Source organism: Cataglyphis hispanica, chromosome 16 (assembly GCF_021464435.1).
Source record: "Cataglyphis hispanica isolate Lineage 1 chromosome 16, ULB_Chis1_1.0, whole genome shotgun sequence".
Classification (NCBI taxonomy): domain Eukaryota; kingdom Metazoa; phylum Arthropoda; class Insecta; order Hymenoptera; family Formicidae; genus Cataglyphis; species Cataglyphis hispanica.
This window is the reverse complement of record NC_065969.1, coordinates 2750539-3826861: the sequence shown is the minus strand read 5'-3', so window position 1 is coordinate 3826861 and position 1076323 is coordinate 2750539. Positions and strand designations below refer to the sequence as shown.

The window sequence follows — 1076323 nt, the reverse complement described above, 5'->3', positions numbered from 1 at the left end:
TATTTATGACGATGTACGCAAAGTAGAGAAACGACGTTATTGGTCATTGTCTTTTGTATGAGAGAGCGTTGCATTATGTTAGCTTCGTACAAAGCATTCTTTAGTTACACTTGAGTAACTAACATATGGATAATGGAAATTGTGGAAACGTAGAATAGAAGCAAACGGCTTAATTCAACAAAGAGCTTCCCTGTAACGCAGGAAAATAGGAACGGACTAGATTCTATGTAAATTTAGAAAGAATGTACGAACGCAATTAGACCGTATTTGTGTCAGATTTACAAAGGATTATCCGATCTTTAAAAAGCGATGCATTTTATATCAAACGCAAAATTTCTTTCCATGCTTAATGTAATACTTAATGTGATTAATGGAAAATCTATTTTCGCGAAATGAGAACGTTTCCAATTTTGACAAGTGCTTAAATCTGACATTTCAAATTCATCAAATTACAAGAATGACATTTTTTAACGCAACGATAAAGAATAATGACGTGCAAATAAATTGCTTATTGTTTGTATGAGTATAGTAGCGTTTTAAATTGAGGTGAAAAAATCCGTTCAAAGAACATTTTTTTGTCGATGAAATAGGTCGAGAGGTCGCCCCCCGATCGTGCATTTCATCCGCGCCGCGGCCATTTGTAATCCTGGCACAGCCAATATTCTCGTTCGCAATTATTCTTCGATAAAGCGAATTTAATCGACGATCACGAAGTGCTCGTGTCGAAGAGCAAACGATGCATTCGATTCGTATTTTGACCCGCACTCGTCGTCGCTGCGGTGATATAAAAACGGACCGTGTGTGGAATCACGTGCGAAGGATGAAAAGCCTTCACTTGAGTCGGTTTCAGCAGATCGACTAATTTCGTAAAACTCTTTCGAATCTTTAGAGTACGTTGGAAAGCGCGCTCGCCTTATGAAAATTCATATTTTCAGTTCCAAGAATTATCTCATAATTAGTATTACACGGTTAAAAACATGAATTTTCTTGAGAACTTGGTAATCACAAATCCGGTCGGCATACCTGATTTACCGCTTTTAAAAGTCATCAACCATAATTCTTTGTCGAGGAATATTTATGGTGCGGCCGTGTTAAAGCGTTGAAAGTGGCTACATCGTCGGCTAAGCGCGTGCTGCTGTTTAAAGCAAAGTTATAATTGCGAGATAAAGTTGGCAATGGGCGGTGGAGTTACGCCAGTCTTTGCTAGGCACGGAATTCTACCGAGAAACGGCACGAGTACTTCCAAGTCTCTGACCGTTCCGATTTTCTATGAATTTAACGAGAGTATATATATATATGTGTGTGTGTGTGTGTGTGGGGGTGTTAGAGCACACGATATCAAGTCGGGTCGTTAGTCACGCCATTTCGGATTTAGCCGGTCGTTACGCCAACTGCATACCGTCTTTCGGGGGCTTCGAGAAGATTAGGGTTTACGTTCGCGCGGCCACCTTCTCTCGCGGCATTTACATTTAGGTGCGAGCTCTCGCACGTACGGGAAACCGATACTTCGGACTAGAAAGGGTTGAGCGGGGGTGGGTTCTCCCTTTTATCACGATGACCTCGATAGTCCCGTATTCGGTTAGGAAGTGCATAATCGGCGGCTTGTTATGTTAATCGCTCCTTTATCGAGCGGCCTCGCGCGAGTTCCGCTTCGTCCGCGTGCGCGAAACGGAGCTATCTGCTATATGTAACAAACGTCTCCCTTAAATTATTGCGTCGAAAGAAATAAAAGAGGAAGAGAAACGTGCAAGTTTTACGCGGTGGTCGCTCTTAATTTCCGCGTTCTCGCCAATTCTCGAATCGTATCGATCCTGACACGCCGCCGCTCTCGCAAACGTTCATTCGGCTTTTTGTGTTCGAGTGACGCGCCCGACGTCGCGTTGGAATGTAAAGAAGAGTTCTACACTTTGCGGCAAACCGCTTGTTTCATTCTACTCTTCCGCGCGTATCCAAATTGAAACGAAATAAAGGAGGAAATAGCAATCAAATTTTTCGCTCTTCGCGTACAGTGAAATAAATGCTATTCGGAGATTGAAATGTCGTTATGTGAATAACCAGATAACATTGTTTTAAACGTAAGTTTCCACGTACCACTTTTTATAAAAATAAAATATGTATTCCTCTCTCTCTCTCTCTCTTTTTGAAGACGATTATATTTCCAAAAATAAAATTTTTCTGTAAATGTATAATTATTAATAATAAACAAAGGAAGGCTTAATAAATAGACGTCGTAAAAAAGTTTGTTGCAAAAATGTAGCCTTCGGATAAGACATAACAACCTGCCAGTTATAGAAACATAAATTACGGAATTTAAAATACCATAATACCTTGAATATCACTCAGGCACGTTCGATATCTCGCCGGTTGCTAAATGATTCTTTTCCCTCTCTCGGGATGAGATGGTTTTGGATGGTTTGTGCCAGTTTTGGCATACATTTCGGACCGCGGACGTGATCGCGAAAAAGGATTTCGCGAGGAGGCGACGTGCTGCTACCATCAGACGTCGAGTATCGAATTGTTTTTTCTTTTTTTTTTCTTTCTTTTTTTTTTAAAGAGGCTACGATGGCTAAGACGAACAGCATACGTGCAGCGTACGAATGGCAGCAGCTGCACGTGCGTTGAATATTTAACCGGTTTAAGCCCCATACACAATACATGCTGAATCGCGTTGAATGAAGAAGCTGCTGCCAGGAGCAGTAGCCCCTCTAAAATGAATCGAGGTGACCGGGGGTCCATATTTAATCATACTCGGCCCCTCTCTCTCTCTCTACACGATCATTTCTCTGACTGCCAAAGTACTATTTGAATTCAACGCAAATTTGCAGGAAACTCTATCAGATTTTTTATTTTTTCTTGATATTATTAAATTTTTTACCATGTATTATTGATTATTTCATTAAAAGCATAGCGAGATTTCAATCTATAATGTTGCAGTTTTCTAGAATAAAATCAATGCTCTAATTTCAACGTCACGTGCACAGACTAAGGTGGTTAAAGATCTCTGCATGTCAGTTATCTTTGTTATGATATTAATGAACAATAATAATCTTCAATTCAAAGTATTATTTGACATTACAATTTAAAATCGAAAACCGCTTATTAAAGATCCCATAGATTTTAAAACTGTCTAATACTTTAAACCGACGAACTAACGAAACAAATTGAATATCTCGTATATATGTAAATTTGTGCAAATTTAGAATTTTAATATTGAATTCAATAAATCGTGGGCGAATATAATTTCGCGTAATTACAAGTGGCAGTCGACGACAATGGTTTCGTAAGAGAGGAGAGGGTTATATAAAGTAAAATTGCAGAATCAAGACGTACCGAATCAAATAAACGCAAGGTGCACTCAAGTGTGCATAATTGTCGATATTTTCTCGGCAATATGAGACGACTAACGAAATCGATAAAACTTTCATTAACACGAAATAGGTCCTCCAATCACGATAGCAATTCCGTTGATGTAGCGTGGTCCAATTAGAGGTCAACGTAAGACCCGCAAATTGCTGATGGCTATCTCGTTAGATAGACAGTCAATTCCTCATTAAGGGAACAAAAATGCGGGGGAGAAGGAAGTCCGAAGGGAGCAACGGGAATATTTATCGAAATTGCTAAATACGCGGTCAGCGACGGCGTTGGCGATAGTGGAAAATCCATTAATAATCTCGCGAGAGTAATTTGCACCCGGTCCGCGGAATCGATCGAGTAGAAGAAGAAGGGAAAGATTTCGCCATGAAAAATCGAAAAATCCAAGGTGTTCGTGTAACTCGGCTCGTTAGCTTAAGGACTTTCGACGTAGTCGCGTGGAACGAAATACTCCCTGCATTAATTACAATACGTCACCGTTGCATTGCATAATTAACTACTGCGTCGAGTATTTATATATCGATTCTCTTTGGATTTAAACGCGATGGTAATCAGAAACCTTCACAACCGGGAAAGTAAAATATATTATTAATGAATTCAATGATATAATATACAATCACTGCTTACTCATAAATAGTCGACGGTAATAATAACTGTTCAATTAATTGGACTTCGATAATTGTGTATGCGTTATTATATATTAACGCGCGTGAAATGAGATATATAAAATCGCATAAAAATAATGCGGAACTTATGTGCGCGATTAATATTTATAAAACTATTTATATATATTATTATCAAGCTTTATCATTCTTTTAGTATTTTTTTTTTTTTTCGTTTTACATACAAGACGCAGACCAAAGTAGTTTTATCTTGCTATTTCAATCTCTTAACTACATGCAATTACAACAAGTTACTAGAAAGCGTGCCGGATTTTCTCGTAGTCGAACACTTATTCAATGGAAGCATAACTGAGCTAAAAGCAAAGTTTGAGAACCACATTGCGAAGGAGTTAGACTAATGCGTCTCGCTCGGTGGACAAACGAACGACAAGAACCTCTCGAAAGTTGCTTATAAATTACGTTACGATACAGATAACATCGACAATTCATTAGAGACATTTAATCGTTCAGACGTTTTGATTACGCTCAAACTAAACAGTCATAATGGCTTACTAATGAATCAATGATTGTATCAGAAGAATTGTAGATATACGCAAAACATGTCATTTCAAAGCTAAATCAAATAATATAAAAAATATTTGATGGATAATATTGATGAAAAAAACAAATTCTCTAAAAAGTTTTAAAAATTGTGATAATAAAAAATTTTTGCTTTCAACCATAAATTTTTTAATTTTATATTCATTAAATTTTATATACAAGAAGTATTGTGCAAGCATAATACAGTGCATAAAAAATAACTGCAGTGCATAATGCAGTAAAAAAGACAAAGATTAATATTTATGACGTTTCGTACATTGTTGTGGATATATTTATACTCGATATTTTTTTTATATTATATGCTGAAATTGAAATATCACTTGTTCATGCGTTAAATATCGTACGAATATGTGTGTGTGTGTGTGTGTGTGTGTGTGTGTGTGTGTGTGTGTGTGTGTGTGTAGTTCTAGTATCAAATATCTATTAAATTTCGAAAGTTTATTTTGCATGCTTTTGTAATGTTTGAAATGTTTTCCTCAAATTGCATGAATCGATATGCTAAATAGCGCCAAAACACATCGTTTATTATATCGTAATACGAATACGATGCCGTTACAACGCAAAGGCAATTTCTCGACCGTGTAAACAGTGTAAAGTGTTTAGCTTCGCCAGACAAATGTGTCGCGTTCATCATGTTATCGCCAAGCAAATCAAGCTACGCCCGAATAAACATATCCATTGCATCGTTGTCGGCGGACATAAGCGTGATCGAAATCCCATGGCGAGGAATGAAGATATTATTTTAGGCAAATCCATCCAGTATCCGCTCTGCTGGACCGCTCGGAACCGATCGATCGAGAGCGCTTCGCGATAACGTAACGTGTAGATTACGTTTATACAGCGAAGTAAGAAATTCATTATTCTTGTAACGAAGCATAATCTAACTGTATGTAGTGTGTAGTTAAAATGCAACAATATTTATCCAGCGTTATCGCATAACTGATAAACGAAATGTGTGATATATATTTGAGCGATGTTTCAAACAAAACTAAAATTATACTAATTTCATTTAAAATTATACAAAATTTTACTGGAATAAAAATTAGCAACTATCAGGCAACAGTTAGATTTATAACGTAATAATTATAACGTAAAATAAAATTCTGAAACACACGCTACGATAAAAGCATTCTCATCAACGAGCAACTCAGACGCAAAAGCCGCATTTCGGTAGAAACGCGTGATTTGCGAACGCGTGTATTACATATATATTGTAATGTTCGTTAAAGTCTGGCGGCCTCGGGAGAAGCTATCCCGACGTGGGAAATGTATGCGTTACACGGCGAAGCATGCGGAGTAGTTTATTAGACACTGCTATTGTTTGCAGCAGCAGCGGACGCCCGCTGCGTACCGTAAGTAAATGTTCGCCATTGATCATCCGAGCATTTACATTTCGCATTATGACAATGCAGAGTCCATTATGAATGCCGACGATGCATTTTCCAATAACAGAGTTTTCATAATTATCAGACGATTTCAATGCGCGCGACTCTCCCCCCTCGTCTTACCTCTCGTCCCAACCTTGTTACAACGTAATGTCAGATCCTTAGCATCTCGATCAGTATGATGTATCGGAGACTCGATTATTCTAGTAAAGATACCGTTGAATCGACAAGATGTTTTGCGATGAGGTAATGCGTTGTACATGCATTCATATAGCTCACTATATTCTCACCAACATATAAATAGCAATATTTCGATATCGGAAAATAATTCTCTAAATACGATATATTTATAAATATATTTCAAAGTTTCAGCTCAATATAAGCGAATATAAAAATAGAAAAAATCAATGTAAGGAAATATTTAGCTTTCAAAAAAAAAAGAAAAACACAATTTTCCATTAAGTTGTAGAAAATTGGATTATGATTGACACAACGATCTAAATCGGCTTAACACGTGTTCCTGTCGCGCATGATTAAATACGTTCTACGAACATTTCTATGCAGAAATAATTGCGTGAAATGACAGTTAAGCGACGGCAAATTGCAACCACTCGTTATCATTATCATTATGCATATCGCTGATGCATGTTATGAGTATTATACAAGAGTATCTATGATTATGAGTGTATATATATATGAATAAGATAGGTTTAAAATTAGAATGGCAAGAGTTTCTTTTTCACGGCGGCTGCGTCTTTTTGCCTTGAATTATGATAATTAATCGGCGCATACGCACCTTCTCTTCGACGAAATAAATTGCAAAAATAAAAAAAAAAAAACACGAAGAAATAAAACAAAATGTGTGCCGATCGATTGGACCTTTCTCACCGAAGCGGAATCGTATTCGACAAAGTACGGGGCTACCGAATATGTACAATTCGTACATGTGCGTCATGAAAGATTCATCTCGTTTACATGACTCACAAATATTAATTCTCAGAGGAACAGGATATGGATTACAAGGTAAACGATCAGGAAATTTTGTTTCGTTTTCCGGTTTTCGAACAGTCATGGTGCGTTTAGAGTAAACCGCGATTTTAATTTCCCTTAAATAAATACGCAAACATCGATATCGCGGATATCGAAGAAAAACGCTTGTTCGGAGATTGCATCGATTAAATAAAAAAAAAACACACGCCCTTTTTCTATTTATCGTACTGACTCGTTTTATATTTGATAATGTTGATATTGTACAAGATACGATAAATAATTCTGATTAATCATGCTTATAACGATCAAATCAAAATCTAATTAAGAAAAAATAATTATATCCATATCTGATACTATATATATATAGCGTCGATTCCTCACCAAGTTCAAATTTTCGTTGCGTCTTCTATCTCGTCCGCGAGATTACATAAGAATGAGTACGTCCGCTTCGTCTAACCAAGCAGAACATTTCCGGAACATTTCGATAGAGTATGTCCCCCCGAGAAAGCTATAAAATGTACTGCGGATCACGGGACTCTAGAGAATATAGGAGGATCTAGAAACATGTCGACTCGGACGTCTGTCGCACATAAAGCGAAAGAGTAAGAATCTGCGAACGTAAGAGAAGCCCTGAAAAAATTCTAAAAACCTTAATATCCGACGAGTTAAAAAATCCAGGAGACAATAATCGCGTGTTTGCAAACGGATCGAGAATGATGCGCGAGGATCGATCGTATCGCTGAATGAAGAACTCGATGCGAAATGGAGAATAAAATCGGGCGGGTTTGCGGGGAGATATATTTCAATTTTTGGCATAGAAAAAAAGGGGAAGGCGCGGCGGGCGCAACGCGATAAATCGACCCGCTGTGTAAATATCCCGACATGCCACAACCGGTACGGATATATGTGTGTGGATGTGTGAGTATATATATATATATATATATATATATATATATATATATATATATATATACACGCATCCGAACGCGCGAGTGCGTTATTTATCGGCAGAATACGTCGAATAATGCGAAACCGTCCCGATTGCGCGCGGTTTTTTACGCAAGCTGAACATGCTCGTCGAGTCGACACCTCGAATTAGTTCCCGCGTGTGATAGAGTGCGGTCACCGCACACTCGGGGTCTCGCTCGACTAAGCCCGGCTATTGCAACTGCACTGTCGTAACTGCAACTTTGAGAGCAACTCATGCGCTAAGATACGTCTGCAAACGCCATGATGCCGGATAATTTATGTTGTTCGCCGTTGCGATTAATTAATCGAGAAACTTCTCGCGCCCGCGGCGCACGCCAGAGTTGCAATGCTGAACCTTAACCCCGAGAGAAAGAGAGAGAGAGAGAGAGAGAGAGAGAGAGAGAGAGAGAAAGAGAGTCAATGATGTAATACACTCACATTGCGTTTTTTAACGCATTCACAGTTTGTATTTGAAAATGTAAAAATCTTTCGCGTATTTTTAGAGAGGTGAAAAACGATGGAACCAGAATTTTTTTAACTTATTAAATTTTACGCTGCAATTGAGATGATGCATTGTTCCAATTTGATCGACATTCGAGAGCTACATACACATTCAGACAAATTAATATAAATATTATTATAAATATTCCGGTAATGTTATCTCGTCAAGCACGGTCCACACATTTTATTATATTATATTTTAGATATTCGAAAATTGCGAAAAATATTCATGTAAAAAAACGTCTGTAATAATTCGAGCCGTGAAAAAAAAAGTGAAAAAAACGTTTGCAGCACCACACACGGCACGTTTCCAATTATCTGAATTTTTTTTTGCACTGCGAATCGCTTTATCGAAAAGTTCAACGGGAGTCAGAGAGAAAGTCCGGACACTCGGAAACGCAGCGAGATCTAGCCACTCTTTCGAGGCACAGCAAGATTGTCGGTCTTTTTCCGTCGATCGTTTTCGGTTTTCGCAATATTCCCCGGAACAATATATCCATTTAAAAAATATTAATCGTTTTTCTACCAATTCAATATACCGTCATACAATGTAAAATCTTAAAAAATATCGACAAAAGCATCGATAAAAGTATCAATATTCTACAGTTTTGCATCAAAGACAAAATATTATCGTACACGTCACTTTTGAGCTCTGTAATAATATTATCTGTTGTACAAATTTTATTCTATTAGTTAATTATTTAATTAATCATCAATTATCTTAAAAAATTTTAATATATTATTTTATTATATAACAACGAAAATAATTTCTCAATATTCCGCATCAATGCATCGAATCATTCCATGCCTCTATTTTGTCTCTATATATCGTGTAAAGCGCCAGAATTTCCGAATCCCACGGTGGATAACGGAGGATATCTCGAACATGATTGCGCACGCAAATCCTTTTGTCTGTCGGACCGATCGGCAAAGTGATCCGTGGAAGGTGGTCGGACACTGGCAAAATTTCGTAACCGGCTTAACCGCCGAAGTAGAAGAGGGGAGATAGCGATAATCGGGATGCTGGGAAAGGAGCGGAAAGCGATTGCAGAAAGATCGGGGGGAAGGAGAAAAATACGAGTCACACGAATCGGAGCAACTCTGAAGACGGTCGTAGAGCCTCGTTAGTATTCCTCAGTCTCTATCGGAATGTCAACCGACGGCGATTTGGCATTCAAGCCGGCGCTCCGCTGCCGTAATCTCGTCGAACGCGAAATAGATTCCGTTTCATCTTGCGCAATCAATCTTGATTGGGACTTTTAACGTTGGAAAGCGACGCGCCGCGTCGTTCGTTGACATTCGAGGGACGCGAAATTCCGAATCGTAGACGAAAGATACGATGCGATATAATGCGGTAGCAGCTGCGCGAAATAGGCGGATGCCGCGTGGTTCTTTTATATCAGATTTAATCGTCCTTACGCATTTTAATATCGAATCACGTAGCGACGCGGGGAAAAGAACGGAGGCGTTACTGAAACGTGAGAGAAATCGCGGTTTATGGAAATATTTTCCCAATATAAGATTCGACATTTAAATGAGCAGACCAACAGATCGTTCTTCGATGCCTCGCTCTTATTCCGAATATTTTTATTTCGATACGTGAAGAGAGATTTAGGTCGGAGATTATTTCTTACGTTTTATCGCGAGAGATTTTGCTCGAGAGAGATAAAATTTTTCAGTCGCGTAGACTTTGTCGGATTTAGAAACTGCAAAGGAAAGCTCCCGACTTTTTCGCAGCCATCACGTCACATCTTTGATTGATTCAAAAGCGAGTGGATTCGCGCAAAGTCGGCAGCAGATTAAACGGTCCGATAATATTTCCTCCCGGTAATCTTGTTCGCGGGATAAAAAAAGGATTCTCAGAGCTAGGATGAAAGAATCGAAGTAGACTCTTATATCATCTGACTAATCCACGTCAGCATCACGCTGGCAATTCATAAAGAAAAAATCACGTAGACGTAACATTTAACCTTAGAACTTTGGTGGAAGCGAAAAACATTCGAGTACGTATCGTTTGGAAGAGAAACAAGATTGCATCGGTCAGATATCAAAGATATTACTTCGCCGAGAATCATTTTCGCATCCCTTTACATAGTCGGACAAGATGAGCAGTTGCGCAATCCTTGAAATCGATACCTCGCAACGAAATGTCAATTGATCGCTCCTCTCGAAGGGAAGCGCCCTACAGATATAAATACCAACCTAGCTTCGACATACCTGCGGGTCTTTTATTCTCTTCACGAGCATAGTGCACCGTCTCATGAGTTATTGCGCCACTATAGACCGCGGATAATAGAACCGAGAGGCTCAGACTTGTATACGTCTCGAGTGATGGAAACGATCGAGGAGATAGAGAAGATAGACGGATAGATAATTAGGTGGAAACTCCGCATGGGATTGCCGAGAGAAAAGGAATACCATGGCCGTAAGAAACGAGGCGAGGTCCGCTCAATTGGACAAGAATAATGTCATCGTGCTAATAAAAATGAAATGTACGCCGCGTGAACGTTTTCACGTTCCATTGTTAAAACGCTCGCGCGTTTTCACGTGCCGCATATTATCCTCGGAATCATACGCCGGTTCGCATCACGCGCTCGGTTCCTATCTTCCGTAGAATCGAAATCATCCCTCTGACCTTTCGCGGAAAGTACAGGAGGAAACGACGACGACGACGACGACGATGGTAGTACGGACCCGCTGCGTTATCCGGGGTAATCGCGACCACGTTTTCGGCTGTCATAAATCTCATTATCACGACGGTTCCGTGTGCCAAGCGCGCGCCGCCGGGTTATAGTTTTTCTTTCCGTTCTTTTTGCCCCGTTTCGTTCAGCGCGCCCGGAATCTCGACCGGACGTAGGACACATACATACATACATACATACCGATTTCTCTTTCTCTGTTTCGCGAAGCGACGCGGTTACTGCGAAAAGAAATTGCGTCGCACCCCGGCGAGGATTCGTCTTCCTCGTCGCATTATCTCCCTTGTCGTTCGAAACTCGAGCCCTTTCTCGGCGACACAAAGCGCATTCTCGCGTTCCGCCGCTGGTAATTACCAACCGAGACTAAGACGAGATTTTTGTCCACGCCGCGAAGAAGAGGCCTCGCCGACAGACGCGATACATGCCGCGAGAAGAGAGATTTCTGACGTGCAGAAAAAAGTTAATTCTCTTTGAGCTTCAACCGCTTAATTACGGGTTGCCTCGCTTATTATCGTCGAAAATCAGCTGATGACGTTCAACGATGTATCTAGTAACAAGATTTAATATTTTTATGATTGATGCGATTTCTCGCGAGATGGCAAAATACATCGATTTGACGTTCGTGAATTTAACAGACGTTTTCCCGAGAAATTCAAGAATACTTTGCAAAAGCTACGATGCATAGAAGTATGATGCTAGAAAGGTGTGAATAGTGCTTTCATCGATGATTCCATCATAAAATCTTCAGTCTCGTGAAAAATGTACTTTCTGTTTCGGCGCTTTGTATGTTCCCGTCCGATTGTAGATGATGGAAGGAACATGCGTCAGAAATTCGTAGAAATTTCTCACCGTTATTCAATAGGAATACAGTTTTATTGAGCAACGGAACACGAATCGTGCTTTTATCGGAAGAAAGGACTTTAAGCTGGCGCTTGAAATATATTTATTTCCATTGGCGTAAATCGCAGCGGCTTATCAACAGTCTGCGCGCAAAACTCTTTCTCTATGCGTGTATGTATGAGAATTGATGAATATTTACATTTTCGAGCAGAAAAAGAAACGAGGTCGAGTTATCGCAAAATAATACAGCAATCAAGTATACAACAATATTCTCCTTCCTAATACAAAAGCAAAAATGAAAACAAAAATACAGCGACATATAATTCGATAAAACGTCGACAAGCTAATAAACTTGTTTAATAATTTAATGTTATGCATGACGCGATACTATGCAATCAAAAAATCTACTTTTTTTTATTGTACTATAATTATATCTTACAATATAATTATCTGCCCTCATACGTCATATAAAATATATTATATCTCACGTTATTATATAAACAACGGTTTATTTAAATGAATAATAATTTTGCTTCGCACCTCGCACCTCTACGTTTTTCCAGGCTTCGCGTCCAGCAAACTTTTAACCTCGCATTCACAGCTCCGTGATACATACGTACTTGAAAACTGATACTTCCGCGTAGTCGGATACACAACCTGGCTTCTATGCATTGTACTCATTGGCACTACTCTGCGAATCCGAGCGCCTTTTCAACGGGGCCCCCCCTCTGCTCTCGCATCGCTCCTTCACGTAGTCCGACGAGGTTAATCACTATTTGACCCAATTTTATTCTCGCGCCTTAATGCGCCTCGGAGAATAATGGAGACTTTAACGTCATTTCAGGCCGACTGCCTTTCGGTAATTCCCCTCACCCCCTTCCTTCTTCTTCCTCTGCGGGAGCCCCCTAATGCCAGCCCCGTTTGATTCAGGGATTTCGAGATAACGAGCGCGCGAATGACGATTAGGGGATAGTCTTCGGTCTCCACCTTCTAGTTGTTCTCCTCCTACCATTTCCAAGAAGAGCTTTAATTGCAATTAGTCAACCATAAGTCGTTCCGGTTCGGCCCGGCGACTCGAATCACAAAGCTTCACGGAAAACTACGCTCTTCCCTATTCATTTTGAATACGAATGTACCAACATCCTCTTTCTTTCTCGATGCACGAGAGATTATCCATATACATTTGCGAAACAAACTCTTGCGAAATCTCGAAGCGCAAGCGAGCACAATAGTCCGATGATATCAACGAATGATTTTCCTATGAGGTAACTTGGCTTATAACAGCTGATTCATGTACATATCACTATTCGTTCTCTAAACGCTTCGCATATAATATGTATAAAATATTTTTACATTCTCCTGTTATAGCCAAATAAATTTAATATTAAAGAATATAGTATTAAATATTAAAATTAATTACAATAAAGATTATTGATCGCGGAAATTTCTTCTGGTAATTCTCGCCTATCAGATTTGCTGATTTGTCCTATATGCTTTTCGAAGAGGGTGCACATGCTCGCTTTCGAGGCCCGCCAATTAATTTCTCAGTGTGGCTTATCAAGATGCTTCGTCGATGACCACAAGCGAAAGAGTACGCGTCGAGGTTGGTTTATTCCTGGCGGCGTAAGAAGAGGAAGAAATAGAAGAAGAAAAACAAAACGAAGAAGACAGCGACAGACAACGCAGGACGAGGAAAGGATAAGGGGTAAGGGCCCGCTCGGCCGCAGAACACGAAGAGAGTCGTAGAGACGAAAGGTCAACGTTCTTCGGAGGTGCATTGCCTCGAGGACGAGGAGAAAGGGAGTAAAGGGGGACCCGAACAGCAGGCAGTGACCAAGGACGAGCGGGAAGGGAAGATAGTTGAAGTGAAGAAGGCAGACTCTCGAGAGAAAGAGAGAATACACGAGAGGAGAGCAAGTGTATCGGAGAAGGAACGAGGCAAAAGAGAGAAGAGAAGGAGGAGGAGGAGGAGGAAGAAGAATGGCAATGCGGTTGGGAGAGAACCAGCAAGGCTATAGCACGGCAGGTGCAGCGCGCGAGGATGTAACATTACGAGGATGCGAATTCCCATAATTACACCTGGATCGCCGAGTTACGACCAGATTTCGATATGTTTCGTGCATGAGAGGAAACGCACTTCCTCGCGATAGGAATTCCTTGCACCGTTGTTACGAACTTTTCCGTGAGTTACGCCGATATAAAGAGAAAGAGAGAGAGGGAGGAAGATAAAAAATACATAATATATGTATGTGTAGCTATATGGAAATCAATATCCAAAAATCGTAACAAAAATAAAATATGAAAAAATTTTCTCTACTCGAATCATGTAATGCATCTACAAATGCGATGGCTTCCTCAATTCAATAATTTTACAATCACTACAAGAATATAATTTCTGATTGAATTTACATTTATTATTTTGCAAACTGCGGTTCTAAAAGTCATACAAAAGTTGTACACGCTCGGAAATCCATCTTGATTTCCGCAAACTAAATCTAGCCTTTCGAGGGAGTCGCACCTTTTTTTTTTTACGTCAGCTCTTTCGACGACGTAAATAAAATTTCATTTACCATTGTACTCTACAACAGCGCTTCGCAATTAACGAGCTTCGCGTTTTTACAGGACGCGCAGATAATTCAAACGTGTACGCGATTCCACGGACAATTTTATCGCGGCGGCGATCTCGATTCTCGTTTACGACCGTTCGTATATTGCTTTCGCGATTCGGCGTATTAATTCCGGGGCGACGATGGCCAGACACAATGCAACGCGCAATGCAACGACGAGTGCGCAGCGCGGCCGATGAAAAAGGAGGATCGCGCGCCGCGGATATAGGCATAAATCAGCATTACATAAATTAACGGCGCACCACTTTCTCTCCGCATAGCGATGACACCCACACGCGTGTGTGAGTGCGCGCGACACCGAACGCTACGCTATCGTAGATCTCCGTCGATCTTGTCGCGCAAATGGCACCGGCCACTGTAGTGGTCATCGACCGCCTGCAATCACGTTGTATTACGATGGTACGTAGTTATTATCCAATGGAATATGCCTTTCGAGAGATATAACGGGGACACATTTCTGGACAAATCCCAAAACGATATCTCATTTATATATCTCTTCTTTTCGAAAACGTTTCGTAATTTAATAGATTTCTTGAAATGTGTAATCAAAAATTTATGACTGTGTATTCGCAATTGATGAATATTATAAGCAAACATCGCCGTAATTAACGTATTGTTAATTAGTTAGAAATATCGTAGATTAATTATCTTAATAGTATGCATTTTTTAAAATTTTGGATCGTAATGATTCATTGAATTAAGCGGAAAAAGAAAATAAATCATAAGTTATAGATAAAAATTAATAAGAAAAGTGAAATAAATATAATAAACGCGAAATAAATCGCATAAAAATTATTTTTTCGTAAAAATAAATATTTATCTAATTTTAGAAGATTTAAATTAAAAGTTGAAGAAAAAATTAAAATTAAATAAAAAGTTTGGACGTGCAATGTCCAGCATATCGAGTTTGCTCGTTATCTGCGATTATTTTCCAAAGCGATTTAGAACGCAGGTATAATTCTCGCAACAAACATCGGTAGATAGAAATCCATCTTGTTTCTTATTTCACATAAGCTGTCACTTGATATCTGTACATATATATCTTTCGCTTTACAGTTTCGTATCTCAAAAAACATTTGATGTCTTGGTTTGGCGCGGAGAGAGATATCTCGAATGTAGCAATGTAAGAAACTCTATATATTTGTCACTACATTAGACTAGTACTTGCATTCATACATTATATCGGTTTTCTGTCAACCAAAGTGTAAATCTTTATGCAAGATCTGATATAAATGCTTCATACACAATTAGAAATACACAATTGAATATACGCTTGAAGCAACTTTGCATGAAACGCGGGCGAGCACGAAAATTGAATCCCAAATATACTTGTCTTGTACGTAAGTTTATAGTTGTTTATGACACACGGAATAAAGGGTATTTCGCGTATATGCGGTTGCGCATATAGAAGCAAAACGTAATAGAAGCTCTCGACATAATCGCTCTACAGGATCGAAGTAGGATTCCCCTCGAGACATCAACGTTCCATAAACCTACTTCCTGCTAAAATAATACCGTCCTCTCTTGCGACAGGGATGCGCGACGACACCAAAAGGAGGAATTGGAGCGTCTCTAGTGACAGTAATTTGAAGCGACAGGGTTCCAATTAAAGCTCTTTAGAGGTAGGGGGGTTGGGACGAGAGGAGTGACGGGAAGTGAGCTCCAACCCATCGTCGCTGGTGAACAATGTCAAATTCAGCGCTTGCTGCAACTACGCTCCGCTCCGGATTTACATGCCGCCTTATTATAGACGTACCTCGATTGAACGTAACGACTGATTCAATGTTGCCTAACGTCCTCGCACCGAGAGCGCGCGCATCTATTGCAACTTCTTCCGAATATTATCCAACTTTGACAAACGAACCTTTTACACGCGACACTTGATAATTCTCTTTCGAGTTTTCCCCAAGAATAGTTTAAGCTTAATTAATTATTCATACAGAATATTTCTTAAAAATATATTTATCAAACTTAAGGCTTTCTCTTGCAGAAAATTCTTCAAGAAATCAGCGGCAAGCTTATCACGCAAGAGATTCTCGAGATGGAAAGAAATAATAAAAGAAATTGAGACGTCACTCGCGCGATTACAAATAGTTATAAGCGACATGTTTTATCAATTTCTGTTTACATGACAGTTAGTGCGCATAACGTTATTATACGATTATATTGATTATCAACGAAGCGTGACGAGAGAGATTATCACTAAATTATGATAGTTACTTCACGGGTATCAGCGACGCGAGATACACGTAGGCGCAATAAGTCTCCTTCAGTTGACTGACGTCAATTTTCTGGGACAAAGAGCAGTTGCAAATGAAAAGCTCTTATGAACTCAGTCTATTCAAATATTGAATCTTACATAAATTGTCCAGATTCACAATGGCTTTCTTCTGCAAAAGTTCTTAGCCTTCTCGAATGTTGACGATACAGCAAATTCGCATACATCCATGGACGTTATTATAGAGTTTTGTTTTTTCGCTTCAAATTTTTTTTGCTCAATATAAAAATTAATATTCTTTCTGTATTTTGTCATAATGTAAAAAATTCTATTTTAAATTAAATACCATAAAATATGCAAATAAAAGAAATGAAAAGAATTCAAAATATTGAAACAAAGAAAAGTCTGGTATACATTGTGGATTGATCAGTGCTTTTGATGTTTGCTGACATATTACGTATTCCGCAAGCAGTCGCTTTCTCAACACTTCGCCTGAACCGATTCTAATTATTCTCGACCGATACAGGCTAAGCCTGAGATATATACGAGTGTCAGTTAATGTAGGAGCACCTACGCGCATCTTTCATCGTGATTGGTCAATGAACTGAGAAACTGGTGAATGAACAGCGGGATTTATCGCGCCTGGAATCTGCGGGCACACTGACAAATTTCCCCCGTCAAGTCGTGAGGCGGGAGATAAACGTGGTCTACGAGTCGTAGGAATGCTCGACGGAATAACAACAAAGAGCTTATTAGCGGGAATACTTACGAAATGCCAGCGGAGCCTGGCCGAGCTCGTTAAGACGAATTAGCGGCAAAATGGTCGGACCTCGAGCTAATAGGCAGCGACTGCCGATGTCAAAACGTCAACCGCAAGGACTCGCGAGATCGTCGGTGATTTGTCCCCCCCTACGTAAAATGTAAATCCGGTCTATTCTCGTCTGTCAAACCGACAGCAATCATACGGCAACTGTTTCTCACAATAAAAGTATATTACGTCGATATGCTATAGCATATGTAAGATAAATAAATCTCTAATAATTAAAGAATATCATTCTGACATATTTTCTCACAAATTATAATTTTAAACAACTATTTCATTAAGTATAACAAAGAGAAATTAACTAATTAATAATTGTTACAAGAGAAAATATTTCAACAATAACATTTAAAAGAAAAGTGCTTGTAATTGAAAATTGTAGAAGGATTCGCGTGGCAACCGCGAGATAATTAAGATAAGACAACAGAAGCAAAAAAAAAACAACGACGATGGACAAGCGAGCGACTGGGTGAACATTTTGTTTCGCTGCATTTCTTCGGTTATCTGGAAGATTTGCGGCAAAAGGACGGCAAATACCATAGAGTCTATTGGCTGCTCGCACTATTGCAGCAATCTGCCGTATAAGAACGCGGAAAATGGATGAAACACTTCTGGGCGAGCAAATAAGAAAGTAAAGGATCGTAACGAGCTCGAGTTCTCTGTTAATAAGATTCGTCTGGCCTCGTGATAACCGCGTATTCAGAAAATCCGTAAATAACTTGCTCATGGAAACTCATGAAGCAACTATGTAATTATTTACTATAAAAACTGAAGGCAAACGGGGTTTTAAAATTTCTGCTGTGCCTGTACATGGTAGAAAAAAAGAAAAAAATTATCTTTCGCTGCGCCGATAATTGCAATTTGCGCGCGAAATATAATTTCGCTCTACTTATCGGTCTTCGCGTTTTCCGATAGACGACAATACGATCACGCGCGTCCAAGAGTCTCCGACGTGAAAGATGAAGCGATTAACCCCGCGGGAAATCCCTCCGAGGCAGAGCTTGCTCTGCTCTGCTCTGCCTTCTCGCATATCGCCAAGTTACGCACAACAGGCGGTGCAGTCGTTATATAAAGCTTCTGAATGCGTGTAGAGCGAAATTTCCGCGAGAAGTTCAGATTTTAATTAGAAAGTTACGCGATTCTGAGGATCAAATAGGGAAACTTTCGCAAACTTACGCTAGCCGACATTCTTGCCAGGGAGGTTCCTTGCTGTTTACAAGCTCCCGTGCCCCCCTTGAGGCTAAATTTATCACCCAACAACCTGGTCGCGCTGTATTCGTTACTAGACTCGTATTTTAAACAGTAGTCAACAGTAGTATATTATGACAAAATTTTCGAATTTATCACGCACCGCGCGGGCAACGATTTAACACTGGTTAAAAATTCTACTTTCATTGAATTTAACAATCAAATAAAAAAAAATCTCTCGCTAACGAAGCCGGCGAGTTAATTCAATTATAAATTAAAGCAGATATCCTTATCAAGGAAAGCTGCTAAAGAAGCGTCGTAAAAAAATACACGTACCAAAAAGTTAAGTTGGAAATTATTGCGATGAAAAAGGCTCAAGTCGAACAAGATGACGTAAGACTTTTATGTCTTGTGCCAAAACTTTGTTTCCTTTAGCTTTTATTTCCGGGTTGTTCTACTTTCTAAAAAAGTATTACAAACTGCACATATCGCGTGATCTTTAAATCTCTACTAGAAAAAAGTGTCATTTCTACCATCAGATATATATTATTTTTTTTAATCAACCGTGTGCGTATCAGAGAATATCTTATCGTGGCACCCACGTTTTTCGATCTTGATTATTATTCGGCAATAGCCGTCGTTTAAAAAGTCGCGAAACCGGTTCGGATCGGTTCGATCATTGACAATGAGTCATCGCATAGGGATTCTCGAATCGCAGTGCCTTCAGTCTCCCGCTCTTCCATGAGATGAATAAAAATCAAGAAAAAAAAAAAAAAAAAATTGGAAAGAAATCTTATACATATATAAAAGAAAACTATTCTCATTTATCGTACTCGGTCATGTGTGCATTATTATTATCCGAATAAATAAGCAGCGAATGAATAGCTTCGATAGAGTTCGGTTCGTTAATTTATCAAGCAAATCGCATTTCGATCGTTTTCAATCGTCACGCGTATCATTGTTCGTTTACTCTCCGTTTACTCTCTTATCGCTATACACCGATGGCTCATGTCGGGCGGATCGTTTGCATGAGCAAGCGTGAGCCTATATCCCCCTACGCTTTACCCTGTACACACACATCATCGTTGTACGCGTGTATATTTAAACATATACGCACGCGTGCCGATATGCGGTGTATGGTAATTGATAACCCTTCATCTCGCGCTTTGGCGAACGAGTCGGCCTGCATACTCGAGTTTACCTTCCGGTGTGCTCTATTGAGTTGCCCGCAATTTCGGTTCTACATCCGTGGATCATTAATTACGGCGTTGTGCGCTGTTACTAAGCATTACAGAGAGAGACGATCGGTTGATATTGTGCACAGGAACTATTGTTCCTGCACGCTCGTTGATCGGCGATAGACGCATTTCTGATTAATCTAATAAAATTTGCATTCATATATGTAGATAAAACAAGTATATTTTCAAAATTACGAGACATCTTTATAGATATATTAATTTCAATTGTATTTATAACTTTATTTTATATATTAAATTATAATAAATTCCGAAATATATACTAATTATAGATGTGTTATTTTATTTATAAATGTCAAATAATTTAATCTAAACAATTCTTTAAAAAGCTTTTACTAAAAGCTATATGCTACAGCCTAAAGCAACATTCGATATGATCCATCGTATCGTACAGCCTTCATTATTCATTTAAAATTGAGGAAGTTAAATTCAGTTGCCTCGGGCTATACGTACATCGCATGATCAATGGGGAGATCAAGCTCTTTGTATAACGTACAAAAAAGATAATCGTTATACGGCGTTCCGTCACTTTTGTAAATTCTCCGTGTTCGATCTTAAACGCTCGGGAAGATGATTTTGCGTTTCGTCGATCAAACGAAGCGAGCAGCTGCAGTAAAGACACGAAAAGAACAATAACGCGGGTATATCGCATACAAGCTGATCTCTTCGAAATTGCTTTCGAAGAAATCAGCGGCTACAAAGTTGACATAAAAAAGTTTTTCGTGGATGATAGAAATAAAGAGCGAGGGTTTATAAAAAAAAAGCGTATGCCGAAAGAAAGCGGCGCCTTCTCTCGACGAACGAGAGACAGTAGACGAGCACAAAACGACGCAATTTTTACGTAATTTCTTTTCTTTTGTAAAGAGATGGCGAAATTCAATGTTATGGAGCGTGCACGCGGTTGTGATCTCGAGAACGCGACGATATTGCAAGGTGGGCGCCTCGGTTGAGAGGCGTGCGTATCTCGCGACCCTACCTGCCTCCGCCATTCGGATCCCGAAGGAAGTAGTAGCCGACAAAACTGGTTTGACGGGTATCGAGACCACGTCTCCGGTTACTTCGTAGGACGTCTCGTGTTTGGTCGAGTCTCGCTGTGCAACCACGGGCATCAACAGCGCGTTTCGTTTCCAGCATCATCACTACTACTACTACCACTTAACCAGTGTCATCCGCCGCCGATTTTAACACGAACATTTTCGCCGTTCACATCGACGCGGGTCATCATTGTTACAAATGCTGCTCATCCCGTCGTCATTCACGATGCAGTTTCGCCGATCGTGGGCACCGTCATTGCCGAGAAACGCATTCGTCCCTCGCAAACAGGTTTTTTTTAAAGACCCGCTCGCGCGCGGGTCCTGATGAAATTGATCTGTGTGATATAGTCGCGGCGACACACCAGACACACAACGCCAAGCCGAGGAAGTCTTTATCTACTGATACGATGATAAAAACGCGAAAGCCCGTACGATTGAATCGAAATTGCAGATCTCACGCCTAGTCGACGCGCCTATTCAGACACAGACAAATTTCATCAGACAATTCATTTATAAATTTAATTCGTATATTCTTTTAATAAAAAAAAATTATAATTAACATCAAGACGACGATAGACTTTGTTTTAATCACTAGACGTAATGAACACACAATTCAAGAGACTCAATTACGAGCTTTTCAAACTTTAATCGCAGGCGCAACTTTCGCGAGAGCGATTCACGACGCGATGTGTTTCTCAATTTCCTTTGCTTTGTGCGGATTCGATGAAGCGGCAATATCGACAATCTCTACGAGCTATCTGTGGGGCCACGAAGAATGCGGCTCGATAATTAGACGCTAGTGTATCTATACTTAATCAAATCGCACTTTTATCTTCGGCGATGCTTCTCTTCGTCATCGCGGGATCTCGGTTTTCAGGACGGGTATCCGGCGCATCCGAGGCCGCAAAAGTAAATAATAAACCCCGAATGGGAACAACGATTAAATGGCGTCATGGCGAAAGTTAATGACGCCTATTAGTCGTGAGTTAATCGGTCGTGCTGATTAATCTCTCTCGCACAAGTTTTGCGGTTCAAGACAAAATGACAGCCGGTGTCCTCTTGCGTGAGGTCGGTTGATACGCGCGATTGATTTACGGCTCCTGCTTCGGCGATCATCTCTAATAACGAAGCGGCGCGAAATAATTTCGAGCCACAATTTGTCGAGACCGTTTCCACTGCTCTTTCCAGAGACTTATTGCGAGACAGACCCGTGAATAATTGCGAGACCCATGTTCATCCGCCGCGTCATTACGCGTTTCTTTGCGGTTAAGCTAAATCGGCTCATTTATTACCTCATTTGCACACCCACGGCAATGCGTGTACGCTAATCTATAACGCGCAGCGTAATACATCGCGCTGTGATTTATGACATACGATACGATCGATCCGCACTGTCATCCGCAAGCGCGCTTTCGTCAAATTGTTCCGAACGCCGAACTGTAATTACGATCTTTATAAAGGACATCGTCTCCGATGGTGTTTTTAACAAGAGTTGCATTGCTAAATTTATTTCTCATAAATTTAGATTTCCGCGTGAGAAACGCATCACAACGTTTTGTTTATATAAAAAAAAAAAAAGAAAAAAAAAAATGCACGGCATATATGTAAACCGGACGAATTGACAGACGATGCGCGCGGGTATTTCATCCGTCAAGAGGGAATGTCAGATGCATCTCACAGTATTTAATTCGCTTATAAAGGAGAAAGTATAGCGGTGGTGATCACACACCGCGATGCCGGCGGATTAACGGTGCAGGAAGCCGAAAGGTCAGGAGATAGTTCGCCACACTGAGGTTTCCATGAGTTTTGCAACTACAAAGGCATCATTGTCTGGGAACTCGAAATTCAACCCCGTACATATTATATGATTTCTCCGCCTCTTTGACTATACCAGCGTTTTATGTCCATCATAGATACAGACATTTAATTATAATTTAACAAGCTACGAGCACCATAATAAAATATATCAACGCAGCGCATTCAATCGAAGGACAGTCCACGCGCAACAATTTACCCCAAGCATATTAATAATAATGTTGTCGCATATAGCGGTTAATTTAATTAATATTGAATGCTATTTATTATTACTGCGAGACAACTATCGCTAAACGTGATTTGATCGGGCCGGTAGAAAGATAAATTTAACATCGAGTGTATTTACGATTATGATCGTGTATTTCGCGAAGGGACCGCACCTTCATCACCGGTAGTGCCCTCGTGCTCGGTGAGTTTCCTCTTTTATCCCTCTCCCCGGGGACTATTACATCGCCGTCGAAGCCACTACATTCTATTAAGCTTAAGCGTGTATTTTGGCGGGCTCCACCAACGTGTAGTCGAGATAATGCAATTCCGTTTTTCTCTCGCACTCATAAATAAACGTCGCGCGCGCAGGAGATAAATATCGTAGTCACGCTCCATCGGTGAGAAAGAGAGACCGGCTACGCCAGTCAGACAGAGGTGAGTATTGCGACATACACGCCTCGTCTAATCACCGCGAGGGGAAAAAGAAGATTCGAGGACTCACGATGCGATTCCCACAGTTTCCTTCGTCCGTCGAGAAAGAAAACCGACACGTACACACAGACACACACACGTATATGCGCATCTACGCGTGCGTAGTCGCGGTTTTAGCCGGCGTATTCAGACTAAAGTGCACTTCACCGAGGTACGCACTCGTACAACATCGCCCTCTTCCATTTCCCTACCTCTCGCTTTTTCTCATCCCTCCCCGGAATCACGGGTACACATTAGTTGCGGTCGGCGCTTCACGTTCAAGACGGTGCAAATTTGCTACGTGTCGGCGCGGTATCATTGCTTGCTTGGCCGCCGTCAGACACATTGAGAAAAGCTAAAGATCGAGAATGCGAAGAAAGGAGAGAAGAAGAGAAGAGAGAGAGAGAGAGAGAGAGTTGGGAGCGACCAAGAGAGCGATTCGGTCGGTTGTTCAGCGACGATGTCTTCGCTTATCGTCCCGTCTACATCTAATCAGCGACAAAGATGCATTGTTACGGTCCGCTTGACGAATCGCGCAACGAGACTCTCTCTCTATCCACTTGTCCATCCTTCTCTCTCTTCCTGTCTATCAGATTCTCTCCATCTGCAACGCTAGTTCTTATCTCGACTCGCGTGATTCGTACAACTGATCGATTTCGGGCGAGACACGCGGTTTGTATCACAGCGACAAGACATTGTATACGGTAGGTAGATATGTATAATGATTCCTTGTACGGTATAAACGCTATATCAATGTTATCGGATAGATGAAAATTGTGGGAAAGTGTATGTCTGATGTATAAACTTTTTCTAAAAATCTCTTAATAATTTTTAACTTTAAAATAAATTAATTATAAGTTTGCATAGATTTGCAGCTGTCGAATCATGAGTTTTTAAAATCTGAAAATTATTCCTTATCGACTTACTGTCTAATAAAATCATATTCGATAGTCGAAAAATATTTCGATTAAATTTTGAAAGTTTCCGACAAGAATATATAATAGGCGGATACATATTGTAAAACTGCTATTGAAATGCGATAACTCGATAACTACAACGCTGTTAACGAACATTGGAGATCGAAGGAATATTAACTATAAAAGGGTACGAATTACGCAGGCGAATCTACGTGAAAGTTTGTGAGCGAGTACTTTCCATTTCAATCTCGGCTGTATGCAGCAAAGTTCTACTTTGAAGAGTTTTATATCGAACCTTAAAAGTAAGCACCGCGCTGCGAGAAGCTGAGAGCTCTCTTTGTAGAAAGTAACATGGAGTGAAAACTAGCCGCGAGCTAGGTCAACTATGTGACCCATCTGTTACAAAATTTTGAAAACCAGAACAAAACAGAGTCCAAAAAAAAGTCTCGATCTCGATATAAATCAACAAAAGATTTATACGTTTTCTTATCTTATTCGAAATTACGTTAAGCATCTTTTCAATTCTTTTTACATCTCTCATTTATGAAGGAATAATTTACTTGGCTGCGCTGAATGAAGTTTACATAATTACACGGATATAATTTCTTCTTCAGCAATTTGATTATAAGATTTCCTTATTAATCCTAGTTCATTATTCAAATATATCAGTAAGATGATAAATTTTTATGCAAAGTACACTGTAAGATTAACAGAATAAAATGTTCGTTAAGCGAAATTAATTCTTCAATCATAGAATATCTACTTTATTGAGTTTTTAACGTAATAATCAAGCATTGATGGATTTAGTGATGTGTGATCTACGTTAAAAAAAAATGTGCTAATTGTAAAAAAGCAAAGCTAAGAAATCGATGGAAAAAGAACAATTATAGACAAAGCTAATAAAATCAATATGCAATTTGCATCTCTTGTCTGTCTGCCTTCCTTTTTAAGTAAGAAGAGTTAAGGGTATCCGACTCCAATTTTCTTGTACATTCTCCTCTTGACTGACACAAGATTATCTAATTGCAAAAGTTTTTAGCCTTAGAATACGTACTATCGTACTAATTGTGTCGAAAAGTAGAAAAATATTTCCCACTTGTAATTTAATGTCGAATTTATCAACCAATATTTTGGAAATTTATAACATAAAATATTTCCATAAATTTTTAGATAAAATATTTTAATAGTATCTTTTCTAATTCTATTACAAATTTAGAAAAATATTCACAATATATCGATATATCTCTGTTTATGTTATTAATATTATTTTATGGAAAAAAAAAAGAAAAGAAAGAATATATGCGCAAGTTAATAAAATTGATTTTTCACGCAAAAACATTACCGTATGTGGTTCCGATACGTTTTTGTATTATGATAAAAATAAATGTTTAATTTGCCAGGTGCAACATCACGATTCGCGGAGCGGCCCTAGAGAGAAGCGGTACAAATTGTTGCAAACGTGACTGGAAATACAGAGTAACCGTACGCTCGTGATGTCATATTAAAAGAGAGAGCCGCGCGAAAATATTTATTCTATTCTACACGATGTAACACAATGAAGAGATAAAGAAGAAAAAATCCCGATATTTTTCCAAATGCCGTTTAGCGAAGATTCACTTAAGGAATTTGCACATTAAAGCACTTTCCGAACTTGCGGATCCGCAGAGCCGCACGTCGACTGGAAGACGTACGGCACGGTTATCACGCTGTGTTTGCACGATATTATCCGGCTATTAATCAGGATTGTGCGAGGGTCTCATGGTGGAGGGAAAACACGTGCCTCCTTCATTTTAATTCGTATTACCTGGTTCACTGACGCGGACGAGCCGTAACGCGAGTCGTTCCATTCATCACGGGGAAATCGCGAGTTTGTGACTTATCCCATAAGAAGATATTGTATAAGTGAAATGCGGAAAATCGTTATCCACGATCCGACTAAGCAGGGAATTTTTGACGCATAGAGACGCGAGGTATTAACGCGAATGACAACGTTACAAGACGGTAGTGAATTTTTTTAGTCAGTTCTCATTTTGTGTTCATGAATTAATAAAAAACCTCATAAAATATTTAGCGTTTCACTTTAAGTTTTTCAACTATGTTCGCGAAAACTTATTCTTTCAAGAAAAAAAAAGAAAAAAAACACGAAACATTTATTTTATCTTATGGAACACTATCGCAACAATTAAATGCGGCAAGAAAAATATCATGACGTTTATAGTAAAATACTCGATAAAATACAAAAAAAAACAAAAATATTTAAAAAAAGCATGTAACCGAGATAAAATGCACTCTTTCCTTATAAACCTGTACGTGATTTTTTTACCATGAATATTCGTGTGCATCTGGACATGAGTAAATTTTCAACGTTTATAAACGACAACATAAACTACAAAAAATATATATATAAATATATATATATATGTAGCTCTTGCATTACATACCCGGCAGGCTCTCATCTTACAAAAGCGGTGCTGTTCTCTGTGCTATATGAAGAGCACGCTTCTTTTTTTTGCAACAGTGACTCACCTGAAACATAAACAAAGAAGCGGGTTCGTTAGTCCACCGAGTTTTTTCTGATACGACATGAGAGAGATTGATTTTATGTCGTACATCGGCTCTATTATCGCGTTTACGTATCGCGTGTCAAAAAACTGTGCCGTATATAAAATATATTACACGTGGTAAGCAAATCAGTTATTCTACCTAGATCGGCTCTCGTTAGTAGCACATCTAAAGATCTGTTACAGGCAGAGTTATCAGGATCGGTGTTCTCCAAATCGAAAAATGTCACAGAGAAAGAGAGATCACCCATGCTGTTGTAGCCATACCATTGCATCATAGATACGAGCGCGCTCTGTTCGGTGCCACTTTGTGGTATCAAATCAATAAATTAATGTCACCGATGAAATATCTCTCAATAATAGTTTGATCTATCTCCGAATTCGTATAACAAGGTGTGATGGTCGATAAGCTAGTTAAATTCTCCTCGCATGTATATATAAATTAAAATATTCGCAACTTGAAGCAATGAACTTTTTCTTTATGTTCGCATTTACAAAATAATATATTTATATATTTTTAAATTACTAACGTATGATTTTGTGTCATAAAACAAAAGAGATCGAATTAATAATTGCGTCTAAAAATTGATGCCATAGTACGGACACTTTGCAGCGACTTTTAGCGATTTCTCATCGGGATTTATAAAGCGAAATGCGCAAAGAAACCTTCACGATGTTACCTCAACATCGTACACTACATCCATTACAATGTTCCTCCGTGGTCGCGGGAGACGCGAATATATGTGCACGCACACGTGCTCTCGTTCGTACGTCGCACACGGTTTAGCACACGCGTTCACCATACTGGAAGTATGTCGAGGGTCGTATATTTGAATAATATTACGTGTGTCCACACCAAGCCAAATATCTCGTGTACGAGAGCGATATTTATAATTTAATTCCGTAACATTACCGCGACCGTGCATTTCACTTTCTGATTGTAGAAGAATATTTATTATTTATGTTCATAAGAATCATCAAACATACAAAACACTAATTAAATAAAAGCCACACGAAACGGCTAATAAGTCTGTGAAACTTTATTATGAAAAAGATTGTAAAATATATATATATATATATTTTTTTTATTATACGAAAACAGCAGATTTCTGCTCGTCGTTGACCCTTCGGATTTCTCGTTACATCACGATGCAGCGAGTTTATTCGCTTGTGTGGGTTACCGCGTCCGCGTTCTCGGGAGATAAGAGGATCAAGGTATCAAGCTTTAATCGAATTTCAGGCAGAATTAGAGGAATAATCCGTCAAGTTATATGACTTATCCGTATTTTTACTATGCCTAACCGAGCTATTCGGGGGAGGATTCCGGCTTAAGACTTTAACGAAACCAAGCTCGAAGCTGTCTGGATCGAGCTTGTGTACAGATAAGCGCATCTTGATACTATGAAAATTAAACGTATTCGATTTAACGGACGTCGCGGGCAGGATGGAGCAGCAAGTTTAAGTGTGATTACTCGCGGCGCGTGCAACTCTTGGATTAATTCTCGTACTTTTCGCACGCGCGTTATACGATCGACACGCAAAGATTCGTGTGGCTCGTAATTAATTCCATACTCGAGATATGAGGGGGAGGGGGCGATTACGATCAACTCGCACCGAACTTGCTCCCATGCCCCGAGATAATCTCATATCTATATAATCTATCATGTTTACACGCGTAATCCGTTATAATCGCATCGTTTCGAATCTTGGTGCAAATCACGATAGCGAACGTTTGCTAGTGTGACGTAACACGATCGATCAGATCGTTTCGCTTTCATTTAAATCATCATTCATGCGCTATTCTTGCGTGACTTTTTTTTGTTTCAATTATCACTCGTGCTCATACATGAAATCGCGAAATCGACACGCGACCATGTACATCATAATTAATTATACTTAAGATACATTGAGGGTTTATTGTCGATCGAAACGATGAGATTACGTCGACAATTTAAGCTCGGAAACGATCGATAATTTATCGTTTACTTTATCTCGTGTATTAATAGATTTCAATGGACTTAATGATCCACCGCAAAATTTGTACTCTTATAGTAATACCGAATATTCATATTTCAGATGTTACTGGGAAAATTTCTGACAGCATTCGGTGATCGCGACGTGAACAGAATTTAATCGGCCAACTTTAAATCTCACCGAGAATTTTACTGGATTCGATCATACACGTGCATGCCAAATCACACTGTAATTGCAATCACTCGTTCCAATTGCTCCAAATTCGCGTACTCGAGCGAGATTATCAAATCGCATTTCCATCAACACGTGATGATAGCCGTTGTACGTGGCGATTAATTTTAACTGCAATCATCGAGTGTGCTCGATGGTAGGTACTTTGATGACGTCGGCACTAAAATGATCTAGATCGATGATTCGATGGACATCACCGGAAGTGTCCGCGCGCATAATCTATGGATGATCAATGTATGGCGTGTATCCCTTTTCCCTTTAGCGTTCAAATATCTCGGCGAAATAACTGCTGTTCGCTTAATCATCGAGCCGCACACCAAGATAATGCATCAAACGATTAAATTGCTTTAAACTCCCGCATTAGATTGGGAAAATCTGCATCTAGATTTTCTGCCCTGTATGTGTCACGGAAGATAATTTATCGTTCGTGATTTATACCGACATGTATTGCCCTCAGGTCATGCGCAACAGTTCCAAGTCATTTATCCTGCAATTTTGCTCGCCGACAAGCGATGCTGATGCAAACTTTTAACGTCAAATTAGCGCTCTATTATCGCACGTTAATTACAAAGTCGCCGACGTCGTTGTACTCTCACCGAGCGATACGTCACACCGTCTTGCGAGAGATGTACAGTTCGATAGAACCTAAAGGAATATGCGCGCCGGAGATATTATAAATCGTTTTACTTAACGGTTGATTTGATTCATGGATCTCTCGTCTTTCCCGCAAGTCATTTGCGCGATGGGCCAGCGCGAAAGGAATGTCGATCGGCTCTCGCAGAATCGTTATCGCCGTCGATGCGTTTCCCTATCCCGTGTCCATTCAGGAAACATCATAAACTTTTAACGATCGCATAATGAAACCGCACGCTGCCTAGCCTTTCCTTAGCGATCGTTAAAACCACGCCAGTAGAGCCACATCCTGTGCCCTCGTGCAATTTACTGACCAAAAACTCGCAGAAACAAGCGGCATCAAGGTTTAAAAAAACAAGAAGTCTCTTCTATAACTTTGAGCTGCAGTTTTAAATGTGCATGTCATGAAATGGATTTTTTATTAACATCAGTTAACAATTTTGATTTAAAAAAAAAAAAATTTAATAAATGCTATGTTACCCTAAAATAATAATTCACGAGAAAAATATCACCAATACAAAATGGTTAGAAAAGTTTTATAAAATAAAAAGCATGCAATTCCTTCTTCGTCGTCCGTTTCGCCAGCGATAAGGGCGCGGTATCGCACGAGGCGAGGATTTAACTTTTTGGTGTTTACGAAGGCACCCGATTTACGCTGTTGCCGTAAACTAGGACATCCCGAGCCGTACAACTTGGACAGATATGCGATAAAGTCTACTCGAGACCCGGGCTTCGCTCACCCCGAGGTTATCAACACCCTCGCCCCAGGCCGGCTAACGGCCGGACGTTCAATTATTTATTTTGTCTATCTTATCGCGAGAGGCGATGCGCGCACGAACCCGCCGTGAGCTCGTCGTGAGTTCCGTTCTTTCCGACGAAGAGAAAACAGGCAGGGGCGAATCGAACGTGTGCTCGTGTGACACAAAGGGACATAATTTTGATCGATAAGAAATCGTTTTTTATCGTTTCGATATCGATAAGTTTATGGAACCTTATTTCATCTGCTGCCAGTCATACGTCATAAATAAATCATATGTATTTCATCTATCTGTCATGTGTTGACGAAAATGAAAATTCATGATTTGTTGCAACAGGTTATTTTATAAAAAAAATATGAAAAATTTCCATTGATGAAGAGGACAGGTACGACCGAGAGCGCGATAGCGTGTCTCGCGCCGTGCACGAAGAAGAGCATCGCTAACGACGTGGTTCGGCCTGCACGTCCGGTAGTTCGCCGCTCGTCCTCGAAACTCGTTCCCGTCTCGCGAGCGAGCTGGTGGTGATCGCTCGCCGGGGGGTCGGCCTTAACGATCTCTAGAGCGTGGCGGCTAACGTCATGCCCGTTTACACCCATAACTGTCGTTAGGCGCGAAAGCGTGGGTGATCCACGTATGTGCCGATCGTCGTCGGTCCTCGTCCTCGCACCGATCGTCATCTCGTATCTCGTTCCGCAAAACGATTCGCACTCACACACACGCGTAAGTACATGCGATACATGGAACGCGCAGCATCTATAAGATGAGGAGTTAATCTCGCGTGAGACTTGAGCTCTCGAGTTCGTCGAAGGCCAGTATCGGGAATGGTTGTGGAAAGGTCGGGGATCGCTCTCTCGCGACTCTCGTGTGTCACGCTCCGAGATGAAATTTCAATAAAGCCGACTCCTTAACTTGAACTTCGCCCGTGAAAATTGTGTCACTTGCCGAGATAAGGCGTGTGCCTGTGTTATAGTGTATGTCCTAAGTATGTATCAGAGCATCGACACTAAGTTCTCTCTCGTCAAAGATACTCGATGCTAAAATTGCGACTAATGAGTTTCACTTTCTAATCGCAACATCCGGCCAAGAAATGTTTAGAGAACAGATGATGATTTTGCGACGAGCGTGTTTGCCTAAACGTTTACATAATTCGAGAGGTTTCAAATATGTGAGAACGAGAAGGAAATTGCGCAACAACATGAAACTGTTCGTCTTAAAATTGAATACTCCAAAAACTTTTCGAATACCGAGAAAAGTCACGATGCCAGAAATCGAGAACAGTGAGGAAAAAAAGAACGAAAGTAATAGAAAGACTTTCAAAGCCTTTCAAGCAAGAAACTTCCTCAAATAAAGCGAGCTCAATTTCAAACAAACAAGGGGCGCGCGTTGATGTACGTCTGAAACGTTTATTATTGTTAGAAATAAATGTTGTAAATTTGTAACCAACAAAAAATGATACGGTATAACACATAAAAAAAGACGCGTCAAACTTGGGGAGGAAACTTATATAAAGACGGATAAAAAAAGAGTGCTATGTGCGGTGATACGTAACAAAGTATGACCGGATCAAAAGTTTTCAAATTTGGAGAATTTTTAATGCCACTCTAAATCCCGCATAAGTTAAAGCAAATTTCTTTTACAAGAGGGAAGAGATTACTAAATGCTGAAAAAAATCTAAAAAAAAAAAAAAAAAATGCCACACGTAACTTCGTCGCAGATCTTACTTGGTAAAATGTCGGTGAATGCTGAGTAGACCGCGTCGATCGTTCATAAATTTTACGACGCATACGTGGGGCGTGCGGCACTAAATAAAGCAGACTTCTCCACGTTGTCGTTGAACTTGCATCGAACGCGTTGCAATTTTAAAATTTTATGGATAACGATGAGGATCGCCTTTCAGAGTTTACGGGTAACACCGCGAGCAGCTGTGATAGTAAAATATCTATACACCTGATGAAACGTCGAACAAAGAAAATGCGACTGCACGCACGTAAACTCTAAGTGAAATAAAATTCGTACTAAAAGCGTATTTTAAAATTTGCATTCAGTTTCATCTAATATCATCATCTAATCGAATACGCGGAAAAAATGTGCCTCCAAACAAAAATAATACTCTTGAGATATATATAAGATAAACAAGATGTTACGTCAAAATCCATCCTATTATATCCGTGTAACTTGTACAATAGTTATTATCCGTTACATTTATTTTTCATTCATGTATTCTAAAGCATCGTTGTTATTTTTTCACAATTATACGACGGTAACAGATTCTAAAATTTCCAAAAACTTATTTAAGCTACGCGTGAAAATATAACATTCGGACGAGAGTGGTGTAAGGCAGCAAGATTGTAAAAGCAAAGTTGCGAAATTTTATGAAGAAAGAAAACCAGGAAATTTATGCATCTTGTTTATGTTTCCGGTGGGGGACTTGAAACTCCCTTATGCATCGTCATTCGGACTCGTTAAGGCTAGAACGCTGCCGTTCCTCTCGAGTTTCAGGGTTTATTGTCTCTGGATTTTTTCGAGCTCCACATTATTGAGGTGTCTGACTTTAAAAACTAACGCACACAAATTCGCAAAAATGTCGAAAGAACGAATTTCATTAACATCTCCAACAGTTTCAAATTCTTTATAAATTACTGTGCCCAGAAAGAGAGAGAGAGAGAGAGAGAGTTACGACGTAGCTCGTCATTCGCCGTAAAACGTAAGAAATAGTATAGCTTTTGTATTCCTGAGTACCTCCTTACGACGATTAAATATAAAACAACTTCACCGCAAGCGAATTATGACTCTGAACTATTGTGTGTCGAGCGCTTTGCACATAAAAGCGAGATTACTAAGTGAACTTCAACGCATTCGTCGTTTGCAAATATTATTAAGCAAAAGCAACTTGCTGTCGAGTATGTTATATATATATATCTCAAATTATTATTAATATTTCAGCTCTCGACGCATATGTCAACATTATAATTGTAAGTATGCTGTGTTTATTTAATTTAGAGATTTCATAAAAGTTTCATTAAAAAAATTCAAATCCTCTTCGCCTCCGCCACGACCGTGTCTCGTTATCGTTTGCGGCATTTCACACAGCTGTCACAGGATATACGAGTAGCGGCAACTTTTTTCGTTTCGCCGCTGCTTTTAGAGTTCGTCGTAAGAATTTACAGGCACAGAATGCGCAGCTAGAACGTTAAGGACGAGTGCATTCGCCGTTCGCTTTATTGCTCTCTTCGTCAGACGATAATGAACAGATCAATCCAATTATTAAATATTGTCTATTTTGCATTTTTGTGATTCATGTATTTCTAGGCATAAATAAATATACCGATATTGCATTACCGATATTAGCGAAGATTTATGTATAAAATATTTTTCTTGTAATTAACAATCTTTGATAAAAAAGATTATTCTTGTTAAATTAAGAGAAATATTCTTATACAAGCACAAACAAGATTTTTTAGTAGAACCACCTAATAATAATTTTGATAAGTGCAAGATTCTTTCAAGACATTTCATTATAATAATTAATAATTATGTTTACTGTACGAGCAGCGTTTCAAGGAGCAGGTTTACGGTGATACTCGAGAGGTCAAGAGCTTGTTAGAACAAGCCGAGTCATGATATTACCCGTTAAGCCTCCTGTTTGCATATTACACGGGCGAACGCATTTATAGTCGTACATCAAATGCGAGACGAGGGACGTCACGAGCGGAAGTCCCCGGACTTGCTGTCCCGAGAGGATGGATGGTCTCAATGTTCGCGGGGAGGAGGTGGGGGTGGGGAGGGGGAGATAGCGTACTGTATAGCACTTGTATAAGCAATCGTATTTATGGCAGCATTTCTCGCGGGCGCGCGCTCGTCAAGATGAACGGGTACATATCGTCGGAATAGACGTGTTTGCGTTCGGTCGCGATATTATCCACGACAAGCATCGCGTAATGTTTCAAGGAAAAATGCATCCTTAAATGGCGTATTCTTCGATGCACTCGTCGTCGTATGGGATCGCAGATTAAGGAATAAGGGCCACCGAGACAGACTAATTACCATTGTATCCGTTAAGAAACGAGATGTAACGCCGCTGTGTTTACGTTGATGACACACCAACTTTGTAACAGTAAAATCCTTGCGAGCCTGTCTGCATGCATCGCGGGTCGTAGACCGAATGTATGCATCAGCAATGTTGGACAAAGGCAACGGCGCGCACAGTTTGTGAACAACGTTACAACGAGCGATGAATATCACCGCCGTAATACGTGCGAAGGAACGGTCGCGGATGGATAATTTGACTGGAGTTATACGACTTTGTAAGTGCCGTGACGAAAGTAATGGCTAAAAAATTTTACCGCTATTTCACCTCTCGTGTTTTTGTTTTTACGTGCCCGTATAACAGTGTCTCTACTGTTTGTAATCCGATCGACAACGCACAACACACCATGGACATTAATTGGAACAAATATTTAACGGAAATATATTTGTTGTAAATTTCGTCCGCGCCAACGAATAATGCATTACTAATGCATGACGTGCCGGTAAAAGCGGTTTGCACGAGAGACGCCGCCCCCGGTTGACGGATATATCGCGATGCCGTTATACCTAGGATCACGCACGGATATACACGGTTAGCTGTTGGCTGTCATAATACTGTCAGTGAACGACAAACTGGAAACAGCGTAATATAGCCACTAATATAACCCTCTCCCAACTATCCCTCGGTACGAACCCGTCGGGGCTTTCATAACTTCCGCTTATCGTTTCCCTTAGCGTCGCATCGATGGGGTGACTCTGTGCAGGAAATTCATTACAGCGAATATACTCAATGCTAAATAAACATATCGTTAAACAATTGTTATTGTATAACAACAGTATTAATAATTATATAATCTGATAGATGTATCTGATAAGGCAAATATCGTTTCGAAAAAGCTTCGCTACGCGTGTCATTTTTTTCGTAATGATTGTCAAACAAGATGAAATAGTAATATAATCCATTATAGACCAACAATAAACTTTGATTTGACTAAGAAGGCTAAAGAAAACGTGAGAGCGTGAACCACAATTCCCGGCGCTTTCACCTATTTCCAAGATTTAATCGCGCCACGAGGAGAGTCACAAGAGGCGTCACGTCATCATCATCGTTTCTATCTGCCATTAATGTCCGCATTGATAATTATCGCGATTGATATTCATGCTTGCAATCGGCTTTTAGTTCAGCGCTGTCAGTTAGCCAGTAAATACATTTCTTGCGCGTCAAGTGTTCGATAATCATATTATTACAACATGGCTAGCAATTTCACCTATCAGAACGGACATAATGGCAATCGCTGGGATCACCCTTATTATTCGCGGATTGATTAACATACTATCCAATGGGAGTGCGAATCTGCACAGAATCACGCGAATGCGCCTCCAGAGAGGACATCAAAATGATATCGTTTCGTGCATACCTGCACCTATTTGGAATGCGATAATAGCGCAGGATTATTGTAACATAACACTATGTGAGTGCTGCAATAATATCCGATCAACTTGCAATCAATCGTATTCAGATACGTGAATAAAAAAAAAAAAGCCAGAGAGAAAGATGCACGTCTAAAATTAACGAGATTAGCAAATATATTGAAATAAATACAAACACAGTAGAGTAAACAGAAAAATAGATTAAAATATCAGCTGCGCTTATTCGCGCATTTCCGACAGAACAATAGTTGTTCTAAGCTGATCGCGGTTTGAATTGTTAGAGCTCAACATCAACATTGAAATCGACGTCAATATGAAACGTAGAATTTCACCGAGACGTACATTTTTTTGTTTATTTGTTCATTGATTTTAAACTTAATTTTAATTGCAAAAGAGCGCGTCTGATACTTAATACACTTATTTGCATTTTATTTTCTTAGCTATAAAACATTTTATACAAACATTCACAATTCAATAAAATTTATATAAAACGCTCGTTTATCAGCTTAAAGATTTTAATCAATGAACAATCCAATTTATTTATAAAGAATAAAATTAATTTAATAAATAAATAGAAATTGACAAAATCAAGGAACAAAAGAGAAAAGAGAATATTTGCGAAATTCAACAATCCGGATATACGCATAGCAAAATATATACGAAGTGTGCACAATCATCATATGTTGAATTTAAATTAAATTACAATCCTCTATATACGCTGCATATAAATTCGCCATGAATAATGTAGATAACAATCACAATTTAACTAAGCAAATCCAATTCTACGTATCGGAGGAATGATCGATAAGCCTAGTTTTCACGTATGCAAATTGCTACTCGTCAGGATAACTATAAATGTAAATCTCATTATGAAATAGCAAGAAGCTATCAACGTGAAAAGCCCGAATATTCCGTTGCCGATTTTTGTAGCAGCGCTGCAGCAATATAAGTATATATTCATGGGTATAATAAAATACCGCTGACGCGCAACGTGGATGAAAACATGTGACCATTGAAAAGTGTTTGATCGATACAGCAAATATGCGTGTATTTGAAAACGCAATGAATTCTGCGCGCACGAATTTTTTCAGTTAATAGATTGACGGAACAAGAATGTCTGTCCCGCTTTCTCTCTTTTATTTATCTCTTTTTCGATGCAATGCCAATATTTTAGTGACTGTGCATATGGCTTGAATAACCGCGATTCAGTTCAATAAACTGGTTAATGGTTGAACGCCCTTTTTCTCTATGTTTACATCGTGAAAACGTGTGTGTTGCAAACAGAAATGAAAAAGCATACATCATACAAGATAAAATTGCATAACCGATCAGAAAATCAATAACAATTGCATATTTCTATATCATAAATATTTTGTGCCAAAAACATAGATCAATACTACATTTGAACTAATAATTTTCAATATTATAAAAACTCAAAGTTTCATTTTTTGTAAAAGAGAAGTTCATAGTTTAAATGCCTCTTATATCTAATAAAAATCTGGTATAAAAAAAATTTCTTTTTTACTTTGACTATCTCGCGATACATTTTTCTCTCCGGCATTATAATACTGTTACAAAGCACTGAAAAGAAAAAGCGATAGATTATTTTCCTTCCTAATTCATCCTCTAGTTATCGTCTATACGTAAAATGAAACAATGTACTCCCCCGTTATGCTAAGTCGGCTCGACTAAATGTCGATGCCTTTAGGTATCTTCGGTGAACCAGGAAACGTCGAGAGGTGCGGTTGCAAAAGTCGAACATTGCCACGGCGACTATTCAGGACGCGCAGATGCACGAATGGATTTCAATGAAACACAGCGCGCTTCGTGCTTTTCGAGCTCCCCGGCGGGTCGGTTCTCTTTACAGCCTCTGATAACTCGGTACATTCGCAATATGCCGGCGCCGGCTGCCTATACGCTGTATATTGTAAAAAAGTTAAACTCATCATTGCTTCCTACGTGCTGCAATATGCGTAGTATCAATCCGCGTTCGCGAAAAAATATGCCAAGGAAATTGCGCATCGAGTTTATCGACGATTTAAAAGTGATAAATTGTCGATATTTTTGCACTTTTGGCTATACTTCTCAAGCCATGCAATTAATGCTCGTAAAGTAATAATAAAGTAATTACGTCCTTTGTTTCACATGAAACAAACATTTTAAACTTTGAATAATAATAAGAAAAATAATTTCGCTTATGTATCTTTAATTTTATACTCGCAATATTATTAAAAAAAAAAAAATTCTGATTAAAAAATATAAATTGAGACATAATTACAATGATAAAAATCTATTAATAACCGTATGATATTGAAAAATGTTTATTTCATTGAAGAATTTTTTTCATTTCTGTTTTCGTGAAATAGCCAGTAATTCCATTTTATCATCGGGTTGTACTACGTTTCTCGTAACCCATTCTCAAGTGCTAATGCACAGAAGACTTTCTCCGCGCCTATCTAACTATTCTCTTTTTCTTTCCGTTCTAGTCGATGACCCGTAGGCGCCCGATATCTCGCCTCGTGTACGTTTTACGTTTCGGCATAACGATAGGGCGATAATAACGATCGGCCCAATCGCTTCTCATTGAATGGGCAAGCCTCCTGTCAACTTTTCCTTCTCACGATCTTATGTTCGCGTTAATGTAATTTTTTTTTTATATCAATTTAAGAGTTTCCTAATATAATATCGAAACTTTTTCTCTTGCGGAAACAGATGAGATGTGAGTTATCCGACGCTTACTTCGAAAAAGTAATTTGCCGCAGTAAACTTTTGAAAAGCTGCTTTCTCTAGATTATTCGAAAACTTAGTACAGGCTTCTTTATCCTATTAAAAGAAAAATATTTCCAGGCAATGTTGTTGACGGACATGTAAGTGAATATATTAAGATACATTATCACGAGTAAAAGTAACTAAAAACTATTGTTGTGAATGACATAAAATGCTAAATCCAGTTGTATTTTAGTCTCATACGTTTTACATGATCACGTGTGTGGTTTGCGTAAAAATTCTGAAATTTCTGGCGCCATGTGTACGTGTTCCTAAAAGTCTCATTCGTATGGAAATGATCCACAAAGGCACAAAGGCGCACCTGCGACGGCGCTCTCGTAAGAAAGCATCATCGTTGTCAAGACGAACCGTTGTCGAGTAAGTAGCGCGCGAGAGGAAGCACGGATAGATCTCTTCGTTAAGCGTATACACTGGCACTGTTATCTCGAGACCGCATTTCCCAGCCGTAAGCAAACGTCGCATATATCGGCTTTACGTGACGGAGCTCTATAGCATCATCGATCGTGTTATTTCAGCCTCCCGATAACAGATATTCTTCTCTCGAATGCGTTTCGGGTTACATAGATCACTTGTACAGCTATTATTGTACCATCATACATCGTGTTTCCCGACTATAGCGAACTATTCGGAATCAGCCTCTCCGAATTAGGAGAAGAAAATTCGCAATATTGTACGAACGTATGGAGGTGTACCTAATCGACCGTGAATTTTCTATAATGTTAAGATCTATCGGAAAAAGAGAACTTGATTACATAGATCGTTTAATTGATCTCAATTGATAAATTTCTAATGGCAACTAGTCATTTACTTTCTGTTTCGCAGAGGTTCTCAAGTTCCTCCAAAAAACTTGTCCTATTAATACTTGAACTTTTTTAAGAGATACGTTGTATTTTTTACATAATAAAAATTTTTCTCTGACTCCCATACAATGAATAATACTTTGATGTATAAAGTTTAATCTGTTCTCTCTCTCTCTCTCTCTCTCTCTCTCTCTCTAAAAAAAAAGAGAGAATACTTTTATTTCGATACTGACGTTTGACGCCAATAAACCTATGCTAAAGTTTATAAACCATCGTTCTTAGAATGCTGGATTAGACTGCCCTAATTTGAGAAATACTGAATGTATAGCGCATTTACGAGAAAACCACAACGTGAATATATAAACGTGTTATCACTAATAAACTTCGTTACGAACGACTATGTCAAGAATTTCAATCTACAACCTCGCGTCGGTCTATAATCGTCGACGTCGCTACCGCAAAAAAAAAAGAGAAATAATTGAGAGAGGAAGGGGAGAGGAAATCAATTGCACCCGCTCGTCGGTGAAGTCGTAAACAAAAATCGGGCCCGGACAAAACGAAACGATTTCTCGCAAGCGATAATGATACCGCCAGTCACACCGAACCCCGCCGTAATTGCCGTGCAATTACACGCCGCGAACTGAACGCGGGTGTGTCGTGTACGCTTTCGCCGAGACGTTTAACGGTAGAACCGGGACCGATTTCTCGGGAAAATTTCGCTCGGAAGATTGCGACATATCGAAGAATCTGATTGATCAATTGCATCAGTGCGGTCGACTAATTGTACCTGACTTATACTTCTTCGTGGATTCGCGTTTAGTATACAGAGTGTACCAGAAAAATGGCACGTTTTTCATTATCTGTATATTTCTTCGATGAAAAATTTTTAATTAATTAATTCTAAATAAAATCAAAAAAAATTTGAAAGTTTAAATAGGAATTAATTATTTTAAGACAATGTGCATATTGCTTGACGAATAAAATTTCGCTTTCTTATTCGTTTTAATTTTCCAATATGTATCTCTCACGTTTCCAAATTAAATAATCGATCAATAATTCCGTTAAACCAAAAAAAATTGTCACAATGTAATAAAGCTATTTGTCGAACCTCTTTTTGCTAAGAATCGATGAACGAGTCGTCTCTTTCGTAACTGATTTTCGAATAAGATTTCTGCTACACCCTATATGTGACTGAGAGAACGCGAGGGAGAGGACATGGGGGGATTATTGCCGATACCGCGCCTCTGTACTATGCGACGGTGCATACGTGCACTCGGCACCGCTGCTATCGGTGTTACGCTACATACACCGCGACACTGCAATTCTCTGCACCGACCGACATGCTCGCCGGACACCCGACTGTCTAATCGACTCCCTCAATACACTGCGCGCACCTGTTCCTCGAATACAGACGCGGACGCGACCGCATTTTGCATCCCGCATTTCCTCTCTCTACATGTCGGATTTGGCGGTTATACTACATTACTGAAGATGAGATGAAATCGTCGTCTTGTCAAAGAAAGGGATTATCGATTTAGGATCGTTATTGAAATCCCGAGGGTCGACCCTGCAACGAACGCAAAACCGCACGTAATCTAAAGAAGGAATCAGTAGGGAACTTAGTTGGAATCGCAATCGATAGAGAGTGTATATATGTGTGTGTGTGTGTATGTGTGTAAAAACTTGGATATCAATACATGTTCCAGTTGTCAGCGATTCGTATTATCTGTCAATGAGTGTAATAGGTGAGTTTCACATCTACAGTTGACACTGTCTAGGTCACAATCTATACTTGAAACGATTAGAATACATTACGTTCTACCCTTTAATGATTACGAAGGTAGACGTGAAGGATAAACCTCTCTGTCACCTGCCTGTGGCTTTAGTCATCCTCGACGGTATACATTTAATCGCGCTATGAATAGCTAACGTACGATTCAATGCGGCGCATCTCGATTGTAAGCGTTCGCACGGATCGAAATGCCAAAGAAACGCGTTGCGAAACACGGAACGCAACTCCTCTACGTGTTTCGATCGAGTCGTATGTTAATTAAACGTACGTGAGTATCGAGACAGCGATTTTTATCTCCGCCGAGCCGAAATGTTCCCTCCCTCTCCCTCTCTCTCTCTCTCTCTACGTGCACGGCATAATTTACAGTTCGTGTCCCGACCGGAGCAGCGTGTCTCCTTCGCGGAGAGAAACGGCCGGCTAAACTCGGCTAATCCAATGCTAATTCAATGCAACGGCCAACTGCTCCCGTCCACAATGGACTTTATGCGCATGTAACGCGGCCGAGAGATTCGCGAGGCTCTAATCGCAACTGCACGAGAGTCGTATCGCCTTTTTGCGCGAGCGAGGAGGAAATATAAACGCGGTAAACGCGGTAGAAAGGCAAAAGAGAGAGAGAGTTGCCAATATCGTTTTGCAATGCTGCTTAACTTTAATCTGACCAGCTGTTCGAAAACGCAACATGCAACAATGGTATTTTCGCGCCGTTAAATAATCACTTCGTTTGTTGTCGAATTGGCCTATTAAAGTGATGAAAATTCTAACGTTTCACTCTCATTTCATTCATGCTGTGAATTATACATAAATATATCGCTGTATATTGTTAACATGAAAAATGTGGAAAATGCAATAGACGATACATGGGAAGTGAGGCAGATTTAAAAAATTGCAACTTTTTATCTAAGTAAAAAAATTTAAGTATTAATTTAATTTTATTATTACAACTCTTATAGATAACCAAATCAGTCATCTTTCCGGTCCGTATAAAGTGTAGTTAAGGAATCGAGAGATTTTGACCTTAAACATATTAAGTATTAAGGGGTTAACGTTTATCGTATAAACATGCGCTTTCTCCTCTCAATGAATGATGCACCTGTTCAAAAGTCCAAACAAATATAGATTTCGAAAGATATGCAGGTTTCTCTCAGTCAATGAAATTACGCCTAATAAATCTACCTAAAAATTAAGATTTATACGCACATAATTGACTAATAAATTTCTCGGTAAATTTTTAGTCGTGAGATGCTATTAAGGAAAGAATAAAGCATCGGCATACAAATTTTACTGGGAAAATTATGTGCGCGTTTTATACGCGACGTACTCTATGCTTTTGAGAGATAAACTCGTAAAAATGCCCGAGAACTCCATCTGAGCGAACAACAAATTTTATATATATATATAATAAAATTTTATTTTGAATTTAGAATATTAGACTTATTTTTTTTTTAATTAAAGTTACGTGATCAATCTTTAATAATGAACAAGCCAGCATCCATAATATATGAACAAAGGATGCAGCGTTTTAATATATGAATTTTTATTAATTTATTATGTTTAATGAATGCATCAAAAATATATTCATTAAAAAGGGTATATAAAATTTTAATGCATTTTCATAATACAGTTTCTCCAATGATGCAAGAAATATGTACATACATTTGCATACATACATCTAAAAAATTGATATATATATATACGTAATTAAACATTGCTGCTAACATTGAAACAATGCATTATAATATAAAAGTTTTTCATCAAATTTCAAAATCGGAATATTAATTATCGTTATGCGAACTGCATAGAAAAATTGAGTTATTGCAAACTGACGTTGCAAACTGCATAGAAAAATTGAGTTATTGCGAACTGACGTTGTACAATTGTAAATATATAAGCATGTTTTTACACACGGATAAAAGTGTCATAAAAATGCATGCGATATTACGAGCGTTCGCGTTAAATCATTCTGATGAGATCGGAGCACGCAAACTCGTTACACAAGCTTCAATCTTTTGTCAATTAACCGAGAAAGCAAACACGTATTGCGATCAATGGCTATTGACTATTTCTTTAATTAGCTACAGCATGCAGAACTCCGCTTAAATTAACGTGGCTCCGAGTAAACTTAGAGAATTATTGCGTCAGAAAAACAAATTATTAAACATCTTCTTTTGCATATGACTTATGTCTGTCTCTAGCGTGACCTTTAAGTCCATTTCCAGTTATAAAAAGTTAATCGAAACTATCGACACGATATACCGAAATAAACGTTCTATTTTCTCGAGTTATAAGAAAAAAGCAAGTTCAAAGAGTAGCCTTCAGATATAAGTGTGAATACATTGTATCTATTTATGCACATTACCTAGTTTACTTGTACCATGCATATCCGCACAATGTGATTTATAGTTATAAATATGGATGCAACTCGAACAACAGAATGGTTTAGCGCAAACTGATTAAGGCCAACCAGAGATATATTCCTGCGTTTTCATTGCTATTAAAATACCTTGCACTAATAAAGACATAAACATAAAACATTACTGAATTTAAATGCGTAACAAGCCGTTTGGAAAAAAAAAAACTTTTTCAATATCTCTTAAAACATGTCGTAGTTTAGAATCGGCGCACGATTTGATACCGAAACTGAATGATGCCTTTCATTAAAAGTTTTGTCACAAACCCGATGTTTTAGCTCCTATCTGGAGAGATATGATAATAAACATACTAATAAAGAAGGATAATTAGAAACTTTTGGCATGTAATTTTCCGCAATCAGCTGTCTCATATTTCACATCGTTATGAAAAAAATACGATTCGTAAACTTGCATAAAAAATTAAGAGTATATATCTTTCCCATTTCATATTATTACTATTAATATGCATCAAAAGAATTTTATATTAAACAAATTAAAATATTAATTGTTTACGATATATTAGAGATATCCGAATTTCATGCAAAACGAAATCTATATCCTCACATTGCGCGAATACATACGTGTGCAACGCGGAGAGATGATAGTGATATTGCTGCTGATCGATAGATCCGATGTTGCTGCGCTACGTGATACCTTGTCAGCCAAAAAAAATCATGCATCGACATCCATATAATTAATAAAAAAAACAGTAGAACGTACGGATCTGTAAAGTTGATATCAAATGTGATAAAAAACGAGGCGCGTTAATTGCACCGTTCGCTTGGCCTCTTTTTAACACGAATAAAATGTTTTACATGTATATTTTTTAAATTACAGCTTGCAAAATCGACCATACGAAAGAACGATAAAAATAAAAGTCTTCTCAAACTCATTTTCTCTCAGTTGAGCTCTTGTCGCGCGAGTTAACGACTGATATGATGGTCCATCAGCTTAAATCAATTAATAATTATATCGCCCGTATGGCATTGTATATGCTTCTCTCATTCCCTTTCTTTCGTATAAATTTTAATTACTCCTATAAATCCTGAATAAATGAATTAATAACATCGACCTCGCCTACGAAAGCAGCATGCATTCGCGACATCTGCAATGTATCGTTGCGGTGAGACAAATGGTCTAATATATATATATTATATTAAGTCGCAATTATATTAAATCATTGCTCAAGTTTTGTGCGTCGGTGAAAATACGAGACAAAAATTCAATGTTTAAGAATTTTTTAAAAACGTCTCAAACTTTAACGTAAAGACATAGATCCAATGTTGACTTTAAATATTATAATCCGGAAGAGAAATGAACTGAGAGTAGCAGTATATATGTATGTACGTGTTGCTCGCAACACAAGAGAAAACGATATAAAGAAATGATTAGAGAAAGTAATAAATCAGGAAAATATTACCTGCCGTGTGCCTAACGATAAGATGTGTAATTTTGATATTTCTTACGTTAGAGAATTAACAGTTTTCCATTCGCGAAAATTAACTTCTTATTACATTTTATACATTAATGCGACTCTCTCGCTATATTGACTCATTCGCGTACTTCGTTACGTTTGATAAATGTCAACGGAACCGTCGTAACTACAAATTACGATTATTCAAGAACGATTATTCAGTAAAACAACTTATGAGATACAAACATATCGAGTCGAGAGAAGAAAGGTGGTTAATTACCTTCACTTTGCGTCTTTTGTTTATAAACACGCGATGTATATGATGTTTTCCACTGAACAGACTGTGCAGTCAATAATATTAGAGAAACATGATAATCTAATCTCGAAAAGCGCACATGTTACGACGATGTTGTTGAAACATTATTACATATGTTTAGGCTAAGAATATTTATACGATATCCTCCGTTAAAGCGCCGACACGTACACGACATTCCTGGAATAGTAGTTATCTCGATACCGCTGTTCGTAAGTTCATAAATTAAAAAACTAACGTAATTGGCGAAAGCGCGATAGAGTAACTTATTAACTTGTAAAATAAATAATTCGACGGAGAATATATTTTACCGTCGTTATACCTGCAATCCATTATTTTGCAGTCTTTAATCCGGCATCCGACGTACACGCGTACCCACATAAAAAAAATTCGCAAAATTACAATCCGCGATAATCGAAAGCGGAGACGCTTCTTGTATAACGCGTTGCCAAGGTCTTGGGTTAACGAGTGTATTTAAATATACACTCGTACAATGTGACTAATAATCTAGTTAAAATTATAGTAAATTATACATGTCTCTGGTAGAGAATCTTACCTTATGTTACTGGCTTCAAGAATAAAATCTCATTCTGTTCACGTACGCGTCAATCTTACGACGTATAAGAACTAGTGGTACCAGTCTATGCCACGCAGCCTTAATCCATTCCAGAACGTCGGATATCCGGTAAATTCGACGTTTTCTTCGAATACTTAGTCACTGGCGCATCGAAGAGCAAAAAGTTGCCGCGCGCGGAATCGCAAATGAGAGTAAGAAAAGTCGGATTGTAAGAAGCGTGACTGATTTTCGTGGTCTATCAAATCGCGAGATTGTGTCGGCGCCATCGTTTTTTTTTTTTTACCGCTTTTTGCAAACAGCAGCTCGAAGGTCGGTCGCGTCGAGCCAGTCGTACGACCTTCAAGAAACACGTGCCATTATTATGCACGTTGAAAGATCTCGTATACTAATCTCGAACTTGATTATATAGATAAAGAAGTTGTGCCATGTTTATTAACTTTTCGATTCATTGAGTATAAAATTTCATCGCGTCTTTGCGAAAAGAGCGATAACATAGATGAACTGGAAGCGGCAAAATTAAACCAAAGGCTGCGCATATCTCATGAATTACAATCACAAATCGCGCTCTCGCATAAAATGTAGATTAGAGCGCATTAACATATTTTGCCGTTAAGGAGAGTATGCCGTGGCCTACGATCGCAGAATACGTTTAACTTCAAAATTACACGAGTTTTGCTTTGCCTTGACGGAACGCGTCAAAGTCGTAGCAATAATGATGCCTCCTCCCTTCTCCTTCCATCCTCGTCCTCCTCTGTAAGGATGCGTTACAAGCGCCGTTTGTAAAAAAAAGTTTCGGGAGTTGGACATTATAATTAATGTCTCTGTAATCTCAGTAGTCTTGATTACAAATCTTTAATATGCAAAATTAGCGAAGCAGTAATTCACTATCATGAAAATCTCTCTACCATCTTTACAAGTTTATATCTTAATTACAACAATGTTATATAGCTTGTAATATTCTGTTATCGCAAAATAAATTATGTAAGATATTGATTGCAAAATTACCTGCGCATTATTCCTCCTCCACGATAACACGATACATGATACAATCGATCGATTAATATCAATGAACCTTTTGCGTTAGTCTCACCTGTAACAGATGAGAAAAATACGTCGATTATTACACACATGGCGCCAAATAAACGCGTGATCGCACCAACGTATGCTACACACGCGAGCACCGTCACGAATGCCTCATTACACTTTCCGGTCTGTCGATTGCATAACATCGGTCAAAGTAGAATCTTATTCGTCGTTTGCGGTAAGTTTCCGGTAAGTCAAGCAAGACGTACGAGGTGAGGACGAAACATGATATGCTATATTTATCTTGTCACGCTAATAAAAGAGAAGATTGATGGCAAAAGAATCTCCAAGAAATAAAAAAAGAAAACTTAGCGAAAAGCATGCTACAAATATTAATATAATTTTTTTAAAAAATGCTAATTTCATTGAGTCTTTGCCATAAAAAAGCATAAACTGTTTTAAAGTTTTACGTAGCATTAGTCAAACTTAATATTGCGTTTCTCGCAATATCATTAATCGTTTAGATGCAAAATAAGAAAACATATTTAGCAACGCTTTATAAACACTTATCTCGTGTTAGATTAAAAGAAAGTATTAAATGACGATATATATATATATATATACATGTGTGTTTAATATGCTGTTAGAAAATGTTTCCGATAAAGCTCAGCTTAATAATCCGCTTAGAAAAGATAACGCAAGCTTAAATTAATGTGCAAAGTAAGCATAATTATCCATGAGTCATCACCCCGTATTAATTTACCGGATGACGATAAAGATGATGCAACGCTGTGACAACTAAACGGCTTGGCGATAACTCAAACCAGAAGTTAAACGAGCATGAAAACGTGGCATCTTCTCCTAACCTGACATGATTTACATATTAGAACACAGAAAATTTCGCCAATTTTCTACTTATGGGAAGTCATAAGTATCGGGAAAGAGCAAAGCGGTTTATCTCATAATACATACAAAAACCAGATGCAATAGAACGAGAGAGAAAGGTAATACCAAGAGATTAAGAAGATGGAATTAATGTAATAAAATTCATTAGTTTCCCAAGAAGAATTGAAATAAAATATTCTAAGCAGAATTATTTAATATGTATTTTTCAAATTGTTATACACAGAAACAAACAATTTTCTTCGATGGTTTTGAAAAGCAAGGTCGACGATCGATATCTGTTGTTATTCTCGAAATTGTCTCCTAACAAAGCGTGTTTGCTTTTTCATGTAATTATTTCATCATGACAGGTACCATGTGCTCTCATCCACTTTTAAATCAATCTCATCTCAAATCTCACAAAGCCTCTCTCACTCAACATCGCATTTGCTGATTTCTTTTCTACTTCTCTTGTTCTCATTGCGATGAGAACGAAACGATGATCGCACAAATCGTTGGAAAATTGATCGACGCAAGGTGGAAGAGAGAACGATATTGAGAATTCTGATACGGCCTACACACGGAGCAATGCCTGCCAGATTAATAACCGACTCGCGATTACGACCGGCCCACCGCTCATGACCATATTAGAGTCTCCCTTTCTTGAGAGAGATTGAGATTAAAGCTTATTACGTTGCGCGTGCAAAATTGATTTCGCGCGGTTCCTTGTTCTACGACGGATCGAAGGTGACGTTTGTGGTTTGCGGTTAAACGTCACGTTGCATTTGCATGGCTTTCGCATTATATTATGTAAGGAAATATTTCATTAAAAACTTCACTAATCGATTGTTACGAGTATTAGAAGGTTATGCAAAAACATTGAACGAAAGGATAGTCATGCCACGCACAAATCGCAATAAGAGGCAGAGATACATGAGACGAATAAGTGATGCACGTATACGTTTCACATGCGATTACGTTACATCACACGCTTTAAACGACCGTCACGTAGTGAAAATCAGCGATGACGTCAATTTTCATCTAGTGGGAGCGCCGGCATATCATGTTAAAAGTCAGTAGGTCAATTTATTGACGGCAATAACCGACGATGATTTGTTCATGCATAATTCGACCGATTAAAAATTGACGTACAATCAACCTGCGAGAAGAAATGACCACGCGAAATGATTTGTGTAATTTATCTCTCGTCTGTCAAACATCAATCTAGATTAACATTCGCATAAATTTATTTTTTTCTCGTTATTATTTTACATAAGAATCGATAACAATAAGATAACATAATTTGGTGACAGAGAGATAATTTAGCAAAAATTCTTTTTCCTACTTTTTTTCATCGTCTCTTTCTGATTGCTTCTCATACAATCTTGCTGTTGTCGGAGAAAAGAAAAAGTAGAAAAAGAGTTCGATCATGTATCATTGTATCATCAAAATTATGTCACCCTTCATCTTATTTCTTCCGTGGAAATAGAAAACTCATCTTCGAGCGATTGTTTCGTTTTTTTGCAGACTAATACTGACATAGCGAGTCTATTTCTCTCAATGTAATCGACAAAATCGTACCGACTGCGTCTGACGGCCAAAGCCAAGCTGCGTCTGACAGTCCTCGTGACAGCAGGTTTCGCGTTTCATCCTCTTCTATCTATTTACACTATAAATGTCGATTGCCCACGGCGTACGCAACCTATATAGGACGACTTGCTCCGTTGAAAATAAAGATATAGGTATATCGAATTGGTATACGTGTCTGCATCGACTGCCTCTGTTAGTGACACATATATTAGGTTCCTCCGTACTTCTTTAAATAACGATTAAATAAATTGATCAATATTGCGCGCGATATTAATTCAACGATAATATGATGATATTTTCTAGGTCTTTCGATTCGCTTATAAGTTCAAGTATGCGTATCTAATTTACAAAAAAAAAAAAAAAAATAGATCGAATAGAAAATCCCATTCCAATTCCATTCAATCGTTTCTCGATTGAATGGAAAAGGCAAATGTTGAAATATTCACACTCGGCGAAGAAATAATCATGTGCTCGCCGCGATTATTCTTGTTCTTTCATTCCACGATTATATACCCTTTCTAAGGCAAAAGTTTACGGCCGGCTTCGACTCTTGAGAAACTTTTAGATGAGAGAAATAGGAATGGTCTGACTCTCTGGTAATGTAGGAGCGTCATTTTATGCGAGGTAAATGATACTACCTATAACGGTAATGCGCAATTATTTCCTTCTGTGTAAGTCGCTTTCCAACGACCGCGATTGAAGGAAAGATGATCTCACGGCAAGTCGCTTTTCCTCGAAACTCTCACGTGCTTCTATCCTAAATCTCCAATACTAAAATCCAACGAAAATATAATACCCTTGCAGAGTATTTTCTATGTTATCTAATGTAATAATCCATATAATATATACTAATAGTCAATATTTCTTATCTTCTTGAAATTAAATAGAAAAAATGCACAAGAATTATCTTTTATAAGATTTCCTTCATTTAATCTATTTTCTTTTTCCAAAATTGAGAAGCAGCTATGAAAAGTGAAGCCGAGAACACCGTCCCGAGAAGCACTAAACTAGCGTGAATGAATGGCGTACCAGCAGGCGCCGAACATAAATAGGATGGCCAGTCCCGCATCCAGCATGATGAATCGGGCAACGAACTGAACACCTAAGATCGCAAGCATAATACGTAGTGTGTCACATGCGCGCGTGAATGAAACAGCCGGCAGCGAGCGGACACGAGCGAAAAGCACACGGTGAACTATAGTTGGACGCGCGCAATGTCAAGGGAAATCGACATAGTATAGTCGACCATACGTTGCGGCGTCGCCGTACGCATCGTTTCATCGCACTGGCCAGCCGGCGGACCACCGGTCGGCCAGACTGCACTTCGCTGTAAATGGCGTGTAAAGCGCTCGAACGCGCATGACAATAATGTCACACGCGACTAGAGACAAGTATGATTAGATTCTGCTGGTAACATGCGAAATCGGCTGCGAGATTCAGTTCTCTATCTCTCGGGTCACACACTGTACATGCTATCTCGAGATTCCACATCACGCTCACACACACACACATACACATACACACACACACACACACACACACACACACATATAACTGTGTATTATCTTTTGAGAAATTATGATTAATATTAATAAAAGAATAAAAGTTAGAATGAATAACGGGAAATGTATGAATAAATTTCAGTAAAATTGTATTGTTTAAAATAACATAAGAAATTATTAAATATTTATTATAAATTTTATATTATTATAAATAAAATAACAAACTGCTTTCGTATATTTTGCCAATTTTTTAGATTTTGACTGCGTGTAAAATATATCGTTATTTCGATAACTATCATTTCTACAAATAATACCAAGTCTTTCCCACAGTATCTACTGCAAATTATTGTGTAAACTATTTGCTGCTTTGTTAATTGTTCAAATTTACACAATGACAGAGACGTAGATTATTCGATTAGTGTAGCCCGCACAACCACTGTACTGTTTACGAAAAACAAAGTTACCTAGTATCTAGTTCGCTTCAAAAGCAAGCTCCTACGACCTGACCAGGCTAAAGTTCGTTGCCATCTTTCTCCTCCCGCCCTTTCCTTTTCTTCTTCAACAATTTCTTCTTCTTACCACCGGTCAATTGACGGTGATCGATCGGTCATACGATTAACTCGGCCAAGCGATTACCTCGATCCTAGCTCTTAGAGGCTAGGTAATGGTTATACGCGTTACATAATTAATGTGTGTGCGAGAGACGGTCAGAGAGATATACGAATACCTATACTCATCGGGAATGTCGTCATCTTATTGGCGGAAATTTAAACCGCAAAAATTTATCAAATCTATAGTTATCTATAGCATTTCTTTCCTTCTATGTTTGAAACGCATAGAGAAAAGTCATGTATGTATACTAGACTTATTATAATTTAATCATAAAATTATGCAAAAATTGATTATGTATAAATAAAAATAAAAATATAATAATTATTCTTGTTGGTTATGAATATGATTAATAACGATTATAAGTAGTGCGTCTGTGTTGTTTAAAATGTGCTTCTGAATCTATTTTATATAAAATTATTCAGTATATGTGTATGTGAAAATAGAAAATATCTTAATAATTGATGACGCTTCGAATTGTATTGATTTTTAACATCAACCGATTTAATCAATTATCGTGTTAAAAGTTTTTTCTAAACTTTCCATAAAGAAAAATGAGTAAAATAAAATAATACTTCGATAATAAGAAAAAGAAATCAAACTGCTTTATTGAAACAATCAATTAATTGTGAGTTCCTTTCTCTCGTCACTTGTCTCTTACAACTGTTTCAATGATTGAAGAATCATTACAAGAGGAACGCGGTGTAATTTAACCTCTAATTATTTCTGTCATAACTTTGAGAATCGGTTTAATTGGCGTTGCCATAATGTGGGTCAATATCGCGTATATATCTGAATTATCGCATCAGCTCTTGCCTCGTCGCTCATGTAAAATAAATCCGATTGCCATGTCAGCGCGTTATTCATTCCAGTCGCAATTTCATAACTTGACACGATCGATTATCACGTATGAGACTCGCAATATTAATTATCGCGGCCATTATAATTTCGCGATTAATCACGCCCAATTGCGCGGCATCATTAATTTTGCATCGTACCATGTGCGTTCGTCGTGTGTCTCGCTCTTTCGCGCAAGCGGGGGAGAAACTGCACGCTCGGCTGCGAAACCGTCGTTCTTCCCGAAACGTCCGCCGAGTCGCATTAACCCTCATAAAGCTCGTTAACCCAAGCGCGATACGCTCGTGCTCGCGCGACAAAGGGACGCGGCGCATGGGAAGCCGCGCACAGAATCCATCGTGTAATAAGGTTTTATGATTTCAGAATATGGCGAAGCGAGTGCACAGCCTCTGCTGTTGCTGCACTCGCCAAACAAGTCCGCGGAAGACGAATGCGAGCGAATGAGTACGTGCACTTCCCAGCGTGTATTAAGCGCTTTATCTTTTCTCTACTATTAACGCTCTATGCGCGCGACTTTACGGCAGTTTTATCTAAACAATTAAAATTCTCCGAATGAATCGATCGCGCGCGTCAGTGTCGCGCGCTCGACGATAAATAAATCAATGGGGCGCGTGCATTTCTTCGCTCCATCGAGCGTGACGGCCTAATCCCGCACGATCGGGGAGAGTGAAGCTATGCCGATCGACGGAGCGAACACGATCACAAAGAGATTATATAATTTTACAAATTTTTAAAATCTCCATATCACGCATGATAAAAAAACAATTATTTTTTTTTTTTTTAACATCAATGCCTCCATTCTCTCATTTTTCACGGTGCTTGTTTTGAATTTTTTCAGAGCTTTTAATCATATAAAATGAGTCGTATTCGTAACAAACTCGGTTTGAATCTATTTACAAGTTCTTAGTCTCTCAAGACTTGTGATTTCAGTGCGTTCGTGAACTCGCGGAAAGATTGTAAAGAGAGCCGCAGGATAAAAAAAAACATAATACATCGAGGACTATATCGATTTCCAATATATTGTACACATTGCCCACTCGTGAAATAGGGGCGTCGATGTGATTACAAGTTCCGGGATTTCTATTTCAATTCTACCCTTTCGCGGCCGGGGATATCGTTGGAATGCCGTATTAGTCTAACCCTCGTAATACTGCATCGCGAATGCGAAGATACGGCACGATATCGTCAGAATTACCACCGGCAACAACAACGGCGCGCCGCGTATAGGCAGGCTATATATCGTCTACACGCGCGCATTCGTACACATATATCTAGTGTGAGCCGCGTTATAAGGAACTGAAGAGCAACCCGACCCCGTGCGCCATTCCACGCGGCCTGTAAAGCGCCTTTGTTCGCGCAATTGCGAGCGCAATATTAAAAGGACGCTTTAGAAAACGTACCATTGCTCGGGATAATAATAAATATATGACACTCGCGCGACAATACTCGATAAAGGCGCAATTGTCTAATAATAATCAAAAGGTATGCCTTCGTTTCGCAATTACGAGTTCTCTCTGCGTCAATGATTGCAGCGTGTACACAAACGTTTTACTGCGACCATTGTCCGTTTCTTTTAATCTCCGGATATGTAATCAATCGAATGGTTTTCCTTCTGCACGAATATAGCGAACCGTGATTCACATTGTTAAGATCTCGTATGTTAGATGGAGGGGGCAAGGTGGTGGTGGAAGTAGGCACAATGGTGACACGAGAGGGCTAAGGTGACATATGGGGCAACCGATCCGTGACGAGATAGAATTACAATCTCAAGGGTAAGCCCAAGGTTCATGCCTAGTTAAAGCGGCACCACTCGTGTTAGTTCGAGAGTCCGCGCATTACATGTGACTTGATTAAACGCGAGTCTCTGCCGTCGAAGGGGCTCTGTGTAGCAAAGGCCACGCCGTATAATCGTGCAGTTTGATTTAGAGACGCGCGAGTCGAGACGGTGGTAGATCGTAAATATCGGGAACAATAGCCGGCATTCTGATTGAATCTAGTACAAAAAGTTGTTGTTCGACACCTGGTTTCTCATGTTGGTTTAAACGAGTAAGATTCAAAAGGCGAGCGACAATTAGATAGCCACGAGAGAGAGAATATAATTATTCAATTTATTATATTAATAAACGATTCCGTCCGCGAGCCGACATTCGAGAGTGTATAATTGTCACAACAACGGTAGGTAGGATCGATGGTCGCACATAGTCCGATGAAAATCGTCGGCGATAAATTGTTCGCGTATTCATGCAGAGGAAACATATTTGCATATTATCTGCCAGAATGCTTCTTCCTGATTTAACATGTAATTTCGAATTCCGCCCGAGAGTCGCTTCCTGCTGCAACGACAATGAATAATTTGTGTTTGGACAAAGTTGCCGCGATAGCGGCGCGATGTAAATGTGCGGTGATCGTCGGACTGTAATTGCGATGCACGGACGAGACGCGGAGAGAACGGACGCGGTCGTCGTTGCCACACCTTTTTGCACAACGTTAACGAACATGCCAAGTGTAACCTAGGATGAAAAACGAAACAACCGGTTTTGTTCAACAAAATCGTGCGCAGGCCGCGCGACGGCGTCGCCGTAATCCTCTCAGACACCGGAGATCGAGAGTACGAGAAGAAAAAACGATGCAACCTAGCCAGGCTAGTGTGTGTACGGTCTGAACCGAATAACGCGGTTGATGCCGAGAGCATCACGTGGCCCCACGAAGGGGAAGGTCAGAGAACCCCTGGAGATCCGTTCACGTCGAACTCTATTATATCGCTGGCATTCCCTCTCTCCCCATCTGCCCCTCCCTTCCCCTCGCCGCCAAACGTGCATGCACGCATTACACGGGGGTTGAGCACGAAGAAGCTGGATACCAGAATGCTGCATCCACTGACACCACATACGTAATACACGACTCTCCGGGTCACGCCGTGTCGTACTTAGCTAGCCAGCTATCTACCTACCGAACAGATACCGAGAGGAGAGAGTCGAAGAGATGGTAGTACGGCGGCGGCGCGGGCGAGAGCGCACGTTCCACCTGCTCGCATAAACCACGGAGTATCCACTTTGCTCAGGCGCAGGCACGGTTAGATACGTTCGCATAATGGGCGCGTATACGTGTATAAGCTCGGACTCTCTCTCTCTCTCTCTCTCTCTCTCTCTCTCTCTCGGTACCTGACGCCGTCGCGGATGCAGAACGGATCGCATGCCGGCCACGTAATGGCGATTTACGTTTCCTCTTTAAGTCGGACTCGCGCGCCGATTCCCGGATGCGCGGTTTCGTGTTACAGCAACAGCAGCAACAGCAACACAACTGTTTCACGTCGTTGCATATCGAACGAATCGCGATAATCGATCGAAGCGTAACCGAGCGACTTAAGGATTCGTCGCGGTTTCACTCTCTTTGTGTTTTGCAAACTCGCATACGCTAAGAGAAAAAGAAAGTAAGAAAGCAAAGAATAAAAAATTTCTTTGAAATCATAGCTGCATAGCGTTGTCGCGACACGAAAAATTCACGTCATTGGTCCCAGCTGACCGAGGCAATGTATGGGTTAAACCGCTCCGATCACATCCCGTGTAAATTTTGAGTAACACGATGCATTACTGACAAACAAGCAGCTATCAATCTGCCCGTCGTCTATTCAGCCGCTACGGACCCCGCGCGTCCATATACGAAACACACACACAGTTTGCAGCAAACCAATGTATGTACGTAGGGGCCACCGAGCATTGTTAATGCCGACCGATCGACGCCACCAGCGGCGAGGTTTCCATGGGAATTCGCGGCGAATTCACGTGATCTTCTCTTGTTTAATTAACACCACTATCAAAGCGTAACAATTCTGTATCTTTCACGCCGCCGAACACGCAGAATTAGAAATCGGTCGCGTAATTGCTGCGATAATTAGTCGTCATTTTATGCGCCCTGAGAATTATATGTCGATAATGAAAATTCTAATAAAGATGTCATGACCTATAAGCATTTGTATTATAAATCATTATATTATCTGCAAATGTGTGTATGCGATAGCTTCATTTACATACATCTATCCTAAGATTATCTTAAAAACAGAGAAGTGTTGTCCTTTAAAAAAAAAAATAAATTAATAAAATATCAATTATAGTTATTTTATTTATTTCGTAAAAATTATTTTAAATATTTAAAAAAGTTTATTATAGAATTAAACATATATTTATTATTATATTATATTAAACTAATGTAATAATTATATTAATGTAATAATAGAAATATTAAGATCGCAAGTTTTATATAAGCAATTTCGAAGTCTTATATTGTAATAAGAATATAGCAAGCGAAAGAGAAAAAACAACAAGATGGATAACAAAATTAGTACGATTGGATATCAAAGGTAATAGAATCTTGTGTCATCGATGATGCAGATACTCCATAATTAGACATTACATGATTAATTACCGTAAGTCGAGATGTATTTGCACCTGCGGTGATTCGATAATTCCTTGGATCGATAAACGCAGGATTACTGGTAACCTCTAATCAACCGTAGTGATATTTGATGACTATACTGGCTTTAATGGACGATTGTGAATATGGCATTTATTGTTGTTCTTACATGTTTTTACAAAAAAATTATCCATCCCATTACGAGAATTGCATTTCAGAAAGATGGAAAATATCTGCTTATTATTGAACAATTAAACTTCTCTTTCTCTTACTCCACAATCCTCGTATAATATTTAAAACAAAAAATCGATCAACGTGTTTTCTCATTTTTATACAGTCTCAAGATAAATATTTCAAAGAACTGTTATGCTCTATGTTCTTTCTTTGAACTCTGGCAAAGTAATGCATGTAGCTTTCACAATATAAGATAACCCGAGCTTTCTTGAATTTCTGCGGAGATGAAACAAGCAACTCGCCCGAATGAAAGTCTGTCTATTATGGCATGAGCTTTGTATAACATATTCCGTAAAAAGTAAAAACAACTAGGCAGAGATAATCAATTAGAAATTGCTTTTTTACGTTTGCCATAGTTCAACATATTTCTCCATTATATACTTCTTTATTAATTTATAAGCATTATCAAAATTTATTTAAAAAATAGGCAAGAAATTTTCTATTGAAAAGTTATAAAAACTGTTTAAATATTAAAATATTTATTTAAAAAGTTTATAATAAATAATGTCTTCATTTTAATCCTTTTTTGTTTTATGTCAACATTGACATATTCAATATGATAATCCTTCATTTAATTCTTTAAACAATAGCAGTATATGATTCTAATTGGCAAATTATATATTTGCAATCTGTATGAAATTCATCAAAGATATATGATCGTTCGATTAGAGACTAATAATCTAATAATATTAAAATCAGGACAAAGTTGCTTCATATGAGTTTATTATTTGTGAAATTTAGATTCGAAGCACAAAAGATTTTTTAAGTATTAATAACCGGATTAAAAGCCATATAAAGATGAAACTGCGACGGAGGGAAAGCAGACGAGCGGCGTTGGAGAGGAAGGAAAGAAAGCGACGAGGCAGCTGTTACGGTCCCATTGTAAGCCCGTCCGGTCGCTCCGCAATTATTTACCGGCACGTAGAGAGACGGCGAGAAACATCACGCGAAAACACAGAAACGCCCGACACGACTTATGGCGCTTCGAGACAGTCACTGATCGTGCCTCGCACGAATACGCGTCGCTTTTGCAATGCAAATCCTATGTCTAGCGCGTAATACGGCTCATTCGTCACGGCAAGCAATGCGGCGCCGTTCGCCGCGACGTTACTAAATCTCCGCCACGTAAACGCAGTAGCGTCATTCCAGATAAGGAATTAGCAACGAGGAAGCGTCAGCGTGAAAATTCCATTCCAACACGCGAATGAACGGCAGTTTTATACACGAAGGGAACACATCGATGCACGAGTAGTAATGGTTTGAACTGTATCAGCGAAAATACTGTTATAATATGTGTAACCGATATCGCATGCAAAATTAACATTATATAAATAATACGCGTGTTGCAAGTTTCCAGCCGCCTCAATTAATATATGTATTTAAATATAGGTCGAAACTCCACATTTGCCGCTAATATTCTGTTCGTTTAGCACGAAATTATTAATAGCATGCTACATATCACCGAATACAATAGAATGGAAAATCAAACAAGTGCGCGAGTGGCTAATTAAATAAATGAAGGTTCCAAACGAAAAATGTCATTTATTCGAAGATAGAAAAACGCTATTTAACTAACGGTTAATGCATGCGAATCTCGCATTATCTAAGTGTAATTCGTAGCATTATATTTGCACAAATTATTTATTATATTCTTATGAAACAGATCGAATCGGAAGCCTGTTAGAAACAATCTGATAAATATAAATTAACATTATAACGGATCCACGGACTAAAGTGAATCTTTACGCTTAGTGTTTTTCGCCGTTAAGGAAGAGTATCGCAGAAAACAACGTTGGTGATTACTATCTCTGTTTCCTGCTCTCAAACGAGCAAGAGTACGCTGGTGGTGCTTTTACAAGAAACGATCTCGTCGTCTCATTCTTCCGTTTTCTTATCCTAGAGACGGAGAGTACGATATACGTGAGCCTTAATGAGGCCGTAGTAGTTCAAGCGGACATTAAATCGGCGTCTGGCCAGCTAACAATTCTTTCCTGACATGCTGCAAGGTTTTTTTTTTAACATACACTAGACCAGCTTGCAGCGTGAATATACGAGGTTTTTGGCTCGAGGCTCTCTTTCTAAAAGTTTTTATTTATTTTTTTAACGTCATTCCACCCGCTATCCTTCGGCAATTTTTATGCGAATCATAAATCAACAACTTTTTATTTTCCCTAATTCGTCTCGTCTAAAAAGTCAAATAAATATTTCAAAGTGAATGTAACACATACATAATTTTGATTTAAAACAACATGTCCTAATATGACGGAAACGGGATAATTGTGTTGCGATAAACTGATTGCAATATCGCAGATTCAATGTGTCCTTCCATATCTCTCTGTTTGTCGCGTCAGTCGGCAACTACCAAGAGAAACTACCCTTAATTTCTTGATGAAGTGATCGCTTACGGAGGGACTTTAGACCATGAAATCATATTTGCGGAGACTTTGACCAAGTGCCTACAAGAGTTCTCCAGTATGTATACCTAGAGGGCTATAGAGCAAATGGCCACGCTCGGATTTGGTCATTACGTGTGAAAGCAAGTCCGTCCAGCGACTGCAATTCAAAGTTACGAGAGTTGAACGCGAGAGTGACGACTCTGATGATCTTTGACGATCGAGATGCGCCGGTTTAGAATCCCGGAGAAACTATCTATTCGCGATTGATTTTGCCGACATCAAATCACAGAGAGAGAGAGAGAGATTCGAACGTTCGAAAATTGTTATAAAAATATAATAATTGCAACATCTAATGACAGAATAAATTAAAAATAACTGCACACAAATTAGAACATAATGTGCACTTGTTTAAAAATCAATATCGTGCTAATTTCCAATGCTTGTATTAACGAAATGCAGAAACAAGTTGCATGCCGGTTTCATTCAAATATTAGATCGAACAAATAATGTTAATAAACCGTGAAAGAAAGACAGAATCGTATATCATAATGCCTACATGCAGAGAGATATACTGTACTGTACAATAGATTTGCTTCTCTCGGTTTAGTCTATCGAACTAATGCTATTGCGGTCGCATGTTCATATTAATTGTCATTCAACCAGTACGCATTTCCTTCTGTAAATACGCCAATAATTACACCGCAAATACATTTTCCATGACAATTGTATAGATGAAAGAAACAGACAAATGTACTGTAATATCTGACTGATAAAAATTTGATCTATAAACTTTAAAAAAATTTCTTCCACAATGCATTTTGTACACTACATAAAAATGCTATATAATTAAATCATATTGAATTAGTTTCTTTAATTTAATTTATTTTAAGCACATTTTAAACGTATTGCTCAACGTATTATTTTTTAATTATAATAAACATCATTTTAATAAAATTATACGCGTATATATTTCTTTCCCCAAAAGTTTTTTAAGCAAGATATATGTTAATAAAAAGTTTTTTAATATGAAGAGAGTTAGATATATCGAGTAAAAAGTATATACCGCAGTAAAAAGTAGAATATTGGCAAAAAGATTTCCCGAGATAGAAGAGCCGGTGTGTGTTTGGAGATTATACTCATCTCGCATCGAATTCATGTGTAATCACCGGAGAAAATTTCGGCCGTACATTATGTCGTACAGAAATTGCAAAGATCCCACCACTTTGGGCGACGTGTCCAAAAGTTGGTAATAAGCAGGTTAAAAGGGTACGAGGGTACTAGAAGGTATAAGCCTCAAGGCTCTGAAAATCGGGAGACCCATATAATCTCCCTCCTTTACACGGAATTAAGATTAGTGTATTCGCGGTAATTCGATGGTGTCCGCCGGCTGCAACGCACTCACCGTTTTATTTTGTACCTTTAGGACGAAAGCTTCCCCCTTGCACCTTCACCATCCGGACAATTCGCAGCGAAACGAGATAACTTTTTTCTTCCGAGGCGGCAATAATACTGTTTCTTTCGTCGCGCCGGGTATAAAAGCGACTTAACACCATCTATTTTATAGACTCAGATTTGTAAAAACTTTATCAAAGGAATAAACATTCCATTGTTCGCTCAGATAGCGCAAATCCATCTTAAATCGATTGCCCAATCGTTGAGTGAGATTCATTGATTCGCCGGAGATTAAAAAATTCATTCGGATACATCTGCGATACTCGGAGAATCGAGCCATAGAAAACGTACCGCAAATGCGATGCCCGATATAGGTCAACGAATATGCCAATAATATAATAGTGTTATTAGCTGTATCAGTTCCATTTTAATATCGGCCGAATTATAATATTAGTTAACCGACAGTAATTACGGAGTAATGAGTTATATGGCCCTCATATTGGGATACCACCGCTATACGCAAAAGATCGTGCTTCCTGCCCAAATAATTAGCATCGTTTCAGCATCGATGCTTCTTATTGCTCTTACACGATTCGCTTTCTCAGGAAGTTGTAATACCGGTGATTCGAATAACACGATTTCGCGTGTTTATAATATTTTACTCGTTCCCATTCGGGTATCGCGGATGAATCCGATAATCTAGCATTTCGAGTACCAGCGTCAATTCGATTCGTGACGTCGACGAATAAATTGAGGATGCCTGTCCAAGGTACTCAACTGTTTGCGAAACTCACTGGCTGGAAGTTAAAGCGAAATTGCCCCACGGCATAAGAAACCCGAGAGCGAATAAAGTTTATTACAAGTTTATCATGGGATCTTGAACCCATAGTTTTTTCCCTCCCCCTGCCCATGAAGGTGAAGGTGACGAGGCACACGTTCGACCTAAAAATAAAACTCACGAGTCTGTCGACTGAATCGAGGTCGCACTACGAGCGCGGCGACCTTGTCGGTATGAAACAAAGTCAGATTAAAATCTAAGGTTCGAATGGTGACCCACGCATGGCGTTGGTATGCAAAATATTTATACAGGGGGAAGAAAAAATCTTAGCAATTTTATAGGCGCGTGCAAAAGCGGACTTCCCCAAAGTAAGGTAGATTTATCGCTCTAGAAATATTTCAAATTTCATTTGTCATATCTGTAAGTTCCATTGTATTCTTTATTACATTTTTATTATAATATATTTTTCATGTTTAATTTTTCATGTTTAATAATTTATTTGAAAGAGGAAAAGCAGAACGTATGACGCATATATTTAGATTTAACACGTGCGTGCGATAAAAATATTGTACGAACAGATCAGAACTGTATAAAAAGTTTATACACCGGCGATAATCATGATCCGCGCTATCGATATGGCGCCTCCACTATCAGAGTCGTCGTGATATATATAGAGAACGTCTCCAGTAACGGGCCAAGACCGCCGCCGAGTCCGATAGATGCGAGTGACTCGATACGCGTGGTCACGATAAGATAACCCTTCATAGAAATGCTCGTCGCGTCTGGCAAATGAGCCACACATGGTAACGTAATATAAGATGGAGCACGGCAAAGAAACGGGATAGCTATAGACTAAACGATGATAAATGGTCTTATTACTTGCGCGATGCAGGTCAAAGTTCTAAATTTATGAATTACATTTTCTTATCAATGGACATTTGGCTCCGTGTTCGTGAAATATAAATTATTATTATTATATGCAAACAAATAATTTGCTATTAGCAGAATTTAAAAAATCAAACACGTCAAACTTGATTAATTTTATATCACGCGTCAATTAAGTTCTGACATCCCGGTAAAGTCTCGCGAACGATCGTTGTAAGTACTTTAGAAATTGATCGTAGTTTTCGTCGGAGAATTGAGAACGGCGTCTCGTGAAATCCTGACATGTCCAAGGTAATTAATTAACCACGTTTCCGACGTTCTTACTGGCGCGCAGCCAAAACTGCCGAAAATACTGCAGATTGTATCGGATATTCGTGAGAAATTAGCTAAAACTATCTTTCATATATCGAACGGATGCGCCAAATTCGTGTCGTAAAAAGCATTCGTCGTATAGATTATTTCCTTCGCGAATTATATTTCTAGCGATAACGCAAATAGAAAAAGAGAATTTGATTACTGTTAACGAAATAAATAATTAATATTAACTAATTGCCATCAATAGCATGCTTTCATTTTACTTTATAGCATATCGCATTTTGAAATGTAATCGACATTAGGACGTGCGTTATCAGGGGGACAATTTTGCTCTAAGAGCGGAAACAGTGATATTAACTTCGTAAACACGTATCCGAACAATGCAGCCTGTAGGGTTCGCATTTTCGTTGTTTGCTGGTCGAGCAGAAAACGCATCTGTCGTCGTTCAAAAATGGCGGATAGTCACGGTGAGAGGGTGTCAGACGGTGGCGCACATACGTACAGAACATTATAATAAACTTGGCGCGAGAGGAGGAGGAGAGAGTATACAACGCTCGTCGAACAAAATGCCTTTGTCATTTCGCACAACAAAGCTGGACAGCAAAATAGGCTCGCATATGATAGAGCCAGAAGGGGGAAAGGCCGAGGGGGGGGCTTGCGGGCACGAGTGGCTCGCTAACCGCGAGGTATATAAACCGGAAACCGGAATCGTGTTGCCTGGCTGGTCGCAGTTAACCGTCGCGCTGCACGTCTCCCGTTTCGTCCTAACGCACCGATAACGAATTTCGCCTTTGTCTTTATATACGAGATGTTATAACTTCGCGACCCCGGCGAGAACGAGACTAGAAGCTGACGGGCGGAAAATGGGGGAAGGGGACGGAAAAGGCGAGACCCACCACCGACGCCCCGTAATTCCGTTTCACTGCGTATCGGGAGCCGAGATGCATCGCGACACGCTGTCGTTAGGGAGCGTCTTTACTGCCGCCCCCGGTAATACAACTTACGCGAGATGAGTCATCCGATGGGGTCCGCGCACCCCTGCGCGGGATAGCAGTCGCTCCAATGAGGGTGGGTATGTAATAAACGAGACTTTTGCGAGGTCCGACGTACCGAAACAGAAAGAGAGAGAGAGAGAAAGATAACGATAAAAGGGTAGTGTGGAAAAGTCCCGCTCTCTCGGCCAAAGTTGGATAGTAATTCCGCGCTCCCTCTCAGGGGACGCCGTACAGCCTCGCGCAGCTTGCGACAATAACGAACGATGCCAAAAAAATGCAAGCCGTTTTTTGTTATGCTCTCTTCGATGATCGCAATGATCGTTTATGCAAAAGAGATAAATTCTTTTTATAAAAAATAAATATGTACATCTAAAATGAGAAGAAGTGATATTTTAATATGATGATCGTGATTATAACACACATGCATATATACGCGCTACCGATAATCAAAAGCGCGGAATTCTTAAGATACCGTTTCGTAATTTTTGTACACACATTATTCCAAGATAGCGTTCCGATAACTATGATAATCTGTTGCTCAGAGATAAAATTTTACCAATTCGCCGATTCTATCACGGATGGCATCGAAATATTCGTCGAGATAATCGACTTTCCCGTGCATTCGACCAATTACAGTTGCGTCAAACCTCGGGGAAATTCGAGGGATGGAATACAAAGGGGGGGCGCAGACGGTATATACGGACGACAGAGAATGCGGAATAATCAAACTTCCGCGTGCGAGAGCCCCTACGCGTTCTCGCACTGAATTATGATGGTACACTGAACTATGCGTCCTATATTGCTCCTATAGCTATGTAGCAATAACGCGCCTTCATCCGAAGGGTGATGAGCAGTCGCGCCATTCAAAGTCATTTACGTATACAGATTATCGGATAATACATCTTCCCCCGGCATACGATGGACGACATAACACGCCGATTATCCTTCTTTCAAAATAACGTACCAATCCAAATCCAATTCCGATAATCTTATCAGTATCGATACGCTGCACCCGCACGTTTGTATGCGCGCGCGCTGTTTCATCGCAATTCATAACATTTTAAAGAGTGACTCACGTAATCAACTTTCGTAAATTGAGTTACCAGAGTTCAACGAATAGTTATTAGCCGCTTAAAAAATTGTCAGCTGATGAGACGAGATGCACGCAAATGGGATTTAAAAGTATACTTTGTCAGCTATCGAGGCGAGATAGGAGACGTTGCCTGGCGCGGACCACACGAGACGGACACTCGTGTGTATCAACTTCCTCCTTCTTGGCGAGATATAAGTTGTAACGTGAATATAAATGAGACTAACGAGCTCTCTGTGATGTCGGTAATGACGGTGGATTACAGTCGGAGAGCTGGGTCGCGGCGCATACCGTCAGCCCCGCCGGATTCCACGTCGGTGCTGTCATGACTCGCAGCTATACACAGTCTCGTGCACATCAAGTTTTATCGCGAGCAGCCAAAGCGAGTATCTCTATAGCGTGCTTTCCTCGCACGGCCTGCTCTCTCTCGTTCCGTACCGCCGCGAGTGATAAAAAATGCGCCAAGTATCGCGTTACGACATGACGGTCAAGTTCCGAGCGCGTATAAACGTGAATAAAGAAAAACGGGCATTATGTAAGACGTCACTATTGCAAGAGCATCGCGTTCTATCCCGGAAGCATTTCTTAGCATCATTATGCAGAAATCTTGATCGGAGATTTATGGATTCTTTTTGTACTATACAAATAAATTTTGGATCGATTATATTATTGGTTTCGAAGGCTCTAATTCGATAAGTGAGTTGAGAAATGCTCGTAAAAAAAAGAATTATCTTTGTAAACAGAAAATTATCTCTCTTTCCTATTACATAATCCGAATGTTAAATTGTCAAACATTTCATATGATAATTGAACGGTACATTTCCAATAACCATCGCTCGATGAAGGTGCCGAAATTCGAATTGCCTGCGTTACTTGTATCGCTCCATCTCGAAAGTTATTTTCCATTATAACTTTCTCGATAACGCGATATACTCGATACGCGTACATATACCTTCGATCCGTTTTTTTTTTCTTTTTTTTTTCCTTTATAGTAGCTCCTCTGCTATCAAGGGCTCGTAAGAACGTGAAGCCTGCGAGAAATCGAGGTGGTCCACCGACAAGCTTACTTCTTTATCATTAATCATGCGTATCGGTCGGCAGACACGAGCATGAATAATTGGCAGAGCGGTCCAACCGTGAATGATTCTTTTCTCTTCAACCAATTACGTGCCACTGTGTGTATCCTACCGACGGATACGAGGATCCCCCCGTAATGATTATCAAAGAAGTTGTTTCACAACGATCTGATATTAATGATTTAAATTATCCGCACGCTATTTTTCCGGTTGCTCGTTTAAAAAAAACAAAGTGAAAGAAAGTGTTAAAAGATATGAATTAAGATCGTAGAATAATTCGCGAGTGTTCAAAAGTCACGTTCTCCTCTAAAGCCGATTTAGAAATTTATGCTATAACGAGCAGGCTCTCGCTGCTTTCCTGCTTTCGCACGCGAGCTCGTCCAAGCGCACGCGCATGCAACCGATGCTATAAACTAGAAGTAAACTTTATGCGGCCGGGATTAACTCGGAATAAAAACTGCCGACGACGATCTCGCCGAGGAAGAAACTTCTCCCATCAGTCTCGTGATCACGTAATAATTTAAACGCCGCCCGGGTGAGAAAGTTTATTTCCCCGCAGAGCCCAAAGTCCAAAAAGCATGCTTCACGGCCAGTGACGATCTTTCCTCCCGTTATCGTGTTACCCGCAGTATCATGTAAAGTCTATATCAGATTAAAAATCAAAAGCTGTACTGTAATTGCACGTTAAAGATTTGGATCGGACAAAAAATGATAAAACAATTTATAGTTGACAGCGGATTAATCGCACATCTCTATTTGTAGTCTGATACGAGAGCTTAAAGAGAATTTGTTGTATATATATATATATATATATGTATTCATAATTTTACAATTATTGCAAAAATTGAAATTATCAATAAAAATTTCATATATACTGCCAAGAAAATTAAAAAAAGAAAAAGGATAATTATTCGTGATATAATTAATAGCTTTAAAGACAATCTGCTCATTAAACATAAAAAACGTAAAAAATTAAAAGCGTAAAATGTCACATAACATCACTTACAAAATGAATGTAAAACGTTGAAAGAAGATCTCACATACATTAAGACGAATATTACGTGTACTCCAGAAATAACGTGAGATTTCTTCAAGTGACACGTAATCCGTCTGCTCGGAAACAATGTCGGCGACAGTTTGACGACACCACATGCACGCATATCTGTAGGTATTGCGCGTATCTCTAATCTCTCGTTTATCTGTATATGTGTGCTAACGTGAAACACCTCGACCGGTTTCTTTTCGTCGCGCTACTATAATCCTATTTTATACAACGCAGTATGATGGATTTCACTATTTTAACGGAATATTTTGAAATAAATCAATGTTTTGAAAATTGCTTTCTCTTGTATCAAAATTATTCTATAATTCAAATCCAAAAAAAAAATAAATAAAAAAATAATTCGAAATATTGTAAAATATATTTTAAATATTAAATAAAAAAATATTGTAATATATTTTAAAACGTTAATTTAAAAACTTTTTTCTCTGCCATAATTAAATTTATTTCTTTTTTTATTTATCTAGAAAAAAGTTTCACGAGATTTTCAAATTCATATAATTGATATTTGTTAATTACTTTTTACATATATATTTCACTTTTTGAACAAATTTTTTCATAATACTTTTATTTTATAGAACATGCGTAATATTATTTGAAATTTATATTTCCAATTCGCAGTCGCGTTAAAACAATGAAATTTATTACTGTGATGGTACTCTACTGTGGGCAATAAAACGCGTCTCGCACAAATAAAGCGAATGTCCTTGGGAAAACTATAGAATTAAAGCACATTTTCCATGGCCGTTTTTCATTATATCCACCAGGATATGAATTGTCAATGCAAATATCGACACAAATATTTTTATATATTTTTACATAAGCTGTACATATATACTGCGAATAGAATAAAGTACACTTTTTTCTTTTTTATGCGCAAGTAACATGAATATGTTAATCCGCTCGTAACTTTATAGGATATACGAAAGCTCACCTTTTTTACAATTTCAGTATTTGATTAAATTACATTCTCATAATATGTGAGAGAATTTCTTTTTCCATTTTCGACCCGACTTACCGGAAAACTAAACGCAACCGAAGTAACTGCAATATCGCGCACAAATTAGCATAATATGTTAATGACACTTGCAATATATTTGCATGATATCAAGACGTTCACCATGCTACCCACTGCTTCTCGACGCGACTGCTTCCTATATGACGCAATTAATAAATTCGCTATATTACTTGTACGCCATCCTCCCGGATTAAAACACGCCCTAGAGTAGCCTGTACCTATTCCGGTTACGTTGTTTGTAGAGAACGGACGGCGACGGCAAAACCGCGGGTCGGCGCACCGCGTTTACGTAAGACAACGGCAGTGGCGTAAAAACGACCGAAGGGGCCGCAGGATTAACAGAGAGAGCTCTTGGCTGGTACCTCGGCGATGTATCGCGTTAGGGAACCAAATTAGCGAGGGGGCTTATTACTGCGGCTGCAGCTGTGCGCCGTAATCCGCCGCCGGTGCTCTTCTCCACCCGGGTGCGTGTAGCCGTGTAACCGAGGCTCTTCGCGGTACGTTATTGTCTCTAATTTAAACCGGCGATTTCCTGTCACTCCCGGTCGCGCGGCTAAGGCTGCGCTGCTAGTTACATACACGTTCTACGAGCGAGCGAGCGAGCAAGCGCGCCTACCGGTTGGCTTCATAACAGGATTACGTGGGTTAGACTCAACACTACACAAAGTACGACATCAGTCTCAAGTTTCTCAATTAGAGTTGGTAAATTAAATATATATCAAAGTGAAAAAAAGAAATAAGACACGCGCCTGTCCGTGCTTCTTTGGATCCAAAAATGGATGCTTGATTTTATGAATCATACGTCTATTATGTTTACGATACTTTACTTATCATATTTTTGCAGCTATATTATTTAAAATAGATTTCTAACGTGATAATTCGAATAATGTCGATTGGATAATCTGTTTATTCCAATTCTTTCTATTTGTAGTGAGAATTCAGCAAAGTTTTTATCGATTCGCTGATTTTTCGACTGTTTGAAATTTATAACAAGTCTGTCGCCGATTCGCAATATTCAATAGTTTGAGGAGCACTGGGTATTGCTTTGGTATGCACGCGGAATACGCGTGGGTTTCTTCGATGCTGGCCACCGGCGACGCCATTGACGTCGCGAAGTGCATAAGCGGAGGAAGCGATCGTGCAAGACTAAAGAAAAGTAAAGATGAGAAGCTTTGTGTCGGGTATATCCTCTTAGAAGATACTTTTTATAAAAATATAATTTCTCCAAACGGAATATGCTTCATACTTGTTGGAAATATTCAAACGGAAGGACACAAAAGATATAGTCGAGTTGAGATAGTCAGAATGTCTCTCTCGCGATGTAAAGACTTTTATATTCTAAGATTCTAAAAGATATAAAGAGAGAGAGAGAGAGAGAGATTTTATATCCAATATATTTGATATTAATAATATCGCACTAATAATATATTTTATTGACAAATTCTAATATAATTACGTAATACTCTTTGTTAAATATTTTATGCATTAAATATATTTATTATTTAATACATTTTATAGATATTGTTAATATATTATTTAATCTCTCTTTAAAAAATCTTGTACCTCAATGAAATCGTGAACAAAATGTTATTGTGAAACATTGATCGATGGTATTCGCACGGAGAAAATGATTGGCGGCGATCGGTCGGTGCTACGCGAGGAAAGCCCTTCTTCTTTACCGCGTACAAACGATCTCTCGCGAGCCCGGCGGGGATACAACACGAAACCGGTCGAGCTATTATTTTTTTATGACGTAATTATCGTGGAAGTCTGCGCCTTGCGTTGAATTAGCCCAGGCATGGACCACTTTCTCTTTCTCTGCCACACCTTCCTGTTCTCTCTATCACCCATCTCTGCCATCTTTGTTTCTTTCTCTCACCTCTGTCGTAATCGCTCACAGCAGACTAATCTTCGATGTTCTGATTTCGTTATAAACTGCAGGAGAGAGTTTTAGCCTCACGCGTTTATTTCCACGTTATTAATCTACTAATTAAGGATCATGCAAAATTCTTGTTAGCATCACACATTCCGATCGAGTACTTTTTCTTAATAACCAACGTAATCACGTTCAGCTCAAATTACCCTCGAGGCCCTTTTGTATATGCACAAAGGTATACGTTAGAGATTCTTCGATAAAATATCATCTGCTAAAATATGTATATTTTTCGTATCCAATCACTCTCGTTATCGAATACGATATTGTAAAAAAAAAATATCATTATTTAAACTTAGAATAGATATATAAATTATAGACTTTATAATAGTAGACAGCAAGAAAACATGTATAGAACTTAAATTCGGAAGCTATACACATATATTTGCGAAAAAAGAAGATACATTTTCACAGAAAATTTAATGATATTTCAAAGAGAAGATTCTTTTCACAAATCTCTATATACTCTTTTAATGATATTTCAAGAGATTTCCGCAAATGTATATGGTATATTCAACGTTATCTTACCATAGCATTAAGCTATATGGTGAAACAACTACTACAGAATAGAAGCTTTTAACATGGGAATGTATAAACGAGGATGATGCCGACAGTGTTTTGAAGAGCATGTTAAAAATATATATCCTCTTCTCTGCGATTCTTCGAGCTTATCGTCGATTTATTCACTTCTCTATATTTAGACAAGTTTCTGTCGCTTCTAGAATAATCTCTATGTTTCACGAATTATACTTGCGTGTGTGGAGTTACTTTATTTTTTTTTTTTCTTTTAATTTTAAAACAGAACATAGCAAAATATAGTAAACTCGGGAAAAATAAATCTCTTTCCGCTCTGTGCAAATATATAAAATAAAATGTACGAAAAATGTGTTTACAAAAAATATTTTTCAACACTATAATTTCCGCACGGATTTATTTCTCATTTGGCGCAGCTTTCGCACGCCGAAGTCGCCGGCTGTTTCATTCTACGCTGTTATCAAAATTGCATAATAAATGATACTGATCGTGAAACGAATATTCTACAAAAAAAAATCCACCCAGTTTTTCGTCCGGCGAAACTCTGATCTCTTTCATTTCAAAATACATTGACCGACCGGCGGCGAATGAGCGGTCTCTGCTAAATGAGTGCCACATGCAAATATAGTTTTAATGGAATCGTGCTTCCAATTATCTATAACCCCGTATATCTATCATATAAAAATATATAGATTTTGTTTCTCCATTGTTCCGGTTTCTATATATTGTTTTATCGCAATCTCTTTATCAATGTCAGACAAAAGTTTACTAAATCCGCTTATATGCAAAAGCGATCAAGATCGGACAATTTGTTGCTGATTGAATGCAGAATTTTCAAAAAAATAAACGCGACAAATTCATTAACCGTTCGCTAATAATTACGAAACAATATATTTATACGTTTTGATTATAAAATCGCATTGCTAGAGAGTTTTATTTATTATCGAATAATTATATCAATTGGATCTGTTATCACATTGTTTTAGGCAAAATATTTAATGCTTTTAATGCTAATTTCCGTAATAACGTTTTATGTGCTTTATACAAGTTTGAAAATATAAAATTATATTTCCGTTAATTTAGACATATAGATGTGAAACGTGTTGTATCGATTCGCGAAGGCATTGCCAGTTTCAGTCGCCATAAATAAGCATACAAAAAAAAAATATATATATATATATATTTTGATAATTGAAATACGTATAGATTCCGACATAAATACATCGATATATGATAATATATATGTGTATTCGATTATTCACTGTATATATATGCAACTCCCTCTACCTCTCTTTCCTTTCCTGCCACTCAGGAAATTAACTGTCAAGATAGCTTCAAAGCTGTGCATTCTTTGGCTCGGCGGTTGTCGATCCACGAGCGCTGAATAAGAAGAAATACAGCAAGTCATTATGTTACAAATTGCACAACGAAGACAACGAAGCTGCGCGACAGTGAATTTGAGTTTAAATAACTCTTTAAAAGCGCATGTCCTGCCCCTCCTCTCCCCGCGTTTGCCGCGTTTATACGGAAAATAAAAGCCGAGAAAAATGTAAAATAAATAATCAGATCGCATCCTGCCTGACCCAAGCTTTAAAAGAAAAAATTCCGGAGATAATAATTCCCCGTCAAGCCGCGTTCGCGTAATTAATTCTTCTCCCTTCTCCGCTCTCGAAACTTTCGGCGGTAAATAATTTTTCGAGAGCAGCGCAAACACAGTACGATCATTTATCACGAGTGTATTGTTACAAAGAAGCAGGCAGTTTGCTTCGCTTCCTTGAGCAGGATTTATACCTGCTGATGGGAAGTCCTTCGCAGTGCCAGGTGTTTGAGATTATCTGCCTATACTGTCTGGAAGAGATTTTCTCCCAAGAATATCTCAAACACCGGCTTATCGCTATTGTGTACGGTCAAATAATCACCAATAAACATTCGATAACTCTAATTTTTTTTTCAAATTTTAAATTTCGCGTAAAACTTATTCGACAAATTCACACTGTATACTTGAAAAAAAAAATTTTCGAAATAATAATTTTTGTTTTTTAGCTATTTTTTTATAAGAGAAAATTATGTGATAAATTTGGCTTTTTACTTATAGAAGAAAATTGTGTATAGAACTCGAATAATAATATAGTCGACGTATCGTTATGCAGTAATACTTTCAATAACATTGTTTTACCACGCCGTGCGAAACAATTATTGGAATTCAAATTAAACTGTCAGATCCGTTCTTCTATGTCGTTTATTTCACTGACTACAAAATCGTCATCTTTTCTCGAAGATTCTTTGGATTATCAAGAGCTAGCGTTACATGTTACGCACAAATCGATGACTCAAAATTATTCGAAACTCAGAAAAAAGTCACATATACGCGCAACCACCATAAAAATAATTGTGTTCGCGATCGAGAGTGTCTTTGAGGTGGAAAAACCGACCGACGATCGTATAACCGATAAGATATAATAGTCAAATTCGGAATATCGATCGCATGCGCGACGCGTTTCTGATGATCGAGTCACAAAGTTCTCAGCATCCACTCGTAGAATGTCGAACGATCCGGAAAATCTTAAGACCGGGTCGGGTCAGGTCGGATCAGGTCGGATAAATCGCGCGGCGACACCAGTTCACGTTTCTCAGCATGTGGAACATGCACATATATATATATATCTCAAGTATTGCATGTATATTTTTTTTTTTCGGTAAGTGCATGTGTGCACGTTCTTCACCTTTTTCATGCTCTGCTTACGGCATAAGTGGCGGCGAGTTTGCGTCGGATTGCAACGGACTCTCGTAAAATACTCGTAAGAACGTGAGTGACATTTCGGATTGTGTTTACGAACAAGCTCATGTAAGTTATAACGTTCATTTTTTCTAGATAAAATTCAATTAGTTTGCATCGTAATTGAATCAGCGTTGTCTGTTCTTGAAAACATTCAGCGAAATAGAAAACAGCATGCAGAGATCGTGATATTCGAGCCGAATAAACATCACGTTGTGAAAGACGAACAGAGAGAAAGAGAGAGAGAGAGAGAGAGAGAGAGAGAGAAAGAGAGCAGCGTTCCCTTTTGCTCATACACAGTGACGCTGATCGAATGGATGGAATCACTGAATGAAAAACAATGTTTAGTCTAAATATGATGCACGACACATCCACCATCCGGTAGTTTTAACATCCACATACATCTTGAAATCAATATTAATGTTTATTGATAACGTTAGAAATTATTCATGCATAGATAAATATTGATGCGATATTAAAAATTATATGCGATGTAAAAGTAGCTCAACACAAACTATGAGAGAAAGAAATACTTTATAATTAAACTTTAATAATTAAAATTAATAAACTATGCTATAGTGAAATTAGTTATAACTTGTTACGCAAAACTTTCTATTCTGCGATTTTTCAATTCCGCGATGAGCAAAGTTTCTCTCAGTGGGTTATCATAACCAGTCAGTTATCATAAATTCACTGTACGCTAGTCATAGCACACACTTGTACGCGTTAATGCGCGCATACGCGATGGAATGTGTTTTGCGCATACATCGTGCTATTTTACGACCAACGAGCGACAGCGTGTTGAGATTGAGATACGACTGGTCTCATAAATACGCGCCGAATCGTGTCCGAGTTGAAACCCTGGCATTCTCGGGCTCGGGTGTAAAAATGAACGTTGCAACGTTAACTCCGCACGGCTGTCGGGGCAAATATCGCGTTCGCGGTTTGCTTTCCTTCGTAAAATTAGATTTACTCTCGAGGATCACCATTTTTTTTTGACCGCAGGATAGAAAAGAGGACGCGCCAGCTGCTCCTGCACGTCAAACGAGAGGCGTCGTTGTGTTGCCTTTATATCCTTCGGGCGACCTTTTACTAACATATTTATCGTCATTCTCGAGTTTACGATCCGTTACGGGCGCGAATGTGCTTCACAAGATACCTAATACACACTGCTTCTCCTCCTATTTTTCTACGATAATCGAGTTCGCTAACAATGATTTATTTCCATTTTAAATAATTTTCATGTTTTTGATTTAAATTAAAAATGTACAGTTATCTATAAATATTTTACATGTATTTTTTTTTCGGAAAGTATTCCCCCGTAATAACACGCAGGTATTTAGGATAGACCTGACATATAATGCATTATAGAATGACAGTCGAGAAACCGGAATGTTCGAATTGGGAAACTTTTCAAATGGTCACACGATAGGTGATCCGTTGCGACCACGAAAGAAATGTTAAAAAGTTTTCTCCGACAAGATGGGCTAATTTTTCATTCAGCTAAAAATGTTACGATCGCCCATAGACGCACGGAGTACATTAATCAGTACTTATCGACGATGCTTAAGCGTATTCGTTCGACCGGCATTTCCAGGACGGACAATGGCTAATCGTCGGAGCCACCTGTCCCCGGTCGTAATCTCACAAGGTGTAATTAACGAAGTGGCGTTAACATCGCGAACGCGAATGGAATGGGTCAAAGCACTCACGGAAACTATGTCTGTTCGACGTTTAATGGCATGTCGTATATCGACATGATGATGCAACAGAGATATCCGGTTAACGTCTCATACCCGTAATGTCGTCATTATAATTAAAGGGCAATAACACTATATGGGGACGCAATTTGACAGACGAGCGACCGCAAAAAAAGGCCATGATTTCTCAACTCGTTTAATATTACTCTCACGATTTTGAGATTTATATTTGCGATATAAAATATTAAGAACATTATACGCACTTGATTTATATCTGTTTCGCAAAATGTTTGCAGGCTTAAATAATGCGGCAAATATTTATTTTAAATATATCTTGAAAAAAATCAAGCTTCTATTAACGTTAGTTATACATTTATGACGATATCTCAAGTGCATATAAATCCATCATAGTCTGAAATTTATGGAGGTGCCTTTTATTTTGCGTGCATTCCTTTGCCGTATCGATCGAAGTAAAGGCCTTCTAAACTTTTAACGAGACGCCAGATGTTACATAGTTACTAAGCTATAAGCAAATGTGACAGTAGCTATACGAAACTGACTAGATACTACCGGTTAGATTAGAAGGAGCAACAACTTTAATTCAATAATGCATAAACGCGAACGTAACGTCAATGATTTGTGAGAATATGCAGGCAACGAGAAGCAGTCAAGTATGTACTTTTTATATCTTCTAGTTTATCATTTTATCAGCTGTATATTAATCAGAATTTCTAAAGCGAAAGATTTTAAGACAATCCGTGTTAGAACTGCGTGCAACCATTATTTACTGGCGAACGTAAAACGCATTTGTATTCTCTCTACGGATCTACAAAAAGTCCACAAAGTTTTCCACAGCCTTGGAAAGACGTTAGAAAAGCATCGCGCAAACTTTTATTTCGCATTGCTTTTATTTTGTTACTATAATAATAGTTACCGCGCATCTGCTACATTTTTGCCAGAAAAGCGATATTGCCTGACTGTAACGTATTACGATTTCATTTATAGATATTACGAAATATATTTAATGATCGAGCCGAGATTAAACCCGGGAAGAAAAATTAATTCCGTTTTTCTAATATCAATTCTCATAATTTCGAGTTTATGCGTAATGATTCGGTTTAAGATAAAGAAAAAAATAGTATAAACAATATCAAAGATTACACGCACATATACACATATTATCAAGATAAAATCTGTAGACTTTTCGATAAATTTCATTCGATATTTTGTCCGTCAAGAATAAAATGAAGAAAGAACTGGTTTTTCACCCAACATCAAACTTGTTTCTTCGCAAACAAAATACGTTGAAGGCTTTCGTCAGAAGAAAAAATCGACGGCGCAATTTAATAATCGCGAAGCAAAATTTACGTCTAATTAACCTTGATAAAAATCGAACAAAATGATGCATTAACGCGTTTAAATTAGTTACTTCGCAAAATTGGATTTACAATGCTCTGTTTCCATATATATATATATATATATATATATATATATATATATATATATTTCCATTCTATCATTATTATTTTAAAGTGATGACAAATAAGAATGAATAAGAAAATAAGAGATACAAAAGCCTCCAATTATTTGTTCCGATACGTAAAAGATATCTCGCTAACACAGCATTAAAGTAAAAATAATATACCTTTTCGAAGTGAAATTGTATGATCGTTCGTTTAAAAGCACGAAGAACGACTTCTCGCATCTTTTATTTTCGCTTCGATTCACTATTTCTCCGAATTGTCCCCTTCCGCGAAGCACCGAGTCTCGATGTACCTACATACGACGCAGCCGGGCTCGTCGAAGGTTTGTTGATATACACGCAGCACGTCGCGAGCGTTCCCGATACTCATGTACACACACACACACACACACGTACAAACATTGGGCTAGCAACGCACAGCCGGGTAACTCGCCGAGCTTATCGAAATATCTTATCGCTTTCCGCGGAAAAAAGTTCGAGGATCTTCGTACAAAACTGGTATGCGAGTCTCGGTGATTTGTAGAAAAAGAATTGAAAGAAATTATATACCGAAGCGAAAATAAAGACGACTATCGTCCGATGTAAAGCGTTAATACTATATTAAAGTCAGATAGTATTATATTATAGTTGCACAGCTTGAATTATTCGTCGCGCAACGCCGTGTCTGTACTTAATGCGTATGTGGATAAATAGATTACACGCATTATGCGTAAACAATGTATAATCTCTACATGAGAAAAAACTCGGAATGCTGACGCGTTTTTCTTCCTTCTTTATACAAAGCTTTATAGAAACGAGTAAATTTATTCTACGATTATTTTGAATTTACTTTGCTCAGCTAAATATTTCTTAATAATATCACAACATAAGTTTATTTATATTAAATTCAAATATATAAAATATATTACATGCATGACACATGTAAGAATTCCTGTAATATTTTCATTTTAATAAACCAATGCAACGTAGCACTTTTTATTTGTATAATGATATATGACTATTAGAAATTTATCCGTATAATTAATGTAGGTAATAACTTTCGAGTAATATAATTTAAACGTAGTACATAGCGTGTTTTTATCGTACGAACATCCTGTTCGACGTAAAAAGCGTGGAGTTAAATAAATTGCGTCGAACAATGTAAATGAATTTGCGTATACAACGCTCCGTATTAAAATAGACCCCCAAAATATACATACGATATTTATCAATATGTTCGCGTTAACCAAATTTAGATAAACACAACCGGCTTTGTGATTCCTGTTTTTTTTTTTTTTACACTCGAGAAAGCGTTGAAAATTAAGCTGCGTACGAAAATTTACTATTCATTTCAAAATATTAAAAATTGTATTTATTTTCATCTTAGATAATAATATATATTAAAATTATCATGTTTTTGCGAATCACTACATCTCAATGTTCAAAATCTTTCAAAATAAATTCATTAAAATAATCTTCTCTCGCAATAAAATTAATTGGGTAAAAAATATACGACATAGTTTGCATGCTTGTGCGAGAGAAAAAAATCACTCAAAGCGAGTGTTTCCTCGAAATCCACCGTAGCGAGATTTACTCCGAAAACTTGCTCGGTTGAGACCGCGTGTCGAACGGGTTGTTCAAATATTCCGCGACAGGAGTATCGTCAGTTTTGCTCACTAAAAGCAATTTTATGCTGCGAATATAAAGACCGGCGCATGAATAATCGAAGCTTTCAAACCGTATTTCTCATCGATCATTGTCGATCGCTTTTCATCAGTTTTCTCTTAAATACAAAAAATATCGCGATGAAGATCGAAGAGATTCACTTGCTCGAGGGCGCCATATTGTTAAAATAATTCAAAAGTTTGGCAAAAAAAATCAACCGGCCATTTTGTGAACCGTGATATGTTGCACGATAATATTCATTATGCATATTGGCCGATCTGTAATTCAACACACATTGTCAAAGTGAATATCAATTCGTTCCTATGCTGGTTTCGCGTATATTTCAAAATGCTGACCGGTGTACAGACACGGCGTCGCGAGAATCGAACGCGCCTTTGTCTCGCGGAAGAAAGAAACACACCAAAGACACTGACCTTGTTCTCCTTCGATCCTCACAACGGAGCGATGTCCCCTCGCACAATGCAGCGACGACCGTAGCCCCTCTCCGCCACGCGATGTATCGTGTTTCAAGTAATCCAAATTCCTGGTATAATTCCACTCGCGTACCGTCCACCGAGTCTCACTAACGGTCGCGCAAAGCGATCGTACGTCACCGCACTATTAAGTTATGCGCAAGGCGCGATCTCGCCGCCGAAAAATTCACTTTCACACGTTCACCGTCCGATTCGAGAAAAAAAAACTCGAGACGCGATATCGTTAATCAATTTTCAACGTCGCCGCTCGATTACGCGAAACGCGCGCGATAGGAAAACACATCGGCGGCTTCGGAGCTCTGCCTCCACGTGGAAGCGAGCGACCGCTGTGAACGTACGTCTGTCGCGTCGGAGCGGCAACCTGAAACTGGCGCCACCACTACGAACCGCGAACGTCGAGCCAAGCAAGACGAGTCTCTCCCCACTCTTCCTACCCCCACCCGTCGCGTCACATTCTTTCTCTCTCGCTCTCTACCATCGCGCTCTAAACGACTCACACCATATACTCTTTCTCCCTCGCTCGCTCCCTTTCTTTGGTACTCTCGGTGCCGCTCTTCTCTATAATCCGTTACCCTCTGTTCCCCACCTGCCGACCGCCTGACGCGCTCTTCTACGACCAGCGATCCCTTCTCTCCACGGACGATCTCTTATACATCCACACAAACCCGATCCCTTTTCCAACTAGTTCGGCGCGAACATGTTACCGCGTGTGCTCTCTCGTCACCGTTTCTCTTTCTCTCCTTCCTTCTCTTTCGTCAAGCAAGCCACCCGCGTTATAGACCGTTGCGCACGATGCACGCAAGTTCGGATACCACGCGCTTCTTCCCTCGTTTCTCTTCACACGCGCACCGACCGGCGCGATGTTACGATGCTGTCAAAGCTCAACGCTTCCGACAATCGGGGGCAATCGAAAAAAAATGGGCAACTCGCGCGAATAGGATTTAAATTTTTTTAATCCGAAGCGTTTCATCGAAATCCCGCGTTGTGCACTGTAACTCTGAAGAGAGACAGAGAGAGAGAGAGAGAGCGTGATAATAGGGAAGCGCCGATAAACTCGTTGCGAATGGATACTCGACCGTTAATCCGTGTCGATGTGTCGATGAGGAGAGCGTTTTTGTCAGCCGATATTCATCGCGATACCAGATGGAAACGGTTTTAATGGAGAGCTCGCGTAAAATAAATCGTTGTGCATTTTATAATTATATCGGGATTTATGCGCGACGATCAGTAAACTTTATGCGGCGTGAGAAAAGTCACATCGAAATATTTTCGAAGACATAAATTCTAGACCAAAGGGAGAAAAAGTTTTGTACGAAGATTCAATTCCAGCTTATGTTATTACATTTATGCTTGTTATATCTGTCAAGCACGTAACGCAACGTGCAACGATTGCTAACTAAAATGCGCTATGTAACGGAATAATGGATGCATGTCTCATATTTTCGTACAACGCAGAGCGATGCACGGGCAAATATTATCTTATCCTGCTGGTCATCTTTTTAAACAATTTATTATACATATTATGTAGATAATATATGTACATACGAAAATTAAAGTCATCACGATAATATTGCCGATGCATTTAGCAAACGCCAGTGCTTCATAAAGCGATAAATAATTGCTCTGTGAGAGGGGCATTGCACTGTTTTTCGGTAATCAGGCGTGAATAACAATGGTTAATCGTGCATGCAACGCGTACGAAGGTTTATGCTTTGTTCTGCTTTTAATGCACCGAGGTCCGCATCGATCAAAGTATAACGTATTAGAAAAAAAATATTGCAAATGTTTTTCTCTCAAACTATCTCGAGATATTTTTGCATTTACTTACATTTAAATTTACCATTAATATTTTGTAATATTTTACGAATGACAAGAAACCTCGAAATATTTATTAAAAATATATCCGACTTTTTTCGTTCAAGATTTAATATGTGATCGTCGACAATCGTAACTATATATCAAACAAGATACCCAAGATAGGGCGGGAGGGACACGAAACGAGTATCGTTGTGACGCGAATAGTTTATGCGACATAAATTTTCAGAAAATGCACACTAATTGACTCGTATACATTTTGCCCGTATGGTAAATCATAACCGCACGTTACGTACGTATTTACACCTGTATCCGCAAAAATTTGCATCAGTATAATGGCCTTTCGCGTCACGCTCAACCTATCGCATTACCGGAAGAAGAATTTCACAGAAAGCCAACAGTTATGTCATCGGGTTAACATTTAAATCTACGCACGGTATCAAAGATGCAGATGTCGGCTTTAGACGACGCTAAATTGCGTCCACACAGTCGGACAAACGCACGACCGCGCTGCCAGACCTGTGTTTGCCCCGGTAGTTGCCACTGACTAAACTAACGGAGCCGTCCATGTACCAGGAACTCGCACGAAAGGGACATAGAAGATCCCTTAGTTCTCTCTGTTCCCTCCGTCCCATTTCCCCCTCTATAGTTCTCATCCTATCGGCCCTTCCTGTTCACAACCGCTCCCCTAATACCTCGCCTTCGCAATCAGCTGCGTTTGTGTGCTCGGACACCATTACCTTAATTAAGAGCGAAGTTTTCTCAAGCTGCCCGCGCGAACACTTCCTAAACTAAGTTCTCTATTGATTTTATCTTAATATCTTTAAGTTCTTCGCACAGTTCCTCCTTTTATTCTTCTTCCTCTGGCGGGAACGCTACGTGCTACGACTAAATGGCTTTACATGCATAAGACGTCTCGTCATTAATGTCGCAAAACTTATCGTCGCCTTAATGAGAATTTCTCGTAACTCCATTTTTCTAAATATGACGCGCGACGCGAAGACTGTTTAAGAATTTTCTAATGTAGTTGCGCGTCAAGTTTGAAATTCACTCCTAAATGATTTACGATGCCATACTTTACTTTAGCGCAAAGCCAGGATGTTTTTATCATCAGAGAATGATAAAATCTTTATCCTCGAAAATCTCAAAGTACAGAAAGAAGGAGGGGATCCTCATTATACCCATTATATAATTTTTTTTCTCTCTCACGTGCGTCTTATAAAAAATTTCAGATATCATATTTTTATTGAGTTGACTTATAATTTTTAATACGTTGCATTAATTTTATGCATGAATTTTAGTAAATGATAATATTTTTGCTCCATATTTTTCTGTTTCTTTTAATTTACTGACGTTCTCGCATTTTCTCTTCGACGCATATTTTTATCTTGCTTTGAATAGTACACAACAGGAAACTTTTAATGATTTAAATACTTATGCTTATTCCTTTTCGAACCTATTCTCAAGACAACAGCGATCGATCCAAAAAATCCTATAATACGCTTATGTTTTTCTTTTTTTTTGTATTACTGCATTCTTTTTGTTCACGAGAATAGCAGACAGAATCTCACCTCTTCAAGAGGTGAAGAGGTGATCGAGAAAGGGAAAGAATTCAAGAATCAGTCTTTTAACCATTCTTTCTGTCTCTCATTCTCTATATACTCAACTAAAGCCTATCAAGTTCTAAGCATCCATTATCTACCAGACCGTCGTAGATGTTGCTCCTCTTGCTGTTGTCAAACTTTACGATACATGCATATATCGTAAACTTGCTTTATTAAATCATCAAAAATTGTATTGAATATTCTTTTTGCAAATATGAACTGGAAATTATAAAAGCAAAGAAGAAGAAAATGTGCAAGATGCGAGATGTTAAAGTTAAAATATCGAAGAGCGAATTATGAAATATTGTAATCTTATCAAATTCAAAGTTATAGTCATAATAATGTATTTGCGATTCTCGAAAGAGACAACACTCGAGAGCAACAAGTGAAAGTCAGTTTGCCACGAAGTGGGAAATCGTGCGCGTCGAACATTATCTCTCGTTTCCCACTCTGCTGCCTTCGTCCAATATAATCAGCGGCGATCATATCCAACCTTGAGATCTCGCCTTACCTTAACTCACTATTAACCGATATCAGATTCGATCGGGATCTCTTCGGTCAATGCAAACGACTTCGTTCATCGTTTCTCGATCAGGACTCCGATGAGTTTGATGAATTCGGTCTCGTCAGCATTCCCCTAGTGGGGATGGCGGCGCTAGTTTGCTCGTTCAGGGTCTCTCACAATAACCGACCTGGCCGACAAAAACTGGTCGGACAGGTAAGCGGTAGCGAAATATACAGGTACATACCTGACGCTGTGAGGCTAAACACCTCAGAATGAAGTAGACGTTGTCCTAGACGTTGTCCTTCTGTTCGACACGAACACGTTCTCTTCGGCAGTATACGCTAACGAGTAAGCGAGGAAGACTTATCTCAGTCTCGTCGCGTTATGATTTACAACGACATTAAAGACGAGGTTGGTCTTTTGTGCGTACGCTCGAGATGTAACGCACGATGATCCAACGTGTTGGATAGAATTGCGCCACTGAATGAACTCGCGAGATTAACTCGCCTTTGAACGATGCATGATCTCTTAAAGAAGTTCTTATTGTTAGATTCTCTTTGAACTAATTCGCAAGAGATGCACGATGCAGTTAATAATTTGGGCCCTGCGGGGAATAAAGTTTTTCGGTTTATCTTAATCCGAAAGTACGGGTATACGCGGCTTGCCTCGGACTCCGATCGATTCCAGAAGATCTCGTCGGGATCGTGACCTTTGTTCGGTCATTATAGCCGCCATAAATCATACGGGAAAATTACATCGCGGACTTCTTGCGATGAGAGTATTACTTGCCGACGAATAAGGGAATATTCTCGCTGAGATCAGCTAACATTTTACGTGAGTTTATATGAGTCTTGTTTAAAACACAGTTTTTCATGTAAAATTACAATATTTATTTTCGTGATTTCGATTCTTTCGAAAAAATTTTGTTTTGACTAGAAAAGAGATAATTTCTTGTAACAAGAAAATAATTAGGACTTAAATATAGATGAATGTTTAATAATTAACGTGACGTGGAAAATAATTCCAAGAACGAATGAAATCGGCACATACCTACCGTACTCAATGTACTATCGATAATTGGAACATCAGTTGTTTTACGCCTGGAATTTCCAATCTTCGCAAAACATGTCGCGTATTCGACAGACTGGTCGTATTTTTCGTTCGATCCTCGTACACTGATTACATTATCGTTCATTTTACGGCGCCGGGCATTTCGCTCGATTAATGATCGCGCGCGTATTTTTTGCTCTCGCGCAATTTGCGGGGTCCTCCGATTTCGAATCGAATTAATTTCTCCCATCCATAGTTTGGTCTGTAAACAATCAACGCGATTATCGTAATCGGGGTCCATCCGCGCCATCCGTTAGTTTACACACCGGCGTGGCACACGCACGCAGTTGTTTCGCTGACAGATGCACCGGATGGTGCATTGATTAAAACTGCAATCATCGGACGAGACCGCAAAATCCGATAAAAATCGAAGGTTTAGTCTACCTAGTACCATCAAATAAATTGACCATGGTCACGTCTGGCAGTTTTGATTCGTGCAAAAACGATTTGTGGAAATTTAGCGACGATCTCTTTCGGGACTCGTAATAGTTTCATAACTTTCGCGTATATCTTTATAATCGATTCGAAAATAATGTTGCTGCAATGTAGCACGGTTGAATGTGCAGCAGCGAAAGTATGAATTAATGTGCCGCCAATCTCGCGTTCGTGTTTTAAAATTTATTCCCAGAACAACGGGCGCGGGCTTTTATATGTAATATCTAGCAACGTCTTGAGAAATGTAAAAACTCCGAACAAATCTGGTCTCGAAACTTCGTTCGGCGCAACTACTACTCCCGTGTAACAAGTCACCGAACTTCGTTCCCGCAGAAACTCGATTACGTTTTGAATAAATTAACGAGAGAGTCTTTTCCGAGAACGCGCTCGTTACTCTCGCGGAAACTGGAACGCGACCTTCTTGCCGCTCGCGACAAAAAAAAAAGAAAATGTCTAAAGAACGTTAGTTCAGAAAAGTTGCAACTTTGTGACGCCGTCAACCTAACTTTGCGTCCGACGAGACGCTCGCAGCCATCGTTCCGTCTCTCTTGTTATCATGCTGACAAATTGCTTTGCGCAAACCATCGCCGGACGCTAACGTAAACACGGAACGTCGTGTTGCAGATTGCAGGTGCACGGACACACTTGACGCCGATGCACGAACGGCAAAGGTCAATGAAGCGCCCTTGTCTGCATCGACCGATCGATAAACGTTTCGACAGCGGCAAACAATAGCCCGCGAATATGCCGCGGTGGTCTTTATTTCAGGTGAGAATGGCGATCGGCAGGTGGGAAATGACGGTAAAAAGTTTCCCGAAAGAATTATGAATCCCCAGCGGCGGCGCCGGCGGGAGGGGGGTAAATCGTTCATTCATTCGTACCCTAACCGCGCTTTTATGGGAATTCCATCGGAAATATTTCAATACTTGCGGGAATAGCCGGCCCATGAGATAGCCATGCTTCGTTTAATTTCGCTCTCTTTCGTATCGCTCTTACGGTGATTCTACAATACTCGTTATAATCACATTTGACCACACAGTAAGCTATTATATGAAAAAGCTTAGGATCTTTTTCCGACAGTTATCTGACTCGTAATATCGAAAACCTGAATAAAGCGTATGGGTGCAAAAGATCAAAATTCGTAAATTTGATCGACATTTATTTATAATTTCTTTTTATAGTTATTTATACTGTATTTACACACATTTAAAATTTTTAAAATTTTATAAATTTAATTTAATAAAAATAGCAAGAATAGAAGAAAAATATTTTTAACTGTAATTACTTTCAAAAGTATATCTAAATTTTTCATTTAAATAAGAATATGCATTTTTATTGTATATTTTATCAAAGTAGAAAAAAATATTTAAAAAAGCAAGAATATTAGCTTTTTTATATCGAATATGAATAATAGATTAAAAATAACCGGATTGAAAATTCTCTTAATTGACCTGCTTCACATACTACATTTAATGGTCCAGTGAATATCGTATCAATTTTTAGATGTAGCGCACCATTTCCGTAATGTTATACCGAAGTAAAATTTCAATTTTCCGAGTCATAAAGTATACGCTGCGTAGGAGGGCCTATGAACAGATCGCAAACCAAACGATCTTCTAAATGGATATCGATGAAATAGTATATCATCTGTATTTAAATTACAGTAATTTTCCAATGCAAGAGAAACTCCACTGTTTTTACACTGTTTTTACAAACTCCATTATTTTCTGTACTCTTTGTAAGAGATATTATTTTAATCGCTATATAATCTATATTTTCGAATATATTGCATGACATTAAAAAGATATAAGCAATTCTTTTTTTAAATAAAATCCAACTTCCGCGCAGAACGTAATTTATATTTCAGTTGTAGCTTTACAATGGAACCGAATCATAATTTTAAAAAAGAACTGAAAAGAGAAGGCGGAGAGAAAGCGGAGAGACAGTCAAATCAAGCGTGCATAATCGATGTTTGCCGCGAGAACTCTTCATAATCCAGTCTCGATTCACCTCTCGAATCTCGCCGTGGTATTAATCAAGGCGTTATACTTTCTGTAATCTCCAGACCAAATTCCAAACAAATTATCCCGGGATCTTGGTGGACAAGCAGCTCGTGGCGTTTTATAAATGATCCCCACGGAATAAGGAATTGCGAACATTAGTAAAGGGTTGTCAGCGTTTTCTGCGTGGCGTATCTGCCGCAGCAGCTGCCGTTACCGTCTCCGACTGAGGAGAATTAAGCAGTCTTAAATGCTCTTTGATACCGACGTCAACGTTTTGAAATATTCTTCTGCGCCATATTGCTCTACCGCGTTGACGCCTTCATTTTTCATAGCGACTCAACCGCCATCGTAATAAAAATGTCAAAAAGTGTTTCTAATTGTCTTCGAACGAAACTTGTTACAATTTTCACGTCAGCTGCGTAGGATATATACGTATCGTGTTACGAATAGTTTGATATAATATTATTCTCTACAGCTATAATAATCATGTTGCACGATCGATATTTGTTTGACCGGAATATTTGACATTCCAAAATTACTAGCTATGCGTCGGGGGGAACACACTTGTGTCTTTCTTATGTCATAGATGCTTTGACAATGCTCCAGATGGTCGCATAATCAAGGCATGCATACAGGCGTGCCGGGATATTTTATTTATAATTGATACTGTGTGATATAGTCAACTGCGGATCAAGATTCAAAAGTGTTTCTTGAATATTTTATAATAATGACTTATAATAATGATCATTTTACCATTTTAGAGAATTCTTGTCTTTTAATTGTAAAAAATATATTATTATTATTATTATTATATAGTTTCACATAATATCTCGAGATATATTAAAGAACGTGAATTAAAGAGCATGAAATAAATTAAATTTACTATAACAAGAATCCGATTCGTATGTGCTACTAATATTAAATTTAAAATAAGTATAGTTTATTATTAATTAAGTAAAGCAATTGAGTAATATGTTTTTTTTGTCACATTAGTCTTGTTACTCGAGATAGTTTCGCAAGTTCCTTCGCATCCGTTCGTACCATGTTATTCGATTACGCCTCTGGTATTCCGACAAGTTTGAGGTGCCGATTGCAATCCCGACGAGCCCTGCAACGGATAATTAGACATCGCTATGTGGGAATGACGAAGAATCGGTGCACGGGTTCTGCGTAGACGCACGCTCATGGGGTACCATTATTTCGCCGCTGGGATTCTCAAATAATTGAACGTTGCCGCCGATACGTGGCGGCGAAATCGTGCCGCATAACGGTTATTCACATGTTGCGGATCGTATCCTGCGGAAACGCCGAGTACTTATATCAACCTGCGAGGCAGCGAGCACGATGTCTATTTCAAACCGCCAATCTTTCTCTTTTCTCTCTCTCTAGCCCTCCCTTTCTTTCTTCTTTTCTTTTCACTATTTCACGGGATATACAATAAATCTCGGAAACGTCGGAAGTTGTTTCAACCAAAAACTTGATGATAAATTTAAAATGTCAGTTTTTCCTTTATGAAAATATCACATGATTATTTGTTGCAGTCTTGTTTATTCTTCCACCATTAAACATCGGGAGTATTAAGCCATAAAATAAACTTTTGTTTAAATATAAATTTATTTGGATTCGAGATATATAATTCATCAACATCCTACATCTTTCTCGATAGTTTCGTAACTATCACTGCTTTGTTATTAATACAACTGTTTTTATTATTCTTCAATATTTACGATTGAAAGACTATATCCGATCGATCTGGGACGCCTTGTGCGTGCATGTCTCATCATTACCTCTTCTCGCATCTTCATCGCGGTCGATAATCAAGGTGTATCTGCGAAGTAAATAGCTGTTTTCTCAAGTGCCAATATTGGACCGGCGTTTTCGAAAGTGGATGTTTTTTTCGCAACGTACAAAGAGCCATGGGGCTTTATAAAAACGATCCAGAGCGTTGGATCACGCACGAAACATGCGGCTGCTTCGTGTAACGAACGTAATCAGATAGTCTGCGCTCAATCGACGTGTTAATTACGCGGCGAGACCGCGGCAGGCTTAATCGAAGGAGGTCGATCGTGTTGTCCGGTTCCATAAACATTATAGTGTCCCTGGCGTATCGGACGAGAACGACGATTCTCGTCCTGGAGGAATTACGACGGCGATGTGAGCGCGCGGAAACACGGCGCTATATTCCCCGTAAGCGTGCATACACGTTCGGATCGAACGTGTTGTGCGAATCGAGAGCAATAGTAGTTCAGAACCAAAGTATTTGGGATTAAAGTGGATGGGTCTACGTGATCGGGGTATCGATTGCGACCGCAGACTTATGGTGAGCACCGCGAATCGCCTCCGTCGCAATAAACGCGCCAACCGATATAACGTGTCTGCCGAAACGTCGCGCTGATACGGACCAGTCTTTATTTAATTAATGTAACCGATACGTATAAGACCTCGTGTAAATGCGAACGCTCGTTTCTCTCGTTGAAGCGATCGTTCGCTCTTGTTCGATAGCGAATTCGAACGGTGCGTGTGCATTTAAAACGTGTGTACACGTCGCGATCGCATCACGCGTTCTATCATGAGCTTCTGAAAAAGAGAAAGTTCAACGTGCATCTTGCCCATTGCAGCTCGCGCGTACATGTAACGAGCATCAATACATGCATCAATTTGATGATACGATACAATTCGCGAGTAATGTAATTTCTATAGCGGATACAACGTACGATGATTATTACGGGCTAGAACTTCCGCGCGATGATTATTCGGCACACTCTCGCGACTCGAATTATTTATTATAATTATCCTCACGTCGGCGTGTCGTCGCCGCTAGCAAATAGTAGTTCTCACAACGGAGTGTGTTTAATAGTCGGAGAAGTTTCGGCACTTGAATTATTTGCTATACGCGACGCGGGCGCAATTGCGTTGCGTTCATTAATCACAGGGTGCAATCACGAGCGACGCTCTTACGGGCGCATATTTTATAATTTATTTTTGTACGTCCATCGCGAAGTCACTTATTCCATCTGTCAACCATCGTAACAAACCAGCGGCGACGCATCATCGCGCGAGCTTACATAAGAGAAAGAGAGAAAAAGTCACTCTTTATGAAGAATTAAATGCCCTCACGCGGGGGCGAGGGACCGAGAACTTCTGATAGCCCTCGCTCCTGGAGATTTTTCGCTACGAAAGTCTGGATGTGCGCATGTACATGCAAATGCGTGTATCATGTAGTTTCGAACGTTCTGGACACTCGTCGGTGCTTATCTCACGCGAAGCTCGTGTAACCGTCATTACCTGGCCGATTGCAAGATGTACTGACGGGTGACAGCCAGTTACGACGATTTCCGAGAACAGTATTTATACTACAACGTAACTTATCCATTACAATTTTTTTTTTTAAACGTGTAACGAAAGAGCAATTAAATTAAGCAATTAAGTTAATCTATTATATGTTATTCAACAATGCAATGACAATGCGATTAAATTTTTTTAGTATGCATTGAGATTTGAAAAATAGTCGGTTCTAATTTGGGATATTATATACATGTAATATATTTATAAGTAAGTATACATTTTCCTTCTTTTAATAAATAAAAAAAATACAATTTTTTAATAAAAATTTTTATATGAAACGCAAGAAAAACAATCACGAACTTTGCACTTGCTAGAAAGCACGATTGAAACTGGTAATCGAATATCCAATGCACATAGCAGGTTTCTTTCTATGCGTGCAGGTGGTTTGTTGTACGACCGGTTGAGTCATCCCGGACAAGCGTTTTTGAACCTGGAACGCAGCGTCGCCAGGTGCTCGTTTGCTACCGTCCGAAACCGCGAAGTCCTGTGACACTGTCACAGGCTTCGTCGTCGTCTACGACCAATTTCTCTCGTTGGTTTCTGACCGTGGGATAAGAATTTCTACGATCCGTGTCACTCACAGGAATTTAAGAGCTGCGCGCTTTCGTTCTGGCTTTTTCTGAAGGAATTTTTATGATCCTTGAAAGGGTTAGACGAAAAAGACGATTTAGTAATTAACTTCTTTTTCCGGTAGAACTTGTCAAAATAAAATCAATTATGTGCAAAAAATTTAAAAAGCTATAATCAAAGTGAGCATCAAACAAGTACTTTTGTCAGTTTGATTTATGAATCAGAGAAAGCGTACGACATGACCTCTCATTGAATCATAAGTTCATTAACGAGCTTGGGTCGATGAGTTTTAAAGTCATTGAATCATAGTGGCAGAGCGATTCGTGCGAACTTTTTGACGAAGATACATGTATCATTCATGTCACATGTACTTTGCACATCACGCTACGAGTGCACACGTGCGTGTGAAAAAGACCACGTGAGCGTTGCGTAATAAATACATCAAACGCTACTAAGCGTTACAACTGTCCTCTGCATAACTTTTGCAACATGATGCGTGCTGTGCGTATGGTATATATGATTTTTATCCTTTTTTTCTTTTCTGAATTTCAACAGTTTCATTTTTTTTCTGCTTGACGCAGAATGCGGTACAAAGAAGAATGCATCGGAGTCAACGTTGTCGATGTTGCTGCAGAATTTAAAAAGCACGTAATATTTTATCCGGTAATGGAACATTGCTTCGATTAAACTGCTCGTCAGTGCGACATGACACGATTCGTGCGGGCATGATAAAAAATTTCTTCCGCGGTAGGTCTTATCGCGAGACTCGGTTAGCTCCATCGAACATTAAACTAACTCACATGTGAGCTTCCTAAAGTCACAATGCCTTAAAGTTTATAGCACCACCCGTGGAGGGAGAGTTGCCAGAATTGCAACCACAAAGTGTGTTAACGAACTTTTCACTTCGAACTACAAGCTCTTTCTTCGTGGCGAGAGATGTACGAGTGCAGTATGTGAATGAATGCGTGGGAATATCATATTTATATATCACAACGGAGATTTTTAACTGTATCTTACAACTGTCTCATATTTCTTTCACGATACACTCCAGATTATCATCTTTTTATTATATACAAATGTTTGTAAACTTTATGTAGCGTATGATTATAATATAAATGATTAATTGATGCCACACACGAGTGATTAATAACGTTTGATAACATAACATTTTTTTGGCATATCAATCGTCATTATAAGCGATAAGAAGATCACGGAATAAGAGATACCATACATTAAATAAAGATGGAAGATACAAGGAGAGGATGCTGTATGCTGCGGTCGGATGACCGCATGGCATGTTGCCAATCCTCGTACATCACACCGTGACATAATCATCCTGTATTCGTGCCCCACTCATTCGACTACCCATCCTCCGCACCTACCCGAATCCGTACTCCGCTGCATTACGCTCCGCAGATAGTCTCATCCGTAGCATTACGCGACGCTATCATTGCAGCGAAGCGACTCCTGCAGTAAACGACACCCTGCTACCCGCCCACCAATAACCAGGCATTGTCTGCTTCGAATGCGAATTGCGAAATATTGGAAATAGAAACGTCTCACGGCTCAATTATCAAGATTCTAAATCATCATATTGAGGACTCAATTTTCGATTCAAGCATCACAAAAGTATATTTATCGCAGAATTTTTGGTTCGAGAAAGTTAAAGGGAGTACGACGCAAATATCACTCTACATTAATATATTCCTATTTATATTATTGCGATATAATCTGCTTTCATAGTATCATTATTTAGAGAATGACTGTAGGAAATGGAAAAGTCTCGTATCGCTTCCATTACTGCTTTATTCATCATCTCTATTTGCATGACATAAACCGCGATTTCACGATACTCTATAGTATACTTGAACTAGCCAATCTAAATAATCTTCCTAACCGTACAGGCTCGAATTGTTTAGCTCAAGTACCGTCTTGTTTGTTAAATTCTCACTTGACAGCATAAAAAATTTTAATTTCAAATTTTAATTTTAAAATTTTAATTTAAAATTGTAAAAATTCTTAAGAAACTTATCTACAACAAGGACTAATTCTTAAAAAATATGTCATCTTCTAGTCACATTGCACAGTATATTATTTCGATTGTGAATAAAGTATTTAAAAAGAATAAAATACATTTATATAAACATTCTATTTGCATAGTGCGTAACGAGAAAAACATACATGGGTATATAAACATTTCAATTTTAACTTATACAAAAGGCAATCGAAATTTATTTAATAATATGTTATCGATACATAGAGCAATATTTCACAAAGATAAATAAGATTATTTACGATAGAGAATCGTTTCTCCCTCCGGTTCTCTACGCGATATAGAAACGATAAATGAAACTATGCATTCGAATGCCGCGTTGCAAATAATTATTGACGAGCGCGACAACTTGCGCCTGTGGTAATTGAATAACGCAATTTTTTTTCTGACAGGTATAAATAGCAACGATAATATTTTATCGGTTTGTGTGCACTATACCATGACGGAGCGGCGAATGTCTAAGCGGCAGCGTACGATAAATTCGAATGATCGTAAGATTTTTATATTCAACACGTCCGCTACGATAAGTGCTTCAATAAAACATGCTCTAGCGCGCAGGTTCGACGGATTAGGCAAGCCTCGTATGTATTTACTCTTGCGCGAAAGTAAAGGCTGTGAATAATAAAACTATAAAGCTATCAATACGTGAACCGGAGCAAAAGTCATCACCGTGACGGTGCGATACTTTCAGAAATGTAACATAATACAGGGCAAATTTATTGACTGCCGTGACTATTAATGTAATCTTACTGATTGCAATTTACAATCATTAATAATGATTAATGAATAAAACAATGTGGTAAAACAAACTATGTGTGAAATTATACATAGCTAGAATTCAGTCTTTATTATTAAAGTGGACTTTTTGTTATTATTTATTAAGCAACATAAATGCAAAAAGTTTGAAATTATTTGCAAGAGAAAATCTATAAAAGATTATATTGTATTGCGTAAGATAACATCTTTTTTCTTATAGCATATCATAAAAATTTTTAAGAGTTATAAAATTTTTAAGAGTTTCAGAATTAAAATAAAAAAGGTACAATGCAGATATTGCTTGGCAAATTATGAGAGACATGTAATATTTTATAACATGCAGTTTAATTGAATTTATACTTCTACGAAACAAAATTAATTTTAATAATTATTATCTCACACTTAAAATCGTCTCTCTCCTTTTTTCCTTATAAAAAAAAACTTGAAAAAAATGTGAAAGATTAATTTATTCATACTAACATAAGATTTAACTGCTCCTTGCAGCAGCGACAGATGCGCTGTTAGCTGCGGCATTAGTGGCTCCTTTTTAAATTATTTGTTAGAGCAAAAGCCTTGGATGCGCTATTACTTCTGGCAATAGAAGTTCCTTTACGTATATTCTTTAGAGCAGCAGCAACAGCGTTAGATGCGCTGTTAGTTTTGACAATGGAAGTTCCTTTACGTCAATTACTCGTAGCAATAGCGCCGCTTTGACCTAAAGCCGCTGCATTGCTGATTGATCTCCTTCTTCGGTAAATTACATTGAGAGGTTCATTATGTCTCGGGGGCCATAGCTTTTCCTCTGAAGAACCATACCGATTTTCATAGCTTCTATGACGACCGTGATATTCCCAATTTCTATTATAATTCTTGTCTCTGTGTCGTCTTCTATGGCTCAATGCAGTTGCACTCGCTTGACTATTGGCAGCGGCTACTGCACTTCCATATTTGCTTCCATATGCACTACTGACAGCATTAGCACTAGATGAAGCTTGTGAATCTGCGAGTGCATCATTCCTTCCGTATGTTTCACTGGCAGAATTGGCACTAGCAGCAGCTTGTGCAAATGCAGCCGCGTCATTCTTTCCATATGTTTCACTTGTAGCTCTTGCGTTATCCAAACTTTGAGCTACTATTTGCTTATATCCAGATTTTCTATTATTTTTATCTTTATTATAAAAATTTATAATGTCAATTACTTTATATTTATCAAATTGTTTGTCCCAATTTGGCCCGATTGTTTTACTACTACTTAACGCTTGTGCGGCACTATTTGCTCCAGCCTTACCTTTAGAACGTGAAGAGCTTATAACATGTATTCTTCCATTATGATCACGCCATTTATGTATTTCTATATTGTGATCTTTACCGCGTTTGTGAATGTGAACATCATTTTTATTGTTTCTAATGTCATCATGGCTATTCCATGCTTTATTTGCAGCTCTTGAATTAGCCATTGCTTCCGCGGCTGCAATAGTTTTCGCACTTCTTCCACGAGATGCAGTTATGGCATTCGCGCTGGCTGCTGCTCGTGCATTAGCTAACGCATTTCCTTCACGAGAAGCACTTGCAGCATTCGCACTAGCTGCTGCTCGTGCATAAGATTCGGCAGATGTTTCGCCTCTTCCACGTGCGGCGCTTATTGCATTCGCAATAGCCGTTGCTTGTGCGCTGGATAAGCTTTTATCTCCACGCGATAAACTTGCGGCGTTTGCACTGGCTGCTGCCTGTGCATTAGCTAACGCATTTCCTTCACGAGATAAACTTGCAGCATTTGCATCAGCTGCTGATCGTGCATTAGCTAACGAATTTCCTCCGCGAGAAGCACTTGCAGCATTTGCATTAGCTGTTGCTCGTGCATTAGCTAACGAATTTCCTCCGTGAGAAGCACTTGCAGCATTTGCATTAGCTGCTGCTCGTGCATTAGCTAAGGCATTTCCTCCGCGAGAAGCACTTGCGGCATTCGCACTTGCTGCTGCTCGTGCATTAGATTCGGCAGATGTTTCACCTCTTCCACGTGCGGCGCTTATTGCATTCGCAATAGCCGCTGCTTGTGCGCTGGATAAGCTTTTTCCTTCACGCGATGAACTTGCGGCGTTTGCACTCGCTGCTGACTGTGCATTAGCTAACGAATTTTCTCCGTGAGAAGCACTTGCAGCATTTGCATTAGCTGATGCTAGTGCATTAGCTAAGGCATTTCCTCCGCGAGAAGCACTTGCGGCATTCGCACTTGCTGCTGCTCGTGCATTAGATTCGGCAGATGTTTCACCTCTTCCACGTGCGGCGCTTATTGCATTCGCAATAGCCTCTGCTTGTGCGCTGGATAAGGTTTTATCTCCACGCGATAAACTTGCGGCGTTTGCACTGGCTGCTGCCTGTGCATTAGCTAACGCATTTCCTTCACGAGATAAACTTGCAGCATTTGCATCAGCTGCTGATCGTGCATTAGCTAACGAATTTCCTCCGCGAGAAGCACTTGCAGCATTTGCATTAGCTGTTGCTCGTGCATTAGCTAAGGCATTTTCTCCGCGAGAAGCACTTGCGGCATTCGCACTTGCTGCTGCTCGTGCATTAGATTCGGCAGATGTTTCACCTCTTCCACGTGCGGCGCTTATTGCATTCGCAATAGCCGCTGCTTGTGCGCTGGATAAGGTTTTATCTCCACGCGATGAACTTGCGGCGTTTGCACTGGCTGCTGCCTGTGCATTAGCTAACGCATTTCCTTCACGAGATAAACTTGCAGCATTTGCATCAGCTGCTGATCGTGCATTAGCTAACGAATTTCCTCCGCGAGAAGCACTTGCAGCATTTGCATTAGCTGTTGCTCGTGCATTAGCTAAGGCATTTTCTCCGCGAGAAGCACTTGCGGCATTCGCACTTGCTGCTGCTCGTGCATTAGATTCGGCAGATGTTTCACCTCTTCCACGTGCGGCGCTTATTGCATTCGCAATAGCCGCTGCTTGTGCGCTGGATAAGCTTTTTCCTTCACGCGATGAACTTGCGGCGTTTGCACTCGCTGCTGACTGTGCATTAGCTAACGAATTTCCTCCGCGAGAAGCACTTGCAGCATTTGCATTAGCTGCTGACTGTGCATTAGCTAACGAATTTCCTCCGTGAGAAGCACTTGCAGCATTTGCATTAGCTGCTGCTCGTGCATTAGCTAAGGCATTTTCTCCGCGAGAAACACTTGCGGCATTCGCACTTGCTGCTGCTCGTGCATGAGATTCGGCAGATGTTTCGCCTCTTCCACGTGCGGCGCTTATTGTATTCGCAATAGCCGCTGCTTGTGCGCTGGATAAGGTTTTTTCTCCACGCGATGAACTTGCGGCGTTTGCACTTGCTGCTGCTTGTGCATTAGCTAATGCATTTCCTCCGTGAGAAGCACTTGCGGCATTCGCACTTGCTGCTGCTCGTGCATGAGATTCGGCAGATGTTTCGCCTCTTCCACGTGCGGCGCTTATTGTATTCGCAATAGCCGCTGCTTGTGCGCTGGATAAGGTTTTTTCTCCACGCGATGAACTTGCGGCGTTTGCACTTGCTGCTGCTTGTGCATTAGCTAATGCATTTCCTCCGTGAGAAGCACTTGCGGCATTCGCACTTGCTGCTGCTCGTGCATTAGATTCGGCAGATGTTTCGACTTTTCCACGTGCGGCGCTTATTGCATTGGCGGTAGCTGCTGCTTGTGCGTTGGATAACGCTTTTTCTCCACGCAATGAACTTGCGGCGTTTGCACTGGCTGCTGTACTAGCTAACGAATTTCCTTCATGAGAAGCACTTGCAGCATTTGCACTAGCTGCTGCTTGTGCATTAGCTAATGCATTTCCTTCGCGAGAAGCACTTGCGGTATTCGCACTTGCTGCTGCTCGTGCAATAGATTCGGCAGATGTTTCGCCTTTTTCACGAGCGGCGCTTATTGCATTGGCGGTAGCTGCTGCTTGTGCGTTGGATAACGCTTTTTCACCATGCGATGAACTTGCGGCGTTTGCACTTGCTGCTGCTTCTGCATTAGTTAAACTATTTCCTTGCGGTATTGAGCTTGCGGTATTTGCACTAGATATTGTTTGTGCATTGACTAACGTTTTTTCTTCACGAGTTACGGCATTCGCACTAGCTGCTGCTCGTGCATCAGCTAACGCATTTCCTGCGCTGGCAGCGTCTGCACTGGCTGTTGCTTGTGCAGCAGAAAGTACATCTATTTCGTATGTATGACTTAGAACTGGAACACTAGCGCTTGTTTCACTTTGCGCGGTTGATTTTGCATTAGCTTCGGCGTTAGCTTGCGCATTAGCTAATGCTATGTCATTATCGCCAAATGCGTATGATAAGGACAAACAGGCTATAATAAAGCCTACGGCAAGCTTCATTTTGCTGAAGCTTTGGTAACTGATACTGAATACTGGCAATCCGACGGTTATATATATCGTACAATAATTGTAATAATAAACATTTCTCATTACGCATATGAATTTCCTTGTGCTTCGTCGTCACATGCGTTTCAACTGCTGCAAATGTGTTTTATTCTAGATACCTTATTTTACCGTTCTTTTATTATTACAGCCGAATCTACAGGTCAAAACCAATACTTACTACATACGTTTTTTAGGTCTTTTTTTCTTAGAATCAACACTTATCGACACAATGTTGTTTTCATTAAATATGAAAATATGAAAATATACCCATGTTATCGGTTTATTGCATATTATCTTGAAAAGCATATTCTTATATACTCATTTAAATTAAGTTTTTTTTTATATTTTTTAAAATTGTATACATATTATATATATCATATTATTTTATACTTTTAAAACATAAAATATTAATTTAATATTAATTTTGGAAACTATACTTGCCAAATATGTTTATGGCTAATTTTTGAACTAACTTTGAAATTAAATTATAAATAATAGTGCATTGATTTTTATTTGTTTTGTTTAATATTTTTTTTCTTATTTTTTATATATTAATCTTAAAAATTTTACTATGGATTATAAGATACACAACACAATTGTGCATTACTTATATGAATTTATATGAAAAAATATATTATTTATCTATTTAAAAATTTTCCATATGTATATGGTGCTTCTTTGTATAGTAAAGAGATACAAAAGATCAACAGTAAAATCAATCATATTAGGCAGCTTGAAGTAGCTGACTATATCTTAGCAGTCGTGCTATATTTTCTTTCAAAAGGAGAAGGTTTATTACTTTAATTTGAGTTAAAGTTGTGTTTCATGTTGCAATATCTTTAATGACGATGACCGTGGTTGCCGCAACATCGCGACCGAGAGTTTGTCCGAAAACGACGGTCGGGCTTAACTAATTTGCTTCATCATTTTCAGATGCACAGGTGATAATGGCAGTATGCTAATTATCATAGCGTCCTAACGCGCGCAGCTGGATATGTTAACGTTCGTATCTTCTCCTTTGTAGCCGTTACACGTGAAATTATATGGGGTAAATAGTAATGCTTGTACTTGCTCACGATATGAGATACACATATCTATTTCAGCATCCGGAAAGGATTCACCGTTAAATGGCGTCGTATTTACGTAGAAGCTTTAGAGCGAATAATTATGAACAAATTAGAAACTCATTCGCCGGCGATGAGTTATATTTACTGCCATGATCACCTCAAAGTTTTACGTATGATTCAACGCGGAAGGGTAGATATATTAACATAGCTGTATGTTAGAGTAATAGAGATCCGATGCACATACCCCTGTTGGCTCGCTCATATGTTGTTCGTATTAACTTGCATTACTAGTGAAATTAAATCCGTCAGTAATTAGCGGCGTTATAGATATCGATATCGGGATGCAGCGAGGAATACAGCAAAGTATCAGTTACAGCGATAACTAAAATACGAGCAGTAGAAGTTATTGGAAAGGAGAGAAAAAATACTCGCTTGTTTATTAATTTCATTCAAGGAAGAATTGTTTTTCTTTTTTTTTTAAATTACTTGCACACACCGGTTTCTGTAAACGCGCATAATCTTCATCGTCGAGGTTAAACGTTTGCTGAATAATATATGTGCCATTAACGTTATCTGCAATATAGCCAATGTTGTTGGATAACGATTATTTGTTGCAATTGTGCAAATATACAGGGATTATTATCCGTTAGGAAGTATACGTGATACCATCTCGTGCATTCATGAAGCTAGAAACTCATAACTGACAGTTTAGAGTCCATTAGCCGAGCCTAATTGCCTAGCTGTTGCCTGGAATACTGTGAATTTTCGAATTTATTACGACCGTCTCTAGTAATTAGAAATTTAGGCTATTACCGTATCGCTTTGTGCTCGCAATCCGTCATGTAAATTAGGATTCTATTTGCATATCATCTTGTTCATTTTGCATATGTTGCTCGGGATATTATCGCGTATATTATAAAAATTTTCATTCTATCATTCGATAAAAATAATAATCCAGTATTATAATATGTTGCGCAGTTGTTTGTGGCTTCCACGATAAATATCGGGAGATAAAAATTGATGCAGTTTTACCGTACCGAGACAGTTCCTCGCGTGCTTGCGGAACGATTGCAAGACTGTCGTCTTAATGGGACAGCAATTACTTAAATTGCATTAAATGAATATTATCGCGCCGAACCTGCTATTAACCCAAATTTGTTCGTCAAGTGATCCATAAAAAGAGGTAATAACTGTCGATATTTTAAAAGACTTTTGTAATAAATTACATTTCTTTATGCGCAACATTTGTCTCAACATTACACTAAACATAAACAGTTTATGTTTAATTTTATTATCTAATTTTATAATTGCATTGCTTATTTAATATTATTTTTATATTTTTATATGTGTATTAAAAAGTAAAATTAATTATAATTAAAAATTATAGGATAAATTATAGAATAATTTGCACAACGCATAATTATACGATTGCGAGAAAAGCAATAAAATTGCTATTTAATTGAAAACATATTTCAAGAACGAATATTTTCTTGTTATAAACTCAATAATTTATGATTAATAACGTCGTGCAGATATATAGTAACGATACAAGCGTAAAAGAAATAAAAGATAAAATCACTTACATATGTTTCGATCTGAAATGTCTTGTCCAAGATAACATAACAGGAAAATGTTATAAAATTTCTATCTGTAATACTTTGCCGCAGAATACAATTCATGAATAAAAACCGTCGAACGTACTGTGATATAAACAGAAAAGAAAATACAGCTGCATACTATCAATTTCATCGAAGTCATGTGCTCTGCAGTAACGTACAGGTGGGGCTGACATATCTGAAACGAGCGATTTAGCAAATATTGACTCACAAGAAAAAGTTTATCTCGTCGCTGGGAGGCAAGGTACCTATAAAAGGTGGATTGAACAAAGCTATCAGTATATGTCTCATTCATACGTGAAACATATATTTCGCTTTAGTCCGCCTGACATTTATCGATTTCGACGCGATTAATTTCGCCGAGATTGGATATTATCTAACTCGATTAACTGTCTTAGCGAAGTCGTATCACTTGTAAAACTCGTTTGCCAATGAATCACTTTCTATTCGCACTTCACTTATGTTTATTTTTCGACGTAGGGATCATTTTTTTTTTCGGCCGTATCGTCGTCACACGTACGGAAGTGCGGTCGAAGCGTGAAATGAGGTATGTATTACGCTGTATTTTTCAGGAAATATTTAACGCATCGTAAAGAAAATTCCGAATTAACGTCGATCGTTGCATTACCGAAGCGGAAGATTCGATAATGCGAAATATATGCACAAGTACCGGCGCTCGTATCTTTCGCGGGCTGTCGCGCGAGCAATCGTGCATTTTTATCAGGATGGTGCTTCTCGCAAATTCGCCGGGGATGTTGAGGTAAGTGCCCGGTCGCATGTATCGCTCGATACCTCTTGCCACATTCTCCGCTTCCCTTTTCCTTTTTCTTTTTCGCGTCCCTTTTTCTCGAGCAATTTAAAGTCAAAGTCCCGCTCTTCGACGTGATGTCCGGATAGAAAGTTACACGTGGACGCGCGTAAGTCATCCGATTTTCTCTCGATGCGATAAGATAAAAGCTAAATAGTCCGCTAATTAAAGACTCCCGCTGACTCTCTATGCCACCACGAAGATTGAAAGAAGAAAAGAAACGACAAAACCACCTCATTTTATGAAATAAAGCTAATCGCAATGCAGTTATCTGCGTGAGATACGTTATCTTATTTTGGTTAGCCTCAATATAATTATCAAGAAATGTTTTACGTGATATTTTATAGTGTTTATTTATTTATTTTGAAAAAGAAAACTAAGTACACCCAGTATATTTCTTGATATTAAAAAAAAAATTATATTGTCGAGGTGTAATTATAAGTCATCGTTAATGAATCCAAATAATAATTAATTAAATTTTTTAAAAATGTTCCGTATATTAAGTTAAGATATTTGTTTCTACATGAGTGTACATTACACCGAAGCGATAAGCGTGTCCTCGACGCTGTGCAATGCTTTTGATAGTAACAACGGAAAACGAGTCAGTTGGAAAAGCAATTCTCGGTCTTCGGCTGACAAAGCGAATGCGCCAACATATCGTCAATATTGACGCAAGATAGTTTCCACCTCTGCAGGATAAAGTCTCTCATTTCCTTGAAATCGTCGTGCTTATCGTAGGCTGGCCAGCCAGCCTTCCTTCTAAAAACAAACAAGCTTGAGAAATCGGGGGAGAAATCTCCGTCGACGTTCTCACAAATCAATTCGTCGCGGCTCGGATCTTTCAAAATCATGCGAATACATGGTTTTGGCGTCATGGTTTTAATAATAAACCATCAAAATTAATTGCGTAACATCTATCTCTGCGCTGTCTATTTCAATGCTAACGGAAACAACGGTACGAAGAAGCGGCAGGACTAAATTCGGAATCGATCGGGGGACGATAATTCAATCTATGGTGGATTCTCTTGCAGAGGAGAATCTCCTTCTCTTCACTCCCTTCCTCTCCATCCAAGAGTGATACGGAGACTAGATCGTAGATACGAGGTGCCAGGCCAGCTTTATCTCTTATTTGTGGCCCCGTAGATTCTTGAAGCCATCGACCGACCTCCTCTCTTCCGCCCCTTCCCACCCTCGTCCATTGTTCCTTCCGTTTTCCTTCGCCGGTAGCTCTAAGTTCTAGGTGCTATCCCGGCATCTTTTTCGCGCACCCTTTTCTCGTCTTGTCCTTTCAGTTCCTGTTATTCCCATCCTCGGCCCGATTTCCTCGGTCCGTGCTAACTCGCGAGGGACAAACGCTGATCTTGTTCAAGAATGTATACGAGCGCGATGAGCAAGAGACAAGCCGTCGCTTCGCTTGCATCTGGTACGTCGGTTCCGCCGAGTAGCTCGACTCTCCCCACCGGCGATGCTAGCAGAGACAGGTAGCTGTTAGCTTATGTAGATTAAATTGTTTCGAAGAAGCCCGACTGCTGTTTATTCATCGCGAAACGACGGTGCTCGAGATAAACGGAACGACCTGAGGACCGCGAGAGAAGTCCCTTCCCGGCGCTCTCGAAACGCCGGGAGAATCCTTGACGATGGCGCATAGACGGTGGACGAGAGGCGGATAGGGGACAGGGAGGAGGCACCATGCACAGCTCTTCCTCGCAATTCCGAGGATTCGCATAATGCAACGTACGCGTGCGCTACGCTTCTCGTAAGAGAAGCGCCGCTCTCACCGCGCGTTTTACGGCCGGCTCTGAATTATCGATTGCGATTCGGAATTCCTCCGCTTCAAACACAATCGACAAATGGATTTTAACACGTTATATGTCGGAGCGTAAAAATGCTCATTTTGATCCAAGTACATTGTGTTATAGATTTACATTTTGCGATTTGCCGCAAACATCGCTAATGCTGGCTGGATTAATGCAATTCATAAGATACTATCGGTTTTTTTTTCGTTTTTCTACCGGAATGATCGTTAACGAAGATAAAACCCATGATGCTTCTATAGATACTTGTTTCTGAATAACAGAAAATTATCGGAAAAACTGCATTGAATATACAACATAAACAAGATGCGTTACACATATTTCGCGGAAAGAAGATTCAACATGAAGGTTTAATGAATAACTGTGTTATGCCGTATCGTAGATGCGCTAGAACAAAACAGTAAATTTGAATGGAATACGGCACTCGTCTCTTTTAGATTCAACTTTGTTTTATCGCGCTAATTTCCGTGATATGCGAAACTGTTGCAGCGAGCTAACGATGTTTATTTTTTTTTTTTTTTTTCTTTCTTCTCATCATGTTTTGATATTTTCTGCAACATTACTAATTACCAGCGTACAAAATAAAAAAATTAAACGATGATAAAAACAAGCTGAATATATGTATAAAGTAGGATTTACACGGTTTAAATAAAAAAATTAATTTGTACATACATCTGCATTGTATAATTTATTTTTGTATCTGTAATAAATGTATCTGATGAAACCTGACACACGATCAAATAAAAAATTCAACAATATTTTAATTTTGCGTATACAACTTTCTGTTTCGTTTGTCAGCTCGTTCGTTTGAATAGTACGAATGCGGCTTAAAATGATGAGCGTGATATTGAATGTGCGTGCGGCGCAAGGCGCGGCCAGTGCACCGGACGAACGTGAGAGGATAATTAATTCCGGCCGTGGCCCTTCTAAATTGCGACAAAATTAAAGCCATGGCGTAACGAAGGTCGCGCAGCCCGGCCACCGGTAAAGGACGTCACTTTTACGGTGTGCATATTTTATCATCAATTGCGCACCGCGGGAACCCTCAAATAGACATAGTAGCAGTGCAGCCAGCGAATGCGACTACCGTCCCCTCCTCGAGGCTTATCCGATCGGGGAGTAACATGATGGAACCGAGTAGAAAAGCCAGACAAATCTCCAAGCGACGCCAATTTGACGGATTAAAAATATCATAAAAAGGTTTTACGCGCTCGTAAAATTACTGGGTGGTGTACGATTCTCTGTTGCCCTCGTCCTCGGGGGAGTCACGATTCGGTATGACTCACGCAAAGGGAATATAACGTTTGATTGCAGATCGATGGATATCTGCTATAAATTTATCTGATTTGTAATAAATTAGAGGAGTAACTAATCAGATTTAACAAAAATTTAATAAAAAAAGAGTATTAAAAATTTAATTTTTTTATCAAGTGTTTTCAAGCATAAATATATCTCGTAAAGCAAAATAAACATATACGTATGAAGTGCGTGTACTCGAAGAGATTAAAACGGTCGAAGGATGCGCGAGCGGTCGGTGAGCGGTGAGCCGAGAAAGAGAAGCGGAGAGAAGAAATTGGGTTGCGTGTTGAGTGGCTAACGAGCGTCCGCCGGAATAAGAACAACAAAGCATGCAAGATGGGACACGCGACTTCCGTGCTTCGAATCGAGGAGCAGCGACGCGTAGAATACTCGCCGTTATGCTTCACGGCGCATCGATCGTCGCGTAGGGAATCGCGTGCGAATTATAATTGTCGATAGATTTCTTGCCTAACGAAAAGAAAACAATGGTTCTTTACCGATAAGTCACACCTTTTTTTCAAATTATATGGGTTGATATAATATTTTCACTATTTATTTTCCAGCTTCTAATCGATATCTCCACTTTCTGACGATATTCGCAAACATTGTAAGCGAATAAAGCGCGTCGCGAATCGGTAACGTATGCAAAATACGTTTGCATCTGGTGGCAGCTACTCGCCGAAAGTCGTTAGTCTTCCATAGATATCGCAGCCCACCGACCGCGCTCTCTCCAAGGAATTCATCTTGTCCCTTGCATCTTTGATCTTGATAAATGTGCGCTGCAAGAACGGACGATTTTTGTTTGGCTACCGAATCGTACCCGGACGACATGACGGCGGGTGTTATTCTTTATAACGAATTTCATCGTACCGGTCATATAGCAGCTTCACGTCTTCCTCGATAATGATCGTACGTTACCTCTTATAACGGCGATTAATAATGGCGAAATATGTGTACTAAATATAGCACACGGACAAACTTTTCTCGATGAAGAAATAATAGAAACGCGTAATTTTGCTATCGTACACGGAGCTCTCGTTTCGAAGCACCAACAATGCAGTAATTTGCGGCAAGTTATTGCTTCTAATGCGTCGTAGTTTCATCTAATTGCCTTTCCCCTTCCCCGCATACCACGAGTATTATAGTATTTTTAGCGCAATTAGTTACATATCCTCGACTCGCTCTTCCGTGTCTTAATATCAACGTTTTCTGCAGAACTAAAATTCCTTTAAACGAGTTCTTCTAATAATTTTCTGCTCGAGGCTCGGCCACTTCCGAGTGAAGCAGGTGCTTTTCAAAGGATGAGAGCAGCGTGTTATATCGACTCTAGGCGGATGGAAACATTTTCTCGTTAAAACGAGGAATTACGGAGAGGGAAAATAAAGGGAACCTTTTCAAAGCGTTAAACTAGTTCTGGCAATTAATACGTGCCCATACAACCTACACGTGAATATATATCTCGCTGTTTGCTACACGTGGGTACTTCATTTGCAGTCGCACGTCACTTCAGATATAGATCTGTAATTAGCTGCCACTTAATATAATTAGTTTTTCGTTGCCCCCAATGTCCTTTTGCGTTTTATTCTTTTCGCCTCGCCTATTTTATTGTTCTTTTTTTTTCTCATTCTACGCTTCCTTCTGAGTCGCACCCCTCAGCGTTTTTCTTGTCGACTTCTTCTTTCTTTTAGTCTACAAAACGATCGCTCTTGCCTTGCCATAGAAACCTTGAGACCCAGCGAGTCTCATCGTTAAAATTATGATCATTTCCGTGATTACCGCTGCCTTTCGCGGAACCTCTTCGTTCTCCGCAGAGCAATGCCACGCCTTGGCGCGTAAAAGCGCCAGAAATGAATACGCCACTGGAATAAAGGGTCGGAGCCCTTCATTTTCTCAGTGCTTGTCTTCTGATGTGCAGCATTAATTCTTTTTCTTATTTGCGCAAATGCTATTTATTTCCGTTCTATAATCAGCGAACTAAACGGCGTTTATGTAAAATGTCTAGACATATGTAATTATGATGTACGTATATAATTTATCATTCAATATCCTTATATACTACGTTATTACTTTTTTCTCGGCCAAGAAAATCAATTTTATCATTATTATTTATTTTAATAAATTTTTCTTATTTTGCGATACGTGTTTGACGAGATAAGAGACAAAAAACACGAAGCAATCTCGACTAATTGTATGTCGATGAAAAATTGTATCTTTATTCTGCCGTGCGAAACGGATCTTAAGGCCTTGTTGTCGTGATTCGATAAATGCAAATGTCGAGGTTCTCTTTGCGCCGCCAAGCCACGAATTTGCTGAACGTGTTTGCAGCGTTTATATGCGCGATTTCACGAAGCATTCTCGCGGATAAGCGCTGCCGTTTGCGCGTCTTCTTCTTTTTGAGTTTTAGTCTAGCTTATCCTCGGTACCCACCGAGATCTTCTCACTGGCCGATGTAAGAAATCAATGGGATGCAACTCCTGACTACGTTGGCACGTAATAGTCGGGCGTTAGCACCGCCGATTACGGTGGAACGTGTTCTTTGCATATTTTTGCAGCGGTTGGCGGAGGTCCAGAAAATTCGCCTATAATAACGCGCACCGCGTGGAATACGGTGTGTGCAGAGCGTAACTGCCACTATACAAATAAATCCCAATGTTCCCACCTTTTCCACGGTCCTCGGCTGCTCTTTTTTTGCCGTGTTTTGCCGTGCGGCAATTGCGCCGCCCGCAAATAGCCAGTGCCAACTGAGCTCTCGTAATCACATCGGGATCTTCCATTGTTCTTGGGAGAACAGCGATAAAATTTATACCCATTATCGTTACCGGGCGTTACATCGCGAGCTATTTCGTGTTATTACATTTATATTGTTAGCAGAAATCTTATTACTTAGTTCGAGAAAGATATATAGCGTTTCGCAATTGTTTTGGGAAAATGAAGAATCGTGGCTTGCTTAATAAAATTCATTTACATAGAGCGATGGAGTCAATTCTACGAGTAATGTATTTTACGGGTATATATAAACATTACATCATACAACAACGTGATTAAATTTACTTTGACTAACCATAATTTATATTTGCAGGGACAACATTATAACGCAACTGACAAGATACGCAAGAGTGTTTCGGACTTAGACCTATGAATAACGATGACTTAACCATTGGCCATTCATTTCGCTCCGCGCAAAGTGGCAGTCATATTCAGGATAATAGGCATTTCATCGTCAATACATCATGGATTTTATTTCGAGACGTGGTATATTTATTTTGAGCACGCAGACCCGACTACAGGTGCAAATCATCTGTTCGCCTCTATTTCAGGTTACAGCCATTTTTAAAGGAGTTAATGACATCGTTTGTCGGTGCATCCATGGAACTGTGTCCACAAGCGAATGACGAATGGATTCGAGCTTGGAAATGAAGTGCGAGGCGAGCGTCTCGAGAATAAGTTGATGTCTTCAGCTGTACGTAAGTCGTAATCACGGCGAGCTACAATGTTGCGGATAACGGAAGACGCACTTTTGTTCTCCGATCGTGACCGGCCGTGATGAACGTCGATGAAAAATCTCGCTCAGAGATCAGGTACGCATTAATAAAAAATAATAATAATAAACATTCGCGATGATGAATGTCTCTTCGTTTCAAATTTTCGAGACAAGGAGACATAGTTTTTCCATACTTTTTCAAAACTTGGCATTTATTTTATTTAATTTGCGGAAATGATAACGAGCAAAATACCCACAAGAATTTTGTTATGCGACCTTAAACGATTCATGGAATTTATGTTTAAAACGATTTGTATTTTATTCAGCAGTTTCATCAACGTACGTAAATAAAGCTTTTTTATTTATCTTTACGATGCGCTTTAAACGTCTGTATTGAATGAGTGGCGGGTGGATTATTACGATGGAAATGTACAGACAAGTCAAATCGACGTTCTATAACAACGAAAACAAGTGTCATTGAGATGCGCGCGAATATATCGCGCTGTCAAGAGACTTCGAGACGGAATTCATTTAAACTCCGCTCGGACTCGCTTAGGCACAATGTAAGCGCGTTTGTTTAAGCGTTGCGCGAAGCGCCCCGCGTGATTCCATTTACAGATTTCTATGATTTCCGTCGACGTTCCCTGGACGTGCTCCGGAGGAGAGAAAGAGAGAGTAGAGGCCTAACAATGCTTTATTCACCAAGTCTCGCGTTTGCGTATTGGGCGAAAGCGCTGAAACGGCGCGACGAAAACGACGGAAACAAACGACGCATTCTGGAAGACAGACACTTTTCACGTTCACACATTCAGCGGTAGGTCTCCTTTGTTTCAGGTAACGGAGTGTATTCGTCGCCGCAGGTTTTGGTATTCAAACAATGTGTGTGACTAGAAAAAAGTAAGTGCGCGCTGACTGTTTCTCGGCTGCCTGTCAGTTTGTCCAAATTTCGCAGACATTTTCTCAGATCGTCAAGCGAGTATGTAAAATTCACGAAGGGGGAACGAGTGTTCGAACGTATGTTTATTACGCAGTTAGCCGTTGCGCTAGACTGGTTCTACGCTGACCTCCGTAACTCGCAACATAATTAATCTTCGAGATTACTAGACGGGATAGAGGAATAGTCGACATCCTTATTAACGTGTTGAAGACGAAGGTGTTTCAAAGTGGATTTTCTATCTTGAGGAAGTTATTAATGAATAAAAATGAGCGTAAGGAATCGAGCGAGAGGAATCGAATAATTTTTGGCACGGTTCGCTGAGCTGCTTGATAAAATCATTCGAATTACGCAAATACGCAAAGGAGAAATGGAACGTCGCGCAGATTATACAGTTAATACAATCACGCTGATTATTCCAATTTCACCGTGGACCCGGCGTATCCCTGAAAATTCGCATCTAATGGGATTTTAATGACCACGACCGAGTAAGACAATTCTCGCGAGGCAATTCGAAGATAATTATCCGCGGTTAAAAAGATGATTTTATTTAATATTAATGTGCAGAAAGTTTGATTTATCATTATTCGATTTCACCGGATTGATATGCTGACGATCTAAATCTGTAATATTAATGTATCTATCTCGTTTGTGAAACCAGCAACTAGTAAGAGTTGCTCATGTTACTATTAACTGCTAATATTAACTATTGCTGTTATCTAAATAATAGATTTTTTTCTCAAATCCATCAAAAGGAATTAAAGCCATAAATCTTTTCAGAAATATGATCAGGTTTAGAATCCAATAAATAAACGCCGCACATTCGCTCGAGATAAATACAATTTTAATCGCGGTGTCCCGTGCAGGTGTCAGGTCGTCAGCTGATCGCCACTCGTATTTCGGAGGAGCTCGTCGAAATAGCGAGCGCACGTGTATCCGCGGAAAAGTCACGTTTGATCGGCCAGCTGGTGAAACGGGCAAAGTTCAGTCGCGAGATAGCTCATCGGCGAACGCTGCGAGCACGATGAGCTTTTACGCTTTCGCGCGATTTAAAGAGATACATCCATTGTGAATTATGCCTCGCTTCCCCGCACGATGACGAGCATCTCGCATCCAGTATTTACGGCCATTGTCTTCCTACTCGCGTTGCCCGGGGCTAGAGTGGCAACGGGCATCGTGATCGTTATTGAGGCGCGTGGGTTGTCCTCTTCATCCTCGTTCTCGTCCTCCTGTGCCGGTCACCGGGGTGTACGATATATATTTCAGGCTCGCATTGCCCGCGATGTGTTGTGCTCGCGTCACGTTGCATGTATACTCGTGTTATGACTTAGTCAAATCTCTTTTTTGATATCGTGTCTCTTACACAACGTACATATTCTTCTTCTTGTATTTTTTTTCTTTTTCTCATCTTGTACGTAAATCGTGACAACAATGATTAATTTAAAAATTACTCTTATACGCATATATATAGATTGTATGAGTTTCGCAGCTTGGATCAGCTGTTAATTGACTTTACATCAAATCTTGTTCAAACGCGCTGTTGATACGCAACCGCGATCGATGATGCTGCGTTCGTAGCGTTAATGAGAGATCGCAAGATTTTATAAAATGTATTAATACCCGTGTAATACTTTTGTGAGATGTCCCACCGATTAAAGCCACATTTTCGTGTAATACGAAGTACAGGAAATGCGGTGCCTCTCGTAATAGCACGTTCGCAAACGTACACCAGCAAGTATTTTATACTCGAGTATCCACTCGTTGCGGCGCGTACAGTTATAATTGCCGCGATTCTGAAGGGGCACGGTTGCGACTACGTCTGCGATCAGTCTCGGATGAATATCTCGGAGATTATACACAGTTTGCGGGGCTTAAATAAATTATTAAACTATTCGCTCTCCGTTCGTCCTCTCTTTAATTCCGTTTCTCTCTTTTCCTCCTCTTTTTTCTGTACATTTTTTTCTCACTCGTTTGATCAAGCGCTGTCTTGCATATAGCAATACTAATGACGAGTATGTGCCAAGGTTGAAAAGTTACTTTATAAAAGTAATTCGTCCTTTTTAAAAGTTTCTGTATTTTTTTCTGAAAAGTAATTTATTACCGTTATTCATTATTGATTCCAAAAAATCAGTTTATATTAAAATATAATAAAAAAATTGTAATTTTTTGGTTTTTTGGTTTTAATTATTTAGTGTAGTGTTCTCTACTGTAGTCGATAATGATATCATTCCATATTCTTGTTACCGAAAAAAATACTGTAATGATAACGGTGTTAACGTGTAACGCATTACTTTCTAATCTTGGTATATATTGATAAATCGTTTAGTCAGAAAATACCCGGTTATCGAAGTCTGAAATTAAGAGATGCTGTGTTAAATTTAAATTTATTTGCATGAATAAAGACAAAAATATGGGCGCATCAAAATTAGATGCGCTGCCAATACGTACTTGTACAAAAAGAAAAGAGAAATTTTCCGTGTATTATTGCATCAACTTGCTCCGATCGGAGGGCCGTGTAACTTTTCCTCTTATTCAATATGATTTCAATCATTGTCGGTATTATCCTTAATATACGGTTCAATGAGAAATCATAGACGTCGACGGCCAAAGTAACTACTATTACGGAGAGATGCGCGCACAATTTCATTCTCACGATAATCGGGACTTCCTCGATTTTCTCTCGTACAATGACTTTTTATCGAGCGTCTGTAATCTTTAGTGGAAACAAAACCATTCTTCGCCGAGATTTATCGGGCCCCGTCTCTGCAATGAACGAACCAACGAACGAACCAAGTAACGGCGCTCGGGCCGCGCACTCGTGCCGTGCGCACGTAGATAACTTTCTCCCGGCATGATAAGCCGTAAGGTATAAATCTGAATTGTTTTTATAATTCCTGCGGTGAGATGAGGTATCGAGATAACGGGGATTCTAACGAAGTCTGTAATTTGCCGACGCCGCGATGACCATGCGCGGCCGCACGTTAGCGAGTCGCGATGGATCGTGATTTAAACCAATCGACACCTGATGGATACGAAAAAAAACCTACCTTCATTGTGGTGCATAATATTGGTCAATTGTTACGTGAATAATTTACTTATATTTCACTTTAAATCCTCTTTTTGAGCTCTAATTTAAACTTTTTTTTGCTTAAGCAAGGATTATAATTATAACTTCAAAACTAAACCGATGATAAATTAAAATAAAATTAACATTTAATATATTATATTTAAACAGTTGTACAATAAATTACATTGTTTGATAGATTAAAAGGATTAACATTTAAAATATTATATTTAAATAGTTATAATAGTTATAAGTGGGAAGTATTTTTTCAAAAAAAAGAGGGTTTGAAGTAGCATAAAATGAAAATTTCGAAACAGTTAAAGTATGTTATATAATTATTAATTGATTATATTTTCAGATACATGTATTTTTAATGCGATGTACTAGGTGTATAAAGAAACATGCAAACACGTTAGCGTCTGACAGCTTATAAATATGTATCTCGTTGTAAAGTTATCAGTGTGTACTAAGCGCTATAAATATATGGTGTCCAACAAACGTCGGTGAGCGCAATGTTTCCGATGATTTATATCCGCTGAAACGTAATTGGACATCACCGCAGAGTGCTTCCTATATAGAGTGTGTGATGTTGAGAGCTGATAAAGATTGTCTACGATAGCGCTTCGTATCATTTAACATTCTGACAATTGACACGCTTGATATAAATACTGCGAGAATGCATTGACGTTCTTTATGTCAAAATTTAGCGCCCGTTTATAACGATACGCCAGCATGTTGCTAATAATAGCTCGATTAACAATAATTAAAATTGTCTTATTTTAATTTTATTTATATTTTGAAAGTATAAAAGATACTTTTAAAATTTGAAACGTGTCTTCCGTTCTAATGGATATACATATGTTCCCTATTGAAATCACGTGTATTTCGCCGCAATGTTCTATTAAAATTATCTCTGCCAGTAACACAGATACATTGACCGGCCGTTCTATTAAATTCTTTACATCACGATGATGTTATAGTCTGAAAGCGGACACTCACTGAATGAGCTCGTTTTAGTAAAGCGGTCATATTGGAAGAAAAATAGAAAGCGAGAAAAGGGGCGAGGGAAAGAGAGAGAGAACAATCTGCCCCACGTGTGCTTGGCCGCGGACAGGCTTCTCTCGTCACCATGTTACCCTGTTCTCCATACTCATCTGACGTATACAAGGGCCAACAAGGAATGAAGGAGATACGATTTGGCGCCAACCGCTCGCGATACTTTTTAAAGCATAGAGCCGAGACACACAAACACACACACAAGGTGTATGTCAGCGATATTGGATTTACCTACGAACGCGCATATCTCCCGCTTCGAGAAGTATCGGTGAATATGTTGGACGCATGGAAGTTTTAACGTGTAGGTGAGGCAAATATAATGGCATTATATCTGCGACGCGTCTCGTCAGAAAATGTCCAACTTCCGCTTCTTCCTCAACCCATTTCTCTCTACCTGCGCCCATCCTTTTCTCTTTCTCGTTCTTGATGTTGTTTCAGTACAAGCATTCAGGCTGCATTGGGCTCACTCACCAGATGTCTATATATAAATCGTACACATTGGTATGCAACAGAATAACTTCTCTTGGTGACATCATGTCCAAACGTATATGAAAGTTGTGTAACATTATTAGAAACTATATTTATTATTGAAGTTCATTATATATAGTAATTATATGATATGATAAAAAGTTGTTGTAATTTCTTATTGAAAGATTTTAAAAGATAAAATTAAATTTTGGATAAAACTGTTAAAATGATGCTGAATATATATATATACATACACTTTACTGTTGGCAAACGTTCCATATTTTATTTTATGATAATAATCTAAACTTTGCCAGTGTTCGAAACAGTATCGTTCCACATATTGACCATATCACAAATTCATGAATTTCCAAAGTACAAGAGTAAACTCGGTGTATCCAGTAGATGAGACACGAGCACTTTAGGGAATAAGCTACTAGTATTCCGATGTCTCAATTGCGAATTACAGAACTCTAAAGTACGAGAGTAAACTCGATATAACGCCATTACCTTACTTGCCGATCTGGCTGTAAGCCTAGAAAATGTTCTTGGAACTTGGTTACCATAACTCGCGAATGTGTCGAGCACTACATATTACTTTGTTAATAGCATGATAATTTTCAGAATACAATTTATCGCATATAATGCATAATTATATTTTTTAAATAAAAATGAATTTTTTTTATGAGAATATATATCGAGTATATATATATATATATAGAATAAGCGATTTGTGATATACGTAATTATTGATATTATCATAGGTGGTGTTTATTAAATCTCAATACACACACAATTTTTATTACAGCATTATAAGCAAATTTTGACAATCGCAATAAGATCGCAATAAGAAGATTATTAAAGCGACATGATTAAAGCGAGAATAATTTTCTGTATTATACAGTGACAAAATTTGTTCATATCACTCAATCTTTTTATATTAAAATCTAATAAATAGTTATAAAAATATTTATTCCATATCAATAGAATACTTATAGTTATTTTACATTTTATAAATAAATAACTCATGATGAAATAAATCTAATTTAAAACATATAATTGCGTACATCAAAAAATATTATACGTGAAAAAAAAATAATTATAAATTAAATTTATATTATTTTAAATGTTTTGCTCTATTGATTGAATAATAATTTTTAAAAATATTTATATTAATATTCTATATTATAATTCTACATTAATATTCTATATTCTATATTTCCATATTAATATAGAATATATTTCGTTACAAAAAGCTTTTCCATAATATATAATATATTAAACAAATAAAATTGTTTTGAACGAAATGTTATATTTTCATTATTTTAAGTGATTAAATAATAACGAGATAAATATTATTAAATTTTAACAACAATTTTAACTAATCATATAAATTTGAGGTACACATATGTATATTGCAGAAAATTCATTGATTTATCTTCAAATTTGAATATCTGTTTCCATATACATAATTATGTTGATTACAGGTTACATCTTAAAACCTACTTTTGCAGCAGCTCCCGCAAGTGCATTGGCTTTATCCTCTACCGCAGACTTCGCATTCGCTAATGCGCTCGCTGCTGTATCATTAGAATCATCATCTTTCGAGCCGGATGCAGAGGATTTGGCATTAGACGAGGCACTCGAGGTACCCTTTCCTCCATTTTTGCCTCCTGATTCCGCAGATGCGTCAGCGCTTGCCGCCGCATCCGACGAAGCTCCAGATTTTCCCTTTCCTCCAGATTTGGCAGACGCCTTACCTGATGCACTCGATGATCCTTTTTCGGATTTATCATCGCTCTCAGACTTCGCACTTGCGTCTGCATTGGCCGATGCATCCGATTCTTTTCCGGATCTTTTACCCTTCTTCTCCGAGTCAGCGGATGCTTCGGCATCTGCATTCGCTGATGCATTTGACGAACCTTTTCCATCTTTTCCATCTGATTCTGCAGACGCCTCAGCGTTTGCGTTCGCCGAAGCTTTCGATGAATCTTTTACGGGTTTATCTTTGCCCCCCGATTTTGCGGATGCTTCGGCGTCTGCGTCTGCTGACGCATTTGACGAATCTTTTCTGGATTTACCTTTCTTTTTTGATTGCGCAGATGCTTCAGCACTCCCGTTTGCGTTTACCGATGAACCTTTTCCCGATCCATTTTTACCTTCCGATTCAGCTGATGCCTCAGCTTCCGCCGATGCGTTTGATGAATCTTTCCCAGATTTATCCTTCGTCTTTGATTTCGCAGATGACTCGGCCGATGCATTCGACGATCCTTTTCCTTTATTCTTGGAATTAGCGGATGCTTCGGCATCTGCATTCGCTGATGATGAACTTTTTCCGGAACCATTTTGCTTGTCCGAATCGGCAGATGCGTCAGCATTTGCATCTGCCGATGCTTTCGATGAACCATTTCCAGATTTGCCCTTCTTGCCCGATTCCGCAGATGCGTCAGCGTTTGAGTTCGCGGAAGTTTTCGAGGAATTCTCTCCGGATTTATCATTCTTACCTGATTTCGTAGATGCATTCGCATTTGAGTCCGCAGATGCGCTTGCCGAGCCTTTATTATCGTCGCTGTTTGACTCAGCATTGCTCCCTGCTTTTGCTGACGATTTTTTTTTTCCAGCATCCTTTGATTCGTCTTCTTCCGCATCCTCTTCCGAATTGTCCGCTCCTTTACCTTTACCACGGTTTTTGTTTCGTGATTTCGCTGCGGCGTTACCTTTTGCATTCGCTGCTGCATTTGACTTATTATTTCTTCCCTTATCATGCCATTCTGCCGCGGCGTTTCCTTGAGCGTTCGCTGACGATTCGGATTTTTCCTTACTATCATTTTTCTTTCCTGATTTTTCATCGTCATCATCGTCGTTTGTTGATTTTTTACCATCGGAATTATTGCGCGATGCTGCAGCATTTGCAGCCGCTGCCGCGGTAGAACTAGCTTTTTCCACACTAGCTTTACCTTTCGCGATAGCCGAAGAAATTGCGCTTTTCAATTCTCCATTTTTGCCGGTCCAAGTTTTAATTTTCAAATTATTCTTTCCTGATTTTTTCGTGTCATCGTCGTCTTTCGTTGATTTTTTACCACCGGAATTATTGCGCGATGCTGCAGCATTTGCAACCGCTGCCGCGCTTGAACCAGCTTTCCCAGCATTAGCTTTACCTTTCGCGATAGCCGAAGAAATTGCGCTTTTCAATTCTCCATTTTTGCCGACAGTTTTAATTACGTTGGAAGCCATGCCATTTGCATTCGATATGGTATTTCTAATTGTTCGGCCTGAACTACCAGCACCAGCTCCAGCTTCGTTATCATCTTTTCCAGTACTTCCTGCTCCAGCACCACCTCCTTTAGTATTTCCTGCTCCAGTATTTCCATTAGCACCTCTTCCATTGCCTCTTGCTCCTCCACCCAAAATAGTTCCTATCTAATTTCATACATTAATAGTAAATGTCTGTTTTTTTTTGTAAATGTTTAAGATTCAAGATAAAATTTTTTGTGTTTTTTTTTTTATATTAGGCCACGAGTCTTATATAGGAATATGTTATGTAATTTGCATTAGACATGCATACATAATCATTATTTATTCTATTTGTAAATGCGATAGAAAGATTTGTTTAATCATACTTGTAAATTATGCTTGGCGTCTCCATCTTTGCCGTCAGTCTTGTGACCACCGCTACCACCAAATATATCACCTAGAAAAGGTACACCATCTAAAAAACCGCTAGGAAAAGCGACTGCCCAGGGTACGGTAATCGCCAGCAAAATGACAGTAATCTTCATGTTTCCTTATACTTGAAAATACTGACGATTGCAAAAAATAATTCGACCATTTTATACTCCATATCGCAATTGTGAAAACACAGGTAATCATATTTCCGTCATTTCATAAAATTCAATAAATTTTTCTTAAAAATGTTATCGATCATATTATCTCTTGGACAGACGACACGTTTTTAATTGTGGCAGATAAACTTTTTATTTCTACAGATGTCATAGTCGTTTCGTCGTTTTGACAATAACAGTTATTTGTTCAAAATTTCATGAGTGTACGTGAGTATATAAGATACTGTACATTGAGAGAAATATATTCGTTGCCGTTAATCAATCTCTAAATGCGGACAGATTTATGATTTTGTACTTCATCATTGCAATATTAAGAATATTTTATCATGGAGCAAAATTTATTTGTGAAGCGGAAATTAAAACAAACTGTCTCTGTCATCTTGTGTGTATACAAAATAGACTTTAATTTTTAACGAAAATAATAGCAATACAAGATAAAATACAAAATATGCAATAATAAAGACTTCTTTAGTCAATCATTTCACCTATTGCTTAATTGATGACATACTCCATACAGAAATATCAAATCAATGTTGAATAGTAATAAGAAGACTGTTACAAGTATTTTCCTTATCATGAAGCAAGTACGTTCCTTTTCATTTAACATTATTACGAATAATTTATGGAAAATGATATACGTTTTACTATTAATAAAATTAATTATTTAATATTTTGCAAAACGCTAACAAATTCATTTTATTTTATTTAAAGAAAAAAAATTCTTTGTATAGAATCTATTTTAAAATTATATTTTAACAGATAAAAAACAGGATATCCGAGATTTATCTATGAGGAAACTCATTAAATTTTTTATTAAAAAAAAAAGAAAGATTATGCTGTGTGACCGCGATATTTATATAGTGAAATATGTCAACATAATCCTTTAACGAACCATAAAACAAGTTTACCAAGTTCATAACTTCGTTTACGCGTGCATTATTGCGTCTTCTTCTTAAATTATGTGTCTACTATGACCGGCATTTTATTAATTATACATGCTATTGATTGGACAACAGTCGAGGATAATATAAATCAATCATTATTAACATTGTTATTTTTTATTAAGATTCAATAATTTATAAAACAATATTTTATTTTATAAATTGTTTATAAAATATGTATATTAATAGTAATTATAATTAAGTGAAAAATATACGGTATATTAATTTCTGTCGACACGTTTTATTTTAGATGTCTCTAATTAATTTCGTCACATTATATTCATATTCTACTGCGAGATGAGAGGATTTTAAGATTTGCTGAGCGAAAGTTAATCAGGACTCTTTTGTGTTTCTCACCCGGGTTTATTTGTGGCGACATGGCTACAGAAAAAGAGATGTTGACGCACTTTTTTCCTTATTTCGCGGACTTGAATCAGATTGAAATGTCAGAACGCGCTCTTGCGAACGGGATTGCCGTCTTTTATCGTTGGTAGTTTTTGGAGCTTTCATGAAAATAAGCGACCGCGCAGAAGAAAGCGCGGGAGGGAAACAGCTTGCGATCCCGAGTATACGTACATAAATACATATACACGAGTCGCGCCAGTTAAAGGCCCCATCTTGCTCGCGATGTCGCCGATGCCTTAGAATATTAGCTATTTTCCGCCCGGCTGCGCCGGATGAAGCTGCTCGCCTCTTTCTCTTTTTTTCATCCTTTATGTCGCGTGCTACCATCTCACCTGTTCTCTGGGGAGAAGAAAAGTGGCAACTGTTGGGAATATATACTGCGGAGAAGAAATTTGAGTTTGGATAGAGTATCACGACGGAAGCAGGCATCTGACATCTACATTAAAAAGAAGCATTTATATATTAATTGATTTTTTAAATTCATAAAAAGTTTGTTTATTTTTATGTTAATATTGGAGGATAGAATCTCATTTATACAAAATTATCCTTTTACGAAAATATTATCTCGAAGCAACTAAAACAATCGTTATATAAACAAAATGCATATCAATGCCGCTCGTACATATGACAGCCTCGAGCATACGAATACTTTTAAGCTGACGCCATCGATTCGAGTGGTTGATATAAAGTAGTGGATAGAAAGGGCACAATGAAACAGTCAAATTGCCCAAGGCGATAATTGTACGTTGTACTTCCTACAAACGTCATAATTCATTTCATAAAATCTATCGTTCGAATCTTGAGAAGGCACCTTTACGCTTTCCATTCCGCAATCGATAACTTTACATACGCTTAACGTCTACTTAATTCTATGCAAGTTTATTGCATATTCTATTTGTTGCGCTCATATTTGTCGCTAAAAATGCGAAGAGAAATGTTGCCGACCGCAAATTATTTTCAATCTTTGCTCATCATGACAACATGAAGGAATAAATACCCTTTTATTTGTACCTGTATAAGTAATATCCGTTTGTAAAATCATGTGATAAATATTTATAACATATGCGTATGCGTAAGTGATCCGCAGTTATGCTTAAGAGGAAGGCTTTACCACGTGCCGGATAAATCCGTAAAATAAAAGGACGATGGAAAACGTACGCGGGACAACGTAAAGTCTGAGCGTTATCCAAGGAAGCGTGGGTCGGATTCAGTCGAGACATTTACCTAAATCGTCCTGTATCTGATCCAGTTTCGAATGGCGAATGTAAAGTAGGTGCTCGATTTCTATCGTCCTGAGAACGCGCTTCTCTTACTTTCTTTCTCTGCAATACGAGAAACGACAACGGGTCATCGACATTTCGATATAGTTCCGCGTAATGTCAAGAGACGAAGTCTCGATTGATTCGTGAAAATTTAATTACGAGAATCGAGAACAAAAAAGTATAGCGGATCAAACTTTTATCACACAACGAAGATCAATGGTCATTCTCTTGCGTGACAGAGGTGAATTTTAGCAAATGTACTTTATTTTACCGCGATGGACGTAATAACACGGGACAGCTGCGAACGTGTATTTCCAAGTGCTGCGAGTGCTCTTAGTTGCAAAGTTTGCACAGTAAATATACATTGCTATAGGATATTGCAAAGTACTTTAATAACATTTTACAAACCAGAGACATTTTATACGCGCTGCGCTGTTATTTACAAATATAATTTAATTATCAAATAAAAAATACAAAGTATAATAATAAAGTAATTTTGGAAACAAATTATCATTTTTTTATTGCAGAAAGCAGTTCTGTGACAAAAGAGATAATATTCTTACTTTAGTCGAAGAAAATATTGCGTTTGCATAAAGATAAATTATTTACATTTCAGGATATTAATCATTTTATCATCAATTCTTGGAAATATATGAAATATTAATGTCGTTGCGAATTACAGAAATACGTAAATTTCTAATATTTCTGACAGACTGTATCGTTTGGAAAGTTTCTAATTAAATGTTTATTTTTTAAAAGCGATTTTATCTTTCATAAGGACATATTTGCTGCTTATCATTCGATTATAATTCTAATAAAACAATTAAAATCAGTATAGAGGAAGAAAAAAAGAAGCAAGTTTTAGACTCTTACTTGTATGCACTTTTTATTTTATTAAAAAAAGCAATGAAAAATAAAGATAAATAGATATAATTCAGATCGATCGAAAGAATTTTATATGATTAAAAAATAAAAATTAATGCATTATACCAATGAACATAATTTTGTTATATTTTTTACTTTCTGATGAATAATGAAAAATCGATAATTGATAGAATATTAGTAATTAAAAAATAATAATTGCTTTGCTCATTTAAAAAATAATCTTTATATAATGAGTGCAATAATTACATGTTTACTTCTCTACGTGTCTCTTTTAGGACATAAATCACGATGCTTTATTGATCCCTCGAAAACTAATTAATCCTTATACAGGTGGTAACAGTTAATGAATCTGCCTGAGGAAGGTGCTTTAAGTTTTGTGCAGAACATGCAGAAAGATGCCTGTTCTGCAAGCTCTTATCGGAAGGATGACGGGCGGAGATAATAATTAATGTCGTTTACGTTGTAAGTCTCGTATCTTCCGACGGTATTCACTCCTGATTCATTTATAAGGGCGATATCTCGATCCGAGATCAACTCATTCATTATTCGACGAGCAAGAGAAATTCACGCGCGTATACGCTCGCGAGAATACATAATATGCGTCATGAGAACTCTTTGATCGATCATCATTCAAATGGATGAACCCACGATTAACGAGCGATTGCTCGCACTAGTAAATGTTACATACGTGATACACGTAATCCTATTACGCGACGAAACAAAACAGAAACAATAAAAACAGTATTCGCTAATTTTGAAAGATAAACAAATCGTTTAAGAAACGAAATTATTCTTTACAAGTATAGATTTGGTATCAGTTTATCGATATAAAATGATAAAGAGACAGCAAATTTAAATTTTTATGGGCCATATATATATATATATATATATAAAATTTTCCAATTTAAATTATATAAGAGACTAATGTATATATTTTACTTTTGACTTTACATCACTTAACACTCAGTTCCAAAAAGTGGACGCTTCAGTCTTGATCGTACATAATATAGTGTACTTGAACGGCAGATTAACGTAGTTCGATAGCAGGCTGTGGTATAAATTGGTTCACCGTGTATATACGTATACGCTATACTGCGCAATACATAATATATCTATCTACAGCCGGTGGCCCGGTTCCCTGACGGGGCTCCTGGACCCCTGGCACATTGTCCTCGCCGCATAGTTCATCGATCATAGTCGCCCCAAGACAATGATTCGGAGAAATTGTTGTTTCCTGTGTTGTAACTTGGTGCAACGAGTGCACCGTGTCAAGATATGATGAAGATCACCGGGTGGAGGCAGCGATGATGACAGTTGGTTATTTCGACGAATGTCAAAAATAATGCTGCGACACAGAATATTGAACTGCAAAAAAAAAATTTAACTGTTTTCCTCACAATAGTATATATTAAATGTATACAATAAAAATTATAAAATTATGAATATATTATTATTATTATGTTATATCAATATAAATTTAAAATACATATATTGATATTAGCATAATTATATTCTCTCTCATAGTTGTGTTCTCTCTCTCTTTATAGGATTTAAAAAAGAGCAACAATTTAGTTTGAATAATCGAAAGAATTGATTATTTAATTTTGATTATTGATGACTTAATATTGCACTTTAACTATATTTATTAATTGTGTTGGCGTTTTTTGTTGATTACGCTCTGCTTATTTTTTTCATACGTTATGATTGAGTTTTTCTTTGAAGAAATTCTCATATACGTGTTTATGCTGCAATCTGCTATGGTGCTCGCTTCATTTTTCGACAGAGGCTCACACAGCTAATTTGTATTAAACCAGCTTTGTCAATAAAAATGTGATTTTAAATATGATCATACGCGTGATACGGCATTTTAATTCAGTCAAGCGGAATGGAATGTCCAATCTTTTATACGAAATATGCGAAACAAACATGAGGGTCGCCAATTTAATTATTTGCGGGTCCTCATAAATTTATTGGTAGATCTATATGCAGAAGAGCATTGCACATATCAAACATTGGCGCCATAAAGCCCGAGATGAAGTACCATAACAGCCATATAAAATATAATATCCTGTATGTGCAATCGATATTAGTCCCTTAGGTTCGTGGCCATTTTATTAAATATTTATTTACTTTTGCTTAATTTTTTATCATATAAAATTCAGTAACAATTATTTTAAGTAGATTAGCAGATTATACAAAAACTGGCACGTTTTCTGTTTTTTATTTTTTTTTTTTAAAAGATTTAATATTTTTAGTGTTTTAATATTTTATATATATTTTATATATAGACTAGAATACTATAAACGCGCGCTACGCGCGCGCCATTTATTTTATGTGTATGTGTATATAATTACTTACATATTAATTCTAGTTTTCTGTTTTTTCAAAATAAATTAAATAAAAATTACACACCCACTTAATATTTAAACTATCAAATGTATCGCTTAGTTATGACACGCTTTTATTGATATAAAAGTAACGTTCAATGCATCGTCGAGATAACCAATTAGCATCGCAAAAAAGAGGTAACAATATTACCAGTATCGATTTAATAAACTCCGTAATATACTAATTGATAATTTAATAATTGATTTATAATTTAAAATACATGTATAATTTAATATTCCGTTCGTATATACGTCTTAGTATGGAAAATATTTCGGCAACGAATAATCAAAACATAACACAGTATACGGCCTTGACGATGTAAACATTAGCGCGCTAGTGTCAAGACTTACAGCTTTATTCTCAAGGCGACACTCGAACAGTAAGGAAGTAGAGTGCGAGACACTCCATCAAATTTCTCTACTCAACGCGATCGCGACAAGTATCGGGAAATAATTTGATATCATAAATAATTAATTATCTTTCATATACTTTAAATTTTGAATAATTATATACGTAATTATATCATAATGGATAAATTTCGAAGCACGTATTTCGCGAGACGTTTTAATCAAAATGATTAGAATCAAAATTATAAATTATTGTTTTATCGCGATATTTCTCTCTCTTTCTCTTTTTCTCTCTTTATAAACAATAATTATTTCTTTAAAAATACTTGATTTTTAATTATATTTCATCCGATATTTTATCGTTATTCAATTTTTTGATAATTTAAATATGATTCGGCTTAAGAACGCGTAATAAAATAGTCAAATTGCAGGTTCGAATAATGATTAACATAATAATAAGCTCCATATTAATCGTTTATTAAATAATTAATCTATAATTTAAAATACTTGTATTATTTAATATTCGACACCGTATATACGTCATGGCACGCAACATATTTTCGGCCGCGAAAACAATAACATTGTAATCGGCCTTGGCGATGTAAACATTAGCGCGCTATTGGTAACGTCTTACGACTTATAGCCTTGTTATCATTCCTAAAGCAACTCTCGAGCAATAAAGTAGTACTGTCGACAGTACGATTTTTGTGTGAAACGGAATTCGATCATTGCCGAAATTGCGGGAGTGTCTTTTGAAAGTATCGCGCGTAGAAGTGCGGAAGAATCTTTTAATAAAAATGCGGGAGTGCCGTTTAAAATATCGTGCGTGTGAAACAACCTGAGAGGAGGAGGAGGCCTAGGAGAGGCATCCTGCACCGGCGGAGCAACCCAAAGGTTAGTATTATTATTTTTATATTAATTATTATAAATCCCGTACATGCATTAATTCGATTCGATCATTGTTTGAATAGTTTAAATAAGAGAGATTCATATCATAAAAGTTTTTATTTAAAAAAAATAGTTTTCTTTTTTAAAATTTATAAAATTATTTCATATTTATATACCTTCTTATTATTACACACATCGGATATAAAATTCGATGCGTACAATAATAATTTTTTGAAATATTAATTATTTTAAACGTTGCTATAATTTGGATTTTATATTTGTGTGTTGCAGACAACGTAGCCTCAAGACCAAATCTCCGCTGTTGCGCATCAGTGCCGGTGAGTGATAAATTTTATTTTATTTTGAGGTGACGGACTCGTAGATATTATAGATGCAAATGTAGATTATAGATTGTAAATAAATCCGTTGCCTCAAAATGGATGGGCTAGAATAAATGCAATCAAATAACTTTTAATAGACTTTTTAAATATATATTAAAACACATTAGAAATATAATTTAAAATATAAATTGAAACAAAAAATTGAAAAAAAAATATAAAATATTTTTCTCAATAGAAATTTTATTTAATTTATTTAATATAGAAGACGCTAATAACTTTATTTCTTATATGAAATATTGATAATTATTGTGATATTGAGCCAATTTTGTTAAAATTTTTCATAGCCCATCCATCTTTATTATCATAGCAATAAAAGCTTAGACAGTTTGTCACCCATCATTTTAATATAATTTTACTTTAGTCAATCTAATGCCAAGTTATCAATCAAATTTAATCATTGTTTGAAGTAATAATATTTAATTTTATAATAACGTTATTAATTACGTTATATGTAATATATTATTTATTAATTTTATTTTATATATTTTTATAATTTAATTTAATTTTATTTTATTACGATTAAATATTACTTCACAATCAATTATTAAATTTGATTGATAATTTGACTTTCAGTCAAATTATTCATATGTCAAATTTTGCAATTTATTGAAACGATGCATGACAAACTGTCATAAATAAGCATAAAATTATGCTCGTGTACCCTGGCGACAATAATTAGTCGGCAACGGAAGGAATTTTTTTTCCTTCATTGACCTCTGATAGGGGGTCAAAGCTACATCTCTGGCTAGACGTAGTCAGAATTAATATGGCCAGGATCAACGATAGGTAAGTCCAACTGGCCCAACGGAAACAGCCTACGGTGCATTATATTAGGGCATTCTATTAGGGCACGCGGTGTAGGGCACGCGATTAGGGCACGTATCTATCATAAAATACATTAACTATTATAAAATTAGTTATATGTAATATAATAATATGTATTAATAACTAATATGTATTATCTGGTTTTTCCAAAATTAATTAAATCAAAATTATATATATATATATATATATATATATATATATATATATAATATTTGAATTGTCAAATACGCAGCCATGACAAATTTTTATTAATATGAAGTAATGTACAGCGTAATAACCAATCAACATTGAGAAAAGGAAGCAACAATACTTGCATATAATATATAGCCCTTAAAATTATTTTAATACATATATAAAATTCTCTCTCTCGAGGGCATCCGTAATACCATTTTCATCGATAGATTCAATCTAGCCAAAAGATTTAGTCGAATTAAATATTTATAAAATAAAGCAATTAAAGTTATTGAAATTCGTTAATACGATAACAATATTTATAAAGTTTACAAACATTATAATGGATGTTTCACGAGGAGAAATGTGGAAAGTACTACGTGGTAGGATGCTGCTAAAGATTGGTCCGGCAGATTGCCAGAAGACAGTTCCTACCCTTGGAGACCATCACGCCAACTGTGAGTTCGTGAGTAGAATTTAAAGGTGAGGTTGGCCATTATAAGTTTCCCGCTTCTCTCATCAGACTTCAACCAGCGCAGCAAAGACCATTGCGTTCTATTAATCGTAAGGATAATTGTCGCAAAAAAAAGGTCAGCTCGACTTATTCATGGTAAAATGGAAATGCTGATGAACGCGAGCAGACTTTGAGATGCGAACACATTTTACCAGCAGAACGAACTTTAACTCTTACTATCGAAACACATGCACATGAAGTAGAGATACTCGAGAAAAATAGTCTTTTAACGTAAAGGTATGTTATCATTATATGTCTCGCATTTTTATATCCCATTACAGCGCAGTAATTACATTCTTGTTTACATTAAAGACTGTGATAAATTGGAAATATTTTCGTAGAAAAGAAAGCACAGTCATTTGACATATTCAGCAAAATCGAACAGGAGTATCGAATAACTTTTTAATTAAACAATTTCAACCGCATATTAATTGGAAATCCAGTGGTTACCATTTTTACATGTATGGTTGTTTTCGAGCGCTCTTTTTTCAGCAAGGCTGAAGTATTCGTGGCCAGATTGTGTGCGCAAGAATATGCACTGAATTAAATCGCCAATCGTTATCTGTTGGCGTTGCCAGCACGATATTGTGTAACAGCACACATCGGTACACGCAATCCTCCGCCGTTATATTCGGGCGCGTATTGTCGTACATAAATTTCAACCTTTTTATTTTTAGTATCCCGTTGCAAGCGTTAAGTGCTCCAAGTGCTCCGGAATAGTCATAAAGTTGCCTTTATGATGCTTTCAGTGCGTGAACAATATAGCGAGTATAATGGCAACCCTCCCTCCCTCCCCCCGTCCCATTGTTTTCCAGTCGACCTTGAAGAAATGCTGCACTCGTCCAAAGAGAGAGATATGGTTACCGTACGAAGCTTTATTATATATCGGCAATTATCGGAATGCTTATCGGATCTCTCCTGCTTCCGCGTGTATCGATCTTCCGCAAATGTTTCCGCGCTTTATTGCAGCACGTCTTGGATTAATTCAATTGAATTCAGTCGGAACGTCTCATCCTGATTGGATCCGACGGAACTAGCTCGCAGTTTTTTCCTTGTACGATTAATCTCCCTTGTATAATATTTATATTGAAGCCGCGCAATCTACTGCAATCTATCGCGTTCTGCTTTACGAGATATAATGTTTTATTGCAGTAGCAGAATATAATGAAGGTATCCGCATTTAAATCGAAATACAAAAGTACTTTACGCAAAGAATGGATAAGCTCTTTTATAAGATTTTGTAGCATATTTTATTAAAGAGACAAAAGTTTTGTTCACAAAGCTTTAAGATTCTTGCCGCGTCGCTACAGAAGCCTGTTTACAGAATGAATGCGATGAAATTCATCATTTGCTTTATATCTCGAATCGGTATATCCTGCGATTATTCAATATCTGTCTGCATCACTTGGTCTATAAAAAAAATTTTATGATCCTTCTATAGAAATTCTCTTAGACCGGAGGGCACGAGTTACTTCAGCTCGCATACTATAGGATTATCAAATGATTCATTGATACATCTTCATTGGCGATTAATTATATAAACTTGCGTGTTTTATTAGCATTTGTCCAATGTTTTATTTATTTATTTTATTATGTCGTAAATAATATTTATTTTGTCACATTTATGTGCACATTTTTTTATATCCGGTTTCGTGTTATAGTTGTTTTACATTAAGTTCTTCTCTACGTACATTAAAACTCGAGTACGTTTGAATTTACTTATCATTATTAAGGCAACATGCCGCAACATATTTTATGAGCTAGAATCGTGCAGCAAAAAGAACGTCGCAACATCAGAGATAAAATTTAGTTTGCTTAATCCAGCGACGTTGAGGTACGCCCAGTGTAATAGATCTGTTAAGTGGCAGTTATGTCAATTAGGTTAACTCGAGAGGTGGCTGGTTTCAGGATTACTTAAACAGTCATTACAGACGTGGTTCTCGAAAGCGTTTTTAATATCGTGGTTATATGGTGTCTGCCGAGTAATTTGCAAAACTAGACGCGACAAGCTTCTCGTAAAATGATACATTCTGGAAAATGTATATTCTTTTAAATTAAGTGATCCTACGTACTTGACTTATACTGGCTGTTTTAACGTCGCTGTGAAAGTGAACGTATCACCATCGTTTAAAAATCTTACCCAAGTACTTATCTATTTCTCATTATTTTAATTTCACGTATTTCTGTAAGTACATAAAATGTTGTACCTTCGTTATGTTAACAAGATCAGATTATGAAAATATTTTCTGAAATGCAATCTAAGTTTTATTTTCTAATCTATTCAATTCTAATGATATTCTCGGGAAGATAATTTACTAAAAAGTTTGAAGTTGTCTTATAGTTTTAATAGAATTATTAAAATAACGATGTAACGCCAGTATTATTGAAAACTTTTAATATATTATATGTAAAAAATGCATCGCATCATTTTTCGTCTCACTTAAGAAATCGTGGACTGTCAGATATATAATTTAATATCCGGTGTAGTTAAAAAATATGATGCAAAGTACTGAGAGTGCATCAAAAATATGAGGAGTTTATATTCCTTGATGTATGTCTTCGTGCTCAAGTTATGATAAAGTTCCATGCATCTTCGAGAAACGTCAGAGAGTTTAGGAATGAAATAGGTTACGATAATAAAGTCTCGAAAGTTTTCCACGATTGAATTTCTAACATCTCGTTGCTAATTGTAAGTGGATCAAGTTTGCTCGAGAACTTACTTATCGCAATTACGTCTGTACGTTACGGGTCTAAAGTCGCATGGTAGATGCAGTCAACAGTTGTCAGCGATGAATGGCACATTTAGAAATGTTTCATTTATATCGCTTTCTGTATTTTCGCACGTCTGTGCTGTTACGTCAATGAATTAACTAGTAGATGATAAATTAACGAGTGAATAAATGATGGATAGAGACAAAACTCGCATATATACATACATCAATCATTGTTTTGACACTTGTGATATTTGTAACAATCTTTTTGTCGCATATAATGCAATCTTTTTAAATATTTATTTTTTTTAATTTTTGTAGAAATATTTTTTTCTTTCTAAGATTCATCAACTTCCAATTCGTCAATGAATTTATTATTAAAGTTAAAATTGTGGCTTGCGACAAAATGTAGCGCGATTGTTAGATAATTCTTGCGCAAATAGGCGCATATGTACATATCTGATGTACCCGATAGTTTTTATCTGTTCTCACAGCTGCAGAAATGCGCAATTGAAAAATATACCATAGAGAGCCTGGCTCTTATTGCCACCCACGCTCACAGAATCGTATCGTCTTGAGGATTGTTTGCATCAACATTAATCAATGTCAAAAAATTTTTACAACGTTGGAAAATGTATAAGTGAATAATTGTAATTATTAGGCGCACGAATGTAATACGCGAGAAATTTACATATTAAATTTTTCTTACTATTATAAAAATGAATGGCGCACAGACGAGTAAAATATTTATTTAAATGATGTATGGAAAATTGTTACGATGATGTAGTAACAAGTTTGCATCTGGAAATGCCTGACTTGTGTATTATTCGGACCGATACACATCTGGTACGATCGTGCACAAGCTGCTTGAGATGCCGCTTAGATGCGCCCCGCTTGAACACGAAGACTACCTAATACACTCCTTTGAAGTCATTGGTATACACAAAGCCGAGTCAGAGTTGCCACAATCTGAATTATTACACCTTACTACCTCTGACACGAAATACGTTAGCCGACTACTCAGCCGTTGAAACACCAGCGGCTTAATTAATGGCGCGGTGTCATGAACGTGGGCAATCTCTCTGTCGTTAAATTATCACACAACAACTCATTAAACGCGCTCCAATAACGGCGGCTAGGTACGCCGCATCCTGTTATCGATCTAGCGAGGATAAGCCGTCACATCTTGTATATGTTTCACGTTAATCCACTGATTGAAAAGAGTATTTTTTTTCTCTGAACATACTTTGATAAAAAAATTTGACATTCGCGATTATTCCGGCTCTTTCGAAGCATTTTTTTCGTATTAAAAAAATATGTAAAGATTAATATTCTTGTATGTTGTACTTACGATATTGCAGAGTTCTTGTACAAAGATGCTTGCAAGTTTATTTATCGGACGCGTTTATGTAGACAGTTCTCTTAGAGTGCGTATACTCTGTGGAAGGTAAATAATTACGTACTTCTAACACGTAAATAGTACCGTACTCCTCGCCTTAATGAATTCCTATGCGACTACTAAGTTCGAACAGAGCGCTTTCGTTTACAAAATTGCAGTAATTTAACAGTGAAATTGCGAAAGTATAAAATCCAGAAATAAAAATAAAAATAAAAAACCGAACAACGAAGAAAATTTATTTGAAATCTTCAAAAAAATTACTTAGATTTATAAATTTTCCGGATAAAATTATTCAATAAATTTTTATTTCCGAATAATTTTTTTTAGATATAATTATTTTTCAAATTCAAATCCAGTTTCTATCTCACATCACCTTTTTTTCGTGTCTTTTCGTCAAAGTATTGCGGATGGGTACTTCACAGGATGCGGGTCAGATGTTCACAGAATCTGTAAACGATTATTCGAGTTATTCAAAGGGCAAAACTTATAATGTTACTGGGAATTCTCTGTGGGAGATCGCTATCGCCCAGCCCCAACGTCCGTGCCGTATGTAACGTTTCTCCAGCATCTGAATTCTTCTCTTCGCTTTCGCGCTGGTCGGTGTTACGATACGCCGTGATCCGTCCAGCGCAGTGAGGAGGCTGCGAGGAGCCGCCTGATAAATGGAGCCGGCTGAAATTTCAACGATAGCTCCGCGCACGATTTCTCACGAACTCGCATCAGGATGGAAACGTCTTTCGGCTTGATCGGTCCACTAGAATAAACGAAGATAGATTCAATCTCTTGAAATTATTTTATAAAATATACGATCTCTCTATTTAATTGATATAAAAAATTTTATTTTGTGAATAAGATTTTTTTGCACAATTTTAAATTATAGTCGAAATATTGCAAGGAATATGAGGATAAATCGTTTTTATATATGCATACTTTCGAACGAGACTATTAGTTGTAATTTTATTATAAATAGAAAAATGATTATAGTAGTACGTGGCGCTTGAAATCAATCTTATATTTCGATCGATCGTATAAATATTGCGATATCAGGCACTCAGGAAATTGTTCCCTGCCGGAAGTCTTGCGCTTCTCGTTTAAAGCAACCTTATTGTGGAAGCGTTGTTCGTTCGTTCGCAATGTTACACATTTTTCCTTTCCATTGTCTTGATCCAATCGAGGGATTGTTAAAAGATTAGAAAGCGCGAGATCCGTAATTTCAACGCGTCTTAAAAATTTACTGGCTACAAATACGTTATTTTAATCCCTCGCGGATAATGTCTCCATTTTCTAGCTGGTTAGTGTCTCAATCGATCGGGTATCTGCAATGGCAAGACGATTGAGATGAAGAATAGATTTCATGTTCGGTTGGATATCTTCGGAGTCTATCCCGCTTACAATTACACGCTATCAAAGTAATAGCGACGATGTGCCCCCGATGTAATAGGATCGAACAATTATATCTCACTAACCACCTCGGGCCAGATAAGACACAAGTCTTGAGTAGCGAGAAGCAGATCGGATCCGATTGCCATCTGCGTTTGTTTGTAATAAATCTAATAACGCAAAATACAGAACATGAATTACTTTGCATATTAGGATGAACGCACATGGCAAAAAAAATTGTATAAATTCTGGTGCACTCAAATTTTATTATAACGGTAATACAACATGATAAAAATTTATGCACTGCGCGTAAATTTATTTATCTAAATGTAAGAATAATTCTTTAAAAAATATAAATAAATAATATTATTGAGTATCTGAGAAAACAATATAAAATGCATCGATGAATAATTACATGAAATCTATCATCTCTTTTTTGATAATACAAATTAATGCAATTATATTTTTTATGCGTCATAAATATATTTAATTCCCGACTTATTGTTAAATATAATATATTCAAAATAATAGAAAATATGCATTTAAACAATAATATTCTTCGTTCAGGAAGTAATAAACACGCGTAAACGTAATTAAACGTAATCAGGAATGACGAAAGACCTGTGAGAGTGAAATTCGATGGTAGAACGGAAGTAATATCAGTTAATTGACAAGTTGTTGAATTGAATTGATTGATTGATTTTGAAAATGCATTACAAAACACGATATTAAATGAAATTACTGTTTTGTTAAGTTTCTCTGTATTCTATACGACAAATATAAAAAAAGAGTATATTCTCGATGTCTAATTTTATTTATTTTAACGTAATAAATACAAGCTTTAGAATTTGCCGGCAATGATCTTGTATTTTTTGAATCAACATATGAACTTTAAGATTCAACGTGTCGACGAACTACAATTATCTTCTTCTAATCTAAATCAGATATATGAAACCGGTTTTTAAGCAATGATACGCAGTGTCTTAAAATCAGACATGACAATTTCAATTTTAAAAGAACAACTGTTTTATCCGCATGTCTCCACTTGACATCTAAAAAAAATACTTAAAAAGCATTTTCTGTTACAACTATATTATATATTAAATCATTTACAAAACATATTACAAGATCTGTATTATTCTCAGAGAAGCTTGCTATAGAAATTTTTTGGCAAGCTCTTCGTTTTTCTGCGTTAAAAATTGCGAGGAAACGCAATATTTCGCACACATGAATGCCACAAAAGGGCATTCTAGCAAAGTTGCGCTCGATAGTCAGAATCGGGGGCAACTTTGCGAACAACGCGAAAAATTATCCGGAGTCCAGGAGCGTCCATTGTTTTGCGTTAGCAATAGGAACCGCGTGACTCGAGTGCAGAGTATTGCGTCGCACCGGGTGGAAAACTTTCTTAAGTAGCAAGTCGAAGAACTGGAGAGGCGAGCTTTTCGTGCCAATACGTATGGTGCAAAAGCGAGAGAGAGAAAGAAAGAAAGAAAGAAACAGAAAACGGAACCGCAGACCATCTAGAAACAGAAAGTGCCGTATTTTGTCAGTTAGGAAGTATGTTCTCTTGAAGAAGCTGGGAAGTAATCGGAAGGTTGAGATCTATCTCGTTCGCGCGCAAGGGACGCGGAAAACGGGAGGAAGAGGTTGAAGAGAGGATTGTGCGGGAACGCGCGCGCCCAGAATTGTTCGTCGAAAGTTTCCCACTTCCGCACCCCACAACGAAAAGCGTCACTTGGTAGTTTCTGCTGAATTGTGATTGGAGGGGATTAAAACGAGTGAGAACTAACTAGAGTGCTGCGGCATTTTGAGACACACACTAACAAGAGCGCATGGACTGTTTCCGACGGAAATATCTTATTGCGACGAGAGAATCAGGAAGGACGAATCTCGATCGTTGATTAAACTTTAGATGATGCTTGGATATTTTTAGGAAAATATCAGTTGTACATGACGTACAAAAACTAGTCTTGATATTGTCTTGAATAATTATCTAAAATTGTATTATAAAGATTATTATTTTTAATAATTATTCAGTATCAGATAAAAATTGTTAATAAAATACGAGAAATCAAAATAGAATTTAAGTGTTCAAAAATTTTCAACACATAAAATATTTTGACGAATATTATCTTATCTTGAGTCTGGTGCAACCCTATTTCAATAAGAGAGATTTAACCGCGTGGTGTATAATATTTATTATAAATTATAATGTTATATAAATCCACGAGTTGTAAGGATACAAATTCAATGATAACATTGTGCTACCCCCTCAGTCTTCCGGATACGAAAGTAACTGGAAACTCTTTGTAACGCTTTGAAAAAGTCTACATATTGTTTCAAGAGAGAGGAAAAGAACGAGAGAAAAAAACGCAGAGAAGCCATACATTATTAAAACACAAACAAAGAGAATGTATCTCTCGCGCTCGTATATTGGATTATCCGAGTACCCGCGTATTACTGTTTATACGGGTGACCGGGAGCGAGGAGCCGGGGATCGCGACAGAAATCTCCAAGGAACATAGAAATTCCATATGCGGAAGCATAGCCGGTGAGACGGGTTTTTCTGCCGATCGGGCCCCGGGTACTGAATTATGCGTATGCGACCGCAGCAAATTCGAGACGTGGGGAGATTTATCGGAACGAAACGCGACGCGTAATGTGTCGCGTCGCGTATGCGAATATAGCGGTACGTACTTTTCGATGCGGTGCATAAATTTCGCCGGACGTCGTGCTTCTTCTCGCGGGCCTTCGGATGATACAATATTTCGCCGTTCCCTCGATATTTTTGCCGGCGGGCTTCCATAAAAAGCGCCGTTAAAACATCGCCGATCCATGTAAAGCGGCATTACACGAAATCGAAAACGCTATTGTTTTGATAATGGCAAACGCGATAATAGAAACGCGATATAAAACTATAGTCTCGAAATTATTTTTCAAGAAACAAAACAGCCATGTTCTTTAGAAAGAACATGTTTGTGTACCGTAATTTTGCGAGTGCTCAGAGCTATTTTTAATAGGGTAGTCCTTAATTGGATTTTTAATTAACGTTTTATGTCGACTAACAAAGTATGAATATAACATAAACTGCGACAGATTCATTCTACCGTTCTAATAGCTTTAGTTGAAAGAAAAATTTTAAATTTCGCTTGATGTCCGTTTCTTGCTTGAGTCATCAGGCGGGCAATAACCGGTAAGCTGGTTTAGTAGAAACTGCGACGCGGTGCCGTTACGCTGATTAAGCGAGACGAATTACGGAATCTCGAAATTATGCCCGCGGGTCACACGCGCGATCGGCTCAAAGCTGGAACCCCTCCAATTTTCGTTAAATTAAATTCATATCGGACTCATAAATTTGGCCGTTTTATCATTTGTCATTATCCAATTACGTTGAGTAGCGCGGCGCTTTCTCTCGCGATAAGGAAAAAAATATCTTGCGCAAAGATTGCTAGTAGCTCCTTTTCTCCGCGCTACCGTATATTTTGACCCTTATGTCTGCTGGAACAGGTTTGCATCGTTGCGATTCCGCGACGCTTTGTAACGTCATTCACCAGTCCATGAAAGATTGCGGGGGAGTCAAAGGGAACAAGAACCGCTGGAGAGCGGTATTTGCCGAAGAGAAGTGCTATCTTTCTGTCTCTCTCTCTCGAACCTATACATACAGTCGCATTTTCTGCTGCTCTTTTCTCCTCACTGCCTTTCTTATTCCTTGGAGTCTAAGGAGCACGAATTGTTACTTCGAGATGCTCGGCTTAATGGAGGGTTAAGGCACGCGCGTGAGAAAGAGGAACAGAGGGCAAAACAATATCGGAATGCGCGATTCGATGGAGAAGCGAGAGAGAGAGAGAGAGAGAGAGAGAGAGAGAAAGAAAGAGCAACTTTCCCCCTAGTCCCCATCCATCCTGTCCGACTATGCGCGTACCCGGGTAATAGATAGCGTGTATATACCTCGTATATGTTTGTATGTGTGTGTGTGTGTGTGTGTGCATGGGGTCGGCCAACTCGCGCGCGTAGTACGGGGTAATTGTTGCGCCCCGGCTCCGCAGTGTCGGATAAACCGTACAATTGCCGCGCCGCAAATCAGGGCCCAAGAGAGGCACAATTAACACATTGAGCTAAACCAGTTTCGAGCTAATTTACGTTCAGCGACTCTCCATTGCCGTCTTAGTCGATGATTGGAGTTGCGCGTAGATAAATAGCACGAGAGACCCGAACCGGGAGTGGGTAAACGAAGCAGAGGATTTACAGAATGGCTTTGCGGTTTAATTTTCCATATCTTGTTCTCGAGGAAAACATTTTATATATTTAAATTGAATATTCTAATATGAGAGATATATAAAAATAATGTGTGCCGTACAATATTTTAGTAAAAATGAAAACTTTTTTTATGTCAATTATATAATTTCAAAAATACGTAAAAAAAATGTTAAGATAAACAAATCGGTTTTTATTTTTTAAATTTTATTATCAATAAGCATTGATAAACCATTACATGTGAATACTAATAAATAGTATGTTCATTGGCGTGGATCAGTTACCGTTTATGACATAAGTATCCGCAACGTGAACAGCATCCAAAAACTAACACGTAAAATTTCAAAATTGATATTTTATCGTCCCGACGATTTTGAGCCGACGATGTAAGTGCATTGTAGCGCTAATACAACTGCTCTCGTTATTTACTGAATTTCGCCGATAATGGCATCGTCTGTACGGACGGAATCGCTAAAGTGAATGCTCCATAAACCTTTGTCGAAGCTCGGCCGGAACGTGTCGCGATTGGCAATACGGCGGTCTTGTATGTGTCCGATCGCTTCGGAGAATGTTTCTTAAAAAAGACACATCTTTTTTTCTCCCAAGATTTTAAAATATCTTGCGTAAGAAGTCAATTCAACGTCTAGCTTAATTTAAACAGCTAATTTATATTAAAATATAATTTCGATAAATATATAATTATTAGTACAAATTAGCCTTCAGCGCTACTTGACCCTGAATTTATTTGATAACCACTGGTATCGCGTATATGTATAAAGCGCGGTGTTTCTTTAAACGCTGTGAATTCCTTTACCGGCGTAAACACGTTATAATTTTCTTGTACCGCGAATAATTGCGCGATCGCTACACATACATTCCTATATTTTGCACTTTGTACGTTATTATCGTGCTTCCATTCCGCAATGAATAGTATGACACGTTGGCCCGAGTGTACAATTATCTCGCTCTTTGGAGTGCAAAGTATAACGCTAGTACGAGATTACATGACTATCAATGCCGCGCATTAAAATCACCATTGCCCGCCGTATAATACTGGTGGTGTTTCTTACACAGTGCTATTATAAATGTTTCAAAATAATTATAGCAAGTTGATAAATATTCAGCCAGAAGCGAATATCTATTTCTGTAATTTTCTCGTTTTAGCGAGCGATCCATGCATCCTTCCTGGCGAGATAAATTTAAGATAAATTCGTGAGATTGCTTATTTAATAGAATATAGAGAGAAACGATTTAAAAGAGCAAAGATATATATTGATCGTAATATAAAAATAAAAAATACATAGTATAAATATGTGTGGTATTCGTGATATATTTTCCTTCACATTGTTAGATCTGTGAGATCGCAAGAATGTAGCAGCACGCGGGGAGAAATCGACGAGATCTTGGAAAAAAATATCCCTTCCATCCTCTTCTTTACCTTTACCTTTAGCTCACGTGTCGAGGAGCTGTGCGTGCGAGGTAAACGCTCGTTCGTCACTCGATAAGTCTTAGCGAGTGGAATCGCGAGAAGGTGAATGCCAGCGGAAGCGCAATCGAATGCCAGTCATCCGAGATTCATTCGCAGACGCTTGTAGCGCGAATACCAACCCGAGAGTATAACGGGTGTTCCTCCTCCGCGCGTCTAGGGAGGCGAGATAACGGCGGGACGAACGAGAGTTTTGATAAACTGCGCTGATGCGCGGACGATTTATCATCTACGCAGACACGCATGCTGGAACGTTCGCTCTGAATGAAACAAACTCGCCCGCAGTCCATCTCGTTACAAATCGATATCTTAAGATTAATCCCCATAACAATGTAGGGGGGTTGTATAATTAGGAACCTGCTGATGGTAGCGACTCGTCAATTTTTGATTACAACTTTTTAATTACAGATGTTTAAGTACAAAAAATTGCGTGCGAATTTTTTTGATTTTTTTATACATATTTTTATCTTTTATAAATAATTATTGTTTATGTCTTTATATTTGCGAAATCTATCGTATTCTCCTTCTCTCAATCATTGCGATGCAATTCTAGGCTCGCTTTCTCAGTTTTACCAAGCCTAAGGTTAACCAGCGTATCTTGGCACTAGCGATTTTGCACGCCTCAGCGCGTCCCGATATAAATCAAGCAAAAAGAACAGGCGCACCTACCCGCGCGCAGCCTCCAGCCTTCCCGATCCGAGTTTTTCACCCCTCGCCGCTCCCACCGCCCATTTCCGTTCTCGCTCTTTTACCTCTTATATTTTTCTATCTCTGTTTTTCGCAAACAATTTTATTTATCATTTCGCTGCATTGAAAATATTTATGTATTATGAACAATTGCACACACGAGCGACAGTAAAAGGCAATGCAAACGATATGATTATCCTTGTGTTTGCAAGATGACGGACTGGGATGATAATTATGTCGCTTTGCGTATCTGGTGAGGCTGCTCGTGAAATTTATGGAGCGATTTCAAGCCAAGCGTATATATTTGTTTTATCAACATATTTTATGTGTCGAAAACACATTATCAGAGTGAATAATTTCACTATCGATTTAACAATTGATGCTACGGCTCGCAGTAATCCACGCAGATTTTCTATTGGATACGTAACTTTCACGGCGCCAGACATCGCGAAATTTTCAAAATATCGATGGTAATTTCGGATTTTACGAGCCACAAGCGAGCCGTTTGGACTTGGATCGGCCGGACGCGTACAACCGCGTTGAATCAACGTCGAGTGTCGTTTAAAAATTGATTACTAGTTTTAAATCGGTACCAATGGGTCGAATGTATCATCGATATGAAAACCGGCGGTACGGAATTATTAATCGCCAATGTGTTCGCTTCCGCAAAATGCTACAAAGAGCCCTATTAAATCTTTATATTAAAATAATGTATTAGAATGAATTTTAAAGTAAATTTGCATTAAAGTATAAAATATACAAAAAATAATTTAATTTAATAATTAAAAATTTTTATAAAAATTGAGGGGAGGGACAGGACATACAAGCTAGAAAATAAATACCTTTAAAATAGCATCTAAAGTTATATGCATCATAAGAAAATTATTAATTATGCAGGAGTTTCTCAAAGGCATTAGATGAAAAATTATGAATGATTAAGTAATAACTTAATGTTTGTTTGTTGCATCACAACCAGACTGTGAGACAGATTTGCATTAACTTCGGATAATTAAACATTCAACAACAGTGAAATGGACTTTAACATTCTGAAATCCGACATAAACAGTATTCATAATTATTATTCACTGTTTTAATCAACTCCCAAATACGCCAATTCCACACAGCCACTGTTTTGCATCGAGCCTTTAATAGGCTATAAAAGGACTAACGACGTCTTGGCTAAAGCCGTTTATTACCGTTGACTCTTGCCACCAACGTCGTCGCAGATATCGATAGCGCGCTCGTGCCTCGAATAAGATTCGCGAGATTGTTTGACAGATTAAGTAATTCGTTGCACATGCCGCTGTAATAATGAAACACTATAAATATCGAGATAATATTCTTTTAATATCTTGGCGTTTTAACAATATATTAGAAGATGCAAACTTTAATTTAAAACGAGACTTAAATCTTGAGAATTATAATCTCTCGCTTTCGTATTATTATCATCCGTTCCATGAACTTTACGATAATGAATACTTATATAAGGATTTGGGCAGATCTCAGGGATCTAGAGACACAACACACGATAAATTGAATTAAATCTGTCAACAGTCTGATTATTCGAAGCAAGTTTGTCATCAATACTAAGACCATCTCTTTAATGGATGTCAAATATTGATTACATTGGTAATCAGTGCTTGGTACACTTTGATACAAATTTGATGTTGGTGTGTTTGTACACGCGCGAAGTCTAATACACGTCGGTAAATATCGTCGGCGAATATCGTTGAAGAACTATACACACATATATTTGGAATGCACCCCTCCCTTAACTATACGTAATCAAAATCCGCAAACCGTTCCTGAACAATATTTGTTGACGATATTTGTGGGCTTGCACCGGATTATAACTTTGGTGATGAAACTAAGTGCACAAGCAGATACATCGCAAGAAGTAATGAGTTTACGTCCAATTGCAAAGCCGAGACGAATACCGCGACTTTATCTTACAAAACCACTCTGTCGGAGACAAAGAAGCATCCTACGCTCTGAATGACTATATTCTACGCGGATTACCACGTTTTCTGGTATCACTAGGTAGACGAAGACCCACCAGTAACAAATGGCACTTTTCTTCTACGACGAAGTACATTTCTGTAAATTGAACGCTAAATCTCTCGCCACTAAAGCGAGAAGATGTTCTCAAACAAGTATTTTTTCCAGCTTACGGAAACATGCTTCAGCGCATTGTAAAAGTACATTTAATTGATGCAAATAATAATGAATGACATGGCTCGTTATAGAAATACCGTAAAAACTTTTAATATAATTTATCTGTAAATAATAAAAACCATGAAAAATCTGTGAAGAAAATATATATCATTATTTTTCTTTTTTACGAAAAAAGAGATATAACGCATATAAAACAGAAGTTTTCGCAGGTTGTTGAAAATATTAATTTTATTATTCTACGCCGCTATCGTCTACACTTATTCTTCATAATCTCGGCTTTTAAAGGTGCATCGGTATAATTTACGAGCTCATGGGACGCCTCCGCGCTCTCGAGTGCACTATACCATTCCGCATTAACCTAAAAAGGGTTTTCTACAGCTCAATGGTAAGTCCCCGGCACTTACTTGCGAACTTACTTGAGCTACATCGTTGCACGGTCAGCGTCGCAATAAAGGAGTTGCGCTCCTCCTCGATCCTCAATTTGGATCGCATGGCGCTGCTTCTTTCACTTTAGGGTTCTACCGGTGTATTTCTGCTCCTTCTCTTCTCTTTTTCCCCCTTTTTTCACTTTTGTTTTTTTTTTCTTTTTCTTTTTTATTTTCGCGCAACGCGGCACACATTGCACGGTTTTTACGAGGAAGCTATTTTGCTGTCTGGAAAGAGAGTTTGGTGTTCGCATGCGAGAGCAATCGCGCATCAATCTACCGGGCTTTTGTGTGTCGAAACGTATATACGCGTCGCGCTCATCTGTCTACGCTGTTCTGCAGCCCCGAAACTATAAAAATACCATTCGCGCAGATCAACCATTGTTGTCCCCAGTGCCAGCATGGAAAACCGAAGCGGTGTGCCTGCAAAATGATATATTCAACGGTCAGTGCGCGTTGCTCCCTGTTCGCTCGCAGTCGCCTATAACGCGAAAACGCATAAACGCACATATATTTATTCGACGCGGATCGTCTGTCTCGGATAAAGCTAAACTTGAAGAGATAAACTTTTTGTAAAAATTTACATTACGCAAAGACGTTAATGAAACTAACAGAGATGAGGAGCTATTATGACAGAGAATGATACGCCACGACGCCGCTTCGACGAATGGAACGTCCGCTCATAGGATCCGTCTAGAAAATGATATTAATTGCATCGGACTACCGCGCGGCAGATACTACAACAGCTTTGACAGTCGGCCGCGAGCGATTAAAGCAAATCTCCCTCCCCATTACGTCGTATATAATTAACCGTTCTGCCGGGTGCGCGGTCTGTCAACAATTCCCTTTAATTGCGCTATCGCGCGAGATAAAATTACGTACGCCCCCGCCCGCGGGATATTTGATTTTGTAGGCGCGAAACCCACGCTCTCGCGTCCGCGTTGATTTCTTCTCTCTCGTGTCGCGGGTTATTATCGACTTTGCTAGTAACGTGACTTCGTGTGTGGCGCGATTGCGCGCACGTGTGTTTCTTCAAATCGTATTTTACGCTCACGACTTAAACGCATTCCGACATATCCACTCGTTACCGTCACGCGCGTCTGCGATTAAAGTAGGTCGCGAAATAAAGATTTCCTTCTCTCGCGCTTGATTACATAGCGCGTTTGAAAAATGACGTTTGGCGTGCGCTAGAAAATTTATCATTAAATTAGAGACTTTATTTAGCGGCGCGGGATAAAAATAGTTTCATTCACGAATGCAAGAATGTTTTAGCGTACGAGGAGGTCGAACCATTAGTAGAAAATGTCTAATACATTGGGTTTCAAGTGTGCCGGGGATTTTCCAAACGTTCTTAAGAAGAATGTAGAAAGCATCTTTATTAATTTATTACACATCTTTCATCACCTTCTGATAAGTATTCATGGAAAGCGCAACGGATTTTACATTCAGAAATATAAATTAAATTAACGAGGAACTTAACAACCTGCTTCGAGATATAACTAGAGTCTGAGTCTTGCTTTACGAAGGGACGATACTTGCATAATCCATAAAGTATCGTAAACTGCTTTTACGACTTGAGCAAAAAAGGTCCTACGACGTGAGGAAGGCATTTACCTTCCATCGAAATCATTTTAAAACTATGGTTTCTTTATCGTCAATTTGGACAGGAACGTACGGTCTTCGACTCTTTAATCTCATTTGCTCGTAACTTCCGTTTTCGGAGTCGACGTCGATAGTATCATAAGTATTGGCGCATTATTTCTTTCCAAGTCTCGTTACGAGAATAGAATGCAATCGTAAGAAAAGAAAACGGGGTCTGTTCTACGGCAACTGATCCGATCGCAGTTGTCACTGCGAAAAACAAGACGCGGTCGTATAATTACTTTCGAAGACGGAGTAAAATCTACAATGACGATGCACCCAGACAGAAAGTTTCGTTTAACGATTATTCTTTGACCAATGCGAAGAAACTTTCGCGAGGAGACTTTCGCACATCTTTGCGACGACGACTATTATTGCGTTTGCGCATATCTTTGCATTAATTTCGCGTGAAGAAGTTTTGCTTCCACATCATTAAGATAGAAGTAAATAATATCATTCGTCCGTGGACCACTCCCTTTAGATAATTCAACATCCGATGCTCATTGCAGATGTTTGCGCGTTGATGCGAATAATGTTCGTTCAATGCATGAAATTGGAGGAGATAACAGGCTGGAGATCTTGTAAAATATTTTATGCAACCAAAAATCTTTCCCTCTCTCCTTTACTTTGGAGAATACTCACTGTGGCAATGCCGTTATGTATGCCAGATAATCTTCCATATCCCCTGTCGAAAGACGCTTCGATGATTTCGGCAACATATAGTAAGTGACTTTCTTTTTACGCTTTAATAATACAAAAATCTCAAGTTATATAAATTTCACAATATAACAAATTTGTTTTCACAAATTTCTGTTCTACGTTAAACTTTTTTTTTTTTTTAGAAAAACCTAACTCGATTAGCTGTTAAATTATCAATGTGTCATCGTTGATATTATCAGCAAATGATTGTAACATTAATTATTCGAAATACGTATTTAAATGTTTACAATCGGCCGCAAATCATCGCAATAGACGACAACATTATTCTCTCGATACGATATATCATGCTGCACGTTGATATTGACAAATAAAAAAAATTACATACCCCACGAGAGGGAATTTAAAGCCACGACTGACTCCGCTAGTAAATAGCGATGCAATTTGCCTCGTGTATCGCCGGCTCTTGATACGAGCGACTCGTGATGGTAAGTCACGCTTACGTAAGTTCGATAACGGTAATTAACTTGTCTGTTTTTAACGAAGTCGGGATATCGAGCCGCACATATGGCGATCGCGCGACGCGAATGTCGCTTAAAAATCTCGTCGCGCGCATCCACGCTCGTATATATCTCCACGGAAAAATATGCTCGTATATATTCTCGTCATGCGGATCGTCGAATTTTTCGCGACGACTGTTTTATAACGCCGTCCGCGCGTCGGGCGCGATATAAATCTAATTTTCACGCCGTTCTCCAAGTACCGGGCGAAAGTACGAAATATATATGATCGTACCCGTTGTCTAGCTGTGCGTTTAACGCGCGTACGTACGGTGTTACGGCCGCATATATCCGATAATGAAATCGCAGGTTGCATCCGAAAACCAAGAGTGCGATTAAAATAATCTAGCGACATCGTTAATAAAAGAAAAAAAATAAATAATAAATATATTGTAAGAGAGTCGACATTCGTATAATCAGCAGGATTACAAACCAGTTCCAGGCGAATACTTAAGCGCTAATCTAATTAGCGGTCGACGTTGCTACGGAACGACGGTACAAAAGCGAGTGTATCATGGCGAATACTTTTTTTTTTATTCGTCATGACGGACGATTTATAGGGATAAAGGAGTAATACCATCGTCGCTGGATATTTCTGCCATTTACTTGCATCATTCAGGCCTACAATTTCAACCTTTAAGCGGCTTTAAACCGCGCAGTCGGACAAAGATGTCGGGATACATTCGAGATACTTTGGCATGCTTGTGTACGTATGTATGTTACCGACAAAATTGCCGCCGTGCACGAAACATAGGCGAGAGAGCATCGCGCATTTCCGTGTTTGCGAATGCTCTCGCGCGATCTCGCACGCTGTTTGCAAAAGTTCGTAAACGTCCGCCGAGCATTGTTACCCCGCAGCGGGCTTCCATCTTTATCGTAGCGTGTACTTAAATTTGCAATGGCACACACGTGCCGCATTCACAGTAGAGGCAATCTCGATTAGTAATAATGAGTTATCTCCTCGATGCACGCTCTACGAACATTTACGAACGTTTATCCCCATCAACTTACACAAGTGTACTACGGCTGTAGGTATTTTAGGAAAAAGATTAATACTTTGAATAGAATATTTCTTACTCCTTTAAAAATATAAATCGCAAACTATTTATTTTTCAATGCACGAAACTTAAACGAAATCGAACGTTCTGCCTGTAGCTGCGATATTAATTTTCTCGAATCTTACAATTTCTAAATATCACTAAATGGTTCTCGTATTAATTATATTTAATTAACGTTGTGTGTGCGCACGGGGATGCAGGAACATAAGATTTAATTGCTTAAGCGTTGTCTCTTACACGTGCGTGTAATTAAGTCACTAGTTTACTGCTGAAATATTCGTAGCGAACGCGACGAATCGCAAACGCACGATTGAATAATTCCCAAGCAGCAGGTGGCGAGTAATGAATTTTTAAACGCAACGTAGGCATACTCACTATATTCAATCAGAGGCAAATTTTTACAGCTTAATATATTAAGGATCGCGCGGCATGATTAAAATTCAGAGTGATACGCTTCGAGGGAAAGCTGGCCTCGTAATGATCAGTTATAATATCGTATATATAGAAGATCGTCGAAATATCTGTTCCGTGAACGTGACTGAGATCTAAATGAAGCGACATCTTTATCTGAAAACGACTAAAACATTAATTGCTACATTTCCTGCTAATTGTATCGTAAATTATTTGATATTTTGAGAGATGGATACGAGAGATTATTTCGTCTAAATATTGATATATATATTGAGAAAGTTTAAGAAGAAGTGAATTTAATTACATTTCGCGTAATCAATAATACGTTATCAAAACAGCAATATATCTAATTTATTATTAAGTTCAAAAGTTTTGAATCAGTCTAGGAAAATTATTTCATAGTTGGATCTTGTCTTCTAAACTTCATACTCATTTTAAAGAAAAACAAAGTATTTAAACTTCTTCAAAGCAATTTGGTCTTGCATCAGTTGTCTCTCGCTGACGAAAGGTAGAACATGCCAAGAGTCCAATTATACGTCTGATTTCAAGCAATTGCAGCAAATGTCTTTGTGCGGAATTATTTTTATCGCATGCGCGACGGTGAAACGAAAGATGGGCTAATTAAGAGAAACGCGTTTACTTGCGTAAACGAATAAGAAGCTGGATGCAATCGCGACGACGTTGAACAACAATAGAATGCCAGCCTCGGTGGTCTGATCGGTGACAATATTTTATATGGACGAGTGTTTGTCTTGCTTCTATTTGCGCTGATAACGTCCGGGGATCATCGATTAGGCCCACTAAATTTCCTACGATCCGTTATCATGCGCCCTATCCCGACACGAATTCAGACAATCATTCACTCGCGTTATCTCTGCGTTCCTGCGCTTCTCGCATTATGTACAGTTATTCGCACGCCTATTCTGCACGCACGATCTCCCTTCGTTCTCTCGTGATAAATACCCGCGCGCCGCAACGATCGCCGCGAATTCCTCCGAGGAGGTGGAACGTCATTTTTGCGTTAGCGAGGCTCTCTTGCCAGCGAGTCTCGAATTCGCGTCTTCCCGCCCGCAGCCACCGGACCGCAATCCATCACCCGCGTTCGTTACTCGCGAAATCCATCTGCAATTATTCATTGCGTTTACGCCTATGATTCCATCGTCTCTCGCATCGGTTCACACGCTCCAATGTTACTTATCCGCAACAATTTGACTTGCGTTCATTAATACATTCACATCTCCATTAAGTATTAAATTAATACTTTCATTATCAGATAAACTTTCGTGAATATCAAAAAGGATGGATTAAAAATTGATCGGATAAATCGATTAGAAAATTTATTGTTTAATTAAAATATATTAATTGATTTTAATGTACTGCAATGAATTCGACAGTTTATCACAGTATCATCTGGCTCCTCTACGCCAGAGTTTTCTCATTATTTTCCGGTAGATGCGCTTTTTATATCTCGCACACATTTCCTACGCATTGCTATGAACTTTTCCCGAAATCACATCACCAGTCGCCTTATTATCGCGTGGTTTTAATTATATTCACGGAGCTTATAGTGGGAGAGAAAGATTTTCACGATTTCCGCTTCTTTTCTGTGGGAGATGAAATTTCCGCGAGGGCACCAGGCGCACGTGTGAAATTTTCCGAGTCGGTATTATTTCAGTGCAATTTTAAGACCATTGCGGAGCTGTTTTAAAAGCTTTGTAGGTCCAGCGTATTCTCGCTTTTAAAGTTCCCCCATCTCTATATACATTCATAATTATATCAAACTAGAACGCATTCATCTATTTCACATCACAAATATAATTATTCCTTGTAAAAAATCGGAAAAAGATTTTAATCTTGATACTGAAATTATTTAAAAATTCTAATATTTATTCGATTCTTCATTATTTCTCAGAGATATACCTCAGTAGTTGTTATAAAATGTATCTATTTAAATTCAGAAATAATTATGCTTTTTTTTATATACTTAATAAAAAATTAATTAAAATTTGTTATCTTCAAACTCATAATTCTATTCATAAATTACGCGCGCGAGGCACGATTTCGTATGAAGATACTGCGGCGAGACAAACTGGACCAATACACGCGCGTTTTAACGAAGGGATGTATTCAGAGAATCCCTGGTTTAAGTGAGAGAAAAAAAAGGAAACACTCCATTGAGTTATTCGAGCGGCGATCGCCGCTAATAATTTTGAATCCACCAGACGTACGTGCGTACTTTTGCCCAAGCGGTCACCATTAATTCACCATATATTCCGCTTGTCGAGGGGTCAACCTGTTATTTATCATAAAATATGAGGGCTCGTGCCGAGCGGGCCGCGGCTTTTATGTAATGGCGCGTAATAAATTGCATTCAATCTGCCGGCATTGCCGTGCAAAAGTATTGGTATGGCCCGGGCCTTTTCATCCTGTTCAGAAGATTTGCCTGTCGCCGTTCTTAAATTGTACTTGAACACTTAGACGTCTTTAAAAAGGTTGTCCTGGACCAAGTCACGTCAACAGTTTAATTAAGCTATCCTGATTTAATATTCTCGTAATAATTCTCCGTCCGATTGTTAATTTGTAAGAGATTGCGCTTTTTTACGTCGATTTGATCGCGTAATCCAATCGCGCAGACTTGATAGACGATTACTTCGTCGCGGATGAGATGCATCTTGACGAGAGGCGACGTATCTGATGAAGCTCCCGCGCAACATTGTAACCGTGATTCGGCATTATTACCGACGTAATTAGTCCTTAAATGACGTCGAAACCTTGGATCTTTACGATCCATAAAGGAACGCATCCCAACTTGGGTGATAAATCGGCGTATGAGCCATTAAGTCGGCCTGGCGATTCTTACGCGTTCTCCCTATGACGGGCTCTAAAACAAACAAACCGGAGACTTACGATGCACAGCACCTTCTGCAAGCCGTTACGACCTCCCAAGGTTGTCGTTTCGTAAATTACTACAGCTACAAATAATCGTCGTTAGCCTCCGAGCGCAACCTTTGCGGGGAGAAGCATATGGGGGAAGATGCGTATGGGGTCAGGAATAACGACGCAACTCCAGGTCATCTCGACACGAAGATCGTATTACCCATCGTCATTCAATCGTTCCCTTCTTCAACCACGGAAATTTGGCGACTGAAATTCTGACGAGGGGGAGAAAAAAAACAATTGATGAATATCTCATTGAAAGGAGTCAATGCGGTAACGCGTCGCGATATTTACGGTTCATCGAAAGACGCATGCACGAGTCGCACTTAATTTCGCGGCATAGTATAATCGGTATCGGGTGTACCGAATATTTTTCTCTCCATCTCTCAGATCGTGGTGGCGCGTGGCATTTTCTCCGGCGAGAATTTCGCGATATTAAATTTCTCGGGACGAAAATATGCAGCCGTACGATCTCATTTCTACTGGACCGAAAAACGGACGGGACGACGATGATTTCTCGTCCTAACTCTGGCGATTGTGAAAAAAAATTGTATGAGAAACATGAAACTCGCTTGAAAAAATGCAGCTCTTTACAAAAATATTGCGAAACGACAATATTTATGAATCATTTTCTTGATTAATTCTCTCGGAAGATATCGCTATAAATATTACTCGAAATTCATAAACTGCATCTTCGAATATTATCCTTTTATTTTCTTTTCGCGAAACTGTATTGCTGGAATTACGATAGCAAGCTGCTCTGTTGCAGGTAAATAAAACTCCCTCTCTTTCTTCTCTTCTCATTCTCTCTTTATGATTACGTGATTACGAAAGACCCTCGAAGTTGTTCCTGATTCACTCGAAAAGTTGCATCAAGTAAAAGAGAGGAGAACAGCCGCGAGACTCGTTTTCCATTCCGTAATTTTATATTCCTGTTCCATTCGAATCTTCTCGCGCGCCCGTTTTCACAAAATAAAGTTCCGATGAGAAACGATAAAATCAGATCGGAGAAATTCGCCTCCGGCTAAAGTGGAACGCGCAGTCGATATTCTTCTGACGGATATTCCGGTTTTCATGTCAGCATGCAATATGTGATTCACAAATCTCGGGATTTTGGCTAAAAAAAAAAGAAAACAAAATTAAAAGAGAACATGAAAAAAGATAAAATTAAGATTACGGAATTATGTGGATCATATAATTTACAGATAAGAATACATAATGCCGACGACATGTCGGTGATAAATTAATAACAATAACAAACTGTTTCACAACAAACTTCTCGTCACGAAAAACATTATTGATCTTTCGAGAGTGTTGTATGGAAATTCAGCTGCGAGTGTGAAAAATGAATGTTTGACTGGCGGCGATTTCTTGCGCACGTTCGATGCGTTTTACACGCGAGCAAATGGACAAACGGCCGAACTTACCGATGATTTATCACGCGAGTGTTTGTCGTTTGGATAGCGATGTTATCGATTTCGTTGCAGTATTTGACGAATGCGAGCTGGATGACGTGGAAGCACTTCATTAAAGCGCCGAAAATCTTCTGTGACGTTTGTACGTGCGATGAAAAGTTTACGACGCAAACTTTAAACTATACACTGAAAAGAAAGTGCGGCGGAAAGGGAGAGAAAGAGAGAGAGAGAGAGAGAGAGAGAGAGAGAAAGAGATATAATTTATGAGGACCACGACGGGTGTCGGAGACAGCGATTAATTACGTTCGTGCAGAAGCGACTGGTATTCGTGTTGGGGATCTCTTTAAAGTAAGGGCCACTTTTGTTTCGCCTATCGTCACTGAAAGCCTTTTGCTTCTTTGCCACCGATCGGACAGATCGTTAGCGAAGAAAGGAGATAAAAATTCGTTGCGCTGCAAAAATGCCGATCGAAATATTTTACTGAAAGATATCTCTCTGAAAATTATTAATGCCAGCTGCACGTTCATTCGTTCTTTGGACATTTTAACTTTATTTCTCTTAACATGAGTTACTTGACCACTTTTCAGAGTACTAAAGATCACTATCGTCGCTGTTAGAACCAGACGATATCTTAAGAATCGGCAATAATCTACATCAGCCACGTCGGATCTTAATGTTAGAAGCGAGGAAAATATGAGATAACTAGCGCAAATTCTTTTTCAGATTTTTTTATCAAATCAAAATTATATAAATTATATAAATGACGAAGTTGAATTTCGTCTAATTTCGAAAAACAAAACTAAATTACGTAATATTATTTTCGAGAAATCTTTTTGTGTCAAATCTATCGTTAATAAAAATATCGCTACTGTAATCGTTGGATTACAGTACATCAGGTTTTCAATTCTAAAGTTACGCTAAAAGAGGCAAGTAAATCTAGTAACGTTTAACTTCGTAAAGTGAGTTTCTTGACTCGAGACAAGTGCACGATATAAAATCGTAATTATAGTCGAACTCCCGCGGCATTCATTATTAGAAAACTAAGTTACGTCCTACTCGTTTGTCGATCCACAGGAACTTGCTTGGAACCGAAGACCTCAATATATATATATATATATATATATATATATATATATATATATATATATATATATATATCGTATATATCGTTCCATATCGTTAAATGTGCTCTCGTTTATTCAGGAAACAATTGAAACTGTATCAATATTCGCAATTTCCAACTTTCTCGGATATTATTATACAATACATATAAAATCACTGTCTTCATTAATAATAATTAAACGTATTTAATCAAATTGCTACATCTCTGTACTAAACGTACTGCTTGAAAGAAGACGCTGATGAAACATCAGAGAAAAAAATTCTTTCAGTCTTGCGGCGGACAAAAATTAATATTTGACCAGATGCAATCGCTTCTCTTAATGAAAGAGAATGAGAGAGAAAGGCAGAAAGAAAAAAAAAGCTATACAAATCTCAAAAGTTAAAATCTTGTAAAATTTATTCTGCAGATAAATAAAACAAAATAAATTTAATCTTCTTAAAAGGATCTGTAAAATAAAATCCTTTTCTCTCAAATTAATAAAAATTATAATAAATAATATAAATGTGATATTTATACTATTTTAAATAATGTGTTCCATTCTTTCCGAAATATGTGATATTTTAATCAAAGATAAATCAACTTTGAAAACATTCATTTTATATATCACTTTCTAAAACCACAAAATTGATAGATCGTAGTAAGTTACTGCGGAAGGACACGCTGGCTCTCGGCCGAATGTATGCACTTACCGTATTCTATCACAGTATCCCGGGACACTGTTGTCGTCGGAAAAATTCATCTCTCATGTGCGACGCGTCATGCACTGCAAAAAGAAAACGAGCCGAGTGGAAAAGAAAAACGGTCGGCGCGCAATGTCGCAATGTACCGCAGGCATCACACATCTCGGACCATTAGCGGCTCGCTGACCCCACCTACGGTGTTGTCTAGATGAAGTTTCATTTCCCGTGGACACCAAGAACCAGGGAGAGAACGGAAAAGAGATAAAGAAAGCTCACGCGAAACATCAAAAGCTCGGATTTTGTGACATTTCCCGAGCTCCTTTTAGACATAAGTACCTTTTGCGTTCTCTATCTTATTGTTATCTATTCTTATCTATTCCGATATAAATATTTTAATTCGTTTTTTGAATATTTTAGTCGTCGTTATTTATATGCGACTGATGACAGCCAGTTTTATCCGATAATATGTGCAATAAAATTTTCAAATTAAAAAAAATATTATTTATGTAATAATAAGAAAATTATACTTAAAATAAACATTAAAAATAAAAAAATTTAATTAAAAAATAATTTGTAAAAAGTAATAAATAATGCCTATTGATTTTCTTTGATTTGTTATATAGGAATCTTATTATACAAACCGTGAGAAAAATAATCGTGCATTAGCTAATTGTCGCCTGCTTGTAAATTGTGGCACGTAATTTGGTAATTTAATTGATAATAAGTCCCGCGGGGAGGATCACATAACACCATGGTGCATTAAAGTAAATTAATTGAGTGAGTCCCACGGGAACCATGAGAGCCTCGATTTATTTATCAAAGATATACTCGGGCAATGCGATTGTGACAAATAAAAATTTGTTAGGCCCCTTTTTTTGAAGGCGCGGCGTACATTGAACGTAAACGCGTTTTTGCACACGTTCGATAAATAAACGTGAAAGAGAAATTAAAAACGCGTGCAAGTTATTCAAAATTTATATTCATTGTCTTTTTCGCAAACTTACCTCAAATTATCTCGTATATTTTTATCGCGTTATTCATACAATACGACATATGCAAAAAGGAAACATTGCAGATCGATTATTTGATTAAAACTTACCGAGAAACTTTTACTCAGTTTGATAATTATCGACTTAACGTTGGTAATATGCTGCGTCCAAAAAGGTCTGATATTGTATTCGCGTTATGAAGAATTTCGAGACTTTGTCCAAGTTATTATTAATCTCGTTCCTATCGGGCTTCAACATCTGGGCCGCGTTCAAAATTCCGAGACAACGCCTGCTTTTAATTAACGCGTGTAGCGCCAGAGTCGGCTTTAATATACACTCCGTTGCATGGGATGCGCACGGAATTGATAGGAGAACGTGAAAATATTTGCTTATCATTGATAAATTTTGATCAGCTAATCTGTGTGAAAAGTATATAATTTTATCATTATTTTCTTCTAATTGCTAAAACAAAATTAAATACAGAATTTAATCATAGATTATTAACATAGGTAATAAAAAAAATTCAATACACATGAAAGTGTGCTTTTAAGTTAGTTGGCGTAATGTTTTAAGATAATAGATATTATCAAACAAAAAAGAGTACACGATTTCGATATAACGTAATATTTATTATACTTATAGTCCAGACATTCCAATCTCGTTTAATCTTTTTGAATCACGTGCTTTGGTCTCCCTAAATCTGACACGCGTATAGTCACGCCACGACTATCACGCACACGCGATCGAGTACTTAAGTTATGTCCACACAATCGACCGGTAATTAATTCTTGACCGAAATTATATCTAGCCGTTCCTAGATTATTTATGATACATGGCAAGTATCTGATGCAATTATGTTCCTAGAGTAGGTACAGCATATTCCTCCTGATTGTTGTTTCATCATATCCTCGATATCTACATCAACCAAGGCATAAAATTAGTAGGCACGTTTCTCGTAACGTAACAGGATGAATAAAGTGTTTTATGCGAAAAGAATCTTAAATTCCGAGACCCCTCTCGAGCCTACAATCTCAATCGTAAAACGTCGAGCGTGAGGGTACAATAAAGTTCATTTGCATATCACGGGGGGAAAGCAGGAAAAGTTTGAAAAATATGGTCACTTATACACATACACACCGTTGCATTTCCACTGTACAATTAACAATGGCATGCATATGCGAGCTCGCCGCGACCGTTTGTATACACGCGAGTGTATAACGGATCGTAATGGTACCGTGGCGACTGCCGTGACGCTGTGTTTTGTCCCTAATCAAGCTTGCAGTATCGTCATTGATGACTTAGCGTACCACGCAATACATCGCATAACGCGACCGAAAGTTTTGTTTGCCTGTTATTCGCGGCGACTTCTTGGACCCACCATCGCGGATTTCGTCGTCGCACTGTCATTCTCTTCGTCTTGCTTACATACGGTCGTTTGTACGAAGTGTGAAACCGGCTTCGTCGTACAAATGGCTTCTCGGAAAAGCGAAAACCTTGCCGTGGTGGTTTACGAGCGTCGTAAAAAGCGCCGGCGGCAAGCTATCATCGCGAATAATCATCACCCCGTAGCGAATTATCCTGCTACCTTTATGTATGTTTCGTTTATTGATTATCATCGAAAGCTATGATTGAATCTAATTCTACCAAATTTAAATAAAAAGTTTAATTGCATCTCTTGATTTTTCGAAGAATTTTACATTTCAAGGCTCTCTTATTTTTATTCTTACTTCTTCGATCAAAGATTAATCTATGGATTATCTATGGATTAATCTATCGAATACGAGATACAGTTATTTTTGAGAAGAAACAATAACAAGATTTCTCGTGGAGTTGATATTTCGTCTTTTTCACGAGATTGCTGAATGCGCGCATTAAATGTGGATGGATGAATCTCTATTCAATCTCTCGTAGCAGCATATCGTCGACAGCTTGGCATACAAACGTGCCATTACGCAGGACTGTTCCAATGGGTGAGTTTCCTGAACTAAACCGCGACTTTGCGTGCACGACGATTCATCGGCTTCGTCACACATCTCAGCCTCGAGGAGACCCTCGGCCGCACGTTCGTCATTAATGTTGCCGTACCAAAGCGTCGTCATGGTTTGCGGGTGGTCGTTGAAATAACGGAATCGATTCTCTTACTTCCACTACAGCGCCGCTTGTATTTTATAATTGCTACACTTTTATTCTAATTTTATAACTAAAAGATCATTAGGCAGTACAGTTATATTATATGACATTTGTCCATAATTTGTTTAACATTGATACATAAGATAAATTGTAAACATCTTACATAATATTGTGACATTTGCATTAGAAAATTGATGAAGAAATATTAGAGATTAAAGAAAAATTTTTAATATTTGTATATGCAAAATAATTTGCAGAAAAATATATTCGAAAAATATTTTAAATATACTTTGTAATAGTACTCTCTTGTACAAGATGTGAGCATTGACATCATGTCAGCATTTTTCGTATCGATAATATGTCAATTTTCTTTGATATTCTAGTAAATGTCATGCTTGATATAGAATCGGGAATTGAAATATCTTTATATAAGAAATAGTTTTGTGTTATATTATATGTCAATACAGCTCTGGTATTCCTTCAACTATTTTCGTAGCATTGATTTGTCTCTTTTCGCCGGTGCAAAGTTGGCAGTAAGGTAGCGCGATTCCTTTAATACCCGAGAGGGCAATCGATTTATTCACCTGGAACATTCAATTATACAAAGGGCGACCTTTTGAAAAATCGCTCGCCATTCGGAAGTTTGAGCGCGTACATTTTCACAAGATGAGGGCAGATTGAAGTCTCGAACGGAAATAAACACATGCTTCCGCGGCAATCAGTCTAAGAGTTGAACGTAAAAAAGAAAAAGAGAAAAAATGACGTTCATCCTCCTTTACTCTTTTTCCATCTTTCCAACGGACGTCTAAGCTCATTTCCAACTTTCTCGTTTCTAGGTAAATTGATTTTTTCGTCGCGCTGTAGGGCGAATATAAAACCACTCTGAAATGAAATACGGTCGACCTGAGAGCGTAAATCAAGACTAATTTTGCATCGCTTGAAAATGAGCTATCGTTCAATAGTTCAAAATTTCCCCGATATAGTTAATAATGTGCGCAATTCGCTCGCATTGCAACGCGGATTCGAATGAGAGATAACACGAGTATATTATGTTTTAGAATTAAGGGGTAGCTAAGCTAATCGCTTTTTGAATCTACATATTGCTCCGATAAAAGCAGGAGTTACTTTGCAATTCAAATACATTTTTTGCCGATACATTATATAATTTGTGTTCGAGGATTCGCTGGTTGTGTAAAATGAAAAAGAATTATTGATTACGTTCAATTAATCGCGATTATAAAAGCCATTGTATTGGTAATAATTCCTTGGACCGTGAAATTTATCGCTCGTGCATATTATAAATGAAATAATTTATTTAAATAAAATGTTGTAATATGTGTTGAACGTAATATATCTCTTACAGATTTTAATTTTTGATTAATTAACATTGTTATATACTAAAAACATTTAGGTCTCTCTGTTTTGACGCAAAGAGATAGAAACGACAGAAGGTAGAATAAAATCTCTCCTTAATTAATTAAAATTGAGATGTATATAAATACAAAGCTTAACTTCAGTAGTAAACACACATTCATATTATAGCAACATGCGGTATATTTATTAGTACTCGATTGCATGAGAATGCGCGTCGAACGTGTAGACAGGTTGTTTCGTTAATAGACTGCACGTTCTCTCTCTGTAATTTATTTAGAAGTATATTGAGTGGAATAGCGTGTACAAACGGAAAGGACCGTTGTTTTTCTTTTTCGTGTCCGCGTCGTATGTACATTTTTACAAATGTCCATTCGTATAAAAGCCTATCGCCTCTAGTTGATTAACGCTCGATGTTTGAATTAATCCTGGCGATTAATTACGGTAATTCTCCGAAAAAAAATACATTAATTCTAAAGATAATAATTAATTACGACGGATTTAATTAATTATAAGCATTACCAAATTTTATCTTTGCTAAAGTATAATTTTTTTTCCGATAAAAGCAAACTCTGTTCGATGCTCGATTGAAGACTTGGACACATAAAGAAAAGCCGATAGTCTTAGTGGCGTTATAATGGGGCAATTTTCATTCGTTATACGACACTAATTATGATTGGTCGCGTCGGAGAGTAAAACTAAAGCTTCGTGCGCAAACATTTCTGGCAAATAATTTATTCTTTCATTTCATTTCTTCGCCCGCTCGCTCAGCGGCTCTGTTTATAACTCTCTCCGCCACCGGTGAAGATTAAAATGGTCCGAGATAATGAGAACTGTGTGGCAGATCTCTGGTATCTCCTGTCTTTCTCTTTCTTTCTCTCACCCTCTCTCTTTCCCGTTTTCTCCTTCTTCCTCTTTGCCGCACGCCACACTTTTCAAGAAAATTCTTCGTATTACTTTCCTTTCACGAACTGCAAATCGTTCTTTGAATTATTCTGTGATTGTTGAAAAAAAATCGCAAAAACTCTCGAATTTTTAATCGCTTCCACGAAAGCGTTTGTCTGCGTAACTATGATTATTGGTAACTTAAAAACTACAATGTTCCCCCTAATTGCAATTGTGATCGCAGTTTAAGAAATTGCTTTCTCAAATATTATAATACTATACAAAATATACCGGGTGACGAGCAAAATTGTTTAACATGCACGCACATGTTCTTGTCGCATAAGTATATCATGCATTACCACTTATATTTATCTAATTAATATCGATTCATTAATCAGCTGATAGTAATTGAAATATGCGGACATGTAAATTTACTGATCCAACTCTTTCTTTAAACTATTCTCTTTTAATTTGCTATAAAATATTAATTTCAATTTTGAAACATCAAATATGTAACATAGCAAGATGTTATCTTGTGTGATAATTAATTTAATCATTCTGTATAGAATCCATTAAAAAAAATTTATTACGTATATTTATTTTAAGGTTAATATATGTATATGATATTCTCCTATATAATATATTTCAAACAGCTGCATTAGAGCTTAATTAATTTAAAAAGTTAATAAATAATTGCGGCTATCGTTTTATGTAAATTTGTTTTACATTTATAAAATGAAATTTTAATTAATTGAATCTAAAATCGTGCTATATATACAAAAAATTTGTATTTAATCTTCACTCTTTCTCTCTCTCTCTCTCTCTCTCTCTCTCTCTCTCTCTATTGCAATCAAAATTAATTTTGTAAAGTGCAATTGATCAATATTCGCGCAATAATAAAATAAAACGTGATAGAAAATGCAAATGCGGTTAAAAATCACGTACTGCATTTATTTATTATGTATTTTGTGAATTACCAAGTGATGTATCTAATAAAAATTTATATCAGAGGACTGCAATATAACTTCAATTTCTTTGCTCAACCATTTTTTCTAAAATATTTTTATATATTTGATGAAAAATTTGTATATCCAAATATATTGTATATATATATATATGTATGGATGACACCTTTCAAAGATGTGTTTTAACTTTTTTATTATTGACATTAAAAAATAATTTTATTTATGCAATAATAGATACGCTTTCATGACGCTGCCTACACAGATTTTTTTATATCAAAATTCAAAGATACACAATCTCTGTTAATGGTATCGGTCTCGTAAACTTCATTAAGACTGACAATATTGTATCTGCGTGAGCGCCTGGCGCGCATGAGGTCACGAAAGTAATCAGGGATCACAAGGAACTTGCAATTAGAAATGCCTCTCGTTAACTTTTATACGCTGAACGTAACAAAACGAATGGTAAACGAGATTGATTAATAGTATTAAGAGAAGACTTGCAAGACTTATACTATTTATCGTAGCACTATTTCGATGTGCCTTTCGATTTTACGGTCAAACAGAAAAAAGTTTTTTCTTTTTTTCTTTTTTTTTTTTTGATAACGTCATCTCATTTATTACGTTTGCATCAAGCCAATCGTGACTGTTTGCTTTACAAACAGTGATTTTAAAAGTCCTTGTATTGCCCAAAAAATTGAGAATTTATTAGCAGACATTTGCTTCACCGCGGGTAGCAAAGGAGTGACCTACCTTTCGAAATCGAAACAATATTATGCGCGTTTTAATAACACAATAATTATGATGTCCATGAGTCGGCAATAAAATTTATAGCTAAAGCTTATCATTATTAAACCATAAAAAAATCAACGTAAATATTAATTAATATAATCATCAAAGACATTATTAAAATACGAATACGAAACGTTCGCTGTAAAACTGATTTATCAATTCAAGCGAGAAATTGATGCCGAGATTGTAAAATATGATCAGTATTGTTAGCGCTCTATTTAAGACTTGCAATTACATACTCTCTAGATACTGCCGAGCTTTCTCTCTAGAGTTTGACACAACACTCGATACAATTAATTTCGAGATTGCACGAAGACAAGGCTCTATCGTCTCGTGCTGACGTTACCCACATCTTGCACGACATTGACATACAGCAAGGCGAAAATAGGCGCGGCAGCGATGTTTCCTTGGCGTTACAACGCTATGGATAATTGGTTCTAATAGACGCTCCAGGGCTGATTGCCGTTACCAACAAGAAGTTACCGATGAGAGCCTTTCTTTCCCTCTTTCTTCCTCGCTCGGGATGAGGGCCCGATACGTTTCTACAACTGCATATATACGCAGCTCGTTCGATCTTCGTCGCTTATACACGATGTCCCATTATGTTACGTGCACGCTAACCGTTACATTTATACCCGCCGGCCATTCAGAAGTAATGGCCAATCGTCTCTGACATTGCGCGCCCGAGAGAATCAGATCGGCAAGTAGACAGTCCAACAAATTACAGTCATAATGAACTATAATAACAAACTAGGTCGCGTTACTTCTCGCGATTTCACAAGTCTCGCGCATTGATCCCTGGCGCGAAAACCGATACGGTGTACTATCGATTAGAAGTATCATACTTTATGCAGCGATTCGATAAAATTTAAGTCGACATTAAATTGAAGAGAAGTAAAAAGTTGCGAAAAGCAAACAGGGAAACAGTCAGACTTTACAGTTTTATCATAGTGGCGAATGTGTGTCATAAGCAATAAATCTTATTGTGCGCTCAATGAAGTTGAGCGTAACTGCATATTTCGATTTTATCAAGATGGAAAAAACACGCTGGACGAAAATCTTAAAACTTTTGAGGGAGCACCGAAGGCAACTAGGTATTCGACATTCGGGCCAAGCTGCTTCATATCTCTTTACGATCGTCATAGTACTTCTTGATAAGATGAGTTTGCAATCGATACTTTATGTCATGGAACTTCGCCGACACGTGTAAGGCCAAAGTTTGTCTTTCGAGTAGCGTGGGGTGGCAAGATATCGTTTTTTTATGTACTATTTATTGCTTGTGTTCCGCGGCTAGGTATTTCGGATGTTGGGGAAAAGAAATTTTCCGCGTATAACTATTTACTTAAATTTTAACTGAGAAATTTGAATGCAAATTTGTTAAATTATGTGTACTTTATATATATATACATATATATATATATATATATATATATATATATATATATATATATATATATACGTATTTTCAGATAATATTTTTTTATTTTGTGTGTGTTTGCAAATGAAAATTATATGTACACAAAATATAAAATTATATGTATATGTATTTGGTGGGCTTCTTGAGTAATAATTTTTCATTTCGAGCTTACGAGCTTCACGTTACTCAGTTTTTCACGACGATTTGCAGCGGACGATGCAATTTTCACATACTGTGGTATGAATCACTGTTAGCGCCGTAAGAGCGCATATGAAACTTTGTGAAGACATATAAAGCAATATTCAAAATTCTGCAATAATATTCCTACCATTCTTCACGATACTGAATTTGCATGATGCCTTTGTTCAGTGATATCAAAATATTTGCTGATAGAGATTTCAGTCATACTCATGATTTTAGAGTTCGGAGATATTTTAAAATAAAATGAAATTATCATCATTAGTAAAATTAAAAATTAAATCAGCATACTAAATCGCCGAATTAATCAAAATTGAGATACTGCACAGCTGGCGCTCTGTGTGATGACATCTCTCAGTCTACGTTATTTCCTTCGAACTAGAACTATTTAAATAACACGGAAGCGCGTGTAACTTCGACGTAGTGCTAGACAAGTGCATTCAAGACGAGGAATTAACGACTCCGATGTACTAGGATGTTTGATGACCCATTTTGAACATCAGTCGAAACGGATGTGCAGTCTGTGCAGGTACACGTAGCGCAAGACTTACGACCGCGTCGTCGTGGCCGTGATCGGTGGATATGTTATGCAAATTCAATTTACGCCGAATGCTGTGTCTGCCTCGTTGCGGTGCACGCGTCGCGGTGCCTAATTTCTCCTAGAACGAAATTATAAGCCTGTGGCAAGATATACGACGACATCGTCGCACCGCAACGGCAAGCATTTAACGTTTACGGCAACGTCTCGTTCCCCTTCGTCGATCCCGTGTCCCCGAGACTCTCTCATTCTCGCGTTTCTATCTCTTCGCGTACCTAGTCAAGTGTTATTACTAGAGAGGCAATTTTAAGTGTAGACCTGGAATTACGAAATGTCGGCTAAGAAGATTTTCGGGGGAAACTCGACAGATCGAAAGTGCAGTTTTAACAAGTTGTATGTAATGATTAATCCGGTTCAAATGAATCCTCACGAATTGTAATATAATCAGATTGATTTGACCCTTTAATTTGTATTTTACAAAATTTATGAAAAATGTATTACAGCGTTTTAATAAGAGACACATTTTAAGACATCAATTAAATAAATTAAACTATATAATTTTTTATATGGATGAAAAAACAGTAACTTTTGTTTGCGTGAGTCAACATTTCGTGACAGTTAAGTAGAACGGCAAACAGCGTGAAATTCTTGGAACGTGCTTAGTAAAAAAAAATTATTCTATCATTAAAGTTTCATCTGTGACTTGGCTGTTGTGGCAAATTATGCGTTGCGATTGTCGACCATTATCTTCCTGTACTCTGTTATCTTGTATGCTCTGCTCTATCTGGCTGACATGAGTAGTCGGATAAATCTCTCTCTCATCATAGATTCGAAGGCGAATAGTTTAGAAAACCTCTCATCATATAACAACGCTACTTTTCACATTTGACATTTTATCTGGCGATAAATAATTATGCTGGATACCAAAGTTATTATTATTTAAAGCAGTTGCCATTTGTCCCAAAATAAATAATCGTCCATTCATAATTTATTGCAACAACATATCTGAAATTAAAGACAAATATTTGAGTATGATTCACCGATATATCGCGTTTAGTTTGATAATATATCCATCAAATATTGATGCTCGTCAGATTGGCGAACATCAACGACATGACACCGTTTGCAGATTTCGTAATTTGGCATTATAATATCCTTCGAAACAATTATGTCTTTAATGTATTAATAATGAAAATTTCTTTATTCTTTCCCAAAGCTACACTTAAAATTGCCTTTATTCTTAACCCAAAGAAAAATATAGCATTGTGACATAATAAAAAATATAATAAAAAAAATAAAATTATTTATTCTATATATTAGAAAAAGGGATAATGACAGCTACTGATATTTGCCTGATTTATGAACTCTTTAGTAACAACAACTTATACATATTTTTATTTAATAGGAATGTAGATCTTAGAGTAAAGAAGAAACCTAGCAATGATCCACGAAAACTGGTTGTTTGTGAAAAATATTCCCAGTATTATTGGAGCGGACATGATAGTCGTGATAGAAAACAACGTTCTATTCAGACGAAGGATACACACTTGGATGTGCGAGCGAGAATTCACGCGATTGATTCGAAAGCGTTTTTCAATATTCTCTATAATATGGTTGGAAATATTCCGGCATCCGCATCTTTGTATTTCCTTTTGCTGTGTTTACTGCAGGCTAAAATAAAGAAAATAGAAAAGCAACGCTCACTCCATATCGGAATTCTGCCGAATAGATATTTTTATTAAAAGAAAAATTGAACATGTAAAAATTTAGAAAATTTATTAGAATAAAAAATTTTAAATTTAGAAAACTGATATTGTAAAAGTAGAACTCGTTAGTAAAAAAATAGTAAAATTTTAACGCTTGACGTTCATCAAAATTGCCACGCACTTTTGTCCCGTTTATTTTGTCATTTAATATTTAGCGGCAAAAGTTTGTACTTCTGTTTGTATTACTGTTTTCGCACGTTTTTCTGATATTTGTACATTAGATGTTTTTTAATGGGAAAGGCATATTATGCACTTTTGTAAATGTCATTTGTTTCTCTGGGGATTCCCTTAAAAAAAGGACACCCTGGATAAGAGTTGAGAAAAGATGTCAGATGATATTCCCTTTGGTCTCCGTGCATTTTAAAGTCGGCCGGTTCATGTTTACTCGTATTACTTATTCAACTCGGGAGATATCTCGAGAAAATTAAAAAAAAACACCGCGCGATATTCTCTGGCATTCCCAGCTTGTGTATATTCATTATATATTTATCTCGCAGCGGCATCTGTATCACTTTTACAACGCCGTTTGCTGTATTAAATTACTATGGTTTTAAACGATAACTTTATGTTTTGGTAGAAAATTATTTTTCAGCTCGAATGCATTATGAATTTTCTCCATATACGTCAATCATAAAAAAATATTTGAAAAAGAACGGATATTATTGTAGTAGATCTTTACAGTCTCTTATTTCACAAAGTAAATTTTAATTCCACTTTCAGACTTTTTTGGAAGATAGGAACATATCTTTACACATAACGATACATGTCTTTATATGATTCAGCTACTAATAACGCGCGTTTAACGTGCGTTAAACACAGACGCAGGAGAATAGACGTGATTGCGTTTAAGAAACACGTTGATTAAAACTACGGCGGCAACGCCCGCGGGATAAATCGCCGCGACGTCGCTCATTACATCGTATAATTAAGTCGTGCGCGAACGTGCAATTTGCAGAATCCGCCGGTGCGGATCAGTTTTCCATCCCTGTCTCCAAAGTAAAAAACTTCAACGCGATCCAGTAACTTCGCAGCGCCTGGTTGAGACGAGACGAGACAAAGTCTCAGTAGACGACAACGTTGCGTAAACGCGCACGTATATACCGACAGATTATGACGGATAGTCGACGACGAGATACTTAGCCGCGCGTTGTCATTACGGCGTGCTCATTTTTCAAACGCATTCGCGAGATATCATTACGGGCTCGAGCGAGATATCCTCGTCTTTCGAAGACGGAGTTGAATTAACCGCGCGATATGCCTAATGACGCTCGTTCGGACGCAGTCCTCTCGCCTGTCGGCCTTTAAAAGAGTCGCGCTTGCGAGTGGGATATTAATTTTCTCGATACAGCGTCGAAAGAATGCCGCCGCACCCAAGAGGGCAAAGAGTTTGCCAGCGGTGAAAGATAATGAAAAAAATGGAACAAGCAGAAATAAAGGCGCTCTATAAGATCCCCGCTGCTTTTCGTGGCAAAAAATCGAGTATCGATAGTGATATCAACATACAAGAGACATATCCTTCTTAATTACAGAAGAACAGATTTAATTACACTGGACCGATCAAGTATTCGAAAAATTAATAATTAAAACGATATCAAGTTTCACATAATTTTTTTTTATTTCAACAAACTTAAAATATATAATATATTAAAAATTATATATATTTCGCGATATGTGTTGGCTCTTATTAATCCGATTCTATTGTTTTTGTATGTTATATAGAGTCATTATTACTTTTTCTTTATTAACCTAAAGTATGCAAGATATTAATAAATGAATAATAAATTTTAATTTTAGTTTATTTTTTGAGAGATTAAAATGGTGTGATCACACACTGCTCTTCAGAGCCTTGAAAATACAAACAGATGTCTGCAATGAGACTCGGTGCAAAGAGCACCGTGGTAAAGCCGTTGTTAAAGACGCACGACGTGATATTATTACCGATTATAATTACCGCAAAACCATAACCGTGTTGTGAAGATTTAGATTGCGGATAAGGGTTACGGTGCGTTACCACGTCGGTGCAATAATACGCACGGTAAAACCCCGTACCGTGATATTGCATTGAATGGTATGTATTCATTCGCATTCTCACGGGGATGTTGTCTTTTGCTCGTTACACTGAGCGTTGTTTTCTTCCAATGAGAACTCGCGTTTATGAAAGGTGAAACAATCCTAAAACTGTCAGGCGGGACATTTTCATTTTCTCCCAGCTAGACGTACAAAAATCGAATAGAAAAGTCGACAATCGTACAACTATTAAGTGTAAACATTCAATCAATGATACTTTGGACAGTTTATTTTAATTTCCAAAAGATACTTGACACTCTTCGAATTATATACTTATTTTGAAGAAGCAGGCGGGACGCGAATAAGTAATTTTAGAGAGATTTAACTTTCATGAAAAATTTCGCGCGGAGTCCTTTGTGGATCCGACTGGGCTCGACAGGCTCGTAATATATGCCGCGGCTTAAAAGCCTCCTTTCCGCGGAATGCGCAATTATTTTTTAATGCACATTATTAAATGTTCACGTGTCCAACGCGAGCAATACCAAGATTTCGGAGCATTTATATATTTATTGCGACTGTTTTTACGCGGTCAAAATAAACTGCGGCATTGCGTAACGCACTTTCGAACGATATGTGATTTTACATGTGCGGAGTCGTCAAGCAGATTCGCGTTTGCGTAGAACGCACAATCGTTTTCTTTCGCATAGAATATTTATCGAACATAAATATTTTGTATTTTCTTTTATCCTCTCAGTATTTAAATTTTATTTACGTCTTTAAAAATCTGAAATGTAAATATATTTTCTACAAATAATTTTTTAATTAAATATAAAAATATTTGAGAAATTTTTCGGTGGAATAAAACTTGTTTTACCAGATCGAGTGCATAGCTAATGCGGATTATCTCTAGTATTGTGTGACCCAACGGTAATAGTTTCCCGATTGAAACGTTGTTGGCTTTGTAGTGTGAATCTACCGCGAATCGGCAAACAAGTCCAATTCACGATTAACGCCAACATTCCGTGGCAGACAGCGGGAAATTGCTCTAGATTCACGAAGTTGTATGCATATCTCGCTTGTTACAGATCCGCCCTATTACTTCTCAACGCTCTGTTTCGCCCTATCCTTGTCTCGCGCGCATTCTCTTTGAGAGAATTGCGGAAATTATTCGAGCGAGGGATTGAGAGGTAGAAAGAGAGAAACTTGCGGGCTGACGAAAGAAACAGACATGAAATCTGACGCGCCACCCGTGCCTCAAAACTTTGGAATAATTTGCGCTAGTTTGACGCAAGCGGTACCTTCTCGCCCAAAACTTGAGGAAAAGCTACACCGCGTATAAAACGCGCGAAGGACGAAGAGAAAGAGAAGAACTGATGTCAAAGCGTGAACAAACAGAAAGAGATGGCGAAAGATGAAGGAAATACTGAAGAAAGTCGGCGCTTATAACAACGTGAGAGATAAGCTCGTGTGCTAAGCTATGCAAATAATATAATGAATTGTATTTCGAGCTCCTTTTTGAAGAAGGTGTAGACAAAAACATTTTCTCCCACATTTCCTAAGCTTTAAAACTTCAACTTTAGCCGTTTTTGTACGCAAAGTAGACGAAATTAGCACGATTAGAATTCACTAATATTTAGAAAAGAAATGAATCCATACAAGAAATCAATGCATTAAATTAAAAATTTAATTAAAGTTATTTTAATTTAATTTAATTTTTTTATTAAAAAATTATAAAATTTCTGATTTGATACTAGTGGCATGGCAGTTTTGACGCACACGTGATTGGATAGAAAATCATTAATTAAAAACTTTTCGATATATATTTTTCTCTCGAGCAAAATGAATATCACGGCCGGCCTTTCCATTGACGTCGTCAACTAGGAAATGCGAAACTGTTGCCGGGTTCCACCTACGAGGTAACTGGATCTCGTTCTCGCCGAGCGGAAGAAAGCAACACGCTGGTCCGGTATAGGGGGCGTAGGAATGTACGCCAGGACCGCTATAAAAGGCTTCTCAACGCATGCAGATCCTTTGTCGTAAACCACCGCGTGGACAAAGAACAGCGATATCAGTACAGCCGCACGAGCACGTATCACGCCGACTGCTTGACATTTCTTTAACGCATACACGCGCGAGCGCACTGCTCGCCCTTACTTACGCGTAAATAAATGTACCCCATTGGTATGCGCGACTTTACACATCGAACCCCCCCTTCGTTTTAATGCGTCTCACTTTACAACGTTATCCGCCACGATAATATCGCCGCACGCGATAATCGTAGCAAGGTGTTCTATCGCGGAAGTAAACCTCGACGCTAGAGCGGCAAATGCAATAATTTTTAATGGTTGTATCTGACTTTGTAATAGAGAAGACTATAAGTCTGTAAAGATCACGATATTGTTTCTATCTTCCGTCAAACAATTCTTGATTCTTACTATTAAGTTTTATAAATTCGGGTATACAAGTTTGCCGAGATGCGTGTTTTTCACGGTGTGCCGTAAAAATGAAAATCCGCAGCCACCGGACATCTGTATAAAAAGATATTTCTTAGCAAAGTAAGGCTAATTTGATGAAAATAAAACTGTATATTTCCTTCGCCGTAAATTCCTCGAATGTATCCTATGATCTCTTATAGGGAGATAAATTTTTGCGAGGGCGATCATAAATATGTAGAAGAACGATAATTTGTTCACGATTATCATCAAATATCATCAGTATGAGAAATCATTCTTATCTCTATCCTGTCAGGTTGTTTCTACATTTCTGTAGCGCAAAGATTCTTTCTACAAATATTTTCAACATGAGAGCAGTTTGCAATCGATAAATGGAAATGTCGCTTCGACAAGTGATCAAAGTGAATGGGTGTGAAACCACCCGGAATTTGACAGAGTGACAACTACAGTTACGACGATCGACGTCCGGTCGAACCTTTCGTGATCGCACCATCTGTTCAAAATCGAGTCATTATTGCCAGCATGGCAATCCATTGTGATCGTAATATGATACGAGAGTACTCAGAGCAGCGCGATTTCTTATGTTGCCGCGATCTGTAATTAACAATTAAGATAGCACGACTTTACGAGCGTGCGTAGAAAATTCCTTAGATATGTGTTATCTTTTGTACTTTGAATAACTCGCGCGACTCGAAACCTCTCTCTCTTTCTCTTTTTCTGTTAAATATTTTTTATATTGTTGTATCTTTGCGCTTGAGAAGATTTATTTCAGAACGCTCAATAAACGAAGTTTTCTCTCTCTCTCTCTTTCTAAACTAAAGTAATATACATATAATCTTCTCTTCAATCAATATTTTTTTGAATTTTTATGAATTTTTTTTGTACAGAAGAATCAAAAGAATTCGATTTTCGGTCGTTATTTCGAGGTACTTTTGTTCGTATTAATTATGTACGAGTAATGTAAAAAAGGCAATGAATAAATTTGAATAAGTAAAACTTCCGCTGCGTGGAAATATTAGAACGCACGCAGTACTTCTTTTGCATAATCATCTTTAACCGCGCGGACCGTAACAGCGGACGATTATTTTGCGTACTCGCAAATAGCGTTAATGTACAAAGTTTCTGCTTTAAAAAAAAAATGAGAAAAAAAAGAGCGTGCGCGCAATGCTACAAAACATGCTTCACAAGCTGTGACATGGCCGAAAAGTTACGTTTAACTTAAATTTCTCTAGCGAGATCGTAAACATACCGTGGAAAAAATATTTAGCGCTCATTGCCGGGATTATACGTAGCTTGCAACTTTTCCTTGCTGATAATTCACGAGTAAGTTTAATCCTTTCGTTCGCAGCGTATCCCACTCGTAAACATACTTCTTTGTCATCTGTAATATATGCAAATTCTAGTCTCATTTAATACTGCACCACTTCATTCGCATATTCTGGATATAAATTATTTAATTTTGCTATTTTTAAATAAAGTGATGGAAAAAAAAAACAAAGAAAAAAATAAACATTGTTGCATTTTCCAACAAGATAATTAATTTTATTCATTGATATTTTTTTTTCATTTGGATATATTGTATCTCGGTGATTTAGCTTTGCATTGCACGTTCATATTTAAATATAATTACATTTAATCTAAAAGACACACTTTTTATGCAGTTATTCAAGAAAAATGTAATACGCGAGCGATCACATCATCGATCAAAAAAAATCTTTAGTCTAGAATAATGTTGCAGACTAATAACGTGATCGAAATGACCTATTATTAAAGTATCTCAACGATGTCGAATATTTGACGATGATCAAGGTAGATATTAATATATGTATTAATTGAGTCACGTAATAATTACGCTCTATAATCTTCCATTCTTCATCGGAAAGTTATATCGATATTACGGGAACTATTTTAATCTTCGAGAGAATACGAGATGAGGATTAATGGAGATATTAATAATTGTTCGATATTCGTGTAAACGATAAAGGGAGAGAAAGGGAGCGTAAGTAATTTTTTCCGCAATAGTTAATCGATCGATGTTTATTATTTAATTATGAGAAAAATTCTCTCTGATTTATCACACGTTGAAAAAGGTCTGATAATTTGTCTAAATAAATAGCTTTTGCATCAATTAATTATTGTCAAAATATCATATAATTGTATTATATAGATTAAAACAGAATGTAAGAAGAGAGAAAACGAGTAAATGGCTTTCATATATTTAAAATTTAAAATTCAAAGATGTCTAAATTTTTTTACAAAAAAGGAGAAAAACTGATTTCGAATATAACATACGCGTGTACGTGTTTCAAGACAATTTAAAAGAACAATAAATGTTATCATTTAACTGTTCATCAAATTGTGAAAATGTGTTGAATCTAATGGAGACAGGCGCCGTTATTTTCACGCACGAATTCTCGACGCATCTACATAGTAATTATATTATCGCGTGAGTTCCAGATGACTAACTCGCGTTATCTTGTAAAGTAGCACATGTCTAGTATATTGGCGTATTATTGTTTTATCATATCGTCGATAATAAAATTAATAAAAATTAAAGCGGGTGAAGGTAAACAAGTACCATCTTAACTGTAAATGAGAAACTAAGTGAAGCGAAACAAAGCTGTATCTTCAAAGCAATGCCTCGCTCGAAGAAATGGTCCCCGTATAATTATAATAACATGAAATAAAATATCGGGATCGATGTTGGTGTCGACGTCAGACTAAATACAGGAACAAGATTGCGCTTATACTTTAATTAAGGCTTGCGCACAATCGCACCCCGTCCAGAGGAGCACATTCTCGCGGAGGCGCATCAGTTGATCTCGTCATGATCGGTTGAATTGGGGTCTGGCACTTCCGAGGGTCATCGGCGACGATGGCCATAACAGTAGCCACGACCATCCGGGCAATGATTCCGCATTGTTCTACAGGGGCAATAAATGTCAGTCGATCGCGTTCGCCGGGTGCACTGCCCCGGCGTTCTTCCTTCTCCCCCTCGAGTTCGTTTTACCGCAACATTCGTCGGTTCGATCGCGGCAACAAGCGCCGTTATACGGTTGTGCGGTTCTCGAGCTTTAATGCAATCGATTTAACGAGACGACGGACGACTTGCGTTTCTCACCCACGTAAAATATGCAGTTTCATTTTTCCTTGTGAGAGTTGATCCGTCGAATAATGTTTTTAAAGGAAATATTTTATTTGCTGCGCTGTCGAAAACCCGCTGTTGTTAAAAATAAACAGAAAAAATCTTCTCCGTATATATCAACAAACAAAACTATTCGGGATGGTCGACTTTTTCTTGGGAAAAGGTGAAATAAAAATAGTCGAAAAAGAGAGAAAACGTGAGCGTAGTTTTGAGATACTAATATCCTGAGAGATCATACAATAACGAATATTCACGAGACCAGGGGATTCAACCAGGATTTCTCGACGTACCGAACCGTTCTCAGAATCGTCGAACCCCGGGGAGAAGATCGCACGATAGGAATATCTTTCGACGATAACGATCCGTTCGCACGGCCACCGATCACCCTTTGATCCGATCGTATTAATTAATCGCGAGTCGATAGCGCACGGCCTTGCAAAAAGCACAATGCATCGCGAGCAATTCCGGTTATAAGATGACTCGATGATAATAGCGATAACGGGGAAACGGAATAGATGAGGAGGAAAACAGGGAGGGAGACGAATAGAGGACGACGTTAGTGCGACTAGAGACATTTGAGATAGATCGCGGGAGTCACTACGCGCCCTTATTACATCGTAAATTCTCGCTCAGTGATGGATAACATTAACCCATCGGCAACGACAAATTACTTAACTCCGTCGAGATCGGGCGGCGCAGCTTCTCGCCGTTCATCCGGTTCTTCTTCCGTCGCGGTTCCCGCAACCTCGATCGATGCCGTGTTGTCGTGAATGCGGCACTTGCCCTGGTACCGCTTGACGTTCCGATAATGCGATGTGGTACGAAATTCCGGAAAAGCCACGCGGTGGTTCCCGTGACGAATACCCTTTATCATCTAGTTTTAATGTTGTAAAGTAAAAATACGTTCAAATTGTTCTCAATATCAATCGAGCAAAGATTCACAATGACACAATTAGCCTAAATAAAGGCTCGAACGATTAATAAATTGAGAAAAATTTTATAGATCTTTTAGATATCTTTTAAATATTATTATCCGAATAATAACGCGCCGATACAGAAACGACATTGATCGTTACGTTGTAATTATCACATCAGGATGTCACATTTTGTGCGTAGTAGATATTGCTTCGGAAAATGATTGAAAGATGCGCAATTCGTCCTGACGAAACTGTAATACTTCGTGTTTACGTACGCGATGCGGTTCACATGGAAGAGCATCTAGTGTAATATGTTACATCGATTTCCTCAGAGAACCGCGACCCGAGCTGTAACCGGATAATTCATTAGCGATATAACCTGAGACGCCGTGAATTCGCGCGACTATTAAACATTCCACGGATTTCCCAGAAGGAGAAGGGCTTCCGAAACATTTTCTCATATGATCGTTGCTCTGCTGCATGGCCATTAAATGTTATACGCTAAGCTTCCAGTTTCGTTACATATAGGCTGATATGGCTTATTAAAATGGAAATACGACCGACAGAATAATTATTTTAGATCTTCATATTCGAAAAGAGTAAACCATCAGAAATTTAACTGATTATTTTAATAAAATATATGACTCGCGGTCGAAACAGAAAAAAAATAATTGTAATAAATTAAAAAATTGTGTGTATATGTGTGTGACAGCATTATTTAAAATAAAAACATGACATGTGCCCTAATTTTTGACATTTCTGTAAAATACAAAATATTTGTTCCAATAAATAGAGAATATTTAACCTCGATTTAATAATATGTAACATCGACTTAAGAAACGGATACTTATCTGGATATAGCGAGAAAATTATTGACAAATCTAAATGTGTCATTTATTATAACGTGATAGATCAATAACGGATATTACAACTTTATGAGTAGTATTCTTAAAACTTAAATGTTAAAAGAAAGTTATAAATTGAGAATGAGGGGGGAAAATAAGTAAAAATTGTAATAGAACAGTTGTTAGTATATAATAAATGACATAGATAAACGACATGGATAATAAACTTATGAAATGCGAACCTTATTATTTTTAAATATATTCTACGAGATAAGCAGTTCTTGAATCATAAGCATGTTTTGTAAACCGGCTTTAATCCGGACTTAGCTTACTGTCATTAAAATATTAAAGGAGTTTCAAACCACAGACGTATGCAAAGTGAAGAACTTTTAAGAAAATCTACAACATTTATGGAGTTTCTTGATGCCAGTCTGTGTTTCAGAATATTAAAAATTATGACATATATCATGAAATATTGCGAGTTTACGAGTACAATGATATATGTGATAGGCCTATTTTATATATTTATATCGTTATAGTACGGTCAATATTTTTATAAGCTGTCAATTGCACGATGGTTTGGACAATACATGAAAACGTGAAATGTGAAATCATACATGAAACTTACACACTCACACACATATTTTTCTTTCGGCTTCCAATGATATGAAATTTAAAATAATAATATATGTATAAGTACGATCGATTATTGTGTCAAAACAGAATGGTAGAAATTCGCTTACAGCTGATTTCACATGAAAAGTCAGAAATTAGAGAAGTATTGGGACAAGTAATCAATAAAATTTCACGCATTATTAGTATGACAGAATTACTTTCTAAATTTTCTCGAATTTGTGATAATTAATTCTCCACTGATGATTTCATCGTGCAATTGGCATGTTAGCGAGACAAAATCTATTACAGTCGAATTATCCATTATATTTGAGATAAGCTCTCGAATTAGCGACATCATGATTTCTATTGCATCGATTAAAATGGATGTTTTGGAACAAATATTATTTCTTCAATTTATTTCCTAATAAGCATTTATAAAATTTTAATATTCCAGAAATTTTTATAAATGTTTTTTTCACACTTTGACATCAAAGGGATAATCGCAAAAATCTGTAGAAAAATATTTATAGAAATAAATTACATTATTCTTATCAAAAATATATTTTGATTACAGTAAAAAACATTTGCTTCTATACATGAGTTGCGCAAATATAGGAGTAAAATCAAATTGTCAGTCAAAAATATATCTTATGTCTTCAATTTTTATTTCAAATAAAAATTAAGATTAAGATAGAATTTTTTTTATGTATAAATAATAATATATAATAATATGATTGAATAACATTCCGTCTTTTATACATTTATTCTGATTTTGTTCTACGCGGTTTTGCAAAATAATTTTTTTTACACAATACGTTGAGTAGTCTCTTAAATTTTTAATTATTGTAGCTGAGAGTGATCGAGATCAGCTTCGATCCAAAGCTCAAATAGAACTTGACCGTAACACACGTCTCCGAGCTATCAGAAGAAAGAGGTAATGCTGTCGATAGACTTCTCGATCTTGTTAAGAAGGAATGTTTGAACGCGAACGGCCGTTCGTTCATTTGCTCGGGTAGATCACTCCTGATAAGCGCGCCAGCCGTCGTCATATCTCGCGAGACTTCGCGATAAGGATCTTTCGCTGCAATGTGCACTTCAGTACAATGCAAACTTAATTAAATGGAACTTCGACGTCGTCGTGGTCGTAGCTGCTGCCGCAATCGTTGTCTTCCTCGTCGTTGTCATTGTCGGTCTCGTTCCAGGTTGCGGTAAGCTGATAGGCTCCTTCAGAGAAACACAGCGCGATACGATACGGCAAGAATAGAATGAAGAGTAACGGGAATACTCAGTCTAGATGTGTTCCCCATCATTGATACCGCACGCTCTGTGAAAGAGACGAGGAGTTTCACCTGAATTTATATCTAAAGGAACGCCGAGACGTGTGCTTCGAGACTGTGTCTGGGATGCTGGAGGAACAACGTCGACGCTTCTCGTCGACGTGCGCAAAGTACATTGAATGCGACCGTGTCGAACTCAAGATCCAGTTTCCCAAAGTCGCGCGAAATGGAGAGAAATCCTCTTCGCATGTAACGCGCGTCGTGTTCGCTGGCATTCAACGACGTCGTCGAAATCGTAAGGATCGTTAAGCGATCGCGTTCAAATCTCCGATTTCTTGCGAATTTCATTGACTCGACTAGTTTCTCGTCTTTGCAACGAACGTATCAGCGGTTCTTTGACGCGTTCTCGTTGACGAGAAACTGTCAAACGGTGTCACAGTAAAATTCGTCAGTTGATAAGTTAGCGTACGTTTGTATAAATGCAATGCCCTGCGATCTCATAGAAAGAGGAATAACATTTATAAACGCGCATACGCAATTCTCAACTTGTCGCCTTTTCGAGGATATCGTTCGGAATGTTATTTATTCAATATAGATAAATGAATATACCAATAATGCTTCATAAATTGAGATATTTAACGTTATTTAGTGGCGAACATATTTGATGAGTAACACAATTATGAAAATATATTATAATATTTGTGCATTAGTATTTAATTAAGAGCTTTAATTAATTTGGGTTTTCGCTATCGACAACGCAATTTATAACACGATGAATCGGTTCAGTATTTTATCAAATTTTGCAAACTCTCGCGTGCTCAAGCTATACGCTTTGTCGCAAAATCCCTTTCGCCGTTGCGTAGCCGCACGCAGCTTTAAATCTCACAAACGAGCTTTATTCATTTGCAAAATTAAATTGAAATTTAACAGGCACTTCTCGAAAATGTAATCAGGTACTTGTATTTGTACTGTAACCTTTTAATTAACTCGTCAATTTTCCATGTTATAGTAATGCCGTCGTAATTAAAACTCAGATTGAATTATAAATCTTTTATTTGAGAGGCGCTTTTAAACTAGAAACGCGATTATATTTATTAAATTAATTTTACTCAGATTTAATCAGAGTAAGATAAATAAAATGTTGTGAAGTGTCATACTTGAGCGCCGAAGAAATCTTTACAACGACTCGTACTTACGATATATGCAATAATTCCTGATAAACATTATCGTATCCGATTATTTTCCCTTACGAAAATCTCACGATTACCGATTCGAGGAAATTCTCCTGTGTGTATTTGACGGACCCTGTTAATTGCCGTTGACCAAACGTCACAAGCGACACGCCGACCGAGCGGCTTACCTGCCAAATTATGCCCGTTCCTCCCACGGGCCGTGAACTCGCATGCAAATCACTCGTACGTCGTCTTGCCAGCACGAGCTCAGCACAATTCACCGCGCGCTGAATTGCTCGTGCTGCCGACGCTACTGCTCTGCTGCTGCAGCCACCGCTGCTGGTACACGATCCATGCGGGAGGAAGCTATAAATCAAGCGCAAGCGACTTCGAAGATTTCGTGATCGCATGAAGGTCGATTATCGTATCGAGCGCCAACGAAAATTATTTATTTTATATACCGATTATCTTTCAATGACCAAAAAGATTGACGTGAAAACAATGTTTTGATCGATTAAATAATGTAGATGCGAAAAATTAAAGTACTTTTTCTTAAAAATATAATTCTTAATAAATGATCTTTAATAAATTATTAATCTTTTCTTAAATGGTGGATTTTAAAAGTAATGCATATTATGTGGAGACTTTAAATGTGATAAAGTTCGCAAAATGAGAATTTGATGGAAAGGATTACAATCAAGTCAAATAAATTGTTACCGCAGAGAACTATTACCTCGCTAATCGACATTCGTCGAAGCTTCTCACTCAAAATAATCGGATATGAAATATCTCGAGTTATACTTACTTGAGGGGGAATTAAATAGAATTGGTGGACTGAATCTTTAATATCGTTTCAGATATATTTCGCATATTCCGTTGTAATACAATTAAATCCGCCCATTAATATCGCTTTGTATATGTGTGTTCTGATAAAATAATTACGTTAAAGATATATTTGCTCCTCTTAAAGTGGAAATTTTATATCAAACATTTCTGATATGAAACTAAGCAAAGAAACTATTTAAGAAATATTAAATTATATGCTCTCAATTCTCGTTACGATCCCATGCGAGCTAGAATTTATTTTTACGATTCAAAAATAATCTTTTTTATTTCAGACTAATTTAAAAATAATATTTCTTATTTCCAAAGTAATAACGTTTTCTATTTTTAAGATTACTTGGATGAAATTGACCTAGTTGATGGGAAAATGGTCAATCTTATACGAAAGTTCGGAGCGAATGTATTTTTCAAGGGCTCGTATAGGGATCGTATTGAAACAGGTGGCAACCGGCTTGCCTTGAACGCCAAACGAAAAATTGCACCTGTTCTCCCGAGTTTCGTGATATTTTTATTTCTACCGAAATCACGATCAGAATGAATTCGGCCGTGAGAATTATTTTCGAAAGTGAACAACATAATAATAATTTTGCGATCTTATCATATCCTTGCACTGCGGCTGTTTAAGCGCGTTCAAAGCAAATGAAAATTATCTCTGTTAATTACGCGTTGTCAATAATAATTATCAAGATAATGAGAATACAATAATATAATAATTAATCCTCAATTATTATTTTATCATATAGAAAATTTAATGCGAGAAGCAAAAAGAGTTAGCTTAGTTATTCTTTCATCAGTGAAAAACTTTTTCTTTTTCTTTCTCTTTCTTCTCTCTCTCTCTCTCTCTTTCTCTTTTCTTCCTTCTTTGATATGCTTCTTATGCTTCTTATTAAAACTATACTTCTAATTATCATGATATCGAAACTTAGCTAATGAGAACTTTTCTTCGCAAAGTTCTAAAGATAATCGTTTTAGTTGCCCGGAAAACGCATTCGCCAGATAAGAGAATCTTGAGGATATCATTGTATCAGATGGCTTTAGAAGCAATAAATCTTATTATTGTAGCAATCTAAGATGCAATTTCCATTAAGATGCATGTTCAATTCTCGAATTAAAATTCAAATAAATAGAATTGTGTAAAGTTTTTGTGCATAGCCTTTTAAATATATATAAATAAACAATTAAACTATTAAAATATTATTGATGTAATGATTTGTGATAGAATTGGTGGTGCGTGTATTTATTAAAAAATGAGAACAAGCGAATGTCAATTTTGACGCACTTTACGTATTTTCAAAATTATAGAAACACACAACTCTTTTGAAATTATCTAAATTCATTAATTAAAATATATCTCTCCCTCCGCGAAATCGGATAATTCGTCCAAGTTCGCAAATTCGCTCCAAGTTACGACCATATAACCGGATATATTTTTGCTACTAACTACGAATCAATTCCGAATTTAACTGAACGGCGTCCATTGTTTAGACGAGAATAATGCTCATCGCAATGGTCAGGTAAGGAAGTTCAGCTCCAGTGATCGAAACAATGGCGCGGCGCCGAACCGCGACGGTACAAACTGTATAATATTATCGTAAAACACCCGTTATCGCCGTATCGCCGACGTTCATTAAATCATAAAGGTATCGATCGCGATATACCATCGTTGTGCTGGCATTATCGCCATTATATTTGTTTCATCGAAGTTACTTGCATCGTGCGCCACGAAGTCGCGCGATTCCCGGAATCGATGCAAATCGCGATACGCATCTTAACAATGCTGCTTCCGATTTTACAGTGATACGTCGTTTTATACGCTTCGTTAGCCGTAAACCAACAGTAGCAGCTCCATATATCTTCGAAGGCACTACGGCGCTGTCGCTTATCCATTTCATTCCCGCAGCGGTATATCAATTTTTGAGAACGACGTGCGGAGAAAAGATATGTTTCCCTTCCGATTTGGAAAGTAACAAATGTATTTCGCATTTTTTATTCAGTGTTCCTGCTCTTAACAGAAACAAGTTACGTAGTTATTTATTTTCAATCTTCTTTATAGTAAGACTGCGCTATGAAAAGATACGATTATATTAGTATAATACAATATAACAAGTGTATGGAAGAATTTTTGGTGACTGAAATAAATATCATGCAATTAGATTTACTTGTGCGGGACCAAGTAAATTGTCGAAATTGATAGTCGCTGAATTTCTCGAGACTTACTGGTAAGCAGGAAAACAATTTTTGTAAGTGCTCTCGAAGTGACAATTAAATGCTTATCAGCGAAAGAGCCGACTTTGGTCGTTCGATAAACAATCAATCGTATGCTTTGTAATATTATTATAAACTTGTTATGAATATGAATTTACACCTGCAATTATAATATGAAGAGAATGAGACATGTCTTTAAAAATTCATATGTAAATATGAAGCGAGATAAGATTATTTTAGCTCTTTTATTTATCTTTATTGGAAAAAATTTTGATTTTTTTAATTCAATTAAAAAATTATAAAAAAAATTATAAATTATAATGTAAAATTAATATATATTATATTTTTAATAATTTAAATACCATGTTTTTTTTCTATAATCTTGAAAAAAAAATTTCTTGTCAATAAGTTATATTTTTTATTAAATAAACGTTTGTAATTTCTTTTCATTGATATGTTAATTTTATTAATTGCGATAAGATGTATATTCTTCTACACGTGTGAGCTGCGCAAATATAATGGTAAATTTATTAAGAAACTGTATTAATTAGATATACATTTTGATGGAAATCCTCTATCAAGTTCTTGCTTTGCTTAACATATATAAGCCTGATGAGACATTAACGGACACAATTTTTAACAAGGTGGTGAAACACGACGTTACTCAATACTTTCAAACAACATGAGAGACAATACGATTGTATTGTTATTCGCCGTTATTGTGTGTGTCTTCTCTTATGGAATGGCTACACCTTATGTCATAAGTGCGTATACTATAACATTGTAATAAGATTATGAAATGTAAGATAAGATATTTTTCTATTTTATTACAATTTCTTAATATTTTTCATAAAAATATTCTCTGAAAGAAAGCAATATATTTTATTTATTTTAATCATATTCATTTCAATGATATTAATGAACTTGGACTTTATAGGTTGCTTCGAATCAATCGAACCTGGGCCATGTAAAGGTCACCAAATCAGATTTGCCTATGACATATTGAGAGATCAATGCGTTCAATTTATATACGGTGGCTGCAAAGGAAATAATAATAATTTCAAAAATATAGAATCATGCTTGAGAGAATGTGTGACGCCGAGATTTTAAATGTCATCACAGAGACTCTCGTTGTTTATTCAACATGAGAAATGATTATTTCCTCGCATTCTGTTACGATTTAAAATTGTTTGCGTTTCTATTCAATCATTATATATAAGGATGACAATAATTAAATTGTTAGCATAATCATATACAGCTTCAAGATGTTTGCAAGATATGATACATATATCTTCAAAAATACAATACATAGCGTCCTTTAATTGTAATTATAATACTATTATTATATTGCGGTAATGCGTCTTGCATATTAATAAATCAATTCCATTTTGAGCAATTTAAAACTACTTTGTCACAATCGATGGCCATCTCGTTATTTCTTCGTTATAGAATGGTATTTTAGCTTCTATCTTAGTGTACGCTTGATCGCTTCCGGCCCTTTCAATTACAGCGGTAAAACCAATCATTTTCTGATCTGCATAACTTAGAACAACTTCCCGCATGAACGGAATAGATTCTATGAAGGAAGTTGCTATATAAGTTATATATAGTAGAGACAACTTGCTACCGCTCTAATAAATTTTATTTTGAAGAGGTGTAATGAGAAATGATGAAGAACATAATGATAAACGTAAAGATTAATTTACTTTCATTTTTTGAAATAAAATTAAAGAGAGCATATAAATATAATATGCATATAACCGTTGAGTAAAGTGAACATTAAAACACAAAAGAAGAATAACTACAGCGTACTCAAGCTTTTTATTAGTAGCGGTAGAATAAAACTTAGACTCTTAACTCTGCAATTTTTTATAACGCAGAAAAAAATTACATTACACATAGTATAAAGTACGCACAAAAGCATAATACAGACAACATATACATTTTATCCGGTGTAAAGCGTACTTCAATGTAAGATATTACAATAGGATGGTAATTATTTTATAAAGATGTTACAACAAAGAGAATATGCTAAAGTTACTTTTTATATCAAATTCATTTTTTTTTATCTTTGATAAAATTGGATAAGAGAAAAAGATAATTAATTATTTGTTTTTATTTTGTAATTAAATGTATAATATTTATTTATCATAGTTAACTAACAAAAAGCTAAAAAAATTTTTTTCAACTTTTGTTTTTGCATGACATTATTGTACTAATGATAATGAGATATTCTTGTTTATAGCTGCATAGAACAAATGATTAAAAAAACATGTTAGAACAAAAATTAATATTTAAATTATTTAATGTATCTTATGTTAATACAATAAGTTTAGGGAAACTATATTTCCTGGATACGATAAGTTGTGATGTGGATGGAAGAATGCTAAAGCGAGATTACCGTAGCTTGCCTGAAAGTAAATGTACACATCTTGCTGCCATCTAACGGGTGTACCTAAATTGAAGATAAAGTGATATTAACCGATAGAGCAATATCATATATCATTGTTGATACGTTCTCTTACGTTTTTAATAAGTAATGCAATTTTTTATATTTGTTATTTTTTATATCTAAAAGTAACATCTTACCTTTATAATTTTTATCATAATAAAACTTCTAATTTATTTTTATATCATTATCAGAAATAATCTTTCTTCAAATAATATTTTATAAAATTTTAATATATTGTATTATAAATTTGTATCTGATATATCTAAACCAACATCAACTTATGCTCTTTATTTAAATATTAAATAAATTTAACCAAATTAATTATGTATCTGTTGCATCGGCATTTTTTGAAATTTTTGATACTACTAGAGAAAATAAGAATAACCATGGCTAATTAAATTAGTTAAAGAAAAATTGAAAATTTATTTATTCAACGGTTCTTTATCGATAACTATATAAACTTTACACGGCATAGTGGATTAAGTTTCATGCCCGATTGAAAGATGGCAACTACATGTCCATTAAACATAAATCCATAAAGTTTTCAGAGAAAACATTTTTAAGAAATTATTTTAATTCTCGCGATTACGTATGACCAGATCAAAAGACACAAAGAAGACCGTTTCGTCTTTTTTTTTTTATCGCTCCATAAAACACATGATTATAAGTATATAATAATAGGACGCTCTTTCTCTTTCTCTCTCGTAAAATCGTCGAATGGTCGATCGCGTCGGCACTTCTGAAGGCCTGATAGCTGTCAAATCATAATTTGAGGCAATAAGTGCTAATTCGACTAACGGATCGAGAAACGGCGCTTTTGGCAACCGCTTGCGCTGTGGAATTTCACGAATATCCCACGTGGAATTTTTCTCTCTCTCTCTCTCTCTCTCTCTCTCCCCAGATCGTAACGCGCCATCCAACTTGGGCCTTTACGATCGCTCGACACGTTGCCTCTCATTAAGGTGTAATTTATACGAGAGAGACGGAGAGAGAGAGGGAGAGAAAAAAAAGAGAGAAAGATGCGACTGTTGCCACCCGCGGGCTTTAATTGTTCGTGGCTTTGCATCTCAAGAGCTTGCACCCGTGGGAGAAACTTTCTTGTATAGAAAAAAAATTCATAAAATTCTGGAGAAATAACAGGCAGCACTCGGACGGAAATCCATGGGATACGATAATCCGACTTGACGTTCGTTATCTCGTCCCACTGCCGCTCACGGCGATCATTTGGTTCCTCGTACAATTCCCACTGAGCGGCTCTTGGTACGCACGTCCAATTAATAATCTTTTAATTCCACGCCGAGCCTACTGAATGCTTCTGTCACCGAGAATTCAGTAAATTGTTGTGTTATCGCACTCTACAGATTGTACGAGATGTATCAATAAATTTTAGCAATCACTGAGAAAGGAATTATGCATTAACCGAACGTGTATTTATAAATTCCTTCTTATTTTTAGCGTATTATTTATATTATATTGTGTGTATTTGTGTATATATATGTATAACATATTTTTTCGTCGTATAATATCTTTTTCAATCAATTTTATACAGCGTCTGTTAAATTTGAATTTGCCATCTTGTTGTATCTTATATTTTTAATCTAGACTGGATTTTTCTCCTCCAAAAATTATCATAATTCTCATAATTATTTTACAACTATAATTCATAAGCTGTCTGTGATGTTATGTCAACATCCAAAATTACAATCCAACATGCTAAATCAATCTAACATTGCGTAAGACTGTTTCTTAAGCACAACCTTAATTTGCATAGATTATTTTATACTCGGAACTCAGTGACCCAAAATTTTTTTTTGCATTTGCAAAATTGGAAGCGAGATGCAGCTCGTGTAAAAGCTCTCGCAAAAGAGAATTTAACGCGCAAATACTCTCACACATTTATGGGCGCGTCGCTATTATCTTCGAGCGCGTCGAGGAGGACGCCTCTGGCGGTTCTCACCAGACGACGTGGAAAAAGACAAGACAACGGTAAGCGAAGTATGGGACGGTGTGTACTCACTTCGGGAACAGTTATACCTGCGCACGTACCAACGACCCTTATTTATGTCGTCGCCGCAACCATCATCGACGCGACCCTACGCCGGTCGCTATGTCTCTCTCTTTCTCTCTGTTCTCTCTTTTCTCTCTCCCTTCTCTCGCCCTTTTCTCGCCCTTCTCTATCTCCGCATGATTCTCTTCGCGCATTATCAGGCGGCAGCTTTTACAGTCGACGTATATCAATGGTCGGCCCACAGGAAGATCCATGGAACGGCGATGTTGGCAGGTAGAACTCCGCACAAGATGGTATGAGAGGTCTAAGTGACAATGCCGGGGATATAAAAACTTGCGTAAAGCTGTCCCACTTATCCACGGGGACCCCGCGGGGCCCGCCACACTCGTGCTGAATAAGGCGCAATAATCTTTTATTTATCAGCGTCTTAAAGAGCGATCTTTTGCGTTGAAATTGAAGCCACTCCGAAAATTGAAACTGTCTTTTGCCATTATAAGATTATAGATAAGTGTGAAGGCGCGAGAGCGGAAACCGTTTCCTACCTATTGGTCGATTTAATTACAAGACTTAATAGCGCGCTCGATCGCTTTGTGCGACTTTAGCCGTGCCACCATTATCAAGCCCTTTTTTAATTACATGCTCAATTATACGTATTCGCGCGGACAGTAGGCGATTCCGCAGCATCGTTCGCTGGCGAAACATCGTGATACGTGAGACGAATTATTGACTTTGCACGTTCGAGATCAATTTAGTCGACGTCTTTAGAAGTCTAAGGAGTAGTTTTTGTTAAAAACGATAGTTGGAAAAAAAATAATTAATTATTTTATACAACGTTTTTTTAGAGAAGAAGAGAACCAAATTGAAAATTGAGATTTTATAAATCTGTCTTCGATATCATAAATAATTTTTTACAAGAATCTGTGCAGAAGGACATCTCTTTTCAAGAAACTTTCACGAAGAACGTGGTTGCTCCGATCTCGTATGCTAATCACACTAATGACAGTGCATGCCGCGATGCGCTACTAAAGTCATTTGTTATTATAACGCGTGTAATCTACCGTAATATTTATGATACGCGCGACATGATTCGTATAATGTTGCGTTACGCGAGATACGTAGACGATGCGATGAATTGATTCGCCGACATAGATCTGGAGCGGCTGATGAGCGGCTTCGGTCCCTCGCTTTAAAAGCTTTAATTCCGATCTAAAGGGTGGGTGTGGACGTCATGGACGATCTTGGAGGCGCACCGCGCCTATCTCGAAGAGCCGACCTTTTCCAGGAGGACCGCAGCCCTGGGCCCCGAATTCCTGCTCGACTATTACGTGCCGAAGAAAAAAAGGAAAGAGGAAAAAAGAGGAGAGAGAATCGAGAGCGGGGCCCGCCGCACGAGAGCGCGTTCTCTCCATTAGAATTACAAATATACGTGCCACACGGCACGCGCCCTGGGCGCTGAACTTGGTCGTAGCTTAATGTCAGGCATTTCGCGAGAAATTCATCACAGACCCCGCGGCCCCGAGCGAGTCAGTGTATGTCTTCTCTCGTTCCACGACCCCGAACGAGAGCGGTTGCGGCTTTCAGGGACGCGAGCCCCGAGATGATCTGGCAGACGCCAGATGGTGGAGTTCGTTTTCGCGCTTTTTTGTAAATTAGAGAGCGTTTCGCCGTGTGGCCGAGAGCCCGGATGCGCCGAATGCATCCAGTAAACGCAGTTATTCTCGATGCGCACGCTAGATCGTTCACCAGCTGGAAACTATATACTTTAAACATGTGTATATATAATTACTTCTATTAAAATTTGAGAATATTGAGATTTAATTCTGGGAAATTAATTATAATTATTTGTTTATTTGATTAACTATCAATAATTTTCTCGACTATTAATTTTATTTCTTCTGTATGAAAAAAAAAAAAAAAATATATATTTATGACATTTTCTGACATTTTTATAAATATATTACATTATATTTATGAAGACATGTATTTTTAAGCCCTTAAAAAACGCTACCTTGAAGATGATATACCGAATATATCCCACGGAAAAATGGCATTGACGGGGCTCACATGCGTAATCGCGCGTAGTATATGTTCAGTATTACACTTTCGAATTTGTGTACTTTCCCATGGGAGGGATAGGAGCACACGCGGTGAAAGGAACAGGACAACTCTCTTCACGCATGAACTCCTCTCTGTTCGAAGTATCGCGCACCGAAATCAGCAAATAACGACGGTATCGGCGGAAAAAAAGAAACGGCAACAACGACGTCGCGTTGTCGATTTACGATGCGATCGATCTATCGCCGCCGGTTACGAGAAAGTTCACCGGACGGTTATATCCGACGTGGTTTTTACAATCGAAGGGGGAACACGAAATTCCATCACGACGGCCCCGCAGATCAGCCGACTAGATGATTCGCGCGATTCCCTTCGGGAGCTGCCAGCAGCAAAAAATCGCTATCATTCTTAGGCTCTGGGACGATAAGGCCCTTATTTGCGGTTCCCACGCCCGCCCGTTCACGACGTCCACGTGTGTATGTATACACACGTGGATTTTTCGACTCTCTTTCGCGCGCTATCACTTATCGCGATAGCCGACACTAGCGTATACGAGACGCCAGATTGCGTCGACGGGGACGATCCCCCTTCATCGTCTTACTCGGCTAAGACAGTGGTTCTCTTTTCTCTTCTTGTAGAGAAAAAAAAAGTAACAATTATTATTATTTATTGCATTAGATAGAAAAAAGTCATGATTGGAGAAAAAATAATTAAAATTATTAAAATTGTAATAATAAAGTTTTTAAAAAGTTATAGAAATAAAATCGGCAAACTGTATATAATTGAATATTATGCAAGGATTTTATTTAAGCACATTGCTGTTAATTTTTAAATAAATGTACTTCATCCATAATTAAAATATTGTTTAAATTACTCGTTAAACAAGATATTGCATGGCTTAAATTTATTTTAAAAATCAATAATTAATAATTGTCCATCTTATTCCTAACAACAAATATATGTCGAGTATCAATTTCTAACAATTAATATTAGTATAATTTAATTGATTATTTTAATAATATATTGTAATTTGATTATAAATAAATTCTGATAATGTAGAAATTTTATTCAAACAATAAACAAAAATCGTTATAATGTATATTAGCATATCAAGGCAACATTGTTATTATATGTATAGTAATAATAAAGGAATGGTCCTGAAAGTTTCCTCAAAAATATACGCAGCTAAAAAATCATCATGCCAGGATTATTAAAAATTAGGATAAGAAACACACGACATGAAGTTCAATTAAAACAAGTCGCGCAATAAAATTTATGATTTTTAAATTTTGTCTCGTCAAACGCGCTCTGGTATCGTCCCATAAACCAACTATAAAAATAATGCGTCCTACGAGAGCCGGCTGCCTCTCGAAGCGATCGTCAACGATCAAAAGAAGCACGCGAATACAACTAAGACTTAATTAGTCAGGTATAGGGGCCGGTCCGGGGTATCCCACGTTACGACAAAATCATTTGTGCATGGGCGCTGCTCTCTGGCTTTCTCTCGTCTCTCGAGTGCACATACTATTGGACTCGATGCGACGATTTAATTATCGGTGTCCTGTTTCTCCGCGCCGACCCATAATAATTAATCGGCTGCTTAATTGATTAATCGGTCAGTAGCCGAGCGTCATAAAGCGTAAAATCTCACAAATTAAGTGATGCTGATAATTTTATCGCCAATTTAAGTTTAAATCTATTTTTCGAGCAACGATGCGACGTGAACATGAATTTGTTGTCTGACGACACTGTGAAGTATTGATAAACGCGTTAAAACTCTATTTAAATTGCAAGGAGGAATGAACATTTTAGTCGCGGAATGTAGGTGAATCGATAAAACGTACGATATAAAATATTGGTAGAATAAAATAATATATTCCACGTTCGAAAATAGAAGAAAATTTTTTTCTTTTTTTAATATAAGTATAAATATATATATGAACAAGACATACATACATAAAATAAATAAATATAAAAAAATTAGTGTAAGAATTAATATAATATAAAACGCAATATATCATACGATTGTATAGACTAAACATGACAAAATTCAAAGATTAATATTCATCTAATATTCTCAGGGAATAACTTTCATAGATTACAATTACAAGTTTCTACATTTTAATAAATTGCTTTCTTTGTGCAAATTGCGCATCAATAATATCCCATGAGAAATATAATTCTGTTCGCGGAAATTATATATGAGATTTCAGAAAAATATCTCATTTGCAGATAGATCGGTAGAGAAATCTTGTTGTAATATCAACTTTGCATCACGCGAGATCTCATCATGTGACGCCGGATCTGAGTAAGACGCGACATTACATCGGGGATTTTTCACAGCGGCGTGCCGCGTAATTATAAAGCGGCAAACTTTCGGACACTAGTAATTATCGGATTGTTCGCGTCTGTCTTCTACACGCTCTGCCCTTCCTCCGCGCGTTTTGTCCTCGCGGCTCGCCAGTATTCAGCCGAGATCCGATCTCGTGGTTTATGCAGAATTCCCGATTCAAGAGTTTAATTACATCGCGGACCCTTCGGCTCCTGTAGCCGGAACTAGTTTAGCAGTTGGTTTACAGTCGACCATAGGACTGCGACCAAGTCGTTTACGTCCGCTGTACCGGTTGTAAACCAGTTCCGAGGAGACGAAATGCCGCGTCGAGAGAAGAGCGATAACGAACCTGCGTGTCGCGGCTCCGATTTATCATGCATAGTGCTCGCCGTTCGCGAGCAAAAAAGTACGCTCTGCCGTTAATTGTAACAATAATTAAACGACGCGATATCCTGCGTGGCGCGCTACAACAACGAGGAGGCGTTATATATTACACGCGCAAGAATGCAAACGGTAACATTGCGCGAATCGCATTCAATGATGGCATTTTAGTTAAACATTAGTTTTCATGTTGAATACTGTATTTTTTTAAATAATAATATAATAATAATAATGTTATATTGGATACAATAGAATGTAATAAAAAATAAAAATTAAAAATAATTATGCGAGTATAAAATTGCCTATCAAAATGAGCAAACAATATAAATGCGAGACTATAATAAGATCGCCCACATCTCTGACATTTTGCAATAATTTTGAAATTATTTGTCGGCGCAATCAAGTATGAATCTCGCCGGAGCGAAGTTACGATAATGTATTCGTGATAATCTAAACTCCATTGCTACTCTACTGTGTGCAACTCTTTTCGATGGAAAAAAATAATCGGAAATCTCCCCCATGTCTGTCAGGACGTAATCCCCGGGCGAATTCTACGAGCATCGCGGTAACGAAGTAGAGGATGTAACGAACATCTGAACTAATCTCATTTCCGGGGAGGTTCTGGTTACGACGGTATCAACCATGATGGTACTCCTTGTTCCGCGTAGGAATTAGTTTCCGAAACAATTTGGAAGCGAGGCACGTGCTGACCACTGCCTCGATAGAGAATTATACAATTTCCATGACTTTACATTCGACAGTTTTTTACCGTGGAAAAAAGTTATCTGTTATATATGATATATGTATGTTTATCAATTTTTATATTTAATCAATTTAATGTTCAGAATATTGAGTATTAAAAATGAAGTGTTTATAAAATGCTTACTTTTATATAAGCAATATTTAGAAAAAGTTTCACAAAAATTATTTTCGAATTATTCAATTAGGTCATTACTTACGCCTGAATATCGCTTTTATACCGTCGGTTATATATATATGCAAAATATTATATTATAGAGAAATAATTTTATATAAAATTTTAATAAATTTAAATTATAAATTAATTATTGTTATATATATATATATATATATATATATATATATATATATATATATGAATCTGTATGCCGTATTATTTAAAATATTTCGGCAACAAAGTATCAATAATGGTGGGGTATACGGTCTTGACGACGTAAACATTAGCGCGCTGTTGTTTACGCCGCCAAGGCGTCATATCATTCGTACGGTAACACTCGGGTAGAAAAGTTGTGCGAACCGTAATCAGTACGTTATAAAAATGTTATTTAATAAAACGCGAGAAAAGAAAGAGAGAGAGAGAGAAAACGCGTAACAGACATTAATGAGAAGTTAATGAGAAGAGCGAATTATAAATTATCATTTCTTGCAATCTTTACGAACAGTAATTTTTTCTCTAATAATACTTATAAAGTTAAATATATTTCGATACATTAAATTTCTCATCGGTTTCGTGTGAAATTTATTATTTAATTAAAAACCATTAAATCTGATGATCAAATAATTAACATAACGGAAAGCCTTGCGATACAATTTAATCAATAATTAATTTAAATTTTTTGAAATTTTATAAAATTATTTCTATAATATAATATTTCGTGATATATCTAGATACCGTAGTACGTAAAATATTTCGGCAACGAAGCATCAATAATGATGGGGGTATACGGTCGACGTAAACATTAGCGCGCTATTATTTACGTTTACGCGACCAAGGCGTCATACCATTGTATCATTCGTTCGGTAACACTCGGGTAGAAAAGTAGTAGCCGCTCCGTAATCAGTACGCGATTAAACATCGTAACAGTAATATATTTAACAAAGCGCGAGAAAAAAAGGGGGAAGGAAAAAACGTTAACGCTAACGCTTACATTACGGACGTAAATTTAGCAAGAAGAAATCTCCGTGGATTTTATAAACGTGCGATAAAAGATCGAATTATAAACTATCGTATCTTGCAATTTTTACGAGCAGTAATTTTTTTTTAATGATACTTTTAAAGCTAAATATATTTCGATACTTTAAATTTCTCGTCGATCTAAATGTAATTTGTTATTCGAATTAAAAACGCGCAGTAAAACAATCAAATCTGACGATCAAATAATTAACATAATGAAAAATCTTGTGATACATGAATCGTTTAATTAATAATTAATCTATAATTTAAATTTCTTGAAATTTTATATAAAGTTACTTCTATAATATAATATTCCGCGTATATGTCTATATACCGTAGTACGTAAAATATTTCGGTAACAAAATATCAATAATGGTGAGAGTATGCGGCGACGTAAACATTAGCGCGGCATTGTTTACATTCAACATAGCCAAAGCCGCATACCATTGTATTGTTCGCACGGCTTTTTTATCATTCATACGGCGACATTCGAACGGGAATGTAGTGATAAAGGACACTCCGCAATCAGTGCGCGATTAAACGTCATAAAAGTATTATTTAACAAAGTGCGAGAAAAAAAGTGAGAACGCGTAACGTTATGGATAATATTAATGATCTCTATGGAATTTAATGGGCGTGCTATGAAGAAGCAAAATCAGCGAGGGAGCAAAACGAGCCGCGCAACGATGGATGAACGGAATTTATTACGACAGTTTAAGAATACAGGTATTTATTTATTGTTCAATCGTGATGTTTATGGTTTATATAAATTATACGCCGTAAATGAAATGCTCCATCTCCGCCTTTTCTTATACTCTTTTTCGTTGCAAAAGCTTATCCTTTCGCTTGCCTAAGATCGTTCTCCGATATTGTCACGGATCCAATTCATAAATGGATCGCGAATGACATAATTATAATCACCAGAGAATTGAAAATTAATTAAATTAATAAGAATATCGTCATGTGATTTAAAAATATTTATAATTAATTACATATCAAAGTAAATTATTGATACGGAAATAATTCTTGAGACTGTGTTAGAACAAGACAAAATTAGAAATTTGCATTCAATATCTCCATTCCTAATTATAAATTATTTCCAAGTATTAATATTTGAAGCGATTCGAAGCAATATTATTTACGCGATAAATTTTACGGTGTATGGTCACTTCCATACTCCGCTGCTCTATCGTAATCTCGTTATCCGAATTGGTATCCGAAAGCGAGATCAGTAACCGATGATGACGACGATGATGGTGGTATAGGGTTGGTTGCCGGCATCCAGGGAGCTTTTAAAGTCGCGTTTGCAAATTGGAACATAAAATCACGGTTGTAACGGGTATCGTTGATTGTTCGTTACCACCGCTGCCTACGCAAACGAAGTATGCATCCGCGTGTGTGTGTGTGTGTGTGTATGTGTGTGTGTGCGGCGGCGATTCTTGTCGCGAGCGCACGCGAATGCGTACACAATCGACGGAGGTTAACTACCATTCGGGACGTTGCATATAAAAGGCCGTTCCGATATTTCATCGAGCGGTATGCGGTAAAGTCATCGGTGGGGCGTGCTGTGTATCGAGGACGAATCGATTTCTCGGGGGGAACGAGCGAGCCGAGATGTTGGTTGATCTCCATTCTAGATCTTCATTCGCAATTTCGACTCCGAGAGAGATATTCCGGCTATTCATTATCTTACCGTCCGCATCTGCTGCCTCTATTGCATTTTTAATTAATCCATAGGCATACGGCGTATCGCGCGTATCGGACGATCTCGTGCACGTTAATCGTCCTCTTCGACGATCGTTGACGTCGTTTTCAATTTTGCTTTGATCCTTCTCTTCTTTTACAATCTGTCTGTACCTATATTTATCCATACACAATATTACTGCATCAGTTGCGAGAAAGACATAACAGTTTTTGTAGTAGAACTCGATATTCAAAGATTAATTATTAAATTTTTATCAATGTAGATAGATTTATAGCAAAGAAATTTATATAAAAATTTTGATATTTATATAATAAATTTTAGTAACATAATATATATAAATAATAAATAAATATATATATATATATATATATATATATATATATATATATTATATGATTTTTACAAATATAATGAAAATCTAGAATGGGCACGCTTCTCAATTTTTATGAATATTAATTTATAATATAAATAATATTTTTAAAAAAATTAAAAAAATTATTTACAATTATGAATATATGTTCCTTTGTGAGGAATGCAAAAAGAAAGGCTCGTTGCGTGAGTGACGCAGGCTACGTCTGTCCGGGTAATTACGCGAAATAGATTCGATATCTCGATGTCTCCCAGCGAGGTTCCGACCTCTATCGCCCGTTTTTTAACAAATGTCCATTACGGTTGTCTTCGTCGACTCCTCCGACTTTTCGTGCTCGCAATCGTTGCCGGTTGACGTGCTCGGGGGCGGTGAGGGCCGGAAAGAAACGCCGCCACTCGTATTAGTCGTCGAAGGGGTAGGAAGGGTCCGGGAACTGGTCGGAGGCTATTCGAGGCATAGAAGGCCCCCGCTGGGTTACTAATTGCAATCATGGTCAACAATCTGGTAAGGCAAGAGGCCAGCGGATGTATCGGCGAGAGGAGCCTGCGTCAGAAAGCGCTCTTCCGCCATTCCGATCGAGAATTAAGCCGCGTGCACAGTGATTGTTGAAACGTATCTAAATTGTCACTTTTATGCAATTGAATTGAAATTATATTAAAATTTGTAATAAGATATATTATGTAATATTAATTTTTACATGGATATACATTTTAAATATATTTGCAAAAACATTTATTTAGAACAACATGCTATCGCTCAGTATTTTTTTCATATAACATGGCTTTTATATAAAAAAAATACAATTTGAAGAATTTACATAAAAAATATTTGAGATGCAGAATTATAAGATGCAGTCTTAGATTTGAAAAACCTGACTTCGTATTTTGTATAATTTATATTACAAGATCCGGACTTTCATATCAATGAATGACTGTATCAAAGAGATTAGAGCGAAATTTAAATATTATATTAACCGATAATAAGCCAGTGCAATAAAGTGTACGCTTTCGATGACGGACGCGGTAGTGAAATCGTGCCTGCAACCGTGGCAGCAGATTGGCCGATAGTTCGTACGAGCTAATGGATGCTCGCGATGGTTACTAATTGGGTAGATCGTCGCCCGTCGATATTGCAACCGACACAGCCGGCATCGGGCTCATTCGGCCCCGAGGGGGCTCAATGGAATCTCTCTATCGGCGTAACTGACGTCGGCTTTTGTACGATCGCGGCCTCGGAAAAACGCGATCATTGAACGGCGGTTCTCTCTCTTTCGTGGCCGTCGAGAGGGTCCCTTTGCCATCCCATCGATTTGCCGGGATACGCAAATGGCTTCCAGAAATTCCACCGCGAGAACATTCGGTTACCGTCGCCAGCTCTCGATTTGCCGAATATGCCGATTAATTCCGGTTGCCCGACGTCGTACACTTGCATATCTGTTTTTAACGCGAAGCCAAAGATGCGTCCTCATTAACTCTCCGCGGCTTAAATTCTTTCCTTTGTATACCTGAAATGCTTTAACCGCGTCGGCTCGGAATGATGGTATCTGTCTATAAAAATAAAGTAAAGGAATAGCTTTTTATGTTATTAATAAAATTGATAAGCAATTTATGAATTAATTAATTAATGAATTGATTAAGTAATTTTATAGCTTGTTTATATAATATGTGTTGAGTCGATCTTCCTTTTTACTCTTTATTAAAGACAGATAGCATTATTTTAAAATTGCTTATTCAAATAGCACTGCATTTTTTAAAATAAATAATTAAAGAATAAAGATGAATAATTGAATAATTTATGACTTCTTTTTGTTGCTTATATCGTAACGATGATATAACGAAGATTTTCTTCTCTTTATTCAAGATATTTGAGTTATGCATTTATCTTGATTAAAGATCAAAGTTGTTCAAGATACAAGACGTAAATGTGACCGATGAAATTGATATTTGTTTTTATTCATCCACTCTCTCGATGCTAACATGGTAAGCCATTTCAGTGACAAGTGCTTATTTAAAGATCTTTGCCGTAAAGAGTCCCGCCGTAACTTATTTACAGAAGATTGTTTCGGAAACTCATCTAATGCGTCTTCAAATCTTTCTCTAGAGATTTTTCTTCCATCAGAATTTTAAACTAACATGTAAGAAATATTTTTTGCCCGAAAGAGATATATATTTTAAAGTATCGCGTTAGAAGAGTTGCCGGGTCTTTCAGATACGCGTAAAGTATGTATAAGGTTTTACCATAAAAAAAGCCACGCGATACGAGCGATAACGCATCTCCGATACCAATCTAGCATGACGCATGGTGTCCTCCTGAAGAATTTATGTTCGCGGCGAGTATTTATTGCCGACGTGTCCGCGACGAATTCGAGGAGATGCTTCGAAAAAAAAGACGATAGATAAAGAGCCCGTGATTGTTAGATAATTTTAATTATTTCACAAATTGCATTATAATCGGGAGTTATATAAATTCTTTATAGTTAAGAGAATATAAAGTCAAATTTAGAATCATAATCTTGAAAATGGATCAACGATCTGATCGAAAGGAGAAATACATTGAAAAACCGATCCATTACAAGCAAGCGCTAATGTTAAGACAGGATAATCGCTAATAAGAGACGCTAGATGGATATCCCGCCTATTTTCTCCTCGACGAGAGCAGTAACGTCCTTGCGAGTCTCGACGAACGGCCTCGAGAGAACTCTCTCGCAGGGTTTCCGGGCTGTAGGAGAGAACGCGATGCGCGGCAATGTGTGCCAGACACTCTCGCACACCTAGGAATTCCTTACTCTGCCCACCTCGAAGTGCCTGCCTACCCACGAAGTGCCTGCCGGGAAGCGCGAATAACCCGCCGTGTTCCCGCTCGCGCGGAAGATAATCGCATGCTCGCACACACGCGAAAATTCGCGATTGAGCCTCGCGTATGGGCACGGCCCTAGCTTTCTGGCATCTCTTTGTTGTAACTCTATCACCAGACTATTTATAGTTTGTGACCTATACTTATCGCACGCATTCACATACAAGTATTTGTAACGTTGATTTCTTTCCAAAGCAGCTCGAAATTCGCGAGAGCTGCATGCAATCAATACAGAATAAATATTTATTATTATTTTTGTTTGTAATCATATGAAATATCGTATTTTAATAATAAAAAGGAATATAATATTTTTACATTTTATTTCTTATTTATTAAGTAGTTTTTAATTAAAGCAATTATTTTTGATTATATTACTCTTTCATTGTAACATTCTGTTTTTTATCAAATTTTCAACAGCATTTGACAATTTAATTAGTTGATACTCATGAGATATATAATTAAAAAATTTAGATAGATGTAAAAAGATATATAAAAATAAAAAATTACAATATAATTTTTAGGAAAAAAGTAAAATTATCCAACAATATTTTTTAATCTTAGATCGATTTACTGATACATGTCATATAGATAACACGTCAAGGTAATTAAAAATTGAGAGTGAAATTGATCCGTAATACTTTATTTGATCAGTTTGGTTGTTACAAAGAATTTTGTTTTATCAGATCGATTAAAAAAAATAGCTGTAATACCGTCCTATGCGCACTGTTCGCGAATACATTTTTCGCGTCTAAATTATTTCAATCTTATAACGTTGTAATTACGTTGTGTTATCATTACGTTAACATGTGCTTCTGAATGATATCGGTGTCGCAACGATTTCGGGGCGCGATACGACTCGAGAAACGGTTATTGAACGCGATCGCGGAGAATATAAAATCTATCATTACGCCGGATAACTATAACCGTGATATAGTGCGGATCATAAAATAGCGAGCACGTATTACGGCGCCTATTACGATAACTATTATATATTGTTACGACTCTGTAACGTGGAACCGCCCGCGCGCGAGGTATCGAATGGCTCGCTCGCTTCATCAGGAAGCGATTGTCGTCCCGGCGCGACACGTGGGACGAGAATCGTCGTAGGAGCCGAGAGATTGTCTGGATAGACTTTCACTGGCATTTTCCCCGGCGATGTCACCACCCACCCGCACCGCGTGCACTCACGCACGCACCCATGAACGTATGCACGAGGCGATCAGCGAGGAATTACGACTCGTCCGTTCTTATCGCCGATATATCCGTCGCGATAAATAACGCGCATAATGTAGGCTTCGCATGACTCCGCTCTAAATTCGCGAGCGGAGTTGCAACTGAAACGTATATTTAATAAACCGGGTCGGTAGATCATCGATTTATTATCGGTTTTTCATTGACCGTTGGCTTTCGCGCGATGTCATGGGCGATCGTAGCCAAACGACGCGCGGTTCACATCATTAAAGATATATTATAGATTCTATCAGCTTCAAATTTATGTAATGATAATTCTATGGAACTGTTCAGAGTGATATCGAGGCAAGTCATAAAATGAAAATTGGACATCTATTAGAAAAATTTGACATATATTTAGTGGTTTATACAGGCTGTCCTAGATCTACTAAAGAATATTAAATGACAAATTTTATGTCAATATAAGGAGAACAGGATTATCTTTTAGACTGACATTATTTCATATAAATAAAACAACGAGTGAATTTTACAACTCGTAGTAATACGAAATGTGCATGTCGTTCGATACAAATCAATGTCTAGAAAACCGATTAATCATTCAGTCCTAATAAGCCGATGTACTTTCACTGCCATTCTCGACAATCTACATTCTCCAAGAAATATTCATCGGATGAATCAATTGCTTTAAGTAACAAATTAAAATAAATTTTTATTTTATATTTTTATCATAATTTTTATCCAACGCGTATAACATAAAAAATAGGAGAAAAATTATTTTTCTATTTATGCCAAGTATAAAATTTAACATAATCATCTCGAGATATAATGACGCTTATTTCGTCGAATAAGAGCGTTATGCATTGGCGCGTTTTGTTATCGCAACGTAGTTTGATATCGCAGTACATCAATTCCATTTACTGCAACACATAGCTGCAGGTCAATAATTATAAAATGACGAAGGCGGGTGAATATCGCAAACAACGACCTGATAAGAAGCAAAAGACTCGTTGTTTGTGAGATTTCCACGCATATGACTGATTGAATATGTGATACTAATATATAAATCATTTATAGAATTATTGAATTTCTTCCGATGATTCAATATTCAGCGCGCGTAATAATACACGAAGATATTATTGGCATGTTTTAAATATTAAATCCACGATAAGCCATGAGACTCGTAATTATTAAGAAAAGACTAATTTGGAACTTATATCACTTTTCCTTTATCCAATTAACATCGATTCTTATCTAATAATCTCTAACTTAACGCAATTAATCGCGTAATTTGATTTTTAGTTATATGATTTAAATAAGAAAAAATTAGAGAAAAAGATAATTATATAAAAGCTATAATCTTGTAAAAGTTTCTACTTTTGGATTATAATTTTTATATGAAATACATGTATCAAATAGAAAATTCAATGCGTATAATAAATTTTTGGAAATATTAATTATTTTGATACGTTACTACAATTTGCATCTCCTATTTGTATGTTACAGATCAACGTAGTGACCCTGAGAGGAGGAGGAGGCCTAGGAGAGGCATCCTGCACCGGCGGAGCAACCCTAGGGTGAGTATTTATTATTTGCATATCAGTTTTTAAAATCGCGTACCCGCATTCATTCGATCTCTTTATTTCAATGAATTAAACATGAAAAAAATTAGAAAGAAAGACTTGTACATAAATCCTATAAAAGTTTCTATTTGAAAAAAAAGTCTTTATAATTTTTAAAATTATTCCATATTTATATAGGGCTTCTTAGTATTTAAAATATTCCGCACAAAATATTAATTATATTTTGGACGCTGCTATAATTTGGATCTTATATTTGTATGTTACAGACAACGCAGCCTCAAGTCCGACAACTCCGCTGTTGCGCATCAGTGCCGGTGTGAGTAATGAAATTTATTTCACTTTGAGGTAACGGATTCGTAGATGTTGTATATGTAAATATAGATTGTATGTAGATAGATCCGTTGCCTCAAAATGGGCTAGAATAGATTAAATCAATACATATCAATAATTTTCAATAGATTTTTTCAATATGCATTAAAATATATTACAAGTATAATATAAAATTTAAAATAACTTATAGTAAAATTTTTAAAGTATATAAATTATTTTTATTAATTCATAAATTTTATTTAATTTGTTTAATAAAAAAGGCGCTGATAAATTTATTATATGAAACAGTAATCATTTATTCTTATATTGCGCCAATTTTATGTGAATTTTGATAGCCCATTCATCTATATTATATTATGTTAATACTAGATAAAACTTTGCTTTAATTGATGTTAAGTCAAATTATTAATTTAAATTATATAAAACCATTAAATTATATAAATAATTATTAATTTTATTAAATAGAATAAATTAATAAATTATATATTATTATATTATATATTAAACTTTATTATATATTAAATTATATATTATTCTATTATTATTATTACATATATAAATAAAATATTATATATCATTATGAATTTGAACTATTATATATTGTTAAGAATTTTAATCAATTAATTTTGATTGATAATTTGACATTATATTAATTAAAGAAAAGTTATGATCAATCGATGCATAAAAAATGGTCGTAATGTCTCACGACCGCAAAGGAGTGTAAAATTACGCTCATGCACCGGCAATAATAATTAGCCGGCTACGAAAGGAATTTCTTCCCTTTATTGATCTCTGATAGAGGTCAAAGCTACATCTCTGACTAAATGTCAGAATCAAAATGGCCAGGATCAACGGAAAGGTAGGTCCAACTGGCCCAACGAGGAAGCAACATCACTGTCCACTATCGTGATCAAAAGGCACAAAAGTAGACATGTTAGATATTACATGTGTTTGCACATTTCTATGTGCAGTGGCACGTAATCAAGAATGCTACCGGTGCGTTTTATTAAAGTACACGTGAATAAGTTACGCGAATAGGGTGCGCGATTAGGGCGCGCGATTAGGGCGAGTGATTAAGACGCGCGATTAGGACACGCGATTTTAAGACACAATCCCCAAAATTTCGCAACCAGCAAAAGTAGGATTGTTAGGATCTATTAGGACTATTTTAACTTAAAATAATTATTTAATTCCTTAAATATTTTATTGCCTGAGGAAATATGGAAAACTAATTCTTAGAAAAACTAAAAAGTAGGATTATTTTTAAGAAACTAAAAAATAAAAAATTTATTGTAAAAAATTGTAGAAAAATTAAATTTATTAAATATATTTAAATAATATTTTCGAATTTCTGGAACTCGAACAATTTCTCGTGCCCGACAATATTAACGATCCAATAACTATTTCTTGCATGCCGGCGTTGGCGTAATTCATGACCGATCTCTATTATCTCCCGATTCCAATTATTGGTCGCAGTAAACTCAAGAGAGCATCGGAACGAGCAAGGTTCGTCCTTTTCAAAGACTCGTCGGTAGAACGTCGTCGTAAAGAAGAACCGGGAAAGATCAGTAAGAGGCACGTTGCGCCTCGAAAAAAAGGAGTTGCGAGCGTTGGGAAGATCGATCGGCGATCCTTTTCAACGATCCGCCCTTCGTGTCTCCGGCGCGATGCTCTTGGCCACCTCGTACCTTGCAATTAGCGACTTATGGCATATCGGTGGTAGTTAATTAAATTGAAACCAATAGGAACGGCTTATTACTCGCAACGCCTGAGACGCCATTCTATAGAGAAAAAAACTTATATTTGGCTGTTCCGGATCAGCTGTTATCATAAAACACATTTATTTAGTCTCAATATCAACAGAAACATGTAATATCTCTAAGTAAAAAGTAATGCGGTTAAAAAATTTATTTTTTTCATGCCTAGTAAAATAATTACTAATAAATAGAGATAAAGAAAAAAAATTGCAATATTGAAGTAGTGCATTAATATTAAAAATTGATAAATATTTTTAATGACTCTGCTCTAATATACATAAATCCTACATTAATATTACATTAAAATTTGTATAATGCGTAAAAATGTAAAATTATTTTTTAAATCGTATCAATATCAATTACAGTGTTTAAAGAGTTAAATTCAAAAATAAAGTCTCAAAAGTAACAATTAATATCGCTCAAAATTTGTCCTGCGTCATTAAAATATTTTTCAAATAATGCTCTGTAAGCAACGCGAATCGAAGAAGACTGTATAAATTATATAAAGGCATCGCGATAGCCGGTGGGATATCTCGGCAAAGGCTCTCAATTTATGATATCCGTGTGAGAATTTTTAGAGCCGCCTCGCCTCCATATCTGCCAACACGATGATAATGATAAATCCAGAGTACAAAGAGCTCCAATCTCGCTCGTGCAACGCGAAACGTTCATGCTTCTCTTCACGCCGGTTAACATATCGCATGCTTCCCCGCTGGGGCCGCATGGATCCTGATGGACCCGCGCGTCTAACATAAGTGCACCGCCACTGACAATGAGCCGCACATAGTACGGTACGATCGACCGAATTATAACTCGCGGATAAACGTATGTATGAGAAAGAGAACTTCTTAGTCAGCCTTCGGGATCCTTTCCAAGATCACATGAGCGGCCTTTACTCGCATACATTAAGCAAGCACATACCTTAACCCGAGATTAAATCCAGGATATGTGTATATATATATATATATTATCGAGTGGTATCTTTGACATGTTGCATAATGTACGCGGCAAACACATGGTTTGATATCGAGGATAACCAAATTAAATAGATTTTTCTATATCTCTCTAAAAATTAATACAATAATACTTTTGATAGCCCTGATTTTTTTTTATTCGGTGAAAAAGTAGCGATGTCGCACACTCTTGTGTCTCTTACTTTATTAAATTTAAGTACATTTGTATCTTCTTGTGCGAGAGCCTACACTGTTCTGTCTTTTGCGAAACTGGCAACGCCCGTTTTACGTGCCAAAGTAATGAATGCCAAGACTGAAGCTTCGCACACATAGGGTCTCTTTTCTTTCCTTATTTCTCTATTTGCATCCTCGCCGCGTCCGTTCCCCTTTCTCGCTTCTCTAGCCATCTTTCTCTCAAGACTCGAGAGGCTTTTACCTTAACGCGAGAAATGGCGTCGCAGGCCCTACATGGCAGCAAGTCGTTAACGCGGTGTCGACGGTTTTCTCCTCTTGACAGTCTCTCGGTATTGTTGGCGCCTACCTGCCTGGATTGCAACGACACTCCACCTATCAACCTCACCCTCGCTTCTCGCCCTAATAAGGCGTTCGTGAACATGAAGAATGTTTTCCGCGGCATATTTATTAGCGCGCCTACTAGTTATTGTAACTGTCAGATATCGAAAATGTTTGTTTTATAACTAATTGATAAGAATTTAAAATAACATACATTTAAAAAATTTGGGGATAATATAAAATATATATATATAAATTTTTTTTAAAATAATTTTGCATAGAAATTTCTATCGCACTTATATATAACGAGATGCTATCGATGTAGCTCTTCTTCCGGGTGTGGCCTGTATCCGCTGTGGATGCAAAAGTCGAACATCTTTTCGATAACAATCTCTTAGCTCGAACAATGTAATATGTCTCAACCGTTCATTAATACATAAACTTCCATTATTACAAGTCGCGATTAATGATGCAAAGAGCCGCTTTTTTGCCCCATTAGGTTTAGTTAAAATATCCTCACGAACGGAAATCATTAAAGTAATTTTTCTAAGCATATTATCATAATTTAGCCCAAGTACCTCAAATTTTTATCCATATATCTTTACTTATATATTTATCTTTACGTCGATCTATATCGCTAATGGTATACATGATCGTTTGCTCTATTAAATCAATTTCTGCAAAAAACGCCTCTTTCAAAATGTAGACGCATTTTAAATTATATATATGGCATTATATAATGGCATTATAAGATGAAAACATTGATATGAATATATATATTAAATGTGAAATATTAGTTTAGAATACAGATATATCACAGTCGTTAATTTTATTAAATCCGTGATTTCTGAAATAAAAGCGTCCTATAATCATAACAAGCTCCTGCGTTAAAATACTTTCGTATTATTAAAGGTTTAAACTTGTTAAAATTCATTTGATCATTTGACATTTTCCGAATTATTTGTAATTGTATTCGTGCGCAACGAATACAAATTACAAATAATTCGGAACGTGAATATATCCATGCCTTCATTAAATCGTGTTCGTTGATTTTCAATTAGTGTAATCGACCATGTATACTTTAGGAAACCCGAGATCAGTCGTTTACGTAGAGGATTACGCTCAGTATCGTCGGATTTCGCTATTTAACGGAATCAGGTATTTCACTCTTGGTTACAAAACGGAACGATAATCGCGGGAATAGTTTAGAAGCAGTGGTTTAGTGCGTGCACGATCTTTAAAGCCTTTAATAAGGGGCTTTGGCAAATAACAAGGTCTGTTCGAGTAAACGTGTCTATTTATGAGATATACGCGGCTACGCGGATTCTCTTTCCTCGTTTTCTCAGTCATTGATTAATTTTTCAAACATACTATTATTAGTTCACATAAAACAAATTTTCAAGAAACACGTTGTTAATTAATATTAGATCTTTGTAATAATATGGGATAATAATTTAAAATGTACTAAATATTTTAAAAGATATTGTATTTCTATTTTTTGCATGATTGCAAAATGCATGAATGCATGATTCTAAGAAAATCAAAATATTTGAATAGTTATGAAAATATTATTTTTAATGCAAAAAAATTGCAATCCAGTATATTAACAAAAAACTATTGAAAGATATTATATATAAACATGGAACATTTGATTGCACTCAGAGAAAGATATATTCGTTTTTATTCGCGTTATTTGTCGAGTCATAAATAAAAAAAAAAACATAAACACGCGATTTTACGTAATATAAAATGACTGATTTCCGATGCCGAGATACCGATTTATCATTAATATAACGAGTCAAGCGATGTCGGTAATAATTAACTCCTATTGATTGGCTCTATTGTTAATAAGTAAGTCTTGTGATTGTCTGCCTCTTTGGTGTACACAAGACAGCCATATCACAAACACAAGTGTCTCCGAGGATGAGTCCCAGCCAGAAGGACGAACAGCGGGAGACATGACAGTTGTAAACTTTATAGCGTCTCGGTTTCTCTGCAAAGCGAAATTTTGTATTTCTTAAGCAAATGATAGCTTAAATATTTCCATATCTGATCCTTCCGTATCCTGATCTCAGATATTTATTAGCAAATATTATTGTAATAATTCTATATATCTTGCAGCTATTTCTTTTTCTCTCTAAAGGATTCTAAATAGATTAAAATTATATTTCACTCACAAAATATAAATTAATAGTAGAAAATACTAATGATAAATATTTCACTTTATCATAATAACTATAATCTCAATTATAAATCTTTGTTAATCACATGATTTTTTTTCAAAAAACCTTCAAACTCTACGATTATACAAAATTCGAGAATGCCGGAAGATGCATGTAAGCAGTTAGTTATGGTTTATCGATCGTCTTGGGAAGACTTGTCGCGGGCCTACAGCGTATTTTAAACAGACACGAAATGATAAGAACGGCGACGCAAAGTGGAGGACGGAAAAGGAAAGAGAGAAAGAGCACGAAAGAGAGTGGTAACACGCGATTACTAATCGTAGTATCGCCTCTATCCCCAGGGGTCGTGGGGTTGGACGATGAGCAACGGCGGTGTACATAATTCGTAGAGAGGTCCCAAAGTGCACGAAATCCCCCTTTCTCTCTCTCTCTCTCTCTCTCTCTCTCTCTCTCGTATGAGATATGACCGCACGTTTCGACTTCTTGGAACCGACGGAGGTCGACGTGCTTGGCGAACCGCGGGGATCCTCGCCCACGCTCTCAAAGCGATTCACAAAGCGGAGAAATCAAAACCGCATTCGATTCGGAGCCCGACCGTCGAACGTAGGATAGGTGAAACAGGTGGAGTTTGACCTCGGCAGGTCAGCAGGGATTAAATATGACCGAGACACGATTCGATTCCTTTACACTCACTTTGAAATTTCGATGTATTCAGGAAATATCTACTATCTCTTCTAAAACAGAGATTTACATGTAAGATACATACACATTAATTTATTGTAAAAATATTCTAAATAATTAAAATAAATATACTTTAAATAATTATAAAATATATAATATCAATAACACTCAAATAATTAAAATTTATCAGTAATTAATATTTATTGCAATTTCCGTATGACTTGATGTAAATATTGATACTTTGCCGAGCACTCGCGATCCGCGAACGAGGAAAATCACTCGCTGCAAAAAATATTTTATATTTTATATTTAAAGTAGCAGCATTTATTAAACTCTTGGAGTCTGTCGGGACACGCCGTAATACAGGATTTATGACAGTATTATTCGAGATACATCAACGTGTGTATTGCCTCGCGCGCCGAAATCGGCGCCCTTAATATGACACCGCAGGATGACGGCTACACGTGTATTATCGCAACACCATAAGAGAATACCACGTTTTCTTGGTACGCGGCTTTAGATGCTCGCACGAAAGAACCTTGTTCCATCTCAGTCGCGTTCACGGTGAACCATAAATCCTGTCCCGCTGAGTTCGCCACACAGGTCGCTCTTAACCATGGTAAGATAATTGGTGAAATGTAGTAATCCCTAATTACTGCAGATACCGCGCCTAATTCCGTGACAAGCTCGCACCGGAACAAAGGCCAAAGAGCGACGCATTTTTTTTCCGAATTAATAGGCACCGCTGTTTCTTAACGATGTAATACACTTCTTAATAAGAGCTACTAAGTGTACCTTATTATGAATGTATAATTGAATAACTGTGTATTTTGTAACGGTCATTAATTTTCTCATGTCTAGTTTAAAATCGTGTCAAGGCATGATAATTAAAATCGCGAATATCGATTATAATAATAACTTGTTGAAAACTAAAGTTCAAAGTTTAAGTCTCTTAAATCAAGGAAAGTAAAAATTTAAAATATACTATCGCAAATCTATTATTTATTAATTATTAATTTCAATCCTTTTGAAATCATTCAATGTCTCACTGCAAAATGTCAATGTATGCAAAAAATAGAATGACAAAGTATGATTTCATAATTATACATTATATGTGTATAACACTTATATGAGATATCCCATTTCACACGTAACATTATATTTCGCCTGAAACTCAAGCAGAGCCAATATTTCGATGATTTCCGTGAATATATCTTCTTGAGATACCGTTAACATTTAATTATCCCATTAATACGGTCATCAACCCTCGTTCGCGTCGCGAGATTACATCACGCGATTTAACTTTCGAAAGAACATTTTATTGCTCGGTCGCTGCTCGTAATTCAAGAATCGTCACATCGTTAGGCGGCGAACGCCGCTATCGAGAGAGATCGCTATGCTCATCGAGGTCCAAGTCGACATTTATGCGAGATATTGAGGGTATCTCCTAAACTGTCCTATAGAGCAGCCTCTAATAAAGATGTTTCTATACGGTTTTATACGATTCTATTCGGTGCCCGGATTTTACGACGATCTTGGCGTATTATCGTCGCGAGCGCGTTCCCTCCTGTGTGATTCGCGGCTCGGTTCATAGATTCGCACCCGATTTTAACACCTCGTAAAATTATGAGCAATCGCCGCATAATAAATATCGGGATATCGCGAATTACCAGTCCCTCCAATAATCTCCTTTGATGTCATCGCGTCGAACAGGTGGAATACCTGCGCGCGCGCGCTATCACGTCGAATCTGTCAGCTTAATATCTCGCTGTATCTTTCCGCCGAAACCTACCAGGTGTTTACTTTCTTTCAATCCGCGCGCGGCCTTTTGATTGCTGTAAAAAAATGGTTTAAAAAAAATTTATAGATGTACAATTTAACAAAATATATTTTATTTATACAAAATTATTTTACACAAAATTTACACAAAAAATAAGATTATCTCAAGATTAGCTCAATGCAATTTATTCCAAATGTTATACATTATAATGTACAAGTCATGAGAAAGGAATAAGAACATAAGAAAATGTTGCACAAGAAAAGCACTTGGCTCTTTAATAGCAGCGTAAAGTCTCGAAAGAAATTTCAATTACAACTTTTAATAATGTTCTTAAAAGAAATTTTCACAACTACTTGTTAATCTGTCAAACAGAATTGTGGAGTAAAATCATGCGTGCGTGCGTAGATTAAGTGTCGTTATAGCACAAGTGGTATGTTCAACAAATGCAAACGTTCGTTTGGCAAACTCGTGCGACGAATCCGATAATTCTTAGCGGCGGCTATTAACGCGCCGTTAAATACGAACGAGCGGACAGGTGACGAACGAGACTCGTCCTTGAGGAGGATTCCAAAAAAAAACCCTGAAGAGAGAAAGAGAGAAAGAGAGAGAGAGAGAGAGAGAGAGAGAGTATAGACGAATGACATAAATCAACTGTAAGCTAAGTGTCCCTCGTATTAATTAAGATAGCGTGCCTCGAGACGACCGTAGACGAAGATGAATATCCAGGTAAAAGAATTGAGAAGAGTGACAGAGAAGAAAATACTTAAAGGACAAGAAGCTTTGTGCTCGAAGATGAGGGAGGAAGAGAGGACGAAACGGAGAGTCGCGAGCGCAACGAAGGTGGACGGGCTAGCGTGATCCTTACAAGAGGGGGATCGAGGATACCAGACTGGAAGGTAAGAAGGTAGGCATAATGGCGTAATTATCCGAGGACGAGACAAATTGCGTACACGCCTGCTCGCGACACGCCACAGTCCGCGTGTTCAAGCGACGCCGCCACCGTTCGTTTGGCGCGTAGGAGTCGAAACCCCTCGGAACCCCCCGGAGAGGGGTCTGTCCTCTCGCGTCGCAATTGTCTCGTTAAAGTCGCCGCGGGGGATGCCTCGAAAAGGAAGATCCACCTGATCGCGCGCGATCACGAAGGGATGGCCAGAGCGATGCCGTCGCGAGCGTACATAACAACTCTCGCTGTTGTCTTCAGGGTGAATTATATTCGTGATGCGGTTTGAAGATTATAATGCGTTCCTCGTTCATTCGTTCCACGTATCTTCTTTCGTCCGACATAAGCAGAGGATGAGCACTCGAGTATCTTCGGTATTTCGACGAAATGAGAGACAATAGCTTTTTTCCACCCAGCCTGCTCACGATTATAATGGTTATTTCTGAAATTATTCAATCTCTGACATATAACATAATTTCAATGTATCAAGACGTATGTCATAAAGTATGCTTCTTATTTCTCGCTGATAATTGGGCGCGGTGAAAATTTTAGAAAGGAGATTCGAGAGTTCGGGAGACGATGTCTTTTTAGACGTCCGCAAACGCGGCGAAGATAACGTGTACATAACGGTTACGGAGGTTGCACGCTTGAAAATTCTCGCGATTCAGATAACACCGCTCGCTACATAGTTACGATGAGCGATATGACTTTTTGTAGTCCTATACAAGCGGAATACTCGCAAATTTCTTGTTTGTAGTCCGAGATATTTTACGGTAATTATACATGACAGAATGAAGTAGACTTTAATTTAAGTAAATTTACTACTTATTTAATTATAATTATACAGATACGAGAAGAAATATTCTCATGAGAAATTTCACACATTTCATGCAAGTTTGTCAATGGCTAGAGAGATGCTATTCTAAGCTAAAGATACAATTTTCACGCTATAAAGATAAATTTGTCGTACCATGTAACGACATACTCGAGCAAGGAGACAATATAGTGTGCGAGTGCATCGAACCTCTGCATATTGTAGTCTGCTTTGCTTATAATCTCGTCGAATACCGCTAAGAGCCATATCTTACAGTCGTTTCGCTTTGCATCATTACCGTCTGGATAAGGCTGAAAATACCTATCTTTTATTACCGGTCTTTTCTTTATCTACTTACTTACGTATCAATTTACTTATCTATAAATCACTCGATCGGTGGATCTACGTATCTCTATCGCGGCGATACAGGGGAGCTACCTTCCACAGCGACGTAACGACCACCTAATGGGAATAGTAGCCTCCACGTGTATAATTCAAGCCGACCCGACGGCAGCCCCGTTGTTTCTGGCGCTACACCCTGACAAAGCGTTTCCCTGCGCGAGAAAGGCATGTATAATCAGTAATAGCGACTGCAAGCTCTCTCTCTCGAGATATATCCCAAAAATACGTTTTCTGCATTGCTCGTGAGAAAACCTCCCAAAGATAATATTATTGCTCGCTTTTTATATCGAGATAAAATGTAATATCCAAATTTTTAAGTTTTTGTTATTCTGCAATCAGATTTAATTGATCAATCTTTCCAGATCGAATGCATATCATAATGTATACGCTAAATTAAGAATTTACTTTGATTCACGTCTATAATATTATGATGTATTTTCACGTACAATCTTTGCACTTTTTTATTATAAATACTATTATCTTTAATATATATTTTCTATATATTTCTCTGATTTGGTATAAAATTGAATAAAAAAAATCGGATTTACAACACTTTTTTGATAATCTTAAGAATTATAATGATAAATTATAGAAAATTAAACATTAATAATATCTAGTTAGAATATCTTGAGAAATATTTTTGTGCTATCCAAAAATAAAAAAAAAAAAATTATTTTGGATATTTGATACAATTTTCGTATAGAATTGTCAAAAAATCTTTCGACATAAAACTCGCGTATAAAAATGCAGCTATGCCGCATATATACATGGCGGTGTCACGCGGGGCAATGAGGTGCGAGGGCAGTTATCGCCGCGCTTGAGATCTTGGCGTGAGAACTCTCGTGTCAGGTCTTCGACACGTGCGGTGCGCCGTAGGTATAAAGGTGGGCTCTGAATCGTCGAGAGGCGTAATACCGCGATGAGAGATAAAAGTGCGTTTTCCATCAAGCGGCGAACCGCAACGGCGCGGCGTAACGCACGTCTGTAGTAGTCACGCGCGTTGGCGAGAGCGCGGTCGCCAGGGTACAGCGTGCATCGCGCAAATTGTATTATACCGTGTGTATGCAGATATGCCTTTCCCCTGCCGCAAAACGCAATTGTCCCCGGCGTACAGTGCGACGGGACGGGACGGGACGGCGCGGTGCGTAACGCACACGCACGCGTGCATTAAACGCGCGAGAGACTGTAACTGTTCGCAAGAACTCTGTTGCCTTTCCTGTGTTCGCGCGAGTTGCGTGCGCCAAACTGCGTGCGTGATTATTTTTCCCGCGACTTCCCTCGCTCCCGGCTGCGGCGATTTACGAGTTTAGTCCTTTTTTTTCTCTCTCCCTCTATCTCTCTCGTCCTTCCAGTGATAACGACCGCGTACTATAAGTCATTTTCTCTCGCGTCTATCTTTCGATGCCGTGGCACCTTCCCGACACCTTTCCGCATTGTTCATGACGCTATTATGACGATTGGCAGCGATACTAAAATCATCTCCATATATCACATAATAATAGTTAGAAATGGACAAAACGAAATAAATTTGCAAATAAAACTTGAAAATGACAATCTATAAAATGATATTAAGAATATATATAAGTTTAAACAAATGGTGGTATCAAAATAAAAAAAAAATAATGGAACAATTACTGAATAATACAATTTAAATGACATTTGTGAAAAAATCTAAAAGTGAATGAGAGAGCGTAATCTTTCTAAGAATTTAAACTGTTTTTATAAAAAAATACAAATATCTCAAAATAATTGTAGCTTTCATAAAAAATTTAGTTTGAAAATTTTTAGAGCAAGCAATATGTTCAAATTGTTTAAAATCATTTAATAATTCAACAAATAAATATAGACTATTAGTGACAATCGAAAGATGAGAGTTTCACCCAACCAAACACACATCATCCAACATATTGATCATTGCGAAAGGTACATTGGTTACAGAGAACATAGTTGCGAAAGCTCATAGGAGTTCTTCAAATTATTCAAAGCAATCCGGAAAACATATTAAGGCGTTTTACGCCGAGAGTGGGTATACGCTGCTGAATAGACAATAGCGCGATAACTCATAATAGCATCGGGTATTATGCCATTGATAGGACGCAAGGCTGCGTACTCCATGAATGCCAATGAGAGCGCAAACAATGGCCCCACGTAGGTAATAATTCTGTGATCCGTATTCTTTCGTCGGTCGATTTAAGCCGGTACGTCTCTCGCAAACACGCTCGCCGTCACGAAAGTGCAACCGCATTTATTAACGCGGCGGCCGCGCATCCGCGACGCGTCAACGTCCGCATGAATATGAACATAAGTGTTGTTGCATGATGATTTGAGAAGAGACGACGCTGAATAATTAGTTCGAGCTTCAATGATCTTCACTTTAAACGCTAATAATGTCGATGCCTCTTGCGTGCAGCATTAATTGTCAGCAATAATTTAATTGTATATTCTATTTAATGTTGTATTGTGCGAAATTAAAAACGAAATAAAAATGTGCAGGAACTAATTAAATAAATTTTTATTGATTTGTATTTATAGGATTTATTATAGGATTAATTAAAAGATATGTCGTATTCTTTTAATAATCCTTTATAATAAATAAGTATAAATTTGCAAAAAATGTGATATAAATATTAAAATTTAATAAATATAATTTACAAAATACATCTACACACACACACACACATCATTAAATTCAATACAATTGAATTTTTGCCAAGCGACGCAAGAGCTTGAAAGGAATGCTAAAGTGCATTGCAACGATTTACTCATGAAGAGAAAGAAAGAAAGAAGAGAGAGAAAGAGAGCGAGAAAATAGAGAGTGAAAAGTTCAATCACATTATCGTCCGTTTATATTTAGTTGATCTTTCGATCCACTAAGCCGGTAAACAGTCCTTGGATGGGACTTGGTTTGTGCCGTGGTTTTCCTTTTCTTCTTCGGCATTCGCGCTTGTTATTTTCGCCCTCGCCACCGGCGCATCTAGCACAAAAAGACTATCAGAAGAGCTTTGATCGGAGACAAAGGGGCAAAAGGTGGGTAGAAAAATGAGTAAAGTGGAACGGGGGCAGAGTAAAGGCGGTCCAAAGAAGCATCAACGAGAAAAAGAATCGGAAAAAAGCACCTACGCTCCGGCGGACAGACTCCCTCTATTGTAATAGTCTCTTCCTCATCTTCGTCTTCTTCTGCCTTCGCCTTGGTACGCCGCTGTTGCTGCTGCTGCTGCCGGCTTCTTCGTCTTCTTCTTCTTCATGTACGCATGCCAGCCACTGACTATGCTACAGCCTCGCTCCTCCTGACAATGAGTCAGTGCACTCGCCACGCACTCGACGAGGGAAGTGGGAAAACAAAAATGAGAAGAGGCCGCTCTTGAAGAAGTAAAGGGGGAGGAGGAGGAGGAGGAGGAGGAGGAGGAGGAGGACGACGACGAGGAGAGAATAAGAAGAAGAAAACTCACCCGTGGAATACGGGCCAACGACAGGATGCGATGCATCACTGTCGAGAATCGAGCGCGGTTACAGGTCAAAGTTTACGGAATCGAGAGGACAGTTCTTCCTCGCACATTTTGCCCTGTTTCTTTTTTTTTTCTTTTTTGTCTGGTTTCCGTTGGAAGCTCGTTGCACGCGTATCACGAGACGTCGGGATCATGACTAACTCCTGTGCGAAGTAAAGAATGCATACTTATATGCGTCTAAAATATTTACACATTAATCATTTATACGTAGATTATAAAACATCTGTATAGAACTTTCTCTTCAAATAATCGTTACATGAAAGGAAATTTTTTTCGACAATCTTAAAGATTATTTATTATCATATAACATTGTGATCTCTCTGTCTCTCTCTTTCTTATCAATGAAAGCGATTCAATTATGATCCTGTCCGTATTATGAGCGTACGTGCCATTATGCGTGCGGGAGAAAAGCATTACTATATAAGCATCACATCAAAGTCCTTATTTCCGTAGAACGGACATCCGGCTGTTCACCACAACGGATAATTCAGATCCGCGGTGTTCGAGCGATGTAGAAAGCGAAGGCGTGTAGGTCAGAGTTCGATACGGCAGATGGACGGTTTCGATTTTTCCATACTTCTACTGTACTGAAGTACATTTGCTTGCTTACGCGCTATGAAAGGAAAGTGGTACGTGAGTGGATATCGCATTGCGAGTCCATTTATTTGACGCATAAGCGAGAGTAAAACTATCACGAGAGCAGTTAATACTGGATGATTGACGACTTTTCAAAGCTTGAAATAATGTAAGAATATACTTAGCTATCTAAATTTATACATTATAATATATATATTAATAATATATAGAATTGTAGTAAAACAAATATAATTTTATAATTTTTTTTTTAAACGTGCGAGAAATTATTAATACATTTTTCTAATATTTTTAAGTAAATATGGAAACATTAAAAAAAAATTGAGAAATAAATAGAAATTGATATTTTTTCTATTAAAAAAAAAAATTGCTTCATCTAGTCTACGTAATACACTTTATTATAAAAGATTGTGAGATGTGTGTGTAAAAAAAATATATATAAGATTATCCTGCGGAAATCTTCGACAAAAGAATTGAGAGAGCTTAACTTTCATTAGTTGCCAGACAGTCTCGCCCTTGCATACGCACGATATATGTGCGAGCTCATGCAATGCACTCACTGCGCATTTACTCGCGCTCACCAATTACCGTTAAGCACCCGCAAGCCGAGTCGTTTCCACGGTAATCTCAGTTTCTATAATCCCTTCTTCCCTCCTGGCAATTGTCCAGCTGTCAGCCGGCGCGAAACTATAAGAGCGCTTCTCTCTCTCTCTCTCTCTCTCTCTCTCTATCTCTCTTCCTATGCTGAGCGCCATCCGCTTTTTGTCCGGCTAGATGCGCGTCTGCATCGTTTTCCTCTTCCTATTGAGATCGTGCCCATAGATTCGGCTGATCTTGGAAGCGACGACGGGCAGATGTAGATAACCCGAGTTCCCTCGAGGCCACCAAGATTTCTCACACGGGAAAGCATTCTCTTGGTAATCGGAAATGGCGTAATGACGATGTAGCCGTAAGTCGAAAGATGATTCGTATAGCTTACGTTCGTGTCCGAAAACAAATCTCACATTTTTGCAAGGAGAGCCTACTTGAAAAAATTATTTAGATGTAACGCAATTATTATTTGTACAAGTTATAAACATTTTTACATCGATATTATCTTCTATAGCTAATTATCTCCTAACGTTTAAATGATCGGCATACATTAATCAAATGATAAAAGATAGTTTCGTTATCGAAATGCATTTTTTCCGCAACACTCTAAAATTCGTTCAATTGGAGCACGATTTCCAAATAAAGTCGGATTCCAGCAACATTCGGCAATTTTAATTGACGAGCATTTATCATCGTAACCAAATATATCTGTAAACAAGAATTCCGGGAAGCTCCGATAAGCCAGACGTCGCTTCTTCTCGAGAAGATTTCCAGAGTCGTATAATTTATTCTTCTAACGTAGTCCATTATGCGCTACAAGATGTCATCTGGCATACAGATCTCAAGGAGAGCGAGCGCGACGCGATAAAGAAGGAAGGAAAGAAAGAACGGAAGAGAGGCAGGTCCGAGAGGTAGAGGGAGAGATGCGTATCGATAATCAGTAACACTGGTAACACAGGTAACTGTTAGTGACGTGACGATTTCGACAGTGAGACCTACCGGACTCGGACAGCCGCTCCATCATGGTATAAAGTCCCATCGTCACCGTCGGCTCAACCTAGGCGGAAAGATCTGTTTTCCCTTCCGTACCTTCGTGACGAACACAAATTGGCGGAAGAGAGATAACCGTGCTTGTGATCGGTCAGATAACACGTGGACCATCATCGATCAAAATCTATCACCGATATCGTGATTGTAATCGATTTACTATTGCATCTAATTCGTGAGTTTCAGCCGCAAATCGTAAATAATTATCATCAATCAATGAAGCTAAATGCAAAAAAGCGTGCAAAGATAATCTTGTTCAATTTGAAGAAACATAATTTGAAGCTAATTTGTGGCTGAAATATTCTTCAGTTATTCTAAGCGTTAATAATTTTATCTGCCATCTTTATTAATTAATAATTAATTCCGAGTGAAATTCTTGGACGCGTCAGCGATCGATAAGAATAAATCAAAGTCTGTTTTCTTGAAAAATTTAGAAATTAAGGAGCAATCTTGTTAAGATCCGCGTTAGGCTCGACTTTAAGGTCACGATCTTTCGCGTGCAATATCCCGGTGGTAATCCCGGTGATAATAATTCGCGAAATCGAGAGGTCACGATCCTTGGTAACCTCGGGACGATCATCGAGACGAGGCAAATCGTCGCTGATACCGATCGGTTTCCCCGACAGCAATGCGCGAATGCGCCCCGAGATCGGCAGCGAGAAATCTACGTGACGGCATTAAGCGGCGATTTCGCATGATTCTCCGCAAATTGCCCTTGTAAATTCCCCCGCGGTGCAGGAATATTCCTATAAAATGTCGATCGGATTACATCGATTTCTCCCCTCACTTTGTTGCAGCCCTTTCTCTGCGTTCGCATCGTTCCTCATCGTAGGATATATACTCGTGATTTGTCTCGGTAAAATCGCACATAGGAGGTGGATTGTAGGAGGAAATGGGATGAATCGTATAACGTTGATGAAACGTTTGCGATGGCTCTCAGCTAAAGGCAAGTAAGATCGGATATTCCAGTGAAATCGCTTCATTTGCTACAAAAGTAGAGCTGCCACGTGTAATCGTATTTTAGATATCTTTTTCATCAAATCTATATCAACTTGATATATATTTTAGAATATTATATGCACTATATTATTTAAAACTTGTTTCGAATTATAAATAACACAATTTTATTTTTGTTGATATGCGATATATTTTAATAAAATAAAGTATTTGTCACTTAAAAAAGAAGCGCGTTAAAAAAACTGATACACAAATGATTTTGTTTCAAGAATTTATTATAATGAGTAAGAAAGTCTTGCTTCATTTGGAGCAATCAAGATGAGTAGCTCAGTACTAGCTAATCGTACGGTATCAATCATGTTGTATTATTATCGATTATGACAGGATGGTCGTTTATACGCGCGGATGCGCTCACCTTAAAAGATAAAAGTGTTGCGCAAAGCCATGCACTATATCGATAGTCACCATAACTCCTGTGATCGCTTGAGAGGCATCTCGTATCTTTAATCTCGAAACAATAAACTGATCGTAGTAGCAGCATAGAAGAGAGAAAGAAATCAAGATACAAAAGAAAGATAAAGCAAATGGCATTGCGTCAAAGTAGCCGATCAAAACGCGAGAAAAGAAATAGACAAGATTATAGAGCGCTCAAGAATAAGAACAAAGAATATCGCGTGTGAATATTTGATGATAGGGAAATATGGGAAAAAAGAAGGAAAAAAAAATAATCTCCGTAAAAGAGAAAGAGAGAGATATATAAAAGTATATATGAAAGTATAAAAGTTATTTTCTTAAACTGAATCAGTTTGCTTGAGATGTGATAATTGAAATAAAAATTGATTTTTTCAATGATATTTCACTGATTTTCAATATGTCATATATTTTTATAATTAAAACCATCAGTAACGATTTACTGCTTCTCAATGATAATAAAGCTGATTTTATTATTGAAGAGAATACATAAAAAAGATTTTAAAGAATAAAAAATAAAATTAGAAAATCGCTCAAAGACACTTAACTAAGACATAATCCGACAAACGGAAAAGACGAAGGAAAGAACCGATGAATTACGGGAAGAAATACAGCGTCATGTATCGGTTTAGATGCGCGAGTCTCGCGCTCCGTAGATTCAATGGGTACGCGAATGGACCATCAGTCACCAGATAATCTGTACCTCCTTGGAATATTGACAATGACAAAGGGGCCCGATAGACGCGCGCGCCCGAGCCAGCAGCCCCGTTACTACTACATGCTACCCATAAGGCTCCGGCGAACAACTCGCCTCGAGCGAGAGCAACTCGCTTCTCTCGTGCGCGAGCATTATACATTATACTCTTCTGCCTCGTCAGCGAGCCGAACCTCGCTCTCGTCCTCGTTTCATCTCGGTTAATTTCCCTCTGTCGCTTTTTCCAGGCGCCCTCGCTCGTCATAACCGCGCGCGGCTTATCAATCATTTTCTGTTTCTTTTGCTTCTTCTTCTTCTTCTTCTTCTTTTTATTGCGATACGGTCGTAGACGCTCTACGGTCAGAAAACGCGGTCTATCTCGTCGCGCGAGAATTGTTAATTAGAATTATTAGAAATTTCTGGGCTTTACATCAATCTTTGGTTTTATATTTAAAGAGATGTCAATTTTTAATTGTCATAATGAGTCTAAATTTGATTTAAATGCAAATGCTTTAAAATAAAATAAAGAAAATTTATTTATTGAAAAAATAAAATGTAAAACAATATCATTAATTAAATGATTTTTATAAATTTTAATTTTCATTATAGATATAAAATATGATAGTAATCTTATACATTGTGTTGAAAAGCAATAATTTTCAATCTGTAATTTCTCTTCGAATTCAAACAAAAATCCGAATACGAACGCATTAAATAGATCTCTAGAATCCTCTAAAGCAACATCATCTTTAGAACATCATCTCCCATATAGAATTTCGCGGGGAGGGAACGTCGCTCATCGGAAACGCATCTATCTCCTGCAGCGGCTACCGGCACTCACGTTCTAATGTCTCGCACGCACAACAGCCGGCCTATGACGTCTACAGATATCCAATTCGTATCTAGCAGGTCGGACGTATCTTAACGTCGGATCAGCACGAAACCCCGCTCGGTCGACGGATGCTGGATAACAGCCGTGCCTTACGAGACCGACTAAAGATTAATCGTATTCCGACGATATGGACGACTCCTGTTTTGGAAAACATAAGAGACTGACGCGGGGGGAGGGGGGAGGGGGGAGGGAAGGATGTCGGATAACCGAGATGTTTGGCGGGATGGAACCATTCTCTCCGCGACGAATCATTGCATTGCCATGAGAGTCCAAAGTCCGGTCATTTCTCATTCCGAGCACGAAGAAGCATAACAAACATCGGTTTCACGGCGACGTGTTGCGTTTCTCGCCTCGACGTCCAGCGAACGCGCGACAATAACAAGGGATGGTAATAGTTTGAACGAAGCGTATTCCAGCTGTTTATAGCCGCGTAGGACGCAGCTCGCGTGGCAATATAATTAACAACCGTGAGCAAGAAGACAAATACATTCTAACGAGAAGCACGACGTGACGCTAAACGGGATAAAAAATAAAAACGCTGGGAACTCGACGGGAAATTCGAGAAGCACCTGTACGAATGTACAAGTGAGTAAAGATTTATATGCGAGAATCTATACATGTCCTACTTATACTTTACACGAGAGAATTGTAATATGACGATATATTTTTCTTTTTTCGTTATAATATTGACTTGGAAATGTTTCATCTTAAGTACATTTCGTGGATTTTTGTTCAGGAATATCAAAATCCTGGTAAAACAATTAAAGAACATCAAAGTTCTTTAAAAAGTAAAAAGAAGGTAGATGATATCTTAACAAATTTATCATTCTTAAAGATTCCTAAAGATTCCATGGTCATTATTAATTTTACTATGGGAAAATTCTTACATTTTTAAATGTTTGACGTTATCCAATAGTTTCCCAGAAAATTTCTGGGATTTCTGATAATTCCTGATACAATAAGTTATACATGTAAGGCTTGAATCACGTTGGAGTTTCCGGATCGCATGATTCTTCCTTAGATTGAACTAGACGAACGCGCGGAACAAGCTGAAAAGAGAGAGAGAAAGAGATAGTGTGTATTATAAAAGAAACGTCAAACTTGTGCGGCGGCGAGGAATGTAACACGCGGAAGAGCAGTACGCGTCGACGACGACGAAACGGGACGCGGAGAGGGCGGTACGTGATACATGATTCCCGATGCGGATAGCACCACCGACCTCGTCGGCGGAGGCTGGGAGTGAGACTTCTCGCCGGCCGACGAAGGAGGCCGTAACCGAGAGAGAGGAAGAACCCGTTCGAAACGAGAGTTTATATACCGCGTATAGCTCAGGGCAAGGCTGCGGCGAGCCTTGGCGATACCGTCTCACATGAACAGGTTGCGAGACTTCCAAGAGTCCGCGATGCAGAACAAACGATTCCTCTCTCTCTTTCCTCGTGTCTCGGCGTGTACGATTAGAACATACATACCGGTAATTGTGCTCGCAATGGTGGTTTCTATCCTCCAGGACGAGGAAAGGATTATTCGATACGTATGTGTGAGTTTTTTTTTTCGCGAATTATAACGCGGAGAACAATTCGCTTCTGATCTATATATTAAAAAATAAATAGGCATTATTTTAACGCGCGTTAATTATTTTTCAGTTTTAAAATGCATAATATCATGTCGTGTCAGAAATTAAAAAAGAAAAGAAGACAAATAAAAAAATATAATTTTTGAAACATTTTTATTAATTCAAATATTTTGCAAAAAAATAATTCAGATCTAAAAATTATCTGTGTGAAAAAAAACAAAATATATGATAACAAGTGCACGGAAATTGTACGACCATGCAAAGTATATATCATTCCATTTTCATCTCATTGCAAGCAATTTCCATTCACTCGAAGACTCGTAAGAAAATAAAGAACAGAATCAAATCACACGATTGAATACTACCGATCACGCGCGGTTGTCATCGAAAAGGCGAGTTCCCTTCAGGGAAAGAGCGTCGAACGCCGCGAGGCAAGCGATGGCTAAGTTACACGTTACACCGGTGGGGCCCCTGGGGCCCCATTACGGGCGCTACCTCGTCGTTGGCGATATTACCGCAAATTGCCACCCTCAAAAGAGGAACGGCACCCAAGCTCCCCGCCGTTGCTAGAGCCACGGAGCCGACCGATTGCTCGGTGCATCGCCTACATCTCGGTTTTACAACAGAATCCCCTCCTCCCTTTCCTTCCCCTTCGCTATCCATCTCCTCCACTCCCACCGTCCGCTTGTCCGCGGCGTGTAATACTGTAATCGGGCAATTTCGGGGCTTCTCGTCCGAATAAATCCATGGTTAATGCCTCCGCGTTGGCTCCTCTCGCTCTATTTTCGTCTCCCCTTTTCTCCCCTAAGGGCTCCCCTACCCTCCTCTTGCTCGTACCCTGGCCGTTCACCATCATCGTCCCGCGTCCCTCTCGCCTCCTCCCTTTCGTGTGCGCTCGGTGCGCTGGAAGTCGAATATATATATATATAATATATAAATATATATATATATATATATATATAATATATAAAGAAATAAAGAGAGAGGAAGAAAGAAGGAGAAAGAAAGAAAGAAGAGGACTCAGCTTCTATCCGAGCACTCGGAGGCTCGCGTGCGGCTAAGTGGGCCCCGAGAAAAGAGGCCCCGAAAGAAGAAGAAGAAGAAGAAGGAAAAGAAGGAGGAGACCGGAGGTAAGAGGGGCATACAACACCATCTACTACCTTTTACCTCAGCCATCCTTTCGCCTCACCCACCTGTCTGCCGGCAATCTTCTAGTAGCCTTGGGCTACCACTCCGCGGCTACCACAGGGGCTACTCTTCGGCTACCAACGTCCGGTCCTGGTTTCACCTCGCGGTGCAGTAACCCTTCTGCACGTCCGTCAAGGATACTTCAAGACAAGCTACGCAGTTTTCGCGCGATTCACTTTTTACGAGGATTTTTGGTTTTGCCAATTAAAAATTGGCCAAATTTGAAGAATTTGGTGTGTTTGGTTATTCGGACATTCCCTGTTAAAAAAGTAAAAGTAAAATACTTCATAATTTTTATATTAATCTGTTAATTTAACAATATTTAAATATATAATTTTTTTTTTCTTAACGTGAAGCATTATAAATTAATACATCAAAGATTTTACTCAGTTAAAATATAAAAAAGAATTCTTTATAGAAATCAAATGAAAAATTGCATGTAAAAGAAATGAGATTTAAAAATGACAATGTATATGATTTTTACTAACTTACGCATATATTTACGACGAATCTTGACGATTACAGCCGAGTTTTTAAGGTTGCTAAAGCGCAAAGACTGCGCACGAGAGTGGGCGCATTTTACAGTTGATGGGAATGATGGCCCGAGAGGAAGACATACGATTATGCATTTCTGTCACTTCTAGTGTTTCACCTTTCACCCCAACTATTATCCGTCGCACATTCACCTGTTAGCCTAAGGGGATATCACATGTTTGAATATCCAGTATGGAAACCAGAAGTGGAAACTAACAAAGGGCAGCTTTACGGTGTATTTTTTTATGCGAAAAATGCGTTAAATTAAATCAATCAAGTTTAAATTAACTGATAAATTTATAAAGTAGTTTGAATATACAATAAATAAAAGAAAGAGAGAAGGAAAGAGAGAAAAATTTAAATATTTATATTAAATATTTAAATTTTTATATTAATATTTATATTAAATATTTAATTTTTATCAATTTAAATATAATCTTATACTCTAAATAATAAATAAATTTTAAAAAGATAATAATGTTAAAATTGAAAGTCATTTCTTTCTAATAAAAAAAAGTTAAAATTATAAAATTATAAAAATATTAATTTATATGCGAAATCTATTAAAAGATATTAATAAAACTTTTGTTTTAAATATCGTTCTATTAAAATCGAATAAACCATCATTTATGAAATTATTCATGCAGAAGCTATTTAAATGTCTCGTATCAATCTTTAAAAATATTCATACTTTGATGCATTGTTCTTCTCTTCGTGGAGAGATGAGGTTTCTGGTGCGACTTTTTGTGATTCCTGCATCAGCAAGAATTTTCTTCACGAATTTCTTTACGGTTGCCGGCAAAAGATCGTCGAACGGGTCTGCGCAAGGGCCCCCACGCTTTTTCTTGCCTTCTACCTCCTCCTCACCGGTTTACCCTAATTTTCGCGTATGAACTGCCGGATTCGCCCTGGCATCCGAGATGGTTGCAGGTGATCCACCTGCCTACGCAGAAGCTGGTTCGCCTTTTACGCCGGTTCGAAAAATATCGCGGCAAAAAAGTGACTCCGGGAAACAGTTGCTTTCCTGCCGTTGCAATCATAACAAATTGTAAGAATACTACCCAAAGCAAAGCAAAAACTAAATATTTATTGTTTCAAATAAAATAATTAAAGCATGAAACATTGAATCGTAAAACTTTAAACTCGTTCTCAAAAAAATCATAAAGAGCAACATCGTAAAATTTTAATTTATTTTATTATTTTGTATTTCTTTAGCTATTTTTTATTTTATATTTGTAGCCGCATTATTTATTTATTAACTATCAGGTATTATGAAAATAATTGTTATAAGTGTCAAATTTTTATTGTGTAATATATTTCAATTTTAATTTCACTGATCTCAAAAGATGCCACACATTAAGGTAGTTCTGACAGGTAGTTGATTGATTAACCATGTATAAACGTATCAGTTGGCAACTATCGACGATAGTTTTCGTCATGCCTTCCAAGAAGCGCCGTCGAAAGAACGAAAATTTACTTTCGCGCGCGAGCCTTATATAAGTTGGTCGACTTGAATCCAATTAACACTCTGAAACGAGTGGAGACTCGCGGGGCAAGTCTAATTAAGGAAGACCAATTACATGCCGCAAGATCTCGCAATTAGTTGGCAACAAGAGAAAGAGAGAGAGAAGGAGAAAGAAAGTGGACAACGAACACGGATCTTGGCGCGACGTTCGGGAGAGCAGCCGGGATCTTCTTTCCCAGCGGGAGACGCGCGACGACTCACAGCTTCATCTCGGTGCAATCTAATTGGTCGAAATGCTCGTTTACTAATTAAGCATTCGACTAATTATTAATTACTCCGGCGGGGCCGCTCAAATTAATTCGCTTAGCGAGGGGGGGGAGTGCTCGACGCGCCGCGGGGTATATTAACCGCACATAAGTATCGCATTTAATGCGCACGTGCAGGTCGCACGACAGCCGAGCGTACACCACGTGTACGAGCTACAAGAAGAAGTGTAGGTTGCCGAAGATCCCTTCGTGTTGGTTATGCCTTACAAGCGCGCCTCCGAGAAGTATCGCCTTGCCTTCTTACATGGCATAGCCCTCCCCGATTTATCTACTCTTTCCGCTTCAGTAGACTTGGAATAAAATAACTATTTCACATACGATGGTGAATAATACATACTTCGAGAGAAACATATCACAGCCAATTTTACAAGTCGCATTAAGACAGTACGTGCGATATATGTCGAGGTAGAAATTGGATTCCAATTTTTCTCAAGTCGAGCCATTATTTCAGAATAGCATGAGTCGTTAAAATTTTTATAATCGACATCCATTAAGTTTAATTATTACACGTTTCGCATATTTAGAAACGATTTTTGTAACATAACGTCACTTATTTCGCTGGATAAATTTGCCTTCCTATATGATGCCCTACGTTGGTGAATTTATAGGAATTTAATTCATGTCCAAAGGGGGAGAGGCGAATTTATAACAGCAAATAATGCATATCTCGAGTGCTTCTAATATTCTAATTTTATGATTAAGGTAGCAGTGGTAACCTAGCATAGCTATTGCATGTTGTAAATGATAAACAAGTTGCAAAGGCAACAATTTGCATATAATTTATGCGACGCCTAGATACATGCCCGAGAGTAATCAAAGTACAACATTGTCATTTTGATCCGATACGTGGCAAAGCGATGGTGGTTTAACATACTACATATGTTTATGACAGAAGCTTAGACATTCAAGAGATTTGCATGTGTTTCAAGATTCGTGAGAAGATTTATATCGAGTCTATGATTTATTTATTTCGATGATATTAAGAGGCATTCTAAACAGCAAATCTTATTTCATATTTCAATTGGCTGCGCATAGTCAATCAAAATCAAATTTTTCACTGCCTATAACAATGATAATAATAATAATAGGTAGTTAAGAATAAATTTTATTCTGTCAGTTACAGAGAAAAAGGAAAAATACAGAAAATTAATATTTTTATAAAAAAATAAACAAAAGTATATACAAAAAAAAATTAAACTTTAAATTTGAAATAAATAATTATTAAATCTGGTAGTATAAAATTTTCATTCCTTGGATAAGATTCGCAAGGGATGCAAAAACAGAAACCCTCGTTTTGATTTATATATTTTGTTCGGTATACTCGATCTTGCGATCCTACGAGGAAAGCTTCCATGAGCTGCAAAGCATATTTAAAGCATCGGGGCGTAGGTGCAGGTGCAACGTACACGCTTAATTTATATCAACGAGCGAGCGTACAACACACGCGCTCTCGTTCGTAGATATCATTTACGGTTATGGATTGTCGCCGTTTATAAGTTCGGTGATATCTTGACCGACTACAAGTACCGCTTGTCGCGAAGTGAGTATATCATTAACAGTTTTATAAACAGCGGCGATTATTAATAACCGTGCGTCAGAAAACAAGGGTTGCTTACGTGCAACATATATATCACACACACACACGCGCATAAATCAGTTATTAATTTCAAACGGCTCGAAGTACTTTACTCCGAGGGTTGCTGAATCGACGGGATATCCTAAGTGTATCTATATCGATTTTAATCAGGCTCATCTTAGCGGGGCATTTTTCACGAGAACAAACACAAACGAGTCTTCAGATTGGATTACATCTTTGGATGATTGACTTTTCATTATAGACCGCGTGCGGATGTTGCATTACTTTGAAATTATTATCTATCTTCCGTGAGAGGATAATCATTGAACGAGGATAAATATTGAACGATCCGTATTCGCCGAATGACGTGCCGATATCCGATTCCCGGATTATCGGATCGTCGGATCGCAACAATATAGCAAAGTGAAATTTTTCATGACCAAACTAATTATTATCGCATGGATATTCAATCATTATATACGGTAAATATCAAATCAATTAATCTCGACGTAACTCTTTATTTTATTAAATATTTATTCCTACTTTATGAACACACTATATGCACACGTGTCAAATTCATCGTTACACATTAAAATTAATTTTCTTATCTTCTTATCTTTATTTATCTAATTTACATTAATCCGTAACATGATTATGTACATATATCAAGTAATGCAGTCAGTTGTCACATACCAACTCATGCGACAATTAGTAGTTCAATCGAGAATCTCAATCGCCTTTCTTGTTAAGATAATCGCTAAAATCGTAATACGACAGCGAATAGAAAAAGCTTAGACACTGGATTGTGTGATTCGCAAGACGCAGGAAGAACGGTCGAATCTTAGTAAACGGAGGGGAAGGAGTCGATGGCAAAAGTGTGGTGAAGAAAGAAGAAGAATACGATGTATGCGAGCGACGCGGGATGGAAGGGGGATGCGGGGGAACGAGAAGAAAGGGAGGAACGATGTGCGTGCATGCCGCTCACGTAGCGTGCCAGCCAGCCTGGCAGCCTGGTAGACTCCCTTCGACCTCTTCCTCTTCCCTCAGCAAGTAAAAGTGAGGTGCCATTCCTCTCTTTTCCTTCTCTTTCTCTCTCTCTCTCTCTCTCTCTCTTTCTCCCGATGTCTCCTTCCCCCCATTCCGTCCGCTTTTTTTTCTTTTCTTTCTGAGGAAGAGCAGTGCTACGGGAGGGAGAGGAGGGGAAGGGAGATATCTTCCTTTTTATCAAACTGCAGCCTCTTACCTGGAGCACTCCCACCCACGGCCCCACCTGCGGCTGGAACAGGGCATCGCAACAGGTGAGCGACTACCGAGAACGCTCACCACGGCCTTAAAGCCGTATCGCGCGATGGGATTTTCCCGCGGGACGTTGACGGATCAGGTCAGAAGACTACCAGGTGACCGATTAAGGCCATTAAATTGTCACATAGCGTTCTACTTCTTTTTTACTAAGAAATACGACAATTACTTTCATCATTTACTCTACCTGCCGGTGTATACTTACGTTTTATATTTCAAAGATCCATAAAAAATGTCGATATCTTCATACCTTAAAAACTGACAGCTACGTTCTCGCGACGCTCCGTTTTATCATTATTAAAGTATTTGCGCGTTGAATTTATGCGAGGAAACGCTTTGACGTTGATGGTCGACAATCTCGACGTACCGGGCGAAAATACTCTGGCTCGGTGAATAACTCGTTCTTTACCGCAAATTGCTATAATTCGAGTAATACAATGTTGCAAGAACGCTAAGGAGATACGGTATAACTTATTCCGCGGTCATCTTTAAGACCTGCCTAAGTGCCGAGCAGCGACATAGGGATCATTTTTGCACATCAACGACACCGAAATAATCGAGGCTTGTCGAAATTATAACGGTTCCGATCGTTGACGATATTCTCAGAGAGAATATATTCGATGTATTCTTTGCGGCCTGCGTACACTGTGTATCAGGAATGATGTCGCGACAAACTTTAAATTAGCTCTCAAATTTCTCAGTATCCGTTATTAGAACCCGGAATTCTGTTCGCGATTAACCGACATGAAATTCCAGAATAATTTACATTGGTGAGCTTCAGATAATTTACCAAGATACTCGACGCGATCTCATTGCCCTATCGTTACCGAGATAGTAGTAATAATAAATTAGTTTCGAATTATATAACATTCTCGGCAATTGCGCGAGGTCATTATCGTTCTACGCGAGTTTAAGATTTTTCCCATTATACAATGCAAACAACATATCTCATAAATGTAGAAGTAATTCTATAAATCTCTCGATATACGCCACGTATTGAAAATTAAATTGCAACAAAATATATTTAAAACAATTAAGCTGCAAGTTTTTCTTATTAATTATTATTACTACCAATAACTCAGATTCCAATGCTTCCTCTCTCTCTCTCTCTCTCTCTCTCTTCTAAAGCGTAACTGTTAATTATGATAGTCATTAGTCTCTGTAAACAGATCATCAACAAAAAAATTACATGATTCGTATAATCCAAATATTGTACAACAAATTTTCAATCATTTTTCTTTTCATTAATTATTCAGGAAAAGAAGTTTAATTGAAAAAAATTGCAACTATATTTATTTAAATTTTCCGTCGATTCTTCAAATATCCTTTTCGGAAATCAATATCTTCGACATTCGTGTCACTTTCTCATGAATATCAAAATCGTTTATAACACAGATCTGTCAATACGCGTGCGATGTATAAATAATGATACATATAATCAAACGGAAATATCTTTCATTGAAGTTTATCGATGACTGAGAAAAGGATTCCTTCTTAGAACGCGCTTTTTACAACGCATTTTTATTGCATGCAAGCGAGTACGTTCGTGCTGCGTGCGTGCTGCGTGCTCGCGTGCATGCGTGCGTGAGCGAAATACCGAAAAGTTCGGACTATCTTCTCCTCTTCCTCCATCTCTCCACCTCCTCCTCCTCCTGCCCCGCCTTTTTCGCTCTCTTTTTCTTCCTCTCGCAAGCCGCTCGCCGGAAGCGAAAGAAGCTCGAGTCCTGCTGCGATTAACCTTTTCAGGGATGAATTATCTCGCTCGTCAGGGTCCCAGTCTCGAACTCGCGATATTGCGATTTTGCGATTCGTCGAAGGAAACTACCCGCTGGGAGTATCCGCTAAGAGTCGACGACGTTGAAATTGTCACGCTATTCAAAGCTATTGATAATATTAAAATTAATTAAGAAGTTAAAGCTTGCATCGTTTTAATAAATTTTATTTGTGACAAATATATTTATTTATAGTACTAGAAAATTAAGTTAGTTACTCACATATTAATACAATTTGTGAATCTATTATCAATAGCAAAACCAAATCAAAGTATCCAAGCTTTAATTTTATTTTTATTTTTATCTCGAGTTAGTAATTTAATTCAATTTATATCTATATACATGATGCGGAAAAGAAAACACATCTGCAACCAAGCGTGCAGCTTCGAGGTTTTTACTAGACGCTTCGTTAAAACATGCCTTAACCATAAAGATGATCCTCGGAGCGACAAGTGGTATGCAATAATCGATACAGACAGTGCGGATTAATTGAGAATGAGTGGACATTAATTGAAAGAGGAAAAGAACGAGGCACGTGCAAGTTTCCTTAAGCAGGCAAGCGCGTGGATGGGACTTAACGACCGTTCATAAGCGATAATTCAACTATATGAATGGGAAATCAATAGGAAAATTAATTGAAAGAAGGGATAAAATCATGACTGTGAGGTCGCGTGCATATAATCTCGAAAAATTTAATAAGATTATAGATAATCGATCATGACGCGCGGATGTAAAAGTAAGCGCACAATGTGTGTGTGTGTGGAATTTCATAAATCGAAGTATATACCACATTTTATTATAATAACAAAAATTCAGAAATTTAAAAAAAAATTGCATGCATTGCATCTTTCGATTGTAAAAAAAAAAAAAAAACTATGAAATGAAAAAATACCTAAAAAATTTGTGTTATTCTCACTATTTTTGATGGCATGAAAAAGAGCAACCGTGAAAGAGCAATCATCGTAACGCGAAATGACAAGGAGTTAGATAAGGACGCCGATCCTGAAAGAATCCAGAAGCTGTGTTCCGAGAATCGTGCGAGGATTGCCGGCAGAGAATCGCGCGGTCCATTGATGTGCATGCAAAACAGCCAGCGCGGTAGCTGGGACAGTGCATGAATGAGCTCCCGGGAAAGAGAGAGAGAGAAAAAAGGAGAGAGAAAGAAAATGAGAAAGAGAGAGAGAGAGAGAAAGAGCTACAGTCGCTCGAGAAACTACCGTACCTCGCGTGCAACGCGAGGTATAAACGCAGCGCAGCTTTCTCGGGGTCGAATGCCGGCGGCTGCATTCGTGTTACATACTTGTAAGGGCGTATCCTGTGCTCACCGAGACCTTGTAACGGTCAATCACGAATTCAAGAGCGCTTGGATCAATAATACACTCTCGCGAACTGTATAAGCGAAAATAGCACGAAACAAATACTTAGAGAGTTACTTAGAAAATTCTCGTAAATAAATACAACAACATTGCATCTTTGCTTATAGATTTGATTGAGAAAGAAAAATTCTTATATACTTCACACAAGAATAATATATATAAAAAAAGAAATTGAAAAAGGGAGATATAGAAAAAGAATACCATATATTAAAAGAGATTACTACATCATTGTCAATATTCAATAAAATGATAAAGAAAGCTCGTTTCAAAGGCTTACTTAATCAGCATAATTTTCAATTTTATTAATTGAATAAATTTAATATACTTGCATCAAGAGATAGATGCTTTCTTAATCATTGAAACTCAATGCTTGATCGTATTGAAATTATTGTCCGAATTTTTTACAAGACTTTTGTCCTTCTATCCACATTTATCGCGAACCCAAAATCATATAGGTCCACATTTACACCTGTCTGCGGTAATTCGAGAACCGCAAGGTGCTTCGGGGATAGCCACGAAGCATTTGATATCGGCTTTGCGGAGGTGGACGTCGTATCTTCTTCGATACACGCCGATTTACGTGTCCTTCAAGACGCGCGCAACCCTTCTGTAATCCGGGAGGATCGGATTACACACTCGCCCACTTAATACATAAGTTGGTGATACGCTCGTGATATTCCGCTGTTTCACTTTTCCCGTATCCCCATCAATCTTGAAGGCGATGGGAAGCAAAATCTGGTTTGAAAAAAATCCCGGTCTCCGATAAAGTTACACGGAGCCCGTAAGATCGAGTCCAGTAACCCCCTTTAACACTCTTATAAAAGCATAGCTTGCTGTTTATATTAACTATGATAATTGTTGCAAGAAACAATTTTTCTGTACCATTCTTTTTATATAGAAACCTTTATATAGAACTTTATATAGAACCTTTATATAAACTTTTATATAGAAACGTTAAAGATGGATTTATAGAAATCGATAAGTTGCTAATTGAAAAAATTTAAATATTCACTTGGTCATTATCTGTTCCGAAATATCGGATTTCCAATTTTAAACGAAAATCGATTCGAGGCTGCGGAACAAATATATTCAGCATGCAAAACTGGAACGATTGCTGATTCGATACAGCCACACTTCGAAGAATATATTCGGCAATGAATTATACTTCCGAGTGGCAGAAATAATTCGAGCCACGATTCTTGCATTAACATCAGCGTAATGCAGAGGCGTAAATGCGTCCGGTGCAAGATGCAACCGCTCATTACCGAAACCGCCGCTTTTATCGGTTACGCGTGAAATTGTATTCTCAATCACGTTGCCAAAGAAAACAAGTCGAAGGAAAGGCAAGGGACGAGAAATGATGGTAAAACAACGTGTATTATCATCCGGCATTGAAAATAATCGAGTATTCTCTAAATTATATCGAAAATATAAACGTAATTCATAATGCTTTCGAAATGATTTATATTGTTAAATGAAGTTATTTTTAATTAAGTTGATCGTGGAAGATAAATATATTTCTGCTTTAATGTATTTTTTATAAGCAAAAATATAAATTTGATTACATTAAATTTTTTTATTATTCCGTACTCGATTTCGAATCATTATCCTATATAAGATAAAACGAAATTTCGATAATGTTCCACTTTTTGGAATAAGATATATTTCTATCAGCTTAAAAAGAAAATCTGCTCGTCAGGAGAAGAAATGCAAAATTTCAGAGTCCATATGTGCTTCAGTTACGCATCGACTTCTCCAAGCCGATGCGGTTTCTTCAACCTGAGATGATGTTCTCCCTAATGAGAAACGGAAACGCGCGAGTCCTTGGGGAGAACAGTGGCGAATGGGCGAACACCGACAAATGAACGTATTAATTATTTTTCTTGATAATAAGCTCGCCATGCCGCATCATTCGGCATCTTGGCAATTATAGTTTTGTTTCGACCTAATGTAATTTACGGCCTATATAAAAATGTGCACGTTAATTATGTTAAAATCTCCCATTATTCTCAAATTTTTCGCTATCACATATTCGATTTCACATATAAAATGGATTTTGGTGATAAAACATTCCATTTTTGAAATAAGATACATCTTTGTCGATTTAAAACTCTATAAATATCAAATTACTATCGTATTTGCTTTTTGAACCAAAAACTGGGATTATTTCAAAGAGCAATTACGTGGAAAAATATTCCTTCATTATTGCCTTTAATCTCAAGAATCTTCTGAAATATATTTGACTCATTTTTGGCTTTATTTATAAGATGTTTATAATTTATATAAACTAGAATACTATAAACGCGCTACACGCGCGCCATTTATTTTATGTGTATATAATTACTTACATATTAATTCTAGTTTTCTGTTTATTCAAAATAAATTAAATAAAAATTACACACCCACTTAATATTTAAACTATCAAATGTGTCTCTCAGTTATGACAAACTTTTATTGATATAAAGTAATGTTCAGAGCATCGTCGAGATAACCAATTAGCATCGCGAAAAAGAGGTAACAATATTGTCAGTATCGATTTAATAAACTCCGTAATATATTAATTGATAATTTAATAATTGATTTATAATTTAAAATACATGTATAATTTAATATTCCGCTTGTATATACGTCATAGTACGGAAAATATTTTGGCAACGAATAATCAAAACATAACATAGTATACGGCCTTGACGATGTAAACATTAGCGCGCTATTAACGTGTTATGGCTTACGACTTTATTATTCTCACGGCGACACTCGAACAGTAAGGAAGTAGAGCGCGAGACACTCATCACATTTCTCTACTCAACGCGATCGCGACAAGTCGGAAAATAATTCGGGAATAATTATATAGAATATATCGGGAAATAATTTAATATCATAAATAATTAATTATCTTTCACACACTTTAAATTTTGAATAATAAATAATTATATCATAATGGATAAATTTCGAAGCGCGTATTTTGCGTGACATTTTAATCAAGAATCGAAATGATTAGAATCAAAATTGTAAATTATTGTTTTATCGCGATCTTTCTCTTTCTTTCTCTCTTTATAAACAATAATTATTTCTTTAAAAATATTTGATTTTTATATATTATATATATACATAATATATGAGACACTCGAGCAGGAAAGTAATCGTGCGAGACGCTCCGAATTCATTTCTAAACGCGATCGCGATCAAGTATCAAAAAATTATTTGTTTATAATATAATTAATTCCCATTTATATATAATATATAATTACATACATATCGTGACGATAGATCTCGAATCACATATTTTCTAAAATTTATTTATTTAATCAAATAAGAATAAAAGAATTAAAGTAATAAGGACCAAAGTTATTGTTTTATTACAATCTTTACGGATAATAATTATTTAACAATACACAGAGTCAAATAATTATATAATTGATCTATAATTTAAAATATTTATACAACTTAATATTTCGCATATATATTTTATAATACACATAAAATATTTCGACAATAAATTAACAATATCTAACATGGAATTCGGCCTTGGCGACGTAAACATTGGCGCGCTATTGTTTACGTTTTACGTATTACAGCTTCGTTATCATTCGCACGGCAACAGTCGAACAGTAAAGCGCGATACATTCCGTCAAATAGATATTATAAACGCGATCGCGATAGAAATTAAAATATAATTTGCTATGATTATTACAATTAACGATTAATTAACTTTAAAAATAAGAAATAAAAATAATATTTCAATACTAGAGATTCTTACAAATGACGCATGATTTTAACATAGTAAACAACAAAAATCTTGTTCTTTGTTTTTTCTCTTTTACGATATAATAATGCGTATGTTTCGTGTAATTGTTCCGCGATCGCGAGTGCCTGTGTAAAGTATGCGATTGTCGCATATTCGACTAATCGTAATTAACTGTGTTTTCGCGAGTGAATCAAAACAACAAGAGATGAACAAGATAAGAAAAGGAGATATTAGAAAGCATCCGACGATGGATGGAGCAGAAGTATGTGGTAAATAATTTATTTCTATTTACTATCTATATTAATTTCAAAATATACATTGCACAGTTTTTTCTTTGTCTCTTTAATGATGTATGAGATTCAATCTAAATTATCGTATAATATAACATATATCACTTGTTTTATCAAAACATATCTACACCGCATCTCTTTTAATCGAGAGAAAAGAGGGATGCGATATAGATAATTTATGTTCAAATATAATCTCACGTTATACGGATATAATTTTGTAATATGATGTATATATATATATATATATATATATATATATATATATCATATTACAAAATTATATCCGTATAATACCCTCCCAGGGTGTAACCTTGGCGTGGTGGGAGGGCATAGTACCCGGATGGTACCTTAAGGGTCTTAAAGACCTCCTGAGGTTACTGAGAAGGGGAAACCAAGCACCCAACGCCGTCGTCGCTGTCATCGTGCCGCGGACGGCTCGTCGTATCGTTAGTGCTGTCATCGTGCCGCGGACGGCTTATCGCGGCGTCGGTTCCGTCAACGTGCCGCGGACGGTTTTCGCGTCGCGACGCCGCTCCCGTGTCCCGTCATCGTGCCGCGGACGGTTTTCGCGTCGTCGCGTGTCCATACTGCATTGCCACGAGTCGTACAATGACTCATATGTGGCACGCACATCTGTGGAGGACTTAGTGCGTTGCCTTGTTGTTCGTCATCGGAGCGTACGAGCAACGAGAGTGTCGCGTAACCGCATAACCGCGTTTTCGCGTCGTCGCGTCTTCGCGTCGGACTTCTATCCCGTTTTCACAATGCGAGGATCGTACTTCGTTGCCGACTAACTGGGATATCTCTCAGCGTTGCTATCGGTAATATATTAATACCCTATTAATATAATTAATTTTATATAATATTAGGTAACGTTAATACAATATTAATGTTATATATATTATATAAATATTTATGTATTAATAAATTTAATATATTAATGGAGACGCAACGTTAAAACGCCTCAGTATCGCGGCTGAGGTGAATGCCGGCCGCGTAGCAACGTATGATCATGCATAGTATAGATGCGATGATCGCGCGGTTAATCAAGAACTTCGGTTCGAGAATTGGCTGTTGAGGGCACGCTCTGCTTCGACGAACGGTTCGGCCTGAATCGGTAAGAATTCGATCGATTTTTGAATCGTCGTTCCCTCATCTTGTACCGTCTATCAGCTATACTGTATCGCATTGAGGACAGTTGGCTGTGTTTTATTAGGTTCGATCTTCGCTCGCTAGAGAAGCTGATTTCTCATCTTCTAAGTGATCTAAATTGTGACACTTAGGACTTGGGTATCTTCATTCTCGACCCGTCTCTCAGCCTTATGATAAGCGTAAGTTTCAGTCTGTATGATAGAAACTTGGTGGTTCTCTGTGATCGTTCCTAATAAAGTTCGAGTCGGCCCTCGGTGAGAACAAGCGCGGACAAGAATTGAGCGTCGATTCCATCAATCGATTTCGTCTTCTTCCTTTGCTCGCTTAACCCTAGCTCGGAGTAATCGTGAATTCCCGACTTGTCGACTCGCAGTATGGTTCTCGAGTGAAACGGGGTTCGATCGTGCCGAAATTCGAAAGTGCGGGAGTTTCGTTTAAAGTATCGCGCGTAAAAGTGCGGGAGTATTTTTTAATAAAAGTGCGGGAGTGCCGTTTAAAGTATCGCGCGTGTGAATCTACCTGAGAGGAGGAGGAGGCCTAGGAGAGGCATCGGGCACCGGTGGAGCAACTCTGTGGTAAGTAATTTTTATTTTTATATTAATTATCTATTAAATATCTATTAATTGTATTTAATTATTAATTGCAAACGTGCAATTTAAATTAAGCAATTAATCGCGTAATTTAATTTTTTTCGTTATATAATTTAAATAAGAGAAAATTAGAGAAAAAGATATTTATATATAAAAGCTATAATCTTGTAAAAGTTTCTACTTTTAGCTAATAGCTTTTGTATGAAATTATTACAGTTATTAGTAGATTTTTCAAAATTTATAAAAGTATTTTATTAATCTGCTTATTATTACATGCATCAAATATAAAATTCAATGCATATAATAAATTTTTGGAAATATTAATTATTTTGAGCATTACTACAATTTGCATCTCCTATTTGTATGTTCAGATCAACGTAGCGACCCTGACATCCTGAGAGGAGGAGGAGGCCTAGGAGAGGCATCCTGCACCGGCGGAGCAACCCAAGGGTGAGTATTTATTATTTATATCAATTTTTAAAAATTACGTACGCTCATTAATTCAGTCTCACAAACAAGAAAAAATTAAAAGAAAGATTTTTACATAAATCCTATAAAAGTCTTTATTTGGAAAAAGTTTTTTATAGTTTATAAAATTGTTTCATATTTATATAGAGCTTTTTAGTATTGTACATATCATAAGGATAAGATATTCCGCACAAAATATTAATTATATTTTGCTGCTATAATTGGATTTTATATTTGTATGTTGCAGACAACGTAGCCTCAAGACCAAATCTCCGCTGTTGCGCATCAGTGCCGGTGAGTGAGAAATTTTTATTTAATTTTAAAGTAACGGATTTGTAGAAATTGTAGATATAAATTGTAGCTTATAGATTGTAGATAAATCCGTTACTTTTAAATGGATGAGCTAAAATGGACTAGTTGAATACTTTTTGATAAGTTTAATATTTAATATACATTAATATACATACATTTAATATACATTACATCCATTGCAAAAGTAAATTAAAGTCGAAATTAAAAAGGAAGATTAGAAAATTAGAAAATATTTTTTTTCAATTTGTCAGATTTTACCTAAGTTATTGAATAAAGAAGGCTACTAATTTTATCAGATACATGATGATAATTTATTCTTATGACGCGCGCCTACTTTAGCCTAATTTTTGTAGCTCATTCATCGTAGAATTTGTTTGTAGATTGTTCTTAAACTTTGTTTTAATTGATGTAAGGCCAAATGCTCAATCAATTAAATTACTTGTAATGTAATAATAAATATTAATAAATGTTGTGGCATAAATGTTGTGTAAATTAATTTTATTTTATTATAAATTATATATTATTATATGAATTAATTTTATATATTATATTTTATATATTCTATATTATTATTATATAAATTTTATAATAATAGAAATTTTAATTCAATTTATATATTTATCATTATCTATTATAATATTTTAATTAAATTTTTGATTGATAATTTGGCTTTGTCTCAGTCAAAATAAAGTTACATTAAAATGAATATTCAACGAACAATCATCATACGATCATCAACAAGCGTGAAATATTTGCGCTTATCTGCCGGCGACAATAATTAGCCGCCAAAAGAGTTTATCTCTTTACAAACGCAAGAAAAATCTTGCATATTCAGCGGCTAATAAATATGAAGCCGTGATAAAAGGAGTATGTATCTCCTTTTTCCATCTCTCGTTCGAGATCAACTCAGCAAATGGCCAGGAGCAACGAAAGGTAGGTCCAACTGGCCCGAAGAATGGATATGCAAAATAGGCGACCAATACTGCTCAAAATGCGGGAGGTACATAAAGTAAATTTAGGATACGCGATTAGGACACGCGAGTAGGACACTCGGTTAGGAAACGCGAGTAGGGCACGCGCTTAGGAAACGCGAGTAGGGCACGCGGTTAGGGAACGCGAGTAGGGTACGCGGTTAGGGCACGCGGTTAGGTCATGCTCTCCAAAATTTTGTTGATCCTGGATTCTCGCTGGCTTAGCCAGCAAAAGTAGGATTGTTGGAACTATCTTAACTTAAAATAATTATTGAATTTCTTAAGAATTTAATTTCTTAAAATTCTTGCGGAATTAAATGTTTACTAGAAATTAAAAGATTATTAAAACTTTAAATTTATTAAAATATTAAACAGATAAACAAAAAATAAAATATAAATAATTTAATTTAATTAAATTTAAATTTAAAGTTATTTGTATATCAGACAAATTTTAATAATAAAATTGAAATTAGTTTTAAGGATAATAAAATAAAATTTATTTTTAAGAAAATTAAAAGAGTGAGAATTAATAATAAAAATTCTATTATAAATTCTATTTTTTAATACAATTGTACAACATTTAATTGTAATTATAATTATGTTATGATTGTAATTCTATATAATTATTGTATACATATTATAATCGTATATATAGTATTTATAATTATATTAATAATATATAAATTATAATTTTCTCTTTTTGGAAATTACACGAAAATTTATCGAAAGAACATGTATAATAAAAAAACAATATAATTAAAATTTTTAAATTAATATATTTATTAAATATTAGTTTTGATATTATTTATTTTAAAAATATTTATAAACATAAGAGCTTTGTGTTTTTATACCAAATAATTGCTAATCAATTCGGGAAATTATATTTTACATTTTATAAATATCACGAATATCGCTAATTCTTCAAGTATTTAATAGAAAAATTATTGAATAAAAGTAAAGATTCGATGTTAAACTAACGATTAAATATTAGTTTTTCACGAAATTTGACGATTGTTTTCAACATTGCAGAATCGCGAGTAAATTATTTTAAATTTTATGATATAATTTTGATTTGATTGATATTTATGAATTTTGTGTCGGAATATTTGCTAAATTAATTATCTACGTTGCAAAAACATCGCGTTCTTTCCACGTTCTTGGACGCGATCGCTGTCTTAACTAAGAGGTCTTATCATTGTCCCTGTCGTCAGATAAACGTTAATAAAGTTGTGTGATTCGTACCGGCGAGGAGTCGAAACAATCTTCATCGTGGAGAATTATTTCTTGTCGGTTCTTGTAAGATCCATCCGTGATGTCTAGTTCGGTGTTCTGTTGAAAATTAGGGACGTTTGTTGCAGGATTGGAATTAAACCCAGATTTTTCTGGCGGTTTCTGAAAGCAATGATTTCGGAAATAACTCAACGACAACTGCCTTTTCAAAATCAAAATTAATTTAAATAGTATATTTGAAGAAAAATATATTTCTTTTTCTTCGTTAAAAGTGTTCTTTTATTATTATTAATATTAATATTATTTTTGTGTTAATGCTGAAAAGACTTAATAGATTAAATAGTAGGTTGAACATGAATATAACTACTGTGTATTAGTAACTTTTCACTTTGCAAGCAATTTCAAATTGTAATCAATTTATTCATTTTTTTACTTTTTTTGATACAAATATTATGGTTACGAACAAATGTATTTTATTAATTAATTTTTAATTAATATAATGTTTTTAGGATCTGAGAATATTAACATTAATTTTAGTTTCTTTTAAGAAATTATTTGCAGGTATTGGACATCCCGCCATTTTAGGAGAATTCTGGATATTTATTTTTAGATATATCATTCTGAAGATATAATAAAATACATGCGCGAATTAACATATTATTTTAAAAAAGTTTTATACTTTTTTTGTATATTTTGTTATAAAATATATATGAACGTAACATAAAGTGTGCGGATACTTAAAAACTTCGAGACAAATCTAATGGGTACCCCAATATCAGTAAAATATTGATAAATTAATTTATTTAAACGCTACAGAAAAATAGCTTAAAATTAATTAATTAATTAAAATTATGTTGATTTTTATTTTATCTTGCAAAGTGTTTGAAATGAAATTTTGCTGTTATTGGGTTCGATTTGTCTCGAACAGTTGGTACCCGAGAATTATTTGTACTCGCACATTTAATACCAGCTATAATAATGATGCATGTATTTTATTATCCATAAATATAATCGTTCGTAACCACATTTTCATAAAATCGTTATATTCATTTATTTTTCAATATAGAGATATATTTTTTTTAATAATAGAAGAACACATTTTCTCGCGAAAATATGAATTGAAAATGATGACAATGGTAACTGTAATTGATTCATTACTGAAATCATTGCTATTGGGAGCAGTCTGGAAGATTCGGGATTCGTTCCTTCCTACAGTGAAATCCTTGATATTCAACGGATCACTTAACTTTTCTTTGCGGATTGATTTTGTGCAAGATCTGATGTAGAAGTAAGAAATTGATCGTTCTCTATCTTTAGGATTGTTCTTGTCTTTGTCGGATATTAATCGACGTGTTATTTGACGGAGGGACTTTGATCTGGTCAAATTCGTTGAGTCAATTATCCTCTACTGAACAATAATGCACAATTCTTTTTATAACGGAATTTTAAGACTTACATGGTTTTATTTTGCTTAGTCAATTGTTCGCGAAACGGCACATATATCTTATTCTCAATCGTGAAAGTTAATTTAATTTAATTTAATAAAATCACGCATTTAAAAACAAATCGGGCATTAGATTTTATATTTACAAATGTTCTATGTTACAGATGCGATTATAAAAAGCGCTCCAAATGTCCGTCGAAACATTTTTGTTTAAATATGTAGTAATTGTATCATTTCTTCGATTGCATATACATTGGAATCGCGAATATCGTCGATTTATTTATTTATCGCGTTTTTTTGCAAATAAATCGCGGTTTATCTTGTGATTTAATCGTTGATTTACATCGAAGCTTTATCTATCTGTTTTCGCATTTTAAATTTTTTTCTTTGAAAATATGCGCAAAATATGCCAGTAGTTTTTTCTTTTACAATTAAAAAACGATTAATAACTTTATTAATGACTCTTTTGGTCGCGATTATTCATATTATATAAAACTATAAAGCTCTTATATAGAAATATTAAACTCTATAATTGTATGTCGATTATTAATAATAAATATTGCTAAAAAGCCTTGTCTTTTTTAAAAAATTTTAGTATTTTATTTTTATTTTTTATTATTTTTTATATTTTTATTTTTTATTATACGCATTTTTTGATATTTTCGTATAATTTCATATAATAAATTATTTTATATTAAATTTCACATTAAATACATTTTGTAAAAGGCGAAAGATTTATATGTTATTTGAATGGAAACCAGAATAGATTATATTTTGTGTATTAAATTTATTTTGTAAATTATATTTATCATTCTATTTATATTAGAATAAAAATAAAAACAAAATAAATATTCTATTCTGAGAAATAAGAAAGAGGAAAAAGCTTATCCTCACACGTGAAATGAAAAAGAGGAAAAAGCCTATCCTCACACATTTTTCCTCCTCGATAGTATCTCCACCTTAACGAAGGCATTTGCCGGGTGAGGAGGTTTGCGTACTTTAATGAACCTGAGAGCTATGCCGGCGGTAACATATAGCGTTTTCGAGTGAAGTAAGTTTGATCGCTCTGAGACTGATTAATAAATAAAATTCATAAACTCTGTCTTGGATTCTAGGGATTCTTAGGTTATTAGATTAAATAGAAATATGAGAAACATTTTATTTTTTAAGCCTTTTTTTGCCTGATTGATTAATCAAAGTAAAAAAATCTTGTGTTTTAAATATAAGCGGGATATACTTTATATTATTAATTATATATATATATATATATATTAATCAGATTCTCTTAAAACCTATATTTGGTCAAACATATATTTATAGCAAATTGGATTTAATCGCTCTCAAAGCGATCAAACTTGCTTTACTCGAAAACGTTAATAGTTATCGGTAGGGTCACCCATGCCGGACAGGTCGAAGGGGAAAAGTCAGACTAAGAGAGATACAGGAATTATTATATATTTATTGTATTAATATTTTTAAATAAAATAGAAGCAAAAAGAGAAGAAATCTAAAATTTTAATCTAAAGAGAGGAATATTTTTTTTAGATACATTATTAAATACACGAGACAAAATGATGTGACAAATGGACATTGATCACACATTAATATTATATATGCAATATAATATATATACAGGGTGTTTGGTTGCCATAGCGAAGCATGCTCGCAAACTGCTCCTCCCATTACTTTGCCGCGGACCGAGTGGATCAATTGACAGTAGGAGGCATCTTCGCGCCGCGAGCTTTTCGCGGCACTTCGTTGGCTGATCTTTTAAAATTAATATTTTCTTAAATATTGAGAAAATCACAAAATGGTACATGACTTTTCTATTCAGAATAACACCCTCTACCTTCCCTTAAAGGGTAATCCGCGAATTATCGGACACCCTGTATATATATATAATATTTGAATTTGATGTGAATTCCACACCGTAATAAGATATATACAGTCGTTACAACTTATCAAACGATGACTTAATTTTATTGCCCGCAAGATTTATTGCGGCCATTCGATTAATAAAACCATCTATCGCGAGCGCACGGCGATATTTTATTAGAGACTGATCCATACAACGCGATGGTCCCGTATGACTCTCCAGTGGTCCAATGGTTTCTAATTCTGTCGGAACGCGGGGCGAGCGGTAGATCATGACGGATAGATCGTGGAATATCATGATGGATATATCACATCGGAGATATATTCTCATTTTGAGCGGGTCCACATATAAGATTAGATAGACCGCTGTTTTGCCCCGTGCGAGATTACCGTTTCTAGTATATACAGTGATTTCTTAACCGCTTCTCTCGGCTCTCTCGGTCGCTCCTATTGATTCGGCACGATCGATCCGTCTCGATTTTGCACCGCGGCCTTATATGGCCAAATCTAATTTACGAACGCTGAGCGAAATAATAAGAAAATAACGAAGTTGTAAGATTATCGAGAATTATATTAATGGTATCAATTATTAAATTATTCGCAAGCTGAGCTGCCGAGACATAAATTCATCACAGGTGAATGTGATTGAATAATGATTATTCTAAAGTTTTTCGCCCGACTCGTTATTTGTTTTCTATTAGCTAAATACGCTTTATATTTTAACATGATATACAAGAGAAAACGCATGTGTGTCATAGTTTTTAAATAAATTTTATTATTTAATTAAAATAATAATATAAATATTTTTAATATATTTATTTTATTATTATTCGTAACATTGTTTTTTTTCTTATATAACTCCTATTTTCCGCGCTATGCAGAACGAGCTTGCGCAACGCACTGCTCATTTTTCTGCAGATGTCCCGATCGAGAAAATCTATTTGGACGAACAGAGTCGTCATGAACGTGACATCGGTATGGGCCGGGATATTGACGCGTTTCCGTGTCTCCTCCAAAATGAAGAGTGTGGGGGCATGTCTCTCACGACGAAGAATCCGCGAGGGAACGATCGATCAGGAAGGAGGCCTGACACTAATTGCGGGGAACACTCGAGGAACACGCGCGCGGTTCCAGCGCGAAACGATGGTCGGAACGAAACCAGCGTGATTTATCGCTTATCGGCGGTTGCCTCATCCCGTTGATTGGCTGACGAGGAGGACTCGGAGGTTCGGCGCGACACACTCGTGTCCTCCCGATTTACGATCGGTTGTGATGTCCGGTTAGCATGACGTCGAACATCGTCGACGTCTCTCGGTCGGCCGAGATATAGCCGGCCACTTGATTGGCAACGAAATCGAACAGAAATTGCTCGCCGACGGTCTATTAGCTCAGTGTCCGCGAGATACATGTTTCGCGATCGGAATACGCATAGGAATCGCCGGTGGCGGCCGAGTAATGAGGCCGCTTTTCAGAGAGCGCATCGTTGAGAATCGTCGATCCTTAAGTATCGCGTCGCGTTCTTACAACCGTACTAACGTTACGTCTTATCTATCATTGCGCTAATGTGTCTGGGATAGTTTCACGACTGAGTACTAATAGCACTCAGTTCAGTCAGACAAGATTAGAATGCCTGAAGAATATACTAGTGACCTGAAGCTAATTGCATATCATTTTCTTGCACAAAGATCATAACAGTAATTATCGTTTCTCAGAAAAGTTAATTAAATGCTTAGTAACGTCAGGCTTATTATTTTCAATATTAAATATGTGCTGAGAGTATAAAAGGATATAATTATTAATATATAATTCTAATTAAAACTTTTTGTTCAAAAGTCAATTTAAAATTTACTAAAAAAAAAAAGGATCTGATTATACTTATCCCATTATAATTATATATTTATAATTTAATTTACGATGAATTATTTAAAGAAAATCAAATATTTTTTTCAATTTATTTTTTTTCAAATTTTTGCAAAAAAAAATATTGTAAGAAATGTATTCTCTCTATACATATATAGAAAGAGTGAGAGATTTCGCGGAATATAATTCTACATAAATTTATAATTCTATTATCGAGAAACACAAAATACGTTATAGTGAAAGGAGGCATACGTGCATTCTCTCTTCCTTTAATATTTGCCAGGTATTTCAATGCCTCTAAAAATTCGACGGGAGAAATTAGAAACTCCTACGATACTCTCCTTCAGGCGACATTAATGCGGAACGGCATTTCCGACAATTTGCGAGACACGCATTCCTAAAGGTGGAATGACCGGTCACAACAGTGTCCGCCAATTTTTCTAATGCCATACTTACGGGCACCGCGCAGCTTCCGGGAAGCAGCGGTATTGTGTCTCGAGATTCTTCCCTCACCTGGGATGAACTTGGCAAACGTAGAAAAGATATGCGTCACACATATGCGTGAAATAGCGTTTTCCACGCAGAAGTCACGTAGTTTTGCCATTATATTTATAAATTTCCGTGATATTTAAAAATATATAATATAAAATCATTTAAAAACTTATCGAGCTTGGAATATACATATTTTTAAAAAAAGAGCTATGATTTATTTTAAAAATAATATAACAATTTCAAAATTTTATGAACTATAAAAATGTATTTACTCCACATTTGCGAAATTATTATCATTAAATTTTGATGATTATCCACATTTATTATTTCTCGTATTAATAAAGAGATTATTGCAAGTTGAATTCAAATATTTCTTTTTGATATCGATGTTTTTTTCGCTCTCATCGATATTGTCGGTTTTTCGATGATGGCACAGGAAGTCATAAAATTGAATGATACCCGTTACGATAATTTGCGAATTTCCGCTTGATCTCATTTCTCGTATCCGCGTAAGAAGAGAAAAAAAAAAGGAGAAAGAGAGACTCGCAGAAAGAAACGAATGTGCATACATTATCGCGCATAAAGCATTTCCGGCGACATCGGCGAGTAACGCCGAATAAATTGCTTTGCGCTTTTATCTCTCTCGGATCCCCCTCCCCCGCGATGATCCAATTGGGCGAAGAAAGAGAGGAACCGGAGACTCGAGCCGAAAGAGCGCCGTACACCGGGACCCAATTACCTCGACTTGCAGACTGCCGTCGCACAGTGCGTACCGTTAGGAGATGCGTGCGTACGCACGTACGTTTGTACGAAAGAACGAACGAACGCGACGGCCACCCCGAATCAAATTGAGCGAGCTGCATCACGTTCACGAACTCAGAAAGCGCGCAGACGGGTATCCCGGTATCGGAAGAGAAAAAGAGAGAGAGAGAGAGAGACCCGACCTGGAGGATCTACTCGATGTGGGGCCTCACGACGAGGCGAGGAGGGAGAGAAAGGACGAGGCAGGGCGAGGTTTCGAGACAGCCTCGAGGATATATCGCATTTCCGGGCTGCCCCCGAGACCTGACCTTCTCGTCTGCCCGTGAATTCCTGCACGCCGTTACGGATGTGCACCCGAGAGGACTACGCCACGCTTGTTGACCGCTTGTTTCTTCTACCGTAATCTCGTGTTCGCGAGTTGTCGACTTTCCGGTTACGATCGAGTACGGAAAATGTGCTTTTCTTTAAATTAAAATATAAAAGTTGAGTCTCTTTTTAAACGAGATAGTAATTTATATATATATATATAAGATATATTAGTATATTAGTATAAGTATATGCTTTAAAAAGCTCTATAAAGGTATACGTCAAGTGAAACTACATCTTAAAGATGTAAAATCCTAGAGAGTGTATGTAATCCTTGATGCAAGTATCAAGTTACCTTATTTGAGAATCTTTCTTGAAATAATATAAATAACTAGAACATAAATAACTGAAAATATCTCCAAAATCGATTGTCTTCCAGTCGCAATGTTTTATACAATCCATTGATCACGTAAAATTTTCCTGATGTAGGTATGTAGGTATATAACTTCTGCAGCATTACGTAGCGCAATGCATCTTTCATTATGTGCTTTGTATATTGATACGCACTTGGCTTCTTGGCTCTATAACTCTCGTTCCTACATAGCGAGTAGAACATTTTAATGCACTGCGGATGCAATCGCGTCTTCGTACCGTCCTCGAGGGCCGATTTGTTCCCCTATGCGCATTCCTGCTTGCTCTTGTACTGATCGATATTTAATTTTTGCATAGGCAACGAAGTCAAAGTATTCTTATATATATATAAAGAAGAAATTACTGTGCGGATATTTTTTATCAAGATCTGCGATTCATTTATCAGATATTTTTGCTCGAAATTTTATATTAAATAATTACTTTAGCGAGAATTGTTTTTTCTTTTTTAAAGAAAATGTGATATAAACTGTGAGAATTAGAACGCAAAAGATTTATGAAATTTTATGGATATTTCGAGAAGCGTCATTTTACTGATAAAGTTGATAGCAAATTACATACTAGAGAGACTATTTCAATCAGAAGCGACGACGCATGCGAAAATAATTTAACGCGGACCGTCTTAGCATGTCTCATCACTGCCTGGGAAGACTCGCCTTGAAAACTCCCGCACTATAATGAGAATACATATGTATATACAAAGACCGGAGGAGATAATATATACTGCGTCAAAAGCATAGAAGCAAATACTGATTAAATAAACGCAATCTCACGAAAATAAATCTACTTTACAATGAACAGAACTCCGGCACGATAAGGAAGAACGATTGTTATCGATCGGCATTCCTTGAATTAAAAATTTATAACGGAACAACGCGACGAGAGAGAATTACGAGAAATACTGAGATAACTCGCCGGATATATCATACTTCCGGAGCGTTTTGTGAGTCGGCCTCGTTTCCACGAATTCACGTACAATATCGCATTGTTTATTAAGGTTCATTATTTTTATCTTTTTATTATTTATATGTTTATAATACTATTATTACGTTACTAATGCTATTAATCTTTCAATTGAGCAGTAAATTTTCTTTATTAAATTTTTTTTTTATATGTTAAATATTTATTAATTTTAGATTACAAACTTTATAGATCGTGCAAAATATATAATTAAAATTAATTGAAATATTAAAAATATTTTCTCTATATTTTTATCATATTATAATATATTTGATGATTGTTCAATAAAAAAAAAGCAAGTTATAATAATTTTTAAAATATAGTAAAACTTTGAAATTCAAGAATGCTAGCTCTGTGTGATAATTCGAGTTTCTTCACAGATATTTGATCATGTTTTGCATAATGAAAAAGAATTATGAGGACGGCAGTGACCGAGAGTTAATTAATTTATGAGGCCGCTTAATCTGATATTACGCAAATCCTGTCTTCGTCGGTAACGTTATGATAGAAATAAATTACTGCCGAATGTTGGCTACGTAAGGGCCGGGAGGAGAAGGGAGGGAGGAACGGCCGGATGCCCTCCAGGCGAATAAATAATCGATACACGAACACCACCCCCTCCTCCTGTGAGGATACCTAAATATATTTCGCACTCCGTATATTCTCGAGCAGCGGCATCGTTGCCATCGCAAGGAAGAAAGAAAGGGAATGATAGAAAGAAAGAGAGAGAGAGAGAGAGAGAGAGAGAGAGAGAGAAAATCTACATCGCAACCTCTGACCTGGGCCAAATTATCACCACTATAAAAACCACGCTACTCGCCATTAGCATTCGATCGACGTTATTTTATGAGGGATACGTACAGGGGCCAAGCTCGATGCCGACCGATCATTCTCTTCCTCGCTCTTCGCGCCGGCCGCCAGCTTCGCGTCTCGCGGTGAAATATAATATTACACGTTTCTGCCGATTGATTCGATTCTCCCTTCCGGGTATCCCAAAAAACACTGTAATTTTTCAAAACTTACAGGTTCGAGAATCATGATTTGCCTAAATCTATTCTCATCGTATTTCTTTTTGACAGCCTTAAAATGACAAACGCGAACCTTTATAATAATATATAATGAGACATAAAAAAAAACGAAAAAAATGGTTATTAATAATATATGATCACGTATGGTATATTCTTAATGGAGAAGAAATATAAGCATACATTACAATATTTTATGATAGAAATTAATTTAGTTTTAATTAAGTTAAATTTCCGGATAAAATTTAATCATCCTTCGAAATTTTAGTTTGTCATTATAAATATCAAGATTAAAACGTAAAACTTTTTAAAAATCTGCTCGAAAACACTATTAAAGAATAAGATTTTGTTATTTATTTCGATGCAAAAGAGAACAAGACATCTCTCTACGATCGATCGATCGATCGATCGATCGTTACGGACGCGCCCGCACGCACCCGCGACTCGTGTAAATCCACGATGAGAGGCGGGGGGGAAGAAAGGGAGCGAAACTTTTTACGATGATGGATCGCCGGTCGAACCGGACGGGAACGTCGGGCACGTCAGGTTCGCTGGGTACGGTCCCACATGTTACACGCCGTGGGTGGGGACGCGGGAGCCATACACGTCTCCCTGAGCACACATAAATTCGCGCGAACCCTCATAAATCGCGGGTGGTGGCGCGAGAGCGGGGGACGCGGGGGACGCGGGTCCGCTTCTCGCGGTTTCGCATACACGGCAATGCGGTCTCGTTTGGGAATCGCGTTGGAACCCGAGTCCCGGGAGGGGCCCGCGTAGTCACGAAGGCATCCGGTATAAGGCAGGCGATCGTCGAACCGCTCCTTCGACCGGTTTGTTCCTCGCCGCGAATATGAATGAAAGCATCCTCCGGAGCGCGGCGCGCTTTACCACGCCGATTATCGGTCGATGCAAGACGCATCGCGTCCCCAAATTTATCGCACGCGAAATTATTCTCAATGAAAAAAGTAAGCATTATTGTAATGGCGAGGCTGGACTTTTCTTATTCGGATGCTTTACGTACGATCGATATAAATTCGATGGAATGATTAGTAGGTGAATTTGTAAAAAACTTATAATTTATTTCTTTTTGTCTAAAGAAAGAATAGATACAATGTATATTGATGTTTTTTAAATAAGATAAAATTTCCATTAATTTGAATTTAATGTACTTGTATTGTGATGTGCTTTAATTAAAGCTTTTTTTCGCGATATTACATATTAATATTGCATGATTTATATTCACCAACTGTCATAACTAACGTCAACTTATTCATCTGTAAACCGATAACATCTGCGAGAATCCACGAGCCAAAAATCGCTGGTTTTCATAAAACATAGTATTTACGAGAAATGATCGACATTGGAAAAAAAATCGTCCATGTGTGAGCGACTCGTCGAATCATTTAAAAAGAGTGAGGTAGATGGGTTCCTACAGAAGGGAACAGCGGCCTTACATACTTGTTGGCCCACTACGCGATACGCGTCCTGCATTGATATTATTTCATTAACTTTTTGCCAATCGCCCCGCTTGTTGATATAGTGGTTCCGTCGATCCTCCTTACTCTCCTCCTCCCTCCGGATTTCATGCCTTCTTTCTTCCTCGCTATAAAACCAGGATCATCTTCCTCTTTTCGTCTCGTTCTCTCGATACTTTTCGATATAGATTGTACGTGCACCTGCCTGCATGGTTATAACGCGCAGGAGGAATGTACACGCGGTGATTTCAAGCCACCAGCCACTAATCTCTAATCACTTTCTGATCTGCGCTTTGATAAATGACGAAATAGCCAATCTTCAGCGATGTAAAATCAAACAAAAATCTTATACTGATTTGTCTGTACATTCATTAAGATTCTAATCGCCCATAGCCTCGAGTTGACTTTGACAGCCGTGCGCTTGTCGACGAAAGTCGACTTGGATCGCGCCGCGTCCTGTCAACACGAGCAACACGCCACGAACAGACTTGACTATATGCACGATATTAAAAAAGCTGTTAAAATACGCAACCTCTGCGATGATAATCAATATACTGTTGCAATCTCGAGGAATGTATTACAATTGTTTCGTGAAAAGTAGTTAACTTTTGAATAGTTTATTTTTGAATACTTTTATACTTTAAATAATACAGTGGATTTGTAATTAAAATTATATGTAATTAATTGGCGTATGTGTAAGTTCGTAGAATAATGACATTACAATGACAGTTAGAAATTAATCCCGAGCTTGGTTGCCCGTTCCGCTTCCTGCATGGAGTTGCAAAATACGGGCCGCGAATCGCACGGCGAAAAAGAGCAGAGATCGGTGCTTTATTAACGAGGCGTTCCGCAATAAAGCGAGATGTGCGCGAGCTGTATTGCTCTCGTCTCGGGTCGAGAGAACCGCACGGAGGCCGCGCCGTTATCGGGCCAATCTTCCGAACGGTTCCGCGCGAGTTCCTCTTCGCAAGGAAGGCGTGTTCGAGGAGCATGAAAGGGATGTAGGTACGCGATACATCCGCTGCTCTCTTGCCTGCCCTCTCCTCCTTTGTACTCCTCCCTCTTGCTCTCTTTTTTTAACTGTGAACGAATCTGTGAATTTTTCTCAATTCATGACTCGCCATCTCTTCGGTATCAGCTCTTAAAAATTTTCAATAAAAATAGAGCATTATTATTATACATTCATAAGTTATAATTCAGCTCTGGAGTGAAAATATATTTTCTAATTTAATACTTTCGCTCTTTCAATTCCAGAAAGAGCAAATAAATCAATATTGATTTAAATAAACTCACGCAAATAGGCTCGTATATATTCTAAAATATATATATTTTAATATCTAAGATGCAGTTTATAAATATTATTGATATTTGATATTCTTATTATGCAGATTTCATCATTGGAATGAACCTTATCTTACAATCAACGCTTTATTTCAAAATAAAATTTATATTCTATTTTAAAAAAATTTTATTCTGCTCAATAATATTTCTCGAATTTATTCCTAATGACTGAATATCATTTCACAGAAAAACAAAATAACTTTATTCCAATTTAAATTTTTACTCGTAATTTATATTTGCAAATACGAGTTCTTACAAGTTCGTCAGAATTTATGATATCAGAGAGAGAGAGAGAGAAAGAGAGAAATTGGCCAAAATAATTGTGATGCTACTTTCTCAAATAATTCCTAAGACTTCTCGAAAGCATTTTACATGTATCGTGTATACCGTTGTCGTTTTTATAAAACTTCTTGCGGTAAAGTTGATCGTATCGTGGTTTTGGTACCGTTTGGTTCCACCTTCACAAAAAAATTTCTATGTGAAAAAACTGCATTTTAAAACAATCAACGGTATCCAATGATATACCTGGGATATATCATTATATTCGTATCTTATCTTTTAACAGAAAATTCATCTTTCGCATGAACGCGATTTCGTAAACCTGCGCTCCTACGCGTTTGTGAAAAGCATGTTCTTTCAAGTGCTCCGGCGAGTATGCAAGGCTCGCAAACATTAAGAAAGCGCTCCTTCGCGCACACCATGCAATCGCAATGGACCCTGCATTAAACATAAAGTTGCCCCCCGCCCCCTCTTCTGCCTCCACTGGAGGGCCTCGCGCGCGCGAAAGGCGACGCGGATCTCGATAAAAACCAGTCCCATTTTCCGCGCGTACAACCGATCTGACGCTCCACTATGGTATCGAGGGCTCGTATATAGCTGCGTTCCCTCTGTGCCTCTGTATATCTTTCCTGAGAATTTCTTTCTTACCTCTTGGTCGCCGCCGTCTCCGCCCCCGATGTTGCTCGTACCAGTTCTATAAACACGTATAAACATAATAAATTCTGTCGCCGCTAATTCTGAGTTTCTCTTTTTTTTCAGTTTTCAAAATCATTCTCCTCCACCGTAACGAAACACATATTCTTCAATATATCCACATATACGCGATTTCAGAAATTTTTGAATGCTAACTTTTTAAGGAAGCATTTTTCCACCCATATTTATAGGAAATTTTTTGTTCAGAATTAAATTTCTTATAAAATTTCAAAATCTGGCCGGAACACTTTGTGTATATATACTTAATGATTAAAGATAAAGATTTCTTATAAAATAATTAATAAATACATGTACCCATTAATTAAAGTGATATATTAAATATAATAAATAAAAACAGTTGAATCACAAATAGATGCCATCGATAAAAAAAAGAAAAAAAAAACGAGAATCACGCATAAGTTTCCGACAAAAATCTCAGGTATCCCACATGTTTATTCCGCGCCGCCGCGCCGCTCGAATTCCACGGTAGCGTTTGCGAAGTAACGTCGAAAGATCTTCCCAAGCGGGAACATCGCCGTCGTGCGGAGGCGCATATCGAACCGCAAACGGGCGACACGAGCTCCTCGGGCCCCTCAGGCCTTTTACGGGCTAAACGCTCGTTTCGAATGCCGTTCCCCTCGATCGAGACTGTGACAAAGCCGCGTCGTGCGTTTTCCACTTCTTGTCGACGTTTACGCCGTAAAACGCCGATGCCATCCGTCTTCCGAGAGGCAGACAGCGGTATATCCTGGACGGATCCTGTCGTGGAAACGCGCGCTCTGGAAGTGTTTATGGAGAACGTACGTCGAGAACACGAAACAGAGAGATCTTACAATAGAGATCCGATAATAATAATAGATAAACATGTCAGTCTAGTTTTAGAGCAACAAACAATTAATTACTTTTAAAATTGCATCACTAATAAAATTATTATTAAAAAAATTATATAATTATTGAGTTATAAATAATTTAATTAAATTTTGTATAGAAATATAATCTATATTATGCTTAAAAAAAAAAAGGATTTTTTGTATCCTAGAATATTTCAGAGTTACTATTCTGAACTGTTGTTTGATGATGTATAATCTTGCGAAAAACAATGAGTGACCGCGTAGGCGTTGATAAAGATTTAACAGCTCATTCACGTCGAACTGGCCATAAATATGTTTTCGCAAAAGGTCCCAGGAATGTTGTCGCGCGATCTCCCACGCGTATCGCGTACAATCTAAAATACTGAGCGAATATTAATTACGACGCGAGGTATTTTCGATGTAATGCGCGAAAGATCATAATAATCGATTCTGGTTATCTAGCTACCGCGTTTCACAATGCATTAAAATACAGATTAATCAATACGCATTCTCGCCGAATAGCACATTTTCTGCGGGCCACGAATGTCGTAAGAATCCTGAAAGCTGCGTAGGCAAGATAACGCACAGCGAGGTTTAGGTTGCGTCAGGAGAATAACGCATACGTAATTTATTAGCGTCGGAGAAAGAAAAATGATTCGATTTATTCCATGGTAGAAAGGCATTCGCGGAAAAGTTATGGCGTTTAGAGCGCTCCATGGCGTTTAGATTGCCCGCGGCGCGGCATAGTCCAAGGGCTATTAGGACGTGGAGAGTCTGCCGTTACGCGAACATCAACTACCCGAATGTTTTATTGTACGAACAATCTATTACTGAAACGATTTGCAGAAGTATCCAATTTAAATGCAAAACACTCTGCGGTACGAAATCTTTTTTTTTTTCGCAAATATGATATGCAATATAAATTGCGCATCATATTTTGAATTGCGTAGAGATGCAGAATTTACTGCTGATAAATATAGAATAAAATTGGGTGTACAAAAGAGATGACATATCATTATATTTCTATATATAATTTTATTTCTAAATTTTATTCCTAATTAAAGATGACAGAAAAAGATGCATCGACGAAATAATGAAATGTTTGACGCGAATTAAACAGAAACATGCGCGAAAATAAAGAGAAGAGCAAGTAGAAGAAAGAGACGAAGATTGAAGAGACGAGAGATCCCGACGCGATGCAGCCTCAGAGAATCGTTATTGTCATTTCACATTGCATAATAATACGGGCCTTGATTAATTAACAGTTTGATAGATTGCCTGCAGTCATACGGTATGGGAAATAATGAATCCGGTATATACTAACTAGGAAGATGAAGATGAATTGTTGTAACTAGAAGAAAATGACGACGGTGATGATGATGATGACGATGAAAATGAGAGGCGATAGACAACGAACAAGATTGCGAGAAAAAAAAACAATCAACATTGTATCCATCTCCTTCGCGTTTTTTTTTTTCACGCGGAATTTAATCACGAGATCGATTTATGCGCGATTCGCAATCACTCGGCTCCGAATCGATAAACACGTCTCGTCACTTCTGTCACGTAACGTTACGCAAAGCGCAAACAATATAATTAAAATTTATCAGGGGATATGTGACTTTTTTTTAGAACTTAATTACGGCATGGATTGCCCGTGCGATTGCGAACGACAAGCCATTTCTTCTGCCACCGTTGCTGCAACCGTTGTACGTATTACGTGGAGACATCTCACCTGCGGCTCGCATTATTTACAGACGTCGATTCGCATTATATGTGTGTTTACGATCCGAGACGGACAGAATTGTGCGTGGTTAATTTTAACGGGTCATAGCCAAGCGTGCGCGCCGCGTGTCCCACGACGATCTACGCGATTAATGACAGGCATTAAGGCAACGATAGCCGTGCTTTAACATAAAAGACAATGGAACCCGCTAACAGCTTCGCGCACACGTTTTCCTTAATGACCGTTGACTGGCAGAGAGTTTTTAACATAAGGCACCTTTGTACGCGAAGCATAAGGCGATCGGACTCGTTGCGCATCGACCGGCGCAATCCCAGCCGGCAATCTGTACAAATGACACGTTAGGCGACAGAGTTAAAACGGCGAGTTCAACTATTTTACCCTCTCGCTGCGCATCCTACTTCCAAGAATTGGCTTACGCCTACTTATAACAAGTGCGTTAAGAATAAGCACTCGTAGAATGTCGATTCAATTGCGAGAACAGGTTGCAAAGGTGAAGATTTAATTTAATCAAATTATTTTTAACAGAATATATAAATTATAATAAATCTCTATATATTATAGGAATTAAAAATCTATATTTTATTATATCCAACTTTTTTAATATTTAATATTGTGTTTAAAATAAAATTTAGAAAAAAAAAACAGATACAGTTGATTTTCCAAAGATATTGATATCAAGACTAAATCAGACGTCAATATAAATCGTTCTCCTAAGGATCTTTTCAATATATTTATTTGCATTTAAATTTTTTGAAAGACTCGTAGTTTGTCACGAGAAATCACAATCCTTAAAGAATATCGCGTTTCGACGAGTTACAAAATGTTGATTTGTAAAAATTAATTAATTATAAAAATTCAAATGCATTTATAAATATATTCGTTAAAAGAAGAATTCCTTAAAAGAAGAAACGTTCTTCGGCGTTCTCGATGCTCTAATATATAATTAGGTGGTCGTTTAGAAGAAGGCGATCGCTGTAGAAATGCGGGTGCTCTCCGAGCGTTAATGGGGACCGTCCTGGTCTATCATTACGCGTAATACGGACGTGTAATACCGGCTGGTACCTCGCACATTCGTACATACGTGTATACATGTAACGTGTACTTAAAAACGAAAACGCGTTTCTGCCGCTCGAACGGGAGAGATACGCGTGGACGAGAATGGACAAGCTATCGCCGTAAACATCAACAACATCCTGGGATGGATGGGCACCACCATCGGTGTTGCATACCCATCAGAAATTGCATATCCAGGATCTAATAATACATCCTATTAAGCCATCGCTTGCTATATTTCTTTGAACGGATATAAATATTTTAAAAATTATTTTAAAAAAGCAATGAGAAACATAATGGACATATAATAGAAATTTAAATAAAGAATCCTCTTAATCGAAAATAAATATGGGTGATACTTTGTTTTTTTTTTTTTCTATCACGTTAATAATTTTAAAATGATAATTGATTAATACATACAATAACAAATTCTACAGATAATCAAAATTGCGCGTTTAGAAAAACAGGATCGGAATCCTCGATTGTTATTTTGAGAGAAGGAAAGCAGGAAGATGAAAGTAGGAGACTAAGATTATAATCTCGCGATTCCGAGAAACGCGATATTTGTTATCATTAGCATTAGTATTCGCATCAAGCGAGCGCCTTCTTCTGATGCGAGAGGATGATCATCCATGGGTGACGAGAGCGAAAATCGCGGAAACCGACATTACGTAATTGGCTGAGGGTTTTCATTAGAAATCATTATGAGGCTACCACTCCTGTGGCTCAACAACGTTGAGGAAACGGAATTATCGCGGGGAACTCGAAGATACGAATAAATACGGCAGCTCTTTCAACCGGGTGGACGGGATGGTTAGTCGACTGTTACATTCAACCATCAAGGTCGCAATTTTCTGGTACCGTTAAGGCGCTATAAATTAATTATCCGCGTGCTTTTGCATCGGGAGGGAGATTATAGTTATCGCGCATATTGTGACCGCGGCAATCATATGGAGTCTCGTATAAAATCCAATCTCTTCTAGAGACGTTCAAATCACGCTGTAATCAATGCGACACGTGTTTCGCAGACACTGTCACAATTACCTCTTTAAATTTATTGATGATAAAATATAAATTTATCAAATACAAATGTATTGATATATTTATTATACAGTTAGTTTCTTAGAGTTTAACTTGTTATTTTTATCGATATTTAAGCATTTCAAATTCTAACAAGAATATATCGTTAGTTTTATTGCGCACTGCGAAATGAGATAATATATAAGTCAGATAATAAATAAGTCAATCAGATTCTGATTTAACTAATTCTAATTTTTTTCTTTTTATCAAATTTTGCCCACGTTCATAAATGCCGTTACTCCAACAAATATAAAATTTATTATTACTTAAAAATTTTATTATTTTATCATCAATTGTATTTTATTCAATCGATTTCAAAGTTCGGTTTTCTATAATCTATACTATATGTTAAATGCTGTCTGCTAGAAACATGTCATTTATACGTGGTATATCATATCGATTATTCGCATCACATTGTTGCGCACAATATCGTGCCGCCGGATCCTGCTGCGATCAAGACATTCCTATTGAATGTTCCTGCGGCAGGAATCGAGATCTAAGGTTCGAGAAGCCTTACTGGAGAAGAAAACTAGTAGCCTTGAACGGCCTCCTATCGCAAACATAACGCTCGAGGCATCGAACGGCTCGCATTATCGAGGATAGAAGCTAGACCCCCGCGTGTTGTGCTGTCTCATGTTATCTTCTTCTCTGTCTTTCTCTCTCTCTCTCTCTCTCTCTCTCTCATTCTCTCGATTTATCCCTCGTTCCTCTTTCTCTTTCTTCTCGTCGTGCGTGTTGTCGGAGATACACGCACAGTTTATGGTTCTTGTCAATAGCTATGAACAGCCCACGAAAGGCGGAAGCGCGTTTACTGCCGGACCCTATGGCCCCTATTCGGATTTGCGATTGTGTTTTGACATCTAAAGACCCTAGACGATCTTTTTACAAACGCAAACTAATACTTGAAGTGCGTGTTCTACGATAGTACTTATATTATCGAGAGAATGGACTTTATTGATCAGAAAGTAATGAAAAATAATTCAAGAAAAAGAACTTGTGTTTCATATTTTAATATTTTTCAAAAATGACAATTTTTTTTGTAAAGACAAAAATAATATCACAAAATAATACTAATAGACTACAAACCCAAATCAGAAATCAAAATTTGTAAAATAATATTTTTGAGAAAATATATTAAATATATAAAAAAAGTATAATACTAATAAATTAATATTTCATCTTGAACAAATTATTTTACGGCATAACTAATCGATTTAATAAATCGAAATAATAGATCATCGATCCGAAATTAACATCGTGAAGAAACGATTAGTTTGTGTAGTAGAAATGTAAAATCATAATCTATGAAAACATGAGTTGTATGATGTGATTCGTCGCGTCCTAATTAAATCTTCGAAGAGAGTACAACAACTGCGAAGCTATGAAGAGAGCCATTGTATGCAAACGATACGATAAAAGAGTATATATTCATAAGGTTTATCAAAGCGATCGATATGAAAAATCGCAGAGAGAAGTGTACGGCAGTCCCTTCTATATAAATGTAACGCCCGAGGCTTTGGGAGAAACGGGTTCGCATTTTCTATTCGTTCACATTTACGCGCACATTTATTCGACGAGCAACGTGCATTCGTGACAGAAGTGATCCGCGAAATTATGATCACCGACAGCAAATAATATCGCAAGAATGCCAACGTCATTACGACATAAATCTACTCCAATCAATATTTCAAATTTTCACGAAATATGAGTTATATTGTTTTTATATAAAAAAAAAATAATCTCTAAAAATACAAAAACATTTTATTTATGCTATTTTATGGCGTGATTTTTTTATCTAAGACAGGTGATAAAAATTTATTGATACTTACCAGAATTAAAAAGAGTCAAACTATCTCTAACAATCACAGACTTAGAGTCTCTGATTAAACTGTGCATTCTATAGATAGTCTAATGAATATTGTTGTATACAAATAATTTGCTATTTTTCGGAATTTAAGCCATTAATTAGTCCTCTAGACATCGTCTTGTAGAGAAATACGCGACGTTCAATTACGCGACGTTCAATTACGCGTCGGTACGCGCACGCAACGGCCCCTGTGCACGGCGCATTATTCGCTGCTTACGATGGCTGATGGTCGGCTGATAAATTTACGGCTCTGCTCCCGGTATGCTCGGAACGAGCGCAAGAGGAGAGGCGGCCCTTGTATTTACGGGTGCAAATGCTTTTTATTATCCATGCATGCGGTAGGTCACTTCCTCTCGTTCGCGTGCCCCATGATTCCTTTAGGACGCGAGAGCGGGAGCGCATCCTCTCGCCGAGGGACAATTACGCGATTAGCAGTTTAGCACTTTTTGTTTTGAGGCAGTGTGTGTAACGAAGTATCTCTTAATATCATAATGTCGGGTTGTCGTGAAAGATTTCTTGACTTTTCTAACGCGACTCGTGATTTTAATAATACGAGATTTCAGGATTCTTTTAGAACTTAAAAATTGTTGAAAGCTTCAATAGAGATTTGATATAAGTAGAGATTGTATGTAGCAAGTATTAATTATTAATGAAAGTAAATCAATTATTATTTTTTTTCTTCTAATTTTGAACATTAATCATTTCAATTAAAAAGAAAGTAATATTTTAAAATATTGTTATTTAAATAAAATTGTCAATATCCTCAAAGAGTTTAATACCAAAAAATATATTTTTAAAATTTGATAATCTGAGAATTCCTTTTTAAACTGAAAGGGACTCTCCAAATCTCAAAATCTACATATATATGTATCGATAATTTAAGTGTTAACGAGGATATTACTAGCAATAGATATAATAATTTAATGCAAATAAATTAGTAACTAGAAACAAGATGCAAACAGCGATAAATATTTACAATCTCGTCGACGTTGAAACGATCTGATATGAACCGTCGCTTGGACATGCGCCCGATAACGCTCCAATAAATCGATAATTCAAAATGATGTACATAGATTTTTCACTTAAAATCGACCTTGAGACTCGTACTTTCGTTCTAACGTTAAGCGGTAATTGATGCGTTATGATAAAACATAACGATCGCGGTTTGCTCCTCGGTAATGACAAATAAATTACGTTGGTCCCGATATTTACGGAAATCGCGCATGGAACTACAGGAGGTCTATAGATTTTCTCTCTTCCTGTAAATATAATACCACATCGCGATAACATATTGGCTAATAATTCAAATCGGCCGATCCTGTGGCCGGCGACCCGGAACGACGCGCGTTTTAACGTGCGTCAAAATTTTTCGCCGCTTATCGGTCGCGCGCGTGTTCGTGGATCGCAGATGAGGAACGCGGATCGCATCTCGCATATCGAGTTTGCGAAAACTTCGAGAGCCTTCGGATGCGCTTCGTTGAACAGCTGATCGCGCGCGTGAGCAATAAGCGCCGAGCAATAAAGTATCCTTAATACGCCCGTCGACCGAATACATTATCGCCTTAACGATTCGGAATGCGGACTGCCAGCCGTAATCGGACGCACGCCTACGGCATGAAGATTCAACGACGTTGGCGCCAGAGTTCTGGATTCTATTGTAATGACTTCAATAAAATTTTATGGAAAGGATTCACTCTTGTAAAGAGAGAAAAAATTAAAAAAAAATTAAAATATAGAGAATAAAAATATTTTTGCGTAAGATGTATGTTTCCTACTAAAAACTCGATATAAAATTATGCGTTTGTTATACTAATGAAAGTGTTATTTAAAATATGTAATTGATTTTACAAATCAGAAATAAATATCTCAAATATGTATTTTTCGTTGAAAATTTTAAATAATTTCAAGTAATTAAAATAATTATTTTTTTTTTTTTAATTTTAAGGGCAATACAATATTTGAATATTGTTTTTACAAATTTATATATATATATATATATATTTTTTTTTTTTAAACAATACTGCTTAAATGGTTATTGTCAATAATTTATACTTTCACTATTGACTATCGCAAAAATTATAATTATCTTGTTTCAATCCTTTATCAAAACTTTATTTAGATTTTTGAGAAATTAAATATGTATTTATTAGGTTTTTAAAAAATTAAATATGTCATATCAGAATTTTTTTTACATATAATAAATACCGCTATGACAGAGGAAAAAGGAGAGATAGAAAGAGGAAGAGCGAAATGCTTGTTTTTTGGGAAGGTGCATCCAGCGGGGGCCGAAGACGGATGATTCCTCGGCCGGGTACCATTTGACCCCCATTACCCTCTCATTCGTTCTCCGCTGGTCCCTCGATTTCCGTCTCTTAATTTTTCTGCCGAGCATTGAAATCCCCGACGAATCTGTTCTTGAGAGATGTCGTCTGCAAACGCAAATGCATTTCTCATATAAGTGACATATCAAAATTAATGTTTCCATTACTTCGGTATATATGTAATTTCTCAATTTCTCGTTGTGCCACGATACTCATACGCGATACATTACAACATCACGGCGCAAAATCTGAAGAACTTCTGAAACATGAAAGCAAATAATTAATTATTCCTTTGATTGATCCATTTATACAGACAATCGTACGGCATTATTATAGTTGCATATCCAGTCGCTGTAGTCAATGATTCTATTTATACGCGATAGAAAATTCCTTAATCGATATCATAAATCTCAGCGTCATTCACCTCTCGAAAACTTTTCTTTATTCATGCGGGCCAAATCAATATCGCTCGAAAAATGCATTATTCCATTATCGATAATCGAATTATCTCGTACTAAAACGGTATTAGATTTTGTTACAGATCGATTTTCAAGAGTATGCCATTTGACCTCCATTACCCTTTTGTTCGTTCTTTCTCACTTTTATGATCTCTTCGTCTCTCCCTATCTTCTCCCCTTTTTTCATCCCAATCCCTGCATTGTTGTTTCTCTTAATTTTTCTTCGCCGGTATCGAAACTCTGTCGATGGAAATGGGCCGCCGGAAGAGTGGGAGAGAAGAAGAGGGGGAGGGGGACGCTATTTATTCTCAAGAGCGTACACCTAGGGTACACAGATATCTCGCCCCGAGGGCGGTTGCGCAAGGATAATAATTATCGTCCCGGCTGCGCGTACCTGAAGAGTCGTGAGCGGCGGCGATCAAACGAGTCTGCCGAACGAGCGAGTCGCCGCCGCGAGGATGGCGGGGACGAGAAAGGGGCTCCGGGGGCCTGGAGAGAGAAACCGGGGTCCCGCCGCCAGCACCTGCCAGGCCGGGGCCCCTCACAAGCCTACGAGGTCGCGACACGCGAATCGATCGAAACGAGCCGATTCCTTTTGTCTCTGATCATCTCTCGCTTTTTCGTATCCACCGTGAGTATTTTCACCAATCAAACTTTCGTCTTTAATAACACACTGTGTGTGAATCAATTCGATTCAGTAATGATAATGTCAATTATGCAGCTGTAATAAGATTTATTATAATTAGTTATAGTAATTGATAAATAAACAAAGTTTACTCGAGTAATATTAATATTAATATTTTTTAAAATCTTGTTATAAAAACTAACTCGTACATTCCTCCTCGATTTTTTGTGATGTCACTAAGTTAATTGTTGATAAAAAAAAAGAAAAGAAATCATTAGCAATTTTATTGATAAAAAAAAACAATATATTATGCAAACTATATTTGCATTTTAATAATTGCGACTTAATAAATTTAACTTGTAATTGTATTTGCTATTAGAATAAATGGCCCATGTATCCTAGTTAGCTCTTCTAGTAAACATGATTGTTTTTTTATTTCTTTTGAATCTATGTTGACTCGGTATGCAAACCATTTATGAAAAATGTATCTATTTCTTTTCTTTCTTTTGACATAATATGCGACTACCACTATCGCCGACTATATATCGCCCTGTCAGAGGCATACTTGTATCGTGGTTCCGCGACAGAAGGACTCTCGAAGAAGCGTGGGTCCGATGACGCGGCTCGGGCCTGTAAACCTTACTCTGCACCCTGGTCAGTGGCCCCCAGTAGAATAATATTCCCACGCCTGCGCGCAACATCTCTGGACCTCGCCTCACCACTTTACCACCGAGGCAAGACAGGTAGAGAAAGTCTATTCAGTTAAATGACATCTGTCCCGATATCCATTAAATTTAATCTATAGACCATGAATCTCACTCTAAAAACACTTCACACTTTTTTTATATATAAATTTATTATTATTATTTAATTAATATTATTTTAGATATTTCCAATAAATATCTATGAAAATTCTTTAATAAAAATTGACATAATAATAAATTAAAAATTATTGACAAGCATTAATGACGGAAATAAAGAGACTGGCACGATTGAAGATAATGCTTTGAGATCCTCTCGCTTCTGATAAATTCCCGGCGCCAAAAGCTCGTATATGCAGATAATTGCTAATATGGTAGCCCAACGCGCTTCTTCCACCTCGTGGGAACGTATCCTCGGCGCGTCCTGGCATCGCGCCCTTGGCCTCCACGTTGCCTCATGGTGGCCACAAAGTCGGCACACGAGCCGCGCTTATCACTCGCTGAGATTGTAAACCCGCGGTACTGCTCGACGTTCCTACGTCGCCATGCGTGCCGCGATGGACGCGCGATTAGAACCATCTCATCACATCAATGTGCTTGTCAACAATTAATGTCTGCCAAATAATCTTTTTCAATTACATATCAAATAATTTAAAGAAGAAACAAATTCGATAGTTAATTACCTAATGACAAAACTGAGCAATTAAAAAATTAATTTTTATAATCTTTTTTATAAAATTAATAGCAATTTTATAACGACTATATGAAAAAAATGTTTTAATGTTACAATAAAAATGACTGATATTGATATATACAAAAATACTAAATTATTTTTATAAAATATCGTAAAAATTAGATGATCCTTCGTGAGAATCATCGTCAAATTAAAGCGGCAAATGTGATAGAGATGCGCTCTCATGTGTATAACAGAATTATAACTCGCTACTGTGTATAATGAGCCGTGGCGATCTAGTTGACACGTGTTTTTGAGCAGGTAGCCATCGTTCTCATTGAAATACATGCCGGAGAATCGCCGCAGGTAGCATCGCTTAGATTTTAATTGCCTGAAACGTAGATTAAAATTCGAATCCACTCGACAAGCTAGTGCACGTGTTTGTACATATATATATATATATTCCACACGCACATATGTAGAGCAACACATTTGACATCTTTGTCAATCAATTATTTTCTCGAAGTACATCTTTCTAATCGTCCAATCTCGATATCAGAATAGAAAAGATGTTCGATAATCATGACAAATTAATATACCAGATACTTGCCATATGCAAGAAATGTAAATTATATCAAATATTTCTCCAATTATATGTCGAACATGAGAAAAACGCGTGTTCAACATGAGACACGTACACGGGGATTCGAATGACGTGTACGTCACGCAGGCATAAAAAGGCACAGTGACAACTCGCACCACTAATTCGTCGTCGGCTACGACAGCAAAAATTGCGAGACGCGACAAACGGTGCCGCCACCGTGTCTCTTGGCTTTTAATTCCCGTCGTTCGACTTATTCGTGATCGGGAGGGAGCTTGTGACCTACTTTTTCTGTATTGCTATGCGATGCGCGTTGTCGCATCACCAGGACGATCGATCAGCTCAAGAAACACACCTGCGGTTTTGCGCACGAAAATATTTCTTTGCGAAATTACTCTTGTTACGAAATCCATGTTTATATAAATATAATCAATGGTGGACATAATTATCATTTAAATGATGTGTGTTTCAATAAAATTTTATTTAAAATTTTTTTTTCTTTTTCTATAAGAATAATAGATGCTTGATACATAAAAATTGAAATTATTAATTTCAAAATAATTTAAAAAATATATCTATTTACACACACACACACACACACATACATAAAATACAGATTGTGTCACATATTTTATTATATCTGATTACAAAGTTATAATTGAGAGACAGATATTTTGAATAGGCAAAGAAGCTCAATAATTAGATCATTACAGAACTTTTCCATCTTATAATTGATACTGAATCATTGACACTATCAAGCACATAGTTTGTGGACTCAAGCATGTAGGTGGGCATGTGGGAGCCGCGTCTGGTCCTTATCTCTCTATCGAGTCTCCGATGTATCGAACGAATAGCGAGCGAATGTTGCGGGCGCGAGAGTTCGAGGTGCGGACAGGACTCGATCTACATGAGAATACCGTGTCGAGGCTCCATAACGAGAGACCGTGTAACGCCTACGCGATTGCTCCGCTATCTTGGCTTTTATACGACGAAGTCATATGCGATCGTTCCCTACCTTTCGCTCTTTACGCTCTTGTACTCGGGAACGATGATGAAGAGAGCAACCTCCCGCGGATAGAAGAAGATCCGTTTTAACGAACGCCCCTTGCTGGATTTATGCCGCCGTTTATCAAACACGGATGAAAACGTAAGCGAAACGCACTTCGAAGCGCAGTGGAGTGAATATGCATTTTAGGATAACTGATATACATATATATATATATATATATATATATACTAAAAATAAAATATTTTATTCATGCATAAAATCTGATTTAAATCTGGAAGTTAGATCTTTTGGTATTAATTATAAATTATTATTATAATAAATAAGAAAGAAAATTTTTCATCTTAAAAAAATATATATTCGTATAGAAACATATACATACTATTTTTCAAGTCTTATATAAAGAGAGGAATGTTTCAAAAGACTTAAATGTAATTACTCGAGCAAATTTAAAACGAATATTGTAACGATGAGCGACAATAATCGATAGAGTTCAATCGAATCGCTTATTATCTTCTTGAATGGTCAACCGGTGATGAAGCTTGTACAATTTATATCGTCGCTCGTAATCCATGGCACGATAACATTAGCGATATATCTTTATTAGTTCGCTATCTGCAAACTGTCTTCGTGATCAAGTGTTAGCAGTTGATTATGGGCGTGATCTCGACTATCGCGACTATGAATAAGATCTAATCTGGAGAGAACTCGTTCCCCAACGCTCCACTTTCGATTATGATTAAACATCCGCCGGTATTCACCTACTTATCATGCTCGCATCCCTTTTATCATCAGGACAAGATAGCTAGGAAGTCGCCGGCCGCGAAAATTCATGTCGTTGAGACCGCCGGATGCCATTAAGCCGATGGATCATCGCGATTACGCGATAATCGTCTAAGCCTCGAAGTGTGCGACATCGACGTGCCAAATCTATAACAGTAATATCAGATTCATATCAGTCTGGTGATGTCTTCCTTCTGCGGTGCAGGAAGAGCAATGGTGACGATGGGACGTCCCGCGGCAGGTAGAAACACCCGTTACGGAGAGAACGGCTTCCCGGGGCGACTCCGTCGTTTATCAGACACGGGAGGAAGGAAGCCCGATGCGCGCGATGAGGATAATGGAGCGTTTGATTTTTCATCTTGCTCGCGTGATACAGCGACTTCTGCGCGGAGAAGACGCGCTCGAATGCGCGCATTTTCATGGAGGTCACGTAGCATCGATAAAATAAATGTCTGTCTTCGCCTTGCAAAGTCGTGTTCGCAGAGGCTTCTGCCCGACGTTTCCTCATTTACCGCGTAATTGATTGTGCAGATAATAAAGAAGTAACGGTTATTCCCGATATAAGAACAATCGATTGTAAAAAGTACTACGTTATTAGAATAATATACCAATTTATCGATATTAATAAAATGAAAAATTATGATTTTTTATAAGAAATTGTTTTAAAATATAATGCACACGTAAATTATATATAATACGCTCCTATTCAATAAAGATAAGAAAAATGTCAAAACATCAAAACTAAAAATTTTATATTCTCATCATTTATCAAGTTCATTTCAAAAGCACTTATCAGCATTCATTAAATTAATGCTCTCAGAGATACTGTTATCACAAGAACTACCTATATAATATCTCTGCCTATTTACATCAAATTGTTATCGTTATGTATTCACTTCTCTTTTGATGGTATCTTATTTGAACAATAAAATGTATATACTTTTTAAAAAAATACTCATTATAACGGACTTTCCTCTCTAGATATCAGTTATCTGTTTCCGAATCGCGTGCTCATGAAGATAAGCGTGAGTCAAATCGATAAGAGTTTCCTATATCAGTTTAACTGACAATCATCGAATACGATCGCGCTAATGAAAGCGATTATGACTTACGTAAATTAAAATACAAAGTGTACCTAGCTCGCGAAGAATCGATATTAAACGTCGTAATATCGGTGATGTGAGATCGTATCTTCCTCCTTTGTGTAATGATTATAAAATATTCAGACCAGGACAGATGATAAAGAGTACAATCATCAAAGAATCGACAGATCCTTTCTTCAGAGCTTCCTGGAGAGTCATGCTCCCGTTTATTAAGAACAAGATAAAAAGAAAACATCATCTGATTTGCGTGTAGAGTAATCGAGAGCATTCGTGTAGTAATCAAAAGTAATTTTCAAATATGTGATAAGGATGCAATTTCTAAAGATAATTACTTAAATCAATTCTCAAGAATATATTGCTAAAAAAAACTGATATATCTATTATTCTAAATTGTTAGATTAAAATTATTTCATAATCATCAATATATAAAATAAAATTATTGCACTTCTTTTTTTTGTGATAGAGATAGTCATTTCGCTAGTATTTCCCAAAAATTAAAAATAGAGAATTTAAAACGAAAGCATTCAAGTAAGAGAAACTGAATATCTAAGGATATCTCGAAACCTTAAGAAATTGAATTCTTTGATTAGAATCTTTCGAAATTCAAAACTCTCGATGCGGTAGTCGAGTCTTAATCTGGCTCTAATTCGGCGAGTCTTCCAACAGCTGTAGATCAACGCGGTAGCTAAAGCACTAACCGCGTGGATGGACGTGCGTTACGTGCTTCTTGCAGTTATCTGCTCGTCAAGCGGAAGCCGTCTCGCAAGTTTACATCGATTCACCCCGCCGCGGCGATCATATACCACCATCATGCTGATGTTGCGTAATTGCGGCTTACGACCGACTAAGCAAACTGATGAGCAATAAAATGGTACCCGTGGTATCCCTTTTGCAAGCCTGATGAACGCGCGACTCTCGAGGCCGTTATCGAAAATCAATCTGTTACTTTTATTCCTCGAGGATCTTTTTTATCAGAAACATTCTAACAGAATATATTTTCTCGTAAATTATGGGATGTTTTATGTAAAGCTAAAATTGATTGATTATTAATGTTTTAATCATATAAGCAAGATAAAAAAAAATTTCTAATTTAAATTTTTTTTTAATTAGAAAGGATATTATGTATATGACTTCAACTTCAAAAATAACATGATTAAGAAATAAATATATGTAGAATAAAAATGTGCATCATTCTTTGTATATATTAAAGATATACATGTCTGTATATATATATATATATATGCATTAAGCAGCAATACTATTTTCATTAATCATTAAAGATTAAGTTTATACAAAGTGTAGAAAATAGGCGCGACCTTTTCTACTAGGAATCGATGTCTCCCAGTTTACGAAGAGAGTTCAAACCGATTGACATTAATCGAGACAAATGATCATTATGCGAAAAAAGGAGAGAAATTTTCAAATGAGAATTGAGACAATGTAGGAAATGCAATTTAATTCCTTTAGCTTATCTTAAATATACCGGGAATATAAACCTTATCGGGAAAATTAATTTTTCGATAGCATGCAATTAATTATAGAGAAGAAAATTTATTTCGTAAAATAATTTTATATCAAAGAGAATAATATTAGAGAATATTAAATTCAGATAAAATTGAATATAAATTGTAGTATAAAATATCGAAAAGAATTGTTTGAAAAAAAAAAAAACATTACAAATTATAGTGTAATTTAAATAATGCATATATAATTAATTTACTGCTATTTAATTAATTAACTATTTTTCATTATAATACATTATAAATCATCAATCTTTTTTTAAGCGTACGCAAATGAAGCAAATGTCACATTAAAATTTTATTAAAGTTTTCTGGTAATATTATTGCAATTATGTGAGAGGAAGAGAGAGAAAGAGAGAGGAAAATGAAATGATTTTATGTACACAATATTCTTCGCGATATTATACGGTGATAAAACGATATACAGGATATTAAAGTTAAAGTAATAAACTTTTTGACGAGCTGTTAATATTTTCCCGTGATACTTAACCACCGTTAATTTCTTAATCGTTTGAAAATATTTAACATTTCGTTGGAGAAGAGATCTTTATCTTTGCACATTTTATTACATTGTAGAATCAACTCTTTCGTTCAAAGTGGCGTTAAAAATATGATAACTCGATCAGCGGGGACTTCGAGAGGCAAAATCAATTAGCCGTTAAATTTAATTCGACGTGGCCGTGCAACGTGTCGCAAGAAACACATTGCGTTCCGCGCGGATTCGCCCGCGGCCATTAACAGCTCCGCTTGTCCGTTCCGCTTCGACCGTAATTAATTAAGCTGAGCTTACTGCCTGCTCACTTACCCGTCGGCGTCAACCGATCCTACCACCGTACCATCATACGCGAATATCAGCAGGAAGTGTCCGCGTGAGACATCTCGCTGACGAAAATATCGTTATAAGTTGCCCTCGGGCCAGCTGCTCAGGGCATTACGACGAAGCCGCAAACAAATAAATATGACGAAGATGACGCGGTGCTTGTGTGTGTGACTCTTAAATCAGTCCGGCTTTCTGCATCCAGCATAAGCTCGGATTTTCATACGCGGACCTACAAGGATATTTTTCCAATGTGACTCATGTATGTCACAGTTCTCTTCGTCACGTAATACGCAGGAAATACCGGAAATATTTCGCCTATTCTCTTTTGTGAGAAGAAAAGAATTATAATTATCTCGAGATGAATTAAAAAATAAAATTTTGTATGTACTTTTAATAATTTATTGCAGATTCTCACATAAAAATATATTCATGGATTGAAAATTTAAAGAATTGTTGCTTCACATATCTAACTGACACATATATCGTAATGTGACAGTCTAAAATCTCATAAATCGTAGATCACAGGGGCGTGGCTGTTTTGCGCGATAATCAATCAAGATCTAATCCGTAATATATTTAAGTAGTACCTTGGAAATGTCCAATCTATCTTCTATCAATCTATCAATCTTGGGTGCCTACAAAGATTCCTTCCATTTGGACAAGTAGAATTAGCCGATGGCCCTCTTTGGGGCGAACGACCGGAACTAGAGTCATTATTAATCGGCATGGACTTAATTACTCTTTTCGGTAATTACGGTTTTTGTGGCGTTACTACTTCGCGATTGGAAAGAAGCGTTTTATTAGTGCCTCATACAATTCGTGATAAGATACGTCATTAAGTTACCTACTAGGTTAACTACTAGGAAAAATTTAAATATCCCCGATACGATTGATTATAGATTGATTATAGAAGATGTATAATCTCACAATTCCACAATCGTCTATTGAAGCTTAAGTATGCATGCTGATTATGCATTCTGAATAATAGAACAAGCGGTTTTGAATAATAAAAGATGCACGACTCATTAATCGAGATCATATATCAATCTATTCTTGTAAATTCGCTTTGTCTCTTCCTCTCATCTCTCAATTGATTAGAGTATAGATTCCTATTGATTGTTATTATGCATGATATCATTTACACTGTATCACGTAAATAGGAATTCTCAAATATAATGCATTGTTTAATATTATACGTACATGACAAGTTTTATTATTAAATTTTATTATAAAATTTTAAAACGTGTAACAAAGTATGAGATACTTCATAAAAAATTTTAGTTTACATACAATATACGCTAATCCTCTCACGTAGAAAAAGCCGAGACTAAGAAAATAAAATATGCTAATGCGTTGAGGATACAAGAATCCAAGCAAGAGCTTGTCTTGTCCGAGTCTCGGAAGATGTATGGATCATAAGTCAAGGATATCTCCCGTTCCTGCTGATTCGCGACGTTGACGCCGTGCAAATTGCGGTCCGGTCGACACACAATAAGGGCGTTTCGCGAGAGGATCCATTGAGTTAGGCGGAAAATAATGCGCGGATGGTGATGAGACGATGACATCAAAAGAGACGCCAGGTTCCTCTCTCCTCACTCATGGCAAGGTCGCGCGAGCTCTCGTCGAGATCCGTACCCTCTCGCGAACAATTATCTTAATAGCGCGAACGGCTCTAACGAATAGCGAGGTTTTTGCTCAGACGGAATAAGGAGAGAGAAAGGTAGGACGCTCGTCCCTCTGCGGTCTATCGTCCGCTCGCCTGATGAACCGCGAGGCTACGTGAGGCTCGTTACCTCAACGATAGTACGAAAGAGCCGCTCAAGAACAATCAAGAGAAGCGGAAAAGCTCGCTAAACTGAAACGGCAAAAATATCTGTAAGATCGCATTGAAAAAGGAAACTTTGTTATAAATTGGATATTCATTTATATGACAACGTGATCTTTAAATTTGTCATGTTGCGCGTTTTAGAAAATACAAGACTCTTGTTGTTGTATTTTTCTTAATAATAAAAAAAATTGTGATATTTCTATATATTTAAAATACTTTGTAATTAGAATGACGATTTTGAAACGACTTCAAAAAGATTATTCTCAATCATTTAATGCACTTTTCAGTGTACTCGATTCGTGTCACGTTTTTCATGCTTATGTAAGAAGTGAGAACGCTTATGTGCAAGTTAATAAATCACAATCACATGAAATTACATAAAGCTGAACAAAAAATAAAATACGCATATATTTTCTTTTATCATCGCCAACTTACTTAGTTACAAAACTTTCCATAACAACAGTAGAGAAGATATCTTAAAATACACATTTTATAGATTAAAAAAGTTATATAAAAAAAAATATTTTATTTTTAAAGAGCTTTTTATTTTTAAAACATTATATTGTAATATTATAATTATTCTATAAAAGCTCATATTATATTTTTATTCTTTAAAGATTTCTTCCATTTTGAAGGGTTAATTCCAGCTTAATTCGTTTTAATCTAATCTCAGAATTTTATCTCAGAAATATTCTGCACAACAGTTTACAAGCCCTCACAAGTTTATACCTCCTTCGATCGTACGGCCTATAGAAACTAAACAATAAAGTACAGATAAAAGAAGGGAGGAAGGATGGGAAAGGCTGCAGAATATACCAAAGAATCCCCGAGACAGGCGATTATTAAGCCTTCGCGAGAAAAAAGTGCCGGCAGATTCACGGGTGATGAAGAAACGGCGTATAGACATTTTATCGAAGGCTACCGACGACGGCTCGATTGGTTATCGAGAATCGATCACCGGAACCGCTGAACGGCGATCAGCGTTTGGAGTCGTAGAAATCTCTTGTTGCTTCCTTGCGGCTCCTATCCGCTGAAAGATATGACGTTGATTGCTCGTCGGTGGAGGACCCAATGATGCACGGCCCGAGTCGATGACCTCTGCGACGCCCGACCTTTCGAAGAGTGAAGAGAAAACCACAAAGAGAAAAAGGAGAGAGAGAGAGAGAGAGAGAGAGAGAAGAAAGGTTCGCGGCAAGAAGAACTTTGACTCCCTGAAACGTCAGTTTCTTCGTCATCGTCATCGTCTTCGAAGAGGACGAAGATGCTCGCTTCGTGCATAGCGGGCGGCTCGAATTCTTCGATGATTTCTCCAAGTTTTTCACACCTTGCTAGATTGCTGGCGATATCCCGTTAGCAAGCCAAAGGTTAAACGATGGCTAATGTTAACGCGAATCGAACGATGACGTTCGCAAATCGATCGTAAATTCGCGACGATTGCAATCAACGATTATCTTCGCGCTTCGATCAACCGTCAGAAGATTCTTCTAATTCATTTTTTGCTCAAGTATTGCAAATCGTAATGTTTCCTTTTAGCCAATCGGGAAATACAATCCAAATACTTGATAAAATTAATCTGAATCGATAATCGGATCACGACTGATGTAATAGACTTTGGAAAAAAATTCTAAAAATTCACGAGTTGAAATGAATCTGTTATCAGATCAAAATCAATTTATAGAAATCCATTTCTTGACGAGATCAAAAAGACGATGTTTGTTAATTTGATATATCGAAAAGGCGATTGGCTTTCCATTCGATCGATAAAATTCTCTCCGAAAGCATTTGGAGAACGGGCTATCCGAACAACGCGAGCCATCGTAAAAATTAGGATAACGCCAAAGGTGCCGATCGGACAAACGAGTCGTCTCCGCGCTCTTTTATCTGTTTACGAGTTTCGGAGTCGATGCGACGCGAGGCGGATAAAAAGTCGATGAATGGCGAACGACACGAGTGGGGTAGCCAGCTTCAACGTACAAGAGGAAGGCAATACTTTCTGCAGGAAGAGGAAGAAAGAAAAAGAGAGAGGTTCCTCTTCTCCAGTACCTTCGTTCAAGGTGAATTCGTCGATAACGTCCCACGCCTACCCGCCCGAATAATTAATCATCTGTTGCCGATGAACTGACGTACCGTTAAAGCGGGCCGCTTTCAGGGTACGTTGATCCTGCGCCGAGTAAAAACAATTTCGACACAACTATCCCGCGACATCAGAAAGATGCGCACGGGTATATTTTAAATTGATATAGTTGAATTTTTAGCATACAAAAAAATAAACGTAATACGCAGAAGGCTTTTCTAGAAATAAAAGAGTATAGCAAAATATGAAGATTAAAAAAATATTTATATATAAAAAAAATAATAGCGTAAAAAATAATTCATATAATAAAATGATCGAAAAATATAAGCAAAAAATAACTTTCAAGTATCTTTAAATGTGGACGACGAAGAAAGTCAATATGACACTCAATTAGCCACACACAAAAATTAATATTAACTTTCTATTAACAAATTATATTACTTCTGCAGAAGATATTTAATGCAGAATCATTAAATGAGAATTCTTCTCAAGAGAATTAACTTTCATGATAAACACGATAAAAGACATCATAAAATATCGGCAGCTCAATCAAGTCATCCTTAGCAGTTCGCAACGGATGTTACAACGTAATGAATACGTTCAGAATGGCTGGAAAAAAAAATAAACCGTGTATTTTTTTAATATAAAACATATTCGGCCAACGATCAAACTACATGCGCGATTGGAATTTTGAAGAACCCCCTCGCTCTCTCAACTGTAAAGTTTCGCAGTCTATGGACCTGATAAAGAGAGGATTTTTTTCTCTCTCCTCACTCTTGCGGTAACCCGATCTCACCGAATTTTACCGAGAATTTTTATGGAGCTGCTTAATGGCGTTTTAATTGCGCGGCCTCGCAGCCTCGGCTGATTAAGCAGTAAATTCGCGTATTCATAAAACACCGTGGTTTACGGATATACAATGTGTGCATACATATATATATATATATATATATATATATATATATATATATATGCGTACACATATACACTTCATCCTTTTTATTCCGTCGCTTCGTCCCTCGCGCGCATCATCCCTTTTATTATTCTCGTCTCGATTCTTTTTTCTCGTTCCTTTTTCTCGAAGCGCAGGACCTCACGTCGCGAATTATACGCATCGCGGCGTTATTTCGCTCCTCAGCATGTTGCGCTCGATGCAGGAAAATCGCCTTCGCGCGTTTTACGATGCGTCGCTCTCTGCGTCAGTCGAGTTCCACTGATGATATAACGCAATAATTAATCGCGAAGGTGCACTTTCGTCGAAATAACCGCGACGATCGCGTCCTCCGAAAATTCTTTACGCCAGTCGGCGGGGATTAATGAAAAGTAGCGGCAAAGTTTAATCTTAATTTAACGCTCGTTAAATAAAGCGGCAGCGCGTAACCTTCTTAGCCTTCTTGCGTGTGGATAAGATGTAAAAATGAAGAGAGATACGCGCCGCGAAGTGAATTTTAAATTTATCGCCCGTGCTCAGTGATTTGTTGCAGCAACAGAGTGTTCGCGGCCTTGATTGGTGTTATAGGTTTGTCCCTTTCTAGAATACACAGCCTACAGCTATAACGATAGATGTGGAGATGAAAAATATAGCTGATCGCGGTAGCGCCGAGCCGTCATCGATACAACCGGCCCCGAGATTGCTAGCTACCTTTAATGAGATGGATGCGGTTGCAGATACGCGATATCTGCGCGATAAATCACCGTTGATTCTATCTCGACGAGGCATCAATACTGCTACTTGCGCGATGTCGCCCGTCCGTCATTAACTCGATCGCGAGACATTGCACCGCGCGGATTCGAGAAAGAACGCGAGAGAAAGAGAGAGAGAGAGAGAGAGAGAGAGAAAGGTCTCCTTTTAGAAGCTCGGCACGGTGCTCGAAAATGAAGGAGGCGTGTGAACGAGAGAACCAGCTTTGTGAAACAGAAGAGGAAGAACACGACGAGCGAAAGAAGAAGATGAAGAGCGAAACGCGGGGATGAGGGAGGTGTGTCTGTGCGCGGCGGCTACCTGGCAAAACCACTCTTGGACGAGCTATATATCGCAGTCCCTCCCCCGCGCCGTATCGCTTTAATTTTAAATTAAAATTCATGAACGGGTTATTACCTTTTTGTCGGATCAGGTTACGCACTTTTTCGGGGCCAGGCCGTCGCGATTCTTCTACCCGGCCGCGGCTGTTACCCTCTCGGCGCGCAGCTTTTACTCCCTCGGTAGCCTCAAGGACGTTTATTTAATAAAACGTCATCGGCCCGACTAGATGCTCGCCGGCAATTATAAATTCTCGTTACGCCGCGAAAAGTATCGAGCATCGTAGATTGCACTCCACTCAAGCGGCTACTTCGTGTAGTTGTTATTGAGAAATAGATATATGCTTTGTAGTGCTTTATTTTGCCCTCGAATGCTGATGACTGATAAGCGTGATTATAAATGAGCCATCGAGTAGAATAGCAATATAATATACCTATATTCTCTCTTACTTAAAAAAGAGCAAGAGAATTTTTGTAAATATATTTTACGTAAAGTTATTTATCTTATCATGATATTTTTTTGCGCGATAACGCGTGATAAAATAATTAGTGTGCATAAAAATTTTATTTTCTCATCTTTACTCGTGATTTATTTTGCTATCTCTCGTCATGAGTCTCTTAAATGATTTAATTATATGTATCAGATATTTTTGAAATAGTTGCAAAATTCATTCTCGGTAATGTTGATATCTTTGTGTAAATTGCGAAGGAATTTCTAACACGAAAGGAAGAAAAGTCGCACGAAAGAAGAGCGACTGCGAACTCGGCCAACTTAAAAGTTATACTTACAGAGAGTCCTAGAGTTAAATCGGTCGGCATGTGCTCTAATAAAGCTAGGAAGAAATTGCCCTTTTTCGCGTAAAAACCACCTTTGATGATTGAAGGACGACACTTCGAGGTGGCCTTGGTCTTCTCGCTAACCCGAAATTATTGTTCTCTCCGTGCCAGAGATGATTCTTTGAATGCCAAGGATACTCTTAACGCCTTGTCCTCTTACCCGACATTTATAAACTGAGCATTATTGTAAAGATTATTAAGATTAACAGAATGTGTGCTAATTAAACAGTTAAATAATACACAACATTTGAAATAATAAAAGATACTTCACATAATTTTTATCTGAAACATCAAAATCTATAATTTCGAATTTCAATAACATTTCGTATAGAAAATATTAACACTATGTTGAAAAAAAATATAACGCGTACTTTTTATAATTTAATTACGATAAAAACGTTTACACACATCAAGATTACATCTTACTATGTTTTTATATGCGTGCGATAAGCATTAATGCTCGTGCGTTTCATATTAAATAGCGCATCGTAAAATGCGTTTCTTTCCCTCGTGGTTATTAATTTTTTTCACCCCAGCAAAATATTCTCCCTACACAAATCTCGGAGTCGACGAGTTACGAACAAGATCGTTGCCTCTCGCGAGGAATATCCATGGTCTGCGTATCGAGCAGGACGTAGGGTACTACGTCATTAATTAGGAGCGCGCACAGCTCCCTGCGTCTCGGGGATTCATTTGGGCTCAGTAATGAAACTCGAGCAACATGCAACCACGGCGTATCGAGAAACAGCACTAAGCTTCGTGTGTAAATAAAGTGTCTAAAGCACCGTAAGATAAAAGAGACGAGAGAACGAATTGTTTTTCAAAATCTCTGCAATTAGTTTGCAAAGAATTCATTTCATTCGAAAAAAAAAAAAAAAAAAAAAAATATTAATAATGTAGTCTATTCTTGCCACTGAAAAATTACTCTCGATTTATGTTTTTGTGAAATTGACAATTTAGTTAAATTTTAAAAGATTGATATTTGTGTGTAAATTTTTCATATCACCTTGTAGCCATATTTTATATCGATTGTGCTGCAAGATTTTATTTACACCAATATATATAATTCAACATATTTCTTTATATTATTAGAAAAATACGGAGAGATAAAGAAGAAGAATTAGCATGAAACTCGTTTTATAAATTTGCATATCACAATTAATGCTTTTCAACATATGCAAACCTTCATCGTTCATCTTGTATTATTAGAAATGTATTTTCCACCGCATCCTCTCGTAAAGTTATGTTCAACGACAATGTATTGCTGTATTTCAAGACACGCAGCAAGGGTGTACAGCAACACCCTAAGCCATACCGTGCTTCGAGATGCCATCCGTCGCGCTGAAAAATGTTTATTTGCATATCTATCGATTACGGTGCAATTTGAGAGAATATATGACGGACATGGCCGAGGTGTTCGCATAATACGAATGCCACAAAGTGAAACTCGCGGCACGAGCAAGATAGGCGATCTATATAGATATAGGAACGGATTTAAATAACCAGCTCCAAATTCATTATTACAGGCTAAATTCATTCATGTAACCATACTTATTATATTATAGAACAAAAAATATTGTGTAATAGAAATAATTTCTATCGTATTGTGTGTTATTAAATTCTCTTAAAAAAATTAATTTTTTCACTATATAAATAGAGTTTAAAATTTTTAATTAAAGAAAAAGTAGATATATATATATATATATATATATGTACCAAAAGCACACGTGTATATTAAAGTACTTTGCTATACCGTACTTTAGTAAATAAATAAACTTCATAGCAATTAATATTTGTTTAACACATTGGATTACACGCATAAAAGTAATACGTAAAACGACGATGGAAATTAACGTTTTGTGGAAATGACATCACCACTAGATACTGAAAAGATTAAAGAAGTCGGGAATTTGTTCTACAAGATACGTTTATCTCTCCTCGAGAGACGTTGCTTCTCTAGTCTCACGGGTCTCATAGCTAAATCCAGCGCTGGCAGCGTGAAAACTCGTTTTCATGCGGACTCAGCGGCCGGCTAGACATATGCGTAGGCGTACGTAACGTAGCGTAACGCGCGCGTATAAGAGGGAGGCGGAATGGCAGTCAGGCATTTCCAGATAATGAGCGGCATTTAGGCCCGCGTGGGTGGCTGGAAATAGCCCTGCACCGGACGATACCGGCCGTCGTGTGGCCTGTAATTCGAGCCTCGGTCAGGTGCGCCGAGTCGATTACCTTAATTCTCGAAACTCGTTCCCGTCTCGATTTACAGACGCATCCAGAGGAGGAAGCGCTGTATCCCAAGCTCCCAAGCTGCAGTAACCTCGATAATACAATCACCTTCGCTGGGCGCTAGCTCAGAATTGCTCACTTTTTCATAAATTTTTTTTAATAGTTTTGAGAAGATATCTTATTTTTCTAATTATTTTTTATTTAATAATTTTCGTCATTTATTCGTGAAAAAAGATTTTAAGATTATCCACAAAACTTATTAAAGTATGAATACAATTCATCAAGTAACAAAATGTTGTAAAATTGCAAAGATAAGATTCGAAAAAATTTTGCGTTGCAAAAATGCCAGCTTACGTATATGTACACATTATTAAACTCATCAGTGAGTTGCCTCAATCAAATTTAAACATAAACAAGTATCGGACAACGTGCGTAATGATTCTCTTGCCTCTTCGCGCGCCGACATTAGCCACACCAACCATCAAGTATCTTCGCCTCTAAGAAGGAATAATAATCGAACGCGTATCGTCGTCGAACGCTGCGTAGCTGAAGCTTGTTAAAACTTTACTTAATCACGGCTCGGACATCGGTCACACGTTGTCGTGCTTAATTCTCGAAGTACGTCGTTGCTCGTTTGTCCTCCGTTTGTTCCGATCTCATGCCGTCCTCTGATCCATTGGAGCCTCATCCTCTACCTCTTCTTCCTTCCCCTTCTTTTCTTCTATCCTTCGCGAATCGAACATCCCACATAGATGTATCTCGGTCTCCGTATCGCGAAGCTGAAAACTCAATTACCGCTTAATGAATTGGCACGAAGACTCTCGGGCACCAAGGAGGCCAACAACCCCCCTCCGTTTCCTCTCTCCTTCGAACGGGGATCTCGCAACTTACCGATAACGAGCCGGACGGTAACCCGCGCAACCTGCACGTACGTATACATCAGTTGCGAAGAAGATACGGAGCCTGAGATACGGAAATCTCGAGAATCGATTCTCCCTTCGCGCGATCGGCTAAACGCGCGCCATATCAATCAATCGCGCTCCTCATCTCTTAGCACGAACAAATTGATCGCGACTGCGAGATCCCATAATCGGTGATTTCCCTGATCCGAGGATCGGCACCGGAGGGGGGAAAGTACCGGTCACGCGGCCTCAAATTTGATGAAAGATACTACATTGAACGAGATGGGCGGGATTGAAAGAGTTCCGCGTGCGCCGCTCACGATAATCGCGAGTACGTGTGTAAGATTTAATGAATAAATCTTCCCAAGTCTGGAAAGAGTCGTTAACTTTCATAATTTTGGTGTCGAAATCGACGAAATACTCAAAACTTGATCGAAAATCCACCATTACTCTAAAATAAAATCATGAAGAATTACCAAAAAAGTCAAAATATACAAAATTTACTTGAAGCTCTCAAAGAAAGCTAGCATGTGATGTGTGAAATCAAAATTACAGAAACATTTTCACTTAAACAAATATACATATTTTTAAATTGATCATTCATTGTTGATTTAGTTATCCACGTTTGATCATGAGAATCGAAATGATCAAATCTTTTCAAGAGATAACTTCATTAAATACAGCTGTGGGAGGATCACGCGGAATTTATCTTACTATACGAAAGGCAACCTAGTGGCAACAACGAACAAGCAAGGTTTTAATAAAAAGACGGCATGGATCATTAGCGCCGAACAATATTTACGAGCGGCAAGCGCATGAATTCAGATTCTGGCATAAAAATCAGGGATATAAAAATTTTTTTAAACCAACTTTCGCGCGCATACTACCTTCCTTGCGCGCTGATAGGCCGTCAAAATGGTCTTTTCTTTTTCAAGCCGTAGTAAGTAAAAGTTGTGGCTTTCACGAGCATGTCTGTCCATTCGCCGGTTCCGTAGAAATAGGGACGCAATTAAAAAGGGCGGCATAGAAATCATGCGATACGCAATTTGGCGCTAAGTCCATGAAATACCGGCGATGTTAATCGCCCTCGCTACCTAGCGCACGATCATAAATGTAAGGCATAAACGCGCCGGGAATCGCTATGGTTATCTTAAGCATTTTGACAAGATTCTTGTCCCAGCGAGAAAGAGAGAGAGAGAGAGAGAGAGAGAGAGAGAGAGAGAGAGAGTCAAACGAGAAAGAAGCCGATGAAATGATCTTGTCAAAATGGTCTCTCGAAGGCGCCTCATTAACTATCGTCAGTGACATTGTACTTAACGAAAAGAAGCTTATTGAAACTTAAATTAATTTTGGGGTTTACATTGACGTTGATATGTCACATTGGAATTATTTATATATTAATTATATTTTGAGATACTTCCTTCGAGATGGATATGTCTCATGGCGACTTTGATGCTTGGTAAAGTGATTGGCCAGGAAAGTTCAACGTCTGCATGCGCAGTGCTCTAAGAAAGCAGCTTATTTTTACGATATTTCCTTATAAATATAATTAAATACTTTAATTATAAAATATAATTAAAATATATATATTTAACACATAAATACTCATCTATTTTACAAACAAATTCAAAATAAAAGTAGAAGTGTTTGTTAAAATTGATACAAATATAATTTTTAGATCAACTTACGAAACAATCAGTTTCATTTAATACATAGATTCGCAGATTAAAAAACAACGTTTAAGGCAAGAGGAGAGCGGGAGATGTTACCTTGTCAAAAGAAGTATATTTCTCGCGAGAGCATGTCGAGGTGTCCGTGGCCATCGCGTGGGCGAACATGCCGATAGAGCCTACATGCTCCTCGGTGTGTGCAGGCCAGACTTCGTGGTTGCTCGACTTTTTCGATTATCTTCCTGCCTTTTTTATTAACCGCTGCGTCGGACCGGCATCGCCCGACGAGAAAGAAAGAGGGAGAGTCCGATACTTGGCGCGTGGGAGGAACGAACGGCCGAGTTTGCTTTGTTGGAGAATCGAATTTTAATAGCCTGGATGCTTCGAAGATTTTTGTTGATCATGCAATTCTTGTCACAAATATATATATATATATATATATATATATATATATATATATATATATATATATATATATATTATAATTAATAATTCGGCGGAATTTTAATTAAAAGTTCCCTTAACCGATATACATATATAAAATTATCATACAGCGGCGCGCGCGAAGACAGAGATTAATTTGATTGAATAAAAATATGCGACTTCGGCCGATAATTATCACTGCGACGTAACAGACATTGTCTTAAAAATTACCCTTCATTCCGCAACAAGATACGCTAATGGGCGAGCACCTGCTCGCGGATATTGGCTCTTCCACGAAGAGAGACCCCCGCTTCGTCGAAATCGCATCGCGGAAGGTTCAAGGCACTTCGCCCGTAGATTATGCATGCCTGTCCTCCTACTCCTCCCGGATGGCGAAGTGGAGCATCGACTGGGCACCCGCAGAATGAATATGCAACGCGCATACATTGCGAGCGCAAACGTATTAAGCTTCATCTGTTGTTCAGGATAAACAAGACAAGTTAACATAAAATTTTATTTTAATGTAATCTTAATCCATTTTGATATAAAAAAAAAAAATGAGAGCAAGAAAGATACGCTTTATAATTAGTATTTTATTAAATTGTTTGTACTAAATGGTTTAGATTTGAATTAACAAATCCGAAAATTTGAATAGGATTAATTTTCTCGATATTATTTTGACAGTTCAGATATTTTAATCTAAATAATTAATAATTTGATAATAATTTGATGAACTAATAATCCGTATATTTAAATATCAGGAATTCGAATCGTATTTATATCTCTCTGGATCGATATAACAACATCCGGAATAAAGTACCAAGTTCTTCTTAAACAATACGTACTAAAAAGCAATTTGAATAGTGCATCGAGTCTCGCCTCTTGGTATTTACATTAGAAATTTTTAAGAAAATGCACGTGTGCTCGAATGCGTAATGGATTGAAAAGGCACGACTCATACGATTGTGAGGTGTCGAATTTTTAGCCATGGATACGGTACATCGATAAAGACGCGTGTAAAATCGTACACATGCGAGGGTGAAGCGCACACGTGGGTGACTTCTTTCTCTCTCTCTCTCTTTCTCCACTCCACCCACACGTTACACGCTCGCTTCTTACTTGCCTTGCGCGATGACCGTACCTCGGATGGTAATAAATATCAATGAACTCTCTTCGTACCTGTCCCGTGTTAATTACCCAAGACCATTTCTTACTCACAAAGCTTGAGAGCCTCGAGAAAGATAAAGGTCTTCTTAATTACTCGTAGCGGACGTCCTACCCCGACGCTTTCATTCAGTTCTGGCTCAAAGGGGGCCGGGAATTAAGAGGGCTTTTGGATCTTAGTACCGTTAATGGTAATAAACATCATATTAATAAGATATAGTGCTTCAACGAATAAATCTGCCATTCGAAATCTTGATAGTCGAAAGACCTGTGTAGTTTAATCTTACAAATTAATTTTATGTAGGTAATTCGTTAACTCAGAATTCTACTAATTAAAAAGACACTGAGCACAGATTTAATTAAAGTTCTTGAAAAATTATAAAAAATTCTGCTAGAATCTTATAAGAGTGTAGATAGAATTCACAGCAGGTAATGCATAGCATTTAATTAATTATACATATAAAAATTAAATATATGAATATGCTATATAAATATGAGCGCAGTTAAGTTTAATCATAAAAATACAAATTTATTATGAATGTCGAACACACAAATATATTATATATGAAATATGAATGTAGACTATAATTTATATTTTTTCATTAAAGTATTCAAGATAAAAGCAATGATCATATGTCATAAAAAAATCATCATTTTTATGAAAGAAAAATTGCAAAACATTGATAGTGCAATGTGTTCTCATTTTCTAAATATGGTTATATATTTCTTTATACATATATGAAACAAACATAATACAAAGCATAGTTTGTTTTACAAATGATTGTATATTTCATTGATATATACGTATAGTGATATTTCACAAAAAATCAGTTATAGCCTCTCTCAAAATTGAGAGATAAATAATTGACAAAAAAAAAAAGAGAGAATAAGTCACAGAGAGCAAGCAATGAGATTACAACTTCGACACTCGACTGAAAATACAAAGAATATGTAGGTATACATATACATATATCAGCGGGACAACAACACGTTTTTCATGTGTTGACAATCCGTTGTTCGCATAAACTCTGCCGCATCAGATAAGCCTCGATGCTTGCGAACTCTCGATTGAAATTATCTATCGATACCTGTGTGCGTTTAATTTTAGCAATTTCTTTCCTCGATATTAGATTCGTGCATAATCTTTATATATTATGCATAAAAAATAAAATTACTCTGTGCTGTAATCGAATTCATTCAATATTCATTAATAGATAGGAATAAGTTATTACTAAATAGGAATAAAGAAAAATATGCAATATAACATAAAAATTTGAGGCAACAAAGTCCTTCTAATTTTTTTTTTAATATAACTATATATATAAACTTTGACATTGCTGATACTCATATAAAATTCAATGTGCGTGCGCATAATTTACAAAATTAAACGTCCAATTTTATACACCAGCATGTAATAATCGTCTTATATTTTTGTTTTATCATCTACATTATTACGAGCACATTATCATATGCATGTATTATCAAAGCCATGTCTCTCAGAGAGATACAGGTACACCATATATGTCGCGTGTAGAATCAATATCCGTCTCGTAAGATCTTGTGATACGTCGATTCACGCATTATGTCAGCCGAGAGGGTATCGGATTTATACACGAATCGTCGACTGGCCGGCGCTTTTATCGTCGCGCCGTTCAGGTTTTCAGGGTTGTCGAATCGGTTTCGGTTATCTAAATTGCATCGGAATCGATGTCGGTGCCCACGGTTTTGCCGCGGCGTCATAAACCAGCACCTGTTGATACCGACACGTGCACGGGGTGGTCCCGCCCGTTTGCCGATGAACGATATGTAAAAAACATGAAAATCGCGAGTATTTTTACTTAAAGTATAGTCGTTAAAGAAATTTCGACATTTACGAATGTAGTGATGAAAATCGGAGAAATAAAACAGAGGTTTTATGTGCGTGAAAAAAATTTCAGTATAGATAATGCAACCAATTTATCATAAGTACTTTTCGATTTTCCAATTTTATAAATAGTTTGATAAATAAGATCAACTGAAGTAATATCTGATATTAAAAACTAAAATTTTATTATTCATTTATATTTTTTAATCAATCAAAAATTTCTTTATATTCTCAACATATTTATTGCATTATTAAATTTCTTAAAACAATTTTTATTTAAAATATAAAAATAATTTTATATTTATATTAAAAAAATATATATATAAATCTTTAATATTTTTTGGTGGAGATATATTACATATCCTCTATTAAGACATCGCCAACGATGTTTCAAGCGAATAAGCTACCAGTAAAGTAGTGCAAAACTTGTTTGAAGGTGTTTATTTTGAGTTCCCGTTGGCGCGGAAGGGCCACGAACGAGGAATTCCTCGAACTGGTCGGCCACACGGGCGTCCAACTCTTGCCGCGTGCCCGCGTCCGCCAGAAGGTAAGCCAGCTCACTTCCTTTGTGGAATATTTCATCGTCTGATTAACGCACGGTCTCTAATCACTCACACGCGCGTTTCTCACATACGCGGCGCGTATGCGTTAACTTAAGCCGCGTACACACGAGCGGAGCCGCGTATACTCGTCGCAACACTTGTCACGGTACGATAATCTGACATTGAATAATGAACTGTGAATAATTACGCAAGGTGAAAGGCACGCCACCGACTCCTCCGGTTCTTCGAGACGTTTTGACGTTCTAGAAGCCTCGCCGTCTAACCATCGATCGTGGGTGAAACTTGCAAAGTCGAGGTCGCCGTGCGACCTTCCGAGATGACCAAGATGGGTCGCGCATTTCAACGTAAACCTATCTAAACAAACTATCTTTTACATCTGCCATTATATCGTACTTTTATTTGTTTGACAATCTTTCATCCGTTATTTAAAATAGAAAATTTTTACTTATATTTTTTTTTTCAATTTCAATTAAATATATATAATCCTTTCCATATAAATTTTATAACTAATATTTTGTATATTTATTTTTATACACAGTTTGTTTATTCTATTCATTTTATATATTTTATATCTGAGCCTTAGTTAGTTATTTCTTTTTTATTTTTCGTTATTTCTTGCAATGCCTGTTATTCTAAAAATTCTGTTAAATAATTACCATATTATTTAATCATATTATATTTAATTTCGATAATTAATAATTCATAATTTGATAATAATTGTTTAATATTTACTAATAATACTATTAATAATTAGTGACATTACTAATAGTACTTATATCGCATAATTCATAAATTTTATGCTTTCAATCAATGTCTTAGGATTAATCTTAGAGGATAATGAATATTCACTCTCCTTATCTCTTTTTCTCTTTTCTTCCTATTTTTTTGTTTATACATATATATGATGTACAGAGGAGTTATAGAAGAATTCTCTCCTCTATTTTTATCTTTAGAAAGCAGCAAGAAAGTTCAGCGTTTTCAAATAATTTTCTTTTCGGTATCGTTATGAAAGCAATTCGATTACGTTCACATCTGAAAAGGATTACATTCTGTATAAACTGCAGTGATTTATTGGTAGATTGAAGTTGCGCGCTTAGAAGAGAACCGTGTCGAAACACCGAGAGACAAAGACGAAACGAGTCGGCTCTACCGACTCATTAATTTTCTCTATTAATGACTGCAATCAACGGTACAAGTGTGCCCGGTGAGCGCTCAATTTTGTTCTCAATTACGAATGATCCTCGAGATGCAATGCCGACGCCTAATCACCATCGGTAGGAGCGCCGGTAATCATTGAAGACTCGGCAAAGATCTCTCTATCAACCTTATAATATTGCCAATTCAGAGGATTCCGATGAAAACAAATTACGGCAATCTATAATGCGCAAAAACTATTGGCGATACTTGTAGTGCATTTGAAATAGAAAAGAAAATATCAGCAAATATAAATAAAATGAAACATTTTGAATAAAATAATTCTTAAGAAATGTTATCTCACAGAGAATATCTTCTTTTCTAAATCTTGAAGCGTTTCGTATTCTTAAAATATAATTAAATTTTAAATAAATAACTATATAATAATAATTTTATATAATAATTTTAAATAAATAAACTTTCACAAGAATTTTAAATAATAAAGTGTTTTAAAGATTCTCTAAAAAAATAGTAAACATGGAAAAACAAAAAAAAATTCAGAAATTTATATATATAAATTGCATAATTAAAAAGTGCAAATATTTAAAAATCCGGATCAAAAAAAAAATATAAAATTATAAATATAAAATTTTGGAGAAATCTCATTTCAAAACGATAAGCTAAAATGTCGTAACTCGCAACTCTGATTGTAAGAACTTTGAGATACGAAGAGGAAGTAAACTTCTCTCTATAAGAACATTGACCAAGATGCAGATTAGTCCCACTGCTTAGCATAAATAACAAGAACAAGTACATACATGATAAGTGCCTACAGGCGACACTTGGGATGTCAGTTCCTCGGTAGTTGAACGGAGAGATAATCCGTCGTTGAAGGGCTATGAAAAGAGCTACTTCATGGCACGGCTTCTACTCTCCCGCGAAAGGGAGAGTAAACGCGTCCTCCTTCCTTCCTCAGCTGTCCGAGTTTCCCACAGTTCCCCGCGAAGGGGTGACCTTTGTTTCGGATAAGACGACCTAGCCACCCATCGTCTCCCTTCTCTCGCCCTACCTTGCGTCAGTTTTCACTACCGGCGATTTATCGACGGCGAATCGTGAAAGTTTATGTACTACGTTGCGCCCGTGTTTGCGTCGAGCTCTCTTAACGACCGGTTCCATTCCGAGGGACGAATCGAGGAACGCACCCTCTCCCTCTCTTGTTCCCCGAGAAAACGTGATGCGTATCAATTCATCATCCTGAAAGGAACTTTATACCATCGACGAAATTCGTGGCAAAGCTGTGTAGCTGTTGTTATTTCCTTGAAAACGCATAGAATGAAGGAGAGGAAAAGTACAGGAAATTTCAAAATCACCGTTATTATATCTTAGACACAAATGCTAAAAAAGAGAACAATATGACTCTGTCAGTTGAATTGATCTATCATATTCAAAGAAATATATTATTGCATTCAAACAATTTTTACAGCAATCAATATATATATATATATATATATATATATATATATATATATATATATATATGTACGTATATGTATATACGTATATGTATGTGTGTGTTTAACTTTCCTCTGTGCAATATGAACCGGGAGCTCGTTAATGCGCATGCATGCTGGAACATAATGCGCCATCGGGCACGCTAATAGTTGTTTCGTACCGACGACAACCTCGTGAAATAGACTCCTCGGGCTGGTCCATGTATCGTACGCCGGTACTTGTACGATTCAGCCGCCCACGCGAACCGCGGATGATTCACACGCGGATGCCTTCTCCGACGAAACGACGCGACGCTCTTAAAGGACTGTAAAGTGTCTTCTTTAATTTTTTTTACTCGAGCCTTTCTGTGCATATACATATACATATATGCCGTCCTCTTTTCATGCGATATTTGATGAAAATTGACGACCACGCGTAAAATTTTTACCTCAATTGTCTCGTCAATATTCACAAGGCGATTTACGCAATTTAGCCAATTCAATCCTATTCACCTATAAAATCGTATTTTATAAAACGTGGCATTTTTTTTAGTTTAGCAAAAATTTATTTATTATTATACGTAAAAAAAAGATATTTATGAAAAGATATTTATTCTAATAACATGTATATTCATACAAAAATTTTAATAATTTATTACAAAAAAAAATTATTTTTGTCACTAAGTTAGAATTCAGAATTAGATATTTTATACAGATTAAATAAATTAAATAATTCTTTTTAATTAAAAATCAATTAACATTTACAAATAAGTCATTATTTTAGATTAACTATTTATGTATTTATGTTACTGCAGTAGAAAAATAAAATATTTTTATTTTATATTTCAAATATTTCGCCGAACTCTATCGTCAATTTGTGCCAACTTGGCTATAACTCTCGTTGTAACAAGCAGCGTTATTACATCGTAATGTCAAAATAATGGCAACTCTTACTAGAACAATGGTGTTGGCGACACGACGACATACCATCGTCCCAGACACCTTTGCTCGTGGGCAAAACACGATGTTTCTTTCTTCCTCTGGTAAGAAAAGGCATTGTGTGGTTTGGCAGACGCGCCATTGTGTATCGCGGTCTTCGCCACCCACGTGAAAATTTCAGAGACGCGGCGACGAGACGCACAACGTCTCTCTACTTTGCATGCGCATTCGACAGGCGGATCTCGTTCCAACGAGGCACGTGTTAGATCTCAACGTACGCGATAAGGTACTGCGAAATGCAGTGGTGTGTTAAACATGTCGGAAAAAAAATTATTAGGATACCCCATATAAGTGATGATTTTTTATTAGTATTGTTTTCAATATTCATACAAATACATATATCGTGTTTCTTAAAATTATAACATTTTTTTTTTCTCTACATATTTTATATTTTAATATTCCTACATTAAAATAAATCAAGTCAACAATTTACTTATCTTATACATCTCTTGTTCCGCTCAAGAAACTTTAAGAGATGATCTCAGTGATGTCATCGACCCCTAGAAAAAGGCGTCCAGGTGGCACATGCCGTGGCGTGTCTTCCGGGATTTCGGCACGCATGAAAACGCAATCGGACGACGGATATTGATGGAACGCTAGAAAGAGGCAAGTCTCTTAGTTTTCCCAGCCGGAACAGTAAACGGTTTCCCTTCCATTTTGCGCGGTCAAAAGAGAGAGAAAGAGACATGTTCACACATATGACGAAGGTGTGCTGCGGGAAAGACGAAGGAGGAAAAAAAGAAGGGAATGCAGGCTTATAGTTCTTCCAAAATATGCATTCCGGCGGGACGAACGATATGAATATTCGCACACGTGCGCTCGCTTCCGTTGAAAAAACGTGGGGGGTGGCGGCATGTTACTCCACGTAGGAGCTTGAAAAATTCCCTCAACAATACTCGTTCTCCCACAAGCCCGATCCAAAGAAATATCATCGTCCTTCGCGTAACGCGCATTACTTCGACAAGTTAGATTCTAACAGTCTTTTACGGGACGACTTTCACAAATCGCAACCATGCTATAAAAGATTATAATTTCAAATTTTTATCTTTTAAGTTAGATTAATAATAAATGTTGATTTATTCCCTTATTATTCTTTTGCAACTAATTTCATTAAAAAAATATATTAATTATATATTTATTAATAAATTTCTTATTTTTTGTTTATATCAAACTTTTGGTTTCCTTTTATAATGTTTAAAATACCAAATCTGTCAAATTATATTATTTTTAAAGATTATTATTTTTTAATTTAAAACCATTTCTCTTTTTAGAAGAAAGATACTATTGTTAGAATTTATTCATACTTCTTTTAAAAACTTAAGTCTTAAGCATCCGTTCTTCATTGATTTTATAGTGAACGTTATATAATCACCTGCCAGAATTTTGGCGGGAAAATCTCGACGATCCCGCATCCTCGATGCATCGGATCCCTCGCGTGACGTGTCGGCAACTTGTATGGGTCGAACATGACGTAAAAGGTTCTCCGACGGTGTTTTGGCGGGAAGCAATAAGGTGTCTCGCTTTTGAGGAGCGTTTGCGTGGCTTGCGCAATTCCCACACGAGAAGAACTGTACGCAGCTTCGAGATTTCCCCTCTTCTCCTCGTCATCCCCTCGTTAATAACTCCCTCCGTGACAATAGAGGGATCGTTCCTTCGTGTTCCTCAAGCAGGCGGTAGGAGGGGGATGCTGACTGGATAAAGAGAGCCGGTCACCACCTGGAGGCACCATGCGCCTCAACGTGGGAGCTGTTTGTTCGTGATATGTTCTCTGTACAGAGGCAAATTTAAAATACATACCAAAATTTCAACTAAACGGTAAATAATTGGGAAGTATATATTTTTGTGTTGGAAAATTTATATAATTAATTTTCTCGAGATTTCTATTTTTTAAGCAGTTTGTGATTGCAATCACAGATAACAATATATTATTTTTTTTGTGAAAAATTGTAATTTACCAATAATAATTTATTAATATAGATAAGCCAAGAAACAAATATGTCAATATTACAGAATATTAATTTATTTTATCAACATTTGAGCAATTCATAATCTATGACGAAAAATACGTGCAAAAATTTCATTTAAGGCACAGAAACGTCAAACTGATATTGAAATTTCGTAACTCATATACACATCTAGATTAGCTGAATGTAAGATGCAGTGCAAGGCGTATTACGATTGGTATTCGAACGATTTGCGATCTACGATCGGCAAGGATCGCGTACCTTGCGTCGACAGCTCGAAAGGATCGTTCGTACATTCGTTATATGAGCGATACATTCGGGATTGCATTGTAGGATCGACGGGCCGAGGTCAGGAGATTCTGAATCATCCCGATCTTTATCGGTCCTGTCGACTCTCCCGAGTTGCACGGCGAAAGGTATCCGAGACAGGTAACTCTCGGTCGCCCGGAGATAAGTCACTGCATGTCTAAGCGCCAGGGCCGATTATCGTCCTCGTCGATCGTGCTCGATTATCTGCAATTCAAAATGCCACCAGACGACGACGACGACGACGAAGAAGAAGACGACGAGGAGGAGGATGACGACCGCAGTGTGTCTTTATGCGGGAGTTTCTCCTGCCTCCGGCGAGCGTCCACTCGCTCGCAATCAGCCAGGTTGTTTTGCGTTGCTCGCATTCGCATACACGTCATGTATAAAGGTGTGCAATTTGTAGTACGACGGATTGAAAGATTTTGCATCGATGAATTCCGAGAGTCACAAAGTGACCGGCAGTAGTACCAGAGCAATTGAGAATGTAAGAGGGCTGTCGTTATTTTTCACGCAGAATACTCACTTGGCAATACTCATTCCGTACGCATCTCTCTAATTTAATATTTCAATTATTGATTGCACTGTGCTAGGTACTTTATATTTTTATTCTCAACTCTCAGAAATGAAAATTTTATGAAAATTTCAATCAAGAAATGTGAGAGTTAGCGACACGATATTCTAGTAGAGAGCATTGTGAAAGTAGATTAATGTGCTAAATTCTGCTTTGCTATAAAATATAAAGCTTTGGAAGAAACAAAGTTCAAAGAAATCTGATGATTGATTAATATAATATATAGTATAATACATAATAAAAAGGATTGCACGTTCAATATGTAAAAAATTTTGTTATTCTTGTTCCTAATTTCTTTGACACAGACGCATTGTGCGTAAACGGAAGCAAGGAATAATCATACACGTAACGTACAATCAGTCTCGGAACAAGCAGGTCACAATCGCATTGTTACCAAAGCATAACTAGAAGCAACAACAACGGTGGACCTAATTAAAATGCCGGGGCGAATAGCGGAGGGCGGTCGTGGGAAAGGCGTAGAAATAAAGAGCGACGAGATTTTCGAAAGAGGATATCGAGAAACTTCTTATTTCTCTCCTCGCAGTGGAGATCTAGCCAGTATTTTCGGCGCCCTCAGGGTCGGCCCAAACCCTTAACCCCTTCGAGACGCGGACGAACGTCTCTAATTTGCATGCGCGCGCGCGACGCAATATACAGTCTTTTCCCTCCTCCCTTCCTCCCTCTCTCTCTCTCTCTTTCTTTCTTCCTCCTCGCATATGTTTTCGTTCTCCCCGTTTGACCAAATGAACGACGTGTAAAACGTGACGTGACGTCACGTTACCGCGAGGAACAAGCAACCCCCGGCGGAACAGCTGCTCGCAGATTTCTCACGCGTCCAAAAGCCACCGCGAGACAATTGAACTTGATTCCGGTTCGCCTAGGGTGGTTTCCTCGAGGTGTAAGAGACGAGGGCGAAGAAACGAGGGAGAGAGCCAGTCCACCCATATGAGCGCGCACCTTCCGTCACAACTGAGGAGCCCGCCCCGATGACGCTTCCGGAAAAATCGATAGACAGGTGAAGCAGATGCAATCGGGATGCCACTTAGAAAATACGAAAATCGTTGTTGAACGCTTGGGAGCGAATTACTCAACAATTTATCGATAATATTTCGAAATCAAATTTATTCTATTATTAATATTTTAATATTGTTAATATATTATGCAACTTTATAAAAATCCTAAAAAAAATGAATATTTTTTAAAAATATATTGTGACTTGTTGAGTGATTACATAAATTTTGATTATATATTGACAACAATTAATATAAATTTTATATGATGTAAAGTTATAAAAAAAAAACAAACTGCAATAATTTCAAGACTAAATTCTGCGCTACCAGATCTAAAACAAAATTATATAATTTCATAGTTGAGTAGCCTATAGAATCTTCTATCAAACGTTACACGAAATACAATTTTTTTCTTTTGAGGACACGCACACTTGGTCAATCCTGTTAGATCCTGAATCTAGGTCCTCGTCGTGGTTATCGATGTCGAATTATCTCCAGACGATTCGGCGGTTCGACCTCATATTCAGAGCGGAGGTCCTTGCATCCTGATCCCGCTGTTCGACTTGGTTAGATATCCTAAGGTAATATGCGTTCGCCGACCAGTCGAATGAATTATGCAAACTTTCAGGGATTCGATCGGCACAGTCTTTATATGCATCGATCTCTCATCCTTCTTCTGCCTTATTTTCGTTTCCTTTCTGAGTCGCTCCTGCTGACCTAAAACCTACACATGTTCGAAAAAAAATATTCTAAACAAATATATATATTTCTATTTCTATTGTTACTTGTTCGACATAGTATTATAAATAATTTTGTAATTAATTAATCATTTAAATTTTTTAAAATAAATATTATTATAAATATTATTATAACAGTGGCAATTACCTTGATAATTTAATTTTTTAATCTAATTGTAAGTTTGACAACATTACGTATAAGAATTTAAGAGATATAAAAATAATAGCTTAATATATAAAAATTATAAAAGTATTATAACAGATCATGTATAATAAAAATCCTTGACGTCTAATGCGTAATAGATAGATACAAATGGAATAGAAAGTGGCACCTATCGATCGTTTATTATTCGCGACGACGGCACCGTCCGAAATATGAAATGCGCGCGTGTTGCTAAGCGAATTCAGCTGGGGACCTAGCAATGGGAACTGCACTCGGCAAACTTACGGATTTAAATTCATTTATTCGACTACGAACGGATCGACGCAGTCTGGTATCTGTAAACGATGCAAATACTAAACAACGAGGCGTGGGTCTGTTTGCAATTGCCTCCCACTTTGTAGTACCATTGTCAATAGATCTACGTGTAACTGACTACGCAAAAAAGTTTGTATTTATTTATACCTAAAATATACAATATTTTGAAAAAACTTGTACAAGAGAAAATAATAATGAATGTTATTTTTATCAAAAGTTTAAAGAAATATTTATATCAGTATAATATCAATTATAAATCTTTATATTATAAAAAATATAAAAAACTAAATAAAAAAATTAAATCAATCTAGTTTTAAAAGGCTACAAACAAAAAAAATGTATTCATTAATATATTTCAATTGTTGCAAATAAACACGGAAATTATTTTTGCGTACCTATAAGCAAAATCACAATTCATTCTCTACCGAAACTCGATATATCTCATCATCAAACAGAAACGTCGCTGTTCAATATTCACATAGAATTGCAATGCAACTATGACCGGATTGCGACAACGTGGAAACGTTTAATTGACACTGCACTACGACGAAATGACACGCGCGATAATTATTCACGGTGTCGACAACCATGTTGTTGCTCGCCTGCCCGTTAATCATTTGTTATATCGGTGTGCTCGAATCCTGCATGCTCCCATTCGCACTTGGCAAATGACTTATTATCAAAGATCGGAATTAAGATTAAGTAACGGTGGACTTTAATATTTATGTAGATCGCTTTTTGCAACGCGACGGATACACGAGACTCGATGTTCTATATATTCATAAAATGGTACGTTCAATAAATTAAGATTCTGCATCCATACATCGTAAATACACATACATGTGTAGCCTTTTCTCTATTCATTAATAATATGTACATTTGTAATACAAAGTTAAATGAAAATGCATAATTTCATAGCAGTACAATCTATCCGTCATCTGTCAAACTTCTGAATTATTTTATATCAAAAAATTTTTTTTTATATATATATTAATTATTGAAACCTGATAACTTTATTGAAATAAAATGTAGAAATTCTTTTCTCATAAATATATCGATGATATTTATTTAAAATCCGTTAGAAATAATTATTGTCAGTCAGCAATCAGTTGCCAGTGACAGCACAAAAAGTGCAATAAAAATTTTGATAATATAATTTTAAATAATTAAACTGAAAAGATTGGTCAAGAGATCTGCAAATTACAAGAAAGTCATTTTATACGAGTTCATAAAGAAAGAAAAAAAAGAGAGAGTCCATCGTGTCGCGGTCCGTGACATACACGACAGAAGATGAATGCTCTGCGCTTTTGTGAGCGAGCCGCAACTTCTTGGGCGGGACGCGTGTTTCCTTCGTCTCGCTCTGACACCATGCATGCGTAACTCTTATGATGAATGTCAACATTAACTGAAACAATAATTCAATTAAGACTACCGTTACCTCGCGGCTCGCTCGCTCGCGTCGCGAGGTCGACAGGTACTTCGCTCATGCGCGCGTGCTTATTGTGTATATTGCGTATAATGTTGATGTCGATCGGACGATATGTACGATTAAAAGTCATTCATAGTCGATACTCGATTTGACGTCGGCGTTACGAAGCAAAATACAATCGCGATTGTAAGAAACTGTATCATGAAATACACGATTATATTGGTATGATTCTCTCTTGTCGTGATCTCGAACTAAGAAAAAAAATATACAATTTGTACTATATTAATAAACAAAATGTACAAAATTCTTTTAAACTTTCCTCTAAATTAAAGTTTTACAATGTATTATATTCTTAAATGTTTTAAACATATTAAAATAAAAGTGCACTTATTTTTATTTTAAAATTATAATAAAAAATTAATGCAATTTCCCCACTCATGATATAATAAAGTGTAATATGATAAAATATGACTGAACTCTATCTATCAAATATTATATTGCCATTTACATTTGGAAATGCTATTTTATATTCCCTCTATAAATATTTTTTAAAAAGAAATTATTTAAAATTCTAATTCTCGTTACAAGAAAGAAATTTGTATTCAATATTTACGATATTGATTCTATACATTGCCAACAAGTTTGTATACTCTCGGGATTCGTAAATGCGCGGGATCATTGTTTCTACGTTTCATTTGCGGCTGTCGGCTTCCACTCTCACTCTCGCGAGAGATAACGGCGTAGGAGAGAGAGATGAGGGTCTCCCAACCGAGTATAATTATTAGTCACGCTGTGGTCAGGGAATGTATACCTGGATGTGGCCGCGGTCCGACCGAGACCAGCGTAGATTCCATGTTATTTCCGCTGATTACATTCATTATCGGATTTAAAGTTAGTAGACCCTTAGTTAAGAGTGTCTCGAACGTATGTGTGTCTTGTTGAGCCCGCCGAACCTACGACTTTGACTCTTGACGCACGAACACGGTGAAGGAACCGACGAGAACCGTATATTAATTTTATTGAGCCACGCCGATTATTTCGAACTCTGCTGTTCTTTACCGTGTCTCGTATTTCATTATTTCTCGTTTCGCCAACGCGAAAAAAATAAACGTCATTCCTCGGAAACAACTAAGGGGAATCGAATCAATTAAATCAAATTTCGTATAAAATAAAATGACGTCTCTAAGCATCGAGCCACACAAAGTAATCTTAAATTAGTATCTATATATAACTGCGAATGGTGGAAACTTTTCATCAATACATAAGATTCATTTTTCTTTTGAGAAATTTGCTACGTTTCTCTTTCTCTCTCTCTCTATTCTCTTTTTACTTTTTTACGATATACATTAGGTACTTCAATATATAATAATACTTACACATTTAAAACATCTAATATATTAATTTTGTTGAATTAATATTCTGTTAAAAATAATAAAAATAGATTTATTATATTTATTAATATTTCTGAAACTTTGATTAAGTATCAATAATTTTTTAATATATTCTTGTTAATAAAGTATTATAGTCACTTATAAACTTATCTCTTCATGATAAATGTTCATTAATTATATCATTATTAATTATTGTTTATATGCTTCGGTTACATGCGTAATTAATGATTTAATTTCGAAGCTACAAGAGAGACAAGTTTTCAGATATCGCATGTCACAAATACTTGCAAAAAACAGAGTCGTTTATCAGCAGTGGGATTGCTACGCCCACGCAAGATAATGCGAGAAACGCGTACACATACTGTATATATCAAATATTACAAAAATAAGCGCTCGGCAGTATACACGTCGTAAAACGTTTTATATTTTTCTCGTACGGCGACATGATATCGCGAACCAAAGAAAAAGTTTCAATCGAGTAGTGAAATTAAGAGAGAGAGAAAGAAAGAGTGTGTGTGTGTGTGTGTGTTATCGCCTGAATTCAAAATATTTTATCGAGTATCCTTTGATTTTGGCACATCTAATGAGTAACTTATATTCTTACGATTATAAAAATTAAAAAAAGAATTAATATCTTTTTCTTCTAACAAAAAATCATACATTTTGATTGCATATTTATAGAATATTTAATAAAGTATAATTTTTTAATATTCTTCTTTGTAGCTGTAACTTAATCTTTAACTTTGTAACTGTAATTTAATCTTTAACTTTCTCTAAATTGCTGTCATAAAATCCAAGTTATTTTATTTTTTTCTTTAGATTTAATAATATTCTTATACAGCCATTTGCCTTTTGTGCAAGAGAGCTATATACTTTGCTATATATATCTTACAAGATAAGTTTGACCTTCATCTTGCAGATGCATCAAAGCATGAAATGGTTCAATAAAATCCATCAAAGATTCTTCCGCGGAGCAATGAAATCGCCGATCGAACGATGATCATATTGACCCCGATCGATACAATTGTGGCCAATTGTCGATGTTCTCATTCCCGATCAATTGCATTTGCGGTGGGTGCTTGATATAAAAAACAATGCCGTATTAACGAGTTCGCTGACGCGAACGGCGCGATCAATGAGCAGCTTTCGAGACGCCCACTCTGAGAATTATGCAAACAGTTGATAAATCTGGCTTTATCTAGCTTTATTCATATATAGTCGACATGATACGTTCAGTATATTTTAGTCTCCGATTTTTTATATCCGTTTGTTTTGTCTCTGTTAACCAATACATGATAAACGAATACAGACATACAAAAACACTGTGCTCGAGATTAACGATTTGAAAAAAATGACGATGTTTTTTTTTATTTTTAAATATATAATTAATTTGAAAGCGACAGGTTCATAGAAAAAAATAATATTAATGAGCATCATTAGTGATAAATACTTAAATTATCCGTGAGTGTCATCGATGTATGCAAGCAATAAATGATTAATATATTAATTAAACTACACAGTTGTTTCGTGATATTCTCGCTTATTTGAAGTTTATAAAAAAAATTATTAAATTCAAGAAATCTGTCATTAAAGTTATAATTAATTTTCTGATGTACACTATTAATTGTGGCAATTGCAAAGAAGTAATTAATCGCGGAAGTAGATACTGTCAATCGCGCTTAAATTAAAACAACGTGTCGCATCGCGCGCGAAAAACCATGACGTTATTAAAATCTACAATCAGCCTAATTATTATCGACGGGCTTTCTGCGTGGGCTTTGAGAGCCGGTCTCGATACGTCTCGAACAAGATGACGCCGGATAAACTCGTGGCTGGCTGCACTATCGATACATTAATTAAAACATCGATGCTCCGACTGTGACTGGCAGTGAACTCACGCCCAGATTTGATCACTCGAATATATAACGTCGCATTTTTATTTCGTCCCTGTTCTCTTCGCGCTTGACACATCTTGTTCTTTCTTTGCACTTGTTTCCGTCTTCTCCTACAACCTCCAACAAGTTTCTTGCATAAATTAATCATATCAGGAATAGTTAACTCAAAAAATGACATATTTCATTTAGATTCTTAGATTTTCATATCATCTTCTTCCCAATATTGCTAATATATCAAGAAAATAAATTTTTAAATTTTAGTTTCTTAAATTTATTTATAAATTAATAAATTTATTATTAATAAATTTTTTAATTTATTAACAAGTATTTTTAAGATATAACTACAATTTTTATGTCATTATTTTCAAGATACAAAAAAGATATTCGTATATAATTTATTTTAAAATCAGGAATATATATTATGATCATACCATTTTGATATAGTCATTAAACAAATTATTTAAAGTATATTTGAAATTTAGTTTTAAATGCAAATAATTCGCAATGAAATCTGAAGATATTCTCTATAGACCCCTCGCCACCAGTTGCTTCGAAATTACATTACACCCCATGTGCTGCTATGCTCAGCGTGGGACACGACAGCGAATAAATCTCAACCCCCGGTGGACGTACCGGGGGCGGCAGCGGACGACTTCCGAGAAGGGCGCATGGTAGTACACGCTCTACCCTCGGCGAAGGGCGCGTCTCTAAGGGAGGAGTCCAGGCAATGAGGGTGCCGGTCGAGGAGGCGGTGGAGGAGAAGGGACGAAGGGAGGAATTGCGGGATGCCGCGTGGGAACCAAGAGGGAGAGAAGGCTTGCCATCCTTCGGTGGAGAAGGGGAACGACAGGGGGAGGTGAATTTTGCAACCCGGAGAGATCGTCGACGACGAATATTGTCGTCGTCGCTTAGTCGTCTCTCGTTCATTGACACGCGTGGGTTTGTTTTTCAATCTCGACACGAGACGCGAGTTGTTCGGGTGTGAAGGAGGAGATAGCTCTCTCTTCCTGCAGCTAACATATTTCTAATAATTACATTAACTAACATAATTCTTAATAAATATATTAATAATAAATAAATCAATTTATTATATATGCGGGAAAATTTATCGTTTATGTTTTTATAAATATTATGCAGAAATATCGCACGTTTATAATTTTGAAATAATTATAGAAATAATCGCGGGAGAGTTATCTTTTTTGTTAATTCGTTTTGATATATTATGAAATGCTTGTTGTGTCCCGGAAAATTGTCAAATTTCTATTTATATGAAAACTTCCTATGATGGTGGAGGTGATACATCCTACATATGTGAATGAAGAGCGGAACTTTAAAGTGGTGAGTACAATAAAAATAATTAATATAGCTAAATTATTATATCATATTATCGAAAAAACTCGATACTTTCGCTGTAATGAGAGTGCTAGCACTACCCACATAAATATTCTTATCAATGAGATATTTTATATTTTACCATATTTATCATTTCAACATTATTATTCGTTAAAAATAAAATAATTGTCTATACATAATTATGATAGACATTTCATCAACCATGTAAAAATCTTTGTAATTTATTCTGAAGTTAAAGAAATTATTCTTGCATTGAAAGATCATATTTCATGAAAAATTTTAAACAATTATTTAATTGATAAATTGAAATGATGCTGATTATTCATATCAGTCAAGTATCATGTTATTAATTTATTAATTTATTGGACATGTGAAGTCTAAAGCGATTTCTATGCATCGAGACAAAATAAACACGTATTTGAGGGAAGCCAAGAAAAATTTTTTCGCGAATTAGACGAGAAATCGAGGTATCAATTAAAGGAGAGACGAAGAGATACGGCCCGAGTAAGAGGCTGGATGGCCAGAGAGTGTAGAAAAAGGGGAAACGCACGCAAGATGCCCGTTGTGAAGAGGAGGAAGGAGAGAGTGCCCCGTAAGAGAGAGGGGCCTCAGAGGAACGAGAGGGGACCGTGCGTATCCCCACTTCGTCTGACCCTCTCTTCCCCTACCAAGCTTGTGTCGCGTGTCCCATCTCCCACTTCTCTCCTATCGATACATACACAACACCGACACTACCGTTGCCGCGAATCGGATGTATCAGCACATGCGTAAGCGTCTGGGTATGTGTGCAAGTCTGCAAGTGGTTTTGCTGCAGTTGCTGGCGCGTTCATTCTGATGGAAGACACGGCCTGATTGTCGTGTAAGAGAGAGAAAGAGTGAAAGAGGGGGTGGTCTGCGCGGTTGGGGGGGGGGAGAAGGGGATTGCCGTGCGTGTTGGAGATGCATGCGCGCGCGCGGCGGTGTGTTGGCGGCCACGCGTGTAGTGGAGAGAGAGATCTCTCGGAAGAGAGAAGAGACGAAGAAGAGAGAGGTGACTTCTCTTCAGGGACCTTAGTCGCCGATTGTCCGCTACTATGCACGGTGTTACACCATCGTCATCGCGTTTGATCATCTCTTTCTCTCCATCGTCGCACTCTACATCCCTCCCACTCCGCCCTCACTCTTTTTCTCCCTCTTATCTGTTGTGGCGCATATATCTTTAATCTCGGTCATTTTCGTGTATCCCACGCGAAGATCGCGCCTTGAAGCGACGAGGCGTAGTGTCCTGTTCAGAATCCTTGGAGCGACTATCACATGTGTCAGAAAGATTCGACACAACTGGATCAGTCACATCTTCAAAAGGAGATTCGTCAAAAAGGAAAAAAAGTTTCCGAGTTTTCCATAAGCTTTCATCATGAAAGATTATCATATATAAGAACATAATCTTTAGAAAGAACTCTTCCAGATATCGAGAAGTTTCATTATCACGATTTGATTTTCAACACGACAGAGACAATATTGAATCGACGGTTATAATTCTGATATGAAGTTTCCTGGAATTTTGTCTGTTTACGGAATAGTCATCTCCATGATAAATTCACGACGACCGTGAATATGCCGAGCGGAGTATAAACAAGATCATTAGCACTAGATTCTCGAATATATCTTCAAATATGCGTCAAATATTTCACACATTGTGAGAGCGCTTACATTGTCGAAAACATCTCTCTGTACCTTTCTCTTCTCCCACACAAACTATGAACATGACTGTGGTTCAGATTGATAGGTGATTTGAGAAAGACAAGTCAGAGGCTTGACGACAAAGGAAACGAAACGTTACCAATCAGCTCCTGATCATACCGCTTTCTTTTTCGTGGAAATGAAAGTTGGTTTGTTTGAAAGACGAGCTTCGAAAAGTGTAAAACAATAAATGCATGATATGAATTTGAAGTGAAGTGGAGACTACAGGGTGTTGACTGAAGTGTATTGGCATTGAAAAGTGCTCTCCATCATCGCCATCATTGAACGACCGTCGACAAACGGATTCACGCTGCCATCTGCACAAGAGGTGAGAGATCGTCGTAATAATAATTTTCTTGGAAATCATTTCGGATCGACGCGGACGTTAATTCTAGTTTCAATTGTATCTACAATTGTTATAAGCTAAGAGCCGCAAAAAAATTTGGAGAAAAATTGCGAGTCATTCCCTACAATATTTATACACTACTAAGATATTTCGATATTAAATATATTTTAATTAAAACTCCACAATTTTCCTAATAATAGATATATGCTGTATTATGTTTAGCATATATCTATTAAGGATTTAAAATAACTCTAAGTAATTAGCGATTAAAAAATTGGTGCTCACAATTAAATGTATCTATTCATTTACGTCCACTTAATGTCATTTGATTAAAATTTCAAGACAATAATATTATCAATATAGTTATTTTGACACGAGTTTGTTTCATTATATATGTATATATGCATGTGTTGTAATTATTTTTAAATTACTCATTAACTATTCGATATTTTTCCGAGTTTCACTATACATTGATAGAAAAAAAATAAAGAATTCCTGATAAAATTATGAAACATTTGGTCATTCGTGTCGTCAGAGATTATCGGCTGTAAATATCACGAAAGTTAATCTTACTAATTGTTTCGAAATGATGGGGGTGGACGGGAGTGAACAAACGATAAGATACATCGTTGTTTGGTACAACAATCAAATCATTAAGGAGATACATTGATATTAGCCATTCTGTATTTCTTACATCACAAAAATACATTTATTAATCTTTTTTTTTTGCCACCATATTGGCAAAATAATTAAATCGTTCCTTTATTTACCATTTTGCCATGCATACTGGACGTAAGTCCCGATTCAGCAACAACCAGGCCCGACGTAAAGCTGTCAGCGAGGGAATAATAAATGTTTAACTTTATGAGCGTCTTCTCGAACAACCGCGCATTCGGCAAGAATAAATCTTAAACTGATATCATTTGCGGGGGGAAAATATATATCGATAGAGATGGAGAGAGAAAAAAGGAGAGAGAACGCAATATATCAGCGCTCCTTCGCGTTTAACGAGCGCCAATAAAAATATCTAATAAGCTACCGCGTCACAATAATTAATTCCGGCAATAGCATTAATCGTTGCCATCAGGACGGCAATTATTTTTAAAAGTACCGCCGTTACGCGTTTCGTCGTAAAACTCGTATACTGCCCGCGCTTTTTTCCTACCCGATATTTCCCGTGGCGGCGTAAATCAGACAGTTCTCTCGAAAAGTGAGGCGCGCGTTTATCATGCATTTAAATAGAGCCTTTCTTCAGAGTATCAAGATAAGATATTATCAAAGATTTTCTACACGCATTAGTTAAAAAAAAATTTAATTTAAAATATTGCATTACATATATATGCACTAGACTATATATATTGACTATATTATTGATCTTATATTCTTATCATCATTCGAAAGTTTCTGAAAGACTTTTAAGGACACAGAACAGAGTAGTTTGTCTCATTGTAAGCGGAAGAGAGATGGACACGCTATACATGAAAACGCGAATATCCGCAAAAAGTCTCTTGATAATTCGCTGCAAGACTTTCTTTTTCTGTGAATTATCGCAAAGAGACAGAGAACCGTATAAATCACGCGCGAGTATGCGGAATAGACGGGAAAAAAGTGAGAGGTGCACATTATATACGGATATACGCTATGTAATACAGACACGCTGTCGTACAATAGCAATAGGCGCGCGTATGCTGTATTATAACACACGCGCGATTCAGTACTTACGCAATTCGCGTATGTTACAGGTAGTAACGCGGGTAGCCGACATGCAATCCGCTCATTCTTTCGTAGTAGAAATTGATTGCATCTGATACGAGCAATAGCGCGTAAAAGCACGTCAATACAAATAGCTCTGGGAGAAAGAAAATAGATCATTCCTTCACTTTGTAATGCGCGGAAGTCCTTTTAACCTCTTTCTCTCCTTTATTTTTCTCGTTGTAATATATTTTTTACATAAACATTTAAATCTCTATATTGCCTTAATATGAATGGGATTAAAGGAGAGAGAAACAGGATTATTTATATTTATATTTCGTTTTATTTTATATATTCCGTTTATACTTGATACTATATAAATATATATATATACATATATATGTGAGTGTATGCGTGTTAATAATTCTATATATATGTATGTTAATATCTCTTCCCGCTACATCCAACATTTACCGGGTCATCGCATTCTTTAATTTTAGGATTATAATGTTCACCATTTTTACATTCCTGGACCTTCCACTCCCCATTTATACATTCGTCATATAAAGTGCAGTCACATTCTGTGCGTTTTCTTCGATCACCCTCCTCGCAGCAATCGGGGCAGCAATCCACGCAGCAATTTCCGCCCGCTCGATTCTCAACGCAAGCCTGACACGTACGACTAAAGTATGTACCGGAGGAACAAGCTATTGTCTGATTATTTCTGCAATCGATGTAATTGGAATCATTTTTTGGATCGGAGATCTTGTCTGGTGGCGGGCACTTGTCGTCGATGCTTGCCTCCGTACAAGTTTCGCAACCAGCCTGCCACGGCCAATCGCAAACTTGTAAGCGTCTATTGTAATGCAATTTTATTTCCTTATTATTCGGGTCCATCGGAGGACAATCCTGTAATACGGGAACGCCCCAACTGCACTTGTAGAATTTCGTACAATCGTTCTCATGCGGCAGATGCGTTGCATATTTCTCCGTGCCAGGTGGGCATTTTGTAACAGGGCAGGGCAACTCCCAAGCAGCCCAGCTTCCAGCAGTCCAAGATGTCAATAAGACAATGACGATTATGTACATATCTGTGTCAAAAATTATTTCTAAGCTATCAATTATGATATATAATTAAATCGCGATTTAGTCGATCTTTGTTGATAGAAGAATATGTCAATTATTTTATATAAATCGATAAAAAAAAACTTCTGATATGAGATGTGCAATACAAACATATATCATTTAATATAATCTTATTATAAAAAATTGCTAAGCAATTTATTAAAACAATTGAGTACTTACTCTTCATTGCCTATCGTCTAGTCAGCTTCGCGCTTGAAGAGAAGAAAACGTATGATTCGTTTCGTTAACACTTCTCTAACCCGGTTAAATGTGCGACTGACTGAATTCAAATGAATGACGGCTTTTATAATATTCATCATTATCATTGTATTTATCACGTGATATATAAAAGGTACCTGGATTATCATATCTATCAAAGATATACTTTCCTTATAATGCGGAAGAATGAATTATCGGCATATTATTTTGCAGAAGAATGCCTTATCAGGACGCAATCATTTACGTGATCATATACGTATAAACAATTTTTGGTCGGTCGTGAATTGATAGTTTACAAAATATGATGCAAAGAGTTGTGAATTATAATTACATTTTATCTTTAAATCAAGTATGGCACATACATATATGTATATATATATATTGTTGATAAAAAATACAAATAAATTAATGAAGTGCAAAAAAGAGTTTAGATTTTCAATTCGATAACAGACAAAATTCATAAAACATTTTATCATTCGATGATTTTCTTAATACATTACATTGAATTGCGATTTATGTGTTCGTAAATTTCTGAATTTGATATAACTTATTTATCAGTCCAAGCCTTGAAGTTTAACGTGATAATCTAAATCTTTAGGCATTTCAATCAAAAGGCCTTTGGTCGCGATATTATCAAAAAGTTATTATCATAAATCGCCACACGATATTGATGAAAAAAGACCGATGATTAATATAAATAAAATTTGCTCATATATGTCCGAATAAAACAAGTGTATATAATGTGCTAATTCTGGGAGTGCCCAAGATATCGCTGCGTATCGACGACTAGACATAATGACATTAATATACAACAAAATCAGCACGATTAACATGACGTATTATCCGTCGTCAAAAAATTCTGGATCTGATGATATCCTAGCCAAAATCCTAGTCAAATATTCCGATGGCTATAACAAATAATTGATTGTTCCGTTTGTTGTTTATTCAATTAATAAACTTGATTTGGAAAGGAAATTGGGGATACAATGCGCAATCAATGATATTCTTTGATAAGCGCGCGCGTTACGATTCTCGAAAAAATTTCGTCATCGATTGATTTGTTATTCTTTCGTCGTGTCTTAGCGTATTGATATATAAACAAAACTGTAAAATATAGCCAAGTGAAAGTCGTTTTAGTCGGACTTGTTTCACCGGATCTATTATTCGTGATTTATTAACGATGTTATGACGATGGTGACGTTTGATACGAAGATTGTATGTGATACATCATGCCGTAAAGAAATTTCAATATTATGAAACATACTAACAATAATTAAAAATCAAACACGTTGCAATAATATGTCTATCATAATATGTCAAACAGATATGAGAACTCTAATTTGTCAATTATTAATCTTACATTTATAAAAAAAAAAAATATTTTCATAATTAAAATTTTCAAAAACATTTTCTCACATATTATTTATCAATTCAAAATTAATATGTTCTCAAAAAAAAAAATATAATATGTTTATATGTTCCAAATATGAAAAATATAAAAATCGTATATATTTTTTTATCAAGTTATATACTATTTCATCATTAAAATTATTATTTCATTTCTTATCTCAGCATTATATTTTCTTAATAAAATGCTTTTCAACTTGATACTACCTACAAAATTTGATGAATTCAAAACTGATTTACTTTCTAAATTCCAAGGGCAACAAAATTGCACCCTATATTTCGATATGGCCTGCTGTGGAAACGTTGTTCCTTCATAAATCTCAATGCGATTCCAGTTATCGCATTGAAATGGGCGCTTGACGGCAATTTGTTATCGGTGGATTTATTGCATCTAAGCGGCTGTCGTAGAACGTCGTAGCAAACGAAAGTATCTATTCAGGATCGCGATTTCTGTCGACAATATGTCAGCTTATAGCAAGGAAATACGGACGAGCGACACCGTAACCTTTGCACATACCGGTAGCATAGCAACTAAGGGCTATGGATGTATAGGCCTTATTGCATATATATACATATATATATATATATATATATATATATATATATATATACTATATACTATATAATTCCCGCTCTTGTACGCGTGCTCGTATTCGTACGCACATTACATATGTATGTCTTCGGACTGGATATACCATTATACTTGACATAACATTTATATTTGATAACGTTTTATTACATATGTCTTAACTATAATATTTATGTTATACTTAATTAATACCAACGTTAATTGAGAAAAAAAGCTACAATTAATAGTATCTTTCAAAAATTATAATCTTTGTTACTTATTGCTTACAATCGGTCTCTTACATACAGTAATCGGAAAATAATGATTTTATTAATTCTGAGAAACTATATCCGTCATTAAATCTATCTATCTGTCTAATAGTGGTCAAGGAATGAATGAAAACAACTACACGAGGCAATGATGCCCAGAATTTTCTTTCTGAAATACCACATCGTAAAGATTTTTATTTGAAACTATCTGCTAAAATATTGCACAATAATCTAAGAAATATTGAGTTAATATATTATTTAGCTGTTTGCACGCTAGTTGAAAAAATCTATGGAAAAAAATAGCTGCAAAAAAGAGAAAGAGAGAGAGAGAGAGAGAGAGAGAGAGAGAGAGAGAGAAAGCGAAACTTTGTGTAATCTATATGCTTTAACATTAAAAAAAAAATGCGTGTTAATGTTTCGTTTTATTTTAAACAATTACTATGTTTTGTGTTATTGTGAAATTTATTAGTTATACTATAGCCATTAATTATAACCTTTCTCGTAAAACGTATATTAATTGTGACACTTGCAAACTTTATTCAAAAATTTAATTTTGAATACATTTTTTTGTCAATTTTTAAATTATTGTTGCTGTTATACAAGTTGTTTAAAGAATCAATTGGATAAAATCATTTCAAAGCGTTTTGTCTAATTATTATTTATTTTAAGTTCAAGTAGAACTATAAAATGCGTTTAATAATCCGATTCGAGTTTGTCCTTAATCTCTCTTTTTGTAGTTTCACACACATTTTCAATCTTAATTATTTCTTGTTAATTCTACATTTCAAATTAATTTTCGAATCAGTCGAAACTTGCACATTTCCTTTTTACGCGAGACGTTTTATTATATATTTTTATATTTATATAATTACATAAATAATTAGATAATTTGTTACTTCAGCACCAAGAATGCAGCAATTGATTTTCGATTTAATTTCGCAACGCATTTGATAGATCCATTGCACAAAACATAGGAACAAAACAGTATCGATTCTCTATTATTGCAGAAGCGAGTTAGGGACAATTAACATTTCTCGGGTCATCGCATTCCTTAGTGTTGGGATTATAATATTCACCGTTTGTACATTCCTGGACACTCCATTCGTTAAATATACATTCATCATATAAAGCGCAGTCACAATCTGTGCGTTTCCTTCGATCGCCTTCCATGCACACACGGGTTGTAGTAGAAGTAGTAGGAGTAGTAGTAGTTCGAGTAGTTGGAGTAGTTGGAGTAGTTCGAGTAGTTTGAGTAGTTGGAGTAGTTCGAGTAGTTTGAGTAGTTGGAGTAGTTCGAGTAGTTGGGGTAGTACGAGTAGTGCTAGTAGGAATAAATGTACCACAATTTCCGTTCGCTCGATCCTCAACGCAAGCCTGACACGTACGACTAAAGCATGTACCGGAGGGACAAGCTATTGTCTGATTATTTCTGCAATCGATGTAATTGCAATCATTTTTTGGATCGGAGATCTTGTCTGGTGGCGGGCACTTGTCGTCGATGCTTGCCTCCGTACAAGTTTTGCAACCAGCCTGCCACGGCCAATCGCAAACTTGTAAGCGTCTATTGTAATGCAATTTTATTTCCTTATTATTCGGGTCCATCGGAGGACAATCCTGTAATACGGGAACGCCCCAACTGCACTTGTAGAATTTCGTACAATCGTTCTCATGCGGCAGATTCGTTGCATATTTCTCCGGATATGGGCATTTTGTAACAGGGCAGGGCAACTCCCAAGCGGCCCAGCTCCCAGCAGTCCAAGATGTCAATAAGACAATGACGATTATGTACATTTCTGTGTCAAAAATTATTTCTAAGCTATCAATTATGATATATAATCAAATCGCGATTTAATCGATCTTTGTTAATAGAAGAATATGTTAATTATTTTATATAAATCTAGCTTAATAAAAGAAGCTAAAACGATATGTAATATAAGTGATATATCGATATATCGATCGTTTAACATATTGACATAATTACATTTTATTAATTAATTATATTAATACAATTACATTATAATTTTATTTTAAAAATTTATTAAGTGCAATTTCAGCACTTACCCTTCATTATCGTTTACTCAGCTTTTCGCTCGAAGAAAATAAAATGTATCGTTCGTTTAATATCTAGTCTTAACCCAATTAAATGTGCGACTGATTGAATTCAAGTAGACCGGCTTTTATAATATTTTATTTATCGTTATCGCGAAACAGAGATTATCATATCTATCAAAGATATACGTATATATATATATAAAGATGTGAATTAAGATAGTTGAATAAATTAGTGGTTTTATTTATCGGTTTTATTTATTTATTTATGCAATTAATATCTTATCCTTATATTATTTATTTCCGTTAAGGAGAGGTCTTATCATTACGTTAAAAGAGTTTAATCATATATGCAAAAATATTATTATATATTATATTTTATTGTAATATATTTTTAAAAATTAAAAAAATGCAGGTGACATATTGTATATATATATATATATATATATATATATATATATATATATATATATACATATATACAATATGTCACCTGCATTTTTTTAATTTTTAAAAATATATTACAATAAAATATAATATATAATAATATTTTTGCATATATGATTAAACTCTTTTAACGTAATGATAAGACCTCTCCTTAACGGAAATAAATAATATAAGGATAAGATATTAATTGCATAAATAAATAAATAAATAAAACCGATAAATAAAACCACTAATTTATTCAACTATCTTAATTCACATCTTTCATTAAATCGTTTAATAAATTATTTTAATAAAATAAAGCAACATTTGTATTTTATTAATTCTAATATATTCATACATATATTGGTCTTTTATTCTCTTTTACACTTGTTTATTTTTCTTTAAACTTTTATATACATTTTCGTTTCTATCAAATAACATTTATTGTATAAAATCACGACAATACATTATCGATTCTTTACGTCTCAAGATGCTCAAACTAAATCAGGTCACGCCATAATCAGAAAATAAAATCGCTACGCATTATTCATCGTCGTCATTGAAGATGAGCCCGATTTATATATGTATATACATATATAAAGAGATCTGTACACGTGCCGCGCTGAAATATCCGCAACTTCAGCGGAGCAGCTGGGACGAGCCAAAAGAAACGTCGAGGAGTTCCCTGGACTTAGATCCTAGATCCGTCTCTAGACGGATCGGATGGACGGATGGACGGACAGACGAATAAAATAGACAAACAGGGGAGAAGGAAAAAGACAGATCGCCAGATGGGGGGCACCACGACGATAGTAGCACGTGCCCCATTCAAGATGCCGTCCGTGCTATTCCGGGGACCCTCCACCCTCGTAACTTAGCCTAACCTAATCCAACCTCCTTCTAGCCGGGGCTATTCAACCGGTGACGAGACCGGGGCTCTTTGTCACCCGATCAAAGTAGGTCCCCGATTCCTCGCCGTCGTCTCGCTTCCTTTCACGCTTTTTTATCGCGCCGCGCGACATCAGGAAGTTATAACGACCGTTGCCTTTCGATGGTGCTGCTGGGTCTGCGGACCCCCTGAATTGAAGAAGGCTAATCAGCGCGAAATAATAGAACAAAGCGCGATAATAAAAGTTGAAGAGTGTGATATTTTTGTTTCTGAAATGCGTTTAATAATTCTTGACACATTTAATAATTCTTGACACTACGATGCATAGCGACAGAAGGAGCTATCGATTATTACTCATTATTTATACCCGGATATGAGCAATACACTTATCTACGTACATCGCAGATAAATTTTTTCGCTGTAATTGCAAAAAATATATAGATATGCATATAATTGAAAATACAAGGATCTAATAAACAGATTTTGAAAATTTTATCCACGAATTCTTTTATCACGAAATTGGAACTAAATTTTATTTAGTTCCAATAAATAATTAAATAGTAATAAAATAATTTATTTTAATCTATACTCTCTCTTTAATTTGCAACGTTAAGTATTTTGATAATAATGTCCAATGTTTTTTTATCTTTCGGAAATATCCGATAAAAAGATTAAAACTCAGGACAGATTAAATTCCAAATCATCAAACATAATGATAAATGAATTAATCAGGTAAGAGTCAGAAAAAAATCCATAAATATCGCTTAACTAATTTGCCAATTTCGTCATAAACCGCAAGTTGACAATCTCCTGTCGCTTTACTATAAATCGTTCCTTCCAACTATGTGTTCGATCAATCGTGTCGCTGTTTCTCTTTTTCTTCATAGAAAATTCGGTTTTCCAATCGTAAGTGTCAATTTGTCAGAATCTCACGGACAAACGTTTAAGGCGTGTGACCGCCCTCGCACATAAATCAGCAGGAGAGAATATTAGCTTCAGGTTTAGTTCTATAAACGTCCCGTTACACGCCCTTCAGAACGCTAGGGGGTTGCTTTCACTGCCTCTTGTAAATTCAGTGTCCTACAAAGGCTCGGAAGCTTTTCAGAAGCTTTGACTTTTCTTTTGGGATAGAAAAGGATGCACGCGAGAGCAACATGGACCTTACGGAAATGGGCCCTCCGTTGATCCAGTTTGCACCATTTAAGGACAATAACATGTCAAGCTATGCTTTGAAATTACACGCTGTTACTGATATTGTTCCGTTCAAAGAACCGTAAAGAATATGAGATATCTACCCGCAATAGAGAAAAGAACGATGAAAACCTACTGAAGAAAGAAGAAAGGAAAATCTTCCCCAAGATTCTCAAGAAAACGATGCGCGTGCTATGATTGTTGCGATTATAAATTCACAATATTTCCCGATATAAGAGAATTATCTTATCTTTTATTATATATAAGATTCTTATTCATAATCTTACGCATTCTAAAGCGATTGGTAAAGTTCAGTTCTGAACTTTTATAACATTATAACTATTTATAACATTAGAACTATTATAACATTTATACTTGCATATGTCTTGCATATAATCTTCCATTTGATTCGCATTTCCCGTCCGCTCGATTCGAAACATAAGCTTGACATGTGCGGCTAAAGCTCTTAAGACAAAATTTTGTCTTACCATCTTTACAATCGATATACGAATTACAGTCATCGACTAAATTGGCTATCTTATCTGCCTGCGGGCATTTGTCATTCATGACCTTGGTACATTCTTCACAACCAGCCTGCTACCAATCGTAAACAACTTGTAATCTATTCTAATGCAATTTTATTTCCTTATTATTCAGGTCCATCGGAGAACAATCCTGCAATACAGGAGCACCCCTTCTGCACTTGTTAAATTTCGTGCAGTCGCTCTTATGTGGCATGTTGTGTATATATATATATATATATATATATATATATATATATATATATATATATATATATATATATCTGTTTTCAGGCATTTTGTAACAGGACATTGTAACTCTCAAGTAGCAGCCCAACATGGCGATAACAATTATGACATTTCTGTGTCAAAAATTATTACTAAGCTGTCAATTACAATATATGATCAAATCGCGATTTAATCAACTTTTGTTAATAGAAGGATGCGTCATTTATTTATATAAATCTACATCGGTAAAAGAACTTTTTCTTCTTGCAATTTGTTTAACGATAATATAATCTTATTAAAATTTATTAAGTAATTTTTCAGCTCTTACCCTTCATTGCTTATCGTCTACTTAGTTTTGCGCTCAAATAGAAGAAAACGTATCGTTAACATCTCTCTGGTTAATGATAGATCTGTTTAAATGAGACTGACTAACAATGAGTTCAGATGAATCGACTTTTATAAATATTCATCACATTATCACTAATCATACGAAGGCATATAGATTATTGTATCTATCAAAAATATATTTTTCTTGTTTATCTGGTGGAGTGGCTTATTGATATATAATTATATTATATCGCAAAAAAAACCTAATCAGAATGCGATAGATATGATCGAATGGACTATTTTCGTTTTTTTTTATATTTTATTTTAAACAATTATTCTTTTGTATTGTCATGAAAAATTTATTAATTAAACTCACTTAATTCTATTGTTGTTAAATTCTCGTTTCCCAATGTCGTAATGTGAAAAAGTGCTCGCATGACGCATCGCTACTGGGCGCTACCGCGGTTAGTATGGCGGCCGTGGACTAATTCAGGTTTCTTTGGGGGCCCCCCAACTCTCCTTTTCACATCGCCTCCAAAGGAGTGCTCGATATTCTTTCAGAAGGGCGATAAAGGTACCGCGCGACCAGACGCACTCTCTGAAAGGAGGACTTCTCGCAGCGTGTGAAACCGTCGCATCTCGGCGCGATCTGCCGCGGGCGATCGTTAATAATAAGGCTTCATTATGAAGTTCGCGAAGCGACAGTATGTAGCGTGCAATTACCCGTCAATTCTGTCAACGTATATCGTCACGCCGCAGGATGCCTATTGAAAAGAATTGTGGTACACTCACATGACCTATGTAACGAGATGTGAAAGCATCCTAAAGAACTTTCTTCTGCAAACTAGAGCATCTGAGGAAATCTTTTCTGATCAAGCGGATCTCTTTGACATCGACGTAAGATATCGTTTATTAGTTTCTTTTTTTTTCTGATAAAAGATTTAATAAACGATTTTAAAAATATAGCTGTGATACTAATATATCTCCTCCGCCTTCTTGATAGCTTGATTACATCGATTTTACATAACAATTTCATTATAGATATTTATCAGATAAAATTGAAAATGAAATTAGAGCCAAATATTATCAGTGACTTCAATAATTATTTTTCTTCATATAAACAAATATTTTTAATCTTTAAATTTTTAAATATATCTTAATGTATTATTTAATAAAGATAAGCGATAAATCTTTTGCCTCAATCTATACACTGTGAATTTTTTAAAAATCATAAATTTATAAATTATGCTTACAATTTTTATAAATAAAGATGTTTAGCCGTTATGATAGCCAAAACATTGATATATCGCGGTAAAGAAGATGTCTAATTGTAATAGACGACTTACGTTAGTGTCGCGCACCTCTCGCGAAAGATACAAATTGAGATAGTCGCGTCGCATGGGGGTCGCTACATCGCACCCCTGCAGCTTCCTTGTTCCTGCGTCATTGTCCCGTGAATGCGTTCGCGGAGCGAGCGGGCGGACGAGGATCCTAAAAGGCACGTACACGCGTGGTTTACACGCGGAGTACAAGGCAAGCTGCAACAGCGAGCGCCTCGTCATAACGGTCGCCGACGAGGTCACGGGGTATATACGGGCGACAGCCAGCCAGCCAGCCAGCTCGGGGGCCATTATTGTTGCACGGACGACGATCTTTATGTGAGATCTTACACGGGGTCCCACGGGGGCCCCGCGGCGCACGCCCATAGCGATGCGGAGGGTGGCTGCGGTTTCACTATTTTTCTTTCCCTCCCCGATATCTCCCTCCCTCCCTCTCGCGTATCTCTCTCTCTCTCTCTCTCTCTCTTTTTACTCTTCCCTTTCGCCGCCTCGTAAATCTCTTTAAGCGTTGAAATGTACGGGGTAAAAAAGATTTTACATCACTTCCTCCTCCCTCCTTTTTCCATCGCCTGCTTCTGTGAAAGTCGTTGATCGAAAATAACTTATTTACGTTTTGCAGAGTGTTATTCTCAATATTCAAAAAGATTATATTCAGAAAGTTTTTAGTCTTAAGAACCGATTCAGAGTGTTCGACAGATTTATAGTTCTTTTTCACTCGTTTGACTTGAAACTTTTTAAAATGTTCTATAAAAGAATTGAGAACAGTTTGAAAATGAAATATCTGCTGCTTTTAAAAGATGTTTCTAATATTCTTTCCTTAATATATCACTTTCTATTGTTTATTTTTGTTGGTTTCGTCATTCTTTAAATTCAAAGTAACTAACTTTCACATTCCACAAACATTTTAAGAAAAGCTAAAGAAAGGAATAATAGATTCTTGCACATATACATATGTGCAAATATAATGTAAAAAATACTTCTCAAGTCTAATTTCAAAAGTACATCAAATACTCCCATTCATCTTTCTATCTTTATGTTATCATCGTGATTGTTCTTTGGAAACCGAATAATTAATCTTTGCAATGTGTGTGCAATGGAAGTAGCTTGGAATCTCATAAAAACATACAATCTTTTATTCAGCGAGTCATTATTATTTACCTTATGTAACTGACATTACAGTATTGCAAATATATTTTTTTTTTATTCGCATTTAGATTCCGCCTGGAATGTATATTCCACACCCACGGAATAAATTGCATTTTTTCCTCCCCTCTCGTGTCACAATGTAGAAGTACGGTAGTGACGATAGTCTCTGGTAGGGGCAACTCCTAATGAGGATTCCCCTTCCATTTCTTCTCTGCACCGGCCGCAGTCGACCGGCGCAAAGTAAATGAGCAGGTGCCTCTGGTATGCGCCCCGCCTACGCTTTCCACTCCGCTCATCGTTCTTTCTCTTTTTTTTTATCTCCGAGCCTTTTCCCTCTTTCTCTTTCTCTCTCTCTTTTTTTCTTGCACTTGTGATGGGAGATCGCGTTGTGGAAAAATGGTCGCCGCGCCCGACGAATTATTCCGTTTTTCTACAGCCCTTTCTCCCTCGTCCCCCCTCCTCTCTGCCCCTTTCTGCCCAATTCCTACAATGGAACCAGCTATGGATCGTATTAGGATGTATTAGGAAGGCCAACGTCATAATTCACGCTCGAATTCTCGGTGTTCCGCTTCACCACGTTTGGGAAACCTGTTGCGCTACGCGCCACGTCGTAGGTGGATCGTGTAAATTACTTCTGTATTCCGTGTGCCACTTTTATGATACAGGTATTAAATTTCTTCTGTATTTTTTATATTACCTCTATAGCTCGTGTGCACTAATCCCCGTATTTATGATATTCGAACTCGCGCTCGCTCATTATGTTATCTTACAAGTTTATTCCACGGATATCTAAGAAACGAACTGATATTTGGATAGAGATATATCGTATATCCGATAAAAAAAAATCACAACGGTAAAATTATCCTTATTAATGATTAATTGAGATATTGTAGAATATTCTTCTCGGACATTCGATAAAAAAATGATATAAAATGTTATATAATTCAAGTTTTTTTTTTTTTTTTTCTTTTAATTGCAATCTTAGAAGAGACTATATGCACATATCTCTTAATAATTTTTTTCATCTTAACAATATGTAATTTTTTCAAATAAAAAAAAAACATGCTTCTCACATGATGCTTCAGTTATTTCTCGCTATTGAGTCGCGTGTCAGAAAGCGTTAAATTCGGGTCCGGTGTTACTTTCTTTCGGCGAAAGCAATCTAAAATTACAAAGCATCGACATGTAATCCTCTTATTTACTCGATCGCGGATGACGGATCGACGCGACGGTCGTTAGACTTTCAACCTTGAAGAAAGACCTTCCGAAGGTGAGCAGAGGCGGTGACACGGCCGGCTAAATCGGGAGGAGAGTTCTCGGAGCAAGCCTCTCCTCTCTTCTAGTCGTACGTGCCCGCGAAGAGGTCTTCGAGACAGAGCAAACGCGGGCGCTTTTTTAATACGCGTAGCTGGTGCGTGCACAGTTGCGTGCCCGCACATGAACGCGCACTCGCGCGTACCTTGCACGTGTTTGCTTAAAATCTTGACGCATGACCGACCGTTCGATTTGTTTTTCCTTTCTCAGGGCCGGGAATGAAGGTGCTTATGCGAAACCGATGTCAGCCACGAGACTTTAAGTGTTTAGCAATACCGAGAAATTGTCTATATCTACAGATATCAAAGCATAAATATCTTGTTTTGAATTGAAATACCTACAATTCGCTAATATTAAATTATCATTATTATAATTATTGATAATTTTTAAAATAATATAATAAGATGAAGAATGTGATTGTATTATTTTTTTTAGACACGCGCTTTCTTTATAATATGATAAATAATATTTCATATCAATAAGAGAAGGCGCAAAATATCTCTATTCTTTTCTTGATATCATCATGAACATTCTTGTCAATTCAGATGACATTGATAGTTTTTAAATGTAATATAATGACGGTTGTTTGATAAAGTGATAAATTTGATTCTTCTTATGCAATTTAAAATATAATTAAGTTTAAAGGTCAAAAATTATTATGATACGCAATTGGATTACATTTATCAATTACAATTATCGACAACAATTTAAATGATTGTGCGAGAGTTTTATCCGATCCTGTTCGATTTCTGAAAGAGGAGTCACCGTCCGTCCTTCATCGATCGTACACGACTGGCGACCTTAACGACTTATACGTCTCACTCCGTTCGTCCTCCGAAGCCGTCATACCTTCTCTCGCCTCTCGGAGGGAAAAAGGACGAACACCTCCCTATACCTTCCTTCGCCGCGGTATGTAAATACGAGGAACGAGAAGGCTCCTCATCTTCTCCCGAACGACCGACCGCGGTGCATCGTATCGTATTCCGCTGCTATTTGTCTTCGCGATCCGGGATTACGTTACCACGATGATACACGATGACATTTATTTCGGGATTTGTTCGACTCGGCCCGTGGTCCTCTCCTTCCTGTTCGCGGCAATCCTTCGTCAACGATCCTTTCGTCGCGCGAGCCACGCGTATTTGCGTGCTCGCGCGAAATAAATGTTCAAAAGCATTTTCTTAAAAAAATGTCGCATTACAAGATATAAGAATGATAGGCTTGATTCATTTAATTAAAAAGATTTGATTTATATTATGTATGAAAAATATGGTTAATCTAAATATTCTCCATCCTTTAGCTTCTGCATTTTTAATTTGAAATTCTTAAAGCAATTTATATTATAGTTTGCCTTTTTTTCTTTTCTGTTATTTTTTACAAAAAATTACGAAATTAATTTTTCGAAAATCTTGAACGTTTGTAATATAATTTTTCCCTATATATATTTTACGGTATAATGACGTAAAATTATGGTGCATTTACCGTTACTATGTTCTCATACCGCACGGAGGATTAGCAAAATCTGATATAACACGACATATTACGAGCGCGAAGACTGTGTAAACGCAGATGCCGTTACGGAATCCCAGCGTAACGTAATGCAACGCGCGCAAGCTCCCTAAAAAGGGAGCGCGTGGCGGAGATCAAACAGCTGGATCATCTCGTGCGTGCCTTTAGGTAAAGATCTCTTTCTTGCGGGAAAGGTAGGTAGGTATATACCCAGGTGCAAAACTCGGAAGGCGTGCGTGACAATGCGCGTACATACGCGCGCGTGGTATGTGCAACATGACGTGAAAGTCGCGCGTGAAAAAAAAAAGGGAAAAGAAAAAGAAACAGAAATGTAGGCTTTGAACAAGTCAACGACCGCTTTCCGTTTTCCCGGAAATTTTAGAAGTGCATCGGGAAAGATGCGGACATTATCCCTATCGACATTTATCACTAAATCTTCTTGTCATGATAATCAGGAACAGGTTGCGTTTTGTTATGTTATGTTGCATTTCTCATCTCTTTTTTGAATGTTTTTGTCGTAATATAAAAAGTATATTATTTAAACTCGATAGTAATATAATTATGGTTATGTACTTTTAATTATAAATATATGTATAATTGATGCATTATAAAAAAATATAATAAGAAATTGACAATAAAATATTAAAGATTAATTTGCTTCAAATTTAGAGTTCTCACGAAAAAAAAATGCTTATATGTTTATAAATCGTGGAATAACGATTGTCTATGTGATTGGTGTACATTTGTAGATATATTAGACAGATCATGCGGCCGCATGTTGCACTCTCGAAAGCGTGCAACGTAATTACGTTAGATTTTACGAATCGGCCGGCGACCAAGTGCGTGGGCACACGCACCGCGCGGAGAGAATACCATGTATCGGATTATTTCATAAGTGCAGCGGTTTCTAGAAGGCGTTAAGAGCCGACTCGGGCTCATTAAGGCTAATGACGCGGGATCGCGCAATTATTCCAATAAACGATGGCCCCCGCCCGAACCTATCAATTTATTATAATTACAGCATCAAGGGAAGGGAGTAAAGAAGAATATATATATATGATTTTGCCTTAGTGTACGCACTTACCAAATTACATGTCTCTCGATCATACGCACGTATATTGCCTAGATGGAATAGATTGAAATCCATTTGGCTTCGAACGGGATTCACGAGAATATTGTCGCGATTCACACGAGATTATTGACCTCATCTCTATGATTATTAATATGCCGACAAATTATCGCTCGGAGAGACTTTTGCGACTGTCCATAAATTATTCAATAATGATTATAAATTGCGTAATCGTGTTTTTCTACATCGGCGTTCGATGGTACAGATAGAGTTCGATTGCTCGCCGAGAGTATATACGTATATATTAAACGCGAGAGATAAAAAAAAAGAGAGGAAGCGAACGACGTTGAATTTGTATTCGCGGCACGCGAGCTCCTAAAATAAATCAACTTCAACTATCTTCTCCGTGTTCTACGGTTCTCCATTTGGCATTGGGTCGCCGGCCGGCTTCTTCGATAAAGAAAAAAAAAAAAAATGAAAAGAGGAAAAAGGCAAATACATAGGAACGTCTAGAAAAAATTCAAACGGTCCAGCGGCCACTTAGCGAGCACTCTCGACACGGTGGACACGTGTCTAAAGTGTGGCCGGAGCCTCGATCACGTGTCAATATCTCAAGAGGCATTTGTTTACAAAAGTCGTAGAAGGAGAGGAGACGGCGCGTCAGGTATTTTTATCAGAAACTTTCCAAAAGGCTGTATTTGAGTTTCCGCGTACGCGGAACAAGTTTATCCCAAGTTACTCTCACGAAAGAAATGCGACTGAATAGATGTTTCTATCCGCTAACTCAAGCTATCAAATTTATGGACACGAATGATAGATTGTAACTGCGCTTGGCGATAATATTTTTCAACGAAATCATCGGACAGAGAAATAAGTTTCCGACGTTATCTGTGTGTCGTAGATCTCGTAGAGTCTCATTCAGTGGCGGTTCAGCGCTATTAAGCGTGCGCGACGCCGGCTTCTTTATCGGGGAGCTTGTGCACGCAGCCTCGGAACGCGTGGGCTATCCCGGCGAGAAATAGCTGTCTCTTTCTCTCTCTCTCTCTCTCTCTCTTATTCTCCCTTCGTCTTGCGTGCTCGCGCGCGTTTCCTCTCGATTCTACCCTCGGTAAAAACAGCGCGAACTGGTCGGTCGCGTGCACGAAGTAGGGAGATAGGCGTGGCACCGGCGTCCGTACGTGCGTCCACGCGCTACGGTGTGCGTGCACCCACCTAGCGCCTAACGCGCTCGGTTAGGCGTACGCTCGAGAGAGGGAACGGAGTCTGAAGGAGTCGGGTTCGAGAAAACGGTAGTGGGGCCAGCTGGCACGGGTATAGGGAAACGCGGTGGCGGGAGAAGAAAGCGGTGAGGGGGAATCTAAGGTCCGTGGACACGAAAGTCAACCAAGAAGGAAGGGGTGGACGTGCGCGCCGGGTCGCGCACGTGGAGAGAGGGGGGAGGGCAGCGCGGAGGGTACAGCGCGGCGGCCGAAGGTGAAGCTGCCGAGCCGTCGCAGCCTCGCAGTCGGCGCGAGACCGCGCTACTGGAAGGATCATCCGTGTTGTCGATTGTGCGAACGCGCGCTTACCTTTTTTTTCTCTCCACCCTTGCGCTCGCTCTCTCTCTCTCTCTCTCTCTCTCTGTCTCTCTCGTTTCCTTTTTTCACAACCTCGCGCGACAACGAGAGAGCTGGATCGCGCGCGCAGAGGTATTGGTCGAAGCGCGAAAAGGAAACGTCAAACGCAGAGGGTTGCTTCTCGTCCGTCGCTTCCTCGGAACATCGTCGTCAGCGGGGGACTCTCGAGCTCGTGGTTGCATCTTAATCAACATGATACCTTCTCGGCGACGACATCCCAGAATTCTGTGATTTCGATGTGCCTGATAACGCTGCTGTGGCGCGAAGTTTCCGTTCTAACTCTTAACGATACCAGAATATCAAGAGAGGATCTCGTCGAAAGAGCACATCGCCGTCATCGTCGAGTAATGCTATTTCCGACGGGAGAGCGTTCATTCGCACGTGTACGGGGGACGAGGGAGATCGTTGAAGAAATCGATTGATCGGCGAGATTTTTACGGTGTACGCCGATGCGATGTGACAACCGTCTCGCGATCATTGTTGTTTGTCGTTATCGTTTCGAAAATATCAGCTCGGATCCGACAGTATTAAAAACGTCGCGAATTGTGCGACGCGACGGCTCAAGACGTTCGATTCGATTGTTGCTGTGATAACGGAGAGGATGGTCTCTGTATAAGCTAAGTTCAGTGCCTGCTCTATTGTGATTTGTGACTATAAGAAAAAAAAATAGATAAGAGGAAGAATCCGCCCAGTTAAAGTGTCCCAAGGTGGAGGAGGTTGAATCTACGAAGGATCGGATGCGCGGCAGCCCCTGACTGTTACCCGGTAAGCGACGCGATCTGATCTCTCTCTCTCTCGCCACTTTTTATCTCGGCAAAAGCGCGCCGCCGCGATGTCCCTCGACCCGTCGTAATTATCGATACTTATCGCGAGGAGTCCGGCTTCGGCTCGGGTCGGGGGAACCGTAAAGTTACTCGTAAAAGCGATGTTTTATTAATAGTGACAAGAGCAACATCCCATATATGACGTCGTAATACTTGACGCTATTTAATTATGTATTTCTTATAATATACTGATTTTTCTCTCTTTGAAAATGTTGAATATGAATATTTTTTTAACATTAATAAAACAATCAACACACACAAAATATAAAAATAAATGCCCAATTCGTGAGAAAAACATTACGATTTTTTTTAATCGGTTACGAATAAAAGTGCAAAATGTGTGATACGTTATAAAATATATCGTATACTTTGATTATCGTGCATTTTCTCTTATAGAAGTACGCTTCATATTATAAAAGCATTAAACGAGGATTACCGTAGAGTAACATAAGCATACTGTATCGAAATTCGGTTAACAGAATATATTTCATCGTATTTTTATTCGCTGTAATTTTATCGTCGCTTGCCCCACATTAATATCACGATTTCAGTCGCCTCTTTTGTTAAAAAACAAAAACAAAAAAAAAACCATTCTGCTGCCCCTGCAAGGTCTGTATTTTTGCCGACAAATTCGTAAATTGAATATTCGATATTGAGTGATTATTATTTATCGTATTAAATAATGCGGCGCACAAGAGAGTTTCGTCGAAAAAATCGAGAGAGATAATAATCGCGCGAATCGCTTATTTAATATCAAAGCCGCTTTTTCCACCCTCGTTGACACTAGAATGCGTTTATAATCGATCTCATAGAGGCCAGAGCTTTTCTGTTCGCCGTTGCGAGGGCGGTTTTAACATCGTTACACCGCGCTCGTCAAAGCATCGCGACGCTGAGCGTCGGAAGTGGAGCGGACACGCGTGTTAAAGTAAATACGTGCGAAGAGCGTGTTCTCGACTACTCCGTCTTTTGTTTTTTACGCTCGACCTTTTCTGCCTCGCAAAAGTTTGAAAATGCGACTGGGAATATGTGTCTATTGATCCTTGAAGGAAATTGTATCGTAGAGAGAGATGAGAGAAAGGGATATATATATATATGATTAAATGTTTATTATATTAAATTATTTATGCGGCACGCACGTTTAAACAATAATGCAAGTATAATTTCATATTTAGACTGTTTATATATAGGTTTTCCTAAAATATTAATTTTTTAATACAGCTTATCAATTTTTATTTAATAATAATATAATTTCGTTATGTCATATACATCTGTCAAAATCAGCTGTTAGAGTTATGACTGCATTTTAGCGTTAAAAATGGGAAAAATACAACACAGGAATAAAAACATTGTTTAATAATCTTAACACTTGCCAATGTTATTCGAGTAATCTATTTAATAAGAAGATTAAGCATAAATTTTTTTCTTTTCATTTTTGCTCATTTCTCTCTTTCTCTCTCTCTCCGCGAGCTTTGAAAATATCTTCCAGTGATACGCTGAATACCACCTTGCTCGCGAGGGTGGCTTAATGTTGGAAGTAGAGCGAACACGCGCGTTAACCCAGCCACGTAGAACGATCTGCCGCGACCAATCTCACGCGCTTTGTCCCTTCACGCCTCGTGACTTTGACGCGTGCTGCGAGCGTGACATGTACATTAAATCTCCTCTCTTGCTACTGTCGCGCACGCGCCGATTTACCGCGCGTTACATCGCGGAATTTCGTCACGCCGCGACTGTGTGCCTGTGGTGTGTAAATTGTCGAATGATACAGATTATAAGAAACGCGAAATGCCGATTTGATCGAACGGCTAAGAGAATTTAAAAACTCTGTTTTCCTCTCATTCTCTGATTTAATTTTTAGTTTCATGTGTATAAAATATGGTTGTACATATATACTTTTTCAATCTATAGTTTTTCTCACAATTACTTTTGCTTTTATAAATGATAAACCTCAAAGTAAAATTAAATAAAAAATATAAGATATTTAATATTCAGATTTCTTATCTCTATTAATTTTGAATTGATTTTTGATAATATTCATTTAAGATATATAATAAATAGTATATTCTTGTATAAAATGTGCGTAATACATTGGTTCGAGATAAATCAGTGATGTCATCAATTTCTCGCGCGCTTTGGGTTTAACGAAAGTTTATTGACGCCAATAGGACAGTCGTGTGAAACTTATTTCCATTGTCTTAATGGGTTCTTAATACGACAGGGATCCGAGAAGTCAGCGTGGTAAAGAAAGTGGCCGGACACGCGGAGCACACAAAGTGTCAGATGTCACGGCTGCCCCGTCTCATTTGCAAACAACGCGACAAAAACCGTTCCCCGGTACCTTCGGATTTCACGAGCGATCCTCGGGGTGTTTCGATTTCACGAGCGTGTTTTGATATTCTATATACGAGATGTTCGATATTATATTTAGGAACTTAATTTTTTATTTATGTAGCTTTACGTAAAATTCTACGCAAATAATAATTTAATACAAATACATTTTCATCAAATTTATATTGCACTTGGATATTTTGTATGTGCCGTTTATTTCAACAAAGGTTTCACGAAAAGTGAATTTTATTAAATTATTTTATCAAATCGATACAAATTTCAATGACTAATGAAATTACTTGAATGTATTTATATATACGAATATATAATTGTCACTGCAAGGAGAAAGTATACACCTACGTATTGAGATTAGACACCGCGGTCTCCTCTCGATTATTATCCGATCGGCGATTGTCATACGTCGATCGGTATCTATCGACAGGCAAGACGATTTATCGTGCTTTATGCGCATATTCGCGCCGATGCAGCGGCAGCTGCATCAACGGGATCCTGGGTCCCCGCGCGCGCGCATAATGATACATTGCGCCGGACATGAAAGTTATAAGCTTTAATTCGAGGCTCGCGCGATTCACCGGTCACCGTATATCGATCGCCAATTTGCTATGCAGATCGGGAGGAGGCCTTTCGGTGCGCCTCGGCGTTCCCTAACGCAGCCCCTGCAATCTTCCTTCTTCTCTTTTTCCTCCTCCTTCCTCTTTCCTTCTCCTTTTTAACCCTTTATATTCTCCCTCTTCCCATCTCTTCCCATCGTGCGTTCTCTTTTTCTCCCTGTCTCTCGCGCTCCCACGTGAAAGAAACGGCGGCCGTGCAGAAATAGAATAAGCGAGGATTAAGGTAGTCGCTATCTCGGCGATAAGATTACTTCACGCTCGACTCCTCCGTTACAGAGACAACTACTAGCGCGTCCGAGTGTTTCGTTGCTTCCGCGACCTCCCCGCTCAATCTTTGTTCTCGGAAATGATTACGAATGATATGTGGCGTGAAAAACGTTAGGTAAATGTTTTCTAGGAAAATTCGTGCTACAATTTGATATAATGATCGCTCATTCGATTCCGCATTTCGAAAATTTCGTGTGCCAACAGATTTTTCTGCCAGTCCAGAGAGACAGAATTCGCGGAATTGATCTTGTCAGATTGATTCACATCTCTCGCGATGGCGCAGAGGAATACGATACGGCTCGATATTTACCGATTCGACGGACGCGGAATGATCGAACGTGAGTAATCTCTTTGTGGCACGGCGCCGCAATTAGGAAATCCATTTGGCGTAATTGCGCCAACAACCGCTCTCGGTACTAGCTACCGCGCTTAATCAAACGGCCGCTATCCGCCTCGCCATTTACCTGTACAGGGCGTCTCGTGAAGCCTTGAACGCTACCAGTGCGTATTTCTCATATTGCGTATGTATTCGAAAATCGATTGGAAAATTAGACGGAATTATGAAGGCATTTAATAACGAGAATTAAGAAATGTTGTAATGAATAAAATTTTTTCGATATATAAACTTAAACGAAGATGCAAATGTAATTAGATTCTTCGACTAATGTGGACTTTGTACAAATGTCGACTCAAGACTAACAATTAGTCATCTTGATATTTCCATGTGCTATTTTTTCAACTTGAAAGAAGATTATTGAAAATATAAATAGACTTTTAATTTATGGTTTATAAGTAATTTGCGATTTCTTGTTTTTCTTTTTTATTTCACGAGTATTCATCATCATGTATTTATGTTCTCTTCAAGTTATGAATTTAAAGTTAAATTCTTCAATATATCATTCAGGAGATTTGAGCTTAAGAAAAAATTATTCATCAATTAAAACTAACTGTTGCATGTAATAGTTCAAAAATTGCAGTTTTCACAAAATTGACAGTCGAAAGAACAATAAAAAGTATGTTTGTAGCTATTTTTCTAAAGCATAAATATTGCTTGCATTACAAATAACATTAAAATGGTAATATTATATTACATAAAAATGTGTTTGCATAAATTTTAAGTCTATTTTTAGAACGCATTCTGTTTTTCGCGAATATCGTTTTGTCAAGTTAATCAATTCTTGTGAATTTCAATGAAAAAACGTATCAAGTATCGTGTATCTGATCAGCAATATTTTCCAACGCGATTGCATGTGTCGATGGATATTGTATATTTGCGATTATAATAGTCAATCGATATTAATCCATCGAGGTCTTTCGCAATGACGATAACAAAGAGACGGTGACGATCGTTAACCATCATAATGGTTGATTATCGATTTAACGAGCGTAGATCAGCTTTAATAGCAAGCTTAAATTTCAGAGAGCTCGTAGCATTTGCTTACTGTATGTTTTCCTTAAAGAAAAAAATTGAAAAGTCACAATTTTACAAACGCTCTTGCAGTCGATTTCCTTAATATAAGTTATCATATATCCGTGTAAGCCAGATGACTCATAGGAAGTAGCACACAGAAAAGCAGAGCGTAATATTGAATATATCTGTTGGTGGTGAAAGAAATCTTAAAGGAGAACGTATGTTATACAATGCGATAGAATGAAATAAAATTTAAAGAAAGACTTTAGAGAAATATTAAGTTTCTTCACGTTAATTCTTTGATTTTAAGAAAATTTCGCGAAATATATATTAAATTACTTGTAATATTTTATAAAAATATGTTTTACAAATTTTAATTTATAATTTATTTTTGAGCAATGAATTAATATATTTTTTGTTTCGATATGGAGTGAAATAAAATTGAAAGGAAGACTTCAGAGAAATATTAAATTTGTTCACGTAAATTCTTTGCGATTTCAAGAATATTTCGCGAAATAAATATTAAATTACTTGTAATATTTTATAAAAATATGTTTTACAAATTTTAATTTATAATTTATTTTTGAGCAATGAATTAATATATTTTTTGTTTCGATTTATATATGGAGATCATATTACAAACTGAAAACTATTACATTATTCCCTCGCATTTTGCGTGGATGTATTTGATTGTTTCATTATTTTGTTTCCTAGAGAATACTCTGTTTGCACGCGATTTCAAATGTACGCCCACGAAAAATCTGGCGATGTCGATCGTAATGATCGGTCATTATGCTAATCGCCGGGTTCGCAAATCTTGCGCTACAATACGCGTCGCGAATTGTCACCTGCGCAAAGAACGTATTGCGAATCGTATACTTGCGAGGGGGCACGACATGCAAATCACACCTCCGAGGCGATCATAATTGGCAACGTCGATTTTTAGAGACGTACATTCAATATGCGATCGAAAAACATTGCAAACGTAAACGTCGCGAAAACCTATGTTTTGTATTGTTAGTCTAATGATTCGACGAATCGTATAGTCGAGCGTAGACAATGTCATTAATAGAAACTCTTCAATGAAACGTATTTGACCTTTGGGGAATGATGAGAAGAAAGGCTTGAAGCTATCCTATATTAAATATTCAGATTCATATTTTATAAATGATTATCCCCATTCATATTTTATAAATGATTATGTGGAGCGTTTGGAAAAAGTAAATTTAATTTTTTTTACTTCTTATATTACAATATTCAGATTAATATATAATTAATTTAAATTAAAATTAAATAATTAATTTACAATTCTAGATATGTAGATCTAATTAACTTAATTAATTAGATCTAATTAAGATATATAAATGTAATTAATTTAATTAATTAGATTTATATATCCTGAATAATTGTAAATTTTCAATATTTAACGTAACGATAATTAATGACAAATCTAAAAATATTTTCAAAGCATCCCCGAAGAATGTCGCTGAGATTAACGCGCGCGTAATTGTATTCACCGATGACGACGGACACACACAGAGGTGTGTGAATCCTCCTCGAATTAATTCTTCGATCGAGCTGATAATGGACCCCAAGTGAACGAGTGAGCAATCGCGTAGGTGGACATGAACGCGACGGAGTTTCTTCATCGATACCGCGTGGCAGGTGTAATCCTCGCGGTAACGAACAACCAGTCGATAGCTCTCGACGATATTTTATATACCGTTGTCTGTTCTCCGTTGTCGATTCCCGCCGAAAGATCCGTGGAAAGTAAAGGCTTGCGTAAAACCATCGATCCGACATGATCTCCCCTTCCTTCCTCTCCCGTTCCAAGACGCGCGACTTATTCACGTCGTCGATTCTAAAATGTTCACCTCGAGCAGAGAAGCTTTAACGTCCTACGCTAGATTCTTTCAGTCAGATGAATACACTTGGCTTACGCGAAGATATAATATTAATTACTTAACGCAGAGCATCATGTGAGACTGATGTAAAACGAAAGAGAGAGAGAGAGAGAGAGAGAGAGAAAATATTTTTTTAAATAAAATAACGGAGAAAGAAAACAGAGTGAAGTAACCGATAATGTAAAATAAAAATGATCGCAATTTATAATCTTGTATATATGAGTGCATTTTTGTTAAACGCATCGCGAGGCTTCGAATAACGTACGCGCCTTATTATAATGCCCTATATAATCTCAGATATTAACACTCCTATTAACGAACTTTGTGCCACTTTCAAACTTACGGGATGACGTTGGTTGTTATGCTCTGGCAAGCGCGGGGATTCGAGTCGTTAATCACAACACCGTGAAGCTTAACCGGGCGCGCGTGCCGGGTGGGTGCGAGGGTCGCACGAGGATAATACGGAGGGTTGCTTTCACCGGCCTTGACCGTGAATCCACCCACCCCCTCGATAGCGCACGACACGAGGTTGCACAGGTCGGTTGGGTTCGTTCCACGGTACGTTGCACACAGTGTCGTCTCATCTTCTTTCTTCATTCTCTCTTTCTCTCTCTCTCTCTCTCTCTCTCTCTACTTCTCCCGCTGGAAATCAATATCGCTCTCTTTGCTCAATCAGAGGCTGCGTCGCACATACCGACTGATCCACTAACGGGAATGGATACATCGCGATTGCATTGCGTTTTTGCGAATATGTTGAATAATTATACAAACTTCATTCGCGAGATCTTGCTCTGTCATAGCTATATCATAATGGGTGAAAGCTGATACCGCATAAGATACCGAGGAGAGCTTATTCGATTTTAACGAATGCACGTTGTGTGGAGAAGCCGCGTGTGCGGGCGAGAATTACGGTGCAGTATATTCGTAATACAAAACTGGTAACGAACGGTACAAATGTTATGACGAGCCGCGTATGAAGTACACACACATACACACACACACGCACACACATATCCGTGTTATAAACCGCGTCATTCACCGCGACCAAGCAGTATCTAACTCGAATATATTACTAGTGAACATTGTTACGACCCGGCACAGTATTTCGTGCTAATAAATCTCACGGAAATCTCTCGCTAGATCCTAGATTATTTTGTAAGACGATCTGCACATCTCGAGAGATCGAAACATTCTCAACAGATATTTTCCATTATAGCTTTAAAATAATATTACACCATTTTATTATATTTTTATACTTTATACCTTATAACGTCAATGTCCCATAGATACCAAAATACTTTGCTTCAATGTAATTTTGCTGAATTTTTCACAGATTCTTTTTAGTAATAAATATTATAATCGATTATTTATTAATTCTTAAGGTTTAGTTTAATTAATTCAGTTTAATCGGGTTGATATGTTGTTCAAGATTTTTAGCGCAATCTTAATACGAAATATAAGTAATTAATTTTTATTTTATTTTGATACCGCTTGTAATTTCATATTATAAACAAATAATATTTGGTATTAAATATAGCAATGATACAAATTTATTATATTTTTTAAATGGAAACTAAAGAAGAGAGCACAAAGAATCGATTAAATCTATTAATTGCAATCATAAAGTTAATCAATATTGATAAAACTGGCCAAAAAGAGAGAGAAAGATATATATATATATATATATATATATATATATATATATATATAAATATGCGACCGCAGCCTATCTATCGTTGAGCGTAAATATAGGTACTTGTAATGTGTTGAGGCAGGCCGCAGTCGGTCGTATCTGCCGACATTTTATAACACCAATATGTGTAATACACTCCCACTAACGCGATGCGACAGATTTAACGGAGTAATTAACGCCCATACGCGCGGTTTCGTATACCATCAAGTATTGGCGATCCGTTGCTCTTGAACGCACGCAGATCGCGCCGATATATGGCGGAGGATACGCAACGGATGTGATGCGGCGATTCGCGATTTCCGGCGACAAATTTTTCGTATTTTTTCACTAGCGAGAGGATCGTTAATTGCCTGGCGGCACGAGATATTGCTTTGTCGTCGTCGATTTGCGCGCGCGCGCACGCGTCAGCTGACAGAAATCGACGTCCGCGCGACAAGCCGCATGTTTACTGTTAATTGGACGCCGGTGAATTTGCATTTTAATCGGCCACCGGTTCGAAGTCGAGTGCGTTTTATTTATTCATATTTTTGAAATTTTCAAAGCGGCGGGAAAAAAGCGCGGACGCGCGTGAAAATCGAGACGACCGAAGGCAACTTGACAACTAAACTAGAGAAACTAAATAGATAGTAACATATACAATAAATTGATTGTTTCTAGGATAATCATCCGATAATATCTCTCGATATTTCACCGGTTTCGTCGTGACATATGAAGTAAACATACTCATGTTTACTTCAAATTTATTGCGCAATGTGTTTGTAGGCGGATTTATGTAACTAAACACTGCTGCGCGTTTTATCGTATGGTTTTATAAATATGAATGTTAAAATCAGCTTCATCTCATAGAACGAAATTGAGAGATGACGAGTATCAGAATGTAAAGGTCCCTATCATTTTTGTACTTTGCCTGATATTTACACGCGAGAAAAAATCCCTCACACGTTCATATTCGCTCTCTCGTATTTCCTCCCCTGGAATTCTCGATGTTTATATAGGTCAGGAGACGCGCGTGGCGCCTATCGATCGACCATGGGATGCGAGTTCAAGGTCGCGCATCTCGCGTTTCAGAGGCTGCGCCGTTCTCTCGTATACGGGAACTGCTACACCACTCCGTTCTCATGCTCAGTGCATGCGACTGATAAACGCGAAATTCCTCTAATTTTTTTTCACTGATCCCGAACACACACATATATCGGTATCGTGCTGTATCAATGTATTCGATTGCCGAAAAATAAAATATAATGTCCGTTGCTATTTTTTTAATATGTTAGTATCGGAAAAAGGATATATATATTTTCAAAAATAAAATCTTGGATAGTATTTTGCGTGACGTATAAAATTAAATATATTTTACACTGATTATGAATAAAATTATAAATTAATATATGTATATATATATATATATATATATATATATATATATACATAAAATATAATTTAAAAATATATTAGAATCAAATGCAAAATTGAATAAATTTTGACACATGCGGGCAGCAAAATTCAGTTGAAATACGATATTATGCACGTGGATGATATCGATATCATATTACAGGAGATAGTAATATGATATGACAACGTTTTATTCACAAACAACAAATCTTCTTCTTTATATGCGAATATCGTCGTCGATGCGTATTTAATACGTTTCATAATTCACAAAATCTCTTCCAACATAACATTATATGTGTGTTAGTATAATTCTTACATAATATTTCCATAAATGTACATAACTGGTTTTTGTTTTTAGGCTATAAAATATGGATATACGATGCTCATCTTCCAAAATATTGCGACGCTTGTAATAAATTTTTTTTTGACATCGTCATAAACACTTATGTCATTTATCATAATATTTCGTATAGAATAAAAATATATCTATGTAAAAAAAAAATTTTTCCCACGATAGCTAGGCTTTTGGCACATAATAAAAATAATATTATGCATTTTCGATGTTATCATTATGCTGTTTTATCTATACATAATGAAGAAGATAAGTGGAAAATAAGTATAAGATACTTTAACAATAATATATACTTTGTCATAAATTTATTTGCATTATTACTCGAACACTAATACGAGATGCAATGATTTAACGATCTATCGATCGCGACGCGGGGACGCACTGATTTTAGTCATTTAGCGATAATGCTCGATTCTCGCTGGAAGCGTTAATCTCCGGACAGCTCTCTCGCCTCCCCTCTCTTCTTCCTTCGACCGCCTCCCTTCATCTCGCAGTTGGCTCGCTTCCGCGACAGTCGCTGTCGCTGAGCGAGATCGTCGGCGCTAGGAAAACGATCATTCTCTATGGTCGAACAGGTAGCTGGGTTGGGCCTGGATCGTTAAGTAGGTGTACGTACCTGCCGCGCGTGATCGCAAAGTCGCCAAAGTGCCACTCAGCTACCGGAGTTAACGAGTTAAGTCGAGCTTCTCTCGTCAGATTCTCTCGCGATCATCTACTTCTCATTCCGCTTCTTCTAGACATGAGAAATATTGAAGAGAAAATCGCCTCGGAAATCATCAACGTCGAGTATTTATAATAGATCCTCTTTTCGAAACGTCGAGGATAATGTATAATTTTTTTTTCGTGATTGATTAATGACCTATATAATCTTTAATTTATTCATCAATGTTAAAAAATCGTCTTTAATAATATATTGTAAATCATTAATAGTAATTATCATTAATAGTATATTATAAATCATTTCGCTGCAATAATAGTCGCTACACTCTAAAAAGTAAGAAGACATTAAAAAAACGATGTGTCACACGCAATGTTCTTGAAAAGCATGTTATATAAATCTATTAAATCTTATTTAGTTATTCAAAAATTCGCTATCAATATTTTATTCGAGACATCAAATTATAAAACTACGATCTATTAATTAATCGATATTTGAATAACCAGTTTTAAAAATTGCATGTAATAAGATAATCTCTTTGATTAAAAATACTCTCTAGTTTTTCGCGCGAAACTCTAATCCAACAAGTATTTGCGTTTCCACGCGGGACGCATTGCGAGATATCGATAGGCCAGACCACGCGCCTCGAGAACCGAAGATGAGGTACCTTCGTCTCATCTTTCCGACGCTTTCGTATTCGCGGCTCATATATATACAGAAAGCGGCTCTTATCGGAGATCGGATCGCTATCCTCTTACTCTTACGGCAGCCCCGCACGTTTAACGTCCCGAGGCTCTCGGTCAGTGATTCCCAAGAATCGGCGTAGTACAAGTCGCTCTACGTCTTTTCTCTATTTAACAGAATCAAAAGACTATTAAAAGATTCCACAATTTCCAATCTCTAGAGATTTCTTAATAAAAAAATTCGATCCGGAGAGCATAGGTTTTTAAATTTCGATAACAATGTGAGAAATAGTTGTTGACATCTTAAAGGATATATCTTTCAGGATATCCGCTTTTACGCTTTCATATCTTGATATTAATTTTTCATCTGCGTCAATTAAATAGAATAAACGATGTTATTAAATGTCAAATATTCGAGTCGCACGTGGTTCAGGTGTGCGTAATTTCGACGTGTTCAAAATTTACTCCTTACACCTGTTTACATTGGAAGGTTTTTCAGGTTGTTTTCTCCTTCCACTATCCCTCATTTGTAAGCTATAATACTTCGCTCCTCCTTTCGCCAGGAACTTCTTATTTGTTGGCGCGGCTTGACCTAAACGCTTCTGCCTGCTTCTTGCCTTGTTTTTCGGAACCGCGCGGCGATAAATTTTCCCATTGCCTTTTGAGTCTTTTTCTTTCCTTTCTTCTATTTTTTCGGTCTATTGTCCATCGACATTTGAAGTATCGCGCGAAAAGAAACTCCCCGAAATTTGAGAAGTCAAACAATGACTCGAAAAAAATTTCACTCAATATAGGTAGACCATATTTCACGATATGGTCTTCTTCCATAGTTTTTAAAAGTTTTTCATATATTTTTGAAGTCTTCGGATATATAAACATGATATCCCACTGAGATTTCGGCTGTTTAGTGTCGCAGGTCCCGAACTACCAGCTGTTCTCTGGAATTGAGACGCGTTGACACGTGCGCACGATTCGGGCCGCATAATTTAGAGCCCGATCACGTGCGGGAAACACATTCAATATTGACACAAGTATGCAAACACCGAAAAAATATTTAGACTTTTGAGTATGTCCCAGCGTCTTGAAAATCCTGGTATCCAAATATTCAACTAGTCAAACAACCAGATGTTTAAATAAACCGTCGAATTAGCCATATACGGAATGTCTCGATAAAAAACTTTTACTTAATATAATACTAGGATATATATCTTTTAAAACTTATTTAAAATAGAATTTTTCACGAATTTCGAATCATGTCTTTCTATTATCATTTTATTTTCAAAACGTGCAATATTTTAAATATGACTGATTAATTAATTTTTTCTGGATTTTTTTTGCAATTTATATTTTAATAGAATTTTTAGAGAAATAAAAGGAAAGAAAAAAATGATACGTCAAAAGGAAACATCTCATGTATCTGCTTCGACGTACCAATATTATATACATCGGACGTGCCATTATCACTTTTTTGCAGGCTCATCGCCTTATGCTATTATTATTTCAGTTTATACACCGCGTAGGAGAATTGGGTGCGAACATGGCGCGCCAGGTGTTTTCTTTGAAAGAAATACATAGCTACGAGTCCGATACTGGTCGCGAATCTCCGAATACTTCAAGCTGCGGTGATTAATTTTAATTGGCCCATCTGTCCCGCTGCCAAGTCGTCTACCTTGCTTTTTGAATATCTGCTTTAAAAAAAATGTCTTTATCACTCGTGATTTACGTACGGCGCGATCCCTTTTTAAATAAATTCGCATACGTGTAACGCCGTAACGAAGATAGATTATCAAGCGTGATAGATAAAGGCTTTCTGTTCGAATTGACAATCGCAATAGCGTTATAAATTCAATCACTTCTTTTATTCTAATTTCGTTTTATACCAATGTATGTAATCACAGAGAGAATGTCATTCTATTTTATATTTTTATAAAGGTGTTAGAAATATGAAAAAAAAAATTACATTCCGGATTTAATGCAAAAGAACAAACTAGGTCGTCCTCTTAAAGTCTCATCACCTGAATCCTCGGAAAAGCCTACTTGAGAGTTCTCAATCTGGTTTACTAGTAATAAATTTTCAGGAATTTAAAGTCAACACGCGGAACGGCAAACTTTGTCACGGTCGGTTAAGCATATCGTTCTTTTTCAAAGCGTAACATTTATATACCCGAATATAAATATATGTATAATTAAGTTATTTTCTTTCGCCAAGAGTTTGCTTTGACATAAAAAAAAATCTATATATATATATATATATATATATATATATATAAATATTAATTATCATTAGAAAAATTAAATTATGTTTTATTTATTTTAAACTAATTTTGAAATTACAAGAATAATGTTTTGTGTGTGGTTACAAGAAAATCTAATAATATAAATATTTTTAATTAATTTATAAGTTTCCGCTATTGATATGCCAAATTTTTCCAAACATTTTATAGCGATATTTTACATACTTGTAACAAAGAAATAACCTTTCTCCGTTCGTCGGTGGAGATTTATCACCTTTAGTCACGTCAAAAACGGACGAGAAACCGTCTTCTACCGACCGCATTTCCTTATAGATAAGATCGGCCTCCTCTCTTGCGTAGTATTAACTCTAATCTCCGAAGGGAAGCGGCTAACCGATGCGGAAGTCGATTGCTATTCCGCGTTCTCAAAATGGGCAAAATACGTTAGAAAATTGATAGTATCATTCGGATTTTCCGCAAGACATTATATCGTCCACACATATACAAATCATATGTTTCATAATGATTGGTCGAAATTAATCATTTGATTAAAATAAAATTTAGTTTTTAGTTTTATATATATATTTTTTATATTTATTATTATAGTTTTATTATATATATGTATTATAATTTTCTAATTTGTTTTAATTTAATTGAGTGGAATTTTTCCTTTTTAATTATGATCTATGTGCATTTGAAATCTGTTATATCAGCTCAATAAAAACTACTACTCACGTGAAGCAATACAGTTGTCAATTATAATCATATTTTTTTTTTTTTTATTTGATTTTTCGAACTATTTTCGTCTCTTTGCCTTACGGGCAGTCTCTTATCGTGGAATTTTTGGATTCTATACCTTGTAATTTACGACGTGAAAGTTTTTCATAATGGCTTTGCTTAGTCATAATTGATAAGAAGGTAGAAAACAATAATTTGAAAAAGGAATCCATTTTTTTTTTTTTTGCGATATTGTATAAATGCGAATATTACATCTGTACAAATTGTAAATTTGCGTTGGGTTATCCATAATATTCTGTATGTTCTTATTTATATGTTGTTTAATAACAAATATTTATGTTTTTCATAGTGATAAGTAATAGTGTAAAGTTCAAATATATATATATATATATATATATATATATATATATATATATATGCATATCGTATTTATGAAGATATACTGGCAAGCCAAAATGCATTGAAAAAATCTACTCTTTATTTTATCATACAAATTTAATTTTTATAAAACATGTATTAATATTTAAGTAATATATATTCAATTACACTTGCCGATTATAGATTTTCAAGTAATTTCCTAAATTCAATTTAATTGTAGACGAGAGTAATGCATCGATTCTCCATACTTTAGATAACAAAGTTCTTGCTGCGTAAGAAGTTTTCTTATCTCTCGATGTTAAAGTGCGAAACACGGAACGAAAAATATACAGATACGTCGGAAATATTGAAACAAATATTTACCGATTGCCTTTACAAACGCTATAATCACAAAGTCACGATGATCGCAAAGTACAATAAAACGAGTCCATGATGCATCATATCAATCTCCATGGTTATTTTCCAGAATTGCGTGTGATAAGTTATACGATTCAGAAAATTGAAACCGTTTCCAATAAACTTAAAATTCATAAATAATAGTCGAGCCTCCGCATTCTGAAATTCCTTGGAACCAAACTTAAAAACTTCCTATTCTTAGTAATATTTTACGCGACACTTTGACCAGAGATTCGGCGCGAGAGAAGTTTTTCGAGACTACTCGAAGTAGTTAGGTAGCGAGGCGTTCGCTGTAGCGCAACGAAGTCAAAGTGAAGTCAAGGAGCCTATTCTAGGTTTAATGCACCTGCAACCACGGTTTTACGACCGGCCGGGAGATCGACGTCTCCTCGCGAAAATAGAACGTCATTTGGGACATTGTCGCCGGTTCTCCTTGCATGCATGCGACAAAGATATGAAGCAACGAGGATGACCGCAGGAAAAAGAGAGAAAGCGCGGAGAGTGGCAGTAAGTGATTTAGAAAACGGTGTCCGCCAACGCGCACAAAAGCGTGTAAGCAATTTCCGAGCTAAAGCTCGCCCCACACGTAGTGTCTTCCCTGAAACGGATGAAATCTTTTTTGTTTATAGAAATAAATTAAAGTTATTATGATAAGTATTTCTCGTAGAATAATTTAATTTAATGAATTGTATATTTTGATTATCGTAATTAATATCGGGAATAATAATTATGAAAATTAATATTGATAATAATTGATATTGTCATTTTTCGCGAGCTCAATATAAAAAATTTTTGATCAAAGTGTTTTATCTTTAATATTATTCTAGTACCGTTGAGATATATAATTAACTTTAAGATTCGCATGTCAGCGTGGAACGCGCCGTGGCTACTTTTACAACGTAAAGAGATCGACGGCAATGTCCTTTGTTTGTCCTCGTACGGAATCCCGGCGGAGTGAGTGGCTTATTTGCAATTTCACCCGCTCGAAAATAAACAATCCCGTAAGAGATGTCGGAAATGCCGCGGAAACTTTCCAGATATTCGCTTCACAAACGATAGTACGCGTCACAAACGTTTCTCCACCGTCGTTCCACGTTTTGGTTTTTGCGCGATCGTCAAAATCGCCGACAGAAATGAGAAATTATCTAAGAATCTCTCGGCGAGAGAATCTTCCATTCGGAATGCATGAACACGTCGAACGGATGATAAAAGGCCGCGACTACACATCGAAAGGAAATAATCGCGCGCGATAATCGTCTTTATCGTGTTAAACGATTCGTGGTCTTGGAAAAGCGACGATGTCTATTCGAATTGTTCATCGCTCACCTCTCCTCCCTCCTCCAGGCGCTTATTTTCACTAATTCTCGAGGGGGATTCGGGAGATGGGAGAGCCTTCCTCGGAAGGACGACATCGGGGCGCGGCGTCGCGTGGGGCCGTCATTATTACGTGAGTCCCGCGAAACAGCTGTAATATCTCGCCGAGCCTCCGCGGAAGGTCGTAACGCAATAATGTGTCGACTTTATGCGACAATTATGGCAAGAGCTCATGGCGCGGAAAGACGGCAAAACCTCCGGCGAGATCCCATTAACCGGCCATGGTGGGCGCCCTAGCGTGTGGCACCTGTCCGAGGATTGCGTATTCCTCCCCCCCCCCCTTCCCCTTCCCCTTCTCTCTTCGAATTTTATGTCTCTTATTTGGTTTTCGTCCTTTCGCAGAATTTCTCTCTGTCTCAACATCGTTCGAAGAGTCTTCCAATACAACATACGAATATAAGTAATCTTCCACTAATACACGATAATCGTCGAGCTATGATTCTTCTTCTCGAAATTATATTTTCAAATTTCCGATTGAGACGATCATTCGTATCATCTTTGAGAAGAAATAGTAGGATTTATAGATGTTTGCATTTTCAGTATTTGGATTCTTTCAAATTCACGATAAATACATACGATAAATTTTACAAGATACTTGAAAACTAGAATTTTTAAACCTTCAAAAAGTTTGAATATTTCCCTATGAATAATATATTTTTTATGAAGAAACTTTTCTTTATTTCGAAACTTCATTTTTTTATATCGACAAAAAGCTATAACGATACTGTTTTTATTTTAATTTGGTACAAAACAAATCGGCCGTCAATCGAGCCAATAATTAAATATGCGAATTAGTCATCCGTCTTTTACACAGATGAAAGTATAGCCGCGTAAAATCAAGCCTGCTGGCCGTGACTACCGGGCACGCAAGTTATTCTATCTCTTATTTGTGCGACAGACCATATCAAACCGGTGATTATCGATTTCGATCGCAGACTAGAGATAGTGGGTGCTGTTCGCGCAAAATCTAATCGGCTTTACCGCGCCTTCACGAAAGTCTTTCTTTCTGGAAAATTGAATTCGCGAGATATAGAATAAAGCAAACTAAAGAACAGAAATCTGGCGTACGATATTGCTATTATAAAATGAGCGAAATTTCATCATGATAGTTTCTTTGCTAGTATACTATTGTTATACAACAGATGTTTTTTAATATTTTTATTTTAGCGATCAAAAAATGTTATGATTAAAATTCTATAAAATACGCTATTAAAAGTATTATAACGTCCTTTTTTTAACATGTAAAAATAATTTCATAATAATGACTTTGTTTCAATGCCTACAAAACACGATGATAATTCTTATCACGTTGACAAGATACTATAAATTTTTTTTGTATAGATGATATAAAATATCGATTATCTTTATTCGAGTCAAAAATAATCCGCTGTCTTTCTCTTAGCGATAAGTACTCAATGCATGAAACGACAACAAAGCCATCATCGATAATCATGACTGATATAATGTTCAATATCTCGATTCACGATATGCAATATGCAGCATGCGTGAGTACTATATATTGCAGAAACTTAATGAGATACTTAATGAGTTTAAATTTAATTTGTTACAGCAAGTATGCTGCACTCACTCTCTAATTTTTCTGTGCCTATATATTGATTTGCGAGGGAGGGGAGAGGGATTCTTTATTTAAATTAGAGTTTATATATTTTTAAAGAGATCAAGCTCTAAAAGATCGTACTTGATAATGTGAGACTCGTAATGAGTATTAGATTCTGTAACAAATTTTCTCGAGCGATACCGGAAGCTTCTTCGGAATTCTCGGCGATTGCACCGGAGATAAAAGCAGCACATTTTACTTCGTAATAAATCATTGGCATTAACGAGTCAGGATACAACACGAGTAAGATGAAAGTCGATGACTCGAAAGATTGTTAATCGATTGTCTCATTTTGACAAAAATGTATGACGCGCGTGATCGGCAAAAGAAGCGGGCGGAGAAAAGTCTCTTTGTCGCGAAACCGGCGCATTCGTCAAAGTGCTCGTAATTATTTTTGATAAATGAACAAGCGGTGTTTAAGGTATGCGACCGATTCGGTAATTTTCGTCGGCGATGTGGGCCGAGCGTAATTAAAAATATGTCATCGTTATTAACGATCGCTTCGTCTTTTTTTCGCCGAATCGCCGAGGGAGCCGGAAAAAAATCACACATAGAAGAAATTGCCGATGATTAAAGCAAGTTAATACGTGTTAATTAAACCGCCGATCGGGAAGTGCGTTTTCTTAATTGCATTCACTTTGTTGCTTTTCTTTCAGCTCGCGTCTTATGTGGATTTCGGCAAAAAAATTTGTTCTTGTTAATTATGGATTAAAAAAAAAAAAAGAAAAATTGTGGATTTGAAGGGAGAGTCAACGATGGTATCGTAAATATGGAGTAAAAATATCGCAATGTTTAATTTCGGATCAAAATTATCAACATTGAATCACGCTTACGTGATTGATATATCAATTCGATCGATAGTTCTTTTTTCTGAGGAAAGAATCTATACAAACTCGAATTATTTTATAATACTATAATCTATTTTTCCATAACCTCGCATCATTTTTCCAGAAATCCTTTTTCCAGTTTATTGATTATGAGCTTATTGAATAAAAATGACGATATCGCAGTGCGCCTTGAGGCACAATCGAGTTGAGCAGCATTTTTTTCCCCGCATTGTAAAAACATGTATGTAGCTCGGATTTCCGCGAGCCCTACAGCGAATTAAGCGACTGTTTTATTATTTTCTGTTTCTTTCTCTCTATCTCCATTTATTTCTCTTCGCCGATCTCTCGGTGCAAAGAGAAACTGCGAAACATCTTTATAGCGGCAATCAAACCTGCGTTTCCTCGCGGAGAAACTCACGGTCCAGTCTGAGTGGAGGGATAGGTTGATTCGATGCCGCCGATGAAGCCGTAAAACAAAAAGTCTACAAAAACGGGGAAGGCGACTGACTGTCCGTAAGCTCAGCGAGGAAACGGTGACATGAATCAGTGTTACACGTCCTGTCAGTTAGAAGTACACGAAGAAGTGCATATAAACGCTGTCACTGAGAAAATGATATGCTTATATATTTTTAATTTATATTATTACAAAGCAATACATAAAAAATATGTTATTTATACACTTATTTATTGGTATTAATTATGGCATTATTTGGATTTTATGTTTTGTGATAAGTTAACATTTTTATTTTTAATATCTATTAATCTATATTCTTAATCTATTTTTCTTTATATTAGTTTTAATTTCTTTTTCGAATTCTACATTTAATTTACATTTGAGGTATTCGCTTAATACGCATCGGAACGATGGGTTTCCGCATTGCACGAATAACGAAAGTCCTACGCTCCGAACAGATTCCACTTGTCTCCTCTGTTATCTGTTTTCTGAAATTAGTCGCGTAAATCAGTTTTCGTTCCACGCATCGCCGAGAAATGTTTCTGCGAGTCGAAAATGCAAAGAGAAATAAGAAGATACGGAACAAGCTATTCCAGACGCCATATCTCCGCCGCGCAATTTTCTCATCCCTTTTTCGTTACACGCCGTTCATACATTCAATTTCGGTTTGTAACGGCCTGTAACAACAAAATCTATAATTATGACACGATATCAATTACGGTGAATAAGGAAAAATCAATGAAATTAAACACTGGACTTCGCAATTTTGTTTGGATAACTTCTTTCTTATTAAAATTGAATTTTAACGCGATTTGTGCGTGTGTATACAAAAAAAAATTAATAAAAAATCTATAAAAATATAGAAGATATAATCTTTTAACATTAAGCGATGATATAGAGTATCATAATTCTCGCGTCATCGTTTTTATATTTATGTTTAAAAGATTGGAAAGTACATCTTCATTCATTCGTACATGTTATACGAGATATATACGACGAAACAACTCTAATTTACGCGATAAATTTTTTTCAAACATGTCATTAATTATTCATTTACGTGATATAACTCCATCTGACACACCTGTTTATATTATGTGAAAAATATTTATCGCATCTCATTTAGTGCATGAAACGCTAAGAAAGCTCATGCGATTAAAATGTTAATAAAAATAATGCTTTATCTGCACCATCTCGTTGCATATTATTTACAAATTTGGAAACGTCATGAAAATTTTATTTTCATATTTTTTCCTTCATTTTGAAGATAACTTAATATTTTCGGAATGAAAACTTCATTTATTGCCATTCTTCTGACAATCAACGGTTGAGGAAATACAATAGTGATATCCGCGAAAAGTTGGTGGGTGCTCGCCTAACGAGTCGCGGTGACAGTGCAAAGTCCGGTCAGTCAGGCGAGGATCACTTAGGGCGGTAATGACGAACGGCCAGATGGTGTAGCCGCGATAAAAACTCGCCTTCACTATGGCCATAGTCACCATATAATACTATCTTCGCCGTCCGTCCATCCTAACGTATCTTCCCTTCCCCCTTTCTGTTCTTCTCTTGCGGATCATTTACCTTTATATCTGTCTGAGCTATTTTCCAGTGCTGATCTCTCGCATCTACGAGTCTGCTGGTTATCTCTAAAACTTTGTAACTTTCCTGGGTATTTTGTTTTCTTTACTGTAACATTTTGATTTATAATTATTTTTTAGTGATAAAATCTAGAATTTTTATCATAATTCGTAAAAATGTTTTTTTTTTTTTTAAATACAGCGGATGTTAAAAAAGAGTATTATATATATTCTCTTAAGATTTATTAACACAATTCTTCTTGCACAGTTGATCAAAATAAGTTTCATATATTTCTTTATCGTGTGAAAAAAACATAATATCGATTGTACATTAGATTGCAAAATATTTCGCTGCTAAATAGTGCTTCCTAAGAACGGAAACTCATCATGACCGAAGATATAAGAATTCAAGGAACAAAAAATTGTATAGAACTGGGATTGCTTGTCTGAAATACAATAATAATAAAATCGAACGTATTATTCTTTTTTTCTGACCTCTTTACAAAGGATTCGTATTATCGGTGCCGTAATCAGGATACAGAATCGCATGAGAAACACTGTGATACGGTTCATCGACACTTTATTCGGCGGAATCGTTTTTGTCGCGTCGGGATGAAACGGGATCGTCAATTTCTCGCTCCGCGCCGTGAGATTTAATTTCGTAATTTAACGAGCGGCTCATAAGACGCTTCTTTCCTCTGACGAGAGATCGAGTCGATCTTATATATCGAAGTAGGTGGATACGTCTCGATCGTATCGTGGGTTCTCGCTCGCAGTTGTCGACAACGATAAGCGCCCACGCTGGTTCGGGTGTCGAACCGAGATCACTTCGAATTGATTTATGGCCGAGATGCGTTCTTTATCAATCGATCTTTGCACGCTAGATCAGTCTAGATCGCTTCGCAAGCGTTTGCTGCCACTTGAAAGCTGTCAGCTGATCTCTCGATCTTGCGATTCGCGATATTCACATCAACTCAAATTTTTGTCTTGTCATTTTTTGAATTTTTGTCTTGTCATTATTTAAATTTATTTCTTATTTTTTTACATTAAATATTTTTAGGTAAAGTTTGAAGTTTAACTAAGAATCCAATTTATTAATCTCTCTCAATTTAAAAAAAACTTTAGAATAGCATTAAATATTTGTAAAAAAAATTTCTCGTAATAGATGATGAATTCATATATCGAAACTTTATTTTCTATACTACGTTGATCTCTATAAATTCCTTTTTCTTACCGATAAAGCCGTCAAATCAAAATCAATTGCAATTGATTTTCTTTTCCGATTGACGAGTGAGCGGCAAAGTGCTGCTCGGGCGGTCGATTCGTTGAAAGACAGAGAATGGTAGAGAGCATGCGGAGAAGAGATCGGCCATCTCGTATCGATACATCGATACGAAAGAAGAGGAGCGCATCTCGCGCATGATGACTCGGCCCGATTTGCCATCTAGATATCTCGCGCGCTGTGCGAGGAACTCTGAAAATCCGCGGGCGAACTTCTCTCTGCCTCTCGTGGCCGAGCTATATAATTTCAAAAGACTCTCTTTCTCTCTCCCGTCGTCCACGGCGGGTGATTTATGTAGGACGCGTCGCGCCCGCGTTGCGGCCTATGGAAACCGCCATGGATGGCATGGCGAAGAGAACGAGGGAGAGCCGTCCTGCGAGAGATCGCACTTCGGATAATTTTGTAAACTGCGGTATATTTCGCTTTTACGATCCACCGGCGTGTTCTGTTTCTCTTTCTTTTTTTTTCTCTTTCTGACGCTTGACGTCGCATTTTAATATCGCTCTGACAAAATCGCGCGAAATTTCTCACCGCTCGCTTTACTAACGAACGTGCTTCCTTTGTATTCGTGAAAACGACCCTGGGATCCGACGAATAGAGCGATGACAAAGATTTATAAACACGGTTCAAAGTATTTTGGAAAGTTTTTTTATTAATTTCAGAAATATGTAAATTAATAAAATTTTATTTTTTAGCTAATTAATTATCGAAAGATACTTGATATCGAAAATTTGGAATTCACTCAGAGAGAAATGTCTCGAAAAAATATTCTTCATCCGAAGCACAGTTTACTTGTTGCGATTTGATTTTGTACACGCGAATACGTTTTCGTCGCCCACTGCTCGGCATAATTTCACCGTTTCGCTACGACGGGCATATGAATGTAGAACCCGTGAAAACAAACCGTCCTTCATTCTCGTTTTTCCTCGTTTTCGCTCGCGCGCCGCACACGAATCCCGTTTTTGCATAATACACAACATGGTCAGTATCAATTTTACGCCTTTGTCGTAGGAAAATATTAATAAACGCTCCTTTTCGGATATGATATATGGGGTCACTCGTTTCGATACAGTGATCTCAGATTTTCCGTAAAGTATTTCGACAAGTCCGTTCCGCCTGCCGACTCGAGTCACGCGTAAAATCGGCCTATAATTTATCATCCATATTATTTTCGCGCATACTTCGAGAGCGAAATATTTCGTGCAAAAAAATCATGCATTAAATAATGTTCTATAAGTGTTAAACATTTTTTTATATTCCAAACTTATACGTAATAATTTTAAATATTTAATAAAATCTTTTTTTTTCATATATTATATATAAACGTTTACATTGAAAAAATAGTTATTGCTCTTTTTTAACATTTTTTATTTTTAATATGTTATCCAATTTTTAATATTGCTCTATTATAAAAAAGATTATGATTTCCGATGCAGAATTAATATTATTAGACTAAAGACGCGATCGCGCACTCGCAGGAATGCGACGATCAAACAACGAAAAATGTGCCGCGTGTGCGTGATGTTTCGATGAAAGAAAAAATTCATATAATAAGCAAAGCTTGCGTTTATACATTATATAATGATGACCAAATAGTCAATCGGGAGCCATGCGTTATTCACGCAGAAAGGAAAACCGATAAAGGCGCACACATGATCGGCCGACTTTTTTTCCAATTTTCGCATTGGTCGCAAACGGCGATCGTGACTGTTAGTTAAATCGGCACCTGCTCGCGGGACGGCTCTAATTATAATAATCATGAGCGCGGATACTAGATACGGATATTTACATGGCCGCGGAGAGACGATAGGGAAAGAGGCAGGCACTTTAATCTCTATCTTGGGCACGTTTCTCTGTTTCCGCTGTGGTCGAGATTTCCTCGGCATCATTCTAGAGTCGCGGCATCGGCTACCGACATGTTAATTAATTGCGCTCAGCGCCCGATCGGGCAATTTTAATTGGAGATTCCAATCTTGTAGAGCGCATACTTGACTCTGCTGCCTTTGCAACGTCGAAAGAATACTCTAGCGAGTAGCCGAAAAATCTTTAAACTGCAACGCGGTGGACTTTGACAGTTTACATTCGTTTCTTTAGCAACTCATCCATTCTATCCAAGACGAAATAAAAAAATTTTTTAAGCACTATCCGATATTTATTTTTATGCAGACGCTGTACAAATAATTTGCGCGTATCTCTGAAGCAACGATAGACAATTATAAAGATTACAAAATAGTGTGAAGAAATAGAGAGTAAGGTAACAACGATCTCGCACACGACACGTGACGTTCATTAGAAGTCCCCGGGGTCAGCTGCCGCGGGCCCCTTTTTTACTCGGAGATCCCGGACGCGTGGTATCCCGGTGTGATATCGCGCGGCTGCCCCCTTCGAGCCGTCCGCGTCGTCGGGGGTGGTTAATTTACGTACGAGCTAATTTACGCCGGCCACTCATCATCGCGCGCGCCAGCTTATTACGACTCTTCTTCTCCTCCTCTTTCTCGTTCATCCTCTTCCTCCCGCTTTTCTCTTTCTCTCCATCTCGCATTCACTCTCGGATCTTTTACGATTGCACGCGGGTGGAGATACATACTCCTTGACGGTTAAGACAAAGTACAGGCGCGTCTCTCTCTTCATCACCGTTGACTATACACCGTGACGATTGTATGCCACATGTGACCGAGTTGTGAGCGCGCTGCTACGATTTCTCGCAACACAACGGAACTTTGTACAATAAAATTTAGAGTTTCAAGAAATTGTTAAATCGGAGATTACTTAAAAATTTGAAAGTTTTTTCTTTTCGCGAATATCACACCAAATTTTAATATTATATAATAATAATAATCAATCTATAACACAATTCTCGTCTTATATTTATATAATTTTTTATTTACACTCTTATCAAAAATATTTGATCGAGACTAAATAAGAGAGCAAATTATATTAATGAAAAATTTATGTATTTTATTTTTACGCGCACTTTTCAAGTGCCAATATAGCGTGCGTATATATCAAAAGTATCACAACGTTTTAAATATCATGCTCGTAAAGGCGTCATAATATTCCTCGATTTGCGTCTTGTATGTGCGGGAAGTTCGCGCATATAATAGGAGTTATAGCGGAAACCCATTTGCCAGCGCGACCACATATCCGGTAGTCCGTAATTCAACTCTACGCGAAAGTGAGTCATCTTAGACCCTTGGCACATTGGCCGCTACTTTTCCCTTTGCTAGTTTTCTTTTCTTTCTTCTTTTATGATTTGACTTCATATAACAGCACACCTATCTTTTTGTATACAACGGCATTCTTTTATGTTAAATTTTTTGATTGATTTACTATGACATTGAGAATGTAAAATATGGAAAATATAAAAAGGATTTTTAAGTTTTGATAATGGCTAGAAATGCATTAAATTTAAAGAACATATATGTATATAAATCAATGATAAAAAGGGAAAAGTAATGTTTGCAAATTGTCAGTTATTTAAAATATCATAAATTTTGAAAAAAATGTCTCCTATAACTCTTTAATTTTCTGAAATTTAAATTTCTTCGAGTGAGAATTATTACTGAATTTATAAGTATGGATTTGATAAATAATTTTTCGAGCGTAAGAAATCATTCCCCGAGTATAGGACAACATCAAGAACCGAGCTATGGAAAGGCGGGATCGAAAAAGGGCAAGCAGCCTCTTTAGGCTCGATGCAGACTGCCGCTTTACGCGATGGCGTGCAAACTGCCGCGCGGGACAAGGAACGGCAGGTAAAAAGGTACGAGGGAGGTCGATGATATTTGCATATGGAAGACCTCGCGCGCGCGCGAGTTCGCCGCGAATGAGGGGAATGTTTACGATATCCGCATAATGAGGGCGTGGGCGTTTCTATTAAGGCATACGGTCCCGGGTCTATACCCGCCAACCAAAGAGGGGCCCCCGACCTATCCGAGGCTGATCTCGGCAAACTTACATTTTAACGGACGCGTTGCGTGTGTGTGTTATAACGCACATAGGAAATCTTATGTGCCGTCGGCACCAAGAACTCGCGTTGCTCATATATCCTCACTGTATCGCTTCGTGGCGTCCTTTTCCAGGTGTCACTCGTTCCTCAGATTCCTCCTCTTTCCTCTTTAATCCCGAAGAAACGATTCTTTTTTTTTTTTTTTTTTTTCTTTTTACCGTATGAACGAACGAATGCCCGCGCATCCGTGAATAAATGGATTGAGTCATGCTCGATGTCCCGACTTTGCCGAGATCGAGACTTTGTCGGTCTTAAGGATTTCCTTTGCTCTGTAGAGTTTATCGGCATATCTGAAATTCTGCAATGCGGGTCATGTGACGTAATGGAATATGGATTAGTCAACTATGTTTTCTTTTATCTGTTTTTATCGCTGTTGCTTAATGTATTTTTTATACATAATTAAGGACTTGCCATTAGAAAAATGTGTCATAGAGGAAAAATCTTAGAAAAAAGAATTTATTTTTTGAGAATATTAAAATAAAAAAATATGTTTTTTATATATACGTAAGATTTTTTGAATATCATAAAGATTAATTATGAGATATACTCTGACAACAAACCAAACAAAAAGTTATTTTATTGAAATATATATTTGTAATTTTTTTTTTATATCAAGAAAAAGAATCTTCATAATTGACCTCTTAATAAAAATTTTTTGTAACAATTTAAATATATAAGAAAAAATAATTTTGATGAAATTTAAATCGAAAATCTTTTTCTACATGAAGATAAATTCTCAAGATACTTTAATATTCTCCATGAAACGATTTTCATGCTTTTCATATAATCCGATGAATAAATCTTACGTGTCTTCTCTTCTTGTGAATCCGAGAGCAAATTGTAAATGAGCCTCTAGATTTCACGCGCCTGATTTCCATGTAAATTATAGCCCGAACAATCGTCGGTCTCGCGCGACGAAGCGTAAAATATGTTCAACGAGCGCTAGACAGAGATCCCGAGAGACTACTAGGAGATGTCTCTGTCATTTGGCGAATGCGGTTGCGTGCAGCTACGCGAAACGACAAAACGAGACAGGCCTAAGGAATCGCCCACGCCTTGTACGCTGTCGCGCCTGCCAGCCTCGAATTAACCCGCAATTACGCGATAACGTGCGCCATACAAATGCTGTGCGATCGCCTGTAACATCCGCGTGCGTTTACGCGTATACACGCGAAAAATAGTACTATATAAATAGTTAATTTAATTCATTAAATTCAAACAAACTTATCTATTATGTATACATATATATATATATAGACACATATATTGTATATATATTTACGATGTGTATATATTTAATATATACATTATAGAGAATATTTTTAATATTAAATTGACGATGTATCTTTCTTTAAATACTTTTCATATGTAATTTAAGAAAAATTTTTAATTATATAGGAAAAGTATTTTATAAAAAGATAGCATCAATTTAATATCGCAATGCGATATTTATTCTGTCCGATTGTTTGGCGTATTTTTAACCGGTATCTATCGCATTTTTCCGGCATAGTTGCGAGTTTTCGTGATACCGCATATAGGCGCATACTACACTACATTTCGGAACCTGCTGCAGTCTTGCTGCACTGCAGTGCCATGACTCTTCCGATGCGGCATTGAGATAGTTTCGTGCGCATACAGCATCTTGCCGCTCTGCATCATTCTATTCCGCGATCAAAATAATGCTCCGAAAAGCGCATTTCATTTGAAGCAAGTCTTTTTATAGAAAAAAATTTTGCACAGAAAGTTCTCTTGGTCATCTCCATTTCATTTACAAAATTTTGTCATTTAAGCTGTACAATTTATTTTTTTGCGTATAATATTATTTTTGTAAATTTTACTTAATATCCAAGCATTGCGTGATGTATCATTATATATCATAGGTATTAATTATAATAGAAATATTTCAAATTATCGATATATATTATATAATCATCACTCGAAAAAATGTAATTGCCATTGCATATTCGCGATATTTCGAATTATAATACACTATTAAATAGAAATTATCTAAAACATTTTTTTGTTATTATTAAATATTATATCAATAATAATTCAGAAAATAATTTTATAAAACGTGCTCTTTGGATCTTTTCCGGAATTTTATAATTATATAAAATATATTCTTCTGATAGAGAGAAGAAAAGAGTTCAATAATTCTTACATGTTATGATTTCTAATTTCGTCATGCGTTTGTATAATCGTCAATGTTGCAGTCAGTTGGTAGGCAAGATTTATGTCAGACCAATCAAACAGTGATACTTTCTCGTACTTATTGCATGGATATCGAATACATAGCGTTTGAAGGCACGCTTTTTTACGGCAGCTGCATACGCTCGTAAAGAATCAATGTTCCTCGATTTTATATGCGCGGTTTTCTCTCTCTCTCCTGATAGAAAACTTATTTTCTACTGAATGCCACTCCCAGTATAACAAATTATTCTCGTATCACATTCTATTCGCGAATTCATTTTAAGCATTTCGGTAGCAAGTTTCCGTTACAATCTCGATGTTTATGATCCGTGGTGCGTACTGGAATGACACGCGACATATAACTCGCGGACACACTGTTATAAACGATACTGTTTATATTGCCCGCTGTCAATATTATGAGTTCGCGGAACACTTTAGCGTCATGACGCAAGGAAATGATCGACTGCGAATAATACGAGCAGCGAGTAAGAGCAAATGTTAAATGAATTGGCTATTTATTTGTCGAGCCGGACATCATTGCTACTATCGCATTGTCGTCATCGGGATGATATATATTCTAAGTTCTACCATAATGCGCTGATCGTTTCCATTTCAAATCATTATGCGATAAATACATCTAAATCAATAGTTTAATTTGATAAAAAATTGATATCGGTAAAGTTCAATTTGATAAGAAACTTGGTCTACTTTCCCCGTCAACCGAGCATAAAATTATCATCCATACATCAGTTTTTGGAGAATAATGGGCCAAGTACATGCGTAAGCTTTACAAAATGCGACTCTCCTTGGTTTTCGTCGTTAGGTCGTTAATGATAGCCGGGCAGTTTTACACTGTCGGCTCGTGAGGCATCGCACCACGTCTCGTATCTCTCTTTCGTATTGCGGTGTGGCGTGGCGTGCAAGGTGCAAACCGTAAAAAGCCAACGATGTCGGCCGACGAACGACGGCAAGCAAAGTCGCGCGAGAGTTTAATTACCGGTACGCCTATCTTTCTCTCTCTCTCTCTCTCTCTCTCTCTTGATACTCGGTGAGGAACCCGGGATCGCGGGACCGACTGACTAACGACTCGACGATCTTCGCCGCCGCGGAGATCCCTTGGCGGATAACGATAATTTCAGAGCGTATTTTCAGACTGCCTCGTTCGGCTCCTCTCTTCGATCTCTCTCATCGTCGTCGTCGTCGTCATCATCATCGTCGTGTCGTCGTCTCCCTTCCGTAAACGAGCCGACTCGGCAGCGAGAGAACGGCAAGACTTAAATAATAACGTCTCGCGGGAACGGGTCGAAACTTTCTAGCGGCGAACACATCTAGAACCTGCATCTCGGAAAATGAGACGAGGGAGTATCGAGCGTTTAAGCATCGTAATGGGACGCGTGGGTTTTTCGCGGTTTGACCGGATGGAAATGAAATGCGAGCGGCGTCGCGGGAAAACACGCGACCGAACGAGAGACCGGGATAATCGAATTATACGCGCCCGTCGAAACCAACTTGCGTTAATGTCGATAGAACGGCGTGACATCGCGATGCGTTTCGGTTGACTCAAAGATCGCGAGGTGTGGTAGAGAATTTGGCGGACCTACGAAATTATGACTAGCGGTATTTGAAGTTTATTCCGAACACTAAAATATCGTTATTTAATACAGAATATAATATAAATAGAGAATTTTATATTGAAAATTAATAATTTATTACAGTTTTAAAGTCTTTTTTAATATTTTTAATCCTTTTAAAATCTTTTTTTATTTTTGCTCTAAGAAAAGCTGTCAAACTGGCACAAAATTGCACTCTAATCAATTATATTAAAAATAATTTAATGTACTACAAATATATCCGCGAACGTGTGGGTCGATAAAAATCGATAGACACTAGAAGATAATAATTTATCTATGATAATTATGCAACTTTTATAAAAATGCAATGTACCTTTAGCGTACTGTTGAACCGTAATGCATTTATACATAACGCGCAGATAAACAATTGAACTAGAAACTATATATAGCGGACAAAGAGAGAATTAATATAGTACGCAGAAGAATATACAGCATGCAAGTAGGCATGACTGTTTTCTTCCTCCATATTGTATCTACATTGCATTAAAACAAGGAATACGGAATTAATGTCTTATTAAATAATGCATGATGCCGTTCCGGCGTCACAAGCGCAGTCGATGAATACAGCGTTATTGGCATCGGCGAATTACCTCGACGGCGTTGTGTGATTCAGTGATTTCTAGGCCCGTCCCCTTATACAGATACGACGGCGATCGATTACACGCCAATCAGATCGCGCTAACTAGATCGTAAGAGTCGAGGACGACAAGGTTCTATACCTGACTATGAGCGCCAAGTCCCGCCTCATCGTTGTCATGCTCGACAAAAAGCGCGACTCGGGATGACTCTTTTCGTGGAAGTTATCTAATGGAGAAGACTCTTGGCGAGAATCTTCAATGATCATCGCGGTGATTTTTCTCTATGAAGCGAAACCAGCAATGACGTGTCATTTTTATGCTCTCGCTCCGCAATATTTTTCTCGAAAAAAATATTCCACGGTTCATAAATAACATAATTTAAGCGAAATCGATTGAACAGTAGTTACAGCTATAATTTTAAGATATAAATTATTTTTTCTTAAACTCGCGCGTTAGTAATATTATAAGTAAGCGCATCTAAAAATTAAATATATCCCTTGTGTTTTCAAGCTTTTCTTTCACGATTAATAATCCACATTTTTTTGCCGGCAAATATTTATTGCGTTTCTTTCAATAAAAACTAGAATGTTCAACGAGCCTATTTCGTTTCCGTTATAAAGTAGAATCGAAGCCACACCGACACTAGTGTGCCGATCATGCTACGCTTTGATATGCGTCGCGTTGCATGCACCCGACAGAAAAATGGAGACGTGACGAGGCGTTAGTATCTTTGTCAGGGAAAAGGATGAACTGACGAGGATCGAAAAAGAAATACGGAAAGAAAGAAAAAGACAGAGATGATCGCGCGCGCTTCTTGTTCGTCTCGTGGCGAAGCTTTAAATCAGCTGTAGTTGGCCTGTCACTCGCGCCGCGAGCGCGCGCGCGCACCCACTATATCTGTGCGGCGCACAAATTGCTACGCGTTTAATTACCGTCCAATATCCAGTGGGGGGCCATTAATCACTCTCTCGATAACCCATAATTTTCCACCGACGATAAAATCTGTCGCGCGTCCAGACGCTCGTACAAACATGCGACTTCTTTGCATCGCTTTGTAAAGAAGAGAGAGTTGCGGGAAAAAGACGAGACTCAAAGAGTAGATGAAAAAAGAAAGAGAATCGGAGAGAGAACGGGTAAAAAAAAAAAAAATAAGAAAAGTGGCGTGCCTCTCCTTGTAACCCGTTCCGCGGAAAAGTATGTGCGTGAACGAACGAGTCCTCTGGCGTGCAGCTCGTGGGCCTGATATAGCTTGTCAGTCTCCTCCTAGACGAGCCAAACCGGGGCTGGTGTGCTGCCGCGGATAGGCTTAATGGTTAACGAGTGCTCGTTCGTCGAGACAGATCGTCGACCTTCGATCGTCAGCCGACTCGATCTCTTTCCCTCATCCTCTTCCTCCCTCAGTTTCTTTTTGCGGATCTCGCCCTCGCGGAAAGATACGCTCCGATGCTTGTGCCCGCGTGCTCTTCCACTCTACCTCCGCAGCCTATATAGATACCAACCATCGGCTTCCCTTCGGTAGCCCGTCTGGTTTTTTGGTAGCAGTTCGCCAGAATCCTATCGCCACCGCGGTAAGCCTGCCTTGCCCTAAGGCTGCTCTTCCTTTCCGAAGCAGGAACGTCGGCCGATAGCGATGGGCGCGGGATGCATTCACATTTATGATGTATATATAAAAATTGGTTTGACGCTTTTTGCTAGATTTTTTTTGTTCATATCTCTCCTCATGTTGTACTTTTTTTTTTAATTAATCTATTCATTTATAATATACCATATATTTAATGTACCAGAATATTTATTAGAAAAGTTCAAAATAAAGAAATTTATTTTCTTTTAAATTTCGTTTCAACGTACAATATATCTGTTATTTAACTGAATACCTCAAAAAAATATAACAGAAGAGGTGTAGCTTAAAAAAATATGATTGCACGAAATTGTCTGCGTCTTTAATAGATGATGAATGTTAAAACTCGCGCGGTGAACATGCCCATCGCTAGCGTCCAGTATATGGGCAGATCGTGCGGCAGAGAAAGATCAAGCGCTCCACCCACGCCCACGTCTCAACCTGTTCTGTTTCTCCCGTCGAGCCATGGTTACAGGTGCCTGCCCGAGGGCATTCCTGCTGGAATTCTTCACCGATGATCCTCTCTCCTACAGACTCACATCCTCGAATCATCGCGCGTGTAATCAAATACGCGTGAATACAAATATATTTCCCGCGTGTGCTTCCGATACAATTATGTTACTTATGTCAAACGAAGATTTTTGTTGTTTTATGTTTTTCCCTTCCGCGGAGGAAAATCAGAGCTTATTTTATTGTTTTTTTTTTTTCTTTATACAAGGAAAGTGAGTAAAAATGTAGGCGTTAAATTATGTTGCATTATTTTTTCTTTCTTTGTAATTATTCTTAAAATTTTATTCTCTTATTTTTATTTTTATTTTCTTGTTTATTTATGTTTTATTTAATAAGAGTGATAACGATAATTTTATAATAATTTTTGCATGATCTTCTCCAATTTCTAAACTCTAACTTTTTATACTATTATTATTTACTATAATCTTAAGAAATTATATATTATACACTTTCCATTTATGTGTTTACATTGTTAAAATATTTAATACCAGAATTTTTTATATCTAAATTTCTCAATTTATGAGGCCACAATTTTTTTGAGACCTAAGTTTGCATATTTGGATTCTCCATTAATCTCTAGCTTATTAACATTCATTTGAGGGGTAAAATCGTTCCTGACACTATTTTAGTGTATAATTTAGAATAATATTGTATATTTAAAAAAATGAACGAAGAATAAAGAGAAGGTAATGAAATATCGCAGCACAAATCTCTGAAAAATACAAATATCTGTCTTGATTGAAGAGAAAGGAGAGAAAATCAAAGCAGTGTGGGAAGAAGAGTAAGTACGCCCACATCGCCTTCTTCGGGGACCTGTTCTTAGCGTATTTACGTTCTGACATCTTTTCACTCCGTTTACGAGTCCCCTTTACGTTTTACGACCGATTATCGAGGCCCTTTCTCTCTGTAAATGAAGGCGGGGAAGGATAGGACATATGACGGCGGCGCCAAGGAGAATAAAAGGATAGCCACTGTGGCGAGGAAGAAAGACTCGAAGCGCCAAGCAAGAAAGACCGTCAACAAGAGTCCATCGCGAGTTTTTTTCTGATCGTAGAATATATGCTCAGCTCTAAGATATCTATTGTACATACATTGCCTTTTGCTTGATGTGCGGATTTTTAATTAAAAAACCACAAGTATCCATTTATAAACAGATAATAGATATAACCTTTGTTAAAAAGATCTCCCCCTCTCTCTCTCTCTCTTTCTTCCTCTATTCTCTACATATCAAATATTTATTCAAGAGATAACTTATTCTTAATATATGTTCTTTTTTGCAACCCGCCCCAAGAATATCTAGCTGGTAAAAACAATGAATATAGAGACGGGACATCAGTATTTATTCCATCTCTTTAAGAAAATAACAGCATAAGAAGACTTTCGAGCGCATAAAGCAATTTTTTTTGCACGACAAAGGCGCGACAGCTTACGAGTCCTTATTCTAGAATCCCGGGAATGCCCCGGCGGTGCAAAGTTGAAGGACGTGCTTGCACGTGGACTGGAATAAATCGCGCATTAAGTCACTCAAGTGGCGTCATTTAAGCGACTGTCAGAGTCCGCCTCTCGCCGCGGGATCGAGAGACCTATGGCCAGGAGGAATTTGCGTGTTTCGCCACGAATGGTTTTCTCGGTATTCATCGGAGGTATAAGCGGGGCCGCGGCCCCGGTCGGCCACGACGAAGATCGGTCTCGAAACAACGCACTACGCACGTACGCGTCGGTATGCAACGCGCTGGAGCCGATGGAAAACCGTTGGACGGTCATCCGCGTCCCGCGCGTTTTTTTCCTCCAAGCCCCCGGTAAGAATCTCTATTCTACGATCGTGACGCGCTATTGAGACCGAAGGCAGGTCTGCAATCGAGATTATGCACGCACGCATGGCGCCAAGATACTGTCGCATCGAGCCATTAAATGCCACCGGATTTCAGGACGGCACGTCGTGATTTAATTTTTTTCGCACTTACCCCGCTATCTACGAGCTTGGCAGTTTCATTTTTCGCATCTTTCACTTTTCTTAATTTTATTTAATATATATGTTTGGAAAATTAGTTGATAGTACCTTTACCATGCTAAAGAAATGAGTTATAGTTCTAATGTATGTAACATGTATCTATAATTTAGTAAAAAAAGAGGAATTTTAAATTCAAGTAGTATATATATAAGTATTCTTGAATTTAAAATTTTGCATCATGTTTGCAAAAGCACATTAAAATCAAGATATATCTCAAATTAAATTATTATAATATATGTATTGTATATATATTATTATAATAATAATTATTATTATATATCTTATATACATATAATTAATCTTTGATGTATGAGACTAGATAGCATCGTGTCTCAAATAATTAATTACTACGCCTAAGCTTTCGAATTATGTTAACTTTTCGCTCATAAAAGAGCCGCAGATAATCGATAATAAAATCTCGCGAGATTAGTTTAAAGTACTAGACACGCGCTTTAACGAAATTTCGCCCACGCGGTCGGAAAAAAAAAAATGAAAAGGACACCGAATTAAACGCCAGTCATCGGTTGTCTGTCCGTTGATTCATACATTCGTGCTCGCAGGCGATTTAAATTTCAAATATTCAGCAGATACATCTCTCGAGTTATACCGCGCGCAAGTCTTATGACAAAGTGCCGTTGTCACGTCGAACAAGACGAGCAGAGTGTGGTCCACATCGGTGGATTAAAATAAATACTAAAAATATCTCTCGTCACACACACACACACCGCTTCTTCTCGTTCATCATTTCGTGGGAATTGGGACTCCGGCGAGAATTTTATCCAATGAAAAATACGGCATATCATTATTTACGTGTCGCTGGTTTATCGCAAATTGTCAAAGATACGCACTTTTTCCACTCTCGGAAACGCAGTGGCGATTTATTGGATATTTATTATTAATGGATATTTGAATTAATTAACCCATGATAGATTTCTTCTGTTTATATTATTAATTAATTTCCCCGGGAACGCTCGTCGTTGATACTGCCTGTTTACAAAGTGGGCGAGATTCCTTTATCGAGAATGTTGAGAGAAAAAAAAAAGTTCCGTTAGCCGAATCTGCGCAGCCGCGATAATCGGCTCCGGTCCAGCATCGAGCGCGATCTCGCCGAGAGGCGATCGTCTCTCTTCGTTTCTTAATGGCGGCTGTGCCGCTAATGACAAATGGCCGACCGATATCGCGGCACAGAAACGCGACGAATATTCTAATCGCGTCTCGTTACGACAGCTTGGTGCTTTTTTTATCGTCCCTACCGTCCCCCAGGAGGCCACCGGTACCGCCACGACTGACATTCATTCCGAGACGAGCCTCTACACCTGTTGCCTTCGCACATCGATTACCTGTTCTTTTCGGATTAGTAAGACGGCGAGATTCTACGCAAACGATCGTTCGTTGCTTTCGCAATAACGATGTCAACACGGTCTTTGAAAGTTTTGACAGTAGCGACGTCATGATAAATTCTCAGCATATTTCATTTTTTGACGTTACTCGTTAACCTGTTCAGTTTTAACGTGGATAATATTCCGCGATAATAGCAGCTAGATACACATAAATTAACTTTTCACGAAAAAAATTTCCGTTGTAAAATGTATAATAAATTCTATTTTCTCTTTCTCTTTCACATTTTACGACACAATTTTGCATTTTATATATTAACCTAAATAATTTTTCTTACGTTTATGATAGCTTATAACAAAGCACATAATATGTTTCAGGAATTTTGATTTATTCTTTATTCAGTACTGAAAATTGCTTGAAAGTAGCGATTATTTAAACGCGATTTTACCGATTTATTTTTACACCATATTATCATTATCTACATTGCAGCTACAACTGATTCTACAGTCGTAAATAACATCATGTATAATTACGAAGTCATGGTTTATTAGCACATGCGAGTCTCAACTTCACGCATATGAATGTCGCCATGATATGTGAATTACTATCATTAGCAAACCAGTGTTGTTAATAACAACGTTACTAAAAATACCATTTAATCCATCGGCGTTCAAATTTTTTTATTTATAACATATAATCGGGAGCTATTTTTCGCGAAACTTAATTTGCCTGTAATCGAAATCATATATATGTATACATGAGCCTTGGCACATATGAGTGTAATTCAATTTTTAAGCGATTTATATAGATAATGAAACACATGTGCAATGAGTTAAACTAATCTCAAATTATCGCACATGCGCTGTTTCAGTGTCATCTTTAATGTTATATACTGTTTAAATGCGCGCAAGGTTCAGAAAAGATTTCGGGGATGCTTAATACGAGACATCCTCGAATAATCGTACCATCGTTATTTCGATTGTTTCAGGACGAGGTGGGTGGTAGTACAGTGGTAGCCGAGGGTGTCGTAGGTGGCATAAGGGGCCCAGGCGGCGGGTGCCGCGCATCCTCGATGACGATGGCCGAGAGCGCCGTGGAGGACGCCGCAGCCGCGCCCCCGGGTCCGGCCAAGCCACCACCGCTCTCCTGCACCAACAATAACACCCTCGCGGCGACGGCTAACCGTAATCATCGGAACCCCCGCAAGAAACGGAGACGATTAGAACAGGTCGTGGATACATTGCAAGCTCACCGGAGCTCGCCGTCCGAGGGCGAGGTATTGAGATTCGAGGGCAGCGGGCCCGTGTCAGAGGAGGAGGACGTGTTCGGCTCGCCTAGATCATCGTCGTCGCGATCCGCCGCAGACATCACTCCGGTGATCGGTCAGTTGCCGTTGAGGCTGAAGGACGCGGAATCGGTGACGTCGACCGAGGAGGAACTCCACGAAGCCGGTCAACAGCATCACCATCATCCCCACCATCGACCGTATCGCTCGTACTCATACCATCATCATCATCATCATCATCATCGGCACCGTTATTCGCCCTACCAGAACAACCATCGACTGTCGACGTCCAAGTATCCCGACTGCATGTGTAGCCAGTGTTCGCTGGCCGCGTCGGCGGCGGCGGCGGCAGCGGCGGCGACGACGATAATGCTACCGACGGCGACGTCCCTGCAGACGCCGCTATCGCGATCCAGCTTCGCGTCTTACAGCAGTATATGCGGCACGTACAGCATATTTGAGCAGTATATGCACAACAAGTACCTGACGCCGTCGTCGTCATCGGGCGACATCTTCCGTGGACGCAGCCATTCTGACTCGGACGTGGTGCCTAGATGGGATGACACGAGGGTGACCGCCTCGACTACTTGCTCTTCATCCTCCGTCGTCAATCACCCATCGCGAAGCGGTTCCCTCGAGAGCGACGGTACGAGTCCCCAAGAATCGCCATTAGATCTCTCCATGAAGAACCTTACGTTGCAATCCGCCGCAGCAGCCGCGGCGGCTGCGGCAGCTTCCGCCATGTCGCCGGCTCTTCAGCTTCTACCATCCGGTGTCGTGACGCGGGGTGCTGTAAACGTGCCCGTGGTGAGGGGCGACGTTGCGTCACCCACGACAAAGGAGAGCGTCGCGGTACGATACAACCTGGAGGTTTTACCCGTCGTGGAGGAAATGGCACCGGGCGCGGATGTGGCTTATGTGTGCCCGGAATGCGGGCAAATGTTCAGTCTACACGATCGTCTGGCGAAACATATGGCGTCTAGACATCGTCGGCAGGGCCTCCACGATGCCTCGGCAAAGGCGTACCTATGCGACGTGTGTCAGAGGAGCTTCGCCAGATCCGACATGCTGACCAGGCATATGAGATTGCACACTGGCGTCAAGCCGTACACGTGCCGGGTCTGTCGGCAAGTGTTTAGCAGATCCGATCACCTCAGCACCCACCAGCGAACCCACACCGGCGAGAAACCGTACAAGTGTCCGCAGTGCGCGTACGCTGCCTGCCGTAGGGACATGATCACCAGGCACCTCAAGACCCACAATCGGTGCGCGGAAGGCCCGACCCCGAAGACGGAACCAGGTCTGCTCGATAATGAGGAGTGTCCTGCCTTTGGCCGTGTCAGCCAGAACGTGACGACGGTACCATCGGCGGTTATCAAGGCCGAATGACGACGGCCGGTCGGATGACCCTGGTTGCACCCTGGCAGCAAAAGCCAGCGAGGACATCGCGGCAGAATCGATCGAGGATCACCAGGGACGGCTTTTACGGTTCGACCGGGACTTCGCAAAAACGCTTCGAAGGAACGAGGTCACCGCTCGGTGAACACATCAGATTGATGCTTGAAAAGATCGCGATCTTTCGGTGGAGCGAATCGATGGGAAGAAGGATTTGTTTTGCTGTCGAAATTCAGGGTCCCGACGCTAATTAGACGCTAATTAGAGTCTGTGATCGTGGGTAAGATTACGGAACGGCCACTATATATGGGAGAGATTGCAGCTAAGACGTGTTAATTTCACTCTTTCGCATTGAGATTTATTTTTGCGACAAAAAAAATTTATACTTGATAAAATCAAAAATTAATAATATTATAATATGCAAAAATATGATTATTTATTTTACGATACGAAATATACCGATTGTATGACATTCGCAGTTCGCAATAACTGTTTTGCTGAAAAAGAAAAACTTGAAAAAAAAACTTAGTTATTCCAACGTTCTTCGATCTTTTACCAAATTTTCCGGCTTTAAAATTTCCCTTTACTCGCCGTTCTCAGCGAAAGAGTTAAATTCACATGTCGAAAGAGCATCATGAAGAGCTGAGTGATGGATAGAAACTTCGCTCCCCCGTGAGTATATTATATTTATATTATTTGTCAAAACAGGAAATGATTTTTTTTTGTTTGTTTGATGATTGTCCGCGAATTGCCTAGAAATCACTACCCTTTCATGCGTCATATGCGATCGCGCCACGATCACGCACGTCAGCGAACAATGCCAAACAGTATTACCGTACTTCTTTGATCTTCCGTCTGATTCCGCTTCCGCGAATCGTATATTTTCAACTTTTGAAATTCGCAAATTCGTCTACGTGATGACGAGTCTCTCGCACGATTTCGACCGGAAAACAGTCCGATAACACAACACGCAATGTTGTAAAAACTTTATTAGTAACGAAAAAACAGTTAAATAAAATATATTTCAAATAACTTACTTTATTTATTAGCAAACTTAATTGTGTTTCTTGTTCGAAATTTATTTTAATAGATATTTTGCAGTAATATTTCCATTATTTAAAAAATTTCTTAAAACTCGATCTTAAGATTTTTTTTGTTTCGATCAATTATTGCGTCGATGGTTGTTTTCGAATGTTCTCTGATCGTCATCGTTATGGAAAAAAAAAAATATATATCACCGAGTACTCTCTTTTATACGTCTTCTGCTCTCTCGTTCTCGATGCGTAAAGTTAAGTAATAGAAGCTGAAAGTAAAGCATTCCTGCTCGGCCGCGCAAGTGCAGCGCGGTGCACGGAGATACATGAAAGCGGTGCTTAAAAGCTTGGCGTCAGAGTCGAATCGTGTTTTTCTTTTTCTTTTTTTTCGTAAAAAGACCACGTATCCAATATCGTATGTATATAATCGATCATGTGGCGTTGTTATTTCTTCGCAAAAGATTTTCTTAATCTTTACCGTTGATTATGATGAAAACTTGTGAATGTAGGCGCCATTGGCGAACACACGTGCCAAATTCTTCGAAAACTGACGTTTCGAATACGCGATTAACATGCATGTCAACCCCATTAAACTGCACTTCGAGATCTAATGAAATCCATGATTTTGACATATGTCGTTATTTCTATCTTTTCTATTCTTTATATATATATATATATATATATATATATATATATATATACATATATTCTTTAGCTGATAGATATATTGAAATGCAAATTGTTGTGAAATAATTTTTAACATGGTTAATAAATTGTATTATATAAAACAATCATATCGAAGATATGTCAAGAAATATAAAGAAGATTCATTAGACTCCAGTGAGCAGTTCTAGAATTATAATTGTTTAAAACATATCCATCGAGATTTCTCGATTTTTGCGGAGAAAAATTATTGGTGATGAGATAATGAGAGTAATCTCATATTAGACGAGACATCGATCATTCAGGACCAAGTCTACACCAATGAAGAGACCGTTTCTCTCGTCGAGTTTATTTATCACCAATATTTTTCTCAACGTGATTATATCTATAAATAGCGAGTCGCCATAGGTTACCTCGTCGATTCGCCCGAAACCTGCTCAAGTTGTTGTTGCTTGAAAAATTGTTAAGATGACTTTCTATAAAGGAGCCGAAAAAAAATTTGCGAAAAACAGTGATGTATTAATAGTCATAAATGTGTAATCGCGGTCGTCCCAATGGACGATTATTTCGTTAACGGCGTCGATGATCGCAAGGACGATGATAAAAAAGAAAGAAACATATTTGTACCTGCAGGGGATGAAAGAGAGGAGAAAAGCTCGACGTTAAAGCATAATAAAGCGTATAGAAAATAACGTTAATTAGTGAGTAAATACTATTGACATTATTATTGCGTTCTATTATTGTAATTATTGTAATTATTCGCGCCGCCGCACGCCAGTAAGGAGATAAAATATTTTTTTATACGTACACTTGAAGCGTGTGTAATTTCGCAAGAGGCTTGGATTATACGAATGCGAGACTTGGAAATTGTTCTTACCTCGAAATTAATGCTAATTAATTATATCAAACATCATCAGAGGCGATTAGGGTGATGTTAGATAGTACGTTATCGATTTGTTATCGAGAAACGAACATCGAAATTAACGCGAACACACAGTCTCTTCGAGTTTTTTTTAACGTTTTCCTATGAAAACCGAATGTGTATGCGTTGCGGCGCGATTAATCGGAACTGGTTGTGGTGCTTAAGCGAAGAAGGGCGAATCGACAGGTATCTTTGCGCTGTGAATCGACGAAGACAATTTTAAAGTATATTTGAATCATGATCTCCGCGCGAATGAGGTCGCCGGATCGAGTGAACGGCAAATTGCACCACGTTAATGTCGTTCCAATAGAATCACAGAGTACGGAAAATGTCACTCCTCTTCCTTCCTCGTCGAGGAGAGATAAAAATTCAAGAGAGGAAAATAAGTGATTTAATTATATGATTAATATGAGAAAATTATTAAAATATTTATATATTAATACAAATGATAAAAAGAAGAAATATTCCGTCTCTCTGAATCGGTAACGCATCGTTATCACGTAATTATTATCCGTTTGTTCGGTCCTGCGGACAAGTTCGTCTCTCGTCTCGGAAACGTCAATTCCACATAGTTTTACGAAAATAATCCATATGGTGACTCGCTGAACAGCACACGTCGACATAATACTCGAGCTTATTCGTATCGAGGAGCTGCGCGCGAGCGCGTTTCGTCCTTACTCTTATCCTATACACATACGTATGTTGTATAATTCCGTGTACACTTCCCCCGATATGTCTCTTATCCCTCCTCTTCGCCGGCAAATAGAAAATGTGTGCATCAGCGCGCACTGATACGTGGCACGCATTATTGCGCGCGCATAGGTACGTATATCTGTATTTTTGTATATCGAGGTTTTTCTAATTATCTACCTAATACCGATTAAGCGTTTTCAGAGGAATGGGACGAGTAAGTAGTTATTAAGGAGAAAGTATTGTCGCTCTCTGCTTGCCATTTTACTTGCCCCCTCGATCGAACGATTGCTTGGAAAAAACGGTGTTTATATCACGGTGCGATGTGCGAGGGAGAATCGTCGAATCGGAGAATACTTGTTTCGTCCTTTAATCGATAATACTCTAAAAATGTGACCGTGTTAAAAATAAGTTAAACTGTTTAACTTTTCTTAATTGTTGATGCTTCCTTAAACGTTGAATTATAAATTAATCAACTGTAAACACGTGATTAATATTTGACATTTAATAACAATAATTATTGTCATGATGATAATAATTATTTAAATATTTAAGCGATTATTAAATTAATTTTCTAGATTTAAAATCGTTATGAGTATTATAAATTGATAAATTATTATGTTTGTCTTGTAGATTAAAAATTAAAAATCTTTTACAATGCACTGTTTCGTTATCGATTTATTATCTATTAATCTCGATAGTTTGACAAGTATAGCGTACCTAATGTTTTAAAAGATTGTTTCATGTAGCGGAGGAATAACTCATTTGCTCGCGTAATTAATACTCATAGATTAACATATGGACTTACTCATTTGTATTACATTGAAAAGTGAATTGCTCAATACACTTCAGGATTCTAAACGGAAAGTTGTTATATTTACATATCCAAGTTAAGCTATTAATTCAAGTGCCATTCAGTCTTCGAAGTGTCGTACAACTTCGCAAATTCTTGTTTTTTTTTTTTTCTTTTTTTTTTCCCTTTTTTCGGCAAATCGAAAAAATTGAGATCTCTGACTTGACGTTATCCCTCGCACCGATTCAGCCTTAAACTGACAGAATCTCTTGCGTAATAAATTTGTAGTAATTTAAAATAAGGAAAGACGTGAGAAAAAGGAACAAACACGTTCGACGTGTCTTCGGGCAGTTAAGCGATTGCCGTGCCAGACTTGTTCTTGTAATTATTAACAAGTATAGCCATTCGTATGATTATTATTTTATTTCTATTATTAATATTATTAATATTATTAATTATTATTATTAATATTATTATTATCTCTAGTTATATATACGTTGTTAAGTGATTAATCATGTTTAATGCTTCTATTATTTATTTTGTTATTCATGAGTCAAGCTTTCTATTTTCCTCTCATCTGTTCTTTCCTCACTTTCTCCCTTATTTTCTCCTCATCCCGAATTTCATTTTACTCATTTATCTCTTACCGTCATTCCGACACCGAACCGGAAGAGGGAAGGAGAGAGATTTCAACTAACGTGGTGTCGTAAAAACAATTCGTTGCAATGCGTTTACAATAGACATTCGTCATGTTCTCGACTTTACCGAGACAAAAAAATATTTTGAATCTCAAATTCATCCCCCCTTCCTCCTTCTTATATGGCACAAAAACAGCTTGTCTCGGAAAGAGATTTTGATCTCCGATTCCCAAGCGAAAGCATATTATCTTTTGTAATGATGAAACACTCACGAGAATTTGTGTAAATTATTGAAGATGATTGTGTACGTTAATTTATAAATTATGTTGTGTTTACGATTCGTGCCAATGAATGGAAAAAATATAATTTTTCAATGATTCGATTTCGTATTTTGTCATTTTCACCTATATTTTTCCCATTATATTCTGTTCCAATCTATTCTTTTTTTCTTTTTTAATGTGATTTAGCTTTGAAATTAATTTATTAAGACAGTCAAAAGTTGTACAATATAATTATATTCAATTATAGAAAATTAATAATTAAGGAGAAACTTAAGATAATTTTGACGTTATTTAATTCTAATTTAAAATATATAAATTATATATAATTTTCATGCAAATTATGTCGGAAAGTACGTGGTGCCTTGCAACGTTTGAGAACTCGTATCTAGAGTAAATAAATAAATGAGTATGCGAAATATGTCTATCACATATCATTTTAAGGCTGAAAACAAAGATAACTATATAGAAACAGGTTCCGAGCAAATTATTTTTTCATGCGATTCTCGGATAAGAGAGTTAAAAAGCTCTTTCCTATCTATGTACGTAATTAAGAACATATAATCTATCTATACAACGGCAGTCAGTGTTGTGCGAGACAATCGTGATCATTATCTAAATAAAATGATATCTAGTATCAAGAGTATAGATGTAATTAAATCAAGTGCTATTGCTACTTTATACAATTTTATCATATATCATACAAAGCGATTGTTAAAAATGATTGATTAAGCGACAACTATATCTATACTATAACTAGAAAACGGTATATATTGTAAAAAAATTAGATTAAAGAGATTATTATATGATGCTTGACATATTACGTTTATTTATATGTGTATATATATTGCACACCACTATTCGCGATACTTGCTGCAGCATTGTAAATATTTCAAGGCCTTTAACAAGAAGGGCATAAATTCGTTTTGTCATCTTTGTATTTTTTTCTACTGCCACGAATTTATAATCTACATATCTGTACGCACATCGAAATGAAGACAGGAACCTGTATGTGCTGCACATTTACAATGGAAATATATATATATATATATATATATATATATATATATATATATATACACGTTACTTGTTCCTTGCTAAAGGACTTCCCTACAATTTTTTGCTGCATATTTATTTCACTCCTACCTATGATACAATTTTATTTTAATTTTATCTTGAATAGCTTTAAATAAAAACGTACCATTTTTCTGAAAAAAAAAAAAATATTCTAAAACATAAGCGAATATATGAAAATATTGAAAAACGCATAATTTGTTAAAATAATATTATATATAAATATCACATGATGTAGCACATTTATATTTTACTTATTGACAGCTGAAGAAATATCTACGAATGTGCAGTGATTGACTGAGGATGTAATGCGAAAAAAAAAAGCAGATACGTCACGATAGAAGCAACATCGATAACCCGACCTGACCCCCAACCGCCTTACAAATTCGCAAATAATCGTTACGCGTTTCTTCCGGCGTTAATGGATGCACAAGCAACGAAGAGGGTCAATGTCGTATTTTCTTACACTTAAAGTTTCCATTATGATTCATTCTTTATCAAATCCACATTTACACATTTATTGTGATTAGACTTATAAAAGAATTTTTTCTTAAGTTAATGAAATTATATCAAAAATATTGTATTATCTCATATCGTCAGTGTACAACTTTTATTACATAACTCATGAAGTGGATTGTATAAGCTATTTCAATGATTCTTAATCTTCTCGTGAGATTAATGTAAGATTCAAAATAAGTATTACATTATAGTGAAGTCGTGAATTCTTCCCGATATAATCATAGTTGAAAAAATAGAAGCGAGAGAAAAATGATAGCAAGGGACTGGCAATCGAGAATTAATTAATCGCTCTCAAGGAAATGAATCGAAGACTTAATGAAGCATGCACTTTCGAATACACTGAGAATCGTTTTATATTTTTAAGCAAGAAACGTATATATCGATAATCGGCTGAATGTGTTTACATCACGCGCCTGGAATTTCAGCTATATGCCTCATTATACGCTCACCGGACATATGTTCATCTCCCTTTCAGCGCGATAGATATCCCGGATAACCGGTAATGGAATAATCGACGTTTCGTGTAAGGGATATTCGAATAATCGGCTTGTCGATGCGCTATCTCTGTAACAATATCCACCGACATAGTTTCTCAAATGAACGCCAGTTGCGGCAGTGCAGATGAAAAGGCGTCATAATTAGATTAATTATCGCGGATTCTTAAAAATATGGACCGCACCGAATTTACTGGCGTTCTTTTCATGTGAGCGCAAATATCGACTGTTATCAGTGGAAATAACTCCATTTGCCGTATGCTCAAGGATTAATTAATACAAGCGATTATAGCGGTTCGATGCATTTACATGAAGACCTTTATTTCACGTATGCTGTTTCTCGCGTTTATAGGAAATATATTTTATCCTTATAGTATTATTTTTTCGGATTTGTAAAAATTGCATAGATGCATGAGATTTGTTATTCCATTTTTAATAGACATTTAATAAAGATATTTATTTTTCTCCACGAGAAAGGGAGAAAGAGACAGATAATATATAACGAAGACAATATTACGGCAAGAAAGTTATATGACATAATATGTTTGATTAAATATTGTTAAAAAACCGACCGATATTTTATAAGATTCCCTGTAAAAGATAAAATGATGTTATATAACTTCTTTTTTTTTTTAACTATCATCGACCGTACGAAGCGTTTTCAATTATAACTAAACTAGAAAAAGTCTGCATATCTCTTAGTTTTGTCTTTTTTATATCATTCTTGAACGTCGCATGAAAACAACTCTCGTTATCTTTTTGCAAGAACGTGATGGTGATATGATATTTTAAGAGGTACCGAACGACGTACAGCCTTGAAAAAGTGTCGACAAGGCAAATCGTGCTTCTTTCGCCTATTCCATTTCGTTATAGTTTTACTCTACGAACACATCAGCCGTTAAACAATTTTATATTTGCGAAATTCGTCTGTTTTACATTTCGCTAAAACACAGAGCATAGATATTCGTGAAAATAGTATTGAAAAATATTTCATTGTGTCTATAGTCTATGTAATAAAATAAGTAATTATTTTAATCAATTATACGCAAAGAGAGAATCCTTAAGAAGAAAAATAAGTGTGTCTGTAAATCTATTCATTTCTATAATTCGCGAAATTAATTAAATGTTTCAAATAAGATTTTAATTATAGTATACAAATTTTTTTTATTTCCCATTTTAAATATTATTTTATGATCACTTCTGGGAGAATCCTGCAATATCGCCGTGCGAATTGCGAAAAAATAATGAACGGTGGCAGCTTCGGTAGCGATTTATAGATCTCCTCCCACTGTCGCGACGTGTCGGCGCAACCCCCTCCCCCTCCTCGCCCCCCTTTCCTTTCCGCGAATGCGACGTGACGCTGTGATTCTCGCCGTCCGTTTCCTCGCTCATTCGACGCGGGATCGCCGGTGCTAATATAAATTATTGCGGACGATGGTCGGAGGAAACGATCCTGAGATGCGGACGCGGGGAAAAAAAAGCAAAGCTATGTGTAACTCGCGCGGTCTATTAGAAATTATAAGCGCCGCTCCCCATCTTCGAGAGATCAGTTCCTCTTGCCGACTCCTCTGTTTTTTTCCATGATACACTACTCTTGGACGCTACTCTTTTCCTTCTCTCGTCGTTCTTCCTCTCGGTAGATCGACTGCGATCCTACTTGTCACCGTTCTTCGTCCCACCTACGCCCCACCGTTATACGCTTGCCTTTCTGACGTTCCCAGACCGGTCCCACTTTTTTATCGCGACTGCCTTCCTCGCGTCCCCCCGTAACTTCGTCATTCCTTTCCTGTGATCTATTTGTTCGTATTCGCCGCATCTCTGCTCGTTCGCCGACGTCTCATTCTCTCTATCTCTTTTACTCCGCGGAACTTGCCACTTGCCCGTCTCACGGAAAAATATCGATCGTTCGCCGAGATAGTCGCCTGATAGTAGACTGAAATGAGTTGTCGTTGCCGCGAATTGGCACCGTCATTCGATCACTATACTTGGTAATAACAACGGTCGTTACAACCTACCCACATCGTTGATCGTTATTGAGACCGGAAATAATTTCGTTGCGTTGAGTTTCTCTTTTAGAAGACTTATCTCTTTAGATTTTTTCAAAATAATAACAGATATACAGATTTTATCTTCCTCTTGTATACAGGATTTTCAACTTGATAATATTACAAAGAAAGCTTTAAATCTTTTAATGATTTCTTTCAGATCAATTATTGCGGAGGGATAGAAATTCGAGATAATAATCGATCGATTAAGAATTGATATCTTTGCGAGCGAACAACGGATGCGGATAATCGTCATTGATGATGGGTGCGAAAGATCCGCGCCGAGTCGCTCGATTGCTTTGATTCACGAGCACCGCTCGTAGCGCGTCGCTAATTGAAACATACCGGCGTCGAACCGTTACAATTATCGGCGCTTCCAGCCGTAACACCTAATTTCTGGTAATGAACGCCGTCAAGCCTCGGCACGGTGTAAATCCGCGGATTCACGCGGATCGCGTCAAGATTAACGAGCGCGATGCGCTCGTAAATTACTCTCGCGAGCGGACGATGAGGCGCGAGATGCGACCAACTTGCCCAGGACCGAGCCAGGTTCTCGCCAAGCAGTCGGTCTAATAAGCACCGCATTTGTAAAGAAGAGTAAATCGAAGATTAGAATAGCATCTTGAGTCACATACATATCAAAATTATATTATCATTTGTCTAAACATTATAATAAATTTTTTAAGTTTCAGCCACCTGAAGATACAAATTTTCCACGGATAATCAAAATTTATTTGTTTTAATAAATTCATTATTTATTTTTCTAAATATCTTAAAATTAACTTTAATCTGATTATTGAAAGAAAAAATAACATCTGCCTTTATACTTATTTTTGTGTTTTCTGATTTCCTCATTTTATATTATAGTAAATATGTCTTGTCATTCGCGGCCTTAAGCGACTGCTCACTATAACTCACAGCTATAATTATGATTTTCATTCTTTTGCCCCACAAGTAGTCTAGATATCATTGATGCCATTAAATAAGTAATATTTTCCATTGTTGTATTTACACATATATATATATATACTTTCGCGAGAGCAAAAACACGATAGACTGCGAATTCAGGAACATAATGATTATGATACAATCAGTATACTGGTCGGATCGAGATCGCGCTACGTTTGTCTGGCGTCAACGTGACATTAGAGATCGCGACAAAAACCTGTTTACGAGAGAGGCGAGAGACCGGAAACCAACAATAGACAAGTTCGAGCGCGAAAGAGGATGCGGGAGAAAGATGCAGCGCGTTCGCGCGAGCGTTCGATGAGAAAGAAACGCGTGTACGCGCGAGGGAAAGGAAGCGCACTACGTAGGGATGCGCGCGGCTTTTCTTGCGACGATGACCTCGAGGCATCCGGTCTCTCGCACGCATATCGAGAACTTCTCCGATTAGATCCTCGCGGCGTCGTATACAGAAGAACGTCTCCGAAGAATGTCTGAGACTTCGAACTGTTCGATAACCGAGTATCGATCTAATGACGAGTGTCTGCGTTACAACTTAATCTCTGGAATAGCGGTTTTATCGAGCTCTTGAATTTTGTAATATCTCAAATTTGATTTCTAAATTATTGATTTAAAATTTTAAATTCTCTTTATTTTACGTTCGATTTTTCTTTAAAAATATATATATATATATCTTCCTAATTGCATCGAATTCACGCTTATCGCTTAAATAAACTGCGCGTTAAAAAAGAAAAATTATGTCACTCCGCATATAATCGAGTGACATGACAATTCTATAAAACGCGAGCTGTTGGTCAATTTAAACATCTATCTTCGCGATATTATAATCGATTACAACTATCGCGAGGCCGAACTTATTGTGTCTGTTAAACAAGTGATTCTATCGGCAGATGTTACATGCGCGATGCGAAGAGAAATATCACGCATCGTTCCCGAAAAGAGAGAAATAAAGGGGAACCACCTCCGCGTGCGATATGACGGCGCTATAGCGTTTCCCGCGTAGGCGGTCGCGATAGTATCAGAGATCGGCGGGGCCCAGATCTCCTCTATATGTACACGTGTCTATACATACGCGTATACAAACTCTATCTCTATTACTCGGCTAATTTTACACGGCACGGCATGGCACGTCACGCCACGCTACGCCACGCGAACGCGACCGGCTGTGGATATAAAGTGTCCGAGATCTCCGAAACGAGCTCACAATGTAAATTCCGTGGCGAGAAACGCGGAATGGCGCGAGAAATTTATTTATTGTAAGGAAGAACTGAGAATATATTGTTCAATAACTTGGAATATACTCGCGGTAGTCAACTCTCGGCCAACACCTAGAGTTCACGATATACGCCCGTGTCTTTTTACGAGTCTGTTATCTAACGTGAGATCATCGCGAGCGGTCTCCTTTTCTTCTTCTTCCTCTAAAGTTTCTTATTTTTGGCTATATCTCGGCTGTATTTCTATTATAACGGTTCTCATAGTATTAAACAAGTTTATTGCATCATTTGAATTAGTCAAAAAACCATATACTTTTTTTTACTAATTTTAATAATCTATTTTTCTTTCTTCATTTTTTATAATATTTTAATATTAATCACTTTTTAAAATTTCCGGTATTTAAAAAATTTTTTTGGTGATATTGCATTTTTTGCATTTTTTAAAAACATTTATCGATAGTAAAATTAAAATTTTAAAAATGGACTGATAAAAAATTCTTTTCTCCATTTAATCCTTTTCTTATTTCGTACTGTTCTTAATTTTCCACACATTTGAATATCTAAAAAACACATAATATACGTGTTTATTCATATTTATAAATATTTATACAATATTATTTTTTCTTTTTACGCTCTTTTTGTAATCAACATTCGCAAAAGCGTCGGCAAAAGCGTAACGAATTGCAATTGCGGATAATCCACCTTTGTCGCGTTTTTGCGTTACTTTTGTTGCGTTCAACGCCTACCGCCTCGCCGTTTAAAGCCAGGATTGCGAGACTCGAGATCTCGAGAGTACCTGAGAGAAAACTCCCCAAGGATTGCGCGAGATCCGCGGCGCGATAATACGCTTATTCATAGCGGAATAATCCGCTTAATACGCCGCGACACTTAGTTATTAACACACGCGCGCTAGTCAATTAGCACGGTTTTTCGACTCACGTCTGAGATTAAAGCGCTCGGGATTAGCACCGGTAATAATACTGTATCGGGCATTAATTATTCCTCGTGTTACGAGTCGAACGGTCTGTACATCATCATGATTCTTCAGGAATAGACGCGATTAAGAAGACAGATTTTGCAGGATGAAATAATGCGTTGAATCTGATTGAAGATTTCATAACCGTTCTCAGTTTAAGAGGAAAGTTTTATTAAGACATAATTGCCTCCGAGCTCATTTCGATATTACATGTCGAATAAATAATACATTGTTAAATAGATCATAAATTTGTGACAAAAATATCATCGTAAAAAAAAAGAAAAAAAAAGTGTAAACTCATTAAGTATATGTATATATAAGAAAGTTAGATACATATGATATATCGGAAAAAAAAAATATACGCGCGACGTCACCGATAAATGATCGACCCTCGCTCGCGATAATACCAAGATACTAACATATAGAAATATACTGGTACATTTTTCGCGAATAGAAATTATATCCAACGATAACGAAGTAGCATTTGACACGATCGCTATTAAAAGCAATATCGTATTTCTCCGGCGCGATTATGGCAATTAAATTGTATCAAACTATCCGCCGCGTGCAAAGGAATTAATGCCAGCGCATAATTGTCATTTTTTCGTAATGACTTCTCACCGAATCGTGTCCGATGCGCGGTGTGAAATAAAGTAAATTCCCTAGAGTATGCTTTGCTTCTTGCGAGCCAAGAGCGTTATAATCTAAGAGATGTGCACATCCATCGGCACGATGTACCACGTTCTTATCGTCTCGCGATTCGCGATCAGCGCGCGAGACATTTATCCCGGCGTAATGGGCACCGATCAGACGCCGATTGAGAATTACGGGCGGCACGACGATCGGCGAGAGAGAAAGAAAGAGAGAGAGAGAGAGAGAGAGAAATTATTAGCCAACAGGATCGTAATTATCCCTCACAGTCATTAGTCGGAAATATATCAGCCGGGTGACACGCGAAAACACGCACTGACGTGCCGTCCGATGGATGAACGGACGGACGGATGGACGAGCGAGCGGGCGGGCGGACGGACGGACGGACGGACGGACGGAAGATGCTTATCTCGGGATATATCGTATGCACCTTTCTTCTTGCGCACTGCGACTGCGGTTTGTTGCCGCAGGTGATCGTCGCGTCGGGTCCGTCGTCGGCACTCTTCGACATTGAGATACTAAATTTGCCAGCACGGGCCTTAATCGCGTCAACTTGCAGTTGACTGCCTACTATTGGGCAATGAGAACATTATCGCCATCGATATATGCACGCGTGCTCGCGTGCATTACGGTAATTAGCCGCCGCGTAAATGTCTTCGCATCGGTAATAGTAGCGCAAAAAAATTGATGAGATGTCAATACGAGATATAGTTTTATTTTTTATATAATAAGGTTTTTATAAACCGTGAATTTAGACAATGATTGAATTTTTCTAATTCTATAATTTGCTCATATATGTTTTCATGAAGCCTGAAAAGAACAATTCTTAAGAAGAATTCATCTTCACGTTGTCACACGATATGCTAAAAAATAAAATATATATTTTGCAAAAATCCTATCTCAATTTGCAAAAAGCGTGGGCGTCGTAGACATCATTTATCGATCGTTACTCTCGCTCGATCGAACATAGACCGGCCAGAGACCGACCCTTTAAGGCTCAACTATGTCTTTTTAATGTCGATCGCCATCCGTTGCGTCTCGCGAGACCACACAGAGTGGATCGACCGAATTGGGTGGGCTTAATTAATCGGTATTAATTCTTTCCCACTCCTCGCCGAGAAGTTTCGCCGATCGAAAACGCTCTTCGAAAATATCGCGGCGAGGAGGAGAGACGGCACAAAATGTGACGAGAGGCGAGGAAAGATAAAGTGAGGTAGGAAGAAGCATGAGACGCGAAAGAGAGAGAAGAAGCTTGATGAGAGGAGCGGAGGGCGGGGGCGGAGGGAAAGGCAAGGGAGAGAACCGTAAATTTCCGTTATGGAACTCCTCGTAAAGCCGGCTCCTCGGTCGGCGCGATAAAAAGGCCAGTCTACAGGTTGCTGCTCCCGAGGATGTCTCCTTCCTCTCGTTCCCCCTCACGTCCCCCCACGCCATCCCATCTCCCCCTTTTGGCTGAGAACGACCGGGAAAACTGTGCGAGGAGAGACGCGCGGCGGCTGTTGTCCCTCACAAAGGTATCCCTTAAAATTCGTGGGACATAACGATTGCGGCAACGCTAAAGAGAAAGGGTATTCGATTTGGTGAGAGCCCCTCTCCGCTCGTTAAGACGGCGGCGACTTCGCTCATCGGTTGCTCGTCGCATCGTAATTGCCGAAGCTCGCCCACGCGAAATCACGCAAGGCGTATTTACGACTTAATGTCCTCCGTCTTTCTCTCTTTCTCCTTCGTCTCTTTTATCTTTTTTTCGTACGCTGTGTTCTTTCGTCGAATGCTATACAGACGATCAGATGTCTTTTCATTTTTTATATTTGTACTTTAAGAGAAAAATCGAGGTTTTGACAAATTGGGAGATAAATGAATTAATCATTATGACACGATTGATGGATTATTCTTGCATTGTCACAGTTTTAATATTAGCATTATTGACAGTTGATTACTAATCAATTGTCTGATTCTGATTTACTGAAAATTAAACAGATTAAAAGGCACAAGCTGCGTATTTACATAATATTATTATAATTCATATGTCATTTAGTGAAAATGAAAATCTAATAATGTACAATATTTGATACAAATTACTTTGATACAAATTATTTTATTTTACATTCACTTCGAGAAAGATTGATATGATGCTTTTAATCAATTAATTTTAGAACCGTATGCTTGTGGATAAATCTGAGAGCTACATGCTCGCTTCATCTATTATTAAATGACGTAAAGCGGGTCGCCAACCGAGATCAAATATTATTTTACCTTATTCAGAAATACCTTCGCACAAATTTCAACCATTAACGGACGTATCACGTAATTTGGACCACAGTCTGCATCCACATTTAATAATACATCCGGTATATTCAATTCGGTTAACGTGATTGACATCTGCGCAAGTTGAGTGCTTCTGAGCATGAGAGCTCTAGAAATTTGCACTAATAAATAACTGAATCGTTGGGAGAAGTCAAACGCGCGATATAGATTCACCTATAAATCATTCCACTGTCAGGATATATTTGAATATCTAAACTCATCTTCCGAATGTTGAATTAAGGGATCTAGGTCAACGATAGAGAAGAATCCTCTATATATCTAAATAGCGATCTATCAAACGTAATAATGTATCAAAGTACACGAATACATGTAAAATAATTTATTAAAATTATAATTTTTTTCATGATACTTCGCTGAGAGTCGATTTAGCTTTGTGTTATTTAATAGTTCAATAGTTTTGATCGCGATTTCATTTATTCGCGTTTATTACAAGACATTATTTTCCAACAAGTACGGGAAAAATTCGCAAAAATGTTATACACGGCCGGATTCGGTCTCCTCCATTTCCTATCATCCTGCGTCATAACTTGCAAATATTATTGACATACGTTTACACTACAAGTGGCTCATTGACATTGAACAGTTTTACGACTGTTCGGGACAAAAAAAATTATAGGCGTTCGTAAATAATACAGTTGGACGACCAATAAATCGCAATTCTATCCATCGCGGAAGTATTCATTCCGACATAGTAGTACAACGAGTAATAAGACAATCGTTTCGCATTTCGTTTTCCCGATTCGTAGTTGCAAGTCGAGCTAGATCGCCAGCGAGGTATAAATAATGTAGAGCCATCGCAATCGTTAGAGTTCTAAAAGAGTTGCTTGCCTTCCCGCATTTCTTACATCCTCTTCGTCCAGACAGATTGTCGAGAATCGCAAACGAGATCGACGGTCTGTCTGGAATTATCATGATCGTTTTCGTCGACTCGAGAAAATTATTCGCAAATAATATTCTCTTGAACGAAAAATAATTAAAATTTAAGCGAGACACAAATAGAGGTCATACGAATACGGTTCTTTATTTTAAAGATTTTTTCTTTCCTATTAGATAAAATTTATTTCAAAAGCAAATAATTATTTATTATACGTTAGTTAATTGCTCGTTATCTGAATATCTATAATATAATAATGCAAAATTTTTTAGAGATTTGTAAAAATTCTTTCTTAAAACACCGACGAGAGAGAAGAAAAGTAAAACTGCGACGGATTTATTATTCTAATGGCGAATACGTGAGAGAAAATGATAGCTATTCGTGATAAATAGAAAAGTCTACCTTTTTATTTTATTTTAAAACTTAATGTTTATAACAAAATTAGTTTTTCTACTATTTACTTTCCAATTTTAAAAACTTTTGATATTAACCGATTTAAAAATAAGCAACGAATGCAGAAACTGTAAGCTTCTGATGTGTATAAAGATAATTTAGTGGACCAAATTCAGATCTTTCTGAATTTTAATTAAGAGAAAAATTTAATTCATTAATAACTATATGTTAATTTTGGTACTTTTTCTCTAATATTAAATATCACATCTCTGCTTTCTATCACAAGATGTCCAAATATAATTCTGTTAATTATAAAATAATATAATTATAAAAAATTACAAAAATGAAGAAGTGTGCATTATTTTTTCACAACTAAGATATTTTTTTAACAACACAAATAAAGTTTTCGTCGCAGATAGAATAATCGAGGTGAGAAAGCAGAGAACAACAATGCTCGCCGCCATTGGTTTTCCCACGAACAAAAGGGGCTCATGCGCGTCATGGTTACCATTAACTTCGAAATCTTCGATTTACGATCGATTCTCGCACACTTTACGCGTGCGAACAATGGCCGCCTACACCGGAGCATTATATTTATTCGTCGATCCAATGTACGAATGTACACGTGTGTATATAGGCATCTCTTATCCTCCGCGTTACACACGCGTGTATTTATATAGGATATGCTAAACTGGTCATCCATTTTTCCAAAAAAATTTTTTCAAAAATTGATAACAGAAAAAAAGGCAAAGGAAAAAATCGGATAGTAACAAGATTATTTTTTTCAGTGTAATAATGTATTGGAAAAATGCATGCTCGCTATGAGAAGATTAAGGTAATGGATCTATATATCATACTTTTTTTTGTATTATATATTATTAACAAGATACAGACATTTCCAGAGAAATATTTGAAACATAATATTTTCATAGATCTGTTACCTCAATATAAAATAAAATTGTGTCACTCACCGATCGATGCGCAATAGCGAAGTTGACTGCATTTAAGCTATGTTGACCTGTAACATATAAATAAAGATCTAAATTTTAGCAGCGCCCAAAATAATTAATATAAAAAATTATTATTATACGCATGGAATTTTTTATATTCGACATATATAATAATAAGCAAATTATAAAAATAAAATTATTTTATTTTAACAGCTGATTAATTCGTTTTTTTAATTATAAAATAACAAAAATAAATTATGAAATATTATACATTGTAAAATTAATAAATACCGAATTTATACCAAACATTAATTATTAATTACTCGATCGAGTTTTATCGATGCGAGACATATACAAATACAAGAAATGTATATACGAATCATTAAGAAAATAATTATTGTTTGTAAATATGTCGCTAATTTATAATTCTCGTCTTTGTATCGCTTCGATTTCTATTTCAGATGAATAAATTGCGCCTATTTTTTCGATAAATATTTTCATCCTAATGACATTTACAAATTTTTTATCATGGAGTTAATTAATGGAGTTAATTGTAGGGAATTAACAACACGAGCTGATAATGGCTAAATGTTCTTAACCATTCAATTATTCAGTTATTTAAAGAATTATCGAGTAATTATTTATATAATGAAACTACTTTAAATCTGTTTATTAATTAATAAATTCTAATTTCTCATTGTCACTGACATTAAATTATTAATTTGACAGTTAGTGACATTTCATATTTTATTCGTAAAGTATATTTTGCAACTGTTTCAAATTAAGAAGACATTTCTAGTGCAACAAAAGCTGGGTCAACGAATATTTTTATAGCTTTGGTATGAGAAATCATTATATTAAATATCTAGTCCAAGTAAAATGAACGAAAATTTAAAAAAAAAATAATTTAATGCGAATAAGGAGAAGACGGTGCAATTATTCATTAATATAAAACTTGTCAGATTCGATTAGTAGTGAGAGAATTGGTTTTGCAGAATATATAGTGAATTATAAAATGAACGAAGCTTTTGAAAAGACAGTGGAATAATGAAAAATCAATTAGACGCCTATTTAGCGAGCTACGGAATAACAATGAATAACACGAGGCCAGCGTTGAGCGATTAAAGGCAATTTCGTCGGACCAAAGAAATCGGGCTGACGATATCAGATTTTTTTGTTGTACCAAGCGAAACTCGTTCTCCACCTGCGACTTCTCCTCTTCTCTCTCTTTTCGGAGAAGGTGGACTGCTTTTGGCGTCATCTTCCGCCCCTTGCTTCGCTCGCGGAATCCACGATCGCGATCTCGTTTCGGATTTTTTGTGGGTGCACCGCGAACATGCCGGCACACCTACATCAAATCGTAAATACATTTATTCATGTCAGGCAGCGACCAAGTATTGTATTCCGTTCGAGTGACTTCGTAGACAATGAAACGGGGGCGTTTTCGTCAGTGTTTCGTTGAACGCATCGAGACAGAAAGAGAGAGAAGTCGTAGATACCGCGAGATAAGATACGTTCTAAAATTCATCTATGCCGACAAAGATGTCAATTATATGTCTGTAAAATCTTATCCTATCTAATGACGCAATACACCCGGTGCACAAAATAAATCGTAATATCGATGATTCATATATGATATATTATATTCGAAAAATACATACATAACGTACAAAAAAATTCATTAAAAAGATTAATTAGTGCAACACATGTATCATAGAAATGCTATTTTGATAAAAATTTTTAATTCTTCAATTATTTATATTGGTAAAATATTACCGTCATCAGTATTCACATTTTACGTAATTATTTCATAATCTTCTTAAATATGTATTTTTATATTATAAATATGTTATAAATATTTATGCTATAATATTTCATTATATGGACATGTTAAGAAAATAAAACGGTTTTCGTATCCTACTATTGTAAATCCTACTATTGCAATTATCAAATAATTTTAAATTAAAAAAATACTATTTTACACGAAAAGTAAAAATTTTAATATCATGAAAGTACACATGCACGAGAACGTCGCTTATCAAAAGAATTAGATTAAAAACCGGCAAAAAAGGAGTAAAAAATCTCCGGATTCCTTGATGGAAGGATATCCATTGCTTTCTCGCAATTGGTAACGAGGACGATCGATACGCCGGATGTTTAATTGGCAATTATTTGTTGAGGCAGCGGAACCGACACTATAAAGCATTGTAAATCGACTAAGGATAAATCCTCCCTTCGCCGAAAGGACGATCACCGACGATTCTCCCCTTTGTCTATCGACGAACGAGAGATACGTCTGAATGCAACCACGAGACACTTTCCTCTCATCGCTCCTTCCCCCCGCCACCCTCCCTTCCTCTCTTGTCCTTGCCCTTCGCGATTCCCTCTTTTATGTGCGCGCGGACGAAGATGTACGCATAGAGATGCACAAAGAGCACTATTGTGCGTCCGTTTGCACACACTCGGGACTCTACGATCGAATGACAACGAAGGAAAATGTCGCGAGAAACTTGGAATTGTCGTAAAATATAAGCGATCAATTTTTCATGTTTGAAAAAATTTCAATACATTTTAATACATATAATAAGTTAGCATTCAATACAGAAAAAATATAGTTGATATGATTAGTAAATTTACTTTAAATTCTTTCATCCTCAAAGATAAAAATCTCTCACTGCGATTTTTCCAATAAGCGTAAAAGCAATATTGTATTAATTGCATCATCGAAATATTATTGGTTGATGCAAAAAGTTTTTAAATCAAAGTTCCCATATGTATTAAACTGAATATTAAATTAAATAAATACGGGAAAAAAAATATTTTCCTAGAAGAAGAAGAGTGACGACAATTTTATCTCGCTATTGCTGTAATTTCAACTTCATGTAATAGATATGATAAATCTTTTGAACCAAGTTAATTTGCATTTTATTCTCTTAATTAAAAATCTCTATAGTCTTATTTAAATATATATAATTATTTAAATTATTTAAATATATTTAAATATATATAATAATGTTAATAATTTCTAATGTAAAATATACAATAGTTATCACACTAAATTAATTTTCTTTGTATTTACAAGTTGAAGTCTTTCGCCATATATATCCAAAAAATTATTGAGATAAATAGTAAGCTCGATCCGGGAAATAAGCGCAAAGAGAGAGAAAGGGAGAAACGCATGGATCGGCTCGTTAGCCACATGCACCTGCATAGAGATGCACATATATCTATATAAGTTGCGCGCCGCCGTAGCAATCATGTGTGGGCCAATCTCGCCGTCCGGCGACCTCGAGGCCTCGGGGGCTGTTCGTGGCACCGTGTGCGGAACCCGGGACTGCAGGGAGCCGCTTATTACCGATGCGGAATCAATTTCAATTTTTCGCGGGTTCACCACCTGCGATGCCGGCCATCCAGTCGCGAAGGCCGCGCACCTCGCCCTAAGATTACCCGGCTGTACGACCAGCCTCGTAGCCGCTACTTCTCGCATACATGTGTTTTCCGCGCGTTCATTCAATGCGACCTATGCATATACGAGCGCCACGTATACGCTCAGGGATTTAGTGTGCACGAAGCTATCGAAGCAGGAAACAAAAACAAGCTGACTAATAGGAGACTTCTCATCATTTTGTTTAATAGTTTATTATATCCTTTTACAAAAAAATAGTTATATTTTAAATAATGTTAGTGGCTTTTATATAAATTAACATCAAATAATTATTTTCGAAATAAATGTGTACTTATTTTCTTATATCACTTTCCTTGAATCATTTTTTTAAATTATTTTTTTTTACATTTAAGATAATATATTAAAAATAATATAAGTAATAAAATATTTAAAATATGATCAATAGAAATTTTAAAACTTTAAATATTATTAAATAAGAATTTTTAATGAATTTAAAATTACTTTAATTATTATACATTTTATTTTTAGCATATTAAATATATGGAAAATAAACTTTTAAATAATATTTTATTCAAACGAGACATATACATTATCTAAGTTATTTTTGATAGTCTACGTATAAGTCTATGTATACATCACAGAAAATAAAGAAATGCTGCATTTGTAAATTTCGAAATTACGAGATACAAATAAGAAGATTTCTATCTTTACTATTGCTTAATATGCTAAGAGGGTGTTCAATAGATAATTGAACAATCTAATCTCAACAGCTATAAAGCATGGAGCTAAGGAGCGCTTTAAACGCAATCCGTATATGCCAAGGAGAAATATATTTGTTTGCCGTGCAAGAGAGGAGTCATTCAAAATTTATTACCGTTGGTACTTTTCGATTCCTCGCCAACTGTGTATTAGCTCCCTTATCATATCTCTAGTATATATTGTATATCCTTCTATTCGATATTATTGCGTTTAATTAATTACTGCCGGTATACGGCTGCCTCGTTTATTACAATCTTTACACCGCTCGATATCGGCGCGATATCGCGAGTGCGATGCACCTCTCATTCGCTCCAAGATTACTTCTGTAAATAAAGTCTTACGGTTACCTCTCGCAGCTGTAAGGTGCTAAAATTATACACTTGGACTTGGGCAAATCGGAAGTGTGATTACTGCCACGGCAATTGTTATACATAGATACTGATCTATTTTATTATTACGGACTCCTATTCGTTTCCCGCACGGTTTCATTTATCACGTATTTATCCGATTGGCGAATGCATATATTGCGATAATGAAGTTATAGTTGTATGCAGCGGAAATTGTCGCAGGCATTTATTTTTCCTTGCGACGGCAGGTCTTTCCATTTAGATCTCACACGCGAGATTATGTTATTTAACTACCAACGTTTGCAACGGATGACATCGAATGCATTAAAGTTGCGGCATAACTCTTAGTGTTACTATTGTAAATATGAAAGTAATCACACAATAGCATTCGCTTCTATTCTCTATTAGTTTTATTCTATTATAGATAGAAGTTAACGATTATATCTATTTGCGTATCTATTTGTTCCTTTAAAATACGATCGATTATATGAAGCTGTAAATATTAAGCTTGATGCAGCACGGAAGCGTAAGGCACGATTGCATTATAAGTCGCACAGGCAGGTGTAAAAGTCGGCGAACACGTATGCGATCGCACAATTTAAAATATCGTCGATAAAGTCTGCTATCTCGCCAAGAAGCGCGCTTGAAATTGTGAGATTAAAGCTATATAGATATAGATATAACCGTACTAAAGGGATCAAATCGACCATTTCAGTGTCGTTTCATTGATAAGTTAAGAATTGTCGAAAGTCAGTAGCCTCTCAACTATGGAAAATATCGATATACGTGGGCTTTATTGATTATTATTGCGTGCATGTCTTTTCGCGCATATTCGTGAAATGTGTGAATAAATATATAATGTGAGTCTTTAAATATGTACTATCAGCTTATCCATTTTTCAAATATCAGATTCTAGAAAATTTGAATTCTTTCCTCCTGGATCTTGAAATTAATTAATTAAAATTCCTGGATCTTATATGTTCCTTCTATAAATTCTGTATTCATCAAATTTGCTTTAGAACGATTCAACAAGTAGAATAATATCATCATGATTATTAAACTCTCCTTGCTAAATATGCTTCCAGTATATTATTATTTACGCGTACAAATATTAATTAAGCTGGTAAAATTTTCAAAATAGCGAGTAGAAGACACCAGTTGTTTCGAATCGGAATTACTTTTTTTTCCCGTCATTAAATTCTAGTCATTGTCATATTCAATTTTCAGAGTAGCATGTATTACTATTGAATGAGTTAAATCTGAGTTTCACTTTCACAACGAGGAGTACACGCATGCTGCTGACGGATTTGGCTCGCTTTCGTTCCGTTCGGAGGATGAACGACGACGGCCATGAGGGCGATTATAGAACCGTGGCAATCGCTGTGGAAGAAATGAGGGGAGGTAGGGAAAGGGGATTCTCGAGGACCCCGTTCTCGCAGTGGAAGAAAACGAGAAGGTGGCCGGCGCTCCTGCTCTTGAGAGGTTGATTGAGGTTGGTGGGTGGCCCCGTTCTCTCCCTTTTTTTTCTCTTTCTCTCTCTCTCGATGTTACCCGGTAATGCCCTCTAATCACCCTAGCCATTAACCATTATGGTTAAATACGATTTTAAGCGCGGCACAAATTCGATGGAAATCGGATTCGTGCTACTTGCTCAATGTAGCGATCTAATGTTTTTACGTCATAATTTTTTTTATATTACGTCATAATTAGTGTGTAATATTTCGTAAAGGCTCGATTCGGCAATACAAATGATCCACGTGTTCGCGCGCGGATTTAATTAAGATGCCTAATGTCTTTTGGAGTAATATAATTGCGAAATAATGTGCTATGTTCCTATACAAACCTAAGCTCGAAACATAAATTTCCTAATAATATATAGCTAAAATTTCTCTACATAAAACATTTCTCAAATATACAGCAAAGAAATTATTAGAATATCGTAGATGAGACATAAAATTACAGATATTTATTTTCGTTATTAAAGTATGAGGCTGTTATTTATAGTATCTAATATAATAAATATCCCTATTAATCTTTACACATATATAAACCATTAAATTTTACACATTAAATTTTACACATATATATCATTAAATTTTATAGATATTTTTTTCACACAGAAATTCTCGGATTTTTATCGTAAGATAAAAGCATATAGAGATGTAAAAGGCTAGATAGATGACATTTATTGGATGTTCTGCAATCATGTGTCGCATATCATGATATATTAATCAGCTGATAAAATTCCGCAAATTCGAGACTTGGATCAGCTCATGAATTATCGTACGCGCTAATTAAGCAACGGTAGACACCAATTCGCATCGCATTCACGCGCACAAGTACCGTTAGATTTTATCGTTTCACTACGAGATGGCAATGTAGAATGTCGATGCCGAGCTTTATGATCGGAAAAGCGACCATTGACGATATTTACGAGAAATATATGATCGTCGGATGGAAAAAAATATGCGATCCGCGGAATCTGACCGTCATTCCGAACGGGACCATAAACGTCGCCGGTGAATTTATCAGGCCCAGACAGCAGGTACCACACGCGTAATACAAGATACACTCTCGACGTCTGTTCCGCAACGCGGATTATCGCGGAAATTGCGAAACTGCACCGCCGCACGACGATCAGCGTCGCCGGTGAGGCGTACGGCGTAAAATCGCTCCTCTCTTTCTGACGGCGGAATTCTGCGGTCGCGGCGGCGGAAACGAGCCGCGAAGATTATGGCAAAAACTGCTCCCTCGCCGACTCTTTTACACGTGCTGCGATCCGCGCGAGTGCAGGCGCGTAAGAGTGAGCCCGCTCGCCGAGCGAGAAGTAACGAGTCATCGCGTTCGACTTTTCCGGAAAAATTCGCGAGAGCGCGCGTTTCCTCTTCCTGCTAACCGTTACCAACCATTTGTGTCTCTTGCAGTTGTTTCCATTTTTCCCTTTGATAAGTAATCGAATTTTGATCTCTCTATTGGTGTCCCTATTATAATAATTAAATTGAATAATTTAATTTTCTTTTCAAAGCTCATGTAATAGTAGATATTTATTTGTTTGAATATATTGATTACGAATGCCAGTGTAAATTATTTTCCCAAGTTAATGAAATACAATATTTGCTTTCATCAATGAAAATATATTGGACAGTGAGATCATATACTATTAGATTGAAATGAGATTGTTTTACCGCGATATATTGTAAATAATTGAATTGTAAAATAATCACGATACCTTAACGACGAGATCTTTTTATTCGTAAACGCAGTATTGATTTCTGTTATCCGTTATATGCATTTTTTCATTTTTACATTTTTTTTTCTCTCTTTATTTTTTGCCTCTTTCAGCGATATCCGATATTACGATCAGTCGAACACGCCCCTACTTTGCTGTTATTTGACACGGTAGACACGATCGTGGGCGGAAGTTCGTTTATTTCTTACAACGGAAAATATTCTCTTAAAATTATTAAATATTCGAGTTCTTCTCGTAAACGCGGCATTGCGGGACGTGGAATTCGTTTTAATTATATAAATTGCTTCCTCTTCCGCATGCACGTACTTCTATGCGCGCTGTAATTTCTGCCTTCGTGTATGACTCTTCCTCGAATACTCTCAGTATACAAGGATTACTCTCTGTCCTCTCTGTCTCTCCGTCTTCTCTTCTCCCTCACACTTTTATCGAAATAAAATTTTAAGTACAGGTTTTGTGGCCAAAGTTACCGCTCTTACCTACCGCACGAAACGCATCCGCCCGCTCGACGATTTTACGGTGCGGCTCCAAGATTCGGACGCGCATCTTACGGACCAGAGCATGGTTTAAGTACCAATTAAAGTACATTTAAAGAGAAAAGACTTCATTACCTCGACTGGCGATTGCATCGCCGTGCCCTACTTATTCCCGACATTTCGTTTGATTTATTAATCAGGTACTACCTAGTTCACTAAAACTTTCCTCACCATAATCATCGCAACATATCCACGTGATAAAGCGCGGATAATGAAGCATGTTAGTGCTCCGCTAAAAATAAGCAGCCGCTAACCACTAAACGAACATAAACCGTGTTGTGTTTCATTTATTCACTGTTTAACATCAGACCAACTGAAGCGATCATTTTGGTCACTGCTTTCTAATAGACTATGAAGAGTTTATATTCCTATTAGTTTTTAATCAATATTATATAAGGAATAAGAATAAATTATATTTTTTTTAATTATTCGGAAATCAGATTTCGTCTAAAAATATTTTTTAATATTTCTTTCTTTCTCTCATGTTCTCACACGATGATCTTGTATTCTTTTTATTTTCTATCTTCCATATTTCTTCAAAAAAATTTGTGTCACATGTATTCAATATCAATATATATATATTTAAGGATTAAGCATAATATTTTATATTTAGATAATTATCTATCTCTTGAATATCATATTATTTCTTATTGGTACTTTTAGAGAAATATTGCCGTCGACTTATCGTAATAATATTGCCTATCAATAATATAAAAATTTTATGCTGTATAATGTATGTTCCTAAATTACATATAAATGTATTTTATTGTTTCTATTAACGTGATTTGATGTACTCGAAAAATTCTCTCTTAATCAAAATTAGAAATTAATTTTGCGCATTATGAAAATGCATTAATTAATTTCAGCCAACTTTTGATATAAATAATCCTACTGTGACGCGACGCTTTGAGCACGTGCCCCTGCAGATAAGCCCTTTGACTCTCGCTCGTCGATACATAAGCCCGACTATGCGCACGCATAAATGTAAATCTTCGCTACTGCAGAGCGCACGTTCAGAATACTCTCGCGGCAGCCGCGCCGGGTCGCGCACCACGTCCTTGTAAGGCCACTTGTTCACCGCTTGCAGACTCGTCTTGTCTTAGTGTATAGACAAAGTAGTGTACGCAATGTATGCGTGCGTCGTGCACCGCACTCACAATGTGACGGTTGTGGCCGCCGTGCCGCACTGACGCAACGGCATTTACTCATAAATCGATTCCGAAGGTACAGACGGACGGGGAAGAGGTCGTGCCGGCGCCGGAGAGCAAGAAACTGCGCGCCTTAAGCAAAGGCGACCTCCTCCTCTCCCACTGACTTCGACTCGTAACAACTGGTATTGTCGTAATAAGTAGTGTTATATCGTTGTGCGTGTACTTTGGATCGTTTTCAACCGATCGACTTTTATCCGAATAGGACGAAGTTTATTAAAGATTAGTGCGATGTAGAGACAAATATTATTGGAATTTATTGGACCTCAATTCTTGATTACTGTGTACTGCGAATTTTCTTGCCGATATTATATTAAAATTTAATACACATTCCGTTAAGATGTATGAGAGAGAAATATAAATGTAACAATTTTTCATTGATCGAAGTGTTTCTTTTTTACCAGAATATTTGAAAGAGAAAAATTAAAAAAATATTTGGGACAAGAATTGATTTTTGAATAAAGCGGATGTAATTTATTTTTATTCCTTACATAATATCGATTAAAAACTGATAGAAGTATATAATCATATATACATATACGGTAATAATATGATTTCTCGTCATTATTATCAGAATTTTAAAAATTTACATATTTAAAAATTTTAAATAGATTGAAAAATAAAAAAAATATTTAATGTTTAATCAAATTATTTTTAAAAACTATATATATATATATATATATATATATATATACATGTGTAATTAAGAAAATTTTTAGATTCATTCATCACTCAGAAATAAAAGGAACAAGACGGTAAGCAAGATGAATTTGTAATGTCGCGATATACCGGAAGTTTCAGCATGGTGCTTGCTTGTCAAATGCGTCGCACGCAATTTCCGAGGATTGCTGCGAGCCTAATTGCATAATTTCGTACCGCGGCACCTCGTATATTGATTACCGCGTCTCAGCGCGTGTATGACCGGCGAAGACAAATCGCACTTTAAGATTCTCATCGCGTCGCGCAATTTCCTATGCTAATTTTCTCTGTGGCTGTTCTAAGGTGTGCCTATCCAGCAACTGCGATTTCGTATCGCATTTAACTAAGAGAAAGCAAGGAAGAGAGAAAGAGAGAGAGAGAGAGAGAGAGAGTCTGAAGATCGATCGAAAACTCGCCGATTATAATGAGATAATTTAACGAGCAACTCTCGAATCAGCCTCTCAGACACGCGTCCGTCACGCATCGAGCGGAAGCGACGAATTGGATTCGGCCCCGAAATGAATACCATGATATCGTGCGGCTGTTCTCTTCGCGACCCATCTTCGAAACACAGACAACAACGTTGGGATTTCTCCTCGACTCTCGGAATTATTCGTAGAAATTCACGAGTAAAATAAATGTCAACGAGAAAAGATTAAAGAATACTTCATTTTTAATTCACAAGCTGTCAAATGTTAAGAACGTGATTACAAACAATAATTTTCGAATTTCTCGATGACATCTCTTAGTGATATGTTTCGTAAAGTTTGGTGTAAAATGATTTTAACTAAAAATGTCCAAAAACGTAGTTATCTTTCATTGCCCGTTCGAATCTTATCAGATATTCGAAACATAATTAAAATCCAACTTTCAAATTTTTCTCCGATCTAAGTATATCCTAAAAATTCGTGCAAAAATTTAATGATTTAAAATAAATATGATTGCAAATAGACGCACGTGAGTCGAGGCCGTGTCCGAGAGCCCTTCGCTCGACCCGTCATCATCGCGCATCGAGAATCGATCTCTCTCACGTCGCGCGAGATATCTTCGGCCGCGGGCGAAGCTGAAGAGACTGTCGAAAGTGAAAGGAGACGAAGAAATCGAGAGATGGATCGCACGTTCGTTATGCAGCAAGAGAACGCAGGTTCTCTTGCTGCGTACAACACGCACCTTCCACCTTCCTCCACGTGTCCAAGGACTCGCGGTAAGCGCACGCGGCAATCGATAGCACTGATCGATAACATGCGTTTTCGCTTTATGGATGACAAAGAAGTCAAGGATGCGAATGATATTCTTAATTTTTACAAAACGCGAAGCATCTAAAATACATCGTAATGAAATTCATGAAACTTGATATCTCGTTAATAACGGATTTTGACGTAGATTTTGTCATATTTATTTATATCGATAAATTTATAGAAATATAGTCTATCTCTTTTATTTCTTAATTTTTTTTCCTATGTTTACGTCAAATAAAAAAAAATTTATAAAAATATCTTCCTGTAACATAGCGTTTTGCTGCCACATTGTTATCATAAATAGCGAAGATAATGTCAGTCTCCCAAGACGTAGGAACCAATACTTATGCTCGCGCCTCGGTACTCAAGGTTTTCTTTAAACGAATTCCGTTATGTTTTCGTCCATAAAGCTTAACCGCCGTCCGTTACGTTCCAGCAAAAAGGCCCTAACAGCGCTCGTTATAACAATTTCGACGCATCCTTTCGGACGATAAAGAAAATCTGCGCGATTTAACAAAGCGCACAGAGATCTTTTATGTTAGACACGATGTATAAATATTTAAAAATAATTATTTTTATTACAAATTTTATAAATAGCAAGAAATAATAGCTAGCATATTGCTCGTATTCCGTATTACAACGTATCTAAATACACAAATACCAAATAAGCGAATCGAGTGTCAAAAGTAAGCATTCGATTATCGCAGATACTGAACAGCTAAACAACCACATATTTAAATACGTAAATATCGATGTACTGAATGATGCGCGAAAAAATAATCTAATATCAATATTGAAACGAGGCTCTCTGCCGCAAATATTAAATTGCTAAAGTAATTAAATATTCGTATACGGATATATACACGAAATATTTAAGAAACCTTTCAAAACTATCCAAATATTTTGCAAATTCTCAAGCGCGTTCAGCATTAAATAATACAAATTCTCGAATACCGCAATAATGATGACTTCGCCGAGAACAGAAGGAGAAAAACATTATCGGGATGGCAATTTCATCGTGTATTATTCAGCCAAGAGATTCGCGCGTACTTCATAATGTCGAGTTTCGTTCGACCCAGCGGGATTCAGCATGATAGATTCTCTCTGCGGAGAGCAAGAGCGAGGGAGAAGGAGACAGAAGCGCTCCAGATTGCTGGTCAAAAGAGACACGCACATGTACGAATGTGCACGTCACGTAATCGCCGCCCCGAGTCCTCCGGGAGCGCGAGAAGAAAGAGAGAAGGGCCGTTCTCTCTGTCAGGGTAATTTTGTGTGGGATAACATAGCGCGAGCGCGAGAAGGATCGCTGAGAAACGAAGGGGGGACAGGGGAGAGATAGGGGGAGATCAGCGGTACCACGAATTTAACGATTCCGTCGACTTTACGACGGCGATCGCGCCGCCCTTATTATAACGCGGCTCACACACGCTGGTTTCAGAGATCGCCCTTGGGAGACACACTCGCGCATCTCCTCTCTTTCACGAGACGCACCCGCGCCATTACGTCATTAAGGTGTCCAATAAACTTCTTTTATTACTTTCTCGAGAGAGAAAAAGAGAGAGTTTCTCGTTTGGTTCGTACGCGTTACGTCGCGATTCATGATATTCATGACATTGCGTCGGTCCTTCACCTCCCGTGAGTCGTCGCCCTTTTCCAATGGACGTTAAAAAATTAAACTCTTTACTGTTTTTTAGATATACTTTAATTAGAGAGAAATTAAATGGTTTAAGCTAAAAACGCGGCAATAGCAGGATGTTGGGAAATATAAAGGATTAATGGAGATAATTTAATAGAGAGTAGAATTTAAAAAATAAATAAATAACGGAATTTAAATAGAAACGTAGAAATATTTGTTTTAAAATAAATAAAAAAAAATAAAGAATCGTACAGTTAAACTTCTCTATTGCTTAAATTTGTGAAAAAGAACAAAGAATGGGAAAATTTATAATATAAAACAATTTTCGATGAAATTTTGTCATTTCAATTCATTAATTATGAAAAAAATTAATATTTTATATAAATCCTAATGTTTATTGTAATGATTATTAACACATGAGGAATATTAAGAATATCGTGACATATTTGCTGTCTTACAATTAGTCGGAAAATTAGTATCATATCGTATTTGGAAATAAGAAATATCCTGTTTCCGATCACTTTGGTTTAATTAAGCATCGCCTCGACACTAAACGATGATACGCGACTTTTGTAAGGACTTAGTTACCCTAGAAACTGCAGTTTCATTTAAATTCCGTTGCGAGAGACGAGCGCCTGGACTTTAAAAATAGACGGTAGATCCGATATTTACGATGATTCGACGACCGAGGACCGCTCGCTCGTCTTTCTATCGTGAACGTGAGATTTAATTTTTCTACAATATGCCTGCATTACGTAATTCATGAATATTGTGCGCGTTGAAGATTTCACGGTTTCCCACAGTTCTTTTGAGGCGGATTATCACGTCGTGTCATCTCGATGAACCTTCGACTCTTTTCTTCCTTCTTTGAAAATCACGAAAAGATGACATCGCGTCGGCAAGAAGCGCGAGCTTGAAGGAGCTATTTTTTATAACGTACAACGTATGTGTGTGTGTTTGATCGGATTTTTTTTTAATTATTTCTCTACGCGACTCTTGGCGGCGCTCCGATGACCGAAGTTCTTCGGCCGGCTGCTGGAAAAAGTATTGTCGACCGACATTTCTTTGGCGCGACGAGTTTGCAGCGCAGCATCCCGGTCCAGACTTTCGCGGTCTCTCGTTGTGTGCTATTGACCCTTTTTCACTATACACAGGTGAGCTGGGAGGGGCCTCGGACAGGTAGATACACCTAACCCGCGTACCGTAAGAAACTGAGGCTGACGTCTAACGGGTGTTTGCGCATGAAAAGCATCTTTTTTTTATTTTAACTCACGTGACACATCGATTCACATTCCATCTCGATCGATTTGCAAATCATCTAATTGGATATTTTGAGGCAATATACATCAGTGCAATAATAGATTAGAAAATATATACATCGCGACATTAAGTACGTCCAACGATATGACCGTACAACTTTTAATCTAAAATTGTTCAATTTTTTATTAGTGCAAAAGATAGAGAGAGAGAGAGAGTATTTAAAAAGAGAAAAAAATCACTTTCTATGATTCTTGATGAATGAATCTCGACGATTGTGAAAGTATAAGCGGCATAGATGATTTACGTCAGTTGCAAAACAATTAGAAATACGATAGCTATCGGACACTGTTATCTTCAAAAATATTCACCCAGTATATGGCGCGGCACGATGCTGTGTAGATATGCAGCAAGAGTGAGCATAAGGTGCACAAACCATACATGCCCTTGCATGGTACTCGTATTACGACACGCTTGCTCATACTCGAACTGAGTGACATTTGTACGTGTATGTGTGTGCTTATATGTGTTTACGTAGATCTGGTTGCATCGTTATCTTATGGTCATTAACTATATTATGTTCGAAGGTATTTTTTACAATAGATTCCTATTGCTTATATATTAAAACGGTAGGTCTTTTACAAAGTACTGTCGTTCACTCTCAATGCGCATCCACCTTGAAATTATGTCGGTCTCCGATAATATCGCTTATCGATCGAATACGCGCTAAAGAAGAACACAGAAAACTAAATGTTGATTTATGCACGTTTTGCAATGCACATAGAACGATTGGAAAAAATTCACTCGTCGATTAAACGAGGCGTCGAATAATTTATAATTTGAAATTATTCATTGGCCATGTGTCATCGTCGTTTAATATAGGTCCTAATTGGCCATTCTCTTTTTATTATGGTTTTATATACCATGGATTTTTCTTATTTTACACTGTGCACGCGTAATGTCTCGACCATTATATGTATTATTATTTTTATTTCAAAAGTATATAAGTTTTAAAATTCAAACGAGAAATATAATTATATTCATTGTGATAAAAAAATTTATACATTAATATTACAAGTATCTATGAGATAAAAAGCGTGCAACGCGCGTTTTATCACGAACGAAATCATACGTAGAGATATTCAGTCCAGTTTTATTAATGTTTCGCCGACGCAATGAATGGCAAAAACGGATCGGAAAAGAAATGAATTAGCTCAATGTCGACTCTGTTATTTTGTTACGAAACGAGACAGACCGGAAATTTCTTCAAGCGTACCAAGATATATCCTCCCTCTTCGCAAAAAAGCATCCGTTACGACAAAAATGCAAGTATTTATCCCGGTAAAACGTGATTCGCGCGGGCATAGAAAATTACCATAATTTAGTCGCAAGATAATCATGGATTTTTTTTTCTTCTTCCTCTCTCGCACTCTCGTGTTCCGCGAGTTGAGCCGATATTACGATCGTGATCGTGATCGTCGTCGACGTTACAGCATCGACGCACGTGCGTGCCACGGCGCCGCGGGAAAGGCGCGTGCGTATTGCGAAATATCGAATTTAACGAAGCCAGGGAGAGATAGGGAGAAACAGGTGTACGCGGCGCAATATTGGAAACCTGGCGCGCGCGCGCGCCTTTTTAACTTTTTATTTTCCTCAGCCTTCTGCCTTCTGGCGGCATCGATAATCAGAAATGATGCTAAGAATGGAACAGCGCGAAATAAGCCGTCAATTTTTATTAAAAAAAATATAAATTATTTAAAATATAATAAAATAGAAAATCTCTCATCGAGGATTTATAAATATGATTTAGGATATTTAAATAATGTGTAATTTGCTATAAATAAATTCGAATTGTGCAATCTACGTTTTTTTTTTTGCTTTTAAGACAATTTTATATTTTTCTGTGACTACTTATTGGAACTTTAAAGATCCGTTAGGAAACGAGGGGATTAGAGCGCCCGAGGAAATCGAGCCGCTTTGGCGATAATAATCGTAGAGCACAAATATTGTGATTATTGTGCGCTGCAGTCCGGCTGCTTCGTTCAAACGCGATCGTTTTTCGTTGTATAATCTAGCGATATACAATCGTTTCTTGTTGAGTAATTTCGCACTTTATATTTAGAATGTTTTACGATTTGTTATTTTGATAACGATGTAAAAAGTATGCGATAACTTACAACTAATTTGCATCTTTTATATCGACCATATAAATAATTATATGTTCGATATTTGATCATTGAGAAATGTGTTTCCAATCTAGAAAGATAACATGTCACAAAAAAAGCATTGCAAAGCATTGTGCAAGAAAAACATGTTAAAACTAAAAAACGCGATAATATTTTTATCTTTTTAATTTTTGTATATATCTAATTCTCGTAATTGTCTTAAGAATATCTATTTATAAAATGACTTGTAATAAGAATCTTTCTTCCTATATCTCTCTATCTCTACAAGCCACTGCACGTTGCAGCACAATGAAGGAGTCATTGCTCGAAAGTGACAGTACGACCGAGAAAGTAAGGCAAAACTCTTCCCAGAGCCAGATTGATAATCGCGTTCCGCAAATATCGCGATTATCCGGTGTAATCTGAACGCGAACGCGAGCTCGTTGCGATCGTTGCTCCAGTCTAGTGGAGCAAATAAAACCTCGCAATCGCGATTCTCGCGGGCGGCACGCGATAGTTAATGTTGCGGATTTGTGTCCGAGCGAGCGAGTATATCGCGCGATTGAATTTTGCTTCCGGCACGTAACGAATACGAGGCCCTAATCCAAGATTCTTAACGGCTCGCTAATTTGATCAGTCAATCCGGTATCACGCTTGGCTGCGGATCGTCCTTTCTCTGCATTTTTACTTTTAAAATGCCACTTTGCTAATAATCATCGCGAATACATGAGTGCATCGTATCCCTAGATAAGATGCACTCATGCCTAGATGGGGGATCCAATCCATTCGCCGATTTTTTCGCACATCCTTTGTACGTCGATCCAATCAGCTAACCGAGCTAACCGAGAGTTAGAAGTTCTCGTTCCGGTTATATCGACTTCTCGATGTTGCTCTTTTTCTCTCTCCTCCTACTCGTTCGCCTCATCATCGCTACCATTCACTGGTCTTTAGAATAATATTTGCTTAGCTCGCCTGCCTCCGTTTGACAATCGTTTGTATCAACAGTTCTCCGCACGATAAAACGGCTAAATCTGAACAATCTCGTGCGTATGTGTGCGTGTATGTGTTTGCATATTGAGAATCGAAAGAGGAAAAGAAAAAAGAAAATTCCGAGAGAGAGAGTCTCCGGGCAATTTGCCGAGACCGATTTGAAGCGAGGGAGACTAGAGAAGTGAAAGCAAAACTCTCGTGGCTCTCCTATTTCGAGATTTTCACAGCATACAACCAGAGTACGAATTGTAATACGCAAACGTAATTGCATCGCTCGATCTTGCCTCTGCGTACTGGAGCATTCATGATGAACATTAAATTTCTTGGAAAAGACTTCCGTTCCTTTCTAGCTAAAAATTTTTAAACTATGCATCTATGCTACTTGCATACACATCGCATCGCAATAAATCATAAAAAATATAATCTATAATAAAAATAATTATAAGAGATTAATTAGCAAATATTTTTTTAATTTATCAAATTGTATAAAGATATATACATGTATAAGATTAACTCGCAAGCAAAAGTTACGGTTTGAGGATCCGATCCATCCGTCGATTTTTTAATATGATATATAAAAATAATAAACAGATGCATACTTTAAGAATATTCTGCTATGAAAGAGAACTATAAGCCTATTTCAGGAAATCTAACACAAAATTACGAGTTAAATAAACAACTGGGAGAACAAATGAGTGAATAACTTTTCTCGAAAATTATGGCATCGGCCGTTGCCTGCAATCTCGCGCGGGTTCGTTTGTCGTCGCTGACCGCGCCGTAAAGTCGAGCAGGATCTGCTACGGCCGTTTCCGTCGTCCACGAGGATCCTCCCCGAGATTAATAGCCGTCGTAAATAAACGACGTTTCCCAGTATCGGCCGGGTCTTTCTGCCGCATCGAATGCGCGCATGCAAACCGAGCAGCTCTGCTGCACGTGCTCGCCGCGGCGAACTGTCACGTTTGCGGTGCACCTGTGTAAACGTTAACCGGCCGCCGGAGTTATTACGTCGGCGTTAACTCGTTCATTCGCGAGATGTTACCTGCGTTACGCGAAATTAATTTCGCGACGCGCACAGCAGGTAGTTTGCGATGTACGTCCCATAAAATAATAATACGTTGTAACGAAGCGTCACCCTCATTATATTACGCGAAATGGATATTCGGATCGTAACGCATTTAGTCGACCATACTACGCGAGTTATGACAATATTCAACATCCCATTGGTCAATGGGATGTTGAATATCAAATCTTGAATTTGAAAATAAGAGAGGCAAAGCTAAATTGAGAATTAGAAATTATGCATATTCTAAAATTTAATTCCGTCATCTTTCATGTTTTAATATTAAAAATGTTATATCCGATAAAATATAATATTGTATACCTTAATATTTTAATACAAAATTTAATAAAAAAACTTGATGTTGTTACATAAAAGGTAACGTTCTTAAATACCATAATTTAGTTGAAAATATAATATAATGAAAAAAATTATTGCAAAGCAGCTATACATGCAAATCTCTATATTTTAACTTTTTTACTTTTATTAAATTAAAACTAAATTAACTTTATCATTTTTATTGATACATAAAATAAAATTTAATTGAAAATTCTCAAGAATCTGAGGAAATCGATGTAGCTTCTCATCTTTTCGACATAAAAGAGATCGTTTTGAAACTTAAAAGTTAAGACTCAATGCACTTTATCGCCACAAGAAAGAGTGAAAGGGACCTACAGTGTATCGCGTAAAAAATCTATGCGCCATAATTAGCTCAAACTAGCGGATCATAGGCGTCAGTATAAGAAAGATGCGAGGAAACAGCGCGGCAGTCGTATATTAATTAGGCGAATAAGAAATAATCAGGTTTGCGTACATTTACGGCAGAATTATAATTTATCGGCGTGTGATTATGTATGTATGCATATGTATCGTAGCCGAATATCTTGCAAAAACATGAACTCCTGTAATTGCAATTGATTTCGTGAGCCGCATTCGCGCATTCTTAACCACGAGAGATAAATTAAATTATCCTGGGCTTAGCTATACATTGTCATGTTTCTATCTTTTTCACGCAATATATACTTTGCTGGTTACGGATTTTATCTATTTACTTATAACAAAACTAAGTCAACGTTTCGCGAGAAATGACCATATGATTCACGTAACCCATATATCGGTATAATTGAGAAAAATTCTTTCCCGCTACACGGGAAATAATGATGCAATACGAAGAAAGTGATGAACAAACGAAAGAGACTCAGAAAGAAGGATGGATATGTATGTTTGACAAAAAAAATATTCATGTTTTTCGAAAATATAAAGTAAATAATTTATCATTTACTAATACGAGATACGCAATAGCGGAGTCATAGTTATAAAGCAAAACTTACTTTGTAAAATATATATGTAAAAATTATAATACATATGCATAAATAGTAAATTAAATAATTCATAAATTGCTCACCTCATAATTGCTTCGCCGATGCCTTCACGGGCCTTTTCCTCCTCTTTTTTTATTTATCTTCTGCTGTTCCTTCCTGGGCAGACTAATAAGAGAAGTAGAATATAAGTAGAATACATCGATCGCGCGACATTTTATATTCCCGATATTAAATGTATATTTAATGGATATATTATTTATTGCATTATGGAGAACATGAAAAATATGTATAAATTGTTCACGATTGTTCGATTAATTTCGGTCAGATAGATCGCACAAAATACATGTTCTAACAAAACAAATCATTAACACTCCAATGCCGAATTTTTAGTACGCAGTTGACAAGTATTTAATATTACGTGATTGAATATAACTATATTTATTAATTAAACACATCACTGTTTGACTCGATTCGTTCTAGATTCGCGTCCTTTTGTTAATGATTGCGAAAATTATATCGACGGCTTCATTCTATTATCACGAAATATTGCGCGAACTAATAATACGCGATGATTGCGGGAATTATAATCGCGGAAGTTGATATTCAACAGTCGTAATAATCGTGAGAAACATAGTAACATAGAAACATCGCGTTGAACATATCTTATTGTTAGTACTTTTTGCGATCGTATTGCGAAAGATAATACGATGACATACGGAGCGCCTCGTATCACTACCTGCTCGCTCGAGCCGCGTCGTGGGAATGACAAGGTCATAAACAACGAGATAGAGACGAAGCAGCCACATACCATGGAATGTAAACAATAGCGCGCTTACGTCGCAAAATTCGACAACTTTTTGTTGCTTGTTATAAATGTTGTGGCATGTAAGTACAGAATTCTTGTGTATACATATATTGTTTTTCTTCGTCAGATCGCGTTCCTCTCTCTCTCTCTCTCTCTATGTGAATTTTTATAACTATTCTATTTGACTTTCTGTTATGTATTACGTCTCTTACATTTATTTTGTGACTTTATGATTTAATTAATTATCTCAGTTATATATTTTAACATTAAATAAATGATGGTTATGCTTCCAATAAATGTTGTATATTTTATGTCATTTTCTTAATTATTTTTTTTATATATAATATTATATTATTATATTATTGAAGTAATATTTAAAATAATGTAAGATATATTTGAAATAATCAATTAATTATATTAACAAAAAATAAATTTTTAAATTCTCTTTAATATTTTATTTAAACAAAAAAGTACATTTGAATATAATTATTTTCATTCTAATCATTCAATATTTTTGAATAATTATCTACATTTGAAATGAGTTTACTATTAACTTATTTCTTTATATGTCCATAAATAATAAGTGGATGATCAGATTTAGAGAGCGTTCATTACTCGAAATTGTTTCAGTTTATATTTCGGTAATAGATAGGTAGGTAGAGGAAACGGATTAGCACGAGGCAGGTATCGAGAAAGTATCGTGGACACATAGCGCGGCAAGAAGCATCGCCGTTTGCAATTAAAAAGCGATTTAAATGCTAATGGTTGTTTGTAATTAATGCGTCACACGCAAACACTACGCACTGGCGTTCTCCGCGCGCCACCCTCTCGTTTTCTCTCCCCCTCCCCCTTTTTCCTCACCGGGTGTCAATTATTATTTCACCGAACGATCTTCAAAGTAGAGACCTGCAGGGCGAACCCGAGGGAGGCAGATGTATCGATTTTACGAGACACATGTTCAAGCTGTCGATGGATTTATAATAGATTACATGGCGGAGAAGAGTATCCATTTTGTGCATGCTGAAGATCGTTAATACTACTCGGCGCCGCCGACAGCTCGGAATATCATTTTCACTTTATGGGAGAGTTTCGTGAAAGGTACCCCCATAGGAGATATGCCAACATTACATTAAAGTTGGTTCAATATTTTGAGCTCGGTTGACTTTTGCAATCATTGGACTCAACTCTTTTCATTGTCAAATTAAAAATACAAAATAATAATTCTTTTATACGTATTTTTTATTTTTTTGAAAAATAGTGTGAATAATATTTAATAATATTTAATGATTATTCAATAAAGAAATAGCAATTTGTGTACAACGAAACAAATAACGAATTAATTATGCAGTAATCAGTGTGCGATAAAAAAGATAATAAAATAAAAAAAATATCAATACAACATTTTCATAATAATCTATATATTCGTTCTTTTGTGTTAATAAGCCAAGAAATCGTGAATGTTTTCTCATATCGGACGCGACAAATCCTCGCTTGAATAACACCCGGAATAATTTATCTACGGTTTGCCAAGTAATTGGATTCCGTTGACGGGTCGATATTCGTTGTCTGGTTGTGATTGGGATACACTCGCGGCCGATCCAGCACGATCGTAAATAGATTTTTAATCGAGCAATATATCTTCTCCAAACGCTTTCTTTCTCTCTCTCTTTCTCTTTCTCTTTCGGCACGAACCCGACAAAAAGTATCGGAAAACCGATTTCGGGAAAGTTCCATTAACCCATCGCGCTTCGAGAGCCAGGGCGACGATTTCTTGGCTAAGTGGCCCCGAACGAGCCATTTGATGGGTACACGCGAGTTATCGCGCGATATCGTCCCTACGACACGTCCTACACCGGCATCCGTACGTGTAAAAATCGTAATAATGTTTATCACCGTCTGTCAATCGTCGACGAAGTAGGAACTCGTTAATTCAATAATACGACCCGTTGCGATAAGCGTGTTCGAAAAAAAACCCGCTGCCCGAAAAAGACACGCAACTTCCGTCTGTCGTGGTAAGGTACATAGCACCGGTAAAGGCAAATAAAACGAGGCAGCTTCGAATATCTGGAGAAGTAAAAATATTTTCACAGATAAGAGAGAGCTTAGAAAAGAAGAGGAGAGTTTTATCCACTTTATTCTTAAATAATTGAAGATATTATTTCGTCTTGAATAGTTTAAATGTTATAAATATTACAGTTAATTTTTAAATTATTATCTTTTATTATTTTAAATTAAATTAAAAAATGGATGTCACGATGATTTATTTTATTCGATGCAATCTCAGAGATGCAAGAGAAAGACACAACTGTATTCGCGAGAGAAATAATCTCATTGAAATATTTTCAAGCAAGCGATTCTCTCCACTGCACATACGCTTTAATCCACTTCACGTGTACGGACGAGAGCGCAGCCGTGAACGATCCGCGATTGGCAATCGATTAATCGGCATTATCCGACAATACTGACAATTCGTCGCGCCAATCTCCGCCGTTCCCATTTGCCACTCGCCGTGCAAAATTCTACGTCAGTTGCTTTTTTTTTGTCAAGATCGAGTCACCACGTTCCGTTTTCTCGGTGCGATCGTATCTCGTATACATCTGCGCTTTTTGTCTCGTCTGTCATCAGCTCTAATTCATTTCTGCAACAATCGTTTCCGACCAACTACATTTTCGCAGAAACTTTTTTAAACGTTTTCTGACAGTCATCAATATCAATATCTTATTATCTTTTTTTGTAGAATAATTTAATATTCATATAATTTCTCTTTCTCTTTTTTTCTTTTTCAAAAAAAAAAAAAAAACCTTTTTAAATCAATAAACACTCATAAATTTGTAAAATCCATATCTTCATCATTAACATATTAATTAGTTATTCAAATCTAACTGCTCATCCTTTATCCTTCCATATATTCACATATATCGGATCATACATACAATAACAATACATCTTTGGCGTCGTAATTAATTTCAAGATATACGTAATTAAAAATCGTTCTCATCGATATGTCAAGCTAAGATAACGGAAAAATTTATTTGAAATTGAAATACGGAGGCAATAATTACATTTACATTATGTATTCATATGGCGATGTCGTCGCTATGGGAAATCGTTACGATTAATATTGTAACGAATATAGACAACGAATGAGCAGCTGACAAATGGTCGGAGAGAATCGCGCGCATAGGAAATTGATTTATGTCTATCTCGGCACTCTTTCTCTCTCTCTTAGGATAGTAATGAGTCGACACGACTGTGGTATATCTCCGCGATTGCCAATATCTTCTCTTTCCAAGTTAATGATCGACCTTGTCAATTAGGGGGTTCCTCTAATCGAGGCTACGGATAAGTAAGTTTTACATTTACATTACTCGTCTCTCGTATACAAACTAATCGCTCGTATACGAGACAGGCCCTTATATTCCTTGGCCCTTCCCTTGGTTCTGGAACTTTGGTTTTCTCCGAGAGAGCTCGTCCTTTTTCTCTTTCTCCCGCTGTTTCACTCGTGTATCGTCTCACGTACGGGCGATTCAGTTACCTTGATGGTTGACCCCCAACCGCGACTGTCGAAGAAACGGAGTGCCTCGTCGTCGATTAAGACGTGACCGATGAAGAGAGACCTATCGAGGTAATTCCATTTCCTTGCGGGGGTAGCGAGGCAAGGTGCATGATAGGTCGATCGTTTTTCTTCTCTCTGTCACTTCCTCTCTTTCCTCTTTTCCAAGAGGATGATCTACGAGAGCAAAGTGATTGCCGTTCTCAAAAAAATAGATTTATCAGAATCCAGGCATAATGATGACGCACGTCTTCCGATGGCAACGACCAGCCCGGCGAATTTCCTCGCGGCGAGGCAACGAGATAGGATCGATTATATTATACAACGACGTTTGGCGATCGGTCAGGAAATTATTCAATTTACATGAAAGATCGAGTGGCGTTTAGTATCCTGATCGCGCGGCTGTTTATGCGCTTTCGTGGTGATGTTTTTCAGCGCTCGTCGACCAATCTGTTGAGTCATGTCTTATCTTTAGCACGACAGTGCGAAGGTCGGACTTGCAGTCAGGAGGATGCCTCGGCATGCCGCGATATCGCGCTCCTTCCTCGCGACCCGCGAAATGAATATATCGTCCGGAATCGGGCGGACGCAACGTGAGAATGACGCCTACGTGAAGCGGGCACTGAAGAGGAATATTTGAACGAAGCCCGCGGGATCTGAAACGACGATCTATAACGTGTGTCGTGAATCCCGCCGTCCGGTCGTTCAACTCGTTCACGGTCGTTCCCGGCGCGCCATAACGAGAATTTTAACACCCTCGCCGGGGCCTTTTGCCGGCCATGCCGAAGGGTATCGCTTCCACGTGACGGCATATTCCGACACGTACGTCTCTCTCTCTTTCTCTTTCCCTCTCACCGTCATTGCGCCGTCCTTAATTCCTCAGATAAGGAACATCGAGTAACTTGCTTGCCCCGGGTCCAATTCTTAAAAGTCAGCTTACAGAGATCATCGCGGATAAGGTAATGTCGTTGCTCGTTGAGGTACGAGCCACTCGGTCGCTCATGTGATTCATGGTAGTGAAATTATAGCGTGTCTCGTGATAGTTGGACCAGCACAAAGTTATATACAATGTCCTCTTTATATGTAATAATTATTCAATAATAATTGAATTAACTAAATCATACAGTGGCTTTCGCGATGCAAGAATCAAATCGCTGATTATGTATATTCATACAACTACAATGCGCGAATTCAAATTAAAAACAAATTATATTATTATAAACAAATTATAATTCTTGAAGAAAACCCTTAAGCAGTATAATACCTCCCCCCTCTCGTTCCCCTTTTTATGAGTTCTCATGTAACATATTGCCATACTTAAATAATTCTTTAAAATCAGTTGCTTTTTTTAGACTTGGTTAACGAGATACTTGCCTACATACGCTTTAAAGAATTGGCTCTCCTCTTTTTTCTTTCTGCTCAGCTATAAAACCTCCAGAATCATATTTCTTCTCTTTTATCTGACCTGAAGGAACGCGACGCAGAATTAAATAATTACGACATACGCGGATATAACGATCCCATGAAAATGATTCTCTCTTTTTCTCTCAATATCGCTGCACGTTAATCGAGGTGTTAAAATGTTCCGATTTCATTAAAACTTAGAAGATATTTAAATATTTGCACATCTATATACGTGTAAAAGCAAAGTGTGCTTGTTACATCACGTCTATTTATTACAATGCTCGATCAGGCAGACTCGATATTATCGCTGGTTTATTTGCCCTTTAACTAAATACGCTGGAAAATATACGCTTAATAAGCGATAAGAAATCGAACGTGCTATTCCGTTATTTGCTCGTTTGCAAGTTACACACGCCTGCCGTGAGTTGCTTTAGTCACGCGATATGTAACGCGCGATCAAAAACAAAGGAAAGGCTTGAGAAATAATAAAACGTATGCAATGCGTCCTCTCGTGCGCACAGTTTGACTTTTCCATCATTTTTCATATGCATATTTACGACTTGATTATAAAGCTCTCCCGGTTGCGCAGGGAATGCCGGATACAGCTAACAGGTATTAATTATTGCACCCAGGGAACCCAACTGACAACCTGTTGCATTCTTCCTAACGTTTGCCGGTGTTGCTATAAAGGATGTGTTTGCATCACAAGTTTCCCGGATTCTCATAAAATAATCTTTCGATACATGTGTAGTCACACATTTGTTGACAGCTAAGTCATCTCTTTTCAAGATTTTATAAATAAATAAATAAATATAAAAATATATGAATATAAATTTTTTTTTAAATAAATTTATTTGTTTTATTAATTTAATCATAAATAAAGATACGAACATACTGATATTTTTGTTTATCAAACTTAGTCTTCCTTTTCTTTTTTTTAGTTTGCTCTAATATATTTATTATTTAAGGATCGTCTTTCTAAAACTTTTTTTGTGCAATAATTGTTGGTGCGTCTATATGCTAAGTAAAATTTAACATAGATATTCATTACCACTATTCAAAAAATCCTTATCAAACGGATCGGCAGATTCGGCGTAAATGTTCGGGATGCAGGAGATACCACGAACGGTAAAACGGCCGGTGCGTCGCGCTGTCGCCAGCCAGAATATATGAGCTATCGCGCGTTGATGAATCGCTCGAAACTTTGGGGACGTCCCGGTACGATCCGTATCACCAGTGTAAACGGAACCATAAATCGTTGAGACGATAAATGACAATTGCGGCTGACACACGATCGGCTGCCGTACGCGGTGTCGCGCGGTCGAAGGGGCGGAGGGAGAAAGGGTGAGATGCGAGAGAGAAGCCCGAACGCGTGGGCGGATGTGAGATAACGCGTCGCGTGGGATGTTAATAAATTATTATTGCGCCCCGCGCCGCAGTATGATATCTCCATTGTCCTTCGGCGAATTAATAGCCCGCGGGGCAACGCGTAACGCATAATAACTGCGTAGTTAACAGTTGTCTTTGGGAATCGGACGGTAGGATCGGGTGCGATGATCGACGATGTTGCTATCTCAGATATGATGTTACGCAATAAATGGTTTCGTCGTGGAATAATATTCTCGGAAAGAGAAGGGTAAGATTTGAAAAGTGTGCGACATGTATTCAGAGGAAGTCATATATGTCAAGTCGCATGAAATGGCATGAATCTACTTTCGAATGATACTCTGACTTGACCGAACGATAGTGTATTTAAAAAACGTGGGCGAGGTCGAGGCATTCATCGAAATCGCGACGATGAGTCAAGCGTGAAAGCCTAGAAGACTATTATCGAATATGACAGGTCGGTTGTACCTAATTTATCTCGCTTTACTTCTCATATCTGGCGAGAGAGACGCAATCGTATTATGGGGACGCGCCGCACACGGAACAAAGATCTGTCTTCCTCTCTCTCTCTCTCTCTCTCTCTCTCTCGCATGTTCCTATCCGGCGATCCATCATCGTAACAATTAGTGCTGGCCACGTTTCTTTATCGGCATGCACGTGGGAGGTGTAGGTGGTGGATGAGTCTTTCGTGCCAGAGGATGATTCAACGTCCGATTGCATTAATGGCACTGTGGAATGTCTTTGTCTCGATTTGGCTGCGAAAACCGTGCATTCCTACTCGTTATGTTCTTTTACTTTCATTTTTCTTTTTATCTACCTTATTAAATATTATCGATCTCGACTTTCGCAACGTGATGTACGTGACTAAAAAGTAAAATATGTACTGAGAATAACTTTCATCCTTTTCTTTCTGCTTTATTTAATGTATAATAATAATTAATTAAGGATATTGCAAGGCTATAGCTCTTTCGAGAGAAAATTGAATTTTAATAAAAATCTAGTATCGCTTATATACATAATATGTATAAAGTTAATGAAGTGGAATATGAAAATGAATTCACAAGAGAGTTAACGGTTGTGAGTGTTGCAAGATGATTTAGATACGGACTACTTTTAACATATGATTGTACGGAATACAGTTACTAGTAGCGACGATGGTAATAACATTAATAAACTTTTCTCGTGTGTTACACCATCGTACAACGAAAAAGGCTACCTTCGCGTATCGACATCCGTTAGTCATATGCCAAAGAATATATTGTGCGCGGCCGAGTTACTTAGCGTCGGATCAATCATCCAAATATATTGGCGTCATTACGAATGCGGCTGTAACGCCGATAAATCTATTCCCGTCGCGCCTTTACGTTCGCTGTTCTTCTTTGTACGCCTCCCTGTCGCCAAGAAGTATCATTCGCGCAAGCAGTGCGAATGACGTTGACGTTCGCCTGGCAGTGTGACAATTATTAATGAACATACCCCACTGCGCATTCTGCATAAATTCTTTACGACCTGTTTATGTCCCGCGGTTTGTAAAATGTGTTAAAGTGAAGTCCGCGAAGTTTACGGTAGCGGACATTGCGAAAGAGACTTTCGCGACAAATATACGCGCATTGCGCAATTGTTATAATAAACAGTTTGCTTTAAAGTAAAGTCTAATTATAAAAATGAGTATATTCTGTTACTTTTCGTAATTTTTTTTTTTTTTATCAACACAAAAGGATCAATATCTGAATTAGAATGTTGCGATTATTATTCGACTTGAAGATAATTTAAATTCTCCAACATTTTATTCTATTAATTTTATTTTGATTTTATGATTGTTGAACTAATTTTTATAAAACTGAACAAATATCAGAACGCAGAAAATATTTTTATTATATCTTTCTATCTTATCTATTAAAGATCTGGTGAGAGAAAAATAACAACTTCTATAACAATATTTATAATTATATGAAAAAATAATCTATTTCTAAATATAAAACTTTGCGATGATCTTTTCGATATCACGAGGATATTATCGCATTATGCTCACATCAATAAAATAATTATACAGAAATTAGGAAAGTCTGTCGTGGAAAAAAAACATTAGGCTAATGAATCGCTTCTACATTACGGAGAATTTGTTACATTTGCAATTAAAGCCGCGTCATCATCAATACAGCGAAAATATTAGCATTTCATTGAATTAGCAATCGACTCTGAAAACCTGCCGAGAATGCGATAAAGGCTCTGTTAATGGTCCGAGCACCAATACACCTGGATGGCTTAAATTTCCTACCGGCGTGTTGTCCACTGGACTGGACGACCGAAAAAGCCAATCTTGAGACAGCGTAGATTTATTGCCGTTAATATCGACACGATATTAAAATGCGCGCGTTAATTAGGAGAGTTTCCGTTCCACTGTGCCTCGAGCACACTTTGTATCATGCTTTTTTTCCCTCCCTCTCTCTCTCTCTCTCTCGATACACGCTCGTAATACATAATATACTTTACTCCATTCTCGAAATAGCTCCTCAAGATTGTCGGTTAACCGGGCCGTGTCTTGCGAATTCATGCCTTTTGCTTGTCAAATTTCGTCCTGCAGCTGTCGCGAGGAATGACGGCATAACCAGCGTAATTAATTCTTCGATAAACTGTGACGGAAATATCGCTTCAATATACATATAGGCAGCTCAATGATCTTTATCCGTGATGATTCTTCGCGTTTATTCTTTGAGTTTTTATACGCACTATGGATTGAACGATAAAAAAAATTGTCTGTCACACTGAAATAAAGACGTTAGCAGTTTCAGTTAGTATTTCAGTTGTTAAAGTAATTCTGCGATTACTCAAATGATCAATTATAAAAAGCCGATGAGTGGCAGCCACAAAATTAAAATGTTTGTACGTGCCAAGAATGTGTGAAGTTTATTATTATAAATCTTTTGTTATAATGACAAAAAAAGAGAATATAAATGTTTGAGAAGAAAAATTATAAAAAAATTAAATGTCATTAAAAAAAAATTATTTTTCTTTCTATTTATCTTTGTAATTATTTTTCTTTAATATTTTTTCTGTTTTAATTTAAAGTTTATTATTTTCAGCAAATTGGTGATTTTTATCACTCTTATCTGCCTTTTATTGTCAGTGGTTTATTTAGAGGCATAGAAATTGTAATTGGCATAATAAATATATTTTACCATACCTATAGCGTTTGAAAATTAGATTCACTCCTTATTTATATCGTATTTATCATCATATTTATATCGCTTTTATTCCCTGTTTTCCGCTGAGTTAAGTTGGTAAAAATAGTTTCTCTTGAACGATAATATTCAATAATACTAGTCCCATTTTCCAGTGCTCGATCTCGCTGATAAACGCGAAATAACTTCGTGGCTCACCTCATCTCGTCTCACCTGCGGTCGACGAGGCTGGTAGCACCTGCCGAACGAATCGGCTCGTCGCGCTCAGTGGTAGGTACAGCACTACCAAAATAGCGTATAAGCTATATGGAAACGTCATGTCTATGTGCGCACATACGGTACATACATACTTGATATGATAGCAGTCGCATACATAGGGTGTCATATTATACGCGGACAAATTCAACTTACGAGACGAATTCAGTACTTCAAACCAAGAGAATAGGATTTATTTTTTTTTTCTGCTATTATAACAAATACACAAACATGTTTTTTTTGTAAAATGCCATTTAAAAACGACATCTTTTCCTTGAGCAAATTTCTATTAGAAATTTCGACAGGGAGATTTTTACGCTTAATCCCTAAGAAAGTATTTTATGACATCTTAACTTCAATATTAAACAAGTTTGTTGTTAATATGTTTAATCATTTGTGTAGAAATATACATATTGGCAATTCTAAATATTATTTATCAACGTCGTGTATCTAAGATAAAACCCCATCCCACAGTACTTTTCACATATTATGTGACATCTCGTATACGAGCGCGTGGTGCGAGTCGCACACTCGCGATTATAAATAGAAACCAGCGTGGCGGGTTATGCAGCACCCGCTAGATAGCCGCATCGCGCGCTGTGCGGCGCTATTATAAGGACAACCGCAAACCTGTCAGCGATCGGTGTCGTACGAACGAAAAAAAAGGACGGACGAACGAGATGCGTTCGCGCGCGAAAATTCCTCCCTTAGCTACGAAGACGAAGGACGAAAGATTTGACCACCAGAGAAAACGCCACTTGTCTCTCGCGTGTCGCTCGTCAATCTCACCCCCTTTCCTTCCTCCCGTCTCCGTCTCCTCCATCGTCGAGAGAATTAACCGGTTGCTCTTCCGTACGGAGGAAAATGCGATAACCGTGAAGCATCGACCTACGTGCCTCGTACGTTCTAATCAAAGCCTAGAGGCAAGCTAGTCGATTTTGAATAGAAAGAGAAAGGGAGAAAAGACTAAAATTTATAAACTTGCAAAATCTACGTAATGGCGAATTGTTGTAAGTTGAATCAGCTGACTCGTAATTAAATACGGCACGGACTTTAAATTGAAAATATGGCGAAATAGTTGATACTTGGAAAATAGATTTTGATTTTTTAATTTCAATTTTCAGTCAAAATGATTCATACATTTTAAACTGTTTTTTAAAAAAATATATTTTTTATATCAACAATTTTTATATTGAATTGTTTTTATAAGAATATTAATATTTGCTGGAATGTACTTAAAATTAAGACCGGGATATCAATACATTAATACTATATTACTATTCTATGTTATTGATGTTTTACTACCTATTACTAATTTTTTTCTCGCAGAATTGAAATGTACAAATATTAAGATTGGCGGTTTTTAATTTCCAGCATTTTTAAAGTCAGCAATTAAGGAAAGTAATCTCTCTTCTCAGAAACCACTAGTCATAAAACCGAGATTAAATCATGCTTGAGAACTCTTTTTGGCGATATATTCGCCACTTATTTATAATATAACGGTGAAACTTTTATGGAACCGGTCGGATTATCCTGGACATATCGCGTTATGCGAACGATAAAGTTGGCCGGCGATAATCGCGTAAGTAACGAGGCTACATTATATCGTCATTAGCCCGCGGTGCCGTTTAAATGCTCGGGGCGCGTCCGTCTCGCGCGATGCCTAATTATACATCCTCCGATCCCGTTGATATCCCGAATTACGTGGGCAGAGATGTCAGGATGACGGACAGGGCTCGGTGTCTCTCCAGTCCATTGAAATCTCACGAAAACGACTGAATGGGCTTCGCGGAAGCGGATAATGGTCTATGGCGGGTGGCGTCGTTTCGGTTATTCACTCGCTCGCGAATCGCAGCTCTGTCAACGTTGTAATCATCGCGGCTGTGGTTGGATCTCGTCGCGGCGCGATATGACGACAAACGGCCGGCACCGTCTCGGAACACCGGTCATCGTTGTTCGCCTAATGGGCTGCGCATTTCTCCGTCTGCTTTCACAGCCAGCTGATTATGACATGTTGGTCGCGTCTGCGACCAGGCGAGCGAGCGAGCGAGAATCGGATACATACCCCATACCACGTGTTCCAGGCACCGTAACGTCATTTGCCCGGCTAATGACTCGCTGGCACTTAGCGTTACCGTGAGGTCCGCGAGCCCCCTTCGCCCTCTCTTGCGCGTATCCACGCGCTTTCAGACGGCTCTATTCGAGAGATCGCACAAAGCGTCGCCGAGTAAAATCCTGTAGCTTTTGCTAGTTGATCGCGACATTTGATAGCGAATCAGCGTATTTAAGCGCAACCGCGGCAATATTATTTGCTAGAAGATATGCAACGCGATATATTATAAAGATATGAGTAATATATTTAAATTATAGCAATTATTTTACATAATTAAATATTTTAAAACATATTAATGTATATACATGTAGAAAGTTTTTCTCTTTATTTTAATAAATTTTAATCGTGCAAAATATTTATTACGAGATTAATCTACTCTGGAAAAGAGAATTTTTATATTTTATTTTAAATGTGGGGGAGAGACAATAAAAGAATTTAGAAGAAATCTGCTAATCTTCTATATCAATGAAAATTATGCTATTAAAGTTAGAATGCGCACATTACATGATATATAGATTACGATATAAAGAGCTGCACGACTATAAATAATTACATATGAGCATAATTTGGACAGATTAGCCATCGTAACCCATAGCAAACGAGCAGTTTCCGATCCTGCGTGTAGGCAGGTTAATAACGTGTTATTAGCACTATCAGGATAACACAGAAAGATGAATACGATATAAATCTTAGATCGGCTAAGGATACTTTTATACAAGGATTTTATACAAGGACGAACGCACAGTAGCATTATTAGAAAAACCCCTGAGCATCCTCATAATTTGTAAGGAATATTAAAGGTACTTAGGATTATCATGCGATATCGATACTAAGTTACAACTTTGACAAACTGAAAAATCGTAAAGTTTTGCCGCGGGCGTTAGAAGCTGTCGTGATCAATGTAGATTCGTTACGCTCTCGAACGAAACGAATCGATGGAACGGGATTAAGATTGGTGAAGACGTCAGCAACCGTCGAGACCATAATTCTCGCGAGTATAAAGGACGCCCTCATCGGCGTTATCGTCGTCGCGTCGCGCTCATCGTCGTCGTCGTCTTCGTCGTCCTGATGTAGGAAACGATTCCGTTGCCGACGTGGAAACAGCATCTTACGCCTTGGCGGCGTGACGTCGCAATTATTCATCGCGTATGGTTGCGAGTAACAAATCGCCAGTCAAGTGGCAACAGCGTCGGCAGCTTGCGCAAGAGATGCAAGAGAAGGTGGACAGAGAGAGAAAGGGGGAAGAGAGAGAGAGAGAGAGAGAGATTGCGGAGAGGAGAGAGATATATAATGATAATGGTGGGCCGCAAAGGGGGAAGCGCAAGTGCGAGAAAGACAAATAGAGAGAAGCGGTAAAAGAGAGGAGAAGATAAAGCGAGAGGCGGACTCCTCCCACATACGTCTAGATTTCGTGTCGCCGGAACGTAAATTTAGCACTAACGCATTATGCACGCTCGGGCTACGTCGCATTGGGCGTGCGATACCGACAACAGTGCCCGTCTATCGCTGTGTCGGATGTATCGTAGACGACGTGAGGAAGGGCGTCGGTCGCTCTCTTATTTCGCGCAAATGAGGTGCGAAAGTCACAGCGAGGGCGATTCCAGAAAATCGCGAATATCGTGGAAATGAACAAGCTGTGTCTGTCTGCCTTATCTATATCATTATAAGCCAAGAATGTAATATTATATGTATAATATTTTTATACGAGGACTAAACTAACAACGCAATTAAGCAAAATTGTTATTACATGAGACATTAATATTTTGTAAAGATTGAAGAAATTAAAATAAAAATTATCGCGTATAGGAAAAATTGTCATTTTCTTTATAAAGCTCAATATCAGAGTTTAGAGATATTAGAATGCTAGAAACCTTAACTTTTATAATTGTAGTACAATTTTCAATTTTAAAGAATTGAAGACGAGACAATACCTTTGATTTTCGCGGATATTACAAGGCGGCCTCATTGAAAATAATCGTAAATCAGCACTAAACAACAAGCGCAAGGTCACTGGTTCGCGCCGTAACGGTCAGAAATCTCAATTAGCCCTTTGTACTGGATGTACGCCTGCGCCCGGATTTGATTAATGTACATTTTACCGTAGGCTGCCTTTGTGCCTCAAGTCGGTGGCGGAGGAGAAACACAATTTACGCCGACCGCGATGGCAATATCTGTTTTACGCTCCCAAAGACGACCGAGGCTTTGTGAATGCGACTTTGCGATCCGTTATGATTTACATGGGTGTTATGTACAAAGGCGAGACTAGAATTGTTAATAGAACGACAGATCTTCATTATCGTGACATCGATAGTTTTTGATTGTCTTGGCTGGAATGTATCAATTAAATAAAATATAATCATGCAATTTCAAGATTATCTGAGAAGAAAAAAAAAAATGAATAATTGGCACAATAAAATAATATATACATATTATTGACATGATGTCGTAGTGATTTGTATAAACTAATCATTGATAAGTTGACGGAATTTTATTATTTAATTACTTATTCTTGTATGAAGTTTCTCTTTTCACTTTGATTTTTAAAATAACAAAGACATTGATTTTTTTCCTAAATGCAATTTACTTAATTTGCAGCAAAATCCGCAATGTTTTCGCCCGTTATATTCTATTTCCGTGATAATTTGGTCCCACAATAGTACCGCGAAGACAAATGTTAGCGGTAAAGTCACGTAAATTGAAGTACCATGTACACCCGTTGCTTTCTCGCTTTATAACAATCGTCTACGGTTACATCGCACAATTTCCACGATTCATAATAATATTTCATATTGCTCGTGCGCGTGCGAGTGCGATTAGTTGGAAGAGAAGTCATTCACATGTCGCACTTCTCTCAATGTTCTTAGATACGGAATTATGCTGTAATAATTTCACTCCGCGAGGACATATTGAGAAATGAAATGGCCGACGGATTTGTCTCTCGTATAAAAGCGCGGGAGGATTATAATTCGCGGTTAAATCAGAAGGAACGACTGGAAGAAGAAGTGCCTCGCGGGAGCATAATCCGAGACATTAATTAACCGTGTAGTCATAATACTGTCCGGTGGTAAAATCGAGTCTCTGAGAGACGTTTATTCTCTTCGCTCATTGTGCGTGCCTATCGTCGAATCAACAAACGGAGAAAGAGAAGACGAAATTATCGCCCGCGCTCTTTTCCGAAAGAAAAATTTCAGACGAGGGAATTCGAGGATGAGAAAGAAGAACAGAGAGACAGCGAAATGCGCAGTAATCATCGAGGAAGGACAATCCGGAGACAAAACAATTATGCGATTTCGCGGCGACACATTCGTCCCGCGAAATGCAATGTCACGCTGCACAAAGTGTGAGTAAGCTAAAAGCCAAGTATTCCGCTTTATGTCGTATGACACACTGGATCGCGCTGACAAAAAGAATACTTGGCTCTCGTCAGCGAGATAATAAATCTAGCAACATAAGTTTTTATCACATTTTATGATAATAAGCAAAAATTTTTATTATAATGACAAGATTTCTTTTAAGAAAAATATTTCAATGTAACTGAAATCAATATTTATTTATTTATTAACCAGAAAGTATGTTAAATCTTATTAAAAAATAGATCGGCGAAAATATTTTTGAGAAATCAATATTTTGACGTTTAATTATGAGAAGGTGTGTAGCTACGACGATCGATTAACAGAGAGATCGATGATCGTGCTACTAATATAAAATCTTGATCACACTTGAGCAAATATTATCTTATATGCGAGGCAAGATTTCAGTTATGAAAGTGCAGAGAACATAAGCCACCTCCCTGCGAATCGCATTCACCGATCTCGCGCCTACTTGAGATAATTGCGTCGAAGTCGAGGTGATTCACTGACCAGAATGACTGCATGGATTGTGGGTCGGCGATCTATTTCGATCTACGTACCATCTTCCCTCACAAAAGAGATGTCTGATATGTCGAAGCTATATTTCCTTGTCTGTTTTTTATGCTAAACAAGTCAACTTTGTACACACTCATTCTTTCTTTTTTTTTAATTTATCCAATAATAAATATGTAATAAAATATATGTGAGTATTATATCTTGGCATTTTAAAATCTATTAATTAGCAATAATTTTGAGATCTTCATTCTTCAAGATCGATATATAATTTAATTTGAGTAATATTTCCATAAAATATGGTACATTCTCTTTAACATTATAGATTCTATATATATATATATATATATATATATATATATATATATATTATTATTATTCCGCTTTGCACTCCGCAACAGATTCTCTTCTTTCTTCTCTCTTTCGATTACCATTATTCTTCCTAATTTTACACGACTGCCAGCGTAAAGTAAGTTATCCCGTAACACACGTCACAGTCGTGAAAGAAGGGTAGTGCAGAGGAGAGGATTCTCACAATGCGCGTCGACTCGTTGCAAAAGGAGGACGACACATCGCGAGCTTTCGCGCGTAGGTACGTACGTTACCACCGCGCGTCTTCTCTTGATCTCTTTTATCTTCTCCACCTCCTCTCTTCCTTCCTTTCTCTCGTTGCGGCTCATCCTTTTTCCTTCCCCATCGGCGGCGGCGCTTCGCTCCCTTCATTTACCGTAAGCATGCAAACTCGTGAAGCAAACATCTCCGACCCCTCTCTTCTTCTTGCGAACAAAAGCCGACCGACTGGCTGGCCCTCTTTTCGGATGCACGACAAACTCTTTAACTTTCTTCCCTTTTCATTCCCGACGGGAGATTCCATCTCTGTGATACTTGTATTGTTTTATGTAGCCAGCGTTTAATTAGAGCATCGCGTCGTAAATACACGCGGCAATACACCGAAAATACGAGAATAAAATTTATATAAACTTGTCAACATTAAAATTTTATTTCATTTTATTTTATTTATTAAAATTTTATTTTATTTATTGGTTTCTTAATTTTTTTATTTATTGATTTTATTGATAACGGTTCAAATTGATACGCTATTTTTTATTTCAATAAATATCCGTAAGAATAACATTTTTTTGTATTCATAAACGCCCGCAATATCGAGAATCATGTAATAATATTTTAAGATGCAAATTCAAAAAAATCTCAATTCGATAATCGCACGCGAAAACGCATAAAGTAGAGCGCTTTCGTTTCCGCTGTAACGACGAGTTTTACGGCTTCTCTTTTCTTCAATGGGATTTACGATAGCACGACTGTTTTCTAGACTTCTATTCGATAGAAGTCATCCGTTGCGTCCGCGATGCATCACGACGTGCAATAAGGGGAGTTAGTGCGCGCGGTCGACGGCGTTCGCTGTCCGCTCTCTATCTCTCTTTCTACGCCGCCAACTCGAATAATTCACATTGTCCGTCGGGAATGGTAGGCAGTCCTGGGTTTTCTTTTGCCAATTATTTCGGGACACGCCGGTGCGAGGAAAGAAAGCCCCACGGGACAGAATAGATCGCGCGATTTTCTCCGGACTAATTTAGCCGCGCTCTCTTGTTCAACGTATTCTCTCTCTCTTTCTCTCCCTTTCTTTCCCCCTTTCCTCGTCGTTTACGCCTTGCTGTGTCCATGAGGCGTGTGCCTTCCTATCTTGGAACTCGGCTCCATTATATCTCTCATTAACATCAATCGCATGAGAAGGATATTTTACGATGGTCGACGCGTTATCGACTGACCTTTGTTGATAACGACAATCAATAGTCCGTTGGCGAATATTCGATTGGTAGGACGAGATCTTTTCGCCGAGAGAAATTTATATTTCCGAACTATTAACCCTGATGCAGTAGCGTTAATATACGCATCCGCGTCTAATTTTAATGCATCGTTTCGAAGACGGCGCGTGCACGGAAATTTCTATCGATGCCGATCTATCTGCCAGATAACTGCAGATTAATGAGAAGAACAGAATTGGTAGTTGCTCGCAAACGACCTTTCGAAACCTCGAGATATTGTGTTTTTCAAGCTTCCGGCGTTTCGTTATCGCCAATTTTTAACTGGATACTTTTGAATCGCTTCAGCTTTGCTAATGAGATGTAAAAATTATTATTTCCTTATAATTTTTTAAATGTTGAGAAAAGATTACACGAAAGAAAAAATAATTCCACGCAGTTCTGAATATCAGTATGAATATCATCAAGATAATAATATACATATATCGATCGATTTAGAATATTTAATAGTTTTCTTTTAAAAAATATATCTTTAAGGAGAAAAATAATATAGAAAAGAATTTTTTTATTTTATTACACATATTACACTCGTTTAGTATTAATTAAAAAAAAAAAATGCGCTTTTTAATAAAATCTCTATATTATTATTTGTCAAACTTTTTTTTAATGCAAATAAATAATTATCCTCATTTGTATTACTTCGGAATCGAGATCGTCTCGTCAGCGAATTTGCGCAATTTCCAATCAAAGTTCTTCGCGGTCGTGCCCGTCGGGAGTCGCCTCTTCTCCCTGCTGTGCGTCTCCGCCCTCATCGTCGCCGCTTGCAATTTTCGACGCGCCTTCCCTCGCCCAGCGAATTAATGCTCGCGGTGTTTCAGGGATCGCGCGCGCCATTCATAACGCGAATGTTATTAGTGCAGATCGCAGTCAGATATACCGCCCGGCCCGCGTCGTGTGGTTAAAATAAAGATGATGAATGCCCGACCGTCCCTCGCCGCGGTGCTGGATGTAGATTAATATCGGCCCTCGCTCGCTTTACTGCTCCGCGCGCGCCTCCTACTAATATCTGCCGCCCGTAGTAGGTAGGTAGTAGGTGCAGAGAATTCTCCTTATATCGCTCCCTTCCCTCGATTTTGTTCTCTGTCCGTCTTTTTAATAAACATAATATTTTTTTCTTATCAAAAAATCTTTTAAGAAACAGGTATTGTCTCCATTAATTTTCGAAAACGCGGAATTGCAAAAAATGCGGAATTTTGCAAAAAAAATCCACACTAAAATAAAAACTATATTTTTTTTCACTTATACTTTTGAAATAAGAAAAAGTCTAAAAAATATCTTTTATTAATAATTTTTTAATATCTGTTAAGGCATACATGTGTGTGAATTATTTTATATGTAATAATAATTTCAGGGAATAGTAAATTTTAGAAACCGGCCATTAAAACATTATATAAATGTTACAATTAATTATTTCGCAATAAATGTGTTAAGTTATTATTTTATCTGCCCTCTTTTTATTGTACAATGTCTACTTTATACATATATTAAAGCTAAGTGATTACATTTAGTATCGACTTCAAAGCAAAACATATTCATTCGTCGTGAGTCTTATATATAAGCAAAAATGATTTTATTGATTTTTTAAATAATATGTTAAATGAATAGTAATGTTGTCTCGTAATTCTACTCTTGATATCGCATACCTAATGCAGGGACCTGATGTTCCGTGCGAGTGATTTAAATTTTTTCTCGATGCGTGAAATGAAAGAACTTCAGGAAGAAGCGTGATGTTCCTCTCGCCATAACGACTTATAAACATACGTATGTTATTGTTTACGATTGCTTGGTATATAATTTTTATGAGGCTTCTCCGACAGTCGCTTTTACATTATATAGGTTCGAATTTCGAAAATGAATTATTATAACAATGACTTTAAGCGCGCGTCGCTCTACGTTAACATTCGTTTGTATAAATATTCAGACGCTTCTCGCATCGCGCGTACAGATTTACCGGTATGGGACGTTAATGAAACCGTGCACGGCTATGCATACCTCGAGATAAATTTGCATAGTAGTGGCGCGCACATTTAGTCGGCCGTGCGGCGGTCTTAGTTTAAGGCGGGAATCAGGGAGTTCGATCGACGACATCGCAAGCGAGCCTGCATCTCAGAGCTCGTCGCCTTCACTATGAAAAACGATCCACACGCATTCGCACATGTTCGCGTTCTTGTAAGGTTTATACTTCCCATTCATGTATATCGTTTAACGAGAAAAACAATATGAACGATAGAATGATTGGTTAAATGTAGAATTTTATAAACCTTTGCATATTTGTGTATGGTATGATTTGAAACAAACTTTTAAAGTTAGAAAATGAATGGAATATAAAACATGATTAAAGAAAATATGCTATCATTTTTTATATTCATTTTTTTTTTTATTTTTAAATGTTCCTATTATTTATTCTTTAATTATTAATAAATCTAAATATTTTTTTTTGAAATAAAGTGACTAACAAATGCATGTAATGTGAGCAATAATTGTCAAGACTATGTTAGTATCCTAGCATTAATTATTCTACATTGATGTGCGGGTACTTATTGCAAATAAATTTAATTCATGCAATACTAATTTTATCGACGAACATGTACGAGTTTATTCTTCAATGGCCGCACGATAAACATAGCTTCTCGTAACAAGGTCCCATTTCCTAGCAGAAAAAAAAACGATTGGATTACATAATTGTAAAGCGGAAGCGATGAGACGAGCCAGTGCATGTGGTCATCGTTACGATCTCAACGAAACTCATCGGCGTCTTAAAGTCTCCTCGAAAAACGCTCCCTGAACTACCGTCGACATTAACGACCGTATGAATATCCGCGACACTGTATAGTCATTACGTGTCGCAAGCAGGTTTTCCTTCGCGTATGAAAACGCCTTTTAACGAGACAAGGACGTATCGCGACCGCGACAAGAGAAAAAGACGTTGTCTCGATTTTAGATCTATCATTGTCATTATTAAAGCGAATGATCATCCGATCGGGACGAGTCGCATACGTTGTGACAGGGACGAGCTGAAAAACTTTTCACAAAAAAACATGCAGTTTGCAATTATATAAGCAGAAATAATATAAGCAGCATGTTCGCAAACTTTTAACTCCATTCATGAATTGCAAAATATTAGATGCACCTATTCGTATTAAATCATAAATGTTATTTCACAAAAAAAAAAAAAATAAATAAATAAAAACAACTTATGAACAAAATACAAAACACAATTTGACTTTAAATTTTATCTGTGTCTATTGCATCTTTATATATTTTTTATTTAATTCTTTAAATAATTAAATTTTAATTCTTACTTATACGTTAATTTAATATACATACATGCTCACACATACATGCTCACACATACATGCTCACAATATTCAACACTATCAGAGCTTTTTAACTCAGACCACTCTTTAGTTAAGTCGCGAACACGCGAAGAATGAACGATAATATCCTGACGACATACTCTGGATGCGTTTCAATTCTTGTTCGCGTTATCCGGGCTCGCGCGAATGGCTGTATCTTTCGGCCTGACAGAAGACGCCCTTCAGGTACGTTGCTAGTCGCAAACCCGATCGACTCGTGCCAAGGATTATAACTTATAATAACTGCCAGTATTATTAGATTAGATTCCAGAGGAATCGACGCGACTATATAAATCAAGAGCTACAGGTGCGTAGTCCTGGAAGCTAACAGAAAATATATATGTCATAATTAATGCCTCCCGGCGACGCTGCTATGCTGTAATATAGTCAATACAATAAAATCACAATTTTCACTTATTAAAAGAGATAATACTTGTTACAAGCGAAATCATTTATCGTCATGAGTTTAATCGTCGTTACCGTTTTGTACGGATTACGAAATTTATTTGATTGATAAAAGTGATATAATCCATTTTTATGTTTCATATATTTTAATATATTATAGCCGTTGCTCTGTAACAGAGGTATATGTATATTTTAAATATCATAACTTTATCTCTGTTCGTTATATCGATGCATCTTTCCATTTGAGATAAAATAAACCTACAAACTTTTTTATCTCGAGTAACAATTAAAATGTTTCCTTTGCTTCTCTTCATTTCGCCATTAATATCAATAACACAACTAGCAAATTTTGTCTTCATTATCTGATCCGATATTTTATTATCGCAACTAGCTTTTTGTTAGTCATTATAGTTAGTTATCGTCTTACGTAAAAAACGCCGTGTCATGGCATTATCACGACGAAGCGGCTTATTAATACGCGAGAATGATATGCAGCGTTTTATTACTCCCAATCGGGAGAAGAGAAGAAGCGTCCTCGTAAAATACCGATCGTTCGATGGACGGAATTGTTATGGCCGGGTTATAAAAAGCGGCTATCATTTGTTAAATTAACTTTAACGAGCACCTAAATCATACGTATTTTTCCAGCAATATCTGCTTATCAATTACTCTCAAGTGAATCCGATTGTTTGGTATTCTGTTTATAACACCTGCTATTAATTGTATGTATAAATATTTATTTTGTGAAAAATATCATAGTTCGAGATAATTCTTTATATTTTTTATTAATTTTGTAATTTTTCTTTAAAGAAAAATTGATTTATAACTTATTGATATGGAAACGTGTAGAGTACAACAAATTGAAATCTATGAATTACTTACTTATAATTACTCTACTGGCAGAAATGCTCCCATATTTTTATTGGTTAAAACTTGTGACTAGCATGAGTCCAGTGGCCTCTGCTAATACGCAAGACATTCTCAGACGGCGTCGTCGCGAATTAATATAGCCTCGACGGCACGGTGCATCGGAGATTATAATTGCCCTGGAATAATAAGAATACCCTCTGAGGAATTATATGCTGAACTACCGCGGTCTGCGCTAAAGATATTTCTAATAAATTTCATTTATTCTCGTGTGTGACGCGTTATATTGTGCTTTCTTTCAAAAAAGTTAATTATTCCTGTCGCCCTTTCAAGTTTTACACGACAATAAATATAATAAACAAATATCAAGAGAGAACATTAGAAACACTCAAATTAGATTTCAAGACATATTTTAAAATTTACTATTATTAAGAATTATAAAGAGTATTTTATTGAAAAAAAAATTAACGTCTTCTTAATAAATTGATTTCTAAGAGTCTATAAAAGCATTTTCTTTAGATATGGATTTATATTTGTCTATATTATTATTTCTCCTTACGCGCTTCATTATAATATTTTGATAAATTTTTAATTAGTTTCGACACAAAAACATTTCTTCTATTATGTTTATATCCATTTTAATACCGAGATCTCATTAAAAAGTGATGATTCTAAAAAGTGATGATATCTAAGCAACTATTAAAAATTTACGGACGACGTCATGCAGCGACGGACATCTTCCTCGATCTTTATTCTCGGAACAGACCGAGTTTTCACCCACTTCATTATATGTAGACAGGTTAATAAGTATCCGCAATATATGTGTTGAGCGTGATTTTTATGACAGAGATCTTTTTATATCAGAATTAAGTTGAACTAGAATGCTGCTCCAGAGATTCCAATATAAAAAGGCTCTCTTCCCCTTTTGAAACCGTTATTGATGTTAAAAATCACTAATATACATATTTAGATCTGATTTTTATCCAGGATTAATAGTATTTGTATTTGCGTTTAGTGTCGGTATTTTTCTAAAAATTGAATCTGATTTAAAAAATTTTTATTTATAAAGTATATTTATTCAAATACTACCAATACTCACAAAACAGTGCTAACATTTATATCATTATCGTACAAAATGTTCTCATATTTTCTGTTGATCGCGAGTTTAACTCGCCCTAAAAACAGGACTCCACTTATGCAATCATCTACGTATCACGACCTGGTTTCTTTCGTGACAACGAACACGTTCTGGCCATCAGGTCTTGTAACGCCGGACGTTGAGCGATGCCACCGAGACGAGCGATTGTGTCCGCGAATATTTTACCAAGTCAAGAATCGAACTAAATTTAGATCGCGAATCACACGCGAGACATCAACCAAAGCGGGTGCTCGAACCATCTTTGATTTCGTCGTCGTACGTATCGATTCGTACGTATTTATATCGTAAAACATTGATTTAATAGGATTTAAAACGAATTTCAATATTAGTTATAACAAATGAACAAACAAAACAATAATTGTTTTACTTTTTTGAAAATTTTTTGTACAGATATTAATAACATTGTTAATAAATATCCTTAAGTTTTATTAGCTTTTGAAAATAAAATAAAAATGTCATCGCAAGAGTAATGTAAAAATGCAAATGATTTTTATTCTGATCGTAAATTAAATGGAATTAATTGATTTCTGTAAAAAGCTTGCCTGCGCTCTGATTGCTCACAAATGAATGAACTTAAATTCGTACCGATATCATATATCATGTCCGTTCCTTCCACTCTTAATGCCTTTGCTTTGTCCGCCTTACTGCCAGTATTTCTGGATTGAGCTCTCAACAGGGTTAAAGTAGCTTAAGCGTTGATTGAGCGAACAGCTTGGAAGCCGGATTAGTCCTTTGAACCAGAATCGCGATATATCGCCACTTTCACCGTAATTGTCATAAATAATTTTCAGATAAATTTCTTCCTTTCTTTTTTTTCAGTTTCTAAGTATGATAATTTATAATGCCAATTTTATTTGCTTAATTATTTTACTTATCCAAAGCTTTTAATCTATTTTTTCTTATTTATATGCTAAATTTCTCAATTTTCTTACGTTTATAAAGAAAGATATTTGCTTAAAAGAAAAGAATATTTAAAACAATATTATCAAAATCTTTATATGATAAGAACCAGTTCAACTGGTTCAACAAGTAAATATGTAATATTTGTCAGTTTAAATTTTTATTTTGAACTTTCAACTAAAGACTAGAGCCAGAAAACGAAATAATGTGTGGTGTCGGTGTTTCAATATCTTTAAATATTTCTAAGTATTAATTTGGCTTTTGCTTGCAACAAAAAGTGTTTAGAAAAAATCGAGAGTTCTTTTACCGGAAGGAAATCCGGTTGCATTGCTTGTATTATATAAACCGAAAGCACCCTCGCGGCCACCTGCGTATCGCGTGGAAATGTATTCAATTTTCATGACGAATATATTCGCGCGACGATGTCTACGCTGAATAAATATGCTAAGGACTCTCGATTCCAGAATGAAGATGTTCCCTTCATTCCGCTTTCGGCGTTCTCGAGGGTTCGCGCCGCATCTGCCGCATACCTGCGCGATCGATTTTCGACCCGTGAGTGCATTTACCTCACGGTACCGAACCGGCGAGGTACAAAGGACCGAGAGTGAAAAGGAAGAGATCGGTTTGTATCTTGAAATGGGAACGTCGACGCAGGTTGCTCTCCCCGCGCATAATAAATGAGAGAATCTCTCTCTCTCTCTCTCTCTCTCTCTCTCTCTTTCTATCTCTTTCCCCGGAAAGGAAAGCAAACTTCCACAGATCCGCCGGGAGCTCGACGTAATATAATGAAAAGCATGCCCATTACTATTTTATTATCGCTCTCGCACACACGTGTGCCAGGATGTCGACTCACTGTTGCATTATCGGGGGAGCATATCTGAGATGTGCGAGTTATTGCGATTAGTAACGGCCACGCGCTTCTCCATCTCGGATATTTTATTGTAATACATACGCAATCGGACGAAGTACAAAACTGGTGATAAAACCTCCCTCGCGGTAAACTATCCGCAACACGCAAACCGTTTACGATCCGTTATTCGGAAAATTAATTTTGAATAACTCTTGGACGTTGTTTCCTTATCGCCTCCCAGCGTTTCTGCTTATCCGTGGGTTATCGAGGGTTCAACGATAATTACCGATAGCTATCTGCATCTCTGTACGTAAGAGATCCAGTTTAAATCCATCTCGCACGAACGCCCGTAGATCGATACCTCGTTCGATGTTTCAGATAATTAATCAGAACTCTCGTCGTGGATAACCCGTGATACGTAACTTGCGAAATGTATTCGAGACGAGATAAAAAAGCGATAGTTAGTATTAGTGACAATCATCGATAACAGTTTAACGATCCATTGGTAACTAATCCCATGTAGCAAATTTTTTTCTCCATACTCCGATATCTCTGATGTTATTTCGCTGATTACCATATTCCACGAGACAATGTTACAAGAGATATACAGCTGAGATCGCCTGGCAAAAATTAAATCAGATTCCTCTACCTATCTTATCTAAATTGTTATGTGCGCATTTCGAGCTCGCCTAGGCTTTATCTTACCTATTCGTTCTTTCTTGCATCTTGCGTGCGGCTTTCTCGTTAGTCTGAGCGTGCACGACTATAAATTTGATCGGCACGGATCAGTGTTGAACAAATTTTATATGCAGACTATTGAAACTAATCATTTAAGTAATTTTATATAAAATATTATTTTAAAAAGATTATAAAAAAAAGAGCAAAGACGGATTTAAAAGTCATAAGAAAATGTAAATAGAATAAATATAAAACAGTACAAAATTAATATTCAAATATTTTACTGTTTATATAATAAAAAAAATAATCATTTTACTAGATTAATTGAAGTCTCTACATATATTTTTGAAATATTTATTCGCGTTAACGCGCATAAAGCAATTTAAAAAGAAACTATTAAAAGACTGTCCTTATCTGTTATGAACAATCTAAAAAAAATAGCAGAAAAAAAAGATTTATGCAAATTCAATTAAAGAGAAATAATTGAGGGAGCCACAAATAGTATAAAAGCATAATCCTTGAGAAAGAAAGTTGTCGGAGAAATCAAAGAACTATAATATATGCTAATGTATGAATATTAAATATTCAAAAATTGCGAAATAAATATGAAAAATAAACAAATATTTCCGAAGACTGTTTCTATATTCATCAGAAAATATACTTCTATAATTAAATGATAATATTAAAAAGCCTATATGACAGAACGCAGAAATTACAAAGATGATATTTAAGCATTATAAGAATCAGGCAAATGTCATAAATGTCAACTCTCTTGTCTCTCTCTCTCTCTCTCTCTCTCTCTCTCTCTCTTGGTAATGCTAAAGTTAACGATCGAAATCTGTACGTTACTTCAAAGTCACAGTATATTAAGCACGTGACACGTGGATCCACGGGTTATCCTGCATAAAGACACCCATCTTGGGATAGGAGATAGCCTAACCGAAATTCTGGCTCCTGGACAAGCTTAGTAGGGAGCATAATAAGAAGCGTTATGAAAGGAGGGAAGAAGGCACGGGACAAGATCCTCTTGCACATTGAATTCGAATCTGAGCCGTTGGCGAACACCTTGAGCACACACGCGACGCGATTCAATGCGACTCAGCTGTTTGCCCCCTCCGCCGAGAAATCTCCTCTTTTTTTTTTATGACCCCGTCGTGCCTCGAGCAACTAAACTTTCAATTTTGGCACGCGTCCTTTGACAACAAAAAACGTTGGAACCGTTGGACTTACCTGCGATGCCGTTACGTTTCGCGTAATGAGACTATAATTTGATTACAGTACCGTCCATTGGCAAGAACGTAAGGAATTTTGCTTTTTATCAGATATAAGAATTGTGAGATAAATAACAGCTTCTCTCGAATCAACATATTTTGCTTTTTTCTTTTAATTAACATGCGGCGATGTCAAGAGATCGCTGTGATTATTTATAAAAAAGAGCAAAAAATTTAATGAATTAAAAGAGATGAGAAAAGAATTATTAAAATAAAAATAATGATTCTTTACTCAATCAAGAAAAAAATAGAAAAGATAAAAAAGATACGCGTTTTTTAAAGCTTACAAAAATAGCTTGCTAAAATTAAATGTAATGGAGAGACAGAGACAAAGAGATTAACTCTCTCTTTTACTAATTAAAAAATTGAATATTTTTTTGGTATCTGATATCTTGCTATATATAATTTGCTATATATGGCATAATGATTTAAATAATTCAAATAAACTAATATCGATCGAGACTGTAGCATTGAAGATTAGCTCGTTCTCCGTATGCATCGCTTTTATTCTCAACGAAACGCATCAGCTTCCTTATTTTTCGCGGCAGGTACATGTAGAGAATGTACGTTACGCAAGAGATCCGGTAACGTATCCGAGACCTTTACCTGGAACCTTTCAGATGGAGGGAAAAGAAAAAAAAGGAGAATGGGTGGCATGGGGATGGCACGCGCCAACGTAAACGGCAAGGGAGTAGCGGCCCCGATCAGCTGCAGCTGCGCTCCTCGGTTCCTCTACTCTTGGCAACTAAAGCCAGCTCTTTGCTGCTTGGCTCCTGGCCGATCTTGACCCGATCGTATCGAACGGTCGCGCGACCGACCCGCTGTCATCCGAAAACGAATAACAACGCCCGCGTTAGTCTCCCCGGAGGCCCATTGCTATTCTCGAAGAGGCGACAAGTTGACTTTACATTCGTGATGTATATCTTGCCGTATCGCGCCTTGTCGTCTCTAAACGAGCAGTCAGATCGTCGATTTAGCTAGAGATACATACGGATAAATATATGCTTTTCGAATGAGATATAATAAAATACAATCATTATCGTTGCCCTTTTCATATAATCCGTCACCGATGGAGGTCGATGTATAAAAAGTTTTATAATTAATTGGAGCATTTATAATTTATAATTTTATTTTTTTTGCTAATTATAATTAGCGAAAGATATAAAAATAGCAAGTATCAGAAATAATGATAAATAGTAATGAATATTTTCTTACTTGTAACTTTTTAAATTTAAATTTAATTTAATTATTTGTAACAAAGTTTTATAATTTCTAAAAATTTCTATAAATATATTTATATTGAGATGTAACCTTAATCGGCCCTTGCTATTAGATCATTAGTGTTACTTAAACTGATATATTTAAATTACTATGCCAACTACAACAAACTATAAAACATATGTATATAAATCTAATTATATAATATAATTGAGATATTTATTAACAACAAAATTCTATAATAAATATAAATTATTATATAATTATTATAAATATTGTAATAAACAATTTTATTATTTAAAATTCTAGTAAAAATTTTATATTTGTGCATTTTTCAATTATATAATTGTTAATTATATTATATGTTAATTACATTATGATATTAAATTATCAGCCCTCTCAGTAAATATAAATTTCAATAAAAGGATCGTTAAATAAATTCGCTGTTTACCACGTGCATTTGACAAAAAGTCGTCGTTAACATCTATCTCGTTAAACATACCGACGTGAAAAGCGCCTAAGGCCACCCTCGCGCCATGTTTAGACACGGTCGCTATTCGCTTGATAAACGACCGGTGGGCGGCTGGTCAAGCGGTCAGTATACAACGTGTTGTCAGTATTGTCGTTGCATTGTGCTAACTGCGCGGAAACACGTGTACGCGATTAGGCACCCTCGTAAACTCCGGTTAGGCGGGGGATGCAGCTTCTCGGCCACCTTCAAGGTGACGTATATCACGAGGGGGACGGCGACGACTACCAGCTGGTGCTATAAGGAGGAGTCCTTCTCGCGGGATTTTCGTCCCCATTGTCCTCGTAAATGCCTCGCGTGAACGTCCGATCGTCACATGCCGCACTTTAGACGGATGTGGGCGCTTAACTTCGATTTTTTATCAATGCCACATCATCCTTCGTCGCTTTTTTTTCTCGCCTCTAAGGCAGTAATCATAATCCTTCGACAGTTAAAATATATACATACGTATATATAGCATTGACGTATGTGTGATGTATTATAGCACACATACATTTAACTTTGGACCAGTTTGGGTTTATTTGTTTTGGAATTTTGAAATAAAAATCGTGGAAATAACGAATTTTTATTATAAAAATAAATATATTATAATCGAGATCTCTGAATAAAAACGTTGTACTTATTATAAAATATTTATAAAATGTCAAATATATTAATTTGCAAATCGACAGAAAATAATCAAAAACATTAAACATATATAAATATTGTCTGGTTTATTTAAAGATCTTAATTATAATATTTAACTTTTCGTAATGTTTTTACTGATTTAATTTTAGAATTGCGATTTAGAGACTGGTAACTATTTTCTTAAAAATTCAAAGAAAATTGCATCCAAATTCGAACACGTTTCCGTATTTCAGAACCGTAGGCAAAATCATTCTGGACTCGTTCTCTCCGTATAGTTACGACTCTCTGAATATACGTTCATTTTCTCAATTATGCCGGACGTTATCATCGTCCTGCGTAATTACTGTCAGTGAACATTTATCGGTTGCACAATTAAATTATCATGGCCCTTTCAGAAAAGAGGACATTCGCGTTGATCCAGGAAGGAATAAGCCTTGGGGCCAATAATCGAGTAACCGCTGTACATGTGAGATAATTTATAGAAATATCCGCCATTGCGCGACTGGTTAATGCTGCGACAGGAATGTATTCGGTATTTCTACATGTTTGCGCTTGGCATAATGCATCTCGTTTTTCCCGAGCGACGCTTTTGAAGTAACCGACCAAGATATTATTAAGATATTGATATTTCGCAAAGAGATTTTCTAAAGATATGAAGCACTCTCAGAGCCAAGTGTACTCAAAATCTTCAGAACATTAGTGACAATTACAGAGCGTCTTGAAAGAGTAAAATTCACTATATAAATTAAAATATATAATGCGTGTTTTTAATTGCAATAATAGAAAAAATAATGTGTTCATATTAAGTTTAATCCAAATTTCATTAAACGAGCACAATTTATTTCAAATTCATCTCAACATAAAAAAATTGTTTATTTATTAGAGCAGAAATAAAAATACATAGTAGCATGAATTTTTCCTAAATTCATAATTCATAAATTTTCTCTAAAAACAAAGCAATTGATCGTAATTTGTGCATGAACTGAGTTTCGAATATATACTGTGTTGTACAACTACACGCATTTGCGCGTACTCGAAGTATTTCTTATACGACAAATATGTTCGTACAGGTGTAACACGACGGAAATGTGCGTTTACGCGCGCGATTCGCATTTCGTCCTGGCGTATCGAGAACGGATAGGTCCTCTGGGGTCGCGCGACACTCGTTAATTAAAATAGCGAGCTGTTAGTCCCGTATTAACGCTGGGTTTACTGCCGCGCGGAATTCATTGAAACGCTCGTACCACTGTCGCTCAATGTAATTACCCGTACCGTTCTCGGCCGACGGCAATCGCGAGCGATTCTCATTAATGTCCGATATCCGTATACCTGTCGTAGACGTGCTTTTCAGTCGTATCGCGTATGCGAATACATAAAAGGCTTTATATATTGCTGGCACAATCGTACTCGTGATTCCGTTAAGTCTCTTTTATGACGGGGTTTCATTTTCTACCGCTAGCGTATAACGTTTGATGATTACGCGCGTGTTTCGCAAAAATATCCGCGATGTGTGTTATTTATCCTCAATGATTCGATAATTTAACGCGATCGCCAACAGCCAGTATTATAGCCAAAAAAATTATAAAATTATTTTTATTTTTCGAATTACTTGCTCTCTATAATTTTTGTATCTAGCTGCTGAAATTAATTATATTATAATTTTCATTAAATCAAAGTTCTCACACATACAAGATTGAACTAAAATTATTGAATTTAGAAACATAGTAATCAAATTATTAAAATAAATATAATGCGAGCGTGTGTGTGATATATTTTCATTAAATTATTGAATACGATGTGCTTTCATAGATGGATTATAAATAATGTATTCTTATTTCATTACAAGATACATGACTTTGATAGAGATTAAACATCGACGAAAACGCATTCAATTTTTTATAAAATGTTAATAAAGTTTTGTTTAATTATTTTGATATAATTATCCTTGATAGACGGCGAATAGATGGCTAATAATGAATATGTTTTCTTATCATCGAAATTGTAGTTGAAATTATTTAATTGGCTGACACAGAAATAACTATCCTGTAAAATGTAATTTTCATTAAAAATACTCAATTTGATAGCGCGACGTCATTTTAATTTGCAATGACACAGCTAAACGAATAGCTGCTTTCTCAACACACTGATTTAATGATGTTAATTAAATATCCAATTTGTCTAATGCTGATTCGACTCGACATAAGCTCGATGAAGATGTGTCTTGCACTGTAATGCACGTGCAGTTGATATTCTTAACTACAACGATCTTCTGCGAGTATACAAGACATCTCTCATAAATATTGATTTATAAAGATCGCGTTTGCGAGTTAAACGAGAACTATTTTTTGCCTCCCCTATACAACAACACGAAATATTATTTTTCATCTACTTTCATTTCTAATGTTTTAAAATATATAAAATTGTTATTTAGAGATTTTCTTTGTGTATTAATATTCACCGCGTTGAACGGTGGACGTAATAAATCCGCCCGTTTTATTTCGTTGTCTACAAATCAATTTTCGATTTCCTCACTCGCCTCGGAACGGCAGGTGGGCCCTTGGTCCAATTTTAAGGATGTTCGCGCGATGAATCTTTCAGATTTATACGTCCTTTTTAATTGCATTGCGCGATCGTTCTGATCAGCAGGCGGCACGAGGCGCCGAGAAGAGGACTTTATTCGCGAATCGCACATGTGCAACTTCAAAAGATCAGAATCTCTTTGACAGAGAAATTACCCGAAACGCACATGAATTCCTGTTCGCACGTCCTTGCGTCTTTATATCTGATCGAAAGAAATGTCACAAATATAATAAACCATAAATCTAAACACTCCTAACACTTCACCGCTTATCTGTCATTCTTGCATAATTTTTGAGCGTAAAAATAAAATTCAAGAGACGAGGCCAAAACCGTTTGCGGTAATAAATAAAAAGAAAAAACAGACGGTGGTATATGAATCATATACTTGCGTGTTTCCTCATGAGCGTCCCCTGACCGTTTTTCTCCCCTTCTCTCTCTCTCTCTCTCTCTCTCTCTCTCTTTTATTTCCTCTTTCTCTTCGGCCCAGAAGCGTGTTCGAGCCACAATTTGCCGGCAGGTGCTCCAAATTGAAAACCCTTCCTCTCCGCCCTTGAAGATGCGCGTCGCCTACGCGCCTCCTCGGTACGAAAACCGCCGGTTATCGCGCGGCTTTCCATCGCGTGCGGCCGTTAAAATTCTCGCCGCTCTCGATCGATCGATGCTATCGCACCGAATAAAGTAACGGACGGGCCGGTAATTGAGCAACCGCCGTACGCCGGTGTCGGTCGTAATCTACGACCGGATTGTCCGATTCGAGCGTCGCGTGCGCATAAGTCACACGCGCGGAAGGCCCGCTTTTACGTCTCGCGCGAATAATTAATCTCTGCGGGGAATTACCATTTACGCGCGACATAAATCTCGCGGTCCGCGCGCGTTTAGAAATCGGCCGAGTATACGATATATCTACGAGCGCACCGAAAAGCGAGCGGCAAATTACGTGATTGGATTGGAAATCGGCTGAGAGATCGAGCGACGTTGCTTTCCATTCGCGCGTTGCACATGCTAAAATAATGAGACAGCTTATTGCTTCGACGTTTAATAATCTATCATAAAAACTCGATAGTATGTATGTAACAAAGTACTTTGTTGTTTAATAACTTCCTAATAGAAAAGATTTATCTCTCTCTTCTTCTTCTCTCTTATTTTCTTATGTTACAAGTAATGTAATATTTTATAGATGATTTTTATCACACATGTTTTTTTTACACTTTACTAAATATATAATAATATTCAATTATTATTTCAAAAATTATGTTGAATATAATTTTTAAATATATTGAGAATTTTGTATTTTACATCAAGAGTTAAAGTCAGTTTTCTCGTTGAGAAATGTCATATATTTTTTTCACATTAGGTTTCAAATTTTTATATTCAATTTCTATAAATTAATAAATTTTCTATATTGATATAATACATATGTTAATGTAATATTGATATAATGCAATGTATACATTTATACATATCTCTATAAAATATACAATGTATATAACATTACGGAAACATGTTTTCAAATTTAAGAAGAAATCACGGCATTAAAAAATATATCGGCAATAATATAAAATTCATAGCTATTACGTCTTTTTGTTTAGTTAGCAATTTCTCAAACAACAGTCTCTCGAACAGTCGGAATACTAGGCTCTATAAATAATGGGGACATCGTTCCTACGCTCGGATGTATCGTGTAAGGCTTAAGTCTCGCTTCGGGTGCCTCGTCAAAAGAGAGCAACGCTACGGCACTCATATCTCCCTGTTATAATACGAAATTGCCGATACAAGAAACAGGCATTTCCGGAAATGTACGAGAGAAAGAGACTATCTCGCACGTTATCGCGCCGATAAAACGTATGTCACGATTCTTCGAGATATAAGCCTCGCTCCGGGTGCCGATGGCGCTCGCTTAACAACGAGCGGTCGCTAAGTTCTCAGTTTGTAACAGGAAATCCATCATTAATTTCACAAGTTACGTGTATAACCGCATTGAATCTACTACGCGAGACAACGTCGCGTTTTTCGAATACGTCTCGCCCTTTGCATTAACTGCGGATAGTATAAAATATCTTACACGTATGGATAGAAAGCCTATCATATATGCCGTGTGTGTGTGTGAGACAATAATTTTATATTTTTTACAAACTACATATAGCTTTGCAAGGCTGCATTAGAATACCAACAAATTTATTTATTCTTATTAAGCTTTATCAATCTGAAAAGGAAATCCGAGGCATCTGCCTCGGATCTCTAATAATATATTACAACATCTTAATATCGTGTGATTATTAATTTATGAATGTTTTATATATTTCAAAGAAAATTATTTCTGTTCTTTCTTATAAAGCGTGATATTATATAAAAATCTTTTATTATCTTTTATTATCAACAGACGCTATTAATTTAAAACGAGACTTTTTTTAACCACTCAAAAATTAAAATCCATTAATTCACAATAAATTAATTTTATTAGTAAATATTAATTATAATTTTACTGTCTTCTGGTCATATATATCATTTTTGAAATACAAACTGGTTCGTTGTCCGTTTTAACATAGCCAGTGTATATTTTCCGATTGGAAGAGTGCAAAAAAATTAAATGTTGAGAAAGACAACGAGATTTTTTGATGATGAAGAAATGAAAAGATACATATTCGTCGGATAAAAGGGTACAATTGCGAGAAATCATCTATAACATTAGCCGATATTTAGCGGCAGTGTACGTATAAAATATATACGAGTCTCGTATTAAGTGGTAGTTATGATGATGGTGGTGGTGGTGATGAAGGAGGACGGCTAAGAAGAGAATGGCGCGCTGCCGAGCGCGGCGCTTATGTCTTCCTCTGGTAATCAGCTGGTACCTCCTGCCGGTTGAGGCCTCGTCAAGTTATGACGCGGTGCACCTGCCACACGAGAAACCATCGCTCGCTCGGCGTCAGCTTGATGGTGCCGCTTCTCCGATGCAATGACGCCATCTTACGATCGGTCATCGGCAATTTATTTATTAATGAACTCGGCTCCGCGACGTGGGCAGTACACGACACTGAAGAGTTCGCTATCCCCTCCGTCTCCTCCCTCCCCCTTCCAGCCTCCTCTTTCTCTCTTTATCTCCTTCTTAACTCTCTTCTATTGTCTTCCCCCGTCGCCCAAACTAATTAAACATCCAGCGATCGAGAGAGAGGGAGAGTGAATCGAGCGAGTCACGATGCGATGTGCAGTCATGGCGCCGTGTTTGTTCTTGCGACAATACGATGCAGCGCGATAATGGCAGCGATTTTTTGCGGCCAACAGTCGCTTCGTCAGCATCCGAGACGCAGCGGAATTCAACGGACTTATTCATGCAACGCAAGTGAATACCTCTTTTGATCTCGCTCGTTAATGATTTTCCAATCGATTCGATTCGTATGTAGATCACGAAAAAATCATTCCATTATTTACGTCACCGCTATTCTTATCAATTATCCAAAAGAAGAAAAAAGTACATTAACGACTCTACAATTCATCTTTCCTCCCGTAATGTATTTCCCGTATTATAGAGAGAGATCGTCGATGATCTTGCCGAACGATCAGTAGCCGCGCCGCAATCGATGTTTTCTCTCTCGCGTCGCTTTCTGGAAACCGGGCGGGATCGATTATCCAATTATCCTCAAGCGAGCCTTCGCTTATATATACCTGGTGTACATATATATATATATATATATATATATACATACATACATACATACATACATACATCCGGACGCTTTTTAGCCGAAGGCTGCATGCATGGCGCCGCTGCGTTGCACGCATGTAAGTCACCGTGTAATTTATTATCGCGCTTAGCGAGATCTTAATACAAATCACTTATCGGTTGCCGCAAATACGGCTGAATATACCTATCGACGCTACATATATACATATATATATATATATATATATATATATATATATATGTGTGTGTGTGTGTGTGTGTGTGTGTGTGTGTGTGCACGTCCGCGAGAACTAGTAACCGAGAAAAGCAATTAAGGCGAAGCCAATGAACGTTGCGGGAACTTGCGGCCGCAAGAGTTTGCTCCCTTTTACACGTTCCCTCTTCTCATCTCGCCCATCACGCGACATCCGTGTGTCATGGATACCCACTGTTTCCTGTGCCATGCCATCGCTATCTTCCGTCATCCGTCGCGACGCGGACGATCAGAGAATTCCAGTATGTGGGATATAAGGCGTATAGTAATTTAGAAAACCATCGCGATAGGGAGAAAACCGCCGCGGTTAATACGGCGCTACTTGTAACGAGGCATCTGCGTCGGCTCGTTATCACCGGATAATACCACGTTTTCCGGATCACAGGCCTCTACGTGCACAGGAAAGAGAGAGATCGCGGCGATTTCTTTTTTCTTTCTTCGACGGCGCAAATTACCGGCCGTCTTAATCGAACGTCAATTGAACATCGTTCGCGCAATGCTGTAAACTCGCATCGTGCATTTTTCTACCATTCTTTCGTTAGATTTAATTCTACGGGGCTATAGTTATCGCGTCATTGTTCTCGTTTTGCGCGTTTACCGTCACGTAGAAATTTCCTATTTAATATTATCTTATTGATCTAGGAATACAGGAAGCAAAAAAAGGGATCTTAGATTAGTTTGCAGTACATCATTGGCGAATTATTTTAAATTATCGAAATAATTAATCTTGAAAAAAAAATCGATAATAAATACTAATTATTTCATCATTTTTTTGCATAAATTAATTTATAATTTATTAAATTATAGTTTTAAAAATATTATCTCTGGCAAAGAGAATTTTATATGATTTTAATATGATAATTAATATATCTGAATTATACTTAAATGATGAATACGTTCTTTCGAGAGCGAAATAATTTAATATATTACGTTGTTACTTTTGCTCCTGCACGATCTTGTTATTCGTACCACCTTGTCGAACGGCAAATACAAATGTATACAAGAACGTGTATATATAAACATAGGCACACACAGTCGCGATAATTGTACCGAGACAACAAACCAGTGGGAAGCCAGGACACGTTCTTATATAGGTCTTAATGCTCCTTCATTGTTAGCCGTTATGCATATCGTTACATATAGCGGGCTAACGCGGCGATGCAGTGGCAATTTAAATCAGATGGAAACAGGAGTACGAAGATTCTCCACATGGTTGATTTTTTACCCTGCGGAGGCTACGGATCAGTGATTTAACTGGAAAACATATGGGGCCATCCAAGCACATTGTTCTTCTTCCTTCATAGATTGCGCGATATTACACGCGGTCGCTCACTTCCTCCGTTGCGGTCGTCAATTTTTTATTTTCTCTCCCCTGAGAGCGTAAAAGCGCGAGTTATCAAGTATTACCAAGAGAAGAGATCGCCCTTCGGCCGTCATTCTATTATATAAAGGATGTAACACTATAATGTACTACAATACAACCTGTGTGTAAACTGTGCGCACATTTTACATTTAACTAAATTTTTACAAATTTTACGAATTTTCGTAATTTTCTATTTATTTTTTCCTTACAACTTTTTTACGTTTCTTAAATCTGAATTCATGTTTTATGTTATGAAATCTATATATTAATTGTTTCATCAATTTGCATTGAAAATAGACTTTTTGGAAAATGCATATCCTTTTATAATTATTTTCCTTACTACATAACATTGTAAGTAATATTTAAAATATTATAAGAATAAAAAAAGAAAAATAAAATATTTGAAAGAGTGTGTGTAAGTACAAGGAATTTGGAATAATATTTATTTAAACCTATATTTGAACAATTAATGATTTGTATTGTATTTAATTTGTACCCACCACTAATTCTTTCTCTTTCTCTTCATTCTATAATAAATTATTTATCACGAATTAAATGATAATTAATGATATCTAATATAAATAGAGAGTATCCTGTAACAAAATGATATATGATCGTCAAAGTGATAATAAAATCACCTGATATAAATCAATTATATTTTAATTAAAATTCATGTCCTGTAAAATCATAAATTCTAATAAATACGAAAGTTGATGTAAAGTCTCATTCTTTCCGAACAAAAAATAGCAATTTACGAAATTCCGTTTTGCCGCGATTAGCACACAACAACACTTCTATATTACACAATGCAGCGTATTTAAAGCCGAACATCAATAACGCGTCGATATCAAAAAAGAACTCGGTAGCGATGGCACGTATAATACAGCACGTTTCCATTGCATATAGGAATATCTGTATACGAGGGGGGAGGAGGAGGGCGACAGATGGGGGATCGGGGAGACCACACACCGGTAGCGTTCAATTTATATTTTGGGCGGAGTTACGTTATTTATTGCTGCCGGCCTTTCGTGCCTTCGACTGCCATTCCGCGTGCCGCCTTCGATGTAAATGGGACGAGAGCTGCCTTCTCCGCCGAGGAGTTTCGCGAGCTCCGCAAGTATGCGCCTTAAAACGCTATATCGATTCAGGTCCATCTGTTGATCTTTCGCGCGCAATGTTCTCTTACCAGTTTGTCCATTTCCTCTTTCTTTGTCTTTTCATCTTTCATCTTGACTTTCTTTTTCTCAACCGCGGTCTTGACCCCGCGAGAGACACGCGTTTTAACGAGCTGCGGCGCATCATCTTACGGGAACATAAATTTTCAGTTTTGCGAGCGGCTGCTTCCGCGAAGTTCTCATGTTAATTGATTCGCAAGGATCACCACCCACGTTCCGTTAAACCTTTTGTCGACAGTGCCGTTTTCGTATAATAAGCCGCGAATGGGATATATAGCCTCGCAACTGCGACGATCAGCTGACTCAATTAATGCGGTACGTTTTTGTGATTGCTTTCAATGGATTACCAGTTATATTAATCTCGCGGATGTTATTGCTTTTATGCCTAACGCGAAATAGCACTATATAATAATTCTCTTGATTGACGCTGGATTTGTGATAATGATATGCTAATGCTAATCTAAGCTAATCCTAGTTGAATATCATTAAAAAGCTGATTTTCTCCTTTCGTAGAGGAAAGAAATAATCTTTTTCGCGATAAATCGCGTGGGTGAATAGTGCTCGTATCTCGGTGAAAGCGCATTCTCCGTAGTGATATAATCGATTCATTCCAAGTAACGTGAGCGCGAAGTGAAGGGTTTCGTTTCTAATGATAATTCGCTAAAATGTGCGCTCGGTAAGAAATTAAATATTCACGTTCAATTCAGTTCCGTACTTTCTTAGCGTGCGAGATATTAATGACTCTTCAAACTCTTTTATTCTAGAGACATTTCTATAAAATAAACATTATTACCAGAATAAGATTGGATAATAATATTCTCTCAACCACTTGACAAATCAGTTTTTTAACAATTGTCTGATATCCAGTGTTCTTATTATTATAATAAAGTACATATTACAATTTAATCATCTTTATTATTAAAAGAAAGAGGCTTAATTATTAAAATAAATAGACTTAATATACTTTCCAATATTATTTCAAATTTTATATTAAATATCCAAAAAAGACACAGAGGCAAAAAAAAGTATGAAAAGACTAATTAAAGCATTGAGCAAAGATAAAAGTGTAAAGAAGCAAATAATAATGTAATAAAAATTAAAATAAAATTACTTGTTAATATCTTATTCGTGACGTTCGATTCGCAAAGCGTTTTTTGCAATTCGATCCCGGTTGTGTCTAGCGCGCGAGCGCGATACAAAAAATTTCAATGACAGGCTTCCGAGGATCTGCGGATACGCGTCCACGTGGATGACACACGGCAGTGGCAGGAACGCGAGAAAAAATAAAGAGCAAGAAGAGACGCGCGAAAGGGAAGACGATGAGAGAAGAAGGAGACGAGGAGGATGAGAGAGGAATGGAACGGGCGCTGCCACTCAGCGGCCCATAAACTGTATGAAATATTAATAATGGTGCCGCTCGTCGACCGGCGTGCTTTCTTGGGACGACGTTGCGAAAGAGAGACAGGTCCCGCGGGACCGTCGTCATCGGTTCGTTAACCCGAGCCCCCGCGACTGTCGATCGTGGAGACTCTCCCGACAGTGAGATTCTCGCGACTTTTTTTTTTTTTCGCTTACAATTTTCTCCTAATGAAACGGCGGCGTATCGTCAATAACGATCGTCCGGACACCTTCACGGTTGTTTAATTAATTTAACTGGTTTATCACGTATTATTCGACGTGTTGCACGCATCATCACACTCAGAAAAATGAATAATTATATGACATCAGAAAAATTTGAGATAACTTTGTTTTAATGGAAAAATGATCATCTTAAATAATTTGTCCTTTTATCACTTATCTTAAATAATACAATATAAAAATTTTAATTTTGTCACAACTAAAATATGTATAAGATAAATATAAAGGAATTAAATTTTTCCGCAATATTTATTAACATGTGCATATCTACATTACTTATTTTAAGATAGCGAATTTATATGTGTCCCCCTGAAAATTGTAATTCTAATTTTATTCCACAAAAGATCTCTAGAAATTATAATTTTAATAGACCAGATGTGAAAAGATGAATTTTAAATGGGAAACTAAGAATACTTTGTTGTTGGTTACGCACGGCGGAAGATTTATAATTGGATAGGCTTTTAAGTGTCATTCGTGGGCAGCAGGTGCTCTCGAGCTTACCAATGTTCGACCGCTGAATGCGTCACAATGAAAGACAATAGACCGTATTACTTCGTGACAGCGCTCTCCACGTTCATAGTTCGATGGGTTTGACGTCTGTAAGATCGCGACACACCTGCCTGTACGTAAGTTTATTAGGCGGTTGTCGTTTCACCTTGACGATTGTGAAAGGAAATGACAGCGAATCCTCTCCCTTCTTCTCTCTTATCGTTAGCAGAAGATAACGAAGCGATATCCATTAAAACATAAAAAAATTTTAACGACGCGTTTGTATGCGCATGCTAGTGTTATTACGTATTACTACATTAGTGACATAAAAAGCGTAGAACATGCGCGTCAATACTCATATAAATATTTAATGCCGATAATATGCATTTGATCGACGGCAACAGGCGACTTCTATTTTCGGAGCGGAATACATATCTCATATGTTTATCCGTTGACAGGCCGCCACCGCCACATCGTGAAATGATTTTTATCGCAGTAGACTGGACATGAAGTAATATTCGAGCGAGTTCGATCATTAAAGAAGCGCGTCTCCCTCCCGAATGGCTGATTGTAAAGAAGAGAGAGGAGGATGAGCCGATTCCCCGGCCGCGTAGACAGGCTTTTTCTCTCTTCCACAGGTGTTGGTATTCTTAAACAGGTATTTACGCTCGCATTGTCGTAATTATTTCATAAGGACGATCGTAAAGCCGGCTACGTTATTACACGTAGCCGCCGCCCGAGACGTGCGTCCTCCTTCGTTCCAAGTCTTTTTCTTCGCGTAAGAACCCGTCGCTCGCGCCCTACCGATTCCGCCGCGAGCAGGTGAATATTATGCATAATGAATCGTCCACCTTAGTTCTCTTGCCTGGAAACTTGAGGTGTACCATTGATCTCGAGTCAGCGAAGCAAAAGGATGGCTGCTGACGGACAAATCGAGATCGAAATGTCGATCCGTCTCGGCCGTTCTCGAGATCGTTACGGTAATGATATTTAGAGAAGCGTATCAATAATTACAATCGGCGTATTACAAATGTCGCCATTCGAATTTGCTAAGCTGTCACTTGTCGCATTCGAGGAGCATATAGAACGCCGAGAATCGACAGAGAATTAACGAGCGTACGTCAGTGGAAATTTAATCGGCAATGACGCAGGTGGCAAGGAAACACGACCGTCGTCTTGTATCTCGCGTCCATCTGACATTCCATCATTGGTAGAGTTGTCGGACTTGGTGAATGTGATTTTACGTGGTAATTTCGTAAAATTAACGATACGCATTTTCGCAGCCGGCCTCAACAACGTTTCTTCGGCATTTCAGTAAATCCTCGTCGGAGAAAAATAATCACGCGATCATGTATTCCGTATTTAGTCTGACGTTCCGATATCGTCCGGAACATCGGGCAGTAGACACGTCATCCAGGCGCGTAGAAGGCATATCGCTCGCCGAGATGCGTTATCCCGATCTCCCGAACATCGCGGAATGAAAAAAAAAAAAAGAGAACGTAATGCGCCGCGCGCGGCGATCAGCTGATAAGGGATAAATTTTGCGCGATCGAATCGACCGATAAGGCACGAGGAGAACTATAGCTACGCGGAAATGCGATCCTCGGTTGGTTTACGAAACGATCGATCGACGATGCGGAGTGGTGCGATCAAGTATTACGCACATGCTCTTAGAAATTTAACGAGAAAATAGTCGACCAGCGCGATAAAAGATGGTGCACGACTTTTTAATTGTCCTTATATGGGATGTATCCGTGCGAGAAGAGGAGAGAGAGAGAGGAAAAAAGAGAGGAAGAAAAAGAGAGAAAAAGAAGCATTCCAGAGATCTACACCGACTGATTAGAAAATTAAACGCATCTAGTAAAGAATACAGTGTCAGTATGTAATTAAATTGCTTTATAGACATCCGATATGATAAAATCTGTTTAATTATAATTTTTCATATTTAAACAGTTTTTATTAATAAAATTTGAATTGGAAAAACAGTATGCAAAAATAAAAAATTATTGGAAAATGTAATCATTTTTGAACGATAAAATCAATTGACATTTTTTATCTATCGATAAAATTACAGACAAAATCACAGCCTTATTTTTTCATAAATATCAAAAAGTTTGAAGATCTTGTTGTAATCATATATAAGATATAACTCGTAAGTATTCAAAGAATATTATGCAAAATCGCGACTTTTATCGGGTTTCATTTCAATTCATAACTTTTTGTTCGACCATAAAGATGCAATTACACGCGTGTATATGCAAAGTATCAGTCAGGCACGAAAATCAAATATTCTCTCTCTCTCTCTCTCTGAAGGCAGAACAAATTTTTCATTAGCAATACCGTAAAAGCAGCGATTCGTCTTTTTTTTGCGACGAAAAATACTTCCTGAAGTCATCGGTTTGCGAGAATCTCGTTGGCGCGCGAAATTTCTGATGTTTTGCGGGTTTCTTCGTACAACGATTTACGCTCTCCTGTCGGGTGTAAATAATAATCAACCCACCCTCCTTCTCTTTCTCTTCTCTGGAGGAAGGCAGTAAACTTCATTACTGATATTTTCCTCCCACCTTCCCCAAGCTGAGCCTCCGGGCGTTATCCTCAATTACAAGTGGCTGGTTCGTTTCAGTAACGAGCGCTACCGACCACCAATTCGTTTCCTTGCCTTTGTAATTTTTTTGCTAGTTTGTCCCACGTTTTTATTTAATCCTCCTGTTGGCAGATTTGTTACCGCAACGTTTAAATCCACAAACACATAAAACCTACTGATCAGATTAATCAAGTGGAAATATCAATAGCAGAAGTGAAATAACATTAACAAAAATAATATTCAAATTAAAAAATAAAATATGTATATATAAATTATTTCTCTCCTATATAAATATTTGATACAAATTAGTAATTTATATTTTTCTTCTACGATGAAAATCTTTCTTTATAAGTAAAAATAACTGAGAGAAAATAGATGTATATATATTGAACATCCGTATGGATTTTATTCTATAATAGAGAACAACGAGGAAAGTAGCATGCAAAAAATTTATATTATGAAACATTATCTCTGGCACGTTCATCATAGGAAGCTGCAACACATCCACGGAACGATTAATACAGTTAATCTCGCGCAACTGATCCGCGATTAAAATTTCATTCCACCCGAACTAATTGCCGATGCTGATGCCGCTGCATTCTTGCCGGTGAAACGTATCTAATTTTGTGATTGATACGGTGCCCGTAATGAGCACGCCCAGTTCGTCCGATTAAAGATTTCGAATCTATTAAAGGGATTGCGCGAGGCTGTTCGTACTTTATAACGTTTCTTCTTTCTGTAAATCGTTTTTTACTTTCCAATTGTTTTATTATAGACACGGGTATATAGATACATATATTTACCTTACATGTAATTATTTTTTTCTTAATTATTCGATCAATCGATTCGATGATAATTTCATCGCAGAATCGGTGTAACTTTTATAGTCGATGCGATTCTATCGTGGATTATGTAAAAGTCAATCAAAAAATTAATCAAATCTATCACAAGCAATGATTCCTACAAAATCTCAATTACATATGTTACTACCACGTGCACATCTGCTCGAAGCTATCAGCATTTCCATAACGAATAGTGCGAATTTATTCTCACGGTGCGTATAAATCTCTATCCGGCTGGCACGCGGAGAAACTCATCAGATATTAAGTTCTAATTAACACGTTGTGTATTTTGCAGGCACGTCATAGCAGCAAACTATGATAAAGTTGCAGATATGTTGTTAATTATACGGATGGCTTGGCAAAACGCTTGTTTTTACGGACGGAATTAATGAAGCTGATATATTATATACGGAAGAATTCGTTAATAAAATTGATCGGAAACATTATACGTTCCAAGTGTGAATTACAATTCTATTTCTTTCTTAATTTATTTTATCGATGTTTCTTATCTATAATCGGTCGCATAAGTATTTCGCAGCATGTTCTCGCAATTTGTCACGAGTAATTAATTTTCGTTCGCGTTGATATATCAAACTTTAGACATCTTAAATGTCATTTTTATATCAACAAATTTCATGTAATTTTTTAGAAAATAAAATGTAATGTGACTGAAAGGAATTTGATAATGTTCTTCACTTTATGCAAAATAAAAAGTTACGATTTTTCCGAAATATAATTTTGAAATTATCGTTCTCTTCTTCGCTTATTGGGATCAAAATGCCTCGGATCCGGATTGGCTAGTCTCATACCGCGCAATTCGGCTTCTAAAATAAGCTTACCGATAAATAACTCTTCCTTCTCGCACGATCGTCGCGGTATCAGGTGCGTATGCAGTGCGTCATCTTGATAGGATCTTGACTCTGGTACACGCTTCTCGATTCGACACGATGGCTGAACATTCCGCCCACTTGCTCACGGTACAGTTCGCTCGAGACCGTCGAATTTTGTCTCGTCCCGCCGTAGAGATCCGTTCTAGCGATTAGCTCGCGCACGAAAATATTTCGACTACCGACTAATCGACAGCAATGAGTCTCATGGACGCGATAATATTAAAATCCCGCAATGTTTTTATATACTTTATGAGACTGCGCGATAAAATAATAAGTCATTTCAATCAAACCTGATCCTATTGGATTATGCACACAACGCGCTTAATATAAATGTAATGCGTACTTTAATAAAGAAAATATCAAGACGTCAATCTATGTAGATTTAGTTTAAACCAGTACATACAAACAAAGATTGGACCAAAAATTCAATTGACCAGCCATCCATCATACGAACTGTCACAACTTAAAGTTTGAAGTCGAGAAGAATTTCTTTTTAGTCAGCTCTTGCCGGCCCTTCAGGCATAGAAAACTTTAGACGATAGTAATTTAGGATGCTCTTCTTCTAACAGGAAATAAGTCACAAGAATGCATTCTATACATGGAAATCGTTAATGACGTAGTAATTATGTTATAAAGATTACAAGCGGCTATCGAAATCCTTTGTATGTGGGTTCAAGGATTCATAAAAACGATGATTTTATCATCTTATTTATAATATATTATTAAATAAAAGAAAGGTATGTGTATTATATTTAATAAATATAAAAATGTAATTTGTTTTCATTATAATTACATATTATGCATTAAATCGCTATTCATAAAATCATTAACATATATATATATATATATTAACTTTCTTCATAATAGCTTGATGTTATTAAATATTTATATTTTATAAATATAATTTCACTAAATCATGTGATAGAATTGACAAAAATAAGTACATCAAGAATTATATAATTTTGTCCGTGTAATAAAAAGATTGCTGGGATGTAAAAAATTCATTTTCATACTGCGCGAAAAAAAATTTGTATATAATTCGTTTCAATATATATATTTCTATTTGCCTGATTATGTTAATATAAAAAATGATTACGCGCTCGTAAATCTTCGGATCGCAAAAAAGAAAAAAAATCCCGATACACCGATACTCGTTTACATAATCATCGTAGCTCATCGATACAGTAAATTACCCCCTTTTTATATAAGATTATTCGTAATAAATCACTTCACATGCACTAGCACATGCGCATCTTTGAGTATTATAAAAGATTTATTTGACAGCGATCTATACCCGGCTCGTTTGTGCTGTGATGAGATATTGGCACAGCTTTATTATATTATTATCATATCTTTATATCGTAATATAAAGAGATGACATTTCCATCGACTGCGAAATATTGTCGCGGGTGTAATCGATTATCTCGTAGTCTCTCTCAAAGCCAGAGCCGAGAGACCTTTCTGTGACGCGAGAGATGAGAGATACAGAGTCAATCGGACAACGTTTAATGTTCATTCGCGTGTAGTCGTCACGAAATAAGCGATCAAAAACTATCCGCGCGGCAAGTCGTGTGTACGCGAGCGCGAGACGGTTTCCGTCTTATCTCATATTCCATTACGCGGACAAGCTCGGGGACGACGGGTGGAAAGCCGCTTTAATGGCAGTTATCAGATTCAAAACCAATATCCTATGTGAGGATAAGCCGGGTCCGGGCTCCAGCTGAATGATGTGGGCAGATAATCACGCGAAGCGGAGGTATCTCGACGCCACACGTCTCTCAATTGCCACATACGTTTGCTTCGTGCCGTGTATGGATATGTATGTTTTCTATATATGTATATATTATTATACATACATATATATGACGTGAACACCACGCGAGAGACCGGAGCTGCGCGCATTGACTGCTCCCGCGATCTTCCCAGCTGCTGGAGCCGATCAAAACTTTCGATATCGATTGGATATAATGACGCGTTCTCGTAACTATTGGATACTGCGGCGAACCGCAGGATATATCGCCGTCCGAGACCTAAAAGGTAAGAAGAAACGCATCGCGCACGCGGTTGCACGAAAGTCAACGGTTGCATCGCATGAGTGGGAGAGAAGAAAACGATCGGCACAATTCCCTATCGTCGAACCTTCGATATGGCGATAGTCGATCGACTATCATGCCAGTCATTTTTCTTGATTGATGATCAGCTGCAAATTATCCATCTGCTTGTTGCTCCACAAGATTAAAGAATAAATACTTTCTTGTTATTTTATTTCGTTTCTAAACAATTTTATCATGATTTTATCTTCTATTAATATTCTATGTTTAATATTTTATCAAAAGAATAATAATTTAACAGTTTTCTGCCTTTAATGTGCATACGTTCATTGAAAGAGAAGAAAATATTCACGATTAAGCAAGTATAGCTTAATCGAAATAAATATTCATAATATGAAGATAATAAATAAAAAAAATATAATTTCTTTAATTTCTGTAATAAACTATTAGATGATCATTATAGATGGTCATCTACTTAAAAAATAAATGTCATACTAAATATTAACGACGGAATCGAATTCAGAGAAAGAAATTCGTATTGTATAATGTTCGTATAATGTACGTCTCTCTCTGATCCGAGAAAAAATGTCTGACAAAGAGAAATGAAAAACGTTAACACTCCTTGACAGATGTGCTTTAAAGCATCGTGGCGCATATCACGACGCGTCTCATCTCATTTCGAAATCCGAGTTTCTCGGTAAAAGTTGGCCCCGTTGCGCGTGAAGGTTCCCTCGTATATCATCGCGGATTACGAGCCGACGTGGTGCGAGTCGACTCGCACCGACCATTTCGACCGACGATTCACCGATGAACGGGAGAGAACTCCTTGTCGCCATCGCCACCACGTGAGTCTGTCACCGAGGAAAAATGTCGTTTATTCTTTGCCGACTGTGATAAACGCGCGGGCCACTGCACGAATATATCTACCCGACATATGGGCATACGAGCGTAAACATCTTCATTTCCTGATTAATCGTGTATAAGTGATGGACACATATCAAATACAGATTATTGGAAATAATTAGAAATAGTGTCTCGTTTAAATATAATAATCAGAAATATATTGTCTTATCTAACGGTAAGTCAAATGTTTAAAAATTTATTATCTTTGAGAATTATAGATATAAATATATGAGAAATATTTATTAAAAAAGCAATAATTAATAGTTACAAAAATATCAGAAATTATTCAAAGTTTTCAAATTCTCTTGCTTTTTTCAAATATTATTTTAAATATTAAGTAATTATAAAATAAGGCAAAATAAAAATTTATGAAAATAAAATTCAAATATTATAGCTCGTGTAATTGAGTAATTATTCTTTAAATTAATTACTTGAAATGTCTAACAAGAAATACATATCTACAGTATTCATTTTTTTTTTTTTTTTCGTAAAATCCATTAAATATTTCAAAGGATTTTAATGAATATATATAAATAATTGAGTATCTCACATTAATCATTTATAGTGTGTCCACTTGGAGAAATACAATTTCTATATACATATTTTTATTTCCTATTTTACAAATACTATTTTTCTCTATCTCTGCCCTCTGGTTCCGTGATGCTGCAGCGCGCGGCCACCGTCGGTCAGCCGGTGGACAAATTAATGTCAAAGGCCAATTAATTGGAGAGACGCGACGCGAATCGTACGAATGCATAGCCGCGTGTGGCCGAGAAGCGGATGCTTCGTAGGATCCTTGATAATGATTCGTTTGCGCGCGAAATGTAATCTACGATCTAAAGTCGCGCGCGCACATGTCACCGTCGTGAAGAGGACGTATTTTCCGTCTTTCTTCCACCTTTCTGGACTGCTAGGAACATTGACCGCTGTTATCTTAATCAAAGGAATTATCCGTGGGATCTTTTCTCCTTTCTCTGTCTATCCACGGCTTATGTGACTTTCACGTATTAATTAGCGACTTACTCGCACGTCCGTCTCACACGATTAGCGGTGACGTTTATACGCGTGGGCAGTCTGTTCATTTGTGCCGTCTCGCGTTATTGCCAGGACAATCCCGCAACTTGTGTGAACAAGCAATTTTCTCGCTTATCTATGCACTGATTACATTACCTATATTTTCGTATAATTTATGTTTTATTATATTTCATAATTTTATCTCAAAATCTTAATTATTTTGCTGATATCTATATGATTATACAAATATATATTTTCCAATTAATATTATATATTAACTCTTTACGTTGCTAATACCAACTTAGTTTAAAAATTTTTTTAAATTTAATAATTTCATTATTTTTTTTATGTATAATATAATAAATGCATTGATAAATAAACTTCAAAAATACGATTTTTTTTTTTTTTAATAGATGATTATCAAATATCAGCGCAAAACTACAAGGAGTTAAAATAAAATGTATTAATCCTAAAAGGCATAATTTAAAAAAAAAATTTTAATAAGATAACTGTAGTGTGTCAATTTAACAATCATTTGTACAGAGATTTAGATGGTATCAACGTAAAATAATGAAACGATGATTGAATATAAACGAGCGAAAATATAACACGTTAATGAGTTACCCGATGGGACCGTGATAATTAAAGACCCTAGGATTGACTCTTGAGCGAATCTGCCAATTATCAATCTTCGATAAATGATCCCTTCGACAAGCAATATTTATTTTGCAGCATCATCGATAAACGAGTCGCGGCATTAAGTATTGTTATCGTGGCAATTCATTTTCTTTCAGAGTGGCATAATTAATTATCGCGACTCGGATCGTCAACGTGGCGATACTGCAACGAGCGGGCGCGCGCTCGTAAATATGGTTTCTCGCGTACGCAAGATCCATCGATCCGCGAATCGATCGATCAAATGGAATGCACACGACGTCTTGTGCGTGCGCGAGTACTCTCGCCGCGCAAGGATAGCAACAGCTGTCCTGTCATTCGCTACGGAAGAGATAGGGAAGAAGCCATTTGTATTATTAACGCCGCGTAATTATCCCACCAAGTTCCCGCAAATTACGCGTATCGATATTTAATATTTTTTTACTTTTTTTCTTTCTTTATCGCGCACGTGCCTGCCTCAGGGTACGAGAAGAAATAGTCGTAATGAACCGGTGCATCCTGTATGCGAGCTTTCGGGCGAATACATCCGATTACGTTTAATGAGAAAAATCGATTTAATGAAAGCCAAAGCATTACAAAATGATGATTTTAATCATCGCGCAGCTGATGCTGTTGATCGACAGTGACGAAAATGACTGCCGGCAATCAATAAGATCGCGCCAATCGTGCCGCCGGGTATTTGAGTAAATGAAACCGATAAGCGCATGCGGCTCAAAATTGAAAGCTAAAGAAATCCAACATACTCCGATGTTAAGGAAAGATGTGAAAAGAAATTTCACGCCACTGTTCGTTATCATCGTGCTTTATGGCTTCCTCTAATTAAAACAATATTCTCAACAACTGTATTACGTTAATATTTTTTTCCATTAATAAACATTTTTAAATATGTATGCGTGTGTGAAATCGTTAGCACGGAATACTGTTATAAAGAAAGAAGCAGAACTTATTGACGAACCGACTGTCAAATAACAGAAGATATAATGAGTGGCCAACCAGCACTTCTTTGGAAGAAAGCGGAACGTTTTCGAAGGGTTTTACCTCGAGGGCTTGGTTAAATCTGCAAGATCGGCGAGCTGTAGAAGCCCGATCGTGCTGGCTGGCCGAGTTGCATGCGTGACTCTTGCGCCGAAAGAAAAACGATGCACCAGCATGTGCAACAAGGACTGACACAAATGAGGCCGCGAACATATGGTTGATTCATATGCATATCATTATAGATCGTAGATCTGAGCTTCTACAAAGCGAGGCGAACTCGAACTCATCCTTTGCTCGCGATCGTCTCAATGACAAGGACGGTCATTAGATCGAGTACGAAATTTCGAATCATCCTTTATATCTTCATCGCTTTTCACTTTACGTCAAATTATACAATATACAATATATTGTATATTTCCTCTCAGTATGTAATTGCATACAATCTATCTCGCAAGCTTTATAGTAATTGAAAAAATTGTTCTGATAAGTAGAATAATTAACCTTGTCTTAGAAGAACAGGGATACAAAGTAATAACGATAATCGCGTCATTGATCGATTCTCGATTTCTGTCAACTACGGGCAAGAAAACTTGAAAGAAAATCGAAAACAAAGTTAAATTATTCAGCTCGCGTGCGTTTGATTATTCCCTCGAGCTCCCAGTCAGCTGGTTGTCTATCCGAACCTTGAATACTCCGGATTCAAAAGCCAGAGAGCGAGGATCCCCGGTATAGCAGACTGCCTTCGGGGCCATCGTCTTCTGGCCCTGAAACCGGAGATTTGTCCGCAGAGAGGCTCCTCTCTTAGGATTCTTCTGTGAACGTCTTTGTTCAAGGTCGGCGGTGCGCTTGATTGGATAGAAAAAGCTATCATACTTAACAACTGTTTTTTTTTCCTCATATGGGAGACAAGTCGTCGAAATTTTTAAGACCCGTTTGCTCGCTAATGTAAGAAACGTAATTCCGCATGATTTATCGAGGGGCACAATAATTTATGTGGCTTCCTGAATAATTATCGCCAACGCCACGCACTACGCAACTACCGATCCGATAATAATAGATTCTTGACGGCTATTATTTTCCGGTATTATTAACGTCCTTGCCCTCTCTCAATCTCATCCGCCTGAACCAGTATTCGTGCGCTGCACCTGATATATTTACATGCATACGAACGGAAGTAATAACGAAGATTGTTATTCACATTGCATTGCGGTGCAATATAAAAAATATTTTTTTAAATACTTCCTTAAAAATAAATTTCACAATGTATTCAATTATCGAATGTAAAAAAATAAAATTATTTAAAACATGTGAACTTAAAATTTCCGAGTTCTTGCTACAATTGACTGCTCGATTGTCAAACGCGAAATGTGTATTCTTTTACGCAGAATATCACGCGGTCCGCATAGAATGATTATGAGATAACGCGATGTTCCGATTGCTAACTCTGTTCTGATCGCGGACTCCGTCGGGAGTCTTCCGCGAGGAAAAGGCGGTCCTCGTTCCGGTAGAGCAGCTCGGCGGACAATCTTCCGCTCTCTCCTTTCTCTTTCTCTCTCTCTGTCTCGTCGGAGGGTCCCGCCGCACGATGATGGATGCGCGTTAGCGCGGGAGTGCACGAAGACAAAGATCCTGCGGACTCCCTCCCGGCGTGCGCAACGTGCATTAGTTTCGCGTCGCTCCCGCTGTGCGCAAATTAGAGCCGAGAGTGCAGCGGTGCGCAGCGCATCGCGGCGCGGAACGAAGAGGTTTCCTGGTGGAGAATGGCCGCGCGAGGACGAGGACGAGGTCGGTCGTAAAGGGAAAGCAAGCGGGGGAAGAAAGCTAGGCGGGCGGAGGAGGAAGCGAGGAAGGTGCTACGGAGGCGAACCCGCGATGAACGACCGCAATCAACGCAACACCGCCCCGCGAAAATTGCCTGGAATACACCCGGAATATATTATCCACGGGGGGGAGGGGGGTACCCGCAGGGCGCGGCGCGTCCACCTCGCTAGGTCAAAGGGTCGCGTACCCCGGAACGGCCCCGAAGGAAGAGAAGCGTGCCCATGAAGAGCCGCACGATCGGCCGCGTCACGCTAATGGAAATTGCGGTTGCATTTAACGAGACCACCCCAGTTTTCTGTTTCTTTCTAATCGTCGTTGGTGCGACGCGTTAATTGTTTAGATAATTTCATCTTTTTGCACAAAATAATGAATCATGCGTATCGATATTATATACTTTCTTCTACATCTTTAACGTTTTTCTTCGACACATATGCGCACGTATTTTCTTTTTATAAGATGAACAAAGCTGCTTCTATTTTTATTTCAATTAAATTCAATTAAAAATTATATATATAGTATATTTGTTATGACAATTAAATATTATTTCGATAAAAATTTTCAAAGTACGTAAAAAAAGCGAAAAGTGAGCAGATATATATCTTTCATCAATACAGAAGTAATTCTTTAACTGCGACAAGTAGTGTTTGAATAAAATTGCATTAGATCGAAATTGAATTCGTTTCATGTGCGTATCATTCACCGGTACGACATGTAACTTTTTAAAATAATCCTCGATATTGATTTTGACGGTTGTCCCCGCGGGACAGTGGCGCGTAAATCATTACGCCACCACGTGGCAGCGGCCTCGGCCGCGTATTCGCCCGAGGTGACTACGGGGAGGAGAAGTAGCGTATGGAAGTCGGCACCAATACTAATCGAGATGTGTTGGCTCATTATTGTGACGTATGGCTGCCGTTGCCGGTGGTAAGGCGATGCCGGCTACGCAAGGTTCTCAATCGATGATTTCCGCGCGCGCGTTCTGGTAGAAACGTTTATTAGCTCCGTAATAGCGAGCAACAACAGGAGATAGGTTTTGCCGATTCGTAACAACCGATAGCTACATTACATAGTATGTGCACGCATACCTTCCGTATAAATCGCCGGTGCGGTGAAATCGGAGCTCGCTTCGAAAGCCGCGCCCTTCCGCCTCTGCATCTCTCTTTGGATAACTTTATTTAATGCGCATTCAATATCTGCGCTCTCCCCTTTTCCACCGCCCCACACATGCTCCATCGACCCGCCAACGATGCTGCCCCATAGCGATTAATATGGCTAATACGTTTCATGCATACTACGATTTTTTATTTCTGATCTTCGCGACGGGATGCACGGGATAAGTCTTGTACGTACACTGAGAGTAGAAGTAATCTCAATTTCCTTGCCATTTTTTGAGCATATTCTTCGATAAGTTAAAGACCCGAGTGCCTATTATGTGCGTTATAATTTATTGATAAGTTACACAATAAATTACACGGAAAAATAAACAATAAGATGCCTAAATAATCATCCGCAATTCATCGTCGTACTATTTATTGATAACTCAACAATTTATATGATTTTATTTTTTCTTATTTATTATTATTACCACATTATTATATATATTTATTAAAAAGTTACACACAGCGTTTTTTTATTTTACTTTGTGTGATGTATATTATTTATATAGCATTATAAACTATTCACTGTATATTCATTAAAATAGTTTTCGCATAAATATGTGTATATGTATTTTGGAGTGATTTTTCAAGTAATTATTTCAAATTAAAATATAAAACCAAACTGTGCATGATATTATATAATCTCAAAAATATATTACACAGAAATAGAAATATAAATAAAAGACAAAAAACATCGTTTTGTGATAATAATATACAATCTTATGGTAACAATATATAACTTTAATTTTATGTATACGATTGTACATAGATTTCGACCTTAAGCTCCCGTAATTGCTATGTCATCAAATTGATGTTGCCACGTATGACAAGAGAAGAATAAAAAAAAAATATCTTTTCCTCTTTTCTACCAACAGATAATTACGGATTGCCAGGATAGTTAATCACTGGACGTTTCTTCGTTGACGGTCCCTGCGCCTGGTACCCAATTCTACACCGTGAGAAACTATCTTCGACAAAATGTTACATCGCCAAGGCACTTTAATCGACCTAAAGAACCGGCCCGTAGACGCGTAGGTGTCTATGGGACGCTCCTTCCGGAGCCGCTTTGAAAATATGCGTCCACACCCGACGCGAGCGACGAGAGCTACAGACATCTCTTCACAGGTATGGGACGATCTCGAGTGTTCGATCGAATTTATGGAATACTTGAAAGATATGCCTGAGAAAAGGGCGGAAGCCCTTTGAAGGGATACTATTTTAATGATTTCACCTGCGCAGTTATCATTTGTATTGTATTTTACATTTTCAGATAAACTCTCACAAATCTGACCGTTAAAACTTTTTTTACAAGCAAACGCGTGTGGAGTTAATTATGTGGTGTTAATTACTTACAATTAATTAATTACATTCACAGATTGTCGAACGTGTTCCCCCTTTTACTTATACATGATATATTAAGATAAAAACAATTCAAAGTCAATTTACGTAGAAAAAATTTAACTTGTTGACGTCGTCATTTTTTAATCATGTGATTAGCAAAAAGCCGACGTGTACGCAAAAGGAGCATAAAATTCTATTGAAAGAATGTGATTAATTGATTTGCGGGTCGGAGGTTCGATACGCTCTTCAGAATCTCGGCCTGGGTCTGCGTTTTGCGTTTATGTTATATGAAAAGTCCGGCGCGTAACGAGATTGAAAAAAAGAAAACTTTATATGTTTATGAGCATGATAACCACGTTGTCGTGTGTTTACAAATGATTGTATTAATAGTGTGAAACAGGCGACTTGGAAACACCATCGTTCTAACATTCCGAGCAGGACACTAGAAACGGCGAGTAAAAATATTACGCAACGAATATATTTTTTAATTCACGGCCGAAGCTAATCGATTTAGTTTTTGTACTTGTTGTTGTCGTCGCCTGTGTTACGTTGAGATATAGAGTCCATGACAGAGAGATAGAGAATTTATTATCATTTGGAACTTGCTGCCGTTTTCAATATCATTACTTATGTGATACATCGTTTTACGTGTCTATTACGTCATTTACTTACGCCATATTTTTAGCAAAAAAAGTTGTAATTTAATTTTTCAACAATATTTTTCGAAAAAATGATTGAATAAATAAAAAAAAAACAGAATATAAAGCATATATTTTAGACAGTGTAATCAGTATTTCTATATTTAATTAAGTTGTAATTAACAGAGATTAATCGATCGGTTCGGACGAACTTAGTTCGAGCATGTTTCCATTTGCGGAATTGAAAAATCGTTAATTGCGTGATAAATGGGATGATATATACGACATGGTAGTTGCGCAACTTTAAAATGTATCTTATGACGTAAAAAGAAGAGTTGAAAGAAATTTTTGTAACAAGATCCTCAGGAAAAAAAAAAGAAGAAAGACGAGAAGAAAAAGAAGGAGAAAGGTAGGCTGAAAAGAGTAGTGCCTCTTTAATTTTATACTATCTAATGATCGATCGTTTATCACCCTCGCTCTACACACGAAATATAAATGCGTTTTCAATTAATTCCTTCTGCTCTCGTACAGCAACGCGCCCCCGCCTCCTGTACTCCCCTCGTCACCCTCGCCTCCCCTTCCTTCCTCCCAGACGTGCATTCACAAACGCGGTGCAAGGATGCAACCGGATCACGCAAGCCTGCGTGATGATAAACTGAACGGATGTTATACCCGCGTCTATTTACTCGGGATCATCTCGCAATCGATCTTTTGTGAACGCTCCGTTTTGCTTTCTCTTTCTTTTCCTTCCTCTTCTCTTTTTCCTCTCGTTATATGCATCGATGTATCGAAACTTAACGCACGAGTGAATCTGTAAATGTACACATCGCATCGCCTCTACCGATTTATATCTTTATCAATGCATAAGAAGTTTATTTTTTACTGATATTCTGTTTAGAAGGCAATTAATATGCGCGAAATTAAAATTCGCACTACACGCGCACGTTAAACCGGATGGACGTCATACGGGGATAAAAATGAAAGTAATAATATTAACACTATACAAACTTGCATATCCGTGATTTGATAAGCATTCATAATTTAAGCCTAATCTAATCTAATGGAAAATATATAAGTAAATATAATAAAAGCAAATATATAAATAGTAAATATATAAAAAGCAAATATCATTGTTAGAAATATTAAAGTTCATGTATTTAATTTTAAATTAATTTTATATCATCATTTATGTGCACGTGCAATCTACTTGCATACAGAACAAACCGTGACGTATTTTGATTATTTCATTAAAGCCAAACGCGATCATCTCACAATTTTATCCGGCGCGTTTATCTTCGCACTTTATCATCGCGTTGTTGAACGCAGAGAGAAACTCCGATTAATCCACAAAGGCTGTATACGAAGCGGCGCGATGGCGGAGGAGGAGGCCAGGCATCTAAGTCATTAACGTCGGGGCCATCGATGGGACTAATTAGCTCTCCGCACCGCGGTACTTTAAAAGCGCGCACGAAATGGTAGCAGCTGTTTCGTCGGAAGCAGGTGAATCTCGCTACTGTATTCACTACAAGTCGCGCTACAAAAGTCGACGAGCACTTGGCGACGTCGACCTAATCACCATCGCGCCCCTAATGACGTCCAACCCTTTCGTTCGCGTTGCCACGTTCCTTTCGAAATTCGCTTAATTGGCCGCGCTGGCTAGTTATTTATTGCGACACAATATCGCCACTGGCGTTGTCTTTTACGTCATCTTTTAATCACCGTAATGGCCTGCTAACCGAGTTGAGTTTAGATTTTTCAAATCAATCTAATTTTTTTTTAAATGCGTTAGCATCAGCATTTCCGATATTGTACTATTGTGCGATATTTATTCTCTCTTATTAATTTTATGAATATTGGTTTTAAACGAAATATTTGTTATAAACATCAAAATGCCAATTATTGTTAAATAGCGATCGCGCGACTTATGCGAGAAATTTATGTTAGCAATTAATTATTTAATTCTTCTATTCGATGAAAGGTTGATGTTAATAAATAATATGATACGATATACATAAATATATTAATATTCACGCCGTGTATATATCCTAATATTTTCACGAATCCATTATTTGGAAAATAAATATTAAAAGAAATAATTTACAACTCACAGGTACGATGCATAACGAACTCGTCCCCGATCCTTCTTCTTTTTTTGTCCTTCTCCTTCCTGGACCTGCTCTTCCTTGATCCTTTTCCTCCTCTCTTGTTCGATTGTTAGTCTTTCACAGCATTCACTCGCGTTAATTACTATTACGCACGCACCCATAGAATATAACAACCGCGCGTTACTTTATGCGGCACTTCCGATATTAACCTTGCGATAAATGTTTCACTTTCATGTATTATTATGGCGGAGGAACAAGGCGGAAAGTATTAATCCATTTGCGTTATTTTACTTTTATTTATTATTATGACACGAAAAAACGACGCGAAAAATATTAACCTCTTTACGCGATCATGTATAGATTATAATTACACGAAGAAGACAATTTTAAAGTGGACGGATCTTCGGACCGCCGTCGACAAGTATCGAATTACGTTATTTATTGCGTTGCTAGGCAACGGCGCGCGACTCGATCCGTTCCATATTCGCGGCGTTTTATCTACACCCGAAAATCTATGATATTTCGCAGATCAAATTAATAGTTAAATCCACGCGACGATCGCACATATTAATTGTTCATATGCCTTAATTATAATCCTTAATTATAAGAAATTATAAAGAAATGCAATTACTTTTTTTTTTTTTTTAATACTTGCACCGACCGTTGACGCCTCGATAGGACAAGGACACCGAGTAATCTTGCTGCCTGCTCGCTAGCGTTCTGCTTTATTTATTATTACGACGAAAAAACAATGCAAAAAGTATTAAAGAACGACACGATTGATCTCGATCGGATAGATTACACAAAGTGTAGAGAGTTTTAAAGTGGAGGATCTTCGAACGCGGTCGACAAGTATCGAATTACGCTGTTTATCGCGTTGCTAGGCAACGTCTCGCCACTCGCGGGCTCGACTCTTACATATTCGCGTCTTTGTCTATATCCTCGACAATTTCACTTTGACATGCTACGTAAATCGCGTTATAATTAAATACACCGAATCATCGTATAATAATTGTTTACATGGCTCGATAATCGTTCATTATATTATATAAAATGCGTTTTCTTAATACTTGCAGCGATCGTGAACGCTTCGATAGACAAGGACAGTGAGCATCTTCCCGCTTGCTCACTCCCCCGTTTCCTTTACTTACGGAAAAACAACGCAAAAAGTATTAATATCTATTCGCGCGATTGATCTCTATCGAACAAATTACACAAAAGACAGAGTTTTAAAGTGGATGGTTCTTAAAACACAGTCGATAAGTATCAAATTACTTTATTTAACGCATTGTTAAGAAGCGCCGTGCGATCATTCCATATTCACGTCTTTTTGCCTGTGCTTTAAAATCGACAATTTCACTTTGACATCGCGCGACACTACGTGAATCAAATTGATAGTTAAATACACGCGATAATGGCGGATATTAATTGTTCATGTGGCTGGATAATCGTTAATTATAAGAAATCGTGATTGTCTTAATATTTATACCGTGTGTCGTAGACACTTCGATAGACAAGGATACTGCGAGCGTCTCACCGCCGCCTGGCTCGAGGCTCGACTCCGAGGCTCGTCGTCGCGCGTGTGACGACACGACTTCGGGCACGTGAATCAATGGCGCGCTATACGTCGCAAGAATTTGGCGCTCGTTTTTTATGACCTTCGGCGGCACGCCGTTGTTTATGCGCGTTATCTTTTTGTCATCATTCGCACTGTGACTCTCGTGCCAGCAAATAACAAATTCCGTAAATTCCGTATCGCGATTTTCGCATGTACCTCGACTAATATTAACTTGATTTACGTAGTTATCGCGCACGGTATTAAAGTGAAATTGTCGACTTTCGAGCGTAGACAAAGAGACGCGAATATGTAACGGACCGAGTCGCACGGCGCTTCTTAGCAACGTGTTAAATAAGGTAATTTGATACTTGTCGATGGCGTGCGAAGATCTATCCACTTTAAAAATTCTGTCTTTTGCGTAATCTGTTCAATCGAGATCAATCGCGCGAATAGATTAATATTTTTCGCGTTGTTTTTTCATCGTAATAATAAGTAAAGCAAACGGCAGCGAGCAGGCTGGAAGATGCTCGCTGTCTTTGTCTATCGAAGCGTCCACGCTCGGTGTAAATATTAAGAAAATGCATTTCTTTAATAAATAATTAACGATTATCGAGCCATGTGAACTATTAATATACACGATTATCGGGTGCATTTAACTATTAACGTGATTTACGTACGCATCACGCGATGCGAAAGTGAAATTGTCGAGGATAGACAAAGACGCGAATATGCGACGGCCGAGTCCGCGAATCGCGAGACGTTGCCTAGCAACGCGATAAACACCGTAATTCGACACTTGTTGACCGCGTTCGCAGATCCTCCACTTTAAAACTCTCTACACTTTGTGTAATCTATCCGATCGAGATTAACCGTGTCGTTCTTTCGTACTTTTCACGTCGTTTTTTCGTCGTAATAATAAATAAAGCGGACGCCAGCGAGCAAACAAAATATTCGGTATCTTTGTCTATCGAAGCGTTAACGGGTCGGTGCAAGTATTAAAAAAAAACGCAATCGCATTTCTTTAATATCATTAAGGGTTATTTTAAGCAATTAATATTTGCGATTATCGCGTATACTTAACTATTAACTGGATTTTTTTTACGTAATATCGCGCAGTGCCAAAGTGAAAATTGTCAACGTTCGAGCATAGACAAAGATGGGAATATGTAACGGATCGAGCCGGCGAGTCGCGAGACGTTGCCTAGCAACGCGATAAACAACGTCATTTAATACTTGTCTACTGCGCATTTGAAAATCCATTCGCTTTAAAACTCTGTGCTTTGTATAATATGTCCGATCGAAATCAATCGCGCGCGAGTGGTCAATATTTTTTGCGTTTGTTCTGCCGTCAATAAAAGGTAAAAGCAAAATATTCGTCGCATATAAGATTAACATCGGAGTCGCGTAAAATGTCGTGTGATCGTTTTACTTATCAGTGTACGCGTAATTATAATTAACGCAAGTGAGTGCTGAGAAGGAGCTACAACAAAATAAAGAGGCGGATGAAGTCTGGGAAGGCATCGAGCAACGGCGAAAAAACGGTAAAGTGAGTAATTTACATGTACCGTAAATATTATCATAATCACATTTCGAGAAATGTGATTAGAACAATATTAGAAGATATCGAACGCGATCATAATTGGCAATTAAAAACATGTCGAAGCCGCGTGTATTTAAATGTGTAAATATTTTCTATACATACGTATTTATTTTAGACATGTCCTTATAAAAAATAAATGATCAAAGAATAAATTTTATTAGAGAGTTTAATTATAGAAATAATTATTTTCAATAGACTGCGTAAAATATATATCCATTGACAATAATAATTAAATAATAATTTAAATACGCAAAAAATTTCTTCTGTCTTCATTTATTCATTATGTAATGTCAAATATTATTTTTTTACGCAGACTTTGCCTACGCAGTTAGATCGGAACGATATCTTTAAAAGTCATTCGATTTAAATAGATTTTTAAATGATCGCATAATATGTAATATTTTATATTATTATGCGCAGAAAAAAAAGGCTGAAAGTGACAATCTATCTTATTAAAAAAAAAAAAAAAATGAGAATTTTGAAGAGAGTAATTTCTTAAATCAATCAAAATCATAAAATCCAATTTTTGCCAATTTTTTAAAATTCTTTTTTTCAAGCCATTTTACACACGTTTTCCTTCTTTTTCTGCCGACATATCGTGAAAGCAGCGTACATGTAAAATGTACGCACATGGTGCTGCGTAAACGCGCGTCGGCATTTCATTATCAGCTTATTGGCAATCGCGCTTACACGCTCGCAACGATACCACGATTCGCCTTTTGCGAGAAGGTAAGCATCGTGCAGAGGGAAACGGAAGGAAGAATGGAAGAAGGGGCAGAGAGGGAGAAAGAGAAAGCGGTCGGTTTGTGAGGTAGATCAAAGAACGCCGGCAATAATTATAGAAATATGCGCGTTGATGCGTACCGCCTCTTGTCGGACGAAGGACTCCTTGCACCGCGGTTGTTGCATTGCCACCGGATGTTATCGCTTCCTCCTGCTTCCTCTTCGCCTCCCGCTCCTCCTAATACAGTTATTTATTCGCCACTCGGTATCATCTCGTAATCTATAAACACACTGTACCTCCACCGCTTTCTCTCTACGGCTACCTCCTCCATCTTCTCTGTCGCCTACTTCTTATCGTGCTTCGTCCAATGTGCATACTATGTATGTATGGTACAACTAGGGAGGAGGGAAATGAAGGTGATTAAGGGAGGATTTCAACAAAATAAGCAACATTTATAGCTACATTTATAGCATTCATTAGTTTGAAGTGGAGATAAATCTATCTTTTTACTCACAATAAACTTGCATATTTGAGAATATATCCATACGTACATATGTGTGCGTACCAGTACAAAAAAAACATTCACGCGACAGCCGGTTGATATACGAATATACCGATAATTATCTTAAGGGAAAGGCTATTATCTGATCCGATACAGTACCCGCGCGAAACTCGCCGTTCGATAATTCAGCTGATTAGTTTTTTTTTTTTTTTTTATACAAGATCTCTGGATTAAGATTCTTGAAATTATCGCGTCCCTTTATGCGGCTCGAACCCGCGCCGATTCCGCAAACAAATTAATATTATTAGCGACGAGATATAGTCGATTTTTCATTTTTATCATAGAAATCGCAAACGAACAGAAGAGCCTCCGGTAAAAATTATTATAGATAAGAAAGTATTCTAAAAAAAATAATCTTTGATTGAACATTTTTTAATAAACGCCGTTATTTGCGAATTACGAACGCTTCGTTGATTCGCGCGTACGCGATTCTGCCAGGTATTTATTATTACTAGAATATTCAACGAGGAGCAGTCATCGTAGCGTTATCGTTCTCTGCATTAAAGCCAGGGATCCGTAAAACATTTCCTTCATATTCTCGGAGAAGCTTTCCTAGAATTAATCATAATTTTCAAAAATTAATTTCTCAATTTAAAGTAAAGACTTTTTTTTTCATTAATATTATAGCGTGAATAAAAAGTGTAAATTTGCCAACGATTCTTGAATACTGAACAATATGAGCATTCGGTTTATGAGTTAACATAGTTGCTATACCGGAAACCGCGCCTGATGCTACGGGCTATCGTCAAAACGCCATCCGTGCGGCAAGCCAATCGAAAGATTAGATTGGTGCGGACAATGTGGAATTTCTCGCGTGATGTTTAACGTATTGTGTTCGTCGGATTGCGAAGAATATTTCGCCCGAAAGCGACAAGAACGCGAGAATTCGCGTTCGCACAAACGCGTTTCGGCTCTAACGGATATCGTGAGAGATCGTGGGCGGAGATTATTGTGATCGCTCGGACAGTAACAACATTACGGAATCAGGAAATGTATCCCTAAAGCGACAATGTAATGAGGAACGATGTGAAAACAAGAAGTCGGCAATAAGGCATGAAATATGCTCTGGATGTTGCCGGCGAAGATGGCAGAACGGCCGGTTTGACGCGCCGCGATATTTATTCTTTATATGCCTATTTCATATAAATATATTTCCTTTCCTCTATTTGACACTATCGCGGGAGATGAGATTTATGAGCGATACCGGAGATCGATTTTGAGAAGGTGAGAAGGCAATATATAAATGGATATTAAAGAATAAATTGGCCAAAATATACAAAGCAGCCGATGCTCATGCGTGATTTTTTTAACGATGTCTAAAAATTATGATAGTAAAGATTCCCGGAGGCAGCAAGAGTCGAGTTGCTCTACAGAAATGCCGATCTACGCGAAAGTTAATGGATTTTTAATCTCAGGCTCTCAATTCTGTCAAGGAGAATATTATTTTCAAGAAGAATATTTCTGTTTCAAATATATATTATAAAAAAAATGTCAGTTTTGATTGAAAACAATTTATCTAGATAGATTTCTCTCTAAAATTTTTCTCCGAAATAAATATACTGCTTGAAATTGAAGGAAACACAATTTTTCTTTAATATCTCTTTGCTTATCTAAACTCTTGCTGTGATTTTTAAAGGGACACTGTTTTTTTATGGCTGACATTTTACCGATTGTTGATCCTGGGCATTCGATTTAATAAAGTTGCTAAAGAAAAGCAGCAATTTTGATTAAAGTGTAGCGGGGTGTAGCGTGTTACATTATCAGAAAGTTACCATAAAGACTGATAAACTTATCATTCGCAATTGCATTAATCTCTCTACGCGTCATGTAATTGCCTCTCAGTCAATTCGGTTAAAGTCACATTGTCAGATAGATCTTTAATCTTTGTCGTCCGCAATTTTATTATCTCCGTTTCTTGGTAGGACGTACCCTTTAATCCGCCCGGAATTTTGCTCGGTAAAGAAATGACCATGAGTCAAAAATACATACACCTTCTTGCGTCGCTCTCTCCTTCGCGAGAAAATGCGAGCATCGTTCGTATCTCCCCGGTTTATTACAGGATACATCTGTTTCTGCTCTCGGACGATGGTAGTAGCGTGTAATCATGCGCGTAATTCGAATGCAGGGAGAGGGAAATTGCCGATTAGCCAGGCGCGTTTCTTAATCGCACCGGGCATTATGCTTCGAGTGCAATCGACAATCGTCGCAGAGTCATTCTTACTACTTACTGCCCAGAGGTAAATGAGAAAAATCAGGCCAGTTAATCTATTCGTGTGTATAAAACGAGATAAAAATTGCTTTCGATTGAGTGAAAGCGATTACTTTTGATATGATAAATATAAATTTTTGAATATATGTATTTTATTTACGTATCTTCATAAAAATAATTAAATATTTTTATTTCTCGAATTATGTAAAATAAGTTAATTCTATTACACTATATTAATTCAATAATATTACTGATTTATTTTTAGTCTTCTTCGATCTTTTTTGATATTTTTTTATTATATTTAGCTCGAATAAAATATTATTAGAATTTTTTAAAATTTAATTGATGACTAAACAGTAAATATATAAAGAAATTATTTAATATTAATAATTTTGCGGAAATTTTTTTTATTTAATAAAATTCAGCGATTATTTACGGATGCATCTGTTCTATTTGCATTGGTCTAGCTTAAGCAAGATATCACTTGTTCCGAAAAGTATGTTCTAGCGTGTTGTTTCATTTTTGCATCCGTTATTTTGCAAATGCATCACAATCATGAATTACGGGCGTATGTCGTGACTTAAACGTTCGCTTGAGAAATGTCACCGATCTTTTCGCGAAGAAGCCGAAGACTAGCTTTCCGACTTCTCGTAGGTGGTTCGAATCGCGCTCCGGAAACACGTAACATAATTTGTGTCTCATCACGGAATGAAAACGCATGCGTTTCTACCACTCGTGAAATAACACTAAGACGTATAATGGGTGGCGTCTTAAATAATGCAGTCTGCCAGCTTGGTGAGCGACAGTCGTGCGTCTTCTCTCACGGCGAAGGCATCGTTTCGCGGGCACGACAGTCACGCATGTTGCGTTGATACGATTGCGGGGATTACGTTTCGTAAACTGCGTTAAATCACCGTAGCTGTGCGATGCGCGTTGAAATTCTAGGGTCGGATCTTAAATATTTCAACGTCACTCTTTCGTCTCATAACTCAAATGACATAAATTATAATATTACCAATTTTTTTGTAACTCTCACTAATAATAAAGATTTTTTTGTCATTAAAACTTAAATATAAATATTTTATCTTGCAAAATAATTTATTTAAATAAAGCATGCTATGTAAAAATATCGTTTGATTAATAGCTGTTTATTATTTAAAGCTACTAGAAATTATGAGTTTAATGATTTTTTGTAATATTGAGCGCTCGTAAATTTCGACGATCGATTCGCATAAATCGAACATGAATCCGATTTATAAGTAAGAAGAGAGGATTTTCCAACAGTATGCCAAGCACTAATAATTCATATTCAGCGACACATTGCGAATTTTAAACCTATTATTATCTCCTGTTGCAATATCGTACAGGTGTGGAGAACGTTTCGACCGGAAAGAAAAGTCTCGCGTATACGTCACGACTATTTATAAAAACTAATGGCGGTTAAACACTATAACTCATAAACTCATTATATCTAATAGCCGCCGGCACATTTACGTCGAACGAGTCCGTTACCCCTCCTCAGGTCTTTGCAAATTACACGCGAACTAGAATTATCTTGCCAGGATGCGTATAAAAACGTGCTAAAATTACATGATAAAAGACTCAATTTTAATCGATTAGAAAATTTTGGTAGACCGGATATATAGTTAAGTTACTAAAAAACATATATTTTCACATGATTGTTACGATTTAAAGCATAATATTTATATTTAATGATTTAACAGGAGTAAGAAAGTATAATACCGTTATCGTTGAATTATTTTATTGGGATGAGAGTGAATTATGTATACTTTGCATTTCCTTAAGCAGAGAAATACGAATGTATAGATGAAATTACCGTGAACATCTTTCATCTTGTCCGATTGTTACGTCAGCCGTATTATTCGTATCAACCGTTGAAACATCGTCCGAGTTCATAGGGCAACGGCGTTGCGCGGCCGGGAAGGAAGAAGGAAATTCTAATAACATTCGGAGAAGGAAGATAAGAGTTTAATTATTCACGCAAAGCGGAGTTCCGGGCCGCGCGGAGGATCTATTGGTCCCGGTGTTCGCGCGTATATGTGTGTAGACGCACTCGGGTTTACGCAGTGTTTGTGTGTATTACGTAGATAGGTGTATACCTTATATCTACCCATCGTGAGCGCGATAAATCTCGCGGAGTCAGGTGGACGATGGTCATCAGCTAGTCGCCGCGTGTAAGAGGCCCGGCTCTCCTTGCCGAGAGAAGGCCGGTGCTTGGGTTTAATCCGTGTGTTCTCATGATGCCGGACGGTCTAGCCACGACCCACGCGACCCTGCTGGCCACAACTTACTGCACGGTACACCCGCAATATGCGCTTTCTACCACGATCCCTTCCACGGCTTCTTCGACCCAGCGGGCCGGAAATACTCGATTCTATGCTGTGGATTTCGACGCGGAAAGGCGCGAAAAAATATAGGAAGTACCGTATCGATCGTGACATTGCCTGCTGATACGTCAAATGTGATTATGTTCGATACTTCTATAACTACAAAGTTAGAATTACTTTTCATGCAAGCAATGCAATATGACAACTTGACGTGCGTGTAAATTGTAACTTTTAAATATATTCATTCATATTTAGAGGTAGGCTATATATATATATATATATATATATATATATATATATATATATATGAGAAAAAGAGAGAGAAAAACAAAGAAAAAAAATTTTTGGATTAAAAGATAGATTCTGTCAAAATCAGCTGTTCTCAAAGTGCACGAGAGAAGCACTCCGTTCATCTCGTTGTACTACAGATTTAGCCGCAATACAAAACACGCCGGAATGTCGAAATGATTCAACCACGTTCAAACAATGCGAATTTTACAAATTATATCAGGGAGAGAATAGGGGAGAGAGGGATTGCGGGAGGATGGAAATCGCACACCGTAAGAATCCACAGGACTTCTCCTTATAGTTAGAACGGTACGAGTAAGGGAGGTCTTGGCTCTCAATCTGGGGATCTAGTCTCGTCAAAGGAGACACTACAAGATACGCGAGGACAAAGGGCTTCCCTCAGCGCGGTATCGCGGCGCAATCTCGTCACATCGTACGATCGCGAGGAGGCGGTGATCGCGGAACATCGAGGAGCGGGCGGGAACCCGCAGCGCGAGATAGGATCTCGACGAGCGACCACACAATGCCAAACATATTAATTAATGTGCTTCGCCTCGGGAGCCGCGCGCAATGACGTGTAACTGTAGGTGGTACGTGTTCAAAGCTAAGTGTATTGTCTTTACGATATGGTACACAATACTTTATATATCGTACGATTACAATAATGAAAAAGATATTTAATATAATAAAATAATTATATGATTAATTATATATTTATCTTTATATTTTTATTATTTACTACATCAATGAATATCTCGAGAATAAAAAGCAGATATTTTTCGGGTAAAAAAATAAGCTTCTGAAAATATAAAAAAATTTTATATTATAAATTAAAAAAATTATATATATATATAACTTAAATTAAATTTACAATGTAGTTGCAATCTATTAAACATACATGTTCGCCAAAATACAAATTTAAGATATTTAAATGATTTTTACATTCATTTCATACATCGCGAGGCTGATGTTCGAATATAATTGCGTGCATGAATATTATTTGATCGTTTCATCGGAAAATAATTGCGACTTCGTCAAATGGACCAGAATGTGAACGCTTACGTGCATTCTCATTACGGTTTTTACTGTGAAAATTTCTGCAAACTATTACTTTGTTTTTACAGAGTCGAGAGAAAAAGAAGAGAATTTACATCATGCAATGCTCGTTTTGTAAAATACTCTTCTGATCTGGCGAGTATTTGTCGTAAACGCGGGACAAAAATATTGATAAACTGGACGTAAGCTCGCTCGCTACACTTTATACGCTCTTGCAACTTCAAAGTCGCCTTCGAAGCAGTTTACGATTATTCGATCGATTCGTTTGAGATAACGGTGTGGAACTTCATCGGATGATAATTTGTTGCTTAATTAACGGATCGGACACGATTAAGAGAGAGAGAGAGAAAGAGGGAAAAAGAGAGAAATCGTGGTATTTATTATATTTAATTCGCACTGTCCAGCGAAGCGCGCGTAATCCGTCGCTAAATAAGAACAGATAAAATGCTAGAGCCGTTTTATGAGCGCACTTAGGCGGCATGTGGAGGCGATCTTGATATCTCTTGCTCCTCTCTTTATCCCCGTCTCTTCCTCTTTTTGTATCCTGGCTTTCTGACTTCCTTGCGAAATTATTTTCCTAGATCTTTGAACAAAGATGACAGTGCTTTTTGCCACGAAATAAGAATTCGCGAACATTAAAGAGTCTTCTCTCACTTATCCCTCTTTTATGCGATATAATGCACCGACACAAAGGATTGTTTTCTTACGTATAATATCTTGTCATTAGTCGTCAATACCAAGAAGAAACAAAGCGCTCGCGCGCAGTCGGCGTTTATCACAGGCGGCGTTATCTATAGCCGTTTCTCTCTCTCCTCTCTCTCTCATTCTCTTTGCTTCTCTATCTTTTTCGTCCCTCTCCCCTTTGTTTTTCTCCATGTTTTGTCGCGTGATAGCTCGACCACATATACAAATACACGCACACATACATCAGGTGCATTTTATGGCGCTTTAACGCCCCAATGCCGCCGTTCTTCGTCGCGGAAATCTAGAAGCACGGATTCACGGTTGTATGCACCGTGACGATGTTTTACAGAGGAGATGATTCCGTGCCTCGGCGCCTTTCTAGACGCGATCCACGATGCACGGTGGTCGTAACAAAATATGTTAACAAATGTAGTACTGTTATTCACTTAGCCTTTGGACTTTAATTCGACACACTTTTTTCAAATTCCAATATTAGATACTTCGAATTAGTCTTGGATAAATCTATCGGATACGCTAAAGAACTTCGCTCGCGAATTGCTCATCGCCCCGTAATTGCTACAATCGGTTTGGTCGATAAATTCCAAATGGCTAAATTTGCTATTATGCCTCGACGATCGTAAACTCTTCCTCACGCGATATATCCTTCGGATCACATTAACAATGCAGTATAAAATTTGTTATAAAATTTCAATGACACTTTATTAAATAAAACCGTTGCACATAATTAATTCGTCTGATTGTATTTGCATGGATCGATCCGGTCGATTGCCTTTCTTTTTTCCATACCTCGCGACCAAATAGAGAAACTAATTATTGCGACCTGATAATACGCTGCTGGTAATAGACATTGTCGTGTTCGTGTGTTATTGTTCTCCGGATCTATTATAGCGGCGTGATAAAAATGCATCGTCGTAAGCGAGCCTCGCCTCTCGCTCATTCAAATCGGCGTGCGTCGCGCGTGTTTCCATTTCGCACGTGTGCACGAAAGAGACGCATGTGGGTGTCGCGTGATTTAAGTGTCTCGGCGAGATGACCGATTTTCTCGATCCTCCAGATTACCGCTCATGAATCGCCCCCGTCATTGGACAATATATATATATATACCCCGTGCATTATCAACTAGCCAATTACTCCTCTTAATAACGGAAATACATAATTGCCATCGAGTATGTTTATCAAATTGCCGATTTATATCGATTTCGCGATACAAGAAAAGTTCTTCTTAAAAAGGCCGCATTCTGGCGCGATGAAAATCTGCGGAATCTTATCAGGATATTTTGTGAAGAAATTACGCGAAAGAAAGAAAGATATAAGTATTTTAATACGAGATATATCAGGAAAATATTTTTAAGATATTTTTATTAACTATATATTTTAACCACATATTTTATACGAAATATACATTTCTTCAAATATTATTTATATAGATTTTTATTATCAGCATTAAAGAAATATTCTTAGAATGTTGAAAAAAATTTCCATTATAATTTTTAAATCTCTTACCGAGCTCTCTTACTAAATACCTTACGACAGTATACATACATAAACACGTAAACTGATAATACAGAAATTCGAGTTTGGAACATTTAGTATGATTAATATATATCCCGCGGAACTCCATCGCTGTGCGAGATTCTGGGTCAGAAGTTCACGAAGTGCCTAGACCCGGGTAATTCTATTCGCCGCGGAATCTCGGCGAGCGCGCCGGATATTTTTGTCGAAGGAGTATCGTAGCGCGTGTTCTCGCGATGCTGAACATAGGGAAAATGGAAAAAGAAGGCTCGTTTAATCATGATATCCCGATGCGGGAGGCAATATGACTCGCGGCTATCCGCTACGCGACGCGCGATGAAATGTTCTGGAATAAATAGAACGTGTACGAATGGCAACGAGAACACCGCCGCCGCCGCTAACTAACTACGTGGCTAAGCGTGCGTGAAATTATAAGTTATTGCAAACGCGCTTGTACCTCGTGGAACGCATCGTTTATGTCGCTATTAATTATTAATTTTATCGGATAATAGCTCGCGGATTATTCGTCGATTCCGTGCGGTCAACGAGTGACATAAAGCGACAATCGCGGTAACTTGTCGCTCGTCTTTCAAACCTCGCCGTTTGTTTTATCATCGCGATCAAATGCTATTGTTTTTCTCGATTAATGCAAGAGACTCTCGTTTACAAGATCGTTGCGCGAGATTCGAAGCGTAGTCGAGGAAAACACCGGGCGACGTTTTAACAAATCGTTAGACGCGTGAGTTTCGAGTACGGCCATCGTTTTAATCCGATTGAATCTGAGATTAGATCTCGCTTTACACGATCTCCGCGATGAAATATAGCTAAATATCGCTATCGCGCCAACCTCTGGCGCGATATCCGCGTATGATTCGGATCCTCCTCGCGACTCATGGGCGAGGCGTGCGCGACCGATGAAGGAAGGTAAATATTGAATCGCGTCGCATTACGAACAATGCTGTGCCTACACGATCTGAAATCCTTCCCATACGCGATCTTTCTGCAAGCCTTCATAAATACTATCGGGCGCGCACACTATTGTTATTGTTCTAAACCAGTGATTTGATGCGATTAAGGTGTTCCGTCATCTCTCGACGACATTCAACCTCGATTAGGATAAATCCGGGACAAGCAAACTCTGTTGTTTAATAAAAATTATAGAAAATAGAAAGTCGTATTTCAAATTATTTGAATATATGTATTCAATATTAAAATATATAAAATATTTAATTTATAGCGTCTCTCTTTTTCGTAGTTACATGTACTGATATTATTTTTAATCAATATAAAAAACAAGAAATAAAGATCTCTCGTTTAATATGTGGTTTAATTGGATCATGTGTTATGGGATAGAGGAATATGTAAAAGAATAGCATATAAATAAATTATCCTGAATTAAATTTTGCAAATGTATTCGGCGAGCTTTCGTCGGCTTTCGATCGCTAATTTATGCTCTGGTTTGATGCCGAGATCGGCTAATTGTTTTTTCCATCATGCACGAGAAGATCGTACGTCATGTCGCGTGTCGACTCGTTCTTTGCAATCATCCGAAGTAGATCGTTCGGCGTTTGGCGATTGGCTCGACCGATCTATCCGACGTGTAAAAACCATTTGGCCGGACAATTTGCATGCGGCGTTCCGTGACAAGAGGACGAGATCCTTACGCGAGACTTACACACCTGGCATTCCGGTTTCCACTCGCGCGAGAAAGTGGTCGCCGATCGAAGATGTCGCGCACGACTCGCGTGGGCGGCGAGTCCTTGAAACGCGAGTCTTCCTCTCGTGGTGTCATTAAGATACGGTTAATTTACGGCGGTCGTAATACGAATGTAGAACATTGTTAAGATTATCGGCGACTTAATTGTCATTCCTTCGAACGCGGGACGTCTCATTATGCCACGCATCGCAATAAATCAGGACAATTGGAAGCCTTTCTTAAGCCTCCTCTTTCGTTGCTGCCTCCGCTATAATTGCTCGAACGATGTAGATGATATTATTCCGACTCTCGTCTAATCTTTGCAGTGATATTCACGGTATGGATATTTCTGTAAACTTGAAACAGGCAATATCGCGAGTTCCTCGAATAAATGGGAAGAAGAAATATTTTTCGAAAGCGCGATCGCATGAGAATCGATGATTACTCAAATCCTCCCCTTGCGTCACCTTTGGCGTTCAGAATTCCACGCTCTTTCACCTTTCCTTTCGGTCTCGGTCGGCATCCTGCGGAAGACCCACGGCAAATTTCATATGCGATAAAATATACCAGTCGAGTATCGGGTCTAATTAATCACTGTTAATTACGAGCGCGGGGGCAGAACTCGGCGAACGAGGAGGATTAATGAGTAATTGATTTCGATCACGCTACTCGCCCATTGGGAAACGAGTCACGGTACAATCACCAAAGATGGCTAATCATAAATTTTCTTTTTGAGAAAAAAAAACGCTAAATTGCATGCGAATATAAAACTATGAAAACTATGACAAATCAAATATGTACAAGAAATAAATAAATCTTTCTACATTTCTATAAATCGGCAAATTCTCTCTCTCTCTCTCTCTCTTAATGAGTATAATTTAAATTCTAAATACTATATCTAGTACTTTTTAAGTTGTTTAGATTATTATATTTATATTGCTTGCAAATTCTTTTACAAAAATTGATGCATATGTATAACCCGCTCTACAAAATTTCTGTGAACAATTATTTATAAACTTATCATGTTTAAGATTAAATTGTTTATCTCTATCAGCTTGACTCTACCTTGGCAAACATATAATTAGCGAATCTTAATTTCTTGATTAAATCGAGCTCTGTCAATATTTCGCGCGATAGCGTAATGCCAGGGATTATACCCGGTGTGTGCCTACGGTATGCGTCGGTTTCTACTATTAGATAGACTAATCTGTGGTCAACTAACTCCATAACTCACTGCTACTTCCTACTTAATTAACGATCACTTGACTTTCCTGACTCATCAATATTTAAAATTTGAAAGCGAAAATCGAGAGAGTTTCAACATGTGTAAATGCGCGTTGCATTGCGTGTCGGGGTTTACTATAAACTCGAATGTATTAATTCTTCGTTTTCTACTCCTTTTCTCGTTTCACCATTTGAGCGACTCTTTCGTTTGTGTTACAAGACAAAATCACGAAAACAAGGTGCAACGGCCTCGTAAAATTACTCTTAATTTCATCTTAGAATCGCGTGGGGAAAATTCGCTGATTAATTTCTTGCTATTACTCACGCGATGCTATGAATGAACTTTTATAAAAAACGATAGAGCATTTTAAGCAAGTTTTTTTTACAACGGATTTTAAACCGTTTGCAATGAATATCAATTATTTTTTTTGATAATTGTGAAATATTAAAGAGGTTTAAGTTTAAATCTTATTAATCTTAAACGTAATTTTGATAAATTTAAATTTTAAAAAATATGTGCATATAATTAATATTTTAGAGATATTATTTATAAAAATAATTTATTTTAAAATTAAAAAAAATTTGTATTTAAACTTAAAATTTTTAACTTCTGCGACTGAATATTTTTAAACATAAGTATATGACAGTAGGATGCAAATTATATTAGCAAACTCTCGTTCTTATATAATAATTGCAATTCTTGAGTAATCCCGATCGTAGTCACACATACGGGATTCGCAATGAAACGACGGACAGGTCTTTAATTAATTAATGCCGGGCTTCATCACTGAGATGCTAAGCTTAAACGAGGATGCGTTGATCGACGGTCGATTTCGCCGATCGATAAGAGAGCGTCGCGAACGTCGCGGAAAGTGCTGAGTTGTGATTACATTGTTTGGAGCTGAATAGAGCCGTCCGCGCATGGGTACGCAACCAACCATTGTAAGCACTCGGAGAACCTGCTGGTTCTGCAGTCTCTTCTCTGGTTTCTCTCTCTCTCTCTCTCTCTCTCTCTTTTTTGTATCTATGTTGGTTTATACTTAATATAAATACAGGAACGGTACGCACGACGATTACCGGTTCTACGTACCGGAAGATGTTCTCTTATTGTTAGACGCAGCTGTGTGTTTCGATTAAAAATTATGTCATTGAATTACGACAACAACACGTTAATTACAAAATTCTACTCTCGTGACGATATATATACATGTGATTATTTTACAGTTAATCGCGCTAAAAGAGGTGGCGGTGTGATGGTCTCGCCTGTAAAAAAAAAAAAAAACATTTGATCGAGAGCCACACAACCTCTCATGTCTATCATAATTACGATGTATTTTAAAATCAATTAAACAGCGGTGTGCGAACATCTCTCGGTAAAAAAAAATTACCGGTTGTCACCAACGCATCATGTTAACTTCCTCACCGCGCGTGTATTGTGCGCAGCTCGCACATTCATCTCGTTATAATCAAGAAAGTGCGATCAAGAGGCGATCAGGAAACAGCGTAATGATCGATCGGACGTCTGTCGATTTAAGTGATGTTCTTGACAACTCCCCGAAATTATATAGCGCGTGCGCATGAGCCCCAAAGGGTCTTTGTTTCGCATCGCGATGCTTCTTTAATATCTGCGCGATTGATCGCGTAAAGATTTAAAAAACCACATCCTTATTATCGCAACGGAAGTACAATATTTTTTTATTACAATATTTTTTTATGAAAATAGAAAGTGCTGCGCTATTAGAGAGATTAAGCAGCCTGCTTATCAAAATTCACTTGAGTTTAAGTTATAGATTTACATCATTCTTATTATTACTGAATAATATAAATTGAATAATAATAACATCAAATATATTATTTAAATTCTATGAATATTTCTATGAATTTTACATATTCATAAAATAAGATTTAATATCTATGGAATTTAAGATAATTTCATTTGACAGCGGTCGTTTTGTTTATTGCTTGTTTCAAAAATAAATGAACAAAGTAGCTTCATGTAGCTTTATTTATACGCAGTGGAGCTCTTAACAAAGTATTTTCTAGATATAAAAATTTTGCACCATTGTACGGTTCGCCATAATATGTGTAGATTATCGCAACAGGATTAATCGAAGACACTAAGGCGAGCGATCGACGGACGAAGGGGATAATTAAAATTCGCGGTGCGATTCCAATGAAAAACAGACCAGTCAGTGCTATCGACGTCGACATCGAGCACGCGGGACCTTGCTAATTAGCGATGCAAATGTGAGTTGCAACGTTATAAACAGACGATAGGACCGATGCAACCAGCTTGTGTCTAAGAAGCCACAAAAGAGCTGTATTCATATAGCGTGTCTATTGAAAATGCACGTTGCAGGTGTCTCTTTCGTTTAACTCGTATTTTTGACTCGTCACGCATTTGTGAGGTTGATATTCAACCTGCATCTTATCTCAAAATCTAAATCAAGACAGAATTAATTAAATTCTAAATAAACATTTATTGATAATCATTCGAAGGTTTTGCTGAGACAAAATAAGCCTTTTTTTAATTTAATGGATCTTTCACGGTTTAATATTTAGTAAATTGGTCATAATTAATATTTCTATTGCAACGTTTTATCACTCTACATCGTAAATGTGAAGTAATTTTTATAATTCAATAATATTAATAAAAACAAAAAAATTGTGCTGCGACCACTATCTTTAATGTCACAAATAATTGATTTCAAGAGATTACAATCAAGGGAGAAAAAGGAATACTTTAGATTACGCAAATGTAGCTTGGTGGAGAAGTAATACTACTGTTTTCTAGCCCGCAGCAACGACACCGTTGTGTTCAGATCCGTGTTTCCACTTGAAGTCATTCGGTCATTGGAAACGCTCGTGACACCTTTCTAACGCAAAAAATTCCGCTTTGCAGGCACGATTTTTTCACCACAAGTACGACGGTGCACAAAAACGACAAGAAAAACAAATTTCACAATGAATAATTATGGAAAAATTAAATCTTATTTTCGCATGTTAACGAAGACGAATCAATTGTCAAACCGAAATAAGAGCTTTCGCGTTTCTCTCGCGTTCAGATATTCCGATCCAATGATCGAAAAGCCAGACAGATTTGTTCGTTGTCCCTAGGACTTCCGGTTGGATTCGCGAATGGTAAAAAAAAAATGCTCGTATAAATTATGTTGAACTTACGCGCCCGATGTTTCCCTTCTTGCGATTGCATTATCGGTAAATGTGCTATTAGTGCTGCCATTGATCGGGCCCAGACCAGGGTTAAGAAAGCCGTGTACCAATTCAAACCCATAAAACTGGCCGAGTGTCTGGTAATAACGTGCGAACGCGTTATCCATCAGTCGGCACAAAACAGTTAAACGGCTATAGAGAACGCGGTAATGAACGCTGGTCGAGCAAGGCGAAATGTTGGCGAAAAGAAGTCCAGAACATGCGCTAAATCTCCCGTCAGAGAGAAACGGTAGTAGCAACGTAATTCGCGGTTACGTCGTTAATCAATCCCATTGTCGCTGCTTCCCTATTACAATAATAGACTTATTACTTTCGACACTTTTTTCTTATTTGGAGAGATCTGTTATTTTTGATGAATTCGATTATATAGACTTAACACGCGAAATTAATTCTTATATAGGATGGATGAAAAATTATAGTAATAATTAAAATAAAACATAATTAAAATTGAATTCTTCGTGCAAAAATAAGTAGAAAATATAAAATAAAACTATTTTATACAAAGCTTTTTTTTGAGAAAATTATCTCTTAAAAAATGATAACACATTTACGCTTGTAAAATAATAGGCACAATAATTAATATAAAATATTGTAGATTCTTTTGCATTTATAATATCGAAACTTTTTATTATAATTGTTTTTAAAATAATAATTAAAAAAAAATCTTTAAGTATCCTTATGAATTGAAAGAATGAAATGGATATTGAGGTCAAAATTGATTAGATGTGTGGACGTCCATTACATAAAGGAAGTACCATCACGCATAATGTAAGATAGTCAATTAGGAGAGTGCTAGTAGATGATGCAGCATACTTAGCCGCTAGTTGAGTACACGAACCGTATTGCGTATCATTAATAACGCTTCGATGTAGAATCGGATGCTGTAGAATTGCCACCTGCTGTTTCCGTATCGTCGACACAGTCTAAGTACCCGGTAGTTTACGATTAGTTATCAACCTCGCGGATCGCACGAATTAAAATTTCTTTCATGTGACCTAAGTCTAATAAACCCGCGAAGATGGCGGGGTAATTAAACTTCTGGAATGTAAACTGAGTTATGTACGTTTGAATGAACTAGAGCGCGATGATCTTATTCTTCTCTTCATTCTTTTCTTCGTTTCGTAATTTTTATATATCCTTTTCTTTGTCTATTTTTATATATACAATATTTAAATATATATTACGCTATATAAATTTTAAGAAATAGAATAAACTAAAAAATTCAGATTAGATATTTCATAAGAATGTAGTTTTATATTTCTATAAATTTAATAATATTTATAAGTTTCAATGAAACAAATATAATATTTTTAGGTATATTTTATTAATAAAAAACTGAATTATATTTATTAAAATTTTATTAAAAAGGCAAACAATAAAACAATCTTCATAAATTAAAAATAAATATTGTCAGTTTCTCTGCTCAATTTTTAAAAAAATAAGTATAACTTGACAAAAATGTGAAGTGAGAAAAACTATCCGTGTTACACAAAAAGCCTAAATTATTTTCGTTTTTCGTAATAAAATCGCTTGGATTTTATCTTTCTTTTTTGCTAATCGAGCGTTTGCTAATCATGTTCGCAGAACACGGCGTTGCGTGTATACGCTTCTTGCATACCTTGATGTAACTTACTTTGTAAGTTAAGTCGGAGGTATATATCCGCGGGTGTGTAAGGCTCCGGTCAACCTCCTAATCCGGAGAGTCGACACTCTGCCGCCGGTCGGTGGTAACATAAATCTACCTTAATGATACCACGTATATAATGCCGGAGTGACGCTATCTCGGCCAGTGAGAACCCACTGACACCTCAGTATCCGCGCACAGTTTCACATACGAGCAATCGTGCGCGGTGAGAGAAGATAGTATCGCAATCGCGCGAGATTTTCTGTCCGGACCTCTTCCTGTCCGTCTCCACGTCATTTAAGTAGATCCGTGCAACGATGAGCGACGTGAAATGGCCATTCGGGACAATGGTTATGCCAACGACCGCGAGCGAGTAACTTTCGTTTCTTCTACAGCGAAATGAAAGGATTACCAAAAATACACCGATATGCATTACTTTATGTGTACTGCTGTTTTAATTTTTTAATATCATAATCTATCAATGAATTCCTCACACATTTCATAATATATTTTAACATAATCTATAATATAATCATTACATATGTAGAAAAAGATTTTTACCACGGTTGCGTAAGACTGTCACTGTTTGACAGTGCACAAAAAAATAATTTTCTATTAGAAATATGTAAAAGTAAATTTATATCTTACCATGAGATATCTATCATGAGAGATAAATTATCAAGAAAGGTTATTTTTTTATATAAATTTAAAAAATTACATCTTATTGCCTTCCAATCTTGCCAGAAACTTACGATCGCCAGGGACGAGAACAAATCGATACGAGTCAAGATAGCATCTTTAGAAATCACGATACGCTTTTTTTACGATGAAATTAAAATCCAGATGGACCACCAAGGAGAGAGTTTCGTTCTTGAACGAAAGAACAGCGAACGGCTCTTCGACTATAAAGAGAATCTTAGGAGTCACCGTTAGAATTACCGCATTAATATCACTTGATAGATCCCCGGTATTAGCGTCGACCTCCGGGAGAGAGTCCTATCGGAGAATAGAGAGCAGTTAGGATCGCAGCTTGTCGCGAGATATCTAAACGGTACTGGGAATCAGCAAAATCTTCTCTCTCTTTCGCTTTCTCGTCGCTTCTTCTCACAGCAACAATTGTAGCCGTTGATTTTATTCAAATTATCTTGAATCACGTCCTCATCTCTGAAAATCGTGCCAAGAATATACAGAGAATTTGAGCGAAATTATTTTCTTGAAAAACAATAAAAAAAAACAAAAAAAAAACACTGGTTCTTATCATCATTTGACGTTATTCGGAAATAATTAGTAAAATTATTAAAAACAAACGAAAGAAAATGATGAAATTAATTAAAATAGAGATAATAAAAATTATCAACGAGATCTTATGGTATATAATTGGCAGTGTAAAGAGAACATATAAAATTTGCAATAAGTCAAAGACTACAAAACAAAGCTTGCGCTGTCGACGTACATTTCAGACCGTCACTGCAATTTATCGTCAATAAGACAAAATGATAGATGAATAAAAAAAAAAGAGTTATCCCCGCGTCACTGATCGGTAACCACCGCGTCAAACAATCGATCCTTTGCAGTCTCGATCGAAAGATTATAAGAGTTTGCTTTCGATTCCGAATCGAATTTCTCATAACAACACATGCATGTTCTTGTTTTATACTTAATAAATTTTTTTCAATTTTGTATAAAGTTTCAATATCATATCATTTATGATATTTTATAAAGACGATGTATACGCGCGACTGCAAAGGATCGACATTCGGAGTATCTTTTCGCACGCAGATCACTATTGATCATGATTTCGATCGTCGATCATCTCTTTGTCGCTGCTGCTCGATTGGCTGCGAGTCTGACTTCGATCCCGACTACGGCTCTGTTGTCTGGATGGCGTTTTGTTGTCAGTGTTCGTCTTGTACAAGTAAGGCATATCTTTCCTAAGGCTCTCCATCGGAGTCTTCCTCAATGTATCCTCTGTGCGTTTTCTGGAGCACTTGTTGCATCTGGTCGCGAGAGATCTCGTTCTATTTGGAGTACTTCCTCTCCTTCTTCCTCTCCTCCTTCCTCTGCTTCTTCTTCTACTTCTACCTCTCCTCCTTCCTCTCCTTCTTCCTCTTCTTCTTCCTACTCTCCTTCTTGCGCGACGGCCTCGCCTTCGCCGCGATACTCTCCTACGGCCACGTCCTCGCCTTCTTCCTCGTCTCCTTCGTCTCCTGCCTTGTTCCAAGGGTACTACGGTGGATGCTTTGAACAGCAAGTCGGGATCCATATTCAGGCTATAATAACCGCGGTCCCTCTTTAGGATACCATAATCCAAGCCACGTTTCAAAGCAGTGTAAATCTGTGAAAAAAAACATTTCTCTATGCAACTTTATTGCGTCTATTAATTTGCAATTTTCAATAAAACTTTGATTTTTAAACATTATATGTATGTTACAGATGCATTGCGAATTTTATGAAATATTGGATTTTTATAGTGAAATATATCATACAAGAAATATAGCATTGAAAAATTTTCTAATGACATATTTTTTCAAATTAAGAATATTATTAAAAAAGTTGAATGTTGATTAATTTTAATAAATAACACATCAATTAATTGGGTAATTTAATAATAAGCAGGAAATTAATATTAATAGGAGAAATTTCCTAAAATAGATAACACAGATAATATATATATATATATATAATTTTAAAAATTTTTGTCAAAAAAGAAAATTGAGTTTATCTAAAATATATATTCGATAAATTAAGATTAGATACCTGTTTCTGTATACTGGAATCCGACAGGTTAGCGTACTGCGATTTGATGTAATTCATGATTTCCTTGGATGTGGAGCCGCGGATATCTCGCAAATTTCGAATGGCGGAGGCCACGAGGGCCGACATCTTTGGCTTCATATTTTAGCCCCTCTTGTCTCTCTTCTTTCCCTCTCACTCTCTCCTCGCTCCTTGAAAAATATTCCAGGATGGTAATGTCTGTGTGTCGTCTCATGAGCAGTTTTCGATTGCCAAGACTTTGAAAGGTCAAATACGAAGAGGACAAAGTGATCACGAGAAAATCGTCGCCGACATCAATTTTGTGAATCTGCGATGATCTAAATGATCTCGATTAATCTCTCGCGGTGGTTCTCCTTTGTGACTTCCCGAAACGTACGACGACGCTAAAATAACTTGAAAATAGCACGCTTAAACACTAAGAAGATTTAATTAACCGATAAGAATCGGTCATAACGATGTGCCAAATATGATTTTATAAGGAGAGGGTGGAATGTGTTGCTCGTCAATGGCGTGTCCGGAGATAACTGAGCTGTTGTTATTTGATATGTTGTTTTGTCGAATTTGCGTTGCTAAGAAAAAGCCTCGAGATTTAGACTCGGATCGTTCGAAAAATGAAGATCTTTAGATGGTATCGGGTGGTGACATCAAAAAATATTCGAATCATAAACGATGTTACAATTAGCTCGTAGGATGAATTCGATATTTGGAAAGAATTGAATTAAATTAAGAAAATCAGATTAATGAAACACATTTTTCATTTTTAGCTTTTCTTAACTTAAAATTTCTTTTATTTATAATTGAGATATTGAAAGTATTGTTAATAGCTCAATTATTTTATTATATGCAATACAGTTACGTTAATAATTACGAAATATATTAAGCTAACACATCTTGAAATGATTCGAATAGAAGAATCGATAGATTTGATACGAGATAGATTGAACAAATTTGAACATATATTTAATGATGGCAATAACAGGAGATAAGAAGATATGCATATTAAATTATGTGATTATCGATGATCTTATTGAATATCCTCGTTGTTTTTCATCACTCAACCATATTTTTTTTCAAAGAAGAAAGAGAGTGGAAGGGCGCGATATTTTTTTTACGTTTTGTCACATGATTTGCTAGTCACTGCATGCGATCAAGGTGGTACATAAGTATCGTTTCGAGTAAATGTCGTGTAATCGAGAAAGGCTCTTATATTGAGATCGCTTTAATTAATACGCTCATTTTCATATTTATAATAGCGCTACATGCATAATTAAGATTGTAGAAAAATGAAGGAGACTCGATCGGCAACTATCGAAGATCCGCACGCGACTTCGATTAATGTCGTTTATAATATTTAAGCGGACGTTCATCATCGCCGATGTGAATGTAACATAAGTAATATTAACGATAACAAAATATTTCTCGCTCGTGAGATAAGACCTGTGCCTCGTAAGCATTTTCTCGCTCGTTGAATGCAAATGCTCTCCCACCAGGATACGCAATCCCGTGTATCTCACGGCGTGTAACATTGTGTAACTGCATAAATCTAATGGAGGTTCAGAGGTCTCGTAGGTTCACGAGCTTTGTATACAAAATTATGCCTACCGCGTATAGACCGCATTGCAGAGGAGAGAGTTTCCTTTCTTCTGTACTCGCGCACCTCGCGCGTGCGAGGTCGTCTCATTATCCGACTTTAACGGTGCCGTCGTCGACAACGTCGGCGAGGAAGGAAAGAAAAAACAAACGGAATAAAAAAGTCGCGGCTCGCGCGCGAAACGCGTGTATCCCGAGACGACTTGCCACTTCGTCCGGTAATTGGACAGCCATGGGGATTCCGCGGTTTATACAAGAATAACATAGCAATTTAGCTCAGATCGTTTAAGTCGCTAACGCGCGCGCGTACACTCGCTCATGCCGAAGACGATTCGTTCTTTAATCAGCACCAGGTGTCGCGAAGTTGCCGCCTCCTTTCGACCTGCGCACCTGCTTGCGTAAATGCCTGCGTCTACACTCCAATAATTATTTATCAATGTCGCATTTGGAGTGCGCGCGGGGACTCACAAGTCGGTGAGGAACCCTCTGTCTCTTTCTTTCTGTCTTTGTCTTCACCCGCAGTTTCTTCGTTAAGAGCGTATTAAAGAGATCGCGAGAACGGGTATATTTCTATAATTAAATTGAATGTCTCGCAAATATATAATCTGAAATATGTTATGTATTTACGGCGATAAAGTGTCGATTTTATTCCGCTATTATATCTTATCTAGATTCAATTTGCATCGACTGTTTCCGAAGAAGCATAATTATATCGATTTCAATTCTTGTTTTGAATGTACTTTGATATTACTCGATATACCGCATTGATCGATAAAATCACCGCGCATTATTCGAGTCGATGTCGCGAGATATTACTTCATCGACTTTTCGTGTCAAGAAGACACGAGTAAAAAGCCGATCTTCGAGGAACTCTAGGAACGTAACTTCGTAATCGTCCCTCGGCACGGCTCGGTGCGACGAAACCGCGCTTTGTTGCAGAACTTTGTATCCGCCACGTCGACCGGGATTCCGACCGGGCGACAGGACCTTAACAAATGTCGTACTATGTCAGGATAATTGCGCGCGGAATTTGCCGCTTTCGAGCGCGTTGTTTCTGACGCCGCAGGAAAACAAGAACTTCTAGGTAGGACAGGATTTCGCCAGAAGTGGGCAAAAAAAAAAATAGGAAATAAAATTATTTATGTCAGCTATGTTTTTCTTTTACTTAATTATATAAATAGTAAAATAAAATAATTTATTTTTGGATATTAATTATTCTAATTCTATTTAAAAGATTTAATTAATTTTATAAATATTACTCTAATGCAAGGAATGTGATTTGAAATAAGAATTTAAAGTTTTATTTTAACAAAAATTTCGAATAATTTTTTTAAGTTATTTTAATTGATAGTCTCAATTATAATCAAGAAAAATAAATATTTAATTAATACTTTATTTAAAGAGAACTATTTGAATAAATGATTATTTTCAATAATTTTTATTTGAAATGTGCTCGCTACTATTTCTCACATCGCACGCCCTTGATGCCGATGGAACCGCAGAGATTCCATGCTTCGTGCGTTTGTACAAAAGTATGCGTGCGTATGCGTGTACCATCACCCCCAACCGAGCGTGACGATTGCCCACCGAGACATTTTTACACCTACGCCCGCTCTTTCCAGGAATCCATCGATCCCGATCCTCCACACCTCGCAGCGTCTAATCACCGTGACTTTGCCCCGGCGGAATTTCTTTCTTCGACTAAGACAATGTCGGGGACTACCCGGGGAGCGCGCACGTACGTTTGCGATTTTACTCGGCGCGGTTTGCTTCTTGTCGCTCGGAAAGTCGTTAGGATATTGCCAGAGAAACGCGGTGCAGTTCGCAAGAAAGCTAAGTCCTGACAATCGTCGCAGATCTTGCGCCTTTTACAATTGCACACAACGCGTTATTACCGAGTAGACTTTGAGGACTCCTTGCCAGACGAAAAATGCGTGGTATGCTACTTATTTTATTTTATAAATCTATTTACGTGCATAAATTATATGTTTATTATACGATGAATGATATACAATGGAAAATTTTATGTATCTAAAATATTCAAATTTATCTCTGATGTCGCGTAATCTTCTTAATTTTTTCTCAATCGTTTATAATTTAAAAAGTATTAATGCCTTGACATATTTAAAAAAAAAAAAATAACCTTTGAGACTATTTCAATCGCTTATCATTAAAATCTAGATCGAGAAACTATTTCTACATATTTATATAATACATTCTATGTAGAAATTCTATAATTTTTTTCGATGATTGTGGGTTAATTGCTATTCGTAATAATCGAAAGCCCTAAGGCTACGATCTTAGAGGTGTCACGGTTCGATTCGATCACGTTGCAAATGTATATACGGAGCATTAAACGACTTATTAAATAACACTTTGCACGACGGAAAGACACAGCCTTCGCGACATGATATTGTCCGATCGACCAATCGATATGTCCATGCGTCACACTCTTCTACCGCTTTGATTGCGATTGGTTGATCGAAGCACCTTTCTACTTTCGACGACTGACAATCGCGCATAAGTTGAACATAACATGTTATTCGCTTTGCATACATGTCTGGCGGCGCCCAACGCCGTTCATTATCCGTTGTAAATACGTTTTTGCCGCGCGGATCGCCATTTTGTATTAATTATCGGTCGGCTCAGAGCGCATATCACATTAATGTTTCCCCGGTGGCGCAATATACAAATTATTCGATCGACCAATCATCGAATGCATGGCTTGCAGCATATGATCGGATATAAATATGTCGCACTTGATATATAATTGGTATTCTCCGAACGAAAGGATATCGAGACCCGTGTTGACGATTTTATCATCATAATTTGTCTGATTCGCGTATCTATCAGCGCGACGGCGCCGCAGTGGCAACCGGATTTTAATTATTACCTTACACAAAAATATATTATTTTATACAAAGGTTATAATTTTACGTGCTCCTTATACTTTAGAGAATGCGAAAATTCTCCACAATCACATATTTGTTAACGGCTAATATTATGCTCTTATTTTATAATCTCATTTTTGTTATAATTTAATGAGAATATAATTTTCAAAAAAAAAAAAGAGAAAATGTTAAGTTAATTAAAAGCCTTGTTGATGCTATGTTTTTTTATTATGTTATATTTTTTTTTACATATATCTTCATCTTTTGACTCGTATATTATGAAAATTCGCAATCAGGATGCTAATTAAACATTGCGATATATAATAATCTCTTTTCTTTTCTTCCTTTTTCTTTGTTCGTCTTTTCGCATGTCGAATTTTTGGTTTGCATGGGATTCGCGGTGAATGGTGAATTAATGTACGAGTGAAAACAGGCGCAGTTAATAAACCGGATTTATTAAACGATTACATTAGCGCAACTGTCGCCGGAGATTAATGCACTCGCGGCACTCGAACGTCTTACTCGCGAGCGCGCACAAGGAAAGGCAGAAGCCGACAAGAAATATGATCTACGCGATGTGAGCACCGCAGTAGCTTTAAGATAATTACGGCCACGACCGATCATCATTTTTGCGTATCGAAAGGCTAAAGTTCGGGCGAATCGAAATGAAGCGAGCTTCTTTAACGTCGGTTTAATTAGGGCGAAACGCATCGCAAAGACAGCCGTGATAAATAGAGCTGTGTAATTGTTCGAAAGATGGTCACAATGGCCGACTGTGTGTATTTATACCGTTAAAAGTACATTAATTTATAAAAGTGGACCAGACAGAACATTCAATGATGCCGAATAAAGTTACGAGCTATTTGCATATCAATTAATGATAAGCCAGATTATATCTCTTCTTAATAAATTTATTAGGGTTTTAATTTATTTAGTTTTTTTTTTTTTTTTTATTTAATGCACATTATGGACATATTATTTACAAACATATTTTTAGTTATTATCTAATTTATTTAGCACCATCTATTATTTATATGTATAATGTTTTTTATATAATTATAATTTTATTTTAGGATATAATTTTTATTTGTTTATTAAATCTTTCTATTCAGTACTCAACATCATTTTCCACGCAAGTTTATATTATATTGCTCGATAAGAGTTACTCGTAAGTTTGATCGATGACCATGGTTTTGGCGGGAGAAAGTTAAAAACGATCAGGGGAATCTTTGTTCGCGCAAGGAATTTAATGCGATCGAAAGTGCATGAAATAGAGACTACGGGTATCTGAGAAATGAATCGGCAGAAGGAGCAAGAAGGAAAGAGAGGAGAGAGCGAGGAGATAGCGCGCCTGACTACACGAGAGCAGGTGGACGCCGAGAAGAGGCGAGAACACGAAAGTAACTCTGTCGCGGTAGCGACGTAGGTTTTCTTGGCCCACCCGCACCTACCTACCACTCGTCTCGATGTCACGTGTTTATAAATAGTGCATCAACGTAATGCTCGGCGGCTGTAACCACAGCGAGAGATTTACGAACACCGTGGCTAAGCAAGTGAGCATTCGAGAGAGACGAGAAACGAGACGTTCATCCTGAACGCGGAAAGGAATTCGGCGAGAGATGTAATAACGAGATTGAGCGCCTGGTTAGGCATTACCGATGATTCCCAGAATCGTTCCGTCTGGCTAGAGATGGTCGGGCAATATTATATCTGGGCCTGTCACACGTTCGCGCATTATTGCGCATAGCAGAAACATGGTAGAAGCTTTCGTTATACATTAACACCAAAAACTCTGTTGAAATCAAATCACGTCTTCCTATTCCCTTTTTTTTCTAAAAGGAAAGATAATTTGCGAAATTATTTTAAAAAGCAGGAAACAATTTAAAAAATAGGAAAAAAAAATAAAAAATAAATCTAGCAAGCAAAAAATTATTAATATAATTTTATTATGATTTAATAATACGTATAATATCTTAAAAAATATTTAATATTTTTATAATATTCTCAAAAAAATATTATATATATTTAATCAGTTAATATTCTAAAAATATTTAAAAAATATATGTATATGAGGGAGAAAACATTTAGCAAATGCACATAAACAACATTTCAAAATCATCGAATTTTTTATTTATCTAATAGTTTGATCAATAAAATTATTATTTTCTCGACAGATACCGAAGAAATATAATTGAAGAATTTGATATCGAAAAGACATTGAAAACGATATAAGATAATAATTTAAATATAAGGTAGTAATTTATAAGGTAGTAATTTAAATACGTGACGCAACTAAATGAGTTACACCTGTGTAGATTTCGGCGGAGTTGCCGTAAAAGTAGTTTAAGTGGACGCGACACAAACGTCATCGAAATCTTGAAAGGGTCCCGAGAGTCGTAAAGGTCTTCGACAACATAACGACACATATTTCACGGACCATAGCTTTTTCGCGCTAGTTATTTTGGCTATTTGCGACATACACTCGCTCGTGTCAGATGCTTCTTACGTTCTCGCGGTGCGACATAATGTGAGCAAAGCGTCCGTGATTTCGGCCGCGATCCACGTACGCGGTCTAGTCATCATCGTCGGAATTTGTAGCTCGACATCGCCGATCGTTTCCAATTAGTCGCGCCCTCGGAAATCGCGCGGTCCGACGATAATTAATAATACGGAAAAAGATCGTTGTCGTTGCCGACAATGCAGAACGGATCGCGTACCGACGATAGCGAGCTAAATTCAGCATGTTTGCGATGTCTCGCAGTGACGTTGGGGATCGCGCAGAGTATCGACCGAAGTCGAGAATACCGTCGGGTAACTAAAGCGCAGCTAATTTTGTTAGAGGACTACATATATACGTATAGACGTTGAGACGTAATCTTGAAATTGAGTACGGTATACGTGCTAACCGCAGTTACAACTGCGTAACCCGAGTCTTAGAAAATGATTATAATTCTTCCATAAATTAATAATCAATTATTGATTAATTTATTTTAACAATATTAGATTAAAATTATTATACTCAATATATGATAAGAGAGACGGGGATCACATCTTGGAGCATATTATGATCGATTTTATAGATATTTTATTTTACTATTTATATATATGCGATCTCGCGTTTTTGTATTGATATTCTGCGGCGTTATTAGACGAAATTTATTTTTTTTTAGAAGGAAAGACATGCATATAATCTTGTGGTGTGTGATTAATCATCTATTTTAACGACACCGGGAATATTATTCGGTAAAAGGGCATTTAAATTTGGCATACATGATAGACGCGAAAGATCTATATCATGCTCTCCGACCGAGGCGCAGGCGAGCTTACAATTAGAAGGACGGCGTATCGGCTGAGAAATGTGCACGTTAACATACGCGATTCCTTCTTGACGGATTACATATGCAGACATTTGTTAGATTAATGGAACCTGTGCGACCGCGATGATACAATGTACATAGAAATAATGGTACTTATAAACTGGAACGTGCCTCTCGCCAATTCTGATCGCGAGCGAAACAAGCGTGATGTCAAATATTACTTCCTAATATTTCTAGGATGTTCTATACAATGTGATTCGCAGAGACATCCAATAATTTTGATAAGTCGTGCAATTCAATCACCAAGAAGGTAAAAGTGCTTGACCACCTGTCCGATAATCCCGCTATCTATTTTGCTTATGATCGATGGGATGTTACTCCGTTTTAACTCAGCAAAACGCCGTTTCTCGCGAATGAGGGCGGCTGAAGAGCCGCTTAAAGCGGACGCGACCATCTCCTTCCGTAGCCACTAAATCACGCGATTCTAAGCTCACAGATGTGAGTTTATAAATGTATCTCCCACGCCCTACACTGTCTGGCCAAACTTCTCTTTTTGTATTCTTTCCAACACACCCGCTCACTACCCGCGAAGTCTTTTGCTCTTTCATGTATATTATGTGTGAACATCTTGGAAGAGAAAATTAATTTGGTTATTTCTTAGATGCTCCGCGATATCGTTAGGGAATTGTTTTACGTTGTAAAAAAATATTTTATAAACGTGAAATAGAGAGAAAAATTTAGTGGAGAGAAAAATTAAGATATTTCTTAATAAATTGTTTTTATTAAGGGACATCGTAGAAAAACGTCTTCTTTATCGTTTTGAGAGTGGTAAGGTAACTCGAGTGAAAATTTTTTTTATAATAATTGAGCGTCACGTGAAAAAATTTCCAATTTATTTCTATTAATTATTATCAAGTTTAATAACGTGCACGGATAAGAGACCGCACGTAATTTGAATTAAAATGCATTGAGTTACAATATAATTTTGTTAAAATTCCAATAAAAACAAAGCAATAAGCAAAGATAATAACAAAAATTAAATATATATGCAATTAATATTTAAAAAGATAAAAATAAATACGAAAAATAAAATTTTTAATAAATTTAATTTAATAAAATCTGTAATATTTTTGTGTTATTGATTGCATTAGAGTTTACTACATATGAGAATTCGATAATCGAAAAGTTTCCCTTTTTTTTTTGTTCATTTTTTAACGTCGCGTTAACGATTGACTTGGTTCCAAGTATGCCGCCGTTCCAGCGCGAAATCTTTCCGCCTCGTCGACTCTAATTGACTAGACGTGTACGAGGGGGTGGCAATCCACGGCTGGACACTCGCTTGAAATCGTGCAACAAGGAGGCTGTTTGCGACGAGCGTGAAAATAGACGCTCAATGCCTCACAGTCGCGGCTGCCAGCGCGACTGCCGACGCGATGCTTGACTGTTATGAGCAGCTATAATAACAGTGGCGAGTTGCCGCAAGGAGGAACTCTCATTAATGGTACACCCGCGGGACTATGAATCGTGGTCATGGTGGAACCGCGTTCTGAACGGGCCTAGGTCTCGCTGATGCGCAGTCTGTGAACGCGGATGAATGTACTCGCGTCTCTCCCGCGCGAGGATTCGTCGTCGCCCTCGTATTGTGAACACCGTGACAATAATAGCCAGCTGCGAATGGTCGACTTCGCGGCTCGCGTCTGTCTACGATCTTACCAAATCGTCTCGAAAATTCAACACGATAAATCAACACAGAGTCTCTCGCACGACTAACAAAGATAGTGATATCATTAATATTAGTTGTCACACACCATAGTAAATAAAAATATCTGAAGCTGCGATATAAAAATGATAAATTCTGTGAAGAGAATTAGATGATATTTCAAAGACAAATAATTTGTACAACATTAACAATTATAAAATAAAATTCTACATTTATTTTTTATTAATTTTTTAAAACGCATGAATATAGACAAATGGTAAAAAAATTTGAATTGTAGAAATTTTTTTTTTTTTTCTGTAAAAAAATATACTTTTAAAATTATTTATTTATTTAGTCGTAATGTCATACATTAATAGCTGATGGAAGACATGAAATATTGATCTTTAGAGATTTGCATTTTGCTTTAGTCCGCAAGATGCTAGAGTAACGCAATGACGTTTGTGATTGAAAGCATTAAAGACAAACGACTCGAAACAGTAAACGAGATGCCAGCATTATAGACAACGTAAGAGATCACTAATGGCGCGGAATGGCACTCGCAACAGCTTCTTTATCGATGTAAACAACCGCTAAACTCACTGCGAGCAGTACACTGTGCCAAAGTGCCGTCGTATTTTTGGAACGCACTCAGCGTCATGGCGTCTCACGTCAGCACGCCCTCGCTCAAGCCACCAACGTCTAGATGTTAGCAAAAAGTGCCAACAAACAGAGTCTAAACTCTGTCTCGGACGACGATGTCAAAAATGTGCATTCGTAATTTAATCCAAATACGGTTAGTGATTCACATATATAAAAATTAATTCTCCTTCACATAATTTTGAAGATTCACAGCGAATATCTTCAAACGATTGGATAACATTTTATGAAATTAAAAAGAATAAAATTAAAAAAAAAAAACCTTCAATCTTTTCTTTGCCCAAATAGAAATTTTTCTCTTGTAATCAAATTTTGCATATTATACACAATGGAAAAGGGTTAAAAGGGCCTTTCTGAGTCTGAGCGCATGATCGTCGCTGTCCGTCGTTTAGTCTTTTTTTTTTTTTCGACGCACTTGATACGGCGTTAATTGGTTCCTGAAGACGCAGGCGTAATGCTACCGCGGGAAACCAATATAACGTTTACGAGTGCACATAAGAGATGGTCATAAATCAAACGCTTGAAAATGAACGAAAGGATAGGGATCGGGCCGGTTTGCAACATGTGATACATCAAGACACGGCGTGCCGCATAAATCTTATTTATATCGCACCAAAAATCAATGTTTGAAAAGCAATTTTTTAAACGTTGCTTTAACGACGCTGCCACGTGACTTGGACGACAAAAAGAGCACGCGAGAGCTTATAATAAAATTTAATTCTAAGCCGAGTGAAAAAGCGATATTTGTCGTTATTTGATGATAACATACGGATATAAAATTTACGGCGATTAGAGAGCCACTTTGTCATTATTTCACTATGACAATAAAAACAGAAATGCGATTGATAAATTAATTCTCCGCAATTGACGTATTTAATTAACTAATTTGCCTGAATCGAAAGAATTTCAAATTAGAGATATATATATTTGACGTGCAATATTCAACCTTCGCGCATTTTGAAATATCTTTACTTGAATATCATTATAAAAATATGATCATTGCGCCGTAAAGCATTTACCCTATTACCCGATTACTAACGCGATAAAGATGCAAACTTAATGTCTCTCGTCGATTCTGTGTCGTTACTCGTGTGACAGTTTTCGCTAATTAGACTAAATAATGACCTACCTGCTCCACTTTGCTAACGTTCTATATGATAATTTATCGTCCAATCGCATTAAAGCGAACGTTGTCGTTCTCTCGCACGGCATAAGTATTCCGCAGAAAAGAAAAAGCGGAGATTGAGACATTTACAAGGCGCCTCTTATTGAGAGGCGATAGCTCTCTCTATGCGAAGATAATGGCGCGCTCGCCGCTCGAACGTCGAGCGGCTTAATAACGTAAACGTCTCCAATATGACAAGTGTTGTTTTCTTCCCTAACAGTCGCGGTGTCTAAACGATGTTCCGGACTAATGTATATCATTGAGCGCGACGGAACCCGTATTTAATCCATCGATGCCCGCGTCGAAAATCCATGCACGGCGTGCGATTATAATCCCATTACGGAAACAGCCGTTTTGTGTAAGTTTCCTTATATCGCATAATTATACCGTGCAAGATCGCAGTTTTAATACGCATTTGTCAACCTCCAGCGACCGTCGCTTTCTAAGCGCGAATCGCGCGTTCGCGGGGACGCTTCCCCTCCCCTCCCCCACCCTCCTCGTGTAGCCCAGTTTGAAACAGGTTTCGCGGATCGATTTTTACGCAGCTCTCGTACTTCGTATTCTCGTTCACGAGACTATTGCTAACGCGATTTAATCGCAACGATCGTCGATGATTCGTGACTCCTTATTTACAGGCATAAATTTTGTTTCGTTTAGCGGCATTTGTCTTCGTCGACGATTAACTCGAATCGTCGTACGAGGAAAGACATCGGGGAAGGTTTTAGGGGACTATAAACAACGCGCGACTATCAGATTAATATCCGAGTTTATTTTTTGTGCTCGGTTAAATCGGACTTTAAATGCCGCTCGCGCGATATATTCGCGCCGTGAACTGACAGAATATTGTTGGGGCTAAAAAAAAAAGTGAAACGGTGAACGTCCCGCGTTTGCCGATTGTAATTCTTTTATTTATAATTTTGCAGATTAGCCTAAATTTAGCCGCGACGTAACGATCCACCGATTAAACGAGATACTCTGCATAATTACTGCTTCGTCGTAGCGCGCTTTTGCTCTTGTCTCTTTTTTTTATAAACCACATCATGTAACGGATACTTTTGTATGTGGCGTTAACCCGTTAATGACAACACGTTGATACATTATGTATCGCGCTGATGAGCTGGTAATTACGCTAAACATCTCGCCATTATTACAATGCTAATTTTTGATATTATATTTGACATCTCTTCAACTCTTCTCTCCGGATAATGTGGTCATATGTTCTGACGCAGATTTTATTGTGATTTATAATATACTCGTGTAATATATACTTTTTTTATATACATGATTTATATTACACATGTAACGCACCGTATGTATCTAAAGTTACATTATTGTATATGAAAGGTCAGATTCTGAAAAATTTAGTTTCATAAAGTACTTTTATAAAGTAAACTGATAATCGAGTGATATCACATTAATGTAACATGATTTTTTTATAAAAATACGCTTCAATTTTTGTTAAATATTAGCAGTGCTTCAAATTATAATAAATCGTATAAAATTGAGAAATTTGTGCAATATTACTTTTCTAATTAGTTTAAAGTTGGATATGATACTGATACCAGAAATATTTCGTAATATCAATTCTATACTTGTTATCAAGAAGAGATCCGATTAAACTTTACATTCTCTTTCATGAAACGTGATCAGTGGGGGTCATTTCATGGATTCCAGTGACACCGAGTTAATTGACTTCACGTTTTCATTGTCCAAGCGGCCACGATCCATTTAATGCAGTTTATTTTGGGACAGCGCGGCGCGCTTCGCGCGGTTAAGCGCGTCTGCCATGTGGGTGCCGTTGGTGAATTTTCTCCGCGATGTTTACTAACTCTGACGATTCTCTGACATTGCCATATTCGCATCATGCAACGTAATTATATTGTCTTTGCAGTTACCATTGTGTCCATTGAACACACATGTCGAATGAAAACTGATGCGATACTTTGATTAGTTGCATCTCTGCCAGTGATAAATATATTTCAAATATTTGGAAATTATTGGAAATAATCATTTAAATAGTTTTGTTTAAATTAAATATTATTTGAAACTTCTTCTCTCAGACAATTTTTAGGATATATATGCAAATATATACATATATAAATAAGTTAAAACACGAGAATTTATTAAATGGGATAATAATTTTAAAAGAATTATCAGAAATTTTCTTTTTTTTTAATAATATTTGGAATTTCGACTTTTGCATTGACTATTTTAAATATTTTTTTTTTTATAGTATTTTAAATATCAAATATTATCATACGTAGTAAAGTTAGTTTACAGAAACAACTATTCTATAAAACGAGTGAAATAATTATTTCAAATAATCATTACATACATGAAGTTTCCAACGAAAAGAATATATATATCGAAAATATTTATTCTTAATTCGTAAAATCGACTAAATATTTCGAATTTTAATTAACATATAAATAAATTATTTTATTCGTAAATTTTCCGAAGAACCGGCCGGAAATGATTTGCGACCTTCTCCGGAAATCGCATCACGCAGTGACTGTCGTCGGTAAATCTCACACACATAATATACATCACGCGTACGTTTCATCGACAATGAAAGTGACGTGCACATCTCGGGGAATGTGTCAATATAAACACCGCATGCGAATTGTACACATTGATGACATATCCTAAAATTGAGAAGGGAGAGTCAATCTCGCCGTTCTCGGCAACGGCTTCTGCACTTCTCTGTCTGAACTCGTCGACATACTGTATGACACTCGAAATATATGCGCGGAAGTTGTAAGGCGAGACATCACGGCGGTGCTATCTGTGATACGCGAACGCCTCGACGCACAATATTGCATTACGTAAGTCTATTACATAGTTCGCTACATAATGTAATCTAGTCGTAACGTCTAAAGTTCTTCGTGGCACGTTCTAAGGCGATATAGATCTCACGCGTGTAGAACTTTATATTTTTTCGATGTACATTTGACATTCCATTATTAATTGCGCCACTCTGTTGATATTCTTCCTGTTTCTATTTTAGTAATCTTCACACACTACGCTTTATTATTTCTATATTTCATTAATAAGATTTCTTTTTTTATAATTAAAAGTTACGCGTAAATATAAAATTTTAATCTTAAGGGAGATTCTATTTCCTTATCTAAAAATTATTAAGTTTATTATTTATTATTTTTTTTTTGTTTTTGTGAATGGATTGCGATAATTTCGCTTGGCTAACACAAAAGTGCTTTCTTTTTTCTTTCTTCATTTTTTTAAATTCTATAATGTTTCGCGAATCCGTCGATTTGTTAAACTAAACATCGTGCACGTTGCAGAAAAAGAGTAATGTTTTACGAATAATATCGGCTAGCGCGAGTCGGAAGAATGAAAAAGTATAAGAATGGTAGAAAAAGGCATGTCTGGAGCGACCGGGACTTTTTGGTAGCAACAGATGCTCGCTCTTTTTCGACGGTCTGAATGCGAAAAAATTCTCTCTCTCTCTCTCCGCGTTTCTGTCAAAATTGCCCGAGAATCTTATTTATTTGGTATCTCGTGCAATTTCTCGTTATGCCTGGCAATCATAATTCTATCCAATATTTAAATAAAACGTATTTTTAATTTAATTAATAAACATTTCTAAATCGTTTAATAACAATGAATATTATTCATTCATTATTTATATGAATTCTTAAGCATATGCTTATTGCATTGCACATAATTGTGTATAAATTCTTTTTATTTGTCCAAAAACATCGAAAAAGAGAGAGAAAGAAAGAGGAGAGTTTGGCTCGAGACGCGCGGTCTAAGTTTGCCACAAACGCCGGACAACTCTGATATATTAGTTTCATGCGTGGTTACATAACCGAGCACACGAGAGTTCTTCGGTTCTCCTCGCATACCCGACGTCAGGCGCTGTCGCCGCGGACGAGGCGTCGACGTGGTCTTCGTCGTCGTCTACTGCTTCGTCGTCGTTGTCGTTGGTAGTCGCCTTCGTCGTTTTCCTCTAGGGTCTGGATTCAACTGGCGACGTTGTGTCTCACAGGAATACGCATGTATTATACGATGCCCTTAGTAATATATAAAATAACGCGTTCTCCGCCGGGACTTTGCTAGATATCATCCTCGCGAATTCTCTCTATTTTGTAGCTAATGATGTTAGTTTCGATTAGCGTTTGTTAATGTCAAATGCAATATTGATGATTCTAAATGTCTGTTTATCTGATCAAAGCATAGATCATCAACATCGATAAATACGTATAATTTAAATGCGTTGAAAATGTATGATTTTCAGAATTATTAAAGAGAGCAGATAATGCAAGGAAAGATTCTTTTTCGTGGTAGAATACTTTGTAGCTTATATGTCATAAATTAATATTCATTCAGATCTTGCTCATAAAATTGTTAATTAATTATTACAGAAGATTAGCAATTCAAATATATTTCAAAATTGCCAAAAAAAATAAATACATTAATTTTGTCGATTGTTTCCTTGGAAATTTTAGAAAGTATGAAGATGAAATATTTTTAAATTAAGATATATATACACAAAAATACATTATATTTATATAATTAAAAAAATAATTTTTTGATAGAGGTATATACATAGTGAACTGATAATTGATAAAATTGCAAAATTTTTGCAAACTTTGATAACGTGAACACAAAACACTCACAATATTCATTCTGAGGGAAGAAGCTCTGAAGCAATCTTTGCCTGGAGAACAAATATGAATCAAAGAGAAACATGCACACGAAGCAGATAAATGCTGTTGTTTATACAAATATGACATGACGGCTTGGCTTGTATAATACTTGCAGAACATTGTTCGTGTACTCATGTAAAATCTTATGATAAATGAAACGAGAAATGAGAACAATATAAAAAGAATTTATCTTGAATAACATACAAATATACATACATATATACAAGCATATCAATCTTTTTATCTAAAAATTAATTAAATTTTTTCTCGTGAATGATATTTGTATCAAACGTTCAATTGCGGAAAACATCCCTTTTGATTAAGTTAATCACAAATAATGATCTTTGATTATAATGAGTAGGAGATAGCAGAAGGCGTCGAGATCGCATTTCGTTTTATTTGAGACAAAATGACAATTTGACATGATGATTACTCGTGTACTATTATTCGTGGCCACCTACCTCAAACATATTACACACATAAGAACAGGTTGAAAGACGAAACAGAGATCGAAGAGACAGAGGCGCAATAAAAGAGATGAAGAGAGAACTCGAGGAAAAAGTGATGGCGTTTATCATGAGATGGAAGACGATCGGCGCGTCCAGATACTCAGAATTGAGCCATGTATTATCGTCGCTATTATTATTTCTTCGCCACCCTCTACATTCCTCTTGACGGACAGCGTGACAGATAGCTTTCTCTCTCTTCATCTCTCTCTCTCTCTATTTTTTTTTGTTTTTCTTTTATCTCTTCTCCACTATTATTCTCGCTTCTTCACTAACCGGCAGAATCACAATGCACATGTTTATGATATACTCATTAATAATAAAATGCACATAGTATTAACTCACGTCAGATTTAATTAGAACATATAATGTTTCGTCGAACATACGTGCCTATGATAGATGCATTAGATAATTTTTTTATTAAATAAATTTTTGTTCAAAACTTTAGATGTTATTAATTTGATGCAAAAAATATCATACAAGGTTAATAACACAAATAAATATATTATTAAATTATTGGATTTATAAATTAGCTTAGGCAATTTATTAAATACTTAGACAGTTCTAATGAATGCTTTAGTTTATAATAATTCAAAATTAGTTCTTTCTATGGTAATATATTTTTTTATTTCATTTTATTTTATAATAATATATTACTCTTTTTATGAAAATATTTTTAATAAAAAGGCGCATAAAGAGAATTATTTTCTTTGGTATGTAATACAAGAAATATAATTTTCGAATCATACGTATTGCATAATTATGTACAGGAAAAAAATTTTAATGAAGTTAATTAAGAAATAATAAGCACTTTATATAATTTATACAAATTTTTTTATTACATAGTTCAGAACTATATACGTAAGATATCACGTGTTTGTTTTTTTAGTGCGAATGACATTGCATCAAATTGACGTAGGAACATTACGTTTGTCGAACATGATGTTCAACGTTTCTGGATTCATCTATATATGTGCAGTGTGTATGTGTACGTTCTGACGCACATACCGAGCTGTAAATATTTCGAATGTTTTATTGCAGTGGACAATTATATTTTGCCCGATGCCCGTTGACGTCACGGACGATTCCACGATCGTCAATGGCATCGTCGTTTGTGAATTTCTCACATGACTATCCGGGAATCTCGGTAGATTTATGATATTTCGCGAACTATGTTGCAAGCGCATCTCGCACGCAGGCACGCACGCACGCACGCGATGAAATTATGCGGTACTTGACACTTTGTCGTCGGACAACGTAGTGGCTTTACATGCTTACATACATCATGTACTTATGTACTTACATACATTGCTGTATGTGCGCGTGCATATGTGTGCGTGAGTGCGTGTGACTCACTCATCATCCAACTTGTCAAGCGGAACAGTGATTTCGGTGATCCTGTCGCGCGCTTATTAGCCACTGTCTTGCTAACGCGACTTGTCGCGGAACAATGTCCGACACGGGAGAAACTCGTTTCATTTGACTACTTTGTTTAGGCGAGCAAGTACTGGAGAGAGAGAGATGAGTAACGTGTTCTCGAAAGAGGAACGTCATAACTCATAAATTATATTCCACGTGAACGGAACAATGCGAGTGTTGTCGAGGATTATGTTCGAGGCGCCAGTCTTACGCTCTTCCCTTTTTACAGCTTGTTCGCTTAAGCAGATATCCCCCTTTGCTTTTTTCCTTGAATAATTTCTCGAATATTTTCCTTTCTCGATCCTGGCTCGTTATGTTTTCGTTTTAGAGTCTAGAAATTTGCGCTCTTCTAAGCATTCTGCGGCATCGCCGCACCGATGTAGTTTTGCCCGATGCAGTTTCCTCATTGCATTCTTCTGGCAAGACCTCGCGTAAGTCTGCGATGCTGCTGTCTCTTTAAATGCGACTTTAGCCGCAACCCGAGCCGCCCCGTCGATGACGGCGATATCGCCGTTCTGTAAGCGGCACCCGGTTAACGTGATCGCTGACTGAGACGAGCCACCGTCATCTGAGAATAGGTATCTTGGTCGTGGTGTTGAAAGCAAAGCTGTCGCGACACTAATTTGAACATGCAATATCGATTTCACGATCAGTAGGCGAATTCCGTGTGTTGACGCACATTGAAAAAAAAAAAGATCTAATTTTTCAGCTAGACGATAAACTAAATAACAACTTGCGTCTTATATGATGATTCGATAAATCATTAAAAGAAAAAAATATAATTTCTGTTTATTTTGACATAGAAACTTGTTAATGTGTCTCTTTCACTTATTCATACATCTCAATAATTTGATTTTAAAAATGAGCACTCGTATTATCTATGCAAAATAGATAACGTTTTTCGTGAGAATTTTATTACATTTTTTTAAGCTAAAAATTGCAAAATTGCTATGCTTATATAAGAGATGTTATAAGATGTTTTCCGATTGCGATGATTTATTCAATAATTTCTCTTCTAATTGACCAATTATTAAATAATTGATTAAACTATTGATTATAATATCTCAACTGAATATCAGAGAACAATAATATCTTGCACCTTGATTAGATGCACAAGTTTATCTTCTACTAATTTTCTTTTTATTAATTATAATCTTTTTTAAAAACAAGCTTTCTCTAAATAATTTTTCCTATTAAATGCAATATAACAATGCAATGACAAAGAAAATCCACCTTTCTCTCTCTCTCTCTTTTTATTTTGTTCTCATATAATCATATATTGTATATTATTCATTCTTATATTTTGCGCATATTTTTATTAGAATAACTATTTGCTGATATGATCAAAGATCGTTAAGAGAAGGAGAGATTGGTAGGGGAAATAAACACTTATACATCATAATATTCAACCGTGCAAAAAAGTTTCGATGCATTTTGTGCAACTCTGACTTACGTAAGCGATCGCGCTCTTTCTTTCTCTCTCTCTCTCTCTCTCCTTCTCTTTCGTAATAGAGGGACAATATTTCTGCACGTGTCACGCAACGAGACAGCCGCTCAGACGGGCGACGCGACGTGACGCGACGAGCTTACCACCCACGCGAGTCGGCCAACGGCGGCGTTCTCCATTTGTCTATCCACCGTGTCGTCCGTCTTGCCAATCGCGGAATGGCGTGACCGACACGCGGCTCTAGCCCCTCGTCGTCGTCATCGTCGCCGACGACGTATATGTCGTTTCGCGGCAACGGCACGGACCGCGTGAAACGTTACAATCATCGCTCATCCCTGAGAGATCCGCTCGGTCGGGATGCTGCCGTGTCTCCATCCCCTCCCCTCCCCCGCCCGCGGTCGTCGTCTCCTTTAGACGCACGTGGAGAAGACCACGGACGCGTACGAGACGATTCTTCGCTACTATTTCAAGCGTACGAGTCTACGCGCGTCGCGTTGGACCTTGTCCAGGGCGATCGTCCAATTGCCCGCGGAGATTATTAGCGGGCGCACGTAGTTATTCGATTGTCGCTGGATATCGATTCCGCGACGATGATGTAACGGCAAGCGCGGAGCGTCAAGTAAATCAACTGACTTGTACAGGAAGAGTAATAAACGATTTATCGGGAACGTCGAGCTTGAATATTTCAATCCGCTGTCAGACGTTATTCTCGCGTTATATTTCTCGCTTTTGATATTGATACATTCTATGTGATTTATTTAATTATAAACAGAAAAGTTTATAAACGGACAAGGGAAAACTTTTATAATTTTCTTATCATACGATATCAAAAGATGGGAGTACAAATAAAATTAGAAAATAGATATTAAGTACAATTTTCTATATCGAAAAAAGAGATAATTAAATCTTTACTTGTATAATTACAGTTTATGGGTTTGAATATTTTTTCTCTTTTATCACAGAATAGAAGACGTCAAATTTATGTAAATAATGTGTAAGTAATGTATTAATTTTTGATATATTTTTCTCAGCTTAAATTGACATATTATGTTTCCATCAAGCCGAATCACACACTGACAAAAAGGATAAATAGTATTTGTATCCGAATATCCTTCCTGTCAATAAGAGGTTAAACCTGTACCCTGTTTTCGTCCGCTGATTGCTTATATACAAAACGAATTTTATATAAGAGCACCTTCACAGTCCGAGAGATCAAGCATCTTTGTCGAGTTTCAACGAGATTGTCGCGAAATATATCGCTTGGAATACGTTGAATCCGAGAACACGCGCATCTCTCGATGCGCACAAAAGCAAGGAGAGAGTCATACAAGGAACAGAGGAGGTACGAGACGAGGCATGGAAAGAGCCAGACGCGTCGCCGGCAATAACTTGTTGCACCCAACCACTTGTTGCACGCCTCTCAAAATTCTTCACGCCTCGCCGAGCAATTTTACCGTAAATTGCCTCTTCGGGAAAAAATCTCTCTCTTTCTCTATTTTTTTTTCTCTCTCTTTTTCCCTCTCCTCTCTTGTACGTATCTCATTGGATGCGAGGCCACGAGCGAAGCGGCAAGATTTGATCGGCTATGAGAGCTCGTAGTATCGCGAACAGGAAGAACTGAGAGGAAGTTAATAAAGAAAAGTAAAATAATAAATTGAGACATTTTGCATCGCGAGAAGATAGAAGACAGTTTCCGCACAAGAATCAAAGTCATTATATATTTGTTAAGATTTCCGTAGCAAGATTTCTCTTATTTACTATTAATCGATTCGAGGCTGTCATCAAGCAAAGTATATGAAAAAAAACCGAGTTTTTGTTCTTTCTTATTTCTTCTTGTCAGAAAAATATAGTTTCTTATCGCAATATTATTCGTTATCGTTGCTTGTCATTACAATTATAAATCTAATATGTTAACAATAAGATCTTAAAGGCAATTAAGGCGACAATTAAATTATTCGAATACTCCGATTCTTTGCCGTCTCCGTAGTTACACAATCTCACGTTGCATAGTATGCATGATCTTATTACATTATGTCAACTTTTTTAAATAAAAACGTAGTGGATATTTGATACTTAAGAATTCTGCAAAAGAGAGAATTGGATGTTCCAATTACACAAGCCTTTTCCTAAATGTTTAAATTTGCGCTTACGCTATGAATAATAATATAATAACAATAATATATTAATCTATCAGTTCTTAAAAAAGATAGTCGATTATTCAAAAATATCAAAAATTATTATTGCTTTTGTAAATTCAATATTTTTTATACGTAAGCGTTTTGCTTATCGTTATAAGTTAAATCGTATAGATTTATCTTAGAAGTTTGTTGATTGACAACTAATGATTTCAATCTTTAAAAAAGGCACAAAGTTAAAAAGAGATTTTAATTATACTTTTTTTTTTTTATAAAAAGAAATGCAATAATAACGCGTTAAAAATTATTTTGTTCATAAATAATTGCATTATTTGATCTGTGTGCGAAAATTGCAATAAAATCAAGACGATTATTTAGATCATATGTGAACACAGTTGGTAATATTTCAGCGTCAAATTTCTTTAACCATATAGCCTTAAAACTTTTGAAATCTGGACGGAGTGTCAACAGGATTACATGCTGAACGAATAAGCCGGCTCGGTTTCAAACCGGGTCGCTTTGAAAGAGGAACATGTGAATTTATTAAATGCTGAACGATGCGCAGTACATCAAAGTAAGTATTATTAGACGGTGACATGTTACGACAGAAATAGAAACACCCCCGCTTGTTGCTTCCAAATATTATTGGAACCTCGACCTTGCTTAGGCATAGCAATACATCATCGTTAGAGATATACGTACGTCTGCTTCTATCTTTATGTTATCAGTTTGTGTTAATGTCGTTTCGTTAATGAGTGAAACGCAACAAATATTTCATCATGTTTGACGACATGTGTTTTATTATTGTTATATTATTGTTATCAAAATTATCATAATAATCATAAATTATTATTATATTCTGTCTATATTATTAAAGAAAATTACCAGATATTATTCTAGAGAAAAAAAGAACATAACTTTAAAACATCGAGCAATTAATCGATTCTGCATACAGTATGATTATCGTTGTAAGGGCGATTTTCAATTTTCGCCGGTCATTAGATGCCTAAGTGCTTGTAAGTTATTACACGAACCAAGACATGTGACGTCTTTAACGAAGATTAATTAAATGCGCCACAATGACAGTGATAAATCGATATAATGTTGCGATGATATTGCACGTTTTAAGACATCCACGTGCATCGCCGATTAACTTCTATCAATTAAATTTTTTACGCCCTAGCTAGTCAGCCGTCTATCGATCGCTCGATGATAAGAATAATCATGAAGAAAATTCGAAATTTAAGTGACGCCGCAAAGATATCTAGTGATAAATCGGACGATGAACGATCGAGCCAGATCGATCTGTTGATCGGTTCCGATTGATTTTACAGTGATAACAATTAATATTGTGGCTCTCGCATTACGAATCGAATATATATATATATATATATATATATATATATATATATATATATATATATTCTCTCGCCGCGTGTCTCTTTCTCTCCCAGCCAATTAATATACTCTCGCAATTAATACCGGCGTGATCGCGGCAAAAATCGTTTCCATGCATGCAAATGAGTGACTCGGCATTAATTAGTGTCAACGTCGTCGAAGCCAGCCGGCGTAGCGCGAGTGTGTAAAAACATGTATATCGTAAAAAAATTCTTACGTTGCGTTTTGTACATGTGTGGGTTGTATGTATGCGTATTTCTTTGATGAACATTCGCGTCCGATCACGCGCGACAAAAATGCGTGAAGAAACTTGAATATCTGTAATTTAGATCATCGGCGCTAAAATAGTCGGTTTTATAGTATTTGCAATATTTTCAATTAATTACTCGTTTGTCGATAGATTAATTACTCGTTTGTTTTTTTTTAACGTGGCAGATTCTGAAGTATGATTTTATGTGCGATGCAACATAGTATGTTATTTCTTTACAAGTAATTGAATCCATAATTATAAATAATTGTAAGTAACAGATTTAAATGGATCTTATTTGATTGACATGATAAATAGTGATGTTATTTGATAAATGTGTATAGAATATTTCAGACAAACGACGGCTGATTTAATAGAGCAATATAATTTTAAAATTTATCTAAACATATGTAAAAAGACGTAAATTTTAAAAATAATCTGACCAATAACGTTACAATTAAATATTATAATAATATTTTAACGCGAGTAACAGTGATCGTAAATAACAGAGATTTTGGAAATTATTAAAATTTTTAAATTATACACATTATTATTCTGTCATATATAGGTCTCCAAGTAAGACTTCCGCAAAAATAGTTTGACATTTCCAACGTTCATTTTAATAAGAACGAAGAGAAAGCATTCCTTCAATTAGCACAATTTGCACTCGCGTCTTTCATTTCATCGAAGAATAGAATCGCGACGAATCGAAACGAATATCTACGAGGATGTTCGTTCGCACAATGCAAAAAAAAAATAAGAAAGAAAAAATCTCGATTCACAGCTCGACTTATTAATGGTTAAGCCGTCGTTCGAGAACGCGCTAAAGGAGGCGTACGCATCTTGTTTGCCTTTCCACCTAATTCAACATGCGCTGGGCCTCGAATATAATGCGTGCGAGTATACACGTATATATACAAACACGCGCACATATGCATGTATATACGCACATCGCGCCTCTGTCACGGGAATCGCACCTGTCCGAGACTCGTTCGTGCCGCGAGCCTTAAGCCTGTCAGCGAGATTCATATGTACTCGGATTGATATATCTCCGGTGAGAGTGCGAATTCGCTCGTGGTCTCTCTCTCACTCTTCTTTCTTTCTCTCTCTCTCTCTCTCTCTCTCTCTCTTTTCAAGCTCCTTTCATCTTCTTTCACATCTTGCCGATCTGACTGCGAGGAGGAGTCGCGCGATCGTGCGTTATGCATTTAGTGTTCGGATGTGCGTACCGAACGATAAAGACACGGAAGAGTGGAGCTCGTTTTACGTTACAAGCATGCAATTATTTCATGTGCCAGCCATAATAGAGGATGTAGGACTTTTGCAAAGGATAGTAAATATTTCTCGCGTTTCATTGTGATGCATAAAGATTGATGAAATTATCAAAACGCAATTCACTCCCCCCCCCAAAAAAAAAAAAAAATAATAATAAGTGAGAGATTTCATATAATAGAAAAACTTAGAAGTTTTTTCTTATGATATAAATCTTCTTTTTAAATCATCTAACATAATTTTGTATAGTTTAGTGAAAAATAACTACTAGTTTTATGAATCAATAATTATAGCTGATTCGAAACATGCTCTGTGATTAAGGAACTGTGTATGAGAGAGGTAGCGCGCGAAGAGATCGACGTGTAAGGAGGGGGTGAGCACTCGCGTGCATCGCGATGACGTACGATAAAAAAATCTCATTTTCGTTGCACCTTGCACGTAGTGGTTGCCACGCCCGCTAAATTATGTTTTCCCCAAATTGCCTCGCGCCACGCCCGCTCGTACGTTTCGGACATCGAGAAGGGTTGACGGTCGTTAAGAGAGAGAGAGAGAGAGAGAGAGAGTCGGCCGATTTTTCTTCCGTCGGTCTACCGCTCACATTTCATCGTTTAAACCCCCATCAAGTAACAGCAAAAACTGAAAGAATAAAAATAACGTTGCGGAGATAACATTTAGAAGTAATGTGAGGAGTTTGCAAAATGTGTATTCTGATGAGATCAGAAATGACTTTTGATGCTTTAAAATAAAATGAAAAATATGATAAACTTGGAAAAGATATATAAAAGAAATTTTAAACAAATCTCTATTAAAAGATTTTGGATATATATTTTAATTGTGTAAATCATTACACATATAAACAAATCTAGGTAATAAAGTAATATTTTATAAGTTATCAAATTTACACAATTTTACTTTATTTTTTAATATTTAATTATAAATTTTATTCCAAGTTTTTTCATGTTTATGAAATATTATGCTTTGTAAAATTTGCTACAAGACCGTGGAGACAGTATGTGCATTCGCGAATTCATGATCTGGCGCTACGGTACTCAACTTCTCGAGATTTCCGATGCACGAGCAAACTATGCTTTCGCCGGATGAATGGAAATCGCGTGAATGACCGAGGATTGCCTTCGGGTGATCGAGAGAGGCAGAATGAACAGCGGCGATCCGGTATGCGTGATTGAGAATGATCGAGCGAGTCTCTGAACAGAGCTTCTTGCGATTCTTATAGCTCGCTCGCTTCGGGGAGATCGGCGAGATGAGGAATAATCCTCTCTTCGTGGTGCGTACGCACTTTCGGAGGCACATAAAAAAGGAGAGGAGAAGTGAAAGAGAGAGAGAGAAGAAAGAGAAATAGCCAAGTGGAAAGTGGCAGGCCACCGTTAGCGGCGCGACCGAAAATGCGTCGCTTCGAGGCGCAAAATATGCAAACGACGCTTTAAAACGGGATATATCTGCACTTCGTGCCGTCGTCGAGATCCGCTGGTACCACCAGGTTGGACTTTACTGTTTTCACGATGCGTGCGTCACGCGCGATCAGATGGTACCGCACATCTGGGCAGCGATAAAAAATTTCGTCATCCCGATAATATTAAGGAAATGACAACGAAAGAATATACGAGAAATTTCTTTGACGTTGTTTATATTGTGAATGTAAAAATTTGCATCTTTTTGCAATAATAATCATTATAGATATATAATCATTATAGACCACGAGTCTCTTTGAGCGTGTCAGAAAAAAGTTAATCCATATCCAAGTCTTTATTATTAAGAATTTATTATTAAGAAAAGTGATATGGATTTATATACATATCGATGACTTATCTCTTATTTCAAATAAAATTACAAAATGCAGAATCAAAAATTTGAATTTGAAAAGAAAATAGATGCAAGATTGAAATGAATAACACAGATGTGCATTTAACGAGCCGGAAAAAAATGATATTAATTAAACCTTGATAAATGATATCTCCCATCTTAAAACTTGATAATCTTGAAGAGGATTTTATTATCTATTCGGAAGAGAATTCCGTTATAAGCGGGTCCGTGTAAACGTCGACGAAGAAGCTCACCGGAGCCTCGGGGGAGGACCGGATCGAAGAGAGAAGAATGATTCGCGAAGAACAAGTTGAAGCGGGACGAGAGGGAAGGGGAAGGAAGCGAGGGAGGAGAGAGTTTTGCTCTACATATAAGAGAGCCGTAGCCCGAGGCGCGATTTGGCGCTACCGACATTCCCTCCGCTCCCTTTGCATAAGATTCAAAGAGGGGCTCGGAGGAAGAGAGTGAGAAAGCGAGATTCGAAGTAAAGGAGAAAAAAAAGAGAGAAGGAGCGAACTGAAGAAGATATGGAAGAAGAGAGGGGGCGAAACGTTCATCTCATCCATCCTTCTACCGTTCTCTCATTCTTGCTTCTCCTAATGATAGCGTGCACGTTGCCCCCTCGGATGCATCGCGCTCGGCACCGGCAGCAGCAGCAGCAGTAACAACAACAACAACAGCAACGCCGGAATATATACAGAGTGGAGAGGAACAAGACGACCGGTGATGGCGAACCTAACTACCAGAGCACGCCTCCGCCTCCGTGCACTAAAACATTACCACGCCGGCAGCGGCGGCGGCGGCCGACGCTGCCGTTGCTCTCGCTACCTTGTAGGGTATCATCCGAGAATATATATAGAGGGGCCCTAAGTGCTATTCCGGGGCCCCGAACACCGTCAGTGCTACCCTTCGATCGTTCTTGCCGCTATCACGAGACCGGGAGGGGAGGACCGGGTAATCGAGAGCCAAGGCCCGTGATTACCCATTGAGGGTGGAATTCATTATAGCGAAATCCATTTTGATACGCTCGCTACTTTTTCTCCGTCTCCCCTTTTTCGTTCGGCTGCCTTCCACTTCTCCTCCCTTTTTTCTCGCGAAAGGGGAGATGGAAAGCTTTAATTACGAAATAATTGTACGAATCTGGAGATGTGTTTTTCGGTACTCTACGAATATTTTTATTTTTATTAATACGTTATTTAATTAATTAATTAATTATTTATTTTTGTCAATTAATTATTTTCTATATTCAGAAATTATTTTTAATTTTTATTCGTTAAAATTCTTCAAAATTTAAAGAAGAATTTGATTGTTCTGCTATTCTGATTTCGAAATGCGTGGACGCGGTGAGAATACGAATGTATTTGCATATATTTTGCTATATCGTTTCTGAATTGTATTTTTTCTCTTTTTTGATATTAAATTATCCTGTCAAATCTTGTTAGCCGTGGACTCAGCAATGGAATCTTCGAAGCGGCTGATTCGAAGCCGGATCGCGGTCGCTTCGAAGACATATGACCTCGCCGGCTGAGACCCTGCAATCTGTCTTCCTTTCTACAAAGTTGAATTTCAATTCAATGCGTGTGTGTCGACTTATCCGGCGGTAATTGGCGCATTTACCGCCAGACGCTGTCTACGCGCGAAACATGCTCGGCTAACGGACATGTACCGGAACAAGAAAAGGCGCTTGCCTACGAAACGATATAATCGTGCAATTTACACACCACGGTTTCAAATATACCCGCTGAATGCGATTCGATATCTAATTTGCGGGCTACCGAGATAATTTCACATGCAATTCATGATTTAATCCCTATACGCTTTCGCAAGCAGACTGAAATATATTACTTAATGGAACATTTGTGTAATATTTTATATAATTTTTTTAATTGGTGACATGATTTTTAGAATAATGTGCGAATAATGATATTTTATGAATCTTTTTTTAATCTGATATAAGTATATCTATATAAATATGAAATAATCTTTTAATTATAATTTTTTCTACCCTTTTTTCTACAAGAAATACTGATAAGATAAAGTTTATAAGATAAATATTAAGACTGTAGATTTAACGTTGAGAAAGAAACTTAAACACGCGTGTCTTTAATATTTTAATAATTTTTTTTCAAGGCTTATTAAATTTACTAAATTTATTATACAGGATAGCTACATATATATATCACAGATTGAGATAATATCAATGCGACCGGAAACGCCTTTCCGCATAGAATCTCGTACAAAATGCATTGACTTACATTACAGCACGACATCCTCGATGTCGAGCGCGAAATTGAAATTCAATTGCGCAGACGAAGAGCAATTCTTTGGTCATCCTCGCTATTCGTTCTCCAACTTCGCGAACCTGTCTTGCCTCCTCTACCACCGTCTCTCTCTCGTTTTTTTTCATCCTTTCTCTCTACGGGCGGGATTTTTGCGCCGCACGGTTTACTCTACTCGCCGCATAAGACGACGGATCGTATGTGACAACGATAATCAGCGAGTTAAGTGGGGTTTAATTTTCTTTTGGGAGCGGGGGAGAGCGGAGAGAGAGAGAGAGAGAGAGAGAGAGAGAGAGAGAGACATGGCAGGAAGGGGAAAGAAGGAGGAAAATGCGTGTATACACCTGCCAAGAAACACGCAGGCTTGTACACAACATAGGCGGACCTTGTGCGGACTCTCGTCGACAGAAAGGGGCACGAAGGGGGACAGAGAGGAGAAAAGAGAGGAGAGAAACGAGTGAACGCGCGAGCTTGGACGGGGACACAAGAATATCCCGAGCACGCCCGCACCACCTGTAATTGGGTCCAATCATCGTGGTTCTCATGCGAAATCTTTCTAAGGTTTTATAGATCGATCGATCTACTCGTTAAAATTAGTAGCTCGGAGATAGAATATGGTAATTGAGGCACATGACATGCACATATATATAGTAAAAACTTATTTATATTCACGTAAAGAATGATATTTACGATTATGATGTAATTATGTAGATAACAAACAGACTAGAAATAATTATAAAATTAAACTGCTTTTCAATTACAAATTAATTGCACGAACGTGCATCCAAAAAGCTTTTTGTAATCGAATGAGTGTCGTATCTTGCCATAAAGTATTCTAAACACTTGACGAACCAAAGATAATTGGACCCAATCATCTGTGTGATTTTCACGCAGCGCACCTGCCAAGATCCTGTAAATCAGCGCGAACGTGACAGCTCGCGTGAGCGGAAGAAATTCTTGTAAATCGCAAAATTATAACAAATTAAATGAGTTTCTTATGAACTCATTTGTACAGAAAAGAACAAGTTGTGAAAAAGGAGTACATTGTGATATAAGAGAAGATATATTTTTATTTTATCATATTATCATGCACACTGAGATTATCATGCAAGAACTTTCTTTTTTGTTTATTACTCGTATATTATACGCTCTGCATCTCGTTAAACTCCTTATGTTTATCCACAATAATGCAGATTCACATAACTGATCTTTTTAATTATCTTTAAGCTATGAAATATAAAAAAGATTGATATGCTCTATTATTATTATTTATCACTTTGAAAATTCTGGTAAAGATTATTTTAATGAAGATTATATTCTCAATGATTTACAAAGACTTTTTTGACTTTCGCAATCATACACTTTTTTAATCGCATTATCTGCCACACGTGCCGTCGACTTTAATCGTCAGTATAGCCGCGATTTCCTACTTCTTGTTTTCCAAGACCCGAATGAGAGTTGCTGGTTGGCTGCACCTACAGGAGCCACGACGCATCTCCGAAGGCAGCTGCCTCGCCTCCTTGCCTACACGTAACTTATACAAGTCGATGGAACGACGCGCACGGATAAGAACATCGATTGAATTCGAATAAAGATAAAACAACATTCATTTCACATGTATGTAGGGGACAACACAATTAATGTATGCAAAATTTGTAAATATTGCAATATCAACAGCTCGTTAATATTGATTTTTCATCGCTTAACGTCTACAGTTTATACTTAATCTATTCGAAAATTTGATGTCGCCATATAATTCGTCACGCAACTCGCTCCAAACTACCGAAGATATTTATGATACTACTGTTTCCTCGTAGTTACACAATGTAGCATAGATGAAGAGTGAGTGGGCAGTAGAAAGGGTAGGTGTAGGTGTTGGTTATATACTTTAAGCTGTGAAGCTGTTAATGACGCCTACAATGTTTCTTTTCGTCTACGACGAAAGTAGCTTCGAGCCACTATGACTACTTGTATCGATTCGAAAGAGACAAGATTATCGTGACGTGAAAATATTGTCACATTTTTGTTGCTATCTTGAAGTGAAACTTCAATGCATCGCAGAAAATTGCTTTGAAAAATTACATTGAAAAAGGTGTTTTATTTATATTAAAATTTATTAATTTTTTTATTTAATATTACTGATGTAATTATTATGCATTGATAAATGTATATTAGCCTTTGTATCTTTGAAATACATCGCGATCTTCTCTTTAACAATTTGTCGAAGCGTCTTTCTCTCTTTTTCATACCGTATGCACTTTAAATGTATTGCATGCGCGTGAACTTAGTATACGCCTCCACCTGCTACTCGAGGATGAATCGCGAGACGTTGTAAAAAACGAAGAACCTTAACTCGTATCTTCACACAACCATTGAAAGATTTCCTTTATAGCCTCTTTTAATTCAGAAATTACTTACTTCGAGCAATTTATGAGAACATGACATACTATTTCAGAAACCGTCTATAGTTTATTGTTTATTGTTTTTTAAACATTAATTTCCAACAATTAGAAAGAAAAGAAAATAAAAATACGATTTAAATTTTAATACTTACCGGCTAATTAAAAAAATTAAGAGCGTATTTTCCATGTAGGAATCTCTCCTTACAATGAATTGTTTATTAATTTTGATAATTTTGCGTTTTTGTATCTATATTTTAATAATTTATTTATATAGGCTGGTTGATCTTTACTCTTATCATTCTATAATATTAATACCTCGATAATTTCATGTTCTTTCAGCAAGGAATTTGCATCTCTGGAAACCGACGATAAAACGTGCGAATCGAGCCGTTTTCGAGGTGCAAAAAATCGCGTCGTAACGCTTAAGGGCCGTTAGGGTCTTGATCCTGGTTTGTCGGAGGTGGCGACTGCGCCGAGATTATTTTTCACCCGAAGTCGGCTCACGTAAAGGACAACGACGAATATTTTTTGGGGGGCCAGGAGAATCCTTACGGCACCGCGCTACCGGACCCGGTATCAGAAGGCATAATCGGTATTCTGGCATTCTCCGAGAACGGCGGGATAGGAACTTATGGCGGCGCCATGTAATGACATTAGTAAGGCGGAACGAGTCTGTATTTCATTGGTATGTACCGGAGATTCCATAGATGAACCGTTGATATGCTCTTATTAATGTAATGCTGCTTATCTTTGCGCAACTTGGGCTTGTTTTCGTCGCTTATATTCGAGATTATAATCAAAGTTATTACTTATTTGTTTATTTAATGATTCATAAGTTGAAAGAGTTTCTTTATAATTTTATTATTTAATGTTTATGAAAATACAAGATTAATAGGATAAGATTAATAAATCAAACAAGGATCAATATCGAAAATATATCAATTAGAATGTGTTAGTAACAAGAATGAAAAAAAGGAAACAAAAACAAGAAAAATAGAACAGTTTTATTGAAGAGAATGAAATAATTTATGCTAAACGCATATGGAAAAAAATTATTAATCGGAAAATTATTTGCGCATAATTAGCTTAATGATATATACGTTCTATAAGAAATATATAATTTTTCACAATCTAATTTATTCCAATATTCTAAGACAAACTTTATGTTTATTTAATAATCTAAGGAGGAATAAAAGATTCGGAAGTGTTCATTTATTATTTAATTGCATTATTACAGAATATAATTCTAAAAATATAATTAAAATAATTAATTAATTAAAATAATATATTGGATTATTACAGAAATAAAAACTTATTCATCGAACTATTCAATATTTGAAGTATTGAATATTTTAACTGTTAGAATTAATTTTTTCGCTTATTGAAAAACTTGAGCTTAATAGATTTATCTTATTAAACATCTCTTGCATTAATTAATTGTCCCATAAAAAAGAACGATGTCAAAGGCGAAGTCTTCTTTCAGTAACAACTTTGTTAAGAAGTGAACGTCGCGAAGACGATAAGGTTTTTACTTTGGCACATAATCGCCAGTAAGAATCGGCAGGACATCGTTGTCGTGTTGGCTTCTTATTTCAATGTGGCAGTGTCCTTATCTCGAGATACGTTTTCTCGATGCTGCCACGTTTTGGCCTCTTTCTCTTTCTCCTTTTTCTCGGATTATCACACACACCTCATGCCTCAAGGTATACGTTGTCAACGGTGGCGAAGTAGGGAAATTCTAAATGGTACAACATTAACTCGCCGCAATATCCTTATGCAATATTCTTATAGATGATAATATCTATACATTAATTAGCATAAATAAACGTCGCGCCAGGGAAGATGATATCCTGCTCCATGCATCAAAATTGCTAAGTTTTACATCGTTATTACGAGCAATTTGCAAATAATTTATAGATATTATTAAGATAATCGTCACTTTTTTATTTTTTGTTCTTTAACAACTGCAATATGAAAACAATATGTTCGGATATTTTTGATCGACGCACATTTCTCTGTGAAACTATCCACGTTTATCTTGAAGGAAGGAAGGTCAAAGGCATGCGCGGGCTGTAAAGCGGACGCGGGTTCGCCACCCGCGTGCAAGAAATAATAATAATTAAACGCGCTTAATTACCGGCGAGTCGCGTCGCGTAGGATTCGGACGGGCGATAACTCTCAGTCGGCGGGAGAATGGCCGACCAAAAGCATTTGGTAGGATATTGCGCGTGTTGTGCGTTGCGCGAGAGTGTGGGCAGTTCATTAGAGTGGATCCTTTTCGGCCGGGGGCAGGACCGCTGGCAGGAACAGAGGGAATAAAAGGGAGGGAGCGGGCGCGCGAAAGAGCTGCACAGATAGCTGCAGAAGCACGAAGCAGTTAATATTGTCTCCTGGGGGCATATTTTATGGCAGATACAATCTTTAGGATGCCTCGCTAAAAGCTACACGTGTTTATCAGCGTATATAAGCCTCTGCCCCTTCGCCCCCGCCCGTCATTCTCTCTCGTATCTCGCCACCTCACTCTCTTCCGTCTCCGACACCCGTAAGTTTCTTCCTTTTTAACGGCTCCCGTGCCCTTCGATGCTGTAATTTCTTCTTTCGCTGGTAATTTCCACCGCAGTTTACATCCGCCCCTATCTTATCGTTCGTGGATTTATTAATCGAAAATTTCGCGCATTTCCTTCTTACTAACATATTTACTTTTGGCGAACTTTTTTTTGATAAAATTAATTTTTGTCGATAAATGCTGCAAAGAATTTGAACGTTACGTATGTAAATAAAGTTATTATAAAAATATTGACAATTAAAAATATTATTTTATGATACAAAAAAATAATTTTGTAACAATTAATTATTTTAATATTTCACAACCTGAAAAAAATGCCTTAATCTTTATTTATACACATTAAATAGAGATATAAGAAACACTTAAAAATAAATAAACAAATTTGCTTGTAATATGTATAAAATTTTATTACAATACACTTAATATTTTGTTTATTTACAGTCTCCTAATAAGATTTCATAATATCGCTAAATTATAAAAGAGTGAAAACATTTACACCATATAAAATTTCTTAGATTACTTTACAAGATATAGAGGTGTAGTTCCCATATCTGCGATTAGGAAATTTCAATCGCTTATCTTCTTTGTGAGCCCGTATCGTGTGGGATGAGTACATGAGGGCACCTGCATAACGAAGGTCGCTCGTATACTAGCTTATCTGCCGGTTGTGATGATACCTTCGTTCACAATGATGCACACTTACTCATCTCTCGTACCCCGAATCATTCCCGATACCTCCTGAGGCGTCGCAGTCGAGATCGGACCCCGGTAGCCGCGCGCGCTTCTGATATATTATTTTCTCTCGTTCTACTGAGAGAGAAAGATGTCTACGTTCTCGGTCAACGGTACTTATCAAATTCTCCAATATCAATTATGCCAATTTTCCTAATTCATCCGCGAGTCGTGTTCTTAATAACGACTGGTATATTAAGCTCAACCGCAATTTACGAACATATGCTGGTTACGACATTTAAATCCATTTATTCTTTCGCTCCTTTAATATGTAATATTTAATATGCAATGACCAAGAACAGACGAAAGAACAAGTATTTGTTCTCTCAAAATTATATTTCTATATTATATTATTTTTAATATCATATTATTTATCTCTTTATTTTTAATTGTGTGATTTTATCTCAAATAATATTGCATTTGATTTACTGAAATTGTGGTTTCATTAAAGTTCTTCTGAAGTAATTATAAAATTAATTACTATCCAGATCAACAAAAAATATTTTTACAGATGTATCATTACTTTTGTCTTGCTCTTGTGTGTGCGATACTTGATTATAAAATATTAATAATCTTCGAAAAAATAAAAGGTCCGATCGCGGTTGCAATTTTCACATTTTTCGAACGCGTAATAGATTCATAATAGTTCTTGTCATATTTTTCTTTCCATTCGACTCGCTCGATGTTATTTATGATCCCGTTTGATCGAGAACTATATCGAATAGCGAAAAAAAAAAATGATGAATTTTCATCGGCTATATAATTCACGAGAGAAACCGCCACCTGTGCGAAAGTGGCATGCCACGTTATTGCATTTAATAACTTTTACAGAACAGTACCCGATATCGTCTCGACCACTGCCCGTGTAAAACGGTACGATAATAATAATAATATTAATCGATTATTGCGCTAAATGATAGTTTGCGCGTTACGATGCTGAAAAAGCGGGATAATAATCACGTGCCCGTGCGTAAAGAAGAATGAGTATTGTACAGGTAACAATCTTTTACGACACGTTCTGGCGTCATATTTACAATTTACTCGCTCTGAAACGGCGGTGAATCAATCATTGTACGATCGCGTACATAGTCATACACGTACGAAAGAGATGCGGAACAGTAATCACGGTGGCAAAGTGAAGGCAGTTTTTTTTTAACCGATGTTTTTGAACGCAGAGGACACGTGGACATGATAAATAAATGAATACCTATATACTTCTTTTTTAATGATATCCGTTTATTAGATTCCACATCTTCCATTTTTTTTTCAATATTCGTTTCGATATCGGCGCGAGGTGTGAGTTCGAAGACTGTTTCTCCTACAACTCTTTTTAATTTCATCTGTCTGTTATTAAAACTCGTATTTGTGAACTTTAGGACACCCCGTCGAGATGCTCGCTGATGTAGCACAAGAGGAGACGTCAGAATGGCGTTGAAATAAAAATCGAAGATCCACGCGCGACCAGCGGCAGATAAAAACGAAGAGGCTGGCCGTGGTGAAGCGCTTGAATTTGCATATTCAACGCCCGGCCGCGTGTTACAACAATAAAATGCCGCTAAACACGTGTTTCGCGGTACGATACAGCCTGTCTCTCGGCACTCGGTACCATCGGGTCGTGCCTCTTTTCGCGAACAGGTAACACGGCCATAATCGCAAATTACCCGGGACTTTGAATGTGTATACGTCCTCGTGATTACACGTTCCTCGTTTACATTTTCGTTCGATACGGAAGTAACGCAAATTGGCTCGCTCGAAAGGTCTCGCGTGAAAGTTCTAGTTTGATAGTGAAATGACGGGTGAATACGCGGTGTGTACGCGAAAGTTCCTTGCAGCTATTTACATACGTGACGAATAATAATACCTTTTTGATTCGCTATCGCAAGTATTCTTTAATATCGCTCTCCTGATTTACATTTTCTTTTTGAACATAGTTCTACCAGAAATTTCCACAGGAAAATATTTTTTGAATATAGGAAAGAAAATTATCATTTTTCATGGCAATTTTAACTTTCAAAATAATATTTTTTCATAATTATAAGAAATTTTAAATTGTAACTCTAAAAAGAATATTTTTATTTAGCGAATAATTTTAATACTTTAATAGAATATTATTAAAAGAATATTTTTAATATTTTTTTTACTTAACACACTTTATTATTCTACAGTACATATATTGTATGGTTATGAAAATTGAATGGTTATTAATTTTAATTTTTACAAGAGGTTTATTTCGAAAAATGTAAGTTTTGTAACGTAAGTATTAGAACAATATTTAATTTGAAATAAAAAAAAAAAATTTACAGCACGTCTTGTAGCACTGTTATAAACATTGTAAATTACATAAAATTTTATTATCATTTTTTTAAAATTTATTTTTTTAAATAGAATAATTAATAATTAATATATTAAAAATTTTAAAATTATTTTGCTCGAGAAAGAAACATCAATCAAAAATAATGGAAAGTTAGTTGTTCGCATAGTTCACATAAAGGACATGGATTGCAACTCACGCTATACAGCTACAGTCACGCACGGCGGCGTGCGTGCGTTCCTTCATTCGTACGTGCATGCGTGGGCGCGAGCGATTGTCTGTCCATGTCTCTTTTTGCGCCTAGATCGCTCACGGCAAAAATGAAAATAGCTCGACTCGCTCGCGGCTATAAGAGACAGTTGGCGGGCCATGTACATAATATAGGCCTGGGCGCGCGAAAGGGCGGACAAGTCGCGTGCGTGTTGCGTCGAACACGTCGCTTAATTCCACCACTGATTTACGTACTGATTTACGTACTGCCGCGTGTCACACGACGCCGCATATATAGGTACGCACGACGGCTTTATGCGTCGCCAATTTTGTTCCGCGCGCCAAATGTCACGCAGACACACGGACAAGCCACGCCAATGCGCGGCTCTCTCAAAAGTGTCGTAATCTTAATTAAAAACAGATTGAAGCATGTGCGAAAAGAGCTTCTCATTATGTGACTGCGACGAGATTGATAAACAGAATCAGCTGTCAATCTGAGCAGGTGGTGTTACGAGCTTATTTTGAGCATTATTCTTTTACGAGTCACTGTCACTTTATCGCTTCTTATCGCTTCAATCTTGCGAAGAAAGTATGACTTTTTAGCGAAGTTTATGCGAGAAGTTATAATTATTTTAATGCGTTATATAAAACACCTGGTCTTCTGTATAATTTGCCTTTTGAGAAAAATTAATTCGCCGACACTGGCATTCGGGTATTTCTTTTTTTGCGGACGACCAAGATATTGCGGACTCGAGAAGGAGCGAATGACAGATTTTGCCGCACCCTATCAGTATCGAGATTACATGTATTGTCACGCCGATTGGCGTTGCGTAGTTATGCCAAGTTTATACGTCTATCGCTATAACAGGCACGACACGACCGACACGTCAAAGAGAGACTCGATATAGTCGCTCCCCTCGCAGCAAAACGCTGCAGGCACATGGGCGGCACGGATTCAACGGGAAACCGGGCCCACCGGCATTTTGAAACCGGTCCCCGCGATAGGTCCGGAATGACACCTACGCCCTAACATGCGGCTGGCGAAATCGATCGAAGCGCAGCGAATTTTGTTGACATGCCGATTTCCATGTCTAATCGGCACGTGTCGATTTCTGAGGATTTCTCAATAGGCGTGAGATAATTGAGGTCTTGCGTTTCAGACGTAACATGCCGATAAATTTAAGAATTTTTTAAATAATATTTATTTAAAGATAATTTTTATTTGTAACATTAAATGAAAGATTATGAAAAAGAAATTTTATATACGTATATTGATATTGAGAAAGATTGAAAGAAAGATTGGTCGAGCATTCATATATATAAATAAAATCGAATGGAAAAAAGCAGATGAAATTTTAGGATGATTTAATTTTTGCATTTAACTCTGAAATTTCTTTCTAATGATATTACATTAATTTAAAACGAAATCTCAACGCAATCGATGAGACGCAAAGTTCTTTTTAATGTACATACATAACTTTCGTTGAAAAGCTTAATTACTTTGTTATATATCAGATTGAATATATAATTCTTATCTTTCGCGATCACGAGACCGAGACTAAAGGATTTGAAGAGTGGAAGGTTGCGTTTCGTGGGAATCGATTCAACGTTATACGATCGTCGTTAATTCCCGAGCAAGCTTCGTGAATGTGATATTAATCCGGCAATCGGTCCCGAAGAGAACGACACGATCCAGTGCGTTTTTTCTTATTTCAAATGAGACCCAAAAACATCTTAATCCGACGTAAGAATGGGCGCTGTGACGGCTCCTACATTCAGCTGCATCCAGAGAGAATGTAACCGATACACTCTTGCTCCTCTCTACAATCGGTAAATCCTCGACTCGTTGTCGACTCCTCGTCATTTCTCGGCGTCTGTAACTGATATCTCGTTGTCGTCACTGATATCATATTCGTGCAAAAAAAATATGTCATAAATCCTAAAGAAAGGATGATAAAGTCATTTAATATTCTGTTAAAAGAATTATTTTTTCTAGGAAAAATAGAAATTATGGTGATCTTGACTGTGTTTTTATAAATTATACATCGAATTTGACAGTTAATTAATCGATCAGATTTAAATTTTTATTTAAAAAAAATGACACATTTTTTTATAAATAAAATTTGTATAATACAATTCTAATTCTAATGTTAAGATTGAACGCTTACGTGTTCTTACGTGCATTATCATAAGAATCATTTGCTTATTCATTCTCGCGCATTATCGTAAAAGACACGCGTTGGAAGAGATAAGAAATGGCAATATAAGTTTAGCTTTGCGCGATTCAATTGAAGCATGTTGCTGTACAGAGGCTATTGTGTTTTTCTCATAATCTGCGATTCAATGAATTTGCACGAATAAGTTAGGAGTAGCAAACAACGTTGATTTTTTTGTATATTATAAGACCTGATATTTTTCTCTTCTCTTGCTTTCTTGTTCTCTTTTCAAGTTCAAAGTCAAAATTATTATGCCATTTATGTCTATGCGCAGGCGAACAAATCTTCTTCCTTTATTCCACTCATCTTGTGTGTTTGTTATTGATTAAAAATTGACATTAGAATTTCAGAACATATTTTGAATTTTTGAATCAGCCACTTGTCAGATCATTGTCTTTGACTATCGCTGAAACTGTCGGATCAAGGAGTTTTTCTCGGTTAAACGCAGCGCCGGATAAGGCGGCTGTAGCTTTTCACCTCCGCCTTAAACGGGATAATTAACCGTCTCTGCTCACTTAACGGTAAAGTACAATATTTCAGGCCGACGCGCTGCGGCATACCGTATATATTCTGTATCTGAAGGCAATGCGATCTCTCTCGCGCCGCCCCGTACGTTGCCCGCGCATTACGCACCTTGTAATTTTGTCCAATTAAAAGAGGCCGATAGCGCCGAGAGATGCGGCACTCGCCCTAGAGACCGCGAGCGTGTTCCTTTTAGCGCCGATAATTGCACCGAGCCCTCGCCGATCGAAGAAAATGCAGTACGCGCGCAGTAATCTAGGCGAGAACAACGGACATCGAAGTATATCTCGGAACCTAGATGAACGCGTCTGTAATCATGAATTTTTTTAGTCCACTTGACTTGTTTAATTGGAAATATTTTTAAGACAAACAGCGAAGGCGCAGACTTTTTCGTACAATAAAGATTATTTCATTCAAGATTTATTAATTATGAATTTAATATTTCATCTGTAGTGTATTATAGATATAAATAATACATATAAAATAATATTTATTTTATTTTTCTAATATTACATATAATAATATATTTTATATATACAATATTATATGTATGTATAATTCGATTATAAAAAAAATTAACATTAATTTTTGAGAATCAAAGAAGACTCACAGGTTTGTCCTCATTTACATGAGCAGTAGCTGCGTATCGTGTCGATTAAAAAATAAAGTAATGATATAGTCGTTAAAGCATTACGGCCGCGCATATAAAATTCGAATAATCTCATAAATTATTATAAATTGGGATCGCAATAAGTGATTCCTAGCCCGACAACAAAGTTGCAACGAAAATTATCTCCCTTACGCGCAGCGTAAAGCGCACCTGCTTCTTTCTTGCACGCACCACACAGTGCGCACCGTCTTGCGCGATAAGAGAATCCAATTTAAACGACAGTCTTATAATTTTATGTGGAGCGAACAAGCAATAAAATTCATTTTTGCTGAAGCTCGATCGAGCGAGTGTGCTCGTGCCCTATAGTTAGCCAGATAGAATCATCAAAATTCAAAAGTTATATGATAATTTTAATCGTGCAGGCACACGCTCATTAACGTCTGCGGCATAATAATAATAATAATAATAATAATAATAATAATAATAATAATGTAGCGGGTAACAAGATAATAATATATAGCAACACTGTATCCGGTAGAATGTGTTGTCAGAGCTTTTCCTGTCGATAGTGTCTATTATATTGAACAAAGATTATGTGACAATTGTTCTTTTATTCTCTCACATCATTATTTTTATAAATATATGTTATTATATTCTGAGCATTTAAATGTTATATATATTATAATTGAAATATGATTTGTTGAAAACTCACACGGAGAAAAATATAAATTTGCATTGCATTGTTTTTCAAGACGAATTTTACGTGATTCTTGCGATAAATATTTCGGTTAACGCGGAATTAGGACACGAGCTCACTTAGTGCTCATTAATAATGCGATTATTAGGCGCGGTGCCAGCGAGGCTTTAACTATTTAGATCTTAACCTAATTGGCATGTAACAATCAGCTGTGTTCCGCGAGCCTTTACTGCATTTATCTTCTTCCTGGTGATGCCATAATTCCGCTCTATTTTTATTTTTACGTGAAGATCACGCTCGTTGAATTTTTATTTTTCGTCAACAACTTTGACTTGTTGATACGAACGCGTGTATCGAAATACATAAATATTACATTCGATAACTTTTATTGGAGAACTTGAAAGAAGGCTATGCCTTTTATGAAATAATTTAATTGTCATTTAATTATCATCATTAATTTAGAAAAGTCTTTTCTTATATTTTTTTAAATTTTTTTATAGTAACAGCTAAATTAATAACTAGCTCGCACAACAGAATAAAGTTACAAATTGTCATTGAGTGACAATAGAGATATAGGAAGTGTTTCTAATGATAATATTTTTCGAATGATAATACGATCTCGATAGATATTATTTATTAATTAATATACATTGTTAATAGACATTGTTTTATTAAATAATATTATTTCTTTTTATTTAAGATACGATATTTTATTTTTTGAGAGAAAAAAATAAACGGCGAAATATGGCGAAAGCAACGTGATGGAAAGGAGTTCGCGCATGATATATTCGCGTGGGTGGTAAGTTGAAACAGAATTTATGGATCAATGTTTTTAACGGTAGAGGCGAAAGGCAGGGCATACAGCAAGGAGAGGACAGGTAACATAAATCGCTCTTGGAAACTTTCATTGGACATAATTGGATCGTAGCCAATCGCGGCCGACTCGTCATCTCGACGGGCGAAAGTATTCTCTCCGTCAAAACTGAACGGTCGCCAAATGATGGACTTTCCGCGATTGAAAGTCTACAGGACAGGACGTCTCTCAGGAAGAGACGCGTGAAATCAGGACAAGCAATTTATGAAACGAAGAGAAAGGATATCGGCGATCGGGGAAACGGGCTGGTGTGCGATCAAGATCGATATCTTTCCTCGCGAATTAGATGTCGACGCGTTTCCGGCTGATGTTGCGATCGCCGTTAGCTATTCTCTCGCTGTCCTATCGATATAACGCGTCTTTTCTTCTCGCTGTTATTTTCTAATAAGATTAAAGAGAGCCGGTTATGTCGACGTGTGTACAGTCAGCACTGTAACAAACAGAGTGTAGCGTTTCCAATAATAACGATTGCAATATAACTAGACCACGGTCTAAGAGTGTAACGCTAAGCTATGAGGTTAAGCTGTTTTGAAATATCGAACAACCGGATAATTGCAATGACAGGTGGCTTTGCAAGTAAGATTAGAATTTTTATTCGTGAATTTTGTAAGTAAACGGTTATTGCTTGGCAGTTTGCATTGATTATCGAATGGATCAAGCAGTTCTGTAATTTTTATTTTTCAATAGATCCAAATGCAAATAAATATAAATATAAAATTTAAAAATTTATTTTTTGAATAATATGAAAAGAGAAAAATATAGTCATAAATATAATATATAAGAATATTTATGTAAAACGCAATAATCGACAATTTCAATAAACGAGTATTAAAAATGAGTATAAAAATCTCATAAAGTAATATTAACGTCTCTTTTTCAGATCACGTCGAAGCTTGTCGAATTTTTAATTTGCAAATTTATTAAGATTTCGCAGCCTATAGACATCATAAATGCGTTTCCAATCTCGTATCATTCGTCTAATAATCGGTTGATCGAATTACGAATCGCGTTGCAAGACGACTTGCACTAGTGCGAATGCAATGACGACGATTTGCATACAATCGCCTTGCACGACTTGACGTAGCATTTCTCGCAGTTTTAAACGCTACGTTTATGTCATGGATCAACTTCCTGAAGCCAGTGACATTTATTGCGCTAACTCATAGGATACAATGATTAGTCCCCTTTCAATCCCGAATTATTATTCTTCTTACGAAAATATCTGAGAAATTTATGCATGTTTCGTACATAAATGTTGTAAGATTGTATGTTTATGTATCATAACTAAAGAAAGAAATAAAATATATTTATTATTATCGATATCGGAAAGGAATTTTGCCTTATATTTGAGCATGGTCTTAAATTTTAGGCACATATATATATATATAAAATTCTAAGAATTAATTAATTAATATAATAAATGGCATACCTTTAATATATAAAATAAAATAAGTTTTCGAAAGAGTTCTCTCTCGGTAGTTACAAAGATAGCTATCGAAATTATAGCGGGGCCCAAATTGAACGTTACCTACATCGTAATAGATTTGAGTATCCCCCTTTTTTTTTCAAGATTGACCGTATCTTGACGGAGTTCACGTTCGGGGACCGTTACGCGAAGAAATGGCTATAAATCTGCTGGGTCGACATTGATTGCGTCCATAAATCGATCGACTTATTAAATCAATTAAATCGATTTATTAATTTTGACGCAGAAATCGCGCGGCACTGGCCACCATTTCTCCAGGGTGATTGATTTATCGGCCTTAATCAATTTCCACGCCGAAAGTTCCGCATGAATAAGTAATTTTTCTCCCTGCGTGGTCCACGGCTATTAGCACTCGTCCGAATACGGATATTATCCGGACGACTTTCGGCATCGTGATACAGAGCGTACTGCATTTTTCAAACATGAGAATCTCTCAAATGGTAGAAGAATTGTTACATTAATCTTCGAACACATAGCTTCGTAATGAAAAACAAGGACTGCAAGAATTGTTATCAGCGATTTTGATAAATTTAAAAAGTAGCTTAACGATTTACTTCGTCAAAAAAAAAAAAAAAAAATAATAATAAACGCGTGCATTCTGCAACAATTTGCTGTGCAACGATATCTAGATAATTATGAAGCAATGGATACGCAGGTATGATGCTGCATCAAAAATCACGTTGTCATATTTTTAAATAATTTTAATATTTTTTTCGTAGGTGTTTTTTTCCAAAGTTTGATGGATTGTATAATATTATTGTGTGGTCTAGCCGTAGATATTATCTTCTGATTTTATCGATGATCCCCGGACTATGTTTACACATATTATGCTTGTACATCTTAGTCACGATCTTTTATTGTCGCGAGATAACAACGGTATATAAAGCGCGGCAGCACCGATCGTATTCGAGGGTCTCGGCAATACATGTCGATGACTATCTGAATAGCACTCGACTGTCTTTGAGTGCTCCAATTTGTTTACTGACATGCGCGAGTATCACCTTGATAAAGACCTCCCGTCAGGATTAAGTGGCATTCAAAATTCTTAAGTCGCTTTCAATTTACGGATGGAGATTCATAGTCCTTTTTTCGGAACGCGTTTACAAAAATGATTTAGATTAAATCTTGACACATTAACATTTAATTTTTGATATGTTTGCATTAATGTTTTTGTAAAAATAATTTATATTATTACTTTTTTCGTAGATTTGAAAGTGTTCGGCTCCTAAGATTATCCTAATATTTTCATGCTTAAAAAATTGATTTTGATGATTTTCATTATTGAGAGAATGAATAATAATCAATGAATATATCACCCTACGATCACTGATGACATATCAAATTTAAGAAAATCAATATTGTAATAATCGGTAATTGCTAGATATATTATCTTCTTTATTTTAAAAATTATTGACATGATAATTAAAAAGCATTGTCATGAATAAAGGCACACATATCATTACAAATGAACATAATGATATTTTTACAAATGCCTTTTATTCAAAATTTGTTTTAATATGGAAAATTGCAAACTAAGGATATTATGCCTTTGGAATTAACGATTGCTGTGGATGTACCTTTATTCCTCGGACTCTGCCAACTCTGCGGGATGCCATGCCTCGAGTCAAACATTCCTGACACTTTGAAGTGACTGTCGGAACCAGAAATGGAAGGAGAAAGAAGGAGAAATAGAAGGAAACCGAGACTTAAACCGAGAAAATATCTAGAGTTCCGTAGTGATGAAAAGACACGTTCGTCATTGCCGCCCGATATTTGCGTACCATTGTCCAAAATCAACATCACGTAATAACGCGTTGGCCAAATGTAACGTAGAGTTCAGGTTCGCCAATTGGTATTCCCGCTTGGTACTAAAATAAGATTCGCGCGATGGTTTAATAAGCTACTATTTTACCTAGTAATGCATGATTTTAGTTATATTTTTTTCGTTCGCTATATTATTGCAGTAGCAAATTAGCGTCGTTTCACGCTCTGCGTGTTGAAAATATTTCGCGTGACGGAGGATGAATCTTACATGAGAACGCAATGCGGAAATTTCAAGAGGACCTCCGCTCTGGTTTCTCTCCACACGTCACTTTAGCCAGCGTATTCCTTGATTCCCTTAGTAAACTTCTTATAAGATTGTGGCATTTTGATGTCGAAATAACATTAAGAAATAACGGCTCTTCAGAAATACCACGCAACAATGAACATATATTTATCTTTGTGAAATATTTTTGACCTCACAATGCGAATCTTGTTAAATTTTTTATCAAAATAATGTTAAAATAAAATAAATGTCTGCTTCGTATTTTTTACATATAAAATTTTCATGAAATTTGGTTCAAGATATGTCAATTGAAAATAGATTTTAATATAATATTATAATTTTTTATTATTATATCATAATTTTTATTTTAAATATAATTAAAATTTTTATAAGATATAATATATCTGAATATTTAAAATCATCAAAATATTCAAATATTTTATTGCTTACATAAATAATGAAATTTTGATTTCATTGAAGATTATTTCTTTGAAATAATTATTTCAATTGATTAGTTAAAGTTTTTAATAAAAAATATATATTTGTATTCGTAAAAAAATTGAAATATTTTAAATAAGATTAGAATTAATATACAAATGAATTATTACATTTTATACACACATTGACTATTTATAATTTAGTGGAGGAGAAACAGCTTATGTGAATATTTTTATTTCTTATTTTAAATATTATTTTCTGTCCATCTCTGCTTATATGCTACTGTAAAATATACGCATGTAGCAGAGCGTGAAAACTAATTCATGCAGTTTCAGTTTCAGCCGTTAGGCAAGGAAGAATTACGGAGGCAGACGAAGAAATCACGCGAGCAGGATCGACGATGTGCCAGTACGTGCGAAAAGTCGTCTACGATGGCGTCTCGGCCGTTACTGGCCAACGGTTGAGGAAATAAGAATGCATCAGTTGCAATCTGTGACGGAAATAGTAGCCAGACTACAGACGAAGTCTCGTTGTACGATATTTTAAGTGATATCAAGTTATTAATACTACGCGGTAGATATCCTGTGCCTAAATATATTTTTGGCGTGAATCCAAGTCATCTCTGGCCGGTTTTATTGCGAATAGAGGAGGGAGAATAATGTTTTACCCGATAATTGGAAACTGTGTGGATTTCTCGCGTGGCCTCTCGGTGTATCGTACTTGATAGCTTTAATTTGGCCTCTCGTCGATGTGTATAACACGTATCTCGCTTTTTGCAATACATTACATGTTTTAGTTATTTTTCAAAAAACGTAAAGATATTCAAATTGTATTTCAACATGTTGCTCCAAGTTAAATAATATTTTTTTTTGGCGGCCTCTTTTTTATTTTTTTTTTGTCTTTTGTACTTTTTTGCAAAGTATTATTACCATGATTTTATTTCAAAAATTAATAAGTTGATTAAATAAAAATTTATTATTTTTGACACACGAGACAAAATCTATGTATAATGATACATTAAACTACAAATTATGTATTTATTACACAAGCTATATTAAAAATAAGATTGACAATTAAATAAAGAATAACACGAGCTATAATATAAAATTAAATATACATTGATGCATATATTTTTTGCTAAAAGAAAGACATCATACATCTTAACTAAATGCAAAAGCCTACGAACACATCATATCCCTTCATTTACACAATTATTTAAATGATCAATCAGATATTTATCGGAATGCTGATCAATCCTTTGTAATTAAACGAGAGAGAAAGGTTATATCCTGTGAGAAGGAGAAGGTCAATGGTCTATCAAAAGACGGTCGAAGAACCCTCTTGCGACAGCTTAGGTGGTGGGAGGGTTGGTAGTTAGTAGCCGAAGAAGCATCTGTTAGCGCCAGGCATTCACATGTAAATCAAGCACCACTAAGAAAAATAAACAATTGGAAACAAGCGTTCAAGACGAACCTGACGTACGGGAAGATGCGCAAGCAAGTTTCTGCTTGGAAAAAAGGACAAGACGAGGAAGATCCGACGTTGAGTATAACACTTTAGAGAAAAGGGTGCGTATGAATTAAAATGTTTGCAACATCATTGTCATTCGATCCATCTGATTTCTTTGAATCGTTTCCATATCGAAAAAGTCGTATCATAGTAATGTCAGTCTGTTATCTAAGATGTTGCATTTCTTTTGTTTTGCAAAAGACAATTTATTGGATTTATATTCGGCGATGATTTCGAGTAACGCTAAATGTTTTATTATACGTGCATGAATATCGGTCAAGTTGAATAATTTCCAATCCGCGGTTTGGATGCTTTTCAACACGACATTATACGAGACTTATTATAAAGGTACTTGAAGGAATCTGTACCATAGTACTCGATTTAAGAATTTGTAATCACTTTTTCTCACGTAAAAATTTGAATTTGAAATAAGTTTCTTGAGTATTTTATTATTATAGATTGTACTAGTAAATTGAAATACTCATATTTTATTGTGTCAAGAGCAATCTCGATAGCTTAATAACCAAGTCACGTAGCAAATAGCAGTCGAGGAAAAAGATTAAACGCTCGCCGAAATCGGACTCTAATTACCTGAAGAGTAAGGTCACCGCATTAAACTACCTCTCTACAACCGCGCATATATCGGGGGGGTTCGGTGAACCCACATGCTATCAATCTTGAGACGTAATCGTCGACGTTTCATTAGAGCGGCACAATGTAGCTGCGCGTGAACAATTTTCGTTCGCGTTCTTCTCTCTCGTACAAATATAACGGAGCGGCACTTAATTCACACACAACATAATTCGTATCCTCCTAATTTCGACTTCTCATTATTTATTCTTGCCGTGTTTCCAAATAAAGCGCAGCATGCCGTCCGCACTTCCCGTATAGTTTGGCGGCAATTTTGTATTTTCTCTCATTAAATCGACATCATTATTGGGAAGGAAAGAGAGAGAGAGAGAGAGAGAGCAAGCACTTTAAAAAAGCAAAAAAAAAAGCGAGAGGAAAAGATAGATCGAGTTGGTAATTGCAGGTGTAATATGTCCTTCGTTACGGACAATTTATTCGTTTCTTAGATTGCGATCTGCTCGAATACTTCAGGTCTTATCTTCGTTCCAGCTTGCTTTTACGCTTTTTCCTTGTTTAGCGCTTCGATATTGAGGCCGATTGCGTTGCGACAAACAAATTGATATTACATATATAGTAGCCAAGAAACAGCTGGTCTTTACACCTTCATGTTCTTCTCATGCGATTGTATTTTAATAACACTAAATCTTTGTTACTTGTAGATAATTTTAAAGATTTTTTATTCATCTGTCGGATAAATTTCGATAAAATGAAAAGTTGTAGTTTATAGATAATTATATATATATTTTTCTCTTTAAAATATTATCTTTTGTATATTTTAAGTTATTACTAACTTTGAAGTTTTATAGTAACGTCAACCGCAAGTAAAGGTATCAATTTTGTCGAGTCGCGACTTAATAAAATATCAAGAAGGTCTTTTCTCTTTCACTTTCTTTCTCTTTCTCTCTCTCTCTCTCTCACGGCAAATCCTTTTCATCTAAACTACCGGGTATGAGATTAAAGCGAGTTCATTGAGAATTCTTGAATCACGTTTGCCCCATTCCCGAGAGGCACTTGCGCCCACCAATTACGAGAGAAGCTGCTTTCATCTACGGTTCTTCCCGTACTCTCCTTCCTCATTTCTTCCTTACACCGCGAAGGTCACGAAGATATGCGCTCGAGCTCAGTTATGGGCTTGGGAAACAACAAGAACGAAGGGAGACGACGGTGGGAGGCATCTGGGCATCTGAACTTTGACCTAAACTTCTTCACACCGCGACCCGGGAAAGGGAGAGATCGTATATTATTTTCTTTTTTATTAATCCCGCGTGAAAAGTCAACAATTATTGTAATCGAGAACATTTTAAACATAAGTTTCATTTTGGAACTTTGTAACATTACGCTATACTTTGTTTATTACGTTATTATAAGGCTGCGAAAATCCATTCATTAAGGCTCTCAAATTTTCAAGTAAGTGTATAAAATTTATACGTTTTTTTTTTTCGAGCCAAATTTGATTCCAATATTTGCAAAAATATCAAACATTGTACGTGTGTGTGTGTTTATGTGTGTACTTATGTGTAGAGAATATTTTGAAGAAGTTACTATGTATAAAACTTGGCATAAATATCGGTATAAATATAAATATCAGTTATAAGCGATGAAGAGAGTGGAGTGGAGATGGAAAATGACGTTGACCTAATTTCAGATTAGTAACTGTCGCACGAAGAGAGAGAGAGAGAGAGAGAGAGAGAGAGAGAGAGAGAGAGGGAGTGTTTCATTTGATTTGTGTCACAGCACCACGAAGACAAGTTGTCCAAACAGTTCAGCTTTTGCTATGTTGTAGATCGCATCTTAATTAGGGTATAAACTCAATAACTTGGCTCGATATTAACGAGAATTACTATATATTAACAGAATGCTAATTATAAATCCAATGTTATTAGTTAATATATATTTTTCATTAAGCATTTTGCTAAAGACATATTTTTATAAAAATTTTAGATATTAGAATATTATAGGGTATTTTAGTAAGTTTACAGTTTTATGAAGTGTGTCATGTTACATATTTGTTTTATTTTTGCCATTCGAAATATTAACATATATTTATTGTTTTTATTATAAGATTTTATCGACATTCGTGTCAAGTAAATTAATTGCCTAATAGATTTACACAAGAAATTTATCTAATAATCGGCCATTACAAGTTTATGAATCATAAAAATAACATTTAAGAACATTTAATTTGCATATAAATGCAAAAAGAAAAAAAAACTGCTAAAAAATGCATATTTTATTTTGGGTTATTCATTCTCATGAACAACTTTCTTACACATGCATCCATCAAACTCATATAATAAAAAACAATCAATTTTTCTCTGGAAAGCCGTCTTAAACATTAATTTTTACAGTCGAAGGAAATCGTGGGTGTATGAAAGAAACGAGGAGCAGCGCGGGGAGAGATGGGAGGAGAAGGACGAAGGTGGGGGCGAGTATGTGCGCTTTTGCCCGTTACGAGAGAACGTGCGCCGGCTTTCGTGCCACGCCGAGATAAGTGGTGTATGATTTGGCGATGATTGATGGGGTCGTAGGTCAAAGTGATCAGCGGCGCTCCGGGCGCCTCGGCTCACCTGACTCCTCGGCGCGGATCTGGAAAGTCTGGAATACTGGGGGTTCTCCTGGCTTCTCCCGTGTAATACGCCTTAAGTCTTTAACCCTCTTTTGTCTCCCTCACGCGGGTTTTTATTGTTTTGATGCTGAATATCGGCATAAATTTAAATGCATCGGTAAAATTTCAGTGATATCGAGCGAGTATAAAATATATCAATATGATAAAAAAATAAATTATATCATTTATAGATAATAAAGGAAAATATTGCGGATATGTATTTATATGTGTTTATCGTAATATATTCAAAGAGTTAATTATTTATTGATATTTGTAATAAAGGATAGGATTCGATAAAATGATGTTCGATACATCTTCGACGCCGCTGAACAGTTTTATTCGCCTCTAATGCGAGTTGTTTACGCATATTGACGAGAGAAATGACCTCCCAGCGAGAGAACAAGCAGAATAGAGGCTTATTTTCTATGAATTTTTTTTCGGTTCGGTGCGTTACGAAGCCTGCGCGAGCAATGTCGACCATCACATTAATTCGGGATAATCAATTTGGGCCTAATTGAGGATTACGATGAACCGCTCAGGGACCTCTCGAAACCTATTTTTCCTCGTCTCTTCCTCACCGTCGGAATGCAGACGACCGCGGCGTTAATAGATTAATTTATTATGTTAAAACCCTCAAAGACACCGCTCGATTTCGTAGCTCGACGACATATTATTATCGTGTCACGGCCATCGTTAAAAGAACTCCACGAAGAACTGCGAAACTTCCATCGATGGAATGTTAATTTCGTCGCGACGCATGTGTTCAGGTATGCATACGTAGTGCGGGAGACATCAGATTTATTTTATATATTCTTGTTTCAAAATTATAATTTTTTTCAAGAGATACAAATATATAACAGTAATTCTGATATTAATACACACAAATGATGATAATTAATAATATTAATTATAAATATTGAAGTGTTATTCAATATTAATAATAAAATAACATATGTAATTTTTTATGTTAATATTATTAAAAACCATGCGTAATAATATATCGTAAATGTTATTATGGATTAAAGGATGAACGAAATATAAAAAATAATTAAAATTGATATGTAATAATTAAAGATCCACATATAATCAAGAATAAGAATACATATTCACAATAAGAAGCACAACCAATAATTATTTTCCTAATTTATTGACATATTCAAATAACAATACATAATGAAATATATATTCACATTGTTTTCAGATTTAATGTATTTTTTTTCGCAATATTTTGAAATAATTTAAAATTTTTATTTCTTTGTCGCTTATATCATGATTTATTAATGGCTTATAAAATAGTACAAGATGTCCAAGACTATCTTTCTTTCAGATATCAATTATTATGCTACTTTTCGTGTGTTTATCAGAGGCGCGTGAAAGCTTCCGCGAAAGCTCGATTTATATGTAGCGCATTTCTCTCTCCCATGATCCCCGAGAGAAATCGCGAGAGACCCTTAACTCTCAACACCATAAATTCAAGCCGTGTAGCGTCATTAGCACCGAATAACGAGGCTTGTGTTATGGTTGCTCCAGCTGGAGTCCCGATCGCCGGTTCGAAATAACGAAAACGACTCAACCACGTCACATTCCTGGAGATCCCGAAATAAAAGCCTCCTAAATGCGGCTCATTTGCACGGAGATTCCGGTATACGTCATGCAAAAATTTGTTATTATTTTCATAATTTTCTCATATATTTACAATCGTTTATTACAATTTTTGAAAATTGTATATAAAACATTATTTAAATAATTACTCGAACACATTTATACATATCGTATACTGATGCACTTTTTATGGAAAATCATTTTACATTACTATCACAAACTTTTTTAATAATAAAATCTTGTCTAATTCTAAGATAAGCATCTTTGAAAAAAAAAAATATGTGTGTATATATACATATTTTCAAAAAATGTGAATGTTGTTATCGAATCCTATCCTTTATTACCTTGTATAATAAGATAGGTGACTCATGTTTATATAAAAACATTGCTTGTGATTTCGCGAAATTTATTTTCACTCTTTGGCTTTCGCAAGTATATTATTTTATATGTTATATTTTACATAATTTAAAACTAGATCAAACCACATGTTCGTAGCTGTCTTCCTTCTCTTCTGTCGTTCTCTTTGCTGAAGCTTTCGCCCTTTTTATGTACAGTCAAGTTGGGAGAGACTGAAAATTTATCGATGATTAAAATGCAGCAAGAAGCTAATTTTGAGATAAATAGAAAATTAGTAATGTTGCTAAAAGAAATAATTTTTTGCTTTCCATATCTATTTAATTCAATAAAAATTATATTTGGAGAAAATTATTTATAATAATGTTTATACATATATAAATAAAATAATAATAGTAATTAATAACTAAGATAAAACAGCTGAAATATATGAGCATAATGCGCGCTGTATAGTAATTGTTTGTGAAAATGTGTATGCGTTTTTAAGGCTGTCTGTCATATGTCTAGATAAGCAAAAATACTTTAATGTAGAGATCGTGCATGTTAGAACGCGAAGGACGATGATGCAGCAAGAATGAGTCGATCCCGTCTCGTCATCTATTCATATCGATCTATGACATGACAAGAGTTCTATGGAAATTTATTTATCTTATGATCGTCGGCGAGTGACAACACCCACGTACTCACGTACTCCTTTATTTATGCCCGTAGTAGCTGCGCGTTTGTAATGCATAATGCACTTTCTTATCGCACAGAACATCGCTTTGTAAGCTTTGACAACAGTTTCTCTCACGCTCTTATAACAATTAAAAAGGTAAAATTATCATTATATATTCTAATTATTTTTAACTTTAATTTTAATCTACAAACACAATGGGGGGATGATTAATCCAATGATTAATTGGAAAAACAAGTTATGGAAAAACATTTTTATTATGCTAACGATTCTTCTGTTTGCGACTAACAAAATTACGGATACGAAGAGTAATTTGGATTTAATTTGAGAGAAATTTCTCGATTGGTTTAACGACGGCAATAATCAAGAAGAGACTCGCGTTGCGCTCATTATATCGATGCTCCATATTTGTCCGCCTTCATCAAGTACACAGATTGCGACACCGAAATCGTGCAATTACCCGCTCATAAACGAGAGACAGTAAAGAAAATTATGCGCCTGGTCAATAAAAAGCACTGTCAATGACACACGACCGCCGACAAAAAGCGTTAATGGTCCCCGCGCAAGACCCGCAAGCGTAATAATACAGGGTGTTCGTCATTATTAGGAGCAAACACGAGAAGCTCCAAGCTTGGCGATGAGATCAAAAAGTAACTCGGTCAATCGCTACTTGAGGATTCTTGTACGAAATAAAAATGATATTTTAAACATCTTTATTGCATTTTTTATAGCATTATTACCGTCCATTTCTCCTCGAGAAAACGTCGACTTGTATTTTTCTACTTTGAAGAATTTGGATAATTTACGAATTTTATTAGCAACCATTAACTTTATTAATTTCTTAATTGGAAAATAATTAACAATGTTATTACAAGCTATCCAGTTCTATCTGATTATTAAAAAATATATGATGTTAAATTAATGATAAGAGGGAAAATATTTTAAATAAAAAAATTATCATTAAATTGAAGTTATAATTAGTGCTACAATGATTATCAATTGGAATAATAATAATATTATTTTGTCAGTAAAAAGCTAATTAAAGCAAAAGACAGGTAAATAAAAAAAAATTACATTAGTCGTAGTTGTGTGAATTGAAAATAAAATTTAACGTTTAAATTGAAACGACAGAGTATTTCGCGATGTCTCTTCTTGTGTCGGGCCCGATAATCGTTTATGCAGGCTTGATTTCCACATCGTTGTTAAAATCTCTCGCTCGCTCATCCAATTAATTGTGCGCGAAATACTTTGGCGATCAATGTGCGCGATGGCATACCGCGAATGGTGAACAGTCGCGGGTTGTTTTCCACATCGAAGGCTATTACGTGCTTACCGGCTTATACCGATCGCGGCAAAGATTATGCCGAGACGCTTTTGCCATCTCGAGTCGGCACTCACGGACTGCCATTGCAGATCGATGATAACTGCATATGCGGATTCCGTCAGAATTAATTAAGCAAGAATCAGTGAAATCTTACAGGAGAGTGCAAAAGGAAATGGGGATGAAGTAATTTTTATTCATATAAAAGCTGGCATAGAAACCGCTGCAATCTCTCGATTAATTTACATTTTGATTTCATAGATATGTAAAGATATTCATTTTATGGAATGCGTCATTTCGTATAAAAGCACGCGAAATTACAATGAAATCATGTTTTGATGCAGTTAGAGTCTATAATTATATTGCATATAAGTAAAGCACGCGCTATCAGTCAGTAGCTTCGAGAAATTAGCTTTCTTTACATTAAGACACCATCGTGTGGAAGCGCCTTAAGAGGGACAGACAGCACTCCGGCAGGTCAACAGAGCATATTTTGCATTCGCTGGGCATAAGCAGCATTAACTCCAAGAATAGTGCTAGCGTGGGCGGCTCTCCCACATGCCTTCTTACGCATTATACGCACTTTATATTGAAAGAAGCATACTTGATAAAAACAGGTAAGACACTCTACCGTAAAACAGAAAGGAACATGGATTCATGGCTTGTCTTACAAGAGAATCCTGTAAATTACTAACTAGCATCGTATTTTAAAATTAGAACAACCAATGATATCAGATGATCTAGAAATATCTTGTCACGAAATGTTAAAATTCTTTTGCTAAAGTATATCTTGAAAAATTAAAATAGAGAAGATAGAGAGAAAAAATTATTCTCTGTATCTATACACATAATTTCTTTGCATTTTTTTCGTGTCAGAAAATGACATATTTTCTTAATTTATTTCAATATATTTGAATATAATACTTTTACGAGAAAATTAGAAAAATATAATAAAAGATTCATATTTTTTACCTCAATTATTAAAGATAGAAATTATTACAATAATAAAGGAATCTTCACGATCAGTTTTTTCTGCAAAAATGTCCAGCAGAAAAATAATTAAAGAGCGATTACAGAATTAAAAATTACTGTGTAATTATAATCATAATATATCTACATTATTATTATAAAAATTTTATATACCAATGAAGGTTTGACCAGGATTAACGTATAAATTGCTCTCTTAATATTGATATTTCTTAAATACGCAACTTAAATTAATCGACGTTTAATAAGCAATCACTTAAGATGTATCAATCATTTTGTAATCGAGGAATACCTTTTTCGTAAACGAAGTGTCGCGCTTTTTTTGGAAAGAAAAGTAGTTCCCCTCGTCATTCTTCGTTAGCTTGTCAGATCGTCGGAGCGGTCGGCCTCGATTAGACCCACAGAATAAATTTCTGCGGAGTGTGGGAGCGAGGCGACCGAGGTCCTCGTCTCCAATTGACCCCACTTTGCTGCAAAACTCAAACGACTACGCGGGCAGATTTCAGTACGTATACGCGGGTGCATGCCTAGATTTTCGCAGATTACGCGCGGATTTCTTGCAGGTGAAGCACCGTAAATCGTGCCAATTAAATGGATTCTTCGAGCGCTTAACTTATCAGAAATTTATTTAAAATACTATGACACATTAACAATAGAGTATATACAAAATAATATCTTCTACATAAATAAAATTATGCAACAAAATTATAAAATTATAAAAATAATGTTATAATGTGAAAGAATTTTGTCATCTCCATTGACGTCATGCAAAAATTAAGATTGTTATCACTATCTTTTCCTCTCCATTCTATAAGATAACAAGTCAGTCTCGTTGCGCGCAAATATAATACTTAAATGGCGTAGTGGGTGGTGGTTTCGTGTGGACAAGTCTTTAAGCGTTAATTGAGACAAGAGCCGCGCGTTGGTGGTCTAAATTCTTCGTTATTCCGGGAAAGCTATTTTAAGAGAGGCGTATCTACGACAATTCGCCAAGTCCAAGGAAACGACGGGTGGACGATGACGTGCATTGATATGTAGGTTTCCACTATTTGCGATATTTTACTTTCTACTATATCTCACGGTTCATCGCGTGTGATCTGACATTCATGTCTTTTATATCTTTTATATATTTATTTCGCTTTTATGTGTTGCATGACAAGCTTAATATTTAAATAGTATTTATTTCTTTGTACGTTATATAAAAAAAACAATTTTGTTAACTTTTAATTTAACAAAATTCTGCAAAAAAAAGAAAAATTAGAATATGTGTTCTCATATATATGCTATCAATTATTTTAATGATTATTTATTGGTAAATTTTATGTCTTTTATATCCTACTTGTAACATATTAAATGCACGTATCAAATGTAATAATAAATATTTTTTATAAAAGCTGCATTAATAGAATCAATAAAAAAATCTATATTAAATAAAAAAATTAATCTTCATTTAAAAAATTTCAAATGTATATCGAAGGATTATTTATTATTTACGATAAATTTGTGCCGATTATTAATTCAATAAATCATAGTTAAATGGATATGCCCTCTTAGAATCGCCGTCTAGAGTTATTAGTGTCAGACGTGTTCAATATCATTTAGATTAATTCGAAATTGTCCAGCTCGGGCACCACTTCTCGATCGTGTCGGACGAAAAATGACGCCCACACGCGCAATGTCGCATCGTGTCTTAAGTGGTTTCAATGAAAAAAGAGCGTGTCCCAGTCCCGGGACCCGAGGTTCCCGACAGTTGCATTATAATTACTACAAATTGAATCGTTTAGCCGCTTTTAAGGTCGTGAGATAGCGCCCAGCAGGAATGGAAACGAATAAATCAGTCGCTGCATCCTTCCTTAATACGTGTGTGTGTGTGTGTGTGTGTATAAAGCAATGAATTTTTCGTAGATTATAATTGCCTTTGCAAAGAATACTTAGTTTATATGGACTGTTGAACGAAATTCGTAATCTGGATTACCTGCGTGTATATTCGAATCACAAAACACCCTTCATTGACAGGATCTCTTTTGGTATATTTTGATGATATTATTTGCATAAAGGGAGAACGAACATATGACAATATCAATCGCAAAAAATCTGATTAGCGAAAACAGAACTGTTAATGTATATCTACATAAATATAAAAGTGAAATGATTAAAATATCTGTAAATATAATAATATCTCACTTATGTATTAAATAAACATTTCTTACGTTTTTGCAATTATTATCCTTACGGAAAATTATTTCTTATAATATTCTATTCAAACAGCAATTTAATACGATTTTATAATAGTCTTTATTTGAAATGTGTTTACTATCACATGTATCTGGTGACGTTGCGCTTTTTGCGCGCGATCGATTTTACTTGGCATAGCTAGAAGAGAATTCACAATGTAAATATTCCTTTCGCTCGCGGCTGTCTCTCTCTCTCTCTCTCTCTCTCTCTCTTTTTCTCTTGCTGAGCGGAGGTGCAGTCATGAATATTCATGCCGGTAATGACGCGGATAATTGTGGTACGCGCGCGGATCTTAAAGAACTCCACACACAAGGAACTATATACCTATTCTCTCTTTCTCTTTCTCATCTCTCTTTCTCCATGCTTGCGCCTTCTTTGCATGCCCTCGGGACGGATGCCCGTGCGCGCGTAACTCGGTGGTTAATTCAACAACCATCGGCGGATTGGAAAACATGATTGCAATCACTCCATGGCACGGAGGTGAAAGAAAGCGAATAGGAGTGAGCGCGCGCGACTCTGGCGGATTATGCGGAAGGAATATTGAAGCGAGCGAGCGAGGGCCGATCTAAGGCAATAAAGATGCCATCATCCACGATTTGTTTCAATATTAACAAACTTCGTAGCTTAATTGACTTCATTCCGCGTACGATCGTAAATTATAGATAGGGAACGGTAGCGGCAGCGGCTTTCATCCAGTCAATTGACCGCGGGAAACTTTAATATTTACGTTTAAATGAATATAAAATTGATATAATAATGAATCAAGAAATTATGAAATATAATTCTATAATTTTAATACGCGAGCAAATTAAAAAGATTTTAAAATTATTGTTCCTATATTATTTTCATAGCGAATTTTATGTGATCGAAAATAAAGGATTTTAAAGATCCTGATAAATGAAACGAATTGGGAAAAAGTGCGAGAATGCAGCACTGCAAAGTGAAACGTTTCAGGCACCCACGCGACCAGCCAGTCCAGATGAACTGTTTGTGTGTTTCAGTAAATTTACGAGCGGGCCGCGGCCTCGCGCCACGGAGTCGTCGTATATTAGCGGCTGAAAGCCAGCAAATGAGATCCGGGAAACATTACAATTACCATCGCAAACAATATTCCGCGGCGCTCGGACCCGAGAAAACGGTTATTTACTGCCCATTATAGTCAAGGGACAACCGAGACGAGAGAAGAAGATACATAACGTGCGCGAACCGCCTCTCGACGACACGCGTCGTAGACAAGAGGGGAAAGAAACTTTGAAAATGCACTTCTCTATAATTCATAGGAAAGAACTTATGGCGTTATAGGAGTAATAAATAGAGAGAGAAAGAGAGAAAGAGATTATTACTACATTAAATATTTTTAAAAGATTATGAATTTTTTTTCAAAAATACATATTTGTTTATACGTATTAAATACTCTCAGTAATATGGTCGTACTTTAAATGTAGATTATCGAAAATATAAATATTTTGTATAAATAAAAAATTTTATTTTAAACATTATTTTTGATGAGAATAATAGAAAAAGAAAAAAAAAGAAACAAAGAAAAATTACAAAATTATCTATTAAATTTGTATCGTATTGATTTATTTTTAAAAAGTTTGCAAACTTTTTTAAAGCAGATATTATATTTTTTAACACAATTAATATTTTTAGAAGAAGAAACTATTGAGAAGAATAAAAAAATTAAGAAAAATAACGAAATACCATGAATTCGCGAATTTATGCTAAATTCTCTGTCATTTTAATATCATGCTGCTGCGGGAATAAATTTCTCCCAAGTTTTGAATCTCCCCTTCTCTCACACATAAACACAAAAACACCGACAAAAGTAATGAATGACATGATACTTCGCGAAACGTCAAATAAATCGTGGACCACGTCGCGGGGTCCTCATGCGAGCGACTATTTGCCGTCGGTTGCCACTTGGCAGTTTAGCACGTGGCACCGACAGTTAAGGAGAATTTTTCTCGAGTTGATCCACCGACTCACGCATTCCATTTGCCGCCTGAAAATAGAAACGCTCCATCAGCCTGTAGATCGTTTCGCAGCGTGCTGTAATACGTCATGCTTAGTCGCGGATTAGAAAAAGCACGTCAATGCAACTGGCTATTACATCGATGGCCAATGCAAACCTCTATAATATATGAATTCACGAGAAAGTTGCAACTATTATATGCAATAAGTAAATAAATGTAAATATACGTAGCGCATATACATGGCTATTCGTTTATTTCAATTTTAATCTATGTCGTAGGAATGACGCAAATCGAATGATGCAATAGAATGTACACGTATTAATTCTTTGGATTATCTGCAGAAAAAATGAAAATAAACTATTCTATTGATTTATTGATTAGTTCACTATTAGAAAACTTTATAAAATCGTACACTAATAATATATATTTAATTTTAAATACTATTTTTATGGAGTAATAATTAAAATAATTATTAAAACAAATTTTGAATTCTCTCTTAATGTAAGTTTAATTTTTTAAAAAGGTTGTGTTTGTTGAGCTTACACTATATAATTTCAAAAAAATTTAAAAATATGTTTATATCATTTATTCACAAAATATATAATTATGTATATTTATATATAAAAATCTGATTTCTTTTCGCTAATTTTTTTCTAATACTTTAATCTCGTAACTAACAGATAAATTAATAAACATCTAACATAACAAGAAAATCTTCTAAAAGATATATACACGATAATTATATATTTTATCAAAAGCAGCAGTTATCATGCACACACATAACTGCAATTATTCCTCTCTTTTCGTTATCTGATAGGACACCATTTAGACACAGAAATTTAGACCGCATTTAAAGCATTTTCTAAGTTTCACGGCAGAATTTATAACATATTTAGCGACCGGTACTGCGATAGAAAATGCGTGAGATAACGTCACGCGATTCGCGGTTGGCGAATACGCACGGCCTCTTATGCACATGTAACCCTCGTCGAAGATTTATACACGGAACATGTCGTTGTCACCATTGTGTGAGCATTAGGTAACACAGTTGGTGTGCTTCATCATCGCCAATATAAAGGAAATAAATAAGGATGAGCTAGGGGAGACCGCAACTGGAAGCTACGCTTGTCCTTTTCATCTTCACTGAAATGAAAATAAGAGAACAATGAGAATAGTGCAAAATGTAGTTTAAAATTAAATCAAGTAAAACGATTAAATAAAAGTTGTTTGGAAAAATTTTTCAGGACTATTGACTGGACAGACGTTTCATCAATAGATTATTTAGATTGTTTTATAAAATTTTAAATCGACTAACAATTTTGCGGATTATTTTTTATTTTTGGAAAACGCTACGACCCCTGATAATACCAAGCGGGTCCATATCACAAAGACGTGAACGACGCGAGGCAATCGAGCGGTGAATGAGGTCATACTTCCGATAATTCTAGCAACCGGATCAGTCTGATCTAGTTGCGAGAATGCGGTCGGCATCTAAATAAGACACAATCGTACCGAACAATCGCATACCGTCGCTGCTATATGTCGTGCAAGACTTTCTAGTGTCTTGACCGGCCTTGCTAGGACTACCGGCAATCAAATCGACCAGAGCTAAGCCGGACAGTCTCTCAGCTCCGTTCAACAACCTGTTGCTATCTGGCGCCACGTGTTCGTTGCTGCGCGATATATCGTCTAGCTAGAATGTCAGTCTTGAACGTACTATTACCAGAAAGGTAGATTTTTTTTTGCAAAATAGAAGTACTTCATACTTGCAATTTTCAAAGATAGAGCCACACAACACACACACACACACACACACACACACACACACACACACACACACACACACACACACACACACACACACAAATATATATATAAATGTTTATTGCTGTACTTTTCATATACTTAATACATTTTTAATCAATTTCTTAAACGTCAGAGATTTTATTTACTTTAAAAAAAAATTTTTGTTTTAAATTTTGAGACACAATATTATTGATAGATCATGATATGATATAAAGAGTATAAGAAGTCACATAGAAATTGTATATATACATATATATACACGCTACGTATTTATAATTTACATGTCACCGACATCGATGTCAGATTTCGGTGACTTCTCAAAGTGATAGCATGGCAATTGTACAGATATATTTCGGAGAGTAAAAGATTGTGGAGATAATACGTTAATTATTATAAAGTACTGTTTTGTGATTGATATTGAATTTTATCGTACAAGGTAAGTTATTAAAAATAAAACATAAATACATATTTTTTTTCAACATAATTAAAATATGTGTATAACACAATTTAAACGGCCTCGAAAGTACGACACATAATAATGTTATTTTTTAAATTATTATTTTGAGAGTTAATACTTATTTTATGTCACTATATTTCTATTATTCCTTTTCTTTGTATCAAACGAACTTCGAAACGATTTCAAGCATGTATTATCATATTATATATTAAAATCATATATATCAAAAAAATAATATAAAGAGTTTGTTTAAGATTTAAAATTGTATTTTATTTATATTAGACTTTTATTATACGCAGTGTATATATGTGCAAGTTTTAGGAACGTTTAGTATCGTTCACACATTTTTTTCGTATAATAAGAAGCTATAATAAATATTCTTCAAAGTTATATTAAATTGATTGTTATATGATATATGTTATATATTACGAACGAACCAGCCAATAACAAATAGCAATTTTCATCATTAAAAAGAATTGTTTATGCCATAAATAATATGTACAAAATGTTCGTTAATTGTTCAAATCGCGTTTCATTTAATTTATTTATATAAGAGATGACATAGCTAAGAAAATTTAATAAATTTTATTATTGGTTGTTCGTTTATTTAGATTTAGATATGTTCTCCTTGAGAAGACACAAATAGTCGGCAGTATGTGATAAATATACACTGACCTATTACATACTTCTACAATGCGTGACGAAAACATTCGAACGTTCTCTCGCACGAATATTTAACAAATAAAAACTAAAATAATATTATAATTTTTAAAAGAATTTTATTATAGAAGAGTAAATATCAAAAATGTACATATATATCAAAATTAAACATAATTATTTCTTCTTGCTATAACGACGCGATAGAAAAATTTACGTGCTGCATTTTGTTTGTATTTGTCTTTTTCTAATAGAAAAAATAATTTTATAGATACGTAAAAACAAAAATTGGCATGGAATTCCTAAAATTATTATTAAGCATCGATATAATTATCGCTGCAATGGCTATCTCACATAAAATTTTGCCAACTAAGACACAAACTGCAGTTGATTATGATTTATCGAATAATGTAAAACCGATACATTATAATATCAAATTAATATTACCCATCAAAGAAGATATATTCCGCGGTGAATCAAATATCAGCATCGAGATTTATGAGAAAACGCAACACATAAAACTGCATTCAGTAAACTTGATTATTATCAAACCCACATTGATTAAAAATATACAAAAATCTGAGAATAATATCGAAAATTTGGTTTACAAACCAATAAGATATTCATATGTTCATAAGACGAACACTTACATTATGCATTTTAGCGATATAATATTACCTGGAAATTATTCTTTAAAAATGAATTTCCTTGGTAAAGTATCTAATGATACCGAAGGCATCTTTAGAACTTCCTATAAAAATGAACAAGGAAACACAATGTAAGTAAATATATTAAATTAAATATTAAAATATTAAGAATACACTTTATACTCATATAAACACTATTCACATATATATAATTATATTCTTTACAAATTATTTTCTCACAATTCAATCACAATTTTAATATTTAAAGCATGCTTTTTGTTATTTAACAGATGGTTATTTGCAACATATCTGCGGACAACTGGTGCGCGATATTTATTTCCATGTTGGGATGAGCCGAAATTAAAGGCTGAATTCACGATTTCCGTGAAACATCCTCAAAAGTACTCGGCTTTGTCAAATATGCCGATACGAGAAAAACACAACGCTGAAAATAACATGATATGGACACATTTTATTACCACTCCTCCAATGCCTTCTCATTTCATAGCGATCGCGATAATCGGTTATAATAATGATTACATCTTAAGTCATGAAATTGATAAGAATATTGTTTTCGATAAATTCAATGTCACAGTATGGTTCAGAGAAGAAATACAATATAAAAAATTTATATGCAAATTACTTCAACGTTTCATTGAATATTTGGAACATGATTGGAATATGCTAAGTTTGAAAATAATTCCGAAAGTAGATTATGTTACAATTCCGGATTTCCCGGAACAAGCTATAGCAACTTGGGGACTCGTCCTTTATAGGTAATATATAGAATAATATAAAAATCTTTCTCTTTCTTTTCTATAAATAGACGAAATATTATTGTTTCCTTTTAAATTTTATCAAAATTCTTAAATATGACACATATTTACATTAATTTAAATTTAATAAAATAGTTTATTTAATGTATGTGCTTTACAAATCGTTAACAAAAATTAAGTTTAAGATTTTTTAACAGATATTAATAATTTTTAGAGAAGCAGATTTTTTCTATGAACCACGCGAGGAAAAGAGCCAATTAAACTTGGAGTCTTTAATAACATACAACATATTAGATGAATCTCTTAGTGATGTGCCATCTTGGTTGAAGGAAGGACTTGCTAGTTTTGTTATCGCAGATATCATTGATAAGGTTGCTTTATATTCTCAGCTCTAATTCACATACACATTAAAAATATGCTTGTTACAATCGTTATAAAATATAAAATTCTTAAATTTTTTATATTTTTTAATTTGTTAGGGTTAAAATGCTAACTGTTTAATTTTTTATAAATTTTAAAATATAATTTTTAAGTTTAAAAAAAGAAAATCAATTAGAAAACGCTTACGTTTAAAGTTAAGATAATAAAAAAAAAAAATGCAATTATTTCTCTTTACTCTTCCTCTACTTTTTCTTTAAAATTTGACAACAATATTAACGAGAAATAATTACATACATTATATACATTTAATTTATTTAATATATAAGCTACTATATTTTTTTTACTTTACTGACACAAAATAAGAAAAATATAAATTTTTTTTAAATAAGAACAAGCAATTGTTTAAAATATATATTGTTAATGCAAGTATCTTCTTTTAATTAAATATTTATTTGATAAAATAAAATTTTATTTTACTTATAACATTTTTTGTCTTTAGACGATGGGAACAAATGTTCGGAAAATGGAATGGTTCATAGTCCAAAATCAACATGAATCTCTCCGTTTAAATTTTTATTTCAATAAGAATCTTTTACAAACCAGCAGGTCACTTGATGTTAATTCGCTTCCTTCTTTTCTTCGTTATAATAAAGGTAAGACTGAGTAAATGTAATTACATAATATACTATAAATTTTTTAATATAAATTTGCTAGGGAACAGGATCTGAAAAATAGGGTTTTACTATATAAAATATAAATAGAAATAAATGAAAAGAAAATGAACAACATGTAAAGAAAATTAATTTATAATATGTGTATGTGTGTTTATATAGATATAGTAATACATATATATATATATATATATATATATATATATATATATATATAATTAAAGTTAAAGAGCTAATTTTTCTATATAAAATCAGTTAAATTGATGAACTTATAAACATGCTAATAAAATTTTATGCTTAATGATATATTGTTTGATGTGAATTGTAGCATTTTCTGTATTGCGTATGCTGCAACATTTAATTACTGATGAGGCATTTCTACTAGGCACGAAGAAATATTTACAGAATAGAAAGTAAGTATAATTATTTTACGTATACATTTTAATACATCTTATAGATAATCAAATACAACATTAATTTTAAATTAAGTACATATGCGCTCTAATATCTTTATTTCTCCGAATTTTTTACTGGCTACTTTATCAAATTTTATTATAAAAATATAATTATTTCATCTAAAAAAAATAAAATTAATCATAAAATTTTCTTTACATTTTAATGTAACTTTTTTACTGTTCACAATAACATTATTCATATTTTTAATATCTTAAATATTATGTGTATAAATATGTATGAATATTAACTTTGTTTTCTCTTCCAATTTATTGCAATATTAATTCTTAATAATATTTATACAGTTTATCGATCTCATCTGAATTATTTTGGACATCTATGCAAAGTGCGCTTAAGATGAACGAAAATAAGACTAACTTAGTAGAAAAAATGAATGGTTGGACAAAAGATAACAGTTATCCTATACTAAAAGCAACATGCAATTTTGCCGATTATGTAGAGATGACACTAGAAAATTTCGACTCAATCGATGTTTCAACCAATGATTTATGGATACCTATAACCCATACTATACAGACAAATCCCGATTTTGACAAGACTTCGCTTCATGATGTCCAATGGGTAACATTTTCCAAAGACTTAAAAATAAGTTTTCGCGTATCTGGAAATTTCAACGAAAATGATTGGTTTATTATCAATTTACAACAAGTTGGTAAATATAAATCAATAAATTTATTATGATCCTATTTTTCACGTTTGAAGTTTATTTCACATAATTAAAATTTTATTTTATTGTACAATTTTATTCATATCTTTTTTATAATATTTAAGTAATTTAATTTAATATTTAATTTAATTTAAAATAATTATGTTACATTAAATAATATATTATTCTAAGTATGTAATATATATATATATATATATATATATATATATATATAATATTATTGAATATATACATATAATAATTTTATATGTTGAGTAAAATGTTATGAAATATTTAGCATTATTGCTTTTAAATTTATAGTGAGTTAAACTAACTTTTACTATGCCATATATGATGTAATGATTATTTGTAGCTTGTAATTAATTTAAATTTATATACAGAATTTTTCTAGAAGAGTGTTACATAGTGACAAATGTAAAATACTTCCATAACTAATAACAACAATTTACAATTTTTTTTATAAAAAATAATTTTTTATTATATCTAAGAAATTTAAATAGCATTCTTATTAATTTCTTTTTTATGCTAAATACAATAACGATCTTTTTAAATATTTTATCGTGTATAACAATACAATTTATCTATTATATGACAGGATACTATCGTGTCAATTATGATACTAAAAACTGGAAAAAAATTGCAAAATATTTAAATTCTACGGAATATACAAAAATACATGTTCTCAATCGTGCTCAAATCATCGATGACGCGTATCATTTCTTAATAACTAGAAAAATCAATTCTTCTGTGTTTTGGGAAATCACTAATTATCTATCACAAGAGACAAATTTTATAGCATGGTATCCTATGATCAAAGCTCTTGAACACATGTCGAGTGTTTTGCCACTGTCAGATAAAAGAGTTTATGATATCAAGGTAATCCTAAATTTTGTAAATAGGAATATTAAAATATTATTGAGGAAAGTTCTAGTAAATGCATTAATTTGTATATACGCACTCAAAGATACAATATTCCTTTTTCATATAAATAAAAGCTATAAGAATATTTAATATTATTATTATATTATTAAATGTATATTTTACATTATTTAATGATTTTTAGGAAAAAATGCAGATAACGTTGAACGGGCTTCTTCAGAATATAAAATACATCGAGGAATTTGAAACTTATCTTAATTTAACTTATCTTAATTGTTTAAGACAAGAAGCCACAAAATGGGCATGTATTTTCGATGAATCTAACTGCAAGATAGTAGCGGGTTCAAAACTGCAACAACATCTCACAAATCGTACAACAAATAAGTAATTTTTCTTATTATGATTCTTGGATAGAAAATAATTTTTCTTGCATCTTTCATGCGACATGACGCATATATTATTTGATCAAAACATATATATAAGACTGTAACCTAAACTTTTATAACAAGTTTTTATTTTCTTTTTCAATATTATAGACTTCTGCCAGGGTGGAAAGAATGGACATATTGTAATGGTTTGGCAATGTCGGGTATTAATATTTGGAACAATGTATTTGATATATACATAAATGAAACTGATAACAGATATCTAAGATTTCTGGCTTGCTCTGAAAATATTGCTATCATTCAAAAATATACGACGCTAATAACATTGGAAAATTGTAAAGGAATAATGAAAAATAAGAACTGTCTTAACAGTTTTCATTTTATTATTGCCAAGCATGCAAAGAATAGCCTAATGCTTGATTATATATTAGCATATTTTGAGAGAATAGTGCCAAGGTAATTATATCTTTTTTTCATATATTTATTCTGCTAATATCGTAAAAAGTTTTTATATTAACTGTAAACTTGTTATTTCGTATCTACAGACAAGCCACGGTTGCAATATTAATTGATATTATTAATCATGTGTATTCTACGGAACAACTTAATAAGGTAAATTTTCCAAACTATAATAAAAGCTTCAATTATTAATATTTTTCGATACTCATTTATTTTTGTATTGTATCATATCTGATATTTTATCTTAATTATATCAAAAATAATAAATTATATGTGAGATGTATCAGATATGAGAATATTGAAATAAAAAATTCCTTTTTAATGTGAGAAAATAAATTAATCATTTATAGAAAATATGGAATAATTTGTTTTAGGTACATCAATTCACGAAAAAATATTCGAAAGAACTAATTTGGAAAGTTGAACATAAAATTAAAATACGTTCATCTGAAATCAAAAATCAGATGAATCAGCTTAAGCTATTACACAATTAAGTGTCAGTGACCAGAAAAATAAACTAAATGAAAATTGATAATTTTAAATATTGTTTGTTAAACATTTACTTTTTATTTAGATATTCATATGCTTATATAATTTTTATTTAAAATTATATTGTATCCATCTACTGGTAATAATTTCTTTGCTTTTTTTTGAAATTTATTTCTTTATAATATCTTTAATATGATTTTTAATATAATTAATTTTAACACTCTTAGCAATTAATACTAAGAACAAACATTAACATTTATTATAATTAACATATTTGTATTAAATATTAACATTACTAATCTTTTAATACAAATTATTATTAATGTTAAAAATATAAATTTATAACACCAATATTAATATTATAATATTAATATTAGTTAATAATATAATAGTATTAATATTGTAATAGTAATATTATAATATTAATATTAATGTTTAGTTTTATGTATTTTTGCATATTAACAGTTATAATATTTATTATTTATTATATAAATTAAACCCTTAATACATTAATATTCTTAGATTTATAATAAATTCTGTGATACTATATATATTGTGTTATTATACATTTCTAGATATTTTCTATAATCAACATACCCACACATCCTTTAATATAAAATTTCTAAAAATTTAGATCTAAAACAATTGCAATACCTAATTGCAAAATATAAATAAATAATTTTAACAGATACAAGTAAAACATTTTTAATATAAAAATTCTTATTAAAAAGCATATATCTGTAAGATTTAAGAAATTACCATGCTTAGTTATTACGTCATTATTACGAACAAAAGTTAATTATATACAACAATAGTTAAATTGTTTTAACTTTATGTTTCAATGCATTTTAAATTCATAATTAGTTTTGATTATGACGTATTTTTGTTTATATCATATTGTGTCTCGGCAGCACAATGTAATAAGAATTTTTTTTCTATTTTTGGTTTATATGCCTATCAATAATGTAACTGCCATTCTCTTTTCACTGCTAAAAAAACTAGATAAATATATATATAAGAACACTTAGCAAAATATTTTTACGGATATGAAATATAAACGGATCGTAACATTAAAATTTGATAAAAGATTTTGCTCCAACATATACTACCGTGCCAATTGCAAATTGATTTATAAAAAATAATATATTATAATATGGAGGCTATGTAGGATACAAAGCAAAAATATGCTCGACGAAATTTATAATTAATGATTAAATTTTAAATTGAAAAAGCTATTGTTATTTAAAAATTATTTAAAAGTCTATAAAAATTATGGCTTGCAAAAATTTATGAAATTTATAGTTTGCAGTTTTGTCATTGCATCAACGATATAGAACCAAAATATATTAACAGTTTTGAATGTTTCGCACTAAAATTTTGTAAAAGCTATACAACATATCGATTAGCAAGACATCTATGTACAATTGTAAAAGTTGTTTATATAAGACAACACAGAACACATATATATTTATTTTGGACACCGACATTGATGTTAGTTTTCAGTGACCTCTCAAAGTGATAAGACGGCAAACGAACATATATTCTTCTTCGACATTAAAAAGCTGTGGAAATAATGTGTTAATCACTGCTTTAATACAGCTAATATTAATTGTTACAAAGATTTGTTTTTTAATCACACACTTTTAATATACAAGGTGAGTTATCAGAAATAAAAAAATATGCATAGTTAAATACATATTATTTTCTTTTAAAATAAGAAAACTATACAAAACATAATTTTAATGATCTTTCTAAGTATGAGCGCACAGCTTTCATCTTTCTCAAAATTATTCTTTGAAAGCTATTAATCTATTGACATAATTAATACTTTTTCTTATGTTATTATATATTTATTCTAGTCTTATATATATAATTTTATTCTTTTTGAATTTTAATGTGAAAACGATTTCAAGAATGTATTGATAAATATTCTCCAAGGTTATATTAAGTAGGGTATACTGAGTTAACAAATAACAAATGTCAATTTTTATCTTTATAAAAAAGATTTATCATAAGAAATATGAACAAAATATTTGTTAGCGTTTAAATAGCAAATTTGCATCTCGTATATATAAAATATTTTAATGAAAAATTAATAAATCTTTGACTTACGATTATTTATTCATTTAGATACTCTGCTTGAAAGAAAATAATAAATAAGTGATAAATAAGTTTCGAGCATCTTCTTGAGTTTCGAGCAGCACCTTGATAAATACATGTCGATCTATTATATATACATACATATTTTTAAATAGGACTTATAATTCGAAAGTAAACGGACGCTTTCGAATCAAACGTTATATTATGATTTTCAAAATACTTTTATCGCAATAATAATATGTTTCAATAATTTTTATTATAATAGTAATATAAATATCAGAATTTTGTATAAAAATCTCTTGACTACATAATCATTTTTCAATCTGTTTCCGTTTCTTTTTTTTTATAACAAACTAATCATGCGGATGAAACATTTGTTTTTCTTTTCTAATAGAAAAAATGTTTTTGCAGATATCGAGAACAAAAATTGGCATGGCGTTATTAAAATTGCTATTAAGTCTTAGTATAATCATCGTCGTAATAGCTGTCTCTATAAATAAAAATAAGAAAAAAAACTTGTCTGCTATTAATTACCGTTTATCAAATAATGTAAAACCGATACATTATAACATTGAGCTTATACTAAATATTGAAGAAGGTATATATCGCGGTAAATCAAACATCAACATCACAATTAATAAAGAAATACAGTACATAGAATTGCATTCATCGAACTTGGCTATTACCGAAAGTACATTGATTAATGAAGATGTACGAGAGTCTAAGAACGAAAAATTTGTCTATAAACCAACGCAGTATTCATATATTCAGGAGATAAATCTTGTCCTTATTCACTTTAGTAATAAATTATTGCCCGGAAATTATACCTTAAACATAGAATTCTTCGCTGAAACAATTGATAATGTCGAAGGTGTCTTTAGAACTTCCTACACCAATAAAAATGGAGATAAAATGTAAGTAATTATTAGGGAGACATTTTTATACTTATAATACAAAATTATAATACATAATACACAAACAATGTTTTTATTACTATTCTTTACAAATCATTTTTATTGTAGTCATGCCCAAGACTTTGTATCATTACTGTATAAGATTTAATCAGATTTAACTTACAATCACATAATTAACTTTTAAATGATAAGCAACATTTTATTTGATTTTTTATATATAAGTTTTTTACATAAATAATTAAAATGACAATTAATATACAATAATACATAATAATTAATATTTACATACATAATAATTAACATCTTTAAAATCTTATTATCATGTTTCTTTTTAAAATGTGGCAGGTGGTTGATCGCAACACATATGGAGGCAACTGGAACACGGCAATTATTTCCATGTTGGGACGAACCGGAATTAAAGGCTCGCTTTACCATTTCCGTAAAGCATTCGATGAAGTATAAAGTTTTGTCAAATATGCCGGTGCAAGAGAAGCAAATAGTTGAAAGTAACATGATGTGGACACACTTTAATACCACCCCTATAATGTCTTCTAATCTCGTGGCGATAGTGGCGATAGATTTTACGAGCACGTCCGACGATGGGAAGGTTAAAATATGGCATAGAGAAAAAGCATCACGTGCATTGTATACATATATTTTTACTGATTTAATCACGACAATTTTGGAAAATGAATGGTGTACGATAACTTTGAAAACGGTTCCAAAGGTGGATTATGTTGCAATCCCAGATTTCCCAGAAGAGGCTGTAGTAACTTGGGGACTCGTTCTTTATAGGTAATACATATAATTAAAAAATAATTCACAAAAGAACAATATTATTTCAATTTACATTTTAAAATTAAAAAATATACATATTTTCATGTCTTTCGCAATATAAGAATGTCTTAACAAATAGTATTATGCATTAATTAGGTATTAATTATTTTTAGAGAAACAAATATCAACGATAAACTATCATTATTAGACATGACACATGAAAAAATGGAGGCGTCACGTTTAATAGCATATAATGTGGCACAGGAATCTCTCAAAAATATATCATCTTGGTTAAATAAGGGGCTTGCTCGATTCTTAGAAATCTATGCCATTCATAAGGTTGTTTTTTATCCTTAGCGCTAGATTATTTACGTAAATGAAATACTGGTTATAATTGTCATAATATAACAAATTCTTAATTCTTTTTTATTTGTCAGAGCTAGCAAATAGCTCGATAGTCTCAATTTTTTATAAAATTTTAACCATAAAAGAAAAAGAAATTCTCAGCCAGAAAATGGCATGTTAAAAAATAATATAGAAAAAATTCTATTTTTCTTTTTTTAAGATATATCAATATTATATCTAAATTATATACACATATCATTTTAGATATAACTTACTTACACATAAAACATAACAAAATTTTTTTTTTAATGAAATAACACGATCTAATATTGCTAATGCCTAACAACTCCTTTTGATCGAGTATTTATTTAACACATTAAAATCTGTCTCTTTAGAATTTTCAATTTTATCAAATGATGGATATGCTAGTGGTCCAATTACAACACGAATCTTTCCGTTTAAACTCCTATTTCAATGAAAGTACCGTACAAATCACCAATTCTAAAATCAATTCTCTTTCCTTTTCTTTGCAATACAAAGGTAAGATTGGATAAGTGTAATTAAACAATTGTTCATAAATTCTGGAATATAAATGTGATAAAAAATTGCAAACATGAGTAAATTTAAATATATGTATATTTACTGTCTAATACATTATGTTTGCTAAAGAACAGAATGTAAGAAAAAGAAATTTTAGTATGCTACATATTACACCCACATATACAAAGAGAGAAAGAGAGAATAATGTGTGTATGTGTGTGTGTATTACATGTATAGTTAAAGAAATATAATTTTTCTTTATAAAATCAGTTTCAAATTCATGAATTTATGAACGCTTTATTAAATAAATTTTTTTTAAACCTTCTTAATTATATACATTGTGTAATATGAATCGTAGCATTCTCTATATTGCGTATGTTGCAATATCTACTTACTGAGAAGGTGTTTCAAGATGGTATCAAAAAGTATTTACATACGAAGTGAGTATAATTATTTTAATTAATAAATGTATATCATACAAAATTAAATATACTATTATAGTAATATAAATATGTGTATGCACACATATTTAACAATTAAATTGTACATATGTATGTATGTATGTGTTAGTAAAAATATATATAAGTATTGAATTTAACTTTTCTAATAATAATTTATTACACAGTGTATTGTTACAGTATGTATGTATATGTATATTAATTTTTAATAAATTTTATATAAATTTAATAAATTTTAGTGCGTGCATTCGTCAGACAACACTTAACGATTTTTGGATCGCTATGCAAGATGCTCTTGATAAATCGTATTATGATCTCGAAGATAATTTAATGAAAAGAATGAATGGTTGGATGAAACTTAAAAGTTATCCTATAATAACAATAATGCGCTATTATAGTCATACAAATATACAGCTAGAAAATATTGCAATCGATAATGATTTATGGGTACCTATAACTTACACTACACAGGACGAGCTTAATTTTAACAATACTTCGCTTTATAATGTCGAATGGTTACAATTTACGCCGGAAAAATCATATGTTGAAATATCTGAAAATGCCAGAGAAACTGGTTGGATTATATTGAATTTACAGCAAGCTGGTAAATATTAATCGAAAAATATATTATGATAAATATCTTATATTTATTTCACATAATTAAATTTTTTTTATTTTACAGTTTATTTTATCTCTTTGTACTACTCTTTGTCTCTTTGCAAATTTAAAATAATTATGTTTGACATATATATAAATATAATAATTACGCGTTGCAGTAAATATGTAATAATAATTTAATAATGTATAATAATTTTATTATGTAAAATATTATATGAAGTATTCAGTTTATTATTATTGAACTAACAATGAATTAAATTCCACTGTGCATGAATGATCTAGTAAAATCAATTAAATTTATGTAGAAAAATTGTTAGATAATTTTATTCTAGAGAGTATAACATAATGACAAATGCAATTCTAATAATAACAGTTTACACTTAAAAAATAAAGTTTTATTATATCTAATAAATTAAAAAAATTTAAAGCATTCTTTGTAATTTACGTTAAATACAATATTGATCTTTTATAAATGCTTCATTATGTATAATAGTAATAAAACTTATTTATTATACTTTAGGATACTATCGTGTCAATTATGATATTCATAATTGGAAAACAATTATAACGTACCTAAACTCTATGGAATATACAAATATTCATGTTCTCAATCGAGCTCAAATCATCGATGACGCGTATTATTTCCTAACGATTAAGCGATTCGATTCTTCTCTATTTTGGCAACTTACGAAATATTTGTCACGAGAGACTGATTATGTAGCATGGTATCCTATGATCAAAGCGCTTGAGCACATGTCGAAAGTTTTTCCGATATCAGATGGAAGAGTTTATAATATCAAGGTAATAATAAAAATATTGTATATTAATAGCTTCATATAAAATACATTGACTTTATATAACTATTTTTAGATATTTTCCAAAAAAGATAATAGAAAAAATTCAGTTATGTTCTTTTTTTGTTATAATTTTATTTGACTAAAAGATATAAAATTTAAAAGCGGAAATTTCTCATTATTATATAGGAAAAAATTTTAGTAAAAATATATAATTGTATACACTATATATCCTTTTTTATATAAATAACAACTCATAATTTTTAGATAAATATAAAGGAGATACTGAACAACCTTCTTCGGAACATAGGATACGAAGAATCTAATAAAAATTATCTTACTAATTGTCTAAAACAAGAAGCCGCAAAATGGGCATGTGTTCTTGATGAACCCGAATGCAAAACAATAGCAGGTTCAAAACTGCAACAGCATCTCGCAAATCGTACAACAAATAAGTAATTTTTTTATTATATATAATTCTTGAATAGAAAGTAACATTTTTCTTGCATCTTTCATGCAACATAATGCATATGTTATTTGATCAATATATATATATATATATATATATATATATATATATATATATATATATATAAGTCTGTAAACTAAACTTTTATAACAAATTTTTATTTTCTTTTTCAATTAAGACTTCTGCCATGGTGGAAAGAATGGACATATTGCAATGGTTTGATGACGGATAATAGTATTTGGAATGATGTATTTGATATATACATAAAAGAATCTGATAATAAATATCTAAAATTTCTGGCTTGCTCTGGAAATATTGCTATCATTCAAAACTATACGTTGCTAATGGCAATGAAAGATGATAATATAACAACAAAAAATAGGGATCATATTAACAGTTTTCATTTTATTATTGCCAAACATGCCAAGAATGAGATAATGCTTGATTATATATTAGCGAATTTTGAGAAAATAAGACCAAGGTAATTATATCTTTGTTCATGTATGTATATTCTTGCAATAATACAAAAATTAAAATATCATGAGTTTTTTACAAGTAATTGTAAACCTACTGTTTTATATCTATAGACAATCCACTACAAACGCAATATTAGTTGATCTTATAAATAATGTGTATACTAGGAAACAACTTGATAAGGTAAATTTTTATAATATTATCTTGAATTATATATATATATATATATTTGATATTTATACATATACATGATTATATGTGTCCAAATAGGCAATTGCGTACACACTTATGTGTATAAATTAATATATGTATTAAATTAATTATGTCAAAAATGTAAAATTATGACGCAACAGATAGTATTATTAAAATTATTATTTAAGATGTAAAAATAAATTACTTATTTTCGGGGAAAATATAGAATTAATATCATCTGTTTTAGATACTCCAATTTGCAGAAAGTCACGAAAAAAATTCATTTTTAACGTTTTGTGTTGAAGAAAAGATAAAAAAACGCTTAAATGAAATCGAAAACCAGACTAAGTATCTTGTAAACCTTTCAGATTTAAAAGTAAGCAAGAATTACTAAAATATCTGAATCAATGGAAGATGATATTATTTAATTGTGCATATCTATATTTCGGTTGAAGAGTGGAGAGCTAAATACGATTTACGTTTATTTATTTTTAATTTTGTTTTATTAATCTATTGTTTAGTATCTTATTTTTGTTATTATTTTTTAATCTATATTAATTTTATTTTATTTTAACCTGATTTTTTTAAATATTATGTTTCAAGTAATTAATTTTAATATATCTTTACTTATTAATATTAATATTAAATTATATTAAATTAAATTATTCAGTAATATCTAATAATAATTTGTATTACGCTAATTAATATTATATAAATAATAGAAATATTTATATTGCTTAATAGCATAATATAAATAATTTGAATTACATTTTAATATATATTTAATATTAACATTCATTATTCAAATTTATTATTAATTGTAATAGTAAAAAAAAATATGTAGGTAAGCAGAGGAATGTATTGAGAACGAGATGACGAAGTAACTCAGTGACAGATTAGCTGCTTATTAAGAAGATTCTAAATCCTAATCGCGAGAACGCCGTTTTTTCCCTCTGCTCATGAAGGGCATAATAATAAATATTATTATGCCCTACATAATCCTATATAATATAATAATAAATTAATATTAATATTAATTTGTATTTTAACATGTTATTGATATTTCCGATTTTAATATTAATAATAGAAATATTAATAATAAACAAAAATTAATATTGTTAATATTATATAGAACAACATAGTTTAATTATATAATATAATTTAATATTGTAAATATTCATAATTTATTTTTATATATTAATTGTTTTAATATTTATTATTATTTAATATTTTAATTATATACTTATAAGATATTTGCATCATTCGATTCAAATTTTAAATTCTATGATATTATTTTACACTCTATATTTCTAGACAGTTTCTGTAAAATACGCAACTTATTATTTTTAACAAGTTTATTTATATTAATGTAACTACAATTGCGCTAAATAAATAAAATTTTTATTATGAAGAACTGCATTTTTAACTAATATAATTATTAATAGTAATGATTAATAATATATAATATAATATATTTATTTCTTTATATTTTTCAGAATTTTGTAAAAGTTTAGATTTTTAAACATCGATTAATGGATAAATAAATATAAATATATGCAAACAATTGTACAGCATAATACAAATTATTATTAGATATTACTAAATAATTTAATTTAATATAATTTAATATTAATATCAATAAGTAAAGATATATTAAAATTAATTACTTGAAACATAATATTTAAAAAATCAGATTAAAATAAAAGAAAAATAGATGATTAAATGTAATCAAAACATCGTTATGCCATTTCCATAATTAATTATATTTTTACCTTGACGATGAAATTTCCATAAGTACTTCTCTATATGAATTCTCTATCTAAATTCTCTATTCATTACTCGCATCGCTAAGTTATCATTATCAGTTATCATCGTTATATAAGCTCTCTTGTAGAGCTACCATTTAAATTCTTTTATTCTTTTATCTTTACAGAATAATTGCTTTCGTAGAAATAATTCCTTGATTTGTAGGCACTTCTTTGCATATCATTTTAGCTACCCTACGTCGCTGATCTTACCCGCCGTCGTAAGTTATCATTATTAACCCTTTTTAACTTTTTCTCATAAAATTACCGCGAAAGTCATCATCGGCATCTTCCGAATAGACCATCGCGAACCTTTCACTCGTTCGGTTTTTGCGTCGCCCCCGCCATAAAATACTTTGTTGAGTCATAATGACGACGAAAAATCCTAGCGAGCTTCATCTTTACTTTACGGAGATCACTCCGCCCTTCTCACGAAGAAAGGCGAAGAAACGTTCCGTCCTAGAGCGAGGTCCGGCGCGTCCGACAATTAAATCTTTTTAATCGCTCAGCGTAATTGCCGCGGATTAGAGATGCCGTCCATCCACTGACGGGCTGCGGTCCTTGATTATCGCCGATGGTCAGAGAAAATAACAGTGAACTAAAGAGAGACCAAGAGACGGGCAAATATCGAAGAGAACGGACGAGAGGAAGAGGGAGGAAGGAGGGAGGGAGGGAGCCGTTTTCTTGCTCATCGAGAGAAGCCGCCGGTGGTGGACCGGATCGGTGTTTGGCATCCGAAGTGCGTCTTAACGGAGGGGAATACTTAGAGGAATACGTCTCCCGGTGATTATTGGCCGTGATAATGATCGAGTCGCTGCGAGTTGTCTATGGCGTGATTGCAGGTCGCGCCGTTGATCCTTAGGCCATGCGCGTTGCGAGGGTGGTTATTAAGAGCGACCGGTTCCATCTCGAGAAGGGACCGGATTTAGAAGAGAAGCGCAAAGGTCGGTTCGATTTTGAGATGCATCACTGAATCTATGCGAAAAACGAATCGGAAAAAAATCGGGAACACTGAAATCATCGATTCTGACAATTCTAAACTTTTGCAAAATTGGATCGAACATCCAATGTTATATTTGGATGAAACGGACGATATGCAAAAATTAATCAATAAAACTTTATTACATTAGGGGACCTTGCTCCTTGTAAAATTGTAAAAGCGCAGGAGTAAATTTATTAGCTTTAACATCTTCTATTTCTTTTATTGACTTGATTTCTTCCTCTTTTTCTATTTCATGAGTTAAAATTTTTGTTTTTCAATCTCCTTTGTTAAAATTGTTTCTAAAATTAAAAAATCGATTCTTTTTGTGACATACATATATACATATACATGTATTTGTTTTTAATTTATCAGATTTTCTTAAATAGCACTTGTGTTACAAGAAATTTTTCTACAAGTAGTGAATCTTTTTAAAAAATTAACAGATGTTTTATATATTTCATTATATAAATATTTATTTATATTATCAAATAGATAATGAAAAAATATATGTATCTTACTTTTATTATTTTTTTCAAATTTTTTTTATCTTGAAATATATCGTTTCTACTACTCAGTGATGATTTCGAGAGTGCCCATATTCTTTATTTTGACGTGGATACTTAGCTCGACGTATTTACCCTCGAGAGACAAAGTAATGAGCCTGCAATTAGGCGAGAACGATTAAAACAGGGCCTTAATTGGCTATAGTGAAACCTCCCAAGAGAGATTTGCGCTCTTCATCCCTCCTCGCGCGTTTGTCTCTCTCTCTCTCTCTCTCTCTCGCTGCTTCTCTCTTTCTTTCTTTCTCTATTCTCCTCGCTTCTTCTCACCAACCTCGTATAAGCGGCTAACGCTGAACGATAAATCATGTTAACTCACGTAAGTAGTAACTAGTAACCGATTCGCGTTTGTACAACTCTCGTGAGATATTGGCTATTACGTGGAGTTATGGCGAGGATGTGCGACCGATTTCCAACCGTTAACTAGAAGTCGCGAATGATCCTAGATAGTCTCGCAAGCATATCGGGAGTATATTTTGCAAAATACTTACAAAGTTATATTATAAAAAGGCGACCGAATTAATATAGAGTAAAAAAATATCTTTAATATTTAATAATGTCAATAAATTTTTAACAAAAATTTGATGTCGAAAATTGCTGACAGAATATAATGGCAGAGTGGCTGTATCTTTTATCATACATAAAATATGGAAAAAATTTTCGTCTCTCTATCTATTGTTTTTCTTTTACAAGCGTGTCTGGTTATTGATCAACGGTTAGACATGCCCCAACCAGATTCATGCAAATATTTTCGAGCAAATGCCTATAATAATCTCGAGCTTTCCGGTTAGACAATTCCTTTCACTCCGTATTTTTTTGCATAAAATTGTGCTCGATATTTTCTGTCACGCGAAGTTGTAATAATACCATGGGCTATAAAATCTTAAAGACTGTATTTAAATATAAATAAATTAACATTTTTTTCTAGGAAATACTAACATCTCATCTATTCCGTACGTAACACACGTGACGCACAAAACAAGAACACGTAAATGAAACTTTTATACATTTATAAAGACATAATTTAAATTTTATTGTCTCGTTCGACTATCTAAATTTAAATCTCTTACATAGTTTTGCTTCTGTCATAATCTTTAGTCGATTCCGTTACTTTGGCATTCTATTATGTGAGTGCTAATAACATAGCGTGTAGGTGTCCACCGTTCTATCTCTCTCTCTCTCTTTCTCTTTCTCATCTTCACCTACCACAAAATATTCTTAAATAGCTACGAGAATAACAACGTCGGCTAACGCAATAATTTACGACCGACTAAAGTACCGCGAAGCGCTTTTATGCGAAGTAGGAAAGAGCGCCAGGCGACTCTCTCGCAGAGGAGATAGAATAGGGGGTCTCGTAAATTACGCGCGTTTCGTCGCATTTTATTCGCGTCCCGTAAGAGTCGTGTCTCTGGGCAGGCCCTCGGGTTCAATCCCAGGTCGGTGATTATGAATTTCTGGGTCCGAATGATGGCGAGCCAGGACCGGCTTAGGGCACGTCCCTGCGCGCCGTCCTTTTGCCATCCACGCCGGGACGACGATGGCTGCGCCAGCGAGAAGGAGGACGGAATCGTCTTAAGCGCCAAATTGCACGTATGCTAAGTGGCCGCGATTCAAATTATTATTATCATCTCTCCGGCCACGGAAACCGCCCTTCCGAGAATGATTACACGCGGCGGTCAGAGAGATGCGCCGCGTGTATCGTTTCGCTTTTGGGGGCCCTACGACAAGAGCCGTCCTTCCTTTCCTCATTTGAATGCGATTTGGACTGCCAGCGGTGCGCAGTCGTATCTCTCGCGATGTCTCTCTTTGAATATAATACAATCTTGCAAATAGATAAGTAGAAGCTCTGAGTGGAGAGGTGAATAATGTAACATCAAGATTAAACAATAAGAAACCGAATATTTTAGACTTTGTTATTGATAAGATAAAAAAATTCATTTTAATCAATGATGTCGAGTTTGAATTGATCGTGCAAAACATTAAAACTTTCTTCAAATTTTATTAATTTTATTTTTATATAAATATTTTTAAATATTTATGTTTTACGGTTTCCAATTTTTTTCATCTATAAATATATACTAATTAAATATATATTAATTAATTAGTTATTATTTTATTTTAGCACCATAAATTAACTTATGTATATTTAATGAGTTAATTTAATGCTTTTATTATATTTTTTATATTTAATTAAGGTCCCAGTAATGTAGAAGAAATAGTAAATAATATAATATAAATAATATAAATATTAGATAACACAACTATTAAAAACTCAAGATGATATCGAAAAGACTGTCACGGTGAGATGAAGAAATATATGAGAACCTCTGTAGAAATGATAGAGTACAGAAAGCAATTCGTGCGCTCGAGTTCTCGATTGGAGGTGATTCTCGTAATACGTTATTAATTTGAATGCTTCGTGCGTGATGAATTATTTAACGGCGCGATTAGCCTAATGCATCATCGCGCGCCCATTCTTCCAAAGTTTCTTGTTTCTTGCTCGTAAGCGCGAAATCACTTGTTCGTGATGCCGGGGACCACAAATACCTACCTAACTTTAAACGGCTAGTTCTTTTAATCGAGCGATTTAGAGGGAATAAGGAAAAGAAAATATCAGGATTCTTCTCGGAAAAATATTTGCTTAATTATTTTTATCATGTTGATCGTGAAAATTCAAGAAAATCATCTTCAAAAATATTTTATTCTTTTTGTTTATATTCTACTTAAATCGCGCTGAATTTACTAATTTTTTTTTTTTAATATGTGAAAAGTATCATGGAAATAAAATATAGAATTATTCTCACTTTACACAATCTAATTTTAAAAATTATTTTTTATACAATACAATATTTCAATTCCAAAGAACTACTATTAGAATTCATTTTCTCTTTAGTTGGCAAATATTATCATGTATCTGGAATTCTAAAAATGCGAGTTGCCAAAGATCATCGAATAAACCGCAATAACGTAAAATTAGCGAGAGGGCATCGCACCTCGGGGGACATTCCTGAAGATCATGCAACACATAACATACGATTTTGTGTAAAGTAAGGTCAATAGAATTTATCCCCAGGGACTCGGGCAATGTATCCGTGGTCGGTTTCCCGACTCCGATCATCGCACACCGACGGTAATTAGAGCTCATCGTTTGGCCCGCGGTGAGGATTTCGAAAAATCCCGAAACACAAACCGACCGAATTCGTCGAATCGACAGATGGCCCTCGACGGACGCACAGGAATTTCGTGGGTGGGTCCTCGCCCCGGGGACGCTTGTCGGGGCACAAAGTTAAGTCTAGAGATCATGGAGTTGGTCGCCGCGACGATTGCCTTTCATTCCCCCTTCTTTTCTTGCTTTGAAGAAGCACAGCTAATAATCGAGATATTTTTCAGAAAGAGGTGGAGGGCCATGATTTAATATATTATTCTTTTTTTACAATGTAATTTTTTGCTTCGTATCTTCTACAATTTTTTTCCAGAATTTCTTTTTTTTCTTTTTTATACTTTTGTATAAAAGTTCATTTATTCAATTCCGCAAAAACCGTCCAATCATAAATAGAAAATTTTAACCTGTTCTAAGCAATCGCTAAACGTGATATATTACAACAGCAGTTTTTCCATAAATCGATAAAAATAAACTCTTCCCCTAAGCGTCAAAATTGCTGATGTTCTCCATTAAACGATTCTCATTAAAACTTTCGGGATTGGAACGGTCTCTCTTCGCGATACTTCCATTTCACAGAAACTGGGCCCATAGAGTTTCGAATTCGGCGCCATAGATAATACATGCGGGTGGATGATTGCATGATTACAGTTATTATGGGAAATTTATAAAAAAGTCGATTGCGTATATACGCCTTGGTATACGGATCCGTGCGCCGACGTAATTCCTCTTTTACGGAGGCCTAATCGGCCCGATTACCGAAACTTTTGAAAAACTGGCCCGAATAAATTTAGCAGCGGACCTTCTGATGGAACTTTGATGGGGTTCTTGAGGCATAGATTACCATCAATACAACCGGTTTAATAACGTAAATTTTATTGTTGTTTAAATTAGACGTGACATATTATAATCGTATCTACAAGAAAAGTACAAAGTTATAAGTTATATACTATATATATGTATAGTGCGTTATGCGGTAATATTCGAGTACGAGATAGTGAGAGACTTTTACTTCAGACGTTTATGAACTCGTTTGAATACATTGTGAGACGATGGGGAGATTTGTGGGATGTGGTGGTGGAAAAGGAGAATAAGAGTTCACAAAAAAATACAAAAATAAATGTGTGAATCGCCGAAAGCAGCCACGACAGAAGGCACGATAAATTGCTACATGGAAGCAAATGGATGCTTGTGTTGAATTACAAATAATTGCTTTCGTCCTATTCCGGTTGCTTGCCATTGTTATTCTCTGATCTTTTCTGTCAATCATTGCAAAATGCATACGAAGACAAATTTATTAAATAGCAAGATCTGAAAATAAGCAGAATCACTAAAAATTAATCGGTTCTCTATATCCATTATCTATATTCATAAAAGTTCAAATTTTTAGAATTCAAGAATCATTTTAAAAATGCTCGACAATATTAAACAGATTTAGAAACAATGAAACATTCAACAATGACAATAGTTTTATAAAAAAAATTTTGCATAGAAAAGAAAATTTAAATTATTGAATAATTAATAATTAATTTATAATAAATAATTTAATAATTAATTAATTCTAATCGTATTACATTCCATGCAATCTTGCAAATGATTGACTGTGAAAAATCATGAATTTATTTGACGAGCGGTTAACTCTAGCTTCCTTATCATTCACCCGTTTTCCCCTTATCGTATTTTGCTTTTAATATATCTTATAAATCACTTTTCCATTCTTTTCAAACACGTGTGCAATCTTAAGATATGATTTGTCCGTACGCCAAAAACATATGCTAATAAAACAAAATGAAACTCTCTTAAGAGTATCAATGTTGAAGTAGGAATAAAAATAAGCTATGATATGATTGCGTGCATCGTTATCCGATAGATTAATGATAAAATCGAAGAATTAGCGAGTCCAACTATGTATTTACAGAAACTTCGTCCCATCAAATTGCTATCATCTATAAGAAAAAATTGTTTTTAACAACTCAAAACAAGACATCTCTCTCTGTTTTAGTTTTGATGCTACTGCGAGCTTTGGCGACTGCAACAAGCAACTTAAATCTCTTACTGTTAATCCTTACGACTTTATATTACTGAAGAATACTATCTTTCTTCGATTTGCGTAGACGTACTCACATGCCGCGACAATTCGCGTAATTCGACGCTCGAATAAATTCTCTCGATTTATATTAATTATCTTAATCCGTAAAAAATAGCGATTAATATGAGCATACCTATATAATTTCTTCGCAAAAATGCGGATATATAAGTATATATCTATGTATACTAGAACGCGTGTGTATATTTGGCTTGTGATTCGATAACATGGAGATGGAAGTAGGAGCATTATGAGTTGAATGTATACGCGCGCAAATTACGCAAAAAAGCAACGTTTTTTTTAGTAAAACCAGAATAAAATAACAAATAGGACAATCTATTAAATGTCTCTATTTAAACGTTACGAAACGTGATACTGAGCGAAAGTAAGAGAGTATTCAATTAGAAATTAGTACGTCCTTTTTGTACAGGAGCAAGAATATCGTACGAAAATTTTCTTAACTTATCTTAATGTGTATTTACAATACAGGCATCTCTGATTATAACAAAATTATATTTAAAAGGGGGGGAAAGGATATATCGCATCGCGGATTTGATAAGTACGCATGCATGGAAAAAAAATCTATTGAAATCTAAAAACCTATCCCCACATTGTGTAAAAAGAAGATATTTCAATTCGCGATATACAATCCCGCTTCGTATAGCTATAAAGCAGAATCGAAGCGATTATTCGTCCGCAGTCTTATGATTCCCGGTATTAAATTCGTAATTATAAAAACAATCTTATCGATGTTCGTACGATAACGAGCCTGATCGTGTTTTCTGTCCTCCTTTTAAGCCGAGTCTTCAACTTGTTAAGTTTTAATCGTTTGAATATTTAACCTTCGCAATACTTTGCTGTGAGTTAATGATGTTGTCATAAATTAAAGATGTTTTAATTGTAGTCTTGGTTAAATTATGCGCTACTACATAGATACGTTAGAATGTCGCTATCACTCGAAATTGTTCATTTTGTTTTGTAATCATAATGTCCGTCGAAGACTTCGAAAATCGAATATGAATCTTTTATGCGATTGATTTAATATCAATCATACATCTAAACAACGCAATTGAAGATGAATTATTGTGTCAAAATACTCTTTTAAAAAAGCGGAAAAATAAATAACAATGCGCGCGATACCAGATTGGATCTTTAAACAGGCGGTAAGGCCCAAAGGGTTGCGGTTTTATCAGCGGAAGTGCTGAGGAACGAAAATTCCGTCGGATGCCAACGTCCAGAGATGACTTTGTCCTGATGTTGAGCTACCACAACGCTAGGTAGAGGCATCGTAAGATCACCTGTAATACAGTTTAGTGTATTTCTCTATTGGCATGACTCTTACATTATTTTTACTATCGGGTCATTTTAGCATTGTAAAAAGCATTTCGAGAGATTAAGATTAAATGAGAGACCAACCTTGTAAATCTGTGAGTACCAGTTTGTTGTCGTATCCCGCCGTCAATAAGTAATACGCTGACGGTGAGAATCGTATGCTTCTGATATCGGCCGCGTGAGGTTTGAAACATTGGACCGTCCTACCACCGCGAATGTCAAAGAGAACGCAACTACTGTCCTCGTGGCCGGACACCAAAAGCCGACCAGACGGATCCACGCATAGCGCGGCTACGGGGCTACCGACCTGCAATGGAATCAGATGCTGATCAAACAAACAATACTGTTTCCATTCCAATATTGCTAAGATGTCCGATAAAAATCCAATCAAGAGGTGATGTTCTGCAATCGGGAGAAATGATAGTGTGATTTAAAACTATAAATCGGATATTTATCGGACTTAAAACTCAATACGAGACTAGTACAGAACAAAAAATGATGTGACGCATGTCGGATTTTAAGTGATAGGAAAATTTATATTTTCTAATTCTATTCCTTCTAATTTTTATTTGATCGTGTAGATTTTCGTCTATACGAATGATACATGTAGATAGACAAGTATTAAGTACTGAAAAATGGATAATAAAATAACTAATATTTTAATTTTAATTAATATTTTTAATTTGATCGACAAATTCATATAAAATTTTACTTTTCTCTTTAATCTTTCTGTACCAAAAAATATGATGCTTATTCCGTTCTCTGCTATCTACAGTTCATAACAATCGGTAAAAAATCAAACGGGAGTATCATCGGGGAAATCAACTAACCCGACTACCAGGTACTGTCGCAGGTGTGACCATATTGACGCAGCCTCTTGTTCTCAAGTCCCAGAATCTGACTGTTTTATCTTGCGATCCGCTGACGAACATCGCCCCGCCCCAGTTGTAAAGCGTTAGCACATGGCCGCTGTGACCGCTTAAGGCTTGGAAAGGTGTGCCGGTCGTGCAATCGGTAACGTAAATCTTGCAATCGCCAGCACCACCGCTGATCAGAAGACTCGACTTGTTCGATGTGTCCTCGAGGAAGCACAGATCGCGCACTGTACCATCGTGCATAGTCAATTCGACCTCTTGTCCTAGAAATTGCATGAGCGAACAATTATTTGATAAGATAAAGAGGAGAGAATTAATTCTTTATGAATTATTTAGATTATTCTTTTCAATATATATATATATATACCTTCAAGATTCGAAGTATCGGCATTGAAGCGCATCAATTTCACGGTCTTGTCGTTGCTTCCGGTTGCCATCAGTCGACCATCCGGTGTCCACGCAAGGCAATATATAGAACCCTTGTGGTGCTTCGTTCTCTTGAAGAGAACTGTGGGTTGATAGGTCTGATGATCCTCCCTTAAAGACACACACGATACCATTACTCTTAACGTCATTATGATTAGCATGCGGAATGATAAGTAGCAAGTGCATTTCGTCGATTCGCAACGATATAAATCATTCGTCTGAAAAGGAGATTCTATTTCACTCGGGTCATTAATCTATCCGATGAAAAGAAAGAATGCTCTCGCATAGGCATCACTTTCATCGAGCTGTTTTTTTCTTCCTCGTTCCCAGCCTTCATCAGCCGCGTCATTTCTAATTGAAGTCGATATCACTCATATTGTGCAGCGTCGGCCGTGGAAACGAGGAAGAGGTTCGACGATTTTATAGAGAGAGAGACGCACTGCCGCTTTCACGACACCGGTTTTTTTTACGCAGATTTTAATTAAGCACGGATCTTTCTCATTGCGCGAGGCTGATGCACGTGAGATCATATGGTATCTTGCCTCCCTCCGCGTCTGCCGATCAAAAAAGAGAGAAACAGAGAGAAAGAAACGAAGAAAGATAGGTTCATCTGTAAAATCTCCCTCATTGTTAATTATTATTTGCTTCCTAAAATTCATTCGGTTCGAATATGATGCGCGAAATTAACGTCATTTCTGTTTGACGCAATTTCCAGTGGGCGCCGGAGGGGAACGACTTTCGAAAGTGACGATACAATTGTTCGTAAAGGCAGTTTCTCCGCGGACAATAAGTTGAAGATATTCGTATTAAGTGATAAGAATAATGAATTAAGTAATTTATGTCATACAATATTCGAGGGACACGTAATGATTTTGAAAATTTCGTCCTGATATTTATAAGGAAATTTATAAAAACAAGAATGTGTGTGTGTGTATGCGCATAGATCTAACAATTTTCTGAAATTGTATTTTTAATAGATTAAAATAATTATTTTATATAAATTGACCGATTAATTATAGTACACTATAGTACTAATTAAAAAATTTTAATTAATTATGAGAAAACTCGAAAATTCAGCTTTTTGCAATAAATTTTATTTCTCGAATAAATCTCTTGTCGCTGAGATTTACTTTTGAGACATCCGTATCATCGTTTAAAGATCAAGGAAGATGACTATCAAATTTCCAATGATGCCATAAACTGCTATATCGCAAATAAAGTAAATAGAAATCTTGTGCTAGAGCACTTATTTATAACACTCGAGACAGCTACGTAATTCTTCATATTTTGAAAGTTGACGTGAAAGTTGTGCGAAAAAATGAATATGTCAATAAGATATAGAAAATTTTCGTGCTTACGTTCGAAGCGACAGATGCAGAGATGCATTCTCGCTTATCCATCAAGTGATCTGTCACGTATATTCGTGCGTGCGCTCTTGTCATGTACGCACCTAATTTACCGGCAGCACTAACGACTATCATTATTAGTTCTTATATCTTTTAACATTTCTGTATCTCCATAACTCATAAGCTAAAGTATTTAATGAGCGATCCATGTATCCGTTCTACTTTATCCATAGTTAAACAAATATTTTTTTTTACAGTATACTATTAGTATACTATTGACATATATACTGCCGACGAGATATTGCGTTGATGTGTAATAAATGTAATAGCAGATTTTTATCGGCTCTCTCCCACAGTATAGTGACATAAATATCATTAAGAATTCACGATATTTCAATTTCATCAAGCAATAGAATCCTAATTTAATGATTTAAATAGAACAATCATGGAATCGCTTAACAATCAAATTTTCGTAAACAACGCGGCGCTTATATTAGCGCTGTCCCTCTTATAATAAAAAAAATGCAATTAAAAAATGTCATAACACGAGAAACAATTTCCTGAGATCTCTAATAGTTTTACTTAATTGCATTGCAATAGTAAATGAATTTAATAGCTGTTTACACCTTATTGTTTGCCGTCTAAAATAAACACGCGAAAATATTTAAAAAATGATCTTTGTGTCTGATGATCGTTCATACATAGTACCAAATAGTAATTTCGAAAGTGCACAACAGTTACGCAAGACGCGCGTAACGAGTTCGTCGTGCGCTTTACATCTTCCGTTTAATTTAAATATAAATTCTCGCGTTCAAACTTTCTCGACACCGACAAAAGTCGTTTGGCGCAAATAAAGCAACATTGCAAACGTAGCGCCAGGTTACTTTATTACGAACGGATAAGTAGAAATTGCTGTACGTGCGTTATTGACTTTGGACACAAATTACAGCTCACTGAATTTACCGGAACACTATAATGTATCGTCAAATGAGCATTGCCGTGAATTCTAGACGCAATTCTATGAGTGAAAGGGGACTGTTTATTGTTCACCATGTATTGCAAGACAGACATAATATATCCTGAACTAAAATACAATATCATCTCCAAAAAATGAAAGTAACAATTCCATCTCGTACGCTATTCATGTAAACAAAATTTTTTATTGCCTCTTTATTATTTGTAGAAGTGTTACCTGGTTATTTAGTCGCACTTTCGATCACTTTATATTCCTCAGTTGTTATTATGAACCGTAAAGTAGCTAATTGCTTTTCATATTCCACGAATATCTCCATCATCTGCGATTCACATATCGCTCAACCAAGCGATAAAAATTTCGTTTAATTTTTTAGATTTTATTCTGATAATTAAAAATCAAGTCTGACAATCGTATATAAAAATTAAGAAAAATTGCTTAAAAAATAGAGCATACAAAATAAAATACTGTAAATCGCGGACGATATAAATGGAAATATGATCCAAAATGGAAACACCGGTAATGGAAAAAACTGTACCGGCAATTCCCACATTTGTTGGAATGCTCCGTTTGGCATAAAGGTCTCTGCTACTTATTAAGCCGGCATGTTTGCGTAAAATTAGTTTAGCAGATACAAACTTATATAACGATATTCTTTAAATTTGGTGACATTTTTTTGTCACGCGTGAATCGCGTTACAAAGTCTTGTCAATTATAATTAAAGTATTAGTGTCAGTACATAATATTTAAGATAAGATTATTTTCAATGTTTTTTTTTTAAGTAGCGTTAGTTTATATATATTTTCATTTTAAACTTCTTAAATAACTTTAGATTTTTTTTAAATTATTTGCATTTAATGAGATTTTCTTTCTTGTTAACTATTAATTATTTATTTGTAAAACTAAAATACCATTGATAATATTTCCTGATTTATTTGATAATTTATCAAATTATCTCATTCTGAAAAATGCTTCTTCATTGATGAAATAAATTAATCTGTTCCTCACCATTGCAAATTGAAAAACCATTCAACGATAGCCTCAAATAAAAAATCTTCACGCACACACAACACGTGTATTATTATATCTAAATATATTAAACTTAAAACTGTAATGTTCATCTTAAATTATTTAGCTCGCGTTAAGAAAGCAACGTAAAAGAACGCATTGGATTATTCACAGTCTCTGTTCTAATTACTCCGAGCAGTAAAGTTACGTTGATATCATCGCACTAGATGATAGATAAGCCCGAGTTTATTGAATAGCGTAACGCGTTCCGCTGTAAGAATCGTGATTTCTCTCTCGCATTTCGTATAGAATCTATTTTCGTGGATGCGTTATATCAAGGATTCGCGAAAAATGCAAACAGCACCAAGCTTAGTTAAGTCAGACTCATTGTTTCCTCAAATTTTATTCACAAACGCGAAATTATTTGATCATCGATGATTTTCTCCGCCATTTTCAATAACAATAAAATCGGCCTTTAATCGACTTATTATAATTTATGATTATTTTCGTCTCGGCGCCACAAATGTATCACGACTCTCTCCTGCTTTTCGCGGAAGCGTGAATATATAAATTCATCCGATTTCTCTCCCGGCTCGATGTCGGAACCGTAATATTTTTTATCGCCGCTGACTTTTTTAATAATCGAATAACGCGACTCATTTATTATCTTTGCGTAAGACCAACGGTAACGATACAGTAATAGCGCATAATGAAATTTGTTGAGAAAGGCGTATTAAAAGCTATCATTAGTCGTTGACATGGCTATCTCGAAATATCTTACATACAACATCGAAATATCGCACGTTGTATTCTGTTCTGGATGAAAGAGAGAAGGCAAGATTATCGCGTTATTTCCGCAGTTCAGAATCATAATTTATCAATTTTTTTAAACACTCGATTGCGATAACAGGTTCCACCTGCTGTCGAATTTCCGCCGTCGCGTCGATATAAAATACAGTTTGTAGAAAGTTCAATAATGATATTACGAACACATTATTTAAATAGTGATTGTAAAATCACTTTATTTACCCATAAAACATTTAATTAAGTAAAAAACTCGTGAAAGTGTAAAATTTCTAGGTAAGACACAAATAATAAATAATAAAACCAACAACCAACTAAATACAAAAACCAATTAAAACTTATCAGATATAAATAATACTAATATATAATTAAAATTTCATGGATTATAAATAACAATAAAAATAGAATTAAAGAAAAATTGTCTTTAAAAAAATCTATAAATAAAAGTTATATAAGTTTTTTAATTTTTGTTCTATTAGAAGAAAGGCATAAAAAATTACAATATTTTGTATTTTAGCTGATAGCTAATAGTTAAAAAATTTATATACCCAGAAGTCTTTTTAGAAATTGTTAAATTGCATTATTTTGATAATAAATTGTTTCAAATCTCTTTTAGAGCAAATGATGATCTTTTCTAAAAACAAAGAAAAATTCGAAAAATCAATCCCAAAAAACAAATCAATGTTATTTAAAACTATGAATGTAATGGAATGTAATGGAAATAATATACAAAAATGAAAAAAATTAAAAATTTATAAACGTACATAAACGAATAACAAATGCACAAACTGGGCGCTTCTGATAAATAAATTTATGAAACAAATCAAGCCTACGTATCAGCTGTGATAAAGCACTGCATTTAAATTTAAAAAAAAGAATAAATATATATCGGTTTAAAAGCTTCTTATAAGATCCTGTCTAAGTTTTTTGATAAATAAATATTTTCTACTTATAAAAATTCTTCAAATTTCTCGATTGGATATGTAAATAATATTATTCTCACCTGACATCGTGCAGCTTCGGGTAAGCGCATATCCGTAGCGTCTTTGAATTCGATCCCACGGCGTACAATTTGCCATGAGGATGGAATTCAGCGCATCGCACTGCCTGCACGTCCTCAAGGGCAGTGACGGGAACAAATCGCGGCCTGCCGCCGCCGTTGCTGCTTCCGTTGCTGGTGTCGAGTTCCGGTCTCGGCTCCTGCTGCAGAAACGGTACGAGTGTTCATTACTCGATCTGGCATTAATACGCAATTATCATCGCGCGAGCGAGCACGCGCAACTAATAATATGCTTGCCGTTACAGAAAAAAAACGCACGCGGAAAAGATTGCTGTGTTTTAAACGAGATATCTAATGAATGCCTATAATGGTACAGAGCAACGTTGCTTCTACATTCGAGAAAGGGACAAGTACCGCAAGTTCCGGATGCATTCTACATCCGGCTGCAATAAATGTAATATCCAAACAATATCATTACATTTGATACTCACACGCTCCTTGGATTATTTTCCATTCAATTGAAAGTGATAAAATTAAAAACAGAATACAATACGATCTCATACGTGTTAATTGCGAAGAGAGAGTAGCCTTAAGATTAATCAAATTTAGATAATCGTAAAATAAATAATATATACAATACAATACAGCCAGACGCAATAAAAGTGTAGCTATAATATTGAAAATCGACATTAATAAAAATTATTTAAATAACGATCCGAGAATAATTTCGCATTTTTTTAAATCGTTTTAATTACGTTCGCCTTAATAGCTTTATAACAACTAGCGGTCATGTTTTAATTTCATTCTTTTCGCCGCTGTTAATTCTTCTTTTAAATTAATTAATATGCCTTATATGGCGATATGTTTTATGTATCAAGAAATTTCACTTTCTCGCTTCGCTTCAAGATGGAAAGATGAGCTCTTCATCTTGTTGCGAGACAGTTATTACTCCCAAAAGTCGCCAAACCAGCTCACACACGTTACGCACAGCGAATCCAACAAAGAGCGAAAAACTCAGAAATGTTAGAAAGTTCGACTCCAAGTAAATTTTTTTCACCGGATTCTGCATAGCAGTTTATTCACAAAATAATCATCAAAAATGAAAAAAATAATAATACAATTTTCTCCTCTTCAAATTCTTCGTTTATTACGAAAAAAAAGTATGTGCATAAAATAAAGATAAATCGATCGATTTAAACTGATCTTTATTTAAAAAACGGACGTAAAAAGAAGAAATGAAATTGAATTCGCACCGATAATTTCATACTCGGTCATTTCCACGTGTAATAATAATGATAATAATTTTGCTCCAACATCAAATAAGTCGAACAAAAGAAGTTAATTGAACAAACACACCGTATGTCTAAAAAAGCTGACAATGCTTCTTGCCGCATTTTTATGTTCTTTTTTTTCTGACACCGCAGATCTGTAATTGTTTCGCGATTTGCGTTTGCGCAACGACGCGCTTCGCCACGCTTTTACTTTCAAGCTGAGATTGGCGGCAACCGTTTATCTAGATGGATAAATTAGCAAAGCAAATGCATACTCTATCCGTTGTTGTTCTCTTCTTGGCAAACCGTGCGGCACGAGCGGAATTATGAGCGCACGCGTGCGTTTTCACGCGCCGACATGTATCTAACGGTGCCAAAGCCACTTCTTGCCAATTGGTAATGGACATACACACGCAATTAGATCTCAGATATACGTGCACGCGTCGAATTCTTAAGATAAGGGACATAAAGAAGCTACGAAATGTCGAAAGATTGAGCGTAATTCTTGTTTATATAAATAAACAAGAATATTTTAACTGGAGTAATTACATCCATAATTATTTGCTCATATAATCATGTAAACATAAATACTACACGCGAGGAATTCTTCGTGAAAAATGTTAATATAGCTGAAAAAAAAAAAAATGGAGAGAAAATAACATGAGAGATTGCATTTGCAAATATCACCTGTGTTTCACAATCCACTTTCAGTATCGCGCTAATAATCGATATATGATTCATTGATTTCCTTCGATAACAATTTTTTGCCTATTCTCAAAGAGTCAGTACCGGAACAATAACTGAACAGAATTGAAATATGTATTAAACTCGATTTTTAATTATAATTTCACTCTTGCTAACTCATTCCCTTTCACCTCAAGTTGTTCTACGCATTTTTAGCTGTTTGTTAAGAAGCAATTCATTCCTATGACCAATCGTTGTACTTTCTCTAGAGCATCCGACTCTAATCCGATCCAGCCCTCGGTCCTATTCATCGGTCGTTATTATCCGACATCATTATTGTAACGTGAAAAGGGAAACGGCGAATAATCGCGCGAATAATGCACGATCGCTTTTTTACGAGCGGACGATGCGATTTACGAGTGAGAATCGGGCCATGAAGGAGAATCGATTGTAGAGATCCGCGAGAGAATACCGATTTCGCGGAAATTCTCGCATTCTTCCGGGCGATTTAACGAACCGGAAACGACACTCGATTCTAGGTCTGCCGTGAAAAGCGAATGAAATATCGGGAGAGATGCAGCCGAAGCCTAGTTTTGCGATCGGTCAATCAACCCATCGTCGATCATCGTTATGATGGACGTTCCATCTTAATAGCTCCGTGTGCGATCTTGCGAAAGCGTCTACTAGCGATATACACAGAATCATCATATCATACGGACAGACGGTCTGAGATAAAAGTAGGACGAGGATGACGCAAATCTTATTTCAAGCGCCACATTATTTTGCATTCTATTAATTGACCACTTGTATTTTAATAATACTACTAGGAAATGAAAACGTCTACCGTAATTATTAGAATGAAATTTCCGAACGAATGTGACTGCAATTAATACACCTAGCAATAATAATATATTATAGATTATACTTAAATATATTATATATATTAAAATATATATATATTAATATAATATAATATACTAATATGCTTGTCCAGAAATAAAATCCGAAGCATATAATAATGTGAAAGCAGAAATTAGTTCCTAACCAAGACATCGAGATGCATCTAGGTCGTTAATAACAATTGATATCCGTGACTCTAATTCCTCTATAAACGGCCATCTCCTTCCAGAAGGAAAGGGTGGGTCGCGAAGGATCCGCCGGATGCCCTGAAGGCCTTAAAACACACGTCTTCGATCGAAGATTGGCGGGATGGCATCCAACGACGCGTGACACATCGAAAAACAACTAATAAAGGGACCCTGACCTGATTGTCGACTCTGCCTTTTTACTTTCCTTCATCGCCGCGTCATTAAAAACAAAAAAATAAAACGATGGAACGCGATCTCAAAGATTCACGCGTCATAAATATTAGCGCGATGCTAATTACAAATTTATTTTCGTCCTAAATGCAAACTACGATCGACGAGGTCCGCGAAGGAAATTGCAATGACTCGTTTCGCGCCGTTACATGCGACATTTTTGTCCGGCACATCCCAATCATCGATGATTGACGAGGCGACAATTATCGAAATTTTCACTCTTCTCTGAAAAACCGGTTAAACCGGACTTATCGACGATCGTTTTCAATCTCAAATGAGTCTATATATCCATAGGAAAAAGTTTGAGAGACATTAATCGGAAACGAATAAGTAACTAATTGGATGTTGATGCAAAATGCAAATCGTTAGTGCAAAATCGTCTATATATAATGTATTTGATATATGATAACAAAACCCGGTGAAATCAGCCGCATTATTTAGGTTGCGACATACTTTTTGGTCGCTGGTGGATATTCAGACAGAAATCGAAGGTGCATGAATTTAAGTATGCGTGAGTTTAACGACATTTCGACGCACAAATTTCACCGTATAATTTTAACAGATATTTATGTGAAACTGCAAAAGTCTTGCAACCGGAAAGGGAACATTCGTACCGCGCTTCTTTTTATTTTTATATTACGTATAATTAATGTGCTCAGCTCCATAATTAGCGCGTTACATTCCATTAATGTGATTAATTGTCGTTACACTCCTTAACGTTGGAGTTATTTTTTTTTACAAGATATAGACATAATATTAAGAAATAATTTCTCTTATATTAATGAGAACAACAGCCGAGAAATTTATTCAGATACATTAAGCGAATACGGAAGTGAATTAAATTATCCCGGATATCATGCAAATCAATGTAGTCTTGATTAAGAATAAAAAAATTCTTGAGAAATTGTAACGAATTCGCGGAAAATTCTCAAAAAATTAAAACATGTTAAGGGAAAAAAGAGTTATCAATTAAATTTGTAAAAAATAAAATATAAAACTTCAAAAAAAACTGGTAGTATTTCATAAGAAGTTGCTTGCTTAACGAGTTTTCGCAGATTTTTTCATTCGCGAATGAGATACGACGACAATTCTGCCTCCAACGAGCATGATATATTCCAGCGATATTTCTCGACCAGAGGCATTTAAGTTGACTGGCCGCTCATTGACGCAATAGTTCAGACGGTGACATTGAATCATTTAGGAAGCAAAGCGAAAGTATATGTAATCCTTATCGACAAGTGTCCCGTAGATATCGCAATTCTGGCTAATTATGCTGGTTATTAATACGACTGTTATTACTCAGCCGTTATTGAAACATTTTTACTCCAGGTGAAACTATCGAGTATGACTCGAGACTTTTCATTCTAAATTACGAGCGACATCGCAATTAGTTTTCTTACATAGCGGTATAACTTGGGCTCGAAGAAGCCTCCGTAACTTTCTACCGTATGTATAAAACGCACACGGTGAACGTTGTAATTAAGTGGTCGATTACGACGTGACGCAAAACGTACGCTTAGTTAATGATGGACTCGGAGAGGAACTCGGAAATTATGCCGTTTACGCTTTCGACATACGCGCAATTCGTGTCCATTCACCGGGAACAAAATCGCCCCTAGTCGCCCCTTTTCCCCCATTTATCGTTAACGCGTCCTTTCATACTGCGATTAATTGCGCAACGCGAAAAATGCTTCACTTTCGCCGGGATTGCCGATAATTTATCGCTACAAATCCGGCAATCAATTCAATTTCCTAGACGATTGTTTTTCGCGATGAAACGCGTGTGTCGAAAGAGGCAGAAAATCAAGACGTGATGGACGAACAAGAAATCGACATCGTCGATCGTGTAAAACAGATTTATCTTTCCACGCTCGTAAGAGATTTATCGATAACGCCATGACACAATCGATGTTAGAAGGTACATCTTTTCGATATATCGATAAATGATCTATCAAATCATCAATCTGTCGATTCGTCTGTATCTAATTAGTAACAAGATATGTAACGATTTAATAATCGGCAGCTGGTTAATGACACTTCTTATCGTTAGATGCAAGCATCGCTATTTTTACTAGATTACGGTCGATCGGCGAGATGCGTCTATTGCGAAAAATAATGAAATATAATTATAATCTTCAGCGAAGATCTCTCCGTAACTCCGCGGAGCGTGAAATAAAATGTTAAAATCATTCGCGTTGATTAGCGATTATTTCGATAGGGCAAACTACTTTTCTTAATAAAGAAGTAACGGTTGATTAACCCTATCGGACACTTTCTAATCCGAGTTAATCGAAATTGCTATTCATTAAAGATGCATAATTTGGAAAAAAATATGGACCGGATCATATATATTATCAATAAAACAGGATATATCTGCGCAAAAAATTGTCTAATTTACAACATTTATAGAGATATAAATATATGAAGCAAGAAATATTACATAAAAAATTTAATAAAAAAGAACAAAATTCGAATAAAAATATATTTTAAAATTAATAAAAAAATAAAGCTTTTTTCACACAATAAATTTATAACTTTCAATACCTGTTGAGTTTATTCATGCATATACACACAAAAGGCAAGCTATCGTTTATAAGCATCTTATGTAGCACAAAGAGAACTCGAACATCAAATATACCGAAATTATAAACAATTAATTTACTTCTACTGCACTACTTGCAGAAATAAGCAGAGTCAAATTCCGCGAAATACTTTCTTCGACCGATATTTACGAGTAGCGACAAACGCGAGAAACAGCTGATTATGCATATCCATCAGCGAATCGAGCTGTCAAGTCCCAGATGGTACAGTACAATATAATTATGACGAAGTACAAGCTAAATGCCATGAGATGTGGTTTCTTCTCGAAACCAGCTCTCTATAATTTCGTTTATTACGTACCAAATTATTTGACCAATTTAGCGTTTATAACATGCGTAAAAAGTGACATATTTCTAGAATTGAAAACGTAAGGCCCATTGCGGATTTTGCAATGTGACAACTAGACTTGAATAATAAATCCACTGATCTATAAATCTCAGTTAAAAGTTGTTTCAGTGATATTTGCGTGTACATGAGTGCGTTATATAGTTCAACATATTATACAAGATATGATCGCAATAATATGCGCGAAAATATCAAGAATGAAATATCCTGTCGCTCGGTGAATTTGAATGTGATGCAAATGTAGAATTACAAATTATCTTTATAATGTAAAATAACATTATTATTTGGCTACGTATAATACGTATCAAGAGAAAACACGGACAAGTCGAATAAAATTAATTGCTGAAAGCGATTAATCGATTATTTATAAGAGAAATTCGATATAAAGTCTTTAAAAATATACTAATTTATCATATATTTTTTATTACACATTAAAAATATTTATTTGTAATAAAAATGTATTAAATATTTTTATTATATTTATTATAAATATATTAAATATTTTATTATAATATTTGTAATAAAAATATATTAAATATTTTTATTATAAAATTGATAATGTAAAATTTTTATTCGATAAGCTTGTTGTAAAAATTATATTTTCCCGGAAAGAAACCCTTCTTATATCGCAGGACATGTGACATATCTTTGTCTTCTTAACAAAAATCTACCTACAAAAATCTTTCAACACACCATATAGCTACCGCGTCGTTTCCCGGATTTATCGTTCCTCCTCTCCTCGGATCGTCTGCAAATTTTGCCAATCCTCTCGAAGGTATTCAGCGCGCGTTCCTCCGCGTCAACATCCAGTAGATTTTCCATAGATCTGCGAACCTGCCGGCATACGTTCACACTCTTAGGACTGTTCCTCTGCAAATGATTGCCGTTCTCGTCGTGATAATCGTCCCACTCGCTCATCTCGCTTCTGACATCCTCCAAGGATCTGGTACGGCCGACAGCGCACGTACAAGGTGGCACGCTCCTGGTGAGGCCTCCTGAGCTCTTGGCTCGTCCTCGTGGCCGCTCCATCAGCATCATCCCGGGTGGCGGAGGCGGCATCGGCGACACCTGAAGCGGTGACATCGCTTGCGGCGGAGGTGGCATTGCATTTCTGTATAACGGCGCGAGATAATAATAGTCTCGGGACTTGTTAGGGTTGCCGGCGATCCTGGATGCTGGCACGTAATTGTAATCGGGGATGTGAGGAGTTATCCACTGGGCCAGAGTATCCAAGGGAACTGGCCGGTAACAATAAGACGGCGCCCGTTGATTGGGATGATTTCGATACATCGGCGGCCAAGGACGATGTTGCTTCAAATCGAAACGCGGATCCATACGCGGATCCAGTACTCGGATGTCGCCCATCGTGAACTTATCGATCTCTGTCAGTCTTTATGCAAGGTTCGGAGGCCGATTACCTCAAAGTCAGATTAAATATACTGTCATATCTTCTCAGCAGATTTCTTACTCGATGGGAAAATGTGTGCTCTATTAAATATATCCTGTGGTTTAATGTAGATATTGATCATCGAAAGTCTCGGGGAAAATAAGTGGAATAAAATCGTCAAAGATTGATGTAGACGAAAGCGCTTAGCGGTGTCTGATGATCGAACGTTTAGAGAGTTTGGCACGCTCGGTCGAGTAATCGGAAGATTCTGGATTAGAAACGTCTCTCTTTCTCCCTCTCTCTCTCTCTCTCTCTCTTTCTCTTGTAAAACGATGAGACAAGGATCAAGAGAATTCATGCGCGACGAGAGATTTAATTCTTAACACTTTCCAATGTTCTGGAATGAAAAAAAAAAAAAAAACGGAAAAAAATCACTTGAACGTTTCGTAATTTGATTCAACACTTCACTTCACTTTCTGTCAAACGGAGACTTCTCAATTTTTAACTGTCACCGATAATCGAAGGATTTATTTCGACTCGTCATTGTGTTCTTTCTTATCGTCGCTCCTGAATTTTAATTCTCTACTTCAAGATTGATCGAAATATCGAAATCTCTTATCCGCACTCGAGGAACACCTGAGAGAGGGTTATCAGAAACGATCACCTTTCGCGGATCGCGAGTTTTCGCGGCCCGCGCTCAGCTGAGTACGACGGAGAAGTGCGTAGATCGTGTTCGCGTCGAGCTACTATGGTCCGTTGAGAAACGACCCACTTCTCTTCTCGTTCGAACGCGAAAGACTTCGACTCCCTACCGCCGCGAAACTCATCCCCCTTTCTTTCGCGCGTATCGTGCGAAGCGAGAGTAGTTTGCAATTCCGTCGGGAAAGACCGCTCGCGGATTTAAAGCAAAAAAATTCAAATGATTATACCATTTACCACTGGGCTTTAGATGAAAGAAAAAAATGAAAATTTATATCCACAGATATATTTATCAAAGATTCCTCTCCTTACCACGGATTAATAAAATTTTACAAGTTTAATAATATTGCTTTAAATTTTTCTTAAACAAATTTTTATGTCTCAATTCTCTCTCTCGACCATTTTTAAAAAAAGTTATTTACTCAAGAAAGTTAATAAAGTTTTACAAAACAATTCAAAAATTTTTGAAATTTTATCTTTTGCAATTAAAAAAATATAAAGGTTTTCCTGAAGTCATTAAAATATGAAAAAAGCGGTACAATATGAAACATTGTAAAACAATGCATAATAATCAATCATAGATGATGGGAAATCAATAATAGATGATGGGAAAAAAGCATGTGTAGCGGTCAAGTACAGAACGGTATCACGTAAGTGAAATCTAATTTGCAAATTGTAATTGATATAATAAGAATAGAAAATTAGAGTGCTACAGTAACTATCTGAAGACAATTATATCGCCAAGAACAATAGCGATTGCACGATAGTCCCGCAATATGCACGTGATCTCATTTAAAAGAATCAGCGAAGAATATCTTCGTCGAAAATATAGCGTGTAATGAAAAATCGTGTAACAGGAATAAAATTAGGAAAAAAAAATCATACAATAAAGTTACTTATATTACGAAAATGCGAATTTTGATGCTCAAAAGATGATGTATCTCTCAGCAGTTCGTCGTGTATAGACGGAATAAGAGATTCTGGCGAGAAAATTCGTGTTTGATCAAAGTCTCTGGACCATCTTCGCGAGCCACGAACCGAGAAGAGGGATAATCACAGCTATCGAGAGATGATGTACACAACGGACAAAAAAAAAAAGAAAAAAAAAAAAGAAAAGAGGAACGACTACAACATTCGTTTTCCATCCTCTCTCGCTTTCACTGCGCAATCATCTTTTCCAGCGACAACCGCCGGGCCCATCCGCTCGGATTAATCTTGTTTCGAGATAGAAATCGCGTCATTATTCGCAGGAAGTGAGAACGAAGGTGGGCGTCGCGAACCAACATGTCGGCCCGATGATTTTCGTAAAACTTGCGTTGCCCTCGCGAATTCAATCGCGAATTGTGTCGCAACGATTCGCAATGTGCGTCAGAACAGAATTGAAGGTTGTTGCGGAGTTTTGATCGAAATGTATGTATATAGATACGTACTGTGATAAAGTGTAGGAAACAAGTGCATAAAGTGATGGTTTATGCAATTACTCTCTTTCTCACACATTCACTCCTTCGGACTTATTATTATTATTATTATTATTATTGCAGTCAATCTCAAAATATTATAGCTAGTATTTGATGTAATTTTTATTCTATTTTTAATTTCACAAAATTTTGTGTCCCTACAGCTATTTTTTTCTAGTATTATTATATTTTATATTTGTATATTTTTCTTCTGATATAATATTATACATATATATATGAGATTATAAAATATAATAATATATGCCAAAAAATTGTAATTATGTATAAATGAAAAAATTTATAATTACATATGTTATTATATACTTATATTGTTTAAGTTAATTATTCTCGATAACTTTCATTTCGGAAAGCTTTTAATTCTTGCATGTGTCCAAATCACGTAGGAACAATTAGCATGATTATAACATGATATATATTTCAGAAAAGAGAAATTAATTTAATATCTATTTACTCACTGACAACGAATACAGATGTGCACTACTTATTTTCGAGTCATTTTCGATCACAAAACATCGTATATGGACCGTTGCACTTTCCTACAGTGTGATCGATGCTGTTAATACGCTGTTAACCAACCTGAAATTCTATCAATGTTATCGTGCGTGTCTTATAAATATATTTCCTCGGTCGGCTGATTTTATCGCATTCTGCATTTATTGCGCGATTTATTCCGACAACTAATCCAAGCAATATACATACATCTTACACCGCGATATAAATTAACACATTATCGGACTCGTCTTGCATCTCGCAAGAAAAGCCCAATAGATAAACGAGTGCGAGTAAAAATTTACGTGGCGATACATATCTAATTAAAAAAAAAAAAATTGAAAATCTTTATTCGGAATAAATTAAGAGATCTCTTGTGCGATAATTGAAGAGTTTACTGTTATTGATATTTAAACAGATACACATTAGGCAGAATTGTTAAAAAAATTAGCGTTTTCTTGATCGCACAGCACGGCGTGCGATCAATTTTCCATCGCTGCTTTCTCCGATACGCTCCGTTAATAATTCGTTGCGATGTGTGCGGCGATCCTCCTCCAGTTTTCATTTTGGTCTCTCTTCCTTTTTCACGTCGCGGAATCAATGGTCGTTATCTCGCGCCTACGCGCAAAACTTCCTTTCGCCGCGATAACCGAGACGTGAATCGCCTTCGTAAATTCATCGATAGTGTATCAACCCCGTTATTAAGACCACGTTTTACTCGCGAGCGCCACATTAATTTCACTATCCGAGATTTGCATTAATGCGTTTTCAGGAAAACTGCGAATGCGCATAATTATTAAGAGCGTGCGCGAGAATGAAAGTGGATCGATCCTTTCGAGCCGTGTTCCAAAAGTCACTTGATCGATTAATGTAGATCACGTCGTCACGCCCGTCAATTTTGATTGATCAGGTGATTTTTAGTTAATAAAAAAAATCTACTTTTTCGATCGACAAGTAATAAAATGCTGATTAAGTTCAATACATCCTATTGGAACTTTCTACGATTAGATGTTAAACTTTCGACATTGACCGTCTCGTCCACGTGATATAATGTATCATTATATAATGTTTCCCGAGATCAAAATACTTTGATCTGTCTCAGTTCGATCCAAACGATAAGGATAATTTTACGAACGATGACGGGATACAAACATTATAGAAACTGGATTTCTCTAAATTAACATTTCGAATCAATCGACTCGAAAATGACGGAAAATAGGTCGCGAGGTATATAATAGACACGAAGCTGTCGATGCACGTCATCTTCATAGACGACATCTGCGTTATAGAGAAAGTAACAGGCGACATAAGAAGTAAATTGCCACGATCCGGTGATATGCGTGTACACAATTTATCCTAACGTGCGAAAAGGGGACCTTTCGGGTTTTTTTTTTTTTATCATTACGTGAATCCTTGGACGATTATCATGGTCGGCTGCCATTAGAAAAGTTCGTTCCAGTATGTTAGAGTGACGTTGAGTCGCGTGCAAGCTATCGCGCGTCGTTATTAAAATTAGATGACTTTCCATGTATGTAGATCGCGAGAAAACGAAATCTAGAGCGAGTGTTTGTTTCGGGGACAATAACAGTAGCGAGAGTTATCTGATAACGAAACTGACGGTGATCCGCATAAGCTGCGAAACAATTTATCTAATTAGGTAAAAGATTACGTTTTATGATAAAAACATTCTTTACGGTAAACGCATCATAGATTGATTATAAAGTGTACATTAAATAATTTTAAATAATATTATAAATAATATTACAGATCAATCAATATTTTAGAAATAATATTAAATTACAATTTTGTTAAATAATATTTTAATTCTAAATTATCTACAATGCTATTAATGCGACGTTAAATATATATATATATTATTTAAAGTTAATGTTATTAAACAAGACTATTAAATACTATTAATATTTGCAATAAATAATTTTCTTTAACATTTATTTGCATAATAATTATATAAGAACTAATAATATTATATTTTTCATTAAAAGATATAGTCATATGACTATTTTATATAAAGAGATGAGAGTTGAGTCAATAGTCAATCATTGATGCATCTACGGTAATAATGGTACCATTACATGCATGTCCAATGCAATTTCTTCGTCAGGAGAAAAACATCATGACTTGCAGGCACGCATCAAAGATGAATATCGCAGAGGTCAAAATTGTCACGGAGACAAGGCACTTGTTGACCGAGTTTTCAGTACCGGTATTACCAGCTACCAAATTCCTACTTCAGTTTGCGCAATGATTCTGCATTATATATATGCATCAGTCATACAAGAAATATATTTAATTTTTTTTCTCACGGTTTACATTTGCTCTTTTTATTCCTTAAATTGATTATATCTTTATGTTCAGTCTTGAAAATCCAATACATTGGAAATAAGCTACATAATTCTATATCGTACCGATCAAACCTTTAGCGATTTATTGACAGTACATTTTAATTTTTTCATTCTGGAAAGCTATCGATAATTTACGATTAAAAAAATAACTGGCTCACTTGATCGCGCTCCGCAGAGGATAGGATTTCGACTTGTGCTCGTGCACGCACCTTTTTATTTGCGTATCCGAAAAATCGCGCGAAAGAAGGAAGAAAAAATAGAGGGAAAAAAATGCAAACCAGTTTTCTTCAAAAATTACTTACGTAATATGTTGATCAATAACTTCTTTTCGAGTTTGAAACGGAGCTCAGCACGAGAACGAAAAATGGTAACGTCAGGTATGTGACCAGCAATGTACATATACCGTTAAAAAATATTAATAACAGGTTGAGTGGTATCTGTCATGAAAAGGGGCAACGTGATAACCGGCACAACGAAATGTAAAACCGCACATTAGCGCACCGTGTTATAATTATCATCCGGTTTTGATAGGTGGACCATGACTTAATCTGCCGCTGACGAGTACAAAAAAATACTATCGAAAATAATAGCTTGGCGTGGAAAACGGAAGAATAAGAGTTTCACATGGTTGTAACAATTCAAAAAAGAATGTAAAAATAATACAAATTATTATCACATTATTATTGTACGTATCCTGTATATAAATAAATATTTAATTTGTATTGTATTTATATAATTTCGTTTCTATTGTAAATAATATATTATATCTAATTAACAAATCCTTAACAAATAAAATAAATAATTTTTGCCAACTAATTAAATCAATTGTTTTCAAATTAAATTAATGTACTTATTTCTTTTCATCATCACAAACACAAGGAAGTAATTCATCAAGATAATTAATAAAATTTTAAATTAGCTGTATACGTAATAATCGATAATTATTAAACGTAAATTATAAACAGTGATAAATGATTTTAATCTCATGTATTATGTTTAATTAAATTAAGATATTTATCATCAGCCATCAATTCGTCAATCGTGTCGTATAATATAATTACTGATGTAATTAATGTCGTTCATGAATGCTATAATATGTCATGTTATGAGCTTCGTGAGGTTCGATTGAGAGAAAAGATCGCCTCGATCTGTGGCAATCACAAGAAGTTTATATGAAAATGGATGATTATTAGATGCGCCTGGTCAAGCTTACATCCATCAGCATGAAGATCGCGGCCTACATTTTCTCGGCAATAATATCCGTTATAGTATTCGATTACGTTTCGAGTCAAGTCTTTTATAAATATTTATACGTCATTTTTCTTCGCATAAAAATGATGAAAAATGTGATGAATTGTTACAGTCTCTGAATTATTGCAGTAAAAAGAATAAAATACGAAAAAATAAAAACAATAGAGATGAAGACTGGAATACCGATAATGCAGAATTCTTTGATACTCGAGATGTTCAAAGAGAAAAGTCCTGATCAAGAATCGACGAGGTAGAGACTCTAGTGAAATCCTTTACCGTCAAAGCTTCATACATTCACCAAGCCAACGCAGATTTCTCCTTTACCTGCGACAAAATGTAGCATACACAAATCACACCCGATATATTATATTTAAAAAATGTCAAAATGAGAGCAATGTAAAATAATTATAATACTTGAAAATATGCTCGTTTAAAGACTATCAACAAGAGGCCAGTCTAGAGCCAAAAAACCGGAGGTGCTTCTCGATATTTAAAGATTAAAGATGATAACAAGTAAGATTTATTTCGTCGCGACTCATTTATTCGCGACATTGTATATATTTGTCGCAAACTCTCTACAAGTTTAAAAAGAAGTTTTGTGGGTTTTTTTTTTTTTATGAAACGTCCATTTACAAAGAGTCTGCAACATGTCTATAAATTTACCAGATTCACATTTGCATGATCATGTACCGCGTTATTATTTTCAAATACACGCAACATATATTGTAGAATAACCGGAACATCATTATTCAAATGATGATTACTGTGTGTTTCCACTTCGATGCTGCCCACAATGATCGACGAAACTGAATAATCGTTTCGGCAGCAACAAGCGGATGATTGACCACGACACCATTAGCATTGTAAATTATCTCTTCTATGTTCGTATGTTTATCAAAGAAATTAAAGCGTAGTTCAAAACTTGCTAAATAAAAACAATCTGAATGTCCGTGTAATTTGTTTACTTTTATTACGGATGTTCAATCGCACAAATATTGTATTAGTAAATATAATCTTTCGGGTGTGTTTAGTGTGTGTTTTCCTTAGTTCAAAAAATGATTTTAAAGAATAAGAGATATATGTTTGCCTCTACAAAATCATTTAAAAGAGCTGAAACATTACTATGCATATTACGGATTTATAATGAAATAAAAAGATAAAAAAAAATCGCAAAAAAATATACATGGGCGTTGTCGAGCACGTTGGCGAGCAAAAGTGCAACGACGACCCACACGGATCTCACCTTACATGGAAATCTGAATGACCAACAAGTTATGTTAGTGATGACGAAAAGGATAACCTGTGCATCTAATTTTAGAGCATACAAGAAAACACCGGTTATAGCAAAAACATCTTTACTCTGTTCCCTATTAAATCAATTATTCACGTAATTCTTATTTACATCTTTAGCTCGGAAACTCGTTAACTTTTGATCATAAAATTTATCGGTATAACTTTTAAAATAATTTAATACTTCACTAATTCTTTCGGAGGAAAACAGGACGCTAATAGTTTAATATATAAGAGAGATATATTAAAAATTTATTAAGATAAAACATCTATATCTATATTTTTCGAAAAAATAATAAATGTGACATTTGTTCCGGATGATTTACCGGATGATAGACATTTTATTGTAATATCTTAAGCAAATGCCGTCCGATTGTTTCACTTGAAAAAAAAAAATCTAATAGTGTTCTAGCGATTTATCCTATCAACAAAAAGGTCATGTTGAGAAGAAAGGTACGCTCGATTTCACTAAAATGAAAGATGACGGTATGATCGTAAACATAGAAGACTTTCACCAAATTAGCAAACATTTTGCGTCGTGCAGATTTCCTTGCATCGTGTTTCGACAAGTCTCGAAAAATGTACGTGACACGAGCACAAGATCTCGCGCTTTCTCGAAACATTCGTACGCGAGATTGAAGCAAGATTGTTTATCAGATCACGAATCATCAATCATATGTTCGAGAGATAAATTTATACATCTTGATATATCATACATTTTACAATTTTGCTGCAATTATAAATGAAAATATTCTTTTACATCAATATATATATATACTTCAAGCATAAATAATTCTCTGAATAAACCGCTAGAGAAATTCTTTAAGATATATCATATTGTCATTAATTGACATTTGTAGTTTCTCAAGATTAATTTTATACTTTTAACCTTTGATAACTAATCTCTCCTTGTCGTGTGAAAAAAACGTCATTTTAAGTATCTTGCACTTATGCTCTTCAATGCAGATAATTTAAAGTGCTCTCGCGTGTTTTTATTAAGTTCCTTGCTATCAGCGCTGCACGTATATCTGAATCATCGAAGTTGAAAATTAACGTTCAAAATCGACTCTAATTTTTATGCGTAGCCAGTGTGTGTTTTTGTTTGACAAAATCATTACGGTTCACCTAGTTGCTCGTTTCCGGTCAACGATCGTTAGAAACTATCGCAATATCGAGGATGACACGCGTGACGCGCAAAGCGTGTCTCTTCGCGGGTCAATTTTGGCCGGTTTTGTATGCCAATAAGCGTCAATTTTTTATAACGGTACTGACGGTGATCGGTCAATCATCTCGGATGTCGTCGTACCGTGAGACGGAACCGTTCCAGAGCCGTATGACACGCGGAAAATCGCGCCTGTTCGTCGACCGTGAAGTCTACATGTAGGTAAAACGCATCATGTATAAAGCACGTGCAGCGCAGACGAGATTGAGGAATTTCGGCACCCCGCGTAGAATAACAACGCTGCACATTTCGTCTGTGGTTGAAGCGAGTAGTAAGAATATGCATAAGATAAAAAAAACTCTATTATTTCTCCCTTCAGACTTAATAATGTAATATAAATAATATGTAATGTAACTATTAACGTAATATTATTTTTTGCAATTATGAAAAAAAATATGGGCAGCATCATTAAAAAAAAAAAAAAATTTAATGTATTTAAAATAAAAGTATAATAAAAATACTAATATCTCTTCTACAATATTATATTATAAAAAATATAAGAAAGCAATAGATTTTTTATTTCTTGAAGGCTTAACTTGAAAGAGTTCATATTTTCTAAACCTAACAAATTATTCTCATATCACAGCCTTTTTAACATTGCCATTAAATAATTTCAAGTATGAGACTAAATGAGAGATGTATAAATTCTTCATAAATTAATTTAGTGATGTAATAAGACGGTCTCAAACTCATATTCGGAAGTGACCATATCGAGTGCGCTGTATATAACTGCGTGGATCATATAACTCGTGTACAAAAAAACCGAACGTTGATAGAGGAAGGAAGCGGGGAAGGAGAGGTTCGTCCGCAAAAATGTATACTATCAATCTCGTTGCGAGCGCGTAGGATACTGCTCAGGGCCGAGTACTATTATACCTCCCCCTTTTTGTCTTTTTCTGCGGGAAACTTGTTTCAGGAAATCCGCACAACTATCGTCTATGGGACGAATAACATGAGAGAGAACGCAGGTTGTACCGTAACAATGTAACAGCCAGCCGAACAAAGGTGAAATAACGGCATTCGACAATAAAACAATTTTTTGATCTATCACGATTTGCCGCATGTAAACCATGTCAATAGAATCTTACATATTCCTATTTTTACATAATAAAAAAATATATTAATTTGTTAAAAAAAATGTAATTGATTGTATAAGAAAAATGTGTGATCCTTCTTTATTAAAATAATAATCTAAATAGATTTCTAAATCTAGCACATGTTGATACTTTTTAATTGTATAACTTTTGATCAAAGTATATAATATTTATAGAATATATTAATTTTTACTATATCTCTTTTAAAAGTGATTTATCAGTTAGCATCATTTATCGCGTAATTGATTATCAAATAAAGAAGTACGATTAATGGATAATTCTCGAGAACAAATAGATCTTAGATATGTCCAGGTTTAAGCGAATGGAGCAGTGATGTATTTCCTCTATTTGTTAGCGGGAGTATCATAACGTTTCGATGACTAACGCGTGAGACTCTCATACCATGCAAGGCATGCCGATGACGTAAGCACGTGCCAGAAATGTTTGTCTCCCCTCAATGTTACATGAAAGCAATTTTCCCGATAAGGCTCGCAGTTATTTAATAATATAAAAAAGTCCATAAAAAATGCTTCATTAACATAAATAAAATCATTCAGAAAATATATGCGATATAATTTTAGCTGAAAGCAAGCAGATATTAACATGGATATAATCTCGATAAATCTAGAGCTCCACGTTAAATATCATTTCACAATATATTTATTTACATGCCAATGACATGTACAATTTTTTATCTCATAAAAATGTGAATTAAAATTTTAAGTTAAATTAGAAGTTTCATGCCGTCTTGCGATTAGGCTGGAAAATTCGACAGGATCCCTCCCATTTTTCTACGCAAATTATAGTCATTACGATGTTGAAAAGATACACGGTATAAATGTTCCAACAAATACATTCTATATCTCGACGGCAACCCAATATTTAGCGTACGCATTAATGGACCCCGGTATTTCCCACACATAAATACAAGTCGCATAGGATTGCCTTAACAAGGATTGATAAATTTTTATACTTTCCCGTGTAACAATCCTCAGCCGGTTTTCTCCAGCCAACAAACCGATACATTTTCTCTGGTCGCTCGTGGGAATGCAGAACAATGCAAAACGTAGGAACTGCAGAAACATTTCATATCCATTAGTCTCGGATAACAAGATCCCCAGCTTTATCGCGGCAATAACAGTTTAATCATATGACAATCCACGCGAACGACGACGTTCACCAATGGACTTTCATAACCATATCTATATAATTGCGTTATAAAAGCGGTATTACGGCATACACAACTTACTCAGCTCTTCTACTTATCGATGGCATCATCGGCCTTTCACATGATTCCTGTCACATTTCCTGTCTCTCTCTCTCTCTCTCTCTTACTCGAGATGGGTAAACAAAACTCGTCATTACCTGAGCAGCAAAGCTTCCTTCCTCCCAAATCGGATCATCCCATCCGCCCGAGGAGCCCGAGGAGCCCCTGCGACCCGGATCCCACGAGTTTCTCTTCAAGTTATCCAGAGAATCCGTCGAAAGCCGTCGCCGGTCGTACGAGCCCCTTCGGCCACTAGAAAGCGGCATCGCCGACTTGCCATCCGTCTTTTTCAGGCTGCCTGAACTCGTCGATGACAGATCGCTGCTCAGGGTCACGTTCAGATTGCCCCTCAGATTTCCATTGGAGCCGGCTAGGCAGCTCCTTAGGTTTCCATTGGAACAGCTGCGCGCCTTGAGATCGCCGTTCGACGAGCTAAGGCCGGTCCTCAGATTCGCGCGATAATCGCCGGAAGTCGCGACGAACAGGCTGGCCAAATTCGGGGCGGCAGCGTCGCGTCTCGTCGTCCCCGGCCGCTGAAGATTCGTCATCGACTTGGCCACGTAATCTCGTCTCAGCGGCGAATTGTAATTAAACATGGTGTCCTTTTTGAGGCAACCCATGGAGCGACCGATGGGATCTTTTCGCAGAGGCGAAGCGCCGATGGTGTTCGAAAAGAGATCCTTCCTGGTGTTGTTGATGGCGCTCATGGACGATCCCAAAGGATTCTTCCTCAGGGTGCTGGGAAAAGTTGAAGGATGCAATTCTTTTTTGGGCGGCGACATCGGCATTCCCGGAGAGCCCCTTCTGGGAGACGTGGCGGCGTAATTGTAAGCGTCATGACGTCCGAAGGAATCTTTCCTGGTCGCGTTACCGAAAGATCCTCTACGATTCCAGCAGTTCTCCTTGGCATGCTTGCCGTGCACCTCGCAACACTTATCGATCTTGATCTCGTGCTTGATCAACTCGGGATTATTGTGCAGTTGTTCCAACTTGACGTCCCTGAAGAGCTCCTCCAGGCGACGTATGGCGGCTTGTTGATGCGCCGACGTCGACATCGTGTAATTACGAAGAGAAAACGCTCTCTCGTCGTGAAATCAATTAAAGATCACTATCTTGTGTGCTCTCAAATCTTCCGGATATATTCTCTCGGTAAAGTGTTTAATATCCGACTTTGCAAGTACAGAGATTCCGCGTCTCGCTCATGCATCACATAATTGCTCCGGACACTTATGTAGGAATTTGTTCGGAATTGTCTCGCCTAATGATTTTTATGACAACAGGATGCTAATCGCAGAAACACCTCTCGAACTCGATATATCAAGACGAAAGATATCCCGTCTCGATCTTGATGCTCATGGACCATGTATTTCGTCGTAATCTAATAATACTTCCGCATAACCGTAATAGCAATAATCTTTCAAGTGCTTTAAAATATTATTTGATGACAGAAGAAATTTCCACATTATTCATTGTTCTTTTAAAAAAATTAAAAAATTTTTAAATCATATATATAATTTTTAAACTCCCTAAATCCTTTCTAATTAAAATTGATCGGCCGTTGACAATTGCTTCTGTATGTGTATATTGTGCCTTGTTGCAATTTTATATGGAATCGCTAACAAGCCTGTAGCGTTACAATGTCATATGCAGATGGTGTCACGAGATAAATTTAATTCTCTGATATTGCTGTCCATTCGATACGCTTCCGTACTCACTTACAATTCGACACCACGTGTGAAGGGATTCGGGATTTTCGGTTTTACCTTCGCGGTTCGTTAAGTGACCGGCATGCACGCAACGTGGTGGGAGCGCGATCGTGGCTCGTATGGAAACGCGTGTGCGTCGTAATACACGTCCGATGAGGTACTGGGGTACCGTGATACGTGAGAGACCCGGTGCCTCTCGAAGGAGCTCTCCGTCATGCAGAGATCCCCACCAGACCGATATCTGTGTATGTGTGTATGCCATTCGTTCAAAGGCGAAGTATCCATATTAGGTCAAACCTTATGGGTTTGGTTTGTCGCGCAAAACTGCGAAAGAATCATCGATATGACCCTGGTCGAATCGGGTTGCCAACGAGAGCGATTGTATTCTTTACGATTGTATGGCGCTTTGCTATCGCGTCGATACATCATGTGACATGTCGACGATCTCTGAACTATCGCGATTTTCTCGTACAGTGCAATATATCAAAAACTTTGACAGCATATTAAAAGTTGACATATCTTTAACTTTCTTTCGCAACGTGGGAAGAAACAAACTGTGTTCGTGTTCAAAGTATGATTTTGAAAGGATGATAAGTTGCATGGTGAATACTTAAAAATCTTTTTAGATCTATACAGACATACAAGATATCGTACGTTTTATGCGGAATCTTTGTAATCCTGAGCCGATTACGTCAACCAGTCGATTAAAGAAGAGAAAATTATAGAGCAATTATTTCTTAAACCTTTAGAGCAAGACCGAGCGGACAAAAAACAAGATAAGTGGAATCAAAAGGGAAAAAAAAACGAATTTGTATTAAGCAAAGTGCAATTATATTAAGTATTAGTATGTATCCTCCGCGTAATTAATCAAATGTGTAACGGACAGATTCATAAATGTAGCACAAATATAGTACATCACGGAGAAATATAAACGGCAATTTTTCAATCTTAAAATGAGACTCGAGCTGATTAAGCATCTCTTTTTGGTGAGATATACGATTTCAATTTTTGTTGCAACACTGAACGCCACATCTGAATGTACAAGGAAAAAACATTTGTGTTTCAAATTACTGCGAACTAGAATGGCGAATGACTCATTCTCAGTCCATGCAAACACCGATTTGCGTGCCTTTCAGAGGAAAAGAATATGATTTTTTTCATGTATAAAAAAACACAGATGAATATCACGAATTGCTTGTTAAAGGAAAACTCAAACATAAATAAATCAGTTTATAAAATATAATTTAAGAAACAAAAATATAAAGATAAAACAAAGAGACAAAAAAATCATAAAAATAAAAAATAAAAAATTCTTTTAAATATAAAGTACTTTTTTTATATATGTGTATTATAATTTTATTTAAAAATATTTAATTATATTCTTATTATTTGTTTCTTTCTAATAAAAAATCTCAATATGATACATATTCAAAATTTCCATAATAATATTTTCACCGAAAAACAAAAAAATTCTCTCGTATGAAATTCATTATCAAATATGATATGATTAATATGCTGGTTCTGGAATGTTTTCATTATCAACTGTTATTGGCTGGCGCCATCTACTCCTGATTAACGGGAAGGCAGAGTAGATATTTAAGAGTATAATATCTCTCCGGCAAATGTGTAGAATCATTCTTTCATATAGCCGATAAGATGGAGCTACAATTGCGTTGTACTCTATAGAGACAACATGTACAGAATGGACTGCAGCTGTATTTGCATACCGCACCGTTATGCAAATAAGATTTTTGTAAACTAAAGCAGCAATGCTATAAATTTAATCTATATAAAAACAAGTTAATTTATGATTGCAATATATAATTTGTCTAAAAAGAGATCTTAATTATACAAATAAATTATTAAATTAATTAAAAAATTACTGTATATTAATATAAATTATTTTTGCATTCACAATTAATTCAAATATTTTAATAATAATTATAATAATTATATAATTAAAATATATTAAATATAATCTTTTTATATAATTAAAAAATGCAGGATGCAATTTAATCTTCTCGAAGAATGTTACACTTAATACATTATGAGAACATCTGATGCATGCTTATCCTTTCGAGAATAAAACCGTCGCGAAATATAGTGCCGCAATCATAAAATTTTATCGCGCATATTGCAACCGGTGGTCGGTTGCAAGTCACGTATTGTAAGAAGGGAACGCGCGCATGTTTGCGGGTTATCAAGTTACCCGGCTTCTCTTTGACACCTACACGAAGAAAGAAGTGGTGGCCCGTTCACCTTGATGGCTGATGATAAATAGCGACTTCATACGTCAAAAAAAGGGTACACCCCATTGAAAAAGCTTGCACAAACACGCGGGTCACGTTACAAACGTGAGTTCACGTGTCGATTGTTACGTCTATAAAAGCGTCTTGAAAATTTTGGAAGAGCACGCACGCTTCAGGCTCGATTAGATCACTCATCTAATTCAAATCATTTTGATTTCACGGATTTACTCTTATAAATAGTAACGACCATGAAGTATACCTCTACGCAATTATCGGATGACGATTGAATGATCTCGGAAAAGCGCCCACGGAATGCCATTTTTGTCAATAATACGACGCGTCTTCTAATTATATGCGGCAACACGATGATAACATCGGCGCTCTTGTATTTACGTGCATTTGCATTCCGCAGCTGCGTCATTAGCGTCAACATAATCTAACATTTGATGAGAATGGGCATTAGAATTTCGAGTGTAGGTGTTCAGAAGTCTCGTCGGATTATTGCATTATCCGCTGCAATTTATTTATGGAACGTTAATCGATCATAGAATTTTTTCCAAATTAACTTATATTAAAAAAAAAAAAAAAAACAATAATTAAAAAACTTTATTATAAATCTAATTGTTAAAATAATATTAAAACTTAAAATAACTTAAATTTCAAAAGATGGGTTGTATTATGAAAATATAATATGAATAGTATTAATATGTAATAAGTATTATGAAAATATAATATTAAGTACTTTAAATATAGTGATAATTCAATAATTAAATTTTCACTAAAGAGAAACCGCCTGCAACAGTTGTCTAAATCGAGCACACTGTTGATTTGTATTTATGACGCAAAAATCTCAGATGCATACGAGGTTCGCGAATGTAGAACGCGAATGGATATTCACGAGGTATGTCAACACGAGCTTTCATAGCCGATCCGCAATTCATTAGATTGACCATACAAAGACAAACGGATGAAACTGAGGAACCGGTAAGCTGCGGCATACTTATGCAAACACAACGTTTCAATCTTTGTTATAGTTACCGTAGTTTCTCCGACAGTTTGATATATTGCACCGTTGTTGCTGACGATGTACCGTGCTTTTTACGCGAATGAAAGAAACAAGTAACTGGACCAACCAGACCCTCTCCCAGCTCGCGAATGATAAATAAGCGTTCTAAGTAAGACATGGCGGTGGAAAAAATCGCGGTAAATACGCATTAAAAGGATAGCGGGAATCGTAATAATCCGTCTCTTTGATGTTTAACAAGTGATGCACCGGGAATTATAAAATGCGTCGTTTATAGCCAGCGAGCTTATCCGCACCTAGCTGACGTCACGGCACTTCCGCGAAATTATTATGTTACATAATGTGATCGCATCGATATCGAGGCCAGCTTAATCCAGAGCAGTAATATGTTTCTTTTGCGAAAAGATAAACTTTTCGATCTTATCATTTAATTCATCATAGATGCTTCCCTCATCAATGCAATTAGTCACAAAAATATACTTCATATATTCAAGATAAATTAATGTTATAACAGCATGTTATAATAGGATTTTGATTGCAGAAAATAATCAAAATCCGCGTTATAAAAAACAATTTTTTTTCTTGTAATAAAGATTATTAAAAATTATTAAAAGTGTAAATAATTTCAAATCAATTTCTCACGTAAACTCTTCAGTCGTATTCTGTATTCTGTAATTTCAAGATTAAGTTGATTGCAGGAATGATTGTACGCGCGCGATAGAAGGAGAGAAGAAAAATATGATAAATAAAGATCAAATGTAAACATTCATCGTTATTCTCCTGAAAAAGCACGTTCGCGGTAGCCGAATGGCATCATTTGTTTATTTGTTATTATTCATGGTAAATGAGCCGTTATTTGATTCTATTTTTATCACTAGTACATTTCCGACATATCGAGAATAGAAACAGCAATTGACATGTAAATTTTCAGTTAACACTGTATTATTGTTGTATTATATTGCGTGGAAACACGCAATTTCATATTGCAGACATGAATCGAATATCGCATATTCGAAAGACATTAACGCAATAAATCGCAATATCAAGAACGACAAATTTAAGATCGATATTATATGTATACATAGATTTTGAAGTAATATAAAAAATTAAAATATATATATTAATAACATATAATTTAAAAAAAAAATCATCATGCTCGATATAAAAATACGCTTCAAGAAAGTAGATAGACAAGCAGAACATAATACAAAATATAAGAAGGAATAAGGTCTATTGAATCAGAAGAAGAGAATACGGAAGATTATCCCGCAGCTAATTGACAGTTGAGGCAATTACGATCTTCAATTGACAATTTCTTAATAACCACGACTAATCAATAACGAGAAGAGAATTAAGCCATAAATAGATCAACAATGGAGAATCTATATACTTCTTATAAACAACTAGAAAAATCATATTAGTTAATATAAGAATTATATAAATTGCAAAATAATTTATAGAGAATTTATAGAAAAATAATCTATTAAAAAAGATATTACCTGTTAAAAATACCAACATGAGAAATTACATTAAAATTTTCATTTTTTCATATCACTTATATAAATATATACCAAAAAAAGAAAACAACTTTTTTTGCTTTGTGATATTCAATTTATGTGAGATAATTTTAAGCCTATAATAATTCCATCTTCTAAAAAAAATTCGGCAATTATCATTCATGATTATTCAAGTTTATACGCAATATCCCGTTAAATATTTATCGACGCACCAGTTTTTTATTGATCATTAAACTCCTGTTCGGCGCAGGGGAGGCGCGGTAACAAGCTTAAAATTTTTTATAAGTTACACCGGAAACGATATACAGGGAGACTTAGAATGACTTTACGTGCCCGGTATTTTAATCGATTCGCGGAAAATGTGTGCGAAAGCCGGTTTCTCTGGCGAATAACACTATAAACGAGTTATAGGTTTTACGTCAAATTCTACGGAAATAAGGAAGGACGGATAGAAAACTAGCGAGTCGCTAGCTAGTGACGAGTTAACGTGCAATTTTTATAACAACAGGACGACCGGTATATTATCATAAATGTGGTGATAAAATGATGATATAAGTTGAGACGATGTATCGATATGCTTATGATTAATGATCAAATGATTAATTATCGTATTAAATAATTTAACATTATAAGTGCAATATTGCACGTGAAGATTAAAGTAGCCAGAGATTTATGAATATAAAATATAATGCTAAAATAGACACAATGCGATATTTAGAAATTGACTTACCTTTGATTTGATAATATCATAATGTCCCTCCGACATCCTTGAATCATAAATGCCACCTGACATCGAGTTTTGTCTTCTGCAACAATTAATATATGCTCACGTTGTAAAATAAATAATTTTACAAAAAGATATAAATAATATATGAAGAAATGGAAAGATATAATAAATATATAAATGTAACATGTATAACAATAACAAAATATGAAAATTTGGAATATAAATATATTCGTGAATTAAGAAACATAAAATATGGAAAAGTAACAAATTGAAAGGGATTTAAGAATTTATTGCCGCGGGGATCAGAAAGAAGAATCAAAAAGAAAGAAAGCCATTCACTGTAAGCACTACCAATATATTAGATGAAGCAATGCTTTTGACAGAGCCATAAATTTTCGCTTACGCTTCACAGCAGGATTAAAGAAAATTTTTTACGACGATGTAGCATGTGAGAACTTACGCGATTGGATCTGATCCATTGATCGTGGGCTTCGGCGACTGGATTCCAGACCGGACAGGTGTACTCGTGTGAACCGGAGAAGGTCCTTTGCTCCCCAATGGCTGCTTTATGCTGCAATTGGCAGAATGAATACATGATAATTCCCAATGGCAGTCAAGTCTCGTCAATCTCATACACGCGATCATAAATTCTTTTAAAAGCGCGAGGAATTTATCGCACTTCTACAATCGCATCTGTCACTTATTAACTTCCCATTTCTGTTGACATTTTCCGTCCCGACCAGTAATTTCCATGCTAAGCCGATATAAATCCAGCGAAAGATCACGCGTTACACGCAATAATTGCGTATAATTGCTAGACATATAAAACACGTCTGAATTTGAGAAGCAGACAAATGTAAGTCTGAAAATTTACATTTTTTATCCGGGAAAAATCCGAGATTCATGACTTTCGAGATAAACTAAAAAATAAATTGCGTGTGAATTATAGGAATTTAAATATAAAATAATACATAGATTGTTGATGTTTACTTAATAATTTTTGTTTAAAAAAATTAAAAAAAAAATATTTTTTATTGTAGCATTAAATTATTATAGCTAATATATTTCTTTCTGTTTCTCAGAATACAAAGATTTTCTTTATTAAATCATTACAGATAATTCGCTATATCCTGTTAAAGTATTCTATTCTTTTTTTGCTTCTAAAGAATGGGTCTGGGAATTAACCATGACCGCGATTTTCGTACATCAAATAGAAATGAAGAAATCCTAGAAGTTCCCTCGATTATTCAAGCAACACATGATTTATTGGGATTCGTTGTTATTCTCTGACTTCTAACATAGCCGTCTTGACCTCTTCGAATTTACACTCGCACCTTCTGGCGATGCACATACAAGGGATTAGGAATTATCTCCTAAGTGACTTATGCATGAACAGCGTGTGAATTCGCGAAACGTTATTTAAACGGTATTTATGCCTCGTGAAAATGGATATACGTAAATTTTTTTTAAAAATAATCTGGCATCTTAATTTTCTAAAAATCTCTTAAAACTTTTTATTGGCTACAAATTGACGTAATTATTCACGTCGCTTAAAAGCAAATATTATCGCTCTCGATAATAGTATTTGACGTATAAAACAGCTGGCAATTTTTGGATATAACGGTTTGATTTACCGACATATCTTGTAAATCGCTGAAACAATCTCCAGTCGATCATGGTCTCAGTTTTCGTTACCGTTATACAAAATCGCGCTGCATCATGGCGCGTGCTGCGTTCTCAATCGAGGTAACGTTTTCCCATGCGACATGAGCTCTCAACGCAATTCCAGATTTTTATTGTAAGCGAAGCTCTTATTAGTTGTACAATATAAAGGATAAAATATTCGTGGAAATCGTGACGATATTTAATTTATATTAAAAATTATTAATTATTTTCTTTGTTAATATACATTTGTCAATATTAATAAACATATAGAAGCATATATACACGGATTATGATATGATTATAACGAATCATAAAACTATAAAAAAAAAGTCATAAATTATATTTATCAATCTAAAAATCGCGATATTGTATTATTATTAAATATTTTAAAAATTATTTCATTAATAATCTACAAGCTCAGGTATATTTAAAGCTGTCATTTTTTTAGAAAAAATTACAAATTAATAAATTGATAGCTCTAAATATATCCGCGAGCATAGATTATTTAAGAAATAATTTTTAAATTTTAACTTGTTCTCTCGATATATTAAATGCTAATTAAAACTGAATTATTTCAAAATTTTATGAAATTTTCAAATTTATTTATTTGATATTTTTCAAATCTAAAATATCTAATTCTGTCAAATAACTATACCGCAGCAAATATGTCAGTAGACTAAACTGACTAAACGAACATTATTTACCGGCTTATGCAGGGCGGCGTGGAACCAACGCTTCTGAGACTGCACGTGCTACTGTGACTGTTCTGTTTACTATAAATCGGCCGATTGTTAGGAGGTTGCACGCAGATCCGTTCGGCGATACGAAATCGCGGCGTCGTTGGTTTGTGATAAATCATGCTTCCTGGCCGTCGCAAATCGCGACTTCACGCCTGCATCACGCCACAAGAGACTCCCTTTGCGTCAACGAATGCGTTGAAATCAAGTCACGATCGAGGTGTCTCTCGCGTTAACTAAATCGGAATGCACTTGGTGATCGAACTCTCTTGGCACCGCGAAATGTCAAAAAAAAAGATAAGACGAGTTCAACGCCGACTTGACCGCTCGGGAAGCCGCGGAATTCGCACTCGTTTTATTATGCTCAAGAAATACAAGCGGTATGTTGCACAGTTGCAACTACGGGCGATACCGGACCGATACTGGCTGACTAGGCGACTCGACGTGCAGTATCGCGAGCTACAACGACGGTAGCGGCGGAGGCGACTATGATTCCGCCTGGCAGCAACATTAAACTCTGACTGAGCTCGTCCGAGCTGTCGGCTCCAGCTCCGCTCGTAATAACAAAGCCTATCAGGGGCCGCTTTGATTCGCGGTGGCTTGCACGCGCACGCGACGCATTCACGGCGATCAGCTGACGCTGACAAGCGACACGGCGCGACCACGAGAAGCGTAGAAAGTTTCACATAAGCTCTTTAAAAGAAGCTCGCAAACGCAAATACGGAGATAGGTGAAGAATAAGGGGGAAAAATGCGGCCCGCTATTTTCGCAGAGTAAATAGCGTGTCGACATCACTCGCTCTCTTTCGCGCATTTTAATAAAAAATAGAAAGTTGAGGAAAGGAACATGGAAAATGATTATAGGTGAGCGGCAATATAATGAAGCAGGAGGTGTTACGATTAGATGACGAGGTCGTGCAGGAAGTTCGATTTAAATAAACAGTTCAAGAATGTGATAACCTAAGTTTGTTAAATCTGACGAGTCGCAAAAAATATTATTTTGAATTATTACATGACAGATATTACATAAATAAATTACTTCAGAATTTACTTAATTAGTATTTAAAGCATCGGTATAAACGGAGTAATATCTAAAATAATTAGGCAAGAATAAAAAATAGTTTTTACAATATTAAAAGTATTTAAATTGTTATTTACCATTAAATTGGTATTTCTGCTTAATCAATTTGGATCAATTTAGAAAAAGTATAGAATAAATCTGAACATCTTAAGATAAAATACAAAAATGTAATTTTTTAAGAGAAAATTTATAAGAGAACAAATCAACATTAATAGAATTTTTTTTATCAATTTATACTACTTTCAGTTGCATTAAATAACTTTCGAATGAAAAAACAGCAAATACGATCGCGCGAACAATCGCTTTCGAGAAGCAACATCTGGCAGATGTCCCGCTTCAAGAGACAGAAACTACGAGCGCCTCACAGTTATTTCTCGCAGTTGAAGTGATACACGCGAATTATATTCAATTTCACATAACAGCCTGCGCGTATCGCTACACTTTCTGCCTTACATCAGAAACGAACACGAATTCCTCCTATGAATTTTCAAACGTTGCTGGCGCAGTCCATACAATCGGCAAGAAAATTCTCCGTTCTGCTTTCTTAAAATCACACGTAGGATTTCATATCCTCGACACAAAATATTTTGGTGTCAATGCATTAAATAATATATTCTTGATACATCTTTTTCTTTTTACGATCTTATTCGTTTTTTACGATCTTTATTCGCTTGCAATCTAGTTTTCACTTGCTCCGAAATGTGTTACTGTTCATGCTTTTATAAAATATGCAGTTTCTAATAATGCGATTGCGTGTATACATGTTTGCAAGTATCACTTGTGCAAAAGTTTATCTCCTAAAAAATTACTACACTGCTATAATATCAAATAAAATAATTGAGATGTTTATTTAAATATGTTAATGCAATAAATTTTGAATAATCGAGAGAATTATTTTTTATTATAATTATTAAATAAAGAATTATCAAATTTTAATAACTATATTAATTATTAATGATTATTTTTATCGGAAAATTAACGTTATTTTCTTTATTTAAAATTTCTATTAATCTTGATTAGATGGATTCTTCTGAAAATAAACAAAGCAACGTTCCAGATATTATTTCGCAAATTATTGTTCCACATCGAGTTTATTTATTATATAAGTTTGCAGATCGTTAAAAAAAATTAATTAATACACTTACATAAACGCATTCTCAATAGAACATACAATTAAAACTTATATAACAAATAAATCCATCGCTGTGAAACGATGATTTCACTTAAAACTGATTTTTATTCATCTTTAACCTACAACACCTGGAGTATTCAATGTTAAACGAGGCTCTTTAATTCGAGAGAAGAAGAGAGACCGTATCGCGATTACTTCGTATTCCGATGATGTTTCAACAAAGCCTCGTTTGTTACCAATGACGGCCACTCGCGCGTTCTAATTACGTGCTGCATCTCGCCGTATACGCGCAAGTAGGTGACTGCGAACCAAGAGTGTCTCATCGATGTGTCAAGAGAATTCGTCTCTTTAACGTCATTCCTTTCCGTCGAACAAAATAATTTCTTTTTTTGTTATAAAAATTCGACGCGTTATAACTCCGTTAATAATCGACGGTAAAAGTATATTTGCCTCAGCGTATTTCCAAATATGATAACGCTTAGTTGCAAGTAATGTATAGTAGAAATTAAATTATTAAAAAAGACATTAATGATATAAACAAGTAATCCGTCATTCTTATGTACGTGGACTTAAATTTTATAATATTTTATTTTCAAATTACTTTATAGATATTTTTAAAAATATTTTTTTTATATTGTTACTTAAATTTATTCACCAATTTTATTCGAGTAATTAAAATTAGAATTTTTTAAATAATATTACGTATCTATTTTTAAGAATTATTTTTATTTTTTAAATTTTGTTTTATACCTAATTAAATATTTTTTAAAGACTCATATTTTTTTTAGTGTAATATATATCTATATTTTATATATTTTTAATTTGCTGACGTCAAATTAAACAAGAATTTCTCCAATATTTCATAGTTCCAAAAATTTACATAATAATTCGAAATAATTTCGAGAATTAGTTTACATAAAAGCAAACATTACTTTTCAGCCATACTAATGTTTCGAAAAAAGACAAGATATATATTTTACGAATAGCTTTATACGTATATACATCATCGAAAACGGAACCCATCGTCCAATAAATCTAGCAAATCATCAAGAATAACCACGTTTGTTGAACTCGCCAAAGGATCAAGGGCTCCCATTTGGCCTGTATCTCGACCGCGAAACATTGCCGTCTAAATACGCCGTATTTCGCTGCTAACGAAGTGCCTGACACTCGAGGCTTCTTTGGACCGAGTTAATTTCTCGACTCATTCCTCGAAAACGTCAATGCGACTGCTAACCAGTCTCATTGTTGCGTTCATGGAACTGTATTTTATTACTATATATAATTAAAAAAAAATACTATTTATTTAAACACGATTAAATACTTGGAAACCTCTTCGTAATGCACGAATATTCTAAGATGACTCTTTCAATTTAGCTGAAGTCATGAATTGCAAATGAATAATAAACAATAATAATTTTATTACTAGAAATTATAAACTAAAATTTTGATTTGAATTATATACGTAAAGTTAAAATAATATAATTATTAATATTTAAATAATTATATTAATTTATATTTTATATAATACTATATTTTATATCTGAAATTTTTATTTTTCGTGTGCATCGTGTTTGATTTTTAATTAGAAACATGCAATCTTTTTTAAATTCAAAGTGTTTAATTTATACAAATGTATATGTATATAATGTATATAAATATTCAAATCAGGTCTAAGTATAAAATGTTTCATGCATATTTTACAGTCACGCGTATGAATGGGACAATGCAACCATAAATATGTATGGTATGCGCGTGAATCACAGATAGAGCGAGATCAATGGCGAAATTGTATAGGGTCACGATTTTATGCTGTACATATATTTATATGCATCCGGTATCCGGTTCGAGCACAATATTAGCGGTCGATGCCAATGAACCGTGATCAAATTCTAATTTCGATTATGACATCGATCTTTCGATGAGTAATGCTCGCTTTTATTCGAAGGTTACCTCGATTGTGAAACAACATAAAATGAAAATACGTTAGAATCATTTCTTGAGATTAAAGCTTCAATGTTTAAATTACATTATCTTTAAATAAAAATTATGGAATCTTTAGGAGATCAATTTTAAATAATTTGTTTAATTGTTTCAAGTATTTTAATAAGTACGAAAGAAATATTAGATGGAGATATTATATATAAATACTTTGATATTTATATAATAAATTTTTAAAGCAAGATTAGTTCCATGATAGTCATGACAAGACTTAATCAAGATTTTATTTTTAGAAGTAAAAAGATGAGACTGAAATATAAGTTCTTACTTCGAGAAACAGCATAGGAGGTCGATACCAAACAGTTAAAACAATCAGTTTTTCGATTCTCATGTTAGGGTAACGCTATTTGGATCGACAGTACATTACTGTACATACTGATTTAAATCTATCTAAATCTAAACTACTATTGTTGTGGCACATTTTACCATAACAAACGCAACAAAGGCATTCCGCTATCGCCATCTATTGGAGAATGCAATGTACTCTACCTTTTGATTGAATGCATTCGGTGCAACAGAGTTATTTCATCGATATAGACGAACTAATTATGCATACTGAAGTATTAATACGACGAGCATAACTAAATTATGTAAATGTAATCTGCTATTTTCTGATGCAAAAAATTTTCTGATATTTCAAACATACTGCATAATTTTTTTTAATTGCGTATTTTTTAATGCTTTATTAATTAGAAACAAATTTCTTTTAGGCAGTATTTAAGAATTATAAATAATAAATTCCCTTTTGTTTAATTTTTTTTCTTTCTGGAAATTATATATTTTTTTTAAATAAAAATTAATATTAAATTAATATTAATATTCTATCTAAAATAATGGATTTTTCTTTATCTCATGTCTGCAATAACCTTATAGCAATTCACTAATAAAATATTAGAAATATGAAATTATTAATAAAATCACTCACCCTTCTGCTTGTAATCTATTATCAGCTACTTGCATGGGTAATGGTGCCGATAGTTGCCTAACTAATTCGTCTCTTTCCCTTTCCTTTTGCTGAATGGTTTCCTGCAATCTCTGCTTCTGCTTCTGGTACTCCTTAAACAGGCCACCGTTATAACTTTGTTCGAGATGGTCGCCAGGAGCTACTACCGCTCTAACTGGGATCGCGGTCGGTTCTGCAATTTTGGCCGTTACTCCGGTAGGCTTCTCCGCCAAAGAATCTCTTCTGGAACTCCTAGCGGTCGAGAGCGCCGGCGATTCCCTGCCAGTCACTCTACGTTCTGGCGTAGATGTTGCTGAAGGGTCCATCTCCACACCTGTTATGACGAAATGATTTTAAAGCCTTTAATGTATGATATAGAATTTCATTTAACAAAACAATTGTAAAATTAATTAAAACTAAGTAAATAAAATAAAATAATCAAAACTTTACAAATTTAAGATTTGCGTTATCAAATAAATATAATTAGAATTAGAATTAAAAATCAGTAATTTTCTTAAGATTTTCTATAAGTAATGTGTAAAATATGATTTAAAATCTTTAAAATGCTATAATATTATATATTTTATAATCTTACCATCAGGGCTTTTGGAGTGTCCTCTCGTCCTCGGTGGAGCTTTAGGTTGAATGTTCGTTGTAGTCTCTTGTATCGAAGGTAACTGTTGGAACTCGGCGTAATTCGAGCTAAGGAAGACGTCACCCTCGTTCTCGAAGAGCCTATCGACGCTAGTATTCATCAATTTGTTGTTCTTGAAGCCGGTCAGGTGGAAGCTAGCAAAAGACGACCTGGACATTGGGTTTACGTCGCCGATAGACAGCGCCATGAGCGCCGCGGATGGTATGGCTGTATTCTTGGATCCGGGACTTCTGGGCCCGAAACCGGCCTCTAAAGCTGGCACTAAACTACGAGACATCATGTCCGCGGCGGATCTCGGTCTGGTAAACGGCATAGCGCTGTGCGGAAAGGTTTTCGGTTTTATCGGCGTTATCAACATGTGCTCCGTCCACGAAGTCTCTAGAGAGGGTCTCTCCAGACGCTCCACGTCGACGTTCAAAGTTCTTTGCGCGAAGGGTACAGCGAATGTCTCGGGAGGTATACTTTGAAGCCATGAGAGTAAACTTAAGTCCGAATCGCTAAAGCCTACAGACCCGTCCAGCAGCCTCGAAAAACTCATCTCTACCTGTAACATTAGAATATGTAGAAATAAAATTAAATTAAATGTATGAAATATATTAAAATGTATAAAATATTTTGAAAAAGATAGTATCTGAAATTATCAGATTGTAATTATTGTATATAATCTATATCTATATACGGGGAAATAATTGCAACGTCAATGTAATTTCAGAATTGATTCTGTCAAATTTCTATTAAATTTTTTTAATGATAGTATAATTCCAATAAAATATAAATAAACTATAAAGATAAAAAATTAAAAAGTTAAAATTACCTGTTCGCTCTCTTTCGACCCGGTAGCTTTCGCTTGGCAGTAATTAACGCAAGACTCGTATAAAATGCCCTTGATAATAAGCTGAATGAGTCGATCGTTTTTCGCCGAGGTGACCGGATGCGCGGAGTCGATACTCTTCCTGTCGCCCGGCAAAAATTTCTCTACTAGAGGATGGACTTCGCGGAAACATTGCACTCTGGCATTGCTGGGGTTCCAATCTTTATATTGCAAATGATCCGTTAATCGCGGCAAAGTAAGCAACAGACATAGACTGCTATACTCTTCTTTGGAAGGCGCGACTTTTTCAAGATCATTCAACACCTTGACGACCTCCTCCACAGCGTTGTCGACACTGCCGTTGGTGCCGGCGGCAATGACGTTCGCTTCGGATTTGATGCATAGCAACTCGACGTATTTGTGACGCAGAATCGAATACGTGAATTTCCTCATGTCGAAGTCCGAGAGCGCCTCCAATGGCTGGATGAATTCGAGCACGTCGTCCCATTGTCCGTCGAGGATCAGCTGACGAAGAAAGAGTACGTCGTCGCTGTATTGGCCGTTTATTACGCCGGTCTCGCGCTCGAGTGAGAGCTGCGAGATGTGAAGGTCACGGCTGTGGAGAAACTCCAAGGTCAATCGCACCACGTCCTCCTCGCGCAGCGTCAGGTGCGCCGCCGGCATCACGTACCGAATACGCAACCTAGACAATTTCCAGAGTAAATTGATATATGTCCTCCATGCCAGGAATCGCGAAAGAGGCATCGATCTCCGTAAGAAAGTATTTTTTATCGAGGGATAAATTAAAGAGAAATTTTATAATTAACCTTAATACTGAATCGTATAAAATTTTGCATTCAAAAAGTTTTATAAAAACGCTCATAATATAAATGATTTCTGATAATCAAGTATATATCAAGCTAATATGGCATAATTCTTTTACAAAGATATGCATATATTTCAGTTTTTGTTTCTGTTTCGAATTTCAGATTTGTAGAACCGTCTAAAGAGAATTAGAAAATTATATAACATTATTCTATGATTTCCAAAAATAATATTATATGGAATAATATAATATTATATTATAATATAATATTATTATATTATAGAATATTATTATATTATTATATTATAGAATAATATAACATTATATTATATAATAATATATAATATGTAAAAAAGTATAATGTACATATAAAAAATAAAACATATAAAAAATTTATTTAAAAAAATAAACAAAGAATAAAAATTTTTGAAAAAAATTGAAATTATTGCGAATATATTGTATCGAATAATTTGATGCCGTATTAAACTGTCTTAGAATTTTAACTCGATGATTTATCTTTGATTTCAACTTTCGCGTGCGATAGAAAAGACGAACGCGAAAACAATGACGTAAATTTCTAAGAGACGCTTATATTCGGAGATATGGCTCCTATAACGAGAGAGAAGTCGAGATCAACGTCTCGGCATCCAGCCACCCACTTACGCGATAATCAGGGCACATCTACGGGTGCGCTGGCCCCAAAGTGCAACGAACTCCCGCGAGGAAGTGCATTTTCGCGGATTCCATATATATACATATTATTGCTGAATTTTGCAATCACGTATTACAACGAATGGAAATCCGCGCGAATCAAACATCATGCATCGATACGATGATCAGAAGAGTTTCGCAAACCAGTTAAGCAAAAAGGCTTGTCAAAATATTTATAATAATATTTATGATAATAATATTTATGATAATATTTATGATACAATGTGTCTATTATATTTTAATCAACTAGCAATATGCTATTTACGTTTACACCATCTTTTAAGAGTGACTAACAACGCGTTCCTTTTTTTTTTAATATTTGCTAATGTTCGTGTTTCCGTCTCGAAGCTTTATTCACAATGTGCAAACTAATCAAATTACAAAGAATATGAAATTCATAATATCAGCAATTTCATTGGCTATTTATGCTTAGCGAGAGACCGAAGTTTCGTATTAGTCTCAAGCAAACTGTAGCAAGAACAACGAGAAATCATGTTCACAAGTCAATCAATGTTCACAAGTCAACTAGTAAGTGAATTTTCTTTACATTTTTTATATTTATTTTACATTTTTTACAAGACATCGATTCTTAGAAATAGTCTCAACAATTAAGTCTCTCAATATTTAAAGTAGCGCTAATAAAAGATTATATAAAAATTAATTAGTGTATAATAGTCATCATAATTAAATATAAATAATTTTACGATAATGTAAGCAACGAAATTTTAGATTATTTAAAAATAATTTAGAAAATAAATTTTCACCGTTAAATATTTGTTCAAAAATAATTTGCATGAGTTTGTTTAAATGTTACAGATTTTTGCAGTGATAATTTCGTCGCCAAAAATCATATTTGCCGACATCCTTGTTCATCCCGGTTACGAATATCAACATAGCAACAATCCGTCTAATCCACAATATCAGCCTATTTTGCATTATAACGTGCCATCTGCGATCGAACATTATACAAAACAATTACCAACGCACAACAATTACCAACACTTGAAGCAATATGTTCCGGAAATTCAGATAATGGATCCTTATTATGTACCAGGAGTTCAAAACAAAGTTCGATCAAGCTTGGTAGGATATCCACACCATTCACTGCTTCATTATCCTTATAATCACTACATGTCAAAGAAACCTACCGGCAAACTGCACTACATCAAACTAGGAGGTCATGAATATGTACGGCCCTCAGTGTTCATCGCCCATTCCAATCCTTTGGTAAATATTCGTCATGCATAATTATTTGAAAAAAATAATATTAATATTAATAATTAATATTAATTTAATATTAATATTAATAATTTAATAATATTAAAAATAATATTAAATCACGATATCATAAAAAAAAATTATTAATATTTTTTTTTCGTAAATTAAATTTTGAAACATTTCGTCTTGATATCATTTTACGAGTTTTAATATTTTAAATCAATGAATAATATTTGTGTGATAATATTTATAATTTAATAAGATCATATGGGCTCAACTTACAAATTTTGCCAATAATGTTTTTCTTTCTTTTCTTTCTTTCTCTAGTTTTATATGAATATATAAAATATAAATGTTAATATTTTTTTGCATTTTATAAGCATAAAATAAATTATAATAATAAGTATAAGTAAATAAATTTTCAATTTTTTAAAGATTTCTTAAGTATAACATTTTTTCAGACAGCACACTACCGGAATAAAAGATCAATCGATTTTACAAACGTCAAATCCACCAAACCCGCGATCGCTACACATGATGTGGCCCCGCAGCCGTCCTTAATCGACATCGAATATCCTACGGCCATCGACTCGCTGCTTTCGAAAAACAAATCTACCAGTACTAATGGTAAATATTTAACAGATAATCATAAAGATACATCTCCACATTCTGACTTGTCGTTCATTTCAAAAGTCTTGCATTCCAATATGAAATGCGAATATAAACTAATGTGATATTTATATTAATCTTAAAATAATTTTTTTCCAAAAATAAATTATTCCTTTATAGATAAAGACGTGAAGAACCATCAAAGCGATTTTACAACAAAACCATTTTTATTCGGCTTGGATCCAAATAAGATGTACTCCAAGTTTCGAACCAATAATCTAGAAAGGGAGAACGAAACAGAACATAGAGTTTCCAAACGTCAAGATGCCGCTTTAATTACACCAGTAATTCTCACCCAATTTACACCAGATTCTGCTAAAACAACAGTAACCGAACCGTCGCAACAAACGTTATCAATTTCCCAGGAAAAAGAAAAAAATCAAGAGCCATCTCGTACTAATCACGAAAATACAAATCTCACTCCCAATGTGCCTTCTACGAATTTGGAGCAATCTTCGAGCTCGATAACTACATCTCAGATACAGTCGTCAGAAGAGAAATCACGCGAGAATTATAGCAAATATTATACCAGCTATGGCAACACATATGCGTATACTTTGCCAACGATGTCAATGGCATACCAGCCAACAATACCATTCGCATTTAAGTATTGGCCAAATTATATAACATACAACGCCAACGTATATCCGAATAAAAGAACGAAATACCTGCATCAACAGAATACATCCAATTATCCAATCATCCATCAAACATCCGATCAAAAATCCTCGCAGGTGAGAAAATTCTACGTAATATTAATTAATTTCATATTCTTAGAATTTTTTAATTTTCGTCCTATAGAAATTTTATTAGTTATTACAATTATTGATAAAAATTTTTGTGCAAATATTGTGTTAAAATTTAATTTTAATTCAATATAATTAATAAACAGTTCACAATTTATATGCAATCTTGATTAAAAACGAATGAGATGTTTTCTTATAATATTTTCAAGATATCAAAAAATCAAGATTGTCTAATATAATATAATAGCTTTTAAAATATTTAATTAATAAAGACTTTATCGATTGATAATTCTTATAAATATCTTAGAAGCTTATTATAATATATTAGACATTTATTAATAAATTTATTATCGAATTTTTTATGCATTTTCTCGCATTTGAAAGAATGGAATTTTTTTTTTAAATAGTTACCATCTTTTGGAAATAAATTATTCATATTGTTTTTTTTTTGGGCAATATAATATTACACTCACATGTGATCTACAAGATATAAAATGTAATTTTCTTAGAAAAACAAAAAGAATATCTTTACAAAATGATACATTCTACATCTCTATTTGCAGGAAATTACAAATATCGGTGTAACCAACACAGCTCAACCAAAACAAGAGTTGTTTACATCAATACATCTCGCGGGTGATGTTCCCTATGCGACGAGTAACACAGAAACTAAAAAACCGTCTAGCGAGGCCGTACCAAGTATGCCTACAACAACTCCAGCAACATATTATACATTTACCCAGTATAGAAGCAACGAAGAGCCTTCAAGAAGCGAGATAATTGGTGCATCAAATTCTGGCACGTCGCAAGCTTTTTACACAATTCCGAACGACTACACGTATTATTATTCGAGTGACTATTTGAGAAACAATATGAAAGATTATCTGGATAACTCAGTAATCGATTATCAAGATTATGACTATGACGACAAAGACAAACTTACGTCTTATCTGACGGATGGTTTCAATATTTACGTGACAAGAAATTCCGCGTATTCAAGCAATGACCCTTCATACAAAATTCCTCGCAATATGCTTTACGGAAATATTAATGCTCGAAGTAACGTAGCACCGATGACGTATGTCGTTTCTTCGACTTCATTGGATATACCGAAAACGCAACTTTCAAACGCATGCTATTATCCGAAAACAGCGAGGAAGACGTACACGAAAGACATTTTTTACGATCCGCAACTTAACAGAGATTTTTCTTATAAAAATTATAAGATTCGCCCGAATTCTCCAATTCGACCGAATGTGTATAGGCACTTGATTCCGTCACAGGATTATTATTCGTCACCGGTTTATTCTTAGTAAGATACTGTTACAGATATGACGCTGTTATCGATTCGTATCATATTACCTTGAAGCAACGAGTCGATTGACCATAATGATTTTTCATGATCCATTTATTATAATTACTCTCATGCTGTGCACGTATAACTTTATTTAGATAGGTACACACGTTTCCCTCATCATATTCCGTCCACTCATTTTATCAATATAAATATAAATTTTTATGTATTATTTTTTAAATAAGGAATAAAATATTTTAATTTTTCTAAGTCCTACATGTACTAAGTTTTTAAATAAATGTCATTTAAAAAAAATCACTCTATATCTTCTTTGCTATATTTATTGTGCTCTAAAGTTTATCGCATCATAAAAAATAATCTTATCTATTTAGAATTATTAGCATTTAAATTATTAATTTTATTATAAAACTCAATCTTTATGAAAGTTCTACATACGTTTTAAAATAAATTATAAACGAGTTATAAATGTAAAGTAAGCACATGTAATATAATTAATAACAATGTTAATTGCAAAAATATAAATCTAAAGTATCTCCTATATCTTATTTATAAATAAGTTAATTAACAAGAGAATGTTTGCACAATTATTAAATGATATCTCATATTTCAACCATGTCCGAATTTTGTGTCCGAAATTATTTCATCACCGTATATAAATCAAAGATACTTTCACCAAACCTAACTTTGATTATACGTGGTATAGATGTACGCAGTGATGAAACGAAAATTCAATTTCAGACAATTTGCCGGGACAGTTAATTGAGCTGAGCGCAGGTATCGAGGCGTCATCGTCCGTCTATAAAATGCGCGAGCGCCCACCGGAAAAGGAGGGCAAACACCGATTGAGAGCAATTTCTGATTCGCCTCCGGGGCGCATCTCTCTACGATGAAATGCAATTTCTTCAATTGCCGATGGGATACGCGAATATTCATCTTTCATCATATCTGCCGGAAGAGTACATCATACGATCTTAAAACGCGTTGAAAAAGAACGAAGATCGTCGATCGAAGAAAGAATTATATTAATTATATTTTCCCGAATCAAGATTTTGAATGAAGATATCCAAACTATCGCAGATGACGTAACATTGTGCATAAATAATTAAGAAATAAATAATAATTTGTATCGACGAAAATCGCGATATCGATTCATTGATCGAGACGCATCGTTGATTGCTTCAAACGCACGCATATGAGGCTGATAGCTGGTAATCGTGTAACAAGTCGTAAACTCGTCGTATAATAACGTGTCTCGAGGTAACGAAGCACTGAGGCGTTTAAAATATGTTAAAAGTTATAAAATGAGATGTAAAAGGTATCCATTTGTGTTTACAGCGATCTAATTTTATCGCCATTGCCTGAATGTCATTATCGTGAAATAAATTTCAGTCATTGGTATATTGATTCATGAAAATTTTTCTTCTTAATTTTTTATTTCTTCAAATCCCTTGTTTTAACGGTGCAATAAAGGTTTTAATAATAGATTTAGAAAATGTAATAAAAAAATATGATTTTATTTGTGTATTATACACTTGCACGACAACGCAATATGTCAGATGCGATTGATCGACTCGAAATTTACAAAAAAGTACAATGACCAGGCGGAAGTTACGAATTGTTGGCGTAAGCGTTCCATAACGTTTGGCATAATAACGACCGGGAATCGACCATTAAGCTTGTAACAGGCGAGTTAACCTGACTTAATTAAGCATTAATTAACCGGTCAACAAGGAACTTCAATTCTATGTCAAAATATATACAAAGCCAATTATATATAGATACAATATAATTATCAGTAAATACAATAGATACAAGACACGATATAATTATCAGTTAATAATTAATATATAATTATCAAGTAAATAAAATTAAAAAAAAAACACGATTGTTTTATAAAAAATAGTTTCAGAAAATAGAATATAAAAAAATATAATAAAATAAATATAATAAAATATAATAAAATAAAATTTAAAATACATAGATCTCACTGCTTTATACTTCTTAAAATATTTTATTTATAATGAAGATTTTTATATTTAGATTGTTGAATCTTCTGCTATATTTCCTATTTGCTACAAGAATCTTTGAATTTTTAAATTCTCTCTTTAACAAATAAAGCGTATTGTAATTCTTTGTAAAAATACAATCTTAACTTCAATTCACGGAAAAACTTTAAACGCAAAAAACGCCATTCGAGTGATTTTCAAAAGAAATGTTCGTAAGTTACAATTACTCAAACTCGCTGAATGCAATTTTATCGTCCCCAACTTCAACTTTAACATCTCCTTGACTTCTCGCCGTCATCCCTGTTTCCCACGTCATTCCTTAATGCCATCTTTCCAACATTCACATATCCATCACTTGCGCGGGCGACAAAAATCGTTTCGTTAATTTTAGACTACTAACATAATTTTGATAATCGTTATTTTGTTTATTTTAAATTCTCTGAACCCATTTTTTTAATTATCTTAATATATTATGTAATTATTTTTAAATAAATATGCAACAACAAAAAATTAGAAATTTAAAAGTTACGACAATTTTTAATTTTCTTCAGAGTTTTTCCTGATAGTATTCTAGAGTTAATTTATGCCACAACCCTTGAGCAATGCAATATAACGGCGCATCCTGTCTTGCCTTTGGCGCAGGACAGAATTAATCGAGCATGCAAACGAGAGACGAGACGAGATATCGTTTTCGCGTGGGTCACTTTACTTTTCCACATCTATCGATTACTCTAGTTCACTGCATAATAAAAGTTTATAAAAGCTATGTATATAAAGTCTCTGATTTCTCATTTATTCTAATAAATTAACATTGATAATAATATTAGATAATATTAAATTATTGCGTCAATTGTATGTTTCATATTAACATTATTGTTTCGAATCGTATAGTATGATTAAAAAAATACGGTTTATAACTCGTGACTAGTCTTAAAAAGCTTTTATTGAGAATATTACTCCATATCTTTTAACATATAATAAATCAGTTATATTTTTAATTAAATACTGATTTTTAAAAATTATTACTTACATAGTAAAAGAAAAAATATGACTTTTATATTGCTATAGTATACTAACGTAAAGAAGGCTGTTATGAGGAAAAACCGGAATTCGCGATTTGACGGAAACCGCGCGCTCAAGAATTTACATTGCCCACAGGAAAAAACCACAGAATACTGTCGCATAGTGCCTATCTCCTTGGGTAAATCAAGCTTCGAATACCAGTACCGGTCTCGACTTACGGGGTCAAAGCTGACCCGCTGAATACCTCCATTACGGGACAGCTAATGGTTCCCTTACACGGTACTCACCGCGAAAACAGTCCCTTCTGGAAGTCTTGCTTCTGGTTAATGAAAAAGGAAAAGCTTGCTCAAATGTGTTTGCCCATGTCGCTATCGCAGATTCGACGTACTACCGAATTTTTAATACCGTATTAGTGCAAGAATTAATATTAACGTGCGAATATCTGTTAAATTAAACCTGTCAACGTTAATTCCTCACTAGATTAAATTTCTCGAAGCTAAATGTGTCTCTAAATTAAATCTATCAGCGTTAAGTCTCGCCGCATTAAGTTTCTCTCAACACCGAGTCGAGAACCACCACTAAATTCAAAGAATATAAATTTCGATTATAAAATATATACAATTCAAAAATTCATAGTACTTTCGCATTCTTGGAAAATTACAAGTAATCAAAAGAAACGTCGTCACATACGTAGAGTGATTACTATTATAATAATTATCGTAAAAGTCGTTAATAATGTCGCTTCTTCGAATGAAACTAAATCTTGCCATATATCTCACGATGACTCATCTTGGTGCGTTTTAGTCTCGTGTGCAGAAACGAAATTACTGACGATGCTCTTCTCTTATAGATAATCACTGGTAGCGTATGTCGCTATTATATGTGAAACCTCTCTAGCTATTAGGGCAGAAAATTCGCGCGATATAACAGAGAAGACATAATAGAAGAGAGAAAATTAACCATTTAAAATAATCGGACAACTACAATCATTATCCGATAAGCACTAGACTTCATATAGAGAAAAAGTAAAATTGAGCCATTAAGATTTTCGCTACCTATATGTATACAAATCAAGCTATTTAAAATGCGTGTGCAAATTATTATTAATTATAAATGAGTAAAATAAAAAAAAAATCATAAGAGGCTATTAGAATTATCAACAAAAACGTTATGATTCACACTGGAAGATTACATCGCTGTATGAGTCATTTGTTCCGGACTAGATTCTTATCTTCAACACAAAAAATATTATATGTAATAATAAACAAAACGTAAATAAAAAATACGTTCTGTAAAAAACAAGAGAAATTATATAGATAATAATACAATCTATTTTTATCAAAAAAAAAAGACAGCAGTTTGTATAAATTATTTCAAGATATAATCTTTAATAATTGCTTCATTAAAGGATTGAAATTAAAAATTGATAAATGAAAGATTAAAATCAAAATTATAAAAATATAACTCAATGTGTCCAAAAAAACTCGTCACTCATCACAAACACTAGTAAAGATATTTGTTACACTTATTATGTTTATGTTACATCGTGGGTCATGATTTACAGATTTAATTATTAAACATATTTTATATATGAATATAAATGATATATTTACTTTTTTTGAACCGCGCGTGGTTTATACGTGGTGGACATTCACGCGAAATAAAAGCAAATCAAGAATTCCGTAGCATATCACACACGCACACGACGCGAATCTTTGGAAAAGGGTGTAAAAATAAAATTAACAGAGCACGTGACGTACGAGTGACGTCTCGCGACGCACTGACTCGGTCTCGGTCGGGCGTCCCGACGCCGCTGCGATGGCGCCGGAAGTGACACCCTCGCGATTACGTACCGCGTACAAGAGCAACGCGCACCAGGATCGCATGTGCAAAAGTGGCCATGCAAGGAAATCGATCACGAGGGGGTCCCGGGTGAGTAACCTCATCGACGTCATGAGGCAAGAAGGGATCCGACAATGATATCATTGATGACCATTTGAATCCGTTATACGAGAATTATAAATTGCCACTAAACATTGCATGTAAAATCAAGATATAAATAAAAAAATTACTGCATAATGCAAGAAGTAAAGTAAAAAATTTTCATCAACAATTCGCAGCGTTTAAATTGCGAGAATTTTCTCTCGGTATTTTTGATAACATTTAAGTTAATTAAATCAGCATAAGAAATAATAAGTACAAGAAATTGAAGAAAATGATACGTGAATTCTTTCAGTAGTGATGTAACCATATTCGGATCCAGGTAAACATAATTACACTCGAAGACAGGTTGATCTCTCCAATTAAACGCAATTATATTCAGAGACGAATCGATCGCGGCAAAAAGTTCTCGAATATCGGGTATTAACGGCATCAACGCGAGAAATTTTAACGAGAAATTTAACTACTCGATAAATCTTGCGAACCCGATCATCAAGAGGTACTAGTCTCCCGTAACCTTTCCATGACCTTCACCTACGCAGCCACCTTCTTCAGGAATACCTGCGGGCAGGTTGACTTTCGCGTCCAAGAATCTTCATGTAGTGGCAGGTATCTCATTGGCGAGGGCCGGCACGCGGTTTTTGCGGAATCGTGACGATAAAGAAATGGCAAACGAAGCGAATAACGGCAAATCCGCGAAGACCCAATAAAATTCCTGCGACCGTATCGAGCCAAAAAAAAAAACCGGAGGCAAGTAACAACGTAGCTGCAATTAGCAGCAAATTAATATTGCTATTCGTACATAGCACTAATTAAATATCCATCGTAAGATATTATATTTTATACTGAAATGGACGTTATGTATATAACGTATATATTTATGTTGAAATTAATTTAATATTCCGATATATAGCGTTTCAAAATAAAATTCGAATCCCGGAAAAAATAAAATCCCTGAAAATTAATACGCCAAAGGCTAAAAGTCGAGAGAAATTCATATTGTCTATGTATGCTAGAAATAACGGAATAATGATATTTCCCAGCTTATATCTTTTATTATATTGTATTTTCATCTGTATATATTTTTTTCTTTCATATACCAACATTTTATGTATATTCATAATGTGAATAAATAATCCTAAAAAAAATTTATGTATGCATGCACTAAGAAACATTCACATAATTAATGAATCTTTAGTGTGTAAATATAAAAATATATTAAATAATATATAATATATATATAATAAATTAATAATAAATTAATGTATGAACTTTATTTTTAAATAATATTATTTTTATGAATCTTTTTTAGAAATTAAGCTTTATTAAGCTTTCTAATGTTAAAATTTAAATTAAATTTTCATATGCTTTTATGGAATAATATCAGTCTGTTTAAGTATAGAAAGTAGGTTGTCGAGATTAAGTTAAGCATCAAGTTAAACGTTATTAAACGCAAACTTCGCTCGTGCACCTCGACAAATGTCTCGAGTGAAGGATATAAGAATGGACTTGACGAAGTCGGCGCAGCGCGACGTATTCTGGAGCAATGTCCGTTCCGGGCTACGTATTCTCCTTAATTGAGCGTGCACTAAGCCCCCTTTCCTTCGTCGTCTTCTTCGGCCTGGGTGCCGGGAGATGGTTCCCCACATATAGTCACGCCTTAATTGAGCGTGCGCCCACTACGAGAGAGTCAGACAATTCTTTTCGCATCTTCCTCGCCATCCCTTCCTATCGTCCCGACATTAAACCGTGCTCACGTACGCGCGTAATAAATTGAAGTCATACACTTTCGAAAATGATATTCCTGGTGGCTTTAGGGCGAAAGAGCGACCGCGAAGAATCCGATTAACTCCACATTAATTCGGTGTGACTTTCATTTAAAATATCAATTTCGATTTTGTCGCATCACAAAAGCGCGAAAGGTTGAAGCGATCCTATTAGGTGTATCTCTACAATTATCTTGGGTTATGACGTCAGAAATGAGAAAAAATATATACGAATAATTCTTATATTTGACACCCACACCAATTATTTTTCATCAATAAAATCGATATCCCATATAATAAAATCAGGTTTATAAAACATAGTGAATATATTATGATGGAAAAAAATAGATTACTCAAAATAATATATCACACATCAATATTAATATTCCACTTAAAATAATATTAATTATTTTCTATATAAAAATAACAAAAAATTTGGAGAGATTCTATTAAATCGTTATTTAATATAAATATGCACAAATTTTATTTTAATTAAAGAAAAGTAACTAAATAATAGATTGTTATAAAGCTGAGACTTACTTTAGACAATTTGTAATTCGTGACAGAATTCAAGACAAAAATCTATCTCATTTATTATGCGCTGCATATATTAATATATGTATGTATTCTGATATCTATTTTATGATTTTTCAAATACAAATTACATAATATGTAAAATTAAAAACATGACTTTGTCCCGAAAAATTTTATCATAAATTATAAATCTTCTATAATTACTCACGATACGCTATCGTATGAAAAGATTTTTATGCAGTGTCAAGTTCAAGGTATTCTATAAAACATGTACTATTTTAGCACGAATCGATGCGCGACCTTAAGCTCTCGCGCTTATAATCATCGCAAAAAATTCATTTATCACGTTGCGACTTTTCAATCGTCACAAAATCAGTACAATCTGTTTAAAGTAGCGAGTCATGTTAAGAATTGTTGTATGTTCCCTTAATAGTCACATATGTAATTAAATAATTAAATAAGACTCTTCCATTGAAAAATGATTCAGATATCATTTTCGACATAATTCATACAGTTTACGATGATGACATGATATGAGTCTGTAATCAGCACATATCAGCACAAATATTGCCAGAGCAGACTCATACGCATCATGTAATCTCGAAGTAGACCTGTTTATCAGTGATTCATTGCCGCGGGTCTTCATCCTGAATCTTTTATAAGCCGCAAGGTCGAATTGAATCGGCTGGCTGAATAATTTTCTCTTTTTTTTAGTATTACTTGATATCCACAAAAAATGATTGACATAATTCGACATTTATGTGCAAACAAAGATTTATGTTAAATACTCGTATATATAATAGAAGAAATATGTACATATATGACAGTTATTAAATATATATAAATTATATATATATATATATTAATTATATATAAATTATTATATTATTAAATATATATAACTTTGAATATATATTTACTGTACATATATGTTCAGATTCATATTTAATTTTAACATTCATATTTTAATATTTTCAAACTTTCAAAGAGTTTCTACTAAATTAATGCAATAAACTAATTATCTACTTTATGATAATACTATGTGCTTTCTATAAAATTCTTACTCATTTTTAATATACAAAACTTAATACATTTCTATTTCTTATATTAAAAAATATATTGTTTCTTCACATTAAAAAATTGTTTTGATATTAAATATCTGTTAATCTATAACAAACATTCGCGTAAAATAATTAATCTTAACACACGTATTATTTAATTAAAATAAAATTACTTTATTCCTACAATATCATTTGTGATGCACCTTTCACCGAAAGCCAGAGAGAATTCATTGAACGATCGAGGTCAAGTTCGTGCCGATGTCCGACTGCGTGATGCGTCGTCACGATCAGAGAGCTAAATGTGCTTTAGATCCGCCGATCGCGTTTTGGCGTGAACGACATGGGGCGTTCAATCTCTCATCGAGAGGAGAAACGAATCTGGCAGAATTTCACCGACCCAAAAAACGACAGCTATTCTGACGTCGCGCGAATTCTTTCCTCCCGTGCAATACATTTTTTTTTTTTTTGCTTTCTAATGTTTTCACGATCGATGGCAAGCTCCTTAGAACGCGCGATGAATCGGAACAGATCGCTCGCGTTTCTTATTGTCTAACGCAAAATATAATGGATCTGAAACCGCTCGAAAAATAAAATGCCGCGTATTATCACAGGAATCATACGGAACTCGACTCGACGCGAAGCCGTTTGGAATAATTTGTGTACGGTCAATGCGTATCGCGGGGCTTGAATGTGTAACGGCTCCAAATTTACTACCGTTGTCCGTTGTTCTGACAGACGTAATTGTAATGTCTCCAAGGCCACAATCATCCCTCAATTGTTAAGAAAATATTTTTGACATATCTCATTGACATATATAGGTATAATAGCATGTGTCAAATTTAAATCGTCATAAATACCCAAAATAATTATTAAAATATAATTGTTAGAAACATGAATGAAGAGAGAAAAACTTTTACACAATGTAAAAGTTTTACGCTATTCGTACCTTCCTAACGTATCCTTCGAGAAATCCTCAATCGAAGCGACCGCCGATGATGCCACGATGATCATGATAAGACTCGTATCCCATATCTCGTGAGAAAAAATTTTTACAGATTCTTAACGCGTATTTAAAAAATAAAATCACTACACTAATTCAACTCACTGCATGAAGCATTCACAATATATTTGCATTTGATGGTCCGCTCAAAAAAAAAAATTTTTTTCGCTCAAATTATTCGGTTTGAAAAATTACTCTATCTCGAAAGAGTCACCGAAGAACTCGCTCAGTCAACCGAGCGAGATTAAAGCACGAAAAAATGTCAATGAGGAAAGTCATCGATCATGAATCACCTCTTAAATGCTCTCGACCCTAGGTCAATTATGATCTAAGATCATCCGATGGATTTTCTGAAAACACGAACACCGAGCCGGTAGGAGACGCATTTGATTAACACGCGCCGCGAACGACCGGCGAGCGAGGAATCCGACGATGCACTCGGCGATGCACCGCATAATGCAAAAGCACGTAGTCACGTAGTCAGACCAGCAGCTAGACACGCGATGAATTGTTCCTTCTGAATTCAAATCGCACGACACGCCGCGCGTTTCGCGAGTTAACGATTATATCCACACGATCGTATAAATTATCTCAACTGTGTATCAATTAAATCAATTCCTTCGCTGCACCTGGTACACACGTGTCACTTTTATCCCGAGTGTATTATTACTCGAATATTATTCGCGCGCGATGCCACGAGCATCGGATGTAACGACGCGACAGATTGTTGACGTCGAAATGTATTCAGAGCGTCTCGTCGTCGGCCGGTTATGGTTTCGACGAGAAGCGGACGGCGAGTGCACGCGAAATCGCGAAGTGCCAGTCGGTCGGTGCTGCGCCACAATGTCGAGGCGAAGAGGAAGAAGGGTACGACTGAAGGTGCCTCGTGCCGGTTCCGAGGCACATTCACCTTGCCGGTGCCTCCACGCATTTGTGTGTACGCGTAAGCGGCTCTCTGTGCGTGTATATATACGCATAGATGCACATATCGAATCGTCGTGCATATCGCCGTACCCGATTTACTCTCTCACGCGAATGACCAACGAGTTTCTCCAGTTGCGAGATCCAGAAACCCTTGTTTCCACAAGATTGATCTTGATGATTTCCTTACGTCACGAAGACGTCGTCTCGTATTATTACAATGCGCTATAGGAGCCATCCCGATTAGAGGAACCGCTCGGCTATTAAAATCAAAAAAATCGATATCCAATCTTTATTTTTAACTACCTTAGAGAAAAAAAAATCATTCAACTTTAATTCATTCAGGTAGATATAAAAATAGGATAAGATTTTCTCGAAATTTAAATATTCAAAATATATTTAATGTTATTTAATATATACTGTGATAAAATTTTTGTAAAGATGAAAAAGATAAGTCTAGTTATACACTAGCACATCAAGGAAAATTACAGATAAGAAGTTAGAACTCAGTCTCATTTCATACGTCAATGAGCAATTAAATGAAGAAGCCCTTTGTTAAGAATTCAAGATCGGCAAGATTGCCATTGAAAGGAAGGAGACCCTTTGTTTTCGGTTACTTACGGAAGAGAGATTGTTGGAACAAATCGCTTACGTCAATGCTCGAAAAACGAAGGAAGGAACATGCACGAATCTTAGACGGCCCCCAATTACTTAAACCGATTACAATGCCGTTAATCGCGCTAATGAGAACGCTCTTTGACGGAACTTAACGCGTTTAGAATACATTGTACGCACACCGTGGTCACACTCTGAATAAGATGAAACGTGATATTTAAATATCGCAAGCCGCTCTGTTGAATGATTACGAGCGACAAGAAAATTCGCGTGAAAGGAATATCCTGCTGCAAAAACGTCTCGTCGTAAGTTTCAAGAAGTAAGACTCAAGATAGAGTAGAGTATACGCGAGTTTCTATTCTACATCTCAATTAAAATAACTGCTAAGATTAGATTATTCGATAAAAAATGTTTAGTAAACTGAATATAAAACGGACGACGTGCTTAAAGGCTTCACATAAAAAAAATCCGGTTTATAAATCTTGTACATTAATAAAAATAAAAATTTGACGTATAAATTTTCAACATGTATATAATTATTCCGGAATCATATAAAATTCTAAATTTTTTATTTATAAAATCACAATCGAAAATAATTGCACCTTACACTCTACGTTTTTATAAGTTGTTCTTTTTTTCTGTCTATGAATGAGAGAAATTATTTATAACACCCTATCCGCCTAATGGTTTATCAACCCATCAATTATCATCAACCGGAACTTCGAAAAAGAAAAGACGGCCGCAAAATGCGCTCCTAAGTATATTTATCTAATTAATTCATCTCATGTACTCATTGATATATCGACAAGTTCGACATGTTTTCAACTTTCTACCATAATAACGGACAAAAAAAAAAAAAGAAAAACCGAACCCAGGAGAAAATGGAAAATTTGCACACTTCGCGCTTTCAAATGCACGCGCATAAAGACTGTATATGCTTACACGATGCAGCTTCAATGCAAATAATTTGCATATGAAATATAAGACAATCGTTAATTAGCACCAACGCTGAATTAGAAACGAGAACTGATTCGAGCTAATTTAAAACAGCACGAGGACATCTTTCGCGATCAATGACAAATACAAATACGCAGATACGAAGGTTGAACTCATTTCTGTTAACACATTAGCATATTGCATATCTCAATATAAATATATTAATTAAACTATTGACAATTATTATAAAATTAATATATATTTTGGTATAATATGATAATTTTAAGTTATACAAAAATATATATACTGATCTTATAATAGCATATTATTCTATCAGCATAAATTTTAGAAGATCAATGCACTTCATTGTACATGCAAATATATAATTTAAGAATGAAATAAAAATAATATACAAACAGAACACGCGTGCATATGTATAAATATGTTCGATTCATGCATCTTCTAAGCAGTCTGTAATAGCGATAATGTTTCGCGTGCAAGAAGTACTGCCGTGAAAGCAATATTTTTTCGCTTCAAATGTGTTTCGCGTGTCAATACCGTTGCCTAAATTATCAGACAGCCTATACGGGTAGTAATCGCGACATGTGTTTGTGATTGCAACGTGTGTGTACGAGGTAAAAATAACGGTACGGGGTGATCTCTCATCACCGAAACTGGTTCCCGGAATATTCTGACGATGTTTCGATTCAGAGACGGTTCATATGGCGTTAAAACAACCGCGAGACACCACCAACGCTCGTGGAACGTCTCCGTTTTTTTTTTCTTTTTTTTTTAATGTAAATAGAACGGTGCGTCCCGTAATTCAGATCGACTTTTCCGCGACAGGTAACTTATTTCGAAGCCACATGGCAAGTACGTTCTCCTATTGGTCAAGAGATAGATTTGTATATATCTATCATCTCTTCGGCCAGATGAATGACAGGCGTGTGCTCGACGCGACGCGTGCTACTCACGTGTCAGAAACCAGTTTTGTGTCAAACGCGATGAATCCCGAAGAGGTTCTCGGGAAAGAAGCCTCTATCGTTATCGTAAATCTCATAATTACTTGTATTACTCGAGTGCCCTCCAACATGTCCGATTTCTGAGAAATTTTGGATTTAATTATAAATTCCATTTCGATAATAAAATTTAATTCCATTTTGTGAAGCAGCAGAAATCGCTGTTGATTTAACGATATTATGTGAAAATTGTAGCGCGTTGTTCCTTGTTAATATTTTAATGCCAAGCCAGCGAAAATCGTAATAAAAACATCCCATTTCGTCCACGTTAATCTTGATCACGTTACGCAGTCGGACCATAAGTAAAATCGATTTGAATCTCGAAACGGCGCCTGATTTACCGTTTTACTCGTCCGTTTGCACCGAGCGTTAAATGACAGAGAGAATAAAACTTTCGCGAGACACATCGCGCGGTTCTTCAAGATTTTTCTTCAAGTTTCATCGAAATACAATTAATATTAATTATGTTTAGCCATGCAGAATATCATTATTTGGCAATAGGTATGCATATAAAAATACTTCAGGTGTTCGCGTCTATGGTATTCGTATTTCCTCGCTTCAAAATTCAAAGCACGTTTCGTTCCGAAATTCCTTATATATTTCTTTAATCTCTTTTTTGAAATAAATATTATTTTTATTTATCAACTATACAATGTAATGATTTTTTTTGTATTAGATACCAAAAATAATAAATATTATAGGTAAACATTATAATTGGAAAAAAATATATAAAAAAAAAATTGTATATTTATCACATAAGTATATATTTACTCCAAAATTATGTGAAGAAAAATTGATTCCGTTACACAGAATATTAAAAATAACTTTTGTCGGAAATAGAAGTATATAAAAATATATAGTTATGCCACGATTTTTACAGTTATCTTTCAGAAAGCAAATAATTAAATAAAATGAAAGGATCAAGATAGAACTGACATGATGTTGGGAGGAGTCATAAATAAACGATGTATCGTGAGCGGCTGACAGCGACTGACAGCTCGCCTTGTGCAATATGTCAAATGCGCTATTAAGGGAATGTTATGAATGAACTAGTACAATGTCACTCACAGAAAACAAGGATGAAATGATATGTCGCGCGCATCCTCCGAAATGACAGAACGCTCCCGGGGAAGTGAGGTTAAGGGACCGTCCGTCGCAAGGGAAAACACGGCGCGAAGTGATCGCCGCGTGTCAAGCGATCGGAAGTTCACGCCGTATTCGACGACTCGTTCAGATCGATTAGGTCCTCCTAATTTTCTCGTAACCGTTTTCCAGCGGCGCGGCAAACTTCAGACATTTCTTGCGCGATTCTCGACCGATCGGATTCGCGCGAGCGACGACGAAACGCGCGTGTAATTTCGCTCAATTGACGCGGCGCCGGACCGCAATTGGCTGCAATTCATGATAAAAATAAACGCATTGCCCCCGGTTGACAGCAATCGCACACAGCGGGGTGGCACGAACGCGGGCTAGGAGCTTACCTTCTCGGGCAAGACGTTAACTCGATGCCATCGTCACGAGCGCGAAAAACTCATATCTGCCGCCGACAGGCGTGCGATGCGCCTCGCGCGTCTTGTCAATTATGTAACTATTGTTGCACAGCGCGTAAATAAAAGCTACTTACCGCTGATCGAGGCGAAAAACGTCAGGATCGCGCGCACACACACACACACGTCACGTCACGCTACGTTCTGCCGAGACTGCTTATGGCAAACCGCCGTGTGATGGCGCCCGCGTCATCGTCGCCATCTTGGATCAATCGTCGCGGGATAAATGCGCGCGAATTCTCGTTTCTCTGTACGAAATGTGTAGTAATAGAAGATGCGGTACATAAGATGCGGTATGTAAAACGATCTATTCATATTAAACTTGTTCGAATGTTTGAATTTGTAATGTCGTGCTAAATTAAACGATCAAGAATGATTAATATTTATTATATTTTGTCGCATCCGCGCCAAAATATTTAATTTCTCAAATATGTAATCTCTTATACAAAGTTTATCATAATCGACACTAACAAAATCGTAAAAATAAGACGGAAATAAAAATCAACGCGCAATGATGTTCATCATGTTCAACATATAGTAGATAATAGCGTTCAAAATGTAAAAAGTTTCTTTATCGTGATCAATCATCAGTCAAACACTTTTGTGATGTCTAGACAATTGCAGTTTAAATCTGAATTGTTTTAACTTTTACTTTATCATTTAATAAGTCTAAATACACATTGCTTTTTTAACACTATCTAATTCTGATCAGTTTTTAATTGGAAAAGTTTCATAAAATAGAACTACTTATTTGATTCTTTGCCATTTATAATTCTTATAAGTTTATTATAATTTGTATATATAAATGTAATCTTTTATTCTATTCTATATAGAACATAAAAACTGATACACGTGATACATGCATCTTGTAACATGATTATATGTCAGATAAATCATTGGCAAAATATAAAATATAGCGAGATCGTATATGAATAAATAGTACATAATTGGAACGTATTGATGAAACAGCATTCTTCATTTAATTCTGTAAGCTTAAGAATATAAGTAATAATAACTGGTTCGCAACATCATTCACAAATAAAATTCACATATGTGATAATGCAGTGCAGCTATTAATGCAATGGTGCTATTATCTGCACATTTAATGTATCCAATAAGATACATTATATGCGTACATAGTAAAAAGGATAATGTAATAATACGTACTCATGATACGCACAATATGAAAACAAAAAAAACAAAAATGAAACGCAAAATATAGCATATGGTCACTTATTGATTATTTCATTGAGATGGAGACATAAAGAATATATATAACTTCTAATAATTAGCTTATAATTATATGTATATTCATATTCATATATATATATATATATATATATATATATATATATATATATATATATATATACATAAATATATATAATTATTATTTTTAATAATATATATATAATTATATATATAATTATTATTTAATTATATATATTATTACATATAATTATAACTATATGTATAATTATATATATATAATATTAATATATAATACATAAATAACTATATATGTATATACATGTCTTACTATGTATATACGTATATCATCTTTTTCATTCATTTTTAATGTCTATTAATGATACTTGTGATAATTTAGTATACTTTCTTAAATACACACACTTTCGTCATATATATATATATATATATATATATATATATATATATATATATATATAACTTACTTGTATATTACTTATTGATATACTAGAGTCAATCATTTATTATATAAATAGTACGGGAGTTATATGTTATTTTACGTCTTTCTAAATATTAAGATACGTATTACGAGTATTTTTTTTCCTCTATCTATAACATCCTGCATGACGTAAAATTCTTTCCCTTTTAATCATATGTGGAAGTTTGATAAGCAAGTTATCGAGCTTTTTTTGCTATCGGGAGTTAATTACTAAATTTACTTATAAAAACGTGCGACTTATCCATTACTTTACAAGATACGTCTCTCCTCACATCTCCTTATCATCGCGAATCCATTTTCATACTTGGCTATTAAACTGTGTCAATTCCATTAAAAATCATAAGGTAGCACTGGAAGCTTAAAACGTGTGTGCGTTGCGGCAGATACCGCAACCTAGAGCAAATTCTTCTCCGGTCGGCGGATGCTTCACATGCAATGGGCATTCGTCACCTTCTAATTGCTTAGCTTTGGAACCTTGAAAGAAAAACATAGATATGACATTATCGTCTTTGGAAGACAATTATCATCTTGAAACTATCTTGATGAAAAAAAGCACGTACCAGCGGGACATACAGGCAACTCGCTCTTCGGGATGGTGGTAACACGCTGGAAGTCGTCGTGACAGGGTTTGCAGAAATGCGTGGTTCCGAAGCAGAAGAAGACTGCCACCGAGCAGCAGTATCGACATTTATACTCGAGAAAGTCCGCTCCGTGCTTCGGACACATCTGTGCTCTTGCCACGTCGCTACAGCCACCGCACACTAGTTCCGCGGGGTCGAAAGATTCCCCGCCTAGCTGTGCGTCGCATCGCGCCTCACCACCATAATAAGCCTTCTGACATTTGTAACATACGTAATACGCATACCGTTCCATCGCGTAGGCAGCGGAGTCTTGATAACGACTACCGGGTGCAAATGCTCCTTCGGCCCTGCGAAAAATAATTTGTTGTATATATTTATAACATAGAATATTTTTCTTGCGATATCAAGTGCATATTTGAAAAGAAATATTACTTGTGCAGGCCTTCGTATTCCAAGCGCATTAAAGCCTTTCTTCGTACATCCTCATAGAGTTCTTTCACGCTTGCCAATTGCTCGGATAATGTTGGATGATCCATCGGTACTTTGCAGATCGGGCAGAGAGAGAAACCGAAAGTGATCCGCGGTCCTACCCAGCGCTTCATCAGGACGTGTCGGCAACAATGTAGATGGAACACATGGCCGCACTGCAACTGAATTGCCGGCGCGCAGGACAGGGCTTCGGTGAAGCAAATCATGCACATGTCATCGGCGTCCTGTTTTAAATCCGTCCCCGATAAGCAACGATGCAAGCAAGGTAAACAAGTTTTCTCGTTTCTAACACCCCCACAAATATGACCGCAAGAGTGAACCTTGTTACAAGCGTTTTTGGCATGTTCCTGACAATCGTGATCGGCACAGATGTTGCCTATGGCTAGCAAACCCGTATTTCCCGTGGTGCCGCAAAATCGGCAAATACCAGTAGTAGCACCGACCGGTTTTCTCGGCGAACCGTCGCGAAATTCTATTAATGCCTTCAATGTTCTGCTATCCGCTAGAGCCAAGATCCAGAAGAGTTTCGTTCTTCCGCAACCTTCGTGAAGGTCCACTCGTATCGCTTCCTCTTCTTCTTTGCACACTTGTCTGAGGTGCGTCCTGGTCCTTCTATGAAGATGTAGAATTTTGTCGCATTCCGCGCATAAATTACCGCAAACATTACATTGAATAATGGCTGTGGTCTCGTCGTCATCGTGATTACTACACATTGGCTACAAAAATGAGAAAAATAAAATTAATTAAAATTGTACTGTATATTATATATATAGTAAACAAGAAATGCAATAATAATCTTACTCTCGGCGGCAATGGTTGCCCTTCAGAACCGCTCCATTGACCAGACGATAATCTTTCAACGTGATCCGAATCCAAAACGCACAAAGACGCGAGTGCTAACCATAGCGTCGGGGATCGAAGGCATTCTGTAGGATCGCGACTCTTTTCGTCCAATCTGGTTAAATTTAAGATATTCTCGGCTATAGCCGCTTTCGTTATAGATGCCCATTCCTCCGATAACTTACCCTGTAATATGAATATCGATTTAGATATCGATTTAAATATATTAAAATCAACTTATATAACATACTCACCGATGCCATGTCCTTCAAAAGTTGGATTATTACTTCTGCTAGTTTACGCGTCATGCAACCTCTCAACCACCATCTTGTTCCAACATAACTTTTCGGATGAATGCTAGTAGCTAATGAAGTACTTTGAAGTGCCTTGCCATTTTCTTTCCCTTTCACTTTAACTTGTACATTCAAAGCTTTCGCGATACAGCTTAAAAATACGTCGAGAATTCCGGCAGAATGTTCGTTGAAGTCCGAAACATGAGTAAAACCGCTGTTCGCCGCAGATACGATACTAAAGTCGGTAGGCGGCAATCGTTCGACGTTTGTAACACTCGCTAGTGTTTCGGGTTTAATTTCGGGCAATATTCGTCTTAGAAGAGATGTTACCTGGAAAAATGCAATCGTGGTGAAAATGATTTCCAATTCCACGTATAATTTTTCAAGTGCTAATGAAAAGAGAATGTACCTGACGCTGTACTCTTGCTGATCCAGTATGCAACAAACTTAGTAGATCTTTTAGTAAACCAGTCTGATGTGATAAGTAATATTGTCCTACAGAACTTCCACTTAAAGCAAGAACCATAGAAAGCATTTCAAAGCAATAGGTATCGGCCGCTTTTGGCAAATCGCTGTTGTCACTCAACAGACTATTAACAGGCGTCGGTGAACACAGAAGCATCTCCCATTCTTCTCTCAAACGTATAGTTTCTTTTCTAATCGCTTGCACGATATGAGTACATACTTGTTTTTGTAAGTGCGTCAAATTACTTCTGCTAAATAATATTCCAACCATATGTTCTCGGAGATCATTACTATCCTCCAAATCTTCGTTAACGCCTTCTGTTGATTCTGTCTCTTGTTGCTTCTCTCCTTGTATAAGTTTCCCAAATACCTGTAATACAACATGATACATTGTGAGAATACAATATTTTAAACGAAAAAATAAATCATAAGAAATCAAACTTACTTGAGATGTAATTAAACGGAATACTTTCAAAGTTTCTGCCTCGCAATTTCTTTGCTGAATAGTCTGTGCGCTTAGTTGTTTTCCTATTCTTAAAGAGCCTCCTTCGATCTCACCAAGCACTCTAATTTGACGAACTCTCAAAGAATTATCTGGACCCTTTAATTCCATACCTATTACTATATGGCGTTGATCTATACATAGTTACAATATGAGAAAGATTAAACGTCTTTAAAGCATACCTTGTTTTAAAATAATAATAATTACAACATTTTTATATTACCAGTGATTGGACAATTAATCCATCCAGCTGATCTACTTTCAATCTCAACAGAAATTAACTTTGTCATCTCATCTGCATTAACACCGGATAGGAAAGTTATGCTTGACACTTTGTGCTTTTGAATAAAAATGTTTAATTAGAAAAATATTATTAGGTATACAAGTAAACCTAATTTTTATGAAAAGAACTTACTGTTAAATCGCGGCAGTTATCGATATGTACATACAACATTCTAGGCATGGTATGAGCACCACAAATTATAGTAATCACTTTAGTTTTGTTACGATCTTCATCTCCAGATTCCCAAAATGTTTCCGTTGAATTGTCTGTTAGACTACCAATCATGGCTTGGCGACTGGAGGCTTTGATCTCGATGCTAGATGTTAAATCCTTTAAAGCTTCCACACAACTGCTTATCTGTTGCGAAACTGTTGAGTGGTGACTCTCATGCATACTCATTGTCACATCCTCTTCTTCTTCGGAACGTGAAAGAATTTTGCTAATATTACTAAATACGTGACTTCTATGCAGAAACATGTGATCTGCTGGCGTAAATCGGATTCCCCAGCACCGAATCGCAGCTTGTTGTAATGGAGATCCTGTAAATAATATTTAATAATTACAATATATCTATTTTAAAAATGTCCATTTAGATTTGCTGTGAATATTTACCAAGTGGTGGTAATAGCATTAAATCCGCAATAGTTTGCAATAAAGTATGAAACACAGTGGGTAATGGATTGACAGCTTCTCCAGCTATCATTAAATCACATAAAGGATGCTCACTGACGCCTATCGTATCCTGAAAATTAAAACAATAATCATATCATATTCATGTCAACATTAACAAATAAATTCTTGTTAAAAATATCGCTTACATGATCTTCTTTCTTTTCTGTTTTGTTATCGTCATCAGTAGCATCTGTATTATCAGAAGGAACGATCGGCGTAAGAGACGAGACGAACCACCATAGTAAGTCGTGCAAACAAATTGGTTGTGTTACGCTTCTTAAAAGCCAATTTAACGCCTGCATCGCGTAAACTCGACAGGCGCCGCGACGCAATGCTTGCTTCATCGCAAGCTGCAGATGTTGCAAGTTGTGTTGTTGAAGAACGAACAACATCACAGGTCTCATGAGAATCTCAATTCGATCGTTACTTGCTACTTCGGTTTGGCTAGTGGACACTATTGCGGATTGATCCATTGATGGCACTAATTTCTGAAGTGCAGCAGACGGATAACACAAAAGCGAAGAACCTGCTTCTGAAAAATAATAAAAAATTTATTGTTATATTAATAAAATATTTATTAATATTTATTTATGAAAAAAAAAATTAGCGATTATTTATAATAAAAAATAACAAATTTTTTTTATATGCATAGAAATGTATAGAAATGCGCGTACCATTACTCATTTCGCTACTACTATTATTTCGTTTTCTCATCATAACAACTCTGCCATCGTTACTGTTTCTAGCCCAAGGTGCGCCAGTAGACATAGATACCGATCTATGGAACATGCTACGATTCTTGCCGCTTTCATTATCACTGTCACTCATTGGATACTCTGACAATGGCTGAAAATTAGACGATATAATTGAAGCAATGTTAAGTATTAAAAATAAAAAAAAATAAAAAAAATAATTTCTTACTCTGCCATTTGTGATATTAAACGTGCCACTGCTTCCTTCATAATTATTTTGTTGTCCATTTTCACGTCTCAGAGTTTCTTCGTAATATCTTTCGTCGTGACTTTGTGAGTGATGAACACCTAAAGCTTGCAAACACTGGAATGGTCCGGTTGGCGGAAATGGTCCGGCGGCCTCTGGAGGACTATAATTCTCCGCCACAGACGATAAAGTCTGCGAAGGTCGTCTCTGCTGTTTTGGGATATTAAAGCCAGAAGCGCTAGCCAAATCCAACAAAAACATCGCATTGTTTTTCATAATAATATGAGTTTCATTTGCACTGGGACTGTTAATCGGAGAGAGAATTTTGCTTGTGCCGTTTTTTCTCTTGGAAATTCCGCTTACAAATTTCTTTGCAAATTTGCTCTTTCTGGCCTTCAAATACTTATCTCTACATGTGTCACAGATTAAATACCATGAACTACCACCAACACCGCCATCTCCGCAATTGCCTGCCCACCCCACGCAGTAATTTCCACCACTGTTGTATCCTTTTCCGCCCGCGTGCCAGCCACAACCTGGATGCATTGTCTTCATATGATAAGTGACTGGATGTGGAAACATCAGGCCACAAAGTTCGCAGATAGTCTCGCGCTCGATTCCCGTCAAAACCTCAGATGCATTCGCTCTACCAATAGGCTTCCATTCCTTCTTTTTCCGACTACTTTTCTTTTCGCGTTCCTTCACTTTATCTTCTCTGGGACGTTTCTCTGGTATCGGCCGTTTCGCCAGCTTCATTGTTTGTATTTGCGATATAGGACTAGGCAGGATCGATTGTTGTTCGATAGCCTGTAAACAATTGGTGCTGAGTTCTTCCCATAGAAAAACCAGGCTCTTCAATGCGGGTGGCAGTACCGCAACTGTGTGAAATTCGGGCAAGGAACTGAGCTTGCCCGAGTTTGCCTGAACCTCTTCTTTGAACGTATTCTCCTGTTTTTTCCTGCTCCTATTGGCATTAGCGTTCGCAGCTGAACGCGTGAGTGTCTCCAACGTACTAGGTTGGATGTGCAAATAATTGCCGGCATTCGTCACTTCCACGGAATGTCTCTGCCGTGCCTTTTGTTCTTGTTGCTGCTTGTCACTGGATTGTACAACGGTATGTCTGGTTACAACCAGTGCACCTTGTTTCGGTAAACTTGGATGGAACTTGAGGAAACTCGCACAAGCCATAGCATCGTGCACAATCCCTTCATGCCACAAAAACGCCGCAAAAACAGCTCTTAAACATTCTGCTACAGAAGGACTAATCGCTTCTTTAACCTTGTCTTTACTTAAATTTAAAGCACGATTAGGATTTGGACTCTGCTGTGCGTTGGCAGGCGACATGGCACGTTTTGCTCTAGTTTTCACAGCCTTCATGTGATCTCTCCTGCTCATTTTAGGCGAGTGTCGTTCGTCTTTTACTCCGGACGAGCCGATACTGAAATGACCTTTCATAGCTGTAGTAGCATTTTCGGGGCTTGTTTGTGTTTGCGCTTGAGACATTTTGCGCGGACTTTCCTGAGAATCCTATAATAAATAATATGATTTATATAGTTCCTTGTATAATTTTATAAACGATATCATATAATAAAGATTTTTTCATGTATCTTACTGAATAAAGTAAGACAATTAAAATGCAAAAAAGTTGCTTACAGCACACTCTTTTTTAGGAGTATCGGGTGGACTCGCTATGCTGCCCTCAGATCTCATGTGTAAAGAACTGCAACTTGGACTCGGTGATAGATCACGCGTATTGGCAGTAGTACTGATGCCACTCGGTGACTGAGATGGATCTCTAGTCAAGCTGCTAACCAAGGCACTTGTGTCACTCTGTGTCGAACCGCGCCGTTGCGACGTTATGCTGTCGATCATCCCTCCTGACATTTTAAAAAGAAATAATAATATAATAATGGCCGCGAGTTGTGTGTCCGTTATTCATAAAATACATTCGAATATTCAATCCTGATGGCAAGAGAATATCATTTTCTCACCTTATTGGCAAACGCATGGATAGTGATAGAGCAAGACACTTATAACATTCGCTTATACAATTCATACAAAAAGGTTAAATCATGCAGTTTAACTTCGTGCGACCGTGTTAAAAATTAAAAGTTTCTAAAGAATATATATACACTTCTTTCGTTTTTGTATTAAAGTGTAGAATATAAATTACAACAGAATAAATCTGATGACTGAATGTTCGATTTTGATATGATGTATATCAAGATTAGGATGTAATTATATTAGCGTGTATTAATGGTCTTACCTAATAGGGAGAGGCCGACACTGCGGGGGGAGCCGCAGAGTACAGGGCTGCTACTCATACTCTCTCCCCCTCCTATCGCGCTTCTCCCACCTAATAATTTTGATTAATTGTAGCAAATTTATTAAGTACGTCTTAGTAGTTATGCTCTTGATTTTCTGAATCGCATAAAGAGTTCACTTTATGCATATGATGTAAACAGTCATGCATCAACTAAAGAATGAAACTATATCGCGTGCCATTCCGATTGCTATTTCGCATGCATAATATAATATCGTAATATTCACTGATCAATATGTGAAATGGGATTCTACTGTGCCATCAATTTATATATCCTATATGCATATATGTATATAATAAATGGTGTGATAATATATTAAAACAGATCTTCAATGATACAAAGATTCTGTGCACTATTCGATATTTTACAACTTTAGTAATTCAATAGGATAGGAGCGAGTACCTGGTGCATTAGCAGCAGGAGGGAAGAGGCAATTGCCAGAAACGGCTGGCTGTCGACTGGACCCAGCTAAGATCAACATGACTAATTTGTTATAACTAATTCACAAACAATATATATATATATATATATATATATATATATATATATATATATTTAATTAATAGTTAATATAATTGTCTAATATTCTTTTCTATCACATCTATTTATGTTCTTTATCATAATATCACTATATTGAATGTCATTTTCATATTCTAATACGCGATAAAAAAAGGAAATAGAGTAAATACAAAATATTTTACATTGCTGCCTTATAAGTATCAGCGTCTGTTCTCACAACTTCTGAAATAATTTCATTTTCAAAGCAATTGCCAAATAGTGCCAAATTACACAAAAGTACACATGGATGTACAATATAAAAAAATGAGTCATGAAATAAATTTGTTCGATAGAGAAATGAAAGAGAGATAGAGAGTTTATATTTTAATAAAGTGTCGCATATATACCAGGTATTGGAACCGGGCTAGAAGACGGGCTGTGAAATCTGGGCGATCCACCTTGGGGATTCTTCGGCGAGGAACTTCGTGATGTTCGCCGCGGTGTCTCCGGTGGTGTCGCTCCATTGCCATTTGCACGGCTTTCCCCCATTGCTTTTACCAACTCTTTCACAGATACGCCCACAAATTCGGAAAAATCTCTGAAAAATATTAATCATATGTGCAACGTAGAAATTCCAATACTTTGAAAAAATTTACTATTTTTAAATATTGGTTATGAAATTTGTTATGCAAAGAAGAAATAAGTAGCATAAATATTAAGATAAATCGTTTTTTTATGTTTACAAAAGGACTCGATAGTTTCAAAGTTTACGCAAAGAAAAAATTTATTCAGAGAAAAAGATTAAATAATTACGTAAATAATTTTTAAATTGACGGATAAAAAATGGTATATATATTTAAAAGTATTAAAAATTTATCAGAAAAATATATTATGCACGAAAATAAATACCTGCCCGGGGAACTTCTTTTCTCTCCATGACATTTATCATCACCTCGTAGCCATTTCTGAAGAACACTAAATTTTCCACCACCACCTTCTCTTTCCCGCTCTTTAGCTACTCTTTCTTTCGAATGAGGTTTCGAAAACTTTGGAGTACCATCAATCTTTTCCGGTATGAAGCGTTCGCTTCCTAAACATATATTTAACAAATATTTATATGCAATATTATTCATTTAAATTTATTTTTACAATTATGCACCTGGCGAATCATGTTGATTATATGAGCCAAAAACAAAAGGATTTGTATTACAACCCTCAATAGATTCAGCCGTATCCGCCGTGTAATTTTGTGCGGTAAAATTGAAGCCCTCGTGGCTAACAGAAGGTACCGAAAAATCAAAACCTTTATTACTTGGTGAAATGGCCGGGTCTGGTATTGGCTTTTTTTCGATCGGATCGTTTTCTAAATCCTGTTCAAGTTTCATATAAATTACGTCAGTTTGTTTGTTGATCGCGAGCGACCATGCTTCTACGCTCCGATTCTTATCGAAGCAATATTTCACCACCGAATCGTCATCGATACGCACCCATGTTCCTTCATGATTCACGCACTGTAACAGGTGAATCATGAAGCGTCATATTTCACGTGTAAGCGAATACTTATTAATGCATAATCAACTTACGTATTCTTGAACAGTCACTGTATTTCCAAGCGCTAACATTCCAATTGGCGCGCCCTTCAAGCTTGGTTTACTTCTAATATTGTGTCCAGAAGCGCCACATTTCACGACTATCATGCTTCTTCCGGCGTCAAAGGTTACTGTCTTTCTTTTGCTACAAAAAAAAGCAATTATATTAAAATTAATAAAAATGCATAAGAAACGAAAGAAAGATTCGTTTACATACTCATCACCAGTATCAGGCCGCTTTCGCAAAATGGTTTCCTTAATGACTTGATCTAGAATGGACTTTGGTTCCTCTACTGGTAGAAGCAAAGTTTTCCCTAAATGCTGATTGTACTGCAAACACCAGGCTTCGAGATGACTACTTTTACAGTATTCTTTGATTGTCTCCGCGTTTAAACGTAACCAAACGCCGTCATCATTATGAATCTAATCAAGTAGAAAAGCAGAGTTTTAGTTTCATTTATATATCTTTTTTTGTTTTTGAAATACATAAAAATAATTTAAACTAAAATCGTATAAAAATAAAAATACAATGATATTTTTGCCAACGTTTTTTTTTTTGATATCTTCATATTTGGCGAAAATCTATGTCATTTTCATTTATTCCTTATATTTAGTTTTAAAAATATGAATTCGATTAGAGCGTCGATAACTTTTTATGTATTACCTCATCGACGAAAGCTATAGTGCCATTAACCGGAACAAATCCGATTTGTTCGCTTTGCAGCGACGGATGAGCCCGTATTCTTAAACCAGCACTATTCTTTGCTACAAATTTTCTGAGTCTGCTCGGCTGAAGCTGAGGCTTTTTGACAATGTTCTGAGTGGGCGGTTGCATACCTTGAGGAGGTTCCTTTACTTCAACTTTATAATTCTAAAGAAGACAAAAGTACTTTAAGCTTTATTTCCGACTAGTAAAACAACAGTACAATGGGATTAAAATTGAGAATCCAATTTAATTCTGAATGATATCTTTGAAAGATAAACAGTCAACGTACATCCTCCATGTTATAACCGTCCACCGTGATCATCAGCGAGTACCAACCGACCGAGGATGGTGTCCACGTAGCACTGTAACTGCCATCACCGTTGGGTCTTACTAGCATACTCTCGCTCGATCTCTTGACGGTGGGAGACATGAATCTCAGTTCCTCGAACGAGTAATTTTGATAGGCTTTCATGATGGTGATGGCATAGAAGCACATTTTGTTGTTGATGGTCACTTCGTACGGGACGTCCAAGGATGGTTGTGGATGACCTCCAAAGGTTAATGGATCCGGTTGAGAAACACGGCGAATTTTCCTGCTCTGATCGGATTCCGTGATGTCTGTCTTGTCGATTGGTACCGCCTTGACTTCGATCTGTAAAGACGACATTTTGACATTAAGAGATCCCGATCGAGAGTATAATCTGGGAAGCAGAGAAATATACCTTTAATCCGGATACGTGCACGACTTCGCCGTATTGATCTCTCGTGAGCACGGTGACGATCGCCGGCCATCCGCATCTCATTTCTTCCCGCGAATATAATGCCTCACATTGAGAGGGATCGACGAAACTATCCGGTTGCAACCATCGCGCGAGTCTGCCACCACTGGTGCCGGCTGAGCAGGAGACGAAATCGCGCAGGAAGAGACGCTCGTTTGAGTGACAACTGATAAAACAAGCATTTCAAATTTAATTAGTTAGAAAAGTGTTTTTTATGACAGCGCTATAAGTATAATCTCTCCTTAAGTATACTCTTAAATAATCACGAGCGCGCATACACGTATTTAGTGTTATAAGTATTAAGTATATGGAAAAAAAATTAATTTCATATTTAAGGAAAATTTTGGAAAAAAAATTCCATCTTTTTCTGCGTTAATTTATTTTTTAAATCATTATATTTATTTTCTATAATTGCACTTAATCTTTAATTCATATTCACATCGAAAACTCTTCTTATTCATATCATGGTTCGAAATTTGTCGCGAGATATGCAAGCAAAAATTAAAGTTTCTCGTTCGGCATGCAAAAGTTGAGGAAAATCTCGAAAAATTATTTATTTATTAATAAATATCCAAAGTGCAGGGAAACTTCGCATCGAACTAATTATATATTCTGATTAATATAGTACGATATAAAATTACGCGCGAGGAATAAGAAATGGAGATTTTTCTGCGTTAATTTATTTTTTGAATCATTATATTTACTTGTGCTTGCAACTGCGCTTAATCTTTAACTCATATTCATATTGAAAATTCTTCTATTCATATCGTCGTACAGTATTTGCCGCAAGATATGCAAGCCAAAGTTACGTTTTTCGACTGGCATGCAAAAATCTCGAAAGATCTTTTATTAATGAATATCTAAAGCGCAAAGAAACTTCGCATAGAACTAATCGTATATTCTGATTAATATAGCACGATATAAAATTGCGAGCGAGGAGTATGGAAATGGAGGATTTTCCGTTAAAACTTTTAATCCTTCGTTAGTCACATCAGGGAGAGCCGTAACGCGCTGAGAATACAAGATCATTGTACGACGAGATATACCGGGATATAAACGTCGCGAAAGTTCGCGGAGAGCGCACTTTTATCACGAGATCGAGCTAAGTCTATTACCGGTGCAGGTAGAGCGAGCACAGTTCATTAAAGCGAGTTTGAGAGCCGCGATGCCCCTAATTGGTTAGTGCGCGGTTCTCGGCTGGGTAGATCGCGAATAGAGGACGATGCTCCTCTACCAGTCAGACAATCGTCGCTCTTCTCCCGTTCGGAATCTCGTCGGACTCATACCTAATAAGGCACAATCACATCGCGGTTCTTCTCCTCGAAGCTCGTCAACGTGATCCGCGTTCTCGCTACCTCTGTACTATTGTATTTAAGTGAGCGAACTGTATTTGACATTTAAACGCATTTGTGTGAGAGAAACGGATGTTATAAAGTTTCTGAAATTTAGGTCACATAGTAACTCTATTCTAGATGATATAAAACATGTTCTGTGCATGAGCTAAGCTATTTAAAATTTTTTAATTTCACGATATTTCAATTTTTCCATTTCATATATAAATTTTTAATATCTTTAATCATTTTTCATTTATGGTTTTCTCACGAGTATAGAATCAACTCCGTGTTTTTAATATCGTGAAAACCGGTATTCTGGGAAAATCATGCGTGAGAGATCTTGATGGAATTCGTGTATCGATCGATTGCAGTATTTCCGCATGAAATGTAATCAAAATTGATATTTTCTTCGATGACTCTACGATCAATAAATTCATAATACATAAACTCAGTTTAAGAGTTTAATTAACATACAATATATAAATATAATGTATAAAAAGTACTTATTAATCTCTTTTTCAGATTTGTATTTTTTTATCGAAAAAATTTGAATGTTTCACGAATAATTATCAATAATTCTTCTAAAAGAATTTATATAAGCAACAAAGTTTTAGTCTTTTATACGCAAACTATTAAATAGAATATCTCTTAAATTACACTTGGTGTCGTTTCAATCATTAATTTAATTTTGAGAGATATTTTCCAACATCGTTTTGTTCGTTAATTTAATTTTGAGAGAAACCACTTTAACGGATTCTAGATTAGAAGGAATTAGATTCCGGTGATACCTCGACTCAGAATGAGAGAGTTATGTTATAGCCTCGATCCAGGTCTGCGGTATCTCGCGCGTATCAAACCATGTAACAAATGTAATTTTCGCGAGTCAGATATAAGCGCCGAGGAGCAGCGCGCTCTCGCCATCGATCATAGTCACGACGAAAAAGATGAACGAGCGGCATGCTAAAGATAATAGACAGTGGTGCATAATACGGGAGAGAAAGAGAGAAAGAAAGAGGGGAGGGATCGGGAGCGTGCAGCTTTAAAGATCAGTATCCACGTGACGTACAGCTGGTACGTGACCATTTCGGAAATGGGCACTTCGCGGCACCTTTCAGTTTGAGAAACGCGTTATGAATGAATGGAATGACGTTTCATGCGTGTGGGAGAGGGGAAGAGGGAGGTGATGCGGTGCGGAGTCAAGAGGGGGTGGAGCGCAAGCAATTTCTCATGGGAAATTAAATGGGCAGGTTTCCGCTCATAAAGCGAAGAGCTTATACAACGGTATGGCGAGCTTTAGGGAAACGCTATCTGCTATTATGAAAAGCGACGTAGCCGACGTCTTTCAGGCCACTGTCTCGTTTTTATGGCACACTGCGCTTCCCTCGTCGCGTATTTCCGGTTCCGGCACAATATGTCGGAGACGGTACTTTTTGTCAAATGCCTCGCATATCTTTCTTTATTGTCGACAAGAAAACGTAATCGCGAAAATTACCAGCGCTTGTGCGTTACAGAAAAATCCGTAAAGATATATCGAACTCGCCCAAAGAAATCTATGCAGTATTTGTGCTTGGTAATGGATCTTTCTTCATTTTATTTATGGAAAACTTACATGTAAAAATCTAAACAATTTTCAAAAAGGTTCTAAAAAATACAAAATTTAATTTCTATTAATTTGAACACAAAGAAAAAATTTTTTTCGATGTTTTGAAACTATTTTTAGCAATTATATTTTATTCAATTATTCGTGATGCAAATAAATTTCGTTTTGATCATCTTATTAATTCTGATTCACGAAATGAAATTATTTTGATGATTAAAGCTTTATAAAGAGATTGAAGCACTAATAATGTATTGATAAAAAAATATAAATTTTGATATCTCTTTCTCAGCCTGTAAACATTGACACCTAAAATCTTTCCAATAATTTCTTTCCAATAATTGATATTAATTCTATTAGTTATAATTCTATCAATTAAAATTTTATCGTCATAGGCAATATGTTTCTTTATTGTACAAAGTTTCCTTGTTGAAGATAAGTTTGACAAAATTTTAAGAATTCTGTTTTTCTGTTCAGTGCCAATGTTTATGTTTACGTGCGTAGACTTTGAAAAAAAGCATACGTTTACACGAAATCTCCAGTAAATAATTAGTATGCACGCATTAATTATCTTATCTGCTAATGCTTAAAACCAGAAGCAGTTAATACTTCAATAATTTCGTTAACGATTGCAGTGCGATGCAAAATTCGATCAATATTTTTTACGATCAATCGAATTGTTATAAAAAAATTACCTTTATCAACAGTTTCACTTTCTATAGGAGCGACACACCGATTAAAACCTATTGAGTAGGATTACAAGCCCTGAACACGATTTACGCAATTAGCATCCGTGATGAACACCGGTCACCTCGGTACGGATCGAGGGCTCTCCGGACAGTAAGTTGGTCAAGGTCGTCCTGGCAGGTGTGCATCGACCATGGCTCGACGAAAATCGACGAGCGCGCTCGCTCTCGCAGAAGTCGATCCCCTTGGTGAGAGCAGCGCGCCGATCGGGCCCTCGAAGAAGATCACGAATGCTCGTCTCCCGTTCCTTCAAACCTGACTACGACGACGAGTCATGGCCGGCGTTTATCTCTCAAAAGACCGAAGAGAGAGAAGGTGCGGCGAGAAATGGAAAGAGAAAGAGAGTGGCAAGGCGAGTCAAGCTGAATAGATCTAGGTGGGGAGCGGACACCGATCGTGCATGCTACCAACCACAGTTTAAAAGCAACCTCCGTCACGATCGCATCAGCTGGTCTCTAGTCGCCTTGCTTCTTCCTCTACTCCTTCGTCCTCTCCGGCAACGAACGCGCGCGTATCGAGAACCAAAATTAATCGATCGTTAATTTCTCTCTCCACACACCGTGGAATGTTGTAAAAGATCGAGGGATCCCGATAAAGGGAGGAGATGTACCTTCTTCTTTGTCCGGACGCGAAACGCAGGATTGATCAGTGGAAGAAGTCGCGAGAGAAATACAGTGTGTTCCGATCGATCGATCTACACGATCGATTGGCAAATCAATAATAATGGCACGGGTCTTTGCCTCACGCGAGTGTATCATCGTTCTACGAGGAAGCAAGTGATCGGATCGTTATGAGAGAGGTGGAAATCGTGCGAGGAAATCGACAGGTGATGATCTAACGATCGCCTCGATCGAAGATCGTCAAGCGATGAGCGCCAAGCGCAGAGTGTTGAACGCCCTTGATGGGCTTATTATTAAGTGTGATCGTGGGATCGTATGTTCGGTGTTCCTTCTGTGGTATCTCGCGTTCCTGCCATGCATCTTCGAAGCCACCAAACCGGGAATATGCGCCATGAACGGCTGCAACTGCACCGTCAAGGCGCACCGCTGGATTAACGTCAAGTGCGTCTTCTCCAAAGAACAGGTGAATGCAATAACCGCTGTTGCGGTGATAATTTTGCGATCTGCGCCAAAAATAACGAAGCCGCGGGAAAGAGCGTATCAAATCAAAATTATTTCTCTCTTTTTATTATTATTAAAAATTTCAAAAATGAGTTTTAAAAATTTTAACCAAGTGTAAATTTGCAGAAAGTAAATTCTATATCTTGCCAATAAATATATTGCTGATTAATTTAAAAAAATTATTATCAAATAATACAATCTGACAGTTTGGGAAAATAAATAATATCGATTCTTTTTCATTCACCTCAAGTTAAAAATTAATATTGTTGATGCAATTCTTTCGTTCTCAGGAAATAATCAGCAATAAATAACGAGTAGGTTTAAAATTATTGAAGTCGCATTTTTACGCGCTTTTGATTAACAAATGCAAATTTTCACGGATTACGTGAAATCGTTTTCGCATCCGCCGCTTCACGATGGTGAAAGTTTACCGGAGTTTCGGATTCGCCTTCCACATGAGATTAGCATATAAATCATTGGCCCGGTAAATACGGTCGGAATCGCGTGCACACGCACATTCGATGCCTGCAAGTGCACGCAAGTGCATGCGTTGATAAACGTGGACACTGGAATTAGCCTGCGAGAGAGATCTAATTTTTAAATAACCACGAGATTAAAATTATAAATAGTTTTTCCAATACACGCAAAATTCATAATTGCTAAACGAACGATGATTTTGATTGATAAAAACATAACACATTTATATGGTGGCAGTGCTATTAATATAAATTTTTTAAAGAGCCACTTTTTAAAGGCAGCATATTTTTATATTGTAATGATAATATTGCGTTAATAATAAAAATATAAAAAAAATTGACAATTCAATAGAAGTATCATTGAGTGAAGGTGAGACGCCTGTTACTAAAACATCCGTCCCTGAACAGGCACGAAACAGGCTGTAACTTGCACCATGCCACGTTTCTGTACGGTATAACATGCAACAGCCGCAGCTTCACTTGCCGCCGCTTTCGTTGTCAGCTGCACTCAAGCTGAATATCCATCCGCGAGCGATGCAAAGGCGATGATGCGCTTCGCGCAAAGTTTTCGAGAAACTCTGAGGGGTAGAAAACGCGATAAAACTATCACGTACAACCACCAGTCGCGATAACTTGTTCAAATAATGTGGTATAAGGAGAGATATAGAGTAAGATCTCTCTGATAGATTTGAGATTTTCAAACAGATATGGGAGTTGGAACATCGAAAAGCCGAATGTTACAGGAATCTCTACGTCACACAATTTTGTTTGATTCAGCTCCGATTATAAATTTAATCTCGACATATTTCATTGTAACATAAATCTATGAATACGATAATATATCCTTCAATTTATGGAATAGAAAATCGGTTTTACTACACAAGATTATTAATACAACAATATTTTAATATTTTATGACACCATTGCTTTTTTTTAAATAAAATTAAAATAGAATAAAAATGTTGTCTATTAAAATAAAAATATTTTGCTAAAGAAACTGCTTGATTCATCATTTGAAAATAATGAATTTGAATCAATTAAATAATTCATTCCAGTTTTTGTATAATAAGAATTTTTAAGTTATGCATTCTTTTGGATTAATTAATCCATAATTCTTCTTCTAGCGAGGTTACATTTCTGTTACGCTTCTTGACCGCAAACTGGAGTAAGTCTATTCCCTATCTATGCTACGATCAACCGCTCGCATAGAAACGCAACGGAAACCAGTTTTAAGCGGCACTCACAGCACTGCCTTCTCTTTTATAGTAGCCCGACATGCAGTCTAAGGCCATTAGATCGTTTCATTACTTTGTTGCCATTCACTATTTCAATCCCCAGACTGCTCCATATAATCGGGATAATTTTAATGCAACATATAAAAAAATATTTAAAAAAGTATTAGAGAAAACATCCAATAAAATATATTTCGGATTATAACGCGAATTATTCATTGTCGAAAGTGTAATAAATATTTTTACATATCTCATAATCATATAAAAAAAATTTGAAATTCCTTGATAATTTAATGCAAATATTTAAATTTATCGGAAATATTCAAATTCATGTAAAATATGATATTTAATTCGTGTATTTAAATAAATATGATATTTACTTCGTGTATTTTAACGTATCCTCAAATAACTTCTAAATCATTGAGAGCGATTCGTGTCCGTCCGATAAACGCCTGCCGCATTAAGCGTAGGCGTGACGCACAGTACAACATGTACCCAGTGTCCGTAACAATTGACAGACAGCAAAGTGACTGGTGTGTCGATGAATAAAGTCGATAGTCGACAACCATTCGTTTCACCCCCGGAGAATAAAATAACGAATATGCCGAAAGTAATATATGTACATATAAAAATACATAGTCCGTTTTCAAAGATAATAATACGATGGAAAAGCGAGTGCGTTGACCAAGCGAGTGACAGTGACGGTGTTTTGTATGTGCTTAACAGTGACAGCACAGAAACAACAATTGGTAGCGTTAAGCCACTATTATACCTCTGGGCGGCAAATACTTGGTAATCAAATCAGATTCAGTCACATCGTCACTTATCATTCCAACACCATTAATTCTATTTATCATACAGCCAGCATCGCTGTACGGTGTAACTGATTGGGCTACTCCTTGGTTGGCTCATGCAAGTTCACTCGTATCGAAACAAGGACACTCTAATTTTATCGGCGGAAATGGCAAATCAAGCGGCGATCAAATACTGAAATCACGGCGAGTACCGAAGAGTGCAGAAATATCGCGGTATCTCTCTTATAGGGAAATAATGCGATTTCCTCTCGCAATCAACGATTCCGCAATAATAAAAAGAATGAAGTGATGAAGTTAAATAAAATAATAAATAGATTACGCGCGAACAAAATATCATTGTTCATTTTTAATCAATTTTATTGTGCTTTATTATTACCACGTTATTTTAAAACAAAATCATATTTATTTAAAAAAAAAAAAATGCGAAAATATTTTATGTACACACGTGTGTCATATATTTACAATTTTAGCTTTATTTATTTTTTTACGTCTATTTATATTTCGTTTATTGATACTTTATCAATTCCAATTCTTTGTATATTTTATGAAATCGTTAAATGTTGCATCGTTAAATCCTATTATAATTTTTAAAAATTATTCCTCGCACGTGTAAACATCCTCTCGAAATTTAGATATCTCAAAAGATTTACAACAATAGTCACAACTCGCTCGACACTTGGAATAGAATAGATTGTTCCCGATATCTCCCTCGAAGATATATCCCTATCTCATGCATTCGGTCAAACCTAGGTCGACTTCCGCCGCATGCAATTTCCGACCGGAGGGTTCACTACGAGCGAAGTAGAGATGCATTGTCCGAGTCAGCTGCTTCACGAATATTTTCTAGACCGTTCGTTTGACACTTGGAAACTATTTCAGTATCGCTCCGTTTAAGTTTGACTATAATGTAATCGTTTCCTTTACCACGACCTTCCAGTTCTAATTTTAGGCTCGAATATTTTAAGGAAGAATTTCTCTCCTCTTCCCTTTCATTCAGTGACTTTAAAAAGAAATGAAGAGTCGAGTAAATTAAAGATAGCGAGTACGATGCTCTTAATTAAAACAATTCGTTTCATTAGCGAACTATATACGCGGTTAATTTTCGCATGCGCCTTCAAGTGCATTATGTAACGCTGCTGTTACACGCGAGATTTAATTCGAGCGCTTCGCGGCATCCACCGTCGCTATTCGCGATGGTCGTCGATTCGAAATTACACGTGGAAACAACAATTAACGTTTGGCGCGCCACGTGCTAGTCGTTTGCACACCAAAACAATTTCGCGCGACGCCAGTTTAGGCGCGCGATTTAACGCTCACGGACCTGTTAATAAGCGGCGCGGCTTTTCCCGCCGCTAACTCCATTACAAACCGATTGCGATTATGGGCAAAGTAGAAGGGTGGAGGAGGTGGGAGGGAACGGCGAATCCGTTAATGCAAATCGGCAAAAACAGTAACGCGTGGTTGCATGCCCTCGCTTGTAATTTCCCTGTCTCCATCTTCATATCTCTCTCTCTCTCTCTCTCTCTTTCTCTCGTTTCCCACAATAATCATCTCGAGTGGCGCGAATAAAATCTAACAATCGGAACTGGAAAATAACACGTCGCGTAAAATCGCACGAGAACGATAGCAGCAGTTAGAACGGAAACGATGCCACCATATACACGCATGTGTCCGCGATACGTTCGACGACCCCAGCTGGTAGAAATATAACATTGTTATCCGAGCGCAATTATATCTCGTTACACTCGTGAAAACAAAACGGCGAATCTCTCCCCAACTATTTATTCGAGGGCGCGTTAAATTTTACGAGGAAGATAGAAACACGCGCATTGTCCTTCATGACAACGTCGCACCCTCCCCCTACCCTTTCATCCCTATCGTCCGTTTCAGCTGACGATGAATTAATAAATTATGAATTACGTAGCCCACGTGGTTTTCTAGGAAAGAAGATCGGGCGGGCATCGCGATGGGAATTTCGTGCGTACAAAACCACATTGCATGCCGGGATCCGCCCAGCCCAATCCTCTCGCCTCGGCTCAATTTATTCACAATAGGCCCTTTCAACGAATTACACTCCGGTCGGTCGGGGGCGTCAACGCGATAGAGTCTTGCGACGATGATGCGGGCTGGACCGCGTGGAGAAGTGTCCGGGATAATCTTACGTAAATCGAATCCACGAGAATTTTCTCCGACTCTCGATTTCGAAGAGTAACTTTTAAAATACATTTTTAAACCTGTACGGTATCTATTTAGCTCTAACAATCTCATGTAGAGATTATCTATTTTCTTTCCTAGAACCTTTCTTACCGAATCGTCGATTATTAATTTGTATATTTATCGACCGTAAGATTAAAATTGAAATTCTCCGATTTAATGCGAAGCATTTCTCGCCAATGAAAATTCAACGACCATTACTCACGCTGTCACATGTTATCTCTCTACAATTCCGATCTACCTTTGTGTTTCCCAACGCAATATTTCACAATTAAAATCCGCGAACACGTCGACTCGAAAACAATTCTCTAGCCGCATCGACGAAGAGGGAAAAGAGATCCTTTATCGCGCTCGTGAATCTCTCTCTCTCTCAGAGAGTCGCGCTCTCTCGCCGACCACTACCAGCCCCGATAACTTCGATAACCCAATAAACGGCTCGAAGAGAAAGGGAAGAGAGATCCGGCGTTATCTCGATCGCGAAACGCGCTATTATCACTCTCGAGCAACCCTACGGGATGATAAATTATTTTAGAACGTTCCATCTCCCCCGCACATACATACGATACACCACAAGTGCATCCGAGAGCCGATTGCGGTTTGCCGGCTTTGTCTAGAGAATTTGCTCCGGGGGCGTAGATATAGTCCGACATCCTGCTCGCTTATTCGCAACGATAACTCTCTTTCTTGCTTTCTCCAATGTCTCTCCTGTGCCACAGAGTTCTCTTCAGTTATCGCGATTAGCCACACGTGCGAAGTGCCTCGCCTATCTGCGCGAACATGTCTCCGTGTATATTAAGGATATACATGTATGTGTGAACGGGATGGAGAGACCAACAATCGTATAAATATAAGAGCATTTACGCTCGCCTGATCCAAATCATTCAAGTCTTCCACATTGCAATCCGTGAAACCGTAGTGGTTCTATAATCTGGAGCTCTCTCGTGCGCTCGCAACTGATCGGGTTAATGTTAGAAATGTCTTTCCGGTCTTACTAATTTAATTTAGAATGACGGTGTTCTAATAGAAAATTTAATGCTTGAAACAACATTAATATCGATTAATATTTCTTCACTATTCGAAGTATAAAGCAATATTTTAAAGAAAAAAAAGTTCATAAAAATATACCCCCCCAAAGAAACAGCAGATTTTGTATATATAAATAAAAAAAAAAAATTTTTTAATTTAATGTACATAACATCCTATTAATATATAAAATATAATATAAATCTTAATGTAAAATATAATATAAAAATATAACATAAAATTTAATGTAAATAACATCCTGTTAATTATACACAATGGATCGATGGAATTTTTACTTAGACTAATGACTTATATAATGATATAAATGTTTTATATAACATGATTCTGTATACGCTAATTGATACAAAAGACAAAAAAAAACAGGACAGTGTTTATCTTTAGATTAATAAAACCCCTCCTAGATATAAAATAAAAAAAAAGACAAAAATATAGAAGATATCGATTATAGAAGATTAAAGCGACAGAAAAAAAATATATCTAAAACGTACGCGGCTAGCTCGTCGCACTTAGCAGATCGCAGGTCATCTATATATATAGTACCCGTGCGCTGCGGCAATTAACCGAATTATCCCTTGACGCGACCCCCAGTTCGAGGGCGCCCCCTCCCCGGTGGCATAATGGCGCTCGCATGTCGGGCTCGCAAAGGCAGGCGTATTCTACTACCGGGGCCGCGTTATGCGAGGGCGAGTAGAGTAATTTCATCCCGTGTATGCGATGCGAAGAGGATCGTGTGCGCGAGGAAAGAGAGAGAGAGAGGCCGAGTGTCAGCGGATGGCAGCGGGTGCATCGCCATTCCGCGAATTAACTTCCGGCATTCCCCGTGACGATCGCCATAACGCCGCTTCGAGCCTCGCGAATTCCACGGAGGGGACACCGCAGGGGAACACGGAGATATCCGCATGACGACCTGGAGCGGAGATACGCCCGGGCTTCGCGAACAAAACGCCCACGTTTGTCGCGGAATATTAGTATCGCGCGATAACGCCGATCTGAAAGGCAGATATTAACTGAGGTCGCGCAGAATATCATGCGTATCTTGTCCATGTCGAATTGCATCTAATGGTCAAATTACGAATTTAAGTAACAGAACGTATATGTTCAGGAGAAAATAATTTTATTCTTTCTTCCATTATTTCCTCTCAAGTGTTACGAATTTCTATTTTTTTTTTTTTTTTTTTATATAAATCAAGTAATTTCTCGATAATTTAAATTAAATTTAAGTTTGATTGAAAATTAAAAATGTTTAAAATCCTATCTCACAACTTCCATTATTTTCTCTCGGTGACAATATATGTCTTTTTCCAGATTTAATATTTAAATCTTATGAGAGGGAGATGACATATTAACGAGGCGGGTAATTAAATCAGAATTGTTTAATGGTCGCCATTAGAGAATGCGCGGGATACATGTAATTATAATTTCATTATATCAGCGAATAGTATTAAATATTCAGTCTCATATTGCGCGGAATTATCGGAAGTATATCAATGCCCGTAATGCTATCAGTCAGATAATATAACATCAGATAATATTCCAAATGTACTTTTCAATCTTTTCTCTTATTTTCAATTACGTATTCCGTGATTTTATATTGATTATATATTTAAAAAAAAAAACACAGACAATCGTTAATTCTGATGAGCCAACTAAAAAGGCGATATAACAGCGATTCTTCTCGGCTTTTTAAATTGAAGGCAAGATTCGTCACGGCCGATTAATTTCGAAGAGGAGAGCAGACAGCGCCCGAGGAACCTCTCTCACTCTCTCACTCTCTCTCTCTTTCATGCCAGAGTTTAGAATAACTCGATTGTCTTCCTCTCGTTCACCTCGAACTAGACAGTGAATCGGGTTATTTTTACACGTCGGAGACGCCCGGGCCTCTGTTTCCCCGACTACGTCAATTAGGGGCTGGAAGGCAAAACTTTGTCAGTTTCCGAAAACGGAAACTCGAAACTTTCCGTAGACTCACGTAGACTCGAGACTTCCACTTATCCGGTTCATTCATCTCGCTCGTGACGATCATTTCTCGCCGATATATGGAGTCGCATGTCTGGATGACGTGAATTGTCGCGACGAATTGAATGCGGGAGGAGACGCGTCATTCGCGTTTCGATTAGCGTCTTCTACGAGCGTTTAATACGCCGACTGATGATATACGACCTCTCCCCCGTCAATTTCTCAGCCGATTTCAATTCAGATGGCGAATCTTTGAGGCGCGTGACTTGGCTGCCGTAAATTCTCAACCTGCGAACGATGAGCGCGCGGAATCGACATGCGTGACGCGTATTTCCAACGTCGTTTAATTATTTATCCACGCGATGGATGTTTCTCGTCGCATAATTTGGGAGTCGGTCAATAATAACGGGGGACTTCGAAGAAAGAAAGCTACGCGAAGAAATTTAATAGGAAGACGCTCGCTTATTCGCCCGCGCGAATAATTCATCTTGCGTAACTTCTCGTTTTCCGCGTTTTATTTTCATTCATCCGTCATCGGTGTCAGCTGTAATGCGTTCGCGCATAATTATATCTCTCACTATCTTCTTTTATAATTTTTGTAACAAGATCGAATCCTAACATCGGAAATACTATTAATTGCACCGTGGAAGGATTTACAATTTATTTTTATTTTTATTTTCATTGATGAAAAAACAATCGTGTTTAATATTCTTGGAATCTTTATAAAATTCTTCAAAAATTGCGATATTAAACTACGTTAATATGATTAAAATGGGAATAAGATAATGATGAATATTTATTTGTCGAAATTACATTATGTATCGCAAAATATTTTACAGAAGCACCCTTTCAAGATCGTTCTTTCCCGTGTTTGCGTTGGCAAGAGCAGCGCGTGTGCGCGAAAATATTTTAACGTCAGCGTAAACCTTGGCAAGTTCTATTAGCCCATTATAATAAACAGAGTTTCTACGTGGTCGTTCCATTCGTCGTGAGCATGGCGCTAGGCCAAAACTATCAGTTTCATTCTCACAATGAGAGAGAATTCGCGAATTCCACGGTTACTACGATCCAGTCGTGTTGGCGTAATCCGGTTAAAGTGGCCTCTGTTCTCTTTATTTCCGGCTCGATGCATCGCAAGACCAAACCCACCGCTCGCGTATAAGTTGAAATAATGTTTCCTCGCCACGATGCCGACGATGCGATGTGACCCTTGCGATTCATCGATATTCCGGACAGTCAGCTTTCTTAAGATTCCCTTCGCTAACGGTATATCTACGTACTCAACCTCCCGCCGCTTGCGATCGACGTTGCAGCGGCTTCGCGCCAGAAATGCTCTTTCGACATTATGCATCCGTTAACATATGTTTAAATGACAGATAACGGAAAATAATTAATTATCACGCATTCTTTATCGAACCGCAAAGTAGAATATACGAATAATTTTATTCCAAATACAATAGTATTATACGATTAAAAAATAAATTTGTTATATATGAATTAATCAAGAATGGAAAAATTTTTAATTTAACTTTTAATTTCTTGTTCATTCGGCGACAAATGTGATTAAATAATTTTCGTGTATTTTAAACGGATAATACACTAAAAATATCATTGGCTAAATGTGTTGTGAAAGTATCGGGGAAACTTGAAAGGTCTCCGAAGTTTTGCTCTCTCATAAAAATCTTTCTCATATAGAATCGAAACAAGAGCAAACATATGGAATCGAACTAAACCGAAACGATAACGGAAAAGGTTCGATACGCTCCGTTGCGGAACGAAGCAAAACGAAATGCGGAGCGTTAAAAAAAAATCCGCTCTAAAGTTTCAGGGCGGACCGGAACAAATTGTAGGTATGTAACCGTTCTCAAATAACTATACAGCTGTACGGCGGAAAATTTCGCAAGTTTAAATGTTTTCATATAGGTTTCTTTATCTGTAACAGCCTTCCATCGTGAGAAAGTGTCTTTCTAAGAATCAGTTAAAGTGAAAAATGGAAATATTTTGCAAAGCTTTCGACAAAAATTTAAAATTTAAAACTCGATCGAAAATATCTCAAAGCGTCAATTAATTAATATATAACATTCTCTTCACATTTAAATGGCTACTACATCCAATATACCTTGATAAGTGAAAAAATTAAATTAAATCGACTCCAGGAATACATCGCAGATACATTATAGAAAATTTTACGATGGCTGCGGGCCAGATCTTGGTAGCGCGAAATTAATTCGCACCAGCGGTTTCACGTCGTTTGTACGTGAGAGATCTCGTGAAAGAGAGACAGAGAACGAGAGATATGTTCTTTGTGCCCAAGGACCGCGGCGCAGAAATAACCGATGTTATCCCAGCCCTTGAGTCACATCGTGCGACTTTTAAGAGCAGTCTTAGTCATCGAGGAGCATAGAAAAAGGAGCGACGCATTTTCCGACTTGCGTCGCACTGCGTTCGCACTCCTCCCTGACCGCGTTTCTCTTTATCCCGAGGAACCGACGACAGTAACAGCTGACTTTCGATGCACGCGAAGTGATGTCATCGATGTGATACATAAAGCAGATCCGATACAATGCGTGCCCCTACAAAGGGGTTGTGTCGTTTTGACACACATACGCTTATTTTACTCGCGTGATTTCGCGGTTTCTCCCATGCCTCTATTTCTCTCATTGTCAGTCTCTCTCTCTGTTTATCTATCTATCTCTATTTGACTAATTAATTCTTTCCACGCAAAATTTTCCGCATTAAATTACAAGGAAGTCGCGCATATTTTTAATTAAGGATGAAACGAACTACATTCGCTGCGCGCTGCTAATACTGTTTTACTTTATCCGGCGTTATCAACTAGAGAAGTGCATATCTCATCATACGGAGTTAACGCACAGGAAATCCGCATGTGTTGCAGCAAAGGATAGATATCAGAAAATAATACCATGTCGCAAAAGCTTAGAATAAAGTAAAACATGAGCCATATTAAGATAAAATTAATAAATCCTGTAAAAAATTTAATAGAATCAAATAAATTAGAAACTAAAAAAATGAATAATCTTCTACTATAAACTGAGATTTCTGAATAAATTTCGTGCCTATATTTTTTCGCAACAAAATATCTGAATATATACGACGATAAAGAATAATTTATTCTTCCAAATTTACTTCTATCTTGCGTAATAAATTTTTGAACTTTATCTAAATGCACGTGTTACGGACATCCTGTCATGAAACTGAGTCCGATACTATCGAAGATTCTAACTGCTCGGTACGACTCGTCGTATTGAAATTACAATCTACTGTAATCCAACAAGATCGTCTAACATAACTACTATACTATACGTTTGTAATCGTGATATCTCTCCTAATCGATATCTGACATTGTCTCTCCCTTTCTTTCTTTCTCTCCGCTCAACATTTACATTAATCTAGAATACACGACGATATCGATACGAGATAATATTTTTTTTTTCTTCCTTTTCTGACGAGCAAGCCTTCAAGTGTAAATTTACCTGTTGAAATCAAACCGCGACTTATGCTAGATCGATTGCGAGGTGACGACAAAACAAGCAAGAAAAAACCGGAGCCTCGCGTTACCATAGCGTAACCAAGAGACGGGATGCGAAAGTCGAACCGTTGTACACATTACTCGTCGCCGCGACGAACAGTGACTCATCGTAGTTCTAATGAATGCTTGAAACGATTTTCCGGTGCTTTGAAGGAACCAGCATGGCTCGGATGCCGCATTATGCGGTCCGCGTTTATTGAGCTTTTTCGTGTGTAGACCGAAAAGTCGAACGTAAAAATAAACCAGGATACACGGAAAAATAATTTCGCACGAAAAGTAAACATCCGTACTTGGAAGAAATCCAAACGGGAAGAGAGTAATAATTCTATCCAATTTCAAGTATTCGGTAATTTATGAAGAGATTTGAAGATTGAAAAAGAATATAAAAAAATTATTCAAAGTGATTAGAAGCTTTGTAGAATATCATATTTATTCGCTCACGACACGTGACATCCACAACTTTTTACAATTTTATTTGCGATGACAGAGACAGAAAGAGAAAAAAAAGGACGACGAAGATTTTAAAGAAATATAATTAAAATATGGTATATTTTTTAATAGTGAATATTAAAAAAGGCGAACACAAATAAGAATCGGGAATACAGAAAAATGAATTATGCATAATAACATGTATAAAATAATTTATAGTCGTATCTCTCTTTTTGTTACGAAATGTATCGAGTTATCGCACAGTTAAGATCGCTCAACACACGTCTTTGGGGTACTAAACACACGTCTATAAATAGTTGTATTGTAATATCTCAGTGACGAAAAAATATCTCGTAGATAACGGATTTAGTCATCGGGTGGGTCAAAGGTGCCGCGCCAGGGAACCGGATGCGCATATACCACGAAAAATAAAGACGTAATCTTAAAATAGATAGAAACGAATAAATAATTTTCAATAAACTACGAAGGGGGTAAAGCTCCCTCTTTGACTGTCTCCGATATTTATTTGTAAATAGTTAAAATTTTATAAAATTTTCCACAATAATCGAATTTTTCAAATTCATATTTTGCGAACGATGATGAAATTCCAAGAATCTCGGATCATCTTTTGCATAAATTGGCTGCTGAATATTTTCTTGTTTTACATTTTTTATTGATTTTTAACAGAACCATTTCGCAGTTAAAAGTATTGAGAGATTAGGATATTTTTTCTTAGTTTATTGTAGGTGATCCGTATTTTTAATAATACAACGTGAAAAAAAAATATTAAAACTGAATGAAACCATTAAAGAAGTCCGAGTGACACATATGATTGGCTCAGCGCCTCAGGGAATATACGAACTTGTGCTGAGATAAGCTTATAACTGTCAGGAAGTCAATATATACACACACACACACACATATATATATATATATATATATATATATATATATATATATAAAAATTTATTTTATTATAAATATAACGGTTACATATACAGATAATTGGATGAAATAAATAAAATTGCAAAATAGTAATTTACTTTCATTAAAAAATAAGTAAATTACTACTTTGCAATTTTATTTATTTCATCCAATTATCTGTATATGTAACCGTTATATTTACAATAAAATAAATTTTTAATTAAATTATAACACACATTTAAAAAAATAAACTTTCTTTCTTCAACAATTTGTGAAATTATCTATATTATAGAATAATCAATGTTTCAAAAATATTATTTTTCTGTCCTCGTCTAAAATATGGTAAATTATTATAAAACGAGAAAATGCATATGCGTTTATTATGATTTCAAATGACCTTAGTGAGTCGCGTTGCTATAGTATCCGCTCATTACGCAAGCAAGACGCAAATCTTAGAAAAGTAAACGAGGCGCACATGGCCTTGGCGGTGTGAGATGTCGATCGCTCGCGTCACCGTCTTCTTTAATTACACCTGCTAATGTCTATTCGCGAGACGCAAACGACAGGAACGCTCTCGATAGCATCACGTTTTATCTCTTGTTCCAATTTTTTTTTTTCTAGAATGTGGACCTGCTGGAAGGAACGATCCCGCCGGAAGCGACGGAACTCGAGGTGTCGCATTGCCGGGAATTGAGGATACAGACGGGCGCGTTCGGCGGGGGCGCGCCTCTAAAACGCGTCCACGTTTCCGGGATCTACAGCGTGGTCGCCAAGAGGCAGGCTTTTCAGAATCTCAGCGCGCCCAACACGCATCTCGAGGTGTCCGAATGCAACAGCGTGTTCCTGGAGAGTCACGCCTTCCGGAACACGCGCGGAACGCTTAGCGTCTCGATATCGCGATGCAAACACGTGGAGATAAAGCCGAACGCCTTCTCGTGGCTGTTGTGGATCATGGTGAAGGAAGTGCCGTCTTTGGAACTCTCCAGCAATGCCTTCAAATTCGAAGCGCCTCAACACGGACGACACGGACCAGCGACCAAGGTTGGATATCTTAATGCATTGTTACTCGTTATTAATCAATGATAACATGATGACAATACCGATATCGATATTTATATCTTTTATTTGTCACGGTTATTGCCCCATTAATAGAACTGGCTTCGATAAAGATAAATAATAGACGTAATTTCTATTTCTTTATAAGCTTTTGAATAAAAACATTGTCTCATCTGAAATTTTGAAGCAATTTAATTGATATTTTTAATATAATTAGATGTTAATTAATTTAGTATCTTCAATAACTGAATTTCTTTTGAATGCATGTAACTGTATTTAATATCTATATTTATTTTTTCTCTGCTAATATATGTATAATTAAAAAGAAATTATATTAAAGGAATATCGTTCATAAATTAGTTAATAATATTCGATATTACATTATCAAATTAACGAAATTTATTTCACAGAAATAAGTAATATCGTATATTTAATAATAAAATCGTGCTAATTTTACAAAAAATAGTGCGATTATTGTAGAAAAAGAAATTTGTGGAGATAAAAAGATCGTAAATATTTTTCTACAATGTTTCTCTGATGTATCAATTTAATATATTTACGCGCTGTAATAATATATTAATTTAATACATCATATGATATTCGCATCCCAATTATATTATATTACTCATCTCTGATATCAAATAACGCATCGAAACGAATATTTTCGATAATATTATTTGTAATATTCTCTGTTTCGAATGTCAGTAAACAAAGGCAATTCATACTTATTTGCACTAATTATTGTTCGATTAAATATCGGATACGGTAGATAATCTTTAAGTCAAGTAATAAAAACTTGTAAATTTAATAACAATTTTTTGAGATTGTGGTCTTTGCAATACAGATAATGTTCCAAAATGTGAGGATCGCGGAATTACCCAAGGCAGTATTTCCTTCGGCCGTCGCGGAAATACGAATGGACGACATCTCGACGAAGATTATACGCAAGGACGCTTTCTGTGCCATGACCATCTTCAGCGTCATCATCAGCAACGCGTCGATCCACGAGATTCAATCCGGCGCCTTCAGCGACCGAGCCCTCATCCACAGCCTCGAGTTCGTCGATGTGCAACTTAAGAATATCAATACGGCGGCCTTTAGAGCCGGTCACGACAATCTGACCATTCAATATTCAAGGTTCGAGATATTAAATTCACTTCATAAAGATCTTTACCGCGGAAATTCAAGTCGCAAGATTAAAAACCGCGACCGATATCTTTTCGATAATTTCTTAACTTTTTTTATTTTTTTGTCTTCGATTTTAGAATTCTTTAATTATTTAATATTTTATTTTAATGCATGCTTTAATTTTTGTTGGTCTATTAGATTATCCGAGGTGGATACTGGTGCCATCAACACGTCAGCGGCGACTGTCACTTTCAGCAACAACGAGTTTCAACATCTGCGCCCGGGTGCGATTGTCCTCCATCAGTGGAACTATATAGCGATCGATCACAATCTCTTCGTCGATCTCGAGAGCGAGGCTATTAAAGCGGAAATAGGCGCCACTTCCGGGACCAATTTCGAATTCTCCTTCACCGGTAATCACATACAAAAGGCGCGAGCGGGTGCGCTCAAGTTCATGGCAATTTCGCAAAACGTGAACGCGGCGCGCGTCGGCAATAATTATTTCAAGGAGAAGTGTAGCTGCAATCTCGAAGAGTGGGTAAATGAAATGATGGGACGCGACAACTTCGCTCTAATGATGATGATTACGGAGTCGAGCTATTGCGTAGTCGATCAGTTCCTGGACAAATGCCTCAATTTGTCCGAGGGTTACATGACCATGCGCAATTTTACGCAGCTCATCTGCACGAAGCGGCATCATATCGACTGCGAGAAACCGTCGCCGAAACCGAAGCCGAGTATTAGTCCGCCCAGCGTAGGCCCTCACATTTACCCGAGGCAGAAAGGATACTTTGACATGGATATGAGCGAGTCAGAGCAAGTCGAGCGCGAGAAGAGAATTATCGTCATCGTCTGTATAGTCGCGGTCTTCATCGTTGTCGTGGCAATTCTGACCTCGGGAATCCTCTACGTGCGTCGTCGCGGGGTCTGTCCCAAACTGACATCCAGCCCGCTAACAAATCTAACGAGCTGGTTTTCATCCAGCAACGGCATGACCGCCGCGACGTCCGCCAGGTCGATCTCGCGGTTAAGCGTGCACGAATACGTCGGTCTCCAACCGGAAACCAGGATCCTTCAGATGGAGCCTCAGACGAGTGTTCAAGAGGACGATGATGACGAGAACGGCGATGTTTATCCGTACACGGAGAACAAGGCCACGCAGACGTTACCGGAAGAGCTAACAGAGGAATATCTGAGAGATCTTCGAGAGCGATTGAGCGATCCCGACAATTACAGCCAGGCGAGAGACATGATCGAGCATCTGTACGACCTCATCAAGGTCGAGGAGAGTTGCAACAACAATAACGATCAGCAACCGGCGGCCGATCGGGAGGAGAACGCCTACGATGTGATTCAGCCAAGAGTCAAGAGATCTCGCGGAGCAACGAGACCGTCTGTCAACATCGGCACCAAAGCGCCGTCCTTGGAGAAGTTACTTCCAAGCGGGATACGAGTCAGACCACCCATTACGGAGTACGCTCAACCACGCGATCAACGGACCAGCGATCAGAATCATCTATACGCCGAGTTGCCGGGCGACGAGACTGTTCCCAGCACCAGTCGACTGTCGCAACCAATCTTAGAGAGCCTGATGGGCCGGGAACCGCAACCGCTACCTCCGGACGTGGTTAACGATCATCTCGTCAGCAACGATGGTCCACCAAAGAACTTAGGCTACGGCGTTGACGATCGCGGACCATCGCGGAATCTGGAACTGGATTCTACCCGCAGGGATCAACCTGCCAGGCCGATGAGCTTCCTCAAGGTGCTCGGCGAGAGTATCCTGGGCACGACCAACAAGATGAACAACAAGAGGCCAAACTCGCTGTTGTGCGAGTATGCCGAGCCTTCAGATGCGACTGCTCATCTGTATTCGGAACTACCGGAACCCCAGCAAACATCCGCGTCCACCAGCAAGATGGCCAACAGGCCCCTGCCCACCAAGCCTGATCAAGATTCCGTCATCGCGAACGCGGCCAAAGCGTAGCGGCGTCCATTATCTGTGATATAAGTGTTACGTGTTGTCGCGACAACGAAGACTATAAAGTATCCTTTCTCTTTTCTCGCCTCGTCTGTATAAAAGAAAGTGTTCGCGCATACGCGTGATTGCGTAAGAGAGTTTGCACCGGACGAGTCACGTGGAGCCTCTCTTGACTCGGATAATGTGTGTGCCTGTGTCACAATAGCGGGAGGAAATACGTCGGAAATTAGTGCAATTCATTCGTATACAAGGCTCGACCGAGGCAGACGCGCGCGTGTCGGGTGACAAAGTGTTCTTACTTTCAAACTGTGCGTGCATGAATGAGCCCTTGTTTAGAACAATCGTGCGCACAGCAACCAATTGTATCATTCGAATGCTTCCGTGAAAGCGGAGAACGTTCGAATATCGACCAAAGTGCCACGCTTAAGGAAAAATACCGGGGCAAATCGTGCCAAAATTATTAATGCATTTCACGTATACGGTTGTACATGCCGACACTCGTAACGCAATAATAGTTCAATGGACCTATCTATTATTACGCATTCAATTAATGAAACGTCAAAAAGTATCGCGAGAGAAATCCAAGGATCTATTTATCCGTGAGAAAGATGGATGTAACATAAATTTATATATATTTGCTTCAGGTATTATTAAATAAGTATTTTACACATCTGATGTTTGAGAGAAGTTAATCAATCCCCATTTTAATACATTTGAATTATTTTTAGTAATGTAAAATTTAATGAACCAAATATATATATTTAAAATTTGCTTTTTAATATTTTTTAAATTTTATTTCGATTAAATAATTAAAAGAAATTTTCAAACAATTAATTTTTTAAATAATTTAATACGAAATTTATGACGCGAACATATATAATTATATTCTTAAATTATATTTTATATTAGTTATATTTTTATTTTTATGTTAATCTATTTATATAATATCGATTTCATATCGATTCAAACAATATAAAGGCTTCGAATATTTCTCTTCATTTCCGCAATCAATTCGCTTGAATGGGTAATAAAACACCGCGTAGAGGTCCAACAATCAGATCTCCCTCCGGCTGCTCTCGAACACAAATATCTCTCGCTTCAGATAACTCCCCCTCCCCCTGTATCCGATGCGAGAAAGAGAGAGCGTATTGCAATTCACAAAGTACTTAGTCGTAAGTTCACCGAGCTCGCATCGATTACTCCTCTATCTAAATCTCTCGTATTCAAAAGCGCCCGTCGTTGTCTTATCTCAAAGAATTTTACGATTCGAGGTAGTTCCCTCTCTCGTTCGCTCCATGAGAACGCTTTCAGGGTTCAGGGGTCGTCACGGCTACTCTCGTGTCCTTTTTCTTTTTTTCCAAACTAGATACAGTGGTGCTCCTTTCGGGGAAACCGCGTCAATCTGAAACCAGCGTGGTCGCCGCGAGCCAACGCGATTTATCTCGGAGGGTCCCATGAAAGCCGAAAGATATTCTTGATTCCTCTCGGGGGGCGCGCAGTCAGTCGGTGTATATCCACGGCGAGACCAAACTATTTCATGAAGAATGTAAGAGGAGCAAATAGAGCCGGCTATAGCAGGCGGGGCGGCCTGCGACGCAGCTGTTGACGTCTAAACGGTCGCTCTTCTACGGACGGTAAAACCCAGAGAAAACTCCGGTCGGCGACGACCGAGCAACAAAGGACCGTCCGATAGTAGAAATGATGGGGAAAATCCGCGAAGAGAGAATCGCGAACGGAATATATCTTTTTGCGACGACAATCAATTTTCCTAATTTCGCTCGCCGCTCTCTCGATGCTTGTATTCTTTCATTCATATTCTCCGACGTCTCTCTCAATCGAGGTGCAAAGTTATTAGAGTATTCGCGCTCTACGTCTCTTAGTAATTCGCAGTCGATTTTTCTCCCGACGCGAATTTAATCTAAGAGTTAATTATTGCGCTATTTAACGTTGAAAATTAAAGCGCCCGGACAAATTCAATGTCATAAGCGTAAAATGAATGATGGGGCTTACTTTCTTACTTTTCAATTAATTTGAAATTAAATGTTACCGCGGCAAAAATTTCATTTGACAGAAATATTGCTGAGTAATTTAACATTAAAAATTAAAAAATATATGTACTGTGTATGAGATAAAGATTATAATATTTTTATCCGATAAGAAATTAAATTATATTTTTTTTTTTAGAATAGATGCTATTCATCGGTTTTTTTTTCTTTTTTTTTTTTCAAATATACTTTATACTGTATGTACATACGTATTTACATTCATATATGACAGTTGCTCCGCGAACGACAAATCATTCGAAATTATTAATTAAACTATCTTCGTATATTCTAAATTATTTCTCATAACTATAATAATACATAGCATATCCAATTCTGAGAATCTCTACCTTTCCATTCAGATAAAGAGCACTAAAAGCTCGCTCAATATTTGTACACGGTTATTGTGTCTTCGACTATCTCACGTAGATAAAATGAGAAAATGTTCAAATGTTCCATATGTCAGAAAGTCGTGAGTTCTCGCATTGAGAAAGATTATACATAAAGAAATAGATTAAAAGTAGTCGATCGAGAAAAATTTTGAACGTTTTTGACGAACGATATAAAATACGTAAGAAAATAATATTTAACGACACGTGATACGCGAATATTTGCGAGTAATTGAATATTATCTTATCTGGGCGAAAATATACAGGCCGAGCGGAAGCTTTTATGCGACTTCTTCTTTACGAAAGTCGCGATTTTTCGCGCGTTTTATCATGCGGTACTTCGTCGACAGGTTAAAGAGCGATACCAAGGCATGTGCGCTATACGGTGCGCCGATTCCACGGGATTGTTTATGGCCGACCATTTTTTAGATAAGAGTGTCATTTTTCTCGAGACCGGCTGCTCGTCGTGGAAAGTCAAGAGAGATGGCCGAACGAGTTTTCAACTGGATGCAATTTGTTGCTTTCCCTTCCATCTTCGATCCACGCTCCCAGCACAGACAATGTTCTCTGACACACGAATTTATGGATACTTAAACATTATTTAATTTACGGCCGTGTATATATATATATATATATATATATATATATATATATATATATATGTAATATATAAAATAGTTATATTCGTTCTAGAGAAAATATACGAACGTGCCAATGTATATATCCAGAAATATATATAAGAATTTCTCTCTTTTTCTGCGAGAGAGAAAATATATATAATATCGCAAAATTTATATCTCTCCATAAATTTCACTTAAGAATATCTCTCACGTTCTATTTTCTTTAACTAAAATCGATCTATAGTAAAACCTTTTTTTTTAAACATATAAATATATATAATGAGTATAAAATAAGAAACATTTCGTATTTTTGCGTCAAAATAAATTATAGCGTTTCGAGATCCTAATTTCGCCAAAATCGGATCTCGATTTCACGGATAGCGGATAGATCGTTCCGAAACGTCAAAGATTCGCGAAGCAGAATAGGTGTCCCGAGACGGAAGTGAGGATGAGATCACAGCGGCTGTGATCCAGCGTGTTCTCGCACGGTAGAATATAATCCGCCAAGCCGTCCGAGCAGCAGCCAGGCAGCTCTATCAGGTTTCATCAGCGAGCCAATCATTTCATCACTCGGATGACCGTACTAGCATCCGATTCCGTCGTGTGCTCTAACCCGTTTCTCTGGCCCCTGACCTAATCCCTTGTCGAGAGATAGCGGGAAAATCGATCGAGAATCGCCGGCGGGCATCTCGCTCCGGCACGACCGGGTTATCGAAGTACCGAAATCACGGTAGGGACGATCTGGGGCAGCAGCTTACCCTAAGCCGGAGCTTAGATCGTAAATGGATTTTCCATTTCGCGACTCGCTGCGCCTGGAGTCGGTGAAAACAGCTCTCACGGTAACAAACTATTGTAATTAGCGCAAAACTCCCGTCACGCATTAGAAGGTACGGGGTACCGACCGACATATGCGACAGAAAAAGCAATTCTAACTCGTATCTGTCAGTTCATGTAAAATTTGTCAATAACATTAATTTTGACATAACGTAATTTTTTTTTATCCTCAATTCATTTTGATATTCATCGATTTAATATTAATTAATAGGCAGTGTATCTGCGTATCACAACGTGACTGCGATTGTTTAATTCAACGTAAACAGATATCGAAAAATTGTTCATCTCGATAGAAAGCGAATAAATATGGACTGAACGGTTGTATACATTAGCTCGTGTACATGTCGCTTAAAAGCGATGTGTTTATTTAGATATTACAACGCGTTACAACGGGGATAAATTTCCGCGAACGCTCAGGTGAAATAATATTATCCCCCTTCGAGCAATCGAGAAACGTGTTCCGCGTATCCAGGTTTCTACTTCGTCGTGACGACATACCGGGTGGCATGGCCCTTAATATACGCCGCCTGCGTCTTACGATCCGGTGTGTCACCTGTCGCAACGATATTGCATCCGGGGATCTAATGGACCTTTAAACCGAACGTCTCTCTCTATATAAGCTAAACCGGTGTCATCGACCTCTCCTCGAGAGCAACACATTGTCCGAACAAGATGTGCGCAGAAAATGAGATGTCTTCTTTCAGAAACAAAAAATTACTAAAAAAAAATCTGAGAAACTGGCTATCTCTGTTGCAATTTTGCGAAAATTAATAATTCTAAATGAAAATGGAAAATTTCTCTTCCACTATTGTATATCTTCGCACTTTAAGCACAAAATTATAAATGATGATAACAAGTCTCTACTTAATTTAAAAGCAGTTTTCATTTATTTTTAATAAAAATACATTTAAAAAATTTTTGTCTCAACATTTCTATATAAAAGAGATTTATATTACAGATTCATTTGTAATATCTAGAGACTAAATTGTGTAAAAATAAAATTTGTATAATTCTTATTTCTCTTAAAAAAGAGAATTTCGAATCACGAGATGACTTTTCCTAGCAATCCCCGTTAAATCACGTCAATGGAGATTCGGCGTCACACAAAAGATCCCTCTCTCGCCCTTTCGGATATTCATGAAACGTCGAATAAATCCTTAAATATTTTAAGGATTTGGCGGAAAACCGCGGACGCATACTTATCATTCTAAGAAGCTTTTTCCAGGCGTTTCCGCGACGAGCCTCTGGATGCGCAGGGTGCATCCGTGAAAGCCATCGAGCGTTTGCCAGTCACGTGTCGAATCTCGAGACCTCTCGCACACGCGCGAGAAAAACAAAAACAGAGGAGACAAGAAACAGGATGTCGCGGTAGACGCGGCGAATGCATATATCCCGCCGCCTGCTCCCGCCCGCGCGAAAACTCTGTGCCGCCGTGATAATTATAAATATAAACCAAGAAAGTGCATTCCGTTCGAGGCGTTTCGTGCTCCAGAAATAATGCGATCCGCTGGCCCTGTGTAAATTCGCGTTGAAATATTGCTTAAGAAACGAAAATGTACTGCGCGTGCAATAATGCTGCATTTGCGGCTGCAGAGGCAATAATACAAATAAAAGCGCGAAAAAGGTATCATTTTCTCCTACAAAATTTAAAATCAATATCTTCAAAATTTTTTGGCGGATTTTAATAAAAATATAAAGATGTCTATCTATCCAATCTGAATTATATGATTTCGAAATTACTATAATTATATGGAAAAGTGCCTTTTTTATTTATTTTGTTAATTAATTAGAAATATCAAAATTTTAAAGATAAGCAAAAATACTTTCAATCTATTAAAAATAAAGACAATCGAGTTTTTATCGTTTTTATCTATACTAATTTTTTCCTAATATGTAGATAAAAGGGGAGTTGAGATAAGGGCACTTTTTTATCTTGCAATTTGCTCCAGCGATTGTGCCTTGCAGACGGCATATCGAACGAGCGATTCGTAGCCTCGCGTTCTCTTCCCCATTGAAATCTAAATATACCTCGTGATATTAATAGCGTATGGTGCGGCAGAAGAACCGTTTCATACGTCCATGATGCGATCCTCAATGCAGAAAAGAGCGCATTCTGCCCGAGGTTGTGTGCAAACTGGACGACAATGCGGTCCTGCAGGATTCTGTAGAGGCGGCAATGTATGCGTCAAGCGCAACGATTGCATCCGTAATTGAAGGATTTAATCCAAAAAGGGTGTTAATGTTGATAATTCCAGAAAGAGATCTAAATATTTTAAACTTCGCATTCTTTTTATGAAAAAAAAAAAAAAAAAATACAGAATACATATAGTAGATGGCATGAAAAAAATAACATATATTGAAAAGATAATTTTTTGAAAATTAAACGCCGGAATATATAATTGAATAAATTTAACTCGAATAAATTTAATTCGAGATCATTACTTTCATGCGACTCGTGAACTCAAGCCATTCATAAAGAAAATGACTCGATATACATGCCATTCACTTATGCGATAGTCTGTAGCGTCATTAACTGATTGTCCCGTGCGTGTTTGTACGTCAATGCGTGTGCGAAATAATACCAGCAAACGCTGGGTAGAGGTCAATAACACGTCTCTTTTCGCGATATCGATATAACGCGTGAGCTATGGACGCCTATATTTCGCACCGATTGATCGCCCGGTCATCCAGAAGAGTTATCGATCGCTCGATTCAGTCTAGAAGAGTTATCGTACCACTCGATTTCCACTAGAAACGTTCCGCCGCGATTATTCATTTCCTACTTATTTGATATCGTCGATTACGTCTCGCGAAAAAAATGCGTCAATGATTAGTGGCTTTCCTCAATGAGGGGAAAAAAAGGGGAGGAAATTCCGAGGGGAGGGGGAAAGGAGAAGGGGAATAATTTCTTATAATAATAACGTGCGCGCCCGATCAAATTGTAGGAGGAGCGCGATGAGATCATCGGGGCGGAAGTGATGTTTGAATGGACTTGAGAACTTAATTCGTCTCGCTCTCGGCATTCTTTATCTCTCTCTCCTTTTCGTCGTCGCCGTCGCCGCCGCCCTCGTCGATCATAATGCCCCGTCGCGACGTGAGAACTCATTACGGGCGGACAAAGTGGCAATTTCGTCGGATTAAACGCCACGAGAAGCGCCTCCCCTCCCCTCCCACCACATTCCCCCGCTCGCGGAAGGACGCGATTAAAAGTAAAATGCATTACGATCAACAACAACGATTATCAAACATTTTGAGAGGACGACGTGACGTTAAACTTAATCTTTGAACAAACACGAAAACTTTTGTATCTCGATTAATCTCGGATAATATAGGAAAGCTTTAATGCTCGCGAGGAAAATATTTTATCCGCCTAGAATTTCTTTGATTTTAAATTTTTCGTTTTATTCTATTTAAATACATAATTGAATATTAAAATAAACTAGCTGTCGCGGTGGAACTTTGTCGTAAAATAAAATTTCTGTGTACAGGAAAAGCGGTATCATATTAAAGCGGTTGCAACACAAAAAAAAAAAATCTATAAGCTGAGAAAGCATATTTTGAGAATAACGCTTCAAAGATATTATTTTATGTCCTATAAAACGGAACACTCTTGACAAAGGAATTTCATGTATTAAGCTTTCGCCTTTTATGCGTGTATTAAACTTTCCTTCACTAATCTTCAATAAGAAGAGTGCTGTTGTGTCATAAAGAGATACCGTCTTACATCTACTTTAATATATCAATTTTAAAATGTCAATTTTTTATTGCAGTTAAATGATCTTTAAAAATTAGATTAGACAGACTATTTTTTCCAATAAAATTATGCCTTCTTCTATTTACTAAAATTTTAACTAAATAATTTAAGAGCAATTTTATTAAAAATTGTTTTCGTTTCTTTTCTTTTATAGTGCCAAGACGATTTATATTTAACCGACTATTCTGCTCTGCATAGATTGAAGCTATCGAGACGAAATTTCGTGAGTGCGAGCATTGACAGATGTAGGACTAATAAAACGTCTCGATTGTGTGGCGACCGCGCCTCGGAACTGACGTCACGAGAATGACTCGGAGATGCATCATTGACGTACCAGTCGAGCTCTCTCTTGGTGAGAAAAAAAAATTTCACTCTAGGAGAGGTTGATACTTTACGGCCTAGATGGCTGCACGCTGCAGAACGAGCTTCTACGAAGCCGGCAATGCATCAAGTCGACGGGGTATATGCACGCCGGGCATCCCGGGGTCAAAGGGCCACTAGGTCATCCGATAAACTCGGGCGGCGGGTCTTCATAAAGAATTCGCGCGCGACCGCTGAAGAATTTAAGTCAACTGCGGAAGTCACGGCGACGTAGATGCATCATAAATGTACTTTGTCAAATGTATCACGTCTCTAATATTTCATTAGTTTCATCGCTACGCGAAAAAGCTGCCACGTATGTTTCCCGATTAATTAACGGGAAAGAGTTAATTGGTTAACTGTTGCGGAAAATGCAGATACTGATTAATCAGTAATTAACAAACGGTAATATAATCGCGAAATTAATTTCCTTGCTCGCAAAATTTTAAAGTTAAGAAATATATATTGTATATTTCGGTATAATATGATATCTCTATATAATAATATTGGAGAGTGAGAGAGAGAGAAAGAGTAATATTTCTTTGTAAGACATTTCCACGATTGAACAAAAAAAATCTAGGATACTCGCTATGAACAAAATTACAGTAACGTACATATTAAATATTACATATTTAATTTAAACAGTACACTTGTCCCATCGTACAAATCATCTGGATTAATATCGAAATTGAAGTTTTACTGTTAAAATGCCTCCTCTCCCTCCCTCTCTCTCTCTCTCTCTCTCTCTCTCTCTCTCTCTCTGTTTCTCTTTGCATTTTAACGTGGCCCAAGGCGGACAGATTTTGATGTCATTTCCCTCTCTGTGTTAAAAAAAAGCGTATAATAAAATCGAAATGAAATTTTTGATGCACGGATATTCTGGATATAGATCGAACACAGGAAACAATTCTACATTCAGTTACATGTACGGAAAATTGGATGAGACGCAATTTTCTGCCTATCGTATCAAATCTGTTTCCCAAGTTTTCAGCACGCGCCAATATTAACGATATAGGAATTCTGATTTAATGAAATGTAGAGAAGAGCATAGTTTGTGTGTAATGTCAAGGTTTATAACTCAGAATCCTTTGAAAGCATTCATGCGGCTATCGTTAATTTATTTAGTTTTTTCTTGTTTTTTTTTTTTGTTTGTAATACAAAGAGAAATCATGAAGCGTCAAACTGGAAAACACGGGGCTTATAACTCGTATCGAGATTGCTTGCGTGAATCTTTTATCAAAATAAAAATATGAAAATTAAAAATAAATATTATATTAGTTACAAAGAATCAAATAACACATACATCGCAATAACGCATAACGCAACTATAAATCATTTTACTTATTGAATCTTTTCAGATATTGATTTTATTTTGAATATTTTTAATAAAAACAATTGTTGAAATGAACAATTTAGTTTCTATTAATAACTACTGAAATAAACAATTTAGTTTCAGTAAACAAATAGTTTCTGTTAAATTATTGTTGACTGTTTATTAATTATATATGAAATTTAATACCTTTTGCACTTATGTTAATATTAATATTATGTATAATATTGATCTTATTTCACAATAAATATGAAAATAATATGTAAAGCTTTTATCAAAATAATTTCATCCTCTTCGATTATTTTGAATGTTTCAAAATCTCGAAGGAGAAAAATTTGGACACATTTCGAAAAAGAGTACAAATAAAGAGAATAATAAATTGCACACTCTGGCACTAACAGCAAATACCATATCAAAGTAATCACAATAGAATGAAAATGAAAGCCGTGCAAACGGTCAAATATCAAAAAATATTTGCTTCGTAAAACAAATTGGATTTAATATTAAAACTGAAATTAAAAGCGGTCACTATTCCTGGTATTTTTGTGAATCTCTTTATAATTTACTCTATCACTATTTGATAAAAAGATTTCAAAAATATTCTTAAAAGAAGAAAGTATAATTCATTATTTTTATTAATTTCCTTTGTGGAGTATCCACATTTCCATCTTGAAATATTATTCTTGAAATATCAAAAAAGATGGGGACATTATATATAATTGTTTCACTGCAGAAAAGAGAAAGATATATATGTATATAAATGAATCGTTTAGTAATTTATAATGAATAAATTAACAAAGATAAAACCAACTTTGAATTGTCCATCACAATCAAAAATTATTTCGGAAGATAAACTGAAACACAAAAGAAAGAAAGAGAACTTTTTTTTTTATTTTGTACAAGAACAAAATTTCCAATTTCCGATAACGAAATAACAACGCGAATCGGGAAAGATGTGATAGGTTCGACATTACATGACGTGGTTGCATCGTTGTTACTTGTCGTTTCCGCGCAAAATACACGTGAAATCGAAACAATGAGATGTCCAAATGACAATTCAGAATGACGGACGGTGAATCGTCTTCTGGTCTAAAATTTTGCAAGCGTGTATGCACGTCCGAGAATCACGCGATTCATTATTCACACGGTTTTAACCCCCGCGTTTCGCCGGCGTTCCTAATGAAAGATAAACACAATCAATCCCACCGTGACCGAAAGAGGGAATATTATATCGGGTGGCCGTGTAATTTCGTAGCCGCGAGCGACTCCCGGTTCGCGCGCGCGCACCCCAAGCGCTGCTGTTTTCGTTTCATTATATCATGCTTCACCCGGGTTATCATCATACTAATTATCCGTTCAAAGGGACACGGCTCCCCTCCTCCTCCTCCTCCTCCATCCCCCTTGAATCCGCGTAATTGGCCAAGAATCTTTTATCAGGCTGTCTCAATTTTTCCGACGAGATCAAAAGCGACGACACAACCGTAAGCGTACAATTGCGCGCACAAAGAATTCCAATTAGCGACACAAAGTTTCGAGGTGAGAATCGCATTTCGTTCATCTTTTTATACGTTACATAACAATCATCGATTGATCGACGCCGTTAATAGATTCTTTGTGCAATTTTGGACATGTATCATTGTAACAGCTGGGCGAAAGACACGTGTAGATAGGATGTGATGCGACGAACGATGTTATCTCTAAACATACGGACGTATTTAATAACGAGAATAACGCGAACCGTGTGTTTATCGTCGCGGAGCGGATCATTTATTACGAATGCGAAATACAATGGAGTTTTGCAGAAGTACGCCGGAAACGAGGCGTGGTAGAAATTTAATGCCGGCGAGCGGGTTTACATTCGGACTACGTGCCTTCAACTGACATTGAATTCTGTAAATTCATTCTGCAACGCCGGATGTGTGTATTTGAATATAATATTAATCTTCAAAACGCGCGTAAAACGCGTCCCGTCGATTCATTTCCGCGCCCGCGCCAATATACGTGTATCTGTATGTTATATCTGTGACACAGTCAAAAAAACAACATTAGTGATACGCATTTCGTTTATATTACAGCGTAAGCCGTCGGACCAAAAAATCATTCATTATTAACGTCATAATATTAAACCGGTATAACGTAATATAGCGTCATAAATAATATAACGTGGCGGCAAAGTAAAATTCCAAAATCACCGCTCGCGCGGAAAATATCGCCGCATAATATCCATTCAATCATAGAATTAATGTGCGCAGCAACTACAGGTGTGATCATTACTTACGCACAGAGCTTGTACATCGTTACACGGATAATAACGTTTAGCGATCGCGCGTGTACATTTTTTCGAATAAAAATTTGCCCTCGCTCTCTCTCTCTCTCTCTCTCTCTCTCTCTTTTTATTTCAGGCATTAATTATCACGTCAATTTCGTCCGTCCGTTCGTTCGGGCAAATTTTTTTTTTTTATTAAAGTACCATCGCGTGTGTCTATGGCAGATGAAAAAAAAAAAAAAAATATGAAGAGAGAAATACAACAAAGGGGTGACGAGGGGACACACACGGTATCACCGCCAACTAATAACTACCTGTCGCTATCGAGCCAAATTCGAATGGCCTCTCTCGTATTAGTTAAAAGAATAATGTCAACAGCAACGAGAGAACAGTGATAACGTCAATGACGATTGTTTCGTCGTCGAATGCAATTCGCTTAAGCGAAATTCACGCAAACGCCCGACCAAAAACGCGACTCACAGAAGCGTGCGTTTCCTGGAGGGGTCGAGGGGGGAGGGAGGGGGGGGGAAGAGAAATAAATACTCGATGGAAATGGTGATCTCGTTATTTCGGAGAGTATGAAAAGCTGAATACCGTGTATCGGTATTCTGTAAACGCCGTTGCCTGTATCGGTACTTTTCAACGGTTGAATTTCGCAGCTGGATTATTAATGACAATAACGATCTATTTCTCCCTTTCGCTCTCTCTCTCTCTCTCTCTCTCTCTCTCTCTCTGCTATTCAATGGCTTCTTTTCGCCAGAGTTATTTATGCACCATATCAATGTACGAATCACTATTAAAAATGAATAAACCAATTACACCGCTCAACGTAGCCTCCTCTTCCGTAAAACCAATATAAAACAGCAAGGTATAATAAAGGTATAATAAAGAGTGTACGTAATTGGACGATAAAGTTCGCGAACATATTTGTTTTCTTCTAATTTAATAGTAATCCCTTATTTTTTTTTTCCCACTATATATTCCATACACGTTTCCTTTTAAGCTGTCGATGAAAGATTTTATAAATATTTTGCTCTTTATTTGATTCTTTTTAATTCTATGAACTGTTTTATTTACAAAATATCATATTTAAATTTAAATTGTTTTAAAACAATAATTTCAGAAATATTAATGAGATTTTTTCTTATTCAGATAAATATTCATTAAAAAATAATAATAGCCATTTTAATAATTATTTTTATGTATAGTGTATTCATTACAGTAAATTATGTGACGTGTCATCAAACAAATTTGCGTAAAAAAAAAAAAAAAAAATTGTTCGTAAAAATATAAAATTTATGCTTCTTTCTTCACAATTCGCTAACATCTTGCTCGCTCTTATTCCTTTTTCTCTATTTCGCCGACTCGTTTCGAAGTTCGCTTCCGTAAGAGTCAGCTTCTCCTCGCGAGAGGCGCGAGGAGAAAAACTATATTAATTACCGCTCTAATTACTCGCGTCGAGAGCCGCGGATGTTTTACGGGGCTTTCGCGAGACGGGGGCGTTTAAATCGAATAAACTCCAACATGCTCGGGGTCAATAATTTTCCAGGTAGGGTATATTAGCCGTTGGGTAGAGCAAACGCGAATTCAAGCTCTCGCATTCTCCTCCTCCTCCTCCTCCTTCTCCCCCTCCCGCCATTCTACGTGTTACACTGCGACGCTCTCGCGCCTGATAAATCGGTATCCGCGAAAGTTACCGATTAATTTTCTAATTAGTCTCGTGGTACGTTGCGCTGCCGATCGATACCGCCGTTTGTTTGCGGCGTTTAATTACAAATAGCCGCTCGAAAACGTGCGCGCGCGCGCGCACGCGGATATTCGTTGTAACGCGGATACCATTGTTGCATGCGGGCGGCTTCTTAAGTTGAATTACCGGGCGTTGTTTAACGAGCGCCATTCGTACGCTCGGGATCTTGTTAAAATTAACGAACGTTCTTTGGCGTAGCCGTGGCTTTGAAAACGAACGGCGACCGATGGCGCGCCGAATGTTTCCTCTTTCTTTCATTCTCGATTCTTTCCCCTTTGTTTCTCCTTCCTCCTTCGACAATCCTGCCAGTTACGAGTTTAAAGGAATAAAAATACGACGGGATCGCGGTGGAGCGCGCGGGAGAGGTTTATCGACGATAGAATCCCATTGTTTTAAGGGGCTAATTTTGTTTCGGCTTTAACAAAGTCAGCTTAACGGGAAATTTCCTTTTTCCTTGCAAATGACTGTCCTTCCAGCGTCTTGTTGTGAGCTGAATAAATACGTTGGGTAATTTTAAAAGCGCGGAAATGCATTGACATCTCTCAAAAATGTGATTAATTTGAGATTATCTATATAAGAATCTAGCTTCCATTCAATTATTTTACAAATTAAATAATAATAAAATAGATAATTGTCTCTACTTATCTCCGCAATAATTATTTATATACGGATTACTTAATAAAACATTTTGTTTTCGAAATCGTTCAAAGATCTTTTTTGCTCCAAAATAAAACCTTCTTTTTTTCCGATTATGTAATGATAATATCTTGATTAAGTTGTTCGTGAACCGTTGAAGCATGCGAAATTATTGTTCTCGCAAAAGTTCTGTAACAAGGCTTCGAAACTCACGAAAATTACAGGTCAGTCGGCGTAATCTTTACGTATGTATCTATCACCGTAAGGGTGTATTTCTGAAAGCAATGAATTAATTACCAGATCGTTTTTAATTATTATGTAGCTCGAGCCGACTTGTACAACGTTAAAATTAATTCGCCCCGATCCACCTAAGTCTTAACCGCGCCCGCTTTGCAAATTGCAATCTTCCGAGCGGGATAAACATGCCGGGAGGTACGCTTCTTGCTAGGAGGCTTAATCGTCTGACTTATTTATGTAGGGTAATTAATTGGCCCAACGTAAATTCAACCTTGATCGCCTTGCGTGTGGATTATAAGTGTGTGTTGGGCGTGTTTTTTGTTCACGCGTAAATATTCGTGCACAAGTTAAAGAAAAATCTTTAAAAAAAGACACCCTTTTTTCATAGAATTATTAATACGCATAATTATTAATATAATTTTTGAAAAATAATTATGACCTCCTCGCGCGCGCTTAGCCAAAAAATGGAAATAATTGTCGTAAGAAATAATTGAACAAAACGCGAAATGACGGACACTTACCCCGCCACCTCATTTAAATGCAAACGCTCGCATTATATGTATTACGACGACATAATGATATCACGAAGGTCGAGAGGATTAAAACTAACCCTCCCGGCATTAAGCTCGGCTATACGTGAACGCAATTTTGATCTCGATTCGCCGGTCCGAGTCGACATATATATATATATATATATATATATATATATATATATATATATATATATAGAGAGAGAGAGAGAGAGAGAGAGAGAGAGAGACATAGAAGTTACGTAACTCACTTGACACGATTATTCTTCAAAGAGCCTCCATGATGTGAAATAACCCTTAATGGATTCGAGATGTCGACGAGGACGATAAGCTGCACTTTCAGCAGAACGAAATTCAAAGAGAAATCACGATCGCAGCCTCTCAGACATTCCGCGTATACTCGTGTCACACAACAACTGGCGATTGATATCCCACATACGTCGGGCATAAATAAAAAAAACAAAAAAAAATATCAAGACGTGGTAGGCTAAGTCTCGCTAAGTATATCTTTCGTTTCTTTGTTTACTGTCAGTTTGTTTATTTATCATATAGTACATGTGTGCCTCTCTCATTGTACACAAAAAGAATAAATGAAATATTTTCAACTTTGTAATATACGAAATTATCTTATTCGTGAAATTATTTTATTGGAGAAATTTTTGAAATATGCTTTACATTTGTTTTCATAAATATTCATTTATATGTCAAAATTTATTCCGTATATAACGCGCACACGCTTGGAGAGTCGTAAATAAACAAAATAATTCACAGTGGAGTGAAAAGTCCGACACTTTAGCGACATCAATTTGTAGTCATTATGTGACATACGCGTTATATATACGCTTGCAAAACATGGAGTTAACAGATTTTACGCCGCGCCACTCGCGTTGTGTATCTGACAAATGGTTTCGCGTGTGATAAGGACTCTTTCGCGCGCGTTGAATAATTTATCTCGCCGGTTGACCGAATAATTGCAGGTCGCCCGAATGTGCGTAGCAAAGTTTCTATCGAATCGGTAATCGGTGTGTATTTGCGTTCTATCATTTGCCCAGTAATTACGATATCAGTTGATATATATATATACACACACGTGCACTCAAATAACGAATTATTAATCGAATGCATATGCGATGCACGCGCTCATTTTCTCTCTCTCTCTCTCTCTCTCCCTCTTTCCGCATGGATTATCTATTAATCATCATTTTATTATAATGCCAAGCCGCAATCGCGCAATAAATAGCATTACGCGTGCGCATACGTTAGTTATCAGAAATTGCATAATAAGCCGCTTTTAGTTGATTATACGACGAACCACGCGAGTCTTTAACGCGCCTTACCATACTGCATAGATTATTCCTTACTGCTGCCCGTAGCTATTTTCCCAAGTACACGCTAATCAGAAGCGATCATCATAGGAACGAGAGACATTTGCACGACTCCGTCGTGAGACGACTCGAAGTTAAGTGCCATTCGACCATACCCGACGCTTTATCTCGTTCGCTAACTCGAAAGGTTAACAGCCACCAGGATACGTAGAAACGTTTCGTCGCTTCCCGAAATGTCTTCGCTACCCTAAAGTACCCCCGCGGACGATAATGACGAGGACGATCACTACACGGACGGTCCTACAAAGTTGGCAGATAACGCGAGCGGCGCGCGATAAATCGCAAACGTAGCTCCTGGATGTGATTTTTTGCAAACTACCTCGTCGCGTTCACCGTTATGTCTTCACATCTTTTGAAGTCGGGAGCTGTTGACGACAATTTAAAGCAAAAAGCTTTGCCCATTAGAAGCGATGAAACATGCACACGCGTTTGCCTCTCATTGAAACGACCAAGAGACTTCAAACGCTGCGAGCAAGCTCAGTTAAATGTGATCTCTATGTATGTGTGTGTGTGCTACTATTTTATGTAAGCCAACGCTTTTTCATCGTAATAGTTCTGTCGGAAATAATATCAACTTTGAGAAATTAAATCACGATAAATAACAATCCCGACGCAAAGTTTAGCCTTGGCGTTCTTTTCGCAAGCTCGGTAAATGCGCGTAAAGTTCGTCGCGTCAAGGAGACGCAGCAGCGCGAGGTAGATTGCACGTTCGCTCATTAAAATTTACCTGCGTAAAAAGGCACAGCTGGCTTCAAAGGCGGAAGCGGGCGTTTGAAGACGAGCATACCGCGACGAAAGAGTAAACGCTTACTTCTCGGGATCAGAAAAAATATTTTTTGTTTATTACTTATTTATTTTATTTGAATGAAATGCCACTTTTTAGCGTGTCTATGATGTAAAAGATTAAATATTCACACGATTATTGATACAATCGATAGTATCGAGAATTTGTACAATATAGAGAGCCCAATTAATTGTGTAATTAATTTGTACCATTATAAAATATATTTGCTGATTAAAAAAAATCTAAAGAGATATAAGATGTATTCTTCTTGTTACATAAGTTTTCAACAAAAATATTTCCTTCGCCAAGATGGCGAGATCGCATTACCGAAAATTACAGCGACTATTGCCTTTGGCAGGATGTAATTCTCATAGCTTGCGAAAATTACGCGCTACTTTATCTCAGCGGTGTATACTCTGTCAATCTTCATTTCGTCTCTCGTTTCCTGGGTAGGATACTGTCGATAGAAGCTGCGCCGCGAATTTGGCGAAAGCCAAGACGCGTTCTTAGATGTTCTCCCGGAAGTTTCGATACGAAACTTCTCGCTGCGTCCCTCCTCGTCGAAGCGCCAAACTTGTCGCGCAGACATTCACCGAGTCTTTCCCCGGCGAGACGAACTCGTGCGTAGTTAAGTGCCAATCAGTATTACTCGCGGAACACACAACGCGGGTGTATTTTAGACCGTCGCCGCCGACAACGACGTTTCTTCGATCAGAACTTCACCGCCGTCAAATATTTCCAAAGATTAATAGCCGGCACTTTCCTCGCAAAATTAAACAGTCGTCTGATGAAACTGAAGACTGCCTTGTTTTTATCGGAAAACCTTTGATTGATAGATTTCTTTAGAATCTGAAATTAATTTTTTTCTCCGAATAAGTTTTCTCTGAAATTTCATATAAAGCCTCATAAAAACATTAAAAATTAAATAATTATAAAAAATTTTAAAAATCTATTAAATAAAAAAATTTGAAGTTTAAGATATTTGACGTAAGAGTTACGAACTTATTATAATAATGAGTTTGTTAATAATAAAAATTATTATTAATAATAAAATTCGTATTAAATGCAATAAAGATGTGCAATAAAGATAACTATAAAATTATATAAAGTTGTATAGTAGATAAGCAAATTTTGTTTATTAATGAAATAAATGTTGATAAGAAAAAATCGTAAGAGGAAAAGAATTCGTTTAAAAAATGGAACGTTCTGCATAACGTCAAGATCAAATAAACTAACATCACGAGAGTGAGCTGATTTCACAAACTAGTCTCCACGAGTAACAGACCGCAAATCAGATCGCGGGACATATCTCACAGGAAGTATGTCCTGCAATGAACCCCGAAGTTCGAGGCAACGTCTGTCGGCAACGTCGCGACAACGGCGAGACAATTCGCGGTTTCCGCCAGATTCTGCACGCCGCGAAATCCGAAAGTTATGTAGCGAGAAGGACAATAACGATCCCGAGATTTGCTTTGAAAACCGCCAGTATATAGAGAGAGAGAGAGAGCTCGGTCATTTTCCAGCGCACTTTTCCACCGGCCGAAACCGCTGCGGCGCAATATCTCTCGGTGGACGCGCGTGACCCGACACGTGGTTAATCTCTTCAGCGTTCTGATTTATGCAAACACATGTTTACACGTCGCGCCGTTGGCCGCACATAATTCTGATTGTGTATCGCGCGCGCCTAATTAAACGTGCGGTCTTTACTGTACGGAGGCCCGTCGCATAAAGTGTATCTCTATCGTGACACGTGCGAGCACGAGCGAGAGAGACGTTGCAACGTGACGGCCACTTAGAAATTCGGTTTATCAGTCGTTAAAAAGTGATATATCGTAGACGAGTTGGTCTTTTTTTCGGATCAATTATTAAGTAGATAGGAGTTGAGTTTCCTCGCGTGACCTTCCCTTCAACCAGATTCGGTTTCCCCATATTCGTCTCGATTAAATTATATCCACATTTTTTTTATCGCTTGTTAAATTTTGGAAACTATTCGATATTTTAAACTTCGACGAAAAAAATTGATTAAATAAAATTGTAAATATAAATATAAATAAAATTTAAACGACTATCATGTTTTATTCGGCGAATTTGAGACTCAACAGGAAACCGCATCAGGGAAATGGCGAGATCAAACTACTCGGGGATTATTTTGACAGTATTCTATTAACGTTCAATTACAAAGCGGCAATTGAAGGCGAGCAACAGTTAACCCGCTTTCGAAGGACTCTTACGTGTTCTCCCCGGGGGCGTATACGAATGTTACCAAAAAGTGGCTCTTTGTGTCACGTCGGATTCGATGCACCGGGAGTCGTGCAGGGAAGTTGCCGAGAGGAAACGGAGCGAGACGAAGGCAAAAGACAGCTAGAGGACGAGAGAAAGAGAGAGAGAGAGAGAGAGAGACAGCGAAAGACAAGCGCAGACTCCGAGAAAATCCGGAAGGAGAGAACTTCATCGTAACAACTATCGCTCTAAATCTTGGCTACCTCTTGCGACGGCTCTTCCCGCTCACCCACCCACGAAGAGTTTCATTATAAAAGCCAAGTTGGCCGCTTTCGGCCCGCGGCGGAATGGAAGCTCCACCGTGGACCGCCACAACCATCTTGGTGAATTTCTTACACGGCCGCATCGCACACCTATTCGAATCGAGCCCCACAGTCACGGGAGGAAGAGGAGAGGAAGAGCTCTAAACCCTTCCAGCTAAGTTTCCGAACATTTTAATCGAGTTCGGAGAGAGCGAGCGAGCCTGACTATATACCCGCAAGTATTTAGCCGCGAAAGGAAATCGTTTAATATCATCGACTTGAGCCATCGAGATCCGACGTAATCGCCCAAGTTTAGAAGCTTAATGGTAATGTAACGCCCCTGAATGTAGAGGATTCGATGCTCGCGGATATGCATAGGAAAACAAATGTGGGGGGCGTTAAATTCCTAGTTAGATCATTAATCATAAATAATATAAGTTGTTCGTTGCTTCAAACATATCAGTGAATATACTTTAGCCTCTTTTGATTCTTCCTAGCACACAATTCGACAAAAAGGTACCCAAGCAGAAGAATAAACGTTTTTTATAATTTTCTTCTTTGCACCCGAGATTTTTGTTTCAGAGACGTCAAAATTCTCTGAGAAGATTGAGAAAGTTATATAAAAAAGAGATACTTTAACATAATTTATCACGCTACAACTATGGTCTCTAATGTGCTAGGAAAGTTTTATTCAAGATTACGTATATTGTTAGAACTTTACTCTCAAAAGGAATTTATGCGAAGATTAAAGTTAATAAGATTTTCATGATCTCACACCGCAGAAATATTGTAATTATTTATTCTACAGTTGTTACACGTTGAATGATATTGTAAATTTATTCGTAAATTTTAATCGAGATGTTCACCCAATAATTTCTTTACAGATAAATTTTTGTAATATAACAGAGAGTATTTTGAAGACCTCAATTACGTATAAAATATTATGGGAGAGAATAATATATTATTTTCTGCCTCGGATTGTAAAAAGAAAACTATTTTTTGTTAAAAATATATTAATGTCAATTTTTTTTTATTATAATGTACGAACAGTTATAAATTAAAGCTATTACATATTTATTGAAGCGATTATTTGAAATGCTTTTATCTTTATAATAACTTTTAATAGTGCATTTTTCAGCAATAAATGACATAAAAGAATTTAAAAACCATCAAACTTAAGCTGATAAAAATAGTATCTAGTTAAAAAGTTAAATATTATTCAACAATATTCCTTAACTAGCTTATGAATATATAAAGGAATACCTTTCCTGTTATTTTTATTCAATATCGAAAACGTAGATCAAACAAATGTAAGAAAAGAAAATGCTTGTTTTTTCAATCGCGAGTCTCTTTTCAAGACCCAATTCCATACGATAGGAGAAATCAGTCTTCCGTCGATATCCGCGTCGCTCGCATTTGCCGGGTTGAATATACGCTCTAAATCCCCAAGTCGTAGCATCGATTCCTGTTCCCGTGGTTAACGAACACCCGTAGCCATGACGTTGACGGAGCGGAAAAGGACGAAGGATCGTTCTGGGAGCGAGGGGGCGACGCCGGAACGAAGGAGGGAGCGCCAGATAAGACACCAGATTTTGGAGTCAACGTAAACACGCGTTCTGCATTCCGAGCTTGACACAGCCGCGTTCACCTTCGAATTCACAGTCGACCGAACAGTAGTTGTAAGTCAGATCGTCAACTATGAGATGAATTCGAAGTATTTCTCGCGACGCTGTCGCACACAGGCCGAGCGGCGAAAAATATCGCGAGATCTTCGTATTTTAAGACACGACGAGCACGTTTGTCTTTCTTCTTAAATATATCTCGTAAATCTCCTCAGTGGATTAATAATTGCAGAATAGCGCAAATAAATATGAAACGTTCTGCAAAACATCGCGGATAATTCGAGCGCAAACATCCACGCGCGATTAAACAAATTATTAACAGCGTATTAATTTCACCGGATCATTCCAACCCCGGGAGACCCGCGTGAGATGCCTGACATTACTTTTTATCTGAAATTTACCTCTCGCAAGCTCACAAATAATATTATTAAAATCCATTTTAGCAGAACTTTCACAACGGTTGCATTCGAAATTGCCGATTATTGGGGCGTGGAGAAAAAAAATGTAAAAAAAAAAGAAAAAAAAAAAAATAACCGAGTGGTATCTCTCGCAAACTCTCGAAGCGCGAGATGCATCGATGTGCGCGGTTCAATTTTCCTTTTTATGTTTCTGCAACATCACACAGTGGCGACCATTAAAATAATTAAAACTGGACGCGCACCGGGATTTGCGTAACGCTTTTACATGCGGCATCGCTTTATTCGGCGCTTTATCCTCGTGTCTCATCACCTCGCTTACAAGAGTAAAAGCGATAAAACGGAGACGCGATCATCGAGGCTTCTATCGTTGCATGTCGAAGCTTTGCAGAAACAGGGGAGAAGCTATGCAGGCTCTGATAAATCGATCCGATACAACCGACGCTTTTGACCCGAGGCCAACTTTGGTTTCAGAATTATCTGCAAAGTTATTCCAGTTAAGCATTCCGGTTAACTCGGACAAACTTCTAAAAGCATCTCGCATTTCTGGCAAGGCAACGGCAAATAAAGTAAACGAGGGCACGAGACGTTAATCCATTACAAAGAAACTTCTCTTGGATACCGGTCGTTTGCTCACACGAGAAGAGAAAAAGGAAGAAAGGAAAGGATACTCGCTTGGTTTTTCTCCCCCGAGCAAATTCGCACCGATAGAAAATCCCAGCTTTTAACCCGTACAACTATGGCTCAGTCATAATGTGTTTATTTATAATATGATAACAAAAATTTAATTGTCTAATTTAACAGAAAATATGACAATTAAATTTATAGAAAAAGTTATTTTATTTTTTGTCCCTGTTATTTCGAAAAATCCAACTCATGTCCCATAAAAACTGTTATTCGAGAAATAATCGAAGACGATAAAAAAAAATCCTTTTTTTTTATTAAATTAGAAAACTAAGTTATTTATTTTTATTTTTTTATTTATTTATTTATTTATATTTATTTTTATCGTCTTTTATAAGATTTTAAATTTAAATTTTATTTTTCATCGGCATATATATATATATATATATATATATATATATATATATATATAAAGATCGAAGATATCAAGTTAGATCTCTCTTTTTTTCTCTTTCGTATTAAACATGAGTATAATACATATATATATCCAAAAAGTTGATCGCCATCTCTTACGTGATATGAGTGCATTATGTACAAACCATCTTTTTTAACACACGCAAGCGACTATTAAAGGAGAGAACGTGCGAAAAGAGCAGCCTGCCATTAAGGAAGAAATATCTCTCGCGCGAAACGGCCGCGTGATATCGCAGGGCAAAAATTCCCATGAGGAGGATCCGCGCAACCACGCCTTGATTCGTGTTGCGTCATGAGAGGGATGTTATTCTTTTGCGAGATTGATCACAGGCTGCGTCCGCACAACGCAAACGAAGACGAAACGACGAAACGAAACGAGCAAGTTTTCCGCATCCACTTTGTCACCCCCTCCCTCCCCCCTTCCATCGGTCTTTTCTTATAGATCTTTCCGTCCTCACAGAAATCTCTGCGTCAAATAAGCCTGTGTAAATATAAAGCAAAGATACCAAAATTGACATAAATCTCCTAAATCTTTATTTCTCAGCAATCAAATGTTTTACTTTATCAAAGATATAACTTTACTCATTGAAAACTCGTCGTATGTATATTAGGTGTTTGTTTAGATGCTGAGTCGCTTCGTATCGAAAGCTTTTGAAGTTTTAAAGACTTCTTCCTATAACTTTCTTTGATAGATTACAAAGTAGCGATAATATCAAAGGAAATCGACTTTTTGATAATACATCACAGATATTATTTTGCATAAATGTTTCTAAATCTGTTCTATCTTCGTTTTTATTTTTCTTACCACAATTTTTATCAAATTTTATACAGTTTTCAATAGATATCATCAATTCGATTTCTCATCCATTTTTTAAAATGATTTTTAAATTATCTAGAAAATATGCGGTAAAAATTTTCCAGACAAGAGTGCAAAAATAAAAAAATCAGTTTTGATACTTTGTTTTCATCCAGATAACCGTCGACTTAATTTTTCTTTCTTCGCGTGAAAAGTGGCGGTCGCGCACGAATTGCATCCGTAATTTTATCAACTGATACGATGACACTCGCGATCCTCGCGCAGTATGACGAGATGCACGATGTTTAAGACGAGCCTCAAAAAGCTACAAAGAGCCTCAGTTTACTGCGCGTCGTAAGTCTTGCCGCTTTATCGTCCGCGTGAGCGCGTAAATTTGCGATAACACGGTGCATAACTCTGTCGCGTACTGTCAACCAACAAAAGGCGCATTTATGGCGGTTTCGCGGAAAGGAGCTGCCACGCGAACGTATATGAGCGTAAACGCGGATGTCTGGAGATATTTCATCGCGCCATCTCCCCCTCCTTCGTCATAAAATTCATTCATACGATTCCTCTTCCTGTGCCTTATCGGCTAATCCGTCTGACCAATTGATTCTCATTAGTCCTTGATTTCATTACCTTCGGTGAGGAATAATCTCATGTAGCAACAATCGGTCTCTTCTTCCGATATGCTGCCTCTCGGTCACACGAAATATAGACCTTCTCTCTCTCACTCTCTCTTTTTCTCTCGTTATCGCGCGTTACATTTTTTTTTAAACGTTTTAATTAAATTGCGCAAAACTTGTTTATCTTTCACGTGAAAAATATTTTTACTGTGTTATAAACTTGCGGTAAATACTAAAAGTTCACGGTTAAATTAAATATTAAAAGTTGTAAAAGCGCACATTCAATTTTTCGATTATGTATTTAATATAAAAATAAACTTGATATTTGTTTCGTAATAAAAAGTGAAATAAAATGTGGATTTTATCTATCTTGATGTAATAGAAAACAAAATAAATAGTTTCTACTTTCATCTTTTAAATGAAATAATTTTTTTTTTTTTTTCTTTTCGTAAAATATATTACTTTTAGAAAATTTGATATATTCTAACAAGAATTAAGAATTTCCAGATCTCTAGGTAACGAAAAACAGAGATATATTTCAAAGAAAATGCTGGCAAGTTTAGAATTAAGACGACGAGACTTATGTAAGGACATAAGTATGGCTGTGCTTGACAGAAAGGATGACTCTTCTCGCAAGAACTTAACTGAGGATTATCTTTATCCTCGGGATAAAGCGTATTTGACAAAACTTTCCTTGCTTTCTCTGAGATGTAAATAGAGTCTCATCGATAAAATCAATTATTTGTAATTAATTTATGGCTCGTAGGAAAAAGAAAGAGACGCGTTATTGTCTTGGTATCTGCCGTGCTCTCTCGCGGCGGCTTCTTTTATTAAATTAAATATACTCCTAACGAAATCGGTATCAATCGCGCCCATTACGCTGGAAACTCCTCGACGCAAAGTAACTTCCACGAGATTACTTCGTCTACTTTGTCGTCGTCGTCGTCGTCGTCGTCGTCTATCGGAAACTGCCGAGAGATTTTCTCCCACGTCGGAGGACGTGACCCGATCTCCTCTTTGAATTTTTTTCCTCCTCCTCGCCGGATGGAAGAAAGAGTCTCTACTCCATCGCGAGAGAAGAGAAGTCCCCTAGTTACGCGAGAATACTCCCAAGACTTTAATGAATTCCGATGGGAGGACCAAACGGCGGCGGGGAAAAGGTCGAGTGGAGAAGAAGGGGGTAAGAAGAAGGATAAAAATGGTAATTACGATATAAAGGGGTCCCCGGGATAAGAATACCCGAGGTAGGAACGAATGATATAAGAAGCAAGAAAGAGAGACAGAACAAAGTTGAGAGAGGAAGGAAGCGACAGGTTGAACAGGAGGACAAGGGATGGAAATAAGAGAGATGGCTCTAGAACCGCAAAGTTATGAGCTATTCGTAGACATCTAGAAAGAGGTCGAGCAAAAGAAATGCTAGAGAAAAAAATTAAGAATGAACGAGAGTGAAGAAAACGTGCGAGAGAAAGAGAGAGAGAGAGAGAGAGCGAAAAGGACGTCGCGTGTCATGAAGTTTAAAACACTCTCGTCCGCCAGTAATTTGATTGTTTATTATTAAAGATCACCCGCATATATATTAGAATCGCGTAGTAAATTTTCATCTTTCACGTATCCACCTTTCGGAATCGTCCTCGATCACGTCCACGGCTCTGACTTCGTCCAGAACGTTAAATTTTCTGTTACCGTTCTTCGATTGCTACAACGCGCGCGCCCACGACTCGCTGAATATTAACCCACGTGAACACCCGGTGCAAGAACAATACTCGGTATATATATTCTACGCGACGTTAATATCGATGCGATTTCGAACGAAATTCTCGTGTCTAGAATACAAAAAACACGATACGAGTAAGAACCGTGCAAAATTCCTAATAGATGCACTTCGATCATGAACATTAAATTAGGCTAGATTTTTTGGCAAATAATTAATGAAATTATCAAAGAAAGAAAACGAGAGAAAGAGAGATTAATTGGTTCCATTTCTTACAAAAATATTGTAAAACAAATATAAAATAAATAAAAAATTCTTAATTTCTCTAATAATCATATCAAAGTAAAATTATAATTATATCAATGATTACCGTCATTTTGTTTGCAAAAACAAAAAATTAAATTTTCAACGACATCGCAAATAGAGGACAATTCACTTCCGAGTGCTATTTGAAGGAAGAGAAATCTCCTCGGGATATTAAATAATGCTAACTTTCCAAAATCAAATTCCGACTACTCTCTTCCTAAATCCATGTCTAAAAAAAGAACAAGGACGGGAGACGAGAGGAGACGGATCTACCCTTTAAGGCTATTACCGGAGATCATCCCCGGTTATCAGGAGTACAGGCCGGGGAATACCTGTAGTCGAGTAGCAGGATAAACAAAGTGGGTTGCGCTCGAAAGTTAATCTAATCCCACGTAATAAGGCTGTAAACGAAGAGACGATGGGGGAGGTCGGGGGTGGGAAGGTAACGGGGGGAGAGAAGGGGGTAAAGGGAGAGTCAAGTGGCTCTGAAAGGAGACGGTACGAGACGCGACGGGGAGAACGAGAAGAAGCGAAACGAGATGAAAGGGGACGAGCGAGTAAAAGACGTCGTTGGGAGGCAGATACGCGTCGGGGTGAAGAATGATTAAGATGCATCGGTTTATAATGATACGGCGACGCCGTAAGAACGGGCCGCGAAACTTAATTACCGCTTAATGAAACTCTCGAACGAAATGAAATCCTTATCGGTTCTCACGATGTGCCTGGCAAGAACGTTCGCATCGCGGGATAGATTCTTGCGCGTCGCGACTCAAGATCCAAATAGAAGATGCTTTCACGGAATATATAAAGATGTTTCGGATTGTATCGCGGCTTTGAGCCAATTAAAAATTAAAAAGAAAAAAAAAATGTTATACGAGTGAAATATTGGATTTTAGATTTTCTAGATTTTATTGTCATTATTATGTAATTAAGTTCGCTTTAGACAATCTGCAATTAATTATTTTTATTTTAATAATTAGATATTTTCTCTTGCATCATTAATCCATTCATCTCATTATTTTATGTATGAAAATATTAATATGAAAATATATAATAAGAAACTATTCAAAGCTACAGCCTGACCTAGTTGCATAAAGTATCCTACATACATATATAATGTTAGTAAGTAAAGATAACAACCCAACCCTCTTTCTTTCACTTTTTCTTTACAGCGTAGATGAAGTATTGAATTCGCTTTCATTAAAATTATTAAAAAGCAGCTAAAGTTAAAATTGAATTTCATATTACATAATTTGCGAGATAAAATAGTTTTGCAACTTCGAGATACGAAAATTGATTTATATCAATACTGTATCGTATAAAATAATTCGAAAATGATCGTCCGACTCTAATCTGCATTCCATCTAATGCAATGTACAATGCATGCTGATAAATAAAACTCTGAAAACTAAACCGCCTCAAACATCGCAACGAATATCATTGGACATGGCAGCGCTTTACACAAAGCAGCTGATTGCGAATTATTCCAAAGTGCTGCAACGAGTAATCGCCTACTTATGCCGGCAGGCGAGGATTAGCATCTCGGACGTGTTTATCGTAGGATTATCGACTTTATTGCTCGCGTCTTTGTAAACGCGAGTGCAACGGCAGAATGGCTTCTCCTCTTTGGTAGAAAATGCCCTTTCTCGCTTTTCCGGTGGGCCTTGTCTTTCAACCGCTCTATCGATACGATTCTCCTTTTTCTTTTCCCTCCTCTCTGCCTTCCAGAGAAGATCATTCCTGCATTTTGACTACGTCCTTTTATTACGTCCTATTTCCAATCGAAGCGAGAAAACACTAGGAAGCGGCATTGCCGCAACTTTCCTTGGAAGGAGAGAGGAAAACTTCTACTTCCCATTCTACTCTATAAATATTCGCGCGCATTATATTTTATTGCAGCAAATATGTGACCGAATAAACGTGAATGAAAGGAATATGTAGACACATTTGCACGAAGAACGAATAAAAGATATGATGAAAATATTTCATATCTATTGTATATTATATAATATAATTATGCTGAATTGTGTATTAGTGATATATATCGATGTCGGATTCATATCTTAGCTCGAAACTATTTTTCGAAGATCTCATTGAGACATTGAAAGCAGATGTCTTGATATTATTATTCCACAAAGAAAAATAAACACAACTTTATGTTGTTATCTTTGATCGACGATTACAAAAATATTCAATAAATCGATGTTTTTTTAATTCTCTAAATTATATATCAGTTTTTATTTTCTTTCTAAACTCATCTCTTTGTTTTTTTTCTATCATTATAATCTTGATGATATAATTTTTCTTTTTTATTTTCTTTGTCATGAAAAATAAAAAAATAATATTAAATAACTTATGTCTTATTACAATTACAAAATATGATCAATCTTTCAAGCAATTTAATATTTAATAATATATAAAATAAATCTGTAGTGCAGACGCGAAAATTCACTATATATAGTGAAGGAATTTTCGCTTTAAAATGGGCTATAATACTAAAATTACTTTCAGCTTTCGTCGTCGGATTTGCGTGTGTTTGAATATGAGGTACACCGCGATTCACGCGACCATCGCGTAATATTTAAGAACATAATCGGATCAACACAGCCATTAACGCGCGATCGCGGGCGCATTGTCATGGAATTTGTTTCTACGGCAATCGTCTACGAATCTCAGGTAGTTCACGGCATTAACGCGGCAACCGCAATTGGGGACGGGATATTGGAGCAGAAGTAAACTATTGTTCGCGTTATTCAATTGCGAAAGGAAAAGCGACAGGGCAGACGAACGAGTAAAGAGCAGGCCGGTCTTGGAGAGAAGTGCAGCCTCCAACACAAAGAGAGGAAAGTTTAAATCTCTTGAGGGAATCCCCGACTGCACTAATTATATAACAACACGGGAGTGGAAAGATCGACAACGAGCGCGGATAAAGCTTTTCTGACTGTAATAATATAATGTACTACGAAAGGATAACAGCTGACGTACAATCTGATTGATTTGCCCTCGATAAGAATACAACGAGAATATAAGCCATATTTATTTTTAGAATTTTCAGTCGTAATATTGGCATTTAAAAAATAAAAGTATTAGATCGCTGAATATAAAATGTCGATTTTACAATTTAATAATTCTTACATCAATTTCGAGAAAATAATATATATGTAATTACAAAAGAAAAAAGACTTAATAATTTTACTTTAACAAGTTTTTCAAAATAAGAAAGCATTTTCTCGTGGTCTTATTTCGCTTAAATAAATAAATTATATTGAAAAAAGAAATAAAAAATATAATTATATAGAAAATTTAATCATCATATAAATATAATATTAATTTTATATATTGTTGCGTATATATTAAAAATTTTATATTTTAAATGACACAGAAATGTTTTCCTAAAAAATGTATACTTATTATTTTTATTAATTTAATTATTTGGTCTTAAAATCATATTTTACGAATATTTTCTTCGTTTCTACAAGTTTACTGTAATTTTAATAAACACTTCGTACATAACAAAAAATGCTTTTATAAAATTATACTATATTTATTTTATAAAAGCGTTCTATAAAACTAAAATTTTAGGCATTCAACATTTCGTATGCAACGGCCTAATAATTCTATGCCATTCTAATGATCATCTTATGGTAATTCCACAATATTCCCAATAGTATTCATTCTCTCTAGATCGAATAATCACCCATGGTCCTCGTAATGAAAAAATCAAATGACCTCGTTATAGTTACATTTTCGCATATATCGTGGATAGTTCGTACGCCATAGTCGTTAAATCAGATTGACTAGCAAATCGATGACAACGGCGAAGGGAATACATCGGTGTTAATTAAGTGGACACTTGTTGATTGGCGTGGCACGAAATCCAATAACGGTCTTCGAAAGGCCGGGCATTTGAGAGAATCCCGCCTGGAAACGACGAAATTTACGTTGCGCGTTCAAATACTAATCGTGTGTCTCTCTCTCTTTCTCTCGGTACAGAGAATTTTCTCTCTGAATTTTCGATAAAAATAGGAGAAAAAGAATGCGCGGAGATATCAGATCTTTCGGTGTATCTAGAATATAATCTAATGTAGAGGCGAAGCACACATTAATTCCATTCTATCTCTCTTCTCGTCAAATACCAAATAGAAGACGAGCACACACACACACACACAATGACGTTTAAGTGTTGCATTGTACCAGTCTCGAGTAATCTCAACAATCCGCTGTAAAGCACAGCGATTGGATTTAATGAAGATGATTGAACGCGACCGATCTGCATTCGAGAGCGAATGGCGATCTCACGGCGGAAAGGCAGTAGCCCGCATCCGGCGAATGAATAATGCCAATGACGGCTCGACTCGTGGAATTTTAGGCATTCTAATCGGGAAATTCCCGATATACTTTGGCAGCGCGCGAGCGGAATGCGGAGATATATCGATCCGGCACTACTAATCGGACATCGAGGGGTAGGAGGGAGGGAGGGAGGGAGGGGAAGCATCATGCATTGAGAATGCGCGTGTGATCCGACACGTTGCATAAAAGAGAAGCGATTGCGCTTTTCGTGATAATTACGGAAAGGCAACTGTATATATAAATCGCCGAGCGACGAAAATAAATCTCGGTTCTCTCAAATTGCCCGACTCGATGAATAAAAAGTTCTCCCGTTTCTTCGTCGGAAATATTATCCGATATACGAGAAATCACTCTACGATTCTTATATAAAGAAAACATCGAATATCGATGTGAAATCTCATACATTATTAAACATTGAACCTAACATGAGCCAATTTCTTTCTTAGCTGCAAAATTTTCGTATAAAATAAGAGAAATTTTTAATATAAATGGATATAAATTTATCGATTGCAATTAATATATATAATGTGCAATAATAGATATATATTTTAAATATATATATATATATATATATATATATATATATATATGCATTAGATATTCTCATATATCTATACATATGTATAAAATAATTTGTTTCATTTATTTTGATACAACTATATAGTCTAATAATATTAATTATTTCTGTTATACGTTACGTTCTAAATTATACATCTTTACGAGAATATTTAAACAAGGATAATAGAAGGATCATTCGAAAGAATTACGTCTATGCATTTCAAAGTCAGTCGTGAAACAAAGCGTCTCGTCTCGTCTCGAGTAACGGATCTCCGGGTTCGTTAGCTCAAATGCGAGATGTCCCGCGGTAGTCCCATACTGTGAGCCAATCCGACATTTTCCGAGCAAATTAGCACTTACCGTGTGTAGCAACGGCTAACGAGTAGACGGAATCTCTGTCACACTCCGGCCACGATCTTCCGGACAAAGCGCAAGGGGGCTGTTTATTCCTATGCATTATGGAAAATGCAACGCATATACATCTGACGCTGGCCGATGCTAGCATATTAATCGAGGTGATTAACCCGCGAATTAAAATATCACCTATGTATTCATTCATAGATCGTCGTGATATTTAAAATGACAATTGTATTATTAAGTTACGATGTATTATTAAGTTGTCAATTTATCGCTCATATTGTGTCATTTTTAAGATCGATCGATTTCTCAAATGTTATATTATTATTCAATGGGTTAGATAAATTTGATTCGGATATTTAATCACGTATTAATTGTTACATTTCATAAAACCACGCTTGCAGCTATCGCAGATAAAAAAACGATCGCATTATCTTAACAACGTCGTAAACACATCGTTGCAGTGAGCGCTCGGTATAAACGAGTATATGTAGTGCAGAATGTGAGAGACTGAGAAAGAGAGAGGTTGTAGTAACAGATGCGGGGAATCGTCGCTACACGTGGCAAGACGAAAAACAATTAGAGGAAATTGCGAATATAAATATCCAAGCGCGCAACCAAGCCGCAACCGGAGCCATTGCGGAGATCGTTCTGCCATGGCGTAATTACACATGTACGTTATTGAGCTATTCTCTTTTTTGTCCCGCCAACGCAATAATCACGCGAATAAACAGACCGGGGCCGTTATTACCAGCGCGCGGCCACTATAACGTCATCGGTGCGTCAAAGCGGAATAATAATTAGAGATATTCGAAGCGAGCGCGATCGCCTATATTCCTTTTTTTTTTTTTCAAAAATATAGAATTTTAAAACCGTCGAGATGAAACTGCCTCGATCACACGCATCGTTGGCGAACAAATCGACACGCATGTTCGATATTCGGTTCACAAACCGATATCGCAATCGAGAAGATCAAATTCGACTCGAATAAGACCGGAAATATCACCATGAAGATCACCATAATTCTATCTCTTTTTCTTTCTCTTTCTCTCTCTCTCCTTCGTGAGCACTCGGGAGTGGTGCCGAGGCCCGTCATTTCCGGCGGGTTAACTAGGATAACGATGTGTAATCACGGCTGTCGAGACCGGGTACTCCCGCCGATTATAAACACAGCGATGCTCGCGGGACGTATAAATAACGCAAATAACACCCTGTGGTCTCGGCTACCCTCCCTACTCTCCCCCCTTTTTCCCTTCTTCATCCCTTAGAAATCTCGCTCCCTCTTTCGCACATACAGCCAAGATATTCCGGTCCGACAAGCCCGCATATTCGAGTTACCTCTCTTCGACTATTTCAAATACTTGAACGGAATAATCGGCGAATAGCGATAAGTTTACGCCAACTATTTCGATGAGCGTGTAAATGTTCCTTCGTAAACGATCGAATTAACGTGTATAAATTACGACAAATCATCGTCAAACGAGAGATAATTTCGTCGTGAACGAGCAACGCAATTGTATTCGTAAATAGTTCGAAATGGCACGATTTCTGGCAGCCTTGGGACCATTTGATTAAAAGTCGCAAGCAGGAATCGTGTTGCAGTCGAGCGTTTTATTATTACCATTACTGTTAATACTGTTATTATCATTATCAGACGAAATAATGCAGATGCATCGTGGGACGCAGAGCAGTAATTTCCTAATATAAAATTAATAGACGTCATAAAATCGTTCGAAATAATGATCTATTTATTTCGCAGACAAAGAATTATTTAAAAATACCACGCAGTAAATTTATCATCGAGAGAGAGAAAATCATTATATAATATAAATTGCAGAATTTTATTTACCTAATAATAGACAAGTGCAATATTATGATATTAAAATCTCGGAGTTTTTATTTTTCATCTCTTCTTTAAGTTTTCATCTCTTTTAAGAGTAAAAAATTTTAATATCTTTCGAGATATTTTATCTCCTACATGCAAATTATTATTCTGATCTTTCGTCGGCAATTAAATGTAATCGACAGAGAAATCCAAAAGAGAACACGATTAAGGACGGTTCCACGAGCATATCGGCAAACTCTCTAATTTATAAGAGCAACGTGCAGTTGGGATAATAAATTGCACGATGGGCGCGACCGCGTAAATATTAGTCGGACAATCCGCATCGCGCTCGCGGTAATTTACATTTTCCAGTAATCACGATCCTGGCATAGTATGGATATGATTTTCAACGGTATTAGCATACATCTGGTACACCTGCAACCTGCCGATATTAATTGACACGTCGCGTTCCTCGCAAAGAACAGCGCTGCTGCATTCATATTACCCGATAATACATTATCAATATTATAATAAAAGCGATTCTGTGCGCTAAATCGTTTAATATGGGCTACAATCCTATCTCTGAAAAAGAGCCTCCAGATACAATCGCGCGATAAATATTTTAGAACAATTTTGATATTAACAAAGATAAAATATAAAATTTGAAATTTGAAATTTAAATTCCAATTATAAGATAATAAAAAAATAATATATGTAAAAGAGAAAAAAAAACCATTTTTATATGGAAGCAGAAATATTTACGGAAATTGTTGAACCAGATCATCTCATATGCAAAATATACAGGGTGTTTTCAAATTATTTTTTTTTTTTTAACTGTAACAAGTTCTTTAATTACAGTTCCCTTTAATCAGCAAAAATATCGATCAAAGGGTCATCTTTATCTGCGATTAATTTTTAAATTTAACACTTTCTTTCCTAAAACTTAATTTTTGTAAAGATTCTTATATATATATTAATAATTGATCGTTAATTATTCAATTTTAAATTCTCCAATGTTTTCGTTGAGGAAAAGCTGATTCTGGTTAAAGTAAATGGAAAAGTAAAGTAAATGGAAAAAACATCGGGGATTTTAAATTACTCCGAAAATGCGTACAGCAACTTTATGAGAATGATGCATTTTTTAAATATGATATTTCTCGGCGCGAAGGCGTCATTTTGCGGAAATGACGATGAAAAATAAGTAAAACTGAAGTAAAAGAAGATTATAAAAGAGCGTAAGGGAAGAGAGAAATGCTTCGTACGAAAGATTGAGAACAATTGTAGAAAATTTTTCCATGTTACTCGGCGGAGAAACTGCGATCTAAAACTCGTAAAAAAACACTACGAACGTTAATGGATAATTTCGTCACTTCGGATGTTTTATCGAAACCTAATATTAATTCCGCGGCATGCGCGCGCTTTGCATATGCCAAACAATTACGGAAGCATACAAAGGTGCGCAATATGTAAATTAATGCACGCAGCCGCGAAGACAACAAACTAGCATGAAAGCACGAATTTATGGACCGTACTTGGAAGGTTGTCGCGAGAGACGGAAAAATACAGCCACTGCACGATAAACAGCGGAAGGGCGTAACTTTTCTTTACCGCGTCTCTAGATTTCTCCACCGAAGAATGCTCTTCCCGTTTCCTTAGTTGCCGCGTTTATATTCCCAAGCTGTCTCTCAGGAAGAGAGAGACGCGCTGTGCGAAAGCGATAATTAATTTTGCAGAAAGTAATTAACGATGTTTTATGCATCGCCCAAGCCGGCGCAAAATTTTTGCCGGCGCGTTTATTTTTCTCCTCGACCGCCACACGCATATTATAGCTTTTTAGCTTCCGCATATAGCGTTTCCGCCATACAGGTCGTTCTATAACGCAATATCCAACGCCGCAAACATGAATTTTCCCCGAACGGTTGAAAGCCGCGAAATTCATTCAAACTCGATTCGCGCACCAAATTCGAAATAATGACGTTCACATTGATGCACTCAAACTACTTTCCCCAAGATCAATACAATGAGCGCCGAATCGATTCCGATGTTAAAATAAACCGCAAATAGCAGGTGACAAATCCCGGGCGCGATATATTTTTCAAGATTGCAAAAACTCACCGTGAAGGGGAAAACGCAAGCTCAAGACGAATCGTCGTTTATATCTCTTACCTGAAACAGACAAAAAGAAGACCTTTTTAAAAGAAGAGCTCAGTGTGCATTCAACAAACACACATACACACACATACTTTAAGGAACATATCGGTTTCACTACGAGTTTTCGCACGAGTTTCCGCAACGAGTCGCGCGCCCCAAAAGTTGTCTACCAGCGACCGAGTTTAATCGTATTTCCATTAGATTGTTCTTTTTTCATTGCGCAGTGTCTCTGCCCCTCCTCTCCGCACCTCCATCAGCCGGCAAAAGTTCGTTCGGCCTTAATCGTCGCCGAAACTCGTTGCGACAACTGCGGACGCTTAAACCCGTTGTTCCCAAATAGCCGCGCGCAATTTCTTCTTTCTCGTTTCTTATAATCCGATAGCCACTGGAATGTCTCTAAACGTTGCCGGGAAAGCATCTCGCGAAATTACTCGCACGAGTGGCATACCAAACAACTGTGGAAGAAAAAAAAAAAAAAAGAAAGAAACCTCTGCGCGCGACGAGAGAGGAAGGTGCAAATATTCTCAAACTATTTTAATTGCATTGTGAAGGAGTAAAATTACTCGACTACGCACGCGTTCGAGGAACGGGACGGTCTCCTCGATTCGATCTCGCACTTTGCTCGAATCAGAATTCGCGCTCTCATAAATATTTGCAACGACGATAAGAGTCCGCGATTCGATTGGAATATTCGATGCAGCCGCGAACTCGATATTTCACGAGTATTTATCTTTTTCTCGTTTTTTTTAATCAGGACACAACTGTTCCGTTATGGTAAAGCCCTCGTAAATCCCGGCGCCCATCGACATGGGAGATTAACGCGGGAAAGTGACTTTTTTTTTTATATTCGCCCTCCAAACACATGGATGCTTACAATTTACAATGCAATCCGCATATTGTTTTAAGTGATATTCGGTCAGCCAATTCACAAAATGTCGTAATCCCCAAAATGGTACACATTTTCCAAACAATAACATTATATTCGTCGTCGAAAAAATCTTAGCCGTACTGTAAAATCGAAAGCGGGGGTGATTGTTGCGACCGTACTAACGATCTAACACGCGCGTACGCGAAATTACAATCAGCATACAAAATTGAATCTACGCCTGAACAATCAAGCGCGATGTTTTCAATTCGTAAACGAGAAAATGTGTTTTGCTCATGGAACGCTCGCTCCCTCTCTTCCCTCCCCCCTCTCTCTCTCTCTCTCTCTCTCTTTTAATGCAATCGCTTCGTTAAATATTCTTGTTACTACGACTATATACCGGGTGATATAAAGTTTCTCTGGAATCAGTTACATTCTATACTAGACAGTGACAAATCAACAAATCTCTCGGACTTAATCACATTGAAATATTAATTATGTGCCATATAAATTAAGCTTGTAATATGTACAAAAATGCACAAGTTTTGCTAAGGTCAATACTTCGTGTTAGATTTCTACTTAATGAAAATTAATAATACAATATTTTAAAAGACAATTACAACAATATAATATTTCAAACAAAAGATAATTACAATATATTTTAGATTTTCTATAAATCTAAAAATAAACGGTTTGCGTAATATTCCGCAGGATATTGACGCAATGTGTTTGTAATTTACGTCAAGTCCTTTAAAGCCAAAGCTTGAAACGACGAATCGAACAACTCGGTGGAACAAATCGCTTTTCGCGCAATGCGAGAATGATAAAAGAGCCGCCGCGGTTCCGGGACAAGAAAGGAAATATACGCTGGTTTTAACGGCAACGAGGTAAAAGGAGATTCGGAAAGAGCCGTAAAGGGTGGAGAAATCCTATCAGAAAAAGCTCCGCTCTTCCCCAACCGTATGCGGTCTCGCGTTTGCCCTTTTTTCTTACTAATGAAACCATTAAACACGTCGTCTTAGTGTGCCTCGGCTCTCGGACCGATCTCATTTTCGTTTGGTCGGCCTGCAGAACTCGCGTTCCACGAACCGCTCCTGTCTCTAATTCATTCCCTTTATCTTTTCTTTTCATCCCTATGTTCCACCGCGTTTGCGTCTCGCGAAAGGAATAAAGACGAATTCCTCGCGAAAGTTCGTCGAGCCCAATTCTTCGTAAACCAAAAAAAAAAAAAGACTAGTCTGGAATTAATTGAGAGCCACTTGCGAAATTAACGCGATATATATTTACTTATTTTATCATTTAATCATGAATGCATTTTATCATTAATTCGCGCGGATTACAACTGTAATAAAATGTATTGATGTAATCGCAATATAAAAGATTAGCCAGGCACTCCAAATATTTTTTGCATGTACATTAATTTCATATATTTCGTAAACAGCATCAGTAATACAAAATTGATGCTTGCATATTCGCACCAATATTTCGAAAAATTTCACAATGAAAGCGCATGTGGATGAGACACTCAACCTTACACAAAAATAAAATGTTTTTTTTTCTGTAGAAGACATCGGCTATAGCAAAGTATACAATATATACGCGAACGCGAAAAAATCCGGTGCAAATGAATGGGAACTGCCGAGTGGAGTCTCTCGCTAAGGACTGGCACGAATAAGGCATAAGCCCTTTCTCGTGTCGCCGCGTGCAAAGTGAAAAAAGAACGTGAGCAAAGTACCGTTTGCTACACATACACACGCATATATATATGTACATGTATATATATGTACTTACATGAACGACGTCACGAGAGCGAGTGAGAGGCAGAGAGTGAAGCGAGGGAGCGTCGAGGGGGCGAAAGGACATAAAGGTGTTGAAAGGAGAAATATTTTCCACGTCGATTTTTCCGCTCTAGCTGGAGCAATAGTACCATATGATAGCAGAGATCACCCGGCGGATGCACTCGACAGAGAAGATCGTTCTCATGGCGGTCACGCACACCTTTCTGTCTTTCGTGGGCACCGGCATACGCGACCGGCATCACGTACCGATGAAAAAAGTTTGGCCGCCCGACACGGAAATATTCCGAGGTAAATGCGCCATATGAAAGTCTGTCGTATCCAGCAATAAATATTTTTGGAGATAAAATCCATCTCCGGCGAGATGGATATAGAGCAACTACATCTCGCTATCAAAATTTTAAAAATATACGCTCTTTTAAAGAGTACGCAATGTAAGATAGTCCAAAAAAAAAAAATTGAGAAATATGTGTATAAAAGTACACGATAAAACTGGACAAAAGATTTTAAAATAACATAGATTTATGCAGGTCAATCCTGGACAGGCGAATCAAATATTTTACCTTGTTTCGATATTTATCTCAATTTTCTGCAAATAAAGCTTTTTATCGTCCATCTCTCATATCAAGTTTGAAATGTTCATTTTATTGCATCTTCTAATTGTCAAAACTGACAGATTGACATTTTGACAGATCTACTTTAACTTTCTAAAGTCCTATATTTTCCTATATCGTGTTTCTGAATTTTTTTACTTTTTTAAATCACGTCTCATATTCAAAAAATAGAGGTCATATATTACGGTACTTTATATTATAACTTTCCGCACAATGAAAATTTCCCAAAAACTATTCGTGACACCTAACAATAAACTACGATATTTATCACCGCCGCAAGGAATTTGGGAGCTTCAAAACTCCGAATCCTTAAATCCGTGAAAGTTATAGTCATAGAACCGACATTGCAAATTTTTTAACAGACAAAAGCTCTATAACAACAAATTAATTCTATAAAATTACAAAGCAACATCCATGCAACCGTAATTTTCATTTAATTCAAAATTGTTTTAATTGAAGCGCGTTAATTAATGACCAAATTAAGTTTTCTAAGTTTTCATGTTAATATATAAATCAAGTTTTCTTCGCGATGAGATATTATGTGTATCGAAACACGATTCACTTGTCTCAGTTAGGAGAAAGGGATTATCGCAATACCCATTTGATAGACGGTAGACGTTCGCTGTTTGTGATAAGCAGTCGCTGATGAGGCGGATACCATTTTGGTGATGCATAGGGCTTAACGCACGCAGCCAGATGGATAGACAGTGGATCTACGGATCTGCCGAGCTGTGCTAATCAGGGCTTTATTGGCTATAGCCAATTAACGGCTGCAATTGGCACGCGAACAAAGCCGGGCGCGCGTTCCAATAGACCGACCGGGGGCTTTCTGCAACGCGCGGGGTGGTCTAACCCCCTGGGAGAGGAGGAAGGGGAAGGTGGAAGGTTAGGGGAACGAGCCGAGGGAGATGGAAGGGAATGAGAAGCCGCCTGTGTCTCGAGTATCGTCCAAATTCCGGCGTTAAACGATTCCATTATCCTGTCAGATCTGACCGTGGATTAACGCGGATCGTTGCCGAGCATAGAAATCATAGTACCGGTGATTTCCGGTCGGTGTTCCCCGCCGAAATCCGGGAAATTCCGTTGTTGAATATCCGTTGTTGAACGATACCGCGACCGAACGTGTTTGATAATCGCGAAAGCAAATTCTGAGATAGATAATTTTGAAAATTGCAAAGTTAATTATTTGTTATTCCTCGAAAAGGAGGACGCGACGATTACAGAGAAGCGAGAATTCAGCGAAGAACGAGACACACTCGCTCGACGAAGATCAAGTACGCTGCAACGACCGCTTTACCCTGGATGCACGACGTCAATTTTTCTCCGTTTTCGCGAAAACTTTCACCTCGAAACAAGGGGCGCGTAAGTTTCCCGAGAGATGCCGGGATATTTTTCTTCTGTCTCACGCGCGAGAGGAAACGTAGTGTGTACGAGAGGAGGAGATATAAAGTAGACGTATGAAATTTTCCCCAGAAGAAGTGACGACGCCCCGGGCCATTGTTGTCAGAGGAAAAGGGGTCCATTGATGTATTCTTTTTAGACTTTAGAAATTATAAGATCATTTACAACAGAGAGAACCGATATAGAAAATTATGAAACCTAAATGCTTTGTCGATTATATACTTGAAAATAAAGCTTACATTAAATATTTTAATTTTAATCGTAAAACAAAATAAGATATAATGTCGAAAAATTTGCGATGCAAAATTAATTGTCACGATGTCGCGAAAAGAAAATTAAATAATAAAGAATATGCATACTTTTGTATATTTTATGATCCCGTTTATATTTTACAACTTTTTTTGTATTATATTTATATTACATATATATATATGATGACGCTGATACCAATTAAAAATATGTAAATCTCAGTCGCTCCTTTTTTCATAATAAACATTTAAAAATATTTAAAAATGTATCATAAAATCTAAATTTAATTTTCTAATAATACTTGACACAAATTTTCTGCTCGTGAAAAAGAAGCAATATTACTTCTCAAGGTTCTAGAAATGCTTCTCACAAATTGCCTCAATTGCCGTACGTGTAGGTGGCTGCATCTTTCGATTTTCGCAATCGCTAATCGTTTTAGGATGTGAGAAGGCAGACAAGGAGGATTACGCCAAGGTACGTAACTGCACACTGAAGTTAGAGTGACTAGAAAAGTACACGAAACGAGGTCGAGTCCCGGCACAGAACAGTCGGACGAAAAGGAGTGTTGGTCAAACTAACTCCTCCTCAGACGAAACCGCCATATCCGCCCGTTGGCGTCAAGCCTTTGGCCAACGGTAAACAATGAAACCCGTAGTGTCCGGCTTCCCTGGCGGAGTCGGGAAGAAGAGAGGACAAGACTTCCGACGAACCTCTCCGGAAAATAAATTTACGGCTAAGCTCAACGCCCTAACACACCCTGTATTCGCGAAGGAACGGCAGAGAGACCGTGAAAAGAGGAAAGAACGCAGCCGCAATTGCCGTTTGTCATCTCTAGGGAGGATATAAGGCGCAAGACTTTTCTGACACGCGGATTATCACCCGCGCTCGACAGATAATCCCGCACGAAAAAGCGTATATTTCCTTAAATATTAAGAGATTAGATAAAAAATTCGAGCGAAGAATCTAAATAAATAATTTATGACATTTTATTTTACAAAAAAAATCTTCTCATATACACATTATAAGAATATTTCATAAAGCACTCTCTCTCTCTTTCGGAGGTCGATACATTTTTTGTCATAATTATTCATGTAATAATATTTATTATCATTACATTATATATGGCCTATAATAAAAAGAGAGAAATTATGATTTCATGATGTTAGAACACGTTGACCGTGTAACTTGGATTTCGTTTTCCCCATTCAACTTGGTACATCGGCGCTCAAATATGTATCCCGGTGGTCGATAAACCATCCCTCTCGTCGGCAAAGCATTCTTTCCCCTTTGTGGTGCCTCTAATGACGGTCCTTATCACCCTCATAAACAGGGATTTACCTTCACATATTTCTACCGCTCAGCCTTCACCCTTGCTATTCGTGTTCGTTCGCTATATTCGTTCTTCAAGAGTGCCGAGGGTTCGACATTTATTCGTCGAACCTTCTTTACTCCGTTCCAATCCCGGCTTTTCTTTCCAACAAAGATCGTAGAACATATATACATGGACTCGACGAGAAACGAGTCTGATTTGGCTATTCGATTTAAATATATCATTATTATGTAATGCAAAGTTCTTGAAAGCTCTCTCCGATAAAACTGTTGTTTAATAATACAATTGTCTTGCTTCAGCTACATCTTTTTTTCTAATTTATTCGCAATTTATTGCGCAATCAATAATTATTATAATTTTTAGCTCTGCAACAGATTAATATAATCTAAGAATTTTTAAAAATAAAAGATCAATACTCAATATTGTTAAGCGATCAAGTTCCATCAGATAATGAAGCTGTAACGAAGAAGATTGTTTAGATCGTTGAAAGCGAAAAAGGAAGATACCTGTCGATACACATTCGGCTACAAGTAGAGAAAGAAAATACTCTTTCCCGGCGATTGGCAAGTAGTACGTGCTCGACGCTCGCAAGTATTCTTTCGAGCAAGGGTCATCCCTTCGGGACGAGAAGGCGAACCGTTACCGCGGAAAACTTTCAACTCTTTTCAGTGAACATTACTGTTGCTTGCTTTTTACAAGTTCCCAAAAAGCTTTCTCCTCACTTAATATCTGGTTATAAATGACGGATTAACGTATTTTCTTCATTAATAATGATACAAAAAAAACTGTTTCGATTAATCAAAGAAGCTTATATTTATAACAAACTACTATTGTAAATATATCGCTATTGCGACAAAAAAAAAATAAATTAATAAATAAAAAAATAAAAAAAATTGAATTCACTGACACATGATAAATTCTCAGCCTTTTACATTAAAGAAAAGATCTCAATTTCCTGTTTAGTTCGTCGCTAAAGCGACGCTGCACTTCTCATAATACAAGCTACCTAAAAGACAATACAAGAATCGCCGTGACCGCTAATGGCCTGCCGATTAATTAAACACGACTTGGCGACCCTCCAAATATCTTCCCTGCTCGACAACATGATACGGGCTGATCATCGATAATTCCCGTTTTTGCCAGCTTCATTACGACAAATATCGACGGACTTGTATGCCAGCACAGATATAATTATAATTTCTTATTATAAAACAAATCTATTTGAAACGATATATTCTTCCTTTTTTCTCCCGACAACTTCATCTTTAAATTATTTCTGTTCAAAACAGGTCACGTGCAAGAAAAGTGTTACTATGAGAGAAGCTGCTCCTACATATTACATTTTCCAATCAATATATAAGTAACATATCAGTCGTAAAGAGAATTACATGTGTTCTCCTATCTTTTCTTGTTTATCATTCCTTGCATTTGAAAGCAACTGTAATTGTATAAAAAAAAAAAAAAAATTACTTTTATTATTACTCCTATTATTTTACGTTATACATAAATTCCCTGTTTTATTTACATTTTTAAATATCCTATCAAGAAAGACGAATGCGATTTCATCTAGTCAAACGCGCGTGCATAATAATAACCGTTTCACCTACGTGTGTACGTATCTCATGCGAGCTACGGGGCGGATAGTCACGACCGTCGTAATCCATATTTAACGAAGTTAAATGTCTCCCAAAGCCCGCTGTAAGGACACCCTGCGGCCCTTTGGATTCCGCCCGGTTCAGATCCGCCTCTGTGGACTCGTAAGACGTAACGTAACCCAGTCGCGGCGCACGCTCATATATACACCCCGTGCATCGTACACGAGGAACGCTGAATGCGATATACGACGTAACGCGCCGTAGCCCTAAATCAAGAGAGGCTCCGTAGAAGCCTGGGGCGAGACGGACAGTCGGAATAATTATTTGGCGAATTTGCATGCTGATTTTGAGGTCACGTTTGCCTCCACGGTGGTACGGCAGCCGATTCAATCCCTCTCTCTCCTCCCCCCTCCCTCCCTCTCTCGCTTCTGTTCTCCGACATGTAACCACCATCCCTTCGCGGATGATGCTCATGAACTATCGGTACTATTGGCAATGGCGTCCAATACGCGTACAAATCTATGACCTGTCTCTGCCAATTTGGCAGAAATATGTCAATTTTCAGCCTATCTCTGTGTCACGTGACTATACTATACGCGCTTTGATGATGCATCATCGATGATTGAATTCTTCAATCAGATTTATAAAGTGCATTCAAATCCAGGAACGAATCCTCTATTATTTATAACAAGTTAATGTAATATTTCGATATAATATTAGAAAGAATGAAACAATAATTTACAGAAAAAATTATATTATATTTTAAAATATTAATATATTATAAAAAATTATGATATAATATTTATATAAAATATATTGTACTATTTTTATGATACATTCTTGTTATATGATTTCGAAAGAGATACAACATGATTTTAATATACTATTATAATAATTTTTTATAAAAATATCTCTTTTAAGAAATTATATATATGAACGTAACGCTAAATATATTATATGTATGTAATTAGTTTTATATATAAATAAAAAAATCAAAAAATTATTAAAAAATTGAAAGTACACAAAAAATGGGAACAATTTTAAATTTTGCCTGCGTGTATTTCCTGTTAGTATTCTAGAGTAAACAAAGAGTAATCTTTCTATATGACGTCTTACATGGGGAAAGCGTGTAATAATAGTCCTGCTGTTCTTGCGTTAAAATGCTTCTCTGATTTAACTAGTCTGGATAGGACACGGTATCCATCTATTTTGCATGAGCTCGCAAACCACTCAGTGAACACTGTCAATGTTTATGCAAATCTCAAATATGTGCACGGTACGAAATACCTCTTGGCCTGTGCCAATTTTCTCTATATCTGTTCCGACGTTCACACATTATGTCGTTACACGCAAGTCTGTATTTCAATGCAGCAAATTTTCGCAAAACTTACGCAACGGAAAAATCGTTAAATATTGAGTATAATTGCAATTCTAAATCACATCTATATAAATAAAAAATTATATACAAGATTTTTATTTAATAGGACATTTTTACGAAATTTTTTTTATAGAGTTTTTTATTAAAACGTGAAAAATCTTAAATAAAAATTATTTTCGCGTGTTTTCTTGGATTTTTCGCTGATGTTCGATTTAAGAGAGGCGTAATCAATTATCCAAAATAATTGTCGCAAACAAGTCATTATAAACTGTAGAAAAATTTATTCACATGCATGATGATTTTATGAAAATCATGTGTGAAGTTATTTTTACTTGCCCTATTCCAGTCCTATAAATGTCGATACGTGAGAAGAGGGACATCTAGATAGGTATGGCACGCCGCTTTGGGCTCGTCAGCGTCAGTTCTGATATGCTAACATTCTGAATTCGATCATCAATCGGCACATCACGTGCGCGTATGAGGAAATTGGCACGCCTCGTCGTTCGTGAAATCTCGCTACGGAATTATGGATCTTCGTAGAGATGCCAGTGTATATGCTCCAGTTTTATCGAATATACGCACCGGTCATCTCGACGAGAGAGTTTGACGGTGTAAAAGCAATCACCAGAGAGATACGTAGCGGATATATCCCGTAATTTCTGGCCGCGGCGTCATTTCGTCCCGGCAATTAGATCCGGCTATAACAAATGGGAACGATCGCTGCTATCCGATGCCTTCTCTCTCTCTCTTTCTCTCATGTCCGATTCGTACCCGAATACCCATCGGGACCTCGAGGAGATGGGGGAGGACACGAAGGTAATACACGCCGACCGCTTTGAAAATCCAATTCGAGCGCGATCTATCCGCGTGTCGACCCCACCTCGTGCAGCTTCGATAATTGACCGGAAATCGAGGAGCGAAATTAATCAAAATGCTCTCCGCATTTTATGCAGAATGGGAGCTGCATTTCGGGAAAATATCGCCGCGAGATCCATAGACCGAAACAAACGAAAGCAAACAAGAAAATTTGCGTTGTCTTAAATGTGCTCGTAATAATAAAAAGCACTCGACTCGGGGAGCGCATATTAATTCCAGGCGCGAGATTCGCGTTAAGAATATTTATGTAAGTATTATACTCCCGCGCAGTTAACAGATTCTCCAAATCATAATTCTCGTAATTTCACGATGGAAAATACAGTTGCTAATAAATATTAAAAATTAATATTCATAGCACGAAATATCACGAATACATTCCTTGCGATACGAGGGAGAAAACAATATAAATTGAAGACAGTTATTATAAAGTATATCTCTCTCCGCCTGGAATTATATTTATTTATCCCCTATATTTCGTCTACTAAATTGAACTTTATTTCATGCTGGACGACACAATAAATTGTTTATTCAAGACTTTGATGACTTATCGTTCTGCCATTATTATTACTATAGTATTGCACAATTATTTCAAACAACGGCGCTAACTTTGAGTGTTTAACCGGTGGAATACCATATTCAAATTGGACGAGCGCCGTATACAGTTAAATAGCTAGCCTGGTAACTGTAAACCACCTGGAATTGATTCCTTAACCGAATCGCGGCTGGAATTTGCTGGAGATCTAACCCCGATGTAACTTCCAAGCGTGTAAATTTGCAAATAATTTAACTATTAAACGTACTCAGTACCGTCAGTTCCGCGATTATTCTCTATAAATCTGTGTACAATGTCATATTACAATAAATTATGTACACTTAATTTATATTTCATATTTTTTTTTTTAATTTTTGCACCCCAAGAATAAATACATCTTACACTCGTTACATCGTAATACGCGAATCTCTTTCTTTCGAACGTGCTTGAAAAATTCGCTGCGGGAAAGACGCACGATGGCATCTGCCAGGGAGATATCTTTGGCGTGAGACGCTATCACGTTTAATATAACGTAGCTGCAATCACGGAGGATGAGCGAGGAAAAAAGAAAAGGAGCGCGCGATAGTTGATGACTTTATGATAGTTTCGAAGTCTCGAGGCTCCGTACGGACAACGGGCTCTCTCTTTTCCATCTCCCTCCCCGCCCCGCCCCCTCACCGTCGGAAAACGGGATTATCTTGACGTAAAGTTCGCGTCCGCCTTGGCTTCTTCCCTGCCGCATTCGTAAAAGAACTTCCCGAGACATTAAAGATACTCGAGTCCGCACGAACGCGCGCGCTCGAGAAAGATGGAGCGGCGATTTATCATCCCCTTCGGCCCCTTTCCAAGAATGTCGCGGACCGGAAAGAGGAAAACGTATTTTCTACACCTTCGGATTTCTCTTTCGATATTTCTATCCTCATCCATTCAACGCCGATTTTGTTTGCTCTCCGTTAATCGACAGATCGTACAATTCAAGTTGTACTGCATATGATATGCTATAACATTACATCTGCATTTATTTCTCTAGCTCCCCATATAAAATAATTCTACAAGATTTTTTTGATAAAATAAAAAAAAATACTATACCGGACATTAATTATATTATGCATTATAAATTAAAACCAAGACGATTATTTTGTCGAAGCAAATTTTATATTTCTTCCTTCTGTTACCGATTTTAAGAATCATATGTTCTTTCATATAAAATAAAATTAAAAATATTGTTATCTCTAAAATAGGAAAAAAAAAAAACATTACCATTTAATAGATTAACTAATAAAAATAGATAACTATTAATTTTTAATGCACCTACATTATATGCACCTTGCGCCATTTGATAGACAAGTACATGAAAGCTTTATCGCGAGGGAGATGTCACGTTACAAACAATTAAAATATTACATGGTGCACACGACTCTCATGTGATCCGACAAGCAAACATAATGCTTTATTGATGGAAAACGACATGTCGGGTTTGCCGGGTAACCGATTAAACGCAATACCGTAATTGCAATGTCGAATCGGATACGAGTGTGTTTAACGCGCGATAAATATACAGACATCTACTACACGTCGTCGTCCAAAAAAAAAAAAAAAAACCCAAAAAAAACTTTTCCCAATGTTCTACGTAATGCATGACAGATCCAATTATGGACTGTGACGCGAGGCGAAACAATGCGTAATTATCACTTCGTTCGAACGAGCTGACTGAGCTGGAAATCGCATTATTCTCGCTTGTTCGATCGACAGAGACGTGTCGTCGACTATTATAAAGACGTTATAATATTTAACGAGTGCGCATATTCATCTCTAGAGGAGCGGCAGAAGGGGAATAGATATTAATAAAACATGGAGAAACATTAATGCAATTATGGGAAATTAATTCACTTCGCTTATCCGAAGCATTCTCAACTTTTCGCGTTTCAACGTCAAGCTTGTCGATGGGAATTAAATTTCGCGACAATTTATCAAGCTTCTAGCAAAGTAAAACAAAGTTGTCTACAAGTGGCGCGAATTCGCAAAAAACATGTGCATGTTTTTTGCGGATATATAGATACAATACTGGCATTTTAAGGAGCTCCATTATGTGAGCACAAATCATTGTTCGCCGCATTGTTTCTCGTCAACGCGTCAACGCTTCTACGACGAGGCGGGAGAAAACCAGAGGCAGACTCTGAGCCGCGGCAAAAGTTGTCGTAGGATATGGGGAGTCGGCAGACAGGCTTTGGGGTTTTCGATGATGGATGGCTCGTGATCATAAATTAAGCTTCTACCCCGAAAAGCCGACGCGACTCACGACACGTACATGCCGAGCAACACTAGCGTTCTTGTCACCAAGTTTCACCATCGCCTGGCACGTAAAAGACGAAACGTACGTTAATCAAGAAGTACACTTACTACTTATACGGATACCACTTTCGAGATTAGTTTCATTCAACACAAATGTCATAAAGAAACAACAAACATCTTTCTTTAAGTGTCCGAAATAATTAAACTTTATATTATTTTAAAATAATATCCAAAGAACTTTTTCTATTAATTAAATAACTGTAATATTAAATAATTGCGATAATTGTGAGTCTTCTACGTCAGTGATGAACAGATTTTAAATGTAAATATTATTTTTTTTAAATAATTAGAAAAATAACAAAATAGCACACATTTATTTCAAAAACGAAATCTAACAATTTAATAAAACAAATAAAAACGAATTTAAGAAATCAGAAAAAAAATAAAAATTGAATGAGTACAAACATTTTACTATTCATATAATAAAAAAAATAATTATTTCAATTGATTATTTAAAGTCATTAATGAAAGAAATATGTTTCAAATATTTCATAGAATTTCAATTAACATACACTTATAAATTATTATTTCCCATTAACCATTCATAGTATGGTGGAAAACAACTTACGTAAATATTTCAATATTTTACCTCAAATATTATTTCATGTTCCCATTTCTGTGTTTGCATTATATAAAATATAGTTGCATTATAAATGTGTTTAACCACTTGCAAATTCAACAGCTCTTTTATTTCATTTTCTATAGTTTATCTCCATTTATTGCAATCGTATGTTATCCCAAATATATGTATGTAGACAGAAATATTATTGCACTTTATTAATAAGAATTGCAAACCGTGATATGTCATAATTAAGAATAAAAGCCAAGTTAAGAGCCAACGGGGTATGATCCTGCCCGGTAAAATGTTAGTCAAGTGTCGCGAAAGGTAACTTGGGTCGAGCAAAGTGAGATAAGTAAGTGTGTTTCGTGATACTTGCCAAAAACACACACACAGCCCGGTGTGTAAATATACATATACATGTACCCGTGCGTACACAAGCGCGTGTAACTGCAGGATGTTAATGAACGTACCGCGTGCACGCGCCAGACGACATCAACCGCGACGCGTCTCTAATGTCGGCCGTCGGGTTTCTTGTCTCTGCAGAGGTCTACAGAGTTGCCCCCATTGTTTCGTGTCCGTAGCACGACAACGACGCGCCATATGTGACAACTTGCGCGCCTTCCTTCCACGTTGCATGCAAACGCAAATACCGCGACGGCGACGACGTAAAGTTACACCCATGTCGGGAATACGTCACACATGTGAAATTAATCGAGGAGTAAAATTAGACAGCGCAGCTAGTAGCTTATAATCAATAGGTCAATAACCGTTTCGCTTGCATATTTCGGGATCATTCATAGTAAAATATAGAACGGATGCATTGACTAATATAAATGTTGATATATTTGTTAAATATAATATTAAAAATTAAAAATATTAAAAATTTCATTATTTGTTTCTCAATGTATAATTTGAAATTTACTAATTATTCTAAATGTTATTAATTTTATATCAAAAGTAAAATATTTAATACCTGGACAAAAGAGAAATATTATTTAATAAATAAATGTTTTAATTTACAATTGTATAATTAATAACAAATGTTATCTTTTAAAGAAGATATATTATTTTATAGATCACAGAAATATAATCAATGATAATGCACTAGGAATGTCTAGGCATCTTCATAAGATTTTAATAAACTATGCAAAATTTTATGGCGATTTAAGATTGATTTTTTCTGTAAAAAGGGTATTATAGTACAAGACATATATAGCAATATTTTTATACGCTAAAACTTCTTGGAGCTGCGGTTTCGCTCGTTACGAGCGAATCAATTATTAAAGTCTCGCGGGACGTATGTGACAACTGGGAGTGTACATTGCATACACTGCATGTGAAAGGATGACGCAAATATGAGCATAAAGCGACGCTAGAGTAGGAACCGAGCTCGAATAACAAAGATTCGTGTTACGCGAAATTAGACACGGATCAACGATCAAAGTACTCGAGCTTTATTAGAGATGATTAATACGTTAGGTGCATTATTCTATTCCCCGAGCACATACGAGAATTGAAAATTGCTGTCAACCTGTCTCTATTACAAACTTGATACTATGTAGCCTTATAATATCGACAATCGGTGAAATATCGACAAATATCTCGTTTCAACCTAAAAGCTAACAATTAAAATCGTGATAAATTAAAATCATGATAAATGCATATGAGGCCTATATTGACACGTTATATTTAACATATTATCTTATTATCCTATTGACGATATTTAATAGTTCGGACACAAATATTGGCATATATGATAATTTATAATTATATATTACCTATTGTTCTAATTTTACATAAATACATACAGACGTATCATGCTTCCCGCATCACGTATATATTGTATATTTATTTTAATCTTGCGCAAATGTAGAATTTTTTTTTTTTCGCATAGAGTTAAACATCGTTTACTGCTTGGTGTTTCCGATAAAATATTCTCCGCATTTTTAAATAATAAAATATTAATATGTCAAATTGATATATTGATAAATAAAGGAGTGATCATCGTAAAATAAGATTCATCTCTGCGTAAGGTCGCACGAAGAAGGACGCGATGAAGAAAGCTATTCAATTAAAAAGCATCAAGAACTGCACAGTTATAAAGTATGCTCGGATCTCCCCCCCCCTCCCCCCCCCGACGAACTACAACCGGATAGTCTCGCCGCAAGAGTAGCAGCCTGGTTAGGTCGTTAACACCAACCCTGTACCAACATTCTCCGAGACCGCCCCTTTAGATCCTGACACAATGCAGGCTACCTTGGCAGCGCAATCGTTTTATTAGAAACGCCGCGTCAGCTTCCGCGGTAACGGAGACACCTCGGCAATAACGCCGACAGCTCGTTACAACGTTGATAAAGCGCCGTGTTCGGCTAAACCGCAACGGGGCGGATGCTTTAACGGTAAGGACAACGCGATACCACGACGGTGACAACGACGACGACGACGACAACGTACAGAAAAAATGATCTCCGTTTGATTGATACGCAAAATCGCACGACGCAACTTTTTTCCAGGATATGAGAGCATCCTGTCGCAATTGGAACAAACGCGAAAATAAGTGCGAAAGTACGTAGCAAGACATAGAGAGCGATGACAATCGTCGCTTCGTATTCTGCGAGAGAATAAAATGCTATTCTAAAAATTCATCAAAGCAATTCTTTTGTCTCGACGGATATATCTCTCTCAGTACAAATTTTAAAATTCTATTAAGCGATTCAAAATTAGCTATATAACAAGATTATTTTTTTTTTTTATTTTGGTTTCGACATTTTATCCGAAATATTTTTTGGCATATCGTCTTACATTCGTATATATTTTTATTTTTGTTTAAAAATTTAAATTTTTGTTTAAATAAAGATCTACGTTCTATAAGAAAAATCAGAAAAAATTTCATTCCAAAATGTCATTTTTAATATTAAGGTCTTATATTTATGATTTAAATTTGACGAATTTTTAAGAGACTTGAACAACCCTAACATATATATATCCTGAATTTAATAAAAGGAAAATTTTACGAAAATTTATACAAGTTTTAGACAAAGATTTCAGAATTTTCACCAAAGTATCTTACTAAATTTTAGGAACAAAAGTAGTACGACAAGTTAGATTAAAATATATAACTGGGCTGGTAAAACTAATGAAAGAACCGGTTCTTGCAGGTCTCTTTTGCCCCACTTTCCAGTCGTATAATTGTCAGAATTATTCACCGTCAAGACAAAATTAAAATATCAAATTGCGGAAGGTTCATTCATATAGCCTTCAAATGAGACATAAAATGATGCATTTTCAAATCACTGTTGAGTAAAAATAATAAGTTTGTCAAGATGCATTGCAGAATCAATTATAATGAATCCATTTCCGCGTTATTAAATGTGCAACTTCCTCTCGAAATTTATCAAATCGTGCTCAGTTTTTTTCATGTTATCAATCGGAAATGACTGCTCGCACCGTGTGCCGATTGAAAACGCAATCTCGCTCTCTTGACGACAAAACGATCAAAGAACAAACGAATATTAACCAGGACAAGTCGATCTCGAATTTTACGAGCGATAGTTGAAATTGCGTTTTTCATCACAATCCATGAAATACGTAAGCTTGATGAATATAATCTAAACAATAATGATTGACGTAAATCGTGATTATAATATCATAAATGCTTTTCCTATACAAACCGTGACGCAATATTTTACAAAAATTAAAAATTTTAATTTATACATTTATTTTGTGATCCATACACAAAAAGAATTTTTTTAGTATTTAATAATTTAATGATAAAAAATATCATAATGATAAAAAAATAGTTTATAATAGTTATTTAATTTAAAGAAAATATATATATATCTCAAAAACTTCGGAACGTGCAACAAGCACGAATTCTTGACAAATTTCAATCTCTGTTAAAGGTCTCATATTTTTTGCGAAACTTACAGTCGAAAATCTCGTCTCGCGCAGTTAGCTGTCCTTCAACGTCGAACAAGAGAGAGAGAGAGAGAGAGAGAGAAGAGATTTACGTTTTAACGGCCTAAAAATCATCGTCCGACCATCGAACGACGACACGTCACGAATGGCCACACTCGTACTCGGGATGTCGAAATGAAACGGGTCGAAAGGTCTACGCGGCGGCCACGGGGAAATTTTTCGGGGCAAAAACAAAAATCAGGTTTCACCCCGGCACGATGCGCTCTGCCGATCGTTGCCGTTACGGAAGGCACAAACTCGATTTACAGCGCGACACGCGACACGCACCGGCGATAACCACCACGGTTAACGACGTTTCCATATTGGCGCGTCGAGCATCGAGTAATTTGATTGCATTGGAACAGGATGTTGGCACGATGAGAGAGAGAGAGATAAAAGGGTAGGAAGGCGAAGGGGATGTGAGGCAAGGCGAAAGAGAGGAGAGAGCAGGTGGTGGTCTGGTTCGGCGAGAGATAAATAGATACACGCGCGTGCGTCACCGTACGTGTATCTGCGAGGGGGAGAGGGAACAGAGAAAGAGGGATGGTGAATGTCCCCGAAAATATCATTGTCCTCTCCGATAACAATCATATGTACGTGATAGAATTTTCTACATCGTCTCGTAAATTAACTTAAATTATGGTGTTGCCCATTTTTGCGCGACACTAAATGGCAGGATGTAGCTTAATATAATTGCTTTTCTATATATATTTTGTGTACACATACAGACACGACTCCGGTAAACGATACGCAGTAGCATCTGTCTGACATAATGACATAAACAAACTGACAGTAAACAAAAAAACGAAAGATATACTTAGTGAGACGTCTACCGTGTCTCTTGATATCGTGTCATTTTTACCGATAAATAAATGCTAGAGATTTCTGTTTACATGATTGAAATGTTAGTTATCTCGCGGTAACATTGTCGGCAATGCAAGAGTGTTTGTCGCTTATCGATTTAAAAGATAAATTATTCAAAGATCTTAAATATTATTTATTTATGCTATTTGCTGATTAATAATACAATAAATATTATTAATAATTTAACAGTAAATTATCATATATTATTGCTATCTATAATATCTTTCCCTCTCTCTCTCACTCTCTCTCTCTCTCTCTTTCTCTATCTATCTATCTATCTATCTATCTACAATATAAATATCAATTAACATACATGAATTTTAACAGCCGGAAAAGGAAAGTTTATCCCCTTGTTTTTATTACAACAATGAATCTCGACATTTTATATTATTGACACATAAAAAATTGAAAGCAGGATATATCGAGTATTTGCTGCTACGTACGCGACAAAAATATTACAAACAACATCGCATTAAAAATGCCATATAAAATAAACAAAAATTTAAATTAAAAAAAAAAAAAAAAAACGTGATTGAAATGAAACTCAAAAGCACATATAATTGCGTTACAAATTGCCAAAGCATTTGCGATTCTAGATTTTTATTCTTTATCCGCTTTTACCCGCCGATTGTCTTAACCTTTGCTACGTTGAGATTGACTCGTAGTCAGCCCGTCTCTCTGAGATTTATTCGCAGACTGTTTGGCAGCCACCCGACCGGAACAGCTGACTCGAGATTAAGGCGAGTTGTCAATAGCGACCGAGAATGTCGGCAATCTCGGTTCATCGGAATTCTGACTGGAACGACGAACGATTCTTAGACGACTAATCTTCGATAAAGGAACGCGGACTGTCGCAGAAAGTCGTCGGCAGCGAGCAAGTTGTTAAATCGCATTTCTCGTTGATTTACATTCGCGATAATCTGCGTGTCTTTTGACTTTTTTCTTTCAATTCGCGTCGTATCGATCATAAGAAAAAGAACCGCGTTATTTTCGTTTTTCTAAATTTTTCTTACACAAATACATAAGACAAGATCAAAGTCCCTTAACGATAACCGATGACATTTCAACAAAAGGGAACAAGAGTTGAATTAAAGGCAAGCAAAAGAAAATTATTTGTTCTTTTATAAATAAATTATATAATTTTTTGGGGACGATATTAAAATATTGAAGAATATCGCGCAAATTTATTAAATGCGCGGATTTTTTATTTTGTTTGTCCTATAAAAGTTCCTCGTAGTTTGTCGACCTTGTTCACGATATCCCTTGATTTTCACTCTTTCCATTTCCCTCGTCTTGATTTTTACAATTTTTCACATTTTGATCGCCGATGTCACATCGCTATCACAGTTATCAGTCATTTCAGTACATTCGCGCTGCTCAAACGAGTTATTACCGAGTCAAGTTGCGAAGTAACGATCGGAATATATCTCTGAGATAAGGTTTAAACGATAATTACCTAACTCTAATTTAATCTCTCGTGCATATCGAAGAATTAATTAGTTACCACGGATGATTCAACATGCTTTTACTTGGTCGGTGCACGCTCATCTGGACGCGACTTCATTAACGTATTACGTTATAACATTCAGCGATGCGTGCCTTTTAACATGATCCCGGAGTAATAATTTGAAATGCGCGCAATATTCACTGGACTATTCAATTGCCAGAGAAAGAGAGAACAAGAGAGAGAGAGAGAGAGAGAGAGAGAGAGAGATCGATTACATCAACCATCAATTAAAAGAAACATGAATAATTATGTACCGCGTGGAACGTAATTCCGGTCTCTCCGACTTCCTTAAGGTCTCAAGTTACTTGCGCGCGCTGAGCATTTTCTTCTCTCCAGCGGTTGGATTTCAACTACTCGAAATGCAGTAGCGTAACCGTATTTAAAGACTTAAAAGAGGAAGTAACGTTCAAGGAGTCAGTTTTCTCCGCAGTGTCAATTTCAATGCGATCCTTCTTTTTCCCTTTTGTCTCTTTCTTTTTCCTCTACCCCGTGTTACAAACCCTACACATCGCCTCGCATAGCTTTTCCTATCTTAGATCTATATAGATCGATGTTCGGATCGAAATTATCCTCCTTAATCGTCGCGATAATATTACTGCGTTCGAATTCGAAATTCATGGCACACGCAATTATAAAGAAAGTTTCATGTTGGCCTGATAAATAATTGAAAAATTTTCATTGTCTAAAAATTCTACAAAGTTGTTGAATAATTTAATATTTTTAAAATCACATATAACTATTACAGAGGTCGGTAAAAAGCGTGGTAAACATCGTTACATACGCAGCTGGTCCGGTTACACGATCAAATATTTAAACTTGAACTATTCCCTCCATCATGTTGGTCAGATAACGATGTAGCCTGACAAAAATATGATTCTAATATATACAAATTTTCGTATAAAACTGTTTTATGTAATATAATAAAAAATAGTTTAAATATTGTAAAAAAAGATATATAAAAAATTTATATATGTATAATGTAATTTGAGAGATTTCTTTTATCATTAAAAATATTTTATAATATTTTTGCCTCTCGATGAATAATCTTATCGATAGTAACATCAATATAATAACGCGTAATTATAATGCCTTCTAATTAGAATTTGCACAAAATTCAATGAAATCATTTCTCATTCATGAACGTTTCGGGGATGGAAGGGGAAGGAGACAAAAAATTCTCCAACAAATGTCTGTGAGAGAAATGTTTTATATCACGATAGAAACCATGCCCGGCATATAGATTTAAATTCGAATAGACGGCCTGCCAGCCACAATATCTGCTTCATCTCAGGCGGAATAAACGCGCCGAGCGCGCAGCGAGATAACCACCGATATTTCCCGTCGTAGGCTATCGCAGAGGCGACTTAATAGAAGGATAGTGAAGCACACACGTGCCCTCTTAATGGAATATTACATAAAACCACTGTGGCATTAACCCACAAAACCGTCGAACAATGAAGGGGCCCTGACACTTCCAATAATTAGGATGATTATATAAGCTTTTCTCATCCTCTTTCGTGTAACAATCTAAGAACTCGAATCACACTTTTTCGACTTTTAATACACCGTTCCCGAAAAATTGCAAAGTTATGGCCTCGCGATCGATAAATGAGCCATCTGCACCGGCGAAATAATTAGATGTATTTACTATAAGTGGCACTCTTTGGCGGTCCATTTCCGCACAAGTTAATGATCCGTGGAAACGTCCTCTCTCCCCCTCTCTCTCTCTCTCTCTCTCCAACCTGCCGCCACCCATGCTCCTGTCTCCTGGTGAAATATCGTCGATCCAATTTAACGATAATTAATTGCACTTCAGTCGAGAGGACGCGATCAAGAGCGATCGTCCGGTCGCCCGATGCACTCAATTTAATTCGATTACGCGACGTAAGAGGAAAATCCGTCTTATCGCGGAAAATCCGCAGAAAAATCGCGACCGTCCGATTAAAGACGACAGAATCTTCCTTTCTTTTCGGTTTTCTTCTTTTTTTTTTCATAAACGCGTTCATACTTCGCATCGTTCGCTCACGTAATCGTTGGCAAAGATTTAATTAGTAATCGACCGTACGAGGCGTGCGAGCGTTTTGAAAGCGAGTTTAAAGTGTGGCACCGCGCACACACAAGCTGGGATATAAATTTCCTCTTTTAACGTTCATCGTTGTCGTCCAACGTTCCAATTACACCGCGAAATTACGGCTTAATCTGAATACGACGCGCAGAGGATTCATTCTCCCTTGTCTCTCTCTCTCTCTCTCTCTCTCTCTCTCTCTCTCTCTCTCTCTGTCTTTTCTCCGAACGTGATCATTCGACACCTTTGTTTCACGCTCCGGCGAAGTTCGATCGATCGATCGATCGGTCGGTCGCTCGTCTCGAACTTGAGAGGATGGCGCAGAGGAGTTCGCGAAACCGATTTTCCGAGTCCGCGCGCGACGAAGAAAGATCCTTGCCGTCGTTGCGTTAATTAATCCCGTCGTAAGGATGTAAAATGCGTATCAGCAATGTTAATTAATACTCTCGCCGAGACGAGAAACGAAACCCTGCAAAAGTTTGATAAGCCGGACAGCGTCAGCTCTAGAGTCTGGACATTTAAAAACGTAATGGAATTTGTGAAGTTAGAATAATGATATTTTCTTCGATCACGTCTGACATCCTTATACGTATACATATGTATCCTTTTCAATCGAGCTTGCAACAGCGCATCACGTCAAACGCTAATTAATTAAATAATTTGAACTCAAAGTTTCGCATGAATTTTAATCAATGCGCTTATTCAATATCGAATTAAACATTTCAGCGAATTTAACGCGATGCTCGTGGATAGTAACACGATCTTATTCTCTAATTAATTCGGTCTGGTTTTCGCAAAAATTTGATAGCTGCGTAAAGATTTTTAAGTCATATTTAATTGTACGTAATATAAATAATATCAAGTTGATTAAACGTTTCCGTGTTAATTGGATCGATTATTATGCGTATAATGTTACTATAACTGTAGCTCTTTAAAGGGAGAGAGAGAGAGAGAGAGAGAGAGAGAGAGAGAGAAAGAGAAAGAGAGGATGGGAAAGAGCCAAAGAGTAAATATGGCACGGCGCATCGTATAGCAATCTGCATTTTCCGATTTCACCGGGACAAAAACGTTTGCTGACTGCATGGGGAAACGCTCCATCGATAACATGCTCGAAAAACAGAAAGTGCAATTTGAGCACGCGACTTTTCAGCAAGCCCTATGCGGCGAATAATCACGGGGATAGAAACGATAGCGCCCCTCCTCGCCCTCTCCGCACTTTAAATGATCGATCGGTTGGTCCGCGGAAACTCTCTTGTTAATCGTCCACTTCCGTTTTCCGTACTTTTCCTATCTCATCACGATGGAAACTCTCGTGAGATAGTTTCGAACCGCCGATTTCGATAGCACTACTTCTCTCTCCGCCTCCGTTTTTCTCCTCCCTTTTCTCGTTACCCTATCCGTCAGCTGACTGTTATTTCTTTCGCGGCAAGATAAATCACAGAAAGATAGATCAAAAGGTCTTCTCTCTCTCTCATTTATTATCAAATATTTATTGGACGTTATTTGTCGTATTAAATATTTATTGGACGTTAATCCCATTTTTGTCCCATTTTCGCATTCCACGGCTTACAGAATCAAATATTTGCTAATATTTCGACGGCACAATTTAACGAGAATAAAACAGGTTTATTGAATGTGCATTAAGTAATATGTATCATTGGAATTAAAATACGCTCAGTGTGCAGAGAAATTTTCAATCGAACATACCGGGATATTTATAACGGGTATAAGGTCTATATAATATTTATAATAATTCAAGTTTTTTTCCAATAGACATAAAAATGTAATTAATATCCAATTAAATCTTTTATCCAATTCCGTTAAATTAAATCTTTCAGAATTAGCGTATTTTATTATATCAAACTTGCAATATTCATTAATTCATTGTAAATAATTACGTCAATAAAAATGCATATTTAACATACAACGTTTGCAATGTAATTATTAAGGAATTATATATTTTATTAAAAATTATTTATCAATATCTTTTCCTCTCTTTATAAAATTATAAAAATTGCTATGTATGTGTGATTGCAAATTTTACGTTATTTATTTTCATTCTTAAAAGAACTCTTTGATACAAAATCGTTAATAAGAGGAAAATAATAGGTGCGTAATTAATTTTATTAACTAAAAATAGTGCTAAAATCACATGAAAAGATATAAAAATTGTCCAACGGAGAAATTTTATTCCACTTTAGATCCTCTTCAACATCTCATAGGTTTTCATTAATTTTTCTCTTACTATTGTAATTTTATATCAAGAACCCCTTTTTATCGGTCTTATTCATTCATTTTCATAAACGTTCTTTTTATGCTCCATGATGAGGGGGATAATAATATATCGCTATTCCCGTTCTCGGAAGGTCTCGAATGAAATCGCGAAGGCACGGTGACCGGAATTCAATGTAAAATTTTATAGCCAATATCATGATAAATCGCACGATTTTGATGATTTAAACGTGCGAAAAGAATGAAGAAAAAAACGAATTCGCGTGTACGGATCACACCCGGCGATCGTAAAATCTGAAAACACGAACCGCAGTGAGAGAGAAACGAGAATGGGGGATGGATGAATCAGGGGTGCAAGATACCGTCGATCGGGTGGTGAGTAACGCTCCGTGAAACGGAAGGATAGACTTCTTTCTCGTTTCATGACCGATTTTTATGAATGTCCTACGGTCGTGCTCGCTGCCGCCATCATAAAAGCGTGAACGGTTGTTTCCGCTTTCCGCTGGGGTAAGAATTTCAGATCTCAAAGTGACTCGAGTAAAGACTTCGGAAAACGTAAGAACTGAGAATGAAGTCAACGAGTAAGATAAACGGAAGCAAATAATATTCTATCGCAGATAAAAATTGGGCATTAATTTGGGATTTAATTTAAATGTCAGTACGATTGTTTACAAGTTTACAAATGAGTTCAATTGCGTTTATTTAAAAAAAAAAAAAAAAATCACCATTTAATAATAATTTAAAAAATAATTCTAAAATAATTTAATGAAAAATATTAAAGCATAATTAAAGATACATGAAAGAGAAAGAAATAAAATGAGTACAAATTTGTGAAAATGGTACTTTCAAATAATTTACTTTTCATGCAAGGCAAAAGGCACTGATTATTTCAATTAAAATATATAATGAAAAGAATATATTTAAAATATTTATTTCTAATTAAATAAAAAAAATCACAATTAATTGAATATTTCGAATAGAATTTAATTAACGCGTACAAAAATATAAATTATTATTTTATACATGTATTATTATATACGTATGATTTAGAAAAAATAGCTTACGTAAATATTTTTTTTATTTTCTATTTTAAATGCTATTTTCTATTTTAAATATTATTTTGTCTATCACTGAATATATACCGTGTAATAGAAACAAAAATACCATCAAATGCAATATTGTACATTTCCTTTATCAGTAAACTGTTATTTAATTAAAAATCGAAAGATATAATAAAGATACTCCAACGGATTTCGTGCATCACATACGAAAAACGGACGTGCATTTCGACATCAAATAGTCTCTAGAAAAAAGACAATAAAAAGGCAATGAAGGATAATTAAAGAAACTAACCCAAGTAGAGAGGAAACCCTGGACACTGGCCATCTCCAACTTAGGAAAGACCCTAAGAATGCTGAAATTCTTCCCGGATGGCGGAGTAAATTCGCTGGCGAGCGACTCGAATACTAAAGTTACGTCAAGACGCGATGGATCCGACGAGACATCTACACTGCATGCCAACGAATTTTACATTTCTCCAAGTAACAAGGGAGAGAGATCGAGAAAATAAGACTGTCGTGACTTTTATTTACGTAATGATAAAAAAAATATTGCGCTCATAGCATAAAGATAAGTTACTATAAGACATATAATTATCACAATTGCACTCTGGTATTAGCAAAGTTTGATATTTCATAAAATATTTCACCAAAGGATAATATTTTTATCAATTTAATTAACAAATTTTTGCAATCAAGTCTCTGCGAAAGAACTCTCTCTCTCTCTCTCTCTCTCTCTCTCTCTCTCTCTCTAAAAAAAAAAGATTCAAATTAGCTCAATAAGCATAAACAGATACGCTCTCATCTACGTAAACGCGGCGTGATTTTCACAGAGACCGTTTACATAAGACCGCCAAGCGATCCGTTAACGGCGAATAATGCAATCAAACAAAAAAAAAGAAAAAAAAAAAGTAATAATGTATGCAAATATTAGGAGGACGTACGCGTCGTTATTCATCAAAAGATTTCCATTGTACGGAAAATGGTAATAGACGGTGCAATCGCGAATGGCAAAAAGCGCTTGCTTTACCTCGCACATCTCGCTATCTCTGTGCCCGGTCCTCTGGAAGCTTACGCGCGTCTAGAATACTTCGTCGGATAGGTACGAGAGGATAGGTACGAGAGGTAGAAGAAAAAGAACGAGTGCTGGAAAGAAGACGGCGCGGACGGAGGAGAGGAGCGCGCGAGCGCATAAAACATTCAGAGGGCCGCGAGGTACCGGTGAATAATGCATAACCGAGGAAATGGACCGCTTAGGCGATTTAAATCTCATAAATGCATCGCCCGTTTGTTCCCAAGGACACGTACCGTTTTGTCAGGACATTCGCTTTCACGTCTCCCTCGTATCCGTGATTCTCCCGTCTCGATCCTTCCGTGAATCGAGTACGGGAAACGAGAGGTAAAGTCGCTCGCAAATCATTCACGCCGTAAAAGGCAAAGTTAGTTATACATACTATATTATGAAATTTAAAAAAAAAAAAATGAAAGCAGAGTTAAGAGACAAAGACGATAGAATTTTGCGCCGTTTTCTTAACGCTGATGCTTTTTAATCTCCACCGTATCTTGAGCGAAGTATCTACTATGTAAGCGATATTACCGCGAGTATCAAAGTTGAAACTTCTCGCAAGGAATGCACTCTGGAAAGAAGTCATGCGCAAACCTCCCCGCGGATGATACGATAAAGTATCTTCAAAGTGAAAACAAGAGAAAAAAGAGGAGTGAGCACCGCCAGAAGGGATTCCCTGCGAGTTTCTCGAGAGAAACCTTGTTTCACCTCGCGCTCTCCGATTATAATTATAACGAATCTTTGTAAAACGAAGATTTTTCGTGTTGTCACAGCCTCAAGAGAGACAGCTAGCCCGCAATTTTTCAAACAATATTGCCAAAGATCCTCAAAAGAATCACGTTCTTTTGTGCGCCCGTCTTCGATATTCACCGTAACAAGCTTTATTAAGAGGAACGCGAACCCCGTCGTTCGCGTAATTAATAACACGTAAAAGCGCGGCTAATTATGGCGACACGTTTTTCCTCTCTGCGCAGAGACTCGAGAAACTCGTTTACCGCCTTCCGGTTTTCAACGTCAAGTCACCGGCGAGATAAAACCCAACGTGGTCGTTTGAAGTTTGAAGAGTTATCTCGACCACTCCGTCTGATCTTCACATGACGGATTAATTTTTGATCGGTGATTTCAGCCGCGAATCATTGAGGCAAAGAGCGACGGTTATTCGGAAATTAGGTCAAAAGAGGAAACAAGCGAACAAACTCTCATTCGTACAGACACCGAAAGGAAAAGTCTTCGAGAAAATCCAGCGCTCCATAATTCGCTTTTGATGGATGCTGTTGCGAAACTCATTTCTACGGCGGTTCGAAAACCAACGGAGTACGTCACGCGAGAGAGGAAATTCCCAGGAACAAAGGAGGTCTTTTCATGCCTTAAAGAGCAGCGAGCAAAATGCTTTCTTCTCGCAATGAGATAAAGGAAAAACGGTAAGGAGGTAATCGCGAAATTTTAACACCGAAAAGTGATCTCGAACAATTATTGTTTTCCTTATTATTACAATTGTTATTATTTATTATATTGTCAATATTATATTAAAAATAATATTATATATAATTATTGAAAGAAATTTCTATATTTGACTAATACAAAAAAATAAAAAAAATGATAAATAATTAAATTCATTAAATAAAAAATGGATAGAGAGAGAGAGAGAGAGAGAAATGGAAGGTGATCGAGAAAAATAAAAAGAATAAAGAGTGAGAAGAAGACGAGTGAAAGACGGCAACTCTTATTCGTTCGAAAGATTCAGTAGCACGAGGAAAGCCGGATTGGTAACTCGGTTTCGGTAACTCACTCCCAGCACGATTCGAGTCGGAAAAGCTAGCTTCAAACTCTCGGCCGGATGTAACGTGGCTCGCGCTCCGCTGAACGTGCAACGAGGTCGACGTCGTTCGCGTGGAAACGAGTTTGCACCCGAGTGCTCGTTCGTGGAGGAAACGTTTGACCTGAAAGGGGTTGTTGCGCGATTCGGCGTCTTCTTTACACCATTGAAAAGGTGAGACAGAGAAAGGAGGAAGGGGGAAGAAGAGGGATCGAATATGGTTTATCCATTTCGTATCCGTTCAAAAATAAAAAAAAAAAAAAAAAAATTCGCACCAAATTCGCTCACAAACGAGACTGCTAAAGTTCGCGAGTTTATCAATATCGAGTTTGAAATGGGGTTCGACCCACTTGGACCGTTTTTCCCGCGGTTTTCTGCATATTATTGCTGTGTCGGCGATCGCAAACTCTCTTCCCTCAAAGGGTGAGCCGTAAAAATTACCGCGACTCGAAATGCGTAAATCGAGATGAGAAATAAATTGACCGCAATCCAAGACAATTTATTCAAGCAAAGAGAGATTCGATTGTTACGTTATATAAAAAGATAGAAGATCATACGTGATAGTGTCGTCCCATATTCGAAAAATAAATTAAATAAAACGTTCGGAAACATTTTTAAAGAGCTTTAAAGCACTTCCATGATTGGCATTGTATGTATCGTATAAAGCATTTCGTCCCAACAATTCCGAGATACCTTGTACAATTCATATATACGAGGATATGAATTCTACGCGATTGTTCTCAAGTGGACTCGAAAACAGTTCAAATTAAACAGAAACGGCAAAAATTGCGAAACAACAGCGGCAAGCATGAGAATTTGACGGCGGCGTTAAAAGCCTCTCGGATTTCGCGCACGGTGTCTCGCAGAAACTGTATAAATAGTTTCCTTATTCACAGCCGGCAAGTCACTTCGCACGATTCGTACGCGACATAACGATGAAACAACAATGGCTCACCGAGGTACAATCAAGAGGTCGGAGCTACAAAGAGCTTTTGTCAGGTTGCACCACTCGAACTCCCATCGGGAATGACCCTTTGTGTTGACCACTCTTAGTTCACTAACAAGACGACGAACATCGAGTGCGTTCAAGCAAAGTGTACATGAAAAATGCGTGAGCGATTTTCAACACATAAACCATACGATTTAAATTGAGTTAAAAAAATTATCGAATTAGTATTTATTTTATCAATAATTGATTAATATCCCTTTTGTATTTCTAATTATAATTATTATTACCTCTAATTATAATTTATTAGTTTTAATTGTGTATAATTGTTATTTCAAAGTTTTATAATAAGTTTTTAAAAATTATGCAAGTTTTTTTTGTTTTATATTTTTTATAAATGCGTTCATATCAAATATAATAATTAAAAAAAATTATTAATTTATTTAACAAATGAGAAAAATGAAATCATATAAATTATAAGAGGAACATACATATAAATATTATATCTAATTATTTCGTATAATCGACAGGCCTTTCCAATTCTCAAAATTAACCATATGTCTGCAGATTTCCAATATACAATTTCCGAATTTCCTTTAACTGAATTTATCGCATCGGTGTTTAAAGATGAAAAAAGTAGAACGGATCAAATGACGTTTCCCTTCGTGTACATATGTGTAATGAAGGTCCAAAGATTCAATCCGGCGTCCAACGTTTAAACGGTCGAATGTTTGCGGTCTGATTGGCGTTTGCCAGCCGATTGAATTTGCGGTCGGTTAATCGGAAGAGATTAAAAGTGGGCTCGGATCGAGGACCGAACGACGGCGGGCATATGTATGTATATCGAAAAGGTCGGATCGATTATGTTAAACGACTGCGGAGGGAATATCGCGCGCGATACGGTCGACGGGAGGATTTCGCAGCTGGACCAACTGCCAGCTACAATCTCGCGTTAAAATTTCATAAATCACGGCAGTGCGCGCGTCTATCGGCGGTGAACCTCAAAAGGCCCCATGGCTTGATGAAGAGGAGAGGCCAGTATGTACTCGGCCACTTGCCGCGGCCCATTGTTTGCGCCGAGCAAAATAAATTTTAAAAAATAAAAATTATTATATCGATGTTTTATATTTATATATGCATATGTATGTATATTTTTTTCAGTATAGCAAAGTTCTAAAATAACCGCCTTTTACTTTCAAAGCATCTGTCAAATTTCAGATTTCCCTCTAGTTTAAAATCGCGATCGAATACTCTCTCTTGGTACGTTAACGTATATAAATTTCGTTACATTTTATACGTAATACGATTAGTCGTGCAAAATAGCGCTGGCTTGTATCAACAGAACGGAGGCTAACGATGATTAACGATAAATTTCATAAGGGAATTAACGTAAATCAAGGCGTTTGATACACGGATGGCTTATTTAATCGGGCTTCGTCAAAGCGTTATTATTTTTATTGCGCACAGAGCCGTTCGCATGAATAATTTTCCAGGACAGTAATTGCAATTTTATATCTTTCGCTTCGTTTTAGCTTAATCGCTCATTCCAGAAATTACTTATATCGACGAAAATATATATATTTTACAAAATTGCACGCGGTTAGAAACGAAGCGTGTGGAATATGTTGTACATTGTCCGATATAGTGTGTCATCTGGTATCTTTTGTTCCCGACAATCCGTGCACATATTTCTCTGCAATTAGTTTAATTACATCTCGTCACGGTTGCTTTATTTGCATAATTCGGACAAATATCCGTCCCGCGGGGATTCGCGCGCGGTCAACGAACGAACGCCGCTTATTCATATCGCGTGTCGAATCTCATTTTCGTTATCGTGTCGTTTCGTTTCGCGAAAGTGAATCGATCTCTCTGCGGCTTGTGTGTGACCTTCGTCGATAACTCCGGATCAATAAACGTTTTATCCGACTTTTATACTACGATCATCATCTCTAGGCGCATTTTATGATCCTCGTGTAATGGAAGAGTGTATGGGAGAGTGGTTGGGACATTACGTTGGATGGATGACATTTTCGCGAAATGATGAATAAAACAATGATGCTCATAATTTTATTAAATATATAAAACAACTGAAATACCACTTTTATCTTCAAACATTTTTGCAGAAAATATATTCAAGAGAAATGTATAGTTAGAATAATTAATTTTATTAGAACATATATTGCGTGTGCGTGTATGATCGGAATTAGAATAATTAATTTTATTACAACATATATCGAACAAAAGATTACAAATATTGCACCATGGAATATCTATAATTGCATGTTTGTATATGCAACCGTTAATGCAATCTATTATAAAATGAACTAAATTATAGGGTACAAACGTAAAGCAAACGCACAGTGCAAATCCACGTCGCGCGTGAGCGTAAATCTTGTCTACGTATTAGCTCTGTGCCTGTGGCGTGCAAATATACATAAATATACATAAATATACATAAATTATGGTGCATTACGATTATTTCCATAATCCTCAAACAATAAGCTTGTTACTGTCATTCTGTTTATATTTTCTGCAAATTTGTTAACGTCCCTCGTGGCTGATGCTCAATGCATGAATACGTCGTTTTCTGCTTTTTTCACGTAATTCTCACAATTAATTGTTCTAATATTATTGCTAATTATATTCATTTCATTATGATTATTGCGCAACATGTGTGTGTCCACATATATATATATACATTCTAATTATTACATTATTAATCTATCACAACATACACGATAAATTTATTATTTGTTTTTTTTCTCGTGGCTCAAATGTCACATGCTCGCGAAATGAATTACTTATCTCTCTCGCCGAGAAATGAGAAAAATGTTCATCCACGTAGTCATTTTTCAAACAACGTGCAAATATTTATGGATAAATGGACAGTAATTTTATCGAGGAATCGTTCCGTTGTAAATGTCACGATTTATCCCGCGGGCATCGGATGGATTTTTACCTCTCTCAGATTTTTGCGCTGCCATCGACATTGTTCCGCGTATAATAAAGCTTTATTTACGAAAAAACGGAGACGATGCGCGTAAATCGTAAATGTTTCTTGTGCGACGACCCCAGCGATATATACATATATGACGTGATTATTATTTATTTCTCTCCGCGAATCGTGGGAGCGATTCATCCGCTTGCTCATTTGCGGTTTCCCCTCGTGCACGTGTTTCGCTTCGGTCTCGTATATCCACCGGTAAAAACATCCACCTCGATCCTCACCCGCAAGAGTGGCATGTTTTTTATCGCGTTTCCCCGCATCCGTGTTTCTTTTTCAAAGTCATAAAAATATGCCATCTGGCAAACGACTGATACTGATAAAAATCTCATATGTTAATCAAAATCTCACGTGAGAAATATTTTATCAATTTTACAAATCAAAAATGAATATTTCGAATATATATGTATTTCTTGTCAAAGACTTGAAATAAAATCATTAGAGATAATATTATCTTTTTCTATCCTGCGGTACAAACAGTTAAATATTTAAGTATTATTTTTACGAAATGTTTTAAATACTGCTTGTGCTCATTCTATTTATTTCTCTCTTATAGCTGACGTTCTTTAAATCCATTTTATTTATATGGTTTATATGGTATACTAAATATGGCATTTATATGGTATACTAAATGATATTAACTGTCTTATTTCTGTGTTTTATTAATAATGTTAACTGTTTTTGTAAATTTATATAATATAATGGTCTTTTTTAAAATAGAATAAATGCATATTTCTTTATGTAATTTTCTTACACTAATACGTAAAATAATATTTGAAATAGTTTCTCTATAAATATACATTCCCTGAAAATGTCCAATTATATTTCAAAAAATAAAAATTGACAGTTTTGAAAATTATATTACAATTGAATTAATAAATTTAATCACTGGATTTCAAATAAAAATATATTTTCTCTTATATTTATTACTCCTGTCGCCATGAAAAATATATTTTTAAATAATATTTTTTAATCAAACAAAACAGGTACCGTCGTCTCAATGATCGTTTTGAATAATTTACGTTTGAAATACGGGGTCACCATTGCATCGAAGAAGAATGCGCTTTTCATTTCGGTTGGCAAAAAAATGGTGAGAAAGCGGATCGAGTTAGCCAGTGAAAAAAGAGAGAACATTGCGTACACCGTGGGGCTGGACGAATACCCGCGAACATTTCTTTTCTCTCCGTAGCGTCATTTGCACCAAATTTCACGGAAGCGCTCGCAGGAGACTAGCTACATCGGAATTTTCCGTTTGCGTCGGGTAAATATTTAAGCTCGTATTCTCCGAACCGCGTTCCGACAGCTCTCCCTCGTCTTTCTCTATATATCCCCCACCTAACCCTCGTCGCTCGTTCTACATATCGCCTTCCTTATATTCGGCGCGCGAATCCTCCCGAAGCCTCTTTCGCGCTTCAAACGATCAAATATTACTCGGTTCTCCGAGTCATATCTTGATCAAATGTCACCGTGTGCACTGAAACGACGCGAAATCCATGTTGATCGCGTCAAAAATCCGTGACACAGGTTCGACAAAGCCACTATAATGGAAAGTTGCACAAAGTGCGGTAGCTACGAGAGTCTATGTTCGCGATTTGCGAAGCGAGAAATTTTTCTCTCGTGGCCGCAAGAAAGGATTTTGTTGTTCTTGAAATGTCGCGAAAAACGCTTCGATCCAAATAATCCGTGCTAAAAAATACACGAGGACCGATTTTTCTTATAATGAAATATCGACGTTGCTTGCTACGAGAAAAAAAAAAAAGTCACCAAACTTTCACGCCCCTTCGAATTATTTTAGTCGCGAAAACACGATACGCAAAAAACTTGTTTCACGACAAAACTGCGTGTGCGTGCGCGCACGTACGTGATTGTAAGTAAAAATGAAAAATAACGCGAGCGCTCACAGGTAACGCGTTGAAACATTACCCGCAACATCCGGCAACCACCGTGAAAGTTTAACGTTACGTTTTACGTATTTTACAACACGCCATCGGAGGGTTTTCGGATACATCTCGCGCGAGGCGACCACTACCACCTACACAGACAGCACAAATGCATCAACGTCCGTTCGAAATTGCTCGTCCCGGCCTTTCTTGCTCGAAATTGCGTTGATAGGAGCTCGACGAGACGCAAACGTGTTTCCCGTAATTTGCAGTTGCCGCGCGTTAAAAGAAAAGTTCACACGCGAAACGACAGACAGACGTGAAGCAGCCCGCTGCTCCGGACAATCAATCTCGTTAATTAGATCGGAAGATGGGAAACCGTCAAGTGTGAGAACGCGTTAGCATTTTTTTTCGAGACTCCTGCGACACACAAAAATGTGTATTTCTCGAAAATATATGTGACTTTAACTTTACGTTTACGCGATACGCGCTAACAAAAAGCTCGTTTGTTCCGCTTCATACACGTCGTTTCGTTTCGAAAACTTTCCGCCCGCATACTCGACAAAACATATTTTTTTTTTTGCGTTGCCCTAACTGTGTCACGAATCCATCCCACGCGAATGCGAGAGAATGACAGACCGAGAGAGGATGGCCAGGTGACGAATTTATCGATAAAATCCAAAACGCGAAAATGGAAAATGCATCGACGCTTTGGCAAAAACGAAACATATCAAAGTTTGTCTTTTGTAGTTTTCGGAATAAGTTATCTGCAATTCTTGACTTTTGATCTTCAACATTGCATCATCTGTAACATCTTCTATTTATCATTCTCATATCGTACTTATAATAAAATTCTGAAGAAACGTCAGATTTTTCATTGTCAAAAATAGAGACGCGTCAGTTTTGCTCAGAAACAAATTTCGCCCCAGCAGACAACTTCGTTTTTCTTCGCGTCCTTTCCTACCAAAAACAAGTCTTAGCGGGATGACAAAACAGAGCCCGCGGGGATGCTGGAACTCGCTCTTTGACTTGGCAATAAAAACAATGATAAGCCGAGGGGTGCGAAAAGCAGGGGTGAAAGCGTCTTCGCCAGCTGCGACTCGTCTCTATCCGACCACGGCGAAGGGAACGAAGCATTGTGCAATTAAATTATCGTCATCCCTTTCAACCGTCCCTCTACCTCTCTCAGACGATGCGGATGCTACGCTCGAAGGAACGCGACGAAATGTATTTATTGAATGATCGAAATAGCGCGTTTCACAATGTCAATAGCTGCGTTCAAACGAAAAGAATCGAGTCATCGCTTCCGTAATCAGAGCTACGCAAATGTATTTTAAATGCAACGAATATTCTAAAAAATTTTTAAAGTTAAACTTATATACTTTAAATTATTTTTAAATATTTATAAAAATTGTCAAATAATATTTTTAATATTTTTAGAAAAATAATTAATATAAGAATTATGATTTAATAAATATAAAAAGAATATACGTCAAAATAATAATTTTAAAATTGTTATCTCTGTATATATCAGATTTAAAATTTCAAATAAACCGGCGAATATATATTTTCAAAAATATACAATTAACCGATCGATCGCTTCCTTACGCAGAACGCTCGTATACGAAGGAGAAGGTTCGGGAAACCGCACGTGTTTTACGTTGGACGACCAATCGAGGATCTAGCTCGTATCGACGAACACCTTTCCTCGATCTTCTTCTACCGGTGGAGAAAACGATAGAGGCACCAAATACATTTCCCTTCCTCCTATCTTTCTCTATTTTTTGCAGCCGAGGGCCATTATATTGCCTTGTCCGCGCAACTCCACGTTCACCGTTCCCTTATCGATATAGGTACAGCTTTATCGATACCAATAAGGAGCTACGGCGGCGATCGGGCCGTAGTTCTAACCCGGCTATCGAGTGGTACATCTAACGTAACTTGGCGATGTGGAGAGAAACTGCTGCCCAAGCCCGAGGTGGATGGGTAGACAGAAACAAACTTGTAACTTCTCGACTCTCACCAACCCGATGTACTTCCGGAAACGTCGCCCGGGGACTTACAAAGAGGGAATGGGAAGATCTCACCGACCAAGTTGGCAGGTCGTACAAAGTATCATCTATACGCGAAAAGCCGATAGCTACGTACAATGTACTTAGTGAAGAGAAGCGTTTTCTCTCTATATATAATTAACGCGTTAATTCGAAATCTTACGCGCGATTCAGAAATCTCGTCGCCGACAATTGACACAGTGAATTCGCGATATCGTGTGTAAGGAGGCGATTCTGATATAACTTGATAGAATCCGGCACGGCTATCAGAATTTAATCAGAAATAAATGTTTGCGAACTAAGCCGCGTGACAGCAACAAGTGGCTAACACCGTATGACTAGAAACGTTGAAATGCATCTGCTTAAACCAGACATAAAATTGAATCTGACGTAATAAAAAAAAAGAAAAGAAAAAAAAACTTGTGTGGCAGCTTCGCGAGTTGAAATAAAATTATGAAGACGGAAGAGAGCGGGATACCTCCCTTGAGAGAGATACCCCGAAGGTAATACAAGACGAAAGAAGCGGCGAAAGAGAGTGTCGCCGAAAGGAGTCTCTTTCGAGAAAAAGATTGGACAAGGACGGCATGTCCCTTCGGACATGGCAGGAAAAATGTGTACGAAAGCGATCAAGGAGATTTCTAACAAGACTAGCCAGAAGGCAGGTCCGGTAAATATCATATCCGGGAGAAATGAGAGAAAGAGGAAAAGGTCGCTCGCGGAACGAGGTCAAGTACTTTCCGTCTCGTGTTCTCGAGTTGTCGATCTCGAAAGGGCGAGCACGCGGTGGTGATGACACGAGGATCGAAATCTTTGTCACGAGCTCCGAAGTTTCAAGTCTTCTCGCACGCGCGACTTCGGAACGAAAGGATATCGTAACTGACTGGTGCTGGGCCCCTAGGGGGCGAAGGAACCAAGGGGAGGAGGGGGATAGATAGGTCAGATATCTTAGCTTGACAAGTTGATGCATCCCTCCCACATCCCTTTCGTATCGAATTTCTTGAAAGCACCGACGAGCGTGCGGGCGAAGAAAGGAACTCTTATCGAGTTCGCCACCCGTCCAGAAAGAGGGGTGAAAAGGGGTGGGGGAGAGCAAGCCAAGATACCGGATCGACATACCCCGAGCTTTTGAAATTCTGCTCTTGAGACGATTTTATAGTGCATACGCGTACGAGGAGAAACAAGAGATTTCGATTCATCCCGAAGCGTGCGCCAAACTGTTACTGTTACTGCTACTGTACGCGATTCTTTCTTAAAATTCTTGCTCTCGTGGAAAGATTAAAGATACGAAGCTATCTTGTGAACGAAATTCTGTGCCGTGTCTCGAAAGATCGATCGAAAATTTAGAGGATATATTTTACTCTCGCCCCGTCTAATTTCTTTTAACCGCTTCACGCTATTAAATATATTTTGCATTTTTCTAAACAAATGTGTGATATCATATTTAATTTTTTCCCAAACTGAAAAAAAAGACGATTATTCCCCGGTTTTTTTTTATATTGAATGTAATAGTTGCAGTATTCGTTTGCGTGATTGGAAAAATTTTATTTTCCATTCAAAATATATTTTTCAAATATTTCTCAAACAAAATTTATGTTATAAAAGTTACGGTTAGTAAAATTTTCGTTAAATATTAAAAATACTCTAAAATAATTTATTTTTTTACTTTAACTTAAAATTTTTTTTAATTGCGATAAAATTAGATAGAGTATTTCTAATTCAAACTCGTAAGAACATAAAAAATAATTATTTTTTAAAAGGGTTTCTTGTGTATAAGTTGTATCTCGTATAGATTACTTTTCATAAAATTTCTTTACTACTAATAAATTAACTGTAAGTTATAAAGAAAATTGTTAAATCGTATTAGATAACATATTAATTATTAATAGATATATTATTTGAATAAAATATTATTTAAAATCGTACTGTATTCTATTACACAATATTCTCATAACAAATAGCTCGTATTGAAAGCGAAAATGATTACTTTGATTTTTATAAATGTCAGCTTCACTATTCGCGGATATATATGCTATCACACGTCTTTATTTTTTCAAATTTGCCGTAAAACTTAATTTTTTCCTCGCAACATCTCAATAAAGTGCTCCTTCGGGATTCAAAGTCGGATATCTTCGGGACATCCGACTACGGAGTAGGATCGATCCAGAAAGACGAAGAGCACGCGCGAAATAAGGTCGCGATGCTCGCGACCCGGGGTTCGAAAAGTCAGGACGAAGGAAAGCATCTCTACAGTTTCATCGAACGAATTGTATCGATATCGGACGTGCCGAGTCCCGCATTGGGCTGGATTCTTCGATCGCGCGTGGAAATTACATTCTCGGATGGAACGCGGGCGCGATCGGCAACGCGAGGAAGCATAAAAAGAGACCGAGCGGATAAAGCTGGCAAAACCTAAGGAAAGAAAAGATCACGAACGCGCCAACATCTCCCGCGTTCGTCGTGGCGATGCAACCGGAATTAAATTCTTCGAAAGAATGCTTTGCGTCGCACCTGCAAGTGTCCGACGCAATCCCTCATGTATCTTTCAAAAAAAAAAAACTGGACCGAGCTGGAGTTTGCTCCCGGAAAATAAATAAATGATCTTTCCCATGAGTTATTCGCTTTTGCGATTGATATATCTCTATCTCTAAAGTTTTATCAATTAAACATCGCACGAAATTAACAATTTCTTGTGCGTATTTATATACATATAAATAGTATATATATGCATGCCTGTATGTGTGTACTGTGAAATAATTATTTTTCTGCACAATTAATTTTTTATGGCACGTTTGTAAATTAAATATTTTGTTTGCAAAGTCTGATGATAAAATATTTTTGATAAAATTTTTAATATTACATTCGCTTGCTCGCGTCACACGTTCAAAGGGAGAAAACGATGCAACAACGGTATATGTTTACCCAAAGCTTGAAAAAAAAAAAAAATTATCATCATAACACGTTTATACAGTAAAGAGAGCAAGGTATGGAGAAAATTGACCAACCCGCCGGCAAAGAAAGGGAAAAGACCAACATTTTAATATGAAAAAACTACCCTTACCCTTCCCGAAATACGAACGTAACGTTTCGCGTAACTTTATATGACGGTATACGAGGATAATGTGCATGAGGTAAATGAGCATCATTTTTCAAACAGAATATTCTTGCTGGGTGGCAAAATAGCCATGCGCGAAAGATGTCACATTTATTAAAATATAATAGCATTCTCGATTCTCTCTTTACCGTATATTAAATACATTCAAAGGAACGGTGTTTCACTGTTATTCCAACATCCTCCGCAATATAAAAGTATCTTTCTTTTATTCACTCGATTGAGTCGGGGGGATACCCGCGTATATTTAAACCTTCAATATCAAAGTATATTTGCAATAAACGAAAGCATCGTGTAATGCCTATCGGAAAATTGTGCGGCAACGATACACGAAGTGCCTTTTACATAAGGGGAAAAGATCTTTTACTGCACACTCGGAATCGATCGGACGGAATCGCTTGCAAAAATATGCCAAAGCGTGTACACAGACGAGCCGTAAACACTTTTGCGTCGCTTCGAGTTCGGTCCAGATCGCCAGAGCTGAGCGAGCACTCACAGGGGTAAATTAAAATAGGACCCCCTCCCCTTCCCCCCAGGATTCACGTCAGAGAGAAACGGGAGGACGAACTGGAGTGAAATAATGCGAGGCCAGAGTGGGAAATGTGTGCTCCCGTGCAAATACAGCTCGAGAATGGCGTTTTTCTCGTTTTACGTACCCCTCTCGCCCTCTATATATAATGGCTAATCGACCCCCATTCCCCTGCATTTCATACTTTGCGTGCGCCAGTATATTTCGCGCAATTATACAATTTGCGAAACACGAACGCGAGTGTGAGTGATAAAGATACCGCGCCGCTGATTTGACATAATCCCCGAATTTCGCTAGTTCAACCGCGAAAAATTACGAATAAAACAGCTTCGCTGCAAAATTGTTCCAGTAAATAATGCACGTGATGAGATATAGATGAATCTTTTTGGATTTAATGTGACGATATTTTTTAAAGGGATATTTTACATATATTTATAGAAAAAGAGATCAGATAAAAAAATTATTATCTTGTTTGCTTCGAGCCATGCAAAGTTTGTTGAATCTTTTACACTCCCGAAAGATTTTTTTTACGAACGATAATTTTAAGAATCTTATCGTAATATTTATAACATCTATGTAGAATTAAATAAACATTTGAAATGATAAGCTTTTGATATGAAACATAAAAAATCTTGACCTATAATCGGAAATAGATTCTAGTTTGATAAATCCTTAATTTTTTCCAGATTTATCAAAATATTTCACTTTAAAAATTGAAAATTATAAACCTCATTATATATATAATTAATAATATATATATATATTATTTATATAATAATATAAATAATATATGTAATTAATATTCCCGTAATGTTTATGACAATTTGTTATTTACAATCACAGTAATCCACTCCTGCATATTTAATCCTGCTCAAATCATAGTCAGTAAAATGTACGCATACACGGGCCGAAAAAAAATGTAGTAAATACTTGTTATAATTTTCCTCTCTCTCTCTGTCTAAATCTGTTATTTCAAAATTATAAAATAAAACTTGATTAACTCACAATTACGATGCGCAACGGCGAAGTTGTAGTGCACATTAATCTGTAAAATAAAAATACATCTAAATTATATACATTTATGTATATGTACAAAGAGCATGTCTCTAAAATAATTAATTTAAAAAAACTACGCGCAATCAAATTTTTCACTCGTCCCTTTTAATCAAATATTTAATAAAATAAATTGCATATCTATCAAAAAATAAAAATCTTCTTTTTAGATATAAACTTTTGAAAAATATAATAAATTCAAATCTAATTTTCTCTTACACAAATAATGTAAATAAATTATAAATCCTACATACACTATATAAAAATACTATTTAACATAAATATTTTAAGTATTTTGTAATAAAAATTGTATATACTTTATATATATTATATTATATAATAATTTAAAAAGGATCAATTTCGCGGAGATAAACAGACAATTAATTTTACAAGTAAATAATAAATTATTTAGAAATTGCTTATCTGACAGTTACTTCGTCATCACCTGATATCTCCTCGGCTTTGCTCTTCCTCTCCATCTTTCGTTGCTTCTTCATGACACTCATACAATATTCACTCGCGAAAACACGATTAATTACGATCAGCAGAATCTAATCGAATAATTACGCGACATTTTTATCATGTTATAACGAAGAACAACGCGCAGTACGAACCGCTCGGCAGTCGAAGGTTATATGAGCAAATTTATGTACAATCATAAACATAGTGTATCTCGACCAAGTATATGTCTTTAAGAAGTAGGGGTAAAGGTCACAGGTAGAAAAGGATACACTATTTTGTGTTCCTTGCGTTCTGTCTCGCTCGCACGTAACATAGCGCTCTCTTTCGCTATTAAAACATCCTGCGCATGTTACTTTCATTTTATCTTGTCTACTTATTTATTTATATTAAAATAATGATATTAAAAGAATAAATTACCCTAAGAAAATGGCACGGAAATTTGACTGTGTGATTTTTAAATTTTGAACAAAAATAACTTTCGCTGTTCTCTCGTCATCAAATATAAAATCGTCGCGTCGCGTTCGATTAACGTTAATGAGCGTCGCGCAATCAATGTATTCTGCTGCTTAATTAATTCTATTTTCGCGAGTGAGTGTCGTGTGAGCGCTAAAAGTAGGAAAGGATAAAAAAGAGAAAAGAAAAAGGTCTAAAGAGGAACAGCAGAGCAATTGTAGAGAAAATAGCAATTTATAAATTATTTATTATGTTACTATATGAAATTAATTGCTTGTTTATTCGCAAGGTGGTAATCCATTTTTAATTATTATGTAATATAAATAAATAATCTATGTAAAATATTCCCGATTTTATTTAAAGATACTTAAAATATCAATAATAAAATAAAATTTTTTTTTCAAAAATTATGCAACATTTTCATTATTAGAATCTGCTTAAAAATAAATGAAAAATTCAATTGCATGCGTATAATTAGTTTTTTAAATATTAATTATTCTGCCTTGCGTACATATACATAATTTTAATGTATTTTTATTTTATGGATCAACATTATTACAATGTTGCTTTTACATGATAACGATATTACATTATTTTTTAATTTTATAATCCTGAAAGGTTTAAGAAAATTGTAACACAGACACACATACATGCATATTAACATTTTAATAACTATTTGCATTATCTATGAAATAAAAATTAAATCACCCTGATGAGAAATACAACAAAACAATACAATACAATAAAATTTTCGTATATAAAAATTTTTCATTAATATCCTGTATGATGTAGTAAAATATTATTAAAAAAAAAAAATCAACTACATACGTTCAATTTTATTATACGTACTAAAAGTCACGGACAAGAAGGAGCACACAGATAAGTTATCGTGCGGTGCCAATGGCACGCGCGTCTCTCCTACTACACGAAGAACTTCTCGAGGAATAATTCAATCTTCGCGAGTCTCGGAACGATCGAAAGTTTCGGAAAACGCGTTCTTAGAGATTTCAAACGCCGGTTATTGGCGGGAAGGAATCTACGACTTCAGCGATGAACCGTTCGTTGGTATACTATCGTCGATCCCTCTCTCGCCTCTATATCATAGCAATTTTACGCCCGACCGAACGAACCGTTTCAAAGCTCACTGAACTCGCTCGAAAACTTGGAATGATTTGTACAGCCAGCTAGCTCGGTCTCCTCACTCTTTGCGCAGATAGAAAAGATATCCCCTTCGCTTCCTAATTTAAATTTTGTAATAGAAAATGCGTCATAAAGCCACAGAAATAATACACATAAAATTAAAAACTTATTTTACAGATATTTACAAATTATATTTTATTTTTTATCTCTTAATATTTAAAATACTATTCACATCCCTTTACATCACAAGCGTCTTCCAAAATGTATATACATAATTAATAAAAGTGTGAGCTTACCTAGTGCACTTAAATCATTGTGTATATAAAAAAATCTCTACATAAAAACCACTTTATATATTCGCGTTGCTTTCTGGTAAGACTGCAAGGCAAGTAATAATGTTCGTCGCAGTAAAACAAGCTTCTTGAGCGGCGAATTAAATTCGCCTTAATACCCTGCGCCAAAAAAAAGCGTCCGCTCGTTAAAGGACGCCCTCACTACAAAATGCCCCTCGTACTAGGCGAGCTAAAGAAGAAAGCTAAGACCTAAGACCAGTATATAATCGCCGCGCAAGAGAGGAAACGTCGTCGGTGGCGCGATGCAATATTCTTTCATTGCCACGCCGCCGGTCTTTAATGCATTTAATGCACCGAGACTATGCACGATATATATATATATATACAGTCGCAGTGAAAGACACACGAGTAAAACGCTAAGGATCATCTTACCAAGTCTCGTAACATAAAGGATGCAACTTTTATGAAACTCCATGTAACAAAATATGAATTAAAATCACGACGAGTTTGTAACTCGGTCAACTTGTTCAACTAGATAAAATGCGTTAAAACAAGAGCAAGATAAGAATGACGTAAATTGATAAAAATTCCTAAAAGTTAACGTAAGCAGAGATGATTTAATATTTTATATAACAGATAAAAGAGATTAAAATATAAATTGATTATAATTTAAAAATAAAAATAACGCAGAAAGAAATTTCGATAATTAAAATCGCACGGAAATTTTAGGAGGAATTTAATGTTGATGAAAGTTAAAAATAGTTTTCGTACGACCTATTTATGTATTCTTTTAGATTGCATCCTGTGATTGCTTTGCTATTGTTTTGTTCGTTGAACGATACGAAAATCTGTGACAAAGACATGCTCAATTCGCAATTGCTCGTCATTTCACAATAGAAGCAAGCTATACGATTAAAACAACTATAAATGCAGTAACTCGAAAGTATCGTGTTTGATTTCCGATAACCGTGCCTATACACTCGTCTGGGTCCGTGAATAAACCATACCATGTTTCGTCACTCTGCTGAAAATTGAACCTGCGAGTTTTACTCGGTGAAAATTTTCGATGTAGTTTCTCTTCGCAAGTAGCAGAGCGACGAATGACGGTTCGTTCTTTTCGCTCTTTTTTTCTTTCAAACAATTCAACAAACTTGTGTTGTTGTTTCACGGTACAACAGATTAAACATGCCGATACATTTATATGTATTTAAATAAAAAATATTCTACTCAAACAGCCAAATAAAGCCAAATAAACGCTTGATATTTTCTTTATAAAGCAAATATCTCAAAATGAAAAATATCTCTTATTTTATATATATATATATCTTCTTTAGCTATCAATTAAATTTTATTTTTTCGCAATCTTTAAATATTATGTAAAATATATAATTTATAATAAATTAATACAAAAAAATCCCTAATAAGTAATTTTTACTATTCTAAACTAACTTAATTATATAATCATTATATTTCTTGCTCATATATTCTTTATTACTTTGTATGATCACAAAAATAAGTAGAGATGTATTCAGCTGTTGCATCTATCCTTGTGGCAACCTCATTTTATCGTCACCTTTTTCGCAAATTAAAGTTTGAAAGCTACGGAGATCATTTGTCGTATACGCACATGGTACGCAACGCGTGCAAATATTTCGTAGACGGCGTCGCCGTTGTCACGGTACAGTAGACACGGTCGAAACTTCAGCTTTCCTCGTTCGTAAACTTCGTAAACCGAGTTACTTTAACGGGCGCAAAGCCCCGCGGCCGGAAGTTCCGACTCCCTTCCGCTATCGTAATTTGGTTAGGTCCGCGCGCGCGTTGCTTCTTACCGCGATATAGACAGACCCGCGAAATTACGCTATCTTTCGCGAGAGCTTCTCTCCCGGAGCAATGGACGAACGGTCTCTAGGCAGTTGCAAAGGGCGCGGACAACTTTTCGCAGCGCGGAATTGCGAGTAAGGAAAAAGCTCCAACTATCGCGCGCCAAACTTTCATAATGTTAGATTTATATCGAATAAAAAAGTAATGAAACAAGGATAATAAAATAGCTGCTACATCCAGCTCAGAAATTATACGATCAACATTAGCAATGAATCGTATAACATGCTGTGAGATATGAAGACAGATAAGAATAATTAAATATATAAGAGAAAAAACGTGTAGAGAAAAAAAAAAAAAAACTAAAACTGACGTAGAGACTGGCTCCCTATTAGATTGACAGATCACAGCTTTAATAGTGCTGTGTGTGATCACAATTCTGATTCAAACTTTTTTTTTTTAACAAATAGACTTTTTTGAAAACAAATGACAAAAGTGAAATTTGAGAAATTAATTCCCGAAACCAATATATTTACTGAAAACTACAGAAATATGATTTCAAAAATAGAAAAAAATACCGCAATAATTAAATTATATATAAATCTATCAATTAAAAAAAAAAATATATTTTTTCATTTATAAAAATAATCATCCCATATGTATTTTTTATTATTTTTTAACTTTAAAATTTAATACGAGACATTTTTGTACAAAGCATTTAAAAAGCAACATATGGTATATCATTTTGAATTATCAGCAAAATAAAATTATACAGACCATATATAAATATACACATGTCAATTGACGGAATATCCTAATCTAATTTTCTTAACCGCATTTTGAGAGAGAAGCTATAAAAATAAAAAATGAAAATAAAAAAAGATGTAAAAAAAACATGCAGAACAATATCATCGTAATATCATCAAAACGAATCTAACAATTATTTAGATCGTGTAATTTTAATTTTCGTGTAAAAAATCTATAAGAGAAAAATTCTGGAACGGTAAAAATTCGATATTTAAACTCACTTATGATATAAATCAATCACAAATAGAACTATGAACTTTGGCTGAATAAAATGACTAAGAGATCCAAATTCACATGTATCTTTGATAAAATGCAATACTCTTGTTAAAAAAATGAGAATGTTGATTCAAGATGCCAATCTTGTTCTTCACGTATGTAATATTCATTGATAAATAATGAGCTAATATAAAAGTGACCGTTTGTTACGTTTCATCGGTTAATCTCGCCACGTAAAGGATTATTATGCGGGCGTTAATGTTTGTTGATTTCTACTTGACTTTACATACGTAGACGATAACAAAGCACGTATCATCTGCGGCAAAGTTGCAAACATGTTCTCACGGAGTAATAGGGTGAAACTACCAAATCAAGAAGTATTTGCCTGTCTACGGAGTGAGCGCAGCAAGTAACGCCTACTCGAGTAACCTCGGCGTTCTGGATAGTTTCGAAATTACTCTGACTGCGCTTCCGCATGGTACGTCCCGAGCAACGCGGAATAATTGCATCGCATTAAACTCGCTCCTTTTCAGCCGGGCGTTTCTCTCCCCGCCTACAGAGTAGAGAAACTCGGTGATAAAAACTCACCATGGGAGAGACACATGAAAAAGTGGACTGGTGAAAAAGTTGAGCTTTTTCAAAAAACTCTTCGCTTTGAAAAAAAAAAAAAAAAATATATTTATCCTGTTGAAATGTATATCGCAATATATTAAGTACGTAATTCTCTAAAAATGATACATGGATATGTTACGTGTGCGAATGAATAATAATAATGATAAATGTAACATATATATTCGCGTGAATAAATATACTTCATTTTTATCAGCGCACATTTTTTTCACGGATGATAATTATTACATATCTTGCAAATATTATACGTCTATAACGAATACAAACAAACATTAATGACGTTATTTTACTATATATTTTAATATCGCAAAAAATCTAATTACTACATTAATTATATATTTATAACTCTTAATGTTATATATAGTTGTTAATTAATACTGAGAATACTGTTCGAAAACAAAGAACCGATTAAAAGATACAATGCAACGAAATGATTTAAAGTCAATTATAATTACAAAAAATATTTACATTATTAAACAAGCGAGCCATTGAATCTATCGTTCGCGCGAATCGCAAAAATCTCGTTGAATTACTAAATCTCAGAGAGAAGCAGGAAGAAACTAACTCTTCACCTTCAGACGATTTTCATGAAACTACAAGCGAACGCTCAGATATCTTTCCTCGCGGTGGAAGATCAGGGAATCTATTTAACTTTTATGACACCATGGGAAGGGATCTTTATTGTTCCTCGATAGAGAACAGGCACGTTTCACCCAAAGGGAAAAATTCTCTCGAAAAGCCTTTCTGTTCTGTGGAATAAACGATGATCGGGACGAGGAGGACTCTCGAATAGAGTCCGGCGGTGGTCGATCTCGTCTGATGAAAATTCGTCGAGTTTCAAACTAACGTCGGTCACGCCGGAAGCGCGGAAACGAGATAGCGGTCGCGGATTCAATCTCGGTCCGCGACCGACGATTTAACTCTTCCGCTCGGCACTCGACTACAAAGTTCTTCCTCTCGGCGAAACGGATCTTTCAAGCGCCGCTGGACGGACAAAGTGTTTCGCCGTTGGCTGTTGACAGAAACGTTTGCGCGTTTTTTTCTCTCATACGACGACATACTTCTCCGCTACACGTCGATCGATGTGTCAAGCGGCAAAAAAAGGGCACGACGAGAGGTACCACCGCTACCGGTGAAGCGGTAAGATTGATAGAGGAATCGGTCGTTCGATCGATGAACCCTCTCTACCAGGTACGATAAGCACCGTCGCCTCCGGGGGATTAAATCCGCGACGTAATTGGATAGAAAAATGACCGGCCGCTTCAACGACGAGCCAAGATAGCGCGCTCTGATATTTATCACTGGAACGGATATCTTTGAAAATAGTTCCTCGTTATCGGTATATATTAGAGACTATATTGGACTCTTCCAATTGAGAGAGATTACACGATTCTTGAAATTTAGAATATATTTTATAAGTATTAAAAAAAAAAGAATATTCCATAAAAAAATATTATAAGGATATAACTATTATTTAAAAAAAAATAATTTCCAGTTATATGCGAACTAACATTAAACATTACAATTCGTGTTAAGATTCGAATGGTCGTTTCGAAAAAGGTACGATGTCCTTTTCTTTGAAAGGAAGCACTAATTTTAATGAACGATCCGTGCATGTATATATACGCCGTGAGAGGCGACCTAAAGGTATACAACACATCGCAGTACCAGGTGCATCTAAATGGGTCTAGCGAGGTCTAGAATCACTTCCAACGGTCACGTTTCGGTATTTACGAGCTCCCTTTTTCGCTGAGACAAACCACGGACACCCATCGACCCAATCGCAGCAGCCAGCCAACCCGGGATCGTTTCGAAACCACGTTAACCTACGTCTCCGAAACCGCATCCTCGTTTCGTCGACTGCGCGGACAAATCGACTGTACACTCGATTTACTATATACTATCAAAGTTATTAAACCGAGACGTTAATACAACAAATTTTATAAAACTATGCTAAAACAAATCTCTCTTTCAAAATATCATTCTTCAAAAAAAAAAAAAAAAATAAAAATATCTTATAATATATAATCAAATATTAGAATATATAAAATCCATAATTATTAGCAAAATTTGCACCAAAAAAAATGTTTTTTAAAAGTACTTAAAATTTTTATCCTAGATTATATTATAATCCCATCATTGTACTTTAATCCTCCACATTCTTTAAATCTTAAATAAGTATATTTATATTTATATTATAAATATAAATAATATTAATAATAAGTATATTTATATTATAAATATATTTATTATATATTATATTATAAATACGTATATTAATTTAATTCTTCACATTTAATTATTATATTATATTCTTTTTAAATTATATATAAATTTTGTGTCACATTAAAAAATGGTTCTTATATTAATATAGTCTATACGCTATTTAAAAATGACATCTTGCGCCAACAAAACATATTCCCTCAAGGCACTGAATAAAAATGCAGAGTTTTGTAATCTTTCTTGCAAGAGCATACACAATAGCTCCGCGTTCACTGTGACGAAACTGAATGCTGCGCACAGACTGCAACAGAACCGTCTAGCGAATTGTCTTTAATTTCTTCTCTCAATGTCAAAGCTGAATCTATAGGCCAGATCGTAAAGAAAGTGTCTGGGAAGCGACACTGGAGTGGAATGTCTGAACGGCGTAAACCTTATTCAGACAGGTCCCTGTAAGTCGTGGCAAAGTACAGCTTACAAGGAAAACTATATTGTTTCGCGTAACAAAGCCACTTGCCTCTTCTGCTGTACGCATCGGGATCACGGTTTAGACGTAACATCTTGGAAGAACCGGCACGAAAAGAGAAAATATGGCCGGGTACGTAATTCCCCTGTGTACAAATCCTTATTTATATACATAGCATAATCGGATTCCGAGAGAGGATTTTCCATCGTCAGAAGCATTCATAAAGATAACGAATGTTTCTTTTTGTAGTGTAATCTGTTGTTTTGCAAATGTGCTGAATTGATACGTCGTTTTGGGCGGAGCGCATGCAAACTGCACTAATTACCCGCGACTGCCTAGTCGCATTAGTATGAATAAGTAAGTGTCCCCTTCTCCGCGCGACCGTTAAGAAAAGGCTTTTAATTAAAGACTCTTTTTAGGATGAATTTAGATCGTCTAATTTCGCAAATTATCTCGTGAACTTTCCTTCCTTTCGATAAATTTTACTTTTCTGTCTGGTCGTTACACAAATAAAAAAGTTTTCTTTCATTGTAGTAAATCGTAATTATTTTATATTACATTTAAAAAATGCTTCTTTCATATTACATAATTCTCGCGCTTCTTCTTTTTTTCAGTTATTCTGTTAAAGAAATCCAAAATTATCATAATGCTCGAATTATAGATAAATCCAATATGTTTTTTTTAATAAAGTTTTTTTATCTTCAAGAATTTTCCAAGTACGATAAATTTTTGAATTAAATTATATAGATTTTATGCCAAATTGTATAACAAAATTATAATAATTACATAACAAATCATTATTCTAAAATCGATAATACTCTATAATTAACATTTCCTATGCATATTAAATTTATAATAAAAAATAATCTTTAAAATCATGTATAAAAAGATTAATGAACTACACTTTTAATTTAAGTCTTACTGTTTATATTATTATTAATTCGTCTAAGCTACGTAATATTTTGGCGAGAATTTTAATGCATGAATTACGACGCACGTTAAACTAAACTATTTATGTACGTATAAGAGAAAACCGAAAGTCACGAATCCATTGAAAAGCCGATGCGTCCGCTTGGGCAGATGGACGGGACCACTTATCGCGCTCGAACTGTTTAGATATGCGATGCACCGCATCGTTCTTGTAAATTTGCGAGCGTCTCGGAGAGATGCCGGGAAGCCGGTCGTGGAGCCCACCACGCTCGCGCGTCAAGAGGGAATACCGAGACTTCAGCGGACTTTGGATGCCTTAATATTACATTCCTGCTTTCCTTCTCGTGCCGTCGAGCTCCTACGACCGGTCCATAAGCAAGCACCTTATCCTAAAGCTCGACCCTGGCAACGGCTACGGCCACGGAAACACTGTTACGGAACGAGAGCCAGTTGGCCCCAGGAGAATCTCGGGAGAATCTCTCTTGTATATCAAGCGGAAGTAGCCGGACTCGTTTCGTATACTTTAGCTGTATCATGCGGGAAATAACGGCGGGACGCGCGCAAGAAGAGACGTCGTCTCGCCACAACTTAATTCCCTCCCCACTCGACCGCAAAAACATCCGTTCATTTACATTAAATCTAAAGAGATACGAATCTAAAGATGCTACTTCACAGTCGTTCGTAGATGCCCGGAAAGAGCCAAGTATATAAGATCTTGATCGTATCTTTATTCCGCACAACGATAGACGTTCATGCATAAAATTATATTATTATTTACTCTCTATTTCATATCCTCATTTACTTTTATTTGCACTAAAGTCAAAATGGATACTCTGATGTAAAACTACAGATACAGCTGTCTACAATCGATTCATGCAACTTTTATGCAATCCACCGTACCTTACAAGCACAAGAGCAGGCTTTATTCAACGAGAGCAAGATGACCGGACATTCTTTCGTGCAAATATCGTCCTCCTGGTCCTTCATCTTTTTAACAATTAATAACGCGCATGAACTTTCTTCCCTCCGAAGCTAAACGCGGGCAAAAAGGGGGAAAAAGAAACTGGGAATAAAGCGGAATGTAGGAATGTATATACGATGTAATAGGGTAACAGGTAATAAAGAGAGAGAGAGAGGAAGAAGAGAAGAGCCACGCTCAAGCTCGAGAGCTTCAAGACCCGTAGTATATATCATGGTAATGGTCCCGTTGGGGAAGAGAGGGTCGGGGAGAGAAGAGGACGACGGCGACCTCCCCCGTGCTAAAGTATCTGCAGAGGATCCCATCGGCCGTACTCACCGCGACCTGACGTAGAAATAATAGCCTTTCCGAATTAGACTACTCCGGGCCCCGCCCACACCCACGCTCAATGTATCCGACAACGAACGACTTCGAAATCCTACGTTAGCAGCCATCGACGCGGCCCGCCAGGATTCATGCTCCGGCACGTGAAATTTAGAAGGGACACCCTCCCCCCCCCCTCCTCCTCCTCCTCCCTGTCCGTAAGTAACGAGGGGATACGGGGAGAAATTATTTAGCGGTAATGCGGCCGGGAGAAGCTCGTTTCGTTGTCGTGATGAGGAAGAGGAAGAGGGGGAAGGGGTAGGACGGGCGATGAGCAAGAACCGCACTTATCGATTTCGCAACTCGTTATTTTGCCCGACGGCGCGACGGCGCTTTTATAGTTTTTCCGGGATAGACTTTATATATTGGATCGTGCGTCATCAATCGTTAACAAAAATTATAGCGGCAATCAGGGTAATAGCGAGATAAAGATTTTTCTCGTGATGGAGATTCAATATATATCACGATAATGTTTTCCAACGTGATTAGAAATACGATTACAGTAATAATAATTGTATGTATTCGTGCAATTGATATAATTAAATGGCACGAATATATTTGACTTGTTTTTTGTCTCTAAAGTATTTTTAATTATATTAGGTTTATCGTGGAAAGATATTTGTCACATTTATCGCGTATTTACAATTAATATCATATTACTCTAATTAATTTTGTCTCTCTGCCTGATATTTCTCGAATTAATATATATATATATATATATATATATATATATATATATATATATATATACATATTTAATGTTTAATTACCGTGTAATTCTCAAACAGACTGCTGTGGCTGGTGAAATAAAACTCTTTAATTCAATCAGCTGCGTAGACGAAACTATACAGAAAGGAGGGGTTAACGCTACGAGTGTTAACGCTTCGTTGGCTCGATAAGAGATAGTATTCCGAAATAACTGTGTAACAGAATTACCGAGTGGGTTGCATCTGTTACGAGAAAACAAATGTTTCCCGCGCGTTTTTAGCACGTTATAGAGGAAAAAAATGGAATGCGGTAAAAGCGGAAAAGCGAGCGATTGAACACGCCACGAAACGCAAACCGAGAGCTACCCTACTCTCGTGGGGAAAGACGCGAATCGCGATAAGCGATAAGTGTGTAAAACTTAAAACTGAGCCGCGCGAAAGCTGATTTTTCTTGTTTTAAGATGCGATGCGAGGGGGAAAAAAAAACGCGTTATGGGAAACCGTTCCCCCGGAAGTGAGCGCGTGTTGCTATCGCTGCTTACCTTATTGTTGCTACGCGATAACAGCATGTTCGCGATCGAACATCCGGAAAGTATCGTGCACTGATCTTGACGCGGATACCGCGCACTCGTTTCAAGAACAATAGCATTAGAGAAGGTATTTCGTGCAATGATCAGCGGTAGAATGCATCGACTAGAGATAAAAGATCTTAAAAAGACCATCGGAATTTTTCACCAATTTCTTCTTAAGTAGATTTTTCCTCGAGTTTTAAATATTCAGATGCTGAAGAACCGTGAAATCTTATTCCTCATTTAATTTCGCAAGCATAATTTAATTCAAATTTAATATAACGCTTAGCGATAAAGAGGGCATACTGTTGAAAGATCAACTCTCCATAGTTGATTGAACGCCATTATTGTAGGTTCTACGTAGCAGAAAGAATAAAATATACATTTCTCATGGCGCCGCGATTCCATTAAATAAAGTAACGGCAAACCGCGCAGAGTCAAAGGATGTCCTTTTAACGGTGCCTTATGTCGGTCAAGCGTTTGAGCAAACGTAGCTGTGAAAACGGATCGTCCGGGCCGATAGCCCGTGGAATTACCGTTAAAAAAATAGTTTTTTTTTTTTTTTTGTTTTCATTAATACGATCGATACGCTCCTCCGCTCATTTGTATTATTCAACATTTTGCCCGCGTTACGTCACGCGCGCACGTAATATCCCGACGTTCATCGCGGAAATTCGACGCGTCGTGGAATATCACGATTTACATCGCGATATATTCTCTAACGAGAATCCATCCAAGTCGATCGTACTGTGTGCGCGCGCGGCTTCGTATTAATTATATTCGCGGGGCCCGATTCCCTTAGGTCAAAGTCATCATCGGGAGAAATCTCATTGACCCGTGATGTCGCGTCGCGCCGTCCTCGTCTTCTCTCCCTCTCGCCCCTCCTGTCTCGGTCCCGCCGATGGGAATAGGGGAGAAAACAGGTTCCGAACAACGTTCCGGTACTATGCGCGATTTCGTATGCAAACGCAGAGATACAAGGCCGACCCTCTCCGCACACACAATGGCTTATGTCATATTCGCTTCCCGTCCCCCTTCCGTTCCCCTTCTGTCATTCTCGATCTCGCTCTCTCTTCCTCCTTCTCGCGCGCGCGCGTCTTCCTCGCACGCCCACTCTTTCATTTCTCTCCTGTTCTCTCTTTCCGCCACTCTGCAATACTGCATACGGTGTCCCGGGAGAAAAGGTCAATACTTCGGCAGGTGATCGGTCGCGAAAAAGTTTTCGCGCGAGCGAACATGTGTCAAAATCTCCGAGTTACAAAATGCGCTAAAGTTGAAATGAAAAAATCTCATATCAAAATCAAATGTAAAATTTTCAAAGATTTATTTTTTAAACTTCATAAATTATGTCACGTTTTTATATATTACTATACAAAATGCCGATATGCAAATCTTACAGATTATATTTTCAGTTTCCTTTGTTTTATTCTTAATGATCTGCAACGTCCGTATAATTTCAAATTTGAATCGCTGCAGCTGGCAAACCGTACCGAATCCAACACCTGTCAGTTTAAAATTTTTCTCCTAGCTTTCCTTCTAGGACACCCTGTACCATGCGCTCTCTCCTCAAACCCTCGTCGCTCCTGGGCTTCGGCGCGAGTCGCACCGCCGGCGCATTACTCCGCTCTATTTTTAGCGAGCTACGTCATTCGGGCAGCTTTGAGTAGCTCGCTCGAGAGTAACACGCTTGCTGTGATGTGACTGAATCCGCTGATTGAATCGAGCGCGGCGCCGTCGAGTGAAGCATCGAGTGGCGCCGGATTATTTAAGTCGATAGCGCGCATTTGCGATCAAAGCGTAATCGAAAATTGAAAAAATAAACGCGTCTCCGCGTTTGTATTATCCATCCATATCTCAAGTCGCGCAATGTCAAAATAATGACCTTCCTAAATTATACCACCGAGGCTATTCATGCGGGCAATTTTGTATCGATTACTCGCTAATTGCGATAAGAGCGGTTGCTCCGCGATAATTTTATACAAGAAGATCAATTCGACGGTATAAACGGTAATATCTCTTTAAAATTCAGTCTATCATGACAGCGCGAAATAAATTGATGAAAAGTACCGTAATATCCGTTCTCTCTCATTTATTCGACATGTCGTTCGCGATTTTAAATCAAGTATCCAAATATAATTTTAATGAATTCAAATCTCGATGAGGCACTGACATGCGCGATCTCTTCTCATATTTATAGCGTTAAAAATTAAATTTACACAGGAATCTTATCTCTATCGGTATCCATCTATCAAAAAATTCATCGTGGAAATATTGAGAATAAAAGATTACCTCAGGAATTTTATTGAAGTTTTGCTATTTTATACGCAAAATTCTGACCCGCCGAGGACTTTATACAAATCGAGAGAAATGGCTGTATTGTTTCGAACCAATGCACTTTTATTTTCACCCAATTGTTTTATCCGTTTATATTTCCATGAGTGATCACGGTACCATCAATATTACTATGCCCGTTTAGCATTCGACAGCTTGTTTGGATAGAGTTATGCTTTTAATCGACAAAAATGAAAGGAAGGAGGCGCGCATACAGATGTTAAATCGCGACTGGAAGCTTCACTTTTCCGGACTAGTCGCGGATTATTCGCGACAGAAATATGAAAAGCCTCGACAGAGGAACCCCCGACGACGTCGTAAAACTAATAAACGACATTCCCCGTCGACAAAGTTTATCGACTCGACGATCCATCGTTCGCGCTTGCCGAGCTTCAATCTTTCGGCCGATTTTCGATAACCTCGCGAAATATACACACACGGCTCCTGACCCAATTCGTGCACACATCGTAAAATCGATCGCGGTTAACGAGGTACCACCGAACGAAGGAGAGAAGAAAAAGAAACGAACGAGAAAACTTTATCGAACTGCCCGCGTATGTTATCGCGTATGATGTTATCGCCATCGAAGGGCGATAAGATCGAAAATTTCATTCGATCTTATCGAGGCTTTCCAAAACGATCTATTTTCCTCCTGCACTTTCCTCCCCTCTCTTTCTCTATCTCTGTCTTTCTGCCACAATGCCAGGATCGTAAATTATAATCGTGAAAATACGGCTTTTCGGGACATTAAACGGACGGTTTCGTGCTTTAAATAAAGCGGCGAACATCGGTTGATGGCGAGGGACCAAAACTATAGAGGGAGAGGGTTGGTTAATACGGCACAAAGGGGGCTGCGGACCGGACCGACCGCGGACCGAGCCTATAATTCCTGATCAGCATAAATCTCCTCCCTCACGTGCGTAACATACCTATGCGCTGTGTGTACATAGCTACTTCCTTCTGCACGGATCCACGGTCAAAGTTATCCCCCACATCGACGATCTCTCCCCTTCGCCTCCTCCTCCTCTCTCGCCCCCGTTGTCGCCCTCGCACGCACGATAAATACCCTCCCACAGGGGAGACTTTGACGCGGGGGCGCCGGATGCCACTTTGAAGCGGATATTCCGGCCAATGAGAGACGACAGGATCAAAAGTGGCTCCGAGATGGTACGAATTGCAAATTTCCTGCTTAACGTTGCGCTCTCAGAGAGGGTGGTTGAGCGACGGTGCATAATAAGGATTATAGACCGAGAGGTATTACGCTAGTATGTATCATGTGCGACATGGGGAACGATGCGATTACGTATTCGTCCCCGTTGTAACGCTCCCGCGAAAATCTCCATTGACGCAAAACGCGTTGGTTTCCGGATCGAAACAACCAGGGTTTATCAAAGCGCGCGCACATGGGGGTTAATTCAAGCCTTCAAATTTTCGGACAGATAAAATCCGGAAATTGTTTACAGATTTGAACAATTAATAAAATCCGATTTGCCTGATTTCTAAAAAAAATAAAAGATAATAAGATCACTTCATCTATATTTTCTGCCATTCTATCTAACTTTTCATCTAACGCACAAAATCTTTATTTTATCTCTTCTGTGATCCTATATAATTTCTCATCGCGTTTTATAACTTTCCATGGTTTCAGTTAAGTTCGAGTTAAGTTTTGTATTAATATCTATTTAATAGATTGGTTGGTTTAATAAGTTTGCCAAAGGAATGTCGGAAGAAACATTATATATAATGAAGTATCTTGAACGAAAATATGTCGGACGGAAATATTCATAAACTATAAAAACTTAATATCTTACAAAACCTTCTTACGAAAAAAAAAAAAAAAAATTTAATTCCATTGACTCTATTTTGTCATATATAAATATAATACTAATTAGTATAATAATACAACATCAATAAACTCGAAATTATTTCTTGCCTCATTTTCAACTATTATTGTGACAAAATTTAATAAAATTCTCACAGATTTCTTAATTTTTCATATATTCCGTATGTATGTGAATTTTCATTTTACTTTATCTACATTTTTTAATCTTTTCAGGGCACTTGGAACATATATCAAGCTCCGTATCAATACTGTAGATTCTCGAGTAATCCTACGCAGTCGTTGAATGAGGGTGCCGTTATTTAGTGGACGATAATCAAAGGAATCTCGATATGTCCCGGCTCTTGTGACACGGACCACTTTCCGACCACGGTTGCGGTCTATGCGATGCTATCGATGTGCACTTGCGTCAAACGAAACGAACGCTTTGAATTAAACGATCGCACCGCAAGAAGCTCTAGATAAGAGCCCACCGGCGTTGAAAACAACTTCCGGTTGCTTCCGGTCGTCTTGTTTCTCCTTGATATCTGACACGAGAGCATCAGTGACTAAATAAACGACGGTTAACAAATGTGCGTGTATAGTGATTCGAATATATTATTAAATATAATGAAAAATGTTCCCTTAATAAACAAAGGCATTATTTTCAAATTAAATTTAGAAAAGAGAAATGAATATTAAATTAAGGAAAAATAAATCATTCTTAAAAATAGTAAACAATCGGTTTAATTAAAATTATAGAACCTAATTTATTGATATTATTAATAATTTATTAATAGTTTATTAATAATTATATAATCAAATTACTAAAATAAATTTTCCATTATCTGAGTTTTGCAAAATTTTATTTAAATGTCATGCACATTTAAGGGTGAGAATATAAAACCAATTGCATTGAATAATTTTGATCTTTACTACAAAGATTCTATATACATTTTTCTATCGCAAAACTGTAAGGTTTGAGTGATGCGATTTTTCATCAAATCCCTCAAACCTTGCACAGAAAGAAATTAATTAAATTCGGAACACTGCGTGGCGTGTACTGGCCATTTAATCGGCCGTGATTCGCTCAATGCCGTAGTCTGCGACACGCGGCCGACGAAACACTCTCGACGTGCGTACATACCGGGCGTGAGCGTGCGTCGCATTTGTTTGCACCGCACAAACAGGTGCCGCATTTACCTGCGCGCACCCTATCGAGCACGAAACAAGCGTCAATCACGAGATCTGCATAATGCGACACGAAGGGTCGAAACGATCGATGGACCAAGAGAAGAAGAAGGGGCGCCAAGGAGAGGACCAAAGCGTTCTTTTAAGAAAACAAGTCTTATTAAAATCAATGCACGCTGATATTCGAGACGAATTACGTTGCATTTACCGAACAGTTCGGATAATGCGACGACGAAGAAGAAAAAGACAGACGACGTAAAAAAAGGTATGACTGGGGATATTCGCGGCAACTTCCCCCCCGGATAGTTTTCGCAGACTCGTTATGTTTCACCACGTTTCACTGCCGAATGTCGAATCGAATTTTTGTGGTGTACGTGAATTGAAATTACTTTCTGTGAACTTCTCCTATCGAAATCGCGCGAATCGACAATTTTTTTCTGACCGTCACCCTAATACGAGAAAAAGGGAGAAAAGAAAAGAGAGAGACATTTCGCGTACCCTTAGTGAACGAACACGCGATGGCGAATCCCATGCTCGATTCTCGTGTGTGAATGGTACTCGAGCACCTCGTTACAAAAATCACCGCTTCCTTGTTGCTCGCCGCGAGGGCCACACTTAGGTTGAAACGTGTGTATTAAACTGTGCGTTATCATCACCGGTTGTTCGTAGCTGCATTAATGAAATCCGATGAAAAGGCGAGATTAATGCGCATAAATATCTCGGCGTTGACGGCGTAAACGCAAACGGCCGTGCTGCGTTCCGAGAAGCGTACTCGCCTCGGTAATTACGTAAGAAATATGTACATAGATAACGCGGTCGTTAGATTTCCTACCGGCGAACGATGGCGAAGCGGGGCGCGCCGCGTATCATTTTCCTAGCTTTCTTCTGCCGAAGGGTTGAAAAGAATTCCGCGCCATTAAATAAACCGAGAAGAGTGACTTTAAATGAGATCGAACGTGAGTGTTCAGAATTAGGATAAACGAATTAGCAGATTAACGAGTAAAAAACGTGCCTTAGATAATTTATAAATAATAACACATATTAAGGTCTTTCGAACATAATTTAAGACTCATATCTGTTTAAATGCTGTTATATTGCATAAAAGATAGGTACTATTAAAGATATTATTTAATAATAAAAATAATATTTAAAAAAGCCCTGAATAAAGCCTATTAAATCTTCACTTCCAAAGAATGTCAAAATTATTAGTAATTTATCAGTTTTAATATCATTTTAATTTTTCGATTATATTAAATTTAAAAACATAATGAAAATATCAGCATTTTTTTTAATTTAAATTGCCACAAAATAAACATTCGGGAGACTGACATTTATATAAATTGTGTTTATTGAAATATGAATTTATTACACTCAGATTGTTGAATTTATGCGGAATATATAATAATCAGAGGATAATAAAAAAAAATATAAATTATAATCGCACAAAAAGAAATAAAAAAATAAATAGCAGACAGAATAAAGAAATAAATAAAGAGTACGCGAGCTTACTTTTACGATATTCGGCTTCGGTAATAAAGCTAACGCGTTTCTCGCGTGATCACACGTTTCTCACATATACGTACGCCATCGGCAATTATAGTCATTAGTCCAGAATCTGCGCTTATAAAGCGGGTACTAAATCATCGGTGAGCGGTAAGGAAATACCTCTTAGAATAATCTGAAATAGAATTTATTTATCGCCATGTCATTTGTACTATATGCTTGTACAAGTTGCAAATTAGCGGAATTACATTCTGCGAGATTGCAGCAAACATGAAAACTGCGAATGTATACAGAGCAAAAAGAAATATATGTGTATACAGAGTGTATTATAATATGAGGAAAGAAACAATATTGAAATTTATTCTAAAATAAAATTCACGGAACGTATTGTAAGATCCACTTGAAATGTGAAAGCATTAAACATTGTTCTATCCTTTTTGAAATTCGCAAATATGGAAAATGCTTGCAAATATTTAACCGCGATAATATTTATCGTAGAAAGAATAAATATGCAATTTCTGCTGTATTTTATTAGATCAGAAATATTCAACTCTTTTGGTTATAAGAAATTCTTATTACAATATAAAATTTAGCGCGACAACAACGCATTTATTTCCTTTAATCAATATTTTCAGAATACGCGGCTGTCACTAAATTGTATGGCTGTGATTAAGAATGCAACGTAATCGTAAATTCTCTTCGTATCCAAACGTATCTTCCGAGAATATATAAAAGTGTTATTGATACTTTGCATTCTTTACACATTTATTTTATGTTTATATTATTTTACATGTGCTTTTTATCTTTACTTCTACAATAAAAATAAAATCTGTATCAATGGTATGACATACGCAATCTCTCTGGAGGAAAAAAGACGGCCAATATATTCTTGATAGAAATAAATACGAGAGTAGCTGGGAACTTGAGAGAATAAATACAGAGCGTATTTACTTGCGGCGGGCGCTTTGAAAACGAGCCTGTACTTGGAAAATTACTAGCCGTCTAGCAATAATTAACTTACGATCCGTGGCGACTCTAGACAGACAAGTCAAACATTGCGCAAATCGCGCTACTTGGTATTCGCATCGTTAAACAATTACACAACGGCTCTGATGAGTCCGTCGCCGACTTCGTGTCAACAGGCAGCGCTTCGCAGAGACTTCCGTTTATCTTGAGGAATTTCGTTGAGCTTTCCGTTCGTGCATACGGGAAATTCTTTTGTTTTACGACATTCAAATCATATAGGAATAAAGTCGAAACATGCAGATATATGAAATAAATACGTATACATCTAATTACGCATACTTTTCATTCATTGTTTTCTCTTTCTCTTATCTTGTAAATCAGTTCTATGTCTCGAGGAATTACATCTCAAGATAATAATAAATGTCATATATTCGTTTAAATATGAATTACCTCGTTATGTTAGCGTTAAAAATATTTCATTAAAAATGTAGCTCATTCAATGTTGTAAGAGTAACAAAGTTTTCTCGCTAGTTAGATTAGCCATAAATCTCATGTATCTAAAACTAAAATCGTAGATTTTATAAATATTTAATAAAAAAAAGATTCTTAATATTAGACTAGTTCGCGGGAAAGTTTAACGCGCATTAATGATATTAAATTTCCGCTTGAATTAGCCAGCTTCTATAATATATGCGTAAATTTCTCTTTAATTAAGTCTGAGCCAGGGTAGCCAGAGATTTCAATCTTCGCATGAGTGTTTAAGTTTCACTCAATTCTACGAAATATATATATATATATACACGATGATAAAGTAGTACGTATTTTACACGCGCCCGTTTTCGTTTATAACGGCTGTATATGTGCGCCGTCTCGCGTGACAAGATAATTCGGAAAGTTGCCCCGGTAAACGAGGCGGCGACTGGGAACGGAGTTTAAACAAGGAGGGACAACGTAGAAGTGGATCATATCGGGAAAGATTAAGGGAAATAGAGGAAGAGAGAGAGAGAGGCGAGAGTGATAGAGAAAGGGAAAAGAAAGCGGGGGAGCGCGCGAGGAAAGGCAGGAAATTTGCATCTACAGGGTTCAGCCGGTATAATGGAATTAAAACGAGGTGGCAGAGCAATTAACTTCCGGACTAATCCCGCATCTTCCGTATATGTATGTACGTGTGCTCGAAAAAAAAAAAAAAAGACAGAACGCAATATCGATTTTCACTCACTCACATCATTTAAAAATTCTAAGATAACATCAATATGAATGAAGGATCTATAAATATCAAATAATGAGCCTTAATTATTGGAAATTTATGTGACATCTGCAATGATTTTAAAGTATAATCAAGGCCTCCTCGCTAACTGCGGGATACTGGACTTCACTAGAAAAACTTCTCAGAAACCTTCTCATATGAGATACATGTGTCACACCTATTATTATATAAAAAAATGCAACACTGATTTACATTTGCCTTCATAGTAAAAGAGAAATAAAAAAAACCTGATATTTTTACGAATAAAGAGAAATATTATCTCTAATATCGGTTGAATCAAATACGATAATATATACATATTATATATATTTCTGTTTGATCTCTTTGTCTGTTTCTGATGTGATTGTAGAAACGTACTATCGTTTTTATCCTTTAAATTCACTCTGTCTGCTTTAACCAAGGAGAGAGACGGTCTCTTGCCATTCTGTGGAGTTTGTGCCCCGACTTGTGTCACGAACAAACGAGCGATACATGTTGATGCCCATCGAAGGCTGTAGAATGGCAAGGAAACGGAGAGAAGACAGAGAGAGACGTAAATCGAGCGAGGGAGACTTGAGACAAGAGAGAGAGAGAGACAGACAAATAGAAGTGTTTATCTCTCTCCCTGTGTAATTACAATATACATTGTCAAGATCTTTGTACAGGTATCGGAAATCCGCGACAAGTCAACCACTCGCCGAGCATCATCTGAATACGATCGCGCGACTCCTTCCGGAGGAAACTTAACCCCCGTAACAACAGGGGGGATTAATCTCCTCGGGGTGGTTTTCACCGATACCACACGCCCGGGAGAAATCTCAAGACACTTCGTCGAAAACCCAAATTCGCGGCGAAGCGAAATCTCCAGGAACTCTAATAACGAATACGTCCATTGTATCTCGTGAGGGGAGGACGGCACAAAGAAGCGATATCGATATCTCGGTCACAAGTTCCCAATGCCGTGCCAATTACTTAAAGTTTTACCGGATTGTACTAGCGCGGAACGCGCGGAACCAATCTATTTCCAAACGAATTACCGAATCACTTTTCGAAAGTTTCGACGCGAGGAGTATCAAGTCGAGCGTGACGCCGGAGGAATAATTCCCGCGGAATTGAATTTTTGGATCTGTTCTCATCTTGTCGTACTTTACAAAATGAAATGACTTTTCCCGAGGATTTACATAATGATTTTTTTACGATATTCTATCTGAAATGAGTAAAAAAATCAACTCATTCTTTATCAACAAAGTAGATAATAATGGGATTAATCGATTTTAAACATCGGAAAATTATCTTTGTTTTTTCTTTTTCTTTTTTTAATATTAATCGAATTTTTAAACTTGATTCTCTCTCTTAAAAACGAACTCGTACAAAAAAATAGTATTCCATTCTCGATTTATCTTGTATATAGATATCGAATTATTTCTTTTTCTCTTAATCACTGGACTTCCCGTAAAGCTAATTTAAAAATCTGTCTCATTCTCTTCATTGTATACATAGTTGAACAATAACAGCGCATGTTTTTATGAAAGATTAATTCCCGTTTCACTAACGCAGCTTAGCTTTATTTTCTTCGTTTCTTTCTGACTTTAATTCCGGCAAAAGATACGAAATCAGTTGATTACAAATTAGAATTAACCGTAGTTGGGGAGATCGATATCACGTAAACGTATATCTGGAATCTACGATCTACCATAACAGAATAGACGTATTTGACGAAGGCTGCCGGTGAGATAACGATAAAATCGGGTTGCCGCAGATAGCGAGCACCTTTGGATCGGCAGAAGCGTCAGGAGCCACAGCAGCCGCCCCTTGTCGGCGTACAAGCATCAGAGATATTACTTGGTGCGAGCGTGAACGGAGGCGGATGAGGACGGGGATGCCAGGGCAGGCGGTGATCTATTATGAGGCTTGCGTGTAATCAGGCGAGCTTCAGGCGCCAACATAAACACGAACGCGTACACGGGCGTGCACGCGGATGGAGGATGGGAGGTGTGATCAGCGATTAATCTCGCTCCGTAAGGAATATCCGGGCGGGCTACTCATGACGGGGATAGCGTCGAATAAAGGAGACGTACCGGACGGCGTGAGTTTCCGTTATACGGACTTTGAAAAACGAACTTCACGATGGCTCACACTCGACTCATCTAAGGGGGGGAAAAAAAAAAAACAAACAAACAAGAGAAACGAAAGACGTCGAAGAGATAAATTTCGCGCAATAACCGTCAACGTTAAATGTATCCCTTGCCGTTCGCAGACGATACACACGTAATCGCGTGAGAAAAGTGGAGAAGACGTCGTCGCGTTTGTCAAATCTCGACCACCCGTTTCATTTTTCTCTCTTTTTCCTCCCTCGTCCGCGATATGTCGGGAGGAAAATTCCGTTTTGCACACACGGTAAAAGTCCTCCGTGGCGTTTGATCTCGCGTTACTTTCCCGATCCTTGCGCGAGTACCGAGTTTCTTTTATGCAAAAGGCTCAAAGAGAATAGCGTGTGTTTCTGCGCGTGCATAGTATAGGCTACGACGAGTGACTGGAATAATGCACGGTAAGAGAAAAAGGAGAGAGAGAGAGAGAGAGAGAAAGAGGAGATTCCCAACGCGACAGAGAGAGGATGAGAGGATGAAGAATGAAGGAAGCCCGCGGGTAAGAAGAGGAGATCGAGCGCAGAAAATAAGGGATGAAGAAAAGAAACGAGACTCTGTTCCTCGTGGGACGTTAACACCCGTTCGCCATCGGCACTCGAGTACTCCGCGCGAGTATCTTTGAGTACCTCCGGTACACATGTGTACACGCGAATGCATCAAGCGGGATGCGCATAGGAAAGAGGATGGGCGGGGGAGGGAGAGAGAGAGGAAGTGAAGCGCGCAATTCTGTCCATTCGGAGGCATTCGGGCGCGAGGTTTGTTCCGCATGCACTTTGCATCCGCGCGCGCGGTGCATAATTCGTACTGTCCGAGCAACCGGCACATACACCGATCCTTCCAGAGCTCGTCTTCCCTCCTCCCTAGATCGATAAATCTCATCGATCGCGCGCGTTCACGGCCTACACACACCCCCTTTGAATAGGTATTTGCGCCGCGCGTATACAAATTATGCACGCGCACACGCGTTCGCGGCGCGCAGATGATCCGTACTATTCGATTACGAGGCGCCGGATTCGTGATCGGAAAGATATATGTAATCTTGTGTAAATTTAGCTCCGTCAGATTAAGCAATGCTGCTGTTTTGATATCGAGATTTCTGAATTATTATGATGCATGCCATTTTTTGAATTGACCTAAATATTAGAGGAATCAAAATAAATTTTTTTTACGACAGATTTTTCCAAAAATGATTGAAAAAGAAGAGCTTTTTGCAAATTAAATTTTAAAAACCAAAGAAATGTAATAAAATTATTTATTTTTTTTTAGTTAATTTTACGTGGAGTTATTCTAATAATATTTTTATTTGAAAGTTTAGTGTTAAAAAGATATACATAAAGTTTCGAGAAATGATAGTTTCCCTCGACATTTTTATTACAGAAAAATTATATATAACTGAAGATTATCCAAGAAATGTATTAAAAACTCATTCAGCAATATGTTGCTTAAATACCACATTTCTTAGATTTCTATCGCAGACAAAATAAAAATGCTTTTCCCTTAGTAAAAATAAAAATACAAAAGTTATATACATCTCTTTTAAAATAAATATTGTACGGTCACGGCATAAAGAAGAAACATGTGTAACGAGTCCTTATATTTTATATTCCAAAATGGGAGAAAATCCTGCGCGATATTTCTTAGCAGGTGCGTCACGGAGGACAGGTGAAGGACTGACAAGCGAGTAAATATTGTCATGCAGACGAGGCAGCGCGCGCTCCTCTCATCGTCGAGAGGACGAGGATACCTCGTCGTAATAAAAGACGGTAGAATCCTCACAGTCGGTACGATATCGCCGATAAATCCTTTCTTTCACATGCAAGTAACGTAGACGTTCGAGGGCGCATTGTTGTCGGACGGTAATATTTATCGCCGCGAACGGCGACCATAAGTCTCGCGGGAAAACGGTTACAAGGATTTTTCGCGTCGCGGTATACTTTCAGCAGCATCAGATTCTATCAGGAATGTAATAGAAATGACCGTTATTCTGTGGAAAGTGGACATAACGCGCGATGATCCTCCATCGCGAAAAACCTGTCGGATATAATAAAATTGAGCCATCGCATACACGTGTAAAAAAAATCGATATTCTCTGTCAATATTATGTCGAATTTAAATATTATACTTTGTATCATATGCTTATTCCAAATACAACAAATCACACATCTACAATATGTAAATCCGTCGTATAAAACATTTTTATCTAACAATATTATTCAAATATATTTTGTACATATATGAATAATATTGGCGGTTAAAATTTTACTCTGAGATTACACATTTCTTGAAAGATATACAATTTATTCATAAAGAAATATTATTAATTTTAGATTACAAAACAAATCTTTGATTTGTAATTATTTTTCGAGAAAGAGTGTTATTATTATATCTTTTTTTTTACACAAGTTAATACTTTATCTACGCGATGCACTGTGTTGACATTAATATGAAAACATCAATAAAACACAGAACTGTAACGACTAAACTTTTTCCATCCACTCGCTCTGTTGGCTCGTAACAACCAAACAGCGTCGCGTTTTATGCAAACTCTGCACGTTAGAAATCATTATTTTAAATCTTCTCATGTTCGTTACGAACAGAAAACGGAGATCGCTTCGCTTCTCCTCGCGATAGGCAAATGATAGCCCGCGCCAAAATTATTGCTATCAATCCTAATGTATATTCACATCCGGATACTCGTGTACTCGCACTTCAATAAAGTATAAGCCGTAAAAGTGGCCGACCTTAATTGTAAAACGGAAGTCTCCTTATCGATCGACACCAACGGCGTAACTAACGATCGGCGAAACTCCCTCAGGGAGTTCCGATTTTTCCCGGTCGAATTTCCGTAGTTTCCAATTTTAACACCTCTCTTACTCGTCTCCGATTTTGAATCAACATCATGATTTCCATTTCGAGTTATTATCGGGATAATAAAACCGGATAGATTGTAATAATGAGTTGAACTTAAAAAACTGAGATCATAGGATTCATTTCATCGCTTCACAAAATTATATTTATATTAATATAAATTCTACATGTCAAAACCTGTAATATATTATGTAAAAATCTGCTTTATTGTAATAATGTTTTAGACACTTTTTTATTTTAGAAATATATAAATATTATTTGTAGAAAATATATTTCTTTTTCTATAATTTCTGAAATTTAAATTCTGAATTCATAATCTGCAGAATATATATATATTGTATCGGTTTTATCCATTCTTTTCCCGCAAGCCTGTAAAACAGCCCTTCGAAACTACAGCACTGACAAGACTGAACGTGGTGGCGCCTACGCTCGTAATTTTCACGACGGCGAAGAAATTACAGCGACGTGTGGAGGCGAGCTGGCGGGACTTTCAGAAAATCGAGTAAAAAAAGTAACGTTATTAGTAAACTCAATCATGACGCATGCGAGGTGGCCATCGAACTGTAAAACTCGCACCTGGCATCCTCGGATCGATTAATCGAAGAGTATTGACCGTAACATTGAAGGGGCAATCCGTGAATCCATCGCGACTAGGACAATAAATAACGGGGCGATGGTAGCGTCCATTTCTCTCTGTCGTCGAAAATACATATTCTCGTAAAAATTGAAGTAACGGCCGTGTGGCCGACACACGCGCCAACAATTGATTCATAACGAGTCTGCCAAACGAGAGCCCCCGTGATTGCCACGCCGATGCCGATTGCACCGCCGTCACGTCACGACGTAACGCAGTTTATTACGGGGTTGACCGTGTATTAATAAATTCCATTTACGAGCCAACAGAGTCTATAATTCTCCGTCCGCCGTGTCTTGAACGCGAAAATAAATAATAATGCTCGTGACGCGCGTTATTCGATGCGCGAAAATCGAACGAAGAATTATATTGCACGTAACGAAATCGCGAGTTTACGACGAGAATGTGAAGAAAAAAATATTTCGCGAAATCTTGCGCATCCTGTTGTTGAAATATTATCCGGATACACGTGCAGGGCAAGTTCGTTTCCCTTCTCAATTTATTAGCATCCCGCGATCGATTCTCGTTGGCAGCGCATGATTAAGTTTTCATCGAAATTCAAAGTCCCATGCCACTCGTAAATTCGAGCGAGCACGCACCAAAATTCGTATGTCATATAAACTCGCATATCGAGAATTGAGATAGCGCGTAAAAAAAAAAAAAATTCTTAAGCGAATCCGATTCAGCTCTAATGCTGATTAAATCGCCACTTTCACTATTCGCTTTTCAATAATTAATTATTAAAAGTGTATTTATACCAGCGATATTTTCCTCGCGAATATTCCTGTTGTGTACCGCTCGATAAATTTCAAACTGTCGATTTTGCGGTTCGAAAGATCGTTCGATAATCCGATTTCGTCGAAGGAAATGTAATCCAGCTGCAGCGAAACGAAATAGAGAGAGTTATCGACCAACTCACGTTTCCGCAAATCGACAACATAAATCGTCTCATATGTGCATATATACAAGATAATTTTATGAATCAAACCAGAATATTTTGAAGATCAAACAAAATAAAAATTGAAAAAAAAAGAGTTAATATCATATTGTCAACAAATTGCTTGCAATTTATATAAAAATTTCGAGTTTAATGGATTTAAAGAAAAGTTTGACGAGAAATTCAAACTAAAAGACGGAAAATTTAAGATTTCGAAAACTATAAAAACTTCCAAAATAAAATATGCGAGTGCTCAAAGAGATGCAAGCATCCAATAGAAATTATGAATCTAAGCCTCGGAAAATAAAAATTTAATAATTCTCGAACATTATATCATATAAAGAAAATATAACATCGTGTAGTCGTAAAAAAAGTAATCAAATTTTCGTGTAGCAATCTAACAAATGTGCAAAACTTCTCCTGAGAGCAACGCGTAAACTTCGTGAAGTTCACAGCATCGCAAAATGTGAACCCGCATTCGCAACACGATACATTCTTTTCAGCTATCGACACTTCGACTCCGTTATCGTATCGACATCGTCTATTACATAACTCCTGCGGGCGAAATCGCGGTCGAGGCTGCAAAGCCAGGAAGATTCGTAACAACGGAAATGCGCGAAAAAAAAATAACATGATGTGTATCGACGGGAAATGATGCGGCGGGGAAATAGAACGAGAGGGGGCTATTAACGCCGAAAAGATGCGTGATATCGAAAGGAAAAGCTTTTCTTTTACAGGGATTTTCGCCTGCCCTCGAATAATCGTCGATTCTCGTTGAGAATCCGCAAGTAAACTCACGTCGCATAAGAAAGTGTATCCATTCCAGGTCATTGTGGAATTTGAGGGGGACTGGAAGAAGGAGGATTATAGTTATGGGTTTTAAAAACGAAGAGTCTCTTTTCCTGCAGAGTACGCGCTATGCGAATCTTCTTTCTAGCAAAGTCGTAGGTAAAGACTTGATAAAATCGCAATAAAATGCTTTACAAAAATTCAAACGCAGAAAAGCTACGTGCGCTTTACAAAAATTGCTAATCTGATTCGCGCATCATAATATTAAATACAGAATATCGGTTTTATGTCAACGATTTTCTCAGATAATGTCTGACCTAATTCGAAATTGTAAAATATTTTCCTATTTTTTTGTTATCCACAAATATATTGAATTAATTTAAAAATATGGCAAATATTCTATTAAAAAACTGAAACATGTTTTTGTTAAAAAATTGCGTCATTATATAATATGATATAATATTCAATTGTATATATTATAGAACACATTTATTTTATAAATGCATTCCATTAAAGTTCAAAATTTCAAAATTTGATATGCAATAAAAATGCCAGTTTTAAAGTTAATATCATGACTTTCATTTTATTGTTGAAAGATAAATACGAATAAAACGAAAGGCATTCTTATCTTCAATTTTGATATTTTATCAATGATATTTATTTATTTAATGTACTGTAATGTAATATAGTCACAAACGATAATAAAATCGCCGTGATATTTACAAAGTAAAATAATATATATCATTGAGAAATAAAAAATATGCATCAATAAATTAGGACTGTCTCAATAATTAATAATATCTTGAGAATTGAATTATAACTATCTTATATATTATTTCCAAAGTACACGTACAGATAACATTTCTATTCGCAGAAGAATAGTTATTTACTCACTCCTCTGGCATTTTGGAGCCACCTGCATTGTAGCGAGTGCAAAATTTCCATACGCGAAACGAGAGACAAATTCACTTCCCATTGTTCACTCGGCGAACGAACGCATCGGGCGTCGTAACCCGGAAATGCAGCTTTACTCGCACCTGTCCCGGTAATACATTTCTTCGTACTCGCGCGAGGACGGCGCTTAAATTTCTGACTCTGGCAACCGCCATAGTATAACGGCGGTACTAATATATATATATATATGTATATACATGTACATATACATATTATATATATACGGCACGCATGCGAATTATTGTCACGTTGCGTGGCAAAGAGGAGACGACAAAAAAAAAGAAAAAAAGAACATAAAACTATATGCGCCGATGGAGCGCACCTTCTATCTGCGCGCATCGATAATCCGCGCATCGAGAGATTTAGCTTTGACGACACTGTGTATATTTTTTACTCCCCTTTTTTTTTGTACCTCTTTCGTTTATACAGTCGCGCGGCACGCGCGTGTAGGACATGCATCGGACAATCCTGTTCAAAGAGCTCCGCGATTCTCTCTCCGCCGTTCGTTAGCCGCTGGATAACTTTAATTAGACGAGACTCACACATCGAGGTATCGGCCAGTTGATGTAGCCGCGAGCTTCCCGACACGATACCCTTGCGTTTGTTTTTCAGTCGTTTGCTCTCGCAATATACACATCAGAAATGTATTATCTCAGAGAAAAAATCTAGAAATCATATATAAAAATCTATTTCGTGTCTTTAAAAAATCCTAAGTTTAATTTATTTCCACATTTATTCATATCTCAAAAGTTTTTGGAAAATAATTTAGGCAAGAGAATATTTAGCTAATCATAAATTAAGCGTATTTTTTTTTTTTTACTATTTCCATGAGTCTAAAATCCATCAATCGCTTCAAATAAAGTCATCGATGATTCCACGGTGCAAGCTACCGCCTATCATATTTCGACGTCCATTGGTTTGATTGATAGGAGGAGAACATACACATCTACGATATAGATGTGTATCAATATATATCAAGCTTCAAAGGATCGTATCCTCACACGTCGGCCTCTTTCAACGGCCAACACTCTGGTTTTTTTTAAATACTCACGCCCACCGTCATCCATACCGCAACGACACAACTTGCCACCCCATCGGGCAGCTCTCATCCCTCAAAACGTTTTGCGGCGAGATTCCCATCCCTCCTACCTCTTTTTTGTTCCCTCGAAACCGGCCGAAATGCACATGCACAGTCTATCGCCCGCTTTCATAGGGCTTCAACCGCATGCCGCGTCGGTGGAACATCAAACGTACCGCAAGAATAAAAAAAAAAAAGAAGTGGTGAGAAAGCGGCAGAACGGCCGTTGTTAAGGAACCGGGAGATTATAATCATCGCTAAAAGCGGAAAAAAACAATGGCGAGGACGAGAAGCGAGCGAAAGCGCGATCAACACGGGAAAATAGCGCAAGATACCAGAAAAGAGATATTCACTACAGTACGCACGAAGAAAATCGGTCGTTCGCCTCTCTCAATCGCGCGCTGTCAAGATAGGGTAGGAACGAAAACGTTTGCAAATTACGAGAGTCTTGCGCGACTTAAGGACTTTCCGAGTTTTAATTAGGTACTCCGTAAGAGAGACGTTCCCTTTCTCTCTCTTCTGTACACGTATTCTCGTTTCCGCTATCATTCTACTTCAATTTTACGAAAGATTTCCAGCTTTGACGAGAAAGGGTGTTTCACTGATGCGCTCTAAATCTTGATTATGTTTACAAACTAGGATTAATGATTTTAAAATTTCTCATAAATTATTTAGAAAGTGATCCATTTTTGTTTTGTGTGTTTTCCTTTTTCTCCTTTTATTGTCTCATATTATATTATCTTTTATATCTTGTTATATTATATCATCTCTCTCCATTATTATATTAAAAAATTAAATACAATTTTCAAGACATCTCATCGAAATTTAATTTGACTTTGTTAATTACCCGATGTTCGGTAATAAGTCAATATCTTATTAGATAATTTATGACAAATAAAATTATTTTTGACACATATGAAAACGCGAATACATTTCTCGTTTTTCTTTCGTTGGATCGTCTTTATGCTCACGTTTTGCTTATTAAAACACTAACGTAAATTATAAATTTCTCACCAGCTGTCTTCTATTTCCTTTGTAACGCGGCTTTTTCAGAAAAATAGTTTAAAATGTAAAAACATTTACGAGCACGCGTAGCTAGTCAAGATCTGCGCCGCTTACAATTCGTTAGATACTAATGTGCGAGCGTGTTGATAAGAATAAAAAATGAGAAACAAAACAGTAAATGGAGTCAAAAATACGGCTGTATGCAAATGAATGTCATTTACGTATTCAGGTTTCGAACAATAACTGAAGCTCGTTTTTTTCTTATTAATTCAACACGCAATATACGCGCAAAATAAAAGTTTTATAAATATTTAATGTCCACAAAGAAATAATTAACAATTAAGAAAATCATATATAATATATTTGCTGTTGTAAAAAAAAAAAAATATTAACGAGCGAGTGAATCATAAATTTTACAATTATATTTCATACAAAAATATTAATTAAACAAATTGTCAAAATGTTTCTTCTTCGTCTGATAACAGCCATTAGCGACTGCTAGTTTGACGTAATTTCTACGATCTGTAATTTCTTATCAAGAACATGTAAGTCACGATGGGAACGATTGGACGACAGTGACAGATGTCAGCGACTTAAAGCGAAAAGATTTCACCGGAAATGCATTAATGCAAGAAGTAAGGGACATATCGTTGTGCAACGATCCCTGAAACGAGCGACGTAAACAATTTTAGGGCGAAAAACTGATTATTTTCCATAAATGCGTCGACAAATTTACGGAGTACGAAGTTACGGCGGGGTTGTGGGGCGTGAATACAAATTTATGCGGTGCCGGTCGCGCGTGTAGCGCGATGGGGAAAAAAAAATAAAAAGCCTTTTTTTCCTTCGTTGCAAACCTGTTGTAAGGTTGACTCGAGACATGGGGGGAGAAATATGCCACTCGCGCGGGCGCGTGTCATGAGTCAAGAGGGTGGCCGCGTGCACGCACTGCGATGTATCCGCGGATAAATATTTATATATGCACTAACACACGTCAACGTCATACGCGTATATATACGTCTCTTTCATCGTCGTGAAAAAAAAAAAAGATTCACTTTTCGCGCTGCAGGATTTTGGCGACCGTTTCGACGCGCTCGCCAAAGATATTATTTATTTATTTTTTTTTTTTTTTTAAGCGATCCTCTATTCTCGATATAAATAATAAAACATCGAGCTTGCCGGATCATTCTAAGCTACAAAAAAATTGTTTGATTCGAAAAAAACAAGAGTTTTTCATCATAAATGCATAACAACGTCGCAACAGATATATATACAGTTACTCCCAGTTACTATGTTACATATTTGTGGAAAGAAACAATACAAAGCATAAACTCCATTGTAAAATATAAAAATAATATAGATAAAAATATGAAAATAGAATAGAAATGCAGGTTGTAACGAGAGAAAATTCATCCTTATTATATTTACTGATATATTTACTGTGTTATAAATATTATATCTGCGCGCGAGGAATTTTTAAAAAATCAAAAATAATTTTCTTTTTTAGAAATTATCTATAGTTTAATTGTTTTGTCGAAATCCATTGTAAATACCATGAATAATGATGATATTACCGTCTTGAACGCGAAAAATATATGTATGCTAAGTGTGTTTAGATATTATACGCTCACGCGCGAGTTTTATGTATAGAATATACCTTATTTATATACGACATCTTTATTTCTTTCGATTACTAACCAAATCACAAAACAGCGTCTAAAAAATGATAAAAAATATTAGTTTCCCCGCGTGTGCAAAGATATAGTTCAAGATAGCGCGAGAAAGAAACATAACTTGTGAAGGGAGTTGAATTTATCGTTAATATTTTTCGTAAATGCGCGCGAATATGCAAAATCTTGGATTTCCGTAAGAGAGAGAAAAAAAATGTCGTTCCTATATTTTTTCTTTCCTGAGAAGGATCACGGAAATCGTACCGAGAATCGTTGAAAAATATGGAGGCTGAAATTTATGCGATGCGCATGAAACAAATATACACGAGATAAAATTTCATTTCGTCTTCAAGATTGAGGCCTCTCGTTGCAAATAACTGGATATTACGCGTTTCGACATATCGTTAATTATTTCGAGATCAGTTACGTTTCAACTCCTAAAAAGTTCGCGAAGTGTCATCCATTTGCTCGCCATAGGATTTCATTCGTCGACGAGCGACAGATCTTCTAATTTATATCTCGCGCATGTAGCAAAGCTTCGACAGCAAAATTGCACCAGCTGCATACTAACGGAAATATCATAACATGAGTAACACACACACGCGCAAAGTCGAGTAATGAGTAGTACATCTCCGTTTATCTCTCTCTCTCTCTCTCTACCCCTTTCTCCTTCTCTTCATCTCTGTCGAAAACTAGGAAGAGTGTAGTCAGATACAACATTGCTCTCCCCCGGGGCATCGAGCACCATGGAAACTCGGCAAACAATTATAACTTCCGGTGGGAAACAGCGGTATATATCGCCGCCAAGAGCTGCCGGCGCACGTCGTTCCGAAACGCTACATTTATGGTCCCGTTGGTGTTATCGAGCCCCGGAATTTCTGCTTTCGGAATTTCTCCAGTTTCACCGTGCCCGGTTGCGGTCTCGGCAACCATCCACCTAGGCAACGATTACCTTTCTTAGCGCTGCGCATGATTCGATTTATCCCCCATGGCACATTCGCTTGAACGCGGATCTCTTTCTCATCTGGACCAAAGCCCGGGGCTCCCTATCTTTGACTCCGTATAGAAATATCGTTCACTTTAACCTTTCGTATTCTTAATGGGATTTCACATCAGCTGATTCGAAGCTATTTTCGATCAAACTATTGGCATGCGAATAATTAATATTTCCGCGCTCAGCCTCCGTGAAAACTAAAATAACAATAATGGACCGGACAGCGTTTGAGAGTTAATGAAGCAGAAGTTCATTCTTTCATCCGCGATTTATTCCCGATCAAAGTAATAATAATAATAATAATAAAGATTTTTATATAAATCTATATTTTTATAATTATTCGGATAAATTCCTGTTTAAAAAAAAAAAAAAAAATTTTATCATTTAGTTATTTATTGTCTGAGATAAAATTTCGCTCTCAATCTTGGTTTCGGATGAGTTCTTATCTCGTACATTCCACGTGCGTACACATACGTAACGATGTAAATGTTCACGCGTAATCCCTTTCGTCGTCGCGTCGCAAAGTTTTCCCATTTGGCGAGGGATGTGTGCACTACTTTTGTTTTCACTGCGCGGTAAAACAAATTCCCAGGTATATTCCGGAGTACTAAGCGAGCGAGCTCCATTTGACAAGGTGCATCCCGCGTTTTCTCATCTCCTTCTCGGAAGATACCAGAAAAGTTATCTCCTCGTCGAATTCACGAATGGTATATGGCAGGTTCATCTATTTTTTTTTATCAAGAAAAGCTCGTATAAAATACGAATGTTTGAAGTATTTCAGGGAAAAATCATTAACGTGAATATCAAAAAGCAGACTCATATCGATCTGACGAAAGCATTTCTTCGAAAATACAAATCTTGTAGGCAAAGGCATTTTCAATGATTCCACGACGCAAAGATACATTAATAAATATAAACAAAATAGATTTTCAATAATTAATAAATTCTCCGTATTTGAGATAGCAAAGTCATAACATCAATCTTCGAAAGTCAAAGAAAAAGATCGAGACAAACATTCATAATTGCTAAAAAAATAAGTAATATCCAATAACATATCCAATAGGAAGATTTCTATTCATGTTACAAAATTAAATTCGTTCACACGTGAGAAAAGTTATAGAAATAGTTTTAGACACGTGAAGACTTATACATCGCTGTAAGTAGGTCAAGCCTGTATGTCTACCGGCAATTAATCACCTGTTCGGATGAAGAAAAAAAAAAATTAACGCGGCTCGATCGCGTATAGTAACAGTATGCGTCGTACGAAAAATGACAGGTTGATAATCAATCGAGATTGCTATCGGTAAGCATGCGATATCAATTTAGAATATTTAATGTTCCTCGTTCACGCGCGTGCGCGAGAATGCATTTCCGGCAATCGTCGCGAGAAGGGGGTCACTTTTTCAACGTCATATCGAAATTGGAAAACCTATCGAGAGTGGCCACGGTGACGATTAATCTTGAACGACAGTCAGATCGTCGCGAACTTTTCGATATTTTACTCGTGCGATATGACGTCTGACTGTACTGGGAAAAGGTAAGAGAGAGAGAGAGAGAAGGAACAATGTCGATGGGTGAGGGAAATGGACGGAGAACGTGCGGGCGTCGCGACAAATCGATCATCGAAATATGTTTCTTATCGGCTGGTGGCCGTCAGGGTCTCCCCGCAAACTTGAAGGTGAAAAGTTGATCCGCGCGCGCGCGCGCGATCCCTCGCGTGAGATTTCAGGGCGAGGTTTCAGCGACGCAATGTAATGTCGCGACGTCGCGGCTTCGGGCCACGGAAAAGACGAAATCGGGTACAAGTGTAAGGCTGCGTGCACAATTAGCGAGCGATAAGCTCGCGATGACTTGCTAGCTATGAATGGCATAAGTTGAGCAAGCACGCTCGTCACGCTAAACGAAACTCGCAAACGCGTATAATTCAATGAATGTTATATACACGTTACATCAACGATGGGAACGCTAGTGTTACGTGAAACCGACACATCTAGTATTCATGATCTTCGATGAACATTGATCTTTCGTGCTGTAGTCGTTAATTATCGCGGTTCTATTGTTACGAACAAACACGGAATAACTATCCTGCATCGAATTGTAATTGAATTCATCCAAGTTGTACTGGTTCTAAAGCAAACTTTTCCACGGGGCAAATTCGATCATATTTCAATTATTATATATATTCATGACTTGAATTTTCAGAGCTTTATCATTCTTATCGCATTCATTGAGTTACTCGCGCTCCTGTCTGAATAATAATCATAAATATATTATTTCAAAATTCATAAATAAATTTACATGTCCATTTCCTTTCTCTTGAATTCAAAACTCAGTTTTTTTTTTTTTCCAATGTATATAATATAATAAAAAACGGGAAAAATATAAAAATAAATCTAAAAATTGAAATAAATACGATAGCCACATGAATCGTGGAATATTTTCGCGCTACGATATCAAACTGTCGCGATCTCGACACAGTACGTCTTTGAAATTATGGCATAAAATTGATGATGAAAAATTGTCGCTATCGAGATACGAAACGCGAATCGTCGTACTATTACTCACGAAAATGAATGACGTGTCGCGTGTGCTCTGCCTATATTTTCCTTTGTAAAGCTCTTGCTTTACAAGATTTTCGAAGCGGATCGGTGCCGGATAGAAATGCAATGTCCCGAAAATCCACGTCAAAATATCGCGATGTAACAGTAGCAATAACGTTCGTTGAATATCGTCATTTTAGAGCGTTGTAATGTCAGCCGTGACATCTTGTCAGAAAAGCAAATGGTGAAATCAGTTTTTAGACGCGAGCAACTAAAAAAAAAAAAAGAGAGAGAAAACATTCCACAACGTTGTTGATATTTTTCTTGCTAAAGCTTTGTGCTCCGATTTGTATAACAACAAACAAACGATCGTTTTCCCGACACAAAATAATAATTCAGAGAGAAAGCAATTTGTAAACTTGTAAACATACGCAATACAAATTTTGTATTTACAATGTCGTTAAATTTTCATCGAGTGTCTTGGATCCTATAATTTTTCAAGATGTTCCGAATGTAAAAGGAGAAATCAACATTAAAATATGAAACAGCTGTACGCTTTTATCAAAAGCAATTTATCATAGATTGTCAACCTGGATAATTCAAAGCAGTTATTAGCTTTTCAAACTCCGTTTCAGACTTTATTTAAATATCTTTTTTTTTCGATCTGATAACAAATATAAAAATATAAACTATGACAATATATGTGAATAAAACTTACATTTTTCTATAAAACACGAATGATCGAGATATAAAAAGCAATTTTTCGATAAAAGAAATATTTAAATAAAAAAAAGATTTATTACAAAATAAAATATTTCTCGTATAACGGGGAATCATTCGCTAATAGATTAAAATATTGCCACAATTTTTTTTCTGTGATGGCTGATAGTAAAAATAAATTCTTTACCATTAAGAAAGGAAGATGCAATCGTAGCAGCAAAAACGCCGAGACTTAACGGCCTTATCAGTCGCGTTTTATCGGTCGTGACTGATAAGAAGTTTGCATTATAAGATGTGTAAGACGGCGAAAGAGTCGAATAGGGTAGATACCTAGTGAGATAAGAAAAAAGACGGATGCAAGAAAAAAATGTGTTCATAATTTTTTTTTGACTAATTGATACATTGTTTCAGTGACATGCCGACTATGGTAAAAATGATAAATATCTATTAGTTTAGATATTCACGAGAGATAATTAGCAACTTAATGAAAAGGTTTTGCTAATCAAGAAAATATGAGTTTTCGACTCTTTCTTTTCGTCCAGGAAAAATAGCTCTAGAGTTTATTGCACATTCTTTTAAAAAATGTATTTATATGCTATTCGATAAAATAAGTATAAAATTATGAAAAGAAAATATAATAAATTATTCATTATAACATAAATAATCTCATTATAACAAAAGATACAACGCAAAAACAATTATTTGAAGAAAATTATCAACAATACGCGACAGAACGCAAATAATCATGACAGGATTGCTTGAACGAAGATGAGAAATTAACATATAACATGCGCGAAGCGGAATCTAAAGATTAAATACGCTAATTAAAAAGGCGTTAGGATTTTCGCAAAAGGACGGACGTACAAAGGGACGAGAACAAGAACGAGATGCGCCGCAACGCAGCGGAGATCGCACTGAGTGCCGGATCGAGGGAGGGAAGTTCGGTGGGGATGCGTTTTGCTCCAGGACAGGAGGGAGAGCAAGCGGGCGGCGTAGGAGAGGAGAAGGAGAAACAGAGAGAGAGAGAGAGAGAGAGAGAGAGAGAGGGAAGGTACACTCGTGTCGTGCGATAACCGTCGCCGAGGTGCAAACCAGCCGCGAATTCGAAAGGCGGCCAGTCGCTGTTGGCGCGTCGCCGACGACGCGTCGCTCGTTCACTCGGACACGGGATCAAGGTACACACATAAAAGCCGAACCCGCCGTGCATCTCATCGCAAACGTTCCTATTCGCGAGGTCAAATTTAACGAGAGTGTTTTTGTGCCGATACCGATAACGTGGTACCGCCGCGAGTGACGGATCTGATGATGGAAAAGAGATATAATAACTAAAGAAATATATATAATCAATACAAAAAATAGCGATACTTCAATTTTTAAAAAAAATCCGAATGAAGACATTCTCTCTTCTTAGGTTTCTTGATACGAACCTTCGAGCACTGGTGTACAATAATATTTATAATACACCAGTGATCTCGATCTTGTCATCAACGCTTGATGGATCAATCGTGCGACTCGTTTAACAATTCTCGAATATGCAAAATACATTCAACACATTCGATTCTTCTCGAACGAAGAATCGTCGTCGTGGCACACGAACGCGTCCCCTCAATCGTTGCATAACGCGGTCGACATCACGCGGCAGCTGCATCACGCATCGGAATGTTATACGCAGCTTCTTCGAGCTGCAGAGACTATACGGAGAATATAACGCGCTCGTTTGACGGATCGTAAAATAAAACGTAGCTCGGTCCGTGGCATTGAACCGTGAGATCGATCGGCCGCCCATCAGTCGACGACCACCAACGTCGTCGTCGTCGTCGCGAGACGATCAGAGGAGAAATTCCTTCATAGCGATAGTTGAATTTATTCCATGCGATCGCGCACCGGAGAGAGGCTCGTCGCGAGACCGTAATACTTGATTTCCCACGTGGCATGCTGCGGGCATGCTATCTCTTACAACCGGCTGTGGGGGTCGATTAATCGCTCGTTTCTCACCCACTGACTCTGTCCCTGCCCTCGAGGAAAGAATCGCCGCCGCGGAAGACACTCAATTGTCGCGTCAAGCGAATGAGACCTACGTCACGTCCGTCGTATAAAATGCGTGACAGATGCACCGATCGCTTATCAGAATTCCACGACGACGTGCGCGGAATAATACGCGGAATATATGTAAAGAATTTGTAAATTTCAGGATGCGCATATTTTTTTTCTTTTTTTTTTCTCTTGTATAAATTTCTTCCAAAAAATTCGGACGCGTTAAACTTGTCATGCGACGTGTAAAATATTGATTCGATCGTGCGAAAGTTTCTACAACAAGAGAGAGTGTGTGTGTGTGTGTGTGTGGCCGGCGATCGATTTCGGTATTTGAAACTAATTTCATTCACGAATCGCACCGCGAAATTCTGGAAAGAAGAAATTTGCATTCGCATTTCTCTGAGGGGTTTCCGCGACGTAACAATGTTGAAGTACTCCCGGCGCTGGGCTTGCCCTTCTCGCCTGCTGTTATCTCGAAATTGAAAACAATGCCGCGAGACTAAACATTCCGCTCGGCGTTGCTCTCTGCGTGTTGCATGCATAACGTTACTTGAGTTACGGGATGCAGGGCCGCAGCGGCGCGAGTTTATACACCGAACCCGGATTAAACCGAGACGTCGAAAGATATTGCGATCTCCGATGAAAAGAATCGGATCGAATCGCTAAGAAAATTGCTTACGTCGCGAATAATATGATTAAAAAAAAAAATTATTCATTTCCCCAATTATGTAATTATCAAATGATTTTTACTGCTTCCTCTCTGACACTTCCAACACTACATACTTAATTCCAATTCTTTTTTTCAATCGAAAATCGAACGTATCTCCGATACCCGTGACAGCTTTAATTCGAAAAATTTGACGGTAATTTTTCTCGGATATAAAATGACGATGGAAGATTATAATATGATAAATCGCTCGTTTTCAGCAGGGCACTTTTTAATAAATCGATCTTTAAAATATCGTTATGATTATGCCGGCGCGAAATCGATAATCGAACAGGAATTTATCTTCCAAGTTGACGAGCGTAAAGTCTTTTCATTACGCTCGTGGATTATTCGGCGGGTGGAGGAAGAAGGGGGGACGCGCGACGAGAAGGGACGAGGAAAAATGTGTCGTTTAGAAAAAGGCGGTCGAGCACGTTCTCTCTAATGTAGGTTATCGCCGTCGACTCGATGCCGATAGCAGGCGTGTGTCTCGCATTAAAAACGCGCTATCGATAACGGGCAAGAACGATATTACGATTTTTCATTCGCGTAACGAAAGGTACACCGCCATTCGTTATCGTAACAAACATGAAAATGAGCAGAGGAGGAGCGCGTGAGAAAGAGAGAGACTCGCCTCTCGTTCTATTCAAACCCACGTTCTATTCAAACAGAATCGTCGGATCGTTACTACGCCCCGTATCGCTTGACATACGTGATTTTATTTTCCAATTGACAGTTCGATCCTGGCGCGTTCGCCTCGTCATCGTAAATGTTTGGCCGGCGCGAACCGCGAGATCTACAGCTGCATTCGAAACAGGACGACGCGATCGGATTGCATGAATAACTAATCGATCATAAATAACTAGCCGAGAGGGGCATAATTCATATTTAAATAAAAATTACTTTTTATCGATTATTCGAAATTGATATAATAAACGAAACGCAAATATTTAAACCCGAATAACGCGAATAACAATCGTGCAAAACAATTATATAGAAATTTTATATATATATATATATATGCAATTGGTATATTGGTATTTCCCGATGCAATTATTCTATTTTTGATTACGGTTGAATAAAATCGCGCAATAAACATACTCGTCGCACGTCAGAATAAAAGAGCGGTGAAGTGGGATTCGGAGTGATTACGGAGTTTCGACGAAACTTGAAAATGCAGGCATGTTGTTGCGAGCTTCGAAATTGCGATTAAAATGCGGTCATACCATGTATATATGCGAAATACACTTCCACGTTCCTGTCGAATTAGCTAAACGCGATACCTGGTGGGGAGTTTATCAATAATCGATGTTACATAGACCGAGAGCGCTATATATTATTGCTTCCTCCTCCTCCCCCGCGTCTCCCCCTATAATACCGCATTAATTCGTCAGTCATGCACGCCTCTAATGATAGTCGACTTCATTCAAATCGCATTATTTTAATACATAAATGATTGGAACGGGTCGCGACTACCGACGAGACTCGGTTCGAATATTTTTTCGTTATAATCAGATAAATATTTTCCTATCGAATTATTAACTTTTAAGCTCGGCGAATTATACGATATATTAATTCTAAAATTTATAATATGAAAATATCCTCGACGCGAATATTACTCATACGCAAAATAATCTTGAATCGTGGCAGTGGAGCATTATTTTTTCGACATTTGCCTGATAGGTTGAAAATATAAAAACAAAACCCTCCTCGGATCTTTGTCAAATTATCGCCGGATTAGCTCTCGTCCCGCGGTTCGCAGTCTCGAAATCCGATCTTAATCCACGAGTATACGAAAAAGTTATTCCCCTCCATCCGTACCGTAAACTACCGAGGAGGTGAATCGGTGTGTTCCCATTCCTCCCTCCGATCCGGCCTCGTTTATCGTTATCGCCGTCTGCAAACTGCGAATGCTTCCCCGGGAGGGTGCGGACAATTCTTACAAGTCGCGGCGATAAAGCGGATGGAAAGATAAGACGTTGCCGAAGGAATAAAGGCGAAATGTATTGGAACAGGGGTGTTGGTTGAACGGTGAAATGCTCGCGAAAGCATCGCTCCATCTTTCCTCAAATTGCGTACAGCGGCGAGGAATCGCATACAATATTCTAACAGAGGCGCGAGAAGTCGAACAATTTCGCCGTCGTATATGTGTACATATACCTATATATCGTATATATATATATATATATGTGTCGTCGGTGAATCGACGATGGTATTACGAACGAGAGGAAGAGTCACGTAATCGGAAACGATTTACTCCTACACGTACCTCACCTCGCACTTTACTTATCGTCCCGTGTCGCGTGTCGAAGAGGCAAGGTAGACCGGATGAGTATCGCTATTTATCCATTTCAGACTGTATTTCTGCAACGATAAATACGTATGTCATTCTCCGCGATTGTCCGATCTTGAGTCTGACAGTCGAACGTACATGAATGTCCATTAATGAGGTGTGTAAATCAGACGGACCGAAACGTTTAATCGTCCGATCGCGTGAATCCATCGCCGAGAATAATTGGCGTTCGCGTCTCTCCTTTTGATTCCCTTATCGAACTAGCGTTTTCTCGTTTCCTCTTTTTTTTTTCAACATGTCGCGTTTCGTTTTATTTCTCCGCCCTGCTTCGCTTGTTCGTTATAATAGCAGCGAAACCGACGTCCCGAGTGTGACCCGAAACCGAAGATTAATTTATCTTCATCGATTGTTGCGTCGAGAAATAACGACTATTCGTAAATTGAAAATGATTTATAGATCGATACGAGCGACATACGAGTTTTCTCGGGCGAAATTATCTCTATTATTGAAAACGTACGACGATAACAAGCAAAGGGAGAATTCATTCCAAATGTGTCAAAGACTAGATATACAAAAACAAAGTATACAAATTTTTGTGAAAAATATAAAGAAAATATATAATTTTTCACATATACAAATATGTCAATATCTTACTTAAAATCTATTTTTTTAATATAATTTAGGATACACGCACGGAACTGTTCATAGATTAATAAGATAACATATATACATATAAAAACAAATATCGAGAAACTTAAAAATTATGTTTTAACGGTCAATAAAGAAGCAAATTAAAATTTTTATCATGCTTAGCGTTGAGATTCTTTAATTTCTCGTAATTATTCTAATTTTATTTAACGAGCAATTAGCTTAGTAAGAGCATCACGCGTTAATAATGAGGTATTTCTTTATTGCTACTAAAAGTAGAGCAAAAAGCCGGGAAGGAGAATGAAAAACGGAAGAAATTTCGAGCGCAGTCGTCGTTGGAGACTCGATCGTAAAGGGAAATTCTTCTCAAATCCTTTGAGTGAGACTGCCTTTCATTCACGCGCTCTTTTCACGTTTATCGATCCTGCCCGCTTCTATCATGTGCCATTTCACTTTTTTGTTAGTATCCGAATAGACCAAACTTTCTCAAAACCTCAACGAAAAACAAAGATATTAAAGAACATTTCGTTGGCCATCTATACAACAGCAGTTTCTTAAGTATATAAACAGTAGTTTGCTGATGGAAATGTCGCTTTATATCCAAGTCCACGAGATGAAATAATATTGTATCTGTTATCATTGCAATGCAAAGATTACATTAAGCAAACATTAATATTTGACGATAAACTCTGAACTTGATAATGTACCTTAAAATACAGAAAGTCTTCGACTCTATCTCACTATATATTGACTTGTCATTTCTTATTTAAGAACAAGTGTTGAAATATGTTTTTAAATTTTTATGATTTATAAATTATATAGTTTTGTATCTTTTTTAATTAATCTCATCGCGATTATCTTCTAATTTATTTTAATGTCTCTCGGAAAATAATGTCAATTTTAAATTTTTCATCTCACTTGTGTTATTCTTCTTTGAACATAAATTTGAATTCACTTCTTTAACTTGTCAAAGTTGGAGTTAAAGAACCAGCAAATAAGACTTCCTCTCGTTACGTTGCGAAACGATCGTGAATAACCGCGACAAGCGCGTTCGCGGAACACGAAAAGTTTATAGTAACGGCAGTTGACATATTTGTACGATAAACAGAACCACGTCATATCGTGCGAGAGCATTTTGATAACGCAAGAATGTAGGCACGATTAGTCACGCAACGATACATAGTGAGAGAGTAACTGAGTGGCAGATCGCGGATTATCATCATCGGATATTGCGACGCTGTCATTTGCAGTAATATCGTGTGACACTTTCAACGGTTCGTCGTTTCTGTATGATCGAGCGTGATAACATAGTACTTATCACCTTGAAAGAAATAAAGAAAAACATTACTTATCAATATCATCGAGTGACACGTCATATCTTTTCGGATAAATCGTGATCTAATTTCCGCAGTGTAAAAAGATAAATTTAACCGAAGGAATAAATCAAAAGAGTATTTTCTAACAATTTATAATATAATATAAAATTATAGAAATCATGCGAAAAGCGATTAATAAATAATAATTAAATAATAAATAATATTATTAAACATACAAGAAAAATGTCTTTTGCGAAAATATTAAAATCATCGTGGAATGTCATCGTATGAATATCGATATATTCGAAAAATTTGACGGAGGAAAAAGAAAATTCACGCTAGAAAGAGAATACGTGAGAACCGCAAGATTTCCTAATTTCTCTATCCTTACAGACGGACGATCATTTCCGAAGGACTAAGATCGAAGAGACGAAGAATTCTGGTGCCATGTTCAAAAACGTTGTACGCTGTCACCGACAAAATTGGATCGCATCGTCGTTCCAGGGAAGGAACGAAGAAGCGTCGAGACGAATGTCGTAGTAGAAGACGATTCTACGATTCGAATGAGCTTCGAGAAGATACCTTATGTCGGACGTCGTCGTCGAGAAGCATGAATTCAGCAAGAGACAGGGCGCAGATTATAACCGGGCATAGAATCACGTAATATTGCATGGCGTGTGTCACGTGTCGCGACAAGGTCGAGATAACTTTTCCTGGTGCAAGCGAGAGGATTAGTCGCAGACGGCGATTTAATCGTCACGCTAAGTTAACGTGACTACGTGTGGCTTCTTTCAATCGAAAGATACACCGACAAATTCAACAACGCGGATTTAAAGAGCAGCGGAGAGAAATGTCGAGACGACCTCGCGGTCGGCTCGACGCGGAATTATCGCCTGGCGCCAGCTTGGCATAAAACAGTCGGTGATAAAGGCGAGGAAGAAGAGGAAACCCTTTGAAAGCGTATGGCAGAAGGAGAGAGAAGCGAGGCCGAGAGGCGCAAAATGGGAGCGACGAGATATGTGTTGGGTAGCGCGATCTTAGGACTCTTTTGGAGCAGCTTACTCAAGGGTGTCCTGACCAACTCCACAAGCAGGTGCGACTATCCCCCTTGTTCCTGCGACCACTACGGCCGGTTGACCTGCGACTGCAAGGAGGAGGGAGAGGTAGGTTCGCCACAAGCCCGATATCCCCGATAAGCATTCGCGTTAGAATCGATTTTCGATTGAATCTCCTCGGCTCGCGATACCGCGAAGAGGACGGACGGAAAGATAGCGGGGGAAAAAAATCGCTCGCGCTATCAGCGGCATAGATCTAGGGCACGTATCTTCCGGCTCCGAGAGACAAGAAAGTATATTTTCTCCTCTCGTATGCCCGAGAAAGCTTATCGTATTTAACTCGAGGAATCAGATTCTCTCCGTTCAACACGAACGAAAAGATGTAACCCGATCCCGGATCCAAGCAATGACTTCTCTCGCGTACGTTTTTTTTTTTAATATATCATATTTATAATTATGGTAGAGAAGGAACATAACACCAGAGCTCTAAAAAAGTGATTATTATCTTTTATACGTACACGAATTTTTTAATTTAATATTCGTCTATTTTATTTTATACGCTAGCCTCATATTTTTATATATTTCTCTTTTTTACACGGGAAAAGAGAAAAACCGATGCTATTAATAAATTTGTGCAGAACATTTCTTCGCGGTTTTTATGTAAAGCCAGAATTTTATAGATATTTATTTTTCAGTAGAATCACTCGAGATCTCAGGGTCGGGTTTCTAAAATTGACTCGGTCCTTTTCGCCTCCGATTTCGTTTACGGAGACAATCCGTGATCGTCGTCTCCGATCTTTCTTACCGCCTTTCCACTTCAAATGACTACAACGATCCGGCGAATGACGATAGAAAAGGGCGTGCGCGCTTTTTCAACAACGAATTCGTGCGGAAACCGCGGCGGGATTAGCTATCGCTATCGCACGAAAAATCTCAGACAATGCGACACGGGGCTCTGTCTGGCAGACCTTTGTTCCGCAGGGGAACGTTATTCCATTTGCGAATTACCCGACGGAGAGATAAAGAGGCGGGTACCGCGGGTAGCTTGGCGAAATCGTAAAACCCGATCTCTCCGGCGGCCTAAAGAAAAGACAGGAAAGGCAAAGGAAAAAAGAAAACACAAGAGAAGAGGGAGAAAATGTTTCCTCGCGATCTCGATGTGACGTCTTTGGCGTATCGCCGGAGGCAACAAAGATCGAGATAAAGTAATAATCGCGCGCGTCCTGAGATTCCTTCGAGCGACTTCACCGCTCCTTCCATCGATATAACGGAGTAAGGATAGCATCGGAGTTGCCGAAAAAAAAAAAAGAGAGAGAAGAAAGAACGATCAGGACGAGCCTCTAATCTCCCGACTACGCGGGAGGTTCTCGTAAATCGCGAGGGTGCCAACCGCGACGGAGGGACGGGAACCCTCCATAAATTAGAGTGTGTTTACGCAAATCGGTAGGGTCCGGGGGTGGGTGCGAGAAGGGCAAGCAGGTAGGTAAAAAGGTGCGCGAGAAAGAATGGAGATCCGTCGATCCTCCCTGCTCCACCTCCTCGTAAATGTTTCGTTTTTATCCCCCCCCGGGGGCCACGCACCCCTTTCTCGAGCGGTGGAAAAAATGGGCGAGCGATCCCTCGGCGATCCGTGATCACGCGAGCCTCGGCTCGTACGTCCGTCCGTTTCTGCCGCGAGCGCGTTTCCCCCGCTTCCGGCCATCCGCGATATTAAAGGATAGACAAAGAGCGTCCGCCTACGTGCGCAGCTATAACAAGCACGAATGATTCATAATCGCAACACGATATCGCGATAAACGAGCGCCGCGGTTCCGGACTCCCGAGGATCGTGCGCGCGAGGACTTCGTGACGCGCCAAAACCGGAAGTCGTCGGTTTTCGTTAAATCGAATCGAATACCGGTCTACGACGTGGTAACGCGAGTACTATCGCTTTTTCCGCCACCGCTGCCCGCATTTATTGAATAAATTTGAAAATTCTTTCTCTTCCTCTCTCCCTCTCTCTTTCTTTATCCTTTCTCTCGCGGTGATGAGAGTTTGAAATTTCGACTTCGCGAAAGTTTCCGCTCTCCCCTTCCGACTTCCGTCTTTTTCCGTCGCGATAAAGAGTGCAATGCGCGCGGGAATACGATAAGAAAGTAATGAATGCGATTCGGAGAGAGGGAGATGCCCCCGTGAATTTACATCACGCTCTCAACGATTACAGGACAAGATAAAACAATCAGCCCTGTTACTACAATTAAAGCCTCTCTCTATCTCTCTCTCTCTCTCGCATTATTTGATTTAAAATTCCTGAGATTTTATCAATTTCACACGCGGGAATAATTCCGGTACCGGGGCTGTACGTACCGGATAACGAGTCTCGTATTCGTGGATGCGAGGAGGGTAGGAAATTTAATCGGGACGTCGTTCCGAGCTCGGACAAATATTTCGCGATGCAACGACGTCCCGCGTTTTAATTGCGCGAATCCCAAACGAGAAGAGGAAGATAATGTTACCGCGTGTCCTCGCGAGCGTCATTATTGTCCCCGATAAAGCGGATTCTTCTTGTTGCCCGCGACAATACCATAAACCTGATCCGTAAAATTTCTCTCTCGGTGACAGAACGACCACCGAGATAGCAGGAGCGAACTGGTTTTACGAAGTTATGTATCATGTATTGATATTACATGTACATACGTTCCTGATACGCATGACTGTTTTGACGACCTTGTACTCGCGCAGACACACGAGCAAAAAGTGGAATCACGCGTGGACTTTATTATCGAGCGGAAGATATAACGCGGATTACAGAAAGAAATGGCGTATAATTAATGATATAAATCGCTCGAAACCTCGGAATCCATCGCTCGGAATTGAATTTCTGTTGCCAGGTTAATTGGTCGAGAACGTGCAACCCATTCATCATCGATGATGTCACGTGTGTAAAGTGAACTCATAATTATAGTAAAACGGTGGATACACGAGAGGATATATGATGAAAACGGAATTATGTTAAGGAATAGTTTAACGTTCAATTAATATTTCAATGTGGTCAAAATTTATAGTCGCGAAAATTAATTTTTTTATATCATTTCTTTAAAATGCAAAATAGTTTGGGAATAATTTTCATTGAATAATAATGAGTAAATTATATAAAAATTAGAAAAGATTTTAAAGACATGTCACGATTGCAAGTAACAGTGTATATAATAAAAAGATATGTTTTATAAAAAAATATCAAGTTTGTCAAATTAATAATCGTGTAATATAGTTTTTGCGAAAATATTTTCACGAAGAATATGATTTAGAAAAACTTTAATACATCGTAGAAAAAATATACTCTAAATATTAATAGATTAGACGATGAAAAATAGAGATGCATATTTTATAAAATATCAAGTTTATTAATTTATGTATTATTGCTGATTCAAACACTTTGTAACAACGAGGGGAGGACCAGATGGATCTTTCGCCAACATGAGAGAGAGAGAGAGAGAGAGAGAGAATAGGGGGGAGGGAGTAGAAAGAAGAGGTACGAAGTCTTTGGTCTCAAACTGAATAATTGACGACGAGCGTAAATAATTGAGAGATCCTTTTAGTGAACGCGACTTTAAACTCACTCGCTTGGCCGTAATAAGCGGAATAAGACACGAAACGATGAAAGAAAGAGAGCCCAACCGGGGTCAGGGGTGTAAAAGTAACGGCCGTAAGGAGTACCGTTGGAAACGTTAGGGTGCCACTTACGGAAAGAGGCGCGCACGGTTATGAAAATACTCGGAAAATGGAAAAATGGTCCATGTGCACTCGTGCAGAGAAAATTGCCGCGGATAAAAATGCACGGTTTTAAGTAAATGGCAACAATCATTCTACGGAATAGAGTTGCGATCACTTTACTAATAATAAGCCAATAATAATAAGGCACGAGAGATGAAATTGATAATCATGTCTATTTAAAGATACTTCATTAAACATTTCTATGAATGATAAATCGAACCATTGTCATGTGTATATGTGTGGGTGCAAAATGCTAATTAAAACGTAATAACCGCTTATCGTCGATAAAATTTGTCGCGATTAATTAATATCAATGTAAAATAATTGATGGAAAGTAATCGATAGTTTTCTCATACCTGGAGTTATTAAGCGCGAATAGGGATACATAAGAATTTTCGGGCAATGTTTCGCGAAAGAAACTGACGCTGCCACGAGTAAAATTGTTACATATAAATTCTTTATGGATCGTAAAAGAGAGCTTTCGTTTCCATTTCCGCGGCACTATGCCACTTTCCGTTCGCTGCCTCGTTTCCGGTCTCGGGGTCGAGAGTTTCCTTTGTCTTTCTCTCTTTCTCTTTTTCTCGCGCGACAAGATTCGACACAATCGCGTGTTTTCCCGATAAACTTAATCCTATCCATTAAACCAATCTCATTTTCATCCGGGAAAATGTCTATGTAATATGGGATGGGACGCCTCGAACCTTTTCCCGTTCAATTAAGAAGTAAGGCACATTCGATTACTGCCATAATCGACGTTAGATCACTCGCAATCTCTCTCGAATTATCGCCCCCGATGAGATCGCGCAGATTACCTCGCAAATTTGCAGCAGGGAAAATGTCACACGGCGAACAACTACGGACAAAAAAAAACGGAGAACTAGTTCGAGAGGCGAACTCGCGTCCTCTCGAGTTTAATTCCCGGTGGGAATCGTTTCCCTGGTAATCGACGGGCGTACGAAAAAGAACGTGGAGTTAGACGTGACGCGTTGAAAATGTTCGAAGAGAGCACGAAAGAAAGAAATTCCATATCTATAGAGAAAAATTGCAGACAGCGAGAAAGAGAAAAAGAGAAAGAGACAGACAGAGAGCGAAAGCGTGACTAAGGCAGAAAGTATGAGCGGAATAGAAGTGCATTGTTTGAAAATTGAAAAAAAAAAAAAAAAACGTCATCTCCCTTCGTCTTCTTTCCGAATCTTGCAAGCTTTCCTCACATTTCTTACGAGCGCGCAAAATTCCCGTGAAGGAAAATTCACATGTCCATCGGAATCATGCAGAGTTACGATTCGATTCGATTTCTACCGCCCTATTCGTCTACTTATGAATTTTATGTGGTCGAACATTGGAAAGTCGAACGCATTTTTACGATCGATAAATTATTATCGCAAATAACTAATTATATTTCTCGATGCAAGCAAATTTTTCGTAAAATTCCAAGGACAATTTTTTTACAAAATTTCTGAGGCTAATATTTTTCTATTGTCTCCCTTAGATAACACAAGATCAAACAAAAGTGGACAAACATTTTTCCCAACAATACGTTGTACAAAGAACCGTAAAACTTGTATTAGTTTCAATACTATACTTTCAAAATAAATCTCCGCCGTCTATCACGTAAATTTTTCAGACGGAACGTGCGAGTGATAAAAGTAGTTTCGTTTCGGATAGACAGGTAACGTCGGTTAATAATCTCTGCTCGACATCGTGCGTTCAAAAGTAGTCGTGAACAATGGAACAAGAACAAAAGAGGGGGTTCTCGAACAGAGGAAGCAGGAAGGGACGAATGGGGCAAGACGTTAATGCGTAAGAAAGGCATAGTCTGAAAAAGAATAATATAAAGACCTTTCTCTCTTTTACATCTCTCTGCGTCGCGCCTTTTTATTTCTATTCTCCATTTTTATCATTCAACAGACAGTCTGTCTCGCATATCTTTCCGCGTTGTTTCATCGCAATCCAATGACATGGAGAGATTGTGTTTTTAATTTTATTTTTTTCTTACTTTTCCTAATGGAAAGGGACGGCTATTTAGTGAAAATTTATTTTAATATGACATAATAAAACGATTTAAAAGATAATGATGACGATTATATGAGTCTTAAAATCATAAATTCTTACGGAATCAACGAATGCTATCTCTCTCGGAATTCAACGCTTAAGCGGAATCGATTAGACGGAGAAGATAAATGATAATTAATAAAAGCAGCACGCTTGGCCTCAAGCGATATGGCATATCTCGGCCTCTTTGTAGCAATCAAAGCGACTCGCGAGATCGATCCCTTCCATATACATATGCTAGATGTCGACGAGTTTTATCTCGGGCACTCTAACGTCCCAATGAAAGTTGCAGCGAATAAATGAGGCAAACTCTAATAAATATATCGTACGGGTAACGTACCAATAATAATCACGGCTCGATGCGTTTTGAATTTAATAAAATCATCCGTAAATCACTTCCCCCTCACCACCACCCTTCCCCCGATTTTATATCCGCCGCACGGATATACAAAACAGTTTCCGATACACGAAGAGTTTCGATATCGTTTACGTGCGCAAGACGTGAGACGAGTTCATATGCGCGAGCAGATAATCCCATGCAATTATCTAATTCGTATGCAAGGATAAACACGTGTCGACATACGCCAGAGCGGAATATGCAACGAGACAGTTCGATTCGCGTAAACGATCGATAGAAAAGAAGATTGATTAAAGAAAGGGGATATCTCTCTGCGACGCGTCACTTCCTGACGAACGCGAAACAGATATGAGATATGTCATGAAATTAAGCCCTTTCTCCGTGATTATGATAACGACATTATTCGCGGCAATTAGGCAGACTGAGCGTACACATCGCGAATAATTAGGATAGTTAAACGTGTAATTACGGCTATTCGACCTCTATTAGAGCTTTCCCTGTCGGTACATTGCGTTGCACAAATTGCTATGATTTTTCCTTCTTGAGGAAAATACATTAAAAATTCATTCGCCAGCGAGAAAATCTTATCATCCCGCCTGAAAAGCCCTGATTTTAAATGTTTCTCGTCGGTAATTTTAGATCAAGAATTATTTGACATAGTCGATACGATCGTACTTATACATACATAATATATATAATGCATATTTATAGAACAATTTTAAGATAATTACTCTCTTCTCTCCTCTATAAATAAATATAAAAGATATATATATCGTGATATATCGAAATAAAAAATTTGTTTCAACTTGCAGGAATTGATCCTGACCACAGAAGGGGATAGGCGACTAAGTCCCCACACCAGTAGGATAGTGGTGAGCAATTGCTCGTCCGTGATACTCGCAAACTCAAGCCTAGCCTCGATGGCCGGGCTACGTTCGGTGGATCTGATTAACGTGGCGAATCTGACCTTGGTCAAACAGAGCTTCGAGCTGTCATCGCACAGCACGCACACGCGGATCTCCGTGCGGAACAGCAGCATCGACGTGATGCCAAGCTTCGTGTTCCGCGGCGACGTCGAAGCGATAACGTTCGAGAACGTGCGAATCGGCCAGCTGAGTGCCTTCTCGTTCGCCAATCTGATCCACACGGACACTCTGCGACTGGAGAACTGCCGCGTCGAGACGACGGAGGCGCAAGCCTTCAAAAAATTCGACGTCGGTTATCTCCATGTGATCGGCGGCAGTTTCGGCGATCAGTTGCCGAGTCGTACCATGAACGACATCGAGGTCTACCACAAGTTCATGCTTGACGGTGTGAAAATGGGCACTGTGAGAAGCAACGCCTTCATCGTGAGGAGCCCGCGAACAGTGGCGATACAGAACTGTGCGATAGAGAGCCTGGAGAGCGAGGCGTTCGACGTGACGGTGCGTGGCGCCGTTATCATCAAGAACAATACTTTCGGCAACATCGGCATGGGCGCTTTCCTGGGTATTCGCGCAGATCGCGAGATCAGACCGCCGCCATCCTCATCATCATCATCGTCGTCATCGTCGTCGTCGTCGGCGTCATCGTCGTCTTCGTCGTCATCGTTAGTCCACAACCTCATCTTCAAGAACAACAGCGTGAGCAACTTCGAGGAAGGCTCGCTCATGTTCGATCGTGCGAGTTTTCGGCCGGAGCTCGACAATCTACTCATCGCGCAAGCTTGTGACTGCCAAATGTTACCCGTGTGGAAGAATAATGTGCTCAATTATACGAGCGTTTACTCGCGATTCTACGTGAGACAAAACTCGCTTGTGCCGCCGCCATTGTCGCAGCCCCAGGAACCCATCAACGAGACTCCGGAGACCTTCCTATGTCTGGACGGCGGACTGGATGGCGTGCCAACGAGCTTCGTCGATTACGAGACGCGTCACTGCTCGCTCGGCGGCTCCATGCTCGTTCTCATTCTAATTATCGTAGGTGCCGTTCTCGCCCTGTTAGCGAGCGTGTGTCTCATCGTGTGGTGCTGCCGAAGACGCCGGCAGAACAACAGGAAGAAGTGGATTAGCGTGCCGACTAACGCACCCGACGTGGTTTCCAAGAAGAACGGTGTGATCGGCAAAGAAGCGGCAACGTCTGGCACGCCGGTCGACAGTAGGATAACCATGGTGGTGCCGGACGGAAGGCTGTACCGGGAAACAGAGTTCCACGTGATCGTCGAGAAGGCCGAGCCGCTTACGACCGAGTTGTAACGAGACGCCCCGGGCGGCTCAACAGCCAGGCCCGCGATCGTCGCTCCTGTTGAAGAGGAACTCGAGTGGGTGGAAACGTCAAGTCGCTTTCGAGTGTACAAGCTGTGAAAGACGCTGCGTACAGCAAACATACACAATACACAGAACAGTGATGTCCGGAAAAAAGTTAGATCGGTCTTCGAAGAATGTGAAAAGGATCCTTTTACGACGGAGGGAAATTCTACTCGAACTTAAATCGCGCATATAGATTGTGTAAATTGTTGCTACTTGGGGGAATAATAAAACGCAAAGTGAATGCCCATCCCCCTTCCCTCTTTCCTCATATCATGTTGTTCTTTTTTTTTAATTTAATTGATTATCTCTCCTCTAGTACAATACAGTTCGTAAGCTTCCATTCACATATCACGAGCGGTCACTGATTATCCGCGTCGCGCGTTCTTTTCATTCCTCAAACCGTCCTTTCTCTCGAAGGCGGTCACGTTCCTCCGCGACGATTAAAAAATTTTTCAGAACAAGTCACGCGGATTCGGGTGATCGGTTACCGCTGCTAGTTAAGTTTATCATTAAATAACTTTGCGAGAGAGAGAGAGAGAGAGAGAGAGAGAGAGAGAGAGAGAGTGGGCCAGTGTCATAGAAGACGAAGCGATTAGAAAGCAGATGAAAGAGAATAAAAAGAGTATAACTCGTGTAGAAAAAATCCTGAACTCGCTGTCTTGCGTAAGATACGCGATTGGACCGACCTTTCGCATTTCTCGTTGCTTTAAGTTCATCGATTGATAACGATAGCACGCGGTTATCGTAAAATTATTAGTGAGCGTTGGAGTGAAAATGACGGTATCAAAGGACCAAAAAATGGAATAACCGCTTGTTCGGATAGCTGTGCCATTCCTGGAGTGACGTTACACACGATTCGTGTTCACTCCACAGAAATCCTGATCTCTCGAAGGAGGAAGAAAGTGAACGGACGGAACTCTTCGCTAAGTTTTCATATCAAAATCGTTCCAATATTATCGTTTTATAGAGAAGATTGACAGTAATGTAACAAGTTAACGGACAAGAATAAACCGGCAGGATTGATTTATCAAGCTAAGAAATGTCCCATATCTTATACCAGTGGCGGATTTACAAGTTAATCATATCGCTTTTAAAACTATATGTATTTTTTTTCAACTTGTAAAAAATTTATATGTTATTTATAATAGACTTGCGTTAATTAAACTTATATTTTTTTAAACAAGATTTTTATCGCTTTGTTAAGGATAAATGTAAATACTCGTTATATATTTTTTTAACTAAACTTTTGTTGGGAAAATTTCCAAGGAAATTTAATATAAATGTTCGAAAATGTAGATCCGTCATTGTTTCGTACACTCTTTCGAGAAAAGCGAAATTTGATAGACGGTAAATTAGAGTAAGTTAATTTTTATCCGCATCGTGCTGTAAATTCTTCTGTCGTCTCGTTATCACATTGTTTTATTAATGTCGATGTGTATTTATTTTGAGCAAGCATTTGCTATAAAACTTGGCAATAAAAACTGTTGTTACTGTTATTATAATTTACACTTAATCTTAGGTACGTTTCTCTATAATCAAAGCATTAAGATCATTCCGCAAAATTTGCCGTATGTTAATAATGTAACATGGTAGAAAATTTTAATGAGATAGGCTATTTTATAAAATCAAACAAGAACTCATTTCGAATATATATATCCCGCCGTATTCTTCGACACGTTTAATCTAAGTGTAACGAAAACATTTTTAAAGAATCTGATTATGAACGAACATATTCCTAGATCATATGGACGAAAATAAATAAATCTCTTATCCCTTTTCCCTTTTCAATTAAAAGGAAGCATGTACATCGCGACATTGAACTAATATTTTGATAATCATAAAAAAACACTTCGCCAATTATTGAGAAAGAAGTAAAATAAAGCTTATCAAAGAAACTGTAATACATCGTACGACAAAGTTGATTTATTAAACAGAAGGCCCAAGCAACTCGAAGCACTTGAAGACGGAGATAAGCTACGTTTCTTTGCGCTCTTTCCGAGTGCATGAAAGAGCAGAATTGAGTCTCGGAAAACTTTTTGTGCCTCTTATGCTCGATACCTTGAATTACCGTCAAGGTAAATCTTATTAGCGTCCGCGTATCGAAAGATCGAAGTTTAATACGTTACAACACGTGCAAATCTTATGCGCAGGTATGTATGTATGTATACATACGCAATTATACCATTATAGTGAATAGAATCACACAGTTTGTATAATGTTATATACATAGTTATATAATTATCGCGAGACTGTGATATATAACGACAGCTGCCCGACTATATAATTTGTTTCGCATTGAACGATCAAAGACACAATAAAGAGAATATTAATAATAAATTGGCTAATCATATTAAGATTAATCAAGAAGATACACAAGTGCTAATATTCCTTTAACTGGTATGTATATATATATATATATATATATATATATATATATATATATATATTATTTAATATTTCGCGAAATTTAATTAAAATTAATTTATCGCATTTGTATTTTAAAGATAATAACGATTCAATTTAATGTAGTTATATAATTATAATAACTAAAATTCTAATTGACCGTAATCCAGAAATTACGCGTGAATATCATTATGCATTTATGCGAATATCACTAAACACACAATATACCACTGTGTATGTAATTAGATATCGCGTCAGATATTTATACAGTTTTGTGACCTATTTGCCATGGCCTTGTTCAAGATAACTTATAATGCCATGACGACGAAATAAAAGATCGTTCCAACACACAATTTTTTTCAAGATAGAAAAAAGAAACCGTATATATCAGAGCCTGATATGACTGATTCTAAATAAACAATATGAAATTTTCTATGTACAATATAACAAACAATAATAATATGAATAAACTATCTTCTCACATTAATAATTAGATTTGGAAAATACAGTTTCTTTTTTTAATTATAATGTATAATGTTGGGTACTTACCTGTACGGGAGCACACCGTCGAGAGCCTGCGAAACTGTGGGGGGCGACGCGAGTGCAAATCCTCGTCCGAGTAACGCCGAATGTACAGAGAAAATCCTCCTTGCCGTTTCCTGCATCGATTCCAAGTCCTCTTCTACTTCTTCCGCTAAAAGTTGTAATATCATTAATAGAGATCAATTTTTTATAAAAAATCATATTACTTTTTACACAATTAAAATAGAGTAACGAATCAAATTTTTTTCAAGAACGAGTCAATTAGAAACATGATAATATATCTTGTGTTATATTATTTTAAATAGCACATATTAACATTCCTTTAATATTTGTATTCATATTTATTGGCTTAATAATAGAAATTCAATCATATTATACTTACAGGATACTGAAGGCAACAATAAATTTTTCTTCATGAGACTTGCAGCACACGCTCCTCCAAGAAAAGATAACTCAATTTCCAAATTCTTCAGACCATGACCAGATGTTATCCAATCGTAACCAATAACTAAGCATTTGAAGCCGTATGTAATGGAGCTCTCATTTTTCATATAATCAGATGCAGTTTCCAAAGAAAATATCACTTCATTTCCTAAACATAGTATCAAATAATTTACTAATAATTTGCTATAATTATTTATTTGCTTCATGTACTTTTAGTTAATGCTAGATATAAATGTACCTGGTAATACAACAGCGTTTTGAGGCCATTGACTCTGAACATTGCTCAATTTATGCAATACTGGCCAGTATTGTGGACCATCTTCGCTCGTAATATTCAAAACTGTCCTGTAAAAACAAAAATTAAACATAAATATAAAAGATATGTACATATAAAAATATCCTTATACATTATAAAATATTGTATTTATCTACCCAGTGGAAGAATTGAAGATTATATTTGGTATATAAAGCTGTAAATAGTCCTCAGGTTGCGATGTTCCACACTCCGGTGTAAATTCGACAGTCAGCCATTTTACTGTTTCCGGAAAAGTGACTTTGTAATACGACACTGTCGCTGGTTTATAAGGATGTTCACTCTCTAGCCAAGTATAATGATGACTGGTGGTAACTGGAGGAGCAAAGTGTGATTGAGTTTCGCTATCTTGAGATATTTGAGAGGTTCCCATTGTAGACAGTAAATTTAAAGCTGCGATGTGTGGCAACATCTCTTGTATTAGAGTAAGAATTTGTACGCTACTCTGAAAGATGCAGAACAAAATTTATATTAGATACTTTTTTTATCAGTTGTTTTATCTCAGAATCATGAAATTTATATCAATGAAATTTTCAAAGTCACTTACTCTAGGATCTGATGTAGCCAAGGGACTAATATGTGCCATTACTAGTGGCAAGAGAGTCGTTACAAAAGTCGCGTTACCAAGGACTTCATTGGCTATTACTTCCTCTGCTCTTTCTCTCGCCAAAGAAAAAATTTCATTTGACCGTTGAATAATTGTTGCAGTCATAGCAAGAGTACATTTTCTTGCTTGCACTTCCGCCATAGCTTTATTCGTGTGCTGCCCATCGGAATCTTGTGGATTCGAATAATATAAAATATGCGGTATTTGACCTCTAGTTTGTGTTGTGCCTACAAGAACATAGCATATTACAATCCATATTTTGCATAATATATATCAGTTTCAAATATAAATACGTAGTGTTTTAAACTCACCGTTAAAGCTCAAGGAACAAGCTGTGAAGGTAAATGTTGTGCCATCTGCTCCTTTGACAACACTCAAACCACCATCACCATTACTAGTACGTCCTCCACGATTTCGTAATCTAATAGCATATTTGATATTCTCTTTTATAAGAACTGGTTTGTCAAATTTTAATTCTACTATGTCATTAACACAGTCATCTGGCCCAAAGGAGCCTCTTGTAAAATCTAAGCTGCTCCAACGCTGAGTATGCGATGGATCGTTACCAGTATTATTTTGCTGTAATAAAATAATAAATACACTATAGAATTCGAATGTATAGGAATAACAATAGAATATCTATATGTTATATATACTTACATCATCTAGCAATTCCAATTCGTAATCATATACTCCTGCACCTCCATAAATACCAACACCGGCTATAAGAATGCCTGGTCTATCAACAGAAAAACAGATAGCATCCGGAGAACCATTACCCGTATTCCATGATCTTGATTGATTTGTCCTCGTGAATCTCGACGGTGTGGTGTACATAAGCCTACCACAAGCCGCTTGCAGTTCGTCTTCGTTTCCACTCGATTGCGCGGCCAATTCGGCGATGACTCGCGCTAATAGATAACAGCAATGAAGAATCAATTCCGGCAGAGATTGAGTCTTTTCTCTACAAAGACTTTTCTTGACCGGTATTAATATCAGATCCAATAGTCTGTCGAGTACTTCGCGAAACGACCAATTCAAGATTTCCTTGCTAGCGCTTTCTACTTGGGACTTGTAGCTAATCTGCTCGACCAAAATCGGATATTGATGACTCTCCGTAGAATTCATCATAAGCAGACCAGCATTGTCAGATGGGCTGAGTTGCCGCTTTACACTGTCACTGCTGTCCATAATGTTGCTCAAAATAGGAAAAGTGCACCTAAGTCGTATCGTCGAATTGCACAACGAGGCTAGTACGGCAGAGAGAAGACGATCTTTCGTAGTTGTACCTTGTTCTTTGTCGATTTCCGATAACAATTCGCACAAACATGTCCATTTAAGATACGCAGTAGGATAAAATGCGTGATAACAAGCCACAAACGTCTTGTGACATTCGTCCAATATACTGCTTGTCATCTTATTTCCCAAAGTATTATTGGAATTCTTAGATCGCGTCTTTCCTTTACTCTTTAGAGCGATTGGCAAAGAATCAGACAAGATTTGACGCAGTAACGCCCGTACTTCGCCTATACATTCCGCTAAACGTACTGATTCGGGAGGGCTCTTCTTTACAATGTGATTAGGATAAATTTCATTGGTATACGTTCTGAGCAATCTTAGACTAGCTTTACTTATGTATACTAACCGCTCCATCTCGAGCAACGCGTGAGTCGATGATGCGATATGAACTGCATCGACCAGTGACGCCTTCAACGTGTTCCAGCTCCACTGAAGGAGAGATATCAAAGACTGAAAACATTCTTTCGTAACAGTTCTACTAAATTCCTTCTTCAAAACATAGACCGGCTCTATTTGATCTCTCTGTCTGTTCGATGTCTGATTTTCGGGTGTGACAACTCGATACAATAATTGCGGAATCTGACCGGCATTAACATCGGTACCGTTATTAGATCTTTTAGATGATTTAAAATAAAACATCACCTGATCTTCGGCCGTGACCACTCCTTGCCCACCAGAACCGCAATCGCTGGAAGGTCCACCAACTTTAGCCCACGCCACGTACCATCTGTTTGCTTGCAAACAAATCGGATCATCAAACAGAATCGAATATTTCTGTCTTGGGCCGCATTCATACGGAATCTCTTCTGTCTCCGCGAGAAGCTCTCCATCGTTCTCTTGATCTCCACCATCCATTCCGATATCAAAGAGCTTTATCTTCGCGGTATATTCACCTCGACCGCCAAATAAACCGTATCCTCCTAATATAATGTCCGTATCCGGCATAAATCTAATCGCTTCGATCGAATGAGCGGAATAACCCCATCCTCCCCCGTGACTTTCAAATCTGCTAACAGTGACGTAATCCTCGCGGCTGTAAACTTTGCCGTGTGTTGACTGATGACATTCGCTTTCTTCGACTATCGATAAGTTCTCATCCTGAGCCTGTGTCAATGTATCTAAACAAGCTAATAAGTGCATCGCTGCTTGAGAACGCGTTACAAAACAAGTTGAAATAACCGGAAGCGCCAAGCCTGGATTGAGTATGGATGCTTCCAAACTGGGTATCGTCCTAGCTTCCGTCGATATTATGTTATACAAACTTATTTCGTTATTCACCGAATTGAAAGTCCAAATAACGTTGTACAAGGGATCCAAACACGCCGCACAGTTATTAAAATCAACCTGATCCGCACCGTTATAACTGTTGCACGTACCATCGCGTTTACTTATCACCAAACTTTTGAAAGAATTCGCATGCTCGTTTTGATGAGGTATTAAAATAATACAATTCTTATTCGCCATAACGGTACTTCTCGTCAAACTAATAGAATTAATTTCATCTATCTTAACGTAAGTTTGATCACCAGCGGCGCCGATCCATGTTGCCCGTCTGCCCCATCGAGGACCGATATTCGGAACTACGTTTGGAAAACTGTGCCACGGTTGAGATCGATCAACGCGGCGATTTGCCTGAGAACTAATATTCGTAGATTCATTCTGATCATTCCACCAATTCATGCCAAGTTGTCCCTTTTGATATGCACCGAAAGTATAAATTTCGCCCTTGGACGTAAGTATAACGGTATGATTGCTCCCAGCAGCTACCTGGGTAGCAATAGTCGGCAATTTAACTTGAACCGGTCCCGCATGCGCCACCAAATCCCCGACGCCTAATTGACCGTATATATTACTACCAAATGTATATACTTCTCCGTTTTGCAAAAGTAAAACTGTATGATGTAAACCGCAAGATACTTGAATCACAGGGCTCTCGCTAGGAATGGGAACTCTGGCCGGTGATATACTGGCAATTCTCGCCGCGTCTCCCCGTTCCACATCGCTACCGCCGACGGCTTCCTCGGCCGCGAGATTACCGCTTAATCCCAATGCAACTTTTTCCAAAAATCCCTTTTGCGCAATACTGGGACCGGCGGTACGCTGATTATTCGAACTCTTGATTTTTACTCCATATTTGACGGTACTTGGTCCTGCTTTACTTCTTTGCCGTTGCTTTATTTCGCCTAATCGTCTCTGCAAGTATTCACGAAAATTGGAGCCCGATATACCGTTGCTGCAACTCTTTCTCGCACACGTGCGACAACATCCGCATTCCGCACATCCGCTGTCCCCTTCGCCACATCCGCATTCTTGACCGGGATTCCGATCGGGGCGTATACTACTCAAGCACGATATACTGTAGCCAGTACATTCTCTGCATATCGTGCAAACCATGCAAACGCGATGTCTCCACTGATGTTGCCCCGGTTGGCACATACCCTTCGTTTCTTCCCAATCCTCTGCAGGATCCACATTCTCTTCTTCCGCTATTATCAGTTCATCTTCCCCTGTACCCATCTCCATCGCAACCACTGACATTTCCTTATTCACGGTGTGCACTGTTGCGGAATCGCGACCACATTGTCCTTTATTATTTATACCAAAAGTATATAAATGTCCTTTATTAGTTAATGCAGCAGCATGAGCCTTTCCTAACGACACACGAACTATACACACGTCCCTTAAATCGGTAACTAATCCCGTCACTGGATCGCTATGTAGTGTATCTTTGCCAAACATTAATAGAGAGCCGTCTTTCGTAACTAAAGCGGTAGATCCGTTATTGCAAGCGGCGTCAACGATAAACTGGCCTTCCACTTTTGCCATTTTCTTTGGTTTTACCGGTTTTGGTTGCCTACGAGCTTTATCTAGAATAAAATAAATAAATTATTTTATTAGTTTTTATAATATTAAAACAAGTTATCTTTTTATACAACAATAAACTTACTACTATCTCCATCTTCTCCACGTCTAGCAGTGCCAATAAAGAATACAGAACCATCCTCCATGACCATTACGGCATGCTGACCATCATGGCCTGCTGCAAAATGGGCAATTCTTAGACTTTTAGGACCAAGAGTAAGCTCTAACCATCTATTAGGTCTTGTATTACTCTTCATGCCTAAACAAGTTCCTTTTCCGCTATATAATAACTGTAAAAAATGATAGATTAACATTGTACAAACTAGATATATAACATGTAATATTGAGCTATATTGAACAATAGCATTTTTTGAAACATTTCATCTCATGATACCTACTTTTCCAGACACTGTTTTTAGTAAACCAAATTCCTTTCCTGCTGTAACCATCGCAATTTCATCATCGCATCCCGGATTTAAAGTATGTATCGTTTGTTCTTCATCAAATGATGCATATCCAAATATATCTACACATTTCCTTGCCAATTTCAGTGGCAATTCAGAGGCAACTGTTACAGGATTACTCAGTGTATTTATTGTACGCACTACAAAACCTTCCTGTTAAAAGAAGATAAAAATAAATTAATTATATAAATATCTCAAACAATAATACAATACAACAATAATGTGTGTATATATATATAATCACAATAATTACATCTTTGCCTGCTGTTATCATTCCTAAATTTTCGCCATCAGAGAACATGACAGAAGATGACCAATCTTTTCCTTCCAGGACGGCAATTCCTGTTACTATAAGCGTTTCTGCATCAATAATTAATAATTCACTCTGTTTCTTTGGTGCGCATTTGAAATATAACGAATTCTGTAAATATAATTTTGTATAAGTAATATACATTATATTTATTATTATTAAACGCATTAAACGAATAACTAACATTAGCATAACCAAGCCATCCTGTTTCTGTTGGATAAAAATCTGCTTTATGTATATATATATGCCCCCATATTGTACCACCATGGCCACTTCCAATTTTCAACAAACCACGAGATGTATGCAAATATAAGTACTTTCCATCGCTCACAAAACTACGTTCATTCAATACCATATTGTTCATCTCATTTGGTAACTTAAGTGTAGAGGTATATATCTTGGAACACTTGGGAACTCCATATGTAATCCAATCTGGTCTCACAAGTTTGCCTAACAAAATAGCATGAACACTTCTCTGCAGAGATGTTAGCACACATGGCATCTGAAATACAAAATTAATTTTATAGTATACTACATTATATTATACAACAAAATAAATGTTATAACATTTGTACAAAATACCTGAATATTTTGTATCGCTAATGCTCTGGGAGACATAAGTAGAGCTGCTATTGCTGCTAGCAGGCGCCCAGTATCTCCTCTTACCACAACAAGGCTCAACAAACACGCGCAAGCAACAGCTGTCAAATGACTGCCATCGTTAGCTGCGGCCGATTCAGGACCATGAGATGTTGCAAGATCCAGTAATAAATCAAATAATGGATCTAAAAATAGATTATTAAAAAATATTTTAAATATTTTAAATTTGTCAATTTATCAAATTTCTCTTGATATTCAAAGATACAAACCAATAACGTCATCTGGTTCAGATTTGAGGCCTTCTGGTAGTTGTCCTTGTAAAACATCTAATAAAGCCGATAACGCCTTTGTACATAAGATTGGATCAATTGTTCTACTCTCGCGCATCAATGTAAAAACACTTCTTAAACCAATACCTACAATCTTTATCAAAAAAGATTTATATTACACATATCTTTATCAAAAGGATCTATATTGCAGCTATATATATGTTATTTACAATAAATATAAATTTGCTATAATTAAATATTGCAACATATAAGCTAATATAAACATTAAACAAGTGCAGAATTGATTTTTACCTTTGGTAAATTCTGTATAGTTGATATTCTATCTTCATCATCACTTTCTGTATCTATAGTGTCACTAAGATCTGGTGGTGGAGAATTACAGTTTGAGGTTCTATAAACTTCACTTGATAATTTTGAATGTTTTTCTAGAATAGCATTTCTCACACTAGCAAACACAGCAAATGCTGAAGCATTACAAGGTGTTTCTATCTCTGGTAGATTATTGTAATTTAATTCTCCATTTAAATCAATCTGAACACATATAAAGAATGTCAAAATCTATTTTACTATAGAAGAAAAACAAAATTGTGACTATTATAATTACTAATACCTTTTTCTTGTCCCTTTTACGAACAGTTTTATGTTTTTTACATTTTCTCCATTCTCCCTTGTTCCTAACAATAATATAATATCACATCACTATAATTTAATTCTCCATTTAAATTAATTTATATTTTTAAAACATACAAATGTATCAAAATATACTTAAATTATATATATAGTGCAATAATTACACAAAATTTTATTATAATTATATAATAAAATTATTTTATTATAAAATAATAATAATAATAATTGTACATATATGATACTATTTAAATACAAGATTTCTGTTTATTTTTTGTGAACAATTTATGAGAATAAATCATTCTGTATACATGACTAAAAATTTTAATATTATAAGCAAACAACAGCAGAAGGATTCGTAATCTCGGAAATGAAACATATTGAAATGTTTAAATTAAGAATAAATAAACAAGAAAAAAATAATCCCCAATAAACAAAAAATTTGAGGTTACGTTCTAAATCGATAAAACGCGTCTAAGACACGTTTAAATAATGCCATTTTGACAATAAAAAATTTTATTCAAACATAAATTAAATTATTTAATTCTTAAGAATTGTCAACCAGTGATTGACAATCGGAAAGCCGATTAGCGGTGAAGTCACCGCCGATCGCGTCGAGTAAACAAATCATAAAAGAGGTTATACACCAGACATTCGAGAATCGTACCTTTGCGTCTCGACGTTTTTAAAGAGATCGTAAAAACACTTTGCGTAGTTTTCAGGATCAGGCAACAGCCTCTCGTTCTCCCCGGACACCATGATTCGCGGGAAATCCTCGGCATATATGAGTCACCAAGTCATTTTCCAGATACTATTGATCGTTGACTATCCGTCTAGCCGTCTTCTTCCCATGTGATGACATTACGTATCCCGAAATTCTGGAAAAAAGATATTCCGGTGGACGCGCGCCGTCTTCACAAACGTGAATCGACAATCTCTCGCAATCGGCCGGCGTTTTACTCCCGTAATTATCTCTTAGCGTGATTCAAAAGTGAAACCCCTTTCGCTCCGTTTCGCGTGTGTTGACTGACGTACCGCGAGTATACTTTTGGCGCGACTTCGATTATCGAAGCGATAACGGCGACTCGGCGCGAACTTCGTAAATATAAAAGTGCATACGTCGTTGCACCTGACAGATGAATATTTCAACGTGGACACTAAATGTCAGCACGTTCTGCTGCGCACACATGTATATGTATACACATACGTCATACATATATTTAACGAAACCGAAACATTTTACGATAGTGTATATCGCTATAGGAAATCAAATTCTATATATATTATTCACGTCATAATATAAACATATACGTCATACATACGGAGCGTATATTATGTGCTCATGTCAGAGAAATGTTTATTAGAACTGTTATATGTCGCAAATGTAAATAAAAAAAATATTATGATACAAAACATATCAATTGGAAAATATTTTCATCAGAAATCTGTAGGGGAGTTTAAAGTTTATCTGATGTATACACAGTTCGCAAACAGTCAGGTTCTACGAATATCGATACATTACAAATATAAATGTCAGGAACGATTTTTTTCGTCTATTCGAAATAAGACAAGAAGAATTGGTAATCTTTTTCACAGCACACGCGCCCATTAATTTATTACGAGGTTCGATGAGGGAAATGATGAAAAGCATCTCTCGGTTTATATGAATTGTCAGTTTACGCGTGCGTCTCACACCGAATATAAAATGCGATACGGCACAATCTACACGCGATTGTCCAGGGAACAATTCGATAACGTGTCACGTCGAGATTAGGGGAGCCGTTCGTGTAACCCTTACAAAGTATGAGCAGAAAATACTTACTGCCGTGGAGCGCGAGACTGACAGAGTAATATCGAATAGGATAAAATATACGCATTCCGCATTTTGTGTTCTATATGGTGAAATTACTGTTGTGATAGATTATTGAAAATACATAACCTCAAAAGCAAAGAATTTCTATTCAATTCTCATTTCTAATTAAATACCGAAGAATTCTGTCATGTGAAAAAGTGATATATATAATTATTTCTTAAAGAAATAATGAAATATACGATTCATCTTTTTATAAAGATACAAATAAAATAAATTGAATATCTATATGTATACTGATACATGAAATGTATTTTATTTTTACATAAAATTTTTTTAATTTTCTATTAGATTAGCAAGGAGGAAGCACGCATGATTGAATAAATGTAGTTACAAACTAAAAGGCAAATTGTAATGAATAAGATTTAAAAAACGTACAACATTTTGCGTTTAGTTTGCATTTAGTCACGAAACTTTAATGTTAAAGTGACATGAAGCAGATAAAAGTATGCTTATAACAGAATATCATCTATACATGGTAAAAGGATATGACTTGTCATGATATCATCCTTTCGGTAAGTGACATTAATCTTGAATTGTATATTTTGCGAAACAATATTTGTTATTTTCAAATTGTATATTTTCAGCCTAGTCAAATGCAAGATTTGATAGTACACTTATATCACTGTTCTGTAAATGTAACTTAAACAATAGGTAATAACTCGGTAAAGTTATTATTGCAACAAACCTGTGGGAATGGGCAATTGTTTGTGTAAAAATTCTCCAGAGCTTGAGACATATGGCAGTAATAATCATGGACAAACTCAAAATACCATAATACCAGAACCAAACATAAGTTTGGTTTCATCTAGCGATTCAGCATCTACTTTTAAGTTTCCTACATCGGCAAACATTGACAAACTTGTATTAGAGACACTTGGAAGTCTTGATACTCTGGTAGATAAGTAAGTAAAAGATATTTCATAATACATGCAAATGTATTTGTTTTCTATCTTTTAATGTGGATTTATATGTACATATTTAGCGATCATGAACCACCACCAGCAATGTTAAAATTAAATGCTATTGCGGACAAGGAAGATGGTTGGATACAAGTAGTTAGCTCTATGGTCAATGTTATTCCAATGCACAATCCATTAGGACCTTCTGTTATAATATTACTATTAGACGATTGCCCTTTACCTTCAAAGGTTAAAATTTATTTGTTGTATTACAAAAATCAAAGCTTTCAAACGACAGTATTAAAAATTGTTTGTTTATATGATAGGACTCTGTGCTACGATTATCACACATGTTTCAACTATTTCAAAGACTTGGACAAATACAAATTACAGCAACACAGCAACGCAATATATGTGTCGTACTTGGTTGCATCGCAGAGAAACTTGCTGGTCCTAGTAGTATAGCAATATTATCTGATGCCACTTTAGATTACCTTGTTTCAAACTTGGTATGTTAAATTTTATATTTAATTGATTTCTCCAATAAAATATCTAAATATCTGTCAATTATTTTTAATATAATTTTACTTTTTCAGCGAGAAAATATTGAACCTTATGTGATGTTATATTCTTTAATAGCACTAGAAAAATTTGCACAAACAAGTAAGTAAAATAATTAAATGTTTCTATTTCTCACTTTAACCAACATGCAATTAATGTATTAACATTTATAATAAATCAACAGGTGAAAATAAGGTAACCATTAAGAAACGCCTTATGTCAGAAAAACAAAATCCATTATTAGAATTGGAGAAATGGGCCACAGAAACACATTATGTACGTCGTCAAGTTGGTTTCTGTGCACAGTGGTGTTTAGATAACTTATGTAAGTATAATTAGCTCAGACTCTCTTTTTCTAAATTTACTATGATTAACTTGTATTATTTTACAAATAATAATGTATTAATTTCATTTTTGTTAGTCTTGATGGAAGGTAGAAAATATTCTCACGACTTGGTCGATGTGACGGGTATTAATGCAATGTTAAATACAAAGGATGTAAGCGAGTACCTGAAAATATCACCCAATGGTTTGGAGGTAAATATTCGAAAATATTGTATCTTCCCGAAATTGAATGTTTATTAATGTTTTATTATAATCGTTTTAATCTAATGATAATCTATTGTCATTTCAGGCACGATGTGATGCCTATTCATTTGAAAGTGTACGATGCACATTTCAAGTAGATTCAGGCATATGGTATTATGAGACATTAATAATAACTACAGGAGTGATGCAAATCGGATGGGCTACAAAGGATAGCACATTTTTAAATCATGTAAATGATTTGTTTTCATATTTCAGAATATTTTTGATAATTTACACAATTGTTGAAAATAGTATTTTAGCCTCTATTATTAAATGTAACAATTTTTATTATTTTTATACGCGGGCACACAATATTATTTTTGATTTTTTAATATTAGGAGGGATATGGTATAGGAGATGATGAATTTTCTTTGGCCTACGATGGCTGTCGCAGACTGATTTGGTATAATGCACGAAGTGAAAAATTTCATGACAGACCATGTTGGAAATCTGGTGATATTTTAGGTTGCTTATTGGATTTAAATAAACTAGAGATAATATTTTCAATCAATGGTATACCTCTTAAACCATGCATTCAAGTATTTAAAACAGTAAGGTACATATCTATTTCTTTAATATCATCCAATTTTTCCAAAGATTCAAATAAAATTACTTATCAAAAATATATGGACATTTTTAGGTCTGGATTTTTTGCAGCAGCTAGTTTTATGTCATTCCAACAATGCCTATTTAACTTTGGAAATGCACCTTTTAAATATCCGCCTACAGATCGAGAATTTCAGAAATTTAACGATTATGCTACATTGAAACCAGAAGATAAAATCATACTTCCCAGACACATATATTTAGACCAATTGAGAAGACTTAGTGTTAGGGAAGATTCCTGTACATTATGTTTTGACCAGAGGGCATCAGTAAGGTTACTGCCATGTAACCATAGGTAATATATAATTGTATACTTAAATTTTTGAACTATATTCTATGATAATGTAATGCAATAATTGATTTTTATTTTTGCAGAGGATTTTGCCAAAGGTGTTCGAAACAGTTGATTGAGTGCCCAATGTGTAGAGCTACTATTGAAGAAGTAGTCTCAGATAACATATGACATCAATCATATCATATCAATATTTTCTTTCATTACTTCTCTTATATCATGCAATTTTCATGGCATTGTCTCGAAATAATAATTATACTAAACAATTTGTGCTACATATTGCATACAGTTATCACGTGTCATATAATATTTTTCTTGCAATACAATGCATTAATAAATAAAAAGGATTACAAATTAATTGTAGATGAAGGAATTCTATGATGATATATTACAAAAAAGATTTGAACAAGTTTTTATTCTAAAAGTCAAAAGACTCTAAGCATAAACAAATATTTTACTGAAACAAAACATTCTCTTTGAAACACTTTTCCATACTTCTCCATACTTTTTCTACTATATAGATTTATAGAAAAGTATTGTTTTAAATATGATTATCTTCAAGATATTAAAATAATGTATATAATTGAATATACATTATATAAATATGACTAATGAAGAGAGAAGCAAATAAATGAAAGAAAACAATTAGAAATGAATAAAAGAAGAGCATAAATCAGAGAGAACAGGAGAGCCAATCCTCCTAACTTTATTTAACAAAAGTTTTGCTTCTAGGCACTTTCAAATTATTTTTAATAATTTGAAAGCCTATATTTTAATAATGACTGAATTATTCAATTTTTTTTTAAAGAGATTATTTGTGTTCACTCTTTTTTTCTCTAATTTAATAATTTTTTCTATATCTTAGAATTATATGCAAAAAGTTCAGATTATTTGCAAACTATTTAAATTCCTATTTTATAAGTTATGCATAAATAAACATAACTATAGCGATGTAATGTAAATTTATCTTTAAAAAATTGTGAAATACTGATATAGTATATATTACGCTAAGATAACACATACATTCGCATACATACACATATATTATATTCTTGGGATGATATAAAAGAAAATTAATGTTTTATCATATACATGTATTTTTCAAACATTTTTTTATAAAGTCTTATTTTTGTTATCAATTACCTCTCCCATTATTTTAGCGTAATTCTTATGTCTAATAAAAAAACAATAAATTCTCAAACAAATAAACGATAAATTCACTCACCGGCCGTTGCACTGCTATAGTATTGCTATCGCGTTACCACCATTTGGCTATATTTTCCTAAAGATCAAATTAAAATGTAATAAATATATGTCAAAATGGATATTTTGATAAATATCCATTTTATTCTTTGTATACATTTGAAACATTAAAGTTGGATTTAAATGTATTTTTTTTTTAATGGAACATATATATATATGTAAATTTGATTCTCTCTAAATTAATTTATTTGATATTATTTTTACTATTTTCATTACTTGCTCCTATTTGCAAACAATATTTATCATCAATAAATCTTAATTCCTCAATAATTTTATTGATATTTTAAGTAAAAATAAAGACATTTTTGGAGCAACGGTTGTGCGGAGTCCATTTGATAAAATTGTCGCACTACTATGAAATTTATTATATTTAAGCATAATATGACTGTTATAGGATTATCTATATGCCCTAGACGCTTACTTGCAGACAATATTTAGTATTAGCAACTTAATTTTTCGATTTTATTAATATTTATTTCAATCGTGTTTGAAGCTACGGTCGCGCGGAGTTCACTTGATGAAACTGACAGAAATATCGGATCACTAACGCGATATACAGTATTTACGCAAAATACGACAATCGCCCGATATTTTTCTCGATATTTTCGACACTTACCCGCTCACTTGTAGATGATATTTATTCTTGACGATGTTATTAATAAGACTTGAAATTATGATCGCACCGAGTTCATTTGATGAAGTAGTCGCAATGTTTGCATTATGGTGATATATCGTATTTGTGCATAATATAACAGTCATCCGATATTTTCCACGATGTTCCCGAATCTACGCGCTTCTTTTACAATCGATATCTTCTCTCAATAATTTAACTTACCAATCGTTTCATGATGCTCGATCGCGGATCGATCCTCACCACAACCGTCTTGCCGTTAGTGCGCCAGAAAATATCTCAATATCTCAATATCTCAATATCCGGTTCCGTTAGGAAACCGATTCCGTAATTCCGAGTTTAAAATATGTAAAGCAAATATGGTTGCCATGACATCATTTGCGCGCTAATTTTTAAACGTAACACTAGTATGATATCATAATATAAAGCGCAAATATAAAAATAATATGTGTTTTATATTTGATATGCATTTGCATTGACATCGTGTTTATTTCTTATATACATATGCATTGATGTCACGCGATTATATTCAGTGTACAAATATACGTTAATGTCGTAGCAACGCGCTTCGTGACAGCCATATTTGAATTAGTACTCGGAACCTCGGAATCGAACCGTAGTTTTAAGGAAATGGGAAATCCAGTTTATAGTCGTTTCCGCTCTCGTCTACGATGCATGTCGCGCGCGATCGGCGTCGGGATGATTTTAATGCGGATATAATCGCGAATTATAATCGAACATCGGGAGTGTCAAAGTAATCGATCATTGTGATCGTCAAATTATTGTATATTACAGTGTGCGAGTGCGTGCAATATTAACGGTCAAGAATCGCTAGTCGCTCGTCGCATCGATTTTTCTGAAAATAACGGCCGTTTGCAAATAAATCATATCGGGAGTGCTGAGAAAACTATTGCACGATCGTCTATTTTGCGTAAATACAAGTATTTCGAGTCGATTATGCGAATATACGGTGATTCGGCGAAGTGAAAATCCGCGCCATCCGAGCTCGAAACGTTGTTGAACGGTGAAAATATTCGCGAGAAATTAAGCATCGCCTGCAAATAAATACATAGTGATAAAAATGCCTCGAGACAATTCTCGAATTATCGTCGGCATCATGCAAGAATACAGTGTATTTCTCGTCGATGATATGTATTTTTGCCGAGTGAAGTTGCAGCGATAGGCGCGACTCCAGTCCTAAGGAATAATTTAAACATTTCGCGATATCGATAATCTAAGAGTGCGCGCGAGAATCGAAAGACTCGTATCAATCGATCACGCAAAGTGACAGCTAGTTGATCGCGTGGCCGTGAGAGCGCGCCGCAGTTTGTTACAAGATGGCGGGTGAGTGAGTGACTGTGGACGAGACGAGGCTGCTCCGAAAACACGAGGGATTTTCCGCTAACCCGTGGTGTTTGTGGGTTTCAGATATATCCTACATCCAGACAGAGGATCTAGAGGATTCGGACGAGGGTGAGTACTCTGTTAGCGCGGACGCGCCTTTACTTTACGAAGGTATCGCCGTCGCACGCGCGCGACGACGACACCTCAGGCTCGCTCGGCATGGCATCCGTTCCTCGTTCGACGTACTCGGAGTAGCCCGGAAGTATTCCGGAGTCACGTGCGCGCGTATGGGAGCGCGCGATCGCGATGTTGCGTGGCAGGATGGGAATAGTCGGGTGTCTCGAAGCGCGCGATCTCACGCCATGGGCTTTCGAGGTTAGGTCGATACGTCGCGGCGCGCGCGACCGGTCGCGTCGCGAGAGAGACAAGTCGCGAGGATATTAAAGGCTTCGCGATGAGCATCGCTCCGGCAGGATGTCTACTCCGACACGCGTGCGATCGAGATGTGCGTGACGCGCGTTCTACGTCGAGATCACGGGGCGGTTCTTGCCGGGCGTGAGGGGGCGCTGACGGAACGCCACGCCGCACGCGGTGTTTATCTCGGTCGCGGCGCGAGAGAGACAGAGAGAGAGAAAAAAGAAAGTAAGACGAGCCGTGGTGACCGGTGACGAGAGGGAAATATTCGTTTCGTCGCGTTGCGGTGGCGAGGAACGTTATTCGAAACAGGATCGTGCCAAGCATTTTTCGAATAACTGCGCGACACTCGCGATGAGCCAACCATCTGCGATTCGCGTCGCGAATTTTGACGTTATCAGTGGCGCCGGATCGATAATGATCTTGAGAGATTTTGTGGCGCCAATTATACACTCGGCATTTATTAGATATTGATTAAAAATATTTCAATTCGAGATGTTTTTCGAGGAAATTGATATGTTTGAATGACACATAAGATATCGCGCTGTCATTCAGAATTTGAATCTAACTTTTTAAAATTAGTCTTAAAATATAATTTCGAAGAGTTGATTATTTAATACTATAATTATATTAGATATATTTATATATAAATTGTCATTTTTTTGTATTTAAGATTAAATGCAGGAATTTTTAAAATATAATAAATTTAGCAAAATTATAACTAATTATAGATATTTTAATTTTTCTTAAAAATATGATCGAGGAATTTTCATAGATAAATATTTTGAATGACTCCAGTAATTGCGACCGGCAGTTGCAAGGATGCAACAGACGTTTTATAATTGTCAGATGCAGTTAGACGGGATTATAATTAAACGGTTAAATGACACGATTATATTCTCGAGTATCGCTGATAATTGCGAGCGACAGTTGCGATGATGTCGTAGATTACAGATAAAAACGGGAATCGAGTATAATTGATATACGAGATACGTATGGATGCCATTATAACTAAAAACGCGTAATAATCGCGTCCACTGACGTCTAAAATACAGTGTATTCGAAACGTAGAAAATCCAAGTCACGAAGAGTGGCGGCATCTCGAAAGATTAAAGAAAACGTTCTCTATCGAGGTTACTGATCTCGGGTTCCTCTCCTATCGTCTATTTGCGAGTGCCATCTGTCGTAAGTAGGACCGTACCAGGTCGACGGAGAATTTTCCCGGAGAACGCGTGTATCCCGAGAATCTCCTCGAACTCGAGATACGAAAACACCCAAAACGCGCGAGATCGAATTTCGCTTCTTGCGGACAACGCGAATAATCCATCCCACGATTATACATGTAATGAACGACAATGACTCCAGTTTGTTCCACCGTCACTTATCTCTCGGGTTCTCCTTCTCGCGTCATCCTCGCGAGTATCTTCCCCGTCGTCGACCGAGCTGGTCCTCTAGCTGCCTTTATCTTACATTCCAGAGACCGTTTATCAGCTTCGCCCCGCTTATATTTCTAAGCGTGTCTAGATAGAGAGAAGTATATATTCGGATCAGTAACCTTTTCCTCGATGACCGAGCATGCCCAGATTTAGAGATCGGAAGGATGTTATTTTGTGGAACAAGCATCATCTTTGCGAGTCAATCGTGAATTATTTAATGCATGACTACTTGATTTGATTTCTGTATTTGTATAATACAATGTGATTATATAAATGGGCATATCGCATATTACCAAATATTCACATTTCAAGTAACATACTTTATACGTAAAACTAACAGTTGACATTTTAAATTCTGATCGATAGAAAGCTTCAAGTAATTGACGAAAAGAAAATTTTATTTAGCGAAAAACAGAATTATTATTAATAAGATCTCTTAATTAGTCATCGCTAATTTTGTCTCTGATTATATATTATTTAAATTCCAGTTTGGACGAAAATTTATGAAATTTTTCGATAGTACGACTTACGACAATGACTATGGCAGCTTATGGTAACTGCCAGTAATCGATCGCGATTATGCAAATTATTTGGTAACTGGCTGTGACAGCTACTACATTAGACTCCGGATTTCTCGGGCATCGATGACTTTTGTTTTTCATTTTTTTTTTAATGAAATTGTCGCGATCACTTTACAGCCTTTTTTAGCATTCACGTTTATCTCTTGTTTGTTTTGAAAAAATTTTTAAAAACGATATAAAAAAGGAGTAAATTTAGTTATCTCTAAAGATTCAGTTATTTCTACTTTTATAGATAATTCTTTACGCATCAATAATTTATTGAATTTTATTTAAGCAGAAAATTTCTTTAAAAAATAATAGGAAATAATTGTAAAAAAAAAAACATGTCAACGTAAAATAGATGTCAAATCGTGAATCAATATAAATCGGTTGCGATTCTTAAGACGACGACAGATCGTTACAATGCAAAATCTTGCATCATTTCGTTCGTTTCTACATGATTTTAATTTGCAAAGTATTCCTTAATATGATTCATGAAGTTTTTATACAAGCTCCTCTTTCAAAACGTCTCGTCGGATGGGATATCTTTTTCTTTCCACCGCGCAACGTCGACTTTATCCGACCGGACATGAGGATGGATAAGAGGGGCGACAGACACGGCGAAGGGGGAAGGAGAGGGGGAGAATATGGGGTATAGAACGAGTATAGGCGGATGTATAAAGAAACTTTAATTTCTTGGCATTGCGTGAAGTTCCTTGCCCTTTCAGCCTTTTCGGTTCGGTGGTCTGTTTTTGATAGGAAGACTACGACGTCGTCTAGACGCAGAGCGAGGTGGGGTTACCTCGGCTTTTATAATCGCAACACAAAACGCACCCCTTGACGTGCTCGAACGCAAAAATACCAGTTTTCTTCCCTCTTTCTTTTTTTACTCTCTCTTTCTCTCTTCTTTTCCCGCTCGCGCGCGTGTGTATGTCAGCCTTTTACTATTCTTTCGTTGTCGGCCGTCGCCCTTCCTGTACTCGCGCGTATGGGCGCGTTACATTAAAATGATTTATTCACCTTATTAAATTCGCATTCGAGACTAGCTAAATATGCGAAGTAGACATCCCGCCGTATCGCAAAACCGGACTCTTGCCACCCTTTCGAGACGACGAACTTCGCGACGCGTTTGTACACTTCTTTCTTCTCTCGCTTTTTATTTATCTTGCAATCTCGCGATGGATCGTTATCGTGGTCGACACCTGTTTTAATCCCTTCGGAAACTATTTTTTAAATGAAAATGCAAATCTATCGTTTTATTTGTTTAAAATTTATTTGTATGCCAGTTAAAGCTAACTAAAACCTGCGGCTTAACTAAATTTCTCTTTTCAAAAAAAACTATATAACTGAGGAAAACTTATAACAGTTAAATATTTTTGTTAATTTTAATCAATATTTTTATATATGAAAGCAGTTCTTTATTAAATTTATAATAAATCTCATTCTTTGCTTTACAAAAAACAATGTTAGATAATTAAAAAAAGTAGAAACATTTATAAATTTTGCAATTATTACGCAAGACGCAATTAAACTTTTTTTTTTTTTTTTATAAAGTAAACATAAAGTGACCCATGTTTCTGGCTAAATACGAATAATTTCGGATTAATAACTAGGGTAGGTCAATATGGTCGATTTGGTCCATCATTAGCGTCGCGATCGAATCGAGCCGAGCCAAGAGGTGGCGCCGCCTCTCGTCGAAACGGACGATCGAATGGCGGCCGATTATTACATGACATTCCTCGAATACCATTCCAATCTCTCCTTCATCTCCTCCCGCAGTCCAACCAGAGTCTTCCACCATCTCCTCTCCTCTCCGTTTCTCTTCCCCGCTTTATTCTCCCCTTCTTTCTCTCGAGGTTCACCCTTTTTACATCTTCTCGTTATAAAGGACGCGTAAGCCTTCTAACAGGCACAAGTGGCTTCGACATCGAAGTAGACGATGCAAATGATAAACACTTTCTTCCTTTCAAAAATTCTACATTAATCTTCGAGAATTCACTCAAGATGAATAATTTTTTTTTTTTGTTTTATATTATTTTATATTATTTTTTTTATATTATTTTATATTATTTTACACGTAAAAAGATATAATAGATGTTGGGAAGAAAGAATTTTTTTCATGTGTATAATCTTGTATTAAATCCATAAATTTTAGCGATTTATTATTAAGTTTATCTAGAAGAAGGCTTATTGTAGTTAATATATATATTTGTGTACCTTTTTACACCCAAATATTCGATTTTAAATGTCTAGATTCATAAAATTGTGATAAAAAAATGTGCATAGAGCATTCAGAAGTTAAACTCTAGTGTTTTTTTATATCGTGAAAACGTTCGTATGGCTCAAAATAATAGAAGAAAACGAACGTTATATATATATATATATATTTCTTTTTCAAAATTTGTTATTCTAAAATGTTCATGGGACTAATTTGAAAAATATCTAATATATCTTACTCTTTGATTTATGTGTGTCCGCGTTTTACGATGAAGCGAAATTGAGCATCGACCGCGCCCTTACGAGAGAGAAGCATGCGATACAAGAGATATTTTGGAAAAAAATATGAAAAGAGAATTAAATACGCACTTTGCCATATTAATCCAGTTTCAGGAAATTACACGTTACATTCTTATTTTTCATTATCACATTTATTGCTAAATGATTATCTGATATCGAATTAGAATTTCCTGAAATATAGTTTTCCTGAAATGTAGTTTCATATTCACCGTTAATATGAGATGAAAATCAGACAGACTTTGCGTTAATCGATCGTAATTCGCTTTAACGCAGGGAATACGGAAATACTTGGTATAGATTAAATCCCGATAATTCGTTATCGAATTAATTATATCGAATTGTATTTCGTGTCGATATTTCGCTCATATTCGCGTTTCGTCTAGTTCGGTTTTTCGCGCAATATTGGCGGCAGCTTCCCGAATTCGTTCTCTCGAGAGCAGCCCCGGGGGCCGACGACGAGCACTGTGAGAAATATCGATTCGCGGCCGTCTTCCATTCTGACTGTAATAGCGCGACGCGAACCTCCCGAAGAAGGACGCTGCCCGACACCCTGTTGCGAAGGGGGAGAGGGACGGAGAGAAAGGATAGAGGCCGTCGGTAGTGAAGATAGTACGATTTCTCGTAAAACCACGAGAGCGAACCCATTCATAAAGACGAAACCGTGACTAACGAGCAAGGAGAGAAACAGCTTCGGTTCTCATCCATCCCTTTCTGCCTTCCATCTCCACTCTTTTCTTTCCGTCTTTTCGCTCTTCTTTCTCGGTACAGAGTTATTTTGCCATTATTTTATACGCCAGTCATTCGAACGCGTGATATGTATTTTTTTCTATCTGTCAGTTGTATTGTTTTTATTTTCGCATTAGGCGTGAATAATAAAAAAAGAATTATAGAATTTTGTAGACAAGACGTAGGAATTTGTATTGAAAATTAATTTTTTAATTTTAGAATGAATTTTAATAGAATTTTTAATCGATAAAGTTAGATTTCCATGCTATAAATACGCGAAAATAATTTTTATATTAATTTTTTTATAATTTTTATGTTTATTATACGTGATAGAAGAAATGCTACATTTGATGTAAAATATAATTCTTGAACGAAAATGGAATTAAACATATATTTTTATTTCATAATTATATTAACAGAAATTATGAAAAGTAAATTAAATGATGCTCATTTAGATTCTCGATGAGTTAATCAGTGTAATTTTTTAGATGAAGAAAGTAGGAAAGCAATTCTAAGATATCCTGTTTTTACGAAATAAATTTAAAATATGCGTTCTGCATTTTTGCCGTTTGTTCGCGAACGGTTGGAGGCGCATCGGGGCGTATCTAGTACAGATAACATTTTGCTTCTTCTCGGATGCGAAGTATCCCGTTCTACTCTCTTCGAGCCGTTCCTCGTAAGAGAGGCCACGAGCAAGAAATGATCACAATCCGCGATTGGACGTACGAGAGCGATGACAAGTAACAACGAGCCAGGATCCTTTCTGGTAGAACGCTTCCGCATTCTGTCACATGAACCGATCTCCGGGAAGAATGCGACATCGCCGATGACAGTGCATCTTTCCTTCTGTCTGTTTCTAGAAGCGCCCGTTTAGGAATCATGCCGATGTCATTGTCTCGAACCGCTTGCGATATCGTATAATCGCACGCTTTACCGTGAAATTTTCTAGCACGAGGTCATAATTCTCTCTCTTCTTTTTTTTTCCTCTCTCTTTCTCGTGTTTTATCTATCTGTTATATTTTAAATAATAATCTTAACAAGGAAAATAAACTTAATATAAGAGAGAGAGATTGAGAAAAAATAATCGCAATTCGAATAAATAGATGAATTGACAAATATTTTTTAAAAATATTTTATTGTTGAAAGCTTTTGCATATATATTGTCACGCATTTATCTTGATTTTATGCAATGTCATATACATTTTAATGCCTTTAAACATTACAAATATTGATATTGATCACTCTTCCAAAAAAATTACAAAAAAGTGAATTTATTTTATATTATGTATATATTTAAAATAAACATATTAATAAAACTATTAATTTAGAAATAAATTAAAAATATATAGATACGCTATATAATTTTCATTCTTTTCAAAGTGCATCGACTTTGCTTCGGGAAACAAGGTAGAAATGACTTCAGCAGAGAAATTTCACGTTGTCAGCGTCTCCAAGTGACATTTTCATCGGTCATTATAAATTCATAGAATTCGAGATTTCGCGTAGATCTTTGCGGAGTACATCGAAACCACATATTACGTATACGATGTACTTTACCTGATCGACGGGAGCGGGATAGGTAAGCTTTGAAGGGGAAAGTTTTGATTGGGTTACGAGGACCGCTGACAGAGGGATCGATGGATATTCCGGAAACGGAAAAGCTCGATGTAAACGTGCCCTCCGCATTTTCCGATCCTACCGTTTCGTTGATCTTTCTCTCTCTTTTTTTTTCCCTTCCCTCTTTCGTACGGCCTTCACGCAACATTCGATGGAAATCCACCGGCGTTACGGTGGTCTTCTTCTCTCTTTTTCGGTCGGAGAAAGGAAAAAGAGAGAGAAAAAAAAAAAAAAAAAACAATTTCGCTAATTTTCCATCGCGTACAAGGGCACTGGGACAACCGCTCTGTGAAATCGACGTGCTTCCCCACCTTCGGGCATTCAGTCGCTCATTCGCGCTTCAAAGCGGACGCCGGATCAAAGGTGCGCCTCGACGTTTAAACGTTTACGGACTAAAACCGTCGAGCCGCGTAAACCCTCCCATGGAGTATACCAACAGCATTCCCTCGTGGATAATTTACGATCTGCGACTTTTCTTTTTCTGCTTGACACAGATTCAATCGAACGTACTCTGTAAATTTGATAATTTGTAATTTTTGTTTCACAAAATTACGGATGAGTTAATTAAATTAGATATTTTTTTTTTAACTTATTGCCATTTAATTGCAAAAATATATTCACGATATTACCAAAGAAAACCAACACAGAGACTTTGAGTTATATAGCTACCGATAAGCTTGTGTTCGAGGAGCGACCAATAATTCCATTAATCAAATCTCGAAGAAACGAAGAACAGACGGGGAACAAACGGTTCCCCTAATCTGAATAAGAGGCGAACGCCTCAGTCGTAGACGTATGTATGACCGGTGTGTTATCAAGTGTTCTCAGGGGGGAATGAGATAATGACGAAATATGTCGTAACATATCTTTACCTTCCGCGTATATCCTCTTTTTTCCTTTCTCACGGCGTGCAAGTATACGTAAAAACACATAGAAAATGCAATGTAAGATTATGTTTTTGATCTGATATGCTTTATCTGATATGAAAGATTAAAATTATTTTGATCCATAAAATTAGACGTCTATTGAAATAAGAAATTTTATATTTGTTTATATTATCGATATAAATATCGTAATGTTCATCGATAAGCAGTCGACACATTATATTTCTACATAAATTACGTAGATTATTATTTTATAATATTTTTCCGATAAATTTCTTCTGTAAAAATAATATTATATATATAATACTTAAAAAAATTCGAAGGAAGTTAAAATCATATTTAATCTTCTTCTTTAGCGGAAACATGAGCGGTTTCTTGCTTTGTTCTTGTCTGTTTTTCTGCTTTCGGGCTGGTCGGTCGATTAGGCAGCGCCGCGTAAACGCGCTAACCGGCCTTCCTGAATGGATGATTCTAACATTTTTCCCGTCTTTTTTTGGAACGTGGATGCCACCCGCACGCTGTGGACGTTCCACGTGTATGAATGCGTAGTGTAAATAAAATTCCAGACTGCACTCTGTGTTCAGAGTGTCGCCATGGAACGCGTTTTTCAGGTGCACGAACTTCCGTAATAGCGTTCCTCTTCGCTCTATCATATATTTCAGTAATGTACAGTGTCAGAATTGCTGCTTATCGACCAACATTTCGATGTTTTTTTTTCTCTTAATTTTCATATCTTTATGGTCGATGTCTAGGCCGTTTTCAAGCGCCAAAATTATTTATACAGTGCATAAGATTGTAATTTATACGTATATATTATTGGCACAAAGTTATTCTTTTCGTAGTATCAAATGTAAACAGATAAATCTTGAGATAAAACAAAATTCATTATAGAGATTTTATTATTATATGGTTTTTTGTTCAAATGAGTTATTGCTGTTCATTTGAGGTATTACTAACAAGCAGCATTGTTATTATGTGCGAATATATATTACATGATTTAAAATTTAAATTAATAAATTCTTTTTGCAATCTTTTATTGTGCTGGATTTTATATAGTAATTTATAATTATTCTACATATATGTATATCTTCCATATTGAAAAGTATTTGAATCAGACAAGACGATATAATGAAATTCGCGAATGATATACCTTGGGAAATGATATAATAATATGAAAATGAAATATTCAATATTTATTTTAATTTATCTATTCAAAAATAGCGCGGAAAGTTGAAAGTTTTATCATAATAATCGCGACAGGCATGATTTAACATGATTTAATAAATTTGAATCGTAAGTGAAATTTATACGTTGAACGGTTAGAATATTTGATAATCAACTGATTATTTATATATAATTGGTTACTTTTTCTTGGAATATATACGATTGACAACAACTGAGACGAGAATGAGGTCGAAGCTCAAAGTGGCATGAGGAACGGCCGCCCCGGAATCCGTCGGTTCCCGCGCAATTGTTGCGACAATTTAGCGCCGTTGTCTCCATCTTCTTCTTCGTTATCTCGCCAACAAGTTAATCTTTATAAATAGCCCGAGCACAGTTATATTTAATCCTGACCCTCGCGGTCGTGTGCAACATCCACACTGATACCTCTCGACTCCGTATCGTCAACGTCGATTCGAGACTTGATCATACATAAATAAAGAAAAGTGCATCTCCATTTACTTTTCTGATTTTCAAGAGAAACGCTTTGAAAGGATTAGAACAGGAGATACTCTAAATTTTTTATATTCATAACTCTTGAGAAAATTAAAGCAACAGATTCTAAACCTTTTATTTTCGCATTCATATTTTCATACGTTGAGTAAAATATCTCACATATTTTTTATTTGGCACTCAATGTCTTGTAATAATTTGAAATCAATACTTTTTTACCGAAAATTGAATTAAAAATGCATTTTTATATCCTTTTAAATATTTAAAATATCTTATATAAAATATATTAATATAAAATTCTTTAGGAAGTAAAAAATAAAATTCTTAAAGTAAAATTTGTTTAATATTAAAAGAATAAAGTTTTATTATTTGTTACATTATTTATTTATATTGCTAAAGATTTTTTTTTTTTGCAAAAATTTAATTATCTACAATTTAAAAATCTCTTTATATTTCAATATTTCTATTAGAAGAAATCAATTTCAAATCGACCAAAGAATCAGTGGAATTACAATTTGTTTTTTTTTTTTTTGTACAATAGATCTTTATTTTTAAAATTACACGAATTTTTTTTATACGTTGAAGCTTTTCTTTAAAAATTTCACAAGATGAATATTTATACTGATAACTTTCGGTGGATCACTCTCTACATTAAAGATTGTATATCTCGATTGGAAAACAAGATTACGATACCGTGGTGATATCTCAAAAATATTAATCTTTCTCACGATGAAAAAGGTACGCTGGGTTCGAAATATCTGTCGATCGTGTATTGTTGTTGAAACTGCGTTTCTATCGCGTTGCTTTCTCCCTCACGCTTCGAGAAGAGTCTCAGCACCGATATTTCTAGTGGTTCTTCGGTCAACCTAATTTCAGACACGACTGGTAATCGATCGTTTCTTAGGCACTACCCCCATTTTCTCGCAAATATATATATACATCCATCTTACGCGCCGCCGAATAAATGGCGTCCGACGCGACCGCGCGCCGATCGATCGTTCGGTCCTAATTTTTCGCCTTCTCACACGGGAGACAGGACCGCGGTATCGATTTTGCGTCGCGTTTCCCGGCTTATCAATGAGAGCACATTGTTTCTGACGAGTAACTCGAGCGATTCTCCAGGCAAGACCTCGAGTAAAATGGCTCATGCGAGAGTTAATCTTAGGGCTCGACCGGCAATAAAACTGGACTGCCCTTACATTCCTGGGTAATGCGCCGTCCGCTATTTTAAGCCCAGGGTTTAATAAACTTACATCGCTTAATTAGAGCAACATTTCTCCCAACTTGTCTTCTGCGTTTTCATCCGCCTTTTAACCGACCAATCAGCCGCTCGTCGCGTAATTCGCTAATTTCGACGTTACGATCGATTGTGACCAAAAAAGTCCCCATGTTTCCTAAAATCTACTTTAATTTCTTTTGTGAACATTTCTAACATATGGATATATTATAAATAATTACATACACAGTAATTGATATTTTAAACTCTACATATATTTGCATATAATTTATGAGAGAATAATAAATTAAAAGAGAGAGAGAATAAAATATAATATTTTAATTTTATCATGATATATAATTAATTCAAAATATTAATTATTGTATTTATTTATAGCGTTTCGCACGCATCATAATAGAATAATAATTTCACAAAATTTGGCTCAGACTTTGATCAGTCATCATAATTATAATTTACGATAAATATTTTTTGACGATTTAAAAATAGGAACTGAAATGTATACACTTGACATTTTGTTGTCTAATTTTAGATTAAATGGAAAAAAAAAATAACACGGTTTTTCAAGGTAAAAATATTTTATACAAACGCGCCTTTACACGGATAATACGCAGCGAGTTGCATGAATTGCGATTTTTCTATCTTTTCCGCTCATTTCTTGAATACTAATACGTGCGAATCGAAGTCGTATCTTCCATTTCTATCTTTCAGTTTCCGCTTTTTTTCCATCCGGTTTATTATAAACATGACGTTACTTGTCCAAGTATCGTATTGCTCGTTGCCACGGGTATTTTTACGCAATAAATCGCAAATTTATTGCGAATCACGAGACGTCGTACTCTTAATTGACATATGTACAGGATTTCGATATAAATATTATATTTTATTTAAAACTTTATAACGTGCATATATAAATTTAAATATATATTTAAATTTCACGTATAATTATGACATAGTAAAATACTTGAATGATTTTTTTTTTTACAATTTTAACTTGAACTTTTTTTTAAATGTCGTAGGAATTTTTGGATGCCGGAATTGTACTTAATATTAAAAAAAAATATAGAAAAAGATTATATATCTTATTTCTTGAATTCGAGAAAAGGCTATTTTGTTTAACTATGATATATAAAATTCTTGGACTCTGATTTTATTTAGTATCCTATCTCTGAATACCCTATTTGACTTTTTCGTAAATATACTTAACCTAGGCTTTAATTGAAAAGTCCTCTCGGTCTTGATAAAAATGCTTGATAAATGTTGCGACAGAGAGCTTTAAATTTAAAGAGACCAGTTCTAAATTAGCATTCTCTTCGTAAGATCAAAGCGCGCTGCTAATAGTATTTCATTATACTGTTTCGTTACACACGTTCTACGCATCTCGGGGCTAGTTACACGCCGGCTACTTTTAGAACACTACATCCGTCGCGTTGTACACGTCTCTTCGACCCGTCTTTCGAATTTCCTCGTCCCCATTCCCGTTAACTCCATCTTACTGTCAAAAAAAAAAAAAAAAAAAACGCCACGGCGAGTATCTCGCTTAACTCACGGCACTACGTACGGTATTTCATTCTTGCCGTATACGTATACCGAGTACGTATATACTTTCTCTTTTGTCTTCGATCGTTCCCGTGGCTTCTCCTCCTCCCTCCCACATTATAGTCGTCACGTCTCTTTCCGCTCATGACTTACCACGCAAACTTACGTGCGTGTTGTGCCGCGAGCTGCGCAACGTGTACGCTCAGATTATACTATGATACTATCAATGAATGACTGACTGTCTGGTGTGTGTGTGACGTGGCCACGCACATTGACCATAATGACTTATCTCTCATTCCCTCCATTCGCTCTCTCTCTCTCTCTCTCTCTCTCTTTTTTTGTCTCTTTTTTTTATACTTTCCTAAATGTTTGTCGTTGTTACGCAAGCACGCGACAAACGTGTTTTTCTGATTCTTTCTCATACAAACGAGTTTTTCGATGTATCGTAAGAAGGTTGTTATTCGAAAAATTATTTCACATTTCTTTTCTTTTACAGTGTCATATGTTTTTTTAATTTATATATTTTTAATCATATTTTTTATCTTGCAACAAATATATTGACATTTAATATTTTTCCACCAAAAAAATATTAAATACGTCAATATGTTTTTGTGAAGATTTTTATAATCGATAAAAATTGAAAACATATATATATATATATATATATATATATATATATATATATATATATCATAATTTATATCACTTCATATGAGATTATTTTGTACACATTCATTAAAAGCTTATACATATAAGAATATTTATTGACACGTTTGATAATTAAAAAATTGAATCAAACCTCAATACAATTTACGACTCACGATCACAATTGTTACCATCTCAACATGTCGTTATTACATTTGCTACAGCCGCTATAGTTCATCGTCGTTACCATACGTGATAATATATCCGCGGTCAATCACCGTCACGAAAGCGAAATACGGCCGTTCGATAAGCGAGCTCCAATTGATGGGGTAACGCGATGAAAGGAGAAATAAAAGCGCGAGCGAAAAAAAAAAAAAGATAAGAAAAGAAGAGGATTGAGAAGGATATATGTATGTAATCGCGAGAGGGGAGTGTACTTTTCTTTCTCACTACTTTACATCCTCCGCCCCCGCGCTCTGCCTATCTCTTTTTCTCTTCTCCTTATTCAATTTCTGTCTCTCTCTTTCGCACGCTCCACTATCCGGCGAACATTAACGGCGTAGAGTGTACAACATTCTCCGCGTACGATGCTGCAATCAATGAATGACGGTATAAGCGGCACGGCACGCACAGTGACCGTGATGACTTTTCTTATCTAACGTACTCTTTCCCTTTCCCTCCCCGCCTTTCTTTTTTTCGCTTTTTCTGTCCGTCTTTCCATCCACGAGATTTCCGCTCTCGTACTACGCTTCTTTTCCGCTCGGTACACACGCGCACTCGTATTTTCGCGCTCCCTTAGCTCCTTCCTCTGTTCCTCCTCTCTTCCCTTCCTTCCTCTTCTCTTTCACCTCCTTCGTCGTCTCCTTGTATGCGTATGCTCTCCCCTACTTCCTTCGTCCGGTTTGCGTTTTTCGCGATGCGTATGCTGTCGAGTAGAGTACGAGAAGGAAGCCCCGACATAACGCGTAACGTGTTGCTCGCTTGTTTAATTCGAAGGGGATTTAAATTTTGCATGAAACCGAGATTTATTCTTGTAGAACGATATGTATAATGATGATACTTTGATATTATTAATTTTTTATTAGGCAATTAAGATTAATTGCTTTAAATCTGAGAAAAAAATATATATTATAGATTGATTTTAGATCATTTATAGTTTTACACACAGTTTTTAAAAATACGAACATATTTCTTTTTTAATCGATCTATAAATAGTATGATAATAATATTTAAGATATTCTTTGCGAAATAGACATGAATAGTATGATAAATATGATGCTATACAATATTGATAGCACAGAATCTTTTATTTCAAAAATAACATGTAATTTGCTTGAGAATGTTAAACGACATTGCTAAAAAGCAGAGAATCAAACATATATCATGCATATTGTACATTTTTTTTTGTATAATATATATATAAACTAATCTTTATTTTATTCGTAAATATTATTTTTAATTTTTATAAATTCACATTCTCTCTTTCTCTCTCTGTGGGATGTAATAGATCCTGTCTTTCTCTCTATCTTCCTTAGAATTGCACATAAGTCGCAAGCGATAGATGAAAAATCGATCGTTGGAGAAAATACTGAAATCGAATTTTTCGCGTGGTCCTCGAGACTTCACGTGCTTCGCTTTTCATCTGATTTCTGGTAAGGGCCGCGAGAAAATTCCTTGGCCGATTTCCTCAATTATTTTCCCTTATCCATCAACTCTCGAAATATCGCGCCAGGACGCTCATCCACGAGATCAGAGACACCGAAAATATACGTCGTCCGGAGTTGTACGTCGTCCTCATCTTCGTCGTCGTCGTCGTCGTCGTCGTCGGTCGCGGGTATCGATCGGTCGCGGGCGTCGGCGTCGGTATCGTTCGGTGGCGCCCCCGTCAGCTCCGAACAGCGGCGACGGCGCTTTGCGTCGCTACCATCCGCCCCTGGGGGGGCAGCGGGGGACCATGCGCAGGAGGCGGAGGGGGCGGGGTGCGGTGGGGGGCATCGACACGCAGAGAGCGATCGTGCCTTTGGTGGAGCCGGCAAGAACCCGGCGTGTACGTCGGGTCGCCACGTTAAAAGCGGATTTATTAGTTGGTAGGTTCGTGTTCTTTTGTTCCACAAAATGTCCGGTTTGTCATCCTCCTCATTCTTGTCGTCGTCATCGATGTCGTCGTCGTCGTCGTTCAGTCTCGGCACGACGAATCTTCGCCGAGAGAGAGAACAGAAGCGAGTCGTGGAAATCGGCAAAGTGCGCGTGAAAAGTGTGCGGTGGTCGTGGGACTCTCTCGTTTTTCTTTCACTCAGACGCCGGAGCGAAACGAGAAACGAGCAGCACGCGCGAATCGTGAACCTTGTCGTCGTCGAGTACACACTCGGCCTACCGGCGTGTCGCGGCTGGAATCCGCGAAGTGTTCGTGGAAATTCGGCCGACACGACACTCGTCGCCGTCGTCGTCATCGTCGTAATCGAAAGAGGATAAATGGAGAAGTTCAACATTAGACACGGCACCACGAGAAAATTCCTAAATAAATGAATGATAATGACGCGTAATATTTCGGATTAAATCGTGCGTGAATTAAATTATACCGGCCTGCAATCCGGTCGCATCGGAAAAAACGCAAAGTTTACGAGCGGCGTAAATTCATCGTCTTTGACATTGCCAGGGATGTATTCGAAAACGTTTCATCTCCGGATCGCAATGTCGTCATCTCAAGACTGCGCCCGGCACTCGTGGAGGAGAATTTTGGTTCAGCATGGCTGACGTCGCGACATCGTAGGGAGATTCTTGTGCGAATACTAGTGCGAACGATATAATTCGGGGGTAATTTCCTCGGAGATGATCTCTCGTTCTACGCTTTTTTTTTGTAAAATTCGCAAGGCACGGCGAGAGTGGAAACGAAATGTGTTTGGACGGCCCACGCATGGCCGTTTCGGCTAAATGATGTCGGAAAATGCCGGCTCCGAGATGCCCGCTCCAGCATCCGGTTCCTCCGATATTCTTTCCGCCACCGTTTCGTTTACCGATTAAAGCGGGAAAAGCGGCGAAAGTGAGTTTTTTAAAATAAATTCGATGTATCATCAACAAGTTCCCCTCGTTAAAGAACTGGGCCATCCCTCTGGGAGTAGATTTTAAATGTCATTGATCGCGCGACCTTCGATGAAATTTCTCATATCAATTGTCACATCACCGCTTCTCGCCATCGCTAAAGTGATCGAGTTCTGGCTATTCTTCAGCTTGAAATGAGAGTGATCTTCATCGTGCAATGCGTGCGCGGATCGATTCGCGGAAAATGTGATGTGTGCGTGATTCGAGAGTGCGCGCCCGAAATACGGCGTAGAATATGTTTCGTGGTGCTCGTGGCGCTCGCCGTTATGTGGATATACCTGAAGAAGCTCTTTCCACTTGCCCTCGACGTAAAACAGAGAAGATCATCCATTCCTAGTAAGACCTTTCGCTTTCACCTGGATATAGTTACGATAATTCGACGAACGAAACGCAATTTCTCGATCGAAAAGTCACGATTGATTACTCGTTTCGCGGAATAATGGTCTTTGTAATGACAGCCAAACAACTTTTATTATTTTACGATGCTAATCGATAATTCATCGAGCTTTCATTATCATAATTCTAAGAATTTCAGGAGCGAAATAGATTTTTACAGATATAATCTTGAAGGAAATTGATTCTCCTTATAATATTTTTATCTTTTTCCATAATAGAAAAATTTAATTATCAATCTAGATATATAGCAAATAAAGAATTATAGGATTATGTATTATAAGAACACAGCAAAAAAATATCTTGAATTTGATAATCCAATATAAAATATAAATTGCAGAAACAACCGTCATCCTTTTGTCATATGTCAAGACTTTCTCCTATTATTAATCATGTAACCCAATTAACTAGTTTCTTATTTTATTCTATTCTCGCACGAGTCGGTCTGAATGGCGAAAATAAGTTATATAATTAGCGTAGTGAGATAACTCGCGAGTAAAGTCGGGCATTACGAAAGAGGAACACGCGTCTCGAATCGTCGTCGACGTTCGCTTCGCAGTCCCGGAGGGTCCATAATGGTTTGTTATTGATCTATCTCCGCGCGCTTTCCTTACACTTTTCTTCTTCCTTTCGTCCTTCGTCTTGCTGCCTTCGTCCATGCCGACAACGTTGGGTGGTATATGAGGGGGGATCCGGGAGGACGCGGTGGGAGAGCACGGCAGTCCCACGCAGGAATTCCGCGTACCCCGCACGGATTCCCGAGACTCCAGGGGAGAAAAAAAAACTCCCTCTTTTCCCTCTGTCTTTTTTCTTTTTTTTTTTTTTATCGAGAATCTCGCCGAAAGTTTCTGCGAGAGAAAAAGAGAAGAGCCACTGTGAAATATTTCGTGGTCACAGAGCTCGATATAAAGAGAAGTGCTTTTTTTTATAATTGAACTTAATCCCTTTCATTTGACGCACATACACATAAGTGTTAAATAATATTTAAATATTTCCAGAGTTTTTATTATTTTTTTTTTTTTATTTATTGTAATTTATTTATAGCTTGCATTTAATAAAATATGTAGCAATTTCGAGAGAGAAGGATCTTCGATTGAAATAAAATCAATAAGCTCTTTTTTTTTGTATGCTTAGTATTATAAGAATATTATTCCTCCAGTTTTATGAGCCAAATGGATCTCAAGCTTCATCTGATCTCGAAGAAATAGAATAGTTGATTTCAGAAAATATTGCTCCATCATGTTCACTCTCATTTTCAATTGAACTGTCGAAACAAGTTCACGGAAGATAAATAATTTCTGCCGTGGTTATAAGATCACGATCGACAAGCAATGATTTTATAATTGATGTACACTATAATTACGGTTTAAATTTAGACACAATGATAAAATTTTTGATAACAAAGACAAGCTAAAAGAACATTAGAAAATATTTTTAGATATACATGTATATGCTAAATATATTATATTTTTTTTTTATATAGTGCCAATTGAATTTGTTAAGTACTTTCAACTTTAAGAATAATTAATAAAAAATTTTAGCAATGCATGTTATTTATTATTGAAGATTTAATTTTCTGTATATATGTATACATTTTTGAAATAGTTCTAATTTTTCTATTAACTAAATTTAGTTTTACATGTGATTATAAAATTTATAATTTGAGTTTTCCCATATTGTCAACTTTTTTGTTAAAATCGTCAGGTGTTTAAACAAAATTAATTTTATATAATTGTCTTCCCTTTTTTATGACGAATGGGTGTATATCGGATCTTTTCCAATCTATTCCTTTCGCCACACAATATTTTCCGAATAGAAGATTAAGCGTGTCTCTAGAAATGATATTAATATCGCATATATAGATGTTACCGTGAAATTCGATCAACCGGAATGGCGATGATTGACGTCACGACTCTACTGTCGGAATGCAATTAATATTGCATAAATGAGACCCCCTCCACCGCAAACTTGTAGCAATTAGCACGATTCTGATCGTACGATGGAATCGCCTGTAATTTGCACACATAATCGCGTAAAAAGTTTTACTCACCGCATGCGAAAAAGAAAAGTACATTTGAATGCGCACGTGCCGTCTAATATAATTGTGTCTACCGCTACGTATCTTGACATGCCTCGTAAAATACACGTTTATCTCCTATACACAGTTAATATAAGGACATTAGGCACCTTGCTGGTATAACCAACGAGCTACGACGCGACTCGCGTGAATAAGTCATGCAGCTCCACGATCTAAAAACCTTCTTTTCTAAATTGACATAAGTCAACGCACGAGCTCGTTGTCGATGACGACTTACAGTCGTCAGTATTCGCGAGTGTAGCTACAAAAGTGACTTCATTTTATCATTTGCCGATGCAGAAAGAGAGAAAGAGATAGAAAGTATAGGATCTACGTTGTCTGAATAATAAATGTCCTACCATCGTGCTATCGCATCGATACCTTCGTACATATATGAGCTTTTCAGCGGAAAGAACGCGATGCGAAGTACCTACTTCACTCTTCGCGCGAGAGAGGAGACTTTCGCTCGCCAACTGTCCGCTCTTCGTTTAACCTATGATTATCCTCGTACTTGGTATCCACCTGTCATTACGATACATTGTGGCGACACCCATTGAGTATCGTGCGTCGCTGCGGAAAAGAAATATTTGCCGCGCACTTCCTGATTATATGCCTTCACGGGTAATCACGAATCATGCGAGGAAGAAATGCCCACATCGTAATGTAATGCTAAGCTACTTCCTTCAACAATTTTTCCGGAAATATGCTCCCGAATACTCGATCAAGTAGAAATATCATATCATAACTCGTCGCAACTTTTGGTACACGCTTATTTTAAATTTCGATATAATTTAATAAAATCAGACTTGATTTTTTTTTTTTTTTACTTGAAGGCGATTTTACAGAAATTGTTTTTAAGTTAAAACTAAGATCATATCCGCAATTAAATAAGATTTTAATAATATATGAAAATAAACTTTTTATTTCGTGACGATAGTGGAAACATAATTGGAGTAAGGTGGATACGATTTTTTTCTATCGATTGTTATTTTGACTTGAATAGTTGGAAATTATATTTAGTTTTAATCTCTGTATTTAAATCATTTACCGAAAATTTGTGATATATATATACACACACACGAGAGTTTATTTTTTCATAGAAAAGTCTGAAAATTGTAAAAGCCGGATCATTGCTCGTGTCGCATGACATGACAAGATTGTAATTAAAATGGTAATCACCGGTTCGATAAAATGCCATCTCCATTACAAAGCGCTCAACTACGGAGAAAATATTAATCTACATCCTTGAGCTACATTTCTACGTTTTATAAAAATAATGAAGGTGCTCGGTGGATGACTTCCTTTCGTATGCGGGTTTCATCGTAATAATAACTGCAGAATAAGAGGGCAGTAATTACTTTTCGTGAAACTGTCACGTTTGTCGGACTCATTCTTCGTTTACCCCGTGCTTCGGTTATTACTAACAACGAATAGCAATGACTGCATTAATTCATCTTATGACAGTTCACAATATGCGATGCTTTGTACGAAATCAATTTTTATTAATTTTTTTTATTAATTTATATATTCACTGTAATCATAATAACATTATTTCTACGGTAATGCAAACACGATATTGTCAAGCATTTTTTTTTAGATTTTATGCGTGCATTTTTTTCTCGATAATTAAATTAAATTACATTTGTCGTTTCTTAAAAAATATAACGAATTAACTTAAAACATATAATGATTAATTATTTGAATTAATAATGAACTAAAGTATTTTTTTGTGATATAATCCATATTATTAGATTTATGTAATATGAATAACTATAAAACTGTATTAACGGTTCTTAAGTTTTTTTATAATAATTTCTCTCGGGATTTCTGATATTTGAAAAAAATTACTATTTTGCGGATGTAAGTACATAGCGAAAGACTGTGTATTTCGTTACTAAACGAAGATGTCGTAGACTTAGATGGCCATGGAACTGGTCGCCGGTAGGCAGTCTGAATATATCGAGGCGAGAGAAGGATCTTCCTCAGGTTCTTCGGCTTCGATCCAGACGGGGACGACCTCTCCCTCGCCGGAGGAAGGAAGGAAGGACGGACGGACGGACGGAAAGAGATAGAGATAGAGAAGTGAGCGAGAGAGTAAGAGAAAGAGGAAGATGGGCGCACGCATGACCCTGAACCCAACCACCGTGGCACCCAACCCCCGGTATAGGGGTGCGAAGCCTCGGGAGAGAGAACTCGAGATAGAACGCACGAAGCAAGGGCGAAAGAGAGGAGATCGCGGTAGGCGAGGGGAGGTATACCGTATATACGAAGAAGAGAGGATTCGAGGAGAAAGAGAGAGAGAGAGAGAAAGATAGAGACTCCGCTGAGAGAGAGTACAGTTCCCGAGATCAATACTCCCGCGTCTTGCGATCATTCATCTTGCCACGCCCCTCTGCTCTCTCCACACATCCCCCGTCTTTCTCGTTCCCTTCCGTTCATCCCCCTTTTCCCCATCGACCTCTCTCTTTCTCCCTCGTACTTTCTCTCTTTCATTCTCCTGCTTTATCCTCCCCAATCTCCCCTTTCCTCACCCTTCGCGTGCCGCGATCTTCATCCCTCTGGTAGCGGCACCCCTCATAGTCGTGGTCGCCGTCATTTGGCGCCCAATCGTGGCGCCTAATACGAATGGAGCAAAGGGGAGAGAACTTTCCGAAGGTCGCAGGAGAGAGGGAAATCTAGAGAGAGAGAGAGAGAGAGAGAGAGACAGATAGAGAGAAAGCGTGATAGCGCATAAGGTGGTGGCTCCGGTTTCCTACGCATTGACTATACACGGTTTTACGGGAAAATGACAATTTCTTAGATTTCGAAGCTGTATGTAGTATTTTGTATAAATGAAGACGCGCGTCATTGTAAAGAATCATTGTTCTAACTTTATAAACTGTCATCTAAATCCATTAAACTTACATTTAACTTACATTAAATTTACATTAAAAACACAATGTTTTGGATATATTTATAAAATAATATTTAAAGAAATAAATTTGCACCAAATATTTACAAAAATTCGAACATAAAAATGCGAACAATTAAAAACAATGTATGAATCGAGAGAGATTTTTATCATATAAGTTTTCCAATCAGAAATGAACATTATTTTGTAGCAGAAAAATTTCATAATAATTTATATATTTATTGAAAATTTTATTTCTTGTAACACTTTAAAAAATTAATGTTACTTACACTTTATAATCTAATAAAATAATATTAAAATACATTTTATATAAATAAACATTTATTATGCGTGTCAAATATCGTGCAACAAATGTGCGAGAAAACAAAATATATAGATAGATCTCTCCTACGATTAGTGCAGACAAATAATTTTGAAAATGAAAATAGCATGTACGTTGACTATGTGTATTGTTGACGCTTGTTATTGTATCTATCGTATAAGATGTTTATATAAGAGAAATTGTTTACATGACATTGTCCGTACTTATTATGATACCGCGTATACTCAGTTGTCAGTTTTCATCGACCTCTTGAAATAGAAAGATATAATCAGTACAAAAATACAGTTTGGGAACTCCTCGGAACTGTTTATAACGGTAATATTTTAACTGCTGCTAATTATTACAAAAATTGTATTTTCTAATCGACGCACGAATATATCACTATATAGTGAAATAGTCTGTCTCACATTCGAAATAATCTTCCACAATTACGTAATTTTCTTTTATATTTTTTTATTCCTTTATTTACGAGCAAGCGTCTTTTTGCCAGTTTATTTACACATAATTATTGACAGAAATAAATGATTGTTTGATGGAATTTGACGGAATAAGTCGTGGATAAAGTTAATTTTGCAAAAGGAAAAATAGGAATGCCAAAGAAACGTTTCCTATCTTGTGTCGTTGTGTATAGAAAAAAATGTTTATGGTATGTGAGACGTTGAACGTAATTTAAACGAATTTTTGGAGGCAGTTTTATTTTTCACTTGACAATGAGAGAATTAATATATCAAATATACCAAAAGACAATACGAAAGAGATTGTTTTAAAGAGAGTGAATATTTATAACACGATTTTCTTCTCCTATTTGACCTTGCGATAAAAAAGCTTATAATCGAACGAATAAAATTTTCAAATGGAGAAATTGATACATTGATCCTTTTTCCTTTTTTATATTAAATTCGATTTTTTTTGTTTGCATTTTCTTTTTCGATCTTATAATTCACAGTGAGACGATTCGTGTGCGTTTAAGGATATTGTAAGAAGGAAAGGGTTGCTTCAATTGCTGTAAAAGTAATTCATATTTCGGTGAAACACATTGTAAACGAAATTGAGGTGAATCATGTGATTATTACTCATTTAAGGGAGGGACCATTTTGGTCTGCTATAACCATTTTAAATTTAAAACCTGTATTCTAGCGAATTTCTTTTGATATTACAAATATAGTCTTTATGACAATCGTTTCATTACAATGCAACATTCATTTCTTTATTTATAAGTATCAGATCATAGGTAATTTATTGAAATTATTCTCGTATGATTGACAAGTATTTTATTAAAAGTAATAAAAGCATGACTACAATGCATCTCCTTTTTATTATTATGTAATTTCACATACAAAAAATATATAAAACATAAGTAAAAAAGTTTTAAAATAATCTAATTAAATTTTACTTTAAAACTTAGCGCATATTTATTTATTTATTAAAGATATCATTTTAAGATGAGAGATTTTTAAAGAAATATGGGATACCAATAATTACAGACAAACAATTATTGTTTATCTTTGATTCATTGCCTTTCGTACTTCTCTAGATAAATATAAAAAAAAAAAAGTCCGCATTAAACGGGAAGATCGTAGAACAGGCGAAATGAAGCAGGAATCGAGGAAAAGCGAAGAGATCTAATGTAAGTAAGTAAGGACGAGCTCGTTCAAAGTCTCGGAGAGATGTTCGTGATATCTTTTCCTTTGAATCGTTTCTTCACTGCTATCGCACCACCTGTCGCTGCCATCGTACTTGTTACATTCACCGACTCCTCCTCCCCCGTCGCTTCGTTCTTTCGTGGGACAAAAAGAAATCGAATTACGGGGCGGAAGACGTGCACACGATCTGTCTATGATCGATTCGGTCATTCTGTCGAGGTCAATGCGAACGATTTGTTACAAACTTAGCGTTCTTTCGACAGATTTTTTTATTGCTCCCAGGAATTTATCTTCAGGAAATTTATATATTTATTTTTCAAAAAATGAAAAAACTATAATTTTGAATTCAACTTAGGATAATACGTTGTCTTTGCATAATTACAATTAAGCGTAGAAATTATATTCACCCAGCATAAGAATCTGAGCTCATTAAGATTCTAATTACAGTTTTTATTTTTGGACACATGCGCCCGCCAAGCTAACTAATCCTAATTCGATGACAAATCTAACAGATTTAGCCCGTGACATATTGTATATTGTAAAAGATATTCTCGGATATTTACGAGAGTCAGATGTTTTCCTTGCTAAAAGATTTAATGTAGTACATTGTAGCAATAATTACTATCTCTATTCGCGATAAGATATTTTCCATGACGTGTTATTACTAATTCTGGATTTATCGAATGTGCAGGGATGGAAGCGGAGGACGACGAGGAGGTCAATGACAGTAATGAGAGATGCGACGAATCGAGCGAAGTTTGGGACTGTGTTGGGGGCGGCGGCGGAGGTGACGAGGGCGGAGGAGATGAGCAGCTCTTTCAGATCAGCCGGCTGCAGCAACACGCCACCTCGGAAACTAGCTTCAACCGGTGAGTAATTGGCGCGCATTCTTGTTATCGCCCGTTTATTAAAATTCCGCCATCTATGTCGTATCTACTTTACATCCTTCTCGCTTTGGCAAACCTCTCACATTATATACGGAAAAATACAAGTATTGGCCGTATAACTGAGCATCTAAGACAGACATTTACACGAAGACACAGAGCTTCCTCTCAGCGATCGTGATATTCGCATGGATAAGCCAAGAGTACGATAACGTCGTACATCGTGCGAGAGATCGCTGCCGATTAATCTTTAAAACGCATAGCGCAAGAAGATTGAGCTGAAGTGTCGCTATGTAATATCAGCATTTCTACCTTTCGCTTTGCCCGTCATTATTTTGCGCTTTTACCCACTTGATCTCTCTCAATTACATATTAAATAATTCACTCGATGCTGATCTAGTAGTTCCTTTTAAAGCTGGAAATATTTACAGTATGTTTTTATATATTTGATTATAGCATAAGTAAAATACTCAGGAGAAATACACAGAATAATATATAGGTAGATAGATTATTATCATTATTAATGTATATACAGAATTTTATTACTACATTAATTAGACATTGATTAAATCTCATTCTGTCCGATTAGTCTCAGAATAAAAAATGTAATATATAATAGATGATTATACATGTGATTAAAAAATAATATTTGCATGTCTCATACTCATTAAACTACAATTCTTAAATTATTTAGTCAGACTTATAAGTAAAACTTTCAAGTAGTGGCCGGGTGTATAAAAAATAGTTTCTTAAATAATTTTTTTTTTCTTGAAACGGACCCCTAAAAATTATTATTTGAATAGAAATTAGTTGAAGACGCAATATTTCGTCTAAAAAATATCCAAAAATTTTTCTAACGAAAGTTCATCCCCACGTGAGCACCGAAAAACAAAATACATAACGCGACATTTGTATAAAGGAGATTCTAACGAAATCGTGCGTAATGCGTGTTCGAGAGAATCGTTTCGCCCTTTTCCAAGTTTCCGCCGCCAAGAGAGTTTAACGAACTCTCTCTCTCTCTCTCTCTCTCTCTCTCTCTCTCTCTCTCTCTCTCTCTCTCTCTCTCTTGTTTAGGAACGCCGTACTTTTCCCAAATTTCTCGAAATACCTATTTTCAGTCCCGTACTCTTCTGCCGCCAGACGGCTCGTATCGCGCACAGACAGTACTCACTCTCGAAACGGTATTATCTATCTCTATCTACCTATTACCGAGAGGAGGAAAAAGAAGAGAGGAAGCCGGTGCTGCGTATACGATTCGGACGTTGCGAGTGCGGGGACCGGCCAAATATACGCGGTGCGTCAGCGTCGCGGCGCGCGGCGTCGCGTCCTCCCTTCCTGCGCCGTTTCAACTGCCGGGCGCCTCGTTTGAGGTCAACGTCATCCGGCCTCTCTCTCTCCTTCTCTTTCTCTCTCTCTCTCTCTCTCTCTCTCTTGTACGTGCGCGACTGTCCGCACCCTCTCACCCCCTGCCTCCCTTCCTTCTCTTTGCGGTATCCTTTGTAACGTCCCTTCCCCTATCTGTCTCTCTCTCTCTCTCTCTCCCTTTCTCGCTCTTTCGTTTTCTTCATTTGTCTTCGTTCGGGACATTCGGACGCGTCTCGGATGAGCGAACTTTGAAACAAGCATACGCTCCTGTGCTCTCGCAAATACACGAGGTCACCGTTATCATTGTAATATTGAAGAGTTAATGTAAAGAAGGGTATAAGTGCCAGACAAGTAAAAAGCCACTAAATAATTCCTTTTATTTTGGAGTGGCACGGAAATTATGAACATATATACACTTTTTTTTGACATATCTTTTATTTCGTATTTTATTTTTAAGTAGTCTCATAAATGGATGTATGTAAATTCTTATAGCATTTTTACAAGATTTTCTTAGAAATAATCGACAAAGAAGTGATTGTATTTTACAATCGACACATTGTGAAAAATGTACGTGAATATTTTCATGTGAATATTTTCACTAGAAAAGAATAATATTCCGAGTGAATAATGTGTTCAGTGTTTCATCTTAAATCTTCAAGTATTTTACTGGCTGAATTATTGCGATAAAAATCTTGGTGCCCTTATTAAAAATTCCAGGAATTATTACGCGTAACTGCAGGAAAAATATAAATCTTTTACGGTAGAAGGATTTTCGATTCGCCTTGCGGTTAAGTGGACCTAGGCAAAAAGCGGAAATAGCGTGCCGCCCCAGTCGTCGTTAAAACTGCCGTTGCTTTTTCTTTTCTTTTTTTTTTTTTTGCAAATTGTAGCCGATGCACGAGATGCCGTACTAAGAACATTAGCATACGCGATCGAATATAATCGAGCCTTCCGCGAAAGGATGCGTAAGATATTTCGAGAGATCCAGGTAGTTTGTGCGTTTGTCCTCGAAATTTGTAATCTTTTTATAGCATCTAAAACAAAATAAATTTTACGAGTTTTTAAAATTAATCTAACAAATTAAAAGATTTATACATTTGAAGATATGTACACAATATATTTCTTTTATACATTTTTTTATTTCGAAATATATTTATAGCCCCTCGATAATATTTGTCGATATAAATTGATTAGACTAAACTTGTCTTCGAGTCGACAGAAATAAGATATTTCTCGTAGTTGCGTGTCGCCGATTGCTCTAGTATTCTGCAGCGTGTAATTAAAAGCGTGTTTCGTAACCACTCACACGTTCTCAGACGGTTTCCGATTACCCACGGTTAGGGACAACGTGCGCGAATTACGCGCTTACGGGATTCCACGTGTAACCGTGTAGTTTCTTCCGGTGTAAATGAGCCCGGGAGAACGTGGAAACCGAGTGTTCTCACGTGTTCACGATGAAGGAGGAATGTGGCTGCATACACACTTTGTTACCGTGAAATACATTTTTATTAAATTAAATATTAAATTTGTTTTTATGTATAATATTCGTGTATAATAAGAATTAATGGCGAGGCAATAAAAAAGAGAAACTGGACGAATCAGTGTTATGTCAAAAATTAATAAATTTAATACATTTCGAGATTCATGAATTTAACATTTTGTATATAAAGCATTTGTTTAGCATTTTTAAAATATAAAAATAATTAATTTGTGATTTAAAGTGCTCCGTAGAATTAAAATTTTATTTTTATGAATCTTTGTGTCGTACAGTTAAAATTGTGGTCACTATAAAAAAGTTAGTTCAATATAAGATAATAATTTACAATTTGAAGGTTAAATTATATTTTACAGGGCAAATCTTTAGCTTTAGCTTATAAATTAATTACTAATTTTATGTTTTAAAAGATTAAAAGTGTGTTTTTTTTTTTGTGCAATTCCTGAATCTTAAAATGTATGAGATTTATTAACTTTTGACATAGCTGAACGTTCAGTTATTCCTTAAACCCCATGGTAATATCTCTTTATTCTGAAAGCTTGTTGAGCGCGCGAGAGCACATCTTTCTGACACTTTGATCTTTATTCGCGTCGCTTGACGCGATCGTTTGACTTTAACTCTGTGTTTACCTCGATTATATACATCAGATGACACGAGTAAAATTCGTCGTTCTAAGCTAAGCTAAATTTATCGCTAAACGTGGAACGCACAAGATTCTTTGTTCTCATATACGTTGTTAATGCGTTACGCCATTCGTTCAGCCCAACTAATTTGCAATATCGGGACGACCTGGCGATCCCCCGTGTTCCGAGAAGTGAGAATTGGTGACGGGCGAGTGGAGTCATTATTATCGGCTAACACTTTCGGCGTCGCGACGCAGTTCCGTGATACGCACGTCATGCGTGCATGGGAAATATTTCGGAATACCGAACGAGTTAGAGAGGGACGTCGGGGCCGGCACGACGGGTTTGTCCGGATGCGGTACGCCGTCGTGTCGGTGTGCACGACATCGACCGGCAGACGAAACAAAATACTGCTAAAATTAATCCGGGCCTTAGGTCATGTCTGCAAGGAGTCTAGACAACGACAACGACGACGGCGACGACGACGACGATAGTGATGAGGACGACGCGACTCGTCGCCGAAAGTGGACCGAAGCGTGTGGGCGCGAGATACTTTAACGAGTTCTAGTATTTCGACACATTTCTCACTTCCTGCTGTACGCTCTCGCTCCCTTTCCATCGTGTCTAGGCTCCTTCTTTTTCGCTATATTTATTACAACATCTGCTCCTTTCCTACATCAGGATTATTGTTTGTCTAGATAGCACGGTAGATAAATTTAGAAATTTTCTTTTCCATTGAAAAAACTAAAAAAGACGATTAATAGATTACCAAGATTTTTCAATTTTCTATTAATTCATTTTTATATTAATAATTCTGCGAGAAGTATCTAATTGCAAAATAATATTTTTTATGTATGTAATAAGAAGTTTAAAGTTAAAAGGGATAAAAGAATAAAAAAATATGTTACGCTTTTTATATGCAACAACTAAATACTTTCACTCAGTTATCTTGATATTTTTGCATTTTCCTTTTTTTATTCTCTCTAATCTTTTAAACGTTTTCTTATCATTTACACAATTTTATTTTAACAGCGCTATTAGGGAGACGAAATGAAACTTATTTTCGCTCTTTGGTTATTGAAATTCAATAGCTTGCCAGAGAGCTTTGGAGCTCTCATCCCCTATGAATCCGTAAGTTACGTAAAAGTCACTTATGTAAATTTAAAATCGAGCGCAGGACTTTTGTATTTATTTAACTTTATATATACATATATCTATCAATCCCTCTCTCGTACAATTTACGAAGGATTATGCTCGAGTAATTTTTTTCTCCATATAAAAAAAGAAAAAAGAAAAATCGCGTTATAAAACTGTGCTATAAGAAATATCGCTAGACTTTATTCGTTGCACGCGGGCGTCGAAATTCTAATTTTATTGTAAATCGTCAGTATATACGCCACACGATACAGTCCTTTATCGCAGATTATCCTCTAACGTGCACGCCATGCTCGAACTCGATTTGCGCTGTTAGCGATGTGAGCGAGAAGCGTCGAAATTCGGTTCGACGATGACTACTGGGTCGATTCGACTGGTCGTCGAATATTTGCCATGTCGGGCCTTTCATTGCCGCTGCGTAGAACAGATAATACGGACATTGTTCGGTGTGAACACAGCTTTCGGCCAGATGGCACGATTTTCCGATCGTCACCCCCTCGCTTTTGCTTTTTCTGCGCTCGCTGCTGATTGCTGCTCGCTCCCGCTTTTCATTTGCAACATCGTTGCCCGATGAAAAATTGACGATTATCCATTACAGAACGTCGCACACACATTCGTTTATTTATTTATTTATTTATAATATATTGTCGCACGAATTTATTCATTACAGAAATAATGCAGTTGATTTCGAGAAACGAGATGGAAATGATATTACAAGCGCTCGTTATTTACAGAGTTCCAAGAAATCACTGCTTTATATTACTCATGCAATTTTATCGTTTATAACATCGGTGTCCAGTGCTTCAATTAGCAAAAATAAGCATCTGTCATAATTATGACGTTTACATGGGATGGATTTACGATTAATTATCGATAATAGATTAATTCTTTGGCATGGTCTACGATTTTATGCTTTGATAAGACTTTAAGTCTTTTTTAAGGATTGTGAAAAGGGGTTACGACTCGGTAACGTCACCTTTAACCTAGCACCACGGGATTGCATGATATTGCGCGACGTAAAGCAACGAAACGGAGCACATTGGCCGCTGCGAATTTTCTAGCACGATAAACGTTGCATACTATGTCAATATGTTGCATGCGCAAATAATGCGTATTTACGATGGATCGTGATGCGTGAAAAATAGTTGTTCGTCTATATCGCATGTCGCGCCCGTACAATGAAACGACGTTGCGAGGGATTGCCTTTTCAGAAATCGCAAATAGAAAAAGGAGAGCAAATGCTCCTTTCAAAGCTCCTTTTCGAATCACGCGATTGATTGGAAAATTGAAGAAAATGCAGACGAAATGCCAGTGATCTATAATTATTTTTTATTGAGAGGATCTCGAAAAAAAAAAATCGTAAGATCGAAGCTGGTCGAGGTCTTCGACCATCTGCTGGTCTCGTTCTTTTTACTTTCTGGTCGTTTCGCCTCATCTTCTAGCCGCGTTCTTTTTTTTCCCCGCATCTCCATACCTTTAATCGGAACATTGTCATACGTTAATAACACCTCAGAACTATCGCGAGACGAGCAGCGTTGTTTAATATGACGATATTATTGGCCTTTACATCTGCCACGGAAAATGGCCATTAAGGGTCCCTTGGCTCATTAACGGTGCCACGATAACGTAGAAAACGCAAGCTGGTAAACTTTTAATAACGCATTCTCGTCGATTATCGCTTATTTGCTCATTGCTGGGTCCGCGTTCCTTCGTGCAAATTTTGCGTGTATGCGTAAACATTAACCGTTATTCGGCTTGTACTTTATAAAAGTAAACGAATACCGTTGTTTTATTTACAAATGAAACTGTTATGTGCAAAAATGAAAATTAAATGGTTTAAATTACATTTAGTTAAATTACATTTAGTTTAAAAGAAATTTTTGATAAGGTTTACATGTGCTCAGAATTGTATTGTAAAATATAATCGGAAGAAGATCTTGAGAAAAATGCGCGCGACTATTTCTTCCATGTGATGCGCTAAGAGGGAGGGGGGGGGAGGATTAAGGAATCGACGAGGTTAACGAAGAGGAAGCTGCGGCGAGGGTAGCGCTAACGGAAACAGCTACGAAAACAGTCGCGTCACCGGCAGCAGCCGGCTTTTAGGTCTTTGCTCTCTCGTGCAACTTCTCGCTTTGTGTCTGTCCCGTTCGTCTCTTCTGGTCCCGGCAGGGCCGGGTGTTTTTTCAATATCGATTAAAACATTCGAGTTTTATATAAAATAAATTTTATATAATAAAAAAATTATCAACATATCGGTGGAAAAAATAAAATATTCGAAACGCGAATTTTATTTTTGCACGAATAAAATAAAAATTTTTTTGCATCACATTCATATTTTGAATGTATTAAATGTTACGACTTCATCGAATATTAATACGAGTTTTTACGCTTTGCACACAGTTTGCACACGCTTTGCAACAAAGTCGATATCTCGAATCAGAAATGTCACTAAATCTATTGAATGACATATATATTTTTTTTTTAATTTTTTATAAGATTGCAGCAAGAGATTAATGTAGTCCGATAGATAAAGCTAAAGAGTTATTATCGGCAGTCAATACGTTCAATTAACTCCATCGCAGCTTCCACATGTCTATTCAATTTATTACAGCGTATCGATAACCATTTTGGTTTGCACGATATGCCACATTCACACGAAAATATTTCTGTTATTAAAAAAAAAAAAAAGATTATATATTTTACCTTGTTAATATTAAAGATTAGAGATTATAGATATTCTCTTTCTCTCCCTCTTTCTCTATTTTTTTTAGACATGATTGTGAAAATCAATTACGAATAAATATTAAAAATAATGTTGTCTTTTTTGACATTATTCTGAAAAATCTTGCAAAAATTATTTTAATAATTACAAAAGAAAAAAGTCTTTATGCTATGAAGAGATCAAATTATCTATTTCTAAAACTTAAAAAATTGTATTCTTTACAAAAGTTTTATCATCGTTCATAAAGTGTCAATATCACTTCTAATATTGATAAGTGAGTATTGGTCATCTGTCGCGGTGGTCATTCTTATCCCCGAAACGAGCGCTTAGGGTGCTTGATGCTCCGGTTACGGCAGTGGCTGCCTCTCTCTCTCTCTCTCTCTCTCTCTTTCCACATCCTCCGCACCACCGGCATCGCCGGGAGTAATCCGTGTGCATTTACGACCCTCGCCGCGCGCACGGCCGTAACACGTACATGCGTGTCGGTGAGGGGCAGGTGTGTACACTCGGGTAGAAACGAGACTTATCCGTGGGGAGAGAGAGAAGAGTGACGAAAAAGAGAGTGAGAGAGAGAGAGAGAGAGAGAGGAAGGGGGAGAGGAAGAGTAGCGCGTGCCGCCGTCGACCATCCGGAGGCCAGGTGTAGCCTTTATCCATTTTACTCGCGTTTGTTACCCTCGGACCTCTACGATTCCGATGCACCCTCTGAGTCTCGCCGCTTCTGGGACGCCCTTCGGCCGATGTGAACGTACGGGAAAAGCAACGAAAAGAGAGAGAGAGAGAAAGTTGCAGCGATCAACGACCAGCGTTCCTTTGGAACACTAGCTTCGAGATGCGAATTTGCACACCGCGCCCCTCGTAAACACGCGCGTGAACCATGGCCCCGTGCCATCGTGCGTTTTCATTTCCCCCCATTTAAATTTTAATGTTTAATTCGTAATGTTATGTAAATTTGTAACGTTTTGCGTTTCTACAGATTTTACATTTGTCACAGCCGTCAGCTGTGTGGGATTATGACTTTATGATTAATTATTAAAGCGATTCTGCGTGAATAAATTCGATTAAATGAAATACAAATATTTATTATTGTTTCAAGAACATACAAATACATATTTCAAGCAGAAATATGAGTTAGTATGAATAAACGCATGCGATTAAAGCATGACATTTAAAATACGTGACGTAAACATAATGAGCATGGACATGAGAAGGTTTAATTGACGCTAAAATATAAAGCGGAAATTTTTCTCGAATACATAGTTAATATGCAACACAAGATTGGAATCGATAACGATAGTACGATGGGACGGGAAGATCGGTATTGTTCTGTAATTTCGGCGAGAGATCGTAGGAAATAGGCACCACCTGGAATTTCAAAAATCCACTCCAGCTGTCGTGTCTGGCGCGATCGACGAGTCTAATCCCAGAGCAGCGCGAGGGGGATAATCACGCTCCCCTTCGTCGTCCTTTTCGTCGTTTTCCCCCCGTCGTTTCACCCCCTCGGAGCGGCACACGCCCACGCGGAAATGACGCCCGCCCCTAAAGTAATCTACGTGACCCCCAATAACGATCTATTCGAGGAGTGTTCTTCCAATGCTGCCGATTTTCCTTCTCGATCTCGTCATATCAGACGCGAATCTTTCGATTCGAAGATTAAAATAAGGACATTTTTGAGAAGGAAAAGAGTGAATTTCGTCAATATGTCCATCTAATTATATGTAGATCTTTCCATTATTGTTTGATTTTTTTTACGCAAATAATCAGATTATTTTGCTCAAAATATCTCAAATACGCGCTATTATCACATCGACGAAAGAGTGACATCACGAGAATGACATCAAAAAGAGTCACATCACGAAATAATATGATTGTAGTATTAATTAATGATCAGCTTTAAGGATTTTCGATTCTATATTTGTTATATAATGATAAGTGATATAAATGATATAATATGTGATAGAAATGATGAACACTTCTAGAAAAAAAGCATAATTTCACCAATTTTCCAATGAATTTCTTTTATTATCGTGTTTATTAAATTTTCGCGCTCTTTTACTATCCATCTTTTTTTCTCTTTCGCGTTAAGCCGACATCGACAAATTTGCGGTATTTTTCTTTTCAATTCCGTCACGATACTAGGATCAACATCTCTCATCGGTTATCTCTCGTCGCGAACGTCCCGTAGATTAGGACAACGTTAAAGAACTTTCCTCGGAAAGAAATGCGACGACGAAAGCCTTTTGACATGCATTAAATACGACGGCAACTAAGTGTTCATCCTTCGCCACCTCTTCCTGCCATCGCTTTCCTCTCTCGGTTACGATGACAGATCCGGACTACTTCATCCTCCGGGAAAGAGCCAAGGATCGAATCTTTTATCAAAAGCCATCTTAAGGAATGGTGGATACGAGTACTATTTGAGAGCCGCTTTCAGAGATAAAAGAAGTTTGAGAAACCAAGACGGAAGAAACTTTGGGCGATTATCTTGAGTATCACTTATTGTTAGAGTACCTGAAAAGTGGCATACAACAGAACAGAGAAACATTAAATCGTTGATAAGAAAATTCGTGCCCGAGAATTAAAATTTGCATTTTATAAAATATACATATATTAGGTAGTATTATATTTTTTTCGCTAATAAAATATACACATATAAATTAAATTATTAATAATAGTAAATTTAAATTATGATATAGTAATGCATTAATTGGATTGCATGTTCTATTATTGATTCTAATAGACGAAAGTTTTAACTAGCTTGCAAAAATTATTACTTTTGAAAAGAATAACTTTTGGCAAATTTTCCTCGAGATGTTTGGCAAGAGAGATTTCTTAGTAAGTAGACCAGATTCGAAGAGGTGATCCATTAGATGATGAGGTTCAACGCCACGTTCTTCGTCGATGAACAGAGGCGAGGCGATTGGCTATCATATTACAACGCCAGCGTTACGTTAAACCCGCTAACTGAATGTATCTTTCTGCCCAATAGTCGTCAAACGTCCGACAACGATCGAATTTGTCCAGCCAGACATACTGCTTCTGGCGTTCTTTTCTCTCTCTCTCTCTCTTTTATCCTTATTTCTCTTTCTCTCTCTCTTTTTTCGGTTCGTCACTCCGCTGCCAAAATATATCAGTAGAACGGGTTCTCAATTCGATTGCACGCATACTGCCTTGAGCATATTGTGTAAACGGATAAAAACTGATTTTGGAAATCGAAACAAGCGTTCTGTTTTTTTTCTTTTTTTTATTAGCTTAAATTTATTTTATAGATGTTATTCTCTCTCTTTTCTATTTTTTTTTTTTAATAAAATGCATGTAGGATGTATGTTCACACTTTAGGCGAAATATTTGTTTTATTTCAAAACGAAATTTTCGGCACCTACGTGAGTGTTGATCGCGCAATCGCGGGATCACCAGTCGGTCTGCCTCACCCGAAGGAAGACAATCGCGCAGCAGGTCCTTAATTGCCGTTGGCATGGTATATGAGAGGTGGAGCGCTGGAGTGAGAGAGGCCCGTGAACGTGCCGTGCACGTTCACGTTTGTGCACGCGCCACGAAGGAAGAAAGAGAGAGAAAGAGAGTCCAGGTGCGAAGTACGTCTCATCCTCTCTCCCTCGAAGCGTCTTAAAACCACCTTTCGAGTGTGCGGCATCTCATGTGGTGCAGGATCGGCAGCGGGGTGTGTTTTGGGGGAGATAGAAAGAAGAGAAAGAGAGAGAGAGAGAGAGAAAGCGAGATAGTTACCTCGTCTCGTAAGGAGAGCTCGTTTTAAGGACGCACAGTGGGTGCCGCGTGCCCTGTAGGTCGAGAAACGCGACGCGACGAGACACGCCGGTTGATTGGGAGGAGGAGGGGAGGGGGGATAGCAAGGAGAGAGAAAGAAGGGGGCTTTCTCTTTCTCGACAGGGCGGTTTGTGCTGCGGCTGTGCCGCGCGCGGAGAGGCAGCTGCAAATGCGCTCGCGAGATACGGCTTAGATCATCGTGGCACGAGCCTTCACGGCATGTGCTTTCTTCGGCTTCTCTCTTTCTTTCTTTCTCTATCTCCCTCTTGTATTTTACGCTATTCCCTCTCTCCAATGTTTCTATCCGTCTTCTCTCTTTCTTTCTCTCTCTCTCTCTCTCTCTCATGTTTCTATTAATGTTGTTTTTCTCAGATGTTAGAAAACAACACAACCATGAATTCGTCGAATATTGCGAAATTATTGAAAATAAAGCTAGAACTCTTAATAATTTATGAATCTTCGCGAAATAATACGTCCGTTTTGCGCACGTCAATGCAAGTCCGAAATTTTAAATATTATTTAAAATAAAAAAAAGTTCTGATAATTTTAAAAGTTATTAATTTAATAAATAATTTCAATTATTGCTGTTTAAATAAAAATTTTTTATGTATGATTTGTTTTATATGTAAATTATATTAAATGTAAAATAACGTCGAATTTAAAGGAAACTATTTAAATAATTAATTTCAATAGTCTAGATTTGAAATGCATTTATTATCTCGGTTTATACTCAGAATTGCTTTTTTATCAGATTATATAAAAAATCATTGCAAGATGTGTATCTCAGATCACAGCGATATTAATGGAATATATTAATGGGATTAATAGAATTAATAGTATATAAGTCACTAATGAGATCGTGATTAGCGAGGAAAGTAAAGACTTTATTGCGAAACATTGCATAACATTGTTTAAAACAGCTCATTAAAGAAATTCTATGATTTTTATCGCAACACAATCGCATACAGTATACATATCTATGAATATCTTTCTCTTTTACAATTAGCTTGTGTCGTTACTCAATTAACAAAGTATGATTTGTATCAAACACGATTGCATGTTACATATTCTATTACTGCCAAGAGACAATCCTTAAGTACAGTAATTACGGAATATCAGTTTACTCTCGTATACGAAAGGTATTCAATATTTATTTCAGGAATAATCAAACGTATACCTAGTAGTCTTCTCGAGAACACCTTGTATGTCATAGTAATTGCCGGTGTCGAGCACGCGACTCTATACCTTCGTACGTAATGATCCCTACTGATAATAATGAGGGTGGGCACGTCCAAGAGTCCGCTCTCTATATACTGTACTTTGCAAATGATAAAACTCGAGTATATTTTACCGTGGATATCTAATTGATCTACCAACACGTCATTGAAGTCCATTAATATGACGATTACGTCACAATTAAAACACGAAATTTTATGAATAAAGAATTATTGAATATTTTGGAAATTAATCTTATCGCACATATAAATACATAAATAAGACATCACAATTTTAATTTGGTAATAAAATTACAATCGATTATTTCTTAATTCGAGACACAATCATCTTTTGAATAATCGTAAATAACGAATCGCTTACTTGATTAAATTTCAGTGTTGCAAAGTAATAAGATTTTATCCGTTGTACAGAACCAACAAGAAATTTTATTTCCTAGAATTTTAATTCGAGCAAAAGAAATGATATTTAAATGTTAAAAAGTATAACACGCAGAAGTTTGGCACGTGGTTTTTCGTAATCATAACCACCCCTATCTTGGTTGAGATATCCTATCCATAAGCATCTATTTTATGGGATAGGAAGTTCGTTTCTTTCTCCACGGACATCTGGTAGAGACCGCGGGGCCCGGGAAAATTAATGCACTTTTTCCCGGCCATCCTCCCGAACCCCGCGCGAGTTACGAGAGAGAAGGAGAAAAAAAAATAAGATCGGTACCTTTCTCTCCCTCTCTCCCCTGTCTGCCCTCCTTCCCTACACCTCGCAGTAGCATCTGCCGCGGTCTCTTCGATGAAGTGATTTCTTAGTGCACCTTTTCCTTCCCTCTTCCTCTTCCCTTTTCCTCACAGCAGCGCGTGCATCGCTCCGGGGTGCTGGGCCCCGACGAGCCCTATGGGAGGAACCGAGAAATTTAGATTAGGTGCAGGTAGCCAGGTTGTGCGTGCGCTGTCGGTACATTTACTTTTCTCTACCTTCTCCATCTTGCTAGCCAACTCTCCGAGTCGCTCTACCCTCTTCTATGACGCGCGCAACATCGGTTTTTCATCATTGCACTTTTTCCCTTACACATACACTTTCTCTCTTTATCTTTCCTTCTCGCTCTTGACGAAGAAATCGATCAAGTAGCAGCCGTCCAAGCCAGCTTCCTTTACGCGCATACGAACGGCATTGACAGGAACCCGGGTTACCATCGTTCGTATCGCAGCTGACACGCACGCGCCACGTGGTTACCCAGCAGGCACCATGCATCGTGTATATGTATATATGTAAAGGTACTTTGATTATCTTCAAACAATTTAAAGTTGATTTTCTTAGCGAAAATTTTGTTGAATGCCATATACATTTTATCATGATTTTTTACAGACTTAATAGATTTACATTTTTTTAGAATTTCGTAAAATAAAATATTTTACTAAATTTATTTTATAATATCCCAAAGTAAATACGTGTGATGAGACAACATTTAGTTTTATTATTGTTGTTGATTTTTTTCTATCAAGACATATATCAAGACATCATTGCATAAATAATTATACTGCATATTTCAATTCCCGTCAATATCTATATTATTTTCAAAGGTTTTCTGTAGAATAAATTTAAATCGAATATTAGAATATTACAATAATAACTTGTTTTGATATTAATAAACATCCTTGAAGAACAGATCACCTTTACCCGTGAAGCGAATGTAAATATAATACATATACATAATATGTTTGTCATATGACATTAAAATCTCCCAATCTTCAAGGAGATCGCTAGACAGCGCGTGTCTGATATAAATATTTTCGATGCCACAAGTACACGTATTTATGTGAGTGTCACGATTTGTATAGCGCGAGAAGGAATCTTTTTCAAACGCGAAGGGGCTCGCTTCTCCAAGACGCCAGGCGCACAAGGGTCGATGGTTATCTGACTTCCTGTCCGTTCGTATGCTCTGCGTACGTGCTTTCGCGGTCGAACGAAAAGAGCGAAAGGGAAGAGAGAGAGAGAGAGAAAAGAGGAGATAGAGAAGGAGGAGGAGGTGGCGGCGGACGAGCAAGAGCAATAAAAGTCCGGCCAAATAAATACAAAAGATAATCGACACCGCGCAGACAGTCGTGCGAGCAGCGGAGGCTCATCCCCCATCTTCTCCGCGTTACTCTTTTTTTACTTTTTCCGTCCGACTAGCATCTGTCGGTTCTGCTAAGTCTCCGCAGAGGCAAGAAACGCATATTGCCGCCAAAAGCGGCGACACAACAGGAAAACAAGCTTCTCGTTTCGTCACCGGCGCGGTTGTTATTTTGACGTATTACGGTAAAATCGAAAAGATGGGTAATAGCAAGAAGCGCGCCTCGATTTTAATTCACCGCGAAAAATAATTTTTCAATTTTTTCCTTCATAATGTGCATCTCTTTCATCTCCCTCTTTTCTCCTTCTCTTAAATAACCAAGAAGTAATTTTTTTACGTATAAAATTATATATAATTCTTTAATAAATCGCTGTTGGGACGTTCACCGAACTCGCCGTGAATTTAAACACGATCGTTAAGAGGCGCGTGCCCGTTCGATATACGTAGCGCATTTACATTTTTTACGTATTGCCACTTATTATGCCGTAGCCGAACGAGAGTGCCGAAGTATCTGAGTCGACGGCTTTGGAAAAAAGGAAGAAATCGAACAAAAAAGAGTATACCTTGATGTGAGGGAGAGAAAAAGAGAGAAAGAGAGAGAGAGAGAGAGTGATAGGTTGAGGGGTTGTGGAGCCCGGGCACGTGACCGGAAGGCGGGGGGCAAAACGGCGCACGCGCCGTCGTCCTCCACCTGGCGCATCACCTGCTGCCCCCTGCTTAAGCCTCCCCGTCTCCATCTTCCTCTTCTCCTCTGTTCTCCTACTCCTCCACATCTATCCTCGTCCTCCCTGACCTCTCGCTCTATCATCTTCGATTCTGCCCAACCCTTCGGTGTGTTGAGCTTTTCTCTTGTGAGCCATCTCTCTCTCTCTCTCTCTCTCTCTCTCCCCGGATGGCGGGCGATATTAAGTAGCTGATGTAATGCACTCTCGCATATTACGTTTAATTATGATGCATATTCACCTATATCGAAACTAGATTGTTTAAACTGATCTGGTGTTTTAAAGTCCAGTGGTTGACGCTAGAAATCAATTTAAATATTGTCAACAAACAATTAAAAAAAATATTGTAATTATCAGATTTATTATAGAAAGTTAATTTATTGTTTAATATCTCGTGCATTTGAATAAAAAAGAGAAACTGCACTTTAAATCAATTTGATATTATCCAAAAAAATATATATATATATATATGAAATAATTAAGTTCCTTCAAATTATGGGAGCTAGCGGGGAAATTGTATTCATTTTTTTGGCAAGAATCTGAGAGACAACGCAGGACTAAACAGTCCTTCTCCCAGATCTTGAAGGACGCGATGTTAAATTAGCAGTCGCGAGACACGAATTTTTTTACCTAACGCATAATTAGACGTCGCGTTACGAAGATGATTGAGCTCCATGTAGAACGATGACGATGACTCATAATGATCATGAAGATGATGACCGGCGTGTTGCGCAATTATAGCGTGAGTCAGGACGCGTTGAGGGAAACACGCAGCGCCAGGTGACAGATGCGCGTGTCTTGAGATGCTTTCCTGTATACTTACAGGGCATCCCGTAATGAGCGAATCCATCCGTAACACGCGCGGTTCAGGAGGATAATAGGAAAAAAAATTGGAACCAATATTTAATCAAACTTGTCATTAGCGCTTGAGGGTTCTCAATAGTTATTCATCTTGAATTATGATTGCGGAAGCAAAAAAATATACGTGGTTTGTTTTTGCGATTCATGCTCACACGCATGATTTTTTCAATCATTTTACACTGAGTCGATGAAGCAGATGCTTAATATGACAAGATATGATTGTGGAAATGTACATCTATGTAGATTTTTGTAAATTTTGCCAATCGCTGCCACATTTATTACACTTAGAGCACAAAATGCACAAAAATATATTGCAGGGATTATTCACACATGTCTGTTTTTTTTTGCTAATGACAATCCAAGACGACTGACATAGATAATATTAAGATAAGAAATGCGCATTTTATTTACTTTGAAAGGAAAGGAGGGAAGGGGGATGACCAAGCGAAGATTGATACAAAATTGAACCAGATGCAACAGCACACGTCACAACACGAAATCGATGTTTTCGGAGATTGTGAAGTTATCGAAAAGAGATCGGTGAACGTTAAGCTATCGGGCAACGACACGAGATCATTGTCCTGATCGCGACAAGCTGGCACGCCGGCTGCGACATGGATGCCAAAGAACGCCTCCTGCCAAATCGGTCTTCCGCAAACATGGCCGACAGAATGCTGAGGAGAATATCCTTATGAATAGCCAATGATATTAATGGATGAATAATTCCTCTACGTGCTTCCCCGCATAGGGACTCATTATTTTTCGTCGAAAACGAAAAATGATCGCATTTTTTTTTTTTATGTTGAGTGATGGATGAGAGAAAATATAATGTTAAATATTTTGATTCTTATTTATTTTTAATCGACATTTATTATATTTCTTTTTTTTTACATGACTAAAATCGAATTTTTGTTCTTTTTTGTTGCAGGTAAGTTTTTCAAAGTAAAAAAAATATTATTTTGGATTTTTAGATATTCATCAAGAGCGTGATTTCATCATTTGAAAGATGTGAGTAATTGATTTATTAAAGAAAATGCATTCTTCATTCTATTTTTCTCGCTACGTGTCATGCTATTAATTTTAAAAATTTGAAATTAATAATGTTTTTTTGCTGTTAATATTTGCTAAAATTTTAGAAAATTGTTTCCCTCCCACAATAATTTTCTACTATTGTTCATACAATCAGTATTAATTTTCTTTTGAGTTGAATTTCAACTTTCAAGTTTTATATTATATATATATATATATATATATATTATTGCTTTTGAATTCACTTATATTTTATTTTTACATTCTTTTATTCATATACTCAGAATATGTACATTTGTCGAACTGGCTTTATTTTAAGCTCTCGATATTTAATTGAAAAAGTTTTTTTTTATATAATTTAATTTTAGCTTTTCTTGTGTGTAATATATTATATATAATATTATATATAATATTTTTATTTATTTTTTTATTTCTAATTGTTAAAATCAATTCATACTATGGTTTTTTTGCGGGATTCATTTGATCCCATTTGACAACCCATAGACGATCTCGGCACTGTTATTCGCTGACGAAAGTGAATGCGTTGGTCGCGGTTTGCACGTGGGAGTTCCCGTTATTTGGGTCGCATCGACCGCTCTCTTTCTCTCTCTTTTTTTCCTTTTCTTTCTGCTCCGCCACCGACTCAGACGTAGTATATTGCTCTCACTTTTGTCCACTCTTTTTTTCTATCTATAATTTTTTACATCTCATCTCATTATATATCCGATGATATTTGTTATCTGATTTAAGCCAGCAATTAAAAAAATATTGCATTGATAAAGAAATAAGAATAAAACTATTTTGTTCGATTTATTCGATTTATATATAAATATAATCTATTTTTCCAAGTATTTATATAACATAGTAAAAAAAGAGTCGATATTTGAAAGGAAATATATTTCTCTTTAGAATCACTACTGATATTAAAGTAATGAGAGAAGATATAGATACATTCTGTCAAGTATCAGCAGCCATACTTGATTCGTAGATTTATCCGTGCAATTAGATCACGCGTGCCGCTTGATCAAGCCTGAATCGTCATCGCCGGTTGTGAATGAATTCGTTATCTGAGAAAACAGTCGCGACCCGCCTCGCGGTGCTGTGAACCGTACAGCGTGGGGTCAGTCGCGTCACGAAATGCAAGGGTGGAGGCACAAGGCAAACGCATGGAATTTACATTACGTATGTACAGATACAGTGTCCTTTCGATAATTTTTCGAGCGATTCTGTAACCGACAGTCACGTCATTAATCGTGTATCTACGATCCTAATCGCTCGGCTTAACGTTAAAAGTATATGGCACGCTTGCGAAATGGGAGATTATAAAAGGGAGAGAGACTTAAGTATAGTCTTTGTAGTATCAAAATTTTCAGATTTCTTTTTAATCTCTTTATCATTCTCATTATCATTATATTAACTTGTCAATCTTAGAAAATTTAGGGAACGAAACGAGACGATATGAAATAGCTTGATATTAATTTGCTTAATATTTCACGAATTTTCGAACTCTATCTGTTGCGTTGTGTAGCGATCTGAGATCGCTTGCGTTAAACTGTACGCACTCCTCGGCGAGAGTGCGCGCGATTCAATGTCGCGCCCGCAGCAGTCAACAACAAAATGTGTAACCGCTAAAAATACTCTCTTCCTTTCCGTCGTCGTTCTCCTCCATACGACTCCGTTCATGACTTTTCGTCTTTCTTCCTTCCCGCCGCTCACCGCATTCGCGCCAGACGAGAGAGAGAGATTCCGTTCTGGATCGTACAGCTGATTACGACAAACAACACAACGCGTTCGGAGGCCGTGGCTATAAAAATAATCCCTCGACTGCGAAAATAACACTTTGTATTTGAAATTTTTTTCTTATGATTTGACGGTGCTTAAAATGGATTATTTTTCGAAAATATCGCAATTTTGCTAGAATCTTATTTTCTAGAAACTTGACAGAGATCGAAAAAAAAGGGAATAGTTTTAAGTACTTTTTACAATTTACCGTTTTATTTCTGTTTTTGATGCTAATGTACAGTTCTTTTTTCGATAGAGAAAATGATTTAGTACAAATTATAATTTTTTTTCTTTTACATATATTTTATGTTTTTTATAATAATGCATGAAATTTGTTGTTTTTTGAAATACCAAGAAATCGTTAATACGAAGTTCTTCTTTTGTAAATTATATTATGAATATATATCTTGATTATCAATATATTATCAAAGATATATGGTATGACGACAATTATAATTAATGTTAATGACAATGTCATCCAATAATATGGAATTTGGAGCGTAGATTTGACGTTATCGTGCGATTCATTCGTATTATAAAAGTATGAACGTGATAGATAAGAGGAATCATTTGTTTGTGCCAATTATTGATTTGCGCCAACCATGATATTACTAAATTCGAAAGAGAGAGAAAAAGAGTATCTATGCCATAGATAGATTTACAAAACATTTAAAAACTTGAAGATATAAACGAAAATTAGGCATCTTAAATCTGGATTGGATGAATTAGTATTATTTGAATTTTTTATTATAAAAAAACACATATACATTTCTTTATTTCTGGACAACAAATATTCTTATATGAACTAATCTTGAATAAATATTATCATGTATTGTTATAATTAATATTTATATTATATCGTTTAATAACATATAAGAGAAAAATTCACAAAGAACTTAATTTGGAGTTTGAGTTACGTTTTATTCAAGATCACAATTTCGTGTTTCACGCAACCATTCATAAAATAAAATTGCTAGTATGCGTCGAATTTTCTACCAGTCATTCAATAGTAATTTAGTCGAGAAGCTCTATTCGTATGCGACGAGAAGTTTCTTGAATCACCGAAATACTTGGAAGCGCCATTCACCTATTTATCACTCGCAAAACGCAATCTTATGACATTAAATCATGCAAATAAATCGACTCATTCTTTCGTGACGTAGTCGTTACATTTATATGCGAGATATACTATTTTTTTAATTCATCGAAACTGAGATTACGAATCGCTCGAGCAGGATTTTAAGAAAATTTCTGATTCACTTCTCGTGAGTAATTATGAAACTAGTTTCTTTTTGCATGATAAAAGATTATTCTCTTTATTCACGCTTATGTAGTCATAGGGACATTAACAGGAATTAATTGCGATTATATTTTTTTTGTTCTTCTTCATCTAAAAAAATTAAATTAAATCTTGAAAATGTTTCTTGGTCGATGATATTGTATCAGGATGTTAAAAGAATTGTGTCAAAACGGACTTGCGTGACGAATTTACTTGTCCTAATCGTTAATTATTGATCATTTCGTCGATAATGTTTCCCGAATACGCGCGCGACTCGTGTTTACGCGTAAAGTTCTAGGGAACGTGAAAACCGAATGCCGAGGATATGAGTGAAAGTAAAGTTATCGAGCAAAGTTGAAGGAACTTTCCGTCTAATCGGCAGACCTCAGTCGCGATTATAACGACATCGTACACGCGGGTCGACGCAAACGTCAAACTATCACACGCGTGACACAGTTCTAGAAAAAAAGGCAAGCATATGCATGTAAGGTGAGATGAAGTAAACTGGTTAAGGCACATTATTAGGTATTCGAATTTTTTCTTAAGTGAAAATATAATTATAACGCACACATGAAAAGATTATTAAAAGTTTTTTTTTTATTTGATTCTTTTAATTGTTCGCTGAAATTTCATGATTTAAAATTAATAATAAAGAAAAAATGTATGCTAGAAATTATTTCCAATAAATTATATAATTCAATTTATCTAATTTATACAATCATCAAATATTGTTGTGATATCAATGGATAATTGTGTGAGGAAAGTATATTTTCTATTTGTAGCAAAAAAATGCTTGAATCGTCTAACAAATATCTCAATCGGTCCATTCGCTAATGCATCTCGGTTTTTATTTTTCGATGTATCGGCCGCAAGAAACGCCGCGAATTCTGGCCTGCGTCTCTCTATCGGGTTCGTTAAAAAGTTAAATTATCGAGAATCGCTCTAGTCGCCACGGCGACGCGTGACGTCTGTCGACGCGACGCGATGCGCGAACGGATCGACGTCACGCGTCACGTTACCTATCTAGGTAGAAGCCACGAATGCCGAGGTCGTTCATCGAGAACAATAATAACTAGCGGTATCGACGGGGAAACGAATTTCTGTGCGGTCGTTCGAACGTCAGTCGCGTCGATGAACGTCATCGAGAAACGTCAAGAGGTGCGACGAGATCATGCGGGGATGACTCCTACACTTTTGCGAGATTCAACGAAACGAATAATCATTTTAATCCTGACGTAAAAGCAATTTTTCAATATATCGTGAGAATAAGCAATAATCGAAATAACTCACAAATTTGATAAAATATAATAACGTAGAAAAAATTTGATTTTTTGTAAATATAATTGATATAATTATTATTATTATACATAATTGACAAAAGATGTATAAAGTAATATATATATATATATATATATATATATATATATATATATATATATGACAATCATATTTAAGGAGAGAAGAGAGAAAAATTTTTATTATGTACTAAAAATTATACAGAGATAATAAAGCAAAAAATAAATGAAGACCTAGCCAAGATCTTATAAGATTGTCAAAAGTCAATATCTTTAGTGGCATCGATAGTCATTCCCAAGTGAAAGGTTTTTTCGCTAAGATTGAAAAAAAAAAGAGTTTCACTATAATCGAATCGATTCTCGTAAAAGGTAACTGCCGCGTGCTCGCGATGTCGCCAACCACGTGACCACATATTGACTATCGAAACATTCAAGGTCTTTGATCGGCAATAATTCTGCGATAATTCCGAGTAGGAAAATGATCGGGATTTCCTTAGACAGTAACGATATAATGCGATATAATTTCAAGGAAGGTAATTCAGTTTTTCAATTCGATTTGATTTCCAATAATCGTAATTGTCATCATCAATTTGCAATATTACTAAATATATATTCAAGTTAGTATTATTATTATTATTATTATTATTAATATGATAAATATTTTTTAATAACAATTTTTTATCGAGAAGTTCTGCTAGTATTGATTTTTAATAGAATGACAGAGATAGATAGATCAAAAGAAAGAGAACTCCTCTCTCTCTCTCTCTCTCTCTCTCTCTCTCTCTCTCTCTCTCTCTATTCAAGTTTTTTTTAGAGACAATTGATAAGGATGATAGCTTTGAAAAAAAGTGCAAAATTCGCCAAGGCGCCACGTTCAAAGTTTCAAGTATGCACTTGTAATATTGGAGATTCAAAAAGGGAAGCGCTGATGCATCTCTCTTTTTTTATTCGCTGTGTGCTTATTACGCTGTGCTCTGTAAAGACAACGATTGTGATGTTTTTCGCGGATACTCGCGTAGGTGTTTTCAGAACAGGATTCCAGCATTGGAGTAATGAATTCAGCCAATGTGTTCTCTGATTGTAAATATCGCAATTTTTTATTCATGACGAGGCAAGGTGTGCGTGAAGATGCGTGGGAAGGGGAAAGGGCCAACTGTTCCTCGATACATACAATATGTCCGCCGACGTAAAAATCTCGCGTTCCGAAAAAAAAAACAAAAAAAAACGCAACTTTCCGTGAAAATTTTTCGCGACGGAGAAACTCATCATCGTCATCGTCGTGATCGCATTGTCGCCGTATTACGTCGTACGCGTTCTCCACCTTACCCTCGCCAGCGTGTTCATAGACACGCACGCGAGCGTCGGTTACGTGTGCACACACGGCTGCTTTTATCGCGGCACGCATACGCACGCATAACGCGCGCGCGCTTTTACACACTCATACGAGTTCTCGGCTTCGGTACAGCGCCACCCCGAATACCGGATATGACGACACTCGCGCACTTGGCCCGACGCACTCTCGAGATGCCTTCCCTCCCCCCGTCATGCCGCCGTCGAAACCCCCTCTCCCCATCCCCCCCCCTTCTCCTTTCGCTCGGCTCGAGAACGCACGGCGTTCTCTCCTCTCCCCCCTTTCCCACCGAGCCTGTATCCCACCCGTTTTCTTTCAGCGGCCCACCGTCGTCGGTCCGCTATTTACTCTCGTAGTACCGGCGGTGGCCGAGCGCGGCGCGGACGGCGCTGTCTGCGTCGCATCTCGTCGACGCGCGCGCCGCGGCGTTCGCTCTAGCGGCGCAGTCCCATGCGGCTTCTTCGCGCGTGTCTATCCACTAATAACTCGTGTGCCTCGCTCGCTTCCGTTTACGTACATCGTTGTTTATCGTCGTCGAGCGCTCTCGCGCGCGCTATTTCCTCTCCTTTTATTTCCCTTCGGCGTCTCGCGTTTGTCCCGCGATTCCGCGAACGCGTGCGAGGACAATGCTGCGACGACGACGACGACGACGACGACGACGACGACTACGACGATGTCGAGTCGTTGCCCGAGCGAAGTTAGGCGATGAACGCGCGCGGCGGGAAAAGTGGGAAGAGAGAGAAAGAGAGAGAAAACAAGATACACATACTCGCAGCCATTTTAATCGCGCAAAGCCCGGCCACCCAGTGTGTAATACGAGAGAGACCGCGACTGGTCTACGTGTGCCAGCATCGTCGTCATCGTCGTCGTCATCGTCATCGTCGCTCGTTCTCTCTAGTCGACTCCGAATTGCGCCTGTTGGCTGCGCGCCTCGCTTCTGCGCACGCGAGTCCGCGTATCGCGCATTATAGCAGCGCGACGTCGTTTTGCGTCTTTTCGTCGATGGCCCTCGTTCCATACACGTGAAATCGTCCAAATAAAGTGAAGGTCATCCCGACGACGCGGAAAGAGCGAACGTGGAAAATTACATCGCGACGCACGATGTATAGTTCGTTCGTCAGAGAAAGAGAGAGAGAGAATCGCGTGTTAAAAAACGCGAGCTCGTAAGTATATCGGTTCCGAGTATTTCTACGGTTTCGCGACATGATGTTATAACGACGCGGAGTGCGGTAATCGCATCCAAGTGACGCACGATGACAGGACTGATTCTTTCACGAAGATATGGAATCGTCATCACCAGGAGGAGCCGCGGGAGGCCGAGAGACTGGGCAAGAAAAATGGAAATCGCCAGATAAAGGTGAGCGACGAAATGCGCGCGCTTATTTAAGCGTTAATAATTAATGGCGGAAAGGGGCGCTGGGAGGGAGGGGCGGGGAGGGGGGACGGGAAAGAAAAACAGAGAGCGAAAGCTCTCTCTCGTGTTCGAGAAACTCGCGATCGGCGGCGAGCGTCTGTCGGCGCCGACGACGAAAGAGGACGCGAGAACGACGAACGGTCGCGGACTGTGCGAGGAAGTTTTCCGCGCGACGTAGAGGCGACCGCGTGATACGGAATCTGCGCAGTAGGTACGCCGCGAAATCCCGCCGACGTCCCGTTCGTCGGCGACGGCGCCGCCGCCAGAGAAGCGTCGTCGTCCAACAGAGACGTATATATGCGTGTCTGAAAGAGGAGTCTCTCTCTCTCTCTCTCTCCCGTATGACTCGGAGGAATCGCAAACTCGAGCGCGAATTCTTCCGATTATCGCGACGTTGCAGAAAACTTTAACTCCGTTCCTTTCGGCTGCACTGCGTCACGCACACGCACATGCTTTTTAAATTTATGATATAATATATATGAGTGAAGAAAGTATTTGCATATTTATTTTTCTCGTAGTTTTATAAAAAAAAAAAAATAAAAAAATAAAAATAATAGAGAGAGAGAGAGAGAGAGGGAGATTATGAATTTCTTCTTTTAATAAATATAAATATGTATTTTTTTAGAATTCTTGTATGTGTGTGTGTGTATGGGATAATGAAATTTATTATAATAATTTTCATTAGACGAAATTTTCATGAACTTACGTGTAAAAATAAAAATATACTTGATACATATTTTTGAGATATATACATATATGTGCATGTATAAATATATATGTATATATTATATATTTTATTTTTATTATACTATATAAAAAGAACAAGTGTGCTAAGTATACGTCTGACACTTGCCATTTCGCTTTGAAACTTCAATTTACATACTCGGGTACGTATATAAAGTGAAATATGAGCTCATGAAAATCGAGTATAATTGCTCGTAGGACCGAGTGCTCTTTATTTCCCTCGCGTCACAGAGTATATTAATCCATTTTTTTATTCGTAAGGTTTCTCTCGAGTGACTAATCCTTGTATACCTATCCTATTCTATATAAGAAGACATTCTTGCAATATTTTAAATCTCTCTTTTCTACAATTTCGAAAACATTCGTGAATCGCGATTACTTTTTCGATCGCTCTCTCTCTCTCTTTTTACGGAGAGCCCCTTACAGTCGCGAATGACGTGGGCGACGCTTACATAATGCTCGATAAGGCGGATAATGATAAGCGATGTCGTCTTCGCCGCCGCTGCCATCGCGCCGTCGTCGTCGTCGTCTTCGAAGGCACGGCGATTCCGAGCACGGGTCGGCGGCGCCTCTCTCTCTCTCTCTCTCTCTCTATTTTCGAATGTGCGAGTCACACACTCATTGTCGTCGTTCACTACATCGCGACGCGTCCGAAAATGCCGCCGCACCGATAAAAATGTCACGAGTCGGCCGGACGCGATCAGCCGTGAAAATAGAGGCGGCCGTGTCTGCCACACGTTCGCGACGACGTTTCCTAATAGATTTGGCCCCCTTTATCCGGACGACGCGAACATCCGAGAGATGTCGCAAAGATGTCCAACGGCCGTTTTAAATCTTGGTGATGTCTTCTTTTTTTTTCTTTTTTTATCGCGCTTTTTGTACACGCTTTCCCTGGTATTTTCCAAAAGCTTAAACAAATTGTTTTTGCTTCGTGTAATTTTGTGAAAGTTTGTAAAATTTTATAATTAAAAAGGAATTAATATCGAGAAACTTTCTTCGAATATTATTGTAAAATAGTTTCAAAACTAGCTTGAGAAGATTAAACTAATTTAAGAAAGTCCATTGCGTAAAATAAAATATATTTGTGTGGAAATATATTAGTAGAGTATTAAGTTTTGTTATTGCATTTGTTCGTAGAAGATATTCCGATTTTATTTGACTTCAAAGTCGCCTTGATATTCTGAGAATATATTTACAAATCTTTTACAAATTGCATTTAACAAAAAATATTACAATTAAAATTACAATTTAAAAATACAAGTATTAAATTATTAATAACATATATTTTATAAAGTAATATAAATATATTACACGTTGAGTTATTTTGTGTTAGAGAAAAAAAATACATAATTAAACGGAGTTAAAAAATCGAATGATTAGGCACGAAACGATTGGAATAAAACAGTTTGCATAATTTAGATTACGGATACAATTTAATAGATTGTAAAGAGCAGTTTAGATTATCGCTGCTGGTATTCCCGGTATTTGAAAATTTGTCGTTCCGATCGCGTTATCGCCGTCATCGTCGTTACTGCCAGCACTACGAGACCCTGGTCACGAGATTCGACGGTTCGTATCGATCGTCTACATATTCGCCAAGGTAAGACGACGACGGCGGGGTAATGGCAGACAAGCGAGAGTTCCTCTCCGAGCCGATGACCTCCATCATTCAAGAACGCGATTCCTGGAAGGTGAGGTCGCGTTTGCGAAATAACGGAGTTCTCCTTGAAGAATGGGACAGGGACCATCGATCTCTATCCCTCTTTCTCCGTCTGTTCCTCTCAACCTCGCATCCTAAAATCCGCGAAATACTTTGCAACATTTGTAAAGAGGAGAGAAGGCCAGGACATGAGAGATAGCCATTATGCCTTCGACATAAAATAGACGCGTCTAGAGTTCGAATTTTATTTCATTGATATAAATAAAAATGTCAATTTTTTGTTGATTTTATTTAATTTTCATTGTCGACAAATTAAAAAAATTTTTCAAAACGTTATATTTTTGTAATATTAAAATTCTATCTCGATAAATTGTGAAATTTTGGTTTTATCCTATATTATTTCACATTTTGCCCTATTTCTTTCTTTCGAAGAGAAGTAATCTTGGCGGGATCGAGTCAGTCGGTAGTGCTCGGGCCTCGAAAATCGACACAGGCCTCGATAACGTGCTCGAAAGCGGACCGTGACTCATCGAGTTGCGACGCAACGCGAGAACGAATCACTCTCTCGGCGTGACGCCGAGATTCATTGCTCCGCGATGTGCGATGCAAAGGACTCTTACGCGGGAGAGATCTTACGCGAGAAGACAGACGACGATGACGCGTTTGATGTGTCGATCGCGCGCGAGCGTCGATTGCGAAATCTGGGCTCGCGAATTTTTCATTCGCCCGCGTTATCTCGAATCATGAATCCGAAAATTTCCCTCTTTGTCGCCAGAGACGAACATTCCCGAGAGAGAGAGACGAATGTTGGCGGTGGGGGGGATTCGGGTTTGTATGCGGCATGGCGGCGGTCGGGCAAAATGGCGGCGCAGTGAAAGACACGTGGGTGATCTTTTGAGGCGTCGGCAATGATCAAGCGAGAAACATCAATGATTATCCGCGTTTTCTGAGCTGACCGCGATGTATCTTACGCACAATCGTTTCGTTTAATTTACATAGTCACTGAATATCGCCGCAAAATAAAGTAGAAAATTTTTATTATGTGCTTGAAGAAGATCCTGACTTTTTTTCCTGCGCATGAGGGCACGCAGGTTCAACGAATATCGGACTTGTCTAAGAGCGATCAGAAAAAAACACTGGGCGAGGTAAAAAATATTTTATGCTGTTGAATTTTATTGCAAAGTTAATTTTTTTATGTTTAGAAATAAGGTATATTTAAAACGCCTAATAATAAAAAATAATATATTAATTTAAAAAATTGTAATAATATTATTTATATAATTGACATTAATTTCTTTAATGCCAAATTATTTTTGGCATCTTGCATGTGTGTGCTTGACGAATAATTTAAATAAATTATTAAGTATATTTGTCGCAAGATGTGCCAAATATTTTTTAATGTTTTTTTGCAGCGTGATATCTGGAACGTAATATATAAAAATTAATTGTTAAAAATGTCAAACAATATCACAGGATTGTTAAGGCTTCTCTTTCTCTATTTATCGAGTTCCAAAAAAGATCACAATGTCGCGATGAACTTCGCGAGTCCTTTCCGGTCCTTTTAGTATATATGTATTGTGAACACATGCACGTGTTTTTACCACATGCATCGACCGGTCGGAGGGTTTAAAGAAAACTAGTAGACGACCGTTAGTGAACTTCTATCGATTTTTGTTTCAAAGTTCCAGACGTTTCACAAGTCTCAAAACTTACAAATACTTTGCTAAGCATTTTTAGATAGAAGTTTTATTTTTATAAGTTTTAAAAACATTTATTTTTTTACCAAAATGTATGTAACAAAATTAAGCAAACGATAGCAAAAATAATTTGGCAAACATTGTCCCTTTTCAATTTCAAATTAATGTTAAGGATACATAAAATTTGATAAATATCGGATAATAAATTTCTATTATATAAATATGGCAAAAATCGTAATCAAATAGTTACATTTGGTGCTATAAATGAGAAAATGTTAAACATGATTAAATAAAAATACAAAAAACAATATTCGTGTAATATCAAATGCACATATGGTCATCTGTCAAATTAAATAGGAGGTAAAATGACAATTATTATGTTCAATTAATTATTTTAACGTTCAAACTTTCCGTAATGTATATTTGTAATTATATCTATACAATTCGATTTAAATCCGTCGTGTTCATAGAATAGACTAAAATCGCGATCTTTCACAATAGAAGCAAATTTCTTCAGAGACATCATCTTCTACCGGAACTGGTCGCTTCGTTCTTGGGCAACTCCGTAGTAACCCGTTGTCGGCAGGGAAGGGTAACGATATTATGTGCTTAAGGGCGAATGTGAAAGGGGTGTGTCCAAGAGAGGTGGACGTCGGAAGCTGTAATGGAACTTGATGGATGCTTTCGCGGAAAAGTCGATGCGGCTAAAGTAAATTAGCACCCGGCGAGGGGTTAAAATTGTAATATGCCATCGAACAGTAGTCCGCTCTATCGTGCCTCTAACGACTCTATCGCGATTTCTTCGATCTTGTCAACGGCACATGATGTTCCATTGTCATATCTGCATTACATGGTTTGTGAGCGTCACGTAACGTAAGATGCGTCTTAGAACACTGACTTTTTCAATCTACAATCTATAGTAAATTAGTTGATGCTTAATCTATTAAATTCACTAGCAAATTTAGTTTTCAAAATTTTTTTCGTTTTTTTTCGTTTACCCTTCAGGTAGTTACCTTCAAACTTTACATTTTTACATTCAGGTAAGTTTTATTCTCCTAGGTTGCTTTTAACATTCTGGAAATCATCACCCCGAAAACATTTAAATTTCTTAGAAAGAATATCAACTTAAATTGTTTTGCCAAAGCAATGTGCACTGAAAAATCTTGGAAAAAAATCACATGTTTTTGATACATTAAAAAAATAAATTGATGGACGGATATCATTTGTGGCAAGGTTTCAATTTTTAATGTTGAGTATCTTTACAATTCGGTCTTAAATTTTTAATTTCTTCTGTAGTAAAGAATCGAACTAAAATTTACTAAAAACTTGCCTATATTTTCTAAATTTTATTCATTAAAATATTTAATTAACAATGTTAAATTACTTCATAATATATGGTTTTAGCACTGGAACAGCCGCGAAAACATTTTCTTGCGTTGATGCTCTATCGTTCGAAATTTAACCTTTAAAATAACCAATCTTTTACATTGCATGAATTTCTTACATTAAATGTAAGAACGCAAGATATTTTTACACCCAGGAATTTTTGTCAAGACGAATTAAATTTATGCTTATAGTACGAATTGCGGTTTGTTAATATCTACACGGACTGTGAAAAATATCAAGCTGGAAATAAGTGTAACGAGATTAAAAATTATTCAGTCGCTATTACTAATAAGAATCTCGATGCCAATTGTTTAATTGCGTTGGCATTGTGCGAGCCAGCGATCGACGAAGCGTGTGGTCGGATAAACGGAGATTGTATTTGTGTGGCTCTCGTTTACTACCATAATTATATTCCGCCGCAGTTGATTCGTAATGTGCATTCCGATCGCGGATGTTGTCCTATTGTTTTCTACCTGCCTGTAGGCACAAGGCGATTGCCCCGCAAGTGCAAGCCTCGAAAAAAAGACTCGAGACTCAGGTGTTGTGGGACTTTCATTTCCGCTCTCGGGACTTATGTATTTGAAATGCTTCATCTTTGTGTAAGACATGAATGGATTTTAAAATTTGTATATGTGTCTGAAGAATCAAACAATACTTTGCAAAATATATAAGTGTTGCCGCTCAAAGAATTGTAGAATTATAATACTTCGGATAATTCGATAATAAAATGCAAGTATTAAAAGCGACATAATTTTCCTTGCATTAATTTGCAATATTTTAAATGCACGGAAAATTTTTCCGTGTTTATTTAAAACAAATAAAGCACACATTCTCTCTCCATCTATATATATCTCTCTCTCTCTTTCTCTTTCTCTTTCTCTCTGCAATTGGCAAGATGACAATTGTACATATCTACAGCATTGAGAAATTCAAAATTATTTTAGTTTTATCTTCTGTACAGATGCCATGAGTTCTTTGAGCTAGTTATTGACTAACATTCATTTTGCGTACAATAACATTTTAAATCTTTACACATGACTTTAAAGAATTCAATCGCACTAGAATTCGCTTCAAGAATTTTCTCGCGATTACCTCTACATAATAAATACAAAAATACTATTTATTTATTATTTCTAAAGAGACATTAATCTTTTTTTCTACTAAGAAAATTACATATTTTTGAAAAAGTAATTTTCGACATTCTCGTGATAATTTTTCTTCCTTGCATAGAAAATCCTTCTTCTTCTGTCTTTTGACACGCAGTATTATTTTTTTCTGCTTGTTTTCCCTTTTTTTTTTTTATAATCGCCACAATTGCAATGATATTTTATATGGCGAAAACTATGGAAACTTCCCTGGGTATCCATAATTAATAATCATTCAAATACCAGAAATTGCTGGAGAAAGTGCGATGATTGCGCGAGGGACGGACGGGAAGGGGGAGGGTTTGTTTTGGTGCGTGACTGCCGCGTAGGGCGCTCGTGGCCCCGCGCTCCGTGCCAGGCACGCAATCGTGCGTACGTACTACGTGCGTGTACGTAAAATGCGCCGCGTGCATGCGGCCCACCTGCATCTATACTCTGTGTACGAAAGATAGAGTACCGATAGCCCATGTCGTCCACGTCCTAGGCGGTCGTGATTTAGGGGTCGCTATGGCGCCGCGATTCAGAAACAAGGGTTCGTCGACCCAGCTCTCTCTCTCACCCGCTCCCTCCCTTCCCATTTTGCTCCCTAATTACATAGTAATCATCCGATTTGATAACTGTTTTTCTTGTTGTTTGGAATCTCTATGGAATTTTGTGTTAATGCGCGTCTGCAACTCGAAATGTACTGAGAAGATAGGTTGTTCGGAAAAATAGCAGTCATTTTAAATTAATTATCAAAATCAAACATCGAATTATTCGTGTTAACGTAACGATTTCGCAGATACAGTTTACACGCTAATGTGGCGTTAATAAGCATCAAACGATTGTTATATTAATCTTGCAATTTATTCGAATGATTCGATACTTCGAGATTGTTTGGAGCGTCTGTCTTTTGTACGTCGAAGCGTTTTATTCTTTCAAATAATAGCAATTTTGTATATATTGCAAGCATAATGCATTTATTGTTTCTTATCGGACGGTAAAAGACAAAGATATAAAGGAAATTTTCAGAATATAATTTAAAAGCACATTTAATTGTACACTTTATATGCAAATTTATTTAATTTTTCAGCATCTATCTATTATTCTTTTTAATTTTCTGTCATTCTTAATCTTATTTTTTCATATGCTGAAAAGAGAACTTTTGATTGGGACGATAATCAAATTTGCACGTAGATGAAATTAATTTTCACACGGTTCCATTTGTATGCCCTAAAACTTGCTTTCATCAATGTTACTCAATCTTAATCCTAATTTAGCTAATTGGCTCTTCGTATAATTACATTTTTTTACAGAATTATAAAATTTTTTTAAAATCTAGAAAAAGAGGGAGAGAAACAAGAAATTGATTAAAGTGACTGATAAGTCAAACGGCGCGATGAAGAGTGGAATTTTATTGTCGAACCTTTTGATCAATTTCGCGCAATAGCCAGGCTTAGACAGGGAATGTTTCGATTTTGCGATGAAAATTTATTTGCGCCTGCACAAAATATCGTTATGTTATTATCGGCAATTCCGTGTTATCGAGTGTATGATAGAAGAACGACGGCGGCGCCTACGGACGCGGCTGAGAAACTCTACGATTCTACGAAATCTGGCCAAAAATAGGCAACCGAGATCATGAGGGCTCGCTTCCTGCACGTTTTCTGCTTTCCACTGTCGGCCGACTGCCGTCGTTCACCGATTCTCTCGGTGTTTTGGCTACTAAAGATATCGTCGACAAGAATACCGATACGATTATCATATCGGTGTCACAAACTTATCCGAGAAACACCAAGAGAGATCGTACGCGACGATTTGTACTTCCGCAATAACACGATCGCGCGTTTCCTTTAGCCGACAAGTTTGCATTTAAATTGGTGTATTAATAAAGCGATAGTTCGAGAGAAGCATATATATCTGAAAAAATGAGCTATACTGCATTTTTAAAGAAGATACGAAACATATGCACCGCTCGTTTCGAAAATGCCACGAGTTTATTTTTCAGAAACACGATGAACTTCAATAAAATATCAAGTATTGTATAAATGCAGTATTGATTTTAAGAAGTTCTGTCTTTATTATTTTTGTCTTTGTTAACATCTTTTTCCTTTAGATAAACTCGATTTGCATACAATACCATGTTTTATAGCATGTTCACCGTGACGGTAAAATTTAGATTGTCAGAATACAATCGGCGATTAAATGACGCCGGTAATAATCACAAAGTTATAAATCATCTCTGCAAATATATGCATGCGCGAAATACTGATGGACTTGAAAATTGACTTTGTCGATAATCTTAATGTGTGTTTCTTTTCTCGTCTCTCTTTTTTCGCTTTCAAATTTGACGCGTCTTATGTTAGCGCAGCGTATTAATGGCGGGTGGGCGCACGGCGTTCTATGTAGCCTTTACTCCTTTTTCTCGCATCACCAAAATGTAAAGCGAACTATAGCAAATTATAAAAATACGCGCAGTCAATAAAATTAAATATTTTTCAATTGGTTGAATAGTTGAAAATAAATAATAATAATTTTATTATAATATAGTAATTAAACAAAAAGCTAATATACATTAGATAGAAAATTTTTAGACAATATATTTTTTTAATTAAAAATTTATAATTTGTAGTATTTCTAGATTTTTTATTTTTCCGTAAATTGATAGTATATCGCGAATATAAAATAGATTTGAAAAAAATTTTCAACTATTTTTTATTAGTGCTATCATCATGCAATTTTAACGTGATGATACAAAATCATTAGGTATTATTTAAAACCATTGTTATAATTGAAACACAAATTTGTCATTAAATTTAAAAAACAGAGAGAGAGAGAGAGAGAATTCGATGCAAAGCAGCCGAAGGAGGCGAAGTTATCGGCGCATTGCTCGCGCTTTGAAATGGAAACAAACTTTCATGTGGAAGCAACAAGTAATTACTTTAAAGAAATTGAATTATCCAAACGCACGGCACAATGCATGGGCCGCCGTTCCCTTTAAAGCGCACTCGCACCTCCTTGTATAATCGAATTCTCAGCAGTCTCCGGCGCCTAATCAAGAAGCACGCGCGCGCTTGTCCGACGAGACATACACTCATGAACGGGGGTGAAAACTCCTTTTGTTTCTCACGCATTATTCGGTTCTTGGTGTCTGCGACTTGGAACGTCTCGCGATATCATTCATCAAAGATATAATTAATACAGAACATTTTTTGACATTTTCTCAAATGATAAAATATCTCATTAATAAAAGTATGTATATGTATCTACATTTTTAAATTATTTTTTATAATTTTATTAAATTTTTATTATATTATTTTATTTTTTATTTTAAAAATATTACGAAAAGCTCGGTTGAAAAGATTAATTTTAGGATTAAATAGAGCCTTGGAATATATATTCTTTGCTTTTTTTTAGAAAATAATCGTGTGCTTTCAAATTTTCGCGTCAAAGTCTAAAATATTAGATACTCTATATTGACGTGCGCGTTCTGTCAGCTGGTGATAGTTTTGCAGAAGTCCTTTCATACACTGTGTTTGGCCGCCACCTTCTCTGCCCCTTCCTTCATGCGCGAAGGGGACCTAACCCTCGCTATCCACCCTTTGAACTTATAAGGGTGCACTCGACGCTCCTGAAAGATGCTCCTGAGCGTTCAATGAGGCCAATACCGCGAGAGTGCGGCTCTTAACGAGGTTACGGGATACGACTCTCTCCGTCGCGTTCCCTTCGCCTCACCCCCCGTTCGCGCTCCTGACCCTCCCGATTCCCCGGTACGGCATGGGCCCGACGACCGCTTCCCCGGTGGTGGGAGGGAGGGGCCGGTGGAGGAGTTTGAGAGGGGAAAGAGGTGGTTGATTTGGGCGCGAAATTGCCCGACAAAATCAAATTTCATTTCGCCGGAGGCGTGTCTGGACAATCGAGCAGCCAAGTGGCCAGCGGCCAATCTGACTATCTCGTCAACCAATTTTGCCGGTGATTACTTTACTCGCTGCTCTCTCATCCGCCCCCGGGGGCGCATGCAGCATCGTCGTCATCGTCATCGTCGTCGTCGCGAAATAGTAGGTGTTTTTCCTCGCGTTCTTAATTCAAGTTCGAGCGGGTGGATTCGAGAAATTCGTTCCGACAAAATGTCCCCCCACGCATTTTCTCCACGATGCTTGCGTCAGCGATCCAATATCCACTTTATTGTGCATGTGATTCTTGTCTCAAATCATTGATAAAAACATTATTTTATCTAGATAATTTTTATATATAAATTGTTAGAAAAATGCTTTTATTTTTTTCTTACGTGATGTATAAATATCAAGATCCATCTTCCGATGATCTATATCATTCGTGAAAATAGCGAAAGCTTTTAATTATACAATTATATGAATAATTTACAATTACGAATATCTTTACACGACTAAATGAAGGAGTAAATGAAGGAAATGAAAGGCGAATCGCGTTTACATGCGACTCGTTAATTTCGGTTTAGAATATATTTGCAAAATGTTTTACCGTCATAGAAAAACATTTCGTTTAGATTAAATTTAAGCTTAAATCAACAGCTGTCTTTGCTATAGAGGTGGCAGTCAGATATCTCCGGATTTTCCCTCGTTTTCGAAAAACTAATAAATTTCTTTTTCGCTGAGCTTAACGAATTAAAATCTCCTTTATAACTACAACGATCGAGAAGAAGACTGAATGAAAATTTAATGAGTAAAATAAAAATAAAATGTTGGTTATAGATATGAAAAAAAACTCTCTTTAGTATTTATGAATAATATATTCTTATAAGTATATTAGAGAGTAATAAAATATATTGATACGCACATTATTAATTTATTAAATCCTCATATTATTTTTAATCGCGATTTCCCTCACTTTGTCCGGTTTTACGAATTTCAATACAGGTAACACAATACAGGTTTGTTTGACATTAAAAATACTGTAAAAATATTTTTTTAAAGACGTTTCTATGATGTATATGCGAATGTTGATCGACGTAGCTTCCCACGCGATGGACCACGAAAGCTCGGTCTAATCGGCGGAAAAATCTCGGGATCTAGGAGGAAGAGTGCACGCATAGTAGTGGTAGAAAATACCTATACATACATATGTGCCTGCTCACACGCACGTAGCCGTGTTGCGTGCGCGTTCGTTCGTGCTCGCACAAGGGATCACTCTGGCGGATTGTGCCTCGGTCGCGAGTGTGTGGCACGGAACGGGGAGAAAAAGGTCCGAAGAGATCGGGTCCAAGTTTATAAGGGTTCCTGGAAGGGCGGCGACCTCCCTCTGTCCTCTTTCATCTGGACCGCGGCCTTCTCCGCCTTCTTTTCTCTCTCTCTCTCTCTCTCTCTCTCTCTCTCTCCGATTCCTCGTTTACATTCTCTTTCTCGTTTGCTGCTTCTAGGATCTTTCTCGCGCGTCTCCGCTTTTCTCTTTCTCTCGTCTCTTTTCGTCTTGTCTCTCCTTTCATTCTCTCACTTCTCGTCTTACTCCGAGAGAAGAAAGATCCTACGAGCTTAGGAAGGAAAAATACATTTCAAAAAATTCCAGCGTGGATTATTTCCTTCTGTTTCAAGCTAGCAGATTGTCGTCGTAAATAATATTAAAATAGGACGTAAAAAATGTCTGTAAAAAAATATTTTTTTATTTATTAAAATATTATCATATAAAATATTTGATTAATATAAATTCGAGAGACAGCGTGTGTGCAATATATCGATTTTGATTAATTTTTATATTTATTATTGTGTTCTTTTTTATAATCTTTACTATTATATCATATTTATAAATTTTTATTGTTTTTGTTCTAGGTAAGTCCCAATACACATGCGCGTAATTTATTTCTGCGACTATATACGCTCCAAATGCGCGGTGAGTCTATAATGATTTATTTTATTTATAGAGATTTAAATTACTTGTGTCTCTAAACGAGTATGATATTTCTGACTTGTTTTCCTATTGCAAAACGCATGAACGATGAAACGTCAAACAGGCACGCGGTCTACATTTATCCATTTGTACGGACGCGATATAAAGAGAGATTTAGATAATTTATAGATACTTATCATTCCAACTTTTATTATACGTAGCTTTGATATATAGTGTAAATTGGATTATTCGTCGACGGGTTAAACGGTCGTAACTCGATTCGAATCGTGCGAATGCTATTTGCCCGGCGGCCATCGCTATCAGTTATCGTATGCCGTATGCGAACAACAAGAGGAGAGGAGGGCTTCTACGTTCATTGACGTCTTCCGACGTGTCATGTCCGCGCGAGAAGATGGGCAACAACGGTGTCGCGCACCGCAGGCGACTCGCGAGACGAAAGGAGAGGAGAGGAGAGGAGAGGAGAGGAGAGAGAGGAGAGGAGAGGAGAGGAGAGGAGAGAGAGGAGAGGAGAGGAGAGGAGAGGAGAGGAGAGGAGAGGAGAGGAGCGGAGCGGTCGAAAGGATTCTTTCGTCGAATTGCGCGGTGCGCGTCGAATAAGGAAGCGGGCACCGTCGTACGCAGATCTCGTTCCCTCGGTGGTGAAGCTTACGACGCAGTTGCGCGTACCTACCGCGGGAGCAACTGCGTCGTTCGAATAAGTATAAGAGGAAGCGGGCGAGAGACGGGTGCGCGGGAGGAGGACGGTAGTGTGAGGAGGCGGAGGAGGGACGGGGTGGTGGCGAGCGATATTGCGAGGGGAGAGGAGAACGAGTCCGTTGTCGTCGTCGTCGCGCGCGTCTGTGAAAGTTACGGCCCGATCACGTGGTCTTACGTTCGTTCTCGCTCGCGTCGTACCCTCCTCTCGGTGTGTGCACGTACACGCACTCAATCGTATGCGTGTATCTGCTCCGTGCGCGTCATTGGTGGCGAAGGAGGCGAAAGAGAAGATGAAGGAAAGAAAGAGAGTGAGTCAGTCAAGTTGGGCGTGAAGGAGAGAGAGCGAGGGGGGGAGGGTGGTATGCGGGAAACGTTTTCCTCGGTTCCCACGGCGCGCGACGCTTCTCTTTCTCTCTCTCTTTCTCTCTTCTTATTTACCCTCTCTCTTTCTTCTCTCTTTCTCGCGCCGATACACACTCGTGCGTGCGCGCATGCGTTGTGTACTGCTCTGTGTGTGTGTGTGTGTGTGTGTGTGTGTGTACGCTGTAGGGTTGTGTACGCACTCTGTGTGTCCCTTCACCGAAAGCTCAAGTGTCACGGAGTGGGGTGGGGAGGGGGACGGAGGCCACCGTCGCCGATGGACCGCCCGAGACGCTGCGCGCCGTGAATCTCTCAAGGAGATAGAAACGGTGCGACCTCTGTGTCTTCTCGTACACGACCGAAGAGATAGATAGATAGAGAGAGAGAGAAGGTTGCGAGACAAGGAGAGGATTCTGCCCCCGCCCCGCTTTCTTCCTCCTACAGCAAAGCGCGTCCACCGACGACATATCGGAATCTCACGCCGTGGTCGTGACTTTGAGTGCTTTGCACGAGGAATGTCCTGTCGAAATATTTTCCCTCTTTTCCGTTCAAATGCCGCGTATTTGAAGAACTGCGACAATTTTATCTTTCTCAAGCGGATAAATTGTAAACAAAAAGCAATCGCTAAAAGATCAATCGGTATCAATATTAATTCAGTATTAATTCTAAATTTATATAAAATATAATTTATAGTAAAAAAAATTGTTAAAATTATATTATAAAAATATATATATATATATAAATGTACATGAATATATGACGCGTTACTCGAGTAAGGTCCGACACTATATCTCTTTAATATTATAGAGAGAGATTATTATCATATTAATATATTACAATCGTCATATACGACGATTATATATTAATTGGCTCGAAATAAAATTATTTCGGAAATCTATTTACGCCATTCAAAATTATTTAGAGACGTACGCGTATATATGTAACGCGCGAGAGAGAAAACGCGATCGTGCGGAATCAGCAGCTCTCGCCCCGAATCGTCCATTAACTCACACGAGGCGAGTGCGTGCTGCAGCGTCGTCAAGGTATCCGCAATTGCGATCCTGCCTCGCTGTCAACAGCGATCACGGGATCGAGCGGCCGAGGATCGCGAATCGAGTGTGGAGTCAGATCTCGCCGGAGTCGCTATACGAAGAGGAGAGAGAGCCACGTGGTTCGAATACCGGCGCTCTGCAGTCTCTCGCCGAGACGCGGCGCCGGTATTCGGGATTCGTACTCCTCCTTCGACGCGTACAGTATCCGCGATGGGATGCCCCGCGCCAGACATTTCCCTCCCCCTCGCTCGCGCATCTCTCCTCTTCCCTTTTCTCCCCCTTTTCCCCCCACCCTTTCGTTCCGCTCTCGCTGCTGGCTCATTCGCTCCCTTCCGAAATCACCGCCGTCGCATTGACGGCATTCTCTCATGTACCGGCCGCTCGCGTTGCGCTCGTCGTTCTGGGTAACGAGAGAGAAAGATTAGCGAGGGGTACAAACAAGAGAGAGAAAGAGGGGAGGGACGTGCGAGTTTATGAAAACAACGTTTTCGGGAAAGATTTCGTCACGAATCGGGGCACGTTGATCGATCGATATATGTAAATAGGGATTACTGCTTCCGATAAACAGTCGACAAGTGACAAACTGTCGATTATGAATCTTGACATAGATGAGTTTATGTATTATCTCCAGAGACACGAAACATTTAATTAAAAGAAACTTGTCAAAGCAAGATTTCGAATCTTTTTGTTAAAGAGATTAGATAAAATTTCAAAATGTACTATTTTATAGAGACGGCCTTGCATCAAATTTTATTTTGAGATCTCTCGAATTAAACATACAAATATTGTTTGTTCTTGGAAATTAGACTTATAAATAATTAAACAAAAATATTAAACTATTTTTATTTGAATTTTATCCAACTTAATGAAGTATTTTGGTTCGGAATTTTATTTCGACAACTCTTCATTCTTAAAATTTTTAGTGCTTCAAAATATTGACACGCTTAAAGCTTTAATAAGTTCACGAATGCTTAATCCGGTTCACGACTAATAAAAAATATCAAGAGCGAGCAATTGATCGACCGGCGACTGCTTACGCAGAAATTCGAACAGTATAGCTGCGTGTTTTGACCTCGCGGTGTCTCCAAGACTTCCAAAAGAAAATAGGGACGCGGTGCTCCGCAGTGGAATTTCGAAGAACAGAGCGGAGCGAGAACGTGAAAGAGAGAGAGAGGGAAGAGAAGAGAGGAGAGAGACCAGCGTGACCGGCACGGGGCGAGAAAAAGAGAAGGAAAGATTAGAAGGAGAGAAACGCGCGATGGGCGGCGTGGTTGGCGGTATGTGGTGGTGATGGTGGGGTGGTTGTCGTTTGTTTCCTGGTGTTCTTGCTGCATAGTCGGATGCTCTCTCGAGTGTACCTACCTACCTACCTACCTACCTATCTACCTACCTACCTACCTACCTATCTACCTACCTACCTACCTATCTACCTACCTACCTACTCGTTCCCTCATAAACGAAAGGGCAGCACACCTTGGCTGGCCATTGGCTCTTCCCTCCGTCCTCGTTTTTCCCTTTCACGGGAGGAAGGCTTCTCTCTCGCTCTTATTCTTTCGCGTTCCTTCTTTCTTTCTCTCTCTCTCTTTCTCTCTGTCTCGACGGGATTCTCCGGTGTTCCACATAAATACACAAATACCCTGGCATAGGGATCGACGCGTATATATCGAGACCGCGGCCGCATTCCACGACACCCGCCCCCTTCCTCCTTTTCCTCATCCTCCTCCTGCGTCTTCCCTTCTTCTCTGCATCATCTCCGTCTCTCTTTCTCTCTGCTTTTCGTCTATCCTATTCCTCCTGTATCACCACCGACGATGCCGCGTGCGAGACCGGGCGAGGCCCATCTTCGGGACTCTTTACCTCTCGCGATCCTCCTCCCTCCCCCATATCTCTCTTTTGCACCTTCTTCCGCACCAGGTTTTCTCCTTGTCTTTCATACGCCTTCGATCGGACGGGCAACCTCCATTTCCCTTTCTATCGAGCCCTCTCGCCCTTCGTGCACGGCGCCACCGGATGCTTTCGTAGATCGTCCTCTTTTACCCGAGCTGTAAAGACCCCTTGTTCTCTCTGTCTCGTAATCCTCCCGTTCGGGAGGTTTGCGTTTCTCTACTTCCTCTTCGTTCTGCGCTCTACCTCGATTTCGTTTGATATTTTTCTTCATACGCGATTATCCATCTCTTCACTTTGTTTCTCATCTTTTCTCCTCGTCCTTATGTATCCTGTTCTCCCTCGTTCCCGTTTTCTTCATCTTCACCGTTCTGTATTACATCTTTCCTTCGTCCTTTTCGCGTATCTCTTCTATCTTCCTTGATTTTATTCTACATCTTTTCGTCTTTGTTCGTATATTTACGACTACTTCATTTTCTTCATCATCGTTTCTCTTTTACTCCAGATTTGCTTCTTCATTTTATGTGTGCGCGGGAATATATGTTGTTTATCTCGTTCTCTCTCTCTCTCTTCTTTGAATTTTTCTGACTACTTTCCCGCTCATTTTTATTCTTCTTATTTTTGTTTAAGAGAAACAGAGAAGCTGTTTCTAAATCTCCTAGATTTCCAATTGACGTTTATTTAAAACTGTTTTATTTTCTGTCATTATTTTTTTTCTAGACTAACAATATTATAATAATTTATAATAATAGTCTATAACAATAGTTCTCAAACAAAAATATATTATTTTTTTAATAAAAAGTTAATAATTTTTATACGTAAATAGAATTATCAAAAGAATTGTGTAATGTAGAAAAGAAAACTCTCTTAATCCGAAATTGTCTTCGTACAGCAATATATTCTACAGTTTTTCTTTCTATATCACAATAAGTAAACGAACCGAAAGTGTAGGAAAAATACTATCTCTGCTCCGCCTTCTCTCTCTCCACATAATCGCTTGGAGGACAGAGGAGGTCCTTTCCCTTTATCAGACTCTGGCCCGCCAGCGCTTTTATCTCCGTTCTCACGCCCGGATTTCGAAAATGGAAATATTACGTTTCGTCCGAGAGCGTTGCAGACGATATATACGTACGATTAATGCGACTGCACTCACAAACGTATACCAATACGCTCACGCATTTTCGTATAAAAGTATGCAGTTATTCCCAGCATCCCGGGTTTCTCTTTGGCGTTAGCGTACGAAGAGAGAGAAGGACGGCGGATCGGGTGAGAGGGAGACGGGGCCCTCCGAAGGAGATATATAGGCACCGAGAGAGCAACGAATGAGATCCTTCCGAGAATCGGGCCACCGACACAGCCTGCGAGTCGTGAACGCGCGCGCCAAGGGTGAGAACTACCCCAGTCGGGTTTCTCTGGTGGGCGATGACTACGATCGATGATCAATTCTACCTTTCTTTCCCGTTTAGTTATTTTTTTCATTCTTTTGATATTTCTCCCCTTCGCCCTTTCTCTCTCCTTCTCTTTTTATTCGCGCGAGTAAATTGCTCGTCGGGATCGCATTCCAATGTGTTAATTTTTTTACACCTACCTTTATTTCTTTTTTATGCCCCGAGGTATCTACACCGCGATATCTCGCGGCGATATCTTCGCTGCAACGATTATCGATTCGTAATCTTATTTCGGTCGGGTACTCAGCGAGGATAATGATTATTATCGCAAAACTGTCACCGAAGATTAACGGGCAAAATTACGTTCTCTAACTTTTTTGATAGTTATTATAATTCAATCATTCAAATGAAGACACGATATCTAAATTGTTTCTAATTAATATGTTAATGCACCAAATGATACAGACATTTCTTTAAAATGCAGCAAATAATTTTTTGAGCGACGATAAGATTTAATGCGGGGAAAATGGTATTAAAAAAAAACGCAATTTTTTGGCAATGAAATAAAAAATAGAAATTTATATTTTTAAATTTTAATTTTATTACAAGAATTTTATTTTTAATATTACTTATTCGGTGGACCCCGATTAGTAGATGGCCGATGTCGAAATAACGAAAACCTCCGCATCCATTCTTTTGCATAACGCGACGAAGAGCGGCAAGAATATAAGGCGGTGAACCGCTTGGCGCCACAACACACACACACACACACACACACACACACACACACATACATTCTTACCTTCCTCTCCCTCATTCTTCAGGCCCTTTTCCCCGCGGCACTTTGGTGCCTACGACTCACATGACCGTCTGCATTCTGTGTTTTCTGTGAATGACTGGGCTCACGGACCAATCCGGAGGAAAGACGAAGAGAGAAAGAGTGAGATAACAGGGAGGAAGGGAGAGGGAATTCAAGAGGGGGAGGGGGGAGAGCAAACGCAGCATCGTTTCGAACATGGAGCCCGAACGCGTTCCTTGGCCTCTCTCGGGACCAAAATCGGGATTGGAATTCCTGAGGATAGCTCTGCGCACAGTTTCGATTCCTTGACAGATACCTTCTCTTTCCTTTTTTTTTTTTTCGCCACGCTTCTCCCGATCGCTCGTTCCCCTCTCGACGCAGATCAAATCTTTGCAATCGTCGTCCACTCCGAAGTTTTTTCGATTCTTTATCATGTATCGAACCTATTTCGAAACATGTACGCGTATGAAAAAAAAAAAAAAAAAACGCGATGCATATTGTTTTCTCACGAGTCAATTTTTATCGTATTAATTATTTTGTGTATCACAATTTTTAATCATTTATTTTTCTTTAATTATTTTGTAACTTTAATTTATTTTTATATGTTAAAATTTTTGATTTCTGTATACCAAAAAAACTTGATCTTTTTGGAAATATTGAGTGAAATAGATTTTCTGCATCGTACACTTCTAGAAAAATAAATCGTACGCGCGAATCAATAATTTCGATACAGATTGGAACACGTGCGAAAGATAAAATGCGTGTCATTCATAATCTGATCGTTTTAAAAGTGATAAGAAACTTCTATGTGTATCGTAAATATAATGTCGATATTTTCCCAGTACTGTTTTAACATCGTTCTTCCATAGAAAGTTATGCGATATCTTCAAGGCATATCAAAAGCAAAATCTTCCATTTTTTTATCAACATTAAAATGAACAAGACTCTATCCAGATATTTAGTTCTAATCAAAGGATTATAATTTTTTTTTTTTTACTTTATATATAATTTGGTGATTTCTTAAAATAATGAAGGATACCGTGAACTTGATTTGTTTTGATTAATCCGTGGGAAAATCGCTATGGATAGATTCTGTCTTTTTTTTTTTTTTAATAGAATGATGAAAACTAAGGGTGATCCAACCTTTTTTCGGATAATCTTGAATATTGTGACTACGCTGCGAAGCTCGTCGCGCCTACGCGAAACGAAGCAGGGTGCCGCGTGGGAAACTTGGATGGCGCTTCGTTTCTTTCTTACCCTCGATCGACCCGGTAGATGATTCCAAGTTTCTCACGTCGTATTTGTGGACCGTAACGAGCGACAACGAAATGGCGCCAATTCTTTCCTCGCACAAAGACGATATCATGATTCTTCGCGTCCTTTGTACCATTATTTTTCATCTTCTTCTTGCTCCTCCTCTCCTTCCAATAATATTTTATATTTCATATAACAATCCATAATTTTTGTATGATATGTTATATTTTCTTGTTTAAATATTCTGCAATATTGTAAGTATTTTTTGCGAATGTATTCTTTAATAATTTCTAAATAAATAATACGGATATCTCTTCTCTTTTTGAGAAACCATGAGAATTAGCCGACTTCTTCGATGCAACTTGTTAAGTTTGGTATAATCTTACTCATAGAGATACTTCGTAATAAAAATTTCGACCGCGATTTGTAAGAATGTGTGTGTGTGCGGCGAGAAGAAGGATCTAAAACTCGACGGAAAGTAGTAGTAGTAGTAATAGTAGTAGTAGTAGTAGTAGTACTGGTAGTGGGAGAAGGAGGTAGAGGAAAGGCAGTCTTGAGAGAGGCTCATCGATTCCGAGAATCGTGGGGTAGGTCCTTTCAGAAAAAAATTCGTCCATAAAGCGTGCACTGGTGGAGCCTGGGAAAAGGAAGAGACGCGTTTTTCCAGCCTATGAGGAAAAGAGACGCGTCGGGAAAAACGACGTGGACGAAGGGGGAACAGTTTGCGACGACATCCGAAAGTAAAAGGAGGGGGAGGAGATAGGGGAGAGGGGTGGAAAGGTCAGAGAAAGCTGTCGAAATGAAATAGCGTTTGACAATTTATGTTAAAGTCCGCGTTTCTCGGAAATCTCATTGTTGATTCTCATATATATGCGGACGATTCGTCTCGTTTCATTCGCCGCCAGTTTTTAACTATCCCGCGATGGCGATCTGATTGTAGGAATATCGATGCGTGAGAAAGGCGGCTTTGAATGAAAAGATTCTAGTCGTAAGTTCATTCGATTTTTTAATCCACGTGTGAAACTTACTACCTCGTGGGTACGTTCACCTTTAAACTAGCATTTCAATTCTAAATCGAGAAAATTATAACTGCATTCGATTATTTAATTAGTACAAATATATATATATATATATATATATATATAAAAATAGATACATTTTTATTAAATACTAAATAAATAAGTTTAATTTTTTTCGCAATTTTTATGAAAAATTTTCATACCCTGTTAACCTTTTTGAATTAAATTTAAATCCATCGACTATTTCGTCTTAAAGAGAGAACCTTTCCTTGTTCGAAATACTTGGATTTGTGTTAAACACGCCGCTCACAAACACGAGTCTCGAAAACAGTTGCGGTATCTTGTTAGCGCCATACGCGAGCGGCCGTCATAAAAAAGTGAGAAACTTGAGAGCTTGGTCGTTTCCGATCGAGGGCTCCGACACTCGGCGATTCTCGGAAGGTCCGGCACGAAATTCGAAGGTGCCGCTGCGACCTCGGGCAAATGGAGATTTCGTATGTCTTGACCTTCGTCAAGGGAGGAGCCCGAGTGCCGAGGCAGGGAATCGGCCGCGGCTCCCGCTAGGCTGACGATCTTTGGCGGCTCTCTCCAGCGGTCCGTCGAGAAACTGCGAACTTATGTTCGAACAAAACGGTATGGCCGACGCCCTCTTCGCTCTAAAAATGCACCATCAAGGTCTGATAAACATCGCTGTTTTCTCTTTCGGCAAAACTATCGTGCGACGTGAAATACCGCGCGTTCGCTCCTTTATTAAATTATCTCTTTGTTTTGAATAAAAAATAAATTTCATTAAATTTGTAGCATTAACGCGTAATAGTATATTCTTAACTTATTCATAACTTTATTTGAAAAATATTATTCAAAAAAGGAGAGTAATATTGACACGTTCATTTTTGGCTTTCATCGATTTTGCGCAAACATTTATTATCACGTAAGGATCCATAAGTACCAAAGAAATTTGATTGCTCTTTTGCCTCGTGGAGCGTTCACCTAGCTATCCAAAAGGGAGGGGAGAAGATGAAGGATAGAAGAGGAGAAGTATAAGGGATGGATACGACATTGAGAGGAAGAAGGAAAAGAAGGGCTGATTGGAAGGTGAAGATAAAGGGATACGAGACGGCGGCACGACCAAAGAGTAGAAGCCGTAAGAGGCACTCTCCTCCCTCAACAAGCAGAAGCAGAGAGAGATAGAGAGAGAGAGCCAGCATTGTGCATAGAAAAGCAAGAAAAAAAAATTATAAGGAGAAGGAGAACATATACGGGCGAACAAGACGGAGACCGAGAAAAACGTATACGTAGATGGCGGGAAAGAGAGAGAAAGAGGGTGGAGGGGAGAGGAGCAAATCGTGCGGCCTGAACCCCTCGTATCTCGGCCACGATCGCGCCGAGCTTCGGGGCCTTATTGTGTTGTATCGGGGGGGCCTAGAGGCCCCGAAGGTGAAACACGGGGCTCCGTTCCGTCGAATCTACCTCTAGTTATACATCGTGTTATGATACGCTCCTAACGACCGTGAGATGCCGATAATGAGAGGCGGCTCCATATTCTCGTCTCCTCCTTTCCCCTTGCCTCCCTCTCCTGTTATCTTCGTTCAAACATCCAAGGATCGGTTGTGGGCCTTGTCGCGAGAGACGCACATCGAGAATCGACATATCGAGCGGTCGCTTCTGAATTGAAACAAAAATAGGCAAAAATCCATTCGTGATGTATCACATCGCATTTTTAGTAAAAATCATTATACCTATTTAGCGTCAGAGTCTTACAATCCATTGTGTACATTTTTTTTTTTTTTAATTTTTCTTGCAATCGCAATTGTCTCTCTTTTTTTCCCTCTCGCGAGATGACGATGGCGTGCGATCTACGATCTTGTGAGTCGGCAAGGTAAACGGGTTTCTTTGCTCTCTTAATGCCGCTCGTCCGCGATAATTGGTGATCGGGCGTTTCTTTATGGACGCATAGCGAGAAAAAGAGGGAGAGAGAGAGAGAGAGAGAGAGAAAGAGGAACGCACGTGCTTGATGGAAAAAGAAAGAAGAACGAAAGACTGAAATAAGCGACAAGGAGAAGCACCCGAGGGCTTGATAGGCGACGCCTAGTCTACCTCGAATATCCTCGACTCCGGACATTAGCATATCGAATGAAGTTCAAAGAGTCCCGGCGCGAATGTCTTGTGGAAAATCCACGATGGAACGGTATTTCGCATAAAAACATCCGCCCATCGTAGAAAGACGTTTATCCCACGAGAACTGCGGATGGATTCTCTATAAATTGAACATAAACCTGTATCATTATTTCCATTTATCAAGAAAATATTTATTAATAACGCACGAGTCATTTCAAAAATACGTAACCTCGCTCTAAAAAAAATAATAAAAAAGAAATCAAGATGAAAGATAAATGTCATCTATAAAGAAACGTATAAGAATTTTTGAGATATTGATATCAGCTGTTTTCTGTCATTGCATTACTATATCGCAAACTTCATTAGACTATTTTTACGTTTTCTAAATTATAATCAAATTAGACTTGATTTTTTTCTTAGCGAAAATAATTTACCTCGAGAATGATTATTTTAAGAAAATTATAAATTCGCAAATTAATCTAGGAATTCGTAGTATGATTGGAACAGGACGCGAAACTCGTTATTCCAGCATCCTGCCCGATCATCGAGGACGAAAAGAACACGCCGAGGATACGTCGCGCGCACGCGCGGATTAAATATTAAGGGATATGTTCCGTCAGGGATATATACGCTTTTGTAGAAATCCAACAGTGTCGAGCGAAGGGGAACGGGGATAAACGATACCGTAGGTCCGGCACTGAACGCCCGCGGGTCGATGGGTTGGCGCGGACATTCCATGGTCTACAGGTAGCATTAAAGGAATGCAGATAGGATGAATGAGGTGGTCCATGCCACTGTCGATGGATGCGGAGTAGATGCGTGAAAGAGAGAGATGGAATGAACAGGTAGGCGAGAGAGATGGACAGAAGAGATGGACGTCGCGTTGAAGAGACGAAGAGAGATATCAGCAAAAGACGCGCGCGCGCGTCTGTGTGTGTGTGTGTGTGAGAGACAGAGAGAGACAGAGAAAGGGAAACCGAGGCGCATTCCACGTTACCACGATAATTAACGGCTATATTCCAACCTCATCCCAGCGGAACGATCCTTACGACGATGGTTACGAGAGGAAGAAAGAGAGTGAAGGAACGAGCGGGGAGCATTTGAATAAAAGGCGCGAGTACACGAGTTTCCTTTAATCAACGCATTCTTCCGCGATAGCGCGGAGAAACTACGGGTGACAACGCGATAAGATTCCTTCGAGACGTAATCGCGAACAAGGCGATTTACTTTCATTTATTATCACGCTCTCCGTCGATTAACATCCGCGAGAAATCAATTTTGCGAGGTGGAATAGAATTTCAGGTTTGCCAGTAAAATATCTATCTTCGTTTCGGGTTGATGGTGTTGTGTCTTATATCTCGCATAAACAATTACCTGCTTAATCGTGCACATAGCGCATATTAAACATAAAAATAAATATATTATATTTTTAAGTAATGATTTTTTTTTTAATTTTCTTGTACGAAGACTGATTGCTTCGCGCATTTATTGACGCGATCAATGTCAATAGTTATAGGCGCGAGAAGTAGACGTGTAAGATGAAAATGTATTTCCTTTTTCGTATCTTTTCCGAAATAAGAGAAGGTTTAAAAAAAATATATCTCCTCCCACTGTTGAAAGAGGACGTTATAGTTGCACGTGACCAACAAAGAGCAACAGATAGAACCGGCGAGGGCTATCGCTCTCCGTACACTGGGTCATCGACTGATAAGCGGCCGCGGTGTCGCATACGACAAAAAACGCTAGGCCGCGATATTACTTTTTACGTAGAAAAATTAAGTCTTATGCCCAACACGATACACTAGCCCTATTGATCGTAAGGGGAGGGAGGTGTCTTTTTTGACAGCGCAATAATAACGTTATTCTTGATAATCGACTTGCCATAAATAATATATGTCTCACACGTAGTAGTCTTCTTCAAAAATCGAGATAATCCTTAAAATATGGGGGCTCAGATATCGATGACAAGATGAAAATGGTTTTTCGAATTGACGGAAATTAAACGCGATCATTCTTTTGTGTATATCTATAGCAGAGTAAAAAATAAAATTGTTAGAATTTTATTAATTTCTTTGTTTTTTTTAATATATGAGTGTAAGGTACCGTAAATATCGGGCTTTGTATCGCGGATAATTATTTCCTTTTCGCTGTTGTTTTTCCTCCTCCCACCGGGAGGAAAAGGCGCACGCGATATGTACTTCATTGCCACGTTCAAAGCTCCTTCCATTGAATGCGTGCAGGACGCGTTCAGGGTTCTGCGGTAACTATATTACAACCGTGTCGTATGCAAAATACGTCACCAGTCTTTGGAGTTTATTTTCTTTTTTCTTTTTTTTTTTTTTTACGTTACCTGCATGATGATGAAGAAGCATTATTTGCTATATTCTAGTCTTCTCACTTATCACGTTATTTCTGCTTGGCAGCATTTTATTCGTTTTTAGTTTTTTTTTCTGTCCTTATAGTCTCCCTCCGCATCTCTCTTTCTCTCTTTGCATTGCTCGATTTTGAAACAATCTCTTTTCATTCATAATCAAGGCACGACGGAAACGAACCACTGCGTCGCTCTTTTTTTCATAGCGTGACTGCTGCTCGATTCACGAGAACAAGATCAATGGTCGTTATCGCCTAATATTTTAGAGTCGATAAGCGACAGGCCCCTGTATTTCTCATTCTCGCAGTCAAGAGAAAACACACGGTGTCATTGTCGCAAGCTGTTTCATAATTCTGCGTCTCTCGACTATTTTTACATCCAATATGTATTCACTTCACAGATAGATTATTTCAAATATATTTTTTTTTTTTTTACTTAGATACTTATTTGCTCGGAATACTTATTTTATTTCTTTGCAATTAAATTCGTATTTATTTGCGAATGGAAATTTTTAGGAAGACAAAATTTTGATTTCCCAAGATAATCATATCGAGATTTTTGTCTCTGACGCACACTCTTGATAGATTTACCCAAACATGTTTTTAAACGATCGCAAGACTTTGTCTTGACCCTGCCAATATCGCGTTCCAATGGAGTTGAACTAAATATTTCTCTCTCGCAGCACATATATCGACGTCATTCTACTTCGAGAATGAACGTAAGAGGTTGAGAGGTCGCTAAATCCGACTCGATTATGGACGCTTTTCGAATCGAGTACGAGCGGCATTTTCTTTTTATTTCATCGGCATTTATTTTTTATTATTTTTTATTATTTTATCAGATAGAAATATTATAATAGTTATAGAGTTACGTAAGATTTTGAAAATTGACAAATGGAGTTTCGAGCAAGCATAAGAAAAAAGTATTTGTAAAAAAAAATTTGTAGAGCAACCAATTAACTCGAAGAACGTTCTATCTTGACAGAAATTTAATTTAGATCTAATTTTACGACCTTGTTGTCGAAGCAGCAAAAATATTGGAGATAAAAATCTTGCCAAAATCGAGTTCAAATTTTTCGTAGCAATCGTAATTGGAGGAACGAATTGGATAGATTGCCGGGATATATACATGTCCGTTTTCTCTTTTTTTTTTCTTTTTGACAGTCCCGTGAATCGATCACTCGGAGATCGAATTCCAGGGCGAGTACGCAGGCACGACAACGTAGGCGACCTAGAAAAGGCCCACCTACCTCGCCACCGTTGGAAAATTTTTTCATTAAGCCTTTCTCTCCTACCTGGCGCCTGCGCCTAATCCAAATGGCTTCTCCGCTCACCTCTTTTTCCACCTGTCCCCTCCTATTCTTCCTCTTCCTCCTCCCCCTCTTTATCACCTGTACCGTATGTCTCTCTCGCTCTCGATACACTCTCTCGCTCTTCTCGTTTCTACGTCTATGAATGGGATTCTTTCGTGAACAGCGTTCACGCACACCGTTGCACATCGCGGCGCAGCTTCAGTACACATAGCTTATAGAGCAGAGAGAGAGAGAGAGAGAGAGAGAGAGAGAGAAAGAGAGACATACTTTTGTATGCCTCTCTCATGTATGTATACATTTCACACCGACGATTCCACATGCGCATTCCAACCTATTCCCATGACGAAATTCAAGACGAGTCGCCGCTCTGATAGCTCCTCTTGGCCGTGTCGTCGTTGAAGAGCAAACTCGGCGAACTCGTTTTCGGAGTTCTCGTACCTCGGCGGGTTGATTCAAGAAACTCTCCTCGTGAGTGGTCCCGTTTAAGATCGCTCGCGGCGAGAAGAAAAGAAAAGAAAAAAAAAAACTCCCTCCTACACTCACACATGCCACACACTCGCGCCAACTTCCACGAGAATTTTCGGGATTTTCGTAAAGTAGCGAACAAAATCTTCCATGTTAACTCTCGCCGCGCGTGACAAGCTTTCGCGATGATTTTTTTACTTTTGATGAAAAACGTAGGCTTCGTGGCTTTGAATATTTGAGTTGCTCGAATATGTGTATCGCGTACAATATATACTTTATTTTGGTCAACTTTAATCGTATCTTTTAGAAAAATGAATATAAAAGTTTAAAATTTTTAGAAAAAGGCATTGTATATATAAAATATATATAAAAAAATAATTTGATATAATAATTCACTTTGAGAACAAAAAAAATACGATTGCATAAATACAAACGATTTGAGTATATTAAAATGAATTGGATTGATATGTAACTTTAATAACGGATATTTTTTATTTTTATATCGTGTGAAATTTTATCGAGGAAGCATGTCCGTCCTTTTTACAAGGCCGCGCGTTTATCATCGCTGGACCACTTCCATGTCCGGTAGGTTTAATCGACCTCTTCCGCAAAATTCTGATTGTCAAACTGGCCCAGAGAGTTTCAACATAGCTAAGCTGCATACGTCACCGTCATTCATGATTTTTTCCCAACCATTCGTGCGCGACGCGTTATTTCCGACTTAGTCATCGGCATCCAGTTTGTGGAAATATTCCAATATAAGTTTCTTCATCGATAATCTGTAATTTTGCTGTTTTATTAAAAAAAAAAAAAAAAAATTATATTATTGACGATTATATGTGTGGCAAAAATATCGAAATGTATGCGAGTTTGAAACAAAAATGAAAAAAAAAAAATTTCTTTAAATTTATTAACCAATCATCACACTAACATTTTATTAAACATCGTAGAATAATCGATCGTATATTTAATTGTATCAAGAAAATTCCGAACTACTGTCATGTAACATAAAATATTAAAAAGTGATAATGAGCTCTTTATAGCAGAATTATAGACAGCTCTTTGCGTATTTGACGGACTTTCTTTTTTTTCTTTGACGATCTCTCGGACGCGCTACGCGTGATAATTAACGCGGCGACGTGTAACCGGTAAATATCAATTCCGAGAAAGAAACGGAAGTTCGAGCGTAAGGAGAAACGTTAAAACGAGGGTTCGCGTTTTATGAGCTACGTAAACGCCGCGAAATTGCGCAGTTCCACCCACGCGACACGGTCGTTCACCCGCAACGTATGATTTTCTTATAGCTTCCGCGCGTCGTTAGCTATAATTTCGACTTCCAGCAACTACGTTACTTTCGGCAACGCGTGACGTTTTCTTCCGATGCGCTCTTCCAAGTCGCTCTCTCTCTCTCTCTCTCTCTCTCTCTCTCTCTCTTGTTACAATGGCCGGCACGCTATTTGTCTTTTGCATACGCGATGTGCGCGCGACGCAACGAGAAAGGGGGATATATATGCCGATAATGTATCGATCTTTTCATTCTCCGATTGGCTTCCAGCAATAGCCTGTGGCTTTTTCACGGGGGTCGCGGTCGGAAGTTTTAGCAGGAGAAATTGCAACGTCGCGCGATAAGAATGGGCGGGGCAAAAATAGATCTTTCAATAGCGCATCTTATTAGTAATTTATAAGAAAATTTAACGAGTGATTACCCAAACATTGGTATAATAAATTGGTATAATAAAAAAAGTAATATATTTGTATAAAAAAAAATTCTTTTACACAAGGTAATAACAATATGATATTGAAACATGATTGTTAATTACATAGCTTTAGTGTATCTTATGTTGATCTTGATTTCATTGATTTTTCGAGTAAAGCAAAAATCTATTAATTAATTGCTAATTTACATTATTTACGGTCCATGACGTGGCGTTCGCATAAGAATTTTTACTGTAAGAGGTAAAAAGAGTGAAACAGGTGAAACCACGGTTACCGGGTGCTCGATAGCATACATACGTACACACATACATGCGTGCACGCACCGACGATGCTTAAGAATTGCTAATGTTTCCGTTTTGCGTAGCTCGGCGTCGAACGGAGAATTCTGGAGCACGAGCGGCGTGGAATAAGAAATGTTTTTGCGATAATATTCTGTATAGAGCGTCGTGACGCGGTACGAAGGGGTGAGTGGCGTTCCATAGGAATTATATGATGGGAAGGGAAGCAATTATTGGGATGATGGATGGCCCCAGGGCGCTGCTGTAATGCTTCTTTAACCAAAGATCTCTGCCCCCTTCCCTCCTCCCGCCACCTCTTCCTCACGTTTTCCTCTCACAACAGCCCTCGCCCTTCGCGTCTCCACGCTTGATCCACGACCCTGCTTTCTCTTTCACGGGAAAGGCAGTGAAAGAAAGAGAGAGAGAGAGAGAGAGAGAGAGAGAGAGAGAGAGAGAGAGGGAGAGAAAACGGCTTGTAACAAGAGATTTCGAGCAAAATTGACAGGATTGTGTGAAAATGCTATTAGGAAGAGACCACTCATTGCGCGTGAATTCAGTAAATTTACCATTAAATTATGAATTATTGATATCGCTTTCGAAGCTTGGATATATGATAATGTCAACAAGAATATTATCTTTTAATATTTTAGGAAAGAATATACGTCACTCTCTCTCTCTCTCTCTCTCCTAATCTTTCGTAAATTTTTAATATTTAGCTTCTCCCGAATTTATAGCATTAATTCACTTGTTTAATTAGGAAAAGTTAACAACATTCACGCAGGATGGTAAACCGCTTTGCGCGTCGCTACGAATTCCAAGGACGGACAATAAAGGCGTTTTTGTACTCCCGTTTCACGTTTACGCACGTACGCATTAGTGCACGCGTTCGCAACGTTCCGTAAAAGCCGATTCCGTCTCCATCCGTTCGTACCCGATACGCGTTCAGATCCGCTCGTTAATTCGATTTACCTTGCGACGAGGGGTCGCGAGATGAAATCGTGCAGTAAGGGAGCCCCGCCTTTATCTAAGAGCTGAGGGTTCACTATCCGCGACACTCTCGGTTGAACACCTCTTAGTGCGTGTTCACGCGTGTGCATGTGCGTACATACATTCGGAAAATTGATTGGCCGCCGCAGCCAAAATGTGATGGAGGTGAAGATAAAGAAAAATTTTCCAATTGTATACAATTGTCTTCTAATATTGTCATTATACATATATTTAATATTTTTAATATTATATTTATTATATGTATAAAAGACGTTTATTCTCTCTCTTTCTCTCAAGTCAAGTAAAGTTATAAAATAATTGAAATATTTACACTGATCTGAGTTATTATAATTTATACAAAAAAAAGAAATAATTAAATATACGAAATAATTATATAAAATAAGTTTCCAACAAATTCAAGTTTTAAATAAACGCTTTTATGAACGGATAAAAAATTTTGAGAATTTTTTATACATTTCTGATAGACAATCTCAGATGCTTGTTCTCTTTTTCAACAAAAATTAATTTATTCATACTATAATTTAAAGGAAAAATAAATGAGAGGCCAGAGATATTAAATCCTAGTGGATTTATTTAATTGTCTATGGCAACATTTTGCAAAAATAATCTTTTTATCGGCTTCAAACCAGAAGAAATATCGATCGATTGCTAAAGATGAAAGAATCGATTTCTAAAAGACAGAAAATCTTGAAGTACACGAAAGAAAGAGCTTAAGCGAATCTCTCGAGTTTTATTCCCCTCACGAATCGCTCGCTGATTTTCTTTCGTCAGAATACGTAGAACGGATAGTTGAAAGAAACCGTATATGGATTTCTCGAAGCTATATTCCATCCCTCTTCTTTAACCCCTTCCGTTTTTACAACCATCTTCCGCCTTCGCTCGTTCTATGTCAGACCTCGCGAGATACATGACTGACTTGTGAGCCTTCAGCTGCAAGTCTCGCAGATTCCTCACCTGCCATATTCTCCATTGCTATTACCTGCACGTCTTTACAGTATTTGCAACATTACAGTATTTGCAACAGTATTTGCTACTCTCTTGAACTTGTTATGATAAAACTCAAAGAGAATTTTAATTTATTTATCAAAATTTTTCCTGAAACAAAAAAATATCTGTTGCAATTTCGCAACAAACATTATTTATTAAATAAAATTTTATAACGAATGAGAGAGAGAGAGAAAGATTTCGCAAATCGATATTATCCGTTATTAGCTTTTGCAGTGTTTGTTTATGACGTAAAAACGTTGTATCAGCACAAAGGCGACCTCCTTGCAACGAAAGACATCCCACTCTCGTCCATCTCAATTCTGTTTAATCACGTATTGCGCAGCTGAATTATTCGATATCGAGTCACAGAGCTCGAGAACGTAATGTTGATCGACGCGATTTCATTATTTATCTTTGCTCTCGAAAATCAAGATATTGTTCAAACAAATAACACAAACGACGCAAGAGAATCATCATCATCATCTAATTTCTCTTGCGTGACGATATACCTTTAATGCAATGTCGTGTTCAATAAATCAAAACAATCAATAGCTCGATCAATAACTCAACTCAGTTAATTTTTTATATTATTATTTTTATTTTATTTTATCGCTATCAGCTCAGAGCGATTGCGAGACAATCGAAATTCATATGTCGAGCTTAAACAACGGCACCGCGGATATACCTAAACAATCTTCTCCCGACGAGACGATAATAATGTTCCGACAGGCTAGAATCGGCGAAGGATGTAATGTGAGAGGTTGAATGCAGGTAAAGGGACGGCTGTCGGCGATATGATAAAGTGGCGGCGCTAACCTCTCCGGCAAACTCTAGCGGTATCGACTGCGTGCTGCGTTGCGTACACGCATCGTACGCATCCTGATATTACCTCCCCCCCCCCCTCTCTCTATCTCTCTCTCTTGCAACAGCGCGAATAAATAAACTGAATGTTTCTTCAATTGGAGAATTTAATCGTGACCACCTCGTGATTATTCTAATCGCTTGATATATACAGCTCTCACGCGCTCTTTTAATTCACGTAATATATATTATGTTTTTCTTATTCATTATAATATCTTTGCTGAAGCAAGCTTTGGAGCTGCGAATTGTTTATTCATCTCGCTGAAAGCACGTATAATTTATAAGCGGTATCGCATCGGCGGTTTCCATTCACACCAAGGATATTGACATAAGACGCGGCACTACGTCGATGATAGCCGCGCGTTAATCCGCCAATGGAGACACGGTATCAAGCTGCATCCGGTGCGACACGGTTTCGAGATTGCACACACGCCGCGCTGCAGCATCACACGCGAGTCGATACACTATGAATTCCCGGCACAAAGGGAAGTGACGGCGATTAAGCAACAGCTATGCATTTCGCAAATGCGCTTTCCGCCACTAACGATCGCGAGTGACATGGAAAGCGTAATAGAACGTCATTGCGCTGTGTCATTATTAAGAATAAAGATGTAAAGCAATCAATAATTCAGAGTGTCTACTTTCTGGAAAAACACGGAAAATCTCAAGGATTTCTTTTGTACCTGGAAAAATCAGGGAATCCTTATGAAAGAATCCTATTGGAAATTTCGTTAAAACATTTTCTTATTGATAATTTTGCTCTTATATTGTAAACAATCGGCGAGCCAAGTAAATTATGTATTTAAAATATATATCTACATTTAGATATATCCAATGTCTTAACAAACTAGTGAATATTCAATATATTTTTTACTGTAATTTTTTAGTGATAAAAAAATTGAAAATTTTATATAAAAATACTTATTTAAAGTTATTCAATTTTTTTCGTAATACATTTACACAAATTTAGCACTTGAAATTTAAGAGGCTCTGTGTTTTTCCTTTGTACGAGTGAAAAATATTAGGAACATAAAGTAAAGAAAATTTATTTTAGTAAATTGCACCAAAAACTCTTTAAAATATTTTTTCTTTATCTGAAAAATCAGGGAATTTTTTTATTATAAGATATAGAAAGACACCTTAATAGCGATCGATTAAAATATCGTTTTTTAATATGCTGTCAATCTTCTGTGAAAAGCATATTATTTTAGATTTAATAACCAAAATATCAATTATTTAAAAAATAATATTTATTTTTTTCTCGATCAATTACTTTACACATTCATTCATTCATTGCTACATCTCTAACTTGGCAACGCCAATGACGATTGTTTTCGTCGCGATGAATTTTTACGATGCGTATTGTACGTATCTATTGTACAATTATTTAAATATGCCAGCGCTTTAACGCGGATTTGCGTTAAGGAGAGAAACGAGTTCATGGTAATCATCGTTATGCGCGATACGCTAATCGCTCACAGCCATTTTCTCGTATCTGTATACGCTTCGGGTGATGAGAGCGCGGACCCGCGCGCGCTACTTCGATGCAAAACCGTTTGTATATAAAACCGTCGACCTAGTAATGAACGCGCCACGAAGACGATTGGAAATGTGTAGCGCGGCGGGGAACGTAATAGGTAGAAATAGAAATGCCAATGCGATTATTAGCGTCCTCGCGAGCGCGCGCGCGCGCCAACGACGCCGCGACGGGTGAAACGGTGGCGATTACTCAACGCAACATTGAGCAATTGTAAGAGACAGGAGAGTGTTACCGTCTCGGTTAGGTTTGCACAACACAACCTGCGAACATTAGTATACGTGTATGACACGGCGGAATGGAAAAAAATGAACGCAAGGACGGCTGATATAAATTCTTCCTTAATAAGGGACAAGATCGCGATATCGCACGTTCCTCGTTCTCAAATATTGACATATTTTTAACATATGAAAAACAAGTATTTTAATGTAAGTAATACACATAAGTAATATCATTAAATAATATTAAACTTATAATTATTAAATATATATACAATATTATATATATAATAATATTAAATATATAATGTGTATATATATATATATATATATATATATGTGTGTGTGTGTGTGTGTATGTAGGAGCAAATACATAATAATGGATTTAATTCGTAGCTATGCAATTATTTAAAAATTATATAATACGCGTGCCCATTTAAGTAAAACATGCATAGCTATATTTATATGAAAGGATTATACATATATAAATGCATATATTATTCATGCATCGTTCTAATATATCCAGTCGTATAAGATCGTTTATCTTTATAAATTTATGACGCGATCGCGAAATCTCGGCAAGTATCGAGTTACTATCGTGCGGATATCGATAAGGTATCAGTATCGCCTTCGGGAAAATAGTTCCGACGATGAAGGAGAGAAAAAAAGAGAGGGAGAGAGAAAGAGAGAAAATAAATGATGGATCCTCGCCGTTTCCATGTACTTAGTCTATGATATGGTGGGAGATCACACAATGGTTTCACGGCCTACAAGGTGCTACGTTCACATCGATCCTCCCCATGCTCAATTATCATATTGGGACCAGTTTTCTCTGGCCCTCTGTAACCCTGCCGTTCACGATATTCGTCTCGCTGTTCTTTCCGGGCTAAGAAGCATCTCCTTCTCTCCTGTTTTCTCCTTTTCTTCTTCCTCTTCTTCAACTTTCTCCTCTCCCTTCGATTTCGCTCGTTGTGTTTTTCTCACCTTCTCGATCAAGATCATCCATCCTTTCTCAACCGATGGACTCTCTCTCTCTTTTCCTCTCTTCTTTCTCTCTTTTGCTCTCGTCTCTCCCGCCTATTGTCGATCGCCTGCCAACATAATGCATTTTAAACGGCGGCGCCTCAAAGATCGACGCCTCGGTCTGGCCTCTTCGGAAATTCTTCAATATAAATTAGATTCTTGAATGGGGATTTTAGATCATTGGTATGATCGCGTCCGGGACGGCGAAGGGTACCTTCGGGCCAGCTGAAGGGAACTCACGTATGTATTTATTTATCTATGCGCTCGAATATTGGAATATATTTCCCGGCGTTTTCCAACTTTTAACTTCATGCGCCTTTTTGTCGTCGACCACTCGTGTCGCTCCTTACTCTTAATCGTTTTCAATGTGAGATTATCTTTCAAAATTTCTTGAATACTTGACGTAAATTGGAGAAAATAATGTATCAAGTAAATATTTTACTTGATATATTTAATCAATCTCTTAATTGTACTTGTTTCCAGCGTGTCGAAAAAGATTGAAGATTTATCTCACAAAAAAAATATATATTCCTTTATATTCTTTATTTTAGAATAAAATATTTTATAAAATTGCGAGAATATTTTTCAACAACGCGAACTGATCGAATATAGAAAATTATTTCATCATACGATCGATTATGCAAATTTAGAGGGAGAGAGAGAGAGAGAGAGAGAGAGAGAGAAAGATACGGGAACAGAGAAAACTTTCTAACTTTAATAGAAAAATCAACATAGTAATGTAATTCACGCTGATATCGTTTCGATTAATCGAATATTACGATGAAACAAATTTTCTATCCCAATCTCGAATATCTGCGGTTTCCTGGAAAAAAAGGGCTACGGCTGAGTAGTCGTCGATCGATTCATCCCTGAAAGATTATACTGTACATTTTGCCTAGAATTTTTCTTTCTTTTGTGCTGCTTCAACGCGATTTTGCATTGATAACTTGGACTTGAAAATTTACGATGGGACAAATAAAAGCGTTATCGTAATTCTTTAATTTTTAAATTAATTTTTATGTTAATCAAATATTGAATTTAAAAGAAACACTCCCTCTTTCTTTATCTTAATAAGAGAAATCTTTTTTGAAATTCCAGATCGTAATTATCATAATTAAAATCAGTAATTAAAATCAGATAATGCCTCAATATAGCTTTATAGAAAATGAAATTAGCTTTTTTAACACATTTTTTTTAAGAACATGACAGAATATGACAAGTAAAAAAAAAAATTATTGACGTGAAATGCAGTTTACCGTGTTTACAACGTCGAGTATTGAACTCAATAAGATTTATACCAGTTTCAACGCGTGATTTCTAGTCAATGCCCTTTGGACTGAAATATACGTAATCGAGTTCCTCCATTATCGAAACAAGCTTATGTATCGAATCGTGTTTACAAGATCGTAGCACGTTGTAACTACTTGATAGTCCCAACTGCATCGTATATCGCCAGATACCACACTCAAACGTTCAGAGTCGCTTATCTGTATATTTATAAACATACCTTCCTTCCTTTTATATCCACCACGTAGCGACGTCGAGAAACACGTAGACTGAGAGATGATACTAGTGCAAGAAATTGAAAACAAAGACAGGAATAAAAATCAATTTATTATACTGTTAGTTGAACAATAAATAAATACATATAAAAATATCACGGAGAATAATAGCAAGAATTGTATGTACAGGTACAAGTATAAAAAATAATATTATTCAGTTATGATAAAGCATAAAAAAATGCAAAAATTGAAATTACAAACATTAAGAATTAATTTATTAAATTGAATTAAAATTTGGTGGAAACTACATATATAATATATATATATATATATATATATATATATATATATATATATATATTGTAATAAATAATTCTCTTAATTTAAATTTTTAGTTATGTTTACATTTTATTTGTTGCTATTGAGTTATACTGCAAGAGATTCAAACACGTATCTCTGAATCGAATAAAAATTAAAATTATCGGAATATAACAATATATCGGACAAATATAAATAACGCACGGTAAACAATAGCGAGAAGCACAACAGCATAACATTAGATTAGCATCGAAATAAATTCACGAGAAGAGAAAGAGGAGAAAGAGAAGAGAGAGAAAGAGAAGAGAGAGAGAGAGAGAGAGAGAGAGAGAGAGAGAGAGAGAGAAGAGAAGAGAAGAATAGCAGCGCATTTGCGTTTAGGACAAAGCGGGAGCGAGCGAAAGAAAGAACGAACAAACTGGAGAAGGACGAGAGGTGGGATGATGATGAAGGGCGGGAGGCCTGCGGGAGAAAGGATGGAGAAAGGAGAGTACTTGCGGCGCGTAGAGAAGCCCACACGAGTCTGGCCGGATACTCACACTTCCGGTCCTACACATGGGCCGGGGCGTCGTTCTCCTTTGCTTCGCGCGAGAGCAAGATTAGCGTGTACGTATATATGTATATATATATATATATATATACTCACGCACGCATGGACGCACACCGAAAGACAATACCGTACGTCACACACGCGCCTTATGCTCTTTCTATCGGTGCGACGGCGGTGTGCTACAATGACGTCATACTGTCGGCACCCTACGTACGCATACGCACACCCACATACGCGCGAATCCCCGCTCGTTCTCCGTTTATTCTGCGCGTTCGTAGACTTTCCTGAGACCTCAGGTTACGCTTTTAGTGATATTTAGAAAAAGATTGTGTGATTAAGTAGAATAAAGAAAGATAATATACAATACACTTTCGAACAGTCATTGATTATTATGTAATTCAAATTTAGAGTTGTCCCCTCCGTCACACGCAAATATTAATTATTTTATAATTAGCGAGCTTTAAACATAAGTTTTTTTTTAATGTAGTATTAAAGATATACATTTAATACTAAAGATAATATTTTAAAGATGATATTTGTAGGCTCTTTAAACTTTTTTCTCTTTATAAAAAAATTTATTTCTTATTTCATGGTATACTTAAAAGTTTAGAGGGTCTCTAAAAAAACAGTATACATTCTTTGTTATTTTCTCTCCTTCATATACATCGCGTTCTTCTCTCTCTCTCTCTCTCGAGAATTTACGATTGCGATGAAATCGCTATTCTAGAGAAATGGAATATTGAAGACTCATTATGGGCCGAGGGGATAAATTAACGACGCGAGTTTCCGTCCGGGATCGGAGCGTCGCGAGTCTTTCGATGAGACAAATTTAGACCTGCGGCAGGAAAAAGTGGATGCGCGGAGGTTCACGCGGTCTGTTTACAGAGAGCCCCCCCCCCCGAGTGGTAAAAGTTCACGTTGTGCGCGCGTGAGGGCAGCTAAGGTGGTGGGAGGGAACAACGGGACGGGAGGGAGAGAGGGCGCAGGAGCAATTCGAGAATCGGCGACGACTTCCGGCGGCGGTTCCGTTGACCCCGCGGCAAAAGTTCATCGGCAACCGCCGCCGCTGCCGCCGCCGCCGTGACTTGTACGCCACGCAGAAGGAACGGACGCGTGTGTATTCGCGGAGGGACGCGATTCGCGGTGCCCCCTTTCCCCCTTCCCCCGTCCCCGCCGCCCCTTCCTCCCTGCGGGAAGAAAAATCTTCTGATCTCTCGAACCGAGAGCTCTGCTAAATTCGCGCATTGCGGATGAAATATCACCACAATTCAACTGAAAAATGTCAGTGTTCTCTTCGCGCCTCTAATTTATAAAGATGGATCCTTTGAATTTTATTTATAGGAGCGCTCGAAAAAAAAAAGAGTGCTCCAGAATTTTGTATATTTTTTAAAGTAAGAATTTTGTATATTTTTTTTAAATATAATAATTATTATATAAATTTGAAAATAGAAATGTATTTTAGCAAATTAAATATCGAGAAAATATAAATGGATTGTTGAATTCATATTTATGGATTAGTTGTAATTCAATTTTAACAGGAATTTTTTAATTTAATTGTCAAAATAGCTAGAGATTAATAATTTTTGCTGAATTTTGGACAGAAAATCTATGCAGCAAAATATGAGAGAATATCGTTGACATTTTATAATTTGAGAAATTATTTTCGTTTAAATATCGTTCCAGTACGCATGCGACGCGAGCGAGTTCAATGAAAACCTGGAAGCGGAGGTGTTGAAAATGGAGGTGGAACGTCCACGCACGCGATACATTCGATTTATACGCAAACGCATTCCGAATGGCGTGCCTTACACGCGTAGGAACGCAGTTAAACGAACAACCTCGAAGGAGCACTGTCTCAATATAGGCAGTATTTTTTCGCGATATTTTTTGCATTACATTACATCATGAAGCATTCGTACCTAATCATTTTTGCGCGAATTATAAATTATATTGTTATAAATTACTTATAAATTATATTACAAATCTTACGCGTATGTGTACATCCATAATCAAATTTATGTGAAGTTCTACAATTTTAGTGCAAAGTGACGTATTAATCGTAATATACGTTGTTTAAATTAAATGGAGAAAATATAAGGTAAATTTATTACGAAATTATTTCTATTGACGTGATAATGATCACAATAACGGTTTTAGTCAAGGTGAATTAGAAGGGAAACGATATATGCTATATAATATTCATCGTTGCGCTTCAACAAAGTGAAAGGAATTTATATTCTCGTCTTCACAAGGTGGTAGAAATAAATTATTCGCAAGTAGAGAATTATACATATATATACTAGTTAGTAAAGGAACATGCCTCGCGGAGAAAGCGAAGGGTGAACGAGCCTAGGAAGGGTGGCGACGTCGAGGAAAAGTGACGGCGGCGGAGGCGGCGAGTCGCGCGCACGCGCGCGCCATATGTCCGGCACTTTATGAATGCACGTCGCGCGGCTGCTGCGTGAGTGCGTTCGCGTTCGTGTGTACGCGCCGTACTACGTACGGCAGCGACAACGACGGCGGCGGCGGCGTTACATTCATGCGCTGCACGGCCCGGCGAGCGTATTTGTCGCGTAGTAAGTAACCCATACGCGAGCGACGCGTGCGTGCGTGCGTGCGTGCGTGCGCGATAAATGGAGGGCGCCGATGAATGTACTTAGAATATCGTTGCACCCCGCAGAAATCGTTAAAACGAGATCCGTCCCCGCGGCCCCGGCCTCCCGCGGTATTTACGGCGCGGAAAACACGCGAGATCGATATACAAAAGAGATTTGACATTATATCGTCTGTGCTCTTGTAGATTGCTTGTAGATTACTTCTATTAACGTAATAGAATGATTTATTTTATCATAATTATCTTATTTTCATCAGAAAATATTTTTTTACGATATTTTTTATGAAACTTGATATTTTTTGAAAACTTCCTTTTCTCAAATCTATCTTAATTTATATTTTAGGAAGCTATAGTGACTATTGAAAGTAATATATAATCTAGTTTTTTTCTAATGTGAGGTTTAAGATTTAATTAAATTTTTTAATTACTACTGTTCACATAATTATAATTGATCAATATAACATATTAGTATTATATTCATATATATACATATTATATCGACATAAAATTAAAAAATCAACATATTATCGAAATATATATATATATATATATATATATATATATATATATATATATATATATAATATATTATTAGTATCAGTAATGCCTTCTATGTAGATTGAACTTTGTTTGAAATATCGTTTCGTGCTCTGAATAATTAATGCATAATGCCTTTCGATTTGCTATCATGTTTGTATTGTATGTAATGCGGTTCTCCGTGCCTTCCGCGCATGCGTTCTGTGCAATAATAATTACGCTCATTGACATTTTTTTTCCGGTTCATTCATTAGGATTGACCCGACGAGTCAGAAGGCGGGTGTGTCGCTTGCCGCACCTCGTCGATCCCACGTGCTTTATTAGAACACATGCCGTGTGCGATGTTTAAACACGAACGCGCGCATTCCTTTTACACTAGGTATTTCAAATGCTTTATATAGCATGCTACATTTAAGTGCTCTAATTAACCATTCGAATTTAGACGCTCTAGAAAAAAAGTATACTCGGTACAATAATTAGAAGGAGAATTAATAGAAAATCAGATCACGTAATGCACTTGTCAAACGTAGAAATACGAAACAGTTAGTGTATATTATTTTTATACAAATGCGTATTTTTTTAAATGCTTAATTAATTCTGTCAGCTTCCACTTCAATCTCTATATCATGATTAAAATACTACACAAATCTATATTTTATTATATACACATATACACGTAATATTTTTCTCATTAACATTCGTTTTGTCTAATGTGCCGCGATCTTGTTTAAAACTACGGCTTTATCGAGATACTTAATCAAGTATTCATATACTGGCCATACGTTCTTGCTTCCGCTTCATTCTTGTCGTTGCGTCTGATTATACATCGCGCTCGTAACCGACCCTCCATCACGTTGCAGTCAACTTTATTCTTTCCCTTTCTTTCTCTATCTCTCTTCTCTCTCACCTCAGTTCACAATGTATATATTCTACATAATATGCACACGTGTGTTCGCAAATTCGCGTAATCGCTCACGCGAGGCAACACCCTCGTTCTTACTTGTCAACTAATCAGAGATCGCAGAATAGACTATCATTTCTTCATTTAAGCTCGTTCATATCTGCTGTTAAAATCGAGATATAATTTCATATAATTCGGATTTTAATAGATTTTATTTATTATTGATTATAGAAGAGAAAATATGTTAATTAAAGCATAAAAATAATTTTTTTTTTTTTTTAATATATAAATTTATATATTGATATATTGAAAGAAAATTTCTTACACTCTGAAGGTAATTATATGAATTTAATAATTCAGATTATAAAATTACAATAATTTATACAAGAGAATAACCATTTTTTTATATGAAATAATTTTATCAATTATGTTTTTTTTTCTTTTTATATATTGGTTCTTTTGCAATTTGTGTAAAATAATAAGAATTATCTGCTCATCATTCAAATAAAAAAACATTTTTTGAGCCATAACTTAGATCCTGATTCACTGACAGATTTAATTCGCAGCGTTCATGCGGTAATAAACACTTTCGTCTCATCGTCATCACCAACGTTCGTTCGTTCGTAAATTCTCGAATGATATAAATGCATCTTTACGAGTACGATGCTCTTTTGCGATTCCCGGTATGTCGCGTACTACGCATACAATAATTACACTCACGCAATACGGCTCATTGACTCCTTTTTTTCACCCTACTTCTCTCGCCGTCGTCGTGGTCCATTCACCGATCCTGCCGACCGAATAACGCGCCACCTCGAGTATCTATTTGTGCATTCTATATGTCGTGTACCGATGATTCATGTGTGCGTGCATGCGTATATGTAAAGGGGCAGGGGAGGAAGGGAGATTCCGTCGAGAGAAACAACACCATAGAACGGAGTGCGGATCAGAGGAGAGGAAGGAGCAGGAGTACCGTCTCTCTTCGTCTCTTCTTCTTTCTCTTTCTCTCGTATACGTGTGAGTATACTACACGAAGAACGGAGGGGAGCAAAGATGCGAGAGAAGAATTTCCTGTTGTGTTCTTCGGATGTGTGCATCTGCTTCAGCCTCTTAAGCCCCTGAGCCACGCGCGAGAGCGCGAGTACTTATTAAGGCGCCATAGATAAAAGTCAGGCTCCCTTTCCATAATTAAAGAGTTCTCCCAAGAAAAGAAATACACTCCCATTAATAATCATACTTTGAGAGACCGAACTGAAAGATTCGAAATCTTACGTTCGAAGAAATTATACAAATAGAGGAAACGTGATTGAATAGAATAATTCTATGAAGTGGCAGCTTGATAAATGTCATATAGGATGGCATACTTTGTCGCTTCCACGTGATAATTATAATAATTATTTTCAATTAGTACTAACTTTTCAAAAAATTGAACGAAAGATAGCAGTCGTAGAATCTCATTTTACGGCGTTAAAAAAAAAAAAATTATCTCATTCGAAAGATACATATACGAGACGCACCAATGTATGCGTGTATGTATATATAATTCCAGGATTAGTGATCCCGGCTTGGCTTTCGCGTATCTCGTTGATGACGACAGACAAGAACTAGATAGCTTATCGTCTGACGTCCAAGTGCGCATATCAGGTACAAGGTACGGCTATCTTTGTCGCGTTCTCGTTGTCTTATTCCCTACTCTCGGCACGATCCCTCCTTCCTCCTCGTGTGTGGTTGGATTCTCCTCCGTGTGTATAGCGTATATGTCTTACGGTCGTTCACACGGCTACGAGCGATGGAATGCACCGGCGTCGCAGCACACAACACACACACACACACACACACTCGCTCGCGCGGATTCGTGTTGAGGAACCGTTAATGAGTCTTGCAGTTTTCTTAGACCGCCCGTATGTTATCGGACGACGTCGTCGACGCGCGGGAAGAAGGGATGGCGGGATGACGGAAGACGGACTGACCGTCGGAACGAAACGAGATTGGATCCTCTTTCTCGGATTAGGAGAAAAAGAGCGCGACGTACATGCCAAACGAAATGTAACAAATACAAATTACGCTGATTTTTTTTTTTTGGAGGTGGAATTTCGAAATTCAGGATGAAACATAATATCCCGCGAGAGCAATTTAAAAAAAATTATCTCTTTTTATTTAATCATTGCTGCACGTTTTTATTCATTAAGATTTCTTAATTTCAGTAAACAAATATTATACATATGAATTTTAAACATTGATTCGTAAAATTTTTCATAAGTTTCATATATACTTGCGATTTTGTCTTGTGTGTGCCACGAGAGAAGAAGAGAGAAAAAGATATTGGTGCCAGCAGGCCCAAAGCACGCCGATACTGGCGGTCTCGGGAAGGAGAAAGAGGAAGAGAGACGGAAAGAGAGAGAAAGATCGTGAGACAGAGAGAGAGAGAGAGAGAACCAGCCAGTACACACGGTCGCAGCTCTGTTTGGCGGCAGTTCGCTTCTGAGAACTAACGGGTCTGCCCCTTTCCCCTATGGCCCTCTTCTCCCTACTACGGCAAAGCATCGCATACTCTCCCCTCTCCGCTGTATACATTTGTTTTTTCTCTCTCTCTCTCTCTCTCTCTCTCTCTCTCTCTTTTCTCTCCCTGCGTGTATACGTGCATCCACGCTTGCGTTGGCGCTGCCTGCGCGCGAGCGAACGCGCGGCGCTGCTTTACCGCGTTGTGCGCAGTAGCGAGTGCGCATCTGCGCATTGGCGCGAGCGTGACGCGCCAGCGATCATTCTCAGTGTGGCATGCTCCGCCGTGTGGGTCGGGTGTGTCATCGTCGGTTAGTGTACAGCGATATAAACTCGTCATGTCTCACTTGCGCCTCGCCGTTCTCATTTTCCGCGAATTCTCTTATCACTTCTTAACCCTACTTCCCTGTTTATTCGGTTGTTTATTCATTTTCACGACTATGCTGCGTCTGTGAATACACGCGGAGATTATCGAATTAATACAGTGCGCGATGAAGAGGACGATGCCGAACGATCGTTCATCCGATGGGAAAGAAACGCGGAAGACGCCGACGCACGAGCGATGTCGAGGAAAAGCGATAGAGAGAGGATTCCGTCAACGATGGAAATTGAAGGACGAGGACGCGTCGGTTCGCGAGTGTATCCCTCGCGATGAGATCAGACGAAAATATGCCTATTTTGGCATTTTGTATCCCTCAAATATTTTACATCGAGAACGGGTGAGCCAAAAAAAAATCATGGCGCAACCGCGAATACGAGTTAGTTCCGCAGTTACAGGAAAAAAAGGAAATTGGAGCGCGTATGAAATGCGACGTGGAAAGCTCTCACGGGGAAGTTGTTTCTCAGGCTTTTTCGGTCTCTCACGTAGTTTATCAGCCGAACGTTAACGATCGTATATCGTGACGCGGGCGCCATGCGGGTGACGAAACGACGCGCACGTCCGTCCATCCGTACGTTCGCGCTTTCTGTAAGAGTCGCATATTTTATAAAGGGGACCGTGTATAAATATATCGGCAATCGTTTCCGATTCTCGATAATGTCTCTTCGCTCGAAATTGTAATAAAGTCGGCGGTCGGGATCCCGATTGAGAAAGAAAAACACGCACGAGGCAAAATAACTGTGAAAAATAATAAAAACGCAACGCGTCGTGGTTTTTGACCGATAATCGGATTCCATTCCTTCTCTGCCATTGAGGTACGCTAATGGCCCTCGTAGTTCGGTCACGCTACACTACGGCGCGCCATAGTGCGCCGCGGAGACTTCCGGCCCGCCACAGGAAGCGAGACACACGTGTTCGGGCGTGTGTGTTCCCATAATACGATCCGCCGCTCCCTCTCCCCCCTCCCCCCGTCTCTTCTCGTCTTCCCGCCGCGCCGGTTCTTGCTCTACAGTGCGCTCCACATTCAACGGCCCTTCTCCAGGCGGAAAAAAAAAATGAGCGAGCGTATCGTAAATATGTGACGTATACGTTCGCGTTTTCGTCCGTTCGTTGAAACGTGCACGAAGATAAGTGGAACGGAGACAACGAATGAGAACTCTTCTGTCACTAATAGCTATCATCGGGATGAGTATGTATATTATCCTTATTTTGCCTTTATAACGGCTTCTTTAATTTTTTTTACTGACAAGAGAGAGAGAGAGATTCATAGGAGATTAATGCATGCGAAAGGTTTGTTTACGGATTAACATTATTGTCGAACTGTCAAAAGACAGACGTGTTGCAACTTCCTTCGTTTTTCAAAGGTGAATTACACGTGCGTAAAATGCCAAACGTAACGAATACAATTAACACTACTGCCGCACATTAACCTTTCTTAATATATGAATTGTCAAATGCGCGATTTTCGCGATGACAATTGTTTACAGTATGAAGTGAGCATGCAGCGATAGAAAAAGCAATAGCGGAAAGCGATGCGGGGCGGGGAAGGGGGGATATGGAATGAAATTTGATTCGATTTTAAACGTCATTTTTAAGAATGAAAGTCGAGCAATACTTTATCTCGGTGTGCATTTGCAAACAAGAATTCCATGCTCGCATCATGGCAACTCAGCGGTGTATTTCTTATCGTATTCATCGCATTCCTGAATATCATTGCTGTGCATTTTTTCCACGTAACTACTATCTCTCTCTCTCTCTCTCTCTCTCTCTCTCTCTCTCGATTTTGCGCGGGAATCAAAACCGGTGTAATTTTCACGAGTCCAGTATTCCGATGCTACGCAAAAATAATCTCTGCATTAATTTCTCTGTGCGTGATAAGTTTTTTTTTTTTTTTTCTCTCGTATCTGCGGAAATTGAACTCATTGACACATTACGGCGGTTTCAAAATTACAGCTTAGGAGATAGAATAGTTATCTCATTTTTTTTGTCGCTTAGCAGTATGAAATAAGTTCTCGTCTGCATATATCTTTTTTCCTCGTGATAAAATTGCTTAAAACTCATTTCGATCATGCGTTGAACTCATTAGCATTATTATTCGCAACTGCTTCTTTCTGCGTGTATTTCGTCGAATTCCATTTAATTCCCGTAATTGGAAACGAGTCTCGCGACTCTCTTTAACAAGTAGGAGCAAACACGTGACTCGCAAGAGCCCTTTGTTTCGCGTAAAGTCCCAGCTCGCTCTCTCTCTCTCTCTCTCTCTCCCTTTTTTTCTCTATCTCTGTCTCTCTCTCTCTTGGGCCTTATTACCTCGGACGTTCGTTCTCGCCTCCTTCGTTCGTAAAGCTCCGGCGCGTCGAGATCCTCCAGATTCTTATGCGTATGTTGTATTATGGTTAGATGGGTCGAGAGAGAGAGGGAGAGAAAGAGAGATCTCTCTCTCTCTCTTTCTTTCCTTTCCCCTCTCGCTCGCTGCCGAGCCGTGAATGCGAACTGTAGGAGGCTGAGTTAAGGACAGGTACCAGTGGAATGCCGTCTTCGGACCGACCGCCTGAGAGTCTCGACCTCCGTGTGTTCCTCTCCTCGATGCAATCCAAACACTTTCGTAGCGTACCGCGCGAGCGCGCACCGTCTCGGACCTTTATGAATAACAACAAAGCGGAAGAGGCGTTGCTCTCGCGAAAATCGAGTTCGAATCGAGCTCGATATGAAGGAAGCGAAGCGATATAGCGCTCTTTGATAGAATAACTTTAAGACTAACATTCTTTTCGAAAAGAATTTATGAACTATAACATTATTATTGAAAGAAGAAACTTTTATGATAAAATGTAATAAATAAATAATTTTATTATCTGAAAATTTGGACGCGATAAAGCATGAATTTTAATGAATATTTTATTTGTCTCTCTTTATGATAAATAGAATTATGATAGATATTTTAAATAAAGAAGATATTAATTCGCGAACTATTTTATCGCAAGATCCAACGTGATCAATTCGAGATAGATGATATTGGAATTTTATTTACAATCGATATCAATCTATTCTCTTATATTTTCGCCTATCTTATATTCGTCTAAAAACTGCGCAAATCATCATAAATCATCTCGGATATTTTCGAATGCAAACATAAACCAGATTGCATCATCGAATAAGTGCTGCAAGCTTATTGAAAATGTTACTTTATGTCCGATTTATACTCGTTATACGCGAGTGATGTTGAAACATTTCGTTATAAATATATATCAATTTTTCACGCTTGCATATATTTTTTTTTTTTTTTTTCAAAATTCGACGAAGATCTCGACGCTTTTGTCGCGGACAAAATAAAATAAATCTCGCGCGAATAAAGTATCTTTTTGAGCGATTACTTTTTTTTATAAATATATATGTGTGGGAACACAATTGTACCATATATATATATATATATATATATACCCTCTCGCGAAAGGCGCTCATTTACCGGCTGAATTACCAAACGCGGGAGAATAAAGGAGACCGCGTTATATAGGTGCGCGCACACGTATCGTTTCGGGGCCACGGTCCCGTGCCTTGTTTACGTCGTCGTACAGAAGGGCCCGCGGGGTCCGAGGCGGCGCAAGGGGTCCGGGGCAGCGTGAGAGCGGGCGCCTTCGCCGCGGAGCATTTAGCACAGTGGGCGCTCCTCGCCGTCCTCCCCCTGCCTCCCCCCTTCCTTCCCTCTTTCCTCGTCTCACCTCCGTCTCGCGCTCTTTCTCTCTCTTTCTTCCCCCATCTCCCAGAGGTATCCTTCCCTCTCTCTCTCTCTCTCTCTCTCTCTCTCTTTCGCGCGCGCGCGCCACCATTGTCGCTTTCTTGCTCCCAAGTAATTTATCGCGCGGCGAATTCTATTTTTTTCCTCTCGCCCTTTATCATATTTCGTCCTATTGTGCGTTCTAACAATAAATCGTTACATTCCGTAAAAAATTAAGTGTTATATCCATTTATTTACTTATCGATATTGTAGAATGCATCGTTATAGAAGGCTCCGATATTACGGATATCATTAGGCAATTGTGAAACGATGATTGCGATGTAAAAAGTATTCAACGATAAAGGATCTTTTTCAGTATCGACGATAATTCTAGCTTTAGACGGTATCGGGGATATCGAAGGTACTGGTAACGGACTGTCAAGCGCGCGCGTCAAGAATCCGCCGCGACGAGGAGACGCGTTGCGCGAATGATCACAAAGCACGGTGGTTCTTAGGGGAACCGTGTCCCCGAATGCTCAATAAACATCGCGTACACACACACACACACACACACACACACACACATATATATATATATATATATATATATATATATATATACGCGCACGCACACGCACAGAAGTACGTTTCCTCTCCGTCTTCTTCCTCGGTCGCTCCTTTTTCAGCGAGGGCAACGAGGCCGGTGCCTCCGGTGTGTGCATGTGCATACGACGAGGACGGACGAGGAGCGTCTGAGCGGCCTGCGGCCGCCATGACAGAGCGGAATGCATGAGAACGCGGAGCTACTGACCCTCTCCCCCCGTTCCCCTTCCACTCCTCTCCCTGTGTATGTGCCTCTCTATGTCTCGTTCTCTCATATCCCATAACCCCTCGGAGACCCCTTTTACCCTTTTCCCTCCCCTTCTCTTTCTCTCTTTTCTGCGTTTCTCTTCGTCTTGCTGATGGAGAGTTCGTGTCTCTCTCTCTCTCTCTCTCTCTATCTCTCTTTAAACTCCATATCAATCTCGTTCGCCGAAAATGCGCGCCTGGGCTTTTAATCGCGCCGATTCAGAATTATCCCGGACAGTGCTCGTTCCTTCGGCTTATCCCACGTTCAGCGTCGCGATACGTCTTTTGACGCGCATCTTATTCTTCCTCTCTATCTCTCTCTTTCCTCCCTCCGTATCGTTAATTCGGCCGAGAGCGCACATAATTGACTCGTACGGACCGTAACGCGCGAGCGCACGTCGTCGTTGGAGATAAGGAAAGAGATAGATCGGGGCGCGAGATGTTTTTGCTCTTTATATACAACCGCAGCGAAACCTTCTTCGATACCCGTCTGATTTTTTTTTTTTTCTCTTTTTCTTGAAAGTTTGTCTGTGATTACAATATATTTATATTAATACTCGCTCATTGTTATTTATTACAAAAAGACTTGATGTAAAATGTATATAATTTAATATTTGTCTAAATAAGATTTTTAAATAATTTTTTTGATTTTTTGTTGTTGTTGAAAAGTTATGTTTAAAAGAAACGCAGTCTAAAAATATCTACCAAATACATGTATTTATATGTGTTCTTGGATAGTAAATTTGTGACGTCGTTTCGCGGTTAAAGGTGCATCAAGTCTCACGTGAGAATGCATTTCGCAGGTATCGAAGAAGGTGTCGTCGAAGGAGGTTGCAACGCGCGATGGAGGAGAGATTCGACGAATATCTCTCGAGACATTGTTCTACCAAATCGAACGACCCGAGAGGCGGATGGACATTGAGACTGCTACGACTAATACGACAGCTATTCGCGACGCGAGAAATACGCAGCTAAGGTGCACACACATATATTGGACACATTTTTCTGTCGGTAGTTGTCGTGTGCCAATCGGTCACATAACGGTCGCACGGTCGTAACACGACCGCCTCGCGCCGCTGTCGCCGCCCGACATGACGTCAGGAGATCGACGACCGTGTATCCACGTCGCCGCGACGGTCATTCATACGACTCTCGATGGAAGCCCGCGCGTTGGAATCCGAGGCGAGGAATGTGACAGGAAATAGTCGCATGCTCGTCGTCGTCGCGCCGTGTCGGTCAGCGCGCGCGCGCGCGCGAAAAAAAAATCCGTATTGACTTACACGCGCTAGACGATCATATAATCTCGCATAATTTCAATTCTTTCGATCTTGACGAAATTACAGATTAGATTTCGATCCTTTTCTAAACGATCAAACAAGCAGCATTTCGACGATATATATATATATATATTTCACTCGTAATTTTTCCCCCGAAATGACGAGGCGAAATTTCACGATTACGATTTTATTCAATTGTTAGAACGCACGTTGTATTATCATATTATTTTGCAATCGATTGTTTACACGAACGTCCCCGGCTTTGTCTCGCGTCGCGCGCGCGCGCGCGCGATTAATCGAATCAAAAGACTCTCGTTAATCGCGCGTAACCGCCAACGATCAATCGCGGTAATAGTAGAGGAAAGCCCGAAGAGTGAGAAGCGTGTGTGCAATAAAGTCCCGAGCGCGACTTAATACCACGGCGACGGCTCTCTCTCTACTCTTCTCGTTGGGTCGTTGACTCTATGTATTTCTTCTTTCTTCGAATCCTGGGGGCCCCCACAGTCTCTCGTACCAGATCCTCTATGCCTTTGCTCCTCGCACATGCTCTCCCAACTCCCGACTAAATCCGTCCCTGCAGCACCCCTCCCTCCTTCCTTCCCCACCATCCATTCCTCTCTCTCTCTCTCTCTCTCTCTCTTCCCGTGTCGTACCTTTCTACGTTCTCACTCTTTCTCTCCCCCCCCCTCCCCCTTCCCTCCTCGTTTTTCTGTCGACATGCACGCGGATACTTCTTCGTTCCTGCTAGACGGTAAACAACACGCCACGCCATTCCTACTTCTCCCATTCATATCTCTCCCGCGAGCGTCTCTCCCGAATTATTAAGATGCCGCCGCGTTTCATCCAGGAGCGTACGAGTTGAATGATAGAGTTGACCGTCATCGCGACGTTATGCTAATTATTTTTTCATCAATGTCAGGAATGCGAGATTAAAACTTGGAGCATCGACGCCAATTTTTAATTCAATTTATACGAATTGATTTCTCGCGGTTTATTCTATTCGTTAATGGAGAATAACTAAAGCTCTTGTGCGATGAGGTATTGAAAAAAAAATTTATAATTGCAGTCAAGAAGAAATCGTTAGATATTCTTAAGAGATACCGTTTGCGTGGAATTGTATTATCATGCTGTTCTCCGTCGCTTAATAATTTATGAGGTGCATCGGTACAATATTTTGCGTCATTGAAGCTGTGAATCACTAATGCCTACACTTGACTCTTTGAACTTGCTGCTAAGATAGACGTATCAACTGAGACTGGCGCTCGTAACTGATGGTTATTTTACACTACTGTAATTCATCATTTTATCGCGCACAGACATTTATTTAACGACAGGTTAATGCATCTGTGATCGATAGATTTTTTTTAGCCTATCTGTAAAAAATTAATTCAACCAGATCGTTCCGATGATACGAAGTTTGGCGCACGTGTGCGTATTGCAAATAATATTTTCTCTCATGATTTAATTTCTAACGATTTTTTTCACAAAATGATTCTCTTTACCCCGCGATATATTTGGCATTTTTTTCGTCTCTCTCATCTCGCTCGAGAAATTCTCCGAAAATCCCACACCTTCGGCATCGCGAATCAATACTTTTCTGCGATAGCTGCCTCGGGAAGGGACCGTTCAACAGGTGCTCGCTTCTCTCGGCCGGACACCGAGAAGAATACCGCTGAGAGACGAGAAGGCGCGAGAAAAGATGGGGGAGAGGGAAGGAGAGAGATCGATGAAGAAAAAGAAGATGCTAATTGGAGCGGGCTTGTAGCGTCCAGCAGCGCGTGTTAACACGACTTCCAGGTATTCAACATGCTCTCCTCTCTCTCCTTCTCTCTCTCTCTCTCTCTCTCTCTCTCTCTCTTCCTCTGTTCTTGGCCCTCGCAGACGAATACTGTCTGTAGTAGGCGCTTCCGGCTAGACGCCGGCTTTCTTCAAAAAGAAGTCTTTTGGAACTCGAATGATGGGGGGGGGAAGGGGAGGGGAGGGAATGCCGAAATGTGTCAGGTATACACACAGTTTGCGCGGAAGAAGCGATGCGAAGGAAAAGATTCCTATAAAGAAACTATGAATGACTCTTCATGACATCTTTATCTCGCGTTTTTTCCCCTCTCGTTCATCATCTACTCTTTACTCCCACTTCTCCTTTCCCAATTTCTGACATTTCCCCTTTCTTGTGCGTACACCCGTTAGTCGGATCCTCGACAAATATTTGCACGAATTCAGGGCGACCGCTCGTAAATTAGAGGAAGAGCGAGGAGAGGCACACTTTGAAATTCTTTAGGGCCGAGCCCCGGTTGGCCCCCGGGCCCTCGTTGCCCCCTCCTCTCGCCCCTCCCCCCCCTCCCCTCTGCCATCCGTCCATTACCCTCCGTACGTCCGCACATTTTTTTCCTCGCGCTTCTCCTTCGCTCTCGAAAAGTCTTTGGCCTCTTGGCCTATGCCAGAAAATTAAAACGGCTCTCTACGTTTCTGTTTCTCTCTCTCTCTCTCTCGTGCTTGAATCGTCGGCATCAATCGCGTAGGGCCTTCGCTCGTGACACGTGATTCGTGACTCGTCGCGTGTTCTCCGAAATTTGCTCGACTCTCTGAATCATCGCGTTGAATCATGGCCGCCCTTGGGTCTCCGAGTTTTATTAGATTCCGTCGTTAATTGATGGCTGCCGAAGCGGTCCTAATCGTCGAGATTAGGAGTTAACGAGCGCCGAACAATAAGTGTACGAAGTTCTCGAAATCGGCGATTATTTTCAGGCGCGATTACCTTCACGCACGTCGTTCGTTCAGATTTACGGTCAGAAATCAGTAGATAGACTCTAATAGTAGGAAATGACTCGTTTGTCATGCATGTTTTGTCATATCATAAGTGTTGATGTAATGTATGAGTCAGAGTTTGATGATAAGAAGTTACGATATCTATAATTTCCGATCGAAGATAATAAATATAATAACCAGTTGCCTTTCTGCAATCGATATTAGAGTATTTTAAACGTCATATTAGTCATTAATCTTTTAAAAGAAAAAAAAAATTGTGATAAAGAAATTTTTATTGTTTCCAAGAGAATATTTTTTTAACAAAAAGCAGACACTCTCATGGCCAAAAAATAGGATTTCATCGGCCATTCTTGTAAACGCATGCTTTTTCGCGTACTCACGAGTATAGCCGTAAAGGGTACGAGAAGAGAGACAGAGAGAAAGATAAGACGCGAAGTGATCGAAGAAGGAGCGACTGACTACTACGATGCTGCGAGGATCACACAGTATCGTCGTAGTTATACGAGAGATAGAAAGAGAGAGACAGAGAGTGAGAACATTCGAAGAGTGCGGGACGCTGGGAAGGGCGAGAGAGAAACGGAGGGCTACGAACGACGCTGAACGGGGATGACGGAGAGGAGCGGGGAGGGAGCGCGGGCGTTGGGGGTGGGGGCAGTGGCGATGTCCTAGCGAAGGTCACGGCCGGGAATGCGGTTTACGTCCGTCGGTCCAAAGTGGCGTGCCTCGCGTTGCGGAGCCTCTTTCTCTTCTCTACTCTCTCTCTCTTTCTCTGTCTCGTTCTCGCTCCCTTCGCTTTCCTGCCTTCTCGGATACCGCTACTCCCTCCTCATCCTCCTGCGTCCGTGTTCCCTTCGCTTTCGCTATCTCTCTTCCTCTCCCGGTCTCTTCGGACCCCGCGGCGCGGCGCAGACTGCAGGAATGCACCAAATGCACCGCGCTGACCGTCCCCGTTCCACCGCTTCCACTTGTTTACTTCGGCCGTTTGCCTCTCCCTATTCCTTCTCCCTTTCTCTCTCTCTCTCTCTCTCTCTCTCTCTTTCATTCCGTCTCCCTTCGTAGAGTCCTTCGTTTCTTTTTTCTCCGGTCGGCTACTCCGCCTCCGCGGGCCACTCTCGCATCCTTTACATCGTTCTGCCGCCGCCGCCGCCACTCCCGGGAACGGTCCGTTTCTTCACCACCGTGTGCTGGTGCGCGTCTCTTCTTTCTCCTCCACGCTCTCACGATACGCACATATGTACGCATATATGCACGCACACGCGTGCAGATCGGTACGCAGAAGTATGCTGTCGTTGCCTGGGATACATACCGGGTCGTACATCGCGACGCGCGTTCTCGCGCCCTCTCGCCGCGCGCTTTCTCTCTCTCTCTCTCTCTCTCTTTTTTTCTCATCCGAGATGAGTTTACTCTCCATTGGCCTTCTTTGCCGTGTCCTTCGATCGCACTTCCTTTTACGCCCCGATTCTGAGATAACTCCCGTTCATGGGAACGCGAGCAATATTGATTGTCGATCGACATTCCTGATGGCTCAGTTGTGATGCCTTAGATGAAGATGATTTTCTTCATTTTTGAGATAATCTTCATCTCCAACAATTAGAGAAAGATTCATAAAATTATTATATTCTTTTATACATTTTTTTTTTATTTTTTTTTTACCAGAATAAAAATTTTAATATATTTATGCAACAAATATTTAACAATTACAATTTTGATAAATTTGGTTCACAAATTGTAGAATTAATTGCACGAAATATATTCAACAAACATCGATATTTTTTAAGTTAAATTATTAATAATACACGCAATCTAAATAATTTATTTTTTATTTTTTAATATAAACTTTCAGAGCAATTATTACAATTTTTTACAGAAGTAAAAATGAAATAAGTTTATCAATTTGATCGATACATTGTAAGAAGAAAAATTTCGGCGGATCTCAAGTTGCAATATGGACTGTAATAAGAATCTGAGCCAGCTGACGCGAAATCACAGGGTGCAGAGACCTCGGTAGAGATTTGACAGACTCCCTTCCCCTTTCTCCCTCTTCCCTCCTCCTCCCTTTCGACCTCGTCTCGCACATTCCCGCTCTATTCTCGTCTGTCTCTTTGGCCCTGACCCACCCAAAGGATGCAGTCACCCCGCGTGCGTATGGCCGACGGGATGCGCATGGGGGGGAGGCGGTCTCCGAACCGCGTCCGTAACTAGGATGAAAAGAGACCAATGTTACACACATACACACGTACGGCGTTGCGTGAGGGGCGACGGAAGGGGAGGCTACACGACGCGCCATAGCGTGTGTGCACGCGTAAACATGCGCGCCATGCGTGCGAAAGAAAGAGAGAGAAAGAAAACGATGCGGTCGTGGCGCGGCAGGGTGTGTGTGTGTGTGTGTGTGTGTGTGTGTGTGTGTGTGAGAGAGAGAGAGAGAGAGAGCGTCGAAGGGGGTGCGTGCGTTCCACAAATCAATACCTACGCCGAATCCCGCGTGTGTACCAGCCGTGCACGACGCACGAAACGTGTCACCCACCGACCCAAACCCCATGGACGACATAGCAGCTGCACACGCGGCTCGGCATATGTCGTCGCGCGCCTCATAGGGACCGCGCCAAATCTTAGATACTTTTTTTTTCTTTTTTTTGTTTACAGCTTGTCCGCGACGCGGTAAACAATCTGTCGCGAAAATTCTGCGTTGTCTTACGATTTAAATAACCAATTGTACTTCAGCGTTTAATATTCGTGAATGAATTAACATATGTTTAAAACGAAAACGCGTATAAATTATTATTATATGAATTGTTTTATTATTATACCTTTGATCATTTATTGATATTTAATTGAATATATTGGATTGAATTTTGTATACGTCAACGCTTAGTATTGTATTAAAACAAACTATTTTATTGACTTTTTAATGAGAATCGCATTCTTTCTCGATATCGAAGGAATTGTAGTGTGCAATAACGATTCCGGTAACGATTCTTCCGCGTCGAGCAAATTTCTAATTTGCTTTTGTAACACGGATTGAGGTCGACAATGACGATGACGGTGATGGCGACGGTGGCCGTAACGAGAACAACGATCTCGGGCATCCGGTATTGTGCCGTATTGCGAACGAAAGATTTACCTTCGCGAAGCAGTCGTCATATTAATCGATAGATCGATACATCTCAAACTGTATTTCTAATAAATAAAAATATAAAGGAAAGAATGCAGAAGAAAGAATAATCTATTTAATTTGTTTAAATTGTTAAAAATTTAAGACTTTTTCTGGATTTTTCTTAAGAATTTTTTCTGGATTAACCTTAAGGATGTTTTATAAATATCTTAAATTATATTGCGATATAATTATTTTTAACGATTTTTTTTTTAAAGCATGAATAGAAATAAATTATAAGAATAAAAAAAGAATTTTTGTTTTGCTTTTAAAATATACATGCTTGAATTAATTTAGATTAAAAGAAATCGATTAAAAATTGGCGATGCATAATAAAAAAAAAAAAATTTGAAAAAATTGTCTTCGATCATCTCGATCTGTGAATTTTCAGTCTGCGTAGAGACGCGTTTCTGCGCCGCATCGTGTAACCGCGCCCTCGACGCGACGCGACGCACTCGCCGCTTATCCGATACTCCGATCCCCGGGTCTACGTGTGTGCGTTTGTGGCGGCGACGTCTCTGGCGAAGATAGTGGTGGGAGACTTCATTCAGTGCACCTCTCGCTCGCCGCTACGCGCATGCGCCCGCCGGCTGCGCGTACACACGCTACTCACGCTGACTCCCTTCCCACTCGAACGACGACCGAAGTGGCGACGCTGATGTTCCCTCACGCGTACAATACACGCACGTATATATACGCGGAATCTAGTATCTTTACGTTTAATATACGCGAATAATAATAGTAGCATATTTTCACTTGCTCGCACGATGTTTTCTATTTCTCTTCATGTATCTCTTGAGCGTACCTACTTATAAAAGAATGCGCGTTGCAAAAGAGAACGAATGCATGAGAGAAGGAGGCCAACGCGAAGGGCCGAGTGATTGAAGCAAGAAAGAAAATTATTGATACTCAAGAATATCTCGATACTCTTCAACCATAAGTTGCGATAAACACAGCTGTATCGAGGCGCCACGTGTAGTACGTCGAGATATTGAGAGCTTTATCGCAATGCTCCATTTACGTTGATACTACTCTAATGAGGAGTGACAGTGGTATTAGTAGTGAAGATGACCTAGAAAGAGAAGGAATTTGATGGTCGATAAGCTCTGAAACTCTTATCTCGGTGTAACGACCATGGAAAACAGAGTTTTAAGACTCGATATACATTTATTAGTTCTTAGCTTTAAAAAATCATCCGCAATTTATTCGCGTGACAGGAAACAACCTTAGTTAATATCTGATTAAATATATTTAATCAAAAATAAATATCCAGCATATTCATCTAGCAAATTTAATAATGCCAATCATATCATATTCCAAACTCGAGATTTGAATTAAATTTTTAACTTGTAATACATGCGATACGATAAACATGCGAAGGATTTGTAGATCGTGATTAAAAAAAGATAGACGATTGATGTAAAAATAGATGATGCAAAAATAGATGATTCTGCAAAAAAATTAATTAGATACCGCTGAGAAAATCTTTAAAAGTAAAGTTCTACACAAAATTCTCGAGCTCTAGAGCTGTTGTCTTCTACAAATGTATTGCGTGTAATTGAAAATTAGAATGTCATTTAAATGAAGTTGTGAATTTTTTAAATGAATTAATTTAGTGCGATAAATTTGAAAATTTACAAATACAAAAAACAGTTTAAATCTTGGATTAAAAATCAAATTTATTGAATAATTTGTGTCAAATTAATTTTGAGTATAATTGCTTATCCTTCATACATTAGTAACTTCAATATACTAAATACATCAATCGCAAATAATAAAAATTATATAAATTGGATTATCCAAAAACGCAATTTTGTAATTCTATCATCGCGAGGATAAAACGAGGCCCCTCATTACTCAGATAGAAAAAAATACTTCGCTACAAAAGACAATACAAATTATCGGAAAATTGACAAATATTTAATAGAATATAATTATCATATATATGTAGGTCAATGTTTTCTTTTTCACGAAACATATTTTCGATCGCGAATCCCAAAGAGCAGATCAGACAATGCAGGGTCACCGATGCGTTGCATACAACAACTTCGCGCATCGACGAATTCGAACGGGCCGAAACAACATCGAACGCGTATATACTTGTGTGTATGCGTACCTATAGTAGCCCCGGATCGAGAGAGAGAGAGAGAGAGAGAGAGAGAGAGAGAGAGAGAGAGCGAACGAACTACGGTCGGTATATAAAGCGAAACGTAGAATATGCACTCTCTGACGTAGGACCCCGTGTATTGCCTGGCGTTGCATGCATTCCCCCGCGGTGCATTGACTTCGCCTCCCCTCCAGCGCGTCGCCACCCCCTTCGTCTTCCCTCTCCCCCTGATCTCATTCCACCGGTTCTCCTTCCTTCCCTCCTTCTCGTTCTGCATCTTTCTTCCACTGTCTCTCTTCTTTCTCTATCTCTCTCCTTGCATCGGGTTCTTCCACGCCGCCGGTTATATTGTTGCACCCCGCCCTCCTCGCCCCTCTCTGTCGGTGCAAACGCTTCCCGGCACAACAACAACATTCCTTCTCCTCCATAACCCCTTCGTAGCACGGAGACTCTGGCTACCAGACTCCTCTCTCTCTCTCTCTCTCTCTCTCTTTTTCTTTCTTCTTTCCTTCGCTTTCCTCTTATTTTTCCTTCGTCAATGCATTCTTCTTCCTCATCTTCTCGCGAGGCGTCTTTGCGCGGGTGAGAGGAAGAGATGGAAAGCCGCGTGTTGTTCGAAACGACTCCGCAAAACTGGTCGCCCGTGAATCGCATGTCCATCCGATCGACTTGGAGATGCTCATCGCGCGTAGCAAGTTTGCGCTGCGCAGTTTCGCCGCGTAACTCTCGTTCGATACTCGCGACATTAGCCGTCCGATCTCTTTCTTTTCCCGGAGTGTCGAAATCTCGCGCGGGAAAAATTGGAGCGAGAGCCGCCTAATCTAGTCTCCTCGCTCTCTCAAAGTGTATTTGCTTTGCGAAATCCTGAACGTGAATTAAATCGAAGGGAAAGATTGATATATTAAAAGAGATTTGTATGATTAAAATTTAAAAATGATTAAAATTTATTTTTTATTCATTGAAACAATTTTTCTCAGCTAATTTCTAATAAAACCAAATTTTTTGATAAATAAATCTTGTCGATAGAAGATTTATGAAAAAGTGCATCGACTTTTTTTATCAATGTTAGTGGTGGCTCACGCGCTCGTTGTTTAACATCTCCCATTGCAATAGTCACGTGATAAGAAATCAGTCGATCAAGATGCACGATTGCACCCTAATTAGAGATCAGAGTCCCCTCACTATTAATTAACGGATTTTATTGTCATCGATCGTGCTCGTTATCTCTCTTGTGTTGTCGGACAGAAAAATTCTTCCACGCGCTACGGCCTGCACCTGCTCAGCTTTCTACTAGCCGGGAATTCAAAGACAGCGCGATCTTATCGGGCTGTATACAAGGCTTAAACCTGCGGAATGTTTTCAGGAGGGTACGTGCTAGGACAGGTGTCGGCAGAGACTAAGGAGAGTCCAGGAGGCGGTCATCGCGCCGGCCACCGAAATATTTGTTCACTGTGTAATAAAAAAAAGAACTCGTGCGCGCGCGTCCGTCCTTGCTCTTTTCTTTAGTCCTCTGTCGTTCACTCGCTTTCTTCTACAACATTTGATGGCGTAGCCAGTAACACGTTCTGATCCCTTTTCTTTCTATCGATTGTGAATAGTGTCTCTCAATCACTCAAACGAGGGATCTCCAGCTCTCTTCTTCCTCTTCTTTATTTTGTGGATTTCCATTCCGTAGGAATACAATACCATTTTTTTCCTGAATTCTTTCTCAAATTCGATTTCTACAGAAAACCTGCAAAATGACCACACAACCGATGATATTTCACACTGCCAAGTTTAAAATTATCAAAAGTTTTTCTTTTTAGTGATTGTGTATTTATTTTTTTCGATTTTTTGCGATTTAATTAAAGTTGACTCTTATACTTTATTTTTCTTATGCGCAAATAACACTTATTTACATGTTTATTAATTTTATTAGAAAATTCTTTTACTCAGACATTTTCCTCTTCTTTTGTTGTTTCTTTTTTTTTTTACTGTGTTTATCTGAAAAAAAAAAAAACAGTTGACTTTTGAAGAGTGTGAAAATTGCAATAAGGGAACCTAAATAAATTTATAGGATAAAACGTCAATATGTCTCGCATATGCAAAATTCATAGATATTATTGGTTTTATTTCGATTTACGAAGCTTTATTTAAATAATCTTTCAAATATCATGACTTTTATATAAACTATAAATTTATTTTTAAGAAAATTTAAATTTTTATCAATTTTGACTTCTATTCTCATTTTTTCAAGCACATATACTTGAAAGTTTTCATGATGGATCATAAAATTTTTAGACTAATTATTTTTACGATAGCCTGACATTTTTGTTAAGAAACTGAATTAATATTTATAATTGATATTAAAATGTTTTTCATTATTTTTTTATTTAAAAAAAAAAACAATCTTTGGACAAAAAAATATAAATGAAATATAAATTTTCTTTTATCTTATTGCATTTTTATTGGAAGAAGGTCGATTGCTTTTAGTTGTTTTTTCAAAAATTGTAATTATAAAAAAAAGAAAAACATTTTAAATTATATGACGCGTCAAAATTATGCAATTTTTTCTTTTCTTGCAAACATTTGTGCATCTAATTACAAAGTGAAGATACTGCCACGGAATTTTTTTAGACTTTTAATTTATTTAGTATTGTGGGAGGTACTGAAATTGATCGAGAAAAATTCTCTTACTCTATTTTGATCTTGATTAGATAAAAAAATTTATCTTGACTATTGAGAACGAATGAATGTACTAAACAATAATTAAAATAAGTGTATACTGGAAATTTTATTATTTGCTCGCTGATCAAATAGCAAGACTAAAATAAAAAGATGTATTATTTCTCGGTTTTCTTTCTATGCAGTCTTTGAAGAATCGGCGATTCTCGATTCCCGAGCCCGCAATATCCCCGATGTGTTCAAGTTTCTTTCGTCCTTGCAATCCCGTGCCGCATACAGTCCATCGATATTATGATAGCACGGAGAAACCACGACGGCTGTAGTACCTAAAATCAGCTTATACATGTATATATATATATATATATATATATATATATATATATATATATATTTTGTATATACGTTGTATATCTATCTATATATATATGTCGTTTGCTAGAGGGGTAGGAAGAAAACGCCGTGTTCTTTATCGATCTTCGCGAACTACGGCGATCATGCGCATGGTAGGCCGTTAGGGAAGTGTCAGCGCCGTGTACTTCAATTTTGGGCCAGCGGGTATCTATGGGTCCGGGGCGAAAGCAACCCAAGTCGTCGATCCCCTGGACGCAGGTGGATAAAAGAAACGCTTGGAGGGTGGCAGATGAACACGGCGTTTTGCTCAAACATACCGAATCAAAGAGAGAGAGAGAGAGAGAGACTTTTGCACGAAGAAACTCGTGAAGCGCGCGCGCGCGCGCCACGAACGAACGCTCGCTCCCGAAAATCCTGCAAGGGGCGACTTCTTCGTCTTCGTCGTCTTCGTATGCCGCCGCAGCGGTCGGCGGCCATATTTGCGCCAGCATAGTAGGCGTTCACAGGCGGTACCGTCTCGTCCCGCGTTCTCCAACTGCTTTGGAGAACACTTTTGCCCCACTCGCCAACGAACCATTGCTATCCTGGTGGGGCACCGTCGGCGATGTTCCGTTGGTGTCGCGCCTCCACCACCCGTCATCCATCCCTTCCCGCTCCGTCTCCTCCGCCGCTCGATCCCACTCGCGCGCGTTCCGCGCTTCATCGCGCTGCGAGAGGGGAGTTCGCCCCGATGCCCCGCAGTGGGGGAAAAGGTTGCGCCGGACGGGGAGGCACGGATGGTGGGCTTTTAGGGTGGTGGGAACAGTAGCGACGTGATCGAACTACAGCGCCGGCCGATACTTCGTCTTCCACTTCCTGCTCTTCGTCTTCGTTTCCACTCGTCGAGGAGGGCGGCCGCCGCCTTCATGGCCCGCGATGACATGGTGCTGCGCTGCCCGCGTCGTCGTCCCATCTTCCTTGTACTCGTCCTCATGCTTGTTCGCCTCGACACTTCGTTTTCCTCTTCTTTTTCCTTTTTTTTCGCGGCATGAAGTTTCGAGGGACGGCCGTCTTCGAAGTCTAACTCGATTTATGTATTTAATTATCGAACTTATTCGCTGGAATTTCAGGGAGCCGAATGCGCCAAGATACGGCGCGAACGGCGAGTATGAATAATTGATGAAGATAATCTGCCGCCTTGTTTGTATGTGTGTGAAATCCGCGGCTTTTGCTCTTATATTCTTCTCTTAGCGCTTTAACGCTTGATACACCGTATGCGCACCCGGATCGTTAAGGTGAACACATGTTGCTTCATAATATCTTCTCTCGGTATCTTCATCAGGCTCCTTTATCTTCTTTCTTCGGGCTCCAAGTTGTTGAAGAGATGCTGATTAAACCGCATTTATGTACTTAATTATCGAATCGAGTTTGTTGAATTTTTAAATTAAGAACATTTAAGGGGCAGATGAGATAACAAAAATAAAGATGCGGACGTTATATTTGCATTTTTTTTTTAAGAATTTAATATTGAATACATTTCTTTATTTGATTGTTAAAATGAAGAAGTTCTCGAACATTTTCTGTTTCCCAAAATTAACCACAGCATTTCTAGAATGTACAATAAAAGCCATTAGTTAGCAAATAAGACGATGTTAATTATAAGAAATAATAAATGATTTTGATTGTGTGGGAACAATATTATATAAAGCGATCGTATATGAGAAAGAGAGAGCGAAATGATGGATGATTGAAAAAAATATATTTAACAATAAAATATATATATCTAAATATATATTTAAAACAATGCGAATTTTTCAATGTGATTGTAAGTTAATTTATTAGAAAATTTTATTGGGTTTGGTTACGACAGTACGAATAAAGCTACTTATTGAATTTATCGCTTCTTCTTATCTCACGATAATTTAAATTAATTCTGATTAAATTGAATTCCTTATGCACGAATATAAAGCTACATAATTATTAGAATATATATCTACATTGGAAATTAATGAGCGTTACGATTTCTTCAATATCTGCTCGAATGATGGCTCGTTGCACGGTTAATTCCATTAAATTCATTGTTACATATTTATCTGTCAAAAGCGTTGCGTTAATGAAGAACTTCCAATTTTTTGTTAATTTTTGTAAATTTTTATTGTATACTGCTCGAAAATCAATTGAGCTATAATTTTATATCTCTACACGCTCGAACTGACAGATAATATGCGCGTCGTCTAATGTATTTGTTTTTATTTTCTGTGTTGCAGGCAAATGGTGGGCCGTATATTGGTGGAAATGTTCCGCGCGGCAGTCAACAATAAACTAACATTGGTTGTCGAAGAAGTTATGCAGCATGTACAGCTTATCATTGACGATAATGGTAAGTTGACCGCCATTATTCATCCGAGCTTAATTTTTACACTTTAAAATGCACATTTTTAAATTGTATAAAATTGCGGTAGCGTTGTAAATTTTTTTGACATATTTCTCCTTTGCAATAATAATATATTCCTTGAACGTATCAATAATTTTGTGATACTGCAAAGCTGCGAGCGTGAAAAGAATTTTTATCTGTCACTTTTTTTTTTTTTTTTCAATTTTTTATACATGCCATATCACTCAGTGGAGAGCAATGATATCGCACTTAAGATTGATCATCGCACATTTTTTTGCACTTTTGAAAATGCCTCATGTGAAAGGATTGGAAACACGTTCATTTCTGAGCCAAATCCTTCGCACCATTCACGCATGTCGCAAATGTGATTGGTTGCTATGATTTTTTATGGCTTTGTGCTTTTCTAATTTAATTTTAACGAGCTTAACAAGAGAGATAAAATTTTAGCTTACCGTTTGCATTCTGCATCCTAAATATGTGTCTCCCCCATTATATATTTATTTATAATTGATATAATTTTTTTGATTTATTAAAAATATAAAATTTCTCAAATTTCTCTCTTGCATCAAGACCATTAAATATTTTCTAACGAAATCATACTGGTTTTAGTCTCTCTGTTTTTAACCTGTAATCAATATTTGATAAAAAGTGCAAGCATAGCTAGCTACCGCCTGCATGTTTTAAAGCTTGTTCTTACGTAATTCCCCCTTTTTATCAAAATAGCGCCATCCACTTTGCTGGAAATTGGATTTTCTTTGAGCAGGTTTCTTTTAAATAACGTGCCGACTTAGAGAACGTTAATATTAGCAATATCAGCGAGTTCTTGACCGAGATTTAACAGAACATATAAAAAGATAATAATAATAACATATTAAATGTGTCCGCTGTTCCAAAATGTTGCTTTTTATAAAAATAATATGCATTTCATGAGAAATCGATTTATATAAACGTTTCATTAAAAATCTGTCAATAAATTTCTAAAAAATATTTTAAAGAAACGCAAATATATATAGTCAACTGCACATACGTTATCTCAGTGCTTGTCGTACTTAATTCTTCTTATACCGAAATAACATCTTACGTTTCGCTACAAAATTGAGCGCATCTTCTTAAATGGGGGTCGCTTAAGTAACGTGTCGCCACAGGAAACATATAAATATCAGCAAACCAACTGTATTGGGGTTGTTTCTCGAGGGGGCGAGTTCCTTTTCGTGGGGGCCTCGAGCGGGGGATCAAGACGGTGCGGTGCGCGACGAAAAGTAAGCTCCATCATTAGAGGCAACGACGAGAGACGACAAATGTCCTCGCTTCCGGTATGGCACGCGTCGTGGGTGCCGGAAGTCGGCCCGTGAATTCGAGAATACGACATTAAGTCATGCCACGATATTTATACAAGAGGGCACAGCCCCCGATCTCAGACGTAAACCCACTCTCCGTTCTTAATTTAAACATCGCCATCTCTGGCTACGAAGAATCTTGCGTAAAAGCCGGCGCATGCTGGTACCAGGATCCACAGACGCGCATCCCTTGTAAGGGATTTTGACGCATGGCACTTTTTGACAGCTGAGACGCCGTGGCGGGTCCAGCGATTCTGTGTACGCATTATTTCGTTGCACGCAAAAATTTCTGATAATGGATTATTGATGGAAAAAATAATGTTGATTGTGGATTTTAGGGATAATCTATTTTGGTGGAAAAGAAATGAATATATCGATCATTATAGGAAATTTATTATATATGATAGATTTATTAAGAGACAAAATCGGACATAATTTAATAAACTTAAGAGTTTTGAACGAATATAATAAGGAATTTTAATCGGAATAGAATTAACTTATTTTGTATCTATGGATTCACCGAACCACATGAAAAATTAATTCGAGGAATGAAATATTATTGTAGTTTTATAGAAAAGTTCTTTTTAAAATAAGATATAAATTGTGAAAAACTTGTTGATTATAAAATTCCAAGATGGCAAAGTTTGATCGACATCGGCATTAATATAAAATATCTTTCGCTGCTGAATAAAAATTTTAATTAACTTCAATATCTCGGAGAGAAAAAAGAATTTTATAAAATATATTTCTCCGGGATGAATCATAATTAAATCAGAAACAATTTTATTAATTTTTTCAAATTAGAAAAATTAATATTATTAAAAAATATATATTTAATGAGATCTATCAAATCAATATATCGATACCATTGTTATTCTGTCATTTGTAATTTTCAATGAGAAGTTAAAGGTTGAATAAACTAGAACATCGCGACTTTTGAAAGACGAATTCCGGGGTAAGAAGATTATGGGTAAAGGAAAGAAAAATCATTTACACGAGCCTCTGCCGAGTTTTCTGCCGTTATGAAGAAGACTATAACGGTCGCCTTGAAGAGTTTCATCGATGGATATCTCGATATACATCGGTTTACGGCCGAGTCCTTTTCAAAAAACGTCGACGAAAAACATTCCTTTTACCTGGAATTGCTTTTCAAGAAACGCAGAAAATGTAGCGCGCCGACGCATTTTTTTCCCGAAGATTTTGACCGGGTCTCGATTCAGGTCTCTCTTCTTTTCAAGGGTTTTTTTTATATATGAAAATGCGTTAAATATATTCTTAAACGTTCAGCGAGAAAAAGGTTTAGCTTTTCTATTTCTTACGGTTGTCATGAATAATAACGTCGCATAAGTTAAAATTAATTGCCGATAATTGTTTGCATTGAGTTGGAAAAAAGGCATAAATGAAAACGCGTTATCTCGCATGAGGAACGCGTGTAATAAAAGCTAGATGTATATCTTAAGATTTCATACATAAAAATTTTAAAAAGAACTCAAAGTATGAAATAAAAATCAATTTCACGGAAAGGATTGGATACATCAAATTTGTAAGTCGCTCAAAAGTTGTCATAAATTATACTTGACTCCCTGATGATAACATATGAATATTATAAAAATTCGTTGAATTTTTAAGCTTTGAAAGAGTTTTTGTTATAATTATATAGCAAAAAATATAGCAGAAAATAATTTAACACATTTAATCATGAAAATATTCAATAAATTAAAAATAATAAATTATAAAAGTCACATATATTTGCAAAAAATATAATTGTTTCTCCCACAATATTTCTGTAAAAATTAGTTTTGAGTTTAATGTAAAAAAATACAGTTAGGAGAATATCCGACATTCTGTACGAATATGCCGCGTGCATCCCGGAAATCGTGGAACACAAGGAATCAGTCCGGGTGCATCCCGATGCAGGAACACCCCAAAGACGGCGATGTCGTCCTAGTAGCCGGCTATTTTTAGGGGCGCATCTTAGATCCGCGGAACATCTTGCTCGTAACACGTGCCACCGTCGTCGAGTGTTTTCCCTTAGGGGCACACGCGGAAGAAGGGGCCGCGATGCAGCGACACCGGTTCACGACCCGGGGCACGCGACACCATTTTCGGCATTTACGTATTTTTGGATACACGCGTGATATATCGCGTTTGAAGGAAAGTCAAACCTCCCCTTTGCCCCCCCCAATTTTGAACAGAAGCATTGCCCTCATTATTTGAAGTTAGGGGGTCCGAAATTGTTTTAAAGTCTCGGTGAGCTCGAGCTTTTCGCCGCTATATTTTCTCGAGAAAATGCGATTGTGTAATTTTTTACTTACGTGATGGCCATTAAAAATTTTCAATTATATAAATGTAAAATCAATTATGCAATGTAATATTTTTGATTATATAAATATAAATTTATTATGTACAATTCTTTTTATCTTTGTAATGTAAATATGCACAGAAATAATTTATTTTAATACTTAATTTATTAACAATAATATAAAACAATAATATAAAAAGACTTTATGCATCTAAATATTTGTGAAAAATACATAATTAATTTAACGAGTCATAACGTAAATAGTGTACTAATAAATAAGTAAAAATTCTGAAGAAATTTATAAATGTGTGCCCGAAAGGATATCCTCTCAGAGAGTAGAAGAACGCGCGTTAAGATGGTGGTGCCGAACCCTCGAGGTATCACAGCGGGGTATTTTTGGCGGGATTGGGCAGAAATACGCGCGCAGGACGAAAAATAGGCGGGAGGGGAAAATAGGGCTTTGACGCTGATTAATGGACGATGCGTGCGAAGGGCAACGGAGAGAGAAAGAGAGAGGTTTGCGAGCTCCCTTTTCGTGGGCACGAGAGTGATGGAGAGAAAAGATCAGCAAAACGGATAAGGGGATGGGATTCTGTGGTGGAAAGGCGAGCGGGAAACAGAAAAAGGAGCCCGGGAACGTTGAAACGAAGCGATGGGCCCTACGAAAAAAAAGCGCGCGCGTTTTTCGTCTCTCCCTCCCTCGCCTCCCCCTTGAGTACACACGTCACCTCAGCCCCTTCCACGTGACCGAATTTCCTGCTTCGCAGTCCTATCGTAAGGCCCCGGCTCTCCCGCTTTCAGCATCATCCCCTCCAGCGCGGATTTTCCTATTCCGGGAAGCTGCCTTCGCTCGACAAGCCACCCTTAGTAATATCTACGCCATGCGAGAGCAGCGATACGGTCCTCTTCTCTCGTGAAACTTTTTATTTTATATTGTGTATGTGCGGTTTTGCTGAGTTTGCAGAAGTATAATCTCACTCGTAATTTAGTACATTGTTATTATAATAATATGGCGTCTAGGTAATATATTTAGAGAATATTTTTATTTTTATTTTATGTATTACGACGACAACTGTGTATCTCCTCTTCACCAGATATTTTCTCTTCCACGCTCCTTAAAAATTTACTAATACAAAAATTAATACGATTATTAACTCGCTACATCAATTTTACTTGAGATATTAAAATCTTGAGTAATAATTAAATAAAATAAACATATTTACATATCTATAATGTTTCCAAATAAATTCTTTAAAAGAAAATAATATTGATTATTTAAAAAAAAATTATTCAGATAAAAATTGAGCGAATATTATAGCGAATTTATTCGCAATCGATTTTCGATTAAATCCAATCTTAAGCTTCTCCTTTGACAAATCTCCTATATCGTTGAGATTAGAATGAAAAAAATGGCAACGAAATAATTTTGGCGCGCAATTTTCTCGACATTCCGAATATCCTACTAAAGTGCACAATTTACATATGTTCGCAGATGCTTTGGTTCGATCGGATTTGGTGGAGCAAATCCCGAATGTGGCGAACATCTGTCTCGAGGCTCCGGATCTCTTCGGAGATGTTCTTCGCGATCATTTGCTCGGTATTATAATAAAGTACCTGAGCGATCCGGACAACCAGGCAAGTGTTTCTTGTTTTGAAAACATTTCTTAGGACGAAGCATACATACCACGATGATGTAAACATTATTATGAAATGTTTTTGCTTCGCAGGTACGACAAATGGCTCAAAACGCTCTCATGACGATCGTGAAGCGAGGTCTTCTCGATAATAATACAATCGAGCACGAAATCTGTCCCACGATAGAACATTTGTCCTATATATCGGCCGACGAGCATCTTCGTAACGCAAACATCTCCGTAAGTTTCCAGCACTTTATTATTCTCCGTTTTTCATTTTATTTTCTGCCTTATTGTCAATAGATGAGGACGGAAGAAGATTGAGATATGATTTCTGCTTGAAGCGTCATTTTGAAAACACGCTTTGCATGCCAAGAACGATAATATTATGATGCTAAAAAACGAATGAAAAATATATTAACATTTTTTTTTTAAACAAATAATAAATAATATATTATACTTGAAGAAAAATATTCTTCTTTTTCTGAGATTTTTTACATTTTTTACATTATTTCTTATATTTATATAAATCAATATTCTCAAGTAAATATTAATTATATAAAGATAATTTCGTCTCACTCACAATCCGTCTTATATGGAATTTTTGTTTATTTGAAATACGTGGAAAAAAGCAAAAAATCTTTTTCACGCTCGCGATTAGAAATACATACGCGTCGCATTTCTTCGTTTGCTTATTGAGCAAGCGAAATGGCCCTCTCCATATCTACGGATTCCTCCTGAAAGACATGGGTAGTGAGATGTTCTCACGCAATCGCGTCTCACTATCTTGTCTTTCATGCGGCGTTCGTTCGTTCATACGGTCACATGTACAAGGAATCGGAAAATTATGCGGTGAAAAATTATACGATCTGTCGCATCAGCGAATCAACGTTGAGACGAGAGATAGCGATAAGAACAGAGAAAGAAAAGTTCGGAGATGGAATAAACGCGCTTTAGAAGCGAGATTAAAGGAACGAGCGAATATTTGGCGTTGCTTGAAGATTCCCGTAAACAAAAAAAGAGAAAAGAAGAGAGCAGTTCGTGGAAAACGCAAATATCGGCATCCTGACGAAAGACGGGGCATACTTTTACCATCAAAGTTGGTTTGTCATAGAGTTCGACTATCACAGCCAGCTTTGATGATCAAAATTATGTCCGTTCTCAACGCGCTTCGATGGTTAAAAAAAACGGAATTGTGAATGTGATAAAAAAAATAAGGAGCATTGCGAGCGCTTTAAAAAAGATAGTTAAGAAGAAGAGACATTTTTCAGGACATCTCGTGAAAACACATGGGAATATTTACCTTTTGCGGTCCGATACATCAAATTGGTTGTGGAATGTTTCGAGTCATATCACAGCCATTTTGATGAGCTGGCCCGCAGAATCGATCGTCGAAAAGATTTCACTTTCCATTGTCGATAACAATTGTCGAATCGATAACGCAGAAATGAATGAAGAATGAGAAGGAAGAGACGAAAAAAGATTGCTACGGCATTTTTTTCTCACAGAGTGCTCAAAAATTCATGATACAAACTTTGCAACGCGTGTAACACTTTTATCTTGATACCCGAATTATGTTTATCTTGCCGAGTACTCTACACGCGTGTAAAATATTTATATTATAAATTTTTTAACACTTTGTATCTACGTAAGAGATCTCTCTTTAAGAACAGCAGCATCTACGCACAGGAGGAACGCGATCCAATCGTCAAATTGGTTGTGGCGTGTTGCTCCTCTGAATTTCATATCACAGCCATTTTTGACGATTTGGATCGCCGTTTTATGCATCGGCTTCTCTCCATTTATCGTGAATGTGAAAAAGGATATAATGCATGAGGAGATCTGTGCAGAGAAATCTCCGAGGATTGCATCTTGGAACAGTGAAGGAGAGTTTGTTCGCGTTGCTCACAAAGTGGCTGTAATATGCTGTGATGTAATGATGTTCATATCACAGCCAGCTTTGATGAGCGTTGCGGCATTCAAAATTCAACGAGCTTAGAACGTGTGAAAAAATCTTTCTGTTTCGATATGCGATAAAATGCAGCAAATGTATCTAGAATATCACGCTATATATCGTACTTAGGCGCGATTGTTAATTGCTTAAATATAATTTATTTGTCATGTATAATTTGAATAATTTATTTTTCTCTTTACATATGCGAGATCAGAATATGTTATCGTGAAATGAATGTAAATGTCTCGTCGTGCTAATATAAATAAGTACTAATTCATGAATACGCTCTTACAAAATAGATTGCAAGCTGATTACATAAAATCGACTGTTCCTCCCATCAGAGTGGTTGTGATGTGGTGCTATTGATTCATATCACAGCCAGCTTTGATGAGCGGAACGGAACGATGTATCTCTCGTATACTCAAAATTATTTAATAACATTAATAAAAATATTGTCTTCTAATTGTTTATTTTATATTACATGTAATCGTACGTTTATTAATTTAGTTGTAACTCGATAATTAAGAGAAGAATCTGTTTGAAATTATGAGCGTCACACGTAGACATAAATACATAAATGTATTAAATATATATAGTGCGTGCCTTTTTACATTGAATTTCTCATAACGCTCGTAGCAGCTCATTTCCAACATTCTATATTTTATATCGATTCACAGCTCATGTGTCGACTAGCACCGCTGATTGGTAGCGAACTTACAGAAAAGGTCTTTTTAAGACAATACTTGGATTTGTGCGAGAGTAACGATATGATGGTGAGGAGAACCTGTGCCACACATTTCGGGGATATGTGTGTTGCCGTGGGAAAGGAAAAACTGTATAGCAAATTGGTGAGTCTTATTCATAGATAATAACAAATTATATGGACGCACTTATGACACATACGAATAATATTAAATTTACTGATATCATTTTATTTCTTGTCCTTAGATTCCTACCTTCGTCGATTTGTGCGGTGACAGAGTGTGGGGCGTGCGAAAAGCGTGCGTTGAGGTCATGATGCCGGTCGCTTGCTGTTCGACACCGGAACAACGCCGATTATTACTAGCGGACATATTAGCTAAGCATTTGAATGACGATTCCAAATGGGTGCGAATATCGGCTTTTCAGATACTCGGACCGTTCATATCGACCTTCGCCAAGCAATTTGCCGATGTCACTTATAATAAACACGGCGAGTTAGTATACACTAGTAAACAAGATAATCATTTCAGGTAATTTATATCGCGCACTTTGTTATTTCTATTTCGATGCTGCGTATATTAATCTTAAATTATATATAAATGATATATCTTTACAGCATATGTTATTCATACGAAGGAATCTTTCCTACAAAGAGCGCGATGAAAAATCAAATGTCTGATATGGATGATAATAGCAAAAGTCTTATTTATCTGCCTCTGCCTCTAAATGTGAGACATGATAATGTTAAAACAGCGGATTCCTCGGAAGGGAATGATTCTCAGAAGAAAGAAGAAAATCCCAATTGCTATTTACCTTTACGATTTGTTTCAAAATTCCAGGTACATAATTATTAACTTTTACGTGTGTATATGTATGGTCTTTAAAGATATTTAAATATAAAATCTTAATGTATGCGCACATTATTGATATTTTATGATTTGATTTTCAGGCCATGCGAAAAAAGCGTAAACCTTTTCCTTTGCTCAAGACAGATATGGACGATACGGAGAATTATAATCCATTTTTGTATTATTACATCCCTCCGGATATAATATTGGACGATGAACTTACTCACGCTGCAAGACAATCAGCGATGAATCGTAGTAACGCTAATAAGAAGAAAGCATTGGAAAGATTAATTTTCCGACGCAAAGTCGTATATAACGAAACTCACACTTTTCCAAATTTGAGTGATGAGGAGAACTCGAATACGGATGGGCAATCTGACGTCGATAAGCTCGATAATCGAAAGGAGGAAACAGACGACGATGATGACGGAGATTGCCTACCGTTATTGCAAAACACGACGGAATCTTTGGACGACTCTCCAGATTTACGGACGAATTTATGGGCTCAATACTATAATACTCTATGTCATATAGATTCTATGGATAAGAGTGACGAGTCCTGTGATTTCAGCAAGAATTTAGACGCAAAGGATAACGGGCAACAGATTGTACCTCAGGAATTAATCAATTACTATGTATCAATGGCCGATCCGGAGCAATGCGTAGACATGGGTGCCGAGATCCCACATCATTGTGCCTTCAGTTTTCCCGCAGTCACTCTCACGCTGGGCACGGAGAATTGGCATTATTTGAAAAAGGCTTATCAGTCGTTGTCGAGCGCGAAACATTGGAAGGTCAGACATACTCTGGCGTCCAGCATTCACGAGATCGCCATAATTCTAGGCGAAGAACTCACTGCCACCGACCTCGTGCCGATCTATGATGGTTTCATCAAGGATCTGGACGAGGTCAGAATAGGTGTACTCAAACACCTCGCGACCTTTTTGAAAATACTCAAACCCTCCGATCGCTGCCAATATCTGCCGAGGTTAAGCGACTTCCTCGCCACGGACAACGAATGGAACTGGAGATTCAGGGAGGAACTTGCTACGCAGCTGCTCGAAATTGTGACTCTGTTTAATGCAAACGACGTAGCACAAAGTATCGCGCCGCTATCCTTTCAATTACTTATAGATAAGGTTGCCGCTGTTAGGAATGTCGCGCTTGAACTAGTAAGATTTTTTTTTAGATTTCTTTCATATTTCATATAATCGTTACATCTTATAAATGTGATCGATTGTTTCAGATTACACGAATTATGTGTTACTTATCCACCGATGACGCTCTGGTTACGTCTCTTATTCATGAACTCCGTGACACTCTAGTTTTTAATGCTAAAAAATGGATACATCGACAAATTTACGCACTCGTGTGTTCTCACTTAATCCGTAACAACGCAATCACGGGAAGCAAGTTTTCTAAAGAGATGTTACCATGTTTGATAAATTTATCTGTCGACAGAGTACCTAACGTAAGATTAGCCGTAGCGAGAACTCTGGCAACGGATGTTATTGGAATGGGCTGTAAGTATATTTTTTCATATTTTTGTCATAATATATATTGCGCTTAGACCAATATATTATATATAATCTATTTTGTATATTTTTGTATATTATTTTGTATATTTGTATATTTGTATTTTCAGTAGACACTTTAGGTATGGAAGCGATGGAAGAAGTGGAAAGAATGCTTACAAAAATGCGCATTGACGCTGACCGAGATGTGCGAGTGTTCGCCGGAGGTGAAGAACAATTAGACGTACTGGCTTATTGTTCCTCCGACGAGAACAATCAAGTCGAACATGCAAAGCATATATTATTTTAATAGCGATGTATTTTGATCTCGTGGATCACACTGCGGTTTTATATGCAAATTAAAAAAAGAACGAAAACTCTTTATATATATATATATATATATATATATATATATATATATATACATATATCACAAGCTGCACCTCGGTTCTTCCACGCGAGTGACTAGTTTTTGTATAAATGATAAGCCAAAAGCGTGCGCTAGGTACTAACTAGCTGTAAAAGTCATGCTTTGATCGCAAATGTATCAGATCTGCGTTAGCGGATAGTTGCAGTTGCAGATACATTAATGTATTAAAACAAAGCTCAAAGTCGTCAAATGCATAGCGTTTGCGATTTAGACGAAGAATAGGTACAATACAATTATACAATGATGACTGATGCATTCTTTGCGTCCTCTAATTTACGACAGAATTGTGAATATCGATAATCGTATACATAATGATGCATGATTACATAATGATGCATGAATGTATATGTGTATGTGTATATGCGTAAAAGAATGCGTGTCCTACGATTGTGATCAATTTGTAACGCTGATCTCCCGAGCTCCCGAGCCGAATAGTTGAAGGCGTTATATCGATGCAATTTTACTTGATTTATTTCACAAACGTTCGATTGTATGACTTATCGGCACTATATCGCACTTCGCGTTATTTTGTAGCATTTTTATTGTGCACTTTATTTGAAACAAAAGCAGCATAGCATCAAAATATAAATTATACATTAATGTTAGGCGCATTTTACTAGACGATATTTGGAAATGTGCCATGCATGAAATATAAAATATAAAATATCTTTACAGATAATTTGTCAATAAAAAATCGTATTGACAAATCGACACACCGATTCCGTAGTCTCTATCAATAAATGCGCTTTATCATCTCATTTTATTTTGCATTTAAAGATTATTTCGATGGAGATATTTCATTCGATATCCTAAAAAAACTATAAATATCGCTGTTAATAGTTAAAGGCTTATATTAACAAAGTGATAAAATTCTAATTGTAATAAAATTCATATAGTCATATTTAATATGTTCGCATTTTTTTCAAATATTTTTTTAACAAATCACGCTGTGCGCCTACAGAAAGTACTGTTACGTCATCTATCCCATTGTCAATGAACCGCGAATTATACATTACGATACATTTCAATTCACATGTTATGCCTAAATTGATAAGATAAAAATATTATATAGACGCAAATCAATTTTATTACATATTTGTTTTTCAAGGATTACACACAAATGAGTGTGACAAAGGAGGGATTCATAGGAAACTTTATAAATATTGTACGATATCAGATTTTATAACATACAGAGATGTGCAAAGTGCTGATGAAGCGGAGAATCTTGCATTTGATTGAAAAAGAAAGTTGTATAGAGACTCAAATATTTGCATGAGAAACATATGTTCGTTGTGAAGCGTTCATTAATATTTTGTGATATTATTATTTTATTATTATTATTATGTCACAAAATATAACCATTAGTAAAAGGCGGACAACCGCGTTTCATTAATTTTATAAGGATGATGAGCACAATGATTGAAGTGCGACAGAAAAACTTACTCTTTTATGAATGCTCTCGTTATTTGTGAATATCGGCAAAAATGAAGATATTGTTTAAAATATCCTGTATAATATGTATTTCATAAAAAAATAACTAGACAAAAAATATACATTAATTTATTTATTACACAGTTATGCAATCACCGTGTTATATATGCGAGTTGATTAGAAAAGTTCTCAAGATATTAAAAAAATTTTATTCACATGTTACATATACAAAGAAGTTTTATATAGCGATAATGCTTATGCTATTATGAACTTTATGAATTTTATCTTATATAATTTTGTTTAAATTATTTTCCAGGATGAATCTTTAAGTTGATCATTAATTATATCTTTGTACAATTTAAAAAATTGCTATGTAGTAAAATTTGCGGTCCAAAGTCATAAATCTATATAAAAACTATTTGATTCACAAAAGAAAAGATAAAATATCGTCAAAAATTTAATATTCGAGAAATAAATTCGAATTTCTTATCTACAAAGCGCGCAGTTATATTGAGAAGCCGATTATATTTCAGGCAATCAAATGATACAAGGTATTGATATTATTGCTATACGATAATTATAACGTCGCTCATATAATATACAGAATGTTAGTACTGATTATTATTTTATTTAGCGAGAAGAGGAACTGTTTAAAATATTCCCAGGAACTTACCCGGGGGACAAGCCGGCAATTGGCACGCTTTTTCCTCCATCTCGATTTCCGCGTCGTCGCAATCGTGCAAACAATGCCTCCATCTGATCTGTCGGCCCTTACCGCATGTGACACTACAACTACTCCAATCCATCCACCTGCCCCATTTGCGGCGCGATGTATTCTGAATTTGATTCTTTCCTCGCGCTAATCTCGAACCGCTAGAAAGCATTCGGGATGATGTTTTTTTTCCTGCTAAGTTCACCCGTCCGCTGTTCCTCGCGAAGTGTTTATGATTATCGGCGATCTTAGACTTGGAGACTCTCGCAACGTGTTTTTTCTCCGAAGAAATTCTTGATGTTTTTTCGGTGGCCAAAAGATTTGCGTCTTTATCAATGCAGATATTCGTCGCGTATCGGGTTTCGTTACGTTTACTTACGTACATTTGCAATTCATTTACCTGAATATAAAAGATATGAAAGCAGAGAGGATGCGTGCAGTCTAAAATCTTTTGGTACAATCAACGTGGAAGCGATTTTTCGTCAAACAATGTAGCGGGCTTACCTTGATAACTAATTTTTCAGCGAGCTCCTTAATTTCTTCGATCGACTGTACGGCGCGATTACCACGAGACTTGTGGTTTGTCCTTTTATGCTTTATATTTTTGATCGATATTCCTCGTTCATTCTTGAAACGTTTCGGTCCTATCATCGTGCTCCTATCATTTCGTAGATAACGGCTAGACGTAATTTCCTGATTTCTCTTCGCGCGCGATTTTGCATCCTCATCCGATGATATTGTGGCGCGATTGTATTTGCCACTTTCCAATTCTTGACCGTCCTTGATTCTTGATGAATCGAATCCGATCGCATGAGATACCGCATTATAGAACGATGCGTTTCCGGAATCCTTCATTCCCCAACTGGAAACGTTATTTCCGTACTCTAGCTTTTTAACTACAATTTCCAGTGTTAAGTTATCACATTTTTCTTTCCCAGTGGAATTTGGGACGAGTTGAAGATTCGTGGCATTGGCGTCGACAATTTCGTCGTCATATTTTAATACCGTAGTTGGAGTACAAGTACAAGTAGTCTCTATAGAAGTGGTCTCTATAGAAGTGGTCTCTATAGAAGTGGTCTCGATAGTCTGATCCGTCCAGTTGCTGATAAGGGACTCATTCCTGGGAATTTTTTCGATACGAATACGCAATTCCGCTTTTCCGGTGTGCACAAAAGGTAATACAACGGCAGCCTCTTCTCGCTGGTTATCAAAATTTTTATTGTTAATTAATGACATTCGTCTTATCCTTGAATAATTAAAAATAAGATTCTTACTTTATCGTAATCGGTGATATTAGTTCCAGCAAGATCGGGGTTTAAACTGTCATTCCCAGATTCTCTTTTCTCTATCCGGGATTTACTCATTGCTTTGGCAGACAGGGTTTTTCTTTTTTTACTTGACTTTTCTATAATTGCATGGAAAAGTTAATTGAAGAAAATTTATTTTTTGTTGAATATTCAGATTTCGCATATTTATATGTAACTCACATATATATTTATAATATTGTAATACAAGTTAAAAGTAAATCTCTTTTATTTAATTTTTTTGAAATATCTAACTTGGATATATTGTTTCAAATATATATATTTAGGACTCTTTTATGAATTTTAATTATCGTGACTGTCATGAATGACATCGCCATAAACATCCAAAAATTAAATTTTTTTTTTTATATTAAAAGCATATAAAAAAGCATATAAAAAAAAGCAGATAACAGTAGATTTCTCTTAAGGGATAACAAAAGATTCTCTTTTATTAAGAGCATCTAATTTCGAATTATGTCACTTTATATTTAGAATTGGACAATATTTTGTCATATGAACGTAGGATATAAAAACATGCGAAATATTCTAAATCAAAATGAAATCAAAATTATTACGAAATATACTCGAATTGTTCACTTTTTTCTTGACGTTTTTGTGAGAAGACTTCGTATCATGTTTCTTTTTCCTATTTTCAGTCCCAACGTGATGCTCCAAATGTCTAATACTTCTTTTCAAGCGGGTCCCATGCCTATCTTTTTTAGACAAGACTCCTCTTTTGTATCTTAAATGCGGTATGTCTACGGTAGTTGCATGGAGAGCATTAGATCGATTCTTATGATCTGAATTCACATACGAGCCTTCAAACTCGAACATGGAGCTGTCGTAAACATTTGTCGTATTGCTCCAAAAATTTTTTGGGGAAGAATCAAATATGTTCACGGAATGGTTCGACTGATGACGGATGATCGAATCGTTGATCGACTCGTTTCTCTTAACGCGAACGTGATCCGCGAGATCCTGATCACTCTTATTATCAAGATCCTCGCCGATTATCGACGGTCCATTATAATCTATCAGAGTCCGCCCCTTTATATTCTCCATGACATTTTCAAGATCTCTATTAAAATTTATATCTTTAGTTATTTGATGATCTAGTTGATCGTTTAAAAGTCGCGAGGTCTCGTTCAAAGATCCAATAGTTTCGACCATTTCATTTTTATGAAGTAATCTTCTTTTCCAAAATTTTTTGGACAAATCACGTGCTACTCTTTCCTTTTGAAGATTCGAAAAGCATAGGTTCTGTTCTGGAAAAATCCAAGAAATAAATCAAAATACAATTCTCTATTGCGGTTATGTCAGAAAAGCTATTATTATTATATTGATTGATTTATTTACGTATATATTTTAATGCTAGATATTTATCAATTTTAAAAATTTGTCCATAAGTATGTTTAAAAGTAAAAGATAAAGAAATTTGAATTTAGCTCAAACATACTTGGATATAATTTATTTTCTGTCACGGTTAGATCAAAGAGGAACATCAGAATCCAAATAGCCGAATAAGTTGACAGTCTCCGCATAACACGATTCGTTGATGATGCTGATAAGCAGGATGAAATCGGTATCTGTAGCTTATTGTCATTAGCGTTTTCAAATTTATTGATAAGGCGAGTTGAATGTGATACTTACAATGACGTAAAATGCTATAACGTGGAGAGACATTAAACCTCCTCCCTCCCCCATCCTCTCACAATTCGATTTATTTAACTAATAGAATATGAAGTGACATAGTTCATTCGATGCCATAAATGGCATATAAAATTGCATCAATTATATTTAATAATATTCAGAATTTATTTTATCAAATTACATTTTTATTGAATTAATAATTTACACATTTTCTTCAAGGATCCATTCTTGATGATATAAATAAATCAATAATCATAAATAAAATCAAAATTACAGCCGTTTTGTCACAATTTCAAAAATTTCATTGCGCCACGCATATTTTCTTACACAGTTTCAACATTATTCGCTAAGAAAATTTTTCTATCATGCCTGTAATCGATAAAGTATCGTAGTATATCTATCGATGCGAATTGTGTGCAGAAATTAAATAGGATAACTCTTCTTTATTTTTGTCATGCTACAAATGTTGTTATCGAATCGACAATTTGAAATATAATACATGTTCAGAATTGCGAATTATGAAAAAATCGGAAAACAATTTCATATTAAAGTAATTGGTTCGTATCAAAACCAGCATTATTAATATAAATTGATCTGAATAATCGATTCGGAATCGTATATTGACTCTATTGACCTGTAAACATACTCGATCCAATATTTGGATCCAATAAATGCTACATGTACATTACGGAATCGTCCTTATTCTGATATCATCTGGTGCTACAGTATTTCTTTGTTCGAGTAGCGTGATCAGAAATAGTTGTGAAGCCAAGAGAGACGTTTCTTATTATCTTGTGAAATTTTGTGCTTTATTTTATCACGACATGTTTTTATTACGATGGCTTCAATAATTTTACCTAGTTTACCTGAACAAACGATTATTACTATTTTGGAGCACCTCAGCGTTGAGGACATGGTGAATTTTATGTCCATGTACAAGCAGTTTGAAAATACTTCGTGGATTAATGCAGTGGGAGAGAAAATTCTATGAAAGGTATTACTTTTTGCTTGTTTTTAAATTTTTTTTACATGACATTTTATTAAATATTTAACAAAATATAAAATTATTAATATATTACATTTTTATTTTATTAATTTAAAGTAATTTCAAAAGAAAGACGTTTATTAAATATTAATGTTACATTTTTTTCCAGTGGAAATTTGAAGGAAATATAAAAAAAAGAGAATTAAAAAGATCGAGCTAGAATATCCTGAAAACTTTAAAAATTTTATATTTGATATCTCGATAGCCGGTGTATACATATATAAAATAAATAATATCATAATATCATAATCTAATATCATAATATTTTGTGTTATTTGCTAAGTAAATGTTTCTTTTTATATTTATAATATTCCTAGCAATTGTTGCGCTGTATACAAAGTTCTTGGCTGTATATATGTATTCTATTATCTTTAATGGTTGTTTTTTACACCGTGCACTAAATTTTATTTAAAAAAAAACTGTATAATAATTTTGATATAAAAAAAAAATATATTTTCTGTATGATTTTCTTTTGATTAACTATTCCTGAAAATAATTCTCTTAAAACTGATGTCATTCTTGAATTATTAAAACTTGCCTTCAAGATTATGCATAATCCCTTTCTAACATTTTATAATTTTTTAAATTTTGAAAATAATTTGTGGCAAAGAAAAAATCTCTTTCGTTAACTACATAATGTTTCAAAATAATACATAATTTTTCAAGCTGTTGATCAATTAAAATCCTCAAACATTGCCTCAAACGTTGCCCATTGTCATATAATGAAAAGACAAATTTTTCTGTCCTTTCATTGTATAACAATGGCCAACCGAAAATTTTAAAAAATTTGAAATACATTAAAGTAAAATCTTAAACGTCATAAATCTTTAGAAAAATGAAAAGAGACCATCTGGAATCTTTTTCAAAGAATTATTCATTCTTGCCTTGCTTTTTTACTTTCATATTTTAATTGTAGTTTTTGACTAATAAAAACCAAGAAATCTATGTTCTCTTTATTCTGATTGGTCAAACGTTTCAAAGCATTTTCTAGCATTAAGCAAAGTGCTGAGTTATTGTTAACTTGTGCGTTCATTCGTGTTGTTGCATGATTCATGCACAAAAAACAAAATAAATCTTCTTTATTTTTGTCGATTGTGCAAATTACAAATGCTGTTATCAAACCGATAGTTTCAACTATACATGTTTATTGCAATTTATCAAAAAATTTGAAAATGATTTCTTACTAAAATAATCGGTTTGTGTGAAATTAGAATTTTCAAAAATCGACTTGTAAGATCGATTCGAAATCGAATATTCCTGTATCGATAAATAAACCTACTCGGCTTCTCGGCTATTTGGATCCAGTAAACGCTACAGGCTACACAGTATATCCTTGTGCGCTCACGTGGCCTGATGAGACACAGTTAAATCTAAGAGATACGTTTGTTACAATTATCTTGTGAAAGTTTGTGCTTTGTTTTATCACGACGTTTCATCATTATAATCATGAAGATTACAATAATGTCTCTGCCTAATAATATGATTGTTGTCATTCTGATGAATCTCAGCATCAAGGACATCGTGAGCTTTAGTTCCACGTGCAAAAAATTTAGACAAATATCGTGGGAAAATAAATTTTGGGCGAAAATATTCTATGACAAGTATATTACTGTTTTTGTTTGTTTTTCGCAAATTCTTTTACGGAACATTTTATCAAGGATATATAATCTGATATATAATATTATAGAGATTTTACATTTCTATTTTATTAATTTAATTCAAAAATTAATAATATAAGTTTCTCTTAAGAAAATATTAAAAATTATATGATCGTCCAAATTCAAATGAAAGTGCAAAGTATAACTTTATATTTCTAATGTTAGTCAAATTCTTGAAAAAGCATTCCATTTAAATATCTGATGTGCAAAGTAAAAATTTTTTAAACATTAACAATGAAATTTTACATTGTCTCCTTATGAAAATTATGCATCTCCTCAAAATTTATTCTTTATGCAATGCGATTGTTTGATATAATTTTCAAAAAATATATAATATAATTTTTATATATACTATATTTAATATATTTAATATGTAATAACTTTTTTTTTGGATTATAGTTGGCCTTCTACCAAAAAAATTTACAGTACGACGATCACAAACGACGATTTTTGCACAATAGATTTTACAAACCAAGTAAAAGAAGCTGTAAAATTTAGGAAAAATATATCGAGTTTGTTATCTCAGATGTCCGAGGCTAATTTGGACGATACTAACAAGAGAGAAATAGTTGTAAACTTTCTTTGTGCAACATCGCGTTCTGTAAAATATTATATTGCTGTAGATGAGCTTAGACAAATAATTTCACAAAGTCCACGGTACAACTCAATATACTAAATACATTTACATACGATACAATATTACAAATTAACGTGTCTAAATAATTGATTTATTAAACAATTGATATGTTAATTTGCCAGGGTATTTGGTTGCGATTTGACGCAAAGATATTATAGTTCCCATATCTATCGACAACTAAAATATTTCCATATCATGTACAAATTGCTAGAATTTACATGGGAAACCAAAGAGCAACAATTTTTGGAGCAGATGATTTCTTATTTAATACAATGGTTCAATGTCAACATTGATATCTTCAATGATATCTCTTACTCGCACATAAAAACGACATTGGATCATCTCGCAGAAAAAGTATTGCAAGTTCTTAAAGAAGAAGATCCCTCACATCCTATATTCACGAGATCTAAAGTTTTCCATGATTATTGGCAAAACAATAATGTCTTCTACACCGAATGGAATCATAACGAAATATTGAAGATTTTGACTGTAATAGAAAAAATTGTATTCTTGCCATCATATTTCCATAAATTAAATCAATTATGGGTAAAAACACATAAAAATGAGTCCGGAATGGTTGTAAGTTGTTACAATAAATTATTATGTTCCATTTTTCTATAACTGGCAACTGACAACTATACTTATTGTTTTCATTGTTATTTATGGTATAGATTTCAGAAGGCATCCAAAGTATATGTTTCCTAACGATATATCACAGTGTTTTGCGAAGACTCGGTATATACTCCGTTTTAATTTTAAAAAATGTGCTTCAAATTTTTTTGAAAACGGAAAAGTAAGCAGCATAACTTTAACTTTGAAGAGAGAGAGAGAGAGAGAGAGAGAGAGAACTATTTCGATTTTTCTGGTTTTTATTTTTATACGCATATTTTTCATTTTTAACATATCGTAATTTACAATAAGTTACATAATTTATATATCTGTTTTCTACATATCTGATTTTTCTATTATTATTTATATTTTCTATTATTTTCTATTATTTGTGTAATTTGCGAAAATATGATATTTAGAGAATATAATAACTTGAAGCATAATACGCGTTGCTTCTTTTTCAGTAATTATCATCGATTGGCGCGTAAGTGTGTGTATGTGTGTGAGTGTGCGTGTGTTTATGTTTATGTTTGTGTTGCCTGTATGTATATATAATTTTTTTAATGTTCTCAATTTTAGAAAACTTCCACCAGAGTATATTTGTGTGCAACTGCAAAAGAGCCAACTCTCTTTGATGAACTTTATTAGAAGGGATAATCGTGAAAAAAATCATTTAATGGTTGGTTAACAATTATTTATATATAATCTCTATTAATTTTAGCAGTAATTAGTATAATCATAGCAATATCAGTTGTAGAGATCTTGATAAAAAAAAAATATGTTAAACTAATATAAATTATTCTTTATAAATAATAAGAAAAATATTAAACAGTTTTTCACACATTTTCTTGTCTATCAGAACATACTCAGAACATTATAAGTATATTTTTTAAAATAATATTATGGATTTTTTATTGATTTTTTTTTTAAGATAAAATATTTATTTTTTCAGATAAACATGACATTAATTGAATATTTGAAAGAACGAGAACAAAACTTAAACATACAGGATAAAGGGCAACTGTTATTACTGTGGCATATTCTGGAAGGAAATCCGGCAGATATCATAGACTTATTGAGGGTAATTTATATTCTATTATATCTATTGCATACTAATACATATCAAAAATAAATGTTAATTATATTAATTATTTGCAATTTAAATTGATACAAATATCAATTTAAAAGTCACTTCAAAAGAAAAGCGTGTTAGCTAAATTCTAATGCTACATATCTTTCTTCCAGTGGGAATGTAACTTGAATATAAAAAAAAGCGAACCAGAAAGATCAGCAGAATTAAAATTTGTAATTGGAACAATCGTAACTCATAAATGTAATCACTATAAAACTCATTTTGGAGTTATAGCTGGTTGGCATCATTACTTCAATTTCAATTCAATAAAATTTGGTATTTCATTTCAAACCTTACCGGATAATTACTCAAAAATATCATGCAAAAATGTTGACAATTGTATACATTCTGACTGTTTGCTACATAAACCATATTACATAATCCTCTGTGAAAATAACGAATATTGTTACGTACAAGAAGGTATATTATCACTTGAAAAGGCTATAATCTCGCATATAAAGTATCTCTAGTAAATCTCTCATTTGTAACACACTGTGTGAAATATTAAATTATTTTTTCTTTATTCCAGACAATATATCGATATGTTCTTCAACAAAATGGATAAATCATGATGAGATAGGACGATATTTTTCTAGATACGAACATACTTATTATGTACCAAATGAAATGCTAGCAAGGAATTATCCATGTGACATCGCTAAAATTAACAAAAGGACATAAAATTAATAATTTATGCTATATTCGATGGTTTAGGATATATATACACGAATACTTTAAACATTTTACACATAAAATTATATTTAAATTATAAATTTTATAATTTATATTTTACATTATAATACCATAAAACTTTTATATTTTTCTTATTTTAATTTAACTTTTCTTATTTTCTTCTATTTGGACGTATATTTAAAAAAAAATTAATTTAATTGTAATGTTTATTATATAAAATAAGTACTCTCATCTTTTTTAATAATATCGATTCATAAATAAATTAACTTCAGCTATGCTGTATATGTGTATATAAAATTATTAAATATATATACAAAAAATGCATAATATAAATATCCTGACACCGTGACATCATGAAATATTGTGTTATGTATGTGTGTGTATATCATTTATATGTGTCTATATTTATTATATATAATTGTACTTTTTTTGCATCAATAAAAATATTTTTTTTCTTACGATAATCTCAAATAAATTTTTTACTTGAAGTATGACAGACTCCAGAAACTCTAGAAATTCCCTATCCGGTAACCAATCGTGACATCATGTAAGGGGATACACAGCTCGTATGATATCTACATTCTACAATACTTATTTATTCTATGGTTGAATTTAGCTAAATCGTTTATTGTCCAGATAAGCGACCGGATTTCACGTTATTGCAAACGTTCACAATTAGATTCGAGATGATTAACACTTTCCGTCTGATATCTCGACAAAACCTTCATCAATTTCGTCAATTTCACAAATGGTGAGATTGAGATGTTTTCAATACATATTTATATATATATAATCGTGCAAAAATATATGATTACATAACCTTATTCGTTGGTTATTTCAAGTCTAAAAAGTATGATATACAAAATTTGATTCAATAAAATTATATGTAAATTCTAGTAGTAAACATATTAGATAACTTTCTTGAGTTAGAAGCACTCCTTAAAAAATATTCATTATTTCAATGATATATTTGTCATATGAGTTTAGTATTATTCGACAAGCGGAATCAACGAGTTCTGCGGCAACATCGGCAGCACCGTCCCCACAACCACCACCACCACCTCCATCAGAAGCTGACAAACTGGTGAATCCGAAAATTGACAAAATAGCCAATGACATAAGCGCTCTTAATCTAATAGAAGTAGCGCAGCTCAGTGATCTGTTAAAGAGACGATTAAATTTGCCAGATGCACCTGTCATGCCTATGGGAGGATTTGCTGTTGCACCTCAGACTGAGGTAATTTTTATATTATTGCAATGTTATAAATATATATGTATTATACAAGTTCTATTTTATGGAACATAACTTTTTTGCAAAAATATTAAGTTCTCATTATATTTAATTAAATTTGGATTTGCTGCTGTGTCTTAGGCTGAGGTAATATAATTATGTTTAATTAAATTAGAAGATAATGAATATTAGAATAAAGTTTTTGATTAATCTTTATAATGAAATTTTTATGGAGTTTTTGTGATGAGAATTATTTTTTATTTTTTTCTTGCTTAGGAGGAGGAAGAGCAAACACAAAAACGAGTACAAACATCGTTTACTGTCAAATTGACAGGATTTGATGACAAACAGAAAGTTGCCTTAATAAAGGAAATAAAGAGCCTACTACCCAACACAAATCTTGTTCAGGTATTAAGTTATCGGCTTTTTAAATATCAAATGTATGTAATGTTATTGAAAATTAATTGTGTTTTATGTTGCAAATAGGCGAAAAAGTTCGTCGAGAGCGCACCTACGATAGTGAAGGCTGATCTAGCAAAAGATGAAGCAGAGAAATTAAGAGATTCTCTGACAAAGGTCGGTGCTAAAGTCGAAATTATATAAATCATGTATGATTACATATATTGTTATGTATATCTGTAATATTATACAGTAAAAATTTCATTATATAGCAATGCTTTCTACTACTCCTATATTGCAGAAAACTGTGTAACATTCCAGTTTTGTTCTTACATATTTATAAAATCCTAATATTCATCAAATTGAATTATTATTATATATACAAGTATCTCTATATTGTGTAATATATTTTTTGCAAAAATCAAATTATTTCACAATCATACAACATGATAGATCTTTCTTTCTGATTAGTGAATGATATTTCTAAAAGACTTGTAACTCAAAAAAAACAAATACAATTTAATAAAAATATATACAGTTATCTTATAAAACTTAAAAATATATTTTTATGTATACACACATTTATATATGCCCAATATTTTGAAATCCTATTTCCATTAAAAATTTATTTTCCCTTCCACTTTATTATTTTCTTTAATTACTCGTGATAGTTGTATATATGAATGTGTGTATATATGCAGTTATTAAAATAATTTTATATTGGGTCTTTCTAAAAGCTACTGATGTTTTTCCTTTTCTAAATTTTTAGTCTCGTCAATTTTTAAGGCGATAATCTCTGTATTGCGTTGCAGCTTCGCAGAGAGTAAATCATCACTGATAGGTAATTGATTAAAAAAAGCTAGCGACAAAAATTGATGAAGAGTGATGTGTGAAACATTCTTTAGAGAGTTTAAAGTATTCAAATTACTTAATAAATACCGCAATTATTTTTCATAAAAAAGATTAAAATATCTCACAGAAACTGGAATATTCGAAACACCGTCTCTCTTAATTTTCCGCAATAAAATACATGATAATACAATCGAACAAGTATTCCAAAGTACTTGCGAATCGAACGAATGGCGCTACGATGGCCATATCGATAAAATAAAAGTGTCGCCCCACGTGTTTGCCGGGCCCCGTTCCTCGCATTCTCCCTCTTCTCACTTAAAATCTAGATAAAATCTAAAAATTAAATATAAATTCATGATTCAGAAAGAACCGTTCCCATATATATATATTCTACAAAAGGTTCGACAGGAATAGCCACTACAGGTACGAAATTGATCGATCGCCGACGTAATCGAGTGGACGTCGACGACGCGGCGACGCTACTGCCAGCCACGACTACTGCCACGATGGCCGAGGAGGCTGACACAAACGATAACGCGGCGATGGAAAGTATAGCGCAAAACATACTGGAGGTGCGTATAACTCGGCGACGATTAACTGGTGGGCCCCGGGGAAGCTCGGGGATTTAATCGGCGACGCGGGTAATCGCGAATGATACGCGCGATCGGTGACTGACCAGAGGTTATAACCCAGAGTGCCGTTTTCTTTCAATTTTGACAGGTCAGTGCCGGAGGTGGTGGCTCGTCGTCCGCGGCCACCGAGGTGGGTGCGTTGCATTTTCAGGCATCGCAGGTGATCGCGCGGCTCGAGCAGGCGGTGGAACAGGAAGCCGACGGCCACGGCGGCACCACGTGGAACAACCCTTCGGGATTCTTGTCGCAACCGAAGGAACCGGACGAGATATTGGCGTTGATACAGGTGAGTGTGTACGGATACGTGTGTATGTGTATAGGCGCGTTCGCTAGGAGAAGCCAATGGGCGCGCGCGATTGGCCGTTCCGGTAGCGCGATAGCTCCGGTGATTGCTTATCACGTGGCCACGGTGTTTTGCGCTACGACTCCGTCGTAATTGCATGCTAATAAATGTGAGTCTGAATTTGCAATTCAAAAGCGATGTATATTTTTTTGAAAAACACTTAATGTTCTTTTAATAAACTATAGACTATTATTCACTATTATTCACTATATTTTTATGCTAATAAAGATGATTTTTTTGCATTGTTTTTCGATTGTCATGTATGTGTATTTTATTATATTATATTTAATTAAATTTTACATTATATGTTTATTACCATTTATGCCATTTAATGAACATATAATAAAAATTTAATAAAATATATTACATTTTTTCTATTTAATTTTTTGCATGACAGTAAAGTCAAAACATATGATAGATAACAATTAATATTGTGACAAAATAAAAACGCCCGATTTCACTAGAAAATTTCTGCTCTACAGGACTTGGTAGTTCACGAAGACGCGCCGCAACCAGGCGAGGCAGAATCCGCGGACGCACCGATCAGTCAAATCACAGCTCTACCAACTCTAACCGAGGCGGTGAAATTGGCCTTAGTCACGCACACCGTTTCAGCTTACGCGGTAGCGCTACCAAAGTCACACGCGCAAAAGCTCGCCGGTCGTCTCGCGGCCGATACGACGAGATGGCTCAGTCACATCTTCCGTTTCGTCGATTGCGCGTCCTCCTTTCACGAAGATCACCTGGAGGGATTGGTCAGGGTGACGCGGCTCGCCTTACACCGAAAATATCCTCGATACATGGAGGAGGGCTTTACGGCTCTCGTGTCTCAGACTCCTTTAATTTACAGCTCTGTCGCTGCACCTTTAGGCGTCGTTCAACACTTGTGCAGACAGGTAATATTCCTCGATCCTTCTTTTCGGCAATTATTGTGGTATATATATCGTAAAAGAGTTTGGAGATCATTGATTTAAACACGCGTTAAAGATTGTTATATTTTCGCAGCTCTCTCTGCCGCTTCATTGTATAAGACCAATCCCACATAACACTATGTTTGGCTCGAGGCATACCATGGACGTTTCGGCATTGGAGCGACGCTTAGCAGAGGACACACAATCGAATAATGTGACACCATTGTTGGTGCTAGCTGAAGCCGGTTCGGTATTGACGGGTCATTGCGACAATATTACACGATTACGAGCGATATGCGACAAGTACAACGTCTGGCTACATCTCAGAGGACATTCACTAGCTGCGCTCGCGTTGAATAACTCAACAAAAGATTTGGTAATTGTTCGCATAGTGTTCTATTGACAAAGTTTAGTTCATCTCTTTTCATTGTCAAATATTTTTTTCAAATTTATTTTTATTTTTTTATGTTTTTTGTTGTAGCCATCAAAGATAGCGGACAGCATTACATTACCACTTGGCACCTGGTTAGGTATACCTTCGCTACCGGTAGTTGTATCCTTTTATGAGATGTCTTAATATCTTTAAAAATATAAATTATAAAATAATAATAATTATATAATTTTAATATTTTAACTGAATTAAAGTGTTAAAATATTTTGAAGATATCTAAGAGATTAATTTTTACTGTCTTTGTATTTGCATTTATTTATTTATCGTCTTTTATGATACTCTTTTATATACATTATGTCAATTAATTATTGCTTCGATTTTCCTTAATAGTTGCTGATAGACATTGTATAGATTAGCAGATATTAAAGGAGGAAGGCCTACTCCGAGAGACACTACTCTATCGCTAATCTCAGGATTAATGGCAGATTCACTATCGAGAAGATTGCCAACTTTACCCTTGTGGGCCGTTCTGCAAGCTCTAGGTCGAGATGGAGTATACAACAGATTTAGAAGATGTTTCTTGGCTGTGGAAGAATTGTACAATAAGATTAAAGAGTTCTCTTGCATTAGAATATTGGTATGATTCTCCAAAAGAATATACACTTTTCGCTGAAAAAAAGAAAGTATATAATGAAATTAAAATTTATCGTTCATTCTCTTTCAGAGCCAGCCACCAGGCGGTGAAACGGAGTCTTATACTTTAAGCGAATATCTCGCAAACAATCCTGTAAACAATTTACAATTATTTGAAGTTGTAGCGAGCGCCTTAGTTTTCCAATTTGTACCGGCGCACAAGGATCTTCAAGCCATGGAGCGCGTATTACCCTATTACGACAAATTAAATTCCTGGTTGGGACAGATTCTTCAGAGGGACATTGACAATGTACAAATAGAACTTTGTGATATAGAACAGTGTGGAGTCGCGATTCGGATCTGTCCGTTGGAAAATCCCGATCAGCCACCTACAACCGAAGATATAGATAATCTAGTGACCTGTCTTGAACAACAAATAGTAAGAATGTTTTGGATTTCGTTGGTCTGTATTCCTACTGAACATATAACGATAAATGTTTATGGCATTTCTTTTTATAATCTCTTTTTTTAAACGAATATCTTAAATTAAAACATTTAACGTTAAAGATACGGTAGGAATACAGTATCAAACGTCTCGAATTAATCACCGACATTAATTATAAATTCATCAGTAACGCCATCACAATTTCGTTGAATAGGAAATATTACTAGCGACAGTGGAACACAAAGACACCTTCGTACGTTTAGTCTCAGAGAATGATTCTTTACATTTAGTGGAAATGCCGGGTTGGGCGGGTTTAGGAGGTGTGCGTTACGCTCCGCCTACTTGGATTCATGTTATGACCGATCAGGCAAGGGAAGAACTAAACAAACTAAATATGCAATTGGTCGAAACGCTACGCAGCACGGACGCCGCATTTTCTCTTGGAGAAGGCGCAGACGGTTTGGCTTGCGTACGATTTGGCATGGTAACGCAAGACACGGGTAAGAACAAAACACTTTTTATGACACTTATGCGATTTCACATACTGTATTATCTTTCAATGAAAACGCTACGATATTACTTCCAGACGTTGCCGAACTATTATCCTTAGTTTTGCAAGTTGGCCAAGAAGTTGAAGCTAGTTCTAAAATGATGGATACCATCTCTGAAGTGGTTAAGAGAGGTATTGAGACGGCACAAACCGATCTCGAGAGGGAAAATGCAGAGAAATTGTGGCAAGAGGGTATTCTTAGGCATGTTCCCGTAGTGGGAACTTTTGTCAATTGGTGGAGTCCTATTTCGAAGGAGACGGGCGTTCGCGGTCGTAGTTTAAATTTGCAAGCTGGTAATTATAAATTTTATATAGAGATATTCACATATACAAAATGATCATAATGTAAATAATATATTTTGTATAATATGTATGTATTAAATAGGTATTGTAGAGAGTACGGAAAATATCTACAAATACCATATGCAACTGCAACCTAATTTCGCGAACAGCAACGGTTCCGGTGCTAGAACTCCGCCCCAACCGCTAGTGCAAACACCAGTCGGTGCTAATAGTCAGAGCCATAGTCGATCGTCCAGTCATTCTAGCCTACAGAGTGGTAAGAGCGTGCCTCTGCTAAATAGTGCCAGCTTTCAGCCCCAAGTGAAGGAAGAGTCGGGGCAAACATTGAAGTCGTAGTAAACATTTTTACCGATATGATACGCATCAAGAGCACATTTCCAAGTCATCGTTAAACTTGGCATAAGAGCGATGTTACCTTGAACATGAAATGCTAAGATGTTTCCCACCTCCAGGTATTCTTTATATCTGCAAAGTATTAGACCGTAATCTATAGAACTTATTTGCTCGATAAAACAAAGCGCGCGCGACAATTTAACTTTTTCTTACTGCTAATACTTTCGACTAACTGTTTCTCACTTTTTCACGTAATATCTCCACAGATTCTCTTTCACAAGTTTCGCTATTAAACGATTATATTTTCGCTATTAAACGATTATATTTTCGCGATTATATTAAACGATCGCTACTTAATCATGGGGTGGTCCATGTACTTACTAGACTGAGCTACACGTAGCGATGTTACTTTTATAAGTTCACACATAACAATTTTACTCTGTAATATCTGTTAACGCGTCAAATTTGTATGCGTATTCGCAACTCGTTTTGATCCTTCGGCAATCAGTTTTGCGTTTATTTTCCTCGTGACATGTCTTTTTATTCCGGTTAATAGCGGTCCAGCCACAAAGTTGCAGAAATAAATACGAATCTTGACGCATATTGCATACAACAGATAGATTCATGATGAATCCATGAAGAATAAATGCGAATTTTCTCTCCATTCAAGGCGAACTGCGAATAAGTACACAGTCTAGCTTTATGAAACAATTTAGAACAAGATCATTTTCTTTTCTAATTAGTTATTTTCTGCTTTTCCTTCTCTATATATATCTTATTAATATCAATTTACTTGATAAAGTATTTTTTTTTATAAGATGTTGCAATAAAATTATTTATTGTTAAATATAGTAAAGTTTTATATAGAACATATATTAGACACTCTTTACTCATTACGCTATTCCAAAAGATGTTTATGTTGTTTCTTTTTTATCATCAAAGTCATTTAAAAGTTTTCCCTTTATATTTGATAATTTTTATTCCCTTTAAATTACCAATCTCTAAATCATAAATCTCAGATTCATTCGTTAAATTTCAACCTTTCATAAACACAACACTGTAATTAAAATGTAATAAGGAAGCTTTCTTTCTCTTTCTCCTCTCTCTATGTATATTTGTATCTTTTATGAGAGATTATGAACAATAGGTATTTGTATATGAAAATATTACAAGAAAAATGTTCTGAAGGTATTCGAAAGGTGTAAGCAATGACTCGCCAAAGAAAAAACTTATATTCCCATCTAAATAAAATAGAAAAAAATGATTTATATATTATTGCTCTTGTATTATGTAATCGATGATGAAATCAAGATAAAATATTGCAATGATTAACGATAAGATCAAGTAAAATGTACTGCGCAATTAGGAGATATTCGTAAATTGTTGAACAATATTGAAGATGAAAAGAAATCAAGCAGTATGTATATTTATGTACCAAAATTGTTGTAATAAAGTATTGCTAATGACTATAAAATATTGTAATATAGAGAATAGAGATTAACGTTTTTTTTTCGCGCTCCACATACACACACATATTTATGAGTAATGAATGTTTACGATTATATATATTCATATCGCAACGCGATAAATAATTATGGATCTTGGGTTTTTATTTCTCTTTTTATAATATTCATGTTCCGTTACAGTAGGAGGAATTAAATCCGGAATATGGCAATTATAGACACAATCGTAATATACAAAAGTGGTATCGATTAACGAGCTTCGTTTGTTCTCCGTGTGTTATCTCATATATATATATATATATATATATATATATATATATATATGTATATGTATATATATATACACACACCTCTTTGAGATAAGTCTCTTTTATATTACATCAAAATTCGCGTAACCGCACACATACAAACAAAGACGCAATAGAATATTATAACTTATAATATAAGTTTCTGGAGTAATCGAGTAGCCTCTACGTATTTTATAAACTATCTCTTTCGCGCAGTGAGAGAGAAATGCGCAAAAAAAAGAAAATAATATATATTATTTATTCTTTCACTATAATAATAGCAAGAAAGTTGCTTTGGAAATGTAACGTAAATTGAAAAAAAAATATTAAAAAGAAGATTTATCGATGAATATTATTAATTACGTGACAGAAATAAATCTCCCATCGCCTATATACCGAACACGTGTAAAAGATTACGTACTTATGTAATATACGAATATAAGGAAAAAAACATTAGAGCCCTGGATCATTCGGTATATATCCAGTATCAGTCTTAAAAGGATGCACAAAAGCTTAGGTCTCCCGTTTTGCTTGTCTGTCACGCGTATCCGTATCTGCATCAAATCCGATTCTTCGTAATCCTCTTTTTGATTTTCATTTATTAACTACTTTTCTTAATTTGCGATGTGAAAAATTGCCGTAGGCCAAGAAAACCGATTAAAAAACGAGTTATTTGATGTATCATACGTCGTATCACTCCCAATATCTTTGAAAATAATGAGTGTCCATTCTCTCTCTCTCTCTCTTTCTCACTCACACATATATATGTATAATAGATAAATGCGCGCATATATTCTCTCTTTCAATCATTCTGTCTCTCCCTTTCTATTTTGTTCATATTCGTTTCGTAAATACTCTCGCCTTTTATATCACACACACATTATGTATTTATCGTATAAAAATCATGAGAAACTTAAATATTCTTTCATTCATTAGAAACTCTGATTCATAACTGTATGCTTCAAACTCTCTCGTTTCAACTACAAGAAATTGAAAGATTATAATAAAGGAGAATTTCAGTAACAATTGTCTAGATTATAAGTTTGCATGTTAAGAGAAGTTTAACAATTGTTTCCTGTTCTAGATTAATTTGCAATATATGTTAAACGCGGGGTCGCATATAAACTAATCTCTTCTTCATTATTTTCGCCCGGAAATATAATTGAGCGCGAATATTTTTTTGCACGAAATTATTCAAGCATGAATTAATTTTTGATTTTGTTAAGCGATCGCTCGACACATTTTTTCAATCTGAATAATACATTGATCCCGTTTGCGTGCTTTATTGTAAAATCTCAAACTCACTACAATTTTCCTTTGTTTCCTTTCGAGTATGTCGAAGATGTCCATCTTCAGTGTTTCGTCAGTCATTGAAAAAGAAAGAAATAGAAAGAAGAAATATATTAAGAAAACGAAACAAAATTTTAAACATTGATTTTTATCCTTTTCTATTTCTCTCATTATAATTATAAAAGATAAGAAATAAAATTCTGCTTACTATGCTTACTATGGATTGATAAAATAATAATGAGAAAAAAAAAAAAAAACGAAATAGAAAAAAAGAATAATAAAATACAAAATAAAATTAGACGCTTACATTTCGTTAAAACACTGAAGCTGAATTATACTTGTATATTCTCTCTCGATAAGTAATTTCGTTTTTCTTAATCTAGAACATGTATTGGGGAGCAATCACGTACTAATATAGCTTTCATATGTATATAATAGTGACGATACAAATATTTGAGAAAAAAAGAGTAGTCCTTTTTAAGTCCCTTTTTTCTTTGTTTTTCTTTTGTTTAAATTGAGCCGTGTTAAAAATTTGGCAAGAGATCGTTTTACCTGTTATCGAATGTACTCAACTTTATATACTGACTAGGTACTTTTTCATCTCTCTCTCTAAAATGAACAAAACATATTTGTTCATGTATCGTATAATACGTGGCCGACACGTGCGTGTATACATTTAATATTTATCTCGTCGAAACTTAAATTAGCGCATTTAATTAAACTATATGCTACTAGTCTATATGAGCTATCGCCCTCTGTAATAAATATTACAATTATTTACATTGGATTAAGTTCTCTCGCTATTTACGCTTTTAATTCTTTGTGTGTACTGCGATTATATATATTTGTTACTCGACTAAACACAAGTCTCTAAGAAAATTCTGGAAAGTGGTTTTGCGATAAATGCATACGTTACACTGGAATGGCACGATTTTCCTTCCTGCATCCCGAAATCGTCAAACTGTCAATCAAAGTGGCAAAATGCTTCCACGAATTCGTATAACATCTAGATTCGCGATTTATCACACTTTTCACGTTTATTCGATAATCTTAACTGTTACTGTTTATATACAGATTTACTGAATTATATGCGGATGCCGGTATAAAGTCATTTGTAATTGTTGAAAATCTATCGAGTCTTACAAATTTTTAAATAGTATCAATTAGAGATGTACCGAATACACTATAGTCTCAGGCACCCGCGGCAATTGAAGAAATTGATAAATTGCCAATCGGATGCTCTGATAATCGTAAACATTTGTCTGATTATATTTAGATTATTCAGGCACAAAATTATTCATTGATTATTTAATTTTAATTATTTGCAATTAAAACGTAACGATTATTATGACATCTAACAAACGGGAAATAATTACTGAAAGTTAAATTACAATTTTTAGAAGATGAGCCTTTTTTTCTCTCTTCAGCCTATTCACGTAAATACTTTTCATCATTATCGATTTTAACTTTACGTGAATTTATTATTTCAACGTTGGTGTTAAAATAATTATTTGATATTCGTCTATTTGATAAATATCAAATAATCGCTAGATTATATACTCGGTATATCTCTGGTAAAATATTTCTCAGGAAGACTGCACTCCGCAGAAAATTCATTCTCGATCTTTACAAAGTGTAGTAAGATTCAATTTTAGATCCATTTCTCTTCCACTGCCTTTAAACAAGAATAATGCTGTACTTTAATTATATAATACGGTTTGAGTGGAAGTAGATTTCCAATATTTTTGAATAAATCAGAAACCCACGTGCGTGTTTTAGCTTTTATCTTCCGCATGTGAAAATTGAAAACGCAACATCTGTGCTACCACCATGTTTGTACTTAAAAAATATATTTGCCTAAGCATTGGCAGTATATATCGAGCGTTGTCAATCGAATTCTGCCAAAGTATCTCGTAAAAGTCACGAGATATTCGTGCGGTAACTAGAGATGTATATATACGCGTTCACACACATATAAAGTGTATTGCATATCTCTCACAGAAAAATTCAACGTAGATTCCCTCGATGATAAAATGTAAAAAGTATATCTAAAAATCTCGGTATATCTCTCCTTCATTGTATATTTTGGTATTTCTTTCAGGACATTCAACGATATCTAACTTTCCTTAAGTTAAATATTGTACGCGAAATTAACAGCTAATTTAGAATGAACAAGCGAACAGTATCTCTGTAAATGATGTCAATGTAAATATCTTTGTGCTTATTCGTTGAGATGTAGTTTTTCGATCAACCAACCGAGCAATAAATACGTACATCGCCGCTTTAAGTACCTATTCCTTTCCTCTCTGAATACTTCGCGCACGATCCGATCAAGAACACGGTAACAAAGAGAGAGATTAACATAGAAGGACGTACCACAATCACTGTACATGATATACAAGTACAAAATCTCGGATATAAAGTATGTCTCCCACAAGTTTCTAAGTTCTCTAAGATTTCGTCTCCTCCTCCTCATCCCTTACTTCTCTCATTTCTATCGCAGAACTCTCCGAAATCGATTTGCCATTTTTTTTTTTCTTAAATAGGAACTCCGAATCGTCCGAATTGAATTTCATCGAAGGACAAAACTTTTTCCTTTTGTAAAATGACAACGTTTCGAAAATACGACCCATTGAATACGACATCGTCTCTTTCCTTTACCACGATTAGAGTTCCGTTACAGCATACAAATTAGGATCGCTACCCTGTACCTGACTTAGTGTGGCCACCGTCGGCTTTTCTTGCCTTCCCTGCGCTCGATTATACGTACCGTACATATTCGGCACCGTGTTATTCTGCGTGGCGGTACCATTGAACTGACTGCGCGAAAAATTTCTGTCCAAAGTTCTGACCTGATCCTGCATCTGATCCTGGATGCGAATGTTAGACGCCTTGTTTCGCACCAACGATCGAAACTGATTCATATTAGTTTGCGAGCGCGACTCGAACTCCCACGTAGGCTGTTGCTGACTCGCGGGATTCGGCGGAAGTGGTCGATTTTGATTCCAGGCCGGAGTGGGACCCCTTTTTAGATTGGCCAGATTTTTCGGATCCAACGTTTGCGTCTTTCGAGAGTCTTGGAAAGTAGCAAGATGCGCGGGTCCGTGCGAATTGTGAGACAGGGTACCGGTGAAGGACGCCACGCTGGGCGTCCAAGGTGGTTCTCTACCTGTAAAATACGGAATGCGGTATATGTTATTTCAATTTTAATCGCAAAGAATTTTAAAAAAAAAACGACCAGCAAAAGAAAAATATAGAATTTCATCGTTCCGTTTTATGACATTTTAATTCACTGAAAAATGTGCGAAACGTTACGATATTAATTTAAAACGTTTTTCTTTTTATATTTACCGGGCCCTGCGGGGGCGTGCCCTCAGTAGAAGTCACTGGATTCTAGCGTCTTGCACTGTTTGCTCAGAGTCGCGTACTGGCCAGGTTGATCTCCGAGTCCAGAACGGTGCTCAGCTCGTCCACCCGTTGATTGCTGATTATGCTGAGACGATTTATGATCTCCGCCTGCTCCGCTCCCGTTAACACCCCCACCTCTGTAAATGGCGAGGAAGAACAAACCAAGTTGCAGCATTATCTTTGTTTTACATAATGACCAATCTTATCTAAACATAAATCCAAATTCAATCACGCCTGCAAAACCGTCTATACATTATATTTATAAGAGATACATTATATTGATAAGAGATTAGGATTACAAAGCGCGCTATACTAGTTTTTTTTTAACGATATTATAAAAGCAATCAAAATTAACGTGTTCGCTAAGAAAAATATTAAATCTGTTCTAAAATATGCTATGTCTCGCGCAAAAACACTGAAATATTAAATAATTAAAAACATCAAATATAAAATCAAAACAATTATTCATATGATGCAATTATCACACTTTATCTCACGTATATTCGTTAAAAGCACGTAATATATAAAAATGTTGATATAAATTTTTTTAATGATGGTAAAATTATATATATGATTAAAGCAACATTCAAAGGAGACGCACTGAACCTAATACGATATTTTAGCGCGATATTAATCGATCTTTTAATTCAATTAGCTAAACAAATTAAGGAGAATAAACTGAAAATTTCATGCACAAACTTTAGCATGCTCTCGTGCAGTTGACGTGCTCGAGCAGTCGCAGTAGCGTAGGACGGTGGGGGCGGCGTTAGCAAGAGAGGCTGCTTAATCGTATTATGAGTGCCAAGAGCATTCGAATTAAGCGTAGGGGCTGTAGGCGGGTACGACCCTTGGCCTCGAAGGGTCCGAGCTGCTATCGCTTGCGAGGCTGCCGACGGCGGTAAGTAAGGATCTTGCTCATCGACTTGATGGTAATCCCTTCTGGAACAAACGTACCACCGATTATGCTTCGTCTAAGTCTATCCAGCGGATACCACAAGAGTTCTCTTATAAAATAGAGCGTAAACAATCCCGTGGTACCTGCTGAATCGTGAAAGATAAAGAAACTTTGCCGTAATTTTAATAATAAAATATCTTGAGATTTGTAGACATTAATTCCCATAAACAATATGCTTACCGTTTTCGTATATATATCCATGTATGCGAGTCCACCCAAACCAACACAGTGAACAAGAGACCTGCGGCTAAACTGGCTATTAGCATAAAGCTTAATCCGTACCTAAAATATATTGCAGAGAGAACTATGTAAAAAGAGAGCTTATTATAAGAAAGAGTTTAAAAGCGTATAAAACCTATGTAAAATATCAACTTACAATCCCAAATGACATAAACTCTTAGCGGCATGAACGTATTGCTTGTGCAGAGGTTTACAGTCGAGTAATGTGGCCAAACCCGACACAAGTCTGTCTATAGTGTTAACATCTGTGGACAAGCTGCTAAGCTTTGGCTGGAGTTGCTGATCTTTAAATAGGTCTAATGCTAATCGAGTCACGCTGTTCAGATTGTTCCTCATGTTGCCCACCGCGCGCTGCGCGTCCCGCAATCTTTGCGTGAATGGATTACTGCGCGTGTTCTCGCAATGCGTATAATACGAAAGTACCTCGGAGGCTAAGGTCGACGGTACGGCTCTGCTTAAATAACCATCAGGCGATACGCAAAGATCACCTAGAGCTACAGAAGTGGCCAAATATAAGGACGCCATGAGCCAAGAGACGATTACCGCAAATAAGCCAAATACGGAAAATCTGAAAAGAAATTCTGTCAGAATGACTTCACTTTGACTTCACATCTGTAATTATATTTATAGAAGACGTAATCTTTTTCGAATTTATTAAGATTTAAATATTTTGCTCAAGAATGTGTTGATACGAGATAATCGAAAAAGAGATATCAGTGTGACAGATTTATTTCCATTTTCAATGAAACGTACGTTATGAGGACGCATCTAGAGTGTCGTGCCACACCGACCACCAGCACCACGCAAAGGACAAGTAGAGCGCTTAAGACTGCCATAGTGATAGGCCATCTTAATTGCTCGATCTTCTCGCCCATTCCGATGGCGCCAGCGAGACTGATTCCACTCAAGGGCTTTCGTATCTCGAAACTCCGATTTACGGCGATGCTCGTGTTTTGCTTCATACCATTAAGTGCCACCAACAGCCAACCCAACATAGTTTTATTGCTGACTGGAGCATCGAATTCGTCACCCAGGGCGATCAATTGTGGTTGCACTTTTTTCTTTAGAGTCACTTCTATATTATCAGTCTGCGGAGAAATGCATAATTATAACACACACGTAAAAATACAATCTTTATAGTTAATTACTTAAACTATATTGACATCAGCCAAGATTCTCAGTTTAGATCTGTTCAAAAAAATTCTCTATTAAATATTAAAAAAAAAAAATTTAATGAAATATTGTATCGTCAAAAAAATAATATAATTTAAATTTGTAAAATACAAATATATAAATATACATGTCGTAAAATTTTATTTTTTTATATAAAAATTAAAAATAGCTAATATTAAAATGACTTATTATTATTCAACACTTATATTTTTATCAAAATTTTATTATTGCATTATCATGATAAATAAAATTTTATTATTAGGATAAAACAAAATATAATTGCACTGCGCTCTTGCGCTCTTGCCATATTAAATGTCTGATTCTTATCAGACCTGATTTCTGACGCCCATGAGGATCCCATCGACATTCTTCGCCGCGGCTACTAGTTGCACTAAACCGTTGTGAACGTCATCATTGCCATAAAGACCAACAGCAACTGCTCCACTACAGAGCAATGCTAGGATGGCCAGGGAACATTTCAGCGCGGTTATCGACTTCTTGGGGCGCGGCCTCCGGTCGCAGCATCTCGTTACCAAATAAACCAACAATACCAGCAATGTTAAGATCAACCAGGCTGCAGGGATACTTCCTAATATCCCGAGGCTCTGAAAAAGTTGCATCCAATCAGGCCTTTCTCCTTTTTTCCTCGTAATTGCGCATATATTTTTTTTATTAAAAACAATCTTATTTTTTAATATAAATATATAATTTTGGATATATAGACATTCATTGATTTTTATAAAGTTAACAAAAAATGGATTATAAGCCTTTATATTGATTAGAAAATAAAAATTTTTTAAAAATGAATAATTAATTAAAAATGAAAAATTTAATTAAGAATCTCTTTTCTCTCAATCTTATATTTTTGGCCTCGAGAAGTTTCAGTTACGAGCACTATTCAAATAAACAACGTCCAAAAATTGGAACCATGCCAAGATTTGTTTATTTCCTTTACTGAAAGATGGTCGCGTGCCAATAGCGTTATCATCGTCGTATATTGTCAAGAATTGCATTGTGACACCATTCCGGACGCATTTTCCTTCGCATTTACTTTGTGCGCAAACTACGTTTAGGACCATCTCGTAACTTTCATCACTCCTCCTTCTTCGGTTTTTTTTTTTCCCATGATATTTCGTATCTCAGCGATTTTTAACTCGACCGATCCACCCTGCTGAGGAGGCGTGACGGAAACGTGCGCCGAGACAAAGTTTCAAAGTCGACTTTGGTGTCTCGTTCCATGAATTCGTCGACTTCGACAAGGAAGACGTGACTGAAAAAAGGAGAGGGCGAGAAGAAAAGAGAGAAAGAAGGAGAGAGAGAGAGAGAGAGAAAAGAAGAAAGAGAGCGACACGATGGCGGAAACGCGGTGAAGGAACCGAGGGTAATATGACGGGATACACCCGTGGTCCAATGTGGTCCCGAGCACGTTGGAGCAGTCCGCTCGCGAGTTGCCCCCGAGGCGCACATTATGCGAAAGCCTTTGTGCATTGTTTGAGCTTTCCCAGCCATTGTGCTTTTCTACAGTTACACGCGGCCCGGATTCTTGCGCGCTCACGCTCGCGGCATCCACCTGCCCGTCGTCGTGTTTTTTCGGTCCTTTTTTTTTTCTTTCTTCGCCGGCTTCTCGTTCCCCTTTTTCCTTCTCTTTTTTTTTTATGTCCTCGCCGTGTTACGTTTGCCGTGTCCCGTCGCCGGCTGCCTTCTCATGGACACGTGAATCGTTTCTTTTCTCTTTTTCCCCTTTCGAGTCTTGCGCTATGTAAAAGAGTACGGATCGGTACATTCGAGTCTTCTTCTTACTCCGTTTCATTCCCTAGATGTATTTTGTCCCTGAATTTCCACCCATTCATCGATGTGCAGCGAACCAATATCGTAAATCTACAACCAACTGACTACAATAATAAGGCTGTAGAGCCTTTGGCGTAGAGGCAAAAAGAATATCCCGCGGGACATCCGCGTTGAGAAATTCTGATTTTGCAATTCCAAGATAACAATTAAAAATATCGAGTATTACCCAAACGGGATTCTCAATTAATGCACATCCGCTTATACAAAATATAAACTCAAATATAAAGCAAATTACAAAACGTTTTAAAAATTGAGGATTAAGAGAATTCGTTATCAGAGAGAAAGAACATTCAAGCTTTATAGGGAAAGGGATCGCATTTCAAATATTTATATCAATTATATGTATTTGAAGTGCATCGTCCAGCGGGATTGAAAATAAACCGAGAACGCTGATATCCCCCAAGAGAACGTTTCAACCAGCATATACATACACATCGATTTGAATAAAATATTTATCTTGAAACGCTCTCTCTTGGCATCTGGAGTTTGCACGTGAAATCCGAATTCTCTCGTTGAAAGCAATTCGTTTATCGATCCACGCGAAAGACTTAAAGGCTCAGGTCGCGAGCGGTCGACTAATCGGGGACGCACTTTGTTTTAAATCAACGAGATCGGTTCGCGCACGGAACGGAGTGCCGTTTGGAAATTGAAAGAGAGTGATATTCGAGAGGAGATTCCCGATAATAAAATTGCGGGAAAAAGTTAAATCGAGAACTTCTATATCCGGTAGTACCATCCCTACCTCCAAATAGATTTCGGAGTGCGGATTGAACGTATTATTGACCGAATGTAGAGAGACGTTCAGATGCGGCAGACTGTGAAAGATCCTCGCGTACTGTGGTACCGTGTACTGCTCCGGAAGCTGCTGACCGCCCGCCATATTGCAGAATCCTTATCTGCCAAAAACCCTTGTCGAAACGTCCCTCCTACTCGTCAAGACATGCTACGCGCAAACGCTGTAATTAAATAATCAAAAATTAGTATAGTGCAAGGATATTAAAAAAAAAAATCGATATTTATGTGTAATAAAATACTATAAATAGAATATTGATTTTGTATTAATTGAAATTTTACTTTTATATAATTATATAATATAAATATATATTATATGAATGTATGTATTACATATAATTCATTAATAATTAATAAAAATAATTAATAAATGTATTATATTTTTTAAACACTGTATATATTACATAATTTATTACTCTATATTTTCATTCATTCATTCATCTAAAAATTCTGTACGAAAAAGCGAGCCGTTAAAATTTATTATTAAAAACAATAAGGTGTGAAATCTTTATAATTAAAATTTTTTCTAAATAAATAAAAAAATATAATTTAACTACATTTTAAATAATATATTTAACTATTTTCAAACTTGAAAAAAAAAATTATTTCTTCAGAGACGTACAAGAATATCCTACTTTGATAAATATGTCATCACATCTTTTAATATTCCAACAAAATGAAAAAAAGTCTCGTAATTTAAAATAATTACTCTCAAATATTGTAACACGCTAATACACACTTTCAATTATTCTTCATTTAAATTCAAATACAAAGTAATTCAATATTAATTTTTTATCAATCCTCAGAATGATTTTGTGAATAAATTAGAAAAATTAATTTATGGGATAGAAAAAAATAGAAATATTATTCGCGTTTAGTTTCTTCCATTTGATTTACATTAAATCTCCATTATATACATAACTTCTCTCGCAATGTTTCTATCAGTTTATCAAAGAAAGTTACTCGCAATAAAATTTTCTAAATCGCCTCATCGAGAGTTTTAATTCGATTATCGCTTCATATCAGCATATTGTGCTCTTCATTGTGAGTCACAATTCAATCTCGGCTAAATACGTCGACGTCACTCAGTGTCGCAAAACGTTTTACCGTGGTGATTCAACTCTTCCGTAGTGGAATCAACGCGCGCTTAATTAATGAAGTCTGTGCCAGTCAGCTCTCCATCTCTCTCGCTTCATTGACATCGCTAAAGCGCGCCGAAAGGATTTCCTAGATGCTTTTTAGTCCTCAAATCGACTGAAATGGATTTAATGGATCCAAAAAACCGGCGATGTGTTATTATCTCTTAAAAACTTTTGAAAAACTTAAATGTTTGAAAAATTAGTCTATGTCTATTATTATGTACGCTTAAATTAAAAAAAATAATAATAAACTTGAAATTATATTAATAATGGAACGTATAACAAATTATGATATGAAAATCTAAGAAATAAGATGGCAATTATTTTCTAAATTAATCTGTTGATTAGAGAATAATTTTAACAATAATAATATATTTTAGAAAAGATATTTATATACATATATATAAAGAAAAATACAATTTTTATCTCTATTCTTTAAGAATTCAAAGGCGTTTATTGTATTATATAAAGCAAAAATTGCATTATCATTTTTAAAGTCTTGTTAATAAAAAAAAATTTTAAAATTTAACTTATAAAATAAATTGTGATTTTCAATAAAACAAATTTTTGTTTCGACATCTTGTGTAATTACACGAGTTTGTTGATAAATTAATGACGAAACAGAGTGGGTATATAAATAAAATATCTACGTACAAGGAAGGTAGAAATATTCCCGATAATAGAACTGTGAGAATTAATTTGCTATACATGTATAAAAGTCTTCGAATGTTATAAGTGTTAAGTACGATGTGTGTAACGATCTTTCCCCCAACCGATTAGCAGCATTTTATACACATTCTATACTGAAGTCCTGTAGACGAGCAACAAATACCTATCATCGTAATAAATATATCCACGGATCGATAAAGTGCAATGTACACATACGGTTTATTAACCTACTTTCCTTATTCCATTCTATCCTTGAAGCATATATATATCGTACACTGCACAGCACGCTTCTCTCATTATACTCGGTACATTCAAAGGAGGAAATCCATAGTGTTACGCGCTCTTTCATTTCCACAATCACCTGAGAATACACGCGATGAACGCTTACTTATTCCCTAAACAAAAATTAAAAAAAAAAAAAAATCACGGATTTGATGAGAAAAGAAAGAGAGAAATAAAAGTTTTAATTAAATAAATGTAGACGCAATAATAAAATAATCAACGATCAAATGAGTCACTACTAATTGTAAGTATTTCATTGCGCAAAAATCACGAGTGATTCCGTCATCCGACAGCGTTCCATTTTGTCGAGTTTAACGTATAATATCCGTAGAGAAATCTTTCATTTTCCATTTTACCGTCACCGCCGAAGCGGGAACGGTTATTCATTTTCTCGGTTCGATAAAAACGGCAATTTTATTGCCATGAGCCACGAGAAACCGCGAACGTTATTCGCGACCGAGACTCGGTATATCGGTGCGCGTCCATATTTTTACTCACCGCATGCGTATGCCACATGCGTGTCAACCGTATATAAGCCGTAAGAAATAAAGCCATCGCCAATCGCATTGCGATTTTAAATGAAGATTATTACGAAGATCGTCCACATCTGTGTCTCTTGTCACGCTGGGCCAGCGTCGCTCTTTTACTTCTGCCTTTTCTTCTATTTTATTTATTTATTTTTTTTTTAGAAACGTGTAAAACAGTGCATCGTTTCTTTCCAAAGACGGAATGAATTAATTTTCAGCATGCAAAATGTAAGCACTAATGAATAAGGTGCAGAAGGATTCTGCAGTTTCATGTTATTTTAAATTTAATCGATTCTCTTTCTGTCTGTCTCCTTCTCTCTGCGCTCTCTGTTCGACTGTTAACATAAGTTTAACTACGTTATTACGTAATTAACATAGTTATCTTAATTATATAGCAATAGCCTTCGTTCGCGACGTATATATTTACATAGACTTTGATTTATCATAACTTTAAAACTAAAAAATTGACTGAAAACCAGTTGTTGTCAACTGTGTTGATAACTGCGCAATAATTAAGAATAATGGAAAGTTAAAAGAAAAATTAAAGAGTTAGATAATATTTAAAATATAAAAGCTATTAATTATAATAAACAGTCTGTATAATACTTGTTTTATACATATATATATATATATATATATATATATATATATATATATATCTGTTTGATTTAATTACTTCAATATATAAGTTGTAATTTTAAAAGCATATTTTATCTGAAAGCATATTTCTTCAGTTACAGGTAAAAAATTGTGTGAGTTTGGACAATGAAAAATAGAAATTTACCTAATAAAATTCAGTTTCTAGATTTAATATTTTTCTTTAGAATAAAGCAACGAACTGAATCCTTTATTATAGGACTATACGTTCACGTCATCTGCACTTTTTGCAGTTTTATTCTTTTTCTTTCCTCTCGAGTTATTCACTATGCCTGCGTTTCGTTCTATGTGCATAAAATATAGAGTGTGCATGTGTAACGCAAACTACCTAATATCGAGTAAAGGAAAGACCGCGTTATGCTTTGTCACGAGAGATAAATCTAAAAAAAAGAATTTTTTAAAGTTTTAAAGATAAGAGAAAATTGACGTATATATTAATAACTTGTAATAAATTGTTATACTATTTTTTCCTTTGTTAATATCCCAAGACTTTTTTTAGCCAGATACGTTATTGTGTGTAAATTTACGATGCATTTATGAATAAATTTAACGGAGCGCTCTTGTTTTCGCTCTCTTGCCTCGGTCTAACAATAAATAACATACGTCGTTTTGATAAAGGGATATCGAGTATCTTAATGAAAGAGCAACTTGGATTAGATTATTTTTATTATCTTTTTAGCATTAAAACGGTAACCAGCCGTGCCTGTTGTCGATCGGAGCGTACCGTGAATCGCGAATTGCGCGCGCAAAAAGTCATCGACCGATCTTTCATAGTCGTTTGGTATCGCGACATGCAACTGCTAGCGATCGATCGATTATAACGTGACTATAACGTCGTCTATAGAGCCGATGTCTTTGGAAAGGACTCTGGAGACGAGAATAGTCGCACACGGTTTTCGCACGCTTGTCACTTTGGAAAGATTGACGCGAGACTCGTGTATCTCGATCACGTGTTTTCTGCGCCGCGAAGAGCAAAGAGCGATCGCGAACATCGCGTCGAAACGAAAAAAATCTCGCCTTTCGAGATTAATCACGTATTCACTTGGAGAGAAACGATGAGAGCTGATAAGAGTGATTGATAACGCAAAATTTTTAAATTTCGGTATCTTTACAAAGTCTATACATATCTTGCGTGATACATTACGAGATACATTATTATTTATCATATTATTTCTCGCTATTGTAAAATTAATAATATACAGGGTGTCCTGTAAGGACCTGTGACAAGGTAAATACTTGAAATCATTTAGAGAGGATTTTTCTTCAGCGAAAATATCGAGAGATATTTTTTGCACGGTTCCAATTTTTTCCACGATATATCTTTGTAACTAGGTCTTAAATTAAAATTCTTTCTCTCTCTCTCTCTCTATTAAAGTAAATTCTGAAATTAATTAAAAAATGTAGTTTTAACTCTCTATAAAATTTAATTTACAAAAAGTCCTTCTTTTTTAATCATTTGTAACACGGAAATTATTGATCCCTCGATATTTTTGCTAAATCATTTAAAAATGATTTCAAGAATTTATCTTTAAGCGTTGTTACAATCTTTACGAGACACCCTGTATATAAATTGATGAACAATAAACGTTTTATAAATATTACTTTTTAATTATTAAATATGCATAGTATATAAAATGTGTGTGAAACGCAGTAACTAAATCTTTTCGAATGAATATTATTCAGACACAGATTTTTCTGAAATGTCTAAAGTTTAAAAAACTAATATCGAATATGAAGCTAGAAACTGTTTTCTGTCCAAATAATGTTAACACGTTTATTTAACGCTCCGAGAAAAAATTGGAATTTAAAATCATTTCCGGAAAAATAACACGCACACATGTGCGCGCATGTACCTTTAATAAAATTTTATCGGGACTTGTTTGACAGATGTCAAAGTATCGATACACGTGATTTTCACTTGAATGACGCATTCCTAGTTCTCTCGATGTTTTCGACCGTCGAACCCGGGTCGGTGCACGCTATCGTACGTTAAAAAGTCATCGACCTATCGTGTAATCGCGGTAGCTTGCTCCGTTAACTTCGATCATATCAAGCTTCGCGCTCGTCGAAGGTCGACGACGACGACGACGTTTTTCGTCGCTTAGAAGACAGACGAAGTCATTCGTTCGATACTCTCGTAGAGACGACGACTTGTCATTTATGTCCATCGCTAACGCGAGACGACGAAGCTTCTCTCACGCTCGGGGAAAAAAACGGCGATCTCTCTCGGTTTGCTATTGTTTGATCGGCCCCGGCGATGATTTTACGAGCGTCCGGCTTTTATACGGGATACTCGGCCCACGCTACGCAACATCTGGCGAGATTTCTTTGGTTCCGGGAGAGCCTGCGAGACGAAATCCAGCCCCCATATATTCCATCCAACAGCCTCTCGTTCAACCTCTCTCTCTCTCTCTCGCGCGCTCGTTCTCTCTACATACGTGCACACGCACACATCCGACGCGTCCCAAGTCGTGTAATGTATTCTTGCACCCACACACTGTCGCCCCCAGTGTGTACCGTGTATCGATCCCCGAGAGTACACGCGAAGACGACAGTGAGCGCCATCAGGCTCCTCTATTTCCTTCCACTCTTTCCCATTATATATATATATATATATATATATATATATATATATATATATATATACATATATATATACCTCTCTTTCTCTTTCCTTCCATGTATATATATATACTATATATCATCTTTTTCTTGCTTATCTCGAGAATGGAGAGGCGCTGCCTTTGTTGCGTATGTGTGACGTACTACGGTGTTACTCCGGAGCACATTTTACGACACGGGGTATAGGGCGGTACAATGTACATAGGGCGAGTCCGCGAGAGCATGTCTCTTCACCGGCGATTATCTCGCGTGACAGAATACGCGACACGATGATACACGCTTCCTCCTCTCTTAATCGACGACGAGTCCGCGAGTATTGGCGCGCGTAACGATGAGAAACGAATTCTTACCTCGATGTTTTCTCAGTGACAAGCCCGTACGCTCGCGTACGACGGAACGCGATCAACGACATACAACACACACACACCCCCGACGAAGACCCGAGCTCGACTGACGGACGAAGGAAGGAAGGGGTGGGGCGGCGTCGCCCCCCTCCCCACCTCTCCTTCTTCCCCTCTCCACCTTGCTGCACTTGCGCGTGATTTCCGCTCGTAGATCCGTTCAAGCTTCGCACTTTCGTGCACTTTCGTTTGCATTCAAAACAACATACGTAGATGCATTCGAACCGCGAGCGAGATGATGATAGAAGAGGAACAAAGGCACATGCTTTATAAATGGCGCGAATAATGCTTGAATGGGAAAAAAAATGAGAAGCCTGACGATGACTACGCCAGTATTTTCATTTCATCAATCATTAAATTCCTCCCTATCTCCCTCCCTTCTATCCTTTATTTTTTTTTTGTTAAATTACGTTATCTACTATCTAATCTAATACATGTGTTGTCAGCACTCGGTAAAGCATCCAACTCCATCTAGTTGTCAAGTATCAATGCATCAATATAAAGTTAACATAACAATTCTGTCGATACGTCAGGTATGCAGAAAGATAAATGATATATGTATAAAAAAAATATAAAAATAATATGATATAATAATAATATGAAATATAAAAATATGTTTATAAGCTTAATAAAAAAATTTTTTTAATTGCATCGAGTCGTGTGGAAAATGAAACGCATACACAATCTAATAAATTAAAATTTGACACTTAAATACAATGTATCTCTCTCTATAATTATATATAATATAATTTGCTTTTAAATTTCCGAATAAGAAGATTAGAAGATATTGGCAAAAATATCGCCTTTTAAATCTAGAAATGTCTTAATAGAAATACGAAAAAGAGAAATATTTCATATTTTTGTCTCATCGTGTTTATTTTCAATTTTTCGTCAAAGTATTTTCACGATCTTTGTCATATCGTCGATAAGATATCAGTGTCGCGGTGTCTTAATTACTTAAAGAGTCCCGTTTTTATTTGGTCACAATAAGAACTTTGCACGCGCATTAGTCAGCATTAAATCTAAAAAGATATTCAAAAAGACAAGGTACGTGTATGGATACATGTACGCAATGTAGGGGTATGTATCATGATATCTTTCTTTCATTTCCTTGTAAATGTATATGTAACAAAATGCAACGCACGATGAGTGATACGAAAGCCATAAATCGGAAACGACAAAGTTACATATGCAATGTGCATAAAGTGGAATGACATTTCTTCCGTATATACATTCTCTACTCTCATTCCAACAAAAAAGTAAATAATAATATTAATAATACATGTATAGATTCTTTTTCAGTCAATTTACCGCAATTTCTGAAATCATTATAATAACGGGTAGTAAGAGTCGTGCGAATCTCACGGTTTACATCGTTGCTAATCATCGTTATATGCGCGTCCTACCCGTGCCCATGATACGTGTGACTAGTAATATAAATGTTAATTAATAGAATAACTTAAATATCTTTCGCTCATTATATATAATCAAATGTATACATATACATATATAATAATATATATTATATATACATATATATAATATATATATTTATATCTTAATATATTATATATATATATATATATATGTATATAAATTCTCGCTCTTTCATTCTTTTCGCTCACGTTCGCACCCTACTCAATATCCGATTGGAATGATTGTTAAAATTGAGATTGAATATTTAATTATGATAAGAAACCAATTGCGGATTTAAGTTTTCGTTATATAGAAAAGCCATTTTTCTCTTTCTCTGTGTTTTTCATAAATTAATTATGCTTTTTTTGCATCAGTGAAGTATTGTGTCCACACAGTCATTGGAAGAACTCGAATGACGGTTTGTAATATAAGCTGTAACTTATGTTGTTTTTAAACAATGAAAATTAGAGGATTGCGAAACTGATATAATTCGATGACTTTTGCAAAACAAAGTCTCTGTATCTAAACTAAAACGTTTACAAATAATAAGTATGAATAATATGCTTAATAATGACGTGTGTGTGTATCAGTATTAATTATTTAGATAAGGCCACTAGTGGAGAGATGATACAGGTATAATATAAATATTACAGTTAAATATAGATTCAAAGCAATGGTCAATGGTTACATAATATGTCCAGAAACGAACGATATTGTAAAGAAAACGTCTATTAATATAGGAATCGATAATGTATAAATTTTTTGTTATTGTCATATACTTTCATTGTAAGATGACACACAATGTTTACGACGTTTACGTTGACATAATGTATTAAACATATTACACAATTGCACAAAACCGCTCCGGAAATATCTTTCCTTCCTCTGGACACAATGTAGAATTTAGTTGCCTATTGTATTAAAGTTCTAATTATATAATATAAACACTAGAGGTTTCTTCTCTCCCTCTCTCTTTTAAGAATACGCAATTCTTCATATATATTGAGTATAAGATTCATCTTCATTTAAAAAGCTATTTTTTAGCAGCTATCGTATAATACAATCCACGCGAGCTGTATATAAACATGGTATTACAATTACAAAAATTACTAATGCCTCATATTTTCTATTATCCTTAAAATAACGCCTGCGTGTAAATTTATTACACTTTTCTCGAAAGGACAGGCGCAGAGAGAAGCATGCTGCTGAAATCCATGTTATCTATCTCAGCGTCTCTGTACGAAAAAAAAAAAAAATCTATATAAATTCGAGCTGAAGGAACGATTCTTTGATCTCTCTAAATATATCGCTCCTCGTTCAGTAATCGAAAAATAATGAATTTTCTATCAGAAGTCTTTCTTTTTTTTATCTCACCCCACTCGATGTTATTCAAACATCACGGCACACCAGGCACTGTACATTGAGCATCGCTCGAGCCAGACATTTCAGTCTGGCTTATATCGTGTGTTACAATGTGGATTCATGTATCACGGTTGTATTCGGATCACTGCTAGCATTTTGAATTATTGCTGATGGTATATGCGGCGTGAGTGTAATGGATGAAGTCTTCCGTACAGGTTTCGGGGAGGCCTGCAATCAAATATTAATTTACACGATTATTTCTTTTTTCTTTCATCTAGTATTAGCCAAAAAAAAATAAAATATGATCAGTTGTTCGATGAATATATTTAACTTTAATAATGATAAAAATATGTATTACATACCCATTCTCTTCTGCAAGGTGCCTCATCGTCCGAGTAGTGATCCTGTCCGATATCGGTTTCGGTCGCCGCGTTCCTCTTCTTTGGCTGCAAAGTAGCGTAATTGCCACAACCTCTAGTGAAATTAGTCATGTTCTTCTCCTCGACAATCTTCTCCTGGCACAGTATCTCTTGTGATTTACTTTGTTTATTGTTCGTGACATCACTGGTGCTCTTATTGTTGAAGTAAAACGGTGGCATTTTCGATACCCAGTGATCTAAACCGGAGCCGGCCGAGCTAGTAGACGCCGCGGATGAATTTCCCGTGGAGTTATTGGACAAGCCTCTTCGCTGATAAAACAACATGTACGCCGCGTTTGTGATTAGATTCGTATCGTTCACCGCTTCCACGCGCGTGTCGTCGAAACAGTACCATTGCGTGTCGTATGGATTTCGACAAAACGCCGTGTAATGTCCACCCTGAAGATCTTGTCCGTGATGATTGCATATTGCATAGAGATCATATACATTCTCATCATATTTGGGGATATTGTGTTGCCGCGGTCGTGGTTTCTTCCAAGGCGACCAGCCCAGACCACCCAGGCTGGTGACGCTATTATGTGTCGCCTGAACGCCATTGTGAGCCAGATGTGGCGTCATATCGAAGCCGTACAAAGGAAAGTCCACCAACATAGTCAACTTGGACGTTGACCGCTGCTTAGACTGCTGACGGAATCTTTTCAAATGTATGACTAATATATCAGGCAATGACCAGAGACCCAGTTTTTTTACAACTTCTTGTTTCTTGTTACAGTAAGGACAATGCCACGCATCTTCCGCGCCCAGTATCTCCGCCCGCGTGTACAGATCGAAACATTCCTCCAGAGTAACAGCGCCGCCCAATTCGGAATTAGTCTTCAACTGTTTCACGCTGGCGTGCTCCTCGATCTGATCGCTGTCGTCCTGTATAATATTGCACTTTGTGGCCTCGTCCCATTCGAGGATCAGCTTCACGTGCTGCGGCCCTGAATCATCCGCGCAAAGTGCCAACGCTTGCTCGATCTGCTCCGTGTAAAGTGGATGCTCCACACAAGGATCGATACAAGGATGCTCGTCTTGAATCGGCGTCGCTGCCGGATCCGCCACGCGAATATTGAAAAGTCCCGGGCTCTGACTGGTCGTGAGAACGTCATCCGCCAATGTACTATGCATCTCCTTAAGTAATAATTTCTGCAAATCCTCATACGATGTTTCACGCGAAACTTGCATCGTATACGGACTGCCGAAACGATGTTTCAGATCCCCCTTTACGAGAACGTTGATCCAAACCAACAAGATGTACGCCTGTTCCGTAGGCTCCTTCAATTGTGGCAGTTCGATACAGTAAAGCGGGTCATTTTCCATAATCACGGATAGAGGTTGACAGTCGGAGAAGGTTCTGTGGGAAAAAACATGAGACATTCTCTTATTTTCTTTATTTTTTTTTTTATTCTCATTAAAGTGGGAAAACTATATCTATGTAAACAGTATATATGTGAAATGATGAAATTGTCCAAAATATTTTTCATACTTTCTTATTATAATATGCATCACTACTTAATCATTTTTCTACATTATATATATATATATATATATATATATATATATATATATATATATATTTATAATTATAATATATATTTTTAACACATAGATTTTTTAATAGAGATCTTTTGCTTTAGTTTTTTTTGAAAATATATTTTCTTTGCGGTTCATTGTCTCTCATATCAATTGTCATCATCATTTACCTGTGAAAACCTTCGTCATGGATCTCGGTCAATAGCATGTGATTCTCGTCTACGCCGGTGTCGCTAGCAAGGATTTCCCTCAACTCTCTCACATTAGCAGCTTGATTCACGCTCACGCCGATCTTGACTTGCCGCGGCTGCTGAGACGTGTAGAGGACGTTCACGTAGAGATTCATTTGACGATGATTCTGCGGCACCGGTACCGACACGCACAGAAAAGGATCGAAGGTGTTCGATTGCCGATGACATCTCGGGCAGGTCAAACTGGACCGAAACTGTGCTTGAAACACGGCGTGCACGAACGAGTTGTTACATCGTACGTGATTCGCTAGTGTCTCGGCGGCGACGATGTCATCGGGTCTACCAAATGAATTCTGCAAACAGAGAGAGAAAGACTTATTACGTTAAAAAATAAAATCAATATTCCCTATCAAGTATTAATAAAATTATGTAATAGTCGTATAATAATTATGAAAGTAGCTGTTTTCAATTTTGACAAATACAACGAATCTTTCGCATCAATTTAACTAAATAAATATTTTCTTAATAACAGTTTTATAATGTGGTTTTACGTAATCTAATTATTTCGGACAAAGCTGTCTGTCTCTAATAACGAAGCCGTACACAAGTAGTGAACGCGGGTAGATTCGCAATCGGTTACATTATTCGTTACGATAACGCGAAACTCGGTTATCGCTTAAGGTGCATAACGACAATCATTTGTAAAGCTATTAATAGATCAACCGCCTGACAGCTCCCTTTTCCGCGTCGGCAAGCACTGATTCTCCCCCTCTTGTTCTTCTCGCTGGAGGCTGGAGGAAACATCAGAGAAAAGTGCCGATCGAACGAACTCGGCGTGAACTGATGAACTGATTGTCACTGATGTGCTAAAATGTATGCACTCATTAACATCGTATTTAGCGATCTAATGTCAGGATATGTTGCACGATGTACGATTTAATATCCAAAAATCTATAACGATTTATTGCATATCATCGGGATGATATGATTTTTATAAAAAAAGTATTTATTTTATCTGAAAGTTTACATGGAAAAGAGTCTTGCAAATATCTATAAAATTATATAATATATATAGATAATTAATTTTTGCCATTCACTGTATGATGTAATTAAATGATTTAATATGATTGCATATAATCGAAGCTTACGCGATGCTATCTTTCGATATTTTATTATCATTTCATATGTTTACTTGCACATATGGATAAATATTTATGATATATTTCAAATATTTCAAGAATTTAATTTTATCACACAAATCTGGGGCAACAAAAAAAATATTATCTAGAATAATCAAGGATTAATTTTGTCAAATAAAATTTCATCGATAAAATCTTATTCGAATTAAGCAAAAACAAAGTATCACAGAAGAGATAATTTATCATTTTCCTGTGTAAAATATTTATAATAATATAGTTCGTTCCTTCTGTGTTTCGTCTAGTTTCGATATAATACAGTATAAGATACGACGAGATACGGCGAGAAAGTTTCTTTTAATAGAACAATAAATATTCCAAGTCGCGTTTCTTATAGCCTTTAACTAGCTCGTGCCGATATAAACGCAATTTCATAAAAACTTGATCTCACAGATGCACGATGTAGCGGTAAATCGCACGTTCAATGCAGATGGTAGAAAACAAGCCTACAACTATTTGAACTTGTTAAAAATAGTACTAAGCTTATATAGGAAAGTTATATAAGAGTCATTATCGGCGAACTATTCGCACATCTTATGGGCATTGTGTAAATTTCGTTACTATAAATAAAAGAGATACATATGTAACCCAACCCTTGGAAAGAAATCAATATTACATCGAAGAAAATTAAGTAACTTTAATTAGGTAATACTAAGTATTATTTATTATAAAAAATAAATATCACGAATAGAAAATTAAATATTAAAAAATGAAATAATAATAATATCACACAGAAGGGTGTATAATTGAAATTTGGTAATATAATTTTTTATATGCAAAATAAAATGAAAAGATTCGTAATAAAATCACGATACAAAATTATATACGCAACGTGTAAATTATAAAAAAATATTTCGATATAATTGCGTGATATAGAAATGAAATTATGTTGAAATGTTTAGCTTATGTAATATCTCCAAGATATTTTTCAAATAATAATAAAAAATATCGGCGACAGAATCGTTAAAGCGGAATACCGCAAATGATAGCGCTTCACCATCGCCATGCGATATCCGCGCGTTCGAAACCGTATAATTTATAACACGCGATGAAAAACCACAAAATGGGATAATTATCTGACTTGTCACACAGGATGTATCAACGATCCGGTTGCCGGAAGTAATTTCCGATGCGTACGACTGGAACGAAGTCGCGCGGAGCTGGCTCACAATTGGTCAATGTCAGATCGGTGCACGTGCACTCGAAACTCGTATGTAACAAATGTTACACATACTTTGAATCGATAACGGATATCTGCGTGTATTATCGGTAATATACCCTGCATGAATTCCTGCCGTAGATCTGCCGCTCTTCCTTCAGATCTTCGCGATCAGTTAAAAAAAGATAGATTGAAAATATCTTTTAATATATGTAATACGATATTCTCATAAAGAAAACTGCATACTCTGATAACGAGCAGTACTTAGATAACGCTCGATAAATATTAGTTGTTGAATAATAAAGTATCGCGTACGAGATATTAATTTTATATCAACGATCACTCTAACATGACATAATTTTTTTATAAAGTATAAAAGTATGCTCCAATTTATATATATATATATATATATATATATATATATATATATATATGTATGTATGTATATCAAGTTATAATAAATATCTATATTTTCTATATTTTAATTTATATATAAAATCATAAAAAATATTTTTTTCGCTTACAAAGTACACTTATTTTTCCACGATTTAATTGCTTCATGCTTTTTCATAAAATAAAAAAAATCAATGTTTCTCGCGATTTATAGTTACCGATACATTAGTTTCGGCCTTCGAATTCGTACATTGTGCGTGCGTACGCGATTATCGATGCATAGAATTCGAAATATGCGCTGAAACAATATAATTTTTTATATCATCGCGTGTACGAAGGATGATGATGGGCGTGACGTTTTTTTCCCCTCTTGTATCCGAGCTGCTCTAGTATGTATGCTATAAATAGTAGTTATGTAAATATTTTCTTAACAATTACGTTGACTTCTTTTCCTCCTTTCCTCTTTCCCTATACGAGAAGAAGAGTTGCATTCATAATCAGTATTCATTTTATTTCCTCTCAAATAAAAATATATCTATCCAAATTTATTTTAATTGTTAATTAATAATATATATATATATATTTGTATCAACTGTTACAGAATTACAAACAAGTTATTGTAACTTGTTGCTATCTGTCATTCACAATTATGATTAAAATTAAAAATAATAATTAGAATTAGTACTACAAGAGATAAAGCTACTTTTTCTTCTTATAGTATAATTTTAACAAAATTTTGAAAAAATATAAAAATATAAAAATTTGATATAGTCTTGGGATTTATATTTATTTTCATTAATCAAAATAATATAGATATATTTTTATAATTTCTATTTTACGATTAATCTAATATATGTATAAGGATAAATTGTTACCAAAGACACACATTACTTATAATAAAAAAAATTGACAAATTAAATAAGCATAAAGCAGAATCAATATTATAAATTATTATTTATTAGTTTTGTATTTTTGTAATTATCAAATTTATTAATATACGCATACAAAATAAAATATATAACCAGACCGTCTCGAGAAATAAATTTATATTTCAATGAAATGCGCATTCGCACGCATATGCGTGTGTCCTCTTATAGAATTATTTATTAAGATTTTGACAGGAACAGGTTGGTACAATAAAGTGTGAGATGCATATCGCGCGCGCGCGCGCATATGCTGGTGCTGGATAACAGTAGTTAAGGTCACATGTACATGTCGTAATTCGTAAAAAGTACACGGTAATGCAAACTGATAACTGGATCTCCGTGGCCCCATTCAAGGCCGGTCCTCGTTACGGTACTGGCTCCTGTGCTCGACTCCGGTTTCCTCGCGCTCGACTTTACGGAGACGTCGCTCGCGACGAATGTATGTCGCGGCTTGCGCATACGCGATTTCTCGAGAGGCATCCTCTCGAGAAAAATGTGCAAAGTATACTCTTTTTCACTCGAAACCAAAATCCGAGAAGATAAAAAAAAGATCTGTGCCGCGTATCTCCTCCGTGCTTCGCGGACAGCGAGATAAGAATGATTAAGCATTTGCTTTCATATTGATTTATTAATTTATTATTTCTAATATTCTCAACGAAATGTATGTAAATGCACTAAGTGCCATGTTTGAATTCATTTTTACGAGAATAAATAAATGTATTTTATAAAATAAAAAAAGAGCGATAGACGTGAAAAATATAATCATATAATTTAATTCATTTTATTGCGTTTATTGTAATTATATTAGTTTCAATCTTATTTATAAGTTAAAAAGATTATCTTTCTATCTTTAAATTCTTAATTTATAATAGACACTTTTAAATTAATTTACATATTTAATAATTGATATATAAAAACAAAAATAAAAAATTATGTTACTGGAGATGAAACAATTTTTTTCGCGATTAAAAAAAATAGCGTCTCTAATAAGCGACGAGATGTCACATTTTATTGATATTCGAATCGAATTATCGAACTCTTCGGTACAAAAAACAATCTTATCTCGGCAAACAATTTATAAACGCAACCGAGAACCGAATGATAAGATAACAGCAGGAGATGAATAATCGCTGAAAAATGAAGATATCAGGATGCGAAGAAACGCGTCTGTTTGCACATAATTTACAGAGTATCTAAATTATTATTTTTATGTCCACTCTCTTAGTTGATGGAAAAATAACGATAGCTTTTATTAGATTATTAAATTTGTATTTCTATCCTCGATTTATATGTATTATTAAGCTATCATTTTATTTAAGATAAAAAAAATCGCGATAAAAAAATCACCGATATTTTTCGATGATGCATGTGATAATAATTGATAATTATGACATTTAAATGATTTGATGATACCTATTAAATTAATAATAAATAATTGATAAATAATTGATAATCGTCACGATTAATCTCTCTTTCTATCTCTATCTAAATGATTTTTTAACAAGTTTTAGATAAGCAATTTATTCTCTTTGAAAATAATATATATATATATATATAAATGCATTATATATAAATGCATTATATATTACTGTGTATCACAATTATCTGATAAACCCTAGTAATCACTTTGAAAAAAAAACAGGAGGATAGAGATAATTCTTTTATGTCACATAATATTTTTTAGACTAAACTCGTCTGTTTGCCACTTTTCATCTCGATATTTTTAATCTCATGCTATCTATCTTGGGATTTCGATGTTGGAAAATCTAGCGCTTATTTCGGCACGTGAAACAAATTTGGGTTAAGGTCTCGATCGTTTCAACCTCTTGATTTGCGAAGTGGTAAATAAAAAAATAAAGCCAAGCCATCTATCGCAACTCGTTTATAATCATCAAATTATATTTTATGAGCAGAAATGTGGACGGCACTTTATCTGAATAATAAATAACAAACAAAAAAGATAGTTTATAATTTATTTTTGACAAATCCACTTGCGTTTTAATAACAATTTATTCGATTAAATGAATATTTAAATAATTTTTTAAATAATTATTCGGAAAGTATCTTTGTTATTGTAATTATTTATATAAATTATTTATATAAATACTGATAAAAGTAAAATTTTTTTATCATGTACTCATTGGTTAAAGAGTTTCAGTTTCAAAAACTATATTAAAAAAATTGAAATAAATTAAACAAATTCAAAAGACAAATTAAATTCTACAAGAATGCTTGTACTTAATTGATGCAATATTTAATGAAAACTCAAGTAATATTTATTGTATTAATATTATAATAACAAATAATATAAGAAATAGAAAATTCAAATGTCAACAAATAATGCAAACAACGTAAATAAAATTTTAATCCAATAACAAAGTGATAATGTGCGTATGTATATATATATGTATACTCATTTCTACCTTAGAAGATGTTTTAATATTTCAAAAACAATCAATTGCTTTTTTCAACAATCAAAAAAAAAAAATACTGACTTCTCTCCTTTGAACCTAATCCTCGCGCTTTTTTTCTCCTGCTATTTTTTCTTTCCAATATTTTATTTCTCCACCCATCTTTTTGCTCTGGTAAAGAGAAAATCCAAAGAAGCACACTATATCTTTTATTATCATCAGTTTCCGGGTTTTTTTTTTTCCCGAGACGCATGGGTTTAGAGCTTAAGATTAAAACACCCACACGGTTATTCTCGGCTCGTCCATTCTCGAACGATTCGAGATGAGTCGAAAACGGACGCCGCCTCGTGTGCTCGAGTCATTCGTCACGCACGCGAGAGAGATATTGTCAACGTAAGGGTATATATCGCGCGCAATCGTGCCTACGCACGATATACGCGCTCGGCTTCGTACACGCGATATGTGAGAGAGAGAGAGAGAGAGAGAGAAAAGAGGGAGAGAGACGTATATTGTAGCTTGACTTTCATCGAGCGTTTCTCACATCGCTGGCCACGACGAGCTAAAAAGAAAGTTTCTTTCGTCGTGACGACCAGCTCGACGATTAAATTACCACCCGAGGAATGCAGTTAATTGTCTGCTATGCTTTTAAACAGCTACCACGTGTTAGTTTTAATTATATCCGTTCCGCTTAAGTTTCTTCGGATTTTACTCTAGAGATGCCCCGTTATTTTAATACTAGAAAGTGTCGACGTTCGTGTCGTTTTTCTTTTCCTTTTTTCCTCCACGATTATTGGGTCAATAATATTCATCTATCGATCTATCGAAATATTAAATATATATATATAATATATATATATATATTGTATATTAAATATGGAGTGATGCTCTAATACTTTATATATGTATAGGATTTTGTAGTCGAATTTTTAATTTTTTTAAAGATCATCTACGTTAATGGTTTAAAATTAAATTTCTGGATAACAAATAATTTTAAAATATAATTAAAATATAATTAAAACAATTTAAATTATATTCCTGATGTTATAATTTTCTTAATATAAATTTCTTAACTTTGAAGAAATAAAGTATCTCTCTTTCAAATGGCCATCATTACTACTTGTTATGTTTCCTTCATGGAAACATACCACGGCACAGTTTTTATCCGAGGTCAAGACGCGTCGAGCATTTTTATACGAATAATGCCACGTGATACATCGTCATTTTCGTTTTTCGCGTCCGACCTTTCGCTTCGATATTACTAAAAATATGCCTGACAACACGACCGGCGACATCTAAAAATAAGAGAGAAATAATATCTTTCCGCGTAAAAAAAAAATCTGACATAATACAATTCCGACAGATTTAAATTTAAAATTATATCGAAGAAATGAAATTAGATTATGGGACTTGGTTCTCGCGAAAACTCTATTTCCGCTAAAATTAAAAATAAAATTATTATAATTGATTAATTATTCAAAGAAACGAAGAAAAATCAGCTGATATTGACATTGAATGCAAAGAATTGATTGTCATCGAATATATCGTATAATTTCAGATAAGATTATCTTTAAAATACGCACATATAATTTAAAAAAAAGTGTATAGATTGATTATTAAATTATTATTAAATTATTAAATTAATTATTATTAAATGTCAAATTTGAAACATGACAGTCACGTACACGTGACTGTCACGATTTGTACAGAGAAGGCACTTTTTTCTCTCTCTCATATGAAATTCTAATTTTTATACGATTGTAATCGCTCACCTTTATGATCTTGTATTTCTTCTTGGTCGCTTGATTGAGGTCCTCGTGCACCTTATCGAGGAGCCAGAGGAGAAACTCCTGGGCGTCGTGCTGCAGATTACCGCGATACTGACTACCGTACTTGTCGACGACGCTCTTGAACGCGGTGCTCATTTCCGGATCGTACTGGCAACTCCAGATGGCCTTGAGCAGCAACGCGAGCTGCTCGGTGATCTCGCCCCTGGTGCCGTACTTCTTCGAGTTGAGCTTATTACGCCGCGACAGATCGATCTTGTACTGATCGAGGACGAAGTACTCGGCGAGGATGTCCGTGTGCGAGAGGCACTGCAGCACCGCGTTCATGAAGCACGTGTTGCCGTGATTACGTAGGCCTATGACACCCGGCACCCGATCGGGCGGGATGTGCGCCGGCCGCGGCGGCGGCGGCACCCTAATGTCACCCGCGCTCGACCCGAGATCGTCGCCGCGCTGATGATGAATCGACGCGACGGCGACCTTGTGACCCTGAACGCCCACGTTCGACATGTGGCGCACCATCTTGTTGATAAATTTCCTCCAGGAGGGCCGCCGAAACACCTTCTTGCCGCAGGGCGCTTGTCGCTCCTGGCAATCTTGCACGATCTGATTGCCACCGCCGTGCAATCTCCCCGTCGCGTTCGATCGTTGCTGCTGCTGCTGTAAAATGCCCTCCACCGTCGCGTGTCGCGTCGCGTTCCTGGCGTTCTCCTTGGCGCTCGCGGTGACATTGTTGCCGCATTCCTTCGGGTCGAGGCAATGCGAGGTCTGCTGCTGCTGCTGTTGCTTCGGATGTCGTCGCGACATCCTGCTACTGGCACTTTGAAATGGATTTCTCGGCAGTGTAAAGGTGCGCTTGAGCCGCGTGGCGCCGCGCGGCTCCGTACGTTTAACCTCTTCTTCCTCCACGCCCAGCTCACCCTCGGACACCGATTTCATCACCGACGTCGTTGTCGTGCCGCGTGCCGTTCCCACGGCGACGTTCATCGCCAGCCGCCACGGCTGCTTTGGGGCTGGCTCCCGGGGCTTGAGGCGTTTGGGTTTAGCGCGCGAGATGGTTCGGCGTATTTCGTAGAAAACGGTCGCACACGCTCGCGCCGACGCTCACATCACGCCCCGATGGTCGGTTAACTATTATCTCGACGACGAGGCGACCGATCACCGCGCTCCCGCTGATCGACCACACCATACGTCGCACGTATAACGCGGCACGCGCCTACGCGCTCGTACGCGCAACACCTCGCACGGAAACTGCACCACGGCGGCCATTTGCCGCGTATCACTCACACGGAGGCTTCCGCGATTTTCGCCTCGCGCAACACGGGGCATAGAACCGCGCGCGAACGGAGAGAAGCGACCGCGCCGACGCAGTCGCGTGACGCAGTCGCGTCTGTCACCCTGTCAGCCTGTCATCTGTCAGACTGTCTAGTTCCTCGGTACCGCGGTACAACAGCCATCTACGTAGATTTCGCGATCCGAGAGACACGTGACGTTCGCTTTTTTATCGACCGATGAAAATAATTAGAGTTTGAATTCTGCTAAGCAGGGTTTCAGTCTCCGCTAAGTGGAGTTAAAATTAAAAACTCTATTCTAAATGGGTTTCTCGTGATCTGACATTTATGTACATCATATAATATGTATATTTTGAATATTGTAATTTCACCAAAAGAAGCAAAAAAAATAAATTAAATTTCTTTGATAAATATTGATATGAATTTCACAGAAATAATTATTCTGACAATAAATAAAATTTGAATTTTTATTAAATAAAATTCGCGAAACGCTTATTAGATAATGATTCTAAATATTTAATCAAATTACTTGTTATATCATTTTGTTTTTTCCTTTATTTTATTTCTGCTTCGCCGGAACCTGTGATCTGACATTTATATATACATCATATAATATATATATGTTTAGACTATTATAATTTTTTTCTCAACAAAAAAAGTTTTCTGATAAATATTAATTTTAATTTTATATTTAAATAATTATTCTAAAATAAAGAATAATCATGTTATTTTGTATAATAGATGTCATACTGATAGCACACTTTGACATTGACATACTGGCACAGATACCAAAAACTAAGAGATACTGATACTAAAATACAGTATATAGTACAACTGCATAGTTGATTTGCATTATGTGATATTGAGAAAAATTTCTTATCATGAAGATTCATAATGATAAAGTCAATAAAGAGCAAATGTACCAAATCTCTTTCTAAATCCTTTTATTTTTAATCTTTAATTACTCGAGAATATATCTTTGCATTTTGATTAACTTGATTATAATATTAAATTGAATAAATTTAATCAACAAATTTGGTGTGATTTTCAATCGCCTTGAATATTATGTATTCGCCAAAAATAGAGTTTTACGTAGATTACATTAGATTACATAAAGAGCTTCACACGTGGCTTCACACACATAACTGTTTATATAAGTTAACGTTTACTAGCTCATTATTTTCTTTTTTATACAACACATTACAGGGTGTTATGATCAATATTACTGAGAATAAATCATTTTTTTTTTTAGAAGACAATATGAGCAGAGAGTGAACAACTGTAATTGTTAAGGAATCTCATTGAAAACAGCTGTTTGCTGGCATTAATTTAAATATCAATATGATATAATTTTGACACTGGTCAATTTGTCCATATATTGATTTGATCGCGTGACCGCGGATCGTGTAATGTAAGCGTGAGCTTTGTAAAAAAGCTCTCCATCGGTCACGGCTGTACTTATTTTGATAGAAGTAAACATCGTAAATAAGCTAATTATATGTCTACGCAATCGGTTGTTCCAGCACCTACATTAAGTAATATTAATTTCGCAAATCACACTTACTATCTACGAGAACGCTGCCGATTACATGACTAGATCAGCGACAAAATAGAACTCGATTTTTCTATTTTTTTAAACTTAATTCAGCGATTGCTGTAACAACTAATGTCACAATGTCAAGAAATGTCATACGATCTGAGTAATTATCTTTCAACCGTGAAGAAATAAAATATGAGATTCGTTGTTTTATCTATATAGAAGTAGGAATCAGAACCAATATAATTTTACCGAAATTATATCTCGATGCTAAAAATACCTAAAAAAAATGTACCTTGCGTTAACTGTCGTATCTCCATTGCCGTAAATAAACGTAGATGCATCATTTTCACATGTCTAAAGCATCGAAATGGCTTTTTAAATTGCCGATTTTAGTTCCTGCTTATAAGACATAGACTTATATATAACCGCGTGCCGTAGTGGTCGTAAAGAAATACTCGATTGACAAGTACTTTTTACTCGTCGCAAGTTTTGACCAAGGGATGAATGGCCACGGAAGCGCCCGAGCAACTCACAGTGTTCTGTATATAATCCTGGAAGTTACTCTCGATAACCCACATAAGTCTCTTGAATCCAGGTACGACTTGAGTCGCCAATCGGCAATCATTGCCCTTTTGTACCAGAAGGAAGTTCTCCGTTCTGAAGGGCGTTTCCGTGTTCCACATGTAGATATCGGACTCGCCTAAAAATAAATAAGCCATTTTTGTCAATTAGAGATATTTGGAAGATTAAACTGCCTATTAAACTCAATTTTAATTATTTTATTGTAATAACTCTTTAACGATTCTAAATATAAAAAAATTAAAAGAGAAAACAGCTGATTTATGTCAAATAAAATGAGTGTCAATTCGTCTTCTTTTTTCTTATTAATTTATCTTATTATTATGCTCGCAAAATTGTGCTATATATATTGTACAGGAAACTCAAATTTACCCTTGTATCTGAAGAAAATGGCGCAGCCGTTATCACTGCCGAGGAGGACCAACTTGTCTGGTTTCAGTCCGACATCTGCGACCGCTCCTTGAGTGAGACCCTTTCTCAAATTCTCAGCCTTTATCGCGAAAAGCCTGTTGGATCCTAGATAAGTGAAATATACTACTGGTGTACCGCAACTCTTCTTCACCAACGTCAAGTAGAGAACGTCTCTTCGATCGACACCAACGGTAACGGCGTTCGGAAGGATCACTCGGTATCCTTTATCAGCGGTAACATTGTAAACGATGATGGACTTGGAGGCGGCGTCGGTTACGTATACGTACACTTGACCATCTTCCGCGTAATCGACCGCCAGATATTGCAAACGAGACAACGGGTTTATCAAGTTACTCAAGTCGATCACCTTCACGACCTGCGAGAAATCATGTCTTGATATAAATTATCTCTCGAGAGATCTATAATTTTATTTTAGCAATACATTTTATCAAATTTTGTGAAATTAGAATTTCACGATTTTTAAAGTAATTCGTAAATTGTTTTACCAAACCAAACATTTTATAAAACTTTCCTTTTAATAAGAATGAATCTATGCGTTTACAAGCGCATATTAAACAATTAATATATAAATAAAATTAATAAAAAATATTTAAAAATTAAAAAATTAATATATAAATATTTAAATTAAATACCTCACTTTTATAAGCAATCAAAACATTACAGAAACAAATACTGTTATAATTTTGACAATTAGTTTGTTTTTTTTTTTTTTTGCAAAAGAACTTAATTATTAAAAAAAATTAAAAATGTGTATATTATAACTCTATCTTTAATTAGGTAATTTTTCGCACCTTTCCGGATTTGACGTTAATTCCGACGACTTTCGGAGGGCATCTGCGTACCGGTTGCTCCAAAGTGTTTACGATACCAACGTCCAATACCCACAGAATTTCCTGAATGTCCAGAGCTATGTCCACAACGCTCTGCAGAGCCTGGCAGTTGCCCTCTTCCTGAATCGCCCAACAGGGGAACGGTGTCACTTTCGGCGCGCAGTCCTTCGCTTTCAGGGACATGACACCTAAGGTGAAAGGTACACCCGGTTTGTATCGCGGCATCGCTATGATCATGTCCTCCCTGTAGATCTGCGCCCTCGTGCCTATGACATTCCTGGGGATGTAACGTCCGCTCGTTTCGTAAATGTTCCTCGTGCTTTGACATGGCCACTCAAGGCTATAGCCCGACAAAGAGAACGAGAGCTCCGGTAATAATTGCTTCTCGCAAACTGCCAACGATAAACTGCTCGCCAGAATCGCCAGGCACAGAGCGCTCCTCGGGATTCTCATCCTGCGCTCGTCTTTTATGACAAGTTAGAGTAATGTTTCGGGTTGTATTCTATAAAAGTGCACCCACAATAAAAATTTAACTATTAAATTATTCTGAAAAAAAAAAATCTCTTAAAAAATGTGGCTTCTTATACAAAAATTTTTTTCAAAAAAATTTCTTGGAAAGTAATAAAAATTGATAAAACCAGCTGATGTAAATATGCGATAAGAAAGGATGTGAAAACTTACGAAATTTCCCGTGTAATCAGTTGGACGAAAATCTTTGAATATGCGACTTATTTATACTGCTTTATACTTATATGTACGCTTTGATTATGAACCGATTGAAATTGCTTACATTTTTATGATATATTACCGTCTTCTTGCATAATATTTTGTAACAATTTTCTTGCTCAAGATCGACGAAATTCGTAAAGAGGAAATGCTTCGTGACATGTATTTTTGAATATCGCTTGTAAATAATAACGAATCCCGGAAGACGTGAAAAAATGAAATGCTTTAGAATGCAATAAATCAGGAAATACAATGTATCAGGAAATTATCTCGCTCATTTTATCAACTTTCTTATAGTTTTCATTTCCGCTTCTATAAATAGTCGCTTCCTCTATAAATTTTTATAATTTACATATTTATTCTTTAATTTTTTTTGAAAACTACAGTTTTTATTGCATTATTATTTACTGATTAAAAATATAGAAAAATACAAGTGTCTATGATATTTTATACACATATCTATCCTTTAATTTTTGCCTTAAAATTGAAATTTTTATTGCATTTTTATTAAACATAAAAAAACAAGTGTCTAAAACACTTTCACAAATTTTTTCTATAACAGATAAATAAAATTTATCTGTATCTATTTCCATTATTAATTATTTTTTTAAATTTTTATTTGTATAATTATAACTTTTGTATTATACATAATTTTCAAATTATGCGAATATGTTATGTTTGTTTATTTAATAAAACAAAATATTTTTAATTCAAGAAAGTAGAAGAATCGATTTTTATATGTGAGAAAAAAAAATTTAACATGCGATATTTTTTAGCTAATCAAGAGTGATGACCTCATATATGCATATAGATTGTTTTTTATTTATAACTAATTCTTTGTGTTCACGGCCGGTTTTGGCAGTTCCATTCCGCACATTTAGTACCGACTCGCGTGCGGAACTCCTTGAATGAACGTGATCGTTCCGCATCGCGATTAAATATTTTTCAAACTGAGAAATTTTGCAACGCAACAGCGACATGACAGGATTATAAAACTGGCGTAATTCCGAGGATCTTACAGTTTACGGTCTGATTCATTCGGCATAAGAGACGCGGTCCGAGGCGCGTCTTAATTCATTAAACCGGGAAAAGTCGCGGAAAGGACGACAAGGATGCTCTCTTTACGAGCGGTGACGTTTATCGTCGCCGTTGCTCTCGTCGGTAGTACCGATGTATCAAAGTGCGAGAGGAACATCCAGTGGACCGGTGGGTCCTTCGAATGGCCTTGCCCTGCCACTAAAAATATGTTCAAGAACAGTGGCCGTTACATCTCGAAAAATATCCTCGCCACCAGAACTGTCATCTACAAAGACGACGCTATCCTTGCTTTACCTAGGTATGAAAAATATGTAATTTGCACGTATTTACAAAACAATTACAATAATTACGGTTAATTTTCAATAATAATTTTCAATATTTATAATTACATCTGTATGAATAATTTTTTGGTAATCCATTATTGCAATAAAATTATTTTAGAAAAAAAGAGAGACAAAGTAGATTAAAATGCGAATAAATAAATTTTTGATAGTGCATCAAATTTTCAATAATGCAATATCTGATTAAAACTTTCACTTATTTATATATTAAAATATATTTATAAAAAACAGACTTTAATCATTTTATATAAAAATAAATAAATTATTAATAAAGTGAAAAATTATTGATTATATAATAAAAATTTATAATATCTCTTGATCTTTCTGCTACGCAGAATTTTTTTAATATGATAAAATATCTATCATATATATTATTCAAATTTTGTTTGTCAATATATGTTTACACATTTTTAAAAATCTGCTACAGAAATATTTCCACAAAAGCAACATCACGTCGACATTATTTCTCTAACAATAAGTTTGATATCGCAATAAAAAGTTTGAGGAACCTACATAAAGAAATAGCGGATCGTATTTGTATCTTTGATTCACGCAACGTAATCATTCGTCTTTGATCGCGTTCAAATCAGGATAAAAAGGTAACCGCATTCTTGGGCAAGTTTATTGATTCCGTAAAAGGAAAGCTCACTCTCGTGTTGCAAATCACGTGTGTTACGTCAATAACGATACACGCAGCGTAAGTTCTTGTAGAAATCGTTAAGAAAATCGTAAGTCGATCGTAAGGCGTGGTCGTGATCACAATTTCTTCAGAAAAATGCGGGAAAATGAAGAAATTGTTGGTTCATAAAATTACAATAAAAGTAACACTTAGAGATTTCGCTTTAAACACGGTAATCGAGAGAAGCAAGTTTGCAGACCTTATCAGAGATCACGCTATGTTAATGACTCTCCGTGCGTAAGAACGTTACGACATTAATTGGGCAGTAATTAAATAAGTACTTGTCACGATTGTAAAAGACATAAAAAATGTTTACGTAATATGATGCGTGACAAAAATATTTTATAGTACATTTTGTACACACGGTTGTTATCTATAAAGTAATATAATCTCGGCAATAAGAAAATAAAACGTTCAACGTTGTCAGGAAACCCTATGCTAATATTATCCGAAAAAAAGTACGAATGAATTAGTAACTCCTTAATAAGTCTAAAAACATATTTGCTTGAAATGTTTTTTTCAGATTCAAGCCTGGCGTGCCAGCGACCTTAGCCAGAGTCTCGTTGAAAGATAAGAACTGTCAAGCCAATCTTCTCCCTTTCCCTTGCTGGTCCCTCCAAGAAGAAGGAACATGCTCCGCGTTGCAAAACGTCGTGGATATCTATTTAGATCCCCAGGAAATCCTATGGGTGCTGGACACGGGCGTCGTAAATTCTCTCGAGCAGGCCGAACGCAAATGCCCGCCAAAGGTTGTCGCCATCAACATAAAGACCGGCAAGGTGAGATAATTCGGGTATATCTAAAGAGCTAGCTAATAAAAATGGCATGTGTGTCGTTTAATTCTTCCCTCAAAGTATCTTATCAAGAGATAAGAGCAATGACCTCGAAAGTGAAATTTGCTAATACAAACTCGTTATTTATATCGAGGAAGAGAAACGTTCTGATATATATTTATTTATTTAACTTATAATTATATAATTTTATTTATTAAACTTTATTAGCATTTATTGTTTATTCGTGCATGCAGACACTCATCTACACTCATTTACACTACTTTTCCTTTTTTGCTTTCACAAGTAATGCAATAACAGAATTTTAAGTGCCTTTTCTACCGTAACAAATCGCCGCGAAAAATACGATTAAAAGATTGTTATTATTTTTTAAGTCGTACAATTAAATTAATATCGATTAAAAACATAAGATCTAAGTTTGTTAGAAATCTATCTCTACTTTGAGAATAATAAGTTTACTTTTTTTTTAAATCGCTTTAGGAAAAATTATAAAATTATAAAAATTATAAAATTATAAAATAATGTAATCGCCATGAATGATGCTTCAAAAGTAAATTTAAAACTTGATTTGGACCACGAAGAGAGAAAAAGAGAAAGGAAATAAAAGATAGAATTAATATATATATATATAAAAAATATAATTAATATATTTTATATTTTTTTTCTTTCTCTCTCTACTCCAATTAATAAAGGACACGAAGATACAATGATTATTTTCTATTCAAGGTGGTGAAAACCGTCGATCTTTCCGGTCTGACGAGCGCCTCGTCCCGCCTGCAATACGTCGTGGCGGATTACAATTCGGACGGTCGCGTGTTCATCTACGTCTCTGACGCAGCCTCGAGGGCGATCCTCGTGTACGACGTGACCTCAGGTCGCGGATATCGCGTCGTCCTTCCGCAGGCCGTGACCATGAACTGCGCTCGCAGAGACGTCCTGTATCTCGCGCTCATGCATCACCAGGACGGTAGCACCTGTCTCATCTTCACGTATCTGGGCAGCAGCCGTCTGTTCTCTGTTCGTACGGATCATCTCCGGAACGGTCACGCCCAGGGCAAGATACACGATCTCGGACTGAAACCCGCCCGTCTCGTCATCCTGGGCACCGACAACGGCAACGCGCTCTTCTTCCGTTACGAGGGTAGCGCCGAGGTGTACAGATGGGAGACCGATACTCCCTTCGTGCAAGCCAGCTTCCAGCCCGTCTACACGAGCACCGAGTGCGCCCTTGCCACGCACGTCACCCCCGATTACAAGAGGAGCTGCATGCGCGTCCTGGAGAGCAACTTCCCGGATTACATGCAGGGCACCGTCGGCTGCGGCGCTAATCACGCCTTAACTGTTATGTAAAGAGCGAGAGAGAGAGAGAGAGAGAGAGGCTCTCCCCCTCGCTTTGCCGATTGCGACTAGTCAAGGAGATGATATCGTTATCAAGGGCGCTCGCTAATTAATAGTGACAAAGATTTCTCGGTTTTCTTTTTGTTTGTCAAGAGAAATCGGATTTATAATTCATAATTCTCGATAAGTTTATCTCTCCACGCTATAAATAATGTACCTTGCGTTGATTGTTGAATCTCCATTGTCATAAATATATCGTACAGAATGATATCGCTTAACATACAAAAAATACACGCGTACACACACACACACACACACACACACACACACACACACACATTTAATGTCTGTAATATTGAAATTTGAAGTCAACGAAAAATTATGTTGGCTGCCACGCGTTCTTTGCATAGCCGACGAAGCAAAAACTCTTCGACGGTAAGCAAAATGTCAATCGCTGACATTCGAAGAACGAAGAAATAAACGTACTTTAAAAATTCGATATCTTTTAACTTTTCTTTCGCGTGCGATACATAACTAATTTGCATCTGATGCGATAAATCTTGAAGATCAGTAGTTTAATTACTTTATTCGCAATTTATTTTTTTTCTGATTAATTAAATTAAAAGATAAAAAATTAAATTAAAAGATTTGAAAAAGACTTGCTGATTGATTGTTCTTAATCTAAATGATCACGCGATAAGAGAATCGCGTATCTTATTTTCTTTTTTAAATTCATAAAAAAACTTTTTGAGATTTAACTTTTATGAAGAATCTTACTTATACTTCTTTTTATAGAAAAAATAAAAAAAATTGTTTACTCTTTGTTTTAATCAAATTACAAAACTATACATAAAACAAATTCAATGTCGTTGAAAAGAAAAAAGAAAAAAAACCTCGATAAATTATGCGCAATTAAGGTCTATTATTAAAGTGCAGTTAAGTTATATAAAAAAGGCTTCATCATATTGGATACCTAAATTAGAACGTGATTCGCCAATAACATCTTTTTTACGTCGATCCGCTTCTACACAAAGTACGAAATAATTAATAGCTTAGCCGAGAACGAGTTTTACTAGGTTTTCCATTCAAATTTTTACATTCCGATTACTTATTAGCAGCATTTTATAATGGATTTTTAATTAACATTTCTGTTTCTTTCACGTCTTCTAATAGATGGACATTGAACCCAGAAGCTATATGATACGTCGAACTTTCAATGAAAAGTGATATTCAAGATCAAATTATCTTCCTGGTTTTATACAATACTATACTATGAAAGTTTCAATGTATTTAATTACAAAAAAATTACAAATTAAATTAAAATTTAATTACAAATTTTATATATATATATATATATATATATATATATATATATAAAATTGTGCAATTGTTAAATATAAATTATATTTAAAATATTAAAAATATCTTTAAATAAAAAAATATTGTCAGATAAAATAATGATATTATGTTTCATAACAAAATTATGTTATCATATTATTTATCATTAGTTATCATATTATGAACGTCATGTTATATTGTAGTACAAGGAAAAATATTTTGAACAAACAAATCTTTATTGATTCAGATTAACATCGATATAATATAATAATATTTTTTTAAAATTTACTCTTTATCAATTATTTTCATTGCATTTAATTGATTAAACTCATTAAACTCACTAAACATTAATTTATTCTGATTAGTACATTTACTCGGCATAATCTAAGCGGTAACAATTACAATTCAATGAACGTTAATTAGTGTTAATAAGCACATTGTAAATTCTAATTTTATTCAAACTGTGTAAAAAGTATATCAGATTTCATGACAATCAAAATTAATTATGAACAGTTAGTCGATCGATGGAACAAAATAACTTAGAGTAATTTAGAGTAGCAAAAGAAAAGAATTATTATTATATTATTTTACTCAATTATAGAAAGAGAACGGTGCTTTTATTAATTTATTCTAGATAATATATATATATATATATATATATATATATATATATATATATATATATACGTACAAATACTTTCAAAATACTTGTAATTGCTCTTATTCTGATCGCTTAAACCGGCAACGATAAATACTTGTTAAATTATATGCTTACAAATTTTAATTGTATACCTGCGATTGCGATTGATATATGCACAGAGAGTTTAATTGGAATTACAAATGCTGACATTTATTTTTGTATACACCTCAATAGTCACACTTGAATAACTCGAAGTAAATGCGTGCTATTTGAAAAAAAAACCCACATTATTGGTCCAATTATTATATTTTTGATAGCGTTATCATGAATAGTGTCATCGTTTATCTTTAGAAAAATCTCAGAAATAATTTTCTATTATTGTTTTGCTAGATTTCTTACTTTTTTATTAAGAAAAAGATTAAAAATTCTAAATAATCAAATTAAATATTTAAAAAACTAGAGAAATGAACATATATAAAATTTTAATTTTTGATATTACACATATATATTTATTTAATATAATCATTTATCATAAAAATATTATACATCGACACTTTTATTCCGATAGCGTCATGAAATAAAAATAAAATTGAACCGACGAAACCGTAAGAATAGACGATTAATGTAGAAACTTATTTCCACGTGTCATTTTCGCTTTGCGTAACGCAATTCACAAAGCACGTGGCACAAAGGTGCTTATCACGCCAGATAACCAGCTTCATGTAAATGCCCTCTATAACTATCTACTCGCTCGTATCCCCACAGGGATAGGTTGAGACTTTATTTGTCGATCTTTTCAAGTCGTCGTACCAGGTCGATAGTGAGCCACTTCCACTTCATCGTGGGAATGGAGGGCAATCGTGATCATTCCATGGCATTTCCCATGGTGTTTCAAGCGCGGTATTGGCTAACCACGAAATATCCGATCTCTATCCGACACAACATGGACTCTCATTCGGAGACTTGTGATCGAATAATTGAACATTACCGTACCTTTTGGATCCCGTGCTGAGCATTGCACGGTTGCGATAATTAAAGATTATGCACTTTATTAACGAAATATCACATTGTTCAGTTTCTTAATTAGCAACGGAGAATTCGAGATGGTAACATAAAAAGTAGATATAAATTTAATCTTTTTAAATAAAATTTAACACACATGTTAGATCCTAAAAAATATAGAGAAATAATTTATAAAAAAATATATCTCTCTTTTTATGTATTTTTTAATCTAAAATAGATTAATATTATTTTTTATTTTTAATATATAATAATTAATATAGAAGAATAAGCTACTGTATGTAGGCTGGTATATATATGACATTGCGAAAAACTACATACGCCAATAAATATGTCAAGGAAAAAAATTATGACATAATGACACACAGTCGAATTAATTCATCATGCTTTCCTTTGATCGCATCTATAAGTAAAAATATATATTGTATCTAGTTCAATGGGTGTGGTCTTTAGTTCCGGGCACTTTCGAGCGAAACCAAGGACACTTATACGTATTGATTATAATGCTATAGCTCCAGCACAAGTGCCGTTTAATGCCGCATTATTTTATGGTGTTCTGTAATGTCACAGTAGCAGCACTAATGGCGATTTATCCTTTATGTACGAGATATTTTATCTTAGCTCTTCTTAATAAAATTCTTTTGCCATTTAAAGAAATTCTGGAATTTATTTCTTTTTTCTTTAAATTTTAATTTAGCGCATGTACAATTAAGTTAGAAAACATTAAATAAAATAATTAAAGTAACTTCTTTTAAATGTAATAAATTAATAAATGAATAATGAATTCTGATGGATCGCACAAAAATTTTTTTAATAATGAAAAAAACATACATATGATAAGAGATTTAAGTCAAAAAGAAGCTCCAATATTACAATTCTTATATTTAAGTTATATATTTTTTATTTTGATAAGATGCAAATTAATGACTATTAAACTAATTTGACGAATTCTTTTAATAAGTTGCAATAAATATCAATGATAATTATAAAGTAGTGTAATCTAAAGCACATATAACACATTACATTATGTCGGGTGATATTGATAAATGTTATGGGGGAGTTTCAGCACGATCGATATAAAATCAAGTTTTTCTTCGATCAAGTTACGTGTTTTGATTCCTGAGTCGATTTACAAAACTATTAAATAATAATGCTTGCATAAATTAATACACCCATATAAATCACATCTCAGCTTTTCATATGCATATTAATTTTACAATAAGAATCAAATAAAAAATAATTCCATGTAAAAAATATAAATAAAAAAAAAATTAATAATTTTTTTTAATAAAAAGTTATATGAAGAGAAAAGATGCTAAATTAAATCTCATTGTTGGAGAGAAAAGAATGGATTTTAAGAATTCAGAATGCTTTAAGTTTGTTTTACTTGAAATGTATGTATATATATATATATATATATATATAATCTTTGAATGTTATATAATTTTTTCTTTTTGCTTTTAAAGAAACAATATATTTATTTCTGGCGGAGAAATTATATATACCTACAACGTTATCAATATATATCGCAAATGTCAATAAAAAATAAACTACCTATATGATATCTTACTTTGTCAGCAAAGAATTTTCACTTTCAATTTTCTTTCTGTGATATTTTATCGCGACAAAAGTAATGTTGTTAACCTCGAACTTATAAGTTAAACTACATAGGAGGGTGTGAATATCGCGAGCCACTTTTCTCTCTACTTTTCGAAGAGAAATTTGCACGAATCTGGCTATCGTTCGAATTCTAGTCTTGGAATAGCTCTTTCATGTAGGTGCATTGCCTCTGGATAAAGCGATATGCGTACGTGTGAGTAAAAGTATATATATATATACGTTACACAATGCGTTCGAGTTACAGTGCTCTGTCTCCTAGTGAATTGCAAGTTCCAGGTCGATGCCAGATAATTGAATCAGTCAGTATTGTATCGGTGAAGCTTGTGGTACATGCTCGGTATAGTTCTCGCGATAGTTCACGCTTGTGCAGATTAATTTAATTAGTAATAGTTATCGTTGTTAGAAAAGTGAAAGCTTCGATCTGCTGCATTTTCTTAGCTTCTACATTTTAAGACATGAGGTGAATAACAGATGCAAGATAATTAAAAAAAAAAATTCCGAGATATTATTAGAAATATATATAAATAGAAATAAGTAAAAAGTATCTTATTATTCAGAATAATTTTACCCTTCTCCCCCTTATTTAAACTATCTTTGAATATCTAAATATCTATGGTTTTTGTAAAGTGCTTTAAAATAATATTTCAAAAATAATATGAGCATCTTTTTATAGAAGAAGAAATTAATTCAAACTCTTGTCTCTCTTCTTTAATTTTTCTTTAGGTATGTGCTTTTTTTGCCGACGATTTTGTTGCTCCTACACGTCAGGATAAAGGGGGAAGTGTTGGAAATCGTGGCGCAATGGCAGCTGCTTGATTTCGCACTTCCGTACGATCGTGGCTTTCGCGATCAGTATCGACAGGAAAATATAGTGCTAACTGGTATCGAAATAGCCTGGGACAGAATTTTTGTAAGCACTCCCAGGCTACGTGCCGGTGTGCCGGCCACCTTGAGCTTCTTCTCCAGAACGACACCCTTGGGAAGTAGCCCGCAGCTACAGGCGTATCCCTCGTGGGACTGGCACGGCGCTGGGAAAGGAGAAATCAATTGTACCAAGTTGATTTCAGTGTATCGAACCAGGCTGGATAGATGCGATAGATTGTGGGTCGTTGATGCCGGTGTCATGACATCAATCGACGATTTCATGCCGATCTGTCCACCGAAAGTTGTGGTCTTCGATTTAAAAACCAATCAGGTGGCTCGTCATGTCACTTTTCCGCGTGAGGTGAGTGAAGTCACTTTTTTTTTTGTAATAAAGAAAGTGAATTAAACGCGTTAAAAAAGGGCCGAGATTGATTTTTAAAAGCTAAAATAAATCTGTGAAAATAACTAAAAGAATTTTATTTATTAAGCTATTTTTAGACACGACAAGAAATTTATTTATAACTTTATATATTTTAATACATATGTATGTATTTAAATTCAAATATTTTCAGTTCAAGTTTAAGTATGTTATATGACATATAAAATTTTATAAATAAAGTTCTATCTTGAATTTTCTCGCAAATTATCGAAAAAATCGTCTAAAGTTGATTTTAAAAAAATGTTGCTAAATAATTAAAAAACTATCGGATACTTATTTTATTTGGATTAATTAACAACTAATTTTCTAATAAATTGTATATTTATTTTAAATAATACTAGATATAGATTATTAAAAATTGCAGAAGAGAAAAGAGAATGATAGAAGTGACGAAATTATCTGTGAATGACTAGTATAATAGCTTTAAATTGCAACTAGAGAGAATAACTGAAAACCGGTTATTACTTTACGTATCTATTGTATACAACAAAATAGAATTGATTTGTGATAATATGGATGCTATATATGTGCACGCTAACTTCTGAGAAACAAGTTATGTTAAAAACATTAAAAAGATCGTTGAGTATAAAAGTAATTGTTCTTGGTTATTATTATTGATTGCCTTTGTTTAGGTGTTAAGGCCAGACACTTTGCTGACCAATTTTGTCATCGACGAAGTTTCGGCAAAAACCTGTGATGATGTATTTCTTTATATAACGGATACCCTCGGTCCAGGTAACAATTTGTAATTAAACCATTGATATAATGTTTCTAAAAAAATATTTTATTTTAAACGCTATAATAATTTTGATTTATTTAAATAAATAATGATATAATGTGTGAAAACTTTTTCTATATTTTATTTTATCATTACATTGAAGCGAATGTGAATAAGAAATAGCAAATTCAAATATATTTCTCTTTAACAAACATGCTTTTTTTCTTTGAAAATTATTTTTTTCAAGTTATTTAGATCATATTTTTCTTATTATTATCTATAAGGAATTATATATAAAAATTATTTTTCTTTAAAAATTTTTTGAAAAAAATTTAAAAAATTCTAATATCTTTTTAGGAATTCTTGTCTTTGATGGTGTTAGGAATAGAAGCTGGCGCGTTGTTCACGCATCCATGTATCCTAATCCAGATGAAGCAACGTATAAAGTGAGCATAATATATTCGATTACTTAAAAAAGCACGAATTAATTATTAAATATATATAACAAAATTATATATAAATTATTTATTAATACATAAGTAGTATTTAAGTAGTTATAAAAAAAATAAAAAAAAGTTTTAAAAACGTAGTGTACGTAAATAATGTAAGAAATATTAGCTTTATAATAGAATTGACAATGAAATCGTTATCAAAGGCTACCAAGATGAAAAACTTTATGAATAGAGCGATATAGAGTACACCTTTCATAACATTTCACACTTTTTGTCATAAACATTGACGTCACAAATGTTGACAGGACAGTAATAGTAATATTCTTTTTATCTTTCTTTCTGTCACTCTTTTGTGTCGATGCTTGCCCTTTTTCCCCTTCTTGTTACTTTTTATGTAAAAGGGCACACCTATGTCGCATTGACATATCAAATGCATATGTAAGCAAGGACGCCTAGCTATTTCTTACAGTACTATCATTATTTCTCTTTCTAGTCGCCAATTATAATAATTGTAGAGAAAGATCGTTTAAATATTTAATATCTAACATTTATCGAGCATGTACTTTTCGAGAAATATTATGGCACACAAAAAACGATTTTAATAAATGTATTTAAAAAATTTATTTATATTTTACAGTTTGTAAAATGTTTTATGTTTTATTTTTATTTATGTTTTCTCAGTGTCTTCAAATTATACGTACGTTGATATAATTAATACTTGACATAAAAATTTGTTATAATATTCATTAACACAATTTTTATACATTACAGAAAATATTATAGAGTGTAATAAATATAATATTATAAAATATAATGATATACGTGATGTGTAATATAATATATTTGTATATAAAAGCAATGGGATTTTCTCTCAATTGTATGTATCTCGTATATTATTATATGACATTAAATGGGCACTTCTCTGCAGATCGGAAGTGACACTTTCGAGTTCCTGGATGGTGTAGTGGGCATAACATTTTCACCGAGACTCCGAACCGTTTATTATCAACCTCTGGCGACCAATCGTATCTTCAGCGTGTCCACCTCTGCGCTACAAGCCGGACCACTTTCTTTGGGACAACAATTACCCGTGACCATGATCGGCAGAAAGTCAAGTCAAGGCCTGGCGCTGGCTGTAAATCCTCTGGATGATACGATCGTGTTCGGCCCTTTAACTGAGACCGCAGTTGCATCGTGGCAACCGCGAACCAATCAGCAGAGGTGCGAAAACAAAATTTTTAAACTATGAAATATGTTTTCTGCTATTAAATTACTCCAAAAAGTTTGATAGATAGATACACAGTATGTGAATCTAGTGCGAATAAATTTTGAGAACTAACGTTTAGCAAATAAAAAAATCTTTTTTCAAAGAAAGAAAGAAAGAAAGATTTTGTTTTTAATCTGCATATTTTCAGAGAGCACATATATTATTTATATAATATTTTATAACAAGTTTTTATAATCGATGATAACAAAATCTGTCAGAAAATCTTGAAACTGGTTTTACCACTTTCAACGATTGTAATAACTAATGTCAGGTTATTAGGATTTTCCATAAGGAGACATAATTGCTGTGACGTCAGCTGTTTTATCTTTGTTATCTCAAAAAACGGAAAAAATAGTTGTTTTATCTTGTATCTAAATGTTATTAATCGAAATACTTTGCGGCTGTCATAATTTTCATATACTTTTTTAGTGATACAATAATATCTTAGTTTATAAACTAAAATTAATATCGTTTTATAAAACAATAAACTTTTATTAATCCAGAAAAAATTTTATTATCATACAATGAATGTAAAATAAAGATAATATCTTGATAATACGTATTTTTATTTGAATGATTTTTAATTTTGATGATTATTAAATTTATTAATTAGATACTCAGATATAAATAAAATTCAAATCACTCTTTTTTTTTTTAGGATACTCGCTTATAGTCCAGAGGAATTACAATTTATCGCCGAGATAATCTGGGCAAAACGCGACAATGGAAACTACTGGGTAATGTCGTCGAGATTTCACAAGTTCTTCTTGAAACAAGTTGATACTCGTCAAATTAATATCCGCATCATGAGGATCAGAACAAACGATCAAGCGTTGAATCCGTCTTTTAATCAGCAGATTAATCCATATTTTTCATTACATTTCTATAACAATACCGTAGAATTCTGAAGAGAATATTAATTATTAAGAAACGTCCAATGAAAAGAATTGTGCCAGCACAAGTTACGTTGATGTTTGAAAAAAATCATCAATAAAATTTGATGTGGAAATAAAATTATGAAATAAAATTGTGTTAGAAAATATCTGCGATGTAGAAAAAATGCTTTGTTTGTAAATAAAATAAAATATTTTTTATATTTATTTGTTCTCCGATTTGGAATGTCGATATTTTATTATAAGAATATAGCAATTGAAGACCTTTATATAAACTACAAACGTTTCGAGATATTTCAATTTTTGATTTTTGCATAATAATCTTAAAAAATTCTTAAAATAATATAAAATTACTTTTTTCCGGATTTATGTTTTTTTGAGAATATACAATGAATTTAGAATATGTCTAATAATCTTGATTTTTTCTTATATTATTTAAAAAAATGTATTAATTTCTTAGTTATATAAATGAAAAGTATATTACTCTTTACTGAAGCATTGCCTAACTTTATCGAAAAACTAAGTTTAACTCAATATATTTGCCGAGTTTGCAAATTCTGCTATGTAATAACGACATTTGCATTCTTTTGCAGTTTATACACAGCCCAATATCCAATATGTGTGCTCAATAACTCACATTCACAGAAGGTTTGCGATATTACAAATTTGTAATATTTTAATAATATTGATTTTTAATATACCTGTTTTTCAGTTCATACAACGCACGTTTTTCTATACATTTTCTCATTTGAAATCAATTTAATGCATGTAAAGAAATTATATAATTTTTTTAGCAAACAATTGTTAATATGACAAATAAAAATGCGTTACATACGATAAAATTTTAAAAAAATATTATCAAAAATATTACTCTATCCTATATATATTTTATTTAGATCTCATTTTTCTTATAAGGAAACACTGTTTCGTTCTTTAAAATTAAGCATATTAATATCTTATAAATCTAGTATCATGTAATAAGTTTATCGATTGCAGTATGTATAATTAATATGTATATAAAATCTATTCAATCGTAAATATCATGAAGGTTATGTGCTTAAAAAATCATAATCTTTTATAAATATAATTTTGTGATTTAATCAAATTAATAAAATTAATGTGATTTATTAAAATAATTGTGTTTTTTAATATAGATGATTTGTTGAAATAAAATAGGCGTTAATGTTGCATTGGCATTTATTTGTTAAATTATAAATTTACGCATGCACAATTTTACAACTAATCATACATCAGAGGAATTTAAAGTACAGAAAAATAAAACATTGCCTTTTTATTGCGATTTTTACTTGGAAACAAAAGATAACAATCAGCTTTTTTTTTATTTTTTTTTTGCAAAAATTTAATTAAAAGATCAAGAGGATTTAAAAAAGATTTAATTATTAGCATAAGAACTTGAAAAGTGAATACTTTACGAAATATACATATTTTTTAATCTATCAAATTTTTGTTAATGTTTTGATAAGGAATTTGTGTATATCTCTTTTCTCCCTAGTACACATTTAAAAAATTAACTAATTAACTTAATTAATATTTTTTTAATGCATTTTATAATATAACTATTTATATAATAATATATTAGCAGTTATAAAACAAACATAGTTATTAATCATGCGTTATTTGCATATGTGTCATGTTATTCCGCAATCAAGGATTAAAAATTTTTAATCCTTGATTTTATTGAGAAGTACGATAATAATCACCATCGAAATTACGCATAAAACTTCCCATAATGACGAATGAGTTGAATAGGAATTACTCGACGCGCAATTTGTGTTTGTATACATATGCAAATGTCTTCTGTATGTATTTCTATTGATTTCAGAAAATATCGACAATTGATGTCGCTGGAAAAAGGATGTTTATGCAAATAGTAATTTGCAATAATATCCGGTATTCGGATGATATCATCGTTTTGCCTCATCGTCTTTTCAGTTTAAACTTGCTAAAATGACGGCAGTGATAGTAGATAAAGCAAAGTAATTTGGAAGAAATAAAATAGTAAAAGCTACATTTGTGCGTAAATAATTTTTGGTTTACACATTTGTGTTGAACATCAGAGATCAGAATAGCCTCGTAAAACAGTCATGGGGATTTGGAATTGGCAGAAATTCACCGAATTTTATTCTTGAATTTTGTTGCAAAGTTTTTTTATGCGCTCATAAATAAATTTAAAACGGAGATAAAACCGGAATTAAGGTGTAAATACATTTATATGCCCGTCACGATCTGCACACTGACTGCATCGAGCAAGCCTCGTAAAAATCGTAAATCACTGAAATTAATTATTGTCTTTTTTCCTTCCAATTAAACGAGAATTAAAAGAGATAATCTTATTACTCAACCGCAATGATAAGTAATCGATGCGCGTTAACTCCGCTTGTTTTACAAAGCTCTTAACTTTCGTCACCGCACAATTGCTGACATTTTCGTTCCCGCGCGAATTATGATTTATGTAAAGGAAAACACATTAGCGTACTTTACTTATGTACCATGACCCAATATTTTTATCTCGGACAAGACTTAGTAAATAGAATCAAGGTATCCACCTCTCTTCGACGCGTTTCTGTTCCGGTGGAGCGGAGATATTCGAACACGTTGAAAAGATACGCGCTTGAGAAATCTCTCGCAGTCGTTTCTCGGTCGTCTTGTAGTTCGGATCGTGAAGTCAGAGAAGAATCTCTTGTCTTCTCAAAGTAATATTTATATTGAATTATTATTTTTATCAAGAGAGAGAAAGAGAGAGAGAGAGAGAGAGAGAGAGAGAGAGAGCGAGCAAAGTGATGCTAGAACGGCCACGTTCGCTGCACATCAAGATCTGTCGAAATATACAAAGAATACTAAGAATATTTCTTGAGAAAACTACGAGAAAAGCGTAACGAATAATCAGTAGAGGATAAACGCGAAAGCAGTTGTTGGATAGTTATTTGAATTCTAATTATTAGAAGCAGAATTTGAATTTTGACGTTCTAAAGAGAAAGGGAAAATATATATATAACAAGAAAGGCAAGATCAATATATATTTATGAAAAAGAAACAAATAGGAAAAATATCATTGCTAATCAGTGTTCGTTTGTCGAAACTCTCGTAAAGATAGAAACGCGTGTAAAACTGCGTCAGCATCTGTATTATCACTGAGTGACGTGAAATAATGCGCATAAATCGTGGAATTTATCAGTAAAAATAATACTATATAACATCAGAGAGAGGTAATAAGTGATTGTTGAAAGAATTGCGCGCAAATAAGCAGTTGTAGAGTGAAGATTGACATGTGAGTGTGTGTGAAGTGAAGATTTGACATTAAAAAAGCAAATTTCTTTAAAGAACTGTCAATAATTACTTATATTTATCTATAACAAAAAGACGCATTATCATATATGTCATTTTTAATCACCAAATATTTGAAAGATTACAAAATTTAAAAAAAGTAATATTTATATATTAAAAGTAATTTTCTGTTGAAAATAAAAGGGGAAACATTCCTTATTCAAAAATATATTAATATAAATTATATTTTTTATTTCTAATATTATAACACTGCGTAAAAAATAATTAATTACAAGATAAAAATTGCTTACATTTAAAGAATTTAATAATTATTATTCTATGATTATAAAATATCGTATTTCTAGAAAAATTTTTCCGTTTATAAGCTTCTATCTGTTAATACACTATTTATGATTCACGTGTCATTACATATAAGATATTATGTATACTTTATAGATAAAAATATAAAATATATCTTTTGTTTTAATATATGTATATATATTTTCATATATTTATTGTAAAATCTAACATTGTCGTTCTTATGTATATCAAATTTTACTTTTAATTTTTTTAGTATTTTCATATTTTAATTTCAAATTTATTTAATGTATATTAAAACAATGATATCAGAGGTAAAGAGTATATGAAAGAAAGATTTTAATTTTTTGTTTATTTGCTTATAAGACATAATAAAATATAAAAGCTTATTTTATATTTTTTCATATCAACGACACTTATTAACTTTATTCTCTTCATTAAATTTTATTATGCAATTCTGCAGTGAAAGTTTATAATGTTAGAAAGTGCTTTAACTATAATTTGTAACACCGACCGTTCTAATATGTGGAGCATATCTAGATATTTTCTCGATGTTTGATATTCATATATCTAATTTTATATATCCAATTACATTTTGTTTAAAATCTACAACGATGTATCATTTTTTACTGTACAAAGTGTTTTAGAGATAGGTGGTCCTTCCTCTCATCTCAAATTTTAACAGCATATTTTATTTATCGTAAAGATGAAAAAAGATCATATGAACGCAAGTCCGGAGAGAAAAGTTTGTTTTCAAATTATAAATATTTTTTATTTACAAGAAATTTTGGTAAAAATACTTGGTAAAATACTTTATTAATGAAATTGTTGATAATTTTCTTCCGCATCAATGAATGCTTTGCATTGACGTTTCATAGATAAATTTACATATAATTTTTTTCATCTTTACGATAAATGAATATGAATCTTAAAATTTGGTCATCTATTTCTAAAATATCCTGTATATTTTTTTAAATTAAAAATTAGAATAGATTTATAATCGCATATAACAAACTACAAGAGTTTCGCATTTAACACACATTAAAAAAATAATAATATTAAAATACATATAATCAATAATTCTTTGTAAACATATTTAGAAACTCTCTTTTTCTCTCTCACTCTCTTAGAAATTATGTATAAAAAAATAATGTTGTTCTTATTTCTTTGCGTTTTAAAAAGCAAATGCAATTTGTTAATAGATTTACGATGAAGTCCAAAGCTGTTTGGTTATTAAGAGTTATTATACCGTTTTTATTTCTTGGGAAATCCGCGAGCATTGAAAAATTAAAAAACATATATTCATGGAAGGCTTTGGAATTTGCCTTCCCAAACGAAGAAGCGAGAGAACTTGCCATACAAGAGGGTCGCTTCATTCCCGGAGCACCGGTACCGATCGATGTCGATTTTTATTACAGAGGTATTGAATAATTTTTTACTCTCTTACATTGTAAAAGAATTTAAAATAATAAATCGTTTACTAGCGTCAAACAAATCTGTTACTTAATTTATTTGTTATATGAGAAATATTTTGATATTTATTTTATTTTATTTTTTTTTAATGTTAAATAATTTTTTTTCCTTTTCCATGTTAAATTAATATCATAAAATTTAATACTTTTATTTGCTTAATAATCATTACTTTCTTTATTTGATAAAACAAAGATAATTATTGATTGGACGAATATTGATTTGCACAATTGAAACTTGTGCTCGAAAGGCTCACGCGATCGCATTGCTGATCAGTTATAATCTAACTTTCATGCTGATATATTTTGTTTTTCTTTATTATTGATGCGGTTTAAATAACGAAACTTCTTAAGTAATGAACAATTTTGCATAATTTCTAGGAAGTTTCACATCACACATTATATGGTTTTATTATAAGAATGCAATTTTTCGAAAATTATTATAGAAATATATATTTAAAAGCGACATATTTTAAATTTGTCTAGTATTATATAAATTTTTGAAATTCTATAACAAAATTAAAAATAAGAGCTCGATTATTTAAATATCTTTTAATTGAAATTATTTTATAAGGTCAGATCATGACATATTTTCATTTATCTTGTTTAACACTTGATAACCATTGCAATGAATGCATAGCTAAGCTCGGATCCGTCGTATTTATCTCGATACCAAGAATTCAAAACGGAGTTCCCGTCACCCTCGGTTACGTCACAAATAATGTCTCTACCGAGGGAAATCCAATAATTGCACCTTATCCGAATTGGGAATGGAACAGATTGGGATCCTGCGAAGCGATCACTAGCGTATTCAGAATGCAGGTGACGATAGAAAATTTTATATTTATGTCTTATTATCTTGGATTAAAATATTCTGGGTTCATAGTAAATATTTTATTTATATATTGCGCTCAACAATAGAATGCCATCTTAATTGATCTCATAATATTTTTTAACAATATCAAAATTAAAAATTATAATATTTCTTAACGTTTTGATTAAATAAATATTTCTATTTTGTTTTATTTTTATAATATAAAACAAACAGAATCGGTATAAATTGCAAAATTATATTTTATATAAAATTACATACTTCAATACATATTTCATATTCTATTTTATTATCAGAAATCGCACTTCGTTAATTCAAAGATAAGCACGTTTCGTGTGACGCTATGTGGAAATAATGCCTTCATTATTATTCCAGAAATGCGATAATAATTCGCAAACGTGTAATATACACGAAGAATTTCTTATAAATGACTTATTAATTATTGTAATTGCTGGCATTGACCACAATAAAAAAAAGGTGGAAGGCTTTTCGATATCTTCTTTACGATATTTTCTTTTACAATGTGCAACTATCATCAAATATCTAAGTGATTTAGGACGCGCGTGACATAAAACAATACTCTGTTTGCTGATGTTTCGTGCCGATTGAGACTAGGAAGAAACACGAACTTGATAAATATTATCTCCCCTTTAATAAATCGAGTTCCGTCATTTACACGTTTAAAATGTAATATATATATATATATATATATATATATATATATATATATATATATATATATTTAACAAATATTATATATGCTACACTTTTCTATTTAATAAATAAAAAATAGAATAAATTTTTTCTATTGATGTTTTCGAGAAGAAAATAATTTCTAAAGTTTTGAACATAAGTAATAACAATTATAAACTTGTAAAAAATAATGAGTTTATTCGCAAAATATTATTTTTATTTATATATTTTAACTTTAACTAATAAAAAAGAAATAATTTAGCTGTGCACATTACGACATAGAATGTCCTGTATGTGTATCGGTACGAATGATATACCGTTTATTTAGAAAGTATCGTATCGGAAGATATCGTATTACGAGTTATACGATTAGAAATAAATTCTGCTTCCATTATCATTAGTGTCTGATTTATAACCGTGTTATTTACAATTTCCATATTAATGACGAACGAGCGAAGTATATGAATATATGGAAAAACAAACATCGATGAAAATATGTTGATTCATTTCCCCGAAGCGAAAGTAACTGCATATCGAAAGTTTAAAAGTAACATGCATAAATCATTTAGAAAGCAACATATTTTTATTAAATTATAATTATATTTCTAATATTTTTAATAATAATTTTCAAAATTGTAATTTATTTTACACATAATTTATCTCTCTTTAATTATAATTTTCATGATATCAAATTATTTTATATGAAAATTAATAAACATGACATAAATTAACAATCATGGAATTTTTTTATTAGAAAACTACCAACTTTAAATTTATGAAAGAATCCGTTTATAGATAAAAATAATGCTGAAAAAAAAACTGTATATTTATTTCTATGCAAAATTCTCTTATTTTTATTTTATAATACTTTATTAAAGATATTATGTAACGTTGCTAATAATTATAATATAATTAAGTCACAAAATCTGTTCAAATTTAAAATGGCTTTAATGGCTGTTTTATTATTCTGTCTTTGAACATTATATATCCAGTATCTTAATTATATTGTACCATAAAGCTTGATGAAATGATTTTTCTCATAGATAAGACGATTATAAAACGTTCTTATTAAATGATAAGGTGATCAAATATTAGCTATAGAAAAGAAATGTGATTGCAGGTGGACTCATGCGACAGATTATGGGTTCTCGACACCGGCAAGCTCGAAGAACGACAGATCTGTCGTCCTCAATTATTATCATTCTCGCTGCGAACGAACAAGATTCTGAGCCGGTACAAATTCCCCAAGGAACAATTCAAGGACGATTCCCTGTTCGTGACACTCGCGGTCGACATTCGTAACAGCGAGAAATGTCGCGATACCTTCGTCTACATCGCCGATGTGACTGGATACGCGTTGCTAGTCTACGATCATCAAAATTCCCACTCATGGAGGATCACTAACAATCTATTTTATCCTTATCCGCCCCACGGAACGTTCAACATCAAGGGGGACACGTTTGATTTAATGGATGGCATTCTGGGACTCGCGCTGAGTCCCATAAAACAGGACGGCGACAGAATCTTGTATTTCCACTCCTTGGCTAGCAGAGTCGAAAGTTGGGTACCCACTTCCATTATTAGGTGAGAAAAAAAATATCAATAATCATACTTATTTAATCGGAGAAAATTTAACACAATTTCTCGTTAAAATATATTTTATGTGCAATATATAATTCAAAGTTTATTAGATACGTGTTTTTTGTATTTTTCTAAATAAAATTTTATATATAAATTAATTTTTTAGATATGTATTATATGATTTAAACGTTTTATAATATATTTGTCTTGTCTCTTAAAATATTTTGCTATAATCGGACATTTGCTATTATTTATTTAGAAACTATAGCCTCTTCCAAGAACACTCCGACTCTGCGCCAAGGTCATTCCGCCCATTTGCTATGGAAAGATCATCACAATCGGCTGCTCAAGGCATGGATCAGAATGGAATTCTTTTCTTCGGTCTTTTATCAGATTTAGCTATCGGATGTTGGAACAGTATAACTCATCCCGAATATGGTGGTACCAATACCGAAATCGTTGTCGTCAATCCCGACACTTTGCAATTTCCGTCAGGACTAAAGGTATAATAATACGAAATTCTTTCATTACATAAATATATACTTTTATATTCTTTTTAACTCCGCATTTTTTTATACTTACATATTAAATAGAAAATTATACAGGGCCCAAACATTCCGACCAGACTTTGAGATTAAAAATTAAATTTTATTTAAAAGATAATTTAATTCTCTACAACTTTTATTTGAATATTTTTTGTTAAAAAACGCATATTTTCCCTGATATTTGTAAAAATAATTGTAATTTCAGAAGTTTTTGGCCACTAACTTTTTAAGAAAGTTATTTTTCGATCCAATTTATTGGAAACTTTTTATTCAGAATTTAAATTTTCTAAAATCTCAAAGTCTGGCCGGAACGTTTGGACTCACCCTGTATACACGATTATTAAATCAAAGAGTAATAATTTTCCGCTCAAATTCATATTATTGCCATTTCCTCACTTGACGTAAATTCTATTCTTAATTATTTACGATTCTGAAATAATTAATCCATATGTCAACAAGTAATCAGCGCGGTAATCGATTTCATTGCAGATTATCACCGCGAAACACGGCCGTCAGGAGTTATGGGTCCTCACGTCGTCGTTCCAGAAGTACATGGTCGCGACCATGAATGCGAACGAGACTAATTTCCGGATACAGGCCGGCTACGTGGACGAGCTGATCCGCGGTACCAAGTGTAATGGTGGTTTTGATCGCAATCTCGCTTACGAGGCACACGTCAAATGAAGATTGTGGCACCGCGGGGAGTTCGACGATTCGCGTTCTCACGCGGTGGCACCGTCCGTCCAGTGGCATAAGTATCCCGATTTCTTCGCGGATCATCACTATCACCATCACCACCCACCACCGCCATTCTATCAATCTCCGAGATTCTTCGCTAGACCATTTCCCACCCGCTGGATCGCGAGATCGATCTATCCTCGACCTCGAGTCGAGTACACCGTCATTATCGATTACGATTGAAGAACGCGCGACTACATGTACCTATCTTGAAGAACGAACACAGACCCGCCTTTATAAAAGTTCTGTAGTTTTTTTTTGTGGAGCTTATTATCAGCTGGATAAGCCATCAAACTTTTACTGCTCGTGGTGCCAATTAAGCTTGTTTGCTTATTTATCCCGGTTTGTATTTATTGGGAGCAACATTAATAAACGTTCTCTTATTTTTATTAAAAATAGTAGACAGTAAGTATCAAACTGTATCAAGTGACAAGTGTGTTTTTAATTTCTATTGCATATCATATTTTGTAATAAACCCAGTGTAATAAACGAATTACTAGACAAAAAGAAGTATTTATCGATCACACTTATTACATAATAAGAATAAAATAAAGCTAATCATGCAACGACATGTGACTGTATATTAAAGCTTTGTATTTAATAATTATAATTATTATAGCAAATAAAAATTTATTTTAAATTATTTTATTTACTTCTCCTTAATATTAATACTCTAAGTAATATTCTAAGGAAATATTTTTTTTTATTGTTGTATGTTTTTATTTTTAGATTATGAAATATAAAAAAAAAAAATAAAAATTTTGATTTAAAAAATGTATTAAAAAGAAAGCTATTCAATTAAAATTACAATCATGACTGTAGTATCGTAATGAAAAGATAAGAAAGTCTGCGCGTCAAGAAAAATCAGCTGTAAAAATTTCAGCGAATGTTAAAATGACAACTGTACAAACGTAAATGGAGTGAGAAAACAAAGAGGAGGCTCTTCAATGTAAAATTTTAATAATATAAGAATTAAAAAAAAATAATTTTTAAAACAAGAGATTTCGTACATCTTTCAAAAATATAATTAACTTTAATTATAATTCTTGTCAAAACACATTTTTCATGATAAAATGACAATTTATTTTGTCGAGTCACAATTCGAAAGGCAGGCAAGAATATTAACATTTCGCTTTACTTAGAGAAATATATCTATGTTGCTCAAAGACCTCATTATATTATTTAAACGTAATGGTCAATAAAAATGTTGAAACATAAAACATGCATTAAACATGTAGCGAGTGAAGTGTAGTTTCGTAATGCGATTGATATCTGCTCGCGAAGAAGAAAAGAAGTTAATTACATTTATATGACATGTTGTTATATGACAATTGCATTAAATATGATGAGGCGTAATGCGAGCCAACGACCGAAAGAGAATGCAATTTTTTTAAAGTCAAGATCAAATATTTGATGTTGCAATGCTATGACGTGTATTCGTAGTTTGCTCAAACTTTAAGTATCACTTTATATATAGACTGTAAATATCACGTCATTAACATAAAATGTCATCTCACGTATAATAAGCAAATATTCTTACGAGAAAGAACAATTTATATCCTGCTTGATTTGTTATGAGGAAGTCTTTATGCTCTCTCAACAAAAAATATTCATACAGGTGTGATTGCATTTTATTCATCGTACAATCTCTTATAAATCCATCGCGGACTTAGCAATCCAGTTTCATTAATATTCAGTCCGTTAATAAGATTGCAACTAGTTTAAGAAACACTTTTTATCGAATAAAACTCAAGTTCTAAATATATTATTAATGCTAATAATATAATAAGGCAATACCGTTTATCGCACAAGATTTAATTAATTTTGTGTGTGTGCGTGCGTGAGATTGTTTATCATTATAACTCTTTAAAAGATATGCGTTTCTGATGATGAGTATGAGTTAGAATGAGAACTGTGGTCTTGAATATGCGATTGCTATTATTATTATTATTATGCATTGGCAACATTTATATAAATGTCATCGCGTACCAAGAGCACTTTCGAACAATATACCAGTGGAGATACTTCGACTACAAATGGAAAAACGCGAGTCACAAAGCGGCGGCGATTGCCTCGGGCGATTACAACTACACGCAATGCGTGATCATCGACGCTGATTGCTCGAAAGGTGACAGTTGATATAAATTATTTCTGCTTCGTTATTATTTGCAAAGATATATATTCGACAAATCAAATATATCAAACAAAAGACTTTTTTAGATGCACAGAAAAAAAAGAGCTCTTTATTTAATTTCTACAAATTAAAATTTATTTAAATCAGAAATGTGTAAATATTCTGTAATTTTTATATGATAATTTTTTTTACACATCTGTTATCTCTTTAACAGATGGAAGGGTATTCGTAACTATTTTAAGAAATAATGGAGTTCCATCGAGTTTAAACGTAATTAGTAAACAGAAAGGCCCGGGCGGTCCTCTTTTACAACCATATCCTGATTGGACGTGGACCAAAAGAGGTGATTGTAACGGTATCACTAACGTATTCAGAGTTGCGGTAAATTTATTTTGTTTAAACTTTTTTATTTTATTATTTTTTAAAAATTGAATATTTTTTATATCATATATCGCGTTTTAATCATTGAAATATCTTAATTACTTGAAAGGATATTTTTTTACATTTAAATTTTTCTTATAATGAATATATAATGAATTTGTCTTTATTATATCTTCTACATATATTTTGTAAAATCATTAATTTCTTTTGGCCTTTATTATAACTCGTTATGATGATCGCGACAAAATTTTTTTTGTCCTAGATCGATAGTTGCAATCAATTATGGGTTTTGGATAATGGCAAGATCGGAAAAGAAAAAGTATGCCCAGCACAACTTCTTATCTTCGACCTCGCTACAAATAAATTAATTAAAAGAGTGAAAATAGCAAATAATCTCTCACAGAGTTCCAGAACAAAAATAGGTCTATTAGTTACAATTGTTCTCGAGACATACGGACCTCATTGCTTGCATACAACTGTAAGTGTGCGCGAAATAATCCAAATTACTATTATAAAACTTTATAAAACAACGTACAACTCGTACTTATAATTTCATTGTAAATTATAGAATTTTATCTTATTTCAAAATATATAATTTTTTGATATGTAAATAAAAACAATTTTAAAATATTTATTACTTTGTTAACGAAAGCGTTCAGATATTTTTACGTCTCGTGGTACGTTATTTAAGAAATATCGCGTGATATTAACAGGCTTCCATCTCATAATTTTGCCAAATTTTTATCTCCTAAACCAGGTGTACATGGCAGACACCACAGGATACGGACTCGTAATCTACGATAGCGACAGCGAGAAGATCTGGCGACTGGAATCTGAAATATTTCGTCCGAATCCTATCTTCGCGAACCACACCATTAGGGGTGAAAGTTTCCAACAACTGCAAAACGGAATCTTGGGAATGGCGAAACATCCGTACGCGCCCGTTCTCTATTTCGCACCCATGTTATCGCGGAACATAAACAGCGCCAAGACCACCGATCTAAAGAAGTCGCGATACGGTGCTAAAGTACACTACTACACGATACGAGACGTTTTCCCGAGCCAGGCAATAGCCATGGCTATTGCGTCGAACGGTGTCCTGTTCTTCGATCTATCCACGGAATTGTCCATAGCATGTTGGAACACTTGCAAGCCGTTCAACAAAGACAACTTGGTCTCTCAGTCTAGTTTAGCTAAAATTTTATCCGAAACTGATTTATATATGCACGCGGATCTTAAATTAAAATAAGATTGCACGTATTTCTTCTGCATTCATGACTTTTACGATTAACGATTACATTATAATTTTGTTTGTTTTTTTTTTTTAATTTGTTTCGATTTTATTATTTATACTAAATTTTAAAAACATTTTTTTTATTTGATATGTGTTATTTATATCAAGGCTCACGTAAAATTTCAATTTTTAAGTAAATCTTTCGATATTTCTTCGCGGATATTTATTGTTAAAAAAGATGTTTAAACGTGTAAAGAAATCAAGATATTTCATTTTAAATTGCAGGGAATCGCCGGCTATGATCCTGACAGATTTCAGTTTGCCAGTGGCATCAAAATAATACCGGAAGATATTACCGGCGCAAAGGAGGAACTCTGGATAATTACTAATCGTTTTCAGAAGGTCATGGCCGGTACATTAAATTTCACGGAGGTGAACTTTCGAATTATGAAAGCGGATGTGATGCAATTAATAAATGGTACTGTATGTGCGTTACCGTGAGACTAATGTCACTCATCATAATGAAGATTATCTATAATGTTTAAATAATCCATAATATTGCTCGATTCGCGTTGCTTACAGCATTATTTGAAAAATATTTTAATAGTGCACATATTAATTTCGAACAATATTAATTGTAATTTAATTTTTTAATTATTGTAATTGATATTGATACGATTTAATAAGTAACGATTTTACATTTTTACACGCATTATAAATTTTGTTATAATATTATATAGAATTTAAATATATTAGTATGATTAGAAATGTTTACCAATTTTTAATATTAATACACTATTTCAATATTATAATTTTATTTTCTTCATCTCTATTTATTAATAATTATTTTATTAAACGTGAAAAAATATGTTTTTTAACCAAATTACTCTTTACTTAGAGATATTACATGTTTTTGGTGATTACAAAATTGAAACAAATAAATAGACGTATCTTATGATAAGCTGATCCGAAACAGCTAAATATAAATCCTTTTCTCTAGAGAATAACACGAGTAATAAATCATTCTCATTGGTTTGAATTTAATTAACCGCCGATATACTGTGAATTACAAGGTAAACAAGAACATCGTGCTGGACACGAAAGGCGAATCGTTGAAAAGGATCGCCGATCGATTCTCCTAAGGCTCGATACTTCTTTTTCGCAACGCGCCTATTACTGATCTTTCCCGGCTCTTTTTTACAATGACATTCTACCGACAAGTGTTTGAAAAGAACGAACCTGATATGTAATAATTACATGTATAATATAATATAACTATTTTTTTATTAGACCTAAATTTTCTTTTGTTTAAAAAAAAAAAGAATTTGGGTATTATATATTTATGATGACCTAAGTTATACTTAATGTATCAATTAAAGTATAAAATATAATAAAACAAATTATTATTATTATTATTATTATCAAATTTTATACATCTTTAAGTTGTCTTTTCCTTCCTAATCACCAATGCAATTCATTTCTGTTCAATGTATCCTCTTCTTCAAGTCCTCGGATTTTATCTGTCACAGTCCGTTTCTCAAAAATGTAGAATCCTGTTGCGCTTCTTTCTTCCTATGGTGTCCATCGAAATATTTTCTGTGGCCATTTATTTTCAAACATCTTTAAAAGATGTTTAAATTACTAAAGATCCCCCCTTCCCTTTTCTCTATTTTCTTAATTATTCTCTTCTTTGCTTCCATTGTATTCATAAAAATTAATATAATCTCTCTTAGTCTGACTCTTCCCCTTCTACCTATCCGGCATGGGTGACCCTACCGGTAGCTAGTAGAGTTTTTGAGTAAACAGATTTTAATTTTGATTTCCGAATCAATTAATCACTGTTTTATTATAAATTTAAATTTCTTATATTGGCAGAGATGATGCATTAATCAATCTTAGATTAATCAAAATTTGTTCATTCAAAAACACTAAACGTTATCGCCGACATAGCTCTTAGGTTCATTAGAGTACTCAAACCTCCTCATCCTCCTCACCTGCCTTCATTAAAATGGAGAAAATATCGAGAAGATAAAATTTTTGTTACAATTATTTTATTGGAATATAAATTATTTTACTCCATAAAATAAATATACAATATAGAATATATATATTATACAATAAATTATGTATAATGGACTATTTACAATAATAATATATACAATTATAGAAATTGTAAAATATAATATAATTTTACATATAATAATAAATAAATATAATATAATTTTACATATAATTATAAATTAATACAATATTTTATATATAATAATTATTTGTCATGATTATAATGATTTGTTAAATAAAAAATATAATACTCAAAGAGTTATATAAAATATATATAATATATATAATATCAAAATATATGACAAAAATTTTTATACAAAATATATTATAAACTGTACTATAAAATATAAATTATAATTAATTCTATATATTTAATATAGAGAATTAATTATATTACAAATATATGTATATTATAACAAAAATAGAAAGTACAAAGTTTAACATAAAATATAAAATTATTAAAGTATTACAAAAGAATTTATTATACGGAATTATTAATTTATTACACGAAAATGACCGAAATATTTATATAATGCAGAATTAACTAGACATTTTTAGATCAAATATAGCTGATTAATACGATTTATGAAATTTAAGTTTTATATAAATTAATTATGACCAAAAGAATCATTAATAAAGTTATTGATCGGTTTTTTAATTGTAAAAAAAGTACTTGATTTAATGGCGCATTATGCGTAAACTTTTAAGGAAAATATTTTCCGAGAAAAGATAGACAAAGCTCGATGTAAATCAACGATTAAATTACAAGATAAACCGCGATTTAAAATTTGTGAAAAAAACGCGATGAATGAATAAATAAATCAACGATAATAGTAATACTCGATTGTATATAAAAACCGATAATTATACAAAAATATTTTGACTGACATTTGAAGCGTTTTTTATAATATCGCATCCGTGATATAGAACATTTGTGAATATAGAAATGCCCGATTTTTAAATGCGTGATTTTATGTAAGTTTCGCGATTGAGAATAAGAATATATGTACCGTTTCGCGGAGAATAAAATTTTATAAATCTTAAGATACCATTATGAAAACATTGCGTTATCGCCGCGTTCAATGGAGGATAACTGGCCCAACTCTTTGACCAGATCAAGATCCCTCCGCCAGATAACACGCCGGTTAATATCCGACAATAGATAAGAACAATCTTAAAAGTGGAGAACGATCAATTTCTTGTTTCTACATCGAACCTTGCAAGATCAATCCGCAAAGAGAAGTTAAGTGATCCGTTAAATATTAGGAGCTCCGCTGTAGGAGGGAACGAAGCCCGGATCTTCCAGACTGCTCCTGATAGCAATGATTTCGGTAACGACTCAATGACAGTTACCATTGTCATTATCTTTAATGCGGTTGAAATTCGCGCGAAAAAATGTGTTCTTCCATTATTAAAAAATTTATCTCTTTATTTAAAAATAAATGGATATAACAATTTTTATGAGAATGTTGTTACAAACGACTATATTTATGGATAATAAAATACATGCATCATTGTTGTAATTAGTGTTGAATGTGCGAATGCAAATAATTTTTGGGTACCAACTGTTCGAGACGAATCGAACCCAATAACAGTAAAATTTAAAAAAAAAATTAATTTAAATATTTTGTAACACATATAAAATAAATCAAAATAATTTCAAGTATAATTATAATAATTCTAAGCTGTAATTAACCTTTTTGTGTAGCATTTAAATATATTAATTTGTCGATATTTTACTGATATCGGGGTACCCATTCGATTTGTCTTGAAGTTTTAAAGCATACGCACATTATAACACTTCATTCATTCATTCAAAATATTTTGTAACATAATATTTAAAAAAGATATAAAAGTTTTTTGAAATATTGTAATAATTTGAGCATGTATTTTATTAATATTATAGAATGACATATCCAAAAACTATTTTAGAATGGTGGGATGACCAATACCTGCAAATGATTTCTTAAAAGAAACCAAGAAATAATCTTAATATTCTCAGCACCTATTTTCTCAAGAAAAATGGAAAATTATATTAAAAATAAATAATTTAATATATTCGTTCGTAACTATAATTTTTTGTATTAAAAAAATCAATAGAAACAGGCGAATTGATTGCAATTTGAAAAATATAAAATTATCTATATACATTAGCTATATCCATATTCAATCTACTACTAAGTCTTTTTAGCACATTAAGATAATAATATATTAATATTAATAATGATGGAAGAACACTTTTAACAAAGAGAAAGAAATATATTTTTTCTTCAAATATATTATTTAAATTAATTTCTCGATTCGATTTTGAAAAGGTGTGTGTAGTCGTCGTTGAATTATTACCGAAACCATTGCTTCCAGAAACCGCCAAGAAAACCTGGATTTAATTCCAATCCTGCAACGAAGATCTCTAATTTTCAACAGAGCACCGAACTAAACGTCGCGAATGGATCTTACAAGAACCGATAAGAAATAATTCTCCACGATGAAGATTGTTTCGAATCTTCGCCGATACAAACCTCGCAACTTTATGTTAACGTTTACCTGACGAGAGGGACAGCGATAAGGCCTCTTAGCTAAGTCAGCGATCGCGTCCAAGAACGTGAAAAAAACGCGGTGTTTTCATAATGTAGCTAATTAATTAATTTAACAAATGTTTTAATTGAATAATAAATTTCCGACACGAAATTCATAAATATCTATTAAAGCTAAAATCTAAAAAATTAAATTATGAAATTTGGAATAATTTATTCGCGATTCTGCAACGTCGAAAGCAATCGTCAAATTTCGTGAACTAAAGTTAATATTTAATCGTTAGTTTAACATCAAGGCTTTTTATTCAATAATTTTTCTATTAAATATTAAAAGAATTAACGGTATTCGTTATATTTGTAAATTTTGAAATACTATTTTCCGAATTTATCAACAATTCTTTGGTATGCAAGCACAAGCTTTTAAGTTTAATAATAATATTTATAACTATTTTTAAAACAAATAATATATAAAAATTGAAAATTAACAAATATATTGATTTAGAATTTTTATTACATTGTCATTATATATGTTCTTTCGGTTTTTCGTGTAATTTACAAAAAAGAAAGTTTCGTATAAGTTATAATATTATTTATATAATTACATATAAATTACAATTGTAACATAATAATAACTACAATTAATTGTTATACAACATTAAAATTTGAATAGAATTCAGAATTAATGATGCTATCAGTATCAAATATATATATCCGATATATCTAATTGACATTAATAGCATTTACAAGAGTTCTTACAAAAGTTCAACGTTACATAAATTTATATAACAATATAATAAATATATGTACAAGTTTAAATATGAAATAAAATGTAACACACATGTGTATTACATTTTATTTAGTAATAATATGCAATTTTTGATTTACAAAGAAAGATGTAGCGAATGTTATTTTATGTTATTTTATGTTATTATATATTATTTTATATGTTATGTTTTTATATTATTTTGTTATTTTATTATGATAGTATTTTTGAAATTTTTTAAAGTTAGTTAGTTTAAAGTTAGTTAGGAAAAATCCTATTTTTTAATTTTCCTAAGAATCATAAAAAATTAAATATTTGGAGAAATGATTATTTTAAGTTAAAATAGTCCTAATAGATCCTAACAACCCTACTTTTAAATTTTCTACCATTTAATTTTTAATTTAAATTGTAAAAAATTAAATAAGTTTAATTTTTCTACAATTTTTGTATAATTAATTTATACTTTTAGTTTTAAATTTTCTTAAAAGAAAAATCCTATTTTTTAATTTTCCTAAGAATCATAAAAAATTAAATATTTGGAGAAATGATTATTTTAAGTTAAAATAGTCCTAATAGATCCTAACAACCCTACTTTTGCTGGCTAAGCCAGCGGGAATCCAAAATCATTAAAATTTTGGTGACTGTGTATTAATCGCGTGCCCTAATCGCGTACCCTAACCGCGTACTCTAACCGCGTGCCCTAATCGCGTGCCCTAACCGCGTACCCTAATCGCGTGGCCTATTCACGTGCCTTATTCATGTATTGTAATAAAATGCACCGGTAGCATTCTTAATTACGTGCCATTGCACGTTAGAAATGTGCAAACACATGTATTATTCAACATGTGTATTTTTGTGCTTTTTGACCACGATATTGGTCGTCGATATTGCTTCCTCGTTGGGCCAGTTGGACCTACCTTTCGTTGATCCTGGCCATTTTGATTCTGACTACATTTAGTCAGAGATGTAACTTTGATCTCTATCAGAGATCGGAGAATAAAGGAAAGAAATTCCTTTCGTAGCCGGCTAATTATTATTGCCGGGTGCAATGAGCGTAATTTTACACTCCTTTATGATCGTGAATCATTACGACCATTTTATGTGCATCGTTTGATTATAATTTTTCTTTAATTAATATAATGCCAAGTTATCAATCAAAATTAATTGATAAAAATTCTTATAATAATATTACAGTCATTTGTCTGTTGCAAATAAAAAAATAAAAATTTATATTAAAAACATTCTTTTTTTTTCGTTTGTCTTCTACGAATGCAATGTGTTTTTATGTGCTTTGAAATAGTAATGTAATTACTTCAGGATTAAATAAGTAATAAAGTAGTCATATTTTATTATAATTAAAGAAAATTAATGTTTTATATAATTTAATAGATCAATAACTTGGCTTTATATTAGCATAATATAATATAGATGAATGGGCTATAAAAATTAGCATAAAATCGGCGCAACATAAGAATATAAGTTATTACTGTTTCATATAATAAATTTTTTAGCGCCTTTTTCATTAAACAAATTAAACAGAATTTATAAATAAAAAAAAAATAATTTATATGAATTTTAAATTTATACTTTAAATTAAATCTGCAACATATTTTAATGAAAAAAATATTGAAAAAGTTTATTGAAAATTATTGATATATATTGATTTAATCTATTCTAGCCCATCCATTTTGAGGCAACGGATTTATCTACATACAATCTACATTTACATGCACAACATCAACGAATCCGTTACCTCAAAATAAAATAAATTTCATCACTCACCGGCACTGATGCGCAACAGCGGAGATTTGGTCTTGAGGCTGCGTTGTCTGCAACATACAAATATAATCCAAATTATAGCAGCGCCTAAAGTATAATTAATATTTTGTGCGGAATATTTTATATCCGATATGTATGACAATAAGCGATACATAAATGTGAAATTTTTATAAATTCAAAAAAGACTATTTCTTTTTTATAATAGAAATATTTATACTTTTATTTATATATTATAATAAAAGTATAATTATTATAAAAGTCTTTTCTCTTTAATTTTCTCTAATTTCTGTCTAAATGTAAATAATGAAACTAAACCAACGTAGATACGCGATTTATAATAATTAATATTCAAATAATAAATACTTACCCTTGGGTTGCTCCGCCGATGCAGGATGCCTCTCCTAGGCCTCCTCCTCCTCTCAGGTAGATTCACACGCGCGATTCTTTAAACGGCACACCCGCACTTTTATTAAAAAATACTTCCGCACTTTTACGCGCGATACTTTAAACGAAACTCCCGCACTTTCGAATTTCGGCACGATCGAACCCCGTTTCACTCGAGAACCATACTGCGAGTCGACAGGTCGGGAATTCACGATTACTCCGAGCTAGGGTTAAGCGAGCAAAGGAAGAAGACGAAATCGATTGATGGAATCGACGCTCAATTCTTGTCCGCGCTTGTTCTCACCGAGGGCCGACTCGAACTTTATTAGGAACGATCACAGAGAACCACCAAGTTTCTATCATACAGACTGAAACTTACGCTTATCATAAGGCTGAGAGACGGGTCGAGAATGAAGATACCCAAGTCCTAAGTGTCACAATTTAGATCACTTAGAAGATGAGAAATCAGCTTCTCTAGCGAGCGAAGATCGAACCTAATAAAACACAGCCAACTGTCCTCAATGCGATACAGTATAGCTGATAGACGGTACAAGATGAGAGAACGACGATTCAAAAATCGATCGAATTCTTACCGATTCAGGCCGAACCGTTCGTCGAAGCAGAGCGTGCCCCCAACAGCCAATTCTCGAACCGAAGTTCTTGATTAACCGCGCGATCATCGCATCTATACTATGCATGATCATACGTTGCTACGCGGCCGGCATTCACCTCAGCCGCGATACTGAGGCGTTTTAACGTTGCGTCTCCATTAATATATTAAATTTATTAATACATAAATATTTATATAATATATATAACATTAATATTGTATTAACGTTACCTAATATTATATAAAATTAATTATATTAATAGGGTATTAATATATTACCGATAGCAACGCTGAGAGATATCCCAGTTAGTCGGCAACGAAGTACGATCCTCGCATTGTGAAAACGGGATAGAAGTCCGACGCGAAGACGCGACGACGCGAAAACGCGGTTATGCGGTTACGCGACTCTCTCGTTGCTCGTACGCTCCGATGACAAGCAACAAGGCAACGCACTAAGTCCTCCACAGATGTGCGTGCCACATATGAGTCATTGTACGACTCGTGGCAATGCAGTATGGACACGCGACGACGCGAAAACCGTCCGCGGCACGATGACGGGACACGGGAGCGGCGTCGCGACGCGAAAACCGTCCGCGGCACGTTGACGGAACCGACGCCGCGATAAGCCGTCCGCGGCACGATGACAGCACTAACGATACGACGAGCCGTCCGCGGCACGATGACAGCGACGACGGCGTTGGGTGCTTGGTTTCCCCTTCTCAGTAACCTCAGGAGGTCTTTAAGACCCTTAAGGTACCATCCGGGTACTATGCCCTCCCACCACGCCAAGGTTACACCCTGGGAGGGTATTATACGTATATAATTTTGTAATATGATATATATCGTATTACAAAATTATATACATATAACGTGAGATTATTATATTTGAGAATAAGAAATGTAGAGAAAAATCATTAAAAAAATTTTGTTAATAATTTTCAACTTCTATTGTTTTGATTTTGAATAAATAAATTGCGTGAAATATTTACTTTGATATGTGTTAAAAAAATAAAAAACTATACAATAAATTACTCACCATATGCTGTTGCTACATCGCTCGATTCCTTTCTAGGCTCTTTTTTCCTCTCTTATTTATCCTTTGCTGTTTAATCGTAACACTCACAGCCACTTCCAAAAACATAATTAATTAAGGTTTATAATTGTATCACACACGATCGCAGAACACTTTGCAAGGCACTCACGATCGAGAAACAATTACACGAGATATACATTTTATTATATTAGAGAGTAATATAGAAGATACGATTCCCGCTTGACATTTATACAAGACCAAAATCATGCGTATTGTTACAAAAATAATATAGCAATCTTTTAATTAATCATTATTTTATGATCGCATTTTAGAAAAAAAATATCGGACAAAATATATTTGACTATAAGAATTAATTAAATAAATAATTATTATACGACCGGTGATCAAAAGATCGTAACGAAATTCACAATTTTTATCCCTGTTAATTCGATTTTTATTCACACTAATGAATGATTAAAAATTTGAAAAAGACTTATATTTACAATTATTTCGATACGCAATACAGTTTCCTTTTTTTATTAAAAGTAAATCATTAATTGTAATAATCATAGATTATCATTTAGGAAAATTATTTAAAAGTATGCGCAGTGTTTCGTACCACAACGTTACTGTTCGAGTGTCGCCGTACGAATGATATCCATGTATATAAACGTAAACAATAGGCAAAGGCCAAACACTATGTTATTGAAAAGTTGTTGCCGAAATATTTTACGTGCTATAATATTATATGTATACGCGGAGTATTAAAGTATATAAAATATATTTAATATTAAGATTAATTATTAATTGAACAATTGATGTATCACGAAGTCTTTCGTTATGTTAATTACTCAATTCTGCGATTTGATTATTTAATTGCGCGATAATTTTAATCCGAATCATGCCGAAGGATAAAGCATTGAACGAAATATATTTAACTTTACTAAAATACTAACTTACTAATATATTTAAATTACGTTTAGTTAATATTAAATTATAATTATTATTTAAGATAAGCAAAAGCAACTAATTATTAATCTTATCAAATTATGTCACGATACTTGACGCGATCGCGTTTAGAAAAGAAATTTAACGGAGCGTCTCGCACTGTTACTGTTTACTGCTCGAGGATCGCCACACGAATGATAACACGTATGAAAGGAATTTCTCGCCTCACTACAATTCTATTCAAATGTTTTTGTATGAATAATAACAAAGCCGAGATACGTAAATAATAGCGCGCCAATGTTTACGTCGACAAGACAATACCATGTTACTAAAAAGTCGTTGCCGAAATATTTCACATATCATATTATAATATATGTATACGCGGAGGAGAGAGAGAGAAAATATTAGTATATAAAATATATTTTAAATTATAATTAATTATTTATTAATTGATTGACATATCACGAAATCTTCTGTTATGTGTGTTAATTACTCGTTTTTACGATTTAATTGTTTTTAATTGCGCTAATCTGATAATGAATCATATTTATCTGCCATCAAAAAAGTTAAACGATAAAGCGTGAGACAAAATATATTTAACTTTAAATATTTTAAAATAATTGTTATTATTTATAAAGATTGTAACAAGACAATATTATATGATACACGATTTTAATTCCTGTCACTTGTATTCTCTTTATTAAATGTATATATACATTGTGCGAAATACGCGCTTCGAGATTTATCGTAGCAATATAATTATGTTTAGGTATATTAAATTACAATTATTATTAAAGAATGTGTAAAAAATAACTAGTTAATAATCTTATCAAATTATTTCCTTGTCGCGATCGCGTTTAAGTCTCACACTGCTACCTTACTACACGAAAATCGCCGTGCGAATGATAAGATGTAAGAAAGGAATTTGATTGTCTCGCCCCACTACTTTTATTCAAGTATCTCCTATGAATAACAACGCCATGACGTAAACAATGTTTACGCGCGTCAATGTTTACGTTGTCAAGACCGAATACCATGTTATTGAAAAGTCGTTGCCGAAATATTTTACGTACTATAAAATATATATGCGAAATATTAAATTATATAAATATTTTAAATTATAGATCAATTATTTATTAAACGATTAATCACGGAGTTTATCGTTATGATAATTATCCGATTTTGCGATTTGATCGTTTTATAACACGTTCTTAATTCAAATTATATTTAAATCATCGAATAGTCAAATGATATATAACATCGCGAACAAAATATATTTTATTCTATATGTTGTTAAAGAAATAATTATTGTCCGTAAAAAGCGCAACTATAATTTATAATTTAGTGTCTTATTATTTTAATTCTTATTTAATTAAATAAATAAATTTTTCAAGAATTATACGATTCGAGACATATCGTCGCGATATATGTATATATATATAGTTACATATTATTTATAAATGTTAATTAATTATTAATTATATTATAATAGCAAACAATTTCCCAATACTAATCGCGATCGCGTTTGGAGAATTCGACGGAGCACGACTACTTTGCTCGAGTGTCGCCGCGCGAATGATAACAGAGTCGAGGTGCGTAAGTAATAGCGCGCCAATGTTTATGTCGCCAAGGCCGAATACTATGTTATTGATAATTCGCTGCTGAAATATTTTACGTATTATAACATGTGTATATATATATATATATATATATATATATATATATATAGTGTGTGTGTGTGTATATGTTAATATATGGGAAAAATTAAATTACGAACAATTTAAATTATAGGTCTCAATTTATTGAACGATTTATTTAACGATTAATGTATCGCTGAGCTTATCGTTATGTTAATTACGTGATTCTGCAATTTGATCGTTTTACTCTGTAATTACTAATTTAATATCAGCAGTTATAAGACTGGCTATTTTTAATAAATATCTTATTGATGATACGATTAATTATCTTGATATGCACTATATGTTATTTCGTCAATGAAAAAATATGACATTATTGTAATTTGACATCTCGAATATCAAAGGAATTAATATGTCAGTGATTTTATTCATTTGACACAACTACTTTTGAAAAACAAAAAAATTGTAGTACACTCCACTCATATGTTGAAAGACTGTCATTATTGGCATATTTTTGCGTATTTTAACAGCTGTCTTAATGTCAAATGCACGTGCAGCTGTCAAATTTATTCGAGGCATATTGCTTTCATGGTAAATCTTTTAGTATTAATATATAATATAAAATTAAGATATAATAAATATAAAATATAAAATAATATAATATAAAATTAAAAAATAATTAATAACTATATATAAAATAATAAAATAATTGAAATAATGATACAAATGATGCGCGCTGTATGATACTTTGTATTATGTATTTACATTATACATAATTATACGTGCAGAGATCATGTATATACATATAAAGATAATTTAATAACCGGAACATAAAAATCGGAAGAAAATAACGAATCATGATGCAGTTGTTATATGGAGAGGGTGTGCGGTAAAAGTAATAAATTGCATGATACTTTAGCATAGAAGCACAGTGCGCGTTGCAAGAGTATCCAAGTAACAGCTCGTTTTAGCCAAGTGTCTAATCAATTATTGTATGTTATAATTAATTATATTAATTTCGGACATAATTCTATTGAGATGCAATTATAATAAAAAAATATTGGTATAATATATTTATATATAATAACTTCTCTATTTTTTTTTTAAATTGCTTATCTCTTATATTGAGTCTATATACTAACAGTGATAATTGTAATATAATTGTAATATAATTGTATAATGGTAATGGTAATAAAAAAATTGTTTAATTACAAAGATGATGATTGCTTTGATTTGCAAATACAAGATGTTAATGAATTAACGTGCTAATCATCTAACGTGTTCGAGTTGCTTACGAAATATTACGGCGTCGATAGCAGAAGGAAGTAAGTGCGAAAGCGGAAAGTATTTCTAATTTCCGGTGGAAAGTGGCATTTATATGCTAAAATTGAAAAGAGTGTCTTGCTTCGCTTGAGGAACGAGCCATCGGAACAGAGCGCAGTACTATTTCAGGTAAACGCGAATTCATTCTCGTGTTGTATTTTTCTCTGAGGAGAGAAAGAACGTTTCGACGACCGTGAGCTTGAGTCGCGAAATGTCGCGTCATCGAAGAAACGTGCATAACTAACGTGTGGAACTAACAAGCGTAATTGCAGATTTCAAACTCCCGTTTACACGGCCATGATTTTTATCGCAATTTAAGCGATACGTATGAATTAAGCTTCTTTAAGTTCGGCTTTCCATTAATCGGAAAAATTAAATAATATAATATATAATTTTTTATCTAAAATATATTGTAAAAGATAAAAAAATATATACATATAATAAAAAACAAAACATAAGTAATCTAATGTGAAAAGAAAATTAATAAAAGACTCTTATAATCTTTAACTGAAACGGTTAACTGAAGCGGATACATTACATAAGTAAAGTCATTGCTAAAGATTGAATTAAAATTGATTTGAGAGTAGAATTATGTTTGTATATATAAAATTAATATTTAATTTAGTGAAAATTTATAAATAATTACACAATAATTATAAAGTACAATCTATAGAATTTATAATATTCCATTCGTTTGTTCGTTTGAAGAGAATCTAGTTTTATACGCTTCAAAGCAGTTGCAGTAAACTTTTTATTTTTAATATATGTAATTAAGAAATAATTATTTAAAAAAATATTTAATTGTTTGACATTGACCAAAAAAAATTATATTCATGAACATAAAATCATTGAATAATCATCGAAAGGCCAATTGATTTTTAAGAGTTTTATTTATTTTGAAAGAACTCTCGTATAATTTTGGAATTTTACTTGTGTATTTTTTAGCAAACTATATTATTTTAATTGAGAATACACAATTTTCTTTCTCTTTCTCGCACGTAGAACAAATAATAATTTTGTCGACAGAATATGTTTTTGCATCAAATGACATTTCATTGCGTAACCACGAAATTATCGAGGCAATTATTGATGCAATTGCCAGAATGTCAAAAAAGCGCATGCAGGCAATTGCTCAAATTAGAATTATGAAAATTACAAAGCTGATGTCATATGTATCATTTTGTGTCTCCAGAAAAAAAAAATTTAATTCAGCAATGCAAATTTAAATAACGCTTAATCAATTAAATTATTAAATATAATATATTAAATATAATATATTAAAAAATAATACAAAATATATAAATATATTAATGATTATCCTGCTGATTATAATCGTTAAATTTTTTATGTATTTTTTTCTAAAATATATAATATTAAATATAATATAATATATAATAATTTCTATAATATATAATATTTTCACTTTTTTTATTTTAATTATACGTGTTACTCTTTAATTAATATATAATTTATAAAAATTATATAACAGATACAATCTTATAAAAATCTACAATTATTATTCGTGTAGGAAGAATTACACTACTCATCGTCAGTATTATTTATTTTATGCAATTAAATGTACATATCACACGCATATTTTTAAGCGTTTCCGAAATAAATGCAGAATTAATTGTATTTAACTTGACGGCTCGCTCTTTTTGCGTTTACGTAACATTTCGAAGACAGCGTTAATAATCCGTCTGTGACCGTAATACGATTACTCAGGATATAAATGTTACACTTCAATTCTTCTGATACTTTAATTTTCACGTAATCGGCTCACGGTTCATGCTCGTTTCCAGGCATGCCATGATGAGAAAGAAGAGAAGTATCGACGCGGAGAGAAACGGATGGTTATATTCATCCCGACAGCTAATACAGATGCCCCCAAAAAGAACGAGCTATACCGGCAATTACTTATACGCTCCTTTTAATTATACTTTCGGCGATGATTCTAATCCGAAGTATCAGATTGATTTCCAGGACCGCAGACAACCTCAACAGCATGATTTGCTGCGCAGAAATCGTGAGTTTTCAAATACCAGCGTAGAATTTAATTAACTTAATTAGATACGAATAACTGTGTATTTAGTTTATAATCGGCACTTATATTTAGACCAATAAAATAAAAAATAATAAATTAATTAAGAGTAATGTTAAATTCTAAATAATGTAACAAAATCCAATATTTGCCAATATTTATTTAGCCGCTATATTTTTTGATATTAATGCTAATAATATTAATAATTAATTTTAGTAATAATTTTTAATTATAAAATAATTTGTCATCATTGTTCTTTTGTTAATTACATTTGATTTAATTACATTTAAGTATTTTGATAGTAAATGACTTTAAATGAAACAAGAAATGAAAGCAAAAAAAATGAAAAAAAATATTATTAATTATTTTTGTTAAGCTAATAAATTTTAGGAAACAAATATACGTAGGACCTTAGAACAACATTATGTATTTTCGTATAAAATATGCAATTGAATTACAAGGCAAATACGGAATATTCACCGTTGTTACTGTACCGTAAAATTCAAACGAGTTTCACTTGGGAACCCGCGATAACAAAAAGAAACGCCCAATATTGCCTCGTACAGAACATAATTATAATGCTCGCTGGTGCTATAAAGTGGCTTTCATGAAAAATACTCGTGCAACGCATAGGTCTTTTTATTTGTGTAAGACCCAGAAGTATTAAAGTTTCACATTATGAAACGTACACGATAATTGCATGATATTAAAGCCACAAATCGTATTCAAGAATTATATTATAAGAAAACGACAAACTAAACTGTCTTAAGACAAAAATGCATATATAATAAAATAATTTTTAAAATATATTTTTCTATCTGTGAGAAGACATATTTAAAACTAGTTATAATAAAAAAATATTATATATACATTTTTGAAATAATTATTTTAAAATTCTAAATGCTCTCATCATTACTGATTTAAGAAACAATTTTCCTTAAAATTTTCGTAAAATTGATAACTGTCAAAAATTTTATAGAACAGTTAACGTCCAACGTTCTCAATGAATGGTCTCAAAGAAGGATACCAAACATTTTTTTTATTATTAAATCGCGAATAAAAGGCGTCGCGCGCGTTTCTGTTCAATGTCCTCGATTCCTATTCTCGATGCATTGATGCAGCTTTACAAGCAGATGCGCGAGTTCCCATGAACCCATCCGCCAATGACCTATACCGCGACTGGAGTCGCAATACGAACGAAAGGGAAAATCATCTTCGGAGAGAAGGGATTCGCCATTCTCTCCTTTCGTAGGATCTTCAAGACACACTTACGACCCGGATGGTGAATATGGTAGTCGCGTAACATTCATGGTGCTATCTCGAGCAATCGTCCTGCTCGCGCTAGGCATCTGTATCACAGTGTATATCGTTAGGGCGAAAGCGATAAGTCTCGTCGTTTCTCTGCTCTCGCAGGATTTCGAATCGCATCAACTGTAATCGCCGCTCGCGAAGTAAGTAAAGGAACGATGGCAGACTCATCTTCGTAAATCACTTCTTTGCCTTCGTACTAACACGCGCCGCTATTTCATATGTTATCGTCATATGTCACGCGTTGACAGATAATTGTCATTTAATTGAGCTCACGATGCATCCATCGAATGTTGACGATTACCTCGCGAATGCAAAGGCCCACTTACATCGATAAGGAGATAATGTTGCAGCAGGTTTCAATGTAATGTTGTTGTGAAAATTTCACTAAATTTCTAATTGTATGAAGAGCATTTAACTTTTTCCCTTCATCTCCTCTCATGCATTTCTCTCTTTCGTTCCATTACTTTATAACAGTATAATCAATACGACAAATTATAGGTAATATAAAACGTAATAGGTAATTTAAAACGCAATTTGCCGCCATTAAAATATAAAATTTATTAAAGGAAAAAGATGTATTCATTCTAAAATTTTTTCTAAAATTTGTTCCACAGATATGGCTAGCATGTTACCATGGTTGTTGTCAATATCGCTATTAAGTGTTCCAAAATTTGCGGTTCATACGGGTCCCAGTATCTTATCCAGGGACCTTCAAGCACCTGCGTTGCCATTAACTTCATCGATTTCGACTTCACGATTCCCTTCGATGCATGTAAGAAAAACAAGAGAGAACGAAAAATTTAATATAAAAATTTAATATAAAATTTAATATAAATATTATAAAATTATTTAATTTCTTTACATTAAAAAAAATTTGAAGTTTGAAACACATATCTGTGTTCTTTTAAAAATATATAATATATATAATATTATCGATTATTTATTTATGCACGCGAACAAATCTAAATTATTTTTATATTTGTAAATCAAATTAAAATTTTTGGCTCATAAACTGACATATATCTAATGATAATTTATCTCGCGTATCGATCAATCACAGCTCATCAATCATAGAGGTTCTACATTGGCTTCTGATGAAAATGTTGGCTCTCGAAATTGTGACTCTTACGGTAATCCGCCGGTGAGGAAATCCCCGTACATAGGTAATCTTTATGGATCGACACCGCAATTAACGCGGCATAGCGTTTCTACATCGAATCTAGGAGGAAGCGATCTTTCAAGGCATGTTGGAGGAGCTATCGATGCATTTCGCACGGATCCTCACTCGGTCAATCAATTGGATTTTCATGATTTCGACGATGGTTTCGAGCCGGGATATATTGCGGATGACTACGTCGGCCCTGCTATGGAACTAGTGAGTGCAATGTTTTTTATTGCAAAATTTTTAGGCGAGAATTCGCAGTCCGAGATTCCGCAATATCTGCATCAGCAGATTTTGAAGAAAGTTGCTCGAACAGCTCTCGCAATTGAAGCTCATTATAATTCGTGACTAAAAAATTTATATGATTTGTGATATCATTTAATATATTTAATATTTATTTTGTATGTAAGATTTGTTTTAATTCCTACAATATTTTTCAAACTAAACGAGATATTAGATCTTAATTTTATCAGAAATTATAGATCATTTCGAATGGGTTCAAGTTATTAAAATATATTGCGAATCATTTTTTAATGAGAGTAATTTTTGCGATAAACGTAAATAATATTTATAAGTAAATAACTGATTAATATATCTCACAATTGCGACGCATATTTATTTTACTTGTCAGAAATTTCATAAAAGCTTTTCTTGCATTTCACAATAAAATTAATTGTCCTGTATATCCATATATCGAAACAATTAAAAAATTTTTAAAAGGTTTAATGGAATGATTTTTATAGAAATAAAAAGAATTAAATTACCTTTACTAACGTTTTAAGAAAGCATTTTTTGATTCATGTTTATAAGAACCTTTTTGTTCAGAATTAAATTTTCTATAAAATCTCAAAGTTTAGCCGGAATGTTTGGACTCTATATACATAAATTATTATATTGTATATTAAAGATTTTTTTCACTTGTATTATTTACAATTATATATATATATTTTTTTTTTTTTGACAGATGTACGCTTGGTCCACAATTGATTTTGAATTTGACAGTACCGAGGCAAGAGATAACGCTATATTCGACGGCGACTATATCGCGGAAAATAATTTGCCTCTTGGTCTAGATGTTTGGCGCGATAAAATCTTCATTACTTTACCAAAATGGAAGATTGGCATCCCGGTGACTCTGGCTACTGTGCCAAGACATTCCAAGAAAAGGAATCCCAAACTAAAACCTTACCCTAATTGGCAGTGGCATCAGTCAGGTGATTTTTTTACGTTAATTGTTAAAATTATGTCAAAAAACTTACTCCGAGATTTTATTCTATGCATGTTATTACCTTTGATAATTGTTTTTACTATACATATATTATAACAGTTTTGCCACTTATTTAGCTTTAAATTTATGTGAATTATTATTGAATTAATCGAGAATTTTGAAAACTATAACAATCTTCTCTGCTTTGTTTCATGAGTTTAAATCTAATGACAATTTTCTCCAAGAATGAATTAAATTATATTTAATTTATGTAAAATTAGAACAAAGAGTGTGAAAATGTAAGAAATAGCAGTATAAGATTATTATCACGCAATCGGGAAAGTGCGGAAACTGAATAAATAAATTTCCCACAAATTATCTCTTGCGATATAATAAACGAGCCTTCCATTATTTCTTGTTCGAAACAAAAGTAAACTGTCGTATTATTTTTTAAATTAACTTGTGAGAAAGCAGACAAACAATTGAGCAAACAATTTAAAAAATATCTTTACTAAAGAATAAAAGGACATATTTTTCAACTTTTTACATTCTGCTGAAAAATACAGAGAGTTTTTATATTTAATATAAATTTTCCATGAAATCTGCTATTATTTAAATCATTTCTGCATTTTTTATTCTATTCGTGTTTATAATCCTAGAAAACTGCGAGGGATTGACATCGGTCTTCCGAATCCAAGTGGACGAATGCGATCGACTGTGGGTCCTCGATTCCGGAAAGATCGAGCTCGCTATAAAGTCCAAGCAATTATGCCCGCCTGCCATATTCATATTCGATCTACGCACTAACAATCTCATCAGAAAGTACACCCTGCCGGACGAACAGATCAAGCAAGATTCCCTCTACATCAACATCGCGGTTGACATCAGGAACAACGACTGCGGCTCCGCGGTGGCTTACCTGAGCGACGTATGGCGATATGGTATCGTGGTGTACGACTTCTTCAAGGACACCACTTTCCGAGTCGAGCATCACTTCTTCTATCCCGATCCATTGGCGTCCAGGTACGAGCTGCACGGTATAAAGTTTCAATGGACCGACGGAATATTCGGGATCGCGCTCAGTCCCGTAGACATTCGCGGCGACAGAACCCTATTCTTCCATCCGATGTCCAGTTTTCGAGAGTTCGCCGTGTCCACGTCGATCTTCAGGGACAAGGGTACCGCGGATCAAAACACGGAGGAGTTCATGCCCGTGGGTAGACCCAGAGCCAAGGACTACGGCCATTCCTCCGGATCTGCGATCGATCGGGACGGTGTCATGTTCTTCAACATGGTAACGAGAGACTCGGTCTGGTGCTGGGACACTAGAAAGGAGTACATACCCCAGAATTTAGGGGTGATTGGGACGAGCAACGTGTCCTTGGTGTTTCCGAATGACATTAAAGTGGATCACGAGACGGAGCAAAGTGTGTGGCTGCTCTCGAATCGATTGCCTATGTATTTGTACGGTACTCTTAACAGCGGAAAGATTAATTACAGGATACTTAAAGCGAACGTCAAGGAAGCTGTCAGAGACACAGTCTGCGATCCTAATTACATAGTTCCTGACTCAGATCCGAGCCTCGACGACAATTGCTGAAAAAATCCCTCTAGAATTTTCTTTTCTTTTTTTAAGTTATTCCGTATATATTTATGATTATCGCGAGTTATAAAATATGAAGAACTGAATTAAACGAATACGTCAGTGAATACGTCTTTGTGTAATATAAATATTCAGCACATTATTTAAATATTACTATAAGTAATGCAGCTTTCTTTTAATCCAATTACCAATGACTAGTTTATCATATATAAAATTTTTAACATATAAATATATTTTGCATGTACATAAATTTAAGTGAATAAGAAACTTTTATTAGAAAATATATATAAAATTTTAAATTATATAATATATATATATATATATATATATATATATATATATATATATCTCAAATATATATGTATATTAATTACAGAAATATGTTTTCCTATAGCATAACATTTCAATTAATTTTTATACCCCAATTATTTATAATATAATAATTATAAAAATATATTTTGTATAACTATATTTATAAAATTTTGTTTCAAATATTATTGTATTGATCATACAATATTTTTTTTATAATTTTGATAACAGGTAAAACACTTTAATTTTTAATAGCGGAAAACTGTAATTTAGTTTTTAATTTTACAGTATCTTATCTTTTTTTTCTATATGACATTGATTAATTTTCAATTATATCAAACAAATGATTGACATAGGCTTCGTTATTGAAAATGTGCGGAATTTCTGGTAGAAGCTTTTGATGATGTTTCCGATACAGTGCTGTTTGAAAACTCTTCCAGCAGGCTTCCATCTCCCGCTGAAACCGGTGTTTTTGTACTATCATCGTTTTTCTCGTACAGAGAATAAAAGCTATCGTCTTGCTGCAACTCGTCATCTTCTTGATTCATCCTGAAAAATCGATGAATCGAAAATATATTTGCCTTCACGTAAACATCTGCATCCTCGTCTTCGTTTCTTACGTCGTCTCGTACCATCGTTTCTAATAAATCTGAAGTTTCGACATTCTCAGATCTCGATATTGCATCGTCATTTGTTGTTTCTAAATTCATTACTGACTCTCTTCTATGATTTTCTAACGTAACTTCGCTATCCGAAAGTTGCGTCAAGCTTTGCAGTTCTTCTTCGTCACTTGATCTTAGCATCGATTGATTAATTAAATTAAATTCCTCTTTAATAAATGACGAAGACAATTGCGATGCATTCTCAGAAACGCGATTAAATGTACTCTTCTCGCTTTGATTGACTATCATGTCAAATGAATTATTATTACTACTATTAGATAATTGCGAGGCTGGACTATTATTAATCCTTCTAAAAGACGAATTATTTTCATATATTGTCTTTTCAGAAGACACGTCGATTGCACTTATATACTTTTTATCTGACAAATTATCAGGATTATCATGCAGCGAGTTGACAGATGACGTGACGTCTACACCATCCGGTCGACTGTCATTCGAATTGGCATGCAAAATCTGTTGACGTAACGAGATTGTATCTTCACGCTTGTCATTGTCTTCTTCCTCAGGGCTTGTATTGTTTGCGGTAAAGTTCGATAATGGAAAATCAGTGTTGTTCGCAATGACGTTACTTATATCTCCATATTCCTCGATTCGTTCGGCCGATGACATGATGTCATGTACATTTTCCTCTGACATCTCGACGCTAAAGTCTCTTAATACGCACACCAAAAGAATATTCATTGTTTCAATATTCTCGGCGCTCGAGCGCGCGTCTTCTTGGGATCCGACAGAATCCTCTATTATCGTGGTATCCGATTCGTGGGAAGCTTGTTCCTGATCTATAAATATTATGCACAAGTCGCGATTGTCCTCTCCGGCGACGCGATTGACACTGGCATTGGGAAATGACGAACTTCTGAGATTGCCTCGATCCGCCGTTATCCGTTCGAGGTCAAAATCGAACGACGACGAATCCCGATCCCATTGCACGACCGTCTCGTTGTTCATCCGACAGACGAATTCCGTGTTGAGGTCCTCGCGGCAGAATGTCGGGAAACTCGGGAAGGACTCGCCGATCCTAGTCTGAGCGCGTCGGAAGATCCTCGTCACGACCTCGGGCTTGAAGAAGAAGGCGCTATGCAACGTGCTGGCGATATTGTCGTCGACGATATCGCGCTGCTGGCTCTCGCGGGATCTCGCGTTCTCCATAAATTGACGGTGCAGGTTCTTGTTAGTCAGTATAACTCCCCGAGGATGAAGGGTCCACTCGATGTTTCTCGTGATTTCCCTGAGATTCAGTGACACGCACGCTTGACCCGCGTGTAGCTCGGAGCTGCTGTTAGCATTTCTTTGCGGTTCGAACGAAGGGATCCCAGTTTCCTCGCCATTAACTACCGGAAGATGATTGAAAACGCTCGTGGAAGTGTCGACATTTTCCTCGTATTTTTCTGGCATCTCGTATTTTGAATCGTGTTTTTCTTCGACTTTCAGTTCTCCTTTATCTTCTAACGATATATACTCGTCGTAAACTTTTAAGGCGTTCGACTCTTCGATCAATTGCTTGCAACTCGAATTTTGTCCTCTTGTTACATCCATTTCTTTTTGCTCTTCCAGCAAAGTAAGATCGTTGTAAGATGTATAAATGTTTATCCCTGTCACTTCAGATTCCCCTGTCAGTTGTTCGTAATTCAGCGATGATTCGCGATTCTTTTTCTCTTCCAATTTTTTCTTATCCTCCAGCAGAGTAAGCTCATTAAAAGCCCTCAAAGCTCTCAGCTCTACGGCTTCGCGTTCCTCGTTCGGCAATTTGCGACTCGGCGACAAATCGTGCCTTCTTCTAGCTTTCGTTCCTTTCTTATTCGTCAACAACGTAAAATCATTATGAGCTTCTGAAGTTTTCGCCTCGCGTTTCTGCGATCTCGCATAATTTTTTTCCGGCAACGACGTGTTGTAAATAAAACGTGGATCGATCGATTGTCTACTTCGTTCTACCCTCCGTTCTGATCTATTTCGCGCGTTCAAGGAATCGCTCGATTCGTCATGAGCCTCGATCTGAACGTCCCTTCGATTAATCCCGGACGGTTTATCCCGATCAGTCGCGACGGCATCCCTCGTATATCCCGAAGGTCGTGCAGTTTGAGCTAAGGACATACTTCCCCAAGCAATTGTCTGCCTCGTGGGAAATGTTCTTTCGAACTTTTGCATCTGTTTCTTTAAACGGTACGCCTCCGAATACTTGAACGTGGAATCACGTCCGTTGATCTTGTCTTTCTGCTTATTGAGGATGGATACCAAATGTTTGAATTCTTTCCTATCGATATCGTGTTTTACATTTTTATCATTGATATCGATTGATCGCGCGTATTTGCCGTTTTTCGACGCATCGGTATTTCTCTTCGAGGCACGATGGCACGCGCACAATGACGTTCTCGAATTCTTATGCAGGCAATCTTTCTTGTTTGCGTCTAAATCGGTTGGCATTAGCTTACCTCGATAAGGGTGTTTTCTTCGATCAAGTTGGTCGAACCACCTTTCCTTCTGGTTTGTAGAAATAGGTCGAAGTTTCGCCTCCAGTTTCCTCACAAAAGAGGCGCATGGCTTGGCTTCTATATTTCTCGCATGTTTGCACTCGGCAGAAGGCAAAGGACAATGCATAATTTTTGCCAGTTTCTCTGCTTTTTCTCCTTCCTTATTCTTTCTCGATGATGCGTCTTCTTGAAGCTTAAGAGACTCAGTTGATTCCGCGAGATTATTTGTTCTGTCGGATGTAACGTCTCCATCTGTTGTCAATGAAACATTTTGCTTTTTGTCAGTCAAGATCTGCTCTTTCTTATCAACGGAAATAATTTTGTTATTATCTTCTTCTCCTTCTTCTCTCTCTATCTGAAAATTTTGCATGATGACTTCTTTCATCAAATTGCAATCCACAGCTTTCTCTGCATCTTTTGTCGTCTGTTTACTTCTTAAAGCATCATTAATTTCTTTCCCATCTTCCCTCTCATCTTTTTCTACCTGAGAATCTCTCGCAACGTCTTTCTTTTCCAAAGTATGATCCGCAGTTTTTCCTACATTATCTTTTTGTTCGTTTCCTGAAGCATCATCCATTTCTTCTCCATCTTTTTCCAGAGAACTGTGCCACTATTTTTTCTTTCTCCTCGGATGTTTTCCCTGTTTTCCCTACGTCTTCTTCATTCCAGTAAAATCTCTCCTGTATCCTGGCGCATGCATCCATCACGTCCTCCGCAGTTATACCCAGCAGCTTCATCGACCTTTCCGTCACGCTCAAGTCAATGACACTCGAATCGATGACACTCGAGTCGTTCGTATCGTTCGAATCGTGACTGCCACTGTTAATAATCGAAGTCAACGACTTGGAAATTCGTAAGTTGTCAAAATTAATCTTAGACGATTTCTCTGAAAGCTTGCTCAGATTCAGTAGACTCGCGTACTTGTCCCGTCTGCTTGCCGCTATATCAAGACACTCGTCATCTAAAGAATGACCGATTCTGCCGGGAATGCTCGTGATGCTTCTTTGCGTAATTCTCGCGAACCTACGAATTTTCGCCTCTTTTCGTAGCTGCGTGTACCACTTGAGGATTGCCCACCACTTGCCGGTCGAAATACCTGAAAAGATTTACGCAAAGGTCATCGGTTTAAATGAAAAAAGAGATCATTTTTTAACAAAAAAAAAAAAATTTTATTTACCCAACCATATCGTTTTTTCTGTGATAAACTCGATGAAAAGCAATGTCGAAACGCTTCCCTTGTTCCATTGTAAGAAAGTAATGACGACGACGACGACTTCCAAAACGATATCTTTTAAAAGACTAAGCACCATCCAAAATATAAGTGAGTTCTGCCATCTTCGTGTCACTATCGTGTAGATATTAGCTATGTATGCAGGAAACAAGGTACGGTCAATGACAGACCGAACCACCTCAATCCACGATAGAACTGAAGAGATTTTTCATCTTTAATTTCTGCTTTTAACATCACCGGAATATTTTTGGAAAACATTAATACAATATAAAAGAATATCTTTAACCTATATAAGTACTGCAATGCACTAACCCGTTTTAAGCCAATCGATATCTCTTACGTCTAATTCGTTGGAAACTGAGAAGTTTGAAATTTTTTCTAGCTGCTGATCCCATTTGAACCAATTCCAAATGCTACCAAACTATATACATAATGCAACACAATTAATTTAAATTAAATAAACGATACGAGTGTTAAAGTACATTAGTTTTGCGCTGCGCCCACTTTAATTATCGTATATATTTTATTTGTAATTTTTGTCATAGCAATATATAATTTGAAGAATCAATATAAATACATAATTGGAATTGTTCATAATATTTGCAACCGATATAATTTAAATGTCACGTGAAAATAATTTTTTATGCTACTTATAATTTTTCAGAATTTTACTAGAAAAAATTTAAGAGATTATTTTATTATATAAATAATATTTTTAAATTCTATACACACGAGATACTGTCACAGACGATACATTACTTAAGATACGTACCAAGCCTATGACATTTATTGATATGATTTGCAGTTCTAAAGATACAATGCCAGACATCGTATAGCCAGAGCTCCGAAATTAATTCGATCTCAAGATTATTTTTCGATCTTTCGATCATTTCTTGACTTGACGCTTTTAATTTTGAATTATTTGAATTAACGAAAATTTTCATGCAATAAATGTAGTCTACTTAACCCGATAGGTTAAGTAGACAGAACAACTGCACGTTTATCCGCTATCGATGAATGGATGATGTAAAATCTCGATGTTTCATTTTCTTTCTTTTTATATACGATTGTATAGGAAAAATTAAATTAAAAATGTTAAAGATCTTTTTCAAGAAGTTTTAGCATTTCAAATAAAAAATTAAAAGTTGGGATCCTATATTTACGAAATAAAGAAATATCTGTTCGGCGTTTGTATAATAAAATTACTATTAAATTTTCATGCCTGAAAGCCTGCAACTGATTTAACGCCTCTGCATCAAGATCATCTTAAAGAAGATAATCCATCTTGGTTATCAATTATAATTCTTTATTTGATAGTTTTTTAATTTTTTAACAATTAATTTAAACCAAATAGACGCACATATATATATTTTTTTATTTATATTCCTATATATTTTCCAGATCTTAACATCGTTTTTAAAAAGAATAAAAGAAGGATTATTGTATTATTATTCCTTTCTACACAGCTGATCCGCAAAGTTATGACAGTTCATAGTTTTCGACTTAAACTTGCCGGATTTCGAACGAGAACTTTTATGACATACAGAGATCTGGAATAGCGTTGTGCATGTAAAACTACTCATTAGCTATGTATGCAAATATAACGGCAATGTCAATTGGTTTATAATGTTATCTCGAGGTCGCTCAATGTGCGCAAACTAACGAACGCAATTTCTCAGCTGTTTTCAACTTCTTTTTTCTCGAAAATTTATCGCGGAAATATTATGCTATGCGATAACAATAATATAATTAATTATGCATGACACTCGATAAATTGTATTTTGACACGTATCAATTTACACTTTATATAAAATAATCTTACTCATCTCTCGCGTGTCGATCATTATAATGATTCAGTCACATTTCTAAGAACGTAGAAATATTTTTACTCCCCTCTTGATCTCGCAAATGCCTGTTACAATTTCGCAATCTCTCAGAATTATCTTCTTTCACTTAAACGTGGAAGTCTTCATAGAATAAACATGAGTTTTAAAAATATTTTTTTTTTTTTTTAAATAAGAATAAAGAATTTTCTTTGCAATATTTATAAAATTTTATTTAAAAAATTGGAGTAAAAGCCATTGAATTTCTATTCCATTAGGCTCATCACGCCAAGTTAACGAGCGCGATCGGAAAACTCGCAACCTCATCTGCGACGCAAAACGCGGATGAGGACTTTCGCGTGACGGACGCGAAGATCAAACGCTTGGGAAGCTGAACGGCAGAGTTACACTCTGCTTATTACGAGAGAGAAAGAGAGAGAGAGAGAACGCTCGTAAGATCTTACAAACGATTCATATAAAAAGCGCGATTGCGCCCGTTCACCAGGAGCCCCGCGATCTCCTCTCCTCGCGTTCTCCAACGCGATATATTGCCGTCCGCGTAAGTCGCGGTAGCGTACACACACACATAGATCGTGTACAGATTTATCGATGTCGGTGTCGTGGTAGCACCAAGGCACCGATGTAGGTGTATATACGCTGTCGTAGGTGTATACCAGCGCGGTTTGGCGCGGCCGCGCGCGCTGTTCTTGGCACAGTTTCTGGTCATCTCCTATCGCGAGCGGAACGCGCGCGCGAGCTGGACCCGCGCGCGATTTTCCATATAAAAATCTCGTCTCGTCTCTTCAGCATCCATCATCCAGCGTTCCGTTTTCCCTTGATTGGCACGTATCGGTGCACCTGAACGATCGAACACGCGATCGCTCCGAGATGAAGTGAGTACGCGTGAGAATCGCGATATCTTCTTGTCGCAAATCGATGTGACAGTTGACGTTAGATCGATTTATAGACGCAGGTCGAAGATTGCGCCTCGTGTGATGTAATGGAATTTGATGGATTAATCAAAAGTGAATGTTAAATTATTTATAACAAAAATCTAATAGTGACGTAACCGGTTATTTTACTTCACAGCGTTTTATAGCGTTGTAATAGTTTATGATCGCTTGCCAACGCGAGTTATCAATCGCTCAAGAGATTTTGTTTTTACTTTACATACACATATGTTTCTCTATAAATATTATTTAGAATTATTAATTTTTAATAAAACACTTTAAGCATTACAATTTATTACAACTCGTTCAATTTTGATTAAAAAGGAATATTCTTTAATTAAAATAAAGCAACTGTAAATGTAGTGTAAGAAGATAAAAGGCATCTTTCTTTAAAATTTCTTCAACCTCGAAAAATTATTCATAAAAAATGACAAAGCACAGGAAACTGTACTCTAGACTCTGGAGTTCGACAAGTCTTAAAAGAAGGCCGGCGCGCGTTGGTTGCGTGACTGAAGTATGAAAATAAGATACGAGCAATTTTGTGTACAACGTGTTTTAAACGCTCACGTGTTTCGTAAATATACGCATAACTTATCACGTGGCACACGTTAGTGAATTTTCATACGTATTGTGCTTGAAAATCGTTTGGCATTGGCATTCTTCACATCCGTAAACACAGGATGACGCGGGATGACTTTTACGGAATCGCATAATGACTTGTTGACGCAATTACCGCGAAATCTGAGACTCACACGATCCATAACTCGACGAGGAGTTTGTCAACATTGATGACTTTTTAATGTGCAACGTATGTAAAAATCATAAAAAATAATAAATATGTATAATAATATAATATATAATAATTTTAAAATAAATTCTAAATAATATACAAATAATTTAATAAAATATATAAATAAATTAATACATAAAATTTAGACATTTAAAACAATATATTTAAATATTTCCGTTGCATGCAGAGAAAATGACGACAACAAAAGTTCTTAATTAAAAAAATTATCTTTTTTAGTCTGTTTTCTCATTGAATAATTTTCTTATCGTTATTTTTTATATATTTGTGTGTAACATAAATATTCAAATGTATGTATATTATCTTAGAAATTTTCTGTAAAACATTTTCCGTAAAAAAAATATTATCACATATTTTTAGGAATAAAATAATACTTCAAAAATTAATTTTCTTTAAAAAAAAAAAAAATCTTGTTAAAAGATCGATGAACATAAGAATATTCCCAAGATGACCCAAATTTGTTAGTCGTATAATATCGATCTTGTTCGTTCTCTTCTTCTAAGACCGCACCCCTTTCTAATATTAATTGGGCATCAAATGGAATACACGCGAAATATTTCCCTAGAACGTCGTCCCTTCCCTTTCGTTCTTGATTGAATCATTTAAGTCAAGAAAAACGATCCCGTAGGTGTAACGGGCCTATCGAGTAGTATTGTATTTTTAACCGGCATTTTTTGTGCGTGGCTTACTCACCGCCTAAATTTAACGTCAATTCCGCATGCAACGCTCCAATTGTATTCGCCTCGATCGTACGATGTTACTTTCCGCAAGAATTTTTTCTTATCTTCATCAGTTACGCATAAGTACATATTCCGAGTATGATAAACATTCGACGTCACGGTCGCATATCGTATGTATCGCACTTGAAAATATAATTGTGGGTCAACGTCATTAGATGTTAATTAGGTGATATTTTTCCTTTTTATTTAAAACAAAATTTATAAAATAAAATAAAATTTATAAAATTTATAAAATTGAACGTACATTTACATTAATTAAAAATATATATACTATAAATAAATAAATAAATATATATATATATATATTTATTTATATATATATGTAGAACATATATATATATTTTTAATAATTATTATTATGTATAAATCATTAAAATGTAAAAGATAAATTTATTCAATAATTTTTATCAATAATTAATAAGTATATATAAATTTTTGAAGATATTATGCATTGCATAATGCTCTTTTATGATATTAACGATATTTGAAACGTTCATTTTCTTGCTGAAAAGAATCGCTCACAGTGATCTCTTGTGTAGTGACGTAATCTCTTTTTGCGCGAGTCGGATAGAATCGCCCTTTCAGCAGTGCATAGTGCACTCTTCCGGGATGCATTTACAAGCAACAGCAAGTTTATTTTCTATTATAATAAACACACAACTTTATATTATATGTGTATATACATTATTGTATAGTTTTAAGAACTCTTTTATATACGAGAGATGCTTGAATTCTTTTTAAAAACATTTTCTGAAGAGGGCAAAATGACATCTTTTGCAAGGAAATGTCAAAGGTTGTCATTACTTAGTCATCGTTAATTATACGTTTATCAGAAATTTATCTAAAATTTATGCATACATAAAATTATTTTTTGCCCAATAAAACCGGTTTACTTTGACTTACAAGAGGACTTATAAAACATGTCAGAAATTCTCTGTGCTACACCAGTCTGACTTCATAATGACATAAAATGATTTCCGTTACTAAACTAACTGCGCCATTTGATCGTTCCGTTTAACATCTCAAGTCTTTTTAATGAAAAGAATTCTTTCCACCACTTGATAAGTTTTTTTTTTAAATTTTCAAAGATCACAAAAAGCGCTTCACAATTTTTCTTCTTTCTAACGCTATGAGAATCGATAAAATGGCCAAGGTATGTTTAATATCGAAATTTTTCTCGAACATGCTCTCAAGAGAGTGTCGGTCAAGTACAAACCTCAATTCGCCGTGAACTGTCAAGGTAATCTTAAATCGCGATCGGTCATCATTCGCGACGATGACGTAATAGCTATGTTCGCTCGCGCGAGGTGAACAAGAGAGCTCGCGAGAACAGCTTAGGATCGTGAGACATGTTTCCTTATTGGGGATCGGAAGACCTCGAGAGCAAACTTCTTCGCGGCCGCGTGTTCAGCTGCGATCTCATGATGATCTTGGCCGATTTCTCGAGACAATCGCGAGAATGCATCGCGAGTCTTCGATCGAAGCACGATCTGATATCAAATATAATATATATATATATATATATATATATATATATATATATAATATACACATAAATGCCTACAGTGTATGCAGCGTTTGTTGGATAAAATAAATGCTGATTGTGCGGTTGCTTATCGAGATGTGACGCCGGAAATAATTTTAAAAAGAAGAGCGCGCGTGTTTTATAAATATTTTTTATTACTGTATACATAATGTTGTGTATCGGTGTGCGTTTATTTCGCACGGATCTCGTATTTATCTTTCCCGTGGCCGGATCTCGGATTCGCCGGGTGTCGGAGAAATAATAAACGCCGGAAGGAAGGTCAGCGCGCGCGAGCCAGCGATTCCTCGCTTAAAAGTATTTAAAATAGGCGCGAGCGCGCGCACGTGCCAATGACCTAAATTTCCCTCATTTTCGACATTACAACACGAATTAACTTTGCTTATGATGTTGCGATATGATGCGAAATGAGATCCTGTCGCATCATCGCCCAATATTCTTGTAACTCACCGCCTTACGTCACCGCTTGGGATTTAAGTGGGTGAGGTGCGGGTGTGGCAGATCTATGACAGAATTACGTGAATTGTCATCTATTTCGATCGACATAATCTTGAAAAATACACGAGGCAATAGTAATCGTTTTAAAACTGAAGCTTTTTTTATTCTTCCCTTTCGATGTTTCTAGAGAAAACACCACCATATTGTTAGTCTCTTTTTTTTTTATTATCAGTAGATGCTTTTGATTTTTCAAGACTTATAATATGTGCCTATCATATTTAGTATAAAAGAGAGTACGATTTATTAAAAAATAATTATGTATAAAATTATGTTAGTGCAGCGATAAAAAATACATTAATTATTGTCATTACATTATTTCGGCAAGATTTAATTTCATATGTTTCTCTTCATTTTAGGATGCAATTGACAACGTGTTGCAGGTGTTGTTCCCTGAAAACGGGAACAATTTTTAACGGAGTATGCGGAATCGTAAGTAGCCCATTATTCGTATATTTATTAAATTACGCGATTCTATACATAAACTTTTCATACAGGTACTCGCCGTGCTTTCTCTAATTCTGATCTTCACGACGAATATAGAATGGAAAACGATAATCATCGACATCCTAGACAAAACGACCGTAAAGATCATCTTTGCCATCAACCTTTGTATGACCATCTTGATCTCTACGCTACTCGTAATCGGCACCATAAAAGTAAGAAAATCTTTTTATTCTAATTAAAAATAACGGGAGACTTATATATCAAGCTGAAAAGTCATTAATTACAATTTAAAGTTTTTTGCGTAAAAAAATTGTCCCAAATTCTTAAAAAAAAAAATAAATAAAATAAAATTGCAAAATATACATTTATATATCTTATATATCACTAGTAAACATTGTATCTTAATATATTTATTATGTAAAAGTATGTATATTTTATATAAAATGTCAGATTGAACGAGTAACGTAACACTGACATAATTTCGATTTGATTTTGCAGAAAAATACATTTATGATGCTACCATGGGTGGTCTTGGGTATAATGTTGGCCGTCGGCCTTCTTGTGAGCGTTCTGTATAACGCAATCGTGTTTTTCATAAATCACGATGTGCTCACCGGTCTTCTTTGGCTTATCCTCGGTCTAGTTGCAGTCGGTGAGTATTTAATATCAATCGCGCTTTAAATGCAATCTTCAATAACGTATATCAGGAAAAAATATATTGTTTTAAAGAAAGTTTCTTTTTTTTTCTTAAACACAATGATCTAGGACAAAAAAAAGTTTTACGAAACTTGAGCTCATATTTATAGTTCAATCTTATATTTAGAATCGTCTCAATTTTATGGATTTTATTCATTGTTAGATGATCTTAAGATTTTATCTAATTAATATAAGCCTTAATTTATATTAATAAATTAATATGAATAATATGAATAAACATGAGCTTTAATTTATGTTAATAGCAAAAACACATTAATATAATTTAAATAATAATTTTAATTATAAGAAGATTATAAAATAAATAATAAGAATCAATTATGTTTGATCAGAAAGATTTTTTTACACGTAAAAAAACTTAATATTATATTCATAAAAATATCCAGCAGATTCCCTAATGTTGCTTTCGATCTTTTTACAGTAATATACACGTACATGTGGCTGGTGGTGTACAGTCACTTTCAAGAACTGAAGATCGAAAAATTGAGCAAAAGAATGGGTCCCTATGGAAAACCGTACAATTATCGACGACCATGAGAAAAAGATTGAATGCATGATCGCGCGATTGCGGGGGTCCAGCCCGCGAGGGAGAAGTGACCCAACGTCCGCCATATCATTCACATAAGCGCACACAAACTCATATCGATTTGCGACATGTTGATGCAATAGGTACATCCGATTGCAAATTGCGATAATTCACGTCGCTTTTGCATATCTATCTGCGAATCATATCTGATTCGCTAAAGAACGACCTTGGGAAAAATGTAAAATGACGACGTTATTTTGAGTAGACTATAAAACTCACTTTTTCTTACGCAAAATCATATAATAAATTATTTATCATATAATAAATTGTAGAAGAGATAGAATGAAAGCGAGACGAGACATAGGAATATATCTTTTCGCGAATTTATATATTAATAACGTTGCGTAGAGATAAATTCATTTATTGCGCAGCTTATTTTTCGTACGCCAAAGCACGATATATTTCGATTTAAATAATCGGATGTTTCGTAAAAGCATCCCACAGTCTCTATAGCGAAATAAACAAGCGTTAGTTAGATTAGACGATATTTATTTTTTTGATATAATTATTTCTCTCCAGACAAATAAATATTATAATTTTAAAGAATTTTATTTTCAAGCCATTACAACATGAAATCTTTCACATGAAATTATTAATCAATAATTAACAACAAATTGAATTTTATATATACAAAAAGAAATATGTTTTTTGTATATTTTTAAATAATTTAAGTATTTATTTAATTAATTAAAATAAACATTTATTTTATTAAATTAAGTATCAAGTAATATATATAAGCAGAGATTATTATATATATATATATATATATATATATATATATATATATATATTTTCACTTTCTATAAATAATGAAAGAAAGGAAGAGAAAAAGATAGATAATTAACAAACTAATGAATTAACTAATTGACTTATGTTATTATAAGTTTATAATTTGTTTATTTTATAGTATGCAAAAAACACTGCCTTACTCATTGTTAGATCATCAACATAACAGTAGTAATAAGAGTTTTTAAATTATATAATCAAACAATCAACTCTTTTCTTTCTTATTCATCAAGAAAAGCAGAGATGTTTTGCGAGATACAAAATTTTTTGTAATATTGTTATAAAGAATGAATCTCCACTTACTAATATTTTATTTTTTGTACAACATGTGCCATATTTCAAACTTTTGTTTTATAATATTATTTCTCATAAGTATAGATTATTTCTTTTTCTCGTCCAGTATCATGCCTGATAGTTGCACAATTTTCCCGAGAATTTCTTTTTATGATATACATTTTTTTGTACGTTTTGTTTAAAAAAATACAAAGAATTCGTTGAATATTTTTCATTAGCAGTATAAATTGATTATTTTCTAAATTAAGCGATCTTAAATATTTATTCTTGTCATTTAATAAAAAAATATTTAACGAAGAAGATTAGATGCGATGAAAATAAATATTTGATAAGAAAATGCTTTTTAAAAATAGGAAGATTTATGGGCCGAGTTCATTTTCTACATTTTCTCGGATAAATAAAGAAAGACTCCCAGCGGCAAGACCTGTTATATGATTACTACATCCAAAATCGGTTACTGATGATGATCGCCGAGTTATCTTATGATCCTCTGGAAACCTGAAACGTTTAACATAATGCTTATTTTGTGCAAATAATGTTTGGTAAGTATATGCCACTAATGCATTAACACAATATATAATAAATGTATCGATAATATAATTGTGTGAACAGAAATTTTTTGATATATGTATATTTTATAATTATTAAGTAATAATATATCTATCTTATAATATTTTTAATACACGAGACTATGCACAATTATAATATATATTATAATTCTAATACACATTATATGCCAATTAAATTTAATTAATAATTATATTATTATTGTGAGTGTTATAATTATATGTAGTTTAAATATATCCGTCAATAAATATGTATTTGTAATATATAAATTACCCTTGTAAATTAAAGCAACCGCTCCAATGAGGCCAGCTTAATATCAAATCTTCATAATGTTTATCGAGAAATTCGTAATAACCTTTCATACCGCACAGAACAACTAAAAAATTAAGAAGGAGCAGTTTATTTAACAAACATTTTTTATCTCACCTTTTTTATTTTACTCATCTGATGCATAACATTATTTTTTTATGTACTTTACATCTTATTTAATTTGTATAATATATTTTTAATGCGTACTTTGCTCAATCATGAGATCTCGTCCAACGTCTGGAAAATTCCACGCTTCAAGATTAACGAGATCCTGAAAGATTCTGGCGCAAAATGCTGGTACCAAGTATGAAAATGGCAATGATCTAGTCTCTCGACATCCAAACTAAAACCAACCATCGTTTGAGAACTTTATTCTTTTTATTATTTCAACTTGCATGAAAATGAACAGAAAAATGCATTTAAAAAATTAATAATTTTCTCATATAAAAATACAATATATAACAAATAAACAAAATATTGTATAATTAAAAACATGGCAAATTTAGCGCTCACACATTCGAAAATAGCAATGAATACTTCAATCAGAGAAATAAATGTTAAAATGTAAAAATTGGAGAAATAATTCAAGATCTTTCTTTTGTCAAGCACAAATGATATTTTTTATAAAATTAATTAATAATAGAAATCTTTGTAATATTGTTTGATATCTTACTTTTTCAGCGATTTGGATAATAAGCAATCTATGTGTGAGAGAGTATCCCGTAACGTCATCGTTCCTTATCAATGCTTCGGCGCAAGTCTGAGGAATTTGACATTCTCCATTTAAAGAGCTACGCGTAATTTTGAGCAAACATTGATCACTCTCTGTTTCATTTGGCCATCCATGTCGAATGGATTTAACGACTTGCGTATAATTTAATTCCTCGTCGGGAGTGGGTCTATCTTTTGGAAAGATTCTTGACCACCATATAGGTCTCATCCACAAGGTAAGATTGTTTAAAGTCGATTGCACTGTAAAACTTTATATCTCACAAAATTCGACACAAGATATATTTGGTAATCATTAATTAACGACGCTTAATCGAAAGAGCCTTCAAGCAATGTATGTTCGAATAATAAAAAAATAAAAAGATATAAGAATTAAATTTGTATTAATTTCTTATAAAAAATGTTAATTCTTTCAACTTATATGTTAATGTATTAATTACATATTTTTATTATAAGAATATATGAAAATTTTTATTAGTAAAAATCTTTATTGTAAATTTTCTGTTCTATTTCTAGAGCAATTAAAAATAATGATTTTAGCATTTTCTGAGTCCATTCTTTTTTTTATCATTTTTATTCTTTTTTATCTCATTCTTTAAAATATCCTTTATCTATCATTCGTGGCACTTTAAATACAGAAAGTACGTAAAGTCAGTAAAATAAAGTAAAGAGCAGCTTTTTATTGTTCGTTTCACGTGCACATTATACATCTACTTACGCGAAAGTTCGATCTCGCTCGTCGGGACAACATTATTCATCAAATTTTTTCGGGTCAAATTGGATAACGCAACCATTTCTTTGAGTGCGATGAAGAATCTACTTTCCAAATATTGTACGTTCTCATGGAAAAGCGCCGCCATTAAGTTAACTATTTCAATACAAAAATTGTGTACGTGTGATCACCAAATTTAATTAGAAAATAATATAAAAAATGTTTATTTTGTATATTCAATAAAATTTCAATTAAATTTGAGACATCTCGCATGACCAGAGCTTATCACATTTTGAAAGCCTCTTACAATTAGTTTTGTTAGAAAAAAAATATTATTTTACAAAAAAATATTATTAATTTTAATATTATTTTACAAAAAAATATTATTATAGTTAAGTATTATTATAGTTTAATTGGCAATATAATTACAAATAAATTCTTTACCTTCGCTTAAGGTAACGCAAAACGTGGCGTCCACGTTCATCTGATGTGGTCTATCATTAATGTAAGTGAGAACCTTATCTAAGGCAATTAATTTTCGTTCTGCAATCGTTAATATATATATTTTATTATTCTAACTATTTGATACACTTTAATAAGTTGTATTTCTTTTAAGTTTATTTAGGACACCTTGTTTATTATGACATTCACATTTTTATACACACATATTTCCAATTTGATATGATTAATTCACTAAATTAAATTAATGGAAATTCACTTACCGAAACTTTTGGGATTAAATTCCGCTTTGGTTCGCAACGAGAAGCAGGCGGACACAAGAAAAATCCCGAGAACACTGGAAAATCTTGCAATTTTAGTTTCCATTGGGACGCGTCTACGAAGAAAAACCGATAAACTCCGTTCGCACAGTCTATATAAGGCTTACTGGTCCCCCACTATGTGCTCGATAAACATCGAGTAAACTAAATGTTCGACGAAATTTATCGTCGACCGCTTTTTCTTCATCGAAGGAAAAGCATGTTGCGCGCTCCCGAAACGAATCGGATGCAAGAACACGTGGTATCACTTTTTCTTCATAAGTCAGACGTATCCGACAGGAAAAGCGTTCTCCAGGGGACCACGCTGGATTATCGTGGCTTCCCAACCACCTACGAGAAATTCAATTTCTATTCCTAGCTGCGCTATATTACTTTGATTGAATTAATAAAAGCGTTTTTGATTTTTTATCTTGCATATATATGTAATAATTTATAATTACGGAGTTCATCAAAATATTCTAAAAGAGAGAGAGAGAGAGAAAAAGAGGACAAAGAGATTGCTTTCTCTTCATAAAAAAAAAATAAAACTTGTATTGTGTTATTAATAATATATAATAAATAATTAAATAAGATATTGAAAAGTAAAATAGTATATTTTTTCTTAAACATTTTGTGTGTGTAAGAAAAATTAATTATAAACTTTTTAAACAACATATCTAAGAAAAAAATATATTACACGTATAAAGCATATATGAAAAAAATGTAATTTATAAAAATATTTTAAAATGAACGATGACAAATAGAAAAGTTTTTTAGATTAATATAATAGTTTTTAAATTAATATAATTGATATAATGAAATAATTAATATAATGAAATGCCCAATTTTATCGTTTTTAAATAATCGATTAATTTTCTTTGATAATCATTTTTCATGAGAAAATATACTTGAGATTTATGTTTAAATATTAATATTATCTCATTATTTTTAATGATAAAAAATATTAAAGCTCAAAAAATTTATTACTTTAATATATCAATTGAAGCAAAATAGAGAAATATTTAATTACATAAAAATCATTATTTTTAAATTGTAACTATATTTAAACTTATCAAAAAAAAAAAACTTTTAGTTTACAATTCAATAATATCTTGTGTTTTACCCTGCTAAAAATAATAAAGAAAAATTCATTTTTCTTTAAAAAATTATAAGTGAGAGAATTTTTTTAACGCTTAATTTTTAATATAAAATAAATGATTTTTTGTTTATTTATTCATATTACAACTTGCATTATACATACAATTTACAAAAATTAATTACAAAATAAATAATTGCCTTATTTTAGCGTAAAATATATAATTTTTTGTAAAAATTACTGATTCTTGACTTCATGTCAAATTTTATGTCTTAGAAAAAATTTATCTTACAACCTTGCATAAAACAAATAAACCTAAATCCACCCCCTTATTACTACTTATTTTTGTAATAAAATCATAAACTTAATTTAAATAGCATATATGATAAATATATATTACAATAAGACGCAATGTAAAATTCTTAAATTCTAATATGATAAATGCAATGTCAGTCTAATAAAAGTACAAGCATTACAAATTGGCAAGTACTGAGCAAAAAATTCCATGTATGAGTAGACATACACTTATAAAATATGTATGATACAATTGCTAATATTTGTCAACAGTTCACATATGTATTACATTCTTGATATTATATAAATAAATACAGTTTATATTTTATTTCCCTCTAAACCTTTTGCACATATAATATGCATATGTTAAATATATAAAGTAACAGTCTTATGCATCTATCTGTTCTTCTCTGTTCAAATTATATATGATTATGTTGATCTGCATTGTCTCCAAATTCTATCTCTAATTGTAATCTGTAATCCATGGCAACAAAGACAATGACCAGAAGTACTGGCAAACGGAATCTTGACTGCCAGCCAAGTTTCAATATAAACATCAAGGAACGATGTAAGGTTCCACCATTTCCCAGAAAAATTTCAGAAGACATCCTTTACCACTATTAAATTCTCTTTTACAGATATGATTGTGTCAATGCCTCGCTGTAGTATTCTTCAGTATATATTCCACCAAACTGATTTTTCCTAAACAATAAAATAAAATAAAACTGTCAAATGGTGATTCAATCCATGCTCTTAAATGAAAAGAATTCAATAAATCGTTATCGATAATCGTTTAAATAATTTCGTATTAACGGTCACACACTCGTTAACCTCTTTCCCATTATTATATATCTTAATTTAAGTAGATTTTTATACAAACACTCTTGGCAATTATAATTTCGCAAGAAAACAATTACAATGATACGCAACTATAATACATTATTTAATATTATGACAATACTAACTGCATCATTATTCGTTGTTTTTGACAGTTCTCTCGATTTTGCACACAAACAGAGCCTATATTCTCATACAAATAATACACAAAAAATACATAGAATGGTCCATAGAACTAAAATATATGAGAATGGACTAAAGAAGTCATTTTTGCATATGGGGATTTTCATATAGTGTTATTTTTTTGCCAACTATCGATAAAATCGTCATTATTCAATAGATACACAGCGCGACAATAGGTGCGCTGCGAGACACGTGATATTGACAAGTGTTCTTTGATGTTAGTGTTGGTCAAAATGGAGTGCGCATGCGTGAAATAAGTAAGTTGCTCAGTAATGTCATCTGAACTTCTCTCTCACTTACTCTCTCGTTTTTCTTCTCTCTCTAACTCATTGATACACATGTAGCAATAAATAATAATCCAAAATATTGTATTTTAATAAAAGATATAAAGAAATAAATTGTTAATAATATATTTTTAAAAATAAGTAAAATAATAAGAAAAAAAATATAATTAATTATGCATATATATATATATATATATATATATATATATATATATATATATATATATATAATATATTATATGTAATAAAATATAGAAAGCAAAAAAAAGAAAAATATTACTCAAAAAATATTAAATATATTATGCTGAAAACAGAAATTTCATAATTATATATATATATATATATATATATATATATATATATATATAAAGTTATAATTACAATTATATTAAATAATTATTTAAATACAATTATTATTAATATTAATGATATATACATATAAAAGATATAAATTATTATCATTCAGTCAATTTATTATTCTATAATCGCTTCATAATTGCTTTGTAAATCTGATAAATTGCGCGATCGTACAATAAACAACATATTATAAATGTCATCTATTCCGCTAAATAAGGTAGTCAGTAGGCATTTAATTGAGTACTAAATGGTGTGAGTGAGAACGAAAAGGTAGAAAAAAAGAGTAAATGAGAAAGAAGTTTAGATGGCATTACTAGCCAACTTACTTGTTTCATGCATGCGCACTCCGTTTTGGCTAACACAAAATTGGGAGAGTTGCTCTACTGTATATACTGTGGTACGGGTGTGTTTCATCAGGATAAGGTTTATCAGTAGAACAGGAATCATGCTCGGACGTCTACCTGCGTGCGTCATCGACGTAGGCACAGGGTAAGTGCGATACTGGGAGCGGAGAAACGAATTTGGGTGAACGGCCAATTTAGGGTGGTGCCAATTAGGTTAGAAGCCGACTGTCACCGATGACACACGTCTCAGATAAACACTCCGAAAAATGTAAACCGCGCCTTTTCAACGATTTATGTACATATATTTATATATTATATGTACATACGTGTATATAGATTTCTTTAGTAACCATCTCTTAAAATAAAATTTTTTTTCTTTCATATATGTAATGGTAAATTATATTGCATAAAAATATATTTGCTCACGCACGATTATCACGCTTGATATCTCCCATCCGAGTATAATTATCAATTATGTTAATAATTGTTATCTTGCAGATACACGAAATTAGGCTTTGCTGGCAATAAGGAACCTCAGCTAACCATACCTTCGGCGATTGCTATCAAGGAAACAGCTAAGGTTGGTGATAATAATGCGAGGAGGATTACAAAGGGTGTGGAGGACTTGGATGCCTACATCGGGGATGAGGCATTTGAAGCCACCGGATATTCGGTTAAAGTATTTATTCACAAAGTATTCCTTTAAAGTAGGATCGTTTCCAACATCGGTTTGTATAAATGCATTTTAACTTGCAGTATCCTGTGAGGCATGGACTAGTAGAAGATTGGGACTTGATGGAAAAATTTTTGCAACAATGCATTTTTAAATATCTCAGATCAGAACCCGAAGATCATTACTTCCTTTTAACAGAACCACCCTTGAACACTCCAGAAAATCGGGAATATACAGCAGAAATCATGTTTGAGTCATTCAACGTACCAGGACTTTATATAGCTGTACAAGCTGTTCTTGCCTTAGCAGCTTCGTGGACAGCTAAGAACGTAGAGGATCGTACTCTAACGGGCGTCGTCGTTGATAGTGGGGATGGTGTAACTCACGTAATTCCAGTAGTATGTATAATATGAATCTGTATTATATATTTCATTTTAAAATCTTACTTTAAATCTGACAATATATCAAATTTTTACAGGCAGAAGGTTTTGTTATAGGAAGTTGTATAAAGCACATTCCCATTGCTGGTCGTGATATTACCTATTTCATACAAAGTTTGTTGAGGGAACGGGAAATTGGAATACCACCAGAGCAATCGTTAGAAACAGCCAAGTCAATTAAAGAGAAATATTGTTATATATGCCCGGATATATCGAAAGAATTCGCCAAATACGATAGTGATCCTACAAAGATTAAAAAATATGAAGGTATTAACAATATTACCAAGAATCCTTTTGTCGTGGACGTCGGATATGAAAGGTTTCTTGGTCCGGAAATATTTTTTCATCCCGAAGTAAGTTATTTTTATACGATCACTATAAATTATTTTGCGCGATCAATGTCTATATTTTCTTGTATTTATAAATGTTTCAAGTTTTCTAATCCGGACTTCACGACGCCGCTCAATGAAATCGTCGATGACGTAATTCAAAACTGCCCAATCGATGTCAGAAGACCATTATATAGTAATATTGTATTATCGGGCGGCTCTACTATGTTCAAGGATTTTGGTAGGCGACTGCAACGTGATATAAAGAAAATTGTTGACACGCGACTTAAGCTTAGTGAAACATTAAGCGGTAGCCATATTACGGTGAATGTCAAATAATATTATGGTGTTAATTCATTTAAGTGTAATAGTTTATGTTTATTAAACCACATTTATATTCTAGCCAAAACCAATAGATGTTCGTGTGATATCGCATCACAAGCAGCGTTGCGCTGTATGGTACGGTGGCGCGTTACTGGCTAGTGATCCAGAATTCTACACAGTTTGTCACACAAAGAAAGCTTATCAAGAATATGGTCCTGGAATCTGTCGTTATAATCCTGTGTTCCACAGTATGGTTTAAGAGATAATAAACGAAAGAAGCACGCCAATTGAAATTATTTTTAATGCATATTATTATCTGTAAATGCAAGAGAACTATCAGATAATTTATTTTTTTCTTTTTACATGGTGCTAGATGTAATAAAAAAAAAAACCTGTTTTTTCCAACTTATTTACAAAGGGATAATCTCTTATATTTCCTTTCACAGAATCATGTCACATATTTGAAACGATATATGTGTAACTTGAGTATATGACTATTATAGAAATTAATAATTTCTTGTTTTTTATATTTAATATAATGATCATTTATAAATTTACATGGTATATACATGTATACAGTTTATGAAATGGATACAGAATTTACTATGTATTTTATTTACTGCAATATATATATAGTTTTTACTATATTATTTTCACAAATTTTTGAGTAAGCGCAAATTTAATAATCATTTATAAAAATATTACAATAACCATCTGTTTAATGTCATATTGCATCATAATGAATTACATATAATATTTAAAAACTTCATTTAGAAAAAATTTATTTAAAAATTTTTAAATAATATTTTAAAAATATTTAAAAAATTAAGATTGCAAATTTTTCTTTATACATCAAAAATTAAATAATTCTGAAATTATATTTTTATTGAGCTATCATATGTTATTAATTATTTGATTCTCTCTTGTATATATTATTTAAAATTGCACATTTTATATAGTTTTCTTACCATTATGAAGTTGATGCATATAAAAGGAAAAGTTATTGTACATGGTCATCATTCTCCTCACTAAACAAACAAATAATTATGAAAAATATCATCTGACATTTTTAATCATATATGATTCTGTAAATTTTGTTTGTAATATATACATATATATATATATATATATATATATATATATATATATATATAATTTTAAAATTTAAAATTTAAAATTTTAAACAGTTTAAGTTGAGAGAATATGTAACAACATGAAATAGTAAAAATGTTACAATTCTATTTCTTGATGTTACTATTTTTTTACTTTTGTTGTGTATGTGTACTTACAATATATTTAAACCATTTAAAGCAGCAGCCGCGCCATCGATGTCTGTGAATAACGAAGAAAAAAAGAGAGAAAGAAAATTTGAACTATTTTGAACCATTCTGTCATTTGCTGTAGGTCTCTTATAAATATCAATGCTGTCTATTGGTGGTAATGGATCGTGTGACAATACTGGACCCTCATTCTGTATCTAGAATGAATCATATATGAGCTTTAATAAAATAATTTTGTTTTACAATAAATTTATACAGTATGGAACACTACCTCTTGGACATTTACTATGACCTCTTTCATATCTGCTAATATAATGTGTCTTAAAATGTTCTTTGGTAACCTTCCTTGATAGCGTTTGCTACGCTTTACTTGACAATATTTGACATAATCATCTTTAGACTCAATTCGATTTAGCACAGCATGCACACATTCCTCTAACCATGGTAATGTATCTGTCTCCTTCCAGAGATGGAAGCTACGCACTATATATAAATTCTGTAGCTTCTCTAAAGCTGGTGATGTACTAGCTTGAGCTTTAGAGTTAAAAAAATCATGATGCATTACCTAATAAATGAAATATTTGATCAAGTATTAATTTTTTCACACATTTATATTTTTTTGTAATCTCTAAAAAAATTTATTTAAATCTATACCTTGGCATCTGTTTGTATACTACACTTCTCAAGTAAGGGTATCAAGACACCTGGAAACATGATAAGAGCATTTTGCAGGAGCATATCAGCATCATCTTTATTTCCCAAACGAAAGTGAGCCAATGCCAGGTTATACGCTATGTTTGGTAATTGAGTTAGATTTCTGGAACTTTCCCACAGATTACAAAATTCTACGAACCATTCATATTCCTTAGCTCTTAAGGCATAGAAATCAATGGTCAAGACTATAGCGAGCGGATCACCTTCAGGATCCAAAGATAAAAGTAATTTACAAAATTCCAAGCTTGTTCTGAAATTTTTAATGTAAATTTTCTCATCTTCTTGTTTTAAGCTTCTCTTGAATCTAATATATATATATATATATATATATATATATATATATATATATATATATATATATATAGTTACAATGTTTACCTGTAACAAGCTCTTCCACCAACAAATGCAAGATGTTTGAAAAGTGTTATAAAAAGTGCACGATTCTGTTGTTTCCTGTAATCTAATCTACACTGTGCAGTTGTTATATTAAAAGATGGATGAAACGCGCATTCTAAGCAATATAGAGCCCGTTCTATAAATTCCGCTGCCATTGGTAAATCCTCGCTTAATTTACACAATTCAGCTATCTGCAGGAGAGCATCTACATGATAAGAATGTATGTTTATTATGCTCTGAAATATAATAATAAATATAATAATTAATAATCTATGTTAACATTTATATGCATATGTATATGTATATATATGCACTGTATATATATTTGTGTATTAATATAAATAAAAAATATTTTTATTAGAGTTCTCATCAGTGTATGTATATTATATTTGATAAGTAAAACGCAATCAAAGAAATATAATATGAGTCAAGTCTAATATCATTATACTACATATTCACTTACAATTATGTTCTCTGGATTTAAACTTTCAACAGCCTGCAAAAATCTAAGTTGTATCTGTTTGTACGAAGTGCTGTGTTCATATACAAAGTACTGTACATTTCCCGTGTTCTCTATAGAGCAATCCAAGGACATTGTTAATCCAGATTTACCAATCGGCGGCCAAGTATCTCGTGGGCAAACTAACCATGTCTTTTTCAAGTGCCCAAGACGGCCTCTACTTTTTCTTTTGCTACAAAAATAAAAATTTCTTCACTTAATAATTTAAAAATTATACATATGCACATATAAATATATATAACTATATATATAAATATATAAATATATATATAAATATATAAACATATATATATATATATAAATATATATAAATATATATAACTATAAATACCTTCGTTCAGCTTGTACAGTTTTACTACCAAAGATTCTCTTTAATTCGTTATATGGATTCAAGTGTTTATGTTGTACAATCAATATGTCTTCTTTAGACTTTTTGTTAACCCATTGTGGCTCTAAAACCTGATTACTACAACTCGGTAACGGCTCTCCAAGTAATTTGTTCACTTCCCATACGCTTCGCTCAATCTCATCTTCATCACATTGCACATTATGTTGTTGATTCCTGGATTTTTCATTCTCCGATTTCTTACGCTTTTTCTTCTTTTTCCTATTCTTCGTATCATTGCAATTTACATTGCAATTTGTAACCAAATCCTCCTCTTGCTTGTCACTGGTATCTTGTTCATCATTATCAGAGCTCTGATTCAACTATGGATACGAGTTTTATTGTCAATGCCATCTCGTCATTCAAAGAAAAAAGACTGTGTAAATATTAATGACAATATAATACATTCACACATCTGTACATACCACATCAAAGACGTTGAAAGGCTTGGACTTGGTACCACTTGTCATCGAAATTTCCGTATCACTCGCACTATCGTTATCATTGTCAAGAATTACATCGCCGCCATAAATTTTTTTTATATATCGCGTAGACATTTCGAATTATTCGGGAATGTAGAGAGTAGTGTCAAAAAAAGTATGTAACAGATTCTTTGAAATATTTGTTCCGCCCCGATCACGAGAACGCTAATTAATGCGAGATATGCTTGTAACGATTCGCAAACCTCGTTCTTGCACAATAATGAATTTTTCCTCCTCAAAATCTCTACGTGCAATTTATCTAAATCTCGTACACACACTCGCTCATTTTCATCCGATCCACACTTTCGACATTCGATGATCTTCGATCACGCAACATATGCATACGCAGTTCTGTATCTGATGAAGGCCCTGAAGAAAAATCAGTCTCGGTTTTTGATTGGTGCAATCCCTCCCCACTTTTGACAGATTATGAAAAAGATAACAAATATAATTAAAAATTAATAAAGAGAGATTAGAGATGTCAATATCGAACTAAAACACATACATGAATTAATTGATTAATTTAAATTAATTTAATTAATATAAAAAAATATATATAACAACACGTAGTATAAATTTTTTATAATAAAAATAATAAGAATATTTTTACAAAAGAAAAATAATTATAATAAAAACAAATAACTTACATTATTTTATAATATATATAATATATATAATTAAAAAAAATTTTTATATATTTTATTATATATTTATCCTTGTCGGTATTATAGCCATAGTTACTTCCGCAATAAAGGAGGAGTCTGCACTGTCTGCAGTCTGCATCTGCATAACCATCACTTCCTATTTAGATTCTATGTTCATCGTCCACGTGGGTCTTGCGACCCATATGTCAAGTGTTGCCTGATATAATTTGCTTACGTGTATTGTGTAGGTGGGCGAAGATAAACTCTCTGTTTCATGCAAGGCGTATATATAAAGGGACTAATTGATAATTTGTAATTCAACACTGTAAACAGGTGTATATACATACTAGTAAACAGACGGAATAGTGATAGTTTTTTCTTTTTTTCCATTTCTACGATTTCTGCATTTCACAAGATAAACATGACTGTCAAATTGAAGCTGAAGGATGTGAAGGATAAGCTCAAAGACGACACTCTGGATCTCAGCTTATGCGAGCTGGAAGAAGTACCTGTGCGAGAAATCGTGAGTACTTCTTTTATTTTATAAGAAAACTGGATGTTAATTTATAAATTTTGACATTATGTATTATGTTTCAGGCGTCTCTTAGAAAAGCTACAAATGTAAATCTGTCAACCAATCTTTTGGTTTCGTTACCGGTACGTTTTTCCAGACTTTAATTCTATGCAATCTAAAAATATTAGAATATTTAAAATAGTTAGAATATTTTTAATGCAAGATCTTTTGCAGACCACTTTTGTTACTTTAAAACAAATTGTTAAATTGGACCTTAGCAGAAACATGTTGGTTGAACTTCCAGAAAATTTTGGTGAGATGACACAATTAAAATATTTGGATTTATATGCTAATAAGGTAAAAACAAAAATTTTTTATTCTTACATATTTGTGTGTTTGTAATTTTAAAAGAGTTATACATGCATCACAATTTACAGATTAGCAGATTACCTTTGAGTCTAAGTGAATTAAAAAATTTAAGGTGGTTAGATTTGAAAGAGAACCCTTTGACTGAAGCTGTGGCCAGTGTTGCAGGACCATGTAGTAATGTACGTGAATGTCAAGTATGCGCTCGTAATATTGTTACTTATCTATCTACTGTTAAAGTTGTCATAGAGAAGGAAAGATTACGTAGATTAAATAACACAGGTACATTATATATTGTACAGTCATTGCTTAAGTCTTGTGCAAGATTGCAATGTTACATATTTCATAGGTGAAACAGAAAAAGAAATGACAAGTACAAAGAAGGAAAGCAAGAAAAAGAAGAAAAAGAATGCAGAAAAAGAGTCCAAGTCAAACGAAAATAAAATTGATTCTCAAACACAAAACAAGAGCTTTCAAGACAATAATGATAATGTAAAATTGACAGGATTACTGTCTGATAATATGTGCACACATAAATCACACAAATCTGCAGGTAATGAATTTTCAGTCTTTTCAATCTTTATTCTTGAATCTTATTTATGATTTGCATAATATTGTAATTGTTTTGTGGCTACTGTTTTTTTTCAGGCACTGGATTATATCGATCTCTTACTTGTGTGATTTTATGGTTCTTTATAATTAGCTCATTACTTACTGTAATATTAGTAATTCTTTCATGGTATTATGAACAGGAAACAGATATGTTTCTACAGAATGCACAAACACTATCGGGTCTGCCATTAAAACATTATCATAAGCACACCACAGATTTGTTGCAACATGTAATAAAAGTAACAACTGCCCAGATTAAAGTGTTTGCTGATATTGTAAACAATTTGTATAAAGCAGAATTCAAAAATAATATAAATAATGCAGGAAAAGAATTATAGAATCGAGGGACGCTTATTTTTTTTTATTATGGAAATTAGCAAAATTAAGATATCTATATATACAATGCATTGAAACAATTTGCATTACAATAAAGCATTTAATATTTTATATTATATCATAAGAAAAGCTATTTTTATCAGAAAATAAATAAGATTAACAATATTTTTGGTAATGTATTATTTATTTTTTAACCTAATATTTTACTGTTGTATATATCAAATACAAATTTTAAATTCTTGAACTGGTTCTGAATATAGCAGTTCTCCCTCCTTTCCCCGCCCCTCTCTTTCTTACAAAAACAAGTTCTGTCATATAACAAATTTTATGCATTAAAATTAACAAGAAACTATATTTTTTATTAATTTTAATGCATAAAACAATAAAATTGTCTCAATTTGAAATGTATTAAAAAAAAATTTAATTAAAAAATATACTTGGTTTAAAACTTTATTTGTATTATTATTTTATTATATAACAGATGATTATAAATATAATTTATATATAATTAATAATTATGCTGCTTTGATGGGACAAAAATCAAGTAGAAAAGGAGAAAAAATATTTATGTTCCTTCTGTCACTCTTTTTGGCGACTGCGCATCAATGATCAGCTGATTAGCGAAACAATCAGCTGATTGCACTTTCAGCGGTTCTAGCTTTTCTTATGATTACAAATACCAACTATTTTACGCACGTACATATATAACATGCACACATACATATAATTAATTTTATATATAGATAATTATATAGAGACAGTATACATATATAATGTTTATTATATTTTATTAAATATATTTATATAGAATTTTCAAGAGCATAGAAGATACAAATAGAAATAATAAATTTGTAATATTCAAATAACTGCTCATATTTGTAAGCTTGCAAAAAAGAAAAACAACACATTTGATCAATTGCTAACAATGTTGCAAACGGGAGTGTTGCGCCATGTAAATGTAATTGTAAATAATTATTTTGCAACTCATAAATTATTTTCCAAAAGCTTCAAATATGTTGGTACAGGTAAGTCTCATGATTTTATTAAAAACATTAATATATATATTTTATTAAAGCAGTAATATATATATAAATTTACTTTTATAACATAATTTTTATTATTGTGATATGTTATATCCTTAATGAAAATTCAATTACTGATGATTTTTAACATACTTGTGTAAATGTCACATTTTCTAATAATTAAAATAAAAAATTAAATTTATATGTTCATGTAATTTTTACTTGAAATTGATAAAAAAATAAAAATTTATCACTATTTAGTATTTTTAAATTTAATATTCATGAAAATAAATTTTTTTTTTCTCTATTTGTATGCTTCATATAATATAAAATAATTTTTATATTTTCTTAAAAATATTTTCTTAATCAATTGTGATCACCACAAAGTGGATAAATGATTATTTATCAATGACTATTATTAATTGTTGCAGGAGTGGCATTGTTGAGCATTAGTTATACCTTTCTACCTCAACAGAAAAAAAAAGTTGTAAAGAGCGTTGCAGGAAGTTATATCAGATTTACAAGATCACTAAAAATTGGTGTGACAATATCTATGGACTACTTGATTGCTCCCTTAATGGGCTATACAGAAACGGAAATTCATCGAAGGGCCGCCAATCGGATCGTTCAGGGATGCTTGCAAAACGGTGGAATTTATGTAAAACTTGGACAAGGCTTAGCGGCAATCAATCATATTTTACCAAAAGAATATATCGAAAGTTTGTCAATATTACAGGTACATCTTCAGAGAGAATATATTTTTTAATGAAACATTTTTATGAAACTTTTGAAAAGGAAATTTTTTAACATAATTTCTACAATTTCAATTTTTTAATTTTCTTGTATAAAATAGCATATTTCGTTATTAATATTGTACTATTGTAATATTCTATTATAATTAAGTAATGAAAATTTTTGTTTCTTGATATGTTTATTAAGGACAAATGTTTAACCCGAGAAAAGAATGAAATGGAAGAAATATTTTTACAAGATTTTGGCAAAAAACCTGAGGAAATGTTATGCGAAATTAAACCCGAACCAGTTGCAGCTGCAAGTTTAGCTCAGGTATTAAAAATACAATATACAGAATTTTCTTTTTTCAAAATTATATTTTATTTATTTTATTAAAAAATAACTTTTATGAAAATATTTTTTTCACTATTAATCTAATTTTTAATAATTTTTCTTTTAAATAGGTATACAAAGGTGTAACTTTAAATGGGGATAAAGTGGCTATCAAAGTACAATACATCGATCTTCAGGATCGATTCACATCTGACTTGAAGGCAATGGTTTATTTATTAAAAGTTATTACTGTTATACATCCCAAATTTGATTTGCATTGGGTGCTTGATGTAAGTATATATTTATTATTTGCAAACATTATATTTTTATCATAACTGTCTTTGCTTTCTATCAAATTTTGTGGAATCTTTCTTTTATTATAAACAATTGTCTATCTTTATAGGAAGTCATTGAGACATTGCATATGGAGTTGGATTTTGAAAATGAAGGGAGAAATGCAGAGCAATGTGCTAAAGATTTAAAGAAATTTGAATATGCATATGTACCAAAAGTTTATTGGAATCTTAGTAGTAAGGTATGTCACTTTTATTTATTTCTATATATAAATTATATTTTCTTTAATCGATACTTAACTCTTTATTATATTTAATGTATCTTTCAAATCACATGCTAATGTATTATTTAATTATCTTTTTAATTTTTTTTTAATTTATCATAATTTTATAGTTGCAAAGTGGAAGCTCATTTTATTCTACTCATTTCTATGATTCTTAGATTTTCAGAAGTACAAATTTATTATTTATCTTATTTAATTCCTAAGTTGCTTTTTTTCTAATTGTACTTTATATTCTTAGAGGATTCTTACAACTGAATGGATTGATGGTATTAAAATCACTGATGTGGAAGGAATTAAAGCTCAAGGATTAAATATTTCGGATATCGATAAAAAATTAGTCACTTTAATGGCAGAACAAATATTCCACACAGGATTTGTACATGCTGATCCACATCCAGGAAATGGTATTATTTTTTTATTAAATAATATATTTGAAAAAAACAATATTTTCGCATAAAAAGAAAGATGGTTTACAATATTATAAGGCGTAAGATTCCTTATTTATTGTCACTGTAGACTTTATAACCCAATATAGCTGCAGTGAGGTGCTAGAAGGCTTAATAATAAAAAATGATATATACCAACAATCTTGATTCGCATAGTTCTGGTAAGGAAGGGGAAGGATGGAAAAGCGCAAATAGTGCTACTAGACCATGGCTTGTATGAACGGATGTCAGAGAAGACGAGACATACTTTGTGCAACTTATGGGAATCGTTGGTTTTGAGAAATGAATGTTCCTTGAAAACTCTTGCCAATGATTTGAATGTGAAAGGTATGTAACAATTCTCTGTAGTACATCTGTTTGTATTATATGCTAAAGTTTAACTCTTTTAATTCATAATATCTACAAAATATTATTTTATGTTTATTGTATACCTGCTGAACTTTTGCAATTATTTATTGTTTTACCTTTAAATACTATATCCACAATCATTATTAAAATTTTATACAATTCATAATTCCATATGTTTTTAACATTAAATATACTAAATTGTTCAAAACATGTGCATGTTTGGTTTTTCAAATTTTTGAAATTACATTCTTTAATGTATTCTCGGTATATATTATTTCAGACTATATATTGTTAGTGGAAATGTTAACTCAAGCACCATACAAAATTTCTTTTGCATCATTACCAGACAACATGACACTGGACGAGTATATGAAAAAACGAGTACAAGAACGATTCGATAAAGTAACAGCTACATTGCAAGCGATGCCTAAGAGTATGATGTTGGTAATCAGGTAAAGTAACATATATAACGATTTTTTCGTTTGTTTCGCTTTATTTCATATATGATTTCAAACTTGTTAAAAGTTTCTTTAATATCCTATCATTTTAGAAACTTGAACACAATACGTGCTATTGTCAGGGATCACGGGGACGTTGTCAATCGGTATAGGATAATGGCAAGAATTGCGGCACGTGGGAAATATCAAACTGCACAACAGTCCTTTCATAAAAATATTGCAGGCATCTGCAGTGTCATAAAATTCGAAACTTATATTTTGTAAGTTAATTAATGATTATCTTTTTTTATGGAAAAAATAATACAATCGAATTTTTTTTCCTATTCTAATATTGTTGAGAGTAATATTTCTCTTCTATTCTATAATTTTTCTTTATAATGGAAAAGCAAATAAGAGAAAAATCTTAGTTTAGAACAAACAATTTATTTTGAATAAAGGAAATCTACAGAGTAGAAAATATTAGAATAGAGGAAATTGATTATATAGTAAACAAGTAAATTATTAAAGATACATAATTATTTATGTATCTTTAATATTAAGACTTCTGATTCCTGCAATATCAAATAGAAAATATTTTGTTTAATTTTGCTGTATGATATAACAACATTTTACACTTCTTATCTTTTTCAGCTGCAACAATCTTCTACAATGGATAACTAAGCTTTATCTAACTATTTTGAAATTACTTGGTTACGATGTTACACCAATTTTGCAAACACTAGCAATTTAATTAGAACATTTATATGTTGTAATATACTGTTCAGTGCATTGATTATGCTAGTGCAGATTATAAAATATATACTATAATAATATTGTTAAGATTAAGACTGTTTCTTATTGAATTTTAAGAAGAGAAAGTCATGTTTTTTTTTTTATATATCAATATAAATTAATTGATGTTATTATTATTTATATATCTATAAGGTGTCTATAAGAATTCCCTTTTTTATTATCTTGCATCAACAAATATAAAAGATACATAATAGATTGAGATAATAAAAAATTTTAATCATTAAAAAAATATCTACTGTTGAAGAAGTTGCTTTTTGACAAAAAAGCTTCGTATTCTAAAAAAAAGAAAATAGATAAAGAGAATAGAAGATAGGCTACATAATAATTTTGACATATAGAATAATCATGCAATCATTATAATTTCGAGATTTCTTTTCTATGTATCTGGAATCCCTTATTTATTTATAGTTGATATTAATGCAAGAAAATTTATTGAAGGATGTCTATCAAACTAATAGTATCTCGGGTACCTCGGATTTTTTAATCCCGTATTCTCGATGTGAGTCTCGGTGTGAGTCTCTGATTGTGAGGAGAACTTTCAGATTTCAATTTCAGAAATGTCAAAGTCGATCACGCATTTTTTATGAATTTAAATGGCCCTCGCTGACACTCGATAAAAATTTCCCCTACAGCAGATAAGTTGCATTCTCTTGTCGGAGCAGAATAGCTTTGATTGGTCAATCAACAGAAAATCTTTGCTTTTTTCATCTTGATTGGTCAATCAAAAACTATCTTATCCACAGGTGGATTTTCGAACACATTTTTTCCATACTAGTATGTATGACATATGTATGTACCACATCATGCAGGTGTGTGTATATATATATATATATATATATATATATATATATATATATATATATATATATATATATATATCGGAGCTTGCGCGAGACGATGACTGACACATAACGTCATTGGTCGATGTTGCGATCAGTGACAATAACTGACGATAACCTGTTTCTCGTTTCTCGTGGTCGTGTCAGACAGAAGGAGAGGCGAATGAACGTGCAGTTCGCGGTACAAGAACGTAACGTGACATGTAATCGGATTTCGGAGCCGCTCGTTCGCCCGATATATCATCCGATATATCTCATTCTTGATGTATTCGTGCGCGTGGCGACGCGACCTCGCGATAAATCTGTGTGATGATCTCGGTCACGGTGACGGCGAGCGAATCGGAGAAATCGAAGCCGCGCTTCCGGGACGTCAATAAGATCCTGATTTATTGACGAAGGCGTAAAGCGTGCGAAAAAGAAAATGACGGAGAGTTTGATAAACGAATGGCTGGCGGATTGCAAGGACGTCTCGCCGTCCGAGCTCCACACGTTTGCCAGCACGCTTTCGCAGGATAACGAGATCGTACGAGCGCTCTATGTATTTTTGGAAGAGCGCACTAAATACAACGAGGTACATAAATTAATGTCTTTGTTTAATCGAATTGTCTGTTGTTTATGGCTAATTATGACGAATTTATATATGTAGCTAATATTCTCTACAAATGTAATTATATTTGATATCAAATGCAATTTCTTGTCATCAATAGAAATATTAATTGTATGTGTATTATATTTATATACAGAAACTGTCATAGTTGTTAAGAGGGAACATATACATAAATATATTCATATTCATAAAGTAATTTATAATTAATTATTAATCTCAAATAATAAAGGTTGTAAAATATATTAGCAATTTTACAAGTGCTTGATAAAAGGATACATATTATTATTATTATTATTATAAAAGATTTATTTTTAAAATTGATTAGTTATATTTCTCTAATTTTGAATTATTCTTACAGTTGATGGACACAGTATGTAATCAGTTATATAATTTTTATCGATCTCGAGAAATAGAATTACAAAGGTTCACTCTACAATTTCTGCCAACGCTGATATATATTTATTTAAATTCCGCTGCACATGGTGATATTAAGGTAAAATTGTACTACATATTATTAATATTAGAAGTATATGTATCACATACTATATATAACAATAATATCCTATCAATTTTTTACTTCTATATATATCATAGACTGTTAACAGCGATGTGACAAGTAAAGTCAGAATAGTCATTTACAATTGGACAGAATATGCATATAGATTGAGAAGGCTGAGTTAATATACACTATCATACTTCAATTTGCTGACTTAAATATACATAATGTTTTATACATATATAAAAATGTTATTTAATATAGCCATGTTAGCAGTCTAGTATATATATATATATATATATATATATATATATATATATATATGTATAGAAGTTTGTGTAATTTGCTTATCAACTGTGTCATTTGTCTATTGCATTTTATCATCATCGCATATAATTGATATTTAAGTAGAGTTATATAATACAAGATATTTATAATTTACATGACAAATAAATCTGCTGTGTTGTATTATATTTAACTATCTCATATACTAGCATGATAAAATTGCAAAGTCATTTGTATAGTTATAAAATAGATTGATTTTAACTCTATTATAATTCTTGCAAAAAAAAAGTACTTTCTTGATAGTATTTTCTAAATTTTCTAAATTTTGATATTAAACACATAATATAATTGTTAATAACATCTGATTTCCAGAGTTGTCGCTCCCTTGAGACTCTATTAATTGGATTATATAATTTAGAAGTGGTCGATAAATCAGGACAACAAAAAGCAATTTCATTTAGATTACCATCGCTTGCTATGTTATCCATATATCATGAGGTATGTTGGCACATATTTATAATGGATGTATAAAAGAAATGATCAAGAAATTAATAACAGAAATATATATTTATAAATCACAGATATAAATAATTTTTTTTCTTAACATGGATTAGAATTCAGGTCAATTATAGAATATTTTAATTTGGTAAATCATGCATTTTCTTCTTCTCATAAATTAAGTTTAAAAAATGCAAATCAGTATCAGAAATATAATTTCCGATTTGAAAATTAAACTATTTAATAATAAAAATTTAAAATATTTAAAATATTTAATCATAAAAAATATTTAATATATGTAGAATAATCTTATTAAAGAAATCTTTGTACTAAGAGAAACTTAATTTCTAATTTAAGACATTCTACTGCAAATTACTAGATTCTCTTAGATAATTATTTATAGTATATGTTCTTTGAAACAGCCTGCAAGTTTAGCACCAGCTTCACTAACAGAAAGTGCAGTGCGTCGTTTCGAAGAGTGTAATTCAAAATTAGTGAGCTGGGGCCCATTGCAACAAGTAGAAACATTGAATGCACAAAACAGATTAAAAGTCATGACAGCTCTGCTTTTTATCTACAATCAACAACTTGGTTATATCAATAAGTTTGCTTTAGAACAATTGTGCAAAGTTGCAACAAAGTAAGTTTAATTTTTCATAAACATTAAACTTGTTATATATTTTCATCTTTTTAATAACATTTTTTTTATTTTATCTCTGGTGCAGACTTGTCACTCAAGGCTTCATGAAACCAGGACATCATCAACGCTCTTCTTATGGCAGTGAGTCTAGCTTTGTTCCAAGGCTTTTACCACGTATACCAGTATCCAGCCAATTTCTCTTGGAATTCTTGCATGCTGTGTATTTTGCCATGTATGTAATGCGTTTTGCATTATTGCGAATTCAAAAGAATTTTCGACATACTTTTCTTATTATATATCTTATTACATATTAACAAATATAAATTTAGCATTTGAACTAATTTATGCTAACGCTGTATCTTTATCATATAAAATTACATTTTAGTAAATATCTCGGTTTGCAGGTACAATGAATGCTGGTATATAGGAAATCAAGCTGTAGAAGATATTCATAATAGAGCGTGTTATGAAGCATATCCAAATGTAATGTTGGTTACTAATGCTGTACGAAATTCTGCCAGTTCTGGAGCACCAGGTAATTATTTTTATATGATTAAGCTTAAATTTGGTATTAATTTAAATATAAGATTCATATTTTAAAGATAAATATTTTATAATCTTTTTTGTATCTTATTGTTAGGTCAACCAAGTGATGGACCAATTGGAATTAGTGTTGCATTATCTCCGGCAACTACCACACCAACTGTTTCAAAGTCTATGATCACAAATGCTTCCTTTCGTACTAAGAAATTACCAGGTATAACTATATTCTTATATAGTGTCTTTATCTACTATAAAATATTAATCTTTTTACGACGACATGTGATAAAAAGTAAATTTCGCAAGAGTAGAAATAATGAAGAATAAAAAAAATGTAATATTTCTTTGAAAAATACATAATTAATATTATATATATATATATATATATATATATATATATATATATAAGTGAATTCTATATATCTAAATTTTTATTATACAAGATAATGTAATTATGCTCATTTTCATGTTGATTTTTTCGCTTGGTGCTCTTGAGAAAGTCTTTCGTATTGAAAAAAATTCATTCCCTTATAATTTCTTTGAAATCATACACCTTCATAGCAGAATGTAATTATTATATTTTACGCGAGTTTATACATAGGCGAATATGTTTAGTGAATTAAGATGCTAAATACTAACACAGCATTAGCATTAGAGCTATGTTTTCCATTAAAATAGTTAACTCGCATAGATAAAATTTTAATTTTGTGCCCGAATATTAATTACTTTATACAACAGACATAACTAATACACAGAAACAGATATGCATGGACATGAATGTATCGAGTATTCTTAGGTCCAAGTTTGCATGTGACATCCCTCTCTAAGTTTTATAAAATTATTATTGAATTAAAATTTTTTTATCCGAAGAATGAATTAGTTGCCCAAACAAGTAGATATTGATATGATAACTATATACACACATTTTTGGATAAACCACAATGTACAATGTATTATTTATATATTCTCTTCCCCGCTCACTCTTATCTGTATTTCGTAATTTTCTCGTGATAACTTGCAAAATCATGAAATACAAATAATAAAATAAAAATTGACTAAGCACGAAATTGCATGACAAAGTTTTAAAATATATACAATAAGTTAAAAAGAGAGAATCCAAAAAATGTGGATTGCGCGTCTATGTCATTAGACGATCTGGATGAGAAGTTATTTGCGGTCGAATTGAGCAATTGTCAAGTCGAGAAGCAACAACAACCGGCAGTATCTGGCAACAACAAACGTCGTCCATGGCATTGGAAGCACACACTTCCAAGTTTGGTTGATAAGAAGGATACGGGCACGGGAAAGGCGCAATCTTCCTCCTCGGAGGGTTCTAGACGTGGAAGTGTATGCAGCAGCAATCAAAGTTCGCCGATAAAATCCTCTCCTAAAAAGAGCAAAGATCAACAATTAAAGAAAATGACTCTTGACGATGCCAGTCAGAAAAATAGAAAAGATAGTAACGTAAAATCCGATACTACTTTTTCCGACGATAGATTGGCAGCTCCTAATGCGCATTTGTATAGCGTATTAGAGGAGCAGGCTCTGGGCGAAATTATTCGTGAATCGATGGAAAATGTATATACAGAAGGCAACAACAGTAGATCGATCAAATTTTGTGGCACTGCCGCACTATCATCAAATATATGGTATTATCACTTCAGTTACAACACTGTAGGATGGCGTAAATCTCATCACGCTATGATTCCTCGTCAGATTTATGGTTCATTATGTTTTCATTCAGTATACACTAGCAGCACACGCAAAACAAATCGTTGAGTTGTAATAATCCATGTGAACGTGGATGTATTCCTTTCAGAAGTATCACTCCCAGCTATAATGAGACATACGCATAAAACAAAATCTAAACAGAAACCAGCGCATGACTGGAAATATGCATGTCGTCACGGCACATTTATCTTCCCGCACCGAGAAATTCAAGTATATTGCTTAACTAAAAAATGTACTTGATGTATTTTTTTCCTCTTCTAATTGCATTCTCACACTTATTTTAGTTTTAATATTACTTGCGCAATTTAGTTTTCTTTTTTGTTTTTTGAATTGTATATTTTACTCTCTATATAAATGTAAATTTTATAATTTTAATATTTTCTATTTCCTGTAAATGTTCTTTTCCATTCGAGTTTATGATATATATATGTATTATAAACATATACTTAGAAAAAAGAAAAGAGATATTGGTTAATACATACATATTATATTTTCATTGAGAATAAATAATGTTCTTTTGTTGCGTAATATAATTTATATGCTATTTAAACATACAATTTTTTTAATAAAATAAATCATATATAATTTATGTCACACATAAGATATTTATATGCAATTTATGAATCATATAGAATGTATATATATATATATATATATATATATATATATATATATATATATATGTATGTTTTGTTGCTTCTATCTAAGAGATGCTTGTTAATTTTCAATATTGCTTTTATTATTGTCAACTCCAATTTGACGGTGAAACTTTGTTTATTTGTAGATACAGAGAGAGATAAACCAAAATTGTATAAAAATTTTCTTTTGTCCTCAGATGACATACCAATACAAATTGTGAAAGATGAAACTATTGGAGAGGGTAAAAGTAACCTGGTATCAATATCAGAGGAACAAGAATCAACAACAGAACCGAGCCGTATTGGTTCCATGAGACAATCAAAGGATCAAAAGACTGCTTCAAAGATTACAAATTTCCCTGTACTCGGCAAGAAACCTAAAGAGAAGGAGGGGAAGGTGACGAAAAACACTCACGTTGTTTTGTCGGACAAGGAGAAGAAGCTCGGTTCGCAAACGACATCGAAGGAGAACATTAAAGGAAGTTTATCAATGTTGACTAGTGAGCAACAAGCGGAAGTCGATGGAAATATTAACGGATGTGCGATACGAAAGAAAAATAACAGTGTAGAAAACAATACAATCATAATAGATTCAAATGTTGCGTTGATTGAAAATGAGAGATTGGCATCACACTTAACTAGTGATGTTACCGATGGTAGTATGGAAAATTCTATCAATTTAAGATCACATAACGAAACAGAGTCTATAGCTTCTTCTATCCAAGTTAGCTCTGTTTAATGATTGTAAAAGAAAAGGGATATAAAGTGTTATATATATATATAGTAATGGGCTGAAAAAACACATAAAGCAAATAAGTCGTCCTCTTCCAACTAGAAAATCTGATAAAATCCATGTATAATGTGTACATGTTGCCTTTTCCTAGAATTATTTAAGATCACACACTATTTTCTCAATAATAATAAGTGTACATTACCATGCATTGCAATATTTCGAATAGGAATCATATATTTTTCTTGACACGTAGCAATCTCTTAGTCTCAGTCCATTACTCTATTGATCTCCATGATAAATCTAAAAAAAATGGGAGAGGGAACAATATGAATTAAAGGTGTATATGATTATTTAGTGTTTTGTGCATATTAGTATATATTGACTAATTTTTGTAATTAAAAATTTCTATAATTTATTCGATATATTTTATAAATATACATCAGAATATGTGGTATTGTAATCTCCTTATCCTGATATGGTTATCGAGTTTCACTTCGAGATATTTGTAGATTATTATTATAAACCAGAGAACACAAGTATTATCACAATGCAATGTTATATCAGTATATATTTATGTTTAACCCAGATGTGCCTTGATGCACCTGTGATGAAACTTTCTTTATCGTCCCAGATATGTAGATAATAAATTTATGAAGGGAAGAGAGAAAGGATGTCTAAATAAAATTGCAATGTTGCTTAATTAGTAAGCACGATGAATATGTATCTGTACAAATATAAAGTATCAAGCATATCTGGGTTGAATAATGTAAATCTGCTATTACTTTTGTCATAATTGTTTCAAAATGATATTAAGAATTCATGACGTATTATTTGTTTTTGCAAACAGTTGTAAACATTTATATATACAGATGTATACATGAACATATATATATATATATATATATATATATATATATATATATATATATATATATATATATATACAAGATGCTCCAAAACTCTATGCGAAATTAACTAAAGAAATGTAGTTTTATTAATTTTTTATTAATTTTTTAACTCTACAAAATTTAGTTTGCAAGTCCTTTTTTTTCAATTATTTAACTCGGAAATCATAGATACCTCGATATTTTGGCCACATCTACTATTCAAAGGTTCATTTGGTTTTGAAACATCTTATATATATATATATATTATATATATATAATTGTTGGAAATAATTATGCGAAACTTGAATATAAGAGAGACTTTATTCTCACGTGAAACTTGATTCACGTTGAAAATGATCAACTAGTCGAGAAAATATGCCATTTGTGTATAAAAAATTGGGAATAGAATAGCAAGAGGTGTCCTTCAACGAATTTAGAATTCGATTTTATGTCATTTTATGTGTTTTATTATATGTGTCTCACGATTTATATTTAAATTCCAAGAAACGCTCGATCACGTTGCAATCAGATTGATATAATCAACTTTCTAAACTTTTCAGCTTAATACATTCAGCGACGTAGAAATTATGAAAAAGAGTAAAGAGTCGTGGTCTTCAAAGAAATGCAAAATGTATAAAATTTCCGTTTTGCATGTGTATCACCTTGCAATATACAGATGTACAGATATATATATATATATATATATATATATATATATATATATATATATATATATATTTTTATATATCACGTTGATGAACAGTAAAAAAACATGTCATATATCATGTGCTCAATAATTAATTTTTTTCTTATAATTTTAGAAAAGTCGATTTCATGTTTGTCAAATAATACAATATTCAATTCCCAATTCTTCATATTCATTCTGAGTGCACACAAAGTTGTATTAATCTACATTAATGTGTAAATATATATAATTAAAAAAAAAATATGTTAACTGTATAGAGAAAAGAGAGAGAAGAAAAAGTTTAATTCAAATATAAAGAACCGTATGTCGTGAACTGCATTTGTTAAAATAAGTCGGTTAACTGTTCCAAACTGTGAAATAATATATATCATGAGAATAGGGCACATTGGAATCGATGCGACGTTTAACTCACTGATTAATTTAATTTCCTTATGGCCTATATTGTATTAATTAAAGTGTAACATAGGTTATAAAAATACATTGAAGTTATCCGAAAAAGGGTTGATAATAGCAAAGATAAATAGAAATACTATTATTTTATTTATATGACTCTTTACAATAATTTTTTATATTATATTCGATACAATAGAGTAATAGAGTAATAGAGAGTTGAGAAATTCTCTTTTAAAATACAATACATTATTGACGTATTTAATTATTTTTATACAGAAATATATGCAAATTGTCGCTTCACTATTTTTAAATTTATATTATTTAAATTAAACTTTTACACATACAGTAGATATAGATTATATATGTGTTAATAAGTGTTAATTTCTTTTTATTTATTTATTCAGGAGATATATAATTCTTTCATTTTATATTTTTAAAAAAATTTTCCTAATTTTTGAGAGATATTGGATCTTTGTATCTTTACATTTTTAAGAAATCTGTGTTTTAAAAATTTTTAATTTTTAAAAGATTAGATTCTCTTAGATTTTTTTTTATTTGTGCGAATAAATTCAAACTATTTTTATCGATCAATAGTGATTGTCAAGAGGTATTACTCAAATTGCGTTTTAAAATACGAAATAAAATTTGCGGTTCAGGTCCGCTATCAATTTTACAGATTCGCAACTGTAAATCCTCGATTTGACCACGAAAGGAAAATAAGTAGCTTTCTCCTTTATACGACAGCTAAGGAAGACAAACGGACGGATTATCGTACCTCGTATCTTTCCTCGTGATTCTATTCACATCGGTGCCAGCTTTTGTCGGACGATTTATTTATTTCTTTCTTACTATCACATTTTGTATCACATTTGAAAGATTTATTGAAGTTAGGGATGCAAGAGATAATAAAGGAAAATTTAACGTGATAGATATTAGAAGGCAAACGTCCGATTCAATCCCCAGAAGATATAAGGATCCAAATCTCTGAGAATGCTAGCGAATATATGAGATATGTAAAAATCCTTACATTTAAAACTTCTCAATATGTGCCATCTCTGGATTCCAAAGACACCGAGAATTCTATGAATTCTTTTCGAATCTCCACCGATTCCCCCCCCCCAAAAAAAAAATTATTTAACTTTCAGGGGAGTTTAACTCTTAACTTTGCATTTTTGTTTTCCGAGAGGCAATTTCTTTTTCAAGTTTTAAATTTTTATTTCATTTTTGTGACAGCCGTTTCTTTCAATCATGAAATTTCAATTTGTTTCAAAAAAATTGAATCATCCCCTTGTCAATGCCGCAAGCGGGCATGTCGACCGCTACATATGACACAATACGCGCGAACTGAGCGTGACGTCTATCAATTATTATCTGGGGATGACAATTAATACGCTAGAAATTTCGCTCGTATCGGGAATGGATTATTAACAGATGATACAGTTATGTGTCGCGACACAAGCATGACGAATCGACAATATTAGTTTCATGCTAGAAAACGTACATCATACATCGTTCGAGACATTTATAGGTGCAAAATATCTTTTTCAATCGCTTCGTAAAGTATACACTGGCTCTCTGATCCGATAAATTCTTTGACTTCTGAAATAGATATTCGAAGTAATTACTATAAATAATTAACAGAGAAAGAGGGAGAGATATCAATTTACCGTTTGATTTCTGCTAAAAGATTCTACCATTATTTTATTATGTAATAGAATTGGATTTAATATCTTTATAACATTATCTTTTCGTTGATAAAAACATGTCCTACTCTTTGCAACATTGCAAAGATTGTGATATCTATGTACTTAAATAATTGCAAAAAACTTAAAGTTCTCTGTAACATTTAAGTCAACTTTTATTATATAATTATATAATATTGATTAATATACTGACATAAAATGCTTAAATTGTATATACAATTATGATAGGATTTTTTATAAACCGTATTTTCTGATGAGAAAGCTGTTAATTAAAAAAAGTCATCTTTAATTTAATTTTTATTATTATTGACATTACGTAATTAAATTAATTACATCATTATTATTATTATTATTATATATTTTGATTATTATTAATTATATTTTATTATTATTATTATTAATTCTATCATTATTATTCTATTATTATTATTAATTATATCTTATAATTATCATTAATTATATCTTTACGAATTACGAGTTTCAATATCTTCAATTCAACAATTCTTATAATTCGAACTATATTATTATATCTTGAAACTCTAAAGGGGGAGGAGATAAGAGGGTTGAATTTTTTAGATTCTTCGGACACACTCGTACTTTTGAAAGTATGTTTATAATGATGTTTGAGTTGCATATCCAACTTTCGGACGCAGCTCCTATATACAGTTTCCCGTATATAGATTCTGAAACTCTCTTCGAAGGAGAGGAGAATCTGGTGACACTGTACGTCGCATCCTTCCCGTCATCTGGAAAGAGATATCAGAATTTATATACGTGTACGTGTGTGTGTGTGTGTGTTCGCGCACTCGCGTGGGCTTGTGTGACCTCTATTCGGTATCGCGCACCGAACACTCGTCAAAGGGTTGCATTGTGATATCGGTGGATTCACGAATTTCACCAATTCGCAACCGACCTCTCTCGAATTACCATATATGCTATACGCTCACGCGTCGACGACGACGATCGCGTATCAATATCAGACTCCGGCCAAAGCCCAGGATATTAAACCATCTCCCTCCCCCCTGCCCCCCTATCACCTCCCTTTCGCCCTCATCGGCGAGCATCAATCCGCTCTGGTAATGCAGCCACCCTTCCTCCCCTCCATCCCTATCCCTTCGGAGGAAAATCCAGAGGAGGATTTCTCCTGTTCGCCACCCATTCCCCCATATGTGCACGTTTGCGACGGAGCTTATCACCGTCGCCGCGTTCCCGCGAGCGAGGAATGATAATCGAATCGCGCCGGAACTGACCAGAGAACTCTCGGGCCGCTGGAGAATAACGGAATAAGGAGAGACGGTGCGCGGCGGTCCGCAAACTCCGCGAAGCAATGTGCACACAGTTGTTGACATCCTCGCGTGAGAGATATAAGGAGAATTTGGGAAAATTAATGAGAATGAATCCTGCGAAGCGACGAATGTTCCGTCCTCGCGAAGATCGAGAAATGCCGCTTGCAATTGTCCTTCTCTCCCCATTCCCGATCCGGATGTAATTTCTTGAAGATGTTTGTAAACAAAGGAAAAAATATATATTATAATCCTGCAATCTATAAAATTAAGAATTAGTCTCTTATAATTCGTTGAATTTTTTTCTTTTTAGAGAGATAAAGAGAATTGACAAGGTAAATTAATTCGAAATTCGATCACAAATTAATCGTATGCAATTTTTTGTTTTTTTTTTTAAATTTCTTTTTCCTCTTTCTCTCTCGGATTTTTTTATGATACAAAAAACACCGTAAACCGACACGTATACGTGTGGCGACAGCCCTTTGACATTTCTGCTCCCTGAGGGAAGAGAAGTTCGATCTCTCTGTCGCCATCCGTTGTTGTATTATATCAGACCATACATTGGCAGAGATCGCACGAGTTTAATGTGACACGCAGCGTTGAAATGCCCAATCCCCTGCGATATATTGACAGTATCTACTGTCAAAATATTGGTACGCTATTGTAGCATTTTACTTGGCGGATTTAAAGCGGTTACAATGTAACAAATCTACTATCAGTACCATTCATTGGTTTCTGTATACGCCACCGTCACATATTTTGTCGGCAGATTTTTATTTTTGTTTTTGATTTCTGCTGCAAAATTCTGTCGATATCGTTGAACACGATGATAAACCCTTGTATCAAATTCGTATCGCTTCTCCATTGACGGCGCGAAGCTTGTACAACAGATACCTCGCGAAATCTGCTCTCAACAAGCTATCTGCAATTGAAACAAACGTGAGAAACAGAAAACTTTTTAAAAACTAAATATCGAGCTAAATTATATAAGTATATATATATATATTTTTTTTTTTTTTAATATCAATAATAATTAATTTTTATAAAAAATTAAAATATAAAAAAATTTCTACAAATATATCTTTCTAATAATAATAATTAAAATATCGATATTTAATTTTCTAATATTAAGTACTATAAATTATATCAGTAATTATGAGAAACGTAATTATTGTTGTTTCACCGCGAGCTACAATTAATCCCACCTTCTCATTTAATAATCGAATTACGCAAACGATCTAATAATCCATCTTCCCTACACTCTATTAACGGTAGAAATACATTTGTCAACGCTGCCATTTCGCGGGTGGCAAAGGGTTAATCGAATCGAATAATCCCGGCCGATTGAGTCAATTGAAAAGGGAGGTAGGGAAGGGGAAGGGGGCGATTCGCTTACATGCTTAACGAAGAGCTCGCGGAAGCGAGAGCTCGAGAGGCCCTTCTTCGACAACTCGATAATTCAACGAGCGAGCGATATCCGCTCGTATTCTTACTTGAAAATCAATAACGAAACTATAACGGCGGGTCTTCCTCCGGTCATCCTCGGAAACCGATCTCCTGTGCGAGGCACGTATCCCCCGCGCGCGCGCTTCTTTTTTATCGAGGGGTGAATTAGGAGGGCGGGGTGGGGGAGGGAGGGAGGGAGGAGGAGAGGCAATTGAAGCGGAGAAAGTGCACAAATCCTTTCTTCGGTCGCGCTCCATAAAACACCGGTCTGACCGGCGTAGAATAGGCAGGAACCTGACTCTGAATTCAATGTAACTCCGCCGGAAGTACGAAGCTTCGTTCCCCCTCACCTCCTCTTCCTTCCGCGCCGTCTGTTCCGAATTTCTTTCGGCTCCTTTCTTTCTCCCATCCGCGTTTTCCGGCAAACAATCAAACCGCCGTTCCCCCTCGGACAAATCCTTTATTGGACCTAATATCTAATTGGTGAGAACGATGGAATGATAAAAGATGCGATGGCACGATTGGAGTGTCTCGTTTTATACAGCATGTTATATATACAGTGTTTAGTATGAAAGAAAAAAATAATACAAAGAGAAAGGGCTTCACCGTT

General features: G+C 36.2%; 32 protein-coding genes, 3 long non-coding RNA genes and 1 pseudogene across 71 annotated transcripts; 21 read left to right on the top strand and 15 right to left on the bottom strand.

Annotated features, from left to right (window-relative positions):
• Positions 1-94650: 94650 nt before the first annotated feature.
• LOC126855722 (golgin subfamily A member 6-like protein 22) lies at positions 94651-97474 on the bottom strand (annotated as a pseudogene).
• A 9401-nt stretch (positions 97475-106875) lies between these two features.
• On the top strand, positions 106876-108894 carry LOC126855534 (uncharacterized). Its single transcript, XR_007688254.1, has 3 exons — positions 106876-107130; positions 107203-107375; positions 107441-108894. It is a non-coding gene; the product is annotated as an uncharacterized LOC126855534 (long non-coding RNA).
• Positions 108895-114611: 5717 nt separating this feature from the next.
• On the bottom strand, positions 114612-116902 carry LOC126855721 (serine-aspartate repeat-containing protein I-like). Its single transcript, XM_050603586.1, has 2 exons — positions 116744-116902; positions 114612-116543 (listed from the first exon to the last, which is right to left on the bottom strand). The coding sequence occupies exons 1-2, from the start codon at positions 116900-116902 to the stop codon at positions 114612-114614; spliced, it is 2091 nt and encodes a 696-aa protein (XP_050459543.1).
• Positions 116903-231714: 114812 nt separating this feature from the next.
• Positions 231715-233140, top strand: LOC126855535 (uncharacterized). Its single transcript, XR_007688255.1, has 3 exons — positions 231715-232357; positions 232744-232822; positions 233088-233140. It is a non-coding gene; the product is annotated as an uncharacterized LOC126855535 (long non-coding RNA).
• Positions 233141-299801: 66661 nt separating this feature from the next.
• Positions 299802-305344, bottom strand: LOC126855720 (uncharacterized). The gene is made up of 3 exons (XM_050603585.1): positions 305240-305344; positions 304195-304971; positions 299802-300681 (listed from the first exon to the last, which is right to left on the bottom strand). The coding sequence occupies exons 1-3, from the start codon at positions 305244-305246 to the stop codon at positions 300032-300034; spliced, it is 1434 nt and encodes a 477-aa protein (XP_050459542.1). The 5' UTR covers positions 305247-305344; the 3' UTR covers positions 299802-300031.
• A 49288-nt stretch (positions 305345-354632) lies between these two features.
• Positions 354633-356790, top strand: LOC126855719 (zinc finger protein ZIC 3). The gene has a single exon (XM_050603584.1). The coding sequence runs from the start codon at positions 354633-354635 to the stop codon at positions 356373-356375; it is 1743 nt and encodes a 580-aa protein (XP_050459541.1). The 3' UTR covers positions 356376-356790.
• A 72471-nt stretch (positions 356791-429261) lies between these two features.
• On the top strand, positions 429262-608401 carry LOC126855512 (uncharacterized). Of its 2 annotated transcripts, XM_050603241.1 has the most exons (6): positions 429262-429265; positions 604653-604672; positions 604961-605371; positions 605824-605989; positions 606152-606765; positions 607341-608401. In XM_050603241.1, the coding sequence occupies exons 2-6, from the start codon at positions 604655-604657 to the stop codon at positions 608088-608090; spliced, it is 1959 nt and encodes a 652-aa protein (XP_050459198.1). In that variant the 5' UTR covers positions 429262-429265; positions 604653-604654; the 3' UTR covers positions 608091-608401. The 2 variants fall into 2 exon arrangements, with proteins under 2 accessions (XP_050459198.1, XP_050459197.1); XM_050603240.1 differs by lacking the exon at positions 429262-429265 and having other exon boundaries at positions 604585-604672.
• LOC126855718 (serine/arginine repetitive matrix protein 2-like) lies at positions 474276-475402 on the bottom strand. The gene is made up of 2 exons (XM_050603583.1): positions 475277-475402; positions 474276-474854 (listed from the first exon to the last, which is right to left on the bottom strand). Exons 1-2 carry the CDS (start codon positions 475400-475402, stop codon positions 474303-474305), a joined length of 678 nt encoding a protein of 225 aa, XP_050459540.1. The 3' UTR covers positions 474276-474302.
• On the top strand, positions 536357-552223 carry LOC126855717 (uncharacterized). Its single transcript, XM_050603581.1, has 25 exons — positions 536357-536543; positions 536816-537055; positions 538005-538511; positions 538671-539156; positions 539371-539527; positions 540037-540190; positions 540537-540621; positions 540967-541334; positions 541945-542225; positions 542413-542612; positions 542765-543070; positions 543160-543226; positions 543448-543555; positions 546074-546576; positions 546922-547371; positions 547527-547692; positions 548094-548238; positions 548597-548678; positions 548936-549300; positions 549835-550115; positions 550376-550563; positions 550756-551058; positions 551165-551234; positions 551491-551619; positions 552088-552223. The coding sequence occupies exons 3-25, from the start codon at positions 538027-538029 to the stop codon at positions 552106-552108; spliced, it is 5400 nt and encodes a 1799-aa protein (XP_050459538.1). The 5' UTR covers positions 536357-536543; positions 536816-537055; positions 538005-538026; the 3' UTR covers positions 552109-552223.
• Positions 558610-622636, bottom strand: LOC126855504 (WD repeat-containing protein 47). 6 transcript variants are annotated; one of them, XM_050603217.1, is made up of 12 exons: positions 617529-617556; positions 617370-617441; positions 602611-603310; positions 601737-602340; positions 601124-601475; positions 594044-594154; positions 593587-593662; positions 567604-567803; positions 562411-562580; positions 561999-562306; positions 561253-561493; positions 558610-561134 (listed from the first exon to the last, which is right to left on the bottom strand). In XM_050603217.1, exons 1-12 carry the CDS (start codon positions 617531-617533, stop codon positions 560989-560991), a joined length of 2985 nt encoding a protein of 994 aa, XP_050459174.1. In that variant the 5' UTR covers positions 617534-617556; the 3' UTR covers positions 558610-560988. The 6 variants fall into 6 exon arrangements, with proteins under 6 accessions (XP_050459174.1, XP_050459171.1, XP_050459173.1 ...); XM_050603214.1 differs by having other exon boundaries at positions 617370-617455; positions 617529-617555; XM_050603216.1 differs by having other exon boundaries at positions 561253-561475; positions 617370-617455; positions 617529-617555.
• A 1376-nt stretch (positions 622637-624012) lies between these two features.
• Positions 624013-798377, bottom strand: LOC126855499 (E3 ubiquitin-protein ligase MYCBP2). 2 transcript variants are annotated; one of them, XM_050603198.1, is made up of 40 exons: positions 798047-798377; positions 797363-797426; positions 797044-797283; positions 796732-796885; positions 796445-796647; positions 796047-796364; positions 795806-795973; positions 795487-795705; positions 795174-795378; positions 791588-795093; positions 791239-791506; positions 790868-791154; positions 790440-790765; positions 790246-790352; positions 789946-790179; positions 789570-789714; positions 635073-635295; positions 634640-635002; positions 634309-634515; positions 633862-634067; positions 633639-633789; positions 633215-633566; positions 632965-633145; positions 632463-632653; positions 631960-632025; positions 631500-631589; positions 630887-631110; positions 629216-630760; positions 628969-629140; positions 628441-628826; positions 628235-628364; positions 627755-628161; positions 627563-627677; positions 627283-627473; positions 626782-627207; positions 626334-626702; positions 626041-626265; positions 625183-625955; positions 624730-625097; positions 624013-624643 (listed from the first exon to the last, which is right to left on the bottom strand). In XM_050603198.1, exons 1-40 carry the CDS (start codon positions 798136-798138, stop codon positions 624528-624530), a joined length of 14013 nt encoding a protein of 4670 aa, XP_050459155.1. In that variant the 5' UTR covers positions 798139-798377; the 3' UTR covers positions 624013-624527. The 2 variants fall into 2 exon arrangements, with proteins under 2 accessions (XP_050459155.1, XP_050459153.1); XM_050603196.1 differs by having other exon boundaries at positions 633639-634067; positions 789946-790155.
• LOC126855508 (uncharacterized) lies at positions 639232-657403 on the top strand. The gene is made up of 4 exons (XM_050603234.1): positions 639232-639890; positions 653190-653609; positions 654469-654761; positions 654951-657403. Exons 1-4 carry the CDS (start codon positions 639675-639677, stop codon positions 656737-656739), a joined length of 2718 nt encoding a protein of 905 aa, XP_050459191.1. The 5' UTR covers positions 639232-639674; the 3' UTR covers positions 656740-657403.
• Positions 771199-788113, top strand: LOC126855517 (uncharacterized). Of its 2 annotated transcripts, none has more exons than XM_050603253.1 (3): positions 771199-771289; positions 777505-778274; positions 785142-788113. In XM_050603253.1, the coding sequence occupies exons 2-3, from the start codon at positions 778074-778076 to the stop codon at positions 786561-786563; spliced, it is 1623 nt and encodes a 540-aa protein (XP_050459210.1). In that variant the 5' UTR covers positions 771199-771289; positions 777505-778073; the 3' UTR covers positions 786564-788113. The 2 variants fall into 2 exon arrangements, with proteins under 2 accessions (XP_050459210.1, XP_050459211.1); XM_050603254.1 differs by lacking the exon at positions 771199-771289 and adding an exon at positions 776782-777069.
• A 441-nt stretch (positions 798378-798818) lies between the features above and the next one.
• LOC126855518 (RING finger and SPRY domain-containing protein 1-like) lies at positions 798819-803292 on the top strand. 4 transcript variants are annotated; one of them, XM_050603258.1, is made up of 12 exons: positions 798819-798959; positions 799541-799764; positions 799837-800154; positions 800235-800400; positions 800478-800660; positions 800748-800814; positions 800897-801037; positions 801134-801249; positions 801347-801490; positions 801639-801856; positions 801941-802201; positions 802282-803292. In XM_050603258.1, exons 3-12 carry the CDS (start codon positions 799946-799948, stop codon positions 802367-802369), a joined length of 1593 nt encoding a protein of 530 aa, XP_050459215.1. In that variant the 5' UTR covers positions 798819-798959; positions 799541-799764; positions 799837-799945; the 3' UTR covers positions 802370-803292. The 4 variants fall into 4 exon arrangements, with proteins under 4 accessions (XP_050459215.1, XP_050459214.1, XP_050459212.1 ...); XM_050603257.1 differs by lacking the exon at positions 798819-798959 and adding an exon at positions 798978-799180; XM_050603255.1 differs by lacking the exon at positions 798819-798959 and adding an exon at positions 798978-799226.
• A 2129-nt stretch (positions 803293-805421) lies between these two features.
• On the top strand, positions 805422-929582 carry LOC126855505 (serine/threonine-protein phosphatase 4 regulatory subunit 1-like). Of its 12 annotated transcripts, XM_050603227.1 has the most exons (12): positions 821260-822117; positions 829819-829996; positions 903728-903900; positions 917487-917599; positions 922746-922888; positions 922981-923127; positions 925519-925689; positions 925790-926073; positions 926160-926382; positions 926493-927563; positions 927638-927914; positions 928037-929582. In XM_050603227.1, the coding sequence occupies exons 3-12, from the start codon at positions 903836-903838 to the stop codon at positions 928213-928215; spliced, it is 2673 nt and encodes an 890-aa protein (XP_050459184.1). In that variant the 5' UTR covers positions 821260-822117; positions 829819-829996; positions 903728-903835; the 3' UTR covers positions 928216-929582. The 12 variants fall into 12 exon arrangements, with proteins under 12 accessions (XP_050459179.1, XP_050459181.1, XP_050459178.1 ...); XM_050603222.1 differs by lacking the exons at positions 821260-822117; positions 903728-903900 and adding an exon at positions 805422-805565; XM_050603224.1 differs by lacking the exons at positions 821260-822117; positions 903728-903900 and adding an exon at positions 820753-820769.
• Positions 929583-930222: 640 nt separating this feature from the next.
• Positions 930223-933950, bottom strand: LOC126855511 (uncharacterized). The gene is made up of 6 exons (XM_050603239.1): positions 933433-933950; positions 933239-933343; positions 932367-933047; positions 931753-931883; positions 930983-931678; positions 930223-930878 (listed from the first exon to the last, which is right to left on the bottom strand). Exons 2-6 carry the CDS (start codon positions 933321-933323, stop codon positions 930417-930419), a joined length of 2055 nt encoding a protein of 684 aa, XP_050459196.1. The 5' UTR covers positions 933324-933343; positions 933433-933950; the 3' UTR covers positions 930223-930416.
• A 197-nt stretch (positions 933951-934147) lies between these two features.
• On the top strand, positions 934148-939469 carry LOC126855516 (uncharacterized). Of its 3 annotated transcripts, none has more exons than XM_050603251.1 (8): positions 934148-934426; positions 936535-936792; positions 936895-937351; positions 937444-937565; positions 937961-938060; positions 938334-938462; positions 938627-938933; positions 939043-939469. In XM_050603251.1, the coding sequence occupies exons 1-8, from the start codon at positions 934398-934400 to the stop codon at positions 939192-939194; spliced, it is 1554 nt and encodes a 517-aa protein (XP_050459208.1). In that variant the 5' UTR covers positions 934148-934397; the 3' UTR covers positions 939195-939469. The 3 variants fall into 3 exon arrangements, with proteins under 3 accessions (XP_050459208.1, XP_050459209.1, XP_050459207.1); XM_050603252.1 differs by lacking the exon at positions 934148-934426 and adding an exon at positions 935742-935998; XM_050603250.1 differs by lacking the exon at positions 934148-934426 and adding an exon at positions 935742-936078 and having other exon boundaries at positions 939043-939468.
• A 323-nt stretch (positions 939470-939792) lies between these two features.
• On the top strand, positions 939793-941111 carry LOC126855529 (50S ribosomal protein L7/L12). The gene is made up of 4 exons (XM_050603278.1): positions 939793-939957; positions 940194-940443; positions 940714-940845; positions 940924-941111. Exons 1-4 carry the CDS (start codon positions 939893-939895, stop codon positions 941038-941040), a joined length of 564 nt encoding a protein of 187 aa, XP_050459235.1. The 5' UTR covers positions 939793-939892; the 3' UTR covers positions 941041-941111.
• A 356-nt stretch (positions 941112-941467) lies between these two features.
• LOC126855509 (pyridoxal-dependent decarboxylase domain-containing protein 1) lies at positions 941468-947720 on the top strand. Its single transcript, XM_050603237.1, has 10 exons — positions 941468-942260; positions 942409-942606; positions 943146-943559; positions 943669-943950; positions 944056-944127; positions 944366-944602; positions 944690-945037; positions 945258-945543; positions 945630-945887; positions 945979-947720. Exons 1-10 carry the CDS (start codon positions 942195-942197, stop codon positions 946230-946232), a joined length of 2415 nt encoding a protein of 804 aa, XP_050459194.1. The 5' UTR covers positions 941468-942194; the 3' UTR covers positions 946233-947720.
• Positions 947721-949246: 1526 nt separating this feature from the next.
• Positions 949247-952211, bottom strand: LOC126855533 (uncharacterized). Its single transcript, XM_050603284.1, has one exon. It carries the CDS (start codon positions 952191-952193, stop codon positions 951936-951938), a length of 258 nt encoding a protein of 85 aa, XP_050459241.1. The 5' UTR covers positions 952194-952211; the 3' UTR covers positions 949247-951935.
• Positions 952212-952291: 80 nt separating this feature from the next.
• Positions 952292-964049, bottom strand: LOC126855515 (protein tweety). Of its 4 annotated transcripts, none has more exons than XM_050603246.1 (9): positions 963932-964049; positions 957636-957849; positions 955378-955650; positions 954626-954960; positions 954009-954440; positions 953813-953914; positions 953377-953616; positions 952621-952814; positions 952292-952438 (listed from the first exon to the last, which is right to left on the bottom strand). In XM_050603246.1, exons 2-8 carry the CDS (start codon positions 957771-957773, stop codon positions 952643-952645), a joined length of 1692 nt encoding a protein of 563 aa, XP_050459203.1. In that variant the 5' UTR covers positions 957774-957849; positions 963932-964049; the 3' UTR covers positions 952292-952438; positions 952621-952642. The 4 variants fall into 4 exon arrangements, with proteins under 4 accessions (XP_050459203.1, XP_050459205.1, XP_050459204.1 ...); XM_050603248.1 differs by having other exon boundaries at positions 953524-953616; XM_050603247.1 differs by having other exon boundaries at positions 953377-953613.
• A 783-nt stretch (positions 964050-964832) lies between these two features.
• On the bottom strand, positions 964833-978099 carry LOC126855507 (ubiquitin carboxyl-terminal hydrolase 31-like). 2 transcript variants are annotated; one of them, XR_007688248.1, is made up of 5 exons: positions 976761-978099; positions 968886-969259; positions 967123-968536; positions 966773-966988; positions 964833-966633 (listed from the first exon to the last, which is right to left on the bottom strand). XR_007688248.1 is itself a non-coding variant. In XM_050603233.1 (4 exons), the coding sequence occupies exons 1-4, from the start codon at positions 977760-977762 to the stop codon at positions 966866-966868; spliced, it is 2913 nt and encodes a 970-aa protein (XP_050459190.1). In that variant the 5' UTR covers positions 977763-978099; the 3' UTR covers positions 964833-966865. The 2 variants fall into 2 exon arrangements, 1 of the variants encoding a protein (XP_050459190.1); XM_050603233.1 differs by having other exon boundaries at positions 964833-966988.
• Positions 978100-978996: 897 nt separating this feature from the next.
• Positions 978997-981967, bottom strand: LOC126855523 (major royal jelly protein 1). The gene is made up of 3 exons (XM_050603268.1): positions 981410-981967; positions 980559-980973; positions 978997-980307 (listed from the first exon to the last, which is right to left on the bottom strand). The coding sequence occupies exons 1-3, from the start codon at positions 981899-981901 to the stop codon at positions 980081-980083; spliced, it is 1134 nt and encodes a 377-aa protein (XP_050459225.1). The 5' UTR covers positions 981902-981967; the 3' UTR covers positions 978997-980080.
• Positions 981968-983177: 1210 nt separating this feature from the next.
• Positions 983178-995746, top strand: LOC126855716 (uncharacterized). Its single transcript, XM_050603580.1, has 8 exons — positions 983178-983510; positions 984756-985011; positions 985750-986369; positions 991703-992204; positions 992915-993017; positions 993358-993446; positions 994381-994673; positions 995378-995746. Exons 1-8 carry the CDS (start codon positions 983287-983289, stop codon positions 995625-995627), a joined length of 2337 nt encoding a protein of 778 aa, XP_050459537.1. The 5' UTR covers positions 983178-983286; the 3' UTR covers positions 995628-995746.
• A 2454-nt stretch (positions 995747-998200) lies between these two features.
• On the top strand, positions 998201-1005716 carry LOC126855521 (protein yellow-like). 5 transcript variants are annotated; one of them, XM_050603264.1, is made up of 6 exons: positions 998201-998326; positions 1000418-1000635; positions 1001325-1001506; positions 1003330-1003793; positions 1004050-1004293; positions 1004825-1005716. In XM_050603264.1, the coding sequence occupies exons 2-6, from the start codon at positions 1000425-1000427 to the stop codon at positions 1005017-1005019; spliced, it is 1296 nt and encodes a 431-aa protein (XP_050459221.1). In that variant the 5' UTR covers positions 998201-998326; positions 1000418-1000424; the 3' UTR covers positions 1005020-1005716. The 5 variants fall into 5 exon arrangements, with proteins under 5 accessions (XP_050459221.1, XP_050459223.1, XP_050459222.1 ...); XM_050603265.1 differs by having other exon boundaries at positions 998254-998636; XM_050603263.1 differs by having other exon boundaries at positions 998254-998839.
• A 1262-nt stretch (positions 1005717-1006978) lies between these two features.
• On the top strand, positions 1006979-1009323 carry LOC126855522 (major royal jelly protein 1-like). Its single transcript, XM_050603267.1, has 5 exons — positions 1006979-1007201; positions 1007422-1007588; positions 1007851-1008066; positions 1008346-1008762; positions 1009108-1009323. Exons 1-5 carry the CDS (start codon positions 1006979-1006981, stop codon positions 1009321-1009323), a joined length of 1239 nt encoding a protein of 412 aa, XP_050459224.1.
• A 12466-nt stretch (positions 1009324-1021789) lies between these two features.
• On the top strand, positions 1021790-1029427 carry LOC126855514 (protein yellow-like). 2 transcript variants are annotated; one of them, XM_050603243.1, is made up of 6 exons: positions 1021790-1022023; positions 1023697-1023920; positions 1025861-1026018; positions 1026307-1026621; positions 1027373-1027622; positions 1028275-1029427. In XM_050603243.1, exons 2-6 carry the CDS (start codon positions 1023704-1023706, stop codon positions 1029213-1029215), a joined length of 1881 nt encoding a protein of 626 aa, XP_050459200.1. In that variant the 5' UTR covers positions 1021790-1022023; positions 1023697-1023703; the 3' UTR covers positions 1029216-1029427. The 2 variants fall into 2 exon arrangements, with proteins under 2 accessions (XP_050459200.1, XP_050459201.1); XM_050603244.1 differs by lacking the exons at positions 1021790-1022023; positions 1023697-1023920 and adding an exon at positions 1025260-1025386.
• A 461-nt stretch (positions 1029428-1029888) lies between these two features.
• Positions 1029889-1034738, bottom strand: LOC126855715 (uncharacterized). Its single transcript, XM_050603579.1, is given in 5 exon segments — positions 1029889-1033277; positions 1033279-1033774; positions 1033856-1034104; positions 1034222-1034330; positions 1034682-1034738. Coding segments are annotated over 5 exon segments (4299 nt in total). The 3' UTR covers position 1029889.
• Positions 1034739-1036423: 1685 nt separating this feature from the next.
• LOC126855531 (uncharacterized) lies at positions 1036424-1042495 on the top strand. Of its 2 annotated transcripts, none has more exons than XM_050603281.1 (5): positions 1036424-1036625; positions 1040628-1040700; positions 1040766-1040927; positions 1041214-1041367; positions 1041851-1042495. In XM_050603281.1, exons 1-5 carry the CDS (start codon positions 1036621-1036623, stop codon positions 1041964-1041966), a joined length of 510 nt encoding a protein of 169 aa, XP_050459238.1. In that variant the 5' UTR covers positions 1036424-1036620; the 3' UTR covers positions 1041967-1042495. The 2 variants fall into 2 exon arrangements, with proteins under 2 accessions (XP_050459238.1, XP_050459239.1); XM_050603282.1 differs by lacking the exon at positions 1036424-1036625 and adding an exon at positions 1037045-1037490.
• Positions 1042496-1042706: 211 nt separating this feature from the next.
• LOC126855525 (UPF0764 protein C16orf89 homolog) lies at positions 1042707-1046273 on the bottom strand. Its single transcript, XM_050603270.1, has 7 exons — positions 1046135-1046273; positions 1045857-1045955; positions 1045419-1045568; positions 1044645-1044943; positions 1044179-1044314; positions 1043936-1044038; positions 1042707-1043593 (listed from the first exon to the last, which is right to left on the bottom strand). Exons 1-7 carry the CDS (start codon positions 1046235-1046237, stop codon positions 1043455-1043457), a joined length of 1029 nt encoding a protein of 342 aa, XP_050459227.1. The 5' UTR covers positions 1046238-1046273; the 3' UTR covers positions 1042707-1043454.
• A 1094-nt stretch (positions 1046274-1047367) lies between these two features.
• On the bottom strand, positions 1047368-1048605 carry LOC126855487 (uncharacterized). The gene is made up of 2 exons (XR_007688246.1): positions 1048526-1048605; positions 1047368-1048262 (listed from the first exon to the last, which is right to left on the bottom strand). It is a non-coding gene; the product is annotated as an uncharacterized LOC126855487 (long non-coding RNA).
• A 941-nt stretch (positions 1048606-1049546) lies between these two features.
• On the top strand, positions 1049547-1051618 carry LOC126855637 (actin-related protein 3). Its single transcript, XM_050603441.1, has 6 exons — positions 1049547-1049710; positions 1050064-1050244; positions 1050322-1050636; positions 1050717-1051031; positions 1051113-1051331; positions 1051411-1051618. The coding sequence occupies exons 1-6, from the start codon at positions 1049559-1049561 to the stop codon at positions 1051588-1051590; spliced, it is 1362 nt and encodes a 453-aa protein (XP_050459398.1). The 5' UTR covers positions 1049547-1049558; the 3' UTR covers positions 1051591-1051618.
• Positions 1051508-1055478, bottom strand: LOC126855636 (transcription factor 25). Of its 2 annotated transcripts, XM_050603440.1 has the most exons (9): positions 1055052-1055478; positions 1054573-1054949; positions 1054185-1054413; positions 1053704-1053957; positions 1053266-1053575; positions 1052883-1053176; positions 1052621-1052808; positions 1052300-1052359; positions 1051508-1051647 (listed from the first exon to the last, which is right to left on the bottom strand). In XM_050603440.1, exons 1-8 carry the CDS (start codon positions 1055181-1055183, stop codon positions 1052332-1052334), a joined length of 1812 nt encoding a protein of 603 aa, XP_050459397.1. In that variant the 5' UTR covers positions 1055184-1055478; the 3' UTR covers positions 1051508-1051647; positions 1052300-1052331. The 2 variants fall into 2 exon arrangements, with proteins under 2 accessions (XP_050459397.1, XP_050459396.1); XM_050603439.1 differs by lacking the exon at positions 1051508-1051647 and having other exon boundaries at positions 1052108-1052359.
• Positions 1055479-1055847: 369 nt separating this feature from the next.
• Positions 1055848-1057745, top strand: LOC126855638 (leucine-rich repeat-containing protein 59). The gene is made up of 7 exons (XM_050603442.1): positions 1055848-1056085; positions 1056168-1056275; positions 1056350-1056409; positions 1056501-1056623; positions 1056704-1056914; positions 1056982-1057185; positions 1057281-1057745. Exons 2-7 carry the CDS (start codon positions 1056174-1056176, stop codon positions 1057580-1057582), a joined length of 1002 nt encoding a protein of 333 aa, XP_050459399.1. The 5' UTR covers positions 1055848-1056085; positions 1056168-1056173; the 3' UTR covers positions 1057583-1057745.
• A 517-nt stretch (positions 1057746-1058262) lies between these two features.
• On the top strand, positions 1058263-1062382 carry LOC126855479 (uncharacterized aarF domain-containing protein kinase 5). The gene is made up of 10 exons (XM_050603167.1): positions 1058263-1058605; positions 1059034-1059338; positions 1059542-1059667; positions 1059799-1059957; positions 1060071-1060202; positions 1060483-1060648; positions 1060847-1061017; positions 1061319-1061490; positions 1061589-1061756; positions 1062127-1062382. The coding sequence occupies exons 1-10, from the start codon at positions 1058506-1058508 to the stop codon at positions 1062224-1062226; spliced, it is 1599 nt and encodes a 532-aa protein (XP_050459124.1). The 5' UTR covers positions 1058263-1058505; the 3' UTR covers positions 1062227-1062382.
• An 808-nt stretch (positions 1062383-1063190) lies between these two features.
• Positions 1063191-1070876, top strand: LOC126855444 (hyccin). Of its 2 annotated transcripts, none has more exons than XM_050603093.1 (8): positions 1063191-1063698; positions 1064093-1064227; positions 1064888-1065013; positions 1065436-1065653; positions 1065739-1065885; positions 1066058-1066188; positions 1066294-1066410; positions 1068760-1070876. In XM_050603093.1, exons 1-8 carry the CDS (start codon positions 1063549-1063551, stop codon positions 1069299-1069301), a joined length of 1566 nt encoding a protein of 521 aa, XP_050459050.1. In that variant the 5' UTR covers positions 1063191-1063548; the 3' UTR covers positions 1069302-1070876. The 2 variants fall into 2 exon arrangements, with proteins under 2 accessions (XP_050459050.1, XP_050459049.1); XM_050603092.1 differs by lacking the exon at positions 1068760-1070876 and adding an exon at positions 1067344-1068210.
• Positions 1070877-1076323: the final 5447 nt, after the last annotated feature.

Excerpts from the sequence above, each read along its gene's own strand:
- LOC126855721 (XM_050603586.1), bottom strand. The coding sequence starts at position 116,902 with ATGAAGATTACTGTCATTTTGCTGGCGATTACCGTACCCTGGGCAGTC. Across the intron at positions 116,544-116,743 it reads ACGCCAAGCATAATTTACAA|ATAGGAACTATTTTGGGTGG; the intron begins GTATGATTAAAC and ends GTATGAAATTAG.
- LOC126855720 (XM_050603585.1), bottom strand. Across the intron at positions 300,682-304,194 it reads GAGAAATGTTAATTGTCCCT|ATATGTACATAATCGTCATT; the intron begins AACTCGCTTCTG and ends TTTTTGACACAG.
- LOC126855719 (XM_050603584.1), top strand. The coding sequence starts at position 354,633 with ATGCTTAATACGAGACATCCTCGAATAATCGTACCATCGTTATTTCGA.
- LOC126855718 (XM_050603583.1), bottom strand. The coding sequence starts at position 475,402 with ATGTCGGCCCTCGTGGCCTCCGCCATTCGAAATTTGCGAGATATCCGC. Across the intron at positions 474,855-475,276 it reads ATTCCAGTATACAGAAACAG|ATTTACACTGCTTTGAAACG; the intron begins GTATCTAATCTT and ends TTTTTTTCACAG.
- LOC126855717 (XM_050603581.1), top strand. The coding sequence starts at position 538,027 with ATGGAATTCCTAAAATTATTATTAAGCATCGATATAATTATCGCTGCA. Across the intron at positions 543,071-543,159 it reads TTTGAGAGAATAGTGCCAAG|ACAAGCCACGGTTGCAATAT; the intron begins GTAATTATATCT and ends TCGTATCTACAG. Across the intron at positions 547,372-547,526 it reads TGGGGACTCGTTCTTTATAG|AGAAACAAATATCAACGATA; the intron begins GTAATACATATA and ends AATTATTTTTAG.
- LOC126855512 (XM_050603240.1), top strand. The coding sequence starts at position 604,637 with ATGTTCACAAGTCAATCAATGTTCACAAGTCAACTA. Across the intron at positions 604,673-604,960 it reads CAATGTTCACAAGTCAACTA|ATTTTTGCAGTGATAATTTC; the intron begins GTAAGTGAATTT and ends TAAATGTTACAG. Across the intron at positions 605,990-606,151 it reads CAAATCTACCAGTACTAATG|ATAAAGACGTGAAGAACCAT; the intron begins GTAAATATTTAA and ends ATTCCTTTATAG.
- LOC126855504 (XM_050603214.1), bottom strand. Across the intron at positions 567,804-593,586 it reads ATGATATTATCAAATCAAAG|CAGGAGCCGAGACCGGAACT; the intron begins GTAAGTCAATTT and ends CCGTTTCTGCAG. Across the intron at positions 562,581-567,603 it reads CCGAAGCTGCACGATGTCAG|GGAGGATCATCAGACCTATC; the intron begins GTGAGAATAATA and ends TGTGTCTTTAAG.
- LOC126855508 (XM_050603234.1), top strand. The coding sequence starts at position 639,675 with ATGAGCGCCAAGCGCAGAGTGTTGAACGCCCTTGATGGGCTTATTATT. Across the intron at positions 639,891-653,189 it reads GCGTCTTCTCCAAAGAACAG|AATGTGGACCTGCTGGAAGG; the intron begins GTGAATGCAATA and ends TTTTTTTTCTAG. Across the intron at positions 654,762-654,950 it reads CTGACCATTCAATATTCAAG|ATTATCCGAGGTGGATACTG; the intron begins GTTCGAGATATT and ends TTGGTCTATTAG.
- LOC126855517 (XM_050603253.1), top strand. The coding sequence starts at position 778,074 with ATGGCAGAAGGAGAGAGAAGCGAGGCCGAGAGGCGCAAAATGGGAGCG. Across the intron at positions 778,275-785,141 it reads ACTGCAAGGAGGAGGGAGAG|GAATTGATCCTGACCACAGA; the intron begins GTAGGTTCGCCA and ends TTCAACTTGCAG.
- LOC126855499 (XM_050603196.1), bottom strand. The coding sequence starts at position 798,138 with ATGGTGTCCGGGGAGAACGAGAGGCTGTTGCCTGATCCTGAAAACTAC. Across the intron at positions 790,766-790,867 it reads TGGCTACATCAGATCCTAGA|AGTAGCGTACAAATTCTTAC; the intron begins GTAAGTGACTTT and ends TGCATCTTTCAG. Across the intron at positions 633,567-633,638 it reads CAGTGACTGTTCAAGAATAC|TGCGTGAATCATGAAGGAAC; the intron begins GTAAGTTGATTA and ends CACCTGTTACAG.
- LOC126855518 (XM_050603258.1), top strand. The coding sequence starts at position 799,946 with ATGGGCAATTGTTTGTGTAAAAATTCTCCAGAGCTTGAGACATATGGC. Across the intron at positions 800,815-800,896 it reads AGAAAAATTTGCACAAACAA|GTGAAAATAAGGTAACCATT; the intron begins GTAAGTAAAATA and ends ATAAATCAACAG. Across the intron at positions 801,250-801,346 it reads TATCACCCAATGGTTTGGAG|GCACGATGTGATGCCTATTC; the intron begins GTAAATATTCGA and ends TTGTCATTTCAG.
- LOC126855505 (XM_050603220.1), top strand. The coding sequence starts at position 821,916 with ATGAGAGTGATCTTCATCGTGCAATGCGTGCGCGGATCGATTCGCGGA. Across the intron at positions 829,997-917,486 it reads TCGGAAACTAGCTTCAACCG|GCAAATGGTGGGCCGTATAT; the intron begins GTGAGTAATTGG and ends TCTGTGTTGCAG. Across the intron at positions 925,690-925,789 it reads AAAAACTGTATAGCAAATTG|ATTCCTACCTTCGTCGATTT; the intron begins GTGAGTCTTATT and ends TCTTGTCCTTAG.
- LOC126855511 (XM_050603239.1), bottom strand. The coding sequence starts at position 933,323 with ATGCGGAGACTGTCAACTTATTCGGCTATTTGGATTCTGATGTTCCTC. Across the intron at positions 933,048-933,238 it reads AGAAAATAAATTATATCCAA|AACAGAACCTATGCTTTTCG; the intron begins GTATGTTTGAGC and ends GGATTTTTCCAG. Across the intron at positions 931,679-931,752 it reads ATATCACCGATTACGATAAA|CGAGAAGAGGCTGCCGTTGT; the intron begins GTAAGAATCTTA and ends TTTGATAACCAG.
- LOC126855516 (XM_050603250.1), top strand. The coding sequence starts at position 935,924 with ATGAAGATTACAATAATGTCTCTGCCTAATAATATGATTGTTGTCATT. Across the intron at positions 936,079-936,534 it reads GCGAAAATATTCTATGACAA|TTGGCCTTCTACCAAAAAAA; the intron begins GTATATTACTGT and ends TTTGGATTATAG. Across the intron at positions 938,934-939,042 it reads ATATTGTTACGTACAAGAAG|ACAATATATCGATATGTTCT; the intron begins GTATATTATCAC and ends TCTTTATTCCAG.
- LOC126855529 (XM_050603278.1), top strand. The coding sequence starts at position 939,893 with ATGATTAACACTTTCCGTCTGATATCTCGACAAAACCTTCATCAATTT. Across the intron at positions 939,958-940,193 it reads TTTCGTCAATTTCACAAATG|TATTATTCGACAAGCGGAAT; the intron begins GTGAGATTGAGA and ends ATATGAGTTTAG. Across the intron at positions 940,846-940,923 it reads CCAACACAAATCTTGTTCAG|GCGAAAAAGTTCGTCGAGAG; the intron begins GTATTAAGTTAT and ends TGTTGCAAATAG.
- LOC126855509 (XM_050603237.1), top strand. The coding sequence starts at position 942,195 with ATGGCCGAGGAGGCTGACACAAACGATAACGCGGCGATGGAAAGTATA. Across the intron at positions 943,560-943,668 it reads TTCAACACTTGTGCAGACAG|CTCTCTCTGCCGCTTCATTG; the intron begins GTAATATTCCTC and ends ATATTTTCGCAG. Across the intron at positions 945,888-945,978 it reads TAGTTTAAATTTGCAAGCTG|GTATTGTAGAGAGTACGGAA; the intron begins GTAATTATAAAT and ends TGTATTAAATAG.
- LOC126855533 (XM_050603284.1), bottom strand. The coding sequence starts at position 952,193 with ATGAATCAGTTTCGATCGTTGGTGCGAAACAAGGCGTCTAACATTCGC.
- LOC126855515 (XM_050603246.1), bottom strand. The coding sequence starts at position 957,773 with ATGGCGGGCGGTCAGCAGCTTCCGGAGCAGTACACGGTACCACAGTAC. Across the intron at positions 954,441-954,625 it reads TCTAGATGCGTCCTCATAAC|ATTTTCCGTATTTGGCTTAT; the intron begins GTACGTTTCATT and ends ATTTCTTTTCAG. Across the intron at positions 952,815-953,376 it reads CTGCACGAGAGCATGCTAAA|AGGTGGGGGTGTTAACGGGA; the intron begins GTTTGTGCATGA and ends CGCCATTTACAG.
- LOC126855507 (XM_050603233.1), bottom strand. The coding sequence starts at position 977,762 with ATGAACGTCGCCGTGGGAACGGCACGCGGCACGACAACGACGTCGGTG. Across the intron at positions 969,260-976,760 it reads AGAAATACAAGATCATAAAG|AATTCATTTGGTAGACCCGA; the intron begins GTGAGCGATTAC and ends CTCTGTTTGCAG. Across the intron at positions 966,989-967,122 it reads CACCTTGCAGAAGAGAATGG|GCCTCCCCGAAACCTGTACG; the intron begins GTATGTAATACA and ends ATTTGATTGCAG.
- LOC126855523 (XM_050603268.1), bottom strand. The coding sequence starts at position 981,901 with ATGAGAATCCCGAGGAGCGCTCTGTGCCTGGCGATTCTGGCGAGCAGT. Across the intron at positions 980,974-981,409 it reads TTAACGTCAAATCCGGAAAG|GTCGTGAAGGTGATCGACTT; the intron begins GTGCGAAAAATT and ends GATTTCTCGCAG. Across the intron at positions 980,308-980,558 it reads CATTTTCTTCAGATACAAGG|GCGAGTCCGATATCTACATG; the intron begins GTAAATTTGAGT and ends ATTTATTTTTAG.
- LOC126855716 (XM_050603580.1), top strand. The coding sequence starts at position 983,287 with ATGCTCTCTTTACGAGCGGTGACGTTTATCGTCGCCGTTGCTCTCGTC. Across the intron at positions 985,012-985,749 it reads TCAACATAAAGACCGGCAAG|GTGGTGAAAACCGTCGATCT; the intron begins GTGAGATAATTC and ends TTTCTATTCAAG. Across the intron at positions 994,674-995,377 it reads CCGCGAACCAATCAGCAGAG|GATACTCGCTTATAGTCCAG; the intron begins GTGCGAAAACAA and ends TTTTTTTTTTAG.
- LOC126855521 (XM_050603264.1), top strand. The coding sequence starts at position 1,000,425 with ATGAAGTCCAAAGCTGTTTGGTTATTAAGAGTTATTATACCGTTTTTA. Across the intron at positions 1,000,636-1,001,324 it reads TGTCGATTTTTATTACAGAG|CTAAGCTCGGATCCGTCGTA; the intron begins GTATTGAATAAT and ends ATGAATGCATAG. Across the intron at positions 1,004,294-1,004,824 it reads AATTTCCGTCAGGACTAAAG|ATTATCACCGCGAAACACGG; the intron begins GTATAATAATAC and ends ATTTCATTGCAG.
- LOC126855522 (XM_050603267.1), top strand. The coding sequence starts at position 1,006,979 with ATGAGAACTGTGGTCTTGAATATGCGATTGCTATTATTATTATTATTA. Across the intron at positions 1,007,202-1,007,421 it reads CGACGCTGATTGCTCGAAAG|ATGGAAGGGTATTCGTAACT; the intron begins GTGACAGTTGAT and ends TCTCTTTAACAG. Across the intron at positions 1,008,763-1,009,107 it reads CGTTCAACAAAGACAACTTG|GGAATCGCCGGCTATGATCC; the intron begins GTCTCTCAGTCT and ends TTTAAATTGCAG.
- LOC126855514 (XM_050603243.1), top strand. The coding sequence starts at position 1,023,704 with ATGATGAGAAAGAAGAGAAGTATCGACGCGGAGAGAAACGGATGGTTA. Across the intron at positions 1,023,921-1,025,860 it reads TGATTTGCTGCGCAGAAATC|ATATGGCTAGCATGTTACCA; the intron begins GTGAGTTTTCAA and ends TTTGTTCCACAG. Across the intron at positions 1,026,622-1,027,372 it reads TCGGCCCTGCTATGGAACTA|ATGTACGCTTGGTCCACAAT; the intron begins GTGAGTGCAATG and ends TTTTTTTGACAG.
- LOC126855531 (XM_050603281.1), top strand. Across the intron at positions 1,040,701-1,040,765 it reads TTAACGGAGTATGCGGAATC|GTACTCGCCGTGCTTTCTCT; the intron begins GTAAGTAGCCCA and ends CTTTTCATACAG. Across the intron at positions 1,041,368-1,041,850 it reads CCTCGGTCTAGTTGCAGTCG|TAATATACACGTACATGTGG; the intron begins GTGAGTATTTAA and ends ATCTTTTTACAG.
- LOC126855525 (XM_050603270.1), bottom strand. The coding sequence starts at position 1,046,237 with ATGGAAACTAAAATTGCAAGATTTTCCAGTGTTCTCGGGATTTTTCTT. Across the intron at positions 1,044,315-1,044,644 it reads TTATCCAAATCGCTGAAAAA|TTTGGATGTCGAGAGACTAG; the intron begins GTAAGATATCAA and ends GGTTGGTTTTAG. Across the intron at positions 1,044,039-1,044,178 it reads AGATCTCATGATTGAGCAAA|TTGTTCTGTGCGGTATGAAA; the intron begins GTACGCATTAAA and ends TTAATTTTTTAG.
- LOC126855637 (XM_050603441.1), top strand. The coding sequence starts at position 1,049,559 with ATGCGCACTCCGTTTTGGCTAACACAAAATTGGGAGAGTTGCTCTACT. Across the intron at positions 1,049,711-1,050,063 it reads GTCATCGACGTAGGCACAGG|ATACACGAAATTAGGCTTTG; the intron begins GTAAGTGCGATA and ends GTTATCTTGCAG. Across the intron at positions 1,050,637-1,050,716 it reads TAACTCACGTAATTCCAGTA|GCAGAAGGTTTTGTTATAGG; the intron begins GTATGTATAATA and ends AAATTTTTACAG.
- LOC126855636 (XM_050603440.1), bottom strand. The coding sequence starts at position 1,055,183 with ATGTCTACGCGATATATAAAAAAAATTTATGGCGGCGATGTAATTCTT. Across the intron at positions 1,054,414-1,054,572 it reads ACTGTACAAGCTGAACGAAG|CAAAAGAAAAAGTAGAGGCC; the intron begins GTATTTATAGTT and ends TTATTTTTGTAG. Across the intron at positions 1,053,177-1,053,265 it reads GTATACAAACAGATGCCAAG|GTAATGCATCATGATTTTTT; the intron begins GTATAGATTTAA and ends TTCATTTATTAG.
- LOC126855638 (XM_050603442.1), top strand. The coding sequence starts at position 1,056,174 with ATGACTGTCAAATTGAAGCTGAAGGATGTGAAGGATAAGCTCAAAGAC. Across the intron at positions 1,056,276-1,056,349 it reads AAGTACCTGTGCGAGAAATC|GCGTCTCTTAGAAAAGCTAC; the intron begins GTGAGTACTTCT and ends ATTATGTTTCAG. Across the intron at positions 1,057,186-1,057,280 it reads TAAATCACACAAATCTGCAG|GCACTGGATTATATCGATCT; the intron begins GTAATGAATTTT and ends GTTTTTTTTCAG.
- LOC126855479 (XM_050603167.1), top strand. The coding sequence starts at position 1,058,506 with ATGTTGCAAACGGGAGTGTTGCGCCATGTAAATGTAATTGTAAATAAT. Across the intron at positions 1,059,668-1,059,798 it reads CAGCTGCAAGTTTAGCTCAG|GTATACAAAGGTGTAACTTT; the intron begins GTATTAAAAATA and ends TCTTTTAAATAG. Across the intron at positions 1,060,649-1,060,846 it reads TGATCCACATCCAGGAAATG|TTCTGGTAAGGAAGGGGAAG; the intron begins GTATTATTTTTT and ends TGATTCGCATAG.
- LOC126855444 (XM_050603092.1), top strand. The coding sequence starts at position 1,063,549 with ATGACGGAGAGTTTGATAAACGAATGGCTGGCGGATTGCAAGGACGTC. Across the intron at positions 1,065,654-1,065,738 it reads TTGTGCAAAGTTGCAACAAA|ACTTGTCACTCAAGGCTTCA; the intron begins GTAAGTTTAATT and ends TCTCTGGTGCAG. Across the intron at positions 1,066,411-1,067,343 it reads TCGTACTAAGAAATTACCAG|ACGATCTGGATGAGAAGTTA; the intron begins GTATAACTATAT and ends CTATGTCATTAG.